Source organism: Oryctolagus cuniculus, chromosome 8 (genome assembly GCF_964237555.1).
Source record: "Oryctolagus cuniculus chromosome 8, mOryCun1.1, whole genome shotgun sequence".
Lineage (NCBI taxonomy): Eukaryota > Metazoa > Chordata > Mammalia > Lagomorpha > Leporidae > Oryctolagus > Oryctolagus cuniculus.
In genome coordinates this window covers 117,808,308-118,907,687 of record NC_091439.1, presented here as the reverse complement: position 1 = coordinate 118,907,687, position 1,099,380 = coordinate 117,808,308, and the positions used below count along the sequence as shown (strand labels likewise).

The 1,099,380-nt window shown below is 56.8% G+C and overlaps 6 protein-coding genes and 1 long non-coding RNA gene across 36 annotated transcripts; 5 read left to right on the top strand and 2 right to left on the bottom strand.

Annotated features, from left to right (window-relative positions):
* Positions 1-60,315: 60,315 nt before the first annotated feature.
* Positions 60,316-64,231, bottom strand: LOC138843402 (uncharacterized). The gene is made up of 3 exons (XR_011378086.1): positions 64,102-64,231; positions 63,863-63,937; positions 60,316-60,445 (listed from the first exon to the last, which is right to left on the bottom strand). It is a non-coding gene; the product is annotated as an uncharacterized lncRNA (long non-coding RNA).
* A 7,614-nt stretch (positions 64,232-71,845) lies between these two features.
* On the bottom strand, positions 71,846-164,743 carry ERICH1 (glutamate rich 1). Of its 15 annotated transcripts, XR_011378085.1 has the most exons (8): positions 164,569-164,657; positions 160,825-160,961; positions 145,292-145,438; positions 119,985-120,110; positions 96,819-97,286; positions 93,999-94,193; positions 85,488-85,623; positions 71,846-75,481 (listed from the first exon to the last, which is right to left on the bottom strand). XR_011378085.1 is itself a non-coding variant. In XM_070047255.1 (7 exons), exons 2-7 carry the CDS (start codon positions 160,874-160,876, stop codon positions 75,387-75,389), a joined length of 1,083 nt encoding a protein of 360 aa, XP_069903356.1. In that variant the 5' UTR covers positions 160,877-160,961; positions 164,569-164,657; the 3' UTR covers positions 71,846-75,386. The 15 variants fall into 15 exon arrangements, 9 of the variants coding, with proteins under 9 accessions (XP_069903356.1, XP_051695215.2, XP_051695213.2 ...); XM_070047255.1 differs by lacking the exon at positions 85,488-85,623; XM_051839255.2 differs by lacking the exon at positions 85,488-85,623 and having other exon boundaries at positions 119,964-120,110; positions 164,569-164,645.
* A 5,029-nt stretch (positions 164,744-169,772) lies between these two features.
* Positions 169,773-753,144, top strand: DLGAP2 (DLG associated protein 2). Of its 5 annotated transcripts, none has more exons than XM_070047250.1 (16): positions 169,773-170,105; positions 261,842-261,946; positions 313,266-313,320; positions 535,998-536,030; positions 639,345-639,410; positions 652,714-653,780; positions 663,713-663,915; positions 697,041-697,188; positions 702,513-702,732; positions 730,356-730,702; positions 731,236-731,277; positions 736,089-736,174; positions 737,210-737,625; positions 747,624-747,715; positions 750,531-750,683; positions 751,854-753,144. In XM_070047250.1, the coding sequence occupies exons 2-16, from the start codon at positions 261,932-261,934 to the stop codon at positions 752,070-752,072; spliced, it is 3,162 nt and encodes a 1,053-aa protein (XP_069903351.1). In that variant the 5' UTR covers positions 169,773-170,105; positions 261,842-261,931; the 3' UTR covers positions 752,073-753,144. The 5 variants fall into 5 exon arrangements, with proteins under 5 accessions (XP_069903351.1, XP_069903350.1, XP_069903352.1 ...); XM_070047251.1 differs by lacking the exon at positions 169,773-170,105 and adding an exon at positions 236,546-237,122; XM_070047249.1 differs by lacking the exon at positions 261,842-261,946.
* Positions 753,145-794,652: 41,508 nt separating this feature from the next.
* On the top strand, positions 794,653-820,620 carry CLN8 (CLN8 transmembrane ER and ERGIC protein). 3 transcript variants are annotated; one of them, XM_051828967.2, is made up of 4 exons: positions 794,653-794,671; positions 796,501-796,635; positions 808,031-808,672; positions 819,983-820,620. In XM_051828967.2, exons 3-4 carry the CDS (start codon positions 808,130-808,132, stop codon positions 820,304-820,306), a joined length of 867 nt encoding a protein of 288 aa, XP_051684927.2. In that variant the 5' UTR covers positions 794,653-794,671; positions 796,501-796,635; positions 808,031-808,129; the 3' UTR covers positions 820,307-820,620. The 3 variants fall into 3 exon arrangements, with proteins under 3 accessions (XP_051684927.2, XP_002724303.2, XP_051684926.2); XM_002724257.5 differs by lacking the exon at positions 794,653-794,671 and having other exon boundaries at positions 796,115-796,635; XM_051828966.2 differs by lacking the exons at positions 794,653-794,671; positions 796,501-796,635 and adding an exon at positions 800,293-800,447.
* A 12,171-nt stretch (positions 820,621-832,791) lies between these two features.
* ARHGEF10 (Rho guanine nucleotide exchange factor 10) lies at positions 832,792-950,496 on the top strand. 4 transcript variants are annotated; one of them, XM_070047238.1, is made up of 28 exons: positions 832,792-832,815; positions 848,498-848,638; positions 854,228-854,365; positions 854,859-855,146; positions 858,097-858,160; positions 861,094-861,170; positions 862,634-862,690; positions 869,193-869,356; positions 876,077-876,191; positions 878,644-878,750; positions 886,873-886,950; positions 887,823-888,002; positions 889,927-890,043; positions 891,887-891,979; positions 894,304-894,474; positions 896,024-896,169; positions 899,137-899,312; positions 916,112-916,227; positions 916,668-916,795; positions 916,945-917,045; positions 919,380-919,501; positions 920,904-920,990; positions 922,555-922,778; positions 923,629-923,786; positions 930,440-930,582; positions 939,556-939,730; positions 946,419-946,541; positions 948,991-950,496. In XM_070047238.1, exons 2-28 carry the CDS (start codon positions 848,602-848,604, stop codon positions 949,470-949,472), a joined length of 3,867 nt encoding a protein of 1,288 aa, XP_069903339.1. In that variant the 5' UTR covers positions 832,792-832,815; positions 848,498-848,601; the 3' UTR covers positions 949,473-950,496. The 4 variants fall into 4 exon arrangements, with proteins under 4 accessions (XP_069903339.1, XP_069903340.1, XP_069903338.1 ...); XM_070047239.1 differs by lacking the exon at positions 832,792-832,815 and adding an exon at positions 837,075-837,169 and having other exon boundaries at positions 891,890-891,979; XM_070047237.1 differs by lacking the exon at positions 832,792-832,815 and adding an exon at positions 837,075-837,169.
* Positions 950,497-951,425: 929 nt separating this feature from the next.
* KBTBD11 (kelch repeat and BTB domain containing 11) lies at positions 951,426-981,057 on the top strand. Of its 3 annotated transcripts, none has more exons than XM_051838787.2 (2): positions 951,426-952,353; positions 975,700-981,057. In XM_051838787.2, exon 2 carries the CDS (start codon positions 976,040-976,042, stop codon positions 978,029-978,031), a length of 1,992 nt encoding a protein of 663 aa, XP_051694747.1. In that variant the 5' UTR covers positions 951,426-952,353; positions 975,700-976,039; the 3' UTR covers positions 978,032-981,057. The 3 variants fall into 3 exon arrangements, with proteins under 3 accessions (XP_051694747.1, XP_051694746.1, XP_051694748.1); XM_051838786.2 differs by lacking the exon at positions 951,426-952,353 and adding an exon at positions 960,552-961,601; XM_051838788.2 differs by lacking the exon at positions 951,426-952,353 and adding an exon at positions 961,627-961,848.
* An 18,495-nt stretch (positions 981,058-999,552) lies between these two features.
* MYOM2 (myomesin 2) lies at positions 999,553-1,089,453 on the top strand. 5 transcript variants are annotated; one of them, XM_070047242.1, is made up of 37 exons: positions 999,553-999,681; positions 1,013,173-1,013,290; positions 1,014,820-1,014,990; positions 1,018,821-1,018,959; positions 1,019,073-1,019,230; positions 1,023,810-1,023,902; positions 1,030,168-1,030,256; positions 1,030,354-1,030,404; positions 1,034,289-1,034,453; positions 1,039,268-1,039,429; positions 1,041,633-1,041,774; positions 1,047,106-1,047,305; positions 1,047,719-1,047,772; positions 1,050,863-1,050,990; positions 1,056,096-1,056,279; positions 1,057,280-1,057,454; positions 1,058,827-1,058,948; positions 1,060,136-1,060,323; positions 1,062,380-1,062,506; positions 1,064,955-1,065,133; positions 1,067,657-1,067,771; positions 1,068,575-1,068,731; positions 1,068,817-1,068,923; positions 1,070,340-1,070,384; positions 1,070,826-1,070,962; positions 1,075,830-1,075,974; positions 1,076,086-1,076,145; positions 1,076,895-1,076,962; positions 1,077,717-1,077,830; positions 1,077,986-1,078,073; positions 1,078,545-1,078,583; positions 1,082,553-1,082,658; positions 1,085,197-1,085,360; positions 1,085,698-1,085,734; positions 1,087,191-1,087,213; positions 1,087,719-1,087,774; positions 1,088,780-1,089,453. In XM_070047242.1, the coding sequence occupies exons 1-37, from the start codon at positions 999,660-999,662 to the stop codon at positions 1,089,095-1,089,097; spliced, it is 4,446 nt and encodes a 1,481-aa protein (XP_069903343.1). In that variant the 5' UTR covers positions 999,553-999,659; the 3' UTR covers positions 1,089,098-1,089,453. The 5 variants fall into 5 exon arrangements, 4 of the variants coding, with proteins under 4 accessions (XP_069903343.1, XP_069903344.1, XP_069903346.1 ...); XM_070047243.1 differs by lacking the exon at positions 999,553-999,681 and adding an exon at positions 1,007,641-1,007,740; XM_070047244.1 differs by lacking the exons at positions 999,553-999,681; positions 1,013,173-1,013,290 and adding an exon at positions 1,014,455-1,014,515.
* Positions 1,089,454-1,099,380: the final 9,927 nt, after the last annotated feature.

Here is a 1,099,380-nt window from a genome sequence, read left to right as displayed (position 1 = left end):
CTGCTTGGGGGCCAGGCAACCTCGTCCTGGAGAAGGGTCTTTGTCTTCCTCGGTTGTAGCCCAAGAGTGTCTGATCTACGATAAAAATACACAACCTCCACAAGCACAGGCCCAGACCCCGTGTTCTGTGCGTTGTGAGACGTGGTGCTTAGGGAATCGAAGAACGAGAACTGTTTAGGATGCGTCATGAAAAGGGGAAACATACAAGAGACAAGAGAGCAGGCTGGGCAGATGGAGCGCCCCGGGGGCACAGGAGGCCCTGCTGGTCCTGCAGGAAGCAGCTCTGGGCAGGGCTGTGTGACTCCCTCAGAGGCCTGGAGACAAGATGTTTGCAATGAACCTCAAGGCCTGCATACCCTGGAAAAGAAAGATTCCAGAACGTGGCTACAAGGGTCTCTGTCCCTGTGGCCCGACAGATGTGGGGGTGCCTTCCCTGAGCCTGTGCTCAGCACCATGGGAACGTGTGAAGGCAGCTGGCAAACACAGGTCCTCACGAGCGCAGCCACAGGACAGGCGCCCATGGCCCCCCGCGCCCCTCCGACTCGCTGCCCTGGCCACAGTGGCGCCTGAGCCCCTTCCCTGCCCGAGTCTCACACGGCTGCGGCTGTGCCTCCTTCGAGGCTGAGCCTGGTGCCACGCGCTGTGCACATGTGGATTTCCCAATGGGTTCTGGCTAAACGCAGACACACGCAGGCTCCTCCGTCCTGCGCCTGTCACCTGACTTGGCTTACGGAGGTGAGTGGTCTCAGAAGGAACTCACATGAGTCCCAGGACACATGGCTGCAGTGGCTGTGGCCTTGGTCTTTCTCAGCCCACCCAGGTCCACAGGTTGGGGGTGGGGGAGGCATTGTGTTGCTTGGAAACTCAGGGTGGGTCCATGCCCAAATGTTACAAGCCTGACTCTGCCTTGTGACTGCCTGTCCCAGGCAGGCTGCCCAGCTGTCCAGAGGCCATAGGACCCACAGAGCCCTGACCACGGAGTGGCAGGGTTGACCCGGCTGTGTCCAGGGAGCAGGCAGTGCTGGCTGGGGGTTCTGACCTTTGGTGATGAAAGACTAAATCCCCATGGCTCACACAGGACATGTGTGTGTTGTCCCACACTGTCTTAAGGAAAACAGGAGGCGGCTGGCCACACCGAGGGTCCAGATTTTGCCCTGTGGGGCACATGCCATGACGTGTGCAGTTGGGAGCAACGTGCTTTAGCTCCTGACGGCTGTGATTAGCACCAAGCGCGCCAGCCAGCGCCCAGGCATGGCGTCCTCATGAGAAGTAACTGGAGTAGTTTCCTCCAGGAAACGCACAGTTTCCAAATCCACACCACAAGTGAGTGGTGACCAGCCCAGGACCGCTGGCCAAGGACGCCTGCTGGGCATCCCTCTCTGGCTATGGGGAGCTGGGCACTGGGGATGCTCAGCTCTCAAAGGGGCAAAAGTAGAGGCTGATGCAAAAAGTGGTTCTAAACCCAGGTCTCACACATGTGGGTTTTTATTCCCCTCAGCTCACACCACGGGTGGGCGGGCAGCCGGGACCCCAGCCCACAGACAGGTGCTGAGCTTCTAAAGTAAACAAAGCCTGGTGGAAGCCCCCTTGTCCTGGTCAGTGCTGCCCTGCCTATGCCATTCCTGGGAGGGGCAAGGGGCGTCACAACCCAGAGGAGGGCGGGCTCTGAGGCGAGGGGGCCGAACGAGGACAGCAGGGGTGGGCAGGAGCGAGGAGAGTTTGTTCTGCAGCCCAGAGAAGTCCCTGTGTGGGGAAACAAGGCACAGGGTGTCCTGCTGGGAGGTCCAGGGGGCAGGGCCCCTGGTTCCTGCTTCCGGAAGGCGCTCTGCTCTCGGGTCTCAATGTGAAAGACAGCCCAGCCTAGCAGCCTGGCTGGAAGGTGGAGCAGGCAGTGCGGAGGGCAGGACGGGGTGCACAGGCACAGAGGGGCACCACAGCTCATAGCCTGGCCTGTCAGGTGCCCCACATCCCGCTCCTGGGTGCTTCTCTTCATCTGCACAGACAGATTCTGCCTCCAGAGCCAAATGCTGCCGGGTGTCAATCCTGATGTGGGACATCTTTCCTTAGCACGCCAGAGTGGTGACGACCCCAAGACGCACAGCGTGAAACCCTGGGTGGGGTCGCCCCCTTGTCTCTTGGGCCAAGGACCCTACTCAGCACCACAATCCTCCCAAGTGCAGGTGTGGACTGAGAGAGGAGGGGGCAGTGGCGCCCAGGGCTGGGCGTGGACTGAGGGAGGACAGTGGAGCCCAAGGCTGGGCATGGACTGAGAGAGGGCAGTGGAGCCCAGGACTGGTATAGACTGAGGGAGGAGGGACAGTGGAGCCCAGGGCTGGGCATGGACTGAGGGAGGACAGTGGAGCCCAAGGCTGGGCGTGGACTGAGGGAGGACAGTGGTGCCCAGGACTGGTATACACTGAGGGAGGAGGGACAGTGGAGCCCAGGGCTGGGCATGGACTGAGGGAGGAGGGGGCAGTGGAGCCCAGGGCTGGGCGTGGACTGAGGGAGGACAGTGGAGCCCAAGGCTGGGCATGGACTGAGAGAGGGCAGTGGAGCCCAGGGCTGGTGTAGACTGAGGGAGGAGGGACAGTGGAGCCCAGGGCTGGGCATGGACTGAGAAAGGGCAGTGGTGCCCAGGACTGGTATAGACTGAGGGAGGAGGGACAGTGGAGCCCAGGGCTGGGCGTGGACTGAGGGAGGAGGAGGGGCCAGTGGAGCCCAGGACTGGGTGTGGACTGAGGGAGGAGGGACAGTAGAGTCCAGGGCTGGGCGTGGACTGAGGGAGGAGGGGGCAGTGGAGCCCAGGGCTGGGTGTGGACTGAGGGAGGAGGGGCCAGTGGAGCCCAGGGCTGGGTGTGGACTGAGGGAGGAGGGGAAAGTGGAGCCCAGGGCTGGTGTGGACTGAGGGAGGAGGGGAGAGTGGAGCCCAGGGCTGGGCGTGGACTGAGAGGGCAGTGGAGCCCAGGGCTGGTGTGGACTGAGGGAGGAGGGGGCCAGTGGAGCCCAGGACTGGGTGTGGACTGAGGGGGGAGGGGCAGTAGAGTCCAGGGCTGGTGTGGACTGACAGAGGACAGTGGAGCCCAGGGCTGGGTGTGGACTGAGGGAGGAGGGGCCAGTGGAGCCCAGGGCTGGTGTGGACTGAGGGAGGAGGGACAGTAGAGTCCAGGGCTGGTGTGGACTGAGGGGGGAGGGGCAGTAGAGTCCAGGTCTGGTGTGGACTGACAGAGGACAGTGAAGCCCAGGACTGGGTGTGGACTGAGGGAGGAGGGGTCAGTGGATCCCAGGGCTGGGCATGGACTGAGAGAGGGCAGTGGTGCCCAGGACTGGTATAGACTGAGGGAGGAGGGACAGTGGAGCCCAGGGCTGGGCGTGGACTGAGGGAGGAGGAGGGGCCAGTGGAGCCCAGGACTGGGTGTGGACTGAGGGAGGAGGGACAGTAGAGTCCAGGTCTGGTGTGGACTGAGGGGGGAGGGGCAGTAGAGTCCAGGTCTGGTGTGGACTGACAGAGGACAGTGGAGCCCAGGGCTGGGTGTGGACTGAGGGAGGAGGGGAGAGTGGAGCCCAGGGCTGGCGTGGACTGAGGGAGGAGGGGAGAGTGGAGCCCAGGGCTGGGCGTGGACTGAGAGGGCAGTGGAGCCCAGGGCTCCCAGGAGCCCAGGAGAGAAAGAGAGAGAAGGGCGAGCCGAGTCGTCTCCCCCACGTCTGGCTGTGCACAGCGCCGTCTGTGCCCCTGGCATGTTGTGTCTTCTGAAGCCTTTTCCACAGGGACCTGGGAGCTATGGGCTCCCTGAAGCCTCCACAGTAACCGTGGCGACAGTAGGGCCAGTCCTTGCCGCCCTCAGGGATCCTGGCATCTTCGGGGCTGGGCTGGGACTGGGAGGCATGGGACCCAGGCCTCCCAGGGTGAGCGTGTGTGAGCCCTGCGCTGTCCACTGTTCACAGCACAGAGCACACACGTGAGCTGACGGACTTGTCCTCCCGGACACAGATCTGTGAGTGTCAGAGGGAGGTAGGCAGCCATCACCCTCCTCAAAGCTGTGTAGGAGGTGCGGAGGGAGGCTCAAAGGAGAGGAGACAGAGCCAGAGAGAGAGCCAGAGAGTACTAGAGACAGACAGAGAGTAATAGACAGACAGAGAGACAGAGAACAATGGAGACAGACAGACAGAGACAGAAAGAGACAGAGACAGACAGACTGAGAGACAGAGAGAGCCAGACAGGCAGAGAGCAATAGAGACAGACAGAGAGAGACAGAGAGATAGAGTGCAATAAAGACAGACAGACAGAAACAGAGACACAGAGAGACAGAGACAGACAGAGAGCGATATAGAGAGACAGAGAAATAGCAAGAGACAGAGAGGTGGGGGGAGAAAGAGAGAGAGAGAGAGAGAGAGAGAGAGCGAGCTCCAGACAGGCAGAAAAAGAAACAAAGAAAGAGGAGCAGAGAGAGACAGAAGAGAGACAAGGACTGAGTGAGAGGGTCAGGAGGGCAGATGCCCTTGGAGAGCAAGGTGCTGAGAGGGGAGGGAGGCGTGCAGCCCAGGAGGAGGGTCCCTGGGGGCCTTAGGGAGAAGCTGAAGGAGCAGACAGCACGTCAGCTGCAACTGTGCAGAACCTGGCAGGAAAACTGCTAAGAACCGGACCCCAAACACACCGCAGGTGCTCTTTCGCCTCCTCTGTTTCTGTCTGTCTCTCTCCCTCACTCCATATCATCTGCCTCTGTCTCTGCCCCATCTCTCCTCCCTGCCCCAGGGCTGCCCCCAGACCTGTGGATTCTAACGGATGTGTCCATCAGACTCCCCAGGTGGGAAGCGGGTTGGACGTGAAGCCCCAGACTGACCGCGGCCCTGAGAGGTCGTTCATTGTAGATGCCGGTGGGGATGCGCTGAAGGGGGCTCTGACCACAGCTGGAAAATCAGGGGACTTGGACCTGGGGCACTGTCAGCACCGCTGCCCCCTCCCCTGATGCTAACAGGGGCTCGGACCGGGATCGAGGCTGCGGCGGGAGTGGAGTTTGCTCAGTCCCATGGACATCCAGCCCTGGCCAGCTGCGCCATTGCAGAGTGGCCAGTGGGAGCTCGGCCCTGGCACCCTCTCCCTGCTGTGCCAGCAACCCCAAAGCAGGGGCGTCTGAGGGCCACAGGCCTGGAGTGGTGGGCCCCTCACCCTGAGGGTCCCTTGCCCAGGAGCAGTCCTGAGTTGTGCCTCAATACCTGAGGGGTACCCCCGCTGGCGCCTGAGGGGTGCGTGCTGCCGCCACCCCTGACAGGAGGGCTCCACGGCCCCAGCACTGTCCATGGGTGGGACTTGCGAGGAGGCCAGCCCCAGTGCCCGGTCTGACCACCCACGCTTGGCCTGACGCCCGGCCTGTGTGCGGCGGCCGACAGCTGTGCAGACCCACTCTGGGCCGGCTGGGAGCGCGAGAGGGAGATAGGCCCTGGGCAGCAGCAGTGTGTCTGGACTGTGCCCAGTCCCCGTGTGTCTTGGGCGCCTCTTGGGAGAGAGGGTTGAAAGCAGTGGTCAGGAGAGGGGACCCCAGGGGACTCTGTGTGTCCTGCCTGCAAGCAGCCGGCTCAGGACTCTGGGGAGCTGGAGAGGGTTCTGTCTGGGCACGGCCTCCTGTGCCCAACGCCCAGCGCCCCTGCCGACCCCCACAGCCCGAGGGTCCCGGATGGCTTCTTACTGAGATGAAGCAGCCCCGCCCCACTGCTCCTGTCACTCAGAGGTCGTCCTGCTGCCCTCTGAGGCGGATCTGCCTCTGCCGCAGCTGGCGCCACACTTTGCCACGATTCACCACCTCCCGTCCGTCGGGCTCCAGAGATGGCTCCGTGACCAAACAGCTTGGGTTTCTTTCAGTTCTCCAGCAGTGTGTGGGGAGAGCCCCTGGTCAGCGGGAGTCCCTGGTCAGTGGAAGCCCCCGGTCGGCAGGAGCCCCTGGTCAGCGGGAGCCCCTGGTCAGTGGAAGCCCCCGGTCGGCAGGAGCCCCTGGTCAGCGGGAGCCCCTGGTCAGCGGGAGCCCCTGGTTGACAGGAGCCCCTGGTCGGCTGGAGCCCCTCATGGGCGGGAGCCCCTGGTCGGCTGGAGCTCAGGGTTTGCTTGGCTGCTCGCTGGGTCCCCAGGTCGGGCTTTGGAGAGCAGGGCCCTCCGAGTGAAGCCGCAGCGGCTGCACTTGGAGAGGAAGTCTGCATGGTGCTCTCCTTAGATCTAAGTCTCTCCAGCCCAGAAGAGGGGAGGTTACTTGGTAACTTGTCAGTGCGATCAAGCGTCCATATGAGGCCGTGTAGCTTCGCTGAGACCCTGGCACCCTTCCTGCAGCCTGCCGCACAGTGATGCTTTGTGAACCTGTGTCCCAGCGTCCCCACTGGGATGCCAACAGGTCCTGGGAGCGTCTGGCACCCCTGTACTCACGTCCACGCTTCCACTCCCAGCAGTATGCCCCCAGCTCCACAAGGCACAGTTCTCTGGACGGGTGTTGCCGGGGCCCTGTTGGCCGTAGGGGAGGATCTGAGGCGTGGACCTGTGGCGTCTGACCCTTCACCGGCTTCAGAATGTGACCGGCCGTTGTGGCTGCTGGGACCACGCGTGTGCTGAGCTTTCGTGTCTCAGGGTCACAGTGTGGGTTGTGGGGAGCCGTGTGGCGGTTTGGGGAGCTGCCCAGGTGTGTTCTGTGGGGCTGTGGGCTCCCCTGTGCCAGCACCGGCACTCCTGGTGGGGAGCAGCAGCTTGGCCTGACTGCGGCCTGTGCCCTGCCGACGCGGCCTGGCTCAGGCGCTCGCTTCCACCTGTGTGCTGTGCGGGGCCAGCCTCTGCAGGTCTGCGCCTGTTTTCTGATGGGATTGTTGGTCCCTTTTCTCCTTGTTGAATGTCACATGTTCTCTAACACTCAGCACAACAGTATTGCTGAGGTGGGGTTTGTGAGGGCTCCCCCCACCCGAGCCCATCTTTTATCTTCTCGGATGAGTCTCTCATTGAGCAGCTCTGAATCTCTGATGAAGTCTAAGTTATAATGATTGCCCTTTGTGCTTTGGGCGTGAAGACCACGTCGGAGGTCTGAGTTGGTTTTGGGTGAGGCGTCTTTGCCTACAATGTCCAGCTGTCCCAGCATCACTTGCTGCAAACGCTGTCCCTTCCTCCCTGGCATTGCACCTGCGCCACATCACCTGTCAGCTGTCAGCTGAGCACTCTTCAGCCATCACCTGTCAGCTGGCGTGCTTTATGGGCTCTTCTCTGGTCATCAGTCTGTGAGGCTGTTTCTCCAAGAAATCATGCTAGTCTCATCGCTGTGGCACCTTTGGCATTGTCAGGACTTCCTGTCCCAGGAGACCAGCCGGAAGTGGCCAAGAGAGAGTGCTTGGGCTGGTGCTGATGTGAAGGGTTCAGGCGGTCTCACCGCACACGTGCACTGGGTGCACCGGTCACTGAGCTGGAAGAGCTGAGAGCAGCCGATGCAGGGAAAGCCCCTCACTACCTCCCTGTTTTGTGAGGGAATCGTTGCTGTGAGCGTCTGGGCCAGGAAGGGCCCCTCTACCATGGCCATGGCCACCCGCAGACACGCCTGTGTGACTGGCGCCCTGGGGATGACATGGTAGGACTCGGTCACCTGGCCCACTTCTCCCTCTCCCACCTACCATCAGCCACCAGAGGTCTCCTGGCCAGTGAGTAGTTGGTTGACTGCTGGCTGCTGGTTGCAAGGCTGACCAGGGACAGGTGTTCCACACAGCACAGCCAGCTTACGGAGATCTGGGCCTCATGTGATACAGCCATGCTGTGTCCACCTGGCCCCTCCAGGCCGCAGCGGGGCCAGAACGCCAGGAATGCCCTGCTTGGGGCAGAGCGGCTCCTCCTGGACCTCTTCCTGATGCATCTGCTGTGCAATTAAGTTGCATCTAAACATAGGTTTCTGGGCCAGAACCCACCGTGGAAACCACAAGAGGCCCCCAGGTCACAAGGTTTACCTGGGTCACGGGGCCAGTATTTGGTTACCCTTGTCCAGACCTGCAGGCTCCAGCCTTCCTCAGCCCCCACAGCCCCAGGTGATGGGCAGCGCCTGCAGCCCCAGGCGTCCCCATCCACTGAACACAGCCCGGCCACTGCCTGAGGCCACTGCGGGCCAGACCTGCAGACCAGAGGTCACCTTTGTCTGTGGCACGAGCTTCCGAAGGAGATAGGGTTCTTGGGAAATGGTCACCCAGAGGTCACCCTTGCCTGGGACAGGAGCTTATGAAGGAGATGGGGTTCTTGGGAAATGGTCACCCAGAGGTCACCCTTGCCTGGGACAGGAGCTTATGAAGGAGATGGGGTTCTTGGGAAATGGTCACCCAGAGGTCACCCTTGCCTGGGACAGGAGCTTATGAAGGAGATGGGGTTCTTGGGAAATGGTCACCCAGAGGTCACCCTTGCCTGGGACAGGAGCTTATGAAGGAGATGGGGTTCTTGGGAAATGGTCACCCAGAGGTCACCCTTGCCTGGGACAGGAGCTTATGAAGGAGATGGGGTTCTTGGGAAATGGTCACCCAGAGGTCACCCTTGCCTGGGACAGGAGCTTATGAAGGAGATGGGGTTCTTGGGAAACGAAAGAACACAGCAGGCCCCAAGGCAAAAGCAAACGTTGCGGACCCCAAATAGCAGAAGAAAACCGTGAGCTCACGGGGCTCGGCCTCCTCCAGCCTGTGTGTGCTGCTGCCCGCACACCTGGGAATCAGCGAAGTCACAGCTGGACCAGCAGTAGGACGACCCGGCCCTGCCTCAGCAGAGCTCACCAGCGTCCAGGGCCACTGCGAGACCCAGGGCAGCTTCTCCCGGCTTCACCCTGGGCCTGGCGTCTTCTAGGCTGCGGGGCGGAAAGTTGCTCTGAATTCCTGCAGGCTCCACCAGCACGTCTGTAACTTCTGCTCTGAGCGAGCTGCAGACACAGCTGGCTTTGTCCACACTTATTCTCTCTGGGGTGGACAACCCGGTGTAGGCTTCTATGTGGTCTTACTTTTCAGGTTATTTGGATAAACACCAAAAGGACGCCTGCTGGACCCCGGGAATGAGTGTGCGGAGCACGGAAGAACCACCAGGCCGCCTTCGGTGCTGCTCTGCTGTGCGGCCCCAGTGAGTGTCGCTCCTGCAGCTTCACGGCCTCGCTGGCACCTGGTGCAGCAGCGGACAGAGCCCAAGGCCGCTGCTCAGGGTCCAGGCCTTGGGCAGAGCGGGGTGGGGACAGAGCATGCAGTGTGGAGCTGCATTTCGGAACTGGCTCAGTGGCCTTCCTGTCGCCTGTGAGCTGTGCCCTTTGCTTCTTTCAGGCAGACTTCATCTCTGTCCCCTGAGTCAGTCCCTGTGGCCGTCTGCAGGGACAGGGGACCAGAAAACAAACACCTGTTTTTGAAAAGCACAGTTACGGAGGGGTGGGGGTGGGGGTGGAGGGTTGGAAGAGGAGACAGAGAGAGGGAGAGGGAGAGAGAGAGAGAAAGAGAGAGATCTTCCATCTATTGATTCACTCCCCAAATGGCCACAATGGCCAAAGCTGAGCCAATCCAAAGCCAGGAGCCTCCTTCGGGTCTCCCACACGGGTGCAGGGGTCCTAGGACTTGGCCATCCTCCACTGCTTTCTCAGGCCATAGCAGAGAGCTGGATTGGAAGTGGAGCAGCCAGGACTAGAACCGGTGCCTATATGGGATGCCAGCACCACGGCTTTCACTTTCTGAAAGGTGCTCTTGACTGAAGGTGGAGCCAGCTATCCCTGTTAGAATTCCAGGCCCACGGTCCAGATCCATGGACATCAGAGTTGCTAACTGCTGTGAAAACCAACCCTGGGGCGGCGCTGTGGCACAGCAATGCTGGCATCCCGTATGGGCACCTGTTGGAGTCTTAAGTGTTCCACTTCTGATCCAGCTCCCAGCTAATGCACCTGGGAAAGCAGTGGAAGATGGCCCAAGTACTTGGGCCCCTGTAGCCACATGAGAGATCCAGGTGAAGCTCCTGGCTCTTGGCTTCAGTCTGGCCCAGCCTAGGCATAGCCATTTGGGGAGTGAATCAATAGATGGAAGATCTCGCTCTCTCTCTCTCTCTCTCTCTGTGTGTGTGTGTGTGTAACTCTGCCTTTCAAATAAATAAATCTAAGGAAAAAAAACAAAGCCAATCCCACTTATTTTATCCTCAGTGAATTTCTGAAAGGAGGTTCATACGCTGATGCCCTGGGACCAGTGAGTCCTTGTTTTCCACACGTGAGTGACTGCCACCTTTAAGTGGCTTCATGTGCAGGATCTTTCTAGGTTTGGAGTTGCTTCCGTGTTTGACTTTCTTACTTGTGAAGATCGGGTGCAACCTAATTGTAGAACTCTGCACACACCTGCAAATATTCCCAAGGACAGAGGTTTGGCTCAGCAAGTTCATCTCATGTGGGATACAGAGTCTTTCCAAGTGATTCTGAGAAAACAGGGGTCATCAGGGTCACATTTATAGGCCCATGTGGGTCCAGATGACTGACACCAGCTTGTTTCCTGTGGCCAAGCTGAACCATGTCCACTACTGATGGCACAGCTCCTGCTGCACCTGTGAGCACACACAGCCCCCCCACAGAGCTCCTGCTGCACCTGTGAGCACACACAGCCCCCCCCACAGAGCTCCTGCTGCACCTGTGAGCACACACAGCCCCCCCCCACAGAGCTCCTGCTGCACCTGTGAGCACACACAGCCCCCCCACAGAGCTCCTGCTGCACCTGTGAGCACACACAGCCCCCCCACAGAGCTCCTGCTGCACCTGTGAGCACACACGCCCCCTTCCCCACAGAGCTCCTGCTGCACCTGTGAGCACACACAGCCCCCTCCCACAGAGCTCCTGCTGCACCTGTGAGCACACACAGCCCCCCCACAGAGCTCCTGCTGCACCTGTGAGCACACACAGCCCCCTCCCCCACAGAGCTCCTGCTGCACCTGTGAGCACACACAGCCCCCTCCCCCACAGAGCTCCTGCTGCACCTGTGAGCACACACAGCCCCCTCCCCCACAGAGCTCCTGCTGCACCTGTGAGCACACACAGCCCCCTCCCCCCACAGAGCTCCTGCTGCACCTGTGAGCACACACAGCCCCCTCCCACAGAGCTCCTGCTGCACCTGTGAGCACACACAGCCCCCTCCCCCACAGAGCTCCTGCTGCACCTGTGAGCACACACAGCCCCCTCCCCCACAGAGCTCCTGCTGCACCTGTGAGCACACACAGCCCCCTCCCCCACAGAGCTCCTGCTGCACCTGTGAGCACACACAGCCCCCTCCCCCACAGAGCTCCTGCTGCACCTGTGAGCACACACAGCCCCCCCACAGAGCTCCTGCTGCACCTGTGAGCACACAGCCCCCCCACAGAGCTCCTGCTGCACCTGTGAGCACACACAGCCCCCCCCAAAGAGCTCCTGCTGCACCTGTGAGCACACACAGCCCCCCCCCACAGAGCTCCTGCTGCACCTGTGAGCACACACAGCCCCCTCCCCACAGAGCTCCTGCTGCACCTGTGAGCACACACAGCCCCCTCCCCCCCACAGCTCCTGCTGCACCTGTGAGCACACACAGCCCCCTCCCCCACAGAGCTCCTGCTGCACCTGTGAGCACACACAGCCCCCCCCCCACAGCTCCTGCCCCGCCCTGTGAGCCCCTCTGTGAAGTCTGCTGTGTGCTCACAGGTGGGGCAGGGGCTCTCTGGGGTCTGCGGATAAGCTGCTGATGCCCCTGCTGAGGCTCCCTAGGCCAAGCTTCGGGGCAAGGCTGCGTTGGGGACTTGGGGATGCAGAACTTAAGAACACACCAGTGCAGATACCTACAACCTGGGCTCTGCAAGGTGCACACACCACAGTCTGGTTTCCTGAGTGGTCCCTGGCTCAGCCCCATGGCCCCGTCACTCAATGGATACCAGGAGCAGGCAGGGTGCCCGTCTCAGCCTGTGTGCCTTTGGCCTGCACTCCCCAAGCAGCCTCAGGACAGCTCCAGAGCAGAGAAGGCCGGCGACCCCATTAGTGACCTTGCTGGGGCGTTTGGGCCTTGAAAAGCAGCCTCTGTCTGAGCCCTCCTGCCCTCTCCCCACCACTCCTTTCTCTCCCCAAGGCAGCCATAAAAACTGTAATTTCTCTTCCTCAAGGTGGGTCATAGAAACTGAAGATATGGTCTGCTCTCGCGCCTCTCTGGCTTGGAGGCAGCCGTAAAGAACCCCGACCTGGCCACACAAGGACAGGACAGGCGGGCCCTGGGGGGGTTCCCATCCCCGGCAGCAGCTCACCATCCAATCACACTTCTACACGGCTGCTCCTGCTCGGGTCAGGACTTTGCAATGAAGGCACCATAAATCCCTGGAACAGAGTCTGGAACACGTGGACACCTGCAGGAAAAGCGCTGGAGCTCAGAAACCCCTCCGGCTTCCCCTCTGTGCCACAGCTGGCTGCCGAGGTGCACCCTACAATGTTCTTCCTGTGCAGCAAGAGCTGTGGCAACAAACTATTCAAGCCCAAAGCCTCAAGGGCCCCAAGCTTTAGCTAGTCTGTCAGAGCAAGGGCAAGGCAGCCAGGGGCTTGGGATCGAGGCCACCAGGGCCACCTCAGGGTCCACTGGATCAGGAGGGAACAGCGGCAGGGCTGGTGTGGGCAGTGCAGAGGCAGCTGGGGAGGCCTAGCAGAGTGAGACTGCTCTTCCTCCACACCCTCGGGCTGTCTCGACCTCTTCTCAGTCTCTTCCCAGGGTGTGGGTTGGGGCTTCCAACACACCTGTCCCTCCCCAGATGGAAGCTCCACCTCTCACTGCCCTTTCTGTGGCTGTGACCCTGACCGGGGAGCCCATAGAGACCCCTCGCCCCTGTGATGTCCCTGGATGACCACTGGCTGGGTCATGTGGGCCTCTGGCTGCTGTTTCCACCTGTGTGTTTTGTGCAGCGTGGATGCCCCAGATCTCATTGCTACCTTCTAGTCTTAAATAAAAAATGGAAATTAAATGAAAATAAGCGTTTTTACTTAGGTAGGCAGACACTGGTGAAAGATGGGACTGGGACCCTGAACAACTGGATACCAGCTTTCAAACTCAGAGGACCCCGCCCCTTCAACACTTAGCTCCTGCCCCAAAGCAGGCGTTGACGGAACACGTGACTCCTGAGTGATGCGCCCTCTTTCTAGGCTTCCTTGAGCCTGCGCAGCCCCGTCCAGCCTGTCCACCACCCTGCTGATGCCATGGTTTGCTCCTCCCTCTCTTGCAGGTGGGAGGGAAGTTCTGGGTGGGGGGGGAGCCATTGTAATCCAAAAGCTGTACTTTGGAAATTTATATTTATTGAATAAAAGTTAAAAAAAGAACTCAAATTTATATTTATTAAATAAAAGTTAAAAAAAAGAACTCAAGAGAAAACATTACAGCAACACCCGTTTCTTCTGTTTCTAACCCCGGGTGTGCTTGTGCTACAGAAACACTCTCTGCTGTGTGTCTCTGCACTGTTGAAGCACTCAGTGGATCAGGAAGCTCCCTTGCCAGGGGTGATGGCCACTGTGCAGAGCCCCACGCCAGGCTGCTTTGGCAGGCTGGCGACTCCGGGGGCTCCTGGGGCTGTGCGCTGGCTCCTTGCTCCGGGAGCTTCCCTGAGCAGCAGCCCCTGATGGCGTCACCCCCTTCCTCTGAGGGCCCCGTCTCTACTTTTGCAGAGTCTGGCACACCACATGGCCTCCACAAGCCCACACGCGTGGACGTGAAATGCCAAGAGGGCACTTGGGCCTCACCTCAGCTGCCTCACCCCACTGTTTCTCCTCGGCGCCTCCCTGCTGCGTCCAGCTCCACCCCATGCAGCTCCAGCTCATGCCGTCGGGGCCTCGTGTGTCCACCCTTGCCTCCTGTCCTGAACGTCCCGGCTGGGCCCTGCTCCAGCCTCAGGGTTGCCGTATGCAGCCCTCAGGCTGTCATAGTTGAATAAAGTCTCACATGGGCTTGGACAATCAAAAGCCATGCTGGGTGGACTTACTGGCTGCCCATTCTTTCTTCAAATGCCCCCCGAGCCCTTCCTGCACCCAGAGACGGTTTAGCTATGAAACGTGCCCGGCGTTGGATGCACAACTTGCCATCTTTCCGCTCATCCCCAGCCAGTGAGACCCTCGGGGTGTCCCTGTAAACCGATGAGGAGCGACCGTGCCTGGAGCCTGGGACGCCCCCCAGAACTCCGATGCTGGCACAGTCACTCCTGCCCTCCTGGCCGGCAGGGCCTAGAAGGTTGTGTCTCTCCCTACGTCCTCCTTGGCATCCGGCCGCGCTCACCCTGGAGCCTCCCTGGCAGCCCTGTGTCACGAAGAATCCTGGGCCCCTTTGCTGGCGCCTGGCCTCTGTGGGCTTGGAGTGGCCCAGCTCCTGGGCAGGCGCTGACGCCAGATTAAAGCAGGGGAGGCAGGTGCCCCTGGGGGAGGGGCGTCCTCCACTCAGCCTCTGCCCCAAAGATGAGCTAGGGCTTCTCGGGACGTCAGTGTGGCTGTGATGTGGGTGAAATGACACAGGACGTGCAGCAGGCTCCCTGGAAACCTCTCAGGTGGCTCCACGCACCTGACGCAGCTGGGATTGACAGGCCTTTGGCTGTGACACCCTGGGCTGCCTGGCAGTGCCTGCCTGGACCCCGCATCCTCCAGCTGTGGGCACTGCTTTCTCAGAGCTGGCACCTTGGGCCAAGTCCTGTGTTCTCAGACATCTGGTCACTCCTTCTGGGCCTGGCTGAGGCCAGGCTGACACTGTGTCACTGCATGGCGAGGCCTTGGGCCCCCTCGCCCTGCGTGGACAGGCGCTGGACAGTCTGCCAGATCTCCGGTGCCTGTGTGTCCGTGTTCTGCAGGTTCCCAGTGCCTTGTTTTGTGTTTCACAGAGGGCTGAGCGACAGGAGGGAGGAGTGCTCCTTCCACACCCGTCCACCCAGCTGGCTCCGTCTCTCCATCCGTTCTCTGCTCCTGGCATGTTGCTGACGCCAGCTCAGCGACACCCCTGCCCCGGCTCTCCCAGGGACACCCCCTGCCTCAGCTCTCCCAGTGTGTCAGGGAAACCCCCTGCCCCGGTTCTCCCAGTGAGTTAGGGTAACCCCCGCTCTGGCTCTCCCAGGGACACCTCTGCCCTGGCTCTCTCAGCATGTTGGGGACACCCTCTACCTCGGCTCTCCAGGGACACCCCCTACTCCCCAGTTTGTTGGGGACACCCTCTACTCCGGCTCTCCAGGGCTGGTGGTCCACATCTGGCTCCTTGTCTGACTCCAGCTGGAGAGCCGCCTCCGCGTGCCAGGAGCGTGCTGTGTTCAGGGCTGTGTGTCCTCGGGGCAGCACACACATGTGCAGGGCAAGGTGGGGAGGGAGGCAGATGGCACAGAGGCTGCTGGGGAGGGGCAGCCAGGCTCTAGCCGAGCCAGCAGCCAGGGCCAGGCCTGGTCTCACCACGTAGCCAGCAGCAGAGGAGAGGCAGGGCCAGGGCTGTGGTGTTGCAGCCTCCCAGGGGCTCTCAAACCCCACCCTGGCAGTCTTGGGCAAGACAGCGAACACCTCCGGGGCTGGGCCACAGAATGGGTGAGGATGCAGTTCCTGTCCAGGCACTGGACAGCGTCAGTGGTGGTATCACACGGACAGTGCACAGAGCATACCTGCATGTAGCAAGCACGCCACGACCGTCAACCATTAGAAGGTGCTCAAGGGGCAAGTGCTGTGGAGCCCTGGGTGATGCGGGCATCCCGTTCCGGAGTGCTGGCTCAAGTCCTGCCTACCCTGCTTCTGGTCCAGCTCCCTGCTTCTGGTCCTGGGAAGGCAGCAGGCGACGGCTCAAGTGCTTGAGACCCTGCCAGCGACATGGGAGACCAGCATGGGATTCCGGCTCCTGGCTTCAACCAGTTGAACAACTCAGTTGTTAGGGCCATTTGGGGAGGGAACCAGCAAAGGGAAGATTCTCTCTGTCTCTCTTTCTATGTCACTCGGCCTTTCAAATGCATAAGTAAATAAATGCATCATTTAAAAATTGTGCTTAATTCTCTTGTCACAGACTAAACTCGTAAATACAACCTAAGAAGTCCTGCCTCTGACTGCCGTACAGGTGATGCCAGGGTGAGACAGGAATGGAGCAGAATTTATCCCCATGTGGGACTCCATGGTGGGACTTCCACAGGCACAGGGCATGGCTGTGCACCTCAGGCGGAACTCCACACCTAGGGACGCGACAAGAACGGTGGTGACCTGGATTCCTTGGCAGACAGCCCTGGAGGAGGTGCTGGCAGCTCCCTGAGACCAGTAATACAACAAGGCAGGGACGGGAGACAGAGCTGGGAGCTCTCCCAGGCCCACAGTCAGCCCCGGGGCAGGGCTGGGCCTCACACAGACCCATCTTCACAGCTCCAGGGGCACCGCGGGCTCCCATACAGCCTCTGACCAAACGACCCTGGAGCCGGAAGCTACTGTGGCACAGCAGCAACTCCTAGGAAGGTGCTTAAAACTCAAATTACGAGCATCCCTGACAACCAGAAGACCATGCATGGCCAGGCCTGTGCCTCCAGGGAGTCAGCAGGGAGGGGAAATACAAACTGCTCCCCTGGCAAAAAAAAATGTAACCTCCCTGAGCTGTGTCAGGGGCCTCTGGTGTGAACTCCCTGCACTGTGACAGGGACCTCGGTGTGAACTCCCTGAGCTGTGTCAGGGGCCTCGGTGTGAACTCCCTGAGCTGTGTCAGGGGTCTCGAGTGTGAACTCCCTGCACTGTGACAGGGACCTCGGTGTGAACTCCCTGAGCTGTGTCAGGGGCCTCTGGTGTGAACTCCCTGAGCTGTGTCAGGGGCCTCTGGTGTGAACTCCCTGAGCTGTGTCAGGGGTCTTGAGTGTGAACTCCCTGCACTGTGACAGGGACCTCGGTGTGAACTCCCTGAGCTGTGTCAGGGGCCTCGGTGTGAACTCCCTGAGCTGTGTCAGGGGTCTCGAGTGTGAACTCCCTGCACTGTGACAGGGACCTCCGCGTGAACTCCCTGAGCTGTGTCAGGGGCCTCGGTGTGAACTCCCTGCACTGTGACAGGGACCTCGGTGTGAACTCCCTGAGCTGTGTCAGGGGCCTCGGTGTGAACTCCCTGAGCTGTGTCAGGGGCCTCTGGTGTAAACTACCTGCACTGTGACAGGGGCCTCGGGTGTGAACTCTCTGAACTGTGATAGTTTCCTTGAGTGTGAACTCCCTGCACTGTGGCAGGGGTCCCTGAGTCTGTGGAGATGCTCACTGGCAAAGGGTAAAATCTCACTGGACAAAAGCACTGAGCTGCAACCTGTGACTAACAAATGGCTTATCCTAACCCTGGTAGGCCCCTGTGAGGACATAAAACGAGTTCTGAGCAGGGACATCAGAGGCGGCACGCTGCAGGGACAGGATTCTCTGAGTCAGACAGTCAAGTCACTAAGTAAACAAGTGAACAGGCAAACAACAGGATGGGGCAAGTTGTACCCAGAGTTGCCCACAAGGTATTACTTAAATGTCCATCTTCAACCAAAATTACAAGGCATGCCATGAAACAGAAAATTGACCAGTACCTGGAAAAGGAGCAGGCATCAGGAACTGCACTGGGACAAAGCCAGATGTTGGACTCAGCAGACAGACATCCAAGCAGCCATCCTGACTGTGCCCAATGGTCCAAAGAGGCCTGGGTGTACAGGCCTACGGGGCGTGTGGCAGACTAAGACAGACCGGTGCAGGGCTTTACCAAGGAACAAAACGGATTCTAGAGTTGAACAGCACAGTAACCGATGTGGGACTTCCCTGGCTGCTGTCAACAGTGGATTCGGTAGGAGAAAGAATCGGGGAACTTGAAGACAGATGAGAAGGCAATGTGCAGGCCAAAGGCAAAGTAAGCAGAGCCAGAAAATGGGGATGCCATTAAGTGCGCCAGCAAATGCGTCGTGAATGTGGCCTGAGGGAGAGAAAGAGAAAGGGAGCAGGAAGTGTCTGTAAAAATAAATCATAGCTCAGACTCCCAGGCGTGATGGGAAACCTTAACACATCCATCCAAGCCCAGTGATCACTGTGCAGGATGAAAGCAGAGACACAATTAGAATGTTGAAAGTAGCAAGGAGAAAAAAGAGCGATCGCATCCGAGGGAGCCCAGCGAGGCCAGCAGCTGAGTTTCAGAAACCAGGAGGCGGCCGTGGGACACCACTCCAGAGTGCTGGCCGTGAAATGTGTCACCCGAGACCCTTAGGTCCCGCAAAATCACTTTCCAAACTGCATATGAAACAGACAACCACAGACAAACAGCTAAAGCAGTGCTCAGAGGGAAATTAATAGCCAAACAACCTGCCTGCCTAAAAACTAGAAAAAGCGCGGCAGGTATTTGGGGTAGACGGTGAGATGCTTCTTGGGACTCCGCATCCTGTAGTGCAGTCCCTGGGCTTGAGTCTCAGACCCACGTCTGATTCCAGCTTCCTGCTGACGCGCATCCCGGCAGGCACAGGATGAAGGCTCAAGCACTCGGGTCCCTGCCACACACTGGGGAGAACTGGATTGAGTTCCTGGCTCCTGGCTGTAGCCTGGCCCTGGTCCGGCTGTTGCAGGCATTTGGGGAGTGAACTGGCAGATAGAAGATCTCTGTGTCTGTCTAACTCTATCTCTCTAGAGATACATAAAATGAATTTTGAAAAGTTTTTTGAGAAATGAGAAGAATCTTACCAAAAAATTAAGTATGTCAGATAATGGCATTATTTAGCTTGATTTAACCATTTCACAATGTACACAAATAGCAAACCATCACATAGTAAACCTTAAATACATGCAATATTTGTCAATTATATTCCAATAAGTCTGTAAAAAAAAACAGGAAAAAATGATTCTTTTCCTTTTGAGTTGATTTGGTACCATTGTTGAAATGAATGGACCACACATATAAGCAAGAAGCTTCCTTCTACTCCTGGTTTGCTGAGTGTCTTTTCAGTGTGAAAGTGTGTGGGATTTAGCCAACCAGCATGGAGCTGAAACATCAGTCACCAAGCAATTTATTTTTATTTTTTTTTGGCTAGAGGTCTTAAATCACAGGCTGAGAAACAGCAGGGAGAAGGAACGGAAGACCCCAGGTGAATCTTAGGAACTTTGTAAAAGGAACCCCTCTCCCCTGCCCCAGCCAGGGCTGCAGCTTTCTTCATCAGGGAGCAGACTGACACACTTGATTTTTAATTTGGGGATGACCAAGACGATACAGGTCTCTTAAATCACACAAGAATGCCATTTTTGTAGGCATTGACTAATTTTATGGATTTTCATTTATTTGAGAGAGTTTTCATTGAGCTCCCATCCTGTGGTTCACACCCCAAGGTGCTTGCAATGGCCACAGCAGGACCAGGCTGAAGCCAGGATGCTGGGAACTCATTCCAGGTCTCCAGGGGCCCTGGTACTTAATTCTCCCCTGATGTGTACTGGGTGCACATCTTAGGGAGGCTGGAGTCAAAAGCAGGGTCTGGACTCAAACCCAGCACTCCAGTGTGTGATGCATGCACCAGTAATGCAGGCCAGCGCCCCCGGGGCCCCCAGAAGCGACCAATTTTCTGGGAGGGTCCCACGGATGGTGGGGGGCTCCGCCACGGCTCCTCAGGGCCCTGGGTGCGGCACTCAGGTCGTGTGGAGCTTGTTTCCAGGAGGCGGATGAAAGCCCCGCGCTGAGCTCGGCTTGTGCACCCCTCTTCCCAAAGATTCCTCCACGTCCTCTGAGGGCCGCACAGGGAGTTCTCAGTGCCCTTAAACTCTCGCCAGCTCCACACCCAAAACCACCTCGGCCTCCTGGCGGCCTGCTTCCCTCCACGGCCCCAGATGTTCTGCAGGGCAGCGAGGCCGAGTGGACTTGGATCCGTGCTCCCAGGGCTCAGGCACTCACTGGGCTGTGCCAGGGCCTCCTGCTTCCAGCTAATGACCGCCCAGGTGGAGACGACACCTGCGGTTTCCCACGCATGTCTGTTGAAAGGATTGAAAAAACAATCATTAAGGGACTGGCACTGTGGTTTAGTAGGTTAGGCATCCACCTGTGCTGCTGGCATTCCCAAATGGATGCCGGTTCGAGTCCTGCTCCTCTGCTACAGCCTGGGAAAGCAGTAGAAGATGGCTCAAGTGCTCGGGGCCCTGCACCTGCATGGGAGACTGGAGGAAGCTCCTGGCTCCAGATCAGCCCAGCTCAGGCCCTTGAGGCCATTCAGGGAGTGAACCAGTGGATGGAAGACCTCAGCCTCTCTGTAACTTTGCCTCTCAATTAAATAAAAAAATCTTTTAAAAAATAGTCATTAAAAACCAGAATCCTTGTGCTGAGAAATCTTTCACATTTTCGAGTTCATTGATAACCTTCACAGTTAATACTTTCAGTGAAAAAGCCTGAGATAGATTTTCTCAAACTATTGTTGAGTCTCATATGAAATCGTGACAATAATTCTTGATTTGCAGCACCATTTTAATACAAAAGAACAAATGCCAAGCCAGACAGAAAACAGAAAAAAGTTCACGTCTTACGTGTGGCTCAAAGACAGCGAAAGGTCAGAGACGCCCGAGGTCCGTAAAGTTCACCTGTTCTGAAACGCGGGAATGTGCTGCCTGTCTCACCTTTACCAGCCAGAGCCGGAGCAGAAAGATCACTGGAACAACGAAGGTAAGTCCCCAAGGCACTCAGAGGACAGGGGGTCAGTGAGAAAGCATCAGACAACCCCACAGAAAAGTGGACAAAAGTTACAAATAGAAAATTCACAAAGGGTAAAGAAGAGAGACTTGCGAACTAATACAACAGTGGCATCATTTACACACTTGAAACGGAGGGCCACGAGCAGCCAGGGTGAGTGATTCAGCCCCAGGGGACAGCTGAGAATGCTCACAGCTTGGGGTGCTGCTGCCATCTAGGGGCCAAGGCCAGGCTGTTGCTCCACATCCCATGGTGCGGAGCACAGCCAGTCCCACGGCAGACAACACCCCCGTGACATGGGCGTGCACAGCATGCCCCAGGCACGGAACACCACCTGTGACACGGGTGGGGGCCTGAGATACCCAGGAGGAGGTGTGGATCGAGTGTGGCCTTGGATGTGGCTGGTGGGAACCACATGGAGTGAAGGCGGAGGACGTGCGAGTATTTGGAGACTCCTGGCTTAGGAAAGCTCCGACCTCAGGACCAAGGAGACTGTCGGGAATGTGCACGGCAGCAGTCTTCGAGGGTCTAACACGGCTTATCTACCATAGGGGAAAGGAGACGCAAACATGAGATATCAAATATACAGTGTAAATTGTAACGCATTACATTGAATCAACTGGGGCACACACATCAACATGGGATCATCTTAGACATAATGTTGACAAGAAAAATAAGTGCAAAAATGGACAATAATGTTTACAGAAAGCTTTAAAGCCTTCAAAATAATATTATCTGAATCCTTATCAAAATCTCAATGACATTTTGGGCAGAAATAGGAAAATGCATCCTAAAAATCATATGGAATTCCCGGAGCCTGCACTGCGGCACGCCAGGTTAAGCTGCTGCCTGTGACACCAGAATCCCTGTGAGCAATGGTTGAAGTTGCGGCTGCTCCACTGCTGCTCCAGCTGCCTACTGGTGTGCTTGGCAAGGCAGTGGAGGACGGCGCGAGTGCTGAGGTCCCTGCCAGCCACACAGGAGACCAGAATGGAGTACCTGGCTCCTGGCCTCAGCCTGGCCCAGCCCTGACTGTCATGGCCATTTAGGGAGTGAACCAGCAGATGGAAGATCTCTTCTCTCTGTAACTATGCCTTTCAAATAAATAAATAAATCCTTAAAAAATCATATGGAATTCCGAGAGATCACAATTAGCCAAAACAATCCTCAAAAGAGCAAAGCTGGAGGACTCCTGCTCCCTGATTTAGAATTTTATGAGCAAGGCCCAGTGATCAGGCACAAAGTGAGACATAGGTCCAGGGCACGCATCAAGAGCTCCAAAATAAAGCTGTGAATATGTGCTCGACAAGGGCGCTGAGACCACACAATGGGGAATCTTTTTTAAGATTTACTTTATTTAATTGAAAGGCAGAGTTACAGAGAGAGATGGAGAGAGAGAGAGAGATCGTCCATCTGCTGGTTCACTCCTGAAAAGGGCACAATGCCCAATGCTGGGCCGAAGCCAGGAGCCAGGAGCTTCTTCCAGATCTCCCACACAGGTGCAGGGGCCCAGGGACTGGGACCATCTTCCTCTGCTTTCCCAGGCGTTTTAGCAGGGAGCTGGATTAGAACTGGAGCAGAGCCGGACTTGAACCAGTGCTCGTATGGCACCCTGGCTTTGCAGGTGGTGGCTTTACCAGCTATGCTACGACACCGCCCCACTGGTACCATTTATTGAAAAGATTCTTGGCTGGGATTGTGGTGTGGTGGGTAAAGCCACTGCCTGCAACACCAGCATCCCATATGGATGCTGGTTCAAGTCCCAGCTGCTCCACTTCCATTCCAGCTCCCTGTTGAAATGCCTGGGAAATCAGTGGAAGATGACCCAAGTCCCTGGGTCCCTGCACCCACATGGGAGACCCGGAAGACACTCTTGGCTTCAGCCTGGCCCAGTCCCAGCTATTGTGGCCATTTTGGGAATGAACCAGCAGATGAAGGACCTCTCTCTCTCTCTCTGTATGTGTGTGTGTGTGTGTGTGTGTGTAACTCTAAGTTTCAAATAAATAAATAAACCTCTAAAAAAGTTTTTTTAAAATTGCAGTGGTTAATCTGGATATCCACGGGCAAAGAAATGAAGCTGGACTCTTACCCCACACCCCATATAACAAATGAACCTAAAATGTACCAACCTATGACCTAAATAGAAGCCTAAAGCTATAAAACTCTTAGGAGAACCAAGGGAAAAATAAACAAATTGAACTTCATGAAATATTTAATTTTGTGTCATCAGTGAGGACCACGGATGGGGCTTTCCCGTGGCTGCAGGGATGCCACTCAGCAAGAGGGCTCTGTGGCACTGCCAGGCTCACTGGTGACATTGTGGTGACCACGGAATTGCACGTTGGATGGCATTTTATTTATTTATTCATTTTTGACAGGCAGAGTGGACAGTGAGAGAGAGAGAGACAGACAGAAAGGTCTTCCTTTGCCGTTGGTTCACCCCTCAATGGTTGCTGCAGCTGGCGCACTGCACTGATCCGAAGGCAGGAGCCAGGTGCTTCTCCTGGTCTCCCATGTGGGTGCAGGGCCCAAGGACTAGGGCCATCCTCCACTGCACTCCCGGGCCACAGCAGAGAGCTGGGCTGGAAGAGGAGCAACTGGGACAGAATCTGGTGCCCCTGCCAGGACTAGAACCCAGTGTGCTGGCACCACAGGTGGAGGATTAGCCCATTGAACCGCGGCGCTGGCCTATTTTATTTTAAATATGGTTTATTTACCTGAACAGCAGACAGAGAGGGAGAGACAGAGAGAGAGAGAGAGAGAGACATCTTCCATCTGCTATTTTACTCCCCAAATGGCTGCAATGGCCAGGGTTGGACGAGGCTAAGCCAGGAGCCAAGAGCTTCATCTGGGTCTCCAGCTTGGGCAAGAATACAAGTACCTGGACCATTTTCTGCTACCTTCCCAGGCGCATTGGCAGGGAGCTGGATCAGAAGTGGAGCAGCCAGGACTTGAACCAGCCCTGTGGTATGAGTTGCAGGTGACAGCGTGAACCAGTGCACCCTGTCAGCCGCCATGGCATTTTACACGTGTGTGTCGACTGGACGTCATACAGAAAAGAGCACGTACTGGAGGAGAAATCTGACACACGTCCCCTCTTTTTTGCTCATTGCTGATTTCCTTAACAGCCGAAGTCAACAACACAGACATCAGCCTCCTTTTTGCATCAAGCCCTGCCTCAGAGCAGAGCACCTGCTGCACTGACCCAGGCAGGGTGTCCCCCTCTGTCTCTCAGATGCAGAAGCAGGTCCTGGGCTCTCATGTGAGAATCCCTGCAACAGAATCGGCTTAGTGACCACGCTGGGTCCCGAGGGCTCCGTGGCTCTGTTACCGGAGAATGGCAGGGTTCTTGTCTTCACGCAAGAAAGAATTCAGGCGTGAGACAGAGTAGTGGAAAGTAAAAAAGCAAAGTTTATTAGGGTAGGGACATCCGTAAGAACGGATGGGCAGCTCTCCATACAGGACCTGAAAGTGCCCAGTCGCTCGGACTGGGGAGGGGGGAGCGAGGTTACATGTTGAGTGGAGAGATTACACCTGGGCAGGCCAGGCGGGCAGCTCAGCAGAGGCAGAGGGCTGAGCGCACCGCCCGGTTGAGGCCGGGGCTTTTTAAGGAGATGGGTCTTTGTCTTCACATCTCCTCCTGAAACAAAGGATTTTATGGATGTAAATACTAAGAAGCTCCTATCTGAGTTTTCCCCTGAAGGTATCAGACAGGAGGAAGCCTAGCTGGCGCCATCCTGGGTTCAGAGGAAGGGTGAGCAGGACCCCCTAGAGAATGGGAATCCGGAGCAGGGTGTTTGAAATGCAGATACTGGGCTGCATCTGGGAGATTGTGGAAAATTTGTCAGGCAGAAGGGGCGGGGACCTCCACCTGGCAGGTTATCAGGTAGAAGGGGCAGGGCAGGATGCGAAGGCTGGGCTGCCCCCGAAACATTATCGGGATGACTGAGATGCAGATGCATATGCTGGACATAGACGTCTTCTCTTTAGGCCTGTCACACACACTTAAGCTCATATCTGACTTCCTACCTAACAGCTCCCCTCTGGAAGCTCACCATCCATCGTGGGGCACAAGTCAGTGCGGGGTGGAGCCGGCCTGTGATACATGTGCCAGGGCCAGGAGCTCGGACCGGGACGTCTGAGAGCTTCTTTCCGTGGGGTCACAGCAGCCCTTGCCATTGAGCAAGGCGGACAGTGTCGCTCCCCCTCTTCGTGGAGGAGTGACACTAAGCCCTGCCTAGGTTTCCTATCCAAGTCACGGCACCATCATGTCGCTCCCCCTCTTCGTGGAGGAGTGACACTAAACCCTGCCTAGGTTTCCTATCCAAGTCACGGCACCATTATGTCACTCCCCCTCTTCGTGGAGGAGTGACACTAAACCCTGCCTAGGTTTCCTATCCGAGTCACGGCACCATCATGTCGCTCCCCCTCTTCGTGGAGGAACGACACTAAGCCCTGCCTAGGTTTCCTATCCAAGTCACGGCACCATCATGTCGCTCCCCCTCTTCGTGGAGGAGTGACACTAAACCCTGCCTAGGCTTCCTATCCGAGTCACGGCACCATCATGTCGCTCCCCCTCTTCGTGGAGGAACGACACTAAGCCCTGCCTAGGTTTCCTATCCAAGTCACGGCACCATCATGTCGCTCCCCCTCTTCGTGGAGGAGTGACACTAAACCCTGCCTAGGTTTCCTATCCAAGTCACGGCACCATTATGTCGCTCCCCCTCTTCGTGGAGGAGTGACACTAAACCCTGCCTAGGTTTCCTATCCGAGTCACGGCACCATCATGTCGCTCCCCCTCTTCGTGGAGGAACGACACTAAGCCCTGCCTAGGTTTCCTATCCGAGTCACGGCACCATCATGTCGCTCCCCCTCTTCGTGGAGGAGTGACACTAAACCCTGCCTAGGTTTCCTATCCAAGTCACGGCACCATTATGTCGCTCCCCCTCTTCGTGGAGGAGTGACACTAAACCCTGCCTAGGCTTCCTATCCAAGTCACGGCACCATTATGTCGCTCCCCGTCTTCGGAGGAATGACACAGGACCCTGCGCTGTTCTTTCGTCTGCTCGGCCCTCCCCGGGTTTGCTGCTGGTTCTTCCCGGGTTGGCTACCGACCCTTCCACCTCCGTGGAAGGGTGGTTCCCCCTGCCACATTCCCCACTTCCGCGGGGGAGCGGCACACCGCCGGCCAGCTCTCTCGGGGGCTGCACAGGTGTTCCTTCAGATAGATGTTCCCCTTAGATGTTCCTGGTGCATGCCGTCTCTCTCCTCCTTTATAGTCCTCCTCCGCCAATCCTAACTCGGCTGCCCACACGCCGAGTACGCTGCTCTCCTCCAATCAGGAGCAGGTCCTGCTGTTTATTGGTTGAACTGGAGGCAGCTGGGTAGAAGCTGTTTTCTCCTCTCCCAGCGCCATATTGTGGGAGAGCAGATGCATAGAATAAGTCTTAATTCCAGTAACTTAGTCTAGTCCGAGTTGCTCCCCACAGGACAGTCCCTTTTTTGGTTGGATTTGCAAATGTCATTTTACAAGTACTTCCAAGCCAGCTGTGAAAGATCTATTCCGTGAGGTGGTGAGACCATCTCCCCCCAGGCATGGGGACGCTGACAGCCGGGTCAGGACAGACAGGGGCAAATACAACAGAAGACAGAAAGTCTGTGACAGAAAATGTCCTTCCAGGTCCCTCTTGAGATTCAGCACTGAGGGGCTCCTGAAGGGAAGAGGTGCTTGGAGCTGCAGGCCAGACCCCCAGGGCGGCTCAGGTGGGCTGGGGCCTGGGGGGCTTGTAGAGGCCTCGAGAAGTGCCCTGGGGACAGAGGTGGGCGGTAACCAAAGTCAGGAGGGAGAACAGAGGTTTCCATGGAGACTCTGGGACAAGCTCTGCTGCTGAATGGAGCTGGAGAAACTCAGAGAATGCTGCGGGCCCTGACACAGGTCGCTGGCCACGGTTTACCTGATTCTCCCAGGTCTCACAGCACATACACAGGGGGCCAAGAACCACGGTGCTGGACACAGCTGGACAGGGCACTGCCTGCACACAGTGGCCGGGGCTGAGGGCTGTTTCTGAAGGAGGGGTCTCTGGAGGTCCTAGCAAAAGTGGCTGGAGCGCATGTCTGGCTCGTCTGGGTCACTACTTGGAAGTGCAGTGTGTGTGCAGTTGTCCACAGCACGCACGTGTGCACGTAGCTGTGCTCCTCAGCAGGTACTGTCACCTACCTCAGCACCGAGGTCCTGGCTGCTTGTCCGGTGGCTGCTGGCCCCAGCCAGCCTGGTGGGTCCTGGGCACATGCACAGGCTGCTGGCTGGATGTGCTGGTGTCAGGGGGCAGCCCCAGCCTTCCTTGATGCTGCTCTGCACTTGTGGGCAGGGATCTGGGGGAGCCGTTCCAGGAGCAGCCCCACGAAGGCTTAGCTCCACCCCGAGTCAGCACAGCTGTCCCCTGAGGAGCCTCCTGCATCTGACTCCTGCTCACTTCCACCCTTCAACTTCACTCCTGCAGACAGTCGCATTTGCTGTCTCCACTGCATCCCTAACTCCTCACTTTGGATATTTGTCACATATTGGTTTTGGTCATTCCTGTTTTTTATTTTATTTTTTTACTTCCAAAAAAGATTTTGAGATAGGAGGTAGGGGAAGAAGAGAGAACCCTCATTGCTGGTTCACTCCCCAAATGCTCACAACAGCCAGGACTGGGCTGGGGCTGGAGCCAACAGCCAGGAACGCAATCTGGATCTCTCAGGTGAGTGCCAGGAGCCCAGTCAATGGGGCCATCACTGCTGCCTCCCAGGGTCTGCACTGGCAGGAAGCTAGGGTTCAGGAGCCAGAGCCAGGTGTCAAACCCAGGCGGTCTGCTGTGGGATATGGATATGCTAATGATTAGCTCACAAGGTTTCTCCACTTTTAAATGCCTGAGTTCCTCAAGTGAGGATTTATGGGCCATTGGGATAATTTTCTCACCACACCATCCCGAGGCCCCCTGGTATCCATTCATTGTGGTGGTAGCCATATGAGTTTCACACACAGAATCCCTAGTTCCAGGGAGTCCTGACAGTACAGGAAGACAAGACTTCAACATCACCCCAACCAAAGATGAAGCTGTCAGAGAGGGATAGGTGCTCACAGCCTGTGTAGAGGCAAACAGGTGCTCACAGCCAGTATCCATGCAGAGAGGGGCAGGTGCAGACAGCAGGTGTAGGTGCAGAGGGACAGGTGCTCACAGCAGGGGTATGTGTAGAGGGACAGGTGCTCACAGCAGGTGTAGGTACAGAGAGGGACAGGTGCTGACAGCAGGTGTAGGTGCAGAGGGGCAGGTACTGACAGCAGGTGTAGGTGCAGAGAGGGACTGGTGCTCACAGCAGGTGTAGGTATAGAGGGACAATTGCTCGCAGCAGGTGAATATGGAGAGAGGGGACAGTTCCTTACAGCAGGTGTACATGGAGAGAGAACAGGTCCTCACATTGGGCCTACAGGGTGAGAACTGATTTACCTGAGGGGCTGTCCTACAGCTCAGGGTTTGACAAATATATGACATTTTTCTAACAGGTTGCTTGTCATCTTTTTGGAAAGTCAGTGTGTATAAATAAATGGACAGTGAAAGTGCACTTCTTTGCATGTCAGTTATATCTCAGTTCAAGGGCAGATGCACACCTGCTGGTCCTGAGAGGCGGACATTGCTCCCTGTGTTAGGTAGGAAGTCAGATATGAGCTTATGTGTGTGTGACAAATGCCTAAAGAATTGACATCTAGGTCCAGCATATGCATCTCAAGGTCATCCCAATAACGGTTCAGGGGCAGCCCCAGCCCAGTGTCTGCATCCTGCCCTGCCCCTTCTACCCAATAACCTGCCAGGTGGGGGTCCCGCCCCTTCTGCCTGATAACCTTCCAGGGTCAGTATCTGCATTTCGAATATCCTGCTCCCATCCAGATCCTCCAGGGGGTCCTGCCCATCCTTCCTCTAAACTGAGGAAGGCGCCAGCTAGGCTCCTCCTGTCTGATAACTTCAGGGGGAAAACTCAGATAGGAATTTTTTGTATTTACATTCAAAAAGTCTTCTGTTTCAGGAGGAGAAGATTTGGGAAGACAAGACCCATCCCCTTAAAAACCCCCGGCCTCAACCAGGCAGCTCGCTCAGCCCTCTGTCTCTATGCTGAGCCACCTGCCTGCCTGTCCAGGTGTACTCCACTCAACCATGTAACCCCGCTCTCCCCCAGTCTGAGTGACTGGGCACTTTCTCCCAGGTCCTGTCTGGAGAGGTGCCCATCTGTTCTTACGGATGTCCCTTCCCTAATAAACCTTGCTATTTTACTTTTCATTACTCTCTGTCTCACACCTGAATTCTTTCTTGCGCAAAGACAAGGACCCTGCCATTCACCGGTAACACCTGCAGGCATAGCTGCGTTTGTGTGTCCAGCCACCAGCTCAGCATCTGAGAGGACGTGCTCAGCCTTGCTACAGAGAGCAGAAGGTGCCTTTTACCAGGTAGAGGTCTGTGACTAGAGTCACCTCCAGACAGTGAGCCTGAGCAACAGCGACCCTGGAGCTGCTGGCCCGGCTCCACACGAAGCAAGGCCCAGGACCAAAGCTCTATTGAGGCCTCCCACAGAGGCTGGTGGGCGCTCTGATTTCAGCGACAGGCACAACCTGATCCCAGGGACAGCAGAGCCTGGGGCACCAAGGCAAGAGAGGGCAGGTGCGTGGAGGTCTCTTCCTGCACAGCGTTCCTGGGCAGCATTTGCTACGCCAGTCTCCACTGGCACTTTCTCTCCTGCCCAATCCCTAGAAAAAGTAACAGACAGACCAAGTCTGGGCTTATCTAACACCTGATGAAAAACTAGCTTCCAGAACTTGCACACAGCTAAAGATGGCTCTTTAAAGCAATTTGTCAGGGGCTGGCATTGTAGCACAGAGGGTAGGGCTGTCATCTGTGACACTGGCATTCCATACTGGAGTGACAGCTAAGTCCCAGCTGCTCCACTCTGATCCAGCTCCATGCTAATGCACCCAGGAAAGCAGCAGAAGACAGCCCAAGTGCTTGGGCCTCTACCACCCTTATGGGAGACCCTGACAGAGTTCCTGGCTCCTGACTTCCACCTGGCCCAGCCCTGGCTTTTCTGGCCATTTGGGGAGTGAACCAGCAGATGGAAGATTTTCCTCTGTCACTCTGCCTTTCAAATACATAAAATAAATCTTAAAAAGAAAAAACAAACAACAACTTGCTTGGTTAAAATATCTCATTTCTAGCTAGTATATTTTCTTAGCCATTGAAATTGGTGCATAAGAAAGAGAAATTCACCCAAAGAGCTAAAAAAAAAAAAAAAGCAAACAAACAAAAGTGAACATGATGTTATAACTATAACACCACTTGGAGGAAATACCACAAAACAGACAGAAGAATTAAACATGTCTACACTTTGAAAGCACAGAACATGCAAACACTGACAAATGGCACAGTACAGTATTAGGAGGTAATTTGCAAGCTAAGTGCATGAGCTCAAGCAAGCATGTTTCTGTGAGAATAATGTGGAAATATTAACCATCTCAACTTCTCAAGGCACTGGTAGTTGGCTCAGGTTTGGTATTCTTCTCGGACCAAACTGTTGATGGTTGCCAGTAGTTTCCATGTTAAAAAGTGAGCTACAGTCTCATAAACATGATGAGACGGAAGGAAACCGAAGACGCCACCTTGTACACGCCCTTAGGTTTGGTCAAAAGGAATGCTGGCCCCCAAGCCACAACCCTCACATTCCCAAGTTTGGATCTTGGCACCATTGCTCCTGAAAACCTCTGTCTATCAGAGGAGGATGGCACGGCCCTGTCTACTGGGAACGCCCAGACACATGGACAAAGGGCTGTGTAGGGCTGGGGCAGGTGAGATCCTGAGAGCCCTGTGGTCCCTCCCCAGACCACACGCCCTCCACAGCCAGCCTCCTGACCTCAAGTTCAGGGGCTTTTTTCCTTACTGTTGTGAATTGAACTGTGTCCTCCCATAAAAGGCACATTGGAGTTTTAACTGCCAACACCTCATTTAGAGATGGGGGCTTCGCGGGGGTAATCAAGGTGAAATGAAGCCATAGGATGGGTCCTAACTGACCAGGCCCACTGAGAAGAGATCAGGATGCAGCCTGACACGGAGGCATGGCCATGTGAGACACGGGAGAAGACACCATCTACAGCCAAGGGGAGAGGCCCAAGAGAAGCCTTCCTGCCCACAGGCGCATGAGGAAAACCAGTCTGTCGCTAAATCCAAGCTTGCAGTGCCAAGGCTGCAGCCCCAGCACACTGATGGCATGCAGATCTCTCTCAGCACCGAGGCACGCCCTCTACAGCCAACACACACTCCCGTTCCCTGCATGGCAGCAAACAGTTACAATGTTCTATCCCATCTGACCTGCACAGCACTCTGGGACACAGCTGCTCGTGGCACCGCCATTGTGTCATACACATGGGCCAAGCGTGTGCAGATGACTGCCTTCTCCCGAGAAGCTGCTCCCTGCGCTTCCTTCAGAGGCAGCTCCCTTCACGTGGTGATACAGGAAGTGGGGCCTCTTCACCCCCGCCCCAAAGACCAGGCCTTGTGTCCATCCAACCACAGCAAGAAAGAGCACAGAGGGCACTGGGAGGTGCCCCGTGACCTAGAGTTGGACAACGGCGTTCTCCACGAAAAACACACATCCCAGGGCTCCTGTCCCATGTGTCTGCTCAGTGTTGTCCACTAACCACCACCCACGCCCTCCCTAACCCACATGCCAGGTCTGACTGCAGCCTCTGGAAGACTTGGTCATATGATCAGCTAGGTTACAAAGGAGGCTGGGAAACGGAGTCCAGATGTGTGCCTAGGAAGCTCAGAGCCTGGATTTGGGGGGTAATTAGCAGTTTCCGCTCCAGACTATCCTCTGGTCACTGCCTTAATGTTTCTTTCCTCATAGGAACCACAAGGGGGACAGCCCAAAGTTCCTTCCTATTATGGCATGTAGCTCAAAATTGAAGACTGGACACTCGTTGGTCCCTCCTATCCGTTCCAGAAATAGTTCATCATGGACCAAAGTCTATCCACTACACACAAGCTGCTTGCTGTCCCCAGCCCCCTTCCAAGTGCAGGCTGCTGGGGTAGGGACAGGGTTGGCGGCAACAACCCCCAGTGCAAACATGGGGCAGCCCCTGGCAGGACTGTGCAGGCCCTGCTGTCCCACGGTGAAGACCCTCCCTGGGTGTCGGCAGCTGCTGCAGTGCCTCTCTGTGGGTGCCTGGGGGCTGCTTAGGGGTGACCTGGGCTCCCACAGTGCCCAGGCCTCAACACCCTCCTCCCTGGGGTCCTGGGACCCACATGCAGGTGTTTCCCCAGGCGGCTTCCCTGTCCTGCTCCTCTGCCTTTTCTGCCGGCTGAAAGACCTCCATCAGAAACATGCGGTCACCTCCTCCGGCAACCTGTACCTGCAGCCGAGAGTCAAAGTGCAAAAGGCGCTTGGGAAAGAGACGGTGTCCACCCCGATTGCAAACTGGCCAGTCTCGCCTCCTCACACATGCTGACGGCCACAGCCCTCGCTCCACCACTCTGCCTCGCCCATCCCCTTCCGCAGAGCCACAGCCTTCACAGCCAGCTGCTGCTTTACCAAATGCCTTACCGAACGAAGCCTGACCTGGGTACACCGTCTCCTCCCCTCCTCCGAGGACGCCGTGCCCATGCCACACTCTCAAGTGCTCCTTAGGGCATCTAGTCACGCCCTGGAGCCCGCATCTGCATTTCTTGGGGTGGGCTGTAGGATTTGGCGAGAAAGCTGGGGGATGACAGCAAAACAGTGAGTGAACGAACAGTCTTCTTCAGGATATCGTGGCGAGGGGGTTTGCGTCGTGAGGACTCTGTGGCGTTGGTTGGCCGCACAAACGCAGCCGAGGAGACGGCGGCAACCTTCAGCTGAGGAAGGACAGAAACGTCCCCAGTGAGCACTCTTGCCTTTGGTGGTTCTTTTACTTACACTTTAATTTCAGACTTTCTAGGGGCCCTAAGATGATGTTTACATCATCATAGTGGAATTGAAAAATGATGGAAATTTCTCAGAACACCTTTTTGTAAACAGTTAATAACATTAACGATACTTAACATAAATTCTGGTAAAATCTCCTGTCTTATAATGGCCAACTACAAGTCGTCCTAGGAAGCGTGTTTAGCACACCAGTAAACCTGCCCAGACCCAAAGCAATTTAGCTTTGTCCATGTGCCAGGTGTCAGCCTGAGAATTCTCATGTTATCCTAGGTTTGTTGTCACAACACGGCTGTCACTATCCCTGTGCTCAATGCACTACCCAGGATATGGCTTCCCTGGCTCTGTCCTGATGCCCACTCGGTTCTCACCTGATGATTCTGAACCAAGAAACTCATTTCTCCCAGGTGCAGCCTGCATTTCAGTGACTGCTTCCTTCCAGGCTCACTCTCACCCACCAACAGCACTGTGGTGAGCCACACGGTGAGCACACCCCCACTGCCCTGAACACACTGACCCGAGAGCACACCAGGCTCACTCTCACCCACCAACAGCACTGTGGTGAGCCACACGGTGAGCACACCCCCACTGCCCTGAACACACTGACCCGAGAGCACAGGAGCCCAGCACGGTGGGAATGTCCCCAAGCCCAGGTCCTGTTCCTTCTGCTTTTTCCTTTCTGACAAAGGACAAGGGCAGCCACGCTTGGTCACGGACTGCAGGCATAATGGCAAAGGAAACGCACCGGCCCAGCGTCTGAGCTTGGGTCTTCATGACCTCGCTCATGGTACTTGCTTCAAGTTGAACATTTTGATTTACAATATTGGAATACAATATTGTCCTAGAAGAATTGATGGAAAAATAAATAAGTGGTGACTTGCAGGGCGCTTTGCACTAAGAATGCAATTTAGGACTCCAGGCGCAGCAGGCGACCTCAAATAGCCTGTGTAGGGAGGCAGCCCCAGCCAGTTATCATCAGCAGAAAACAGGAACATTGGCTCCCAAAACCCAGCCCGGTGGCTGACAAGGGCTGTCTGGCTTTTTTTTTTTAATTAATTTATTTATTTATTTGAGAGGTAGAGTTACAGAGAGGCAGAGGCAGAGAAAGAGGGAGGTCTTCTATCCTCTGGTTCACTCCCCAGATGGCCGCAACAGCCAGAGCTGTGCTGATCCAAAGCCAGGAGCCAGGAGCTTCCTCCAGGTCTCCCACTTGGTGCAGGGGCCCAAGGACTTGGGCCATCTTTGGCTGCCTTTCCAGGCCGTAGCAGAGAGCCAAATCAGAAGTGGAGCAGCCAGGACTCTAACAGGCACCCATACAGGATGCTGGAACTACAGGTGGTGGCTTTACCCGCTATGCCACAGCTCCAGCCCGTCTGGCCTTAAATACACTTCTTACTTGGGTTAGGTTTTGTGGAGATGCTCATGAATGGTAGGACAATGGGCACTAATATTGAACGAAAACTGGCCCTGGACACCTGACAGCCAGTCATCACTTTACATCACAGAGCTCTCACTACCATTCCCTTCAACTGAAGAGGAAACAGCAGTTAAATCACTTGTCTGATACACACCCGTGGTAAATGGTAGAACTGGGAGTTTAGATTTTTTAAAAATTTTAAACATGTATCTTATTTTATAATAATTATTATTTTAAATTTGGAGGGCATAGAAACAGTGAGATGGTCAGGTCTTCCATCCGCTGGTTCACTCCCCAGATGGCCGCAATGGCTGGAGCTGCGCCAATCCAAAGCCAGGAGCCAGGAACTCAGCCTGAGTCTCCCATGTGGGTGGCAGGGCCCCAGGATGGAAGGCATCCTCTGCAGCCTCTCGGGGTGCACATTAATAGGAAGCTGGAATTGGAAGTGGGACCAAGATTTGAGCCAGGCGCTCTGATGAGGATGTACCACCAGCGTCTCAATGGCTGCACCGAACGCCCACCCCAGATGCAGAGTCCTGAGCATGCCACCTAAAGAACCAGTACAGGATGGGTGCTTACGGGAAGGCAGCAATGATTCTTCCGCAGAAGACTTATTACTTCTTTATATATTGGCCGAGCTCTTTGCTCTCAGGTCTTCTCTGGAGCCACTGACAGGACCCCAGCCAGCTGACTGGACAGGGGCTCCCTCAGCCCCGGGCACTAAAGCATATTAATCCCCTCTGCCAGTTGTCACAGGGTCTCTGCCCTCAGCAGAGGAAAATCTAAAAGGTTTGGCGTTCCCAGTCCACCCCACCGCCACTCAGGGAGGGGACAGTTCCCACGCGGGTCACGCCACCTCGTCCTCTTCCAGTGAGCCTCTTCAGTAATGCACACAGCTGAGCGATGTGAGTGGGGTCTCTGCATTCCTGTCTTCCTGCTCATGGTCCTGAAAAACTGCCAAAGCCAAAGAACACACTCTGCTGGTGGTTCCCACCGCAGAGGAGAGACACTCTGGCCCATGAGCCCATGAGCTCTGTACAGCTGCTGCTCTCCAGGATTGCTCTGCTCCGGCACATACTGAAGAACTTGGCTTTTGTCTGATTTAGGATGAAGGTGCAACGTGACACCAGGCTACTCACAGAAGGAGGCAACTGCTGACTGAGCACAGTGAGTTGTCTCATCCCCTCCAGGATGTGGGCATGCCAGAGAGAGGTAGAGCCAGAGAGACAGAGAGGTCTTCCATCCACTGGTTCACTCCCAGATGGCCGCAATGGCTGGAGCTGTGCCGATCCGAAGACAGGAGCCAGAAGCTTCTTCCGGGTCTCCCACATGGGTGCAGGGGCCCAAGAACTTGGGCCATTTTCTACTGCTTTCCCAGGCTATAGCAGAGAGATGGATTGGAAGTGGAGCAGCCGGGACTAGAACCGGCACCCATATGGGATGTCGGCACTTCATGCCAGGGCTTTAACCTGCTGCACCACACCACCGGCCCCTACAATTTGATTTTTTTTTTTTGATAGGCAGAGTGGACAGTGAGAGAGAGAGAGAGAGAGAGAGAGAAAGGTCTTCCTTTGCCATTGGTTCACCCTCCCATGGCCGCCGTGGCCGGTGCGCTGCAACCGGCGCACCACGCTGATCGGAAGGCAGGAGCCAGGTGCTTCTCCTGGTCTCCCATGGGGTGCAGGGCCCAAGTACTTGGGCCATCCTCTACTGCACTCCCTGGCCACAGCAGAGAGCTGGCCTGGAAGAGGGGCAACTGGGACAGAATCCGGCGCCCCGACCGGGACTAGAACCCGGTGTGCCGGCGCCGCTAGGCGGAGGATTAGCCTAGTGAGCCACGGCGGCGGCCACAATTTGATTTTAATAGAACCAATAAAAGCTTGAAACAGTTCACATTTTGAAATGCCAGAAATTGCTTCTTGTTCTAAAAACCCCAGTGTTGTTGCAGCAAGTGTTTCCGTGGTCAGCGGGGTTCAGAGCTCTGCAGACTTCTCCAGAACATTTCCGTTCTCTTCTGCCCCACTTGGGTTAGCCTTGCCTCTGCCCACCTGTGTCTCCCAGAGCCCCTCAGGCTCTCATTTCTGGGCTTTCGCTGGCTCGGGGAAGGCGGTCAGCTTGGACTCTGAGGTGCCTCTGCAAAGGTCCCTCTCATTCCACACCCGCAAGAGCTTCCCCCGCAGAGTGTCCAGATTCCAGCGAGTGGCACTGCTCAGTGAACTGCCCTGGGAGAAGGGTGTGAAGCCTGAGGTGCGCCCACCCCAAGGAGAGCCAGGGCTTGGTCCCCCACCTGCCTTGGCAGAGCGCCTGTCTCAGGGAGAGCTCCCCCCGCTCCCCTCCCCTTCTCCACCGGCCGAGATTCTGTGTAAAGGCCTCTCTCTTGATGAGGCTTCTTGGGCTCCGGATGACGCCTCCTTGCCCGGGTCTCCTGCAGCGTGTCCCACCAAGGACACAGGACCACTTCATGCCTCCACTGGCCTTAGCTTGGGAGCCCAGCACAAGGAAACAGATTTCTCGTTGCCAGGCCACTCAGAGCAAGAGGGGTCCACGTGGGAAAATGGGTTGCGAGGCCCAAGGCTGCCCTTGCAGATTGCTAATTAAATGAAAACTTAGGAAACACCCATAGGGGTGATTTTGCTCGTGGTGAGTCTACATAGGGAGGGTGCATGTAGATTTTTTTAAAAATCCCTCTCAGATACAGGCAACAGATTTCAAACATTCTCATGCAGACTGTCCAGGAGCGGGACAACATGGGCAGGGACTGGAGGCTCCCAGGGTGGAGCACATCGCCAAACGCCTGAGCCAAAAGAGCCCACCACTGGTGTGCTTTGCTTTGCCTTCTCATCAAGGAAACTGCTACTAAAAACATTCCTAGAAAGAATCCCGTACAGGTCTGGAAATGCCTGCTTTAACATAACAGACACAACAGTCGAATCTCTCAGAGTAATTGTTTAGATTTGTGCGCTGTAACGAGATATGAGTTCATTTATCTCACAAACATGTTATCCCAAGGTGACTTTTATGAAATGCTGGCTTCCATCACTGCAGAGCTCTGCCCTGCCCGTGACAGTCAATCCCCGTGCAGCAAGGTGGTCTGCACACCTAGATGTGTGAGGGACCTGCTGGGCTGTCAGAAATGAGCACCGTCCTTCCGTGAGCCTCAGGACCTGGGAAGGCAGCTGGGGGTAAGAGATGGGGCCCTCAGGTTATGCAGCCAGATGGAAGACAGCTGACTGAGTGCACAGCTCCCAGACTCAGATGTATTTGCTGGAATGCAGCCTCAAGTGTGCCATGCAATTTTGCTGAGCCACTGTTAGTTGGATAGAATCCCCATCAGATGAGTCAGCAGCCCCTGCCGCAGCCCTCCCCAGCAGTTGCCAGCATTGCCCACCCCTTTGCTAACAGGATCCCCACGATTCTGCTCAACTTGTCCCACTGGGCGCCTTATCTGTACCCTAGGATGCTGATGCAACACGGTTTGGAGCTTTACCTGGAGAAGATCCATGGCACATGCATTGTGATCCAGCCACTGCACCTCGTGAGACCTAGTCACGTGGTCACCTACGCAACCCCTGCTCTAGCGTGTCTCTCACACATGTGTATGTTGAAATCCATGTCCTTTTATCACATGCCACTTCCTTTCCATCGCTCTTTTTTTAAAAAAAGATCATTTATTTATTTATTTATTTATTTTGACAGGCAGAGTGGACAGTGAGAGAGAGACAGAGAGAAAGGTCTTCCTTTGCCGTTGGTTCACCCTCCAATGGCCGCCGTGGCCGGCGCACCGCGCTGATCCGATGGCAGGAGCCAGGAGCCAGGTGCTTTTCCTGGTCTCCCATGGGGTGCAGGGCCCAAGCACCTGGGCCATCCTCCACTGCACTCCCTGGCCACAGCAGAGAGCTGGCCTGGAAGAGGGGCAACCAGGACAGAATCCGGCGCCCCGACCGGGACTAGAACCCGGTGTGCCGGCGCCACTAGGCGGAGGATTAGCCTAGTGAGCTGCGGCGCCGGCCACATTTATTTATTTTGAAGTAAATAGTTACAGAGAGAGGGGAGAGACACAGAGAGATCTTCCATCTGTTGGTTCACTCCCCAGATGGCTACAACAGCCAGTGCTGGGCCAGGCCAAAGCCAGGAGCTGGAAGCTTCCTCTGAGTCTCCCATGTGGGTGGCAGGCTGCTTTTCCAAGGCCATTAAGCAGGGAGTTGGATCAGAAGTAGAGCTGCCAGGACACCACCCGGTGGGATGCTGGTGCCACAGGTGGCGGCTTAACCTGCTATGCTACAGCGCCGGCCCTGCTTCTTGTTATTGGAGTTAGGATATTGCATTACATTTTTGAAAAGTATGTTTGTATGTTGAGTGTTACATTCAGAATTCCAACTGGGCATTGCAGGATATCCTACCCAACAAGGGAGCGTGGAGTTGGAGCCTTGGACTGGTGTTCCTGGCAGAGGCAGGCATGTGCCTGGCCCCAGCATCTGCCATGCAGACCTACTGTGACAGCAGCACATGGTGACGACACCCTCGCTGACCATTCAGTGGGGACTCTGCCGCACATACGTCCTTGATGGATGCTGTGCTGTGCTCGCCCCTTTGAATTTGTAGTCTCTCCTGGCTCCACCTAAAGCACCAAAATCGATAGGACAAGAGGAGAAGTCAAGTTGGGTGGAGCTTTCCCAGCTTACAAAGTGCTCATTTTATTGGGAAGCGGGGATCACCGAGTCATGTCCCACATGTGTTCACGGAGGTGTGCAGAGGCCCAGGGTGTGAGGTGAGCTGCTCCCATGTGAGTGGAGGCATCGTATTAACAGCATTTCCAATAGTATGTAAACAACTCTGCTTACAGACTGTGAAGGAACGGGAAGGGTCCACAGGTGGTGCGACTCGTCAGCAGGGTACATGGTCTGTGTGACTATGTGAATCTTACTGACCACTCTCTCATGCACTGTATACCACGTATGCGCTCTTGCCATTACATTTCCATGTTTCTGTTTCAGCAGCAGCTGTGCAGGCCAGAGTGAGGCTCCCATCCAGCTAGGCCCCGGGACTTGGTCTCAGGCGCGGCTGGGGATGCCTGAGCTGCAGTTTCAAGGACCAAGCAGGACCTGCCAGCTGTGTGAGGTAGAAAATTGGTGAGGGCCAGGGTTTCATTGCTCATGGGGGGAGGGGGGTGAACTCCATACACTGCGAGGGGTGAAGATAGCCTGGATCTGGCCAACAGCAGACGGTCCCAGCACAGGCCAGGTGGCAGACTCCCTCCTCGCCGTCCTGGCTTCTGGAGGGCTGGAGCCAGGTCTTGGGTGACCTTGCATTCAGGGGCTCCCAGCTGGGTGGCTGCGGGCCTGCTGCTGACGATGCTGTGTGTGGCCCAGCTACAGCAGAGGAGACACTGCCAGGAACCTTTGGAGCCAGCTCCAGACTCATCCACACCTCCTGTCCGAGAGCACAGTGGGCAGGTGCACAATGATACCGCTGTATCCCAGGTCTTTCCAGAGGGAATGCCAGGATCTGCTCCTGGTGGGAGGTAGGACGAGAGACAACTTCTGATGACCTCATGAGTGTCATTGTTCCTTGATTCAAGAATGCAGTGGTTTGAGATGCCTGCTGCAAAATGCCACTTGGCTCTGGGTTTCCCTGAGAGCACTCTGTGTGCAGCCTTCTGTGCCTACAGTCCAGGAGCTGTGTTGCGAGGGGCAATGCAGGCTTCCCCTGGTGGATCTGAAGTTGGAAGCAGGGACAAAAGCTTGGGAAGGTATCCTGACTGTTTGGGGCTGATGGCTACCGTGGTTATTGATTGGCTTCCTGGATTATCAGAGGTGGTGTCCGACTTCCTACAGACCTGATCTGGAGCAGGCCTGTGTCCTGGGAGGCCTCTTATGGTTAAGTGGCCTTTTGGCTCTGAGTCTAGTTTTGTATGAGGTCTGACCATGGACCGTTTGTGTATTTAGTGTCTCCCTGGATGTGCGCTGGAGTCCTAATACTCTTGCATGCCCAGTGGCAGAGCTATGGTCCTCGGGCTGTGCTGGCCTTCAGCTGTCTGCACAGGCAGTGGTCCTAGGAGGAAGATGGGGTCCAACATGTAGAACAGACCCATCGTAAACCCATCAAATCACCTCCAGCCTCCCACATAGTCTTGAGAGTCCCTACGCATAAGTTCATGTGCATGTGTGTTAGTTTTGGTGAGGTTTGTTTTCAGGTAAAAATGATCAGAAACACCAACATAAGCTTTGGGACTCAATCCTGTGCCCACTTCCCAGTGTGCTGAACAAATCTGTGCATTTTCTGGAAAGTAGGCATCACACACTTTTGGCTTCCTTGGAGGCGGGAGCTGGCACAACACCAGAGAACATGAAGGACCAAGATTCTCTCTCTCCTACTGAGATCTGCCGTGATCTCAATTCTCTGCTGTCTGAAAAATGAATTCTTTGTCAAAGGCCTGGGTTGGGTTTAGAAGATTCCAGGAGGAAGCACGCAACAGCAGTGCAACCCAAGTTCCAGTCCGGAGAAGGGAGGCAGGCATGGGCTCTCAGAGGGGAGCACTTCTCTTCCCCCAACAGGGTTCCTGTCCTGCAGGGGGGTCATGACAAGCAGACCTGTGCCCTGGCCTTAGCACTTCCTGAGGAGAAATCTATCCTGCCGACTCCATGGGCTCCCTTGGACGTGTAAGACCAGTGCCTTCCAGAGCCTTGGGGCATTTTATGGTCAGACACCCCCATGCCCAGCCATCTCATCAGATGCCAATTCCAGGGCCCAGCTGATGGGGGGCAGGGACCTGATGGATGGACTTGGAATCTGAAGAGAAGCTGGTGAGAATTTGAAAATGTAGAACTTCCAGCTCATGGTGTCTTTTAATGGAGTTTTGATCCTAATTATTTCCAAATTCAGGCTTGGTTTACTCTGGCTTTTTTCAAATGACATGTAACTTTGATCTGCCCTCACAGGGTTCCACTTCTGCATACTGAATTCTGGCCTTGCAGGCTGGATGAGATGTACTGACCTAGCTTGGATGCAGGACTGCTTGCATTTTAAAACTTCCCTCATATCTCTAACATGTTTACTATGACACAAAGTCTAATGGAGGGATGTTTATCATCTCATTAAATCAGGAACTATTATAACCCTTCCTCTAAATGTTTGGTATTAGCTGTTCCAAAACGATAGCCATTATCAAAAATTATCACAGCTCATTTACTTTTTAGCAGATGCTTAATAAGACTTTCATGAACTATTCCGAGACATACCCAGGAGAAGTCTATGTTCACTCAAATTCATTTTATAATATTATGAGCCAGGATGACTTTGAACAAAATTGATAAAGTGTTTTAGACGCTCTAATTAAAAGGATAAAAATTAGGACACTGGCCTCTATCTGCAACAACCTCATGTATTCAGGGTAATCCTACATACATAAAAAAATCTTATGAAGAGTAACAAGGAAAGCAAGAGAAAAATATTCAGATCTCACAAAGACTAAAATTGGGAAATTTGCCTAAATTTGTCATTTAGTGAAATACAGAACTGAAATGACTTTTAGTGCTTCCCATTCGGAAGTGAGAAGGCCGCTATCAGAGGGAACTGAGGTACGGCCCCACACAGACACAGTCCCCAGAGGTACAACCTTTCCAGGAGTCGGACTTGATGGAGTCTCTGAGGGTCAGACAGCGATCCAGCCTCTGCTAAGGGCTGAATCCAGCAGAACACATGGTGGCCATGGCCTCTGTGTTTCACCTGCACTTATCTATCAAGAAGAAGACAGGAGGAAGGGGCAGCATGTGGGGCATGCTGGTGACAATAAACGGATCCAGTAAATGACATCCTAAGTCTTTGCTATGCGCATCCCCCACCCAAGGTGACCCCGTGTTTCCAAGAAGTGTAGCGGCTGAGCCTGTGCTTCTGGGAAAGCAAAGCATTCCTGCACTACAGTCCTGCAACTTCAGCACCTGCCAAGCACTCAGCATTTTATATAGGCTGCTCATTCAGTACTTATCAAGGGGTAAGCATGTGGTGTGGCCGTTAAGCTATATGGATGCCTCATCCCATACTTGAGTGCCTGGTTGGAGTCCCAGCTACTGATCCAGCTTCCTGCTAATGAGCACCCTGGGGTGGAGAAAATGATGCCTCAAATACTAGGGTCCCTGCCACTCACATGGGAAACCTAAATGGAGTTCCAGGTTCCTGGCTTCCTCCTGTCCCAGCCCTGGCTGTTGTGGGTATCGGGAAGATTTGTCTCTCCATCTTTCAAATTTAAGATTTTTTTAAAAATTCCTCATCAAAATCCTGTTGAGCCCATTGTTATCCCATTTTTATTTGGTGTTGAAATCAAGGTTCAACGTATTTATGAACCTGTGCATGCATATGGGGGTAGTGAAGTCTTGGAATGCTTGTTTCCTTGGAATCCACGTTGGAAGCTGCGCTCAGTCACCCTGAGAGAGTCTAGTACTGATCTCTGCTCCCCAACTCATTCTGTAGTTAATTCAGATCTGACCTTCTCCAGGGCACAGCTGGATGCAGCCTGGACGACTGGCCGCACGCCCCTCAGCGACTGAGCAGATTTGCCACAGTGACCTCCTGGAACCCACACCTGCCTGCCCTACTACACCCAACAAAGGTGCTGGTCCAGAGGTCCCTCTTCTTCATCTCTCCTCCTGTCTGCCCCCTGACCTGTGTCCCCTTTCATAAGGACATTAGCCATGTTGGCTTAGGGGTCTGCCCTACTGTAGAACAACCTCATCTCATCCTAGCAAATTTTATCTGTGACAATGCTATCGCCACATGTCACTTTCTGAGGTGTCAGTTGGGGGGGGGAGTGTTTATATTTCAACATATGGATTTGCCAGATTTGGGGGAGGGGCATATGTCAACTCATAAGCAGGAAAGACAGAAGTCAAGTGGTGGGTGGGCTTCTGATCACATTGCAGGTCTGACACCCTGAGTGGAGAGGTAGCAGGGAGTGGGGCAGAAAGGCTACCAGGCAGTCATGAGAGACACATGGACAGGGTGATGGGCAGTCAAGAGCAAGTCACTCATTAGAGAAGTCCTAGGGGCAGGGTCTCCGACTAAGCTAGGTCACCATGGGCTCAGTGTGGGGCAGGAGTGGGGTCCTTAAGAGGGGCAGTGGGCTGTCAGCTGCATATCTCTGCAGCAAAGGAGAGCAAGTGGTACACTTCCACCAAGGGAGTGGAAAGAGAATCACAGCCTGTCTCATGCGTGAAGATGGATGTGAAGGTCCCAGTGCAAGCACCCACCCAGATCTCAGACAACATCCCAGATGAGTCACCCTCAACCCACAAATGCAAGGACAATGGACATCAGAAAATCTAGCTACACATCAGTCACCACAGATTCGTGAAACCTTCCCCCAAACTTCAAGGCTTCCATTGTTCAGGATGTCATAGGTGAGAAATGTGGGGACACCTGGCAGTTTTACTGAAGTCCCTCATGCAGAGTCCTCTGAAGGCTCGACTAGACTGGCTCATAGGTGGTTCACATTCACGGTCAGGGCTGGGAGCTGTATCTCCATGGCCTCCTGGGCAGGGCAGTCCCAGGACAGTCAGTCCTGAGCATAGAGCTGACCTCTCCAAGTGGGGATCACAAGATTGGGTGAACCTTGTGACCGGACCTTGGAAGTCACACAGTACTGTGGGCTTGGGCCAAAGAGATCCTGTCTTCTCAGATTCCAGGTGAGGGGACACAGACCACACCTCCCAATGGGGGACTGTCATCTGTGACCATTTCTCTTAAAATTCACAGAGAATTTAGGGAGAATAAGCAAATTGTGTCCCTAATGGATGCAGAAAAATAAGTTAATGTTTTATTCCTCTGTGAAAAAGTCTCAGAAAACAGAATAAAAGGAAATTTCCTATCTTGACAAAGGCAACACACAGACAACCATGGACTCAATTTACATAATTTACATCAAGTTTGTATAATTCCTACTAAGATCAGCAATGAAACAAAGATGCTTGTGTCACTGTTTAACACAACATTGATGTTGTGGCTGAAGGTATAAGAAATGAAAATGATGTAGTAAATACAGAGATTGAAAGAAAGAGATAAACTCCTACTATCTGTAGTTGTTAAGGTCATCTGCATCAAACCCTCCCCCAATAGGATGGATGTAATTTTAGAACTAACAGGAAATCCAGCATGGTGGCCAGATGCAAGATCAGGAGCCAAGACTCATTATCATTCCTGTGCCCCAGCAACAATCAACCAGAGAATCTTATGGAAAATAATATACCATTCACAATGCTGATGAAAATACAAGTACTAGAATATCCCCTTGTGTTCTACACAATTTATACTAATATATAATCAACACAGAGCTATAAATATGTGTTATACTCCACACACTCATGAGGGCTGACACTCGGTTTGTTTTCATTACTGTATCCCCAGTCCTTAGAACAGTGAAAGGCACTCAGTAAATGTGTTAAGGGATATCAACTGAATGTGGAATCGAGAGTTAATCTGAGCGATAACCCTGCAGACTTTAATGAAGGGACACTTAGATGCTACAGAAAGACAAGAAAGAAGATGGGAACATAGGAAGAGGTGTTCTTCTGGGTAAGGTTATCTGATGTAAAGACGTGGTTGTGGCTGGAAGCCACTCAACGAGTGCAAATAAATATCCCAGCTGGAATTTTGGATAAATTAATGGATAGCATTGAAATTTATATGGAAAAACAAAATATGAAAAGCAAAGTCAGTTTTACAATACATGAGTAAGTAAGAGCCCTAGCTCCTAGTGAGACATAAAGTCACATTATTAAAATATGGTATTTCTGTAGGAGTACATGGATTAATGAAGCAAAACAGGATTCAGAAACAGATCTATAGTTATGTGAGGACTTGATGAAAAACAACAACAGGATCCACCCATGTGCTGTCTATAGGAGACTGCCTTTAGACCTGAGGACACAGAGAGGCTGAGAGGGGAAGGTGGAGTAGATGTCCCATGTGAGCAGAACAAAGGGAGCAGATGGGCAGGAGAAGGGAAAGGAGGAGGGGCTTTTCAAAGTTGAGGGCTGAGAAACTTGCTCCTTGTATGGGATAAAATGGGGCTGTCTCCTTACTTTTGACATGTCAAACATGGACATGAACTAGGCTATCATTAACATAAAAAAGTGGAAGGATAAGGCCCAGAAGAAAATGAAGATTTGTCAGATGAAGAAATGGATAAGGATTTTTTTATACTAAAACCACAAGAGTATAAATTATCAGGCAAAATATTGGTAGATACAGAAACAAAGCAATTATTTGTGTCTCTCCCTACATAACTCTGACTTTCAAATAAATTGAATTTAAAAACAAACAAAAAACAAAAACAAAGGGCATTGGTTCGTGTTCTGGTTGCTCCACTTGATCTGGTTCCCTGCTAATGGCCTGAGAAAAACAGTGGAATATGGCTCCAGTATTTGGGACCCTGCCATCATGTGGGAGACCTGGATGAAGCTTCTGGCTACTGTTCATGACCTAGCTCAGGCCTGGCCATTGCTACCATCTGGGGAGTGAACCAGCAAATGGAAGATCTTTCTGTCTCTCCTTCTGTCTCTGTAACTCTGACATTCAAATAAATAAATGTATCTTTTTTAAAAAAGCACACAAAATAATTACTATTTGCATTTACTAATGGCATAATAAGCACAATTAATGGACAACTGGAACTTTGGAGAATCTTTTCGGTGTCCAGAACAGCAAGGGCTTTGCGTACAGAATACTGAAAGGACTCTTGCAGGCCAACAAGATCAGAGGAAAACCCTAGGAGTATGTGGTGGAATGAGAAGGCCATGCCAAGATGGCCACTGGTAACGGAGCCTGCCTGGCAACAGGCTGTGATTGGATGGCTTTGGAAACTGCCTGGCAACAGGCTGTGATTGGTTAGGGCATAAACCGCCCCTTGACCGGATTGGCTGCCTTGGCTATATAAGCTGCTGTACCAACCGAAATAAACGAGTCTGCGGGCTGCTCACCTCTGGCCTGCTTTCACCCGGCTCCTGGGGTCTGTGTGGTGACTCTGTGCCTCTTGCCCCCCACGTGCTCCTCCTCTCAGAATGAATCCACAGCAACATCTGGCGCCCAACGTGACTGAGAGAGACAGCGTTTCGGACTTGGCAAGGTCCCCCCTTGATTTTGGCAAGTAGATCCCTCGATGTTTTATGTGCTGTTTGGTTCTGTGAGGGTGAGCACAGAACCCCCTCCTACTCCCCTTTCCTTGTCTTTGTCCTCAGTCCAAGTGACTCAGGTTAGGCACACACCACCCAGACATGTAATGCCGCTTCTTGGCTCCTCCTTTTACTTTAGGTTCGCCTGGAGAATTCACATAAGGGACTGATTATCCCAGAATTCGGAACCAAGTCATCTTCCCTCACTCTAGAAAGGTGGCGCTCTGGAGACACCGTGTGGGCATATGGCCTTGGCCTTGACCTAACAAATCAAGGAAATCCCCTACTAAGCCAGGACATAAGATCTGATACACCACTGTCTGTTTGTCTAAGGTAGCGAAACCCTGTATAATGTCATCAGCTGCTGAGGTGCTAGGAATTTGCTTTGTTATGGCAGCAATGCTGTGGGTGTCTTTCCTTTGGCTAGAGTTGGCATGGATGCTGCTCTTAAGCACTCAAACATGGGAAAGATACCCCCCTCTCAGAATCCCGCGCAGACTACCAAATATAATGAATCTGTGAGTGATAAGAGCCTGTCACTCCAGGTGTCTGCCCCACAGGCAACACTTGATGACTTAGGGAGAGAGCTCCACAGTGAAAATGACATGACAGCAGACAACGCAGCAAGGCCTAGTCAGCCACCCCCCAAACATTCATGGGATGAACTTAGACAACCTCGAGGTGATAACCCACGTGAGGTCATCCCATCCACACCCAGTGAGGATCCCCACATTTGTGGCAGTTCCCAGGCACCCCAGGCTCTCAGGGCAGCCCCTAGACCCCATCTCACCTGCATGTTTGCCATTAATGTAGGAGTGGATGCAAAATTCAGGCCCTGGATTCCAATGCCCGTATAAAGGCTTCTGCTAACCAAGGGTCAAGGATATGCTTGTGTCTTTCCAGAGAATGAGTAACAGCCCATTTGGGTACCAGCCAGAAATATCAAGCCTGCAACTGACAGTCAACTAGAACCAGCTGAAAAAGACTGAGTCCGCCTTGTTAGTGGATGTACCTGCCCTATCATCCTACCCTGAGGAACTGCCCATAGCCACATCTGCTACTGTTCTATACCCCACTTAGCCCCAGTCATCCACTCAATCAGCCCACAGCCTGCATGCAGTTATGCCATTCCTGATTACCTCTCCCCTCATTCCTACCATCTGAGCCAGCACTCCCGTGGTCTCCTGTTTTGAGGGCTGGTTAGTCAACAATGGGTAAGATCCCCTGGGGGACAACCTAAGACAGGCACAGTCACGTACAGAGACCACATGGAAACGGGGTCAACAATGGTATGGCCAAGGATCATGCCTCTTGTTGCTCAAAAATAAACGAAAAGGGGGAAATGTGGTGGAATGAGAAGGCCATGCCAAGATGGCCACTGGTAACGGAGCCTGCCTGGCAACAGGCTGTGATTGGTTAGGGCATAAACCATCCCTTGACTGGATTGGCTTCCTTAGCTATATAAGCTGCTGTACCAACTGAAATAAACAAGTCTGCGGGCTGCTTGCCTCAGGCCTGCTTTCACCCAACTCCCGGGGTCTGTGTGGTGACTCTGCACACCTCTTGCCCCCCACGTGCTCCTCCTCTCAGAACAAATCCACAGCAATAGGAGTACAAGGAAATGTCAAGAACAGGCAGTTTCAGAAGGGGCAGCCTCAGAAGCAAGTGGGTATAAAGGTACTTGCTCACTGACAAGTGAGCAGAACAATGCACATGCAGTGAGGTAACATATCATGTCAGGCCGAGCACGCTGGGCAAGCAGTTGGAGGCAGTTACAGAGAGAGGGATCTCTGTGAATGCCGCTTTTCTCTTTGGATCCCAGAAACACTCCACGTGGCCTCACCTGGTGCTATGTCCAAAGCCTGCTTATCAGGATGTTGCCTGTAGCACCAGGGGGGTCTCTGCTAGGGGAACTCTGTGTGCTGAGGTAAAGGCATAGGGTTGCAGTTAGGGCTGTGCTCATGTGTTCAGCTGGACTCCAGTTTCTTCAGTCTGGCACTTCTGTTCCCAAAAACTTTATGATGGCCTCCTCCACAGGCTAAATCATGTGCCCCAGACTGCATCAACACATCCAAACCCTGGAAAGAGGTGCAGAAGAATGAAGAGATGGATTCTTTGTAAGGGTCTGGCCTGGAAGTCACAGCTTCCTTCTTCCAACACCTCACTGGCCTGGAACATACATATCTGGCCATGCCCAGCTGCAAGTTAAAACTTGTTGCATCAATTACTAAAATGGGAGGGGAGTGTGGATGTTGTGATAGCTTCTGCCACCAGAGTGGATGAGTATAATGTGGCCGGTGCACACTACTGAATGTCAGGCAGCAGTTAGAACATACAGTCAGACACACAAGTGCTAAAGTGCATCGATTTAAAAAGGCTGTTAAGAGAAATAAGAAATGAAATGAATACTATACAAAACAGTGCTGCACATTTTAGAGGAAATGTGCGTTTTCAAATGCACACATAAAGCCCACCAAAGAGGACCCTTGCTCCAGGGCAGTGCTGTGGGAGCGGTATGGGGACACAAGGGAAATACCAGCAAAGCAAGGGGACCTGAGGGAGCAAGACCACCTGCGTCACATGCTGGGACGTAGCACTGCCTCAGTGTCCTGTAGCTGAGGTCAAAGGAGAAAAGAAAAACAAAGCAAAAAAAAAAAGTAGAAGATACTTGGAGCAAAGGGGTTTTTTCATGGATCCCAAAAATGAAGTTGGATTGTTAGCCATTATGTCCGTTCCTTCTGTCTCATGTGTGTTGATGTGGCCTGTTTGCGTCTGTTACTGACCCAAACGTCCGCCATGGAAGCACATTTTAAACACAGAACCACAGCAAATCTACATTTATGTTCTATGTTTTGAAAATAACACAAAGAAGTGGCTCTTCTGCAAGTGATTGGGAAAAACAACCAGCTATTTTATATTTTGATGACTGTTAGAAAACTGCATTCCCAAGATGAGAATGAAAAAAGAAATTTAACAATTGCATGACAGTAGATTCAAATATAATATAAAATAGTAGGAATCTAATTTTCTGAAGGGTTGATGCAGACAGCGGTTCTGTTATTTCCCCACACATTTGCACAAAGAACATTGTGCTGACCATAATCTCTTGCATATTTGTTAGTGGATTTGTTCCAATGGGTGTGTCTGGGGATATTTACTGGTGCGAAAATTTAAATGATTTACAGAATTTGTTCAGATACCCTCCTGATAGCAGGATTCTTTGTGGAACTGTGCATTGCCCCATGTGACTGCACACCTGCACAGATGCAGACGGACGGATCTGATCCATGAATTTGGATGCGAGAGATTAAAAACTGGGCATCGTGCCCTTCTCCTCTCTACCAAACCGCAGGGGGATCAGAAATTGCATCTGTGCCCACAGAATTTTACTTGTAACATAAATATTTATCTAAAATAACATGTATAACATATGAGCTGCATTTGCATTTCCCCCTGAAAAGGATAATGGAGCTTGCAGGGACTGGTGAAGAAGTTAGTAAATCCAAAGGGCTTTCAATTCAGAGTGCCATGACGAGTGGGAGCTGGTAAGCGGCCTTCTCGGCTATGAAGGGGACTTTAAGCCTGTGTTCCTCTCAAGGCCAAGCACGGAGGACTCCAAATGGGTGCCCTGTGCATCTGTGGAAATGCTTGAAGCCGCCAGAGCTTAATTTACTCATGCATTACAAAGCCTTGGTGTTCTGGTCTTGCTTGGGTTCAGTGGCTTTGGAAAAGCATACTGCTTGGAAGCTGCGGCCCCTGGCTCATTACGTGTTCTTTTCGATAGCTACAGTCAGTATGGAATGAATGTACTGATTATGCTGAATTGGACTTGCATACAAATGCAGGTTATGTGGGGACTGAATCCACACTTGACTTTTCTCAAGTTGCTGGTCTAGAGGTAGGAAGGAAAATTATTATTTTTTTAATTGAGCACCTTCTATGGACAAGGAACTGTGCATGGCTGAAGGATCCCAAACCAATCTGGTGCAATGAATCACACTGGGTGTGAGAGAGTGAGGAAGAGAGGAGAAAGAATTTTGATAAATTTTGATTCTGAAATCTGTATTTAAAAAAATTATCTTAGGACTCCTTGGGGGAAATAGTTGGTCTAACTTGAGGGTAAAGAAAGTACAAAGGTGAGCGTGGGGACCTTCACTTCTCTGCTTTATTATGGAGATTTGATTATGAAAGGGCATTGAATTCTATCAAACACTTCTCTGCATTTGCTGAAACGATCATATGGCTTTTGCCTTTGATACTGTGGGTGTGGTGTATACAGAACCATCCTGCATTTCTGGGGTGAATTCCATTTCATCATGGTGATTTATTTTTTCAAAAAACTTATTTGAGTGAGAGAAAGAGCACGAGGGGTAGAGAGAGAAAGACAAATACAGGGATAGGACAGAACTCCCATCTGTTGGTTTACCTCCCAAATACTCCCAATGGCTGGGCCAGAGACAAAGCCAGGAGCCAGGAGCCAGGAATGCAACCCAATCCATGTCTCCAACATGAGTGGCAGGGACCCAGTTACTTGAAACAATCCCTGCTGCCTCCCAGGGTCTGCACTGGCAGGAAGCTGGAGTCAGAAGCTAAAGCTGGGAGTCAAACCCAGGCCATTTATGTGGGACATGGCACCTGACTGTTAGGAAGACTGCCCACTCCTGGTGAATGGACTTGTACAGTGTGCTCCTGAATCTGATTTGCTAGTATTTTATCAAGAAATTTTTCATCTATGTCCCTCAGGAATATTGGCCTGCAGTTTTGTTTGAATAAAGGCCATATACAGCAAACCCTCCACCAATGTCAGTATGGTGGAGGAAAAGTTGAAAGCTTTCTCTCTAAGATCTGAAACAAGACAAGGGTGCTCACTTTCACCACTTCCATTCAATATAGAATTGAAAGTCTTAGCCAGAACAATTAGGCAAGAAAAGAAAAAGAAAAAAAGTCATCTAAATTGAGGATAAGGAAGTTGAGTTAACAAAATCAGTGAGGGTCATGACACAAAAGAACACAAAAAACAGCAGCATTTCTATATACTCGTGAACTCTCTGAAAAATAAATTAGGAAAACAATCTTGTTTACAACAGCTATAAAAACATAACCAGGAGTAAACTTAACTAATGAAAAAAGAGCTTTACCATGAAAATTATAAAACACTGTTGAAAAGAAAACTGAAAAACCTACAGAAAAAAGAAAAGACAGCCAGTATTCATGGGTTGGAAGAGTTCATATTGTTAAAATGTCTACACTTCCTACAGCAATCTACACATTTAATGCAGTCTCTGTCAAAGTGCCAATGTCATACTTCACTGAAATAGGAAAAAACTCTAAAATTTACACGGAACCACAAAAGATCCCAAATATCCTAAACAACCCTGAGCTATCACACTACTTCACTTTAAAATGTACTACAGGGGCCACCGCTGTGGTGTAGTGGGTAAAGCCGCTGCCTGCAGTGCCAGCATCCCATATGGACGCTGGTTCAAGTCCTGGCTGCTCCATTTCCAATCCAGCTCTCTGCTATGGTCTGGGAAAGCAGCAGAGGATGGCCCAAGTACTTGGGCTCCTGTACCCGTGTGGGAGACCGGGAAGAAGCTCCTGGCTCCTGGCTTTGGATTGGCGTAGCTCCAGCCATTGCGGCCATCTGTGGAGTGAACCAACGGAGGGAAGACCTCTCTCTCTCTGCTTCTCTGTAATTCTGCCTTTCAAATAAATAAATAAATAAATAAATAAATCTATCTTTAAAAACATATACTACAAAGAAATTTCCACACTGCTTTCCATAGTGGCTGCTCTAATTTACATCCCCACCAACAGTGTGTAAGTTTTCCCTTTCTCCATATCCTCATCAGCATTTGTTACTCTATGTGTTTTGGATTTTAGTTCTGACAGGGGTGAGGTGATACCTCATTGTGGTTTTGATTTTTCATTTCCTTAATGACTAGTGATGTTGAGCATTTTTTCACATATTTGCTGGCCGTTTGTATTTCCTCATTTGAGAACTATTGAGGTCCTTTGCCTATTTCTCGACTGGATTGGTTGTTTTTTGTTGTTGCTGAGTTTTTTAAGTTGCTTATATAATCTGGATGTTAATCCTCAGATAGGTGCTTTGCAAATATTTTTTCTCGTACTGTTGGATTTCTCTTTACTGATCATTTTCTTTGCTGTGCAAAGCTTCTGAGTTTGATAAAAATCCCATTTGTTCAGTTTTGCTTTTGTTGCCCATGTTTTGGGGGTCTTATCCAAGAAGTCATCCCCTACACCAATGTCTTGGAGTGTTTTCGCTATGGTTTTTCCAGCAACTTCAAAGTCCCAGGTCTTAAATTTAAATTCTTGATCCATCTTGAGTTTATTTTTGTATATGGTGAGAGATATGGATTTAATTTGATTTTTAAATATACACATCCAGTTTTGCCAGCACCATTTGTTGAAGAGACTATCCTTATTCCATGTATGGTCTAAGCACTATTGTCAAAAGTCAATTGGCTGTATATATGTGGATTAATTTCTCTATTCTGTTTCATTGATCTACGTGTTGGTTTTTATGCCAATACCATGCTGTTTTTATTACTATAACTTTGTAATATGCTTTAAAGTCAGGTATTGTGATGTCTCCAGGTTGTTTTCTCTTGTTCAGGATCCCTTTAGCTATTCTGGGTTTTTTTGTGATTTCATATGAATTTTAGCATTGCTTTTCCTAGTTCTGTAAAGAACACCATTGATATTTTGATAAGGTTTGCATTGAATCTGTTCTATAGTATAGACATTTTAATGATACTGATTATTCCAACCCATGAGCAAGGAATATTTTTCCATTTTTTGTGTGTGTCCTTCATGATTTCTTTTAACAGTGTTTGATAATTTTGATTGTAAAGATATTTCATATCTTTGGTTAAATTTATTCCTAAATATTTGATTTTTTAGCTATTATGAATGAATTTCTTTCTTGATTTCTCTGTGAGTTTACCATTAGCATACAAAAAGCAACTTTTTATGTTTACTTTTTAATCTGCAACTTCACTGAATTGTTTTACCAATTCTAACACATTTTTGGTGGAATGCTTAGGTTTTTTCATGTAAAACATCAAATCATCTGTGAACATGGATAATTTGAATTCCTCTTTTCCAGTTTTTATGCCCTTTCTTTCTCCTCAATTGCTTGTTAAAATTTCCAGTACTATATTTAATATGAGTGGTAAAAGTGGACATCCCTGTCTCATTCCAGATCTGAGGGGAAATCCTTTCAGCTTTTTCCCATTCAGTATGATACTGACTGTTGGTTTGTCATTTTTGCCTTTATAATTTTGAGGAATGTTCCTTCTACATCTAATTTCTGGAGTTTTTTTTAAAATCATGATAGGTGTTTAATCATTTTATTAAAAGATTTATTTATTTATTTATTTGAAAGTCAGAGTTACACAGAGAGAGAAGGAGAGGAAGAGGTGGGGAGGAGAGGTCTTCCATCCGCTGGTTCACTCCTCAGTTGGCTGCAATAGCCAGAGCTGTGTCGATCCGAAGCCAGGAGCCAGGAGCTTCCACTGGGTCTCCCACGCAGGTGCAGGGGCCCAAGCATTTGGGCCATCTTCCACTGCTTTCCCAGGCCATAGCAAAGAGTTGGGTGGGAAGAGGAGCAGCTGGAACTCGAATCGGCACCCATATAGGATGCCGGCACCGAAGGCAGCGGCTTTACCCGCTACTTTACAGTGCTGGCCCCTAGGTGTTTAATCTTATCAATTACTTTCTTTGCATCTATTGAAATGACCATATGGTTTTTGTTTTTCATTCTGAAATGATTTATGATATTTATTGATGTATGAATGGTGAACCATCCTTGTATCTGGGATAAATCCCACTTGATAATGGTGTATGATCTTTTTGATGTGGTTTTTTATTTGATTTGCTAAAATCTTGTTGAGAATCTTTAAGGATACAGGTCTTTATACCTTTAATTTTGTGCCACGTCTCTTAAAAAATGAGAAATAGACTTGCCATATGATCCAGCAATCCTACTACTGGGTATATACCCCAAAGACTTGAACACAATGAGTCAAAGATATACCTACACACTGTGTTTATAGCAATACTGTTCACAATAGCCAAAATCTGGACTCAACCAAGGTGTCCATGATCAGATGAATGAATAAAGAAAATGTGGTAAATATACACATAGAATATTATTCAGCTTTTTTAAAAAATGAAATTCTACCCTTTGCAGCAAAATGGACACAACTGGAGGACATCATGTTATGTGAAATAAGCCAGATGCAGAAAGACAAATACTACATGTTGTCCCTTATATATGGGAGCTAAATTTAAAAAAAAAGAAAAAAGGAAGAAAGTAAAAGTCTATGTGTACCAGTATTACTGCAAATATAGTTCTGAAAAAATTTTATACCCTTGTCAAGCCAGTGGTTAAGAATGTTCTACTACTACAGCTTTAATGATCTGTGATTACTTTAAAACTTACTGTATATGGGTAAAATGGTCACTTTTCCATTGAATTATTGTTTATAGCTGTTGTCTGTATTCCCACTAAACTAGGTCTTTTTACTTTTTTAATTTGTTAAACTTATTCAGTGAAGTATTAAGCCTTTTTACTGAAATGTTAATTTAAAATATGTTATCTAAAATATTTTTTAAAAAATGACAATCCAAACAAAAGAACTGACTTGGGAGAGGGCTCTTGGTGAGGAGGCCACTGGGGACTGTTCTGGTCAGAACTTGTGCATGGTGAAGAAGCACCATCCTGCAGACTGACCTGGCAGCCACCCCCGAGCCTAGGTCAGTGCCCCAATGGGCTCCTCCATTGTCCGTGTTGTCTGGTGGACAGTCTCCGGATGGCATTCTGCACCTGTGTCCTTCCTTCACGAGGGCTGCTATTCAGCCCCAACTATTAATACCATGACATTCATTTTCCAAGTGTTGTGGTTTGGGTGATATTTTATGCGATCACTCAAAAGGTAGGAAACTGTTGTTAATTTTCTTAGGTGTGCATAACGGTACTGAATTTAGTAGGAGGATGGGTGTCTTCATCCCTAGAAGTCTAAGGTTCCGGGAATTAAGCTCCTTGGATATTCCAGAACACAGATCATATGGCATAGAATCAGCTTGTAGAAAGTGTGGTAAGCTTACCAACAAAACTCAATTAAAAATGGGCAAATGATTGGGGCCGGCACTGTGCCATAACTGGTAAAGCAGCCACCTGCAGTGCCAGCATCCCATATGGATGCCAGTTCAAGTCTCGGCTGCTCCATTTCCAATCCAGCTCTCTGCTATGGTCTGGGAAAGCAGCAGAGGAGCTGGCCCAAGTGCTTGGGCCCCTGCACCTGTGTGGGAGACCGGGAAGAAGCTCCTGGCTCCTGGCTTCGGATTGACGCAGCTCCGGCCATTGTGGCCATCTGGGGAGTAAACCAGCAGATGGAAGCCCTTTCTCTCTGCCTCTCTGTAACTCTGTCTTTCAAATAAAATAATTAAATCTTAAAAAAAATGGGCAAATGACTTGAATAGACATCTCTCCAAAAAAATATACAAATAGCCAATAAACACATGAAAAGATGCTCAATATCACTGATCAGTATGGAAACAGAAATGAAAACCACAATAAGATAGCACATTAAACCCCGTAGAATGGCTATTATTTAAACAGCAATAATAACAAACAAGACAGAAAATAAAAAGCATTACCAAGGATGTAGAAAAAATGGAAACCTTTGTGATTGTTGCCACAACTGTAGGATGCTGTATGATAGTTTTCAAAAACTTAAACAGAATTGCCACATGATCAAGTGATTACACGGCTGAGTGCACCCCCCCCCCCATAAATGGAAAGCATCGACTGGAACAGGTACTTGTACACCGTGTTCACAGAAACATTATTCACAATAGGTGAACCCAAACACCCATCCATAAACAAACGGATACACAAAATGTGATCTATCCATACAATGGAGTACTTTTCAGCTTTTAAGAAGAAGGGAATTCTGGCACATGCGACCACATGGATGAAGTTTCAGGGCATTATATTAAGTGAAATAAGCTGTTCACCAAAAGACAACTACTGTATGACTCCACTTATCTGAGGAATCTAAAGTCCTCAGACTAACAAGAGGCAGAAAGTAGGGCGGTGGTTGCCAGGGACTGGGGAGCTAGTGTGTAATGGACGGTGGTAATGCTTGCACAAGACTGTATATGCACCTAATGTCATTAATGTGTTCAAAACCTTCTAATACACAAAATAATCATAATAAAATATTTTTCAAGTATAGTAGCTTTTATATCAGTAGTCCCAGTTCTTGTTACCTAACAAAAAATATGCAAGGGCCAGTACTGGGGCAGAGTGGATTAAGCTGCCACTTGCAACATCGGCATCCCAAGTCAGAACTCCAATTCAAACCACAGCTGCTCTGTTTTGCTAATCATGTGCCTGGGAAGGCAGCAGAAGATGGCCCAAGTACCTGGGTCCCTGCCACTCACATGGAAGACCTGGGGAGAATTCCAGGCTCCTGGCTTTGGCCTGGCCCAGCTCTGGCTGTTGCAGCCGTTTGGGGAGCGAACTAGTGGATGGAAGACCTCTCTGGTTCTCCTTTTCTCTCTGTCACTCTGCCTGTAAAATAAATCTTTAAAATCATATATGCAAAAGATTTTTAAAACCCTGTTTATCTTATGGAAACTTAATTGCTCACCCATAAAGGAATAGCTAAACTGTTGATAGCACATTTATTTGAATATTACCCAGTAATGAAAATGAACAGTTATGTTCATTTAGAAAACTGGTAGGAACAAATCTCAGTGCATTCCTAGGAGTGGAGATGGGGATAGGCTCATTAGAGGGCTGTCGGTGCCTGTAATCCTGTTCCTGGTCTAGGTGTTGGTGACAGGAGTCTGCATCTTGTCATAATTCATCAAGTTGTAAACTTGTGGTTTATGTAAATTTCCCTCTGTATGTTATACAGCACAGAAATATTCTTAGATTTTATAAATGAATTTTAAAATTAAAAAATATGTCTTCCACACTCACCACCATGTAGATTCTGAGGAACAAATATGGGTAGGAATTACACCTCCTGGTACCAATGATGGCTTATGGTGACACCACTCCAAGGGCACTCATGGTGATGACCTGCAGGGTGTCTCATGGTGTCAACCTCTAAGGACATTCATGATGACAACTACCAAGGGCCTCAAAGGACTGTCATGATGAAGTCTCTCCAAGAGATTAATTGATGCCCCTCTAAGAGCTCTCAAAAGGAACACATTCTCTCTATCTTCTCTTTCGGTAATTCTCTCAAATAAATAAATAAATAAATCTTTCTTATAAAAAAAGGAACTCATGATGACAAACTCCAAAGACTCTCACAATGACAATCACCAAGGGCTCTCACAGTGACATCCCTCCCAGGGACTCCATGGTAACCACTCTCCAAGGACTCTCAGGCCAGGCCCGGTGCTGTGGCATAGTGGGTAAAGCTGCTGCCTGCAGCTCAGGCATCCCTACGAATGCCGGTTTGATTTCTGGCTGCTCAGCTTCCACTCCAGCTCCCTATGGAAGATGGCCCAAGTCCTTTGGCCTTTGCACCCTTGTGGGAGACCTGGATGGAAAAATCTCTCTCTCTGCCTCTGCTTATCCTCTTCCCCCTTCTCTGTAACTCTTAAATAAATAAATAAATTTTTTTTTTTTTAAAAAGGACTCTTAGGCCAATATACTTCCCAGGACTCTAAAAGTGATAAGTCTCAAAGGTGACATCTCCAAGGGCACTCACAGTGATGATTTCCAAGACCACCCATGGTGATGTCCCTCTAAAGGTTGCCATGGTGATGGCCCTTTTTAAAAAGATTTTTTTAAACTCTAAAAGACAGAGTTTTTATATTTTTATATAATATATATATCTGAAAGGCAGAGTTACAGAGAGAGGGACACAGAACACCCTCTACGCTCTCCCATGGTGATGTCACTCCATGGACTCCCACGGTGGTATCTGTTCCAGGGTTCCCTCAGCAACAACCCCAGGGATTCTCAAGGTGACGATCCTCCAAGAGCTCTCACAGTGACACGCACTGTGCTCTCACAGTGATGACTCTTCAAGGGTCCTCACACTGACGACCTCCAAAGGACTGCAGAGTAATCTTGCTCCTCATTCTTCAGGGCAATGACAACAGTGATAACATTGACAACCTCCAAGGCCACTCACACTGACATCCCTAAGGGCTCCTGCAGTAACAGTCCTCCAAGGGCTACTGTGGTGACGTCCTTCTGAGGACACTCACGTCGAGAACTCTCCAAGGCCTCTGGCAGTGCTATCCCACCATGGACTCCTACAATGACATCCTCCACAGGCTCCCACAGTGACAACCTCCATGGGCTGCCAGGTATGTCATTTCCAAAGGCTCTTGTGGTAATAATGCTCTCACAGTGACAACATCCATGGCTCTCACAGGAATATCCTTCCCAAGAGGTCTCTCAATGACCAACTACATGAACTCCCAAGGTGATCTCACTTCAGGGGATCCCCCGGTAATGTCTCTCCCAGGGATCAAAGGTGACATCAGTCAATGGATATCATTTGTGAAGACTGCCAAGAGCTCTCATGTGACATCCTTCACAATGGGGACTCTCCAAGGGATCTCACAGTGATGCCTCTGATGCACACCAAGGGCTGTAGGGCGGTGACACTTAATGGACTCTAGTAACAGCTCCCAAAGGTCCCCATGGTGATATCCCTCCAAGTGGACTCATGGTGACAATCTCCAAGGCCTTTCAGGGTGATATTCCTTCCAGGGCTCCCATGGTGTTGTCCCTGCAAAGGGCCTAAGGTGATAACAGTCAATGGACCATGATGACAACCTCCAAGGGCTCTACTCATGATAACCCGACAAGATTTTAATGGTCGTTACCTTCCAGGAGTTCTCATGGTTAAGACATTCAAAGGCCTTCCACTGTGATGTCTTCTCCAGGGGGATGCATGGTAACAATCTCCAGGGGCTTGCAAAGGTTATAAGGACACAATATTCAGCAGGACATTGTGACAACCTCCACAGGATCTTATGTGGTGACCCTCCAAGATTCTCATGGTCACTTCCTTTGAAGGGTTCCCATGGCAATGCCTCTCTCCTTCATGGATTCTTACAGTAGCATCCTTCCAAAGGCTCCCAAAGTGACATCCTCATAGGCTCTCAATGTGATGAACCCCAAAGGCTCTCCTGGTGACATGTATTTCATAGTGATGAACCTTCAGGAGCTCTGAAGATGATGTCTTCTCCAAGGGCTCCACGGTGAAAACCAATGGATATCATGGAGATAACTTCCAGGTGCTTCACAGTGATGGCCCTGCAAGGACTCCCACAGTGGTGAAACTGCCCGGTAACATGCTTCCAAGGGCTTCCATGGAGAGAAGCTCCACTGTCCAAGGGACCCCACAGTGTTGTCCTCCCAAGGGTTCTCATGGTGATCTCCCTCTGACAATTCTCAAGGTAACATCTCCTCAAGGACTCCTCTAAGGGCCCTCCAGTTGATGTCCTCTGTGGGCTCCCACATTAACAACCCTCCAAGGGCTCTCACAGTGACATGAAACCCTTCAGAAGTTCTCATGGTGACATCCTTCCATCATCTCTCATGGGGATGAACCCCCAAGGGCTCCCATAGTGATAGCCTTGAAAGGGATCTAAGATGCCACTCAATGACTATCATGGTGACAAGCTCCGAATGTTCTGCAGTGATCAGCCTCCAGAATCTCATGGTGACATCACACCAAGGGCTCCATGATGAACACACCAGGGTTCTCACAGTGACGGTCCCCAAGGTCTCTCATGGTGATATCGCTCCATTGGTTCCCATAGCGATGTCCCTGCAAGGACTCCAAGGTACAACACTCAATGGGAATCACAAAGGCACCTCCAAAGGCTTTAAGGGTCCTCAAGGGGACATCCCTCCAAGGACACTCATTGTGACAACCTCCAAAGACTCTCTTTGTGACATCACTCCAGAGGCTCCCATGGTAACATACTTTCACAGCTTCCACGGTGACAACCCCAAGGCTCTCACAGTGACATCCTGTAAGGACTCTCTTGTTGCCATACTTCCAAGGCCAACGATTTCCTAGGGCTCTTCAGGTGATGGCCAAAAGGACTGCCATGGGGATGTACTCCCAAGAGTTCCCACAGTGACAGCAAGGGCTCTTGAGGCGATAACCATGCATAAGTCTCAGGTAATGAACCTCCAAAAACTCTCATGGTGACCTTCTTCAAGGGCTCCCACAGTGATGACCATCTGAAGAACCAAAATGACTCCATTTTAAAACAATAAAAAAAAAAAGCAGCCTCCATTTCCCATAGCAGACCCGGGTCCTTGTAAAAGCAGGCATTCAGGCATTCAGGCATTCTGGAGATATCAAAGCTTACCAGGGACAGCTAGCTCGGTAGACCAAGGACAGCACAGTAGAGATTGCTAAACAAAGTAACTCCCTGTGTCCAAAGCTTCCGTGCCGTAAGCCCCCGCTGTAACTCCCTGTACCCAAAGCTTCCATGCTGTATGTAACACTTTTTTTCTGCTGATGTAGCCCTGTAGCCCTTTTTTCCTTTAAAAACTCTCCCAATAAAGACCGGGGCCTCACTCCTTCCTCTGCTGTGCCGGTTGGTTGGATGGGGTCCCTGTCGTGGCTTGTACTCCCGAATGAACCTTGCTTTTGCAGTTTGGTGTGATTGACTCTCTGGGGGTCTCTGCAGGGATCTAATGATCTGGGCACAACATATTTTTGGTGCCCAACATATTCACGGGCTCTCATCCCTCCAAGGGCCCAGGTCAACACCAAAGTGTCTCAGGATCAGCCTGGCTGCCACTGCAGAGGCTGCAGGCAGTGGGCTCACTCTTTGAAGGGACAGGAGGTCATCACAGTAAGGTGGAAACTCCAAGGGTTTTGTCCCAGGAGAGGGACCCAGCTCTGCTTCCACTATCTTACTGTGGACATATGGCAGGAAAACCTGAATGAGTTTAAGATACCTGGTCACTGCTCATGGAGACAAACATCATCTCACACTGAATGCCAGCCCACCAGTGTTGCATCCTGGTGCTTACTTGGCTGCTAGACCTACCATTAATTACCAATTCTCTCCAGCCCCAAAGTGGAAGTCTATGAGAATGATAAATGAGAAACCCTGACCTAGGAGGTCTCCACAGAGCCACATACCTGGTTGGACCTCAGAGCAAGCCCAGGTCCATGTTGTATTCCAAGGCTCTTGGGAAGAGCAGTAGCAAGCGATGCCAGGTTTCACATTGGCCTAGCCTTTTCTAACAGTTAACACTTTTACTGTCTTCAGACAGGACACTGTAGCTGTAAGACTTACATTTTTAAACTCTATTTTACTCTTATGCTCAGGCAAAGCCACAGGCAAGTGTACGTAAATTCAATTCAGTAAGTAATAATTAAACCTGCAGAGAATGATCTTCTATGTTTACATAGAGGACTCTTAGAATCTTTTGACATTTAAAAATCTAGTTTCAGCTTTATTGTCTTTGCCCTTCTCTACATGTAGAGTTCAATTTTTATCTAAGCATGTCTTCTGATTGTGAATTTTTTGGTCTACATACTCCTGTTGGTGAACTCACTCTTCCTCTTTGTTGTGTTTTTTTTTTTTTTTTTTTTGCTGTTGTTTGCATGGTTGTTTACTTGTTTATTTGGTTGTTCCTTATTGTTTGGGCCCCAGTTTTCAGTTAATCCTGCAGTTCACTTTACATCACATTATTACCTTTGATTTCTGCATGGCCTCTCTGGCTTGCTCTCTCATTATCCTCATTCATTCATTCATTCATTCTTTTATCTATTCCCCACTCTTACTCTCTGCATCTTCTCTAGGCAGTCATACATGGTAGAACTTTTGTAGTTTTTTTATTTAAACCCATTCTTGCAAAAGTTCTTATTGTTTTATGTGATACTCCCATCATGTTTCTCATGATTTTCTCCAGCATGCTCTTTCAGAGGTCCATACATGATGCTGCGTGCCCAACCAGAGTGCTGCATCCATCCTCTCTCCCTGAGAGGGTCATCAGGCAGCTCTGAGTACTAGCCACCACAGATGATGCTGACATGAACAACTCTATTCGCGGACACTTACAGATTGATGAGAATTTCCTAGGGCTATGACTCCAAAGTGGAATCAAAGTGTTAGAGGCTACAGTCATTCTTGACTGCTCTCCAGAATGCTTCTGCCATCTACACTTTCCTCAGAGGTGCACAGCCCAACATTCTCACCAACACCTTTCTACACTTCCCTGTGTTTTTTTTTTTTAATTTTTCCTAAGACAAAAACTGTAACTGCTCTCTCTTATCTTGTGGATTTAGTGATCACAAAAGGATTGCTTGCAGTATTTGCTTCTTATACCCTCCACTGAATCCTAAGCCTTCATTTATTTATTTATTCAACAAATACTGAGTTCTGCCATGTAACAAACACTGGGCTTCAGTGCCCAGAACAGAAAGTGAACACATCAGAATGCATGTTCTCTGACTTTGTGGTATGCACAATCTATAAGTAGAGGCACAGAGCAAGCATGCAGGTCTGACATGAGGAGCACTGTGGGACTAGCGCTCGCTGGCAGACCTGGGGAACCAGGCCAGAGCTCAGGAGAGCGCTCCTCACAGACCCTGGAGGTGCCTTCTGGAGAATCTCCACAGTGTCTTCCCTAGACATGAAAGCTGCATCTTTACTGGGGTGAGCAAGGAGCAGTCGTGGGCTACACAAGCTGAGCAGGTCAAAGGGGAGGGGCAGCTCTCCGGGTGTGTTCTTATCAGGACATTAATCCATCACGGTATTAGGGGGTAATCTTCATGACCTCACCTTACCCTAGTCACCTCCCAGAGAAGGCGCCACCTCTTAATACCATGCCACTGGGGGCGGGGCTTCAACACATGAATTGGGAGGGCACATCCAGTCTATCACAGGGGATCTTCTCCGTCGATGTAAAGTTGGTCCTTGGTTTCTGCATTAGTTTCCTAGAGCTGAATTTTCCATATCTGAAGTCTGATGGCTCTGTTTCCCTCTCCCACTTCCCTGTAATTGTAACCCATGCATTTGTGCCTGTCAAGAGAGGCCCTGTTTTAGTATATAGGGGGGAGGGAAGGCCCAGCAAGATGCAAACCACCTTTACACTGAAGTCTAGACATCTCGTTTCTGATGCTCCACTGGCACACCCACAGAAGCTGAACTGAAGCACTGTGACGTTTGGGAAACAGCCCCTCCCTCCTGCCAGAGCAGGTGCTTCCCACAGGGAGTGCCCCTCAGAGGGATCCACCTACCTTCCACTGAACTCAGGTGGGAAGACGTCATTCAGAGAAGGGCATTTGAGAGCCCAGAGGGTGGCAGGAGGAAGGGCACAGAGAGGTGTGGGAGCAGCTCTGTCCATGGATACACATGCACTCGGCTTCCATAAGCCTGGCAATGCCTGTCAGCAGCTGAGGCATGGACAAAGACTATATGCAGATTGCCCTTTATTCTCTACACTTTAGCATTCAATTCACATTTGGGAGCAAAACGTATTATTTGGGAGAAGGAAATATGTCAATGAGGATTTTTTTTTTTAAAGCAAAAGTAAAGTCAAAATTCTATTCCATAATAATGAAGTTTGCAACAATGGGTTTAAGTTCCTGTCCATGACACCAGGGCATTGGGGCCCTTCTAGGTTGACACTTACAGTTCTCTGGTCCAAGGCTGTCACCCCGACACCCTCTTCCTGGGCCTTGGTCAGTGGGGTGGATGCTGGTTGAGCCTAGGATGGAGGAAACAGAGGTCTGGGACTAGTTGCTCCCTGCCAGCCCTGGGGATATGCCTCCACCCCGGGAGTGGTGCCATGTGTCTGCACTTAATTTGCTTTTGATGAGTGGATGCTGGTTGGACTGGGGAAGAACCAAGGCAATAGGAGCCCCCACTCACCACTGCCAGGGCCTCTTCCCCAAAGAAGCTTTTGCCTTGCCAAGGTCCCCAGAGAGGCCTGAGGGTGTGTGCTCCCCTGTGAGGCTCCTGTGTAAAGAATCTTCTCTTCGTTCTCTGCCAGTGAGGCAGGTGGGAATGCAAGTGTCAGTAGATATGGCAGAGCAGGTCTCTCTCCGCACCTGCAGAAGGAAGCTGGCTCAGGAAAAATGGGATGAACTTTACAGGGCCACATCCTCTAATTGATATGAACTGCTACCACACATTACGATCCTCATGGTGATCTAGCCTTGGCAAATCTCTCAACACCCCATGGGGTGGGTGACTGTCTCTGGCTAACAAATGAGAAACACAGGGGGTAAGTAGTTGGAACAAGCTCTCATAGCAGGTGGTGGCTGGGCCAGCCTGCACCTGCCTGGGTTTCACATTTAAAAACTGGTTTAGAGTCAGCACTGTTTACAGCCACTTACGACATCAGCATCCCATTCAGAGTACCAGTTTGACTCCTCGCTGCTCCATTGCTCTACTGCTCCACCAGCTCCCAGATAATGCACCTGAGAGGCAGCCAAAGGTCGCCCAAGTACTTGGGCCAACTGCCACCCATGTGGGATACCTGGATGGAATTCTGGGTTCCTGGTTTCAGTCCGGACCAGTCCTGGTAACTATGGCTATCTCGGGAGTGAACCAGCTAAGAGCTCTCTCTCTCTCTCTCTCTCTCTCTCTCTCTCTGTTCCTCTGCCTTTCAAAATGAAAACTCAGAAGCTTCTGCGCAGCAAAGAAACGACTGATAGAGTGAGGAGACATCCAACAGAATGGGAAAATATTTGCAAGCTACCTATCTGACAAAGGATTAAAATCCACAATTTATCAACAACTCAAAAAACTCAACAATAAACTTGCAGTATCTCCACTTCTATTAAACTGTCTCTTCCTGGACATTGGAGAAACCCTGCAAGATATAGGTACCAGCAAAGACTTCTTGGAAAAGACCCTGGAAGCACAGGCAGTCAAAGCCAAAATTAACTATTGGGATTGCATCAAATTGAGAAGTTTCTGTACTGCAAAACAAACAGTTAGGAAAGTGAAGAGGCAACCGACAGAATGGAAAAAAATATTTGCAAGCTATGCAACAGATAAAGGGTTAAAAACCAGAATCTACAAAGAGATCAAGAAACTCCACAACATCAAAACAAACAACCTACTTAAGAGATGGGCCAAGGACCTCAATAGACATTTTTCAAAAGAGGAAATCCAAATGGCCAACAGACACATGAAAAAATGTCCAGGATCACTAGCAATTAGGGAAATGCAAATCAAAACCACAATGAGGTTTCACCTCACCCCGGTGAGAATGGCTCACATAGAGAAATCTACCAACAACAGATGCTGGCAAGGATGTGGGGAAAAAGGGACACTAACCCACTGTTGGTGGGAATGTAAACTGGTAAAGCCACTATGGAAGTCAGTCTGGAGATTCCTCAGAAACCTGAATATAACCCTACCATACAACCTAGCCATCTCACTCCTTGGGATTTACCCAAAGGAAATTAAATTGGCAAACAAAAGAGCTGTCTGCACCTTAATGTTTATTGCAGCTCAATTCACAATAGCTAAGACCTGGAATCAACCCAAATGCCCATCAACAGTAGACTGGATAAAGAAATTATGGGACATGTACTCTATAGAATACTATACAGCAGTCAAAAACAATGAAATCCGGTCATCTGCAACAAAATGGAGGAATCTGGAAAACATCATGCTGAGTGAATTAAGCCAGTCCCAAAGGGACAGATATCGTATGTTCTCCCTGATCGGTGACAAGTAACCAAGCACAAAAAAGGCAACCTGTTGAAGTGAAAGGAACACTATGAGAAACAGTGACTTGATCAGCCCTTGTCCTGACTGTTGACGTACAATTTAATACTTTATCCCTTTTAGTATTTTTTTTGTTCTAGTTAATACTATTGGTTGAACTTTGTAATTAACACATAATTATTCTTAGCTGTTTAAATTTAACTGAAAAGTGATCCCTGTTAAATATAAGAGTGGGAATAAGAGAGGGAGGAGATGTACAATTTGGGACATGCTCTATCGGACTTGCCCCAAATGGTGGAGTTAGAAACGTGCCAGGGAATTCCAATACAATCCCATCAAGGTTGCATGTACCAATGCCATCTCACTAGTCCAAGTGATCAATTTCAGTTCACAATTGATCACACTGATAGGTCTAAGAGTCAAAGGGATCACACAAACAAGACTAGTGTCTGCTACTACTAACTGATAGAATCAAAAAGGGAGAGAATAATCCAACATGGGAAGCAGGATATACAGCAGACTCATAGAATGGCAGATGTCCTAAACAGCACTCTGGCCTCAGAATCAGCCCTTAAGGCATTCGGATCTGGCTGAAGAGTCCATGAGAGTATTTTAGGCATGGAAAGCCAAGACACTCTGGCAAAATTAAAAAAAAAAAAGACCTAAATGAAAGATCTCTGGGAGTGAGATCCCAGTAGAAAGAATGGGCCATCAAAGAAGGAGGTACCTTTCTCTGAAGGGAGGAGAGAACTTACACTTTGACTATGACCTTGCTATGACCTTGTCTAAATAAGATCAAAGTCCGCGAACTCAAAAGGCTTCCATAGCTTTGGCAACTCATGACAAGAGCCTAGGGAGATTTCTGACACCATAAGCAAGAGTGTTGAATTGTTAAGTCAGCAACAGGAGTCACTGTGCACTTATTCCTCATGTGGGATCTGTCCTTAATGTGTTGTCCAATGTGAATTAATGCTATAACTAGGACTCAAACAGTATTTTACACTTTATGTTCTGTGTGGGTGCAAACTGATGAAATCTTTACTTAATATATACTGAATTGATCTTCTGTATATAAAGATAATTGAAAATGAATCTTGATGTGAATGGAATGGGAGAAGGAGCGGGAGACGGGAGGGTTGCGAGTGGGCGGGAAGTTATGGGGGGGAAAGCCATTGTAATCCATAAACTGTACTTTGGAAATTTATATTTACTAAATAAAAGTTAAAAAAAAAACAACTCAACAATATAAAAACAACCTATACAGTTAAGAAATACAAAGGACCTGAATAGACAGCTCTCAAATTACAAATGGCCAACAAATATAGGAAAAAGAGGTCAACATCACCAGCCATTAAGAAATGCAAATCAAAACCAAAATATCACCTCATTCCTGTTAGAATGATTATTATCCAAAAGACAGAGTGACAAACGCTGATGAGGATGTGAAGAAAGGGGAACTCATACACCAACTCACACTGGTGGGAATTTAAGTTAGTACAAGCATTGTGGAAAACAGTGTGGAGATTTCTTAAAAAACTAAAAATATGCTTGCCATAGGACCCAGCAATCCTACACTAAGCATAACCCCAAAGACATGAATGCGTTGTATTAGAGACCTGTGCCACCATGTTTACAGCAGTACTGTTCACAACAGCCCAGATATGGAATCAACCACGGTGTTTATCATCAGACTAATGCTTAAAGAAAATGCGATACATACAATATTATTCAACTATGAAAAGATAATGAACTCAACAGCAACATGGATGCAACTGGAGGACATCACATTGAGTGAAATAAGCCGGACATGAAAGACAGATACTACATGTTCTCTCTTATACGTGGGAGCTAAACAAGAAAAAAAATCAAACATAAAAGGAAAGATGCTTCTGTGTAACAGTATTGCTGCAATACAGTTTTGTCAAACTTTGTTGTACATCTTTGTCAAATCAATGGTTAAAAATAATACTGGGCGGGGCGGGGGGGGGGGGGGGAGTTGGCCTGCAGTGCCAGCATCCCATATAGGCACCGGTTTGAGTCCCAGCTGCTCTACTTCTGATCCAGCTCTCTGCTATGGCCTAAGAAAGCAGTAGAAGGTGGCCCAAGTCCTTGGGCCCCTGCACCTGCGTGGGAGACCTGGAAGAAGCTCCTGGCTCCTGGCTTTGGATCGGTGCAGCTCCAGCCATTGTAGCCAAGTGGGGAGCGAACTAGCGGATGGAAGACCTCTCTGCCTCTCCTTCTCTCTGTGTAACTCTGACTTTCAAACAAATAAATACATCTTTAAAAAAAAAAAGATACTGTGGCCGGTGTTGTGGCACAGCAGGTTAAAGTGCTACCTAAGAAGCTGACATTCCATACAAGCACTGGTTTGCATCCTGACTGTTTCACTTCTGATGCAGCTCTCTGCTAATGTGCCTGGGAAAGCAGCAGAAGATAATCCAAGTACTTGGGCTTCTGTAACCCATGTGGGAGAACTTGATAGAGTTCCTGGCTCCTGGCTTCAGCGTGGCCCAGCCCTAGCCATTGTAGCATTTGGGGGGTGACCCAGCAGATGGAAGATCTCTGTCTCCTCCACCATTGTAACTGATTTTTTAAAAAATTTTATTTTATTTTATTATTTTTTGACAGAGTGGACAGTGAGAGAGAGACAGAGAGAAAGGACTTCCTTTTGCCGTTGGTTCACCCTCCAATGGCCGCCGCTGCCGGCGCGCTGTGGCCGGCGCACCGCGCTGATCTGATGGCAGGAGCCAGGTGCTTATCCTGGTCTCCCGTGGGGTGCAGGGCCCAAGGACTTGGGCCATCCTCCACTGCACTCCCGGGTCACAGCAGAGAGCTGGCCTGGAAGAGGGGCAACTGGGACAGAATCCGGCACCCCGACCGGGACTAGAACCTGGTGTGCTGGGGCCACAAGGCGGAGGATTAGCCTAGTGAGCCGCGGCGCCAGCTATAACTCTGATTTTTAAATTAATAAATCTTAAAGAAAAAAACGTAGTGATATACCACTATCACTTTAATGACCTATGATTGACTGTACAGGAGTGAAATGATAATTTTTTCTTCTTTTTTAAAGATTTCATTTATTTTATTTGAGAGGTAGAGTTAAAGACATTGAGAGGAAGAGACAGAGAGAAAGGTCTTCCTCCCGTTGGCTCACTCCCCAAATGGCTGCAACAGCTGGAGCTGCACCGATCCGAACCCAGGAGCCAGGAGCTTCCTCCCAGTCTCCCATGAGGGTGCAGGGGCCCAAGCACTTGGGCCATCTTCAATTGCATTCCCAGGACATAGCAGAGAGCTGGATTGGAAGTGGAGCAGCCAGGACTAGAACTAGCACCCATGTGGGATGCCGGCACCACAGGCAAAGGATTAACCTACTGTGCCATGGCACCGGCCCCAATTTTTTCATTTAATTAGTGTTTATAGCCTTTGAACTAGGGTCATTTTACTTGTTGAATTCTTTATTTAGTGGAGCAGTAAGCCTTTGAATATAACATAAATTTAACATGTTATCTCAAAAACTAAGGAAGGGAACATCTTTATATTCTTAGAATTGTAGCTGTAACTACATTGAATTTCTTTGTATTAATATCACATTAACATGAAAAAAAATAAAATTAAAAAGTTTTATAGAACAAAAAAGGTCGTCTCTTCACACAGGGGAGTTCCCAACTAATCCACTGCAGATAGGGCTTGTGGGCAAGAAGACGCTCTGATCTGACTTACGGGAAGAAGAAGGCTGCTTGACAGGAGGAAGCAGAGAAAGACAAATAGCTCAGGTGTGCGTCGCTGTCTCCAGGGGGCACACACGGCTGTTCTTGGGAGGTCAGTGGAAAGCTCACTCAGTTGCACGTGAGCTCCTGGCTAGAAATGCACCAACAGCCTTCACACTGCAGCTTTTCCCAGATCCACCTCAAGTGCTGGGAGGCACTGCCCATTCCCCTGGGCTGACTGACAGGCCTCTGATACAGCTGGTGGAGGAGGAGCATGCTGCCGTGACGACCAGAACGTTCCAGAGACTGTGCTGCCAACAGGTGAGATGCCCAGCAGCAGAGGGGAGCTCTCTACAGCCAGGGTACTGCATCACACCGCGTCACTCCTGGCTGAGGGGCTGGGCCTAAGGCGTTTTGCTTTAGGCTCCTGATTCATACCTGGCATGTATGCCTGTGGTTGTGAGAACGTTTAAAAATAGGTCTCCATGGCCTGGGTGCTCCGCCATACCCTACATTGCTCAATCTCTCCAGACTGGTGGGCCTGCCTCGGCCCCTGGCTCCCTCTGGGCAGGGAACAGGGCCCTGGCTGGCTGGCTGAGCTTCTCCCTGCACTCGACTCCAACCCTCCCAGGTGGGATTTACCAGCCCAGGTGAGACGTGGAGAATCCACACGTGTGAAGAGCTGCATGAACACTTTAGGGGAAATGCTGCCTCCACTTGGAGCAGCAACACCTCTTTCTTTTCCTGCTTGAGAAATGGAGGGAAACATCTGCTCCTGAGGGTCTCCAGGGGCCACAGCCCAAAGGGGCACCTGTGCCACTGCTGCCCACCTGCTGCCCACCTGCCAGTTTGTCCCTGCTCAGTTTGGACCCTGGGGCTTCTTTGGGCCTGTCAGGGTGGGATGAGAACAGGAGTGCCACTTTGTGGTTCCTTCACTCCCATCTGCACATAAACTACGCTCAAACCTTTGTGTACTTAATGAAAGACATTGTTCAAACCTGGCTTAACAATGAGAGCCCTGTGGTCAGTAAGTTAAATGAGGGCGATTACCATTTGGCATTCCTGAAGCAAACCCTTACCACACCATTGTTTAGTATGACATGTTTGCTCCTACAGAGTTGACATGATTGAGCTATTCTGGCTCAGATTTGTGACTGCACCTGCTGCTTCTCCTGTGAGAACGCAATTTTTCTTGGGACATCTGGAAACAAATGATTTCCTCAAGCTTCATCTCTGAATCAGTGTGTGTCTTAGAAAACAGGGACACCCTCCCGCGAGTGCCCAGAAGTGCCAGAGGACAACACAGGGACAGGCAGGGAATCTGCACTCACATCATCACTTGTTCAGCACCATGGCTTCACATCTGCCCTGTGCTGGGCGCCCGCAGTCAGACGTCTCCAGCGTGGAACCATCTCCCCTTCTTGTGGCAGAGCCAGCGAAGTCTGAGAGCATTGTTCCTCATGGGCAATTAGCCAGTCATCTGCAGGGGATAATATTGGGACTATGTGGCTTTTTCCTTCTCCAAAATATTTTACTCAGTGGTTTTAGTATCCAGGCGTGCTCCTTGCTTCAGTCAATAGCAAATGCACCTGTTATTTCATCTAATTTATCAGCTCCCGGCTTTCTGTAAGAAAGAGCCTTTTCCTCTGCCCATATGCCCCATCCTTTCAGTATTACACTTTATTACCAGGAGTTAATGATTCTTTCTTCTATGTACAGTGTTATCATCCATTAACATCATTGTTCATGGCGAGGCTTAAATTACTCCAGATTTGGCAGTGGGAGAATCTCTAAGCTGGCCTGTCATTTTGATAAGTCCTTTTTAATTTTCAGCATTTGCCTGCTTCCTGGAATAATGAGATATTCTGACTCATGTTGTACCTTCCCTGCTTCATGCCTGGAATTAGCATTTCTCCCAGGCGTCTTGGTTAATTTTAGCACAGAAGGGTACATAGCACCAGTTCTCAAACTTTGGTCTCAGGATCCCCTTAGACCTGGAAGACTCTCTGAGGAAGGCAGCAGCTGTATTTATGTTATATGTATCTATCCATGTTTATTATTCTGGAACTTAAAACAGAAAAAAATTAAGCATGTATTAATTCATTTGCAAATAAGTAAGAAGCTCCTTATATGTTAACCTAAAATTTTTTAAATGAGAAACTGAGCAAACAAGCTTATTTGCAAATTTCTTATAGGATGGGAAAAGAGGGGAGCATGTCACTAACTTTTAAAAATAAATGAGTAGTTTTATTCAAGAGCAAAATCCAACCAGTTGTAGCTTTTTTAAAGTTGTGTATGGAATATGAAAATGCAAAAGTAATGGAGACAGATACAGTGTCCCCAGACTCAAAGTGTGTAATCTAACTATTATCACTGGCAACATGTGTGCAATATGGTATGTATGTGTGTGTGTGTGTGTGTGTGTGTGTGCTGTAATTTTTGGAGAATACATTCAAGATAAATTCCCAGAAATTGGATTGCTGGCTCAGATGGCCTCACAACTAACTTGCTAGAATCAGTGAAATGAGCTGTAATGCCTTTTGGCTCTTGTCTTATACCATAAAATTCCTCCCAGCCATCTGTCTGATGTGTAGTAAATGTGGGTGGTCTGTTTCTAAGTGGTGGGATTACAGAGGTAATATTCCCACTTCATTATTTGTGTTTTATGTGTTACTTTAATTTTTAATGGTGTGAAAATAATTTCTTAAAATCAATAAACAAAATACTTGGAGCCTTCATGGGGGTGCAGGGCTGGAGGCAGTGTGGTCATCAGGGAGTGGATCACTGGTCTTTGGCTGCTGTCTGCCATGTGTGGTTAACAAGTGGGTTAGACTCAAGCCTCCCCTTTGTGTTCTCATGGCTGGCTCTGACCCACTGGCCTTGCACCGTGGCTGTGGCCATGACCACTGATCTTCTTGGTTCCCTCTGTTCAGTGTGCATGGTTTTACCTGGGCTGTGCCTGCAGTGCTAGGGGCCTCGGTGCCTCCATAGCTTTGCCCTCTGGGGCTGCTGAGCCACTGAGTACAGCTGACAGGTATCCTGCTGGCCACTCCTTCCCCCTGCCAGCAAGCCCCTTTCATGCCTTCACTGCACCTGGAGATTTGGCCAAGGCTCCCCTATGCATGGCCATGACTGTCAGCTCCCCGAGGAGACCAATCTTTCCACCCTTGTAGTACAGCACCCAACGTGGCCCTGCCTGAGCCAACATCTCCTGAATCACACGAGAAATCAACTACATGGGGACACATACAGGGGCACGTGGGATATGAGGATGGTGCCAGTACACACAAAGCTTCCTTACTCTCATACTATCCTAAAATTCCATGTTGCACTTAACAAAACTACAGTCATGTGGACTTTGTTTTTTGCTCCCATAAACTGCTGTGTAGCATGCGTCTGTCTGACCTGCTTCAGGGGCACCCTAGAAATGTGTGAGCAGAGATGTTGGGGTCTCAATGTCCCCATGGAAAGACCGAGGTGATGCTTTCTGTACTCAAGGCTATTAATGACTGTGCTTGTGTTCCAAGCCAGCACCTGGGTTGCACACAGGGTGTATCCAGCTGGCACGTGCTGAGAACACGCTGTGCTCTGGGCTTCAGAATCTCATTGGCAGGGAGGTGACACTGACCCTGTGGATCTGAATGTATACCTAAAGTGGGTGAGGCTAGGTTTGATAAGTACCCCTCTGAGAATGGTAAGCCCGTGAGTGATGTTAGCTGTGGGTGCTAATGTTTTATTACTTGCGGGTGACTGTGACCTTCACTAAGGTCAAGCAAACGTTTGTGTATCTTAAAGTGGGGATAGCTGCTACAACCTTAATGAGTTTTCACAAGATACTGTATACAAGGAACTCACTGCATGTCTGTCACATGCATTCAGCAGGTGCTCAATAAATACAAGTCCCCCTTCTCCTTGTCACTCTCCATTACAAGAGTCAACTAGAAACTGACAAGCACCTAACTTGAAGTGAGAGCATCACCAAGTTGGTGGTAGACTCTGGCCGAGCTTGTGAGGACAGCAGAGCTGTGCTGTGGCTCCGCAGGCCCGTGTATCTGCTGTTCGTGTTCTGTGACTGCCGTGCCTTTGTCACTGTTGTACTCAACACTGGAGTGTTCTAGCATTTCCAAAGACACAAGGGACATCCAGGAGCAACACCAGCAAGGCCCGGTGATGACATTTGAGTAGAGACTCAGAGATCATTTTCTGCAGTAGCGTTACTGTGCATGTCAACAGCACAGCTGCTGATGGAAGGAGTCCTCACTGGAGTAGACAGAGGCACTCCAGTATTTCCACGTGTCCTGACCCCACCTGTCTATCAGGGAGCAACTGATGTTGCCTGATATGAAGCTGTATGCCTCCTTGATTCCTCTGTGAAGGTCGTTTCTACCTGACTTCTGATAACCTCTCACCTACACCGTCTTGGCTCACTCATCATCTCACTTTCCATCTGGAAAGAGCACTGTGTGACTGCTCAGCAACTTCTCCTGTGAGAAACAGGTCAGATAACACAATTTGAAAACCTGTGGGCCCAGTGGGTGGTAAGGAAGACACTTGGTCTATGCCCGGGGCCATAAGAAGGGAACCACCACTCGCCAGCTGAAGCAGATAGGACTATGCCAAGTCTTCAGCTTGTAAAGAGAAGCTAGAAACCTACACACTTCCCTAAATATCTAGAATTCTGTCTGTTCGCTTATAGAGTCTTTTCTTTACGTAGCAATGCTATGTACAGGCTGAATCTGGCCAGGTTACTGGAATGCGGAAGTTGGATGGAATGACTGCTAAGTCCAGGGCAGCTGTAAACTGGGGACTTGCACCAGAAGGAAAGAGGACCCAGACACGATAGTTCTCGATCTGGCTCTGCGCAGGTCTGACACATTGCTGTGCACAGCTCCTAATCTGCCAAGCCTGCTGGGAGTGTCCATCAGTGCTAGGCCTGGCCCCAAATGCTTGCCTCTTAAGAGCAGCAACTGACCCATCAGCTCCAAAGTTGTGGCGAGGAGCTGAAGCTGGTGCTCACAGCACAGTGCTAGGTCCCAGGTAATAGACATTAGTCACCTCCTCCAAGATTTCACCTCCAAGTGTCAAGACAGGGCAGCTCAGGTCAGAGCCACTGCCAGCAGGCCCTACGATATCAAAGCTTTCTGGAACTGGAGAGGAATGAGCACAGGCCACAGGTGAGCAGCTGGCAGGTACATGAGGCCACTGTTGTCATCCCTCCAGAGGCATCTCCAGACCCAGCTCACCATCCTGCACTGGGGAGCTCACTGAGCTGGCTGGATGCCAGACCGATGGCCCTGGCCCTGCTGAGTCCTTAGAGAAGCTTAGGCCTGTGTGCTCCTCCTCCGAGGCAGAGACCTGCCTGAGGCTTCTGGTCAACACACCTCAGGGCCTCCAGTTGTTAGCTGGCAGCAGTTTTCCTTGAATCCACAGTTTCCATTTGTCATTTTCTTCTTTGAGGCTACTCGCAAAGGCCTTGGAATACAGGAACATCTGGATCTCAAGTCTGTGTGATGTCTTCTGTGGTGAAGCGAGAGGTGGGGGAAGGCTTGGCTTAATCACAGCTGTGCTGTTCATGAGCTGTGGTTCAGCCAGGACTTGAATTCTGCAATCTTTCATTTTTTGGTTTGTAGAACAGAGGTGATTCCCACTTCATGGTATTGCCATAAACATTATGTGCATCAAAACATAAATACTCCGAACCAAGCAGGAAGCAGAGATGACGTTTCTTATTCCCAAGTGAGTTTTCAATGGCTAGTTCCAAAGACTTCATTTTTTTTTTTTCCAGATCAAATGACTTGATTTCTGGCAATTTCTGCCCGTATTTAGGGAAAGCTGGATCAGCATTCCTAATCCTTTTGACCCTGAACTTTAAAAAAATTTTATTTATTTTACTAAGGCAGAGAAACAGAAAGATAGTGACCGAAACAAAGATCTTCCATTCCCTGGTTTACTCCCTAAATGTCTGCAACAGCCAGGGCTGGGGCAGGCTGAAGCCAAGAACCAGGAACTCAGTCCGGTTCTAACACATGAGTGGCAAGGGCCCAAGTACATGAGGAATCATCTCCTGCCTCCCAGGTTATGCTTTAGCAGGAAGCTGTAATTGCAAACGGAGCTGAGACTCAAACCCAGCACTCCAGTATCAGATGCAGGCATCTCAACACTACACCAAATGCCTACCTTGTACCCTAAATTCTTTCAGTCCTTTTAGAAGTACTTTTCATACATCTCAGTTTCATTTTCCTTTTAATTAATTAAATATAATTTTCCATGAAATTATTTTAGTCTTTAAAAATTTTAAATTTATTTACTTGAGAGACAGAGAGACAGAAAGAGACAAAGATCTTATTAAAATAGTCTCCAAACATTAAGCCTTTTGCAACAAATACCTTGAAAAAAATTCACAGTATGAAGTCATTATGCTGCCTTTATCTCTGGGTTCCGGGCATCTTGCCTGCCAGGCAAATGCCTCCTTGCCCCAGGCTTCACTTGCATCCACCAACAGTTGGCATTCTACCCAGCCTCCTGCTCTTTCTCTGCACACATGCTGATTTTATAGACACGCATTTCTTATCAATATGGGCTGGATGTGTTCTGCCCTCCAGAGGTTCATGTGTTGAAAGCTCAGTCCTAGTGTGGTGTGTGTGGTGGGGAACCTTTAGGAGGAGCATTGTGGGAGTTGGTTAGGTCACTGGGGACACTGGCCTTGTAAGGAGTTGATGTAGTTTCCAGAAGACCCTGGCTATTTCCATGAGATTGAGTTACACAAAGAGCAAGACTTGGGGAAGGCTTCTGGCCCAGGGGTTAAGATGCCAGTTAAGATGCTCATGTCCCACACTGGAGTGCCCAGGTTCAATACCCAGCTCTGGCCCTTGACTTCAGTTGCCTGCTAATGTAGACCCTGGGAGGCAGCCATAATGGCTCAAGTGATTGGGCTCCTGCCACCATATAGGAAACGTAGATTAAGGTCCTGGCTCCTCCTTTGGCCCTGGCTGGAGACCACTGTAGGCATTTTGGAAGTGAACAAGTGGATGACAACTCTATTTTTCTGCTGCTAAAATAAATTAAAAAAAAAAATAAAGAAAGAAGGAACAAGTCTGGCCTCTTCCTGCTCTCTGGCTCCCTATCTTGCCATGTGAGCACACCCTCTCCTGTCATGATGCCACCCACTGAGATATAATGCAGCCAAGAGGGGAGGGGTCTCACCAGAGGCTGAACCAGTGGGCCACCTACCCAATCTTGGACTTTCAGCTTTCAAAACTGAGCTAAATAAACCTCTTTATGTTATAAAGTTCCCAGCCTTAGGTATTTTGTTATAGCAACTGAAAGTGGACTAACACAGTTTTTTTTTTTTTTTTTAATTTGAGAGGTAGAATTATAGACAGTGAAAGAGAAACAGAGAGAAAGGTCTTCCTTCCATTGGTTCACTCCCCAAATGGCTGCTATAGCCGGCAATGCACCGATCCGAAGCCAGGAGCCAGGTGTTTCCTCCCGGTCTCCCACGCAGGTGCAAGGGCCCAAGCACCTGGGCCATCCTCCACTGCCCTCCCGGGCCACAGCAGACAGTTGGACTGGAAGAGAAGCAACCAGGACTAGAAACTGGTGCCTATATGGGATGCCGGCACTGCAGGCAGAGGATTAAACAAGTGAGCCATGGTGCTGGCCCCTAACACAGTTTTTTATAAAACATTTTTTAAAACATCAGTCAGTGACCCCACAGGTCTTCTTCACACCTACACGGTTTAATGAGATCTCTCATAAATGAGGCCAGTATTTGCATGCTCAGGGCCAGGGCCACACTCCAAATGCAATGTTACTACAATATCTAACAGGCAACCCCAGAGGCAGGCCACATCCACAAAGCTTGCAAAGACACAGTTGCCTCTGGGTGCTCCTCTCAGGAGAGTAGGTGGACTGGGACCCAGAGACACATACTGTCTGCCCCTGCTGGCCTCTGCTCTGAGGCTGTTATCTCAACTTCTCACGTTCACCTTAGTGAGATTCCGACTCTATGAGAGGAAATTACAAACTTTTCTCATTTTCAGTGTGGGGTTTGGGGAAGGCACACTGAGGTACTCTGGCCACCTCCCCATTTTCCGGGGACATGTTCCTGTCATACTGCTTTGATGGATACCTGGGGGCTGCTTGAGCACCTGCAGTCCCTGGAGGCCTTGACCAGGCAACATGGACTGGGACCAACTCGAGGGTGTCAGCCTCCAGGGTTGTGGCCACAAACCTCAGCTTTGTCAGCCAGCCTTCCTCACTCTGCCTAGCTTCCCCTGCAATGCGTTCTGATGAGATCCTTCCCACAACAGAGGTGACCACTTCTCACCTCCTGATCTACTATGAATAAGGAAACTACTCACCAGGAGCCAGGACTGTGGCAGACCATGAGTGGAGCTTGTAAACAGAAGGTCTTCGAGAAGCTTTCCTGAGCTTGGTGGGCAGGAGCCTAGTGAGACCTAGAAAGCCCCTGCCCTCACGCCTGCCCCGGTGAGGGGTTCCCTGGGTGTGTCCAAATGTACCTGTGAATTCCAGCGGACGTGATTACTTGGCTTTAGGCAAAAGGGAGACTGTCTGAGTGGGCCTCACTGTATAAGGGGAGCCTCTTAGAAGGTAATAAGACAGAGGAATTCCTCTGCAGGTCTTGAAGTCAGCTGCTGGAACTGGAAGTGGTTGCAGCCAAAGGTCAGAAAGGAATCTGCCTTCCGACCACAAGGACAAGTCTTCCCATAGCCCTGTAACACTGGAGCAGAGGACAGAGTCTGGCCACGTTGGACCTTGGCCCCGACTCTGAGGTGCTCAATGGTGCTCTTTTAAGCCACTGAGTCTGATGTAGTTTCTTATGAAGCAATAGAAAATTATATACTGTGGAATGAGTTTCAGGAATTTGCAGCCTCTTCAAAGCTGTACGTGACATTTATGTGCAGTGGAGAGGGTACAGCCGTATTTCTTATTTTGGAGAGAGTGGAATCCATTCAATGGGTCCTCTGAAGAATATGTGCCGTGGAATGGAACAAGATGATGCACGCTCTGAGAATGCTCTGGACACATGCAGAGCTGGACAGCGAGGGAAATCCAGCATCAACCAAGAGGGTGCTACGTGTACAAGACTTGGTAGAGCTTTTGTCTGATGACAGGCCAGCACTCAGGCACAGCAATCAGCCCCACGCTGAGGGCTTAGTAAATACCTTTTTTCTTTTAGGCTCAACTGTCTTATGTTAGCAATCTAATAAAAATTCTTCACATTTCTTGAGAACCTACTTCTCTTTGTCTTAACTGATAAGGTTTACAAAAGATAACCCTGGACTGAATGAATTTTTTTGTACTATTGTAGAAGGTAAATTTGTCTATCATCCAATTCAATCATAGTGGGATAAACAGAATATTATCTTTCTGCCAACATGTTAGAGATAAGATTTATTTACTTTTGTTTTCTAGAGTTGCATTTTCTTTCCTTGGAATTAGAACAGCACACGAACGCTGTCTCTATACTGTGCTTCCAATGTCAGGAAAAAAGATATAAAAGGTGTTACAGGCTGGCGCCACGGCTCAATAGGCTAATCCTCTGCCTGCAGACGGGGTTCTAGTCCTGGTCGGGGAGCTGGATTCTGTCCCGGTTGCCCCCCTTCCAGTCCAGCTCTCTGCCATGGCCCAAGTCCTTGGGCCCTGTACCCACATGGAAGACCAGGAGAAGCACCTGGCTCCTGCCTTCGGATCAGCACAGTGCGCCGGCCGCAGTGGCCATTGGAAGGCAAACCAACGGTAAAGGAAGACCTTTCTCTCTCTCTCTCTCTTACTGTCTACTCTGCCTGTCAAACAACAACAACAACAACAACAACAACAACAACAAAGGGTTACAAAGTAAAACTGTCGCTCCCCCTCTTCGTGGAGGAACGACACAGGACCCTGCGTTGTTCTTTCGTCTGCTCGGCCCTCCCCGGGTTTACTGCTGGTTCTTCCCGGGTTGGCTACTGTCCGTGGAAGGGCGGTTCCCCCTGGCCACTTTCCCCACTTCCGCAGGGGAGCAGCACACCGCCGGCCGGCTCTCTCGAGGGCTGCACAGGTGTTCCTTCAGATAGATGTTCCCCTAGATGTTCCTGGTGCATGTTGTCTCTCTCCTCCTTTATAGTCCTCTTCCGCCAATCCCAACTCTGCTACCCACACGCCGAGTACGCTGCTCTCCTCCAATCAGGAGTAGGTCCTACAGTTTATTGGTTGAACTGGAGGCAGCTGTGTAGAAGCTGTTTCCCTTCTCAGTGCCATATTGTGGGAGAGCAGATGCATAGAATAAGTCTTAATTCCAGTAACTTAGTCTAGTCCGAGTTGCTCCCCACAAAAACCAAAGAAGATAACAGGAGGAACAACAGTCCATAGGGATTCAGCAAATTCAATCCCATGTTAGAAGATCTCCACTCTATTAACAGTGTATTAACTTGCTGGGCATGGAAAATGTGTAATTGGGTCATCAGTAAAAGAGAAAATAGTATTTAGAATTAATGGGATATTGTGTGTCAATATTTAATTTCATATTAGAGAAGCACATTACTAACGCAGAGGACCTTCCACCTTGGTGTATCCGAGAACCCAGGCTCCACAAGACCACAGGAGGCTCTTGAAGGAAGAAGGACACACTTCAGTGCTGCTGAGGGGTCATGGGCTGTGTGGATCCTGCATCCTGTGATGAGGATTCTGGAATCACCAACACTTTAGGCTGACTTCTGAGTGAGGAGGAACGGGGGAGGACACTCCACAGCAGATGATGACAATGTCTCTTCTGTCAAGAGTGTAAAACAATGGACAACTGCAGGTCCCATGTGGTGTGGCCTTTTCTCAGAACACCTCATGTGGGTAGTGGCTTAAATCTTGTTCTTACTATGTGAAGACAAGGACCCCATGATGATCCATCTGCCACCACTGTTCATTCTCAGGGACCCAGCCTGATGTCCAGCCTGAATTTGGTTGAAGTTATCAATGGCATGCCGCTCCAATTTCCAGACCCAGACACAATGCCCTGTGTTTCAGTTTGCTTCCAGAAAGTCCCATATAGTGGAAGGGGTGTCTCCTAGGAACCTGGAGGGCAGTGGTGGAGGTGGCCATGTCCTTTCCTCTTCTTCCATGTTGGGTCTGGAGCTTTGGCCCTCGGCAGGAAGACGGACTGGGTAACCAGCAAAGCACTGTTATTCCTCAGCTAAACACGGCACTGGGTCTTAAGCTTTGTCAGCAGGATGCGGTCTGTGCACAGATGAACAACATAAATTTCTTAATGATCAGGTCTGGGATTTGGCTTCTGATTTAAACTGGGCATGGAGCAGCTACAATGGTCTTAAGACAGTGTTCCCGATCCTCTTCTTAGGTAGGTGAACACCTGTCTTCAACTCACTCCTGAGGAGAGGTGGACATCTATCCCCAATTTACTTCTGAGGCAGGAGGACAGTTTCTCTTCAAGTCCTTGGTGAGCTCTGAGTGCCACGAAGGAATCCTGATCAGGCCCTCTTGTTTGTTAATAATACGTAGTGTTCCTGTGGAAGTGCCCTTGGCGTATACCAGGTAGTGTTTCCTTGTGTGTTTGTCAAAGTGCTGATTCATGACAGCCAAATTTGCACATAATCAATCTTAAAAACAATAAGAACAACAACAACAAAAACACAACTCAAAAAAAAAAATAGGCAGGGGGCAGGTGTTATGTAAGTGGGTAAAGCCACTGGCTGCAATGCTGGCACCTATCCCGCAGGGGTGTCGGTTTGTATCCTGGCTGCTGTTTCCTATCCAGTTCTCTGCTAATGGTCTAGAAAAGCAGTGGAAGTGCTTAGGCCCTACCACCCATTTGGGAACCCAGATGAGGCTCCTGGCTCCTGGCTTTGACCTGGCTCAGCCCTGGCTGTTGTGGCCATCTGGGGAGTGAACCAGTAGATGGAAGATCTCTCTCTGCCTCTGTCTTTTTCTCTATTTCTCCTCATACCCCTCACTTTCTCTGTAACTCCTTCAAATAAGAAATAATTTTTCAAAAAAAGAGCGAACATGCTGATTGCATAAAGAGGGTATGAGCTGTGGTGGGACCTGCTGGCTGATGCTGCACCCACAGGAGTGCCAGATGGCTGCTGGGTATTCCTCTCCAGCGAGCCTGGCTGGTTCTGTTAGGGCGCATTTTGGGGGTTTATGCAGAGGCTGGGATGGAACCAGTAGAGAGTGGTGAATGCTTTGGGCCTTATCTACTGAAAATTTCTAGACATTGCAGGACTCCCCATCTCTTTGGCTGACCAGGTCAGGCAATTGCAAATGGGCTTGAAAATTCACACGAGGCTTCAGTGTAGACTTGCTAGATGTGAGCCACATGGGAATGAACTGGAACGGGCAGTAGAGCCTATGGTCTTGGTGGCTGTTGCTGCCATATGGTGCCACCAAAGTTGAGCCTGACAAAGGTGAAAGAAGGGAGACGGACAGTCTGGTACAAAGTGTAATCACAACCAATATGAAAAACACTGATGATGTCATACTCAATGTTGAAAGAATAAAAGTCTTGGGGCCAGCGCTGTGGCTCACTAGGTTAAGTCTCCACCTGTGGCGGCAGCATCCCATATGGGTGATAGGTTCTAGTCCCGGTTGCTCCTCTTCCAGTCCAGCTCTCTGCTGTGGCTCGGAAAGGCAGTGGAGGATGGCCTAAGTACTTGAGTGCCTGCCCTGCATGGGAGACCAGGAAGAAGCACCTGGCTCCTGGCTTCGCATCAGCACAGCGTGATCTGAATGGCAGCTGTAGTGGCCATTTTGGGGGTGAACCAATGGAAGGAAGACCTTTCTGTCTGTCTGTCTCACTCTCACTGTCTAACTCTATCTGTCAAATAATAAAAAAAAAAGAATAAAAGTCTTTCCTCTATCGTCAGAGACGGGCCAGAAGGCCCATTCTTGCCACCCCAATTCAACACAATGGTGAGAGTCCTAGCCTTAATAATTATATGTATCATATGTATAATAATATATTAATATACTATAATATATAATATACTATTATAATATAATATACATAATTATATGTATACATATAATAATATATGTATATTTAATAAGTAAATAAAAGAAATTAAAGGCATCCAAATTACAAAAGAGGTGAAATTATCTATTTAACAGATGAAAGGATCTCATACATAGAAAACTCTAGAGATTCTAAAAAACAAAAAACCTTTTAGATCTAATATATGAGCCCAGCAAAGTTGAATCAACAAAGTAAAAATCACTGGCAATGAATTATCTGAAAAAGAAAATTAAGGAAATAATTCTGTTTACAATAGAATCAAAAGAAAACAATATTTAGAAATACATTTAACCAAGGAAGTGTAAGACCTGTACACTAAAAACTAGAAAACATTGCTGATGGAAAGTAAAGAAAATCTAAATAGATGAAAGACATCCTATGCTCATGGATGGGAAGTGCTACTAAATCTGTATACATGAAATATATGAAATTTGTTCACTTTAAAAATAAATTAATTAAAAAAATCAATACTACCAAAAGGAATATAAAGATAGAGTCAATGAAATCCCTATCAAAATCCACAGGGGCTGGCCTTGTGGGGTAGTGAGTTGAACCATCTCTTGCAATGTTGGCATCTCATATCAGACTGCCGGTTCAAGTCTAGGCTGTTCTGCTTCTAATCCACTTCTCTGCTAATGTGCCTGGGAAGGCAGCAGAAGATGGCTATAGTACTTAGGCCCTTGCCACCGATGTGGGAAACCCAGATGGAATGCCTGGCTCTTGGCGTCATCTTGGCCCAGCGTTAGCTGTTGCAGTCATTTGGGGAATGGACCAGTGGATGGAAGATGTCTTATTGTCTTCCTCTCTCTCCCTGTCACTCTGCTTTTCAAATAACCAACTAACTAAATAAATCTTTTAAAACACCCCAATGAATGTCTTTTTATTTGCATAGATAGAAAAACTAAGGCTAAAATTCACATAAAATACAATGGGATTCCAAATAGCCAAAAGAAGTCTTGAAATACAAAGCTCAAGGGTTTATATTTCTTCATCTGAAAACTTACTATAAAGTTACAGAAATCAAAACACCATGGTTCTAGCATAAGACAGATGCACAGATCAAAGGAATAAAGTACAGAAACAAGCCTTTGCATGTATGTTGGTCAAATGATTCTTGAAAAGGGTACCAGGATCATTCAGTGGAGAAAGGACAGTCTCTTCAGCAATGGTGCTGGAAAAACTGGATATCCAGACGCAAAGGAATGAAGGTGAACTCTTATCTTACAACAGTTCAAAAATTAACTCAAAATGGGTCAAAGATCTAAACATAAAAGTTAAACTAAAAACTCTTAGAAGAAAATATAAGGTAAAATCTTTATGACACTGAGTTTGACAACGATTTCTTACATATGAAGCTGGAAGCACAGGCAACAAAGGAAAACACATACAAGCTGCAATTTACTAAAATTAAGAATTTTAGTGCATAAAGGACACCACTCAGAGTGAAAGGACAAGGCTCAGAATGGGAGAAAACATTTCAAGTCATGTATCTAGTAGGGGTTAATATGCAGAATATACAAAGAACTTCTATAATGAAATAACAGCACAATTCACGAATATGTGCCATGCCATTTTTCCAGACAAGATATTCACACATTTCTCCAGAGAGGCTATACAGATGGCCAACAGCCCTTGAAAATATACCCAGTTACCATTAGTCATTACAAGGTACTCAATATCACTAGTCATTAGCAAAATGCAAATCAAAGCCACCATGAGACACCCCCCTCACACTGATTAGGATGGCTACTATCAAGAAAACGGAGAATTACAAGTGGTGTGGAGCATGTGGGGAAGTATAAAATGGTGCAGCGCTGCGGAAAAGTCTAGCAGTTCCTCCAATGTTGAACACAGACTGAGTCAGCATTCCTATTCTTCAGAGGAAGGAAAACAAACATCCACACAGAATCTTGTCGACAAGTCTTCACAGTAGCACTGTTCACAATGGGGAGACAATCCTTTTTAGTGTCCACCAACAGATAAAGGGATAAATAAAAAGTCATATATCCACAGCAAGGAACATTCTTTCAGGCATAAAAAGAAATGACAGTGGTAACAATCACACAATATGGTGAATGTACTTAGTGTTACTGAGTTGTATACCTAGAAATGGTTAAAATCGTACTTTCTGTGATATATATTTTACCACTCTTACTTTCAGGGATAGAGTCAACGCCCTCCTAAAATGTTACATAAATTGACTGATGCTTTGCCAATTCAGTAATGCTAAAACCTAGGAACTTCTTCCATGACAAAAACAAAGATAAATCAGGAAAACTAGCTCTTGCTGTTATTTCTCAAAGTAAAGCTGGGGGTGGGGGTGGGGGTGGAGGGCGGCTATAAATTATACTATAAGCAAACTACTTAAACTAGAACATTTTAAATTTTTTTTTTTTTTTTTTTTTTGACAGGCAGAGTGGACAGTGAGAGAGAGAGACAGAGAGAAAGGTCTTCCTTTGCCGTTGGTTCACCCTCCAATGGCCGCCGTGGCTGGCGCACTGCGCTGATCCGAAGGCAGGAGCCACGAGCCAGGTGCTTTTTCTGGTCTCCCATGGGGTGCAGGGCCCAAGCACCTGGGCCATCCACCACTGCACTCCCTGGCCACAGCAGAGAGCTGGCCTGGAAGAGGGGCAACCGGGACAGAATCTGGCGCCCCAACCGGGACTAGAACCCGGTGTGCCGGCGCCGCAAGGCGGAGGATTAGTCTAGTGAGCCACGGCGCCGGGCCTAAACTAGAACATTTTAAAAAAGTTTTATTTTATGTATGTGAAAGGCAGAGTGACACAGAGAAAGGGAGAGACAGAGAGAGAAAGAGATCTTCCATTTGCTGGTTCACTCACCAAATGGCTGAAATGGCTGTAGTTGGGTCAGGCTGAAGCCAGGAGCCTGGACTCCATTCTGGTCTCCTACATGGGTAGCATGGTTCCAGGTACTTGGGCTATCTTCTGCTGCTTTCCCAGGTGCATTAGCAGGAACCTGAATCAGAAGTAGAGCAGCAGGGGCTCGAACTGGCGCTCCGATATGGGATGCTGGCATCGCATGTGGCAGCTTAACCTACTGCACCACAAGGCAGGCCCAAACTAGAACATTTTAATACCTATAAAGTATTCTTAAAACAAAGATTCTAAGATGCAAGGTGACTTTATAAAAATATATAACATCTTCAAGCCATATAGCTTAATTTAATAGAATGTCCATTTTCAATTTTTACAGGAATTAAACAGAATCAATTCAAGATACATGCAATTACAAATAAATGAAAAATATAAATTTCACTCTTATTTCTCATTTTAAATTTCAGGTGAGACTTCAAGTTTCAATCATTATTTACAAAGACAGGAATCAGTAACATGGCAAAATTGTCTTTGAAGTTCCCTGGATTTGGGTTGCAAAGAAAACACTGAGAATTAACCTTTGTAAATAAGATTTAATTCTCAGCCTGCTTCATTTCTGTCTTTTATATTTTCTTGTTGAATATTAGCTCTTCTTAAAGAGAGACAGTGATTTTATTCATTGCTTTTCTCAGGAAGGACATGTGTGATCCAGTAATTAAAGAAAGCTGAGATTACTCTGGCATGGTCTGGAAAGCAAAAAACAAAAACAAAACAACAGGTAAAATAAAACAAAGACAAAAAGAAATAATAAATTATTATTTTGTGAATATTAGTTTTGGGGTCCAAAGTAAATCCTGAAATAATCTAATAAAATGCAAACTTGGCACAATCGCATGTGATAGTGACATACTACACTTGTTAACTACACAATACACAACAAATATGGCAGAATAGTGGATGAGTTCTGAATATTTGTATTTTATTCAGGTTTTAACTTCACGCTATCACAGCACAATATTACAGGTTTAAAATCTGATCTGAAAGAAAGCCATGTACAAATTGAAAGGACATAGAAGGTTATGTCACAGGTTAACTAGAAGAGAAAGGTAAAGTAGAATCTCCCATGAGACAATACAGAAATTATACAGCATTCACATTTCATGAATGCCAATGCCCTGTGGGAACAGCCCAAAGAAACTGTCAAGGAGATGAGTGTTTCTTTGACACTGTTGTGCAGTAGTCCTTTCCTTACCTCACAGGAGAACTGTAACTTGAGTGAAGATTCTCCCTTGTTAGACTTTACAACTCATAAAGATCTAGAATCCAGTTTATAAGGGGCTTTGGCCACTTCTAAAGTTATTAGCATGGACACTGGGCATGAGCCCTGCAGGAAAAAGATATACTCCCCAAGTCTAAGATCCCAGGATGCCCAGGACTCAGTCCACTGTTGCTCATGCAAACGTTTCACTTCCACACCTGATGGGCACTTTTAGCACAGGAGACCTGCCCCTCTGCACACACCAAGACACACCCACAGCAGACTTCACATTGCTTGACCTCTGCACCTAGTTTCCCCAACAGTCAGAATAATAAAACTTTGATACAGAGGACCAAAGATTCAACAGAAAAACTCGTGAAGCACCTTCTCAATGTGTGAGTGATCACAACTCAGTGAATGGCAGATATTACCTGTGGGGAGCAAACCGGACTAGACTGTTACTGGAATTAAGACTTATTCTATGCATCTGCTCTCCCACAATATGGCGCTGGGAGAGAAGTAAACAGCTTCCGCACAGCTGCCTCCAGTTCAACCAATTAACTGTAGGACTTGCTCCTGATTGGAGAGCAGCGTACTCGGCGTGTGGGCAGCCGAGTTGGGATTGGCGGAGGAGGACTATAAAGGAGGAGAGAGACGGCATGCACCAGGAACATCTATGGGGAACATCTAGCTGAAGGAACACCCGTGCAGCCCCCCAGAGAGCCGGCCGGCGGTGTGCCGCTCCCCTGCGGAAGTGGGGAATGTGGCCAGGGGGAACTGCCCTTCCACGGAGGTGGAAGGGATAGTAGCCAACCCGGGAAGAACCAGCAGCAAACCCGGGGAGGGCCGAGCAGACGAAAAGAACAGCGCAGGGTCCTGTGTCGTTCCTCCACGAAGAGGGGGAGCGACATAATGGTGCCGTGACTCGGATATGAAGCCTAGGCAGGACTCTGTGTTGCTCCTCCACGAAGAGGGGGAGCGACATAATGGTGCCGTGACTCGGATAGGAAACTTAGGACGGATATGAAACTTAGGAGGGAAGAAACGGGAAGAACTAGGGAAAATATCGGAGAGAGAGACTAGCAAACAGCCTAGGGAAAAGCCGGACGAAAAAGGAGCCGGAAGAAGCTATTGAAAGCCTAGGCATAGACTCGGATACGGACTACGGGGGGAAGCTGGGAGAAATCTCTAAGGTTGAAAGCGAAAGTGAAAGCTAGAACAAACAGACTCGGATACGGACTGTGGGGAGAAGCCAGGAGAAATGAGGGAGGAATATTGTTGGAGGAAAGCTTGGGGAAACATACCGGGTAGAGAAAAATGTTAGGGAAACTGAAGCCGCGGGGGGCAGGCCGAGGCGGAAACGAAAGCCACTTTGGGATTCTCAAGTTAGCCCGGGAATAGGGGGCGAAAAGTTAAAACCAGAAGCTGAGACGCAAGCCAGATTGGGATCCGTCTGATTAGCCCGGGGAGCAAAGGACGGGAAGCCAAACCGTGGGGCGGAGACGTACGCTGGGTTGAATTCGCCAGGCTAGCCCGGGGAACTTGGATTGAATGCTAGTGGTGGAGACGCAAGCCACGCTGTGTTACTCGCGGAAGCCGCCGCGTGCAGACAGAGCACGGGGCGTGAATAGATAGGGAACGCTGGCGTAGGCCGTGGTTCAGACGCGAAAGGGTTAAGCGTGGAGACCGCGGAGTGCGCGAAGCCGAGCCGCGCAAAGCCGGGAAGCTGCGCAGATGAGAGAGGCGCGCGGGCTGAAGCGGCGCAGAGCCGGGAACCCGCCGGCGGGGCGAGGTGCCGGGAAGCTGCGGGGATATGAGAAACAGAAGTTTTAGAAGTAAAGTGAGAGAAATAGGAATGCTGGAAGATAGAAGTAAAATGGGAGAAATAGGAATGCCCGGAGATAGAGAAATAGAGAGAAATAAGGCCTCCCCTCAACATGCCAATTAGAAGGCTTGGATTCGGTCTGCCCGATTAGTGAGGCGATGAGCACCTGCGGCGGCTAGCAGCTTATGCGCCGCAGGTCACCGAAGACAGGCACGAATTAACATCAGTAAGGCTTCCCCACAATGCAACAATTAGGAGGCTTGGATTCGGTCTGCCTGATTTAAGGCGGTAAGCGCCAGCAAAGCTCGACCAGAGTATGAGCTGCAGGTCACCGAAGATAGGCACGAACCAACACTAATAAGTCTCCCCCACAATAAGGCAATGAGAAGGCTTGGATTCGGTTTGCCTGATAGGTCTTGTAAGTCCCCTGCAGGCAGAGCAGAGCATGCGCTGCAGGGCACCGAACACAGGCACGCATCAGCGCCTAAAAACCTCCTCACAACACGGCGAAGAGAGGACCCGGATTCGGTTTTCCTGATTGATAGGACTTGTAAGAGCCTGTGGCAACTCTAGCAAGTAGAGCAGAGTGTGTGCCGCGGGACACCGAAGACAGGCGCGTATCAACGCTAAAAAATAAAAAGAAAGGGGGATCTGTGGGGAGCAAACCGGACTAGACTGTTACTGGAATTAAGACTTATTCTATGCATCTGCTCTCCCACAATATGGCGCTGGGAGAGAAGTAAACAGCTTCCGCACAGCTGCCTCCAGTTCAACCAATTAACTGTAGGACTTGCTCCTGATTGGAGAGCAGCGTACTCGGCGTGTGGGCAGCCGAGTTGGGATTGGCGGAGGAGGACTATAAAGGAGGAGAGAGACGGCATGCACCAGGAACATCTATGGGGAACATCTAGCTGAAGGAACACCCGTGCAGCCCCCCAGAGAGCCGGCCGGCGGTGTGCCGCTCCCCTGCGGAAGTGGGGAATGTGGCCAGGGGGAACTGCCCTTCCACGGAGGTGGAAGGGATAGTAGCCAACCCGGGAAGAACCAGCAGCAAACCCGGGGAGGGCCGAGCAGACGAAAAGAACAGCGCAGGGTCCTGTGTCGTTCCTCCACGAAGAGGGGGAGCGACATAATGGTGCCGTGACTCGGATATGAAGCCTAGGCAGGACTCTGTGTTGCTCCTCCACGAAGAGGGGGAGCGACATAATGGTGCCGTGACTCGGATAGGAAACTTAGGACGGATATGAAACTTAGGAGGGAAGAAACGGGAAGAACTAGGGAAAATATCGGAGAGAGAGACTAGCAAACAGCCTAGGGAAAAGCCGGACGAAAAAGGAGCCGGAAGAAGCTATTGAAAGCCTAGGCATAGACTCGGATACGGACTACGGGGGGAAGCTGGGAGAAATCTCTAAGGTTGAAAGCGAAAGTGAAAGCTAGAACAAACAGACTCGGATACGGACTGTGGGGAGAAGCCAGGAGAAATGAGGGAGGAATATTGTTGGAGGAAAGCTTGGGGAAACATACCGGGTAGAGAAAAATGTTAGGGAAACTGAAGCCGCGGGGGGCAGGCCGAGGCGGAAACGAAAGCCACTTTGGGATTCTCAAGTTAGCCCGGGAATAGGGGGCGAAAAGTTAAAACCAGAAGCTGAGACGCAAGCCAGATTGGGATCCGTCTGATTAGCCCGGGGAGCAAAGGACGGGAAGCCAAACCGTGGGGCGGAGACGTACGCTGGGTTGAATTCGCCAGGCTAGCCCGGGGAACTTGGATTGAATGCTAGTGGTGGAGACGCAAGCCACGCTGTGTTACTCGCGGAAGCCGCCGCGTGCAGACAGAGCACGGGGCGTGAATAGATAGGGAACGCTGGCGTAGGCCGTGGTTCAGACGCGAAAGGGTTAAGCGTGGAGACCGCGGAGTGCGCGAAGCCGAGCCGCGCAAAGCCGGGAAGCTGCGCAGATGAGAGAGGCGCGCGGGCTGAAGCGGCGCAGAGCCGGGAACCCGCCGGCGGGGCGAGGTGCCGGGAAGCTGCGGGGATATGAGAAACAGAAGTTTTAGAAGTAAAGTGAGAGAAATAGGAATGCTGGAAGATAGAAGTAAAATGGGAGAAATAGGAATGCCCGGAGATAGAGAAATAGAGAGAAATAAGGCCTCCCCTCAACATGCCAATTAGAAGGCTTGGATTCGGTCTGCCCGATTAGTGAGGCGATGAGCACCTGCGGCGGCTAGCAGCTTATGCGCCGCAGGTCACCGAAGACAGGCACGAATTAACATCAGTAAGGCTTCCCCACAATGCAACAATTAGGAGGCTTGGATTCGGTCTGCCTGATTTAAGGCGGTAAGCGCCAGCAAAGCTCGACCAGAGTATGAGCTGCAGGTCACCGAAGATAGGCACGAACCAACACTAATAAGTCTCCCCCACAATAAGGCAATGAGAAGGCTTGGATTCGGTTTGCCTGATAGGTCTTGTAAGTCCCCTGCAGGCAGAGCAGAGCATGCGCTGCAGGGCACCGAACACAGGCACGCATCAGCGCCTAAAAACCTCCTCACAACACGGCGAAGAGAGGACCCGGATTCGGTTTTCCTGATTGATAGGACTTGTAAGAGCCTGTGGCAACTCTAGCAAGTAGAGCAGAGTGTGTGCCGCGGGACACCGAAGACAGGCGCGTATCAACGCTAAAAAATAAAAAGAAAGGGGGATCTGTGGGGAGCAAACCGGACTAGACTGTTACTGGAATTAAGACTTATTCTATGCATCTGCTCTCCCACAATATGGCGCTGGGAGAGAAGTAAACAGCTTCCGCACAGCTGCCTCCAGTTCAACCAATTAACTGTAGGACTTGCTCCTGATTGGAGAGCAGCGTACTCGGCGTGTGGGCAGCCGAGTTGGGATTGGCGGAGGAGGACTATAAAGGAGGAGAGAGACGGCATGCACCAGGAACATCTATGGGGAACATCTAGCTGAAGGAACACCCGTGCAGCCCCCCAGAGAGCCGGCCGGCAGTGTGCCGCTCCCCTGCGGAAGTGGGGAATGTGGCCAGGGGGAACTGCCCTTCCACGGAGGTGGAAGGGATAGTAGCCAACCCGGGAAGAACCAGCAGCAAACCCGGGGAGGGCCGAGCAGACGAAAAGAACAGCGCAGGGTCCTGTGTCGTTCCTCCACGAAGAGGGGGAGCGACAATTACCTACGACAACAGGTGCATATGATAAAAGGTGTCACTTTTCTAACACCCACTTTGCCTAACACTATGAAGCAGCTGTGCTACATTTGTGAAAGGGTAGCCTGTATCCTGTTGAATGAGACATCTATGATCCAGGAAAGAGAATTACTGAGTCAGCCACACGGCAGCAGAGATACAACGGTCAGAAAGCACCTGTACCTACTCATAGAATGCTATTCCATGCTTGTCCCACAGAAATGAGAGATACAACTATTAATTTAACTTTATGAGCTAGTTTTATGGAAAAGAAAACATAAGTTGAAAAATTAGTGTAAGCCAAATCTGTAATACTCAAATCTATTTATTTTATTGAAAATAAAGCTTCATCATTTAAAAAAATTATTTCACAAAATAGTCTGACTCCAGGAATATTATAAATGCATATTTACATGCATTTGAAGGGAATCAATTTTATAGAAACAGATTCATACAGAAGTTTTAGTTTGGTCAATTATAAATATGTTGGTAGACAAAACCCATCAATAATTAAAAAAAACAATGACTTCCAATGATTAAAAAATGGTTTACAATGATCTTAATATTGAGGAATCTGCTGAATATCCTAACAGCTGTCCACACTCTTCTGAAGCATCTCACAATGCAGAGTGCTAACCACGGCCTGATGCATTTTAGAACACTGCACACACACACAACCCTCAAGTATGAGAAACACAACACAACTCTTAAAAAGATGGAAATGTTATCCTAAAAAACTTAAATTTATCTTTAAAGACTTATTTACTTGAAAGGTAGAGAGTCAGAGAGGGAGGAAAGGAGAGGGAGAGGAAGAGAGAGAAAGAGAGACAAGAAGGGGAGAGAAAGAGAGAGAGAGGGAGAGAGAGAGAGAGAGAAATCTTTTATTGGTTCACTCCCCAAAAGGCCACAACAGCCAGGGCTGGACCAGGCAGAAACCAGGAGCCAGTAAGTCCACTTCTGTCTCCCTTGTGGGTGGCAGGGGCCCAAACACTTGGGACATCTTTCATTGCCTTCTGAGGATTATTAGCGGGTAGCTGGATCAGCAGCAGAGCAGCCAAGACTCAAACACATCACTAGGATACAGGATACCAGCATTGCAAACAGCGGCTTAACCTGCTGCGCCACAATGCCAGCCCCAAGATTCAAAACTTTAAATGGTTTACTTTCGTTCATCTCATAAAAATCTCATGTTAATTGAACTTAATAAAATAGGCTTTTTGCCATTTGAGATGAACAGTTATTGTGGATGTTTAAATTTGTTAAATAATATAGTAGGCCTGAGGACCAAATAACAAAGAATGCTAGTCTCTGAGTTGAGACCCCTGATCTTGTGTCCCTTCCAGAGCTGCCCCTGCTCCTGTGACTCCAGCCGTGGTCTCCCTCTTTCCTTCCACACAGGCTGCTCCCCACCACAGCAGCCCTGCTCTGATTCCTCTCTCGGTGCCTCTAGACTCTGCCTGCTCCTGCAACCTCACTTTCCATTTTCTTTCACAGCAACCCTCGTGGCAAGGTCATCAGTCATGGTCTGCTCTTGGCCCCTTCCTGATGAAGCCCTTCTCCCACTCCCCATTACTCTGTCCAGGCGCCCACGTGGGTGTCCAGCAAGCAGCACAGGGCTCCTGACAGCTCTTCACCCCAGCCTGCTCCTTCCTGCAGTCCTTCTTCTCCTACCAGCTTCTTGGCTCTTCTACACACACCCTGTTGGCCAATCCTACTGGCTCTTTCTCCATGATTCCTATGCCCACCATTGGCCCATGCCACCACACACATGGCCCCTGCACACTACAGTCTGCATAGAATGGTTACCCAGTAAAAGCTGGAAATAAACAAGAGATTCATAACATCTCAACACTCTTCCTAACAGTAGATGTTCAATGAGGCACACCAAAATATTTGGAAGACAGAAAAAAATTTACTTTGTATCACCTCAGCAGAAGAGAAGGAAAAGGGAAGAAATGAACTATTTCACTTCTATTAAAACTTAGGAAAATGCGGCTCTAAGAGTTGAGAGCTCACAGGTCTGGAAAATTAGACTGCACATGCAGTTCCACATATATTGTGACATTTTATAGCAAGCAGAGACAGAAGAAACCCATTTCTCTGTGGTATTCTACTCTTCTAAGCTCTCTGGGCATCCTTACAGTTTCTGATTCATTGCTGTCCTGGTGGAGTGTAACTTTTCACGGAAAAACTTTGACTACAGCATGTCAGCAGTACAACAAATAAACCACACAGTACTTACCAGGAGGCATCATGCAGTGTTCTGGGAATATTTCCAGAGCACTCTTCAGTCTCTCAGTATCTTGCAAAAGCAACAGTGTTTTCATGTGGTCCAGAACGAACACGTCTGAGGCAGGCATGCAGCGAGACTCCAGGAGCCGCAGCAGCTCCTCAGTGGTTTCCACACACACAGAGGAATCTGAGTCTTTGCAGAGACCTAAACGAAGTCAGCATCACGTTGAAATAGAGCTTTACTTTTGTAAATGATGACGATCAGATTTCACTTCCTAAGGAAAGCTTCAAACACATTTCTACTTGGAATGAGATGTCTGGGACATAAAAAGGCACTGGGACACGAGACCTCTGAAAAGTACATGAGGACAACAAAAACGCTACTTTTGAACAACAATGGAAACTTTTATGTGTTTGACCTTGCAAGACACTGTCCAAATATAACATGGCACTCCAAGTCGCAAGCAGCTCTAGGATAAACCAACGAAGCCAAGCTCCTCATCTTCTTGTCCCGTGTCTTTAAACAACAAGAACAAGACTGCCGGCGGTTTAGGATGAGTCAAGCAAACCAAGAACCAGGCGCCGAGTCCTACTGTTTGTACTGAAGGACAACCATCAGTTCAGCTGCTGGTCTTGTGACGGTTACAGCTCCTTTTCCTCTGGTGCTTTAGCTATTGTGTTTTATGTAGAATTTAATCTTCTGTTTACACTGAGTTCTGAATTTCGGTTATAGAGTCTCCATTTTTTTTTTAATCTTTTTTCTTCATTTTAGCCCCAATTTCTTGAACCACTTAACCAGATCTACTTAAACTTTCCTGTCTGATGAAATCAATGTCTTCTGCTCCTGTGGCTACTTCCACGGCTCTATTCTCTCGGTGTTGGCTCTATGGTCCTGTCTCTTGGCACGCACAAGAAGGATTTTAGAGGTTTTAAATGATATTTTCCTATAGAGAAGTTTGCTCTTAGCCTGCTAGGCAAACAGGGTCAGGGTGAGTCAACCTGGCTCATTCAGGGTCTGTCATGTCTGCCAAGTCATCTACCTCTGGTATCCTGGGCTCTGGGAAACCTTGTCTGCACAGCACATCAGCACTGCCAAGAAGTCCACTGTAATACTCAGGGGCTCTTTACGTGGGTTTTTACCTCCTCCCTGGGTGTCAGATTTTGGTGATGGTTTTGAGGGAAGGCCAGCACAGTGTTAGGGTCTCTTCAACTTTCTTCCTCACCAGCCCCCCGACTTTCTACTTTCTGTCTCCATAATTCCATGAGACTGACATATACTCTGCTGATTTGTCTGCCTCTTAGGACTCCTTTTCTAGACCCTAACCCGATGCCTCACATCCACAGTTGGCCAATACCCTGAATGAAAAGTGGCTATAGGAGGCTGGTTCACTTCCCCAGGTGTCACTTCTTCAGGAGCTGACATTCCTTCAACAGATCTTTTAATCTGATTTTCTAGTTATTCTTGGCATGGCTGCTGGTCTGCCATAAGCTATTCTATTTGTACAGAGAATGAAAAATCTACTGAGATCTTTCTGAATCCTACCTTCTATCTCAAAGTGTATCAGCTATGTCTTCTAATTGGTGTCATTTGGATATTATGTTTTCAATCTGTTGATACAAATCGCTGATAAACATGGTAAAGAGAAAAGGGCTAAGGACACCTGGCATCATCTTCTTGGGTCAAATTGGTCTTGCTGAAATCTGGAACTATTAAACCCACCACATTCCCTAATCTATTAGTAATGTCATCAAAATAAGGAAATTGGCCGGCGCTGCGGCTCACTTGGCTAATCCTCCACCTGTGGTGCCGGCACTCCGGGTTCTAGTCCCAATTGGGGTGCTGGATTCTGTCCCGGTTGCTCCTCTTCCAGTCCAGCTCTCTGCCGTGGCCCGGGAGTGCAGTGGAGGATGGCCCAAGTGCTTAGGCCCTGCAACCACATGGGAGACCAGGAGGAAGCACCTGCCTCCTGGCTTCAGATCGACGCAGAGTGCCGGCCATAGCGGCCATTTAGGGGGTGAACCAACGGTAGGAAGACCTTCCTGTCTGTCTCTCTCTCTCTCTCTCTCTCACTGTCTAACTCTGCCTGTCAATAAATAAATAAATAAATAAAAAAAATAAGAAAATTGTTGGAGTCCTTTTCTTCCTGGCTTTTGGCAGTTGCTTCTTTGTAATCCTCAGGCCAGTTATCAATAAAATGTAACACAAATGTAAGCAACTGCCAGTCATGAGAATAAACACACCTTTAGTTTCATATCCTACACGAACTCAGATAGTTTCCAGAAAATGCTAACTGAAAAATCTTAAATCAGTAAGCTATATGCAGAAAATTATAACATGTCTTATGCATGGATTTCAAGTTGTTTTTACACCAAACTTACCTTTTAGTTCCATTTCCTCACAGATCTTTTGATGTGTCCTTGTGTTTCCTAAAGAGGAAATGTGCTGCTTCTACCGCTCTATAAATTTATGAAGGTGAACACAAGTCCATGAAAACCTCCGGTCTAGATTCGCCTTTCAGTTAGAAACACTGTAGAACACCGACACACTCTGAAGCCTGATTTTAGAGGAATGAAGAACATGAGCCCAGCCAACCCAGAGGCACAGCTTTACTGGGCTGGCCGTGCTGCTTCTTTCAGAATGTCTCGAGTAATTAGCAATTCCAACCCTTTGGTGGAGAGAATTTAAATATCTTGATTTTTGCCTTGAAATTCATTATTTGTCATGAACACTTTAATGTGCTTTATATTGTAAACATCAAAATATTAACTTATTGTTCACTTTTCCACAATTGAAAGTGGGTGCCATTAGTCAAAACAGGAAAATACATACCATCATAAAAATAAATTTCTTGCATTGATTTCAGCAAGCTTAGGATGCCATCTGCCTTTTCATTGGTGACTTTAACCTCTTCCTCACTGGCGTCTCCAGCTTCTTCCTCATTGGCATCTCTGACATCTTCCTCACTGCTGTCTCTAACCTCTCCCTCACTGTCTCTTTCATTTTCTTGCTCACTGGTGCTCTCTGCAGGTTGGTACATGAAATTGACACCTGAAGCCTTTGTTGCTAAGCCAGCTGCTTTCTTCCTTTTAATCTGCCGTTTCTTTTTCAGTTTCCTTTTTTTATTTTTGCTGATTGACGGGCCATCTGTGTGCTGGTGCTGTAATTTCTCTTGTAAAAGACTCTGATGTTTCTCTAATTCTGCTTGTTCTACATGAACAAAATTGGAATTTTTCAAATTTTTCTTTGATTTATGCTTTCTAATTCTTCTTCTCTTTGGTTGATCATGAGAATCCTGATCTGTTCAAAATATCAAATAGAACAATCTTCAGTATAATGGATCCATAACAAACATACAAGCTAAATAAATATTCTTTCAGGATCTTACAGTAGAGAAAGAATTTAAGCTATCTGCTTCAGTGATTCTCAACTTTACGTCACAGTAGTTACTCTACCAAAGATGTTACACTACCAACATGAGAACACACAAAATAAGTATTTTAATAAGTATTAAGCGTCATCTCTGTCATCCGACATAGATAATCCTCTTTCTAACCCACCCTGGTCAGCTGTGTCACTGTCAAAGTAGACACTGTATTGTGGACAATTTCACTGCTAGTTCTTGAATGAGAGTTCTCAGTTTCCCCTGAACCTTACCTATGAACATAAAATATTTTAAAATTATTATGAAACCCATAATTTTCTCTTGATCACCAGGGCACTTTTTCTATTTCATTTCCAAGTGTGCACTGGTATCAGGGACCTGGCCAAATGCAGCTGATAGACCAAGGCAGAACAGCTAACTCTTGAGATGGTCTATGGAATGTTAACTTCCCAAAATGACCACCGCTTATCAGCTTTTACTTCCCAGGCCTCTGCTGTGAAGTGGGGACTCCACAAGCCCTGGTACTACCATGTGGGGTTCTGTCATGAGCATGCCTGTCCTGAGGCCATCTGACAGAAGGCCGGCTCCACAGCCATCTCTGCCACGATGGCTGTCCTGACCAGAGTCAAGGTCCCCATCTACTCCTTAGGGCAGACGTTCCTGATCTCATGCTGCTGCCCACGTGTTGACAACAGGCTTGAGCAGACACTGAGAGAAGTAAGCCATGGTTGGCTTCCACACGTCACTCTCGCATCTCAGGTGCCAGAGGATCAGACAGGCACCACAGCAGGAAAAAAGGACCCTGTGAGGCCACAGCCCAGAGGAGCCCTCAGTTCAGTCCAGAGGCCAGGGAGATGATGACAACTGGAGCTTGATGTACACAACTTGGAAACCTTTGCCAGCCCTTTCCGTTCTCTAAGGGCTCCAAACCCAGACACAGGCCTCTGACCAAGCGAGGCAGCTCCACACTCACTCATGACCCTCCTTCCTTCCACCTCAGCTCTTCAAGCCATTTGTGACGTAAGTCACAGGGAAACACAGCAGCAAGCCGGAGGCCTGACTGGTGACCTCATCTGGGAGGCACACACAAGCTGCTATCTTCAAAACATACCCTTCAGACATGCTAACCTTAGAAATAATGATAATTGTCAAAATTCTCTTCACTATTTGACACTTACATTCTGATGAACCGTGAGTAGATAGTGACAGTAGTCACAGATTTTCAGATTATCTGAACTCTCAAATAGGTGTTACATTAAAACAGGCTAAATGTTTCAAATGAAATAGGAGTTGTTTTCTAAATTCAAGGCTGAGACCACAAACTGCATCTGATAAGTACCCTCAAGCTAGCAATGTCTTGCAGGTACTAAATAAAAAGCAGTAAGTTCCTGTTTAATGTTGATCTAAACTATCTATGTGAACATAAGTATTTGAGCTGTAATAACATAAGACACTTTGATTACTTCAATAACCTAGTGCTCCCTACAGTTCAGGACAACGTTCTGTAATAACATAAACTGGTTATCCACAGTCAGTCAAGGAAGAATTGGGGTCTCACAGATGTAAACAAATAGGGAGAAATGTTGAGAAAATCGTGTGTGGGCATGAGGGGCCCAGGTCAGGCCTGGGATCCCTGGCGAACTCAGGGATGGATGTGGGGTAGGCATGGCTGGTGGACACAGCAGTTGCCTTCAGAACAGATGCATCATGTGGAGAGGATCACTGTGTCTGATTTGGCTGTTGAAGACAAAAGTCAGACTGAACATACACGTGTCCTGGAACGGGATGTGCCACATCAACTCCTGGACAGAATTTCCACACCAAGCGCTGCAAGCACAAGGGCAGCCTCTGAGACCATGGAGCTCTCGAGAGGGAGGGACAGTCTCCCTGGTCAGCAGGCACTGACCGCCCTTTGAATCAAGAGGACTGTAGGAGTTGCCTATGACTTTTAAAGAGTGGGTTCTCTGGCTCCTTTTTAAATTGATCTAGATCTAGAGCAACTATTTCCAAAGACAGCAAGAGAATAATCACGAAACTGGGAATAGCAGTTTTGGTTGCCTACAGTTAAGATATAAATCTTAGCTTTTAATTCCACATAGGACTTACTGCTATAAAAACGGATTTGTATTGAAACACAACAATCTAGATGCTGACTTTTTACAGTTTTCAATTTGGATGCCTGATGGTAAAGAGACACCATCTGAGGAAAGACTGATTTTGCTCGTAAGTGAAGATGTTAGTATTGGTTCACATCATGTCAAATGATGTTCACATCAAACTATGCATCTGCTTGACAAATATTTAAAATATATTATTCAGTCATCTTCAAAAAGAGTAGTTTCTGTATTCTTCCTTGAAACAAACTTTAATACTGAAATAAATAACCTAATTATCTAGCTTGGTTTTGGATAGGCTTAAAGTACATGCATTCATACATTACTTTTATTTTTCATGTGTATACAGTTGAGTCTTGGAAACTAACAGACATGAAGTGGAAGGGTACTCAGGCAACACCTCAATCCAAATATGTTAGTATTGTGATTTTTTTTTAAATGACCCATTTACTTATTTGAAGGGAAAAGAGTGATGCGGGAGCGGTGGATGGAGTAGGAGGAAAGAGGGAGAGAGCAAGAGAGAGAGAGATTGATTTTTAATCTGCTGGTTCAGTCTCCAAATGTCTGCAATGGCCAAGGCTGGTCCAGGATGAAGCCAAGTGTGCAAAGCTCCACCGAGGCTCCCATGTTGTGGGCAGGGACCCAAGAACTTGGGCCACTTTCTGCTGCTTTCCAAAGTGAATTAACAGGGAGCTGGATCAGAAATGGAGCAGCTGGGACTCAAAACTGGTGCTCCAATATCGAATGCTGGCATTGCAAGTGGCAGCTTAGCTCACTGAGCCATAATGTCAGCCCTCAGAATACACTGATATTTTTCAATGTTAAGACTGCCAGACTGTATTTTCTATGTATTGTTCATGGAACCTGACCAGACTAATGAATCTGAAGAAATATTCATTGCCTTAAGCTCTTTCATGACATGCAAGTGCACCTGACCTTCACATTACCTCTTGATCTTCCTAGGATAATCAACAGTAGTCACTAAAGGAAAACTAGTCTCCTAAACACACAATTATCGATCACCTTCTTACATCTTACATGGAAGCCAAATGTTTAGAGATTGTTTTCCCAAAGGCCAGAATTTCCATATTTCTTCCCTAAGTATAAGGTGTTGATGTCATTTAGCTTGAGGATTTTCTAGTTAATTTAGACAAAAACAAGGTTCAACATTTCTTTTGAAAAACAGTAATACGTGCTAATACTAAGATTCAATATGGGAGTAGGCATTTGACATACCAGTTAAAATGTTGCTTGGTGGGCTGGCGCCGCGGCTCACTAGGCTAATCCTCCGCCTAGTGGCGCCGGCACACAGGGTTCTAGTCCCGGTCGGGGCGCCGGATTCTGTCCCGGTTGCCCCTCTTCCAGGCCAGCCCTCTGCTGTGGCCAGGGAGTGCAGTGGAGGATGGCCCAGGTGCTTGGGCCCTGCACCCCATGGGAGACCAGGAGAAGCACCTGGCTCGTGGCTCCTGCCATCGGATCAGCGCGGTACGCCGGCTGCAGTGCGCCGGCTGCGGCGGCCATTGGAGGGTGAACCAACGGCAAAGGAAGACCTTTCTCTCTCTCTCACTGTCCACTCTGCCTGTCAAAAAAAATAAAAAATAAAAATAAAAAAATAAATAAATAAAATGTTGCTTGGTATGTCTGCATCCCTTATCAGGGTATCTAGGTTTGAATCCTGGATGTTTCCAATTTCAGCTTCTTGCTAATGTGTACCCTGGGAAGCTGAAGGTAATGGCTCAAGTAGTTCAGTTCTTGGCACTCATGTGGGAGACCTGGATCAAGTTCTGGGCTCCCAACTCCAGCCTGGCTCAGGTCTGGCTGCTTTGCTGGAAATGTTAATATCTGGGCTGGCACTGTGGCGTAGTGTGTTAAGCTGCCACTTGTGATGCTGCCATCCCACATGCGCGCCAGTTAGAGTCCCGGCTGCTCCACTTCCAGTCCAGCTCCCTGCTAATGAGCCTGAGAAAGCAGCGGAAGATGGCCCAAGTGCTTAGGCCCCTGCACCAACATGGGATATGCAGATGAAGCTTCTGGCTCCAGCCTGGTCTATCCTTGGACATTGTGGCCATCTGGAAAGTGAACCAGTGGATGGAAGATCAATATCTTTCTGTCTCTGTCTCTCTCTCCCTCTCTTTCTGTAACTCTTTCAAATAAATAGATCTTTAAAAAGAAGTTAATATTTGCCATATAGGAAGAAAATTAATGAAGCTTGAAATGGATTATATAAACTATGTGTCATGTCTATCATGTACATGTGTCATATCTATGAAACAGAGAGAGAGAGAGAGAGAGAGAGACCCATTTTCCATCTGCTGGTTCACTTCCCAAATGCTCACAACAGCCAGGGTTGGGCCAGAATGAAGCCAGGAACCTGGAGCCTGGAACTGCATCTGGATCTCCCACATTAGTGGGAGAGGTCCGAATGGTTGGGCCATCGTCCACTGCTTTCTCAGGCACATTAGCAGGGAGCTGGATCAGAAGCAGAGGGACTGGGGCTGGTGCTGTGGCATAGCAGGTAAAACCGCCACCTGTAGTGCCAGCATCCCACATGGGTACCAGTTTGAGACCCGGCTGCTCCACTTCCAATCCAGCTCTCTGCTATGGCCTGAGAAAGCAGTGGAAGGTTACCCAAGCCCTTGGGACCCTGTACCTGCATGGGAGACCTAAAGGAAGCCAACTGGGGAGTGAACCAGAGGATGGAAGACCTCTCTGTCTCTATGCTTCTCCTTCTCTCTTTGTGTAACTGTGACTTTCAAATAAATAAAATCAATCTTTAAAAAAAAAGCAGAGGGACTCAAACTGGCACTATGATATGGGATGCCAGTGTCACAGCAGTGGTTTAACCCACTGTACCACCATGCTGGCCCCATTCTAATTATTATTATTATTTAAGATTTATTTATTTATTTTAAAGGCAGAGTTACAGAGAGGCAGACAGAGACAGATTTTCCATCTACTGGTTTACTCCCCAGATGTCCATGATGGCCAGGGCGGGGCTGGCCTGAAGCCAGGAACCAGAAGCCTTATCTGGGTCCCTCACATGTGTGGTAGGAGCCTAAGCACCTGGGCCATTTGCTGCTGCTTTTCCAGGCACTTTAGCAGGAAGCTGGATCAGAAGTAGAGCAGCTGGGATATGAACCAATATCCATATGGGATGCCAACAGTGCAGCCAGTGGCTTAACCCCCACTATGCCACAATGTCGGCCCAATTATTATTATTATTATTATTATTATTTTAAAGAAGTGACTATAGCTGTTTGGCAAGCTACAGGCAAACCCTGTTATCATTTGTAAAAATGGAGTTTGACTTAACTGTACTTTCACCATAAACATACCAGACCTTTTCACACCTACTGACCTTTCTGGATAAAAATAAATTGTTCCTCTGGTTTACCTTGCTAGCTTTTTCTGAGCACCGGCTCAGATTTGAGGTCCTTTAAATGACTCCCCCAATTCCACAAAGTTAGCTCCTCCATCCTTTGTGAGCTAGCACCTGGTCCGCATCATTGGTAACACTTAGTGACAGAATCTGTTCAGCACTCCTTAACCTACATACTCCCCATGAGTAAGCCTGGTACGAAAGCCATTTCTGTATCTCCAACAAATGGCTCTTATTCCAGATCCAACAGAAATGACGACAGTGCATTCTGAAAGTTGAACACAAAAGCTGCTGATCTTCCCCACAAGTCAGTGAGCCAAGTGACTTTTGGAGCCCAAAGGAGATGCTAAATGTGGTCCATTTAAATCTGCTGATCATCAGATTTCTCCTTTGTATTTACATCACCATAAAGGTACTCTCTTATTCAAGGCTTCTTTTTCTCAGCCACATGGATTAGGGTGATTTCAGGTAGGAAAACTGGTCTCCTTGACTTTCTCTAACTGGGAATTCCTGAGCCATCAATGAATTATTTCAAGTTGCCAGTGGGTTCCCGAAACCAATCCAACACGGTGAGCCCCAAGATGACTCTGACCAGGAAGCCAGGGGCACCTTCAGGATGACAAGATAGGAGAGGAGAGCCATCTGGTAGAAGTGGGGTGCAGGGGCACTTCTGTGAGGTCAGCCATTGGGATGCACAAGAGATTTACCCACTCATGGCTGACTGCTACTTCACACAACCACTTTTAAGAAAACGTCCTTTTTGTTGTTAAGCCCTGACTATCCTAAGATGAAGAAATGCCCTGGACATGAGAAGTCAACAGAATTCACACTCAAAACTCACAACTCTTAAGTTACTTCATGGTTGTAGGGCCTGGCACAGGGTCTTATGAAAACCCTTGTACTCTGACTTATTTTTATACTGTGTTTAAGTTGATGAAAATAACCAAATTAGGCCGGCGCCACGGCTCAAAAGGCTAATCCTCTGCCTAGCGGCGCCAGCACACCGGGTTCTAGACCCGGTAGGGGCGCTGGATTCTGTCCCGGTTGCCCCTCTTCCAGGCCAGCTCTCTGCTATGGCCTGGGAGTGCAGTGCAGAATGGCCCAAGTGCTTGGGCCCTGCACCCCATGGGAGACCAGGAGAAGCACCTGGCTCCTGCCATCGGATCAGCGCGGTGCGCCGGCCGCAGCAGCTATTGGAGGGTGAACCAACGGCAAAAAGGAAGACCTTTCTCTGTCTCTCTCTCTCACTGTCCACTCTGCCTGTCAAAAAAACAAACAAACAAAAAAAACAAAAAAAAAAAAAAAAAACCAAATTAAAATTTTCATCCTCATTTCATGAATAATTTATATTTTTATCCTGATTTCATGGGCAATTTATAAGACTCAGATAGTCCTAAAAAAGTTATACAAATTCCATGTGAAACCACATGTAACCAGTAACTAAATTTATATCTGTATACATACAAGAAAATTGGAAGGCCTACACATTCAATGACCCAAGTTCTGTTGTTTCACCAAACCTAAGTCCTTGGGATAGGCTCAGTACGAGTGGTCAAAGAAAAGTGTGACAGGCTCAGATGCACTCCTGGACTCGGGACCGACCAGTGTTAGGTCAGATGCTATTCCCGCAGAATCGAGCCTGCATCTTCCCCTTCCCCAAAGCTCACCCCAAAGCCTCTGGAATGTGGCTGCGCAGGGACGGCTATGGCTCAGTGAGAGTTCCTGCACCTTGTACACGCCAGGAGTAGAGATACGAGGGAGGAGGGACAGCTGTGTGTCTGGACTTTATTCTGGTGTGTAAGATGGAGGCCTGGGCTCCAGGTTTGCCCTGCCCTGTGCCTCTGCCTCCTCCTGCTCCTGTCGTGTTCATCTGTCTCAGATCTTCGCTCCTGTGCTTGTCTGATTCCTGGATCTTGTTCTTCCGATTCTTTCTCACTTAATCTCATCCACCTGGGAACACACCCTGTGCTGAATGTGCCCTCTGTTTATCAGCATGTTTCTGTTACTCAGTGCTAGCCACACACCTCCCTGCTCTGCGGGTTGTGACCCACCAGTTTTCTCATCGCTGATTATCTGCCTGAAGAGGGAGGGATCAATGATACTCCTTAATTAAACTACTTTAATTAGTCTTCTTCCCCAGTATTACCCTTATAGAATAAGTAGCTCAAAGAAATTTAAATTCACTGAATCTTAAAATCTTCCCTTGTACAGATAAGACAAATATGAGCAAAAGGGGTCAGGAACCAGGCAGATTATTTAACTAAGATGGAAACCCTAGATTCTACTGCCTTCTGCTTCAGCCATCACAGAAGGTATATTTTTGCTTACCATCTTTCTATTTACTCGAATTACTGAGTTATTGCACAGACAAGCCCCACAGTCACAAGATCAACTGAGGCTGCGCGTGTGGAAGGCTTTGAAATGAGGCAGTATTCTAAGAATGTTCTCTCTTGACCAGGTTCATGACTGTGAGAGGAAAACTCACCCAAAACTCACGTGGGTCATAGGACTGGATGGTATTTCAGAGAGGCTGTGCCTCCAGTGCCTCCAGCTTCATTCTCACTCTTTGGTCAGAACACCTGTTTTCTTCTGTAGACATCTTAGCATCTTCTTCCCAGGCCTGCTGTTCTGATTCCTGATCTGTCTTCACTATTAAGTAGACACTGCACTGGTCCCTTCAGCTTCAGGAAGCTCACATACGATTTCTCAAATAATCTCCTACCCATTCTTCTCAGTTGTCTCTCTCGAGAACTTCTATTGGTTGACTACTAATCAATATTTAATAGAAGTACTCATAAATCACTCTATTATTGTAACACATTCACCAAAGCCAAAAGTAGTATAACAGTTTACCAAGATCTAGATATTCCTGTAATCCATATTTCCTGTGAATATGCGCCAACAATGGTTTGGAAATTAAGTGACTATGTTTTAAGAAAATAAATGGCAATCAGAACAAATGTGCTACCCTATTTCTTTTCTCCCTTTCTCCTCCATTCCTGCCTAGGCAGACTAACAGTCCTTGTAGATATCACTGATGAATTACTTCAAAATTAATTCTGACATTCTGTATCCACTTAGTATCTAATCAAACAAATATCTAATTTTTATGCCAGTCAGTTCACTGAGATAGAGAAGAATCCAGGTACTCAATAACATAAAACACAACCACACAAAACAAGGTCCAGTCTTTTGAAAACAAACACAGGCCTTCTTAGGTAGCCCAAGATGCAGGAATTTGTGCCCATGTCAAGTCTTTTATTTAGACATTGATAGATGCAGAGGCGAATGGTCTAAATGGGGCCATCTTGAGTACATGGTGAGAAATCCTCATGACTACCCTCACCTAAATGGACAGAATGGATAATCTTTGCCATAATTAAAGGTTTTAAATCTCTTTTCCATAAATCAGCAAAGCAAGAACAAAAAACTGCTAACTCTAAGCTTGCCACACCCTGAACAAGTGTGATGTGCAGGGTGATGGCCCTGACACACATGGGCTGGCTACATCTGGTGAAAACCTGCATTCCTATTAGTCAAGGAGCAGGGATGCTTACCTGTCCATCACAGGGGTCACTCTTGAAGGGATCAGAAAATCAGAGATCAGAATTTTCTTCAGCAGAGGCAAAATGCTAAACAGTATCCATAGATCTAAAAACTACACGCCTTCGAACTAAGTCCTCCTCTGTCCAAATACCCTCAAAGAATGGAGTGCAGCTCACACAGAATGAACCTTGGAACCATGCTTTCAGGTCAGGCTTCCAGAGGCCACGGACTTCAGTTGGTGTTTGCTGCTAGAACAAAAGCCATAACCATTTTTCACACAAATGATTTGCTTTCAGCACAAAAACCAAGTCAATGCTGTCAGACCCCCTTGTGGTTAGGAACTTCAGTGGTGTCCTGACAGCTGCCTTATAGATTATTTGGATAACTAATCACTCAGCTAAGTTCACCAAAACCTGACTAAAGACTTGGCTCTAGCTGGCACTGGGCCAGCTTGTAGTCATACAAGTTTGCAGCAGACACGCTTCAGCGGCACAAGTCATATGCATGTTTGTTAGTCCAGGACTATCACCCTCATTAGGTAGAGGAGGAAACGATGACCTGAAGAACTTATGAAAGGCTGGGGCCGGTGCTGTGGCTCACTAGGTTAATCTTCCACCTGTGGCGGCAGCATCCCATATGGGCGCCAGGTTCTAGTCCCGTTTGCTCCTCTTCCAGTCCAGCTCTGCTGTGGCCCGGGAGGGCAGTGGAGGATGGGCCAAGTGGTTGGGCCCCTGCACCTGCACGGGAGACCAGGAAGAAGCACCTGGCTCCTGGCTTTGGATTGGCGCAGTGCTGGCCGTAGTGGCCATTTGGGAGGTGAACCAACGGAAGGAAGACCTTTCTCTCTGTTTCTCTCTCTCACTGAATATAACTCGACCTGTCAAAAAAAAAAAAATTATAAAAGGTTACACAAAGTATGTGGCCAGGGGAGGAGGCATTCTTTGTTTACAGAGAGGCTAGATAACAAGGGTCAGTTAGTGACACTGTAAAGTTGAGATTTCCACAGGAAGAGGGTTGCACAATGACTTGAACAGCCCTCGTTTTGACTGCTGGGAAACAGTTTTTTAATTTTTTATTTTTTTCTCTTCTTCATACTATATGTTGAACTCTTTACCTAACAGAGTTAATCATATGCATATAAAGTAATTTGAAAATAGATCTCAGTAAAAAATAAGAGGGGGAATAAGAGAGGGAGGAGAAAGTTTGTAACTGTAAAGCTGCATAGTTCTGCATATAGCCCTATGGAATTACTTCTATGGGTACAGTTTAAAAATTTGTCATGGGACTCCAAATCCCATTAAGATGGGTGGTAAAAATGCCATCTGAAGTGTTAAAGTGATCATATTAAGTGTTAAAGTGAACATATAGATAGGATTAAGTGTTAAAGAGATCATATAAATAGCATCAAGTGCCTAGTAATAATAATAGAGTTAAAAAGGAGGGAATGTCCAACATGGGAAGTAGTTCACACAGCAGACTCATAGACAATCACTTTAAGTAACATTCTGACCTCAGAATCAGCTCTTAAGTAAGTGTTCAGATGTGGCTGAAAAGCCTATGAGAGCATTCCAGACATGGAAAGCCAAGACACTGTGGCAAAAAAATATCCTACATGAAAGATCTGAGAGTGAGACTTCCATGGAAAGAAGGGGCCATCAAAGAAGGATGTGCTTTTCTCTGAAGGGAGGAGAGAACTTCCACTTTGCTTATGGTCTTATCTAAATACTGACATAGTCTGTGGTCACAAAAGACTTCCATAGCTTTGGCAGCTAATAGCAAGAGCCTTGGGTGATCACTAACATCATAAATAAGAGTGATAATTATTAATTAACAACAGAAGTCACTGTGTACTTACGCCCCATGTAGGACCTCAGTCCTTAATGAGTTGTACTATGAGAATTAACTGCAAAACTTGTTCTCAAACTGTACTTTATACATTGTGTGTGTGGGGGGTGCAAACTGTTGAAATCTTTAATTAGTATAGAGTTAGTCTTCTGTATACAAAGTTAATTAAAAGTAAATCTTAATGAAGAATGGGATGGGATGGGAGAGGGAGTAGGAGGTGGGATGGGAGTGGGGGTGGGAGGGTGGGTTTGGGGGGGAAGAACCACTATGTTCCTAAAGTTGTACCTAAGAAATTTGCATTCATTAAATAAAAACTTTTTTTTTTTTTTTAAGAGGCTTGCTAACAGCTAGATGCCCAAGTAGAGGCCTGAGGAGGCAGCAAGAACAGCAGGATTAGGAAGTGGGCTCTGCCTGGTTGACCAGAAAAAGGGGGTCAAGGACACTCTGGTGCAACAGGTTAGAAAGGCAAACTACTCCACTGAAGTCACCTTGATGAATGGAGGAGACGCCATAAGCCTTTACAGGGCAGTGCAGGGCTAGTGCCGGAGGGTCGATTTAGGGGTAACTGTGAATGACAGGCAGGATTCTGGGGGTTCATAATGAGTTTATAGGAACTGCAATCACAGAAATTTGGAGGGAGAGAAGAGGTAGGAGTGAGCCCCCCACACAGCAGGAGGGCAACAGATGGGCTGTGCATCCAGACAGCTGTGTAAAGCGTATTCTTGTCTCAGTGTCTTAGACACCCTCAGGATCCCTCAACTCCTTTCCTTCTGCCTTTGTCCCAGCTGGGTCCACCGTGCCTGCTCTGCTAATGGTCAAACCTCCTGGAGGTTGGACCTCTCTGTTACAACAGCGCCAGGGGACACCTGCTGGGCCCAGCACTACCATGAGTGAGAACACTGCTGGGGAGGGAGATGGCCAGAACCCCTGAGTGAGGAGCCAGTTAAGGGAGCATGCAGACAGGGCAGACTACACACCAGCTTGCACAGGAACATGGAGATGTACTCACGGTCAGAATCTAATTACCAGGGAAACTACACGGTTCACATGAGACCCGGGGGATGGTCCCAGGGAGGAGAAATGGGGAAGCGACCCTGAAAATGACTGGTTGGGTATGTGGAAGAAGTATCCAGAAGTAACTTCCAGGGCATTGCTCACTTGCTGAGATGCTGCACTGGGAAACGCAAACACTGTGAGCAGACAGAAAGCAAGGACCATCACTGTTGCAATCATTGCATCTATAACAACCAGCAGCAGCAGCAGCGCAGGTGCCCTGTCAAACACAGGGAGGTGAGTTCCGAAAACGTCATGAAGAGATGTAAGTAGTTACTGGCATAGGCTATTACTTAAATTACTTGGGCTTTAAATATCCTTGCAGCAAAATGATTCATGAAATGGAATGGAAGGAGGCATTTGAAAACCCAGGGAGGGCAGGGAAGGTGACAGATCACCTGGAGGTAGTGAGGGGTCCCAATGTGGAATGGTTTCTGCAGGGAGTCTGACTGGGTTCCTCGTGTTAGTCTTCCCAGTAGAATAAACTGGTGAGGGGACACTCATGGGATTCCTGGTTTTCCCAAACAGCACTGTCACCCAGGTGGCAACACAAGCCTGAAGGGTCAGGGCTAAGTCAGAGATAGCAAGTGCTGAGAAGGAGGTTCTGACTCTTGTTGCCCTGAGACCATGCCAAGGCCAGAGCCACAGGGCTTGGACATCTGGAAGGAGACAAGACAAGGAGTGAGCCTCAGCCCGTCCCACACACCCCTCATCTTGGGCATAGGCATGGGTTGGTGTGGCACTGAATGAGTCTGGCACCTCGACAGGGTGCATCATTGTTGGAGAGACCATCATGGAGTCACCGTCCTCCAGAGGAGAGAGGGCTGAGGTCTCAAAGGCTTCTGCCCAAGTGTTCATCAAAATAGGAAGAACTGGAGCCCCTCCGGAGGTGATGGGCCCGGGGTGTATGGACAAACCAGGAGTGCTTTGTTGTGATGGAGACTATAACCTGGAAACTAGGCAATAGGACTGTCAGCCCCTGTCAAACTGTGATGTTCACAAAAAAGTTCATAAAACACATTATTATAGTGAAAAGAGTAGGTGCTACTGTGACATAAAGACCAACACTAGAAAATGTCACAAAGAAATATAATAGTTAATTAAGGCTTCAACAATCTATTAATTTACAGATTGGTAAATATGGCAATGACTGAAAATGACAGAGCTCTTAAGAAATACAAGACAACAGGGACGTCTTCAGACTCCTAGGCCATAGGCAGGCAGGGTTCCTTCGAGGAGTCCTGAGACTTTCAGGGCAGACTCCTCTCTGCATTGGTCTGTCTGTGGCACCAGCCAGGACCCTGAGGAGAGTGCAAATCAGCCAAGGTATTATGTGGTTTAATCATTACCTGGGATGTGACATTGTCATCAACAAATGGGCTGCACAAATAAGACAGAACTGTGTGGGAAAGAAGCATCCAGTCCCAAGCATGGGAGTGCAGCTGGCGAAAAATGCTAGTCTAGAAGGACTAACAAGGAGAGATGGGAGAACACATGTGAACTGATGTACTGAAAAATGCTTTTAACTCATAGAGGAAGATTAACAATTCACTTAAAGGTGTTGTTTAAAAATGTATTTAACAAAAAGAAGGACCTACATATTGTGCTAACTTTTTTTTTTTTTTTTTTTTTTTTTGGATAGGCAGAGTGGATAGTGAGAGAGAGACACACAGAAAGGTCTTCCTTTATGCCGTTGGTTCACCCTCCAATGGCCACCGCGGCCGGCACACCATGCTGATCTGCAGGCAGGAGCCAGGTGCTTCTCCTGGTCTCCCATGGGGTGCAGGGCCCAAGCACTTGGGCCATCCTCCACTGCACTCCCGGGCCACAGCAGAGAGCTGGCCTGGAAGAGGGGCAACCGGGACAGAATCTGGCACCCCGACCGGGACTAGAATTTGGTGTGCCGGCGCCGCAAGGCGGAGGATTAGCCTAGTGAGCCACGGTGCCGGCTTATTGTGCTTCCTAATAAAATATATTTAAGATGGGTCAAATATTTCAGGCACAACAGTCAAAGATAAGGAACTATAAAAGGATGCTTATTATTATATTATATTATATTATATTATATTATATTATTATATCTAGTCTTATTGGTTCTATCAGGAGTTGTCATTTCTGCTTGGCTCATTCTACTAGAGGGATGTCTTTCCTCATTGAGTCATAATAGCATACTGAATTTTAAGGAAATTAATGTATCTACCATGTAATGGGCAAGTATCATTCCCTGTTTTGTTCCTCTGTTTTGCAACTTGTTCACACTGGCCTTGCCATGAAGAAACTTAGAAATTACCTCATAGTCAAAACCGTCAGTTACAGATATTAGACCCAATTTCCCTGATGGGCAATTTTCTTACAGGAAAATATGAGATAGGTTATCTATATACGGTGAATAGGAGAAAATCTCCTATAACATATTAAGAGCAAAAATAGTTTATAATACAGTATATAAAATATGGCAAAAAGGACATAAAGTTGCATATACACACACAGCATGCCCAGATAGACTTTAGCAGCTGTTTCCTAACGTGCCTCTCATTGGTGGCCTGCAGCAGTTTCACTTCCGTATGTCTGCTATGATGTCTGACTTTTTAATGATAAGCATTTTTGTGGCCAAGAAAAACAAAACACTTTTGTTTTTGAAAAAAGACCACCAAAGATCAAAGTACACAGAAAAGGAAGGATTCTCTTTCCTAGAGATGCCTATTTTTGAGTTCATCAACATTGAATCCCCATTTCTGTGTAAATTTGTAAATGTAGGGTCTCTGTGCAGAGGCCCAAGAACATGGTCTGTGGCCATGGTAGGCACAGGCACTGAGGCTCACCTGAGGCAAGCTCTGTCTAACACCTTCAACTCTCACCTCAGGGAAAGCACTCAACACTGCAGTCCTTCTTTTACCCTCCCTCAGCTGCTGCTGCCACCAAGGAGAAGGGAGAAATCTCTCCCTTCAACTTAGCTGATGAAACATCAACGTGTCTCGTGGGTTCCACCTTGGAAGCCTCTTCAGGCAGGCCTTTATTCCCTCTACCTTTCACAGGCTCCAGGCATCTCTCTCTTTTGCTCTGCCCCAGAATGATCACATCTGGACACAAACCTGGTCTTGACTCTCCAGGGACTCACAGTGGGGCCTGGCTCCACGTGGTTATGGGACCAAACCAGGCATTTCCATCCAAAGCCTTGAACCATTGGTACAAAATCATTTACCACCTGCTCTTTCATCTTCTCAGCCCAAGCCATGCTGACCACACTTTATCTGCCGCTCCTGAACATAGCATGTTTTCTTAACACCTCTGTCTTGTTAGTCCCTAAGCAGTCCTGCTCCCATTTGCAACTAGATCCCATGCCTTTGCTTTGCCTCCTTCAACACTCACAGACTGAGTTCCCAGTTTCCTGTGTTGTACTCTCCAAGCCCTGTTGCTTACATGTGAAATGCCCTGACCAGAAAGAGTTCCTAAAAAGGGTCCTATTTGCCATCTTCATATTACACTGCCAAACACAAACACAGAAAAAGGCATCTAATCAAGAGAATCAGTGTCAAGCCCTGATTACTCTGCATACTTCCAAAAAAGGATGCAGCCAGAAAACCCTTGTGTTTTAAGGATTGAATCTAAAAAGAATGAATCAAGCAATTAAGACCTGGGGAAAGTTAACTATCAAGAGTGATCAAGGAAAGAACAAAGAATAAAAACCACAAAAGACTAAAAGTTGAGTTCCCTGGCAGCCAAAGCCAATGGAATTACCAATGAATAATCTGAATATACCTCCTATCTGATAGGAAGCAGTGTATCAGTTCATAGGAACAAAAAGGATATCAGTGAGTAATATGAGCATCTCTCTTATCTGATAAAAAGCAGTGTACTAGTTCACAGAAATAAAAAAAAATCATCAGTGAATAATGTATCTTGCACCAATTCACAGGAACAAAAAGGGTATCAGTAAGTAATAAGTATATCTCTTACCTGATAGAAAGCAGTGTGCTAGTTCATAAAAACAAAAAAGATATCTGTGAGTAACTTGAGTATATCTCTCTTATCTCATAAGAAATAATATAAACTAGGTATGTAGCTTTCCTATGATCTGACTTGGTATGAAGTGAACATTTTCAAAACCCAGTGGACTGAATAGTTAGTGAATTCTTTGAACCACATTATTTATTTGAAAGGTAGAGTTACAGAGAGGGAGGGGGAGAAGGAAGAGGGAGAGGGAGAGGGAAGGGGAGGTCTCCCATCTGTTGGTTCACTCCCCAAATGGCTGCAACAGTCAGAGCTGGGCCAATGCGAAGCCAGGAGCCAGAAGCTTCCTCTGGGTCTCCCACATGCAGGGGCCCAAACACTTGGGCAATCTTCCACTGCCTTTGCAGACCATGGATCAGAAGAGGAGCAGCCAGGGCATGAACCGGCACCCATATGGGATGCTGGCACCACAGACAGAGGCTTAGCCTACTATGCCACAGTGCCGGACCCTGAACCATACTCTTAAATACTGGGAGTCCCTCCATGCCTTATCACCACCCCAGCCACTGTACCATTTAAAAACCTGGGAAAAGAGGCATGTTGGAGACACAGTGGATATTTTCTTCTAAAAATTAAGTAACTCAACTTGTTTCTTATCTAGCTTCCCAGGGAAAAGCTGTTGGAATCCATGGAAGGGGTGTGAACTTTCACTGTAGTGACCTGGAGCCCCAGAATCCCAGTGTGGCTGTCATATGCTAGGAGATTGGCGTTTGACTGATGACAAGATCAGACATTCCTTATTATTTAAGTCACACCAGAGAATCTTAGGTCTTACAGTATCACTGTAATAGATTACGTAACATTACACAGAACAGCATTCCTATGGATGTGCCAAGACAGTGAGCAAAACAGTGTTCCTGCCAGATAAATGACTTAACATGCTAAATAAGGTTGTCGAGCATTTTCCCCAGAAAAACTGCCAAAAAGAACGCTTTCTTCTGTCATACTCTAGAGTGGGTTGTTCTATCTGTATCAGGCCAAAGGTTTACTGGCCTAGTGAAAGCAGCACACACCACACATGACAGTAAGAGGAGAGGAGCACGCCCTGTAGAAGGGAGAGCACAAGTCCCTATTTACGTCTGGCTGCAAGCAGTCTAACCCACCAACCCAGGAGGGGCAGAGCCTAGAACAAAATCCAACAGGTGCATTTAGCATTGAGATTTAGGCTTGACAATAGTACTTCCTCATCCCACAGCTCCCTGCTACCCACTCCTAACAAACTGTAAGCTTAGAATAATTTAGGTGCTGTTTTTGTTATATTCAATGATTCTCAAGGACTGAGACAAAGACAGGATGGAAGCAGAAAAGTGACTGACACCTAGGTCTCTGTCATCACTTCATCACAGATACACAGGCCCTGAACAGCAAACTGACACTCTTAATAAGCCCTAGAGTTCTGTCTTTCACAACGTACTGGGTCAGGTACTCAGTGATGAAACCAAGGAAGCGGTCCTGGACTGAGGAAACTCAGGACGGCACTTCCTGGAGGAGAGCAGCTGGGCCTCTGGGCCCAGGAGCACCAGAAGGAGTCCAGACTTGATTGTAAATACCAGCTCTGCCATCCATCCTGGGTGATGAGGACTGTGGAGACTGGCCTGTGGCACCTGCAGAACAGGGCTGTGTGAGTTCCAAAGTAAAAGCTGGGGAGCAACTGGTGCTGGGGCTGGCACAGAGATGTACAAGTAGAAAAAGGAACCAATCATTGTCTCCTGCAGCTTCCTAGAAGTTACCAATGCACTTATTCCTTAGTTCTGGGTATTCAAGATGAAAGTCAGAGACTGGAAGTGCTTCCCTGAAAACAGTAACAATCTGACCTTTTCTTGTGTTCCAGCTTCAGCTCTCAAATTCCCTTTGCTTAAAACTGAAAAGTACAGATTAAAAACTCTTCCTTCTCATCCCTTTGATGTCTCTCTGCCTGCTTTCACAGGACCCTGGGGTGCAGTCAGAAAAAATGAGGAACCTGGCCCAGAACTAGCCGTTGCGGCCATCTGCAGGATGAACCAGTAGATGGAAGATCAATCTCTCTAACTCTGCCTTTCAAATAAATAAATAAATCTTTAAAATAAAAAGAAGAAAAGAAAAAGTGAGGATATCCTGGACCCTGCCTCTTCTTGTGGCAGACTCCTTCTCTCAGATTCCCAGGAAGGCACCCTAGCCTCACAGGGGCTCAGGCACAGGGCTCTTGCTGAATATCATGTTGGAAAACAGATGTGAGCAACACAAGGAAGCAGTGGACACTAGTACCTTTTCTCCAACTCAACCCTTTAAAATGCCCTCAAACGAGCCACCTCATGGGTTTACAATGAGAAAGAATATATTTAAATCTATACATTGTAAAACATCCAGTGGAACTGAGAGGAGTCAGATGGGTTAATGCAGTCAGGGAGGTCCCAGTGGAAACTGAGGGTGCAAGATCTTTATCAAGGTCAAAAGTTCCAGCCTGCCCACTCCTTGAAAGCTTCCACTTTTATCATGAGAACAGCAAGGGAGTGAGGATTCCTTCTGAGCTCCCAGTTTACTATAAAGCAAGTTAGGTGTCCCACCCTTCTGATAGTGCTTTTGTTTTATCATGAGCAAGCCAGAGGGTAAAACACTGTGAATCAGGTCTTTTCATGGGTCTTGTCCCGGCCTTGTAACTGAATGTTAAGTTTTTTTTTTCCCCAAAAATTGTGCCTAAATACTCCAGTACCACTGGCCTCTTTGGTTTTTTTCCTCTCTTGGGGGCCCTTCCATGCTGCTCTGGCTAGAGGTCTCTGACTCTAATAAATTTTGCTTTTAAATCTCTCTGCTTGTCTGCTTAGAAATTCTTCTTCCATGTGAGACAAAGAACCGAGGTAATAATATTTTCTCCACCACCGGTTCACCCATAACAGAACCATTTGGAGGTGAATGGTAAGAGCTGAAAGTTAAAAGACCAACTTCCCACCCAGGATTTGATGGATAAGTTGTTCATAATGCTGTTCTGAAAAACTCGTCAGCATTTTCAGTTCACACTGACTTATTAAGGTGAACCAGAAGTACACACTGGGAAGGTAGGGCAAGTCACCCCTATGGCCTGTGAAGGGCTCTCCAGGAAGTAAGGGACATCAGAAATGGGTCAGTACCACACAGATCTTGGAGTAACAACGGACTGAGTGTTTCCTTATGCTCTTGGCTCACCTATTCCTGTAACTCCCATGGCAGCCTCTGAAAAAGACCTGCCCACACTGACTACTCCCAGGAACTGGGCAACAGAGAAGCACATGGACCAACAGGAAGATTTTTGCCTAAGAAACTGATATAGGCAGGCAGATAGAATTAAACTGATTATATTTCTGAGCTGGAGATCACACCTTTGCCCTGCCCCCTTTTGTGATCTCACACCCCTACCTGACCTCACCTGTAGCCTACCTGCCAATCAGACTATGTAACCACTCCCCTTTGGAAGTAAATGAAAGACCTGGTGTGCCTGAGCCCCCTCCCTTGTTGTCCCCCACTTCCCACCTCTAGGTATGCTGCCTTCTTTCCTGCCTGTACTATGCTACCGCTGGCCGAACCTAACTGCACCCTTGCTCCACGTGGCTCCCAGCCTGCTCTCTGCCTGGTATGGACTCAACTTAGTTTCTAGACATTTTTCTCCCCAAAATAAAGCTCCCACTTTCTTGTATATTTCTTTCACTAAATAAATACTAAAAACTGTACCATGTTACCTGTTTCATTTATAAGCAGCTGATATTTAGAATTCTTATCTAAAAATACAGCAAGAACCCTCGAAATTTTCAGTAAAGGTTCCCAATTCCAAAACCACTTCTAAAAATGTAACTTGTAATAAACACTGTAATGAAAGCTACAACTAGGTAAATTTAGAATGAATCTCAATTGCTTGATTCTCCTTTTCTCTTCAGAGTGGTCAGCTTGGCTCTAACCAGCCCATAATTGTAGAGCAGTTGCTGGTGCCAAGACTTTCTGGCTGCCTGCAGGGAGGAGGAGGCTTCAGGACCAAGGCAACAAGGAAAGTGACTACTCCGGGATCAGGGCACACAATCTGCAAGAAAGCTTTTGCAGGAGAACAGCTGTAGACTTGACAAAGCTATCTCCACTTTCCCTGTTAGAGCATCACCTGGATGGGCCTCCCAGCAAGCCTCGGAGGTGCTGCTGACACAGGTCTGCCCTCACGCATCAGCAGCAGAGCAACCAGTGCCAACTGTCCACAACAGGCCACACACTTTCTTATTAAACTCATTAAGTACACATGAAGTACATTTACCACAGTAATTTCATAAGAACATGGTAAATTATCTAGTGAAATAATCTATCTAGTAATTGCATTTCAAAGATTTTTAACAGGGCTGGAAAATAATACTCCATTTTTTTAATTTTACAGTTACTTTTTAAAAAAGATTTATTTATTTGAAAGAGTTACACGGAGAGAGGAGGGGTGGGGGGCTTCTGTCCACTGGTTCACTCCCCAGTTGGCCACAATGGCTAGAGCTGTGCCGATCTGAAGTCAAGAGCCAGGAGCCTCTTCCGGGTCTCCCACGTGGGTGCAGGGGCCCAAGGACTTGGCCATCCTTTACTGCTTTCCCAGGCCACAGCAGAAAGGAGGATCGGAAGTAGAGCAGCTGGAACTTGAACCAGCACCCATATGGGATGCCGGCACTGCAGGTGGCAGCTTTACCTGCTACGCCACAGCGCCAGCCCCTATTTTATATTTATTTTATATTTATTTTATTTATTTATTTATATTTATTTTATATTTATATTTATATATAAATATATATATATTTATATTTATATTTTACTTTTAAAAACCTTATTTATTTGAGCAACAGAAACAGAGGCAAGGGAGGGGGAGAGACAGAGAGGGAGACAGAAAGGAGAGAGAGAGAGAGATCCTATCTTCTGATTCACTCCCCAAATGCTTATAATGGCTGGAGCTGTACTGGGCTATGCTGGGCTGAAGACAGGAGCCAGCACTTCAATCCAGGTCTCTGGTTTGGGTGTCAGCAATCCAATTACTTACATCATCACCTCTCAGGGTCTGCATTAGCAGGAAGCTGGAGTCAGGAGCAAGAGCTAGAGATTGAACCTAGGTACTCTGATTTGACACACAGGCATCTTAACGGCTAGGCTAAATACCAGCCCTATTTTTGTTTGTTTTTCTTTAATTCAAAAGCCAAAAAGATCAATGCACAAGAAAACTATACTTCCTTTTTTAAAATTTTTTGACAGGCAGAGTTGACAATGAGAGAGAGAGACGAGAGAATTATAGACAGTGAGTGTGGGGAGCAACTCGGACTAGACTAAGTTACTGGAATTAAGACTTATTCTATGCATCTGCTCTCCCACAATATGGCGCTGGGAGAGGAGGAAACAGCTTCTATACAGCTGCCTCCAGTTCAACCAATAAACTGTAGGACCTGCTCCTGATTGGAGGAGAGCAGCGTACTCGGTGTGTGGTAGCAGAGTTGGGATTGGTGGAAGAGGACTATAAAGGAGGAGAGAGACAACATGCACCAGGAACATCTAAGGGGAACACCTGAGGGAACACCTGTGCAGCCCCCGAGAGAGCCGGCGGTGTGCCGCTCCCCTGCGGAAGTGGGGAAAGTGGCCAGGGGGAACCGCCCTTCCACGGAGGTGGAAGGGATGGTAGCCAACCCGGGAAGAACCAGCAGCAAACCCGGGGAGGGCCGAGCAGACAAAAGAACAGCACAGGGTCCTGTGTCGTTCCTCCACGAAGAGGGGGAGCGACAAGTGAGAGAGACAGACAGGTCTTCCTTCCATTAGTTTACTCCCCTAATGGCCGCTACGGCCGGCGCTGCGCCGATTCGAAGCCAGGAGTCAGGTGCTTCCTCCTGGTCTCCCATGCAAGTGCAGGGACCCAAGCACTTGGGCCATCTTCCACTCCCCTCCCGGGCCACGGCAGAGAGTTGGACTGGAAGAGGAGCAACCGGGACTAGTACTCAGTGCCCCAACCTGGACTAGAACCCGGGAAGCCGGCGCCGCAGGCAGAGGATTAGCCAAGTGAGTCATGGCGCTGGCCAAAAACTATACTTTCCTAACATTAGCTAAAGTTTATAATATAGAGTTTCTTAGTTTACACTTGCTAAAAACCATCCAGGGACAATTTTTATTTGATTGTTCTAAATTCTCACAGAAGCTTCCAAATAGCCAATTTAAAGAGGAAAACAACCAACCATTTCAGTTTTCAAGTAGAAACTTAATGTGTGAGGCAAGCTTTGTCACTCACTAGCAAGTTAAGCTGCCATCCATTCTGCTTCTAACCCAGATCCTTGCTAACGTGCCTGGGAAGGCAGCAGAGGATGGCTGAAGTGCTTGGGTCCCTGTTACTTATGTGGGAGACCAGGATGGAGTTTGTAGCTTCTAGCATCAGTCTGGCCCAGTCCATGCTTTTTTTGGGCATTTGAGGAGTAAACCAGCAAACAGAAGATGAATATCTCTCTTTCTGCATTTCAAATAAATAAAAAGTTTTTTTATAATAATTTTCTATGGCTATAAAATAGGTAAAAAAGACATACTATGGCTGTTTATGTGAAGATATGCTCAACTATAATTATAACTATAATTATAATTATACATTTAGACAAAGTTAATTTAAAATGATGGAAAACTGTAAAATAATGATTTACATGTATACTGTTCACCTTTCCTCTTCCCCTTTTTACCTTCTACATCCTCCTCGGTGGAGATATTCTCAGAATCCAAGCAGCTGTGTGACTCTGGCAAATACCCCTCTGGGGGTAGACTCACAGTATAGAGCCGCCTTTCAGACTGCGTCTTAGTGTCACTATCTGTAAAAAACAAAGGGAAATGAGAAACTGCTATATTTTACATAATGCAATCAGACATTCTTTGCCCTGATTACATGGTCATCATTTCTACAACTCAATTCAAGGAAGACATGAAATCAAATAGTTTAATAAAGCCTAACCATAGTCATAAATAGTAATCATAATAAGCCAAGCATTTTGCTAGGAAAGTAAGTCAGCTATATATCTAGGCAGGAAAAAGGAACTGTCTGTAATTATCCAAGTTCACATTAAGTTACTTCTTATGTAAACTTTTGGGTTTCACAAGGTGATGTAAAAATATTACTAAGCCAGGAGTATGAAGAAGAAAAAGTTCATTTTCTGGAAGTTGTCTCCATGTACATATTAGTTTACATGTACTAACATGTACACACCCACAATCATACACACTAACACACGCACATCTTTATGCAATTAGGCCACACACACTTTATTATTATACAGACTGTGCCTGTGTACCTCACATGTATAAATACCATTTAAAAGTGAACATACTATGATAAAATAATGCTACAATATTTAAATTTGTATACTCTTTTGATGACTGCATAATATTCCTTGCTATAAGAAAATTATAATTTAAGCATTTTGCAAAAGTCTGTTCACAAAGGCTGACCTCAGATCCCCACTGTTACAAACAGGTGACATGGTCATCCAGGCTGCATACTGGTCTGTGTACTTGGCAACCTGGTTCCCTCTTTGCTGGCTATTTGTATACACTGTCTAGAAAAGCCATTAGAAGGGAGCTGGTTGGGGCCAGCACTGTAGTGCAGTGGGTTAAAGCCCTGGCCTGAAGTGCCGGCATCCCATAGGGGCACCAGTTGTAGTCCCAGCTACTCCTCTTCCGATCCAGCTCTCTGCTATGGCCTGGGAAAGCAGTAGAAGATCGCCCAAGTCCTTGGGCCCCTGCACCCACGTGGGAGACCTGGAAGAAGCTCCTGGCTCCTGGCTTTGGATCAGCGCAGTTCTGGCCTTGGCAACCATCTGGGGAGTGAACCAGTGGATGGAAGAATTCTCTCTCTGTCTCTACCTCTCTCTCTGTAACTCTTTCCAATAAATAAAATAAATCTTAAAAAAAAAAAAAAAGGCAGCTGGCATCTCCACATCCTTAACAATCTTTTAATCTACTTATTTTCATTTAAAATCTGGAAAACTGATGCTGTTACACGTGATATATACAAGTGGATGTCCCAATTGTTTTTCACAGAGTAGCAAGCATTTTCTCTTAGAATCAACAACTATGAGTTGGCACTGTGGCACAGCAGGTTAAGCAGTGGCTTGCAACACCAGCATTCCTTAATGGGGTAATGGTTTGAGTCCCAGCTGCTCCACTTCCAACCCAGCCCCCGATTAATATGCCTTGGAAAATAGCAGAAGATGGCCCAAGTATTTGGACCCCTGCCACACATGTGGGAGATCCAGATGGAGTTTCTGGCTCCTAGCTTTGGCCTAGCCCAGTCTTGGCCAATGTAGTCATTTAGGGAGTGAACCAGTGGATGGAAGATCTTTCCATCTTTCCCCATCTCTCTCCCTCCCTCTCTGTTGTTCTGCCTTTCAAGTAAATAAATCTTTTAAAAAAATCAACCATGACAAAAATTAAGAGATGAATAGTACATATGATAGAATTGTGGTTACAATATATTTAAATTTAAAGATATTAAATGTAAAAATCTTGAAACATTTCTTAAAGTGATGTTGCCAGAATTCTAGCTCTTAAGTTAATTTGCTTTGCCACAGTTGATTAATTACTATGTCATTCCCTGCTAGAACCAAGTGCAGATGGAAACAAGCTTCTAAGTATACTATCGCCTATCAAGTAACATCAGCATTTGATTCTTTTTCACAGAATGTTTTTGGAAGCTTTGTATCAGTTAAATCTTTCTTAATAAGAAAATTAAATGGAACTTAAAATGTCATTGTTCACCTAATTATTAGGATGAGTATTGGAGGTATTATGCACATGAAGCAAGAGATGATTCATGCAACAGGAAATAACAACACATCCAAGAAAAAGAATTTTTATGGAAATATGCCAGGAGACAGTCCTCATCTATTAGGAAATCATCCACTGATTACCACTGAGTTTTTAGGCTGTAAATGAAAATAATGTCAAATCCAGTAAGGGGAGGAAAGTGTTGCCTGTAGGTTCATCTGTAGATGAAGGTGAGTGGCCAGGTAATCTGTAACAGCTTCTGGTTCTAATTTTTTGTATTCTTCTAGGTTTCTAGGTAAATGATTCTCTGCAATGACATTTACCCCTTGCACAAGTTAGATATTGAGTCCCTTGTCCTGGATAAGCAAAGAGATCAGCTGGCCAGTAGCTGTGCAATTCTGTAAACAATCCTCTTCTTTTCAACACAGAGGAGTGCAGTATTTGTGGGAACAGCCCCCTGGGATCTTCAGTCTCCCTACGTGAGAGTGAAAGGGACAAGGAAGATGGGTAGAAATCCAATCTGCAGACAGAATCCACAAGCACAGCAGGCCTAAGAAGGCTGGAAGTCCCAAGTGTAAGAGGAGAAAAGCTTTCACCAGCCTAGGTGGCTGAGTTGTTCTGTAGGATTCTACCATTCACCTTGCCTTGCAATTACACACACTGACTTCTCTCACAGTCCTCAACCCACCTCTTCCCAGACCGTGGTTCTTCATATGTCCACAGAATGATGCTCCTCTCTGTCATCTGGTTACATCCCAACTCTAGCTATGGTGGGCCTTCCTCCTCCTCTGGGCTCATCCTGGCCAGCTGACAGCTGCCTAGGGACATGCCAAGGGAAGACTAATAATTTCTACCATCCTTGGACTGCCTGAAAAACACCCTTGCTCTGTCAGCAATGCTCTCAAGCCCACCCTCTCTCCCAAGGGCCTTTGCTCTTGTTTCATCACAAAAATAAATCACAAGAGTCCCACAGACCCCGACCCACAGCTGCTGTGACCAGAGCCCTCATCACACCAGGCCTCCAACTCTGTACCTGCAGAAGGCCAGCACCACCCCGCCCTCCTCAGACACGCTCTAGCAGCTCTCTCCAGTCCCTCTCTTCCTCCTCTTTTCTCTTCCCCTTTCTCTCCCTACCTCCAAGCTCTTGCTCCTTACCTCTAACTGCTCCCTTCTCTTTCTAACCCTCCAGAGGACTCTAGTATAGCCACAGTGGCTTCCAAGTTCTGCTAAACATACAGAATATAACAGCCGTTAATTACATTCCATGATTTCTACCAACTTCTGATGTCAACGCTCTTTCCACTGCCCCATGCCTACCACCTAGGTCTGCTCCCAGTGAGGGTCTGTGGGTGGAAAAAAATCTCTCATGCCTTGTAGGTATGTAAAGATTTTAACTTGATCTCTTTCTAGATATTTCATTCTTGTTCTTAATAGGTAGCATAGCTGCACTGTGATCAGTCTCCCTCCTGTTCTGCTCCCCACCTGCTCTGCTCCCAGGGCAACTAAGGTTACTGTGTGTGGCCACTTATTCCAAGGCTGCTGGTGAGCAGGAAACAGACACAAACACGCTGTTATTTCTTCTTTCCTTGAATCAGTTGCAAACACCCATTTTCTCTTGGTTTTTGCCCAGTGACATATCTTAATGTTACTTCAGTGATTCACAAACGGGCTCCCTAACCCTTTTGATGACTTTGTATAAACTGTAAGGAACAAACAAATCACTGCATTTAACCGACCTCCTACCATTGGAAATTCAGACTTGTATCGATCTCATTTTACTCTGAACAATAATGAATAACTGGCATACATAAATGAATCAATAGGAAAGTCTCCTGGAGGCAACACTGCTGGGTCCAAGGTGTGTGCATTTTTTAACCAAGGATGTTCTCAGCCTGCCTTTCCATACCACTGTAGGGATTCATATTCCCACAGTCAGGCTTCAGTGGCCAGCCACTCCTGACACAGGCATGGACAAATGAATGCTTGCTGTACAAACACATGACAGAGGAAGACGGACTCCAACATGCTCTTGTATTTCTTGTTACCATTGAGGGTCAACATCTCTTCTTAAAGGCTGCGCCAATGGTGTATCTATTCTTCGAGCTGCCTTGCACCATGCTTTGCACACTTCTCTTTTGAGCTTTCATCATGAGCTCTTTAGATGTTAAGGAAATGAACCTCTGTTTTGCCAAACAGAATTCTAAATTTTATGAGGTGTAGTTAAGAATTTTTCGTTTATGTTTCAGAATTGCATAATTTCTTATAGTACTTTTATGGTTTCCATTGAGGATTTAAATTCTGGCTCCATCTGGAGTGCAAAGAGCTTCAGGTAAACTGTGGTTCCAATCCATTCTATCCCAAACAGTACCCAGTTGGCACCCACCAACGAAAAAAAAAAAACACATGAACTACTCCCAGCCCACCCTGAGCTCCATATCCTAGACCAGTCTAGCAAAACATACCGCCAGAAAAACATGTTCTGTTTGTATGTATAAAGTACTTAAGCTTCCACAAAACAGTGGCCAATGAAGCTAGAAACACAGCAGAGATCAAGGTCCAAAATTCACCTTTCTGAGCTGCACAAAGGTGGTGGTGGGGTCTGTGTCACCTCACTCTGGGGCAGGGTCTCAGTGTGGTCTGACCTGGGTGGTGTATCTTCACTCTAGGGCACGGTCTCAGCATATCCTGACCTGGTGGTCTGTGCCAGTGTGCTGAGTTAGCAACAGTGCTATCTGCAGTCCTAATTGGTAGGGTAACATGAATCTGAGGCTCTCCCTACTAAATGTGGGGGAAGATCAACATATCAAAGATATGGCATTTCCATCAGCAATTTGTGACTATTTTCTTGAGTTCTCAATGACAAGGTAGCATACCTACTTTGTCAATGAAGTAGACAGAAAATAGCACCTTATGATTGTCTTTACCTTGAAATTTTAATTATAAGCGAGGTTCTTTCTGGGATCATCTTGTATGGAGGCCACAAGTTCTAACCACACAGCTTTGTTTTGTCCAAAATGTCAGCTCAGAAATCTCCCATACCTTAATTCCATTCTGCAAAATAGCTAAAATTACCTTAGTGTAAGATATGAAAGGTTAATTATCCTCAGAGAAAAACAAGAAATAGCATTTCCTACCTGTATGCAATAAATGGAAAAATATTTCTACAAAAAGAGAGTGACATTACACCCTGCCTCTGTGTCCTGATGTACCCTGGTCTCTCTCCTGGCATCAGGATAGTTTAAGCAATTAAATCTAAATAGAGATAAGCAGCCAAAGCAACGAAACAAAGAAGAAACTAATGAATATCTCCACAAATGGCAAATAACAAATGTGCCAATTCAAGAAAAAAAGAATAAGGAAGACAACATGATGCCCCCAAAAGAACAAAATACTAGATTGCAAAGATGATGAAATTGAAGAAATGCCAGAAATGGAATTCAAAAAATTGATCATAGGATTACTTAGAAGTAATCAGAAGCAAATGCATGAACAAATGAAATCCATACATGACATGAAAGAAAATTTCCCCCACAAAATTCAGATCTTAAAGAGAAATCAAAATGATATCTTAGAAATGAAGAATTCAATAGAACAAAAAAAAAATGCAGTGGAAAGCCATAGCAACAGGATCGTTGAAGCAGAAGAAAGAATATCCAATTTAGAAGAGCAAGCACAGGAAATTATAAAATCAGACCAAACACAAGAAGAAGTTAGACAACTAAAAAATACTGTTGGTAATCTACAGGATACTATCAAAAAAACCAACAAATGGTCCTAAGAGTTCCTAAAGGCATGGAAAGAGAGAAAGGATCACATGGCCTTTTTAGTGAAATAATTACAGAAAACTTCCCTAATTTGGAGAAAGAAAGAGACAGCCAAGTACAAGAAGCACACAGAACTCCTAATAGACATGACCAGAAAAGATCTTCACCACAACACATTGTAGTCAAACTCTCCACAGTAAAACATAAAGAAAAGATTCTAATATGTGCACAAGAGAAACACGAGATTACTTTCAGAGGATCTCCAATCAGACCCACAGCTGACGTCTTATCAGAAACCCTATAGGCTAGGAGAAAATGGAAAGATATATTCCAGTCTTAAGAGAAAATAGCTGTCAACCCTGAATACTATATCTGGCAAAGCTTTCATTTATGAATGAAGGGGAAATAAAAACTTTCCATGACAAACAGAAATTGAAACAATCTGTCACCGCTTGTCTAACCTCGCAGAAGATGCTTAAGGATATGCTACACACAGAAACACAGAAACACAGTAATAACTATGGAAGAAGGTAAAGGAAGAAAATCTTCCAGTAAAACTACATGGCCTCAACTCTCTAGTTAAAACAGAGACAGGCTGAATGGATTAAAAATTAAAACCCATCTATTTGCTGCCTATAAGAAACACATCTCACCAACAAAGAAGCATGCAGATTGAAAGTGAAAGGATGGAAAAAGATATTCCATGCTAACAGAAATAAAAAAAAAAGAGCTGGTGCAGCCATCGTAGTATCAGACAAAATAGACTTTAACACAAAAACTGTTAAAGAGACAAAAAAGGGCACTATGTAATGAATAAGGGATCAATTCAACAGGAAGATGTAACTGTCACAAACGTATATGCACCTAATTACAGGGCACCTGGCTATTTAAAATAAATGTTAAGGGATCTAAAGGGAGATATAAACTCAAATACAATAGTAATGGGAGATTTCAATACTCCATTTTCAGCAATGGACAGTTCAAACAGACAAAAAAAAAAAAAACAGCAAGGAAACAGCAGAGTTCATCAACACTACAGACCACATGGACCTAACAGATATCCACAGAACATTTCAACCTACAGTTGCAGAATACATATTCTTTTCAGCAGTGCATGGAACTTTCTCTAGGATTAACCACATGCTAAGCCATAAAACAAGTCAGCAAATTCAAAAACATGGAAACAATACCATGCATCTTCTCGGATCACAATGGAATGAAGCTGGAAATTAGCAACTCAGAAATCTCTAGAACATACACAAACATATGAAGACTGAATAACATGCTCCTAAATAAACAGTGGGTCACAGAAGTCAAAAGAAAAATTTAAAAAATTTCTGGAAACAAATGAAGAAGACAATATAACATATCAAAACTTACAGGATACAGCAAAAGCAATGTTAAGAGGAAAATTTATAGCAATTGGTACTTACATCAAGAAATTGGAAAGGCACTAAATTAATGAGCTATCAATTCCTTTCAAGGATCTAGAAAAACAACAGCAAACCAAACCCAAAACTAGTAGGAGAAAAGAAATAATAAAAATTAGGGAAGAAATCAACAAAATTGAAGCCAAAGAAACAATACAAAAGATCAGCAAAACAAAGACTTGGTTTTTGAGAAAATAAACAAAATTGACATACCATTTACCCAACTAACAAAAAGAAAAAAAAAGGAGAGAGGACCCAAATCAATAAAATTAGAGATGAAAAAGAAAATGTAACAACAGACACCACAGAAATAAAGAGTCATCAGAAATTACTACAAATAGCTATATGTCAACAAACTGGGAAACCTAGAAGAAATGGATAGATTCCTGGACACATAGAACCTACCTAAACTGAGCCATGAAGACATAGAAAACCTAAATAGATCCATTACCGAGAAGGAAACTGAATCAGGAAAAAAGATCCTTCCAACAATGAAAAACCCAGGACCAGATAGATGGCTTCACTGCTGAATTGTACCACACATTTAAAGAAGAACTAACCCCAATACTTCTCAAGTTATTCAAAACAACTGAAAGGGATGGAATCCTTCCGAATTCTATGAGGCCAGCATCACCTTAATTTCTAAACCCAGAAAAGATACAACAGAAAAAGAGAACTACAGACCAATTTCCCTGATGAACACAGACACAAAAATCCTCAACAAAATTCTAGCCAACCAAATCCAACAACACATCAGAAAGATACCCAGACCAAATGGGATTTATCCCTGGTATGCAGGATTGGTTCAACATTCACAAATCAATCAATGTGATACATCATATTAGCAAACTGAAGGACAAAAACCATATGATTATCTCAATAGATGCAGAGAAAGCATTTGATAAAATACAACACCCTTTCATGATGAAAACTAAGCAAGTTGGGTATTGAAGGAACATTCCTCAACATAATCAAGGCAATTAATGACAAATGCACAGCCAGTGTCCTATTGAATTGGCAACAGTTGGAAGCATTCCCACTGAGATCTGGAACCAGACAAGGATGCCCACTCTCACCACTGTTATTCAATATAGTCCTGGAAGTTTCAGCCAGCAAGCAAAAGAAACCAAAGGCAAACAAATTGGGAAGGAGGAAGTTAAACTATCCCTAATTGCGGATGATCCAAAAGACTCCACCAAGAGACTATTGGAACTCACAGAAGAGTTTGGTAAAGTAGCAGGATACAAAGTCAATAAACAAAGATCAACTGCCTTTGTATACACAGACAATGCCAGGGCTGAGAATGAACTTCAAAGATCAATCCCATTCACAATAGCTAAAAAAAAAAAAAAAAAAAAAAACCTTGGAATAAATATAATCAAGGATTTCAAATATCTCTACAATGAAAATTACAAAACAATAAAGAAAGAAATAGAAGAAGATATAAAAAAAGGAAAAATCTTCCATGTTCATGGATTGGAAGAATCAATATCATCAAAATGTCCATTCTTCCAAAAGAAATTTACAGATTCAATGTGATACCAATCAAAATACCAAAGACATTCTTCTCAGATCTAGAAAAAATGATGCTGATATTCCAGTGGAAACACAGGAGACCTCAAATAGCTGAAACAATCTTATATGACAAAAACAAAGCTGGAGGCATCACAATACCAGATTTCAAGAATACTATGGGACAGTTACTATCAAAACAGCCTGGTACTGGTATGAAAAACAGATGGACAGACCAATGGAACAGAATAGAAATGCTAGAAATCAATCCACGCATCTACAACTAACTTATATTTGACCAAAGAGCTAAAACCAATTCCTGAAGAAAGGACAGTCTCTTCACAAATGGTGCTGGGAAAACTGGATTTTCACATGCATAAGTATGAAACAGAACCCCTACCTTACACCTTACTCAAAATTCCATTCAAAATGAATAAAGACCTAAATCTATGACTTGACACCATCAAATTACTAGAGAGTGTTGCGGTGGATTCGTTCTGAAAGGAGGAGTGTGGTGGGGGCAAGAGGTGCGGAGTCACCACACAGACCCTGGGAGTGGGGTGAAAGCAGGCCAGAGGTGAGCAGCCCACAGACTCGTTTATTTCAGTTGGTACAGCGCTTAAATAGCCAAGGCAGCTAATCCAGTCAAGGGGTGGTTTATGCCCTAATCAATCACAGACTGTTGCCAGGCAGTATCCGAAGCCATCTAATCTCAGCCTGTTTCCAGCCAGGCAGTTTCCAAAGCCATCCAATCACAGCCTGTTGCCAGGCAGGCTCCATTGCCAGGTGGGTTTCAAAGCCATTCCTGAGTAACTGACATTGGCTTGCCAGCAGCCATCTTGGCATGGCCTTCTCATTCCACCACAAGAGAGCACTGGGGAAACCCTGCAAGACATTGGTATAGGCAAAGAATTCTTGGAAAAGACCCCAGAGGCACAGGCAAAGGCAAAACTGACAAATGGGATTACATCAAATTGAGACGCTTCTGTACTGCAAAAGAAACACCAAGGAAGTGAAGAGGCAACCAACAGAATGGTAAAAATATTTGCAAACTATGCAACCAATAAAGGATTAATAACCAGAATCTACAAAGAGATCAAGAAACTCAACACCAACAAAACAAACAACCCAGTAAAGAAATGGGTCAAGGCCTTAAACAGACATTTTTTAAAAGAGAAAATCCAAATGGCCAACAGAAACATGAAAAAGTGTTCAGGTTCACTAGCCGTCAGGGAAATGCAAATCAAAACCACAATGAGGTTTTACATCACCCCAGTTAGAATGGCTTTCATACAGATGTCAATGAACAACAAATGCTGGTGAGGATGTGAGTAAAAAGATATCATAATCCAATGTTGGTGGGAATGTAAACTGGTAAAAACACTATGGAAGACAGCAGTTTGGAGATACGTCAGAAATCTGAATATAGACCTACCATTTGACCCAGTCATCCCACTCCTGGGAATTTACCCAAGGAAAATGAAATCAGCATATGAAAGAGTTATCTGTACCCACATGTTTATCACAGTTCAATTCACAATAACTAAGACATAGAATAAACCTAAATCCCTGTCATCAGAAGACTGGATAAGAAACTGTGGGAAATGTACTCTATGGAATACTACACAGTGGTAAAAGAAAAATAAAATCTGGTCATTTGCAACAAAATAGATGAATCTGGAAAACATTATACTTAGTGAAATAAGCTAGTCCCAAAGGGACAAAGATCATATGTTCTCTCTGATCTGTGAGAACTAACAGAGCACCTAAAAAGAAATATGTAGAAGTGAAACTGACACTTTGAGAAGCGATGACTTGAATAGCCCTTTTCTTGACTGTCAAGGAACAGTGTTTTTTTCTCTTCTTCATACTATTTGTTGAACTCTTTACTGAACATAGAGTTAATCATGTGTATAAAGTCACTTGAAAATAGATCTCAGTAAAAAATAAGAGTGGAGGCCGGTGCCGCGGCTCACTAGGCTAATCCTCCACCTTGCGGCGCCGGCACACTGGGTTCTAGTCCCAGTCAGGGCGCTGGATTCTGTCCCGGTTGCCCCTCTTCCAGGCCAGCTCTCTGCTGTGGCCCGGGAGTGCAGTGGAGGATGGCCCAAGTGCTTGGGCCCTGCACCCTATGGGAGACCAGGAGAAGCACCTGGCTCCTGCCTTCAGATCAGCGCAGCGCGCCAGCTGCGGCGGCCATTGGAGGGTGAACCAACGACAAAGGAAGACCTTTCTCTCTGTCTCTCTCTCTCACTGTCCACTCTGCCTGTAAAAAAAAAAAAAAAAAAAAAAAAAAAAAAAAAAAAAAAGAGTGGGAACAAGAGAGGGAGGAGGAAGTTTGTAACTGTAAAGCTGTGTACTTCTGCATACATGCCTATGGACTTACTTGTAAGGGTACAGTTGAAATCTTTGCTTAGAGTTGGTTTTCTGTGGATAAAGTTAATTGAAAATGAACCTAAATGGAGAATGGGACTGGGAGTGGGAGAGGGAAGAAGAAGTTGGGTGGGAGTATGGGTGGGAGGGCGGATATGACGGGAAGTATCCCTAGATTCCTAAAGTTATACTTTTGAAATTTGTACTCATTAAATAAAAGGTTTCTTTGGGGAAAAAATTAAAACCAGGGTAAAAACCCTGACATGGCCTCAGCTTTCATATAAGATTTTCTCTCAGAAGGTCAAGATGGCAGGAGGCCAAACAGCAGAAATATCTACTCTGGACAGGATACCATAGCAATCAGCAGGAATCTCTTGCATAACACCATCACAAAGATGGACAGAAGAAGAGAAATGGCAGTTTTCTGACACCGAACTTCAGGTTGTGTCAGAATGTCATTCCTGGGTGATGGGAACTTGTGCAGCAAGTCAGCTGCCCTGGCCCACGACAGGGGTCTCAGCCTTCGTAGGGGGCAATTCATGGAGTACAGTGCTCAGAGGACCTCCTCAGCAGCAGGGCACTTAATTATACTCCACATACTCTCAAGAACATTGACAACCAACAGAAGATCCAGCCCCACAGTGTGTGTGTAGTCTACATGCTCTCAAGGCTGACCTGTGAAATAGGAGGAGAGCATGTGACTATACAGTGGATTTAAGGCTTGTTTGCTGTCATGAGCTACTTTGTTGTCAGGACACTCCAGTCATCCTAAAAAACTAAACTGAAACACAAAGAGGAAAGAAAATGATGAAGAGAACATCCTTGGGATACCTTTAAATGATCCAACATGTTCATGGAGTCTGCAAAGCAAATGACAGAAACAGGGACAGAAAAATAACCTGAAGGAGAAGTGACTTAACATCCCCAAGTTTTATGAAAACAATAAATCCACAGATTTAAGAAGTTCAACTAACCCCTTGCGTAAGACATATGAAGAAAACACCAAAGCACAACAAAATCAACTGCGTAAAGCTAAATAGATGGACAAGTGTTGATTTATTCATGTAACAGTGTATTATATGTCATAAATTCTCAATGCATGAGAATAACTGGACAAGAACAGAAATGAAGAGGGTATCTAAAAACTTTATTTATTTAAGTCAGTATTACTGTATTTATTTTTTTTTAAAAATTTTATTATTTATTTTAAAGGCCGAGTTACAGAGGGAGAGAAAGAGAGAGTGAGAGAAATCTTGCATCCACTGGTATACTCCCCAAATGGCCACAACAGCTAGTGCTGGGTCAGGCCAAAGCCAGGAGCCAGGAGCCAGGAGCCAGGAGCCAGGAGCCAGGAGCCAGGAGCCAGGATTTTCATCTGGGACTCCCATATGGGTACAGGGTACCAAGCACTTGGGTCATCTTCTGCAACCTTCTCAGGTGCATTAGCAGGGAGCTAGATCAGAAGTGGGGCAGCTGGGACTTGAACTGGCACCCATATGGGTGGGCTGTCAGCATTGCAGGTGGTGGCTTTACCTATTATGTCACAAAGCCAGCCCCATTGTGCTTCTTAAACAAGACACTTTTGAGAAAGTATGGCTGAAGAGCCCATGAGGATATTTTAGGCATGGAAAGCCAAGACACTCTGGGAAAAAAAAAAAAAAAAAAAAAAAGGAGAAGACCTAAATGAAAGATCTCTATGAGTGAGATTCCAGTGGAAAGAACGGGCCATCAAAGAAGGAGGTACCTTTCTCTGAAGGGAGGAGAGAACTTACAGTTTGACTATGACCCTATCGGAAGAAGATCGAAGTCGGCGAACTCAAAAGGCTTCCATAGCCGTGGCAACTCATGACTAGAGCTTAGGGAGACTACTGACGCCATAAACAAGAGTGTCAAATTGTTAAGTCAACAACAGGAGTCACTGTGTACTTACTTCTCATGTGGGATCTGTCCTTAATGTGTTGACCAATGTGAAGCAATGCTATAACTAGTACTCAAACAGTATTTTACACTTTGAGTTTCTGTGTGGATGCAAACTGAAGAAATCTTAATATATACTAAATCGATCTTCTGTATATAAAGATAATTGAAAATGAATCTTGATGTGAATGGAATGGGAGAGGGAGCGGGAGACGGGAGGGGTGCGAGTGGGAGGGAAGTTATGGTGGCGGAGCCATTGTAATCCATAAACTGTACTTTGGAAATTTATATTTACTAAATAAAAGTTAAAAAAAAAATAAATAAATAAAAAAGAAAGTAAGGCAAAGTGTTAAGATATGAAAAAGCTGGCTGGCGCCCCGGTTCACTAGGCTAATCCTCTGTCTGCGGCGCCGGCATCCTGGGTTCTAGTCCTGGTTGGGGCGCCTGTTCTGTCCCAGTTGCTCCTCTTCCAGTCCAGCTCTCTGCTGTGGCCCAGGAGGGGAGTAGAGGATGGCCCAGGTCCTTGGGCTCTGCATCCGCATGGGAGACCGGGGTGGGGGGGGGCTGGCTCCTGCTGCAGTGCGCTGGCAGTGGCAGCCACTTGAGGGGTGAACCAACAGAAAAGGAAGACCTTTCTCTCTGTTTCTCTCTCTCTCTCTAACTCTTACTGTCAAAAAAAAAAAAAAAAAAAAAAAGATGAAAAAGCTGGGGCTGGCACCGTGTCACAGGAGGCTAAGCCACAGCCTGCAGCACCAGCATCCTGTATAGGCACTGGTTCATGCCCCAGTTGCTCTACTTCTGATCCAGCTCCCTGTTAATGGCTTGTGAAAAGCAACAGAAGATGGCTCAAATGCTTGGGTTCCTGCACCTACGTGGAAAACCTGAATGAAGCTCCTGGCTCTTAGCTTGGATCTGGCCCAGCCCTGGCCAATACAATCATTTGGGGAGTGAACCAATGGATGGAAAATAACTTTTTCTTTTTTTCTTCCCTTTTTCTCTCTCTCTTTCTCTTTCTTTCTTTCTCTTCCTTCCTTTTCTTCCTTTTCTCTTTCCCTCCATCCCTCCTCCTCTCTCCCCCTCTCTGTAACTCTGCCTTTCAAATAAAATAAAAATTACATTTTATAGGCTATGAAAAAGCAGGATGGAGGAAGAAATACTTCATATCTTCATGGTTTTCCAGGAAAATACTCATATCTTAACAGAAAATTGACTAGGTTTCCTAAGAAAAAGAGACAGAGAATGTGACTACATTTTCCTAGAAACACCTTGATCCATGCAAATGTCCCTCTGTGTGGCAGTGTTTGTGGGTCTGTGAAAAGTCACAAGCCAGTAAACCAGAGTGGAATCTAATAGCAAACAGCACAAGTCCTATATTCCCAAAAGAACGTTTTAAACTATGAATCCCACACACATTTAAAAGCTGCCATATACCAGCTCTCTGCTGTGGTCAGGGAGTGCAGTGGAGGATGGCCCAAGTGCTTGGGCCCTGCACCCTATGGGAGACCAGGAGAAGCACCTGGCTCCTGCCTTCAGATCAGCGCGGTGCAGCGGCCATTGGAGGGTGAACCAATGGCAAAAGGAAGACCTTTCTCTCTGTCTCTCTCTCTCACTGTCCACTCTGCCTGTCAAAACAAAACAAAACAAAACAAAACAAAACAAAAACAAAGCTGCCATATAAAGCTCTAGTTTTGCTGTACTGTAAATAGATATTTACATAAATTTATGACTTTCTCTTTTATATATTCATCTAAAGGAACTGAATACCACAGCAAGTTGACAGGCATCTTCTTCCAATTAAAAGGCGTGAACAGGGATTGGGGGTTGGCCTAATGGTTAAGATTCAATCCCATATGAAAATACCTGGCAGCTCTGGCTCCTGACTAGCTTCCTGCTAATGCAGACCCTGGGAGGCATTAGGAAGCAGCAATGATGGATCAAGTAATGTAGTTTCTCCACCTATGTGGGACACCTGGATTGAGTTCCTGATTTCAGATCGGCCCAGCCCAGGAAGCTGTGGGCATCTAGGGGAGTGAACCAGTAGACACCTACCTCTCTGCTTCTCAAATACAATTTTAAGTATGTGAGCAAGCTCTTAGCTTAGTCAGAAGTCTGAGACTATTTTTCTCCTTTAATTCTAACTCCCTCAAATTTTACTCTAGTATAATAACTATATCATGCCATAATTTTAAACAAACTGTATTCTGAAAAAAATGTCCATTGTACCTCTTTTTAAAAATTTTTTAAAATTAATATGCAATTGATCAAAATGGCAATTATTATTTTTGATAATTATTCAATACAAAGAATAAAATGTTAATGGAAATGAGTCTTTCACTACTGAGCAGAAAGGAATTTGGTTTTTCTCCTCAATTGTGGAAGAATATTTATTATTGCTATATCAGACAGTTCTATTTCTAGTTTTCACTTCTATAGAGGGAGCTGCTGAGAAACTCTGATCATATAAATAGAAGACTGTATATGTAGTTAGTTATTCACAGCAACACACTTTATTCACTGAATTAATTCTGAGTCATTACATGCCAAAAATCACACAGAAATCCATCATCAAAATTAGCTCCTTCAGTTTTGCCGAAAGAAAAGAAATATAAACCATTTGATTTGCAAAGGAGTTGGGTACCCAGTCATCAGAATAATTCACTTTCTTGCCAAGAACCAGGGTTCCTATCTGCTTTATGAGTTCCCAAAGTGGTTTCTAGACTCAAAAGTCCTTCTTTCATAAAGGCACAGAGTAGCAGTCACAAAAGGGAAATGAGAAAAGAATACCAGGCACTTAGATGGGGGACAGTTGACTGACTTAACCTGAGACTTTAGGGCTCCCATCTGATGGGTTGCAACTGACGGTCCACATCCCATACCAGACTGCCTTGGTCTAAGTCTTCCCACCTGCTTCCTGCTAATGCACACTCTGGGATGGCTGAAGTACTTGGATACCTGCCACCTATGTGGGAAACTCAAATTAAGTTCTGGGCTCCTGGTTTTAGCCTGGTCTAGGCTAAGCTGTTGTTGGCATTGGAGGAGTAAACAAGCACATGGAAGGTTTCTATCTCTGCTTTTCAAATAAAATTAATTGAAAATTTTTAAAAATAAGAGAAAGGGGGAGGGTGTCTGGCCCAGTGGTTAACATGCTGGTTAACTCGTGTCCTATATCAGAGTACCTAGGTTCCTTTCCTGTTTCCAGCTCCTGATTCCAGCTTCCTGCCAACAAGGATCCAGGGTGGCAGTGATGATGGCTCAAGTAATCAGGTTCCTGCTACCAGTGTGGAAGACCTGGATTGTGTTCCCGGCTCCCAGCTTCAGTCCAGCCCATCCCCAGACATGGCAGCCACTGGAGTGAACCAGCAAATGGGAGCATGCACTCTCTATCTCACTGCCTCTGAAATAAATAAAACGTTAAAAAACAAGAAGAGGAAAAGGGGTGCTCTATTGGGATATTCAAAGTCTGAAAAACAGGAATTCCACAAGGAAAAGAAAGAAAACTAAGGGAAAGAAATGATCAAGGAAACAATCACACACACATTTCCAGACTAAAAGCGCCAATGAATACATAGCACAGTGGATAAAAATAGACCTTCAGGGTCATATTCCATTACTTAGAGGACAAAAAGAAAAACCTGAAACATGCCAGAGGGGAAATGCTCAGATCCAAGGGGACCAAGAAACAGAAGTACAAGTGACTTCTCAACAGTGACAATGAGTATTAAAAGTCAACAAAGGTATGAAAGAAAATTATTTCTAATTCAGAACTCTAGACTATGAAACTTTAAAGAATAAGAGTGGTGATGTTTGACATTCAGGATTGCTAACATACTTATCTTCCAAAAATCACTTCTCAGGAAGCTACTAGGGAATGTGTTTCAACAAAATGAAAGCAACTCAGGAAAGGAAAACACAAGCAAAGAATGTGAAGGCATCCCTAGTAAAGGATGGCCAGAGACACAAGGGACTAAAAGTGGTGACCAGAGAAGGGTCACCAGGACAGAGCCCATAGTGGGCCTGAGGAGCAACAGCCTACTATGGACATAACGGCCTAAGAGAAACCCAGAGAGAAAGTTGGTTAAATTCCTCATCCATCTAACCCCAAAGGAAATTCTGACAATGAAGTGTGTGTTTTGGGGGTGGGGGGAAGATATGTGGAAAAATGAGTATTAAGTATTTAGAAGAAAATTTTGAAAACCTAAAAACATTATTAACTCTACCTGCAACTCCATTAACTCTACTAGAAGTCACACAAAGCAGATACTCAATTATGGGACTCAGCTAGAGACAGTGCTCATAAATTCATAAAAATGTGAGCCATGGGGCCAGCGCCATGGCTCACTTGGCTGATCCTTCACCTGTGGCGCCAGCATCCCATATGGGCACCGGGTTCTAGTCCCGGTTGCTCCTCTTCCAGTCCAGCTCTCTGCTGTGGCCTCGGAAGGCAGTGGAGGATGGCCCAAGTGCTTGGGCCCTGCACCCGCAAGGGAGACCAGGAAGAAGTACCTGGCTCCTGGCTTTGGATAGGCGCAGCACGCTGGACGTGGCAGCCATTTGGGGGGTGAACCAACAGAGAGGGGATCTTTCTCTCTGTCTCTCTCTCACTGAATATAACTCTACCTGTTGAATAAAAAAAAATGTGAGCAATCAATACTGATCTAACACAATTATGATACAATTACTGGAAAACCAAGGGTTGGAAAATAAGCCATGTCTGCAATTAGGCAAAGGGGATAAAGAAAACAAAACCCTGTTTCCACGGTTGAGAAGTCAACAGAGAAGATCTAATCACCCCCCAAAAAAGGAAAGAATTGGGAAAACGATAATAGGAAATGACAGTACTAAGTATGTTATTTGGATATAGGGAAGCACTGACTAAATGATGATGAAATCCTGGGATGGATGTACTTGTGTTTGTATTACTGGGGGCAGGGGACAGAATACTGCTGTGTTACACAATTAACTGTAGAACTATTTGCATCTAAAATATATGCAAGATATAACTGATCATTTTTTTAAATAAAAAATCCAATAGGGCCTACAGTAAAGGAAGTTTACCAAATGTATCCACATGGGTATTTTGCTTGTTTTTAGGTTGATGAACTTATCTCTGAATGTAAATGGAATTATCAACACCCTATTAGAACCAAAAGGAGTTTCGGCTTTTGTAAAGTAAATATTAATACACTGGCTAAATAACTGCCACAATCACTGTGCTCTGTTCCAACTGTCTAAAGAACGTCTTCCTCTATCCCATGTCCTGGGCTCGCAGGGCTCTCCTCATTCTGACCCTTATGGGGCATGTGCACAATCCAACCCTCATCATCAGCCTCCTCCCGAGCCTTCCTCCAGCGAATTCCAACAGCCACTAGAAACATCACATGCTTTCATCATTTTGCTCCCAGCCAAGACTTTTCTTTTCCAAATGCAAATAATATTTTTCCTTCAAAATTTCTAAGACATATCACTTCAAAAAATATACTGCTCCTCCATGAAAAAAAATCAACAAAGTGGGACTAGAAAGGAATTTGTTTAACACAGTAAAGGTCATGTAAGAAAAACCCATAGCTAACATGTTACACAATAGTGAAAATCCAGATGGTTCCTCCCTAAGATCAGGAATGAGACCAGAAGTCCTGTTCTTGACAATTTCTTCAAAGTTATATTAGAAACTCTGAACTCTGGCCAGAAAAAAACTGATTGAGGAAAAAAAAAGGAATAAAAGGCATCGAAGCAAAGCTATCTCTTTTTACAGATGACATGACCTTAATATAGAAAACCCTAAAGAATCCACCAAAAATTAAAAAAAAAAAACCTGTTAGTGCTAATAAACTAATTCAGCAAGGCTGTAGAATACATGATAAGTAAGTTCTTTGTATAACCACACACTAGCAATGAACATTCCAAAAAAGAAAACAAACAAACAAAAAAAACAAGCTATTTCAATGACAATAACATGAGAAATAACAAAATGCTCTGGAATAAACTAAGAAAAATACATAACTTTCAGTCTAAAAGCTATAAACATTGCTGAAAGACACCAAATATAAATAAATGGAAAGACTTTCTAAGGTCAGGGACTGGACCATGGAATATTTTTAATATGGTAACACTTCCCGAAGAGTTCCACAGATTCATGTAAGCCCTAACTTCCTAACTGCTTTTTTTTTTTTGTTTTGCAAAAATAGACAAGCTGATCCTAAAATTCCTATGAAACTGTAAGGGACATCAAATCTTGGAAAAGAACAAAGCTGAGGGACCCATACTTCTCAATCTCAGTCAGACACAGTAGTACTGACATTATATAAACATACAGATCAATGGAAGAAAACTGAAAATTTAGAAATAAATCCTCACACCTGTAGCCAATTGAATTTTTTTTTTTTTAACAGGCAGAGTGGACAGTGAGAGAGAGAGACAGAGAGAAAGGTCTACCTTTGTCGTTGGTTCACCCTCCAATGGGTGCCGCGGCTGGCGCGCTGCGCTGATCCGAAGGCAGGAGCCAGGTGCTTCTCCTGGTCTCCCATGGGGTGCAGGGCCCAAGCACTTGGGCCATCCTCCACTGCACTCCCTGGCCACAGCAGAGAGCTGGCCTGGAAGAGGGGCAACCGGGACAGAATCCGGCGCCCCGACCGGGACTAGAACCCGGTGTGCCGGCACCGCTAGGCAGAGGATTAGCCTATTGAGCCGCGGCGCCGGCCTGCCAATTGAATTTTTTAAGGGTGCCAAGTCTATTCAACAGGAAAAGAAGTCTCTTTAACAACAACCCCTACTTCATGAAAAAATAAATCAGGTTTCATCAAAACTAAAACCTTTTGTGCTTCAAAAGATATTATCAAGAAAGTAAAAAGGATAACATTTGGTATAGAAGGAAATATTTGCAAACCATGTATCTGATAAAGATCTAATATCCAGAATGTATAACCAATCCTGCAGCTCAGAAACAGAAAGACAAACACTGATGCAAAAAAAAAAAAAAAAAAAAAATGGGCAAGGGACTTAAATAGACATTTCTCTAAGAAGATATACAAATGGACAACACACATCAATAATCAGGGAGAAACAAATCAAAACAACAAGATACCACTTCACACCTACCAGGATGGTTATTATGAAAAACGAACAAGTAAATAAAAACCAGAAAAAAATAAGTATCAGTGAAGATGGGGAGAAACGGGAACTTGTGTACAGTTGATGGGGATGTAAAATGGCTCAGCTGCTGTGGAAAATAGTGTCACCATTCCTCAGAAAGTTAAGCATAGTTAACATTTGACCCGGCTATTTTACTCATAGGTATATACTCAAGAACTGAAAATACATACCCAAACAAAAACATACACATGGATTTTTACAGCAACATTAGCACTAATAGGCAAAGAGCATATCTAACTGAATAAGCAAAATGGGATAAGCTGTCCACACTACACAGTATGAGTCAGCCACAGAAAAGGAAAGAAGTCCCTACACGTGCTGCAACATGGATGGACCTTAAAAACATAAGGCTGGGGCCAGTATTGAGGCACAGCAGGTTAAGCTGCTGCTTGCAGTGCTGGCATCTGATATTGGAGAATTGGTTCAAATCCTTGCTGTTCTTTTTCCGATCCACTTTCCTGCTAATGCACCTAAGAAGGCTGTGGGCCCCTGCCACTCATGCAGATCAGTATAGGGTTCCTGGCTCCGGGCTTTGGCTTGGTCTAGACCTGGGCTTTGGCTTGGTCTAGACCTTGGCTTTGTGGCCATTTGGGAAGTGAATCAGTAGATGGAAGATCTCTTTCTCTGTCACTTTGTCTTTTAAATAAATAAATAAAATAAATCTTAGAAGAAAAAAACATTATTTTTATTGAGTAAAACAAACCAGACTCAAAAGGCCACATACTGTATGACTCCATTTATACAAAATGTATAGAGTAGACAAATTTATATAGAGAGAAAGAACATCAGTGGTTGCTAGGGGCTGAAGGGAGGAGTGAATAAGGAGTGAGTGTTTAACACATAAGGGGTTTCTTTTTGCAGTCATAAGAATGTTCTACATCAGAAGAAGGCAGTGACTACTCTACAGTACTGACAATATGCTAAAAATCAATGACTTTTATAACTTTGAAATGGTTAAAATGATATATTTTAGGGTAGGTGAATGTTATCTAGAAATATATGTCATTGCACATTAAGGAGTTTTCTCTCAGAGGCTACATGTTAGGCTTAACGGCATCTGAGAAATGGCAAAACCCTCATGGACACCTATTCCAGTGTTTGTGGCCGACAGCCATGTGAAACAGCAGGAAGCTTCATTCTCCATCCCCACCCTGTCAGGAAGGGGAATGGTGCTGAGAGCAGAGGACAGGATAAAGCTTGAGTACAGAGACAACAGGAGCAGCACTCCTGATGTTCCAGGTGCTGGTGGGAGGCCTCTCTGACATGCACACACATCCTGACCCTTGCAATGTTACATCATTATTCAAACCTCTTTTAGGCACATCAGAGCCAAGTGATTTGGTCACTTACAAACCATGAGTCTACAATGTCCATGCAACTGATCTGACCCATGTCTACTACTGGACAGGAAAGACATTAGACACAGTGGAAGTGGCGCCTCAGAAACCACACATGTGAGGCCAGTCACTGAGGATCTGGGAGCCGCTGAAAGGACCTGCACCTTGCCCTGACAGGGTGACAGCTCACTCTCTCCTGTCCTCTGCTCTCTTCTCCAGGACACGTCCCACCAGTCACCAGCCTGCTTTCACACCTCCACCTGGACAAGGGCTCTAGCTACACAACAAAACTGCAAACACTGTGCTGACAGAACAGGCTTCAGCAGCTCCAGAGTTTCCCTCGCTGCCAGGGTTACAGCTCAGGCTTACGGTGCACACAGGGCAGCTCCCAGAACACTGGTGGATGTGATCAACGTTGCATTTATACTCAATGATAATTTCATCCACTCGGATCATGCATTTGCTTGATAAAACAAGCTTCTACCAGGGTGAGGAACGTCTGGCTCACAGGTCATGTAAAGCCCATGAAATTATTTGGTGTGGCCCTGCCAAGGCAACCACAGGCAGGAACTGAAATTGAATAAATGTACAGCAGGCTAATTTTTACGCTGGTAACTTTGTACAGCCCATGAATGATGCTATAAATATCCAAATGATCCATGGCAGAAGAAAGGGTCCTCACCTCTATAACCTTTCAAGCTACTCTTTTTTAAAAATGCTTGATTTAATTTTCCCAAAGAAACCTTTTATTTAAGGAATACAAACTTCATGCATTTCATAAGTACAACTTTAGGAATATTGTGATTCTTCCCACCATATCTACCCTCCCACTGCCACCTCTACCCTTCCCTTCTCTCGTCCTCCCTCTCCCATCCCCAGTCCCATTCTCCACCAAGATCCATTTTTAGTTAACTTCATACACAGAAGACCAACTCTATACTAAGTAAAAGAGTTCAACAACTTGCATGGGGGGAAAAAACTGTTCCTCAACAGTCAAGACAAGGGCTGTTCAAAGTCACTGCATCTCAAAGCTAATTAATTTCACTTTTTTTTTTTTTAGAAACTTAATTAACTTTAAAGAAGCACCCAAGAATGATACATCTTTTGTGAGCACTTACACATAACTATAACTTGTGAGACATAAGAATATCCTCCACTTAATACATTAAAGGAAAGTAAGTCCTTGAGAATAAGTTTTATCATCAATTAAGGAAGCACCTAAGAAAACAAGCAATGGAGTTGGACACTTAGGCATAACTAAAACTTACGAGACTTAAGAATATCCTCCACTTAATACACTAAAACGAAATAAATCTTTGAGAACAAGTTTTACTGTAAACTCTCATAATACAACTCTGAGGACAGAGGCACTACATGGGAAGTTAGTACACAGTGACTTCTGTTGTAAATTTAACAATTAACACTCTTATTTTATGTATGACGCCAGTGATCACCCAAGGCTCTTGACATGAGCTGCCTAGACTATAGCCAGCTCTGGCCATTGCTGCCACTTAGGGAGTGAACCAGCCAATACAAGCTCTCTCTCTCTGTAACTCTGCTTCCCAAATACATGAATAAATCTTAAAAACAAAAAACAATAAACAAAAACAAAACAATTTTTGTTAAGGAAGGGGAAAACAGACCCTAAAAATCAATTTAAAAAAAAAAAATAAGAATGTTGGTTCAATAAACTCCAGGGTGAAAACAAGAAATCTTTTTTTTTTTTTATCTTTTATTTAATGAATATAAATTTCCAAAGTACGACTCATGTGTTACAATGGCTTCCCCCCCATAACGTCCCTCCCACCCACAACCCTCCCCTTTCCCACTCCCTCTCCCCTTCCATTCACATCAAGATTCATTTTCGATTATCTTAATATACAGAAGATCAGCTTAGTATACCTTAAGTAAGTATTTCAACAGTTTGCTCCCACACAGAAACATAAAGTGAAAAATAATAGATGATTTTTTTTAAATGATGATGAAATCAGATCAGACCTATTGTCATGTTTAATCCCAGTGAGAGTCAAGTTGGGAATTGATAATTTCTTTTTTTTTTTTTTTTTTTTTTTTTACAGAAGATCAGTTTAGTGTACATTAAGTAAAGATTTCAATCGTTTGCACCCCCATAGAAACACAAAGTGAAATATACTGTTTGAGTACTCGTTATAGCATTAAGCCTCAGTGTACAGCACGTTAAGGACAGAGATCCTACATGAGGAGTAAGTGCACAGTGACTCCTGTTGTTGACTTTACAAATTGACACTCCTGTTTATGGCATCAGTAATCTCCCTATGCACCAGTTATGAGTTTCCAAGGCTATGGAAGCCCCTTGAGTTCTCCGACTCTTATCTAAAACAAGAAATCTTTGAGACGACTTTCATAACAGTACAAAACATCCTCTGCATGTCCCCTGCCTTTCTTCAGGGTGGGAGAGGCCTTTATTTCTTGGAGCAGTTTTAGTTCACAGCAAAACTGAACAGAAGGTATGGAGATTTCATGTTTAGCTCCTATCCCCACACATACTAGTTTCTCCACAACACCCCCACTAGTGTGTATTTGTTTCCAGTGATGAAGCTGCATTGAGAGATCATTATCACTCAGAGTCCATGTCACTCTTGGTGATACACATTCTGTGAGTTTGGACAATTGCATATGACATGTATCCACAATTAGAATATCATACACATAGTTTTGCTTTCCTAAGAATCTTTTCTGCTCTCTGTATTCATCCTCCCCTCCCCCATGAGGCTCTGACAACCACTGACCTTTTTGATTTTACTGTCTTCATAAGTTTGATTTTCCAGGATGCTGGAATCCTGCACTATGCATCCTTTACAGAATCGCTTCTTTCACTTATGATTCCTCTGTGTCTTTTCACGACCTGACAGCTCATTTCTATTTAGCACTGAATAGTACTCCAATGTCTAGATGGAGCACAGTTTATCCATTCACCTGCTACAGTTGCTTCTAAGTTTTGGAATTATGAAAAAAGCTGCTATAAACATTGGTTTGCAGGGCATCTATGGAAGTGATCGGAGAAAGGGTACTCAGGAACTGAGTTTGGCTCTATGTATTTACGTGCCATTGAGTCCCAAGGGGCTTAACTGACATGTGCTTGTACCTCATGTGGGCTCCTTACATGCCTCTGCTGGTGTCTCCCACTGGGCTCATAATACTATCCTGCTGAGAAATGAGAGCTGGCAGGTCTGTTGTTTAGATGCTCCAGCCACCCCCACGACCTCGTATAGGGCTGTTACTGGGACAGACGGCTGCCAAAGACAAATGGACATAGGACATTAGGAGCCTGTCACCAAGGAGAAACAAGTCAAACAGGACCAAGGAGGCTACTGGGGGTCCATTCAGTGACTGGGGACAGGGTGATAGTGCAGGGGAAGAGGCATATGTTCTCATTAGAGGACAGCCCAGGCTTGGTCAAGCCAAGAGTCCACCTACCCCAGTGTCCACATCCAGAACACAGCTTGCAAATGAACCTAACAAAAGCCCACTCCCAACCTAGCCGTTGGCTGGGAAGTACTAACACTGACTTCTTCCCTGACCAAGTAAATTACTGAATCACTAGAGCATATGTAGGATGATGCCTGCCCTGCCCATCCCTGCTATCCACCTTTGCAAGGCTGACCTCCAAATAAGAGGCCCCCGGCTCAGAGGGAACGCTCTCCAGGATAGGCACAGAGCACTGAGAGTAAACCACCTGTAACCTAAGGTCACCTGCAGCGAACCTCACCTGTCAAAGACTGCACAGGCTTGGATTTCACAGTCTCAGGAGCCACTCTCTTGCATGGTTTCTCGGAGGCTGGCGTCTGGGAAGTCGTTTTTTCTTGACCACTTGAAGTAGTAGGAAAAAGTCTCTTCAGCACTTTATCAACAAATACTACAAAAGAAAAAAATTAACAAAATAAAGCAAATTAAAGAAATGATTTATGGCATTTTACCTATACCACATACGGCTTTTGAGGCAAAACATACACATGCAACATTATCACTGGATCCAGGAAAATGATCCCCTCAAAGCTGTTAAGTGACCAGGAATTTTCCAGATGCAGCCTCTGGGAGACATCAGAGGACCTCTAGGGGACCCCACAATCCCTAGAGGACCTGATACTGTCTCTGGAGGACCCAGAAAGTGTGCCTGGAGGATCCCAGACTCTGTCCCCAGAGGACCCCAGACAGTTCCAAGAGGACTTCAGATACTGTCCCCAGAGGATCCAGACTCTGTCACCAGAGCACCCAGACACAGTCCCTGGAGGACCCCAGACTCTGTCCCTGGAGGACCCCAACTCCATCCCTGGAGCACTCAGACACTGTCCTCTGAGGACTGAGACAGTATCCCTGGAGGACCCGAACTCCATCCCTGGAGGACCCCAGACTCTGTCCCTGGAGGACCCAGGCACTTCCTATAGGACCCAGACAGTGTCAAAATAAAATTCAGAAACTATATAGAAGACAGTTCTTCAAAAAGTTCATGGAAAATGTGTATCATATATTAAAAAAAACTACACACAGATTTCAAACGTTTTTCACAACAAAATAACATATTTTAAGTTATTTTATTTATTCCAAAGGCACAATGACAGAGATAGGGAGAGACAAACAGATCTTCCATCTGCTGGTTCTCTCCCCAAATGGCCAGGCTGAGTGAGGATGAAGCCAGGAGCCTCTAACTCCATCTGCGTCTCTCGCATGGGTAACAGGGGTCCAAACACTTGGGCCATCCTCTGGTGTTTGCCCAAGGATATCAGCAGGGAGTTGGATCAGAAGCAGAGAAGCCAGGACTTGAACCTGAGCTCCAATATGAGATCTGGCATCATAGGCCCAACCAGCTGTGCCACAATGCCACCCCTCAACTAAAAATATAATTTAATTTTTCCAGGAACTTTTTGAAGTCCCCTTTAAGGTGTGAAATGTACTCTAGTTTTGCCCTGTGATTATTTTAACACTTTTGTCCCTGGGATGCTATATCTCTTGTTGCTTTTCTCACACTGTAGATCATGAACATCCTAGGATCTGGTGCTCTCTCAGAAGAACAGCCCAAGCACAGGCCACACAAAGTAACAGAGGCAGGTGATTGGGCAAGCTGGGTATGAGAAGACCAGAAGAGCAGAGACTGGGTAATTCACCCTCTCCTGCCTCGCGAGAGAGTGCCATGTGCACTTTGTCCTTCAAGATGAACACACTGACAATCACAACTGAGAAAACCATACTTCCAACAAGCATGTGCAGATTCTTCACTATATTTGCCTTAGTTTACCATGGGCTTTACCTGGAATATGAGTATAATCATAATAAATATTTATGTCCTGACATAAACATGGTTAGTGAATTATTTCTGGTTTCAAAATAGCATACTAGAAAGAGTGAGAGGGATAAGTTAATAAAATGAATTTTTAAAAATCTCATTAAATTTAGAAATTAAAAGAACAGAGAGCTGCTCTGGCAGAAATCACAATGTCTAACATAAGTGCCTTAGTCCTTGTAGATGGATGGTGGGAGATATGGGAGGATGGCCCAGGTCCTTGGGCCCTGCACCTGCACGGGAGACCAGGAGGAAGCACCTGTCTCCTGGCTTCGGATAGGCACAGCATGCCGGCCACAATGCGCCAGCCATAGCAGCCACTTGCGGGGTGAACTAACGGAAAAAGGAAGGCCTTTCTCTCTCTCTCACTGTCTAACTCTGCCTGTCAAAAATAAAATAAAATAAAATAAAATAAAATAAAATAAAATAAAATAAACACCATAGATTCCCCTGATTTCATCTACAAGGTAACATATATTGATCTCTTTAGGGGGGCAGTGCTGTGGTGTAGTGGGCTAAGCCTCCACCTGCAGCACCGGCATCCCATATGGGCGCTGGTTCTAGTCCTGGCTGCTTCTCTTCTGATCCAGCTCTCTACTATGGCCTGGGAAAGCAATAGAGAATAGGCCTGCACTGGCATGGGAGACTGGTAGGAGGCTCCTGGCTCCTGACTTCGGATAGGCCCAGTTCCAGCTGTTGTAGCCATCTGAGTGAACCAGCAGAAAGAAGACCTTTCTGTCTACAACTGTACCTCTCAAATAAATAAATATTTTTAAAAAAGAAATAAGCCCTTTAACATGTTCAAGCTATAAAGCACAGATATGTGGGTTTAAAAAACAAGAGGGCTCCTATCACACCAAGGTTAACCAAAACTCCTAATGCTTTCTCAATTACATAAGCAAATGCCAAAATTACTCAGTTGGGGACATGTGAGTACTAATACCATGAATGGGGCATTTATTAACAGGACTCTTGGCATCCTGCTCAGATACAACATATAAAACAGCTCCCTTTGGTGGGAGGAAAAGAAGGAAAGGAAAATGTAACCTATAAGGATATTATCACTTAAGACCCCAGCACTGGCAAGGTCCTGGAAATAAGAGAGCTCCCCTATGCTTTATTTTTTGAAATATTATATTAAATTGTCATTAGCACAGGATCCTGCCAAAGCATGGTTTACATACAATCTGTTGAGGTGTTTGATCCCAGATCCCAGATCCTCCACAGAAAGGCATGGTGGACAATCCACATGGAATGTGGCTGAGAGCAGCTTCCAGACTGGAAGAGGATGCCCTGGCCTTGGAGAAGAGCAAGGCAGTCTGTGAAAAAGCATGGACTGGGGCCGGTGCTGTGGCATGGCGGGCGAGGCTGCCGCCTGCAGTGCTGGCATCCCATATGGGCACTGGTTCGAGTCCTGGCTGCTCCACTTCTAATCTGGCTCTCTGCTGTGGCCTGGGAAAGCATGAAAGATGGCCCAAGTCCTTGGGCCTCTGTACCCGCATGGGAGACCCAGAGGAAGTTCCTGGTTCCCGGCTTAGGATCGGTGCAGCTCCGGCCATTGTGGTCATTTGGGAAGTGAACAAGTAGATGGAAGACCTCTCTCTCTCTGTGCCTCTCCTTCTCTCTGTGTGTACTTCTGACTTTTAAATAAATAAATCAATCTCTTAAAAAAAAAGTTCATGGAATTAAAAAAAAAAAAAAAAGCATGGATTGTAGTATCCCAGGTATTTCAAGCTTCCTCAACAGATTGTATGTAAAACCAAAATACCATACACATTTCCTTTTAAGTAGCAAAGAGGAAAATGTGCTATTCCAGATGACCAGGTAGGAATTTCTAGGGGAAACAAAAGGCAGATAAAACATAACCTTGCCTGCAAACTACCAATAAACCAAAATTATTTAAACAAAAGTTAAACAGAGTTCTAAGATAACAACAAATCAGCTACCCTGCTTTACAAATAAAGAGGACATGGAAGCTCAGAACTTCAAAGATGTGCCAGACTGGTGGCAGCTAATGTGGACATATGGCTAAAATCATCTCAACATGCTTCCTGCCCATGGTCGTGCAGCTGCCCAGCACAGGATGCAAAACAAAAACGGAAAATGGTCAAGCACCCAAGAGAAGTCAGCCACCACTGGGAAGAATGCACTGAATCAATCACCGGACAATATTATTTACAAAAGACAGCTGATACTTAAATCCATAAAACAAAACAGGGTAAGGATCAGAGCATACAACCAGTCACATCTGGCCCAGCGCTACTTGTCTCCCAAGGCTTTCTGATAGATTTCTGAGCTGCGACACAAGCAACATCACAATGTGCTAGAGAACAAAGATTAGGGATCATTTTCACTGAATTGAATTTATTGTCTGAGTAAATTATATTTACGGTCTAATTAACTATGGTATTCCACCAATACAAAATTCACGTTCCAGATAAAAATGTTTATCACTGTCATAATAAAAATTCTGAGATGGGAAGTAAACGTCTGGAGCAATCTTAAAATCAGTTAGAATAAACTCACAAATAGATTGACAGTGGATAGGTATTTCTTTGTTGAGCATATTCACTATATAACAAGCCATACATGAAATCACAGTCACTTCCTCCTTCACAATTACAGGTTACTCTCCCAGGAGAGACTTACTGTAATCTCACCTTGTGTCCATGCGGCCTAGAAGCCAAGAGTCAGTTGGCTAGCACAAATACCAGGGAATCTCAAGGCCTTTTGGATTCTGGTTGCAGTGGTCCAGCATTGTCTGGAGGTTAAGGACAGGTAGCTCCTTCCTTGGGGACAAGATTCGGTGCAGACCCCAGTAATTTAGGCCACAAGCCAAGAGATCCAGAAATACATCCCATGACAGCAGGAGGTCTTCCTGCAGCCCACTTTGCCAGGAGCAAGCCCCAGCCAGGTTCTGGTCTTGCCTCCAGCCCTGGATCCCAGAGTGCCCAGGACTCAAGAGGCCACTAACCACGTGAAGGTCTAGACTGGACATGGACTCAGGAGAAGTCCTGTTCTATTCTTTTCTACCTGGACGTAAACTCTCCCCTTTCAATGAGCCCAATTAAGATTCTCAGTGCCCACGGTCCACAATGAAAGCTCTAAGGGGAGGTAGTAAGAAATCACTGTAGAAGCTGGCACTGTGGCATGGTGAGAGAAGCTGCTGCTTTCAATGCTAGCATCCTATATTGGAGTGCTGGTTTGAGTCCCAGCTGTTCTGTGTTTGATCTAGCTCCCTGCTTATGGGCCTGGCAAAACAGCAGGTGATGGCCCAAATACTTGGGCCCTGCCAGGGACATGGGAGATCAGGAAAGAGTTCCTGGTTCCTGGCTTTGGTCTGGCCCAGCCCTGGCCCTTGTGGCCACTTGGGGAGTGAACCAGTGGATGGAAATTGGTTCTGTCTTTCCTTCTCTCTTGGTCACTCTGCCTTTCAAAGAAACAAAATAAATCTTAAAAAAAGAAAGGAAAAGAAAATAAATTACTGTAGTCCACAGGAAGGCTGGGGCCCTCACTCCTGGTTCTGAGACCTCCCCCCATCCACCTCATTTGAGGTGACATGTCAAGCACAGCCAAGAACATTAGAAAAATGGAACACAAGCTCCTTGCAAGGCTATCCTCTCAGTCCAGCACCAGGTGTGGAGGTGGCCTGCTGCAGTATTCCACTCAGAGGAGCAGAGTTCTGTGACCCCCTCAAGGCAGGCACCCCTCATGATACACAATGGTGCCATTCAGGTTTCAGCTCTTAGCTTGTCCCTTTCCCCAGAGAGAGAAACTCTCTTAAATAGGCTTGGGTTCAGGGTAATAATAAATTGGCCTGAGTTACAGTCTTGCTGCTTCCAAGTGGGAAACCTCTAAGCTATGTTACTTTCTGGCACTCAGTGTTTTCTTCTAAATGGAAGGGAAAAAACCCCAGAAAACAAAAAATACTTCGTTTGGGCTGGTGCTATGGTGTAGTGGGTAAAGCTGCTGCCTGCAGTGCCAGCAACCCGTATGGGCATCAGTTAGAGTCCTGGCTGCTCCACTTCCAATCCAACTCCCTGCCAATGTACCTGGGAAAGCAGTGGAAGATGGCTCAAGTGCTTGGGCCCCTGCACTCACATGGGAGACCTACAAAAAGCTCCTGGCTCCTGGCTTTGCATAGGCCCAGCTCTGGCCATTGTGGTCATTTTGGGAGTGAACCAGCTTATGGAAGACCTTTCTCTCTCTCTGCCTCTGTCTAACTCTGCCTTTCAAATAAATAAATAAATAAATAAATAAAACCCAAAACATCCTTATAGGGAGGCCACGCAGCAAAGACATAGAAATACACACGAGTGGCAAGGCTTCCAAGCCACCTGTAGATGTGGAACAGCCCTTTCCCTCCCCTTTGCCGGCTCCCTGTCTCTGTCTCTTCCTCTTACTCCCTTCTTCCCAATTCCCTGGAGTACAGGGACATTCTCTGACCACCTTGCTGTCTCATATATACTCCTGACTCCCTCGCAATATGACTCATCTCTAGTTTGCTTGAACCCCACACCCATCTTTAACAACTCAGCAAGCACATCGACCTGAACTCACCTTGTCTACCCCACACCCTGTGACCCACCCAGGATACTTGTACTCTTGACAAAGACACAGCTGGGTCCCCATGCCCTTGGCTGGGCCCTCCATCTGCCCATCCCTACACTGCCTTGGTCAGGTCTTTGCTACTCACCCATCACACAACGACTCTGGTGAGGTGCACCTGCTATACTCCATGCTGATGGCTGCCTCCTCCTTTCAACCTTCCACTTTCACACAATCCTGCACATAAGCACTCCTGTCTGCCAGGTCTCACACAACCACTGGCACACGGGGTGGCATCCACACACTGGACTCTCCTGCTAGCCCGCCTTGACGTCCAGTCTTTCCCAGATCCCACACCCCATTTTGTCCTCAGGCCCCCTCACTCTCCTTATATCAGTGATAATTCCTTCCCATTTTCCTTTTTCTCACCACCTTGGTACTTTTGAAAACTGTCATCTGTTACTTTGTGAAATCATGCCAACTTGAGCTAGTCTGATGCCTCCTCACAGTTAGACTGAGTTTACTAACTCTGGGTCATAGACAGGATGTTGTTCTCAACATATCACCGTGGCATTCAGGACGCCAACTTGTCTCATTCCTGCTGATAACTTGATCACCACTTGGGTAAGGTGATGTCTGTTGGGTTTCTACCTGCAAAGTTACTGTTCTTCCCTTTATAATTAACAAGCACCTTGGAGACTAGATCCTTTTTCTCATTCATTCCCTCTCCATTATTGGCCACACTGCTGCATATGTGGCTATGGCACCCTACTGTGGTTCTGTTTCCCTTGTTCCACCTATGCTCATTACATGGGATTCTTTTAGAAGAAGAATTGCTTTCACTTCCCATCTGCTCACTGGATTTTAAGAAATCATTTATGGGCTCATGGATATTTCCACTTTCTAAGGGTTACAACTACGCGCTATCACCACATTCTTTGTTACTCAAATCACCTCAGCTATGGCCACTGGCTATGTCAGCATGAGCCTGATGCCCTCTGGCATGCTCCACCCTGCTAGGAGCACAAAGCCACTTTCTCACCTTCTGTCCTCTGCCCAGGCCTGGATCCAGACCTTCCTTGAACAACTGGACACTTGGTACTCAATGCAACCACTGCTACCCTTCCAACCACAAATCTTATCTGTGGTGGTCCTGAGTCACTGGAGGGGGAGGCAGTGCACAACCAATCAAAATAAAAGCCCTGAGGAGCCTGTGAGGAAGAAAACGGAAGCACATTCACACCTTGCTGATCCCCATTCAGACACATTAAGACCACAAAACTGATACCTAGAGCAATGAGCTGGGCTACCATAACAGCACACAACAACTCCAGGATGCAGAAAAATGGGTTGTTTAAAAATGTTAAATAAAATGATAATATAATTTAGGCATAAAAGTTTTTAGTTCTTCAGGTTTAAATCCCAAGTTGTTGCATGGAGGTGACAGCAGGAAAAATGCCATGCAGATTCCAGTGTGCTAACCCATGAGGGTCCAGAAGGACTACACAGTTGACATTTTATCAAAGGGGGAGGCTTTTCCATTTCAAATTTAAACTGAGCAGAGGCGTACAAAAAATAAAACACCTTTCATTATCCCCAGGTTTAAGTACTTTGTAAACCCAAGTGGCTAAAATGATCTACACTAGTGTATTTTAGGACCTCTTAAGCACAGATGTGGACCTCTGGCATCAACCACATCCATGTGGCTCACATGTGTTGCACAGATGGAATGAGTTCAGGAAGTCTGTCTTTGCCCCCACTGCTTGTTACAACATAGTTACAGAAAAATGAGCTATTTATACATAACCCCTCAGGGCTGGCTCTGTGGCGCAGTGCCTTAATGCCCTGGCCTGAAGTGCTTGCATCCCATATGGGCGCTGGTTCGAGACCCAGGCTGCTCCACTTCCAATCCAGCTCTCTGCTATGGCCTGGGAAAGCAGTGGAAGATGGCCCAAGTCCTTGGACCCCTGCACTCACATGGGAGACCCAGAGGAAGCTCCTGGCTCCTGGCTACAGATCAGTGCAGCTCTGGCTGTTGCAATCAGTTGGGGAGTGAATCATCGGATGGAAGACTTCTCTCTCTCTCTCTGCCTCTCTTCTCTCTGTGTAACTCTGACTTTTAGATTAATAAATAAGTCTTTAAAAAAAATACACAACTCTTCTTGATGGGAGCAAAGGCATGACTTTGGTAATAAATAATGATAAATGTTAGTTTTATGCTGTATCATCCATGAGTTATTTATAAAGTACACTGTTTTCAGGCATAAGAACAGAAGATCTCAACCAGATGTCAAAATGGATATCTCATTACAAAGTGAGAATTTTTATCCTTAACAAGAATTTCAACTAATAAATCTTAACCTAACTTAATCCAGAAATTCGGTATCCAAAAGTAAAACAATTTTGCCAACAAATATGCATGTCTAAGTATCTTCAGGTGCTGTATTGCAAAGAACAAAATAATGAAATAATTGAGTAATAATGAATAATGAATAACTGAAAATAATATTTTATATCAGTTTTAAAAGAACAAAGGTTAAACAATAAAATATTAAAAAAAAAACAATAATTACTTTCTACTAAATAATATTGCCGGAAGAGCCACTGTTGAATTTCACTTTGCCCCAGCATCTGAGACTACACCACGATGCTAAGACTGACGGCTTCATGTCTGAAAAACCGTCTTCTGGATCAGAACAGGCATTTGATGTCCTCACTTCCCTCTCCCTCACCTTTCGATAGTTAACAAAGAGCATCTGTGTATTTACAAGGGACAATGCAGCACATCCAGTGTACTCACTGTAAGAGGAAATGGAACTGCTGTCCTACCACTAATAGTCTTCACACCATTTACCTAAACCGAAGCAATCAGTCACTTTTTAAACAAAAAACATATTGCAGATTCACTTAAACCTTCACTGCTACTTGTAAATCCCCAGAGTTACGAATGAAGTACCCTCTGAACTACCTATTGGCTTTCCACAGAAACGGAAATGGACAAACTTAGGTAAACAAAGTATGTCTTTTAAACTGACCAACTCTCTTTGTGGAACATAACTGAAGGCTGTTTATTTCAGGGTACCAAAACAGTGATGTATATTTTTTAAATGAAATTATCATTTTTGGTTGGTTCAAATGCTCCTTTTTGACCTGGAGTGTATGTTTGTGTGTACGTGCATATGTATTGCAAATGGAGGCCTAAAATCAAATCTCTTTTCTGTTTAATTTCCAATGTGCTAAAAGCAAAGAAACTCCACAGAGCTGGGCAGTGCAGTTCTGGAAGCAGTACGGTCTCGCAGATCTGAGAACTTTCCAAAGTTCAGAGCTATCATGTGGACCAAATAAAAACTGCTTAGTGGTCATAACAGGAACTCTAACACCCCTCACCAGAAATCTGAGCCTGCCTGCATTCTCGTTTTTCTCACACCTCATCAATGTGCTCTTCCAACAGCAGAAACAGGTTTTGACTTGAAACTCTAGTGTCTGTCAAAAAGCAATCATAAGAAAATAAAAAGGCAGGGGAACGCTGTTCAAGACCAATAGAAAAAAATAGCCTAAGGGAAACAAATATAATTACTGAGTGGAGCAGGCAGCTGGAATTGGGAAAGGACGAACGAAAGAAAAAAAAAGGTGGATGTGAAAAAAAACATCCCACCTAAAATTAATATGCTGCCATATCAAACAGAGACATTGTGTCTCCTTGACACAGGGGCATTGAGTTATTTTGATATAATTTCAGAAAGAACTGCTGCCTAAGCTTGCTGTTTCAATTTAAACACACATGAGCCAAAGAAAAATAAAATCTTGGGGTAAAGTGAAATTAGACACTCAAGAGACATTGTACATATATGTACCTCAGGGAAAAAATGGGAAGTTTAGTTGCTGGTAGTAAACCTATCCAATTCTAAACTGCTCCTCAAAGCAGTTACTTGATTTAAAACCTAACAGTTGGAATAAAAAAAGAAAGATTTTATTCCATTTTTAACAAAGGTGTTACAGCAGCACTTCAAGGAATTTTTTTTCCTATTTTTATATTGCTAGAGCAGAAGCTCCAAAAGTTATGAAGTATCTAATGTGCCCGTTCAGGGAAGCAGGCAAAACTGGGGAGACTCATGAGAATGACCCACAGCCTTCCTGCATGGTTCTTAGCCCAGGTACACTTTCTTCCTGAAAATTTATTTTCAAAATTTTAACTGACACATAGTAATTGCACACATTTAAAGGTTACAATATGATAATTCAATACATGTGTACAACGTGTAGTGATCAAATCAGAGTGACTATCATTTTCATCTCCTTATCATTTCTTTGTGTTCAGAGACTCCTAGTTCTTCATAAAATACATAACAGGGTATACTGGGGCGCAGTCACTCCACTGGGCTGTAGAACATCAGAATCTCTCCTTCTTTTATCCAGTCTCTCTCTATCCCTTCCTACACCCTTCCCTGTCTCAGTTAACCTCCATTCTACTGTGTCTATAAAATCCCTGTGTTTACATTCCACAAGCGAGCTTATGACATATTTGTCTTCCTGTGTTTGCCTTATTTCACTTAATATCAAGTCCTCCAGGCCCATCTATTTTTCTAGATTTCACTGAGGATTAAAATTGGGTGTACATCGTACTTGACTCTTGGGAAAAAATGGAAATAGAAACGTTTCCTTCTAACACATTCCTTTTTGAAAAAGGAAACTAAAATGAAAATATAAGTGACAGGAAGAAAAAGTACACCTTTACTTTTGCTACAAGCAGATGTTATCCTATGAATGTTATGCATGTTCTTTTTTAAAGATTTATTTATTTATTTGAAGAGGCAAAGTTACAGAGAGGCAGAAGCAGAGACAGAAGTCTTTCATCAACTGGTTCACTCCCCAGAGAGCCGCAATAGCTGGAGCTATGCCAATCCGAAGCCAGGAGCTAGGAACTTTTTCCAGGTTTCCCACGTGGGTGCAAGAGCCCAAGGACTTGGGCCATCTTCTATTGCTTTCCCAGGCCACAGCAAAGAGCTGGATCAGAAGTGGAGCAACCTGAACTCAAACCGGCGCCCATATGGGACACTGGCACTGCAGGTAGCAGCTTTATCTGCTATGCCACAGCGCTGGCCCCATGCATGTTCTTATTTCATTAAAAAATTTATCTTGATTACAAAAATAATAATTTCTTCTTATTATCGATGTGCATGTTATACTTTATTTAAATTATATATTTCTTTTCATTGACTAAGCACTGAGATACTTAAAAAGCTCCATGGTGATGGAAGGCATTAGATATGATGCTCATTTGTGATTCTCTAACCAAAAATTTGGTTATCATCTCTATATAAAATAGTGTTTCTTAGAAAAGTGTGACCAAAGACAAAAAATAAGTCCATAACTAATTTGGAGATAGAAGGAATGATATCAATTTAAAAGAAGTATTTCAAAAAGTTGCTGTCCATAGCTATAAAACTGACAGGACCATGAGACTACTGGAATTATATTAAAATAAAAATATTAACAAGTAACTTTTAAAATGCAACTTCCTGATATATCACTTTGACAGAAAACCATAGAAAAATAGGTTTATGACATACCTTTTCAGAATTTATACTTAATAGTCTTATGAGTGGAAAAGTGATGAGACTTTGAAACAAGAGGTGCCAGGATTTTTAAAATCACTTTTAAATGAAAACTTGATAATAAAGTAAAACAGAAATGACTATTAATAGTAACTTTCACTGTGGTCAGTCTGAGGATGCCCACCCCCTCACCTTACGATACCATCTGAAGAGATAATTTCCCAACATGTTATTGCTAAAACCACATGACAAAATTATCTCATTAAGGAGAATTATGAAATCTGAGTATCTCAGTAAAATTAACTCTACTTCATTTTTCATCCTATCTGATATCTGCCTAGCTCATTTTAGAAGACATTTTTAAATTTTCTTAGGATTCCTGTAGTTTGTACAAATCTGATATTTTGAATTTTCTCTTTACAGTAAGACCTATGTTTAAATGTCTGCTAGAAATATCAGCTAACACAGCTTCCTTTAAAATGGTATCTGTTGACTTGACTTTTTTTTTTCTAATTTTACTCCTAAAATGAGGAAAGGTACTTAACTTTGGTCTATAATCAAATAAAGTGATGAACTAATAATAGCATATATCACTTCACAAGAAAGAAAAGTTCAGCAAAGCATATGAATTCAATAAGAGACAGATTCTTAATGAGTTACACAAAATAATTGTAAATTGTAAAAATACTAAGATTCAAGCAAAAGGTAGTGAGTTTTCTGAAATATTAATTTAAAAAATATATTAAAAATAGGGTCAGAAATAATACTCAAATGGGATATTACTGGAATCTTAAATCATGACCACTTTGATACAGTATTCTCATTTAAGTTGTAGAAATATACTTAATACTCAATTTCTACTAAAACTTCAACACTTAAAAAAAGAAAGAACAAGTTCCAAGTAAACTTTGTCCAGAGTTTTTTCTTATGGTTGTAGAGTGGCATTTATATCACTAACTATGATATAATTTTAAATCATAAGAGGTTGAGATAATTTTCATTAAGGATTGGTAAACATATACTAATAGAGGAGAAAGCAAGGGTCACTTTCTTGGGGCCAGGTACTGCCACTGACCTGACTGGACCCCGGCAAATTACTCAGCCCTTGGGAGTTGTTTTCTCACCAAAACAGGACTGAGTTAAAAAAACAAAAACAAAAACAAAAACAAAACTGAGGGGCTGGCACTATGGTGTAGTGGCTAAAGCTGCTGCTTGAGACACTGGCATCCTATATGGGCACCAGTTCAAGTCCCAGCTGCTCCACTTCAAATTCAGCTCCCTACTAATGTGCCTGGGAAAGCAGCGGGGGATGGCCCAACTCCCTGGGCCCTTGCATCCATGTGGGAAACCCAGAAGAAGCTTCTGGTTCCTGGCTCTGGATCGGCCCAGCTCCAGCCATTGGGGCCATCTGGGGAGTGAGCCAGCGGATGGAAGATCTCTCCCTCCGTCTCTCCCTCTCGCTGACTCTGTTAAGAAAGAAAGAGGGCCTGCGCCGTGGCTCAATAGGCTAATCCTCCACCTGCGGCGCTGGCACACTGGATTCTAGTCCCGGTCGGGGCGCCGGATTCTGTCCAGGTTGCTCCTCTTCCAGTCCAGCTCTCTGCTGTGGCCCGGGAGTACAGTGGAGGATGGCCCTACTCCTTGGGCCCTGCATCTGCATGGGAGACCAGGAGAAGCACCTGGTTCCTGGCTTCGGATCAGTGCGGTGCGCTGGCTGCAGTGGCCATTGAGGGGTGAACCAACGGCAAAGGAAGACCTTTCTCTCTGTCTCTCTCTCTCACTGTCCACTCTTGCCTGTCCAAAAAAAAAAAAAAAAAAAAAAAAAAAGGATAGAGAAAGAAAAAGAGGAAGGAAGGATTGATTTTAAAAAATGCTAAGATGACACTCAGAAAGCTGCCTGTATTATAACTAAAGACCCAGAATAAAATATAAATTTCACCTCAATATTTTAATTTCTTCTAGTTTCATTAACACTGGCTTTTCCATTACATAAATCTTGAATTTGACCCAAAGAACTTCTAACAGACAAGAGACTGGACACTGACAAGACCCATGTCACTTGCACAAGTATTTTCTGTGGCCCAATAATGGGAAATGCCATTAAGGAAGACGCAAAGACTCCCAAACAGCTGTCACTCCTGCATTGGCTCTACCTCATCCCCTGGCCCAGAGGAAGGGGGTATGGCAGCTGCCTCACTGCTGACTTCCTTGAATCCACCTTCCCATGGAACTGTGTCCCTCAGCTGTCTTCACTGCAGGACTAGCAGCATTCTCTCTGTGCTGGCTATTTCTCGTTTCTGAAACAAGCTCAAGTGTTTCTCTCATCTTGAACAAGGTAACACAGGGGTGTCACCTGCTTGTCACCTCTAGTGACCTGTGCTGTTTTTTTCTTCTCAGCAAGTGAGCCCCCCTCCCGCCACCCCGTGTGCCATCTCTTCGTGTACTTGGGGTTATGGAATCAGTGACAGCACCCAGCTGGCTGCCTCTGGACCCAAGCACATGGGCACTTTACCTGACTGAACCCTCACAATGCTGCCACTGTTATTGCCCTAGTTTTATAGGTGAAGTGCCTGAGGACTTCAGGGAATTAGCTCTGAGGTATCAGCCAAGGAGGGTCTGAACTTGCCCTCCTGTGTCTGGTTCACAGGCTGTCAGCGGAGGAAACACTTTAGACATTTCACCCAATTTCCATGAGGCTCCCTCACTTCCCCTCTCCAGACAATACCCAACCCTGACTCTTGACCAGTCTGGAAGAACCTAGGTCGGCAATTGCCCCAAGCATCCACTCCAAGTCTCGTCAGCCTGTTCCTTACCAAGTATAGCCTCTTCCTGAATCCTCTGCACCCATCCCTCTCACATTTCCCTTTGCATCTCCCACCTCTTCCCACAGATGCCTACCCACATTTAGGCTTACCTTTCAGAGGCATAAACACCTACTCTCCTCTGCTCAGAGTCCACCACAGCTTCCTAGTTTCCACCACCAGAGACTGAAGCTTCTCCATTGCTAGGGAACAATATACAACCTACTATTGGGAAACATTCTCAGAGATCTGTCTGCTCCCTGAAAGCTGGTTTCTACATTCACAAGATACTTCTTGAGCGTGCTCTCAACTCTCAAACATACCTGAAAGGTGGGGCCAGTGTTGTAGCATAGCCACTGCATGCAATGCCGGCATCCATACTGGCGCCTAATCGTGTCCCAGCTGCTCTACTCCCAATCCAGTCCCCTGCTAATGGTCTGGGGAAAGCAATGGAAGATGGCCCAAGTGTTTGGGGCCCTGCCATCCATGTGGGAGACTTGGATGAAGCTCCTGGCTTCAGCCTGGCCCAACCTTGGCCATTGCACCAATCTGGGGAGTTAAAACATGGATGGAAGATTGTGTGTGTGTGTGCGTGTATGTCAATAACTCTGATTTTCAAATAAATAAATCCTGAAAGAAAAAAATAAGATCTCTGAAACAGAAAAGAGCTACCTAACTTCCACTTTAGGAGAAAGGGGCTATTTCACATCACAGATACTCTGAGTAAATGATTATGGCCAGGCTCTGCCTATAGGTCAGTGAGTGACTATTGAACTCTGTGCAGATACCCACAGCTTGTGGCCAGAATGAAAGCTCTGCTCAACAGTCACTATGTACCCAGTCAGCCCTAGGAATAAAACACAGTAAGAAGGAAAAGGACCTCTTTCCAACTGGGACACATTCTCACCAGCTCCTCCAGTTCTGAGACTCCACCAGAGCTGCTGGCCCTGCAGATGTGTCTGAAAGTTTAAGTGGAGAAATGCACATACCAACATGTACCTCCATACATAACATACACAGCCACACATATGCATATGCATACATAGACACATGCACTCACAGAGACACACAGGCAGAGGCACAGAGGCACCAATTACTGGGTCCAGCACCATGGAGAGTGTCAACAATTGGGTGGTGCATGAAGCTCTCCAGTCTGCTCCCAAAGGTGCAGGGAGATATCTCCTCCAAACAGCACACCTACACACAAAAAAGAGTATATCAGGTAGATTTCCTATATGAAACAAGTTATCTCATGACATACTCCGCTGCTACTAACTGGAGATGCCTTGACAAGGCCTCAGTGCCATGTAGAAGGAGGTGGTGGGGAGGCCCACCTGGGCAGATGCCAGACACAAGTCCTCCATTCCCACAGTCCACTGAGGAGCTCCTGAGGCTGGCACAGCGCAAGGTCTGATCATAAGATGAATGCAGCACAGGTCTTTCCTGAGGAGCACATGCCCCCAGGGGAAAACTGTGGCCTCCAAGAGCTTCCTGATTCCACTGTGACCCTGCTGCAGGCTTCCCTGAATGTCAGTCACAGCCAAGCCTGTGCTAACATTGAACTATATATATGTCAGATGCTCACCCAATATTTCCAAAGCAGAAGGGACACTTCAACTAAACTCTAGATACGAAACCTTTTGGGTAACTGTTTTCAATTAACGGAAAATGCTCATTGCTAGAACCATGGTAACTCTCAGAGGCCCAAGAGACAGCCTCTGGTTTTCTTCATATATTTTTTTCCTGGCCATTAAAATGATGTGCATCCAAAAAAATTTTTTTTTCTTACTCAGGCAGTGTGGTTTCCCACTGAGGTTGCACTCTTGGTACAAATTGTCACAGGAAAAATTGCTGCATTAGCAGGCTACCTTACCTAGCTGAAGCAACCTACTTCCAGAAAAAAAAAAAAAAAAGAAATCCAACAAAGCCACCTTAGAGTGGTTGCTGCAGATTGACTGCCGCAACTTCACACACTATGGGTCCCTCCTGGGTCTGTGCCAGAGTACAGCCTTGCACTGCACCTGCACCTTAGAGGAAGAGGAAGGACTTTGCACTCCATTCCCTGAGGGAATCCCTGCCTGACACAATTGACAGATTCTGGCTTCAGAAATGACTTGTCAAGCTCTATGCGTGGCACATGTGTGTCAGGCACACTCAGGCTCCACAGCACCCACACCTATCTCCCTGCAGGGACACATGGAGGCATGAAGGCCTTGCCTCGCCCCTACCCTTGGGGCTACTGTGCTCCCAAGGAGCAGCTGGCCCCGAAGAACAGATGTCCCTGCAACTCTGGCCCCACTCAGCCCCACCAGCCGGCTGTTCTAAGGTGGGCACCAAGTCAAGGGCTCCAAGGTCCTGCTCCAGCAGGGTGAGACTCCTCAGCAGTCCACACTTGGGATCCTGGTGTCCTTCATTTACTGACTGCCACACTGCTCCAGCCACCCACATGGAAGTGGGGCTGTGACCAGAAACACCATGGTCATCACCACCACTGTTGCCATGTAGGGGTCTGTGCACTTCAGAGCTGAGCGACCGCCCACTCTCCTCAGGCCACCTGCAGCAGTCTGGGCACTGGGCAGGCGGCCTTCAATGCCTCTCATGCCCCAAGCTCTCCTCTCATCCTGTGTCCCCCACACCCCATGGCTTCCCATTCCCCAGCTCCTTCACACACTCCCAACCCCCCATCTCATGACCACTCACACCTGGCCCTTCCCTCACGCCCTGTGTCCCTCAGGACTCCTCACACCCTCCCCTGCCCTCACACACTGGGTCTCTCACGACCCCTCACATCCCACCCTCCCCTCACACCCTGTGCCCCTCACACACCACCTTCCCTTCATGTCCTGTGTCTCTCAGGATTCCTCACACCCTCACCTCCCCTCACATGCTGTGCAACTCATACCCCTCACATCCCACCTTCCCCTCACATGTTGTCCCTCAGGACCCCTCACACCCCACCCTACCTTCACACCCTGTGTCCCTCACAATCCCTCATACCCCACCCTCCCCTCACACGCTGTGCCCCTCAGGACCCCTCATACTCCACCCTCCCCTCACACGCTGTGCCCCTCAGGACCCCTCATACCCCACCCTCCCCTCACACGCTGTGTCCCTCACGCCCCCTCACACCCCTCTCCCCCCAGGCACCATGTACCTCACGACCCCTCATACCTCAACCCCCCTCACACACTGTGCCCCTCACATCCCTCTCCCCTCACACATTGTTTTCCTCACGACCTCTCACACCTCACCCCCCCTCACACTATCCCTCACAACCCCTCACACCTCACCCCCCCACACTATCCCTCATGACCTCTCACACCTCACACCCCCTCACACACTGTGCCCCTCATACCCCACCCTCCTCTCACGCCCTGTGTCCCTCATGACCCCTCACACTCTCCCCTCTCCTCACACACTGTGTCCCTCACACCTCTCTCCCCTCACACCCTGTGCCCCTCACACCCCTCTCCCCTCACGCACTGTGTCCCTCACGACCCCTCACACCTCACCCCCCCTCACACTATCCCTCACACACTGTGCCCCTCACACCCCACCCTCCTCTCACTCCCTGTGTCCCTCACAATCCCTCATACCCTCCCCTCTCCTCACACACTGTGTCCCTCATACCCCTCTCCCCTCACGCACCGTGTCCCTCATGACCTCTCACACCCGACCCGAACTTCGCACGCTGCAGCTCTCAGCCCGCGGCTCTCAGGACCCCTCACACCCGACCCTCTCCTCACACACTGTGTCCTTCACGACCTCTCACACCCCACCCTCCCCTCACACCCTGTGTCCCTCACACCCCTCTCCCCTCGCACGCTGTGTCCCTCACACCCCCCTCCCCTCACCTCTATCCCCTCACGCACCGTGTCCCTCACGACCCCTCACACCCGACCCGACCCTCACACACTGTGTCCCTCACACCCCTCTCCCCTCACACTCTGTGCCCCTCACACCCCTCTCCCCTCATGCACTGTGTCCCTCACGACCCCTCACTCCCGACCCGACCCTCACACCCCTCTCCCTTCACGACCCCTCACACCCGACCCGACCCTCACACACTGTGTCCCTCACACCCCTCTCCCCTCACGACCCCTCACACCCGACCCGACCCTCACACTGTGTCCCTCACACCCCTTTCCCCTCACACTCTGTGCCCCTCACACCCGTCTCCCCTCACACTCTGTGCCCCTCACACCCCTCTCCCCTCACACTCTGTGCCCCTCACACCCCTCTCCCCTCATGCACCTTGTCCATCACGACCCCTCACCCCCGACCCTCCCCTCACACCCCTCTCCCTTCACGACCCCTCACACCCGACCCGACCCTCACACACTGTGCCCCTCACACCCCTCTCCCCTCACGACCCCTCACACCCTACCCGACCCTCACACACTGTGCCCTTCACACCGCTCTCCCCTCACGCACCGTCTCTCACGACCCCTCACACCCGACCCGACCCGACCCTCACACACTGTGCCCCTCACACCCCTCTCCCCTCACGACCCCTCACACCCGACCCGACCCTCACACACTGTGCCCTTCACACCGCTCTCCCCTCTCACCCCTCTCCCCTCGCGCACCGTGTCGCTCACGACCCCTCACACCCGACCCGACCTTCGCACGCCGCAGCTCTCAGCCCGCGGCTCTCAGGACCCCTCACACCCGACCCTCTCCTCACACGATGCGGCCCTCAGTCCCGCGGCCCTTCACGTCTCGCGCTCCCCCAACACACTTGAGTCCCCACGCCCCAAACCACCTTCGCGCCCCTCGCGCGTCTACCCTCAGCCCCGCCTACCGTGCCTCCGGCGCTCAGCCATGCCGTGCTCGCCCGCGACCCCGGAGCCCCGCTGCAGCCCCGCGGCCGAAGGAGCTTCCGGATTCCCCGTTCGGGCCCACCCACAGCAGCAGGGCCGCCCAATGCGGATGCGCGTTCCCTGCCGCATGATGTCAACCATCGCTGTCTGGCTTCGGATTGGCTCCTGCGGCCTCCATGGGCGTGCCCCGAGACCTTGAGACCCGCCTCTGGGAGCTTCCCGCGGAGCATGCGCGGAGGGAAGGCGAGGCGGCCGCAGGTGGCTCCAGAGCTCTGGAGCGCGGGTGGGCGGCACTCTGGCTGTCGGGGCCGGCCCCTGCTCCTCTCGGTGGCGACTCCGGGGGCGAGCGTCGGGAACAGTGTCTCGGGAAAGAGGAGCGAGACGCTCCGGCGCCCGAGAAGCGCGCGAACCCGCCGCCCCCTCCGCCTGGGGGCGTCCTCCATGCGCCCGACCAGCCCACGAGCGCCTGCAGGGCGGAGGCGGCAGCGGCCCGGCGGTCTCCACTGCCCTGGGCTTCTTGCCCTTGCAGACCTCGCCTGGAACCCGCATCGTCAGATAGTGTTCAGAGCATGCGGCCTCGCAGGCAGCAGCAGCCGCGGGCGTCACGGGAATGGGGCGCGGAGGTCTTCCAGTTGGTGCGCGTGGGCCGGGAGGGTCTGGAGCCCGAAGGCGGGTGCTGCGGGTCCAAGAGAGAGGCCGTGAGGGAGGAGCGCGAGGCCAGGCGGTGAGCGGCTGTAGCCTTGACCCTGGCCCGCAGAAGGCCACAGCCTGGGCACAGGGGCGCCCCGCAGGTGGCTGCCAGGACCGAAGCTGTGCCTCTCAGGTGTCCGTGGCTCCTAGCGAGGCCTGGTAAGGAGCAGGTGGGCTGCTCAGCAGTTACAGTAATTTTGTTGGAGTGATAGAGGCAAAGGCTTGATGGGAATCATAGAACTGCAGGGGAAATTGGAGACTGAATGTAGACCTGTCTGGGGGGCCTGGGAAATGGGGTAGTAGAGGGTCACTGGGAGACAGCACCACCCCGTGTGCGGTCTGGGGTAGTGGAGGGTCACTGAGACACAGCACACACCCCATGTGTGGTCTGGGGTAGTGGAGGGTCACTGAGACACAGCACCCACCCCGTGTGTGGTCTGCAGTAGTGGAGGGTCACTGGGACACAGCACACACCCCGTGTGTGGTCTGGGTAGTGGAAGGTCACTGAGACACAGCACACACCCCGTGTGCAGTCTGCAGTAGTGGAGGGTCACTGGGAGACAGCACCACCCCGTGTGTGGTCTGGGGTAGTGGAGGGTCACTGAGACACAGCACACACCCCATGTGCAGTCTGCGGTAGTGGAGGGTCACTGAGAAGCAGCACCACCCCGTGTGCAGTCTGGGTAGTGGAGGGTCACTGAGAAGCAGCACACACCCCATGTGTGGTCTGGGGTAGTGGAGGGTCACTGGGACACAGCACACACTCCATGTGCAGTCTGCAGTAGTGGAGGGTCACTGAGAAGCAGCACCACCCCGTGTGCAGTCTGGGTAGTGGAGGGTCACTGAGAAGCAGCACACACCCCATGTGTGGTCTGGGTAGTGGAGGGTCACTGAGATGCTGCACGTACCCCGTGTGTGGTCTGGGGTAGTGGAGGGTCACTGAGACACAGCACACACCCCGTGTGCAGTCTGCAGTAGTGGAGGGTCACTGAGACACAGCACACATCCCGTGTGTGGTCTGGGGTAGTGGAGGGTCACTGAGACAAGCACACACCCCATGTGTGGTCTGGGTAGTGGAGGGTCACTGAGATGCAGCACGTACCCTGAGTGCAGTCTGCAGTAGTGGAGGGTCACTGGGACATACAGTGCACATCCATGCCCTGAGTCCATCTGAATTGTGATCAGCTTGGTGCTGGAACAGGAGTGAGACAGCAGAAGGAGGCAGAAGGAACTTGTTCTGTGCTTGGAGCCTGGGCTGTGGCCCTTCCCACCTCACCATAGTCTTCCCCGGAACCACAGATAGGCTCCTCCGGGCCTGTTTCCTCCATCTCTTTTCTCATCAGAGCTTGAGAAAGTTGATTACAAGGCCAGTGTCTGCTATTTTCACTTGACCTGTGACCCAGTATGTGTTCCACTCTATCCCTGCCCTGTGCCTTCTGCTAAAATTCCCCAGGCCCCCCAGGTCACCAGCTTAGCACACCTGGTACTCAGGTGACCTACAGTCCCCCAAGAATACACTGTGACCCAGTTGATGGGATGGACTTGGGAATCATCACCTACTCTCCCTCTTCCTGCATAGCCCACCCAAAGAAGTCACACCAAGGGTGTCTGTTCTGTTCACTTCCTCCTTTCACTGCCCTCTCTGTCTTGGTCATCTCTGACCAGGATTTTCCAGGGGTTTTCAGCTGGGCTCCCCAATCCCACTCTTGTTTTCTCACTTCTACCTCACCACCAGCTCTATTCATGGCTGCAGTTAGTTTTGTAAAAATCTCAATCTCGTGTCCACTAAAAAAGTTAATGGATGTAATCCATCACATCAGTATGGAACAGAAGAAAGAAATCTTGAACTCCTATCAACAGACATAAGGGAAGCATTTGACAAAATCCAGCATGTTCATGATAAAAAAAAAATTTTTAAGCCTCCCAGCCAAGTATAAAGAGAGGGTTACTTCTTCAACCTACTACCAAACATTACAAAAACCCCACATCACACTTAAAGGTGAGAAAACTTTACCACTAAACTCAAGAACAAGCTTAGGGTATCCTCTCTCACCACTGCTTTTCAACATGGTGTGGGAATTCTAGCTAATGCAATAGGACAAGAAAAGGAAATCAAAGGTATACAGAGTTCCAAGGCAGAAACAAAACTGCCTTTGTGGAAAATAACATGATTGTGAGAAAAACAAAACAAAACCTCACTACCCTGCTCAAAATCCTGTGCTGAATTTCATTCAGTTAAAGTCCTCACGAACTTCTGAAATCCTGTCTTCTTGTCCAGCCACATTTGCACAACTCTCCTTGCTCATGCATTTCTGGCTTTTCTGACTGTTGAGGTCTGGAAAGAAGCACCTAGTCCTGTCATTCTGTCTGCAGCCCCTGCTTCCTTGGACAGCTGTGACATTTATGTGTCCATAACATGTCTTGCTTCTCTGGAACCCTCTTCTTGCCAGGTCTCCTTCCTCCCAGGGCTGTGACAAGTGCTGACCTCTGCCTTCAGTTGTGGTTGTATGACAACGTCCCCACGTGCTCACCTGCCTCCACCTCAAACCCCTGGTCTCTTTGAAGCCATTAGCATTGCTGACGAAGTAAGGGAGAACAATCAATCATTGGGGAACAGTAGTCCACAGGGAAATATCTGGGTGTCCAATTCGGAGACTCAGCAGGACTGAGCCCTGGATGCCTTCTGGCTAGACCAGCTTGCTAATGCATCCTCCATGAACTTTTCTTCCTGTTCTGCCTCACTCTTCCTGCCTCCTCTCATTTTCTGGATCAATCTCCCAAATACATCTGCACTCCAATCCTAGCCTCAGAACCTGCATGTGGCCATTGGAGGGTGAACCAGCGGCAAAGGAAGACCTTTCTCTCTGTCTCTCTCTCTCACTGTCCACTCTGCCTGTCAAAAAATAAAATAAATAAATAAATAAATAAATAAATAAAAACCCTAGCTTACTTGTAACCACTTCTGAGAGCTCCTCCCGGACATCCCAAGCCATGGGACAGCGGCTGCCCCTTCCACATGCACTCTGTGTCTTTCCTCCAGAGAAGTAACTCCATTTGTGTGTAACTTTTCAATTGCCTCCCTCTGGACTGAAAGCTCCACGAGGCCCTTTCACTGTTTTGCTTGCACATTGAGTGTAAGAGGGGCACTCTGTTGTTTCTGCGCTTGCTGTTCCGTGAAAGATTCCATAAATGTCTAAAAAGAGGAAAGGGGACCAACATGGAGAGCAGGGAAGTGGAGAAGAAGCAAATTTCAAAATAAAAAATTGGCCTAAAATCTAGATATTGAATGAAGTGTGGCACACAAAATGTACCAGGTTTTGTCAGTGGAGACAAACTGGACGAGCTGAGGACACTGAGGAGAGCCTGGGTGGAAGTCAGAACTTTTATTCATCTTTGCAGGCCTTCAGCACTGTGTTTTGAAAAAGAACTGCTTGAATTTTACTTGAGGGATGGATTATAGAAAAAAAATCTTACGGAGATTTGTTTTCTTTAAAAATCTTGGAATTTCAGGGAAAGGTCATTTTGTCCCACTCCAAATATTTCTGATTTTCTGCTTCCCTCCCCATTTTGTATCCCGTATTTATTGCTCTGCAAACATCCTCGGTATGATTCACATCTCTTACCGCCTTTAAACTTCAGGGCACATTAAAATTGTGAAGTCCATCACTCCGTGCGAACTGAAACCAAGGTCAGCTCCCCGGTACCCGGGGAGAGACCAACGCGCCCCTGCGCGCCCAGCTAGGGCCGGCGGTTCCTTTTCTGGGGCAGTGGGCTCCGGAGGGTCTGCCCCACGTGGCCGGGTCGCTAACTTTCCCGGGCTGCCGCGGGGCTGTCGCCCTCTCCGGGATCTGCTCTCCTTCCCACTCCGTGGCTCTCACGATGTAGAGCTGCTGACGGCGAACCAGGGGCGGCGGACCCAATCTGAGGCTCTCCCTGCGTCCCACCAGACAGTGCTGTTGGTGGGGGTCTCCCTACCTCGTGCGAGGCAACCGCGACCCGCTCAGGCCGGTCGGCGCGGCAGTGGAGGCGCGGCAGGATGCGCACGCTGGAGCCTTCCCCAGAACGGAGCGCGCCACTCTCCCGGTGTACTGTCGCTGCCATGTGGGTCAGGAGATGTGCGGACCGCTCACCACAGGAGTCCGCGCACGAATGCGCCCGTGACTCTGACCGCGGCCGGCGTGGGCTACCCCTTCCAGGCGTTGAGCGGTGCGTGTCGGCTTCCCGGCGAACTTTCGGCGCCCAGAGCTCCGGCCCGTGCGCGCAGCTGCCAGACCAATGGGTCCCACCCCGGCGCCCCCGTCCCGCTTGTCCCCAGGTGACCCGCAGCTCCGCGCGCAACAGTTGGGGCCGGCCGCCGCGCGGCGGCGGGGGAGGGGGCGGTCCGCGCGCTCCCCGGCCGTGCACGCTGGGCGCCGGCGGGGGGCGGGCTCCGGAGCGGCCGCCGCGTCGCGGCCTGGGCGCTCCCCCGGAGGCGCGCGGGCGCCCGGCCCTTCCCCAGATGGAGCCGCGCGCCGGCCGCCCCCCAGTGCGCCGGTGCCTCCCCGGGCGCCGAGTGCGCAGGCGCCGGCCGTGAGGACCGACAGTGCGCCGGGCTCGAGCGCGGTCGGAGCGCGCGGCGGCAGCAGCGGTAGCAGCGGCGGCGGCTGAGGACAGACGGACGGACGGACCGACGGACGGACAGTGGGCAGGCGCGCGGACCCCCTACCCGCGAGCGTCTGGAGTCGGCGGCAGGGCCCCGTGCGCAGCTCGGCCTGAGCGGTGGTCACCTCGCCATGTCGCGCTGCACCTGCTGAACTAGGAGCGCCTGAGGATGTCCGCCCTGAGGAAGGTGCGAGCCGCCTGGGGCCGGGGGGACCAGGGCGCAGGGACCGGGAGGCCGGGCGGCGAGAGCCGTCGGGCAGAGGAGAGCGCAGCGCGGCGTGACCGATCCACGGGGACCCTGCGCGGGCGGCAGGGTGGGGGGCGGGGGCGGCTGAGGGATGCGTCGCCCGAACCGAGCCAGGGGACCCGGAAGGTGGGGGCAGCGAGGCTGGGCTGCGCGTAGCCGGCCAGGGCCGGGCACGGCAGACCCTCGGCTGCCAGGAGCCGGAGCGGGCGCCCAGCGAGTGTCGCGGAGGTGTGAAATTCCACGCTCGGTCCCGCGGGGTGGGGGCGCCGGCGGGGCTGCTGTGAGGGAGTGGGGGCGGCAGCGGCCAGCGACCTGCAAGCCCCTGCTCGCAGCCCAGGTGGAGACCCACGGGGACCGGGGGTGAACGAGACGGGCCAGGGAGACCGGGAGGGGCCACTTGCGCGGGTTTCCGCTGCCGGCTCGGAAAGGGGGCCGAGGGTGCGCGCCGGGAGGGGGTGGCCGCCGCCCGGTTCTCCAAGTGCGCACGAGGAGCTCGGGGGCTTTTTTAGGGGCGGTTGCTAAGCGAGGCGCTACCCAGCGCAGGGTTTTGTAACTAAGCCTCCCCCGGCAGCGGCTGTTGCTGTTCTCGGCTCCTTCGCGAACGCTTGCGGGAGAAATAACGAGGATGTGATTATTACAGGGGGTGGGGGGCGGCGGGCGCGGGCCAGGTGTGGCTGGGGGCGCGGGGGCGTCTCTCCCACCCTAGCCTTGCCTGGGCCAGGAGGGCTGGACTTGGGATCTGGGTGTGGGCACAGAGAGGAAGAGTTAGAGGCAGTGAGGAGGGGGCCGGGCGGGGCGCCCCGAAAGCGGAGGAGGGTCGCCGGCAGCGCACGCGGGCCGGCCGCACGCGTGGGAACTCCTTGCATGCCCGCGCTTCCTGCTCCTTGCGGGAAGGGCTCCTCTCCTCCTCGGCCACTCGCTGGGCTTGGGATTGGAGACCCTCATCGCCACTGCTTCCTATCCCCTACAGATAAAGCGATCAGTTTGGCCCCTGTGTAGACTGAGTCGCCAGCCCCGCTGCGGGTGGTCTCAGAGCTGGAGACCCAGAGCACAGCCTAGTTTCTGCCCTTCTGGACCGAGGCCGGAGAGGCGAGGTTAAGCGTGGGGCGGAGGACGGGACCGGGGCGGGCGGGGGGGGCGGTTCCGGGGGGGGGGGTTCCCATGGGTCACAGCCTGGGACACAGCAGTGAGCGCTCTGGGGGAGATAGGGACAGCCCCAGGGAGCCCCGGCCTGACCTAGCAGCTCCCGACATGCCCGGGAACACGTTTTGGCCTGAGATTAATGGACATTAAAGCACCATTTTCATTTTACCTCAGATTCTCTGTGAAAGCTAATAGGTAACCAAAGCAAAAGATGGCGAAATGATGAAAAAGGCTGATTTTTGGCAGGTCAAGCCACTCTGGTGTTTTTTTTCAAATGTATTTAACCAAGATTTTCCAGCAGCAAAATTGTCTTGTGCAGGCAGTGGGGTGAATCACAGATGGGCTTCAGTAATAATTGTAGAGTGTGTGCACCGTTTCCTTTTACATAGCATGGCTTTTTCATCACTTGGAAGGGAACAATTTAGAGTATTATGGACTCCACATCTGGCAGCAGGTCTGGGAGAGGAAGCAGGGGCTGATCCTGCCCTCACCCCCCACCTCCCACTTCAGACTCCCACCCAAGAAATGCCAGTCCATTCTTCCAGGTCTCCCAATGCAGCCCCAGACCCTGCCTGCCCCCCCCCCCCAGGGGCCCTCCTCACCCCCATGCTCTTGGCCCAGAAGCCTGGCGGTGTGGAATGACTTACTTTACCATCTACTGCGTGTAAGGTGTAAATTAGTGCACCATGTCATGGAAGTCAAAGGGATGAAGTAATTAAGATGCAAGTTTTCTCACCTTAGAGACTTTTCGTAGAAAAGCATTCTAAGCCCACTTTTCAGAATGTCAAACATTTGTGACTTCTCAAAGAACTTGGCATTTATCACTATTGAAATGGCGTTCTTCAGAGAGAAGTGCACCTATGCATTTCTTTTCCGTGTTTTGTGCTCCTTAGGTTATACTCTGTTTTACATGGGTTGAGAGACTGTTCTTTATTTTTATGGAATTCAGATTGCACTGTCTCTGTTCTCCCCAGTGATGTACATATGTCCTCCTGTGGAGATCAATTGCTTCTTCTGTTTTCATCTGGCTCATTTTGGAAATTGGTAGAAATTCTAAATTAAGTATTAAAAGCAAAAAGAAATGTGCTTTGCTGCATCTAAATCCTTTTGGATTGTGTGTACCCATAATCCAACCAATTTTGAAATGAGAGAGCTCTAATATTTTCAAGTGTTAGAGGATACATCATCTCTGCTTTTAGCACATTATCCCCCATAATGCTAAAATTGAAGAATTGCCATGATTCTTTTCTAACTATGTTCAAGGAAAAACCTCATGACTTCGCAGCTGTCCAAGGAGTCGAATGATGTACGCTTTGATTATAGATTTGAAAAGGAAATTAATTAAATGTATTTCGACCCTTGGAATGGATACACCACGGTCATTCATCGGAGACAATAAAAATAACTATGATTCATCATTTTTGGCCAGATGGGAGTCATATGCAAAGCATTGCCAACATGTTAGTTAAAAAAGAATTATGGGTACCATACAGGAAGTTAGTGGGCAAGACGTTTCTTGCAGTTAAAAATTATTCTCAGGGAATCGTAGAGTTACTTACTAGTTATTTTTCTCCACGGAAGGATTGCTAGCTGATGCCCACTTCATCAGTGAGTTTCGTTGTTTTCTAGGTATCTGTGTGTAGAGAAACTGAGTGTGGCAATCTTGTGAATTCCTGACAAGGACACCCACCATCACAAGACCAGGTGTGGGGTTCTTGGGATGAGACCCTGTCTGAAGTCCTGCATCTGCTCTTGACCACTTTTCCTCCAGGGATAAACTTCAGGGACTGCAGGCACAAAGAGCACACAACAAAGGCAATCAAAGCTCAGATGTAATCCACCACTTGTGTTTTCTTTATGCACTGTCTTCATCTGCCTTTGAAGAAGCTCTCTCTGTGAGCAGCTCATGGTTTCCTCAGATTGTACCTCACTTGGGGCTCCAGGAGAGACAACGGACAGCTCATTCATTCTCCACAGAGGGCCCCAGTTGCTCCTGGGAGAGTACACCTCCCCCTGCCACTGCTCATGGTGTGTCTGCTGTGGAGGTGACAGTGACAGTCACAGCAGACCCCATGTGTCTGCCCTGAAGGTGACAGTGACACAGACCCCCATGTGTCCGCTCTGCAGGTAATGGTGACAGTTACAGAGACCCCCGTGTGTCTGCCCTGAAGGTGACAGTGACAGTAACAGAGACCCCCGTGTGTCTGCCCTGAAGGTGACAGTGACAGGTACAGAGACCCCCGTGTGTCCACTCTGCAGGTGACAGTGACAGAGACCCCCATGTGTCTGCCCTGAAGGTGACAGTGACAGGTACAGAGACCCCCGTGTGTCCACTCTGCAGGTGACAGTGACAGTTACAGAGACCCCTGTATGTCTGCCCTGAAGGTGACAGTGACAGTAACAGAGACCCCCGTGTGTCTGCCCTGAAGGTGACAGTGACAGTTACAGAGACCCCCGTGTGTCTGCCCTGAAGGTGACAGTGACAGTTACAGAGACCTCCGTGTGTCTGCCCTGAAGGCGACAGTGACAGTAACAGAGACCCCCGTGTGTCTGCCCTGAAGGCGACAGTGACAGTAACAGAGACCCCCGTGTGTCTGCCCTGAAGGCGACAGTGACAGTTACAGAGACCCCCGTGTGTCTGCCCTGAAGGCGACAGTGACAGTAACAGAGACCCCCGTGTGTCTGCCCTGAAGGCGACAGTGACAGTAACAGAGACCCCCGTGTGTCTGCCCTGAAGGCGACAGTGACAGTTACAGAGACATCCGTGTGTCTGCCCTGAAGGTGACAGTGACAGTTACAGAGACATCCGTGTGTCTGCCCTGAAGGTGACAGTGACAGTAACAGAGACCCCCGTGTGTCTGCAGGTGACAGTGACAGTAACAGAGACCCCCGTGTGTCTGCTTTGCAAGTGACAGTACCATCACAGAGACCCCCGTATGTCCACTCTGCAGGTGACAGTGACAGTTACAGAGACCCCTGTGTGTCTGCTCTGCAGGTGACAGTGACAGTAACAGAGACCACCATGTGTCTGCAGGTGACAGTGACAGTAACAGAGACCCCGTGTGTCTGCTCTGCAGGTGACAGTGACAGTAACAGAGACCCCTGTGTGTCTGCTTTGCAAGTGACAGTACCATCACAGAGACCCCCATATGTCCATTCTGCAGGTGACAGTGACACTTACAGAGACGCCTGTGTGTTTGCCCAGGAAGACCATGAGGACTCCCTGCCCATGCTCAGACTGAGGCTGCGCTGCCCACGTCCTGGCAGTCACCACGTCCCACAGCCCTTGACAGAGTGGTAGGGTCAGTGAGGAGCAGGACACCTTCCTTGAGACTAGAACTTTATATGTTGAAAGCTTGAGCAAAGCAAGCTTCGGGGGAGAAGATGGAAGAGACACAAGGCTTGGGGTCGTCACAGTCGTCCCACAACCTCTTGCGGGTGGCGTTAGTTAAGGAAAGGCACAACTCGCGACTGCCTGCATGGAGAGAAGGCGCCGTGTGGCTGGGGACACCTGGTCTTCTGGCATCGGAAGCTGGACCAAGTTGTGCCTGCACTGTCCCTGCCCTACGTTTTCCCTTACGGAAGCCGGGAAGCTCTTCCTGGGGCCTGCGTTTTCTGCCCCTGACAAAGCAAACGGGTTCTAGGAAAGCCCACGCAAAAGCTCCCGTTGCAAGGTTTGTTTGTGTCAGATACCATTTTTATCTGGGCTACTTGTGTGCATCCACAGGGAAGGAAAAGAAGATTAAATCAGCCCTTTTCAAAAGGGAATAAGCATGTGGAGTCAGCCCATCTGTAGAAAAATTTTAAAAAGTAACCTTGTGATCCTATCTGTTTATTGTCTTTAAATGAAGTCCCAGACTGTGCATGAAAGAAAAAAAAAAGGAAACAATCCCCTCAGGCCCTCCGAGGAAATGTTTTAAGCCGGGTAACATACACGCATACAAAGTCCGCTGGTGCCTAATGAACATTTGTCCTGCTATTTTTGCACAACGCCGACAAGCAGCTTTTTATGCTGGCAGCATAAGGTGGTGACTAAGAGTGTGGGTTCTGCCGTCACACTGCCTGGGCAGCTGAGGGGCCTTGGGCGATTTTTTTGGCCTCCCTGTATCTCCGTTTCCTCATCGTGAAAAGAGGGACAGATAGAATCTTGATTGACAGGGTTCCTGTGAGGATGCAGTGAGTGATGACTGCAAAGCACTGAGGATGGCGCTGACAGTTGGAGCCTCCTGTGTGGGGACCCTCAAGCACTTCTTATTTAGTCTCCTTTTACTTATCTGTAGGTCTGTTTGCCACTCCTCTTCAAAAAGTTTTTGAGTCACCGTAACCACAGATACACAGGACAGAAATGCTAATAAACTGGAAAATCGGAGCAGACATGTATGGTAGCCAGAGGGTTGGTGTAATTCTCCAGGTGTCACATTCAACTCTGAGCTTCTTGACAGTGAAGCCAACAAAACCGAAAGGTACAAGCCCTCACTCGATCATTTTATCAGGGTGGCCACTGCATGCCCGTTTTCCACTGAAGAAAACCGTTTTCCTGGTGCTTAATCCTGCAAGATGTTCTCACGTGAGGGGATGGATTGTGTGATGTGTCACAGTTGCACAGATACACAGCAATTTTTCATGAATGTGTCTTGTAGTAGACTTTGAAAAAAAACAAAACCCACAGGAGGGTCCAGCTCCACCACGAGCTGGTGGGCTGTGTGTGTGCTGGAGCCGCGTCTCCATGTCTGTACCACAGGCACGTGTGGATTTGTGAGTGCACCCTGTGCACAGGCCAAGATGGCTGAGTGTCTGACCTGCTGGTCTTGGTGTGCGAATGCCCAGCAAACCTGTGCTAGTGTGAGGGCTGTGACTTCCCACGGTGTGTGTTGCAGCATGTGAATGCCCTGCAGGTACAGAAGCACCTTGAACCAATTCAGGCTGACCACTCTGCGACCATCACAGGTTGAAAACGTCCAGAGTTGATGGCACTTAATGCCCCTCACCTACTGAGCACCACAGCTTTGCACAGCCCACCTGAAACATGCCCAGAACACTCCCACAAGCTGTCAGCTGGACAGACTCTCCTAGCATGAGCCTGCAGGGCAGCAGAGTGTTGAATAGTGCATGTAATTCATCCAGTACTGGGCTGGAAGTGAAACCCAGAGTGGTTTTATGGGTGGCCTCTCACACCAGCGCAGAGCCAGGACATGAGGCTGTCTGTGATGTCTCAGCCCACAGCCCCAGTCCTCTCTTCTTTCTCACATCTCACTCTACTGGAAGAGGTACTTGCTCACCCTGCAGAAGCTCACAGACTCTGTCAGTGAGTCTCCCCAGACCCACAGAGCGGCTCGGTGGGTTCTCTGTGCACTGATGGGAAGACAGCCCCTCACCCTCAATGCCCTCCATGTCCCCCAGCCTGCCCCTTTAGAACAGCAGCCTGTGAGGAAGGGGCCTTGCCCCAGTCATCCTGACTGCTGGCTCACGGGACTGCACCCATCCCGATAGTGAATGGGGAGGGGCATCAGACTGCCCAGCATGTCAGGTTGGGCTCTCCAGGCCTGAGCTTGCTTCGCTGTGTGCTCATCATCACCTCCCTTCTCCCACCGGTCCTGCTGCTCTGCGTTGCTCCCTGTCCCCAGACTTGGCTGCACACCCTCAGGACTCCATGGTTTTGCCACGCTTAGTGATTTCTCTTTTCTGTTTTCCCCTCATAATCATTCTTTCAGATCTAGCTGGGGTGCTGCTTCCCCATGGCATGTTTCCCAGGCCCTTGGTGCTGGAAGGAAGTCACCCTCCTCTCCCTTCACCATGCTGCCCGGGCACGAACCCTGCACTTGCTCCTCAGCCACCTCTTGCCCAGGTGCCAGGCTCTGTCCTTGGTGCTGGCAGAAGGTGCGATGCAGGCAATTGGCAGTTGGTCCTCCAAGGTCTGCCAGGGCTTCAGACTGCCCCAGTCCACAGACAACAGCATGAATGAGCAGATCCACAGCCCATAGCTCCTTACCATGTCATGTGCCTTCACCCATTGCTCCTTTGTGGCATGTGTGATTGAGACAGGCAGCCTTATGCACATGTCACTGGGCTGTATACATTTTCTGCTTGTGTTTAATATAAAACCTTGGCATTTTTAAAGATAATTTCCATTCTTATGACATTCTTTGTAATATTTTGACAGATTCTGAACAAATTTCTGAACATCTGTTTTTCTAGCTCTGTTCAAAACTTCATATAGAATTCTATAGATGGCCAGCGCCGCAGCTCACTAGGCTAACCCTCCACCTGCGGTGCCAGCACCCCAGGTTCTAGTCCCTGTGGGGGCGCCGGATTCTGTCCGAGTTGCTCCTCTTCCTGTCCAGCTCTCTGCTGTGGCCTGGGAGTACAGTGGAGGATGGCCCAGTGGCCATTGGGGGGTGAATCAACAGAAAAGGAAGACCTTTCTCTCTCTGTCTCTCTCTCTCACTGTCCACTCTGTCTGTCAAAAAATAAAAAAAGTAAAAAAAAAAGAATCTATAGATAATTCAGAAATCTTCATTAACAGTTTAAAGTTGTAGTTTCAAATACCTGTCATGGGCAGTTTACCACACCAAGTTTCTGGGTATGAAACAGGATGTTCTAGGTTATCACAAAGATAAGCCACACAGCTCTTCAGTTTAGCCTTACTTAGTTCTCTGGTGCTTTCCTCTTTTGAGTGACAGAACTTAGTTAAGCAACCCTTCTTTGCAGTCCAAGAAATTTTACTTCTGGAAAGTTATCCTAAGGAAATAATCATGAAATTACAAGAAGTTAGCAAAATAGATGTCCACACAGCTTTGTTTCATGGAAAATATTGGACAGTAGTAGCAACAGGAGGATACATTTGTTATGATGTAGCCATGTGGCCATGTTATAAAAAAAAAAAAAAACCACCTCCACTAAATGATGGAAGTCACACAAAGAAAGTCTTGCTCTCTGGACTGAAGACAGTGGATGGCAAGGCAGTGTGTGCAGTGTTGTCCCATTCCCTCGTGACTCCTGTGTCTGAGCAGAGAAGGGCCTGCGAGGGCACTCTGCAGGCAGAGTGAGGGGTCCTTTAGGCCCAGCCACATCGGCATCTCGCTCAGAGCCAGGCAGTGGTGAGTGGTGGTCTGCACCGTGCTGCATTGTCGTCCTGCAGCCTCTGGCTGTGGCCCCATCAGCCAGCTGTGCCCTGGGCTGAGGGCCTTGGTGGCAGTTGCTCCCTGTGGCTTCCTTGCAACTCTCTTCCCCTCTCATCTGACCTTCCCTGGAGTGCCCTGTGACCCCTCGCTTCCTTGTGGCCTTCTCATGCACCATATAATTCGTTGTGTTTGCCTGATAATGAGGAGCATTGTCTGAGTCCTCATGCACTCTGCTCAGTGTGTTGCCGGAGTTACTTAATTAATTTCTGCACAGCCTGGGAGGTCGTGCTGCTGTGAGCGGCACATTGTGGATGAGGCCACGTTGCTTGTCTGAGGTCTGGTGGAGCCATGGCCAGTGGGTGGGCTGTGTGGCTGGAAGTCAACCCTGCAGGGTGGAAGTCCTCCGTGAGGACTGGGGTTATGTCCCCTGGGGTCGGTCACTGCTGTATCCCAAGTACCTGGAGCACTGCTGGCCCTGGCACCCATCAGCCCTTGCCTGGAGAGTGAACACGCATCTGTGAATGCTGACTTCCTGAGTGGTTTGTATCAGAAAGCCTTTGATCTTGCCTAACGTAAAGTCCTACACAAAACAACTCCAGTCCTGGTCTATCCTGCAGTAAGGGTGCCATAAGAAAGTCCCCGGGGGCTGGCTTCCCACCCCTTGGGACCTCTCTTGATATACCCTGCTCCTGGCTGTGATGTCAGCCAGGGACAGGGCGGCAGGCTTCAGCAGGAGAGACCCCTGTTCCTCTTTTCGTGAGGCACATGGATGGCCCTAACATTCACAGCAGGGGCCTCCCCTAATGTGGCGGTTCTAGCCCTCAGCACACTGTGGCTCCGCCGTGGCCATTAGTGAGACCTCATGGTCAGCTAACGTGAGAGGGGAGAGCTTGGAGGAGGGTGTTGGGGGTTTGCTGGCAATCACTTAGTCTCTGCCACCTGCCGCCATCACCAGCAAGGGGGTGGCCCAGGGAGAGGAGAAGCCAGGTGTGGTCTCAGCTGACAGGCTCTCTCTGGGTTCCCGTTTTGTATTCGCAGGGAATGGACTTGTCAGGCATTGTCCAGTCCACTCCATCTCACAGCTCCTCAGGGTAGACCAGCTCCCGGCAGGAGTCCGGGGCCTGTCATCCTGGGTCTGGACGACCCTGACCTGCCCTCCAAGCTGAGTGGCCCCAGGTACCTCAGAGGCCGTGCAGAGGAGATGAGAACTGGGGCTCTCTTGAGCTTGGGAGGGGAACAGCTGCTTGGGAACCAGCATTGATTACTGCTGTTCTGAATGTCAGTTATGTGTGGCACATGACACTGGTATAATTTAATAAACTCATGAAGGACTTCTTGGGTGTTCATCCAGTATTAAGATTACCAGATATTGTCACACGCCACACACTCGTGGCTTATCAGCTCCTTCCACACTTCTTATGAGACTGCTGTCACTGGCTGTGGCACTGTGCTTCTCTGTCCCCAAGTCCCAAGACCAAACACGAGCTAGTGTGGGCGAGGTGGGACACGTTACCAGTGCCTGGAGTGGAGGGGAAGCTGAAGAAACAGGTGTCAGCAGGTGTGAGCTGCAGCACTCCACAGCAGGGTGGATCTGCCTTGGCTCTAACCACGGCTCCCTCTGCCTCGCAGCTTCCAAGAGTGAGCTTCCCGGAGCTGTGTGGCTCAGCCACATGGTCCCATGGTCCCGTGGGCTGGAGGAGAGCAGGGCCCCTGCTGGAGGGAAGGGAGTGGGCCACGTGGGATGTCGGCCGGGCAGCCACTCCCACTCGCTCCTGAGCCCTGCAAAGAACCTCACCCTCCCAGTCTTCTCCCAGCAAAGCTCTAGAGGCCAAGATGTGCATACCTTCTCATAGCACATTTTAGAATGTTTTTTAAAGAGAATACTTACACGTATTGGGTAACATCTAAATGCATGGTGTTGTAAATACTTCTCAAAGTATTAATTATCCACAGTGCTTGCAGCTCATTCTTTTGGTTCTGCCTGCCAGCATTTTTTTGGTTTCTTTAACATTCTTCCTCCATTCTAGGTGTGAGATATTCTTGAAAAGTGCTCAGCATTATCCCAGTGAATAAGAATAGGCAGAACTCAGAGGTCAGTATTTTATTGTAAACTCTGGCAACGTATTTCCTTCGCTACCAGATGTCTCCTCCCTATTAACTTCTGTTACATTTGTTAGGTCTTTTGAGGCTGGAGTTCCCTCTTAAGGTGAGCTTTGTTCTACCCCATGTCCTGTGAAATTGTAAACTCTTTGGGCTACTTTGTACATTTTCTTTTCTTTTTCTGGTCATAAATATATAATCTGCTAAATCTTTTGAAATTACAGAGAATCATGAATTAATATGTTGATATTCACCAATAATACTGTGACCGCTAAGTAACTGTAGGTACCTTTTCTTAGATTTAAAATCAAAATGTGCTGCTCTGTGTTTTCCACATTGTATTCTTTTCTAAGGATTTGTCCGTGTGTTCAAAATATGAGATTATCTGATAATTTGGTTGTAGTTACATAATAATCCAACATGCAATAGGATTCAATCATTCCTCTTTTACTCAATATTAAAGTTACTTGCAAAGTCTTGGGGCTGTTTTTCTATGGTCAGTATCTTTTTTGATGTTTTTGAACGTTAAGATTATCTTTCTGGGGCCCCAGTAAATTGCTCTACACCAGGAGGTGAGACAAGATGGAAGCACAGTCTCACCCCGTTCTGGAGGCTGCAGGTCTGGAGTCAGGGTCTGAGCCCTGCGGGAGGAGCCTCTGGCCTCTGCTGCCTCTGGTACTCCATGGCTTAAGGCTGTATCCCTCCTACCTCTGTGTCAGTCTTTGAGCAGCTGTCTCTGCCGTGTGTGTATTTTCCTTGTCTGTCTGTCTGTCTGTCTGAAATCTCTGTTGGGCCTCTGTGAGGTCAGACTCTCCGGTATCAGTGACTGCCTTGTCTGGAGACCCTTGTCCACATAGGACACAGTCACAGGCTCCAGGGGTTGCAAGTGTCCTTTGTGGGGCCTTCTTGGGGTTCCACAGAGGGTGTGGATGTCCTTGGGAAGCTGGACAGTGCATCTGCACTGCCTGGCAGACCTGCTGCAGATGTGAGAGCCCCAACTGTTGCACTCTTGCCAATGCCAGGAAAAAGCTAAAACAAGTATGGGCTGATCGTGGCACAGGAAGGGACTTTGGAAGTGTCAAAGTAACAACAAGAACAATAAAAACCAACCAAGAATCCACAAGGGAGTGGGTTGACAGAGCTAAGGAAAGTCTCAGAAAGGTCTCGGGGCCTTGGCAAGCAGAGCTGCCCCAGGGCAGCTGGGCTCGGGCATACGTGTTCTCAGCTTTAGGGGGATCCGTGCCTCTCATGTGTAACTTTTTCATGACAGCGTAAAACAGATGATGTATATTTCATAGAAAATCTATGAAAGAGTCAGTATTTTGGTCAGTGAGCATTTGGGGTATGGCTAGAATCACTAATGAATGATAACAAAAATGCAAATTAAAACGTTGCTATTAAACTACCAAATGGGTTCTTTAACAATAAACGATGACACAGCCGCTGAAGGTGGATGTCCAGGTGTCTGGAGTGCGAGTCCTTTGTTTACACATCCGTGTCTTCCTGGCAGCACTGCCCCCACGTGTGCACCTGCCAGGTGCCAGTGCCTGCTGGGGCCTGGGTTTCTCACCATCAGAGAACACTGTGTTCTGTCTCTGTGATGCAACGGAGACTTCCTACTTTTAAAGCCTTAATGGGATAGCATTTTTAAGAAAGAATTTAAGCTTGCTAAATTTAGTTTCTGAAAAATGTCCAGTCTGAAAATAGATCTATTCTGAAATATCTGTCCCTGGGCCCAGCCGTTTTCATTTGGGAAGGTGAAGTGGCCGAGTGACCAGAGGCTGGAAGTCTCTTCATCAGCATACAGGTGTCAGTAGCAGCGCTGGTTCCCCTCTCCCGCTGGGACTTCTTGTTTTCCTGTTGCCCTGGGGACTTCTCTGATGACAGTCCACAAGGGCCCCTCTGCCCTCCAACTCTTCCGTCCCGTGAGAAGCTGAGTGGTAAGGTTGAAACAGGGGAGCCTTTCCAAGTTCCCAGTGCTTTTCCTCGTCTTTATAGTGGGTTTGAATTCCTGTCTCATCGGATATTCTTTTCAAGCTTATTACCTTCTCTTACAGGAATCATCATTTTCTGTTGCCTTAGAGTAGAGTTGGCCTCTAGGTGTCTGTGCACGTTGCTGAGGACGATCCCAGGCACTTGCTCATGGTTTTCATCTTGCCTGTTGCTTGGAGGTGGTGCTATGTGGGCACACTTTGTCTCCTCCCCTGAACCTCTACTCTGAGACCCATCCTCTGGTTGCCTTGCTATAAGGCAGAGAGGCAGAGCAGAGACCCCGCTTGTCTAGCCTCAGTGGGAGCTGGGAGCTGTGTGCCCCTTGGCTCCACATTCATCCCTTGTGTTGCTTCAGAGTGTACGGGTTAAGGCTAGGCCCTGTGCCAGGGCTAAGAGGGCAGATCAGATGTGGGCCCTGCCCTGTGGGCTAAATCAGGTGAGATGCACAAGTGTTCGTCTCAGTGGCCCATACCCAGTAATGAGGTGGGCACGAGAGCTGGGCCCTGGTGCTTCCTTGGGGGCAGGACCTGGGGTCATCTTTGTGTCACCTGCACAAAGTGCACTGCAGGTGGTGTAGGAGCTCACAGGGGTCCTGTTCTGGCTTTCTGCTCCGGACTCGCTTGCTTAAGGCTCCCCAAGGCTGTACAGAGCGAGAACCAGGAAAAAGCTGATTTTTCTTGGAACTTGGGAGGGGAAATGGCTGTTTGGTCACCCGCATGTATTACTGCAATTCTGGACTTATCAATTGCCTGTGGTATGTAATACCTGTGTAATTTAATAAAATCTTGAATGACTTTGTGTGTTTGTGCAATGGTGATATTACAAGGATGTTATAAGGCAAGGCGGGAAGTCATTGCCACACACTGGTGACTTTATCAGTCACTTCACTGTGTCACTGGACTTTCCCTGAAACCATGGCCAGGGCGGTTTGGATTCAGCTTTGAAATTTACAAATGGGGAAGTGCACACTCTTGAAGCCCCAGCTGAGCCCTTGGGAGGTGCTCCACCTGCAGCTGGCCAGGCACGCACAAGTGGGCCTCACTGCTGGTTGCTTGAGGCTAAGCCGGGGAGGCCCAGAGCTGTCTGGATTTCTTAAAGAACCTGCACCTCTGGTTTCTCGGGGCAGCCTCCTTGCACATCTTCTGTTCATCAGTGCGTTTGAGTACTCTCACACTTACTCTATCTCCCACTTACTGTCTTCAGAATTATGATGGCAAAACTGTGGTGACCATACCATTGTCCCCCCCACTCCTTAATAGTATAGATTATCAGCAAAGAGACTGTCTTTTGTTTTCTATACCAGAAATGGTTTTGAGGCCTAGCAGTGTGTGTGTCCACTGCCCTGCTCTGCTGTGGTGGGCATGAAGTACCAAAGCATACAACAGTGGGAACTTCTATTCCAATACAAGCTTTTGAGTTTTTTTTAAAGATTTTATTTATTTATTTGAGAGGCACAGTTACAGAGAGAGGAAGAGTCAAAGAGAGAGGTCTTCCATCTGCTGGATTACTCCCTAAAGGGTGGCAATGACCGGAGCTGCACTGATCTAAAGCCAGGAGCCAGGAACCTCTTCTGGGTCTGCCACATGGGTGTGGGGACCCAAGCACTTGGGCCATCTTCCACTGCTTTCCCAGGCCATAACACAGAGCTGGATTGGAAGAGGAGCAGCCAGGACAGGAACTGGTGCCATATGGGATGCGAGTACCGCAGGTGGAGGCTTAGGTTACCATGTCCCAGCATTGGTCCCAAGAGACTGTCCTTTAACTTGGCATGTTTCAGTCTAGAATTACAGTCTCTCCTTTGCAAACATAAAAACAGAGGCAAGGGAAGGACCTCAGGGTGTAACAGTGTGGCTGAGGACCCTGATCCTTATCAGGGGAAAGAACATAGGATTTAAGAGGAATAACTACAGTACTTTAAGGAGTCACTACAGTGTTTGTGAGGAATCCCTACAGTGTGAGAAGACCTACAGCATGAGGAATCCCTACAACATGAGGAATCCTACAGACTGAGGAATCCCTACAGTGTGAGAAGACCTACAGCATGAGGAATCCTATAGACTGAGGAATCCCTACAGTGTTTGTGAGGAACGCCTACAGTGTGAAGAACCCCTACAGCATGAGGAACCCCTACAGCATGAGGAACCCCTACAGCATGAGGAATCCCTACAGTGTTTGTGAGGAACCCCTACAGCATGAGGAATCCCTACAGTGTTTGTGAGGAATCCCTACAGCGTGTGGAACCACTACAGAATGAGGAATCCCTATAGTGTGAGGAACCCTTACAGCATGAGGAGCTCTTGCAGCACAAGGATTCCTACAAAATGACAAATTCCTACAGCATGAGGAACCCCTACAGCATGGGGAATCCCTACAGCGTGAGCAATCCCTACAGCGTGAGGAACCCCTACAGTGTGAGGAAACACTGCAGTGTTAGGAATCCCTACAGTGTTTGTGAGGAATCCCTACAGTGTGAGCAATCCCTACAGCGTGAGCAATCCCTACAGCGTGAGCAATCCCTACAGCGTGAGGAACCCCTACAGCATGGGGAATCCCTACAGCGTGAGGAACCCCTACAGCATGGGGAATCCCTACAGCGTGAGCAATCCCTACAGCATGGGGAATCCCTACAGCATGGGGAATCCCTACAGTGTGAGGAACTCCTACAGTGTGAGGAATCCATACAGCATGAGGAATCCCTGCAGCCTGAGGAACCCCTACAGTGTGAGAAACCCCTACAGCGTGAGGAACCCCTACAGGGTATTTCACAAATGTGCAAACAAAGCGGAGCACACACTCCATTCTCCTGCAGGGGAGGGGTGGCACCTGCTGGATTGTGTGGCCTGTGTGCCTTGAGATGGGTGTTTGTGGCCACAGTGGGGGTGCTGGTGTGCCATGTCCATGTTGTGAGTGGGTGAGGGTCCTGGAATAAGGAAACATTCGGTGTGGACTTCTGTGTGTTCTGTCTGTCCCATCCCCATGCTGTTGTCTGCACCAACAGGTGGTGTGGTTGTTTGCAGAGTTGTACCCTCTGCCCCTCAGAAGGAGCAGTTACCACAAGTGTCCAGAGCCCCAGAGGAGGGAAAGAGAGGGTGGCCGCGGTGTGTGTTCAGTCCAGTCGCTCAGCCCTCGTCCTGGTTTGTGGTCTGGATGACCTCTGCTGGAATTCTGGGAGTCTGCTGGTAGCATGGCCCTGTGAATGGTGCTCTTTGGTGCATGTCTGGGGGACACAAGAGAGGACCTTAGCTTAATGTTTACTGCAGACACATTATTCGTTCACCGGATGCGTTTGTTTATGACTTCCCAGTTTGCTCAGCACGGGGTATACTTTAGTAAGAAAGACTAAAGATTGATGAAAGTCTGTGAAGGGAGATGAGTTTACCGTTAAACTGGTCAGATGTTTTTCTCCTGAGCTGTGAAGGAAGAGTTCTGGTTACAGGATGGATTGTGGGGCCAGGGAGCAGGAGGGGAGCAGAGAGGAGAGACTTGGAGAAGGCGGGAACCAAGGGCAGGTGGAGGGGAGAGCAAACATCCACCAGGCCCAGGAGGAAGGAGGGAAGCAGATGAGCCGAGGCCCCAGGCATTGCCTCTTGGTGGAAGTCACAAGACAGCTGGTGTGGCGGAGCCGTCTGCAATGCCTCTGTGTGGCCTGGAACCCTGGGAAAGCACAACGACTCACAGTGCTGATTCTTCAGGAGCACAAATGCTGGAAAATTGTGGTTCCACGGTTCCATGATGGCAGTGACACCCCAGGGCTCTGCCGAGCCCACATCGCAAACCACAGTGGGAGCCAGGGTGGAGGGTGAGGAGTGGTGATGGTGTCTACTGCAGGGTGACCCACAGGTGCTCAACCCCTGCTTCCTGGACACTAGGGAGCTTCCTAGTGCTGCACTCGTCATCTGGGGCCAGGCTGGGGAAGGCCTTTCACTCATGCTGATGACTTCACCTCGCAGGCTGATCTCATAAGAAGCCATTGACTTGTGGCTGGAACATCATGAAGGCGACTGTGTAAAGAATGCATGCCCAGGGACACCACAGGTCCACGCGGTGATGCGGGGGTGAGAGGTGGGATGACGGAGATGGACTTGAGGCCCTTTGGACATGGCCAGGCGTGGTCGCACACATCAGGGAGGAGCAGGGCAGGAAAGGGGCACTGAGGCCTCAGGGTTGAGCCGTGGGTAGAGGGTGCAGGTGCGGGTCATCCTCTGCTCCTTGGGAATGTTCTCAAATCGGTGTTTAGTAAGTGTGGATGGAGTCTTAACGTATCTGAGAAGATTGAAGGCACAACAAGAAACTGATGAACTTCAACATGCCAAAGCAGGTCTTGCTGATTGGCGTGAGTACTGGGTTTGCTTTCCTTCTCCTTGGTTTTGTTTCTATATCCAGTTTAGCCGGACTTCTGATCCAGGATCCCAGAGCAGAGGCCAGTCGAGTCAAAAGGGACTCAGGCTGAAGTACCGGCCAGCCCAATCTCACGCTTTGCAGATGGGGAAACCAAGAGTCCTGCTTGCCAAGAGCCCACTTGTCCTCCCCTGGATGCTGTGCCCTGGCCACGCCCTCCCCACACTGCACTGGAATTAGGAGAACATTCTTTTAGCAGATCTCCCGCCTCCAGTCTCTCTCGGCTTGAAACCATCCTACACACAGCTGCTGGGATAATCTTTCTGAAGCCGTTTTTATCATGTCTTCTCTGCTTGCTGTTTTCCGTTGCCTTTTGTCAAATCCAGATTTCTCCTTTCTGGCTCTCAAGACTTTCTATAAAATACCCTGTTTTCTGGGATCCCATTATGAGCCTTTATGGGACGTTTGCCCCAGAGAGCTGCTTGGTGTAGCCCTGACCATACTTTACTCTGTCCTGCCACTGGGCCTTTGCACATGCCATTGCCACCTGGAATATTCTTTATCAGCCTGCATCCTGTGTTGCTGCTCTCCCCACTCCTCTGCAGCATGGAGACTCCTTCCTGAAGTTGCTGTTAGAAACCGTTCCCTTCCTCAGCAGTGACCCTTTTGGCATCTAATTATTCAGCTTATATAAATATCTGTCAGCCTCATGCAGCAGGCATGTCCTCGTGTGGAGCTGACCTGCGTTCATGAAGCATGCTGGCAAGCACACTGCCGTGAGACGACGTGAGAAGTCGTTGCCCTCGTGTGTTGGCAGTGGTGCAGTGGCGTGGATTCGCTTTATCTTGCCTGCGTCTTAGGGGCTGCTGCTGTGTCCCTCAGTCACACCTACACCTCATTGACGACAGGATGCCAGCAGATCCCTGGGAGGCCCCCCCCCCCCCCGCTTTCCTTGGGTTCCACCAGTTCCCCACCGGTGCCGTTGCTGGTCGTGGCCGTCCAGAAATGGTGCCGACCCGCTACTCAGCGGTGCCAGGGCTGAGCGGGTCAGAAGCGTGCAGCACTGTCTCCAGCCTCACACGTCTCTGATTTAGACACCGTGTGTCTTTGATCTTCCTATTTTGGATCCGTGTTCCTGGCAGGGATTAGACATGTTGGAGTTGTTCAGAAGCAGTATCCAGTTCATCGCTCGCCATCAGCCTCTGAGTAATGAGAGACTGGATCCGCTGGTGGTGTGTCTGGAGGGGTGTCAGTGCATGTGTGCCTGCTGCTCCCGGCTCCACCCTCCCTTCACTTCTCAGACATCAGCGTGTGGGGCAGCGGCAGGGTGTGGGGCCCAGCCCTGGTGCTCTGCTTCCTAGTGCTGTGGGCTTCGCTGTGCTGCTTGGCGTCTCTGAGCCTCAGTCCTTCCATCTGTGGAGTGGAAATGGTGATCACTGCAGCACCTCACCCTCATGGCTGCTGTGACAGCCAACACAATGTTGAAGCTACTGCAGCCAAGGGAGGTTGTGTCAGCTGAGCTGAGGCCACGGGACGGGGAGGACAGGATGGGCGTTTCTCGACCAGCACCTGTGTTGTTCCTCAGTACACAGTGTCTGTGGCCTTGTGTGCATGCTCTAGTGAACTTGCTGGGAGGTGTGTGCACATCTAGGTTTCAGTGAAGAGGGTTTCACTCACTTCCCACTGGTTCTTGTCGGCACCAGCAATTGCTGCTAGAGGTCCTTCCGCGTGCATTGGACCTGGGATACTTCTGTGGCTGATTCCTACAGCGACGGCTGATCTGTCCTCAGATGCATGTCAAGTGTCACTGCATGGGCTCTCCTGGACACCCCCTTCCACAGGCACTGGGCACCCTTCCTATGGGTTCTCCTGGGCACCCCTCCCATGGGCACCCCCTCCCATGGGCACTGGGCACTCCCTCCCATGGGCTCTCCTGGGCACCCCCTCCCACGTGCTCTCCTGGGCACCCCCTCCCACAGGCTCTCCTGAGCATCCCCTCCCATGGGCACTGGGTGCCCCCTCCCATGGGCTCTCCTGGGCGCCCCTTCTCACGGGCACTGGGAACCCCCTCCCATGGGCACTGGGCCCCCCCTCCCACAGGCTCTCCTGGGCACCCCCTCTCACAGGCACTGGGAACCCCCTCCCATGGGCACTGGGCACCCCCTCCCACGGGCTCTCCTGGGTGTCCCCTCCCACGGGCTCTCCTGGGCGCTCTCTCCCATGGGCACTGGGTGCCCCCTCCCATGGGCACTGGGCCCCCCCTCCCACAGGCTCTCCTGGGTGCCCCCTCTCACAGGCACTGGGAACCCCCTCCCATGGGCACTGGGCACCCCCTCCCACGGGCTCTCCTGGGTGTCCCCTCCCACGGGCTCTCCTGGGCGCTCTCTCCCACGGGCACTGGGTGCCCCCTCCCATGGGCACTGGGCACCCCCTCCCACGGGCTCTCCTGGGCGCCCCCTCCCATGGGCTCTCCTGGGCGCCCCCTCTCACAGGCACTGGGCACTCCCTCCCACGGGCTCTCCTGGGCGCCCCCTCTCACGGGTGCTCATGGACATTTCCGGAAGCATGTGGTTTCTTAGTGCTCTCAGCTGTTTGACCCCGGTGGCTTTGCCTTGAGGCAGACCTTCCAGGTGTGCCCAGGTGCCCGCAGGTGTGTGCAGGATGACCACCCCATCCACACGCAGGGCGACGGTGACCAGGTCAGAGACAGCTTTCCGTCCTCTCACTTGCCTGTCGATTTGCTGTCCGTGTGTCCATTGTGGTTGCCTCCCTTTCCCAGGTGCATCCTTGATGAGCCCTGACCACCAGGTCTGTCTCGCGGCCACCTGTTTGGTCAGGTGTGAGGTGTGCACCCTTCTCTGACAGCCTCTGGATTAGAGCCTCAGCAGGTGCCCCGGCCCCGTCTCAGAGCTGAGAGTCGCTCGGCTGCTCTAGCTGATGGTTTCACTGGCTGCTGCTTTCCAGGTGGAGGCTGTTTCACAGCCGTCACATTGCTGATGGCCGACTTTGGTGTGTGTCCTCTTCTTCCTGCCCCCTTTTCCCAAGGCCTCTTCCCCTAAGGGGCCCACGCCAGCCTCCTGCTGGGCTCTGCCTTCCCAGGTCTAAGTGGATGCAGCTATTAGACGACTTCTGCAGGCGTTTTCAGTTTTAAACACACATTTCCCATCTTCCGTGTTTCTCTGAGCTCAGCTGTTGAGCAGAATTGTCATTGCTTGTTTACTTTTCGTGTGACGAGTTATTTTCAAAGTTCACTGCAAATGCCATACCCTATAGTGAGCTCGGACAATGCCACGTGGATGGCCTCTCCGTCTCCGACAGCCTGGTCAGCAGCAGCACTGCCAGTGTGGTTCACAGGTGAGGACGCAGGGACAGCCAGGGCTCGCAGCTGGTCAGGGACTGTCACTGGGGGTCCCCTGCATTGTGAGCCGCTTTCTTGTTTCCTTCCATGGATACTCAAAGGTGATAGACTTGTACTTTGCGCATAAACTTTGAGACAATGTCAGACTCCTTTTTTTCCCAGGAAAGGCAAAGCTTAATGACAGCTTCCCTTTTCTGCTTTGCAGGTTTGTTTTATGTGAAAAATGAAAGACCATTATATACACAGACACCTTAAATGGAAGCAGCATTTGCATAGAGTTAAAACAAATAGTGCAGAAAGAATTAAAAGTGCAGTGTCTTGTTCTGCCTTCAGCACCGCTAGGTGGTGGGCCCCCAGGAGAGCAATTGCAAGTCACTCTGTCAAAGACCTACTCCTCTGGAGCAGTTCAGGTTCACAGAACCTTGGGTGCACAGAAAGTGCTGCTCCCACCCAGGCACACGCACAGCCTCCCCCGTTGGCGCCCCTCCAGGCCGCACGTGTGTCACCAGCCGGGATCCCTGCTGGTGTGTCCTGGCTGCCCCAGGCACACCTCCCATGGGCCTCCATCCTGCTGCGAGCCCCCGCCCCTGTCTCCCGGTCAGTCTACTCTGTGCGCTCTGGACTGAGTACCCCTTCTCTCCCCGGAACAGAACCATTGCTGGCTGCTTCCTTCGCTGGCTCCTTCACTATAAGTGACGAATCCACCCTGGCTTCTTGTGCCCCCAACAGCCCGCTCTGCAGTACAGAGGCAAGGGCACTTCAAGGCCCCTGAGCCCTTGTCCTCCTGCTGACTGAGCCTGGCTAGCCTGCAGATGCTGACGCCCAGGGCACGGCTGAGCAGACTCTGCTCCCTGGAGTTCCCAGTGGCTTTTCCTCCCCTTGTGTGTCCTTCCTGCCAGGTGAGGTTGTCCCGCGGCCCTGCTGTGACCACCCGTCCTACCTCCCAGGCTGCCAGTCTGGGCTGCTTTTCTCAGAACCCTGCTCTGACGTTCAGAACTGGCCGCCCCAGAGCCCTGGACGGTGGCCGGGTCCTCTCTGTGTCTATCCTGCGAGACTTGCTGTTTCTTAAGTTGCTTACTTTCTCCCGTCTTGATTTGCACCCTCGTTCCCTGGATGCACCTCTTCGAACAATTTCCTAAGAACATATGAGTGCAAGGCTGAGTTGCTGATCTTGCCTGTCTGAAGTTCTATGCTCACGTGTTTGCGGGTTTGGCCGGGTCTAGAATTCTAAGACGGAAGCACTTCTGGAGGACGGGCCTTTGTTTCACTCAGTGCTGCTGCTGGGAAGCCTGCTTGCTTTTTTTTTTGGCTTTTAGTTTTTTTTTTTTTTAAGATTTATTTATTTATTTATTTATTTGAAAGTCAGAGTTACACAGAGAGAGAAGGAGAGGCAAGAGAGAGAGAGAGAGAGAGGTCCTCCAACTGATGGTTCACTCCCCAGTTGGCCGCAAAGGCCGGAGCTGCGCTGACCCGAAGCCAGGAGCCAGGAGCTTCTTCTGGGTCTCTGATGCGGGTGCAGGGCCCCAAGGACTCGGGCCATCCCCCGCTGCCATCCCAGGCCACAGCAGAGACCTGCATTAAAAGAGGTGCCGCTGGGACTAGAACCAGCGCCCACATGGGATGCCGACGCCTCAGGCTAGGGTGTTAACCCACTGCACCACAGCGCTGGCCCCTTGGTTTTTAGATTTAAAAAGGATTTCTTAGAGTCAAAGACCTCCAGTCACAGTGGCATGGAGGAGGGCTCCAAGAGAGGAAAAAAACCCAAAGGGGCTGGTGGTAGTAGGGTGCTTAAGTACAATTCTGAAGGAAAGAAAATTTGACAATCAGATTGGCATTCAGTTACCTGGCAGGAACAAAACCCATCAAAAGTCCTGATTTACAATTCTCCATCCTGTCTGGCTTTCTCATGATGAAACAAAAACCCTGGGTAGGGTGGGATAGGCAACTTGTTTTTCCAGTGAACTGTGATCACCACTCCCTTGCTGTTCTCATGGTAAATTTGGAGATTCCAGGGAAGGGGGGCAGCCTGTTTGTTCTTGCTAAAGATAATGTTTTAGGAAAGAAGCAAATATTTTACACCCCAAATTCCACTGGGACCACCCAGACTATGTATGAACCCATGACTCCTCACATAACTCCCCTCCCCCTGAACACGAATGGACCCTAACATCTGTTAGGGGGACTGGACGATGATCACTCTGTTCTGTGCTGAAAAGGGGCGTCTTTGGGAAGGGAAGTCAAGGTGGGGTTCCCGCAGGAGGTGGATTCCTAGTAGAGATGCGGACGCAGTGCCAGTTTGCAGGAACTGCTTCCATCCAAGGTTTCATGTGCACGGCCACCTAGAATTTTACTTTTTCAGATCTGGAGAAAATGAATCTAACAAGCAATTTAAACTCACAGGATCTAAAACTGAGGACAGTGTCATTATTAAAGGCCCAAAGAAAGGTGCTGTCTAAACCATGAGCAAGTTTTCCCGTTGAGAGGCAAATAGAAACTGACAGAAGGGGCCCGATAATAATCAGGTGGTCTTTTAGGCCTTGCCAGTTATGAGGCCTAGACCCAGCTCTCTTCACATGGGTACATCTGAGGGATGCAGCCTATTGACTTCCATTAGCTAGCTGCCATGGTAAGAGAGCTAGAAGGTAGGTGACATCTCTAAAAGGAAAACATTTTTAGTTAATTTCCAGTCCTGCTTGCGATGTTGCTGACCCTACTTGGCCATCCCCTCAACAGCAGTGGTTACTTTAGAAGCTGGGCCGAGTGAAGGGCTTTTCAGCTTAGGGCCAGCAAGGCCTGTGGCTCTGACCTGCAGCCCTTCAACAGAGCAGATGGACACCCCTCCAGAGATTCCTTTTTTTTTTTTTTTTAAGATTTATTTATTTACTTGAGAGGCAGAATTACAGATGGGGAGAGACAGAAAAAGAGGTATTCCATCCTCTGATTCACTCCCCAGACGGCCACAATGGCAAGACAGGGATGATCCAAAGCCAGGAGCCAAGAGCTTCTTCCGGGTCTTCCATGGAGGTGCAGGGGCCAAGGACTTGGGCCATCTTTTATGCTTTCCCAGGCCATCAGCAGGGAGCTGGACCAGAAGTGGAGCAACCGGGACTTGAACCAGTGCCCATATGGGATGCCAGCACTGCAGGCAGATGCTTACCTGCTACACCACAGTGCCGCCCCTCCAGAGATTCCTAAGGAGAACCTGACAGGTGATGGAATAGAGGGTAATTAGTACAAGGAGGCTCCAGCCACCTCAAAGGGGCAGTCTGGAGGGAAGAACTGGAGGCCCTGCAAAGAGGTAATAACCTTATACTCCAAAAGCAAAAGCCACTACTGGACACGTCTAATTGCGAGGCTGTCACTCAAACCAGTCTCAGGGATGAGGAATCAGGTCCAAAGGTGTCTCAAGAAGTCATCATGTGGATTAATCCACATGCATTCAGTAGCATCTGAAGTGAGTGGGCCCAGATTCTTGCCTAGAAACCCTCAGGCAAAATGAAAACAATGGGGCAATGGGCATCTGATAAAAAAAATCCTCCACTGGAATTAAAATCTCCACAGTCACAGGCAGTAACAGAAGAACCCTGGGGCTCCCTGAATAGACCCACGGACTCTGTGACCCCCTGGAGAAGAATTTAATGCATATGGGAGCACATGCAGGGTGATAGAGGCAAGAGACCTGTTAGGAGACAGAGTTCTGAGAAGGGACTCAGAGTGGAGGGGCTGGCACTTTTCACAGCTCACTTAAGCTAACTTCTCCACCCTCTGCTTGTAAGCAGGCCAGGTGGTGGTGCAGAAGATGACGAGACACTTTTCTGTAAGCTCAGGGATCACAGAGAGAAAGTCGATGGTTTGCCTCCTGGCTGGAGTGAGAGCATAAATACAGAGGGTACTTCAGGTCTCATGTCTCCTGAGTCTGAGACGTCTCTCAAAACTGTCTCGCTGACTGTGGCATCCAGACGTGCACTGAAGCCCACAGGGAGGGAGGAAGGTGAGGGTGGGGTTAGCACGTGACACCCACTCTCACTCAGCCTTCCACACCTGTAGCCTAGGGTATATAGTTGTCAGAATAGCACACGCAGAGAGTGCTCAGTTCCCTTACTTGGCAGTGTGCTAGACTGGGCGTCTGCTTGGTCAAATATATACTGTCGTTTTGTTCTTATACATAAGGAAAACTAGCTGTTCTATGCCCCTCCTGAGTCTAGTCTAATAGGCCTGATTTAGACAATGAGCTTTCACAGCGAGAGCCTTAGCAGAGGTGTTTGTAAGCTCGAGTGCCAGCCCTGGCTACTTTCATTGGTGACTGCACAGGTGAAGTCACAAAGCAGCAGAGTGGGGGAATATAATTCTCCCTAGTAAAACTCTGAGTTTGCTAGTATGTAGGAAAGATGTGACAGAGGAGACCCACAAGAGCAGGCTTGAGAAGGAAGGCGGGGGTACCAGAGACACGCTGAGACTTGCCTGCACAAGTTCAGGTCACGTGGGGAGCCGTGTCTAATGAGAGTCCAGATCCAGAGACTGCCTGTCTGCAAACGAGATAGTTAGACTTTAACCCAGAACTAAAGAATGGATTATCTAGGAAATACCCACTAACGAGACCAGGAAATCAAGTTTGTAGAAATTGTGGAGACTTGACGAGTTACAGAAAACATTTAGAGAAGCAGAGAGAGATGGAGACCTGTCAAGATCTGGGGTAAAGGAAAAACTCGCAGAGGCATGGAGCTGGGAGCCCATGGCCTCACTCCAGGCTGTGCCCAGTCTCACCAACAGATTAATCTCTGGGAAGGAAGAACAGAATGCAGTTTTCAGCCAACACCCTAAAGGGCCATTGGGATCTGGCGTTGAAAAACGCCAGAGAGTGGCCCTGGCCTGAATTTCAAGGTTACTCCAAACCTTTCTCCCAGTCCCGTGTGTCGGGCTGATCCCCGTGAAAGGAAGGGCCAGACCAACATTCCCAGAGCTGAGATGAGAAGCGTGAGGAGTGGAGCCTCTGGCTTTCCAGCCTGTGAGGACTCCAAAGAGGCAGGGGACTGGCTCCCTGCTGGAAACTGCATTTCTCAGCCCAACACCATCCCAGCAGTCAGAGCCTGGTGCCCAGCCAGGAGATCTTCTGAAAACTCTCGGGTGCAGCCCCAGCCAGAATCCATCAGTTGTCTCTAGGCCTTGTCTAGTCCCACATGAAGGACCAATCCACGCAAGAGGGAGGGGAGGTGTTAGGATAGAGTCCCAGCTCCAGGCATTGATCTGGCCTTAGTCAGCAAGCCTCGCCTGTGAGTCTTAAGACAAAAGCAGCTGCGCTGATGACTCTTAACTGGCTGACAGGGACCTGGTGTTTTAGGGAACATGCGAATTACTATGAGGGAGAGCAAGGCTCTCGTATGCTCACTGGTCTGGCCTGGCACGATGATCCAATGTCGCATCCGCATCACGTTGGAGTTGCAATCCGAGTCACGGCACCAAAATGGCAGCGGAGAAATTATTGTTACCTCGGTTCTTTGTCTCACATGGAAGAAGAATTTCCAAGTGGACAAGCAGAGAGATTTACAAAGATTTGTTAGTGTCAGAGACCTCCAGGCAGAGCAGCTGGAGGGGGCTCCAAGGGAGGAAAAGAACCCTGGGGAGTCTTCTTTTGTTCCTCCATATGATTTCTCCTCTCTGGGCCTTGCTGCAGGCACGGCCGTTGAGACCCTGGGCTGTGTGCCTCTCCTAGTCTGCACTTACACACCGTGCCTTCCACCTGCGAAACTCCCACGTGCTGGTTTTCTTTCTGCCTTTTTTTTTTTTTTTTTTTTTTGCTAATTTTTCTGATTGTTTTCTGTGCTGGTTTTATTTCTTGACCTGTTACTGTTTAGCTCCGACTGCTCTGACTGCTTCCTGCTGTCTGTTGATCTGCTTAGTTCTACTTTCTGGCAGGTTTCCTCACTGTCACCTTCTAACACTTCCATGGAAATTCTAGTTGCAGTTTTATTTTTAATTTTCAAGACCTCATTTTTTAGTCCCTTTCATTTTATAAAATAATATATTCTTTAAGATGATACCGTATTTTCTCAGCTGCACCTGTACAGATAAACTGTTTGTTTGCCCAAGCCAATTCCACTCCCTGCAGTGCCTGTGTGCTGAGGGTGTGCACTCTGTGTTTTGACACCAGCTCTGTGGTGGAACAGGGCAGGCCGCGTGGCCAGAGAGCCCTGAACCCCAGGATTCAGGTCACTCTTAGAGCCAAGCAGTGCTGCTTTCTGAAGGAAGGGTGTCCCGATGGGGGTGGGCTCCCAGGCTGAGCAGTGCTCTCATGAAGGGGGCGAGGCCCACCCTGACCTGGTGACATTCTTGAGTGACCCAGGCACTGTCTGACCATGGGTGCAGGCTCTGCACACAGAGCCCCGTGCCTGTCCATGTCCATCTGTGTGTAGGTGACCAGGGCAGGTGTCCATCTCCACGCAGTGCCTGTGCCTGTCCATGTCCATCTGTGTGTAGGGTGACCAGGGCAGGTGTCCATCTCCATGCAGTGCCCTGTGCCTGTCCATGTCCATCTGTGTGTAGGGTGACCAGGGCAGGTGTCCAGGCTCTCCACACAGTGCCCTGTGCCTGTCCACGTCCGTCTGTGTGTAGGGTGACCAGGGCAGGTGTCCAGGCTCTCCACACAGTGCCCTGTGCCCGTCCACGTCCGTCTGTGTGTAGGGTGACCAGGGCAGGTGTCCAGGCTCTCCACACAGTGCCCTGTGCCCGTCCACGTCCGTCTGTGTGTAGGGTGACCAGGGCAGGTGTCCAGGCTCTCCACACAGTGCCCTGTGCCTGTCCACGTCCGTCTGTGTGTAGGGTGACCAGGGCAGGTGTCCATCTCCATGCAGTGCCCTGTGCCTGTCCACGTCCGTCTGTGTGTAGGGTGACCAGGGCAGGTGTCCATCTCCATGCAGTGCCCTGTGCCTGTCCACACCTCTCTGTGTGGAGTACCAGGGCCAGTGTCCATCTCCATGCAGTGCCCTGTGCCTGTCCATGTCCATCTGTGTGTAGGGTGACCAGGGCAGGTATCCAGGCTCTCCACGCAGTGCCCTGTGCCTGTCCACGTCCGTCTGTGTGTAGGGTGACCAGGGCAGGTGTCCATCTCCATGCAGTGCCCTGTGCCTGTCCATGTCCATCTGTGTGTAGGTGACCAGGGCAGGTGTCCAGGCTCTCCACACAGTGCCCTGTGCCCGTCCACGTCCGTCTGTGTGTAGGGTGACCAGGGCAGGTGTCCAGGCTCTCCACACAGTGCCCTGTGCCTGTCCACGTCCGTCTGTGTGTAGGGTGACCAGGGCAGGTGTCCATCTCCATGCAGTGCCCTGTGCCTGTCCACATCTCTGTGGAGTACCAGGGCCAGTGTCCATCTCCATGCAGTGCCCTGTGCCTGTCCATGTCCATCTGTGTGTAGGGTGACCAGGGCAGGTGTCCTGGGTGCAGCAGGGTGGCTGTGGCCCTCCTGCCTTTCCTCCACCCCAGTTTGTTCCTCTCTGTCCACCTGATGTTTCCAGGGATTGGGTGGTCGTTGGTTGTCACAGGATCTGCCTTTTCAGTTCCTCTCTGCCAGTTCCTGGGGCTCCCCTGCAGTGGGAAGCAAGTGCCCTGTGCGATCCTGTAATCCCCTGACATACTTCCCGTGATAAGGCCAGGCTTTCTGTAGCATTATGGCATTTTTTATTTCCACACAGCATTTTTATTAAATGTGGGTTTTTCAGGTTTCATGAGCGGACAGGGAAATGCTGAGAAGCCCATGTGCCCGGAGCTGGGCTGGTGGTCCTCCATGTCTCCCTCTGTGTTGCTGAGAGCAGACAGCCTGCAGCACAGAGGGGAGGGAGTGGTCCCTGGTGTGTCCAGGGAACCTCTGCAGAGGGCAGGCTGGGCTCAGTCTGCGCCTCCCACGTGAGTGCTGGCCAGAGCACCTGGGGCCAGTGGGGCACCCGCCTTCGGCTCTGCACCCACCTGGGGCTGCAGCATTGGTGCCCGGACCAAGAGCTGTCCCATGGCCACAAGTCAGCTGATTCTTCCATTTACAACAAAACCCAAGGAGAAACCGATGAAGCTGTTGTCATAAATATTATGACAATTGATCACTGTGAGTTTTGGAATAAACCCTGAGGAAGCCAGAGCCTGACAGCTTTTTCCAAACCCCATTTGTCTCCATTTATGTGAAGAGGTTTCTCTTGCTTCTGTCTCAGAGAGCCGAGGTCAGCATGGTGGCAGCAACGAGGAGTGGGGGAAAGAGGCCCTTCCTTGTCCCTGCGGTGTCCAGCAAGCCTTTGTATGGAAATTGTTAATGAGAATGTGGACAGTCTGTGTGAAACTGGTTTTTCAAATGCTCATTTCCGGTCTTTTCAGCAAAGAAGAATAAAGCAGTGATCAACAAAGACTGAGGCAGGTAGCTCGAGGGTATGGCTTAGGACAGCACTGTTCACAGTGAGGGTCATGGGGCCCGCACCTGCTCTGCTCATTGTGCACACGGAGTGCTGTGCTCAGTGTGCACACACATGTGTTCTCACTGTGCATACACACTGCTCAGCTCACTGTGCACACACATGTGCTCCACTCACTGTACACTCACGTGCTCCACTCACTGTGTACACACATGTGTTCTCACTGTGCACACAGTGCTCAGCTCACTGTGCACACACATGTGCTCCATTCACTGTACACTCACGTGCTCCACTCACTGTGTGCACACATGTGTTCTCACTGTGCACACACACTGCTCAGCTCACTGTGCACACACATGTGCTCCACTCACTGTACACTCACGTGCTCCACTCACTGTGTACACACATGTGTTCTCACTGTGCACACAGTGCTCAGCTCACTGTGCACACACATGTGCTCCACTCACTGTACACTCACGTGCTCCACTCACTGTGTGCACACATGTGTTCTCACTGTGCACACACACTGCTCAGCTCACTGTGCACACACATGTGCTCCACTCACTGTACACTCACGTGCTCCACTCACTGTGTACACACATGTGTTCTCACTGTGCACACAGTGCTCAGCTCACTGTGCACACACATGTGCTCCACTCACTGTACACTCACGTGCTCCACTCACTGTGTGCACACATGTGTTCTCACTGTGCACACAGTGCTCAGCTCACTGTGCACACACATGTGCTCCACTCACTGTACACTCACGTGCTCCACTCACTGTGTACACACATGTGTTCTCACTGTGCACACACACTGCTCAGCTCACTGTGCACACACATGTGCTCCACTCACTGTACACTCACGTGTTCCACTCACTGTGCACACTCACATGCTCCACTCACTGTGTACCCACACATGTTCCACTCACTGCACACTCATGTGCGCCACTCACTGTGCACACTCACATGTTCTACTCACTGTGCATACACATGTGCTCCACTCACTGTGCACACTCACATGCTCCGCTCACTGTGCACACTCACATGTTCTCACTGTGCACACACATGTGCTCCACTCACTGTGTACCCACACATGTTACACTCACTGTGCACACTCACATGCTCCACTCACTGTGCACACACAGTGCTCCGCTCACTGTGCACACTCACATGTTACACTCACTGTGCACACTTATATGCTCTTCTCACTGCACACTCACATGCTCCACTCACTGTGCACACACAGTGCTCCACTCACTGTGTACCCACAATGCTCTGTTCACTATTCACACTCACGTGTTCCACTCACTGTGCACACACAGTGCTCTTCTCACTGCACACTCATGTGCTCTGCTCACTGTGTACCCACACGTGTTCCACTCACTATGCACACTCACGTGCTCCACTCACTGTGCACACACAATGCTCTGTTCACTATTCACACTCACGTGTTCTGCTCACTGTGTACACTCACATGCTCTGCTCACTGTGTACCCACACATGTTACACTCACTGTGCACACTCACAAGCTCCACTCACTGTGCACACTCACATGTTCTACTCAGTGTATACACACGTGTTCCACTCACTGTGCACACACACATGCTCTTCTCACTGTGCACACTCACATGCTCCACTCACTGTGCACACACAGTGCTGTGTTCACTGTGTACCCACACATGTCTAGGCATTGTGCACACTCACAAGCTCCACTCACTGTGCACACACAGTGCTGTGTTCACTGTGTACCCACACATGTCTACGCATTGTGTACACTCACAAGCTCCACTCACTGTGCACACACAGTGCTGTGTTCACTGTGTACCCACACATGTCTAGGCATTGTGCACACTCACATGCTCCACTCACTGTGCACACACAGTGCTGTGTTCACTGTGTACCCACACATGTCTACGCATTGTGCACACTCACATGCTCCACTCACTGTGCACACACAGTGCTCTGTTCACTGTGTACCCACACATGTTACACTCACTGTGCACACTCACATGCTCCACTCACTGTGCACACACAGTGCTGTGTTCACTGTGTACCCACACATGTCTACGCATTGTGCACACTCACATGCTCCACTCACTGTGCACACACAGTGCTCTGTTCACTGTGTACCCACACATGTTACACTCACTGTGCACACTCACATGCTCCACTCACTGTGCACACTCACAAGCTCCACTCACTGTGCACACACAGTGCTGTGTTCACTGTGTACCCACACATGTTACACTCACTGTGCACACTCACATGCTCCACTCACTGTTCACATTCATGTGCTCTGCTCACTGTGTACCCACACAAGTTACACTCACTGTGTACATTCACATGCTCTCCTCTGTACGCTCTCGTCTCTGTGTACTCGTGTGTGTGCACTCTCATGCTCCTTTACGTGCTCTACTCACATGTGGACATGGTTTCCCGAGCACCATGCCTTGGGTATGTGAATGTGTGAAGAACTCCACATGTATGATTTGAATTAAAGAAAAATCCCGGAATAGATGGTGGAGCAGAGTTGTTCTAGCAGCCGTGAAGTTCAGCTGATGATCTCCTATGTGAAGCAGTATTTAGAATTAAACAAATATGGTGGCACCCAGCAATAACTCACATGGTGTTTGGGGTGCTGGGGTGCTCCCATGCTTGGCTGCATGTGTGGCTTTTCACTGGAGGCTTCGTTTTTAGGAGCCCCATTGGTTCCAACAGGATATTTATGTCCTGCAGCTTCCCAATCTACTGCCAAATTTAGGCTGTACGGCTTAAATATGTTGGTGAGATTCTGAGTCATGACTCCTTGCCCAGAAGGCATGACGTCTGTCTAAACAGAGCCCAGCACTGCCTCTCCTGCTGCTGCGTGGTGACACGGAGCAGTCACAGGTTGGGTGTCGGCTACAGAGCCAGAGGCTTCTCTGCAGAGGTGAGTAAGTGTGGGCCATGTTGCATTTCAGTTCCTGTTCAGGAAGGCACTGCTCTCACAGTCTGTTCAGACCTTAGTAATTTCCTGCCGCTCTCAGCTCCTTGTCCATGCCGGGGGAGAGCAGATGGAGTCACACGCAGATGCCTCTCCTATGCTTTCGTCATTTTGGGGTTTAAAGAGGAGTTAGCGGGTTCCCGATGCATCTTCTGACCAAATGACAGCTGAACAATCAGTGTTTGTGGAGCCCTCGGACTTGGCCGCAGCTCTGTGGCCTGTCTCCGTTGCCTGAGTCCTAGTCACCCACACATTACTGACTGGACACGTGGGCAGCCTGCACAGGGATGTGAAACAGGGCTCTGTCCTTCACCCTGCTCACTGGGGACCCGAAGCCTGGCCGTCGTCGACGCTGGGGAGCTCAGGGCTCCACCTGCCTGATCTCCTAGCAGATCCATGTGTGACACGGACAGCAAGCAGCACGTGGATCCCGGACCACAGCCACATGCTTAAAACGCCGTGCTGGAAGTCACCCGTAAATCCAGATGCTGGCTAATTTAACTTAGAGCAAAGAAGATTCCAGGAGAAAAGAATACTTCTCAGTCCCAGAAGAGATTCAGTACAGCATGCGGGTCTTACTGATCTGCTTTGATGGTGGCTGGTGGCAATGAGTACATTTTATTAGAAAGTGTGCACTGGCATTTATTTTACTTATTTGAGAGACAGAGAGAGACACACAGTCCTCCCATCCTCTCGGTCACTCCTAAAATGCATGCAATGGCTAGGAGTAGACCAGGTCAAAGCCATGAGCCAGCAACTCGGCCCAGGTCTTCCCTGCAAGTAGGCAGGGACCCAACCATGTAAGCCGTCACCTGCCGCCTCCCCCAGTGCACCTTAACAGGAAGCTGGAATCCAGAGCAGAGCCAGGACTCAATGTGGGACATGGACAGAGGCCGGCCCCTGAGTCAATGTTTAGAAAGTCTGGATTTAATACTCGGAAAATTGCAGGAAGGAGCCTAGAGAATTAGGGGGAACCAGGGTAGGTGGGGCACCAATGTCTACCTCCAGGTTTTAGCACACTTGTCTGCCTTTCTCATTGGGGTTTTGTGTATACATTTATTTATTTATTTATTTTACTGCACGATATTTCCTGTTTGTTAAAAAGCATCCAAGTTTTTCCATGAGTGCCAAATGTTAATTTATTCATAGTATTCCATTATGCTTATTTTTAAATGAGAGGTGACAGTTGTACCTATTTCTGGGGTGCTGTGTAGTGTGTCCGTGGCTGCAGATAGTGTGGCGCCCAGTTGGGTAAACAGTAACATTTTTGTGTGGTGAAGACATTAAGAACCTGTACATTTTTAGAGAAATGTGGAGTGTAACACCATTTCTATATTCACCCTACCACGGTACAGCACTGGAATGTCTTACTGCTCACCAGTTATACCTGGATGCCCGTCATTCGTTCTCCCGCCCTGGTAGCCAGCATTGTTCTCCGAGATGAGCGTGCACGTGGGGTTGTGTGGGGCTTGTGGCTCAGGTCACGTCACAGAGTGGCCTGCAGTGCCATCTCTGTTGCTACATGGAAAGTTAACTGTTTGTGGCTGAGGACTGCTCCAGCATCTCTGTCCATCATACATGGACACTTGGGTGTCTTCGTCTCCTGGCTGCTGTGAACAGAGCTACAGTGAACAGGAGTGTGCTGGTATCTCTTTCGTGGGCTGATTGCATTTCTCACGGGTATAAACCTCGTAGTGGGATTGCTGGAGTCTAGATGGTAGTTCTGCTTTTAGGGCTTTAAAATTATTTTTATTTATTGACTTTTAAAAATATGTAATTTTTTATTTGAAAGGCATAGTGATGGAGAGAGAGAGCCACTCCCCAAATGGCCACAACAGCCATGCCTGGGCCAGGCTGAAGCCAGGAGCTTCCTGTGGGCCTCCTATTTGGGTGGCAGGAACTCAAGTAGTTGGGCCATTATCCATTGTTTCCCAGGCACATTAAGCAGGGAGATGGGTCGGAAGTGGAGTATCCAGGCCTTGAACCAGCACTGGGATGTGGGATGCAGGCATCCCAAGCATTGCTTAACCTTGCCTTGCTGCAGTGCCTGGTTCCCTGCTTCTACATTTAGTTATTTGAAAGGCATTTACTTACATACACAGAAAAAGGGGGGAGGAAAAGGGAGAGATGGGGGAAAGAGAGACAGATTGATTTCTAATTTGTTGGTTCACTCCCCAAAAACTCACATGGTAAGACTGGGACAGTCTGAAGCCAGGAGCCTGGAATTTAGTTCAAGTCTCCCTTGTGGGTGGCAGGGGCCCAAGTACTTGAGCCACTGCTGCCTTCTCCCTGGGAGCCACTTGAGCCACCGCTGCCCCCACCCTAGGACACATTGGCAGGGAGCTGGACTTGAACCCAGGCACTCTGGTATGGGGTGCACCCCAAGTACTGTACTAGCCACCGCACCAAGCACCTGCTCCTGGGCTTAGGTTTTTGAAGCAGCCCCATGCTGCATTCTGCGTGTGCTAATTTACATATTCCCACCAACAGTGTGCAAGCCTCCCTTTCCCCTCAGCCTTGCTGGCGTCTATCTCCTGTGTTTGTGATAGTAGTCATTCTGGCTGGAGCAAGGTGAGTCTTCATTGTCGTTTTGATTTGCATTTCTCTGATGATTAACGATGTTGTGCTTTCGTTCATCTAATGTTGGCCGTTTTTCTGCCTTCCTTTGGAAAATCTTTGGATATTCTGCATGTTTTGATTGAAATTTTTTTATTGAGTTGCTTGGGCTCCTTGTATATTCTGGATATTAACCACGTGTTGGATGCGTAGCTTGCACATATTTTCTCCCACTCTGTATGTTGTCTCACTCTGTTGAAAGTTTCCTTTGCTGTGCAGAAGCTGTTTAGTTTGATGAAATCCCATTTGTCTATTTCGGCATTGTTTCCTATGCTTGAGGGTCTGATTAAAAAAATGCTTTCCCATTTCAACATCATGAAGCGTCTCCCCCATGCTTTCTTCTAGCACTTTTGACACCCTTTGGAGTTGATTTTGTACATGGCGACAGAAAGGGCTGTAGTTTCATTCTTCTGCATGTGGGTGTGAAGGATGTCCCTTGTCCAGTGATCTGGCTGTGGTCTCTGTGCTGCTTCATTGGTCTGTATGTCCATTCTGATACGAATGCCCTGCTGGTCTAATAACTGTAGCTTTGTAATGTATTTAAAGTCAGGTAGAGCAATGCTTCTTGCTCCATTCTCTTTGCTCACAATTGCTTTGCATATTCAGAACCTTTTGTGGTTTCATATAAAGTTTATTTTCTTTATTTATCTTTCTCCAAGAGGGAAGCCAGAGTCTCTTTATAAACTAAGAGGAGAGGTGGCATCACATGACTTGGGTTCCTTAGAAGTGAGTCCTTGAGCCTGTGTCACACCCAGGGGAGTGAATGGAGTGAGTGTGTCAGCCTGTGTCACACCCAGGGGAGTGAGTGGAGTGAGTGTGTCAGCCCATGTCAACCCAGGGGAGTGATGAAGTGAGTGTGTCAGCCTGTGTCACACCCAGGGGAGTGAATGGAGTGAGTCCCTCAGCCTGTGTCACACCCAGGGGAGTGAATAGAGTGAGTGTGTCAGCCTGTGTCACACCCAGGGGAGTGAGTGGAGTGAGTGTGTCAGCCCATGTCACACCCAGGGGAGTGATGAAGTGAGTGTGTCAGCCTGTGTCACACCCAGGGGAGTGAGAGAAGTGGGTGTGTCAGCCTGTGTCACACCCAGGGGAGTGAATGGAGTGAGTATGTCAGCCTTTTCACACCCACTGGGAGTGAATGGAGTGAGTGTGTCAGCCTGTGTCACACACAGGGCAGTGATGGAGTGAGTGTGTCTGCCTGTATCACACCCAGGGCAATGAATGGAGTGAGTCCCTCAGCCCGTGTCACACCCAGGGGAGTGATGAAGTGTGTCAGCCCATGTCACACAGGGCAGTGATGGAGTGAGTCCCTCAGCCCGTGTCACACCCAGGGGAGTGATGAAGTGAGTGTGTCAGCCTTTTCACACCCACTGGGAGTGAGTGGAGTGAGTGTGTCAGCCCATGTCACACACAGGGCAGTGAATGGAGTGAGTCCCTCAGCCTGTGTCACAACCAGTGGGAATGAATGGAGTGAGTGTGTCAGCCTGTGTCACACCCTGGGGGAGTGAATTAAGGTGTCAGTACCAGAGGGTGCAGATTACTGAGGCCGAGGGAGGGGCTGCCTGCCCCACTGCCCTTGCCCTGGACTTGGCCTTGTAGACAAATATCCTGATATAGACTCAGGTGCAAGTGAAGGAAATCGGCTCAAAGAAGTAAATTACTTGCTGAGGATCGTAGAGGTGCACACAGATAATCACTTCATAAACCAATTTCACTTAAATACAGTGTTTTTTTCTGTTCTGTGAAACTGTTATTGGCATTTTATGGGGATTACATTGAATCTGTAAGTAGCTTTGGGCAACCTGGGTGTTTTAGCAGTGTGGATGCTCGCAGTCCATGAACATGGTATGCCCTTACGTTTCTTCGTGTCTTCTCCAGTGTCCTTCAGCAATGCTATGTTTTCGTCGTAGAGACCTCTTGCCTCTTTCATCACACCTGTTCCTGGGTGAGTTCTGTGTGTTCCTTTTAGAAACAGGGTTGCTTCCTGATGTTTTCCAGATGACAACTCACTGTAATAGCACTGCTGAGTTTTAGGTGCTGACTTTGAATACTGCATCTTTGAATACTGCTGAATTTGTTTATTATTTCTTTTTTTAATTTTTTTTATTTTTTTTTATTTTTTTTTTTTTATTTTTTGACAGGCAGAGTGGACAGTGAGAGAGAGAGACAGAGAGAAAGGTCTTCCTTTGCCGTTGGTTCACCCTCCAATGGCCGCCGCGGCCGGCGCGCTGCAGCCGGCGCACCGCGCTGATCCGGTGGCAGGAGCCAGGAGCCAGGTGCTTTTCCTGGTCTCCCATGGGGTGCAGGGCCCAAGCACCTGGGCCATCCTCCACTGCACTCCCTGGTCACAGCAGAGAGCTGGCCTGGAAGAGGGGCAACCGGGACAGAATCCAGCGCCCCAACCGGGACTAGAACCCGGTGTGCCGGTGCCGCTAGGCGGAGGATTAGCCTAGTGAGCCACGGCGCCGGCTGTTTATTATTTCTGATAGTTTTGTGTGTGGTGTCATTGAGTTGTCTATATTTGAGGTCACATGATTGCAAACAGAGACAGTTTGACTTCCTGTTTTCCAATTTGGTTGTGCTTTGTTTCTTTCTCTTACCTAATTGCTCTTGCAAGGACTTCTGGTACCATGTTGAATGAAAGTGGTGAGAGTGAGTCTCCCTGTCTTGTTCCAGATCTTAGGGAAAAAGCCTTCAGCTTCTACCCATTTAATATGACATTAGTATACAGTTTTACGTGAAATGTAGTTCCATTATAAAAAATAATCACATGCACTACAAGATTTTCAGGGGCCTCAGAGGACTTGATGGTCTGCATAGTTTAAGCTCTGTTTGGTAAATGATCTCTGCATTCCGTCTGCATGTAGCTTGTAGAGAATATCCTTAAACCAATCATGTGGTGGATTCTTTGCCAAGTGAGTCTAACAGCGTTGGTGCCACAGATTGGTAGGGGCAGAGTCTGTTGATTTCTTGTGCTAGGAACAAAATGATTATTTGCCAAATGCCTGGATTTGATGTTTCTGACTGAAATGACAATGAAGTACAGCAGCTCTCAGGGGCAGGTGAACACTGATCTAGATTATATTCTACGCTTCCCTCAAAAGTCCTGAAATAGCAGTGACTTAAAGAGGGGAGTTGATCTTTCTTTCATATGAACAAGGGCCACATTCAGAAACTCCAGGGCCCTGGAGAAATCCTCATGTCAGAAGATTGCAGATGTCTTTATCTTGTTGCTTTGTTATCCTTAACTCATTTCTACTAGTTCATGGACCAAGAGAGCTGCTGGGCTCCTGTCATCTCATCTGCATTATACCTAGCAGTAGGAAGGAAAGGACAAAGCAGGGTGCATTTCCCGCTCACACACCACATGTTAGCATCTTGCCATCCAGGTGTTTGTCAGATGGCCATTCGTACATTGCGGTAAGCCAGGAGGTAGTCTCTGAGAACAGGACTATGCAGACTTGTGCTGTAAAGAGTCCCACATCCGTTAGGCCATTTGGCTTCTGCTCCAGCTATGTCTCTGCCATGCAGTTTGAACACAAACCTAGACGACACATAAATGACCAAGTGTTGGCACATCCCAGTCAGACTTTATGGACACTGAAATTTGAATTCCATGTAATTTTCACACTTCATGAAATATCATTGTTTTGATTTTTTTTTCAATCATTTAACAATGTCAAAGCCATTTTAAAGTTGTGACCATATGAAAACTGGCAGTGCTGTCTGGCTTGGTGTGCCCCAATCCCATTCTGGAATACCAAAAGTCCAGTCAAAGCTCAAGTGTTCTAGAAATAGGAAAGGGCTTTATGTTGATCAAAGGTTCAATAAATCAAGAAAATATAATAATGAACATATAGTAACAGAGCCCCAAAATATATGCAACTGAACTGACAGAATGGAGGAGAAATAAATAGTTCTACAGTGGTGGTTGGAGATTTTAGTATCCCACTTCCATCATAGATGAATAAGGAAATTGAAAACTCAATATTAAAGCAGTCAACATAATGGGCCACACTAGTCTAATGAAGTTAAAAACTCACATGATCATCTCAATTGATCCAGGAGCAGCACTGGGCAAAACCCAACCTCTTTGAGTGATACGAGTGCTTGTTAGCCTTGGAGAAGAATGGGCTTTCTATCATGGCAGAGGCCAAATAGGAAACAGCCATGGGTAGCATGAAACCCAGTGGGGAGAGACTGAAACCTTTCCTTAAGACCAGGAGCAAGAAAAGGATGCCTGCTCCCCTGCTTCTATTCAACACAAGAATGAGACTAGGGAGCACAGTTAGGCAAGAAAAATCAATACAATGAATCCAAATTGGAAATAAATAAAACTGTATCTATTCACAGATCAAATCATTGTTATATTTTAAAAAAAAGCTTTAAAGAATACACACCACACACACACACATACACACACACGAGCTATTAAACCCAGTAAATACACTTGCAATGTTGCAGAATACAAAAATCAACCTATAGAGATCAACCTATAGAGTATTTCCGTATTGCAGCAATGAATAACCCAAACAGGAAATCAATAAAATACTTCAATTCATAATGGCACCAAAAATAATAGAATACTTAGGAATGCATTTAAACTGAAGAGGAGAAAGACTTGTACATGGAAAACTACAAAACGCTGGTGCAGGAAATTAAAGAGACGAACACATGGCGAGACATCCTGTGTTCATGGATTGGAAAACTCGATGTTGTTGGGAAGACAATGCAGCACTACCCAGAGTGTTTTACAGGCTTGCTGCACCTGTGATCACAACCCCAACTGCCGCTCGGGCAGAAATAGAACACTCCGTCCTCAAATTCGCATGGGATTTCAGCAGAGCCCAAGTAGCCAAAACAAGCTTGAAAAGGAAGCGTTGGAGCCCTGCACACTGATTCTGAAATGCAGTGCAGACACTGTGTTGAAAACAGTGTGGAACTGGCATATGGCAGACTTCACAACCAATGGGAAGGAATTTTGAGTTCAGAAATAAAACCCACACCTGTAGCCAGTTTATTTTATTTATTTGTCACACATCTTCAATTTTTAGAGCAGTTTTAGGTTCACAGCAAAACTGAGAGGAAGGTCCAGTAGTATCCATGTACCTCCACTCCTCCCATGCAGCCCCCAGCTGTCAGCGTCCCCCATCTGAGTGGTGCATTGTCTCCACTGAGGGTCCTGCATTCCAGGGCTTACACTTAGTATTGAGCATTCTGTGGGTTTGGGCAAAGGTATAAGCACATAAATCCGCCATTGCAGTGGTCATCTGCCATTGCAGTGGTCAGTGTATTTCTGCAAGGGGTGTAGGTCCATCCCATGAGAAAAGGGCGCCCTCTTCCACACACAGTTCTGGGATCACTGGGTGTTCACATGCGGGAAAATGAAGTTGCACTCCAACCTCATCCTTGCACAAAAATCAAAGGAAGTTGAATACCTAATTGTAAGAGCTAAACCATAAAGCCATCCAAAGAAAACAGGGTGAATCTTATAGCCTTGGATTTGGCAGTGGTTTCTTAAATATGACAAAAAAAAAAAAAAACCCACAAGCAATGATACAAAGTATCTGATCTGAGCTCCCAGGTGACGTCACCTGCTAAGCCTGACACAGAATTACAAATGGATGCCGATTCAAGTTACACAAGCTATGTGGACCAGGTACACTGAAGCAGAGGAGTATAATGGAGGCTGTCTGGCTGGGGAGCAGGCAAGGGGGTCATTGTAGAATGGAAATACAGTGACTTGTGAGTGTTGAAACACTTTTGAAATAGATAACACCAGTGGTTGTGCAGCGGTTGTGAACTTAGTGCCATGAGTCATGCACTTGAGAAAGACTAAAATTTTATGTTTTCCACTGCAACAGAGAAGTCAAAACCCAGAGTGTGGCTACTTCAAGAATAAAAAGGGAAGGGGTGTTTGGGGGTGAGTTTCGTGCTTTGTGCCCCCCCCCCCCAAACTCACCAGTCTGTTGCCAACCTCCACGCCTACAGCCGTTCATTTGTCCTGAGATAAGTGTGTGTGGACCCTGTCGTGTCCCCAGACCACAGAAGCTGTGCTTTTAGCCTTCATTAAGTAGAAAACCTGAATACCCAGTTAAGCTGTTATGCTTTAAAGTGTGGCTTCCTTCCTTCCTTCCTTCCTTCCTTCCTTCCTTCCTTCCTTCCTTCCTTCTTCCTTGCTTGCTTGCTAGCTAGCTAGCTAGCTAGCTAGCTATATGCAGGGATACTTCAAACACTTTGTGGAAAAACAAAATTAAAGTTAAGTTAATTTTGGCACAAAAAATTTGAAATCCATGCAAAGCTTTTGCTGTAATGTGCATTTTCCCTGAACTTTTTGAAAATCTCTTATTTTGGCATTAATGTACTTTTTTTTTTAATAAACAAAGAGTGCATTCTGTCTTCCTAACTGTCCATCATCGGTGTGGTGTGAATATGACTTGCTATCCAAGCTCATGCAGGGGTTTAAACCCCAGAGGCATGGGGTGAAAAGTCACTTACGATGCTGTCAGAGGCTGAAGTGATTGATTGAGTTAGTCGGTCCTCAGAGCCATGTGCTTGTAATCGAGTCTCGGTGCCTTTATAAGGAGAGGCAGAGGAGGACCACGGAGACACACAAACTCCTGCCACGAAGTGTGCAGCCCAAGGAGCCCTTGCAAAACCAGTGTCGTGCTGCATGGACTCCAGAGTAAACCTCTTCTCACTGAAGCAGGCTCCCTTGGATATTTTGTTACGGCAATGAGATGATGAGTAATACAGTCATCTGCCTTATAGATCTGTCTGTCATCTCTGTGTCTACCTATCTGCCATCCATCCATCTGTCCATCCATTCTACCTGTGCTCTGTCAGTTTCGGTTTCTGTCATCTTTCTGTGTCTGTCTCCTATGTATCTGTTTGCACATCCATCCTGTCTCATGTTGTCTTATCTATCTCCTCCCTCTCTCCCTCCCCTCTCCCTCCCTCTCTCTGTCCCTCTCTCTCTCTCTCTTCTTTATCTTAGATCATCTCCTACAGCTACCCTGGTCTCCTTGGGTTTCTTTGACTACAGATGGGGGCCAGCCAGGCAGTATATTCCCTTTGTGTTGGGACCTAATGAATTAGAAGTACACTACTACTGTTTACTAATATATACGTGATTGTGGTGTTTACAAATGTTTAGTGCACCATTGAGTAAAATAGCTGTGGCAGTGCTCAGTTCCCTGGGACAGACAAGGAGAGTGGCAGGAATGGTGTGGGAAAGGGCCCTGGAAAAGACACGGCTCTCCTGGGTCCTGCACGCCGGGTTCCACACAATGGCCATGGCTTCCTCTAACTTGCGCCTGTGGACAGGGGTCTCTGTTTCTCAGTTCTTCAGCTGCCAACACCTGCCCCCACCCTGGGAGCAGGGTGACTGCTGGGTCCCCCGAGAACCACACTGCCCAGGGAACACTGCTCTCCTGAGGGGGTACAGAGGAAGTCTCAGCCTGGATCTCGAAACTCGCTCGCTCCTGATTTCCCTGGGGAACTTCGTGTCCCAGAACCTCCCACAGCCCTGGCAGCCGGAAGGCTCCGCGGGGGCTCGGATGCTGCTTCTCCAGACTCGGAGTCCTTGTGCACGTTGCTCCCTGGTCTGAGGATCAGCTGGCAATGCCAGCTGCTTTCACTTCCCCTGTCCAAGGCCCCTGCTGATGGTTCCAGTGAGCCTCAGCCGCCCAGGCTCTCCCCCGGGGACCTTGCTTAGGCAGGCACACAGCCTCCCTCACTTCCCCTGGGTCATCTGGAGCCTGGGCTTGGTGGAGCTCCTGCCCTGCCCTTCATCCTTCCATGACCCCAGGCCACCCAGCCAGTCCAGCTATATGGCATCCCCAGGTGGCTGTGACCTCACATCAGGCTCTGTGAACACCACCCACCTCTGCACCTGCACAGAAATTGGCACAGCGACCAGCCCTCCTCTGGCCTCCTGAGTGACACTCTGAGAGACCACAACCTCGCCCTGGAAAGTCCAGACACCTAGACAGAGAGATGAAATAGCCCAGAATTAGACACAAGTGCCCCCAAAATAAGCTTGTGCCTTTGATCACGGTCAGCTGTTCAACATCTAAAAACAACCAGCTGATCAACTCAGATACCAGCTGTGGGTGGCAGGGGCTGCCCCTCGGCAAATGGAGGACAGAGCACCAGCTAGAGAACTAGCAAAGGGCAAGATTCCCAGAAAGGCTACAGCTATTGATTCAACACATATCCCACTGTCTGGGTCACACCCAGTAGTGCACATGTACCTGCTGACTCACACCCGTCACTGAGTCACACTGCACAGTGCACATGCACCTGCTGACTCACACCTGTCACTCTCTGAGTCACTGCGCAGTGCACATGCAGCTGCTGACTCACACCTGTCACTGAGTCACACTGCACAGTGTACATGCACCTGCTGACTCACACCTGTCAATCTCTGAGTCACTGCACAGTGCACTTGCACCTGCTGACTCACACCTGTCACTGTCTGAGTCACTGCGCAGTGCACTTGCACCTGCTGACTCACACCTGTCACTCTCTGAGTCACACTGCACAGTGTACATGCACCTGCTGACTCACACCTGTCACTGAGTCACACTGCACAGTGCACATGCACCTGCTGACTCACACCTGTCACTGAGTCACACTGCACAGTGTACATGCACCTGCTGACTCACACCTGTCAATCTCTGAGTCACTGCACAGTGCACTTGCACCTGCTGACTCACACCTGTCACTCTCTGAGTCACTGCACAGTGCACTTGCACCTGCTGATTCACACCTGTCACTCTCTGAGTCACTGCTCAGTGCACATGCACTTGCTGACTCACACCTGTCACTGAGTCACACTGCACAGTGCACATGCACCTGCTGACTCACACCTGTCACTGAGTCACACTGCACAGTGCACATGCACCTGCTGACTCACACCTGTCACTGTCTGAGTCACTGCACAGTGCACATGCACCTGCTGACTCATACCTGTCACTGAGTCACACTGCGCAGTGCACATGCAGCTGCTGACTCACACCTGTCACTGAGTCACACTGCACAGTGTACATGCACCTGCTGACTCACACCTGCCACTCTCTAGTCACACTGCACAGTGCACATGCACCTGCTGACTCACACCTGTCACTGAGTCACACTGCACAGTGCACATGCACCTGCGGACTCACACCTGTCACTGAGTCACACTGTGCAGTGCACTTGCACCTGCTGACTCACACCTGTCACTCTCTGAGTCACTGCACAGTGTACATGCACCTGCTGACTCACACCTGTCACTGAGTCACACTGCACAGTGCACATGCACCTGCTGACTCACACCTGTCACTGAGTCACACTGCACAGTGCACAAGCACCTGCTGACTCACACCTGTCACTGAGTCACACTGCACAGTGCACATGCATCTGCGGACTCACACCTGTCACTGAGTCACACTGCACAGTGCACTTGCACCTGCTGACTCACACCTGTCACTGAGTCACACTGCACAGTGCACATGCACCTGCGGACTCACACCTGTCACTGAGTCACACTGTGCAGTGCACTTGCACCTGCTGACTCACACCTGTCACTCTCTGAGTCACTGCACAGTGTACATGCACCTGCGGACTCACACCTGTCACTGTCTGAGTCACTGCACAGTACACATGCACCTGCTGACTCACACCTGTCACTGAGTCACACTGCACAGTGCACATGCACCTGCGGACTCACACCTGTCACTGAGTCACACTGTGCAGTGCACTTGCACCTGCTGACTCACACCTGTCACTCTCTGAGTCACTGCACAGTGTACATGCACCTGCTGACTCACACCTGTCACTGAGTCACACTGCACAGTGCACATGCACCTGCTGACTCACACCTGTCACTGAGTCACACTGCACAGTGCACAAGCACCTGCTGACTCACACCTGTCACTGAGTCACACTGCACAGTGCACATGCATCTGCTGACTCACACCTGTCACTCTCTGAGTCACTGCGCAGTGCACTTGCACCTGCTGACTCACACCTGTCACTCTCTGAGTCACTGCACAGTGTACATGCACCTGCTGACTCACACCTGTCACTCTCTGAGTCACTGCACAGTGCACAAGCACCTGCTGACTCACACCTGTCACTCTCTGAGTCACTGCACAGTGTACATGCACCTGCTGACTCACACCTGTCACTGTCTGAGTCACACTGCACAGTGCACAAGCACCTGCTGACTCACACCTGTCACTCTCTGAGTCACTGCACAGTACACATGCACCTGCGGACTCACACCTGTCACTGAGTCACACTGCACAGTGTACATGCACCTGCTGACTCACACCTGTCACTGTCTGAGCCACACTGCACAGTGAACATGCACCTGCTGATTCACACCCGTCACTGTCTGAGTCACTGCACAGTGCACATGCACCTGCTGACTCACACCTGTCACTGTCTGAGTCACACTGTGCAGTGCACATGCACCTGCTGACTCACACCTGTCACTGAGTCACACTGCACAGTGCACAAGCACCTGCTGACTCACACCTGTCACTGAGTCACACTGCTCAGTGCACATGCACCTGCTGACTCACACCTGTCACTGTCTGAGTCACACTGTGCAGTGCACATGCACCTGCTGACTCACACCTGTCACTCTCTGAGTCACACTGCACAGTGCACATGCACCTGCTGACTCACACCCGTCATTGTCTGAATCACACTCTGTAGTCAATCCAGAGAAATATCAGATTGCTTTTACAATCAATTTCTTCATTCATTTTTTATTTAAAAATCAGAGTTAGAGATAGGCAGAGGAGACAGAGACAGAGAAGGAGAGAGATTTACATCAGCTGGTTTACTACTTCAAATGGCCATAATACCTGGGGCTAGGCCAGGCAGAAGCCAGGAGGCAGGAGGCAGGAGCCAGGAGCTTCATCCAGGTCTCCCACGTGGGTGTGGTGAACAAACACTTGGGCCATCTTCTGCTGCTTTTCCAGGAGCATTGGCAGGGAGCTGGATCAGAAGCAGAGCATCCAAGACTTGAACTGGTGCCCATATGGGATGCTGGCTGTGGCTTTTATCCCCTACCCCACAATGCTGGCCCCTATAATTTTGAGTGTAACACTGAGTATTAATGGTGTTGAGATATACCTTGAGTTCATGGATCTATTTTTACCAAGCTTTGAAGAATAAACCCTCCCTGATTAATGTCTCACAGGAACAATGTGCTATCTCTGTGTAGAGCCATGTTTGGCCTCCCAGTGGTCTGTGCCCTTGAGCTGTTTTCCAGGAACACTGAGAAGAGTCCAGTGCCTTCCACACAATCTTTCCTGGTCTCCTTGGAAACCAGCGACTCACAACCTTCCCGCATAAATTCTGCAGCACACCTCTGTCTGTTACCAGTACTGGGTGCAGACCGAGAGTGCAGTGGGAAAGCCGGGGCTGCACAGCATGAGACAGGTGCACCCCCACGAGGAAGCTCCATGAGTCAGTCTCTTACTGCTCACTGCAGGGTTCCCAATTGGGTCTCGGGCCCACAAGTCTTCAGACAGCCCAGAATCAATACTGAGACCTCTGTTTTGTGATTTTGACAGGAGGAGACCCCTCCAAGTGCTGGGGCTCTCCTCCATGTGAAAGGCAAACAGACTGCATCACGCAGACCCCCTTGAAGAGGTGAGATGCTGTGGACGCCCCTGCTTGCACTGGCTGGCAGCTGTGACGGGCGTGTCAGCGTGAGATATGGCCTGTGGGCTCATAGTACTTCCTCATTGAGGGCAACTAGACTTTCTGGCCACTGAATGATATTCAAAACAATTCTAAGAGTCCCTGTCAAAACACAGATTTTTAAACTATGCTGTGGCATAGTTGATAAAAACGCCGCCTGTGACATCGGTATCCCATGAATCCTAGCTGCTCCACTTCCAATCCAGTTCCCTGCTGATGGCCTGGGAGTACCAGTGGAAAAGTGCAGTGGAAAGCAGTGGAAGATGACCAAGTGCTTGGGCCCCTGCACCCACGTGGGAGACCCAGATGGAGCTCCTGGCTCCTCACTTCAGCCTGGCCCAGCCTGGGTGTTGTGGCCATTTGGGAGTGAACCAGCAGATGGAAGACATCTCCCTCCTCTCCTTCTCTCCCTCTCTTCCTCCCTTCTCTCTCCTCCTCTCTGTGTAATTGTCTTTCAAATACACAGAAATAAATGTTGGTGAAGGAAGTCACTACCTGTTTCCAAATGTCCACCGAAACACAGATGTTCTCATGATGACAGTGATGAGTGCACCTGTTCAGTCCATGTGACGATGGACTCAAGGCTTCTGACCAGGGCTGTGGACAGCATTCTGTCCCCCAAAGTTCACACATGGGCGCCCCAGCCTCTGATGTGACCCTGTTGGGAGACTGGGTCTCTGAGGAGATGACCAAGGTGTGACGAGGTCGCCGGGGGGTGGGTGGCCCTGATCCAACCTGCTGGGGTCCGTGCAGCAGCAGACAAGGAGGACGCAGACCCCACAGAAAGACGCCGACGGGAGAGCTCAGGGAGAGAGCGCTGACTGCAAGCTGCGAGCCGGCCCTAGAAGACACCACTGGCAAACACCTTAGCCCTGGTGTTCCAGCCTCCAGGCCTGTGAGAGTAGACGCCTGTTGTCTGACCCTGGCCTGCTGTGCTTGCGACAGCAGCCTGAGCTGACGGCCACAGCCAGAGGAGAGACGCAGATGGACACCCCTGGGTGACACCGCTCTGTCAGGAGAGCTGTGAGTTCAAATAAAATTCAGGAGGAATGAACTAAAAGTTTAAAGAATGATAAATTTTGTCCTCATTTTCCAACTCACTGGGTTTTCATCAAATATCGTGCTCCAGGTGCTGAACAAATGGAAAATCATTTGCAAAGAAACCCGGGTCCCTTCTACCAAAGCAAAGGCAGCTTTCATTAAAGAATCAAGAACGGATTTTTCAGGTTCTAATGGGAGATGGGAGAGGCCCCGGCTCTGGCCTGTGTGGAAGATCAACTTCCAGACAGCAGAGGGCGCCTGTCTCCCTGCCGGGCCTGTACTCCCCTAGCACTTTTCCTTCCGAATTCTCAGCAGCAATGCTTTGTGCAAGTGCGGCCCAGCCACAGGAGTGCAGGAGTCTGCACGTCCCTCCAGGCCTGGAATAAATCAGAGAGGGAGGCGGTTTGCAAATAAATGAACAGTGTGTTGAACAGGAAAAGGTGGGGGTGGTGTTGTGTAGCAGGTAGAGCTGCCACCTGAGACACGGGCATCCCATATGGACATAGTCCATGTTCCAGCTGCTCCACTTCCAATCTGGCTCCCTGCTAAGGCACCTGGGAAAGCAGTGGAAGATGGTCCAAGTGCTTGGGGCTCTGCACCTGTGTGGGAGAACCGACTGGAGCTCCTGGCTCCTGGCTTCCAGCTGGTCCAGCCCTGGCCATTGAGGCCATTTGGGGAGTGAACCAGTGGATGGAAGACCTCTCTCTCTGTCTCTCTTTCTCTCTCAGTCACTCTCACTCTCTCTGTTACTCTGAATTCCAAGTATATAAAAAAATCTTTAAAAAAGCCATGAGAAGATAAAGCTGATATCTTTGAAAGGTGGCTACAGTCAAGTGCAGCACAGTTCCGTCTGTAAGTTCGTGGTGCTGGGTGCTCTCTCAGTGCTGGGTGGTCTCTCTCAGTGCTGGGTGCTCTCTCAGTGCTAGGTGCTCTCATGGTGCTGGGTGCTCTCTCTCAGTGCTGGGTGCTCTCTCAGGGTGCTGTGTGCTCTCATCAGTGCTGGGTGCCCTCTCACAGTGCTGTGTGCTCTCATCAGTGCTAGGTGCTCTCTCTCAGTGCTGGGGGCTCTCAGGGTACTGGGGCTCTCTAAGTGCTGTATGCTTTCTCAGTGCTGGGTGGTCTCTCACAGTGCTGTGTGTTCTCTCAGTGCTGGGTGCTCTCTCACAGTGCTGTGTGTTCTCTCAGTGCTGGGTGCTCTCTCACAGTGCTGGGTGCTCTCACACAGTGCTGCAGGCTGTGTCAGAGCTAGGAGCTCTCTCACAGTGCTGGGTGCTCTTTCTCAGTGCTGGGTGCTCTCACACAGTGCTAGGTGCTCTCTCTCCGTGCTGTGGGCTCTCTCAGGGTGCTTGGGCTCTCAGTGCTGGGTGGCTGTGGGAGAGGGTGGGCTGGTTCAGGAGGAGCACAGGGCTCAGCTGCGTGGAGGAGGCCGAGCTGAACGCCAGCCTGGGTTTGTCCTGGATCTCAGAACCCGGTGCAGGGCCCTCGTGGGGTCCTGGTGTCCTCAGCAGAGCTCCCATTTCCCTGTCCGCTCTAGGCCAGACAAGTGCGGTAGAACTGAAGCCCCTCTGGCCGCGGCAGGCTGAGCACAGGTTGGTGCCTGGGAGTGAGGGCTGCTCGGGGGTGCAGTGGGCTACAGGAGGGAGCCTGAGCTGGTGATGACGTGAGGGGCGGGTCTCAGAGGCTGCCCACAGCTGAGTCACCTTCTGTGCCCACTCACCCCTGAAGCAAGGAGACTCGTGGGCTGTGGGGAGCAACTGGGAGCAACTCGGACTAGACTAAGTTACTGGAATTAAGACTTATTCTATGCATCTGCTCTCCCACATTATGGCGCTGAGAAGGGAGTAACAGCTTCTACGCAGCTGCCTCCAGTTCAACCAATAAACTGTAGGACCTGCTCCTGATTGGAGGAGAGCAGCGTACTCGGCGTGTGGGTAGCAGAGTTGGGATTGGTGAAGAGGACTATAGCCGGCGCTGCGGCTCACTAGGCTAATCCTCCGCCTAGCGGCGCCGGCACACCGGGTTCTAGTCCCGGTCGGGGCACCGGATTCTGTCCCGGTTGCCCCTCTTCCAGGCCAGCTCTCTGCTGTGGCCAGGGAGTGCAGTGGAGGATGGCCCAGGTGCTTGGACCCTGCACCCCATGGGAGACCAGGAAAAGCACCTGGCTCCTGGCTCCTGCCATCGGATCAGTGCGGTGCGCCGGCCGTAGCGCGCTGGCCGCGGCGGCCATTGGAGGGTGAACCAACGGCAAAGGAAGACCTTTCTCTCTGTCTCTCTCTCTCACTGTCCACTCTGCCTGTCAAAAAAAAAAAAAAAAAAAAAAAGAGGACTATAAAGGAGGAGAGAGACAACATGCATCAGGGAACATCTATCTGAAGGAACACCTGTGCAGCCCCCGAGAGAGCCGGCCGGCGGTGTGCCGCTCCCCCGCGGAAGTGGGGAAAGTGGCAGGGGGAACCGCCCCTCCATGGAGGTGGAGGGACGGTAGCCAACCCGGGAAGAACCAGCAGCAAACCCGGGGAGGGCCGAGCAGACAAAAGAACAGCGCAGGGTCCTGTGTCGTTCCTCCATGAAGACGGGGAGCGACAGTGGGCAGCTGGTTAAGTGCGACACATCAGGTCATCCTTTGTGGTTATGAGGTCTCCTCCACTTCCCTGGGCTGGCATTGTGGCTTTGCAGGTTCAGGGCTGTTGTCTCAGCTGCTGCACTTGCCATCGGCTCCATGCCCATTGCCTGAGGAAAGTGGAAGAAGATGTCCCAAGTGCTTGGGCACCTGTACCCTCATGGGAGACCTGGGGGAAGCTCTTGGCTCCTGGTTTAGGCCTGGCCCAGCCCTGGCTGTTGCAACCATCTGGGGAGTGAACCAGCAGATGGAAGATCTCTCTCCCTCTCCCTCAACTCTGACTTTCAAATAAAATAAAATCTTTTTAAAAATAAAAATATGGTACTTCCTTTATTTAAATGTTAATTTATTTGAAAGGTGGAGAGAGGAGACCAACACAGAGAACTCCTTTTTGCTGGTTCACTCCCCAGATGGTGCAATGGCTGGGGCTGGGGCCGGGGCCGGGAACCAGGAAGTCAAGCCAGGTTCCCCACGTGAGTGGCAGGGATGCAGATACCTGAGCCCGCAAAGTTGCCTCCCAGAGTGCATTAGCAGGAAGCTGGAGTCAGCCGCGAGAGCTGGTCTTGAACCCAGACACTGCTAATGGCGACGCTAAATGCCGCGCCAGTAGCCATTATCTTGGCCGTTGCTTTTGGCGAAATGGTTTGGACACAGATGTGTAAACTGTCCCCTCTGCTGCCGTGCCTGAAATTCTAGCAGCTGTTGGACCACGGAAAGTCTCTTTCCAAACGCAGAAGGCTTCTATTTGCTGACAACCAACAGGCCAAGCGTTGAGGAGGCACCGTTGTTTTCATGATTATATTTTAATATCATGAGAAAATGGGGATATAGAAAACCAGTTTCACAAGGAGCAAGGTGGCTGCCCATCTTGCCATCGCCCCAGTGTTGGTCCTTGTAGGACCCTGGCTTTTCCACCTAGGCTCGAGAACCTGGCACTCAGCACTGTGCCAGCACCGTGCAGACTCCTGCTGCTCCCTCCCTTATCTGCACTGAGACGTGACTCATACCCATCCGGTCTCTGGTCTATATATGGTCAGTGCTCTGTGGTCTATTGGTCTGTGTGGTCTGTAGTTTATATAGGGTATGGGGTCTGCGGTCTGTGGTCTGTGGTCTATATATGGTCTGTGGTCTGTTGGTCTGTGTGTTCTGTGTTCTGGGCTCTGTGGTCTGTCTATATGTGGGCCATCCTCCACTGCACTCCTGGGCCATAGCAGAGGGCTGGCCTGGAAGAGGGGCAACCGGGACAGAATCTGGCGCCCTGACCGGGACTAGAACCCGGCATTAACTTGAAAAAAACAACACCTGTGTAATTTATAATTAAAATAGACCTATGGGGGCCGGCACTGTGGCATAGCGGGTAAAGCTGCCATCTACAGCACCAGCATCCCGTGTGGACGCCGGTTCAAGCCCTGGCTGCTCCACTTCTGATCCGGCTCCCTGCTAGTGCACCTGGGAAAGAAGTAGAAGATGGCACAAGTGCTTGGGACCCTGCATCCATGTGGGAGACCTGGAAGAAGCTTCTGGCTACTGGCTTCCATCTGGCCCGGCTTTGGCTCTTGCCGCCATTAGGGGAGTAAATTAGTGGATGGAAGATCTCTCTGTCTCTCTCTGTCTGTAACTCTGCCTTTCAAACAAACAAATAAATCTTAAACAAACAAACAAACAAACAAACAAAAAGGAACAGCCCCATGGACGTGATAGAAGAGGAGGCAGATAGGGCGGTGTCCCAGCTCTTCCTCCTGCCCGTCTCCCTCTGCTTCGGGAACGGTGGGCTGCAGACATGAGCCTGTCCCTCTCTGGTTTGCAGTCCAAAGACCGAGTGAAATCCCATTTCTCAGAGAGGGCCTGGGGCGCCAACAGGGCTGTGGAGGGGGTGGGATGGTGCCAGGCGGCAGGGCGGCTCCCGTGTCCAGTCACATGTGGCCTTCCCCGCCCTCCGCCTTCGGCAGCCACGTGAGCAGGCAGTGAGTTCAGGGGGCCTCGGTTGTGGCTCAGAGGTGAGGTGCACTGGCGGTACTGGGATTTCCTCTTCTGAGCCAACACATCCCGGTGAGCTCCACTCCTGCGAAACAGGCGGTGTCCTCAGGGCGCTGGGATGCACACAAAATGTGTCCTCGGGCACAACTGTTTGCCGGGCCGTGAGTTTGGGGCAGAACGAAAGGGAGGCTGTGTGGAGCAGAAGCTGTGGCCTGGGGGCTGGACGTTGGCATCGGTTGCTGGATCCCAGCGGTGGCCTCCCCTTAGCTGCTGCACAGGGCGGGTGACGCCCCGGGGCTGTATGGTTGTCCACCGAGGTGGGGCGCGGCTCCTAGCACAAGCAGGCGGTCAGTAGGAAACTCAGCTCAGGACCCCTTTGAAGCAGAAAAATCGCAGTCTGCAGGGTTGTTGAATGTGAGAGACCAAAAAGAGGAGATGCAGGGAGTGCTTCTGGTGCCTGATTCAGCAGCAGGCGATGCCTGCATGTCCCATGTCCACCAAAACCCCCCCAGGGCAGCGTCTCCCGGGGCTTGTCCACTGGGACTGGCAGCCTGGCCAGCAGAGGAGGGCACCCTGTGGCCAGCCTTGGGCATGCCGGCGGCAGCCTCGAAGCACAGAACTGACATGGTTGGTGCAGAGGAGTGGAATAACAGGCACTCCTGTCCCTCTGTGTTTCAGTACTGGCCCTCCTTTGAGTACTGTTCATTCATTATCATTTATTTGAAAGGCGGGGGGAGAGAGAGAGAGAGAGGGAGGAGGAAGGAGGGGTGGAGAGAGCTGTCTCTCCCACCTGCTGGTTCACTCCCCAGAGGTCCGCAATAGCTGTGCTGGGCCAGGCCAATGCCAGGAATCAAGAACTCCACCCAGGTGTCCCCCAGGGAGGCAGGGACCCACACGCTGGGGGCTGCCCCTGCTACCTCGTGGGGACACTAGCAGAGGGCTGGGTGGAGAGGCTGAGGCGGGGCTTGGTCCTGGGCACTCTGATATGGGATCCCAGCGTCCAGGGAGCGGCTTACCCTGCAGCGTCACAGATGCTCACGCCGAGCCCCTTTTTTAATTTATGAGAAATCTTTCATGAAATCTGGGAAGGAATTGAGAGTAAATTTGGGCTAATATTGATTCAAAGTATTTTATTGATTTAAAGAATTCTGTATTAACATGAAGTTCCTGTACATTTTGTGGGCCACAGTGTGCTATCTCAGCAGAAATACACAGAGTTTGCCAGTCATACCAGGGGAGCACAGACTGAGTCACCTGCTGCTCTGGAAACTCCAGAAGCATGCTCACAGCTACCCGGGCCTCACCCACACCGCTCCCGTGCTCCAGTGACAACTTAGACTTACATTGCTTATATGTGTGTGTATGCATGTGTGGTGTGTTTGCACACATGTAGTATGTGTGCATATGTGTACATGTATGTGTGTATACATGTGTGGGTGTGCTTGTAAATATGTGTAGATGCATGTGTGTGTTTGTGTTTATGTCTATATGCATATATACATGCATGTGTGTATATGGCACATACATCTGTGGGTGTGCTTGCATATATGTATGTATGTGTGTATATGTGTGCATGTGTATATGTATACATGCATGTGTGTATACATGTGTGGGTGTGCTTGTAAATATGTGTAGATGCATGTGTGTGTTTGTGTTTATGTCTATATGCATATATACATGCATGTGTGTATATGGCACATACATCTGTGGGTGTGCTTGAATATATGTATGCATGTATATGTGTGCATGTGTATATGTATACATGTATGTGTGTATACATGTGTGGGTGTGCTTGTAAATATGTGTAGATGCATGTGTGTGTTTGTGTATATGTGTGTATCCGCCTATCTGTATATACATGTATGTGTGTATGCAGTGTATTTACACGTGTGGGTATGTATGCATATATGTATGTATACATGTTTGTGTATACATGTATGTGTGTATACATGTGTACACATCTGTGGGTGTGTTTGCATATATGTATGTGTGTATATGTATGTGTATACATGTGTGGGTGTGCTTGTAAATATGTGTAGATGTATGGTGTGTTTGTGTTTATGTCTATATGTGTATATACATGCATATGTATATATGGTGCATATTCATCTGTGGGTGTGTTTGCATATATGTATGTGTGTATACGTGTGCATGTGTATATGTATACATGTATGTCTGTATACATGTGTGGGTGTGCTTGTGAATATGTGTAGATGTATGTGTGTGTTTGTGTATATGTGTATATATGTCTATCTGTGTATACACATGTATGTGTGTATATGGTGTATATAAATGTATGGGTGTGTTTGCATATATGTATGCGTGCACATGTGCGTGCACGTGTATACATGTATGCGTGCATACATATGCACACATGTGTGGGTGTGTTTGTAAATATGTGTAGATGTATGTGTATATTTGTGTATATATGTGCATACATGCATGTGTGTATGTGGACTGTATATATGTGTGGGCATGTTTGCATATATGTATCTATACCTGTATATGTGTATATGTATACATGTGTGGGTGTGTTTGTAGATATGTGTATGTGTGTGTATATATGTGTGTATACATGCATATGTATGTGTGTGTCTAACTTTTCTTAACTTCCACGTATGAGAGAAAGTGTGGAGTTTATCTTTCTATGTCTGGATTGTTTCACTTAACTGCATGATCTCAAGCCCGCCCATTTTGTGGCAGATGTCAGGATTTGGTTCTTTGTGGCTGAGTGCTAGCCCGCTGTGTGATACCCGCATCTTTATCCAGTCAGCAGAGTGGCTTAGGGAAGCAGGCGGTGCAGCACTGCCTAAGGAAGGCAGCCTCTGCAATAGGTGGTGCTGGGAAGAGCAGGTTTCCACACCTTTCACCGTATGCAAAGATCAGCTCAAAATGGGTCAGACCTCGAAATTTAAGACCAGCAACTATAAAACTACTGAAAGAAATACCAGGAAAACACTTCAAGACATGGATGCCAACTGTTGTTGAGTCCGAGACGCCTGGGGGCCTCTGGGGTGGGGTGGTGAGAGGAAGCCTCTCAGCACCGTGAGCTGTGTTTGTGCAGTCCCCCTGTGCAGGCTGGGGATGCCGGGGACACTGGGGATGCTGGGGACACTGGGGATGCCGGGGACACTGGGGATGCCGGGGACATTGGGGATGCCGGGGACACTGGGGATGCTGGGGACACTGGGGATGCCGGGGACACTGGGGATGCCGGGGACAGGGGCCGCCATGCTCTCTGGCAGTCCTTCCTCAACAATGACGAGCCAGGAGCAGCAGGTGCTATTCTGGAGGTCTCAGCAGGTCCCAGGGGCCGTGTTCTGGGAAACATGGTGGATGTGCCCACTGGTACCCACTGGAGGTCTTACATGTATGTGTCATTTTCCTACCAGAACCTTCAATATCTTTTCTGCTTGATTTACTACATATTTTGTATGATCTTATGTAGAAAAAACAGACACAATTCCCATTTATTCACCCTGATTCCCGTGTTACACAGTTACTAACAAGCTGTCTTGAGGCGTGGGAGCATTGATGGCCGTCTGTCTGGCTCAGTGCTGGGGGCATTGTTTGCCAGCGACTGTGGGCTGTGAAGGGGCAGTAGCTCCTCCTTTCCCTGTTCTGAGCCTGCCCTGGGAGTGGTCTCCCTGTGGTGATGTGTTTAATTAGGGTCTCAGGTTCTGCCCATGCAGCCTTCACGGTGGCCAAAGGGCTTTTCTTCCTTATGGAAACAGTTTGACTCAGAAGATGGTGCCCACTGACAAAGGCCACGTGTCTCCAGTGTCCTGGGACCACCAAAGCAGCCCCTCATCCTCGTGAATTACTGTAGTCTGCTTGCTGTCGCCTACAGCAGTCTCTGAAATTCCTGGAGCTGCCCCTCTGCCCCATGCCAGCTGTGACGACAGCGACACACACGTTCCCACGTGGGGGCTCCGTGGTAACTGCTTCCGAAGCCTCAGGATGTTTGCTTGGTGAGCAGTTGCTCTGTGAAAGCCGTTAGGGGTAGGGACCGGTGGCCACTGGGCTTGGGCACTGGTTGCTTGTCTAATGATCTCCATGTGGGCTCATGAATTTGACTAGGGTTTAGAAGTCACCCTTTTTAGTGCACCCGGGAAAGCAGCAGAGGATGGCTCAAGCGCTTGGGTCCCTGCACCCATGTGGAAGACCTGGAAGAAACTCCTAGCTTCAGCCTGGCCCACCCCAGCCATTGCAGCCATTTGGGAAGTAAACCAGCAGATGGAAGATCTCTCTCTGTCTCGTCCTATTTCTTTATAACTCTGCCTTTCAAATAAATAAAATAAATATTTAAAAAAGGTACAGGGCTGTGGAATCTTTCCTGTTTCCTGTGACACTGGTTGACCTGGTCTCCCAGTCACTTCCTGTATCCTGTGAAGCATGTTTACCTGGTGTCCTGGTCAGTTCCTGTTTCCTGTGAGGTGTGCTGACCTGGTGTCCTGGTCAGTTCCTGTTTCCTGTGAGGTGTGCTGACCTGGTGTCCTGGTCAGTTCCTGTTTCCTGTGAGGTGTGCTGACCTGGTGTCCTGGTCAGTTCCTGTTTCCTGTGAGGTGTGCTGACCTGGTGTCCTGGTCAGTTCCTGTTTCCTGTGAGGTGTGCTGACCTGGTGTCCTGGTCAGTTCCTGTTTTCTGTGAGGTGTGTTGACCTGGTGTCCTGGGTCAGTTCCTGTTTCCTGTGAGGCATGGTGACCTAGTCTCCTGGTCAGTTCCTGTTTCCTGTGAGGCATGGTGACATAGTCTCCTGGTCAGTTCCTGTTTCCTGTGAGGTGTGTTGACCTGGTCTCCTGGTCAGTTCCTGTTTCCTGTGAGGTGTGCTGACCTGGTGTCCTGGTCAGTTCCTGTTTCCTGTGAGGTGTGCTGACCTGGTGTCCTGGTCAGTTCCTGTTTCCTGTGAGGTGTGCTGACCTGGTGTCCTGGGTCAGTTCCTGTTTGCTGTGAGGTGTGCTGACCTTGTGTCCTGGGTCAGTTCCTGTTTCATGTGAAGCATGGTGACCTAGTCTCCTGGTCAGTTCCTGTTTTCTGTGAGGTGTACTGACCTGGTGTCCTGGTCAGTTCCTGTTTCCTGTGAGGTGTGCTGACCTGGTGTCCTGGTCAGTTCCTGTTTCCTGTGAGGTGTGTTGACCTGGTCTCCTGGTCAGTTCCTGTTTCCTGTGAGGTGTGCTGACCTGGTCTCCTGGTCAGTTCCTGTTTCCTGTGAGGTGTGCTGACCTGGTGTCCTGGGGCAGTTCCTGTTTCCTGTGAGGTGTGCTGACCTGGTGTCCTGGTCAGTTCCTGTTTCCTGTGAGGTGTGCTGACCTGGTGTCCTGGTCAGTTCCTGTTTTCTGTGAGGTGTGTTGACCTGGTGTTCTGGGTCAGTTCCTGTTTCCTGTGAGGTGTGCTGACCTGGTCTCCTGGTCAGTTCCTGTTTCCTGTGAGGTGTGCTGACCTGGTGTCCTGGTCAGTCCCTGTTTCCTGTGAGGTGTGTTGATCTGGTGTCCTGCGTCAGTTCCTGTTTCCTGTGAGCTGTGTTGACCTGGTATCCTGGGTCAGTTCCTGTTTCCTGTGAGGTGTGTTGACCTGGTATCCTGGGTCAGTTCCTGTTTCCTGTGAGGTGTGCTGACCTGGTGTCCTGGTCAGTTCCTGTTCCCTGTGAGGTGTGCTGACCTGGTCTCCTGGTCAGTCCCTGTTTCCTGTGAGGTGTGTTGATCTGGTGTCCTGCGTCAGTTCCTGTTTCCTGTGAGCTGTGTTGACCTGGTATCCTGGGTCAGTTCCTGTTTCCTGTGAGGTGTGTTGACCTGGTATCCTGGGTCAGTTCCTGTTTCCTGTGAGGTGTGCTGACCTGGTGTCCTGGTCAGTTCCTGTTTCCTGTGAGGTGTGCTGACCTGGTATCCTGGGGCAGTTCCTGTTTCCTGTGAGGTGTGCTGACCTGGTGTCCTGGTCAGTTCCTGTTTCCTGTGAGGTGTGCTGACCTGGTGTCCTGGTCAGTTCCTGTTTCCTGTGAGGTATGCTGACCTAGTCTCCTGGTCAGTTCCTGTTTCCTGTGAGGTGTGTTGACCTGGTCTCCTGGTCAGTTCCTGTTTCCTGTGAGGTGTGCTGACCTGGTCTCCTGGTCAGTTCCTGTTTCCTGTGAGGTGTGCTGACCTGGTGTCCTGGGGCAGTTCCTGTTTTCTGTGAGGTATGGTGACCTGGTGTCCTGGGTCAGTTCCTGTTTCATGTGAAGCATGGTGACCTAGTCTCCTGGTCAGTTCCTGTTTCCTGTGAGGTGTGCTGACCTGGTGTCCTGGGTCAGTTCCTGTTCCCTGTGAGGTGTGCTGACCTGGTGTCCTGGTCAGTTCCTGTTTGCTGTCAGGTGTGCTGACCTGGTGTCCTGGGTCAGTTCCTGTTTGCTGTGAGGTGTGCTGACCTGGTGTCCTGGTCAGTTCCTGTTTCCTGTGAGGTGTGCTGACCTGGTGTCCTGGTCAGTTCCTGTTTCCTGTGAGGTGTGTTGACCTGGTCTCCTGGTCAGTTCCTGTTTCCTGTGAGGTGTGCTGACCTGGTGTCCTGGTCAGTTCCTGTTTTCTGTGAGGTGTGTTGACCTGGTATCCTGGGTCAGTTCCTGTTTCCTGTGAGGTGTGCTGACCTGGTGTCCTGGTCAGTTCCTGTTTCCTGTGAGGTGTGTTGACCTAGTCTCCTGGTCAGTTCCTGTTTCCTGTGAGGTGTGCTGACCTAGTCTCCTGGTCAGTTTCTGTTTCCTGTGAGGTGTGCTGACCTAGTCTCCTGGTCAGTTCCTGTTTCCTGTGAGGTGTGCTGACCTGGCCCACTTAGTACAAGCAAGGAAATTGCAAAATCTAGCCCTCAGGTGATCTGTTAATTTTGGAACTTGCAGCAGAGACCACACAGTGGTACGTGTGGCAGCACCGTGGTCCACCCTGCCACACCGACATTTCACGTGTCATCATGCTGCTGTTTTAGACTGCACGTCTGGAGTGCCTGGGTCTGGCTCTGGGTCTACATCTTGTGCAGTTGCATCTGTGACTGTGTCAGAATTGAGTGGTAACTACAAAATTCCTTGTTTCTCTAGGTTGTGTCTGTTTCTTCTCTTCTCCTGGTCTGTTTGCAGACGCTCAGCACTCACAGGTCTACGTTCAGTGCAGGCACACTATGCAAATGCTCTCTGTGAGAGACTCTGGGGGACCTGTGCCAACCCTGAGATTAGTGCGAGTCTCTGAGGGTGTTTAGGGAGGTCTCCTTGATGAGTGGAGGAGGACACCTGCAGGAACGTTCAGTTTTCCTGAAATTGGTTTATCTTCATTAATCACCCCAAACCCCTGAGCTTGGGGTAGTTGGTTTAAAACTAGGTGTTAATGTGTGGATTTGGGGTGTAACTCTCAATCCCTAGTTGAAAGATGCACTTTTCTGACCTGGATGGATTAGATATGTCGTGGCCACGGCAATAGCATTATACCTGACCCACTGGGCACAGCTGTGCCTCTCTGTGGCCCTCCCTGTCCTGGGGTGGGGGAGAAAGACTTAACCTCTGAAACCCCTCTTTTAAAAACCAGCTAAAATTATGGGGTTATCCATACTTAACATAGTGGAAGTTAGAATATCTCATAAATACATGACACCTCCCCTAACACACACACTGCAAAGAAATTGTCCACAGTTTGGTGAGGATCCTAGACCAGCAGGTCCAACAGAAATGCAGCTCAAACACATGGGTAATTTCAGGTTTGCTCAGAGCCACATTAGAAAAAGTAAATAACAAAGCAAGTCAGGTTCAAAAATATAAATTATTTAAGCCATTATATTTAAAATATCATCAAATCTTGTAGTCATTACAAGAATGTTGATAAAGTATTTTACTTTTTGTGACTAAGCTTCAAAATCCTGAGTGTTTCTCTCATGGAGCTCACCTCACGTGGACCAGCTTTGATCTGGGAGTTAGTGCACCTCATGCTGGGCTGTGTGTTCCACACCCTCCTGCTCCTTTGTACACAAATGACATTTGGTTCTGTGAACTGCACACATTGTGGGTTTCTGTGGCATGTGTGGTGCTCTCTGTTCCATTCGGTGGCTATTTGGAGGTGGGGTGCACATTGCACAATCATGGTTCACCTGCTCATCAGCACAGGTACCCAGGCAGGTGGCTCCCAGCAGTGACAGTACAGCTGCTGTGTCTTCCTGCCCATCAGCACACAGGTACCCAGGCAGGTGGCTCCCAGCAGTGACAGTACAGCTGCTGTGTCTTCCTGCCCATCAGCACACAGGTACCCAAGCAGGTGGCTCCCTTCAGTGACAGCATAGCCAGGGTGCACCTGCCCATCAGCACACAGGTACCCAAGCAGGTGGCTCCCAGCAGCAGTAGCATAGCCATGAATACCTTGCGCACTGGGTGAAATGGAGGAAGTAGAAAGGTGTCCCTGGGTAGATCGTTAGCTCAGGCTGCCCTAACAAAGTGCACACCCATCTTACAGTTCCAGGGATGGAAGCCCGCGATCAAGGCCCCAGGCAGGGCTGGTGGCTGTCGAGGGCCACTTCCTGGCTTACATGTAGTGTCTTCTCAGGGTGTACTCACATGCTGGAGGTACCAGCTTCCCTGGCTGTGCTGAGGGCATTTGTCCACAGCTCAGGCCTGCCCTGATCACATTATTCAGCCTGAATTCTTCCTTACTCCAAATTTTACTTCCGTACTCCAAATTCATTTTAAAACATTTTAAAATTTATTTGCACTTAAGAGACAGGGAGAGAGAGATCTTCCATCTGCTTGTCACTCCCCAAATGCCTGCAAGAGCCGGTCTGGGCAAACCAGGAGCCAGGAGCTGCATCAGGTCTCGCATGTGGATGGCCGGGACCCAAGTCCTCGAGCCATCGCTGCTGCCTCCCAGTTTGCATTACCAGGAAGCTGGATAGGAAGTGAAGGGTCTTGGCCTTGAGCCAGGCACTGTTACCGGATGTGGACGCTGTGACACACACTGCCCTGTCCACGCTTTCAGATACTCACACCCTGTGCACTCTGGGGGGGCACAGTTACTATTCATCATGTTCTAGGAGATGGGAGTGACTGAGTCTGCCTGTTCTGGCTTCTAGAACCTTCTTCCCGTACTCACATGCCACCCAACCATCTGCTTCCTCTCACCACTTGTGTTGCTCAGACATCAGCAGAAGGCATTTGTGCCAGGGTCCGTTCACAGTCTTTGGTTCCTTTGCTGTCATTTATTGTGTTTTTATTGATTTGTTCTATTTTGAATGGAAAACAATAATGCTGTACATGTGTGGGATGCAGTACAGTGTTCTGGAAAGGTCAAATCAATCTCACCTAACACCCACTTGTTTTGTGGTAAGACCATTAGAAATCTACTCTTTTATTTTTTTTTATTTTTAGCTTTTATTTAATGAATATAAATTTCCAAAGTACGGCTTATGGATTACAATGGCTTCCCCCCCATATCGTCTCTCCCACCCGCATCCCTCCCCTTTCCCACTCCCTCTCCCCTTCCATTCACATGAGGATTCATTTTCGATTCTCTTTATATACAGAAGATCAGTTTAGCATACATTAAGTAAAGATTTCAACAGTTTGCTCCCACACAAACATAAAGTGAAAAATAATAGATGATTTTTTTAAATGATGATGAAATCAGATCAGACCTATTGTCATGTTTAATCCCAGTGAGAGTCAAGTTGGGAATTGATAATTTCTTCTCTCTCTCTCTTTTTTTTTTTTTTTTTTACAGAAGATCAGTTTAGTATACATTAAGTAAAGATTTCAACAGTTTGCACCCACACAGAAACACAAAGTGAAATATACTGTTTGAGTACTCGTTATAGCATTAAGTCTCAATGTACAGCACATTAAGGACAGAGATCCTACATGAGGAGTAAGTGCACAGTGACTCCTGTTGTTGACTTTACAAATTGACACTCCTGTTTATGGCATCAGTAATCTCCCTATGCTCCAGTCATGAGTTTCCAAGGCTATGGAAGCCTTTTGAGTTCACCGACTTTTATCTTGTTTAGACAAGGTCATAGTCAAAGTGGAGGTTCTCTCCTCCCTTCAGAGAAAGGTACCTCCTTCTTTGAAGACCTGTTCTTTCCACTGGGATCTCACTCACAGAGATCTTTCATTTAGGTGTTTTTTTTTTTTTTTTTTTTTTTTTTTTTTTTTTGCCAGAGTGTCTTGGCTTTCCATGCCTGAAATACTCTCATGGGCTTTTCAGCCAGATCAGAATGCCTTTAGGGCTGATTCTGAGGCCAGAGTGCTGTTTAGGACATCCACCATTCTATGAGTCTGCTGAGTATCTCGCTTCCCATGTTGGATCACTCTCCCCTTTATTTATTCTATCAGTTAGTATTAGCTGGTACTAGACTTGTTTATGTGCTTCCTTTGACTCTTAGTCCTTTCATTATGATCAATTGTGAACTGAAATTGATCACTTGGACTAGTGAGATGGCATTGGTACATGCCACCTTGATGGGATTAAATTGGAGTCCCCTGGTATGTTTCTAACTCTACCATTTGGGGCAAGTCAGCTTGAGCATGTCCCAAATTGTACATCTCTTCCCTCTCTTATTTCTACTCTTATGTTTAACAGGGATCACATTTCATTTAAATTTCAACACTTAAGAATAACTGTGTATTAATTACAGAATTAAACCAGTCATATTAAGTAGAACAGACAAAAAAACTACTAAGAGGGATAATGTATTAAGTTGTTCATTAACAGTCAGGGCTACTCTTTTAGCAATGCTGAAATGTGTATTCTGTCATGGCTGACTGTGTTCCTCCCACAGTGCAGTGGATGACTTCAGCTCATGTCATAGTGACCGTGGTCCCACAGGGCAGTGGAAAACCTCAGCTCGTGTCATCATAGTGACCGTGGTCCCACAGTGCAGTGGATGACTTCAGCTCGTGTCATCATACTGACTGTGGTCCCACAGTGCAGTGCACGACCTCAGCTCATGTCATCATACTGACCATGGTCCTACAGTCAGTAGATGACCTCAGCTCATGCCATAATACTGACCGTGGTCCCACAGGCAGTGGATGACCTCAGCTCGTGTCATACTGACCGTGGTCCCACAGGCAGTGGATGACCTCAGCTAGTGTCATACTGACCGTGGTCCCACAGGCAGTGGATGACCTCAGCTCGTGTCATACTGACTGTGGTCCCACAGTGCAGTGGATGACCTCAGCTCGTGTCATACTGACCGTGGTCCCACAGGCAGTGGATGACCTCAGCTCGTGTCATACTGACTGTGGTCCCATAACCTCCACTTGTTCCTCCTTTCTGAGACGTTTTCCCCTTTGGCAACATCCCCACAGCCTCTAGCAGTCACCATGCTGTTCCTGGTATCTGCGAGATCATCTTTAATTAGTTCCACGTAAGAGTGAGACTGCTGTTGCCTTTTTGCCTGGCTTTTTCACTCATCAACCTCTGGTTCTGTTCACGTTGTGATGACGGGAACGTGATGGGATAGACTCCACTATGTATGTGCACCACCTTGCCCTTGATCATTGACTTGTTGATGGACACTGGGTTTCCTCCATTTCGTGACTGTTGTGCACAGTGCAGCAGTGAATTTGGGTGTGTGAATGCCATTTTGACAGGGCTTTCAATTCCTTTTTGTGTACATCCAGCTGGGGGATGGGTGGGATCCTATGTGGGGGGGTGGGGGAATCATATGTGGGGGTGAGAGGATTGTATGTGGGGGTGGGGATAGCGTATGTGGGGGTGGGGTTATTGTATGTGGGGGTGGGGATAGCGTATGTGGGGGTGGGATAGCGTATGTGGAGGTGAGAGGATTGTATGTGGGGGTTGGGATAGCGTATGTGGGGGTGGGATAGCATATGTGGGGGTGGGGTTATTGTATGTGGGGGTGGGGATAGCGTATGTGGGGGTGGGATAGCATATGTGGGGGTGGGGTTATTGTATGTGGGGGTTGGGATAGCGTATGTGGGGGTGGGATAGCATATGTGGGGGTGGGGTTATTGTATGTGGGGGTGGGGATAGCGTATGTGGGGGTGGGATAGCATATGTGGGGGTGGGGTTATTGTATGTGGGGGTGGGATAGCATATGTGGGGGTGGGATAGCATATGTGGGGGTGGGGTTATTGTATGTGGAGGTGGGGATAGCGTATGTGGGGGTGGGGATAGCGTATGTGGGGGTGGTGGGATCATAGAGCAGTTCCCTTTCCAGTACTTCAGAGGTTGTCTGGCTCCCCACAATGGCTGCACCCAAGGGTTGTCTCTCTCCAGGTCCTCCCAACACTTGCTATGGTCCATGTTTTTGGAAATAGCCATTCTAAGCACGTGCCCGACCAGCTCAGTGTGAAGTGACACTCGTGCCCATCTGAAACTTGGTACCTAACAGTGGGCTCCAGCTGCTCCGGTGCCCACACTGTGCAGGGGCCACCCACTCACTCATTCCTCCTGTTTGCTGGACACTCAAGACCCTTCCCCACCCTCTCCCTGACCCTTGTCCTTATTCATTCCTTTTTCTGAAGATCCCAGGAAATTTCCCCCATACCAGAATGGAAGTTATTGAAGACACCAAAAGCACATACCGAGGTATACTCACTTCTGTTAGGCTGTGTAAGGAGGCTGGTGTTTGGACATACAATATATTACTCCCCAATAGGTTGTAACACTGTGATTTTTTTCAAAGATTTATTTATTTATTTGAAAGGCAGAATTACAGAAAGAGTTCTTTCATCCCCAAATGTCTGCAGCACCTAGGGCTGGGCCATACCAAAGCCAGGAGCCAGGAGCCTCACCCGGGTCTCCCATGTGGGTGCAGGGGCCCAAGCACTCAGCCTCCGTCAGCTGCTTTCCTGGGTACATTAGCAGGAGCTGGATCAGAAGTGGAGTACCTGGGACTTGAACCAGCACTGATGTGGGACGCTGACACTGCAGGCAGTTTAACCCCCTCTGCACGTCAGCCACCTCTGTGGTTTTTAAAGCAATTTTGTAGCTTTATTTCAGGTATGAAAATATCTGTAGATAACTACTTTTTCTTGCATTATCAAGTTGTCTTTATGTACGGATATATCATATGTCTGTTGTTCTAGTACTTTTACATTAGCACTGTTTTTGCTATTAAAGAGTTAGTGCTATATTGCTTGCCATGCTACACCTGACAGATTTGTAAATGCACTGAAGTAATCAGATGTTAAACGTTTGTGTCCAGAAGTTACGCCTACAGTTCTCATGATTCATGTGCCGTCACCATCTTTTCCTTGTTATTTCTTGGGCCTTGTCACAATGGAGCTAGATTCCTAACGGGGCTCACAGACGGGTGAGGAACCAGAGAAAATAGTGCAGCTCAGCTCAGGGCTTTGTTGTTGTTTTTTTTTTTTTTTTTTTTTTTTTTTTGCGTTCAGTCCCTTGACAATGCACAGGATGAGTGACAGCAGGAAAGCGGCTGAGAATAGCTGCGGCCAGGATAAGGAACTCTGACCCCGGGACTGGGAGCTCTGACCCCGGGACTGGGAGCTCTGATGGCTGGTGACTGGGAACTCCGACTCCAGGACTGGGAGCTCTGATGGCTGGTGACTGGGGACTCTGACCCCGGGACTGGGAGCTCTGATGGCTGGTGACTGGGAGCTCCGACCCCGGGACTGGGAGCTCTGACCCCGGGACTGGGAGCTCTGACCCCGGGACTGGGGGCTCTGACCCCGGGACTGGGAGCTCTGATGGCTGGTGACTGGGAACTCTGATCCCTGGAAAGAGGAAGTGCAGGGCGAGCAGTGGGATCCGCGGGGCGTGAAGATCCGGGGGCTGGAGTGGGGCCCGGAAAGAGAGGCACTGTGAGCGGGCAGTGCGTGCCCGGTGTGGTGGAGCGCGGATGTGACATGCGTGAGGTGACACGACGTGGTGCAGTGCGTGCCTGGTGTGGTGGAGCGCAGACGTGACATGCGTGAGGTGACACGACGTGGTGCAGTGAGTGGTGTGGTGGAGCGCAGACGTGACATGCGTGAGGTGACACGACGTGGTGCAGTGCGTGCTGGACGTGGTGGAGCGCGGATATGACATGCGTGAGGTGACACGACGTGGTCCAGTGCATGCCCGGTGTGGTGGAGCGCGGACGTGACATGCGTGAGGTGACACGACGTGGTGCAGTGAGTGGTGTGGTGGAGCGCGGACGTGACACGCGTGAGGTGACACGATGTGGTGCAGTGCGTGCCCGGTGTGGTGGAGCGCGGACGTGACATGCGTGAGGTGACACGACGTGGTGCAGTGCATGCCCGGTGTGGTGGAGCGCGGATATGACATGCGTGAGGTGACACGACGTGGTGCAGTGCGTGCCTGGTGTGGTGGAGCGCGGACGTGACATGCGTGAGGTGACACGACGTGGTGCAGTGCGTGCTGGACGTGGTGGAGCGCGGACGTGACACGCGTGAGATGACACGACATGGTGCAGTGCGTGCCTGGTGTGGTGGAGCGCGGACGTGACATGCGTGAGGTGACATGACGTGGTGCAGTGCGTGCCTGGTGTGGTGGAGCGCGGACGTGACATGCGTGAGGTGACACGACGTGGTGCAGTGCGTGCCTGGTGTGGTGGAGCGCAGAAGTGACATGCGTGAGGTGACACGACGTGGTGCAGTGCGTGCCCGGTGTGGTGGAGCGCGGACGTGACATGCGTGAGGTGACACGACGTGGTCCAGTGCGTGCCTGGTGTGGTGGAGCGCAGAAGTGACATGCGTGAGGTGACATGATGTGGTGCAGTGCGTGCCCGGTGTGGTGGAGCGCGGACGTGACATGCGTGAGGTGACACGACGTGGTGCAGTGCGTGCCCGGTGTGGTGGAGCGCGGATATGACATGCGTGAGGTGACATGACGTGGTGCAGTGCGTGCCTGGTGTGGTGGAGCGTGGACGTGACATGACGTGAGCGACGTGACATGACGGGAGCCAGTGTGGGCTTGTCATTTGGTGGTGGACTGCGTACATAACGTGGTGGAGTGCATACGTGACGTGACGTGTCTTGACGCAGTGCGCACCTGGCGTGGTGGAGCGCGGACATGACGTGACGTGACGTGACGTGGCGCGATGTGATGACATGGGGCATTGTGCTCCTGGCGTTTGGTGGTAGACTGTGGACATGACGTGACAGTGAGACCGACGTGGTGGCGTGGGGCAGTGCGCGCGTGGCGCGGCGCCGCGGCGGGTGTCCCGGGGGCGGTGAGAGCCCTGTTCCCCACGGAGCTGGGCTGGCCGGCGTCTGGCTGAGGGCTGTGGTGGAATCGCTGCCCTGGGCCGCAGCCTGAAATGCTGACTCGAACGTGTCCGAGTTTTGTGCCGCAGTCAGTGTCTCCCTGCGGCTCCCGCTTTGTCAGGGAGAGAAAGGGAAGGCATTCCGGAGGCGGTGCCTCTGCTGTGCCAGGGACCACGCGGCTCCTGGAGGGGCGGCGGACTCGCGCTGACCGCTCTGTGTGGTTGCCGACGCCCTGCTCGTCCACGTGGAGCGTCCTCAATTGTTGGTCAGTCACGTGCGAGTTAACTGCAACACCTGACGAAAATTGTAGTTCTCATCGAGCAGTCAGAACTGAGGGCGAGTCGGGAGTTACGCTAGTGTGGAAAATTGGTCAACAAATCAAGGTAATTGAAGCTGTTACCACTTCACTCGTTTTATCAACTGTTTCTCTTGATGGCTTTTGCCATATTTATGTTATATGCAGTGTGCTAAATCACAGAAATTTATCGTCTGACCATTTCATTTCTGTCATAAAGCAGAAAGGTATAGAAACACGAGTGGCTTCAAAAAGTTCATGGGAAATCCATACTGGGAATAAACTATGCGTGGAGCTCAAGGAAGTTTTGCACGAGAACAGACTTTTACCTCAGTTTTCCATGAAGGCGTTGAAGCACCCCGGAGTTACTCAGAACTTCCTCCTCCCAGGTCGCCCAGGGCGACAGCACTGTGCAGCGGGCTGTCGGATGGCAGGAAGTGGGTGCCCGCCCCACGCGGCTCAGCACTTAGGGTCAGACTCTGGTCTGAGCAAGGCAAGTTGAGCTGGCGCGGAGTGTGGTGCTCAGGGAGTTAGTTACTGCATGAGAAGCACCGCAGCTGCAAAAGAGCCTGGCCTCTTGGGGATGATTTCACAGTGAAAGCAGGACGTGACTGACAGATTTTAAGTCTGGACACAAACCTTTGCCACCACGTCCTTCTCCTGTGGCATCCCAGGAGTCAGCAGGTGTCCCAGCAACGTCCCCAGGAGTTAATAGAGGTGGCCCTTTGTGCTGCTGCTGGCCAGTGCCGTCACTGCTCACAAATGCTCTGAGACATGTCTGCCCCCACTGCGTTCCCTTGGAAACTTGCTTTCCAGAGAGAACAGGGTAGGGAATTAAAATGTGTGCTAATATTTCTGTCATTTGACTTGGTTTAGACTTTTTGCTTTCATATGTTTGAAATCTTATGACATTGTGGACATGAAAAATATCACTGATGATTGAGTTTAAGAGAAAAGTGCAAAGGACACTGTTTTCTTGACAATCTGAATATGAAAAGGAATTTAAGTACTTTTTGTTTTTAAGATTTATTATATTTCTTTGAAAGAAGAGTGACAGAGAGAAGGAGAGAGAGCAAGCTTCCATCCACTGATTCAGTCCGCAAATGGCTGCAACAGTTGGGGCTGGGCCAGGTAACATCCAGGAGACTAAACTCCATCTGGGTCTCATGTGGGTGGCAGGGGCCCAAGCAATTGGGCCACCTTCTGCTGCTTTCCCAGGTGCATAAGCAGGGAGGTGGATCAGAAGTGGAACAGCCAGGACTGGAACCAACACGCGGATATGGGATGCCGGTGCCACAGGCGGCTTAACCTGCTGGACCACGACGTCAGCCAGTACTTTTGATACAGGTTGAATAGCCCTTATCTGAAATGCTTGGGACCAGAAGTGTTTTAAGAGAGGTTGGAGTTTTCTAGATTTTGGAGTATTTGCACAGGCTTTGCTGATTGGGGCTCCCTAATCTGAAACTCTGAAATTCAGGTTGTTCTAGAATTGGAAACTTTCTGAGAGCAACAAGATTCCATGTTTGGAGCATTTTGGGTTTTCGATGTTTGGATTAAGGATGCTCAGTCTATACAGCAGTTTCACATAAAGGTGCTTAGATTTGTGGTGGACTTCAGGGTTTCTTGAGGAGTCTGTGCAATGAGAGAATTTTAAGGTCTTGGACTGCCCCTCTGAAATGCAGGATGGGAGGAAGTTTTCAGGCTGTGCTGGGGCATGGTCACCTTGTCTGTTCTCAAAGTCACATCCCTTCCACAAGAGGAAGGTGTCCACCTGCATCCCACCACATACCTACTGTGGGGCTTTGCCTGGTAGTAAGCAGGACACTATGCCCTAATGAGCAGGGCAGGCTGATTTGGGGTTTCTACCTTCTGCCTTCAATGTCAGTTAAAGGAGGAATCATAGAGCTATCAGCTCTTCATTAAAACCGTTCTTGATGGCAGCTGCTCAGGGATTCCTCAGGGGTTCCGGGACTTAAGGGTTATCACCACAGTAATTGCTCTTGTAGTCATGTGCCCCACCCTTGTTGGTACAGTCTCATTTCCACAGGAAATGCCCTGGGAAGACGGGGGTGGGTGGGATCTGAAGAGGCTGGGGCTCCATTGGATTTCAGGTTTTCCCATCAGACTCAGCCTGAATGTGGGTGACAGTGTGACAGCTTTGGGAACCCTGTCAGCATGGAGCCACAAATGTCATGGCTCAGAATTTGATACCGTCCAAAGGTGCCATGTTCACCTGGGGCTGGCTCTGCGCTCTGCTCGCCCTCTGGTGCAGACTGCTTCCACAGTCCACCCACATGCTTCTAAATCCATGCCTGCCTTTCTTATCTGTGGGACAAGCAGAAGTGTGCTTGTTGGTAATGCAATGCAATAGTGTGTGAGAGGAGTACTGGTGCATGTCCCCTGGATCTTACATCCAGGCCTCTACTTTCCCACAATGCCTTTTGTTGCTGTGTGGCCAAAGTCATGTGCTTCATTGCGACGCTTCAGTCCACAACAGAACCCCATGTGACGGTGGCTCCACCGAGATCGTGCTGGTGGTGGAGCGAGTCCTCCCGCAGGTGGTGGTAGTTGGTGCGTCGTGCTTGGTATATTGCCAGTGTGTGCGGCGACCTGGGGTCTGCACGGCCTCTGTGCTGCGGCTGGATCAAATCCCCATGTGTACTGTCCACAGGGTGGGCGCTTTGATGTACTGAAGCTGTAGTAGTGGTGTCTACCTTGCATCCTTACTTGCCAGTGCCCTGCTGCCACTTACAAGAGAGCTGATGGGCACAGTGTGCCTTGAGACCTGGCAGCGGCCTCACAGGTCTCCTGTTCTGTGTGTCTCTTCGTTGTACCACAATATTTTGTGTTTGGTTTAACTTGGCATCATCTTGTTCACTGTGGCCCTATGCAGTAGGCTGGGTGTGAGACAGGCTGTGGCTGCCAGAGTGTGTGAGGGCTGTCAATCAGCACAACAAAACCACCTGAGTGTTCCCCTGCTGTTGCGCAACACACGACTGCGGTCAGTGGTTTCAGAGGCACTGGTGTCGGGGCTCCTGGTCTGGCTGGCTGTAGCCTTGGCCTGAGGGCTTCCTGGGTAGTTCACCGAGATCCCGGAATGGCTGTCACATAGCTTATAATTCTACTTTTGACCTTCGTATGAGAGCTGTTTACAAATAACCTATTCCTTTGAGGAAAGAGATATTCCTTTCAAGGTGAATTCCTCTAATCAAACACACTTCTGATGGGGTAGGCCTTTAGCATGGTAGTTAAGCCACCATCCAAGATGCCAGGTCGTGTTTCAGAGTTTGTGCATTTGATGCTGGGCTCGGACTCCTTACTTGGGCTTCTTGCCGCATGCTCAAGTGGTCGAGAGGCTGGGGTTAGCCCCCTGGGGAGGGTGAGCTTAGACCAGAGTGTGAATTAATCCTGGATGTTCAAGGAGTGGGGAGGGTAAAGTTAGCCCAGGGTTGTGAGTTAATTCTGGGAAGTGAGGTAAATTGAAGTTTTCATAAGCCCAACCATGTGAGGTAAAACTTGGAAGAGCAATTAAGTGTGTCGGGGGTTAGAAGGTGGGATTTGCTTAGCCTGCAAAGCAAACCCCGGAGGATTCAGTAAGATGGGTGGTGGGTTAGCCCTGCATGTGAGGGAGACCCTGGAGGGTGCAGTAAGATGGGTGGTGGGTTAGCCCTGCGTGTGAGGGAGACCCCGGAGGGTGCATAAGATGGGTGGTGGGTTAGCCCTGCGTGTGAGGGAGACCCCGGAGGGTGCAGTAAGATGGGTGGTGGGAGGGGCCAACCCTGTGGCACAGTGGGTTAATGCCCTGGCCTGAAGCACCAGCATCCCATATGGGCGCCGGTTCTAGTCCCAGCTGCTCCACTTCCAATCCAGCTCTCTGCTATGACCTGGGAAAGCAGTAGAGGATGGCCCAAGTCTTGGGCCCCTGCCCCTGTGTAGGAGACTGGAGGAAACTCCTGGCTCCTGGCTTCGGATCGGCGCAGCTCCGGCCATAGCAGCCATTTGGGGAGTGAACCAGAGGACGGAAGACCGTTCTCTCTGTTTCTCCTTCTCACTGTCTGTAACTCTAACTCTTAAATAAATAAATAAAATCTTAAAAAAAAAAAAAAAAAGATGGGTGGTGAGTTAGCTCACCCTGTGAGGGAGACCTGGGAAGACTGAGGCCGCAGGCGACGGCTGGCCTGTGTGTGAGGAGACCTCAGCTCCTCTCTCTTTGTCTGCCCCAAGTTTTAGTGAGGGGAAGACTGAAGGCTGGAACGGCCCTGTTGAAGACGGGCAGGGAGACTTGGCTGTGTGATGGTGGACCCGGGGAATGGGTGGGGTTCTGACAGGAAGGGAATGGGCGGAGAGATGTTGGACGGGTTCCAGACAGGTGGATTCTCCGGGAGGCTGGGACATGGCGCGGGCGGACGTCGTGGCCTGCGCTGAGTCTGGAGAGGGAAGGGATCCTGTGCCTGAGAAATTGGCATCCTGTCGTGCGTTTGTTGCTGATTCCTGTGCCCGCAGTGCACCTCCTTCTTCCTTCCGGGCCCTCCCCTCAAGCGCGCATTTCCAGAGCTCTGAGGTGGAGACCCGAGTGCGCTGAGCGCGCGACCGGGAAGCCAGCGTGTGGCGCGGAGCCGGCTGTAGGCCCCAGTGCGGTGCGGAGCTGGCCCTCGGCCCGCGTGCGGTGCGGATCGTCCCGAGGCTGCGGTCAACCCATGGGACCTGCCCTGCGGCAAGGTAGTGCCTGGCCTTTGTGGACAGGAACCCGGTGCCCATTCCTGAGGCATCCTTGCATCTTCACCTTCGACTGACACAAATTTTTGAATGTTCTTTGTACTTAACATTGGATCTCTAGTTGTTGTATCATTCACTTTGTATTTTTCCAGTTTTTAAAGCAATATAGACACGCGGTACAAAATCTCAACTGTTAGAAAGTAAAAGGAAAACAGGAGCGATCAGCCCTGTAATGCTGGTGTTTAAAATCATTTCCAGATAAAAGGATTTTAATGGGGGCGTTTTCCTGTGAACCCTAGGGTCGCCTCCTGGTCTCCTCAGCGTTGTCATTCTAGTGTTTCCTCTCTCCCCTCCCCCTTTCACAGAGTTATGAAATGAAAATAATTTGAACAAGGAATACATTTTTAAAATATTTTTAAGTATTCCAGACAATTCATGATTGAATGCTATATATTTTTAACCCTAGAAATCTGCCCTACCTGTAACATGAACAGATAGAACCATATATTCACATGCCAGGTAGAAACTTCTAACATGTAAGATGATGCGCATGTGTTTTCAGTTAGTACGCCGAATAAATCTTTCTGAAGTGAAAGACTTCATTTGAAGAAACTTTTTTATCTGGAAATGATTTTAAATACCAGCATTACAGGAAGAGAATAGGACGATGAGCAGGCACAGTTGTGTCCCTCGTTCATCCCGAGTGGGCGCTGTGCCTTTAGCTCTCTCTTGCCGGTGCTGGGCTCTGCTTTTCCCTGGAAGACGAAGTTCTGCACCTTGCCGCCAGGTGAATCTGCATGCATTTCCTAAGAATGGGATGTTGGTGAAGGACATGATGCCAGCGCGGTTACCAGCTGTGAACTGAACACGGATACAGTGTCTGTCTCATCTCTACCCGCCATCTAACTGTCAGCTGACCCAGTGCTGTGTGTGGAAACTTTTGCTCCTGTGCTGATCCAGTTCCAGACAGGGGATTGCTGTTGGCTGTCCAGGGCCTCCAGGTCCCTGACTTTGCTGTGTTTAACTTCTGCAGTGTCTTTTAGACTGAGTCTGTAATCACCTGTTTGGCCACCCCCTGGGTATGTATGGACATCCAAGTTGTTCCTGTCTCTGCCCTGTAGAGTGAGCAGTGCCAGGATAGCCCTCCTCTGGGGTGTGAGCTTTCCAAGCAAGCCTGTAGTGCTGGGATTGCCAGGATTGCTGAGTCAGTGGCAGGCCTGTCATGCTGGGATTGCTGATTTGGTGGATAGGCCTGCGTGAGGCTGAGATGCTGTGTTCTCCAGTCAGAATTTTATCACCTTTTGTGTCTCACAACTTGAAGAATTGTTGTACTGTGGTTCAGTTTACATTTCAAGATTACTACAGTGATTTCACACACTTGCAAATTCTTATCAGATGTTAGAATTTCCAGAATCACTAGACTTTGTTACATCAATCACATTTTCATATTCTCTGCTTAGGTTTTGGTGCTGTCATATTCTGTTTCTTACAAGAGGATTCTTGAATGGTTGTCAACTGACATCCTTGGATTTTCTAAGGAGATGAGTCATGAGAAGTGCTAATTTTATTTCTCTTTTTAATATTTGTGATCCTATTGTTTTGGTCTTATTTCACAGTTTAAGGTAGAAAGCACAGCACTGAATATTGAAAGCAACCATGGGCATCCTTTCCCTTGTGAGTAATGAAAACAGCTATAATATCTGAGTGATGAAAACAGCTCAATTATCTCATCACAGCATAATTGTTTGGCATGGGGTTAAGGTAAATAATCCTTCAACAAATTAAAGACATTGCCTTTGAAAATTGGTTTAAAAATCATTCTAAAAACCAGCAACAGTGTTGAGTTTTATCAGTTGTCTACTCAGTGCCTGTCTGAATAGATCCCCCTCCTTTTATGAGTTTGAATGAATTAAAAGCTATTCTAATATTGAACTCCTAGGATATGTTCTCTTAATATACTGCTGGACTTTGTTGGCTAATATTCTGTTGGAAAACATTTGCATTTTGTTGATGTGTTGGAGTATCTTTTTAAGTGTAACCAATTTTGATCTGTAGTTTTCTCCCAATATCCTACCTTCAGTTCTTCATGTCACTTTCTCCTTACCCCTTCTGTAGTTGGGGTAGTGTGAGCTTAACTTGAATGGACTCCATGCCACCCCATGTGACTTTGACTTCATTGTACTCCACTGCAATCTACCAGTGTCAGCTGTGTTCTACCACAGTCTCCTGTACAGTCAACATATTCAATTATATCACAGTCTACCATAATCCACTACAGCCTACCACATCCAGGTACAGCCTACCACAGTCAGCTACAGCCCACCACAATCCACTACAGCCTTTCACAGCCAGCTGCAGTTGACTACAGCTAGCTATAGCCCACCACAGTCGGCTATAGCCCGCCACAGCCAGCTATAGTCTGCCACAGCCAGCTACAACCTATCACAATCCACTGCAGTCTGCCACAGCCAGCTACAGTCTGCTGCAGTCAGCTACAGCCTACCACATTCTACTACAGCCTGCCACAGACAACTGTAGTCAATCATAGCCAGATACAGTCTACCACAGCCAGCTACAGTCTGCCACAGCAAGGTACAATCTACCACGGTATACCATAGTTGACCATGGTTACTGCCCCTCTTCTCACTACTCAGTGTTCTCCATGTTCTGGTTTCTTGTTCAGTTTTCATTTTCTGATGTCTGTCTTCCAGAGAGACATCTGTAGGTGGGAAAGCTTTTAGAATCCTTGGATGTCTAAAAATGTTATTCCCACATAAAATCTAATTTTACTGAGCATTGGAATCTCAATTCACAACTATTTTCCTGCAAAGCCACTGCCATCTGCCAGACAGTGTGGATACTGGAATGACAGATTCCAGTCTCATGGGCTTTCTCAGAAGATCATCTCTTTCCTCCTTTCCTTGTCCCGGTTTTATCTGCGTTGCATTGACGTTCCACAAAGATGTGCCTGGCACATGCGAGGCTTTGTGCTGTTGGGTGCTCTGTGAGGTCTTCTACATTCAAGCTGTTTCTCCTTTGGTTCTGAGAAATCTCCTTCTGTTACTTCTTTATGCTTTTAGTTTAAACAGTTTATGTATTTTATCCGCTTGAAAGGCAGAGAGGCAGACACACACACGCACAGATTTCTCGTCCACTGGGTCACTCCCCGTGGATGGGAAATCCCACAGCAGCTAGGCCTGGGCCTGGGCTGGTATGGGGTTGAAGCTAGGAGTTCAGAATTTACTCTGCGTTCCCTGTGTGGGTGGTAGGTACCCAAGTGCTGTGTCAACGTTGTTGTCTCTAAGGCTGTGCAGGAGCAGGAAAGGAGTTGGAAGCAGAGACAGAACTTGAACGCCAGCACTCTGGTGTGGGCTGTGGGCATCCCGACAGCTTCTTAGCTCCTGTGTGCCACCCCTTCTTTTGCTGCTCTCCTCTCTCTCCTCTTGGTGATTTTCTCCATGAAACTCCTGTTACATAGACCTTGGAACGTCCTCCATTACTAATGCTTCTTCCTTTTGTATTCACTAAGTCTCTGCATTTGTGCAATTTCTGGTAGGACCCCCTAGTCCCGTCTCACAGCTGGCTGACCCACTGGTTGGCGTTGTTGGTGTTACTTGGTTTCCTGCTTGTTGGCGTGGGTGTTCTTCAGCACCTCTCTGGGCCTGGCATCTGCTCCTTGGGGTGACCTTTTCTTTTTTTCTTTTTTTTTTTATTTGACAGGCAGAATTATAGGCAGAGAGAGACAGAGAGAAAGGTCTTCCTTCCATTTATTCACCCCCAAAATGGCCGCCACGGCCGGTGCTGTGCCGATCTATAGCCAGGAGCCAGGTGCCTCTTCCTGGTCTCCCATGCGGGTGCAGGGCCCAAGAACCTGGGCCATCCTCCACTGCCTTCCCGGGCCACAACAGTGAGCTGGACTGGAAGAGGAGCAACCGGGACAGAATCCGGCGCCCCACCGGGACTAGAACCCCGTGTGCCAACGCCGCAGGCAGAGGATTAGCCAAGTGAGCCACAGCGCCAGCCAAGGGGTGACCTTTCCTAATGGGACCCTCTGCCCCTGGCTCAACACCTGCACCAAAGAAGGGTGACAGCCACCATGCAGACGCCAGTCACGTTTTCTCACTGAGCCGTCTGGCTGCAGTCGGCTCTCCTTGTTCTCAGTTGTTCCCACAGGCACTGAATCAGTGCCTGCTGACTTGGTGAGCACAGAAGCACTGCTCCCGGGGGAAAGTCAGGGTTTTGTTCCCGCCGAGCTTCCGGCCACATTTGGTCATCAGCCCATCAGCACGCAGCCTTGCTCTATGTGAGCTTCTGGCAGAAGACGCTGATGTGCCCTATGCCTTTGATTCACTAGTGTTGAGCTTGTGTCCAGCAAAACTGTGATTCAAGTTTACGTGGCTCTTGTTTCCTGTAGGGCGCTTCACAGCCGAGTGTCTGGGAACATCAGGCAGTACTTACGCACTGCCCAGGGGAGTTTTAAACAGTGACGTCACCAGCAGTAAGCATGAAAATGCAGCAGTAGGGCGTGACAGGGAGGTCTGTTTAAGGTATGTGTTGAGACAAGGGAAGGGATTGCTTTTCCTGCCTTATGTGGGAACAAGTGCAGAGGTAACTCAAACATGTGGTAACTCCACAAGCATGAGGGGTCTTCCAAAAGTTCTTGGGGGAAATGCATGCTGTGTCAAAGGGGCTGGCGCTGTGGCGCAGTGGGTTAAAGCCCTGGTCTGAATCACCGGCATCACATATGGGCACCGATTCTAGTCCCAGCTGCTCTTCTTCTGATCCAGCTCTCTGCTGTGGCCTGGGAAAGCAGTAGAAGATGGCCCAAGTCCTTGGGTCCCTGCACCTGAGTGGGAGACCCAGAAGAAGCTCCTGGCTCCTGGCTTCTGATCGGCACAGCTCCGGCTGTTGTGGCCAATTGGGAGTGAATCATTGGATGGAAGACCTTTCTCTCTCTACCTCTCTCTCTAACTCTGCCTTTCAAATAAATAAAAAAGTAAATATTTAAGAAAAAAGTCATGAATTTTACATTGTTTTTGCAAAAAAATAAACTTACCTGTCGATTCCACCTTCCATGAACTTTCTGAAGGACCTTCACATAGCTAATGTGAGTATTGGTGTCACGAATGCTTTCAGCCAATGGGTGAACCCACAAACATGAAGTTGCCAGCAGTGAGGAGTGGCTGCATGCCGGGGATCCTCCCCACACCCTGTACTCACTGCCCCGCGCCGCCGTATCCAGGGAGAGCTGGTCACCGGCTGCCCCCTTGTTGAAGCCAGCCTGTGCTTCTCAGGGAATCCTCAGCATTTCTGCATAACTGATTGGAATCTTTCTTGATTTTTGGTCCTGATGTTGAAACGTATTTTATATTTTGGGGGTGGGGGACAGATATGAAGTGGGAGGGACTATTCCTCTTTCATGGCTGCTTCTCCCCATAGCTGCTGCCTGTGCGCTCTCTTTCTCTGACTGTGGTATTGGCACCAGCGCCCTCTGTGCATCCTGCCTTTCGCTGACAATGCTGTCTCTCTCTCTTTTTTTAAAGATTTATTTATTTTACTTAAAACTCAGAGTTACACAGAGAGAGGAGAGGATAGGGAGAGGGAAAGAGAGAGAAAGAGAGAGGTCTTCCATCTGCTGGTTCACTCTCCAGATGGCCACAACAGCCAGAGCTGCACTGATCCGAAGGCTGGAGTCAGGAGCTTCCTCCGGGTCTCCTATGTGGGTGAATGGGCCCAAGGACTTGGGCCCTCTTCTGCTGCTTTCACAGGCCACAGCAGAGAGCTGGACAGGAAGTGGAGCATCCAGGTCTCAAACCGGCGCCCATATGGGATGCTGGCACTTCAGGCCGGGGCTTTAATCCACTGCGCCACAGCGCTGGCCCCTGACAATGCTCTTTCAACAATCTCAGCCTGGTTATGTTGTTTCCGTCAGCTCCATGTGCCCCCAGGTAGTCCTGCCTCATTGGTGAGATGTGGGGGGTTTTCCATGGACTGCCCTCTGTCCAGCCATTTCTGATGGTCACCACTCCCAGTCACCCCCATCACCTGCTCTGTGACAGGTTGCTTCTGGGGCCACCTTTGTTTCCCTGGAAGCTTCAGGGTATTAATTGCTGTCCCCTTGGCCCCAACTCTGTTTGGCAAGTACCAGTTTACCTTTCGGGATTCAGGTCAGGTATCCTTTAAATTTGAAGCCTGCCTTGGATCCCATTCTTTAACAATTTGTGGATTCTCTCCTATGCATAAAATTTATTTCCTTTGGAACACCCAGGATTTCCGCCTTCCTTTATGAATTAATGCTGAGGAATGATTTTCATGCAACAAAATAATGACAAGTATTGAATGTTTGGTTCAGTAAGTCTTTTTCTTTTTGATGGCTAGTTTGGTTGATTCCTTTTTTATCAATTTTTTAAAAGATTTATTTAATTTATATGAAAGGCAGAGTTGGAGAGAGAGAAAGAGAGAGATCTTCCATCCACTTGGTTCACTCCCCAAATGGCCACAATGGCAGGAGCTGAACCTGTCTAAAGCCAGGAGCTTCATCTGGGTGCAGGAGCCCATGCACTGGGGCACCTTCTACTGCTTTCCCAGGCCATAGCAAGAGCTGGATCGGAAGAGGAGTAGCCACAGCATCCAGTGACTTTTCTGAAGATCCAGTGTGGTCTGACTGAGGGTTTGGGGGGATCTGAGAGCACTCCTGCGTGGTTCTGCTATGTTTTAAAGCTGTTCAGGGGCTGGTGCTGTGGCATAGCCTGTAAAGCCACTGCCTGAAGTACTAGAATCTCATAGTAGGCACTGGTTCAAGTCCTGGCTGCTTCACTTCTGATCAAGCTCCCTGCTTATGGCCTGAGAAAGCAGAGGAAGATGGCCCAAGTCCTTGGGTCCCTGTATGCACGTGGGAGACCTGGATGAAGCTCCTGGCTTTGGATCAGCCTAGCCTTGGCTGTTGTGGCCATTTGGGGAGTGAACCAGTGGATGGAAGACCTCCCTCCCTCCCTCCTTCCCTCCCTCTCTCTCTCTCTCTCTTCCTCTGCCTTTCAAATAAATACATAAATTCTTAAAAAAAATAAAGAAGTCAGATCTCTCTTCCTTTTTTTTTTTTTTGACAGGCAGAGTGGAAAGTGTGAGAGAGAGACAGGTGAGAAAGGTCTTCCTTTTGTCATTGGTTCACCCTCCAATGGCCGCTGAGGCCGGCGCGCTGCAGCCGGCGCACCGCGCTGATCCGATGACAGGAGCCAGGTACTTATCCTGGTCTCCCATGGGGTGCAGGGCCCAAGCACCTGGACCATCCTTCACTGCACTCCCTGGCCACAGCAGAGAGCTGGCCTGGAAGAGGGGCAACCGGGACAGAATCCGGCACCCCGACCGGGACTAGAACCCGGTGTGCCGGCGCCACAAGGCAGAGGATTAGCCTATTGAGCCGCGGCACCGGCCAAGATCTCTCTTACTTTAAAAGAAGCTCCAGAGGTGCTGCTTCTCTGAAGACAAAAAAGCAGGTTGCCGAGGTGGCTTAGGAACCTCCGTGATTTCTGTAGGATCTCCTGTGGTAGGGTCAGCTTTGCCTGCAGCGTGGGTCTAGATAATGGAACATATAATGGTTAGGAAAATAATTTGTCCTCCAAAGAACCTTGCGTTACAGTTTTGTTCCCGCAGTCTTCGTGAATGCAATGCATTAATATCAGTGGATCCAGTATGGCCCCAGCGGGAGGTCCTTGGGTCACTGGGAGGATAGCTGTTGAAATGGCGCTGTTGTCTGAGCCCCGCCTGGACCCGTGGTTGTGCCTTGCACACTCTGTCCTTGACAGTGTCCAGCAGAGGCCAGGGTAATGAGGCTGCCTGCCCTGGACTGTGAGCCTGTAGACCAAGCTAGGAGGAGCACTGCCATCTGAGGTGTTTCGGCTGAAGTAACAGAAGGCAGACGGAGGCAGCTTGTGCTTTGAGCCCAGACCCTGCTGTGATGCTGTGGCGCCCCGGCGGGGCAGGGCCTGGGGTCCAGCTCACTGGAAGCTGAGTCACGAGACAAGATGCATGGTTTGATGTCCACAGTAGGGAACTTCTGTGTGTGTGTACGTGGGCATGCGAGTGTGTTTCTGCTACCTACATGCATGTGTGCATGTTCATGTGCCTGGTACATGTCTGTGACCATGTGTATGCACATGTGTGTGTATCTGTGGGTGCACCTGTGTTTTCTGAGTGCAGGGGAGTTGGTGACATTTGTTGAGGAGACTGAGACCCATGGTCCATCCGAGTCTAAGGAAAGTCCTTGCTTCCCCACCACCCCCTCCCAGGGGCAGCTTCTGTCCAGCCCAGCTCTGTCCTGGCCATGCTTTAGGTGTGAACAGGAGGCATCCTCTGAGTACTCACCAAAACCCTTGGAGGCTGAGGACCTGTTAGAGGATGATCCAGGTGAGGGGTTCAGGAGCCATCTGCAGATCAATGCATTTCCTCCAAAGGTCCTGCTTTTCTGTTCCAGTGTGCACACCTCACACACACAGTGTAGCACTGTGCCTGTCCCTGTGTGCACACCTCACAACACACAGTGTAGCACTGTGCCTGTCCCCGTGTGTACACCTCATACCACACATAGTGTACCACTGTGCCTGTCCCCATGTGTACACCTCACACACACAGAGGGTGTAGCACTGTGCCTGTCCCCATGTGTACACCTCACACACACAGTGTAGCACTGTGCCTGTCCCTGTGTGCACACCTCACAACACACAGTAGCACTGTGTGTACACCTCATACTACACATAGTGTATGTGCCTGTCCCCATGTGCACACCTCACACACACAGAGGGTGTAGCACTGTGCCTGTCCCTGTGTGCACTCCTCACACACACAGAGTGTAGCACTGTGCCTTTCCCTGTGTGCACACCTCACACACACAGAGGGTGTAGCACTGTGCCTTTCCCTGTGTGCACTCCTCACACACACAGAGTGTAGCACTGTGCCTGTCCCCGTGTGCACACCTTACACACACAGAAGGTGTAGCACTGTGCCTTTCTCTGTGTGCACACTCACACACACAGAGGGTGTAGCACTGTGTCTGTCCCCGTGTGCACACCTTACACACACAGAGGGTGTAGCACTGTGCCTTTCTCTGTGTGCACACCTCACACCACACGGTATAGCACTGTGCCTGTCCCCAAGTGTACACCTCACACACACAGAGGGTGTAGCACTGTGCCTGTCCCATGTTCACACCTCATATCACATGGTATAGCACTGTGCCTGTCCCCATGTGTATACCTCACACTACACAGAGAGTATAGCACTGTGCCTGTCCCCATGTGTATACCTCACAACACACAGTGTAGCACTGTGTGTCCCCGTGTGTCCACCTCATACCACACAGAGTGTAGCACTGTGCCTGTCCCTGTGTGCACACCTCACACATACAGTGTAGCACTGTTCCTGTTCCTGTGTGTACACCTCACACACACACAGTGTAGCACTGTTCCTGTTCCTGTGTGTACACCTCACACACACAGAGTGTAGCACTGTGCCTGTCCCTGTGTGCACACCTCACACATACAGTGTAGCACTGTTCCTGTTCCTGTGTGTACACCTCACACACACAGAGTGTAGCACTGTGCCTGTCCCTGTGTGTACACCTTACACCACACAGTGTAGTACCATCTACTGTTCTTGTGGACCATTTCTTCCTTTTCACAGTGTTCTGTGCACCTTTTGGTTGTTAATATGCGTGATATTAGACCATAATAAGCAGCTCTGAAGCAGTCATTTTTATTGATAGAACTTCATGAATTAAAAAATGTGCAGGTTAGTGAGGGAAGCCTGGATGGTGTTGTGGCCCAGTTGTGAAGCCACTGCTTGTGACACCAGCACCCGTGTCGGGGAGCTGGCTCACATCTTGGCTGCTCTGATCCCCATCCAGCCTCCTCCTAGTGCATCTCGAAGGCACCAAAAGAGGGTGAATGTGCTTGGGCCCCTCCCACCACCCATAGTATACCTGGAGAAGTCCCTGGTTCTGGCTCTGGCCTGGCCCAGCCCTGGCTATTGCAGTCTTCTAGGGAGTGAACTGCAGGGTGCAAGATCTCACTGTTGTCCGGTCTCTGCCTGTCAGTTCTTTAAAACGAGAGAACAGGAAAGGGCTCGTGCATGAAGAAGCAATGTGAAGATGTGGTCACGTGTCTGCTGATGAATGCGCCTCATCTCCTTGAGGAGAGACCCAGTGAGAAAGATCAGGGCTGTCAAAGGCCCAGTGGATCCTGGTTTTATGCAAAAACCTGCAGCTCGCAGTGCCGGCCTTCATTAAAGTGGAATCTCGATGCTTTCCAAGACCAAGCCTCGCTCAGGGAAGGGAAGAGTGCGGGAGCCCCAGGAGTGCTGTGGGAGGTGTCGCTGTGGATCTCCCCTTAGCACGGCCTCCTCAGAAGGCTGCTGTGGCAGTGGGGCTGGCTGTGAGGTGGGCTCAGCTGAATGGGCATTTGGAACACCTGCCTCTCTGGGTCCATGGCTGCGTCTTCCTGCCATCCAACAGCATGACTCTCATTCTGACAATGTGTTCACAGGAGCTCGTTTTATCTTCCCGAGTTCAAACGCGAGCAGCCCTCCCTGTGTGCTGTTCGCTACCTAGCACGCTGGTTGTGCTGCATGTGCTATTGGGGTCACCCCTGTGCAGTCCTGGGCTGCGGGCATTCCCTGTGCTCCAGCTCGTTTGTAGGCATGCAGGTCAGGCAGTGGGTGGTGTCCTGGGAGCCCGGGCCATCCACTGCGCTCTGTCCAGGCCACACCTTCATTCCTGACCCTGTCTGTCCTGGGTTAAAGTCAGAGATCTGATAGCCGCACAGGGAGGGACTCCTGCCCTGGGCCGTTTTTCTGTTGGCTTCTGCCCTGCCTGATTGTGTGTGGGTGGTGGAGGAACCACAGCTGACCCATCTGCATTTTCTCAACCCTAACGTTGTGTCTTGCTCTGTGCTAAAACACTGGGGACCACAGTGGGTGACGCCACGGTTGGTGCTTACAGCCATGAGTGGCGCCTCTGAGCACCTCCCAGGGTCCCCCCACAAGGAAGCTTGTCAGGCTGGGTTTTCCCTAACTCATTTGAAGACCAGAGGTGCTTTGCTCATGCTGTATGTTCTGGGGCCATGTGCAGGTCACATCTGAGGCCTTTCCAGCCATCAGGTACCTGTTTTCAGGGGCCAGCATGGGCCTCTGAGACAAGTGGACAGGGAGGCCCCTCTCCAGATGCAGAGACAGGCGTGCAGGTGGGGCAGTGACGGCAGACACAGCTGAGAACAGGAGGACTGTGTGGGCCAGGAGAGGGTCCGTGAGCTCTGTATGGGGTTTGATTGAGGCCAGAGAATGGGTCGTGAAACAGCTCACACCAGTGCCACCGCGGCTGAGCTCGGCAGTGCACAGGGCCTGGGGTGGTCCCCATAGCTGGGAAGGATCCTGGCTTCACCCTGGGGTCTGCTCAGAGGCCACCTCTGAGGGGACCTCCTGGGTTCCCCTGAGTGTGGCGGCCTCAGCCAGGACAGAGCTGGCCTCACACTTCAGCTCCTCCAGTGTTAGGGGAGTCGCGTGAGGGCCACATCCACCGTGGTGCAGCCCTTGTGTGTAGCCACAGCCCTGTGAGGCAGCACCTCCATGCCACTGCATTTTACAGCTCCCCTGTGGGAGTGTGCTCCAAAAGTCATGGGAAATTGAAAAACATAAGTTCATTGTCAAAATTTTTGAAACACACGGATTTTCATGTTGCACAGTTTCACAAACTTTTTGTAACCTAAATTATCACCTTTTATTCATTAATTATTGCATTTCTGAAAAATTTTGTTGTGTATTTTGAGGTTTATAATGTGATTTTATAGGATAAAAAAGTGAAATGGTTAAACAGGGTGAAGATGTCCATCATTTGACATCGTTGATACACTGCAGATACAGATGGTCTCACAGGGTGAGGACGTCTATGGTCGGGGTCACAGGGTGAGGGTGTTCATGGTCTTACAGGGTGAGGGTGTCCATGTTCAAGGGGTCAGTGTGGTGAGGGCATCCATGGTCAAAGGGTCACAGGGTGAGAGTGTCCATGATGAAGGGGTCAGTGTGGTGAGGATGTCCACGGTCAGGTGGTCACAGGGTGAGGGTGTCCATGATCTCACAGAGTGAGGACATCCATGGTCAGGGGGGTCAGTGTGGTGAGGGCATCCATGGTCAGGGGGCCACAGGGTGAGGACTTCCATGGTCTCACAAGGTAAGGCATCCATGCTCTCACAGGGTGAGAGCATCCATAGTCAGGTGGTCAGGGTGCTGAGGGCATCCATCATCTCACATGCTTTGCATATGACTGAAGATAGGCAGAATCTCCTGTGTAGCTGAAGTCTGTTACAACACCATTTGAGTGACTGACAGTGAGATGCATCTTTGTGGCCATGGCTGTTCTGTGTGAGGTTGAATGGGAGCAGGGGCCAAGGCTCTGTGGCTGCTGTGGTCATAACTGGTTCCAGTGTCATGTCACTTGTTCTCCATGACCTCTGATCACTCCAGAGCCTTGTTCTCCACATCAGTGTGGGTTTTGACAGCTCCCAACCAGCTTGAGAGCAGATTCATGGTGGGGAATGCGATTTCTCCTGCTGTGGCAGGCAAAGTGCACCGTGCCTCGGCTTTTCATCCTTCCTTCCTTCCAAGATTTACTTTATTTATTTGAAAGGTGGAGTTACAGAGAGAGAGAGTGAGTCAGAGACAGAGAGAGATCTTCCATCCACTGGTTCACTCCCCAAACAACTACGATGACTGGGGCTGGGCCAGGCCTAAGCCAGGAGCCAGGAGCTCCTTCCAGCTCTGCCACGTGTGTGCATGGGCCCACACACTTGTACATCATCTACTGCTTTCCTAGGCCATCATCAGGGAGCTTGATCAGAAGTGGAGCAGATGGGACTAGAACCGGAGCCCATATGGGATGCCAGCTCTGCAGGCCTGGACTTCACCTGCTATAGCACAGCACAGGCCTGTTGCCTTAGCTTTTCTGCCCCACCTCATCATGGTTGAGTCATGCTTAAGAGCACAGTGGATGAGCACGTTGTCTTTGTACTGTGCCGCTGGTCAGGAATCAGCATTTCTCTAGCTCTACAGGAGACGCAGTCCTCGACACAGCAATGTGTCTGCAGGCATGGTCCAGCTTGACTCAGCGCGGGTGTCCAGCTGCCTCCCTTCTCTCCAGGTGGGAGGGTGCATGCTGTGGGCTCACAGAGCCTGTTTCTCGATGGCCGCATGCTGGTACTCACTGCCCTTGGCCTCAGAGAGTTCCTGCCACAGAGATCTTTAGAAGCAGGGGATGCACTGCCCGTCCAGTCAGTGGAGAATTCTACGCTCCCTGGAGTCCCAGCTCTTCTGATGGCTCCTTGAAGCCCGACTTAGCTTGGTGACTCTGGGGCGTCTGAGGTGACCGCTTCCCTCTTCACCCTCTTAGATGTTCGTGCTCCAGTTCCCAGGCTGTCAGTTCCGAGAAGGGTTGGCGATAATGGGCTCCATGCACTTAGCATCCCCAGGCACTCAGCCCCCGGCTGGCCCCTGCGTGAGCCGTGGCTGCAGTGAGCGGCTTCCAGCAGCACTGCCTGACTGCCACGTCATCAGGGACCACAGGAAGCGCTGACCTGGTATTGCTTGCTCTGTGTCCTGCAGTGTGCAGTGGACACTCTGAGCTGCCTGCACTTTTCCAGGAAGATTCTAACAGAAGAAGGAAAGTTATCTCTTCTTTTCCCCACCATGCTTCTCTCACTCTAACTCGGCTGAAGCCGTGCAGCGTGGGGGCCGAGTGCCCCACGCTGACTTCCGCTTTGGAGGCTTCAGATCTTCCCCGGGCTGTTTGCACGCTCTTGTTGTCTAAAGGAAATGGCTTCTCTCGCGATAGTGACGGAATAGTAATGATTTCGATGAAGCTGTCTCAGTGGGGATCTCAGAAAGGGTGACCCCGTCTTCCCTGCCACACCCCATAGTCCCTGGAATTACCCCTCGGTTCCAGGAAGCTGTTCTCTGGTCTCTGCTCTGCCAGTGTCTTGGGGCTGGGTTCCCTCTGCACTGCTGCTGTGTCCTTGCTCATGTCTCACTCCTCCCCTCACTCAGGGTCCCCCTGAAATCCAGCTTGTGCCCACAGCCAGGCAGTTCCCCACTCACAGCAGGGCCCCGTGCAGGGGCCCCTGGGGTTGCTTGTCACCTGAGGTTCTGGAGGCTGCTGACGTCCTGCATGTACTTTTGTTTCTCTTGTTTGGACAGGATCCAGACTGAGAGCACAGCCAGCACTCAGTCTCACATTGGCAGGGGACCTGCATTCAGAATTTCCACTTGGGCTGCTGGCTCACCAAGTTTTCGTCCTGCCTTCCACGTGAGTGGTCGAGGCTCCAGGAGCCAGGAAGGAGTGCGCAGAGTGGGCAGGGGTGCAGGGGGAGGTCTTGGCTCTGTAGGGAAGCTGAGAGCTGGGTTTTGTGGGGAAATGCGGCAGCAGGTGGGCCATCTTCCTCTGCTTTCCCAGGCCATTACCAAGGAGCTGGATTGAAAGAAGAGCAGCCAGGACATGAACCGGCACCCATATGGGATGCTGGTGTCGCAGGCGGCAACTTAACCATAATGCCAGCCCCTCTGGTGATATTCTAGGTGTAGTGGCAGGAGACTTCTTCAACATGGATAAGAACCTGAGGGTTTTTTAAAGTCCATGGAAATGAATATTATGGAGAAACCAGGCATGGGCTTCAGTAATTTTTGCTTCAAAATAAACTTTTATTTCCATGTTTCCATGAATTTCTTGAAGTACCCCTCGTATACTTGGCATCTCAACCACAAACATGGAAGTAATTGGGAAAAGCCAAAATATGGAACAAACAGAGATGCTACAGTTCCTTTTACTGTTTATGAGTCTGCAGTCTCCATTTAATATGTTGGGAGAGCACATGAGCTATGAGAAACCAAGACTTCTTTCTGATAGGTTTCGCAGTCTCAGGATGAGTCCTGTTGTGACTGTACAGCATGTAGGGAAGTCGTGGGGGACTGGGTCCTGCTCTCAGAGACCTCTCCAGAACCACAAATGGCACAGGAGTGCTGGAGATTAACTGGGGAAGAAGCCATGACAGAAGAGTTGGAAGGACATGAAACAGTACCAGGTGCTGAATGGAAATTCAGTGTGCAGTCTTGTCACTCCCTACAGGTGTGTGTGTGTGAGTTTGCACATACCCTAAGGGGTGTATATGTGCATGCATACTGTAATGGATATGTGTGTGAGTGTGTGTGTGTGTGCCCTAAGGGGTGTGCGTGTGTGTGTGTGTGAGTGTGCAATACTCTGAGGGGTGTATATGTGCATGCATGCAGTTAGGGCTATGTGTGTGTGAGTGTGTGTGTGCCCTAAGGGGGTATGTGTGTCTGTGTGTACATGAACACACACGCACACCTGTGTGCCATATGACATGTGTGAGTGTGTGTGCATATGTGTGTGTACATGTATGCCTGCCTGTGTGCCTGTATGCCAGAAAGGGTGTGTGTATGTGGGAATGCATGTACCCTACGGGGTGTGTGTGTGCGCATGTGTGCATATGTGCATACTTGTGTGAAGATATGTATGTTTGAGAGTGTGTGTGAGCCCTAAGGGGTGTGTGTGTGTGTCTTGCATCAGGACTTTTTCCTGTGTCTGTGTGTACACACCTGTATGCCTGTGTACCATAAGATATGTATGTATGAGAGTGAGTGTGAGCCCTAAGGGGTGTGTGTGTGTGCGCATGCACACACATATGCACACCTTTGTGTCATAAGATATGTATGTGGTGAGAGTGTGTGTGAGCCCTAAGGGGTGTGTGTGTGTGTGCGTGTCTGTGTGTACATGCCTGCATACCTGTGTGCCATTAGATATGTATGTGTGAGCCCTAAGGGGTGTGTGTGTGTGTCTGCAAACATACCTGTATGCCTGTGTGCCATTAGATATGTGTGTGTGAGAGTGTGTGTGAGCCCTAAGGGGTGTGTGTGTGTGTCTGTGTGTACACGCCTGCATGCCTGTGTGCCATTAGATATGTATGTGTGAGAGTGCGTGTGAGCCCTAAGGGGTGTGTCTGTGTGCACATGCACATGCATATATGAGCACACCCATGGCACAGCTTGCATCAGGACCTCTTCCTGTTTGTGGCAGCAGTGAATGTAGGCATGGGGGATCTGGTTAGGGGATGGGAGCATTAACTTTGCAGAATACATTTGCTGGGGGGAATGACACAGACTTCTAAAGGAAACCTGGGAGGGGGTCCTGGTGTGCTGGGAGATAGGTCGTTCTACAGAACTGTGGGGAGCAACTGAGACTAGACTAAGTTACTGGAATTAAGACTTATTCTATGCATCTGCTCTCCCACAATATGGAGCTGAGAGAGACACCAAACAACCTCTACACAGCTGCCTCTCACCAGTTTGACTGATAAGCTGCAGGAGCTGATCCTGCTCCTGATTGGAGGAGAGCAGCATGCTCCGCGTGTGGGTAGCAGAGTTGGGATTGGTGGAAGAGGACTATAAAAGAGGAGAGAGACAACATGCACCAGGAACATCCGGATAACATCTGAGCAGCCCCCAAGAGAGCCGGCCGGCGGTGTGCCGCTCCCCCGTGGAAGTGGGGAAAGTGGCAGGGGGAGCCGCCCCTCCACAGAGGTGGAGGGGTCGGTAGCCAACCCGGGAAGGACCAGCAGCAAACCCGGGAAGGGCCGAGCAGACAAAAGAACAGCGCAGGGTCCTGTGTCGTTCCTCCGCGAAGAGGGGGAGCGGCAAGAACAAATATGTATGGCTGGCACAGTTCAAGTCAGTGAAGAAAACATGGTCTATTTGGTAAATTTGCTGGGATAATTTGTTATATATCAGAGACAAAATAAAATTAATTTCCACCTCATATCACAAAGGATTGAAGACTTTAAATATCTAATCATCAAAACATTACAAAAGTTCTAAAAGGAAATATAATGTAATGTGCTTTTCATACTGTACATTTTGAAGGTCTTTTTAATTACAGAAACTATTAAGAAAGATTGATATTTGGACACACATTAAAGCCCTTCTCCATAGTTGAAATCCTGTAATGTGGTTAACAGGTGAATGAGAAATAGAGCGAAGATGTTTGCAGTGGAGAAAAGAGTGGTCTGGTACACTCAACAGGATTTTAGGTGGTGACTGAAAAATCTACCCCCAAAGGAAAAGTGAGGAAGAGGCAAATTACACAGGAATGCAGTTGCTCAAAAGCCTTATTAGAAGATCTAAACTCCGTGGAAATGGCCAGAAACTTATTTTCCCCCAGAAGCCAAACCAAAAAGGTTGGTAACTTGCACCTGTGCATTGGAACAGGACCTTTGGCAGCATGTGGGGCGAGCGTGCTCTACTTATGGGCTTCTGTCTTCCAGAAACTCACAAGGATCCTACAGAAACATGCAGAACTCTTAACAACCAGGAAAACCGGGAGCTGCCCCAAAGCCCAAGCATGAGGGTCTCATAGGGCCAGTTACGACTCGTCAGTGCATCCAGTGGTCCATGTACTGGCGAGGAGAAGCGTCGTCCAGAATGTGAGGGGTTTGGTCAGCAGGCAGCTGTCTGTTCTGAAGGCAGAGCTCCCAGGGTGTGTGCCTGGGAGCGAGCGTGCCCGCATGACTCCCACCACAGACCTGTGTCTCCTGGGAGCGAGCCAGGGGTTGACTTTCCACTTCATTCACTGTTGTGTATCACTTACCAGAGGTGCTTGTCAGAGGAAGCAACAGCTGCTTTCCCTCCTTGTTGCTTGGCATTTGGTGACCTTCATCAAAGGCACATGTGGTTGGAGGTGTTGGTGGCTGTTTTCAGAAGATGGACGCAAAGCAGTGCCCCTGAGTGTCATGAGACCCACGGATGTGATCCCAGTTCCTGAGGGCCACACAGAGCATGTGGAGGGTAATGCTGATGGGGCCAGCTCAGTGCCACGTGACCAGCAAGTTTCCTCCGACTCAGCTTCGTCTGGGTCGTTGTGGGGAGAGTGATTTCCTGTGTTAGTATGCAGTGAGAAGACAGAATTTCATAGTATACCCATACTCCTTGTTACCTGAGTGGATAGCAGGTTTTCCCTGGGAAGGAAAGCATCGGTTATTAATACTTGTAGGAACTGCTCCTTTGTGTCCTTCATGGGGTCTGCCTGGTTCTCTGCAGAGACAGTCTGAATTTACAGATGCTGATTCTGTCATCAAGTGGCAGAAGGATACCAACTTCTAAATCACAGTGTGGTTTTACTGTTCTCTTTGGTTTAATTTCCTGGAGTTTTTTATACCATTACCATTTCAAGTCCTGTTTTAGAGGTTTGGAGGTGTTTCCACAACTATACCCACTGTACACAAGTGTACCAACACCCAATGCTGTTGGTGTAGGCCTCCTGGTTCACAGTCACATTAACCTGGGAATTTCCTTCACAACACCCAGTACTGTCAGTGTAGGCCTCCCTGGTTCACAGGTTGAGCTGAATGCAGGTGTACCATATTCCAGGGACTTCCTTAACAACACCTGATGCTGTCACTGTAGGCCTCTCTGGTTCACAGTCGCACTGACCCAGGGACTTCCTTAACAACACCCAATGCTGTTGGTGTAGGCCTCCTGGTTCACAATCATGCTAACCCGGGAACTTCCTTAATAAAATACGATGCTGTCGGTGTAGGCCTCCCTGGTTCACAGTCGCATTAACCTGAGAATTTCCTTCACAACACCCAATGCTGTCAGTGTAGGCCTCTCTGGTTCACAGTCACACTGACCCGGGGACTTCCTTCACAACACCCAATGCTGTCAGTGTAGGCCTCCTGGTTCACAGTTGTGCTGGCCCAGGGACTTCTTTAACAACACCCAATGCTGTTGGAGTAGACCTCCCTGGTTCACAATTATACTGAATGCAGGTGTACCACATGCCAGGAACTTCCTTAACAGCACCCAATGCTGTTGGTGCAGGCCTCCTGGTTCACAATCAAGCTGAATGCAGGTGTACCACTTGCCGGTAACTTCCTTAACAACACCTGATGCTTTCGGTATAGGCCTCCCTGGTTCACAATCATACTGAATGCAGGTGTACCACATGCTGAGGACTTCCTCAACAACACCTGATGCTATTGGTGTAGGCCCCCTTGATTCACAATTGAGCTGAATGCAGGTGTATCACATGCCAGGAACTTCCTTAACAACACCTAATGCTGTTGGTGTAGGCCTTCTGGTTCACAGTCATGCTGGCCTGGGGACTTCTTTCACAACACCCAATGCTGTCGGTGTAGGCTTCCTTGATTCACAATTGAGCTGAATGCAGGTGTACCACATGCCAGGAACTTCCTTAACAACACCTGATGCTGTCAGTGTAGGCCTCCCTGGTTCACAGTTACACTGACCTGGGGACTTCCTTCACAACACCCAATGCTGCTGGTGTAGGCTTCCTGGTGCACAGTTGTGCTGGCCCAGAGACTACCTTTTTTTTTTTTTTTTGACAGGCAGAGTGGACAGTGAGAGAGAGAGAGAGAGAGAGAAAGGTCTTCCTTTTGCTGTTGGTTCACCCTCCAATGGCCACCATGGCCAGTGCACCACACTGATCCGAAGGCAGGAGCCAGGTGCTTCTCCTGATCTCCCATGGGGTGAAGGGCCCAAGCACTTGGGCCATCCTACACTGCACTCTAGGGCCACAGCAGAGAGCTGGCCTGGAAGAGGGGCAACCAGGACAGAATCCGGAGCCCCAACCAGGACTAGAACCCAGTGTGCCGGTGCTGCAAGGTAGAGGATTAGCCTATTGAGCCATGGCGCCGGCCATGACTACCTTAACAACACCTGATGCTGTTGGTGTAGGCCTCTTGGTTCACAGTCACACTGAATGCAGGTGTACCACATGCCAGGAACTTCCTTAGCAACACCCAATGCTGTTGGTGTAGGCCTCCTGGTTCACAGTCACCAGTCACTGGCCCGGGGGACTTCCTTAACAACACCCAATGCTGTCTGTCTGGGCTTCTCCCTTGGGCCTCCCTGGCACTTGCCACGATGTGGTTCTCAGCTGACTCAGTTGATGCTGTGTCTTTCCCTGGTGCATGGTGCTTGGCTCCTGATCATGTTCTCCCCATTTCTGTCTGCTCCTTGTCTTAGGCCTTCCCACCATCTGAGGCACAGCCATAGCTCTGCGCGGTGTCACCCCAGCCTCTGGTGACTGCCCTCGGCCTGCGCCCGGCTGCCATAATGGGGACGGCTCAGGTACTGTGTGCTCCTGCTATCTCCTCTGTCCTGCACGGTTCCTCCCTCTAGTCCCCCCCGCTGCAGGGGCTGACGCGAGAGGGTTGGGGGTGGGTTTCCCGAGGGACATGGGCTTGCACTGGGGAAGGGTCCTGGGGCTCCCTGGGATATTGCTACTCAGAGCTGTGTGCATGAACCACCCAGAAGCAGAGTGTGGTGGGCGAGAACCTGCGGGGATCATCAGGAAACTCAGGGAGGCCTGGTGGTGGCCAGCAGCTGCAGGTGCCCTGCTGTTGGCCAGGGCTCCAAGGAGGCAACGCGGCATGGAGTGTTCAGTTTGGCCTGCGTCCCTGAGGGGTGTTTGCTGTGGCGAGAGAGTGACGTCCACGGAGCCCTGGCCTGGTGTGCTGCCACACTGAGGGGTGCAGGTCCCCGCCCATGGGGCTGACTCAGGGTCAGCAGGGACAGGGCTTCACAGGACAGCATCTGTATGAGTCAGCATTTCATCACTGCTACCCAGCACCCAAGGTGACTGACTTTGCAAACAGCCACGGTTTGCTTAGCTGCTGCTATGGGGGTTCGAGTCCAGGATGGGCAGCTCCACTGCTCAGCTCTGTGCTGGACAGCGGATGGCAAGGGTGGAGCTGATTCTTTTGTAACAACTCTCTCTTAGGGACAGGATTGAGTTTCCGCCCTCTCCGTGCTGTTAACTCCTGGCTTCGTGGGCCAGAGGTCATGCTGACGGTGGTGTCCCTCGCACTGCCATGGCTGAAGCCCAGGGCTCCCCAGCACTCACAGCCCCCACACTCTCTCTGTGTGTTTAGGGGCATGTGGTGACCACTTACCCCACTGCCAGTCAGCAAATCAGGCAAGTGCGTCTCACTGGATTTGTGCAAGGACAGCTGGGACAGAGTTTAATGTGACCTTAAGCCTTACTCTACAAGAGATCCAAGTCCATGAAAACTGTGCAGATGTCAGGGGGCCCCACCCATGTGGCTCCCGTGGCCTCTGGCCGTGGCTCCAGTCTCCTGCCTCCCTTGTGTCACGCGGTGGCTGCCTTGGACGTTCTGCTCTCAGGAATCCCAGAAAGTGGTGCTGCTTTGTGAGACTTGAGGAGGTTTGTGGAGACCTCGAGAGGCAAAGGGCAAGCTTGCCACCCCCCCCCCCCCAGCCATCACCACCTCCCTTGCTCCTGCCCGTCCTGGAGCTGGCCCGAGCAGTCACGTGTGTCGCTCCCCCTCTTCGTGGAGGGGCAACACAGGACCCTGCGCTGTTCTTTCGTCTGCTCGGCCCTCCCCGGGTTTGCTGCTGGTTCTTCCCGGGTTGGCTACTATCCCTTCCACCTCCGTGGAAGGGCAGTTCCCCCTGGCCACATTCCCCACTTCCGCAGGGGAGCGGCACACCGCCGGCCGGTTCTCTCGGGGGCTGCACAGGTGTTCCCTCAGATGTTCCCCTTAGATGTTCCCCTTAGATGTTCCCGGTGCATGCCGTCTCTCTCCTCCTTTATAGTCCTCCTCCGCCAATCCCAACTCGGCTGCCCACACGCCGAGTACGCTGCTCTCCTCCAATCAGGAGCAAGTCCTACAGTTTATTGGTTGAACTGGAGGCAGCTGTGCGGAAGCTGTTTACTTCTCTCCCAGCGCCATATTGTGGGAGAGCAGATGCATAGAATAAGTCTTAATTCCAGTAACTTGGTCCAATCCGGATTGCTCCCCACAGATCCCCCTTTCTTTTTATTTTTTGGCGTTGATACGCGCCTGTCTTCGGTGTCCCGCGGCACACACTCTGCTCTACTTGCTAAAGTTGCCACAGGTTCTTACAAGTCCTATCAGGCAAACCGAATCCGGGTCCTCTCTTCGCCATGTTGTGAGGAGGTTTTTAGGCGCTGATGCGTGCCTGTGTTCGGTGCCCCGCAGCGCATGCTCTGCTCTGCCTGCAGGTGCTTACAAGCCCTAACAATCAGGCAAACCGAATCCAAGCCTTCTCATTGCCGTATTGTGGGGGAGACTTTACTGATGTTAATTCGTGCCTGTCTTCGGTGACCTGCGGCGCATAAGCTGCTAGCTGCCCGCAGGTGCTCATCGCCTCACTTAATCAGGCAGACCGAATCCAAGCTCTCTCATTGCCATGTTGAGGGGAGGCCTTTCTATTTCTCTATTTCTCTATCTCCGGGCATTCCTATTTCTCCCATTTTACTTCTATCTTCCAGCATTCCTATTTCTCTCACTTTACTTCTAAACTTCTGTTTCTCTTATCCCCGCAGCTTCCCGGTGCCTCGCCCTGCTGGCAGGCTCCGCCCCGAGGCTATTTCTCCGCGGCTTTCCGGCTGAGCCGCTTCAGCCCGCTTTGCGCGCACACTCCGCAGTCTCTCACTTAACCCTTTCGCGTCTGAACCACGGCCTTGCGCCAGCCCCGTTCCCTATCTATTCACGCCCCGTGCTCTCTCTGCACGCGGCGGCTTCCGCGAGTCACACAGCGTAGCTTACATGTCCGCCACTAGCATTCAATCTAAGTTCCCCGGGCTAGCCTGGCGAATTCAACCCAGCTTACGTCTCCGCCCCACGGTTTGGCTTCCCGTCCTTTGCTCCCCGGGCTAATCAGACGGATCCCAATCTGGCTTACGTTTCAGCTTCTGGTTTCAACTTTTCGCCCCCTATTCCCGGGCTAACTTGAGAATCCCAAAGTGGCTTTCGTTTCAGCCTCGGCCTGCCCCCGGCGGCTTCAATTTCCCTAACACTTTTCTCTACCCGGTATGTTTCCCTAAGTTTTCTTCCAACAATATTCCTCCCTCATTTCTCCTGGCCTCTCCCCACAGTCCGCGTCCGAGTCTGTTTGTTCTAGCTTTCACTTTCGCTTTCGACCTTAGAGATTTCTCCCAGCTTCCCCCCGTAGTCCGTATCTGAGTCTATGCCTAGGCTTTCAATAGCTTCTTCCGGCACCTTTTTCGTCCGGCTTTTCCCTAGGCTGTTTGCTAGTCTCTCTCTCCGATATTTTCCCTAGGCTGTTTGCTAGTCTCTCTCTCCGATATTTTCCCAGTTCTTCCCGTTTCTTCCCTCCTAAGTTTCATATCCGTCCTAAGTTTCCTATCCGAGTCAGGTTTCCTAATCCGAGTCATGGCACCATTATGTCGCTCCCCCTCTTCGTGGAGGAACGACACTAAGCCCTGCCTAGGCTTCATATCCGAGTCACGGCACCATTATGTCGCTCCCCCTCTTCATGGAGGAGCAACACAGGACCCTGCGCTGTTCTTTCGTCTGCTCGGCCCTCCCCGGGTTTGCTGCTGGTTCTTCCCGGGTTGGCTACTATCCCTTCCACCTCCGTGGAAGGGCAGTTCCCCCTGGCCACATTCCCCACTTCCGCAGGGGAGCGGCACACCGCCGGCCGGTTCTCTCGGGGGCTGCACAGGTGTTCCCTCAGATGTTCCCCTTAGATGTTCCCGGTGCATGCCGTCTCTCTCCTCCTTTATAGTCCTCCTCCGCCAATCCCAACTCGGCTGCCCACACGCCGAGTACGCTGCTCTCCTCCAATCAGGAGCAAGTCCTACAGTTTATTGGTTGAACTGGAGGCAGCTGTGCGGAAGCTGTTTACTTCTCTCCCAGCGCCATATTGTGGGAGAGCAGATGCATAGAATAAGTCTTAATTCCAGTAACTTAGTCCAATCCGGATTGCTCCCCACAACGTGTTTGTCTTTCTGCCTTATTTAAGCAGAAAGGGACTTGAGAACCAGGAGATCATGCCTCTTCCAGACTTCTGAGAGAGCTGGACGAAGGGTTCAGCCCCTCTGGACAGCAGACCCCAGAGGCCCCTGCACAGAGCCCCCTCCTGGGGGTGCTGCCGGGAAGCAGCTGGGGGGGGGGGCTTGCTGGCCGCTGGCTGCCATGGAGCTTGGGAAAAGTGTTGTCATTGCCACAGAGTGTTGCTTTTGCTTTCCACTTGGGGAAGGGGTCATTTGCAGCCCCAAAGGCATTAGAAGTGCTGGTCAGCTGCCAGTGGACACAGCCCCGAAGTCCACAGCTGCCGCCCACCTTCCCAGATTGTCAGATTACAGTGGTAGCTCCTCTGTAAGGTGCAGCTGCTCCTTGTGCAGTTAAGCGCCCTTGAGCCCAGAGGTGCTCCCAGGACTCCTCACAGCATGCATCTTTCCCAGCCTCGGCAGTCGTGCTCCAGGGCCTGCGCCCGTGTCCTGCGCACTGCCTGTGGGCACCAGTGCGGCCAGCACCTGCAGGGAGCCAGGTGCGTGCTGCCATCATCATTGCATCTAAGCCCATGGCTGGTGCATGAGCAGCACATGCCACGCTGGAGCCCTTGGGCTGGGTTCCCCATGCCTGCTTCACATGCCTTCTACCCTTGGCCAGCAGTCCCAAGGGTCAAGACCTGTACCGTTTGGTGAAGGAGACTGGGGAGCTCTTCGTGGCTAGGCAGCTTGACTTCCCACTCGGCTTCCGCTGCCATGCACTGGGGGCCCTGACTTCCCCATTGTGGGGAGCAACTGGGAGCAACTCGGACTAGACTAAGTTACTGGAATTAAGACTTATTCTATGCATCTGCTCTCCCACAATATGGCGCTGGGAGAGGAGGAAACAGCTTCTACACAGCTGCCTCCAGTTCAACCAATAAACGGCAGGACCTGCTCCTGATTGGAGGAGAGCAGCGTACTTGGCGTGTGGGTAGCAGAGTTGGGATTGGTGGAAGAGGACTATAAAGGAGGAGAGAGACAACATGCACCAGGAACATCTATCTGAAGGAACACCTGTGCAGCCCCCGAGAGAACCGGCCGGCGGTGTGCCGCTCCCCCGTGGAAGTGGGGAATGTGGCAGGGGGAACCGCCCTTCCACGGAGGTGGAAGGATGGTAGCCACCCCGGGAAGAACCAGCAGCAAACCTGGGAAGGGCCGAGCAGACGAAAGAACAGTGCAGGGTCCTGTGTCGTTCCTCCACGAAGACGGGGAGCGACATAATGGTGCTGTGACTCGGATAGGAAGCTTAGGCAGGGTTTAGTGTCGTTCCTCCACGAAGAGGGGGAGCGACATAATGGTGCCGTGACTCGGATAGGAAGCCTAGGCAGGGTCTTGTGTTGTTCCTCCACGAAGAGGGGGAGCGACATAATGGTGCCGTGACTCGGATAGGAAACCCAGGAGGGAAGAAGCAGGAAGAAGTGGGAAAATACCGGAGAGAGAGACTAGCAAAGAGCCTAGGGAAAAGCCGGATGGAAAAGGGGCCGGAAGAAGCTATCAAAAGCCTAGGCATAGACTCGGATACGGACTGTAGGAAAGAAGTTAGGATTGGACGTTAGGGTTGAAAGTGAAAGTGAAACCTAGAAGAAACTTAGACTTGGATACGGACTGTGGGGAGAAGCCAGGAGAAATGAGAGGGGAATATTGTTGGAAGAAAAGTTAGGAAACATACCGGGTAGAGAAAAATGTTAGGGAAAATGAAGCTGCGGGTGCAGGCTGAAGCGGAGACGTAAGCTATCTTGGGATTCTTCAAGTCAGCCCGGGGAACAAGGGGCGAAAATCTGGAACCAGAGGCGGAGATGTGGGCCAGGTTGGAATCCATCAGATTAGCCCGGTGAGCAAAAGACGGGAAGCCAAACCGAAAGGCACAGACGTGAGCTAGGTTGAATTCGCCAGGTTAGCCCGGGGAACTTAGACTGAATACCGGTGGCGGAAACGTGAGCTAGGCTGTGTGATTCGCGGAAGCCGCCGTGTGCAGAGAGAGCACGGGGCGTGAATACATAGGGAACGCGGGGCTAGCGCGAAAGCCGTGGTGCGGGCGTGAAGGGCGCAGAGACCGCGGAGTGTGTGGGAAGCCACCACAGGGCAGGCGCCGGGAAGCCGCGCAGAGCCGAAAAGCCGCTGTGGGGCGAGGTGCCGAGAAGCAGCCTCGGGGCGGGCACCGGGAAGCCGCTGGGATAAGAGAAACAGAAGTTTAGAAGTAAAATGAGAGAAATAGGAATGCTGGTAGATAGAAGTAAAATAGGAGAAATAGGAATGCCCGGAGATAGAGAAATAGAGAAAAATAAGGCCTCCCCACAACACAGCAATGAGAGAGCTTGGATTCAGTCTGCCTGATTAGGAAGACGATAAGCACCTGTGGGCGGCTGCAGGTCACTGAAGACAGGCACGTTATCAACACCAATAAGTCTCCCCACAATACAGCAATGAGAAGGCTTGGATTCGGTTTGCCTGATTGATAGGGCTTGTAAGCACCTGCAGGCAGTTCTAGCAGAGCAGAGCATGCGCTGCAGGGCACCGAACACAGGCACGCATCAGCGCCTAAAAACCTCCTCACAACATGGCGAAGAGAGGACCCGGATTCGGTTTGCCTGATTGGTAGGGCTTGTAAGCACCTGTGGGCAACTCCAGCAAGCAGAGCAGAGTGTGTGCCGCGGGGCACCGAAGACAGGCGTGTATCAACGCCAAAAAATAAAAAGAAAGGGGGATCTGTGGGGAGCAACTGGGAGCAACTCGGACTAGACTAAGTTACTGGAATTAAGACTTATTCTATGCATCTGCTCTCCCACAATATGGCGCTGAGAAGGGAAACAGCTTCTACACAGCTGCCTCCAGTTCAACCAATAAACTGTAGGACCTACTCCTGATTGGAGGAGAGCAGCGTACTCGGCGTGTGGGTAGCAGAGTTGGGATTGGTGGAAGAGGGCTATAAAGGAGGAGAGAGACAACATGCACGAGGAACATCTATCTGAAGGAACACCTGTGCAGCCCCCGAGAGAGCCGGCCGGCGGTGTGCCGCTCCCCCGCGGAAGTGGGGAATGTGGCAGGGGGAACCGCCCTTCCACGGAGGTGGAAGGGCGGTAGCCAACCCGGGAAGAACCAGCAGCAAACCCGGGAAGGGCCGAGCAGACAAAAGAACAGCGCAGGGTCCTGTGTCGTTCCTCCACGAAGACGGGGAGCGAGATAATGGTGCCGTGACTCGGATAGGAAGCCTAGGCAGGGTTTAGTGTCGTTCCTCCACGAAGAGGGGGAGCGACACCTCATGACTCGCCCCCCACCCCTTATCCCCAGACCATTTATCATTTGGGCCACCCCCATCAGTCAGGGGCAGGAGACAGAGACATGAGAGACCCCACCCCAGCCTCTGCTGCCCCAGTTCCTGCACTGCTTCCTGGAGCTCGAGTTCTGGCTATAGCAGGAGCCGTGCTGTGTGTTGTATCTTGGGACAGTGTGAATCCTGCAAGATTCAAAAGAACAGAACAGGTTTCTAGGAGCAGCACCCAGAGTCTGCTGCAAACCTGACCTGAGGTGGGGCTGCCCTCTGTCCCTGTCCCGAGGCCCCACAGCACTGCCCACTGCTGCAGGGTCCCCTGGGTGCCTGAGCCCCTCCCGTGCCTGTAGGGTGCCCTTGCACCTGCTGCACAGGGTGGCTTTGTTGGGAAGGGGGAGTTTCTGTGGACCGGTGAAGATGCAGAGTGAACAGTTGCCATGGTCGACATCTGGACCAGATTGTTCTTTGCCATAGGCTTCTCCCAGTGGGACAGGTGCTCTGCACCCTGCCTGGCTTCCACCCTGATGGCGCCAGCTGTGATGAGCAGACGCCCTGTGGGACAGCACAACTCTTCATCCTCCCAAGTCACGCCACCACGCCTGTGGCTGTGCCATGGTCTCGTCCCGCGTGGTCTGTGGGTCTTCCTCTGCCCTCCTCCATCTGACATGTGTCAGGTGTGCTGCTGTCCATGAGCTGGGTTTTGTTCTGGCTGGATTCTCCTGACGTCTGTCGTGCAGTTCTATGTGTTTCCTTTTTGTCTGCTTGCCTTGGTTTCCACTTGCTTTCTTTGTTTTCAAGGTCAGGGATGTGGTCGGTGATGAAGACCCCCGTGTTCTCTGACGCAGTCCCCGTGCTGCCCGTGTCCCTACATTTCTCCCTGTATGTCTCTGTGTTTCTGTGGAGGTTCTTGGGAAGGGGTTAAGATGCAGGGAACAGTATTGTCTTCTGAGTTTTGCTTGGTGGAATTTGCCAGAAGCCCTTCTTCCTCCAGGGCCTGTGGCCTGGTCCCTGTATGCCCAGACCCATCCCCACTGGGGTTCTGGGCTCTGGGTCTGGGTGACAGCTCTGTTCTTACCAACCATGTGGTACACTCCTGGAGTGTTGGAGTTTATTACTGTTACTGTAAATTCATTACTATTACTGTAAATCACCCTCGTTTGTGTGGGTTCAGGGGAGGAGAGAGCTGGTAGAGGTCCCCGCTGCCTGCCTCTACAGTCTCCTCATTCACGTTGCTGCCACCCAGCAAGGGCGCGTGTGTCAGGACCTGGAGGGCTGACCTTCCCCTTGCCCATTCTGTCAGCATTGCTGCCCTAGGAGGGGCCGGTCCTCAGGGGACGTTTGGCTGCCTCAGAGGCATTTGCTGGTTGTCTTGCCTGGATGGAATGTACCCACGAGGCACCTGGGGAGGGAGGTCAGGGTACTGTGTGTAGCCCCCACACCCAGGAGGCCTCGCACAATCAGGAGAGGTGAGGTGGAGGGTTGTAGGGACAGCGCAGTCATGGCAGGTGACCAGTGTGGCCTCGATTTGGTTCCAGCTGTTTCCATTTCATGGACAGGGTTCAGTGTGGGTGACCAGTGTGGCTTCACTTTGGTTCCGGCTGTTACTGTTTCATGGACAGCAGGGTTCCGTGTGGGTGACCAGTGTGGCCTTGCTTTGGTTCCGGCTGTTTCATGAACAGCACAGATCAATGTGGGTGCCTAGTGTGGCCTTACTTTGGTTCCGGCTGTTACTGTTTGATGGGCAGCAGGGTTCAGTGTGGGTGCCCAGTGTGGCCTCCCTTTGGTTCCGGCTGTTTCTGTTTCATGGGCAGCACAGTTAGTGTGCATGATTGGATGTGTAGACCTGCTTTGGTGGTCACTGCAGTCCTTATGCAGAACATGGAACAATGTTATTGGTGTTCCTTGTGTGCTTGGACAAGCATGAGAATAGGTTGCCCTTGGGTATTTCATCTCACTCGAAGTAAAAGGAAGTTTACAAACCATTTTTAGTGTTTGTTCCAGGTCAGAAGACAGAAATTCTGTCTGTAGGAACCTAATTTATTTTGTGACAGATTTGCTTCCCTCAAGGTAGGTGTGAGTAGATCAGAGTTGCTTGGAGAAGAAGGGTGGTGCAGGGAGAGAAATGCCACAGCTCCCAAGTGCCTGTGTGTCATCCAGTCACCTTCCAAGAAGACTCTAGAATGTGTGGGTTCTGTTGCTCCGTTGGTTGGGTGTTGAGTCATTTTCTTCTGGGCAGGGTTTGGGAATGCCCACTGACTTCTCAGAATGTGTTACCCAACTTTCTTTATTAAACCTGCGAATCCAGTTTGTTTTCCGTGTCCTGTCCTCCCCAGGAGAGGTCGACTGTTTCCTTGTTCTTGCAGGAAGCAGCGGTGTCACCTGCTGTACCGGAGGGCGTCCCCTTTCTGGGTGACAGGAGGGGGTGCCGACTGTGTGTGCAGAGCCAGTCTTTGCTTGGTGGTTGGAGACCTCTGTTGTGGTTTGGGGCTGTCAGTCTGTTTACTGGAGGTGGGAGAGTGTGTTCCAGGCCGTCTCATTTCATTGTGCCAGAAGTGACAGCATTCAGCTCTTATGGTAACGGTGCTTGTGTCAGGAGGACTTCTGAGTGTGGGGTGAGAATTCTTACAGCTTTTGGAAGTAAAGGCTTGTAGTTTTTTGGTTCTGAAAGTTAGGAAGTAAATTTTTATTTAAAAAAATTATTTGTGAAAGTACCATGTATTTAACTAATTCAGAGCTTGTAAAAATTGTGAAAATTGAATTGCAAGTTGTAATAGTCTCATCTAAGAAATTCTACAGGCAGTGTGTCCTAAGGGGAGAAAATTAGCTTTTTAACCACAGAGGACAAGTGTGTGGATGGCCATGACTGACACTTGGGTTCACACCCCACAGTTTTCTACGTCCTGATTTAGATGAAAGTACTTTAAGAAGTATGCATTAGACATTCATGATTTCTGTCTTATCTCAGTGAAATAGAATCACTAACAACATAAAATTAAATATTTCGTGTGTGGTTACAAGATAATAATTAAGTTCCTTTAGACTTTAAGCCATTTCTTCTCAACACTTTGTGCACACAAATCATTTTATGGAGATTTCATATGCAAATAATTATACATTATATTAAGAAAAAACATGGGTGAAGTGGTCATTTTTCCATTCAATTATAGTTTATAACCATTGTCTATACAAACACTAAACTAGACACTTTTTGCTTTTTACTTATTAAACTTCTTATTCAGTGAATTATTAAGGCTTTTTTACTGCAATGTAAATTTAAAATACATTATCTCAATAAAAATGATGGGTAGAAGGAAGGATGAGGGAGGGAGGAAGGGAATATCATTGTGTTCTTAGATTTGTATCTACAAATCATATTGAATCTGTTACAAATTAATTAAAATTAAAATAAAAAGACAAGAAAAGAAGTTTGTGGAAAGTGGGGTGAAAGGCTAGGTTTATTTTGGTGCACAAACTTTTGAAGTCCAGTTTTTCCCAACACATCTTCTGCATGAGCTGTGGACACCCCCTCCCCATATGCATGGATTTCAGAGTTCTTCGCACCAAAGTAAGTCTGTTTTCCACTTCCACACACGTTTGCAGTGCCTGTGTGTTTGCCGCCGGTGTGCTCTGAGGACGTGAGCTTCTGTGCCTGATGTCCCAGTGACAGCTGTGCAGCCAATTTAAGCCATGCATTAAGGCAGCCCCCTTCCTGGTGAGGTTCTTAGGGTGTTCTGGGCAGCTTTGCAGCCCACTGCCATGTGGGCACACCTCAGCACGTACTCTCGTCTCTCACTGCCGGCAGTGACGTCCGATCTTCGGGTAATACAGAGTGTGTGGACAGGGTAAAGCTGCATCCTGCAACACCAGCATCCCATGTAGGTGCTGGTTCTAGTCCCGGCTGCTTCACTTCCGATCCAGCTCTCTGCTATGACCTGGGAAAGCAGTAGAAGATGGCCCAAGTGCTTGGGCCCCTGCACCCTCGTGGGAGACCCAGAAGAAGCTCCTGGCTCCTGGCTTCGGATTGGCACAGCTCCAGCTGTTGCAGCCATTTGGGGAGTGAACCATCGGATGGAAGACTTTTCTTTCTTGCTCTCTCTGTTTCTCCCTCCCTCTCTCTGTAACTCTGCCTTTCAAAATAAATAAATACATGTTTAAGAAAGAGTACATGGACAACTTCCCTCTTTTCGTGGACTTAATGACTTACTCAGAATATATATCTGGCCGTGAACCGTCGCAGAGGTCCTGTGTGTGTGCAGCTGTGGTTTCCAGGGAAACAGGGCTCACTCCCCCTGCCCTGTGTGCTTCACTTTTGCTCCTTTGGATCTCTGATTCCAGGGTTGGCAGCTGGTGGGAGGTAGGCACCGTCACTCGTTGAGGGAACTCGCCGAGCTCAGTTCGTTCCTTCTCCTTTCCATCCTTTTGTGTTTGAGTTGCATGGTTGGGTCTTTACTCATTTCCATGTAACTACATTAGGATGTTTATTTTAATATTTTTTAAAAGATATATGTATTTGTTTATTTGAAAGTCAGAGTTAAAGAGAGAGGAGAGACAGAGAGATCTTCCAGCCTCTGATTCACTCCCCAGATGGCTGCAATGGCGGGGGCTGGGCCAGGCTGAACCAGGAGCCTGGAGCTACCCCAAGCACTTGGGCCATCTTCAGCTGCTTTCCCAGGCCCCTTAGCAGGGAGCTGGATCGGAGGTGGAGCAGCCGGGACTCGAACCGGCGCCCACATGAGATGCTTGTGTTGGAGGCAGCAGCTACGCCACAGTGACGGTCCCTGTTCGATTTTGAAATCAGAATCATTGCATAGATTTATGATCCAAATGCTTTTTGTTCCTCAGATGCCATTTGAGTTTCAACTCTATCTTTTTAATACATTAGAAGCTTGTTAAAAACCCTTCTTTGCCAACAACAGAACATCAACACAAACCAATCAGTTTGCTGCTCTCATTCTGATTTAATTTTCCCCACCCCTGCCCTCAGTCACTGCTGATCTTCTTGGAGGTGTAGGGAAAGGCCATGCTTCCTTCTGCCGCAGGGGGTTCCTGTCATTCACTGAGACAGGGTGGTGCTGGCACTGGGTCCTGGGGGTTCTCATGGCCTCAAGGTGCAGGTCCCCATCCCCGCTCCCCACCCTCCCTGCTCCTTCATCATCATTCATGTCACCGCTTCCCCTGGTTCTTCCGCAGTCTGGTTTGTGGTGGACTCAGCACTTCCAGGCCCCATTCCCGAGAGGGATCAGGCTGGCCACTGAGTCTGAGTTGAGTGGCTGGAATTCCAAGTGGGTCTCCCAGGGGGATGCCCTGGCGGCTGCTGGGCTGGGTCCCCTGAGACTCCGGGAAGGATCTGTTCTGTGCTTTCCCAGGTCTCCAGGCCCTGCCTCCCTTCCCTACGTGAGTCCAGATTCCTGCTGCAGACAGGGCCGGAAAGGGCATGCAGGGCCAGCACACCTTGGAGCCCCGGTGGCCGAGGTTGAAGGTGCGCAGGCCCTGTCCACCTGTAGTTTTCATCTTAGACATTTCATTTTTACCATGGACTTGGATACAATTTCGTCTTTCAGCTGAATTCTAGAACATGACAGATAGGATTGCCATTTTCAACATAGTGAAAAAGAGTAAAACCAAGGTTGGCAATGGTCCATAGAACCCAGGCCTGTGCTGTTGCTGCCAGTGCAGTGGGTCAGCCTCGGCATGCATGAACGCCTGGAGCACACCGCCTACAAACTGTGGCCTGGTACCTGTGGGGGTCCCTCAGATCCACTGGGAAGTGGGAGTGCCCCAGCTCAGCTAATCTGAGGGTGAACACAGGTGCTCCAAGCAGCGGCGTACCTGCTTGCTGTCTGTGCAGGTCTATGGGGCTTGCCCTCAGGGATGCACCAGGGGCATGGGCAGTGCACACTGATTCCTCACGGTTCTGGTGCTGGCACTCACCAGCCGCACTGCCCCCTCCACCCAAGCCAGCACCCTGCTCTTCTCCACAGTTGTTTTAATGCGCTGGCGACACTTCCTCTCCAGCCTCTGTGCCTGCTGCCATGGGAGAGCTATCTGGGAACTCCGCTCCAGGAATGCTCTCCCAATACTCTCAAGGCTGGTCCCCCAGCACATCCAGGCCTGACTCAGAAGGTTCTCTCCAGCCAGTCTTAGCCGCCTGGCCCAGCAGCAGCCACATGCAGGGGCTGGCCTTCGTTTTGCTACTGGCTTCACCGCCAGCACTCAGTGCCATCGAGTGAGCGCCGGTCCTTCTGAGCTCTCCTTGTGCCGCCTGCTGCCCTGCAGGATTGCAGACCTGGGCCCTGATCCCAGCCTGAGGCCTGGACATGGCTGCTGCTGAGTAATCAGCAGATGTCCTCGAGTGAATGAACCTCACACAAAGCCCCCTTCCCCCTCAGGGGGCAGCTGGAGGGAGCAGTCTTTACCCACTGAAGCAGGCGCTGAACTGCTGGCCATGCGTGTATGGATGGTGCCAGTTGTTTCTCCCCCATGTGACCACATGTGTGTTGAACAGCTGGGGGGGCAGTGGTCGCTCAGAGCTGCCTCTGCCTCCGTGCCTTTGGCTCTGTGTGAAGGGGTGGTCAGCACAGGGAAAGGCTATGTTAACTCCCTGAAGCCTTTCTTGCATTTTAATAAATTCCTGCTGGACCTGCGTGATTTTAATGGGCAGCTTCGGGAGTGGCTGGCGGGCTTGGACGCTGTCTTCTGTCCCGAGTGTGAATGAGCCAGAGGGTGGAGGAGGCCGCAGATGCTGCAGCAGGAAGCCCAGGCCTGCTCGGAGCAGGGGGTGGGGCAGAGGGGCAGGCTCCCCTCACTGGATGGCCGTGAGCTCAGGTGGAGGCCAGCCACAGGACACATGGGCAAGGATGGAGACACAGACCCCCTGAGGAGGGCGGGGACACATGGGTGGTGCAGCACCGCATCGGCCGTGGCACTGGGTATCGGGGATGAAAGGGAAGGAAGTGACAGTGCGGCTCACTTTCGCTTTTCCTGAAAATTTGCACTCAGCTCCATGTGTGGGCTTGTTCTGGGTGGGCAGCCGGGAGGCAGACCTGGGCCGTGTCTGGGAGCAGGGCTGGCGTGTGTCTGGGGGGCTTCTGAGGAGGGCCTTGAAGTGGGGAGGTTTGTCGTGCGTGGAGGAGAGCTCCTTGTCCGCATGTTCTCCTGGAAGCGGGGATTTCCTGGGGACACAGTTGCTCGGCGTGTGTGCCTTTGTGCCGGGCTTACTGCACTCCGTGGGGTGTCTTCCAGTGTAGTAAGTTAGTTGTAGGAACAGACCAGTAACTTCCCGATCGTCACTTGATGGGGTTTGTGGCTGTGCAGCGTTGCCATTTCGAAGCATTCTGCTGTGGACTGTGTAGGGTTCTGTGCACAGGCCCTGTCATTGGCCTTGTAGATGCAGGGGTGGAGTCCCGCGCTCTGGGCCACTGTTTACCAGGAGGGGTTTGCAGGCTGCCTTCCTGCCAGAGGGTGCGGGGCTCTTCTCCACTCCCACTCCCCAACTCTTTATTACCTGACTTTTTGATTCTGCCCATCCTTACTTGTGTGAGGTGTAGCTCACTGTGATTTGGGGTACTTTGAAGAGAATCATAAGAAGCCTTGAAACTTGTTGAGAATTTCAGTTTTGCTCTCTTTGAAAACTGAACAGCTTCTGGAAAGAGGCAAGGTCAGAGTGACAGACAGCGTTTACACTGTGGGTCCATTCCTGTCTTTATCAGGTCTTTGACTCAAGGCGTATGAGCTGTGTTTCCTGCTAGTTGGGTTTGCAGCTGTTTCCAATGATGTGTATGTAGTTTTCATGCTATTAGCTTCTTGCTGCCTTTTTTTTTTAGTGTCTTTTTTATTTATTGGAAAGTCAGAGTTATAGGGAGAGGGAGATCTTCCGTCCACTGGTTCATTGCCCAGATGGCCATAATGGCCAGGGCTAAGCCAGGCCAAAGCCAGGAGCCAAGAGCTTCATCTGGGTCTCCCACATGGGTGGCAGGGGCCCAGGTACTTGGGCCATCTTCCATTGCCTTTCCCAGGCCTTAGCAAGGAGCTGGATTGGAAGTGGAGCAGCCGGGACACAAACTTGTGCCTGTATGGGACGCCAGCATCTCAGGCGGTAGCCTTCCCCACTGCACCATGACATTGGCCCTGGTTTCGTTTTGTTTCTCTTCTCTTCTCTTCTCTTCTCTTCTCTTCTCTTCTCTTCTCTTCTCTTCTCTTCTCTTCTCTTCTCTTCTCTTCTCTTCTCTTCTCTTCTCTTCTCTTCTCTTCTCTTCTCTTCTCTTCCTTCCTTCCTTCCTTCCTTCCTTTCTTCCTTTCTTCCTTTCTTCCTTTCTTCCTTTCTTCCTTTCGACAGGCAGAGTGGACAGTGAGAGAGAGAGAGACAGAGAGAAAGGTCTTCCTTTGCCATTGGTTCACCCTCCAATGGCCGGCGCGGCCGGCGCGCTGCAGCCGGCACACCACGCTGATCCGATGGCAGGAGCCAGGTACTTATCCTTTAGTTAAGTTTGTTGCTAAGTACTCTTTTAGACAATATTATAAATGGAGTTATTTTCTTAATTTCAGACTGTTGCAACTGTATAGAATACAATTATTTTTGTGTGTTTATCCTGTATTCTACAACCTTACTGAATTTATTCTGGAATTTTAGAAAATCAGTTTCTTGGGATGATCTTTAAAGATCACATCACCTCCCCTTTTCTTGCCTGTATTCCTGGCTAGAACCTCCAGCACAACGTGGAACAGCAATGGAGATAGTGGGTGTCCTTGCCTGCTTCCCCACTTTTGGCAGAAGGGTTTCGTCTCTCGCCGTGGGCTGTGGTGTTAGCTCTGGATTTCTAGAACTGCCCCTTGGGTTGACATTCGGGTCTGCTGAGTGTGTTGAACAGGAGGGTTTGACGTCTGTCGAACGCTCTTTGCGACTGCCGAGCTGGGCATGTGTTGTGCTGGCCTCTGCTCTGCTGTCGTGCGTTACATTCATTTGACTTTGGATGTTGCGCAGACTTGCCTTCCTGGGCTGAGGCTGGTGTCCAGGAACATTCTCCCATGTTGGTTTTTCCACTTCAGCACTTGTCTGTGGATTTTTTGTTGTATTCATTTTATTTATTTTCGAGTTTTATTTATTTTCATTTATTTGAAAAACAGAATGAGAGAGACAGAGATCTTCCATCCTCTGATTCACTCCTCAAATGCTCACAACAGCTAGGACTGAGCCAGGCGGAAACCAGGAGCCCAGAACTCAGCTGAGGCTTCCCTCATGGGTGTCAGGGAGCGAGCTACTTCAGCCGTCATCTGCTGCCCCCCGGGGTAGCCTTAGCAGGAAGCCAGAGTGGAGAGTGGATCTGGGACTCAGTCGCCATGCGGGTGTCCCAGTGGCATCCTAACTGCCGTGCCTGACGCCCACCCCACTGCTCTGACTTCAGACGATCAGCATCACCACCGTGTGGGCTTCCACAGGGTGATTTTGCCACAGTGCATTTATCCAGTCTCTGATTTTGCCACAGTGCATTTATCCAGTCTCTTTCTGGTGGATATTTGGTCAGTTAGTGGTTTGGCTGTTGTGAGGCAGTCCTTCCTCGGACTTTGCTGTGTGCGCATCTCTGCGGGGTATCTGGCTGGGTTTGGAATTTCCCACGTGGTGCTGCTGACACACGCTCTGCCAGCCATGTGTGACCCTGTTTCTCCACTTTTTAGTGATTCTCAGCATTTTCTCTTAGTTCAGTTTTTCTGGGGAGTGTGTGTTGGTATTCAGTTATACTGTCGATTTTTATTCTCCGATGACGAATGCAGTTAAATATTTTATATATTTGATGGTTGACTCATTTTCAAGGTGCTTATTAAAATGTTCTGCCCAATTTCTAATGAATTGCATTCCTTCTTGGCTCCTATTAAATTTATGCGGGGTTGGTTTGTAGATTATGGGCATCCATCTTTGATTGCATGATTTAGTCCCACTCCATGACTGAATTTCATTTTCTTAATGGTGTGCTTTGATTAACAGGTATTCTCAATTTTAGAGTAATTCATCATTTTGTCCTGTGTGCTGGCACTCTTTTTTATGTTATTTAATAAATCTTCTACTTTAGGATCCTGAGATGGTTTCCTAAGTTCTCTTCTTTAACTGTGGTTTTGCTTTTAATGTGAAGTAGGCTTTGTGTTCAGTGAGTCTGATAGCTCTGGAAAGCTGGAGGCGCCAGTCACCCAGCAGCAGTGCGCGGTGGCCCTGGTGCCACAGCTCTGTCCATGGCATGCTCACAAGTGTGCAGCTATTCCCCAAGGGACAGACTAGGGAAGTCAGCGGGGAGGAGGTTGAGAAGACGGCCTTGAACCTGGGGGTGGGCTGGGTGGGCTGCTGCTTTCCGACAAGCTGATGAAGGGGTCTCTTATGAGTGGGGGTGCTGGCAGAAGAAGGGAGACCCCTGGATCAGAGACAGGATTTCACCACTCACAGCACAGGAAGCACCATGGCTGAGAATGTGTTACTGGTTCCCTCGTCCTGCACAGCCTTTGTCGTGGAGGTACTTCCTGATGGTGCTGTGTGTGGGGCGGGTCTCTCCTGAGGGGTGCTGTGTGTGGGATAGGACTCTCCTGAGGGGTGCTATGTGTGGGGTGGGTCTCTCCTGAGGGTGCTGTATGTGGGGCGGGTCTCTCCTGAGGGGTGCTATGTGTGGGGTGGGTCTCTCCTGAGGGGTGCTATGTGTGGGATAGGACTCTCCTGAGGGTGCTATGTGTGTGGTGGGTCTCTCCTGAGGGTGCTGTGTGGGGGTGGTTGGTTCTCTCCTGAAGGTGCTTTGTGTGGGGTGGGTCTCTCCTGAGGGTGCTATGTGTGTGTGGGGTAGGTCCCTCCTGAGGGGTGCTGTGTGTATGGTGTGGGTCTCTCCTAAGAGTGCTCTATGTGTGGGGTGGGTCTCACCTGAGGGTGCTGTATGTGGCGTGTCTCTCCTGAGGGTGCTGTTTGTGTGGGGTGGGTCCTTCCTGAGGGTGCTGTGTGTGGGGTGGGTCTCTCCTGAGGGTGCTTTGTGTGTAGTGTGGGTCTCTCCTGAGGGTGCTGTGTGTGGAGGGTGGGTCTCTCCTGAGGGTGCTGTGTGTGGGGTGGGTCTCTCCTGAGGGTGCTTTGTGTGTAGTATGGGTCTCTTCTGAGGGTGCTGTGTGTGGGGGGGTTGGGTCTCTCCTGAGGGTGCTGTGAGGGGGGTGGGTCTCTCCTGAGGGTGCTGTGTGTGGAGGGTGGGTCTCTCCTGAGGGTGCTGTGTGCAGAGGGTGGGTCTCTCCTGAGGGTGCTGTGTGTGGAGGGTGGGTCTCTCCTGAGGGTGCTGTGTGTGGAGGGTGGGTCTCTCCTGAGGGTGCTGTGTGTGGAGGGTGGGTCTCTCCTGAGGGTGCTGTGTGTAGAGGGTGGGTCTCTCCTGAGGGTGCTGTTGGGGAGGTGGGTCTCTCCTGAGGGTGCTGTGTGTGTGGTGTAGGTCTCACCTGAGGGTGCTGTTGGGGAGGTGGGTCTCTCCTAAGGGTGCTGTGTGTGTGGTATAGGTCTTACCTGAGGTTGATGTATGTGGGGTGGGTCTCTCCTGAGGGTGCTGTTGGGGAGGTGGGTCTCTCCTGAGGGTGCTGTGTGTGTGGTATAGGTCTTACCTGAGGTTGATGTATGTGGGGTGGGTCTCTCCTGAGGGATGCTGTGTGTATGGTGTGGGTCTCTCCTAAGAGTGCTGTATGTGTGGGGTATTCCTGAGGGTGTATTCCTGAGGGTGCTGTGTGGGGTGGGTCTCTCCTGAGGGTGCTGTGTATGGGGTGGGTCCCTCCTGAGGGTTTTGTGTGTGAGGTGTGGTTCTCTCCTGAGGGTGCTGGATGTGTGGGGTGGGTATTCCTGAGGGTGCTGTGTGGGGGGGGGTTGGGTCTCTCCTGAGGGTGCTGTGTGTGGAGGGTGGGTCTCTCCTGAGGGTGCTGTGTGGGGGGTGGGTCTCTCCTGCAGTGTGCTGATCCTGGAACCCCTGCTCTTATCCTGAGCATTGAGGAAATCTGGGAGGGCTGGTTGGAGCAGGTCGCCAGTGGAAATGGCCCAGGAGGTGACCAGTGAGTGCCCTGTGGTTTCTGTCCCCAGCGGTGGCTCCCAGGCCATGCGAGGCCCAGCCAGGGCTCTTACTCCGGTCTCCCTGATGCTGCCGTTCTCAGTCTTCCCACTACCCTGGCTGAATCATGGCATCCTGTGTGCAGCCTGCCCTTGAGGGAGTTTCCAGGCTCTGTTCGTGGCCAGGCTGGTGGGAGCAGGAATCAGAGCCGGCGAGGACGAGGTGGGGGGCTTCCCCGCAGGGTTCCCATTCTCCACATGAATGCATGTTGTGTCCTCTCAGGGTCCTGGAAGGAAAGTCATAGCTGGTGCAGCCTTCCTCCATGGACCATGTGGCATGGAAAACCGTGCACAGATTGCAGAAGTTTTCTGCATCAGAATAACTTGGGTTTTAATTTAGCTTTTTCATGAACTTTTTGAGGTTTGTGTGATTGAATATTGACAGTGTCCTTACTTTGGATGTGAAAGTAGAAGACAGGGAAATGCTTTGTAATAAAATAGTGCATTTTTACACAAGCGTGTGTGGGCGTGACGGCGGTCGGTGACCTGGTGGAGAGCCAGAAGCCTGCATATCCTGGGGATGTGCGTGTCACTGTGTTGTTTGCGATGTTTTATTCACAGTGAAGAGAAGGCCTGTGTGGTGCCTCTCTCCGTGCGTGGAGAATCACTCCAATGTGAGTGCACTCAGCAGCTCCAACACCGTGTTACCGTCCTGTCCCGGCTAGACTGAAAGCTGGGCCGTCCCAGGACCACCCCCAGCGGGGCCTGTCCACCTTGTGTGCATGTCTGGCCTGACAGCAGGACGCGGTAACCATGTTTTTATTTTCCTTTTTAACACCAATTGTAAGCTGTCGGCTCTGGGCAGCGCCCATCAGGCCGTGAGAGGCGCAAGCCATGGGTGGCAGCTGGTGGTTTGTGTGCCAGCGGCAGGGGCTGCAGGAAGGCCGGCACCCCAAGTGCACACTGCCAAGTCTCATCAGACCCACGTGTCTCCCCCAGCTCGGCCACAGCCTCCCTGTCAGCCCCCAGGGGCGCCGGGCTGTGGATGTTCCCTGCGTGAGGACCACCCGCCCACATCATGAGGGGCAAGGACACGCGTGTTCTCAGAAGCAGCCTGTGAGCCGTGGCTGTGGCAGACCTGCTTGTGCATCCAGCTGCTCTGTGTGACACAGGCTTGGCTCTTCCCAGACCCAGCCTGCCACAGTGGCTTCTCTCAAGGCGTTCCTGCAGGCCGGAAGTAGACAGAGTGTGGGCAGCTGCTCCTGGACCCCACCAGCTCAAACCAGCTCAGACCAGCTCAGACCAGCTCTGGTGACAGCCAGGCTCTCTGGCACGTGATCAGGGAAGTCCCATGCTGGAAACTTGGTTGTTCCTCTGCTGCTGAGGCCGTGATTTTGGGGCTCTTGTAAATTTTGTTAGATAATTTTCCTAGTGGCTATAGCATTTGTTTTTGTTTAAAGTTATTTTCTTAAATATCATGCAGATGTAAAATATCTGACAAATGATGACAGAACAGAATAGAAATTTTGCTGTTTCATTTGAGTCTGCCTGTGCCCCCTTTGAGTCTCTGTCTTTTTAATAATTAGATTTATTAAGATATTTCTATCCCCTAAACAAAATATTACTTAGTTTTACAAGTACAGGTTGAGGGTCTCTTATCCCCAGTGCTTGGACAAGAATTCCAGGGCCTGTGCTGTGGTGATGGGCACCAGTTCACGTCTCAGCAGCTCCACTTTGGATCCCGTGATGAATGTGGGAAAGCAATGGAAGGTGGCCCAAGTGCTTGGGTCCCTGCATCCGTGTGGGAGACGTGGAGGAAGCTCCTGGCTCTTGGCTTTGGCCTGGCCAGGCCCTGGCCATTGAAGCCATTTGGAGAGTGAACCAGCAGATGAAAGATTCTCTCTGTCTCTCCTTGGTTTTTTTTTTTTTTTTTTCCAGACTTTGGAATATTTGCACAAAATGAAGACACTTGAAAAAAATCTGTGTGAGTGTGCAGTCGGTTTAAGTTCCATTTTCTCGCGATGGTTTGCAGTTCCCCTGCACACAATGAGGCAGCTTGGGGAGGGCACCCGGGCCTGAGCACGAAGTCCTTCACTTTGTACTTGCAGCCTATGCACAGGGCCTGGGGCAGTTTGCTACAGTACCGTCCATGCACCTGTGTCCTGACTGCTGCCTGTCGCTTGCCCTGGCAGATGGGATTTTCTACCTGTGCCATTGAGTCAGCTCTCAGGAATTTGAGATGTTGGAGGACTGGGGGGTTGGGGATGCCCTGTGTTCTGACTTTGTGTGCTGAGGGCTCCCTCTGCCTATCTCTGTCTCACGACTTAGACACAACTGCACTGTGCTCACAGCGGAGCTCGGTTTTTGGGATTTCAACTGCATGAATGCTCATGACTTCTTCCTACATGCTCCGCGCGAGAACAGGCGAATTGTTCCCAGTCCCGCTGTTGCCTCGGGCTCTGTGAATATTCCTCTTGGTGGCTCAGACTCCTGTGTGCCCTGTTCCACCTCTGTTAGAAGACGAGCTGCCTTCTAGAGTTGCTGTGTCATTCCACACTTCATCAGCATCCACGGCTCTCTGTCCTGCTGGCACGTGGCACGATCGGATCTGTGGATACGAAGTGGCATCCCACTGAATTTGTATATGCTGGCTACAGGAGTCTGAGATGGGGCCCTTGGCGTGTTTCTTGGCTACAGGAGGATGGAGCACTTGGCATGTTGCTTGGTTACAGGAGACTGAGACAGGCACTTGTATTTCTCGGCTACGGAGACTGAGATGGGCACTTGTATTTCTCGGCTACAGGAGACTGAGATGGGCACTTGGCGTGTTTCTTGGCTACAGGAGACTGAGACGGGCACTTGTATTTCTCGGCTACAGGAGACTGAGACGGGCACTTGGCGTGTTTCTTGGCTACAGGAGACTGAGACGGGCACTTGTATTTCTCAGCTACGAAGACTGAGACGGGCACTTGTATTTCTCGGCTACAGGAGACTGAGACGGGCACTTGTATTTCTCGGCTACAGGAGACTGAGACGGGCACTTGGCGTGTTTCTTGGCTACAAGAGACAGAGACGGGCGCTTGGCGTGTTTCTTGGTTACAGGAGGATGGAGCACTTGGTGTGTTTCTTGGTTACAGGAGGATGGAGCACTTGGTGTGTTGCTTGGTTATAGGAGACTGAGACGGGCACTTGGCGTGTTTCTTGGTTACAGGAGGATGGAGCACTTGGCGTGTTTCTTGGTTACAGGAGGATGGAGCACTTGGTGTGTTGCTTGGTTACAGGAGACTGAGACGGGCACTTGGCGGGTTTCTTGGCTACAGGAGACTGAGACGGGCGCTTGGTGTGTTTCTTGGTTACAGGAGGATGGAGCACTTGGCGTGTTTTTTGGTTGCAGGAGGATGGAGCACTTGGCGTGTTTCTTGGTTACAGGGGAATGGGGCACTTGGTGTGCATTTTCGGCCTTTTTGGTGACAAGTGCACACGTGTGTGTTTCTCATGTTTCCTGTCAGAACGGGAGGCAGTTCTGGTGCACATGTGTGTTTCCCATGTTTCCTGTCAGGCGGGGAGGCAGTACTGGTGCCCATGTGTGTGTTTCTCATGTTTCCTGTCAGGAGGGGAGGCAGTGTTGGTGCACACATGTGTGTTCCTCATGTTTCCTGTCAGGAGGAGAGGTGGTGCTGGTGCACATGTGTGTGTTTCTCATGTTCTCTGTCAGGAGAGGCAGTGTTGGTGCACACATGTGTGTTCCTCATGTTTCCTGTCAGGAGGAGAGGTGGTGCTGGTGCACACGTGTGTGTTTCTCATGTTCTCTGTCAGGAGAGGCAGTGTTGGTGCACACATGTGTGTTTCTCATGTTTCCTGTCGTGGGGAGGTAGCACCAGTGTACACGTGTGTGTTTCTCATGTTTCCTGTTGTGGGGAGGTAGCACCAGTGTACACGTGTGTGTTTCTCATGTTTCCTGTTGTGGGGAGGTAGCACCAGTGTACACGTGTGTGTTTCCCATGTTTCCTGTCAGAACGGGAGGCAGTTCTGGTGCACATGTGTGTTTCCCATGTTTCTTGTCAGGCGGGGAGGCAGTACTAGTGCCCATGTGTGTGTTTCCCATGTTTCCTGTCAGGAGGAGGGGCAGTGCTGGTGCACATATGTGTGTTTCTCATGTTTCTTGTCAGGAGGGGAGGCAGTTCTGGCACACATGTGTGTTTCCCATGTTTCCTGTCAGGAGGATAGGCAGTGCTGGTGCCCATGTGTGTGTTTCTCATGTTTCCTGTCAGGAGAGGCAGTACTGGTGCACACATGTGTGTTTACTGTCAGGAGGAGGGGCAGTTCTGGTGCACACGTCTGTATTTTTCATCACTGCAGAGTACTGTTGATTTGTGGTTACCAGGCTTGGAGAACAGCCTTCTGTCCCTGATTCACTGAGTACTGCGAGGCATTCTGAATGTACATTCTCTCGGGTGCTGCCGCTTCCTGTTGATATAACCGTGTGTGACGTTTGCCTCTTGCCTGTTACTCTGGTGCCTGCTGTACTGTCTGATCTTCTTTGTGTCTTTAAAATGCGGCTCAGTTGGACTTTCCTTTCTCTTATGTTTACCTGTTTGGCTTGCCTTTACTTTGTTTTGGATTCTTTTCCCATGCACTCTGCAGGCCTGTAGTGTTCCTTCTGTTGTTCCCTCGTGAGGATTCGCTGTTAGGTGCATGTAGCCCTCGGGACGAGCTGCGGGATGTGCGGCTCCGACACTGGAAAACCTGCGTGTGGCAGGAGTGCTTTACCTCACATACTCGGTCGGCTGTCATGGAACCCACATGGGCCTGTTGCTTTCCTCTTGGGAAGATTTAGAGTGTCAGACTTACAGAAATGTTCAAGGTTTCTGGTTCCTTTTGACACAATTCAGGAAAACGTACTTAGAATTTTTTCCTGCCGTCTTTAGTTTCCAAATGTATTGGCTGATTTCTGTATTTCTCGTGGTCTTTGCATCCCATGTAGTTCCGTCCTCTTTTCATGGTGATGATTGTCAGTGTTGTATCTGTAATTGCTTTCTAGGGTTTTTCTTTGTTTTTCAGTGGTTATTTATACGACTTGAAAGGCAGAAAGGCAGGCAGGCAGGGAGTTCCTGTGCGGTCTTTACTCCCCAAGTGCTCACAACGGCTGGGGCTGGCGCAGTTGAGGCTGGAAGCCTAGTGTGTGGCAGGAACCCAAGCTCTTGTGCCATTACCTGCTGCCTCCCAGGGTCACACTGGCAGGACACTGGAATTGGGGGCAGAGCCAGGACCTGAATGGAGGCGACTCCCAGATGGGGTGCAGCTGTCCCAGGAGGTGTCTTAGCTGCTGTGCCGAACACCTGCTGTTCTAAATTTTTAATTAAATGGAAATTGGTTTTAATGAGAGCTTCAGTTTTCTTTACATGTCTTTCTCCCCTGTAACTCTGGCTGCAACTCCTCGATGAATGTTTTGCTGGCTCAGCTCCCTGCGCACATTCCTGTCTGGTTTCTCTTTTCTGTTCCTGTCACTATTTGCACATCTCTGTCTGCACTCCCCTGGTGATACTCGGTGGCTGGCTTTGTCGGTGGGGTGCTTAGCTCGCTGGTTCGTTTGTTGTTTATGCTGTTATTTCAACTTAATGTGAACACTTGTGGAGGGCATTTGTTACAGTGGTTAACATGGTGCTTGGGACGGTCACATCCCACATCTGGAGTGCCTGAGTTCACACCCTGGCTGCTGTGTGTCTGGTCCAGCTCCTGCTGGTGTGACCTGGAAGGCAGCAGGTCATGGCTCAACTACTTGAGTCCCTACCACACACTGGGGAGACCCAGATTGAGTTCCAGGCTCCTGGCTACAGCCTGGCCCAACCCTGACTGTTGTGGGCATTTATGGGGTGAACCAGCAGGTTGCACATCTGTGTGTGTGTGCGTGTGTGCGCACACACCTGCCTTTCAAATAAAAGTAAATGAAAAAAGCTGTGAATAGCTACAGGGCGATGGCTGCCTCTGGGATACTCGTGGGCTGCTTCCTGTTAGCTGGGGTGTGTGGCACTCTGCTGTGCTCAAACTGTACCTCCCACCCCAGCCTCCGGCAGACAGCAGCCTGTGTTCTGTCCTGTACCCCTGCTTTTCCCAGAATGCATATGAATGGAGTTGCACGTCCCAGAAGCCTGTGACACAGCTGCTTTCCATTGGCAAACCCACTGGAGACCCATCTGTGCTGCCGTGCGCCACAGTGTTCCAAGGGCTGTGAGCTCTTAGGAACTCAGCCACCAGAGACTCAGCCATTCCCACAAAGCTGCCCTGACCGTCCATGTGCGTTCATGTAAATGTAGTTTTTATTCCAGTGGGCAGCTCCTGCAGTGCCAAGGACGGGGCAGCCATGTCAGCTGAGTGCTGCCAGGCTCTCCTGCTCCCGGGTTCCCGTGTCATGGGCAGGTATGGGGCACCTCCTCCTGGGGATGTCACTGTCCCCTCGCTCTTCCGTGGGGTGGACGTGTCTTCAGGAGGTTTTGCTGCCCCTCCCTGTCACTGTGCACCGCCAAGGGGAGTGTCAGTTGTGGTCTTTACCTGTTGGAAGATGTTGGGGTGGCTATGTTCATGGTTGTTTCTGAGGTTCCTTGTGTATCTGAATGCTAGTCTTGTCTTTTCCTCCGCTGACGTCTTTCAAACAACAGATATCTTAACTTTCATAGTGTACACTTCGTCAGGTTTTTAATGAATTGTGCTTTTGGCGTTGTATTTAAGAACTCAGCCTAACTTAAGACTGCAAAGATTGTGATTTCTTAAAAAGTTTGCAATTTGGGTTCTATATTTAAGTCTGTAATGCATTTCCAAAAATTATTTACTTGAGAGGGATAGAGGGAGAGGCAGAGGGGGAGGGAGGGAGGGAGAGAGAGAGAGAGAGAGGGAGAAAGAGATTTTTCATTTGTTGGTTCACTCCACAAATGGCTGCAATGTATGGGACTGAGCCAGGCAGCAGCCAGGGGCCAGGAGCTTCTTCCAGGTCTCCCACGTGGGTACAGGGGCCCATGCATTGGGCCATTTTCCGCTGCTTTCCCAGGCACATTAGTAGGGAGCTGGATCTGAAGTGGAGCAGGTGGGACTCGAACCGGTACTCATGTGAGGTCTCTGTGTGTCGCAGGCAGAGGCTTCACTCACTGTGCCACAGTGCCTGCCCCATGATGCAGTTTTAAAATGATTTTTCAGCTTCAGGAATAAGTTGAGATTTGATTATTTATTGCATTTTGTTCATTTTTATTTTTCTTAAAAGAGTTACCTTTTTTAGGGTGCTTTCAAGTTAATAGTAAAGTTGATAGGCAGGTAGGATTTCCTGTGTACCGTGCTTGTCACAGCCTCTCCTACCCTGAGTTGCCATCACCCATAACACTCCACCCGAGGGTACACTACCCAGTGGGTGGGTCAGAGACACTGTCACCCATAACACTCTACCTGAGGGTGCACTGTCCCAGTGGGTGCAGCCACCCTGAGATGATGTCACCATAACATCCCACCTGTGGGTGCACTGTCCCAGTGGGTGGGGCCACCTGAGACACCATCACCATCGTCTCCCAGCCTCTCACTTTGTTCTCATTTTCTTGAGAGTTTTTTTTCTCTTTTTAAAAATGCTTATTGTCGCTCCCCCTCTTCGTGGAGGAGCAACACAGGACCCTGCGCTGTTCTTTCGTCTGCTCGGCCCTCCCCGGGTTTGCTGCTGGTTCTTCCCGGGTTGGCTACTATCCCTTCCACCTCCGTGGAAGGGCAGTTCCCCCTGGCCACATTCCCCACTTCCGCAGGGGAGCGGCACACCGCCGGCCGGCTCTCTCGGGGGCTGCACGGGTTCCCTTAGATGTTCCCCATAGATGTTCCTGGTGCATGCCGTCTCTCTCCTCCTTTATAGTCCTCCTCCGCCAATCCCAACTCGGCTGCCCACACGCCGAGTACGCTGCTCTCCAATCAGGAGCAAGTCCTACAGTTTATTGGTTGAACTGGAGGCAGCTGTGCGGAAGCTGTTTACTCCTCTCCCAGCGCCATATTGTGGGAGAGCAGATGCATAGAATAAGTCTTAATTCCAGTAACTCAGTCTAGTCCGGTTTGCTCCCCACACTTATGAATATAAAAATGGATTTCATGTATTTCATAGGTGCAGTTCTAATATGATAAGCATACTTCCCTCTCTCCCTCCCTAAATCCCCCCATTTCTTTCCTTTCCTTTTTTTCTTAATTTTTGCAAAGACATAATTTTAATCCCCTCTAAAATCACAGGCATAATCTACCACTTACCATAATAGTCAACAAGTAAAAATAGAAAGACCACAGTCCCACAGGAGCATAAACAAGGGCTAAAGCAACAATTACACCAAAGACATCCCTGCCATTCCTGTACAATTTTGTGTTCTATATTAGTTGCCACAGATCAAGGAAGACACACGGTGTTCCTTTGGGGTCCTGGCTTTGTTTTACTAAACATAATGGTTTCCAGTTGCATCCATTTTGTTACCAAAGACAGGATTTCACTTTTTCTAGGGCTGAGAAGTGCTCCATAGTGTATATACACCACATTTTCTTTATCCAGTCAACAGCTGATGGACATCTGGGTTGATTCTGTATCTTAGGTATTATAAATTGAGCTGTAGTAAACATGGGGTACCTGTCACCCTTTTATATGCAGATTTATTTTGGTTTGGGTAGATTCCCAGGAGTGAGATGTCTGGGTCATATGGTAGGTGTACATTCAGACGTCTGAGATATCTCCATGCTGTCTGCTACAGTGGCTGCACCAGTTTATATTCCCACCAAGAGTGGATTACGGTACCTTTTTCAGCAAATCCTTGCTAGCATTTGTTGTTTGTCCAGCACTATGTGTTGGACAGACTACCCAGGCTCTGGGGGGGGGGGTGATGTCTGTGTAAGGTGTGAGGTAGGGGTCTTTATCCATACTTGTGCACACACAGAGGTCCAGTTCCCCAGCACTATGTGTGGACAGACTGCCCCTGATCCAGGGGTGATGTCTGTGTAAGGTGTGAGGTAGGGGTCCTGCTCTGTAGTTGTGTACACACAGAGGTCAAGGTCCCCAACACTATGTGTGGACAGACTGCCCCTGCCTCAGGGGTGATGTCTGTATAAGGTGTGAGGTAGGGGTCCTGCTCTGTACTTGTGCACACACAGAGGTCCAGTTCCCCAGCACTATGTGTGGACAGACTGCCCCTGCCTCAGGGGTGATGTCTGTGTAAGGTGTGAGGTAGGGGTCCTGCTCTGTTTTGTGCATGTTGAGACCCAGATCCTAGTACCACTGTCCTTGCTCCAGGGCTTTCAGCTCCTTTATCTTCTTGACATTTTAAAAACCTCAAATGTTTCATTTATTTTTTTAAACCTTTGAATCAAAACTGCATTTTTCAGCATATCTGTATACACAGAGCTTAGAAAGATTTTATTTTGAATATTTCTTTGCTGTGAAAATTTTAATTATAGTATCTAACCTGTCCTACTCTTAGAAAGAGTTGATTATTACTCATAGCTTTTTTTTTTTTTTTTGCAAGTGGTTTTGTTTAGGAGAGGACTACTGAATTTGTATTTAATGTGGTACTCCTAGTTTAAGCATCTATTAAATAATTGAATTTTTATATTTGTCAGTCACTCTGCGCACACACATCTTCATATTACATACAAAATTAATTAAATCACTAGGGATTTCATTTTTTAAAGATTTATTTATTTGAAAGGCAGAGTTACAGAGGGCAGAGGAAGAGAAGCACGGCGGCGGGGGGCGGGGGGCTTCCATCTGCTGGTTCACTCCCCAAATGGCTGCAATGGACAGAGCTGTGCTGATCTGATCTAAAACCAGGAACCAGAAGTTCCTTCCAGGTCTCCCACATGGGTGCAGGGGCCCAAGGACTTGGGCCATCTTCTACCGTTTTCCCAGGCCATAGTAGAGAGCTGGATCGGAGGTGGAGCAGCCAGGACTCGAACCGGTGCCCGTATGAGATGCTGGTGTCACAGGCAGTGGCTTTAGCCATCGTGCCACAATGCCTGCCCTAATCATGAATTTCACAAAGAAAAGTTCCCCAAATATTTAAATGTAATTAAAGTTTGTGGCCATTTATAAATGTTTTATTCATAGTTCTTGTATCTTGAACTTAGTCACAAGTACAGGCCACAACACCACAGTGATTTTAAAGATGCTAACTTTCCAGAGGGGGAAACACTTCCTCTACCCTCTTAGCCTCTGCCCCTGTGTTGTGGGCCAGGTTGGGCCTCAATTAATTTTCCAGACTCTTGCCTTCTGCCTAGAGGAGAATTCTAAGTGCAGGCCCAAACACGATAAAATACATAGGCTCATTAGGGTTTTATTTCGGGAAAGTGGGCCCAAGAAGGGAGTTATCATACCATGCTCTGCTCGTCCTGAGTCCACGAGGAAGAGAGAGCATCCGTTCTTCCTAGCTTTTTATGAGCTTAGAAGAACAGAAGTGTTTACATGGTTCCACCCCCACATCCCGGGTAAGAAGAGGTCCTTCCTGGGGAAGTGTCACCTGATTGACAGGCAGCTGGACATGGTAACACAGAGCAAAGGAGGTGCTGCTTTCTGCTCATGAACTTGGAATTATCCATCTAAGTTTCCTCACACCACCTGGGGCCTGTGTGTAACCTGGCAAGAGTCAGTGCCATGGGAGTGAAGGCTGCTCATGTCTGCAGTGTCACTGGTTCCCTAGCGTGGTCAGGTTTGGGGCTAATATCTCTGACCTCGCAGGGGAAGGGAGGGCGAAAGAGCTGCCAGAGAACAGGTGTGCACCCATGGAGAGATCTCGGGGTCTTTAGGAGTCTGGGAGGGTGGTGGTGATGTGTGTACAGGGGGAGTCGCCTGGGCACTGCTGGTCTGGCCACTGAGGGTAGAAGCAGGGACTCAGCCACAGCTTCGTCACCTCCCAGGGTCTGCATTAGCAGGACTGTCACTCGGGAGCTGGCAGGGAGCTCTGGCACTGACCTGTGGGTGCTGCTGCCTCACCTGGTTGGCTGGACTCAGGAGCTGGGCAGGGAGCTGGGTGCTGAGCTGTGGGTGCTGCTGCCTCACCTGGGCGGCTGGACTCAGGAGCTGGCAGGGAGCTGGGTGCTGAGCTGTGGGTGCTGCTGCCTCACCTGGTCGGCTGGACTCAGGAGCCGGGCAGGGAGCTGGGTGCTGAGCTGTGGGTGCTGCTGCCTCACCTGGGCGGCTGGACTCAGGAGCTGGGTGCTGAGCTGTGGGTGCTGCTGCCTCACCTGGTTGGCTGGACTCAGGAGCTGGGCAGGGAGCTGGGTGCTGAGCTGTGGGTGCTGCTGCCTCACCTGGGCGGCTGAACTCAGGAGCTGGGCAGGGAGCTCTGGCACTGACCTGTGGGTGCTGCTGCCTCACCTGGGCGGCTGGACTCAGGAGCTGGCAGGGAGCCTGGATGCTGAGGAGAGGCGTGGTCTTAGCCTTGAGGAGAGGCGTGGCCTGAGCCTTGAGGAGAGACGTGGTCTGGACGCTGAGGAGGGGGTGGTCTGGACGCTGAGGAGAGTCGTGGTCTGAGCCTTGAGGAGAGACGTGGTCTGGACGCTGAGGAGGGGGTGGTCTGGACTCTGAGGAGAGGCGTGGTCTGGACGCTGAGGAGAGGCGTGGTCTGGACGCTGAGGAGGGGGTGGTCTGGACTCTGAGGAGGGGCGTGGTCTGGACGCTGAGGAGAGGCGTGGTCTGGACTCTGAGGAGGGGGTGGTCTGGACTCTGAGGAGGGGCGTGGTCTGGACTCTGAGGAGAGGCGTGGTCTGGACGCTGAGGAGAGGCGTGGTCTGAGCCTTGAGGAGAGGCGTGGTCTGGATGCTGAGGAGAGGCGTGGTCTGGACTCTGAGGAGGGGGTGGTCTGGACTGTGAGGAGGGGGTGGTCTGGATGCTGAGGAGAGGCGTGGTCTGAGCCTTGAGGAGAGGCGTGCTCTGGACGCTGAGGAGGGGCGTGGTCTGGACTCTGAGGAGGGGCGTGCTCTGGACGCTGAGGAGGGGCGTGGCCTGGACGCTGGGGCGGAGCTGAGGCCTGAGGCTCCATTTAGCTGGAGTGTGAGGCTAGGGCTAGGCGCGCGGCCGTGGCGGTGTCTTCTGGAGCGACTGCCGTGGATCACTTGAGGACCCTGCATGAAGCCATGGCCGTGTGTGGAGAGGGGTGTCGGGGCAGAGGCGGCGGGCAGTGGGCCCCACACGGACGCCTCTTGCTGGGAGTAGAGGGAACTGCCGGCAAGGGCCGCTTTGCGCGCGTGGAAGCCGTAGTGCCCAGGAGCCGGAGTTCTGCTTTGAGCTTGTGCTGCTCCTCAGAACCGGGGGCACGGTGCTGTGGCGGGCGCTGCGTTCCCAGCCACGCGAACGTGGGACCTTCCACCCCGGAGAGCCCGGACGCCTGCTGAGGGAATCGGTCACGCTTTTCTCTCGCGTGGTTCGCTTTTCACTCATTTAGTGACGAGGCCTTGCCCTGTGCCGTGTTAAGTAGCAGGTGGGGCAGACCCCCAGGAGGCTCCTCTCAGAGCAGCGTCGGCCGACGCCCCTTTGTCCGGCAGGCAGGCCCGGTGGAGGCCTTTGTCCGGCAGGCAGGCCCAGTGGAGGCCCCCGTCCGAGTTCAGCCCAGCCGCCCTTGCCCCTCTCTCCCCAGTGCTTTGAGGCTGTCAGAACCTGGCTTGCTGTTTTTCACCAATCCTGATCTTTTGACCTGGATCAAGAAAATACGCAACACCAGCACACTGAACGCGCTGGCGACCAAGCAAGGCATTAGTTTCAAAGCTGGGAAGCCAGTCTGTGACAGCCTGGCAGTGGCCCCTTCCCCTCTCCTGAAAGTGACCAGTTGCCCTGACTCACTTTAGGATGTATTGGCGGCACTGTGGGACTTCACTGTGCAGAGAATCCTCACTGCTCACAGGAGCTGGATCAGCAGCCCTGCTGTGGTGCGAACCATCAGTCTGCAGACAGTGACCTACCTGATCTGTGTTTATTTATTTATTCTTTATAACATTGCTTGTTTCTTAAATATTTATTTATTTGTAAAGCAGAGCCACAGAGAGTGGGAGAGATAGAGAGCAAGGCCCTCCATGTGCTGGTTCACTCCCCAAATGGCAGCAACATCTGGAGCTGGGCTGATCCAAAGGCAGCTGCCGGAGCCTCCTCCAGGTCTCCCACGTGGGTCTGGGTTTATTTTATCAGATCCATGAACAAATCTGAAACAGCTTGAAAAATTCTTTGCCACATGGGTAGTGGGGATTTGATTCTAGCACACTGATCACTGTGCTGTTTTGTCTCCTGTGACATTCAGGCGACAGCTGATTTGCTGAATGTGGTCCATCAGTGAACGATGCCAAGACATTGGCAAGATGGGGAATGTGTTTCAAAGGAGCTGTGGCCACCTGGTGCCTGTCTTACGTCCCGGGCATTCACGCTGATGGATTTTATGGGATGCCATTTCACTGAGTGAGAGCCGTTTGTTTTGTGAGCCTGGCGAAGGCGATTTCTGTTAGCTTTGATGTAGGAAACCCTTCCAGCAATCGGAACTCATTGCCTTCTCTCTCCCTGGTGGCAGACACAAGTGGAGCTGTGCGACAGGGGCCTCACCCCGCGCCCAGTGCACTTACTGAGCTCAGTTTTCAGACATGGAGTGCAGCAGTGCTGACCCCAGAGCCCCAGTGCCCCTGGGCTGCAGGCGCTCACTGCACAGCTGTGGCCTCATTGCAGTGGCACTCAGTGTGTCTGTCTCCTCGCGTCATCCCTTCTCCTCAGGTAAACAGATGACCCTGTGGATCCCACGTCAGACCCCGACCCTGAGCAGGGGCCTGGGCTGCTTTACTGGCAGTGGTGCTGCATTTGCTTTCTAGTGTGTGCACAAGGATGGCAGGTCGGCCAGATGTCCCTGTGCCCTCTGTCCCCTCTCTGTCAGTCTCTCCTGCTCTCCCAGGCTCAGCTCAGGGCCCCTGTGCTTATGGCTTTCATATCAGCCGGTGTGGAGTTGTAGGATGCTCTCAGACCTTCCTGGCTCTGCCCCCGCCTGCCTGGTGGAGGCAGCTCCTCAGGCTGCCTCTGGCTCTGGTTCAGCACTGCTCTCCCTCAGCTCTGTGCCCCAGCAGCCGGCCCAGCACCACACCACAGCTGTAGGTTTGAAAAAATGTTTACTTGTTTATTTATTTTTATCTGTATGAAAGGCAAAGTGAGACCAGCCTCAGGGGAGGGAGAGGGAGGAATGAGGAAGGGACGAAGGGAGACCTTCCACCTGCTGATTTGCTCCCAAATGCTTACAACAGCCATGGCCCGGTCAGGCTGAAGCCAGGAGCTTCATCTGGGTGCCCACGAGGAATGACGGGGACAGGTACTTGGGTCATCTCTGCTGCCAGCCTCCCAGGGCACATTTGCCAGAAGCTGGATCAGAAGCGGCGTGGCCTGGTATAGGACGCAGGCGTCCTAAGTGGTGGCCCAGCCCTCAGTGCTGCACGCCGTGGGTTTTTGTCACTGTGGAGACCCCCTGGCAGATCCTCAGGCTGGACTCGGGTGGCTTGGCCGTGTCTGCAGGCAGCTGTGGCTGGGCCCTGACAGGCGGAAGCTGACATCATGATCCCGAGTGTGGACACCCTACATAGTTCCCAGGACGTGGAGGCATCATGTGTTATTAGAGCAGGGAAGCTTTTCCTCAAAGGTCAACAGGTGGCAGTTGCCACGTTTTCAGGAACTCGGTGGGAAGCCAGGGTCTTTGTTCTCAGGTCAGGCAGCAGACCCCACGCCTCAGAAGCGCAGGGACTTCCAGAACAGCCCAGTTGTCTGAGCTGTGAGGTGTCAGCGTCAGCGCTGGCTGCTGCCATGGAGACCGCTGTACGCTCTGCCTCTGTGTTGTGTCCTGTGCTCAGAAACAGAGCTCAGAGGCGTCCACGACCTCACCCGAGGGGCCAAGCAGCAGGGTCCAGTCTCTGTCACAGTGGCCCAGACAGGAGAGAGGAGCTGTGCTCCAGCTGGCCCTGTGACTGCTCAGAGGTTTGCTTTGGAGTTGAGGACATATGCCCCTCCCCTGTGTGTGCTTCCGTGACGAGAATCTGCACATTTGAAGCTAGAACAGGCACATAACAGTGGAAGCATTCCACCTAGTGGGATGACAGTTTCGCCTTTTGCTCCCCCTTACTCTGTCCCATGGGATGGATCTCAGCTCGTCCTCCCCTGGGTCATGGTTTCTGCAGAAGGACCGGTTGCCAGGCCCTGGGCCTCCCTTGTCCTGCCTCGCTAGCTCCTCCCAGGAGTCTGAGGTTCACTCCTCACATATGTTCCTTGGCCTTCTCTTTGGAAGGAAGAATGGATGAAAAATCCAGTCAGGCAGCCTGATCCTGTCATCTGTTATCAGCTGTAAATTCTAGTGAATTACCGACGTGATTCTGCTTGGCAGTTGGTGGTCATCTCTGCTTTTCTCCTGTCAGCTTCGTCGATCGCCTGATTGCGTGAGTAAGCAGATCAGCATCTCTGGCTTTCATACACGTTGCAGACAGAGTGCCGTATCCTCTGAAACACAGTTTATACTGGTTCTACCCCGCGCCCTGCCAATGTCTTGACAGCACCCACATCTTTGCGAAGGGTAAAATACCCACCAGAAAGCAACATGGACTTCTGTCCACTCCGGGAAGTCAGATGCCACTATCTTTTCTGAGTGGTGCAACTTCTGTGGCTTTTCAACAAGATTGCATTCAACTTCAGGCCGCATTTGTTGATGGAACTGCGGAGTGATTTGCTTACATCCGCAACTGTTTTTTGTAAACTTGTTGCTTGTGCTGGACACTGAATCTTCACAGTGAGATCAGACCTAGTACCTCACAATCTTTGGGGAAATTCTTCAGTCCTCACTTGAGTATTTGCAGGTGCTGTGACTATTACAAAGGGGTAGTTACTGCTGCAGTTTTAGTGCAGCGCCTCAGCTCTGCGCCGGGCTCCCAGGACCACCCTGCACAGGGGATATCCTGGAGGACTCCAGGACTTGGTGGAAGTGTGCCCATGGCTAAAATCAGTTACAGCGAGGGGCCCAGAGCATAACCAGTGTGAAGGAGAAAAGGCAGTCTGTTCATCAAAGGTGCTGAGACAGTTGGACATCTGTGCTTTCTGATCAGGTGTTCTGTACGTCCATAAACTAATGAAACTTACTAATTTAAAAATGTAGTTAATATACTTATTCTGTTGTCACCAAAAAACTGAGAGGTGAAAAAGACCAGTTACTCTTACTTATACTCTTGCCTCGAGAGGTAGCTAATGTCACACCTGGATTTGAACTCAGTTTCTCCAACTCAGTCTTAGTTCATAGGAGGCATCTACCTCCTCTGCCCAGTGTCCATGTGCTGCTGTTCCTTGGATGTGTGAGCCTCGGGATGCTGCCCATGGCTGGACATGAGAACACTGGCTGCCTTTGTGAAGAGCTGAGTCCACCGACAGAGGAAGTGGCCTCAGGATTCCAGGATCTCTGTGTGTTCTCCCTGATGTGGTCTCCCTGACCCAGGATCTGTGTGTTCTCCCTGGCGTGTGACCTCTGACCCTGGATCTCTGTGTGTTCACCTGGTGTGTGACCTCTGACCCTGGATCCGTGTGTTCTCCCTGATGTGTGACTTCTGACTCTGGATATCTGTGTTCTCCTTGGTGTGTGACCTCTGACCCCAGAACTGTGTGTGTTCTCCCTGATGTGTGGCCTCTGACCCTGGATCTCTGTGTGTTCACCCTTGCATGTGACCTCTGACCCTGGATCTCTGTGTGTTCAGATGTGTGACCTCTGACCCTGGGTCTTTGTGTGTTCACCTTGGCAAGTGACCTCTGACCCAGGATCTGTGTGTTCTCCCTGGTGTGTGACCTCTGACCCAGGATCTCTGTGTGTTCAGATGTGTGACTTCTGACCCTGGATCTCTGTGTGTTCGCCCTGGCATATGCCTCTGACCCTGGATCTCTGTGTGTTCTCCCTGATGTGTGACCTCTGACCCTGGATATCTGTGTTCTCCTTGGTGTGTGACCTCTGACCCCAGATCTGTGTGTTTTCTACCTGATGTGTGGCCTCTGACCCTGGATCTCTGTGTGTTCTCCCTGATGTGTGACCTCTGACCCTGGATATCTGTGTTCTCCTTGGTGTGTGACCTCTGACCCCAGATCTGTGTGTTTTCTACCTGATGTGTGGCCTCTGACCCTGGATCTCTGTGTGTTCAGATGTGTGGCCTCTGACCCTGGATCTTTTTGTATTCTCCCTGGTATGTGACTTCTGACCCTGGATCTCTGTGTGTTCTCCCTGGTATGTGACTTCTGACCCAGGATCTGTGTGTTCTCCCTGATGTGTGGCCTCTGACCCTGGATCTCTGTGTGTTCACCTGGTGTCTGACCTCTGACCCTGGGTCCGTGTGTTCTCCTGGCGTGTGACCCCTGGGTCTGTGGTCGCCTTGACCTACTGCTGTGGCCGTCCAGTGGCCTCTGGGAAGCTGGCGTCCCTTGTGGTGGCACTAGCTGCACTCTCAGGGCCTTTGTGAGGGAAATTTTCACATCACTGGTCAGAAGCTGGAAGCTGGAAGGCTTCCCAGGTTTTTGCAGAAAAATCACTTTAATTACCAGTGGCTGACTGCTGCCAACTCCACTGATGCCACTGGGTGGCTGAAAATAAAGCCCGCCCCCACTTCAGACATCTTCCCAGGACTCGCTTTTCATTCATCACCCTGCTCTGCACTCTGTGGCGGACTGGATGCGCCCGAGGCTGTGGTGGACCGGCTGGGACTGGTGCCCTCAGCCACTCCCCGCAGGGTGACCGGGTGATTCACTGCGGAGACCGTCACATTCCTTCTTGCTTTTCCGTCCTGAACCCCTCACCATGCATCTGCCCGTTTCCTTCTGTTTCTTCGCAAGAACACATAGATGATGAACGTCTTTGATTCACACCTTCATCTGTGTGTTGCACATGCATTTCCTTGGTGCATGTGTGTGCCAGGCAGGCTTGCTGGAGGTGGAGACGCAGTGGCCCGGGCACCCTGTGCAGTCTGAGTGGTGAGACAGACCATGAGTCAGCAGGCCAGTGGTGATGTTTTAGGCCGCAGCGAGTGTCTGGATCACACGAGTGGGACGAGGTGAGGGAAAGGGGGGGGGGTTCTTAGGAAGGTGGCATTTGAGCAGAGACCTGAATGGCCTGAGGACAGAATTCGGTGACTCTCTCCACCTAGCATGAATGTCAGCAGAGGTGGGTGCAGTGGCTTCTTGTCCTCGTGCAACAAAGAGTTCAGACTTGAGACAGAGAGCAGTGGGAAGCAAGGCAGCAGGGTTTATTGAGGTAGGGCGTCCATCAGAACAGATGGGACAGAATCCAGGAGTGTGCCTGGTCACTCAGACTGGGGAGAGCAAGGGCGCATGGTTAAATGGAGAGCGTGCACCATGCAGGCCAGGCGGGCGGCTCAGCAGAGAGCTCAGTGCTGAGTGTGCAGTCCGTATTTAGACTGGGGCTTCTAAGGTCCGGTTCTCTCAGTCTTTCTCCTCCTCCTCCTTCTCCTCCTCCCCCCGCCCCAGGACGAAGGGCTTGCTGAGTGTGAGTTAGGTGGAATTCCTCCCAAGGCTTCACCGCTCAGTGCTGTCAGACTGGGGAGCCCACCTGGCGCAGGGCAGAGGAGCCTCCCCTGGGCGCCTGCCTTGGAGGAAGGCTGTGAAGGATTTATTGCTCCAGGTAACCCGGGTGGTGCTGAGCAGAGAGGATTCTCCTGGGGAGCTCTCCTTGGGGGGAGGGCTGGGACCACAGGAAAAGTTATCAGGGTCTGGGCAGACCTAGGAAGTATAAAATCCATGGCTGCTTCCCAGGTGAGCCTCTGCAGGTGCTTTGCATGTCTCAGGCCCTGCTCACACGCAGGCTGATTGCTAACTTCCTACCTAACAGGAACACCATGTGCAGAAGGCCTGAGGTCAGTTGTATGTGAGGAGGCCAACTGCTCCCTGCAGTGCAGGCGCCCCCCACCCCCATACAGAGTCCCAGCTACCCCACTTTCAACCCAGCTCTGTGCTGACGGGCCTGGGAAAGCAGTGGAAGATGGCCCGAAGTGTTACAGGGAAAAGTGGCAATGAGGAAGGCTTCTGTTCTTGTCTCCACGCAGACAAGGCAGTGAGCAAAGCAAGCTTAGTTTAAGTCAGAACCTCCGTAGAAACTGATCAGAGTGGAATCTTTAAAGCACAATTCATGGAGCAATCAGCCCATTGTCTTCCTGTCTGGCCTGCTCAGGATAAAACAAAAGGCCACCAGAAATGGGGGGTAATCTTTCTATTCTCACAATAAAGTAGAAACTCAGAAGGGAGGGATCAACAGCTTTTGGGGAGAAGCCAGCGTCTCCCCTGATTGTTAAGGGACTCCCCCTTCTCTCATCCAACAGGGACCTGACCTAGCTGCCTGTTAGCCCATCTGTCACACAATGTCTTGGGTTTGGACTCTGGGCTTGGGCATAGCCCAGTGTCAGCCTTTGTGGCCCTTTGGAGAGTGAACCAGTAAATGGAAGATTGATCTCTTCCCCTCCCCCACTTTCAAATAAAAAAAAAAAACCTTAAAAATAGGAGGGAATGTGCAGAAGGGAGGTGGGGGACATCTGGGGCAGGTAGCTCAGCACTGTCCACACCGCGGGGAGACTGCTCTCCTGAGATGGCACTGAGCGGGGTGCATCCCTTCATGGACACAGTGACCTCAGCAGAGGGCCCAGAGGGCCCAGGCGGAATCCTGGACTCATCCTTGGCCGAGGAGGTGGTGGACGTCTGGGGCAGGCAGCTCAGCACTGTCCACACTGCGGGGAGACTTTGCTCTCCTGAGATGGCACTGAGTGGGGGTGCATCCCTTCATGAACACAGTGACCACAGCAGAGGGCCCAGAGGGCCCAGGCGGAATCCTGGACTCATCCTTGGCCGAGGAGGTGGTGGACGCCTGGGGCAGGCAGCTCAGCGCTGTCCACACCGCGGGGAGACTTTGCTCTCCTGAGGTGGCACTGAGCGGGGGTGCATCCCTTCATGGACACAGTGACCACAGCAAAGGGCCCAGAGGGCCCAGGCGGAATCCTGGACTCATCCTTGGCTGAGGAGGTGGTGGATGTCTGGGGCAGGCAGCTCAGCGCTGTCCACACCGCAGGGAGACTTTGCTCTCCTGAGATGGCACTGAGTGGGGGTGCATCCCTTCAGAGCCATGGATGCAGTGACCACAGCAGAGGGCCCAGAGGGCCCAGGCGGAATCCTGGACTCATCCTTGGCCGAGGAGGTGGGGCTCCTGGATTCTGATGCAGCTGAAGGGTGCAGCAAGGGGATTCAGAGGTGGCTTATTGATTGGATGTAGGTGTGAGGGTGGTGGCTGATGGGTAAGGGTGTAATGGTGATATTGGCCAGACTTATTAATAATTTTAATATTCATAATTCTATGGGTTCTTGCCATCTGTTCAGACAAGAATTCTGAATATTGGCTCAAGATAAACCAGGCGATGTGGTAAGTTGTAACATTTATTCAGTGAGAGAAATGCACAGTGTCGCTCCCCCTCTTCGTGGAGGAACGACACTAAACGCTGCCTAGGCTTCATATCCGAGTCACGGCACCATTATGTCGCTCCCCCTCTTCGTGGAGGAACGACACAGGACCCTGCGCTGTTCTTTCATCTGCTCGGCCCTCCCCGGGTTTGCTGCTGGTTCCTCCCGGGTTGGCTACTATCCCTTCCACCTCCGTGGAAGGGCAGTTCCCCCTGGCCACATTCCCCACTTCCGCAGGGGAGCGGCACACCGCCGGCCGGTTCTCTGGGGGGCTGCACAGGTGTTCCTTCAGCTAGATGTTCCCCATAGATGTTCCTGGTGCATGCCGTCTCTCTCCTCCTTTATAGTCCTCCTCCGCCAATCCCAACTCGGCTGAGTACGCTGCTCTCCAATCAGGAGCAAGTCCTACAGTTAATTGGTTGAACTGGAGGCAGCTGTGCGGAAGCTGTTTACTTCTCTCCCAGCGCCATATTGTGGGAGAGCAGATGCATAGAATAAGTCTTAATTCCAGTAACAGTCTAGTCCGGTTTGCTCCCCACAGATCCCCCTTTCTTTTTATTTTTGGCGTTGATACGCGCCTGTCTTCGGTGTCCCGCGGCACACACTCTGCTCTACTTGCTAGAGCTGCCACAGGCTCTTACAAGTCCTATCAATCAGGAAAACCGAATCCGGGTCCTCTCTTCGCCATTGTGAGGAGGTTTTTAGGCGCTGATGCGTGCCTGTGTTCGGTGCCCTGCAGCGCATGCTCTGCTCTGCCCGCAGGGGCTTACAAAACCTATCAGGCAAACCGAATCCAAGCCTTCTCATTGCCTTATTGTGGGGGAGACTTATTAGTGTTGGTTCGTGCCTATCTTCGGTGACCTGCAGCTCATACTCTGGTCGAGCTTTGCTGGCGCTTACCGCCTTAAATCAGGCAGACCGAATCCAAGCCTTCTAATTGGCATGTTGAGGGGAGGCCTTATTTTTCTCTATTTCTCTATCTCCGGGCATTTCTATTTCTCCTATTTTACTTCTGTCTGCCAACATTCCTATTTCTCTTTTACTTCTAAACTTCTGTTTCTCTTATCCCCGCAGCTTTCCGGCACCTCGCCCCGCCGGCGGGTTCCCGGCTCTGCACCGCTTCAGCCCGCGCGCCTCTCTCATCTGCGCAGCTTCCCGGCTTTGCGCGGCTCGGCTTTGCGCGCTCCGCGGTCTCCACGCTTAACCCTTTCGCGTCTGAACCACGGCCTACGCCAGCGTTCCCTATCTATTCACGCCCCGTGCTCTCTCTGCACGCGGCGGCTTCCGCGAATGTTTCCGCCACCACCGGCATTCAGTCCAAGTTCCCCGGACTAACCTGGCGAATCCTGGCGGCCCACGTCTCTGCCTCTGGTTCCAGATCTTCGCCTCTTGCTCCCCAGGGTGACTTGAAGAATTCCAAGATGGCTTGGCCTGCACTCGCGGCTTCATCCTCCCTAACATTTTTCTCTACCCGGTGTGTTTCCCTAAGTTTTCTTCCAACAATATTCCTCCCTCATTTCTCCTGGCCTCTCCCCACAGTCCGTATCCAAGTCTAAGTTTCTTATAGGTTTCACTTTCACTTTCAACCTGCAGTCCGTATCTGAGTCTAAGTTTCTTCTTGCTTTCACTTTAAATCCTAACTTCTTTCCCACAGTCCGTATCCGAGTCCAAGCCTCCTCCAGGTTTCACTTTCGCTTTCAATCTCCTAGCTTCCCCGCCATAGTCCGCATCCGAGTCTATGAAAGCTTTCACTTTCGCTTTCAATCCTAACTTCTTTCCCACAGTCCATATCCAAGTCTATGCCTAGGCTTTCAATAGCTTCTTCCGGCACCTTTCTCGTCCGGCTTTCCCCTAGGCTCTTCGCTAGTCTCTCTCTCCGGTATTTTCCTGCTTCTTCCCGTTTCTTCCCTCCTAAGTTTCCTATCCGTCCTAGGTTTCCTATCCGAGTCACGGCACCATTATGTCGCTCCCCCTCTTCGTGGAGGAACGACACTAAACGCTGCCTAGGCTTCATATCCGAGTCACGGCACCATTATGTCGCTCCCCCTCTTCGTGGAGGAACGACACAGGACCCTGCGCTGTTCTTTCATCTGCTCGGCCCTCCCCGGGTTTGCTGCTGGTTCCTCCCGGGTTGGCTACTATCCCTTCCACCTCCGTGGAAGGGCAGTTCCCCCTGGCCACATTCCCCACTTCCGCAGGGGAGCGGCACACCGCCGGCCGGTTCTCTGGGGGGCTGCACAGGTGTTCCTTCAGCTAGATGTTCCCCATAGATGTTCCTGGTGCATGCCGTCTCTCTCCTCCTTTATAGTCCTCCTCCGCCAATCCCAACTCGGCTGAGTACGCTGCTCTCCAATCAGGAGCAAGTCCTACAGTTAATTGGTTGAACTGGAGGCAGCTGTGCGGAAGCTGTTTACTTCTCTCCCAGCGCCATATTGTGGGAGAGCAGATGCATAGAATAAGTCTTAATTCCAGTAACAGTCTAGTCCGGTTTGCTCCCCACAGCACAGGAGAGTGAGGGCTTTATTTAGGGGAGAAAGAAGTCTAGAAGCTAAGCCGGGTGTGTACCAGGCAGAGAGCAGGCATGGAGGCGTGTGGAGCAAGCATGCAGGCAGGACAGCAGAGGCTGAGAGCTGGACAGCAAGGGAGGGCCCACCATGCTCCAGGCCTTTATTCACTTCCAAAGTGAGTGGTTACATAGTCTGATTGGCAGGTGGGCGTACAGTTGAGATCAGACGGGGGGCGTGGTCTTCTAGCGCACAAATCTGATCGATTTAATCCCGTCTGCCTGCCTGTATCAGTGGTGGTAGCTGTTGGATGTGGACATGAGAGAATTCGTGATCAGGCCTGAGTTTGGTCTGGGCCTGAGCATTTTGTCAGTGATGTAACATAAACACAATTTCTGTGTGCCACCTCCTCTTCCTCTCTGGTGCCACAGCAGAGCAGACTCTCATGCAGGCGCACACCACACTCTGCAGTGGCCTCTCCTGCCATCAGTGGCCGGGTCCCACCCCTACCCAGTGAATCTGCTTGTTGAAAGACCTGTCTGTGACACCATCTCTGTGATGGGCCCTGGTTCTCACCTGTGTGCTCCCTGACGGATCTTCTGGACAGGTGCTCTTCCTCAAGTCCCTCCCGCTCCATACATCCAGGTTCCTTGAGGCTGGCCTGCTGGACCCTGCCAGGACAACAGGGACCTGACTTCGATGCGGGAAGCTTAGATGATTTTAAGTTCATGAGCTGGAAGCCGCACCTCCTTTGCTCTGTGTTGCCATGTTCACCTACCTGTCAATCAGGGACCCCTCCCCAGGGAGTACCTATTCTTACCCGGGACATGGAGGTGGTGCCATGCAAATACTTCCATTTTTCTAAGCTCATAAAAAAACCAGGTAGAACGAAGCTCTCTCTCCTCGTGGACTCAGGACGAGCGGAGCAGTAAATTATAATTCCCTCGCTCTGCCTTGATTCAGCCCTAATGAGCCTGTGTAGTTTTCTCACTTTATACGTAAAGTTGATCACACTGCATGCTGTGTTTGGGTCTGTACTTAGAATTCTTCTCTAACTAAAAGACAAGAGTCTGGAAATCAATTTTGGTTTGACCTAGCCTATAACAACTTGACTGAATCAGAAACTGAGAGTTGAGGAGGTTTTGTCACCTGCCCAGAGAGGTGTTAGTTTGCGAGGAGTTTTATATGAATGGAGTGATGTGACATAGCCCCGGTCTGCTTGTGTGTGGTTCATTCTTGTAGGGTTTTGCTACTGCAAACCGTTCCAGGCACTCACTGAGAACAGAAAACATGACACCCCTGGACCCATGCCTCATCTCCCTAAACCTCAGTCTCAAGCCGTCACTGCTTCGTGCTCTGCTCCTTCCAAGACACAGAGCATGGAGAATGCGACTGAATGTCCTCTCCCCTGCTCTCACGCCGGAGGTCACCTCTAGCCTGTGCTGGCTCTGCTGGCCTCACGCCAGTTTCTGTGCACAGTTCTGACTTGCGTGGCCACAAGTGTGTGCCGCTGTGGGGCTGTGGTTGGGAGTTTCTCTGAGTGGCACATTGCCTGCTCGTGGTTGACGGCTATATGGCATTGCCCTGTGGGAAGCTGCTTGGGGTGACTTTCTTGGGCAGCAGTTGGGGGGTGCTGTTTGCAGAGGCTGTCTGTGGCCAGCTGTGCAGCAGGGAGCCAGTGACGACTCCTGCATCTGGGTCAGGGATCAGTATCTCGGGCCCAACAGCTGTGCTCTCACCTGGGAGCTTGTGAGAAACACGTTCTTGGGCTCTGCCCAACCTGCAGGGGGACACATATTGGCATTGAGACCCAGAAATCTGATTTCACTGCACCTGGTGTTCTGGCCCAGGGTCCCAGAGCGCTGTTGGTCCGTGTGGGTTTCTGCATTGGCAGTGGAGAGTGATGGCGTCATAGGGCTTACTCATCTGTGACGTGAGCCAGCTGTGTGTGTCCGCATGTCAGGGTTTCCCTTAAGCCCTGAGTCCTGGTGTTCATTGTCTCCACTGGGGTTTTACTGAAGTTCTACTTAGGTTTTGTTAAATTTAAACTTGGAAAACGTCTTGCAGTTTTAGTTCCAGTTGTGAATGGGACTTTAAGTCTCCTGCTGTCCTGTGTGGCCAGGGTGCCTCAGGGCTGGGCCTCACAGCTGGAGGCAGCAGCCCCGGGGGCTCTCTGTCTGTGGTCCTTTGGTCTGTGAACTTTACAGCCTGTTGTTGAACTTTTGCTCCCTGTAGGTTTTCTGTCTCATTCTTACTATGCCAGTGGAACTGGCCTGGCTGTCCTTTGTGAGCGTTGAACCCCACTGGGACCACAAAGCAGGGTTCCTGTGGTGCTGACTCACCCCGTGGAGGTGGCATTCACAGCTAAGTCGGCTTTAGTCTCCAAGTGAATTACCAAGGGAACTGAAAGGATCGAACAAGAGTGAGCGCAGGTATTGAATTCACCTCTCTGCGTCACGTTCCCACTGCTTTCCTTGTGCATAGTCCGCTCTCGCACGTGTGCTGGGGTTTCTCAGCTCCTAACAGTGATTCCGCTGTGGCTGTGCTTTAATGACAAGGATGTGTGTTTCTTGGATTCATACTTCTTAGCATGGCTCTTGCCGTTGGCATTGTCAGTGCTGCTGTAAGTGCTGTTGAATGGAAGGATAAATTAACCAACTCAACAGGAGGGAAGCATTCAAGGTAAATAAAATATAGAGATAAAAGTCAAGATACACAATAGTCAGTTAAATGCATTCAGAGATATCTTTTACTTTAAGTAGTGTTTTTGCAAGCTTGGTGCCTTTTAGTATGAAATCAAATAGGGAATTCCAAACCTGCTGGGGACGCATTCAGGAAACTGCCAGAACTGCGTTTGGCAGCTTTGGCTATGGAGCCTGTTTATCGAAGCAGGGGGCCTGCTCGGAAGCCTTTTCACACTGACTGCACAGGTAAGAGCAGCAGCTGTAACCTACTCGTGGGTGGCACCTGCCTGCGTCCAGGTGGGGACGCGTGTGCTGGCAGGTTCCTGCTCACCTGGCCGAGAGTCCATTGCTGCCGAGGACTCACCGTGCGCTACTCTACAGATGGTGCTTGGCAGCTCCACGTGGATAAATGCCCTCCTCTGTGTGGCTGTTAGGAACCCATGGCAGAGGCGGACACATCGAATCCTCACACCCCAACTCCTTCCCTTACCTTCTTTGGAAACAAATCCCCACCTCCTGCATGGATATTTGGACATAGTTTTCTATGATTCCTCTGAAATTTACGTATGAACGATCATTTCAGTTTCACTAATGTACATGAGTGTGGGTCTTTTGGTTGATCCAAAGTAATTGAATTTGAAATAATTTAAACCTGGCTTTTGGGTAGTGCACAGGCTGTTGCAATACACTGAATGTGGGTGCTGCTCGGAAATCAGCCTGCTGCTCCACCACAGCCCATGTGGGAGAGCCCCAGGCTCCTGGGAAGAGGATGGTGCTGAAGGCTGAGTCACCACCATCCGGGCATCTGGGAGAGGGTGGTGGTCAACTAAGGACTCTGGTTTTATTCCTGGAAAGAACCGGTGGTTCTGTGGAATCCAGTGGACTCTGCCTGGGCCTCGGTTTCTGTTGTGGAATGACCACATCACAGGTGGCTTGGGATTCCATGTCTCTCCAGTCAAATACAGAAGTGATTTAATTTGAAGCCTCGCTTTTGAAATGCTGACTTCTCGACTTCCCTAGACTCCACCGTTGCCGCTGTGTTTTGTTTGACTTACTAGTGTGCATAGTGGATCCATAGAATCAGAGAATTAGCCAAGGGGCTTCCCATGGCCACGTGAGCTTGGGTTCTGTGCACACAGGAGGCAGCAAGTGAGTCCCTCCAGGGCCGTGGATGTGGCCGCTGACTGCAGGGGCTCAGATCCTGCTGCCTTTGCTGCTTGGGCGATGTTTGTGTGCATCTGCATCTGCAGGTGCAGCTGGGAGGTGTGTGGGCCTGGATTTCTCCTGTTCTTCCCTGTGGAGGGGGCTCAGACACACGTCTTATAACCAACCAGTTCACAGGCCGGCGGTGGTGAGTTGGAGTGAACACTCGGTGCCGCTTGGAGCTGCCCAGGGTGCATTTTGATGTCCTCAGCCGCCACGTCCTCTGGTGTCACTTGTTACTCACTGGCCCTAGGCAGTTGCTCCACCCACGGATCCAATGCCTTCCCCTGGAGGGAGCCGAGTCCCACCTGGGGCCTCTGTCCCCCAGATTTCTCTGTGGCTGAGAGAATTGTGCAACTCAGATGTTTCCTAATGTTCTCAGAGGAGGCGAATCACAAAGAAAAGGCACCTCAGGAGCAGGCGTCTGGATCCCCGACCTCTGCTCAGAGCTGAGCTCAGTGGGCAGAAAGAGAGCAGTGAGATGCCCCGTCCTCGAGGGAGTGCGTGTGGCGGGCTGGTGCTGTGGGGGGCAATGGGGACCAGGGACTGGTCAGGGGACCTGTGGTGAGGTGAGGCCGTCTGGGCTGTGGGTGAGGGCCTGGCCTGCAGCTGCCGTTGGTGGGACTGGCCTCAGGGGGTCCAGCGGCTGGGCTGGGCTGGTCTGAGCAGCCGGGTGCTCCTGCAGAGCCAGCTGGGGGTTCCTCAGAAAGAGTGAATATGGTCAGCAGCAGAGAGACATCAGGGCAGCCACAGACGACTGTGGGCTCAGAGTCCACTTCCAGGTGCTTCTCGGGCATGTTCTCTGACCACGTGGTACCTGCAGGGCCCTCGCCCTTACCTCCCCTCTTCCTCTGCAATGCCACACTGCCTGCTCTTCCTTCTCTGTGGCTGTGTCTTGGTCTCTTTCTGCACAGTGTGGGTGTCTGCAGTCAGTGGTCTGCATCTCTCCCTGAGCCATGGTCTCCCAGTCAGTGATTAGGTCTCTATGGTGATGCTGGTGAACTTGTGTGCTCAGCTGTGGCCTCTCTCCCAGGGCTGCGCCCCGGATTCCACGTGCCTTAAAAGCAGAGCTCCTCAGGAGCTGGTGTTCAGCATAGTGGGTAAAGCTGCCACCTGCAATGCCAGCATTCCACATGGGCACTGGTTCAAGTCCCAGCTTCTCCACTTCCGAGCCAGCTCCCTACTAACACACCTGGGAAAGCAGCAGAAGGTGGCTCAAGTGTTTGGGCCCCTGCACCCATGTGAGAGGCATGGATGAAGCTCTTGGCTCCTGGCTTTCGCCTGGCCCAGCCCTGGCTGTTGTGGCCATTTGGGGAATGTACCAGCAGATGGAATCTCTGTCTCTCCCTCTTTGTCTTTCAGATAAATAAAATAAATATTAAAATAAAACAAAGCTCCTCTCACATGGGCCTGTCGGAGTTGGTGGGCCCCATTCACACCAGTGCTTACACATGGGGCTGTTGGTGTCCTCAGCTTCCTTCCCCTGAGCTCTGCCTGCCCACCACGCCAGGCACCCCTCCTTTGCCTTCTGCTCCCTGTGCTGTCCTCACCAGGCCTTTACCTGACTCTCTCATCTCCTGCTTCTTGGAGAAAGGCTTCCAGAAACATCTGCCGCATCCTCGCCTTCCTGAGCCCCTAGCCTGTGACGCAGGTCCCCCCTCTGTCCTGGCCCTGGCACCATCAGGTGTTAGTGGGGAGCCGGGTGGTGAGGGAAGTCGGGCTGTGAGGCAGACCTGGGGCTGGGAGCTCTCTGCCCACACAGCCGAGCTGAGCTGAGCTCTGAGGAATCCAGGAGCCAGCTCTCGGTGTGCCCGGCAGTGATTTCCTGGTTCTGAGTGTGTGTGCTGTGGACCTGGAGGGCAGCCAAGCCGGTTCTTCAGAATGAGTGCCGGTGACCACTGGTCCCATCACTGTTTCCTACCACGTTCTCTCTCTGGCAGCGAATGCTTGGTCTGCCGAAGCCTCGCCATCCCCGGCGCAGGGTGGTGAGACTGCCGAGGTGATAGAAGCCCTGTTGGGCCTCTGTGCCGTGATTCCCAGGCATACAAGTCAGGCCACTGACACAGGCCTCTGAGCCTCCCCAAGTCACAGCCGCATCCAGGGCCCACATGCTTGTCTGTGGACATCTGCCCGGTTGTCCCTCTCCCAGGCTAATGCACTGATGTGTCTGTCATCCCCCTTGGTGAACAGGACTGAGGTGGACACAGGGTCAGACCCGGGTTTCCACTCATCCTTGTGCTTTCCTCTGCCAACAGCACCCCTCACCGTTGAAAGCTTAGTATAGAGTTGATCTTCTGTATAAAGTTGATTGAAATGGATCTTGGTAAAAGGTGGGAGTGGAATTAAGAGAGGGAAGAGGAAGAAAGGTGGGAGTGCAGGTACTGTGCAGAGGATCATTGTGCTCCTAAAGTTGTATTTATGAAATGCATGAAGTTTGTATACCTTAAATAGAAGATTTCTGGGGAAAAAACCGTTAGGAATTTTGATTGAGATTACACAGAATTCAGTCCAGTGAGAAAGGGTCCATCACAGAGCAGGTACAGGGAGAGAGCTACAGGAAGTCCTTGTCCCAGACAGGCAGAGGTGAGGGGGAGAGGGCTGCAGGAGGTCCTCATTCCAGATAGGCAGGGGTGAGGGCTAGAAAGCTACAGGAAGTCTTCATCCCAGACAGAGGTGAGGGGCAGAGAACTACAGGAAGTCCTCATTCCAGATGGCAGGGGTGAGGGGGAGAGGGCTGCAGGAAGTCTTCATCTGAGACAGAGGTGAGGGGGTAGAGAGCTGCTGGAAGTCCTTATCCCAGACAGGCAGAGGTGAGGAGGATAGAGCTACAAGAAATCCTCATCCCAGGCAGAGGTGAGGAGGAGACAGTGCAGGAAGTCCTTGTCCCAGACAGGCAGAGGTGATGGGGAGAAAGCTACAGGAAATACTTGTCCTAGACAGGCAGAGATGAGGAGGAGAGAGCTCCAGAGAGCTCCAGACAGAGATGAGGGGGGAGAGCTGTAGGACATCCTCATTCCAGACAGAGGTGAGGGCGGGGGAGAGCTGCAGGATGTCCTTATTCCAGACAGAGGTGAGGGGGACAGAGCTACAGGAAGTCCTCGTCCCAGACAGAGGTGAGGGAGACAGAGCTACAGGAAGTCCTCGTCCCAGACAGAGGTGAGGGAGACAGAGCTACAGGAAGTCCTTGTCCCAGACAGAGGTGAGGAGGGGAGAGCTACAGGAAGTACTCATCCCAGACATCAAGGGTGAGAGGGAGAGTCAGGGTCATCCCCCGAGGGTGTGGCTCTTCTCCCAGACCCTCCCCTGCACCGGGCAGCTCCTGTGGGTGCTGCTGCCTTTCTAGGCCCTCGTGCTGTGGTGCTGGGGGTAGGGTGGTGCTGAATGTGGGCAGGCAGCTGGGGAATCTCGTTTTCACAGACAGCGACCTCCATGAGGACTAAGGGAGTGAAGACAACCGGGTGCTCTGTCTTAGGTGGGGTTTGGCTCCTAAACCCACTCAGATGGGCAAACGGCCCAGTCTGTGTGGTCAGCTCTCTGAGAGGGTGGAAATGCACGTGCACTGTGGTGGTCAGGACGCTGCCTGGGGCTGTCCTCACACCAGGGGGGCAGCCCCCTGGGGCCTATGCTCCCTCTCCACTCTCCCCCATCACATCCTCCAGCCTCAGCAGAGGGAGCAGTGGAGGCCGACTTGGCCGTGAATCTGCCTTCCTTCATGCATAGCCTCTCCGGGATTTTGTTCTGGTGATGAAAGTCTGGCTGACAGAGCAAGCACAGGAGAGGACCTGAGCTACGCCGGCCTCCGAGAGACCAGGCCACCAGGGGAGGGAGGCTCGCAGTGCCCACAGGAGGCAGGCAGGAGTTAAGCCGTTGCGGGCTGGAGCATCGGCCTGAGAGAAGCTCCCAGGAATGGAACAGGAGGGGAAGGGCAGACAGAAGTGAGGATTTAAATAAACGCCAGGTCCAAATGTCCAGCGCTGAGTAACAGACACTCCTGGAAAAGAGAATGGAGACTGTGTGTGAAAATGGAAAGATGGGCGTTTTCAATCAGAATTATGTGGGACTGCCTCAGAAAGTCACGGAGAATGGAACTGAAGATAAGTTTGCTTTGGTACATTTACTTATTTACCTACTTTGAAATATCCATGTATTTATTTGAAAGCGTTACAGAGAGAGGAAGAGGCACATACACACACACACACACACAGAGAGAGAGAGAGAGAGAGAGAGAGAGAGGTTTTCCATCTGCTGGTTCACTCCCTAAATGGCTGCAATGGCTGCAGCTGGGCCAGGCTGAAGCCAGGAGCCTGGAACTCCATCAGGGTCTCTCACATGGGTGCAGGGCCCAAGCACTCCGGCCGTCTTCTGCTGCTTTCCAGGCCACTGGCAGGAAGCTGGATTGGAGGTGGGGCGGAGTTCAGTGGCACTCATGTGGGATGCTGGCCTCACAGGCAGCAGCTTAACCCATGTGCCACAGCACCAGCCCCACAAACGTTTTGTTTAAATCCATGTGTGGTTCTTCCATGGTACGCAGTCTTTTCTGCCCAACAGCCAAGGCTCTGAGCCTGCCGTCCCACACGTGTACGGCATTAGCTGGGTGCTCAGTGGATGACAGCTCTGCTCTGTTTCATCTTCTGTCTGTCAGACTTGCCCAGTCTGAAGTTGGCGGCTCAGTCTTGTTGGTGACTGGTTACGTTTGGGAGAGAATTGTTCTTTTCTTAGGGCAGAAGTGTGGCTGGAGGGTGGCAGAGAAGGGAGATCTCGTGTCTTCATCCATCACACCGGTGCCTGCTGGGCAGTGCGGCAGGCCCCGTGCCTGCTGTGCTTGCACTCCGAACCTCTGCCCTCGCGCTCCGTGGTGCAGATTGTTCTGGAATGAGCGGCAGGGGCATCCTGTGATCGCAGTGTTCCGGAGTGCCGCAGCTTCTGCTGTGGTCAGTCTCCTGCAGAGCGCTGCTCCGCTGCACATCCTTTCCCTCTGTGCTTTGCAGTTGCTTTGTGTTGCTGAGTTTCCCTGGGAAAGCCTTTTTCTGTTAGTTTCAGCTTTTCTTCATTCATCTGATGAGGCCCTGGGAACTAAACACGTCCCTGTCTTCCCTGTTCTCCTTGGTGACTCACCCTCTGTGGCCGTGTCTCCCTTTAGAGCCCACAGAAGGGTCAGGCCCCAGCAGCTCTCTCTTGCCAGTGGGCTGATATGTCAGAGGCTGTGGGAATGTGGACGGGGCCGTTTATCTGAGTGCAGGGCCCACGAGCTGCTCGGCTGTCCCGGGCCCTGCACTAACCTGAGCCCTGTCCAGATCACCCTCTTGAAGTGTCGGCAATGTCGGACGATGGTCAGGCTGCTCTGGGCCCCGTGACCGCCTGGCACTGAACGCCCTCCTTAGGGAAGCCCTGCCGAGGCTAATGAGAGCTTTCTCTACCTGTGTGTTTTGGAACAGGTGCTGCCCGGCATCCTGCAGAAGCACTGCTGTATCCTCCCAGACAGGAACACAGGTAAGCACCGTCTCTTCGTCTGGCCGGAGTCTGTGAGCGCTCGACTTAGCAGTTCGCATTTGGTGGGTTTTTGTGCTTGTTCTTTGTTGTTTTTGGTGAAAGATTAATGGTAACTGAAAGAAGCAAAAATTCCTAAAAAAAAAAAAAAAAAAAACCTTCCTGCTGTATGATGAGCTGTGAGCTGCACATACAGATCTGATTTTATTTGATAAAGTTTCAGATGATTGTTGTCTTGGATTTTTAAGAGAAACTGGTTGTCTTACGACGTTGAGTAGACGTCTTTCAAAGCTGCTCACAAGGAAGCACCACCGCTGGCTGCAGTGGAGGCCTTGCTCCTCGTCAGGGGAGGGGCTGCAGTGTGTTCCACCCTTGAGACCAGGGGGTCTCAGTGAGGGAGACGAGTGCGGGGGTCCAGCCTGGGAAGTGGTGCCGCTGTGGCCAAGGGCCTGTGGGCACCTGTGGGCGTGTGGTGCTGCTTTCAAGGAGACACAATGCAGAAAACTAAGATCTAACAGGAACCTTTGGAACTTTGTTGCTTTCAAGCTAAGAATGAAAGTGCAACCGCCAGGAGCTATTACCCTGGGGACCTGTGTTTCCTTCTGCTGTGGGGGCTTCCGATTGATTCTGTCACAGGCATCCTGAGTCCTGAGGGAGAGAGAACGCCGCCTCTGATTCCACTAAACTCTAGAGGGGTTTATTCATCCCTGGAACAGCCACGCTGGTCACGAGTGTTCACGTGCAGAGGAGTTTTGCTGGGTGTGAAACAGAGTTGCTGATATTTCCTTGATTGCTTTCTACCTGTAACAAAATGAGTCAGAATGGACACTTTGTGATGGCCTGCAGAATTTAATCTCTTGCTGTTGATTTTATTACAGTTCAGTGGGAGTCCAGTGCATTGGCTGCCTGTGGAGCAGTGGGTTTGGAATGTGGTTGGGTAGTTTTTGAGCCTCTGTTTATTTTCTGAAAGTCTTGGGCTCTGATGGAAAGGTGAACGGTCAGGTGGGAGGGAGGAAGCAGAGACTTCTGCATACTGTACTGTCCGTGCTCCACAGGGCGTGTGGGGCACCTGAGAGGGGCTCACATCTGGATTGGGCCACATTTCCCAGCTGGATCACTGCTGTGATGCTGAGAGGGTGAAAACATAGCCATTGGATAAAGTACTGTTCTGTGGGAATCTAAGTGGGCTTTAAATATTGAAGTGAGTTTCTGTGCTCTTAGACAGTTCTATAAGATGCTTCGTGCTCAGTGGGAACGTGGCTCTTTGTAGAAATCCTGGGGTCCTGCTCTAGGACTGAGAAGCTGCCTTCATTCGAGACCGGATGTTGAGCGCATTTGCTCGGCAGTTTCCTTGAAAACATTTTTACCTCACACGCTCTTCTCTCTGAAGTCCGAGCAGACTTGCAGCTGCAGCACTGGGTGTGGGAAGGGAGGGAGGTGGTTGGAACTGTAACTCCCAAAAGTGTACATTTGTTTGGAATTAAAGATGTTGAGAACGTTAGCTTTTGCTGGGTGATTTGGTCTGCTTTGCCCAAAGCTGCTGAGTTATTGAGGGGTTGCATCTGGAGAGGTACGCAGACTTCATTCCCATGGCGCACAGGGGTCCTGGAGCGGCTCTGGTTTCTGTCTGCCTGCTGGTTGTGTGGGACAATTCCCATAATTCCTGATTAAGGAGACTGGCTTTGGGAGGGGGCAGAGTTCCTGATTTAGAAGCTGGATGGTGGTGTCTTGAACCCCCCTCGTGACTCCGAGCAGAGCTCCTCCACAGGGCGATGATCGTGAATCCTGAGTTGTGTGGCTTTACAGCGAGCGTCTTGCTGAGCTGAGTCACCCATCCCACCCCTGTTTCCTTGTTGGAGTTTCACTTCCTGTAGAATCACCATAACTTGGTCAGTGAAGTGCTTCTGGGTTGAACACGGCTGTTTGGAAGACAAGAGCATCACCGGTCACCAAGTTCTCTTGCCGTTGTCACTGCTGTGGCCCAGCTGGTCGGCAATGAGAAACCATGGAGTTTCCTTGCTTCTCCATGCTGAGGGCAGACCTGGCAAAGGCACCGTGCTTTCGTGAGAGCATGAAGCTGGTGCAGACGCTGCTTCCGTGACGCATTTGCATCAGCCTGACCCTGACCGGTCTGCCCAGTTCCCATCTCCCTGACTCCCGACTGTCCGGCCCTGGGTGTGCCCTGGGTTTGCACCCGGTCTTCTGGGCCACTGGCAGGAAAGAACAGGATGCAGAGATCAGACTGCGGACACTGGGTGCGTGGGCGGCTTGCAGGAATGCGCGCCATGTTGGTCCCTGCCTCTGGCCTCCCTCCCCTTGTCAGGGTGCCTGTGAGGGAATCACCCAGTGCAGTGGTCACTGAGGCCCAGGGTCCTGGAGTTGACCTTGTTTCAATTCAGGGCCGGCTCCTTTGCATCTGGATTTAGGCTGCCAGGTCTTGGGTGGGATCCAAGGACTAGGCACAGTTAAGAATGCAGAACACCAGCCCGTGTGCACCTGGACTTAGGGACTTTTTGAGCAGTGACTTTTCATAAACAGCATTTGCCTGTGGTGGCCAGTTCTGGACTGGACTGGTCTTTAAGCATCTCCTCGGCACAGCAGAGAGCTGTCAAGGCTGTTACACCCTGTGTCCCTGGGCTGGTTGGGGCTGGGCTGCAGTCACTGGGTGTGGATACTGAAGGCAACTTGGTGGACTGCAGTAATATCTGTGTGTGCTGCACCCAGAGAGCTGGGAAGAGGTGTAGACAAAGAAGGGTAAGCAGCTGCCCAGTTCTTGTCTTGGTGATCAGCGGGGCTGGCTTAGAAGGTTCACACCACCTGGGGACTGGTGCCGAGGCAGGAGTGAGCAGAGTACATTCTACTTTTTCGGCTGTTCGCTGGCTGGGCACTGCTCATGGCACCTGTCTGTCTCAGAAGATGGCCCTTCTTCTGCCAAGAGTGTCGCCTGCTTCCAGAGTGAGCCGGCTTTGCAGCACATCGGTGGCACTCACCCGTGCAAACTCCGACAGCTACAGAGGAGTGACAGTGCTGCGCCTCCAGTGGGCATGAATGGGTGAAGCGGTTTGTGTGCAGGTGTTGGCGGGGAGAGTTTACATGTTCTCCTTGTTCTAGGGGGCTGGCTGCTGTTTATTGGCAGGTAGGTAATGGAATGCTTCCAAAAGACACAGGCCTTGCCGCCTCTGGGGTCGGGTGGCGCTGGCGAGCTGCCGGTCACTGTTGAACACTGAGTGACTGGTCTGTGGCACTGTTGAGGTCTGTGGTGTGGATTCTGCCACCATGGTCATTGGTAGGGCTACCCTGAAGTTCGCAGATGCAGACTGGAGTTCCCTCGGCTCCTTTGGTGTCCAGAACCCGTCCTGACGCCCTACTGGTGGCTGTGATCAGAGCCTGCCCTGCACAATGGCAGAACCTTCAGTCGTGTATTGGCCAAATGAAGCCTTGGAGTGAAATCTAACCTTTGTGGCAAGTTTCCATTTAATTTTATTTTTTAATTTTTTTATTTTTTAATTTATATCCCATCACCATTCCAAAGGATAATTATTCATAACATAGAAGAGTGAAGAGGTATAAAAAAGTTGATTCTGCAGCATCACTCAGAAACCTCACTCAGTTTGGGGTTTGGCTTTAAGACTGCTGGAATGAAGCCAGGGGGTCCACAGCAGGGACTTCAGGTCATATACTGGGAAGCACATGAAGTTAGGATTGTGGAATTGGAGAAGATTTGATGATCTTCTGAATTATTTTGATCAATATGAAATGAAAAACAACAGTGGAGGATGATCCCAGGGAGATTAAAATGCTAAAGTAAAGGAGTGAGAGTTGTCATGTGTACTTTTTCTTTTCTATAACACCTGCAGAGTTTCTGGTTAAAAAGGAACATACAGCATTTTCCCTCTCTTGGAACCCACCTTCAGGCCACTCTGCCAGGATGTCTCTGACTTAAATAAATCTTGCTTTTCTCTCTGCCTGTCCACTGGGAAATTCTTCCATGTGAGACAAAGAACTGAGATAATCTTTTCTCTGCTTCCATTTTACCCATTACATTTTGGTGCCACGACCCAGATCCCACTCGAGTTCGATTCCAGCCAGCATCTGATCATCTCGCCAGAGGGTGAGCATGCAGACTGCTCTCGCTTCTGTTTGCAGGAGAGTTTCCTCTCCTCCATAGCAACTCTCTCGCAAGAACACTGGGCCCGCAAGTTTCCATTTTAAAAAGTCTGCAGAGGGCCGGCGCTGGCACACCAGGTTCTAGTCCTGGTCGGGGTGCCAGATTCTGTCCCGGTTGCCCCTCTTCCAGGCCAGCTCTCTGCTGTGGCCAGGGAGTGCAGTGGAGGATGGCCCAAGTGCTTGGGCCCTGCACCCCATGGGAGACCAGGAGAAGCACCTGACTCCTGCCATCAGATAGCGTGGTGTGCTGGCTGCAGCGTGCCAGCTGCGGCGGCCATTGGAGGGTGAACCAACAGCAAAGGAAGACCTTTCTCTCTCTCTCTCTCTCTCTCTCTCTCTCTCTCTCTCACTGTCCACTCTGCCTGTCAAAAAATTAAAAAAAAAGTTGCAGAGGGTGGGCAGAGCATTTTGCTGCTTGTTTGGGTGTTGCCTGCAGGGAAGAGGCACAGCGAGCCGCTGTTCAGCTCTTCAGGGGCAGTAGGGCTGCTGAGGGATGAGCAGCTGCCCCAGCCAGCCAGGCCATGGCGGCTGAAGTGCTGGCGTCCAGGTTTCCTGTGAGCCACAGGTGGTGAAGAGCTTTGGCCTCAGCGACAGACAGATGCACAGACCAGGAGAACCGTGAAGAGGCGCTGTGCTTTCTGCAGGCCCGTCTCTAAGGCAGGTGCTGAGAATTGGCGCTGTGGACGTGTGACACAGCCAGAGTGCGCTTCACTCATCCCACACCCGACTCACACCTGCGGGGGCTGTGGCGCCGTCCCCTGTGCCACCTTTGGTTCTGGCCTGAGTGTGATGCCAAGTGTCTGCGCTGCTTTCCCTCTGCAGGCCAGGGCCACTTCCCTGTGGGGCAGGAAGTGCCATGCCCATTTTGCAGATGGGAAGTGACTCAGAGGACCTGGGACGTCCCACGTCCTCTCTGTGTCGGCTGTGGCTCACATGCAGGCCTCTCACCCCGGGTCCACGGTGGTGGCACAATGGCCCCCACGAGTCCCCCCTGTGGATGAGGTGGCCGGGCCTGCTGCTGGAAGGGCACCAGGCCCACAAAGAAGCTTCTCTCCTGAAAACGTCAGGTGGTGGCTCTCCAGGTGGGTTAAAGGTCAGACCTGACCTTGAAAGACCAACTGCTCGTGGTCAGTCTGTTCTACTCAGAGCTGGGGAACACTTACAGTGGCTTCTGTCTCTCCAAGAGTCTGGAGGCTGTGCAGACAGACACCTGTGATTCACAGACGGAGAGTGGCGGAGGCAGAACCCGAGCTGAGTGAATGCAGGCAGCAGGGCCTGCCTCCTCCCGCTCACGGCCGGCAGCCTGCGGCCCGACTTCCCGCTCCCTCTCTCCCATCCACCGACTACGGACAGAACCCCTGGCACGCGTGGACGGGCTTCATCTCAGAACTGGAAATGGCTCTACTGGAACAGTGGAGGGCTGGGTCAGCGGGCGGGGGCCGACCCTGCTCACTGCTGCGGCCCCTTTTTACCAACTTAGCACCAGCCCAGACGGCCTCTTTGTGCCAAGTGGAAACACGGGCATGGCTTTGGGGAAGTGCTCGCTCGGTCTTGGCCCCGTTGTCCATGCGGCTGGCAGAGCAGACAGGCATGGCCGCCGTCATTGCCCTCCAACCCCACAGCACGCACTGAGGTCTGTGGTTTGTACCAGGCTGATATGGGGATGGAGGGAGCTGAGGCTCGAGGCTGAGCTCTGGGCTGCACCTGAGCTCTGAGGACATCTGCTGCCCTCAGACAGGCACAGATTGTTGGGGGCACCCCCAGCGGCTGGCTCTGGGGGCCCAGGGTGGGAGAGGCAGTTCCTGACTCCATGGCACCTGCTCTGTCTGCTACCCAGCATGCCTGGTGCTGACTCTGCGTGTGCAGCCTGTGAGAGCGTGTCCGGTGGAGTGTGGACTGTGAGGGGAGGACTGTGGGGCAGAGGTGAGGCCTCTGTGTGGGGACAGAGTCTGCTGTGTGCCTGAATGGACAGTGTGGTGCCCTCTGGGCTCAGCCGCCTTACCACGGGCTCAGCCACTCCATCCCCTGGGAGCAGGAAGGTTTCAGGAAATCCACTGCAGGAGCGAGGACTCTCTGAGGCCCTCAGCCTGCGTTTCACAGCCCCCTGAGACACGTGGCTCTTGGCTCCTGGCCCTGGGCGGCATCCGCAGGACCTCTGCTCCTGTCCCCTGCTCCCTGTGTCCACATTGACCCTGCTTCCTGTGTCCCTCCTGCTCCTGGTAGTCCCAGCTCCTCATGTGTTAGTGTGTGAGCTTCCAGTAGTTCTCCCAGCGTGACAGGAGACACGTGTACATACATGTGGGAAGGTGAAAGTGTCCACAGTGTCACCAGGGACTGACCCAGAACCCAGTCCACACTTCTCAGTGCCCAACAAACAGTGGTCGGCCCCAGCCCACCTCCTCTATTCCGTGATGCAGCCATTTTCTCGAGAGCGCCAGTGAAAATGAAAAGCAAAAAGTAAGGGCTCGCTTCGTGGCTAAGGGGACTGTTGTGGAGATGTGGCTGAGGTGTGGTCAGCACTGCCTGGGTTCACACTCTGAGGGGTGAGGAACACACCATGGTTAGACGTGGCTGATGCGTGGTCAGCACTGCCCGGGTCTGAGGAGAGGGGCTGGTGCTGTGGCATAGTGGGTTAATGCCCTGGCCTGTAGTGCCGGCATCCCATGTGGGTGCCAGTTTGAGTTCTGGCTGCTCCAGTTCCGATCTAGCTCTGCTGTGGCTTGGGAAGGCAGTAGAAGATTACCCAAGTCCTTGGTCCCCTGTACCCTTGTGGGAGACCTGGAAGAAATTTCTGGCTCCTGGCTTCAGATCAGCTCAGCTCTAGGCCACTGCAGCCATTTGGGGAGTGAACCAGCAGATGCAAGACCTCTCTCTCTCTCTCTGGCTCTGGCTCTGGCTCTGGCTCTGGCTCTGGCTCTCTCTATAACTCTTTCAAAAAATCTTTAAAAAAAGAGTCTGAGGAGAAACTGGAATTAACGGAGAACTGTTGGGTGCATGCGTGTTTGGAGATCTGGGCATGGTGTTTTGTGGTGCACCCCTTCCCTGCCTGTCTTGGTGACCCTGCCTGTTCCGCCAGGAGGTACGCTGGGTCCCCTTGAAGAGGAGGGGCTGTGGGACAGCGTGGCCATGCCCTCCCCTGCGGGGACCTGCCTCTGCATTCGTGGGTGGATTTCATGTCTGCAGCTGCAGATGGGCTGTGTGGCTGGACAAGGGTGACTGCCATTCGGGAGTCTATGCGGAAGGACATCAGTTGAAATGGTGGGCGTTTCCCAAGGGGCTGTGCTGGGGGGCCCTTGTTTCATGAGGTCCTCTGCTGTTTGCTTACAGCCCCTTATGCTTCCCTCATGCGGCTTTGCTGGTGGCTTCAACCTGGACTGGGTCCAGCTTAGGGTTGGCCAATTGTGACAGCCCAGGCTACTGTGTGGGCTCTCATGGTTGTCATCTGGGCGTGTGGATGGCTGACCTGCGGCTCCTGTGGAGGAGAGTGAGGGTCATGGTGTGGCCTCGTGGTCACTCCGTGTCTCTGGTATTCATGCTGACGCCTGTGTCTGTCTTCTGTACACAGAGCTGTGGCTGTCCTCTGGCCACAGTGGTGATTGTGGGAGCCCACGGTGACTCAGCTTCAGTTCTGAACTAAAGGTGCCCAGCCCTTTGATGCTGTCTTCCTCTCTGGCTCTAACTGGATTAGATTGCTTTGATAAGTAATCAAAATTATCAAAACACATTTTAACACACATTCGAATCCAGGCCGACTAAACCGCAAAAGCGTATTGTGAGAGAGAAAGTCTTGGTGTGTAAATGTCCGTCATTATTGGATATGAAGTTGACAGGACTTGGCGCTGTGATTGACACTGGCTGAATGTGCTAGCAGGAGCTGTGCCAGTGAGGGGTCAGCAGGCATGGCCCAGGTTGGACCCCGCCAGGCGCAGGCTCTGAAGCTCACTCTCCTTTCTCTGCCCAAAGCGTTGGGCACAGGCTGGCCACTGCTGGGGCAGGGCAGCACTGAGTGCCACGGGGTGCTTGTCCCGGCTGTTCCTTGCCATGCAGGTCTTGCCATGGTGTGGCTCAGGAACAGGGCCTGGTGTTGGCATTGGGAACATAAGAAATGGGGTTATGTGGGTGACGGGCAGCTGCCTGTTGTAGGGGAGCCAGGATTTCCAGGGAGCATGTTTGTGGAAAGTGCTTGAGAGGATGGTGAGAGGACCTGGCTCCTTGTGGGTCTGCGTCCTGCCGTGAGGAGGGGGGGGTCATGCCTCCCCTCCCCCACCCCACTCTCACCTTCCCTGTCCCCTCTCCTTTTCTCTCCATCTCCCTCCCTCCCCCTCCCTCCCTCTCCCTCTCTCCCTCCTTTCTCCCTCCCCTCTCCCTCCCTCTCCCTCCCGCCCCCTCTCTCTCCCACCCTCTCCTCTCTCTCCCTCTAACTCCCCTCCCCTCTTACCTCTCCTCCCCCTCCCTCTCCGTCCCTCCCCTCTCTCTCACTCTAACTCCCCTCTCCCCCCTTTTACCTCCCCTCTCCCTACCTCCCTTCCCTCCCCCTCCCCCTCTCCCTCCTCCTTCCCCTCCCCCACCACACACTCCAGTCTTCCCTGTTGCTACCACGTGGCCCATCCATCATTTTCCTCGTGCTTGGGGCCTGTGCTCACTTTGTCTTCCTTGTCACCTTCGGGACGTGGTGCAGCTTGCGCTGCCTTTTCTGTGTGTCATCACACTCGCCGATAAATCCCGTTCTGTGCATCTCTTCGCAGCCTCTCTGCTCTTCCTCCTGTGCTCCTAGCGGTCTTTCTCGTGTTGCCAGAAGCAGCCACTCTTGGTGTTCCTTTTGCGTTTTTGTGGCCGCACTCCATGTGTTCCTGGGACTTGGACAGTTTGTGTATCTGGTCACGCGTGCTGGAGAGAAGGGGTGTGGCTTCTGGTATTGCCCCAGAGATGGGGTGTGGGGTGGCCCTGGCCTATGGGGTCCCTCTTCTGCCAGCAGAGTAGCAGCCTCAGCCTCATTTTCTGTGACTGTCCCCCTCGCCTCCTGCCAGTCCATGCTGAGTGTGTGGAGTGGCTGCTGGCCCCTGTGGGCCCCTCTTCCTGCCTGTCTGTGCTGAGTGTGTGGCGTGTGCCGTGTCAGCCCCACAGAGGCAGCCTGGTGGGGGGACTTCTGCTCTCCAGGGTCACTGAGACATCTGGGGAGCAGATCGGGACAGCTTCTCTCTGAGACGACACTGTCCCCAGTCCTGGGTGGAAGTGAGTGGGGGGCTGCAGTGTGGGCTAGGGGACAACAGGTCACTCTGCACTGATGCCATGTGAGTTGTTGGTGTCAGACCCCTGGAGATGACACCACAGTTTAGTGTGGCCTTGGCTGCTCCTGCTTCTGTTCTCAAAAGCTCTTTGATGGAGTGGCAGGGACTGCAAAGCAGCTGCAGGAGGCATTCCCAACCAACCCCCATGGCACATGCTGTCCACCAGCATCAGAGAGGGAGGGAGAGGGAGAGAGAGATGGGGAGGGAAAGAGAAGGACAGAGAGGGAGGGAGAGGGAGGGAGATGGAGGGGGAGGGGGAGAGGGAGAAAGAGGGAGAGGGAAAGATGGAGAGGGAAGGAGAGGGAGAGATGGAGACAGAGGGAGTGAGAGATGGGGAGGGAGAGAGGGAAAGGGAGAGAGGGGGAGATGGGGAGGGAGGGAGAGGGAGAGATGGGGAGGGAGAGAGAGGGAGAGGGAGAGGGAGAGATATAGAGGGAGAGGAAGAGAAGGGGATGGAGGACGAAGGAGAGATGGGGAGGGAGAGAGAGGGAGAAGAAGAGATGGGGAGGTTGAGAGAGGGGGAGATGAGGAGGGAGAAGGAGGGGGAGATGGAGAGGGAGAAGGAGGGAGAGAGATGGGGAAGGAGGGCGAAGGGGAGACAGTGAGAGATGGGAAGGGAGTGAGATGGAGAGAGAGAAATGGGGAGAGAGAGAGTGAGAGAGACGGGGAGAGAAAGATGGAGAGGGAGATGGAAAGGGAGAGAGATGAGGAGGGAGAGAGAGAAGGCAGGGGGATAGAGAGATGGGGAGGGAGGGAGAGGTGGGAAGGGAGAGGAAGGGAGGGAGAGTGATTAACTGCTGCTTAAGTTCCTGTTTGAAGATCAGAGACAGTTTTAACAGCTGCCAACTAAACAGCAAGCAGTGCCACGGAGGCATCTGATGTGGAGACGCGTGCGTGAAGGTGGAGACTGGAGCGGGCGTGCCTGTCCCTCTGAGATGAAGACAGCTGTTTGGGGTGGAAACTCCTGGGCGTGTCGCAGCACCCTGCATGCGCCCAGGGCCATGGGGTGCTTCCTGTGCTGGTGTGCAGACGTGGGCTCACGTGGACAGTGATGGGTTCTTCCTGCAGATGCTGGCCGATGTGGCCGAGCAGTTTAGTTGCTAGCCGGGTGTTTGGGAGGCGCGTGAGTCACAAGGGAAAGTCTTGATTTATGGCCAGCGTGCTCTCGGGTGCGAGCTGGGGCTGCTACGTAGGGACATCAAGGACTGGTGCACAGACCATGAAGGCAAGAAAAAATGTTTCTTGTGGGGAAAAGCAGCCATGGATTTTGAAGTATTTCTGGGTCCTGAGGCTGTTCTTTGACTGTAGCCTGTCACAGCCAGGCTTCTGCGTGCTCCGTTAGCCATGGCACAAGCTACCACATGTCAGACTGTGTCTCAGTCAGGCTTCTGCGTGTTGTGTTGACTATGGCACAAGCTACCACATGTCAGACTGTGTCTCAGTCGGGCTTCTGTGTGTTGTGTTGACTATGGCACAAGCTACCACATGTCAGACTGTGTCTCAGTCAGGCTTCTGCGTGCTCCGTTAGCCATGGCACAAGCTACCACATGTTAGGCCATGTCACAGTCAGGCTACTGTGTGTTGTGTTGACTATGGCACAAGCTACCACATGTCAGGCTATGTCTCAGCCAGGGTGCTGTGTGTTGTGTTGACTATGGCACAAGCTACCACATGTCAGGCCGTGTCTCAGCCAGGCTACTGTGTGTTGTGTTGACTATGGCACAAGCTACCACATGTCAGGCTATGTCTCAGCCAGGGTGCTGTGTAACCAGCTACACCACAGCCTGGTGGGTGTTCCCTGCTTTGTGAGAGGCTTCTGCAGAGCAAGCTGGGTGACCAGGTGCCCACTGTGTGTCTGGGCATCGTTGTAAAGGCGATGCTGATCTGGGGTGGAGTTGGCTCCAGTGCCGCTATCCTTCTGTGGTAGTGTGTGAAGAAGGTCCTGACGGACAGATTGCTGTGGGGATCTGTGATGCCCACGGGGAGTCGGCTGTGGTGGTTCCACCCTGTGTGTCCTGTTTCACGCTTGAATTTCCACCCAGGAGCTGCAGCAGGAAGAGAGCTGAGCCCGTTCTCATGCTGCCCCTGGAACTCGCATTTCCTGAGGTCTACTCACCGTTGGGGTGTTTGCCAGGAAGGAGACAGTTGGTGATGTTTAAATGCACCTCTTCAAAGCTGCCGAGGAAGATGCCAGGAGTCAGGGTGCACCTTGCTGCTTTGCCTGAACCTTGCGCTGGGTGCCCGGGGAGCAGCTCAGGAGCCTCTGAGGCCAAGCTGGGTTCATCCTGTGTTTGTGTCAGATGTCAGGGACCCCATCCCCGGGGACACACCACAGGGCCGAGCACCACTGGTTGAGGGAAATGTCTGAGGCTGGCTTGTAAATAAGCAAGCGCCCAAAGACGCCAGAGCTGCTGTTACTGAATGCGTGCCAAGCCGTGCAGCGGGTGCTCCGGTCCTCTACCTGTGGGACTCAGTGAGCTCTGCAGCCCCCTGCAGGCATTGTGTTGCGTGGGGCCACGCCTCACCTGCTGCCTGCCTGTGGATGTGGGGACGCAGTCCTGAGGGCATGTGTGCACATCTAGAAGGGACTTCCAGCCACATCCTGTGCCCTGGGGCCCTGTGCTGGCCGCCTGTGCTGGCTGGGGGTGGTTCTGCTGGCAGTGTAACTCCCTCCAGGAGGCGCCTGTACTTCCCGTGTTGTGAGGGCAGGCGATGAGTTCTTCCCGGCCTTGGGCCCAGGTGGACACTACCAGCATCACCATGAGGTATCTGAGAGCCTTGGGGTGGAGGGGGCGTGGCTTCTGACCTGTGTTCAGGATGGCAGTGGCCAGGCCGACACCCCGTGTGTGACGCTAGCATGGTCTCTGAGACGGGTGGAACCCAAGGTCCCAGGTGTGTACATTGGAGGCCGTAATGCACACGGAGTGAAGGATCAAAGTCAGGCTTGGGTGCTCTGTGTCCCTCCCACTGAAAGGGAGTGGGAATTTGTGGGGTCTGAGCTCGGGGCTGAGGTTGGCGCTTGGGGGTCAGGCAGAGCCCAGGCAGGGGCGGGGCAGTGGACCATGTTGGCCTTGCTTGGCCTGGCTTTGCTCTCGAAAGCTGGCCTTACTTACAGATGTACAGCATAGACTGCTCTTTGCTTCCACACAGTATAGGGGAGACTGAAGTTTGAGTGGACCTCAGCAAGGCATGGCAGAGGACAGGGTGTGGAGTGAGGTCCTGCACAGGGGGCGGCAGCTCTGCGTCGAGTGGGGGCTGCACAGCTCCTGGGGGAGGTGGCTGAGGGGCTGGCCAGGGCTATGCACAATTGTGAATTCAAGGCGCAAGGCTGAGGGGCTGGCCGGGGACTGGGCCGGCACCGATGCAGGACCTCAAAGAGAACAGCTGCCCGTGCCCAGCAGGATACCGCAGGGACCGCTCTCCTCCCGCAGGAGCCCAGGACAAGGCGAGTGCACAACTTCCCAAGCAGCTCCAGGCGCTCCCTGTCGGAGCTGAACTCCATGGGGTGTGTGTGTGACACTCTTCTGTGTGAGCTGAGTAAGGGCTAAGGCCAGGGGACCACTGGCCAAGGAGAGGGGGCAAGGGACTGGGGAGAGGCTGGGGTCCCGAGGTCCAGCTGGGAAGTTCCCTGGGCAAGGTCACCGAGGGCAAGGTGGGCTCAGGACTGGAGGCACGTCACTCGGAGAAATCCAGCACGGGGAAGATTTCCTGGTGGAGGCCCGCAGTGGACGCATGTGCAGAAGGGCCTGCTAGGAGGTGAGGGCACTGACTGGGTCTAGTCCAGTCATGCAGAGGGGCCTGGTAGGAGGTGAGGGCACTGATTAGGTCCAGCCCAGCCTTGCAGAGGGGCCTGGTAGGAGGTGAGGGCACTGACTGGGTCTAGTCCAGTCATGCAGAGGGGCCTGCTAGGAGGTGAGGGCACTGACTGGGCCCAGCCTTGCAGAGGGGCCTGCTAGGAGGTGAGGGCACTGATTAGGTGCAGCCCAGCCTTGCAGAGGGGCCTGGTAGGAGGTGAGGGCACTGACTGGGTCTAGTCCAGTCATGCAGAGGGGCCTGGTAGGAGGTGAGGGCACTGACTGGGTCTAGTCCAGTCATGCAGAGGGGCCTGGTAGGAGGTGAGGGCACTGACTGGGCCCAGCCTTGCAGAGGGGCCTGGTGGGGAGGTGAGGGCACTGATTAGGTGCAGCCCAGCCTTGCAGAGGGGCCTGGTAGGAGGTGAGGGCACTGACTGGGCCCAGCTATGCCGAGGGGCCTGGTAGGAGGTGAGGGCACTGACTGGGTCTAGTCCAGCCATGCGGAGGGGCCTGGTAGGAGGTGAGGGCACTGATTAGGTCCAGCCCAGCAATGCAGAGGGGACTGGTGAGGAGTTGAGGGCACTGACTGGGCCCAGCCATGCAGAGGGGACTGGTGAGGAGTTGAGGGTACTGACTGGGTCCAGCCATGCAGAGGGGCCTGGTGGGGAGTTGAGGGTACTGACTGGGTCCAGCCATGCAGAGGGGCCTGGTGAGGAGTTGAGGGCACTGACTGGGCCCAGCCATGCAGAGGGGCCTGGTGGGGAGTTGAGGGCACTGACTGGGTCCAGCCATGCAGAGGGGCCTGGTAGGGAGGTAAGGCACTGATTAGGTCCAGCCCAGCCTTGCAGAGGGGCCTGGTAGGAGGTGAGGGCACTGACTGGGCCCAGCCTTGCAGAGGGGCCTGGTGGGGAGGTGAGGGCACTGATTAGGTGCAGCCCAGCCTTGCAGAGGGGCCTGGTAGGAGGTGAGGGCACTGACTGGGCCCAGCTATGCCGAGGGGCCTGGTAGGAGGTGAGGGCACTGACTGGGTCTAGTCCAGCCATGCGGAGGGGCCTGGTAGGAGGTGAGGGCACTGATTAGGTGCAGCCCAGCCATGCAGAGGGGACTGGTGAGGAGTTGAGGGCATTGACTGGGTCCAGCCATGCAGAGGGGCCTGGTGGGGAGTTGAGGGTACTGACTGGGCCCAGCCATGCAGAGGGGCCTGGTGAGGAGTTGAGGGCACTGACTGGGCCCAGCCTTGCAAAGGGGCCTGGTGGGGAGTTGAGGGCACTGACTGGGTCCAGCCATGCAGAGGGGCCTGGTAGGGAGGTGAGGGCACTGATTAGGTCCAGCCCAGCCTTGCAGAGGGGCCTGGTAGGAGGTGAGGGCACTGACTAGGCCCAGCCCAGCCTTGCAGAGGGGCCTAGTGGGGAGGTGAAGGCACTGATTAGGTCCAGCCCAGCAATGCAGAGGGGCCTGGTGAGGAGTTGAGGGCACTGACTGGGCCCAGCTATGCCGAGGGGCCTGGTAGGAGGTGAGGGCACTGACTGGGTCTAGCCCGGCCATGCAGAAGGGCCTGGTGGGGAGGTGAGGGCACTGATTAGGTCCAGCCCAGCCTTGCAGAGGGGACTGGTGGGGAGTTGAGGGCACTGACTGGGCCCAGCCATGCAGAGGGGCCTGGTGGGGAGTTGAGGGCACTGACTGGGTCCAGCCATGCAGAGGGGCCTGGTGGGGAGTTGAGGGTACTGACTGGGTCCAGCCATGCAGAGGGGCCTGGTGAGGAGTTGAGGGCACTGACTGGGCCCAGCCATGCAGAGGGGCCTGGTGGGGAGTTGAGGGCACTGACTGGGTCCAGCCATGCAGAGGGGCCTGGTAGGGAGGTGAGGGCACTGGTTAGGTCCAGCCCAGCCTTGCAGAGGGTCCTGGTAGGAGGTGAGGGTACTGACTGGGCCCAGCCCAGCCTTGCAGAGGGACCTGGTAGGAGGTGAGGGCACTGACTGGGCCCAGCCCAGCCTTGCAGAGGGGCCTAGTGGGGAGGTGAAGGCACTGATTAGGTCCAGCCCAGCAATGCAGAGGGTCCTGGTAGGAGGTGAGGGTACTGACTGGGCCCAGCCCAGCCTTGCAGAGGGGCCTGGTAGGAGGTGAGGGCACTGACTGGGCCCAGCCCAGCCTTGCAGAGGGGCCTAGTGGGGAGGTGAAGGCACTGATTAGGTCCAGCCCAGCAATGCAGAGGGTCCTGGTAGGAGGTGAGGGTACTGACTGGGCCCAGCCCAGCCTTGCAGAGGGGCCTGGTAGGAGGTGAGGGCACTGACTGGGCCCAGCCCAGCCTTGCAGAGGGGCCTAGTGGGGAGGTGAAGGCACTGATTAGGTCCAGCCCAGCCTTATAGAGGAGCCTGGTGGGGAGGTGAAGGCACTGACTGGGCCCAGCCCAGGGGCATGCTGAGGAGGTGAGGGCAGTGATCGAGTCTGCCTCCTGGAACTCATTAGACTCTTGCTGTGAGAACACACAGTGACCTTAGGTGGCCTGGGCCTGTGCTCAGTGGCATTTGGACAGTGAGGCAACAAGTTGACAGCCAATGAGGGCAGTGGTCAGAGGTGAGGCTGGAGGCCCCACACACCGATGATGGGAGGCAGCTCCCTCTGGGAATTCCTCATGTCTTAGTCACGGTGAGTCCAGCTGAGTGCCCTGTGTCAGTCAGGAGTGTGGGGCAGTTGCAGCCCAGCTGCCCTTGGTGGACTCTGGGACTGTCAGGGGCTGGTGTGGAATCTGGATGTGTTGGGTGTGAGCTATGGGCTGATGCTAGGGGTTTGGCCGGTGTGGGTGGAGGAATCTCGAAGCTGAGTCTGAAGCAAGGGAAATGCAGGAACCCTCAGCCTGGGTTGTGGGGAGCCTGCAGGATGGCTTGCGGGGCTGGACCCACTGTGGAGCCTGTCTAGCTCAGGGTCGCTGCACAGGGCATGAAGCAGCCTTGGCCTGCCTTGGGGGACATGGGAGGAAAGTCCTGTGGTGGCCTCAGAGCCGTGTGGGGGACGCACCCGGAGACCTCCCCGAAAACCTCAAGGCATGCAGCAAAATCGCCGTGTTGGTCCCAGGTCTGCTGGTGACGGAATGCACCAGACTTGGTGCTTCTACCTGGCGTCCTGGGACTCCGTCCCCATGCGACAGGACTGTCTGAGGCTGTCACGGGTGCTGGCGTGTGTGTGACCCATGTGGGGATCCACAGATGCCTCAGGCCCCTCCCACTAGAAGAAGACTCCCAGGACCTTGCGTTGGTGATTTTAAAGCAGCAAAGGTGACCGGCTTTGAGACGCTGGGCACAGAGCGGGCAGGGTCACGGGATGGGGAGCTGGGAGACGCTGGGCACAGAGTGGGAAGGGCCACGGGATGGGGAGCTGGGAGACACTGGCCGCAGAGTGGGCAGGGCCACGGGATGGGGAGCTTGGAGACGCTGGGCACAGAGCGGGCAGGGCCACGGGATGGGGAGCTGGGAGACGCTGAGCACAGAGCGGGCAGGGCCACGGGATGGGGAGCTTGGAGACACTGGGCACAGAGTGGGCAGGGCCACGGGATGGGGAGCTGGGAGACGCTGGGCACAGAGTGGGCAGGGCCACGGGATGGGGAGCTTGGAGACGCTGGGCACAGAGCGGGCAGGGCCACGGGATGGGGAGCTGGGAGACGTTGGCCGCAGAGCGGGCAGGGCCACGGGATGGGGAGCTGGGAGACGCTGGGCACAGAGCAGGCAGGGCCACGGGATGGGGAGCTGGGAGACACTGGCCGCAGAGTGGGCAGGGCCACGGGATGGGAGGCTTGGAGATGCTGGGCACAGAGCGGGCAGGGCCACGGGATGGGGAGCTGGGAGACGTTGGCCGCAGAGCGGGCAGGGCCACGGGATGGGGAGCTGGGAGACACTGGGCACAGAGTGGGAAGGGCCACGGGATGGGGAGCTGGGAGACACTGGGCAGAGTGGGCAGGGCCACGGGATGGGGAGCTGGGAGACGCTGGGCACAGAGCGGGCAGGGCCACGGGATGGGGAGCTGGGAGACGCTGGGCACAGAGTGGGCAGGGCCACGGGATGGGGAGCTGGGAGACACTGGCCGCAGAGCGGGCAGGGCCACGGGATGGGGAACTGGGAGACGCTGGGCACAGAGTGGGCAGGGCCATGGGATGGGGAGCTGGGAGACGTTGGCCGCAGAGCGGGCAGGGCCACGGGATGGGGAGCTGGGAGACGCTGGGCACAGAGCGGGCAGGGCCACGGGATGGGGAGCTTGGAGACGCTGGGCACAGAGTGGGCAGGGCCACGGGATGGGGAGCTTGGAGACGCTGGGCACAGAGCGGGCAGGGCCACGGGATGGGGAGCTGGGAGACGCTGGGCACAGAGTGGGCAGGGCCACGGGATGGGGAGCTTGGAGACGCTGGCCGCAGAGCGGGCAGGGCCACGGGATGGGGAGCTGGGAGACGCTGGGCACAGAGCGGCAGGGCCACGGGATGGGGAGCTGGGAGATGCTGGGCACAGAGCGGGCAGGGCCACGGGATGGGGAGCTGGGAGACGCTGGGCACAGAGTGGGCAGGGCCACGGGATGGGGAGCTTGGAGACGCTGGGCACAGAGCGGGCAGGGCCACGGGATGGGGAGCTTGGAGATGCTGGGCACAGAGTGGGCAGGGCCACGGGATGGGGAGCTGGGAGACGCTGGGCACAGAGTGGGCAGGGCCACGGGATGGGGAGCTGGGAGATGCCACTTGATGAGTGGAGTTTGATGCATGTTTTATGACTGTTACGGCATTCACCTAACTCTCCTTAAGTTAGGATAATCCTAGTGCAGCTACAGGAGACGGCTGGGACAGACTGGGGATGTGAACAGCAAATGGTGCCTGTGCCTGCGGGGACAGGAGACGGCCTTGTGATGGAAAACAGGCCAGCCCAGGCGTGCTGTGCAGTTACCTGGGGAAGACCCATGCTGGGCTCTGGTTCCCCTTGCAAACCAGTGGAGATGGCTCTTGGGTCTCAGGGCCATCCCTCACCCTAAGGCTATGGTCTGTGTGGTGTCTGCACGTAGCATATGACACATGAGCACAACAGCCACATGCTGTGTCAGCAGGGAACATGTGCAGCAAATGGCACCATCAACACAAGATACACATGCCATGGTCTACACTGCATACATACAGAGTACTTCAGACCAATGCAACACATGGTGCTGTGGTCTATACTGAATATGCACAGAGTATTTCACATCAACACAAGACATGCACGCTGTGGTCTACACTGAATACAAAGAGTACTTCAGACCAACACAAGACATGGTGCTGTGGTCTACACTGAATACACAGAGTACTTCAGACCAACACAACACATAGTGCTGTGGTCTACACTGAATACACACAGAGTACTTCAGACCAACACAAGACATGGTGCTGTGGTCTACACTGAATACACAAAGAGTACTTCACATCAACACAACACATGGTGCTGTGGTCTACACTGCATACACACAGAGTACTTCAGACCAACACAAGACATGCATGCTGTGGTCTACACTGCATATACAGAGTACTTCACATCAACACAAGACATGGTGCTGTGGTCTATACTGCATGCACACAGAGTATTTCACATCAACAGAACACATGCGTGCTGTGGTCTACACTAAATACACACAGAGTACTTCACATCAACGCAAGATATGCATGCTGTGGTCTACACTGCATACACACAGAGTACTTCACATCAACACAACACATGGTGCTGATGTCTACACTGCATACACAGAGTACTTCACATCAACACAAGACATGCATGCTGTGGTCTACACTGCATGCACACAGAGTACTTCACATCAACACAACACATGTGTGCTGTGGTCTATACTGCATACACACATACTTCAGACCAACACAAGATATGCATGCTGTGGTCTACACTGCATACACACAGAGTACTTCACATCAACATAAGACATGGTGCTATGGTCTACACTGAATACACAGAGAGTATTTCAGATCAATACAACACACACATTGTGTCTACACTGCATACACACAGAGTACTTCAGATCAACACACACACACATTGTGTCTACACTGAATACATACAGCATAGGTCAAATCAACACAACACATATATGATGTGGTCTACACTGAATACATACAGAATAGGTCAGATCAATACAACACACACACACACCCTGGTCTACACTGCACACACACAGAATACTTCACATCAACATACTACACAGACTGTGACCTACGTAACACATGGCATACATAAGTATACTGTGCTCCTGTGCTGTGTACATGACCATGCCCATCTACATGCTATGCAGTATGTCCTATGTGTGTGTTGTGTGCATTTCTACATCACACATACACAGCCTGTATAGCTTATGGCCTGACACAACATTGTGTGTGTGTGTGTGTGTTGTGTGTATCTCTGCATCATGCATACACAGCATGTGTAGTATATGGCCTGGCACAGCGTGTGTGTGTGTGTGTGTGTGTGCTATGTGCATTTCTACATCAGACATTCACAGCATATGCAGCAAATGGCCTGGCACAACATGGTGTCTGTGTGCAGCCATGTCAGCTGTGGGGGACTCATGCCCGCTGTGTGTACAGCTGTGTCAGCTGTGGGGGAGGTGGCTGTGTGCAGCCATGTCAGCTGTGGGAGTGGTGTCTGTGTCAGCTGTGGGGGGCTCATGCCCGCTGTGTGTGCAGCCATGTTAGCTGTGGGGGTGGTGTCTGTGTGTGCAGCCCTATCAGCTGTGGGGTGGTGTCTATGTGCAGCCGTGTCAGATGTGGGGGTGGTGTCTATGTGCAGCCCTGTGAGCTGTGGGGGTGGTGTCTGTGTGTGCAGATGTGTCAGCTATGGGGGTGGTGTCTGTGTGCAGCCGTGTCAGCTGTGGGGGTGGTATCTGTGTGTGTAGTGTGTTAGCTGTGGGGGGGCTGTCTGTGTGCAGCCATGTCAGCTGTGGTGGTGGTGTCTGTGTGTATTTAGTGTGTCAGCTGTGGGGGTGGTATCTGTGTATTTAGTATGTCAGCTGTGGTGGTGGTGTCTGTGTGTATTTAGTGTGTCAGCTGTGGGGGTGGTGTCTGTGTGTATTTAGTGTGTCAGCTGTGGGGGTGGTATCTGTGTATTTAGTGTGTCAGCTATGGGGGTGGTGTCTGTGTATTTAGTGTGTCAGCTGTGGGGGTGGTGTCTGTGTGTATTTAGTGTGTCAGCTGTGGGGGTGGTATCTGTGTATTTAGTGTGTCAGCTGTGGTGGTGGTGTCTGTGTGTATTTAGTGTGTCAGCTGTGGTGGTGGTGTCTGTGTGTATTTAGTGTGTCAGCTGTGGGGGTGGTGTCTGTGTATTTAGTGTGTCAGCTGTGGTGGTGGTGTCTGTGTGTATTTAGTGTGTCAGCTGTGGGGGTGGTATCTGTGTATTTAGTGTGTCAGCTGTGGGGGTGGTATCTGTGTATTTAGTGTGTCAGCTGTGGGGGTGGTGTCTGTGTGTATTTAGTGTGTCAGCTGTGGGGGTGGTATCTGTGTATTTAGTGTGTCAGCTGTGGGGGTGGTGTCTGTGTATTTAGTGTGTCAGCTGTGGGGGTGGTGGTATCTGTGTATTTAGTGTGTCAGCTGTGGGGGTGGTATCTGTGTATTTAGTGTGTCAGCTGTGGGGGTGGTGTCTGTGTATTTAGTGTGTCAGCTGTGGGGGTGGTGTCTGTGTGTATTTAGTGTGTCAGCTGTGGTGGTGGTATCTGTGTATTTAGTGTGTCAGCTGTGGGGGTGGTGTCTGTGTGTATTTAGTGTGTCAGCTGTGGGGGTGGTATCTGTGTATTTAGTGTGTCAGCTGTGGGGGTGGTGTCTGTGTGTATTTAGTGTGTCAGCTGTGGGGGTGGTGTCTGTGTGTATTTAGTGTGTCAGCTGTGGTGGTGGTGTCTGTGTGTATTTAGTGTGTCAGCTGTGGTGGTGGTGTCTGTGTGTATTTAGTGTGTCAGCTGTGGGGGTGGTGTCTGTGTGTATTTAGTGTGTCAGCTGTGGTGGTGGTATCTGTGTTTTTAGTGTGTCAGCTGTGGGGGTGGTGTCTGTGTGTATTTAGTGTGTCAGCTGTGGGGGTGGTGTCTGTGTATTTAGTGTGTCAGCTGTGGGGGTGGTGGTATCTGTGTATTTAGTGTGTCAGCTGTGGGGGTGGTGGTATCTGTGTATTTAGTGTGTCAGCTGTGGGGGTGGTGGTATCTGTGTATTTAGTGTGTCAGCTGTGGGGGTGGTGGTATCTGTGTATTTAGTGTGTCAGCTGTGGGGGTGGTGGTATCTGTGTATTTAGTGTGTCAGCTGTGGGGGTGGTGTCTGTGTGTATTTAGTGTGTCAGCTGTGGGGGTGGTGTCTGTGTGTATTTAGTGTGTCAGCTGTGGGGGTGGTGTCTGTGTGTATTTAGTGTGTCAGCTGTGGTGGTGGTGTCTGTGTATTTAGTGTGTCAGCTGTGGGGGTGGTATCTGTGTATTTAGTGTGTCAGCTGTGGTGGTGGTGTCTGTGTGTATTTAGTGTGTCAGCTGTGGGGGTGGTGTCTGTGTGTGCAGCCATGTCAGCTGTGGTGGTGGTGTCTGTGTGTATTTAGTGTGTCAGCTGTGGGGGTGGTGTCTGTGTGTATTTAGTGTGTCAGCTGTGGGGGTGGTGTCTGTATGTATTTAGTGTGTCAGCTGTGGGGGTGGTGTATTTAGTGTGTGTCAGCTGTGGGGGTGGTGTCTGTGTGTATTTAGTGTGTCAGCTGTGGGGGTGGTATCTGTGTATTTAGTGTGTCAGCTGTGGGGGTGGTATCTGTGTATTTAGTGTGTCAGCTGTGGTGGTGGTATCTGTGTATTTAGTGTGTCAGCTGTGGGGGTGGTGTCTGTGTGTATTTAGTGTGTCAGCTGTGGTGGTGGTGTCTCTGTGTATTTAGTGTGTCAGCGGTGGGGGTGGTATCTGTGTATTTAGTGTGTCAGCTGTGGGGGTGGTGTCTGTGTATTTAGTGTGTCAGCTTTGGGGGTGGTGTCTGTGTGTATTTAGTGTGTCAGCTGTGGGGCTGGTATCTGTGTATTTAGTGTGTCAGCTGTGGGGGTGGTGTCTGTGTGTATTTAGTGTGTCAGCTGTGGTGGTGGTGTCTGTGTATTTAGTGTGTCAGCTGTGGGGGTGGTGTCTGTGTATTTAGTGTGTCAGCTTTGGGGGTGGTGTCTGTGTGTATTTAGTGTGTCAGCTGTGGGGCTGGTATCTGTGTATTTAGTGTGTCAGCTGTGGGGGTGGTGTCTGTGTGTATTTAGTGTGTCAGCTGTGGTGGTGGTGTCTGTGTATTTAGTGTGTCAGCTGTGGGGGTGGTGTCTGTGTATTTAGTGTGTCAGCTGTGGGGGTGGTGTCTGTGTGTATTTATTGTGAAAGCTGTGGGGGTGGTGTCTGTGTATTTAGTGTGTCAGCTGTGGGGGTGGTGTCTGTGTATTTAGTGTGTCAGCTGTGGGGGTGGTGTCTGTGTGTATTTAGTGTGTCAGCTGTGGGGCTGGTATCTGTGTATTTAGTGTGTCAGCTGTGGGGGTGGTGTCTGTGTGTATTTAGTGTGTCAGCTGTGGTGGTGGTGTCTGTGTATTTAGTGTGTCAGCTGTGGGGGTGGTGTCTGTGTATTTAGTGTGTCAGCTGTGGGGGTGGTGTCTGTGTGTATTTAGTGTGTCAGCTGTGGGGGTGGTATCTGTGTATTTAGTGTGTCAGCTGTGGGGGTGGTGTCTGTGTGTATTTAGTGTGTCAGCTGTGGGGGTGGTATCTGTGTATTTATTGTGTCAGCTGTGGGGGTGGTGGTATCTGTGTATTTAGTGTGTCAGCTGTGGGGGTGGTGGTATCTGTGTATTTAGTGTGTCAGCTGTGGGGGTGGTGTCTGTGTGTATTTAGTGTGAAAGCTGTGGGGGTGGTGTCTGTGTGTATTTAGTGTGTCAGCTGCGGGGGTGGTATCTGTGTATTTAGTGTGTCAGCTGTGGGGGTGGTGGTGTCTGTGTGTATTTAGTGTGTCAGCTGTGGGGGTGGTATCTGTGTATTTAGTGTGTCAGCTGTGGGGGTGGTGGTATCTGTGTGTATTTAGTGTGTCAGCTGTGGTGGTGGTGTCTGTGTGTATTTAGTGTGTCAGCTGTGGGGGTGGTATCTGTGTATTTAGTGTGTCAGCTGTGGTGGTGGTGTCTGTGTGTATTTAGTGTGTCAGCTGTGGTGGTGGTGTCTGTGTGTATTTAGTGTGTCAGCTGTGGGGGTGGTGTCTGTGTATTTAGTGTGTCAGCTGTGGTGGTGGTGTCTGTGTGTATTTAGTGTGTCAGCTGTGGGGGTGGTGTCTGTGTATTTAGTGTGTCAGCTGTGGTGGTGGTGTCTGTGTGTATTTAGTGTGTCAGCTGTGGGGGTGGTATCTGTGTATTTAGTGTGTCAGCTGTGGGGGTGGTATCTGTGTATTTAGTGTGTCAGCTGTGGGGGTGGTGGTATCTGTGTATTTAGTGTGTCAGCTGTGGGGGTGGTATCTGTGTATTTAGTGTGTCAGCTGTGGGGGTGGTGTCTGTGTATTTAGTGTGTCAGCTGTGGGGGTGGTGTCTGTGTGTATTTAGTGTGTCAGCTGTGGTGGTGGTATCTGTGTATTTAGTGTGTCAGCTGTGGGGGTGGTGTCTGTGTGTATTTAGTGTGTCAGCTGTGGGGGTGGTATCTGTGTATTTAGTGTGTCAGCTGTGGGGGTGGTGTCTGTGTGTATTTAGTGTGTCAGCTGTGGGGGTGGTGTCTGTGTGTATTTAGTGTGTCAGCTGTGGGGGTGGTGTCTGTGTGTATTTAGTGTGTCAGCTGTGGTGGTGGTGTCTGTGTGTATTTAGTGTGTCAGCTGTGGGGGTGGTGTCTGTGTGTATTTAGTGTGTCAGCTGTGGTGGTGGTATCTGTGTTTTTAGTGTGTCAGCTGTGGGGGTGGTGTCTGTGTGTATTTAGTGTGTCAGCTGTGGGGGTGGTGTCTGTGTATTTAGTGTGTCAGCTGTGGGGGTGGTGGTATCTGTGTATTTAGTGTGTCAGCTGTGGGGGTGGTGGTATCTGTGTATTTAGTGTGTCAGCTGTGGGGCTGGTGGTATCTGTGTACTTAGTGTGTCAGCTGTGGGGGTGGTGGTATCTGTGTATTTAGTGTGTCAGCTGTGGGGGTGGTGGTATCTGTGTATTTAGTGTGTCAGCTGTGGGGGTGGTGGTATCTGTGTATTTAGTGTGTCAGCTGTGGGGGTGGTGTCTGTGTGTATTTAGTGTGTCAGCTGTGGTGGTGGTGTCTGTGTATTTAGTGTGTCAGCTGTGGGGGTGGTATCTGTGTATTTAGTGTGTCAGCTGTGGTGGTGGTGTCTGTGTGTATTTAGTGTGTCAGCTGTGGGGGTGGTGTCTGTGTGTGCAGCCATGTCAGCTGTGGTGGTGGTGTCTGTGTGTATTTAGTGTGTCAGCTGTGGGGGTGGTATCTGTGTATTTATTGTGTCAGCTGTGGGGGTGGTGGTATCTGTGTATTTAGTGTGTCAGCTGTGGGGGTGGTGGTATCTGTGTATTTAGTGTGTCAGCTGTGGGGGTGGTGTCTGTGTGTATTTAGTGTGTCAGCTGTGGGGGTGGTGTATTTAGTGTGTGTCAGCTGTGGGGGTGGTGTCTGTGTGTATTTAGTGTGTCAGCTGTGGGGGTGGTATCTGTGTATTTACTGTGTCAGCTGTGGGGGTGGTATCTGTGTATTTAGTGTGTCAGCTGTGGTGGTGGTATCTGTGTATTTAGTGTGTCAGCTGTGGGGGTGGTGTCTGTGTGTATTTAGTGTGTCAGCTGTGGGGGTGGTGTCTGTGTGTATTTAGTGTGTCAGCTGTGGGGGTGGTGTCTGTGTGTATTTAGTGTGTCAGCTGTGGTGGTGGTGTCTGTGTATTTAGTGTGTCAGCTGTGGGGGTGGTGTCTGTGTATTTAGTGTGTCAGCTGTGGTGGTGGTGTCTGTGTGTATTTAGTGTGTCAGCTGTGGGGGTGGTATCTGTGTATTTAGTGTGTCAGCTGTGGTGGTGGTATCTGTGTATTTAGTGTGTCAGCTGTGGGGGTGGTGTCTGTGTGTATTTAGTGTGTCAGCTGTGGTGGTGGTGTCTCTGTGTATTTAGTGTGTCAGCGGTGGGGGTGGTATCTGTGTATTTAGTGTGTCAGCTGTGGGGGTGGTGTCTGTGTATTTAGTGTGTCAGCTTTGGGGGTGGTGTCTGTGTGTATTTAGTGTGTCAGCTGTGGGGCTGGTATCTGTGTATTTAGTGTGTCAGCTGTGGGGGTGGTGTCTGTGTGTATTTAGTGTGTCAGCTGTGGTGGTGGTGTCTGTGTATTTAGTGTGTCAGCTGTGGGGGTGGTGTCTGTGTATTTAGTGTGTCAGCTGTGGTGGTGGTGTCTGTGTGTATTTAGTGTGTCAGCTGTGGGGGTGGTATCTGTGTATTTAGTGTGTCAGCTATGGGGGTGGTGTCTGTGTGTATTTAGTGTGTCAGCTGTGGGGGTGGTATCTGTGTATTTATTGTGTCAGCTGTGGGGGTGGTGGTATCTGTGTATTTAGTGTGTCAGCTGTGGGGGTGGTGGTATCTGTGTATTTAGTGTGTCAGCTGTGGGGGTGGTGTCTGTGTGTATTTATTGTGAAAGCTGTGGGGGTGGTGTCTGTGTGTATTTAGTGTGTCAGCTGCGGGGGTGGTATCTGTGTATTTAGTGTGTCAGCTGTGGGGGTGGTGGTGTCTGTGTGTATTTAGTGTGTCAGCTGTGGGGGTGGTATCTGTGTATTTAGTGTGTCAGCTGTGGTGGTGGTGTCTGTGTGTATTTAGTGTGTCAGCTGTGGGGGTGGTGTCTGTGTGTATTTAGTGTGTCAGCTGTGGGGGTGGTATCTGTGTATTTAGTGTGTCAGCTGTGGTGGTGGTGTCTGTGTGTATTTAGTGTGTCAGCTGTGGTGGTGGTGTCTGTGTGTATTTAGTGTGTCAGCTGTGGGGGTGGTGTCTGTGTATTTAGTGTGTCAGCTGTGGTGGTGGTGTCTGTGTGTATTTAGTGTGTCAGCTGTGGGGGTGGTATCTGTGTATTTAGTGTGTCAGCTGTGGGGGTGGTATCTGTGTATTTAGTGTGTCAGCTGTGGGGGTGGTGTCTGTGTGTATTTAGTGTGTCAGCTGTGGGGGTGGTATCTGTGTATTTAGTGTGTCAGCTGTGGGGGTGGTGTCTGTGTATTTAGTGTGTCAGCTGTGGGGGTGGTGGTATCTGTGTATTTAGTGTGTCAGCTGTGGGGGTGGTATCTGTGTATTTAGTGTGTCAGCTGTGGGGGTGGTGTCTGTGTATTTAGTGTGTCAGCTGTGGGGGTGGTGTCTGTGTGTATTTAGTGTGTCAGCTGTGGTGGTGGTATCTGTGTATTTAGTGTGTCAGCTGTGGGGGTGGTGTCTGTGTGTATTTAGTGTGTCAGCTGTGGGGGTGGTATCTGTGTATTTAGTGTGTCAGCTGTGGGGGTGGTGTCTGTGTGTATTTAGTGTGTCAGCTGTGGGGGTGGTGTCTGTGTGTATTTAGTGTGTCAGCTGTGGGGGTGGTGTCTGTGTGTATTTAGTGTGTCAGCTGTGGTGGTGGTGTCTGTGTGTATTTAGTGTGTCAGCTGTGGGGGTGGTGTCTGTGTGTATTTAGTGTGTCAGCTGTGGTGGTGGTATCTGTGTTTTTAGTGTGTCAGCTGTGGGGGTGGTGTCTGTGTGTATTTAGTGTGTCAGCTGTGGGGGTGGTGTCTGTGTATTTAGTGTGTCAGCTGTGGGGGTGGTGGTATCTGTGTATTTAGTGTGTCAGCTGTGGGGGTGGTGGTATCTGTGTATTTAGTGTGTCAGCTGTGGGGCTGGTGGTATCTGTGTATTTAGTGTGTCAGCTGTGGGGGTGGTGGTATCTGTGTATTTAGTGTGTCAGCTGTGGGGGTGGTGGTATCTGTGTATTTAGTGTGTCAGCTGTGGGGGTGGTGTCTGTGTGTATTTAGTGTGTCAGCTGTGGGGGTGGTGTCTGTGTGTATTTATTGTGTCAGCTGTGGGGGTGGTGTCTGTGTGTATTTAGTGTGTCAGCTGTGGTGGTGGTGTCTGTGTATTTAGTGTGTCAGCTGTGGGGGTGGTATCTGTGTATTTAGTGTGTCAGCTGTGGTGGTGGTGTCTGTGTGTATTTAGTGTGTCAGCTGTGGGGGTGGTGTCTGTGTGTGCAGCCATGTCAGCTGTGGTGGTGGTGTCTGTGTGTATTTAGTGTGTCAGCTGTGGGGGTGGTGTCTGTGTGTATTTAGTGTGTCAGCTGTGGGGGTGGTGTCTGTATGTATTTAGTGTGTCAGCTGTGGTGGTGGTGTCTGTGTGTATTTAGTGTGTCAGCTGTGGGGGTGGTGTCTGTGTGTATTTAGTGTGTCAGCTGTGGGGGTGGTGTATTTAGTGTGTGTCAGCTGTGGGGGTGGTGTCTGTGTGTATTTAGTGTGTCAGCTGTGGGGGTGGTATCTGTGTATTTAGTGTGTCAGCTGTGGGGGTGGTATCTGTGTATTTAGTGTGTCAGCTGTGGTGGTGGTATCTGTGTATTTAGTGTGTCAGCTGTGGGGGTGGTGTCTGTGTGTATTTAGTGTGTCAGCTGTGGGGGTGGTGTCTGTGTGTATTTAGTGTGTCAGCGGTGGGGGTGGTGTCTGTGTATTTAGTGTGTCAGCTGTGGGGGTGGTGTCTGTGTATTTAGTGTGTCAGCTGTGGGGGTGGTGTCTGTGTGTATTTAGTGTGTCAGCTGTGGGGCTGGTATCTCTGTATTTAGTGTGTCAGCTGTGGGGGTGGTGTCTGTGTGTATTTAGTGTGTCAGCTGTGGTGGTGGTGTCTGTGTATTTAGTGTGTCAGCTGTGGGGGTGGTGTCTGTGTATTTAGTGTGTCAGCTGTGGGGGTGGTGTCTGTGTGTATTTAGTGTGTCAGCTGTGGGGGTGGTATCTGTGTATTTAGTGTGTCAGCTGTGGGGGTGGTGTCTGTGTGTATTTAGTGTGTCAGCTGTGGGGGTGGTATCTGTGTATTTATTGTGTCAGCTGTGGGGGTGGTGGTATCTGTGTATTTAGTGTGTCAGCTGTGGGGGTGGTGGTATCTGTGTATTTAGTGTGTCAGCTGTGGGGGTGGTGTCTGTGTGTATTTAGTGTGAAAGCTGTGGGGGTGGTGTCTGTGTGTATTTAGTGTGTCAGCTGCGGGGGTGGTATCTGTGTATTTAGTGTGTCAGCTGTGGGGGTGGTGGTGTCTGTGTGTATTTAGTGTGTCAGCTGTGGGGGTGGTATCTGTGTATTTAGTGTGTCAGCTGTGGTGGTGGTGTCTGTGTGTATTTAGTGTGTCAGCTGTGGGGGTGGTGTCTGTGTGTATTTAGTGTGTCAGCTGTGGGGGTGGTGTCTGTGTATTTAGTGTGTCAGCTGTGGTGGTGGTGTCTGTGTGTATTTAGTGTGTCAGCTGTGGGGGTGGTGTCTGTGTATTTAGTGTGTCAGCTGTGGTGGTGGTGTCTGTGTGTATTTAGTGTGTCAGCTGTGGGGGTGGTATCTGTGTATTTAGTGTGTCAGCTGTGGGGGTGGTATCTGTGTATTTAGTGTGTCAGCTGTGGGGGTGGTGGTATCTGTGTATTTAGTGTGTCAGCTGTGGGGGTGGTATCTGTGTATTTAGTGTGTCAGCTGTGGGGGTGGTGTCTGTGTATTTAGTGTGTCAGCTGTGGGGGTGGTGTCTGTGTGTATTTAGTGTGTCAGCTGTGGTGGTGGTATCTGTGTATTTAGTGTGTCAGCTGTGGGGGTGGTGTCTGTGTGTATTTAGTGTGTCAGCTGTGGGGGTGGTATCTGTGTATTTAGTGTGTCAGCTGTGGGGGTGGTGTCTGTGTGTATTTAGTGTGTCAGCTGTGGGGGTGGTGTCTGTGTGTATTTAGTGTGTCAGCTGTGGGGGTGGTGTCTGTGTATTTAGTGTGTCAGCTGTGGTGGTGGTGTCTGTGTGTATTTAGTGTGTCAGCTGTGGGGGTGGTGTCTGTGTGTATTTAGTGTGTCAGCTGTGGGGGTGGTGTCTGTGTATTTAGTGTGTCAGCTGTGGGGGTGGTGGTATCTGTGTATTTAGTGTGTCAGCTGTGGGGGTGGTGTCTGTGTATTTAGTGTGTCAGCTGTGGGGGTGGTGTCTGTGTGTATTTAGTGTGTCAGCTGTGGTGGTGGTATCTGTGTATTTAGTGTGTCAGCTGTGGGGGTGGTGTCTGTGTGTATTTAGTGTGTCAGCTGTGGGGGTGGTATCTGTGTATTTAGTGTGTCAGCTGTGGGGGTGGTGTCTGTGTGTATTTAGTGTGTCAGCTGTGGGGGTGGTATCTGTGTATTTAGTGTGTCAGCTGTGGGGGTGGTGTCTGTGTGTATTTAGTGTGTCAGCTGTGGGGGTGGTGTCTGTGTGTATTTAGTGTGTCAGCTGTGGGGGTGGTGTCTGTGTGTATTTAGTGTGTCAGCTGTGGTGGTGGTATCTGTGTTTTTAGTGTGTCAGCTGTGGGGGTGGTGTCTGTGTGTATTTAGTGTGTCAGCTGTGGGGGTGGTGTCTGTGTATTTAGTGTGTCAGCTGTGGGGGTGGTGGTATCTGTGTATTTAGTGTGTCAGCTGTGGGGGTGGTGGTATCTGTGTATTTAGTGTGTCAGCTGTGGGGCTGGTGGTATCTGTGTACTTAGTGTGTCAGCTGTGGGGGTGGTGGTATCTGTGTATTTAGTGTGTCAGCTGTGGGGGTGGTGGTATCTGTGTATTTAGTGTGTCAGCTGTGGGGGTGGTGTCTGTGTGTATTTAGTGTGTCAGCTGTGGGGGTGGTGTCTGTGTGTATTTATTGTGTCAGCTGTGGGGGTGGTGTCTGTGTGTATTTAGTGTGTCAGCTGTGGTGGTGGTGTCTGTGTATTTAGTGTGTCAGCTGTGGGGGTGGTATCTGTGTATTTAGTGTGTCAGCTGTGGTGGTGGTGTCTGTGTGTATTTAGTGTGTCAGCTGTGGGGGTGGTGTCTGTGTGTGCAGCCATGTCAGCTGTGGTGGTGGTGTCTGTGTGTATTTAGTGTGTCAGCTGTGGGGGTGGTGTCTGTGTGTATTTAGTGTGTCAGCTGTGGGGGTGGTGTCTGTATGTATTTAGTGTGTCAGCTGTGGGGGTGGTGTCTGTGTGTATTTAGTGTGTCAGCTGTGGGGGTGGTGTCTGTGTGTATTTAGTGTGTCAGCTGTGGGGGTGGTGTATTTAGTGTGTGTCAGCTGTGGGGGTGGTGTCTGTGTGTATTTAGTGTGTCAGCTGTGGGGGTGGTATCTGTGTATTTAGTGTGTCAGCTGTGGGGGTGGTATCTGTGTATTTAGTGTGTCAGCTGTGGTGGTGGTATCTGTGTATTTAGTGTGTCAGCTGTGGGGGTGGTGTCTGTGTGTATTTAGTGTGTCAGCTGTGGTGGTGGTGTCTGTGTGTATTTAGTGTGTCAGCGGTGGGGGTGGTGTCTGTGTATTTAGTGTGTCAGCTGTGGGGGTGGTGTCTGTGTGTATTTAGTGTGTCAGCTGTGGGGGTGGTATCTGTGTATTTAGTGTGTCAGCTGTGGGGGTGGTGTCTGTGTGTATTTAGTGTGTCAGCTGTGGGGGTGGTATCTGTGTATTTATTGTGTCAGCTGTGGGGGTGGTGGTATCTGTGTATTTAGTGTGTCAGCTGTGGGGGTGGTGGTATCTGTGTATTTAGTGTGTCAGCTGTGGGGGTGGTGTCTGTGTGTATTTAGTGTGAAAGCTGTGGGGGTGGTGTCTGTGTGTATTTAGTGTGTCAGCTGCGGGGGTGGTATCTGTGTATTTAGTGTGTCAGCTGTGGGGGTGGTGGTGTCTGTGTGTATTTAGTGTGTCAGCTGTGGGGGTGGTATCTGTGTATTTAGTGTGTCAGCTGTGGGGGTGGTGTCTGTGTGTATTTAGTGTGTCAGCTGTGGGGGTGGTGTCTGTGTGTATTTAGTGTGTCAGCTGTGGGGGTGGTATCTGTGTATTTAGTGTGTCAGCTGTGGTGGTGGTGTCTGTGTGTATTTAGTGTGTCAGCTGTGGTGGTGGTGTCTGTGTGTATTTAGTGTGTCAGCTGTGGGGGTGGTGTCTGTGTATTTAGTGTGTCAGCTGTGGTGGTGGTGTCTGTGTGTATTTAGTGTGTCAGCTGTGGGGGTGGTATCTGTGTATTTAGTGTGTCAGCTGTGGGGGTGGTATCTGTGTATTTAGTGTGTCAGCTGTGGGGGTGGTGGTATCTGTGTGTATTTAGTGTGTCAGCTGTGGGGGTGGTATCTGTGTATTTAGTGTGTCAGCTGTGGGGGTGGTGGTATCTGTGTATTTAGTGTGTCAGCTGTGGGGGTGGTGGTATCTGTGTATTTAGTGTGTCAGCTGTGGGGGTGGTGTCTGTGTGTATTTTTGTGTCAGCTGTGGGGGTGGTGTCTGTGTGTATTTAGTGTGTCAGCTGTGGGGGTGGTGGTATCTGTGTATTTAGTGTGTCAGCTGTGGGGGTGGTGTCTGTGTGTATTTAGTGTGTCAGCTGTGGGGGTGGTGTCTGTGTGTATTTAGTGTGTAGCTGTGGGGGTGGTGTCTGTGTGTATTTAGTGTGTCAGCTGTGGGGGTGGTGGTATCTGTGTATTTAGTGTGTCAGCTGTGGGGGTGGTGTCTGTGTGTATTTAGTGTGTCAGCTGTGGGGGTGGTGTCTGTGTGTATTTAGTGTGTCAGCTGTGGTGGTGGTGTCTGTGTGTATTTAGTGTGTCAGCTGTGGGGGTGGTATCTGTGTATTTAGTGTGTCAGCTGTGGGGGTGGTGTCTGTGTGTATTTAGTGTGTCAGCTGTGGGGGTGGTATCTGTGTATTTAGTATGTCAGCTGTGGTGGTGGTGTCTGTGTGTATTTAGTGTGTCAGCTGTGGGGGTGGTATCTGTGTATTTAGTGTGTCAGCTGTGGGTGTGGTGTCTGTGTGTATTTAGTGTGTAGCTGTGGGGGTGGTGTCTGTGTGTATTTAGTGTGTCAGCTGTGGTGGTGGTGTCTGTGTGTATTTAGTGTGTCAGCTGTGGGGGTGGTGTCTGTGTGTATTTAGTGTGTCAGCTGTGGTGGTGGTATCTGTGTATTTAGTGTGTCAGCTGTGGGGGTGGTGGTATCTGTGTATTTAGTGTGTCAGCTGTGGGGGTGGTGTCTGTGTATTTAGTGTGTCAGCTGTGGTGGTGGTATCTGTGTATTTAGTGTGTCAGCTGTGGGGGTGGTATCTGTGTATTTAGTGTGTCAGCTGTGGGGGTGGTGTCTGTGTATTTAGTGTGTCAGCTGTGGGGGTGGTGGTATCTGTGTATTTAGTGTGTCAGCTGTGGGGGTGGTGTCTGTGTGTATTTAGTGTGTCAGCTGTGGGGGTGGTGTCTGTGTGTATTTAGTGTGTCAGCTGTGGGGGTGGTGTCTGTGTGTATTTAGTGTGTCAGCTGTGGGGGTGGTATCTGTGTATTTAGTGTGTCAGCTGTGGGGGTGGTATCTGTGTATTTAGTGTGTCAGCTGTGGGGGTGGTGTCTGTGTGTATTTAGTGTGTCAGCTGTGGGGGTGGTGTCTGTGTGTATTTAGTGTGTCAGCTGTGGGGGTGGTGTCTGTGTGTATTTAGTGTGTCAGCTGTGGGGGTGGTGGTATCTGTGTATTTAGTGTGTCAGCTGTGGGGGTGGTGTCTGTGTGTATTTAGTGTGTCAGCTGTGGGGGTGGTATCTGTGTATTTAGTGTGTCAGCTGTGGGGGTGGTGGTATCTGTGTGTATTTAGTGTGTCAGCTGTGGTGGTGGTGTCTGTGTGTATTTAGTGCTCTGGTGGTGGTGACTGTGTACAGCCATGTCAGCTGTGGGGGTGTCTTGTGTGCAGCCGTGTCAGCTTGGGGGGGGGTATTGTCTCTGTGCAGCCGTGTCAGCTGTGGGGGTGGTGTCTGTGTATTTAGTGTGTCAGCTGTGGGGGTGGTGTCTGTGTTAAGCCATGTTAGCGGACAGCAGAGCCCGCAGGTCAGCCCAAGTGGGGTGCATTGAAGCAGCTGGGTGGCTGCTGTGTCAGGAGGCGCAGAGCCCCACAGTCCCCAGCTGCAGGTTTTGCAGGAACCACAGCAGCACTCAGTCCGTATGGGAGATGCACAGCGGTTCACAGCACAGCGTGGATGGCCTGGGCCCTGGGGACATCATGTGTGACCCAGATGTGTGGCCAGCATCTGTGGCATGTAGCTCAGCACGGTCCTGGGTGAAGATCGTGTGCGTTGAGTGGGGTGGCAGCTGGTGTTGGGACTGGGGGCCATGGGTTCATCAGGCAGCGAGGTCAGGGACTTTGGAGAAGGTGACGTGTTGGGGGCTGGACAGCTACGGCTGAGCAGTGTGCACGGCTTTGCTGTCTTGGGCACCGTGCTACCCACTCAGAGATGTGCACGTCAAGTGGGGTCCTAGTTCTTGTAGCTCTTTGGTGACAAAGCACTGATGGGAAACCCCCACCTGCCACCAGAGGCGGCCGGCAGGGCACCGTCCCCACGGGCTGGCTTCCTGGAGTGGCTTCTGTGCACTGGAGCTGTCCCCCTGGAGTGTGGCACTGCAGGCCTGTAGCACTTCACCCATGTCTGTCAGCGAGTTCTGACTGCATGGCCACAGAGCTCATCTTCCAGCACCGCTCCCAGTGCAGGTCCCCTGTGCTTCCGGTGTGGACTTCAGGCTGGTGAGGCAGCACCACGGCTGGCTGTGGAAGGTCCGGCAGGAGCCTGTGGGCCACACAGTGTTGTTGGGGCTCTTCGCTCCACCCTGTGGTGAGGCCCATCCTCTCCACCCCGCTGGGAGCACAAAGGAACAACTCTTATGCTCCCAGCAGCGTAAGGGTCGCCCGGGCAGACGGGAACTGCAGGCATCTCCGGCTCTGCCTCTTCCGCTCACAGCAGCTGGGACATCTGCGAGCCAGCTTTCCTGGGCCGGGATCCCGCATCTTGGAATTTCATGATGATTTTCCCCCTCACACAGGTGCCAGCTCCGCGCTCTGTCCTCCCAGCCAGGCCGGTGGAGGTCGGAGGTACATCCAGTGCTTCTCCTTGACTTGTACAAGCAGTTCTGAGTCTGGGAGCCAGCGGGTGCTGTCAGATCTCACTGCTGACCCTGAGGGCGTCGGGGTCCCCGAGGCCGGCCACAGGCTGCTGGTTTGCTAGAGGGACCCTCTGTAGAGGAAGGTGGTACATGGGGTGGGTATGGGGGACCCAGGAGCCAGCTTCCGGGGCTTCTCCCCACGGAGTAACACAGGACAGCTCAGTTCCCACAGCAACACCTGGTGGCAGCGGATCTGCTGGCGATGCTCGCCAGAGCCTGGGAATCCGGGGGTTTCATCGGGTCGGCCATAGCACACTTGGATTAAGGTATCTGTGAACATTACGTGTTGATTAGGCTGAAAACGTTCGTGTTAGAGGAAACGTTCTGGTCATGAGCCCTGGGAGCTGGCCTGAGTCTCGCTGTTAGGCTCTGGGTCTGCGAGTATTGAGTGCCAGGCCTGGAGGCACAGGGACCCTGGGAGCAAATGCCCTGGAGCTCATGCCAGAGGCACAGCTGTGTGCCTGTAAAGCGGCGACTGCTCTGGGCTGGTGCCTGGCTGTGCTGGGAAGTTTGCCTCATCAGGACGCAAACACGTGTGCCTGCTGCTTGCCCTTCCTGGTGGTCCTTTGGGTGGGAGCCAACCCTTCCCGCACTCCAAGGGGTAGAGCCGTCCCTGCCGGACCCTGCCTGGCACCTTCCTTGTGCCTTGATGTGCCAGACTCCCAGCACCTCCTCCCCTTTCTCTCCAGTCTCAGGAGCTACAGTGAGGCCGCCAGTGCTGAGCTGAGTGAGGATCTCAGCTTCAGCCCCGAGAGCAAGACTTCCTGATTTTGTTTCCATTCTCTGCTGAGTTTATGGTGTGCACAGGCAGTGCCTCAAGGTCGAGGCGTAGGCTGCTGGCCATCAGCTCCTCCCTCTCAGGTGCCCGGGCTGCTGACGTTGCTCAGTTGCTCAGTTTCATGTGCTTGACCCTGGGAGAGAGTTTCCAACCCCCCTGGGAGACTGACAGGTGCTGCCTCGTGTGCCCACGTGGCGCTCTGTGTGCCCTGATCCTTGGATCTCCCTGATCCTGCGGGCTGAGACCCTGCCCCATCCCTGTCTTTCTCACCCAGCCTCTGGGGCAGCCGAGGTGTCCATGTGTACAGAGCCTGAGGACCCTGTCTGCCGAGAGCCTGCCGTGTGTCAGCCTGTGGGGTGCAGTGCAGGTCGCTAGGAGTTCCTTGTTGGGCAGACTAGCAAGAACCTTCTCTGCTTTCTATAGGCCCTCCCATGTCCTCCCCTGTTTCTTCCCCTGCCCTTGTCTGTCTGCACCCCGTGCTCACACACATATAGGCAACTGCTCTGTGCTCACACATGTGCAGTACTCCTCTTACTCATGCACATACATATGCACCTGATTGGTGCACAGACATGTACGGTGCACCACAGTATCCATGGACCCACACATGCAGAGATCCCCCATACTCAGGCACATACATTTATATACCTGCTGGGTGCTCACAGATATTCAGAGCTCCCCAAATTCAGGTGCACACATGTACACACCAGCTCTGTGCTCACACACACATGCAGAGACCCCACACCTAGGCACACACATGTACGCACCTGCTGTGTGCTCACACACACCTGCAGAGACCCCACACCTAGGCACACACATGTACGCACCTGCTCTGTGCTTACACACACATGCAGAGACCCCACTCCTAGGCACACACATGTACACACCTGCTAAGTGCTCACACTCACCTGCAGAGACCCCACACCTAGGCACACACATGTACACACCTGCTCTGTGCTCACACACACATGCAGAGACCCCACACCTAGGCACACACATGTACACACCTGCTGTGTGCACACACACACCTGCAGAGACCCCACACCTAGGCACACACATGTACACACCTGCTCTGTGCTCACACACACATGCAGAGACCCCACACCTAGGCACACACATGTACGCACCTGCTCTGTGCTCACACACACCTGCAGAGACCCCACGCCTAGGCACACACATGTACACACCTGCTGTGTGCTCACACACACATGCAGAGACCCCACACCTAGGCACACACATGTACACACCTGCTCTGTGCTCACACTCACCTGCAGAGACCCCACACCTAGGCACACACATGTACACACCTGCTAAGTGCTCACACACCTGCAGAGACCCCACACCTAGGCACACACATGTACACACCTGCTGTGTGCTCACACACACATGCAGAGACCCCACACCTAGGCACACACATGTACACACCTGCTGTGTGCTCACACACACATGCAGAGACCCCACACCTAGGCACACACATGTACACACCTGCTCTGTGCTCACACACATGTGCAGAGCCCCCCATACTCAGACACATACAAGTACACACCAGCTTTGTGCTCATACACATGTATAGAGCCACCCAAATTCAGACACACAGATGTACACACCTGCTCACACATACGGTGTACCTCCACGCTCAGGTACATGCCCACAGCCTGGGTTTTCTGAAGCTGTTCTGTTTTGTCATTGTTTCATCTTCTTACTTTAGTTCTCTATGTCAGAGAACTAGTTCTCTCTTCCCAACAGTGGCTCTGTCCTCCACCCTCCTTTCCAGAGAAAGGACTCTGTTGTCCTAAGTGACTCTCAGGTGCCTGCAGCAGCGTGGACAGATGGCTGCCTGTCAGTCACAGCACACAGAGCTACACGGAGGGAAGGATGTCCTGGCCTGGGGGTGGTCACTGCTGGTCTGAATGCACACAGGGCTCTGTGAGCCTCCCGCCTGCCAGAACCCCATGGCTCATGAGTTGCAGCAGTGTCAGTTTTCTGCTACAGGGAGGTGCTCACCTGGGCCAGCTGCTTCTGGTGACATTGCCGAAGCACGGCACAAAGAGAAGATAGCCGGGCAGATCAGGGCCTCCAGTATTCCTGGTGTGCCATGGCTGTGGCGTCCAGGGGCTGTGAGGAAGGCTGTGGGGGCTGCAGCATCCCTCACGCTGTGGTTTGGTGCTGGGCTCAGCCACAGGCTGTGCTGCAGCTTCTCAGTGGGAAAGGGATTCACTGGTTCTATCTGATTTGTTGAACACGATAAGCTTAGACAGGGACATAGAGAACTGAAGAGGAACACTTTCCTTAACCTGCAGATCATTTAGGTAACTTGTATGAACAGATGCAGTGTACTGAGCATGTCCTGCTACTCACAGCAGCATTTAGGGATGGGGCCCTACCTGTGTCCTGCAGGGCAGGAGGCAGCTGTGAGAGGTGACCCCACATGCCACTTGTGACCTGACCTCTCCCCTGCACTCACATGTGGTCTGACCTTCCCCTGCACTGTGACCTGTGACCTGACCTTCCCCTGCACTGTGACCTGTGGCCTGACCTTTCCCCTGCACTGTGGCCTATGGCCTGACCTTTCCTGTGACCTGTGACCTGACCTCTCCCCTGCACTCTCAGTTGTGGTCTGACCTTCCCCTGTACTGTGACCTGACCTTCCCCTGTACTGTGACCTGTGACCTGACCTTCCCCTACACTGTGACCTGTGGCCTGACCTTCCCCCTGCACTGTGACCTATGGCCTGACCTTTCCCGTGACCTGTGACCTGACCTCTCCCCTGCACTCTCACTTGTGGTCTGACCTTCCTCTGCACTGTGACCTGTGACCTGACCTTCCCCTGCACTGTGACCTGACCTTTCCTGTGACCTGTGACCTGACCTTCCCCTGCACTGTGACCTTTTTTGCATTGAAATCTGCTGGTCTGGAGCAGCTATTGTGACGCACTGAGTTAAGCTGCCTCTTGCATTGCTGGCATCCCATGTTTGAGACAAGTTCAACTCTTGGCTACTCAGCTTCCAATCCAGCTCCCTGCCAGTGCACCTGGGAATCAGCAGGTGATGCCCTGAGTACCTGGGCCCTGGCCACCCTTGTGGGAGACCTGGATGGAGTTCCAGGCTCCTGGCTTCAGCCTAGATGAGCATCAGCTGTCGCAGCCATTTGGAGAATGAACCAGCAGATGGAATACCTCTCTCTCTCTCTCTCTCTCTCTCTCTCTCTCTCTCACTCTGCTGTGCGAATTAATAAATCAATTAATTATAAAAATTATTGGTTTATCTTGTACTTAGAAAAGTTATTTTACTCATGTCTGATTTTGTCGCATTTTTCAATGGTCACTTGGGAATTACTGGTTCACTGGGAAGCACAAACTTTGTCAAAATGTGAGCACAGCCCGTTCTGCAGTGTGTAAAACATCACCCCAGTTCTACCAGAAAAACCTTCAAGCTTTCAAAGCTGTCATGCTCATGGTAATGCACACACATCTTCCAAACTGTGAGTTGTTTTTGGCTTTGAAATCTTGAATCCCATCACTGACAGCAAATACTATCAGTTGTTTTATCCAAAGCCATATGCCGTCCCATTATTTTTAAAAAGCAGCGCGTGTCCCCTGCAGCCATGTCTGAGTCTCCATGTTCTACGTGCGGTCCCTGTCCCTGACAGGAAGTGTGCAGCAGTCACACGGCCTGTGGAGAAGGGCACTCACACACGCGCTATGTGACCTTCCAGAATGCTCAGAAGACATGGACCCAAGATTCGAGATACCATAAAGTTGATCACTGTTACGAGTCACCCAGGGGTTCCAGCAGCCACACGTGCTGTGAGCACACGGGCACTGCTTGCACTGAGTCCTGGCCTTGGCTGTGCACTGGTGACCTTGGGAGATTCTCGTCACCTTCTGTCACGTGCTTGTCTGTGAAACGTTGGGTGGCAGCTGTGTGGGAGACCGTGACCAGCCCGGGCTCATGTCCTTTGTCCTGTGTGTGCCGTGAGCCTTGGGGGCCGCGTACTTGCTGGCTTACTCACCTCCTGCGCAGAGGAAATGTGCTGTGGGTACCTCCTGCCCATGTGGCAACAGCACTGCCTGAGGGCCTGGCTGCGGTCCGAGGAGACACGTCTGCGGTGTCCCAGGAAGCTCGTGATTAATTGGCACACCCGCGGTGCTGACAGCAAGCGCTGCTTGTCTGCAGGAGGCTCTGAGACCACTGCTTGTGAGAGCGGCTGGGGGCTACATGGTGTCCTCTCTGTCCTGAGAAGCAGGTTGTCCCCTGCCTCTGAAGTCAGTGCAGGGCCACGGCCCCCACAGGCCCAGTCCACAGATGGCCTGAGGCAAGCAGGGGCCCCGGCCAGAACTGGCAGTAAGCACTCCCTCCTGAAAGCTGTTTAGATTCATGTATTTAATCTTTCTTTTACAGACACACATATGCACTTGCACCACGCATACAGACATACACACAGATATGCATACAAGTCACACGTATGTACACAGATGTGTGCAATATATGCACACATGCATACGTCACAGGCACACACATGAGAATGCACTACACTCAGGTATGCACATGCAGACACATGAACAAACAAGGCACATGTGTGTGCACACCTGCACATGCACACAGAAATGCACAGGGCACACATGCAAGTGCCCCCCCAGGCATGCATATATACATGTAGTAGACACAAGCACAAACATGTACACACACATTACACTTGCACATCTGATGTATGTGTTCACAGACAGCAAACATCACAGGAGTGGCGGTGACTCAGGCGAGGTCAGTCAAGATGGTCAGGGCGCCCTGGTGCGCGGCTCGCTCCTGTCCCTGGTGCTGGTCACACTGTTTGAATGGCTTTGCTACTCCTTTGTCCTGTCTTCTTATTTTCTGTGAGCAGAATGGGTGCAGCGTGAGTCCCAAATCATTTTGTCAAGCAGTCCCTGCCTTCCCTGTTGCTCAGGGGACACAGGCAGGGCAGACGCAGCATCGGGCCTGGGATGTTCCTGGCTGTGGTTTCTGAAGGCTGTGGGAGTGCCTGCCCCATGTCAGTCACCTGGAGGGGAGGGAGGGGCCTTCTTGCAGCCCAAGGAGCCAGGCAAGGCAGAGGGGCGAGGAGGGAGGCCCTGGGTTCCGGGAGTGCAGTGGGCTCCCTCATGACGTCCTTATGCCTGGGGTGAGGGGATGGAGCCCCCAGCAGGTGTGGAGAGAGCCTGAGTGTTGGGCCAGGGTGGACGGCGGTGAGAGCTGCAGGCCTGTGGGCGCGAGAGACGGTGGTGAGACTTGTGTATGACCAGATGCTACTGGGCTCACACTAACGGTGCTATTTATGGGGTCAGGGTTGCTGGACTAGAAAGTGGTGTTTCCTCGTTTTTTATGAACTTGTTCTGTATCTCTCAGTGGCGGAAAGGAAAGGAGCTGTCTGTGAGGAAGGAGAGCTGGGCTGCTGGGCTCCCTGAGTGGCCAGTGTTGAGCCCTTCACGTGTGCGTGTGGAACTCCGGGTTTGTGTGGGGAGGTGATGCTGGGTGTGACAGGGGCGAGGCATGCAGGGCCTGGGGCTTGGCAGAAGTGGCACTGCCCCACCCAGGGCACCCTTTCTCCGCAGCCTTAGCCGTGGTGCCGGGGAGCTTGTGTTGGCAACGAGAGAAGACCCAGGAACTTGGAGCCTACAAGCCTACCTTGTGCTTCCTGCATGGCCAGCCTAGTGGAATGGAATAGGGCTGGGTGTGTTCTCATGGGTGTGGCTTCCCTCGGCCTTCTGTCACGTGGTGGCAAAAGTTACCCTAAGTAAGAGTGTCTGCATGTCCTCGGGGAGGTCACCTCTCCCTGTGCGTCCTTGGGGAGGTCACTCTCCCTGTGTCCTCGGGGAGGTCACCTCTCCCCTGCATCCTCGGGGAGGTCACTCTCCCTGTGTGTCCTTGGGGAGGTCACTCTCCCTGTGTGTCCTTGGGGAGGTCACTCTCCCTGTGTGTCCTCGGGGAGGTCACTCTCCCTGTGTGTCCTCGGGGAGGTCACTCTCTCTGTGTGTCCTCGGGGAGGTCACCTCTCCCCTGCATCCTTGGGGAGGTCTCTCGTCCCTGTGCATCCTTGGGGAGGTCACTCTCCCTGCGTGTCCTCGGGGAGGTCACTCTCCCTGCGCGTCCTCGGGGAGGTCACTCTCCCTGCGTGTCCTCGGGGAGGTCACCTCTCCCCTGCATCCTCGGGGAGGTCTCTCGTCCCTGTGCATTCCTCTGATACTTAAACAGGAAGTTTACCCGAATACATCCTCATTGACAAAAAAGTTGTTTCCATTTTTATGAGTAATGGTTTAATTTACCTCATCACTAAGGCAAATGACGGGAGAACTGTTGCTCACCAAGGCTTAGGGTGCTAATGGAGAAAGAAATGCCCCTCATGAGACACACATGTGAGGTATGAATGCCCCCATGGGACACGCATGTGTTGGTATGAATGCCCCATGACGCACACACATGTTGGGTATGAATGTGAGTTGGTATGAATGCCCCACTGATGTGCGTGTGTTGGTATAAACACCCCCATGAGACATGTGTGGGTATAAATGCCCCCTTGAGACACACATGTGGGGTGTGAATGCCCCCATGAGACATATGTGTGGGGTAGGAAGCTGGCTGCAGGCCTGCAGAGCTGCAGACTGCACTGGAGGCTGTGTCCTCTTCCTGAGAGAAACAGGTCACCAGCCCTTAACCATGTTCCAGTTAGCACCAACTGCAAAGGGTTGGGAGTGTCTGGGCCCTAATGACTCACGCTTCGAAATATGGGCCAGGGTCCTCACGTCCACTGTGGGAAAACGTCCCCTGGTGTCAGGTGGGCCAGGGCCCTCACATCCACTATGGAAAATGTCCCCTGGTGTCAGGTGAACCAGGACCCTCACATCTACTGTGGAAAATGTCCCCTGGTGTCAGGTGGGCCAGGGCCCTCATGTCCACTGTGTGAAAATATCCCCTGGTGTCAGATGGGCCAGGGCCCTCATGTCCACTCTGAACGGGGGAGGTTGTCACTCCCCCTCTTCGTGGAGGAACGACACAGGACCCTGCGCTGTTCTTTTGTCTGCTCGGCCCTCCCCGGGTTTGCTGCTGGTTCTTCCCGGGTTGGCTACTGTCCCTTCCACCTCCGTGGAAGGGTGGTTCCCCCTGCCACATTCCCCACTTCCGCAGGGGAGCGGCACACCACTGGCCGGCTCTCTCGGGGGCTGCACAGGTGTTCCCCTTAGATGTTCCTCTTAGATGTTCCTGGTGCATGCCGTCTCTCTCCTCCTTTATAGTCCTCCTCCGCCAATCCTAACTCGGCTGCCCACACGCCAAGTACGCTGCTCTCCTCCAATCAGGAGCAGGTCCTACAGTTTATTGGTTGAACTGGAGGCAGCTGTGTAGAAGCTGTTTTCTTCTCTCCCAGCGCCATATTGTGGGAGAGCAGATGCATAGAATAAGTCTTAATTCCAGTAACTCAGTCCAGTCCGGGTTGCTCCCCACAGAGGTGTCCTTCTATAATGAGCCTTGCCATCACTCTATATAAAGCAGTTCTGATTTTAACAGACATTAGAGTTAGCATACCTGTGTGCAGTCAGCAGAGTGTATTTTTATGGACACATAACAATTACAGGGTACAATATAATGCCTCCATATGTGGTACAAGATGATATTTGACTGCTATGGCAAAGTGAGAAACGTGTGTCTTGCATTTGCCGGCTCTCTCCCCAAATGGCTGTGACAGCCAGGGCTGGGCCAGGTGGAAGTCAGGAGCCATGAAGTCTATCCAGGTCTCCTACCTGGTGTCCAGGGCCCTACGGGGTGCACATTCTCAGGAAGCTGGAGCGGAAGCAGAGGCACAGCTCAGATCCAGGCACTCGAGTTGGAACACAGTGTCCCAAGTGGGAGCTTGAGCGCCACGCTCCACACTGGCCCATGGTGGCTGGAGTCAGGGTCACGGGCACACCCACTCTAAGGTAGTATCATAGTGCTCTTATGTTTGTTGATTTTTTTTGACAGGCAGAGTGGACAGTGAGAGGGAGACAGAGAGAAAGGTCTTCTTTTTCCGTTGGTTCACCCCCCAGTGGCCACTGAAGCTGGCGCACTGCGGCCAGCGCACCCTGCTGATCCAAAGCCAGGAGCCAGGTGCTTCTCCTGGTCTCCCATGCAGGTGCAGGGCCCAAGCACTTGGGCCATCCTCCACTGCACTCCCGGGCCACAGCAGAGAGCTGGACTGGAAGAGGAGCAACTGGGACAGAATCCGGCACCCTGACCGGGACTAGAACCCTGTGTGCCGGCATCGCAGGCAGAGGAATAGCCTATTGACCTGCAACGCCAGCCTTGTGTTTATTTTTTTAAAAATTGTAAACTATATCAACAGTATAACAGACTTGAAAGAAGACATTTATCTTGACCTTCAGACCTTGTTCTGGTTACAACTCTTGTTTATCTAAATGTTTTATTCTGGTAGAGAAAGAGATTCTTAGAGTACAGATGGTTAAACTGTACTCAGAAGTAGCTGAGACTTGCACAGACTCTGTGAGGGCCGTCTGCCCATCAGGTGAGCAGTGTTGAGGGTCGTCCACCTGTCAGGTGGGAAGTCATGAGGTCTGTCCGCCCGTCAGGTGGGCAGTGTTGAGGGCCGTCCGCCCATCCGGTGGGCAGTGTTGAGGGCCGTCCACCCGTCCGGTGGGCAGTGTTGAGGGCTGTCCACCTGTCAGGTGGGAAGTCGTGAGGGCCGTCCGCCCGTCAGGTGGGTAGTGTTGAGGGCCGTCCACCCGTCAGGTGAGCAGTGTTGAGGTCTGTCCGCCCATCAGGTGGGCAGTGTTGAGGGCCGTCCGCCCGTCAGGTGGGCAGTGTTGAGGGCCGTCCGCCCATCAGGTGAGCAGTGTTGAGGTCCGTCCACCTGTCAGGTGGGAAGTCATGAGGTCTGTCCGCCCGTCAGGTGGGCAGTGTTGAGGTCCATCCGCCCATCAGGTGAGCAGTGTTGAGGTCCGTCCACCTGTCAGGTGGGAAGTCGTGAGGGCCGTCCGCCCGTCAGGTGGGTAGTGTTGAGGGCCGTCCGCCCATCAGGTGAGCAGTGTTGAGGTCCGTCCACCTGTCAGGTGGGAAGTCATGAGGTCTGTCCGCCCGTCAGGTGGGCAGTGTTGAGGGCCGTCCACCCGTCAGGTGGGCAGTGTTGAGGGCTGTCCACCTGTCAGGTGGGAAGTCGTGAGGGCCATCCGCCCATCAGGTGGGCAGTGTTGAGGGCCGTCCGCCCATCAGGTGAGCAGTGTTGAGGTCCGTCCGCCCGTCAGGTGGGAAGTCGTGAGGGCCATCCGCCCATCAGGTGGGTAGTGTTGAGGTCTGTCCGCCCCTCAGGTGGGCAGTGTTGAGGTCTGTCCGGCCGTCAGGTGGGCAGTGTTGAGGGCCGTCCGCCTGTCAGGTAAGCAGTGTTGAGGGCCATCCGCCCATCAGGTGGGAAGTCGTGAGGGCCGTCCGCCCGTCAGGTGGGCAGTGTTGAGGGCCGTCCATCTGTCAGGTGGGCAGTGTTGAGGGCTGTCCGCCTGTCAGGTGAGCAGTCGTTTGCTCCCTTTGCCCGTGGGTGGGCAGTCGTGAGGGCCGTCATGATGTATGCCTGACAGATGGGCCGTTGTGGGGGCTGTAAGCCTGACAGGTGGGCTGTCGAGGGGGCCATCTGCCTGTCAGGTGAGCAGTCCTGAGGGCCCTTGTGGGGAGCAACTCGGACTAGACTGTTACTGGAATTAAGACTTATTCTATGCATCTGCTCTCCCACAATATGGCGCTGGGAGAGGAGGAAACAGCTTCTACACAGCTGCCTCCAGTTCAACCAATAAACAGCAGGACCTGCTCCTGATTGGAGGAGAGCAGCGTACTCGGTGTGTGGGTAGCAGAGTTGGGATTGGTGGAAGAGGACTATAAAGGAGGAGAGAGACAACATGCACCAGGAACATCTACCTGAAGGAACATCTAAGAAGAACACCTGTGCAGCCCCCAAGAGAGCCGGCCGGCGGTGTGCCGCTCCCCCGCGGAAGTGGGGAAAGTGGCAGGGGGAACCGCCCTTCCACGGAGGTGGAAGGGTCGGTAGCCAACCCGGGAAGAACCAGCAGCAAACCCGGGGAGGGCCGAGCAGACGAAAGAACAGCGCAGGGTCCTGTGTCGTTCCTCCGCGAAGAGGGGGAGCGACAGGCCCTCTGCCCATGGGTGGGCAGTCGTGAGGGCCGTTGTGATGTACGCCTGACAGGTGGGCTGTCACGGGGGCCGTCCGCCTGTGGTTGGGTCGTTGTGGGAGCCATCGTGATGTCCACCAATGGGTGAGCAGTCATGATGTCCTCCCGTGGGTGGGCAGTGGTGCTGACGGGGCAGTGACATGCCACTCGTCTCTCTGAGGCTGTGCAGAGCACTGCTGTTGGCCTAGGGATTGGATTGGGGAGAGGGGTCCAGCAGTTTGCACAGCACAGCTTACGTGGACTCTGATGGAACTCCTGGTACTTGTGGACGCTGTCTTGGCATCCTGATGACCACAGTCGTCCTCACAGCTATGCCCCCTGACGGTTCCTGTCTTCTAGTCCCCATGGAAGGGGGACTTTTCCTAGGATCTTCTCACTGAATTCTAGGCGATTAGATCAAACAAGAAATCATCTCAGGCTGAAAAACTAATGCTAAGTAAGAATTGAAGAATGGACAGGACGTGCTCATCAGAGCAGGGGAGGCGGGATGCAGAGTGAGAGACAGAGCCCGTCAGCGCCGTTCCGTCTCCGTGGTGGACGTCTGCCTGGTCTTGCACCGTGAGGCCAAAGTGACTTGGCCCTCCTGACTCCGCCCGTCAGGCCTCGGTCTGCAGTCTCCATGCCTGTTGTGCTGCTGCCGGTGCACTCGGGCCCTGAGCCTGTGCCCCTCCCAACAGTTTCAGGAAGTCCCTCCTTCCCTGGCAGAGTGACATCCGAGAGGAGCAGGTGGAGTCCAGCTGTTTGAGGCACAGTGGGAGGGCTGGTGTCTGGTGGTCGACAGTGACCTGAGGTGGACAGAGCAGGTGCTCCAGGAAACGTGGCGCATTGTGAGTCCACTGAGGCTGGGCTGCTGTGGCAGCAAGGGGACGGGCACCTCGGCCCTCTGAGTCATCATGCAGGGTGTTTGACCGTGGTCTGCAAGAGCCTTGAAACCCGAACCAGATTCCCTCCCAGAACCCAGGCATGGATGGTGTTTCTGTCGATGCACCTGTCTGTGTCCTCAGAGGCCTGCAGTGTGGCCAGCGAGAAGCACCTGGTGTCAGCTGCAGCACAGTAGTCAGCGCCCCAGCCCCGGGAGCTCCTGTGTATGAGCACAGGGAGAGAGGCCGTGGAGAAAGGAGTGGCAGGTCGTCTTCCGAGGGGTCAGTGGTGGAGGCAGGGCCCCCGTGCCGGGGTTGGCTGCCTCGTGGTTCTGTGTTGTGGTTTAGTATTTGAGAGCATTTCAGAGGCCGGTATATGTAGAGGGAAAACCGAGTCTTGCAGAGCGAGGAACAGTTATGGTTTATGAAGAAACAGAGGCTGGCGGCTTTCACACGAGAGCTTTCTGGAACCCAAGCTCCTGGGCTGATGACAGGAAGACAGAGAACCTCCCAGCCTGGTTGGACCCAGGAAGCCAGAGTGGAGCCTGTGTCTGCAATGGGTGGCACTGGCCCTGCGTATGGACAGAGGAAAGGGCAGGTGCTGCATCCCCTTGGTCCAGCCTGACCTCTCGTCCTCTTTGTGTGCAGGAGGCTGAGCTTGCCTCCTCGGGAGCCGGCTTCTGAAGGGGAGGTGGGCATGTGGCTCTCCCAGGGGTTGAGACATTTCCTTCCCTGCAGGGCCTCTGATCTTGACGACGCTCGGGCTGGGCAGCAGAAGGGGCCACAAGTCCCGTGTGGCCTCCCCTCCGGGACACAGGATGAGGGCACCTGTTTTACTTAGATGCTCTTGCACTGGGGAGCGGCTCTTGGGCGAGAGCCCTCCTGAGGCTGCTGTTCCCCAAGCGCTCAGCACCCGACCCCCGTATGTCTTCCTTCCCTGCCGAGCCTGGCCCGCAGTATGGCAGCCTCTTCCTGCCATGTTGCCCTGGAGGTGGCATCCAGCAGGGATCTGGCTTTTCCTGTGACTGGCGGCCAGCGCAGGCCACGTGTCCAGGGCATCTGGGTAGGTAGAGTGTCTCAGAAGTCGTGACTAATATAATCTTCAAAATCTTCGACATATTGAGGAAGTCTACATTTTAAACACCTTTGGGTAGATCAAACAACGTCTCTTGTTGTTAAATGAATAAATCTAAATCTATTCATTTGCTCCATGATGGTTTTGATGATGCTTTCATATCAGTTTAAAAAATTAGATTTTTTAATTGTGTATGTTAATTATACACAAATGCATTCTCGTTGTAAACAGTCTAGAAGATGCTAAAATCTTTAAGGGAAAAATGAAAATATATCTGAGATAGCCATGGCTAAGAAGATCCACACTGCAGAACGCGAGGTTGGAAGAATAGGTGCTCTTGGTAACAGTGAGTTCCTGCCGCCCGTGCTCAGGGCCATGTGTGAGGGCTGTCGTCTCTTCCTCCTCCTCCACGTTTGCTAACAGTGTGTTCATGTAGCCTGATTGTGTCTAAACAGCACAGGAGATAATGGATTGAGAGTGATGGTAACCTCTTCTGCATTTCCCACTCTGGAAATAGCCCTTGGCGAGGAGGAGGCGGTGCCCACACTCCGCCCCTGCTTGTGAATTGAACGTCTCCCTGTGAAAGGGGGTGGCCCTTTCTCCGCCAGGGCCCAGCTCTGCTTATCTGCTGCTCCTGGCCTTGCTCCTGTGCAGATGCCCAGGGTGGGCAGGATTGCCAGGACTGCTCCTCCCCCGAGGCAGATCTAGCTGCACCATGTGGTTTTGTGTGGACAATGCAGAAATGAACGTCTGTTGCTCAGACCCACAGGTGCTGTGCACACACCTGAGTTCACTGCCTGTCACTCAGACCCACAGGTGCTGTGCTCACATCTGAGTTCACTGCCTGTCACTCAGACCCACAGGTGCTGTGCTCACATCCGAGTTCACTGCCTGTCACTCAGACCCACAGGTGCTGTGCTCACATCTGAGTTCACTGCCTGTCACTCAGACCCACAAATGCTGTGCTCACAGCCTGAGTTCACTATCTGTCACTCAGACCCGCAGGTGCTGTGCTCACAGCCTGAGTTCACTATCTGTCACTCAGACCCGCAGGTGCTGTGCTCACAGCCTGAGTTCACTGCCTGTCACTCAGACCCGCAGGTGCTGTGTTCACATACGAGTTCACTGCCTGTCACTCAGACCCACAGGTGCCGTGCTCACACCTGAGTTCACTGCCTGTCACTCTGACCCACAAATGCTGTGCTCACAGCCTGATTTCACTGCCTGTCACTCAGACTCACAGGTGCTGTGTTCACATCCGAGTTCACTGCTTGTCACTCAGACCCGCAGGTGCTGTGCTCACAGCCTGAGTTCACTGCCTGTCACTCAGACTCACAGGTGCTGTGCTCACATCTGAGTTCACTGCCTGTTGCTCAGACCCACAGGTGCTGTGCTCACAGCCTAAGTTCACTGCCTGTCACTCAGACCCACAGGTGCTGTGCTCACATCTGAGTTCACTGCCTGTCACTCAGACCCACAGGTGCTGTGCTCACACCTGAGTTCACTGCCTGTCACTCAGACCCACAGGTGCTGTGCTCACATCTGAGTTCACTGCCTGTCGCTCAGACCCACAGGTGCTGTGCTCACATCTGAGTTCACTGTCTGTCACTCAGACCCACAGGTGCTGTGCTCACATCTGAGTTCACTGCCTGTCACTCAGACCCACAGGTGCTGTGTTCACAGCCTGATTTCACTGCCTGTCACTCAGACCCACAGGTGCTGTGCTCACAGCCTGAGTTCACTGCCTGTCACTCAGACCCACAGGTGCTGTGCTCACATCTGATTTCACTGCCTGTCGCTCAGACCCACAGGTGCTGTGCTCACACCTGAGTTCACTGCCTGTCACTCAGACCCACAGGTGCTGTGCTCACATCTGATTTCACTGCCTGTTGCTCAGACCCACAGGTGTTGTGTTCACATACGAGTTCACTGCCTGTCACTCAGACCCACAGGTGCTGTGCTCACATCTGAGTTCACTGCCCCCGGTACTCCTCTCTCAGGGCCACTCTTTGTTTAACCACTAACTCACCCACGGATGGTTAGTTCCTGTCCAACTTGGTGTCTCTCAGTGTACATTCACTGCAGGGGATGAACCTCACGTAGGTTCCAACCATTTTCAAAGTGTGGATGTGGGGATTCTGTGCCTGTTCTGTTTGAGCTTGTGGTTTTGAGAGCGAGTGAGTCATTGTGTTTTGAGAGCAAGTGGGTTGTTGTGGTTTTGAGAGGAAGTGTGTTGTGCTTTGAGAACGTGTGGATTGTGTTTTGAGCGCGAGTGGATTGTTCTGGTTTTGAGAGCGAGTGGATCATTCTGGTTTTGAGAGCGAGTGGGTTGTTGTGTTTCGAGAATGAGTGGATTGTTGTTTTAGACAGCCAGTGTGGTGTTGTGGTTTTCAGAGAGAGTGGATTGTTGTGGTTTTGTATTTTGAGAGTGAGTGGGTTGTTGTGTTTTGAGAGCGAGTGGATGGTTGTGTTTTGAGAAGCAGTGGGTTGTTGTGTTTTGAGAGGGAGTGGGTTGTTGTGTTTTGAGAAGGGGTGGGTTGTTGTGTTTTGTTTTGTTTTTTGACAGGCAGAGTGGACAGTGAGAGAGAGAGAGACAGAAAGGTCTTTCTTTTGCCATTGGTTCACCCTCCAATGGCCACCGTGGCTGGTGCGCTGTGGCCGGCGCATTGCGCTGATCCGAAGCCAGGAGCCAGGTGCTTCTTCTGGGTCTCCCATGTGGGTGCAGGGCCCAAGCACTTGGGCCATCCTCCACTGCACTCCTGGGCCACAGCAGAGAGCTGGCCTGGAAGAGGAGCTACTGGGACAGAATCCGGCGCCCCAACTGGGACTAGAACCCGGTGTTCTAGCGCTGCAGGCGGAGGATTAGCCTATTGAGCGATTGGTGCCAGCCGGTTGTTGTGTTTTGAGAGGGGAGTGGATTGTTGTGTTTTGAGAGGGAGTGGAGTGCTGTGCTTTGAGAGGGAGTCGATTGTTCATACTTGAATCTAACACCGCCTTCTCTGGTTGGTGCCCTGAGGATGCTGTCACTAGCACAGATACCTTGGTGATGGCAGGCTCGCGTGTGTCAGTCATTGTGAGAAGAGAGAATGATGATAACCAGTAATTCAGTCTGAAGTAGGGTCTGTGGAGAACTGTGCCGCGGGCTTCTGTCTCAGCCCCCAAATGCACAACTGTTGGAGGTGCGGTGTCCTTGCATGGACTGCGTGCTGTGGAGGGGTGCTGGCTGCTGCCGGTGTTTCACGGCTGTGAAGCCTATTTCGGTTCTTGGAAAGTCAGGTTCAACAGGGGTGTTTCCATCCTGATGACTGCAGTGATAGACACACATTTCCACTCTTCCGGTTCCTTCACTGGTTTTGTCTATGCTTTCTGACACACAGAGGCACACGCTTGCACACTGCACTCTCACTGTGCTTTCTGACACACACAGGCACACGCTTGCACACTGCACTCTCACTATGCTTTCTGACACACACAGGCACACGCTTGCACACTGCACTCTCACTGTGCTTTCTGACACACAGAGGCACACGCTTGCACACTGCACTCTCACTATGCTCTCTGACACACAGAGACACACGCTTGCACACTGCACTCTCACTGTGCTTTCTGACACACAGAGGCACACGCTTGCACACTGCACTCTCACTGTGCTCTCTGACACACAGAGGCACACGCTTGCACACTGCACTCTCACTATGCTCTCTGACACACAGAGACACACGCTTGCACACTGCACTCTCACTATGCTTTCTGACACACAGAGGCACATACTTGCACACTGCACTCTCACTATGCTTTCTGACACACAGGCACATGCTTGCACACTGCACTCTCACTGTGCTTTCTGACACACAGAGGCACACGCTTGCACACTGCACTCTCACACGGTCCCCTGTCTTACCAGCTTTTCCTTTTGGCATACCTTGTGTTTCTATTCTTAATTTGATGACTTCAGGCAGAATCTGAAATGTAACTTCAATTTACTTTGTAAGTTTGAAAAATCTGGCTTTTCACTGAATTCCTCTGTGAGCAGTAAAAATAAAAAGATCGATGGAGCTACCTCTTGCGTGTTTACCACCTGCCAGGCACTTTACTGATTGCTTTAATGCATTGGCCCAGTTAGTTCCACAGGAACAATCTACCGTCTGTACAGTTCTCCACCCTGATGGGAGAGGACACTTGCCCAGCAGGCTGAGGGGACCCCGTGGCTGCTCAGGCAGAAGTGGTGTAGCTCAGCCCGGTCACACGCAGCGACTCAGCCATCGCCCCCAGGACCTGCCTCTGCTCACCCTCTGGGCTTACCTGCCACTCTCGGCACACTTGGGTCCCCTGTGGAGCTCGCTCTGTGCCTGCACTCCCCGATGCATGGCTGAGGGCTGGCTGTGCTAGGGCACATAACCAGGCAGGAGAGCCGGGCACAGGCTTGGCCAGCTGGACATTTTCTACCTTTCTCCTATCCCAAAGAAAGAAAAGCAAGCTGGGTAAACTGGGAAACACAGGGACTGGTGACAGAGTTGAGTTGTGCACCATGGGGACAGTGTCGGGTGCCAGCACATCTGGGCTGCAGGTGCCTGGCCCTTCCATCCACTGTGGTCTCTGGTGTTTCCCAATGAGGGCAGCGTCACACCTGTAGACTGGGTGAAGGAGACAGCTCCCAGTGTGGGTGGCCCCGTGCACTCAGCAGGGCCTGAAGGGAGAGGACAGCCAATCCTCCCCAAGCAGGAGTTCTTCCCGCCCTGGGCAGGGAGCTGGGACTGGCGCCAGCCCTCACACTGCCACGGCTCCCGGCTCCCGAGCTTACTGACCTGCCTGCAGGTCATGGGCTCACTGGCCTCCGTAACTGAGTGACCAGGGTCTGGGATGCAGCTCCTGCTCGGTTCCTGCTTCCCTGGGGGACCCACGAATGCACTGGGCAGTGCAGGATTTGGCGGGGGGGGGGGGGGGGGGCGGGTTCTGCAGGCTCCTCCAGGTTGGCATGAACCAGGCTTACTGCAGAAATCTTGTGTGCCAGTTCAAACCAAGTGATACCCATACTTAACAATTCACACTGTTTCCTGTGTCCACGGGTAGAAAATGCGCCTTGAATCTACAGCACCCCACCACTGCCAGCACACAGGCCGGTCCTGTGATGCGGCATGAACCTTTCCTGGGAGGAGGCAACCTGCCTGCTGTGTGGATTGAAGCAGACACCGGTAGGGTGAGATTTTGGGAGGATATTATTGGAGAAGCTTTGCTTTGTTTTCAAGCCAGAAAGCACTTGCTCCTTGGAGCTGATTAAGCCATGGGACTAGCTGTGCTCTGAGTCCTTACAAACGTGTAATCAGCCTTGATAAAATGCTCTTATGCTTTAGCTTTAGCGTATGAGGGATGCCGTAACCGTTGAACTGAGCTGGTGCTGGTATGACTTGAGCTGCGCAGGCTTCTGGCATGTTCCCTGGCCTCCATCCCGGGCTCCTGACACACTCAAGATACTCCCTTGTGCAGCCCCAGAGCATCCTGACCGTGGCACCAGCTGTCGCCTTCTAAGCAAAATCACATCTCAGCACTTCCACAATGAACAGTGTTCCTTCCAGCTAGGTGCAGGTGAAAGTGAGACAGATTCGGCCTTCACTGATCACCTTTTACCATGGACTCTGGGTCCCCTGTGTGTCAGGGCGTTCTCTCTGCCTTCAGGGTCTGGCTGTGAATGATGATGGGAAGACTGGGAGCACGGATTAGGATCCAAGCTGTGTTTAGGCGGTTGGACTTCATCAAAATAAAACACTTCTGTGCAGCAGTGGACACCATCAGAGACTGAATAGACAGCTTGAACAGTAGGCTGTTTTCAAACCAAGTATCCAAACAGGGACACATGTGCAGGGTTTAAAAAGGATTCTCCACGCTCAGCAACATGAGGACAAAGAACCTGGTGGATAGGTAGTCCAAGAGATTCTGGTCTGACTTGAAAGAGCTTGGATGTCCCCATTCCTGTTCTTCCATACTGAGACATGCTGAGCCAGTGGAGCCCCCACGACTTCTCTTAGACCCACTGGGGGAGAGAATTACTGTCCCCAGATGGGGGAGACCGACAGGTGGATGCAGGAATCCCCGGTTTTATCCCAGGAAGCCCCAGCAGAAGGGCATTTCATCTGGGACTGGCGGTGCCACTGTGAGCAGGGCCAGCATGAGGGCGAGAAGCCCTGGGACCCACGTCCCTGTGTGAGGAGAAGCCGGCCCCAGGGAGAAGAGCAGAGGAAGCCCCTTCATGCCATCGCCAGGAGTAGGAAGTCACCATCTCACAGTGTGCCCTAGAGTCTCTCCACAAGGCCTGCTCTCAGCAGAAATCCATTCCATTTTGCCAAGACTCACCGACCCTAAGCAATAGGAGTGAAGGGAAACACCCAACACCAGCCTCTCCCAGTCTTCCTTTTTTGTACAGTGGGAACAAAGCTAGGGGACCCCTGTTTAGGTCACAGCCCAGGGCCATGGGCTCCTTTCCACCATGCACATCTTAACCATGCTGTCAGCAGGGCTCTTGTTAACAATAGCGAGGCAGAGCTGAAAGTCCTTACTGCTGGGGCAGACCCTGTATAAGGAGTCTCTAGGGAAACTCAAAGATAGCTCTGGAGACCAAAGCAACAATATTTGGGGGGAGGGGAGCTGCACTGCTGGCATCCCATATGGGCACCAGTTCATGTCCTGGCTGCTCCACTTCCGATCCAGCTTTCTGCTATGACCTAGGAAGGCAGTAGAAGATGGCCCAAGTCCTTGGGCCCCTGTACCTGCGTGGGAGACCCAGAAGAAGCTCCTGGTTTTGTATTGGCAAAACTTCAGCCGTTGAGGCTATTTGGGGAGTAAACCAGCAGATGGGAAATCTCTCTCTCTCTTTCTCTCTCTCGCTCTCTTCCTATCTTCTGTCTATAACTCTGACTCTCAAATAGATAACCTTTTTTTTTTTTTTTGTAAGAATGCTGGAAGAAATTTTAGCATCTTAAACCACTCCCGACAGGAAACACTAACACAGCCGCACTCTGCAGAAACATGAAACCTCACAGTAACAGCTCATTTAACTCAGTGCCCAGGACTTGCTGCATTGTACCCAGTGTGCTACAGCACATCCAGCTGTGCCCAGGACTTGCTGCGTCATACCCAGTGTGCTACAGCACACCCAGCTGTGCCCAGGACTTGCTGCGCTGTACCCAGTGTGCTACAACACATCCAGCTGTGCCCAGGACTTGCTGCGTCATACCCAGTGTGCTATAGCACATCCAGCTGTGGCCAGGACTTGCTGCATTGTACCCAGTGTGCTACAGCACGTCCAGCTGTGCCCAGGACTTGCTGCATTGTACCCAGTGTGCTACAGCACATCCAGCTGTGCCCAGGACTTGCTGTGTCGTACCCAGTATACTACAGTACATCCAGCTGTGCCCAGGACTTGCTGCATTGTACCCAGTGTGCTACAGCACATCCAGCTGTGCCCAGGACTTGCTGCGTCGTACCCAGTGTGCTACAGCACGTCCAGCTGTGCTGGAGTCCGAGAACAGGAAGCAGGCATTCAAATGAGAGATGCAGAGGTGGTTTTGGAATCGTTGGGCCAGGAGTGCTCAGGTCTCTAGTGGAAACAGTGGACAACAGATGGGTGATGTAAGTAGAGACTTCTGTTCTGAGAAAGAGCCAGAGAGAAATATAGGGAATTGAAAGCACTGTAACAGAAATGAAAACCGCCTTCGGTGGCCTCATCCCGAGAGAACCATTCTCACAGAGAATCAGGGAGGCTGTGACTGCGTCACTGGGTGTCTCTCGAGCTGGGAAGAAGGCAGAGTTAAGGTTGTGGAAGAGACTACTGAAGCATGTAGGAGAGCTGCAGACACTGTAACACACACGTAAGGAGAACACCATGGAGAGAAAACATAGAAGAGCAGAACAATATTTCAGTAAAAGTGGCTGAGAATTCTCCAAAACTAACAGCAGACACCAATTCACAGGTCCAGAAACCAAGGAAACAAGCATGGTATATGCCAAAAAATAGCTACACTTTGCTGTAGCTACACTTCGCCTTAATCGTCTTCAAAATTCAGAAAAGCAAAGGCAAAGAGAAAATCATGTAAGAAACCGCAGAACTAAAACGTAACCTATGGAAAAGTAAAGAAGAGAAGTGCAAAAATCTCCTCAAAATTCGCTAGGCAGGCAAGGAGTGGCCTCAGATATCTGAAGGGCTGGGAGAAGCAGCAGGACACAGCCCGCAGCCCTGGAGTCCGTCTGTGGCCGTCTCCTCCAGCAGCAGCGGAATCTGCTCTTCCGAAGCCCACGTGGAACACTCGCCGTGGTGCCCACATCTGGGCCGTGGCACACACCCTCCCAAGTGCAGACACACAGAAGTCATGCATCATGCACCCTCACACCACAGTGGAGCTGCCTACAAGTCAGTAACGGAGGGCTACCCAGGAGACCCAAATCTTCAGATATTAAACAATATTCTTTGAAACAACACATAAGTCAAGAAAATTTCTCCAGGTAAATTAAGAAATGTTATGAACTTAATTGAAAATGTAAATACAAATTGTCAGTATTTAAATTCATATGGTATTGATTGCATATGTTAGAAATGGGAGAAGGTATAAAATCAATAATAGGTGCTTCTGTTTTGGAAACTAGTGGAAGACCAAATTACATTCAAAATTATCAACAGAAAAATAATGTGAACTGGCAGCCAGTGAATACTAAAATAGGAAATCAATAGAGAAAATTAAAGAAGCAAGATTGAAAGACAAACCTTCAGCCAGAACAACCAAAAAAAAAAAAAAAGATTATTACTATCAGAAACTAAAGAGATACCATCACTCCTGATCCCATGACCATTAAAAATATAACAAAATTATGAACAACAGTGTGCCCACAGATTTGATGACCTAGGTGAGCTGGATGAATTCCTTGAAGTGCCGAGCTCACTGGAGGAGAAGTAGGCAATCCAGGTGGGCTTACCGTGTCTAGAGGCTGAGCCAGCACGGCCACCCAGTGTGAGGATGTTACCCCTTCCAGTGGACAGAAGCAGAGGGAGTTCTTCCTCAGTCACCAGTGAACCCAGCAGCACCTGAGTAACAAACCAAAGACATCTCAGTCTCTCTCACAAGCACAGGTGCAGACATCCCCAGGAAAATATGAGCACATCAAATCCAGCAGTGCATGAAAAGATTCATACACTATCACTGAATTGGGTACTCCTGAGGCGTGCAAGGCTGGCTGAGCACTTGAAAATCAGTGAATGTGATATCACATCAGTAGGCTATAGAAGAAAAGATTTTATGATGATATCAATGGATGCCGAAAAAACACTCAACAAAATCCAGCATCTTCTTGTAATGAAAACGCTGCAACTCATAGTTGGCGTTTCCTCAACTCGATAACTAATATCTACACCACCCTGCAGCCAACCGCATACTCATATCTACACCACCCTGCAGCCAACCGCGTACTCATATCTACACCACCCTGCAGCCAACCGCGTGTTCATATCTACACCACCCTGCAGCCAACCACGCACTCATATCTACACCACCCTGCAGCCAACCGTGTATTCATATCTTCACCACCCTGCCACCAACCATGTGTTCATATCTACACCACCCTGCAGCCAACCGCATACTCATATCTACACCACCCTGCCGCCAACCGCATGTTCATATCTACACCACCCTGCAGCCAACCGTGTACTCATATCTACACCACCCTGCAGCCAACCGCGTGTTCATATCTACACCACCCTGCAGCCAACCGCGTGTTCATATCTTCACCACCCTGCAGCCAACTGTGTATTCATATCTTCACCACCCTGCAGCCAACTGCGTATTCATATCTTCACCACCCTGCCACCAACCGCGTGTTCATATCTACACCACCCTGCAGCCAACCGCGTGTTCATATCTTCACCACCCTGCAGCCAACCGCGTGTTCATATCTACACCACCCTGCAGCCAACCACGCACTCATATCTACACCACCCTGCCGCCAACCGCGTACTCATATCTACACCACCCTGCCGCCAACCGCGTACTCATATCTTCACCACCCTGCAGCCAACCGCATATTTCGTGGGAAGAACTGAGTGACTTCAGCTGACATCAGGTACAGGCACTCCTGGTCAGTACTGGCAGTTGTAGTTAGCACAAGGAGCAAGAACAGAAACAGTGATACATGCACCAAGAGGGAAGAAACAAATCCGTCTTCTCCACACATGGTATGGCTGTGTCCGTGGAAATCCCCAAGAACAACAGAAATTCTGCAAATAACAAGCAGTTTCAGCCAGGCTGGCAGATAGGAGGCTGCTGTACAAAGGTCAGTGCTTCCCATACCTGGCAATGAGAAATAGGAATCTCAATTTTAAAATAAAATTGACAACAAAAAATACTTAGGTATAAATCTGAGAAAATGTGTACAAGAACTATACAAGGAAAACTACAAAATGCTGGTCACAGACATCAAAGATCTAAGTAAGTGGATTGGTAGTTCTTCCTCATGCAAAGGAAGATTCCATGTTGTTGAGATGTCACCTCCTGTCTGACCGTAAGTGACCCACAAATTACCTTCTGAGTACTGGCATGGGGAGTCAAGACATAGGAGCCGAGGACGACTAGGAGTGGCCAGCACGACAGCCAAGTGTGAAGTTGGAGGACGCTGGGACACAGCCCTGAGGGGAGGCGCTGCCCTCAGTACCGCATGGCACTCGTGAGGGGACAGGCATCTCGCTCTGTGGACAGAATGGGACCCCCAGATGGAGCCGTCGTGGATAAAGCCAGCCAGTCTTTGACAAGCAGTGCTGGACCCGTCAGCCACATGCACAGCCCAGACCGAGGCCCAGCCCTTACGCCCTGCACACAGATGAGCTCAGAGTGGACCCTGGACCTGAATGCAAACGCAGAGCTGTCAGACTCCTGGGAGATGATGCAGGCGAGCATCTGGGTGACCTTGGGCTTGGCAGTAGCTTCATAAACAGCGCCAGAAGCGCCGTCCATGACAGGAAAAATGATGGCTTGCACTTGGTTAAAATTAAGATCTCTGCTCTGTAAGAGACATTGCTCAGAGAGTGAAAGGACAAGCTATAGACCAGGTGTCGGGAAAATATTTGCAAGATGCTGATCTGATACAAACCTGTTATCCACAATATGCAAAGAACTCTTAAAACTCAACCGAAAGGAAAAAATTAAAGATAGACAAAGAGCTTAGGAGACCAAAATATGCAGGTGGCAAATGAGGGTATGAAGGGCTTCCCATGCCCTACAGGTTAAAGCAGAGAACTGCTGCACAGAGGTGAGCATTGGCTCAGGCACAGGACAGACGTGGACACTGCCAGGTGCCACTGGGGTGCGGAGCAGCAGGAACCCTCTCCCACTGCTGGCAGAAATGCAGGATGCAGGCCTTGGAGCTGGACGGCCTTTTGTACTGACATGATGCCAAGTCTTAGAGGATCCTACACTCGACCTTCCAGGTGTCTGCCCAAGTGCACTGCTAACCTCTGTAGATGCAAAAGTCGCAGCTTTGCTTGTAACCAACAAAGCTCTAGAGCACCCACAGTGTCCCCCAGTAGGTGCGTGGAAGCTTGTGGCCCGTCCAGATAATGCACAAGGAAACTCAGAGCATGTTACTCAGGGAAAGAAGCCAGTGTGGAAAGGCACCCACAGTATTGTCCCAGCTGTCTGTGTGACATTCTGGACAGGACAGCACCACGGAGACAGTGAAAATCAGTGTCCAGGGATGGCTAGCCATTTGTGGGGTGGGTTTGAACAGCTGGGGCACAGGGAATTTGGGGGACCGTGTACCTGCTCTGAATGACACTGCACTGGTGGGCACAGCTGCTATACATTTGTCCAAACCCATAGAGCCCTAGAAGATGCAGTGAGCCCTGATGTTTATTATGGACAGTGTTCGATTCTGTCAACTGGCTTATTCATTAAGCTAAGAGTTTCACAGATGCAGATGTCAACAAGGCAGGCGGTAGGGCTGGGGAGGGAGAAGGCGGTGTCAGAGCTGTGTGTACAGTTTCTGTACTTTCTGCTAAATTTTTCTCTGAACCTAAGACTTGTGAAAAATGGGAAAGAACCTGAGGGGACTTTTCTCCAGGGCACACATACACGTGGGTGATAATCACGTAAAAGGCGTTCAGCCTCATTAGCCTTGAGGCAGAAGCATGGGGATACCACCTCATAGCCCCAGGCAGCCCCGGAAACAGCATGTGCTTTGAGGGTGCAGAGAGGCGGCAAGCCCAGGTGCTGGCAGGAATGGGACACATCTTGGCTGCTGTAGGGCCTGGCCAGGGACGTCCTCCATGTGTCCACCAAAGGGCTACTGCGTCACCCCACGGTCCCACTGCCAGGGTGCACCGGGAGCAGCGGCAGCATCCACAGGTGCTGGCCACAGCCTTGCTTGTAGGTCAGGAGTGAGGACAGCCTGGTACTCATCACCAGAGAATGGGTGAGTGAGGCTGCGTCCGTGGATCAGGGAATGCCCTTTGGAAACCCTTGTGGAAATGGGTCTGACACCTGCCACACCTTGACGTGCCTTGAAAACGTTCCACTGACTGGAGGGGCTGGGGTGGGCGTGTGGTGGGGTCGTTAAGTCCACGTCGGGGTTCCAGCTCCCCTGCATCTGGGTGAGTGTCCGGCTGCTGGGAGGCCTGGGTGACATTTGGTGGCAGCTCTGCTGCTCTTGTAAAGGGAAAGAGCTCCTCTGAGTGGATGGAGACAGATGAGGCCACGTGGCAGGTGGCTCCCTCTGTAGGGCATGTGTAGAACTGCGGGACATGGGGGTGGGACCACCGTGGGTGAGGGGCTTCCTGTGCAGTGAGGAGGGCGTAGGGAAGCAGTCGAGCTGTTTTCACTGTGGTAGAAACCATGGTGCGCGCTGAGTGAGTGACCTGCACAGTCAGCGACGTACGTCTCATGAATCTGTTAGAATTCCTGACCGAGGGCGTGACTTTGTACAAAATCCTGACCTTCAGGGTCATGCAAGGCTTCTGTGTCCCTTCTGCTGCCCAGAGAGGCCGGCTTGCTTGCCTCCTCCTGGAGGGGCTGAGAGGGCAGAGTCCTCTCTCCTGAAGAGCACCCCCCACTCCATGTCCTTCTGTGTGTTCCTCCAACAGTGTGAGGTCCACGCTTGCTCCGCCTGTGGCCGGCCGCTGGCTCCTGCCTCGTGCACAGTGGATGTGGTGGTGTCTGCTGGTCACCATAGAGGGCAAGCCCAGCATGAGCTGGGTCAGACTCTGGGTTTCTGGACCCACAGCGTGCCGCATTCTAGAACAAAAGTGTCCTGCAGCAGGGTCCACCTGGGGCTGCTTCCTCACATGGCTGCCCATGCTGAGCTCAGGCCTCCTTGTGGCTGCTCAGCGGGGTGCAGCGGGGTGGTGTATGTCACACCCAGGGGCTCTGCAAGGCTGGTGGAGCACAGTCCCTTAGGGCTGTCTCCTGGGAGAGTCCGTTGAACCTTGGGGAGGAGGGCTGGGCCTCTTGTCTCGGTCACAACCCAGTGTGGACACTGTGCTCGGGCCTGTCACACAATCTGACTTTGAGCAGAACTGACAAAAGCAGATTTCTGAAAGCATTGCACGGTAAAACTAGTGCCAACTCCTGATTCTGGGGGCCACAAACACACCAGACGTCTCCTGCAAGGTGAGCTGTCGGCCCTTCCTCCACCACGAACGCTGTGACTGCCCGTGCCAGAGGCCAGAGACTGCCATGGCGGTGGGGCTGGCAGGAGGGCCTGCCGGGGTTTGAGCTGCTCGAGTCTCCCACCCTTGCTCACCGCTCACACCAGAATCCATGAATACACAGTCCAGAGCTGGCCCTGACCACGAGGGGAGTGAATCTGGGTGCTGGTGGGTGTCAAAGCTCGGGGACTTCACTGTTGAGATGAGTCAGAGGCCTCTCAGCGGAAATGGAGCAAACAGGGTGGCCCAAGGTTCTCTTGTTTTTCCTAAAAATGTGCTGTCGCCATGGTGATGGCACCTGGCTGCTAGCTCAGTGCCTGCCCTTGGTGCCATCATCCGTGAGCTCTGCCCCGGCTGCAGGAAGAACGGGGATGGTGGAAACAGCCTGGAGCGGGGCCACCACCGTGAGTCCATGCACTAGGCCCATTGTGTCCAGGACCTGGCGCACATCTCTGCTCCTGGTTGCCTTGCTGATGAAAGATGGTGAGGCGTTCAGATACCACGGTAGACCCAAGGTGCCCTGAGTGGCAAACGGACAGTCAACGGTACACCGTGTCCTCTGGGCAAGTTTCAGTTGGCTCAGAATGGCTGCGGCTCTGTGTCTGAGCCGCGGCCATGGAGAGAAAGGTGTGGGGAGCTGAGAGTGACAGACACATGAGCAGCAGAGACACTGAGGGCAGGTGTGAGTTCCGTCGGCAAGACCTGGCAGCCGCTTGGTGATGTGTGTGTGTGTGGCCTCAGAGACCGGGAAGCGACTGTGCCCTGGGTGGGGAACCAGAGTGCGGCTCAGGACTGGGCCCTGGGGGTGGGGACCTCTGACCAGGTGAGCCGGCGCTGCACAGGCTGTTCTGTCACGGGCGTCCGGGGTGGAGACCCGGGCAGGAGAGGGGGTGGGAGGAGGCCAAGGGTCACTGTACGGTGTGATCTGGTTTAGGGCACAGAAAACTGGTGCTTTTGTGTGCTGATGGTGGCAAGGTCCAGACTGCATAGGCATTGCCAAAATACGGACAAATTACTGAGCCAGCTGTTGAAGTCAAACTGTCCCATCATCCCTGATTGTACCAGTGCATAAAATACAGTGTATAAAATCCAGTTCCTAGAGAAAGGGGGACGCAGAACCACAGCCGTGGGGAGTGAAATCAGCGCTCTTTAAGCAGACGTGGTCTGATAATCCGTGGACACACGGGTCTGAATTCTAGATGAGGGTGACCTGTGCACCCCACGCACGATGCACCTGACCCTGGCGATGCCTGTGATGGCCGTCACTGCCCCATTGTAGGCAGAGCCTGGGCATCTGCCCATCACAGTCCCACCCCCTCAGACGCTGTGATGGACAGATGTGCACAGCTCTCCTCCTTGTTGGCCTTGGACGGACAGTTTGACAGTGTGTCCCCCAGAAGCCGCCTGAGTGATTGCTGGGAACAGCTTCACGCTGTCCCATGTTTTGCTTGTTTCCAACATTTATTCTTGTCTGGGCCAGTCCTTTGTCAGAGCGTAAGTGAGATCTGTGGTTTTTCAGTTTCCATCTAGAAAACTCTGTGGGTGATGTGAAGCCGTCACTGAGCATGTCGGCACTGTTGGCTGCAGAGCTCTCTCACGCGGTGACGTGGGTGAGTGTCAGGGGTCTCCCATGTGGAGCCGTTCTCAGGTAGGACAAGAGGCGGCTCTGGGGTTCTTGGTCACGAGGCCCTTGGGTTTTAGCTGTGGCGTCTGGTGTACTGTCCAGCTCTGAAGGACGCAGCGGTCCTGGGACTGGCAGCAGCAGTCTGCAGTTCCTGTGTCGCTCCAGAGTGATGGACAGGTCTCCATCCCGGGGTTTCCGTCCCTGTTTCAAGGTGAGGGGTGAGGGCAGATCTTGTGACTCAGCACCTTGTGAAGACGGACCCTGGGCCGAGGTCACATAGAGGCTGACGCCAGGCTGGGAGTGGTCACAAATACTTCCAGTACCAGGAGTTTGTTTTCTCTTTCTGCCGACTTCTTATTCCCATGATGAGCCCTGGTGCTCAGGGTGTGACAGAGCAGAGCTGACGCTTAGGGGAATGTTGTTTTTGCTTTTGTGATATTGAAACTAAAGTTTAATTTTCTGAAGCTTTCCCTGAGTAAATCAAAACCCCGAGGGTAGAAATGAAAAGTCCTGGCCCCATGTGTGTGAGTGTTCTGGACCCTGGAGGTCCTGGCCCCAGGCAGATTCGTGTTCTGGACCCTGGAAGTCCCGGCCCCAGGTGTGTACGTGTTCTGGACTCTGGAGGTCCCGGCCCCAGATGTGTACGTGTTCTGGACTCTGGAGGTCCCAGCCCTAAGCATGCATGTGTTCTGGACCCCGGAGGTTGCGGCCCAGGCGTGTGCGTGTTCTGGACTCTGGAGGTCATGGCCCAGGTATATGCGTGTTCTGGACTCTGGAGGTCCCGGCCCCAGGCATGTGCGTGTTCTGGACTCTGGAGGTCATGGCCCAGGCGTGTACGTGTTCTGGACTCTGGAGGTCCTAGCCCAGGTGTGTGCGTGTTCTGGACCCTGGAGGTCATGGCCCAGGCGTGTGCGTGTTCTGGACCCCGGAGGTCGCGGCCCAGGCGTGTGCATGTTCTGGACCCCGGAGGTCGCGGCCCAGGCGTGTGCGTGTTCTGGACTCTGGAGGTCATGGCCCAGGCGTGTGCGTGTTCTGGACCCTGGAGGTCCCGGCCTCAAGAGTGTGCATGTGCTGGATTCTAGAGGTCCCGGCCCCAGGCGTGTACATGTACTGGACTCTGGATGCCTCTCTACAAACTGTCTTCAGTGCCCACACTACTGTCCCTGGAAAACATGAGAGAAACTTGCTTCGCAGCCTAACCCGCATTTGGCCATTTTGATTTTGTCTGTCTTCATAAACCCGATTAGCTGCAAAGACATTTCAGTTTTGCCCAAGTGTGCCTTTGAGATTACTGTCCTGGTGGCAGAGAGCAGGTGAGCTGTGTGAGATCTGTGGGCAGTTCTGGTTCTGACTGGCTGCATTGTCTATGTGTCCAGTGTAGACTTGATAAACCTGGGACTGGAAGACACTTGGGCAGTGTTCGAGTATCAGCTGTCAGCCCTGTGACCCTGGGGACTCAGACCTGAGTAGCACCTGTGCAGGAGCCAGGTCACATCCGAGCTCTCAGTCTCTGGGTCGGTCCCGTGTAGGGCAACTCACCAAACTCATTCCTCTGCCTTTGGGATTTGAGCAGACAGAGAGCAGTCTCTCTCCTCGCCAGCCTAGCAGCAAACGGAACCCCGCTGGGGCGGGATTGCAGCTCAGCTGCTTACAACACTGGCATCCCACACGTGAGTGCAGGTCTGAGTCCCAGCTGCTCTACCTGTGATCCCCGCTCTCTGCTGATGCACCTGGGAAGGCATTGGAAGGTGCCCAAGACCTTGGGCTCCTGCCAACCACATGGGAGACTCAGATGGATTTCCGTGCTCCTGGCTTCAGCCTGGCCCAACCTCAGATGTCACAGCCACTTGGGGAGTGAACCATCAGGCGGGAGATCTTGCTCCCTCTGTGTCACTCTGCCTTTCAAATAAACCAGACGTCAAGGAAATTATCATGATGTCTTGTATCAACCTTAGCAGAACTGAGGTGCGATGCCATCTTCATAGCATGCGGGTACAGGGAGGGCTGAGGGGGTGTCTGCAGTGGTGGAGTTGCGGGCGGCTGTGGATCGGGGTGGAGCCGCTCAGCCATGGCGACTTAGCTGATATGTGTTAGCTGTGCCGTGGGTGAGTCGATGGTGAAATGGGGTGAAGGGCACACAGGCCTTTCTGTGCTAAATGTTTTTCTTTCTTGCATTTTATTTGAAAGGGAGAGAGACACAGAAAGGTCTCCCATCCCTGGCTCACTCCCCAGGCTGAAGCCTGGAGCCTGGAACTCCATCCTGGTCTCCTTGTGTGGCAAGGACCCAACTGGTTGAGCCAACATTGCTGTCTCGAGGGTGCTCATTAGCAGGGGGCTGGGATGCAGAGCAGAGCTGGGACTGGCGCCCAGGCACTGGGATCTGAGATGGGGGAGCCCCACGCAGCATAATGACCACTACACCAGACGAGGCACCTCATTCCGTCGTTGTGTCTGTGGTTATTTCAAAAGGAAAGGTTGAAGCTCACTGGCCATGAGCAACACAGGCCGCTGGCTGGGGCTGCTGTGGGCTTTCAGGTGCATCTTCCCAATAGGGTGTCTGCTGGCTGCTTCTGCCAAGCAGAGCCTGCTTCCTGCAGCTCCCATCAGAAATCCGCGGGCATCCTACCCAGAGCTTCCTGGAGAAAGCTGTGGACATCCTACACAGTCCTGAGGAATTCCGTAGGCATCCTGCACAGAGCTTCCTGGAGAAAGCCGTGGGCATCCTACTCAGTCCTGGGAAAGCCGTGGGCATCCTACACAGTCCTGGGGAAATCCGTGGGTGTCCTGCACAGAGCTTCCTGCAGAAAGCCGTGGGCATCCTACACAGTCCTGGGGAAAGTTATGGACATTCTACACAGTCCTGGGGAAAGATGTGGGCATTGTACCCAGTCCTGGGAAAGATGTGGGCATTGTACTCAGTCCTGGGAAAGATGTGGGCATCCTACACAGTCCTGGGGAAATCCGTGGGTGTCCTACCCAGAGCTTCCTAGAGAAAGCTGTGGGCATCCTACACAGTCCTGGGGATAATTTCCTTGACGTCTGGTTTATTTGAAAGGCAGAGTGACACAGAGGGAGCAAGATCTCCCGCCTGATGGTTCACTCCCCAAGTGGCTGTGACATCTGAGGTTGGGCCAGGCTGAAGCCAGGAGCACGGAAATCCATCTGAGTCTCCCATGTGGTTGGCAGGAGCCCAAGGTCTTGGGCACCTTCCAATGCCTTCCCAGGTGCATCAGCAGAGAGCGGGGATCACAGGTAGAGCAGCTGGGACTCAGACCTGCACTCACGTGTGTACTCAGTCCTGGGAAAGCCGTGGGCATCCTACACAGTCCTGGAGAAAGCCGTGGGTGTCCTACCCAGCGTGTCCTGGAGAACGTGGCACCTGCTTTGTGAGGGGCCTACCAAGGGCTGGAAAGCACAGTGTTCCCTGTTTTCATTCCTTTCCTTATTTAAAATGTGTGTGTGTGTTTGAGGGGAAGAGAATGTGGCGGGCAGACACGTGGGAAAGACCTGTCTTCTGCTGTCCACTGGTCCTCTCCCCAAAGGCATGCAACGGCCAGGGCTAGGCTGGCACCAGAGCCAGGAGCCAGGAACTCCATCCAGGTCTCCCACGTGCATTGCAGGGATCCAAGGACCAGAGCTGTCACCGCAGCCTCCCAGGAAGCCGTGATTGGAAGAGGGCCGGGATCCAAGCCCAGCTGCTCCGTGCTGTGGGATGTGGGCCTCCCAGCTGACCTCTCTGGCATGCATGCCGCACGCATACCTGCTGGGAGTCCTAGAGTGCTCCACGCTCCTGTGAGGGGCGTTGTCAGGACAGAGGAAGGGGGCACAGTTCAGGGAGCCCTCCCACTGGCTCCTATGCAGAGCGGGTCCTGATTTTCACCAGGTGTTGGTTGGGGTCTGAAGTAGGAAGTCAGCCCATGTGGACAGCAGCGGGAGGGGCTTTTGTAATTGGCCACTGTGGACCCTGATGGGGGACGGGACTTGCAGAAATCCTCATCAGTGGCTGCCAGCCACAGCTGCTCCTCATCCTCCTTGGTTTGGAATGTCCCTGGTCGGGCAGGGTTGGGTTGGCTGCCCCATGGCCTGCCAGATCCTGCCAGGTCTGGTCTCTGATGCTGTGGGGGTTCCCGGGGCTGCCTTGCGGAGGACCTGGTGGTGCCTGTCCTTTGCTCTCAGGAGGTTGAGAGGGCAGAAGAGACCTTGGGCGGTTTTCCTGCTGCCTTTTCGTTTGGCAGCTCCTGCTCCATCCCCAGACAACTGGGCCAGAGACGGCGCTGGCCACATGAAACTGCTGCTGGTTGAAAGCCTGGCCTGCGCAGGCAGAGCTGCCGACACCCTGCACCTCCTTGTCACAGAGCGGCTGCCTGCCTCAGGGGGGTCTTTCACGCCAGCGTCCTTCAGGGACTCTGGGGAAGCCCTGTCCCCTGGAGAACCTGCAGGCGGAAGCCCGTTCTCCCTCCCTGGGCCGTCGGCAGTGCCCCATGCTCCCTGCAAGCCAGCACTTGACAGTGACATGCAGTCCTCAGGCTAGAACAAGGTTTTAAGTATTTTCCATTTTTCACCCAAATTGATTAATGAAGCAAGTTCCTCATCTATCTTGCCATTTGGATGTAATTTACTTTTTAAATTAGGAAGTATTTTAAAAATGAAAGGTCAAGATTTTGATAAGAAATAAATGTCAGCGGTTATTACTCAGAACAATTGCTAAGATAAAAAGGTCATTGGAAAATTGGATTGCCATTAGTTTTCGTCAAGAAGTTAAAATATTTTCAGTTTTCTTTTAATTTACTTTTACAGCTGGCATGGACCAGTGTACACGAAGCCACAGGATAGTGAAAACGATGTAATTGCACTAATTATGTAATTATGAGTACATTCCAGTGAAGAGCAGCTCAAGTGTCTGTGAATGCTCTCCAGCAAAGCAAGTACTTGAGTGCCACCTGCTCTCCTGCGATGCGAAACCTGAGCAAGCAGCCACCAGGTCTCCATCACTCTAGCCCCCAGTCTCTGGCTGGTCCCCCAGATGTGGTCCTGCCACCCGACCCACCACCAGAGGGAGGCAAGGAGCAGCTGGGAGGCCCAGCCCCATTCATGCCTCCCAAGCCAGCACTGGGTCAACCATACTTCCTCACAGCCAGGGCCAAATTCCACCAGCCCAGAGGTGCTGACCTCCGCAGGGACCAGAGCAACCACAAACCTGGGATGTCCTGATCTCCCCAGGTGAGACAGCAGGTGGGGGGCGCAGAGCAGAGCTCAGCCTCAGGGGCTCCGGCTCCACTGGGTCACCTGCCTGCCTTACGGGAAAAGGACCTGATCATCCTGGAGTGGACGCAAAGTACAGCTCCTTGTCCCTCCTGTGTGCACCCAGAGTAATACTTCCTGTCCCCTCCTGTGTGCACCCACAGCTCTACTTCCTGTCTCTCCTGTGTGCACTCACATCACTACTTCCTGTCCCCTCCTGTGTGCATCCACAGTTCTACATCATGTCCCCTCCTGTGTGCACCCACAGCTCTACTTCCTGTCTCTCCTGTGTGCATTCACAGCTCTACTACCTGTCCCTCCTGTGTGCACCCACAGTTCTACTTCCTGTCCCCTCCAGTGTGTACCACAGCTCTACTTGCTGTTCCCTCCTGTGTGTACCCACAGCTCTACTTCCTGTCCCCTCCTGTGTGCACCCACGGCTCTACTTCCTGCTCCTCGTGTGTGCACCCACAGCTCAACATCTTGTCCCTCCTGTGTGCACCCACAGCTCTACTTCCTGTCCCCTCCTGTGTGCACTCACAGCTCTACTTCCTGTCTCTCCTGTGTGCACCCACAGCTCTACTTCCTGTCTCTCCTGTGTGCAAACACATCTCTACTTCCTGTCTCTCCTTTGTGCACCCACAGCTCTACTTCCTGTCCCCTCCTGTGTGCACCCACAGCTCTAAAACCTGACCTCTCCTCTCGTACCCACATTTCTTCTTCCTGCTCCTCCCGTGTGCACCCACGGCTCTTCTTCTTGTCCCCTCCTGTGTGCACCCACAGTTCTACTTGCTGTTCCCTCCTGTGTGTACCCACAGCTCGACTTCCTTTCCCTCCTGTGTGCACCCACAGCTCTTCTTCCTGTCCATTCCTGTGTGCACCCACGGCTCTACTTCCTGCTCCTCGTGTGTGCACTCAGAGCTCTACTTCCTGCTCCTCCTGTGCGCACCCACTGCTCTTCTTCCTGTCCCCTCCTGTGTGCATCCACAGCTCTACTTCGTATCCATTCCTGTGTGCACCCACAGCTCTACTTCCTGCTCCTCGTGTGTGCACACACAGGTCTACTTCCTGTCCCTCCTGTTTGCATCCACAGCTCTACTTCCTGTCCCCTCCTGTGTGCATCCACAGCTCTACTTCGTGTCCATTCCTGTGTGCACCCACAGCTCTACTTCCTGTCCCTCCTGTGTGCACCCACAGCTCTACTTCCTGTCCATTCCTGTGTGCACCCGCAGCTCTACTTCCTGTCCCCTCCAGTGTGTACCACAGCTCTACTTCCAGTCCCCTCCAGTGTGTACCACAGCTCTATTCCTGTCCCCTCCTGTGTGCACTCACAGCTCTACATCCTGTCCCCTACAGTATGCACCACAGCTCTCCTTCATGTCCCCTCCTGTGTGCACCCACAGCTTTACTTCCTGTCCCTCCTATGTGCACTCAAAGCTCTACTTCCTGCTCCTCCTGTGTGCACCTACAGCTCTACTTACTGTCCCTTCCTGTGTGCACCCACAGCTCTATTTCCTGTCCCTCCTGTGTGCACCCACAGTTCTACTTCCTGCTACACCTGTGTGTATTCACAGCTCAAATTCCTGTTCCTCCTGTGTGCATCCACAGCTCTACTTCTTGTCCCCTCCTGTGTGCACCCACAGTTCTACTTGCTGTTCCCTCCTGTGTGTACCCACAGCTCTACTTCCTTTCCCTCCTGTGTGCACCCACAGCTCTACTTCCTGTCCCTCCAGTGTGCACCCACAGCTCTACTTCCTGTCCCCTCCTGTGTGCATCCACAGTTCTACTACTTGGCCCTCCTGTGTGCACCCAGGGGTCTACTTTCTGTCCCTCATTGTGTGCACCAAAGATCTACTTCCTGTCCCATCCTGTGTGCATCCACAGCTCTAGTTCCTGTCCATTCCTGTGTGCACCCACAGTTCTACTTGCTGTTCCCTCCTCGGTGCACCCACAGCTCTACTTCCTGCTCCTCGTGTGTGCACCACAGCTCTACTTCCTGTCCCTCCTGTGCGCACCCACAGCTCTACTTCCTGCTTCTCCTGTGTGCACACACAGCTCTACTCCTGTCCCTTCCTGTGTGCCCCTACAACTCTATTTCCTGTCCCTCCTGTTTGCACCCACAGCTCTACTTCCTGTCCCCTCCTGTGTGCACCCACAGCTCTACTTCCTGTCCCCTCCAGTGTGCACCAGAGCTCTACTTCCTGTCCCTCCTGTGTGCACCCACAGCTCTACATTCTGTCCCCTCCAGTGAGCACCCACAGCTCTAAATCCTGTCTCTGCTGTATGCATCCACACCTCTATTCCTGTCCCCTCCTGTGTGCACCCACAGTTTTACATCCTGTCCCTCCTATGTGCACTCACAGTTCTAGTTCCTGCACCTCCTGAGTGCACCCACAGCTCTACTTACTGTCCCTTCCTGTGTGCACCCACAGCTCTATTTCCTGTCGTCCTGTGTGCACCCACAGCTCTACTTCCTGCTCCTCCTGTGTGTACCCACAGCTCTACTTCCAGTCCCCTCCTGTGTGTACCCACATCTCTATTCTGCTCCTGCTGTGTGCACCCACAGCTCTACTTCATGTCTCTCCTGTGTGCAAACACAGCTCTACTTCCTGCTCTTCCTGTGTGTACCACATGACTACATCCTGTCCACTCCTTGTGCACTCACAGCTTTACTTCCTGTCCCTCTTGTGGGCACTCACAGCTCTACTTCCTGTCCCCTCGTGTGTGCACCCACAACTCCATTACCTGCTCCTCCTGTGTTATCCACAGTTCTACTTCTTGTCCACTCCTGTGTGCACCCACAGCTCTACTTCCTGTCCCCTCCTGTGTGCACCCACAGCTCTACTTCCTGTCCCCTCCTGTGTGCACCCACAGCTCTACTTCCTGTCCCCTCCTGTGTGCACCCACAGCTCTACTTCCTGCTCCTCCTGTGTGCACCCACAGCTGTACCTCCTATCCCTCCTGTGTGCCCCCACAGTTATACTACCTTTCCCTCTTGTGGGCACTCACAGCTCTACCTGCTGTTCCTCCTGTGTGCACTCACAGCTATACTTCCTGTCCCTCCTGTGTGCACCCACAGCTTTACTTCCTGTCCAATCCTTGTGCACCCGCACTCTACTTCCTTTCCTGTCCTCTGTGCACTCACAGCTCTACTTCCTGTCCCCTCCTTGTGCACCCACACTCTACTTCCTAATCCTCCTAGTTCACCCACAGCTCTACTTCCTGTACCCTCTTGTGTAAACTCACAGCTCTACTTCCTGTCCATCCTGTGTGCACTCACAGCTCTACTTCCTGTCCCGTCGTTTGCACCCACAGCTCTACTTCGTATCCATTCCTGTGTGCACCCACAGCTCTACTTCCTGCTCCTCGTGTGTGCACACACAGGTCTACTTCCTGTCCCTCCTGTTTGCACCCACAGCTCTACTTCCTGTCTCTCCTGTGTACAGCCACAACTCTACTTCCTGCTTCTCCTGTGTGCACCCACAGCTCTACTTCCTGTCTCTCCTGTGTGCAGCCACAACTCTACTTCCTGTTCCTCCTGTGTGCACCCACAGCTCTACTTCCTTTGTCTCCTGTGTGCAAACACAGGTCTACTTCCTGTCCCCTCCTGTGTGCACTCACAGCTCTACTTCCTGTCCCCTCCTTTGTGCACTCACAGCTCTACTTCCTGTCCCCTACTGTGTGCACCCACACCTCTACTTCCTTTCCCTCCTGTGGGCACTCACAGCTCTACTTCATGTCCCCTCCTGTGTGCACCCACAGCTCTACTTCCTGTCCCTCCTTTGTGCACCCACAGCTCTACTACCTGCTCCTCCTGTGTGCACTCACAGCTCTACTTCCTGTCCCGTCGTTTGCACCCACAGCTCTACTTCGTATCCATTCCTGTGTGCACCCACAGCTCTACTTCCTGCTCCTCGTGTGTGCACACACAGGTCTACTTCCTGTCCCTCCTGTTTGCACCCACAGCTCTACTTCCTGTCTCTCCTGTGTACAGCCACAACTCTACTTCCTGCTTCTCCTGTGTGCACCCACAGCTCTACTTCCTGTCTCTCCTGTGTGCAGCCACAACTCTACTTCCTGTTCCTCCTGTGTGCACCCACAGCTCTACTTCCTTTGTCTCCTGTGTGCAAACACAGGTCTACTTCCTGCTCCTCCTGTGTGCACCCACAGGTCTACATCCTGTCCCTTCCTTGTGCACTCAGAGCTCTACTTCTTGTCCCTCTTGTGGGCACTCACACCTCTACTTCCTGTCCCTCGTGTGTGCACCCACAGCTCTATTACCTGCTCCTCCTGTGTGTACCCACAGTTCTGCTTCCTGCTCCTCCTGTGTGCACTCACAGCTCTACTTCCAGTCCCCTCCTGTGTGCACCCACATCTCTATTCCTGCTCCACCTGTGTGCACCCACAGCTCTACTTCCTGTCTCTCCTGTGTGCAAACACAGCTCTACTTCCTGGTCCTCCTGTGTGTACCACATGTCTACATCCTGTGCACTCCTTGTGCTCTCACAGCTCTACTTCCTGTCCCTCTTGTGGGCACTCACATTTCTACTTCCTGTCCCCTCCTGTGTGCACTCAGCTCTACTACCTACTCCTCCTGTGTGTACCCACAGTTCTACTTCCTGTCTCCTCCTGTGTGCACCCACAGCTCCACTTCCTGTCTCTCCTGTGTGCACCCACAGCTCTACTTCCTGTCTCTCCTGTGTGCAAACACAGCTCTACTTCCTGTCCCCTCCTGTGTGCACCCACAGCTCTACATCCTGTCCCCTCCTGTGTCCACCCACAGCTCTAAAACCTGTCCTCTCCTGTTGTACCCACATTTCTTCTTCCTGCTCCTCCTGTGTGCACCCACGGCTCTTCTTCTTGTCCCCTCCTGTGTGCACCCACAGTTCTACTTGCTGTTCCCTCCTGTGTGTACCCACAGCTCGACTTCCTTTCCCTCCTGTGTGCACCCACAGCTCTACTTCCTGTCCCTCCTGTGTGCAAACACAGCTCTACTTCCTGTCCCCTCCTGTATGCACCCACAGCTCTACATCCTCTCCCCTCCTGGGTGCACCCACAGCTCTACTTCCTGTCCCTCCTGTGTGCATCCAGAGCTCTACCTGCTGCTCCTCCTGTGTGCACACACAGCTCTACTTCCTGTCCCCTCCTGTGTGCATGCACAACTCTACTTCCTCTCCCCTCCTGTGTGCACCCACGGCTCTACTTCCTGTCCATCCTGTGTGCACTCACAGCTCTACTTCCTGTCCCGTCGTTTGCACCCACAGCTCTGCTTCCTGTCCCTTCCTGTGTGCACCCACGTCTCTACTTCCTGTCCCTCCTATGTGCACCCACAGCTCTACTTCCTGCTCCTCTGTGTGCACCCACAGCTCTACTTCCTGTCTCTCCTGTGTGCAGCCACAACTCTACTTCCTGTTCCTCCTCTGTGTACCCACAGCTCTGCTTCCTTTGTCTCCTGTGTGCAAACACACGTCTACTTCCTGCTCCTCCTGTGTGCACCCACAGGTCTACATCCTGTCCCTTCCTTGTGCACTCAGAGCTCTACTTCTTGTCCCTCTTGTGGGCACTCACACCTCTACTTCCTGTCCCTCGTGTGTGCACCCACAGCTCTATTACCTGCTCCTCCTGTGTGTACCCACAGCTCTACTACCTGCTCCTCCTGTGTGCACTCACAGCTCTACTTCCAGTCCCCTCCTGTGTGCACCCACATCTCTATTCCTGCTCCTCCTGTGTGCACCCACAGCTCTACTTCCTGTCTCTCCTGTGTGCAAACACAGCTCTACTTCCTGGTCCTCCTGTGTGCACCACATGTCTACATCCTGTCCACTCCTTGTGCACTCACAGCTCTACTTCCTGTCCCTCTTGTGGGCACTCATAGCTCTACTTCCTGTCCCCTCGTGTGTACCCACAGCTCTGCTTCCTGTCCTCTCGTGTGTACCCACAGCTCTAGTACCTGCTCCTCCTGTGTGTACCCACATTTCTACTTCCTGTCCCCTCCTGCGTGCACTCACAGCTCTACTTCCTGTCCCCTCCTGTGTGCACCCACAGCTCTACATCCTGTCCCCTGCTGTGTCCACCCACAGCTCTAAAACCTGTCTCTCCTGTGTGCAAACACAGCTCTACTTCCTGGTCCTCCTGTGTGCACCACATGTCTACATCCTGTCCACTCCTTGTGCACTCACAGCTCTACTTCCTGTCCCTCTTGTGGGCACTCATAGCTCTACTTCCTGTCCCCTCGTGTGTACCCACAGCTCTGCTTCCTGTCCTCTCGTGTGTACCCACAGCTCTAGTACCTGCTCCTCCTGTGTGTACCCACATTTCTACTTCCTGTCCCCTCCTGCGTGCACTCACAGCTCTACTTCCTGTCCCCTCCTGTGTGCACCCACAGCTCTACATCCTGTCCCCTGCTGTGTCCACCCACAGCTCTAAAACCTGTCCCCTCCTGTGTGCACCTGTCGCTTCCCCTCTTTGCGGAGGAACGACACAGGACCCTGCGCTGTTCTTTTGTCTGCTCGGCCTTCCCCGGGTTTGATGCTGGTTCTTCCTGGGTTGGCTACCGTCCCTTCCACCTCCATGGAAGGGCGATTCCTCCTAGCCACTTTCCCCACTTCCGCGGGGGAGCGGCACACCACCGCCAGCTGGCTCTCTCGGGGGCTGCACAGGTGTTCCTTTTAGATGTCCCCCTTAGATGTTCCTGGTGCATGTTGTCTCTCTCCTCCTTTATAGTCCTCTTCCACTAATCCCAACTCTGCTACCCACACGCCGAGTACGCTGCTCTCCTCCAATCAGGAGCAGGTCCTACAGTTTTTTGGTTGAACTGGAGGCAGCTGTGTAGAAGCTGTTTCTCCCTACTCAGCGCCATATTGTGGGAGAGCAGATGCATAGAATAAGTCCTAATTCCAGTAACTTAGTCTAGTCCGGGTTGTGTGGGGAGCAATCTGGACTAGACTAAGTTACTCGAATTGGGACTTATTCTGTGCATCTGCTCTCCCACAATATGGCGCTGGGAGAGAAGTAAACAGCTTCCGCACAGCTGCCTCCAGTTCAACTAATAAACTGTAGGACTTGCTCCTGATTGGAGGAGAGCAGCGTACTCGGCGTGTGGGCAGCCAAGTTGGGATTGGCGGAGGAGGACTATAAAGGAGGAGAGAGACGGCATGCATCAGGAACATCTATGGGGAACATCTAAGGGAACCCGTGCAGCCCCCGAGAGAACCGGCCGGCGGTGTGCCGCTCCCCTGCGGAAGTGGGGAATGCGGCCAGGGGGAACTGCCCTTCCACGGAGGTGGAAGGGATAGTAGCCAACCCGGGAAGAACCAGCAGCAAACCCGGGGAGGGCCGAGCAGACGAAAGAACAGCGCAGGGTCCTGTGTCGTTCCTCCACGAAGAGGGGGAGCGACAGGGTTGCTCCCCACAGATCCCCCTTTCTTTTTATTTTTTGGCGTTGATACACGCCTGTCTTCGGTGCCCCGCGGCACACACTCTGCTCTGCTTGCTAGAGTTGCCCACAGGTGCTCACAAGCCCTACCAATCAGGCAAACCGAGTCCGGGTCCTCTCTTCGCCATGTTGTGAGAAGGTTTTTAGGCGCTGATGCGTGCCTGTGTTCGGTGCCCTGCAGCACATGCTCTGCTCTGCTAGAACTGCCTGCAGGTGCTTACAAGCCCTATCAATCGGGCAAACCGAATCCGAGCCTTCTCATTGCCGTATTGTGGGGAGACTTATTGGTGTTGATAACGTGCCTGTCTTCGGTGACCTGCAGCGGGTAAGCTGCTAGCTGCCAGCAGGTGCTTATCGTCTTGCTAATTAGGCAGACCGAATCCAAGCTCTCTCATTGCCGTGTTGTGGGGAGGCCTTATTTTTCTCTATTTCTCTACCTCCGGGCATTCCTATTTCTCCTATTTTACTTCTATCTGCCAGCATTCCTATTTCTCTCATTTTACTTCTAAACTTCTGCTTCTCTTATCCCTGCGGCATCCGGGCGCCCGCCCCGAGGCTGCTTCTCGGCACCTCGCCCCATGGCGGCTTCTCTGCTCTGTGCCACTTCAGCCCGGGCTTCTCTCATCTGCTCGGCTTCCCGGCGCCCGCCCCGAGGCTGCTTCTTGGTGCCTCACTGCCCTGCGATGGCTTCCCGGCTTTGCGCCGCTTCAGCCCGCGTTTCTCTCATCTGCGCGGCTTCCTGGCGCCCGCCCTGCGGCGGGCTCCCGGCTCTGCGTGGCTCGGCTTCACGCGCTCCGCGGTCTCCACGCCCTTCGCGCCTGCACCACGGCCTTCGCGCCAGCCCCGCGTTCCCTATCTATTCACGCCCCGTGTTCTCTCTGCACGCGGCGGCTTCCGCGAATCACACAGCGTAGCTCACGTTTCCGCCACCGGTGTTCAGTCCAAGTTCCCCGGACTAACCTGGTGAATTCCAACCTGGCGGCCCACGTCTCTGCCTCTGGTTCCAGATTTTCGCCTTTTGCTCCCCGGGCTGACTTGAAGAATTCCAAGCTGGCTTACGTCTCCGCCTCGGCCTGCCCCCGCGGCTTCAATTTCCCTAACATTTTTCTCTACCCGGTATGTTTCCCTAAGTTTTCTTCCAACAATATTCCCCTCTCATTTCTCCTGGCTTCCCCCACAGTCCGTATCCAAGTCTGTTTGTTCTAGCTTTCACTTTCGCTTTCGACCTTAGAGATTTCTCCCAGCTTCCCCCCGTAGTCCGTATCCAAATCTATGCCTAGGCTTTCAATAGCTTCTTCTGGCACCTTTTTCGTCCGGCTTTTCCCTAGGCTCTTTGCTAGTCTCTCTCTCCGGTATTTTCCCACTTCTTCCTGTTTCTTCCCTCCTAAGTTTCCTATCCGAGTCACGGCACCATTATGTCGCTCCCCCTCTTCGTGGAGGAATGACACAGGACCTTGCCTAGGCTTCATATCCGAGTCACGGCACCATTATGTCGCTCCCCCTCTTCGTGGAGGAACGACACTAAACCCTGCCTAGGCTTCCTATCCGAGTCACGGCACCATTATGTCGCTCCCCCTCTTCGCGGAGGAACGACACAGGACCCTGAGTTGTTCTTTTGTCTGCTCGGCCCTCCCTGGGTTTGCTGCTGGTTCTTCCTGGGTTGGCTACCGTCCCTTCCACCTCCATGGAAGGGCGGTTCCCCCTAGCCACTTTCCCCACTTCCGCGGGGGAGCGGCACACCGCCGGCCGGCTCTCTCGGGGGCTGCACAGGTGTTCCTTTTAGATGTCCCCCTTAGATGTTCCTGGTGCATGTTGTCTCTCTCCTCCTTTATAGTCCTCTTCCACCAATCCCAACTCTGCTGCCCACACGCCGAGTACGCTGCTCTCCTCCAATCAGGAGTAGGTCCTACAGTTTATTGGTTGAACTGGAGGCAGCTGTGTAGAAGCTGTTTCTCCCTTCTCAGCGCCATATTGTGGGAGAGCAGATGCATAGAATAAGTCTTAATTCCAGTAACAGTCTAGTCCGGGTTGCTCCCCACCTGCACCCACGGCTCTATATCCTGTCCCCTCCTGTGTGCACCCACAGCTCTACTTCCTGTCCCTCCTGTGTACACCCATAGCCAGCTCTACTTCCTGTCCCTCCTGTGTACACCCACAGCTCTACTTCATGTTCCCTCCTGTGTGCAAACACAGCTCTACTTCCTGTCCCCTCCTGTGTGCAAACACAGCTCTACTTCCTGTCTCTCATGTGTGCACCCACAGCTCTACTTCCTGTCCCCTCCTGTGTGCACCCACAGCTCTGCTTCCTGTCCCCTCCTGTGTGCATCCACAGTTCTACTTCCTGTCCCCTCCTGTCTGCATCCACAGCTCTGCTTCCTGTCCCCTCCTGTGTGCACCCACAGTTCTGCTCCCCGTCTCCTCCCTGTCTGCATCCACAGCTGTACGTCCTGTGTGAGACCACAGCTCTCCTTCCGTTCCCTCTTTGTGTGGATCACAGCTGTTTTTCCTGCCCCACCAGGTTTTTTTCATTCAGATAGGAGAATTGGGTCAGGCAGGGCCCAGCACCCATGCTGCTAGGAGTTTCCTAGCCTCATGTGCAGTGCTGGCCTCTTCCTGTCATGGTGGATATTTTGAAGGGGCTGCAACTACTGAGGGTCTGGTTGCATTTCGGGGTTGATGCCCCCCTGTAGAGCCCTTCAGGGATGTCACTGGTGTTTGTCTCCTTGTGAGTGTGCACAGGAGGTGGGGTTCTCATTCTGAGTTAGAGTGTCAGCTTTGCAGGGCAGTGGCAGGTGTCAGCGAGGCCTTTCTCAGCGGGCAGCAGAGCTGGGACCTCCCCTTGCAGCACCTGAGGTCCTCATTGCTCTAGGAGTTTGCGTTGGAGGAGCAGGGGCCTCACCTTTTCTCTTCAGCTCCTGCTGGCTTGCAGAGTGGGCAGCATCTCCTTGTCCAGCCTCGGTCTCCTTGCAAAGTAGAGGCAGGGCCTGTGCGGACGAGTGTCTCAAGGAGGGAGGTCATCCAACTCCAGGCCCCTTTGCCTTCTTAAGACACCTTGGTAGGAGACTGTTGGAAGTAAGTTTACACCCAGAAGCTGGCTGGGCTCCTGTGTGTGTGTCTGTGTGTGTCTTTTAATTTTAGCCATTTTTCAAAGAGTTATTTTATTTATTTGAAAGACGGACTTTTAGAAAGAGGAGGAGAAATATACACACAGAGAGAGAGAGAGAGAGAGAGAGAGAGAATCTTCCATCTGCTGGTTCACTCCTCGATTGGCTGCATTGGCCAGGGCTGGGCCAGGCTGAAACCAGGGTCCAGGAGCTTCATTTGGGTCTCCCACATGGGTGCAGGGGCCCAACACTTGTGCCATCTTCTGCCTACATCTTGAACCGGATGCACTAACAGCTGGAGATTTTGAAGTGGACCAGAGAAAGTGGTGGGGAGGACGACCAGACAGCGAGCGAACCACAGCTGGGATAGCTCAGGGACTGGGAGCAGTGGGCGCGGGAGGGTCCCTGGAGACCGGGTGCTTGCCACATGCCTGGTGTTCTTACAGGACCTCTCCTCAGTGATGGGAGGCTCCTGTGGCTGCTCCCACCCCGGGGTGACTTCTGCTGTCTCCTACGTGTGTGCGTGGTCTCTGCATATGGTCACCCCCATTTATCTGCTGCTTCAGTTACTGGAGGCCAGCTGAGCCCCAACGACATTAAATGGAAAATTCCAGAAATAAGGGTGTCTGTGTTTAAACTGTGCTGCGTCCTGAGTAGTGTGGTGAAATCTCTTGCTATCTGGCTCCATCCCATGTCCAGTGTGTGCAGATGTGTACTGCGCCACCCCCTGGTCACTTAGGTCCACTCCAGTGGGAGCGCAGCGCTGGTACTTGGTGGTCCTGGGCTGCCGTGAGCGGTGTCACCTGCTGTGCTTTTTTTAAAAATTTTTTTTGACAGGCAGAGTGGACAGTGAGAGAGAGAGACAGAGAGAAAGGTCTTCCTTTGCCATTGGTTCACCCCACAATGGCCGCTGCGGCTGGCATGATGTGGCCGGTGCACCACGCTGATCTGAAGCCAGGAGCCAGGTGCTTCTCCTGGTCTCCCATGCGGGTGCAGGGCCCAAGGACTTGGGCCATCCTCCACTGCACTCCTGGGCCACAGCAGAGAGCTGGACTGGAAGAGGAGCAACCGGGATAGAATCCGGCACTCCAACCGGGACTAGAACCTGGGGTTCTGGCGCCACAGGCAGAGTTTTAGCCTATTGAGCCATGGCGCCGGCCTGTGCTGTGCTTTTTTTATTGCTGCCTGTTAGCCTCCTGCTGTGCCCCTCATCACAGGCGTGGACATATGGGAAGACGTGCAGGGCGTGGAGGGCTCAGCACTGTCCCTGGTTTTAGCCGTCCACTGCGATCCTGGGCGTGCCCCTGAGGAAAGCAGGGTACGTTGTCCTCGGCAGTTTGGATCTGATTCATGGGTGTGAGAAGGTCAGAAGCATCTTGGGGGTGCCGGCGTGTGCTGGCCCCCACGCAGGAAGAGCCTGAGTGTCTGGGGGTGGAGGGTGCGAGCAGGAGCGCTGACCCAGGGTGGAGGAACCTCACCTCAGACCTTACCATGCAGAGCTCCGTGGAGAGTCAGCAGAGCTCCAGGGGGTCCGGTCTCCAAGGACACTTGGGGTTAAACATGCAGAGGGGGAGGGGCTTTCCCAAAAGCCTGCAGCACCCGCGTGGCCCGAGCTGGGGTGAGTGAGGTCCTTACGGGGCTCATCAGAGGCACTAGCGGGCTCATCCACAGGCTGTGCTTGTTGGGGGCTCGAGTGCCAGGCAGTGCCCACATGTCCTTGTCCAGAAAGGGACTGATGATGCTATCGCCCTGTGTGTGACCAGGTGCTGTGGGCCCAGGTGCCTGGCCCTGTGGGGGGGTGGCCACCAAACACAGGTGCTGAGGCCTTTGGCTTGCTGGGACCATGTCCTCCTGTGGGCTCCATACCAGCAGATCATTCTGCTCACTCCACCCCAGATCCATCCCCTCACCCTAACTCCCTGATCCATCCCCTCACCCTAACTCCCAGATCCATATCCCTCACCCCACCAGCTCCATCCCCTCACCCTAACTCCCAGATCCATCCCCTCACCCTAACTCCCAGATCCATCCCCTCACCCTAACTCCCAGATCCATATCCCTCACCCCCACCATGTCCATCCCCCTCACCCCCCCAGGTCCATCCCCCTCACCCCACCCCAGGTCCATTTCCCTCACTCCACCCCAGATCCATCCCCTCACCCTAACTCCCAGATCCATCCCCTCACCCCACCAGGTCCATCCCCTTCACCCCCCCAGGTCCATCCCCCTCACCCCACCCCAGGTCCATCCCCCTCACCCCACCCCAGACCCATCCCCCTCACCCCACCCCAGGTCCATCAACTTCACCACCCCAAGTCCATCCCCCTCACCTCACCCCAGGTCCATTTCCCTCACCTCAAATCCATTGCCCACACCCCACCCCCCTAGGTCCATCCCCCTCACCCCACCCCCAGGTCCCTCACTCCCAGATCCATGTCCCTTACCTCCCCCTCACCTCACCCCCGACCAGGTCCATCTCCCTCACTCCACCCCAGGTCCATCCCCTCACCCCACCAGCTCCATCCCCTCACCCTAACTCCCAGATCCATCCCCTCACCCTAACTCCCAGATCCATATCCCTCACCCCACCAGCTCCATCCCCTCACCCTAACTCCCAGATCCATCCCCTCACCCCCACCAGGTCCATCCCCCTCACCTCACCCCAGGTCCATTTCCCTCACTCCACCCCAGACCCATCCCCCTCACCTCAAATCCATTGCCCTCACCCCACCCCCCAGGTCCATCCCCCTCACTCCACCCCAGGTCCATCCCCTCACCCCACCAGCTCCATCCCCTCACCCTAACTCCCAGATCCATCCCCTCACCCTAACTCCCAGATCCATATCCCTCACCCCACCAGCTCCATCCCCTCACCCTAACTCCCAGATCCATCCCCTCACCCCCACCAGGTCCATCCCCCTCACCCCACCCCAGGTCCATCCCCCTCACCTCACCCCAGGTCCATTTCCCTCACTCCACCCCAGACCCATCCCCCTCACCTCAAATCCATTGCCCTCACCCCACCCCCCAGGTCCATCCCCCTCACCCCACCCCAGGTCCATCCCCCTCACCCCCACCCCAGGTCCATCCCTCTCACCCCCACCCCAGGTCCATCCCCCTCACCCCCACCCCAGGTCCATCCCTCTCACCCCAACCCATGTCCATCCCCCTCACCCCACCCCAGGTCCATCTCCCTCACCCCACCCCAGGTCCATCCCTCTCACCCCCGCCCCAGGTCCATCCCTCTCACCCCCACCCCAGGTCCATCCCCCTCACCCCACCCCAGGTCCATCCCCCTCACCCCCGCCCCAGGTCCATCCCTCTCACCCCCACCCCAGGTCCATCCCCCTCACCCCACCCCAGGTCCATCCCCCTCACCCCACCCCCCTAGGTCCATCCCCCTCACCCCACCCCAGGTCCATCCCCCTCACCCCCGCCCCAGGTCCATCCCTCTCACCCCCACCCCAGGTCCATCCCCCTCACCCCATCCCAGGTCCATCCTCTCACCCCTCCAGATCCATCCCTCTCACCCCTACAAATCCATCCCCCTCACCTCCCCTAACAGATCATTCTCCTCACCCCCACCAGGTGCACTCCCCTCACCTCACCCCAGGTCCATCCCCCTCACCCCACCCCAGGTCCATCCCCCTCACCCCATCCCAGGTCCATCCCCCTCACCCAACCCCCCTAGGTCCATCCCTCTCACCCCCACCCCAGGTCCATCTCCCTCACCCCACCCCAGGTCCATCCCCCTCACCCCACCCCCCTAGGTCCATCCCTCTCACCCCCACCCCAGGTCCATCCCCCTCACCCCACCCCAGGTCCATCCCCCTCACCCCACCCCCCTAGGTCCATCCCTCTCACCCCCACCCCAGGTCCACCCCCCCTCACCCACACCAGGTCCATCCCCCTCACCCCACCACCCTAGGTCCATCTCTCTCACCCCCACCCCAGGTCCATCTCCCTCACCCCACCCCAGGTCCATCCCCCTCACCCCACCCCCCCAGGTCCATCCCCCTCACCCCACCCCAGGTCCATCCTCTCACCCCACCCCAGGTCCATCCCTCTCACCCCCACCCCAGGTCCATCCCTCTCACCCCCACCCCAGGTCCATCCCCCTCACCCCCGCCCCAGGTCCATCCCCCTCACCCCCACCCCAGGTCCATCCCTCTCACCCCACCCCAGGTCCATCCCCTCACCCCACCAGATCCACCTCCCTTGTTGTGGTCGCCGGATGCAATGTCAAACTTCCCAGGAGCCGGACTCGGCTCTGCCCACAGGGCCCGGGGCTGCTGTTCCCGGCACAGGCGGGCGCCTGTGAAGGAGGATGCGTGAGCCCTCCGTCCGACCATGGTGTCTGCTGTGATGCTGGAAGTTGTCCTGTAAACTATCCCTTTTACCGCCTGAGCTCTGTCAGCTGTGGCAGGGTCAGGGCCAGCCAGCCTGGCCCCACTGGGTCGACCAGTACCCCGGTCCCCTGCTCTGTGTGAACATGACAGGCGGCAGCGGTTCCTCTTGGTGTAAAGTGGATTCAGCCTCATAATCACGTCACACTCTTGAATTAAGCAACTCATATTCAAATACAGCTTGGGGCAGCGGCGGGGCCACTGCTTGTGTCCCTGTTGCTGGGCCTGGGTTTGAGTCCCTGCTTGACACTGTATTCCAGCTCCCTGCTGCTGCGCACCCTGGCGGGCAGCAGGTGATGGCTGGAGTGCTTCGGTCCTCACTACCCACGTGGGAGACCTGCACTGGCTACCGACTGCTGGCTTCAGCCTGTCCCAGCCCTGGCTGTGGGAGGGCATTTGGGGAGTCAGCCAGTTGGGCAGGAGATCTGTCTCTGTCTCGGTCTCTCTGCCTTTCAGTAAAAAGCATAAAGTAGATACACAGGAAGCAAAGTTTATAGTTTTCACCTTGATTGGAAATGTCATTCTGGGCTGACACCCATCCTCCTGGTGGCTGATCTGTGGGGCTCGCTCACCATAGCTCCAGTGCACCCACGTGACTCCTGGGGCTGCCTGTGCGCACCAGCAGGGTGATGGTCACTGTCCACCCACTCGGGGCCTACAAGCCCTGGGGAAACCTCCTGGAGGTCAGCTCTCCAAGGTGGTCTCACCTGGCAGGTGTCGCTGAGTGTACCGTGCACCCTCACCTGGCCTCCTGCAAGCATGCTTCTCTCACAGAGAGCACGAAGCCCCTGCAGCCTGGGAAGCTGCCTTCCCCACACAAGGCAGTGGTGTCTCGCTGGAGGGACCTTGGAGGTCTCGCAGGTCTTGGCTTCTACGTCAAGCCAAGGAGAGCCGGGATGGGGCATCTGTTCCACACGACTACTGCCGACCACAGCCCCCAGGCTGCCCTTGGAGGAGGACCCCATCTCTACAGAGAGGTCAGGGACGCTGCCCACCACTGGTGCAGCCGGTGCTGGCTGTGAAGATGAGCTGTGGCACTGTGGCTGGTGTCGGGGCTCCTGTAGATGTCTGGCTGGCTTTGGTGTGGTACCTGTGGTGGTGAGTGTAGTGTTTGATTTTGTTGGGCTCTTCTCCCTTCAGACCTGCCTGGCTCCACAGAAAGGACAGAGGCAGACCTGGCTGGGTGGCCTCCACCTCGGGGGTGTCCACTTGGCTGCTGACCCCTTGTGGCAGGCGAAGTCAGACAAGGGCACGGGCCTGCCTTGCAGGGCAGACACCAGGGTTACTGTGAACTCTGACTGAACTTTGATTAAAGATTCTTTAAATGTCAGCTGTCAAGCTGCTTGGTATTTAATTTAAGACACAAGTATTGGAATTTGAAGGCTAAAAAGTAACTTTTATAAGGCAAATACGTGTTTTAAGTAGGAGAGAAACTGCAGTTATTCAAGTATTTGTACCATGTGGCCGTTTCTGTTGTTTGTCTTAAAGCAAAGTTCACTTGTTTGTTTCTGAAATACAAAGAGGGCACCCTGCCATTAAATCTGTCTGAGCTCCGAAGTGAACAGTTTGGGCCTGAATGATGAGGCCGTGACCCCGTCCTTGGGCTGGGTCAGGAGGGGCTGTGACCCCATCCTTGGGCTGGGTCAGGAGGGGCTGTGACCCTGTCCTCGGGCTGGGTCAGGAGGGGCTGTGACCCCGTCCTTGGGCTGGGTCAGGAGGGGACTGTGACCCCATCCTCGGGCTGGGTCAGGAGGGGCCTCTGACCCCGTCCTCGGGCTGGGTCAGGAGGGGACTGTGACCCTGTCCTTGGGCTGGGTCAGGAGGGGCTGTGACCCCGTCCTCAGGCTGGGTCAGGAGGGGCTGTGACCCCGTCCTTGGGCTGGGTCAGGAGGGGGCTGTGACCCCGTCCTTGGGCTGGGTCAGGAGGGGGCTGTGACCCCATCCTCGGGCTGGGTCAGGAGGGGGCTGTGACCCCATCCTCGGGCTGGGTCAGGAGGGGGCTGTGACCCCATCCTCGGGCTGGGTCAGGAGGAGCTGTGACCCCGTCCTCGGGCTGGGTCAGGAGGGGCTGTGACCCCATCCTCGGGCTGGGTCAGGAGGGGACCGTGACCCCGTCCTCAGGCTGTGTCAGGTTGGGGGGCAGCTGTGGACAGATGTCTTCCATCAGCAGGTGCAGGTCCCTTCCTTACTCCACCGGGCTACTCCCCCAGGAAGCCTTGCCTGCAGATTATGCACTTTCTCTGGGCTGAGGCCTTGGAGGTGAATGATTGAGGATGCTGGGATTGCCCTTGATGGTGTCTGGGGACAAGAGGCTAGGGTAAGCTGAACACATGGGGCCAGATGGCAGCCCTGGTTGCAAGATCCTGGGGCTCTTGAGGTACCAAAGCTCACCTGCACAGCTGGAGGATTCAGAGTGGGTGTTGGGAGAAAGGTTAGAGCCCCCAGGCGCAGCCCAAAGCATCCTGGCTCTGGGCTGTGCGGCAGGCGTGAGCTGTCTGTCCTCAGCTCTGGGGTCCCGGGGGTGGGGTCTGCAGGCTCAGTGAGGGCAGGGCAGGCCCCCACCACACTCCCCTTCACGCAGCTGCTCACAGAGGCCCCCACAGCAGCTGATGACATCCTTGGGCGTGGGATGGGTACCCCAGCCTGGCTTGGCCTGGAGCTGTGCTCCTGTGACCGGTGTGTCCCTGTGCGGCTACTAATGTCCACGTGTCCCCAGCAGCAGGTCACACCACAGGAGGTGAGGGTTGTCCTGTGGGAGGGGAGATTTTCCCTGCCATGGAGCAGTGTGTTCAGGAAGACGTGCAGAGATGTACAACAGGCAGAAACACTCTGAGACACGGAACCGTTAGGGCGATCTGTGGTGGTTTCCAACACCACTGTTGGCAGGCGTGGGCTGGCCATGCTGAGGCCGGCTGACATCTTAGACCAGTTGTTGAGAGACCCCTCTCTTGCATACACTCACCCGTCTACCCCCAGCTTCCCGACAGCTGCGCCAGTGCTGCGCAGGCCCAAGGCTACCACGCTGCTGCTGTGTCCTGGACATAGCCAGAGGCAGGTGCAGGGTGACCCCTACAGAGCCCCAGGTGGCGGGAGTTGGCTGCTGCCTCCAGGAGATTCAGAGAAGCAGCCACACAGAACACAGGGGGCCTGCAGAAGAGGAGGGTCCAGGGGGGAGAGCCCCTCCCCATGGGTGTTCGCCATGTTCAGGAGGTATTGACTGCCCCAAGCTGCGGAGTCGAGCAGATCTCAGCAGCCCTGGTCAGACCCTTGGGGGCCTTCATGAGTGTGCTGGCAAGGAAGGCACGGAGGGAGCTGAGGGCGCACGGGCCTCGCGTCCAGGGGATGTTGCCACTGCAGAAGTCCCAGGGCGTGCAAGGGGCAGTGCTGAGCCTGCGATCACCAGGGTGGACTGGCTCACAGGGTGCAGCATGGCCTGTCTGTGACGAGGCAGGTGCCGATGTCAGAGGTCACTCAGAACTGGAGCTTTGCATGGCGACAGCAACCGAGCAGCTGCACAGTTTGTTTCTGGCCGATTCTTGAGAAAACTGCCTGCATTCCAGGAAGAGAAGCCTGCCCTAACTGGAAAGGCAGATCTGCTCTGTGAAGGAGTCGGGGACAGGGCGACCCTGGGAGCGCTGCTCGGGAGGGAGCGGGGCCATCGCCAAGTGCACTCAAGCCCTCTTCTGCCCTTGGTCCTTTGTGGAGAGACGCGCTAGGCACCAGAGCGAGCCCAGCCTCTGAACAAGCACGCTTCCACGTGTGAGCACGTGTGAGAGTGTAAGCACACGTGTGCAGTGTGGCAGCGGCAGTGGCCGGTTTTACCATGGCAGGGGCTGGAGTGTGGCTGCACCATCACCCGCTGCCCTCCACCTGAGCCACTTCTGCTGTCCCTGCACCCCACCGCCACTCCGCAGGGCGTGTGGCACCCCAGGTCCACGTCTGCCTCGTTCTGTTCTCAGGGGCCTCAGTGTGTCCATCTGCAGCACCTAGCAAATCTGCAGGGAGTGCTCTGTCCTGCATTGGCACAGTCTGGCCGCCTGCTGTTTACTCTACACGGGGCAGCTGAAGCCTCCTGCTCCTGTCCCCCAATCCTGTCTCTCTCTGGGCCCCCTCTCTCCTTCCTGCCTCGCCCAGGCTGCCTGTGGTGTGGCGATAGCTGTGCCCAGACCAGCTCCTCTGTGCCTGTAGCCCTCGCCATGCTCCTGCCGTGTGGCCGCAGCCTTGAGCAGGGCGGCCTCTTCCCACAGCGTGCAGGGGTCTCCTAGAACTCGAAGCCCCTCTGAGCATTTGCTTCTCCTGCTGGAGGGGCGGGGCTCAGGCAGACCCGGCACTGAGCCAGTGCCTTGATGCAGGGAGCCCGGTGCTGGCCTCCACCCTCTTGTGACTGAAGAAGGTGCTGGATTGGAGGTCACTGTGTGGTTCCCAGGAGCAGAGCTGGCTGTTCAGGAGGACCCTTGGTGAGGGGTCGTGGCAGGGGGTTCTCTCAAGTTCCTATTGCCAGGGATCAGACTTGACCATGGCCAGACCCCCAGGCTACCTCTTGTTAAGAAGCCACCTGCTGCTGCCGCCCACCAGCCACTCAGCACAGGCCTGGGAGCCAGAACTGTGCGCCTGCCACCCGCCAGCATCACAGTTGGCAGGCAGGCCTTGGCGGTGTCCACCGACTTTACTAATGATGCCGCTCGTTCCCTTGGCACGCCCGCAGGGACAGGTCATGGATGGGCTGCCTCCCGCTATGCAAGCCCTGGCCCCGGGGCTCCAGGGCTTTGTTTCTTTTCTCTCTCTCTGTCTCTGATCAGTCACTGGAGACTGACAGAACTCACAAACCTGGGAACCAGGAGCTCTGCCGTGGCTGAGGGAGCCCCTTCCCCCTGTGTCCCAGCACACAGCAGACACAGAAACCAAACACGTATCAGACATTTCATGGACTCAGATGCTGTTTTACAGCATTTAACCAAACGTAATCTCCTCTGTTTGCTTTAGGTAGAGTGTGGCAGCAGCCCTCGGAGGTTCAGGGCAAGCTGATGTCCGCACTGACCGACCTCTCCCCCAGGCCATGGCTGCGGAACCCAGGGCCCCACCCCCTCTCCTGGTGTTGAGTGGCGGGGAGCAGTTGTGCAGGTGTCTGGCAGGTGCAGTGTGCGTCTGTGGTGGCCAGACCCTTGTTCTCAGATCTTAGTTCAGGATGGATTTAAGCACAGTTTTGCAGAAAAACTATAAACAAAGAATGGAATGGAAAGAGGTTCCCCATGCTTCAGTTACACAGCTTGTTATAAAAGAGGCCGACAAAGACTTGGCCTACTTGTGAATCCTGCACAGTTAATCCAGCAGATGTTCCCTGGTGCCTGTTGGCTCCAGGCTTGGTGCCAGGTGCAGCTGCTTGGGCAGTGGACACAGCCTGGGAGGCCAGGATGTGCTTGGAGATGGGGGCATCCATGTGGCTGGGGGTGATCTGGGAGCTGGGAGCTGGGGCTTGAGCAGAACGGAGGCTGGGGAGGTAGAGATGAGTCAGACCCCTGCGGGGCCAGCAGTGCAGCAGCTGTCACTGCCTGCGTCCTGCGTCCTGCACCTGCATCCGAGGACGTGGGCTCTAGGGTCTGTCTGTGTCTGATCCAGTGCCCTGCTGACACACAGCTGGAGGGTAGCAGCGCATAGCTCAAGATCCTGACCCCCTGCCACCCACATGAGGGACCCAGATTAGATTCCTGGCCCCTGGCCTTAGCCTGGTCCAGCTGTAGCTGTTGTTGGCTTTGGGGGAATAAACCAGCAGATGGAAGATCTCTGTCTATCTCTCTCTGCCTTTCAATAAAGCAACAAATAAATAAATTTACATATTATTTGTAAATCTGTAATTATGAGCCATAAATAATAAATATGTAATTTTAATATAGAATATCTAATATACTTTAAAATGTAGTGATAATCGAAGTATAAATTATAAATAATATGTGATAATAAATAACAAAGTATAGCAGATAAATAACAAATAAACATTTTTAAAAGATGAGTCAGATCTGTCCACAGTGAAGAGTTTCAACTTTGAAAGGCAATGGGGAGGCCGGCGCCGCGGCTCACTTGGCTAATCCTCCGCCTGTGGCACCAGCACACCGGGTTCTAGTCCCCGTTGGGGTGCACCCCGTTGGGGTACCGGTTGCTCCTCTTCCAATCCAGCTCTCTGCTGTGGCCTGGGAGTGCAGTGGAGGATGGCCCAGGTGCTTGGGCCCTGCACCCGCATGGGAGACCAGGAGGAGGCACCTGGCTCCTGGCTTCGGATCGGTGCAGCGCAGCGACCATGGCGGCCATTTGGTGGGTGGGCCAACAGAAGGAAGACCTTTCTCTCTCTCTCTCACTGTCTAATTCTGCCTGTCCAAAAAAAAAAAAAAAAAAAAAAAAAAGCAATGGGGAAATGTTTGTAAAATGTGTATCTGAGAAGGATTTTCGGAACTCAGACAACTGAATAGGAAAAGATACTCCAGTTTAAAATGGGCACATAGGGCCGGCACTGTGGCGCAGTGGGTAAGCCCTGGCCTGAAGTGCCAGTATCCCATATGGGTGCCAGTTCTAGTCCTGGCTGCTCCTCTTCCGATCCAGCTCTCTGCTATGGCCTGGGAAAGCATTAGAGGATGGCCTAAGTCCTTGGGCCCCTGCACCCACATGGGAGACACGGAAGAAGCTCCTGGCTCCTGGCTGTGGATCGGCACAGCTCCAGCCATTGCAGCCATGTAGGGAGTGAACCAGCAGATGGAAGACCACTCTCTCTCTGTCTCTACCTCTCTCTGTAACTGTCTTTCAAATAAATAAAATAAATCTTTAAAAAAAAAAAAACAGGCACACGAGCAAACATTTCTCACAAGTGGCCAACAGATGCATTAAAAAATTCTCGATACTGCCAGTCATCAGGGAGACGCAGGCCAACACCCCAGTGCTTACACAAGACAGAGGAGAGCAGGTACTGGCCAGGCGTGCAGAGGAGGGAGCGCCCTAATTGCTCCTCAGAACCCCAGAGGCAGGTCTGCCCCATGCCCCCACTGCTGCGCCTCTGGGAACACGTGCAAGGGAAGTGGGGACGCCTGCCAACAAGGTGCCTGCTCCATGCAGTGCATGGCCAAGGTGCGGACACAGCCGGTGTCCAGCAGTGAGCGACTGGAACGTGGCCATCTCCGCCTGGAAGGAGACCCTGTGGGTGTGACAACGCAGAAGAACCACAGAGCCTCTTGCTCCATGGACTGAACCAGGCACAGCAAGACAAAGCCCGCAGCATCTCACCAGCAGGTGTTGACCTGGGTCTTTTGCGCAGCAGGTGGCTGTCCCTAACAGAAGAGGACCTTGGGTGTTCTCACTACAGCTGTGTGCCAGTTACCAGTGAGACTGAGTTCAACAATCAGGTTCCTCTGAAGTCAAGGGGAGAAGGAGAGGCAGTGACAGCACTCCCTTTCAGGTTCCAGCCGGGTTCCCTTGCACTGGCACCCCTAAGGCTCGAGTGGAGATGAGTGGCAGCCTGGGCGCAGGGCGTGAGATCAGGGTGAGTCATGGGAGGCCTCCATGTGGCCAGGAAGTGGGAGTGGACTGAGCAGGTGGCAGAGTGGAGAGAAGCCGCCATCTTAAAAAAAAAAAAAAAAAGATAAAAACCTGCGACACTTTCCAAAGGAGCACCTCTGCAGTTGGTGGGGACGCTCCTCATTAGAGTAATTTTTTGGGAAAGTCGCTGTGGTTCCAGATCTTTCCAGTGCATGGTGTGCATGCATTTAACATGGGGTGAGAGGTGAGCTCCCTGATGGCCCCAGGAGTCAGGCGCCCCTTGGGCCCTAGTGTGTGACGCCGGGCTTCTGTCCTCTCGTGGGCAGATGAGCGAGGGCATGGGAGTCCCTCGTCGCCTCGGGATCTGCACAGCTCCCCTCCCCCGGCTGCTCAGTGGTGGGCCTGGCCTGCTGTGCCAGGGCCGGGAGCCTGCTGCAAGTCTCCCGTGCAGGGAGCAGCCCTGGCCTGGACGAACCCTGGGTCTCAGATCCCCTCCCCCAGGAGCTTCTCCTGCCAGGCGTGACTTGGGGCTGCTGCTCGGGGTCTCAGGAGGACAGAGGGAGGGGGATGTAGATACAGGAGTTAGCAGGGTCCTCCCATGGCCCAATCAGGGCTGGGGGATTCTCTGATGGCCCCCCTCCCCTGGGGACTCGAGCGTGGTGATGAGGGCTGCAAGGGAGGGAGTCTTGAGCCCAGAACCAGGGGCTGGGAGTGAACCTGGTGGTGACAGTGAGGCTGGGGAGTGAGGTGCCCTAGGGGCCATGAGCTTGAGGCAGGCCCCGCTGGGCTGGGCAGGGGGCGTGAGGGCACAGCCAGGTGTGGTCGGGGCTGGGTGGTGGTCACCTGTGAGGTGGGAGGGCCGGGGGCTACTGTTCTGGAGAGAATGCAGGCGAGGCAAAAGGCTGAGGTCCAGCCTCCGAGGAGGAGGCCACAAAGGTTCTTTCTCCTTAATGTGGCTGCTGGGGCTGCTCATCGGATGTCCTGTCCTGGAAGCAGCCCTGGCCTGCATGTTCCTGGGTCCAGGAAGCCATGGAGAGACCCTCTGTCCCCTGCCGTGCCCTGGGGGCTATGAACCAAGGGAGCATCTCCTTGGTCACTAAGGAGGGGCTGGTGGGTGCGCTGCCCTGCTGGGGCCCTGGATGCTCAGTGCTGGCCTCAGCAGCCCCCTCACTGTCCCCAGACCCCAGCACCTTGTGCATGCCTGGCTCCTTGCAGTTCCCTGGGACTCTGCAAGCTCTGCTCCAACCCAGAGGACACCCTCACTGTCAAGGCCTCCCCACACCCCTCTGCGGAGTCAGCAGCTCCCTGCCCCAGCCCAGCATCTCCCCGTCTGCTCTGTCAGCCAGTGGGGCTCTGTCCATGTCCCCCCACCCTCAGCCAATGTGGGCTGGCCACTGGCTCATGGGACAGGGTCTGCTGACCTGTGGCGCTGTGCTCTTGGCTCCATGTGTGGTCCCCTCCTGTCTTCCCCCTGTGTCTCTGTTTCCCTGTTGGAGGATTTGGCACATAGTACCCACCACGCCCAAGAAAACCAGATAGTGATGGTGTTAGCTGGGTGACAGGTCACAGCCCCACTGATGGGTGATGGTGGAGATGGTGTTAGCACAGTGAGAGGTCACGACCCCTCCGATGAGTGATGCAGGAGGTGGTGTTAACTGGGTGATAGATCACGAACTGTGGATATTATGCAATGACCCTCACAATACTTCTGGCCTTCTTTTGGGCAGGGAGCTGTGGCCTGAATAGAAGACAGGTGTCTTTTCCAGCTTTAGGCTATAGGTGGCGACAGGCACAGCTTCTCTGGTCACTACAGGGCTGGGCATGTCTGGGTCTGGGCCGGTGAGCTCCAGGACCTGGCTGCGGTGTTGTGAGGGGTGAGGGTTAACTTCAGTGTCCCCAGGTCCTCTCCGGGGCTGGTTTAGGTCACCTGGGGAGTCAGCTGGCAGAGTAACCTGAGTCCTCCAGGTGGCGCTGTCCACCCACCTTGCAGAGCAGATCTGCAGGGAGGGCAGAGACAGCAGGGTCCTCCTGGGGCACAGCCAGGCCTCTGTGGGCCGTGCCTGGGGGGGCCTTGTGGATGGGAGCCACTCTGCTCCAGAGCAGCCCATCTGGTTCGCACTGATTTCAACACCGCTGTGCCACAGGAAGCAGATCTGCCTAGGGTTTGGGGGTCTTGGGGAAGACACTTATGATACAGGGGCTGCGTGGGGTTTGGTTTCTGCCCTGAGCCTCTGTCAGATCACTTCTTGTCTTGAAAAGTGGAGGTCTCAAAGGGGAGCAGTGGTCAAGGACTCCTGGACTCAGGACTCCCGGAGGTGACCCCAGCAGACTGATGGCTGAGCAGGTGAGGGTGGGGACAAGGGCATGAGGCTGCGGCTACCTACCCAGGGATGGGCTGGATCCTGCCAGCTGATAGGGAGCGAGTGCTGGGGCAGTCTGCTGTCCCTTGGTCATATGCCCAGCACTCTGTGTGGACAAGCAGACCACCTGCAGTCACAGTGCCCCGTGGATGGGCGGAGCCTCTGTGGCTCCTTTCAGAGAGGTTGCCACGGAACAGTCAGAACAAGGCCATGGTAACCAGGCGTGCACAACTGTAGTACCAAGTGTGGCGAAGGGAGGGGTGGTGGTAGCCATGGTGATGGTTCTGGGATGTGGGTTCCTCTTGCCTGTGAGGCCCAGGCCCCTCCCTGGAGACAGAGCCGTGACCTGTGGGCACCTGAGAGGGCCGCTGCCCTTGCCAGTTCTGCTGCAGGTCAGCTCCAGGCTGGGCCTCTGCCTTCGCCTGCCCAGACCTCAGTGCTGAGGTGAACTGGGGCTCATAAAACCTGAGGACTTGGTGCCGTCCAGATGAGCAGAACATGCAAGACTGCAAACGGGAGGAGGGGGCCTCAGTTGCAGCTGCCTCCCCGGGGACACAGCTCTGCCCGACAGCAGTCCTGTGCAGTGGGGCGCCATCTCTCCTGCCTGCAGCCAGGCAGCTGCACACGCGACAGGGGTACAAGGATGGCAGCACAGGTGGCAGCTGCACAGGTGACAACTTCATCAGTGACAGCTGCATACTGGCCGTGCACAGGTGACAGCATCGTAGGTGATAGGACAGGTGACAGCTTCATCAGTGACAGCTGCACACTGGCCATACACAGGTGACAGCTTCAGTGACAGCTGCACACTGGCCGTGCCAGGTGACAGCTTCATCAGTGACAGCTGCACACTGGAGATGCACAGGTGACAGTTTCATCAGTGACAGCTGCACACTGGCCATACACATGTGACAGCTTCATCAGTGACAGCTGCACACTGGCTGTGCACAGGTGACAGCTTCATCAGTGACAGCTGCACACTGGCCATGCACAGGTGACAGCTTCATCAGTGACAGCTGCACACTGGCCATGCACAGGTGACAGCTTCATCAGTGACAGTTGCACACTGGCCATGCACAGGTGACAGCTTCATCAGTGACAGCTGCACACTGGCCGTGCGCAGGTGACAGCTTCATCAGTGACAGCTGCACACTGGCCGTGCACAGGCGACAGCTTCATCAGTGACAGCTGCACACTGGCCATACACAGGCGACAGCTTCATCAGTGACAGCTGCACACTGGCCATGCACAGGTGACAGCTTCATCAGTGACAGCTGCACACTGGCTGTGCACAAGTGACAGCTTCATCAGTGACAGCTGCACACTGGCCATACACAGGTGACAGCTTCATCAGTGACAGCTGCACACTGGCCGTGCACAGGTGACAGCTTCATCAGTGACAGCTGCACACTGGCCGTGCACAGGCGACAGCTTCATCAGTGACAGCTGCACACTGGCCATGCACAGGTGACGGGCACTAGTGACAGCATCGTAGGTGACAGCAGCACAGGTGACAGCTGCACAGGTGATGGAGGTGCAGGGGGCAGGTTTGCTCCTGAGATGTGCTTCCCTGGACTCCGTGCGGCCCCAGTGAGCCTCCTCCTGCCCTTGGTGCCCGCCTTTGATTCCGCTCCTCTGGGGAAGCCAGAAGCCATCAGAGGAGCCCCTGCCCTCCCTGTGACAGCCCTGCCCCGACCTGTGGGTCAGCATCTCACCTGCGGAGGACACAGGACTTCCCTCAGGCTGCATGGTTCCGTCCTTGTGCCTGGTCCCCAATGTCCTCGCTCCTTGGGGGCGGGTTCCCAGGGCCCCTGTGGCGCTGCCTGGTTCTGTGAGCGTCACCTACCAACTCCTGCTGCTGCTGACTTCAGAATCCATGACCCAGGACCTGGGACCACTTTCCTGGGCCAGCAGCACCTAGCTGTGTGCACCCTGCCCACTGCCTGCTGCCTGCTGCCCGGCCCGACCCTCCAAGCCCCAGGCTGTGTGCTCCAGGTTCCAGGGTCGCCAGTGGCTTCTGGTCACACACTGCAGGACGCTGCCTGCCCTGGCCCTGACCTCAGCCTCTCTGGCCCTGTGCCTCTGCCTGCGGGTGCCCCACAGGTGCCAGCTGCCCTGCCCAGGTCTGAGCCCTGCACCTCCTGGTGCCACCTGTGTTCCCGGCTGCCCGTGGATGTGTGTTCGCTTTCTGCTCTTTCCCCCTTGCTTTTATCAGCATCTGCACATCACACCACTCACCTGTGCCTGTTGTTCATCTGGATGTGGGCGCCGGCTCCGTGGGATAGCGTTTCATCGTTCACACCGACCAGTGAGATTAACTGCACACGATATGTGGTATTTACTAAGGATTTTGCAGTTTATGCTGTCGGCAGAGATTGTCGGATGCAGGAGTTTTGGTCAATGGTTGTATGCGTGCGTTTCAAATCTGCGCGGTGCTGAGCCTCGCTATGGCTCCTCTGTGGGCTGAATCCGTGGCTTGGCAGCTACGAGTGGATCTCACTCGAGCATGTTCCTTCTCAGAATCCAATGTGTGGGCGCTGGAAGACGTGGCGGTTAGTGTGTGAGTGACGGGCATGGTGACAGATCCCGACAGGTCTGGCAAGGCTCTGTACCCCGATCTCAGCTACTGGTGGCGGTTAGTGTGTGAGTGACGGGTATGGTGACAGATCCCGACAGGTCTGGCAAGACTCTGTACCCCGATCTCAGCTACTGGTGGTGGTTAGTGTGTGAGTGACGGGTATGGTGACAGATCCCGACAGTTCTGGCAAGGCTCTGTACCCTGATCTCAGCTACTGGTGGCGGTTAGTGTGTGAGTGACGGGTATGGTGACAGATACCGACAGGTCTGGCAAGGCTCTGTACCCTGATCTCAGCTACTGGTGGCGGTTAGTGTGTGAGTGACGGGTATGGTGACAGATACCGACAGGTCTGGCAAGGCTCTGTACCCTGATCTCAGCTACTGGTGGTGGTTAGTGTGTGAGTGACGGGTATGGTGACAGATACCGACAGGTCTGGCAAGGCTCTGTACCTGGATCTCAGCTACTGGTGGTGGTTAGTGTGTGAGTGACGGGTATGGTGACAGATACCGACAGGTCTGGCAAGGCTCTGTACCCTGATCTCAGCTACTGGTGGTGGTTAGTGTGTGAGTGATGGGTATGGTGACAGATCCCGACAGGTCTGGCAAGGCTCTGTACCCGGATCTCAGCTACTGGTGGCAGTTAGTGTGTGAGTGACGGGTATGGTGACAGATCCCGACAGGTCTGGCAAGGCTCTGTACCTGGATCTCAGCTACTGGTGGCAGTTAGTGTGTGAGTGATGGGTATGGTGACAGATCCTGACCAGTCTGGCAAGGCTCTGTACCCCGATCTCAGCTACTGGTGGCGGTTAGTGTGTAAGTGATGAGTATGGTGACAGATCCTGACCAGTCTGGCAAGGCTCTGTACTCTGATCTCAGCTACAGGTGGCGGTTAGTGTGTAAGCGACGGGTATGGTGACAGATCCCGACAGGTCTGGCAAGGCTCTGTACCCGGATCTCAGTTCCTGGTGGCAGTTAGTGTGTAAGCGACGGGTATGGTGACAGATCCCGACAGGTCTGGCAAGGTGCTGGGCCCGGCTACTAGTGAGCAGAGGCTGGAGCACCCTGCTTGCCTCTGGCCCCAGGCACACAAGGCCCCTGTCACTTCCCAATCAACACACAAGGGGCCAGTGCTGTGCTGCGGTGGGGGTGGGTTAAGCCAGCGCCTGCGACACAGGCACCCCACATCATAGTGTCAGCTCGAATCCCGGCAGCTCCACTTCTGATCCTGCTCCCTGCTTGTGTACCTGGGAAAGCAGCAGAGGATGGCCCTGCCACCCACATGGGAGACTCAGATGGAGTTGCCAGAGGCCTGCTGCCTAGCCTTCGACCTTCCTGAGAGGGGTCAGCCCAGTGCCAGTGCATCCCCTGAGCTGCAGCCTTACAAGCCAGAGCCGGGGCTGTCGCTGCTTCACGCTTCCGCCTGCCGCTCGGGAGCTGTTTGACTTTTCCCTGACCATCAGCGTCCCTGTTTTAGCAAAGGGAAGAGGAATGTATCTAATGCGCAGCTCGGTGGTAAGCTGTAAAGTAGCTAATTTGCATAAAGTACTTAACACAGTGCCCAGCCCATGAAAATTATTTTCTTATTTCACTGACACAAATTGTCCGTGGTATTTGTGAGGTGCCGTGTGCTGTTCTGAAACATGTGCAACTGTGGAATGGGACATGGGCTGGCCTACTTGCGTGCCGGGGACACCTGCCATCTGCCCTGTACTGTCTTGGGGGCTGCATGTGTCATCCTTGGCTGTGGTCCTGTGCTGGGCAGTGGGTCTCCTGGAGTTGCCCCTCCTGTCTCGTGGAAATGGTGCTCCCTGGGACCCGCGTCTCCCCCCACACCATGACCCCTGCTCTGTCCCTTTTGTCCCCTTTTCAATGTCAGCACCCAGAGGAGCTCCTGGAGCAGAGCCAGTGCTCAGTGGACATCTGCCTAAGAAGGAGGGAGGGGTTCTCTGAGGGCCTTGGGGGGGAGGGGCAGTGATGGCCACCCACAGGTATGGGACGGTTTGAGTGTTTACGCCGAGGAGACCTGCATCTGGGGTCCAGGCCCCACAGGGACTTCAAAGTGAAGGGATTCAGGGCCAGTGCTGTGGCGCAGCGGCTTAAGGCACTGCCTGTGACACAGGCATCCCGGCTGCTCTGCTTCCAATCCGGCTCTCTGCTAGTACACCTGGGAAAGCAGTGGAGTGTGACCCAAGTGCTTGGGCCCCTGCCTCCAAGTGGGAGACCAGGGTGGAGTTCCAGGCTCCTGGCTTCAGCCTGGCCCAGCCCAGAGCACAATGGCCATTTGGAGAGGGAAGCAATGGACAGAAGATTCTTCCTCTCTGCCTCTCTTTTCAACACACTACCTTTCAAATAATACATACATACATAAATATTTCTTTAAAGTGAAGATATACAAGGGTCAAATTGCTGGTGAAGAAGTGGTAGGTGAGAGAACTTTAGGGATGTGCTACTCAATTTTTGCTGAAGATTTTTCTATTAAAAAAGAATCCTGGAAAGGAATTGAGACATAAAACCTGCAGTTATGAGGAGGTTAGTGACGACCGCTGGCAACAGAAGCCTCACCCTGGAGGTTACACGGGAGTCTCACCTCCCTCCACACCTCCTCCACTCTTCCCTGGAGGACACATGGGAGTCTCACCTCCCACCACACCTCTTCCACTCTTCCCTGGAGGACACATGGGAGTCTCACCTCCCTCCACACCTCCTCTACTCTTCCCTGGAGGACACATGGGAGTCTCACCTCCCTCCACACCTCCTCCACTCTTCCCTGGAGGACACGTGGGAGTCTCACCTGCCTCCACACCTCCTTCACTCTTCCCTGGAGGACACATGGGAGTCTCACCTCCCTCCACATCTCCTCTACTCTTCCCTGGAGGACACATGGGAGTCTCACCTCCCACCACACCTCCTCCACTCTTCCCTGGAGGACACATGGGAGTCTCACCTCCCTCCCCACTGTCTCCATCTTCCCTGGAGGACACGTGGGAGTCTCACCTCCCTCCTCACCTCCTCCACTCTTCCCTAGAGGACACGTGGGAGTCTCACCTCCCTCCTCACCTCCTCCACTCTTCCCTGGAGGACACGTGGGAGTCTCACCTCCCTCGACACCTCCTCCACTCTTCCCTGGAGGACACGTGGGAGTCTCACCTCCCTCCACACCTCCTCCACTCTTCCCTGGAGGACACATGGGAGTCTCACCTCCCTCCACACCTCCTCCACTCTTCCCTGGAGGACACGTGGGAGTCTCACCTCGCTCCACACCTCCTCCACTCTTCCCTGGAGGACACGTGGGAGTCTCACCTCCCTCCACACCTCCTCCACTCTTCCCTGGAGGACACGTGGGAGTCTCACCTCGCTCCACACCTCCTCTACTCTTCCCTGGAGGACACGTGGGAGTCTCACCTCCCTCCACACCTCCTCCACTCTTCCCTGGAGGACACGTGGGAGTCTCACCTCCCTCCCCACTGTCTCCATCTTCCCTGGAGGACACGTGGGAGTCTCACCTCCCTCCACACCTCCTCCACTCTTCCCTGGAGGACACGTGGGAGTCTCACCTCCCTCCACACCTCCTCCACTCTTCCCTGGAGGACACGTGGGTGTCTCACCTCCTTCCACACTGCCTCTGTTGTGCCCTGCCTTGAACTGCTCTGCTGTCACCATGGCACCCATGCACCCGAGTGTACACGGCACTCTGCCTGTAGTTTCTTCTGCGGATCCCAGCTCATGCCCCGAACCTCCCTGTCTGGTGACCAGTGCAGGGGCGGTCACCTGCCTCCTCTGCCACGTTACAGGACAAGAGCTGGGGAAGGTGGGGAGGGAGCCCCAGCTGTAGCATCTGGAGCTTTCCCGTGTGGCTGTCACCAGGATGCTGTGGGGGTTGAGCACCGTCCTCACATCAGGGCCCAAGGCTGCTCCCCAAGTGCCGACACCTGCGACCCCCACTCAGCCCATGAAGGGTGAGGAGTGTGCATCTCCCTCAGCTTTTGGCTCAACCTGGAGTTCACTCCTAGCTCCCACCGGTTTCCACCGGCCCCTCAGGGGTCAAGCAGCCAGCCTTGGTGAGCTCTGTGGGGGCTGCGGCCAGCACAGGCCCTTCTTGTGGGTTTCTGAGAGCAACTTCACTGACAGCACTCGCGCACCCTGGATCCACTCACTTGTGATCACTGCCTCGAGTTTCCATCACTCACAGTTCCCATGAACTTTTGTGAAAATGCTGTGGTTTATTCTTTCGTGGGGTAGCAGTGTTTTATCGTTGCTGATTTTGATGTTTTTACCTGATGCTGTTGTGAACGTCCAGGTACAACCCAGTGCCCCAGGTCATATAAGAGGGGCGGGGGTTTGCCAGGTCCCGAGGTCACTCACACCCCGAGGAACCAGCAGAGTCAGCCATACCAGCTGCCCCGTCTCCTGTCTGTGCCAGCATGGGTGACAGTCCCGTGGTCACTCACTCCCCGAGGAACCTGCAGACTCAGCCACACTGCCTGTCCCATCCCTGTCTCTGCCAACATGGGTGACAGTCCCGTGGTCACTCACTCCCCGAGGAACCTGCAGACTCGGCCACACCGCCTGCCCTGTCTCCTGTCTGTGCCGGCACAGGTGACGGTCCCGTGGTCACTCACTCCCCGAGGAACCTGCAGACTTGGACACACTGCCTGCCCCATCTCCTGTCTGTGCAGGCACAGGTGACAGTCCCGTGGTCACTCATTCCCTGAGGAACCTGCAGACTTGGACACACTGCCTGTCCTGTCTCCTGTCTGTGCCGGCACAGGTGATGGTCCCATGGTCACTCATTCCCTGAGGAACCTGCAGACTTGGCCACACACCGCCTGCCCTGTCTCCTGTCTGTGCCGGCACAGGTGACGGTCCCGTGGTCACTCACTCTCCAAGGAACCTGAAGACTCGGCCACACTGCCTGCCCCATCCCCTGTCTACGTGTGGTGGCTCCAGCTTCCCTCTGTCCTTGCCGACACTTGTTAGCATCTGGGATTTTCAGGCACATTGCAGACCTGGGTGTGCAGCGGACGCTGGGCCATCTTGCTTGTCTTCCGGGGTGGGTGACTGCCGACGTTCTGTGTGCTTGTCAGTTGCCTGTGTCCCTTGGTCAGAGAGTTGTGTGTTCTGACACTGGGTGTATGCAGCAGTTATCCTCTGAGGCTTTTGGATGTAAGCCTCTTAGCAGTTGTAAGGTTTGCAAATATGTTCTTGGATTTGTGAGCTTTGTCTTGGCTTTCTTGGTGGAGAACTCCTTTTGAGGAGCGCAGGCTCCTCATCTGGGTTGTGTCGCTTTCGCTCTCCGTGTCCTTGCTGCTGTATCCAGGGAGCCATTGCTTAGTCCGTGGTCACAAAGGTTCCCCGGTGCTTACACCCAGGTCGGCGCTCTGTTTGGAATAGTTTTTGTGTATGGTACAAACGGGTCTTCACAAAGTGCGTGGAAAACTCATATTGTGGAGAAGCCATTCACGAATGTCAGACGTTTTTGCACCAGGTTAACAGCGTGACTTCCCAGCAGCTCTGTTCTCCCCGCGTGGGCTTCCTGTGTAGAGTCTTCCACGCCATGTCCTGCACCTGCCCTGGTCCTTCAGCCACCATGAGGGAGCCCACATCCGCTGGGGGCCCCACCCTGTGTGCCGGGGGTCCTGTGTCTGGTCAGCGTCCTGGTTCCCAGGGGCGCCCTCTCCCTGCACCCTCACTAGAGGGGCCCCTGTGATGAGGGCACCCTCCCTGTGTGCCTTCATCACCTCCCTCATCATGGTGGGAGTTAGGTGCCCGTGCAGGAGTCTGGGGCCTGGAAATAGTCTGCCTACAGCAGCTTCCTTGGTACAGATCTGTCTGAATGGCTTGTTCCGGCTTTCAGTTCTGGCCCAGCAGCCTGCAAATCCAGCCTGTTCAGACAGCCCAGACAGTCCCAGCCTTGCTCTGTGCCCGGAGCTCGTGGGCCCCTGAGGCTGGGAGACTCTGATTTGTCCTGGGTGAGAATTCAAGCCTTGGATGGGTCGGCCATATCCTAAGCCTCAGATTCCTGATCTGCAGAACCCACCCGAAGTTTCAGTGAGACACGTGTGAAGAGTTTTCACTTTGTCCAGAGTGGTGCCTGGTGTTCCCTTGACCCTCAGTGGGGCGAGGGCATCTGTGACACATGAGGGTTCCCAGGACTCCCTGAGTGCAGTGCACACGAAGGCTTCTCGGCTTAGGCAGCTTCCAAAGGCTGCACCGTGTGTCTCTCCAGGAGGCACCTGCTGTCCATAAGGGCATCCTGCCTTGTCTGCTCAGAGTGGCTTTAAGAAAAGGAAGAGAAATGTGAAGACTTCCTGTGCTAACTTAGGCAAGAGCAACATCGAGAGAATTTTCCATCCACTGGTTCATTCCAGAAATGGCCTTAACAGCTGGGGCAGACGAACTCCATCTGGGTCTCCCATGTAGTCAGGGGCTCAGAACTTGGGCCGTCTTCCCCTGCTTTCCCAAGCCATTAGCAGGGAGTTGTACCCGAAGCAGAGCAGCCAGGACTCCAAGTGGTACTCAGCGACGTAGCCAGCTGTGCTGGAACACCTGCTCCCTAACGGGATGCGGACACCTGGGTGTGCTCTAACTTGGGTACTGAGAGGCTGCTGCCCTGGGGGAAGGAGGCTGTGTGGGAATCTGATCCTGGGCAGGAGACTCATCCCCTACCCGGCCCTGCAGCTGGTACTGCAGCCTGGGCCCTCTGCCTGTGTGCCCCTTCCCGGCCTGGTGCAGTGAGCGTCCGGGATTAGACATTCTCCCAGGAACTCCGTGACCTGGAAATTCAGACAGCTGCAAATGGGACTAAGTGCCTCTCACAGCCATGTTGAAAACCACACGAGCAGAGAGAAGAGGGGAAACGCGGTGATTATAGCTTGAGTCATGGTTCCGGGAGCGGTGGCCACAGCAGTGTTCAGCCTGGCACTGGCAGGAGTGCATGAAGCCACATGGCTGTCATCCCTGAGAAGAATTTCTTAAGTTCCTGGGAACAAAACTTGTAGCAGCGTTGAGAGTGGTGTTGAGAATTCAGAAGGGCCCTTTTCCTCCAAGCCTTAGCGTCTGCAGAGGTGTGGGCTCGCTCTGCCCTCACCAGCGTCGTTCCGAACCCCAGTGGTGCCACACAGGATGAAACTGACCCTTTTCTGCTTTGCTTGTAGAAGCTAAATCCACTGTTTCCCTCTGTGGTTAAATAAATATGAGTTACTGTGAAGAAGATACTGAGTTATTTCATGTTTTACCAATCTGAGACAACCACTACTGCCAGCTTGCTGGGTTTACCTTTAGAATGCACATGCAAACACACCCATGCACAAGGCACGGACACGTACACATATGAATGTAGCAAGACATGCAGGAACACAGGCAGGTCCACACACAAAGGCAAACACAGGAACGTGTGAGCACGTGTGCACATGTATGCAGACACAGGCACACGTATCTGTGGAGGAACTCCAATGCCCGTGCAAACACAGGCACACGTGTGCGTGAGTGCAGTCGTACGTACATGTGTGCGTGCCCTCCCAGAGTGTCTGTGGCGTACTTGTGGTCCCAGTCGGCTTTTAAGTGTGCTCCATGAACTGCGGCGGAGCTGTGTTCTGGCACGACGCACACCTGGAGGCGCCTCATGTTCCTTGTCCAGGAGCTCATTTCCTGCCCCACTAATGGCTCTGCACCCAGCGTCCAGGGGCCCTCTATACCCGTGTCACTCTGCCTGTCTCCCCACGCACCCAGCATCCGGGGCCCTCTCTGCCCATGTCACTCTGCCTGACACCTCATGCACCCAGCGTCCGGGGCCCTCTTGTACCCGTGTCACTCTGCCTGTCTCCTCATGCACCCAGTGTCCTGGGGCCCTCTCTGCCCATGTCACTCAGTCTCCTCATGCACCCAGCATCCGGGGCCCTCTCTGCCCATGTCACTCTGTCTCCTCATGCACCCAGCGTCCGGGGCCCTCTCTGCCCATGTCACTCTGTCTCCTCATGCACCCAGCATCCGGGGCCCTCTCTGCCCATGTCACTCTGTCTCCTCATGCACCCAGCATCCGGGGCCCTCTCTGCCCATGTCACTCTGCCTGTCTCCCCACGCACCCAGCATCCGGGGCCCTCTCTGCCCATGTCACTCTGTCTCCTCACACACCCAGTGTCCCGGGGCCCTCTCTGCCCATGTCACTCTGTCTCCTCATGTACCCAGCGTGCCGGGGCCCTCTCTGCCCATGTCACTCTGTCTCCTCATGCACCCAGCATCCGGGTCCCTCTCTGCCCATGTCACTCTGCCTGTCTCCCCACGCACCCAGCATCCGGGGCCCTCTCTGCCCACGTCACTCTGCCTGACACCTCATGCACCCAGCGTCCGGGGCCCTCTTGTACCCGTGTCACTCTGTCTCCTCATGTACCCAGCATCCGGGGCCCTCTCTGCCCGTGTCACTCTGCCTGTCTCCTCATGCACCCAGCGTCCGGGGCCCTCTTGTACCCGTGTCACTCTGTCTCCTCATGTACCCAGCATCCGGGTCCCTCTCTGCCCATGTCACTCTGCCTGTCTCCCCACGCACCCAGCATCCGGGGCCCTCTCTGCCCATGTCACTCTGCCTGTCTCCCCACGCACCCAGCGTCCCGGGGCCCTCTCTGCCCATGTCACTCTGCCTGTCTCCCCACGCACCCAGCATACCAGGGCCCTCTTGTACCCATGTCACTCTGCCTGTCTCCTCACGCACCCAGCATCCCAGGGCCCTCTTGTACCCGTGTCACTCTGCCTGTCTCCTCATGCACCCAGCGTCCTGGGGCCCTCTTGTACCCGTGTCACTCTCTCCTCATGCACCCAGTGTCCCGGGGCCCTCTTCTACCCCTGACACTCTGTCTCCTCATGTACCCTGTGTCCCGGGGCCCTCTTGTACCCGTGTCACTCTGTTTCCTCATGCACCCAGCATACGGGGCCTCTTGTACCCCTGTCACTCTGTCTCCTCATGCACCCAGTGTCCCAGGGCCCACTTGTGCCCGTGTCACTCTGCCTGACACCTCATGCACCCAGCGTCCCGGGACCCTTTTGTACCCGTGTCACTCTGTCTCCTCATGCACCCAGTGTCCCGGGGCCCTCTTGTACCCGTGTCACTCTGCCTGTCTCCTCATGTACCCAGCATCCCAGGGCCCTCTTGTAACTGTGTCACTCTGCCTGTCTCCTCATGCACCGAGCGTCCCGGGGCCCTCTTGTACCCCTGACACTCTGTCTCCTCATGTACCCAGTGTCCCGGGGCCCTCTTGTACCCGTGTCACTCTGTCTCCTCACGCACCCAGTGTCCCGGCCCTCTTGTACCCGTGTCACTCTGCCTGTCTCCTCACGCACCCAGCGTCCCGGGGCCCTCTTGTACCCGTGTCACTCTGTCTCCTCACGCACCCAGCGTCCCGGGGCCCTCTTCTACCCCTGACACTCTGTCTCCTCATGCACCCAGCGTCCCGGGGCCCTCTTGTTCCCGTGTCACTCTGCCTGTCTCCTCATGCACCCAGCATGCGGGGCCCTCTTGTACCCGTGTCACTCTGTCTCCTCATGTACCCAGTGTCCCGGGGCCCTCTTGTTTCCGTTTGTCACTCTGTCTCCCTACGCACCCAGTGTCCTGGGGCCCTCTTGTACCCGTGTCACTCTGTCTCCTCATGCACCCAGTGTCCCGGCCCTCTTGTACCCGTGTCACTCTGTCTCCTCATGTACCCAGCATCCCGGGGCCCTCTTGTACCCGTGTCACTCTGTCTCCTCACACACCCAGTGTCCCGGGGCCCTCTTGTACCCATGTCACTCTGTCTCCTCATGCACCCAGCGTCCCGGGGCCCTCTTGTACCCTTGTCATTCTGTCTCCTCATGTATCCAGAGTCCCAGGGCCCTCTATACCCGTGTCACTCTGCCTGGCTCCTCATGTACCCAGCGTCCCGGGGCCCTCTTGTACCCGTGTCACTCTGTCTCCTCACGCACCCAGCGTCCCGGGGCCCTCTTGTACCCGTGTCACTCTGTCTCCTCATGTACCCAGCATCCGGGGCCCTCTCTGCCCGTGTCACTCTGCCTGTCTCCTCATGCACCCAGCGTCCCGGGGCCCTCTCTGCCCATGTCACTCTGCCTGTCTCCCCACGCACCCAGCATACCAGGGCCCTCTTGTACCCATGTCACTCTGCCTGTCTCCTCACGCACCCAGCATCCCAGGGCCCTCTTGTACCCGTGTCACTCTGCCTGTCTCCTCATGCACCCAGCGTCCTGGGGCCCTCTTGTACCCGTGTCACTCTCTCCTCATGCACCCAGTGTCCCGGGGCCCTCTTCTACCCCTGACACTCTGTCTCCTCATGTACCCTGTGTCCCGGGGCCCTCTTGTACCCGTGTCACTCTGTTTCCTCATGCACCCAGCATACGGGGCCTCTTGTACCCCTGTCACTCTGTCTCCTCATGCACCCAGTGTCCCAGGGCCCACTTGTGCCCGTGTCACTCTGCCTGACACCTCATGCACCCAGCGTCCCGGGACCCTTTTGTACCCGTGTCACTCTGTCTCCTCATGCACCCAGTGTCCCGGGGCCCTCTTGTACCCGTGTCACTCTGCCTGTCTCCTCATGTACCCAGCATCCCAGGGCCCTCTTGTAACTGTGTCACTCTGCCTGTCTCCTCATGCACCGAGCGTCCCGGGGCCCTCTTGTACCCCTGACACTCTGTCTCCTCATGTACCCAGTGTCCCGGGGCCCTCTTGTACCCGTGTCACTCTGTCTCCTCACGCACCCAGTGTCCCGGCCCTCTTGTACCCGTGTCACTCTGCCTGTCTCCTCACGCACCCAGCGTCCCGGGGCCCTCTTGTACCCGTGTCACTCTGTCTCCTCACGCACCCAGCGTCCCGGGGCCCTCTTCTACCCCTGACACTCTGTCTCCTCATGCACCCAGCGTCCCGGGGCCCTCTTGTTCCCGTGTCACTCTGCCTGTCTCCTCATGCACCCAGCATGCGGGGCCCTCTTGTACCCGTGTCACTCTGTCTCCTCATGTACCCAGTGTCCCGGGGCCCTCTTGTTTCCGTTTGTCACTCTGTCTCCCTACGCACCCAGTGTCCTGGGGCCCTCTTGTACCCGTGTCACTCTGTCTCCTCATGCACCCAGTGTCCCGGCCCTCTTGTACCCGTGTCACTCTGTCTCCTCATGTACCCAGCATCCCGGGGCCCTCTTGTACCCGTGTCACTCTGTCTCCTCACCCAGTGTCCCGGGGCCCTCTTGTACCCATGTCACTCTGTCTCCTCATGCACCCAGCGTCCCGGGGCCCTCTTGTACCCTTGTCATTCTGTCTCCTCATGTATCCAGAGTCCCAGGGCCCTCTATACCCGTGTCACTCTGCCTGGCTCCTCATGTACCCAGCGTCCCGGGGCCCTCTTGTACCCGTGTCACTCTGTCTCCTCACGCACCCAGCGTCCCGGGGCCCTCTTGTACCCGTGTCACTCTGTCTCCTCATGCACCCAGCGTCCCAGGGCCCGCTTGTGCCCGTGTCACGCTGCCGGTCTCCTCAGCCTGCTGTACACAGCCAGGGCTCGGGGGTCTGGAGTCTGTGCCGTGTGTGTCCTGTGCTTCCTGTGGGCTCTAGCACTGCAGCTGTGGGGAGACATGGCGGTGTGGTTGCTCCGAGGGGAGCTGCTTCCTGGCAGGCAGACCTGGGCTACACAGTGAGGCACAAGGCTCGGTGGCCCTGCGAGCGGCCGCATCTTCTAGGTGCAGCGTCTTTCACCCTGGGTCACTGCGGCGTGGGGAAGAGCTGGCACAGCTTCCCAGTGCAGGCGGGAGGACGCCGGTGCTCACGCCCTGGCGTGTGATGGCGGCGCATGAGACAGGCCGAGACCTGGGACTCCCGGGACTGGAGCTGGGCAGTCTCCAGGTGGCACACCTCCTGGAGTGTTGGGGTTCCTGTTTGTGTCACACACAAGTCGTGGGAGTGCACAGACTGGGCCTTCTGTGCCGCCCCCTCCCCCACAGCTAGAGTGCCCTGCAGGGGCGGTCTCTGTGTCTGTGCTGTACTTCTTTATCCCAGCAGACCCTCCTGGGAGAGCCCTGACCTTCCCCTAATTCTGACCTTGTGTGGGCTCATGACCACAGTGGGTGTGACCGTGTGTCTGTCACCGGATGTCACCTGGGTAGAGCCAGCTCCTTCATTCTTCCAACAGGTGGCAGAGAGAGCCAGCCCAGCCCCCCCCCCTCCCCATCCCCGCCATTCTGCAAATGGCAATCAGGGTCCGTCTCCCAGGGTTGCGTCCAGCTCCTGAGTGTGGTCGGGCCCAGGTGTGCAATGGGCAGCGCTCCCCAGGGCAGCAGCAGACCCTAAGCCTCCCCGGAAGCTGCTGGTGCTGGGCTGACTGTGGGGCTGAGCAGGGCCCAGGTGTGCAGCGGGCAGCGCTCCCCATGCGCCCGCCACTCCCTCAGCTGTTCCTTCCGTCTCTGCACAGATGCTAAGGACGGATTTCACCAAGGGACTGAGCACTGCGCGATGTTTTCAGTTAAATGCCCTCACCCCAACCTCAGATGGTGTCTGCGCAGTCTGATGTGCACTGTGAACGGGAAACGCTCACCCCAGTGGTGAGGAGACATCAGGGAAGACAGAATGACTGCACCCCAGGCAGCCAGGACTCACTGGGGGGCGCGGGAGCTGGTGCCCTTAGACTGCCGCAGGGAGAGGGGGTCAGAGGCAGGTGTCATCTGGGGCCAAACCTCCTGGGCCTTCCCTCGCCTCGTTATGCTAGTTGACGTGATGATTCGAATGGTCCCGGGGGATCACTACAGAGAGGGGTCTTCCGGGCTAGCTCAGTGGGCTGGGGCACGTTTGCAATGTCAGTTTTAACCAATACTGAGAGCTGGTAAGCCTTTCACAGAGCTAGCCCCAATAAGCTCTGAGCCGTGGCACACTCTGTCGGGAGTCGGGAGTCACTCCTGCTCGCAGTGTACAAACTCATTACCTCTGCCTACGAGTCTGTCCATACAGAAAACCAAGCAATTACCCAGCTAAGCAAATACAGAAGGTGACCCTGATCACTGACTGCTGGGCGTGGGCATTTGGCGTGTGAAGGTGTCCGCACATTGGAGGGCCTGGGTGTGAGTTCCCGCCCCAGCTCTGGTTGCCAGCTCCCTGCTGATGCACACCTTGGGAGGCAGCAGGCCACGGCCAAGTGGCTATGTCTCTACCACTCACTTGGGAGCCCTAGATTGAGTTCTCAGCCCTGGGCATTGCAAGCATTTGGGGAGTGAACCGGTGGAACCAGTGATGGGAGATCACTGCCCCCATCTCCCTCCCTCCTTCCCTCCCTGTCTCCCTCCCTCTCTCCCTCCCTCCCTCCCTCTCTCTCTCCCCCTTTCTCCCTACCTCCCTCCCTCTCTCTCTCCCCCTCTCTCCCTCCCTCCCTCCCTCTCACTCTCCCCCACTCTCCCTCCCTCCCTCCCTCCCTCTCTCTCTCCCCCACTCTCCCTCCCTCCCTCCCTCCCTCCCTCCCTCTCTCCCCCTCCCTCTCTCCCTCCCTCCCCCTCCCCCCTCACTATTTTCCTGCCCCTCAGATGAGTAAACAAGATTTCACAGGAAGTCTGCTGGCATTCCCTCTCGTGGCAGAGTTGCTCTATGGCAGTCAGACTGTGCCTGGTGTGCCTACAGACAGAGAAATGGACACAATGCACAGCACTGTGTGCATTTCCACAAGGGTGACGGGATGCTCTGTTTTTTAATTTGAGTTTATTCAAGAATCAAAATGGGATCCTGGGCAGACCTGTGACCTCCTCTGTCCTGTGTAGTGCTCAGTCCTCTTGAGCGAATCCCTCGGCCTTTCCTGAGCCCAGCTTCCCGGGCCATAGAATGCCTTCCTTCTCACAGGGCCGCACAGTGCACGACGTCTCGGCCCAGGTGCTCTGTGCCACTGAGCACACACCCCGGGGAGGAAACTGACGGACAGGAGCCGGGGTGAGGTGTGGCCACAGCCCTCCATCCTGGTGCCAGCAGGGGTGTCCTGAGTCCAGGTGGGCTGCACCAGGTGAGGTAGATGGGAGACACAGGCTGCAAGGACGAGGCACGTGTGCTGGGGAGGGCCCAGCCTGTGTGTCAGGTCCAGTGGGGGGAGGGCCCCGGCCTGAGTGTGTCAGGTACAGGGGTTGTGGGGGGAGGGCCCAGCCTGAGTGTGTCAGGTCCAGGGGGTGTGTGGGGAGGGCCCCGGCCTGAGTGTGTCAGGTCCAGGGGGTGTGGGGGGAGGGCCCCGGCCTGAGTGTGTCAGGTCCAGCGGGTGTGTGGGGAGGGCCCCGGCCTGAGTGTGTCAGGTCCAGGGGGTGTGGGGGGAAGGCCCCGGCCTGAGTGTGTCAGGTCCAGGGGGTGTGGGGGGAGGACCCCGGCCTGAGTGTGTCAGATCCAGGGAGTGTGGGGGGAGGGCCCCGGCCTGAGTGTGTCAGGTCCAGGGGGTGTGGGGGGAGGGCCCCGGCCTGAGTGTGTCAGGTCCAGGGGGTGTGTGGGGAGGGCCCCGGCCTGAGTGTGTCAGGTCCAGGGGGTGTGGGGGGAGGGCCCCGGCCTGTGTCAGGTCCAGGGGGTGTGGGGGGAGGGCCCTGGCCTGAGTGTGTCAGGTCCAGGGGGTGTACATGGAGGACCCCGGCCTGAGTGTGTCAGGTCCAGTGGGGGGAGGGCCCGGCCTGAGTGTGTCAGGTCCAGGGGGTGTGGGGGGAGGGCCCGGCCTGAGTGTGTCAGGTCCAGGGGTGTGGGGAACCGAGACATGAGGTCGGTGGGGGTGGGGGTGGAGCACTAAAACATGAGGTTGGCGGGGGTGGGGGTGGCGGTGGGGCACTGAGACATGAGGTCTCAGGGGTGGGGGTGGGGGTGGGCACTGAGACATGAGGTTGGCGGGGGGGGGGGGAATGAGACATGAGGTCGGCGGGGGTGGGGGTGTGGGGCACCGAGCCCCTTCCCCTGGTCCATGCCCGGGGCCAGCATGGCATTGCCATCACAGCCAGGCTATCCAGCACCAAAACGTCACCCTCACCTCCCTTGCGGAGCGACGTCCTGCTCTGTCCACAGCAGGCCCTCTGTGTGCCCTCGGCGGTGCTGGGGGTGGGTGTCTTCCAGAGGAACTCTCGCCTGGGTCTCCGTGTGAGGAGGACTGCGGCTGCTGTGTCCCCTTGGTTCCTCTTCCTGGTCAGGCTCGCATTGGGAAGGGAGCTGTTCGGGTGCTGGGACGGGCGGCTCAGGGAGGCTGCAGAGTGTTTTCCGGGAAGGCCGTTTCTTTCGCTTGTTCTTTTTCTGGTCTGAGCACACAGATGCCGCCACCTCCACCACACACACACTCACCCGTACCTAGAAGTCCTCGGGAGCCGCGCTTTATTCAACCCAGTCTGTAAGATTGTGTGGCCCTGTTCGTGTCTGCACCAAACAGCTGGAGGTAGCCCAGGGGTCAGCTTTGCCGCTAGGCAAACCTCAGCATTGGGGTGAAAGGCCATTGAGGAGCTCTGGTCACTGTGTGCTAGAAAGTCTTAGATTCCATACAGAAATCTACCAACAACAGATGCTGGTGAGGATGTGGGGAAAAAGGGACACTAACCCACTGTTGGTGGGAATGCAAACTGGTCAAGCCACTATGGAAGTCAGTCTGGAGATGCCTCAGAAACCTGAATATAACCCTGCCATTCAACCCAGCCATCCCACTCCTTGGAATTTACCCAAAGGAAATTAAATTGGCAAACAAAAAAGCGGTCTGCACCTTAATGTTTATTGCAGCTCAATTTACAATAGCTAAGACCTGGAATCAACCCAAATGCCCATCAACAGTAGACTGGATAAAGAAATTATGGGACATGTACTCTGTAGAATACTATATAGCAGTCAAAAACAATGAAATTCGGTCATTTGCAACAAAATGGAGGAATCTGGAAAACATCATGCTGAGTGAATTAAGCCAGTCCCAAAGGGACTCATATGTTCTCCCTGATCGGTGACAACTGAGCACCAAAACAGAAACCTGTTGAAGTGAAATGGACACTATGAAAAACAGTGACTTGATCAGCCCTTGTCCTGACTGTCGATGATCAACTTAATACATTGTCCCTTTTAGTATTTTTTTGTTCTACTTAATACTATTGGTTGAGCTATTTAATTAACACACATTTATTCTTAGGTGTATAAATTTAACTGAAAATTGATCCCTGTTAAATATAAGACTGGAAATAAGAGAGGGAGCAGATGTACAATTTGGGTCATGCTCAATAGGACTTGCCCCAAATGGTGGAGTTAGAAATGTGCCAGGGGAATTCCAATACAATCCCATCAAGGTTGCATGTACCAATGCCATCTCACTAGCCAAAGTAATCAGTTCACAATTGATCATAATGATAGGACTAAGAGCCAAAGGGATCACACAAACAAGAGTAGTGTCTGCTAATACTGATAGAATAAAAAAGGGAGAGAACGATCCGACATGGGAAGTGGGATGCACAGCAGACTCATAGAATGGCAGATATCCTAAACAGCACTCTGGCCTCAGAATCAGCCCTTAAGGCATTCAGATCTGGCTGAAGAGCCCATGAGAGTATTTTAGGCATGGAAAGCAAGACACTCTGACAAAATAAAAAAAATAAAAAAATAAAAACCTAAATGAAAGATCTCTGCGAGTGAGATTCCAGTGGAAAGAATGGACCATCAAAGAAGGAGGCACCTTTCTCTGAAGGGAGGAGAGAACTTCCACTTTGACTATGACCTTGTCTAAATCAGATCAGAGTTGGCAAACTCAAAAGACTTCCATAGCCTTGGCAACTCATGACAAGAGCCTAGGGAGATTACTGACGTTATAAACAAGAGTGTCAAATTGTTAAGCCAAAAACAGGAGTCACTGTGCACTTCCTTCTCATGTGGGATCTGTCCTTAATGGGTTATCCAATGTGAATTAATGCTATAACTAGTACTCTAACAGTACTTTTTAATTTATTTATTAATTTTTACTCTAACAGTACTTTACACTTTGTGTTTCTGTGTGAGTACAAACTGTTGAAATATTTACTTAATATATACTAATTGATCTTCTGTATATAAAGATAATTGAAAATTAATCTTGATGTGAATGGAATGGGAGAGGGAGTGGGAGGTGGGAGGGTTGCGGGTGGAAGGGAAGTTATGGTGGGGGGGAAAGCCACTGTAATCCAAAAGCTGTTCTTTGGAAATTTATATTTATTAAATAAAAGTTAGATTCCCACAATGTTTGCATTTCCCAAGGAATTCTTTACTGATGGGAAGCCAGCTGCAACGTGCTCAGGCATTTGCCTCGCTGTCCTGCTCTGTGTGCCCCGCAAGGCTGGCTGCTTCATTTAGTGGCTCAAAGCAGGGTTCACAACAAATTACAGTTACGTGAAATATGTGCGTTCCCGGTTTTTGCATTGCGTTAGGGTTGTGCTACGGCTGCACGGTCAAGATGAAAACAAAGACTCTTTTGGGCACTGATAGCAAAGACTCCCGAGTGATTAAATTGTAAGGAAAATCCGCAACTTTCCTAGAATGACTCTTCATAACCGAATTTTTTTTTTTTTTTTTTGGACAGGCAGAGTGGACAGTGAGAGACAGAGAGAAAGGTCTTCCTTTTTGCCGTTGGTTCACCCTCCAATGGCTGCCGGGCCAGCACGCTGATCCGAAGCCAGGAGCCAGGTGCTTATCCTGGTCTCCCATGGGGTGCAAGGCCCAAGCACTTGGGCCATCCTCCACTGCCTTCCCGGGCCACAGCAGAGAGCTGGACTGGAAGAGGGGCAACTGGGACAGAATCCGGCGCCCCGACCAGGACTAGAACCCAGTGTTCTAGTTCCTCCCGCAAGGTGGAGGATTAGGCTAGTGAGCCGTGGCGCCGGCACCGAATGTTTTCATTAATGCTTTGTTTGTCTTCTGAAAGCGCCAGAACAAACATGACCAATGTGGCCAGTGGCACACAGAAATCGTTTTTCCTGCACTAAACGATGTTACATCCAAAACTGAATGTGGGGTCACCTGTCCTGAGGCCTGTGGCAGGTGCTCGCAGGGCCTCGTGTACTGCCCCGGGTGTACTGACAGCAGGTGAGGTGAGGCCCCTCCCCTGAGCGGTTCTGCTGGTGTTTGCAGGCGACAAGACCTGGTTTAGGGGAGACGGAGACGATGAGCTCATCAAAGACTTGGGCTGAACCAGGACAGTGATTTGGAAACACCCACATGTCGCAGGTCCCTCTTCCAGCTGTGAGCGTTCCTGTGAGAGGTGGCAGAGGCGTCCCCGGGCCACGTCTGTGTTACTGTGTGGGTCAGAGCATTTGCACATGGGCTGCTTGTTTCGCTGTCCTGTGTTGGGCACTTTCCTTCTCGAGCCTGGAGCCAAACGCCTTCCTTTCTCAATGTGGACATTTGCAGGCTGTGCTGGGGACCCTGTGCATAACTCCTGCGTGGCGTGGTGATGACCAGCGGCAGCACACAGCCGGCACTGATGCCGGAGCCCCGGCCTCCGGAGTCTGCCAGCCACAGGCTGTGGTGCAGAAGTGAACAGTGGCTGCCCCGGAGCCGGGAGGAGGGTTCACTGGCAGAGAAGGGCCCCCCACGAGGCTGGGAGTCCGGAATTGGAAGCCGGAGTCTTGCTTCTTGCATTTGGGCCAATATTTAAGGTCTCTGACCAGCGGCTGCTTAGTGTTGGGCCATGAGCCTCAGGAAATGGCGGCTGCGAGGAGCACATGTGGTCTCTGTGAGCGCTGGGGAGGGCATGGCATGAGTGAGTGTTTCAGGGTTGGGCAGGGGCAAGCTCAGGAGGGGTCAGCCCTGGGGCAGGGCCCAGACTTTGAACCGACCCGAGTATGACCTGGGGAATGTGGGCAGGAGCACCACGCACGTGGGCCAGGATGCGGATTTGCCAGGGCTCCTGCCAGCACCGACAGTGTGCCTGCAGATGGAACTGCTCTGAATTCTGACCCTGCCAGGTAGCAGCTCCAGAGGCAGCTGTTCCGACAGCCTTGGCCTGTGGTTCCAGGACAGGAGCATCACCTCTGATGCCAGGCTGGCCGCGGGGGTCCCGGCAGCTCTGTCCATGGTGTCCCTGAGCGCCTGAGCCAGACTGGACACGGCGGGCCACACAGCTGTGTCCATGCAGCTGGCTGTGTCCGTGGCATCTCTGAGCACCTGAGCCAGACTGGACACGGGGGGCCACACAGCTGTGTCTATGCAGCTCTGTCCATGGCATTTCTGAGCACCTGAGCCAGACTGGACACGGGGGGCCACACAGCTGTGTCCATGCAGCTGTGTCCGTGGCATCTCTGAGCATCTGAGCCAGACTGGACACGGCGGGCCACACAGCTGTGTCCATGCAGCTGTGTCTGTGGCATCTCTGAGCACCTGAGCCAGACTGGACATGGAGGGCCACACAGCTGTGTCCATGCAGCTGGCTGTGTCCGTGGCATCTCTGTGCACCTGAGCCAGACTGGACACAGGGGGCCACACGGCTGTGTCCATGCAGCTGTGTCTGTGGCGTCCCTGAGCATCTGAGCCAGACTGGACACAGGGGGCCACACAGCTGTGTCCATGCAGCTGGCTGTGTCTGTGGCATCTCTGAGTGCCATGCAGCTGCATCCGTGATATCTGTGCACCTGAGCCGGACTGGACACAGGGGTCCGTGCAGCTGTGTCCATGCAGCTGTGTCTGTGGCATCTCTGAGTGACTGAACCAGGCTGGACACAGGGGTCCATGCAGCAGTGTCCACACAGCTGTGTCCATGTAGCCGTGTCCACGTCATCTTTAGTGCCTGAGCCAGACTGGCTACGGGAGTCCATGCATCTGTGTCCGTGCAGCTGTGTCTATGTGTCTGTGTCTGTGGTGTCTCTGTGTGCCCACTGAGCCAGACTGGACACAGAGGTCCATGCAGCTGTGTCCGTGGCATCTGAACACCTGAGCCAGACTGGACATGGGAGTCCATGCAGCTGTGTCCGTGCAGCTGTGTCCGTGGCATCTCTGAGTGCCTGAACTGGACTGGACACAGGGGTCCATGCAGCTGTGTCCATGCAGCTGGGTCCATGGTGTCTCTGAAAGCCTGAGCCAGACTGGACATGGGAGTCCATGCAGCTGTGTCCGTGCAGCTGTGTCCGTGGCGTCTCTGAGTGCCTGAACTGGACTGGACACAGGGGTCCATGCAGCTGTGTCCATGCAGCTGGGTCCATGGTGTCTCTGAAAGCCTGAGCCAGACTGGACACAGGGGTCCATGCAGCTGTGTCTGTGCAGCTGTGTCTCTGGCGTCTCAGTGCCTGAGCCAGACTGGGCACAAGAGTCCATGCAGCTGTGTCCATGCATTTGGGTTCGTGGCATCTCTGAGTGTTAGCAAACACCAATCCTCACTTAGTCCTTTTGATCTCGTTTGCCAGTGAATTCAACCTGAACATAGGGGCAGATTTCATACAGACAGATCCCCTGGGAGAAGCAACCAGAGCGGGTGTCAGTCAAGCCCTGATGCCTGCCCTGTGATGCACACCCCACTGTGGGGAAACCCTGTTACCCTGGGGACCCAGAAGGTAGTCAGCAAGAGGCTCACGGGCTCCGCACATGCAGAGTCCCATCTTGCTGTCCCAGTATGGACAATGAGCCCAGCCGCCCCTTTGCCCTCACCTGGTCCACAAGGAAACACATTCCAGTGCTCGCTGGGGGACTTGGAGTTTCCATGTGTGTGTTAATCTGAAGATGCAAATGTTGCAGGTGTTTTCAGTTGTACTAAGTCGTCATTCACCGCATCGCTGCAAACAAGGGCATACATCTTTCATGACTAATTATTCTTCCCTCAGTGGATGTAAACAGCATTACCCTAAGCAGTCTGCAGGTTACTTACTGTCTGTAATTTGCTAGTTGTGCTGTCTCATTTCTCCTGTCTGCCTGTGAAAGATGATTAGAGAGCTCCATTCCGAGCGTCAGGGACATCTTTCGGGAGGATGTGAGCAGGGACCGGCTAGCACGCCAGCCTCGCTGTGGTTCTGTCTGAGGGAGTTGTAGCTGTGAGCAGCCTGTGTCTTCGCATGCTTCAGTGTGTGGCTGTGCACACTCTCGCCGACTCCAGAGCAAGGCCTGTTACTGCACGGAGGGAGGGAAATGGTTACATTAACGCAGCAAGCAGCACCACACAGTGATGCATAAGATGCGGTTCAGGACTGAGAAATGCAGCAGGAGCTGCGACTCTGGCTCTTCTTGCCCATCCTCGTGTTAGGACCAAGCAGCACATACCTGTGGATAGTGCCAGCGCACCCTGGCCTTCTGTGCACAAAATCTGTGCCGCGACCACACTCCTCAGGGTCCCTGTGTGCCTGTGCCAGCGCCTCAGGCTGTGGGTGCTGTGCTCAGGTGCAGGGAGCATTTGGAGAAGGGTGCATGCTCCTGGCTGCATTGCCCCACTGTGTGCTGTGCCCCATGTGACAGGACCTGGGGGGACTCACTGCGTGCCCACTGTGTGCTGTACCTATGTGACAGGAGCTGGGGGAGCTCACTGTGTGCCCACTGTGTGCTGTCCCTATGTGACGGGAGCTGGGGGACTCACTGCGTGCCCACTGTGTGCTGTCCCCATGTGACGGGAGCTGGGGGAGCTCACTGCGTGCCCACTGTGTGCTGTGCCCCATGTGACAGGAGCTGGCGGAGCTCACTGTGTGCCCACTGTGTGCTGTCCCTATGTGACGGGAGCTGGGGGAGCTCACTGCGTGCCCACTGTGTGCTGTGCCCCATGTGTCAGAGGAGTTGGGGGAGCTCACTGTGTGCCCACTGTGTGCTAAGCCCAATGTGACAGAGGAGCTGGGGGAATTCACTGTGTGCCCACTGTGTGCTGTGCCCCATGTGACAGGACCTGGGGGGACTCACTGCGTGCCCACTGTGTGCTGTACCTATGTGACGGGAGCTGGGGGAGCTCACTGTGTGCCCACTGTGTGCTGTGCCCCATGTGACAGGAGCTGGGAGAGCTCACTGCAGTGCCCACTGTGTGCTGTGCCCCATGTGACAGGAGCTGGGGGAATTCACTGTGTGCCCACTGTGTGCTGTCCCTATATGACAGGAGCTGGGGGAGCTCACTGCGTGCCCACTGTGTGCTGAGCCCCATGTGACAGGAGCTGGGGGAGCTCACTGTGTGCCCACTGTGTGCTGAGCCCCATGTGAGAGGACCTGGAGGAGCTGGCAGCAGTGCCTACTGTGTGCTGTCCCCATGTGACAGGAGCTGCGGGAGCTCACAGCAGTGCCCACTGTGTGCTGAGCCCCATGTGAGAGGACCTGGAGGAGCTGGCAGCAGTGCCTACTGTGTGCTGTCCCTATGTGACAGGAGCTGGGGGAGCTCACTGCGTGCCCACTGTGTGCTGAGCCCCATGTGAGAGGACCTGGAGGAGCTGGCAGCAGTGCCTACTGTGTGCTGTCCCTATGTGACAGGAGCTGGGGGAGCTCACTGCGTGCCCACTGTGTGCTGAGCCCCATGTGACAGGAGCTGAGGGAGCTCACTGTGTGCCCACTGTGTGCTGTCCCCATGTGAGAGGAGCTGGGGAAGCTCACTGCGTGCCCACTGTGTGCTGAGCCCCATGTGAGAGAGGAGCTGGGGGAGCTCACTGCGTGCCCACTGTGTGCTGTCCCCATGTGAGAGGACCTGGAGGAGCTGGCAGCAGTGCCTACTGTGTGCTGAGCCCCATGTGACAGGAGCTGCGGGAGCTCACTGCATGCCCACTGTGTGCTGTCCCCATGTGACAGGAGCTGGGGGAATTCACTGTGTGCCCACTGTGTGCTGAGCCCCATGTGACAGGACCTGGGGGAGCTCACTGTGTGCCCACTGTGTGCTGTCCCCATGTGACAGGAGCTGGGGGAGCTCACTGCGTGCCCACTGTGTGCTGTCCCTATGTGAGAGAGGAGCTGGGGGAATTCACTGCGTGCCCACTGTGTGCTGAGCCCCATGTGACAGGAGCTGGGAGAGCTCACTGCGTGCCCACTGTGTGCTGTGCCCCATGTGACAGGAGCTGGGGAAGCTCACTGCGTGCCCACTGTGTGCTGAGCCCCATGTGAGAGAGGAGCTGGGGGAGCTCACTGCGTGCCCACTGTGTGCTGAGCCCCATGTGAGAGGACCTGGAGGAGCTGGCAGCAGTGCCCACTGTGTGCTGTGCCCCATGTGACAGGAGCTGGGGGACTCACTGCGTGCCCACTGTGTGCTGAGCCCCGCCCCGTCTGTGAGCCCAGCTGGGAAAGGTGTGCTCCCTCTGTCACTCTTCATCCCGGGTCAGCCAGCCTGGTGGTGCTGCGTGCTGTGGCCAGGCCTGTGCGAGCCCCGGCCCTCTCGCTCTTTAAAGGCCGTGTCGTCAGTGCCGTGACGCTCCCCAGGAAGCTGCCCATGTTTGGCTCCCAGAGCCAATGATATCATCACAATAGGTGGCTCCTGTCTAAATAGGGATCATTTGTGAAATGAGATTAGCGACTTGATCTGGCAGGCAGGAGGCGGAGGCACCTGCTCCGGGTAATTGATGTCCCGGGGGACAGCACTGCGCCACCGTTCAGACGCCCCTGTCCATGGCTAATTCCATCAGGAGCCAGGCGCCTGCCTGTTGTGCTGCGAGCCAGGCCGCCCCCACATCCACATGGAGCCAACTCCAGATCCGTGTTTTCTATCACGCTTGAATATATGGGACATGCATCGCATCCTGTGCCTGCCGCGCTGCAGTGTGCCTGCTTTGCAGAGCCCCGTGGCGGCCTCGGCCAGGCTGTGACTGACCGGAGCCCTGGACACACGCTGAGTCTCCTGGCCTGCTCCACGGCGGCAGCGGTGCTGGCGCTTCCCTGGGGTGCCCGGTGCCCTGTCTGCCGGGAGCCTGCCGCTCTGCGTCTGGACGCTGCGGGCGGTGAGTCCGGATGAGTCATTCCTCACTTTTCCCATCTCGGGTGGGCACTTGCCCAGCAGGGTGGCCTCGGCTGGAGGGGTGGCGAGCGGATGGGCGCCCAGCAGCCCCAGGCTCCAGGCGGCATGTCTCCCTGCCTTCCCGCCAGCCATGGTCTACGCTGCTCCTGGGAGTGAAGCGCTCCTCTCTGGACAGGCAGCGGCAGCAGCCAGGGGCTGGCGTGACTGCAGCTGGGAGCCTGTCAGTTGCCATGGAGGGTTTGGGGGACGGTCTCGCGCGGCCGCCCAGGACTGCAGCGCTGTCATTCTCAGAAGACAAGTTCAGTCTCCAGTTCTCCGTGATTCGGATGGCCACGGAATGCCAGAGCACTTTGTAATGCAGGACCTGCTCTGGCTGGCTGGCCTCTGTCTGTCGTAGCCAGGGTGCAGCTGCTGGTCTGCTGCCCAGCTCCCTGGGGAGCGAGTAAACCCAGGGCCCTGCAGCTGTTAAGACGGGTGCTTGATCTGCAGACTCTGGGGGCAGAAGCCTGCGGGGAAGGTGCCTCTGTGAGCCCAGTGCAGTCGGGTACTCGGGCCTCACAGCAGCTGCAGGAAGCAGGATCAAAGGAAGGGGGTGTTTGAGGAGACGCAGGGAAGAGCTGCCCTGTGTTTGGCTTTGAAAGCGAAAGCCGTTTCCGAAGCACGCGATCCCAGCGTTTAGTGCTGACCGAGCAGCGGCCGCTGCCTTGTGGGAGCAGGCGGTGTGCGAGTGTCCTCGGGGCTGTGCGGCTCCAGACGAGGCGTGCTTCTGCGAGCACAGGCTTGGGGCGTCACAGCGGGGAAGCCTGAGCAAGTGCCCTGCACCTGCTCCTCTGGGGGAAGATTCCGGTTGGGCTTTGCGAGCGTTTCCCCGGCTTTCTCGCCTTGCTGTGCTGTTTTGTCTTGTGTCTCTCTCAGTGGCCCTGCCGCGTCCAGCCCTTCCTGATGAGACTGGGTGTCTGTGAAGAGGGCCGTTGCCCACCCAGGCGTCCAGGTCACTGCTCGCTCTGAAAGTTCTTGTTGAGAACAGCCAGAATACCTAGCACGGAGACTGCACCAATCAGGAGCTGTCACCACTGTGTCCACCTCTGGGGGGTGGGGGGACACGGTTTCATTCACAGTTTTCCTGCAGCCCTCAGGTGCAGCTGCACGCCTGGTGTGGGGCGGAGATGCTGTGACCTTACGCTTGTTCGCAGAATAGAACAAGTCAGGGTTCTTTCCCCCACTTTGTGATTCATGCTTCTTATTTAGCAACAAGTCCTGCCTCGCGCAGAATCATTCATCACTAATGCCACTCAGCTGAGAGGCCTCCACGCACAGGGTGCCAAGGTCCTCAGAACAGCCTGGAGGTCAGCCTTTGGAGCTCACCTGGGGCCGCTGTGCCTGCGGAATGCTGGCGTCAGGGTCTGACAGGTGCCTGCCCGGGGGCAGGCGTCACTGCACCTCGGCCCGGTCTGCGGGGCTCACTCAGTAACACGTGTTTGCATGGGATGAATGTAACTTTTCAATCAGATCTGTCCATTCAGTTGTCATCAAAGGCAAAGCGCATAACTAGAGGCCAGGTTGGGGGCAGTGGCGGTGTCCACGCTGGGCACCATGCAGCCTGCGCATGGATCTGCAAGTGTGGCACTCACACACCTTCACGGTCACACGGGCGCTATGCCAGGACCTGTGGCTCTGAGGGCAGACCAGCCCCACTCTCAACATCCATCACTTTAAACCCACAGTCTCTGCTTTCCAAGGGTTGTCACTCGTGAATAAACCCCGCTGAGTCTGCAGCTTCTCTCTCCAGGGAGTCACCTTTGACCCCAGCAAGGGAAGCCCACGCTCTGCCCAGGCAGGCTGGCTGAGCTCCAGACACATGGGAGCTGCACTTTGCCGTTCCGTGTGGTGTGGTCACTGCTGCCGTGTGCCGTGACGGCAAGAGTGCCTCTCAGGACAAGAGTGCGGGCCTTGTCACCCCGCCTTCGCTTCCTTCTGCGGTATGGACAAGCAGGGCAGCCCCAGAGAGAGACGGGGTGGGTGGCCCTTGGTCCTGGGCATTGGCTGAGTGCTGGTGCCTGAGTCCTGAGAGCAGCCGGACTCTCCACTTGGTGTTTGGAGCTGGCGTGCAGCATGTGCAGGGACACACCTGGGCAAGTTCCACTTCGACGAGCCGACTGCGGCCTCGATTAACTCTCGGCCTGAAACACACAGGGTTCAGCCCCAGGCTTCTGTGCCCGGCACCGCCGTCCATTGCCACCAACCAAGCTCTGGATCAGTCAGTTGCTTTCCAGGGTGCAGCGGGAACCAGAAATCTGACTCTTGGGCCCTTATGTTCTGCATGATTACTTTAGGATAACAGTGCTGGTGAATCAACATCTCTCACGTGACTGGCGTGGAGGGAAAGAGCCCTGGATTTTCTGTTCAGAGAATCCTCCTTGTGAGATCGCATCCCAGCACCCGTGTCTGGTGTGTCCCGTGCTTGGTAGGATGGGAACTTACACGTCCGCACGGAGCCGCTGCTTGCTGCCTCTGCGCAAAGTGCTGTGCTAATCTGTGGTGAATTCAGGACAGGCGTGAGACCCCCGGCCCTGGAAACAGGACAACCTCGGGACACGCCTTGTCCTTGGTCAGCGTCCTGGGGCGTGCCCATGTGCGCCCTCCTCCCGGGATCCTCAGACACAGCTGCCGTCCTCATTCTGCCCCTCAGACGGCTGTGTCGCTGCTCAGGGCTGCCGGCACTCGGGTCCTGCTTGTCCAAGGCGTTCTCTTCTCACTGGGGACGGTCAGGGCCCAGTCTCCATGTGAGAGCCCCGGAATCACCTGTGGAGCTCCAGTGGGCTCCCAGCTCCAGGGGGTCCTGGGTTTGCCAGTTGCTCTTCACTTCCTCGCTCCGTGGGGGAAGCCACACCCAGCCTGACCTGGTTCCTGAGACCCTTGAATGAGGTGCAGTGCAGGTGCCTTGTGTGGGCGGTGTTTGTGCAGGTCTGAGTCAGCCCCCCCCCCACGTCCTCAGCAAGTGCGGGTTTCTTATCCACACCCTCAGGGAAGGTAGCAGTCTCTGAAGAGGAAATGTCCACATTAGGGGTCCCTGACAGGGGTCATGTGGGGCATCTCGGCTGGCCCAGCACCTGGGGGACACCACCGCCAAGTGTCTCCCACCTCTGGGGCTCCATGGGTTCTCACACTTGGCCCCATATCCAGGCTGCTCCCAGCCCAGCACTGACACCCGCCTCGGGTTTGGCTGGGGGTATTTCCTGTCCCTTCTAAGTTCTTGCCAACCACTCCCAGGAGGATGGTGCTGGCCACACTCCCCGGTTGTTCTGCCCATCAGGATGTCTTACCTTACCTCATATCCCATCCAGACCTCCTGCATATGGGCAGGACCCATGCTCATTCCTGCAGACCCTCCCTGCGCTTCCTGCCCCTGTACTTCCTGCCCCTACACCTCCTGTCGCTGCACCTCCTGTCCCTGCACTTCCTGTCCCTGCACCTCCTGTCCCTGCACCTCCTGTCTCTGCACCTCCTGTCTCTGTACCTCCTGTCCCTGCACCTCCTGTCTCTGCACTTCCTGTCCCTACACCTCCTGTCCCTGCACCTCCTGTCTCTGCACTTCCTGTCCCTACACCTCCTGTCTCTGCACCCCCTGTCTCTGCACTTCCTGTCTCTGCACTTCCTGTCTCTGCACCTCCTGTCCCTGCACCTCCTGTCCCTGCACCTCCTGTCCCTACACTGCCTGTCCCTGCACTTCCTGTCCCTACACCTCCTGTCCCTACACCTCCTGTCCCTGCACTTCCTGTCACTACACCTCCTGTCCCTGCACCTCCTGTCTCTGCACTTCCTGTCCCTGCACCTCCTATCTCTGCACCTCCTGTTCCTGCACCTCCTGTCCCTGCACCTCCTGTCCCTGCACTTCCTGTCCCTACACCTCCTGTCCCTACACCTCCTGTCCCTACACCTCCTGACCCCTGCACCTCCTGTCTCTGCACTTCCTGTCCCTGCACTTCCTGTCTCTGCACCTCCTGAACCTATACCTCCTGTCCCTGCACTTCCTGCCCCTGCACTTCCTGTCCCTGCACCTCCTGTCTCTGTACTTCCTGTCTCTGCACCTCCTGTCCCTGCACCTCCTGTCCCTGCACTTCCTGTCCCTGCACCTCCTGACCCCTGCACCTCCTGTCTCTGCACTTCCTGTCCCTGCACTTCCTGTCTCTGCACCTCCTGAACCTACACCTCCTGTCCCTGCACTTCCTGTCCCTGCACTTCCTGCCCCTGCACTTCCTGTCCCTGCACCTCCTGTCTCTGCACTTCCTGTCTCTGCACCTCCTGTCCCTGCACCTCCTGTCCCTGCACTTCCTGTCCCTGCACCTCCTGTCCCTGCACTTCCTGTCTCTGCACCTCCTGTCTCTGCACCTCCTAACCCCTGCACCTCCTGTCTCTGCACATCCTGTCCCTGCACTTCCTGTCTCTGCACCTCCTGAACCTATACCTCCTGTCCCTGCACTTCCTGTCCCTGCACCTCCTGTCTCTGCACTTCCTGTCTCTGCACCTCCTGTCCCTACACCTCCTGTCTCTGCACCTCCTGAACCTATACCTCCTGTCCCTGCACCTCCTGTCCCTGCACCTCCTGTCCCTGCACTTCCTGTCCCTGCACCTCCTGTCCCTACACCTCCTGTCTCTGCACCTCCTGAACCTATACCTCCTGTCCCTGCACTTCCTGTCCCTGCACCTCCTGTCTCTGCACTTCCTGTCTCTGCACCTCCTGTCCCTGCACCTCCTGTCCCTGCACTTCCTGTCCCTGCACCTCCTGTCCCTACACTTCCTGTCCCTACACCTCCTGTCCCTGCACACCCTACCTGCACCTCTTGGCCATGCATACCATCCCTGGGCTTACCCCACTACCATTTATGGAGGAGAAGGCTGAGGAGTGGGTACCCTACTGGACTGGGTGCTGTGGGAAGTCTGGTCCTGGCTTTGGGTTCCTGTTTGGGTGGTGTTTTCAGGAGGAGGTGCCTGTCTGAGCTGCGGCCCAGACCTGGGGTGCATCGCCCAGTGCCTCAAAGGCCAGGGGTGCTCTTGAGCAGACAGGGCACAGGGCACAGCATAGGCTTCTGTAGGTGGGAGCGGTTCAGGTCACAGTGTGGCTGTCTTTCCAGTCCTGTGGTCCCTGCTCATACCTGCTAACCAGCTGTGTTCATGCCCATTTTGCAGATGAGAAAATCAAGACTCATGTGGTTGAGTGACTTGCACTTTGCGTTTCTTTTTAAAGATGTATTTATTTGAAAGGCAGAGTTGCAGAGAGCGAGAGAGGAATCTTTGATCTACTGGTTTACTCCCCAGATAGCTGCAATGGCCCAGGCTAGGGCAGGCTGAAGCCAGGGGCCAGGAGCTTCATCCAGGTCCCCGACATGGGCCACCTGCTGCTGCTTTCCTAGGTGCATTAGTAGGGAGCTGGATCAGAGGTGGAGCAGCTGGGACTCAAACCAGCACCCACATGGGACGCCCACTCACAGGCACTGGCTTAACCTGCTGCCCACAGCGCCGGCCCTGTGCTCCGTGTTCCAGAGTGTTCAGAACGCAGCAAAGCTGCACAGCAGGTACAGAGATGTCCTGTGGAGCCCCTCACCAACATCCCCGCCAGCAGCTGCATCTGTTGGACCTGGTGACGCTGCAGTGACCCGGAGTCACTGCCCAGCACCCTCAGTGCTGTCCATCCTTGTGGGCTTGGACAGACAGAGTGGCCATGGCTCATCCTCCCCCGCTCAACCACTGCTCTTTTCCTGTCTCTAACTTGTGACGATTTCTGGATACTCTGCACCATGAGGCCTGTAACACGGACTGCTGGTGGGTGCCGTGGTGCCGCACTGGAGAGCCTGATCCCACACCGGAGTGCCTGGGTCTAGTCCGGTCTCTGTGTCCTGCTAACGTGCCCCCTGCCAGGGTGTGGGGGGAACAGTGGGTGGAAGAGCTGGCTCCGTCTTCTCTCTGCCTTTCAAAGAAAATGAAAATAAGTAAATGAAAAATGTGAAAGCATGTTTCTTTTTCTGAGAAATAATTGGCTTCTTCTACTTACTAAAAGGCAGGTGAGGTTCCTCCATGTCTTCCAAAGCTCCATCTTTCGTGTCCTTTTGGTGGTGAGTGACACTCCGTTGTCTGAGAGGCCCCTGGAAATTAATCCACTCACGCCCTGCAGGGTGTTTTGGCTGCTAACATTCTGGTGATCACAAGTAGAGTCACCGTAAGCGTCCGTGTGTCGGCTGCCTGTGGACACAGCCCTCAGCTTGCCTGGGTGAATGCCAGGCAGGGAGACGGCTGGGTTGCATGGTAGGGGCTTGCGTGGTAGTTTCGTGTTTTCTAAGACGTGGAGGAGCTGTGTCCTATGTGTGCCCATGAACCAGAGCTCCTGCGTCCCCACCCCCCAGCCTCTGCTGCTCTGGGACTCCCGGTTCTGGCCGAGGGTCAGCAGTTTCTGTCTCAGGTCCTGTGCTGGCTTCCCCACTGCTCCCGGGGGTGATGGTGGTGTGGGCAGGGGCAGGCTGTGCAGAGCAGGACAGGAGAAGGGGGAGCAGGAAAGACGAGCCAGGGGCACCCATCACCGCAGGACCCTGGCCTGGCCCAGACCCCGGAGGTCCCTGCCAAACCGCCATTCCCGTGAGTCTCCCCTGCTCCGCAGCCAGCTCCGTCTGCTGAGTGTGTGTTTTGTGAGGACTTGTGTGATAGGGAAGCTGGGACACAGGGCAGAGTGCTGAGGCTCAGCCGGAACTCTCCCAGCTGCTGGCTGCTGCCGCATCGGGCGTGAGGGACTCCCATGGTGGTGCCTGACGGAGACGTGGCTGGGGTGACATCAAACATGTGTGAAGGCTGGTGGACGGTGCGGCTCCCACGAGGACTCATGCTGTTGTGGCCCTGACATGGGGACAGCATTTCCAGTTGCTGGAAGAAGTATGCTGGCCAGAAAATCTCTGCGGAGTGACTGGGCCCCAGTCACATTTGCTAAGGTACACTTCTTTCAGTGGGCAGACTGGGCTGGGGGCGGAGGGAAGGAGGGCCAGGGAGCAGGCCAGGCAGGGCACAGGGCAGACAGTGACCTGGGGCATGTGCACCTGCCTGGAGCAAAACTCCACTTCTCCGAGCTCAGCGCCCTCCTCTGAATCCGACTCTGAAAGTTTTACAGTGAAAAGCAAAAGCCCACAGGACTGGAGATTTTACTTGGCTGATTTAGGAGATTCTGGGGAGGAGGGACCAATGTAAATATTTCAGAGACTGGACCACACTTCCCCTTACTGCGGCATTAGATATAAAGCGGCCAAGCCTCACCACGCCCTGCCCGTGGGGTGACCCATGGACCACTGAGCCACACCACGCCTTCCCTGTGGGGTGACCCATGGACACTGAGCCACACCACGCCTTCCCTGTGGGGTGACCCATGGACCACTGAGCCCCGCCACACCCTGCCTGCGGGGTGACCCATGGGCCACTGAGCCACACCACGCCTTCCCCGTGGGGTAACTCATGGGGAGACTGGGCCCTACCACGCCCTCCCCATGGGGTGACCCATGGGCCACTGAGCCCTGCCACGCCCTGCCCATGGGGTGACCCATGGGCCACTGAGCCACACCACACCTTCCCCGTGGGGTAATCCATGGTCACTGAGCCACACACGCCTTCCCCGTGGGGTAACTCATGGGGAGACTGGGCCCTACCACGCCCTCCCCATGGGGTGATCCATGGGCCACTGAGCCCCGCCACACCCTACCCATGGGGTGACCCATGGGCCACTGAGCCACACCATGCCTTCCCAGTGGGGTGACCCATGGGCCACTGAGCCACACCACGCCTTCCCAGTGGGGTGACCCATGGGCCACTGAGCCACACCATGCCTTCCCAGTGGGGTGACCCATGGGCCACTGAGCCACACCACGCCTTCCCAGTGGGGTGACCCATGGACCACTGAGCCACACCACGCCTTCCCTATGGGTTGACCCATGGACCACTGAGTCACACCACGCCTTCCCTATGGGGTGACCCATGGGACACTGAGACACACCACGCCCTCCCCGTGGGGTGACTCTTGGGGAGACAGGGCCACACCATGCCCTCACTTTGGAGTGTTTCATGGGGAGACTGGGCCATACCACGCCCTCACTTTGGGATCATTGTTGCTGCCCCCACAATGACCTGGCCTTTGCCGAGACCAGTCCTGTGTTTAGGGCAATGTATGACACACATGACCCTACTGTGCCTTGTATTTCCATGACAGTGGTCAGTAGTGTTGTTGAGGGCCAGTTGCTGGCTTGCGCTCATGCCCCGTGTCATGTCTGGTTTTCATGACAGGCCAGGTACAGGCCAGAGGTCAGCTGGAGCCTGGGGGTCCTCGCTGCCCACCTTTCTCTTCTGCCAGCCCCTCGGGTTGAGTGTCCACTCAGGGCCTCAGTGGGTCTGCTCCCTGGTAAGTGGTGCGAGTAGGGCCTTCTAGCAAAAGGGCAGTGCACCCATGTTGGTTCTCGCACTCAAAATGGTGTCTCTTATTCTGTGCCGTCCCAGGAAGCTGCTTCCTGGACCCTCTGAGGATGTGCTATGGAGACCCCAGGGTTTGCTGTCCAGCTGGTTGCTCCCTGTGGTTTGCTGGAGCTGTGGACAAACCTGGGAGGAGTTCCGGGGCTGCCTCAGCCTTGGCCGCTTGGCGGGGTTTCCTCTCTCATGAAGGAGGCTCTGTGGTCATGGGGGTGAGAATGTTAGTGCGGCAGACGCCACTGCTGGGCTCACAGGGTGCTGGCCGCTGAGCTGGCCAGGCCGGGGTGTGGTTGACCCCGCAGTAAAGAGGAGAGGTTTGCAATTCCCTGTCCCCTGCAGTTCATCCTATCAGCACACAGCCTGGAAGCTTCTAGTCAAAATACCTGAAACCAAAGTCAGGTGGGCGTACCATGAGGCCTCGCGAGTAAGAGGCTGGACTTGCAGTGCCCACCGCCAACCTGTGCTCGGAGGAGGAGGCCAGCTTAGAGTCAGCGCTTCCATTACCGGGCTTCCCTGTGTCTGTAGCTGACACAGCGAGGCTCGATGCAGCTCTCTCCCTCAGCTGGTGTTCTAGTGAATGAATGGGGTCACATGGAATGGGTTCACCCTGAGGCTGGCACTGGTGTGACCAGGCCTGCGTGTGGTCACTCCCAAGGCCTTGGACTTACCAGGGAGCAGACACACTGAGGCCCTGAGTGGACACTCAACCCTAGGACTCATGTGCCTTTGAGAACCAGAATGGGAAGTGGAGCCAGTGGGGCGGGTGCCACGTCCTCACACACAGAACATCCGCCATGATTGCCTGCTGTGCTCTCTCCAGTGGACCCAGCCAGGACAGAGCCTGAAAGGTGGTGACAAACGTGGATCCACCTGCCACTTTCTCTTTGTGGGTGACAGAAAAGCCCACCCTTAGCAGCAGTGGTGGCTCTGGCCCCCTGTGTGGACCTTGTCTCTCAGGTGATTCCCCCAGACCCCTGTGAGGAGTCCTGGTGCACTGCGGGCTGCACTGGCTGCATCTGACCCCGACGCCTAGCACCAGAGCAGTGCACGTGCCCCGCACAGAGGCTCCGCAGTGCCAGCTCCTGCCCGTCTCACTCATCTCCCAGTCTCACAGTTCCGTTGTCCTGTGTGCTTGACTTACTCCACTTTGAGGCAGTTGTGACTACTCTGGCCCTCAGTGGGGTGGCCTGCGAGATGCTGGCCACGGGCAGAGTGTAGATGTGTTCTCATTATGTATGTCCGTGTAGATGATCAGTGAATGTGTACGTGTATGTGCATATGAGTACACATGTGTATCTGTGTGATCAGTGAACATATTGTGCATGCAGGAGTACTGTGTATCTGTGTGCCTGTAGATGATCTGTGACTGTATATATGTGTGTATATTTTAGTACATGTGAGGGAGCTTCAACAAGTTCACGGGACATTCAGAAACTTGCAATGCAGAATGCTCACCAATGTGGGACCGTGCCCATTGCTCAGTCTCACTGTGCACTTCCCAGGGCAGCAGCGGGTGCCTTCCCTGGGTTCCTGGTGTTTGCTGGGTGGTGTGCTTGCCAAGTTAAGTGCAGCACTCTGCTCCCTGGCCTTCCCGATACCCTTGCAATTCCTGCTTGGTGTGCACAGCAAGAATCCAGCAGGTTCTGTTTGGACCGAGGATTATGGTTCCTGACATTTTGTGCGCTTGAGGAACGGACGCTTGCCAGGCTCATGCTTGAGTGGAAAGGAAAGCTCCCGAGGTGGCACCCTGTGAGGTGGGCGCTGTCTGGCACCTTCCCTGCCAGCCGGCAGCCCTGAGACACTTGGGCAGGTGCTCTTCCTGTTCTAACCTGGTGAGGATTCTAACTACTCCCTCTGACTACTGCTGCCTGGCTGTGCCTCTGGGTCATCAGGTATTTCACCTGGGGAGAGTGTGTGTAAGTGAGCCAATCCTGAAGTGGCAGGAGCCAGTTGAGGCGGTGGCCAGTTTCTTTTTCTTTTATTTTTAAAGATTTATTTATTTGAAAACCAGAGTTACACACAGAGAGATGGAGAAGCAGGTAGAGAGAGGTCTTCCATCTGCTGGTTCACTCCCCAGTTGGCCGCAATGACCAGAGCTGAGCTGATCCGAAGCCAGGAGCTTCTTCCAGGTCTCCCACGCAGGTGCAGGGGTCCAAGGACCTGGGCCATCTTCCACTGCTTTCCCAGGCCATAGCAGAGAGCTGGATTGGAAGTGGAGCAGCTGGGACTCGAACCGGCACCCATATGGGATGCCGGCACTGCAGACAGCAGCTTTACCCACTATGCCACAGCACTGGCCCCATTAGTAGCCAGTTTCAAAGTGTGTTTCTGATCTTTCAGAACAGTTTTTCCAATGGAAACAACCCTAGGAGGAAGCTAGTTCATCTCTCTCCTGCCTTCAGAGGAAACCAATTTGTATTTCCTTTTTAAAATTTACACTAAAGAAAAGCAATTTTAAAAGTGGATTTAACACAAATAGCCAAAGCATTTTCTTTATTAAATTACATGGGAACTGTGAAGTTTTGCAGCTAACACAATTAAGAACCGGTCCCTGTGTTTTTCTCTGAAATAGTCCTGGAGCCGCTGAGGCCTTTGCCCACAGAAATCTCCATGGTTGAGATGGACACGCGGTGTGGGACTCACGAGTACTGATACTGACTGATAGGCTCAGAACTTAAAAGTGAGACACCTGACCCCAAAGCAGTGGCATGTTCTTGCTTTTCAGAGCATGGTTTTGTTTCTCCAGAATATGGATCCAGTGTCTTTGTTCCCTGAAAGAAAAGACAGGGAGTGAGACAGCCATGTGGGGCGTGGGTGGCTCAGGGCTGGCGCAGCTTTGTAGACCATTGAGCCTTGATTGGTCTGTGTGATTGCTCCACACACATGAACTCCCACAAAGGTAGTAATCCAGAGAACTACTACACTTTACCCTCTGTATTTTCTACACAGAAATGTATGTTTTAATGCCTTTTTATTTTCATTGTACATGTGTAGGGAGATGGTGTGATAACTCAGTACATGTGTTCAGTGTGAACATCGTATCAGGGTAGGACACATGTATGGGCCATGGCATGATAACTTAGTACATGTATACCATGAAGACTACATCAGGGTAGGACATGTGTGTGGGCACAGTGTGATAACTTAGTACATGTATAGCATGAAGCCCACATCAAGGTAGGACATGTGTGTGGGCACGGTGTGATAACTTACAGTACATGTATAGCATGAAGACCACATCAGGGTAGGGCATGTGTGTGGGCACGGTGTGATAACTTAGTACATGTATAGCATGAAGACCACATCAGGGTAGGGCATGTGTGTGGGCATGGTGTGATAACTTACAGTATATGTATAGTATGAAGCCCACATCAGGGTAGGACATGTGTGTGGGCACGGTGTGATAACTTACAGTATATGTATAGTATGAAGACCACATCAGGGTAGGACATGTGTGTGGGCACGGTGTGATAACTTAGTACATGTATAGTATGAAGCCCACATCAAGGTAGGACATGTATGTGGGCACGGTGTGATAACTTAGTACATGTATAGCATGAAGACCACATCAGGGTAGGACATGTGTGTGGGCACGGTGTGATAACTTAGTACATGTATACCCTGAAGACCACATCAAGGTAGGACATGTGTGTGGGCACGGTGTGATAACTTAGTACACGTATAGCATGAAGACCACATCAGGGTAGGACATGTGTGTGGGCACGGTGTGATAACTTAGTACACGTGTAGCATGAAGACCACATCAGGGTAGGACATGTGTGTGGGCACGGTGTGATAACTTAGTACACGTGTAGCATGAAGACCACATCAGGGTAGGACATGTGTGTGGGCACAGTGTGATAACTTAGTACACGTATAGCATGAAGACCACATCAGGGTAGGACATGTGTGTGGGCACGGTGTGATAACTTAGTACATGTATAGCATGAAGACCACATCAGGGTAGGACATGTGTGTGGGCACGGTGTGATAACTTAGTACATGTATAGCATGAAGACCACATCAGGGTAGGACATGTGTGTGGGCACGGTGTGATAACTTAGTACATGTATAGCATGAAGACCACATCAGGGTAGGACATGTGTGTGGGCACGGTGTGATAACTTAGTACATGTATAGCATGAAGACCACATCAGGGTAGGACATGTGTGTGGGCACGGTGTGATAACTTAGTACATGTATAGTATGAAGCCCACATCAGGGTAGGACATGTGTGTGGGCACGGTGTGGTAACTCAATACATGTTTATTGGTGAAGATCACATCAGGGTAGGTAGCATTTCCATCTCCTCACATGGTGAATGTTTTCATTTGTGTACCTTTTGGGGGTACGGTGTGTGACTGTCAGCATGGTTAGGTGTTCCCTGTGCTTGGAGCCCTGCTGCTCTCCTTTCCTGTTTGCGCTGTGAACTGGCGTGGGTACTGTGAGCCAGCACCCATGGCTTCGTGGCACCATTGGCACCCATGGCCCTCTGCCCTCCATGCCCCTGCTCTTCCCATCCTCTGCCAGTCACCATTCTCAGTTCCACTTATTTTTTAAAGATTTATTTATTTATTTGAAAGTCAGTTACAGAGAGAGAGAGAGAGAGTGAGAGAGAGATCTTCCATCTGCTGGTTCATTCTCCAACTGGCTGCAATGTCCAGAGCTGCACCGATCTGAAGCCAGGAGCCAGGAGCTTCTTCCAGGTCTCCCATGTGGGTGCAGGGGCCCAAGGATTTGGGCCATCTTCTACTGCTTTCCCAGGCCATAGAAGAGAGCTGGATTGGAAATGGAGCAGCCGGAACTCAAATCAGCGCCCATATGGGATGCTGGCACTGCAGGCAGCAGCTTTACTTGCTACATCACAGTGCCGGCCCCTGCACTTCTTTTAAAGTTCTTCATGAGGGCAGTGCCATGGCCTAGTGGGTAAAGCTGCCTAAAGCCACCATCTGCAATACCAACATCCCAAATGGGCGCCACTATGAATCCCAGGTACTCCACTTCCAATCCAGCTCCCTGCTGTGGCCTGGGAATGCAGCAGAGGATGGCTCAAGTCTTTGGGCCCCAGTACCCACGTGGGAGACCCAGAAACAGCTCCTGGCTCCTGTCTTCAGGTCAGCTCAGCTCCGGCCGTTGCAGCCATTGGGGAGTGAACCAGCAGATGGAAGACCTTTCTCTCTGTTTCTACCTCTCTCGATAACTCTTTTCAAATAAATAAAATCTTTAAAAAAAAAAAAAAAACTTCATATGTGGGAGGACATGTGATATTTGCCTTTCTGGGTCTGAGTTATTTCAGTTAACACAGTGATCTTTGCTTCCATCTATTTTACTGTGAATGCTGGGATTCCACTCTTCCGTGGCAGGATAACATTGCACGTGTGTCTGTGTACATGTATTCATGCATGCACAGGCGGACACCTGGGTGATTCCATAGCCTGGCTCTTGTGAGGAGCACGGCCGTCACCCTGGGAGCACAGGTGCCCCTTTGCTTCCCTAGGCACACCCGGGTGTGGGGCAGCTGGGTCTCGCTGTGCCTCTGTTAGTTCTCCAGGGGCCTCGCCCATTGCCATCTGCATTCTCCACCCCAGTGAGTGTGGCAGAGTCCAGCGAAGTATGTCCAGCTTCTCCTCACCGGCTTTCCTTCAGACTAGGGGTCGACCTTGACCAGAGGTGCTCCCCTCACACCCAGGGTGCCTCAGCTGGGGCTCAGAGGGCCCCTGGGGACAGAGGAGCTTCCTCCTCCTCTTGGTCAGATGGCTCCAGGCCTTCTGTGCCACCTCTCACCGCCCCTTCCCTCCCTCCTGCCCCTCCCCCTCTTTCCCTCTCCCCTCCCCCTCCCACCCCTCTCCTCTGCCTCACACAGGAAGGAGCTTTACCCTGGGCTTGGGCACAGCTTGAACCTCTGCACCCAAATCAAAAGATGGTCAGAGCCGGAAGGCCGTGGAGACCATGGACTTGAGAGCCCCGTGGCCTGGCAGGGGTGTCGGCGCTGACCCGGGTTGTGCCGTGGAGGCTTGCGGACCTCTCTGGTTACAGGGATGCATGGAGGGGAGGGAGGTGGCCCAGGGCTCCAGCAGCAGCTGCTGACTGCGGGGCTGGATCCAGAACGCAGCAGGGGTGGACATCCACAGGGGACCCTCCTGCTCCTCCATTTTCCCCAGACCTCAGGGCGGGGCACCTGGCTCCAGAGCTCTCCTCACAGGCCTGATCCTTCCGGCTTGTGGAGGCGCCTTTGCAGGCAGCAGTGTGTGAGGGTCGCAGAGAGAGCTGAGGGGCAGGAGCACTGTGAGGGGAGGCTAGAGAGCCCGAGCAGCGCGGGGCAAGCCTGAGGGGCAAGCGTGAGAGCAGGCTGCCCCCTCCTGCAGACCTTTCTCTGGGATCTCGAAGGGGCCGTTTCACAGCAGACCCGGGGCTGGCTTCTGAGGAATGGTATGTGGCCCACTCAGTTCTGGACAGAATGGGCTGGGAGCCCCTGAGGAGAGCCGCCTGGGGAGAGATGGCCCGGGCCGCCTCCTGCCCGCCAGGTGAGTGCAGGGCCTTTGGCTCCTGGCCTCCGGCTCCTGCTGTCAAACAGCGTTGGCAGGCCGGTTCCCAATTCATTTCAAAGTGCGAAATGGCAGCTAGTGAACTTTCCCCTCTCCTCCTGCCTGTGTCTGCCTTGGCTTTGACATGTCTGCACCGTCTTCACCTTCCAAAGGGCTTCTCAGGAGCGGGCCTCGAGGTCAGGCAGGCTGCAAAGTGTGCACACGCGGAGCGCGGGCACAGTGGTGCCCCAAGGACGGGATGCGTGCTGGGCAGCTGTGGGTAGTGCACAAGGGCGTGTGTCTACTCTCATGGGGCTGCCCTTGGGCAGTGCTGCGTGGCTGGGAGGTGCCTGAGGACCAGAGATGCCCACGGCTCAGGAAGATGGTGCGCTGGCTCCTCCTCCTCCTGGCCGTTTTGTGCAGGTTCAGAAACTTGGTGCCGCGAGAAGCTTCCTTTTGGTGACCGCCGATGGATCTGCGGCTAGAGTTCAAGACCAGCTGTTCCAGAGCCCCTAAAGGAGCAGGGCAGAGCCGGGGTCTCGGGGCCTGGGCAGAACCCGCCGAACTAGGAGTGAGGTAGAGTGGGGAGTCTCACTTCTGTGCATTCGGCTGCCATGGTAGGATCCACGCTGAAGCGCGCTAGGAAGACGTCTGCCTCGGTCACTGTTCTAGCTCGGGGGACTGGGTCCCGAGTCTGCCAGAGTGAGGGAAGTGCCTGTTCTTCAGAGGATCCGCCTTTGGGGAGGGCAGTGCTGAGTTGTGCAAGGGACTTTTGCAGATGGGTGTCCTGGGTGACAGCTGTGCCCCTGCCAGCGACAGCCGGGGGGCCGCCTGCTCCGCTCCCTCCCACTCCCTGGAGTGGCTGGGGAGGCAGCCGACCCTCTCGGGTTCTGATGCTCCTTGCTTGCTTTCAGGAAGTCTTGGGTATTCTAGGGCCTTTTCAAGTCATTTTGACTTTTGCAAAGTTCAGGTTTGTGTTGATTTTGTGACCCGAGTTTGTACTTTGAGATCATCTGTTCGTGGAATATTTGTGCACAAGTCTTTTGAGCATGAATTTAGCGGTTATCTCTTCCCCGGTAGTTTTCCACCCTGACAGTGTTAACCGTGCACAGGCGAGCGAGTTGTGGCGGTTTATGAGGTGTGTGTTCGTCTTTCAGTCATGGCATACGCTGTTCTGAGGACCCCAGAAAACAGTTTAAGAGCGTTCATTTGCGTGGCGAGCAAGAGCCCTGGGCACGTGTGAGGGAGGAAGAAGTCTTACTTTGCAGAGCCATGAGTTTTTTCCCAATGCAGAAAGTGACTGGCAGCCCTAGGTGGCATGCTGTGGTCCCGACAGGACGAAGCTGCAGCATCCTGAGGTCCCGTTGGCTTTGCCGATGATTCCTCAGCGCACTTGGTTGTAAAACAAAACATCGGAGAAGCTGCACCCCTGTTAAAGCCAGTTCTTCCTGATGCTGTCAAGGACACGAAGTCATCCAAAGGCTGAGCCTCTCTTCCTGACCTGCGGGGCCGGCCGTTCTCCCGATGTGGCAGTTCCTGCCTGTGCCTTTTGGGGTCTCTGTGGATTATTCCGCATTGCAGCTCCCTCCCCGCCTGCCTGTCTCTTACCATGATGCACTGCTGTGCTGGGCACCACGTCCTCCCCTATCTCCTCCACCTTCAGGCTGAAAGAGGCCTGGGTGGTCTCGGGGTCTCGGGCCTCTTATCACAGGGCCGGCCTCCTGCCTCTGTGTCTTTGCCTTGAGAAACCCATGTTTCACATCCACCTCCCTGCCCTCGGACCCTCAGCCCGGTCTTGTCTTCCTGCTGCCATCTGCAGCCTGCAGTGTGGTTACAGCCCTGGGTTCTTGCTGTCTCTGTGTCCATTTCTGGTGTCACCATGCATGGCCATTTGTGCGAGTGTCCCTTAGTCTCGTCCTGTAACAGCCATGGTGTTTCTGCCGGCTTAAGGTTTGTGCACAGCCCATCCCATGCCAATTATGCCTTCTGCCTAGCCACGTTCAACCTCCTGTGACTGTGCCCTGCGGGGCCTGTCCTGAGACAGGGCGCCAGGAGGTTGTCACCCTGCCCTCCCTAATCACTTTGTTGCTCCAGACAGGCCCTGTCACTTCTGTGGCCAGCCTCGCAGCCGACAAAGCCACCACTCTGCTCCCACCACATGGCAGTGAGCAGCTGCCTGTGTCTGTCCATTGTCCTTGTGTGGAGAGCTGTCCTCCCTCCTGTGTTCCGTTGGCTCACCTCTGCCTCTGAGATGCTGTGGGGAAGTCAGCAGTCGCCCTCAGCCTCTGTCTTCCACACCTGTGCAGTGGGGCTGTGGTGAGACCTCTGATATGCGTGCATCGTCACAGGGTCGGTCACAGATCGTAAGCAGCTCAGTAGCCAGCTCTCTGGGGGTCTCCAGAGGGCAAACAGGCCAGTGACGGCCCTTGCTTCCCCTGCCCCTCGCCCAAAGGGCTGTGCAGTCCTGCAGCCATCCCAGCTGTGTAAGCATCAAACCAGGAGTCAGATCCTGCTCCTGTTGGTCTGCACAGGTGCCGCCAGCCTGGACACGTCTCGTGACGAGGCCAGGCGTGTCTTCCCCATGGCTGCGCCCCTCGTCCCCCCAAGGAGCGTCGCCCTCCTGATGCTCTCGTCCCATCCACCAGCGTCCAGGGCCTGCTGCTCCTGCTTCCCTGGTCTGCTGCTCACCCTGGGCCTCTGAGGAAGTTGTGGTCGTGTGCCAGGAGGGGCCGAGGCGATGGCAGACACGCGGAGGTCTAGGCCCAGGGTGCACCTGACTGACAGCTGCTGAGTGGGGAGGGGGCAGTGAGGAAGGTACTGGGCTGATCTAGGGTTCTGTTGTTTGTCACGGCAAACCAAAGACCAATTTCCTCTGAAGGACAGGAGAGGACATCCCCACCTGTGAGATCCTTTGCCACACATGGCTCTGCCACATCCTGCAGGACCTGTGACGTGGAGGCTCCTGCCGCCTCGCTGTCCTGCCAGGTGCTGGGGCGCACTGTGGAGCTGTGACTGCAGGCAGCAACAGGGGTGTGCAGGCTGTGCAGGTGTGGGAGTGGCAGGTGAGGGGAGTGACATATGAGGGGTGTAGCAGGTGTGGGAGTGGCAGGTATAGGGTGTGGCAGGTGAGGGGTGTGGCAGGTGTAGGAGTGACATATGAGGGGTGTGGCAGGTGTGGGAGTGGTAGGTGAGGGGAGTGGCAGGTGAGGGGAGTGACATAAGAGGGGTGTGGCAGGTGTGGGAGTGGCAGGTATAGGGTGTGGCAGGTGTGGGAGTGGCAGGTGAGGGGAGTGACATGAAGGGTGTGGCAGGTTTAGGGTGTGGCAGGTGTGGGAGTGGCAGGTGAGGGGTGTGGCAGGTGAGGGGAGTGACATATGAGGGGTGTGCCAGGTGTGGGAGTGGCAGGTATAGGGTGTGGCAGGTGAGGGGAGTGGCAGGTGAGGGGAATGGCAGGTCAGGGGAGTGGCAGCTACAGGGTGTGGCAGGTGAGGGGTGTGGCAGGTGGGCTGTGTGGCAGTACAGGGTATGGCGGGTGTGGGAGTGGCAGGTGCAGGGTGTGACACATACAGGATGTGGCAAGTGTGGATGTGGCAGCTACAGGGTGTGGCAGGTGGGCTGTGTGGCAGTACAGAGTATGGCAGGTGTGGGAGTGACAGCTACAGGGTGTGGCTGGTGCAGGGTGTGGCAGGTGGGGTGTGTGGCAGTACAGGGTGTGGCAGGTGTGGGAGTGACAGCTACAGGGTGTGGCTGGTGCAGGGTGTGGCAGGTGGGGTGTGTGGCAGTACAGGGTGTGGCAGGTGTGGGAGTGGCAGGTGGGGTGTGTGGCAGTACAGGGTGTGGCAGGTGCAGGGTGTGGCAGGTGGGCTGTGTGGCAGTACAGAGTGTGGCAGGTGTGGGAGTGGCAGCTACAGGGTGTGGCTGGTGCAGGGTGTGGCAGGTGGGCTGTGTGGCAGTACAGGGTGTGGCAGGTGTGGGAGTGGCAGGTGAGGGGATGACTGGTGCAAGATGTGCTGGTACAGGGTGTGGCAGGTGAGGGGAGTGAATGCAGGTGCAGAGCTTGGCCAGGCAGGGTCTGGCTCTTGCGTTTTTACCTCTGTGAGGGCGCCCGCAGGAGTTTGAACATCTAGGGCTGGAGACGCAGGTCTGAGCACCCGCAGTGAGCACCTAGCAGAGGGCCTGTGGTGAGTGGCCGTCAGCCCAGCGGCCGGAGGTGACGTGTCTGCTGCCTGCCACACCAGCCCCTTGTTTTCTTAGATGGGAGCCAAGTGAGGGAGACTCCTCCTGTCCGTCCCCAGAGCTCTCATCTGTGTGGACGTCTGTGGGACTCCTGTAGAGCCATTGCTGTCATTTCCGTGGCTTCAGATGGGCGTCCGTGTCCAGGAGGTCCCTCCCTCGAGCAGCCTGCACTTGCTGCTGCGCATTCCAGGCTGTTCTGAGATCCTGACTTCTAGTTCAAGGCCTTCCCTCTGCACATCCAGAGAAGGGGTGGTATGGGGTCTAGGGGAAGTGGGGAGCTGACCTGGGCAGCTCTGCTCTCTCCAGCCCATGCTGCCTGTCAGAGCGTGAGATCCTGGAGTTGGGAGTGCAAGCGCGAGGGTTTGTTTTCAGGATGACGACGGATGCTTTCTTGGTAGTGTGCGAGGTGATTAAAGAAGCTGAGTGACGAAGTCGCAAAGGAAAAATGAGACGTTGTTCGTCATCCTCTACCCAGTCAGTGTGCGGTGTGGCCTGCCTGTGCCGTGTGCGTGCGTGCGTGTGCTCGTTCTAAATGAAATGACATGGCACCGTGTCCTAGGGACCCCTCCCCCACTTAGTCTTGCTCTGTGTTTTGGGGTAACTGGGCCACACCCTGTCGCTTGGGACCCAGAGAAACCCTGACTTGTGGCCCTGGGCCTGCAGACAGATGTCGGGATGCTGAGGTTGAATGCCTGGTGGAGGAACGTGATGTCCGTGCCCGTCCTCTGCCCTCCTGCTGGCCCCCAAGCCCCCACTTGCCCTCCCTTTCCCACCTTCCTGCCGCCCTCTGCTCACCCTGTCCAGGGCCACAGCCAGACACTCAGCTGGATGCTCCATTTCCTCCACCGTCAGCTTCCACCTGAGCTGCAGTTTCCAGTTGTCCAGTGGGGTAGTGGACAAAACACAGGAGGAACACAGGGCCTGACTATGTCCTCCTGTGCCTTCGCCCGCTGGACATGGGTGTTGTTGGGGCTACCACAGATGAGGCCTGAGGGCTAGTGGTGTCTGCCCCATACTCGGGGCAGTGCTGTCCTTGGCCCTCGGCCATCTCCCACAGGCCACCATCAAGACGCCTGATGTCCCCACTCCAACATACATGCACCCTGGCTCTCGCGTGCTCTTTTCGTAGTGGGACGCAGGCCTGGGGTCTCGGATGAGGAGGGCAGGGGGTCGTGGACCTGCAGTCTCAGGTTGGGGAGGCAGGGGGACATGGGCCCGGGAGTCTTGGGTAGGATAGAGGTTATCATGTGCCCAGAAGTCTTAAATGGGAGAGGTATGGGGCGTGTGCCCAGGGGTCTTGGGTGGGACAGGTTGTCATGTGCCCAGAGGTCTCAGGTGGGGGAGGCGTGCAGCATGTGCCTGGAGGTCTTGGGTGCAGGAGGCAGAGGGACGTGGGCCCAGGGGCCTGGGGTGGGGGAGGTGTACCTGGGGGTCTCAGGTGGGGCAGGGGTCTGTGCTCATGTCACCCAGTGTTCACATGAGGGCTTGTCTGGGACTGGAAGGTCAGCTGAGGCCACACCCTCCCATCTGCAGAGGAGGCAGATCTCCATGCCATGGGGGTCGGGGGTCAGGGCCCAGGGAGCCTGGCCACTCCCAGGCACGGAACCTCCACAGAAGCTGGGAGAAGGGGCGTGCTCAGTGTGATTAGAGTTTCCCAACCCCAAAGGTTGAAGACTGTTGGGCATTTTTCTACAGTCATGCTGTGGACATGATTGGTTTCCCATCCACGGGCAGAGCCTGAGAGTGGTGGGGTGGGTGGAGGCAGGTGTGAGCGGGGCAGTACGAGGCTCATGGTGCAGAGAATGAATAATTGATTGTGTTTTTCTGGGTTAAAAAATCAGAAAAAAAGAAGAACCACCTTCAAGTGCCTTCCTCTGTTTTCTGCTGAGGCTTAAATTTTTCAGTCCTTTGACGACGAGCACGCCTCGCAGCATGTCTTGTTTCCATGGAGACGCCAATGAGCTGCCACTCGAATCTGCAGCTCATCCCAGTGCAAGGCTCTGTTAGGGACTTGTCCAGAAAACTCAAATCCACGCTTGCTCTGCGTGTGTCATAGGTGATGTATGTGCACACTCATTCCACGTGTGGCACAGGCAACATGGCATGGTATGTGTGTGCATTCTGGCTCTGTGTGTGGTAAGCAAGATGTGCAGCCTGTGTGTGCACACTGGCTCTTTAGCATGACTGATGCAGTGCAGGCTGTGTGTGCATTCTGGCTCTGTGGCATGCGTGATGTGCAGACTATGTGTGCACACTGTGTGTGCACTCTCCATATGGTGTGTGTGATATGCAGGCTGTGTTTGCATGCTGGTTCTGTGTGTGGTAAGCATGATGTGCAGCCTGTGTGTGCACACCAGCTCTGTAGCATAACTGACACAGTGCAGGCTGTGTGTGCATGCTGGCTCTGCTTGTAGCATGCGTGATGTGCAAACTGTGTGCGTACACTGGCTCTGTGACATGCGTGATGTGCAGGCTGTGTATTCATGCTGGCTCTGCTTATGACATGCATGATGTGCAGGTTGTGTGTTCACACTGGCTTTGCATGTGGCACACATAACATGGTACAGGCTGTGTGTGCACGTGGGCTCTGTGTGTGGCATATGTGATGTGGTTCAGTCTGTGTGTGCACACGGGCTCTGGTGTGCCATGTGTGACGTGGTTCAGGCTGTGTGTGCATGCTGGCTCTGTGTGCGGCATATGTGACGTGGTTCAGGCTGTGTGTGCATGCTGGCTCTGGTGTGCCATGTGTGACGTGGTTCAGGCTGTGTGTGCACGCGGGCTCTGGTGTGCCATGTGTGACGTGGTTCAGGCTGTGTGTGCATGCTGGCTCTGGTGCGGCATGTGTGACATGGTTCAGGCTGTGTGTGCATGCTGGCTCTGGTGCGGCATATGTGACATGGTTCAGGCTGTGTGTGCACATGGGATCTAGTGTGTCATATGTGACGTGGTTCAGGCTGTGTGTGCACGCGGGCTCTGGTGCGGCATGTGTGACGTGGTTCAGGCTGTGTGTGCACGCGGGCTGTGGTGTGCCATGTGTGACGTGGTTCAGGCTGTGTGTGCACGCGGGCTCTGGTGTGCCATGTGTGACGTGGTTCAGGCTGTGTGTGCACGCGGGCTCTGGTGTGCCATGTGTGACGTGGTTCAGGCTGTGTGTGCATGCTGGCTCTGGTGCGGCATGTGTGACATGGTTCAGGCTGTGTGTGCATGCTGGCTCTGGTGCGGCATATGTGACATGGTTCAGGCTGTGTGTGCACATGGGATCTAGTGTGTCATATGTGACGTGGTTCAGGCTGTGTGTGCACGCGGGCTCTGGTGCGGCATGTGTGACGTGGTTCAGGCTGTGTGTGCACGCGGGCTGTGGTGTGCCATGTGTGACGTGGTTCAGGCTGTGTGTGCACGCGGGCTCTGGTGTGCCATGTGTGACGTGGTTCAGGCTGTGTGTGCACGCGGGCTCTGGTGTGCCATGTGTGACGTGGTTCAGGCTGTGTGTGCACTTTGGCTCTGGTGTGCCATGTGTGACGTGGTTCAGGCTGTGTGTGCATGCGGGATCTAGTGTGTCATATGTGACGTGTTTCAGGCTGTGTGTGCACATGGGATCTAGTGTGTCATATGTGACGTGGTTCAGCCTGTGTGTGCACACGGGCTCTGGTGTACCATGTGTGACGTGGTTCAGGCTGTGTGTGCACGCTGGCTCTGGTGCGGCATATGTGATGTGGTTCAGGCTGTGTGTGCACTTTGGCTCTGGTGTGCCATGTGTGACGTGGTTCAGGCTGTGTGTGCACGCGGGCTCTGGTGTGCCATGTGTGACGTGGTTCAGGCTGTGTGTGTCCAGTCATTCTCTGTGGGTGCAGGTCACACGGGGCTGAGATCAGAATCCCTATCACCGGGCTTCCCAGCCCCAGGTGGTGTCTTGCTGTTTTGTGAGGTGTTGTCCAAGTGCATCCAAAGGAATAGGGCCCTCTTTGGGACGACAGGCAGGGATCCGGGGCTGCGTGTGCCCCTGGACCACCCTCCCTCAGTGCTGTCGGGGCGGCCGCATCCTCACTGGGGTGAAGATAGGGCCCCAGTTGCCTGTCTGCTGGGGTTCTTAGGCAGAATGGACACAAGAGCACAGGGCTGGGGCGGCCATTGTTTTGTCAGGAGGAAAACAGAAGCTGGGTTGGCTGCAAGAGCACCAGGATGGGCAGACACACAGTTGGCTCCTGGCTGGATGCAGGACCCTTGGCTGAGCGGCTGGCTGCTCACTCAGTCCCCACAGCAGCCTGAGCTCACTGCTCACTGTGGGCCCCCAGCAGGCCCTCCGCTGTGGCTGCTCTGTGGGCCAGGGTTGTCCTAGTGCCAAGCACAGGGCTTGTGGATGAAGCAACCTAGGATTTGCTTCTGGATAAGTCTGAGTCTTGGCTTCATTCAGTAGTGGGAAATTACGCCCACCTGTTGGGACAGCTATGAGGGCTGTTCTCCCAGCCCTGTGCCTATGGTCAGTGGTATCTATGTTGGGCTATTCACACAGCCCTGTGCCCATGGTCAGTGGTGTTCAAAGTGGGCCGTTCTCCCACCCTGTGCCCATGGTCAGTGGTGTCCAAGGTGGGCCATTCTCCCAGCCTTGTGCCCATGGTCAACAGTGTCCAGGATGGGCCATTCTCCCAGCCCTGTGTCTGTGGTCAGTGGTATTCATGTTGGGCTGTTCACACAGCCCTGTACCTGTAGTCAGTGATGTCCATGGTGAGTCATTCTCCCAGCTCTGTGCCCCTGGCCAGTCATGTCCTGGGTGGACCGTTCTCCCAGCCTTGTGCCCATGGTCAACAGTGTCCAGGGTGGGCCATTCTTCCAGCTCTGTGCCCGTGATCAGTGGTGTCCAGGGTGGGCTATTCATGCAGCTCTGTGCCTGAGGTCAGTGGTGTCCAGCATGAGCCTTTTTCGCAGCTCTGTGCCCATGGTCAGTGGTGTCCAGGGTGGACCATGGTCAGTGCATGTGCAGGGAAGAATGTTAGCATTGCCCTTGTTGGTCTCAGGGCATGGTGGTCCTGGGGCCCAGGAGAAAGCTCTGGTGAGACTACACCTAGATGTCTAAGAAGCTGTACAATTCTAGAACATGAAGTAACAGCAATGAAGCAATTACACACATTAAAAAGTGCTGATTCATCTTTGAGCAGGGGCCTAAGCGTGAGGTGTGTGTGATGTTGGTGCTTGGTGAGACGTAAGAAAAATGTTTGTTGAATGAATGCTTCAGTGGAATCTGACACCAACAGAGTCTGATGATTTTAAAAACGTTTGCAGCATGTAGAAAAAAAAACACGTAGTGTCAGTTCTTCTGTAATAAAGACGCGGGCTGAGCAGTCTTCAGAGGTGGGGAGGGGAGCCCTTCACAGCTCACACCCTTGGGCTGATGTGACCCTCAGAAGACACTGTCATGACGCCGTCCCATGCGGGTTCCCCGGCTCTCAGCGTCCCAGGCTCCGGCTTCTGGCGTTCCGACGTGCGCCAGCGTCTGGTGATGGCCCTGCTTGTACAAGCTGTGGTGTGAGCCAAGAGTGCTTCCAGGAGTTGGTTTTTCTGCTACTGATGGAGACTCCTCGGCGGGAAGGAGCACCTGGGGCAGTCAGGGTGCCATGTGGGTGTTTTCTGGAGATGCTCGCTGTGGGCCTGAGAGGCTCCCTCATCCAGCAGTGGGTCGCTGAGTGCCGAGCGTGACGGGCAGTCTGGGGCTGTGGCGGTGGGCCCACCAGAACTGGTGGTGCCCTCGAGATGGCTCTGGTCCCTGGTGCAGTGCCAAGGGGTGTGATCCCTCCCACAGAGGATGTGGTGGGGAAGAGTGCCGACAGGGAGCCTGAAGCTCCATCTGAGTCTCCCACGTGGGTGCAGGGACTCAGGCACTGGCCATCTTCTGCTGCTTTCCCAGGTGCATTAGCAGGGAGCTGGACCGTATGTTACAGGTGGCAGCTTACCTCCCCATACCACAGTGCTGGCCCTGAAATTTTCTTTACGGTGTTTTAGTTTTGTCTGAGTCGTGTCCAGTGGCAGTTGCTGTGCTGGTTCCGGGTGTGGACCGTTGGTTGTCCTGTGTCTGCGAGCACACCTGCTCTTTGAGGGATGGAGTGCCAGAGTGGTGTTTTCTGTTGGACTTCAGCAATTTGAATCTTCCCTGTAGGGTGCTGCAAATGCACACGTTCAGTGAAGTGAAATTCATACCTGGACACCCTAACATTGGGGCTTACTTGAGCATCCTTAAGGGAGTGGCAGCAGCAGCTCCTGGAGCCCTCGGGACGGGGTGGCGCTGCTCTGGCTGACTAATGTAGGATCGCACGTGCAGGGCAGGGACCGGAACGTTTGCTACATGAGAATGCCGTGAATTTTCCTGAACACGCGAGTGTGTGAGATCAAAGCCATCTCTCCATGACTGGGAATGAGTTCAACACAGCCCTGTCTCAGGCGGGCCTCAGAAGCCAGATTTTTTTGTTTATATTTTGTTTTTTAAAGTTTTGTTTACTTGAGAGGCAGGGTTACAGAAAGAGGGAGAGACAGGGAGAAAGGTCTTCCATCCTCTGGTTCACTCCCCAAATGGCTGCAATGGCCGGAGCTGGGCCGATCTGAAGCCAGGAGCCAGGAACCTCTTCAGGGTCTCCCATGTAGGCGCAGAGGCCCAAGTTCTTGGGCTACCCTCCACTGCTTTCCCAGACCATAGCAGAGAGCTGGATCAGAAGAGCAGCAGCCGGGACTAGAACCGGCGCCCATACAGTATGCTGGCACTGCAGGCAGAAGCTTAGCCCACTACACAGCGCCAGCCCCCAGAAGCTAGTTTTGTCATTCCGGAGGCGGGGGGGGGGTTTATTCCGGTGAGTTCTGCCTAGAGGGCAGGAGACTGACTCAGGCATGATTGCGGAACCTTGGGGATACCGCGTGAGTGAGGTGAGTGAGGTGCGGTGCAGACACTGCGCCCCCGACCCGAGAGCCCCTGGTCCTCTGGTCCTCGGAGCCTTGAGCACAGGAAAGGGGGCCCAGGGCTGTGAGGGGAGGGCGCTGCTGTCTCCGGAGGGTTCAGTCCAGGAAGATGAGAAAGCTGTGGAGATGATGGCGGTGCTGGTCGTGCAGTGATGGGAATGTGCTCACTGATCCTGGACAGTTCACCCAGAAACGGCTGAAATGGCACATTTCCTGACGTATATTCTACCACAGAAAAGCACCCAGCTGCATCATACCTGCAAGTAATGTTTAATGCCATGAGAATTGTCCGTACTAGGAGACAGCGATCAAAACAGTGTGTGCGTGTGATGTAGGCATGGCTTATTCAGAAATATAAATTAATAACTACATTTATAAATTAATATAATTTATAATGTATAACAAATTTATAAGTTTATTAGATAGTATTATAACTTTATAATACATAAATTAATATAACAAATTGACAGTACTGAGTAGCTGACTTGATACGTTACTGGGGATGTGCAGTTGTGTGCATACATATGTGTGTATAATGAACTCACACACGCCAGTGCCGCATCTTCAGTGTAGATGGCGGGTCACCCACAGGATCGGCAGACAGACAAGCCAGGCCCCTGCGTGGCAGGTGCAGCACTTGCTGTTTGTACTGAGGCTGTGGCCTCCTGAACACACACGTTGTCTTTCATGAAACTGATGAAATGATCAGGAAGTCGGTGGCAGATGTTCTGTTCCATGTTGTGTTTTGTTTTTATTCATCTGTGGATTCTCAAGCTGGGAGTGAGGTTTTAGTTGAGTATTTGAAATCTTTTAACTCCCAGGCCTTGCTGTCTAAACTCACTCAGTGGGAGTCCCTGTAGCCCCTGGCTCCTTCTCCACGTGTCCTGCCCCTGCGCCTCATCACACTCACACGGTCCCTAGGGCCGTGACTTCATGGGACAGAGCTGGGTGAGCTGCAGTAAACCAAGCTGGCAGCCAGCCTCTGTCCACTGGGGCTCTTACATGTAGACCCCGTTTTGTGGCAAAAAGGGGAGACCAGAGGCCTCAAGAGTGGAGGGGTGCTCCTCACCGTGGCGTCCTCAGCACGCTGGACCTGCGGCCAAGCTGGAGCCAAGCCATTGCCGACAGTTCCTTCCCAGAATTCCCACCACATGTCCAAGGCTGCTGATGGGGCAGAGAGAGCAGTGCGGGCCGAGGGAGGACACTCATGGGGACCCCGTCCTGTTCTGGGGCTGTGTGAGCCTCCACCACCCGGAGTGTGTCACCTTCACAGTGACGCTGTCAACACGGAGCTTACCTGGGAGGGGTTAAGGAGGCGCTTCCAGCTCAGGCTCCACCTGGGACCTCCAGGGAAAAGCAGAACAGGCAGAGCTCAACACTGAGGAGGGGTTGGTGCCAGCCAGGTCTCAGTGTCAGGAGATTCCCAAGAAGTCACAGGAGACCACACAGCTACGGAGGTTGTGGCAGCAGAGGCCTGAGGGGTTGAGGCATGGGACAGCGAGCGTTTTCTGAGTGACACCGGCTTGTGACATGCAGGACCATGAGCAAGGTCAGTGACAGAGACCTCGACATGCTCTGGCCTGGCTGGGCCACTTGCACGCTGGTCTCGTTTCACCCTTGGGACTGCCCTAGGAGGCTTCACAGCCCCACTTCCCGGGAGAAGATATCGCTGCTCAGAGAAGTGGGGTGGCACAGTGGCGATGCCAGCTTCCCACAGGAGCGCCAGTCCCATCCTGGCTGCTTCAGTTCACTTCCCACCATCCAGCTCCCTTCTGTGGCCTGGGAAAGCAGCAGAAGATGGCCCAAGAGCTTGGGACCCTGCACCCATGTGGGAGACCTGGATGAAGCTCCTGGCTCCGAGCTTCACCCTGGCCCAGCCCCAGCTGTTGTGACCATTTGGAGAATGAATCGGCGGGTTGCAGATGTTTCTGCCTCTCTCTGTCTCCCTGTTTCGGCATGTCTGCTTTTCAAATAAATACATGAATCTTAAAAATAAAAGATCAGAGGTGCATCCAAGTCCCAGGGCTGCTGGGTGGCCCCGAGTGGGTTGAGAGCCAGGTGACACTGGTCTCAGAGCCCCAGGCTGCTTCTCCTGTCCTGCTTCTGTGTGGCCCAGGCCTCATCAGCGAGGAGCCTTGGGGAGCACTCATGTCTGCTGCTGGGTTAATTACCTCAATTAGCTGCATCCCTTATGGGATCGAGGGGCACTCCTTACAACTGTAAAGTTCCCAAGAGCACCAGCAGCTCCTCGGCGCTAGAGGAGGTTGTGCCACTGCCCTCACATGGCCACCCAGCCGCCTGAGTGGTAAAGAGCAGCCCTAGGCGGCCACCATGCACCTGGAGGGGAGGAGAGGCGGCCGCAGCACCATGCACCTGGAGGGGAGGAGAGGCGGCCGCAGCACCATGCTCCTGGTGGGGAGGAGAGGCGGCCACCATGCTCCTGGTGGGGAGGAGAGGCGGCCGCAGCACCATGCTCCTGGTGGGGAGGAGAGGCGGCCACCATGCACCTGGAGGGGAGGAGAGGCGGCCGCAGCACCATGCACCTGGAGGGGAGGAGAGGCGGCCGCAGCGGTGTGGATGCTGTGGAGTTGCTTGCTTTTTGTGTGGGGGGATAAGATTATTATTGATTCGAATGTCAGAGTTATTCAGAGAGAGGGAGAGACAGAAATCTTCCATCCACTGGGGTTTACTCCCCAGATGGCCCTGGGGAGTACACAGCCCCCACTCCCATTGATCAGGCCCTGGGAACTGCATGGCCCCTGCCCCACTGTTCAGACCCTGGGAGTGCGCGGCCCCACCTCCACTGTTCAGGCCCTGGGTCCTGTTGCAAAAGCCCCTATGCAGGGCTGTGCTGTCCTGATCCTCTCCTCGCCGAGGGACGTGGACAAGGTCTGGTGTGTGGGGAGGTGTGGCTGTGAATTCCTGGTGCCCACTCAGTGCCACCCAGGTATGTGGCCTCAGTAGAGTTGTGATGACCATAGGCAGTCAGTCCCAGGGCATGGCTGTTGTGTAGCACAAGGCTGTGAGTCAGGCTGTGCGGGAGCCCCCCACAGGAGGAGCTGTCGGACAGCCGTGGCGGCAGTGAGGACACAGGCTGCTTCCCAGGCTGGCTCTCTGAGAAAATAATTCCCTTGGCTCTCAACAGGATTAGGAGACTCCTTTTCTGTAGACAGAGAATAAGATCTAATTGAAAATGACCTGTAAATGTAATCATCCCCTGAGTGCCAAAGTCGCTAATGCAATAATGTCCTGGCATTTTTAATTTATCAGAGAACAGGCGTTGCCCAGATGAGCTCAGCCAACTGCCCCACAGGTGGCGGCAGGGCAGCGGCACAGAAACACCTGTGGTTTCTTCCCTTTCAGTTTTCGTGTGTGTGTGTGTGTGTGTGTTCTTAAAATTATATTTTTCCATTGGCATGCTGATTTAAATTGAGAGGCAGAGAGAAGAGAAGACGGAAAAAGGTAAGTCTTCTAGCTTCTGAGTCACTCTCCAGTTGCCTCCAACAGCCTGGACCGGGCCAGGCTGATACCAGGACCAAGAGTTCAGTCTGGGTCTCCTATATGGGTGCCAGCCCAAGTGCTCAAGCCATCAGCTGCTGAATCCCAGGGTGCACACTGGCTGGAAGCTGGACCAGAAGCAGAGCCAGGACTTGAACCCAGGCACTTTGATATGCAATGTGGGTGCATAGCTGGCAGCTTAATCACCAGGCCAAACGGTCTCCTTGGAAATTCATTGTTTAAAAAGTTTTATTGAGGTGTACTTGACAGGCAAACACTGTAATGTATACATTAGGATGAGTCTGGCTTATGTATACACTCATGATGTCATGATCGTCACCTCCGTAAGCATCCTTGTGGGCGGGCAGGCGTTGCATGCAGTCCCTGTTTGCATTAGTTGGGGATATGCTCAGACACGGAATGGCTGGGTCACAAAGCCACTCTTTAATTCTGTGCGGAGCCCCTGGGATGTATCCATAGCGACTGCACATTCCCAGCGAGGGCACAACAGTTCTGGGCTGCACACCTCCTCCCTGACACTCCCGAGCCTTTGTCTCTGTGGTAGTTGCCATCCCAGTGTGGCTGACCTGCGCTTCACTGATGATCAGTGATGCTGGGCACCCTTGTTTTCTGACAGACAAGGAAGACGTTGCAGAGACACAGTTTGCATTTTTAAGCTGGAGCCAGTGACGAGAGGCACGTCTGGGGGATAGAACACAACATTTTCGGCCGGCGCCTTGGCTCACTTGGCTAATCCTCCACCTGTGGCGCCGGCACCCTGGGTTCTAGTCCTGGTTGCTCCTCTTCAGGTCCAGCTCTCTGCTGTGGCCTGGGAAGGCAGTGGAGGATGGCCCAAGTGCTTGGGCCCTGCACCCGCATGGGAGACCAGGAGAAGCACCTGGCTCCTGGCTTCAGATCGGCTCAGCACACCGGCTGTGGTGGCCATTTCGGGGGTGGGCCAACGGAAGGAAGACCTTTCTCTCTCTCTCTCTCTCTCTCTCTAACTCTTCCTGTCAAAAAAAAAAAAAAAACATTTTCAGCAGGTACAATTTCCTCTTGCAGAAATCATGCCTCAGTGTAGACATCTACTGCCTGTACACGGGTCCTTCCAGTTGGGTGTAGACGCTTACCACTTGTAAGCAATGTCATATGAGAAGCTGGTTCAAGGGGAATCTTGACAATGAGGGTAGAGCCAGGTAGACTCCGTGGTAAAACTGAAGGTTTCTAGAAGGTAGGTGTGCTTACACTTCCCAGACATGGCTTCTTCGGGGAGAATTTTTTTTATAATTTTTCGAATTTATTTATATGAAAGAGTTACACAGAGAGAGGAAAGGGAGAGAGAGAGAGAGGTCTTCTGTCTGATGGTTCACTTCCCAATTGACCGCAAGTGCTAGAGCTGTGCTGATCTGGAGCCAGGAGCCAGGAGCTTCCTCTGGGTCTCCCACGCAGATGCAGGGGCCTAAAGATCTTGGGCCATCTCCTACTGCTTTCCCAGGCCATGTCAGAGAGCTGGATGGGAAGTGGAGCAGCCAGGTCGCAAACCGGCGCCCATATGGGATGCTGGCACTTCAGGCCAGGGCGTTAACCCGCTGTGCCACAGCGCCAGCCCCTGGGGAGAGTCTTACCACGTGAGTGTGAGTGGAATGAGGGCAGAGAGTTGATGATAGCAAACCTGCCAGCTGCATCTGGAAGGCAGTGTTAAACGCATGAAATGGACAAAACTCTCAGAAGTAGAACTGGTGTGAGTTTTGCAGCTTGGGGAGACACCACACCGCCATCAAAAACTGAGAACTGAAAGATAGAGAGGGCACCTCCAGGAGTTCTTGCCACAGAATTCCATGACGGCAGGCGCTGTGGCACAGCAGGTGAAGCTGCCACCTGGCATCCCGGTGTGAGGCCCAGCTACTCCACTTCCAATCCAGCTTCCTGCTAATGTGCCTGGGAAGGCAGTGGAGATGGTCCAGATGCTTAGACCCCTCCACCCACGTGGGAGTCCTGGATGGAAATCTTGGATGCTGGCTTTGGCCTGGCCCAGGGCTGGCTGTTGCAGCCATGTGGGGAGTGAACCCAGTAGATGTAAAATCTCTCTCTTGGTCTCTGTCTCTCCTCTCTCTTGTGCCCTTCGAATAAGCAAATCTTTTTAAGGACAATTAAATGATGCTTGCTTTGATGCAGACTCCTTTGAAACCCCTGCAGTTTTCATGACACGCCTTTTACCTGAAGACCCCGGAAGGCATGGATTTCAGCTGTTCCGTGCCAGAGTGGATTTCTCTGACTCCCCTCTCCTTGAGCTCTGCGGCCCTTAGCGAGACTCTCAGCACACAGGCTTTGCAGCTCGTCAGTTCTGTGACTTTGGGCCAAGACTCGGTTTCCTTGTCTGTGAAATGGAGGTGGAGACAGCTTGCAGCCATGTTAGAGGCAGGAGGACTGAGAGCGTCTGCGTAAGGGAGGGTTAGGAGCTCTGGCTAAGATGCTGCCCACCCGGCGTCGTGGCTGCAGACTCCCCAAGTGTCCCAGTCCTGTGCAGGTCAGGCTGGAACTGGCGCCCAGCGGGGGCTGCAGCCCCTCACAGGAGTCGGTATAGGCGTCTGGGGTGGCCGCCACTGGCCGCTGATCTGGGGGTGCTGACCGCGAGGGCGGCTCTAAGGCTCCTTCTGAGGTTGCGTCCCTCTTTTCTCCCTCACTGTCTCCCCAGTCACCGTTTGTGTAAACCACACATTATCTGCTGGTGTTCACCTTAACTGTGCCAAGGGCACTGCTCTCCGTGCATGACGGCAAATCACAGCGCTGCCCACGGGATGTTTGCGTGGCCCCTGGGGACCCATGCCAAGGCCCACAGGGCCCACCTTGCTGGAGCCCATGTCCAGGACTCGGTTCTTCCAAGGTACACACAGGATTTGTTCTCAGTGGGTGGCAAAACCTGTCTATTTATTTTCTCTTGCGCGTGGGAGGGTGGCGCGGGGACTCTCAGCCAGGGCGCGGCATCCTGGGCCAGTGTGTGTGCACTGTGCCTGCTCTGGACTGCATGTGCGCCTCTAGGGCTGGTGTCCTGCCGAGCCCAGCACCCAGGAATGAGGAGGACGCCCGGTGGGTTCTGGGAGGGGAGCTCCCTCAGGGCTGATAGGAGGACGCCCAGTGGGTTCTGGGAGTGGGGCTCCCTCAGTGCTGATGAGGAGGACGCCCAGTGGGTTCTGGGAGTGGAGCTCCCTCAGGGCTGATAGGAGGACGCCCAGTGGGTTCTGGGAGTGGGGCTCCCTCAGTGCTGATGAGGAGGACGCCCAGTGGGTTCTGGGAGTGGGGCTCCCTCAGGTCTGACCAAAAGAACGCCCGGTGGGTTCTGGAGTGGGGCTCCCTCAGGGCTGATGAGGAGGACGCCCGGTGGGTTCTGGGAGTGGGGCTCGCTCAGGGCTGACCGAGGAGGACGCCCGGTAGGTTCTGGGAGTGGGGCTCCCTCAGGGCTGATGAGGAGGACACCCGGTGGGTTCTGGGAGTGGGGCTCCCTCAGGGCTGATGAGGAGGACACCCAGTGGGTTCTGGGAGTGGAGCTCCCTCAGGGCTGACTGAGGAGGACGCCTGGTGGATTCTGGGAGTGGAGCTCCCTCAGAGCTGACCGAGGAGGACGCCCGGTGGGTTCTGGAGTGGGGCTCGCTCAGGGCTGACCGAGGAGGACGCCCGGTGGGTTCTGGGAGTGGGGCTCCCTCAGGTCTGACCGAGGAGGACGCCTGGTGGGTTCTGGGAGTGGGGCTCCCTCAGGTCTGACCGAGGAGGATGCCTCGTGGGTTCTGGGAGTGGGGCTCCCTCAGTGCTAGGTTGTCTTATTCCAAGCATGAGTCCTGAGGCTTGGGCAGTGTGGGCCAGTGTGGGTCTTCTCTATCTCCTTGCAAACTGGTGGGAGTGCCGGAAAGGTCGGCACTGTCAGAGGCACAGAGGTCGCCGAGGGAGGGGCTGGCTCCCCTCAGGGGTTTTCCTCCTGGGAAGACCCACTGTGGGAGGGGGCCTGGGTTGGGCCTGAGCACTGCTTTGAGGCGGCTGTGTGGCCTCAGCGCCCCAAACACTTCCTTCTGCCTTCACTTCCTTTTGTAACACACGCCTCACCACGGAACCACCTCAGAGTGAGCAGGGTCAGGTCATGCATTAAAAATACTCAGCACTGTGCCTGGAACGTGGTGGGAGCAGCAAGGAAATTAGTTGCATATGGATCTGAGCACAGTCGATGGGAGACGGAATCCAAAGCAGACGCCCGTCTGCAGCCAACAGCTCCTGGCTCAGCATGCGAGGGGGAAACCCCAGGATTTCTTTTGCCAAAAGGAAGCTGAGAAGCAAACCTGACGTGCAGCCTTCAGGTAGACCCAGGCTTCCTGCTTCTCTGCAAAACCTGAAAACAAAACAAAACAAACAAACAAACAAAACTCGGGTCATTTCACCCCTGCACTGTGCGTTATCAAGGGGAAAGTCTGGAAACACTCAGTGTCCCCTTTCACTGTTTTCTCACCGTGTCCTTGAGTGACATATGGTGCCGGTATGTGTGTGTACGGGGTTCCCCCATGCCGGGTGCCGGTACGTGTGTGTAAGGGGATCCCCCATGCCGGGTCCCCGTGGGAAGGACACTGGCACCCACAGCAAGCTCATATTTAGGGGGCAGATGACATTTATCCTGAAAAAAAAAAAAAAACCCTCTTGAGCATCTGTGCACAGCCTGGAGTTGGGAGTTCTGGTCCCGCAGCTTCACCCAGATGCCTGACCTCCTGGTAGGGGACATGTCATGAGTTCTGGGTCACCGGGTGTCAGAACAGGGTGCACATGTGACCAGGTGTCAGATCCAGAGTGCATGCGTGGCCAGGTGTCAGATCTGGGGTGCATGCCTGAGAGGATGAGTGGGAATTAGGACTAAGTAAAATCAGGAGTGAAAGAGGAGTTGGTGTCCACGGTGGGGTGAGCTGGGATTGCAATAAAACCTCAGGATCTTTGACATTCTTAAGGTGTATGAGATACCCCCAGGCCGGTGCCCACAAGAGGGTAGCACATCCAGTCATCTGGCTGGGTTCATAAGCTCCCAGCTTCTCCAGTGGACAGCATGTGTTCACAGACGTGTAGCTGCATTGTTTTATAAGAAAAACTGGTGTGCAAACATGAATAAGTGTTTTACATTAAAAGGGAAAGAATACTGTTTCCCAGGTGGGACACGTGGTTGCACTTTAAAGCCGATTCCCTAACTGACATTCCAGGAGGGTGTGTGCACCAATCTGATGTCCTAAGTGCTGTGCCTCAACTGCCCAAAGCATTCAGGCAGGTGGCCAAGAGGGAGGCGCAGCACAGACAGCACAGTCACGACTCTTGAGGGCTGCCGCACCTTCTCTCCAGCTGCTTCCACGACATTTTCTGCATCTGCTGGTTCCACAGAGGTTAGTCCCTGTGCTGGGGACCTGACCCTAGCACAGAGCTCCTGTTCCCCACGCAGGCGTCCTGGACTTCGGCAGGTCCTCTGAGCTGGCTTTGCAGGGTGGCTGCTTGTGGATGTACATCGTGTTGCTTGCATTTCCTGAAACCAGCCAAGCAGCGTGACCTGTGAGCGTCGGGTTTCTCACGGCCTCATGTTCAGTATGTTGGTGTCGCTTCTGCTTTGTGTGTCTGGGAAGAGACGTCCGTTGTGGCTGACAGATGCACGCAGTTGGACTCACAGGTGAACACGCCGATCCCGATATCTGCACACCCAAATCATGGCAGCCTCCAGACACACACTTGTAGACAAAGGTGGCAACAGTGGGCAGGGCACAGGACTGCTAATTAGAAGTTGACGTCAGAGCCGCTGTCTGCTGTGCGTGGGTTAAACCAGACATGAGGAGGCGGGCAGAACAGGTCCTCGGTTAGTGGTTGTTACACCCAGCACAGGCAGCTGCGGCCTCCCTTGTTTAAAGAGAGCTGTTTTGTTAACTCATATTTCACTTTAATGTATAGCTGTATGTGCTTGTGTTTGAGTCATTCCTTATTCGACAGTGATTAAAGCCACCTGTAGAGTGACAGCACCCATTCAAAGGGAAGCCACAAACTGAGCTGCGGAAGATGGAGGGGCACCAGCTGGCTGTGGAGGGCTGGACTTTGCAGCAGCGTGGGAAGCCCTGGCGGGGGAGGGGTTACCTGCCTGTGTCCTTTGGGCACGGGCCCCCCTGTTTTCTGAGCCCAGCCCCACCTGGTGTCTTCAGGACAGAGGCACTACAGTGCAGTGACCACCCTGGATGTGAACATGGCTGTAACATTGCAGTTGCCACCAGAACCTTCCCACGTGAGGTTTCCAGAGTCAGGCTGAGCAGACCACACCCAGGGCCCGGTGTCCAGTGCAGTGTCCTAATGAAGGTGGGGGGGTACAGCCGACACCCCACTGTATTCAGTGCTGAGTATGGAGTCTGGTGGATACATAATCAAAGAACTCTGCTCACTGTGTAGACATTATATTCAGCACTGAAGATAACATAGTAGATAGATAGTAGTAGATAGTGCACAGATAACAGAGTAGAATGTGTGCTGTATAAATAGTACACACAGCACTGAGCGTCCTCTCTGGTGTGTGGACAGTGCACATGGCACGGAGCAGGGTCTCTGTGTAGACAGTGCAGACATCACGGAGCAGGGTCTCTGTGTAGACAGTGCACATGGCACTGAGCATCCTCTCTGGTGTGTGGACAGTGCACATGGCACGGAGCAGGGTCTCTGTGTAGACAGTGCAGACATCACGGAGCAGGGTCTCTGTGTAGACAGTGCACACAGCACTGAGCATCCTCTCTGGTGTGTAGACAGTGCAGACATCACGGAGCAGGGTCTCTGTGTAGACAGTGCACACAGCACGGAGCAGGGTCTCTGTGTAGACAGTGCACACAGCACGGAGCAGGGTCTCTGTGTAGACAGTGCACACAGCACTGAGCATCCTCTCTGGTGTGTAGACAGTGCACACAGCACGGAGCAGGGTCTCTGTGTAGACAGTGCACACAGCACGGAGCAGGGTCTCTGTGTAGACAGTGCACACAGCATGGAGCAGGGTCTCTGTGTAGACAGTGCACACAGCACGGAGCAGGGTCTCTGTGTAGACAGTGCACACAGCACTGAGCATCCTCTCTGGTGTGTAGACAGTGCACACAGCACGGAGCAGGGTCTCTGTGTAGACAGTGCACACAGCACGGAGCAGGGTCTCTGTGTAGACAGTGCACACAGCACGGAGCAGGGTCTCTGTGTAGACAGTGCACATGGCACTGAGCGTCCTCTCTGGTGTGTAGACAGTGCACATGGCACTGAGCACCCTCTCTGGTGTGTAGACAGTGCACACAGCACGGAGCAGGGTGCCTGGTGTACAGATGTCATAGCAGCATGTGCAGTGCCTGACACACAGTAGGTCACAGATAGGGAAGACAGACCCTATGATCTCTAACAAGCTCTCCTAGCATTCTGCAATCCAGTTGTGACTACCTGAGCTCTTTCTCACCCGAGAGACATCAGGAAATGCAAGCAACATGATGTACACGATGATGGGACGCTGGGGAAGGTGGAGACTGGTTCTGAGTGAATGTGCTGGCTGGATAACGCTGTGCTGTGTGCAGGTGCCACCAGCGGCCCAGAAGGCACAGTCCCTCTGGCTCCATGATGTGTGTTCACAGCTCAAGCAATGAACAGTGCCGTTATGGTGACAAGCAAGGAGTCCGACCGTCGCACCTCGTTCTGGAGGTGTTGGCTGTGCTGAGCTGCGATGTCTGTGTGGACTGAAACGGTGACGCTGCCCTTTGAGGGGCAGTCACCACCTGCCAGCCAGAGCAGCTGACGTGGCAGACACTGGGCCTCAGGTCTGCGGCTAGATGATGGGGAGCCCCCAGGGCCGGTTTCTCCTGAGGCCTCTCTCTGGCTTGTAGCAGGTGCATCCCCTGGGTCTCCCTTGCTCTTGGTAGGAGGACATCAGCCATCCTAGACCAGGCCCTGCCCCAAGATCCTGTGCTCACTGAGGTTGAGAAGGTCCACACACATGCTGGGGCAGCAGTCAGTCCACAGCACCCACCAAGCCACAGAACTGGCCAAGAGCTGCACCCCTGCCACTGCTGTGGCTGCAGGGGCTTCCTGGGTGGCCCCCAGGGTCTCTGAGTGGTCACTCCAGGGCTTTCTGCTCCGTCTCCTCACCCCATGCACTGCAGAAATCGCTCAGATTGTGACGATGAGTGTTCTGAAAGATTGACTCCAGAATGCTGTAGCGAATTGTGCTGTGAGTGTCTCTGTTCACGGCCCTGGCCCACCCGCCTGTCTGTGATGCCTGCTGATGGCCCTGGTGAAACGTTTTCCTGAAATGCAGTGTGTATTTTAGAAAGTGGCACAGGCCTGGCTCCCTTCTTGATGTCTGCACACCCCCCTGACGGCCACTTTGAGTCCCTTTGACGTGGGGCACCTGAAAGATGGATTTGTAAAAATCGATCTGGGGTGAGACGAGCTGCATGTGCCCCCAGCAGCTAAGTGGGGAGCGTAGCTCCTGGTCGCCCCTCTCAGGTTCTCCCAGGGGTCCCCCCTTGCCCAGCTACCACTTGGGGGGACCAGGGTGTGGAAGGAGCCACCCTGGCCAAGCTCCATGGGCCCCTCCCTCCAAGGTGCCCCTGCAGCCCCTGCTCCCTCCTTTAGAGCTGCCTGCAGGCCAGGATGCTCTCAGATCCCAGGGCCTAGGAGAGGGGGCCTTGAGGAGAGGCAGGTGCAGGACCAGGCAGCCTGGGGGGAGATGCAGCCGCATCTGCCGCCGTGCGTGGGCCACCCAGGCTGCCCCACTGGTGGGGTGGGGGCTGAGCTGCAGCCATGGAGACCCCGTGGGTGCCCTCTTATGTGTGGGTTAGAGGCTGAGCTATAGCTGGGAGACCCCGTGGGCACCCTCCTGTGTGGGGGGTTGGGGCTGAACAGCTGTGCAGACCCCGTGGGCGCCTTCCTGTGTGTGGGACAAGGGCTGACCTGCAGCCATGGAGACCCCGTGGGCGCCCTCCTGTGTGGGGGGTAGGTGCTGAGCTGCAGCCCTGGAGATCCCCTGGGTGCCCTCCTGTGTATGGGGTAGGAGCTGAACTGTAGCCATGGAGACCCTGTGGACACCCTCCTGTGTGTTGGGTGGGGGCTGAACAGCTGTGGAGACCCTGTGGGAGCCTTCTTGTGTGTGGGGTGGGGGCTGACCTGCAGCCGTGGAGACCCTGTGGGCGCCCTCCTGTGTGTGGGGTGGGGGCTGACCTGCAGCCGTGGAGATCCCTTGGATGCCCTCCTATTTGTGGGGTGGGGGCTGACCTGCAGTCGTGGAGATCCCTTGGGTGCCCTCCTATTTGTGGGGTGGGGGCTGACCTGCAGCCGTGGAGACCCTGTGGGCGCCCTCCTGTGTGGGGAATTTGGAATTGAGCTACAGCCATGGAGACCCTGTGGGCACTCTCCTGTGTATGGCGGGGGAGGAAGCTGAGCTGCAGCTGTGGAGACCCCATAGGCAGCCTCCTGTGTGTGGGATGAGGGCTGACCTGCAGCCATGGGGACCCTGTGGGCACCCTGCTGTGTGGGGTTGGGGGCTGAGCCACAGCTCTGGAGACCCCACGGGTGCCCTCCTGTGTTGTGGGGGTGGCTGAGTGGCCTTCCCATGTGCACTGCCGCCCACCAGCCACTTAGAGGATGCCGAGTCCCTGGGGCTGAAGGAGACACAGCCGGTCATCAGGCCCAGGGGCTCCAGGGTGTGAAAGACAGGAAGCCGTGGTGCTAACTTGAACGTGAGGCGGCACCAGGAAGCTCAGGTGTGGTCCTGAATGGAGTGAGACTCGCCAAGAGTGCTGTCTGATTGGCGTGCTCAGGTCCACTTCTGCTCTGGGAAGATCTTTGCCTCGCGAGACCCCAGCTGTGGGTCTCGGGGCCGACCCCTGGTCCCTTTATCTGTTCAGTGTGCATCCCCATTTGCTGATGAGCAAAGTTCAGTGACGTTAGCCGCCTTGTCAGCTGTGCGCTTTCTCCTTGAATGAGTGTCTAAAATGACTGTGTCTCCTCATTCAGTGGTCAAGCACTTTCCTGAGCCCACTATGTGCACACGGTGCCCTGGCCAAGGGAGATGTGAAAGCGTGTCCAGCCCCTGGAGGGGCCAGGTGGGCACGGAGACCAGTGGATGCAGCTGGTGCCTGGCGGGTGCTGTGTCCTGGTGGGGGTGGCAGAGAGGGCAGTGGGGGGAGCCGTCTCATGAATGTTCTCACCAGGGCACGGGCCCATCCACTGAGGCTCCCGCCCAGGTGCCAGACATGCCCCAGACACCGTTGCTTTGGGGTTTGCATCTCAGCAGATGCATTCTGGGAGATTCAGCCACCTGTCTGCACAACACACAAGGACTGCGTGTTCTACTTGATGTCCCACCTACCCCTGGGAGCTGTCACTGTGAGGGATGAGGACGGTGTCTTGTGGGTCTAATCTGTGCCTGGACCATTCTAGAAATCTGGAAGGCACGGACTTACTTAACCCTCTCAGCAGTTGTGGCCTCAGTGCGGGATCTGTTCTGTTTCACCATGAAGGAGACAGGGTGAGCGCGGGGAGAACTCCCCCAGGCTTCGGAGCAAGAGCAGCCTGGGGTCTGCAGCCTGGCCCTGGGTCTCCAGGGTGCCCCGAGGCCTCCCTGCAGGGCTGGAATGGGGCCTGTGTTTATGAGGCTCCTGGCAGCCTTGCCAAAGAATCATCCCAGTTTTCTTCATAGGAAACTGAGACTCAGGCAGGGACGCCCCTGGCCCTCACCACACAAGGGCCCCTCAGGAAGAGGGGCTGCTGGAGCTGGGTTCATGCCCACATCTGCCTGGTGGGTAGTAGCCCCCCTGCTCCCGCTGGCCACAGTCTGTCAGCACATCCAGGCTGTGCCCCTCTCTGTGGCCTCCCTGCCGTCAGCAGAGCAGAATGCCACCACCTGCCCGTCATCCTAATGGCCCTTCCTGTCCCGGTTGCCCTGGAACCTTTGTACCCCACCAGGGGCTGTTTCCAGCTCCAGACCAGCCACGGTGACCCTCAGGCCCCTCCAGAGGCCTCTCCCTGCTCCCCAGGCCCCTCCCCAGGGCTGGGACTGGTGGTCCCCCTCCCCCCAGGCACAGGGTGGAGCTTACTGCTGAGGTCACCCCCGGGGTTACCTCGTGGCCAGTCCCGCATGCCCATGGCAGGCATCCTGTCAGTAGCCAGAAGCCTCACTTCTGTGGGCTCCTCGTCTTCCTCACGAAAGGGCAAAAGCGCTGCTTGGTTTCCTCTGACCCTCGTGGAGAAGCCTCGGGGCCCCTGCCTTGTGCCAGCCACAGAAGTGTGGAGTGGCCACGGCCGGTGCCTTCAGGGAGGACGTAGATGGGCCTGGGGAGACGGCATCTCAATGAGGTGATTGACTTAGGAAAAGGTGCTTGTTTTAATTGAGCTTGAATGTTGAATATTTTTAAATTAAATCATTCTTAAATCCCATAACTTAATTTCCCAGTAAAATGAAGTTTGGGGAGAGAAATGCAATCAGAGTGGATTCCTTCACTTTGCCGAGGAGCTCATGAGGCCACGCTGCCAGACGCTGCTGGCGGTGCTGTCGGATGCTGGCTTTCTAACTCGCTCATTTATTTGAAAGGAAGAGTTACAGAGAGCAAGAGAGGGAAGGAGCATCCATCCCCTGGTTCAGTCCCCAAGTGGCCTCAACAGCCAGGGCTGGAACCAGGCCGGAACCAGGAGCCAGGAGCTTCCTCTGGGTCTCCTACATGGGTGCAGGGGCCCAAGCACTTGGGCCATCTTGTACTGCTATCCCAGGCGGTTAGCAGAGAGCTGAATCAGAAGTGGAGCAGCTGGGAGTCAGACCGACGCCCATATGGGATGCTGGCACTGCAGGCAGCGGCTTTACCAGCTGTGCCGCAAACACTTGCCCCTCAAATGTGATCTTTCTTACGTGATGAATGCAACATGCATAGCTTTAAAGGACTAGAACTCCTGAGAATCTTTCCTTGATGTAATCTAAGATGTGGCTGGCTGTTTATTTATATTAGCAAAGTTTTGGAAACAAATCTGAAAACCCCGCAATCAAGTCCCAGGGCAAACGTTGGGGTGCAGGAGGTTAAGCTGCCCCTGGGGCTCCCACGTCCTGTACCGGGGTGCCTGCTGTGATCCTGGCTGCTCTGCTTCCCAGCCAGCTTCTTGCTAATGCATCCTGTGACACAGCAGGTCGTGGCTCAAGCACTTGGGCCCCTGCCACCCACAGCGGGGGACACAGATGGAGTTCGGGCTTCTGGCTTCAGCCTGGCCCGGCCCCGGCCGTTCACAGGCATTTGGAGAGGGAACCAGGGGATGAAAGATGTCTCTGTGTCACTCTTCCTTTCAAGTAGATGAAAATAAACGTACAAAATAACAAAGTAGAGCAATTACAGCATGAACGTGCACCAGAACGTGGCAGCTAAAGCCCTGTGTTTGACTCACACGTGGTTCGAGGTTGACTGTCACCAGTAAACACCAAGAACTCTGATGCTTCAGTCTGACTTTTAGAGGACATTCGTGTTCCCTTCAGAGTCTCTGAAATCTCGTGTAGATTCCTAAAGGCACTGCGGCTAAGCTTACGATTAGTGAGCATACCATGAGTTATATGTGGCAAATGTGTAAATGCCAGTGTCTTCATTTTCACTTCCCTGGAAACAACTCAAATATTTGCTGTCTCCCAGCAGACCTCAGCCTCTCTGTGTTCTGCCCACGTGTGTGGTCCCCTTTCACCAGGAGCCCTCCCACACTCCCTCTCAACTCCAGGCACTGAGGCTCTCGAAGCTCAGGGGTCCCCAGGTGGCCCCTCCTGTGCGTCACCTGGGTAATAATGAAATCAGCGTCAGGAGGGGAATTCAAGGGCTCCACACAGTTTCCTTCCTCTCCTCCCTGAGCCCCAGCCCCGAGGCCTCCTGGTTTTAGGTCCAGTGGACAGTGGCTGCCGAGGCTGGGTCAGCGCAGCCCTGGGTGTGGAGGTCGGTGAGGAGGGGCCTGGACTGCGCCCAAAGGGAGACAGGGAAGCCATGGGTTCCTGAGGACCAGGCTGGGTTTGTGAGTTGCTGGAGCCTGGGCAGGAAGTGTGCACACAGGACGTGAAGTGCGGCCGGCTTCATGCCCCCTATGCACCCTGGATGGAAGGGATGGGCAGGTGGGCGGTGGCCTTGCTGCTGGCCTGCAGCCACGGAGCAGGACGGGGCCCACAGGTGTGCATCTGCAGGGCGGAGTCAGCAGTGACCGGGAGCAGGAAGAGGCACATGGACAGCATGGGGCCCGCCCTGTCCTCTGAGAGTCATGGGGGAGGCAGCAGAGGAAGTGGACACCACAGGAGTAAGCTGGAGCTCTCCGACCCCCTGCTGTCTGCAGGCTGATGCTGGCATCTGGCAGGGGGAGGGGCCGGTGGCCCCTGCCCTTAGCACTCACCCTTCCCAGGTGCTGGAGTTAAATCCCCACCCTCTGGGCCAGTGTTCTGTCATTTGCAAACTGAGGGATACAAGGAAGTCCTCAAAAGTTTGTGGAAAATGCACTGAGAATCCGGCACGTGGCTTTTAAAACTTACTGAGAATCCGGCGCGTGACTTTTAAAACTACTGCCCCCAAACACGCACACCTTCCCCTTTCCCTGAGCTCAGTGAAGTCCTCTGCGACTGGGAGGGCACCCGGCGGAGCGGTGCCGGCATCTTCTCCACCATCTCTGCCTTCCCGTTGTATCTACAGCCACGCCTCAGCCGTGCATGGCTGTCCAGCGTCGGCAGGTTCCTGCCAGGGAGATGCTGACGGGAAGTGGAGGCACTGGGTTAAGGACGTGCAGAAGGAGCTGCATCTGCAGTTGGCTCCAGCAGGGTCCTCTGAACTCACTGCTGGGAACCCTGGAGTCCTGGGCGCCCCTCCCCAAGGACGGCAGACCCCCAGCCTGGCGTCTGGGATGCCCGGTGTGTCTGTGCTTCCTGCCGCTGAGCCACACGTGTCCTGCACGCCAGCCACTCTGGGAGCTTTGTGTCTTCCTCTTGTACTGTGCCCTGCACCTACCTCCCAAGCCATCAGCAGCCCCTCTGTGCTGCGGTGTTGGCGTGTTCACTCCTGCAGACTGCACAGCCCCATGACCACTGAGCACACCTGGGTGCAGGTGTGTGTGGGATTCAGCAGCCGGCACGACGGACTGGACGTGTTTGTTGTGTGGACACTGGGGCAGGCCAGGAAGGGCACAGGGGCAGGGGAGGCTGGGGGCAGGGGGAGGCTGGGGGCAGGGGCCTGCAGGGGAGGCTGGGGGCAGGGGGAGGCTGGGGGCAGGGGAGGCTGGGGGCAGGGGAAGACTGGGGGCAGGGGCCTGCAGGGGAGGCTGGGGGCAGGGGAAGGCTGGGGACAGGGGAGGCTGGGGGCAGGGGAGGCTGGGGACAGGGTCCTGCAGGGGAGGCTGGGGGCAGGGGAAGGCTGGGGACAGGGGAGGCTGGGGGCAGGGGAGGCTGGGGACAGGGTCCTGCAGGGGAGGCTGGGGGCAGGGGAGGCTGGGGACAGGGTCCTGCAGGGGAGGCTGGGGGCAGGGGAAGGCTGGGGGCAGGGGAAGGTTGGGGGCAGGGGAAGGCTGGGGACAGGGTCCTGCAGGGGAGGCTGGGGTCAGGGGAGGCTGGGGGCAGGGGCCTGCAGGGGAGGCTGGGGTCAGGGGAGGCTGGGGGCAGGGGCCTGCAGGGGAGGCTGGGGGCAGGGGAAGGCTGGGGACAGGGTCCTGCAGGGGAGGCTGGGGGCAGGGGAGGCTGGGGACAGGGTCCTGCAGGGGAGGCTGGGGGCAGGGGAAGGCTGGGGGCAGGGGAAGGTTGGGGGCAGGGGAAGGCTGGGGACAGGGTCCTGCAGGGGAGGCTGGGGTCAGGGGAGGCTGGGGGCAGGGGCCTGCAGGGGAGGCTGGGGTCAGGGGAGGCTGGGGGCAGGGGCCTGCAGGGGAGGCTGGGGGCAGGGGAAGGCTGGGGACAGGGTCCTGCAGGGGAGGCTGGGGGCAGGGGAAGGCTGGGGGCAGGGGAGGCTGGGGGCAGGGGAAGGCTGGGGACAGGGTCCTGCAGGGGAGGCTGGGGGCAGGGGAAGGCTGGGGGCAGGGGAGGCTGGGGGCAGGGGAAGGCTGGGGACAGGGTCCTGCAGGGGAGGCTGGGGGCAGGGGAAGCTGGGGGCAGGGGAGGCTGGGGGCAGGGGCCTGCAGGGGAGGCTGGGGGCAGGGGAGGCTGGGGGCAGGGGCAGGCTGGGGTCAGGGGAGGCTGGGGGCAGGGGCCTGCAGGGGAGGCTGGGGGCAGGGGAGGCTGGGGGCAGGGGCCTGCAGGGGAGGCTGGGGGCAGGGGCCTGCAGGGGAGGCTGGGGGCAGGGGAGGCTGGGGACAGGGGAGGCTGGGGGCAGGGGAGGCTGGGGGCAGGGGAGGCTGGGGACAGGGGCCTGCAGGGGAGGCTGGGGACAGGGTCCTGCAGGGGAGGCTGGGGGCAGGGGAGGCTGGGGGCAGGGGCCTGCAGGGGAGGCTGGTGCAGGGGTCTGCAGGGGAGGCTGGGAGCGGTTGAGGCTGGGGGCAGGGGCCTGCAGGGGAGGCTGGGGCAGGGGTCTGCAGGGGAGGCCACCGTGCACAGGGCTGGGAGGCACCTGGTGAGGTTCAGCAGAGTCAGCAGGTTGTGCAGATTGACACAGATCACGGGAGCCTTCATGAGTTCTTTCTGAATTCTTGTGTTCTGAGTGTCGCTCGCTGACTGGGGGTCCCTCTGACCAGGCGTGGCCAATGCAGCCACGTTTGTCCCATGAAAAGAAGAGTTCCGTGCTGGGGCTGCCCACAGCTCTGGGATGCCTTGGGCTCCCCTCCTCCTCCTCCTCCCTTGGTCAGGTTTGGTGATCGTTCCACCACACGGTGTGATGAGCTGCATGATCTCTGGGGCATCATGGGTGCGTCCTGCCTGTGTCTAGGTGGACAGGTACCTGTGCAGGGCGAGTGCAGCTGTGGGCTGGGCAGGCCTGGCCACGCCCTTGCCAGTGCTAGGTGACGGCAAGCTTCTCCCGTGAGCCACGCTGGCACGTGAGCCGGGCTCTGTGTGCGTTTGACTGTACCCCGTGGGCAGGGTGTGGGCCTCTTTCCCATCTCTTCTGAGAGGTGCCTGCAGGTCTGCAGCCCGTGGTCCTTGTGGTCTGTTCTCCTGATCTGGCCTGCACAGAGCCCTTTCTAAGTCCAGTTAGTAAATCTGCCCCCACGAAATCCCTGGTGGCTGGAGGCTATTAAATGCCGTCGGGATCAGTTCCCCGATATCTCTCTGGCACTTGGGACCCTGCCGCATCCTAGGAGCTCTGCTGTTTGCCGTTAGCTGTAGATCTCAGCACGCGTGTGCATGTGTGTCCCCATGCGTGTATGTGGTGGGGTCTGATTCACCTCCTGTGGGTCCAGGCCCAATGACTGTAGGAGCCCAGCTTCCCCACCTGTCTGGGTATCCTCTGTGGCTGTGCCAGCTCCGGCACCGCCCATTTGTGCCCTTTGACCCCTGTGGCTGTGGCCGCCTCACGGTGCTTTGGGTCCTGAAGGGGAATCCGTGCCCTTCAGGGGTTAGCTCTGGTTCCTGCCCTGCTTGTGCAGGTGTGTTCTCAGTGTTACGAAGAGCAGCTCGCAGGAGTTGGTTGCGTGCGTGGGTTAGTGTGGGAGGCTTGGCACTTTGGCCATCCTGGTCCTCCAGATTCTCCTGTCTCGGGCCTGCCCAGGTGGCTCCAGGGTTTGGTAGATGTTTGTGTAGCTTGTGCATTTTCATTACATTTATCCTGGGTATTTGATATTTCCTCACACTATTAATAAGTTTCATGTAAATCAAAAACATTGATGTTTTTACAAAAATGAAACTACATTTTAACTAATTTACTGGTTCATTGCTGTTCTATAGAAAAAAATTTTATTAATTTTTCTTATGATCTTGTGCTATTTATGTGTTAATTATTGCTGATGAGTTTTTCTGCAGGCTTTTTTGACTTTCTACATTGAAGATTTATTTATTTTATTTGAAAGAGTTACAGGGAGGCAAACACAAAAAAAGTGAGAGAGAGAAAGTTCTTGCATCCACTGGTTCACTCCCCAGATGGCTGCAATGGCCCAGGCTGAGCCGATCTAAAGCCAGGTCTCCTAGGTGGGTGCAGGGGCCCAAGGACTTTGACCACCTTCTACTGCTTTCTCAGGCCATAGCAGAGAGCCGGATTGGAAGTGGAGCAGCTGGGACTCGAACTGGCGCCCTTAAGGGATGCCGGGACTGCAGGCAGTGGCTTTACCTGCTGTGCCATAGCGCCGGCCCCTCTTCTGTTCTAGTGCATGCGTTTAGCACTGCAGACTTTTCTCGTTCCCTGAGCTGCATCTCGAGTTCTGATTTGTAGTATGTTCATGATCTGCAGCTCAGGATATTTTATGGTTTCCGTTGGACTTCTCATCTCAGAAGGAATTTTTGAAGCACATTACTTAATTTTGATGTAATTATCCATTTGTCTGTTAGCACTCTTGTTTCAGTTCCGCGTAGTCAGGGGTTATGTTCTGAACAACTTCAATCACTGAAATTGGCTGGGACCAGCTTCAGGCTGCAGCCTGTGGTTGGTTTTGCAAATGTTCTTTGTGCACTCAAAGAGGAAATTATTTTATTCTTGGCTCCTGTGGTCTGTATGTACCAATGGCTCGGTGTTAATAGCCCTTTCTTAAAGATCCCTTTAAGCCTTGCCCATACTTGCTGACTAATCCGTCTGCATAGATTGCTGTCTTTCTGTCAGATGTCCTCGTTTGTCATCCGAATCCTGGAGGTCACGTTGGGGGAGTGTAGGTTCCGAGTCATCAGGGCAAACTCAGCCTTCCCCTGGTCGGGCAGCCCGCGTCTGTGACCTTGGCCCGCGCTGGGTTCACGCCTGGGCTGCAGCTTCCCCCGCTTCCCCACAGGCCTGACCTGTGCTGTCCTGGAGCTCTGTTCTCCCTGCGGTTCCAGCAACTCCTGACACGCCTGCTCTGAGCCCACCACCTGCTGGCCTTCCAGCCCCACCTGCTTTGTCGCCTGGTCTCTCTTCTCCGCTTCTGCCTTCTGTCCCATTGACCAGAACTCTTCTCTGATGGGCTCTGCTGTTCTCTCGGCTGGCCCCGGGGGCGCCCCTGCCCCTGCACAAGTGGAGCCGCATCCCTTCTGCGCAGGGCCGGAAGTCCTGCACACCCTCCGAGCTCAGCTGGCGTTTCTCAGGCTGCTTGGTGCTGTGGATGTGAGTGTGGTTTCTCTTCCTGAGTTTGCCTTTCTTTGCTCCACATTCATTTATTCATTTCTTTGCTCCTCATTCATTCATTCATTCCCTTGGCTTCTGGGGCGATCCTTTCCCTTCACCCCCGATTTTTTGTCTACAGTTCTCTCCTTTAATTGTGCAGGAACAACCAACTTCATGTTCCCTCTCCTTCTCGAAGCTCTGTCTTGGGCTGTGGAGTCCAGAGGTGGCCACTGCTTCAGCCCTGTGTAGGTGTCCCTCCACACCCCCCCCCCCACCCCGTCTCCCTTCTCATCAGGTGGACAGGGATCTCACTGACCCCAGTCCCGGGTCTCAGCTCCCTTGCCTCACGCTTTGTGTCTCTTCCTGTGAGAAGTTCTGCCTGCAGGTCCCCCCAGCTGCATCTGAGCGTCCCAAGCAGAGCTGGCTGCCGTCTGCTCTCTGAGAGCCTGGGACGCCGTGGTATCTGCCATCATCCACGGTCAAGTCTCCCTCCATGCCGCAGACAAGGCTTGGTGGTCTCACCGTCAGAGCTCCTTGCACTGTTAGAAAGGAATACCACAGAGCATTGTTGAAGAGACGTGTTGGCTCACGGTTCTGGAGGCCCATGTCTGGTGCCGTGTCACCCCGTGGTGGAAGGGGGACAGACAAGGGGGCAGGGCACAGGGGCCACGCTCACTTCCTGCCCTGTCACCCCGTGGTGGAAGGGGGACAGACAAGGGGGCAGGGCAGAGGGGCCACGCTCACTTCCTGCCCTGTCACCCCGTGGTGGAAGGGGGACAGAAACCACAGAAGTGAGGTGCTGCCGCCTGAGACGTCTTATTGTAAAGCTGCTTCTTGTCACATGTTTTTTCCGACACACAGCATAATACAGGCATGAAGACATAGATTGTATCACTTCCCAAGATAATCGGCATCATTCTGTGACTCCTGTTTTTCAGTGTTTGCGTGCACGGGTGTGGCGTGTACATGTACACGTGTGTGTGCAACAATGTGAAGACTCGGTGCCGTGCTTTCTGTGTACAGCATCATCTTTTTTTTTTTTTTTTTTTTTTTTTGACAGGCAGAGTGGACAGGGAGAAAGAGACAGAGAGAGAGAGAAAGGTCTTCCTTTTGCCGTTGGTTCACCCTCCAATGGCTGCCATGGCCGGTGCGCTGCGCCTGGCACACCGCGCTGATCCGAAGCCAGGAGCCAGGTGCTTCTCCTGTCTCCCATGGGGTGCAGGGCCCAAGCACTTGGGCCATCCTCTACTGCACTCCCGGGCCACAGCAGAGAGCTGGCCTGGAAGAGGGGCAACCAGTACAGAATCCGGTGCCCCGACCGGGACTAGAACCCGGGGTGCCGGCGCCGCAAGGCGGAGGATTAGCCTGTTGAGCCGCGGTGCCGGCCAAGCATCCTCTTAACAGTTCTGCCTTGCATCGGAATCTCTGGGGTCACCTGGGAATGATCGCCATGTCCCTCACGGACAAATTTTATTTCTAAGGGGGAAGCACATTCCCTCCACACTTCTAGGTTTGTGACTGAGCCTGCAAGTTACACTGACAAGGGAGATTAGCAGGGTAAGACAGCCCCTTTTGTTTGATGTTGGCATTTGAAATAAAGGGGCTTTGCAGCAAATTGAAAACTCAAAGCCACAGCTGGACATGGAGGCCTGTGTACCATGTCACCAAGGTGACAGACGGTGGAGAAGGACTCGGCACGGGAGAGGGCTTGGTCCCCGGGCTGAGATCCACGGGGACCCACGAGGGTCACAGCTGCGTCAGTGGAGTTTGTTTGCAGCCGTCTGGGAGCTGACTTCCTGTCTCCAGAGATGTGGATGGATCTCCTGTGTGGGCGCGGATGGGAATTTACGTCCTGCTCCTAGGAGAAACAGGGTGGGCAGATGGGCCCAGAGCTCTTTCTATGCCCATCGTTTCTTTTTTATTTGAAGGCAGAATGGCAGAGGGAGGGAGAGACACAGATGGAGACCTCCCATCTGCCGGCTCACTGCCCAGATGCCTGCAACAGCCCGGGCTGGGCCACGCTAAAGCCAGGAGCTGGGAGCTGCATCCTGGTCCCCATGTGGGCAGCAGGGGCCCCAGTACTTGAGCCACCGCCTGCTGCCTTACCAGGCTGTCGCCGTTTCTCACTTGCCCTCTGCTCTGACAGTCCCGGGCCGGCGCGGTATCTTCTGGGGTGCTGTCCCTATGACCTGATGTTTGGGAACTTCTCGTTTCTGAGAACTGCCATTTGTGCTATTGCTGTAAAACTCTTTGTATACAAGTCTCTGGATTCCTTAATGATAATTTCTTTACAATAAGAAATTAAAATTATAGGGACAAATATTATAACCATTTTTGAGAGTCCTGATATATAAAGACTCATTCCTTTTCTGATTGAGTGACGCCTGTTTTTCAGTGTTTGTGTGCACGGGTGTGGCGTGTACACGTACACGTGTGTGTGCAACAATGTGAAGACTCGGTGCCGTGCTTTCTGTGTACAGCATCATCCTAGCGGTTCTGCCTTGCATCGGAATCTGTATTTTGTTTGTATTCCCGGAAAAGTTTATGAACAGTTCTGTCACTCCAATCTCACTAGCTTTAAATTATCATTCATTTTTCATGTTTTAAAAATTGAGAAAGCAACACTGTGTCTTGCTTTAGTTTGTATTCCTTTCTTTCCTGGAGAGACACAGTCTGTGCTCAGACATTCACTGCCTATTTATATTTTTGCTGGGAGCTTTTTAGACATCCATATTTATCATTATGGGGGTATTAGTGATTTTTGTATTTTTTCTAATAATTATTTGTATATTGCTGATACTGGTACTCCCAGTTATCTTTGGAGCTGTGTCTTTATATTCTTGTCTTTTATTATGTAAATCATTTTTCCTGCATGTTTGCCTAGGGCTGTGCTTTGCTTCCCACAGAACTCCCTGCCCTGAACACGCAGTGACATCGCAGCCCTCGCTGCGCCCTGGTTCTGGGCCGGTGGACCGGGAGGCCGAACATCCGAGCTCTTTGCCAAGCCTGGTGTTTCCTACAGTCCCTGAGTGAGGCCGCAGGGTACTGTGGCGTCTCTGGGGGTCAGAATGGGAGGCTGGGTTGGGGATGGAGTCCTGGGGGCTGCCAGGGAGGTCAAGAGCAGCTAAATCGGGTTGGGGAAGGGGTCAGGCCTGCCCCTTGGGAACATTGCCAAATTGGCCCCTTCACAGCCAGCCCCCTGCTAAGGCCACAGGGAAGCCGGGTAGAGCGGGGTCCTTTCTACGCCCTCCCTCGGCCTTGCCAACGGGCACTGAAGCAGAGTGATGTGTCCTTGAAGGCCCTGCCCGCTGACCATGGCTCCTTGTAAGGTGCTCGCAGTCATCAGAATTTCAAGCCGCTCCCTAGAAGTTGCTGTGGGCCCTCCCTGCTCCACTGCCCTGAGCTCACGGCGCTCGGCTTCACTGCGCTCAGGGAAAGGGGACCCAACGCCAGGGTGAGATGACATCGCCCCTGCGGGGACGGCAGGGCTCAAGGCCGGCCAGGGTCGCCGCAACACAGGGAGTCCCCCGAGCTTGCTGCCTCAGAGAGACACCTGCTCCACCGCGTTCATGGCGGCCCGGATGCGGAATCAAGCAAGTGCCTGTCATCAGTGAGTGCAGAGAAGATGGCATGGACACCCAAGGGAGTGTTGTGCAGTCAGGAGAACAATGGAATTCTGTATGTGCAGTGGGAGGACCTGGAGGATGAGGTGTTCCGTGAGATGAGCCAGACATAGAAAGACAACACTGTGTGTCCCCTTCATGTGTGGGAGAGCCCAGGATGTGATTCCCAGAGTCTGGGAGGGGTGTAGGTAGCAGGTCAGAGTCAGGCAGAACAAGCTCCTGCTGACAGCACAGGGAGACCACCCTGCATGGTAACCCAGCAAATAAAGGAGCTGCAGGGCTCCCGCTGCCACGTGATGTCAGGGGGAGCCTGGGGCACCCTGATGCAGGGCTCCCGCTGCCACGTGATGTCGGGGGGAGCCTGGGGCACCCTGATGTGCTCAGCACATGCTGTGTGCACGCACTGACCTGTCACGGTGCAACCACGCACATGTGCAGTTACTGTTCACCCAAGCTCTGTATGTTTGAAGAAAGGGTACCTGCCTGCTCTCCTGAGCCGGTAACCCCGAGCCCCGGCAGCGCCCAGGCGGTGATGTCGGCTCAGTCACTGCCCCCTGGTCCAGGCAGTGGAGCCGCAGCCCCTGTCCCAGCATGCACAGGTGACCAGGCTCACGCCCTTAGAAGGGAAATTCATCTGTTGCCATGGGTTCCCTCCAGAGCTATGAAAGTGGCTTTCAGGCATCTAAACAACTGAGCATGGTCTTCGGGGCAGCCTGGGTCTGCCAGCTGGGGACGCCGCCTGGGCGGTGCTCTCCCAGCCGCGTGGACCCCGACCGGGAGCCCTATGGTGATGGGGTCCAGGACTCTGAGGAGGGCCCGGAGACCCTGTCTGTGTCTCCTTGTTCTGCTTGTTTCTGAGTGACGCTGTCAGCAATGCTGAGGACGTCATGGCAGCACAGACGAGGGGCCTGTTTTCGCTCACAGGCACGCTGGTGTGAACGTGGCTGGACGTCGCCCATTGACACTCGGCTTTTCTTGCCTGGCCAGACCAGGTGTGCTGCTCTGACGCTCCGATGCTCACTCTGCATGGGGGCAGATGGTCGCAGAAGTCGGGATAAGTTCTCACACACTGAGCTCTGAATGAACGCATCTGGGACCACCCATGGCAGAAACAGGGATATTGGAGTCCAGAGACCCTCGTCTGCTTCTTCCTCTTCTTAGCCAAACCACTCTGCAATGGTTCTGTTCACTAATAATCTTCTATTGTGTTTTCTTATCAAAATAATTATATTAAAGGATTAAGGCATAAAATAACAAATACAGAAACAGTGGCAAAGATAATTGAGAAAAAAATTTTTAAAAGCTAAAAATTATTTATTTGAGAGACAGATACATAGAGTCCCAGAGGCAGGGAGAGATGAAGAGATCCTCCACCCACTGGTTCCCTCCCAACATGGCCAAATGCCCAGGCTGGGCTGGGCCAAAGCCCCAGGTCTCTCACGTGGGTGGCAGGGGCCCAAGCCCTTGCACCATCACTTCTGCTCCCCCGGTCTACTTGAGCAGGAAGCTGGAGTCCGGAGTGCACCCGGGGGCACCTGGGCGTTGTAATCAGCAGCTTCAGTGCTAGGCCCAAGGCCCAACACGAGAAAACAGACGTGTGCATAGCGTGGAAACACGCCACACAGCTTCACCACAAAGACCGGGTGCATCAGTGTGGGAAGCGGCTGCAAAGTCTGCACGGCAGGGAGAGCAGCCCTGGTACCAGGTTCAAAGCCCAGATCTGCTGCGGGTGTCAGCTGGGCTCACCTGGGTGAGGGCAGGGTCGCAGCCCCACGTCCGCCTCACTCCATGGGGGGAGCCTGAGTCCCAGCTCTGAGTCTGCTCCCAGAGCTGCTGTCGTGTGAGTCACATCTCTGTGCTTGACCTAGGCCCCAGGGCCCCATGGGTGGTGGCGCCATCTTCCTCCTGCTGCTCTGAAGATGGAGTCTGCGTTTGTCCTCGCCGCCAGGGCCATGAGCCCTCACTGCATCCGTGTCCCCAGTGGGCTCCCAGGAGCACAGTCAGCTCCCCCTCCATCTGGCTGGGCCTTTCCCGGCACCCTTCACCACAGTGTGCAGACCCTTGGCAGGGATGCAGCGCCCGGGTGAGGGCCGTGGAGGAGGGTGGACACACGGGAACGGTCCAGGGTGATGGGTCAGAGGGCAGCCCTGTGTGACACCAGCCCCAGTCCCCTGGGGGTCCTGCAGATGGCCTCATGGCCGTGGTAGATGAGTGTGGCCAGCACAGTGTCCATTGACATCCTGCAGCTGGCCTGGGGCACTGTGGTTTGTCGCCTCCCTGTCTGCACGCCTGCTGTGATGCACTGGTTTGTCGCCTCCCTGTCTGCATGCCTGCTGTGATGCGCTGGTTTGTCACCTCGATGTCTGCACGCCTGCTGTGATGTGCTGGTTCTGGACCAGCCTCAGTGTGTGGCTCACAGAGGGGCAGTCCCCCACCTTCCATGGAGGGGTGAACCCTGTTACAGCTCACGTGTCTGCCCTCATGGTGTCTGCATGTCCTCCAGGGAGTGGTCAGGTGTGTGCTGTCCTTGTGTCCTTCAGGGAGAGGTCATGTGTATAGTGTCCATGTGTCCTCCAGGAAATGGTCACATGTGTGGTGTACATGTGTCCTCCAGGGACTGGTCATGTGTATGATGTCCACATGTCCTCCAGCGTCTGGTCATGTGTGTGCTGTCCATGTGTCCTCCAGGGACTGGTCGTGTGTATGGTGTCCACATGTTCTCCAAGGACTTGTCACATGCATAGTGTCCATGTGTCCTCCAGGGATTGGTCACGCATGTGCTGTCCATGTGTCCTCCAGGGAGTGGTCATGTGTGTGGTGTTTGCATGTCCTCCAGGGACTGGTCACGTGTTCTTCAGGGATAGGTCACGGGTGCTAGTGTGTCCTCCAGACAGTGGTCAGGCGGTGTCCGTGTGCCTGCCAGCACAGTGCGGCTAACACAGGGGCTCCTGCTTGTGTCGGGTGTGCACCTGCTTCCTGTCCAAGTCCAGGTGACTTGGCACAGTCGTGCTCCCTGCTCTCGTCTGGGGACTTGGGACATTGTGAGGTCACATCCTGAGGGCCACGGTTGCTGTTCTGCTGAATCCTGGATGCCTCTGGCGTGTGTGTGGATGACATCAGGGCGTCTGTCTTTGTCTGTGCACACGGGCTGCCCTCTTTGAATGAGTGCTTCACAACCATGCTTGGTTTCTGCTTTGGAGATTCCTGGGGAGATCTTATGATGATGTCTGTGGCAGCTCTGTGGTTTTCTTCTTGGCCCTGACTCCTCGCCCAGGCCCTGGGAGTAGCAGACCTCCCCAGGGTGAGCTGGGGACAAGACCCCATCCTGTGCACAAAGGTTCTGGCCTCCATCAAAATTCCATGAGAACCCTGCATTTACAGGAGTGAGACTGGTGGTGTTGCAAGCATGCCCTGCAGACTTGAGTGTCACAGTGGCTTATGGCACTGTGGAGACATGCCCACACAGACATGGACACGCCCACACAGACATGGACATGCCCACACAGACATGGACACACCCACACAGATATGGACATGCCCACAGACATGGACACACCCAGACATGGACATGCCCACACAGATATGGACATGAGTGCATAGGCATGGACACACCCACACAGACATGGACACGCCCACAGACATGGACACACCCAGACATGGACATGCCCACAGACATGGACACACCCAGACATGGACATGCCCACAGACATGGACACACCCAGACATGGATATGCCCACACTGATATGGACATGAGTGCATAGGCATGGACACACCCACACAGACATGGACACGCCCACACAGACATGGACACACCCACACAGATATGGACATGCCCACAGACATGGACACACCCAGACATGGACATGCCCACACAGATATGGACATGAGTGCATAGGCATGGACACACCCACACAGACATGGACACGCCCACAGACATGGACACACCCAGACATGGACATGCCCACAGACATGGACACACCCAGACATGGACATGCCCACACAGATATGGACATGAGTGCATAGGCATGGACACACCCACACAGACATGGACACGCCCACACAGACATGGCCATACCCACACAGATATGGACATGCCCACAGACATGGACACACCCACACAGACATAGATACACTCACATAGAGATGGATATGCCCACACAGACATGGACACACCCAGACATGGACATGCCCACACAGATATGGACATGAGTGCATAGGCATGGACACACCCACACAGACATGGACACGCCCACACAGACATGGCCATACCCACACAGATATGGACATGCCCACAGACATGGACACACCCACACAGACATAGATACACTCACATAGAGATGGATATGCCCACACAGACATGGACACACCTAGACATGGACATGCCCACACAGATGTGGACACATCCACAGAAACATAGACACACCCACAGAGAAACATGGACACACCCACATAGACATAGCCATGCCCACACAGAAACATGGATACGCCTGCAAACACATACAGGAGTGTGGACACACCCATGCAGACATTGACACACACAGACATGGACACACACAACCTACACCCAGGACTGTGTACACATACATGAAGAAGTACACGTGCACACACAGACATGAGCGTGCCCACACATACACATACACACAGGGGTGTGGAATGCCCACACAGATATGAGAATGACACATGCACACGAATGTACCCCTGGACATGGATACACATGCACAGACACACAGACATGGAGACACAGACCCATGTGTATGGATACAATTAGACACGCACATCCACGTTCCCACACACATGGACACCACAGACACAGACATGTGTGTGCCCACAGACATGAAAGCCCACACGCCGACATACCTTCCAAGAGAATCATGCATTGCATACACACCCTCAGACCTGAACACACATGCTTAGCCCACACACAAATGCACAGAGGTATAGACACACACGTGCGCCCATGCATCCAGGCACACACAGGGCTCACCACACTGTGTCCTGAGGGCCGATACCTTGAGTGGGATCCTGGGACTGCCCAGCTGGGGACCCTGTGTGCAGGTGCTGGGGCTTTCCTGTCACCAAGGCTAAGGCAGTCCCGTCCCCCTGTCTGTGATGAGTTCTTTCCCCCGGGCTGCGGTGGTCCCATCCCTGTCTCATGTCTCCTTGGTGCACCGTGAGCCTGGCCCCAGCACCGGGGGCAGCCCTGCAGGTGCAGGTGTAGCCCGGTGTGCTCCAGGCTGGTTGTTGAGCACCGAGTCTACCCCGACCCAAGCAACAGCCCTGCTGTCCCTGGGTGCAGTCCTTGCCCGTGTGGCTGAGCTGAGCTCAGGACCCTGTGATGGGGCCGGGGGAATGCCGAGGCAAGGCACAGCGCCTTCCTGCAGCCTGCAGGCTCCATCACTCTGACCTGTTGCACCTGTGCTTGTAGGGGTCACTTGACTCTCCTGGGCCATGGCCCTCGGGAAGGGCCAGGTGGCAGCTGAGAGTGCCATAAAACTGGCTCTGCCTGTGGTACAGTGGGCGGCCTGTGGCCAGCGCAGTGCACTCTGGGGTTTCCCACCTCTGCTATCAGTGCTGGGTCCAGGGGAGACCCCCCCTGGGGTGGGGGCGGGCATCAGAGTATGCTCAGGACTGAAAGCCAAGCTCATATTTCCAAAGCCGCTCTCACTTTGAGTCCATGTGCCTGTTGGCGGGGGAAGGGAGAGGAGCCTCTGTGTGCGTGCCTACCCAGAGTGACCCCAATGACCCTTTGGGGGTTATGACGGTTCCTGCGAGGGGTCTACAAGAAAAGGGGCTGTGGTGGCCTGCAGAGCACAGCACTGCCCAGCTGTGGACACCTGTTCACATCCAGGTCATGGCATGGCCTGCGGGGACCCCATATGTTGGCCTCTCAAGAATCTGCCCTTCCTGGGCCCTTGGCCATCTGCACACCTCACCGGCCCCGACCCTGCCTCCACCTGCTTCTCCTGGCCTGGTGCGCTCCTCACACATCCTGCCCTTAGCTCCCAGTGGCCATTTGTGGGTTTAATGTGGCTTCCTGAGGAGGGGCTGGCCCTGCCACACTCACTGAGGGACATGGTGTCCACGCCACGGTCACTGAGGGATAGGGTGGCCCTGCCACGTTCACTGTGGGGATAGCTGCTGACCACAGCGTGTTCACCAATGGGGACAGGGCTGACCATGCCATAGTCAGTGAGGGACAGGGTGGCCCTGCTACGTTCACTGTGGGGATAGCTGCTGATCACAGCATGTTTACCAATGGGGACAGGGCTGTCCATGCCACAGTCACTGAGGGACATGGTGTCTACACCACGGTCACTGAGGAACATTGTGTCTATGTCATGGTCACCAAGGGACAGGGTGGCCCTGCCACGTTCACTGTGGGGATAGCTACTGACCACAGCGTGTTCACCAGTGGGGACAGGGCTGTCCATGCCACAGTCAATGAGGGACATGGTGTCCACACCATGGTCACTGAGGAACATTGTGTCTACGTCATGGTCACTGAGGGACAGGGTGGCCCTGCCACGTTCACTGTGGGGATAGCTGCTGACCATAGCATGTTTACCAAATGGGACTAGAGCTGGCCATGCCAGGCTCCCTGTGACCAGGGCACAAACCCCACTCACTGTGAGCCTCCCATGGTTGAGTGAATGGGTAGTGAAGAAGTCATCACCACTTTGTTCCCAAAATGTGGTCCCTCGGTGGCCTCTGGCTGGGGGGGACTGGTGAGCCCCCCAGGAGGGGCCCCGACTCCTGGGTCTCACCCAGCTGGCAGCACCCGTTGTCATTGAGCGACCTTAGCAGATTCATTCTAAAAATGGTCCCCGGAACTTTCCCAAACAGCTTCCGTCGCAGGAGGATATTTAAGGTGGCAGATTTGTGATGCAGTGTAGGCAGGTTGCTAGGCAACCACCATCCTCCCAAATCTGGCCCGGCGTTGCTAGGCAGTGTGACGGGTGCGGGGAGCTGGGCCCCAGCTGCCTCTAGAACTCTTGGGGTGGGGGTGGGGGTCCTTTCCAGACAAGTCCAGCGCTTGGCTGGGAGGTGGGGCCATCTCAGGGCTGAGGCCAGTGGGAGGTCTGAACTGTGGTCTCTGGAAGCCAGGGGCCTGAGTTTCATGTTTGCCCATGCGCGTGGTGCGCAAGCTCCCTCCACGCATGTTCTGTGCGTCCAGGACGGGGACGTGGTTGGGTGGGTCACCCCGTGGGTGTAAGTCACAGCACCACCACATTGGTGGTGACATCTCACTGATACTGTTACTATTCTTGGCACGATTTAGCGCTCAACATGAACTTTGCTAAGATTTGCAAGGACCACCCAGCTCGTGCAGTTCATGCACTGTGACGATGAGCTCTGGAGGCGGCGTGGGCCAGCTCTGGCCACCACACAAGGCTCTTGGTCACAGTGGACATCTCCACGTGAGAAAGGGGCTTCTGGAGCGTTTTGGGACTTGGAGCATGGATCAGACGCTGCTCGGGGCACCTGCATCCCATATCAGAGTGCCTGGCTCGAGTCCTGGCTCTGCTGCTGACTCCAGCTTCCTGCTGATGCACACCCTGGGAGGCAGCAGTGACGGCTCCAGTGGCTGTGTCTCTGCTACCTGTGTGGGAGACCTGGATGGAATTCTGGGCCAGCACCAGCTACTGTGGGCATTTAGGGAGTGAACTATTAGATGGGAATGCTATCTTTCTGTCTCCCTTTCAGAAAAATAAAATAAAAATTGGACAACAGAAAGGGTTCCCAGGGCACTGGGGCATCCACCCCTTGCACCTAGGGCCTGTCTGCATCCCAGCATCAAGCTGGCTAGGTGCTGTGCGCACCGTACAGCAGCACTGGGGGCCACCTGGCCAGGCCAGGAGGGGCGGGGACTACAGGCTGCTGGGTGTGGAGACTCAGGGTCCCCCAGCAGAGACGGGGCTGGGGATGGTGGTGGCCGGGAGGGTCCTATGTGCCAGGCAGCCCTTGGCCTAGCCAGTGCAATCACTCCCTGGGGCAGCCTCCTTTCTTGTCCTCCGGTGTTCCAGCGCAGAGTCTCCCTGGCATACCCTCGGCCTCCGCCCCGGCCTCCGCTGACCATCCCCGCTCGCGGTGCACCGCAATGTTTGTCTCTCTCCTGCCTTTCTCTGTGTCCTCGGAGTCTCCACCGAGGAGCTGTCCCCCGCCCTCTGCTGCCTACTCGGCTTCCAGCTTTGTGAGGTCAACGCTCCATCACGTTTCAGCACTGGCCCCATGGAGGCTCTTCTGGGTCCATCTCTGACTCAAAGGCCTGGCCGGCGGCCCCAGGGAGCTGGGTGCCTGCACTTGGGATTCCAGGCCGCCTGCTTCAGGGCCATGGCTCTGTTTCCAGTCCCCAGCTCCCTCTCCCACTCCAGTCTGGAGGATTCTCTGCCTCTGGCCCAGGTTCCCACATCCCCATCTCCCTGTCTCCCCACTCCAGTCTGGATTTTCGCCATCTCCGAGTGGCCCAGCTCCTCTGTGGTGCAGGCTTTGCACGCCCCTGCGCTCTCCCAGTTGGTTTCCCAGTGAGGGCTGTGGCATCCCTCCTGCCCCTCACAGCCGTGAGCTGGGAGCACCCTGCACTCTGCACACAGCTGCATTGCCCTCCTGCCTCGAGATAGCTGGGAACTCAGCAGCCAGGACTTGGGTTTAAAGGCAAGGGAGGTTCTTGCTGCAGCCTCACTTTCCCCTGGTGGGGGCTCCTCTCAGCACCCCCCACTTCATCTTCTGCTCCATGTTGTCCACAGCTGCTTTGATTCCAGACGCTTTCCCTCCTCCTCCCACTCCCACTAAGTCCTGACGCCTTAGCCCTGGCCGCCTCGCCGCCTCTTCCCTGTCCTTGCTGGCGGCCGAGCAGTAGACACGTGTGTGAGTAGTTGGAGGACAGGGAAAGTGGTGGCCACCGTGGCTGCCTGGACATGGTGCCCAGCTGGATGTGTAGCTGCTGTCGGGCAGGTTGGGCATGGAGGTGACAGAGGCTCACAGCCCTCGGAGGAGGAGCTGTCACCGTGCTGGCCTCTGGAGCTGTCCGAGGCCGAACCTGTAACAGGGCAGGCGCTGGGGTACTCTCACCTTCCCCTCCTGGCACACGGGTGTGTTCACACGCTGGGACCTTCTCCTCGTGATGCGTGGGGCATAACAGGCTGCCCCACACAGTGAGTGGGTCTGCGTCGTGTCCCTGCCTCTGCACAGCTGCGTGCCCTTTTTCTCTGCCATGTGAGCACACAGCCGTGCACCCTTTCCAGAAGAAACTTCTGCCAGAAACTTCTCATTTTGGGAAATTCCTCGAAGTTTCACCTCTCTCCAGCTTTCTCAGGAGTCATCTCCCTGGTCTGAGTCCTGCCCGGGCCGTGAGCTCGTGCAGATTCTCGGGTCTGAGTCCCGCCTCTGCCCTAAGCTCCTTGAGGGCGAGAACACCTGGGCACTGAGAGCACGGCTGGCTCCTGGTGGACACCGAGTGCAGATTTACTGAGTCTTCAGGGAATGCTGAAGAATGACTGATGGGCGACCGTGTGAGAGGGGAGATCACGGAGCAGCGCTGAGGGCCAGGCCCGGCAGAAGGCACCGAGGGGCGTCCCAGAGGCAGCTGGGGCGCCTTGTGCTTTGGGCACCCCCGGAGTGCTCATTTAGGACTCGTGGGGAGAAGGACAAACAGTGCAGTGTCAGGATTTTGGGGTGTCGCAAGCAAGAGCTGGTCATTGAAGTTCGGGGGCGGTCACCAAGGGAGGAGCTCGTTGGCTTCACGACCTCACTCTGCCCCCCAGACTGCGTCGGTGGGGGCCTGTCTGCAGCTCTGATGAGAAACGACACCCGCCGTGGGGACTGCCTGGCTTGTGGTCAGCACCGTCCACCAGGTTCTGAAAAACCCTGCACTGACTCAGAGATCCGCAGATGCAAGCCCCTCATCAGAGAAGCTGGACCCAGGGTGGGTGTGTGGCCTAGCGATCAAGGTGCCCGCGTCGTACATCAGTGCACTTGGGTTCAGTTCCCGGCTGGGGCACAAGGTGGTGGCTTCCTGCCACTGCGACATTAGGAGGCAGCTGGCTATAAATCTGAGATGAAATTATTGCGCACTGCGGATTGAGGGTGGAGCTTCCTACGCTCCAGGTCCTCGCCTCCCAGGCCCATCCTTGGTCTGCCCCAGACATCCATTTCCCATGTCCCCTGGGAGCCCGTGCTGGCTGTGGCACAGGACTCCTTCCTTCCACGGCGACCCTGGGAGCTGCCCCTGGGGAAGACTCAGCTGTGTCCCGGGGGCCCAGGTCGGCCATGATGCAGTTCGACTGTCACCTGCTCCCTCCGTCCTGCCCACCTGCGTGTCTCCACTGGGCCTTCTGTGGGATCCGTGGGTGCACCTACATACATATACCCTGATGTTCTCTGCCATGTCCTTTGGTCGTCCATGGGCTTTTGGTTTTTGCTGGTGGCTGCCAGGGACAGTTTAGGTGTGAGAGGCTGAGGCTGTGGTGCTGGGTGCCCCCGAGCTTGGGCACTGTGTGCAGTGTGCACACCATTAGCCAAGCACAGATGCCTGTGTCCTCCTTTCACAGCTGGGCAGTGGAGCCCAGGCGACGTCTGTACCCTCCTTGGATGGACACTGTTCTGCCCGCATGGTCCAGCCGTGGTGGCATCACCACCAGAGACTAGACACTGCGACTTTCTGCCATCCCTTTTAGGTCTGAGGGGTCCCTTCCCACCCCCAACCCCAGGGGCTGCCTTCGCCCGGTGGTGTTGAGCTGCTCCGTTGGCATATGTGAGCAGGGGACACCTCCTGATGGCAGATAGGTTCATAGTGGCAGTGGCCCAGGCAGCGTGCAAGAGGGCCAGCACCCGCCAGCACCTGCCAGCACCCGCCAGCACCTGCCAGCACCTGTGTGCAGGGCGAGGAGCGACTGGCATGGCTTTCAAAGCCCCTCTGTTGGCTGCAGAGAGGTTGGGAGGCCTGCAGTGTCTGAGCCCTGTGTGAGTCCCCCTGCCCCAGGCAGGGTCACTCGGCTCTCTGGGCACCCCTGCAAGGTAGCAGTCATCCTACACAGGTGTGTGTGTGTTTGTACACATGCATGCAAGTGTGTATTATGCATGTATGTATATATCTATACGCTTGCATGTATGTGTGCATGTGTCTCTGCACATACACTTGTGTGTATGCATGCACATGTATGCTTGTATGTATATGTCTATGCGTGTTTGCATGCATTTGTGTGTAAGTAGGTAGGTGTGTGTACACATGAATATATGTGTGCATTATATATGTGTATGTATATATGTGTACACTTGTATGTATGTGTGCTCACAGGCATTTGTGTGTAGGTAGTTGTGTGTATGTATGTGTATACATGTGTAGACCTGTGTATGTGTATGCATGTGTATATATACATGTATGTGTATGTACATGTCTGTTCACATGCATTTATGTGTGTGGGTATGTAGGTAAGACGTATGTTTACACATGTAATGTGTATGTAGTTAGACATATATTACATTGTGAAATGTGCATGTCTGTACATGCACGTGCAGGTAGGTGTGCAGGTATACATGTGTGGACATACATGTGTGTAGGTGTGTGTGCATATGCATGCATGTATGAGTGCATCTGTATGGTGTGCATGCATTCATGTGGGGCTGCATCTATCTGAGTGACAGGTCCTGGGTGGAGGCGGAGCTCTGTCCACACAGCAGGGACCTAGCAGGCCTGGCACCATGGCACCACGTTAGGGAGACCCTCTCTTCCCACTTCCCATAGGCCTCGTGCAGAAGGCGGGGCCGGCCAGGGGTGGGGGGCAAGGCTGAGTGAAATCAGAGGATGCTCACCGGGACAGACGCCGAGGAGCCCCGGGATCTCCACACTTGGTGGAGTTGTTTCTCCCTGACCACAACAGCCGCCACCTGCTGCCCCCTCCATGGACACACTGAGGTCCCTGAACTCAGGTGCAGCTGGTGTGAGCTGAGGATCGGCGTACGTGTTTTCAGCTCAGATCTCTGTGTGACGAATCCGTGTGGGCACAGCACCCCGAGGAACTGCCTGGGCCTCAGGAAGCGGTTGCCTGCCAGAGGAGGCTTGTTTTGTGGGATCTGAAGCCGCCTGTCCGTCAGTGCACCTGTCAGCGGGGAGGGCAGGAGTGTGTGATGCTCACAGCACGGGGCCGTGAGACTGCATCCTTGGTTATTGAGACATGGCACAGTGAAAGCACTGTGGACCTGTGCCCTCCTGTGTGTCTGACACCTGCATTCACAGAGAGCACCTCCACCTGGAGCTTGAATAGGCGTTCGCTCCTCATGTGGTTGTGTGGCTTCCACCTCGGGGGTGGGGTCCCAGGCTGGAGTTGACCGCCGGCTGTACTGCAGAGCAGGTGGCTACGTCACAACCTGGTCACCACACGGAAGCTGGACTCACGCTCTCACCTCCCTCATGGGATTAAAGTGGGTGAAAAGTGAGTGTCACCCAGAGTCTCAGACCACGGCGAGGCGTCTTGGGAGTCTGAGCTGCGTCGTTATTCCTGGATGCCTGCCCCGCGGGGGCCTGAGTGCACACAGCTGGCCCAGTGAGCACAGCGTCAGTTCTTTAGTTTGGAGCAGAGCCTCTGCACAGCCCTCGGCAGGGCGGCCAGGAGAGCTGGCGTTGCCCTCAGGACTCGCGGTGGAGGGAAGGAGGGTGCACCGTGCACTGTTTTCTTGTAGCTGGGTGGTTGATCATTTTGTAAGGCTGTAGCACCCCTACCCTCAGGGCTGCCAGCTGCCTGGTTTCTGTGCAGGCCCTGGTGAGTGGCGGCTCCACATCTGTCACTGGCGGTTGTCACTGACATCTGTGAGCTTCAGAGTCAGCGCGGCATGGGTGACAGGGCTCCAGCCACACCGAGCCCTGGGCCTTCATGGTGTCACACGTCCCTGGTGCTGCACTGGCGCGGTTTCTCCCTGGTGTCATTGGGAACAGAGACCAGAAATCCAGGAGGAAGGGGAATGGCTTTGAAATACCCGCCAGTAAACTATGTGGTAATCTGGATCACACAGGATGCTCAACACAAGTAATCTGAATTTGAACAGCGCCCATCTAAATAACACAGGTTACACAGGTTTCCCTCTGTCCTCGCTCTTACAACTGGGCCCTGAAATCATGGCGGTGCCACAGCTGCCTGGAATCTCTCAGTTTTCAGACCTGGGGGGAGGGAACGGCCACTGCCTTTGTGGATGTCACCTCCACCACCGAGCAGGCCTGGGGCACTGGCTGTGATTGGCCCGGGAGCAGTGGGCAGTGGGAGCCAGCGTTCCTGCTGTGGGCAGAGAGCACTGTGACGGTGACTGACCCAGAGACTGGCTGTGAGCAGGTGTTTTCTGGTGCAGAGCCATGAGCAGACGCTGTCTCAGGGCTGAGCCAAAAAGCAGGGGCACAGGAGAGGCCACAGGGTGGCCGCCCAGTGAGGCCAGCAGGGCAGGTGTTGGCGCTGACCCAGTGGCAGGAGGCCTGTGAGGGTCAGGGTGGAGGCACGGCTGCCTCAGAGGCAGAGTCATCCTCTAGTGAGTGACAGGTAGCCCCAGGAGGAACTCCTGGTGGAGGCAGCGGCAATGGCTTTGCTCTTTACCGGATGTGCTCCATGGCTTGTTGATATTTGGGGTGTTCCCTTGTGCCAGTGGTGCTGGCAGTGGTGGCAGTGATGGTGACAGCCCTGGTGGCAACAGTGGTGATGGGGTGGTGGTGGCCGTGGTGATGGTGTTGGGCATGGCAGCAGTGGTGATGGGGGTGGTGGTGGCCGTGTTGATGGTGTTGGGGTTGGCAGCAGTGGTGATGGGGGTGGTGGTGGCTGTGGTGATGGTGTTGGTCATGGCAGCAGTGGTGATGGGGGGGTGGTGGCCATGGTGATGGTGTTGGGCATGGCAGCCATGGTGATGGGGGTGGTGGTGGCTGTGGTGATGGTGTTGGTCATGGCAGCAGTGGTGATGGGGGTGGTGGTGGCCGTGGTGATGGTGTTGGGCATGGCAGCAGTGGTGATGGGGGTGGTGGTGGCCGTGGTGATGGTGTTGGTCATGGCAGCAGTGGTGATTGGAGGGTGGTGGCTGTGGTGATGGTGTTGGTCATGGCAGCCATGGTGATGGGGGTGGTGGTGGCCGCGGTGATGGTGTTGGGGTTGGCAGCCATGGTGATGGGGGTGGTGGTGGCTGTGGTGATGGTGTTGGTCATGGCAGCAGTGGTGATGGGGGTGGTGGTGGCCGTGGTGATGGTGTTGGTCATGGCAGCAGTGGTGATGGGGGTGGTGGTGGCCGTGGTGATGGTGTTGGGCATGGCAGCAGTGGTGATGGGGGTGGTGGTGGCCGTGTTGATGGTGTTGGGGTTGGCAGCAGTGGTGATGGGGGTGGTGGTGGCTGTGGTGATGGTGTTGGTCATGGCAGCAGTGGTGATGGGGGTGGTGGTGGCTGTGGTGATGGTGTTGGTCATGGCAGCCATGGTGATGGGGGTGGTGGTGGCCGTGGTGATGGTGTTGGGCATGGCAGCAGTGGTGATGGGGGTGGTGGTGGCCGTGGTGATGGTGTTGGGGTTGGAAGCCATGGTGATGGGGGTGGTGGTGGCCGCGGTGATGGTGTTGGGCATGGCAGCAGTGGTGATGGGGGTGGTGGTGGCCGTGGTGATGGTGTTGGGCATGGCAGCAGTGGTGATGGGGGTGGTGGTGGCCGTGGTGATGGTGTTGGTCATGGCAGCAGTGGTGATGGGGGTGATGGTGGCTGTGGTGATGGTGTTGGTCATGGCAGCAGTGGTGATGGGGGTGGTGGTGGCCGTGGTGATGGTGTTGGTCATGGCAGCCATGGTGATGGGGGTGGTGGTGGCCGTGGTGATGGTGTTGGGCATGGCAGCAGTGGTGATGGGGGTGGTGGTGGCCGTGGTGATGGTGTTGGGCATGGCAACAGTGGTGATGGGGGTGGTGGTGGCTGTGGTGATGGTGTTGGTCATGGCAGCAGTGGTGATGGGGGTGGTGGTGGCCGTGGTGATGGTGTTGGTCATGGCAGCAGTGGTGATGGGGGTGGTGGTGGCCGTGTTGATGGTGTTGGGGTTGGCAGCCATGGTGATGGGGGTGGTGGTGGCTGTGGTGATGGTGTTGGGCATGGCAGCAGCAATGGGGGCACTGGTGGTGACCAGGTGACTTTTGCTGGGGTCCTCAACCTGGGCCCTGTCACTCACTGCTGTGTGCTGTGGCAAGTGAGTGCATCCTGACGATGCCATGAGGGCACTGTAGACAGAGCAGAGACACCAGAGGCAGGACGTGGCTTCACAGTGTGGCCTGGAGTGCCTTCCTGGTCCCCATCCACTGAGCAAAGCCGGCCGACCCCCTCCTCTCTCTAGGCCACTCGTGGCCTCTGCCTGTGGGCAGGCCAGGGTGTCTTCCTGGACTCCAGACCGTCCATCCCTGGGTACCAGCACTGCCGCCAATCAGCTCAGGAAACAGGCAGAGGCCGGAGGCCCCTTTTCCCACGGTGCACACCCGTGTTCGCTGGTTCGGTGCAGACCACAGGGCTCTGGTGAGGGTGATGCTGTTGCTGCCGGGGGTTCCTCTGTGGACCAGGCAGAGCTGCAGCCCTGGAGGCACAGCCGGGAGACAGACAGCAGCCCCGCCCACGGGCCGGCACTCAGTGTGCGGCTGGTAAATGATTTCTGGTTTTTTTTTTTCTCTCTATTTTTAGTTTTATTTGTTGGTATTATGTTTTTAGCTCAGTTATTTCCTGTGTGAGTTTTATGTTATAAAGATTTGCTTTTTCAGTTTGTTAAACACACTCTAAAATGTCACAATTTGAAGCTATTACTTTGAAATTTCCTTTGTGGTTACCCAAAGCCTGAATTTCTTGTGCATCACTTTAGAAATATTAATTCTTCCCACCACTTTTTAAGATAGTAAGATATTTTATTTGGTGTCATTTTAACCGCTTTCAAAATTTTGTAGTTGCTAGGTATTTTTTTTAATTCTAGTAATATTTGGAAGCAACTTAATAATCCTTAGGAAGACCATGAATAATTTCCCACAGGTCCTGGGGGGTCCTCCATTGTCAGGGCCTGGTGTGGGGAGGGCTTCTACCCTGGTTCCCTGGGACCCACAGCTCCAGCACCCATAGCCCCAGCACCCACAGCCCCCAGCACCCACAGCCCTCACACCCACAGCCCCAGCACCCATGGCCCCATACCCACAGCCCCAACACCCACAGCCACCCAGCACCCACAGCCCCTGCACCCACAGTCCCTACACCTAGAGCCCCTGCACTCACAGCCCCTGCACCTGCACCCCCACACCCACAGCCACAGCATCCCACAGTCCCTGCACACACAGCCCCCTACCGACAGTCCCTGCACCCATAGCCCCTGTACACACAGCCCCAGCACCCACAGCCCCAGCACCCATAGTCCCAGCACCCACAGCCCCTGCACCTGCAGCCCCTGAACACACAGCCCCAGCACCCACTGCCCCCACACCCACAGCACCCACAGCCCCAGCACCCACAGCCCCTGTACATACAGCCCCAGCACCCACTGCCCCCGCACCCACAGCCCCAGCACCCACTGCCCCTGTACATACAGCCCCTGCACCCACAGCCCCAGCACCCATGGTCCCAGCACCCACATCCCCTGCACCCGCAGCCCCTGCACACACAGCCCCAGCACCCATGGTCCCAGCACCCACATCCCCTGCACCTGCAGCCCCTGCACACACAGCCCCAGAACCCACAGCCCCCCACCCACAGTCCCTGCACCCACTGCCCCTGCACACACAGCCCCAGAACCCACAGCCCCCCACCCACAGTCCCTGCACCCACTGCCCCTGCACATACAGCCCCAGCACCCACTGCCCCTGCACCCACAGCCCCAGCACCCACGGTCCCAGCACCCACAGCCCCTGCAGCCCCTGCAGCCCCTGCACCCACAGCCCCAGCACCCACAGTCCCCACACTTAGAGCCCCTGCACTCACAGCCCCTGCACCTACAGCCCCAGCACCCACAGCCATAGCACCCACAGCCCCCACACCCACAGCCCCAGCACCCACTGCCCTAGCACTTGCAGCGCCAGCACCCACATCTGCACCCTCTGTGATCTGGCCCTGCCTTCCCTGGGTCCCATTGGGTCTTCCAGTCTTACAACTCCTCTCCCTTTTTAAACAAACGCCCAAGTCCCCTCCTCCTTCCCCACAGGCTGCTTCCCAAGTCCCTGCTGATGGCCCCAGGGCTCACTCCCTGTGAAACCCTCACCAGGGCCTCCAGGACCTGGAGGCTTCAAGGTCACGATTTGCCTTCCAGTCGCTGTTAATGGGCACTCTGGTGGGGGGTCTGGGGGAGGGTGGGGCATGGAGGAGAGGCCTGGAGAAGGGGCCTGGGGAAGGGGCCCTGGAGGAGGGTGGTAGCATCCTGCTTCCCCCATTACCCCCCCTGGAGCTGCCCCACGGTGCTGGGTGGGCCTCTGAGGGCAGAGCTCGTGAGCTGTGTCTCTGCACTTGGGCGGGGCTTAGCTCTCTGTCGTTTATCCCTCCTGATAACAGTGAGGCCCCTGCTCAACATGGTGTCACAGTTCAATCTCCTAGGTTAAAAAAATGCCCAGTGCAGTCATTGCACGTTATAAACACATACCAGCACATCACATGGTACCCGGTAAAGTATAGACAGTTATTATTTGACGGTTAACATACAATTTTTAAACGCAGATTTCACATACTCTGAAAGTGTGGCCTCTGGTGAAAGGAGGACTCGCTTCCTGGTTTTCTGTGTGTGGAGCGGTCATGTTGCCAAGGAGCAGTGAGTTTCACAAGGAAAAAAACGTAAACATTTACAAGAGCATCCTGACTTATGTGACCAAAAATAAGAAACATAAGTTAGGATAAAAAGAGGAGGCTTCAAACCACGAGAATAAGTCCCTCAGGCTTTGCCCCCACGGCTCATCGCCAGCCTCAGCCAGGAAGGAGAGAGGCCGCTGGCAGTGCTGTCACCAGCATCACAAAACCAGAGCAACAGGCGCAGGCAGGGGTGGGCAGGCTTCTGTGGCTGTCAGACAGCTGTGCCCATGGGAATGAGTGGACTTCTAGGATGTCACAGCCCCAGGGGACCCTAAACACGAGTCGCAGCCTAGTGTCCTGAGAATGAGTCAGTCACAGCACTGAACTTGAGGTAACACCTGAGCCTATGTTGAACGCAATGTGACCCTAGCTTATTAGCTGTGGTAGAAAATGGAGGGTGGCCACTCCACATGCACTTGGCTGTTCTTGGTCTAGGGAAACCTGGAACTACTGATCCACAGAACACCATGTGGCGCCAGCATGTATGTGGTGGCAGACACCAGAGTTGAGGTCACGTTTAAGCATCTGCTCCAGGTCCCCAGTAAGTGCTCAGTGGTGAGATGGAGACAGGCAAGTGAGTGAATGCTGGACTGATCTGACCATTCATGACAGCTGTCTTGCCACTTCAGAGGCCATAGGCATCAGAGACTCTGAGAACTGAAGAGAGCATTTGGAATCAGGTAGGTTTTCCAGAATTCTGGAAAGGAGAAAAGCAGCAATAAAAAGTGCCATTTTATAGGTTGTATGATAAGTGTACACACAAATACATGATCGTCACCATCACTACCACCAGCGGCATCATCAACCTTCCCAGCATCACCATTAACCTCACCATCGTAACCACCATCACCATTACCAACAGCACCATCATTATCACTCCCTACCATCATCACCACCACCACCTTCATCACATCACCTTCACCACCATCACCTTCATCACTGTCACCATTATTACCATCACCGCTACCACCATCACCATCTACTTTACCAACATCACCATTAACCTCACCATCATAACCACCACCACCATTACCAACAGCACCATCATTATCACTCCCCTACCATCATCACCACCACCACCTTCATCACATCACCTTCACCACCATCACCTTCATCACTGTCACCATTATTACCATCACCACTACCACCATCACCATCAACTTTACCAACATCACCATTAACCTCACCATCATAACCACCATCACCATTACCAACAGCACCATCATTATCACTCCCTACCATCATCACCACCACCACCTTCATCACATCACCTTCACCACCATCACCTTCATCACTGTCACCATCATTACCATCACCGCTACCACCATCACCATCACCGCTACCAACATCACCAGCAGTACAACCATCATAATCCAGTACCATCCTCATTACCATCATTGCAACACCACCATCACCACTATCACCATCAATCTCACCATCATCATTACCATCACCACTGCCACCATCAGCACCACCGTAATCCATTATCATCATTGTCACCACCACCATCACCATCAACCTTACCAGTCATAACTACCACCATTACCATTGTGATTGTTATCACCATCATTGTCAACACCACCATCACCACTGTGGTTGTCGTTACCATCATTGTCAATACCCATCATCACTGTCATCACCACCATCACCATCATAACCACTACCATCATCACTACCACCATCACCATTGTGATTGTCATCACCATCATTGTCAACACCACCATCACCATTGTGGTTTTCATCACCATCATTGTCAACACCAACATCACTGTCATCACCACCATCACCATCATAACCACTACCATCATCACTACCACCATCACCATTGTGATTGTCATCACCATCATTGTCAACACCATCACCATTGTGGTTTTCATCACCATCATTGTCAACACCACCATCACCACTGTGGTTGTCCTTACCATCGTTGTCAATACCCATCATCACCACCATCACCATCATAACCACTACTATCATCACTACCACCATCACCATTGTGATTGTCATCACCATCATTGTCAACACCACCATCACCATTGTGGTTGTTGTTACCATCATTGTCAACACCACCATCACTGTCATCACCACCATCACCATCATAATCACTACTGTCATCACTACCACCATCACCATTGTGATTGTCATCACCATCATTGTCAATACCACCATCACCATTGTGGTTGTCATCACCATCATTGTCAATACCACCATCACCATTGTGGTTGTTGTTACCGTCATTGTCAACACCAACATCACTGTCATCACCACCATCACCATCATAATCACTACTGTCATCACTACCACCATCACCATTGTGATTGTCATCACCACCATTGTCAACACCACCATCACCATTGTGATTGTCATCACCATCATTGTCAACCCCACCATCACCATTGTGGCTGTTACCATCATTGTCATCACCACCATCACTGTCATCACCACCATCACCATCATAATCACTACTGTCATCACTACCACCATCACCATTGTGATTGTCATCACCATCATTGTCAACACCATCGCCATTGTGGTTGTCATTACATCATCATCAACACCACCATCACTGTCACTACCACCATCACCATCATCACATCATCTTCACCACCATCCTCATCACTGCCATCATTGTATCACCACCACCACCATCACTGTCAGCCCTACCATAATCATCGCTATATCACCATCACCATCATCACCATCACATCCCCTCAAGCACTGTTGTCATCACTGTTGTTGTATTGGCTACACCGTGGCAGGTGGGTTCCGTGTATCCTGTGTGAAGACTCCCAAGGGTGAGAGCAGTGGAGATGGCAAAGGCTGCTGGAGATAGTTCTGTGAGAGTTCTTGCTGCTCTTCCGCCCTCGTCGTTACACTGAGAGGAAATACACACCCCTTTCCTCTTTTCCCCAAGAATGAAAATTAGCTATTTATCTTTAAAAGTAGTCAGCAGACAAGAGGAGGTTCAGACTGGAGCACAAAACGAATTCAGTTTCTCAGTAAAACTAATCTAGGGTTCTCCGTCCCACACTTTGCTGCCTTCTGTTTTTAGTTCTGGGAGAATCTGTTTTGTTCAGTGTTAAAATGTGTCTACTGATGCTTGCACCTGGACTGTAAAATTACTCACTAGGAACCCACAGTGAGCACAGTGATGTCTGCATATGCTTGATTTCCTGTAAGCTGAAGAAGTAGTGAGGCACCAGCCTGTGGGGGGAGGCTGGCTTCCAGAGGAGTGGGGTGGCATTTCTACCCAAGACTACGGGTGAATGTCATCAGGTAGAAAAATTGTTTTAAGGATATATTGGTGAGCTGAAGTACCCTGCATTGATAAGGAAGATATATTGTTGTAAAACTTTGATTTGATCACATAATATGCAAGTTATTTATCATGTGTCATTGAGGCTGTCATTGGGAGGGAGAATGCTGTGTCCCAGCTATCTGTGTTGGTCCAGCAGTACAGTGTGGACATGATTAAGTGCCAGGCTGCCTTGTAGTCAATATAGCCCCTGCATTTTGTTGTGGCTTGATTTGTCACACTTGCAGAGACAGTGAGCCCAGACCCAGCTTGGGTGAGGGACGAGCTGGGCTGCTGCCCCGCACTCAGTGCATTGCTCAGAGGGAAGTGGTGAATCATCACCGCGCTTGACCACACAGGGTGGTGAGAGGACATCGAGCTGAGTTTAAGCAGTGTGTCCATCAGCTTGTAATCCACGCAGCCTGGGGAGCCCTGGGCTCTCCCTGTGCTGACCGCCGTCAGCAGTACCAGAGCAAAGTGAGCTCATTTTGTGGGAGCAGCTGGTGCACTGTCTACCGTGTACCCATCTCTGGCATAGACTGACTTTGCCCATCTTCCCAGAGGCTATGGGGCCCAGCGAGAGCTGAACTCTGAGAGTTCATTCTGGTTGTTTAACACAATGCAGAATGACGGTAGAGTCATCCTTGTCACTTTTGGAATGACCAATCTCAGAGACACAGCCTTATTTCCTATGGGTGTAGTAGTTCAAGGACAGGACTGCAGCTTGGGTCCCGCAGGCCTCCATCTGGTGTCTGCCGATGTCTACCATGGGGAAATAATACGGGAAGTAGAGAGGATGGCTGAGGGGCAGGGAAGCCAGAGCAGAGCGGGCATGGCCACTGTGGCAGTGCAGCTTGCTGTCCTGAGAGGCTCTGCAGTGCAGACCAAGTGCCCTGGCCCTGCCAGAATGCGCTGTCCAGGACTCGATGGACCGAAGTCATTGTCCTTTCCACAAGCACTAGTCTGACTTTTAAAAAGTCTCATGAGAAACAGACAGATGTGTCCCGGAATCACATGGAACAGAGTGCTACCACAGCATGGTGGCAAAAAGTGCCCTCAGAACACCCACACTCACAACAGTGTCCTAAGAGAACACTCCTACTCACACACACAGTGCCCTCAGAACACCAACACACAATAGTGTCCTCAGAGAACACTCTCACACACAGTATCTCAGGGAATACCACATTCTCACAAAGTGCCCACAGAGAGCACACACACACACAGTGCCCCAGAGAGCACCCACATCACACAGTGCCCCAGAGAGCACCCACATCACACAGTGCCATCAGAGAGCACCCACATCACACAGTGCCCCCAGAGAGCACCCACACTCACACAATGCCCTCAGAGAGCACCCACATCACACAGTGCCCCCAGAGAGCACCCACATCACACAGTGCCCCAGAGAGCACCCACACGCACACAATGCCCTCAGAGAGCACCCACATCACACAGTGCCCCCAGGGAGCACCCACATCACACAGTGCCCCCAGAGAGCACCCACACTCATACAGTGCCGTCAGAGAGCACCCACATCACACAGTGCCCCAGAGAGCACCCACATCACACAGTGCCCCAGAGAGCACCCACATCACACAGTGCCCCAGAGAGCACCCACATCACACAGTGCCTCAGAGAGCACACACACACACAGTGCCCCAGAGAGCACCCACATCACACAGTGCCCCAGAGAGCACCCACATCACACAGTGCCTCAGAGAGCACCCACATCACACAGTGCCTCAGAGAGCACCCACATCACACAGTGTCCCCAGAGAGCACCCACATCACACAGTGTCCCCAGAGAGCACCCACACTCATACAGTGCCGTCAGAGAGCACCCACATCACACAGTGCCTCAGAGAGCACACACATCACACAGTGCCTCAGAGAGCACCCACATCACACAGTGCCTCAGAGAGCACCCACATCACACAATGCCCTCAGAGAGCACACACATCACACAGTGCCCCAGAGAGCACCCACATCACACAGTGCCTTCAGAGAGCACCCACATCACACAATACCCTCAGAGAGCACCCACATCACACAGTGCCCCAGAAAGCACCCACATCACACAGTGCCTCAGAGAGCACCCACATCACACAGTGCCTCAGAGAGCACCCACATCACACAGTGCCCCAGAGAGCACCCACATCACACAGTGCCTCAGAGAGCACCCACATCACACAGTGCCTCAGAGAGCACCCACATCACACAGTGCCCCCGAGAGCACCCACACGCACACAGTGCCCTCAGAGAGCACCCACATCACACAGTGCCTCAGAGAGCATCCACACTCATACAATACCCTCAGAGAGCACCCACATCACACAGAGCCCTCAGCACCCACACACACACTCACACCCACACTCACAACAGTGTCCTAAGAGAACACTCACACTCACACACAGTGCCCTCAGAACACCAACACACAACAGTGTCCTCAGAGAACACTCACTCTCACACACAGTATCTCAGAGAATACCACATTCTCACAAAGTGCCCACAGAGAGCACACACACACAGTGCCCCAGAGAGCACCCACATCACACAGTGCCTTCAGAGAGCACCCACACTCACACAGTGCCCTCAGAGAGCACCCACACTCACACACAGTGCCCTCACACAGTGCCCCCAGAGAGCACCCACACTCATACAGTGCCGTCAGAGAGCACCCACACGCACACACACACTGACACTCACACAGTGCCCTCAGAGAGCACCCACAATAACAGTGCCCTCAGAGAACACCCACATCACACAGTGCCCTCAGAGAGCACCCACATCACACAATGCCCCCAAAGAGCACCCACACTCACACACAGTGCCCTCACACAGTGCCCCCAGAGAGCACACACACACCCAAACTCACATTTACACTCACACCCACACTCACACACTCACACCCACACTCACACAGAGCCCTCAGAGAGCACCCACACTCACACACACACACAGTGTCCTCACACAGTGCCCCCAGAGAGCACACACACACCCACACTCACACTCACACCCACACTCACACACACTCACACCCACACTCTCCCTCACACAGTGCCCTCACACAATGCTGTGTGAGTCTCAGCGGGGGGAACCACGCCCTGTAAGTGCAGACCTCAGCGCTTGCCCGCATTCCTTCCTCAGACCTCAGCTTGCAGTGTGTTTTGTGTTACACCATCGCACTTGGTTCCAGATTTTTCCCACAACCGCATGTTCCCAGAGTGATGTTGCCCAGGGGAGGCCCTGTGTCATAGGCTGTGTGTTCTGTCCATTTTCCTGAGTTTGCCATCTGCTGCCCCAGGCCTCCTCACTTCCCATACGCTTGTGCAAATCGGAGTCCATGCTTATGTCACCAGTGCTGACACAGGCTGTGCATTGCAGTACCAGACTACGTGGCTTGATTTACTCCAGCATTCACGGTGTCCGTTTCAGTGTCCAGTGAGGGCGTGGCGATGCCTTGCTGGTGCACGTGGATGGCCCTGGGCAATACCGTAGCCTGGGCAGTGTCTGAGCGGCAGAAACGTGCTTCAAGTTCTGGAGGTGGGAAGGCCGAGACCCAGGTACGGAGGACTTCGAGTGTGGCGAGGGGCTCGGCCCCTTCCGGAGCCCTGCCTCCGCACGTGCTGGAGGGTGAGGGGCTCACTGGGGTCTCTGTAAAAGGGTGGGATCTCATTTGTGAGGGCTCCCCCCTCATTATGTGATCACCTCCCAAATACCCCTGTCCACGGGAGAACTGGGGGCGGGGCCACATTCAGACCACAGCAGAGCCCTAGGATGAGTGAGTCCATGCCTCAGGGGAGGGGGCGGCGGGGGCAGCTGGGCAGGCACCGCCCCTCCCCTGCAGGACACCTTGGGTTTGTATCTGAGCTGAGGGCAGCCGTGTGCCCGAGGCCTGGGAACCGCTCATGTGGGATTTACAGAGACGTCGACTGCTCGGCGCTGTTCTCGCTGCTCGTCAGGAAAACTGCAGCGCTGCTTATTCTGGAATTCTTTGGAATTCTTATTCCAAACTCTGAAACGTGGAGAGATCTTGACTTTCAAACCCACCTTGAATCACTTTGGGAAACGCACAGAACACACAGGTGTCAGCCACGCTGGGGCTGCAGCGCCTGCCCTGTGGTGACGACTCTTATGTGCAACGCTGCTCTGCTGACCTGGGAAGACCCTGGCCATCCCCACCACCCCGGGGGCCCGAGGAAGGAACAGGCACCTCAGTGGCCCAGCCCTGCCATTGCAGGCCCCCCAGCCTGCCCACCTCCTCCCTCCACCTCAGCCCCGACCCCGCCCTTGGGAGCTCCTCTGCGCCTGCCTCCGGCTCAGTTACCGCGTCACCTGGCGTGCTCCGAGAGGTGACCATGTGCCTCTGCTCCGGCCCTGTGGCTTCTCTCTGGAGCTGAGTTTTAAGCACTCACACACGTCGCCTGTTTGGGGAGAAGGAAGTGACACTTCCAGTCTGTGCCATTCTGGGAAGCCGAGGCTGCTCTGTGGGCTTCCTGTCTTCACTCCTTACCACTGACAGAGAGGACGATCCCACTGCTGGTCCCGGCTGCAGTTTGGGATTCCAGACGTCGGAGCAGGGCCAGCAGGGAGCCCTGCCTGGCAGGGGCTGGGGCTTCCCGTTGTATCCTGCAGGTGCCACCTGTGTTTAAAGAGACACATTGACCAACACTGGACTGCCCAGTGTTAATTTACACTGCTACAAGTTATTATACACTGTCAGGGTTAATGCTCTTGGCAGTTGTTGATGGGAGTGTAGATTTTAGACTAAACAGGAAAAGCGTCTTAGAGTTCACAGCATACCCTTAAATTTATGCCCAGTGATTGTTGAGAATAGATTGAAAAATATTGAATGCGTGACAGTTGCTGGAGTGCACAAATAATTATGTGAAAACTAAATGATTAGTAGACAGAAAATTAAAACCTTCCCCCAGAGATAAAGATGGGCTTCTCGTTTAAGTAAATGCAATTAAAATGCTTGGTGTTTTATACTGGCCAATTACGGTGGAAATATAATCCAATTTGTTTTTATCTGAATGGAGAAGCAGTGGCAGGAGGTTGTTGGGTGCTCATGTTCTGTGTACATCCGTTCTGTGAAATTGAACACGTCAATTGGGACAGACGCCACCCTCCTCCCCAACAGTGAGGACCTGGATCGCGGTGTTGTCTCCCAAGCCAGCTTAGTCCTGGTTTCACAGACTGTGCAGCGGGCAGACACCCAGCAGGGAACCCAGCACAGCCCCCTCCCCGACAAGGGGCAGACTTCTGCACACCCAGGAAAGACCCTCCCAGGAAGCCCTGGCTCCCACACACGTCTGAACTCTGTGCCCATGGAGGGGCACACGTGTGTCCATCCTCTGTCCTCATGGAGGAGGCAGCCATGACTGAACATTAGAGCCTGTACAGATGCACACGTGTGTTCATCCTCTGTCCTCGTGGAGGAGGCAGCCATGACTGAACATTAGAGCCTGTACAGATGCACACGTGTGTCCTTCCTCTGTCCTCATGGAGGAGGCAGCCATGACTGAACATTAGAGCCTGTACAGATGCACACGTGTGTCCATCCTCTGTCCTCATGGAGGAGGCAGCCATGACTATTAGAACACGTGCAGATGCACACGTGTGTACATCTTCTGTCCTCATGGAGGAGGCAGCCATGACTGAATATTAGAACACGTGCAGATGCACACGTGTGTCCTTCCTCTGCCCTCATGGAGGAGGCAGCCATGACTGAACATTAGAGCCTGTACAGATGCACACGTGTGTCCATCCTCTGCTCTCATGGAGGAGGCAGTCATGACTGAACATTAGAGCCTGTACAGATATACACGTGTGTCCATCCTCTGTCCTCATGGAGGAGGCAGCCATGACTGAACATTAGAGCCTGTACAGATGCACACGTGTGTTCATCCTCTGTCCTCGTGGAGGAGGCAGCCATGACTGAACATTAGAGCTTGTACAGATGCACACGTGTGTCCTTCCTCTGTCCTCATGGAGGAGGCAGCCATGACTGAACATTAGAGCCTGTACAGATGCACACGTGTGTCCATCCTCTGTCCTCATGGAGGAGGCAGCCATGACTATTAGAACACGTGCAGATGCACACGTGTGTACATCTTCTGTCCTCATGGAGGAGGCAGCCATGACTGAATATTAGAACACGTGCAGATGCACACGTGTGTCCTTCCTCTGCCCTCATGGAGGAGGCAGCCATGACTGAACATTAGAGCCTGTACAGATGCACACGTGTGTCCATCCTCTGCTCTCATGGAGGAGGCAGTCATGACTGAACATTAGAGCCTGTACAGATATACACGTGTGTCCATCCTCTGTCCTTGTGGAGGAGGCAGCCATGACTGAACATTAGAGCCTGTACAGATATACACGTGTGTCCATCCTCTGTCCTTGTGGAGGAGGCAGCCATGACTGAACATTAGAGCATGTACAGATATACACGTGTGTCCATCCTCTGTCCTCATGGAGGAGGCAGCCATGACTGAACATTAGAGCCTGTACAGATGCACACGTGTGTCCTTCCTCTGTCCTCATGGAGGAGGCAGCCATGACTGAACATTAGAGCCTGTACAGATGCACACGTGTGTCCTTCCTCTGTCCTTGTGGAGGAGGCAGCCATGACTGAACATTAGAGCCTGTACAGATGCACACGTGTGTCCATCCTCTGTCCTCATGGAGGAGGCAGCCATGACAGAACATTAGAACACGTGCAGATGCACACGTGTGTCCATCCTCTGTCCTCGTGGAGGAGGCAGCCATGACGGAACATTAGAACACGTGCAGATGCACACGTGTGTCCATCCTCTGTCCTCGTGGAGGAGGAAGCCATGACTGAACATTAGAGCCTGTACAGATGCACACGTGTGTCCTTCCTCTGTCCTTGTGGAGGAGGCAGCCATGACTGAACATTAGAGCCTGTACAGATGCACACGTGTGTCCATCCTCTGTCCTCATGGAGGAGGCAGCCATGACTGAACATTAGAACACGTACAGATATACACGTGTGTCCATCCTCTGCCCTCAATCAGCAGAGGGGAGGAGAATAGGTGAGGGGGGAGAAGATGTCCCCAAGGGCAGCAAGCATCCACCAGATGCCACCGAGAGGAAGTGAGAGTACAGCCCAGCAGCTCTGCGAGCAGACGCAGCCCTGGGAGCCACAGCCACTGCTCCCGGCACCGACAGCTGCTGTGTGGGGGCAGGAGAGATGCAAACAGCTCAGAGCTGGCAGCTGGAGGGTGAGCTGGGTCCTTGGGGGTGTGAGTCGGGGCCTCCAGGGCCAGAGCCAGCAGACAGATGTGATGTCCAGGGGAGGGGGTGTTACGGGATGCATGGAGGCTGATGGGTCCTGCAGGGCAGGGTCACAGGACACAGGATGGCAGTGACTGAATGTGGGGCTGGCCAGGGAGGGGTCCCGGAGTCCCAGAGCACAAGGCAGAACCCACCCTTCCTGGGCATCTATTCTGAGATGCCCACCCCGCTGGTGAGGGTGGGTCTCCACCCAGTCCAGGGATGCGGCCGCTCCTCTCCCCTGAAGCCCCTCACATACACATCGGGAGGTGGCCGGGAACTCCGGCGTCTCAGCGCAGGCACAGAAATCAGATGTCTGCCTTTGGAGGGGATTAGTTGGAAGGAACTGCTTTGTGATTGTGGAAGCTCAGCCCAAGGCCCCAGACCTGCAGGGAGCTCAGGACATAAAGAAACAGAGACACAAAGTTCTATCCCCAAGGGGCTCATAAGCAGGCGAGGAAAACTGTGTGTTGCTGCGAATGCAGAGAGGCGGGAGTGAGTTGCACAGGCAGAGACCCTGGCTGAGGCTACCCTGCTGTGTGCTGGACCCAGGAAGGGCCATGGCAGCCCCCCGGGAACAGCACAAGCAGAGTGCGGGGCACGCGCTGCCAGAGCAGTCTCTGCAGGAGCTGGGTCCGAGCTTAGCAGGTGATGTCAGCTCCCTTGGGACCTGTTATGGGGAGGACAGGGACACGCGAGCCGAACTGTGAGGGCAGTGGCCGTGGAGCCCCACGGAAAGGCATAGAATGGCAGATGGGGAGCTCGGGGGAGGAGGGGCTCCGAACAGACCTAGCAAATACCACACAGAGACACAGATGGCACGGCTGGGCAGCAGTCGCCCAGTTTTCGGTTGCAGATTTGGCGGTGCATGGCGGGTGTACACGTGTGTTTCCCACTGGCGGCGTCTGGTTGGATCCCTCAGCATCGCCCATCCTCAGGGTGCCACACGTGCTGCCGAGAGTGACCGCAGGTGTCCACCTCCTCGAGAGCCACGGCGGCCCCTGACCAGACAGGTTTCCAAGTGCAGAAGCAAGTCCCACTCGTGTCTCCGTGGTCCTGCCCCACGGTGTCTGTCCTGACCTTTGCCCTTCTGAGTTACAACTCCAGAGCAGGGTGCCCCCAGACAAATGCCGCAACCTTCGCACACAGGCTTTGCCCTCACCTCTGCCGTTGACTGGTGAATCCGCGGGTCTGGACGCCACGCGTTTATTTACAAAACAAGGAAATGACTAACTTGTGTGGTTTTGTGGTCTTTAAGTTAAATACATGTAAGTGATGGTGCCTGGCGCATAGAAAGGTTTCTCCGGGTGTTTCTCCAGCGGTAATGCTGTGTGACAGTCACAGAACTTCGGGGAAAAGCTCAGAGCTGTAAAGGTGACCCCACTTGGCCCAGACAGAGAGGGGGTGCATGTGGATTCCAACCTGGCTGCAGAACTCTCAGCTGCACTGGGCACTCGGACCCTTCCAAGGGAGCTGCCATATGCCCGCCATCCCCGAGCTGTGGCTGTGCTGCTGTGCCTGAGGTCTCCATGGAGCAGAGCTGGGGGAGGGGCCCGAGAACTGGGAGGTGTATGTCCCCCAAGGCGAGGCCAGGCAGACACTGGTGCCAGCAGCAACAGCCAGGACCCTGAGAGCCCACTGTGTGCTGTGTGCCGCCTGCACCTCGCCCTGTTGCACTCCCATAGGGGCTGGTCCTGCCTGGGGCTGTGACCCTCCCCTGCCCGCGGTCCCTGCCCTCAGCTGCCTGGGGTCCCTGATGCTCAGAGGGCTGGTCTTACCCAGGGCTGTGACCCTCAGAGGGGTGGTCCCATCTGGGGCTCCCAGAGCCCCCTGCAGAGTGTCTGGGTGGCATTTGCCTTTTGACTCTCTCATCACCATGGTTTCCACTCATCTCAGCACCCCCACGCCTGCCCTCAGAACCTATGCCATAGTCAGGCACAGATGGGCACTTTCCGAGTGCTCCCCGATACCAGGTGGCATTTGAGCAATCGTGTGTGGGTCAGAAAAGAGGACGGGGACATCATCCCTCCCCACATTGCTGGCCCAGCATGGCCAGCCTGGACCTGGGAGACAGAGCGGATGGGTCTCCCAGCTGCCGAGAACCGCTGTGTGCAGTGCACCCGCCTCTCCTGTCACCAGTGCAGCCTGGCCTAATAATAGCTCGCCTGGGATGCACGTGGCGTTCTCCTGTTGCCACGTCTGTGCCCCCACCCCCGACTCACTGCTGGCAGCCCCAGGGGCGTCCTCATGGGTATCTGAGAGGACAGTCCCCCTCTCTGTGTGTCCACAGGATGTAACTCACGGGGGCCTGTTGGAGACAGCGTGGATACAGATGATACACGCGTCCCTGAGACCCAGGGGTGGCTGGAATGTTCCCACCCCACGGCACCGCAGATGCCTCCCTCCTGTGGGCAGGGAGGGCAGGAGCAGGGCGGCTGGGAGCAGGGGACAGAAGACTCAGCTGTTCAAACAGGGATCCCGCATCCACACCCAGTTGCCCTGGGAGAGAAGCGAATTCCCTACAGACGCAGCAGCAGGGCCAGTTCCCGACTATCACACCCCACGCGGAGATGCACACCCGAGGGCAGAATCTGCAGCTGTCAGGACAAGGCCAGTGCAAGCCGTGCCCTGAACGTGAAGGCACAGTGCCCTTCATGCTTCACTCGCACGGCCAGAGTCTGGGGGCGCTCGGGGGCGGGGCCAGGTCCTTCCTGGAGAGCTGACCTTTGGCACCCGCTCGGATGTGCTGGAGCAGGGCTGTGGCGTGGGTCCGTCCTTGGGGTGCCGCAGGGAGGAGAGGCAGGAGGGCACTGGGACAGCTCAGGGACTGGGCGCGTGGGACCTGCCCAGGAGGACACAGGGGCCTGGCAGGGCTGTGGGACTGTGCTCCCAATGACAGTTGTCCAAAAATGCCTCTGTCCAGAGAAATGTGTCCATCTGTCTCTTAATTCCCAGCTGCCGCCAGACAGCCTCCGGTCCCTGTCTGTGTCACTGCCTGTGGCCTGGTGAAATATAAAATCAACCCTGCATCACGAGGAGATTGCCAGGTGCATGCTGGGAACAGTAAGGGCAGCAGTCAGTGGCCAGGGCATCGTTGACCTCTGCCACTAGGGTCGGCTCCTGCCGGGTCGCATTCAAGTGCTGTCTGCCTGCACTCAGCACCTGGGCAGACACAGGTGTGCCGCTGTCCACCGTAGGGTTCAGGGTGCCTTGACCTGGAAGACACCTCAAAGTTCACCTGCCCTGGGGCTCCCTGGAAGAGAGGAGGCCAAGGCCCGGGGCCATTTGCCTCGAGCTGGGGGCAGAGGGAGCCAGGCCTTGTGGCCACCCCAGGCCTCATGTTGCCCTCACAGTGGACATGCACCCCACATCTCCTCCCCGAGGACAAGGCGGCGGCTGCCAAGCCTGCGTGTCGTCACGAGTGGTGCAGCTGTGTTTCAGACGCAGGGCACTCAGACTCCCAAAGGGGCTGGAGCCCATCACAGCTCACAGTGGCCACCTCTGTCATCCTGACCTCCTCCCAGGGACCTCGCCTCGTCAGTCCCAGAGCCTCACGCTCAGGGCCGGCCCGTGTGGTGGTCCTGCTTTTCTCACCTGCCTATGGTGTTCCAAGGTTGTGGCACGGCTGTGGAGGCAGGGTCATGACAGTGGCTGGTGCTGGGCTCCAGGCCCCTGGGTGTGGTTTCAGATTTGTCCAACACCTGTGCGTTCTGCATGGCTCTCTCCTGCCCAGGAAAGCTCGCTGCGGTGATGGGCTGGGGTCCAAGCTGCCCTCACGGTGGGGGTCACAGCTGCTGCTGCTCATCAGCACCCCCACCACAGCCCACCCAGGCCCCCCCCCCCACCGGCACTAATTGGAGTGCACTCTATGCTTAGCTCCCCCACAGCACTAATTTAAATGTGTTAATTTTTCAGTTGACAACTACAAATCATATATTTAGAGTGTGTAACATGATGCTTTGAAATATGTACGCGAGCGAACAGCTAAATTAAGCTAATTAGCATATGCACAGCCCAGTGCTTTCTTGTGCTGAGAACCCTGGCAATCTGCTCCCACAGAGGCACACTCGCAACCTGCCCGCAGCCTGGGCACCTGCACCCTCCTGTCGAGCCAAGACTCTGCCTTTCCCCGAGTCTCCCCCCGCCCCAAGCCCACCCCACTCTGAGTGTCAGTGGCACCACAGTGCTGTGCCTGGCTGAGTTCCCTGAACACTGTGTCCCCCAGGCCCAGCCTGCTGTTGAACTTCACCCTGACCTCACTGAGTAACTTCCCTCGTGTGTACACCCCGCCTTCTTGTCTACATCATGGTGGGCACCTGGCCAGCTCCTTGCTGGGCTGCTGATGTGGGCGGCCCCCCAGGTCCTCACATGCCCTGCACGTGGGCTCTGCCATAAGCCGTTTAAGTCGAGTGCTGGCAGCCGGGGAGTGGGAAAGTGCCGTGCCCTCGGCTTGTAGACATCTCTCTGACGTTAACGTGACAGACATGCAGGAGACACCCTGGTGTCACACGTGGCACTGGTAGGCCTGGGGGATTGAACACAAACGACCGAGACACAGCTCCTGACCCTGAGGGCAGAGATTCTAAGGAAGAAAGGAGAGGAGCAGGGGAGGCCCTGTGTTCTCAGCCAAACCCAAGCCCAGCACCGTGCTGTGTGGCTTTGAGCAGAGCTCCTGGCAACTGGAGATGAAGCAGCGGGAGGTGACTGGGTGAGCTGTGGTGGGTACTGGCCACAGGCACAGCCAGGAAGGCCACAAGGCACTGCCGGGCATGCGAGGCGAGAGCTGGGGTCGGTGGTACTGGTGGTGGTGGGAGCTGAGGTGAGGCCTGCCCACCCCACATCCATCAAGCAGTGGCTGCTGACAGTGGTGGGGAGGAGAAGCTGGTCATGGCACAGAGCACGTTGGGCAGCTGTGGCTTGGTTCCCAGGCTTCCCAAGGGACCAGGGGAGATGGTCCTTACAAGTGGGAGCTGGATGTGGGGTGTATGCACGCATGTGCAGGGTGGAGCTGGGTGATGGGCCTGGCACACCTGTGCAGGGTGGAGCTGAGTGGGGGACGTGTGCATGGGTGTGCAGGGTGGAGCTGGGTGAGGCACGTGTCTAGGCGTGTACAGGATGGAGCTGGGCATGGAGCGAGCGACTGTTAGTGTGAGCCCACATGTGGGATGCAGGATCGCTAGCGTGAATGGGGTGTGGAGTGGGCGTGGTCACCAGGCCAAACCTCTTCTCGGAGCCCCACAGACTCCTCAGAGAAGGGGCTGGGCCGGGGGGTTTCTGTAGAGGAAGGTGGACTGCAGAGGGGGCCGGGGTCCTGGGGAGGGCTCGTGACTCAGCAGCAAGCACGGACTTGGACCTGAGGCTTGGATAGAGGCCGACAGACCCTAGGCACCTCCGCAAGCTCAGGTGCCTCACTCACGACAAGCTGTGGGGATGCGTGTGCCCGTGGGGATGCGTGTGCCCCGTGGGGATGCGTGTGCCCCGTGGGGATGCGTGTGTCCCGTGGGGATGTGTGTGTCCTGGGGGGATGCGTGTGTCCTGTGGGGATGTGTGTGCCCCGTGGGGATGTGTGTGCCCCGTGGGGATGCGTGTGTCCCGTGGGGATGTGTGTGCCCCGTGGGGATGCGTGTGCCCTGTGGGGATGCGTGTGTCCCGTGGGGATGTGTGTGCCCCGTGGGGATGCGTTTGCCCCGTGGGGATGCGTGTGTCCCGTGGGGATGTGTGTGCCCCGTGGGGATGCGTGTGTCCCGTGGGGATGTGTGTGTCCTGGGGGGATGCGTGTGTCCTGTGGGGATGTGTGTGCCCCGTGGGGATGTGCATGCCCCGTGGGGATGTGTGTTCCCTGTGGGGATGTGTGTGCCCCGTGGGGATGTGTGTGCCCCGTGGGGATGCGTGTGCCCTGTGAGGATGTGTGTGCCCCGTGGGGATGTGTGTGCCCTGTGGGGATGTGTCTAAAGCCATGGGATGTGTGTGCCCCGTGGGGATGCGTGTGCCCCGTGGGGATGTGTGTGCCCCGTGGGGATGCGTGTGCCCCGTGGGGATGCGCGTGCCCCATGGGGATGCGTGTGTCCCGTGGGGATGCGTGTGTCCCGTGGGGATGTGTGTGCCCCGTGGGGATGTGTGTGTCCCGTGGGGATGCGTGTGCCCCATGCAGATGCATGTGCCCCATTGGGATGTGTGTGCCCCGTGCGGATGTGTGTGCCGCGTGGGGATGCGTGTGTCCCGTGGGGATGTGTGTGTCCCGTGGGGATGCGTGTGCCCCATGCAGATGCATGTGCCCCATTGGGATGTGTGTGCCCCATGGGGATGTGTGTGCCCCGTGGGGATGCCTGTGTCCCGTGGGGATGCGTGTGTCCCGTGGGGATGCGTGTGCCCCGTGGGGATGCGTGTGCCCCATGGGGATGCATGCACCCCGTGCAGATGTGTGTGTCCCATGGGGATGCGTGTGTCCCGGGGGGATGTGTGTGCCCCGTGAGGATGCGTGTGTCCCGTGGGGATGTGTGTGCCCCGTGGGGATGTGTGTGCCCCATGGGGATGCATGCATCCCGTGCAGATGTGTGTGTCCCATGGGAATGTGTGCACCCCATTGGGATGCGTGTGCCCCGTGGGGATGTGTGTGCCCCGTGGGGATGTGTGTGTCCCGTGGGGATGTGTGTGCCCCGTGGGGATGCGTGTGTCCTGTGGGGATGTGCGTGCCCCGTGGGGATGTGTGTGCCCCGTGGGGATGTGTGTGCCCCGTGGGGATGCGTGTGCCCCGTGGGGATGCGTGTGCCCTGTGGGAATGTGCGTGCCCTGAGGGGATGTGCGTGCCCCATGTGGATGTGTGTGCCCCGTGGGGATGTGTGTGCCCCGTGGGGATGCGCGTGTCCCGTGGGGATGCGCGTGTCCCGTGGGGATGCGTGTGTCCTGTGGGGATGTGTGTGCCCCGTGGGGATGTGTGTGCCCCGTGGGGATGCGTGTGTCCCGTGGGGATGCGTGTGTCCCGTGGGGATGTGTGTGCCCTGTGGGGATGCGTGTGCCCCGTGGGGATGTGTGTGTCCCGTGGGGATGTGTGTGCCCCGTGGGGATGCGTGTGCCCCGTGGGGATGTGTGTGCCCCGTGGGGATGCATGTGTCCCGTGGGGATGCGTGTGCCCCATGCAGATGCATGCGCCCCATGGGGATGCATGCACCCCGTGCAGATGTGTGTGTCCCATGGGGATGTGTGTGCCCCGGGGGGATGCGTGTGCCCCGTGAGGATGCGTGTGTCCCGGGGGGATGTGTGTGCCCCGTGAGGATGCGTGTGTCCCGTGGGGATGTGTGTGCCCCATGGGGATGTGTGTGCCCCGTGCAGATGTGTGCGCCCCATGGGGATGCATGCACCCCGTGCAGATGTGTGTGTCCCATGGGGATGTGTGCACCCCATTGGGATGTGTGTGCCCCGTGGAAATAACTCCAGCTCCTGCCCTGTCCCTGAGGAGGGAAGGCAGATACAACACTGGCTCACAGCCGTCTGGTGCCGCTGGGCTCAGAAACGCGTATCTGTGTCCAGGGGTTTTAGAGACAGGAGCTCCGAATGAGGGGTTCTGCTTAGGATTTTTCTGACCGGAGGTGGGTGTGGAAGCAGCAGGCGTCCCATGGGACCCGCACTTGGAGGTGGACGCCTGGGGTTCTCCCTGGCTGCCTGCTGCCATCATCCCCCATGGTGCTAGGTAGTGGCAGTGGACGTGGTGCTGGGTCAGCCCCATGGCCACCGGGGAGACAGCCGTGCACTGTCCCTGAGCTGTGATGTGCAGCAGGTTCTGTGTCAAAAACATGTTTGGCTTAGGATATTCATAAGTTAGGGAGGCTGCACTGAGAGCCCCCTGAGGGTGGAGCTGCGGCTTCTGGGGAGAGGGGCTGAGCTCCTGGGGTCCCTGGGCTCAGCACCACAGGCAACCCATACAGCAGGACGCGGCCTCGCCCTGGCTGAAGCACCCACCACAACCTGGGGTTTTCTGCCACGTCTCTGTCCTTTCCTAAGCCTGCGGCCACCCTCTGCTCCACTCCATGGAAAGCAGCAGGAAGAGGGCAGCAGGTCTGCAGTGACCAGTGCAGAGAGGTCAGTGAACAGCGTGGTGCTTGGTTTCGGCGTCCACTTCTTCGTGGCCGGGTGGCAGGTAAACGCCCTGTCTCAGAGGAGAGCGGCTGGGGCTATGGTGCAGGTGCCCACAGCTGCCTCACATCCTCGCCTCACCCTGACCGCAGCCCGGCTCTGAGCCGCCCGCCCGGGGAAGGAAGCACCATCTGGAACGTGGCAGTGTATTTTCCACGGTGAATAATAACCTCAGACATCAGTGACTCAAAGAGATGGGAGCCGACAGATGGCCCAGGTCACGGCGGCCGAGCTCTTGCCCGTGGCGCCATGGGGGAGTGTTGTGGCTCTCGGCAGTCGGGGCTGGTGCTGGACGTCGCGTTGCGGAGTCCTCACCCTCTCCTTGTCCCGTGGGTGAGTCTGGATCCTGAACCTGGCTTCCCGCCCCCAAGGCTGCAGTGGTCCCCAAGGACACACTGCCGTTCCTCATCACTCCTCCTCTCCTCCGTCAGCCCCGCGAGCCTGGGCGAGGCTGGCAGCTGCGTGGGGCCCTCCTGTCCTGAGCTCAGGCAGGTGGTGGGCTCCAGAGCACTCAGGAGAGGCTGTGACCACGCGGGCGGGTGGAGCTTCCCACGCTGCTGGGACATCCCTCACGGCAGTCACGTTTGTGTTGATGTGAGCTGACCAAAGGCAGCTTAGGACTCGGGCAGGCAGCCGAGATCAGCAGTGCGGCCAGCACCGGTTCTGCAACCAGCAGCCACCAGGACGGCCGCCTCCCGCGGGGTTCGCCTGGGCGCCCCCATGGCTCTGCTGTGGCGGGAGCTGCGCTTTGCGGATTGGCGATTTCTCAGCTCACGCGTGGCTGGGTGCATGTGCTTCTCTGTCCCTGTGTGGCTCCTGTGTTGGTCACGGCTCTCGGAGTGTCCACCGCAGTCTGCGCCGTCGCTAACTCCCCTCTCCCTGCTCCTCAGAGGGCAGCACGTCAGGGGACAGGACGCCTCTGTGGGACTGGCAGGGGAACGGGGTCGCTACTCCCCACACCCCGGCCATCGCCCAGGGCCCGCAGCGCCCACCGCGGCCCACTCGTCACTCTGTTCCTTACTGGAGGACAGGGCCAAGTCCAAGTCCCACAGGGGGGTGGGGAGAGTGCACACATGGGATCAGGGTGCTGCTCCCCGGGGTCATGGTGGTGCTCCCTGGGGTTGCTCCTGGGCCTAGGGTGCTGCTCCCCTATGGAGTCAGGGTGCTGCTCCTGGGGTCAGAGTGCTGCTCTTGGGGGTCATGGTGGTGCCTCCTGGGGTCAGAATGGTCTTCCCAGGAATCAGAGTGCTGCTCCCGGGGGTCAGGGTGGTCTTCCCAGGAATCAGGGTGCTGCTTCCAGGGGTTAGGGTGCTGCTCCCTGGGGTCAAGGTGCTGCTCCCGGGGTCAGGTGGTCTCCCTGGGGGATAGGCCTGCTCCCTGAGGAAGCAGGAGCTGCAGCGCTAACCAGGCGGCGCAGGGCGCTTGCTGCTGGAGCCGAGGTGTTTCCAGTTAAGGGAGAAGGAAGTGTGCGGAGGGCAGCAAGAGTGGGCTGGGGGTTTCCCACAGCACGGGGGGAGTTGCAGGGGCTGTGCAGGGGAGGTGAGGGAAGGCATCACCGGGAGGAAGCCCACAGGAGGAGTACTAGGGGAGGGGCTGAGCAGTCACAGTACCTCTGTGAAAGCAGGAAATGACCTTCATCCTGGAGCGCTCCGTCTTTCTGCTGACCGCAGCCGGCACAGATTTGACAGACGGCGTCTCCTGCCTGCCCGTCTCACAGGGGTGTCTGTTATCCAGCTTATTAGTGAGAAGTGAGCTTTGGGGTCCCTGTGGCCACACGAGGGAAACTGGCAACCCCCACCTCCCCCAGTGGCTCCAGCTGTGCCCCTCTCCCTGATGCCCCATGCTCCTGTGGCGTCCCCGTGGCCCCCAGGGAGTCCTGTGCCCAGGGTCGTCCCCCAGACCACAGTCCCACCACGCACTCCGTAACTCCATTCTCTGCCAGCATCAAGGCAGATCTCCCCAAGCTTGGGGGCAGCAGTAGCCTGGGGGCTCACGTGCTGCATACAGTGCCACTGGAGGCTATGACGACACAGACATTATTCCCTGAGCCCTGTCACCCTGTGTGTGCACTCACCCAGTGACCTCCTGAGCCCTGTCACCCCGTGAGTGTATGTGTGTGTGCACTCACCCAGTGATCCCTGAGCCCCATCACCCCGTGTGTGTGCTCTCACCCAGTGACCCTCAGCCCTGTCACCCCGTGTGTGTGTGCACTCACCCAGTGACCCTGAGCCCTGTCACCCCATGTGTGCACTCACCCAGTGACCCCTGAGCCCCATCACCTGTGTGTGCACTCACCCAGTGACCCCTGAGAACCGTCACCTGTGTGTGAATTCACCCAGTGACCCCAGAGCCCCATCACCCCGTGTGTGCACACACCCAGTGACCCCTGAGCCCCATCACCCCGTGTGTGTGTGCACTCACCTAGTGACCCTGAGCCCCATCACCCCGTGTGTGTGTGCACTCACCTAGTGACCCTGAGCCCCATCACCCCATGTGTGCACTCACCCAGTGACGCTGAGCCCTGTCACCCCGTGTGTGCTCTCACCCAGTGACCCTGAGCCCTGTCACCCCATGTGTGCACTTACCCAGTGACCCCTGAGCCCTGTCACCCCGTGTGTACACTCACCTAGTGACCCCTGAAACCCGTCACCCCGTGTGTGCACTCACCTAGTGACCCCTGAGCCCTGTCACTCCATGTGTGCACTTACCCAGTGACCCATGAGCCCTGTCACCCCGTGTGTACACTCACCTAGTGACCCCTGAAACCCGTCACCCCGTGTGTGCACTCACCCAATGACCCTGAGCCCTGTCACCCCATGTGTGCACTTACCCAGTGACCCATGAGCCCTGTCACCCCATGTGTGTGTGTGTGTGTGTGTGTGTGCACTCACCCAGTGACCCTGAGCCCCGTCACCCCGTGTGTGTGTGCACTCACCCAGTGACCCTGAGCCCCGTCACCCCGTGTGTATACTCACCTAATGACCCCTGAAACCCGTCACCCCGTGTGTGCACTCACCCAGTGACCCTGAGCCCCATCACCCCATGTGTGTGCTCTCACCCAGTGACCCTGAACCCCGTCACCCCGTGTGTGTGTGTGCACTCACCCAGTGACCCATGAGCCCTGTCACCCTGTGTGTGCACTTACCCAGTGACCCATGAGCCCTGTCACCCCGTGTGTACACTCACCTAGTGACCCCTGAAACCCATCACCCCGTGTGTGCACTCACCCAGTGACCCTGAGCCCTGTCACCCCGTGTGTGCTCTCACCCAGTGACCCCTGAGCCCTGTCACCCTGTGTGTGCACTTACCCAGTGACCCATGAGCCCTGTCACCCCGTGTGTGCACTCACCCAGTGACCCTGAGCCCTGTCAACCCGTGTGTGCACTCACCCAGTGACCCTGAGCTCCGTCACCCCATGTGTACTCTCACCCAGTGACCCCTGAGCCCTGTCACCCTGTGTGTGTGTGTGTGCACTCACCCAGTGACCCTGAGCCCTGTCACCCCATGTGTGTGTGTGTGCACTCACCCAGTGACCCTGAGCCCCGTCACCCCGTGTGTGCACTCACCCAGTGACTCCTGAGCCCCATCACCCGTGTGTACACTCACCTAGTGATCCCTGAAACCCGTCACCCCGTGTGTGCACTCACCTAGTGACCCTGAGCCCTTTCACCCCGTGTGTGTGTGTGTGCACTCACCCAGTGACCCTGAGCCCCGTCACCCCGTGTGTGTGTGTGCACTCACCCAGTGACCCTGAGTCCCGTCACCCCGTGTGTACACTCACCTAGTGACCCCTGAAACCCGTCACCCCGTGTGTGCACTCACCCAATGACCCTGAGCCCTGTCACCCCGTGTGTGTGTGTGTGTGTGCACTCACCCAGTGACCCTGAGCCCCGTCACCCATGTGTACACTCACCTAGTGACCCCTGAAACCCGTCACCCCGTGTGTGCTCTCACCCAGTGACCCTGAGCCCTGTTACCCCATGTGTGCACTCACCCAGTGACCCTGAGCCCCGTCACCCCATGTGTGCACTCACCCAGTGACCCTGAGCCCCGTCACGCCATGTGTGCTCTCACCCAGTGACCCTGAGCCCTGTCATCCCATGTGTGCACTCCCCCAGCATCTATAGGGAATGGACTAGAAACAGGAGGCAAGGTTATCATCAATAAAAACCCGGTGAAGTTTGTTACCCTTAATTTTCTCACTCTCTTAGTGACTTCTCTTTTTTTCTGTGTTCTTAATGTTGATTGGCAGGCATCAGCATGCAGCACCAAGCAGTTAATGGCTGTGGTGTTCGTGGGGTGGTCTGTGCAAGGCACAGTGGAAAGCAGAGTTACTCCACGGGGGTGACTGACTGGCTCTCTGCCCTCAGAGGGTGCATTTTCCCGAAGGAACTGCCAAGTCGTGAAGGTGTGGGAAACCGGATTTCACTTTTCACCTGACTTTGTGGTGCCTTCTGTGGTGGGCCATGTGAGAGGGTGGTGCCCAGTCCAGACCTGTGGTCACTGCCACTGCCTAGCACTGAGGGCGGGGCCTGCTGGCAGACAGTTTACTCACTGAATTGATATTTGCCCACAGGTTCATTGCGAAGTCACTTTCACATCCAGGGTCACAGTCACCTTAGCTGAGTGGAGCAGAAAATCATGAAATACACAGTGCAAAGTGAGAGAGGATCAGTGATACCAAAGTAGACTCTTGGAGAAGTTCCGTAAAATTGTCAAGCCTTTGGTTTACTGATGCGGAAAAGAGACATCAGATTACTAAAACCAGAGTGAAAGAAGAGGTACAGGATAGAGCTACAATGTAGCATTCGCGGCCTTTGGATAGCTCTTGCAATTCAGAATAAACAACCTAATTGAAACAGAGCTAGAATAGACCTTTCTTCAAAGGAAGTGCCCAGATGACCAGTGAACCAACCATAGGATTCCCCAGATCAGCAGTCGGCAGGAAACACAGCTTAAAACCCAGTAATTGGCAGGGGTTAGTGGGAAAAAAATGAAGGCATGGCGTCCACCCTCCAGCACTGTCAGTGGGGATGCAAGCTGTGGAACACAGCTCCCGTTCTGGCTGTCCACAAAGATTCACACATAGAAGTCCTGAAAGACCAGCAGTTTCACGGTGCTCTGTGCCCAGAACTGGAAACACGAACCAAGAGGAAACAGCACACGCATGTTTGTAGCAGGCAGTTCACAGGGTACAAGGAAGAAGCAGGCCAGAGCCGAGGTCATGTGCTAGATGGCATCGCCGAATGAAGGAAGCCGGTAGGAAAGGCCACCTGTTGTGTGGCCTCACTGGAATATCCAGAATCGGGGAGCCAGGGCAGGGAGGGGAGTCTGTGGAGGCACAGGTTCCTGCGGGGGATGGTTGGGGCCACACAGAAGTGGGAGCACCCCGAGTGCTCTGCATCCTCACCTCTGGTGGGCTTGCTTAATTGCACTGCAGCCTAAAGAGAGGGTTAAGGTCACAACGTGTTCCCAGCCCTCGGTCACTGTCACACAGCTGTTGGGGCAGCAGAGGGGCCGTGCGAAGGTCAGCCTTGGGTGCCAGGCTGCACTCTCCTTCTGCTCTCTGACTTATTGCCTAGGAAAGCATTGGTTTGGGATTTGAAAGAACTGTAAGGTGTGAATCCACACTTCCGATTCCTTTTTCACCAAGGGTTGCAGAGCAGGTGTTGCAGCTTGGACACGGGCCTGGGATGACCGCTGGCTCTGTAGGTGTGGAGCAGCCACACAGCTGGGGTCCGTGGGGGCATCCCCTGCCCTCTTCTTTACAGTTCTCCCTTCCATGCTATCATGGTGGTGACCACAACGTGGCCTGCAGGTGGTGGTGATGGGAGAACACTGCCTCCTGCCTTGGCCTTGCAGCGGCTCTGTTCTCTGCTAAGTGACCTGTCAGGGCTGAGCTGGACGGGTCAGCATGAGCTCCACGAGCTGGGCCTGCACAGGGAACGGTCATGGGATCCTTCCTGGCTGACCACAGACATTTGCGCTGGCCCAGCGTCGGACACACAGATGCTGCTGTGCAGCCTCATAGAAACCCTGCGGTCATTGTCACTGTCATTGAACAAACGTTTCCGTACCCGTGCAGGGGCTTGTCTGAGGCCACCAACTCATCCACACGTTCACTTATTCCACCAGCTCAGCTAAAGTTAACACACGGTATATGGCACCTTTTCCAAGTGTTCAGGTCAGTGTGTGCAGTCACCATCCCTTGTGACTGCTCCGTTTCGCGTTGCGTGCTGTTTTCAAGGTGCCCCCTTGTTGTTTGTCCACTGGTGGGCATGAGGGACATTGCTGCTGTGACCGTCCCTGTGCGTCCCCTGAGTGCATCCACTGAGTGCATCCACTGACTCTGCGTGCCAGGCAGTGTATTTAGAGATGAGTTGGTCTCGCTTGTTCCCCCAGGGCCCTTAGTTTAGTGGAAGACTGTGGTGCCCGCCAGCGGGTCAGGGACTCTGTCTTGTCCCTGTGTTGTAAGCCCAGGGGAAGGCATGGAGCTGGCGCCCTGGGGTGTGGCCGCACAGAAATCAGAGACCATTTGAAAGAACCTGCAGCTGGCAAGAGGCTGGGGGCTCCCACTCAGAGCTGCCTAACTCCACATCCAGCAGCCCTGGCATCGTGTTTTCTGTGCGAGTTCAGAGTTATTGGGAAATGCTTATGTCAAAAAGAATGTATTGATCACGCAATCTCTGGGGATGCAGATATGTTGACTGTTAGCTTCCCAGAGGGGTTCACTCTGCATGTGCCTCAATATACACATTAAAAAGCAGCATTGTAATCCACAGCTAAACCATCGTCCTCTGTACACAGCAGTGGCTTACAAATGTGTGTATGTGGTGACAGTTAGCAGTGTTGGTGACACACAAGGTCTTCATGAGGGCACCTCAGAGGATTCACAGAGGGGCACATGTATGAGACATGGCTCAGGATGCTCTCAGCCTGGGTTGTAGGCCCAGCCCTGCCTCCCTCCAGTTCCTGCAGGTGCACACCCTGGGGGCAGCTTAGCCCTGCCTCCCTCCAACCTCCTGCAGGTGCACACCCTGGGGGCAGCCCCAGCCCCGCCTCCCTCCAACCTCCTGCAGGTGCACACCTGGGAGCAGCCCCAGCCCTGCCTCCCTCCAGCCTCCTGCAGGTGCACTCCTGGGAGCAGCCCCAGTCCTGCCTCCCTCCAGCCTCCTGCAGGTGCACACCTGGGAGCAGCCCCAGTATTGCCTCCCTCCAGCTTCCTGCAGGTGCACACCCTGGGGGCAGCCCCAGTCCTGCCTCCCTCAGCCTCCTACAGGTGCACACCCTGGGGGCAGCCCCAGGCCTGCCACTCTGACCTGGCTTCCTGCAGGTGCACACCTGAGAGAAGCCCCAGCCCCGCCTCCCTCCAGCCTCCTACAGGTGCACACCCTGGGGGCAGCCCCAGTCTTGCCTCCCTCCAGCCTCCTGCAGGTGCACACCTGAGAGAAGCCCCAGCCCCGCCTCCCTCCAGCCTCCTACAGGTGCACACCCTGGGGGCAGCCCCAGCCCCGCCTCCCTCCAACCTCCTGCAGGTGCACACCTGAGAGAAGCCCCAGCCCTGCCTCCCTCCAGCCTCCTACAGGTGCACACCCTGGGGGCAGCCCCAGCCCTGCCTCCTTCCAGGTTCCTACAGGTGCACACCCTGGGGGCAGCCCCAGCCCCGCCTCCCTCCAGCCTCCTGCAGATGCACACCTGAGAGAAGCAAGCCCCAGCCCTGCCTCCCTCCAGCTTCCTGCAGGTGCACACCCTGGGGGCAGCCCCAGTCCTGCCTCCCTCCAGCCTCCTACAGGTGCACACCCTGAGGGCAGCCCCAGCCCTGTCCCCCTCCAGCCTCCTACAGGTGCACACCTGGGAGCAGCCCCAGCCCCGCCTCCCTCCAGCCTCCTGCAGATGCACACCTGAGAGAAGCCCCAGCCCTGCCTCCTTCCAGCCTCCTACAGGTGCACACCCTGGGGGCAGTCCCAGCCCTACCTCCCTCCAGCCTCCTGCAGGTGCACACCTGGGAGCAGCCCCAGCCCTGCCTCCCTCCAGCCTCCTGCAGGTGCACACCCTGGGGGCAGCCCCAGCCCCGCCTCCCTCCAGCCTCCTGCAGGTGCACACCCTGGGGGCAGCCCCAGGCCTGCCACTCTGACCTGGCTTCCTGCAGGTGCACACCTGAGAGAAGCCCCAGCCCTGCCTCCCTCCAGCTTCCTGCAGATGCACACCTGAGAGAAGCCCCAGCCCTGCCTCCCTCCAGCTTCCTGCAGATGCACACCTGAGAGAAGCCCCAGCCCCGCCTCCCTCCAACCTCCTGCAGGTGCACACCCTGGGGGCAGCCCCAGCCCCGCCTCCCTCCAGCCTCCTGCAGGTGCACACCCTGGGGGCAGCCCCAGCCCTGCCTCCCTCCAGTTCCTGCAGGTGCACACCTGGGAGCCCCAGCCCCACTTCCCATCCAGCTTCCTGCAGGTGCACACCTGGGAGCAGAAGGTGAGGTCAAGGACTTGGGCTTCTCCCAAGCTCATGGGCTCCCAAGTGCCTTGGCCACAAACTGGCTGTTGTAGACATCTGAGGAGTGAGGCAGCAAACGAGAGATTTCTCTGTGCGTCTCTGTCTCTCTCTCCCCTTCACACAAAATGAAAATAGCTTTTTAAAGTTTGTGCAAAAATAAATTATATGTTTGTATATTGGTTTTTTGAAACCCATGCATAGATTTTTCATAATACACATTTTCTGCATGTTATGAAAAAAATTGCAGCAAAGTAAGCCCATACTTTGGATTCCTTTTTTGCACCATCTTAGGTGCACTGGTAGTGCTGAGCATTGGAGCAGCAGGCAGAGGTATCTGCTGGGGTGCGGGGCAAAGGCAGCACGAAAGCCCGGATGCAGGCAGATATTTCAAAGATAGACCGGCAAAGACAGGCTCTCCACTGGGCAGCCTTTCACTACAGGGTATTTCTCTCGTGCTCACACCTGCGTGGTTACCATTCCACGGGGAGCTTCATCAGGCAGAGCTGCTGCTTACAAACTGGCACAACAGAGGATTCAGGGCACCGAGGCCTGGTCTCAGCCCGGGAGCCCCACGTCCAGCTCAGGGCTCTGCATGTCCTGCACCTCCCCACGGGGAAGCAGGGCTCCTGTCCTCGCGTGGGGCAGCTCTGTGGCTTCTGGTAGCACTGCCCATCTTCACATGATGTCCCTGTGTGTGTCTCTCCTGTCCACGCCCATCATGTTGGACAGGGGCCTGGTCTGCTCCGAGGAGTGTGACCCCAACGTAACCTGTAGGGGCTGGGGTCGGGACTCTGCCGCATGGATCTTGCAGGACGCAGCTCAGCGGGGACAGGTGGCTTTGCTTCTGGGAACCGTGTTAAGCAAGGCCTTGCCTGCGTTCCTGATCTCACGGCCAGAGGGCTTGGTTCTAGGGTGCGTCCATGTGGGACCTGCAGATGGGTAGAATTCCATTGCCTTCTTTTTGAGAGCTTTGTGTACAGCATTCATGCCGAACCTGGCACCCACGCCCCCAGTGCTGCGCACTGTGGCCAGGAGTCCCGGGGCTCCTCCCTCAGAGTCGCTGCAGCCACTCCCAGGTGCCTGTGTGGCCACGAGAGCAGGTAGAGCGTGGGTCCTTTCCTGCCCCTGGTGTGGCCTGTCCCCAGCAGGAAACACTTCAAGCTCTGCCCTGGGCTTCGTCCGTTTTGACAGAGAAGGACTTGAATCAACTGTGTGGTTTTCTCAGCGCGAGTTTGAAGCAGATCTAAATCAGACAAACACGAAAGTGGTGAAAAAATCCAGGCTGGAGCTGTGCACGCTGGCCTTACTTTTACAGTTCAGAGGGGACACACACACATGAATTTTCACAGGGCGGAAATGCAGGGAGGAATATAGGTGTCACACGTCAGAATGTCCTTCCGGTAAGTCCCTTTGCAGTGCCGGGTCCGAGCACGCTTCTCTGTGGGGTGCGATCTCCCCCAGGGCAGCTGGTGGAAGACCTGCCTCCAGACTCCCTCCAGCTCGATTTGCTGTAACTGGGTCTGACTTGTTTGTACATCAACTTACCTGAAGTGACCCTCACAGGCACAGAAATCTCTTGGCTTTACTTAAACAACAGAAATTCATTGCCACGGGAGCCCTAAGCAGTTTACACAGTTTGCTGGCAGAGCCCTGGGCACTGAGGGACCCTGAGAGGCCAGCACACGCTTGGAGACAGGGGGCACTGGGGATGGGTCAGCCTGAGGGACACAGGCACTGCCCCCCCTCCCCGAGGCCTTGGCCTGTGTGTCCTCTGCTAGGCAGGGGAGTGTTATTTCTCTCGGAGTCTTGCATCCCTTGGGGGTCCCTGTGTGGCTGACGGTGCTAAGCCAATCTTCCCTCTTTCTGGAAGGCAGCCTGGCTGGGCGCCTGCTGGCCTCAGGGTTGGAGGGAGGAGTGACAGTGCCTGCTCATGCCCAGGGCACAGTCAGAGGGCAGTCAGGTGGCAGGACCAGGGCCCGCGGGGCCCCCTGAGTAGCGTCCAGCCCTGGATCTCATAGCACGTGCACCTGGGGCTCCTTTGCTTTGCAAGGTGGGCTGAGCTCAGCGGTGCCATGTGTGCCTTTTCGCCGGCGGCTTAAGTCTTTTCTGTCTGGATTTTCTGTTGTCAGGCAGCATCGGTCATTCTCGTTCTCTTTATTTTTCTTCTCTCTCATGATCAATCCCCGGCTTTCTGTTTGCTCCCATTAACTTGAGAAACGCAGTAATTGAGGATCTCTGGATTTTCCCTGCATGCCCCTCGCTTTCCCAGGCAGGGTTTGAAGGTCAGCCCAGGCACCCTTCCCCGTTTCTCACCGTCCACCTGGCACAGAGCCCCCCTGGGAAGCACCAGCATTGGCCGAGGGGCTTGGGTAGGGCGTCTGAAGCTGGTCCCAGCTCCTGTTATGGGGTTGAGGGGCTGCTGGCAGGGGCGTCAGGTGCTGAGGACGGCTGAGCGCTGTGAGCCCCAGGGGAGGGGACATCAGTGAGTCCTGTGTTCCCTTTGGAGGAGCAAAGGGAAATGAGTGCAGTTCTGGTTTCTGGGAGCCGGTGCCAGCCCTTCCTGTTGCCTCCTGCTGGCCTCCTGGCCTGCGCTGGCCCACCTGTCCCAGCAGCAGCCGGCTCTGCCCCTGAGGGTGCAGGGGACAGCTCTCCACGTCTGTGGCTGATGTGAGGAAGCCTGGGACTCAGCCTGGTTCCAGCCAAGTGGCCTCCGGTGGGAGAGCTGCCGCACTTTCTGCCCTCTCTCCTTGAGCTGAGGTCAAGTGCACCCCAACCCTGGGGGTCCCGGAGCTGTGGGGGACAGGGCTGTGAGGGCCGGCACTGCAGCAGCAGAGGGTGCATGCGCAGGACGCCCCACTCAGGGCCCAAGTGTGCGAGGCGTGGTTGAGGGCTCGTCCCTGAGAGTGTGCACCAGGTCGGACCTCTGCTGATGTGGGGTGGCCCTCTGCGGGAGAGTGAAATGAGAGGCAGCCCTGGTGCAGATCGAGGTGGGAGGGGCCAGGCCCCTTGCGTGCTGGCGCCCAAGTGGACCCTGCCCAGGAAGGATGGCCGCGTGGGTCTGCACAGGGCTGGGGCGGCCCTCACCGTGGCAGACTGCTGCGAGGATGACTCAGCCACGGGTCCGGCCCCATCCCGTCTACACTGCGAGTATTTTCTGAATGGGTGTTCCTTGGGTAAGGACGAGGAAGCCATGGACACGAGTGTGGCAGGACTTGGAGACGCAGGCGCTGCTCTGCAGTTCCCAGCCCACGCTGGGCGCTGGGCACTGGGTGCTGGGTTCTGGGCACTGGGCGCTGGGTGCTGGGCACTGGGCGATGGGTGCTGGGCGCTGGGTTCTGGTGCTGGGTCTGGGCGCTGGGTTCTGGGCGCTGGGCGCTGGGTTCTGGGCACTGGGCGCTGGGTGCTGGGCACTGGGCGCTGGGTGCTGGGCACTGGGTTCTGGGTGCTGGGTTCTGGGCGCTGGGCGCTGGGTTCTGGGTGCTGGGCACTGGGCACTGGGTTCTGGGTGCTGGGCGCTGGGTTCTGGGTGCTGGGCGCTGGGTGCTGGGCGCTGGGTGCTGGGTTCTGGGTGCTGGGCGCTGGGTGCTGGGCAATGGGCACTGGGTTCTGGGTGCTGGGTTCTGGGTGCTGGACGCTGGGTGCTGGTGTGTTTTGCCCCCACATCCGCAGCAGCTCCGCTCACCTGCAGGACACCCAAGCTGGGGCCTACCCTCTGGCCAGCGTTTGAACCTTCCTGGGAAGGTCCGGATCCCACTGCTCCCTCTGTGGGGCAGAGGGCCTAGCGCCCGGTTTAAATCATGAGTGACAGTGCCCTCAGCTGCCAGCTCCCCCAGAGTCTCAGGTCACCTAAAGGAGATGAGACTCCACCCACCCACCCATAAGCCACGCTGCCGCTATCCTCACGGAGGTCCCTGCCTCTGCTGGGACCCTGCGCCAGCCTTCAGGCTCCCTCCCACTGCCTCCCCCATGGCCTGCAGTGCCAGCCCCACCTCCCAGGAGAGAGGGCCCAGAGCCTGCCTCACTGCACCCACAACCCCCTCCCGCCCCTGCGGGAGCTGCACCCTTCTCACACCTTGCCTGGGCTCTGAGGGCCCGAGGGCCCCTCCCCAACGGCAGGAAAGCTGGTGTCATCTTGCCCCTGCTGAGCAGGGTCCCAGTTCAGCCGGGGTTCTCCTTCCCCTCCCCCAGCCTCCTGGCCCCCAGGCTGTTCTGCTGTTACCACCTGTTACAGCTCTAAACCAGGGACTGCTTCGTTTCACCTGTTTGCACACACGCTTCCCTGATTGCTGTTGCAAGGAGCTGGGGGACCAGAAGGGGCGTTCACCCCTGACTCAGTGTGGGCCCTGGTTTCACCTCCCTGAGGCCAGCTTTGTCTGACAGCCCCAGGGGGCTGAGAGCAGACCCCGCCTTGGCCGCGGAGTGGGAGAAGGAAGCCCCAGTGGACAGCCCCCATCTTACAATTCGGCCGGTCTCTGCAAAGTGGCTGGAGTTGCTGGCAGAGGTGACCGGGGAGGCTTTAGGGCTGAGCATCGCACAGTGGGGTCCGCAGGCCGCTGCTGACGTGGGCCACTGCTCTGGGCCTAGGTAGTCATGGTGGAAGGCACCTCTGCTCCCAGGGAGGCCTCTGTCCAGCATAAACAGGAGTGAGACGGGGTCCAGGAGCCTCCCACACTCTGGCCACCATTCCTGGTGTCTGGGGGCTGACTTCTGCCGTGAGACTGCGGTACGGTGAGGTTCAAGTGCTCCCTGGGGTCATCCACTTGCATTCCCGTTCAACGGTGGGAGGAAACCTCGTTCCCCTGGATGACCCCACAGCCAGGGCAGAGGCTCCCTGCTGGCCCCTGGAACATGTCCGAAGAGGACAGGTTCTTACTGCCTCTCTTCCTGGAACCAACGGTCCCTCAGGAAATGCCGTGCTCAGGGCTCGAGTGCCGCCCGTCGCCACACCTGCTGCTGGGCTGCTGCCTTTGTTCCCAAGGTCGCTGCGGCTGAGCGGCCGTGGCGGGCAGTTTTACAGGGCTGTGTCCTGGCAGAGAGAGGGCCACTGAGAAGATCTGGAGCCACAGCCAATGTGGACACAAGACCATAGCTCCTGCTCACGTCCTTTGGAAGTAGCCAGGTGCTGACCGTCAGGCCACGTGGGCAGACGGGGAAAGTCCTGTGTGAGGTGGGCTGGGCAGCACAGAGGACAGATTTGTGGCTGGGGTGGCCTGGGGCTTATTCTCTCTGGAGCTCAGCCCTGGATCCTTGAGACAGGGCCACCTGCTTGTTTCGGGTGCTGCCCCTGTGGGCCAGCTTGGGGGGTCTCAGTGTCTGCGCCATCCAGCGGCCTCTCCCTGTGCCCTGTGGGGTGCAGTGGTCAGTGCTGTGTCCCCTGCCTGGTCTCAGGCCCCTGAGCCCTGAGCTTGCTCCTCTTCCTGTTCTGAGTTTTGGTCAGGCCTGGGGACAGAGCTGAACTGCCCCTGGCTGTGGGCTCCCGGGAGCCTCAGCTGAGAAGGCTGTGGTGACCTGCAGAGCGGGGCTGTCCCAGGCACCCAGCCTTTTGTTCAGGAGTGACCACTGTGCAGCCCGGACATCTGGCCTCTCAGTCCACAGGAGGTATTCGGGCTCCGCACTCTTGAAGCCCCCTCGTGTCTCTGGCTTGGGGATGGCGTTTCCAGGAGGCTTTTCTTAGCAGAGAGCCCCTTGCATTCCTGGGGTGGGGGCGTGGGGACCTGGGCTGCTGCTGTGGGTGTCACCTCCCCAGTGAGCTGTCACTGTCACCCCAGCCCTGCCACCCCCTGGTGAGCCGTCACCCTGCCCCAGTCCTCCACACGTCCCCTCCAGTCACACACACGCGGGAGCTCTTGAGCCCTTATCTGCCGTGGGCGTGTGCTAGTGCAGCCCAGAAGCCGCCCTGGGATCCGGCCTTGGAAACAGGGAAAGAGGTGAACACCCCTTGGCATCAGAGAGGGGTGCTTGGTTCTGTCTGCGCAGTTTTGGGAGGACTGCTGTGGACCCGAGGGCCTGACTCAGCACTACCTGGCTTGGGGGCAGTTTGCACCCTGTGTCAGGGCCCACGCCAGCTACCCCAGTGTTCTCCTGGGAGCGTCACACATGTGCCAGGTCAGACGTGGGGGGTGGTGCGCAATTCGCTGTTTCTGCTCACGGTGAAGATGTGGGGCTTCCCCATGTTCTGAGTCCTGGACTCAGGGTGCGGATCACAGGTGCACAGAGGCCCACCCCACCTTCCCGCGGCCAGTCGTGACCGCACCATAGAGAGCCTGCTCCTCTCTGTCCCTCCTCGTCCATCCAGGCTGACCAAGGGACTGGAGCCTCCAGAGCTCTCCAGGCCACCATGGACTGTTCAGCTCCCAGAAGGCCAACCGTCCACCTACTTCTGCTTCCCTCAGAGTCCTGTGCCTGCTCCTTGCCATAGGGGCTGGGCCAGCTCTGACTGGGCCTGCCTGGACCTAGCGTGGACACTGCAGGGTGACCAACACCTGTCTTCAGAAATCCCAGCCTAGATGGCATCTGTTCTCTGGCCCCGATAGCACAGGACAGAACCGAGGGCCAGGGACTCCTTGAGGGCCTGGTGCAGGCCACTGCTGTCTGAGGGGCTTGCACGTTCAGTGCACTGGTGTGCGGCCCTGTGCTCCATGGGGTTTGTCACTGTCCCAGTCAGAGCCCTGCCCCGGTACTGCGGGCAGGTGGACGGAGGCTGGAGTGGCGCACAGGTGTGCCTGGCCCTGGAGTGTTAGCTTCATGGTGTGTCTGTCAGAACTTGCTGTGGGACTGCGAACACCACGGTCCTCAGATAGCTCCGTCCGTCCTGCTGAGCCAAATCTGAGCCCGTGGACCTGCTGACTAAGCAGCACTTGTCAGGCTGCTGTTCCACTGACACAGGGTGTCACATTCGTGCTCGTAGTTGCGGTGCCTGGAGTCGCCGCTACAGAGTTCTAAAGTAGCCAGTACCACCTTCCCTAAGTGCCGAGTATGCTGAGCGCGTGGAAGGAGTTGTGAAATCGTGTTTGCTGTGTGCAGGACAGAGAGGGTGTCACTGTCGTCACGTGCGGGACACTGGCCGAGGCTGCAGGCGGGCCCAGCCTGTGTGCCGAGATGTCCACCCTGAGGCCGCCGAGCCCACATCCTGCCCTGTTGTCTGTGTCCCCCGCAGTCTGGGCTCATGAGTAATGACTTTTCTGTCTCTTTGTTTGCAGAGTCGCAGTGTACCCTGTGCGGGGAGCCGGAAGGTGAGTAGCTCGCGGGCATGCACGTGCGGGCTGCCATGGGGCGTGGGAAGATGAGTGTGGAACAACGTCGGGGCGGTGTCTGTGTCTGCAGGACTGGGGAGGGAGCCCAGGGTGAGCCTGGCAGGAGGTCGCCTCAAGCGGAGAGTTGACAGCCACGTGGCCATGGCTCCTGGCTTGTGTTGATTGATGCACACTAGCCAGTCTGCTCCAGACATGGACAGGGGTCAGAGGTGCCGAGGAGCCTCAGATTCTGCAGGGCCAGCAATGCCGCTGCCACCAGTCTGTGGCCAGCCCTGGTGACAGGGGCATGGACAGAAACTCAGATTCCAGCCAAGGTTCCCACTGGGAAGCATTTATAGTGTGTGTAGCTTGCTAACTGTCCTGGAACAGTGGAAGCCCAGCTGATACACGGTTTTCCGTGGTGTATTAGAGCAGATGTGAGCACGCGAGGCTGTGACGTCACCAGAGTTCCTGCTTGTCTGCTGTGAGCAGCAAGAGGCAGATTGGCCAGAGCTGGGGGGACAGGCCAGCCCACCCCCTCTTTGGGTGCAGAACCCAGCATGAGTGACTGGAGGAGAGTGAGCGAGAATGGCTGCCATGGGCCCCCGTGCTACGCCAGATGCTGAGCACACACCCTGCCCCAAGCCTGGGCCCCAGTGCCAGCTCGGCCTGGCCGTGCCCCCGTCCCAAGCCTGGGTCCCAGTGCCAGCTCGGCCTGGCCGTGCCCCCGTCCCAAGCCTAGGCCCCCGTGCCAGCTCGGCCTGGCTGCGCCCCCGTCCCAAGCCTGGGTCCCAGTGCCAGCTCGGCCTGGCCGTGCCCCTGTCCCAAGCCTGGGTCCCAGTGCCGGCTCGGCCTGGCTGTGCCCCCGTCCCAAGCCTAGGTCCCAGTGCCAGCTCGGCCTGGCCGTGCCCCCGTCCCAAGCCTAGGCCCCAGTGCCAGCTCGGCCTGGCCGCGCCCCTGTCCCAAGCCTGGGTCCCAGTGCCAGCTCGGCCTGGCTGTGCCCCCATCCCAAGCCTAGGCCCCCGTGCCGGCTCAGCCTGCGGCTCCCAGGGCACACTTGCTCCAGACGGGTGCTGTGACAAAGTTGGAGGATTTTCTCCCGGGTCGTTTAGCAAAGGCAGAGGGCACGGAAGGCAGTGTGGGAAGTCCGAAAGTCTCAGGCTTCACTTTTGTGTGAAAGGTCAGAGTTCTGACTCCCAGGTACTTCCTGGGTCAAGAGAAACGGCGGTTCTAGGATGGGGAGGCGATTCGGGAGGTGTCCTGGACAGGAGTGGGTTTTGCCGTATGCTGCCTGGAGACACGGAAGTGTGAGGCCGTGAGGTCCCTCCAAGGTTTTAGAAAATTATCTTTTTTCTGATGCTTCCGACTTTTCCTTGTTTCCCACACTGGGATGCGCCTGCTGAGCTTTGGCTTCATGTGTAGGCTGCTTTGCACCCTTCTTTGTTAAAGGCTGTCAGGTCCTGTGACTGAGAATCGAGAATCTGAAACGGGAGACACAGACCTCCACACACCTGCTCCATCACATAGTAGCCAACAACAAAGGCAACACACACGGGCTGTGTGCTCCTGTGTGCTGCCGCAACAGATGTGGATAGCAGATTCTGGCTCCAGTGGGTTCCATGTGGAGGGGACACATGGCTGAGTAGGGGCTGCTGTGGGGGGTCCTGTGGCTCCAGTGGGTCCCACGTGGAGGGGACACGTGGCTGAGTAGGGGCTGCTGAGTGTGTGGTCCTGTGGCTCCAGTGGGTCCCACGTGGAGGGGACACATGGCTGAGTAGAGGCTGCTGTGTGTGTGGTCCTGTGGCTCTAGTGGGTCCCACGTGGAGGGGACACATGGCTGAGTGGGGGCTGCTGTGTGTGGGGGGTCCTGTGGCTCCAGTGGGTCCCACGTGGAGAGGACGTGTGGCTGAGTGGGGGCTGCTGTGTGTGTGGTCCTGTGGCTCCAGTGGGTCCCACGTGGAGGGGACGCGTAGCTGAGTAGGGGCTGCTGTGGGGGGGTCCTGTGGCTCCAGTGGGTTCCATGTGGAGGGGACGCATGGCTGAGTAGGGGCTGCTGTGGGGGGTCCTGTGGCTCCAGTGGGTCCCACGTGGAGGGGACACGTGGCTGAGTAGGGGCTGCTGTGGGGGGTCCTGTGGCTCCAGTGGGTCCCACATGGAGGGGACACGTGGCTGAGTAGGGGCTGCTGTGTGTGTGGTCCTGTGGCTCCAGTGGGTTCCATGTGGAGGGGACACGTGGCTGAGTAGGGGCTGCTGTGGGGAGTCCTGTGGCTCCAGTGGGTCCCACGTGGAGGGGACACGTGGCTGAGTAGGGGCTGCTGTGGGGGGGGTCCTGTGGCTCCAGTGGGTCCCACGTGGAGGGGACGCGTGGCTGAGTAGGGGCTGCTGTGGGAGGTCCTGTGGCTCCAGTGGGTCCCACGTGGAGGGGACGCGTGGCTGAGTAGGGGCTGCTGTGTGTGGGGGGTCCTGTGGCTCCAGTGGGTCCCACGTGGAGGGGACGCGTGGCTGCTCTGCCGTCTCTGGGGTTCTGGCCCAGGCATGCACTTCGGTCCATCCCTGTGAACATCCTAGTTGATGGCTGACTCAGTGGACCCAGCCATCATCCCAGCTGACCTGAAACTGCCCGTGGGGTCTGCAGTGTGGGAGAAACAGGTCACTCCTCCCAAGTGGACCCCACTGCCCTGGAGGGCCTCTCTGCCTCCCCACGGTCATTTGCCCCTGTTCAGCGTCCGTGACCCTGATGCGGGAAGCCGTGTCACAAGCGTCACAGGAGAGGAAAAGGGGCAGTCACGAGTGAGTGGCTCAAGGCACACAGGGACTCCTGCAGGAACAGCGCAGGTCAGAGAGGAGACCTCGCGGCTAACCCCCCCACCCCCCACCATGCGAAGTTGCTCCAGCGGGGGAGGGGGGCTCCAGAGCTGATGCTGCTGTCTCAGCTGTGCTTTCTCCTTTGAAAGGCAGGGGCGCATGAATATTCATGCAGCTGTAAATCATTTAAGTGATTAGCCTGAGTGGGAGCTGGCTGGTGCAGGAGTGGAATCTGCAATCAGCTGTCTGTTCTGTAACTCACCAGCCTGCCGCAGAGAGGCACGGCTGCTGGGGTCTGGGGTCCTGTGCTAGCTTGGGGAAGAGGCGTACCCTACAGCCAGCCTGCTCTTCCGTGTCAGGACGCCGTTCACAGCCTTTCTGCCCTGGCCAAGCCAGCCGAGGGGGAAGCACCTGCTGGCCACGGGATGATTGTCTTTGGAGAGCTGGTTGTTTGGATTCATACTGAATAATTAGCAAGATCCCAGCTGGCAATGTCAGGCTGGCGCTGGAGCTCGGCTGCCGGGTCCCTGCAGTGGCCTGGCCCGTTTTCCAGAGAATGCAACATTGTAATCGTACATCAAAGGGAGACGGCCACCTCTAGGTGCACATGCGTGTTGCAAGGTTCCTGTGGCGTGGACGACTGGGCTTTTCTGAGATGAGGATGTTAGGGGCCTGGCGGTTGTTAATGGCCCCTCTCACCTGAGGAGATGATTCTTATGACTCCCCCGCCACCCCGCCCCGCGTGCTGGTGGAGTGGGCAGTGTGGCTGCTACGTGTGCAGCTCCCAGGGATGAGTTCTGACGCCCTTCGCCCTGCGGCGGCTCCTGGGAAGACAGACAAGTATCGGCAGGCTCACCGAGGGCCGTCTCACAGTGTCCGCGGGGTCACCGGGAGCCGTCTCCGTCGTTGACATTGTCTTCCAGTCTAACTGTGAAGAGGCTCAGTCCCAGTGTTTTTTGTCGGTGGCTCTGGAAGTGACAGAGGACTGAGTCTCGCCACAGCGCGACTGCGTGGGGAATGGCTGGCGGGCATGCAGCCCTTTCCCGGGGGGACCAGCTGCTGTTTAACAAGACCAGTGGAGGGACGCTGTGGGCAGCTGTGCACGTCAGCTCCAGGGCTTGCCTGCTTCCTTCCTGGCATCTCAGGAGAGCGCATGTGAGATCCAGTGCACTATAACCGTGGGTGGGGTCTGTGCTGTGCAGCTGGTGAAAACCCAGGCCTGAGATAAGCCGCCATGGTGCACGCTCGGCGTGCTGGAATTCGGGGCGCACCCAGCCCCGCCGGCCTTCTGTGAGGGCTGGACCTCAGCGGGGCGGGCACTCACGGCCAGCACCTGGGAATGGGCCCAGGGAAGCTCCAGCGCAAGTGCAAGCTTCCGGTCTGCCACAGAAAGTGGGAGAGGCGTTCTCTCTGACGCCGATTCTGTGTTGTTTCTGTGTTGTTTCTGCGTTTCTGGCTTCGAAGCCCAGGCCACCTGCTGCCTGCTGTGGGGGTGGGGGCAGACAGACCACACCGCGCCTCAGAACTGGGAGCAGTGGGGTCTTTTAACTGTTTTCGTAGCACCTTGCCCTTGGTTTTTAACGCCAGATACGCAGGATTTTCCCCACAGGTGACAGCGGGGCTGGGGGGCGGATTTTCTCCCTGCTGCTACCCTGAATTGGCTCCCAGTCATCCTGAGAGTTTAGGGCCTCTGAGCACCTCCGGGGAAGTGGCTACGGAAGGTGCCCTTTGCAGACTGGCTGTGACTGCCTGCGGGGGTGTCGGGAGAGAAGGGCCCCTCCCACCTCTGCTGATCCTCCAGCACCCCCCACGCAGCCCTCCTCTCTGCAGACCCCTGGGGCTGGCATTTAAAGGGGCACGGTTGCCCTTTTGTTCCCTGTGGCTATGCCTTCAGAACCGCCTGCTTAGGGCAAGAATGGTTTGTTCTGGGTGCTGAGTGGGAGACCTGCAGAGCAGCATGTTAGGACAAGCCGGGCTGCCTCTGAGGGCCGGAGCCTGAGCCACAGCCTGGCCTCCAGACCTCAGCGTGGCCGTGGCTCGAGGGACCAGCAGACACGTCAGTAGGAGAGGACACCGTGCTCATACAGGGCCGGTGCAGCTGGGCAGAAACTGAGTCCCACCCCCCAAAAACACGTGGGAGCACGTGGTGCCTGTGACTGCTCCCCAAGAACACGTGGGAGCGCGTGGGGCCTGCGACTGCTCCCCGAGCACACGTGGGAGTGCGTGGTGCCTCTGACAGTACTCCCCGAGCACACGTGGGGGCACGAGGGGCCTGTGACTGCTCCCCGAGCACACGTGGGAGCATGTGGGGCCTGTGACAGTACTCCCCGAGCACACGTGGGAGCACGTGGGGTCTGTGACTGCTCCCCGAGCACACGTGGGAGCACGTGGGGCCTGTGACTGCTCCCCGAGCACACATGGGGGCACGTGGGGCCTGTGACTGCTCCCCGAGCACACGTGGGAGCGTGTGGGGCCTGTGACTGCTCCCCGAGCACACGTGGGGGCACGTGGGGCCTGCAGTAGCCCTCTGCAGTGCACAGCTGGGCTGTCGTGAGCCCCAGGAGGTAGGGAAGGACCACAAGTGGAGGAAACACATCAGGCTCTCTGCTCCAGTGGAGGATCCACGTGTGCCCTGTGCCCTGTGCCCTGGCATCAAGCTCTCTCAGTCGGGAGCTTCCCTATCTAGGCCAAGGGCCACAAACGTGGCCTGAGACTACAGAGGAAGCACTTCGTACAAGAAAGTCTGCAGCAAGAGGTGCATGCTTGGGCGAGGCCAAGTCTGTGTCCACCCCGACCTGCTGAGCAAGGGCCGTGGGTGAAATTGCCCCAGAACCTGTGACGATCCTGACAGACACCGAGGGTCTGGAGAGCAGAGTCCCGGGTCCTCCTTCCAGAATCTGCCTGTGTGGGGGCCCAGGGTCCCCTCCCCACCACAGAGCACTCCACAGCAGGAAGAAGCAGCGTGAGGGGGTGAGCAGCCAGAGTGCGCTCAGAATTATCAGGTCAGCGTGTGGCCCAGCGGGTCAAGCTGCCACCTGTGATGCCACATCCCATGTCCAGTGGCAGGTTCAAGTCCTGGTTGCTCCACTTCCAAACCGGCTCCCTGCTGATGCATTCTGGGAGGCAGCAGGTGATGGCTCAAGTGCTTGGACCCTGCTGGCTCCTGGCCTCAGCCTGGCCCAGCCCTGGCTGTCGCAGCTCTTTGGGGAATGACCCAGCGGATGGAAGATACATCTGTCTCTCACTGTCCCCTCCCCTCACTCTCTCACTCTGCCTCTTTTTCCCATAAATATGTCTTTTTTTTAAATGAAATAAAAAACTAATTACAGAGGTTTTTAAAAGATGAGGGACGCTTTGATAAGAAATCTCTAACGTAAAAAAAAAATCTAGAAACGAGATGGGGCATTTACGTTGCTGTGCAGACAGTGCTGTAAGTGGATCAGACACGGCTGAGAAGAGAACTGGTGAACTACGAAACAGGCGTGAGGATAATTCCCAGGCCTTTGAACCTGAAGTGAAGGGTGACATGGAAGCAGAATTGAGACGCATGGGCACGGAGTGAAATCAGAAATTAGAACACGAGGAAGAGAGGCGAAGTCTAAGGAATACAGGAATGCAGGTCAGATTTCCCAGACCTGAAGAAATGCCTGTGCCTCTCTGATCCAAAGATTTGCAAGACAGAAACCAAGTAAATGAAAACAGCCACCCACCCAACCTTCCGAAGCCGAGCGGCAGAGCGGGAAGCGAGTAGTGAGATGCGGCAGGATCCTGGATGCCGGCGCTCGGCCTGCAGCCACCTCCACAGGGCCTTCAGCATCCAAGTCCACACCCGAGCACCCTAGAACAACGTCTGAAACTCGCTGAGCGTAGAGGGAGCAAGGACATCGCCCTGCACCCGAGGCAAAGTCAAGGAAAGCGGGGAGGGGTGGTCGTGTTTTGTAGATGAATGAAGACAGAGCTTGGTGACAAAGGCGGCTTCTCCAAGGAGCTGGAACAAACGTGGGCTTCGGCACAGACTCACAATGTGCAAGGACAAAGTGGGAGCCCCTGAGTTCCAACAGGAGGCTCCGGGCTGGGGGGAGCTGGAGATGCCAACCAGACAGGCAGTGACCAGACTGGCACCCTCAGGGGCTCCCCGGGCCCCACCCTTGCCCCCAGAGCACAGGGCCGTTCTTGGCAAGTCCAAGAGCTTTGACCTCTGGTGTGGCCCCGTGTGATTCAGCGAGCGCTCACCCAGATCTTCTGTGCTTGTGCTGGGACCAAGGGCATGGCTTCCAGGGGGACGCAGGCCCCTGGACGGCGCTGCCTTGCTGGGCTGGGAAGCAGTCTCTGTGTCCAGTCTGGGCTCCCATTGCATCGGGCTGATGGACAGCTGGAGGTGACAGTGGCAGGGTGCAGGGCAGACCTGCCAGTTCCTCCCCGGGGTTGCCAGCACTGCTAGCCGTCTGGCATGGGTCTCGTGTCCAAAGGTAGATTAATTGGCCTGCACCTGTCCCACCTTGGTGAGTTCCCCACGCCCCGACTCAGCACAGGAGGGAAGAGGTGCCTCTGTGCGAGCTGTGTGGGTGCTGCACGCACGTGTGTGCCAGCCGTGTCGCTGTGTGCACACATGCACATGTGTGACTGTGAGCCTGTATTCCTCACTCTGCAAGCACTGCTGCAGCACCGGTGTCAGCAGGGGCGACCGTGAGCCCTGTGGGTGCAGGACGGCGCCCGTTTCCCTCTGTGGGAGCCACAGGGCCCAGCAGTCCCTGCTCCTCACAGCAAGGTTTCTGACGTGAGAGGAGCTGGCCGTGTCCCCGCAGGCAGCTCTCAGACGCTGCATCTGAGTCAGAGAGGTGGCCGTGGCGGTTACATACAATGAGGGGGGAGAAAGCCATGGCTGTGACATGTGATGGGAGGGAGCCTTGGCTGTTACATACAATGGGGGGAGCCTTGGCTGTTACATACAATGGGGGGGAGCCGTGGCTATTACATACAATGTGGGGGGGAGCCATGGATATTACCTGTGATGGGGGGAAGCCATGTCTGTTACGTACGATGGGGGGCAGCCATGGCTATTACACACATTGGGGGGAGCTGTGGCTATTACATGTGATGGGGGTGTGACTATTACATATGATGGGGGGGAATGAAGCTGTGGCTATTACATGCAATGGAGGGAGCTGTGGCTATTACGTACAATGTGGGGGAAGCTGTGGCTATTGCATTCGATAGGAGGGAGCTGTGGCTATTACATATGATGGGGGGGAAGCCATGCCTGTTACATATGATGGGGGGGAGCTGTGGCTGTTATGTGTGATGGGGGTGTGACTATTACATGTGATGGGGGGGATGAAGCTGTGGCTATTACATACGATGTGGGGGAAGCTGTGGCTATTACATATGAAGTGGGGGAAGCCATGGCTATTACATACAATGAGGGGAGCCGTGGCTATTACATACGATGTGGCGGGGGGTGAAGGAGTGCATGTGTTGTGTGGCCATTACATTCGAAGGGAGGAAGGAGTACATTGCCATGGCTATTACATATGACGGGGGAAGGGCACGTGTGCCACGCTGTTACACACAATGTGGCGGAGCACGCGTGCCGTGTGGCGTCTGGGGCCCCGCCACAGTTCTGCATCTGCACAGAATGCCGTCGGATGTGCGAGTGAACGCTGATCTGCCGTCTGCCTTAGAGAAAACGGTGTCCGGTGTCTGAGGGCCAGGACTCGACTGGCATCGCAGCGTGAGACTCCGTGCTCCTCCCGGGGAGAGTGAATGTGTTCCAGTCGCGGCCTCGGTTGTGGGTGTCTAGATGCAGTGCTGTCTGCTTCCTTGTGGCTGAATGGTGCTTGTCTGCTGGACTGGAAGCGTATTTGAGGGTTGGAAACAGGGTGTGTGGGGGTGGATGTGGAGGAAGGCACACACTAGAATTATCCCTGGAATCCCTGGCAGGCTCCTGATCCCCAGAAACACAGCTAAACATGGAATTCAACACGGGACTGTCCAAGAGCTGACCCTCGTGTTAGAAGCCACTACTCTGAAACCAAAAATTGTAATTTAAAGCTGCGTATCACCACGGCACCTCCTGATCTGGATACGAGACCCGGTTAACATCTGTGTTGAGCCGCCGAGGGCCGTGCCCGGCAGTGGGACACAAGCCCAGATCTCTCCCGTGTCCTTGTGGCTCTCTAACCCGCCCTCCACTGGCCGTGATGAGCCTCGTGTGGGGTCTTGGCATGACGGGACTTGTGCTGGGGCCCAGTGAGCCCCGTGGCCTCCGCTGCATGCTGTAGAGCAGTGTGGCCGTGGCCGTGGCCATGCATCTGAGACAGGGAAGAAACCCTGGTGCAGCAGGGCTTCTTGTTGTGGTGCCACCAGGACCGAACGCCCCGGGCGTCCACGCACCTGTGTGTTCATGAGTCCCCCATCTCGCCCCTGGACATCCCTCCCCCTGCTGCCTGCACTGCACGAGCCCTCGCAGAGCCCCAAGCACTGCTGTGGCTGCTGAGGAGAAATGCAGGGCACCCTGGGCTTCGACGGGGCCCTCAGTGCACAGAGAATATTCTAGAAAGCTGCCTGTGTCCACAACACAGCCTCCAGAGGCGGGCACTGTGGCTCGGTTACACCACTGGGCCGTGTGTAGTCCTCGCTCCAGTGCCCGGGTTCAAACATTTGGGCTGAGTTCCAGGTGTTTCTGTCTGTGTGACTGGCAGCCATGAGAAACCCGCCCTCCTGAAGGCCCTTGTGGACCTGCCGTGTGTTCTAATGCTGCTTCTGCTCACCCCCACGTGTCTGTGTAGAATGACCGCAGAAGGGAAATATTCACACCCCACGTGACCGTGCACCCCCCACCCTGCCCCCGTGGAAAACCCGCCTTGTGATTCAGAGTTCATGATTTCGGATCTGGAGTTTCAAGATGCTGAGGCCGTGCATCTGAGACGGGGACCCTGCGAGTTAGGAGCAGTCCAGGCAGACTACACGCACCCACATTGCTTCCCCGCCCATTGATGCTGGCCTGGGGAGGGCGTGCAGCAGCAGGCTCTGGATTTCCTGGGCGTGGTGCCTCCAGGAAGGGCTCACACTTCTGCATGTTAGAGGGCTTTTCCAAAAGTCCACGAAGGATGCCCGCGGTAGAACTGTGCACAGAGTGGTTTGCACCAAGACAGAAATTTGCCCTGTGCGTGCATTTCCCGAGAGCTTCTGAAAGTGCCCAGTGCTCGGTGGTGGCTTCCCTGTGCCTCCTGTCTGCTGGGAGTTCATGCCCGTGTCTCCTGTGTGCTGGGAGCCCATGCCCGTGTCTCCTGTGAGCTGGGGGTCTGTGCCCGTGTCTCCTGTGTGCTGGGGGTTCATGCCCATGTCTCCTGTGTGCTGGGGGTCTGTGCCCGTGTCTCCTGTGTGCTGGGGGTCCGTGCCCATGTCTCCTGTGTGCTGGGAGTCCGTGCCCGTGTCTCCTGTGAGCTGGGGGTCTGTGCCCGTGTCTCCTGTGTGCTGGGGGTCCGTGCGTGCCCGTGTCTCCTGTGTGCTGGGGGTCCGTGCATGCCCGTGTCTCCTGTGTGCTGAATGTCTGTGCCCGTGTCTCCTGTGTGCTGGGAGTCCATGCCCGTGTCTCCTGTGTGCTGGGAGTCCATGCCCGTGTCTCCTGTGTGCTGGGGGTCCGTGCGTGCCCGTGTCTCCTGTGTGCTGGGAGTCCATGCCCGTGTCTCCTGTGTGCTGGGGGTCCGTGCGTGCCCGTGTCTCCTGTGTGCTGGGAGTCCATGCCCGTGTCTCCTGTGAGCTGGGGGTCTGTGCCCGTGTCTCCTGTGTGCTGGGGGTCCGTGCGTGCCCGTGTCTCCTGTGTGCTGGAGTTCGTGCCCGTGTCTCCTGTGTGCTGGGGGTCCGTGCCCATGCCTCCTGTGTGCTGGGGGTCTGTGCCCGTGTCTCCTGTCTGCTGGGGGTCCGTGCGTGCCCGTGTCTCCTGTGTGCTGGAGTTCGTGCCCGTGTCTCCTGTGTGCTGGGGGTCTGTGCCCATGTCTCCTGTGTGCTGAGGGTCTGTGCCCCTGTCTTATGTGTGCTGTGAGTTCATGCCCGTGTCTCCTGTGTGCTGTGAGTTCGTGCCTGTGTCTCCTGTGTGCTGTGAGTCCGTGCCCATGTCTCCTGTGTGCTGGGATTCCGTGCCTGTGCCTCCTGTGTGCTGTGAGTTCGTGCCCATGCCTCCTGTGTGCTGGGCATTTGTTCTTGACAGTGGCTTCCCCGTGTCTCCAGTGTCCTGGGAGTCTCCCGGAGGGAAGTGCATCTTCGGTTCATGCTGTGGACACCCCATGCTCCACCGAGAGCCTGCTGGCTTCTGACCACCACCAACACCTTCCCTGCTGCCCCGGGGTCACCGGCGCTTTCCAGAGTTGTGTGGAGTTTGTCTCAGGGATGGGAGATGCCCCGGGCCGTGATGGACACAGGAAATGCAGGAGCTTGCACTAAAGGTGTGGACAGGGCGCCACTCGGGAGAGGCATCGTGTGGAGAGGGGCTGGACATGTATGAGAATTTTCTAGAAACAGGAAGAACGGCAGCAAGTACAGTGTGAGTGAGGGGAGGCACTTCATTGATCGTCCTCACTGTATTGACTTACGAGAGACAGAAGTGCTGGTGTCACTCTGAAAGCACAAATTTACCGTCTGCTTTGATGCCTGCCGCCTGTCCAAGGTCATCACCATCCCTGAGTGCACGGGAGAGGGCCGTGGAGCAGGCGACAGGAGCCTGAACAGCTCAGAACCTCAGCTGCACAGGATGGAGACGCCTCCCGGAGGTGGGCTCTGTGCCACGGGGCCCTCGGCCTCCTTGGCGAGCAGGTGGTGAAGGCAGCCGGTGCCGGTGTCACGGGAGGTGCACACTCCTCCTGCTGGAGCTCACGGTCTCCCCCCGTATCTTCATGCAGCCCATGGTGCTTTTGGCAGATGGACCATTCTCACATTAAATTATAAATATTTACACAGTGAGATAAATCATAAATCCACCAAATAGAAAATATGTGATTTAAGAAGGAATATAAATTAGGAACAACATATCAGAGATATGTACATTGGGAATACAAAATTAGGAATGTATGAATTGGTGACATGAGACTGTGAATTGATAGGCTTTCATACAAGTCTACATTGTGGCTACAGACCTGGGGCAAATATGTGACTCGGCTGGATGCAGCTGCCCCCTCTATAGAGAGGGTAACAGGTGCCCACGTTCCAAGGCGGCCTCGGAAGCCGTAGGTCCAGCCATATTCCGGAATATGATGTGGCGGGCACTCGTGGCATCCGTGCTGTTGTGCACTTCTTGTCCACTTCCCTGTCCACTCTCGCCTGTTCAGTCTCTGTGTCCATCATCGCACCTTGTTTGTGAGGAATTATCACACTGTCGGAGAAATACAGAGATGGACCAGGCAGCTGTGGTTCTAAAGAAAATCTAAGGCTTAAGTATTGGAATAGGGGCCGGCACTGTGGCACAGTGGGTTAAAGCCCTGGCCTGAAGTGCCAGCATCCCATATCGCGCCTGTTCTAGTCCCGGCTGCCCCTCTTCCGATCTAGCTCTCTGCTATGGCCTGGGAAAGCAGAAGAAGATGACCCTTGTCCTTGGGCCCCTGCACCCACGTGAGAGACCCAGAGGAGGCTCCTGGCTCCTGGCTTCAGATCGGCACGGCTCCGACTGTTGTGGCCATCTGGGGAGTGAACCAGTGGATGGAAGACCTCTCTCACTGCCTCTACCTCTCTCTGTAACTGTCTTTCAAATAAATAAAATGAATCTTCTAAAAAAAAAAGTTGGAATAAACAGTCGTAAAGAAATCAGTAGTTGCAGAGTAATAGTTGTTATTAATCTGTTATTTTATAAAAACTGCGTCCCAAATACGGAAATCACAGGATCCCAGTGGGGTTCCCTTGGCCGGTGAGGTGAGAGGCACCCGAAGACACAGGGTCCTGGCCCCCAGTGCTCTCTGAAGGGGCAGAGCTGCCTCACTCTGCCTGCACGGGGATGCCAGGGGCCAGGTTGGCCTCAGGAAGGAAGGCAGGCCTTGCAACACCATGGGTGAGCCTGCAGGATGTTATGCTAAGTGAGATAAGCCAGACGCTGCATGATCCTGGGTGGGGGGGGAGAGGTGGTTACCAGGCCCCGGGTTGGTGTGGGGTGGCGAGCAGAGTGGTCAGGAGCTCCATAGGCACAGCTGTGAGCTACCGCACTCCAGGGTGCCGAGGCTGGCAATGCCAAGAGCACTGTAGGGTCCTCAGGGCAGACACGTGGTGGCAAGAGCCGCGGAGGGCGTGCGAGGTACACCCAGGGATGTCAGAGCTCACTCTGTACCCCTGGAATGCACAGTTCTGACGCTTACACTTTAGCATGTCTGGGGAATGGGAAGGAGCCACCTCCAGGGGACCCGTCGTGCACCTCCGCGGCTCCTTTGGTGCCTGGCCTGTGGGAGTTGTGCAGTGGCTGCCTGCTGGCCCCCTCAGTTCATTCTGACGGCCGTCTGTGGACAGAATCAGCAGGGAACTGTGGGAGGCTGGTGTTCCCGAGGCGAGAGACCAAAGCAGAACCGGCTGACAACCTGGAGGGACGTGCTGTGAGCATCTGAGCTGGGCTGGGGGCAGGTGGCAGAGACAGCAGGATGAGAGTGGAGTGAGCCTCCAGCGCGCTCCCTGACTCACGGGGATGTGTGCCTCTGTTTGGGAAGGAGTGCAGAAGATTCCCTTAGAATACAACTTGAGGGGCTGCACTCTGGCGTAGCAGTAAAGCCACCACCTGCAGTGCTGGTATACTGTTTGGGCGCCGGTTCAAATCCTGGCTGCTCCCTTCCAATTCAGCTCTCTGCTAATGTGCCTGGGAAAGCAGCGTAAGATGGCTTGGGCCCCGCACTCATGTGGGAGACCTGGAAGAAGCTCCTGGCTCCTGGCTTTGGTCTGGCCCAGCCCTGGCCATTGTGGCCATTTGGGGAGTGAACCAACGGATAGAAAATCTCTCTCTTTGTCCCTCTGTGCCTCCCTCCCTCCCTCCCTCCCTCTCTCTCTGCCTTTCAAGTAAGTAAACATCTTGTAAAAACAAGAATACACCTTGAGTAGTCTTTCGAGGAAGAAGCAATCAGAGCCGGGGAATGAGTCACGATAAAAATTAGAAATTGCCATTGAGCATTCTGACTGGGTTACTTGGAAAATAACAGCATCAAAATGATCTCATTATTTTCCATTTTGCCAAATCCTAAGGTGGTGGCTTAGGCATCATGAAACAAGAATAAGAGTGTTAATGTAACCAACTTAAGAAGCAACTGGAATGTCCTCACTTTAGGTAAAGTGTGAGACAGCTTGATTGACTTCTGTGCAGTGAGCACGGGGGATTAGTGAGTAATACTTGTGCATTTAACACGAGCACCACAGCCTGCTGCAGCCGCCACTGTGCTGTGGGCCAGGGGCCCCCGTCCCCCCATCCCACTGTGCTGTGGGCCAGGGGCCCCCGTCCCTCCATCCCACTGTGCTGTGGGCCAGGGGCCCCACTCCCCCCATCCCACTGTGCTGTGGGCCAGGGGCCCCCATCCCCCCATCCCACTGTGCTGTGGGCCAGGGCCCCCATCCCCCCATCCCACTGTGCTGTGGGCCAGGGGCCCCCATCCCCCCATCCCACTGTGCTGTGGGCCAGGGCCCCCACTCCCCCATCCCACTGTGCTGTGGGCCAGGGCCCCCATCCCCCCATCCCACTGTGCTGTGGGCCAGGGGCCCCCATCCCTCCATCCCACTGTGCTGTGGGCCAGGGCCCCCATCCCCCCATCCCACTGTGCTGTGGGCCAGGGGCCCCCGTCCCCCCATCCCACTGTGCTGTGGGCCAGGGCCCCCGTCCCTCCATCCCACTGTGCTGTGGGCCAGGAGCCCCCATCCCCCCATCCCACTGTGCTGTGGGCCAGGGCCCCCATCCCCCCATCCCACTGTGCTGTGGGCCAGGGGCCCCCATCCCCCCATCCCACTGTGCTGTGGGCCAGGGGCCCCCATCCCCCCATCCCACTGTGCTGTGGGCCAGGGCCCCCATCCCCCCATCCCACTGTGCTGTGGGCCAGGGGCCCCCGTCCCCCCATCCCACTGTGCTGTGGGCCAGGGGCCCCCGTCCCTCCATCCCACTGTGCTGTGGGCCAGGGGCCCCCGTCCCCCCATCCCACTGTGCTGTGGGCCAGGGGCCCCCGTCCCCCCATCCCACTGTGCTGTGGGCCAGGGGCCCCCCTCCCCCCCTCCCACTGTGCTGTGGGCCAGGGGCCCCACTCCCCCATCCCACTGTGCTGTGGGCCAGGGGCCCCCACTCCCCCATCCCACTGTGCTGTGGGCCAGGGGCCCCCATCCCCCCATCCCACTGTGCTGTGGGCCAGGGGCCCCCACTCCCCCATCCCACTGTGCTGTGGGCCAGGGGCCCCCATCCCCCCATCCCACTGTGCTGTGGGCCAGGGGCCCCCGTCCCTCCATCCCACTGTGCTGTGGGCCAGGGCCCCCGTCCCTCCATCCCACTGTGCTGTGGGCCAGGGGCCCCCGTCCCCCCATCCCACTGTGCTGTGGGCCAGGGGCCCCCGTCCCCCCATCCCACTGTGCTGTGGGCCAGGGGCCCCCACTCCCCCATCCCACTGTGCTGTGGGCCAGGAGCCCCCATCCCCCCATCCCACTGTGCTCGGTGCCCTGTGCAACCTTCCCTCCCCGAGCTGTCCCCCCAGTGTGTACCCAGAGGGAAGGGGTCAGCTGCACGCCCACAGCAGGCCCGGCACTGGACACGCGGTTCAGACCCACAGTGGGCCATGACTCAGGGGTCAGAGGATCATGGATTCCTGCTTTCCTCTTGGCACCGCCAGGTCCTGGACAGTGCTCCAGACCCTGCTGACCGCTCTGTGCAGCCCTAGGAGAGGGCCTCGCTGTTCTGTGGGACACTGAGGCCGCGGGGACACTGCTCCCTGCTCTGTGCAGCCCTAGGAGAGGGCCTCGCTGTCGTCTGTGGGATGCTGAGGCCGTGGGGACACTGCTCCCTGCTCTGTGCAGCCCTAGGAGAGGGCCTCGCTGTCGTCTGTGGGACACTGAGGCCGTGGGGACACTGCTCCCTGCTCTGTGCAGCCCTAGGAGAGGGCCTCGCTGTTCTGTGGGACGCTGAGGCCGTGGGGACACTGCTCCCTGCTCTGTGCAGCCCTAGGAGAGGGCCTCGCTGTTCTGTGGGATGCTGAGGCCGTGGGGACACTGCTCCCTGCTCTGTGCAGCCCTAGGAGAGGGCCTCGCTGTTCTGTGGGACACTGAGGCCGTGGGGACACTGCTCCCTGCTCTGTGCAGCCCTAGGAGAGGGCCTCGCTGTTCTGTGGGACGCTGAGGCCGTGGGGACACTGTTCCCTGCTCCGTGCAGCCCTAGGAGAGGGCCTCGCTGTTCTGTGGGACACTGAGGCCGTGGGGACACTGCTCCCTGCTCTGTGCAGCCCTAGGAGAGGGCCTCGCTGTTCTGTGGGACACTGAGGCCGTGGGGACACTGCTCCCTGCTCTGTGCAGCCCTAGGAGAGGGCCTCGCTGTTCTGTGGGATGCTGAGGCCGTGGGGACACTGCTCCCTGCTCTGTGCAGCCCTAGGAGAGGGCCTCGCTGTTCTGTGGGACACTGAGGCCGTGGGGACACTGCTCCCTGCTCTGTGCAGCCCTAGGAGAGGGCCTCGCTGTTCTGTGGGACACTGAGGCTGCGGGGACACTGCTCCCTGCTCTGTGCAGCCCTAGGAGAGGGCCTCGCTGTTCTGTGGGACACTGAGGCCGTGGGGACACTGCTCCCTGCTCTGTGCAGCCCTAGGAGAGGGCCTCGCTGTCATCTGTGGGACACTGAGGCTGCGGGGACACTGCTCCCTGCTCTGTGCAGCCCTAGGAGAGGGCCTCGCTGTTCTGTGGGACACTGAGGCTGCGGGGACACTGCTCCCTGCTCTGTGCAGCCCTAGGAGAGGGCCTCGCTGTTCTGTGGGGCGCTGAGGCCGTGGGGACACTGCTCCCTGCTCTGTGCAGCCCTAGGAGAGGGCCTCGCTGTTCTGTGGGACGCTGAGGCCGTGGGGACACTGCTCCCTGCTCCCTGCTCTATGCAGCCCTAGGAGAGGGCCTCGCTGTTCTGTGGGACACTGAGGCCGTGGGGACACTGCTCCCTGCTCTGTGCAGCCCTAGGAGAGGGCCTCGCTGTTCTGTGGGACGCTGAGGCTGCGGGGACACTGCTCCATGCTCTGGAACTTTCTGCGTGTGCTTTGGGGCCAAAGGAAGCATCCTTGCCTCGGTCTCCCATGGAGACTCCATGGCCATGAGAAAGGCGGAGAGAACAAGCCCCAGACGGCGTGTTGCGGGGTCCCGGGAGGGAATTCTCAGTACATTAACGTTGCGGTGCCACGGGGCTGCACTGACAAAGCCCATTCGACAGCCCAGCTCCTGAAGTCCCACCTTAGTCCAACAGCAACAGAATCACGGCTCCAGAAGACCGCACAGGTGGTTTGTGGGAGCCGCTTGTGGCCTCCTGTGAGGGTGTGGCTGGGTGTGTCCACGCGTCTTCCGAGAGATGCATCCTGTGGCAGTGTCCAGGCAGAGAACTCTTATCCAAGTCCAGGACCCACGCTGGTCTGTGGCCAGGGCCTGCTGCTCGCACACATGGCCTGCATCCTCCCCAGGGCCCTGGGCACACACTGCACAGCGACGCCCCCTCGGAGCGCAGAGTCCTGTGAGTGACAGGTGCATGGCAAAACCCACCGCGTCTCACCACTTTGCTGGTGTTGTGGTGGGTGTCAGGAGGGCAGGTGGCTTTGGGCAGTGATGGCCCTCAGCGGCCTCCCTCCCCATACCTGGGAGGTGATGGTGACGTCGTCGTTTTCTGGTTGATTCACACCGCGGCAGGCAGAGCCATCCCTGGAGGGGGAGAGCTGCCCCTGGCTCCCTGGGTTCTCGGTGTGGTCATGGGTAAGAGTGGGGAGGGAACCTGTGCCCCTCCAAGGCCTCCTCCCTTCTGAATGCCAGGGATGGGGTGGGGACAAATTCCCCAGAGACCCCTGCTGTCTGTATGACCTTGGCCCTGGCCCCCTGCTGTCTGTGTGACCTTGAACAGGTCACTGCCCAGCGTCTTTCTAGCCGGCTGAAGGAGTTGATGCCAGGAAGAATAAGCAAAGCCCAGTTCAGATAAATCCTTGTCGGAACCTGAAAGCAAGCCTCGAGTGGCTCTGTTTATCGGCGCTGCCAGTTACTGGATGGATCATGAATATTCATGTTTGATAAAACTTGCGTTTCCACACAGATCATTCCCTCGGTGGCACCAGTGTTGCTGCCACTGCCCTCGTCCACAGTTCGTGCTGGTGCGGCGCTGTGGCTGCCCTGGCTCCGTGTCTCACACCCTTGGGCCAGGAAGGCAGAGCTCTCGGTTAGCATACACGAGGCTAAACCCGGTGTGCAGTGAGGCTGCGGGGGGAGCAGACCTCCCGCTCGTGGGGGTCCCTGTGGCCCCAAGACTCCTGGGTGCGACTGGGGGCACCGCCTGCCCCCGCTCTGGGCGTCCCACAGCTCATCTCTGCAGTCACCGTCCACGTTTGGTGTTTTCTGGGGGATGAGGCATCGTGGCTGTCACATCAGAAGCTGAGGGGCAGGGTGTTTGGAGCCCGCGGGGCTCCCCGTGGTGACAGGCGGGGCCAGCCCTACTCAGCCTTCCTGTGAGGGGCGGATGAGGCCGTCTCGGCTCAGAGGCCCTCACCGGTTGCTGTGAGGTTGTAAGCACCTGACAGTGGTGCTGCTTGATTCCCAGCGGATTCACGTGTGTGGCAGGCGTGTTGATTAGTCTGTGTCCCAGAAGCGGCTGAGCCCCGCTGACTCAGCAGCACGGACCTCAAAGAGCAGCGGAGCCAGTGCCCCGTGTGCAGGTCAGCGAGGGAGGAAGACGGCACTGTCGTGCCTTTGGCCCTTGAGGCTTTGCAGGCGGCTTCTGCTGTGTCCACAACCTCCGCAGAGTCCCTTGTCCTTGGGGCTACCCTGCTAGCTTCTGGCCTAACACTCAGGCGAGGTTCTGACCCCTGTGGGTCCCCAGCCCTGAATGCTGGCTGTCCACACGTCAGCCCACGGACAGCACCCTGGGGTCCCTGTGGTCAGCAGCACTGCTGAGCCAGTATCAAAGAAGGTTCTGACTTGGCCCTGTGTTCACCTGGGAGCTCCGAGGGCCACACACAGACAAGACCCCGGCTGCCTGCATGCCCTGAGGAGGAGCCGACCAGGCAGGCTGAACCGCGCCTGTGAGGCTTCCCGGGTGGCCGGGGGTTCGGTTCTGAGGGTGCTTGTCTCCAGTCTGCTCCGGGAGAGGCCCCAGGCCCGTAGCCGTGTCCTGTGTCTACACGGACACTGTCCCCAGCGGGGCCCAGACCTTCCGCGTCCTCAACGAGACGCACTTTTCTTCGGGTTGAAAGTACCTTCCTAACATGGCGAATGCAAGTTCAGTCAACAGAGATTCGTCTTCCTTCCCTCTGCTGGAAAGCTGGGTCAGTCGAGCTCACCGCAGCCCCAGCGCACGGCTCTGCTCGGTGACGACGTCCAGTTCCCTGGCGTGTTGTTAAACTCAGGAGTGTTGTGGCGAGGCTGACGACACTTGCTGAGTGCTCAGCCTTCCCTCGGTACAGATTCTCTCTGCGCCGGAGGCTGCGGGAGTGTTAGCAGGCTTTGTGCCCGGCACTGGGACTCTGGGGCGCCGTGGTGAGGATGAGTGAGCATCAGCACGCTTATGCTCGCACTGTCGCAGCAGGAGGTCACCTTCAGCCCCGCAGGAAGAAAGTGGCCGGCAAACGCCCGGAGTCCATCGGTGACATCACCCACAGTCCCTCCGAGGTTTTATGACATTTGCCAAACCTGGGAACTGCCGCAGCCGGCATCTCCAGATTAGAATCACCCCAGAATTATCCGGAAAATGTAGTCATGTAAAAAGTGCTTCTCTTTAGAAATAGATCTCTGGATGTCTATCTTTTCTTTTTCTTTCTCCTTTCTTTCTTTCTTTCACATTTATTTATTTGAGAGGTGTAGTCAGAGAGAGAGAGAGGGAGAGACAGAGAGGTCTTCCGTCTGCTAGTTCACACCCCAAATGGTTGCAATGGCTGGAGTTAGGCCAATACAGAACCAGGAGCCTGGAGCTTCTGCCAGGTCTCCCACACAGGTGCCACTTCTACTTGGGCCATGTTCTGCTTTCCCAAGCCATAGCAGAAAGCTGGATGGGAAGTGGAGCAGCCGGGACTAGAACCGGTGCCTAGATGGGACGCCGGCACTGCAGGTGGAGGCTTTGCCCACTATGCCACAGGGCCGGCCCTCTCTGCTTTCTTCTTATAGTCTGGATGTTCCATGACAAGCACGTGGCATTGTTCCCATTATGGGAAAACTCGGTTACAGGTTACCATCGCCAGGCCTAGGCCAGCAGGGAAGCGGGGAGCTCGCCTGGGGCACCGCGTGTCTGCCCGCCTGCTGGAGCCATCGGGGGTCCGCCTCGGGCTCCCATGTCCAGTAGAGTTTCCCAGTCGCTTCAGAAGACCCCGTGCACGTGTCCTCCTGGCACAGCAGAGGCTTCTCGTGAACAGGGGACAGTGAGGGCACCAGGTCCCTGAGCACCGTGCAGGTTCCGACATCCACGCGAGGATGCAGGATTTGCCCGGGACACAGCGGCTGTCCGTCCTGGCTCGTCTCTCTGCTCCTCCTCCTCCTCCTCCTCCTGTTCACCCAGGAAGCACCCTGCAGTCTCCTGCTCCCCGTCGGCTCCCGCCCAGCAGCACCGAAGCCCAAGGCTCCCAGGCCCCACACTCATCACCCTCCTGCCCTGCGGCTTGCTGTCAGCGCCCCCTGGTGCCTGCTCCCCCGGGGTCCAGTCCAGCGTCAGCCACACTGACTGCCGATGTCTGTTCCCCGCGTCGCCTGGAGGCTGTTCTCTCCATGTGCCTGGTCGGAGGTGTCCCCGAGGAACCAGGACACCGGCAGATGACACAGCTGCTGAGGACACGACCCCGTGGCTTCCATGTCAGTGTGTAGCTGTGCTTGGCTGTGGGAGACACAGTGGGTACAGCTCTGGGTCACGAGTGACCTGTGACCCATTTCCCAGCGAGCTCGGCCACATCTCAAAGGAGATGCCAACAGGTAAAGTGCCGTCGTGCGGTTAGAAGACTTCGAGAGGGCGTTTGAAAAGAGCGAGCTTGCGAACGGACCTGGTCCTGGGGGTGGAGACATGCCGCTGGTGGGTCTCGCTGTGTGGGCGGTGCAGGCCTGCTGTCCACCGACTCACACCATGATCACCATTTCAAACGAAGAGAAATCGCTTGTACACAGATGTTTTTAGTGAAGGGACACTCGGCTGTGGTTTGAACGCGATTTGGCCTGATGTCTGTGGCCAGCTGCACGGGCACTGGCTGGCCTGCTGAGCCACAACGCCGGCCCCAGAACACGTGTGGGACTTTAACAGCGCTCAGGTGTAGAACATCCTGGTCATCTGTGCGTCGGAGTCGCTGAGTCCAAGGCGGGCCCCGAGGAATCAGCGTCCCAGCCATCTGTGCGTGTGCCGAGCTTGTCGCCCTGCGCTCAGCACCGAGCTGTGCTCTGGAGCAGGCCTGGGCTGCGGTTCCGACCTCTCCCCACGAAAGAGAGGGGTGACGAGCTCTCCAGGAAGCTTCACGCCTGCCTGAGGCCCCGGGAATCTCCCCACAGCGTCGGCCGTCTCAGTGCTGGGGAGGAGACCCTGATTCTGCCACCAGCCGTGGGCCGTGCTCAGCGCATTCAGTGTTGCCGTTTTCAGTCTGTGTCAGCCGGCTAAGGGTGCGAGACTCGGGGGCCCTGTTGGTCAGCAAGGTCACTGGTCCTGTGCCTACGAGCCTCTGTGCAGGCTGGACTCTGCTGACAAGTCTGTGTGTGGATTTCTGTGCACGTGGTACGTGTGTGTGAGTATACACATGCATCTGTGTGTGTGTGTGCGCATTGTGTGGCACATGGGCATGTGTACATATGTGTGTGCTGAGTGCAGATCTGTGAGTATGTCTACGTGTGGTGTGCATTCCATGTGTGCCTTGTACATGTGTGTGCCTGTGTGTGCACATGTGTCAGTCTGTGTGCACATGCATGATTCTGTGTGCAATCATTCCCCCCTTGCCGCTTTTACTCCTCGTGGACCTGGGTCATGTCAGCTCCTGATGCACTCTGGGAGGACCTACCCCCGGGCTCCCCCACATCTGTGTGCGTGCACTCCCCACACCCTGAGTGCCCCAGAGCTGGACGTCAGCGTCTCCACTGAGTGTCAGTCCCATGGAAACACCCACCAGAGCTGAAACCCCAGGCCGTCCTGCTGCCCCAGCTGGCCTGGCCTTCTTGTGAGCTTCGGACACTGCCCTGCCCTTCACGGCTGGCTCTGCTGCTGACAGAGCAATGGGACAACACGCTCATGCCCCACTGCTGACCCAGCTGCTGACCGGCTCCTACCGCTGCTACTTACCCAGCTGCTGACTGGCTCCTACCCCTGCTGCTGACCCGGCCCCTGACCCCCAGCACTGGACTTCATCCGCACACAGAAAGTCAAGTTTTGCCCAAGGTGCTCGAGGTGGTTTTGAAGTGGTCCCTTTCAAGCCAGCGTTTCTTACAAGCTGTGATTCCTGAGATGAGGAAAGCCACATGAAACCCAGTAGTCCCTGGGGTCCTGGTCACAGCCTGTTGGTGACGCTGCACGTTAGGGGTCTGTCTCTACCTGGCACAGGTGTCAGGGACAGATGGAGACTCCGGCTCTTCCTGGGGCAGACGAGCTGGATGCCAGCAAGATGCAGCTAGGGCGCCAGGCCTGACCAGGAGGATTCAGCACGTGCCCCATGCCCAGGCCCCAGGCAGCCTACACCCAGGACTGGGACAAGCGTCCACCCACACTGGGCCACGGGTCCTCACCCCTGCTTGCCCAGGAGGAGCCCGTGTGAGTCCCATGTCAGCTCCCATCAGAGGTGGCCAACCCTTCCCACTGAGTCCGTGAGTGGTGACCACGGCTGCCGGCACAAGCAGTGCCTTGGGAGAGACGAGAGGCTGGTGGCTGCCCCTTGCCCTTGGGTGTCATGTGTGCTTCCCTCCTGTGTGTGAATTCTACCATAAGAAAGCATGGTCTGGAAGCCAGGAGCAACACAGAGACACCAGGGATGTGGCTCCAGCACCTTGGAGGCCAAGGACTCCAGGAACGTCCGGCAGGGGTGTGTCTCACAATCCCTGTCCAGCAGGAGTGGTCTCACAGCCCCATCCAGTGGGGTGGTCTCACAGCCCCATCCAGCAGGGGTCGTCTCAGAGCCCCATCTAGCAGGGATGGTCTCATAGCCCCCATCCAGTGGGGGTGGTCTCATAGCCCCATCCGGTGGGGTGGTCTCACAGCCCCCATCCGGTGGGGTGGTCTCACAGCCCCATCGAGCAGGGGTGGTCTCATAGCCCCCGTCCAGTGGGGGTGGTCTCACAGCCCCCGTCCAGTGGGGTGGTCTCTCACAGCCCCCGTCCAGTGGGGTGGTCTCACAGCCCCTTCCGGCAGGGATGGTCTCATGGCCCCCATCCAGTGGGGATGGTTTCACAGCCCCCATCCAGTGGGGTGGTCTCACAGCTCCTGTCCAGTGGGGTGGTCTCACAGCCCCTGACCAGTGGGGTGGTCTCACAGCCCCATCGAGTGGGGGTGGTTTCACAGCCCCCATCCGGTGGGGTGGTCTCACAGCCCCCATCCAGTGGGGTGGTCTCATAGCCCCATCGAGCGGGGGTGGTCTCATAGCCCCCATCCGGTGGGGTGGTCTCACAGCCCCATCGAGCGGGGGTGGTCTCACAGCCCCCGTCCAGTGGGGGTGGTCTCACAGCCCCTTCTGGCAGGGATGGTCTCACAGCTCCCATAGCAAGGGTGCTTCTCACAATCCCTGTCCAGCAGGGGTGGTCTCACAATCCCCCTCCAGCAGGGGTGGTCTCACAGCCCCCGTCCGGTGGGGTGGTCTCATGGCCCCCATCCAGTGGGGATGGTTTCACAGCCCCCATCCAGTGGGGTGGTCTCACAGCCCCTGACCAGTGGGGTGGTCTCACAGCTGACACTAGTGGAAATGGCTGCAGGCTCGCTCTTGAGTTGGTCAGCTCTAGAACATGCGTTTTCCTTCCTGTTTGGGGCTGGGAGGAGTTGGCCAAGTGTGTAATTACATACCCAGGAGACGGTTTATCAGCCCTGCTCCTACCCAGAGCCGTGCTATGGTGCTGTCTCAAGGATCACACCTGTTTTTGCTTCATTTATTTTAGCATCTTCAAAGGTTGTGTGTCTGTGTGTTTGTGAGTATGTGTGGGTGTGAGGATGTGTAGTGTGAGTGTCTGGGGGAATGGATGTGTGTGTGTGTGTATCTGAGTAAGTATGGGTGTGGGGAGTATGGATGTGTGTGTGTGGATGTGTGGGTTGTGTTTCTGTGGGTGAATGTGTGTGAGGAAGTGTGTGTGGGTGAGTGTGGGGGTGTGTGGATGTAGGTTGTGTGTGAGGATATGTGGGTATGTGTGTGTGTCAGGGTATGTATGGGTGTGGGGGTATGGATGTGTGTGAGTGTGTGTCATGGATGTGTATGTGTGTTGGTGTGTGTATGTGAGTGATTTAGGTGTGGATGTGGGGGGGAGGAAATGGATGTGTGAGGGGGTGAGTATATATTGGTAAATATGGGTGAGGTGGGTATGGATGTGTGTGTAGGTGTGTGAGTAGGTATGTGTATATATGTGGGTGTGTTGAGGATGTTGGTATGTCTGTGTGTGAGTGGGAATGTGTATGTGAGTGTGTATGGGGTATCTGTGTGTATAGGGGTGTATGTGTGTGTGTATGAGGGTCTGTGTGTGTAGTTCTATGCATATGTGTCTGAGGGTCTGTGTGTGTGTAGTTATATCCATGTGTATGTGTGTGTGATGATCTGTGTGTATGAGTAGTTGTGTGCATGTGTCTGTGAGGGTCTGTGTGTGTAGTTATATGCATGTGTGTGTGAGGGTCTGTGTGTATGTGTAGTTGAATATGTGTGTGTGTGTGAGGGTCTGTGTGTGTAGTTATATGCATGTGTGTGTGAAGGTCTGTGTGTATGGGTAGTTGTGTGCATGTGTGTGTGAGGGTCTGTGTGTGTAGTTGTGTGCATGTGTGTGTATGTGTGTGAGGATCTGTGTGTATGTGTAGTTGTGTGCATGTGTGTCTGTGTGTGAGGGTCTGTGTGTATGTGTAGTTGAATATGTGTGTGTGTGAGGGTCTGTGTGTATGTGTAGTTGTGTGCATGTGTGTCTGTGTGTGAGGGTCTGTGTGTATGTGTAGTTGAATATGTGTGTGTGTGAGGGTCTGTGTGTATGTGTAGTTGTGTGCATGTGTGTCTGTGTGTGAGGGTCTGTGTGTATGTGTAGTTGAATGTGTGTGTGTGAGGGTCTGTGTGTGTAGTTATATGCATGTGTGTGTGAGGGTCTGTGTGTGTAGTTATATGCATGCGTGTGTGTGTGAAGGTCTGTGTGTATGAGTAGTTGTGTGCATGTGTGTGTGAGGGTCTGTGTGTATGTGTAGTTGAATGTGTATGTGTGTGAGGGTCTGTGTGTATGTGTAGTTGAATATGTGTGTGTGTGTGAGGGTCTGTGTGTGTAGTTATATGCATGTGTGTGTGAAGGTCTGTGTGTATGGGTAGTTGTGTGCATGTGTGTGTGAGGGTCTGTGTGTGTAGTTGTGTGCATGTGTGTGTATGTGTGTGAGGATCTGTGTGTATGTGTAGTTGTGTGCATGTGTGTCTGTGTGTGAGGGTCTGTGTGTGTAGTTATATGCATGCGTGTGTGTGTGAGGGTCTGTGTGTATGTGTAGTTGTGTGCATGTGTGTCTGTGTGTGAGGGTCTGTGTGTATGTGTAGTTGAATATGTGTGTGTGTGAGGGTCTGTGTGTATGTGTAGTTGTGTGCATGTGTGTCTGTGTGTGAGGGTCTGTGTGTATGTATAGTTGAATATGTGTGTGTGTGAGGGTCTGTGTGTATGAGTAGTTGTGTGCATGTGTCTGTGAGGGTCTGTGTGTGTAGTTATATGCATGTGTGTGTGAGGGTCTGTGTGTATGTGTAGTTGAATATGTGTGTGTGTGAGGGTCTGTGTGTGTAGTTATATGCATGTGTGTGTGAAAGTCTGTGTGTATGGGTAGTTGTGTGCATGTGTGTGTGAGGGTCTGTGTGTGTAGTTGTGTGCATGTGTGTGTATGTGTGTGTGAGGATCTGTGTGTATGTGTAGTTGTGTGCATGTGTGTCTGTGTGTGAGGGTCTGTGTGTATGTGTAGTTGAATGTGTGTGTGTGAGGGTCTGTGTGTATGAGTAGTTGTGTGCATGTGTGTGTGAGGGTCTGTGTGTAGTTATATGCATATGTGTCTGAGGGTTTGTGTATGTGTAGTTATATCCATTTGTATGTGTGTGAAGGTCTGTATGTATGAGTAGTTGTGTGCATGTGTGTGTGTGAGGGTCTGTGTGTAGTGTGCATGTGTGTGTATGTGTGTGTAGTTGTGTGCATGTGTGTCTGTGTGTGAGGGTCTGTGTGTATGTGTAGTTGAATGTGTGTGTGTGTGTGAGGGTCTGTGTGTATGTGTAGTGTACATGTGTGTCTGTATAGTCGTGTGCGTGTGATGTGTGCATGTGTAGTTGTGTGCGTGTGATGTATGTGTGTAGTTGTGTACATGTGTGTCTCTGTGTGTAGTTGTGTACATGTGTGTCTGTGTGTGTGTCTGAGTGTCTCCTAACCCGTTCTTACAGAGCTTTCATAGGAGCCAGCTACCCTTGTTGAGAAGAAGCCTGGGGGAATCCTGCTTGGGGTCAGCGTCTGGTGCTGGGACCCGCATGGCCCTCGTGGCCCTGGTGTGCAGCGCAGCTTCTAGGAGCAGAACTCCTGGCGTGCAGTGTGTGCTGGCCCTCAGCCCTGCGAGTGCCACTTCCCTCTCGCAGGCCCTGCCCGTTGTCTGAGGCTCTGTAGGAATGAACGTCTACCTGAGCGCTGGCACGGCACGGCACGGCACGGCTCCTGACCCAAGTGCCTCTCGCTGCACTCTGCGTTTTGTTAAACGCTGTGAACGAGCAGCACGGTCTTTCCCCTGCTGGTTTAAAAAGGAAAAACCTGGAGAATGTCAGCTCTGTGGACGGTTCAGAGGACTTGCAACAAGCATGGCCGGCACTGTCGGCGATGCCCAGAGGTCCCTGTGCCACAGCAGGACAGGGCCACGCGTGGGTCCTCAGGTGCCGTTCTCGGGGGTGCCTCCTGCAGTCCTGGCTCTGCAGTGGACTCCAGGTCCTGGCTGGGTGGTCCGACCCTGACCCGGGGGTGGATGATGGAGGTGACACCAAGACCAGGGCTGCAGCAGAGGATCCGTGTCTGACTCTGCAGCACAGTTTTCACAGATTCAAGGAAGAGAGGTTTTTGTGGGGATGTGCTGGGGGAGAACTTCTGGGGGACGTTTTGCAGGGCTCACAACCATGAGTGCACTGGGGGACCCAGTGAGGGCGGCGCTCACACACACATGCACACAACTACCCATACGCACAGACCTTCACACACACACGCATGCATATAACTACACACACAGACCCTCACACACATACATATGCATACAACTACACACACACAGACCCTCACACACACATATACACCCCTATACACACAGACCCCCCATACGCACTCACATACACATTCCTACTCACACACAGACATACCAACACCCTCCGTACACCCACATGGGTGTAGAAACACCCATGGGCCTGGGCATCACAGGGACACAGGGAGGGGCGAGGGCAGTGTGGTTCATCAGGGCGTCCTGCAGGGTGAGCTGCAGGCTGCCCCGAGGAGGGGCCCGAGGCCCCCTCGTGTCAGAGAGGGTCACAGAGGTCAGAGGTCAGGAGGGCCTCTCTGTTGAGATTCCCACAGCGAGGTCGCTCCTCTCTCAGAGGTAGCCCTGGAAGGAGCTGTGGTTCCACTGTGGTCGCTCACGGCACACAGTGACAGCGTCGGTGTGGCTCCCGCCCCACAGGCAGAGACGTGGCTCTCAGAGCAGGGGCAGCCAGAGTGAGGATGTGCACCTCCTGCAGAGGGCTGAGCTCAGAATCAGGCCCCTGCAGGGACACGGCTGGGCCCCCGTGCCTGGGGTCCTGGGAACAGAAGCTTCATGGGCATCGACAGGGTGAGAACGTGGAAGGAGGTGACAGTGAGAACGTGGAAGGAGGTGACAGTGAGAACGTGGAAGGAGGTGACAGGGCTCTCGTAGCCACGTTCAGAAGGTGAAGCCAGCTGCAGTCCAGGCTCACCGTGGCTTCCGCAATGAAGAGCAGCACCCTGGCTTTTGCAGTGGCCACTGTGGGCCGCCCAGTGTCTTCCTGAGCCACCCGCACCTGCCGCTGTCTGAGGCAGCTTGGGCTGCAGGGACCACTGGGCTGGTCCGGTGGTACTTTGTGCTGCGTCACCTAATGGATGAGCAGGTGTGAAATCTGAAAATCAGGTCTTGATGTGGTTGTTCACATGTGGTTTTCATCTGACTTTTCCTCGAGAATGATAATGATGTCTGATAATAGATGCCCTGTGGTACTCTGGGGCTGCGCTGTGTAGATTTAACGTAAAATCTCATGGCAGCGGTGCCGTCGCGACGTGGACGTCATGTGTGACATGGCTGATGGATGAGCCCCTGTGGGGAGGTTCACTTCAAACGCCCGCCTTGTGAGGCTGCCGTCGGAGGCCAGGAAGCTGTTCCTGTGCTGGTGTCTCCAAGCTCTGCTCCCCCGAGGGCGTCTCAGAGGAAAGCACTGTAGAAACCCAAAAAGCCGCCGTGGCTGTCACCGTCCGCGGTTCCTTCTTCTTGGGTTCCGGGGACGCCTGTAACACCCAGGCCATGGGGTGTAGGGGACATGCATGATTCCTCCCAGCGAGAGGCCAGCGGGGGTCTGGCAGCCCTCACCAGCAGAAGCGCCAGGCTCTCTGATGCCTCTGCTGCAGCCAGGGTGCGGCCCCGCCATTGCCAGAGGGGTCCCGGGACCTTAACCGGCTTCCCACCACTGAGGGCTGCAAGCGGAGCAGAGCCTGGTGCTCATCTCCCCGAACGCTCCTGGTTCTGGCCCTGAGGCTGGGGGATGGAGCTGGCCTTCCACGCCAGCCCGGCGTGGTTTCCTCTGTGTGTGTCCAGTGTAGCCCTCACTCCCCTCTCTGGCTGCTTCTGCGGCTGAGCCGCCAGCTGGGGCCTCCCAGTCTTTCCTGTGGCCGCGGAAAAGACAGGTGTTACCTATGGGAACAGCACCCTCTCCGCTGCTGGCCAAGCCCCAGGGCTCTGTGGGCACTGCATGTCTGCTGCCCGCTGATGTATGTGTTTCTGGATTGTGCATGTGTGCATGTGTGGGTGTGGGTTGTATATTTGACTTGTGTGTGTGTACATGTATATGTGCATGCCTGTGTGTGCATGGGCAAGAGTGTGTACATGTGTATATGTGCATGTGCAAGTGTGTGCGTGTATGTGCAAGTGTGCATGTGTGTGTGCATGTACAAGTGTGCGTGTGAGTGCGTGTGGTGGCAGAAGAGTGGCAGGGAATGACTGTCACCCCGTGACACTCTGCTCTGATCTGGGGCTGTGCTGAACTTTCATCAGCCCCTAATTTAGTCATCTGCGCTAAAACCCGTTGAGTGCTGTTCTCCCATGTATGGGCGCTGACGTGAAGGGGGAGGGCAGGGGCTGGGCACTGGTCTCTCAGGCAGCCCTCACTTCCCATGGATCCCCCGGGCTCCCTGCCGTCTGCTCCGGAAGCCTCCTGACTGCAGGTAGCTATGTCTGCCCAGCCTGGCAAACCCAGAGAAAGCAGCCATTCCCTTGCGAATGCCCCGTCCAGGATCAGCGCCATCAGGGGAGATCCTGGTGCCATGAGCAGCAGGATGGGCCACGTCGCTGTTCCAGGTTCCTGTGGGGAGCAGGGGCTGTGACCCTGGCACAGAGCTGACCTGTGCCGGCCCTGACCCATGGTGTGTGACCCATCGCTGCCTGGCAGTGGTCACTCCCGTGCCTGTCCAGGGGCCGGGACCTTGGCACAGAGCCGACACCTGATGGCTCTGACCCACGATGTGTGGTCTGTGTCTCAGGGGACCGTGTGAGTCTCCCTCTGTAACAACCGGAATGCGTCTGCTCAGGGAGCCGTGCCCACTCCCCGGTGGCTCACGGTGCTCAGCTGCTCTAGTGGTTTCATGGGGCGGGACACCAGGCCCCTCAGGGTTGCCCTGTGTGGCTTAGGTAATCCCTAGGTTCATCTTTCACTGTTTCCACCTCCAACAGAACTGGATGAGTTCCTGGCTCTTAGGCAAGCCTCAGCTTTGCCCTGAGAAGGGGTCTCTGCGAGGACTTGCATGGTACCTGGGGAACCGCGTCAGACAGCGTCGCCGACATGCCTTGTCTGACACTGCCTTGATAGAACGGCGTATCCCGTTCTGTCATTATCCCCCAGCTCCCGACGGAGCAGGCATGCACAGCTAGTGTCAGAGCTGGGTTTTGTTTGCGCAGCCTGGAGCAGCCCCGTGCATTGTGTGTCTGCGTCCTGCAGGTGCTCTCCCGACCAGGGCCCACGGCTTCCATCCCTGGGACACCTGTGTCACTCTGCCTGCTTTCCCTGGCCCTTGGGCCTCCGGCGCGTGTGGCTGATGCCGAGCAAGGCGCACTGTGCCCCAAGATCCCACAGCTGCAGGCCGAGTGAGGCTGCCCCTGCCTCGTCAGAGGCCATGGCTGCTGTACACACAGGCCCTCCCCTTGCCTGGCTGCAGCTGGTGAAGTCCGCAGTGCTTACTGGGCTGAGCTTCCTCCCAGCTCCCCAGGTCGGCCACTGAGTGTTGTGTCGGCCTTGACATATCTGTAAGTGCCAGCGAGCGTGGTCAGGGCTGTGAGAGGAAGCACAGCGGGGGAACCTGCAGGGAAGTGCCACCTCCCTGCACTGGCGCGCGCTGCCTCCCCCCTCTGACCCCTGCACCACGCGTGGCCATCTGCTCTGGGGACGCCAGCAGGATCTCAAATGATTAACCCTCGCCACTTTCTGAACCAAATGCCCACAGCGCGCAGCTGCTGTGCACTACGTGTGCCTGGACCCAGACCCTGTACAGATGCGTCACAATCAGTCCTGAACGCGTAAGAAGAGGCACAGCCTCTCCCTGCAGCGGGTTCTTTATACAGTGTTTTATTCATTCTCACCGAGGGGAGCAACACGCGTCTCCGTGCCCCACGCAGGTGCAGCCGTCAGCGCCACCGTGCCTGATACTGTGGCTCTGAAGGGCAGGTCGAGGTGTGTGTGGGCCAGCCGCGCCAGTCGAACGGAACCTGAGGGAGGGAGAGGGACCTAAAAGAGAGACGAGCGATCGCAGAGAATGGAGCCAGGACAACCAGGCTGATCAAGGCTCGTTCATTCCAGTGTCTCGGTGGTATTTATACATAACCAGCACAAAGAAGCACAAAAGATAACAACAGACGTAAGCAACTTATCGGGGCCTCTGGTGGCACAGATAACTTCAACAGAGCGTTCTTGGTTATCATCCTCCTTCCGGATGGGAGTGTGTGACTTTCTTATCCCAAGAACTCCACAAGCCAAGACGGGCCTTGATTTGTCCAAAGGCTGCCTACAGAGGTGCACACACGTGCAGTGTAATGTGCGCAGCTCTGCCTCAAGGTTACAGGTGCCCTGTGACATAAGGCGCACAGGTGTGCTTCAGGTGCGTGAATGGGACACAGGTTGCACAGGTGTGATGGGAGGTGTAGAGCCGTACAACGTGAAGCTTCAGTTGTGATGGCTATACCATGACTTACACAGGTTTGCCGCGTGAGGTGCAGAGGTGCCGTGAATGGAGTGCAGGTGTGATGGCAAAGCAGCAGGGTCCACACCACCTGCTCAGCGGCAGCCTGGGAGAGAGAAGGTCTGGGCCACTGCCTCAGGCAGCAGGGCAGGAGACCGCCTTCACGACTGTGTGCGTGTGTGTGTGCGTGTGTATGTGCGTGTGTGTGTGTGTATGCGTGTGTATGTGTATGTATATGCATGTGTGTATGTGTGTAATATGTGTGTATATCTGCATGTGTGTATCTCTGTGTATATCTGAGTGTGTGTATGTGTGTATGTGTATGTATGCATGTGTCTGTGTGTGTTTATGTATGTGTGTATGTGTGTGTGTGCTTTTTTGTTATTTTTAGTAAGTTGCTGCTTTATTTATCTGAGAACAGAGGGACTGAGAGAGGGTGGACGTGTGGCTGTCCTCAGACCTCTGAACAGTGCCCTTAGCTGCTTGCTTCGTAAGTCACACCTCAGCCAGATCCCCGGCGCCCCCACCAGCCGGCCAGGTCCTGAAGAAGCCCCGGCCCCGGGGGATCCATGAGGCCTGGGAGGTGTTCGTGTTTGCCTTAAGCTCCTGACACGCAGTGAGATCTCTGTGAAAGCACTGGCTGCCAGAAGCTGAGAGAATTCCGTGGCCACAAGCGGCAGAGGACACGGCCTTTACCAAGCTGGGTTTGAAAGGCACGGAGCAGACTGCACAGCCTTCAGCGGCGAGAAGCCACGGCGAGGGGGAGACCAGAGCGGCCACTCACAGTACACAGGTGTCCTGCCAGAGCGGAGGCCAGAGGCTTAAGAAGAAGCAGGGAAGGGCTGCCCGTTTGGAAGAACAGTAATCGAAAGAGACCATTGCTGAGGGGGCCAGGCATCACTCTTCCTGGGGAAGTGTTTCTTAAACAGCTGCCTTAAACATGCTCAGAAACTAAAGGCAATGGGAAACCAATGAAGTGACAGATGTGAGTGAAAACAGAGGGATAAGGGCCAGCGCTATGGTGTAGCCGGTAAAGCTGGCGCCCCTTGTGAGCACTGGTTCAAGTCCCGGCTGCTCCACTTCCTCCCGCTCCCTTCTTATGGCCTGGAAAAAGCAGCGGAGGATGCCCAGGTGCTGGGGCCCCTGCACCCCGTGGGAGACCTGGAGGAAGCTCTGGCTCTGGCTTCAGCCTGGCCCAGCCTGGGGCTGTTGTGGTCATTTGGGGAGTGAGACACTGGATGGAAGACCTCTCTCCCTTTCTTGCTCTCTCCCTCCCTCTCTCTCACTCTGTCTCTTTCCCTCTAACTCTGACATTCAAATAAATCTCTTTTAAAAAGCCAAAGGGGTGGGAATTATAAATATACAAATAATAATTCCGCAGAAGGAATGTAAAATAAGAAAAGAGTTCTGCGCAGTGACTCAGACCTGAGTGTGGCAGAGTCCACGGACTTGGCCGTGTGACCACAGCGGGCAGGGAGTCTGCGGAGAAGCACCGAGCCCTGAGGCCTGGGCCCCGGCAGCGCCCGGCACACGCCTGATGAGAGTCCCAGGAGAGCAAGGGATGAAGGCACATTTGCAGAAACAAAAGCCGAAACTCGGAACATTTGGGGAAGTAACGTGAATTACCAACCTAAGACCCTCAAGTAGAGCAAACACAGAGAGGCCCACCAGTGGCTCCCGATGCCAGCGGCGGAAGCAAAGGGAAATCCGGACCCCGCAGGAGAAAGGGGGCTGGCACACACAAGGGGGCTCGCATGTGGAGCCCCAACTTGCGACCAAACAGGCCAGAAGGAAACTGAATTTTATAAGTGTACTGCTTAAAGGAAAATACGTCAACCAAGTTTATAGTGGGTCAAAAAGCTCTGCCTAATAAGGGAGAAATTAAGACATTGCAAGAGTCGCGAAGACGAGGAGGATGAGACCTGGGCTAAGAGAAGTGCCGGAGGCAGTCCTTCAGGCTGGAAGAAGACCGTCGGCAGTAACTCAGGGCTGGGTAAGGAGAAAGACCCTAGGGAAGCCGGTGTCATTACGGTTGGGTTTGTAACTCCACGTTGCATCTGCCACAGAAATGGGGGCACAGAGGCAGGCGTTGTGCAGAAGGCCAGCCCCTGCTTGCCATGTCGTGCCCGGTCCCTCACTGCAGGGCCAGTGTGCATTCCAGTGGCACTGCCTCTAATCAGCTCCCTGCTCCAGCACCTGGGAGGCAGCAGGTGACAGCCCAAATGCGCCAGCCCCTGCTGCTCACATGGGAGACCCGGATGGGGTTCTGGGCTCCTGACCCCCACGCTACCCATCCCGGGCTCCTGTGGGCATTTGGGCAGTGAACCTGTGGGTGGAAGATTGCCTGCTTTCTCTGTCTCTGTCTCACTGCCTTTCAAGTAGATGAAAATCACCTTAAAAAATTCAAAGACAAATGCATAAGCCATCGTTCTGTGTGTCTATATAGTGGAGCACACAAGCATAAACGTAATTTGTGATAGCAACAGGGAGAGATAGTACCGTGCGGGAGCAGATTTTTCAACACTGTATTAGCTTACACTAGGCTACCTGTAGGATGTTAGGATTATATTTAACACCCTGACCTTGCCCATAAAATATTTAAACACATACACACAAAAGGAAAGATGAAAGAGTTCGGTAAGCAAAAACAAAACCTGAATGCATAAGGCCATAGTGGGGGAGTGAGGGATGGTGGACGTGGGCATGTTGATGCCAGGGTCAGTTCCTGGGGCAGACAGAGCCCTGTGTGTGCATGTGCACCACGAGACAGAGCCCAGATGTGCAGCACAAACATCAGCGGAGTTGGAGAAAGGGCGCAGTGCTCGGTGCCACAGCTCAGACACCACCCGGGGCGCCCATAGAGTGCTGGGGACTGAGTCCCAGCTGCTCCTCCCATCCAGCTGCCTGCTGATGCACACCCCGGGGGCAGCAGGTGACGGCCAAGGCACTCAGGTCCTTGCCACCCACAGCAGAGACCCTGATCGAGTCGCAGGCTCCTGGCTCCTGCCAGTCCCTGCCCAGCCCCTGCTTTCGTGGGTCTTTGGCGAGTGGACCAGACATGGAAGATTTTTTCCTGTCTCTCTGTCTCTGTCTTCCTCTCTATTTTTCTCTGCTTTTCAAATAAAATAAAAATAAATATTAAACAGAATGGAAGAAAAGGAAAGTTCTACAGTAGTAGTTGAAGGCTTGAATTCACCACTTCCAATGCCTGAAGGTCGATGCAAAAGAAAACAAAGCGAAAAACCAAAGCCACCAGAAGGTTTGAACACCAGCATGAACCAGGCCAGTCCAGCGGATGAGCACGGGGCAGTGCACCCGTAACAGGTCTCCGTGCCTCTGAGTGCACACGGAACATTCTCCAGAGCACGTGTTAGGCCAGAACACAAGTCTCCATACCTGAAACATTTTTATCACACAGTGTTTGTGCCACAGTGAAGTGAAGCGAGGAATCAGTAACAAGGAATGCTGGGAAATCCACGGTGTGTGGAGGTCAGACGGCCACACATGGAAGCTGGCACCAGGTCCAAGGAAGCCACAGGGGACGTCACAGCTGGGGAAGAGAGCGCACAGCGGGCGGTCGGGATTCACAGACTGCCACGGGTGAGCTCACCTACCTTGAAGCAAAGGGAAGCCAAGGGAAACCAGCTGACCGGATGGCGCCACTGACCAGAAGCAGCCAGCGCGGAAGGAAGGCGGCACAGAGATGGAGCAGAGAGTGAAAACAAAACAAGGCAGCATGAACACCCCCAGAGTGAGCCTAGGGGAAGAGCAAAGCCTTCACAAAGCTTTGCTTGCATGGACAAAGAGAGGAAGGCATAAACAACCAGGATCCAGAAATGGAACAGGGGCCAGCGCTATGGTGTAGCGGGTAAAGCTGCCGCCTGCAGGGCCAGCATCCCATATGGGTGCCAATTCGAGTCCCGGCTGCTCCATTTCCCACCCAGCTCTCTGCTATGGCCTGGGAAAGCAGTGGAACATGGCCCACATGCTTGGGACCCTGCACATGTGTGGAAGACCCAAGAAGATTCTGGCTCCTGGCTTCAGATCGGCCCAGCTCTGGCCATTAGAGGAGTGAATCAGCAGATGGAAGACCTCTCTGTAACTCTGCCTCTCAAATGAATAAATAAATCTTAAAAAAAAAAGTTGGGGCAGTCCCACTGTCCACAGAAAAAGAACAGCCTGTGGACAGTGCAGTGGACAAATAAACACCCAGTTAGACAACCCAGGAGCCATGGACCGATCGCTGGGCTGAAAGTCAGCCATACTGGCTAACTGGGACTCTCACAGGCACACAGCAGGTGTGAGCATGCCGTGTCAGCATTCCAAGAAAGAAAGGCTGCGCTGGTGAAATACAGCAAACACAGGGAAAGGAGTTAACACCAGCGCTTCCCAAACTTCCAGGGAGCAGAAGGGGGAGGGGCTCTTCCCTAGTGTATCCCTTGGCGCCAAAGTCTGATCAGAGATCAGAACAGGAACGGCAGGCGCAAAGCCGTCCATGAAGGAGCCAACCCAGCCCCTTGGGTTAGCCTCAGACAAGCAAGGCTCGCTCCAGGAAAATGAAGGAGAATCGCAGAAGGGAGGACAAAGCACCTGAAGGTCTCGGTTAAAACAAATGGCATTTGACAGAGCGCCCCCATCCGTTGATTCACCCTCCCCCCGGAGCCTGCGACAGCTGGAGCTGGGCCAGACTGACACAGAGCCAGAACCCGACTGGCGTCTCGCACATGGGCAGGGACCCGACTGTGTGAGTCACCATCTGCCCCTCCCAGGGTTGTGTGGGTGGGAAGCTGCCGTCAGGAGCAGAGCTGGACTTGAACCCAGGCACCTGACATGGGACACAGGCCCAAGAGGTGTCTTACCCACCAGGCCAGACGACACGTCCACACCTGTACTCTCAGTTGATTCACAAAGGACCTTTGTCAAAGTCTCACACCTTGTGTGCTAAAACGCCAAGGAAATTAGGAACAGGAGGTGAACTCTTCATCGAGAGGCTCACCGCGACACCTGCAGGCTCTGATCCCATCCCACGGGGATGCAGCACTCAGTTCTCCAAGCACCATTCAGGCCTTAGTGTCCAGTAAAACCGGCAGAGCTACGGGGAGACCTCAGCACGCCCTGTCGGTGAGTGACAGGCCCAGGGCCAGGAACCCGGCCCCCTGCAGCAGCCTCACCTGGGCCTGGGTGCACCTGCAGGAGACATCTGGGCCACACCCCAGACCTTCTTCCCCTCCCATGAAGGAGGCTCCAACATGCTGGGACAGGAACGGGAAAGGCGTGTCCTAGGGACAGGAGCCAGTGGGAAGGGCCTGTGTTCAGACCCAATTCTGCTCCCGAGTGAGCCCAGCTTCCCGCTAATGTGCACGCTGGGAGGCAGCAGGTGACGGCTCAAGTAGTTGGGTCCCTGCCACCTCCACGGGAGACCCAGACTGCGTTCCTGGCTCCTGACTCCAGCCAGGAGCTATTGTGAGCATTTGGGGAGTGAACCAGCAGATGGGGATATCATTGTCTGTCTGTCTTGGCCTCTCTGTGCCTCTCTCTCTGTCTCTAATTCCCAAAGAAGTCATCCTTTTAAGTGTACAAAGCTCTGAAACTTCCAGCAGTGAACACAGGAGGGAATCGAGGTGACCGTGGGTCTGGCGATGACTTTGCGCATGCAGCAGCAAGGACCATCCAGAGAGGGCAGGGTTAATCAGCTGGCCTTCATTGAATTAGATGCGGAGAGAGCAGACGGGAGGTTGGTGGGCTGGGGCGCCTGCTCCGTGGTCTCAGGGCTCCCAGGTGGAAGCCGTGCCGGTGTCCCTGGCAGCGTGGTACGTCTGACGCCCCGGCGTGCACACAGGGGACGGGTGAAGTGGCAGACTCTGTGCTCTGCACTCCCCCACAGACATGTTCACCCTGATAAAGTTCACTCAGCTTCTGACCCGACGCTGAACCTGGGACTCGTTCCGTGGACATCCAGGAGCTGCAGGAGTAGGGGCTGGGCGGGAGGGCCATCTCTGGGGACAGGGACTCCTGCACCAGGGGACCCTGGGCAGTGGAGGCTCACAGCACGGTGAGTGGGGCAGAGGCCAGGACGCTGCGCTCCCAACAAGGAGCGAGAGGCACACGTGTGAGCCCCACCCCATTGCGGGGTGCAGGGGCCTCAGCCCAAGAGGTCGAATGTTTGAGCAGGGGTCCGCAGGGTGGAATGTGTGCTTACATGGGGCGCAGGCGGAGTCTCTGGGAAAGGAAGCAGGACACGGCTGTGATAGCAGAGGTTACCCTGGTGAGGGCGGCAGCTGCGGCACTGTGCATGTGTGCACATGTGTGTGCGCATGTGTGTGTGTGCGTGTTTACCACGGGAGTGCTTCAGACACCCAGCGTTGGGTTCACGGGTGAAATGTGAGGCTGCCGCTTTAGAAAGCCCACCTCCTTCACCGCATGGCCGCTCCAGGGCCTGTGCATCTGGGTGCAGAGTCACCCCAGGCTTCCGCGGTGTCTGTGCCTCCCCGTCCAAAGTTCTGGGGAAGTCTTGATTTCTCCTGGGTCTGGATGAACACGCAGCACTTGGCGCAGGTTCTTGGCGGTTTCCCTTCTCTCTGCGTAAGCTCGGGGCTTCCTGCAGCTGTGTGGCCTCGGCTGAGCCAGTGCAGGGGGTGTGGGGCCCTCACTCCCACGCGTGTTCCACGGCCCCCGCCACCCACCCATGTGGCCAGTCAGGGACACGCACACAGTGTTTCCAGAGAGTAAGGAAAGCCTCTGGTAGAGAATTTAAAAGGATGGAATCGCACACAGGGCGGGGCAGTGGCTGCGGAGCAAAGTGCACGTCCACGGAGTTGGGGGCCTGGAGGGTCATCACCCCACACAGAGTCGCCCCGACCTCCAAGCCAAAGCGGCAGTGACGCGACTCCCACCAGAGGCTGCCACAGTGGCTTCCACGGGGATGATCCAGCTGCACCGCTACGCTAAGACTCAGGCAGTGACCCGTGAAGCAGGCCTGCGTGTCGGCGTTAGGCTCTGTAACAGCTCCAGGCCTGCGTGTCGGCGTTAGACTCTGCAGCTCCAGGCCTGCGTGTCGGCGTTAGACTCTGTAACAGCTCCAGGCCTGCATGTCAGTGTTAGACTCTGTAACAGCTCCAGGCCTGCGTGTCGGCGTTAGGCTCTGTAACAGCTCCAGGCCTGCATGTCAGTGTTAGACTCTGTAACAGCTCCAGGCCTGCGTGTCGGCGTTAGACTCTGTAACAGCTCCAGGCCTGCGTGTCGGCGTTAGGCTCTGTAACAGCTCCAGGCCTGCATGTCAGTGTTAGACTCTGTAACAGCTCCAGGCCTGCGTGTCGGCGTTAGACTCTGCAGCTCCAGGCCTGCGTGTCGGCGTTAGGCTCTGTAACAGCTCCAGGCCTGCGTGTCGGCGTTAGGCTCTGCAGCAGCTCCAGCGTTCCTGTGCTTGCTCCTAACTTGAACACTCTTAAGGTGGTGAAGCGTGCGGAAGGATCTGGAAAGTGACCCGGAGGGCAGAGTCCTGCTCTCTCTCAAGGCCGTGCAACCCCACGCGCTGCAGGCCTGCATGGGCCCGTCTCCCAGCGGGAGGCAGCTAAAGGGCGCGCACGCTTCCTGACTGCTTCAGGACCATTCCGCTGCACATACGTGGTGTGAGAGAAGTGCCGGGCTGCGCTGTGCCACACAGGCCGTGGGGAGTCCCCACCAGAAACAGCACTTTGACCACCTCCAGCGAGGGCTCAGCTGTCGCTGTTCTGACTTCACTCTGCTTTTGCTAAAGATTTGTTTATTGGTGAGAGAGCAAGAGAGAGGGAAAGAGAGCGCACTTCCGTCCACTGGTTCACTCCCCAAATGGCCCAGCTGGGCTGTTCCAGTCCAACACCAGGAGTGGGGAGCTCCGCCCTGGGTTCCTACATGGGTGGCAGGGCCCAAACACCTGAGCCACCCTCTGCTGCCTTCCCCGGTGCCAGCAGGGAGCTAGAGAGGAAGAGGAGGGGCTGGGAGTTGGACAGCCTCTGCTAGGGAGTGTGGGTGTCTGGGGAAGGGGCTTGTCCTGCACCCACGATGCCAGCCCCCCCACGTGTGTCACTGCACACACGATGCCAGCCCCTCCCACGTGTGTCACTGCACACACGATGCCAGCCCTCCCACGTGTGTCACTGCACACACGATGCCAGCCCCCCCACGTGTGTCACTGCACACACGATGCCAGCCCCTCCCACGTGTGTCACTGCACACATGATGCCAGCCCCCCCACGTGTGTCACTGCACACACGATGCCAGCCCCTCCCACGTGTGTCACTGCACACACGATGCCAGCCCTCCCACGTGTGTCACTGCACACACGATGCCAGCCCCCCCACGTGTGTCACTGCACACATGACGCCAGCCCCTCCCACGTGTGTCACTGCACACACGATGCCAGCCCCTCCCTCGTGTGTCACTGCACACACGATGCCAGCCCCTCCCATGTGTGTCACTGCACACAAAACGCCAGCCCCTCCCACGTGTGTCACTGCACACACGATGCCAGCCCTCCCACGTGTGTCACTGTGCACACGATGCCAGCCCTCCCACGTGTGTCACTGCACACACGATGCCAGCCCCCCCACGTGTGTCACTGCACACACGATGCCAGCCCCTCCCACGTGTGTCACTGCACACATGATGCCAGCCCTCCCACGTGTGTTACTGTACACACGATGCCAGCCCCTCCCTCGTGTGTCACTGCACACACGATGCCAGCCCTCCCACGTGTGTCACTGTGCACATGACGCCAGCCCCCCCACGTGTGTCACTGCACACACGATGCCAGCCCTCCCACGTGTGTCACTGTGCACATGACGCCAGCCCCCCCACGTGTGTCACTGCACACACGATGCCAGCCCCTCCCATGTGTGTCACTGCACACATGACGCCAGCCCCTCCCACGTGTGTCACTGCACACACGATGCCAGCCCCCCACGTGTGTCACTGCACACACGATGCCAGCCCCCCCACGTGTGTCACTGCACACACGATGCCAGCCCTCCCACGTGTGTCACTGCACACATGGCGCCAGCCCCTCCCACGTGTGTCACTGCACACACGATGCCAGCCCCCCCACGTGTGTCACTGCACACACGATGCCAGCCCCTCCCACGTGTGTCACTGCACACATGACGCCAGCCCCCCCACGTGTGTCACTGCACACACGATGCCAGCCCCCCCACGTGTGTCACTGCACACACGATGCCAGCCCCTCCCACGTGTGTCACTGCACACACGATGCCAGCCCCTCCCACGTGTGTCACTGCACACACGATGCCAGCCCCCCCACGTGTGTCACTGCACACACGATGCCAGCCCCCCCCACGTGTCACTGCACACACGATGCCAGCCCCCCCACGTGTGTCACGCATGGGGAGACGACAGGGACGCACTTGGAGGCTCACGGGGAGGAGGATCGGTCGGCCTGAGGCTGCGGTTGGGGTGGGTCTCCATCCCCCGGCCGCCCCTGCCCCTGTCACCCACCGTCCCTCCAGTGGAGGTTTTGAAACACACACACAGACACAGACACACACACACACACCCCTCCCAGCCATGGCTGTGCTGTCCCCACCCACACACACACACACACACCCCTCCCAGCCATGGCTGTGCTGTCCTCACACACACACACACACCCCTCCCAGCCATGGCTGCACTGTCCTGACTTCCCATGGAGGAGCCCTGTTCCCTGTGCAGGAGACACAGGACGTCCCTGACCCAGCTTCCGGTTGAACCTGATTTCTCCTGATAAATTCTCAACCTTTGGAGAGAAAGCCCTCTTGTGCCCCTCCTAGGTGCTGTCCTGTTAAGTGCCCAGTGTCCACTGAAAGATGACTGAAGCCTGCACCATAGTTTCTTTGAGTGACACCTGTCAGAGTGTGCACCATAGCTTCCGTGAGTGACACCTGTCACATTCTGCATCGTAGCTTCCGTGAGTGACACCCATCACAGCTGCATTGTCCCCCCACCCTCGGATGCTCACGCCAAGTACTGCTCCTCACGCTGCAGACTGAGTGTGGACAGTGCGTGGATGCTGAGGTCCAACTTCCCTCATTGGTGAGATCACTCCCTACTGGGGAACAGAACTGAGCATTTGTGAAAGGGTGCTCGTGAGTGATGGCCGTGTTTCTGACTATTTCCCATCCCAGCAGCTGGCCTGGGGCTCCCACACACTCCCCAACGGCCACTAGAGTCGCCTCTCCAAAGCACAAAGCCAACAATGATCTCTCCTCACTGGCTCGGCCCATAGACACCAGGCAGGGTGAATGAGAACGCAGCATGGACGGCTGTGGATGTGGCACCTGCTTGCGAGCTCCATGGAGACTTTGGGGGTGCAGCAGAAAGGTCGTGTGGCTGTCAGCCCCCCATTGCTGCAGGGTGCACTCAGCATGTCTCCTGTGTCCACTCCACCTCTGCAGGGACTGCTGGGGGCACTGTGTCCACTCCACGGCACATCTGAGCCACACGCAGGGTGTCCAGTCAATACCCTGAAGCCCCAGTGTGACCTATGCAGACTGGCTCAGGAGTGGGCTGTCATGGTGCAGAGGCCACGCTCGGAGCACCCGGGAACACAGTTACCATCGACCCGCCCGTCTCTGATCGACCTGCCTTTCTGTCATCTGTCGTCTTGTCCTCTGCCCTGGCTGTCCACCCACCTGGCTATCCTCCCTCTGCCCCCCTCTCCTCCTTCCTCCTCCTCTGGCTTGAGAGGCTGGAATGGCCGTGATGAAGGCCAGCATGGTGACCATGTTCACTCACTATGTGAAGCTGACCAGAACCCCCGATTTCACAGGCTCGTCCTCCACCATGGTGGGAGGTGCTGAGTCAGCAATCTGCCCCCTGCAGCGTGGTATGGACCACAAGACCAAGACGGGGCTGTGCAGGCCACTGAGCTGAGCAGGGGGATGAGGTCAGGCGGGTGCCTCCCTGTGGAGTGCAGAGACGCTGCCGGGCTGCCACCCAGTGGTGTCGGTCACCAGTCCTCACCTCTCGTCAGCTGCTCAGCCCGGTTACACAGATGCGTGCACGGAGAGAGGCAGAGGGCTGTGCCGTGTGCACACCCTGAGCACCATCCGGCCCTCCCTGGCGAGCACAGGCGGTGGCCGTGCCCAGTGACGCACGAGGCCTGCGATGGCGCCACGGCTTGTAGTGGGCACGGCCACTCCTCCCAGGGCGCCCCAGGTCCTGTGTCCCTGTCTTCTGAGGACCAGCCTGGCCCTGCGTGGACTCTGAGGACTGTGCAGAGTGGGATGGGTGTCACATTGCTCTTCTGAAGCTGCAGGTGGCTCATGTCTACATGCGTGTCCGGAATTGCTCCGTGGCGTTCATTCAGCATGTTATTCCTACATGCACGTGCACTCTATGGCATTCATTTGGCATGCAACATCTACACGCATGTCCTTACTCTGTGGCATTCATTTGACATGTTACATTTACACATGTGTCCAGAATTACTCCGAGGCGTTCATTTGGATGTTATACCTACACACATGTGCACAGTTACTCTGGCTTTCATTTGGTGTGTTATATCTGCACACATGTGCACAGTTACTCTGTTGCTTTCATTGGGTGTGTTATATCTGCACACATGTGCACAGTTACTCTGGCATTCATTGGGTGTGTCACATCTACACGCATGTGCACAGTTACTCTGGCATTCATTGGGTGTGTCACAGCTACACGCATGTGCACACTCTGGCATTCATAGGGTGTGTCACATCTACATGCATGTGCACACTCTGGCATTCATTGGGTGTGTTACATCTGCACACGTGTCCAGTCACTCCATGCTGTTCATCCATCGTGTTTCAGTGTACACAGTAGGCACATTCTTCAGACATGATCATTAGCATGTCGCTCAAATGTAAAGTAATTCGAGTACACTGTAATATCTGCTTTTCATAAACGTTTTTGCTGGATTTCTCCATGTGACACAAAATCCGATCCCAACCGGAGTTCTGGGCGGGGCGGGGTCGGGTCCTGCAGCCTCAGTCTGGGTTTGTGTCACCTCTCGTTTGTCCTGTGCGGAGGGCTCCGTGTACCAGGCGCTCAGACAGGGATTCCTGTGCCCCTGCTCTCTCTCTATGATGCCAGCAGAGCGGGAACTGCAGTCTGTAAAACCAAACGCTCTCTGGCCCGCCCTGCCCCTCCCCCGAGGTCCAGCCCAGCCGCTCAGCTGCTGGACGCAGACTCAGACTTGAGGCAGGAGTTGGGGGCCACAGGGGTCCTGTGCGGGCCAGTCCGCAGCATGCTGTGTGAGGGCCAGCTCGCCGTCTTGGCCGTGCCTCTCTGCCTTTGCTGACGTCCCCTGGGGTCGCCAGCTCGGCTCAGCAGCACACGCCCACTCGGGTGGCAGCGTCCCTGTCCCTCCCAGGGCAATGTGGGGCGGGTGCCTTTTCTCTCTGAGATCCTGGACGCCCGTGTGCAGTGAGGCGGGCATTCCAGGAGCTCGGGGTGAGCACACTGAGGCAGTCCCACAATGCGCCTTCCCTGGCCGAGCCCAGGCCCAGCTGGCACGAGTCTCCCTCTCTCCTGCAGCCAGGGGCAGCGCGGGCCCAGCCCTGCTCTCACGGTGCCACCACAGGGAATGGGAGGCGGCCTGTGGTTTGCCTGAGTGCTCCGTGCTTTCTGTGACTTCAAGACTTGGGGGGCACAAGATGAATTTATTTTTGAAAACCTTCCTATGCATAAATCGTAAGTTCAGCCCAAATTAAGACTCATTAACATTGTCTTTCTGTGTACTTGGGATGCAAAGGGACCTCTCTCCAAATGCTTTAGGAAGATGGATCAAGGTAGATGTGGGTGGGGCTGAGATACGCAGCTGCAGGTGCAGACACAGGTAGAGGGGCCTGGACGGAGAGCCCAGGGGAGGCTCTGCACACGTTATTCGTTGTCCCCTCCTGCAGATGTGGCAGGGAAGTGACAGCAGCGTCCCTGGCACATCTTGCTCAAGGAAGCTGTGCAGACTCGGGTCTGTTTCCTTGAGGAGGATGGAGGTGACACTGGTCAGGTCCCCTCAGCTCCCCGTGGAGTCTCCGCAGGGGTCCCTGTGTGCAACAGTGCCAAGCGGCTCATGCCCGTCTGCAGTTCTCATTGCCTTGTGTCAGGTGCAGTCACCGTCAGCTGCAAACTCCTGAGGACACAGCAGCTGCCCCATGCACAGGGCCCAGGCAGCATGGGAACGGGGGCCGCTCGTCCCCTAACAGGCTAAGGTCTGACGCTTTCCCGCCTTCTGTGGTCTCTTGACTTATCCTGGCATTTGTTACATGCTCTTCAACATCTGTCTAAGTAGAGAAAACCCCAGCGTGTCCGTCGTCAGCGTGAATTTCGCCGTTGGCCTGTGTTCTGTGTGATGCCGGCTCTCAGGGGGAAACGAGACATGTAGCGTGAGCGCTGTCCCCACGCCCAGGCCTTGCGTGTTCTGGTCCTGGGGCAGGATCGCCTCTTCCCAGAACAGGGGCTCCCCTGCCAGTCTCCAGTCCACACGGGCACCCGGCCTTCTGCGTGAGAGCCTGGCCGATGCAGGATAGCAAGGCGAGAGGGACCCGGGGTTCCCAGGCTGTCCCTGTCCTCAGGACGCCATCTCTGCCCTGCGTCTGCTCGTCGTGGCCCTGGGATTCCCCATTCAGAGGACGCCGTGAAGGTGACCAGCACATAGAGCAGCCAGGAGGTGGGGAGACCCTGGCACTGCCGTGTGCGGGGAGCGGGCAGGGAGGAGCTGCAATGGAGGGCCAAGGCCGCTGCGTGCCCAGGGCACACGCTCGGCGCCACCTAGCACTTGGCACACAACAGGTGCTCGATGGCCGGGGCTGAGCGGGTGGAACCCGAAATGCAGGCCTGCTCCTTAACTCACTCTGGGGTCTGTCCACGTTGTATTTCTTAGATCGGCTCCGAAGCATTTTATAGTCTCAGTGTGCCTCTCCCATTTTTGCACGTTAGTGCCCGTTGTATCAGGAAAAAGTTAGAACAAACAGATAAAAGCAAGCGTGGGAAGTGTTTGGGGAGTGAACAAGAGGAAGAATCGCGATCAGTCAGTCGCTCTCAATTACATACGTAACAGCTGTAAACAAACATCAAGTGGCGGTGCCCACAGCTGAAAGCCAAGGCAGGTTGCCCAGGGAGCCGGTCCCCAAGCTGAGCCTGCTGGTGCAGCCGTCCCGGCACGGTGCTTAACGGAATTGCAGTTCCGGAAGTCTCCACCAGGAGAGAGGCGGAGAGCCCCTGGGTTGCGCTGGGTGCTTCCTGTACGTCACGGGCACTGCCCCGAGCCCGCAGTGTGCGGAGTATGCTTCTGCAAGTTCACGGACAGCACTGGTTCCTGGGGACAATTTGTGCCCCCATCATTGCTGTCTCCCTAATGACTCACTCACTGCCTGGTCATTTGGTCATCACTGATAACTGTGGGAGAGGAAGTCTCAGAGATGCTGAACTTGACCTGTCCAGGGCCCAAGTCTCTGGGGTGGAAGGGGCCAAGAGCGAGAGAAGGTAGGGGGGTGTGATGGTCAGCACACAGGTGTGTTGGCCCGAGCAGGGGGTGGGAGTGGCCCGGGGCTCGCCTGGGTCCCCGGGGAGGCTGCCGTGGTGTGGCATGAGGCCGTGTGGGCAGTTCGTGTCCCCACAGAGGTGCCACATGGCCTTCCCTCCATCGTCTTCCCACGGAGAGCACATACCGGGTCTCCAAGTGCGGGGAAATTAAAGACTTGTCCATTTCGGTAAATCCCGGTAACTAAGAAGTGAGCCAAATGCCCAGTACAGGTGGACGACTGCTGAGTGACAGCTGTACACAAGGAAACACGTGGGTAAGGTGCAGGTTAGGACAGCTACATCCCACGTAAGAGTGCCCGGCCTCGGTCTCTGCTTTGCTGCCGACTCCGGCTCCCTGGGCAGCAGTGGTTATGGCCCAAGTAGCCGGGTCCCTGCCACCCACACGGGAGACCTGGGTGGGTTCCCAGCTCCTGGCTCTGGCCCCAGCCCAGCCCAGCTGTTGCAGGCATTTGGGGAGTAAACCAGCAGATGGGAGGCCTGTGGAGCTCCTGTCTGCCTTTCCAATGAGTACATGTGACACGCGTGGTACGTGAATTTAAAACAGCACGGTGAGTGTGGACAGACGTGTGTTCTGGTTGCAGGTGTGACATTGCAGTGTGACCCACCCCCACGGCACACAGCAGTATCGCCGGACGCCACGGGGCCCACACGCTCTTGCTCGAGGGAAAGCACGTGTGGCCTCCTGCTGGGAAGGGGTCGTCAGCAGAGGGTCACCGCGACAGCTGGGGTCTCCTTGGCGAGCCATGTGCCTGCTGCCTGGGACCCGGCAGAAGACACCTGTCAGTCAGTCTGTGGAGGAGCTAGAAGCTCCCCTCCCAGCCGAGGGGCCGCAGCTACGTGTTCTGAACCAGAGTCCCTGAAGGGAGGAGTCAGGTCCGTCCACGCTTCGAGGTCCCCGGCTGCTGCGCCCCAAGGCTGGCCCCGGCACTCGGCCTCCCTCAAGAATGGACCAGTGCAATTGGAGCGCCCTGTGCCCAGAGAGATCCCCACTTAACCCGAAGCTCTGCGGTCACCCTCGGGGCGTCTCAGGGAGTCTGACCAGGGTCCCGCGTCCTCCTTCCCACAGCAGAGGGGAGCTTTAATAAACATGGCCCTAGAGGGTCCCCCAGTGTGGGCAGAGCTCTGGGGGAAGAAAGGTGACCCGCAGCCGGGCACTGAGCTGCAGAACCTCTGGTCAGCTGGGGCAGGCGGGCACGACACCCCGGAGTCCTTCCTGCCCTCAGTGCATCGCGGGTGGGCCATGTGGGGCTGGGTCCACTCTGGGAAGGTCGTTTCAGACCCAAACGTGATGATGACTCTTACATGTCTCTCCTTTCCTCCTGCATGCGTGTGTTCACGTGCTTAGCATGAGGGAACTCTAGTTTGAAAGCTTGGGGACACTAATTCAGTGCGTACTTGGTGTCACTTGCTCAGGCTCTGTGCTGGGTCCCTGGAAGCCAAGCTTACAGTCACCCCCAACAGCAGAGCCCCAGGGCCCAGGGGTCAGCCAGGGTGCTGAGGACAGCCACTGTGTCCTCTGAGCCCCCACAGCAGACCTGGGCCCAGGGGTCAGCCAGGGCACTGAGGACAGCCACTGTGTCCTCTGAGCCCCCACAGCAGACCTGGGCCCAGGGGTCAGACCAGAGTGCTGAAGACAGCTGCCACACCCCCTGAGCCCCCACAGAAGACCTGGGGCCCAGGGGTCAGCCAGGGCACTGAGGGCAGCTGCCACAACCCCTGAGCCCCCACAGCAGACCTGGGCCCAGGGGTCAGCCAGGGTGCTGAGGACAGCTGCCACATCCCCTGAGCTCCCACAGAAGATTTGGGGCCCAGGGGTCAGCCAGGGCGCTGAGGACAGCCGCCACATCCCCTGAGCTCCCACAGAAGATTTGGGGCCCAGGGGTCAGCCAGGGCGCTGAGGACAGCCGCCACATCCCCTGAGCCCCCACAGCAGACCTGGGGCCCAGGGGTCAGCCAGGGCGCTGAGGGCAGCTGCCACAACCCCTGAGCCCCCACAGAAGACCTGGGCCCAGGGGTCAGCCAGGGTGCTGAGGACAGCTGCCACATCCCCTGAGCCCCCACAGCAGACCTGGGCCCAGGGGTCAGCCAGGGTGCTGAGGACAGCTGCCACATCCCCTGAGCCCCCACAGCAGACCTGGGCCCAGGGGTCAGCCAGGGTGCTGAGGACAGCCGCCACATCCCCTGAGCCCCCACAGCAGACCTGGGCCCAGGGGTCAGCCAGGGTGCTGAGGACAGCCGCCACATCCCCTGAGCCCCCACAGCAGACCTGGGCCCAGGGGTCAGCCAGGGCACTGAGGACAGCCACTACACCCCCTGAGCCCCCACAGCAGACCTGGGCCCAGGGGTCAGCCAGGGCACTGAGGACAGCCACTACACCCCCTGAGCCCCCACAGCAGACCTGGGCCCAGGGGTCAGCCAGGGCACTGAGGACAGCTGCTGTGTCCTCTGAGCCCACGTCAGTGCTGCTGTGAGCCTCGCAGTGCCGCTGGGCCGCCTCCCTCCCATGTGTGCCACGCCTGGAGCAGTCCAGGGCCCCTAGGAGTTCCCGTGCCCTTCCTGAGGTGTGATAAATTAAGGGGCAGAACACAAGCAAATAAGCAAACCAACCCACCAGACCTGTGACCCTGCTCCCTCCCACGGAGACTTGGGGCCTGGGCCCTGCGTTTCTCTCCACCACCATGTCTGCCCCTCCAGCTTCCATTCTCTGACTCTGCGTCTCCACTGCTGGTCACTTCGGGCTTCAGGTCCGTGGCCAAAGTGCACTCAGCTTCTCCAAGGATGCCCAGCATCGTCCCAACATCAGGACCCCCATACTCTCATCTCAGCCCCCCACTACCCATGGAGAGCAGGAGGCAGAGCGAGCTGCTGGGCCTGCCACCTCGTCCCCACCCACACTGAGGGCAGTGCCTGCAGACCCAGGGTGGTCACCTTGTCCCCACCCTCCACTGAGGGCAGTGCCTGCAGACCCAGGGCGCCCACCAGGCCTGCTTCCTGCGCACTGTAGTTAGACTAAGTTTCCAACCTGTTGCCATAGATGTACAACTTAAGGGATTAAGCATCTGCTTGAGTTTTGGAGCTAAACCTGTTTAGCCCATAGGAGGGTGACAGTGGGATGACCAGGATGGCTGTGGAGTGACTGCTAAGCAGGAACTGTCAGCCCATAGCAGGGTGACAGTGTGGTGACCAGGACGGCAGTGGAGTGACTGGTGGGTGGGAAGTGTCAGCCCATAGCAGGGTGACAATGTGGTGACCAGGACGGCAGTGGAGTGACTGGCGGGCAGGAACTGTCAGCCCATAGCAGGGTGACAATGTGGTGACCAGGACGGCTGTGGAGTGACTGGCGGGCGGGAAGTGTACCCAGCGTGGGTATGAGTGATGGAAATGAGTTGTGTCTCATGTGGGGTGGAGCACAATGACACCAGCGTTACCTCCTGCAGCTCCTCCTGGCCACAGACCCACTTGCTTTCGTCATGCGTGTGGGGCTGCACCCGCTGCCCCCCGCCATGCCCCATGCACACGGCGCCCCTGAATGCCCTCTGCAGCTTCCTGCAGGCTCTACTCCAACGCTCCCCTCAGGTGTCCTGAGTGCCCCCTCCCCTCTGCACTAGCCTGTGTGGAGCCGTCCCATCTTGCAGACACCACACACGGCCGTGTGCACTTGTGCACAAGCACACTCGCATCTCACCTCCTGTCTTCCCCAGGAGATGCCCTGTCACTCACTGCTGTGTGGTCAGCACCCTGGGGCATAGTAGGGACCAAGGAGCAGCTGCCTCAGGACACCCGTCTGTTGAGTGGGTCACCGCCATTCTCTTCCGAGTCGTGGGAAGCCTGCAGTTCACAGGTGTCTCCTGTACAGGTCTCCTTGCTCAGGGTGCCCTGTGTGCGGTTGAGTCCATGTGGTGTCTGGCAGGGCTGGAACTGAGTGGCCCACACGTCCCCACACAGGAGGGCAGAAGCTCCTGAATGTACCAGAGGCAGGTGGCAGTCTGCTGTGTGCAGCCGAGGCTCACGTGAGACCTTTGCCCCCTGGGGCAAGGGTTAGGATGCAGACTCCCATAAAGATCAGCGGGAGCCCCATGGTGCTGGCTGTGGTGCTGACGGTGGGATTCAGACACCATGTGTGAGCCTGACCCAGGAGCCAGACACACACGTGAGCCTGTCCTAGGGTCCAGGAGCCAGACACACACGTGAGCCTCGTCCAGGAGCCAAGAGCCAGAAACATACGTGAGCCTGGGCCAGGAGCCAAGAGCCAGACACATACGTGAGCCTGGGCCAGGAGCCAAGAGCCAGACACACATGTCAGCCCTGTCCCAGGGTCATGGAGCCAGACACACATATGAGCCTGGCCCAGGGTCCAGGAGCCAGACACACACGTCAGCCCTGTCCCAGGGTCCAGGAGCCAGACACACACGTCAGCCCTGTCCCAGGCTCATGGAGCCAGACACACACGTGAGCCCTGCCCCAGGGTCCAGGAGCCAGACACACACGTGAGCCCTGCCCCAGGGTCCAGGAGCCAGACACACACGTGACTCAGCATGACATGGAGGCTCCTGAAGAAGTCCACATGTGGAAATTGGGCTGGGGGTCCCCAAGGGTCCTGCAGGCCGACTCCACTCAGGGCTCACTTCCCCCACTGCATCCCTCATTCCTGGAAGCCCCGGTGGGACCCTTGCTGTGCCCCTCTGCCCCACCGGTGTGAAGCTTCCTCTGGTGACGTCATGCGTCCTGGGTCACATTTCCCTGAGTGCTTTATGAGTTTCCTGTCTTTGCTGCTAAGCCGCCGTTGTCCTGGCTAATGCAGTCTGCCTGGCGCTGTCTTCTGGAACCTTCCTCTGTGCTGCTCAATTCTGACAAATGAGATAGGCGCACCCCAGCCGTGTGGAGACGAATCCAGGATGAGGTCCTTGGCGTTGGAGCTGTTCCTTGTCCTGCCCCGGCCCCTCCCCCACTCTCCCTTGTTTCTGATCGGCGTGGAAGCTGAGACGGGGTTGGCCAGCCAGCCCAGCATGTAGGCACGCGAGCCGCTGCCAGCGCAGGTCCTCGGGCAGGTCATGGCCGTCTCCGCTGACGTCTGGAAGCACCAAGGCTGCCGGGGTGGGAGGTGCTGGTTTCCTTGCTGGTGGGCCAGTTGTGGTGCAGGCTGGAGTGAGGGTGTCCACTGTCTCAGAGCAGCCCCACAGCTGCCTTTCCACACCCAGCCACAGTGTCCTGGCACAGAAAGGGGGTGGTGGTGGTGTCAGTGTGTGTGTGGTGTGTATAGCTGTGTGTGTACCTGTGTGTCTGCCATGCCTGCATATCTGTGTGTGCATGTGTCTGCACACATGTCCTGGACGCCCCCTTCTCAGACATCCCGGGACCCTCCCTCGTGCTGCCGGTGTGTGATTGAGGGGTGACTCTCCCTTCCCTGGGGAACAGCTCTGGGAAGGCAGAGCGTGACCTATCTACAGGTGGGTGTTGGTGAGGGGCTAGACCCTGTCCACATCGTGGACGGTGGCCCTGGGGACCTGCTGAGGCCCCGCCCACGCCGGCATCTCAGAGCTGTCAGACAACAGCAGCCAGCCCCCCAGCAGACCACAGGAGGAGCGGCATGTGGGGTGGGGTTCCGGGTGATGGGACTGGGGGTCCCTGACGTTGCCTGGAAGCCGCAGGATGCCTGTCTGTGGCAGCGAGAGCAGGGAGGTGAGGGATCGTGGGGCCGGGAAGGGGCCTGGGACCCGCCCAGCCTCCCCTGCAGCCGGCCGAGGCCAGGCCACGCGAGGCCTTTTCCTCCTTAGTGACCAGAAGTGAGGACATCTGGGGTGGTTTGGGGTGCCCGGGTCTCAGGGCGCAGTTCTGCACTCTGACATACATCGGGGCGTGGTGCTGGTCACAGCTCAGAGGCGTGGTGGAGCTGGACATCTGGGGTGGTTTGGGGTGCCCGGGTCTCAGGGCACAGTTCTGGACTCTGACATACGTCGGGGCGTGGTGCTGGTCGCAGCTCAGGGGTGTGGTGGAGCCGTTTGGACCAGATGGGTCCGTGGCGGCTGCTCTCTGTTCCCCACGGCACCTGGGGCGTTGCTCACGAGTGCTCCGCTGGCCTCGCTCGTCTGCCTTGTGCTGTTCCCGGCTTCAGGCAGTGGGCATTTCAGCACACGTGTGTGTAGCTCCCCACACCTCTCAGCACCGCACAGCAGAAGTGTCCACTAACTACCGACGGCCTCTCCCCGTGCCGCGGCCCGTGCCGTGGCTCCACTGGTGGTGCTAAAGCAGCAGCAAGAAGCCGGCTAGGGCAGCCCTGCCCCAGAGCTGGTGCTCGGCGCCTGGCAGGCACCAACTCCACCGCAGCGACAGTGCTGTGGCGTCTACACAGGCACTGACGCAGACACAGCCATGGTGCTGCCGTGTCCACACAGGCACTGATGCAGGTACAGCTGTGATACTGTGGTGTCTACACAGGCTCTGATGCAGACACAGCCGTGGTGCTGCGGCATCTACACAGGCACTGAGCAGACACAGTGACGGTGCTGTGATGTTTACACAGGCACTGAGCAGACACAGTGATGGTGCTGTGGTGTCTACACAGGCACTGATCAGATATAGTGATGGTGCTGCGGCATCTACACAGGCACTGAGCAGACACAGTGATGGTGCTGCCGTGTCTACACAGGCACTGATCAGATATAGTGATGGTGCTGCGGCTTCTACACAGGCACTGAGCAGACACAGTGACGGTGCTGTGATGTCTACACAGGCACTGAGCAGACACAGTGATGGTGCTGCCGTGTCTACACAGGCACTGAGCAGATATAGTGATGGTGCTGCGGCTTCTACACAGGCACTGACACAGACACAGCCGTGGTGCTGCCGTGTCTACACAGGCACTGATGCAGGTACAGCTATGATACTGTGGTGTCTACACAGGCACTGATGCAGGTACAGCCGTGGTGCTGCGGTGTCTACACAGGCACTGATCAGATATAGTGATGGTGCTGTGGCGTCTACACAGGCACTGACGCAGACACAGTGACGGTGCTGTGGTGTCTACACAGGCACTGATGCAGATACAGCCATGGTGCTGTGGTGTCTACACAGGCACTGACGCAGACACAGCTGTGATACTGTGATGTCTACACAGGCACTGATGCAGATACAGCTGTGATACTGTGATGTCTACACAGGCAGATGCAGACACGGCGAGGGCGCTGTGATGTCTATACTGGCCCTGATGCAGACACGGCGAGGGCACTGTGATGTCTATACTGGCCCTGATGCAGACACGGCGAGGGCGCTGTGATGTCTACACAGACACTGATGCAGACACGGCGAGGGCGCTGTGATGTCTATACTGGCCCTAATGCAGACACGGCGAGGGCGCTGTGATGTCTATACTGGCCCTAATGCAGAAACGGTGAGGGCGCTGTGATGTCTATACTGGCCCTAATGCAGACACGGCGAGGGCGCTGTGATGTCTATACTGGCCCTAATGCAGACACGGCGAGGGCACTGTGATGCCTCTGCAGAGCCATCTCAGACACTGGGCGGAATCAGGGCTGGCGCTGCAGTGGCTGCCACAGTGCTACCAGCACCAGCACTGCTCCTGCACACCAGGGCAGGGACTAGCACAGCCTCAGTGCTGTCACTCAGTACCCCAGACACTAGCACAGCCGCAGTGCTGTCACTCAGTACCCTACAGGCACTAGCACAGCTGCAGTGCTGTCACTCAGTACTCCACAGACACTAGCACAGACACAGTGCTGTCACTCAGTACCCACAGACACTAGCATAGCCCAGTGCTGTCACTCAGTACCCCCACAGGCACTAGCACAGCCACAGTGCTGTCACTCAGTACCCTACAAGCACTAGCACAGCAACAGTGCTGTCACTCAGTACCCCCACAGGCACTAGCATAGCCACAGTGCTGTCACTCAGTACCCCAGACACTAGCACAGCCACAGTGCTGTCACTCAGTACCCCCACAGGCACTAGCACAGCTGCAGTGCTGTCACTCAGTACTCCACAGACACTAGCACAGACACAGTGCTGTCACTCAGTATTCCACAGACACTAGCACAGCCACAGTGCTGTCACTCAGAACTCTACAGGAACAGCCATAGTGCTGTCACTCAATACCTCACAGGTACTAGCACAGCCACAGTGCTGTCACTCAGTACCCCCACAGACACTAGCACAGCCATGGTATTGTCACTTAGTACCCTACAGGCACAGCCACAGTGCTGTCACTCAGTACCTCACAGGTACTAGCACAGCCACAGTGCTGTCACTCAGTACCCCCACAGACACTAGCACAGCCATGGTATTGTCACTTAGTACCCTACAGGCACAGCCACAGTGCTGTCACTCAGTACCCTGCATTCACTAGCACAGCCACAGTGTTGTCACTCAGTACCCCACAGACACTAGCACATCTGCAGTGCTGTCACTCAGTGCCCCACAGTCTGGCACACAGCATCTACCCTCAGCAGTTACATGCCTGGTGATCTGTTAGCACATCTGTGGAGAGTGTGTTGGGTAGAGTCCATGCCCTTGAGTGCACTGGGAGCCAGGGGCTGCGTCTGGTGATCCCAATGGGACTGTGTGTCCCAGTCTGAGTACACGCCCAGGGTCTTTGTGGTCAGGTGACAAGGACACTGAGCCAGGTGACCAGGTGTTGTGGGCTTAGAAAGGGACTCTGTGGCCAATGAGAGGAGAAGAGTAGGATTGAGCCACCTCGTGGGCAGAGGGGAGAGAACATTCCAGAAAGCAGGGCCAGGGTGCAGGGTTAGGAATGGTGGGGGGAGAACATTCCAGAAAGCAGGGCCAGGGTGCAGGGTTAGGAGTGGGGGAGAGAACATTCCAGAAAGCAGGGCCAGGGTGCAGGGTTAGGAGTGTGTGTGTGTGGGGAGAACATTCCAGAAAGCAGGGCCAGGGTGCAGGGTTAGGAGTGGGGGGTGAGAACATTCCAGAAAGCAGGGCCAGGGTGCAGGGTTAGGAGTGTGTGTGTGTGGGGAGAACATTCCAGAAAGCAGGGCCAGGGTGCAGGGTTAGGAGTGTGTGTGTGTGGGGAGAACATTCCAGAAAGCAGGGCCAGGGTGCAGGGTTAGGAGTGGAGGGGGGAGAACATTCCAGAAAGCAGGGCCAGGGTGCAGGGTTAGGAGTGGAGGGGGGAGAACATTCCAGAAAGCAGGGCCAGGGTGCAGGGTTAGGAGTGTGTGTGTGTGGGGAGAACATTCCAGAAAGCAGGGCCAGGGTTCAGGGTTAGGAGTGGAGGGGGGAGAACATTCCAGAAAGCAGGGCCAGGGTGCAGGGACAGGAGTGGGGGGGGGAGAACATTCCAGAAAGCAGGGCCAGGGTGCAGGGACAGGAGTGGGGGGGAGAACATTCCAGAAAGCAGGGCCAGGGTGCAGGGTTAGGAGTGGGGGGGGGAACATTCCAGAAAGCAGGGCCAGGGTGCAGGGTTAGGAGTGGGGGGGTGAGAACATTCCAGAAAGCAGGGCCAGGGTGCAGGGTTAGGAGTGGGGGAGAGAACATTCCAGAAAGCAGGGCGAGGGTGCAGGGTTAGGAGTGGTGGGGGGAGAACATTCCAGAAAGCAGGGCCAGGGTGCAGGGTTAGGAGTGGGGGGGTGAGAACATTCCAGAAAGCAGGGCCAGGGTGCAGGGTTAGGAGTGGGGGGGAGAGAACATTCCAGAAAGCAGGGCGAGGGTGCAGGTGCAGGAGGGGGCTGCCTAAGGCTTCCAGGCCTGGGTGGTTCCTGCAGACCCTGAGGGGAGGGAAGCCCATGCTCATTGGTAAGGGGAAGCCCCCACGGGTGCTGAAGATCAGGGTGTAGGCCAGGACCCAGGGCTCTCTCCTGCCCTCAGCCCGTCCCCAGAGTTAGGAAGGGCCCCCTCCTCCTGCCACCCTGAGGGACTTCAGACAAGGACCTGGGGAGGTGAGATGGACGACAGGACTGGAACAGTAACTTCCTATATCCACAAGCAACAGCATGTCCTCAACTCACGGCTGTCAGAGGGTCAGAGGGCCCTGGGGTCTACTGGCCTGGGCCCAGGCCGGTGCTTCTGCCTTAGTGTCCAGTGGAGTCCCTCTGGAGCAGACCTGGCCATGCCCCACCCTGGCCATCCACGTGTGCTAACGCCACCCTGGCCATCCACGTGTGCTAACCCCACCCCAGCCATCCACGTGTGCTAACCCCACCCTGGCCATCCATGTGTGCTAACCCTACCCTGGCCATCCGTGTGTGCTAACCCCACCCTGGCCATCCACGTGCGCTAACCCCACCCTGGCCATCCGCGTGTGCTAACCCCACCCTGGCCATCCGTGTGCGCTAACCCCACCTGGCCATCTGTGTGCACTAACTCCACCTGGCCATCCGCGTGTGCTAACCCCACCCTGGCCATCCGTGTGCACTAACCCTACCCTGGCCATCCGCGTGTGCTAACTGCCCCCCCCCGGCCATCCACCTGTGCTAACCCCACCCTGGCCATCCGTGTGCGCTAACTCCACCTGGCCATCCGCGTGTGCTAACCCCACCCTGGCCATCCACGTGCGCTAACCCCAGCCGGCCATCCACATGCATTAACCCCACCTGGCCATCCACACACGCTAATCCCAGCAGAGAGCTCCTGGCAGTGGACTCACTGTCATTCAGGTTGGAGGACTTTGAGCGGGCAAGGCAACTGCACACTGGCAGGCCCTGCAGGGGGCATCGGCCGTGTCCAGCTGCTGCCCCAGGGAGAGCATGGCGCCGGGAGGTGAGGGAAAGCACTGTCCTCAGCTGAAACAGGAAGCAGACAGGAGTGGGCGGGCAGGGGAGGGCAATGCTGCCTGGGGCTCGGCTGCCCTCAGGAAGGGCCCAGGATACAAAGCCAAAACCGTTCTCCTGCCTGGCCTCAGGAGGGAGGGGCCGGTCCCTGGTGCAGGGGTCATCACACGGCCATAGTGGGACATGGCAAGCTGTCACATGTGTGCACGTGGGGATGAAGGGGTGGGTTCACGCACACACATCACCAAACACCCTCACTGGGCTTTGTTCTCTGGCTGTGGCTAAGCCCAGGTGGGGTCTCCTGGCCTGAGTGGCTGGACCTTGGCTCCTGTATCCGGGTCAGGACCAGTCCGCGTTCAGGGAATCCCAGACAATGCCACCCGCCAGGGCCGGTGGGCTTCCAGCCCTGTGTGCACGGATGGTGGGTTCCCTCTGTGGCGTGTGGAGGCTCCTGGTCTTGTCCCAAGTGAAGGAAGCCGGTGGCATGTGTGAGCCTGAAACCCACTCTTGCCTTGCCGAGGAACGGAGACCTGTTCACGTCGATCTCTGAGTTCTGCAGGCCTCGTGGCCTCCATGTCCACTCCACGGTTTACTGTCATGGTGAGAAGCTGCCGTGGACAAGGTGTGAGCAAAGATGTGTGACTGTGCACTGACAAAACTTTATTTAAAAAAAAGGAGCAGTGGGCCACGGGAGGCTGGACTTCGGCAAGCTCAATGCACAGACGCAGGGATGGCTGGGATAGGAGTCGTATGCGGGGGCTGAAAACGAAGCACTTTAGAAATTCCTCCCCCAAGAAGCTGTCAGTGGGAGGGAAAGGATCCTTGGGTCCAAAGCTCAGGGAAAATCTGAGTTTAAATTCAACTCTGCTGTTCCATGGATCAACTCATAATCAACCAGTTATTAGTAGAAACCATGTTGAGGCTGGCACCACGGCTCACTAGGCTAATCCTCCGCCCGCGGCACCGGCACCTGGGTTCTAGTCCTGGTTGGGGCACCAGATTCTGACCCGGTTGCTCCTCTTCCAGGCCAGCTCTCTGCTGTGGCCCGGGAGTGCAGTGGAGGATGGCCCAAGTGCTTGGGCCCTGCACCCCATGGGAGACCAGGAGAAGCACCTGGCTCCTGGCTTTGGATTGGCGCAGCACCAGCCATAGCAGCCATTTGGGGGGTGAACCAATGGAAAAAGGAAGACCTTTCTCTCTCTGTCTCTCTCTCTCTAACTCTGCCTGTCAAAAAAAAAAAGAAAGAAAGAAAAGAAAAGAAAAGAAACCACGTTGATGAACCTGCATGCGTCCTGCATGTCCACCTCACCCTGTCCTAAGACACGTTGAAGCTCTATTGTAGGTGCCCACTTGTCTGTCAGGGCTCTGAGCCAGACTGTGGCTCCGGTCCACATATCTGGATGGGGTGAGCTCACTGGGTGGAGGTGCTCTCAGCTGCCGGCCTAACAAATGGAGAATCGTTTAGAAACTGGCAGGTGAATGAGAGCGAGAGGTCCGCTCCTTGGGACGCAGCTGCGTCAGTGTTTGCCGTATCACCAGCATGTGCCCGCGCCGGCTCTGCCCGAGGACCCGTGGAGGCCGTCAGATGAGACCCTGGGCCTCCTGGAGATGTGCTTTGGGAGGAGAGGCAAGCAGCAGGTGCACAGCCGATAGTGTGCTACAGTGTGTGTTGGGAGAGTGGTGCCCAGGACGGCGTAGGCGGATGGGGATGACAGGTTGTTGAGGGTGGCGTCAGGTGTGGTGTCAGCACATGGGGCTGAGCTGGAACCGGGGCTGGGAACCCGAGAGGCACAGTGCGGGGAGCAGCAGTGGCCCGGCCAGGGATGTGCAGGGCTGGCCCCCGGGGCTCTGCAGTGAGGGCTCTGCGGTGGGACTCTGTGGGCACCAGGGTCTGTCGTGAGAGGGCCTGCCCTGCTGCCTGGGGGCCGGCCCTGGTGGAAGAGGCCACTCCAGCTGCACAGTTCCAGGATCCTGGCCCTCAGGAAATCCCAAAGGGGCGGGCGTGGGGCCTGGGCTCTCCAGAGACCAGAGCTGATGTGGAAACAAGCGTGGGGCTCCAGGTGTTCCCCGCGAACTTCCGCGATCCCTAACCACTTGTCCAAAATCAGTCACCCTTCACAGCGTCCTGCCAGCCCATGTGGTCTGCTGTGGAAGGGGTGTGGAAGAGCCAGCAGCACAGGTGAGGGGCGCCTGCTGCCCTGGCAAGGCTGGCTGGGGTTTGTTCTCCGGACTCGGTGTGCTGTAGACTCAGCATACGATACAGACGCATCACAGACAGCAAGACAGACAGGAGGGTGAGAGTGAGAGGAAGAGTGACAGGTGATAGGTGGATTCCAGATGGATGGATGGAAGATAGATAGATAGATAGATGATAGATAGATGGATGAATGGATGATAGATAGATAGATGAATGGATGATAGATGGATGGATGATAGATGGATGGATGGATGATAGAAGGATGATAGATGGATGGATGAATGGATGATAGATGGATGGATGATAGATGGATGATGGATGGATGAATGGATGATAGATGGATAGATAGATAGATAGATAGATACATACATACATACATACATACTACACACATACACATGACCCTGAGAGAACAGAGGAAACCAGGCCGGGAGGGAGCCCTGCATGCGCAGTCCCTGCAGAGTGGGGCACACTGAGGCCCTGCCCTTTGTTCAGCATTCCCAGGCTCCTCCCCTGCCCCCTGCCATGGCCCAGCCCTGGTTGGGGGTGGGGTGTCCACTCCCGCCGTGCCCTGTGGCTGAGCCGTCCTCAGAGGAGCTGGAGCAGCAGCTCCTGTTCACACAGGACTCCTGTGAATTTATGCTGTTCAGTTGAGTATCTTGGAGCCAGCACTATGGCATGGCAGGTGAAGCCACCGCCTGTGGCGCCAGCATCCCACGTGGGCACTGGTTCGTGTCCTGGCTGCCTCTTTTCTGAGCAGCTTCCTGCTATGGCCTGGGAAAGAAGTAGGTGATGGCCCAAGTCCTCGGGCCCCTGCACGCATGTGGGAGACTCGGGGGAGCTCCTGGCTCCTGGCTTCAGCCTGGCTTGACCGTGGCCGTTGAACCATCTGGAGAGTGAACCTGAGTGTGGAAGTTCTCTGTCTCCCTCTCTGCACCTCTGCCTTTTAAATAAACAAGGAGGTGGTGGGAGACGCCCGTTATCTGTGGTTCTGTGTCTCATGCACTCGGGCAGCGGGCTGAGGATCAGACGTCAGTGCTATCCAGTCCAGATGGTTTAGTTTCCCTCAGCATCTTTTATCGGAATAGCAAGGCTGGCAACATGCAGCCCAGAGTTGCTGCAAATGAAATGGGCACTCGTGGTGGGTGCCCTGCAGAAAGGGAGCAAGCACGGAGGGAGCCTGGCCTGAGGCAGGAAGCAGTGGCGCTGGCTCTCGGCTCCGAGGCCGCCGGGGGGGGAGGCTCCAGGCGGTGACAGCTCCGTATGTCCGGTGGGAGTCAGCAGGTGGGCAGCAGCTCCCTCTCAGGGCTGGGAGCACGCAGAGCAGCTTCCTGGATGAGGGGCGTCTGTGCACCTGCCAGGACTGGACCCCCAGAGGCATCGCTCTACAGTGCCCGTGGAGCAGCATCTGGGGGACCCTTGTCCCCACTCTGTCTCCCTGTCCAGTGGCATGGTGAGTTCTGTCAGGGTCCTGTTGTCTTTCTGGGATCTGTGTTACAAGCAGTGTCACGGCCTCCTGGCTCACTCCTAGGGGTGCCCACGGGGGATCCAAGCAAAGAACTGCAGTCATAAAGACGAGAACCTCCAGCAGTGTTTCCAGCTGCTTCTAACTTAACCAGACACGGTGTTGCACAGGCCACTGTGTGGGCATTGGGACACCCAGTGTGACCTGTGACGTGACACTTAGGCTGTGTGTGCGTACCCAGTGTGAGCTGTGATGTGATACTGAGGCTGTGTGTGCGCACCCAGTGTGAACTTGTGATGTGAGTGACACTGACCGTGTGTGTGGACACCCAGTATGAACCTGTGACCTGTCATGGAGGTATGTGTGGTCACCCAGTGTGACCTGTGATGGAGTGATGTCATGTGTGTGGACACCCAGTGTGACCTGTGACATGAGTGACACTGACCGTGTGTGGACACCCAGTGTGACCTGTGATGTGAGTGTGAGTGGTGTTTGAGGCTGGGTATTGGAGAGCAGAGTGACTGTGTGGAGTGTTCCGTGGCCTCTCCCCTGCCACCACAGAGGAGGCTGTGATGTGCAGGTGACTGCGGAGAGGCTCACAGCCTCCTGGTGCTCCGGGATGTGTTTTGCCTTCGTTCTCTGCTGCATCCGGCACTCACAATAGTTGGGCTGGAGATGCCTCATGGCTGTGTTGGCGTCAGGATGAGGATTGCCTTGAGCTGGGTTATACAAGCTCCTTTTGTCCATGAAAACCCTCAAACTGCTGAAGGCAGCGGTGCGTGGCTTTGCTATTGGAACAGGTCCTTGTCTCTTCACCTTGTAGATGCCATTAGTCCCAGAAGCCCCTGAAGTACATCAGTCACCCAACACCCAGGAGCCGCCTGTCCCACTGGGCCAGCGCTGCCCCGAGAGCCAGTGCCTCAGTATCGCCCTGCCATTTTAGGGTCTGGGCTCCTAATCATTCGCCCCACTCCACTGCTGGGTACTCTGAGGTGCCTGGGGGCAGCCCCTGTCCTGTGTGCAGCTGTCACCTAGTGGCTGCCGTGCCTCCCCAGGTCACAGAGCCTGTTGTCACTGAGCAGTTGGAATGCAGCCGGGACCTGTGCCTGCCCCTTCTCCATCGGGACTGCTGTGCTGCACAGCTCCGTTTCCCACCGCCCTGCTGCCGGCCCGGTCCCAGCCTGACCTTCCTGAGAATTCCACACAGGAGCGAGGGGCTCAGAGGTGGGAAGCAGAGAAGGGTATGGCCTTTGCTAGAATGGGGGCTCAGGGACCAAGCAGCTGTGGCCAGCGCCTCCCAGCGCACCCCTGCAGAATAGCAGGAACACGGACTGCTCTAGAATTCTGACCCCAAGCCTGCCGAAGCCGACAGGACCAGCAGGTGTGTTCACACGGTTCTAGAACGCTGTTCCCAGGCCTGCAGATGCACATGGGACCAACAGGTGTATTTGGATTCTGGTCAAGGAAGAACTTCCTGGGGTCCAGCTCATCTGGCTGGCTTAGGTTGGCTTGGAAAGTGAAGCTACCAGGGACCAGAAGGCACAGCTGAGGGTCCCTCACTGTTCTCTGAGAGCCTGCGGGCTCCACGCAGCTGCTTGGGGACCCATGGCTGGGAGCAGGTGAGGATGACCCAGCCTGCTCGTGTCAGCACCGCGGGGGCTGGTGCACAGGGAGGTGTTCACTCGGCCTCCAGCAGCAGCACAAGGGTGAAGCAGTGGGCAAACGTGGGCACGCGAGCCTGGGCACGCACGAAACTGACTGCAGAGAGATCTGGACAAATCAGAATTGCAACACAAGCGTCAAATTTTTGTACGCCAGAAATGTTATCTGCAAAGCCAAGAGGCAGAAAAAAGAAAAGAGGGAAAAACATTTGCAAGATATTGATTTGAAAACTTTAACGTAGGAAAAAATCTCAAGTCAATATGAAAAATACAACTGCTATGCCTTGAAGAGAAGAGGTAAAACAAAACATAGTTTTAATTGGACATGTAAAATTCCAAGTATTCCTAGTGGCAAAATATGTGGATTTTTTTAAGTTAAAAAATCTATATCGTTTTTCCACATACTGCATCATGAATGTCTTACAACAAAATTGGCCCTGCTTCTGTGAGAACAGACGCAGCCTTTGGGGTCACGACTGTGGGAGAGGTTTCAGGGGACTCAATTCCCTGACCTGGACGTGTGGTTGCGGAGTTCACTGTGGAGGACATTCTCTCAGCATGCAAACAGCCCCTGGTCAGTGGGAGACATTTTCAGAAAAAGAAAACCTCCAATAGTGAAATACTGGCCACCATGGGTGCTGTGCTGAGGTGGGGACAGTGCAGTGTGGGTGCTGTGTGGAGGTGGGGACAGTGCAGTGTGGGTGCTGTGTGGAGGTGGGGACAGTGCAGTGTGGGTGCTGTGTGGAGGTGGGGACAGTGCAGTATGGGTGCTGTGTGGAGGTGAGGTCAGTGCAGTGTGGGTGCTGTTCTGAGGTGGGGACAGTGCAGTGTGGGTGCTGTGTGGAGGTGAGGACAGTGCAGTGTGGGTGCTGTGCTGAGGTGGGGACAGTGCAGTGTGGGTGCTGTGCTGAGGTGAGGACAATGCAGTGTGGGTGCTGTGTGGAGGTGAGGACAGTGCAGTGTGTGTGCTGTGTGGAGGTGGGGACAGTGCAGTGTGGGTGCTCTTCTGAGGTGGGGACAGTGCAGTGTGGGTGCTGTGTGGAAGTGAGGACAGGGCAGTGTGGGTGCTGTGTGGCGTGGGGACAGTGCAGTGTGGGTGCTGTGTGGCGTGGGGACAGTGTAGTGTGGGTGCTGTGCTGAGGTGGGGACAGTGCAGTGTGGGTGCTGTGCGGAGGTGGGGACAGTGCAGTGTGGGTGCTGTGTGGAGGTGGGGACAGTGCAGTGTGGGTGCTGTGTGGAGGTGCGGTCAGTGCAGTGTGGGTGCTGTGCTGAGGTGGGGACAGTGCAGTGTGGGTGCTGTGTGGAGGTGAGGACAGTGCAGTGTGGGTGCTGTGCTGAGGTGGGGACAGTGCAGTGTGGGTGCTGTGCTGAGGTGAGGACAATGCAGTGTGGGTGCTGTGTGGAGGTGGGGACAGTGCAGTGTGTGTGCTGTGTGGAGGTGGGGACAGTGCAGTGTGTGTGCTGTGTGGAGGTGGGGACAGTGCAGTGTGGGTGCTGTGTGGCGTGGGGACAGTGTAGTGTGGGTGCTGTGCTGAGGTGGGGACAGTGCAGTGTGGGTGCTGTGCGGAGGTGGGGACAGTGCAGTGTGGGTGCTGTGTGGAGGTGAGGACAGTGCAGTGTGGGTGCTGTGCTGAGGTGGGGACAGTGCAGTGTGTGTGCTGTGTGGAGGTGGGGACAGTGCAGTGTGGGTGCTGTGTGGAGGTGGGGACAGTGCAGTGTGGGTGCTGTGCTGAGGTGGGGACAGTGCAGTGTGTGTGCTGTGTGGAGGTGGGGTCAGTGCAGTGTGGGTGCTGTGTGGAGGTGGGGACAGTGCAGTGTGGGTGCTGTGCTGAGGTGAGGACAGTGCAGTGTGGGTGCTGTGTGGAGGTGGGGACAGTGCAGTGTGGGTGCTGTGTGGAGGTGGGGCAGTGCAGTGTGTGTGCTGTGTGGAGGTGGGGACAGTGCAGTGTGGGTGCTGTGCTGAGGTGGGGACAGTGCAGTGTGGGTGCTGTGCTGAGGTGGGGACAGTGCAGTGTGGGTGCTGTGCTGAGGTGGGGACAGTGCAGTGTGGGTGCTGTGCTGAGGTGGGGTCAGTGCAGTGTGGGTGCTGTGTGGAGGTGGGGACAGTGCAGTGTGGGTGCTGTGTGGAGGTGGGGACAGTGCAGTGTGGGTGCTGTGTGGAGGTGGGGACAGTGCAGTGTGGGTGCTGTGTGGAGGTGAGCACAGTGCAGTGTGGGTGCTGTGCTGAGGTGGGGACAGTGCAGTGTGGGTGCTGTGCTGAGGTGGGGTCAGTGCAGTGTGTGTAGTTGCCATGATGTAGAGACTGTGGCTCGTGGATCTGTTTCTGGCTTCGTGAGGACAGTGCGTAGTCGACCGTGGTTGCCCTGCCACTTGAGCGCTCTGGTACTTCTCCCTGACCGTGCCGAGTCCCGTGTTTGTTCCAGGATGTGTGCTTATATCACAGCTGTTTTCCGAGTGGGTACCATGAGACCTTTGGGCGCCGTCGGCATTCTCCGTTCTGTCTCCGGGAGGAGGGCGGGGCCACTGCTCTGTGAGGTCCTCCTGTTCTGCATGGCCCTGTTCTCAGCAAGGCTGGCTGACTGTGAGCACAGTGAGTGTGTTCCCCCTTGATTTCAGAACCAAATGAATTTCCAAATGCCACCGTCACCACCACCAGCAATAAAAGTCTGAGCCTGTGACGGAGCCGGGCGACATCCCCAAGGACTCTGGCTCCTGGTGGCACTGTGAGAGGCCGTCCCTCGTGCCTGTCAGGCTGGTATCCCTGGGGCTCCCTCAGAGTATGGCAGCGATGTGTGGGGGTGCCACACAGGGGACGGTGTTAGGATCCATGATGGTAAGCCAGTGATGAGGACAGAAGCAGGTGACAGAGAACAGCGTTCCGGGGCGTGACGGCATCCCGGGCCATGTGGGGAGGGTGAACTCGTGGCCAGGGCAAGTCGTCACATCCTTGGCACACCCAAGACTAGCTCGGCAGTGCTGAGCAAGCACCGTGGGCAGGAAGTGCTGAGGACCGGGTCCCTCGGGGGCGGGACATGGAGCCGAGTCCTACCGGAGACCTTGTGGTCTGCAGCTGTGGCACTGCCTGCAGACCCACCCCAAGGCATTGCAGAGAGCTGGCAGCATGGTCCAGGAGACGTGGTACCCACCATCATCAGCCCACGTTCCAGCCTCCAGGAGGTCCAGCGTGCAGGCTTTGGCTCAGGGAGTCTCGGTGTTGAGCCCGTGGTCCTTGGCAGTGAGGCTGCAGCCTCCGCTCAGAGGAAGGTCCTTGGTGAGGGGGTCTCCCCCGGCCAGGTGTCACCCAGGCCAGCTGGTGGGCAGCTCCATCCTGCACACCTGCACTTCACCCTCGGATCCTGTCCTGCTGCAGTCAGCTCCTCCCTCACTGGTTTCTCAGTGGCTGAAGTCAGGTCCTGTCCAGTAAGGGCACGTCCCCATGGCCCTGGACAGCAGGCTGTGGGCACTGACACCAGTGGACAGTAGCTGACCGGGAAGAGCAGGGCTTGCGTTGGGCTGCATCTCAGGCTCAAAGCAGAGGACTGACACCAGTGGACAGTAGCTGACCGGGAAGAGCAGGCGTGCGTTGGGCTGCATCTCAGGCTCAAAGCAGAGGACGGCAGCCTTTCTGATGCATCTGCCAAGATGCATCTCCCTTGTGCCCAGCCTCTTCCTGTCCTGACATCCGTCATTCACACAGGAGCGTCCCTGCATGCCCAGGGTCCTCCATAGCACAGGGGCACTCCAGCATCTGCAGCAGACGCAGCAGCCTGAGTGCAGGGAGCTCCAGGCCACTGCACCCGAGAGGCGTGCCAGGGCTCAGGTTGTCCAACTCAGAAACCAAGGAGGCATTCAGGCACCTGTGCCGAGTCCCCCGGGCCTGGCTCTCCCGCCTCTGCTCACGAGGTCACAAAGCTTACCCAGACCCTCTGGGCCTAGGGAACAATGTCTCAGGGGCTCCTGCCCACCCAAGGGAGGGGGGACGGGTGCATGGTGGCAAGTGCAGGTCATAGAGTGGATGCACATGTTGTTTCTGGGAGTGGCTTTGTGGTGCATCAGAGGGTGCAAGTGAGTGAACAAGAGGGAACCTGGGAGTTGAGGCTTGGCCGCAGCACCAGGTGACAGCCCAAGTGGCTTCATTGTGGTGCTTTCTGTCTTCGTAACTTCGTCACTTGGGCTTCTGCACCACATGTCAGGTGCAATGAAGGACTAAAGACGGGTCAGATGCACGAGTCAGGCAGCGAGGCCACCCTGGGGGCTCACCTCAGGGTGGTAGGTTCTAGCTGCTCTCGTCCCCCAGAAAGGGTCCTGTTGGATGACAGCTGTTGGTCTGCCTCACCATGGTAACTTGTACATGTACGTTCCATGTGTATCCTACAGCACCATGCTGTAAAGCACTAGTGTACATTAATTGACTCCTTTTTCAGAATGGGGACAGATGTTTGCCGTAGCACACTGGCGTGCCTGGGTGGCTGTGGTTCTGACTTCTAACCCCGGCTCCAGCTTCCTACTAATGCAGACCCTGGGAGGCAGCGGTGAGGGCTCCGGTGACTGGGTCCCCGTCACCCACATGGGAGAGCAGGATTGCGTGCAGGCACGTGGGGAGTGACCCAGTAGAGGGAGCTCACTCTCTCTGTCTCGCAAGTGCATTCATGTTCACAATGGATCAGTGTTAGAGAGAGGGCCTGCTGAGCTGGCGCAGCCTGTGGGCACATCTTTGAGGTAGCATGTGGGCAGGGGTTGGCGGTGTGGTGCGTTCTCTCGCCAGGCACCTTCAGGAGGTGAAATGCTGGATTCTGTCCTGGTAATTGGAGCTAGGCTGTGTGGGTGACGGCACAGCTGGGACCTTCCTCCCCTTTTTCCTGTGCTGGACAGGGCTGTCCTCACATTTCTGTTAGAGCCGGCCTGTCACTGGATGCCCGAGGGGCAGGGTGGGGGATGCTCTGACCTCAAGGCAGGGTCCAGGGATGGAGATGGAGTCCTGTGTCCCTGGTCTGACCGCAGGTCAACTGTCTCAGAGGACAGCCCTGGAATCAGCACTTCCAGTGATGACAGAGTGATGGAGTGATGACAGAGTGATGGAGTGATGATGGAATGATGGAGTGATGGTGAAGTGAGGGTGGAGTGATGATGGAGTGATGGAGTGAGGGTGGAGTGATGGAGTGATGGTGGAGTGATGATGGAGTGATGATGGAATGATGGAGTGATGGTGGAGTGATGATGGAGTGATGATGGAATGATGGAGTGATGGTGGAGTGAGGGTGGAGTCATGGAGTGATGGAGTGATAGTGGAGTGATGGAGTGATAGTGGAGTGATGGTGGAGTGATGGAGTGATGGTGGAGTGATGGTGGAGTGATGGAGTGATGGTGGAGTCATGGAGTGATGGTGGAGTCATGGAGTGATGGTGGAGTGATGGTGGAGTGATGGTGGAGTGATGGAGTGATGGTGGAGTGATGGTGGAGTGATGGAGTGATGGTGGAGTGATGGTGGAGTCATGGAGTGATGGTGGAGTGATGGTGGAGTGATGGTGGAGTGATGGAGTGATGGTGGAGTCATGTAGTGATGGTGGAGTGATGGAGTGATGGTGGAGTCATGGAGTGATGGTGGAGTGATGGTGGAGTGATGGTGGAGTGATGGAGTGATGGAGTGATGGTGGAGTGATGGAGTGATGATGGAGTGATGGTGGAGTGTGGAGTGATGGTGGAGTGATGGAGTGATGGTGGAGTGATGGTGGAGTGATGGTGGAGTGATGGAGTGATGGAGTGATGGTGGAGTGATGGAGTGATGATGGAGTGATGGTGGAGTGTGGAGTGATGGAGTGATGGTGGAGTGATGGAGTGATGGAGTGATGGTGGAGTGATGGAGTGATGGTGGAGTCATGGAGTGATGGTGGAGTGATGGTGGAGTGATGGTGGAGTGATGGAGTGAGGGTGGAGTGATGGAGTGATGGTGGAGTGATGGAGTGATGGTGGAGTCATGGAGTGATGGTGGAGTGATGATGGAGTGATGGTGGAGTGATGGAGTGATGGAGTGATGGTGGAGTGATGGAGTGATGATGGAGTGATGGTGGAGTGTGGAGTGATGGTGGAGTGATGGAGTGATGGTGGAGTGATGGAGTGATGGTGGAGTGGTGGTGGAGTGATGGTGGAGTGATGGAGTGATGGAGTGATGGTGGAGTGATGGAGTGATGATGGAGTGATGGTGGAGTGTGGAGTGATGGAGTGATGGTGGAGTGATGGAGTGATGGAGTGATGGTGGAGTGATGGAGTGATGGTGGAGTCATGGAGTGATGGTGGAGTGATGGTGGAGTGATGGTGGAGTGATGGAGTGAGGGTGGAGTGATGGAGTGATGGTGGAGTGATGGAGTGATGGTGGAGTCATGGAGTGATGGTGGAGTGATGATGGAGTGATGGTGGAGTGATGGAGTGATGGAGTGATGGTGGAGTGATGGAGTGATGATGGAGTGATGGTGGAGTGTGGAGTGATGGTGGAGTGATGGAGTGATGGTGGAGTGATGGAGTGATGGTGGAGTGGTGGTGGAGTCATGGAGTGATGGTGGAGTCATGGAGTGATGGTGGAGTCATGGAGTGATGGTGGAGTGATGGTGGAGTGATGGTGGAGTGATGGAGTGATGGTGGAGTCATGTAGTGATGGTGGAGTGATGGAGTGATGGTGGAGTCATGGAGTGATGGAGTGATGGTGGAGTGATGGAGTGATGATGGAGTGATGGTGGAGTCATGGAGTGATGGTGGAGTGATGGTGGAGTGATGGAGTGATGGTGGAGTGATGGAGTGATGATGGAGTCATGAAGTGATGGTGGAGTGATGATTGAGTGATGAAGCCCATTGCTGATGAGCGCAGATGCAGCGATGCAGTGCTATGGCGTCTGCTGGGCTGGCCCTGTGAGTGCTCCCCTCCTGCTGGTCCTCACTGCACTGCTTCTTGAGACACTCCAGCTCCCGTAGCAGTTCTTGCTCAGCACATACCAAGGAAAGGGAAGGGTCTCCAACCGGACGTGAGGTTGGCACATTTCTGCCCATCACCCTCCCAGCTGAGCTTCCTCATCTCCCTAAGGGTCCTGGGGGCCCCCACCCACTGAGTTGTCCATCAGTCATATACACACCTGAGGTCAGCATGACCCCATGCTGACAACGCTGTGAGGGTGAAGGGTGAGGGTCTTGGCATTGGTGGGTGCTCTTCCTGTCTTCTGCACCAGAGTTGGTTTCTCAGTCGGGAGCAGCACTTGGGGGACTCTGCCCTCCCAGAGGGGTGGGTCGGCGCCTTTCTCCTGAGCCCCTCAGAAAGAATCCTGGCTGTGAAACTGACAGGAGGTTGGGAGAAGAGTCTCATGGGAGAGGACCAGAGAACAAACTGGCAAGAACACACGATTCTAGTGTCCACACTCAGAGAGAAGGGGGTGGGCCAGCACAGAAGAACAAGCTGTCCATGGTGCCGTCCCCAGAGCACAATGCTGTGGTCTGTGTGACCTATTCCCTCTGGCCACACCTGAGCCTGGGGCCACACCTGCAGCCTCAATCCACACCTGAGCCTGGGTCCACACCTGAGCCTGGGGCCACACCTGAGCTTGGATCCACACTTACAGCCTGGGGTCACACCTGAGCTTGGATCCACACTTACAGCCTGGGGCCACACCTGAGCCTGGGGCCACATGTAGTCTGGGGAACTCCCAGAGGCCTCTCATCCTTCCAGTGCCCCGAGCTCCAAGGGCAGGAGGCTCTGGTGCTGGGAACAGTGGCCCTGGGCACACTGAGGTGGTGAAGCCCCCTGCCATGAGGGACACACAGGCAAGCAAGGAGTGGACGCTAGCACTGGTTCCCGCGTGCCCAGCAGGGGAGGGCGCGTGGAGCTCCTGTGACTCGTGCATACCTCTCCCCACGTGGACAGAGCACAGTCCTGAGGAGCAGCTGTGCGAGAGCCCAGGTGATGCTTCAGGGCGTGACCAGTCACAGGAACAATTCTGGCTAAACCAGAGGTTGCCGTCTAGGTGTCCTCCAGCTATGGACGGTGATGACCGTCTTCAGCGCCGAGTGTCCAAGTGTGCAGCGCTGTGTGGGAGCCATCTGGGCCCCCAGCAGAGTTGCCACATGCAGAGAAGAGCAGACTGGCACAGCACCCCCCGAACAGGTGCCCTGGGGGCTGATGCGGGAGCTAGACATCAGTGTGTCCACGTCACGTGGCTGGTCTCTCGCTGCCCAGAATAAACACACACCCAGGAGGGAAACCAGGTATGGGTGGGAGCCACATGGGTCTGGGCCCTATGTCCGGGTGTGGGCAGGAGCCACATGGGTCTGGGCTGTGTCTGGGTGTGGATGGGGGCCACATGGGTCTGGGCCCTTGTCTGCTTGTGGACGGGGGCCATGTGGGTCTGGGCTGTGTCTGGGTGTGGACGGGAGCCACATAGGTCTTGGCCCTTGTCTGCTTGTGGACGGGGGCCACATGGGTTTGGGTTGTATCTGGGTGTGGATGGGACCACGTGGGTCTGGGCTGTGTCTGGGTGTGGATGGGGGCCACATGAGTCTGAGCTGTGTCTGGGTGTGGGTGGGGACCACGTGGGTGTGAGCTGTGTCTGGGTGTGGGCAGGAGCCACGTGGGTCTGGGCTGTGTCTGGGTGTGGACGGGGGCCACATAGATCTCGGCCCTGTGTCTGGGTGTGGGCAGGGGCCACGTGGGTCTGGGCTCACTGCAGGCAGCAGCATGGAGGAGTTGATGCAGCCTCACCTCTAGGACACTGAGTTGGTTCCCAAGGTGTTGAACTCAGCAGAGCTGGGGTATAGACGAGTTAGGATGCAGGCGCCCCCAGTGTGTGGGGTTGGAACTCAGCAGAGCTGGGGTGCAGGTGAGTTAGAGTGCAGGCACCCCCAGTGTGTGGGGTTGGAACTCAGCAGAACTGGGGTGTAGGTGAGTTAGGGTGCAGGCACCCCCAGTGTGTGGGGTTGAACTCAGCAGAGCTGGGGTGTAGGTGAGTTAGGATGCAGGCGCCCCCAGTGTGTGGGGTTGGAACTCAGCAGAGCTGGGGTGTAGGTGAGTTAGGATGCAGGCACCCCCAGTGTGTGGGGTTGAACTCAGCAGAGCTGGGGTGTAGGTGAGTTAGGGTGCAGGCATCCCCAGTGTGTGGGGTTGGAACTTAGCAGAGCTGGGGTGTAGGTGAGTTAGAGTGCAGGCACCCCCAGTGTGTGGGGTTGGAACTCAGCAGAGCTGGGGTGTAGGTGAGTTAGAGTGCAGGCACCCCCAGTGTGTGGGGTTGAACTCAGCAGAGCTGGGGTGTAGGTGAGTTAGGATGCAGGCGCCCCCAGTGTGTGGGGTTGGAACTCAGCAGAGCTGGGGTGTAGGAGAGTTAGGATGCAGGCGCCCCCAGTGTGTGGGGTTGGAACTCAGCAGAGCTGGGGTGTAGGTGAGTTAGAGTGCAGGCACCCCCAGTGTGTGGGGTTGGAACTCAGCAGAGCTGGGGTGTAGGTGAGTTAGGGTGCAGGCGCCCCCAGTGTGTGGGGTTGGAACTCAGCAGAACTGGGGTGTAGGTGAGTTAGGGTGCAGGCACCCCCAGTGTGTGGGGTTGAACTCAGCAGAGCTGGGGTGTAGGTGAGTTAGGGTGCAGGCGCCCCCAGTGTGTGGGGTTGAACTCAGCAGAGCTGGGGTGTAGGTGAGTTAGGGTGCAGGCGCCCCCAGTGTGTGGGGTTGAACTCAGCAGAGCTGGGGTGTAGGTGAGTTAGGGTACAGAAGCCCTTCTTGTGCTTGGGGTTAGAATTCGGCAGGACTGGCCTGCAGGCCAGTTAGGATGCAGGAGGCCCAGTGTAGGGCTGGTGGTGCTACCTGCCCGCAAGGCAGGGCCAGGTGCCAGGTGCCAGTGGAGTCTGCAGTGTTTGGCTGAGGGTGCTGGTCCCCCCTGGAGCACGGGGTTAGCACTGTGCAGCTCGCTGTTGTTTTCACAACAGGGCCTCCTGGATATTGCTAATGGAAAAAGCTGTAGAAAGGACCAGGCCTGGAGGAAGGTCGCGGGGAGAAGACAGACCTCCTAAGACAGGAGTCGGCAAAGAGCATGGCCGTGGTTGTCCATGGGGGTGGAGGGCAGGGCGGCGGTCCTCAGTGGGCAAGAGCAGAGCAAAGCCCACTTTGGAACCAGCCCAGAGCAGGGGGCATTTAGTGGGGACAGCTGGGATGGGAGGGCAGCCTTGGGAGGGCCAGGGACCGTGGCACTGGGTGTGGCAGGAAAATCCAGCGAGTCACTGTTTCCAGACCTAGGATTTCTCGGAAGACAAAAAGCGCCTGTCCATCAAAACATGCTCCGTGGCCGGCGGTGTCCCTGCCTCCGTCTGGTGTCTGCGGGCAGCGGAGGAGTCGAGGCTCCAGGCAGGCTGGGTCCGGGGTAGCACTCCGCACAAGGACAGAGACCACACCCTCACGGGGATCGACAGCCTTGGAGGGCGCCAGGAAACCCGGGAGCCCACAGTCGGTGCCCTGCCAGCTTGCAGAGCGGCGAGGCCTCTGGGCCCTTAGGTCGGGTGGGCAGGAGCCTGTCCCTCCCCACTGCAGGGTTCACTGCAGGTTGAAGGAGCTGCATTAGTGCCAGTGATGCATTCCCTGTGTTTTAGCACGAGCACTTCCTGCAGGCAGCTGGTCTCTGGGGGTGGCAGGCCCTCCCCACCTTCCTCGTGCCTGCACCCACCCGAAGCACCCACCAGGCCCCCGAGGAGCCCCGGGGTCATGGGAGGAATGGCTCCCCATGCCAGAGCCCGTCAGAAGCTCCTGGGGCCGTGCTCTGCTGGATCCGGGCTCTGACTGGCACAGCAGGAGCCGGGAGAGGCTGGGGAGGGCTCCCGACCTGCAGGCCTGGACTCCCGGAGCTGCCTGGTTGTGGACAAGGACCCTGCAGGGGAGAGGGTGATGGGTGCCTCCATCGGTCTGCACTGGGGGGCGGGGGGGCAGGTTTGCCGGGTTACAGACGTGCTCTTAGGGAGGGCTCCTAGCGCTCAGCAAAGTCAGCTCACGTTGTGCCAGGAGCCCAGACTCCATCTGTGGGCACTGCCGCCGTGGCACTCAGCCTGCTGTGCCCCTGCTGCTGGGGCGTCGCCGAGCGGAGGCAGACATCCCGTGTCAGAAGTGGCCTCAGACGGACTGGGGTCTTTGCAGGCCCCGAGCCGGACTGGCTGCCCGTGGCTGGGCCCAGGTGCAGTCCCTAGGGAGCTCTGGGGGCTCAGCCAGCGCTCAGCCAGCGCTCAGCCAGCAGTTCTGCATCCCAGCAGAGGCCCAGGCGGGAGCCCCATGTGCTGTGCCACCTCCGCCTCGGGCTCGCTCTGTGCGTGAGGCAGCGTGTGCTGCTGGGCGCAGTGGGCCTCTGTGTCGGTGTCCGGGAGGGCGTGCGTCCTTGCTAAGGGTGACCTTCCTCCTGGGAACAGACAGGGCCTCTGGCAGGCGCATGCGCGTGTCCAAATCCCTAGGACCACCACCGTCCAAGACCACACAGTGCCTGCTCACGGCTCTTCCTTGGCAGGACTGTTTTCCAAGCTGTGTTTCCTCATTTGAAAGAGCGAGAGCTTCCATTCCTTGATTCACTCTCCAAATGGCCGCAGTGCCTGGGGCTGGGCCAGGCTGAAGTCAGATTCCTGGAACTCCATCCAGGTCTCCCACATGGACGCAGGGACTTTAGCACTGGGCCGTCCTCTGCTGCTTTCCCAGGGGCATTGCAGGGAGCTGGATCAGAAGCCGGGCAGCCCGGAGTCAAACTAGTGCTGTGATATGAGCCCCGGCTGCTAGCCCACCGCTCCACAGCTCCACACACAGGATTCTAGCTTCATGTGAACCCCACACTTCTCTGTGGGGGATGCAGGGGGGACTGTGGTGTACACGGGGGGACTGTGCTGTACACACGGGGGGACTGTGCTGTACACACGGGGGGACTGTGCTGTACATGGGGAGACTGTTGTACACACGGGAGACTTGTACACAGGGGAGACTGCGATACACGGGGAGACTGTGCTGTACAAAGGGGGGGACTGCTGTACATGGTGGGGACTGTGTTGTACACACAGGGAGACTGTGCTGTACACATGGAAGGGACTGTGCTGTACACACAGAGGGGGTTGTACTGTACACACGGGGGGACTGTGCTGTACTAAGGGGGGGACTGCTGTACATGGGGAGACTGTTGTACACAGGGGAGACTGTGCTGTACACACAGAGAGGATTGTGCTGTACACACGGGGGGACTGTGCTGTACTAAGGGGGGGACTGCTGTACATGGGGAGACTGTTGTACACAGGGGAGACTGTGCTGTACACACGGGGGGACTGTGCTGTACTAAGGGGGGGACTGCTGTACATGGGGAGACTGTGATACACGGGGGGACTGTGCTGTACATGGGGGGAAACTGCTGTACATGGGGGGGACTGTGCTGTACACATGGGGGGACTGTGATGTATACAAGGGGACTGTGCTGTACACGGAGGGGGACTGTGTTGTACACGGGGGGACTGTGCTATACAAGGGGGGACTTGCTGTACACTGTGGGGGACTGAGCTGTACAAAGGGGGACTTGCTGTACACAGGGAGACTGTGCTATACACAGGGGGGACTGTGCTGTACACAGGGGGGACTGTGATGTATACAAGGGGACTGTGCTGTACACGGAGGGGGACTGTGTTGTACATGGGGGGACTGTGCTGTACACAGTGGGGGACTGTGCTGTACACAGTGGGGGACTGTGCTGTACATGGAGGGACTGTGCTGTATACACGGGGGGGACTGTGCTGTACACACGGGGGACTGTGCTGTACACACGGGGGACTGTGTTGTACACATGGGGGGACTGTGCTGTACACAGTGGGGGACTGTGCTGTACATGGGGGGACTGTGCTGTATACATGGGGGGACTGTGCTGTACACACGGGGGGACTGTGCTGTACACAGGGAGACTGTGCTGTACACGGGGGGACTGTGCTGTACACGGGGGGACTGTGCTGTACACGGGGGGACTGTGCTGTACGCATAGGGGCGACTGTGCTGTATACAAGGGAACTGTGCTGTACATGGAGGGGGACTGTGTTGTACACGGGGGGACTGTGCTGTACACGGGGGGACTGTGCTGTACATGAAGGGACTGTGCTGTACACGAAGGGACTGTGCTGTACATGGGGGGACTAAGCTGTACAGTCCCTCGCTCAGGACATCCACTCCTAGCCCCCTCCCTCAGGACGTCCACTCCTAGCTCCCTCCCTCAGGACGTGCGCTCCTAGCTCCCTCCCTCAGCACGTCCACTCCTAGCTCCCTCCCTCAGGACGTCCACTCCTGGCTCCCTCGCTCAGGACGTCCACTCCTGGCTCCCTCCCTCAGGATGTCCACTCCTGGCTCCCTCCCTCAGGACGTCCACTCCTAGCTCCCTCGCTCAGGACGTCCACTCCTAGCTCCCTCGCTCAGGACGTCCACTCCTGGCTCCCTCCCTCAGGACGTCCACTCCTAGCTCCCTCCCTCAGGACGTCCACTCCTAGCTCCCTCCCTCAGGACGTCCACTCCTAGCTCCCTCCCTCAGGACGTCCACTCCTAGCTCCCTCGCTCAGGACGTCCACTCCTAGCTCCCTTGCTCAGGACATGCGCTCCTAGCAGCCTGGCTCAGCCTCTCCTCACCCCTAGCAGCCTGGCTCAGCCTCTCCTCACTCCTAGCAGCCTGGCTCAGCCTCTCCTCGCTCCTAGCAGCCTGGCTCAGCCTCTCCTCGCTCCACTCCGCTGTTGTCAGTCAACAAGCCCCAAGGCACTGCAGTGTGTCGATGGCCGACTCAGGGTTTGCTCACCTGATGCAGACACTGGGTGGTGGAAGACAGGAAACCATTTGCAGAAGCCAGAGCAAAACGGCAGGAGGCTCTTGCTTAACTCAGCTCCCCAAGGAGCCGCGCTGGAGGTTTGTCCAGATTGACTGTAGGGCCGTAGGTGTCCGCTCGCGTCCAGGCTCCTTGGCCAGTGAAGCTCAGGCTCAGCAAGGCATGTTTCGATGGCCAGGGGGGCCTCAGCCGGTCTGGGGTTACGTGCAGGAGGCCTCAGCTGGTCTGGGGTTACGTGCAGGGGACCTCAGCCGGTCTGGGGTTACGTGCAGGGTGCCTCAGCTGGTCTGGGGTTATATGCAGGCGGACCTCAGCTGGTCTGGGGTTATATGCAGGAGGCTTCAGCTGGTCTGGGGGTTACGTGCAGGCAGACCTCAGTTTGTCTGGGGGTTCTGTGCATGCAGGCCTCAGCCAGTCTGGGGTTACGTGCAGGGGGCCTCAGCCGGTCTGGGGCTACGTGCAGGCGGGCTTCAGCTGGTCTGGGGGTTACATGCAGGCAGGCCTCAGCCGGTCTGGGGGTTACGTGCAGGCAGGCCTCAGCCGGTCTGGGGTTATGTGCCATGCAGGCAGTGGCCACACGAGTTTGGCCCAGGATCCTCTGCTTCCCTGGCTGCTGTCCTACAGCTTTGCCAGATGTCCCAGCCAGCAGGGCCGCTAGATCTTGACCCTGCAGCCTGTAAGCCAAGAGGAACCCCACCCCTTGCCCCACCCCCAGCCCCAGCCCCACCCCTGCTTCCTGAGAGGCTCAGGCATGTGAGGCACAGCAAGGGAAGCTGACGGGTGCAGGGGCTGACCCGGGCGCATCAGCTCCTGCCAGCATCATTCAGCCTATGTGGGATTCTCCCCCAGAGAAACCAGGTGCAGCCCCAGGCGTTCCTCGTGTAGCCAGGTCGATGTGGCGCCTTCTGAACTCTGCTGGACTCGGGCTTGGGCTGGTTGGTCAGCACGTGAGGGTGTGTCACGGTGGAGGGGGCTTCACTCAGCCCTCCTGTAGGGACTTCCTGTTTATTAGAAGGTGCGTGCCCAGCACCCACAGGCTCCCCAGGCAGTGGCAGACCCCGAAACAGCGCTGAATTACGGCTTCCAGGTCTCCAAGAACAGTCGCTCCCACCTGGAGTTCTGCGTGTCGAAGGTGCCCTGGGGATTTAAGCAAGAAAGGAAAAGGGGGGAGGTGGGGCGTGCAGAGAGCACCATGTGGAGAAACCAGCTAAACACCGGCACTTCACTAAGTCTTTTTGAAAGAAATGCATGCGGCAGGTACTGAGTCAAGACCCTTCTGCTTCAGCAGTGACGTAGGGAGGGCGAAACCCACAGGATGCCCTAGGAAGCGCTCTGGGCTCACGGTGCCGGCAGGAGCACACGGCAGGCACGGGCTGCACTCCTCAGCTCCACACAAAGTGCAAAGAAGCCGCTGCACAGTGTGCAGTCGCAGAATTTGAACAGGAACCAGAGGAGAAGCGCCGTGTGGCAAACACACATCAGCAGACGTGGCACATGCATTCTTTTCAAGCGCACGTGGCTTTAAAGACGAACCACAACCATAGAATGATAAAGAAGAACTATAATGCAGCGACTCGCTCTCGTAGCAGTGACATGATAAAGCACATGGAATCAGCAGTTATCAGAGGAATTAATAGGAATACTTATGGGGATGCATCTGAAATGTAACTTAGATTGCAGTTTTAGAAATCCGTGAGTGTATTTTTCAGAAAATGACAGGGAAAAAAGGGAAATAAATGCATTAAATCAAAACCAAAACAAACGAGAAAAAAAATCCCAGTAATGTAAGAAGCCAAATGGTACCGACGAAAGAGACCTGGTGGGGACGGAAACTGAAATGCTGGTTCCCTGAAAATACAAACCTCTCTCCAAAGTGACGGAGAAGCATCAGGGGACATTTAAAAATAGTAGTTAAAGATGCATATAACACAATGTACAAATCTGTCACAAAAAATTAAAATCCAGATTAAAAAGGACATGTTTTGAAAAATCAAGTTGACTGATAACGTAAAAATCCATACAAACCGATTACCAGTACATAAAGCATCGTAAATCTGGTTTTTATAGCAATTTATTTTTTAAAGATTTATTTATTTATTTGAAATAGTTAGAGAGAGGAGAGGCAGAGAGAGAGAGAGAGAGAGCGAGGTCTTCCATCCGATGGTTCACTTCCCAGATGGCCTCAATGACCGGAGCTGCGCCGATCCGAAGCCAGGAGCCAGGAGCTTCTTCCCGGCCTCCCACGTGGGTGCAGGGACCCAAGGACTTGGGCCACCCTCTGCTGCTTTCCCAGGCCATAACAGAGAGCTGGATTGCAAGTGGAGCAGCCAGGTCTTGAACTGGCGCCCATATGGGATGCCAGCACTGCAGGCCAGGGCGTTAACCCACTGCGCCACAGCGCCGGCCCCAGCGTCATAAATCTGGATCTGCCCTGTTTCTAGAGCAAGCGAGGAGCAGACGAGGGGAGGGCAGGGAGCAGGTGCCCGGCCCACAGGCCCAGGGAGAGCTGCTCCGCCAGAGCTCTTAGCACCGCAGCAGCCGGCAAAGACGGCACAGGGGAGAGACTGCGGGCGTCTGGGCTGGTGACAACAGGTGGGAAATGCCAGAGACATCCGCAGGTAGTAAGCAGACGTGAAATCCCTCAATGCGTCTGCACCTGCCCATTTCTTTACTGCAGTGGGGAGTGTCTCGGGGACGCAAAGACGGGGTGCTGTAGGCACAGGTGTCAGATTGAAGGTCTGCCCGGTGCCCGTGTCAGGGGAGAGCCATCACAGCCCCCTGAGTGCAGCACCACGGGCAGGACGGCCTCTCCCGGTGCCTGGCCGCCTCTCTGGTGCACCGTCGCCCTGTCTCATTGCCACTGGATGCACTGAAATTCTGAAGTTTATTCTGTGGCGTGGGCGGTGCCAGAGCGGAGCAGCTCAGCTCACACTGGGAGTGCTGTCCTGGGAGTTCTCAGAGTCGACGGTTAGAGTGCAGAGCCCGAGAGAGGCGAGTTCCAAGGCAGTGGGAGTCCTCCGCTCAGGTGGCAGCTCCAGGTTAGGTCGCTGGGGGAGCTATTTGGCGTTTGAGTGGGACCGGGACCGTCTGGAGCTGGTGGGTGGCTGGTCGTTCCGTTGGTGATGCCTGGAGTTGTGACCTGTGGGAGGTTTCTGATTGGCAGTGTCTCCAGTTGGTGGGTGGTTGGTGGTTTCTGACTGCGGATGTTTCTAGAGGGTGCTCGGTTAGTGGTTTCTGACCAACAGTGCTTACAATTGATGGGCGTTTGACGGTTTCTCATAGGCCATGTTTCTGGTTGGCTGTTCATTGGTGGTTTTTGATATTTCCTGTTGGTCATTTCTTGGTGGTTTCTGAGGGTGAAATCTGTGTTTTTCACTGGACTGTGGTTTGCTCGTGGAGGAACTTACAGCGTTGATCCACAACCTAACGGCCTTGCGAGTAAACGTCTCTTACAGCCAGGATGGTCTCTCCCGGCCAGAAAGTCCTCAGGGTTGAGACCACGCCTCACCCCTTGCTGTGGTTTCCATCCTGGACAAAGCCCCGGAGACACAGGAGTGAAATGTGGATTTGTTTACTGTTGATGTGTGAACTAGAAATTACCCAAGGCTGCTAATGCTGCCACTGGTGGGAGTCCCTACAGCAGGGACCTAACCACGGTCCTTGAAGGCAAGGACACACGTGCAGCACCGCCCAGGGCCAGCGTGGCTGGGACCACCAAGCGGCACGGGCAGCACGGACAGCCTGGGGTGCAGTTTCTCCTCTCTTGTTCACGTCTGTCCCTGTGCCCCTGATCGACACATCCCCTAGAGGCCCAGCGTGTACCTCCCTCCACACCCTCCCTCTCGTGCCGAGATTAGGAAAATAATTCTGGCAACATCAGTCCGACTGTGCGGGGTGATTTGGCCGCACATGGTGGGCAGCGTCTGCTCGGCGTGCTTTTCAGATCTGCTGCCTTTGGCCTCCTCGGTGCCCCTCAGATGGGCCCGGATGTCACGAGACAGCATTGTGCTGCCACAGGGGCGCAGGAGGGCAGGGGCAGCAGGTGTCTGAGAATGTAGCTCACTTTTATAAAGATTTTATTTACTTATTTGAGAGGTACAGCTACAGACAGTGAGAGGAAGAGAGAGAGAGAGAGAGGTCTTGCATCCATTGGTGCATTCCCCAGTGGCAGCAACAGCCGGAGCTGGGCTGATCTGAAGTCAGGAGTCAGGAGCTTCTTCCGGGTCTCCCACATGGGTATAGGGGTTCAAGGACCTGGGCCATTTTCCACTGCTTTCCCAGGCCATAGCAGAGAGCTGGATCGTAAGAGGAGCAGCTGGGACTTGAACTGGCGGCCACACTGGATGCCAGCGCCGCAGGTGGAGGATTAGCCTACTGCACCACAGCACCGGCCCCCATCTCTCACTTTTCTTATGGGAGGTGAAAGCAGCCATCCCAGCGCCCGTTGAGGGATCTGGGGAGCTGGGGAGTGTTTTCTGTGATGCCTTGGTTTAGGTCCTCATTTAGAGCCTAAGTAAGCCGGAGGAATCCTCCTTGCTAAGCAGGAGAAAGATAGCACAGAATTCACATGAAGGGGTCAGCAGAGGAAATGTTTGTTGTGAGCATGTATGAGTGTGCATGTGTGTGTGTGTGTGTGGGTGGGTGTGTTCAAGTCCAGGGACATCATGGGGATGTTTACCCCGGGGTTGGTTTGGTCCAGTTTCACGAGGCTGAGGTCCCACGTGCTGGGGGGAGTCCGTTGGTGGAGGGAGCCAGGCTGGCTGAGCCCCAGTTGGCTGCAGTGCCGTGAACAAACCCACCCTGTGTCTGGGCTCAGGGTCTCCCAATTAAAACGAGGCTCTGAGCTCAGGTCTCAGCCGGGAGAATGAGAGAGACAGCGCCAGCTCCGCTTCCTTGCAGAATGAGACTCCGTTGTCGCCAGTGTTTTTCTATCACAGTTGTTTCCACTCAGAAGTAGCTTTAAATTGCAGGATAAAGAAAGAAAGGAACCGTCATTAAAACTCTTTGCACGCTCTCAAAATTAGACTGCTGGCGGGTTCAGCCGGACTGGAGGGGCAGCGCCTTGGGTGCCAGGCACAGCACAGCGAGCGAGGGTGAGGAGGCCGGGTCTCCTCCTGCCTGGGGCCTTGGCCACGTCCTCACCATCCCTGGGAGCTCAGGCTGTTCATTGGCCAAGGATGCCGGCACACCTGCCCCTCCCACCGTGAGGGACAGAGGCCGTGTTTGGGCCTGGAGGTGTTGCCGGTGAGTGCTGAGTGGAAGGAGCGGCTGTTCCCACCTCCCTGGAGTTCAGAGAGCAGTGCTGGGCCGTCGCCTGCGGACTCCCACACGCTGGGGGCCGTTTGTGTTAGTGACGGCTCGGGTCCCACATGTGATCAGAATCCTGCCATTCAAGCCCTGTCCCTTTTTGAGGGTGAGTTTTTTTTTTAAAGACCAAAAATCGCTCTGAGGTTTTAGTGACAGAGTAGGCGTCTGGCTCACCTGCTCTTTTGCTGTGCTCCCGGCGTGCCCAAGGGAGGTGCACCCCAGCTACCCGCCAGGGGACCCCCGCCCCAGAGCCCGCAGAACACGTAAAGCCCATCACAGGGAACCAGAATGGAGGAAGAGAAAGAGAAGCAGCTGGTCTGGTGCCTCCAGCCCTCCCACCGAACGCACAGCTGGTGATGCTCCCTTGTCTGTGGAGCTGGGAGACTGCCTCCCGGTCACGTCACCCCCGGACACACCTGCAGGAGGAGCCAGGCCCTCCAGCGTCCTCTCCAGTGAGACTGGAGGCCCTGCCCACTTCCTTGGACGTCACCTCTCACCTTCACACTAGTGTTTCTGTCCGTGGCTCAGAGACACGGAGGCGTCCACTGCATAGACTCTTGATTCTTCTGACCCTCAGTGACCAGCGGCTGGTACCAAGGTTGCCACATAGCATGGTTGCCCTTGCTGCTCTCACCCAGGCTTGACCCCAGGCATTGGGTCATTAAGGGATCAGATGATTCTCTCTCCGCCCCGTCCTCATCTGTACCGCGTCAGCATGCACAGTTTGAAGGCCATGGCCGAGAAGGAGGTGGTGGCATTTGTGAGTACCTCACTGACTGCCCTTGACTTTGCTACCAGAACGGCTTCCAGATTTCATCCGACCAGTTGCTTTTATGTCCGAGTGATGTTGCCTTAGGGAAGGAGGCAGAAGAAGTCTCCTCTGGGCAGCGAGAGGCCAACCAGGCACCTTGGCCCTGCCTGGACGCTTGCTGTGAGTTGGCCTGGAGATCCACGGCAGGAGGGGGTGGGAGCTGCTTCTAGGTTGAGCCTCGTTCGGGGATGAGTGACGCTGACTGGCTCAGGAGGTGCAGGGTGGCCCCGTCCCCAGGGAATTCTGTGAGGAGGCCCAGACTCTGCATGTTGCAGGCAGGTGGTGTCCACAGGAGGAGGCACCTGTTAGAGACAGGACAGGGCGTCAGGACTGTGTGCCGTGGGTCCGTGCCCCATGCAGGGAAGGGCAGGAGAACACGTGCTTTGTGCTTTGGGCATTAGCAGGCAGGAAAGCAGGTGCCTCTCAGGGCCACATGGCAGCCACACACCCAGGAGTTGCCAGATGCAGGGGACGGAGATTGGTTGACTGAGCTGAGGTTCCAGTCCCGGGCAGAGGTCGGAGACGGGAGAGGAGTTGCAGGATTCTGGAGGGAAACAGGCCAGTGGGGAAGGCAGGGGGCACAGGCACCCACAGCCAGGGCCCATGCTCATTCTGAGGCTGAGCCGCTCCCCGACCTGTCCCATACAGTCTGGGCCACGGCCTCTCCACACGTGGCCCCTGTGAGCCTCTGTGTGGCAGGTCCTCAGCCCTGTCCCATACATGTCTGGGCCACGACCTCTCCACACGTGGCCCCTGTGAGCCTCTGTGTGGCAGGTCCTCGGCCCTGTCCCATACATGTCTGGGCCACGCATTCTCCACACGTGGCCCACGTGAGCCTCTGAGTGTCAGGTCCTCAGCCTGTCCCAGCCACACCTGGGCCACGCACTTTCCACACGTGGCGCACGTGAGCCTCTGAGTGTCAGGTCCTCAGCCCTGTTCCAGCCATGCCTGGGCCACGCACTCTCCACACGTGGCGCACGTGAGCCTCTGAGTGTCAGGTCCTCAGCCCTGTCCCAGCCATGCCTGGGCCATGCACTCTCCACACATGGCCCACATGAGCCTCTGAGTGTCAGGTCCTCAGCCCTGTCCCAGCCCTTAGAAGAATTATGGGGTGAGGCCACCTGGAGTGACAGCCTTGCTGCAGTGGAGGGGAGGCCCCCTGCTGTGAGGTGGGGTATGGGAGTCAGCAACCCCCAGGCAGGCACTGTGGTGGCAGAGAGGCTCAGGGACACCCCGTCAGGAAGAGGCAGCTCCTGCGGCCAGAGCTGAGGTATCAGACGCAAGTGCCCCTGGCGGGAGGGGCAGGTTTCACGGAGGTGCTGGAGTGCGAGCCGAGTGGCTGAGGCAGGATGCGTCTGTGAGGCTGAAGGGAGAACGAATGTTCCGGGCAGTGGGGTTGCCATCAGTCCTGTAGGGCTGGATGTGGGGACCCTGTCGGGGGGTGAGGCTGGAGGGGCTGGGAGCCTGGCCAGGAGCTGTTCCTCCCTCACCGTCCTCTGAGAACCAGAGAGGACCGACTGGTGTGTTTCCAAAGCGGCGCCAGCTATGGTGAACCTCCCTCTCTGGCTGGGCCAGCGCTGCTAAGGGACAGCCCATGTGTGTGCCAGCATGCAGGCCAGTGCCCGGGCAGTCACATGTGTTCTGAGCACAGCACCCAGAATGAAGTAGACGACCCCAAGGGCAGTCATCTACACGCTGCACCGGGCAGCAGCCTCTCACAAAACCCGCAGGCTGCCTGGGAAGCAGCGGGCACCACTTGATCCACCTGCGGCAGCCACGGAAGAAAACCAGCGCCAGGGCTGGCCCGGGAAGGGCAGAGGAAGCCCTGGGAGCAGGAGGACTTTGGGGCCCGGTGCTGAACATTGGCGCCATCAGCTCTCTCATTAGCATATGCAATCGCATATTAGCAAATGTGTTTCGAATAATAACCAGCAGGCATTTCAACACACTCTAAAACTGTAAGGCATCAGGCAAGAATTATGGAAAAAAGCACCCTCATTAGAGAGTTCATTTTGGTTTCAGTCTCCATAGAAACCGGGTGTTCAGATGCATTGAGATATTTTTGCCTTGGGAGTTTTTGTGTCTTGGAATTTGGACGTGTGCACAGACAAAAAGCCAGATGTTCCTCATGGCACGTGAGGTGTCGAGCGGAGCCTCCTGGTGCCGGCCGGCAGAACGCGTCCAGAATCCGAGTGAAGAGACGCCAGCACTGAACGGCAGCTTCAAAGGCTGCGTTCCAGGGAAGGAAAAAACGTGGGAAATTCAGATTGCAGGGGCGGCACCATGGGGAGGGCAGGGTCTTCACACACAGAGCGGGAGCGCAGGTGTGCCAGGCATGTGTGTCTCAGGGTGACTGGCGTGATGGGTGTGTGTGACAGGCGTGTGTGTCTGAGGGTTGCAGGCATGTGTCTGCATGTAACCCAGTGTCTCAGGCGTGTGTGGGTGCAACTCATGTGACAGGCATGTGTGTCTTCAGGGTGACTGGTGTGATGGGTGTGTGTGACAGGCGTGTGAGTCTGAGGGTGACAGGTGTGTGTGGTGTGACAGGTGTATGCATCTGTTGTGTAAATTATGTGTGATGTGAATAGCGTGTCTGCACTGTGATGGTCTGACAGGCGTGTGTGGTCTGACAGGCGTGTGCATCTGTGGTGTGAATGACATGTGATGTGAATAGCGTGTCTGCAGTGTGATGGTCTGACAGGCACGTGTGGTATGACAGGTATAAGCATGTGGTGTGAGTGACGTGTGGTGTGATGGTCTGACAGGCGTGTGTGGTCTGACAGGCATGTGTGGTATGACAGGTGTAAGCCTCTGTGGTGTGACGTGTGGTGTGATGGTCTGACAGGCATGTGTGGTCTGACAGGTGTGTGTGGTCTGACAGGTGTAAGCCTCTGTGGTGTGAGTGACGTGTGGTGTGATGGTCTGACAGGCACGTGTAGTATGACAGGTGTAATTCTCTGTGGTGTGAGTGACGTGTGGTGTGATGGTCTGACAGGCGTGTGTGGTCTGACAGGCGTGTGTGGTCTGACAGGCATGTGTGGTCTGACAGGTGTAAGCCTCTGTGGTGTGAGTGACGTGTGGTGTGATGGTCTGACAGGTGTGTGCGTCTGCAGTGTGCCCAGGATGCATACCTGTCCGCGGGGCACGTCTTGCCTGGGTGTGGGGTCCCTGCCTTGCAGCCAGCATCTCTGGCACCCATGTGCCAGGGTGGACTTGGGGAGCTTTGGCTTCTCCACGCATTTTGCGTTTTATCTCCTGGCTCTGACGCAGCTTTGCCTTCTCAACATGTTTGAGGGTGAGGCAGCCCTGCCTTCTGAGTCGAAACTCCCTGACCATCTGCGGAGGTGCCGGCCGCCACCAGCAGGGTGTCCCTGACAGGTCCATCTCCAGACCCCGGGGCTGGGAGGACTCTGAGGAACCTGCTCCTGGCAGTGCAAGCCCTGGCCCCCGGCAGCCGCTGGCGTTGTGGGGTGAGGGACCGGCCCGTTTCTGCACCGTCTTGTCTGATGGACCCTGAGTGTCCGTGCCCTGTGGGCACTGGGAGAATCAGATCTGTCAGTGTAGACCCCTTCTCCCGGGAACAGGTCTGTGCTCTCAGCTAGCGGCTCAGGGTCCAGCCTCAGTGCCGGCAAGGCAAGCTATGGCACCAAACCTGAACTTCAGTCTGCTAAGACAGATGATCCCCCGTAAACTGAGTCTACACTGGCCTCATTTCGAAACAAAGCGAGAGCCGCTGTTAATGAAATGCCGTCCTGTGCGTGGGCGTTCAGTCCCGCGGTTAAGGCTCCCGGGAGGCAGCAGAGATGGCTCAAGCCGTTGGGTCCTGCCACCCGTGAGGGAGACCCAGACAGAGTTGTGGGCTCCTGGCTTCCACCTGGGCAGGCCTGGCTGCGTAGGCACTTGGGGAGTGAGCAGAGGATGGAGTTCTGTCCTCGCTCACTCTCATTTTCCTTCCGTCCCACTGTCTGTCTGTCTGTCTCTGCCTCTCAGAACTGAAACGAAGGCATCTTTCTTAGGGGTGATTTTCCCTCATTTTATGTCGCCTGCCGGACTCCCCCTCCCTCTCAAGCAGAGCATGACCTCCTTGGTTGAAGCCGGGTGCCCCGGGCCCGCCTGCCTCGCCCCCGCCCCTCATCCTGGAAGACCTGCTGCTCCACACCCACCCCGGGATGTCCTTCCTGCCCTGCGACCCTGGGAATGGGCCTGTTTTATGCTCTTGATAAGAGGGATCGTAGAGAAGTTCACGGAGAATGTTATGGAAAACAGCATAGATTTCAGAGAGTTTGCATCAGAATATGCTTATCTTAAAACCACTTTTCCACAGACTTGTTGAAGTGCTGTCATACATCCTCTATGTGTCCATAGCATGTGTGGAAGTGTACAGTAACTCTGAGTGCTCAGTACGACCGTGGCAGGGATTAAGGGTCAGTATGACCGTGGTAGGGATTAAGGGTCAGTATGTCTGTGGTAGGGATTATGGATTAGTTGTGTCTGTGGTAGGAACTAGGGGTTAGTATGACTGTGGTAGGGATTATGGATTAGTTATGTGTGTTGTAGGGATTAGGGGTTAGTTGCATCCATGGTAGAGACTAGGGGTTAGTATGACTATGGTAGGGATTAGGGGTTAGTATGGGCATGGTGGGAATTAGAGGTTAGTGTGGCCATGGTGGGAATTAGGGGTTAGTTGTGTTTGTGATAGGGATTATGGGTTAGTATGATTGTGGTAGGGATTAGGGGTTAGAATGACTGCTGGGTATTAGGGGTTAGTATGACTGTGGTAGGGATTAGGGGTTAGTATGACTGCTGGGGATTAGGGGTTAGTATGACTGTGGTAGGGATTAGGGGTTAGTATGACTGCTGGGGATTAGGGGTTAGTATGACTGTGGTAGGGATTAGGGGTTAGTATGACTGCTGGGGATTAGGGGTTAGTATGACTGTGGTAGGGATTAGGGGTTAGTATGGGCATGGTGGGAATTAGAGGTTAGCGTGGCCATGGTGGGAATTAGGGGTTAGTTGTGTCCGTGGTAGGGATTAGGGGTTAGTATGACTGTGGTAGGGATTAGGGGTTAGTATGACTGCTGGGGATTAGGGGTTAGTATGACTGTGGTAGGGATTAGGGGTTAGTATGACTGTGGTAGGGATTAGGGGTTAGCATGACTGTGGTAGGGATTAGGGGTTAGTATGACTGCTGGGGATTAGGGGTTAGCATGACTGTGGTAGGGATTAGGGGTTAGCATGGCTGTGGTAGGGATTAGGGGTTAGTTGCCTGCTCTGAGCACAGAGCGTGTTCCCTGTGACTTCACACAGCAGCCGCCCTCCCACACTGCAGTACTTTCCCTCCTGGGGGGACAGAGTGGGGGGCCGACTCGTCACTGCTCTGGCCTTCCTGCACCTCAGCCCAACACGTGCAAAGTCGTCACCCGGCCTCGGCCGTGGCTGAGCTTCGGGGAGTCGCTCAAGCCTTGAACATCTCGGCAAAGGGCTGTGCAATGCACTTGTGGCCTTTATTGTCCTCAGAGTCCTCTCTGGCCATGCAGTGCCACGGTGGCTGCACACGGTCCTCCCGGCACCCACTGCCCAGGTGTGCAGGGGTCAGGGGTGCTCCACTGCCCTCCTGGAGGCTGTGGCCACTGTGCCGCTCAGTGTCCCGTGATGAGTACTGGGCCAGGCTGAGCTCAGGCCAAGGGCCCACAGTCCAGGCTCTGGCGAGAGCAGCACAGCATCAGGTCCCAGTGGGAGCCCGGCCTCTCCTCACAGTGGGATCTTGGGTGGGGATGAGTGGTCCCATCTCACAGCGGGACCCTGGGTGGGGGTGAGCCGTGCCATCTCACGGCGGGATCCAGGGTGGACCTCCAGCTGGGCCTGCCCTGACCGAGGGCACTGCCCCCCCAGGACCTCCAGCCAGGCCTGCCCTGACCAAGGGCACTGCCCCCCCAGGACCTCCAGCCGGGCCTGCCCTGACCGAGGGCACTGCACCCCCAGGACCTCCAGCCGGGCCTCCCCTGACCGAGGGCACTGCCCCCCCAGGACCTCCAGCCGGGCCTCCCCTGACCGAGGGCACTGCACCCCCAGGACCTCCAGCCAGACCTCCCCTGACCGAGGGCAGTGCCCTGTGCCCCCAGGACCTCCAGCCAGGCCTGCCCTGACCGAGGGCACTGCACCCCCAGGACCTCCAGCCGGGCCTCCCCTGACCGAGGGCACTGCCCCCCCAGGACCTCCAGCCGGGCCTCCTCTGACTGAGGGCACTGCCCCCCCCAGGACCTCCAGCCGGGCCTGCCCTGACCGAGGGCACTGCCCTGTGCCCCCAGGACTTCCAGCCAGGCCTCTCCTGAGAGCGCCCCTCTTGCAGCACCACCCTGGGGACCACGCCTCCAGCCCCTCCACGCCACAGCAGCTCTGATGTCAGCAGCAGGGTGTGGATAGTCCAGCAGGGGAGAGGAGCACCAGGGAGGACTCCACGTCGGGGGGTGGGGGCTCCTCCAGCGACGCAGGGCTGTGTAGCCCCAGGGACAGCCGCACGGTGCCCAGCGGCCTCTGCAGCCACTCTCCCAGTGCCTGGCACTCGCATGCAGGCTCCAGAAACCCCAGATGGTTCAGAGCTGTGACTGGGGGCTCCCTCTGCTCTCCTAAGCGTCTTGTGATCTGTGGGGCTGGGTTAAGAGACAAGCAGCTGTCAGTCCTGTCTTTCTCCTGTCTCGAGGCTGTGATACTCATTATCCCTCATTAGCATTGCCACCGAGGGTGCTGGGAAGACGTCCTGGCCCGTGCACGCGTGTCCGTCACTGGCAGGAAGACGCCGGTGGGCTCCGGCTCATTTTTTCTTCCGATGAGCTGCGGTGCCGGCTGCAGGACTTGTTACGCTGATTAATTGCACAGGCACGAGGAACGGGCAGGCCCATGGCACTGACAAGCTGTCGGTTTCAGTTAGCGTCTGTCTGCTGGCATTTCAAGTCCTGTTGTTTCCTTAATCAGGAGCAGGAGTGGCTGACCGCGGGCCACTGGCTGGAAACCGTTCAGTTTGACAGCACGAGTTCCGTGCGCACTTCCGTTCCCGGGGGCTGACAGAGGACTCTCAGTAAGCAGAGGAGGGCCCAGCTGTGCACAGGGACCAGGAGTGACCTGGGCGCTTTCCCCTTCAGGTCCTACACTCGGGCCCCTGTGGATGGCGGAGCAGCCAGGGCCCAGGGTCGAGCCACCCCGAGACCCCCACCAGGGGGCGCTGCGGCCTCCGTCTGCACGCCCCAGGCTCATGGCTGCACTGTTTTACATTGTGACGGAGAATCAGGCTGTGCTGTGTCCTAGGTCACAGCTCCCAGGGCACATAGGTGCAGTGGCTCCACGGTGACCCCGTGACGACAGGGAAGCTGAGTGGCAGGGTCAGGACTGCGGGCAGGGCAGGGCCGGGTCAGGGTCCCTCCCCTGTGTCCCTGAGCCCCCAGGCCTGCAAGCCATTCGCCCGTGGCTTCCATGACGCTCGTGTGCGTGGGGGCACACAAGTTTTTCTCAGCATTAGAGGAAGTCCTCATCGTGTGGGGCCGGCCCTGGGAATGTCTGCGAAGCAGGAGAGAGAATGAGCTTCTTCATTTACCACGGAGAGAGAGAGAGAGGGCGTCCATCTGCTGGCCTGGCACCCACACGGCCAGCTTGGTCCGGGAGCCACAGCGCCACCAGGTGCCTGTGCAGGCGGCAGGGCCTGGACGGTGCAGGTGTTCGGGGCTGGATGTGAGCCGGGCCTGGGAGGGAGCGCCTCGCATCATAAGCCCCAAGGCACCGCCCAGCAGCCCTGGGTTGCTGGGGATGCAGGGGACAGGCCCCAGTGAAGGCCAGCAGGGGTCGTGAGGGCTCCCTCCTGTCCCAGCCACCCCAGGCCTTCAGAGACCATGGCCCCGAAGGCCTCTGCCCAGGAGCCAGGGCCTGGCGGGGGCTGCGGCTGGGAGGGCATGGCAGATTTCTAGAAGAATCTTCCCACCTCTGCTCTTCCTGCGCCCGAGGCCACACTGTGACGGGGGAGGCAGGCGTCCCAGGGGCCCCGGGCTGGGCCGTCCAGCCTGCGGGGAGCGAGGAGCGCTGGGAGACGCAGCTCAGGGCTGCAGGCCAACCCTGCTACTCCACGGATGCACTCTGGTCCCAGACTCCCACGTGGTGTTGTGAGGGGAGGCCGGCCACACCCCTCAGCCTCGTGGGGGCACCGGGGGCTCAGACCCCAGTGTGAGCTGCACCAGACCTCACACACGTGGCCCTTGCTTCCCAGAAAGAAGCTACAGAAAGTTTAGACGTGACGAAGGGCTGGAATGTTGTGGAACCTTGTGTGTCTCATGTCTGACCGTGGCTGTCAGTGCAGAATAAGAGTGACAGTGATGAGCTGGCCTGTCTGCCAAGCCGGCGTTCCTGGACCAAGGCGTGACTCTGACCACTGCCTCCCTGCACTCCCAGGCTGGGCCTCCATCACCAGCTCGGCTCACGTCCAGGCGCCCACAGCCCCTTCCCAGCACCTCCCCCTACAGGGTCTGACAGCACCGCACCTGCCTCTGCAGTCCTCCCCTGCTCTGCTGGGCAGCTGAGAGAGGTGCCGGGCACCGGGGGGGGAGGGGGGCGCTGTCACTCTGACGGGATGGGGTCCCTCCAGCCTGGTGCGGTTTTGTAGTTTGGTTCGTTGGGTTTCATGGTAAGGAGTGACCAGGTCTGGGTTACGTTTTATCAGAGCCGCCCCAGCCTTATCATTTCTTCTAGAATAAAGTAAGCGAGGACAAGGCAGAAGTTTCGCCACTGCCCGGGCAGAAACACACCCTCGGGCCCAGGGCCGGCAGCAGAGGTGCGGGGGGCGGACAGGACAGACAGAGGAGAGAGGCTGAGAGGCCGGCAGTCCCTGGCTCTGTGAGGGCTCCAGACTGGGCTCAGCGCGCAGATCCTCTGAGCTCGGCCAGGCGGGCTGCACGGACAGCAGGGCACGGTGCACATTCACCATGGCTCAGCCTCCCCGGCAGGGCAGGGCAGCGCCCCGGCCCCCCCGCGTCTGCAGCTGGGCAGCTCCCTTTCCACACTGGATCTCAGGAATGTCCCTGGATGGAGTCGCTGTTTCGTTCCACGTCCTCGGCTGTCCTGTAGCCGTGTCCCACACTTAGTGCAGCGCAGCGCCGACAGGCATGGCCTCGGTGCATGTCTGGTGATGGAAGGAGCGCAGGGCTCATGGTGCTGCCCTCAGCCGTGGCGTCTCCCTCACGGGACCTCACTGGGCCTTGCTGTGTGCGTGCCCTGCTGTGTGTGCGGCAGGAGCTCTCGTCCTGAGCTCCGGTAAACATCAGGAGGTGTTTGAGGTCAGACGCACGCTCCGAGCCTTCGCATCCCACTGGAAGCTGCTGTAGTCTTTCAGCTTTCCCTCACCGTTGACTCAGTGCCACGACCAACCGTGACCAGAACTGGAAACCAGACGCCGCACTCTGGGAGGGGCAGCAGGGCCCGGCTGGGACTCTGGGGGAGCAGCAGGGGCCGGCCGCTTCGGAAGACAGTCTGGCCGTTCCTAAGAGCTGAGCTCGCACCTTGCACACAGCCCCGTGTCCCACTGTGGACACTGCGCCGCAGAGCCCAAGGCCGTGGGTTGCCTGTGAGCAGGATCAGGCTCTGCCCTCTTTCACGTCCTCGCAGGATAAGTGGGGTCGCGTTGACATGGAGCATCGTTATGACCTTATAGTTGTAATGGACTGGCTTCCCAGAAGTCCTGCTCCAGTTCCAGAAATGGGAGCCCTGCGTCCCAGCCCCAGGAGTCCGAGCCAAGCCAGGGGCAGGCAGCCGGGGGCCCTGGGCTCCTGCACCCCGCCCCTCTCCCCTTCTGGCGCCTCCATGAAATTCTGGGTTAAAAGGAGACAGGCAGGGCAGGGTCTGCAGGTGGGGTAGAAGGCACTTCGCGCCACAGTCCGTGGCTCTCAGCTGACCGTGGGCTCCCTAAACCCAGGCCTGGTCCTCCAGCCCGCTGTTGTCTCCTCCTTCCCCACGTCTGGTTTTAGCTAGCAACTGCGTCCACTTTTAGCCAGCAGCCAGGTCCGGTTTTAGCCAGCGGCGGCAGCTCGGAGGCAAGTGGTCCCGGGTTCTCAGGGCCTTTATGGGAGCTCAGCGGGAACAACGCACTTTCTGTCTTCCGGGGTGCCTGTGGCTGCACAAGGAGGAACAGCGGGTGACCAAGAACCAGCCAGCGGCCAGCCCTGCCCACACAGCAGTGTCTTCTGAGGGACCCCCAGTGGTGCCTGGACACTGAGGAGGTCGTGAATGCCTGGGCCTGCTCATCTCCCGTGTCAGCTCAGCTGGGCTCCTGCCCTGAGCAGTGCTCGGTCCACCGCCGCAGGCCAGTGCTGGCCCTGGGCAGTCGAGGAGCTGCTTGCTAGCAGAATTATGGCAGCCAGCCATCTGAGGACATTTCTAGAGTGTTCTGTATACGTGCTGCACCTCTAGCCAGCAGGGAAGCTCTGTGTGCAGGTTTCACTGTGGTGGGCGCTGTGGGGTGCATGCGTGTGGGGGGAGGGTGTAGTTGTCTGAAAGTGTGTGCGTGTGTATATATTTATGTCAGTGTCCATGGCCACGTGTGTGTGTCCGTGTGTGTGTGTCTGTGGGGTGGTATTTGTGGTACATGTATGTGTGTGTTTCCTTGTATGTGTCCATGTGTGTGTCTGTGTGGGGTGGTGTATGGGTGTGCATCTATGTATGTGTCCGTGTGTGTATGTATGTGTATATGTATCTATGGGGTGTGTGTTTATGTTTCTCTGTGTGGGAGTGGTGTTACGTGTGTGTATGTATCCGTGTGTGTGTGGGAGGGAGGTATATGTGTTGTCTATATATGTGTCCAGGAGTGTGTATATATATGTGTATGTATCTGTGGTGTGTGTGTACATGTGTGTCTGTGTGGGACTGGTGTGTGTGTGTGTCTGTGCATGTGCATGTGTGTCCATGTGTGTATATATTTGTGTGTCTATGGTGTGTGTGTGCATGTGTGTCTGCAAGTGGTGTGTGTGTGCCCGTGTGTGTATATATGTGTGTATGTCTATGGTGTGTGCATGTGTGTATATTATGTGCCTGTGTGTACATATATGTGTATATGTGTATGCATCTATGGTGTGTGTGCATGTGTGTGGGAGTGGTTTGTGTCCTGTGCATGCATGTGTGTCCATTGTGTACATGTATGTGTATGTGTGTATCTATGGTGCATGTGCATGTCTGTGGGAGTTGTGTGTCCATGTGTGTTCATGTGTGTACGTGTGTGCAGTTGTGTCTGTGTGTCTACATGTGTGTGTTTTCTGTAGGACATCTCAGAAGTGCACTCTCGTCCTTTGGGAGATGCTGTCTGTGGTAACTCCTCCCAGGTGTGAGCCCACGGCAGGCAGAGCCGGCCCTTGTTCCCCTAGAGGTTGGAACCCTGACCCCAGGGCGCAGAGCCTCAGGGCTGTCCCTGCTCTGCTGGGCTCGTCCAGGGACTGAGTGGAACCCGGAGAACAGAGCTGAGCGAGGATGTCTCCCTGACATCCTCTCAGAGCCAGGATCCTCTCCTGAGAGCCTGCCCGACACGCATCCCCCATAGCTGCTCGGCCTCATGTCATGCGTGTGAGGCACTCAGACACTGTGGTTCACAACGACACCTGTGTGATGGAGGCATCGTGCTGCTGAGGGATCCCACGACCCCCATGACCATCTGAGTGGGAGCCTGTCCCGGTGCTGCCCGCGCCCTGCTCCAGGCTCCGCGGTGTCCCTGGCACCTTCTCCTCCACCCTCCCCAGTCTCTCGAAGCCCAGCTGAGCCCAGCTGAGCCCAGCGCCGTCAAGTTCATTTCGGCCAAGGCCAGCTGGGGCATTATCCTCTTGCACCTGCCCTGGCTCCTCCCTCCTCCAGAACTGGCCTGGGCTCTGGCTGCAGGCTGCTTTCTTGTGCTGGGCAGATGGGTGGAGCAGGTGGCTGCGGCCCATGCCGTCAGCACTGGGCCCTCCAGAAGCAGGCTCACAGGACTCACCGGAGCGGGGCTGCCGCGTTCAGCCCAGCCTGGTCAGCCTCCTCGCCCGCTGTGCTGAGGGTGGGCCTGCAGGAGCAGGGTCCAGTGACCGTTGCTGCTCACGCACCCCCTTGCCAAGTCCGCCGCCCTCAGGAGGGGAGGTCACACAGCAGGGCGCAGTGACCCAGGTCATGGCAAACAGCTCCCGTGTTGTCCACGCCGCGTGTCCTGCTCACGTGACAGGTTGTCAGGAAACTGCTCTGTGCTCCAGAACACGTGGGTTTCAGTGGCATCGGGAGACCCGGTTGCTTTCAAGTTGTTGCTTTCCTTTTAACACAAAGAGACGAGCCTTGGGGTCACTTCCCTGTGGCCAGCGGGGCAGAGGCCATGAGGACTCACTGGATGCGGCAGGGGTGGTCCTGCTGACCTCACCCTTCCTGCGTAGTTTGTGCAGGTCTCGACATGTGACTCGTGGAAACCCTGACCTCTGTTCCTGGAGGATGTGGGAAGCAGCAGTGGTTAGGAGAGGATGCGCAAAACAGAAGGGACTGCACGCTGTGCGCCCAAGAAGGAGCTAGTGTCCAGGGCTGCAAGGGAGTTGGGGTCACTGCAGCCAAAAGAGACAGTCCTCGGGGTCCTCTGTGGCCAGAGGCCCAAGGAGACAGGTCTCAGCAGGGCACACGCATGGCCAGCTGGCCGAAGGGGAGCTGAGCAGGGGCGAATCAAAGCCACAGTTAGGACAGCTGTTAGCAAAAACACGAATACACCAGGAGCTGCCACTTCTGGCAGCCCCAGGTGACAGCAGCGTGAAGGCTCCTCAGATCCCATGGGGGCGAGGACTGGACGTTGTCCACTCAGGACACAGGGGCTGGGGTGGCACTCGCTGCCTGAGAACAGTCAGCGGGGTGGCCCAGGCCCTGAGTGAGGGGGCTCCTGAGCCAGGCTGGGTGGCAGGGCCCCTGCTCTTGCTGGTCCAACCCCGAGTGGCCACAAAGGGGCTTCCTCCAGGGTCCAGCACTGTGGACAGTGTGCATTGCAGAAGACCAGGGTCTATCTGTGAGCATCGGGCGCTGGGGCAGCCAGCAGGGCACTGGGGTAGCAGCCCCGGCTCCACTCGCTCATCCCCACCTGCCCCGGACCAGGCGCCCACAGGACCAGCAGCTGGGGAGGGGTGATGCAGTTTGGGTGAGGGTTTGGGGCGAGGACTGCATCATCACCCACCTAGAATGTGGGGCCCCAGGAGTGCCTGGCAGCCAGGTCCTGCGTGGGGCCGTCACTTGTGTGGTCGTGGGGAGGGAGGCCGGCGTGTGCTGTGCTGGAAAATAGCGGTGCCCTGGGAAGAATAACGGGACACACTTCTGGCTGCCATCCCTTAACAAATGCCATTTGTTGTCATTAAAATCCAGAGTGCAGTCAGTGCGGAGTGCCGAGGCCTGGGGATATCGACCAAAGATCTAAATTCCGTGTTGTGCTCAGCAGTACTGACAGTGGGTGTTGACAGGGCTCTGGGTTTGCAACAGTCAAACACAACTCATGGTCCTGAGGTTGCCTCAGAAACCGAGCACGAGCGTCGCAGGCCAGCTGTGGAACATTTCGGTATCTGGGTTGATGAAGCGGGAGCCGTGTGCAAGGTGCTGAGTTTATGAATTCTGTGTAACCACCAGCACACGCTTCAGTCGGTTTTAAATTAATTTGCTGCATGAGGTCCTGGACCCAGCCCAGGCGGCACGGTTGACGCCCACAGTGCAGCTGCTGGTTCCAGAGCCAGTGTCTCCACACATAACTCAACTCTCTACCCGTGAACCAGCCTGTCCATCATGTGTCCACATGTGACCCCTACCTGTCCATCGCGTGTCTACCCGTGAACCAGCCTGTCCATCATGTGTTCATCTGTGACCTCTACCTGTCCATCATGTGTCTACCTGTGAAACAGCCTGTCCATCATGTGTCCACCTGTGACCCTGCCTGTCCATTATGTGTCCACATGTGACCCCGCCTGTCCATTATGTGTCCACATGTGACCCCTTCCTATCCATCATGTGTCTACCTGTGAACCAGCCTATCCATCATGTGTCCACTTGTGACCCCTGCCTGTTCATCATGTGCTGCCTATGATCCCTCCCTGTCCATCATGTGTCCGCCTATGACCCCTCCCTGTCCATCATCTGTAAACCTGTGACCCCTGCCTGTCCACCATCTGTAAACCTGTGACCCCTGCCTGTCCATCATGTGTCTGTGACACCTGCCTGTCCATCATTTGTCCACCTGTGACCCCTGCCTGTTCATCATGTGTCCATCTCCGACCCCTGCCTGTCCATAATGTGTCTGCCTATGACCCCTCCCTGTCCATCATGTGTCTGTGACCCCTGCCCGTCCATCATGTGCCTGCCTATGACCCCTCCCTGTCCATCATGTGCCTGCCTATGACCCCTCGCTGTCCATCATGTGTCTGCCTGTGACCCCTGCCTGTCCATCATGTGTCCACCTGTGACCCTTGCCTGTCCATCATTTGTCCACCTGTGACCCCTGCCTGTCCATCATGTGTCCATCTCTGACCCCTGCCTTCCATAATGTGTCTGCCTATGACCCCTCCCTGTCCATCATGTGTCTGTGACCCCTGCCCGTCCATCATGTGTCTGCCTATGACCCCTCCCTGTCCATCATGTGCCTGCCTATGACCCCTCGCTGTCCATCATGTGTCTGCCTGTGACCCCCTGCCTGCCATCATGTGTCCACCTGTGACCCTTGCCTGTCCATCATGTGTCTGTCTGTGACCCCTGCCTGTCCATCATGTGTCCACCTGTGACCCCGCCTGTCCATCATCTGTCCACCTATGACCCCTGCCTGTCCATCATGTGTCTGTGACCCCTGCCCGTCCATCATGTATCTGCCTATGACCCCTCGCTGTCCATCATGTGTCTGCCTGTGACCCCCTGCCTGCCATCATGTGTCCACCTGTGACCCTTGCCTGTCCATCATGTGTCTGTCTGTGACCCCTGCCTGTCCATCATGTGTCCACCTGTGACCCCTGCCTGTCCATCATGTGTCCACCTGTGACCCCGCCTGTCCATCATCTGTCCACCTATGACCCCTGCCTGTCCATCATGTGTCTCCCTGTCTGTCATTCATCCATCTGCCTGTGATGCTGCCTGTCTCCAGCCCCAGTGGCCACCTATGACCCCGCCTGTCCATCATCTGTCCACCTATGACCCCTGCCTGTCCATCATGTGTCTCCCTGTCTGTCATTCATCCATCTGCCTGTGATGCTGCCTGTCTCCAGCCCCAGTGGCAGGCATCCTTTCTCAGGCCCGTGCCTCTACTGCCCACGAGTGCTGGTGGCCGTGCGTGGGTTGTGACAGTTCACACAAAGCCTCCTAGCAGGCACCCACACATACATTTGTTCATGACTGGGAGAGTGTGGCCACCGAGGTTGCCGAGAGCTGCCCGGCCGCATCCTCCTCAGTGCACCCCCTCCAGCTTCCGTCTCCAGAGCACGCCGGCTGTGCCGAATCGCGATGGTGGAAATGTGGTCGTTTGCATCAGGTTTCTAAGGATGTGAAGCCACAGAGCTATTCAGGTAGCCATTGCTAGAATGTTCCACGAGAAGGTCATAGGTGTTTAGTTTCCTGGGCAGCTCCGGCTGTGGAACAGCCTTTGGGATCACCCAGGGCTGGCTGGAAGCAGAGGCATGGCCAGGAGGGCCGGGCGGGAGACTTGGGGGTCCTCACTCACGGCCCCCTGCACCAGTGCCATCACCCCCCAGGCAGGTCTGTTGCCACGCCTGACCACCTGGGGCAGACCACATGAAGGTGGAATTCAGCTGGCCAGGGGCAGCCTGTGATGGGCAGGGAGTGGGGGGGGGGTCTCTCCTGAGCACAGGTGCTGATGGGGAGTGGGCGCCTGAACCCGTGTGAAGACCCAGGACAGCAGTCAGAGCAGTGCCAGGCGAGCGGCTTCTCTCCCTGCTGTTGTTGCAGGATGGGCTGCCTGGCTGCCTGGTGTGCGCCGGGGTGGGGCTCAGGGTGCCGACTCCCAGCGTGGGGGGAGTAAGGGCCCCAGAGCCGCAGGGGAGTGTGGGCTGGGCTCTGATCGGCTCTGTGTCGCAGTCCTGGCTGACGACACGGCGGCTCTCCGAGTGCACCTCCCAGCGCTGGGTCTCAGGGTGCCGATCCCTGGGCTCCTCCCTGGGGTCCTCCCTCTCAGCGGGAACCAGACCATTCGCGGGCAGCTGGCTTGAGGGTGTGCATGGTCAGTTGTTGCTCTGAAACCGTTTCCGGGAAGACAGGGCCGTGGCCAAGCGCCAAAGCCTGGACGGGCTCAGGCTGCCACCGGGGTGAGCTGCCTCCCCCGGAGCAGAGCTCCCTACCTGGAACGGCACCTCCCACCCGCGGCCACAGGAAATGCCCGGGCTCGGCCAGTGTCCAGGCTGGAGGTCGAGCTGGGCACGTCTTCACTGTGTGCCTGTCACAGACCCAAGCCTCGGCAGGTAGAGACACGGCTGAACATGTCCCTGTCCTCCCCTCAGCCCACAGCATGTCCTGCACAGACCTGGTGCTCGGAGAGTGGAGAGGGAAGGAAGGAAAGGAGGGAGGGAAGGGGGAAGGGGGGGAGAGGGGAAGGGAGGAAGGGAGGAAGAGGGAGGAAGGGAGGAAGGAGGGAAGGGGGGAAGGGGAAAGGGAGGAAGGAGGGAAGGGGGGAGGGAGAAGGGAGGAAGGAGGGAGGGAGGGAGGAGGGAAGGGGGGAGGGAGGAAAGGAGGAAGGAGGGAAGGGGGAGGGAGGAAGGGAGGGAGGAGGGAAGGGGGGAGGGAGGAGGGAAGGGAGGGAGGGAGGGAGGGAGGGAGGAAGGAAGGGAGGAAGGAGGGAGGGAGGATGGATAGCTCTTTCTGCAGGCCTCCCGCCAAGTCTCCATTATCCCATGTGCCTGAAGGAAGAGTGACAGATGGGGTCCCGGTCAGAGGGAGGAGGGGCCGCACGTTCGGCTCACTGTAACCGTCTGGTTAGCGCGGAGCGGGACGTCCGGCTCTCGCCTGCACTGAGGCCCGTCGAACGCCATTTCTTTCGACTCAGACCCGATGGAGGTAACTCAGAGAGGAAAGGACAGGTAGCCGTCCTCCCCCAGCTGAGGTGGCAGGGCCAGCAGCACGTGGTCAGGCACGTCCCGTTTCCTCCAGAGCAGGGACCGAGGGCCGCACGGCTTCCCTCGCTTCAGCCGCAGACTCGCGCCAGCCGTCCTACCTTAAATGGATATTTGAGAATCAAAGCCGGTGGCCGGCGCCGCGGCTCACGTGGTCAGTCCTCCTCCTGAGGCACCGGCATCCCATATGGGCGCCGGGTTCTGTCCCGGTTGCCCCTCTTCCAGTCCAGCTCTCTGCTGTGGCTGGGAGGGCAGTGGAGGATGGCCCAGGTGCTTGGGCCCTGCACCCCATGGGAGACCAGAAAGAGGCACCCGGCTGGCTTCGGATGGGCGCAGCAGTAGCTGCAGCGGCCTTTTGGGGAGTGAACCAATGGAAGGAAGACCTTTCTCTCTGTCTCACTCACTGTCTGTAACTCTGCCTGTCAAAAAAAAAAAAAAAAGAGAGAGAGAGAGAGAGAGAATCAGAGCCTCCCAGGTCTGTTTTGTTTTTTAAAGGAAGATGAGGGCCTCACTACTGACCTTCAATTTCTCTGCACAGATCCGGGAAAAGGCTCCATCCTCCGCGTAGCCACCCTCCCCCTGCCGCAGTGAGCGCCCTGCCCTGGCCAGGACAGAGCCAGGCTGGAGGGGCCCCCGGGGACAGCTAGCACAGGGCAAAGAAGTTTCAGAGTGCAGGAAGCTGGCTTTTCTCAGGAGCTGCTCTCCGGAAAGCACGCTGCGTGGCAGACGCGGAGGGGCCGCGAGGGCGGCAGTCCCTGTGAAGCAGGGGCCCCTGCGTCTACACACGTGGGAAGTCCAGGAATGAGGGTGGCTGGGGAGGGGGCGGAGCTATGAGCAGTCGCTGCGTCTCAGCCCCAGAGCTGCTGAGTGGACCAGCCCAGGCCCCGAGCCGGACTCTCACCCGGTGAGGCATGGACGCCTGTGCCCACAAAATCTCCCGGGGCTGTGAGGTGAGGTTTAGCAAATGAAGATACAGGCTGCTCCACTGAGTTTGCATTTCGGTGGGGGGGGGAACGAGTGAGCTGGTACCACGGGGGATATACAGCACTAGCTTACTGTTTCCCTGGAGCTCAGAGTGGACAGCTGGCCCTGTGTGCCGGCCGTCAGGCAGGCGGTGAGCAGGGGAGCGCTTGTCAGGGCAGGACAGGTTTGGGGTCAGCACTGTCGCCCTGCCCTGGAGACAGCTGAGTAACGCAGGTGTCGGCAGCCAGGGTCCCCAAACTTTGTCAACTTCTCTCTCGTCTGCCCCCAAAGCGGTGTTTTCCCCGTGCACGTGGTGGACAGATCTGTAGCGCGAGTTTGCTCTAAAGCCTCATTAAACACAGATGCGAGGACTCGAGGCGTTGACTCGGATCTCAGACGTGCTGTACAAGATAACTGATGTCACTTTGCAAGCGGATGCTGCTCTCGTGGAGGGCAGACGGAGGGGCTTCGTCGTGAAGCCTCGCAGCTTTCAGGAAGGAAACCGTCTGCCTGTTTACGTTAGCGTCTCCGCTCTGGCAGAGGAATTCAGAAGGAAACCCATGTTTCTCCCAGCCTCCACGGGGCTGTCCTGAATCAGCTCTGTAATGTAGCTGAATGTATGTGCTCCAGCAGACCCCGAGCTGGGGTACAGGAGCCAGGATGTGGGGTGGGGGCATGCACGGCCCCGGGCCATGCTGCAGGGCTGGGCGCCACCTGCTCTGAGCCACCACAGTCACGTGGCGGGGTGGCTGACCTCCTGAGCAGCCAGGCTCCTCCCCTGCCTGATTTAAGTGTCACTCAGCTCCAAGGCTGTTCCTGCTGAAACTTGATCCTTGGTCCAAAATAAAATGAGGATCATCTCTGTCTTTCCGAGAACAGCCATTAGCACCCATTACAGCGGCTGAGTGCCGGCTGGGGACACAGCTGCGAGGGAGCCGGCGTGGCAGCTAATCAGAGGCATTGTCCTCCCCAGCGCAGACTAGGCCGTGTCAGCAGCCTCGCAAGCCTGTCATTAGGGAAACAGCGAAAATGTCGACTTCAGCGCACTTTCTCCAAAAGTAAACTTAGAAAGTGACGGCGTGGGGAAAGGGGCAGGCGCACAGAGCAGACTCCGGCTGACACTGCACCCTGGGTCCCTGCCCGTGTCGCAGAGCACTCTGCAAGTACAGATGTGGCCGGCTTGGTGGAGGAGGCGCTAGGTGCAAGCCGGTGCCTCTGACCCTGAGACAGGGGTGCCTCAACTCCATGGAGCCAACCCCTTCTGCCCGAGTGTGGGTGTCCTGTGTGTGATTCTGGGCCTGAGTGTGGGTCTCCTGTGTGTGGTTCTGATCCTGCGTCACAGCCCTGGGCCTGAGTGTGGGTGTCCTGTGCTGTGATTCTGATCCTGAGTCACAGCCCTGGGTGAGTGTGGGTCTCCTGTGTGTGGTTCTGATCCTGCGTCACAGCCCTGGGGTGAGTGTGGGTCTCCTGTGTGTGGTTCTGATCCTGCGTCACAGCCCTGGGCCTGAGTGTGGGTGCCCTGTGTGTGGTTCTGATCCTGAGTCACAGCCCTGGGGTGAGTGTGGGTGCCATGTGTGTGGTTCTGATCCTGCGTCACAGCCCTGGGCCTGTGTATAGGTGTCCTGTGTGTGGTTCTGATCCAGAGTCAGCCCTGGGCCTGAGTGTGGGTGTCCTGTGCTGTGGTTCTGATCCTGCGTCACAACCCTGGGGTGAGTGTGGGTGTCCTGTGTGTGGTTCTGATCCTGCGTCACAGCCCTGGGATGAGTGTGGGTCTCCTGTGTGTGGTTCTGATCCTGCGTCAGAGACCTGGGGTAGGGTGAGTGTGGGTGTCCTGTGTGTGGTTCTGATCCTGCGTCACAGCCCTGGGGTGAGTGTGGGTGTCCTGTGTGTGGTTCTGATCCTGCATCACAGCCCTGGGGTGAGTGTGGGTCTCCTGTGTGTGGTTCTGATCCAGAGTCAGCCCTGGGCCTGAGTGTGGGTCTCCTGTGCTGTGATTCTGATCCTGAGTCACAGCCCTGGGGTGAGTGTGGGTCTCCTGTGTGTGGTTCTGATCCAGAGTCAGCCCTGGGATGAGTGTGGATCTCCTGTGTGCGGTTCTGATCCTGCGTCACAGCCCTGGGCCCAAGTATGGGTGTCCTGTGTGTGATTCTGGGCCTGAGTGTGGGTCTCCTGTGTGTGGTTCTGATCCTGAGTCACAGCACTGGGGTGAGTGTGGGTCTCCTGTGTGTGGTTCTGATCCTGCGTCAGAGACCTGGGCCTGAGTGTGGGTCTCCTGTGTGTGGTTCTGATCCTGCGTCACAGCCCTAGGGTGAATGTGGGTCTCCTGTGTGTGGTTCTGATCCTGCGTCACAGCCCTGGGCCTGAGTGTGGGTCTCCTGTGTGTGGTTCTGATCCTGCGTCACAGCCCTGGGGTGAGTGTGGGTGTCCTGTGTGTGGTTCTGATCCTGCGTCACAGCCCTGGGGTGAGTGTGACCCTTCCTCACTCAGGCTCTGAGTGCACATGGTGTCTGTGGAGACGACAGTGTGGCCTTGTCCTCACCCGGACTGTGAGTGCAGGTGCACAGAGCTGGAGCCCGGGCAGTGAGTCCTGGACGCGCCTGTCGGTGTCCGGAGTCTGCACCCGTGGTTCCATCCGTAGCTGTGGTCAAGGATGTGTGTGCCCACAGAGCGGAGGTGGCCAGACGGGTGCGTGGGGTGAGGAGCTGGCGTCGCTGCTCTGGGCCACACCACCCTGCGCTGACTACGTTTGAGCAGGCAGCAGCCCCTGCAGGCTCCAGCGTCGCAGGACGGGGCTCCCAGGGCTGAGCTTTCGGCACAGCAGGAAGCGGTGCTGCAGGCTCCCGGGGGACGCAGCTGGGGGTGGGGAGAAGCTAGAGGGCCAGGCCCAGCCTCCGCAGGGACGTCGTCAGCCTGATGGGGACACACTGCCGATTGCCAGAAAATGAAGAGCAGCGCGAGGGGAGTGGCGGACGCCCGGTTCTGGCAGTGGCGTTGGGAGAGCTGTGACTGTGGCCTGTGCTAGGGCTGTGTTGATAGCCAGCGTCTGAGGGGGCCTGGGTGGCCTCCCGTCTGCACTGAGGAGACCTGAAGGAGTGACTGTCTCTGTTTCTGTTTCTCTCTTTGCAGAGGAAGAAGGCGGAGACCTGGCCCAGGCGGGCCTCACCTTTCCCAGGCCAGCGGAGGAGGACCTAGGTACAGTACGGCCGGTGGCCACGCAGAGACACGCGGTGCCCACGCCACACCTGCCGTGGCCGGGCACACTCCCCGCCAGGACGTGTCGGCATGGGGACTTCACGCCCATGAGGACTTCCAGAATCAGCAGAGCTAAGCGATGGCAGCCGCTCACGTGGCACGCGCGGTGGGCACAGGGTGGTTCCGGCCTGCAGGGCAGCAGGTGCCACAGGGACGACTCCCGTCCACTGCCGCTGGGCACTCAGGCCCGCTGTGCGTCCATCACAGCAAGCCCAGGGCGCCCCGGGGCCTTTTCCCAGGTCTCTCCTGAGCCAAGGTAGCGGGTTTCTGTGGGCAGAAATCTTCACGTTTCACAGCTGTGGCCGTGGGATCCGTGGCTCCTGGCGTGGTATAAGGGGTAAGACAGAATGGAAGGACCCGGCCTTGCACAACTGTGATTGTCTTTCTTGAAAATCAGTCTAAGAAGTTTGGCTCTTCCACTTGGAATCAGGAGAACAGGTGGAGTTTGAGAGGGGTGGCGGTGGGTTATCCGCCGTGGGCAGGTCCTCAGTTTGTTCCACACAGTCTGTCTCCACTTGGCAGTGTGGGCGGAGCAGCAGGTCTGCCTCCATCAGGGGAGACCGGGACCTCGCGGGGGTGGTGGCCAGGTCCCCACTGAGAGCCGTGACTGCCGGGCACAGTGGTCGTCTGACTTCCGATGCCCTGGGACCCTCAAAGTGCCCGCCCCCTGTACTGGATCTGGGAGGACACCACCGCTGTGAGTCCACGGCGCCAGTACTCTGTGGGACGGGGCTGTAGAGCGAGGGGACAGCACCAAGGTGACCTGGAAATAGCCATCCCTGTGCCATGCTTCTGTGGCAGCAAAGTGAGCCGGAGCAGGCGCCCCCTAGGGGACCTGGGCCTCCATGGCGGGCCGTCCCTCATTGCTGACGGCTCCCAGGCGCACTGGGGATGAGTTTCAGGCCCTGAGCCCAGGAAGGGACCAGCTGAGAGCACAGCGGGCCTCTCTGAGGGCAGCCAGCTCAGGCCTGGCCGCGGAGTCCTGGGCTTGTCTCAGGGCCACAGGACGGGGCGGGAAAGGGCTGAGGGGACCGTGTCCGAGTCGCAGCGAGGGCGTCCTGCAGGAGGGCTGTGGGTGGATGGTGTTGCTTTTATCAAGATGAAATACACGTAGCACGAACGTTACCGTTTTAACCATTGTTAACTGCACCACTGCGTGCGCGAGTGCCTTCCTGCTGCCGCCCATCCATCACCCGCATCTGCCCATCAAACCTTGACCCCTCCCCCGCCCGGCACCGCACAGCCCACTTCCTGTCCGTGTGGGGCTGATGACTCCAGCGGCCCTGGCTGGGTGGTGGCTCGTCTCCCTGCACCGCATTCTCAGGGTCGCCACATCACAGTGTGCCTCAGGGGCTGGGTGTGGGCGCGCCATGCCGAACTCGCCCCTCATTGGCTGTGGACAGCGTGGCCACAGTGAGACGGTGTGTGGGTGCCCGTGTGCACTCAGCTTCTGAGGCGCCTTCCCCATGTTTCCGTAAAGTTCTCAGCGAGCTCTGCCTCGGATCTCGCCACATGGAGGTGGCTGGTGGGTTAGAACGAGAAGGAGCCGTGCGAGGCTGGGAGCTTTGCAAAGACAGGAGCACAGGGGCTGGCAGCCAACACATAGCGCCTCGTGCCCCAGTGTCGGGGGGGGGGGGGCATGCTCGCAGCGGGGAGTCTGCCACCTGGATTTCAGGAGAGAAGGCAGCGGCCGCACGGGCACCGTGTCTGGGGATCGTCCTGGCCCCAGCGCTGAACCGTGGGCTCCCGGGCCCAGGTCTGCGTCCATCGGCACTGCCGCCGCCACTGCCTGGCCCCAGGCCCGTGGGCTCTGATGCCACGTCTGAAGCAGGTCTTGGCGTCTGTAACATTGAAACTTCCTGGCCTGAGGTTTTTATGCAGGGAAAGCACTTGGGGTTTTTTGGTTTGTTTGTTTTTGCCAGGCAGAGTTAGTGAGAGAGAGTGAGACAGAGAGAAATGTCTTCCATCCACTGGTTTACTCCCCAAATGGCTGCAGTGGCCGGAACTGGGCTGATTTGGAGCCAGGAGCTTCATCTGGGTCTCCCACGAGGGTTCAGGGGCCCAAGGACATGAGCCATCTTCTGCCCTTCTCCCAGGCCATTAGCAGGGAGCTAGACCGGAAGAGGAGCAGATGGGACTTGAACCAGGGTCCATATGGGCTGCCAGCACCGACTAGGTCGCAGCTGCAGCCCTCTTGTTCTACCCTGGATCTCTTGAGCCTACTGCTCCTGTCTGTGGGGAACTTTGTGACTTCTGACCAGAGTTCTCCTAATCCCCGCCCCCTGCTGTTGGCCACACCCACAGTCCCACTCCCTTTCTGACTTTGTGGACCTGGCTCACTTGTGCTGCCCAGCATCCGCCAGCGTCATCCACTTTGTCTTGAGTGACAGGTCTCCTCCTTAGTCTGCTCATTTCTCCAGAGTGTGGATGCCACCGTTTCCATGCCCCTCGTCGCTGGTGGACACGGGGTTGAGTCTGTGCTGGGACAGGAGCTGGCATGAGCGTGGGCGTGGGCATGCCAGCGCCATCTGCAGGTCCCAAGTGTGTCCCCGGGGGCATTGCTGGCCCCTACCCTGTGAGCTCTTGGCACCAGGGTGGCCAACCCTGAGGAGAGGAGTGGGAAAGGGCAATGAACAGGAAAGGCAGAATGGAGAGGAAGAAGCCTGGGTGAGAGCCCACTGTTATTAAAGTAATGCGTCAGGAGCAAATGGCGTGATTTTAGACATTGACTTCTCCAGATTAAACCTCCCATTTCCCTCTAAGTTAACAGGGCTAACCTATGAGCTTTTCAAAGTCATGTTCCAAGTCTCAGGTTTACGGATCTGTAACACCACTGGGCCAAGTTAGAACTAAAAGCACTTTTGAGTGGATTTTTGTGCAGGGTATAAGGAGGCATCTAATCTCATACTTCTGCACATGGAGATCCAGTTTTTTCCAGCACCATTTGTTAAAGATACTGCCTCTTCTCCACTGGTTGATTTTAGCTCCTGTATCAAATACAAGCTGGCTATGGATGTGTGAATTGATTTCTGGAGTTTATATTCTATTCCATGGTCCAAAATCAGACATGTTCAAACCACAGGTGTCTTTCTCATGGACAGAGAAACTCTCCTGTTGATAATGTCTGGTTGTCCTCAGTCACTGGAGCGATGGCCTCCAGTGAGTGATGGCACAGGTAGAGTGACTACAGCATGAGTGACACAGTGGGTGATGGCACAGGCAGAGTGACTGCAGTGTGAGTAACACAGCAGGTACAGAGTGACTGCCGTGTGAGTGACACAGCAGGTACAGAGTGACTGCCGTGTGAGTGACACAGTGGGTGATGGCACAGGCACACTGACTACAGCGTGAGTGACACAGCAGGCACAGAGTGACTGTAGTGAGAACAGTCCACCCTTTCCGGAAGTCATGTCTGCAAGAACCACCTTCACATGCAGGAACATACCTGTTCTCACTCACTTCTGTAATTCTTTTTAAAGATTTGTTTTATTTGTTTGAAAAGCAGAGCAACAGAGGGGGAGGTCTTCCATCTGCTGGTTCACTCCCCAGATGGCCCCAACAGATAGGGCCAGGCCACATCAGGAGCCAGGAGCTCCACTCGGTCTCCACGTGCCTGCAGGGCCCAAGCACTCGGCCGTCTTCTGCTTCCTTCCCAGGTGCATCAGCAGGGAGTGGATCAGAAGCAGAGCAGCAGGGCTTGAACCTGGACTCTGGTGTGGGATGCAAGGCACAGGTGGCGGCTTAACCCACTGTGCCACAACACAGGCCCAGCCTGTTGTAATCTTGGCCTGGGACAGCAGATGGCAGCCAGCCCTGCACAGCCACAAGCCCACACCATGGATGCACTCAGCCACACAGAGAAAATGTATCTCTGCATTGCGAGTGTCCTGAGTGCGTGTTACCCCCCACCCTAGTGACGGCTGGCCTGGGGGCTGGCAGCCATCTGTGCAGACCCACGCCCTCCTACACAGGGCCTGGAGCACGCTCAGGGTCCAGTAGTCCACTGGGCCTGGCACATGTGCCCGGGGACCTTGAGGGATGCCATTTCTCCAGAGTTATGTTAAAATCCGCTGTGATGAGTTGGTGATTTGTTCACACTTCTGAAAAACATTGTATTGGCCCAAATTTTGCATTGGTAAGTTCGCCGCAAAATGACAGTTAAAAAGTGAGTGATCAGATAATTAAAGAATATGAAGTTCATATTACATATGAAACGCGGCAGGAAAGGAATGGACACAGTGTGCAGTTTAAAATGTGAGCATTAACCCGACCATAGGGAGGGCCTTCCTCCACGGCAGGCACGCGTGTCCTGAACATGTGTGTAGCAGGGCGTGTTACGTGAAGCCCCGGGAACGGGACGCCACCCAGCACTGTTGTGTGTGTCTGGTCAGGGCACACGTGTTACTTAACCAGAGTCCCCTGCACCTGCTTATTTTTCCTGTGCTCTTTCACAGTCCACCCTGGGCATATTCAGACTGTAGCGTTGTACCTCCATGACTGGCCACTCTCGTTTCCATAAGGTAGATTTCTAGAAATTTCCAGAAACAGTGGAAGCAGTGCTGTGTTGAATTTCTGTATAGAAAGAGGGTAGCAAATCCTCCTGGGGCTGGCGTATTCATTTTCTTTTTTCAATTGATTTTTAGTTTCTGCAGATTCCACGTCTCTCATAGATAGAATTCTGAGAATACGAAGGTACTCTGCCTCCCCCCCTCCCTCCCCCCCCCACATCCCCCCTCCCTCACCAGACCCAACCCAGGGCTGAGAGCTCTACGCAGTAAAGAGCTCTGGGACTGAACCCGTTCCTTTTCCTGGGTCCTTGGCACCCAGGCCTCCATGCTCCCCTGGCCCCGCCCCCTCCCTGCTCCCAGCGTGGGTCCTGGGGACGGCACTGCAGGGGCAAGCAGGACGCTCAGACCTGCCCACCGAGGGGACTGCAGGAGGGGCATCATGATTCATCTGCCCTGTTTTAAACTCCTGCTTCTGTGCAAGCTGGAGCCAGCCCCCGTCTTGCCATTGGTGAGAAGTTGGGAATCGGGGTGCCCGGCTGCATCTCTGGGGGGTGCCCTGACATCCTGCTGCAGTCTCGGGGCCGGGCTGCTGCAGGGTGAGGCAGGTGGTGGGCCGTCCACGCCCCATCCCGCGCCCTGTGAGCTGTCTCCTCTGTGGGACACATGGCAGGTGCAGTGCGATGGGACGGCAGGGGAGGGGAAGGCGTGAATGCATGATAGCTGTGGCTGGCAGGGCAGCTGGCTCCGTGTCACAGCCAGAAGTGGGACAGAGGGGTGGGCAAAGGCAGGAGAAGGGGGGGTAGGTGAGCACAGGGAAGGGAAGGCTGGGACGGGAACAGAACCAGGTGGGATGGTGTGGTCGGTGGCAGAAGCACGGCTGGAGGCCGAGCGGGTTCCGGCCATGATGGCCGACTCACAGCAGGGAGGCCTGCGGGCGCTTTTCTGCATAGCTGGGACGGCGTCTGGAGGACCCCGGCCTCACTGGGGGGAGGGTGCCGGGGCCTCACGCTGCCCTGAGCTCCCTGGAGAGCCGACGCTACCCATGCTGCATTTTGCATTTCTGTGTTTGAACTTGGACACCAAAGAATGAGTTCAGGACTGCCATGGTCGGAGGAGCAGCCGGGGATTAGAGTCAGCTGACCGGCAGCCAAAGCCGCTGGCCAGGAGGGGAACGCTGTGGATGGCTCTGATGGGTGGGCGACCTGGAGGGCGTGGCCACACCTGCAGCAGAGGCTGCAGAGAGAGAAAGGCAGAGAAAGGGTGAGAGATGTGCGGCAGCGGGAGCGGCAGCCCGGGCCGAGGCGTTTGCCATAAAACATGGAGAAAGAGCCGTCCTGAGCATCTTTAAAAATCTGATGAAAGGTGGAGAAGCGACGAGAGAGAGGAGAACTTAGGAGCTGCTGACCGGACAGGCAGGGGTGGAAGGAAGCAGAGCGCAGCCCGAGGACCAGGACAGGGTCTCCAACAGAGGCGATGTCGGCATCCGCCAGGGTCCTCACGGTCAGGCTGGAGCCTGATCAGGGAGATTCTCACCGAGTGCTGCTGCCAGCAGAGAGAGCCTTGTCCCTGTGGTGCAGGTGGCCCAGCTGGGCAGCCAGGATCGGTCAGACGATCGCCCTGATGGATGCCAGGCGGCAGGGGCTGGCGGTGGTGGGCAGGCCACTCACGTCCTCAGAGGCCACCCTGAGTCAGGCGCAGCCGGGACCCAGCCCCCGGGAGAGGGATTTGACTGCCTGCGGCTCCCAGAAAGTCGCTGAGGGCTGGGGTCCTCTTCTCACCAGAGCAGGGCGGGCAGGGCAACGGAGCGAGAGGAAGAAGGGGCTTCAGGCCACAGGAGGAGCTTGTGCCAGGTCCCCTGGGGGAGCGGCCGGGAAGCCTGGAGAGGAGCAGTGCTGTGTTCCCAGCCCAGCTCCCTGTGTCCACCTGGGGGCTCGGGACCGCATGACCTCCTGGAAAGGGCCCTGCAGCACGGACACAGGAGCTGGGCCAGCAGACGAGGTGCAGGTGGGGACCAGACGTGAACCAACCGGCCAAGGCGAGCTCTGTGCGAGCTGAGGCAGTGCTGATGCGGAAGGGGGCTTAGCCCTCCCGGCCCACCTTCCTGAGGTGTCTGTGCGAGCCTTCACCACCCTGACCCCAAGTCTCCCGCCAGTTCCCGGCTGCGGAAGCCGCGTGGGAGTTCCGAGGCTGCGGCCGCGCTTATAGAAAGCCCCGAGTGCAGAGCGCGCTGTTCGGCTGTTCTGACGGCCAGGGCAGGCGTGGAGCAACCAGAGTGAGCATTTGGCAATCACAGGAGTGGAGCTTGGACTCCGAGAAACCTGGCGAATCGCTCCTTGCAGGCACTGAAGATCTCCAGCGTAAACTGCTGCGAGTGGTGCGACAGTTAACTGACCCAACCCGGCAGGCGGAGTGAAGGGCGGGCGCAGGGAGCGCGTGGTCTGGTCCTTCAGAGACTCAGAGACCGAAACTCCACCGTCGCAGATCACGTTAGCATCACACAGGATGGCAGGACTGGGAGCGCCAGAATGCCACGTTCGCCAGCACTCTTCACCTCAAAGTTGAGCCATAAAGTCGCCAATTCCGTGTGTGCTCCGCCCCCACGGCCTCCTCCCGGCTCCAGTGTTTTCACTCCAGGCCCATCTTGAACCAAGACAGACGCGCCAATTGCTGACACAGATCAGGTGCATGCAGTGATGAGGCTCCTGAAGTGAGCAGGTGAACACATATGCACGTGCGCACATGAGCCCCACACAGAGGAGCACCTGCCGAGACTCCGCAGTGGCCAGATTGGCTGGAAAGGAGGAGTGGGGGAGGGGAGGCTGGAGGAAGCGGGGCTGTCCTGGTCTCTGGCAGGTGCTCCAGGGTTTGATGCGGTGGCGGAGTGTGGCCTGGGTAGAAGAGAGGGAGAGGGAGGCAGAGAAACCCTTTAATTACTTAAACATTTTTAAAGGTAGAGTCAGAGAGGGAGAGGTCTTCCAACCTCTGGTTCATTCCCTAAAAGGCCACAAAAACCAGGGCTGGGCCAGGCCAAAGCCAGGAGCCAGGAGCTTCATCTGGGTCTCCCACATGGGTGCAGGGGCCCAAGCACTTGGGCCATCTTCTTCTGCCTTCCCAGGTCACAGCAGGGAGCTGGATCGGAAGTGAAGCAGCCAGGACCCCAGCTGGCATTCATGTGGGATACTGGCATTGCCGGCAGCTTAATCCATTATGCTACAATGCTGGCCCCTGTTCTTTAAATTTTTAAAAATTTATTTGAAAAATAGAGAGCACCCCCCTCCTCAATTCACTGGTTCACTCCAACAAATGCCATGGCTGGGCTGGGACCAAAGCCAGGAGCTCCACGCAGGTCCCCCATTTGGGTGGCAGGAACTCCACTAAGGGAACCACAGCTGGGGACTGGACCCAGGCACTGCACTGAGAGATGTGGCGTCTGCCCTGCCAGGCCTCCCTGCCCCAGGGTGTTCTCTGACCCCCCGCCCTGTGTCCCTGCCCTGGGGTGTTCTTTGCCCTGCCAGGGGTCCCTGCCCCACCCCCTCAGCCTCTCCAGTTCTATGCTGCTCTGGCCTCTGGAGAAAATTGAAAGCACCAACTCTCCTCTTCCCAGCGCCATCCCCCTACCCCTGGGCTCCTGGGTCAAAGCCATGGCTGAGTTTCCCACCTTCAGGAAGAGCCCCAGGGCCGCCATGGGAGCCACACATGGCAGCATCTCTGGGCAGAGCCAAGCACAAGGGTGGCCCTGAGCAGCCATGAGGCTGATGGTGCTCTCAGAGGCCTCCCTGGGTAGTTGGGAAGTGTGCGTTGCAGCAGCTGCAGGCCCACGCGTGGGACACAGTCCACCTGTGACACCGGCAGGCCTATGCATGGGACACAGTCCACCTGTGACACCGGCAGGCCTATGTATGAGACACAGTCCACCTGTGACACCGGCAGGCCTATGCGTGGGACACAGTCCACCTGCGACAGTGGCAGGCCTATGCGTGGGACACAGTCCACCTGTGACACCGGCAGGCCTATGCGTGGGACACAGTCCACCTGTGACAGCGGCAGGCCTATGCGTGGGACACAGTCTACCTGTGACAGCGGCAGGCCTATGTGTGGACACAGTCCCCCTGTGACAGCAGCAGGCCTATGCGTGGGACACAGTCCCCCTGTGACAGCGGCAGGCCTATGCGTGGGACACAGTCCACCTGTGACAGCGGCAGGCCTATGCGTGGGACACAGTCCACCTGTGACAGCGGCAGGCCTATGCGTGGGACACAGTCCACCTGCGACAGCGGCAGGCCATGCGTGGGACACAGTCCACCTGTGACAGCGGCAGGCCTATGTATAAGACACAGTCCACCTGTGACAGCGGCAGGCCATGCGTGGGACACAGTCCACCTGCGACACCGGCAGGCCTATGCGTGGGACACAGTCCACCTGTGACAGCGGCAGGCCTATGCGTGGGACACAGTCCCCCTGTGACAGCGGCAGGCCTATGCGTGGGACACAGTCCACCTGTGACAGCGGCAGGCCATGCGTGGGACACAGTCCACCTGCGACAACGGCAGGCCATGCGTGGGACACAGTCCACCTGTGACACCGGCAGGCCCACACATGGGGAACAGGCCATCGTAAGACACTCCCCAGTGCCACCTCCCCCTCCACCCCCTCCAGTGGTGGCTGAACTTGAATGCCTGTTGAAGTGTTCAGTCAGTTAATTTGCCTGCTAATGGACACCTCAGTTCATTTCATCAGGAATGAAGCTGTGACTAACAAGAACAAGAAAGATGATGAAATCCAAATGCAAAATCGGGGAAAGGACAAAGCAAAGGAGCAAGAGAGACATAGGACCTCGGCCTGAGCCCGGCGCTGGCCTGTGCGGACTGGGCACTCGGTCATGTACAGCGCGGCCCTGGGCCCCTGGTGGGGGTCTCCACGTGTCCTGTGAGGGCGGGGCACCCAGAACGGGCCACGTCAGCTTCTGCCATCATGTACAGCGCTGCCCGGGCCTCTGGTGGGGGTCTCCGCGTGTCCTGTGAGGGCGGGGCACCCAGAACGGGCCACGTCAGCCTCTGCCCTTGTGTACAGCACTGCCCGGACCCCTGGTGGGGGTCTCCGCGTGTCCTGTGAGGGCGGGGCACCCAGAACAGGCCACGTCAGCCTCTGCCCTTGTGTACAGTGCTGCCCCGGGCCCCTGGTGGGGGTCTCCGCGTGTCCTGTGAGGGCGGGGCACCCAGAATGGGCCATGTCAGCCTCTGCCCTGTGTACAGCACTGCCCAGGCCCCTGGTGGGGGTCTCCACGTGTTCTGTGAGGGCGGGGCACCCAGAACAGGCCACGTCAGCCTCTGCCCTTGTGTACAGCACTGCCCGGGCCCCTGGTGGGGGTCTCCGCGTGTCCTGTGAGGGCAGGGCACCCAGAACAGGCCACGTCAGCTTCTGCCCTTGTGTACGGTGCTGCCCCAGGCCCCTGGTGGGGGTCTCCACATGTCCTGTGAGGGCGGGGCAAGCGCTGACAGGTTTGTGCCGTGGGTCGTGTGGCCAGCATGCACACCTGATGCGCTACAGGATTCTGGTCGTGATTCATGGGGGGTGTTTATATCCGCAGTCACAGGGGACGCTGGCCTACAGTCTTCCGCAGCCTCATCTGGCCACAGCGCCAGGCTGAGGCTGGCCCTGATGGGGTCCTGTGGAGTGGGCCGGAAGTGGCTCCCCGTTCTGTTTCTGGGGAGTCTGACTAGGACTGGTGTCCGTTCTTCCTGAGGTGTTTGGTTGAGTCCCGTGAAGCCGTCTGGGCTGGGGCTTTTCTTCGTTGAGGCTTTGGTGACAGACTCACTGTCCCTGCTTCTCCGTGTGTGGAGACTTCCGGTTTCTTCTTGGGCTAAAGCGTGTGTTTCTGGGAGCCGTTGCTGTGCCCGGTGACTGAGGGTTGATGTATAATTGCTCGTGGTGGTCCCTCGCTGGCGGTAACCCCCACTTCTGTGTGAGTTAGATCAGGAGTTCTCTCTTCCCAATCTAGTAAAACATTTATCACCTTTGATGACCTCAAAGAACAGGTTTTGGCTTTATTGATTCTCTCTCTCTCTCTCTCTCCCCCTCTCTCCCTCTCTCCCTCTCTCCCTCTCTCCCTCTCTCCCTCTCTCTCTCTCCTTTTCTCCATTTCATTTATGTGTGCTCTAATGATTATTATTCCTTGCCTACTGCTAGCTCTTTCTGCCCACGTGAATTGCAGGGTCAGCCTTCGAATGCCTACAGAGAAGCAGCCAGGACTCGAGCGGGACGGCACGGACTCCCTGGAACAACTGGGGAGTGCTCGTCTGTCTTAAAGACGTCAGCTTGCCAGTCTGGGTGTGGAGCCTCCCTATCTAGTTTGTTCTGTCTCCCAAGACAAATGTACAGCGGTCAGCATTCAAACCTTGTGCTTTCTTTGTTCGAATCTTAAGGACCCAGTTTTCTAAAGGGGGTTTCGCCCGGGTTCCCTGTGACGTGCAGAGGCCACACCTTCCAGACCCTCACGTGGCAAAGACAGGATGCACTCCCAGCCACGTCTCCATGTTCCGTGTCCTGCCTTTATGTGGCAGCATCCTGACAGAGCAGCTGGCCAGCCATGGATCCGGCAGGGGTTTGGAGAAGGCAGGCTGAGCAGGGGCTACCCTGGGGGACCCAGGTGGGGACAGCAGTGTGGGTGGAGGGAAGAGGAGCAGAGACAAGGAGTCCATGGCCCCAGTGACCGGCCTGGCTGCCTCACATCCCCACAAGACCAACTATACTTTCTGAAGAAACACTGCCATGTGAGTTTGGGGAGGGTCACAGAGGCATGATGTGGTGTCAAGTAGCAGTGCCGTGGTCACCACGTGGCAGCTCAGGTAGCAGCGCTGTGGTCACGATGTGGTGGGTCAGGTAGCAGCATGTGGCCATGACATGGTGGGTCTGTTACCAGTGCCACTATCACCACATGGCAGGTCAGTTATCAGTGCTGTGGCCACGACATGGTGGGGCAGTTACCAGTGCCATGGTTACCACGTGGCAGCTCAGGTAGCAGTGCCGTGGTCATGACGTGGTGGGTCAGTTTTCAGTGCTGTGGTCATGTTGTGTCAGGTTAGGCAGCTGCACATGGCCACACATGATGGGTCAGTTATCAGTGCCACCATCACCACGTGGCAGGTCAGGTAGCAGCACTATGGTCACACCGTGGCAGGTCAGGCAGCAATGCCACAGTGACAAAAATGGCGGCTTCCGTAGATGGAAATGGGCAAGCTGAGATGCTTCCCGCGTTGTGTGTTTGCTGCCTCATTTCACGAAGAGAAATGACCCCAACACAGCACCCAGCTCCAGCAGGAGCCCTCGTCCGCTCCTCCCTGCCGCTGTCGGCGCCAGCGGGGTGGCTCCTGGCTTGCCGTTAGTGTGAGGTCATCTTCGAGTTCGCACACATCAAGTCCGTGCACATCATAATACACCCCTCAAGAGAATCCGCCCCGTGCAGTGGAACTGGGAGTGTGTCATCTTCCACTTTAACTGACTGTTAGATTTTATCTTTCCTACCGTGTTTTATGAAGCCACATTCATAACGTGGCTTCTACAGTGAACGTTAGACAGAGATACATACGTGAGTGGATTCACAATCAGCAGCTTTTTAATAAGAAGGGAGATCTGTGAAATTATGTGTTAATGAGAAACAAAGCAAACGATAATGGGATGACAACTTGATGCTGCCGATTCTGACTACAAAACACGGCTTTGCTGTTGCCGGCTGCGTGTTGAATTCCCCTTGAACTTGCTGTAATTGTAGAAAGATACAATCCACGCTGGTTGTCCCCTCCTGGCGTAGCCACATGCACGGTTAGAACCTGCCGCTGGAGCAGGCAGCACGCCGAGTGGCCGCCCACGGGGCTGCTCCCCGGGACCCTGTCGGCTCCTCAGAGGAGGCGCAGGGCTGGGTCCCACCCTGAGGCCGCTGTGCGGGGGTGCAGGAGAGGCCTTACTCCCCTGCCGGGTGTGAGAAGCACCTCGCTCCTCTCTCAGGTTCCTCGGGGCCCGATGATCCCTGCTGGCCACCGTGAGTCCCAGTTCCTGAGGGGCCACAGCCGGGAGCCGCCGTGGAGAGCACGGGGCAGGGTGTGGGGATCCAGGATCATCCAGGAAGCTGCTGGATCAGATAACACATGCACTTCTGTGTAGCTCTGTGTCCCCCTAGACGGCTTTTGAGCAGCACGAGCCCTGGCTGTCCAGAGACCTGCCGAGCCCAGCCCCAGTGAGCGTGCGCCATCACACAGCATTGCGGGGAGGGGCACCTGCTGTCCCTAAGTTCCTGAGCTCCGAGGGGGAATGTCTTGTGTCGGCTTCCATTTATGAGAGGCAGACTCGGCAGACAGAGCTGTTGTCTGCTGGTGTACTCCCTAGATGCCCCCGAGGGAGCCGGGACCTCCATCAGGATCTCCCGTGTGGGTGGTGGGGACCCTTCCTGCTGCCTCCGGGGTGTGTGTCGGCAGGGAGCCCGTGTCCGCAGGGAGCCAGGAGCCTATGGTGTGCAGTGTGAGAACCGGGACTGTCCTCTTGGCCACTGCACCGGGCACCTGCCCAGCCTCCTGGTTCTCTGGAGTGGTCGCTGTGGTGTGAACACATGACCGTCCCCTCGTGGGCCATGACGGCTGGAAAGATCCCACCCTCCCATGGGCGCCAGGCATCTCACCTTTCCTGCCCACGGTGACCCAGCTGCTGGTGCCCAGGTGCTAACGGCGCTTCTGTTCTGCCCACAGACCGGCCGTACTCATGGTCGCCCACGCCGCCCTTCGATGAGGAGAGCTACTCCCCTCCCAGGAACATGAAAGGGCTGTCGGCCAGCCGAAGCGCCGCCCCGCTGTGCTCCAGCCACACCTGCGGCCTGACGCCGCCTGGGGACTTGGAGCACAGCCACGGCCACCTGCACCATGGGCCGGAGGCCAGGCCGCCCTACCTGCTCAGCCCCACGGACGGCTGCCCCCTGGAGCATCACCGCTGCTCGCCGCGCAGCTCCATCCACTCGGAGTGCGTGGTGATGCCCGTGGCGCTGGGCGAGCACGTGTCCAGCAGCACATTCCCCAGGATGCACTACAGCTCGCACTACGACGCCAGGGACGCCTGCGCCGTGGCCCACACCAGCACCAAGGCCAACCGCATCCCCGCCAACCTCCTGGACCAGTTCGAGAAGCAGCTGCCGCTGCACCGAGACGGCTTCCACACCCTGCAGTACCAGCGGACGTCGGCCGCGGCCGAGCAGCGCAGCGAGAGCCCGGGCAGGATCCGGCACCTCGTGCACTCGGTGCAGAAGCTCTTCACCAAGTCGCACTCGCTGGAGGGCGCCTCCAAGAGCAGCATCAACGGGAACAAGGGGGACGGCCGGGCGGACGACCACCACCACGGCCACCACTCCAAACACAGCAAGAGGGCCAAGAGCAAGGACCGCAAGGCTGAGGGCAAGCACAGGGCCGGCCTGAGCAGCTGGTGGAGCTCGGACGACAACCTGGACAGCGACAGCACGTACCGGACGCCCAGCGCGGCCGCCCGGCACCACGTGGACCGCATGGCCCACTGCTATCCCGAGGCACTGCCCGGCCCCTTCGGGGACCTGTCCCTCAAGACCTCCAAGAGCAGCAGTGACGTCAAGTGCTCGGCCTGCGAGGGCTTCGCCGGCACCCCTGAGGCCAAGTACATGAAGCGCAGCTCCTGGTCCACGCTCACGGTGAGCCAGGCCAAGGAGGCCTCCCGCAAGAGCTCCCTGAACCTGGACCAGGCCCTGGCCCCCCAGGGCCTCAAGCCAGCCCTGCGGCCCTGCCACTACCTCCAGGTGAGAGGCCCCTGCCGAGCGGTCAGGCATCACGGAGATGCAGGGTGGGAGCCAGTGTGGTGCTGGACGCACATGTGTGCCTGGGGATGCCGACGTCCATGTTGCCCTGTGTGCCTGGGGTATCGACAACTCTGTCGCTGTGTGTCTGGGGAGGTCGACATCCATGTCACCATGTGAGCCTGGGGATGTTGACCTCATGTTGTTGCATGTGCCTGGGGATGGTGACATCTGTCACTACCGCGTGTGCCTGGGATGTTGACCTCATGTTGTTGCATGTGCCTGGGGATGGTGACAGCTGTCACTACCGCGTGTGCCTGGGATGTTGACCTCATGTTGCTGCATGTGCCTGGGCATGGTGACATCTGTCACTACCACGTGTGCCTGGGATGTTGACCTCATGTTGTTGCATGTGCCTGGGCATGGTGACATCTGTCACTACCGCGTGTGCCTGGGATGTTGACCTCATGTTGCTGCATGTGCCTGGGCATGGTGACATCTGTCACTATGTGTGTGCCTGGGATATTGACCTCATGTTGCTGCATGTGCCTGGGCATGGTGACATCTGTCACTACCGCGTGTGCCTGGGATGTTGACCTCATGTTGTTGCATGTGCCTGGGGATGGTGACATCTGTCACTACCGCGTGTGCCTGGGATGTTGACATCTGTGTCACCATGTATGCCTGGGATGTCGACATCCATATTGCTGCATGTGCCTGGGGTGTTGACATCTGTGTCATTGTATGTGCCTGGGATGTCGACATCCATGTCACCATGTGAGCCTGGGGGTGTCGACATCCATATCGCTGCGTGTGCCTAGGGATGCTGACATCCGTGTCGCCATGTCTGCTTGGGGATATGGAGTGAGGTGTCAGTGGGATCCACATCAGGGTGAGAACATGTCTGGGCACCCTCTGTGAGTTTCAGTGCCACCTGAAACAGTCGCTGATACACAGTCGTCATCACCAGGCCCTCCGAGCTCCTCCCTGTCTCCCTGGGGATCGGCCCTTGACCTCCATGCCCCCTCCCGCTGTGGCCCTGGCCACCGCCACTGGTGTCCACTTCTGTGGGTTCTGTGTGGCTCCTGTGCGGGAGTGCACACGTGTGGCAGTTGTGGTCCTGTGCCCAGCCTATGCCCATCCTGTGCCCCACCTGCCTCCCTGACCATGGGGCCTCCCAGGGCCCACATGTAGACCCGGGGGAATAGTGTTCCACTGTGGTCTCCCGCCATGCTTGCTTACCCAGTGCACCTGTAGACGCCTAGGTCAGCTCCATCTCCTGGCCGCTGTGCAAGGGCTGTGGGGACATAATCACGGGGGCTCTGGCCTGCTCTGGGGGCAGTTGTCTACACAGCAGGTGTCACGGGGGCTCTGGCCTGTTCTGGGGGCCATTTGTCTACACAGGCGGGTGTCATGGGGGCTCTGTCCTGTTCTGGGGCCATTTGTCTACACAGCGGGTGTCACAGGGGCTCTGGCCTGCTCTGGGGGCCGTTTGTCTACACAGGTGGGTGTGGAAGGGGCTCTGGCCTGCTCTGGGAGCCATTTGTCTATACAGGAGGGTGTCACAGGGGTTCTGGCCTGCTCTGGGGACCGTTCATCTACACAGGCAGGTGTCATGGAGGCTCTGGCTTGCCCTGGGGGCCAGTCATCCATGCAGGCAGTTCATCTACACAGGCTGGTGTCACAGGGGCTCCGTCCTGCTCTAGGGGCCAGTTGTCCACACAGGCAGGCTGTTCGTCTACCCAGGCACCTCCACCCCACCCCGGGGCCTGCAGCACCCGCCAGATCCGTGCTCACTGGAACACTGGTGTCTGTCCCCGCGGGAGTGGGCCCAGGGCCGTCTTGTGCCCATTTCCCAAGCCTGACGCAGAGTCTGCCTCTGCAGGTGCGTGTGCTTCTCCGGGGTGGATGAGACGAACTTGCCAAAGGCCAAGGGGAGTGCAAGTGGGTAATGGAGCGTGTGCGCTGAGGGGCTTCTGTGTTTCGATGCCTTGGTGCCTCCCGTGCCGCCTGAGGGTGCCGGTGTACGTCAGCCCCTGGGGACGCCCACCTGTGCGACAGCGGCTCTGCCCCTGCTTCCACTGCCCGACACTGCTGCCAGCAGACCCCGAAAGCCCAGGGTTCTCCGTAACGTGCGCAGACCACTGTGCCTGCCGGAGCACGTGTGGTTAGGACAGGTCCTCTGGACGCGTGAGTGGGGGGCTCAGTGCTGGCGACTCCCTCGGCAGGCAGCAGACAGCCAGCCGCCTCTCTTCCCAGGAGCCCTGTACGGCCGTCGGCCTGGTGGTCCCAGTGTGTGGCCCTGGCTGACGGCTGGCAGCGAGGCGCTCGGGACTGGGTGGTGGCCAGATGGAATGCTGTTTGTGCAGAAGTAGGAAAGAGCTGTGCCCCCGCCCGTGGCAGCAGCTGTGGACTGGAAAGTCCCGTGTCTGCTTGTGCAGAGGCGCGTGGCGGGCAGAGCTGGGGTCTCTCTCGTGCACTTCCTGGGACGGCTCCGGTTCCCAGTTTCCTGAAGGCCCCAGCCTTGGGCCCCTCCCTTGCTCTGTGCCTTCTCTTTTTGGCCTCTTGTAATTTACCATGTCCTCTGCTGTCCCCAGTCCCAGCATCCACCTGGCCCTGGACCCCGCTGTGTCTGAGGGTCTGCTCTGCCCCTGGGCAGGGGAGGAGGTGGCCGGGGGAGGGGCAGTGGCCTCTCCCCATCCAGATCTGCTCCCAGCTCCCTCCTCCTCACCGCCCCTTCCCTGTGTGCATCTCACTCTGCAGCGAGCTGCTCCGAGCCGGTCCTCGGGTCCTGCCTTCTCACTGTGCACGCCCAGAGTTTCCAGCCACGGTGTGCAGTCCGCGTCCAGGCAGCGCGGATACTGACTTGAAGAGCGCCCCTGTGGGTTTCAGAGTGCTGCTGCTTCCGCGTGGTTGTGGGTGTGTGCCGAGGGCCTGTCGCTCTGCCCTTCCTCTTCAGCGCCCGTTCTCGTGGGTTCTGTGTGCACGCGTGTTTTCGTGATGGGCTCAAGTCTGGTGTCTGGAGAGCGGCCTTGCTGGGCGGTTTTGGCAGATGTTTTCCCTCTCCCCAGCACTCTGTCTCCTCGCCTGCAGCACCCGTAATTCCAACAGTCGTTCCGCTGCTGGTCTCCCTGAAGCGCCAGGCCTGCCTTCTGTAATCCTTTTGTTTGAGTTGTCTCAAAAGGCCTGTCTTCATTTCAATCCTTTCTCCTCTCAGACCGAGTCTATCTGGGGGACTCTCGACTATGTTTTTATTTCACGTATCGAGTTACTCCGCTGTGCGTTTTCTGTGTGGTTCTTTGGAGGGATCTCCCTTTGCTGGGTTTCTTCCTCGGATCGGTAACGGTTTCCCTAACTTCATTGACTTGTTTGTGCCTTCTCTGAGACTTCCCCAGGGTCATCGCTTTGAATTTTGCGAAGCGTCCCTCAGTCCTTTTCCTCGGGGTATTTTTCCAGTTGCTGTGTTCCTGTGGCCCTCCTGCTGTCTCCCGTCTCATAGCCTGGGCCTCGTGGTGGGGAGAGCCTGTCTCGTGGCAGTGCATCGGGGCTGGTTGGTGTGCGTGGTCGGCCTGCTTCCCCACGGGCAGCAGACTGCAGCCTCTGTCCAGCTCTCAGCCGCAACCTGCGGTTGTGGGTGCTCTGCCTGGGGAGCCCGTCAGATTCCACATGTTCTGCGGGGCAGGCGACATGGCGTGGACACGGCAGTGAGGGCAGGGCGCCTGCTGTGCGGCCACTCCAGTGCGTCTGAGCAGGGGTGGTACGGTGCTCACGACAGAAGAAAGGCACCTGCCGTCTCTACAAGCCCTGTAGGGGTGGGGCCGCACCTGTGGGCCTGGGCAGGTCTCTGGGGCTGGGAACCGGGGCCACTCCACCAGGTCCATCTACTTTGGTCTCTATCGATCAGTCAAGGTGCTAATTAACTTCTGTCTCCCTGCAAGATGCAGGCTTCGTGCTGTGCGGGGCTGTTCCGCCCCACCAGACAGTAGCCAGGCAGTCAGATCCCAGAGGGAGGGCATGAGTGCCACCCGGCCCCCGGGCTCACCAGACTCTGCTGCTCCAAGGCCAGAGCACCTGCAGGCGCTGAGGTGGCCACTGGCCAGCACCAGGAGTCCTGTCTCCCAGGAAGGCGGGAGTGTGCCTTAGTGACTGACAGCTCCTCAGAAATCCTCCACAATACTGGCTGCAGAGGCAGAGAGTGAGAAACAAAGCTTGTAGTCGGGTTTCTGTCCCTGGGGATGAGAACCCAAACGGCCTGCTCCCAGCACAGGTGTGCGGGGTGCAAGGGGGGCTTCGGCTTCTGCAGACCCCTGGTGTTCAGAACGGGAGCATCTACAGATTGGCAGGAACCTGGGTTGCAGTCACTGCTCCTTTCAAAGCCGGCAGCAGAATCCTGCCCAAGTGAGAGGAGCAGAAGGGGTCGGCTCGGCCGGCTGCACCGCAGAGTCCTGGGCTGAGTTAAAATGCAGGGTTTGCTGTGACTCAGGTGTGGCAAGGCCAGCAGGTCAGGAGCAGGGCCACAACCTCAGGAGGACGGGGCACACCAGGCAGGGCCACGCCACATGGGCCACACCCAGAGGCACAGAGAAACAGGAGCCGGAGCCTTGACTGCTTCCGTGGGAAACGTGACAGACACAGTGACCGTTGGGGTTGGACAACTAAGCGATTTCAACACTGCTGGGGGCCAGATGTTGTCCCTCATTGCTGGGTGCAGCACATGGGGTGCGGACCCAGGCATGGGGTCCCACAGAGGAGGAGGTGGGGATTGGGCTCTGGGGATTTCCTGTGAAGGGCAGGATGGCCTGGGAGTCATCAACTGTTTCCCAGAGCTGGCCAGCCCCGGGGGTGGGGGTGGGGGGGAGGCTGCCGCCCGGAGTGAGCAAGGCCCCAGGTGTCCAGGCGTTGGGCCATAGCAGCCTGTAGGTGTGGCCAACACACGCGGTTATTGAGGTGTCCAACGGCTCCCAAAGCAGACGTAAAATCCTGGATTCCCAAGTCCACTCCAAAACAAGAGAACTCAGGGAGAGACAGCAGCGTGTGAGACGCGGCATCCGAGCTCAGGTAAATGCAAAGGTCCCCGCTGCGCTCTCCTTGGCTGTCCCAGCAGCAGGGTCAAGGGCCGCCCCCAGGCCCTCCAGCCCCTGCGGAGCAGATGTGAGATGTGAACCACGGTACACAAGGCTGTGTCACCCGTGCTCCCGGCAGACTGGGGCCCAGGCGGGGACCCAGCCTTTGTCTCAGCCGGGGCCTTGGCGCCCTGAGTGCCCACCCCGCAGATCTGCCGACCCTGTGAGCCCCCCGTGCTCTCCTGCCCACAGTCATGCTCCCATGAGTCTGCTCTCCTGCATAATGACAGCCGGAGGACTCAGACAGGGCAGAGGCTGACGGAGACAGCGTGTGTGGGCAGGAGAGAGGGGAAGGAGTTTCGGCCGAGAAAAGTGAGACGAACCCAGCAAGGCTGGGTGGGCACAGGGCAGGACTGGCAGGGTCGTCCGAGTCGCCTCCTCGGGGAATCTTGGGCTCTGGTGTTTCCATGGCGATTGGAGCAGCGTCCCCTGTGCAGTCGGGAAGCTGGCTGGGGATGCAGTGGTACACCAGGGGTGTGCTTGGCCCTTTCCACACTGCTCTCCGTCCCTTTGTGCTGGACTCTCCCACCCTCCCTGTCCACACCCCCTCTGCCTCTGGACCCTGCAGCCCCCAGAGGGGCCCCATCCCCCCGTCCTCATCGCAGGCGAAGACTGTGACGGCTAGAGGACGTACCCTGGTCTGCTCGCGGGAGCCTGCTGGGGGCTTCAGCCCCGGACAGGACGAGCACGGGGTGGGGGTGTCTCGGGCACTCTCCGCCGCTCCTCTCACAGCCAGAACGCCCGCTCAGGGGGCCGGACCTCGTTCTCGGGTTTCTGAATTGGACTCTGGGTCTGGCTGATTCTGTAGAGGTTTCTGCTGTTAGCAGCGTCGGCTTGTTACACCAGACAGAAGCATACAAGCCCGACTCAGTGGCTAATGTGTCTGCTGCAGAAGTCTTCACCTTGCTCTCTATGGAAATGCGGTTTCCGAGTCACAAAGAATTCCCTCAAGCTGCCAGAGCAGGTCGGACAGCAGGTGGGCCTGGCTCCAGCTGTCCCTGTGCGTGACCGCCGCCTCGCTGCCTCCACCTTCCGCGGCAGGAGCCGGCACCTCTGCTCCGGTTCATCCGCAGGTACCCTCCTGCCGGTCAGCAGGAGTTAAGCAGAACCCCAGGCCGTGCCCCCGGGACGCCTGCCCCTCGCCGGTCGCCCTCACCCCCCACTGCTCCCACAGTCCCTGTGGCCCTTCTCTTCACTTCTCTCGCCCTAATCCCACCTAAATTAATCTCTCTCTGTCTCCTGGACAGAAAGGTAGGGTCATTGGAGACTTTTCTTACATTAAGAATAAGATATTGAGACCGGCACTGTGGTGTAGCAGCTAAAGCAGCCGCCTGCAATACCGGCATCTCATATGGGTGCCGGTTTGAGTCCCGACTGCTCCACTTCCAATCCAGCTCTCTGCTGTGGCCTGGGAAAGCAGTGGAAGATGCCCAAGTGCTCGGGGCCCTGCACTCACATGGGAGACCTGGAAGAAGCTTGTAGCTCTTAGATTCAAATCAGCTTAGCTCCAGCTGTTGCAGTCCTTTGGGGAGTGAACAGCAGATGGAAGATTTTCTCTCGCTCTCCCCCCGCCGCTTCTCCTTCTCTCTCTGTGTAACTCCAACTTTCAAATAAAATAGATAACTTTTAAAAATATGGTATTCATTAATGTGAAAGGCAGAGACACAGAGATCCAGAGATCTTCCAAATGGCCACAACAACCAGGCTGGGCCAAGTGGAAGCCGTGAACCAGGAGCTTCTTCCGGGTCTCCCACATGGGTGCAGGGGCCTGAGCGCTTGGGCCATCTTCTGCCGCTTTCCCAAGCCGTAGCAGGGAGCTGGATCGGAAGTGGAGCAGCCAGGGCAGAACCGGTGGCCATATGAGACGTGCACCTTTACCTGCTGTGCCACAATGCTGACCCTGAGATTTTTTTGAATGATTTTTATTCCTTTGAAAGGCAGAATTAGAGCAAGAAAGGTCTTCCATCATTGGTTCACTCCCAGATGGCTGCTGGTAGCCAAAACCAGGAGCCAGGGTTAGGGTCGTGCTCCTGCCTGGTGAGACCCCAGCGCAGGCCGTGTGAGGAGTGCAGTGGGCTGCGCTGCCCCACTCCCGGGCTCCTGTGTGCACAAGGCAGACCTGCCAAAGCCACGCATCCCATCCGTGTGCGGTTCCAGAGCGAACGAAGGCCCCAGGCGAGGGGCTTCCCTCCCAGGAACCTGAGGGATGGGGGTCAGGACGGGAGCAAGAGGCCCTTTCATGATGATGGCACGGAACCCACACGCCCTCCCCGGGGCTCTCCTATCTCCTCAAGCAGTGCGGCAGGAGGCACGCGGCGCGCCCCGCACCGCAGGCCCACGTGGTGGTCGTGGGGTCCCGCACGCTGCTGTAGTTTTGTGTCCGTGAGCGTGGCTGTGGCGGCCCAAAGCCGGTGGAGTGGCAGGGAGAGCTGCGCCGGGCGCTGGGCGCCGAGGGTGGACACGGCGTGGGCCGGCCATCTCCTCCTGGTGGCCGTGCACTGGACGCCGGGTGGACGGCACTGCGTGGGCGGCTTGGTTCTAATCTCTGACATGCGTGAGGCATGAGGGCTCCTTCTCGCGTGGGAGGGGGATGTGCGCTGGCCCCGGGCATGGTTCTCGCCACGTCATGTGCGGGCAGGTGGGGGCCAGACCCTGACCCGCATTTCCTCCCCCATGCCTGGCCTTGTTCTCAGGCTGCCACAGGAGCGGCACCGTGGCACGGTTCTCGCTGATGAGGGGACAAGCTCCGCCCCAGCGGCCCTTGCTTTCCAGCCACCTCTGTCCTGTCACGTGGCCGCACCTCCCACCCGAAAGCCCTCACGTTTCCTCTGTTTCTCCTGTCACATGGCTGCATCCCCCACTCCCATGGTCCTCACTCCCCGCCTGTCCTGTCACGTGGCCACGTCCCCTGCCCCATGATCCTCACTCCCTGCCTGTCCTGTCACGTGGCCACATCCCCCACTCCCATGATCCTCCCCACCTGTCCTGTCACGTGGCCGTGTCCCCCACTCCCATGATCCTCACTCCCCGCCTGTCCTGTCACGTGGCCACGTCCTCCACTCCCATGATCCTCACTCCCCGCCTGTCCTGTCACGTGGCCACGTCCCCCACTCCCATGATCCTCATTCCCCGCCTGTCCTGTCACGTGGCCACGTCCCCTGCCCCATGATCCTCACTCCCCGCCTGTCCTGTCACGTGGCCGCGTCCCCCACTCCCATGATCCTCACTCCCCACCTGTCCTGTCACGTGGCCGCGTCCCCTGCCCCATGATCCTCACTCCCCCTGTCCTGTCATGTGGCCGTGTCCCCCACTCCCATGATCCTCACTCCCCGCCTGTCCTGTCACGTGGCCACGTCCTCCACTCCCATGATCCTCATTCCCCGCCTGTCCTGTCACGTGGCCACGTCCCCTGCCCCATGATCCTCACTCCCTGCCTGTCCTGTCACGTGGCCACATCCCCCACTCCCATGATCCTCACTCCCCCTGTCCTGTCACGTGGCCACATCCCCCACTCCCATGATCCTCACTCCCCACCTGTCCTGTCACGTGGCCGTGTCCCCCACTCCCATGATCCTCACTCCCCGCCTGTCCTGTCACGTGGCCGCGTCCCCCACTCCCATGATCCTCACTCCCCGCCTGTCCTGTCACGTGGCCACGTCCTCCACTCCCATGATCCTCACTCCCCGCCTGTCCTGTCACGTGGCCACATCCCCCACTCCCATGATCCTCACTCCCCGCCTGTCCTGTCACGTGGCCACGTCCTCCACTCCCATGATCCTCATTCCCCGCCTGTCCTGTCACGTGGCCACGTCCCCTGCCCCATGATCCTCACTCCCCGCCTGTCCTGTCATGTAGCCACATCCCCCACTCCCATGATCCTCACTCCCCCTGTCCTGTCACGTGGCCACATCCCCCACTCCCATGATCCTCACTCCCCGCCTGTCCTGTCACGTGGCCGCGTCCCCCATTCCCATGATCCTCACTCCCCGCCTGTCCTGTCATGTGGCCACATCCCCCACTCCCATGATCCTCACTCCCCCTGTCCTGTCACGTGGCCACATCCCCCACTCCCATGATCCTCACTCCCCGCCTGTCCTGTCACGTGGCCACGTCCTCCACTCCCATGATCCTAATTCCCCGCCTGTCCTGTCACGTGGCCACGTCCCCTGCCCCATGATCCTCACTCCCCGCCTGTCCTGTCATGTAGCCACATCCCCCACTCCCATGATCCTCACTCCCCCTGTCCTGTCACGTGGCCACATCCCCCACTCCCATGATCCTCACTCCCCGCCTGTCCTGTCACATGGCCGCGTCCCCCACTCCCATGATCCTCACTCCCCGCCTGTCCTGTCACGTGGCCGCGTCCCCCACTCCCATGATCCTCACTCCCTGCCTGTCCTGTCATGTGGCCGCATCCCCCACTCCCATGATCCTCACTCCCCGCCTGTCCTGTCATGTGGCCGCATCCCCCACTCCCATGATCCTCACTCCCCGCCTGTCCTGTCATGTGGCCGCATCCCCCACTCCCATGATCCTCACTCCCTGCCTGTCCTGTCACGTGGCCGTGTCCCCCACTCCCATGATCCTCACTCCCCGCCTGTCCTGTCACGTGGCCACGTCCTCCACTCCCATGATCCTCACTCCCCGCCTGTCCTGTCACGTGGCCGCGTCCCCTGCCCCATGCCCTCATGTTCCCGCCCCATCCTGTCACGGGGCCGCGGGCCCGCCCCAGTGCATGATGGCGGGCGCCAGGCGAGCGTCCTCCCAGCGGCGCGCTGGGCAGACTGATCGGCTGTGCCTGCTCTCCCCTAGGTGCCTCAGGACGAGTGGGCCGGGTACCCGGCGGGCGGCAAGGACGAGGAGATCCCGTGCCGCAGGATGCGCAGCGGCAGCTACATCAAAGCCATGGGCGACGAGGAGAGCGGCGGCTCGGACTCCAGTCCCAAGACGTCGCCGACGGCGCGGGAGCCGCTGCTGAGGCCCGCGGGACCCCGGCCGCTGGGAGCCCTGCACACGTAAGCGAGGCGGCCCCGGCTCTCCTCAGCAGGGACGGTGACTTCCCGGTGCGGACGGCTCTGAGGAAGTGTCATGGCGGCGTCCGCACAGTATTTGAGACGCAGCGTGATGCGCCGGTGCCTCTCTGATGCCACCCAGGCTCCGGCCTCCGTCAGGGAATGCGCGTGCCTACCCTGCGAGTGTGTGTCCCTACTGTGTGATCACATGTCCCTACCGTGTGAGTGCATATCCCTGCCATGTGAGCACATGTCCCCACTGTGAGCGTGTGTCCCTACCATGCAAGCACATGTCCCTACCACATGTCACTACTGTGTGATCACATGTCCCTACCGTGTGAGTGCATATCCCTACCGTGTGAGTACATGTCCCTACTGTGTGAGTGTGTGTCCCTACCACATGTCACTACGGTGTGATCACATGTCCCCACTGTGTGAGCGTGTGTCCCTACCATGCAAGCACATGTCCCTACCACACGTCACTACGGTGTGATCACATGTCCCCACTGTGTGAGTGTGTGTCCCTACCACATGTCACTACGGTGTGATCACATGTCCCCACTGTGTGAGCATGTGTCCCTACCATGCAAGCACATGTCCCTACCACATGTCACTACGGTGTGATCACATGTCCCTACCGTGCGAGCACGTGTCCCTACTTTGTGAGTACATGTCCCTACCATGTGACCGTGTGTCCCTACCATGCAAGCACATGTCCCTACCACACGTCACTACGGTGTGATCACATGTCCCCACTGTGTGAGTGTGTGTCCCTACCATGCAAGCACATGTCCCTACCACATGTCACTACGGTGTGATCACATGTCCCTACCATGCGAGCATGTGTCCCTACTGTGTGAGTACATGTCCCTACCGTATGAGCGTGTGTCCCTACCATGCAAGCACATGTCCCTACCACATGTCACTACTATGTGATCACATGTCCCCACTGTGTGAGTGTGTGTCCCTACTGTGTGAGTACATGTCCCTACATTGTGAGCATGTGTGCCTACCATATGAGCACAAGTCCTTACTGTGTGATCACATGTCCCTATCATGAGAGCACATGTGCCTACCATGCGAGGGTTCTTGTGTGAGGGTGTGTGTGTCCCTACTGTTTGAGTGTGTACCCCTATTATGTGAGGTTGTCTGTGTGTGTCTACAGTGGGAGCATGTGTACCTGTTATGTGAGGGTGTGTGTCTCGGTGTACCTCAGTGCAAGCATGTGCCCCTGTTACGAGAGGGTGTCTGTGTCACTGTCATGTGAGCACATGTCCCTAACGTGTGAGCCTGCCCATTATGTGAGGGTATGTGTCCCTACTGTGTGTCCCTACTGTGTGAGGATGTGTCTCTGCTCTGTGAGTGTATGCCCACTATGTGAGGGTATGTGTGTGTGTTCCTGCTATATAAGTACATCCCTACTGTGTGTGTCCACACTGTGCGAGAGTGTGTGAATGTGTGTGAGCATGTTCCGGTGTGCAAGCCTATGCTCCTGCCATGTGTGTGTCCCTGCTGTGTGTGTGCCCCCCTACTACGTGAGTGTGCCCCTACTGTGTGAGTGTATCCCTGCTGTGTGTGTGCCTCTACTGTGTGAGTGTGTGCCCCTACTGTGTGAGTGTGTCCCTACTGTGTGTGTGCCCCTACTGTGTGAGTGTGTCCCTACTGTGTGAGTGTATCCCTGCTGTGTGTGTGCCTCTACTGTGTGAGTGTGTGCCCCTACTGTGTGAGTGTGTCCCTACTGTGTGTGTGCTCCTACTGTGTGAGTGTGTCCCTACTGTGTGAGTGTGTGTCCCTACTGTGTGAGTGTGTCCCTGCTGTGTGAGTGTGTGTCCCTGCTGTGTGAGTGTGTGTCCCTGCTGTGTGTGTCCCTGCTGTGTGAGTGTGTGTCCCTGCTGTGTGAGTGTATCCCTGCTGTGTGTGTCCCCACTGTGCGAGTGTGTGTCCCTATTCTGTGAGGGTATGAATGTGTGTGATGTAGGAATGTGTTCCTGGCCTCCACCCCCATGCTCCTGCTGTGTGACCGTGTGTCCCTACTGTGTGTATGCCCCTACTGTGTGTGTCCCTACTGTGTGAACGTCAGAGGCTGTGTGCACAGAGCCCCCACTGGACTTCTGTGTCTCTGTAAGTGCATCTCTAAGAAACGGGTTTTCGCACATGGTGGGGCGAGAACTAGCTTTACAAGTGGAATATCAATGCCTTGTCCATTTGAACAAAGATACGTTATTGATAAATTCTACTCATTTCCAAATTATAAACAGATAAAACCGGTAAGTCAGCTATGCACATGACCCGAAGGACATGACTGTGGCTTCCCACCATTCCCTGCGTGTGTCGTCCTGGCAGGAGCATCCGGGGTGGAGGCCAGGCACTGCCTGAGCCTCCCCTGCTTTCCCAGGCAAGCAGGGGATCCGTGTGCCTGCAGAGTGGAGGGGGAGGTGGCTCTGCAGTGTCCTGTCCTGGTGCTGAGTCACCAGGTGAGGGATGACCTGCCCGGGTGCACCTGTCGGCTCTGCAGTGTCCTGTCCTGGTGCTGAGTTACCAGGTGAGGGATGACCTGCCCGGGTGCACCTGTCGGCTCTGCAGTGTCCTGTCCTGGTGCTGAGTCACCAGGTGAGGGATGACCTGCCCGGGTGCACCTGTCGGCTCTGCAGTGTCCTGTCCTGGTGCTGAGTCACCAGGTGAGGGATGACCTGCCCGGGTGCACCTGTCGGCTCTGCAGTGTCCTGTCCTGGTGCTGAGTCACCAGGTGAGGGATGACCTGCCCGGGTGCACCTGTCGGCTCTGCAGTGTCCTGTCCTGGTGCTGAGTCACCAGGTGAGGGATGACCTGCCCGGGTGCACCTGTCGGCTCTGCAGTGTCCTGTCCTGGTGCTGAGTCACCAGGTGAGGGATGACCTGCCCGGGTGCACCTGTCGGCTCTGCAGTGTCCTGTCCTGGTGCTGAGTTACCAGGTGAGGGATGACCTGCCCGGGTGCACCTGTCGGCTCTACAGCTTTCTGCATTCAGGCCTCATCAACAAGGATACAACTTCTGACAGATCCAATCATTTGTTTACCTTAGGTTACAGGATAAAAATTTAAAAAGAAATTGAATTACAAACAATGTTTTCACCAACTTAGAACCTGTCTGTATTACCCCACTCAATGAAATACAGGAGCTGAGGTGTCAGAATGCCAGACCAGATGAGACACATGTAAGGGGAAGCATCGTGACTAGAAGCTGGGGCCGCCTCCACGTGATGGAGAGCAGGCAGCCTGGGGCTCCCGTGGAAGGGTCCCTGCATGGACCGAGGTGCACTCGGCTCCCCAGACGCACAGGAACGTTCAAGCCCACAGTCCGTGTTGACAGTTCCCTGTGGGTGCTAGTGGTCACTGGGTTACGTGGAGACTGTACAATGCCGGCAGCTAGGCAGTGCGCTGGGGGCGGGGCTGCCGGTCACGGGCTCACCCCGGAGGTTGTTCTCGGGAGGCAGTGGGTCACTGAAGCCATGTTCACCTTAGCTTCCGTCTCCGCGTCCTTGCTCTCTGCCTGACCAGCCCATCATGGCAGGCTTCCATGCGACTCCTGAGCCGCCCAGTCCTGACCTGCGAACCCCTCCCTCCCACGGCGCTCCTCCAAGCTGCTTGACAGAATTCCCGTGACCTGGTCAGCAAAGTCACACTCAGTGACCAAGATTAGCTTTCCCTAGCCTCTTCCTGCCCGTGCCACCCTGCACCCTCCACACACGAGCCCCTGGGAGACATGGAACCCTGGGAGGTGCAGGCCCCAAGGGACGCTTCCCAGACACCACAAGGCAAAGTGTGGAAATCACTTACGTTGACGTCATCTCATGTTTTGCAAGTAAATTTGCATCCGTATGCCCTGTTCATTCTAGAGGTTTTTTAAACACCAAATGGCCGTATGAGACAAAATTGATCCTTCTAAAATGATCATTAAGATACAGTTGAAATCACTGGGCTTTCCCGTGCCCCTAGTGCCCCCACCTTCTGTGCAGAAGCTCTTGGCAGGAGCAGGACGGCAGAACCTGTGTAGGTGCAGAGTGACTGTGTGCAGACGCCTGTGAACTCCAGCAGGTGTACAAGGACACAGGTGTACCTGCAGGGTGAGCTGGGGATACTTGGCTTCAGTGTGATAAGCCGGGGCCCAGGTTCTCATTGAGTTATCCCATTGGTGCACTAGCACCGGGAGCCTTCCATGCCAGGCTGCCGTTAGGCGGCAGGGCCTGTGCCAGCAATTCTCTGGTGACTGCTTTAGGGCTGGAAGAAGCCTGGTTTTCACGTGGCTGTTGTCAGCCTTTGTCATCGACCATGTGACGCAGAGCCGCGGATGCTCTGTCTCCAGGAGCTTGTTCTCCTGGTATAGTGCTGTTCTGTCTGGCCTGGTCTTCCTTCCATGAAATGGAGGACATCAGCCCAGTCCTTCAAGTAATTTAATATGAATCCTTATTGCACATATCTATCCTTTCACTTGGACCTTGACACTCTGTCTAAATAGGGCACGCTAATAGAAAGTCTTTCACTCAGAGAAGAGAATAAACCAAGCGGCTCACTTGTCACCTGTCTGTGTGCCTGCTAGTCAGGTCCTTTGGTCATTTGTTGCCTGGATGGGTTTTTGGTGTTGTTGAGTTTTAATTCTGTATATATTCTGGCTCTTAATCCTTTGTTGAATTAGAAGCTTGTAAATACTTCTCGCCTTCTGACAGGTGTCTCTTCACTGGGTGGCTCCCTTTGCTGTGCAGAAACTCCTGAGTTCCATATACTTCCATTTGTCTTATTTTGCTTTCATCACGTGCACGTGGGGACTTTATCCAGAAGTCATTGCCTGGTCCCACGATTTGAAGTCCCCCATATTTTCTTCTAGCTTTCCCTAGTTTCAGATCTTACCTTTACGACTTTGATCTATCTTGAGTTGATTTTTGTATGGGGGTGAGAGATAGGAATCTAATTTCATTCTTACACAAATGTATATCAGGTTTGCCAGCACCATTTATTGAAAAGGCTGATGTATGTTCTTGGAAACCTTGTCAGAAATCAGTCAGCCAGGCTGATGCCGTGGCTCACTAGGCTAATCCTCTGCCTTGTGACGCCGGCACACCAGGTTCTCGTCCCGGTCGGGGCGCCGGATTCTGTCCCGGTTGCCCCTCTTCCAGGCCAGCTCTCTGCTGTGGCCCGGGAGTGCAGTGGAGGATGGCCCAGGTGCTTGGGCCCTGCACCCCATGGGAGACCAGGAGAAGCACCTGGATCCTGCCATCGGATCAGCGCGGTGCACCGGCCGCGGCAGCCATTGGAGGGTGAACCAATGGCAAAAGGAAGACCTTTCTCTCTCTGTCTCTCTCTCTCACTGTCCACTCTGCCTGTCAAAAAAAAAAAAAAAAAAGAGAGAGAGAGAGAAATCAGTCAGCTGTATGTGGGAGTTCTGTTCTGTTTCATTCAGGTGTGTCTATTTCTAGGCCAGTGCCATGCACTTTCAGTGACTACAGCTTTGCAGAATGCTTTGAAGCCGGGAGTTGCTGTGCCTGCAGCTTGATTCGCATTGCTCAGGAGCGCATTGGCTATGCCAGGTCTCCCGTTCCTTAGAATTGTAGGATTTTTCTAATTACGTAAAGGATGCCATTGGTGTGCTGATGGAGATCACACTGAACCTGTGGTTTGCCTTAGGTTTTTCACAATATCGATTCTTCTCATCCATGAGCATGGATTTTCGATTTTCTGTTCATGTTTTTGTCCACCTTCTCTGGTTTCTTTCATCGGTGCTTTGTGATTTTCACTGTAAAGCTCTCATGATTCTTGCCGTCTCTGAGTCATTCTCAGGAGAAGGTAGCACTTGACACTGATAGGAAAAGGGCTTCTTTCAAGACTACTTCAGCGTGGGCATTGTGCAGTCATTGAGACCCCACCTGGAATACCAGCAGCCCAGCTGGGACAGCCTGGATTTGAGTCCTGGTGCCTTCGTGATTGATCCCAGCTTCCTGCTAATTTCACCCCTAGGGATGGGGCACAGGAGGTGACTCTCATACTTGAGACCCCACCATTCCTGTGGGAGACCGAGATAGTTTTCAGCTCCTGGCTTCAGCTTGGCCCAGCCCTGGCTACTGTAGGCATGTGGGAAGTAAACCAGTTAATGGAAGATCACTCTTTCTCTCTCTCTCTCTCTCTCTCTCTCTCTCTCTCTCCCTCCCCCCCCCCTTTTCAAAGAAAGAAAAATTAAAGACTTTTTAAAAATGTACTTCATAGTATATGCAAAGATAAATCCTGATGGATTTATATAAGCATAAAATATGACACATTCACATACATGCATGTGTGTATATATGCATATACATGTATGGATATGAATACTCTGTAATCTTGCTCCAGATGTATTTAAACATGATTCCATGGGAGGAAACAAAGATATTGACTGATTTGAATTTAAAGAATGTAGTTTCTTTTTGGCAAAAATAAATGAACAAAGTTGGTACTGTCACCAAGGTAAAATAATAACAAAAACTTGGGAAAGAGTTTTGAAGAATAAGAGACAGATACTCATGTTCTGAATGTGTAAAGATGCTGCTCAAATCATTAGTACCCTAATGTAAGGAAGTAGTACTCTAATGTAAGGAAGTAGTACCCTAATGTAAGGAAGTAGTACTCTAATGTAAGGAAGTAATACCCTAATGTAAGGAAGTAGTACTCTAATGTAAGGAAGTAGTACTCTAATGTAAGGAAGTAGTACTCTAATGTAAGGAAGTAATACCCTAATGTAAGGAAGTAGTACTCTAATGTAAGGAAGTAGTACTCTAATGTAAGGAAGTAGTACCCTAATGTAAGGAAGTAGTACTCTAATGTAAGGAAGTAATACCCTAATGTAAGGAAGTAGTACCCTAATGTAAGGAAGTAATACTCTAATGTAAGGAAGTAGTACTCTAATGTCAGGAAGTAATACTCTAATGTAAGGAAGTAGTACCCTAATGTAAGGAAGTAGTACTCTAACGTAAAAATTGACGAAGGCCAGGAAAGCACTGTTCTTACAATGTTAAAACTAACTTCTGGGATTATACCACTCAACAATAAAAATATTAAAATTTACACCAAATAAAATTTTTATAAGATTTTCTTATTTATTTGAAAGGAAATTACAGAGAGGCAGAGGGAGAGAGAGATTCCATCTGCTGATTCACTCCCCAAATGGCTGCAGTGGCTGGAGCTGGGCCGATTAGAAGCCAGGAGCTTCTTCTGTGTCCCCCACATGGGTGCAGGGCCCCAAGGACTTGGACCATCTTCCACTGCTTTCCCAGGCCATAGCAGAGAGGTGGATTGGAAGTGGAGCAGCCGGGTCATGAACCAGTGCTATTATGGGATGCTGGCACTGCACTCAGACTTTACCCGCTATGCCTCAGTGTCAGCCAACACCAAATAAATTTCTGAAACTCATGCCGAGAAGTGAAAAATGCAGCTTTGCTCACTGTCTTATGGTGCATCCGTGTGAGAAGTTGGGAATCCTCCAGTGGCCGTGAGCGGGCTGGGTCAGTGAGGTGCGTCCATGGGAGAAGTTGGGAATCCTCCAGTGGCCGTGAGCAGGCCCGGGTCGGGTGAGGTACACCCATGGGAGAAGTTGGGAATCCTCCAGTGGCCGTGAGCAGGCCCGGGTCGGGTGAGGTACACCCATGGGAGAAGTTGGGAATCCTCCAGTGGCCGTGAGCGGGCCCGGATCGGGTGTGGTGCATCCGTGGGAGAAGTTGGGAATCCTCCAGTGGCCGTGAGCGGGCCCGGGTCGGGTGAGGTACACCCATGGGAGAAGTTGGGAATCCTCCAGTGGCCGTGAGCGGGCCCGGGTCGGGTGAGGTACACCCATGGGAGAAGTTGGGAATCCTCCAGTGGCCGTGAGCGGGCCCGGATCGGGTGTGGTGCATCCGTGGGAGAAGTTGGGAATCCTCCAGTGGCCGTGAGCGGGCCCGGGTCAGTGTGGTACACCCATGGGAGAAGTTGGGGATTCTCCAGTGGCCGTGAGCGGGCCTGGGTCGGGTGAGGAGGCAGCACGGAGAAGAAGCGTTCAGCACTCAGCTTCCACCCTAAGCCGCAGGCACCTTGGGAGGAATTCAATGTCCACGGGGTGGGAAGGCAGCCATGGCAGCTACTGAGCTCGCACCCCACGCCACGCAGGCCCGGGCAGCGTCAGCGTGGGCTGCTGCGAGCCAGGGCAGGAGCAGGTCACCTCCAGGCATGGCTGCAGTCCACGCCCCCACCCCAACAGGCTGTGCCACTCTGCAGGATGCCCCGCCTTCCCTCAGGACGTGGAAACCCACAGGAAAAAAGAGGCCCACTCAAGAAATGGCCACCAGGAGGAGATGTGGGTGACAGAGGCGTGCCAGGGAGCGGCCATGGAGAGCGCCAGTGTGATGCGCCTGCTGCGGAGGAGTGCTGACCAGAGACCCTGGGGTGGGCCCGTGGACGTCACCACACAGGAGCTGGGGGAGAGCAGGCGGGAAACTTAGACCAGGAGCCGGGGGTGACTGACCAGAGACCCTGGGGTGGGCCGTGGACGTCACCACACAGGAGCTGGGGGAGAGCAGGCGGGAAACTTAGACCAGGAGCTGGGGGTGACTGACCAGAGACCCTGGGGTGGGCCGTGGACGTCACCACACAGGAGCTGGGAGAGAGCAGGCAGGAAACTCAGACCAGGAGCTGGGGGTGACTGACCAGAGACCCTGGGGTGGGCCGTGGACGTCACCACACAGGAGCTGGGGGAGAGCAGGCGGGAAACTCAGACCAGGAGCCGGGGGTGACTGACCAGAGACCCTGGGGTGGGCTGTGGACGTCACCACACAGGAGCTGGGAGAGAGCAGGCGGGAAACTCAGACCAGGAGCTGGGGGTGACTGACCGGAGACCCTGGGGTGGGCCGTGGACGTCACCACACAGGAGCTGGGGGAGAGAGCAGGCGGGAAACTCAGACCAGGAGCCGGGGACAACATCGCATGGTCAGACACATGACGTCAGGGTCCCAGAACAAAATGCCAAGAGACGGCAAGACAGAGGAGGTCTCTGGAGACGGAATAGCCGGGAAGCTCCGGAGCAGGTGCTCCTTAGGCCACGGATTGGAGTATTTAAGAAATTGTCCAGAAAGATAACCACGAAAAACAAACCGCACACATCACAGTCAAGCTACTGGAAAATGAAGGATAAAGAAGATCTTGAAGAAAACCAGAGTGAAATCAACTCCCTGTGCACAGAGGAGTGAGGAGCTGCGCCAGACCTCGTCGGGCCCACTCCACCCGGAGGACGGTGAACGGACACCTTTAAGCCCTCATTAGAAAGCCATATTGACCCAGAATTCTAGATCTAGAGAAAATACCGCTCCTCAGGGAGAGCGAAATAACGGCTCGCTTACAAAACCACAGCCGGGGAAATGCTGGCCAGCAGGCACGCGCTGTAAGAATTACTGCAGGAAGCTCTGTAACGCGGCCTGTGCCTGGGAGTGGGGTGGCAGGCAGAACTCAGCACGGAAGGCCGAGCTCCGTATCTGAACTGGCGGTGGCCGTGGCTCTTACAGGGTTTGCTGAAATTCACAGAGCTGTGCCGGAAGCCGAGACCCTGACAGGCTCAGCACCTGAACCCACGAGTGGAAGAGAGCACCGTGGAATCGGGAGCAAGCGGCTCCCCAGGCTGAGGAGACGCCGCGTGGGCCTCAGCTCCTGACGCTCTCGGTTTGGGTGGGCCCATTCGTCGCACAGAAGGCACGTGCTGGCTCCTGGCGCCCGCTGCCCCCGCGCCAGCTGAGTACACAGGGGAGAGTCCCTCCGGGGCCTGCTGAGAGGCGCTCACAGGTGCGCAGATGCGAACCTCCCCAGGCAAACAGTCTTCATGCAAACGGGCAGCAGGGCTGCGTGCAGGTGCGGTGCGGTCAGCCGCCCGAAAGGCCACGGCGGCCAGAGCACATCCGGGGGGGGGCCTTCCAAGCTGCTCCCACACTTTCACCGCAGCCATTTCCTGATGTTGGGGCTCCACTCTGTCTAAGCCTCTCTCAGACCCCCCCCCCCGACCCTGCTGCTGTGTCACGGGCTCCTCTCACTGTGGCAGTCGGCATGACCAGCCCTTGGCAGCCTGGGAGGGTGTGGTCCTGGCCCTTCTCCAGGCCTGAAGGCAGCCTCCCAGGCCCTGTGCACAAGGCAGCTCCTCGGTGCCCCTCGGGCGCTATCCCACCCTCAGCCCAGTGCCCCTCGGGCGCTATCCCACCCTCAGCCCAGTGCCCCTCGGGCGCTATCCCACCCTCAGCCCAGTGCCCCTCGGGCGCTATCCCACCCTCAGCCCAGTGCCCCTCGGGTGCTACCCCCACCCTCAGCCCAGTGCCCCTCGGGTGCTATCCCACCCTCAGCCCAGTGCCCCTCGGGCGCTATCCCACCCTCAGCCCAGTGCCCCTCGGGCGCTACCCCCACCCTCAGCCCAGTGCCCCTCGGGCGCTACCCCCACCCTCAGCCCAGTGCCCCTCGGGCGCTACCCCCACCCTCAGCCCAGTGCCCCTCGGGTGCTATCCCCACCCTCAGCCCAGGAGCGCCTCTCCCAGGGAGTCTGCCTCTGCCGTGGCTTTGCGAGGCTCCGTGCTCACTTGCACACGCTCTGCACAACCTCGCAGGCAAGGGCTGTGTCTGCACTGTCAGGTGTCCTCTGCGTAGCATGCCATACGTGCTCCGTGTCCACAGAGGAAGCCAGGACACTAATGTCCTGAGGTTCACTTGTCAGGAATCGTTGCCAATCACCTTAATAACAAGCCTCTATTAAGTTCACGGGTAGAATCCTCATCTGTGAAAACTCAACATGAAGACCCATTTACAAGAAGTGTGTGAACCTTGGCTCTGGCCCCTCCTGGCAGTCAGAAGAGACCAGATGTAGCTTCCCTGAGACCATGGTGCACCCTAAATGTGCAATTCTTCAATGAATAGGAAGCCATCTGCTCCCACGGAGCTCCCGCGCCGCCTTTGGCTGTCGGCTCCCAGAGCTTTAATTTTAGCTGGAAGAAACCAGGTTAGTGTTCCGTGCCAGGCTCTGCCGAGCTTGCTGCCAGCACCCGGCGTGTAGACTGGCGGCCCCGCCGGGTTGTACCTGGTGGCTCCCGGGCAGCCGGAGATGTCTGTCGGCGGGGTGAGGACGAGGGCAGGAGAGCGTCACTTGGCACCGCCTTCCTCTGCCCCTAGGGAGGTGGCCCCACACACTGTGCAGCGTCGGGGCAGCCGCCCGTGGCTGTTCCCCAGATGCTGATTGGTTTCAGCCGTTTCCTGGTAAAGGCTCAGCTCCGTACCGGTTCCACTTCCTGTTTCTCCTGTACGCACACAGTTGTGGTCTCACTCTGCTTTTCTCTGCCATTTGATTCTTGTAGTCAGTTCAAAACCTAAGTGAAAAGGAAAAACAAAACGTTTTGAAAGTTCACATTTGGCTTATTTTCTGCTCTCTCTGTATTTCTAGTGTCTTATGTCAATGTCCAGTTGTTGGCTGTAGCCAGAACTCCCAGTGAGGACCTGGGGTGGAGGGGTCCATGCAGCAGTTAAGTAGCTGCTCGGGACACCCTCATGCCGTAGCACAGTGCCTGATGCCGGTGCCGGGCTCTGCCACCCATGCGGGAGCCCTGGACTGAGTTCTGGGCTCCTGCTTCAGGCTGTCCCAGCCCAGGCTGTTGGATGCATTTGGGGAGTGAACTGGGGCATGGAAGGTGCATCTGTCTGTCTGTCTGTCTGTCTCTCTCTCTCTCTCTCTCTCTCATAGAATGAAAATTTAAAAAGAAGGAGGCTGCCGACCCCTGCCCTTCTGGGTCATGAGCAGGTAGCCCACGCAGGTGCTGTGCTGACTGCCTGACCCTGGATTGGCTAACTGCACAGACCCAGAACGCCAGAACATCCCAGCTCCTTTTGCTAACCAGCTCTGCCGCTGTGGGGCAAACAGGAAGTGCAGCTCAGGGAGAGACTCCGGGAAGCGTGCCTACAGGAAGTCCGTCCGGCGGCCCCGAGCCCTCACCACCGCCTCCGTGGGCAGGGTCTGTGCGGTGTTGGAGCGACCCCACAGGAAGCCGTCGCTCGGCTAGGCGTTAGCTGCCGTTAGGGGCGCAGAATTCGCTATACTCGCTGTAAAAGCCAACCCGAGCGTTTGTCTGCGAGTAGCGCTCGCTCCTCCTCACATCCCTGGGGCTGGGGAGATCCACTGCCCACACTGTCCCCATCCGGACACCTACACGTGCACATCGAGTGTGCGTAGCTACGCAGTTTGAAAACAGAGCTGGGCCGGCTGTGCGTGCGCCGAGTTTCTCAGCTGCTCTGCCCCGCCGTCGGTGCCGGCTGCAGCGGCCTCAGGAAGTCTGCAGGTGCCGAGTCGGGAGTGGGGCCCCGGGGGCTGAGAGGCTGAGCCCCCTCCTGGGGATCTGGTGGGAGTCGGTTCCTTGCGTATCAGTTGTTGCTGTTGTGGGATCGAGGCCGCCGTGTCCTCACTGTCGGCCCCGGTCAGCTCCCAGGGCCTGGGCACGCCCGCACGTGTGTGTTGGAGGTGGCCTCCGTCTGCTTTCTCCACGTCCACCTGAGGGGACTCTTCAGGCCTCACAAGTCGCATCCCCACTTTGCTTCACAACCTAGCACACGCCCGTCCTCTGCCTTGCTCACTCCGACGGCAGTGCCGGGGGATCCGCAGCTCCTCCCCCTCGGTCTGCTGGTCAGCAACAATCCATTGCCTGTTCCACGTGACACCACACTTGCCGGTGTAACGCCGTGGGCCGGAGGTCCCGGGTCCGCACCCCGTCCACAAGGCTTGTCCACCTGCAGGAGACACTGGTGCATTCGTGGTTGAGTGGCTGACGACCTGAGAATGTTCTTGTGAGCTTGCTTAGGGAAAGTGGCGTCGCCCCGGTGGTCTGTGAGGTTCGGGGTCCGCCCAGAGAGCATGGTGAGGACCGCGTGCAGGACAGTCTCAGGTAGGGGAATCGATTCCCTGTCCTTTTCCAATGCATGTATTCCTGGTCTCAGTGTTAAAGTCTTCATTTTGCCTCCTTTATATCTATTTTGCCGTTTGATTCTTCAGCTGGAGGCTTACCTAGTAACGGAGGTGGCACTATGAACGACCCTAAGAGTGTGTCTTTAGCTGCGTCACGTGTGTTGTTGGGCCGTGCCTCTGTCGTCACTGTTTCCTGCGCACTCTGCAGTTTGCTTTGCTTTCCAACTTGAAGAGCTGAGTGAACGAAATGAAGGAGAGAGGGTTTCTTGGAAAAATACAAGTATCTATTACCAGATTACTCAGTAAAGGGCTTTGCAAAAGCATTTGTTTTCAAACACAAATGGTGGTTTTAAAAACAATTTAATCATAATCATTAACATCTCACTTTTAAAATCAGTAAAAATAATTTTAAGGATTTATTTATTTATTTAAAAGGTAGAGTTACACAGAGAGAAGAGACACACACAGAGAGCGAGAGGTCTTCTATCCGCTGGTTCACTCCCCAAATGGCTACAACAGCCAGAGCTGCACTGATCCGAAGCCAAGAGCCAGGAGCTTCTTCCGGGTCTCCCACGTGGGTGCAGGGGCCCAAGCACTTGGGCCATCTTCTGCTGCTTTCCCAGGCCACAGCAGAGAGCTGGATCATAAGAGGAGCAGCTGGGACTTGAACTAGTGTCCATATAGGATGCCGACACTGCAGGCAGCAGCTTTACCGCCTACACTACAGAGCCGGCCCCTGTAAAATAACTTTTAGGAATTTTAATTAACTTTAGCTTTAGGCATGTAGGAAATGGCCTAACTATACACTTGTTTATGAGTTGCTTACTTGGTAGTTACTTCATTTATAAATTCACTGCTTTCGCTTAATTATTACTCAGCAAGTGAGTGAATGACTCCATACCTAGGTGTGCACCAAAGAAGACAGTGAATTCAGTAGAATCACTGATCTTTAAGATTTGGGAGACCCGCCCCTGATGGGACCTGTTTAGTAAAACTCGCTGCCGTTTCAAGCCGAGTCTCGGCGTCGGCTGGTTGGCTGCGCCCCTCGGCCACAGACCTGCCTCTGCTGCTCCTGAGATCTCGAAGGCCCTGCAGTCAGGCCTCTGATGGCCGGCGGGTCACGTCTGGCCAGCCGGAGAGCTTGTCTTTCCAGAAAGAGAAAACCAGCTGCTGTGTCTGGGCGCTGCTGTCCGGCGTGCTGGAGTCCGCCTGAGAGTGACTTGTGTGAGGGGCGCAGCTTTGCCGCTCCTCGGTGTGCGATGACGGTGCGCGGGGCTGTAGCTCCTCGGTGTTCGATGAGGGTGCGCGGGGCTGTCAGCTCCTCGGTGTTTGATGACGGTGTGCGGGGCTGTAGCTCCTCGGTGTGCGATGACGGTGCAGGGGGCTGTAGCTCCTCGGTGTGCGATGACGGTGCGCGGGGCTGTAGCTCCTCGGTGTGCGATGACGGTGCAGGGGGCTGTAGCTCCTCGGTGTGCGATGACGGTGTGCGGGGCGGTCAGCCCCTCGGTGTGCGATGACAGTGTGCGGGGCTGTAGCTCCTCGGTGTGCGATGACGGTGTGCGGGGCTGTAGCTCCTCGGTGTGCGATGACGGTGCGCGGGGCGGTCAGCTCCTCGGTGTGCGATGACGGTGCGCGGGGCTGTAGCTCCTCGGTGTGCGATGACAATGCGCGGGGCGGTCAGCCCCTCGGTGTGCGATGACAGTGTGCGGGGCTGTAGCTCCTCGGTGTGCGATGACGGTGTGCGGGGCTGTAGCTCCTCGGTGTGCGATGACGGTGCGCGGGGCGGTCAGCTCCTCGGTGTGCGATGACGGTGCGCGGGGCTGTAGCTCCTCGGTGTGCGATGACGGTGCGCGGGGCTGTAGCTCCTCGGTGTGCGATGACGGTGCGCGGGGCTGTAGCTCCTCGGTGTGCGATGACGGTGCGTGGGGCTGTCAGCTCCTCGGTGTTCGATGACGGTGCGCGGGGCTGTCAGCTCCTCGGTGTTCGATGATGGTGCGCGGGGCTGTCAGCTCCTCGGTGTGCGATGACGGTGCGCGGGGCTGTAGCTCCTCGGTGTGCGATGACGGTGCGCGGGGCTGTCAGCTCCTCGGTGTTCGATGACGGTGCGCGGGGCTGTAGCTCCTCGGTGTGCAATGACGGTGCGCGGGGCTGTAGCTCCTCGGTGTGCGATGACGGTGCGCGGGGCTGTAGCTCCTCGGTGTGCGATGACGGTGCGCGGGGCTGTCAGCTCCTCGGTGTGCAATGACGGTGCGCGGGGCTGTAGCTCCTCGGTGTGCAATGACGGTGCGCGGGGCTGTAGCTCCTCGGTGTTCGATGATGGTGCGCGGGGCTGTAGCTCCTCGGTGTGCGATGACGGTGCGCGGGGCTGTCAGCTCCTCGGTGTGCGATGACGGTGCGCGGGGCTGTAGCTCCTCGGTGTTCGATGATGGTGCGCGGGGCTGTAGCTCCTCGGTGTGCAATGACGGTGCGCGGGGCTGTAGCTCCTCGGTGTGCGATGACGGTGCGCGGGGCTGTAGCTCCTCGGTGTTCGATGACGGTGTGCGGGGCTGTAGCTCCTCGGTGTGCGATGACGGTGTGCAGGGTTGTAGCTCCTCGGTGTTCAATGATGGTGCGCGGGGCTGTAGCTCCTCGGTGTGCAATGATGGTGCGCAGGGCGGTCAGCCCCTCGGTGTGCGATGACGGTGCGCGGGGCTGTCAGCTCGTCTGGAGCCCTGCACTGCACTCGCAGATGGACGGCCGTGGTACTGCTGGGCCCACGTGGTGCGGATCACGGCTGCAGGACCTGGAGCCAGCTTGCACAGCCGTGGCCCCTGCAGACCCAAGGGTCAGCACCATCTGTAGCTGTGTCATCAGGAACAGAGTCTACCGTTGAGAGCTCGTGCAAGTATAAAACCCACATACGAGCTCCACGAGTGCCGTCCAACTGAAGATTCGGCAAGAGGCCTAAGCAGGCCACACAGGCCATGGGCTGGAAGAGCCCCGCTTCCTCCCTTTGGTCGGCGGTGACCGGATGTGGAGGAGCACTCGCTTGCCGGGGGCGGAGGACGCGTGCGTTTACTACTGCCGTCAGTTCGAAGGGCTTGCAGAGGGCTTTGATGGCGTCAGGAAGTCGTCACTTGTACTCAGGAATGAGTTTCTAGAGATGGCGGAACGCCTGTAACAAAACCGGTGAGGGCCTGAGGGGCAGCCTGTGTGTGGCCCCACGGCCTTTCCTTGCCGTGGTGGAGCTGAGTGGGCTCCAAGGCCACCGTTCCTAGATTATGTGGCTGCATGGGCACAGTGAGAGCAGGGAGCCTTTGGTGGCTGGTGGCAGAAGTGGAGTCCAGTGCTGTGGTCCAGGAAGAGGACAGGGAGGCTGCTGCTGTCTCACCGACGGAGGGGCCTGCGGGAGGGATGGGGCCGTTAGGGGCTGAAGGCAGCCCTGCCTGACAGCCAGCCAGGCCCTGGGTTCTCCCCCAGTGTCGCATGAATCTCAGAGTGGCCAACGCCTTGACCGCAGCCTGTGAGACCCTGAGCAGGGAGCCCAGCCAGTGGTGCTGGGCACAGGACCTGCAGGCCAGGGCTGCTCCTTGCTGGTGCTCTGAGCCGCTCAGCCTGTGGCCACGGGTCAGGTGTGTGTCAGGCTCTTAGAGGGTAGCGCCCACGGGCTGTGTGTGTATGGGCAGATGTGGGTGGAGCTGGCCTAGCAGGTTGAGTTCCAGGAAACCCGGAGGCAGGACCCCGGCCTGACAAGGAAACAGGAGTAAGGCAGCCCGCGGTCCCCAGCTCTCGTCTCGCAGCGTCTGGAACCGGTTCCGCGCTCTGAGTTTTCTCTGCTGGAATCTTCACCAGCCGGGCCCAGGTGTGCCCCGACAGGACCACCGTGCCGCCGCGCCCGTCCTGCGTGAGCAGCATCACTCAGCTGGGGTCTGATGTCCCTTCCTCAATCCTGTGTGACTGTTCGTGACAACAGGCAGCTCTCCGTGTCTGAGGCTGAAATCTCCATGCCGCAGACGCTCTACAGCTGCACAAGGAGCCGAGCGTGAGACCTCTTCCAAGGATCTGCCTCTGCCATCCTCCCGTCTCCCTGCTCCTGGGCCCTGCTGCTGGACACTCCTCCTCCCTGCCACTGTCACGATGCCACTGCTGAGAGCACGGAGCGGCTGCTGAGCCTGCGTCCCTGCTACACTGCTGCTGCAGGCCCAGAACTGCCCTGAGCCCAAGCCCCGCGTGGTGGGCTTCACCGTCACAGCTGGGGACTGCCGCCCTCCACCTCGGCCTTAAAGCATTCTCCAGTCCTCCAGGAGCCGTCTTACGGATTAAGGGGAGGAGAGAGAGAGAGAGAGAGAGAGAGAGAGAGAGAGAGAGATTTTGACCTTCCATCCACTGGTTCACTCCCCACATGCCTGCGAAGACCAGGCCTGAGCCAGACAGGAGCCAGGAGCTTCATCTGGTCTCCCGAGTGGGTGGCAGGAATCCAAGTACTGGAGCCGTCACCTGCTGCCTCCCAGGGTGTGCAGCGGTTTCTCCAGCGCTCGTCTGCACAGGTCAGTGACGGGCCCACAGGGCACCTCCCCTCCTGGGGCTCTCCAGCCTGCACACACGAACGCCGTCTCGTCACGCTTCCCTCTGATCCCTGCCCACCACCCGCGCCTTCTCCTCGGCCACGGGACTTCCTCCCCAAGGGCCCTGCTCAGAACCAAATGCCTTGTAACTGCTGGAAAATTCCTGTCGTGGGAATTTTCCACTTGTAACTTTCCTGTAGTTGCACGGAGAGTGGTTTCCTTATTTTTGTCTCCTGTTTTTCTCCTCTTCCTGATTAAATTATGTGCTCAAAGACAGGCAGCGTGCCCCCACCTGCTCTTATTACTGCTGCGGTCATCCTCACGCAGCGGCTGTCTAATGAACACTGCCACTCGGCTGGTCAGTGGTCGTGATCTGTCCCAGGGAGCAGTCCCGCTGGTCAGTGGTCGTGATCTGTCCCAGGGTGCAGTCCCGGCTGGTCAGTGGTAGTGATCTGTCCCAGGGAGCAGTTCCGGCTGGTCAGTGGTCGTGATCTGTCCCAGGGAGCAGCCCCGGCTGGTCAGTGGTCGTGATCTGTCCCAGGGTGCAGTCCCGGCTGGTCAGTGGTAGTGATCTGTCCCAGGGAGCAGTCCCGGCTGGTCAGTGGTCGTGATCTGTCCCAGGGTGCAGTCCCGGCTGGTCAGTGGTAGTGATCTGTCCCAGGGAGCAGTTCCGGCTGGTCAGTGGTCGTGATCTGTCCCAGGGAGCAGTCCCGGCTGGTCAGTGGTTGTGATCTGTCCCAGGGAGCAGCCCCGGCTGGTCAGTGGTCGTGATCTGTCCCAGGGTGCAGTCCCGGCTGGTCAGTGGTAGTGATCTGTCCCAGGGAGCAGTTCCGGCTGGTCAGTGGTCGTGATCTGTCCCAGGGAGCAGTCCCGGCTGGTCAGTGGTTGTGATCTGTCCCAGGGTACAGCCCTGGCTGGGGACTGGTTGTGATCTGTCCCAGGGTGCAGTCCTGGCTGGTCAGTGGTTGTGATCTGTCCCAGGGTGCAGTCCTGGCTGGTCAGTGGTTATGATCTGTCCCAGGGTACAGCCCTGGCTGGGGACTGGGTGTGATCTGTCCCAGGGTGCAGTCCTGGCTGTTCAGTGGTTGTGATCTGTCCCAGTGTGCAGTCCTGGCTGGAGACTGGTTGTGATCTGTCCCAGTGTGCAGTCCCGGCTGGGGACTGGTTGTGATCTGTCCCAGGGAGCAGCCCTGGCTGGTCAGTGGTTGTGATCTGTCCCAGGATGCAGTCCTGGCTGGTCAGTGGTCGTGATCTGTCCCAGGGTGCAGTCCTGGCTGGTCAGTGGTTGTGATCTGTCCCAGGGTGCAGTCCTGGCTGGTCAGTGGTTGTGATCTGTCCCAGTGTGCAGTCCTGGCTGGGGACTGAGTGTGATCTGTCCCAGGGTGCAGCCTTGGCTGGGGACTGGTTGTGATCTGTCCCAGGATGCAGTCCTGGCTGGTCAGTGGTTGTGATCTGTCCCAGGGTGCAGTCCTGGCTGGTCAGTGGTCGTGATCTGTCCCAGGGTGCAGTCCCGGCTGGGGACTGGTTGTGATCTGTCCCAGGGAGCAGTCCCGGCTGGGGACTGGTTGTGATCTGTCCCAGGGAGCAGTCCCGGTTGGTCAGTGGTTGTGATCTGTCCCAGGGAGCAGCCCCGGCTGGTCAGTGGTCGTGATCTGTCCCAGGGTGCAGTCCTGGCTGGTCAGTGGTCATGATCTGTCCCAGGGAGCAGCCCTGGCTGGGGACTGGTTGTGATCTGTCCCAGGGTGCCGTCGCAGCTAGGTGCTGTTCGGGATCTAACCCCTGGTGCCACCGCACCATGATTCTGCCTTGCAATGTGAGCATACTCAGTGAACGCTCTGATGATCTGCAATCATAACAAGGTGATCTGCTGACCAATGACCAATGTCCGTTGTGGGAAGGAATACTTGAGTTGTTAAACCAGTATTTACATTAGTAGTAAATGCTCTCTGGGTGTTACATCAGTGAGGTGCTGGTGTAGACGCCCTGACCCCTCCTGGATGTGTTAGTGAGATGCTGGTGTAGACACCCAGACCCCTCCTGGATGTGAGTCAATGAGGTGCTGATGTAGACGCCCTGACCCCTCCTGGATGTGAGTTAGCGAGGTGCTGGTGTAGATGCTCCAGACCCCTCTGGACGTGAGTTAGTGTGTGGTGTAGACACCCAGACCCTCCTGGATGTGAGTTAGTGAGGTGCTGGTGTAGACGCTCCAGACCCCTCTGGACGTGAGTTAGTGTGTGGTGTAGACACCCAGGCCCTCCTGGATGTGAGTTAGCGAGGTGCTGGTGTAGACGCTCCAGACCCCTCTGGACGTGAGTTAGTGTGTGGTGTAGACACCCAGACCCTCCTGGATGTGAGTTAGCGAGGTGCTGGTGTAGACGCTCCAGACCCCTCTGGACATGAGTTAGTGTGTGGTGTAGACACCCAGACCCCTCCCCACAAATGCACAACTCAGTGGTGCCTGGCAGCGGGATTCCCTTTGTGAGAAATCAGAGATTAACTGAGCATCTCCCACGCCCTGGGCAAACCTAAACCCAACTCACCAAGGGCATAGGGAGGTCCCCTGAGAGCCCCACCCCTGGCTACGTGCCCCTGATCTGGGGAGCCCCCTGGCTCCCCTTCCTGGGAGGAAGCACTTAGCCCATCCTGTGCCCCATTTCTGACAAGAGGGTCCCAGGGTCTGGCTCTGACTTGCAGGGTCCGGCAGTCTCGTCCCCGAGAAGAACAGAGGTGGCGGTATACACTGGCAGACTCACAGCCCTGGCCAGCCCAGCTCTCGTCTTCGCTGGGGAGGGCCGGGCGGTCCTGTGCACCACCGCCCTCCACCCCACTTCTCCAAGGCTGCCTGGAGAAGTGTCATGTGCCTTACCAGTGGCAGGGCTCTGGTGGCCACGGCTGTGCCCAGAGACAATGGCTGGCACCGGGAGAAGCCACAGCTTCCACACCAGCTCCGCACAGAGGAGGCGGGGGGGGGGGGTGGTGTCTGTTTTGCAGCGAGCACACACCACACCGAGGTCCTTTCAAGAAAGGAGAACATCGGACGAAGACATCTCGAAGGAAGCAGCCCAGCGTGACAATCTGCTGGGCGCTCAGGAGAGCAGGGCGGCCACGGAACTGTGGTAAGACACTCGCCAGGGTCGGGAGAACAAAGCAGGAGCAACGCTGTGACCTGTAAGAAGAGCCGGGGCGGAGGGGCAGGGACGGGACGGCTCTGTGGGCCCACACCAAGGGCAGAGTCAGGAAGGCGTTGGCCTGCGGCGGGCACAGCTGCTCACGGAACGGAGCAGCGCTGCCGACCACCCGTGGCTCAGCCTCTCCAAGCTCCAAGTCCAACATCCAAAACGTTTCCAACGGAAAAGTCCACCCTGTGAGGCTCTGCTTCGTGTACACCCATTTCAGTTTCCTGTAAAAGCGTGTTCGGGCTGTTGTAAGGCGTATGGGACACGTCCAGGAATTTCTGACACTTTGGTCTCAACACGCAGACATTTCATTCCCTAAACGCAAATATTCCCAAATCTGAATCCCAAGCGTTTGAAAGGAAAATAAAAGATGAATATACAAAATATGTACGGAATTCCTGCAGCTTGACAGCAACCAGACTGAGAACCCAGGTGAACGTGGACACAGCACTGACCAGCCCTTCACCCGTGTTCCTGGCGGCGCTGCCCGCACGCTGAAGGCGAGGGAGCCACCTGTCACAGGACGGGCAGGGCCAGCTGTCCGCAGGAAGGCACGCACACGGCCGAGAGCCGAGAGGACACTGCGGCCTGGAGGGCTGGGCACAGAGCCGGGAGGAAGGCCCCGCGCTAGCTCCCTCCAAAGGCTGCGGCTCGCGGCCGCACCTGCGCCGACCGCGGTCCCCGACACCGTCAGGCCCGCTTCCTCCAGCACCTTCCCCGGAGCCGCCGGTTCTGGTGCGAGCTGACCCGTCTGTGGACTCCCGCGGGGACCACAGAGCGGCCACAGGGCACCCGCGAGAGGCTCCGCCCGGGTCAGATGCTGTCAGGAAGGTGCCCTTATGGCCTGGAGCGCGACCCTGAGCGGCCTGGGGTCAGAGGGCGTGACCCCACAGCCCAGGCCTGGGCGCACCCAAGGGCTGAGGCCACGCGACCTGCCAAAGTCCTTGCTGAGGCGTGAGAGTGGCTTGGAGGGGGCTGCCACTCTTCTGGCGACCTGAGAGCCACTGTGGGCCCGGCCTGGAGCCCCTGTACGGCCACCACGCACCGCGCCACGCGCCTCTGCGGCTGCCCGCCCCGAGCGGCGGAGGGGGAGGGTCGCGCCCTCTGACCCCCAGCCGCTCAGGGTCGCGCTCTGGCCTCAAGGGTTCCGCCGTGACCTCAGCGCAGCCTGCTGGGGTGGACGCGCCGCCTGTCTCTTCCGCCCTGGCCGTCGGTTGGCGCCGTGAAACCCCGCGGAACGTCCCCCCGCGCCGCGGCGCCGTGGCCTCTGGAGGCCTGTGCTATCCCGGCGAGCCCCGGCGCGGCCCGAGCGGAAGGACTGAGCCCTGCGGCCGGGCTGTGAGTGCAGGAGACTAGGCGTCTGCCCTCCTCGGCGCTGAGACCTGAGCGGAATGGCGCAGGCGGCCGCAGAGGGCGCAGCTGGCACCGCCGCCGGAGGTGAGGCTGGGGGCGGGGTGTGCGGGGTAGCGGGGCTACGGGCTCTTTCTGCTCTTCCGCGGCGACCCAGCCCCCGCGTGGCCATCAGCGTGGACGGGGCGCCGACGGCCCTGCCCTGCACCTGGGCTTTGGCCGCCAGGTGTGTCTGCGGCGTCCCTGCCTTGGCGCCTGCCTCAGCGCTGGTTCCCGCCACTCGGCCACATGGGTAAATCGCTGGCGCCCACGCGGTCCTAACCCAGGCCCCAGGGACAGCGTGCGCCCCGACAGACGGCGAGAGTGACCAGGGTGAGCCGGTGCTCAGAGCACCAAAGCTGCCGCCCTTGCGCAGCTGTTACTGTGGGGCGAGAGGTGGGGCCGCGCACCTGCGAGGGGACAGGACAGGGTGGAGGAGACCTCGGCTCTCCCACAGCTCTGTCAGAAGTGCAGACACCCAGAGCCGCTCAGCCCACGCTCGTGGTTTGCTGCCACAGCTGAGAGGCTCACCCAGCGTGGGTGGAGCGGCCCCAGGGGACGCAGGAGTCGGGCGTCCTCTGGTAGGATCAGTATTTCCCACGCACTGATGTTTCCGACGCCCCAGGGCTGATGGATGTCACGGGGACTGGGTCTGTCTGAAACGTTGGCTAGGGTCCGCAGGCTCGGCTTAGGGCTGTGTTACCAGGAATCTCACTTTGAGGCGAGGGGCTCAGGCAGACGGAGGAAATACCCATGCAGCCAGTGTCCAGGCTGGCTCGGCTGGGGGCTTAGGCCACCCCAACTTGAAGGGCTCAGGTGCCTGCTTCTCCCAAACCCTGCCAGGCTGTGGCCGGTGCCACTGCAGGCTGCACTGAACCCACTCATGACCTCCGTGGCAGTACGTGTTAGGTAGGTGGGCTAGGCCACACATCCCCCGAGCATCTGCTGGACTGCAGCTACTGCCAGTGTTAGCCATTTGATATTCCCTGAGAATCCAGGCAGCTTCTTAAGCTTGGCCTGCCCCGTGTGGAGTGTTGTCTGACACCTGCCAGCCCCCACCTTGGGGTGGTCAGCGTTCTCGCAGCCGCTCCAGGGGCTTACTGCCGGACAGGGTAAGGCTTCAGGGTGAGCGGCTCTGCCTCTGCTGCCCCTCTAGGCTAGCCCTGTGTCAGGCGGGGCCCAGGGGCAGGCAGGTTCCCCGGGAAACCTGGGTAAACCACCAGTGCCGGACATGCAGGTTAAGTCTCTCAGCCCAGGAAAGGAATTCCCCGAGGCCGCCGTGTGTGCGTTGTGCGTGACACGGACAACACCTCGGAGTCTCAGACCACCAGGGGCACCAGCAGATGCACGGGTGCCGCGTAGACGCCTGCAGTGTTTGTTGCCTGCGTGCACCTGGACCTGACCCCAGCCTTCCACACCCCAGAATCCACAGTGGGTTTCTTTGTTGTTGTTGTTATTATTATTTCTAAGATGTATTTGAAAGGCAGAGCTACAGAGAGGCAGAGACAGAGAGAGAGGTCTTCCATCCGCTGGTTCACTCTCCAATTGGCCGCAACAGCTAGAGCTGCACCTATCAGAGCCAGGAGCTTCATCCAGGTCTCCCACGTGGGTGCAGGGGCCAAGGACTTGGGCCATCTTCTACTGCTTTCCCAGGCCACAGCAGAGAGCTGGATCGGAAGTGGAGCAGCTGGGACTTGAACTGATGCCCATATGTGATGCTGGCACTGCAGGTGGTGGCTTTACCTGTTTTGCCACAGCGCCAGCCCCTACAGTGTTTTCAATCACCCAAGAAATTGTGAATCAGATTCAAATTACAAAGCATGGGATGGGGTGTTTGTGGTGCCCAGACGTCAGTGTTAAAATATAAAATTGCGGCCGGCACCGTGGCTCACTAGGCTGATCCTCCGCCTGCGGCGCCGGCACCCCGGGTCCTAGTCCTGGTCGGGGCGTCGGATTCTGTCACGGTTGCTCCTCTTTCAGTCCAGCTCTCTGCTGTGGCCCGGGAGGGCAGTGGAGGATGGCCCAAGTACTTGGGCCCTGTGCCCACATGGGAGACCAGGCGAAGCACCTGGCTCCTGGCTTCAGATCGGCACAGCACGCCGGCCGCAGCATGCATTTGGTAGTGAACCACCTTAAGGGAGACCTTTCTCTCTGTCTCTCTCACTGTCTAACTTTGCCTGTCAAAAAATATATATAAAATTGCAACTCTGAGAAATGTTTACAGAAATAGTTTACTTGGTTACAAAAAACCTGTGTACATAAGTATACCTGTGCTATATATGTATACATATATATACTATATATATTCATACATACCCTGCACACAGCTCCCTGCACAGTGCTCCCTGCACACAGCTCCCTGTACAGTACTCCCTGCACAGTGCTCCCTGCACACAGCTCCCTGTACAGTGCTCCCTGCACACAGCTCTCTCTGCACAGTGCTCCCTGCACACAGCTCCCTCTGCACAGTGCTCCCTGCACACAGCTCCCTGCACACAGCTCCCTCTGCACAGTGCTCCCTGCACACAGCTCCCTGCATAGTGCTCCCTGCACACAGCTCCCTGCATAGTGCTCCCCTGCACACGGCTCCCTCTGCACACAGCTCCCTGCACACGGCTCCCAGCACAGTGCTCCCAGCACACAGCTCCCCTGCACAGTGCTCCCAGCACAGTGCTCCCAGCACACAGCTCCCCTGCACACAGCTCCCAGCACAGTGCTCCCAGCACACAGCTCCCTGCACAGTGCTCCCTGCACACAGCTCCCTGCACAGTGCTCCCAGCACACGGCTCCCCTGCACAGTGCTCCCCTGCACACGGCTCCCTGCACAGTGCTCCCAGCACACAGCTCCCCTGCACACAGCTCCCAGCACAGTGCTCCCAGCACACAGCTCCCCTGCACAGTGCTCCCAGCACACAGCTCCCTGCACAGTGCTCCCAGCACATGGCTCCCCTGCACACAGCTCCCAGCACACAGCTCCCTGCACAGTGCTCCCAGCACATGGCTCCCCTGCACAGTGCTCCCAGCACACAGCTCCCCTGCACAGTGCTCCCAGCACACAGCTCCCCTGCACAGTGCTCCCCTGCACAGTGCTCCCAGCACACAGCTCCCCTGCACACGGCTCCCAGCACAGTGCTCCCAGCACACAGCTCCCCTGCACAGTGCTCCCAGCACATGGCTCCCCTGCACACGGCTCCCTGCACACAGCTCCCTGAACATGGCTCCCTCTGCACACAGCTCCCTGCACACAGCTCCCTGCAAGTGCTCCTAGCAGCATAGTGCTCCCAGCACACAGCTCCCCTGCACAGTGCTCCCAGCACACAGCTCCCCTGCACAATGCTCCCTGCACAGTGCTCCCTGCACAGTGCTCCCAGCACACGGCTCCCCTGCACAGTGCTCCCTGCACAATGCTCCCAGCACACGGCTCCCTGCACAGTGCTCCCTGTGGATGGCTTACTGCATCTAGTCCGTGTTCTCTGTAGAGCCCTATCCATTTAGTCTTCAGCCAGTGACCCCAGATGCCTGTTTGTGCTGGTAGCTCCTCGGCCAGCACCAGGGATCCTTCTCTGTTGAGCAGACTCTGCCTGTGTTGAACTCACGGGCCCTCAGCGCGCCCCCTGCAGGTGGTACATAGGTACTGTTTCCATTGTAAAAATGAAGAAACCTGCAGTGAAAAACTTTGTGACTTGCGCGGGTTCGTACTAGCAGCACGCCAGAAAGAAGACCCAAACCCAGGTCTTCTGCCTCGGTGCCGTCTCCTTGGTGAGGGCCGAGCAGCTGGAGCTGTGGAGCAGACCACGGCCCAGACCCCACATCTGTGTTTCTGGCAGCATCCGCGTGGCTGCCGCTGTGGCTGGTTCCCAGGCAGGCGTGTGACCTCCTGTATTGGGGGCATCCGCGTGGCTGTGCTGTGGCTCATTCCCAGGCAGGCGTGTGACCTCCTGCACTGGAGGCATCCGCGTGGCTGCTGCTGTGGCTGGTTCCCAGGCAGGCGTGTGACCTCCTGCACTGGGGGCATCCGCGTGGCTGCCGCTGTGGCTGGTTCCCAGGCAGGCGTGTGACCTCCTGCCCTGGGGGCATCTGCATGGCTGTGCTGTGGCTCATTCCCAGGCAGGCGTGTGACCTCCTGCACTGGAGGCATCCGCGTGGCTGCTGCTGTGGCTCATTCCCAGGCAGGCGTGTGACCTCCTGCGCTGGAGGCATCCGCGTGGCTGCTGCTGTGGCTCATTCCCAGGCAGGCGTGTGACCTCCTGCCCTGGGGGCATCCGCGTGGCTGCTGCTGTGGCTGGTTCCCAGGCAGGCGTGTGACCTCCTGCCCTGGGGGCATCCGCGTGGCTGCTGCTGTGGCTGGTTCCCAGGCAGGCGTGTGATGTCCTGTAGGAGCAAAGCGGGGGCCAAGTTGTCTGTGAAGCAAGCAGACGATAGCTGGATCGCTCCTGACTGCCCGGCTCTGGCTCTGGAGCTTGGACGATGCGCGTTGGCTTTAGAAGCTGGCTCCGGGCCGGTGCCGCAGCTCAGTAGGCTAATCCTCCACCTGCAGCGCCGGCATCCCGGGTTCTAGTCCCAGTCAGGGCACCAGATTCTGTCCCGGTTGCCCCTCTTCCAGGCCAGCTCTCTGCTGTGGCCAGGGAGTGCAGTGGAGGATGGCCCAAGTGCTTGGGCCCTGCACCCCATGGGAGACCAGGAGAAGCACCTGGTTCCTGGCTTCGGATCAGCGCGGTGCGCCGGCCACAGCACGCCAGCTGCAGCGGCCATTGTGGGGTGAACCAACGGAAATAGAGGACCTTTCTCTCTGTCTCTCTCTCTCACTGTCCACTCTGCCTGTCAAAAAAAAAAAAGAAGAAGAAGAAGAAGAAGCTGGCTCCATTCTGCTGTCCTTAAGACGTGGCTTCAGGGTGAACCCCTCAGTTGCAGTTCGAGTCTGCTGTGCCCTGTTGTTCCCGGCCATCCCATCTTGCCAGTGTGCTGCCTGCGTTCAGGAGGCCCTGGTGGAGCTGACACGAGAGTTAGGATGAAGCCGGAGCCAGGATCCCCATGTTCTGACCTGGAAGTATGCCTTCGCCGGGACATAGTTGGCCACGGCATTGCTTTGCCTTGAGCTGGGACAGCCACCCAGGGCTCTCTAAGATGTAAGGCTCACATGACAAGGGCCAGATCTGGGACAGGCGGCCCCTGCCCTGACAGCCAGCTCTCTGGACCTGGCCGCCTCGTCCCCCTCGGCCAGGACCCTCCCTTCTCCACCCCAACCCCAGGTACTGCTCTGCCCTCAGAGCAGGGAGAGCAGCCCCAAAGAGAGGAGGACGTGGCCCCCACAACTGCAGCAGCCAAGGCCCCTCATGTCCCTCCTCAGCCCCAGGAGCCCAGGAGTCGTCGGAGCCATGCGTCCCAGAGCGCCGAGGCATGTTTGTGAAAACTCCCTCCAAATCGTGCGAGCGTACGTTTCATTTCTGTTTACAAGTGGTGTGAAACTGTAGTGCTTTCCATGTCTTAGTTTCAATGGCTTTCTTGAGATAAAATTGACATCGTAAAAAGCATCCATTTGTAGCACAGAGTTCAAGGGTTCTAAGACAGAATTGCATGAGTTCCAGCACAATGCATCCTGGAGCATTTTCTTGATGCAAACGAGAAGCCCTGTGCCTCCACGTCCCCAGCTCTGCCAGCCCCTGGAGCCGCCGTCGCCGGCACGGATGCAGTCCCACGACACGTGGTGTCTGGCTGGTACTGCCCGTGGCTGTGCCTCCTCCCAGGCTCGCTGGCTGTCACAGGGGCCAGGCTTCATCTCGTGGTGACTGGACAATGTCCCCATGCAAGGGTGACCACAGCCTAGCTCTTACTGGTCAGGGGATGTTGAGGGTGTGTGTGGTTCCGCTCTGACTGTCCTCCTGACAAGTTTTAACGGGGACCCAGCTGTTGGTGTTGGTACATGCTTGGGTGCGGGGTCACTCTGTTCTCCGATACCTCAGTATTTAATCTGTGGGAAACCCTGAGGTTACAAAGTGGGTACAACATGTGGTGATGCAGCTTGATTGTCGAGTGCCTGCCTTAGTACGTGTGCACGTGGACGCAGAATGTCAAGTGCCTGCCTTAGTACGTGTGCACGTGTGCAGGTGGACGCAGAGTCAGCCTTCCCTTGAATGTCGAGTGCCTGCCTTAGTACGTGTGCACGTGGACGCAGAATGTCGAGTGCCTGCCTTAGTACGTGTGCACGTGGACGCAGAATGTCGAGTGCCTGCCTTAGTACGTGTGCACGTGTGCAGGTGGACGCAGAGTCAGCCTTCCCTTGAATGTCGAGTGCCTGCCTTAGTACGTGTGCACGTGGACCCAGAGTCGGCCTTCCCATGAATGTCGAGCACCTGCCTTAGTACGTGTGCACGTGGACGCAGAGTCGGCCTTCCCTTGAATGTCGAGTGCCTGCCTTAGTACGTGAGCACAGACATTTACACCAAAGTTAGCCTTCACTTAGGAATCCCTTTGCTCTTCTTTGACCTCAGAGGCTTCTGGAGCCTTCTCCGGTCAGAAGCAGCGCCTTGCGTGTGTCCTGAGGGCCCTCTCGCGTGGGGTTGATGCCGGGTGTCCAGGCCGGGGGAGAAGGAGCACGCACACTCTCGTTCTGAGCTCTGAGTCTCCCCCTCAGACAGGAGCCGGATTCCTAGTCCACAGTGCAGCCTTGCTGCCCTGCCCTCCCATCTGTCTGAGACGGTGAGATCTGAAGCAGTCTGAGAAAAAGCATTTTTACAAGAGGACATTAGTCCTCGGGAGCAAGCCTGTCCTTGAGAAAGCCAAGTTCCGCTGAGCCTCCCGCTGGCGTTGGTGAAGCAGTGACCGCCTCCGTCCCAGGCTGGGCAGGGACTCGTCTGGCCGAGCCGGGTGACCGCCTCCGCCCCAGGCCAGTCCCTCTGCTGCAGCCCCTGCTGACCTTCTCCTCCTGTCCACGCGTGGCTCCCTCATGCCGGCCTCCTCCTTGAGCTGCCTCTCGGAGTAGATCGCGGGGAACGGCGTTCCTTAGAGACCTCAGTCCTGTTCCGTGTCATCGGTGGAGCCGGCGCCTGCTGCTGCAGCCACTGCCCGGCCCAGGAGTCAGCACCGCTCTTCCTGTGTGACTGCAGAGGCCGGGATCAGTGGGGGTCTCGGTAGAAACAGGGCCTTGCAGAGGCACAGCGTGCTGTGGGTGATGCCGGGGACCTGCACCCAGCACGGGGGCGGGTGGTGTGCACGCAGCTCTCGGCAGCCCCCTCTGGCAGAACGGAAAGTAGACTCCGGGGAGCACGCGCCATGTGGGGAGGTGGCCCAGCCTGCAGCCTCCACTCCATGGGAGTGTGCTGAAGGCAGAGCTGCCAGCTGCAGGGGCGCAGGACAAGGGAGGGGGTCCTGGGGAGTGGGCAGCCACCCTATGAGCCACGTGCTTGGCCACTGCCCCACAGGTGGGTTCCCACCATGGCTTTCGCCCCAGGGTCTGGGGAATTGGGTGTCCTTGGAGCAGCTCGTCAGTTTTCCCCTTAGCTTGGGGATCCGGGGGTCCAGCTTCAGCCCCAGAGGAGGGGTCTCCCCAAAGAATCCACCAAGCATAGCAGTGAACAATGGACAAGGCATACTCCCCACACACGTGGCAAATGCTTAGCTCAGTGACACGTGAGAGCCACAGCTCCCGGTGAGCCTGTTTGAGAGCAGAGGCAGACAGTGGGGGATGAGGCGTTCTAACAGAGAGCCCCGCTCGGTGACATCAGCGAAGCTTTCTCCCCTCCGTGTGGCGGGAGCAGCAGGCACAGCGAGCAGCCGCGTCGTCTCTGTGGGTGGCAGCGCGGGGCGCAGGGCTGCCAGAACGAGGAGACAGGAGCCCAGACGGTCTGGGGCCAGGCAGGGGACCCCGACATCTGTGGGACAAGTTGGTGGCCCTCACAGACTTGAAAAGGCAAGAAAAAGAGTAGAAAATCCATGTCAATAAATTCTGTAGCACTCCCGTTCCTCGAAGAAAACACCTGGGAAAACTGACACCGGAAAGAAAACTAAGGACGGCTCTGGGATGAATTTAAAAGATCTGATTTGTTAGAAACATTCCCGCAGAGAAAGCTCTGGCCGTGATGGGAGAAATAACAAATCCTACACAGACCCGCGGTAGAGTGTGAGGGAGCAGCCCCGCTCTGATACCAGAGTTCACCAGAACAGGACATTGGTGGCCCACATTTCTCAAAAATCATTAAAAAACTAACAGCCCAAACCTAGTAGTTTGTATGTTTTATGCATGACCAGATAGAACTCAAGAATCAGGTGACAGAGCTTGGCCAGAGGCCTGCCGCATCGGTGAGTGAGGTAGGAAAGCTGCGATCACACGGACGTGAGACGAGACATGACCATCGCACGGAAGAAGACCACTCAGCAAGCGAGGACTGCGAGGAAATGCTGCCCTGGAGCACGGAGCTGGGGACAGATTCACACTCTCGCTAGGTCAGCAGGAAACAAGGACGTCAGCGCTCACCATTGCGCTTAGCAATCCAGTGGAGGAAGGGTGGGCGCAAGATGGACCACGCAGGACTTTGTTCACATTTGCTCAGTCCTGTGACTGTTTACACAGACAACCTGGGGAACCACAGAGCAAACACTAGGACAGATGACGTCACTCAGCACGGCTGGGAGACCCAAGGCAGGTGCACCTGGTGTCACTGTCACCCAAGCCTCCTCCGAGTGTGGCCGGAGCTGTGGGCGGACGAGATGGCGACAAGGCACCGGAAGCCGTGTCGCATTGCTCTCTGAGCACGGCGGGGACACAGTGGTGATTTGTACACAGTGGCCGCGTCACACGTGGCAGAGCCTTGGGGCTCCAGGCACATATGGGTGGCTGCTGACCGCTCCCCGCCTCTGAGCATCTTTGCAGAGATCCCGTTTTCCCTTTCTAAAGCCAAGTGGACTTGTGGCCGCCCCTCCCCTCTCGAGCTGCCACTGCCTCTCTCTGCCAGGGTCTCAGTGAGTGCCTTCCGGGTGTGCCCCCTGGAGGGAGCTTGGCTGTGGTTGTGCCATTGCCAACCTGCCGGACATGGGAAAGTGGGGGCACCTAGTCACCTGGAGGAGCCCAAGGGCAGCTGGCCCACAGGGTCAGGATCAGCAGTGTCGGCTGGGTTGGGACCAGACCAGCTACCCCACGGTAGCTGGGGAAGGGAAGAGAGGCCGCGGCTGTGAAGCCCTGGGCAGGCCGTGTGGACTCCGATGCTGTTGGCATCAGGTGGGGTGTAGAGGGCTGGTGCGACTCCCACACGGAGCCCGTGGGCAGCTGCCACGGCCTGCACAGCAGCCGGACACTGGGCTCCCTGAGGCAGGTGGTGGAGGCACAGTGTGCCTGCTTCGCCTGCAGCCGACTCAGAGCCCGGAGCATGCCTTGAGGGCGGTTTGACACGGAGCCACAGAAGTGGCCCATGTGTGTGCGTCAGCGTGCCCCTCGCTCACGGCGCCAGGCCTGGTGACTGGCAGTCTTCCTTCCGATTCCCCGTCTAAGGAGACAGAGGAGGCTGTGTTGGGAGGAAACAGATGTCGGTGCGACTGGGGAAGCACAGGGCGTGGCAGCTTCTCCGGGGAAGGGACGTGCAGAGGCGGAGGTGGGTCGGGCCGAGCCCGCACGGGGCTCAGCTCACCCCTGTGCCTTCCCTCGCATACATCACCATGCACGTGCGCACGGCACATGCACACCGTCCCTGCACGCGATGCTTGTTTAACTCACATACGTCCACACACACATGGCTTCCCTGCACACCATGCTGTTTTAAACTCACATCACACACACGTGCACACACACCTTCCTCGTACATGATGCGGTATTAAACTCACGTACCTCACATACACACACATACATGCCGTCCCTGCACGCAATGCCTTCACATGCACGCTCACACACTCAGCACTCCCCTGCACACAGATCACATGTGATACTGTTTTAAGCTAACATGTCACACATGTACATGCCTGTTCTGCACGTGATGCTTTATTAAATGCACACAGACACACATGTGTGTGCAAGACAAGTGAGCCATGGCCTCACAGGGACACACACGTATGTGTGAGGAAAGCAGGATATGGCCTCACGGGACCACAGAGAGTCCACTCATCTAAGCCAACTTGAGCCTGGTGCTGTCTGCTACCCCGTGAGCCTGGTCAGGCTGGAATGGGGTCCATGTTGGCCCCCTTGTCCTACTGGCACAGCCTAGGGGACTGAGGAGGAGGCCGGGGGCAGCGCCCATGGCCTGCTGGAACCAGCATTGTCCCCAGCCTGGGGCTGCTGTGCTACAGTGGGAGAGGTGGGCAGCAGCCAGGAGCCCCAACCCTCCCTCTCTGGGGAGGGAATCACTGACAGCAGGCAGTGTGCCTTCCACTCTGGCCTTAAGGGCTTTGCCCAACCACAGTCCACGTACCCACGTTTTTCCCATTTTCTAAAGACGGACGCAGATCACAGGGAAACAGTGTGCCGAGAGTTGACTTTGGGAAGGCTGAGCGTGGGTGATGGCCCGCCGTGCTGGCCCAGGCGCCTGGCTCTGTGGGGCTGTGTCAGGGGCGAGTAGCAGCAGCTGCACACGGAGCTCCAGCCGTGGCTGCACCATGAAGAGGTCAGCGGTGACAAGGGCTGGCCTGGCTGTCCCCACACCCAGGGTCCTCCCAGTGACAAGCACCGTGTTCCCGGGGATCGTGGGAGAAAATGGTCCTTGTGCTCACAGAGCAGAGGTGACTCCGCGTCAGCTCTGAGGGCCATGAACCAGAGCACGCCGCACGCAGTGACTGCTGAACGCCAGCCTCTGTGTTCTCTGCGTGCCAACTCCGTGAAGCTGCCAAAACACCCGCCTGAGTTTTGGGGGCTCTTGGAGCCTGGGGCTAGATTCCGAGTCCAGTCTGCTGTGTGCGCTCGTGGTGCCTCTGTGCCGAGCTCTGGTCAGCTCGATGTCTCCCTGGCCGTGAGAACCAGGTGGCACAGCGGCTGTGCCGCTCGGGTCCCCTGGTGCTTCCGGGACAGCCCGGCGTGTCTGAGGCAGGGTGACCCCGATGTCCGCACCAGCTGCAGCCCCTTCTGCTCTAAGACGCCTCTCTCCCGTCTTGTCTTGCAGCCAGAGCTACCTGCAAGCTGCCAGCGACGTGCCTGTTGGCCACAGCCTGGACCCCTGTGCCAACCACAACTCCCCCAAGTTCCGCTCCAGGAACCAGAGCTACATGCGGGCCGTCAGCACCCTGAGCCAGGCCAGCTGCGTGAGCCAGGTGGGGATCCCTTGCGTCCGCTCTGCGGTCCAGCTGGGCACTGGTCAGCATCCCAGGGGCAAAGACCGTGAGCCTGTATTTGGCTCCGACCACGGATCTGGGAGCTTTAGAGGTTAGCTGTTCTGACGTTGTAAGACAGGGTTGTCTCCCCGCTGATCTCCTGAGTCCCGTGACCAGGCCCTGCTTGTGGCCCACACAGGCCATCTGTGCTGGGTCATCTTCTGACAAAACCCGGCCCAGGGAGGGCTCCGGCTTCCAGAGGGCGGGCTGGTGCGCTCAGCACTGCCCCCAGGCTAATGCGAGCCAGGGCACGTTCCCCTGCCAGCCACGGAGGCACCCGGCGGGAAAGTGATGGAGATGAGCAAGAGAGAGGGTGAGGCCCAGTGTGCTCCCCGGGGCTCACTGAGACTGCGCGGCTGCAGCGCAGTGGGCACGGCTGGGCCCAGGGCCCCGAGTGCAGCGCGCTACCGGAACCTCACATGAGTTAGAAACAGGCACGGTGCTTCCCCACGGTAACCTCGTAAAGGGCTCACATGGACCTGCAGTGTGACACAGGACCCTGCGTGGTCCCGCCGGGGCCTGGGGGCACTGTGCCAGCACGCAGTAGGAGCTGGGCAGACGACAGCGTGGACATCGGCACACAGCAGGTGTGGTGCCACCAGGACGGGGAAGCACTCACTGCTGGCTCTGTGGGAAGATGACCCGGCACAGACGGCATCCATGGGTCTGAGGCGAGGCCTGGCTGGTGTACTGCCCGCTCACAGGACTCGGAGAAATCGAGGGGCAAACGACCCACAGGATCCAAGTGCACACGCTGAGTAAGTACTGAGAGCACCAGAGCTGTGCCCTCTCCTCAGTACTGCACTGTGGTGGTACTAGTGCACAGTACAGAGTGAGCACTCAGTGCATAAGAGCCGTGTCCCCACCTCAGTGCTGCACAGCGCTGGTACCAGTGCACAGTGCACAGTGAGCACTCTGCATGAGAGCCCTGTCCCTCCCTCAGTACTGCACTGTGGTGGTACTAGGGCACAGTGCACAGTGCACATGCTGAGTAAGTACTGAGAGTGTGAGAGCCGTGTCCTTCCCTCAGTACTGCACTGTGGTGGTACTAGGGCACAGTGCACAGTGCACATGCTGAGTAAGTACTGAGAGTGTGAGAGCCCTGTCCCTCCCTCAGTACTGCACTGTGGTGGTACTAGGGCACAGTGCACAGTGCACATGATGAGTAAGTACTGAGAGTGTGAGAGCCGTGTCCCTCCCTCAGTACTGCACAGTGCTGGTACTAGTGCACAGTGAGCACTCTGCATGAGAGCCCTGTCCCTCCCTCAGTACTGCACAGTGCTGGTACTAGTGCACAGTGAGCACTCTGCATGAGAGCCGTGTCGCTCCCTCAGTACTGCACAGTGCTGGTAATAGGGCACAGTGCACAGTGCACATGCTGAGTAAGTACTGAGAGCGCAGGAGCCATGTCCTTCCCTCAGTACTGCACAGTGCTGGTACTAGTGCACAGTGAGCACTCTGCATGAGAGCCGTGTCGCTCCCTCAGTACTGCACAGTGCTGGTAATAGGGCACAGTGCACAGTGCACATGCTGAGTAAGTACTGAGAGCGCAGGAGCCATGTCCTTCCCTCAGTACTGCACAGTGCTGGTACTAGTGCACAGTGAGCACTCTGCATGAGAGCCCTGTCCCTCCCTCAGTACTGCACTGTGGTGGTACTAGGGCACAGTGCACAGTGCACATGCTGAGTAAGTACTGAGAGCATGAGAGCCGTGTCCTTCCCTCAGTACTGCACAGTGCTGGTACTAGTGCACAGTGAGCACTCTGCATGAGAGCCCTGTCCCTCCCTCAGTACTGCACTGTGGTGGTACTAGGGCACAGTGCGCATGCTGAGTAAGTACTGAGAGCGCGAGAGCCGTGTCCCTCCCTCAGTACTGCACAGTGCTGGTACTAGTGCACAGTGAGCACTCTGCATGAGAGCCCTGTCCCTCCCTCAGTACTGCACTGTGGTGGTACTAGGGCACAGTGCACAGTGCACATGCTGAGTAAGTACTGAGAGCGCGGGAGCTGTGTCCTTCCCTCAGTACTGCACAGTGCTGGTACTAGTGCACAGTGAGCACTCTGCATGAGAGCCCTGTCCCTCCCTCAGTACTGCACTGTGGTGGTACTAGGGCACAGTGCACAGTGCACATGCTGAGTAAGTACTGAGAGCGCGGGAGCTGTGTCCTTCCCTCAGTACTGCACAGTGCTGGTACTAGTGCACAGTGCACAGTGAGCACTCTGCATGAGAGCCCTGTCCCTCCCTCAGTACTGCACTGTGGTGGTACTAGGGCACAGTGCACAGTGCACATGCTGAGTAAGTACTGAGAGCGCGGGAGCTGTGTCCTTCCCTCAGTACTGCACAGTGCTGGTACTAGTGCACAGTGCACAGTGAGCACTCTGCATGAGAGCCCTGTCCCTCCCTCAGTACTGCACTGTGCTGGTACTAGTGCGCAGTGCACAGTGAGCACTCTGCATGAGAGCCCTGTCCCTCCCTCAGTACTGCACTGTGCTGGTACTAGTGCGCAGTGCACAGTGAGCACTCTGCATGAGAGCCCTGTCCCTCCCTCAGTACTGCACTGTGCTGGTACTAGTGCGCAGTGCACAGTGAGCACTCTGCATGAGAGCCCTGTCCCTCCCTCAGTACTGCACTGTGCTGGTACTAGTGCGCAGTGCACAGTGCACACGCTGAGTGAGCACTCAGGGCTCCAGAGTGCATTGTCTGGATGCCTGGTTTTGGTGCGTCTGAGAAGACCGCGATAAAGAACCCACAACATACACTCAGGGGCTCCACTGTTTGCCAGTGCCCACTCGGGGACATAAGAGCCTTGCTACTGTCCCTCAGCTGACGGGCTGTGTCCACGCCCAGAACGCCCTCTTCCCGCAGGGAGCTCTGTGCTGGTGCGGTGCCGGCCCGTCGGTGGCTGTCCGTCTGCCGATGTGGCTGTTCCTGAGCCCCGTGCACTCCCATGGAGTCGTTGTGCGTCGTCTCTGTCCTGTCGTGGCTGGAGGATGCTCCAGTGTACAGGTGGACCCCACACTGTGTGCGTCCATCTCTCAGTGGACACGGAGGCCTCCCCTAGCCGCTGACCCCACACTGTGTGTCCATCTCTCAGTGGACACGGAGGCCTCCCCTAGCCGCTGACCCCACACTGTGTGTCCATCTCTCAGTGGACACGGAGGCCTCCCCTAGCCGCTGACCCCACACTGTGTGTCCATCTGTCAGTGGACACGGGGGCCTCCCCTAGCCGCTGACCCCACACTGTGTGTCCATCTGTCAGTGGACACGGAGGCCTCCCCTAGCTGCTGACCCCACACTGTGTGTCCATCTCTGTCAGTGGACACGGGGGCCTCCCCTAGCCGCTGACCCCACACTGTGTGTCCATCTGTCAGTGGACACGGAGGCCTCCCCTAGCCGCTGACCCCACACTGTGTGTCCATCTGTCAGTGGACACGGAGGCCTCCCCTAGCTGCTGACCCCACACTGTGTGTGTCCACCTCTGTCAGTGGACACGGGGGCTTCCGCTAGCTGCTGACCCCACACTGTGTGTGTCCATCTCTATCAGTGGACACGGGGCCTCCTGTAGCCGCTGACCAGTGCTGCTGGGTGTGCAGCCTGCACTCGTGTCCACAGCCGACATTCAGGTCCCTGGTGCATAACCGGGAGGGGCTGGGCTCCATACTCACTCTCAGCAGTTACGCTGTTGCGTCCCCACAGTGTCACGCCCGTGGGGTCCCCGAGACGCTCGCTCGGCTTCCTCGTCCTGGATCCTGCCCCTCACCCGTTTCTCCTGCGTCTGTCTGGGAGGCACTTGAGTCCCAGTTCTGAGAGGCATCAGCCACGTGGACGATGGCCACGGCCGGCCTTGTCTGGAAGCCCCAGGGTGAGCCGGCTCAGCAGAGCCGTCTGGAGACCAGGCCGCCCTCCCCTGCTGGGCCAGCTTGCGATCCCAGCCTTCCTGGCACCTGTCATGTTTGGGGGAAGGGGACCCACCCCATCCCTGGGCTGCCCAGGGAGTGTCCATGGCTGGTGGCTCCGCAGGGGCCTGGCCGGAGCCTCAAGACTCGCACTTGGGACAGGCACCTGCGTGTTCCTGGCGTCTCCTTGGGGGCAGAGGTCACGGGGCAGGGCAGGGTCCCCCCTGGGAGGAGTGGCTGCAGCCGCGGGGGTCTAAGTCCACACAGGTGAACACTCAGGCTGGAAGAAGTCTGTGGAACACAAAAAGCCGTCTGCACTGGTACGAGGGTCTCCGGTTTTCGCCCACCTTCTCCCCTGGACTGTCTGTCTCTGCGCAGTCGGAAATCCTCAGAGCCCTCGTCCTCAGCCCGGGGGCCCCTCGCTCATGCTGCGGCCTGTGCTGCTTGGAGCAGCCATCCTCTCCCCGCCCCGGCAGACACCCCCAGCATCGGGAAACGAGTCGTACCTGGTTCCCACCGTGCGAACAGCCCGAGCAGAGCAGTTGAGCGCGGCCTCCTGCCCTGGGGCCTGTGGGAGTCTGCTGCTTCCAGCCCAGGCTCAGCCTCTCCGCCCTGGTCTCGTCATGTCCCAGCCATGGGTTTCCATGTGAAACGTCTCAAGTGGGTTCACAGGGGCCACGTGGGGACCTCCGGGAGGCCCACATTTCCCAGTCGCTGCCCTAGGCAAAGGCCCTTGGCTCAGCGAGGGTCCGGCCCTGGGAGCCCCCACCCCTGTGCCACCTGCGCCCACAGCCAGGGGCTTTTAGTTCCCAGAGTGGAGAAACAATGCCCGCATCTGCTCAGCCATCCACTGACGCGTGCACTCCCTACCCCAGGCCTGATGGGGAGGCCCTGCAGGGTTGGGGCTGCAGGTGGCTTTGTGCAGGCATTAGCGCCATGCCCCCGTCCCCTCGCCCCTGTACTGAGACCAGCTGCCTTGGTGTGAGCTGCAAGCGCATGTCCCCCACATCCCCCACGTTTGTGAGTGGTTTCCGTGGCCAAGAACACAGCAGCCACCCTCTCACCTGTGTGCTCACAGCACAGCCAGGCCCACTCCACTGCTGTCCCCAGCACAACGGCATCGCTGACCTCACGGAGCATGGCAGCTGCCTGAGCACCTGCCCCCTGGGGCCAGGGAGCCCTGGCTGTCCTGAGGCGGCTGCTCGTCTGCTTTCGCGGGGAGTGACCCAGGGAGTGTCTCCAGGCCCAGCGGATCCCCAGTGCTGGTGTCAGACGAGCTGTGCTGACCGCGGGCCTAGGGCGGCAGTGGCTGCTGACCTCTGGGACAGCCCTGGCTGGGCCGCCCTCAGCTGTGCCGTTCTTATTCCAGATGAGCGAGGCCGAGGTGAATGGGCATCTGGAGTCGGTCTGTGAGTCAGTCTTCAGCGAGGTAGAGTCCCAGGCCATGGACGCCCTCGACCTCCCCGGGTGTTTCCGCACCAGGAGCCACAGCTACCTGCGCGCCATTCAAGCTGGCTACTCCCAGGACGATGAGTGTGTCCCCGCACTCACGCCCTGCGACATGACCTCAGCCGTCAGGCCCACCACAGGTGAGACGCGCCGGGAACGCCGGGAGCTGGGGTGCGCGTCGGCTTTGCCTGTGGCAGTCGCCCAGATGGCAGGGGGCTCTGAAGCGCTGCTTTCTCCTGTGCTCTCCTTCATCTTAGAAGGGAATCTGCTGTGCACCACGTGTCGTAAATCACCAAGGATAGTTTGTGTAGCATTTGGTGTAGGAGGCCGAAGTGCCGGCATTTAAACGTGAATGCGTTTGAAATGCGAGTGTGGTCTGGTCTTTATTGATAGTGCATACCTGGGTGCAGATGGAGAGGTGTTTTGTTGTACATTTATTTTCTTTCATGGTTCTTAAGTAGCTTTGCAGTTACATCCAAAGCCTTATTTTCAGAAACACCCCAAAGAGATCTCTTTGAAGAATACACTCCTTTCAACTGAATTCTTTATGTAAGCCTGAGAATTCAAAGATCCGTTGTTGTCAGGAAGTCTTAGCTATATGCACACAGATGCGTGATTTCAGTGTCACCGTAACAGGGCATCAGGCGAGAGTGTGAGCGGCTCCACGACAATGTCTGGGGACGCTCTGCCCTTACCATTGACGCTCAGGACTCACGTCTCCGCACTGTCTGCAGGCAGCTGGGGGCTGAGCCAAAATGCCCCTCCCCTCCCCTCCCATGGACCCACATGGCCCCTCCCCTCCATCCCAGGGACTCACACGGCCCCCCCTCCATCCTAGGGACACACACGGCCCCTCCCCTCCCCTCCCCTCCTAGGGACCCACACAGCACCCCTCCATCCCATGGACCCACACAGCCCCCCCTACATCCCATGGACCCACATGGTCCCTCCCCTCCATCCCAGGGACCCACACAGCCCCTCCCTAGGATGGCCCCTCCCCTCCCCTCCTAGGAACACACACAGCCCCCCCCTCCATCCCATGGACTTACACGGCCCCCCCTACATCCCATGGACCCACATGGCCCCTCCCCTCCATCCCAGGGACCCACACAGCCCCTCCCCTCCATCCCAGGGACCCACACGGCCCCTCCCCTCCATCCCATGGACCCACATGGCCCCTCCCCTCCATCCCAGGGACTCACACGGCCCCTCCCCTCCCCTCCTAGGGACCCACACAGCCCCCCCTTCCATCCCATGGACCCACACGGCCCCCCCTCCATCCCATGGACCCACACGGCCCCCCCTCCATCCCAGGGACCCACACGGCCCCTCCCCTCCATCCCAGGGACCCACACGGCCCCTCCCCTCCATCCCAGGGACCCACACGGCCCCTCCCCTCCATCCCAGGGACCCACACGGCCCCTCCCCTCCATCCCAGGGACCCACACAGCCCCTCCCCTCCATCCCAGGGACCCACACGGCCCCTCGCCTCCATCCCAGGGACCCACACAGCCCCTCCCCTTCCATCCCAGGGACCTGCTCAGACCCTCCCATGACATCCCAGGAGCCCCCCCCATGGGCCTGAGGTGGGCAGCAGGATTGTGGTCACAGGGCCCCTCCCCTCCCCTCCCAGGGACCCACACGGCCTCTCCCCTCCATCTCATGGACTCACATGGCCCCTCCCCTTCCATCCCGTAGACCCACACGGCCCCACCCCTTCCATCCCAGGGACCTGCTCGGACCCTCCCATGACATCCCAGGAGCCCCTCCCACCATGGGCCTGAGGCGGGCAGCAGGATTGTGGTCACAGGGCCCCCCCTCCCCTCCATCCCATGGACCCACATGGGCCCTCCCCTGGCATCCCAGGATTCCTCCTCCTCAGGATGGGCCTGAGGCAGGCCAGCAAGAGTGTGCTCACAGGGCCCCTCCCCTGGCATCCCAGGAGCCCCTGGGGAGGGCCTGAGGTGAGCCACAGGAGCATGCTCACAGCCCCCCACCCCGGGATGGGCAGCAGGAGCGTGCCCACACGGCCCCTCCCCTCCCCTCCCAGGGACCCACACGGCCCCTCCCCTCCATCCCAGGGACCCACACGGCCCCTCCCCTCCATCCCAGGGACCCACACGGCCCCTCCCCTCCATCCCAGGGACCCACACGGCCCCTCCCCTCCCCTCCCAGGGACCCACACGGCCCCTCCCCTCCCCTCCCAGGGACCCACACAGCCCCTCCCCTCCCCTCCCAAGGACCCACACGGCCCCTCCCCTCCCCTCCCAGGGATCCACACGGCCCCTCCCCTCCATCCCAGGGATCCACACGGCCCCTCCCCTCCATCCCAGGGACCCACACAGCTCCTCCCCTCCATCCCAGGGACCCACACGGCCCCTCCCCTCCCCTCCCAAGGACCCACACGGCCCCTCCCCTGGCATCCCTGGAGCTCCCCCAGAGCGGCCTGTTGCGGGCAGCCGGAGTGTGCGCACAGGCCCCTGTGCCACTGGCCCTTTATCAGAATAGTGTCCTGGAGCCCGTGAAGTGGTTCTGGGAACATCTAACTCTCATTTCACACACGGCTTCCTTCTCATCTCTGAAGTGATTCACTGGGCAGATTCTCTTGTCTAAATATGCATCACATCCAGTTTTTCTAGGGAGGGAATATTATTGATACGGCGGCGCAAGATGGTATAAATTAGATTATAATGGTTTTTCTCTGGGTCAGGGATTGTGTGAACAAATGTCACAGCTGGTTCTCAGAGTCATTAAAACTAAGGGAGTCTCGGGAGCCCAACGGGCGCCAGCAGTGGCTCTCACTGTCGCCTGCTCCTTGCCCAGGGCGGTCTCAGGGCCAGCAGGAGCCCCTGCGCCAGGAGCGGGTGGGCTGCACACAGGAGTCTCCAGTTGAGAACCGCAGCGGGCGGGAGACAGGCTTTCCGACTGCTGTCTGCGTAGGTCTCTGTGGGGCTGAGTTTGAAGAAGCTCCAGAGATTTCCCATTCGTGGCGCCTCACCAGCTGCTGAGTGAAGCCCCCTCCTCCTCCCACAATCACATCCCAGGGACCTTTCCCCTCCCCCGGCTCACTCTTCCCAAATCTCCTCACCTGCGCACCACTGCCTGTGCCGTCTGCTCAGCTCCAGTTTCTTCCTCCTGGCTCCTTGCAGTGCATAAGCTTTGAGAGCGCTGAGTTAAAAACAGATTATTTAGCTTCATAAAGTTCAGAGTATTCCAACAACAGACAGAGAGAAGGAAACACCTCTGCTGCCCAGAAAACAGATAGGTGCTGTGGTGTCTTAGTGAACTCGCCGTTGGGGTCCGGTTGTCTTTCTTGCAGGGATTGAAGGACAGCCCCACAGTGGGACGAGAAGAAGGGCGCCATGTGTGGTCGGGGTGGTGATCACCCAGAGTAAATCCACGCCTGCCGTCTCAGGAACAGCAGCCTGGCTGTGGGCTCAGGTCCCGCAGTCTCCCTTCTGAGTCCCCGCGCTCCAGGAAACAGGGACAATGCACCCTCAACAGTTTTCTATTAGATGTGTCTAGAATGTAGACTGTGCCTGTGAAAACTCCTTCTCTAGTGCACACGGACACAGGTGCAGTGGACCCTGGCCACGTGCACACCCAGCCACCACTGCCCTCCACACAGGTGCAGTGGGCCCTGGCCATGTGCACACCCGGCCACCACTGCCCTCCACACAGGTGCAGTGGACCCTGGCCACGTGCACACCCAGCCACCGCTGCCCTCCACACAGGTGCGGTGGACCCTGGCCACTGCACACCCAGCCACCACTGCCCTCCACACAGGTGAAGTGGGCCCTGGCCACGTGCACACCCAGCCACCACTGCCCTCCACACAGGTGAAGTGGACCCTGGCCACGTGCACACCCAGCCACCGCTGCCCTCCACACAGGTGAAGTGGGCCCTGGCCACGTGCACACCCAGCCACCACTGCCCTCCACACAAGTGCGGTGGGCCCTGGACACTGCACACCCAGCCACCACTGCCCTCCACACAGGTGAAGTGGACCCTGGCCACGTGCACACCCGGCCACCGCTGCCCTCCACACAGGTGAAGTGGGCCCTGGCCACGTGCACACCCAGCCACCACTGCCCTCCACACAGGTGCGGTGGGCCCTGGACACTGCACACCCAGCCACCACTGCCCTCCACACAGGTGAAGTGGACCCTGGCCACGTGCACTCCCAGCCACCACTGCCCTCCACACAGGTGCAGTGGACCCTGGCCACGTGCACACCCAGCCACCACTGCCCTCCACACAGGTGAAGTGGGCCCTGGCCACTGCACACCCAGCCACCTCTGCCCTCCACACAGGTGAAGTGGGCCCTGGCCACTGCACACCCAGCCACCACTGCCCTCCACACAGGTGCGGTGGGCCCTGGCCACGTGCACACCCAGCCACCACTGCCCTCCACACAGGTGAAGTGGGCCCTGGCCACTGCACACCCAGCCACCTCTGCCCTCCACACAGGTGAAGTGGGCCCTGGCCACTGCACACCCAGCCACCACTGCCCTCCACACAGGTGCGGTGGGCCCTGGCCACGTGCACACCCAGCCACCACTGCCCTCCACACAAGTGAAGTGGGTCCTGGCCACGTGCACACCCAGCCACCACTGCCCTCCACACAAGTGAAGTGGGTCCTGGCCACGTGCACACCCAGCCACCACTGCCCTCCACACAGGTGCGGTGGGCCCTGGCCACGTGCACACCCAGCCACCTCTGCCCTCCACACAGGTGAAGTGGACCCTGGCCACGTGCACACCCAGCCACCTCTGCCCTCCACACAGGTGAAGTGGACCCTGGCCACGTGCACTCCCAGCCACCACTGCCCTCCACACAGGTGCAGTGGACCCTGGCCACGTGCACACCCAGCCACCACTGCCCTCCACACAGGTGAAGTGGGCCCTGGCCACTGCACACCCAGCCACCTCTGCCCTCCACACAGGTGAAGTGGGCCCTGGCCACTGCACACCCAGCCACCACTGCCCTCCACACAAGTGAAGTGGGTCCTGGCCACGTGCACACCCAGCCACCACTGCCCTCCACACAGGTGCGGTGGGCCCTGGCCACGTGCACACCCAGCCACCACTGCCCTCCACACAGGTGAAGTGGACCCTGGCCACTGCACACCCAGCCACCACTGCCCTCCACACAGGTGCAGTGGACCCTGGCCACGTGCACACCCAGCCACCACTGCCCTCCACACAGGTGAAGTGGGCCCTGGCCACGTGCACACCCAGCCACCGCTGCCCTCCACACAGGTGAAGTGGGCCCTGGCCACTGCACACCCAGCCACCTCTGCCCTCCACACAGGTGAAGTGGGCCCTGGCCACTGCACACCCAGCCACCTCTGCCCTCCACACAGGTGAAGTGGACCCTGGCCACTGCACACCCGGCCACCTCTGCCCTCCACACAGGTGAAGTGGACCCTGGCCACGTGCACACCCAGCCACCACTGCCCTCCACACAGGTGTGGTGGGCCCTGGCCACGTGCACTCCCAGCCACCGCTGCCCTCCACACAGGTGAAGTGGGCCCTGGCCACGTGCACTCCCAGCCACCGCTGCCCTCCACACAGGTGAAGTGGGCCCTGGCCACTGCACACCCAGCCACCTCTGCCCTCCACACAGGTGAAGTGGACCCTGGCCACTGCACACCCAGCCACCGCTGCCCTCCACACAGGTGAAGTGGACCCTGGCCACTGCACACCCGGCCACCACTGCCCTCCACACAGGTGAAGTGGACCCTGGCCACTGCACACCCAGCCACCGCTGCCCTCCACACAGGTGAAGTGGGCCCTGGCCACTGCACACCCAGCCACCTCTGCCCTCCACACAGGTGAAGTGGACCCTGGCCACTGCACACCCAGCCACCGCTGCCCTCCACACAGGTGAAGTGGACCCTGGCCACTGCACACCCGGCCACCTCTGCCCTCCACACAGGTGAAGTGGACCCTGGCCACTGCACACGCGGCCACCTCTGCCCTCCACACAGGTAAAGTGGACCCTGGCCACTGCACACCCGGCCACCTCTGCCCTCCACACAGGTGAAGTGGACCCTGGCCACTGCACACCCAGCCACCACTGCCCTCCCCATGCCCTTCCTGTGCTTGGTCTCAGTCAACGAGCATGGCCTCCCACGGTGTGTGGCCAGGGTGTCCCCAGCTGAGGCCAGGGCATCCAGATGGCAGGGGCCTCCCCTTGTGGGTGGGCCCTGCACAGTCGAGGGCCTGAATGGGGCACAGAGCCCAAGCTTTCCCCTGAGAAACAGGCTTCCTCTGACTCCCAGCTGAGAGCTGTGACGGCTGCTCCGCCTGGGCCACCAGCATCCGCTCGGGCACCAGCCTCGTCATGTACTGAGTGTGTGTGCACCTGTGCATGACACGTGGGAGTGTGCACGTGTGTGTGCGGATGTATGTGCATGACTGGGAGTATGCATATGAGTGTGTGTGAGTGCACACGTGTGTGTGTAGATGTATGTGAGACTGGGAGTGTGCATGAGAGTGTGCACCTGTGCATGTGTGTATGCAGGACTGTGTGGGAGTGTGCACCACCCGTGCATGAGTGTGTATGTGTGCATGACTGTGTGAGTGTGCATGTGAGTATGTGTGGGAGTGTGCACCTGTGTATGTGTGTGTGCATGACTGTGTGGGAGTGTGCACCACCCGTGCATGAGTATGTATGTGTGTGACTGTATGAATGTGCATGTGTGAGTGCACATGTGTGTACGTACATGTGGGTGTGGGTGTGCACTTGTACATGAGTGTGTATGTATGTGTGTGTGCATGACGATGTGAGTGTGCATGTGAGAATATGTGTGGGAGTGTGCACCACCCGTGCATGAGTGTGTACACATGTGTGCATGACTTGTGGAAGTGTGCATGTGAGAATGTGTGAGTGTGTACCTGTGCATGAGTGTGTATGTGTGTGCATGACTGAGTGTGCATGTGAGAGTATGTGTGGGAGTGTGCACCACCCGTGCATGAGTGTGTATGTGTGTGACTGTGTATGAATGTGCATGTGTGAGTGCACATGTGTGTACGTACATGTGGGTGTGGGTGTGTACTTGTACAAGAGTGTGTGTGTATGTGTGTGTGAGTGCATATGAGTATGTGTGGGAGTGTGCACCTGTGTGTGTATGTGTGCATGACTGTGTGGGAGTGTGCACCACCCGTGCATGAGTGTGTATGTGTGTGTGACTGTGTGTACCGGTGCATGAGTGTGTATGTGTGTGCGACTGTGTGTGTACCTGTGCATGAGTGTGTATGTGTGTGACTGTGTGTATGAATGTGCATGTGTGAGTGCACATGTGGATGTGGGTGTGTACTTGTACATAAGTGTGCATGTATGTGTGTGTGCATGACTATGTGAGTGCATGTGAGTATGTGTGGGAGTGTGCACCACCTGTGCATGAGTGTGTATGTGTGTGTGACTGTGTATGAATGTGCATGTGTGAGTGCACATGTGTGTACGTACATGTGGATGTGGGTGTGTACTTGTACATGAGTGTGTATGTATGTGTGTGCGCATGACGATGTGAATGTGCATGTGAGAGTATGTGTGGGAGTGTGCACCACCTGTGCATGAGTGTGTATGTGTGTGACTGTGTATGAATGTGCATGTGTGAGTGCACATGTGGGTATGGGTGTGCACTTGTACAAGAGTGTGTGTGTGTGTGTGTGTGTGCATGACGATGTGAGTGCATGTGAGAGTGTGTGGGAGTGTGCACCACCCGTGCATGAGTGTGTGTGTGTGCCTGTGCATGAGTGTGTATGTGTGTGACCATGTGAGCTTACTTGTACACACACACTTCTGAGGCTCCTGCTCCTCTGAGGAGCCCTCCCAGCCACACCCTGCAGGCCGCATCTCCCAGCCCCCCACTGAAGTGTCGCCTGGAAACAGTGGGGAAATTCAGAATCCCAGCAGAACTTCGGCCCTGGGGCCGGTGGTGTGGTGCACTGGCGTAAGCCACCCTGTGCCACGCCAGCACCCAATACCCCAGCACCACTTGAGTCCTGGCTGCTCCACTAAAAAAGAAGCCTCGGTCCTGGTGGCGGGGCTGGAGGAACTTGGCTAAAGTGAAGGGCACTGTCACTCACTCACAGTGAGGCCCTTGGTGGGCTGTCACAGGACTCAGGGTGTCCGTTACGCCTCAGTGGAAAATCATATGAGAAAATTGTGCTATAAAAGCCACTGGTGTCAGAAAGCCCGTGGAGGCCCAGACTTGGGGTCACAGCTGTGTGGGCGTCAGGGCGGCCAGTGTGCCCCACACAGAGGCTCTGAGGCCAGACATCTGGAGGTCAGTCCCCGAGGCAGGGCCTTGGGCCATGGCTACGGCTAAGATCCTGTGAGCTGGAGCCGCCACCCCAGAGGCGTGAGTGACAGGCCAAGGCTTGGAAGCCGGGCACCATGAGCCACCATGCAGAATCCCCTGGTACTGGGTTCAGGCCTGTGAGGCGCTCCCTCAGCACAGGGCCAAGGCCCCCATCCCCAAGTCCTGGGCACAGGGGCCCCCGCGTTTCACCCCCAGGGCTGCCTGGCTCCGAGGGGCCCCCGCATTCTCACTCAAGGGCTGCCCGGCTCCGAGGGGCCCCCACGTTCTCCCGGGGCTCCCCGGCTCTGAGGGGCCCCCGCATTCTCCCAGGGCTGCCTGGCTCCGAGGGGGCCCCCGTGTTCTCACTCCCAGGCTGCCCGGCTCCAAGGGGGCCCCCATGTTCTCACACCCAGGGCTGCCCGGCTCCAAGGGGGCCCCCACGTTCTCCCGGGGCTTCCCAGCTCCGAGGGGCCCCCCGCGTTCTCCTGGGGCTGCCCGGCTCCGAGGGGCCCCCGCATTCTCACACCCAGGGCTGCCCGGCTCCAAGGGGGCCCCCGTGTTCTCACTCCCGGGGCTGCCCGGCTCCGAGGACCCTGCATTCTCCCAGGGCTGCTTGGCTCCGAGGGGCCCCCGTGTTCTCCCAGGGCTGCCTGGCTTAGTCACATGCGTTCCTTTCACCCACCTCGGACTTGCATCTCCAGTTTGCTTCGGTCAGGGGCATGGTCAGGACACGGACGGCAGAGCCCTGTGTGGGCAGCCAGGGGGGCCGTGAAACCTAACAGGCTGTTCTGCCCAGGGACCTGTGCCCGGTCTGTGCAGGCCACGGTGGGCAGTGTCCAGTGCTGAGGGGCCACTGCTCATCACGCCCTCATGCTGACGGAGGCAACGCCCCTCTCCGTGTCCTGTGACCTCGGCTCTGAGGGCTCCACGGACACCGCTGCCTCCCAAGGCCACCCCCTGTGGTGGTCACACTGGGCTGAGGATCCACACAGACACTCAGTCCACTGCAGCCGCATTCCTACTCTGTGTTAAGACAAGCGTATGTGTTTCAGAGTTCAGTGTTACGAGCTCCGTATTCCAGTTGTTCAAAACCACCTGCGTTTATTTTTGACATTTTTTTTATTTTATTTTTTTGACAGTCAGAATTAGAGAAATCTTGCATCCAGTGGTTCACTCTCCAGATGGCCGAACAGGCCAGGGCTAGGCCAGGTTGAGGCCCAGAGCTTATTCTCAGTCTCCCACATGTGTGCAGGGGCCCAAGCACTTGGGCCATCCCCCACTGCTTTCCCAGGTTATTAGCAGGGAGCTGGATTGGAAGTGGAGCAGCCAGGACCCAAACCGGCACTCATGTGGGATGCTGGCACTACAGGCCAGGGCATTAACCTGCTGCACCACAGCGTCAGCACCAGAAACGATTTTTGTTTTTGCTCAGTGATTGCCCTTTTCCATGAGAACAGTTGCCTTTTGGGGCCATTGACCTTTCTGTCAGAAGCTTCTAGAACGGCCGGCACCTGCACACTGCAGGGGCTTGTGGTCATTGTATCCTTGCTATCACCCATGTTTTATCATGGAAGACTTAGCCGCACTGTCACCCAAGGGCTCAGTCCACACTGGGAGTAGGAGTTGCCCCTGCGGGGGGAGGTGGCAGGTGCAGGTGCACCTGTCCTCACACCCCTGCTCGCCAGCACACGCCAGGGCTCAGCTTTCGAGTCTGCAGTAGCGTGTGCTGAGCCAGGTTCACGGTTCAGGGACTTGGGCAGAAACATCTGCATGTGCTGAGCTGGGTTCACACGACACAAAGATGGCGGTGAGGTCACACGCACGCGCGGATGGCAGTACTCACTTCCAGATCGCCGGCTGCATCAGATTTATTTCATCCTGAAGTGGCCACAGGTGTGGAGGACCGCCACGTGCTTTTAAAACTCAAGTGGCCGGCGCCGCGGCTCACTAGGCTAATCCTCCGCCTTGCGGTGCTGGCACCCCAGGTTCTAGTCCCGGTCGGGGCGCCGGATTCTGTCCCGGTTGCCCCTCTTCCAGGCCAGCTCTCTGCTGTGGCCCGGGAGTGCAGTGGAGGATGGCCCAAGTGCTTGGGCCCTGCACCCCATGGGAGACCAGGAGAAGCACCTGGCTCCTGCCATCGGATCAGCGCGGTGCGCCAGTCGCGGCGGCCATTGGAGGGTGAACCAATGGCATAAGGAAGACCTTTCTCTCTGTCTCTCTCACTGTCCACTCTGCCTGTCAAAAACACACACACACACACACACACACAAATGACGGGACGGGAGGCTTTGGAAAGCACACTGAATTCGATGCCTCGGTTTGTCCAGTTACTGTATTTTGGAAACCAAGGAGAAAAGCGATGAGAGATGAGAGGATGGATTACATCAGCTACCCCATGGGCACGAGCCGGGCTGAGGCAGCTGCTGACACAGACAGCTGCACGCGGATGGAGTCCTGGGGGAGCAGCCCACAGTGCACAGAGGAACCAGCTCCTGAGCTGTCCGCCTGTGTCCCTCCCTCCCTCCCTCTCTCTGCCTCTCTCTCATAGATGCTGCTCAGCCCACAGTGCACAGAGGAGCCAGTCCTGTTCCCAGGTGCTGAGCTGTCCGCCTGTGCCTCCCTCTCGTGCTCTCTCTCTCTCTCTCTCTCTCCCTCTCTCTCATAGACACTGCCCAGCCCACAGTGCACAGAGGGGCCAGTCCTGTTCCCAGGTGCTGAGCTGTCCGCCTGTGCCTCTCTATGTCTCCCACAGACACCGACATTTCTTTCTCAGCCTGTTGCTGCATGGCAGGTAGTGACCTCGCTGCAAGATTAGAGAACTTGGAAGCACACACAAGTTCAGTGCTGATGCCAGGGGCAGCAGAGTGGTGCACACAGCCTCTATGTCATATGAAAACACGTCTGTACTAGTGTGAAGTACATGTCTGTACTTCAGAGACTCGATGGTGCGGTGGATGTCTAGCCCACGTCAGACCCTGGGGACAGCGGTGCAGCCCCAGTGCACAGGCTCCTGCCATCTGCAGGGACGCCCAGATGAAGTTCCTGGGTCCCAGGTCCAGTCTTGTGGCGTCTGGGGAAGGAACCAGCAGATGAGATGATAGCTCTCGCCCTTCGTTCTCCCTCCCTTTGCCTCGCCGATAAATACAGTTTTCAGATATTTTAAGTTTATTTTGGTGCAAGAAATTTTGAAATCCATGCATATGAAAGGTTTTCAGAGAAAGCATATTATAAAAAATGGCATGGATTTCCCATCTTTTTGCTAACATTTGTAATTGATTTTTATTTATTTGTTTTAATTTTAGTTGAAAAGACAGAGATCTTCCATCTGCTGGTTTACTTCCTAGATGTCCAGAGCAGCTAGGCCTGGCCACTACAAAGCCAGGAGCCAGGAGCTGAATCAGGGCTCCCCTGTGAGTGCTGGGGCCCACGTACCTGAGCCATAAGCTGCTGCCTCACTGGCTGCACACTGGCAGGAAGTGGATCAGAAGCAGGCTGGCAGGGACTTAGCCAGGCGCGCAGGTGCACAATGCAGGTGCCTGATGGCATCCTGGCTGGTGCACCTAACACTCGCCCCTTTCCACAGACATTTTGAAGTACTTCCTGCCTTCTCGTTAGCATTTAACTCCTTGTGATAAACCTTGAATTGCTACAAACTGTTCCATGGTTCATAAGTGCTCATAATTCCCCTCTCTTCTGCCTGCAAGGCTGTGGCTGCAAGGGAGTTCCTGAAGGCTTGTAGTGCCCAGCACAGGAACTTAGCAGAAGTGAACTGCATGGCATTTTGAGGTACTAGAGGCCAGGTGCTAGATGGAGTATCTGTGTCAGTACAGTCAGGTGACAGCAGCAGAGGCACAGGGGATCTGTGTCAGTACAATACGGGTGACAGCAGCAGGAGCACTGGGGATCTGATCAGTACGATACGGGTGACAGCAGCAGGAGCACTGAGTATCTGTGTCAGTACAGTACGGGTGACAGCAGCAGGGGCACTGAGTATCTGTGTCAGTACAGTACAGGTGACAGCAGCAGAGGCACAGGGGATCTGTGTCAGTACAATACGGGTGACAGCAGCAGGGGCACTGAGTATCTGTGTCAATACAGTACAGGTGACAGCAGCAGGAGCACTGAGTATCTGTGTCAGTACGGTATGGGTGACAGCAGCAGGGGCACTGAGTATCTGTGTCAATACAGTACAGGTGACAGCAGCAGAGGCACAGGGGATCTGTGTCAGTTGTCAGTACAATACAGGTGACAGCAGCAGGGGCACTGAGTATCTGTGTCAGTGCAGTACAGGTGACAGCAGCAGGGGTGCTGGGGATCTGCATCAGTACAATACGGGTGACAACAGGAGGGGGGGCACAGGGGATCTGGTCAGTACGATATGGGTATAGCAGCAGGAGCACTGGGGATCTGGTCAGTACAATACGGGTGACAGCAGCAGGAGCACTGGGGATACGGTCAGTACGGTTTGGGTGACAGCAGCAGGGGTTCTGGGGATCCGGTCAGTACGATACGGGTGACAACAAGAGGGGCACAGGGGATCTGGTCAGTACGATACAGGTGACAGCAGCAGGGGCACTGAGTATCTGTGTCAGCACAGTACAGGTGACAGCAGCAGGGGTGCTGGGGATGCGGTCAGTACAGTATGGGTATAGCAGCAGGGGCGCTGGGGATACGGTCATTACGATACGGGTGACAACAAGAGGGGCACAGGGGATCTGATCAGTACAATATGGGTATAGCAGCAGGGGTGCTGGGGATCTGCGTCAGTACGATACAGGTGACAATAGCAGGGGCAGTGGGAAAGGCAGAGGCTGTAGCCCGCTGCTGGAGCTCCAGGTGCCTGTCTGTACTGTCCATGACCAAGAAAACCCCCTAAGTGCAATCTGGGGACAATGCTAACAGACAGACTCACTGCCCCCCACAGCCAGGGACTGGTTCTGAAGGTGATTGGTTTGGCAGGAGGTTTGCAGATTCGGGCTCATGTCTCCTCTTGCCTACCTCTCATAGACCCAGGCTCTCGCCTCCTCCCTCCCTACTTCTCATGGACCTGGGCTCCCATCTCCTCCTCCCTACTTCTCAGTAGACCTGGGATCCCGTCTCTCCTCCCTACTTCTCATTAGACTTGGGCTCCCGTCTCCTCCTCCCTACTTCTCATAGACCCAGGCTCCCATGTCCTCCCTCCCTACTTATAGACCTGGGCTTCCGTCTCCTCCTCCCTACTTCTCATGGACCAGGGCTCCCATCTCTCCCTCCCTACTTCTCATAGACCTGGGCTCCCGTCTCCTCCTCCCTACTTCTCATAGACCCGGGCTCCCATCTCCTCCTCCCTACTTCTCATAGACCTGGGCTCCTGTCTCCTCCTCCCTACTCCTCAGTAGACTTGGGCTCCCGTGTCCTCCCTACTTCTCATAGACCCGGGCTCCCGTCTCCTCCTACTTCTCATAGACCTGGGCTCCCGTCTCCTCCTCCCTACTCCTCAGTAGACTTGGGCTCCCGTGTCCTCCCTACTTCTCATAGACCTGGGCTCCCGTCTCCTCCTCCCTACTTCTCATGGACCAGGGCTCCCATCTCTCCCTCCCTACTTCTCATAGACCTGGGCTCCCGTCTCCTCCTCCCTACTTCTCATAGACCCGGGCTCCCATCTCCTCCTCCCTACTTCTCATAGACCTGGGCTCCTGTCTCCTCCTCCCTACTCCTCAGTAGACTTGGGCTCCCGTGTCCTCCCTACTTCTCATAGACCCGGGCTCCCGTCTCCTCCTACTTCTCATAGACCTGGGCTCCCGTCTCCTCCTCCCTACTCCTCAGTAGACTTGGGCTCCCGTGTCCTTCCTACTTCTCATAGACCTGGGCTCCCATCTCCTCCCTCCCTACTCCTCAGTAGACTTGGGCTCCCGCCTCCTCCCTGCCTGCTTCTCACTAGAGGGGCCGAGACTGAAGCAAGAGCACTGGGGTACAGGGCGTGGCTGTTGGGTTCCATGAGCCCTGTCTTTGCGGGGTGCCCCAGGCCGACAGAAATGAACTTTGCCATGCCCACGGTAGCGTCCTCTCTGCTGGGGAGTTAGGACCTTGCAACCACCCAGAGAAGATGCTGTCTGCAGCTCAGCTCCTGTGAGTTCCAGCCCCCTCCTCTGGTGATTTGGTGCCCTGCCCCGCCCTCACAGCAGCTGCTCTCCAGGGCAGGACAGCAGGTGCGGCCTCAGCACAGGGCTGCAGGGATGGCCAGTCTTCCTGGAAATGCTACCCTGCCATGCCTACTCCTGCCAAGTCCATCGGCCCCAGGGGCTGTGAGCAGTCTGTGAGCCATGCCCAGCAGCAGAACCAAGACTGGGGGGAGTGTAGTCGTCCATGTGAACTGCGGGAAGAGGCATGTGCAGGCCGCTGCGGCCTGCAGGGAAGGTTCCGCCTTTAGTCTCCCCATGCGTGTGAACTGCGGGAAGAGGCGTGTGCAGGCCGCTCTGGCCTGCAGGGAAGGTTTGACCTTTAGTCTCCCCATGCGTGTGAACTGCGGGAAGAGGCATGTGCAGGCCGCTCTGGCCTGCAGGGAAGGTTCCGCCTTTAGTCTCCCCATGCGTGTGAACTTCGGGAAGAGGCATGTGCAGGCCGCTCCGGCCTGCAGGGAAGGTTCCGCCTTTAGTCTCCCCATGCGTGTGAACTGCGGGAAGAGGCATGTGCAGGCTGCTCCGGCCTGCAGGGAAGGTTCCGCCTTTAGTCTCCCCATGCGTGTGAACTGCGGGAAGAGGCGTGTGCAGGCCGCTGCGGCCTGCAGGGAAGGTTCTGCCTTTAGTCTCCCCATGCGTGTGAACTGCGGGAAGAGGCATGTGCAGGCCGCTCTGGCCTGCAGGGAAGGTTCCGCCTTTAGTCTCCCCATGCGTGTGAACTGCGGGAAGAGGCCATGTGCAGGCTGCTCTGGCCTGCAGGGAAGGTTCCGCCTTTAGTCTCCCCATGCGTGTGAACTGCGGGAAGAGGCATGTGCAGGCCGCTCCGGCCTGCAGGGAAGGTTCCGCCTTTAGTCTCCCCATGCGTGTGAACTGCGGGAAGAGGCATGTGCAGGCTGCTCCGGCCTGCAGGGAAGGTTCCGCCTTTAGTCTCCCCATGCGTGTGAACTGCGGGAAGAGGCCATGTGCAGGCTGCTCTGGCCTGCAGGGAAGGTTCCGCCTTTAGTCTCCCCATGCGTGTGAACTGCGGGAAGAGGCATGTGCAGGCTGCTCCGGCCTGCAGGGCAGGTTCCGCCTTTAGTCTCCCCATGCGTGTGTACTCTCAGAAATAGGCTTCAGAACCCCCGCAGATAAGAAAGCATCATATGCGTGAAGGGTCACAAAGCCTCCCCACTCCTGGCCGCACACGTGGGAGCCCTTGGCTCGATGGGAGATGGCACACGGAGGAGGGCTCCCGAGAGAACCCAGGCCAAGCTTTCGGCAGGCCTGGCGCACCAGAGTGCGTTTGCTAAGGCCTCGCTCACCTCATGCTTCCCTCTCCGTTCAAGGACAAGGTGGGCTTTTCCTGGTGCAAGGTTCAGTAACATGCAGGTGTGCAGCTGAGCCGTGGGTGTGCATGTGTGTGCGCACATGTGTGGGTTCACGTGTACATGTGCGGGTGTGCATGTGTGTATGCGTGTGTGTGCATGTGGGGGTGTGTATATGTGTGCATGTTCATGTGTGTGGATGTGTGGGTGTGTGTGCATGTGTGGGTTGCTGTGTGCCTGTATGTGTGTGCATGTGTGTGCACGTGTGTGTGTCTGTGCACACGTGACACTTTCTTTCTCACCCACAATCGCACCCTTCTGCTGCTGTGTGTTAAGTGAGACCCTCGGGTCAGGCTTTGGACCATGCAGTGCTTTACGTGAGATCAGGTGGGGCCTGCTGGCCTTCTCACCCCTCAACCCCTCAGCTCACAGAGTGCCTCTCAGTGATGTCAAAGCCCTGGTCTGGCTGCCCCCCCCCACTGGAACAGAAACCCTGAGTTCCTGGTGCCTAGGACAGGGTGTGGCACCCCGCGGGCCTTCAGTGAGCATGGGTGACAGACTGGAGAGGAATGCCTCTCCTGGGAACCGGGCACAGGGGCGTGCGGGCGGCTTAGGCGAGTGTGCTTCCTCGTGCTGCGTCAGCAACGCCTGGCGTGGCCCCGATCCACAGCCATCTGGGACTTGTAGCTCAATGGCCGATCCTCTCTGTGGCTCTACAGAGGACTTCTGGGCAGTCGTTTCAGGATTCACACGGTCGGGCTCTCCAGATCCTTACATCAGGGCGGGCGGACATGCAGTGCTTTGGTGGTGGGTGCCAGCTGGCAGACCGCTGAGTGCAGTTGCTGCCACTTGGTGCGCGACTCGCCGTGAGTCTCTGTAGCCTCTGCCTCCTTGCGGGGAGGGGCACTGTGAGCCCCGTGGTGCTCATCTGTTGCTCCGCTGAGGCCGAGTTCAGCCGTGGGCCTGGGCAGCAGCGGCCCGGGCCTTGTCCTGTGCTGCAGGCATTGATCCCTGAGCTGGCCTTGAGGGTAAGACCAGGTGCTCTGCCTGTGGGCTTGGGGACCCCCCCACTTGCCTGACAGGCTGTGGGAGAAATAGGCCGGGTCTAGGGAGCAGCACTGAGACATCAACAGTCAAGGACACCCAGTGTGCCGTCCTCACCGCCACGACACGTGTGCCCTCTGTCCTCACTGACCATGCGTGTGCCCTCCATCCTCACTGACCACATCTGCCCTCTGTCCTCACCGCCACGACACATGTGCCCTCCATGCTCACTGACCACACGTCTGCCCTCCGTCCTCACTGACCACACGTGTGCCCTCCGTCCTCACTGACCACACGTCTGTCCTCCGTCCTCACTGACCACGCATCTGCCGTCCGTCCTCACTGACCACACGTGTGCCCTCCACGATCACTGACCACACGTGTGCCCTCCGTCCTCACTGACCACACGTCTGCCCTCCGTCCTCACTGACCACACGTCTGACCTCCATGCTCACTGACCACACGTCTGCCCTCCGTCCTCACTGACCACACGTCTGCCCTCTGTCCTCACTGACCACACGTCTATCCTCCATGCTCACTGACCACGCGTGTGCCCTCCATGCTCACTGATCACATGTCTGCCCTCTGTCCTCACTGACCACACGTGTGCCCTCCGTCCTCACTGACCACACATCTGCCGTCCGTCCTCACTGACCACACGTCTGTCCTCCGTCCTCACTGACCACACGTGTGCCCTCCATGCTCACTGACCACACGTCTGTCCTCCGTCCTCACTGACCACATGTGTGCCCTCCATGCTCACTGACCACACGTGTGCCCTCCGTCCTTACTCACCACACGTCTGCCCTCCGTCCTCACTGACCTCACATCTGCCCTCCATGCTCACTGACCACACGTCTGTCCTCCGTCCTCACTGACCACACGTGTGCCCTCCATGCTCACTGACCACACGTCTGCCCTCCATGCTCACTGACCACGTGTGTGCCCTCCGTCCTCACTGACCACACATCTGCCCTCCATGCTCACTGACCACACGTGTGCCCTCCGTCCTCACTGACCTCACGTCTGCCCTCCATGCTCACTGACCACACGTCTGCCCTCCATGCTCACTGACCACATGTCTGTCCTCCGTCCTCACTGACCACACGTCTGCCCTCCGTCCTCACTGACCACACGTGTGCCCTCCATGCTCACTGACCACACGTCTGTCCTCCGTCCTCACTGACCACACGTCTGCCCTCCATGCTCACTGACCACACGTCTGCCCTCCGTCCTCACTGACCACACGTGTGCCCTCCACGATCACTGACCATACGTGTGCCCTCCATCCTCACTGACCACACGTCTGCCCTCCATCCTTACTGACCACATGTCTGTCCTCCATGCTCACTGACCACACGTGTGCCCTCCATGCTCACTGACCACACGTCTGCCCTCCGTCCTCACTGACCACACATCTGCCCTCCCTGCTCACTGACCACACTTCTGCCCTCCGTCCTCACTGACCACACGTCTGACCTCCGTCCTCACTGACCACACGTCTGCCCTCTGTCCTCACTGACCACGCATCTGCCGTCTGTCCTCACTGACCACACGTCTGTCCTCCGTCCTCACTGACCACACATCTGCCCTCCATGCTCACTGATCACACGTGTGCCCTCCGTCCTCACTGACCACATGTCTGCCCTCCATGCTCACTGACCACCCGTGTGCCCTCCGTCCTCACTGACCACACGTCTGCCCTCCGTCCTCACTGACCACACATCTGCCCTCCATGCTCACTGACCACACGTGTGCCCTCCATGCTCACTGACCACACGTCTGCCCTCCATGCTAACTGACCACACGTCTGCCCTCCGTCCTCACTGACCTCACGTCTGCCCTCCGTCCTCACTGACCACACGTCTGCCCTCCGTCCTCACTGACCACACGTCTGTCCTCCGTCCTCACTGACCACACGTCTGCCCTCCATCCTCACTGACCACGCATCTGCCGTCCATCCTCACTGACCACACGTGTGCCCTCCACGATCACTGACCACACGTGTGCCCTCCGTCCTCACTGACCACACGTCTGCCCTCCATGCTCACTGACCACACGTCTGCCCTCCGTCCTCACTGACCACACGTCTGCCCTCCGTCCTCACTGACCACACGTCTGTCCTCCGTCCTCACTGACCACACATCTGCCGTCCGTCCTCACTGACCACACGTGTGCCCTCCACGATCACTGACCACACGTGTGCCCTCCGTCCTCACTGACCACACGTCTGTCCTCCGTCCTCACTGACCACACATCTGCCGTCCGTCCTCACTGACCACACGTGTGCCCTCCACGATCACTGACCACACGTGTGCCCTCCGTCCTCACTGACCACACGTCTGCCCTCCGTCCTCACTGACCACACGTGTGCCCTCCGTCCTCACTGACCACACGTGTGCCCTCCGTCCTCACTGACCACACGTCTGCCCTCCGTCCTCACTGACCACGCATCTGCCGTCTGTCCTCACTGACCACACGTCTGCCCTCCATCCTCACTGACCACACGTCTGCCCTCCATGCTCACTGACCACGCATGTGCCCTCCGTCCTCAGTGACCACATGTCTGCCCTCCATGCTCACTGACCACACGTCTGCCCTCCATGCTCACTGACCACGCGTATGCCCTCCTTGCTCACTGACCACACGTCTGTCCTCCATCCTGGGTTTCCATGGGAAGGCATTTTTTCTTCCTCAAGGAGGCCCAGTAGCCCTGGTGCATCAGCTTCGCAGGCCAGCAGTCTCACACACGTGTCCACGCACACTCATGAGAACTGGCTCTGCATCCTCAGAGCACTGACCGCACAAGAACAGTGCTTCAGGGGCCAGTGCCATGGCTCATTAGGTTAATCCTCCGCCTGCAGCGCCAGCATCCCATATGGGCGCTGGGTTCTAGTTCCGGTTGCTCCTCTTCCAGTCCAGCCTCTGCTGTGGCCCAGGAGGGCAGTGGAGGATGGCCCAAGTGCTTGGGCGGGCCCCTGTACCCGCATGGGAGACCAGGAAGAGGCACCTGGCTCCTGGCTTTGAATTGGCACAGCTCCGGCCATGGTGGCCATCTGGGGAGTGAACCAACGGAAGGAAGACCTTTCTCTGTCTCTCTCTCTCTCACTGTAACTCTACCTCTCAAATCAATAAATAAAATATTTAAAAAAGGAACAGTGCTTCCTCCAAATCCCAGTTCATTAACATGGGCCTTCAAAGTGAGATGGTGTACGCGCACACACCTGCCTACTCACAGTGACACGTGCAGTCACGGGTACTCGTGTTGCACACTTGGACGTGCATGTGTGTTCACATGCACGCACACGCACACACCAGCCATCTGCTCTCCAGCTCACAGCTTCTCAGAGCAGGTTCACGGGTCCCTGGTTGCCTCCCCGGCGTCGTGCCTAGGGCACTGTCGGCGATTCCACTGAGAAAGGCCGCCCTTTGACAAAGCACCTGTTCCCTACGCTCTCTGGGAATGCGGCCTGCTTGTGTCCTGGTGAGCAGACCGTTGCTGACGCGTCCCCTTCTCTGGATCCCCTCATCAGAGCCGCGGCACTTACTGGCACCGTAGCTGTGGGTGAGCAGCCTTGGGTTGGTGTTCTGCAGCCTGGCCCCTGAACGTTGAAAATTCTGTGCTTAGAAATTGAGGTGACTGTTGATGTCATTTGTGTCATTCAGAGCGGATTCATTCTCAGATTCCAGAAGGCCCACACTCTCCCTGTGTGATGTGATTGATTGTCCGATATTCACAATCAGCCAGCAAACCAGCTGTCATCACATCCGTTCACTGTCTGCGCGATGCTAAGTGCTGCTTACTCTCTGATTCCCTGCTAATTAACACGTCCCAGGCAGACAGCACTGCTGTTAACCCCCGGGGCTGCCGGAACTTGTGTGGCTCACACTGTGTGCGTGTGCGCTGTTGGATTTACGCGTGTGTCTTGTGACCGACGTTAATTAAAGTGCCAGCGTGGTGTCGATCTCTGATGAAGAATGTTCACCTTCAGCGTTCACTTCCGTCCTGCTCACTCGAGCTGGCGCTCCAGGCTTGATGACTGTAATTCCTTTTATGCCTTTCTCCTTGAAGCGCTAATTAAGAGTGCAGTGCATTGAAGCAGGGCTGTTGCCTCTGTGCAGGACGGCGGTGCTACATTCAAAGGAGACTTATCTTGATTACACATTTGTGCTCGCTGCCATGGAATGCTTATTTTTAAATTTCCTTGCTGGCTTATGAATGCTTTTCAAGGCCTGGGCTCAGAAGCGGTGTCCACACTGCAGGTGCAGACGGGTGAGGACAGCTGGGTGCACGCAGATCTGGGATTGCTCCGAGCTGTGCAGAGGAGCAGACTGGGGAACGCTTTGCCCAGCTCATCTCCAGGCCGCATGTTGCCTGACTTCCCCAGCAGAGTTGCTAACCCAGCGTCTTGCAGACCTGCGGGCAAGTCCCGTGTCACCCTGTGAGCAGATGGGGTGCTGTGCCCAGTCACTGCCCTCGCACGGCCTGCAAGCTGGACCTTGGCCGCTGGCGCCATGAGCAGCAGCCCTGGGCCACACATGCCTGGTGTGCAGTTCAAGTGTAGCTGGAGTCAGACTGACCTCACTGGAGTCGGTGAAGGTGTTTCCGTCACTTAGCTGTGGTGGAAACCAGATCCTTGAACGTGCACTGCGGGGCCGTGCCGTCTGGTGCGGTTGAGACAGACACATAACGCGCGAGCTGGGCAGTGACAGCTTCCTGCCTGTCACCCTCTGAGGGATCTTCTGTCCGATGTTTTACTCTCCAAATGGCTGCAGGGGCCAGAGTGGGGCCAGGCCACGAGCCAGGAGCAGAGAACTCCTGGTCTCGCACATGGGAGGAAGTCTAGCACGTGGGCCACCATCTGATGGAGCTGCACCAGAAGCAGAGTGGCCAGGGCTCACACCAGTTTACTCACTCGAGAGCCAGGTTATTTGTTTTGCTGTTGAGTTGTTGGAGTCCCTTATTGTGGATATCAGTCCTTGTCAGATGAAGTTTCTAGAAACATCTTCTGGTCTCCTGAGTGTTCTAGGAAGACCCATGCCTCTGTTGAATGTTCACAGGACGTGTGTGTTATGAGGAAAGCCAACACGCACTTGGAAATTGTATTGCACCAAAATAAACTTTAATTCTACTCTGCACGGATGTTCTGAGGCTTTAAACGCCGGCCAGGCTGTGGTGGTTAGCCGAGTGCACAACACAAGGACGCTCCGGCCGCGCAGCGGCAGTGCCTAAGCTTTGTCCTCTCAGCACCAGGGCGCGGGCGGCGGCTCTCTGCAGAGCTTCCCTCTGACTCCAGGGCGGGCTCGTGGCTGAGGCTTTCCAGGATGGACCCACAATACAGCTCTGACAAGGGCTTCAAAAAATGCAGGACGCTTAAGCGAAGTTTCGTCGCTGGTTTAGTCCGTGTAAGTGAGGCGGGAAGAGGCGGGAGAAACCGTGCCTTCCAGATGTACGGGGATTGAGTTCACCTTTGGAAACTGATGATTCATGTCAGAGGCGGAGGGAGAGAACTAGCACCTGTCGGTCCACTGCTCCAGTGCACACAGTAACCAGGGCTGGCCTGGGGCCAAGGCAGGGAGCCGGAACTTGATCAGGTCACCCACGTGGGTGGCAGAGACCCAAGGCTGGAGTAGCAGGGAGCTGGAGCCAGGAGGCCCAGGCCCTCCCCGGGGCCTGTTACTTCAGTGTCCTGAGTTGACAGCTGCACGCGTTCCCCTTCCCATATGACGAGACTCAACACAGCTGAGTCGCAGCAGCAGCCACGCGGGGCCCACGGGCTGAGCCCGGGCTGTCACGCGGGGCCCACGAGCTGAGCCCGGGCTGTCACCCGGGGCCCATGGGCTGAGCCCGGGCTGTCACACGGGGCCCACGGGCTGAGCCCGGGCTGTCACGCGGGGCCCACGAGCTAAGCCCGGGCTGTCACGCGGGGCCCACAGGCTGAGCCTGGGCTGTCACGTGGGGCCCACAAGCTGAGCCCAGGCTGTCACGCGGGGCCCACGGGCCAAGCCCAGGTTGTCACACGGGGCCCATGGGCCAAGCCCAAGCTGTCACACAGGGCCCACGGGCCAAGCCCAGGCTGTCACGCGGGGATCACAGGCCAAGCCCAGGCTGTCACGCGGGGCCCACAGGCCAAGCCCAGGCTGTCACGCGGGGCCCATGAGCTGAGCCCGGGCTGTCACGTGGGGCCCACAGGCTGAGCCTGGGCTGTCACGTGGGGCCCACAAGCTGAGCCTGGGCTGTCACGTGGGGCCCACGGGCCAAGCCCAGGTTGTCACACGGGGCCCATGGGCCAAGCCCAAGCTGTCACACAGGGCCCACGGGCCAAGCCCAGGCTGTCACGCGGGGATCACAGGCCAAGCCCAGGCTGTCACGCGGGGCCCACAGGCCAAGCCCGGGCTGTCACATGGGGCCCACGGGCCAAGCCCGGGCTGTCACATGGGGCCCACGGGCCAAGCCCGGGCTGTCACATGGGGCCCACGGGCCAAGCCCAGGCTGTCACGTGGGGATCACAGGCCAAGCCCAGGCTGTCACATGGATGTGGCCACGTCCCGCCCAGCCAGCTCTGCAGGAAGGGGATCCCACACGCTCCCCTCTGTCCTTCCCACTTCAGACGTAAAAGAATGGCACTGCGTGAGCTGAGAGATGTCCCCTCAGCCTCCCGCTGTCCACCTTGCTCTACAAGTGAAGGCCAAGAAGGAGCAGGCGTCCACACGCCTCCTCCCCAGCCTCCCCGCCCCGAGACTCAGTCTCAGGCACACACAGGGCACTGTGTGGTCCAGGACGCCGGGCCAGGCCAGTGGAGTCCTGTCTCCATCTCACAGAAGGGGACACGGAGGCAGACACGTTGCTTTGATGGCAACCAGCAGACAAACAGTGGAGCTGGGGTTCCAAGGCCTTTTGGGTTGCTCCCTCTCTCACCACTGACCTGGCTCAGGCCCTGACCCAGCGTTGCAAAGCTGAGCGGGGGAATCACTGATGGTTGCAGCTTCCAGGTTTGTGAAGGTGGGGGCAAGTGTTAGAAGGTAGACTCTGGGCATTTGCCCGGCCGCACAGGCTGTGCTGTCCACTGCTCATAGGCGGTCAGCCTGGAATGTCTCAGATTCAGCACAGGGACGCAACCCGGAGAAGCCTGCACACGGATGGGTCAAGCCAGAGGCAGAGATTTCTAGAGGTCCAGAGAGCTGTCACGTCGTGTGCGGGAGCAGATGTGTGTTCCGGACGTGTGTAGATGGAATGGTTTTAACCGCCTGAAGACCTGGCAGTACTCTCGGGCCCTCATGGCCGTGCGCACAGCTTCCCTCTTGCTCCGTTTTGAGCAGGGCTGTGTTCTCCCTGGGGGTGCGGTCCAGTTAAGTGTCCACGTCTGGATTCGTTCTCCACTGGCGCCTCGTTCAAACGTTAGGAGCCTGTGAGGCAGTGCATCCGTTTCTGGACTCCTGCTCTGTCCCTCGTCTCCGTGTCTGTCTGTGCCAGCCGTGAGCTGTTCTGATCATTGTAGCTTTGAGGTGTGTTGTGAAGTCAGACGTTCCAGTGCCTCCAGTTCTGTTTGGCTCAGACGTGCTTGGCTCTCCTGGGCCCTTTGTCTGAATTGTGTGATTATTTTGTGTTCGTTGGTGGGGGTTGCACTGGATTTGCAGATTCCTTGGGTCATACGGACGTTGTAACAGTACTCACCAGTCCATCAGCGTGCCCTGGTTTTCACTGAAGAGAGCTTGCGCTTCCTTGGGGAAGTGCGTTCCTCCGTATTGAGTCTTTTGCAGATAGTGTGAGTGGGACTACTTGGTCACTTCTTAATGTTGACACATAACATACTTCATTCCTGTACATAGCGTTTGCTTTCTGAGACATCACTGAACTCATTTATCAGTTCCAGTAGCTTCTCGGGGTGCGTCCATTTTTCTTCGTGGGATATGATGCCATCGCCAGCAGGGAGGCTTTGGCTTCTTTCCGGGCGGGATGTCCTTTCTTTGTTCTGGTTGCTCTGAAACTCCCAGGACTTGTTGCAGTGTGGGGAGAGCTGGCCGCCTGCTTGCCCAGGTCTTAGAGGGGGCACTTTGAGCTGTGCCCCTTTGGCATGGCGTAGGCTGTGGGTTCTTCATAGACAGCCTTGATTAGCTTGAGACATGGTCCTTCTGCAGCCGTGGTGTGGCGTTGGGGGTTCTCACTGTGAACAGTGTTGGATTCTCTGGCTTCTGTTTCTGTGGAGGTGCTCCCGTCTGGGTGCACACGGTAGCACGGGGTGACCCCTTGCACCCCTGGCCGCACGTGTGTGGTTGAGGATTTGCTTCCGTGTTCCTCGGGGGTGCTGGTCTGGTTTCCGTCGGGTTTTCCTGTCAGTAATGCTGGCCTCATGAACTGAGTTTGGTAGGGTCCCGCTTTCCAACTTTGTGCAAGAGTTTAGGAAGAATTTATATTAGTTCTTTTTGAATGTTTTGTGGAATTCACCAGTAAGAGCCATCTTTGTTGGGAGACACTTTCTTACCGGCTCAGTCTCAAGGTCTGTACGGGTCTCCTGTGTCTTCCTGGTTCGGTTTGGTAAGTTGCACGCATCTACAGATTCATCCCTTTCTGCTCATTGTCCCATGTGCTGGCCTGCAGATGCCCCTAGTGGTCCTTGTGTTGCTGAGGGACTGGTTGGAAATGCCCTGTAGTTTTAATTGCCTGTGACCACCGTGAGATTTGCTACATACGGGTGAAGCAGCCCTCTCCCCACTGATCATTGCTTGTAGCCCCTGCACACGGTTCTGCTAAACCAGGGCCTTTTGCTTTGTCCCCCATTGAACTCCTGAGTGATGGCCTGCAGCCGTTGAGGGCAGCAGGATTTGTTCATCATTGGTGTGACTGACGCGCCTCTGCCTCGTGGTCTGGGCTCTTCCGTCCTAGGTCGGGTGTGATCTGGCCTTGCTTCCTGGCTAGGCTGCCTCCCTGGCAAGCTTCCTCTTGCTGCTGCCGGCTTCCCTCTGCCCTGCTCCTGGGGTGAGCCTGCAAGCTCTGATGCTGTGTTTCCATTTTCATCTTTTATTTCAGTTTTCATCTGTGTGTTGACTCACTGTTCACTGAGGAGAGTGTGGCTTGGTCTCCATGTGTTGGGCGGTTTCTAGTCTTGCTCTTTGTGATACGGGAAGATGCCTGATTTCAACGTTTCTGAGCCACTTGGGACGTGCGTCATGGCCGAGCCCATGGCCTGCAGTTGGGGTTGGGGGAACCCACACTCATCGGCCAGGTCCTGTGGTGTGGTGGGGTTGGCTCTCCCATCACTGGTTTCTCCGACTGGAGTGTCCATCCTTTGATGCAGGCAGGGTGTCCCAGGCCCACTGTCAGGTGGCGGAGTGCACAGGGTCTCCCATCATCGGTGCCCCAGCGCTGGGGGCATCTGCAGGGTCAGCTGTGCTGGTGGCTCTGTCCTCTGTCCTGCTGCACAGTCTATAACCTCATACGTGCCTCCTCTCCGGAGGCTACGCCTGCTTCCTTTTGGCTTCCGTCCACATGGGATCTTTTTTTTCCAATCCTCGACTTTCCATAATGTGTGTCAAAGAAGTCAAAAGTTCCTTCATCCTCTTGCAAATGCATTTGATGGGTGATTTTCCTGGACCGTGGAGATGTTTTTTGCCTTAAAGGAATCCCCTGCAGGAGGGAAGCTAGTGGTGTGTCTAGATTGTGGACACGTCTGTCAGGAAGCCTTGGAGAATAACCGTGAAGGTGTGAGCGAGCCAGGCTGCAACGCCTCCGCATGACCTCGCTTCAGCTTGTTGGGAGAGCCTGCGCTCGGTGACTGTCCACGTCTGCAGTGATGTGCGCGTGCGCCGTGGTGCCTGCTCAGCCCAGCGCTGAAGATGAGCCCAGCTACGTGGAGAACACGTGCTTTTATTTTTTATTTTTTTCAAAGAGTTAGAGAGAGGGGGGTCTTCCATCTGCTGGTTCAATACCCAGTTGACCACAGTGGCTGGAGCTGGGCCGATCCGAAGCCAGGAGCCAGGAACTTCTTCCAGGTCTCCCACACAGGTACAGGGGCCCAAGGATTTGGGCCATCTTGTGCTGCTTTCCCAGGCCACAGCAGAGAGCTGGATCGGAAGTGGAGCAGCCGGGACTCGAACTGGCGCTCATATGGGATGCCGGCACTGCAGGCAGCGGCTTTACCCACTACACCACAGTGCCAGCCCTGAACCTGTGCTTTTTAAACATGGATTCTTGTGTCTCTGAGGCTTCTCGGTCCCTGCACTGGCGCCGAGGTGGGGCTCACATCAGCGTTCCTGCGTGAGAACCCCAGCAGTGCAACACCAGGAACCCCAGCGCGGTCGGCCTCAGAGTGTGGAGCGGGCGCTGCTGCTCCCCGCGCCCCGCCAGGTCAGTGGATCTGCAGGTCCGTCCTGGGAGGACAGAGACCCTCCTGCCTGCAGATGAACCCGGCCAGGGGCTGCCCTGTCGTGTGAAGACCCCACTCGCCGAGGGCTGTGCCTCCGCCTGCGGGTGCTGGTCCTGTGCACGTGCAGCACTGTAGCCCCGACGCTCCACCCGCAGACACTGTGGCGGAAAGGCAGGGTTTCCTGAGGAATGTCTTCCCTGCACTGGTTCCAACAGCCAGGGTTGGGTCAGGCTGAAGCCGGGACTCCGTCCGTGTCTCCCACGTGGGTGCAGGCACTGCTGCCTCCCAGGGGCACATTAGCAGAGCCAGGGCTGCACCCAGGCACCGGGCCCTGGGCTGAGCGCCTGCCCCGCAGGTTCCTGTTACAAGCGCTCCGTACTCGTCTCTCTGGGCGTCAGGGTCTCATCTGCCATAGTTTAGCAGGAACAGTGCACTTCCCGTGATCCCAGGACTGCGCCGTGTCACGCAGGGGTCACAGGCCCAGACCGCCGTGTTCTCCCAGATCTGGTGTCGCCCTCTCAGGCCGGACGTCCGGGGTGCACGTGGGGCACCTCTTGCTGACCCTGTGTCTTTCTCTCGCAGCGGTCTCCTACCCAAACTACAAGAAAACGCCCCCGCCCGTCCCTCCCCGGACCACCTCCAAGCCTCTCATCTCAGTGGCAGCGCAGAGCAGCACCGAGTCCACGCAGGACGCCTACCAGGACAGCCGGGCCCAGCGGATGGCCCCGTGGGCCCAGGACGGCCGCGGCCTCTACGGCTCCACGGACAGCCTGGACAGCAGTAAGGCCGTGAGTCTGGCTCTGGAGACGGCCGCAGCCCAGCGCCACGCGGACGGCCAGGGCGGCCCCTCACGGACCAGTGACACAGGTGCGCTGGCATCCAAGGCCGAGGACTTCCTCAAGAGCCGGCGCTCCTCCATCGGCGTCCAGGTAGCGTCCCTGTGGGCAGCGAGGTGGGCCGAGGCCCCATGCGGCCCGTACCCCACATGTGGGGCATTCTCGAGGGGCCACAGCTGCCCAGACGGTGTGGGGACGGCGTCATCTCGGGCTGAGGAGGGCGTGTTGTGGTGAACGTCTGGTTCTGCACACGGTGCTCGGTCGAGGGGGCGGTGGAAGGTCATGGGAGGACGAGGCGTGTGCAGGCCCAGGGCCTCAGCTCAGAGGGCGGCCGGCTCCCTCCACTCCCCACCCCTGCTTGGCAAGCTCAGGGCCAGTGCCACAAGGTGGCAGCCCAGCAGGCAGGGACTTCCTCCAGGTCTGCCTCCAGCGGCTCTCCCCTCCCTGACTGGTGGGGCTGCCTCTCGTCACTCATCCAGTGGCATTTCAGCCAGCCCCCGGAGAGGAGTGGGAGCTGGCCGTGCGGCCCAGCGTGAAGCGTGGCGGGGGCCGGCGGAGCCGGGGGAGGCCCGCTGGCCTCCGCCCTGAGCTGGATGCCCACACTGTGGCTTCGTTGTTTTGTTTAGGAGTCTGAGTTCCCAGAGCCTCAGCCGTCCCCAAGGTCCGACGTAAGTACCGAGACTCCGTCGGCCACGTGCGCATGGGCTTGGCCTTCCCTCCCCAATCCCTCCCACAACTGCTCTCGTCCCCTCTGTCCTGACTCTATGTGCCAGGCACCCTGCTAGGCGCACCCACTCCACGCTGGCGGGGACCTCGGGGGCTGAGGCCCGGAGAGGCCCTCCAGCCACACTCGCTGCCATGAGGGACTTCAGCCACCCAGGGAGGTCACATCTCCTGGCAAAGGCAGCCCCCGGCAATGCTGCTCCAGGCTGGCTGCTGCGAGCCCCCCACACACACAGCTGTTGTGTGAGGGCCAGGACCACACCTGGGGCACATGACCCCCGGCACCTAGCACAGTGCCTGGCACATAGCCAGTGCTCGGTCAATGTTGGGTACGTGAGTGGACGGGGGGCCGTCGGGGGAGGGCTGGAGAGGACGCTTGTCTGCTGGTTCTATTCTCCTGGCACTGCAGACGGCACAGGCCGTGTGAGCTCGGAACCCCGCAGCTGAGCAGACAGCAGTGGGGGAGCCAGTCCAGGAGTAAAGATGGGGCAGAGAACGGATGGCCAGGGAGCAGAAGGAGGGGTCCTGCACAGACCCCGCAGGCCGCAGAGGAGCCGGGCAGGGTGAAAGCAGAGTAAGCGGGCGGCGGGCTGTCGTGGGTGCACCTCCAGGCCGCGTGGCCATGCTCTGTGCCCGCGGTGGGCCCCTCCAGGCCGCGTGGCCGTGCTCTGTGCCCGTGGTGGTCCCCTCCAGGCCACGTGGCCGTGCTCTGTGCCCGTGGTGGGCCCCTCCAGGCCGCGTGGTCGTGCTCTGTGCCCGCGGTGGGCCCCTCCAGGCCGCGTGGCCGTGCTCTGTGCCCGCGGTGGGCCCCTCCAGGCTGCGTGGCCGTGCTCTGTGCCCGCGGTGGTCCCCTCCAGGCTGCGTGGCCGTGCTCTGTGCCCGTGGTGGGCCCCTCCAGGCTGTGGCTGGCTGCACTAAGGTGCAGGGAGGGTAAGTGTCCCAAAGCAGAGGTGAAGACCCCTGAGCTGCAGGGTGACGGCCGTCTGAAAGCCAGCCGAATCGTGCCTGACACCTGGCTGCTGCCCCTTCCCAGAGCCACGGCCACAGGGAAGCAGGTGGAGCTGAGCCTGCATGCAGGAAGCGCAGGTCTCAGGCCCAGAGTCAGGGCATCACACAACACCATGACCATGGCCAGTGCTTCCTGCACAGCTCCGTCCAGCAGCACCGAGTGCAGGCCAGTGCCCACAAGCCCAATCCCCTTGCTGTCTTCACTGTGGGACTCGTCCCTGAGTCCCGCTACACGTGCAGAGCTGCCCGTGTTCTCTCCAGGCACATGTGTGAGACAGGAGCTGCCTCCTGCCCCCGGCCCCCATCCTCACTACAGGCGGGTGGCGGGGACTGGGAGGGTGCGGGGCAGTGTCGGTGAAAACCTCTGTGGGGTTTCCTGCACACGCCTGGCCTGAGCACGGCACCCCGGCCTCTGCCCAGGGGTCCCTGCGGACTCAGAGCCAGTTTGCACCTAACGCAGTGTGGCTTGTGCAGCAGGTGGCTCTGAGAGGAACAGCGACGCACGAGGAGCCCAGAGGGCCTCTCGGCCTGTCGGGTGCACGCACAAGCTGGGGCCCAGGCGCCAAGGCCTCCTCCCCACCCCAGCCCATTCTCATCAGCCCTGTGTGCACACACCAGACTCCTGTCCTGAACAGACTGTACAAGAGTGGCCCTCGGCTCAGCCCCGGTTGTCCCAGAAGCACCGTGAGCCATCACCTGTCGCTCACCACGGCTCCATCAGGGAGCTCCTAACAGCTCGTGCCTGGGAGCTCCGGAGACGCAGCGTGGTGCCGGGCCGCCCTCTCGGCCTGCCGCAGGTGCCTGACACCCAGCCGACAGCTTGCTCAGGAAAGGGCCCCTTGAGTTTCACAGCCGGCAAAGGCAGAATCTGACGAGGCCCAGTTATAGCTTCCTACTTCACTCTTCAGCCAGCAAAATTAAGTCAGAGACCTGGATACAGAGATTGCCTCATACTTGTAGTCACACAGTGTGTACGTGCCTGCAAGGGTGTGTGTGCATGTGTGTATGCACGTGCGTCCCGGCACTGTTGTCCACGGCCCCTGACCCACTTTCTGTAGTCCCGCATTTTGCACTGGTGCTCACTTTGTGTGTGTGTGTGTGCGTGCATCCCATCACTGTTGTCCACGGTCCCTGACCCACTTTCTGTAGTCCCGTATTTTGCAGTGGTCACCACCACTGTGAGTGCGTGGTGTCGCCACGCTGCACCCCCAGCCTTGCCCCTCCCCCGTTTCCCGGGTGTTCTGGGCCCTGCCTGCAGGCTCGGCTCTGGCAGCGCAGCCACTGAGGCGAACGTGGTAGGAATTTGAGGACAGGAGCAACGCCATTCAGTCGCGTGCAGGAACTTTGAGACCCATGCGTGGTTTCCCATCATCTGCGTGTCCCGTGACCTATTTCCAGACTGGTAAAATGCACACAAGGTAGACAGACCCACGGCACGCCGTGTGTAGAAGTCTAGAAATAGACAAAGTTTCCCTGCTTGACGAGGTCAGGTCCCATGGTGAGATGCACCAGGATGCCTCGTGGCGCGGCCGTGGCGTTGGAAGTGCATCATCACCGTCCTGTGTAAACTCATCTCCACACAAGACCAGGAGGAGGAGGCTGAATCCCAACAGGAAGCCTAGGAATTTCCTCCAGGAATGAATATTCTGCCTGCAGTCCACGCTCGGCCTGCAGCTGTGGAAACTGGAGCACAGATGCACTGCAGCCCCAGTGCAGGAGGCAGAAGCCCGCCAGGGGCCGCGGGGCATCCGTGCGGGCAGAGAGCTGCACGCAAGGCCCCTGGCTGCGCCCTCAGCAAGCAGGGAGCCCCAGGCGAGTTCCCGCCCCTGGCTCCCCGGCTGCCCCTCTGGGATTACAGGCAGCCACGCTGCCCAGCAGGGCACCTGGGGCAGGGGGACACCTCAGAAACACCAAGCGGCCCACAGCCTTGCTTCTGGTGGCTGGAGTCGGCTCCGCCCTGTTTGTTTGGCTCTGCCTTGAGGCCATCACTCAGAGTGCAGCTCTCACCACGCTCTTGGAAGACCCTGGGGCTGCTGTCCTGGGAGAGATCGGTGATGCTTTGAAGGAAAGGCGGGTGTACAGCTCAGTCACAACGCCCCGGATGGGGGCCGGCAGTCCTCCCCATAGAACAAGGAACGCTCCTGGGAACGCAGACAGCCGGTTCCGCATCTGGGTGCTTCCGGCTTCGCTAACCTCTGGTTTCAGCAGTTGGTACTGAGACGTTCCGGGTGGTGATTTTTTCTCAAAAAATGTCTGGTGGCAGGACTCCCTCGGGATAACGTCACACAGCCAGTGAGCGTCTCAGGGTTCCCGGGAGACTCCTGCAGGGGCAGCAGCAGGAGGGGCTTCCTGTGGAATCCCTGACCTCTTCCTGATGGCAGTCCTGTTCCCGATGTGGGGCTGCCGCACTCCTGTAGACACGCACGTGTAGGTGCAGGTATGGCAGTGCACAGATACACATGTGGCTCTACATGGACGCAGCTACATTTAGATCCATGTGTGCCCCTGTGGGCACAGGCACAGGGACATGGAGCTACACAGAGCTCTGTGTAGACGCAGGTGCACCTGCACAGGCACAGCTACCTGTAGATAAACACGTAGCTGGGTAGGATGCAGATGCAGAGTTTGCCTCGCTGTTCTGATCACGCTGATTCCTTCCTGTGTCTGTGGATGCAGCTGGCAGCATAATTCTATCAAGTCGCTCGTTTGCTCCTGTCATCTGTGCTCATGTTCTTCGCTCTAGAACATGGCGAGAGCTGCCCGGTGCTACAGTGCAGGGGCCAGGGCTGCTGGTGCTACAGTGCAGGGCCAGAGCCAGGGCTGCCGGTGCTACAGTGCAGGGGCCAGAGCCAGGGCTGCCGGTGCTACAGTGCAGGGCCAGAGCCAGGGCTGCTGGTGCTACAGTGCAGGGCCAGAGCCAGGGCTGCCGGTGCTACAGTGCAGGGGCCAGAGCCAGGGCTGCTGGTGCTACAGTGCAGGGCCAGAGCCAGGGCTGCCGGTGCTACAGTGCAGGGGCCAGAGCCAGGGCTGCCTGTGCTACAGTGCAGGGGCCAGAGCCAGGGCTGCCGGTGCTACAGTGCAGGGGCCAGAGCCAGGGCTGCCGGTGCTACAGTGCAGGGGCCAGAGCCAGGGCTGCCGGTGCTACAGTGCAGGGGCCAGAGCCAGGGCTGCCGGTGCTACAGTGCAGGGGCCAGAGCCAGGGCTGCCTGTGCTACAGTGCAGGGCCAGAGCCAGGGCTGCCGGTGCTACAGTGCAGGGGCCAGAGCCAGGGCTGCCGGTGCTACAGTGCAGGGGTCAGAGCCAGGGCTGCCGGTGCTACAGTGCAGGGGCCAGAGCCAGAGCTGCCGGTGCTACAGTGCAGGGGCCAGGACTGCCGGTGCTACAGTGCAGGGGCCAGAGCCAGGGCTGCCGGTGCTGCAGTGCAGGGGCCAGAGCCAGGGCTGCTGTAGTGCAGTTGGACAAAGCTTGTTTCTCGCCTGAGCTGATCTAAGTGATTTCATTTGCATATGTTTAGAAAACTGAAGTGCAGCCTTGTGTTCAAGTAGTTCTGTGAGACTGGGTGGCACAGAGCAGCAGAAAAGCTATTCCAATGTGAATGCGTCTCCACCCCTCTGTGATTTTACTGGGTCAAGTACGTTTCTGTATTAATTAAACAAATGCATAATGACAAGTGAATGACCGAAAAAAGCAGTCCCTGGCCCAGGCCCCATGTTTTGCTTCTACAACGAGATGTTCTGTGTTGCATTAGGTGGAAACAGCTACGGACTCCGACACGGAGAGCCGCGGCCTGCGGGAATTTCACTCTGTCGGGGTGCAAGTGGAAGACGACAAGCGGTAACTCAGCCCTCGGTGCCGCGCCGCGCGGTCACACTGGCCCTCCATGGCCCTCGCCGTTTGTGCACCTGGGGCCGCCCGAGCGCAGTTCCCACGCCTGTCGCTCAACTATGACTTAGCACCACCTCTGGCTTTTGCAAGAGGCGAGGGAGTAATTCTTCTCAAAGTAATTTACCAGCTAGGAGCAGGAGGGACTGCCAGTCCTCTCTCTGGAGGGGAGGGGGCTGAGGGCAAAGCAGGCGTGTGCTCCCTACCGGGCAGTGCTGAGAGCAGGCTGCGGAGGCACAGCCTGTGCCACAAGACTGCTTCCTCTGCAGACGCCAGCCGCACACACGTGCAGGATGGGCGGCTTGCGTGTCAACAGCACCTGCCACGTGTGGTGTGGCCTCCCTACTGAGGGAAGGGGTTGGGACCCCACCAGGAAAGGTTTAGATTGCCCAGGGCTTCCCAGGTTCCACGCTGGCCAATGACCACCTCGGAACCTGGCTTCTGCCTCCAGCCCAGGCTCCTGCTGGCCACAGCCTACAGCACAGGAAAGCAGCTGCACACATAGTGCGCCCAGGGCAGAGCTAGAGAGCCACGGGATGCACAGACATGCACGCGTGTCACTGGCAGGCAGCCCTGGGTGCGCGGTTCTAGGGGTGTTCCTTGCAGTCAGCCCTGTGGAAATGTTGGCAGTTAAACACACCGGGACAGCACCCCCAGGACCCAAAGGCCTGGCCTCATCAGTCCGCACACAGAGAGCAGCTGCAGCCCCGGGGGTATCCTGGCTGCTTTATCTGCCCGTGGGTGTGGCCCTGGGCGGAGGTCCAGCCTGGGGGGCTCGTTTTGCTGGGCCTGTGAGGCCCCCGCACCATCCAGGAAGCTTGCCCAGGGATGGGCAGCTAGTGCGCTGAGACTAACGTCCAGCCGTCTCCAGAGCAAGGGTTGTGCAGAGGGAACAGCTGCACCGGAGGAGCGGGGTCCCGCGGGGTGCAGGGTGGCACATGCACGGTGGCCCCCGAAGGGCAACCACGTCTCGTGGCTTCTCCACAGGCACGGGCGGTTCAAGCGTTCCAACAGTGTCACGGCCGCCGTGCAGGCCGACCTGGAGCTGGAGGGCTTCGCCGGCCACACAGCTACGGAGGACAAGGGCCTGCAGTTCGGCTCCTCATTCCAGCGGCGCTCAGAGCCCAGCACCCCGACACAGTACGGGGCGGTGCGGACGGTGCGGACACAGGGGCTCTTCAGCTACCGGGAGGACTACCGCACACAGGCGGACACGGCCAGCCTGCCCCCCGCCGACCCCTGGCTGGAGCCCTCGCTGGAGCCCGTGGACAGCGGGAGGATGTCGCCCTGCCGCAGGGATGGCTCCTGGTTCCTGAAGCTGCTGCACACGGAGACCAAGCGCATGGAGGGCTGGCGCAAGGAGATGGAGCGGGAAGCCGAGGAGAACGACCTCGCCGAGGAGAGTAAGCACCGGGGCTGCGGGAGGCCAGGCGGCGGGCCGGTAGGGAAGGAGAGCGCCGGCTGGCTTGGCTCCTGGCACGAGGGCATGGGGAGCGGCCCTGGAGGCCCTGCCGGACGCGAGCATCCTGGCTGACAGGTGCAGTGAGAGTGTGTATTCGCACGGTCCGTCTCCCAGACACCTGCTGCTTCCCCAGGGTGGTGGCCACAGGTGCAGGTGAGAGCGTGTGCGCACGGTCCGTCTCCCAGACACCTGCCGCTTCCCCAGGGTGGTGGCCACAGGTGCAGGTGAGAGCGCGTGTGCGCACGGTCCGTCTCCCAGACACCTGCCGCTTCCCCCAGGTGGCAGCTGCTGAATCAGCCCCAGTCCCTTGGCTTCAGGCCCAGGGAAGGTGCGGACACACAGTGCATAGAGGGGCAGAGCCCCACTGGCTCATGGGTCTCTGGCTCTCTGCAGAGAGAGGCAGCCCCTCCTCTATCTGCTCCCCTAGCTGAAGCGACGTGTGGAAAGGGGCTGCCGGAGGCTGATCAAAGGCGCAGTCTCTGTTCCGCTGGGGAGACAGCTCCCAGTGTCTGTCGCCCTGCAGGGCCCTCAGCTGGTAAAAGGCTCCCACACCCTGACCACAGGAACAGTGCGGGGGGCACGTGGGGCTGTTACTTAGCTTGACTTTCTATGCTGTAGACACGGATCAAAGCACCACACTGCGCTCTGTAAATAAGCCGTGATCATTTATCAGTTAAAGCGTGAGGGTCACAGAAGCAAACAGCCAGGGGATGCGCACCTTCCAGGCCGCACGGCTGCCTACGCAGCTGCAGAAACACCAGGCCTCGCCGCGGCTCCGGGCCGCGCCGACGGCTTGCTCGCTGCCCTGCCCGGTGCCCTTGCCTGTGCCTAGAAGTTCTGAGGTCAGATGACAGCTGTGTCCATGGGCCTGGAGCCCTGCCATCCCTCCCCGGGGTACTGCTTGGGGGCCCTGGGATGCCGTGGCTAGCAGGTCGTATGTTAGGGTTATGCTGTTCAGCCTGCGGCATTCACCTGGGGAGGGGGGAGAAGCAGCCTTGGCCTACGTGTGCGTCTCTGTCAGTCATGGCTGGGCAGAGGGGTGGTCCCAGGCCCGTGGGAGCTGTGTCCTAGGCGTGTGCGCCCTGCTTGCTCAGCCGCCCAGGCTCACACGATGCAGCCTGTGCCCACGGCCCCGGACCTGAGGGGTCATCTGTCTCCAGCATTTCTCCTGTCAGCGTGTGCTGTGCGTCACCTGGGCAAAGCTGCCCGTAACACAACAGGGATGCGTCATTGTGACCTCGGAGTCGACACGCAGGGGAGGGTGCCGCCCGCTTGACCCGTGCCCTGCTCGGGGCCATGTCCTCAGAGCTCCCTGGGGAGGGGCAGGAGGCTTCAGGAAGGTGAGCCCTGTCAGACGGCGCCCACACATCAGACGCCACTAAGCACATGCCCTCGGAGGCCTGGCGTCTGAAGACAGCACAGAGAAATCCTCGCCTTATGCTATTTTCCATATTCAGTGGGCACTTTTGTAGTTTCTCAGAATTATAGTTTTTAAAATTATGTTTAAAAAAACAGGCTTTGACCTGGGATCTCCACATAGCAAAAGAGAAATGGCCACAGTTCAGCAGGAGGACAGACAAGGGCTGTAAATGGTAATAAAATGAAAGGATGCCGTCTCACTCATTTACAACTATGGTAGCAAATCCACAAATATGAACCACAAGTGAGAAAAAGTGGCTTTATTTTCTTCTTGGGTCTGACTTGCAGTTACATCTGTTTCCCTGCAAATGCCAGGATTTCGTTATTTCGTTCTTTTTTGGTATGTTCTGTCCGGTCATCAGCTGGTGGACATCCAGGTTGACTGTACATCTTCACTACTGTGAACTGAGCTGTAACCTTGGGCATGCTGATTGCATTTCACTTCCTCCTGCTCCCAGGAGTAGAACTGCTGTGTCGTCTGGTAGGTTTCTGAGGAATCTCCATACTGTCTTCCACAGCGGCTGGGCCAGTACATTCCCACCGTCAGTGGACTGGGCCCTGCCAGCATTCATGAGTTGTGGATGGGAACGGTGAAACCTCACTGTGGTTTTTATTTGCGTTCCCCTAAAGACTAGTGATCCTAAGCATCTTTTCACATATGTGTTGGCCATTGGTTTTTTTTCTCTTTCGAAAAGTGCCTGTTCGTGTCATTTGCCCATTTCTTAACCGGGTTTTTCATTGAGTTTCTAGAGCTTTTACATATTCTGGATGTTTTCCTTTACCAGATGCACAGTTTATGAATATTTTCTCCCATTCTGCTGGTTGCCTCATCACCTTATTGTTTCCTCTGTTGCCTAGAAGCCTCTTAGCTTGATAGAATCCTGTTCGTTGAATTTTACTTTTATTGCCTGTGTTTGTAGAGTCTTCTCCAAGAAGTATTTGCCTAAACTAGTGTCTTGGGCATTTCCCCAATGTTTTCCTCTAAGAATTTGATGGTTTCAGGTCTTAGGTTTAGATCCTTGATCCAATGAGAGTTAATTTTTCTGTGGGTGTAAGGTAGGGGTTTTGTTTCAAATTCTGCATGTGGAAATCCAGTTTCCCCAACACCATTTGTTGAAGAGACTGTCTTCTCTCCAGGGAGTGACTTTGGCTTTTTTGTCAAAGATTGGTTGGCTGTGGATGTGTGGACTGACTCTGGAGTTTGTATTCTGCTCCATTGGCCTACGTGTCTATTGTTGTGCCAGTACAAGTCTCTTGATTCTAACAGCCCTGTCACATAAAGTCTGGTGTTGTGATGTCTCCGGCTTTGTTTTTAAGATTGCTGTGGTTATTTGGAGTCTTGTGTTTCCATGTAAAATTTAGTATTATTTTTTCTACATCTGGAGAATGTCCTTGGTATTTTGATTGGTATTTGTTGACTCTGTGAATTGCTTCATGGACATTTTGGCAATATTAATTGCCTTAGTCCGTGAATATATATTTTTCCATTTTTGTGTGTCTGCTACACCTCTCCTTAACGGTTTGCAATTTTCATGGTAGATTTTTCACATCCTTGGTTAGGTTTTCCCAAGGTATTTAAGATGCTGGCGTTGGCAACCGAGAACAAGTTCTGTCTCGGCCAGAGCACTGCTGGTGTGTGAGGATGCTGTTGGCAGTGGCAGCCTGCAGCTTGCCTCTTCCTGGCGTCTCTGGCTGCCCTGTACGTAGAATCACGTCATCTGCGACAGGGGGAGGTGGCTTCCTCCTTTCCAACGCAGATCCCTGTGAGCGGATGTCCTTGCCTGATGGCTCTGGCTAAAACCTACAGAACCACACTGAACGGGACTGGTGAAGTTGGCTGCCCTTGTCTGGCTCCGGATCCTAGTGGATGCTGCCAGCTCTTCCCCATCCAATATGATGCTGGCTGCGGCTTGTCATGTATTGCCTTAATCATGTAAAATACGGTCCTTTCACACCCAGATTGTTAAGGTTTCTGTCATGAAAGGCTACCGTGTTTTATCAAATGCTTTTTCTCATCTACTGGGATAGTCATAGGGTTCATGTCCCTCATCTTCGTGATGTGATGTATCACGTGCGCTGGCCTGCAAGTGTTGAACACCCCTGCATACCAGGGATAAAGCCCACGAGGTCCGGGTGGTCGATCTTTTTGAGGTGCTGTTGGGCTGTTAGCTGCATTTTACTCAGGCTTTTTGCATCTACGTTCATCAGCGATTTTGGTCTGTAGTTCTCCTGTTAGTGGTGTCTTTCTCTGGTTCTGGAATAAAGGGGATGCTGGCCTCATAGAATGAGTTTGAATCGTTTATGGGGAATTGGGATTTGCTCTTCCTTAAAGGCCCGGTAGAATTCAGCAGAGCCATCGGCCGTGGGTCTGTGTTGCTGATGCAGTCTCCGCCGTGGTTACTGGTCTGCTCCGGTTTTCTTTGTCTTCCTGGAAAGTGGATTCCTGCCACCTCCCAGTTAGGACTCTCTAATGTGTCTTCCTAACCTTTCTGAAACCTGGGTACCCTCTTCCAGACTCTCAGTGATGTGTGCAGTCGATAGACACTGAACGTTTACCAGGGCAAGCCCTCCGACAGAAGAAAAATGATATACAAATTAGAAAGATGTAGAATCGACTCTGACTTGAGTAAGCTGAGAATGGGAGGAACAAGACCAGAGGAAAACCGCTCAGAGGCTGTGGGAAATGCTGCGTGTGGGCAGAGAAGCGCGGGAGTGCTCTGAGCACTCCCAGCCCGCCCTCCTCTCTGCGGCCAGGCCACACCCAGGCAAGGCCTCAGTCCAGTCCACATGCTCCTTGCGCCCTGTGAGTGTCCACTGCAGCTGGACGTCCCTGGGCACGGACCGCATGCTCACCCGGGACAAGAGTGGGTGCCCGGGGCCCTGATGGTTCGGGGAAGCTGAGCAGGTGGACCTGTACGTTACTGCTGTCCGGGCCAGGAGTTCTTGACACCACCAGTAAGCAAGCGCCTGTGCACATCCCAGGGTGTGTCACAAGGTCCGTGGAAATGCACGGACCATGGGTGCTTTTTTGTGCAAGAAATTTAGAAATCAGTGCAAACAAGAGGCGTTCAAAGTTTCACAATTTTTTTTTTTTTTTGCAATAAAACAGACTTGAATCCATCTCCACGTGCTTTCCAAATCCTCTCTGTGCTCCCCGTCGAGCTGCTCGTGAGTTTCCCACCGCGGTGGACGTGGGAGATCTGGGGATGATTTGTTTCAGAAAATACACCATTTGGTTTAACACGATCCATAAAATCCTGGCATGCCAGCCTCACATTGGCTTACATGCTCCACAGAGAATTTCCATGTCCGTACAACAGGAAGCTTGGTCTGATGTGACAACATGCCAGCGTGTATCTGGTCACAGAGGAGTCAGAACTCAGTGGTTTTAGTAAACCACTCGATTTTCTCTTTATTTTTAAAAGTGCCCTAACCAGTAACCCTGGTTCAATTCCTAGAACAAAACTATAATCTGGGGTTGCCTAGCCTTTTGAATTATTCCAGGAACATCTGACCTTGATCAATATTGTGCTAGTTTTAGGTGCAAAGCAGGCGGATGAGGCACGGTACAAGTCTTGTCCGTCTTGTTTCCAGAAGGTGGGGATGCGTGAGCAGTGCAGAAAGACACTGAGAAAACACGTCAAAGGCATCCAGTGTAGCCACCCCCTATGCTGGGTTCAGCGCTGTAGCAGTGTCATTGCGTGATGAAGTAGTAGTGGGGTGAGAACACAAAGTCACTTAGCTGCTGTCTGTGGAGTGGGGGAGAGGAGTGCACGTGCTACTTCCCAGCCCTGTGAGTACGGAGAGCCGAGGTTCTCAGGTGCTCACGGACGTGTGGGTGGCAGTGTGACGCTTGCCCACCTGCTGTGTCGTGATGGGCACAGCCACGGGCCCTCCGAGATCCAGATGCAGCCCCGGTTCCTGCCTTCTGCCCTGCAGCTGTGGCCATTTGGAGAGGGAACCAGTGGGTGGACGGTCTTCCCCACCCACTGGTATCTCTGTCTTTCAAATAAATCTTTTTTTAAAAAGTTCACGGGAAAAAAAAACAAGGACCCATGCACAGTTTTCTCATGGTGCATTTCCACGAACTTTCTGAAGATCCCAACACGTATCACACACGATCATCCAAGGTGGCTGAAGGGCAGAGCTTGGGCCATCCTACCCTGTGAGCCCCTGTCTTCAAGGGGGTGGGGAATGCCTGAGCCCCAGGGGTTCTGAGGGTCGGGTGGCCCCACCTCTCCCTGCAGATCTGGGAGGCAGAGAGAGAAGAGCAAGAGGGATCATCCACTCCCTGGCTCACTCCCGAGTGCCTGCCACCGCCATGCCTGGGCCAGGCTGACACCAGCAGCCGCGACTCTGGGTCCCACAGGTGCACTGGCAGGAGGCTGGATTAGAAGTGGACGAGCCTGGACTTGAACCTGGTGCTCCGATGGGGGGGGGGGCATCCCAAGCAGCATTGTAACCACTGTGCCGAATGTCCACCCCACGATGTGTCCTGTTGAGGGAACAAGACCAGGGACTCCTGCTCCCGCGTCCTTGCCTCTCCGTGTCTTTCACGCACACCTATTTGACAGCTGTCATTCAAAATCCAGCGCGAGGCTTCCTGGGACTCACAGTATCGCTGGAGAGAGGCCGAGGCGCTCCCTGAGCAGGACAGAGGTGGCCCCGCTGCAGGGCTCAGCCAGGACCACGTCCACGGCACACCAGGCTTCCTGCTGAGCAGCCGTGGGAAGATGAACAGGGAAAGACAGGTGTGCCCAGCTGTGACCACGAGGCACCCAGAGCAATTGTCTCCCCCAGCTTCTGGAAACCCCAGGCACAGCGTGGCTCATGGAAACACTCCACAGACTACAAAAATCCCCTCACAGTCAGAACCTGAAAATCCTGTCAGTGCTGTCCTAATAAGTTGCAGCAGATTTCAAGGGAAATAAATGGAGATTATACAAGACGTGAAAAAGAAACTGAAAGAACCAAGTGCGATCAAATTCCTGTGCGCAGCCCCAGCCCCCAGCCCCACGCCCCACTTCGTGCCCTGGGTAGCAGCTCCCGCCGCACTCAGCGCCACGTTCAGCACAAGACTAGAAATCCCAGTGTCTTGGCTCAGGGGTCTGCTTTAAGGGTAAGGGGAGATGAGGAACGTAAACTTGCATTTTATATAACAGATTGACTTGTAGAGCAGCCTCGGGGCAGTGAAACAGGCGCATTTGCTCATCCCTTGGGCGCTCCTGCGGCGCTGGCTTCCTAAAACAAGCGCCTGAAACGCGTTCAGCACTCAAGTCAGGAAACCCGTGGGCTGGGAGTCGGCGTTCCAGGGCCATGCGTGGGGTGCGGGGCTGCACCCCCGGGCCGAGCCCCTGCCCCAGCCTGGTGGTCGGAGGAGCGCTGAGAGGGCCGCGTGACGTCACCTTCAGGCTGGGGCCCGAGAGAGCTGCTCGGCCTTGGATGGCCGGACCTTGTCCCTGCACCAGTTCCAGGGTCCTACCCCGCGCCCTGCCTTGTGCCCGGAAGGGGTGCTCACCGCAGCCTCCCCCAGCGTCCGGAGGCTGGCAGTGTGGCCGGTGACAGCTGCCCTCAGGGTGTGAGGTCCCGAGGGTGGGCACCAGCGCACACATTGCTGCTTATCCCACCAATGAAACAGTAAGCTCAGCGTGCAGGAATGAGGAGCATTAAGCTGACTGCTTACCAAACAGGCTCACCCTCACCGGGGCGTCCCCTCGGGCAGCGGTGTGGCCCAGCCGGCACAGCCGCCACCTGTCCAGGTTCAGCCCGGCTGCTCCGCTTCTCACCCAGCTCGCTGCTGGTGGTCTGGGAAAGCAGTGGGAGAGGGCCTGGGTGCTCGGGCCCCTGCAGCCACACGGGAGAGCCAGAAGCAGCTCCTGGCTTCCGCCTGGCCACTGAGGCCATCTGGGGAATGGCTGGAGGATCAAATAAATGTCCTAAAAAGGTGAGCTCACATCATGAGTGTGTCAGAGACGTGGGCAGGGCTGGTGTGGACCTCCAGACCCCGAGCTGAGAGCCTGCGGCCCTCCCTAGTGACGCATCGGCTCCGTGGCTTCTGCAGCACACGGAGAACCACAAATGGAATCGAGTGTTGGAAGGCACGTTAGACGTTGGGGACGCTGGGGGCAGGCACAGGGGAGCTGAGGGCAGGCGCAGGGGGCAGGGGGCAGGGGGCAGGCGCAGGGGACTGGGGGCAGGCACAGGGGGCAGGGGGCAGGCGCAGAGGACTAGGGGCAGGCGCAGAGGACTGGGGGCAGGGACAGGGGAGCTGAGGGCAGGCACAGGGGGCAGAGGACTGGGGGCAGGGACAGGGGGGCTGAGGGGGCAGGCGCAGGGGGCAGGCGCAGAGGACTGGGGGCAGGGACAGGGGGGCTGAGGGGGCAGGCGCAGAGGGCAGGGGGCAGGGGGCAGGCGCAGGGGACTGGGAGCAGGCACAGGGGGGCTGAGGGCAGGCGCAGGGGGCAGGGGGGCTGAGGGCAGGCGCAGGGGGCAGGCGCAGAGGACTGGGGGCAGGGACAGGGGAGCTGAGGGCAGGCACAGGGGGCAGAGGACTGGGGGCAGGGACAGGGGGGCTGAGGGGGCAGGCGCAGAGGGCAGGGGGCAGGGGGCAGGCGCAGAGGACTGGGGGCAGGCACAGGGGGGCTGAGGGGGCAGGCGCAGGGGGCAGGCGCAGAGGACTGGGGGCAGGCGCAGAGGACTGGGGGCAGGGACAGGGGGGCTGAGGGCAGGCGCAGGGGGCAGGCGCAGAGGACTGGGGGCAGGCACAGGGGGGCTGAGGGGGCAGGCGCAGAGGACTGGGGGCAGGGACAGGGGGGCTGAGGGGGCAGGCGCAGAGGACTGGGGGCAGGGACAGGGGGGCTGAGGGGGCAGGCGCAGAGGGCAGGGGGCAGGGGGCAGGGGGCAGGGACAGGGGGGCTGAGGGCAGGCGCAGGGGGCAGGCGCAGAGGACTGGGGGCAGGGACAGGGGGGCTGAGGGGGCAGGCGCAGAGGACTGGGGGCAGGGACAGGGGGGCTGAGGGGGCAGGCGCAGAGGACTGGGGGCAGGGACAGGGGGGCTGAGGGGGCAGGCGCAGAGGGCAGGGGGCAGGGGGCAGGCGCAGAGGACTGGGGGCAGGCGCAGAGGACTGGGGGCAGGCGCAGGGGGCAGGGGGCAGGCGCAGAGGACTGGGGGCAGGCACAGGGGGGCTGGGGGCAGGCGCAGAGGACTAGGGGCAGGCACAGGGGAGCTGAGGGCAGGGGGCAGGGGGCAGCACAGGGGAGCTGAGGGCAGGCACAGGGGACTGGGGCAGGCACAGGGGAGCTGAGGGCAGGCGCAGGGGGCTAAGGGCAGGTGCAGGGGACTCAGGCACAGTGGGGCTAGGGGCAGGGAGCTAAGGGCAGGCGCAGAGGACTGGGGGCAGGGACAGGGGGGCTGAGGGCAGGAGCAGGGGGCAGGGGGAAGCACAGGGGAGCTGAGGGCAGGAGCAGGGGGCTAAGTGCAGGTGCAAGGGACTGAGGGCAGGCACAGAGGGCAGGGGGCAGCACAGGGGAGCTGAGGGCAGGCACAGGGGACTGGGGGCAGGCGCAGTGGGGCTGGGGGCAGGCACAGGGAACTGAGGGCAGGCACAGGGGACTGGGGGCAGGTGCAGGGGGCTGCGGGCTGGCACAGGGGGCTGGGGGCAGGCACAGAGGGCTAAGGGCAGGCACAGGGGACTGGGGGCAGGTGCAGGGGACTGGGAGCAGGCACAGGGGGGCTGAGGGCGGGGCTGGGGGCAGGCACAGGGGGGCTGAGGGCAGGGCTAGGGGCAGGGGGCTAAGGGCTGCCGCAGGGGACTGGGGACAGGTGCAGGGGACTGAAGGCAGGTGCAGGGGGCTGGGGGCAGGTGCAGGGGACTGGGGGCAGGCACAGGGGGGCTGAGGGCGGGGCTGGGGGCAGGCACAGGGGGGCTGAGGGCAGGGCTAGGGGCAGGGGGCTAAGGGCTGCCGCAGGGGACTGGGGACAGGTGCAGGGGACTGAAGGCAGGTGCAGGGGGCTGGGGGCAGGTGCAGGGGACTGGGGGCAGGCACAGGGGGGCTGAGGGCGGGGCTGGGGGCAGGCACAGGGGGGCTGAGGGCAGGGCTAGGGGCAGGGGGCTAAGGGCTGCCGCAGGGGACTGGGGACAGGTGCAGGGGACTGAAGGCAGGTGCAGGGGGCTGGGGGCAGGTGCAGGGGACTGGGGGCAGGCACAGGGGGGCTGAGGGCGGGGCTGGGGGCAGGCACAGGGGGGCTGAGGGCAGGGCTAGGGGCAGGGGGCTAAGGGCTGCCGCAGGGGACTGGGGACAGGTGCAGGGGACTGAAGGCAGGTGCAGGGGGCTGGGGGCAGGGGGCAGGGGGCTAAGGGCAGGCACAGGGAACTGAGGGCAGGCGCAGTGGGGTTGGGGGCAGGTGCAGGGGGCTGCAGGCTGGCGCAGGGGCAGGGGGCAGGCACCCGAGGCCAGCTGCCCTCCCTCCCATCATCTTGGAACCCAGTCTTGAACCTCCTTGTCTTCGTTTTTTCACAGTTCTCGGTAAAATCCGGAGCGCCGTGGGGAGTGCCCAGCTCCTCATGTCCCAGAAGTTCCAGCAGTTTTATTGGCTGTGCCAGCAGAACATGGTGAGTGCCGCCTGGACACCCTCCCTCGACACCTGACTGCCGGTCTCACTGCCCCTGACCTGCCCAGGAACACCTGCAGGGGAGCAGGCCCTGGCCCGGGCCCACATCAGTCCGAGTGCCGGCTCCTCTGCTGCCCGCAGATGGTGGCTCTCTCTGGTCCCCCTCAGTCTCTGCCGCTCTTAACAAGCAGGTGAAAAACTAAAGAACTCCTACACGCATGCGTGCTACGGAACACGTGTACCAGCCCTGGGGATGGCCGCAAGTCCGTGTTGCAGGGTGGACCCAGCCCTGGGATGGGCCCCACCTACAGCAGAGCGCGCGTCCCAGGCCAGGGTCTGCACACGGCTGACAGGAGGGTGCCAGCCTGGGGGACAGACGCATCCCTGGGCCCCAGTTAAAGGTGCAGCCGGGGCAGAGGCCGCCAGTGGCACGCGTTGGTGGGGGCCTGGCTGGAGGGCCCGGAGACTTAGAGAAGCGGACTGGTGCTCGGGTCGCATGACAAGCCAAGGGCAGGGTCGGGCAGGCCTGGAGCAGACGGCCCCCGAGGCGCTGAGAGGAGCCGGAGCGGTGGCTCAGCCCTGGTGGCGGGCTCGGTTCTTCCTGCAGCGAGGAGAGGGAAACCTCGGGGACTGGGAGAGGTTTGCGAAATGACGGATTAAACTAACCCTGGTGTCAGCACTTGCAGTCCACGCACAGTTCTTCACAGTATGCACTCCCACTAAGTTTTACAGCATCCTCATATCCACACGACTAAACACGCATGTGCGTGTTCACACACAGGAGGGGCGTCCGGAAAGCCCGTGGAGAATTCCCATTATCCAGCTCCATCTCCCCATCGGCCTGAAGCCACCTCAGGACGTATTCACGCACGGCGTGTGTGCACACACACATGTACACGCCCCCTCTCCTGCACCCCTCCAGCCCGCGTGGGGACTTCTCCCAGCCGCGTGTTAGCTGCGTGCACACGCAGGCGCAGGCGGCAGGTGCTGCGTTTCGTTTCTATCTGCAAGATCTCCCGGAGCAGACGGCGCCCCCTGGCATTCAGTTAGGGTTGCTAAAAATCGCAGTCTCCAGAGTTGTCGCGAGCCTGTCACCTTTATCGCCAATGCGCAGGCTCCGCGGCTGCCTGTGCTCGGCCCCTCTGCCCATGGGGCTGCAGCACAGGCGACCCCACACAGCACGCGGCCACCGCGGGGCCTCCCTACCCACCCTGGTGTCAGGCCACTGAAGGTGGGGCGGCTGCTTCTCTGGGCTCCTCCCCTTCTGGGCTCCTTTTTTTAAACTGACCAATTTGCGGGGGCCGGGCCTGGCAGAGCGCAATGGCACTGGGGCAGGATAGGTGCAGTGCACTTCAGGGGGAACCGCAGGGCAGGTGCAGGGGATCAGAGCGCTTGAGAAACGGGGGCAGACGCCAGCGTCTGACCCAGACCGGCGGAGGCCACCAAGGAAGGCCTGGCCAGGGCGCAGGCACTGACGTCAGCGTCGGGGTGTGGATGCTAGGCCAGGGGAGGTGGCGTGGTGCGGCCGTGGACGCCCTTGGGAGCGTTCCTAAACCCATCGGTGCAGGTAGATGCCCAAGGGCAGAAACACCTGCCCCCAGCACTGACCCAGAGAACCGGATCCCAGCCAGGCTGCACACAGGACAGCTGGGCCGGCCTCGTGGGGCCGTGAGCAGAAACCTGCGCCCAAGCCTGGGCCTCCCCTGGAAGGAGCCCCAGGTGTGAGCTCGGGCGTGGGCGCCACGGCTGCCCTGTTCGCGCAGGCTCAGGCCGGCGCGGAGCCCACAGGCATCTGTGGAGCTGCCAGCCGAGCCCCGGACGGCGACCTCACGGAGAGCCCCTGGGGTCCCCTGGAGAGCCCCTGGGGTCCCCTGGAGCGAGAGCTCAGCGCTGTGTTCAGAGCCTCGCTCCAGCCTGGCTTTGGAGCGGCGCGCGGCCGCCCTCTGCTGGCGCACGCGGAGGTCTGTTGGAGTGGAGCCGGGGCCTGGCTGGGCACAAGGACGTGGACTCGCATGGATACTGTGAGTCCCAGGAAGCCTCACGCTGGATTTTGAATGACAGCTGTCAAATAGGTGTGCGTGAAAGACACGGAGAGGCAAGGACACGGGAGCAGGAGTCCCTGGAGTCTGCCCAGGAGAGTGCGAGGGAGTCTGGGGGGCCTGAGTGTGAGGCGGACGCCAAGCCGAGCATAAGTTCCTGGGGGCCGGGGGTACGCGCGCTTCAGGCCAGTTCAGATCAGTGCTGCCTGACCCCCATCCCCCAGAATCCGGCTGTGTGAGGTCACCGGGGGGCCGGGCTCCCACTGGGCAGGTGACCAACCGCACACACGGCACACTATTGCAGGGAAGGGCGGAAGGCGCTGGCACTCTGGGCCGCAGCGGGCGTGGCCTGTGCCCCCTGGGCCGTGGTGGGCGTGGCCTGTGCCCCCGGGCCGTGGTGGGCGTGGCCTGTGCCTCCTGGGCCTGGGACTCAGCAAGGGGCTTCCTTGCTGCCCACCCCCCACACAGGGGCAGGCTAAGGGCACGCACCACTGATAGACCTTAGGATGAGATGCGGGGTCGGTCAGGAAGCACGGAGCTGGCCCCGAGCCCACGCCCTCCATCCTCGCCACCCACCGTGACTGCACCCCACGGCCCCGAGGGCGTCTCGTGCACCATCCAGCACCTTCCGCAGGGAGCACTGACGGCTCTCCACGTGCACACGAGCCGACGGCACACAGCCTGTGCCGAAGCCAAGTGCCCCGAGCTCCCGGTGAGCCTTCCCAAGGGTCGGCCTCGCGGGCAGAGCCCCAGACCCTAACTGCCCTGTGTCCCCAGGACCCCAGCGCCATGCCGAGGCCTACGTCGCAGGACCTGGCCGGGTACTGGGACATGCTGCAGCTGTCCATCGAGGACGTCAGCATGAAGTTCGACGAGCTGCACCGGCTGAAGCTCAACGACTGGAAGCTGGTGGAGTCGCCAGAGAGAAAGGTTCGGGCGCCCATGGGGTCCCCAGCCAGGCCCGGTTCTCCCCTGCGTCCGTGTCCATGTGCACGCCGAGCACGGACGGGGCAGGCAGCACATGGCACTCTGCGCTCCCATGTGGAGGGGTCAGGGCCCCCCAGGTAAAGCTGAGGCCCTTCCTCCCGAGGCAGTGAACCCCAGATCACTGACATCAGACTTGGAGCAGGGTCGCTGGAGCGGCCACGGGAGCTCTCGGGTCAGACACAGGACGCCCTAACTATCCGTGGGCAGCTGCCTGACCTCGGCCTGCAGCTCTGCCGCACTGGCCCACGCCGGCCCGGCGCTCCCACGGTGGGCCCTCTCGTAGCACTCGGGAGCTGAGCTTTCTGTGGTGTGGCAGAGACGAGGTGCCTGGGCGGGGTCCGGACAGAGCTGCAGAACGACCCCTGCAGTCTCATAGCCTCCTCGGACTGCCCGCCCCCTCCCTCCTCCTGCAGGCACAGTGTGGGAGCGCGGGTGCCCATCAGCAGGCCCCAGGGACCTGCCGCCCGGTGAGGTGCAGCAGGTGGTGCACAGGAGGCCCACGCGCAGGGGCTGGGGATCACCGGAACTCACCCGAGGGGGTGCAGGGCTCACACCATAGCCGGAGTCAAGCCACAGAGCAGGTTCTCTGGGCACTCGGGCCCTCCTGAGGACCCCACCCGTCCACTCCGCTCAGAAAGCCAGCGGCCGCCGCTGAACAGCACCAGGCACTGGGCCGGGGCGGGCCCCACCTCCCCACACACAGCGTCCCCCCTGGGTTGCTTCTGCTGCAGCACTGTCAAGTTCATCTTTGCAGAGTGCAGGAGTCCAGGTGTGACTCACCCGAGAGCTGGAGCCGAGGGTCAGAAGTAACTGCTGAGCGCACACAGCGCCCCCACGCACTGCTGGTGCCAGAGGCTTGGCCAGCAGCTCCCACACAGCCCCGGGTTAGCCCAGCTGTGCAGGCCGCACCTGCCCCTGTGCCTGCGGGAGTGCGCGTGGGAGGGCTGCGGGCACATCCCTTCCCTTCCCCTCACCACCCCTGCTGCAGGAGGTCCAGCGAGCTGACCCAAGTGCCACCCGCGCAGGGCCTGGGTGGGAGCCGGGCGGGCCTGCTCTGTGGCCCCACGTCCCGCTCTAACCCCCCCCCCCGTTTTCGCTTGTGCTGCTTTTCAGGAGGAGAGGAAGGTGCCCCCGCCGATACCAAAGAAGCCCCCCAAGGGGAAATTCCCCATCGCCCGAGAGAAGTCTCTGGACCTGCCCGACAGGCAGCGCCAGGAGGCCCGAAGGCGGCTGCTGGCGGCCAAGCGCGCCGCGTCCTTCCGGCAGAACTCGGCGGCCGAGCGCGCGGACAGCATAGAGATCTACATCCCGGAGGCGCAGACGCGGCTCTGAGCCCCGCTGCCCGCCGTGCCGGAGAGGCCGCGCTGTGGCCAGGAGCGCGGTGGGCGCCTCCGAGAGGGCGCGCGGCCCACGTTTTGTTACTTCTATTTTTATAAACCGCGCGCTAATCAGCACCCTCACCACGGACAGGCGCGTCCCACGCTCGCCAGAGGCGGCAGATGACCCCGGTGGCAGGTGCTACAGCCGCAGGCGCGGGCCGGAGCGGCCGGGAGCGGAGCGGGCCGCGCCTCGTGCCAGAGCGCCGCGTTTTCTACGGTTTGCAGCCCGCACTCCGGCGGGCGTTTACCTTCCGTCTCCCGCGGAGGCTGCGTTTTCCCGAACTGCGCGGCCGGCTGCCTCCAGGGCGCCCTTGGAAAGCTCGCTGGTTTCAGGCCCCTGAGCCGCCGCAGCCCCAGGAGCTCAGAGCTGCAGACACGTGGCAAAGGCGCTCGGTTTCCGCCTGCGGTGCGGTGGGGAGGGGAGGGGAGCGCGCCGCGACGCCCGCAGTGGGACAGAGGACAGGAGCGCGTCCCCGGCCCCCAGGCTGAGGAACAGGCCGCGGGCGTCCGCGCACGGACCCTGCGCTTGCAGCCTGGCGCGCGGGTTCCACGCAGACGGCTTCCCCCGCGCGCGTTCCTGCGCGTCCGGAACTTGGTTTCTTCCCGGACCCTCGCACTTCCACGCCCTGGCCCCAGCCCTGCGCTCTCGGCCGGCCGCAGGAGCTGCTCAGGGAGGCTGGGCGCGGCTGTGCGCTCCGCCCCGCTCCTCCCAGGCCACCTCCCGAGCGCAAGCGCGGGGTGCCCTGGAGCGCAGCCGCGGGTAACGCATGTTTAGCTTCAGAGTTTTACTTTTTTAAAGCTGAGTAGTTAAGAATTCCCTGTAAGAACAGAACCCTGTAAATTGAGCCTCGTATCTGGTATATATTTTACCAAACAGCCTTAAAACATATTTGGAAGCAAAAATCAGTACGAATGTATGTCCTTGAAAAATGCAAAAAAAGCCCTGAAATATTCTTCTATGAAATAAATCCTGTTTCCCCAGTGTGGAACGCACTTTTCTACCCAAATAAACACCTGGAGCCTGAGTAGTGGGCGCCGCTGCCGTTCCTCCTGTGTTCACCCGGAATGCCAGAAACAAGAGCAGGTGGACCGAGGAAGGCCGTCACCTAGGAAATCCACAGAGAGCAGCGGCCTGCACCTGCTCGCTCGCCACATCTGCTGGAACAGGGTCCTGAATTAGCCCACACGTACCCGTCAGGTCTGATTCCGGGGTCGACACCGGAGCAGAGGCGGCCTCTGGATTTGGATTAACGTTTTGTGTGTTCCTTTTCTCTCAGGATCCCCAAAGGCATTGGCCTCAACCCTCTAGCAGTGAGCGCCCCCCCTTCCCTCCCCCGGCTGCCCCTGGCATCACTGGAGGTGGCACTGGACACTCGTGTCCCAGGACTCGGCACAGTCCCGTGGCCTTCCATCACGGGACACAGAAGCCATGTGACCGCAGCGTGGGTGTGAGGAAGGCACGCAGGTCTCACGGTGCACAGTTCATGCACCAGGCTCATGCGGGACTCAGTCCTCCTGTGAGCCCCACCACAGCCAAACACAACAGTGCATCCTGGCCACACCGGTCCCCGGGGAGACCCCTCCTGGCCAGCAGGTGACCTCAGTGCGAGGCTCCCAGCCCTTCAGAGCAGGTCCCGGAGCCAGCAGGGCCGCCACAGCGGAATGGGCACCCTGCTTTGTCTCCGTGGTCCGACGTGAACCTGGCTGTCACCGTGATGGTCGCCACCCTGTCCTCTCGGCAGACTCACCATCTAGAACGGGGTGCCAGGAGCCAGACTTGCACAAACCAAAAAGCTGCATTTTTGTTTTTTAAAAGGAATGTTGTCTGTATCAGTGGTTAAAGTGGTAAAGAAAGCCCAGTACAATCAGCTGGTTTCTTCCAAAAAACCAAGGCCACAGCACCACTGCCAGAGACGAGCCGGGACCTGCCGGCCTTCGTCGGACTGTGGGGGCGCCCCCCGGCAGCCTGTGCTGGTGCCGATCGTCCAGGCTGCCACGAGAGGCTCGCTCCGCGCTGTACTCACAGCCAGGTGTGTCTCCGTGGGGCCAGGCGCATTCCTCCGTGACGCTGCAGGCAGGTGGGCGCCGTGCCTGGCCGTGCATGGAGGTGCTGTCTGGGGACCCGCACCCTGGCAGGGTCAGATGCGCCAGGGGCGAGCAGGGGGTGGGGCAGGGGGCATAGGCCGGGCCTCCTGCATCTGTGTCAGGACAGGTACAGCTACAGCCACCACGTGCACCGTCTACACCCACTCAGCCACCAGCCTTGTGTAGAATGACAGGTGCCCAGAAGGTCCACACACGCAGTGAGCGCAGGATGAGGGCGGGGCCCAGGAACCTCGCGAGGAGCCGGAGCAGGCAGGGTGGGGGATGCCTGCCTGCGTGGGCGTGGACGCGCCTCCTGCCCGCTGAGCCGCTAGCACCGGGGTTGCCCACGCTTCTGCGAGCCCCAGGGCAGGTCCCCCGAGCAGGCCTCACGGCGCTCCGCCCACGTGTGCACTCTGCGCCGTGGCTTCCCACTCCCACAGCCACGGAGGCCTCACCTGTTGGCCCTGTGTATTTCTTCATGCTTCTCTACAGGTTCCGGCCAAAAGCGGGGCTCCCCGTTGAAGGGGAACCAGAAAGCTCTCGCGCAAGCGTCTGCCAGCTTCCGGTGCTCAGGACTGCAGCGGTCAGAGCGCTGGACCTCCCACACAGGCATCCCGAGAGCCTGGGGACGCATGGGGTCCAGCCCTTGTGCCTCAGGTGCAGCTCTCCCAGGGGCCCTGGCCTCGGCCTTGACCCCACCTGTGCCAGGCGGCCCTGCCTCAGCATGACCGGAGCTCAGCTGCAGCTTACGTGAACTGCAGGATCCGAAAGCCGCCAGGAAAAGAAATTTGGAAGCAGCAGGAAGCCGAGGGCCTGGGGAGTCCCGGGGTGGAATGGAGACCCCGACCAAACTCCCATGGCAGCCCAGCTCCCTCGGGGCCACAGAGAGCTCCAGGAACCTTCCCCTCTCTGCTTCCTGCCCAGTACAGCCTCCCTGGTCTCACCTCTGCCATCCAGCCGAGGTGGCCAAGGCCAATGCTCGCCGCCGGGACAGCAGAGCTGAGAGCGGGCCCTGCCACGGCGCCTCCCACGGTGCTGTGCGTCCAAGCCGCCCCCAGCGCCTCCCCCCGCCCCACCCCTCTCCGACTGCTTCCTCAGCGCCCCAGGTGCCAGGCCGCCCGCCCACCTGCCCGACTCCCCAGCAGCACGTGGCCTCCGTGGAGACCCTGCCAGGCCTGTCTGTGAAGGCCAGAGCCAGGCTCTGGGGCTGGTCTTGGTGCCACACAGAAGCCCTGGCCCAGTCTCTGACGCCATCACTCCTCTCTCACCCCACTCTAATCAGCCACAGGATCCTGTCCCTGCACAGGGTCCCACAGGCGTCCCCACCCCCAGTCGGCCGCAGGATCCTGTCCCCTGCACAGGGTCCCACAGGCGTCCCCACCCCCAGTCAGCCGCAGGATCCTGTCCCCTGCACAGGGTCCCACGGGCGTCCCCACACCCAGTCGGCCGCAGGATCCTGTCCCCTGCACAGGGTCCCACGGGCGTCCCCACCCCCAGTCGGCCACAGGATCCTGTCCCCTGCACAGGGTCCCACAGGCGTCCCTGGAGCCTGTCCCTGCAGAGCACCCCCACTCCTCTGTGACTGGCTTGCTGAATTGAGAAGGGGGCTCCCTCGCCGGGAGGAAGGGACTGCCAGCACACCTGCCCTCCCAGGTATCGCACGACTTCAGGTATGTCCCCTCCGTGGGCAGAGGCACCTTGCCTGCCACCTCCCCACACACTTGGAGATGCAGGCGTGGCCGGAGACAGCAGGAAATGCCTCCCGTAAGACCCCAAGCAATGTTCTGAAGTTTTTAAAGAGTATATAGAGGAGCCGGCGCTGTGCCATAGTGGGTAAGGCCGCCTGCCGCCTGCAGTGCCAGCATCTCATACGGGCACTGGTTCATGTTCCGGATGCTCGTCTTCCGACCCAGCTCCCCGCTCATGGCCTGGGAAAGTAGAAGACGGCCCAAGTGCTTGGGCCCCTGCACCCACGTGGTAAACACAGAAGAAGCTCCTGGCTTCGGATCAGCCCAGCTCCAGCCATAACAGCCATCTGGGGATTGAAGCAGTGGATGCAAGACTGACTCTCTCTCTCTCTCTCTCTCTCTCTCTCTAACTCTGCCTTCCAAGTAAATAAGTATTTTAAAAGAGCATATATAAATATATGAATACAACTATGCAAACGATGTCCTGGCTCCCAGCCCCCGACGCCCCGGGGCCTCTGGTGCGTTCTATTCAGCAGCCTGCGGGACTGGGCGAGTGGACGCGGGGCCCCCGCGCCCCGCACAGCAGTGCCCGCTGTGAGGCTGCCCTGCTCCGCGCGCCGCCCTCCGCCGGCTCCCTGCAGACTCCTGTGGTCATGCTTCCTGGGGCGCCTCCTGTCTCTCCACACAGGGTCACACAGCAGAGCGCCCTGTTGGAGTGGGGGTCACACTCGCCCTCCATCGCGCGTCTCACCTCTGAGGCAGCATCAGGTTCCCCACAGACCTCAACCCACAAAGCCGGCAGAGATGACCAACACTAGGGCATCTGGCCCATGGCTGCGCCACACCCCCAGAGGCTTGCAGGAGAGGCTCGGCCAGCAGGTGGAGGAGAGAGCAGATCAAGGGCACGCGGGGCGGGGCCGAGAGAAGAGCTTCCTTGCAGTTCAGAGGGACCTGGACATGACAAAGGGACAGAAAGCCTCCTCTACGGAACAGAAAGCTCCCAGCCCTGGAGAGGAAACAAGCGTCCACACAAGCAAGGTCGGGGTCAGCAGAGACCTGGCCCACACCTCGCAGCCACACCCACGCCGAGGAAAAGTCCTCAGAAGTCCGGGACAGAGGGCTCGGAGGGCAGCGAGAACAGAGAAGCAATGACCTGGGCGTCACCGGGTGCTCTGTCCAGAGAGCTGGGCGCGGCCACGCCCACCGAGAGCACTGGGCCCAGACACCAACAGGTCAGTGGGTGCTCAGTCCAGAGAGCTGGGCGCGGCCACGCCCACCGAGAGCACTGGGCCGCCGACAGCAGACCCTCAGACAGGCGGTGAGACAAACGCAACCCAAACACAGAACTCACCACCAGAGCGTCCACAAGGACATGCTAACAGTGTTTCCCAACCCAAAAACACGACCGCCGTGCGCGAGAAGAAACAGCAGAGGGGCTCGGCTTGTCTCAGCAGTTGTGCAGGGGCAGCTGTCGGGCACAGCCGTTATGCCGTCCCTTGGGGCGCCCGCTTGGCCTGCCAGTGCCTGGGCTGAAGTCCTGGCCCCACTGCAGTTCCGGCTTCCCACTTACCTGCATGCTGGGCGTCAGCAGGTGTACCTGGACCCCTGCCACGCCCAGGAGAGGCCCAGCTGGAATCCCGGGCTCCTGGCTGCAGCCTGGTCTAAGCCTGAGTGCTGCAGGCACTTGGGGATGGAGCCAGTGAGGACAAGGCTGGTCATCATCAGTCCACCTGTCTCTCTCATACTCTCTGCTTTTCAAATAAACTAAGAAATAAAATGTTTCAAGATTTATTTATTTGGAAGGCAGAGTTACAGAAAGAGAGAGACAGACAGACAGACACCAAGAGATCTTCTGTCCACTGGTTCACTCCCCAAACAGCCACAATGGCCGGATATGGACCAGGCCAAAAGCAGGAGCCAGGAGCTTCCTCCAGGTCTGCCATGTGGGTACCAGGGCCCCAGGCACTGGGCCATCCTCTGCTGCTTACCCCGGGCACATTAGCAGGGAGCTGGATCAGAAGTGGAGCAGCCAGGAGTCAAACCTGGGAGGCTCAGATGGGATGCCGGTGCTGCAGGCAGCGGCTTTACCCACTATCCCACAGTGCCACCCCACAAATAACTGTGAAGTGTAACCCACTTATATCCTTAATGAGAAGGCTAAGATACAGAAGTATAAAAGGGATTATAACTGCGACACTTGTCAAGGGCGAGGCAATATAAAAAGGAAATTGCGACATAAAAAGTCAACATTGAGGGGAATGCAGCTGCAACACTGAGTTTCACTGTGTCTGTCCTTTGTGATCAAAGGCAAGTTACATCTGCGAGAGTCACTTTATAACCGTATGGTGCTTGTGTGAGTCTCATGGCGACCACAAAGCAACAAATCGTGATACGGACACTACAAATAAAAGGCAAGGGGTCAACCACACTCCAGAGAAAGGCCTCAACCACAAAGGAAAAGAGGAGGAAAAACGTCTACATCCAGAAAACAAACAGCAGCCCGCACGTAAGTCCTTCCTGACCTCTGGTTACCTTGAATCCAAATGCAGTGGGTCACACAATTCAGTCCCTGAACAGATGAGAAAAATAACTCGCTTCATGCTGACCTGTAAGGACACACAGGCACTGAATCTGAAGGAATGAAAACAATGCTACACTAGTGGATACCAAACATGAGTAGCTAGCCACACTGCTACGAGACAATAAACACACACACCTACCCACAGCTGGACACACAGGTCTCCCCACACACAGCACTTGTCCACAGCTGGGGAACACACACTTCTCCCCACACACACACACCTGTCCACAGCTGGGGAACACACACTTCTCCCCACACACAGCACCTGTCCACAGCTGGGGAACACACACTTCTCCCCACACACACACCTGCCCACAGCTGGACACACACACTTCTCCCAACTCACACACCTGTCCACAGCTGGGGAACACACACTTCTCCCCACACACACACCTGCCCACAGCTGGGGAACACATACTTCTACCCACACACAGCACCTGCCCACAGCTGGACACACACTTCTCCCCACACACAGCACCTGTCCACAGCAGGGGAACACACACTTCTCCCCACACACACCACATGTCCACAGCTGGACACACACTTCTCCTCACACACACACCTGTCCGCAGCTGGACACACACTTCTGCCCAGACACACACCGGTCCACAGCTGGGGAACACACACTTCTCCCCACACACACCACATGTCCACAGCTGGAAACACACTTCTCCCCACACACACACACCTGTCCACAGCTGGACACACACACTTCTCCCCACACACACACACCTGTCCACAGCAGGGGAACACACACTTCTCCCCACACACACACCTGTCCACAGCAGGGGAACACACACTTCTCCCCACACACAACACCTGTCCACAGCTGGGGAACACACACTTCTCCCCACACACACATGTCCACAGCTGGACACAAACTTCTCCCCACACACACCTGTCCACAGCTGGACACACACTTCTCCCCACACACAGCACCTGTCCACAGCTGGACACACACTTCTCCCCACACTCAGCATCTGCCCACAGCAGGGGAACACACACTTCTCCCCACACACACACCTGTCCACAGCTGGACACACAATTCTCCCCACACCTGTCCACAGCTGAACACACACATCATCCCACATACAGCACCTGTCCACAGCTGGACACACACTTCTCCCCACACACACACCCGCCCACAGCTGGACACCTACACGTCTCCCCACACACACACCTGTCCACAGCTGGACACACACTTCTCTCCACACAAAGCACCTGTCCACAGCTGGACACACACACTTCTCCCCACTCACACATCTGTCCACAGCTGGACACACACGTCTCCCCACACTCAGCACCTTCCCACAGCTGGGAGACACACGTCTCCCCACACACAGCACCTTCCCACAGCTGGACACACACTTCTCCCCACACACACACACCTGTTCACAGCTGGACACACCCTTCTCCCACACACAGCACCTGTCCACACTGGAGAACACACACTTCTCCCCACACACAGCACGTGCCCACAGCTGGACACACACATCTCCCCACACATAGCACCTGTCCACAGCTGGACACACACACTTCTCCCCACACACACACAGCTGTCCACAGCTGGACACACACGTCTCCCCACACACAGCACCTGCACACAGCTGGGGAACACACACTTCTCCCCACACACAGCACCTGTCCACAGTTGGGGAACACACCCTTCTCCCCACACACACACATCTGTCCACAGCTGGACACACACGTCTCCCCACTCATAGCACCTGTCCACAGCTGGACACACACACTTCTCCCCACACAGCACCTCTCCACTGTGCAGACACGGGGCAGACACGGTGACAGACACGGTGCAGACACGGTGACAGACACGGTGTAGACATGGTGCAGACACAGTGACAGACATGGGGCAGACACGGTGCAGACTCGGTGCAGACATGGTGACAGACATGGTGTAGACATGGTGACAGACACAGTGACAGACATGGGGCAGACACGGTGCAGACTCGGTGCAGACATGGTGACAGACATGGTGTAGACATGGTGACAGACACGGGGCAGACACGGTGCAGACTCGGTGCAGACATGGTGACAGACATGGTGTAGACATGGTGACAGACACGGGGCAGACACGGTGACAGACATGGGGCAGACACGGTGCAGACACGGTGACAGACATGGTGCAGACATGGTGACAGACACGGTGTAGACACAGTGCAGACACAGTGACAGACATGGTGCAGACACGGTGACAGACATGGTGCAGACATGGTGACAGACACGGTGTAGACACGGTGCAGACACGGTGTAGACACGGTGCAAACACGGTGACAGACACGGTGTAGACACGGTGCAGACACAGTGACAGACACAGTGCAGACACGGTGCAGACATGGTGACAGACATGGTGCAGACACGGTGACAGACATGGTGCAGACACGGTGCTGACACAGTGACAGACACGGTGACAGACACGGGACAGACACGGTGCAGACACTGAAGGGGACACAAAGGGAGAGGCAGGCAGAGTCCGCTGCGGGGGACAGCAGCACTGCTAACGGTGCCACGCCACTCGAGGGCAGCGCGTCCTGAACACAGTCCCTACCAAAACGCCAAGAGCAGCTCTGTGGAACCATGAAAGAACCTGAATGGCCAAAGCTGGAGCCGTGCACTACCTGCTCCAGAACAGACTCCAGTTACAGGAACCACAACAGCCGGCACTCGCACGGCAGGCAGGGCAGAGGTGACAGATGGACTCGTGCGCCGCCAGGCAAGTTCTCAAAGAGCACGCGTTGGCACAAGGACACTCTTCAATAAACAGCACCGGAACACTGGATGGCGGCTGGAGGGGAGACCAGGCCCCTGTCTCCCACCACAGGCAAATCCACTCGCATAGAGCAAGGAGTCAACGCTGAAACCCAAAACTGCACACCTACAGGAGGAACCCGGGGCCACGCCCGCGATGTCAGCCTCGGCATGGGTGTTTCAGACAACACAAACACAGACGGCAACGCAGAATAGAAGGGAATTCCATCAAAGCAAAGCTTCTGCACAGACAACCCACAGAAATAGAGAAAATGGTCAGGAGCTATAAATCTGACAAGGAGTTCACATCCAGAATGTAAAAGGAATTCCAATAACTCAGCAGCAAAAATAGTAATAATCCGTAAAAGTGGGCAAGAGAACTGACTATACACACCTCGGAAGGAGACACACAAATGATCGACTGGTATAAAACAATGCCACAGTGGGATCACACCTCACTGCGGTTAGAACGGCTGTGATCTAGAAGACAAGATGTCACAAAGCGGACCTCCTCACACGGCGCTGGGAACACCCGGAGTGCGGCCACGACAGAAAATCACAGGCAGACGGAGGGACCCTGGGGTGCAGAGGGGAGAACGTCTACCCCACGCCCACTGCAGCCCCGCTCACCGCAGTCCAGGCTCGGAGCACCGTGCCCTCCCCAGGTGACCCTGAGTGAGCCTGCGCACACACGGGGCAGCACTCAGCTCCCACGCGGGACCTCCGTCAGCGGCCCGCTGTCTCACTGACCGCAGAGCAGGGGAGTGTGTTTACCAGAGGTGGGGGAGGAGAGGCGAGGGGGCGGGCAGAGGCTGGTGAGCAGGCACAGCCACGGCCAGGTGGGAAAATAAGGTCTTGGGCTCCGGTACTGCATCTCTCAGAAGGGAACCCTGTCACACGCCCCAACCCTCGAGGAGAAGACTGGTGACGCCCTCATCACAAAGAGGTGGTAGGTAAGCCAGTGCCCTGAGCTGGTCACGCACAGCGTGTAAGACTAACGGGGCTGGCGCCGCAGCTCACTAGGCTAATCCTCCACCTTGCGGTGCCGGCACACCGGGTTCTAGTCCCGGTTGGGGCACCGGTCCTGTCCCGGTTGCCCCTCTTCCAGGCCAGCTCTCTGCTGTGGCCAGGAGTGCAGTGGAGGATGGCAGAAGTCCTTGGGCCCTGCACCCCATGGGAGACCAGGATAAGAACCTGGCTCCTGCCATTGGATCAGCGCGGTGTGCCGGCCACAGCGCGCCAGCCGCGGCGGCCATTGGAGGGTGAACCAACTGCAAAAGGAAGACCTTTCTCTGTGTGTCTCTCTCTCACTGTCCACTCTGCCTGTCAAAAAAAAAAAAAAAAAAAAAGACTAACGGAAGATCACTCTACCCCAGAGATGTGCAGTCCTTGTCCACACATTGAAGATAATGCTTTAAAGCCAAAGCACGGAGCAGGACATGCTGCTAACACTGACCAGAAGACAGAAGCAGCGGCGCCGACGTCCAAGAAAGCAAACCTCCGAACACGCGGTGCCGGCAGCGATGAACGGGGCTCACACAGTGCCGGCGGCGCAGCTCTCCAAGGTGTCTGCACACGCCTCGATGAGCATCAGAACGCCGGGTGACAGGACAGCAGACGGACGGCTTCACTGCCGCGCTGTGAAGGGACGGATTCGCCGGCAGCCAGGGCGCAGCCGGAGTGCACGGCACCAGCGGCCGACGGAGTGCTGAGTGGGACACGCGCGTGCTGTGCACCCGGCCCCACAGAGCGCACGCTTCTCCCCCTCGCATGGAACCTTCGCCAGGAGAGACCACACGCCGGGCCATGAAACACACCCTCACCCGCTCAACACACCCTAGGAGGCACGCACCCAGCCTGCGGTGGAGTTAAGCCTCAAACCAACAGCAGAGAGAGCGGCAGGTTCCGAAGTACTCGGAATCAAGGCCTCCGCCGCTCAGTAACACGCGGGTCTGAGGGGTCCCTGAGAAGCTTTAGCGTCGAAACACAACGAAAACGCAAACAGCTCGCGTCAATCTGCACAGGACGACGGCTGATCGGGCATCAGTCGCAGCACTGCTCCCTCCCGCGACTGGAAGGAGAGAGCAGAGCTAGCGCGAGCGCTGAGCTGTGGAGCTCCAGGACACGGAGAACCGGAACCGTGAGAGCTCCCGGCACCAAAGCCAGTCCTTGGAAGGAGCAGTGAGACCGAGAAGCCTCCAGCCAGGTGAGGAAGGAGAGCAGAGACGGCGCAGAGCCCTGGCCCCACAGCAGCTAGGGCACCGCGTGGGGCAGCCCCGCCTCACGTGGGCGCAGCCCTGCGTCCTGGCCTGCTGCTCACCTGTGCCCGTGACGGCTCACATAGCCGGGTCCCTGCCACCCACGTGGGAGCCGTGTGCTGACTTCTGGGCTCCTGGCCGTGGCCCTGCCCAGTCCCAGCGGGGAGGGCATGTGGGGGAGTAATCCAGTAGTTGGAAGCTGTGTGTGTCCCTGTCCAGTAAATAGAAATAAAATTTACAAAGAATTATAAAAGAAAATCAATACTATGAATCGCTTTCTGCCTATAAACCAGATAACTCAGAGGAAATGGACCAGTACCTTGAAAGACACAAGTCAGCAAACGCACATGAAGGAGGGCCAGCATTCCGGAGCTGTGGCGCAGTGGGGTAAAGCCCTAGCCTGCAGCGCCAGCATCCCAGATGGGCACCGGTTCTAGTCCCGGCTGCTCCTCTTCCGATCCAGCTCTCTGCTGTGGCCTGGAAAAGCAGTGGAGGATGGCCCAAGTGCTTGGGCCCTGCACCCACATGGGAGATCAGGAGAAGCTCCTGGCTCCTGGCTTCGGATCGGCGTAGCTCTGGCCGTTGCAGCCATCTGGGGAGTGAACCATTGGATGGAAGACCTCTCTCTCTCTCTCTCTCTCTCTCTCTCTCTCTGCCTCTTCTCTCTCTGTGTAACTCTGACTTTCAAATAAATAAATAAATCTTAAAAAAAAAAAAAGCAGCAGCAGCAGCAGCAGGACCAGTGTTGTGCAGGAGGCCAAGCCGCCACCTGAACACCTGCATCCACGCCACCCGCAGCCCCCAGCTCACGCTGCATTTAGGCATGAAACTCCGCCTTCCCCCGAGACCGGGGAACAGCCAGGGCGCCCGCCCCTCCCTCCCAGGACGCCTGCTCTCAGCCCTCCCACTTGTCATCATACTGAAGTCCTGGTTGCGACAATAAGAAAGCAAAAGGTGGACATGTGGAGAGGAAGGGGATTTAAAGGCAGCAAACCCACCCTGACGGTGACGTGATCTCAGCACGGCCACAGGACACGCGGCTCCTCTGCAGGAGGCGGCCCCTGCCCGGTGCGGCAGCTCTGACGGCCCCGTCTGAGACTCCAGGCCTCTTCAACGTCACCCGAGCAGCCTGCGGTCACGGACAAAACACTCCGCAGTCGGTCGACAGGAGCTGAACGTGGGCCTGGCGTGGCCGCGTGCTCAGACTCACTGCAAGGCTACATGCTGGAGACAGCGACTTAGACTTGTTGTGTAAAGAACAGACATCAAATGGAGCAGAAACGGGGGCTCTGAGAGACCCACACAAGTGCACAGCGGCCAGAAGGAAAGCTATACCCACAGTGCTGGGACAAGTGCACAGATCCGCAAAACATCACCCAAACGCAAGTCCAAATTAACCCTGCGCCTTTGTGACACTGATTTTAAAACAGATCACAGGGGCCGGCGCGGCACAGCGGGGAAAGCCGCCGGCTGGGACACCAGCGTCCTGGATCCTGTGCCCACTCTCCACTCCAATGCAGCCCCTGCTAATGCACCTGGGAAAGGCACCAAAGGCTGGGCCCGGGCCCCTCCCACCACGGGGGAGACCCAGAGGAAGCTCCTGGCTGTGGCCTGGCCCAGCGCAGCCAGTGAGGCTCTACAGGCAGTGAACCAGGGCATGGAGGATCTCCCGCTTACCCTGTCTCCCTCTAACTTCCAACACACACATGAACACACCTTTTCTAAAAATGGGTCACAGAACCAAATGAAAAACCAAAACTACAAAACTCGTAGAGGAGAACAGAGGGCACTGTCTAGTGGCCCTGAGTTTGGTGACACCTTCTTTTTTATTTAAGATTTTGTTAATTTACTCGAGAGGTAGAATTGCAGACAGAGGAAAGGAGAGAGAGAGTTCTGCTGGTTCACTCCACAAATGGCCACAACGGCCAGAACTGGGTCCATCTGGAACCGGGAGCTTCTTCCAGGTCTTTCATGCAGGTTCAGGGGCCAAGGACCTGGGCCATCTTCTGCTGCTTTCCCAGGCCACAGCAGATGGCTGGATCAGAAGAGAAGCAGCCAGGACAGGAACCAGCGCCCACATGGGATGCTGGCGCCGTAGGCTGAGGCTTAGCCCACAGTGCCGCAGCGCCGGCCCCAGTACCGACTTTTGAGATCACCAGGGAAGCACTGTCCACGAGAGCGCGTCGTCGGGTCAGGCTGCCTTACAGTTAAAGCCACCTGCTCTGGGAAAGACGGCGCCCTGGGGAACAAGTTCACGGTTGGGAGAAAACAGAGGCGCAGCTGCTGTCCAGGACACACAGAGCTCTTAAAACTCAAACAGTGAGGAAAAGGCAGCCCCACTTACAAATGGGAAAGACCTCGAGAGAGACCGCCTTAAAGACACAGGCACGGCCTGTGAGCCCACAACAGGGGAGACGGACACCAGGCCAGCAGCGGACGCCACCTCATGCCTGCCGGGCGAGGATGTGGGGCCCAGGGCCCTCACCACTGCTGGTGGCTGGGCAAACGGCACGGCCCTCCGGGCGGTTCCTTACAAACCAAAGGCGACAGCGAGGCTGTGAACTCACAGATTGTGAGGAAGTGAATTGGGTTCCTGAACAGTTCTGTGAGCCAGGAGAAGTACAACATCTGAGAACCGAGTGTCTCGTCTGCAGAAATATCGATGTTGCATTAACCACGCGCGTGAGCCCCCATCGCCAGCCCTGGGAACAACGCAGATCCAGGACCCTTAAACCGAGCGATCCTGACCTCTTCCCCCAGGCCTTCACTGCCGACCACGCATGGCAGGCTCCGGCCCCATCTGCCTCTCAGTCCAGCAGGGGGTGGGGACACAGCCACACGGACGCCCACACACACTTGTCCACACTTACCAAACTTGGACGCAACCAAGACGCCCTTCAGTAGGCAAGGGACCACGAAACACTGCTCAGCAATTTAAAACCAGCAAGACACAAAGAGGTCTGTGGGAACGTGGCTGCGGGTTAGCAGCTGAGAAGCCGGGCTGCCAAGGCCACCTACCTGAAGGAACCAGCAGGGGGCGCACAGGGCTGCCAGGGCGGGAGACACGGTGGGGACCTCCATCAGCAGCACAGACATGGACACTAGTAACCATGAGGGTTGGTTACCCACGATGCACCTGACGGCCTCTCGGCTGGGATGCACAACACCCACGCAGAGTTAACACTAGGGGAAGGCAGGGCAGGGATGCGGGCCGTGCGGAAGCCGAAACTTCTCAAAAGCAGCAACAAGACAGGAGGCAGCCATCAGGGGATGTCGGATGCAGCAATGTGAAGGTTTTCCACGCGTGAAGTTTTAACCGCACTGCCGCGTGACAGTTAGGAACTGCAAGACTTCTGCGCGTGACTCTGGTTTGTCATCCTGTGAGCTCTGAAGTTGGGGTCACCTAACAGGGTCTGGGGACAGCTGCTCGGCTCGGCCGTCCACCGCAGAGGGGCTACGGCAGACGAGACCCCACGGCCCGGGCTCTCACTGCCCCACCGTGCTCCTTGCAACCTGCCTCGTGAGAAGCTCCATCCGCTCAGCACCGCGTCCCCGTGCACAGCTCCCTGGCGGGGTCCTCCACCTCTGCACGGCTGGCACCCAGCCTTGCCTCAGTTTCCCAGCCTGTGACGGGTGCTCCACGTGGGTAGAGCCAGGAGACGCCGCTGCCTGCGCCTCCCCTCTCCATCCTGCTCTGCACAGCTGGGGCTGGGTTCTCCCCTGGGGTGGGGATGCATCCACACCGCTCTCGGCTTCCCCTCAGTCAGTGGCACCAACCTCCGGGCCCCTGGCCGCCGCTCAAGCAGCCGCCTTGCACCACCCTGCAACTCCCAGGGGCTGCTCCGGGTGAAAACACTCAATGGCTCTCGTGGGCTCACACCTGGACCCCTGGGCCCCCTGCTGTGCACCTGCTGTCCTGGCAGCTCCTGGACGGGCATCGCCCATCACTGCCCTGCAGATCTGCCTTGTCCACCCCAGGCAAACTCACCACACTCTTGCTCCCTGCCCCACAACCACGCCCAGCCTGCTCCCCATATGATCTCACACGAAACAGAAAGCATTTGCTAACTGGCTTTTGAGGGCAAAACATCATTTTCCCGCTATCCTGGCTCTCATCAAAGCTGGTGACTCACAAAGTTCGTCTGAAAGGGTACAGCCAGGCTAACTTCAGCCGCTCCAGGACAGGAAGAGAAGCAAAGCACACGTCTCCATGGGTCCGATGGAAATCTTCTGCAAAGTAACAAAACGGCAAAGACCCCGTGGGACAAGAGCAGAGAGGACGGACACCGGTGTGGCGCAGCCCACGCTGGCTGTGAGCCACCACCTTCCTCGTCAAGGATGGAGAAATCGGCACGTGCCCTGCGGCCGCGGCTGGAGCCAAGGGGGAGCCCTGCAGTCACTGCTGACTTTGGCCTCAGCCTGGGGAGCTGCCTGGGGTCGGAGCGACTGCAGGGCTGGGCCCAGGGAAGCCGCGACGCTTTGCTCGCTGCTCCATCCACGCGGAGCGCCGTACTTGGCAGTGAGCAGCCGTGCAGCGCCCTCTGTTCTGTCGGAGTCAGGACAACGTGTGGGACAGAGGACGGGTCCCCCAATCCCGCAGCTGCGGGAGTTTGGGGGCATCAGCCCAGAGCTGCAATCACACGCTCTATGTGAGCCGGGGACTCACCCAGGCTACTGGGGGCTAGCACAAGCACAGCCCCGAAAAGAATCTGCTGCCCGGTGGGGCCCCGGCACAGCAGGGAAAGCCGCCGCCTGCAGTGCCAGCATCCCATATGGGCACCAGTTCAAGTCCCGGCTGCTCCACTCCCAATCCAGCTCCCTGTTAACAGCCTGGAAAAGCAGTAGAGGATGGCCCAAGTCCTTGGGCCCCACTGGGAGACCTGGAAGAAGCTCCTGGCTTCTGATTGGCCCAGCTCCAGCCACTGCAGACATTCGGGAATAAACCAGTGAAGGAAGATCCCTCCCTCCCTCCCTCCCTCCCTTTCTCCCTCCCTCCCTCTCTGCCTCTGCGACTCTGCCTTTCAAATAACTAAATAAATCTTCAAAAAATCTGCTCCCACCAGGGGCGATCTGTGTAATGACCCCGCTGCACCCTGTGGTTCTAAATCTCTCATTGCCCGGGCAAGAGAGCACCTGGGTGGGAGAGCACCCGGGCAGGGGAGCACCCAGGCAGGGGAGCACCCGGGCAGGGGAGCACCCGGGCAGGGGAGTACCCGGGCAGGGGAGCACCCAGGCGGGGGAGCCCCCCGGGCAGGGGAGTACATGGACCGTGGGAGAGCACCCGGGCAGGAGAGTACCCGGGCAGGGGAGCCCCCCGGGTGGGGGAGCATGTGGACCCCCTGGTGAGCAGGCATCGGGGTGGCCAAAAGAGCGCCCACGCCAAGAGGTGTGGGGGCGAATAAGCGAGAAGGCCCAGGTGCTCCAGGCTTTTTATTCACTTCCAAAGGGGCGTGGTTACGTAGTCTGTTTGGCAGGAGGGCTTACAGGTGAGGTCAGGTGCGATCAAGAGGGGGGCAGGGAAAGACGTGGTCTCCAGCTCACAAATCTAATCAATTTAATCCTATCTGCCTGTTACATCTGTAACTCTGCTCTTGAAATAAATAAAAAATAAAATTTAAACAAAAAACAGCATGGCACTGACATAAAAACCAATACACAGATCAATGGAATAAAGTCCAGAAATTAACCCACGTACATACAGCCAACTGATTTTTGACAAAAGTGCTCAGTGGAATATAGATAATCTCTTCCACAAATGGTGGTGGCAAAACTGTGTGTGTGTGTGTGTGTGTGTGTGTATGAATGAAGTTACACCCATACCCCTGACCATACACAAAAATCAACTCAAGATGAATCAAAGAACTCAGTTTAAAAGCTGAGACTTTGAATTTGCTGGAGGAAACAGGAGACACTCAGACACTGATGCAGGGGACGGCTTCTTTGACAAGACCCTCAAAGCTCGGGCGACGAAAGCAAAGCTGAGCAAACGGGGCTTTATCAAAGCCAGGAGCGCTCAAGAGTGAAGACACAGCCAACAGAATGGGGAAACACTTGTAAGCCACGTATCCGACAGAGGACTAACACCGGTAAACACCAGCAACCTGAAACAGCCCACCAAAATACACAGCCAACCCGGTCGGGGGCGGCAAAAGCTCTCCAGAGGCAGTTCTCGAGAGAATGCAAGTGGCCGACAAGCGTGCGAGAATGCTCACCGCCGCTGGTCACCCGGGACGTGCCAACCAAGGCCACCATGTCACCTCACCCGGCAGAACGGCTAAAATCCCAGAGGGCAAGAGCACGCAGACGGAGGGGACATCGCACGCTGCTGGTGCCCGGGCCATGGAAGGCGGCACAGACAGGATATGGAAAAGCAGGGCCACGGGCCCCTCTGGGAGCGAGCAGGAGGGACCGCTCTGTGCCCCTGCAGCTGTGACTCCTGCAGTCACCGCCGCCCATTCCCGCCGACGCCAGGCCAAGAGGCTGTCCCAGCAGCTGCTCCACGCGCAGGTCGTAACCAGACTGTCCCATGATCACCGCCTGACCCCAGAAGGGGAAGGAAGTGGGTGGGAGGGCAAGCAAGTCCCCCGGCCTTGGTATCTGGAGACTGAGGGCCCTGGAGGGAGTGGGCCTCGCCCGGCTGCTGCCTCTCCCAGGCCACTGTCGCCCAGTCTCCCGGCTCCCGGCTCCCGGCCTGGGTCCGCTGCGTCCCCAGCGCGCTGGCGACCTCTCCCACCGGGCCTCCAGCCTCGGGCGGGTGGGAATTTCACTCAGTGCAGTTATCATGGGCCTTTCTTTAACCACTAGAAACAGACGTGCCATAGGACCCGGGCACGGACCAAAAGGCGTGAACACACTGTGCCAGACACCTGCACCATGTGTTTACCGGCACTGCTCACAACAGCCAAAATCTGGAGCCCAGGTGTCCTTCAGCAGACGCACCCTGAAAGAAACTGACACACACACCGTGGAATAGTAGTCAGCTGCTTAGGAAGTGAAATTCTACCATTTGCAGCAAAATGGACACCGCTGGAGGACACTGAAGTAACACCTCGACAGGAGGGACTCCATTTTGGAGCACCTGAGACTTCCATCTGGAGAAAGCACCCTCCACCGTGAGACTCTGGTCTGAAACTATGACCTGAGACACCCAGACAGCAGCAGTCCACCACATCACACCTGGCAACCTGCATCCCACTTGGCAGAGCGTAGGAACCCCCCAGCGTGATCGCTCAAGCTTGGAAGCCGACAGGCTGCACCTGCGTTAATTATAAAGTGTAATTTGTCTATGTCCTACATATGATTAAAGCCAATACCTGGGTTAATGTCAAGATTATAACTGAAACTGTTAAAGATTGTAACTGGTATTGTTAAGATTATAATTGATATTAGTTTCACATAGGCCTTAGGTCAGCTTGACCCCAGTAACCATGAATTCCCCTCCCAGTTTTGTGGTTTTTGCCTTTATAAACCCTGTTGCTTTGGGCTTCGGGGTCGAGAGTTCTTTAGGGCATGAGCCCACTCTCCACCGCCGGCTATAAAGGACCAGCAAACTATCTCCCCACTCTGTTCACACGCGCCCAGATACTACATTATGCTGCGTGAAACAGGCCAGACATAGAATGACAAATGCCACATGTTCTCCTTTATATGTGGGAGAGAGAGAGAGAGAGAGAGAGAGAGAGAGAGAGAGAGAGGTCTTCCATCTGCTGATTCATTCCCTAGATGGCCACAACGGCCGGAGCTGCGCCGATCTGAAGCCAGGAGCCAGGAGCTTCCTCTGGGTCTCCCACGTGGGTGCAGGGGCCCAAGGGCTTGGACCATCTTCTACTGCTTTCCCAGGCCACAGCAGGGAGCTGGATAGGAAGTGGAGCAGCCGGGACTCCAGCTGGCACCCACATGGGATGCTGGCACTGCAGGCGGTGGCTTTACTTGCTACGCAATAGCACCAGACCCGCAAATATGGTTTGTGAAACTTTCATGCTTTTGTCAAACCAGTGGTTAAGAAGTTCTGCTACTATAGTTGTATGATCTGTGAGGACTTTAAAATTTACTGTATGCGGGTAAAACGCCATTTTCCATTCAATTTTTGTTGATAGCCATTGTGTGTATTCCTCTTACACTGGGGTCTTCGTTTTTTCCTTGTTAAACTTCTTTTTCATTTATTTATTTAGTTAGTTAGTTATTTTGACAGGCAGAGTTAGACAGTGAGAGAGACAGAGAGAAAGGTCTTCCTGCCGTTGGTTCACCCCCCCAAATGGCTGCTACGACTGGTGCGCTGTGCCGATCTGAAGCCAGGAGCCAGGTGCTTCCCCTGGTCTCCCATGCGGGTGCAGGGCCCAAGCACTTGGGCCATCCTCCACTGCCTCCCGGGCCACAGCAGAGAGCTGGCCTGGAAGAGGAGCAACCAGGACAGAACCCGGCGCCCAGACCGGGACTAGAACCCGGGGTGCCAGTGCCGCAGGCAGAGGATGAGCCAAGTGAGCCGCGGCGCCAGCCTGTTAAACTTCTTATTGGGTGAAGCAGTAAGCCTTTTTACTACGACATAAATTTAAAAGTTTTTATCTCAAAAACTAAAAAAAAAGACAGGAAGAAAGGGAGAGGGAAGGGGAAAGGAGTGTTATGTTCACAAACTATATCGAGGCTGTTAAAGACTAAAAGACAATAAAATCCCTGGTACACGTATGAGCGAGTGGTGAGGGCACAGCCAAGCCCCCGGCGTCTACTGGCCGCTCGCGGGCCCAGTGCTTGCTGAATGCACACCTGCTGGGCGTGGGGGCTCCTGCTGGAATTTCAGCCACCGGCTACCAGCAGGAGGGTCTACTCCACAATGGGGCCGCGCCGTGACACGCCAGACGGCCTTCTACGTCACGTACAAGGGAATCCACTGCCCGTCATCACGGCCTTGTTGCTGGCAGAAAGCCGATGTGTGGGAGTCTGGGGGCTGGAGACGAAGGTTTTACTTCTCCCCACAGCGACAGTGTGCGACAGTGCGCACTGACCTTTTCACTGGTTCCAGGGGACAGCGCCCCGGCTGAGAATGTGACCCCCGGGCTGTGTACCAGGCACCCCTGTGCAACCGCAGCGGAGGCGGCCTGCTCCTACCGCCTCGGGCAGCATTGCCTCCCTGGGCTGCAGGCCCCGTCCAGGGAGCAGCAGCCCGGGGGCACCTGGGAACACACTCCGGTGCCGGGAGGACCTACAGGGAGAATTCCCCTGAGGCCACATCCTGGCCCTCCTCCGTGTGGACATAGCCTCTGTCCCAGGCCTGCCCCTCCTCACTGCCAGTGTGCAGGGTGACCAGAGCCACCGGCCAGGGCAAGGCCTCTGCAGGAGAGCAGGGCTCCGCCCAGAGGCGCCTGCCAGTCACCCTGAATCCCATTCCCAGTGGACCTCGGGAGCCGTCCACCTCAGCCCCCAAGGTGACTGCTGTGCCCACCACGACACCGCCCTGCGTTTTATTAGAAAACAAAGCAGGGGGCTTTCAAACGTCCAGTTCCAATAGGAGCTGTTATAACCTCACAAAGGAGAGAGTGGCTTCCTGAGGCTTTCCCCACAAGCCCGTGACCGCCCCACGTCGCCAGCCGTGGCGCCAGGCCAGACAGGCACAGACGCTGTGTTCGGCAGTTCCCGGCAGGAGCAATCGGCTGGCTGGGCCGCTTTGCCTGCACTAAGTATCCACACCCAGCGTGTCAGCCTGACGGGCAGCCCCAGACGTACACCTGTGAGGGCCACGCGGCATATCCGCCCCCGGCCTGTGCTCGGGCCCACGCCGCACACGCCGTCCTTACACGGGGATTTTCCAGGACAATCACACCCAGTATCACTTCTGCTGAATGCGTGGACGTTGGTGAAGCCCTGCTACGTTTCTGTTTGTGCTTCAGTTGATCGTAGAGACTGAGCAGAGAGGAAAGACACACACAGAAGCCTTGTCGCTGCCAGGTTCACCCCCAGGTGCCTACAAAGCGGAGGCTGGGCCAGCTGAAGCCAGGGCCAGAACTCAGCCCCGGCCTCCGCTCATCTTGCAGCGACCTGGATACTCGAGCCACTGTCTGCTGCCTCCCAGGGTGCACGTGCGCAGGTCGCGGGAGTCGGGAGCAAAGCCGGAGCAGGTCGCGGGAGTCGAGAGCAAAGCCGGAGTTGGACCCCAGATTCCCTAATGCAGGATCAGGGCGTCCAGCTTAACCAACCCGGCCAACGACCGCTCCACACTGTGCTTCAAACAGGCACTTTGATACACATCATCACAAAGTTACAGCTGCCCTGCTGGCAAGAAATACTTACTATGTCTTCTAACCTAGCGCCTCCCTTCGGAATAATGAGCCATGACCCTCACAGCTACTGACACCTAGAACAGAGGTTCAACCTCAGTCAAACCAACCGCTGCCGCCCCTTCCCACCTGTTTCCCGTGTGCACAATTCTTACCAGTCGGCACTGGGCAGTGGTCAGGGGGCATCCACCCACATGGGCCTCCCCCTCCTGTTAGGTCCAGCAAGAAATCCTAGAGGACTTCCAGGAGGAGGCTGCCTGCTGGGGAGAGTGGAACCCAAGGGTAAGTCAGGTGTGGATGCTCCACGCCTGGGCAGGGGTGCACAGGAGCGTCTGCATTGTGATTGACACATCTGACTCTCACTCCCTGTCGATGGTGTCAAGTCCTTTTATGTAATTCCCTCATCTGAATCATTCTTCACTCCAGGGCAGAAAGGAGAAGGACGACGACAGGGCCAGAGACAGCGTGAGAGCGCACACGAAGGCGAGACAGAGAACCCACGTGCCCATGCGAGCACACGCGTGCACGTGACAGCAAGAGAGCTCGAACACGAGTGCATGTATGCACAGAGAGAACAGAGAGGGCGCACACGCGTGTGTCAGAGACACAGCAAGAGGGCGTGCACACGAGTGCATGTATGCACGGAGAGCGACAGACAGCGCACACGCGTGTGTCAGAGACACAGCAAGAGAGAGCGCACACGAGTGCATGTATGCACAGAGAGCAACACAGACAGCATGAGAGCGTGCACAGGAAGGCGAGACAGAGAACCCACGTGCCCATGCGAGCACACGCGTGCACATGACAGCAAGAGAGCTGGGACACGAGTGCATGTATGCACGGAGAGCGACAGACAGTGCACACGCGTGTGTCAGAGACACAGCAAGAGAGAGCGCACACAAGTGCATGTATGCACAGAGAGAACAGAGAGGGCGCACACGCGTGTGTCAGAGACACAGCAAGAGAGCTGGGACACGAGTGCATGTATGCAGAGCCACAGAGACAGAGCACGCGTGTGCGTGAGTGTTTGCACGCAGACAGAACGCGGGGCGTGCTCGTGCAGGGAGAGAGCTGTGCCTGCCGCAGAGCCAGAGGGGGAGCAAACAGGTCCTCGATAAGGGGGCTCCCGCAGCAACGGCGGGGGCTCCTGCTGCACCTCTGTCCCAGACCCCCGGGCGGGGCAGTCTCCGGTGGGAGCCCTTCGGGGACAGGCTGACACTCAGCTCCACCCTGACACGGAGACCTACCCTCCTGCCCTGTGTCCCATTCACACTGCCACCGCCTGGTCTTCCCTGAGAGGGGACTGCAGCGTCCCCCGCCACTCAGACACTGGAGACGGCAGCCGGGGTGCACACGTGTCCCAGCACAGGCGCCACTCCCCGGGGACACCTGTGTCAGCAGGACCGCCCCACTTTGCCCGGGCGACAAGGGTGGAGGGACACACAGGCCTGTTTCCACGCTGGTGTGATCGCATTTTATAAAGTGCAGGTAATTATTCCAAAACCGCACAGAGTAAACCTGTTACAGGAAGAGGAACAGCGTTAGATACCAGGAACACTCCTGGCAGGAAAGTGCGGACCTCCACACCAGCAAGTCGCAGACACTGGGGCACAGCCCTGGAGGGGGCGGCCCGAGCCGGGGGAGGAGGGGTCACGGAGGGGGCGGCCCTGAGCCCAGGGAGGAGGGGTCACGGAGGAGGCGGCCCGAGCCGGGGGAGGAGGGGTCACGGGAGGGGGCGGCCCGAGCCGGGGGAGGAGGGGTCACGGAGGGGGCGGCCCTGAGCCCAGGGAGGAGGGGTCACGGGAGGGGGCGGCCCGAGCCCAGGGAGGGGTCACGGGAGGGGGCGGCCCGAGCAGGGAGGAGGGGTCACGGGAGGGGGCGGCCCCGAGCCCAGGGAGGAGGGGTCACGGGAGGGGGCGGCCCCGAGCCAGCCGGGGGAGGAGGGGTCACGGAGGAGGCGGCCCGAGCCCAGGGAGGAGGGGTCACGGGAGGGGGCGGCCCGAGCCCAGGGAGGAGGGGTCACGGGAGGGGGCGGCCCCGAGCCGGGGGAGGGGTCACGGGAGGGGGCGGCCCTGAGCCCAGGGAGGGGTCACGGGAGGGGGCGGCCCCAAGCAGAGGGAGGAGGGGTCACGGGAGGGGGCGGCCCCAAGCAGAGGGAGGAGGGGTCACGGGAGGGGGCGGCCCCGAGCCAGCCGGGGGAGGAGGGGTCACGGGAGGGGGCGGCCCTGAGCCCAGGGAGGAGGGGTCACGGGAGGGGGCGGCCCGAGCCAGCCGGGGGAGGAGGGGTCACGGGAGGGGGCGGCCCCGAGCAGAGGGAGGAGGGGTCACGGGAGGGGGCGGCCCGAGCCGGGGGAGGAGGGGTCACGGGAGGGGGCGGCCCGAGCCAGCCGGGGGAGGAGGGGTCACGGGAGGGGGCGGCCCCGAGCAGAGGGAGGAGGGGTCACGGGAGGGGGCGGCCCTGAGCCGGGGGAGGAGGGGTCACGGGAGGGGGCGGCCCCGAGCCGGGGGAGGAGGGGTCACGGGAGGGTGCGGCCCGAGCAGGGAGGAGGGGTCACGGGAGGGGGCGGCCCTGAGCCCAGGGAGGGGTCACGGGAGGGGGCGGCCCCAAGCAGAGGGAGGAGGGGTCACGGGAGGGGGCGGCCCCAAGCAGAGGGAGGAGGGGTCACGGGAGGGGGCGGCCCCGAGCCAGCCGGGGGAGGAGGGGTCACGGGAGGGGGCGGCCCTGAGCCCAGGGAGGAGGGGTCACGGGAGGGGGCGGCCCGAGCCAGCCGGGGGAGGAGGGGTCACGGGAGGGGGCGGCCCCGAGCAGAGGGAGGAGGGGTCACGGGAGGGGGCGGCCCGAGCCGGGGGAGGAGGGGTCACGGGAGGGGGCGGCCCCGAGACCAGGGAGGAGGGGTCACGGGAGGGGGCGGCCCGAGACCAGGGAGGAGGGGTCACGGAGGGGGCGGCCCCGAGCTGGGGGAGGGGTCACGGGAGGGGGCGGCCCGAGCCCCCGAGGGCGCAGCCACGCCCGCTTGGCTACTTCAGGCTCTGATCAGCTGCACATCGCCACATCCACGTGGGCTCATAAATCTAAAGAGAACTTCTAGAATGTGCGTCTCCTATGGTTTACACCCAAAAGGCTTGCCGGAACGCTCGGACACATGGTGCCGGCGGCAGGGAGAGGGCAGGGACGGGACGCAAGCCCCCAGCCCCTGGCCCAGGCCCGGCCCAGCCTCTCCGTGCCCCGCTCCCTCCCGGGGCCCAGGCCCGGCCCAGCCTCTCCGTGCCCCGCTCCCTCCCGGGGCCCAGGCATGGCCCAGCCTCTCTGCGCCCCGCTCCCTCCCGGGGCCCAGGCATGGCCCAGCCTCTCTGCGCCCCGCTCCCTCCCAGAGCCCAGGCATGGCCACGGCTGCGTCCGCAACCCCTCCAGCGTGCAGGGTGTTTGCACCTGGCTGGAACAGAGCCACGCACGACGTAATTCCACGCAGGGGTGTGCTTGTTAAATTGGTGTTAAAGGCGATGTTCTAATGAAAACCTATGCAATATCAGCACACGCTAACAAAGATAGTTTATCCTAAAATCAAGTCTCCAAGGGTTGAAGTCAGGAGACACACAAACCTTGTTTCACAGTAGCATAAACCATCTAAGGAATCACAACTAATTTTTTAGCCATAACAAAGCCAAAAAACAACAAATTTTTTCTGCAAGAGACATTCAACCAAAATTTCTGACATTTCACATGGAGACACATTCATAAGGATGGTGGGTTTTTATATTAATATTTCCTAAGGAAAGCACTTCAAAACTATCAAAAATTAAGGAAATTACCAACAAAACCCAAACATCACTGCTACTAAAATTTTCATCTATTCTCTTCACAAAAATATTTCACAGTAAAAAAAATGTGCAAAACCATGTTCAATAAAGTCACAAAAGTGATAACTTAGTAATAGAAAATAGAATTCTAGTAACAACTTTTTTGTCATTTAGTAGGCGACTTGTTAAATGACAAAAATTCAGGAAGAATAAGCATTCTCAGAAATGTGTGCAGGCTAGAGAGAAATATTTAATAACTAAAAATTATCACAAAATGTAATTACAGGTAACTTTAAAATTGCATATTTTCAAAACAGGATAAATGAGTGTCACTTTTTCATTGAAAGAAATGCTGTATTCTGTGAAGCCGTTTAGGCAACCAGGGTCGCGCCTCGAAGGCAGGGCCCACGCCCCCGGCTGTGTGTGGCTCCAACAGGAGCCCACGATCTCACGGTTCTGCGGCTCCAGAGGCGGCCGCGGGGGCTTCTGGGAGGCCTCGTGGGAAGGGATCTCTGGTGGCGCGCGGGCAGCAAGGCCGCAGGCGCGTGCAGGACAGGTGCACAGCAGCTTCCTCCCAGCCGCAGGCCCGCCAGGGTCCCGGCTCAGCCCAGGCGGGAGGTGTCCGTCCCTCCTGCTGGCCCCACGGTTCTCGGCACCGCGCCAGGACAGACCACGGACAAACCAGCGCAGCCTGCGGCTTGCAACAGCAGTGCGTGCTGGATGCAGGGGCACAGGACAGAGCACACCCCCCCCCCAGGAGGCGAGGGGCTGCGGAGCAGCTCTGGGTGGTGGGACTGAAATGACCACACCCGTTTCTCCATCCCTTGGCGAACCAGAACAGTCGTTCAAAAGCCAAGTCCCTCGGATCCACAGGGAGGTGGCCACCACCTCGGCCTGAGCTGGGACAGTTCCCACGCCAGCTTCCCCAAAGGGGGCTTCCTTGAAGAGCCTCGGTTGTAAAGCTACAGAAGCAGACCTGTTTTCTTGCTGTGATGGAAAACAGGTGGGCGGCCCAGACACGGCGTGCTTCTGGAGCTCCCGCCGTGGCCCCGTGCTGCGCTGCTCCCTCTTACAGCCGCACAGGGGCACGAGCCCACAGGCCGCGCGCATCGGCAGAACTGAGCACTGACTGAGACCTGAGGAAACGCGCTCTGAAGTGGAAGCTTCCCAACCAGGAGAATCTTCCGGAAACCCAGTCCTGGCTTTTCCAGGCCCGTCCACCGAGGCGTCAGGGGCTGACAGCAAGAGGGAGGACCAGGGCGAAGGCTCCAAGCGTGGGCGCCCCCTCCCGGGACCCGCCCCGCACATCACCACCTCCTCCCCTGCCCACCCTCACCGCTGCAGGGTGTGCTCCCGGCATCGCACACCCGCGTGGGGGGGCGGGGCTCCAGGGTTCCTGTGCGCTGCTCATGTTCGCACTCCTACCTCCTGCAAGGCCCCACGCACAGCTCCCTCGCTCCAGGATCCCACATGGAGGCCTTTGAACTGTGCTTCTTAAGTCCTTAACCCACGAAAAGCCAAAGCAGCCAGTCGCCTCAAATGCCTGGGCGTGAACTCGCCGGAGCTCGCCCCCTGCTCGCCCCTGGAGCCGGGCACCCTTTCTGCCCAGCAGTGGGTGACGTAGCGGCCTGAGCGTGGGCCAGGGACACTGGAACACTGAGCGTGCTCAGATCTCCAGCAGTGGGGCCGTCCCCGAGCTCAGGACAGAGTGCAGCGCACCCTTCTGACCTGACCTTGGCCATACACAGTGTTGTCACCCCTGTGAGGTGGAGACGGCTCCAGGTGACACGGGGCAGGGAGGGGGTTCCTCTTGCATCTGATGCCCTCACGGGGTCCCAGTCCTGTGCTGTCACTCAGGGCTGGGTGACGGCCCTGGACAAGAGCAGTGAGACACTGTCCCCGGGGACAGGAGCAGAGCAGGGGACGGCTGGGTTTCAGCTCAGTGTGAGTGAGCACCAACGTGCACGTCTCCAGAGTGTGACACCTGCTGTTAGCCTCTGGCTGGGCAGTGGGCACGGCCTCCTGGGTGAGTGTCCCGCGTGGCATGGGCCCTGCAGCCTGTGCCCAGGTTTGGACAGCTGACGGCACACCCAACGCTGAGGCCGAAGACCCCAGTGTCTGAGCTTCCAGCGTCTCAAAGGGGGGTGTCACCTCTGGAACCCCACAGCCCTAACGGGCACTGCAGACAGGCGCCTTGCCTAAGTCCATGCAATTTCACGTTTCGCAAAGTCACTCCCAGAAGCCTTTGTCCCCACTCACCTTGTCCTGACTCCTGAGGGCAGTGGCCACCGCCTCTGTAGCCCCCCAGGGCGCCCTGGAAGCCCAGCCTTGAGCTGCCTTTGCCCAGACTTGGCCAAGCAGAGCGAGTGTCCATGTCTGCGTTGAAGGAGCGGCCTGCAGAATCGAGACGGACCCCGAGGAGCCTGCTGTCAGGTTCCAGGCCACGACCACCGGGGGCCCAGAGGCCCTCCCGCCCCGGCCGCCCCCCAACAGCTGCCAGCTCCAAAGCAGCAGGGAGGAGGGTGCTGCTGAGGCTGTCCCGGCAGTCACCCAGCACGGCCCCAGACCGAGGTGCAGGGGCCTGGCTTGTCCCACAGCTGAGGAGACCACGCGTGCTCTCCCGCGACTCTGAGAGGCTGTGCTCATGCGTGTGTTGGCCCCCGGCTGGATCACCGCACAGTGGGCACAGCCACAGGAATCGACACATCACCCTGTGCTCCGTGAAGGGCAGACATCACGTCAGCCGATGTTGAGAGACAGACACACGGACACGGCTGCTGGGTCCCGCGGCCCAGGCAGGAACGTGGCGGGGGCTGTGGCTGGAACATGGAATTTCTGCTTCTGCTTTGTCCCTCTGTCCCGCCACACGGAGACTCCCACACGGGCGGAGATGGTGCCCAGTCCCCTGAGGACTGTGGTCGTTCCTGCTCATCTAAGAGCCTGGGGCCACACCGGGACTCCCTGCCCAGCTTCTGGGTGGGCCCTGCACATGGTTTGCCCGCTGCACCACAACGCTGCCCCAATCAGAACTTTTCCAATGATTTCATTTTTTATCAGTTTTATGTTCACAGGAAAATTGCAAGGAAATCCCAGCAGTGCCACGCCCCCACCACACACACGCACAGCCTCCGCCAACATCAACATTCCTGCTGTGACGCCAGCGCACCTCGGCTCCCAGGAGGCTCACTCAGGCTTCTGCCTCCAGCCTGGCCATTGTGAGAATTCTGTGTGTGATTCTTTCTGTCTGCGTCTGTCTCTCTGCCTTTCAAGTAAATTAAACTAAGTGAAGAATCCTGTGTGCAGAATAACTTCTCCATGATTAGCAGGAAAACTGTCTCTTCCTGTATCAAAGGGAAAAGACACCCGATACTCTGCACATACAGATCCACACATGGACACATATATCCACACATACACATCCATGCATGTCTACATTCCCGCACATATCCACACACATATCCACACATGTACACATATCCACACACACCATATACACATATATCCGCAAATACATATCCACACACACCCATATACACGCATATCCGCAAATACACATCCACACATGTACACATATCCACACAATTCCATACATGTACACACACCTATATACATATATCCACACATGCGCATACATATGTGTACACATACCCCCACACATATACACATATATCCACACATACATATCCACACACACCCATATACACGCATATCCACAAATACACATCCACACATGTACACATATCCACATACATCCATACATGTACACAACCTATATACATATATCCACACATGCACATACATACATGTACACATACCCATACACACATATATCCACACATACACATCCATAAATGTCTACATTCCCGCACATATCCACACACATATCCACACATGTACACATATCCACACACACCCATATACACGCATATCCGCAAATACACATCCACACATGTACACGTATCCACATACATCCATACATGTACACACACCTATATACACATATCCACACATACACATACATATGTGTACACATATACACATATATCCACACATACACGCACACGCACTATCCACACACACCCATATACACATATCCCACATGTACACATATCCACACATACACCCATATACACATATATGCACACACATACATCCATACATGTACACATATCCATACACATACATAAACACAAATACATCCAAACACACATCCACATACACATCCATACATGTACGCATATCCACACACACATCCACACACACATAAACACACATACTCACATATCCACACACCCATGCATGTACACACATACACACCCATATACACATATATCCACACACACACATCCATACATGTACAGATATACACACACACCTATCTGTAATTATACCCATATACACACACAAACACAAACGTCCACGCACATACACACATATACCCATATACGTATACATCTACACAAATGCATCCATATTTGTACACATGGCCACACACACATAAACACAAACATATCCAGGCACATATACACACACATGTAACTCCCCCACATACACAGAAACATATCCATGCACATACATATATACACACACCCACACATACATACATGTACACCTAGCCACACACATAGCCATACAATTATACCCATAAACACATATCCAAACACATCCATACATGTACATATAGCCATACACAATATGCCCACATACACCCACACATATACTCACACTCATATCCACAGTTATACCCACACATATACATACACATACTCACATACACCCACAAACACATCTACACAAACACATCCACACATGTACACGTAGCCACACACACCTACATACATACATGCATACCACATAAACATACACATAGCCACCTCACATACACAAATACACATCTCCACATACACATACACCCACATACATATATATCCACACACTTATGCCCGCACACAATACCCCCCACATACACATATCCCCCTCATACACACTCCCACATACACACACAGACAGTATACACATACATCCCACATATTCACACTTAAACCCATACTCATACACACCTCATATATACCTACAAACACATCCATATACATCCACAGACAACATATACCCCCACACACAAACACCCACACACAAGTACACATAGCCACACACATATACACACCCACACACAGACACATCCACACACACATACACACCCACACCCAAACACATGCACACACATATACACACCCACACCCAAACACACACACACACACACGTGCCCAGCAGGGAGGTCACAGTCCTATGCGGTGGAGGAGGGCAGAACAGGAAGTGAACAGCAGTGATGAGTTAAGGCACAGTGATGACACCCACGACAGGGAGTGGCTCCGGGGAAACGTGAGGGCGTGAGTGATCCTCCGAGGGTCCCAGCCACAGCTGAGACAAAGGAATAAGAACAAAATTCAGTGTAGTCCTGCTTATTTAAGATGTGACCTGGGTCCCAGAACTCCAAGCCTGACGTGGCCGAAGCACTGGACACAGGCTGCTTTGTGACAGAGAAGGGCTGAGGGGAGCAGGGTGCTCTGCAGCTCGGGCCCTCTCAGGGCTGGGAGGGAGGCTCCGCACCAGGCGCAGGTCTGGCACAGCAGGACTGGCCGAGTGGCTGGTGGTGGGTGGGCGGCCCTGAGGCAGGGGGCACGGAATGTCTGCCGAGCAGAGACTCGCTCTGACCTCTGCACCTGGCCCAGGGCGGGCACGGGAGGCGCTCGGTGCAAATGTGACCACGAGGCTGAAATCTCCCTTCCACACGTCAGGACAAAGAAAGACAACAAAAAGCCCACAGCTTCTCCTGGCACCGGGCCTGGCTCAGTGAGCCCCGGGAGCCCGGAGCATGGCCTGTGCCTGCTGAGGGTCACACGGGGCCTGGCTCACACTTGCACACACATACCCGTGAGCCCCCGGGAGCCCGGAGCATGGCCTGTGCCTGCTGAGGGTCACACGGGGCCTGGCTCAGTGAGCCCCCGGGAGCCTGGAGCATGGCCTGTGCCTGCTGAGGGTCACACGGGGCCTGACTCACACTTGCACACACATACCCGTGAGCCCCCGGGAGCCCGGAGCATGGCCTGTGCCTGCTGAGGGTCCCACGGGGCCTGGCTCAGTGAGCCCCCGGGAGCCCGGAGCAGTGGCCTGTGCCTGCTGAGGGTCACACGGGGCCTGGCTCAGTGAGCCCCCGGGAGCCTGGAGCATGGCCTGTGCCTGCTGAGGGTCACACGGGGCCTGGCTCAGTGAGCCCCCGGGAGCCTGGAGCATGGCCTGTGCCTGCTGAGGGTCACACGGGGCCTGGCTCAGTGAGCCCCGGGAGCCCGGAGCAGTGGCCTGTGCCTGCTGAGGGTCACACGGGGCCTGGCTCAGTGAGCCCCCGGGAGCCCGGAGCATGGCCTGTGCCTGCTGAGGGTCACACGGGGCCTGGTTCAGTGAGCCCCGGGGAGCCCGGAGCATGGCCTGTGCCTGCTGAGGGTCACACGGGGCCTGGCTCAGTGAGCCCCCGGGAGCCCGGAGCATGGCCTGTGCCTGCTGAGGGTCACACGGGGCCTGGCTCAGTGAGCCCCCGGGAGCCCAGAGCATGGCCTGTGCCTGCTGAGGGTCACAAAGTCTTCCTGTGATGAAAACCACGCAGGGCCACGAGCTCCGGGGACGGGACTCTGGGCTTCACGGCGGAGGCTGCTCCCGAAGAGATCCAGCCGTGGAGCCCGGGGTGGTAAACTGAAGTGGTGGCTGCAGCCCCCCCTCCAGCCCCCCTCCCCCGTGGGTGCCTTTGCACCCGAGAAGTTGGTACAGGGCAGCCCGAGGTCGTGCCTACCCACGAGGGCCGTGCCGCCTGTCCCTGCTGTTTGTGCTCAGCTCTGAAGGCCCTGGCAGCTACATCTGTGCCCAGGAGCATCATGGACAACTCCCTCCAGCCCAACGCTTCTGGAAGCCAGAAACAAAAACAAGCCGACTCTGCCGTGCCTGACAGCAGAAACACGATGGCACCAGTGGTCCTCCGCCCTCCTGGCTGTCCCCGGGCCAGGACGTGACTCTCACGTGCGCTGTCCCCAGCAGAGGTCCTGAGAGAGCATTGCCCACGCAGGACACGAGGATCCGGTCTGTCCGGACGGAAGCTCGGCCCCCGCACAGCCTGTGCCCTCCTCCCACGGGAGCTTCCCTGTGACACAACCGGCACCACGAGCCTGCACTGGGCCTGCAGGGGCTGCCCCGCTGAGTCACAGCGCCCGGCACAGGGCCACCCTCCCACGGTGATGACCATACCGAGACGCGGTCCCACCCACCCCCACCACACGGAGGGAAGGCAGACAGCGCCAAGACTCCCGGGGGGAGCTGAAGCAAGACAGGTCCTGGCTGCTGCCATGTGACTGCTGAGCAAGGCTTCCTGCTCAGGCTGCAGGAACCACACCCCCCACCACAGCAGCAGAGCTCTGGGCTCCTCCCTCCCAGCTCCTACCCAGGAGTCACCCTGGCAGGCCCGCCTCTCAGAGCCACCTGATCCTGAGACCTGCCCTGTGGACACTGAGTCACGCCTCCATGCGGGTCCTGGCAGAGTGGATCCCGACGGGAGTGTGCCCATTTATGAAACGTAAGTATTCAAGGACCCTGCCGCAGTTAACAGAATGCACGCAGGGATGCTCTCAAGTTGGCCAGACCCAAGCCGCTGTGGGAAGGCCCAGGCACTTTGCTGTTGGCGCCACCTAGCGGTTAGCCAAGGGGCTTGGATCAAGGCAGATGTGGAAGCCCATGAGTGACAGTTATGGTTCAGGGCTGGAGCCCGGCCCCTCCCCCATACCTCAGAGGGAGACTTTACATGGAGTTTGGGTCTTTACAGACCTCATCGGGTAAGAAAATGAGGTCATCGGATTGGGTCTGAGTTGAACACGACTGGGGTTCGTCCCCACGAGCAGGGGAATTCTGGACCCGGCCCAAGAGTGGAAGAGCACCTCGGGGAAGCTGTAGTTCAGCCACCGCCAGCCAAGGCCCCCAGGGACAGAGGCCAGGCCTGGACAGGTCCCTCCCTCACGCATCTGCCTTGGTCTAGGACACGCGGGTAGCCAAGGCCCCCAGGGACAGAGGCCAGGCCTGGACAGGTCCCTCCCTCACGCGTCTGCCTTGGTCTAGGACACGCGGGTAGCCAAGGCCCCCAGGGACAGAGGCCAGGCCTGGACAGGTCCCTCCCTCACGCGTCTGCCTTGGTCTAGGACACGCGGGTAGCCAAGGCCCCCAGGGACAGAGGCCAGGCCTGGACAGGTCCCTCCCTCATGCATCTGCCTTGCTCTGGGATACACGGTGCTGGCTGGCAGAGGGTGGGGTGCCACGGTGCCCTCAGAAGCTAACACAGACCCTGAGACACAGAGGGCTGAGGGGGCTGCGGTTACAGATGCAACTCTGTCTGCAAAGCCGGTCCTGACCTGCCCCGTGAGGCAGCCACGTGGTTTCTCCGCACCTGACATAGATGAGTATCCACACACACAGACACATGGCTGCTGTACAGACAGGTGGAGACAGGATATGGACACAGGCGTGGGAGGGGGCGGGGCTTGGACATGGACAGACATAATTACAGACAGAAACAGGCATGGACATGTGACTGGCGCACCGCGCTGGGATAAGGGCCAAGTCCACCCCTTACCCCACATACACCTGGCACTCCTAGAGGGCGGGAAGGACCCCTCAGGCCTTCCTGCCTGCACTCCAGCTGGACCCAGGCACCAGCAGGCAGGCAGTGGCTCCTCTGGGCTCCGACCTGGCAGGGGCTGCAGATGAACTGGCAGGTGGTGCTGCCTGTTGGAATCTCCCCGCCTTGCTGGAAGTTCTCTGGCCTGCAAAAGATCGGGGCACACAGAGCTTCCAGCTTAACTCAATGCCCGATCCACATGACTGAGTTCATACTGGTTCTTTCTTTCTTTATTTATTTATTTATTTATTTATTATTTTTTTAATTTTTTGACAGGCAGAGTGGACAGTGAGAGAGAGAGAGACAGAGAGAAAGGTCTTACTTTGCCATTGGTTCACCCTCCAATGGCCGCCGTGGCCGGCGTGCTGCGGCTGGCGCACCACACTGATCCAATGGCAGGAGCCAGGAGCCAGGTGCTTCTCCTGGTCTCCCATGGGGTGCAGGGCCCAAGGACTTGGGCCATCCTCCACTGCACTCCCTGGCCACAGCAGAGAGCTGGCCTGGAAGAGGGGCAACCAGGACAGAATCCGGCGCCCCGACCGGGACTAGAACCCAGTGTGCCGGCGCCGCTAGGCGGAGGATTAGCCTAGTGAACCTCATATTGGTTCTGGACGACTTCCTGAGCCTCTGCCCTGCAGTCTGTGCCCTCTCTCCGGCTCTTCCCAGCCGTGTCCCCAGCCACACACATTAGCCACGCCTCCTCCTTCCTGTCCAGCGTGGCCACGATTCCAGGTCAGCCATGGGTGCTCCACACATCTATGGGTTTCTGCCTAGCGCCTCTCCCCAAAACCATCCTGAAGAACCTGGACAAAAAGTCTGGGTCTGAGGTCGACGTGACGGCTGCTGGGAGCTTCCGGTCCCAGCTGACCTGGCTGACCTCCGGGCCATCTGCACACAGGATGTGCCTGCTTTAGGAACTTCAGGTCACTGGAATCTGCTGGTCACGTTTCAGCCCGAGAAGGACAGTCGTGGCCCGCCTGCCGACCCACCTCGCCTTCTTTTCAATTATTTTTTAATGACCCACTTCAGCTAAGAAATTAACAACCTCAACATTAACCCTCCATCTTCCCCTTGACCATAAGATGACGACGGGACCCCCGGGCTTCCGTAAAAACAAAGGACTTGCTTCCTGCAGCTCACACGCACGGAGCCACCCCCGTGGAGTGTGCTCACCCCAGTCCCCCAAGGGGTGCACAGGGGCAGCACTCACAAAACCGAGCAGTTCAGTGCAAACTGAGGTCCTGGATCACGGCCCACGGGAGGGTCCCGGGCATGGGCTCCTTACCAACCTGGCTGAGAAGTGTCCGGATGCTGACAAGGACAGCCATGCGGGTGAGGCCTCAGCGGCAGGCACATTAGCGCCATTTGGAACCAAAGGGAACTGAAGCAGACGACAGAGCAGTGCTCCCAGGGGCTGGCCGACGGAGCAGGTGCATGGACAGACGGCTCCACCCCGCACCTCTGACCCCCACACCGTCCTGTCCAAGACTGCAATCAGAAAAGCACCACGTGGTTGGGCTACAATAAAGCTGGAGTAATCAAACATCTCACTCATGGGAGTTTTCAAATGCTCAGAAAAGCAACACAAAGCTAAGTGCACACGCGCCAAAGACCAGGTTCCGGGACGACACTTCTGTCGCATTCACTGCGTCCCTCCGGCTCACTCACGTCCCCACAGTCCCACCTGGGCAGTGTCCAACTGGACCAAACACCCACGAGCTCCGGAGCCTCAGCACAGGGCTCTCGCAGACGACGGGGTCTGGGATGCACAGCGCGCCACAGCGCACGCCTGGGTTGGAGACCCGGCCTCCACTCCAGCTCTCTGCCGGTGCACACCCTGGGAGGCAGAGGTGACGGCCAAGTACTTGGGTCCCCGGCACCCATGGGAGACCTCAATGAGTGCCCAGCTACTGACTGCAGCCCGGATCTGGCTCGGCATTTGTAGAGCATCTGGGGAGTGAACCAGTGGACGGCAGATTGCGCTCCCTGTCTCTCTCCCTCTTTCAAGTAAACAAGAATAAGAGAATCCGCATACATATGCATATTTCCTTTTCCACACTAGAAAACATGCAGCGGCGCAATCATGTCATCCTGTAACAGTTTACGTGGGAGCCTTCACACTGCTCTCACAGCTCCTACGTGGGAGCCCTCACACCTCTCTCACAGTGCCCCTACGTGGGAGCCCTCACACCTCTCTCACAGTGCCCCTACGTGGGAGCCCTCACACCTCTCTCACAGTGCCCCTACGTGGGAGCCCTCACACTGCTGTCACAGTGCCCCTACGTGGGAGCCCTCACACTGCTGTCACAGTGCCCCTACGTGGGAGCCCTCACACTGCTCTCACAGCCCCTACGTGGGAGCCCTCACACTGCTCTCACAGTACCCCTACGTGGGAGCCCTCACACCTCTCTCACAGTGCCCCTATGTGGGAGCCCTCACACTGTGCTGTCACAGCCCCTACGTGGGAGCCCTCACACTGTGCTGTCACAGCCCCTACGTGGGAGCCCTCACACTGCTCTCACAGCCCCTACGTGGGAGCCCTCACACTGCTCTCACAGTACCCCTACGTGGGAGCCCTCACACCTCTCTCACAGTGCCCCTATGTGGGAGCCCTCACACTGTGCTGTCACAGCCCCTACGTGGGAGCCCTCACACTGTGCTGTCACAGCCCCTACGTGGGAGCCCTCACACTGTGCTCTCACAGCCCCTACGTGGGAGCCCTCACACTGTGCTGTCACAGCCCCTACGTGGGAGCCCTCACACTGCTCTCACAGCCCCTACGTGGGAGCCCTCACACTGCTGTCACAGTGCTCCTAGGCAGTCTGCTTTGCATGTGTTTGCTCCTTTCTGCTTGTCCCAGCCTGGATTCACCCTAACACGTGTGTTGTGTGAGGCACTCGGCGGGTGGTCCTGCACCTAGCGTCCACTCCACTGCTGTTCCTGCCTCTCTACACTAGTTAGCTGGCTTGATGAGCAACCCCATCCCTCGTTAGCCTGAATCTGCTCTATAGTTGCCCTGGTGCACGCCCCCCCGGGGCCCTGGCCCAGTTTGGAATTGGGAACGTGACTCAGCAACCAGGGAGAGGGTTCCTCCCGGCTCGCCCCAGCGCAGAATGGGAACGTGACTCAAGCACCCACAGGAGAGGCCCCTCCGGGCCCTGCCCCACCGCGGAATCAGGGGAATGTGACTCAGCACCCACGGAGGATGGCCCTGCCCCACCGTGGAATCAGGGGAACATGACTCAGCACCCATGGAAGACAGCACCTCTGGGCCCTGCCCAGCGTGGAATCAGGGGAACACAACCCAGCACCCACGGAGGATGGTCTTGCCCAGCGTGGAATCAGGGGAACACGACCCAGCACCCACGGAGGATGGCCCTGCCCCAGCGTGGAATCAGGGGAACACGACCCAGCACCCACGGAGGATGGCCCTGCCCCACCGTGGAATCAATCGGGGGAACGTGACTCAGCACCCCGGGGCCAGCGCACGCGCAGAGGTGCAGCAGGACAGCAGAGCAGTGGCGGGCGCGGAGAGCGAGTTCCACCGCATGACAGCGCTTGCCGTGGTCACGCGCCCTGCCGTCCCAGGGGGCCATGCTCTGCAGCGGTCACTGAGCCTGAGATGCGATGCGGGAAACCCGGCCGCCTGGAGCCGTGGCCGGTGGTGGCTCCTGCGCCAGAGAGCGCGGGCTCAGCCTTTTGGCCCTCAGACTGGCTTTGCCCGGAAACAGCAGGCTGAGGGTGTGCAGCCGCAAGGTGACAGGGACACATGGTCGCTCGGGAGGGGTCTGGCCGCGGCCACGTTGTCCTGGGCTCCGGCCACCTCCCTCCCCAGTATCTCGGGGAGAAGCCCCTGTGCCCCCAGGGAGCGAGGCTGCTGCCCCACGGAAGCCCAGGGGTGAGCCTCTCAGGAAGCCCGTGTTGGCCGCACCCACGCCTGTGACTCCCCAACGTCCAGTCCCCTAAACGCCGGCCTGGAAGCAGGGTCCGCCAGGCCGCGCCAGAGCTGTGGTTTGCTCTCTGGTCTCAGGGCTGCCCCTGTAGCCGCTCCCCGTCACCACAGTGAGCAGCCGCTGTCCCAGGCATGCCCAGGGCCAGCAGGGACGCCCCAGCGGGAGTCCACGCGCACAGGCTGACCTTGGCTTCCAGTGGGCGCGGCTTCGGGCGGGCACGGCTTCCGGCGGGCCTGGCTTTGGATCTACCTGTTTGTGGTTTCCGTGTGCCGAGGCTTCAGTGAGCGACAGGACTGCCGGAGAACGCTGGGCAGTTTGGGTGCTCCTGGGTCCTGGGGTCCAGGTGGAGGGGCAGGGGTCTGCCGGGGTCTCAAGCCCAATGCTAGCCCCTGACCAGCAGGGGCAGCGCAAGCTCTCCCCAACAAGGCGAACGGGAGAGGCAAGGTCGACGGGTCAAGAACACACCACAGCACCCGTGGGTTCTGTCAAAGCAGAGGAAGCGTACAGGCTTATAAAGCTTACGAAGGTCATGTGCAGTAGGGGAGCCAGTCAGCGAAAAGGTCACGCAGGCATGGGTGGACCACGCACGGGGCACCTTAAGCAAAGTATAGGGATCACGCACGGTCCATGTGTCCGGAACCAAAGCGGACCTATCCCTGCCGGTGGTCTGATCTTACGTAGCTTAACCGCAGCAGCCGCAGACACGCCCCTCGAACATCTGCCAGGCGCCATGCTGTAATGGAGATTTTAGGCAATGCCCAACAGGGGTCTACTGGAACCAAGTGGCTGAGCCCCCTTCTCCAGTAGGGAGCGCTGTGGGGCCCGGCGCGGACGCCATGCTGGCTGCATGGTCCTCTCTCGCCCCTGAGTGGTGGAGGAGACAGGGTCCACCCTTGTGGTGTGTCGTCCTCCGCGGGGTCACCGGCTCCTTGCGCTCTGCTGCAGGTGTCTCTCTAGGCCCGGTGAGTGGGTGCTGTGGAATCCTGCCTGGGAGCGGGTGTCTGTCCCCGAACATTGTCACCTCTGACGGTGAGGCTCGCCCGGAGCCGACACGCAGACAAGGGCTGGGCCCACGCCACGGGCCCCACCATGCTCTGCGGATGGCCTTGGTGATCTGTTTCCGATGTGCGCCCACTCCACCACATCAGGATTGCGGGAAGGGCAGTTTTATCCATCTCCATTGGCATCCCGCACGCCTGCACCGCCAACCGGGCCGCTGGCCCCTTGGAAGCACCCCCGAGCCTGTCACGTGGACGTGAGCCCACAGCGTCTCGGTTCCAGAGTCCTGCGGCCACCCACACCCGCTTGTGCCCAGGCAGCTCTGACCGCCGCATACCTGCACCGCCAACCGGGCCGCTGGCCCCTTGGAAGCACCCCCGAGCCCATCGTGTGGATGTGAGCCCACAGTGTCTCGGTTCCAGGGCCTGTGTGTGCCCAAGCAGCTCTGACAGACGACACCGTGTCTGCACACATCTGCAGGCCCCCTCGGGGATGAGGAAACCCCACGCGCACACTGCTGTGCAAGTAGGCGCGGCACCGTGCCGCAGAGATCTCGGCCTATGCTCAGGACTTTGCAAACATTTTCGGTCCGGATCTGCCTGGACCTGTGAATGCGGAGCCCAGCCTTCCGGACAATGCCCAGCGGCAGAACGCAGGTCCTTCGGCCCCGGACAGCAGTCACAGGAGGCACAGAGCAGTTCATGGGCCGGCAAGGCGTCCAGGCCAGCTCTGACTGCCCCCTCGGACCCACAGCCCCCAGGACTGAGGCGCCTGGACGTCTTGGGGCTCCCGGGGTTCACACAGGCATTGTTTAGAGAAAGAGAGACCTAGAGGGGCTGGCGCTGTGGTGTAGTGGGCTAAGCCTCCACCTGCAGTGCCAGCATCCCATAAGGGTGCCGGTTCGAGTCCCGGCTGCTCACTTCTGATCCAGCCCCCTGCTTTGACCGGGGAAGCAGTGGAAGGTGCTTGGGCCCCTGCACCCACATGGGAGACCTGGAAGAAGCTCCAGCCGTTGTGGCCATTTGGGGAGTGAAGCAGCGGATGGTAATCTTTCTCTTTGTCTCTCCCTCTGTAACGCTACCTGTCAAATAAATAAATCAAATCTTTAAAAAGGAAAGGAAGGAAGGCTGGGAGAGAGAGAGAGAGAGAGAGAGAGAGAGAGAGAGAGAGAACGCACGCTTTCATCCAGCGGTTCATCCCCTGAATACCTACAACAGCCCTGGCTGGGCCAGGCGGGGGCCAGGAGCCTGGAACTCCAGGTGGGCCTCCTGTGTGAGTGGCAGGGGCAAAGCACTCGGGCCATCACCGCTGCCTCCCGGGGTGCACATTAGCAGGAGGCTGGATTGGAAGAGGGAGGAGCTGGGCTCAGCACAGCACAGTGACCCCGAGTCAGGGAGGGAGGGGCCTCAGAGAGCAATCGCGGGTTTCCAGTCCACCCTATGGCTGGGTGCCCATGTTCCCCAAATTCACCAGTCCACACGGTGGCACCCCAGCCTCCAAGGTGGTCGTGGGAGGGCTGGGGTCTTGGGCGTGGCTAGGTCATGGGTGAAGCCTCCCAGCCCCTGTCACCATGTGGGGATCTTGTGAACCAGCAGACACGGCTCTGCTGGGCCCTGGGCTCGGGACCCAGACCCCTGTGCCGTAAGGGCCGGCTCTGGACAGGCCCGGCCTCCGCTGCTTCTGACACCGGGCTCAGAAGGGGCTGACTGCAGTTAGTGAGTCCAGCCCATGTACCGGGGCACTGCCGGGTGGGCCCAAAGCTCTGCTTCCGCAGGTGAGTGGCAGAGGAGCCTGGGGGAGGGGCCGGGGTGAGGAGCCCCTGTCAGCCGCTTCCTGCACTGGCCGCCCCAGGAGCTGGTGGGAGCTCACTGAGGACAGCCTGGCCCCCTGCAGTCCGGCGAGTGGGGGTGCTCCCGCGCCCTCCCCCCCCCGGCTGGGCCGACCCTGGTGGGCCAGACTCGCCTGCTGCTGCTCAGTATTGGGTGGGGCCATGCTGCATGCCCTGTCGATGGTGAGGGACACCTCGAGGTGGGTGCTATGGCACCTGCTGGGGACACCTGCGTCCTGTGTGGGGGCGCCTGCACTGGAACACAGCTCTGCTCTGACTCTGGTTCCTGCCCACGTGCATCCTGGAGGACACAGGGCTGGCTCAGGTGTTTGGGCCCCGTCACCTACCCGGGGAGACCTGGATGGAGCTCCTGGCCCAGCTCTGGGTGCTGCAGACACCTGGGGAGTGAACCAGCAATTGACGGATCTCTCTTACTCTCGATCTCTCTCGCTCTCTTGATCTCTCTCTCTCTGGCTCTCTCTCTCTCTCTCTCACTCTCTCTCCAGGGAGACCTGGGTGGAGTTCCTGCCTCCTGGTTGCAGCCTGGCCCAGCTCTGGGTGCTGCAGACACCTGGGGAGTGAACCAGCAAATGAAGGATCTCTCTCTCTCTCTCTCTCTCTCTCTCTCTCTCTCTCCAGGGAGACCTGGGTGGAGCTTCTGCCTCCTGGCTTCAGCCTGGCCCGGCTCTGGGTGCTGCAGACACCTGGGGAGTGAACCAGCACATGAAGCCTCGCTCTCCCTCTCTCTCTCTGCATTTTAAATAAGTGTACATAAATAAACATTTAAAAGACCACTTGAGGCCTACTTCTGGCCACACACACTGCCCACGCCCTCTGTCCCTTGTCCCAGCTGAGTGCCGGCAGCTCCAGCCCCAGCCCTACCCTTGTTCTCCGTGCTCTGCAGGTTCATCCAGGCCCCCAGGCCCCTGCTGCTCCCACTGAACGCTCTATGTGTGCTTGAGGGCAGCTTGCCCAGCTCTGCAGGACCAGGGTCCCCTCGGGTGGCACAGCTACCCCTGGGCTACCTACCCCTCCCCCCAAGGTGGCACAGACACTCCTGGGCCTGCCCCTCCCCCCAAGGTGGCACAGCCACTCCTAGGCTACCCATCCCTCCCCCCAAGGTGGCACAGCTACTCCTGGGCCTGCCCCTCCCCCAGCTACATGACCACTCCTGGGCTACCTACCCCTCCCCCCAGCTGCATGGCCACTCCTGGGCCTGCCCCTCCCCCAGCTGCATGGCTACTCCTGGGCCTGCCCCTCCCCCAGCTGCATGGCCACTCCTGGGCCTGCCCCTCCCCCCAGCTGCATGGCCACTCCTGGGCCTGCCCCTCCCCCAGCTGCACGGCCACTCCTGGGCTACCCACCTCAACAGTGGCTGCACAGAAGCAGACCTGACACCCAGGACCCCCTCGTGTCCTACAGGAATCTCCTCGGGGCAGGACGCCTGGGTGGTGACCAGGGCAGGCCTGCAATGGCCTCAGCCCAGGAGCCCTCAGCTGGGACCTGAATACGCGACTCGGGGAGCGACCATGGAGCTGTGCAGGTCCCTGGGGAGTTGGGGACCTCCACGACTGTCAGTGCACCGGGCGGTGGCCGGGGCTGGCTGTCCTGCTGCTTCTCGGTGAGCGCTCTGCACAAGCGTCTCTCGGAATTTCTCATCCCTTCTAGGAAGCAGGTGACCACCGTGTCTTCGGGTTTCCGTCCTGGACTCAGCAGGAGCTGCCGCTCAGTCTCTCCTGTGCGTGTGTACAACGCCCGCAGGTTGTGGGCGAGATGGCGGCCGAGTTGGGTCGGCGTGGCCCCTGTTTCCTTGTCTGTCCGTTTCTGACGGGGGGACAGGATCCGTCCTGGCACTGTGGAGGTGAAGTCGTGAGAAGGGCGCTGAGGAAGGAGGAAGTCACACTCTAGCTGCCCCACAGGGCAAGGCGGAGCGCGGGCAGCGTGGGCAGGACCTTCGCTGTGGTTTTGGGGGGAAGCAACTGGCGAGCAGGGGCTGGCTGACCCGGTTTGCACAGAGGCGGAGTCCTCGCAGCAGGCTCCGGGTGCTGGCCGCCCCATCTGCTGCCCAGCCCAGTGCGGGAGGCAGGGTGGAGGCTGTGGCTCCCCAGTGGAACAGCCAGATAAAGCCGAGCTCACACCGGCTGGGGCTGGGGCTGGGGCGGTCGGTGTGGACAGGGGTGCATCTGCTATCTCCAGGGGCCTGCCAGCCCTGGGGCAGGGGAGTGGCAAGGCCCCGAGAAGTCAGAGCAGCACAAAATACAGAAACTCAAATGCAGAAAGTTAAGAAGCGTGACCCAGAGCCGGCGCCGCGGCTCACTAGGCTAATCCTCCGCCTTGCGGCGCCGGCACCCCAGGTTCTAGTCCCGGTCGGGGCGCCGGATTCTGTCCCGGTTGCCCCTCTTCCAGGCCAGCTCTCGCTATGGCCAGGGAGTGCAGTGGAGGATGGCCCAAGTGCTTGGGCCCTGCACCCATGGGAGACCAGGAGAAGCACCTGGCTTCTACCATAGGATCAGCGCGGTGCGCCAGCTGCGGCGGCCATTGGAGGGTGAACCAACGGCAAAGTAAGACCTTTCTCTCTGTCTCTCTCTCTCTCACTGTCCACTCTGCCTGTCAAAAAAAAGAAGCGTGACCCTGTGCATATGTGACATAAACGGTACCACTAAGCCGGGGGTGCTTCTGTTACAGAACACTCTCTCCGCCCTGCGTCCCAAAGCGCGCGTGCCTGTTCTGTAGGTTAGACTTCCTCCTTTAATCACTGTTTCCTGAGCACACGCTGTACCAAAGTGCTGTTTAGGAAACACTCGACCAAGCGACCACCGTGGACGTGGTTGTTACTGCTTCCTGGAAGTGGTGGTCGCCCCCAAGGTTAATATCTCCTTTCCTTGGTGATTTTAAACCTAAGCACAAGCCATTTTACTTCCTGCAAGTACATTGACAAGAAATCTGCTGTGTGCCCGGAAGTCCGCAGCTAATGGAGCTCCATGGTTCCTGCTGATTGGTGGAGACCAAGAGGCAGAGAGAGCTGAAGAAGCCTCGTTTACACTTGAGCCGGAGCCACAAGGCCATTGGCTAGAGATGAGTGAGCCACACCCCACCCGGTGGGGCAGCACAGGGGTTGCCATGTCCCAGGCCTGCCCAGCGCCCGGTGGCCTGCTCACCTGCAGTGACACAGGAAACACCAGTCTGCCAGCTTTGCTCAGAGCCACTCGCTGCTGCGTGGCCCAGCCTGTGGGAGGCACAGTGACCGCGCTGCACCCGGGGGAGGCCTGCGTCCTGACACCCTCTGCTGGCCTCCACTGACTCACACCTCCTGGCTAAAGAGCACCAGGCCGGCCGCGGCCTCGCTGGAATTAGAGTTGGCTCCACCTGGCTCTCTGGGAAGTGGGTGTGGCGCTGAGACTGGGTGCGCTGTATCTCAGCTCTGTGTCTGGAGTCCCGTCCCTTCCCCAGGACTTGCGTCTGGCTAAAGGAGAGGGAGAAGCCGCGTCCTGGAATCTCGTCTCTTGACTACTGTTGGTGACTTCCGACCGCCTGACCCGAAGTCTGAACTCACCTAGGAGACAAGTCTGGAAAGGAAACTCTCTGGTAAGTTCTCACCGCCCGGCCAGGGCCTGCCTAGTTTGTGTCATTCTGACATTCCAGTGTGCCTACAGGTTCGTTTTATGGCGCGTTGTCTGGGGGGAGGGGAGACGAATTCTGGGCTTGTAGATCTGTTCCTTAAATAGCAATTGTGGTGAAATCAGGCGATTACACTCTGCGGATATGAAGCTCGCGTCTCTTAACACTGCACCGGAGTTCCCCAGGTTCCTGACCGCAGACATCACGCCAGGCCGTCACTGGGCAGGCGAGCTGGGCGTCCCTAGAGCACCGCGACCCGCTCCGTGTGGTCTTAGGGTTACCTGCAGAGGGTTCCCTTTCCGGGTGAGGGTCTCGCCTGTGCGCGGCTAACATTTCGGGCTGGACGCTTCTCTGCTGTGGGACGTTGGGCAGCAGCTCCCTGCTCTCCACCATCTCTAGGGACGACAAGAAGTGTCTCCGGACACTGCCAGTTGCCCCACACAGCCTGCCTGGGAGCTCTGCGGTCAGCGTCCTCTGGCCAAGCTGCCGCTCACACTCCGCTGTGCTGGGAGCTCTGAGGTCAGCGTCCTCTGGCCAGGCTGCCGCTCACACTCCGCTGTGCTGGCAGAGCCTCTGGCCACCCAAGCTCTACGGACTCCTTGAGGGCCATCATCCACGCCGGGTCAGGGTCTCCCACAGGGAAGCCCCGCCCCCGGCCTCAGCTCGCTGCCGGGGGGGGGGGGGGTGGCTCAGAAAGGCTGCGCCCCTGCGTGAGGTCACCCAGCCAGCAGTAGCAGCATCCTGGGGGAGCAAGGGCGCTGGGAAGACGGTCAGGGCCCTGCGCCACATCCTCGGATCCAGGCCATACACGCTGCGTGCATTTTATGGCTGCAGATTCCTCAGGTTTTCAGCAGGACGTGCTGTTCAGAATCCAACATGGACACGGCGAAGGCTCGCCGAAGCTGAAGTGTGTGTACGGTGGCACATTTCTCTGGGACCCACTTTTTTCCTAGATTTACTTTCGACACAGTTGTTAAGAAATCATTCCGGCACTTGCCGAAGAGGAGTCAGGCGGACTTTATACAGGTACTGGAGCTCACGTGGGTTTTACAGGGAGCGAGAGATTGGGTCAGCTTTGAACATAACAAGGACCAGGGCAGTTTATGAGCAGGGCGGATGGGGCGTGGGTGGGAGAGGACTCCAGGAAACCCCGGAGCTGACACACAGGTCTGCTTCGGGCGGGCCAGCTCAGAAGACACCGAGCGTGACAGGTCCGAGCGTGGGGGGGGGGTCTCCCTCAGCTGACAGCAGGAGTTTTGCCGAGTCTGGTCCACATCTGTCCCCATGGCCTGGGGCGTGTGAGCAGAGTTCAGTCAGGAAGGGTCCTTGCCCCCGGTGCTGAGCACCTGACGCCCGAGAGCCACAGACCCCCAAGCATCAGGTGCTCACTGCTGAGCCACTGCCAGCAGCCCTCACCCTGTCCCAGTGTCGGCCACCGAGCCGCTGCCAGCAGCCCATAGACCTGTCCCAGTGTCGGCCACCGAGCCGCTGCCAGCAGCCCATAGACCTGTCCCAGTGTCGGCCACCGAGCCGCTGCCAGCAGCCCATAGACCTGTCCCAGTGTCGGCCACCGAGCCGCTGCCAGCAGCCCATAGACCTGTCCCAGTGTCGGCCACCGAGCCGCTGCCAGCAGCCCATAGACCTGTCCCAGTGTCGGCCACCGAGCCGCTGCCAGCAGCCCTCACCCTGTCCCAGTGTCGGCCACCGAGCCGCTGCCAGCAGCCCTCACCCTGTCCCAGTGTCGGCCACCGAGCCGCTGCCAGCAGCCCTCACCCTGTCCCAGTGTCGGCCACCGAGCCGCTGCCAGCAGCCCTCACCCTGTCCCAGTGTCGGCCACGCTCTGCTCCCACCACGGGACCAGGGGCACTCGCTATGGGTTTAGAAATCAGGAAATTTCTCCTTCCACTCTGTGATACAACCTCTGCAAACTGTCATTTTTAAAATACTTATTTTATGCATTTGAAATACAGAGTTACAGAGACAGAGGAACCAAGAACTCCATCCGGGTCTCCCACGTGGGTAGCAGGGCACAAGCACTTGGGCCACCTTCTGTTACCTTCCCAGGCGCATTGGCAGGGAGCTGGCTCAGAGCAGGGCAGCCAGGACTTGAACTGACAGCCGTGGCATGTCAGCATTGCAGACGGCTGCACCACACCAGCCCCCAGAGAGCTGCCACTTTGCTGAGCTGAGGGGAGAGCAGCAGGCAGAGGACTGGGATCTCCCTGAAACCTCCGAACGCTGCAGTGAGCAAGTCGCTCCCTGACCGGGACAGCAGAGAAGGCCGAGTCTGCGCCGGCCTCTGCCCGGAAGCCTCATTCTCATCTTCAAACACTGTGCCGCGCCGGATCTCAAACCTCAGCTTCGCCCCTCGGCAGGGGCACGGAGGGCACACGGGACTGAGCCTCCAGCTCCCTGAACGCTCCTTTTCCTTCTGCCAAAAGCAGATGGTGGTGCCGCAGCCAGTGCAGCCAGGAGTGAGCCCGTTCCCGGGAGCGTCTGGGGCGGTGCCCGGTGCAGGCAGGGTGGCCGTGACCGCCCCACTGTGCCTGGTGCCCGGTGCAGGCAGGGTGGCCGTGACCGCCTCCCCGTGCGCGGTGCCCGGTGCAGGCAGGGTGGCCGTGACCGCCCCACTGTGCCTGGTGCCTGGTGCAGGCAGGGTGGCCGTGGCCTCCCCGTGTGAGGTGCCCGGTGCAGGCAGGGTGGCCGTGACCGCCCCACTGTGCCTGACGCCTGGTGCAGGCAGGGTGGCCGTGACCGCCTCCCCGTGCGAGGTGCCCGGTGCAGGCAGGGTGGCCGTGACCGCCTCCCCGTGCGCGGTGCCCGGTGCAGGCAGGGTGGCTGTGACCGCCTCCCTGTGCGTGATCAGCGTGGGCAGGGAAAGCCTGCCTTGGCTGTGAGCAGAGGGGGAGCTGGCGTCGGGCTGAACCCCACAGGGGCGGCGCGGACCCTGTGGCTTCCTGGGCAGAACAGCGCCCTGTGCTAGAGACAGCAGGCGCCCAGGGCCTGTGGCTCCCAGCTCAACTGAGAAAACCCTCCCGAGGGCCGCGGGGGCACCGGGCCCAGGCTGGACGACAGAGGCGTCCGCGGGAGTACCGGGCCCAGGCTGGACGTGGATCCGTGGCAGCCGCAGCCGCACTGGGCCCGCGGGGTCCTGAGGCCGCCAGCCCCGACCACGAGCTCGCGGCCCCAGGCCCTCGTCCTCCGCGGAGGCCCCGGGTCAGCGCCGGGGCGCATTTCGCAGGAGCGGACGCCTCAGCGCCCCGAAGTGGCCCGCCGCAGTCCCTGAGGGGCTGCCCGCGCGGGGTGCGAGCTCCGGGATGGAGCCTGGAGCCCTGCCGCGCTCGGCCGCGACCACAGTCTCCCCGGCCCGCTCTGCCGCGACCAGTCCCGCCGGCCGCGCGCCTAACGGGGGCACTTGGCGGCGTCTCTGGGGGGGAATCCGCGGGCGGGTGTCCCGGGGCCCATGCGGCTGGGAGGCGCAATGGCCGCGTCCTCACTGCCTAGACGGGAACCCGGCGTCCACGCGGCCGGAGCTCCTTCCGGCCTGCCGCCGCCAGGCGCCCACCCCCCGCCCGTGGTACGTCCCGCGATCCCCCCGCGCCCGTCGTGGTCTCGTCCGGTCTGGGCGGCCGCCGCCACGCCCCTGTGCGCGTGCGCGTGCGTGTGCGCGGGGCGTGCTTGCGGCCGGCGAGTCGTGCGCGCGCCTGTGCCGTCCGTGACGCCGGCGGCCTGTGGGGGTCCCCTGGGCGTCGGGACGCAGGCTAGGGGCGCCAGCGCAGGTGAGGAGCCCGCGGGGCAGTCGGGTCCGAGGGCAGTGGCCTCGCAGGCGGGGGCGGGGTGTGGGAGGGGGCGCGGGGAGCCCCGGCGAGGGCGGAGTTGGGGCTCGGTCCAGGTCCCCGGCGGCCCCCTCCGTTGTGAGCTGGAAGCCCCCCGACCGTGCTGAACCCTGGACGGGACGCGCCGAGCCGCGCGAGCTTGTGTAGGGGCGTGGGAGGTCCCGGTGGGCGCCGACTGGCAGGACAGAGGAGGGGGACCAGCTGATGAGGCGGCATGTCGCTCTGTCCCTGGCTCCCTCTGCTGTATGGGCGCACACCTGTGTGCTGGTGAGGCTGGGGAGGCCTCCTTCCAGGACACAGGAGACGGGTGTGGCTTCCGCTGTCATCTGGGGCTGCAGGGGACAGAGCTGAGTCAGGTCAGCAGGGGGTGGGGGGACAGGCGCTGGGTCAGGTCAGCCAGGGGTGGGAGACAGGCGCTGGGTCAGGTCTGCCAGGGGTGGGAGACAGGTGCTGGGTCGGGTCTGCCAGGGGTGGGGGTGACCAGCACTGGGTCAGGTCAGCAGGGGGTGGGAGACAGGCGCTGGGTCAGGTCAGCGGGAGGTGTGGGGGGTGACAGGTCAGCGGGGAGTGGGGGTGACAGTCGCTGGGTCAGGTCGGCAGGGGGTGGGGGTGACAGGCACTGGGTCAGGTCAGCCGGGGGTGGGGGTGACCAGCACTGGGTCAGGTCAGCCAGGGGTGGAGGACAGGCACTGGGTCAGGTCAGCAGGGGGTGGGGGTGACAGGCACTGGGTCAGGTCGGCCGGGGGTGGGGGTGACAGGCGCTGGGTCAAGTCAGCGAGGGGTGTGAGGGGGTGACAGTTCAGCGGGGAGTGGGGGTGACAGTCGCTGGGTCAGTTCAGCAGGGGGTGGGGGTGACAGGTGCTGGGTCGGGTCAACAGGGGGTGGGGGTGACCAGCACTGGGTCAGGTCAGCCGGGGGTGGGGGTGACAGGCGCTGGGTCAGGTCAGCAAGGGGTGGGGGTGACAGGCACTGGGTCAAGTCGGCCGGGGGTGGGGGTGACAGGCACTGGGTCAAGTCGGCCGGGGGTGGGGGTGACAGGTGCTGGGTCAGGTCAGCTTACTGACCTGACTGCTTACAACTTGTCAGGAGCGCTGTGAGGAAGGACGTCTGTGGGTCAGGGCTGGGGACAGCCCCTGCCCCACCCAGCTGCCCTGCACCTGCCTGGCCGTGGCGGGCCCTGGGAGCTGTGGCTGCTCCCCTAGAAGAATTCCAGAGATGCCCTAGCTGGCCTCCGAGGTGTTCGCCGCAGCCTGTTTCAGCAGCAAACTGGATAAATCCGGTTAGGGCCCTGGGCTGTGCCAGAGGACCCGTGGGGGGAGAGAAACAGCCCCCAGGCGCTGGTGGCTTCTGTTTATCTCAGACCCAGCAGGCACCAAGGCGCGATGGTGGTGCCCGGAGCCTCCCAGGAGGAGTGCATGTTTTTAGTTTTGTGTCCTTTAACTCCGGAAGGGTTTTTAGGAACTGTCGACATGGTAGAAGCACACTGTCCCTGTCACGTCCTGTTGAACTCGTTCCCAGGGGGCCCCCCCGTGCCAGAGAGAAACGGAGTGCGGGAGAGGAAGGCGGACTGGAGGTTGCCCTGTGGGCGCCACTTGCCGGTCCCTGCCGGGAAGCCCCGCCTTGGGAGCTTTCTCTCTCCCTGCTGGGGGGAGAGCAGGTGGGTGAACCTCAGAGCTCTCTGGGTGGTGCGCCTGTCACTGGGCTGAGCCGTCCGGGGCCCTCTGCGCTGAGCAGGGAGTGCGGGTGCTGAGGAAACAGCGTCCATCCTCCCGTGCACTCGGGGCTGGGTGAAATACGCGGAGCACCCAGCACGGTGCTGGTGTCCATGGGCTGGCCCCCGGCGAGCAGCAGGAACTGGGGCACGCAGGACACGGCCCGGGCCCGCTGCAGCTGTGGACTCGTTCTCACCCACGGGTTCGCGTTTTCATTGTCAGAAGGCACAGTCTGCTGCAATGCGTGGTTAAACCGCTGCCTCTTACAGAGCGTCCAGTGAGGCTGGCGGGTCTGCTTTCCCCAAGGACCACGCAGGTCTGCAGAGTCCAGACATGGAGCCCTGGACTGGGCTGGGCTGGGCCGAGCTGGGCCAGGCTGACCTGGACTGAGCTGGACTGAGCCTGGCTGGGCTGGGCCGAGCTAGGCTGAGATGGGCCAGGCTGACCTAGGCTGAGCTGGGCTGGGCTGCACTGGGCTGAGCCGGGCTGGGCTGCACTGGGCTGCACTGGGCTGCACTGAGCTGAGCTGAGCTGGGCCACGCTGAGCTGAGCCGAGCTGGGCTGAGCCTGGCTGGGCTGAGCTGGGCTGAGCTGGGCTGAGCCGGGCTGGGCCGAACTGAGCTGGGCCGGGCTGGGCCGGGCTGGGCTGCACTGGGCCGAGCTGAGCTGGGCTGAGCTGAGCTGCGCCGAGCTGGGCTGAGCTGGGCTGGGCCGGGCTGGGTTGCACTGGGCTGAGCTAGGCCACACTAAGCTGAGCCAGACTAGGCTGAACTGAGCTGGACCAGGCTGGGCTGTACTGGGCCAAGCTGAGCTGGGCTGAGCTGAGCTGCGCCGAGCTGGGCTGGGCTGGGCTGGGCTGGGCTGGCAGCCCTCCAAGACTCGCTTTCCTGGTCCTGGTGCCTATAGCACTGGTCTGATCGGTTGAAGCCTTCGGGGTTGCAAGGGCGTGATAAGACTGTGCCGTTTGGTCTCTGGTTTTGCCTACAACTTCCTGTGGAAGTCCTCACGCAGGCTCGAGGCGCGGAATGGTGGTGACCCAGCGTCCCCTTATGTCCATCAAATCTGAGAGGGATGTGGTCGGGGTGCGAAGCAGAAATAGAGGCAAAAGGAGAACTGGGGCTCTTCCCACGCCCGTCTGCACTGCCCGCTGTTGCTCATGGCCGCCTGTCTGTGACTCTGGGTGAACTGCGTTGGTTCCCAGTGTAGCACTGACCCAGGGAGGGCCCCCGGGATCTGCAGTCCTGGGCAGGGCCTGGCCTTCCACCCGCGTAGCTCAGGCGGTTGAGGGATGAGCCGCACTCCTGCACCCTGGCTGGAGGATGCTGATTGGCACTCAGAAAACTTGGAGCCCCCAGTCGTAGGTTAGACCGGAGACGCGTGCGCAGAGTGACGGGGAGCGCCGTGGGTCCCCAGTCGCAGGTTAGACTGGAGACGCGTGCACAGGGTGACGGGGAGCGTCGTGGGTCCCCAGTCGCAGGTTAGACCGGAGACGCGTGCACAGGGTGACGGGGAGCGCCGTGGGCCCCAGTCGCAGGTTAGACCGGAGACGCGTGTGCAGAGTGTCGGGGAGCGCCGTGGGCCCCCAGTCGCAGGTTAGACCGGAGACGCGTGCGCAGAGTGTCGGGGAGCGCCGTGGGCCCCCAGTCGCAGGTTAGACCGGAGACGCGTGCGCAGGGTGTCGGGGAGCGCCGTGGGCCCCCAGTCGCAGGTTAGACCGGAGACGCGTGCGCAGGGTGACGGGGAGCGCCGTGGGCCCCCAGTCGCAGGTTAGACCGGAGACGCGTGCGCAGGGTGACGGGGAGCGCCGTGGGCCCCCAGTCGCAGGTTAGACCGGAGACGCGTGCGCAGGGTGACGGGGAGCGCCGTGGGTCCCCAGTCGCAGGTTAGACCAGAGACGAGTGAGCAGAGTGACAGGGAGCGCCGTGGGTCCCCAGTCGCAGGTTAGACCGGAGACGCGTGGGCAGGGTGACGGGGAGCGCCATGGGCCCCCAGTCGCAGGTTAGACCGGAGATGGGTGCGCAGGGTGACGGGGAGTGCCGTGGCCAGGGGCTGCTGGGTGGAATTGCAGCTGGGGAGTTGGTGGCAGGTGTGAAGGCTGAGATTGGATTCTGAGACTGCTTCCGGGTCTGTGTTTACCGCCTGCCCTGGACTGCAGGGAGGCTCACCGGGCTCAGCTCTGCCTGGCTGTGTCGGTAACTTGTCTGCGGCTCTCTCTCTGTCGATGATGTCATCTCCAAACGGGGCCCAGGAGGCCTGGAAACCATTCTCTGTGTTGTGAAGTTAGACAAACAAGGTCAATGTTTCTGGCACATAGTAGGAGCTTTATGCCCCACTGTGCTGTATGTGTATGTGCCACTTATTCCCACAACTACAAGAAACTTGTTGTCTTAGCTTCTAAACAGTGAAACCAAGAGGGGGACCCACTAAGCCCTTGGTTCGGTGCCCTGGGGTGCCTCACACCCAGCTGACCGGGAGCTTCTGGCTTCTGCAGGCCGGATTCAGTCACTGCCCGGGGCCAGCTGTTCAGTCACCCTCCTCTGTCAAGGCAGAGGCCAGGTAGAAGCTGGGTGGCTCGGCCAAGAGCGTCGGGATGCAGTCGTGGCCAGATGGGAGCCGGAACCCCAAGCTGCTGGCTGACTTGTGGGCATCTGTGTGTCAGCAGCACGGGCCGTCGTGTTGGGTCGCTGTGCAGGGCCGGGCGGTGAGGCCGCCCTCCTCCCCGGCTGGCGCTGGACCTGTGGAGTGCAGGGTGATGGGTGACTGAGACAGGGAGCCTGAGCCAAGAGCTCTTGCCAGCCTCTTGCTGCAGTGTTAAACATGCTGTGGGCACAGGCCAACCCTGAAGTGTGTGTGTGTTGTGTAAGTACACTGGAGCCTCGCCAGCGGTCGGTGGGGCGTGCTGCCCTGGGTGGAGTGGAGGTCACGCCTGCCTCAGGGCAGACCCCCAAACCCCCACCATGCCGGCCCAGGTCCAGGACGGTGGCAGAATGCACAACCAGGTAGCTGCCCTAGAGCTTGCCTGTCTCCAAGTGTAGTGCTCTTGAGACGGGAAGCAGACCTCTGTGGCTGTCCCTCGTGGCGTGCCCGCTGCCAGATCGGGAGTCGCCTGTGCAGCAGGTCCCGGAGCTCACTCTGTTGGCTGAGAGAGCTTCGGTTCGGGCTATGTGACCCGCAGCCGACACGGCCGCTGCTCGCTGAAGCTGCACAGGTAGCAGCCAGGCCAGCACTGCCCCGGGCTCCAGTGGGGGTGGAGGGTGCTCCTGCCCTTGACTCACAAGAGGAGTGAGGAGGTGAGGGGCAGGTGCGCCCTGGGGCTGTGGGAGCTGCAGGCCAGGCCTCTGAGCTCAGGGCTCCTCTCTGTGCAGGGGCTCCTGGGCATTCACAGGTTCCTTTTGCAAACCAAAAAAGTGCAAATTTAGGCAAATGTGGCCACTTGGGCAGAGTGTGGGTCTGCATACGTGTGCAGCAGTCCGTGACAGCCTGCTCTCTTGGGCAGTGGCGTGTGGAGGTGGACGGGCAGGTGTGGCCTGGGCCCTGGGACAGCTGGGTGTCCAGTGGAGGTTTGGCGCTGCAGGAACAGCAGAGGGGGGACGCAGGGTGCGTCGGTGCCCCTTGAGCCTGGGAGGGTGTCTGCAGCAGCTGAGCTGAGAGCTGAGGTCAGCACAGCCCCTCGGGAAGCCCAGAGGCAAGGAGAACGGGCGTCCTTGCAGTGTGGAGTGAGGCGCCCACAGCCTGCTGGGGCGCGGGGCAGGAATGCAGCCTTGGGGAGCCCCTGCAGGGTCCCAGCCAAGAACCAGCAGGAAATAGGAACAGGGGTTCTCAGGACACGCGTAGGGTGATGACTGGAGTGAAACAAGCAGAAGGACCCCCGTCGAGTGCAGGCAGCGGAGTTTGAGGAAGTCAGACTTCAGTCGGAATGGAAAATGGGCTGATGGCGAATAGCTGAGCTGTGCAGGGCGCAGCGTACGAAGACTCGGCGTCTACGCGGTGGGGGAGGGAGCTCGCTGACTGCCTTCCCTTCGCTTAGGTCTGGAGTGGGGAACGCTGTGGGGGAGGAAGCTCGCTGACTGCCTTCCCTTTGCTTAGGTCTGGAGTGGGGAACGCTGTGGGGGAGGGAGCTCGCTGACTGCCTTCCCTTCCCTTAGGTCTGGAGTGGGGAACGCTGTGGGGGAGGGAGCTCGCTGACTGCCTTCCCTTCGCTTAGGTCTGGAGTGGGGACGCTCGCAGGGGGTCGCGCCGCTGTCTGGGGGCAGCCGCTGTTGTTAGGATAGGTGTGTTTGGAACTCGGGTGAAGTCGTTGTGTGCCGATCAGGGCAGGGTGTTTTTCTCGTGGTTGAAGTGAGAAGTCGCACCTCGCATCTGAGAGCTAGAGAAACCGTCAAGATTTTCTCATCTGGGGGTGGGGTTTCGCTTGGCAAGTGCCTCTCAGCGTGGCGGGAACCGTGTGGCGCCAGGAGGGTGGAACGGGAGCGGATTCCACGGACCAGAGCCCCCTGCTGCCGTGCTCTGCAGCCGGCACGCGTGGCCGGGTCTCGGGCTGTCCAGGGCTCCTCCCAGGTGGGCGCTGAGGACGGTGGGTTCACACTGTGCCAGTTACCACTGCGCCTGAGGCCCACTCTGCCTCTGCTGTCCGTGAGGACAGCTGGCCCGCTGGATGCTCCTCCCACCCACCTGCAGGCTGAGAGCCACCTTCCTGGAAGGCTGAGTGTCCGCGGTTGCGCGGTGGAGCATTTGCACGGACAGGCGGAGGTACCTTGGGGATGACTGAGCGCCCCTCACACCTGTTGCCTGAGGGTAATTTTGCAGCGTTTAGTACACTAAATACACAATACGCGTCACAGCATGTGTTTTGATGGCTCCGCCCCATGAGGTCAGATGAGCATTTGCCACTGAGATCTCTTGTTGGGGCTCAGCGAGTGTCAGATTCTGGGGCGTTACAGACCTGTGGATCGGGTGCTCAGGCTGCACCGCGTGCCAGACCTGGCTTCTGTCCCTTGGTGCCTGCTACCTCCTCTGCCGCTCCTGCCGATTTCTGTATGAGGAGCTGAGCCCAAGTCCAGAGCCCACGTGACCGGTACACGGAAGAGCAGGGCTTTAACCCAGACACGCCCAGCTTGACAAGGCCTTGAGCCGTGGACTGTGTTGAACGTGGCTCGTAAATGGCTGAGGTGATGTTCTCATTCCGGTTCTGGAAGACACTTTACCAGAGTGTATTCTGTGTGGTCCACTCTGTTTTCCCCATGACACCAAACGTGAAGGGAGCACCCAGCGTGTGGACTGTGGCTAGAGTTCAGGCCCCATGTCCACGGCAGCCACACGCCTCGGCTTGTGCCCTCAGTTTACTGTATGTGGTCCTCCTGTACTACCAGTTGATGTTATCTTGCTGTGCTTGAGTATCTCTGTAAATGCAGAAGACTAAGGCACCAAATGTAGTCTTTTTTATGTTTATTTATTTGAAAGTCGGAGAAGCAGTTATCTTCCACCTGCTGGCTCGCTCCCCAAATGCGCTCAAGAGCTGGGGCTGGGCCAGGCCAAAGGCAGGAGCCTGGAACTCAGCCTGGCTCCGGCAGTCGCATCACGGGAACCCAAGAACTCAGGCCATCACCTGCGGCCTCCCAGGGTGCACATTAGCAGGGAGCTGGGTCCGGGCCCAAAGCCAGGCACTGCCGTGTGAGATGCAGGTGTCGCGAGCAGCGTGACAGGGCCTGCACCGCACGCTCGCCCTTGTTAGCGTGTTTCTGTGTTGCTGGGGCAGCAGCGTGTCCCAGCTCTGTCAGCCAGCACTGAGCGCATTTCTGCCTCTGCCTTCTGCAGATTGAAGATGGGTAGATGAAGACCCCCGACGCGGCTGCCCCGGCTCTGCTCCCTGGACAGGACACAGCGTGGGGCTGAGCAGCTGCGCAGTGTGGGACAATGACGTCGGCCGGCAGTGGGGGCCCCTTGGAGAGCGTCTTTGAGCTGGACTATGCCTCCTGGAAGATCCGCTCGACGCTGGCGGTCGCGGGCTTTGTCTTCTACCTGGGCGTCTTCGTGGTCTGCCACCAGCTGTCCTCTTCCCTGAACGCCACCTACCGGTCTCTGGTGGCCAGAGAGAAGGTCTTCTGGGACCTGGCAGCCACACGTGCTGTCTTTGGTGTCCAGAGCACGGCCGCGGGCCTGTGGGCTCTGCTGGGGGACCCAGTGCTGCAGGCGGACAAAGCGCTCGGCCAGCAGGACTGGTGCTGGTTTCACATCACAACCGCCACCGGCTTCTTCTTCTTTGAAAACGTCGCCGTTCACCTGTCCAACCTGTTCTTCCGGACCTTCGACGTGTTCCTGGTTGTCCACCATCTCTTTGCCTTCCTGGGGTTTCTCGGCTTGGTGACCAACCTCGGAGCTGGCCACTACCTGGCCATGACCACGCTGCTCCTGGAGATGAGCACCCCCTTCACCTGCACTTCCTGGATGCTCTTAAAGGTGGGTGTGTCCTGCGCGCTGGTCCGTGGTCAGGACAGCCCCGGCCGTGCCAGAGTCATTGGCAGGCTGTGCCACAGCGTAAGTGGGTGTGTCCTGCGCGCTGGTCAGTGGCCAGGATGGCCCCGGCCGTGCCAGAGTCATTGGCAGGCTGTGCCACAGCGTAAGTGGGTGTGTCCTGCGCGCTGGTCAGTGGCCAGGACAGCCCGGCCGGGCCAGAGTCATTGGCAGGCTGTGCCACAGCATGCGTGTTCATGAGAAGGGTTAAATGCTATTGTCTTAATTTCACATCTTTTAGGGCTTCCTGTTCCTTAAAAGAAATCTCAGTGGATTTTACAACTCAGTACTTGATGTTTGTAAATCTTTTTTATTTTTATTTTTTTTAAAGATTTATTTTATTTATTTGAAAGACAGAGTTACAGAGAGACGTAGAGACAGAGAGAGAGGTCTTCCATCTGCTGGTTCACTCCCCAGTTGGCCACAACGGCCAGAGCTGCGTTGATCCAAAGCCAGGAGCCAGGAGCTTCCTCTGGGTCTCCCACGTGGGTGCAGGGCCCAAGCACTTGGGCCATCTTCCACTGCTTTCCCAGGCCACAGCAGGGAGCTGGATCAGAAGAGGAGCAGCCGGGACTCAAACTGGCACCCATATGGGATGCCAGTGCTCCAGGCCAGGGCTTTAAGCCACTGTGCCACAGAGCCGGCCCCTTTTTTTATTTTATTATTTTTTTTTTAAAGATGTGATGTTTGTAGATCTTAAAAAGCCATTCTTTCTTTCTGCTTTTCCTTTTTTGTTTTGTTTTGTTTTTTTGAAAGAGAGAGATCTCTATCTGTTGGTTCAGTCTCCAAATGCCCTTAACAGCCAGAGCTGGCCACGCTGAAGTCAGGAGCCAGGAACTCCTTCTGGGTCTCCCAGTGAGGGTGGGAGCCTGGACACCCGAGCCGTGGGTCTCCCAGTGAGGGCGGGAGCCTGGACACCCAAGCCGTGGGTCTCCCAGTGAGGGCGGGAGCCTGGACACCCAAGCCGTGGGTCTCCCAGTGAGGGTGGGAGCCTGGACACTCGAGCCGTGGGTCTCCCAGTGAGGGCGGGAGCCTGGACACCCGAGCCGTGGGTCTCCCAGTGAGGACGGGAGCCTGGACACCCGAGCCGTGGTCTCCCAGTGAGGACGGGAGCCTGGACACTCGAGCCGTGGGTCTCCCAGTGAGGACAGGAGCCTGGACACCCGAGCCGTGGGTCTCCCAGTGAGGACGGGTGCCCAGGCACTGGAGCCGTCGTCTTCTGCCTCCAAGCACGTCGGCAGGGAGCGGCTGGGAAGGCAGCGCAGGACTTGGCCCCTGGCGCTCCGACCTGGGACGCAGGTGTCACAGGGTGTGGCTTAACCTCCCGAGCTACAGCTCCCACCCTGCTTTTATGTTTTCAAATGAGGCAGGTAATATTGGGGTCTTGTGGTTTGCCTGGAACGCACTCCTTTTTGTTTTCAAAGTGTATTTTTTATAGTTGTCCGACTTTCATAGGTACTCTTGATTGTCATTTTGATGTCAAAATATTTTCATCCTAAACTTTTTTTAAAGTTATTTCTTAGCGTAGATTCTTGCCATCTTTCATGACACATGACACTGTTCACAAGTTCTATGTGAACCGTAAGAAACGTGGTGATGTTTACGCAGTCCCACAGGTGGGCGAAGTTACTGGCGCTGTGGGAGGGTTTGAGAGGAACCGTGCGTGTGAGAGGCCATCCTGCCTGCAGACCCAGCTGGGTGGGAGGACAAGCGCCCAGGAGGCAATCGGCTGTGCACACGTTCCTGCAGCCCCAGCTGGCGTCACCCACCGACCAAATGGGGACCAGGGTTCAGTGAGAAACCTTGCCGACATCTCACAAGGCCACCCCGGTCGGTGCCAGAGTGCCTGTGACACGGTTGGGGTGTTGAGGCCCAGCTGGGCCCTGCCTGGCCTGGGAGGAGGGGCGCAGCCCGGCTGAGTCACGGTGAGTGAGTGAGGTGAGCTGCACGGGGTGTTGTCAGGCTGCGGGCAAGGGGTGACCCCGAAGGTGGTCCCGAGTCTGACTTGGGCAGGCTGTGCCAGGGCGGGGTGCAGCCCAGGATGGGTGGAGAGGATCGGACGTGAGCAGCCTTGAGCATAAGTGTGGCCAGACTCACTGGGCCCGGATGTGCATGAGTGACATACAGAGCTGTGTGGCTTTGTGTGTTGTGAGTGTGTATGTGTGTGTTGTGTGTGTGTGCTTTGTCGTGTGTCTGTATGTTGTATGTGTTGTGTGTATGTTGTGTGTGTTGTGTGTGTTGTGTGTGTGTGTACGTGTGTGTGTATACACTCATGCAAGGGCCTTCCAGAAGCTCTTGGAGGGGCAGGCACTGGCGTGGCTGCTGGCTCCCCGGTGTGGTGCCTGGCTCTGAGCCCTGCTTCTGGCTCCTGGTCCCAGCTCCCTGCTGGGGAAGGTGCTGAGAGGCGTCAGTGATGGCCCAGTGTGGGCCCTGCCACTCTAAGAGACCTGGACCGAGCCCTGGCTCCTGGCTTCTGCCTGGCCCACTCCACACTACTGTGGGCACTTGGGTGTGAACTTTCTGTCACTCTCATCTTTCTCTGTGTCTGTGTCTCAAATCAATGAATAATTTTTATAAGTTTGTGGAAAACTGAAGTTAAAATAGGTTTGTGTGCAGAAAAATTTTGAAATCCACAAGTAGTTTTTTCAGAAAAAATGCCGTTTCTGCAAACTTTTTAAATATCCTCACATGTGTGGATTTCTGACTTTTGTCTTCTTTTTGCACCAAATAGAATAAATTTTCATTGCCTTTCCCTGAGCAAGTTGAGCATCCTGGAGATGTGCTCAGGGGCTGTGAGGCCCCGGGCTCCGCGTGCGTCCTGGCTGCTGGCTGTCCTCACTCCAGGAACCCCACACCTGGAGCCCCACACCAGGAGCCCCACACCAGGAGCCCCACACCAGGATCCCCCACACCTGGAGCCCCACACCAGGAGCCCCCCACCAGGAGCCCCACACCTGGAGCCCCCACACCTGGAGCCCACACCAGGAACCCCACACCAGGAACCCCACACCAGGAACCCCACACCTGGAGCCCACACCAGGAGCCCCACACCAGGAACCCCACACCAGGAACCCCACACCTGGAGCCCCACACCTGGATCCCCCACACCAGGAACCCCACACCAGGAACCCCACACCAGGAACCCCACACCAGGAACCCCACACCTGGAGCCCCACACCAGGATCCCCACACCGGGAGCCCCACACCAGGATCCCCACACCGGGAGCCCCACACCAGGAGCCCCACACCTGGAGCCCCCACACCGGGAGCCCCACACCAGGAACCCCACACCTGGAGCCCCACATCAGAGCCCCACACCTGGAACCCCACACCAGGAGCCCCACACCAGGAACCCCACACCAGGAACCCCACACCTGGAGCCCCACATCAGAGCCCCACACCTGGAACCCCACACCAGGAGCCCCACACCAGGAACCCCACACCAGGAACCCCACACCAGGAGCCCCACACCAGGATCCCCACACCGGGAGCCCCACACCAGGAGCCCCACACCTGGAGCCCCCACACCGGGAGCCCCACACCAGGAACCCCACACCTGGAGCCCCACATCAGAGCCCCACACCTGGAACCCCACACCAGGAGCCCCACACCAGGAACCCCACACCAGGAACCCCACACCAGGAGCCCCACACCAGGATCCCCACACCGGGAGCCCCACACCAGGAGCCCCACACCTGGAGCCCCCACACCGGGAGCCCCACACCAGGAACCCCACACCTGGAGCCCCCACACCAGGAACCCCACACCTGGAGCCCCACATCAGAGCCCCACACCTGGAACCCCACACCAGGAGCCCCACACCTGGAACCCCACACCAGGAGCCCCACACCAGGAACCCCACACCAGGAACCCCACACCAGGAGCCAGCTCTTGGCTCTCGTGGTGTTGGGTGTCTTCAGCGCGAGGTCATTATGGTCTCTGATGCGAGTGTTGGTATCTAAGAACACTTTCAGTGACGAAAGTCGTGGGGAAGTGCTCTTTATTTTGTGAAATTTTTTAAAGATTGATTTATTATTTGAAAGGCGGAGTGACAGGAAGCGAGCATGAGACAGAGCCAGAGAGAACTCCCAGCCACTGGTTCACTCCCTGCATTGCTGCAGTGCCCTCAAAGCCAAGAGCTTGGGACTGCGCCCTGGTCTCGCACGTGGGTGCTCCAGGCCCTGGGCCATCCTCCTGCTTCCCCAGGCGCACTGGCAGGGCGCTGGATGGGCAGTGGTGCAGCCTAACCTGCTGCGGCACAGCGCCCGCCCCTGGTCCGTGAATGTCCGTGACGTGTGAGGGAGCGGCCAGTGAAAGGAAGCTGAGGCCATGGGCCAGTGCCTGCACCTCAGCGAGCTGTCGAGGTGTCGGGTGGTGGTGAGCAGACCAGAGAGCTGCCGAGGCCGCCACGTGGCTGACTGCGGGCGGCTGCTTCCTGGTGGAGCTGGGCCTGGCGCCCGTGTCCCCAGCAGGCCCCCAGGTGAGGGGCAGTTCCTGGCAGCACCTGTGCTGCGTGCACGCCCGGCACGCACGGACGCCGCTGGACGCGGGCGCTGACTTTCCGCTGTCCATGGCGCCCTGTTGCTGTGGAGTCCATTGCAGACGTGTGCTGGGTCATCTGTGGCTACCCAGGGTCTTGGGTAGAAACCAGCCCTGCCCCCAGCCCAGGACGCCCGCTGCCCCGTGCTGTTCCCCTTGGTCGGAACCTGCCGGGGGCAGGGCGTGCGCATTGTCAGAGAGGCTTCTAGAGGAGGGCAGGTCTCCCCCCGCCCCCCCAGAGCCAGGTGATGGCGACAGGGACCCTTCCCACCTCCTCTCTGCAAGGAGCGCCCCCAGCAGATGGCTGGGTTCCGTGTACATTTAAAAAGGAAACTGATTCCTATTGGGATGAGCAGAGAACGTTTAAATAGAAACCGCAGACGCCGCTCCTCCTGTGGGGGTGGGAGTGGCGCAGGCGGGCAGAGAGGGGCGAGGGGAAGCTTCCTGGCCACCCGTGAGGCCGTGTGGGCCCCTGGGTGTGTGCGTCCTTGGCCGCACGCTGTTTCTCGCGGTTCATTTGCATCCCTGGGGGTCTGCAGCGCAGCCCCCTTGGGAGAGCCTCGTGCAGTGGTGCCTGCCTTCCTCCCGGAGCCTGTGCTGTGCGTGTGTCTTCCCACCCTTCTGATTTGTTCTTGGGGCGCATGCCAGCCTTCGGGGTGTGCTCGGGGTGTATCTGGCTGGGAGCTGTGCAGAGGGCAGGGTGTGAGTGAAGGCTGGTTTCCAGGCCGCTCAGCTTGCTGCCAGCTGAGCAGGAGAGAAGCCAGTTTTGTTTTCAGGAGTGGAGCGTTCGCCCGTGTGTCAGGAACGTGGCGGGGACTGCTCTCACCCTGCACCCAGGCCCGTGTGTCAGGAATGTGGGGGCTGCGCTGGCCCTGCACCCGGGCCCGTGTGTCAGGAACGTGGGGACTGCTCTCACCCTGCACCCGGGCCCGTGTGTCAGGAACGTGGGGACTGCTCTCACCCTGCACCCGGGCCCATGTGTCAGGAACGTGGGGACTGCTCTCACCCCGCACCCAGGCCCGTGTGTCAGGAACGTGGGGGCTGCTCTCACCCCGCACCCAGGCCCGTGTGTCAGGAACGTGGGGGCTGCGCTGGCCCTGCACCCAGGCCCGTGTGTCAGGAACGTGGGGACTGCTCTCACCCTGCACCCGGGCCCGTGTGTCAGGAACGTGGGGACTGCTCTCACCCCGCACCCAGGCCCGTGTGTCAGGAACGTGGGGGCTGCGCTGGCCCTGCACCCAGGCCCGTGTGTCAGGAACGTGGGGACTGCTCTCACCCCGCACCCAGGCCCGTGTGTCAGGAACGTGGGGGCTGCGCTGGCCCTGCACCCGGGCCCGTGTGTCAGGAACGTGGGGGCTGCTCTCACCCTGCACCCAGGCCCGTGTGTCAGGAACGTGGGGGCTGTGCTGGCCCTGCACCCGGGCCCGTGTGTCAGGAACGTGGGGGCTGCTCTCACCCTGCACCCAGGCCCGTGTGTCAGGAACGTGGGGGCTGTGCTGGCCCTGCACCCGGGCCCGTGTGTCAGGAACGTGGGGGCTGCTCTCACCCTGCACCCAGGCCCGTGTGTCAGGAACGTGGTGGGGGCTGTGCTGGCCCTGCACCCAGGCCCGTGTGTCAGGAACGTGGGGACTGCTCTCACCCTGCACCCGGGCCCGTGTGTCAGGAACGTGGTGGGGGCTGTGCTGGCCCTGCACCCAGGCCCGTGTGTCAGGAACGTGGGGACTGCTCTCACCCCGCACCCGGGCCCGTGTGTCAGGAACGTGGTGGGGGCTGTGCTGGCCCTGCACCCAGGCCCGTGTGTCAGGAACGTGGGGGCTGTGCTGGCCCTGCACCTGGGCCCGCCCCTGTTCAGTTGGTGGGTGGGGCTTTCTCTGCTGGTTTGAAGACTTCAAAGTGTTTCGCCACGCATTCTTCCAGCTTTCCTTTTCACTTAGGAGCTCAGGTTTTATTTCTGAGATTCTTGACTTCGAACATAATATTCAGAAAGCCACTACCCACTCAACAATTCCAGAATTATTCCCTGTGCTTTCTTCTAGTACATTTATGGTATTCTTTTCCAAAGAATATGTGAACTATTTCCCTGTAAGTTTCAACTTGAATTTTTTGAAAAATTTTATTTATTTTTTTGAGAGGCAGAGTTACAGCAGAGAGGCGGAGAGACAGAGAGGTCTTCCACCTGCTGGTTCACTCCCCAAATGGCCACAGTGACTGCAGCTGGGCCGATCCAAAGCCAGGAGCCAGGAGCTTCTTCCAGCTCTCCCACGTGGGTGCAGGGCCCGAGCACTTGGGCCATCTTCTGCTGCTTTCCCAGGCCACAGCAGAGAGCTGGACCGGAAGTGGAGCAGCGGGGATTTGCACTGGCGCCCACGTGGGATGCCGGCTCCACAGATGGAGGCTCAGCTCACTACGCCACAGCACCAGCCCCTCAACTTGATTTTTTTGTGGCAGTCAATCGACTTCACTTTTCCACAAGGGGCTGTGCTCGTCCTGGGGAGATGTTCGGGGTGAGCGGGCAGCCGCGGGCCGCCTGGCTGTGGCGGTCACTCTGGGCCCGCGTGGTTGCCGTCTTCTGCATGCGCCCGTGGTTTTCACTTCCCGATGTGTATGTTCCATTTTTTAAGAAGCTGGACAGTGTCTCTGCCTTTCTAATAAAATGAACAGTGTCTTCTTAAAGATGAACAAGCAGAGGACGGAAGTAGAGAATAGCAACGTCTTTAGACTTGGAACTCACACGTTTGCCCCCAGCCGCGCCCGTCAGGAGCGCCCCTGGTGGGCATAGCTGGGCACCTGCACCAAGCAGCAAGCCCTGGGGCCACTCTGCTGGGCCTGAGGAAGCCGTGACAACGAGGACGCACCTGTGCCCAGCCTGGTCCTGCCGCACCACCCTCAGACCTGGAGACTGGTGGTTGGCAGTGACCTCGGCCTCTGCTGCCCAGACTTGGCCACTTGGGATTTAAAGAGGACGCCCGGGACTGTAGGCAGTGTGAACCGAGGACCAGCTGCCTGCGTGGCCTCGGCTGTGGACAGGCCGAGGAGCCACGGGACCCGCAGCCTGGCCGTGCAGTGTCTCGGCAGAAACAGCATTGGGTTTAGCCTCACGTCCTCAGAGTCTCTGGTCTGGGCAGTCCCCCTCCCGGCCCCGGCCTGGCACCTGCAGATACAAGGTGTGTTTCTGTTTGTTCTGAGGATTTATTCACCCATTTAAAATGAGTTGCTGGAGGCTGCATGGCCGGCGCGAGGCGCAGGCCACCTCTGTTCCTGGTGAGGGAGTTTGGTGGCCGTGTCCTCGGGGTGGGTGGCGAGCTCCATCCCTCCCTTGTCTGGAACGGACACCAGTCTCATCGTGGAGACCACCCGCAGCCTGCGCTGATCCCCCCCGGGCACCGCCATCGGGCTGGGGCACACTGGTGCAGTGCAGAGCAGGTGTGTGTACAGGTCACGTCCTTAGCACCAGCATCAGTAGTGCAGTGTGGCAGAGAAGTCAAATGTTAAAGATGTATTTATTGGAGAGAGTTGGAGAGAAAGGAAGGAAAGGAAGAGGGGAGAGAGAGAGACAGATCTTCCATCCTTTGGTTCACTCCTCTAATGGCTGCAAGGTCTGGGGCTGGGCCAGTCTGGAGCCAGGAACCAGGAGCTCCATTGGGGTCTCCTATGTGGGTGCAGGGGCTCAAGCACTTGGTCCATCTTCTGCTGCTTTCCCAGGCCACTGGCAGGGAGCTGGATGGGAAGTGGAGCAGCCAGAACATGAGCTGGCACCCGGATGCGATGCCAGCCTTGGCGGGCAGCAGCTTTACCTGCTGTGTCACAACACAGGCCCTGAAAAAATCAGATTTTTATGAAGTTATTTTTAGGGAAACTCAGTTTTTCAAATCACAGTTAATTTCTTTGGGGTCTTTTTTTAGTCTGTTTTTCCTGTGTACCTTTAAGTATTTATTGTTTTTCATTCACTTGAAAGGCAGAGCAACAGAGAGACAGAGAGGCCTCCTGTCATCTGGCTCACTCCCCAGATGCCCACAGCAGCCAGTGCCGCGTCAGGGCAGCACCAGCCCAGCACACATCCACCTCTGCCACGTGGGTGGCAGGGGCCCAACACCTGAGACATCCTGCGTGCCTCCCGCTCCCAGGCCGCGTGAGCAGGGTGCTGGGGGGGAGGGATGAAACGCTGAGTCCCTGTGGTGCTCCACAGGGCCACGGGCAGCCCCGCAGCTGTGTTCCCACAGGGCCAGGGGCAGCCCAGCAGCTGTGCTCCCACAGGGCCACGGGCAGCCCAGCAGCTGTGCTCCCACAGGGCCGGGGGCAGTCCACCAGCTGTGCTCCCACAGGGCCACGGGCAGTCCCGCAGCTGTGTTCCCACAGGGCCACGGGCAGCCCCGCAGCTGTGTTCCCACAGGGCCACGGGCAGCCCCGCAGCTGTGCTCCCACAGGGCCACGGGCAGCCCCTCAGCTGTGCTCCCACAGGGCCACGGGCAGCCCAGCTGTGGCTCACAGCTGCCCCACAGCGCCCGCCACTCCTGTTGGATACATTTCTGAGGCCATCCCTTCAGGCATCGGTTCCGTGGCGTGTTTGCCCTTCTGGTTAGAGCTGTGTGCACATTCTGTTGTATTGTGAGGGCTGACTGCTTTCTCCACTCTCTCAGCTGACATGAAATGTCCCTCTTTGGGCTGCTGTGTGACTGTCGCACAGCGCCAATCAGGACGGACGGCTCTCCCCTCCACACTTAGCCTGTCTGTGTCAGGGAGACGTTCAGAATCCTCCCTTCTAGTTTGTCTGAGATGTGCACGGCACGCGTGCAGAATCTGCACCGTGGGGCAGTGGCTCAGTCCTGTGCAGCCGCCACTCCGCGCCCGTCTGTCAACCCCGCCCACCCCGCTCAGCTGCCCGGCCTCCGCCAACGCCGTTCTGTGGCAGCGCCTGTGGGACTCATGCTCTTGGGCTCCACATACGCCTGTGACCCAGGGCATCGGCCCTTCTGTTCTCAGCTATTTCACTTACGTGGCCACCTGCAGCTCCATGCGTGTTGTTCCACGTGACGTGGCATGATTCCGTCCTTGTGTGGCTGAGCGCTATCCCAAACCATCGTGGGTGTGCACTGTGTTAGCTTAGCCATGCATCAGTGGGCGCCCACTTAGGCTGCTCTGTTTGTTGACTTGTGAACACGAGTGACGGTGCAGGTTTCTGGCCCAGAGTTTACACCCAGGAGTGGGATTGCTGGGTCACGTGGACCGGCTTCCGTAGTTGCTGGTTTTGCAGGCGCCATGTGCTATTTTCCACACTGGCCACGCTCACGGACGCCCCCGCCCACAGTGTGCAGGGCTCCCTCGCCACGCTGGCCATGGTCATGGACACCCCCGCCCACAGTGTGCAGGACTCCCTCGCCACACTGGCCATGCTCACGGACGCCCCCGCCCACAGCGTGCAGGACTCCCTCGCCAAGCTGGCCATGGTCATGGACACCCCCGCCCACAGCGTGCAGGACTCCCTCGCCACACTGGCCACGTTCACGGACACCCCCGCCCACGGCGTGCAGGACTCCCTCGCCACGCTGGCCACACTCACGGATACCCCCGCCCACAGCGTGCAGGACTCCCTAGCCATGCTGGCCACGCTCACGGACACCCCCGCCCACGGCGTGCAGGACTCCCTCGCCACACTGGCCACACTCACGGACGCCCCCGCCCACGGCGAGCAGGACTCCCTCGCCACGCTGGCCACACTCACGGATACCCCCACCCATGGCGTGCAGGACTCCCTCGCCACACTCTCCAGCACTCAGTCTTTCAGATAACAGCTGGTCTGACTGGAGTAGGTCTGGGGGTTTTGATTTGCTTTCCCCTGCTGATGAGTGATGTGGACTCAGTGACGGTCAGCGGGGGTGGCCGTGCCTTCCCCAGGACACAGCCTCCGCAGCTCTTCCGTGCAATCCCCGTGTGGCCCCTGACGAACCTGGCTGTCGCACCCCGCTTCCTGACTCGTGTTCCAGGCTCCCGAGCCCCGGTCTCTCACTGCTGGATTCCCTTCAGCCAGTGTGGGGCATTGCCCCTGTCCCTGTCCCTGTCCCGGGAAAGAGCTGCCCAGGGCTCGGCACTCAGTTACAGTCAGAGGCCGAGGACGAGGCCTTTGGTCTGTAGCCACTGGACAGGCCCGTGGTCGGGTGCGGCTGGTCCCCCGCTCGGCGTTAGCCGTGACTGCTGAAACCAGTGGTAGTGCAGACTCAGCGTGGCCCTGAGGCCAGTCCTTTGGCCTGTGTCCTGCTGGCACGGGGCGGCAGGCACACAGGAGGTTCTGTGCGTCGGCAGCCTCTTCTCCCAGCGTCTGCTCAGGGCTTGTGACATGGCTGCAGGTTCGGCTAAGGAAGCAGTGCTGTTTCCTGCATGTGCTGTCAGGACAGAAGGCGCTGGGGGGCAGGACTGATCTTGCTCTCAGGAACGGACATTGAGGAAAGCACGGCCCGGGGCTCTGCACACACGGCCCAGGCTACCTGCCGGCCCCAGGGCTCTGCACACACGGCCCAGGCCACCCGCCGGCCCCAGGGCTCTGCACACACGGCCCAGGCTACCTGCCGGCCCCAGCGCTCCGCACGCACAGCCCCTCTTCGGTGCGGGCCGAGCGGGGGCAGGAAGGCCCTGTGGCCCTGAAGGAAACCTGTGTTGGGGAGATCAGGTGGCGGGAGCTCGGGGGCTGGGCAGGAGGACTGACGTGCGCTTTGTGTCCCGCAGGCCGGCTGGTCGGACTCCCTGTTCTGGAAGCTCAATCAGTGGCTGATGATCCACATGTTCCACTGCCGCATGGTGCTCACCTACCACATGTGGTGGGTGTGCTTCTGGCACTGGGACGGCCTCGTCGGCAGCCTGTACCTGCCCCACTTCGCACTCTTCCTCGTGGGGCTGGCCCTGCTCACGCTCGTCCTGAACCCGTACTGGACCCACAAGAAGACGCAGCAGCTCCTCAACCCGGTGGACTGGAACTTCGCGCAGCCGGCAGCCAAGAGCAGCCGGCCAGAAAGGACCAACGGCCAGGTGCTGCAGAAGAAGAGGCCGTAGCTGCCCGCGCCGGGCAGCGGGACCCCCGCGGACGAGGGCGGCGGGCTCGGGGAGCTCTGCCCGCGAGGACCCCCAGCCTATGGAGCCGTGCACACCGTCTGGTTCTATGTGGACACTAACTTGCTGTGTGTAGCATTAACACGGAGGTCGCCGCAGTGTCTTCAGGAGCTCGATCCTGACCGTCGGCTGGCGTCCGAGCTTGGCCCGCGTTGGCCGCATTGGGCACCAAGGAGGGCGGAGGGCTGCGCGAGGACGTGGTGCTGTGGTGGCTGCTGGGGAGCCGTGTCTGATCCTCACGTGGCGAGTGCCATGGAGCACTTGGTCTCATGTGCACGTCTTGTGCTTTGAGACGCCATCCGTGTCTCAGTTGGAAAGAATTAACCCAAGGAAGTAATAGGCTTGTTACCCTTAGCAAAATTCCCCAGTGTCCCGAAGCTGGAAACCATTTGTAGAACAGTGCCATCTGGTGGCAAATGGTATGAAGACATCTTGGGGTAACTGCCTTCCTGAGGGAGCCTTGAGACCCCACTTCCCTGCCCTGACGTGGGGTGGGGGGCGTCCTGAGAGCAGAGCCCCCCACTTCCCTGCCCTGACGTGGGGTGGGGGTCCTGTGAGCAGAGCCCCCCACTTCCCTGCCCTGGCGTGGGGGTGGAGTTGGGGTCCTGTGAGCAGAGCCTCCCACTTCCCTGCACTGATGTGGGGGTGGGGTGGGGGTCCTGAGAGCAGAGCCCCTCACTTCCCCTGCCCTGATATGGCGTGGGATGGGGGTCCTGAGAGCAGAGACCCTCACTTCCCCTGCCCTGACGTGTGGTGGGGTGGGGGTCCTGAGAGCAGAGCCCCCCACATCCCCTGCCCTGATATGGGGTGGGGTGGGGGTCCTGAGAGCAGAGCCCCCCACTTCCCCTGCCCTGATATGGGGTGGGGTGGGGGTCCTGAGAGCAGAGCCCCCCACTTCCCTGCCCTGACGTGGGGTGGGGTGGGGGGTCCTATGGACACCCCCTTGCCCTGGTTGAGGTGAAGTCTTGTAAGTTTTTTTCTAATTAAGGACCTGTTCTGAAATATGAATTATTTATTTGTGCCATGCGGTCCAGTCGGCAGCAAGGCCGGTGGCCAGTGGTCAGGTGCGTAGCTCTGGGAACCGCGTTGACCCGCCCACCCCCAGCTCTGCTCCTCTGTGGGTCTCCAGGCAGCATCGTGGCGACTTTCCCTGCGAGCTTGCAGCCTCCCTGGCCACCCAGAGAGGCCACAGCCACCCCGTGGTCCCCTGCCTGGGACGGTGAGGCCCAGGAGGAGTTTGTATAGCAGCCTAGTGCTTTAGCCATGGCACACGGGAGTCCGTGTGCCGTGCGTGTGCGATGGGAACGCACCTGTGAGGTGTCTGCAGAGCGCCACGCGTGGCCGTGCTCGTGCACCGTGGGCCCTCGCAGGAGGCGGTCTGACTGCTGGACTCTGGACTGCTGATGACATTTGGGTCAAGACTGACGTTACCTGCGGATCTCATTTTAAACCTGCTGGGACTGTGAACCCCACCCCTGGCTCCGGAGGGCTCTCGTGCAGTGTCGCCCTGCGGGCGGGGTCCGTGAGAGCCGTGTCTTCCCCGTGCAGTGTCCGCGAGAGCCGTGTCTTCCCCGTGCAGTGTCGCCCTCCGCGCGGGGTCAGTGAGAGCCGTGTCTTCTCGGCCAGCTGAAGTTTAATAAAGTACCTGCTGCGTGCAGAGCCCGCGCAGCTGTCGGTTCCTGTCGGGGGGAGTGGCACCTCAGAGGCCCACGCGGGGGCAGAGCTCCCCAGCTCGGGTTCGGGGTGCAGTTCGCAGGGTTTGGCCTCCCCGGGCTCACCCTTCACCTCCCACCGTAAGCAGCTGCGTGGTCCCCGTGCGGAGCCGGGAGCGCCAGCACCTGCTCGCCCCCAGAGGGCCCCTGCTCGGCCCTGCCTGCCTGGGCTTCCGAGCGTGGGAAGGCCTCAGCTCCTTCCCGGAGCGTCACCAGAGCCCGCGTCGCACTGCTGCCCGTGCTGGCCGGGCTTCCGGCACTGGTACCTCGTCCGCGGCCGGCACCTGCCCCCGCCGTGTGAGCCTGGGCCTGGCCGCGCTGGCCAGCGGCCTCTGTGTGCCTGGTGTGACAGGCACAGCCTTTGTTAAGTGGGAGAATTCACAGAACCATGGAGTTCAGGGGTCTTTTGGGAAACCAGAAGATTGGGCAGTTACTGGCCTCGAAGCCCCACTGGCTGCAGGTGTCCACAGTGGGAAGCGGCCGCCCTCGGCCTGGCTGTGCTCTCCTGCTGGGCACCACGTGTTCTGTGCACCCTGGGGTGCTGCTCTACCCAGGGGTAGTTCTTCCAAACCCGGGAGCAGAGCAGGCCCGGAGCTGAGTGACAGCAGATGCAGGGAGTGCGCATTCTTGCGGGGGTCGGGCTGTGTCCCCGTCGCCGGCCTCCAGGCCGCGGTGCCTGTGTCCTCTCCGCCTTTCTGTGTTGAGCCCCACACCCATTACTCTGACGGGACCGGTCTCAGCGCATCGCCCGAGTCGCCGTGGCACCGCCAGACACAGCTGGGACTGTGCTGCATGTGGGTTTTCTGTCTCCCGTGCGGGGCCAACGTCCAGGGGCACGTGGGCGCCGATGCATTCTCTCGGCAGCTGAGGGATCTCCAGGCTCAGAGAGGTCGCGACCCCCAGGGTGACGCAGCAGCCAAGCGGCCACCCCTCTGCCTGGAGCCAGGTTCCCGCATGCAGCAGGAGACGTGCAGCCATGCCCCGGGCCACTGGAGCGGGAGCCCCACATGCGCTGGGGTCTGCCTGGCCCTCGCCTGACGTGCGAGCCTGGGCCTGGCCAGCGAGTGCGTGTGAGTGGCGGAGGGCGCACATGGCCTTGGGTGTCTTCAGACAAGGCCTGTGGCCATAGAGGACCTTCTCAGTGGCTACCTCCAGGCACCGAGATCCAGTCCAGCCCGGGGGAGGGTGCCAGCCGATGGCGTGCGGATGCCTCTCCTGTCATGTGTCTGACGTGTTCCTGACATGCAGCATTGGGCTGCTGCCGTGTGGACACCGCTCTTCTGCACACCAGCGCAGCTGCGGAGACCCCGCCCCGTCCCCCGCAGCCGGGGTGCAGGCTTAGGGATGCATGGCAGGGCGGGGCGCCGAGTGTGTCAGGGACTCACAGGCCGCACTGGGTATATTCGTAGCCCCTCCTCCAACATGGCCTGCAGGCTTAGAGAAGGGGCAGCCACAGGCTCACAGAAGCCCAGGGCCCTGGCACTGTCTGGTGGACAGGGGCAGCCCTGGCACTGTGGCCACTCACCCACGCAGCAGCTCCAGTGGAGAGGAAGACCATGGCCGGTGCAGGGCTCCCAGGGACTGCCCACTGTGCCTCCGTGTCCCTCCCTGGACATCGGTGTCCGTGGGACAAAGATGGTGAGATTGCGCGGGGTGACAGGTGCCGCCCTGCTGCAGCCGGCATAGGAGAGAGCTGGAGGCCGCTGACTCCGAGTAGCGGCTCCCTGGAACCTGGGCACCAGCGACTCAGCCCACACCCTGCCTGCCTGTGCGTGTCAGATGCGGGGTGTTCTCACCTCAAACTGCCATATCAGTTGTGTGGATGTGGCGCGTGTCAGCCCTCGCTCTGCTGACAGCTCCGGGTCCGCAGCGGGCTGCGGGGTGTCCGGGGCCTGCCGCCCTGTCTTCAGCCACACCCGTGCTTCCGGGAAACTGGCCAGGCATTCTCAGACGCCAATCCAGGATGCTCCAGCCTCCCTGCCTCGAGCCCACAGCGCTTTGTGTGTGGCGGTTTCGGGGCGCTCCCAGCCCTTAGACCTGGAAGCCCAAACCAGCGGAGGGGCCCGATGTCGCACGGGTGCTGGGCCCTTGGGGCGTTTGCAGGGGGAGCTGAGCAGCCGTCAGAAACGACACCTGGACCGTCACATCCCCGGGCACAGGCACGGGGCGGGGCGGCAGGTGCTTCCGTCTCAGATCTGCTCTGCCCTGGGGACTTTGCTTCCACCCAGAGGAGAGCCGGAGGCAGCGTCTGGCAGAGCGTGCGGGCCTGGGAGGGCCAGGCTGCCGCGCCCGCGCCCACTGTGCCTCCTGAGTGGTGTCCTGCTCACCGCGCCCCAGCGCTCTGAGCCGTCAGCAGCGAGGGCGTCTCACCTTGCGCCCTGCGCGTGTGCGGGGGACTCTGGTCGCTCAGCTCCTGGCTCCCCGGCGGCTCCCCGGCCATGGGGTTTCTGGCTAGAGAGGATGGGGCCCCTGGGTAGTGACATTTCCGTTGCAGATGAAAATGGGCTCCAAGGGCAGGGCCCCCTGCTGCCTTCCTGTCTCCTTTTTGCCTAAGATTCAGTCCTGAGGGCTACAGACACCTGCTGCCCTCCTGAGGGAACTCCCGGGACACGGCCACAGGGCAGCATCACACAGCTCCGCCCTGGCCGGCCTCCCAGTCCCTGGTCCCAGAGAAGACCCTCCTGTCTCAGCCACCCAGCAGGGCGCCGTCCCCCGGGCCAGCTGCAATCTCGCTTCAGCCCTTGCTGGCAGGGTTGGAGCGCCCTCGGGGCAGCACCAGGGGGACCTGCAGCCTCGGCCGTCTTCCCTGGGTCTCAGGAGCCGCCACTGTGACGCTGAGTTGCTCTGCTCCGTTCTGTTCTGTGTTTACTTGAACCGACTTAACTTACAGAAAACTGGGAGTGGTGGTTCCAACCCCATGCTTCCCATGCTCTCTGCCCAGGTTTGCCATCCATTACTCTCTTTCTCTCTCTCTCTCTCTCTCTCTCTCTCTCTCTCTCTGTCTCTCTCTCTTTTTGACAGGCAGAGTGGACAGTGAGAGAGAGAGAGACAGAGAGAAAGGTCTTTTCTTTTGCTGTTGGTTCACCCTCCAATGGCCGCCGCAGCTGGTGCATCGCGCTGATCCGAAGGCAGGAGCCAGGTGCTTCTCCTGGTCTCCCATGGGGTGCAGGGCCCAAGCACTTGGGCCATCCTCCACTGCACTCCCGGGCCACAGCAGAGAGCTGGCCTGGAAGAGGAGCAACCGGGACAGAATCCGGCGCCCTGATCGGGACTAGAACCCGGTGTGCCGGCGCCGCAAGGCGGAGGATTAGCCTAGTGAGCCACGGCGCCAGCCTCCAGTCAGTCTCTCTCTCTCTCTCTCTCTCTCTCTCTCTCTCTCTCTCTCTCTCTCTCTCTCTCTCTCTCTCTCTCTCTCTCTCTCTCTCTCTCTCTCTCTCTCTCTCTCTCTCCCCCCCCCACACACACACACACACACCTTCCCTTCCCATCTCCCCACTTCCTCTCTCTCCCCCTCTCTCCCTCTCCCTTTCCCTCTCTCTCCCTCCCTCCCTCTTTCTTCCATCTCTCCGCCACCCCTCCCCCTCCCGCTCCCCGCCCCTGTCTCCCCCTTCTCTGCTTGCCCTGTGCCCACAGGGCCTTGGCGCTCGCTTCCTGCATGAAAGACGCCCCCTGTGTAGCCACAGCAGTCACCAGAGCAGGAGTCGGGGCCTCCCTTCTCACAGTCCACATTCCGACCTGCACACTTCTTCCAGGTCTTTCTCTCCCCAGCCCAGGACCGGTCACGGCCACAGACTGTAGTCAGTAATTCCTCCGCTTTGGCATCGACTGCCTCGGTGCCTCCCCCGGCTGTACCTTCCCTGAGAAATACCAGCAGCTGTTATGCAACATGCGTCTGTCCAGGCTGGCCTGCAGCTTGGTCCAGATGGGAGCCGGGCCTCCCTCCTCCGTCCAGGTGGGAGCCGGGCCTCTCTCCACCTGGCCTGCAGCCCGGTCTGGGTGGGAGCCGGGCCTCCCTCCTCCGTCTGGGTGGGAGCCGGGCCTCCCTCCTCCGTCTGGGTGGGAGCCGGGCCTCTCTCCTCGGTCCAGGTGGGAGCCAGGCCTCTCTCCGCCTGCCTGCAGCCCGGTCCGGGTGGGAGCCGGGCCTCCCTCCTCGGTCCAGGTGGGAGCCGGGCCTCCCTCCTCGGTCCAGGTGGGAGCCGGGCCTCTCTCCTCGGTCCAGGTGGGAGCCGGGCCTCTCTCCGCCTGCCTGCAGCCCGGTCCGGGTGGGAGCCGGGCCTCTCTCCGCCCAGCCTGCGGCCCAGTCTGGGTGGGAGCCGGCCCTCTCTCCTCGGTCCGGGTGGGGTTCAAGTTAGCAGCCTGGGGCTGTGTGTTGTCCTGCTGGAGACTTCTCACGCTGGGGCATCGGTCTGTCTGCCCCTTGCTGGCGGTGGCCAAGTTGCTCACGAGCAGAAGGTGCTGGCTGGCCGCCCCACTGACCACCAGCTGCGTCGTGCCTCAGTCCTGCGCCCCCGCGCCCTCTGCCCAGCCTGGTGGCCGCCATAGCAGTGCCCGTACCAGGAGCTTTGCCGCCTGCCTGTTTGCAGTTACAGCAGCGGGGCCGCGGCTTCCCTGTGCCTTCGCTCCAGTCTGGTAGTGCCCAGCTCCTGCTGTCCTCACGTGTGTCCACACTGAGCTCGTCCCAGGCTTGCTGGCTGGGGCCTGCTGCAGCCCCGAGGGTGGAGAGGAGGCGCCGCCCCCTGCCACAGCGCTGGGTCCGCCTTTCTCCCGAGACCCCGGCAGGCCGCTCCCAGCCCATGGGCCTCCCACCCACACCCCCCTCCCCCCTTGCCATGGGGTGATGCCCTGGCACCTGCTAGGAGGGTGGGATTGCTGTGCCCACACGAGCACGAGGCCGGGGCTGCCGGGAGGGGATCATGATGCGTCTGCAGTTCTTCTTTGCTCCAAGAACGTGTGACACCAGTGCACTCCCATGTGTGCTCACACGGGACACCTGAGGCCCCCGTGCACTCCCGTGTGTGCTCACACGGGACACCTGAGGCCCCCGTGCACTCCTGTGTGTACATACACAGGGACACCTGAGGCCCCCGTGCACTCCCGTGTGTGCTCACACGGGACACCTGAGGCCCCCGTGCACTCCTGTGTGTGCATACACAGGGACACCTGAGGCCCCCGTACACTTCCGTGTGTACATACACAGGGACACCTGAGGCCCCCGTGCACTCCCATGTGTGCTCACACGGGACACCTGAGGCCCCCGTGCACTCCCGTGTGTGCTCACACGGGACACCTGAGGCCCCCGTGCACTCCTGTGTGTACATACACAGGGACACCTGAGGCCCCCGTGCACTCCCGTGTGTACATACACAGGGACACCTGAGGCCCCCGTGCACTCCTGTGTGTACATACACAGGGACACCTGAGGCCCCCGTGCACTCCCGTGTGTGCTCACACGGGGACACCTGAGGCCCCCGTGCACTCCCGTGTGTATATACACAGGGACACCTGAGGCCCCCGTGCACTCCCGTGTGTGCTCACACGGGACACCTGAGGCCCCCGTGCACTCCCGTGTGTACATACACGGGACACCTGAGGCCCCCGTGCACTCCCGTGTGAGCACACACAGGACACCTGAGGCCCCCGTGCACTCCCGTGTGAGCACACACAGGACACCTGAGGCCCCCGTGCACTCCCGTGTGTGCTCACACGGGACACCTGAGGCCCCCGTGCACTCCCGTGTGAGCACACACGGGACACCTGAGGCCCCGTGCACTCCCGTGTGTACATACACAGGGACACCTGAGGCCCCCGTGCACTCCCGTGTGTATATACACAGGGACACCTGAGGCCCCCGTGCACTCCCGTGTGTACATACACAGGGACACCTGAGGCCCCCGTGCACTCCCGTGTGTACATACACAGGGACACCTGAGGCCCCCGTGCACTCCTGTGTGTACATACACAGGGACACCTGAGGCCCCCGTGCACTCCCGTGTGTGCTCACACGGGGACACCTGAGGCCCCGTGCACTCCCGTGTGTACATACACAGGGACACCTGAGGCCCCCGTGCACTCCTGTGTGTGCTCACACGGGACACCTGAGGCCCCCGTGCACTCCCGTGTGTATATACACAGGGACACCTGAGGCCCCCGTGCACTCCCGTGTGTACATACACAGGGACACCTGAGGCCCCCGTGCACTCCTGTGTGTACATACACAGGGACACCTGAGGCCCCCGTGCACTCCCGTGTGTGCTCACACGGGGACACCTGAGGCCCCCGTGCACTCCCGTGTGTATATACATGGGGACACCTGAGGCCCCCGTGCACTCCCGTGTGTACATACACGGGACACCTGAGGCCCCCGTGCACTCCCGTGTGAGCACACACAGGACACCTGAGGCCCCCGTGCACTCCCGTGTGTGCTCACACGGGACACCTGAGGCCCCCGTGCACTCCCGTGTGTGCTCACACGGGACACCTGAGGCCCCCGTGCACTCCCGTGTGTGCTCACACGGGACACCTGAGGCCCCCGTGCACTCCCGTGTGTGCTCACACGGGACACCTGAGGCCCCCGTGCACTCCCGTGTGTATATACACAGGGACACCTGAGGCCCCCGTGCACTCCCGTGTGTATATACACGGGGACACCTGAGGCCCCCGTGCACTCCCGTGTGTGCTCACACGGGACACCTGAGGCCCCCATGCACTCCCGTGTGTGCTCACACGGGACACCTGAGGCCCCCGTGCACTCACGTGTGTGCTCACACGGGACACCTGAGGCCCCCGTGCACTCCTGTGTGTGCTCACACGGGACACCTGAGGCCCCCGTGCACTCCCGTGTGTATATACACGGGGACACCTGAGGCCCCCGTGCACTCCCGTGTGTATATACACAGGGACACCTGAGGCCCCCGTGCACTCCCATGTGTGCTCACACGGGACACCTGAGGCCCCCTTGCACTCCCGTGTGTGCTCACACGGGACACCTGAGGCCCCCGTGCACTCCCATGTGTACATACACAGGGACACCTGAGGCCCCCGTGCACTCCCATGTGTACATACACAGGGACACCTGAGGCCCCCGTGCACTTCTGTGTGAGCACACACGGGACACCTGAGGCCCCCGTGCACTCCCGTGTGTACATACACAGGGACACCTGAGGCCCCGTGCACTCCCGTGTGTGCTCACACGGGACACCTGAGGCCCCCGTGCATTCCCATGTGCACTCACACATGACACCCAGGAGTGTAACTTCAAGAAATTTTAAGGGAAATAAGTATGTTCACCCTTTCCAATCCGGCTCCCTGCTAATGCACCTGGGAAAGCAGTGGACGACGGCCCACGTCCGGCCCCTGCGCCCCGTGTGAGACCGGAAGGAGCTCCTGGCTCCTGGCTGCAGTGTGGCGAAGCCCTAGCATTGTGTCGTTTAGGGAGTGAACCAGCAGGGAAGACCACTCTCTCTGTTTCTCTGTGTAACTCTGACTTTCAAGTAAACAAATCTTTATTTAAAACTGAGCAGATAAGTTTCCCCAGATACTGCCTTCAGGTGGTTTTATGGTTACTTACATTGAAGTCAAGGAAGAGAGAAGTTAACCTTAGCTTCCCTCAGCAGGGAACGCAGGGGTGCTCACATGGTGCTCACAGGGTGTACACAGGGTGTACACAGGGTGCTGACAGGGTGCTAAAAGGGGTGCTCACAGGGTGCTCACAGGGTGTACACAGGGTGCACACAGGGTGCTCACAGGGTGCACACAGGGTGTTCACAGGGTGTACACAGGGTGCTCACAGGGGTGCTCACAGGGTGTACACAGGGTGCTCACAGGGGTGCTCACAGGGTGTACACAGGGTGCTCACAGGGTGCTCACAGGGTGTACACAGGGTGCTCACAGGGTGCTCACAGGGTGTACACAGGGTGCTCACAGGGTGCTCACAGGGTGTACACAGGGTGCTCACAGGGTGTACACAGGGTGCTCACAGGGTGCTCACAGGGGTACTCACAGGGTACTCACAGGGTGTACACAGGGTGCTCACAGGGTGTACACAGGGTGCTCACAGGGGTGCACACAGGGTGTACACAGGGTGCTCACAGGGGTGCTCACATGGTGTACACAGGGTGCTCACAGGGGTGCACACAGGGTGCTCACAGGGTGCTCACAGGGTGCTCACAGGGGTGCTCACAGGGTGTACACAGGGTGCTCACAGGGTGCTCACAGGGTGCACACAGGGTGCTCACAGGGTGCTCACAGTGTGCACACAGGGTGCTCACGGTGTACACAGGGTGCTCACAGGGTGCTCACAGGGGTGCTCACAGGGGTGCTCACAGGGTGCTCACAGGGTGCACACAGGGTGCTCACAGTGTGCACACAGGGTGCTCACGGTGTACACAGGGTGCTCACAGGGTGCTCACAGGGTGCTCACAGGGTGTACACAGGGTGTTCACAGGGTGTACACAGGGTGCTCACAGGGTGCTCACAGGGCGCTCACAGGGTGCTCACTGGGTGCACACAGGGTGCTCACAGGGGCGCTCACAGGGGCATGTCAAAGCCGCGTGTCCCCTCTCCAGAGGCGTGCCTCGCGCAGACCCCTCCTCCAGGAGCCCCGTGGCCTGTCGTGCGGCTTTGGCGTGAGCGATCCTGTCCGTTCCTGTGGCTGGGCCGAGGCTGCTCGCCTGCTGTTGGCTGTGTCCGCGGGGTGGGACGACAAACTGCTGTGAGGCTTCCGGTGCGAGCGTGGAACTGCTGCGTGTGTGCTGAGCGTGTGCTTGGTCACGTGGCGGGCAGGCCCTTCTCCAGTAGAAGAACGGGGTGCATTGCCTCCACTCCCACGCAGTCAGAAGGTCAGCTGCTCCAGGGCCCTGCCGCGGCAGGCTGGGGCGTCTTTAACCTCACAGCCCTTGGGTCGCGCCTCAATAAACGCGGAGTAGGGCCATTTAGGAGGATTCCAAAGGGAACAAAGAGTGACTTGGGACAAAACAAGAGAAGAAAGATGATTAAGAAAAAGGAAGGACAGTGGCCCATTGTGCCCCCCGGGGGGAGGGCACCAGCCGGCTTCCTCTGCTCCTGTCCGGTAGGAGCCCTGGCCATGGCATCCCGGGCGCATCAGAGGCTGGAACACGGATGCCCACTGGGACGCCGTGACCCCAGCTTCATCCGCTGCTGGCCTTTCTCCTCCCGACTGCACGCACCCTAGGAATCCGAAATCTGCAGGCATTTAAAATAAAGCCTTCCGCGTAATTACGGCCGAAACATAGCAGGATCTGCAGACGCTGCCGTGGGAGAGACGGACGCGAAACCACAGTTTGATTCGCTCCACTGCCGCATAAAAGGTGGAGACAGACGAACAAAAAGGAACCACTAGGACCCACTCGCCGCATCTACTCCTAACGGAAGCCACGTCACCAAAAGGTGGCTTGCCTGGTCACGGTCTGCCCAGAGCGGCCTGTCTCTCCCCACGTCCCTGCTGCAGCCCCCTCTGCCCTCTCAGAGTCTGTGTTTCCCAAGCACTCGCTGCACAGCCGCCGCCCATCCAGCAGGCACGTCGGACGGGCACTCAGGATCTAGAAGCTGCCAGGGCCCTGCCCACTGCCATCAGGACACAGCCCAGGCGCTGTGCCCGTGTTGGCCTATGTGTGGAAGGGACGTGCTGTGGCCGCCCGTTCTCAGGGCCTCTCTGCTGTGCCGACCTCTCCCTGAGTCTCTGCTGGCCCAGTCCTTGTGTGCCCTGTGCTCTCCTGGACAGCCAGCCGGTGACATTGGCTGGGTCTTCCGTGTGTTGGTCTTTAGGTGTGGGCGGCTGCTGCTCCCTGGCCTGGCCTTCCCCTAGCCTTGGGCACACTGTGACCATCGGAGTGGGAGGCAGGGCTGAGCCGTATCACAGGAAACCCAACTTGGAGAAGCGCAGGGTTCTGGGGCGGAGCGGGATCCTCCCTTTCCGAGGGAGGAGGGGTCTGGTGGGGCATCCGGCTCGGGCCCCACCGGGCACCCGATGGCCGGCTGGGCCGGGCAGCCGCAGAAGCGCCGGTGCAGACTCTTTGCCCGTGGAAGCTGTTGTGCCTCCCGGCACAGAGCAGCCCCCGAGGAGCCCCTGCACCCCTCAGCTCCAGGCCGCAGTGCTGGCGTGCAGGGAGCAGAACGGGACTCCAGCATGGCCCACCCTTGTGCTCGCTGTCCTTCCCGGCTGCCCGCCAGCCGGGCCCTCCGTGGAAGTGTGGGTGGGGGAGGACAGGACGGAGCGAGGAGCAGCCGCGCAGGGGCTGGGGGTGGGCGGCCTCGGCGATAAGGCCGCTGTCCCGAGGGTCAGGAGGATGGCAGAGGGAAGCATTGTTTCGGGAGGGGAACAGTGGCCGTTTTGTCTCCGCAGCCCTTGCAACAACTGAGCCTGCTTTCTTGCTTCGTTCAATGCCAAACAGGAGGCAGAGAGCAAGCTCTGGGCAGAGAGAGCCGCTGTCCAGCGGCCAGGAGGGCGCGGGCAGGAGAGGGCCGTGTGGGAGGGAGCCCCATCCTATGCCACCCCCACAGTGTGCCAGGGGCTTCCCTGCGGTGCAGCGAGGGGGGGCAGGACAGGCGCCTCTGCACACAAAGAGGCTCCAAGCTGCCTCCTCCCTCCCCCACCCTCCTCCACCTCCTGTCCGTCAAGCCTCTGGTCATCTCGTCTGTGTCTACATCTCCAGTATTTTCATCAGCTCCCCAGATTCCTCGGTGCCCCTTCCTAGTTGGTCGTCACCTGGTCACATCGCACAGGTTGGTTTGGTTCATCCTCAGGGTGGGGTTCACCCACTGGTCAGGACCCCTGCTGTCAGTCCTGGGTTCACCCACTGGTAGGACCCCTGCTGTCAGTCCTGGGTTCACCCACTGGTCAGGACCCCTGCTGTCAGTCCTGGGTTCACCCACTGGTCAGGACCCCTGCTGTCAGTGCTGGGTTCACCCACTGGTCAGGACCCCTGCTGTCAGTGCTGGGTTCACCCACTGGTCAGGACCCCTGCTGTCAGTGCTGGGTTCACCCACTGGTAGGACCCCTGCTGTCAGTGCTGGGTTCACCCACTGGTAGGACAGCTGCTGTCAGTCCTGGGTTCACCCACTGGTAGGACCCCTGCTGTCAGTCCTGGGTTCACCCACTGGTCAGGACCCCTGCTGTCAGTCCTGGGTTCACCCACTGGTCAGGACCCCTGCTGTCAGTCCTGGGTTCACCCACTGGTAGGACCCCTGCTGTCAGTCCTGGGTTCACCCAATGGTCAGGACCCCTGCTGTCAGTCCTGGGTTCACCCAATGGTAGGAACCCTGCTGTCAGTCCTGGGTTCACCCAATGGTAGGACCCCTGCTGTCAGTGCTGAGTTCACCCACTGGTAGGACAGCTGCTGTCAGTCCTGGGTTCACCCACTGGTAGGACCCCTGCTGTCAGTCCTGGGTTCACCCACTGGTCAGGACCCCTGCTGTCAGTGCTGGGTTCACCCACTGGTAGGACCCCTGCTGTCAGTCCTGGGTTCACCCACTGGTAGGACCCCTGCTGTCATTCCTGGGTTCACCCACTGGTAGGACCCCTGCTGTCAGTCCTGGGTTCACCCACTGGTCAGGACACCTGCTGTCAGTCCTGGGTTCACCCACTGGTAGGACAGCTGCTGTCAGTCCTGGGTTCAGCCCACTGGTAGGACCCCTGCTGTCAGTCCTGGGTTCAGCCCACTGGTCAGACCCTGGGATTTGAGGTGACGGCCCCAGTCTTGGATCCTTGCCACCCTGGCATCCGGGGAGTGAACCCGTGGATGGCAGGGGAAGTGCACTCCGTCTCGGTCCATAAGCTCCGTGCTTTGGAGGTTAAGCCCTGCCTCTGAGCACCCCACCCCGCTGCTGGATGGGCCGCCCTTTGTTGATGCCCTCACCTGGGCATGGAATTTGGGTTCTCTCCAGTAGTTCTGGCCTCTTCTGGACAGTTGATCCGATAGAAAATTCCCCTGAGAGTCTCTTGGGAGGCGTGGGTTTCCATGATCTTGATCTCTGAGAGCACGCCAGCCAGTTCTGTGTGTGCTGTGCGTGCCGCATCCCATCAGTACCACGTAGCGGCTGCAGGTGCACCACAGCCCCGCCCACCTGTGTTCTCTCGGGCCGGGATTCCAGTTCCTCGTGGGAGCTGCGGCATCGCATCGTGATTTTAGCGTGGACTTTCCTGGACGTAAGAGCACTGAGCCCCGACTCCTGTTCTCCCTGGCCTGCGGTCGCTCTCCCGGGATGCACGGAAGGCTTCCAGCCGTGTTTCAGAGGCCTCTCTTCATCTGTGATTCTCAGCTGGTCTGTGTTTACGGGGCCGTGGTTCACGTGTGGGCAACTTGACCCTCGATGGGGCAATGTTGGGGGCGGGGCCTGGGGGTGTGGTCACATGCGCACCGCCCTTCCTGCCCCTGTAGCAGGGGTGGGTCCCTCACCCAAGGCCAGGCTCGCTGTCACCGGTGCTCTCCCCTGCTTCCCCGCGCTGCCCCGGCTCTGCCTTCTGCACGGATGGCCTGCAGGAAGTCCCCAGCAGGAGCCAGCCGACTCCAGGACGTGGCCATCAGTTTCCGTTCATTGTAAATGGCCGGGTCTCGGGCACTCTGTTCTGGCCGCACAGCACGGGGCAGGGGAGGCGCCCGCTGTCCGCTCCCAGCCTGAGGCTCGCCTTCTTCCTCACCTACATCATGAGAGGAGGGGACCCCGCCCAGCCTCAGCCACTTAGTCCTTCCTGAGCGGCCGGTGCGCTCTGTGTCCTGAAGCTCGGCGGCTCATTTGCTGGCTTCTCTCCAGGGACTCTGATCCATCTCAAACTCCCACACTCCAGTTTCAGTTCTCATGGTTATTCGTGCGCTATTTGGGGTTTTCTGTGTACACACTCATGTTGTCTCTGAAGTTGCACACTACCCCATGCTGGGTCCTTCTACCTCTGTTCCCTTATCTTTTTTAAAAATATTTTATTATTTATTTATTTTATTTGAAAGGCAAGTTGAGAGAGAGAGAGAGAGAGAGAGAGAGAGAGAGAGAGAATCTTCCAACTGCTGGTTCACTCTCCAAATACCTGTAACATCCCGGGCTGGGCCAGGCCAGAGCCAGGAGCTTCTTCTGGGTCTCCCCGTGGGTGCAGGGGCCTGAGGACTTGGGCCATCTTCTGCTGCTTTCCCAGGCCACGGCAGAGAGCTGGATCGGAAGTGGAGCAGCTGGGACTGGAACCAGCGCCCCTGTGAGATGCCAGCACTGTAGATAGTGGCTTAACCAGCTGCGCCACAGCGCCAGCCCCTGCTGCCTTCTCTTACAGCACTAGATAAATGACAAGTGCTAACACTGCACAGAGGGCTGAAGAACTGTTTCAAAGATTTTATTTATTCATTTAAAAGGCAGAGCTATGGGGGTGGGGAGAGACAGGGCTCTTCCCTCCACTGGCTCACTCCCCAGATGGCTGCAACGGCTGGGCCAGGCTGAAGCCAGGAGCCAGGAGATCCATCCGGGCCTGCCATGTGGGTGCCAGGAACCACGCACGTGGGCCACCTGCTGCTTTCCCAGGCGCATTAGCACCTGGTGAGAATTGGAGCAGCCAGGACTTGAACCAGCGCCCACATGAGATGCTGGCATTGCTGGCAGCAGCTTAACCCACTAAACTGTGGTGCCAGCCCCAGTCTCTGAATTTTCAGACTGAAATCCTAATTTTTTTCTTTCTCAGCTGCAGTGGAATTAGGCTATAGTTGATCAGCAAGAGCTGACTGGCCTTACATGTTACAACCTTTTCACAACACCATAGGTTACAGAGGGAACCCCAGGACGATCCCCGCTTCTCCAGGTAGCGCTTCCGGAAGCAGCGGCCGGTGTGGGAGAGCGTGCCAGCTGACGGAGTTCTCGGCCCGCCAGGGTCCTCTGCCAGGCGCGGCGGGCACTGCCCTGTGGTCCCACCCCCGCTGCCTGATCTCGCGAGGAAATCCAGTTTGTTCCACGTCCCCGTCTCTGGTCCCTGGGGAAAGGTGCTGAGTGCCAGGCTCCCGGGTGTCGGGTGGACGAGGACTGAGTGCTGGACTTCTCACCGCGGTGACGCCTCACCCTCCACTGTCCCTGTGGAAGTCAGGGCACCCTGCAGGGGAGGGGAGTCGCCCTGAGGGGCCCCACGCCCTGTACCCGCAGTGTGACGAGCCCCCGGGAACACTGCCCGGAAACCACCCGTCCACTTGCGGGCCGCCGCACCTGCGCAGGGACAAGCTTGCTGCCCCAGGCCTAGAAAGCCCACCGCTGAAACAGGATGCGCATCGCTCGGGGAACTCCGGCGCGCAGAGGTCAGGACTAGGCTGCCGGCACCAGGTGGCACAGCCTCCTCCCTCGCCGCTTCTTCAGTGCAGCCTAGTGGACACGGGGAGCCCGCACACAGCGGGGAAAGTCCCAGCGCCAGGCCCCGCACCTGCGGCCTCCCAGGTGCCCCAGGCCAGGGTCCCCAGAGCGCAGCTGGGGAAGCCTGTGCACGCGGGTCACTCCCCAAACGCCAGCCGCGCCAGGCCCCGCACGGGAGCCCAGGCCAGGGTCCCAAGGGCGCAGCTCTGCGGGGGTCCTGCGACGGACTGCCGCTGCCCAGCTCCCAGTGGCCAAACTGCCCAGGACAGGGACGGTCCGGCCGCGCTCCCCGACGCCCGGGACTCAGAGGGGCGCCGCGGACGCCAGAGTCCGGGTGAGCGCAGCCGGTGGGGGCGGACTCGCTGGTGACGGTGGCCGGGGTGGGCTGTCCGCCCTGCGCCCCCTCCCCAGGGAGCACCCCGACGCGTCACGGGGGTGCGGGCGATGCTCCGCAGACCCGGGCGCCCCCGCCCCGAACCCCTCCCACGCGTGCGCAGCCCGGGCGGGGCGTTGGGCTGAGGAAGGGGGGCGAGGGCGGCCACGTGGCCTCGCAGGAATGCGCGGGCGCGGGGGCGGGGCGCGGCCGAGAACCGGCAGGCGCGGCGGCCAATGGGAACCCGGGACTACCCTGGCCTGCCAATCGCAGCGTGGCGGGTGGAGCCGGCCGCGCAGAACGGGAGGGGCCGGGGCGCATCGCTGTCGGGGGCCGGCTGGGGGCGCGGGACGGACGGTGGCCCCGGGGTGGTGGGACTTCCTGGCCCCAGAGGTGAGTGCGGGCGTCCCGCGGCTGGCGGGCGGGCGGGCTGGCGAGCGTCCACTCGCGAGGTTTCTAGTTTCCTTCAAAAGTTGCTCTCCTGCTCAGTGTCCCCCGAAATAGCTGATCCCACCTCTAGGTTTGCAGCCCCCCAACCTCGGCGATGCCCGGGGTCCTCAGGGCACAGACGGTGCAAGGAGCGACGCCCCCAGTGGGGTGTCCGGGTCCTCAGGGCACAGATGGTGCAGGCAGCAGCACCCTCCCCCCACCGCCGGGGTCCCTGTCCCGGGAGGGGTCCCTGGCCTCGGGAGGCACAGGCGCTCTGGGCCTGGAGACGCGCGGTCCGCCCTGCAGCCCGCTGTTGGTGCTGAGGAGTGGCCGGTCGGGTGCTTGTGTGTGTGTGGGGTGGGGTGGGGGTGGTGGTTTAACTTTCCTACTAGGACAAAGGACGCTGGTAAAGTCCCCCGTGCTCAGTTTGGGGTCCGTCAGTCAGCAGGTGCTCCCTTTCCCCAGCTGGCCCTGCGTGTCCCTGTGCGGGACCCTAAGCTGTGCTTGCAACAGGCTGGGCTTTTAGGATGTGGTCTTCCCAGGAAGCGGCGGCCTAGTCAGTGTCCTTTCGTTGACTGGCTTGGCTGGAGGTGAAAATCCCTCTTCGAAGGGCCCCGGCTTTTCCAGTGCTGTCTTTGGGGAGCCACAGGGTTCTTGCTGTTGGATTCTGCGGGAGGGCGGCCCGCGGGGAGAGCCCTGCCTGGGGGCAGGTGTTCCTGGCTTCGGAGCACCTGTTGCGGCAGGCTGACTGTAGTCACTGAGGTTTGCACGCTGTGCCGCCCGCCCCGCTCTGCCGGGATCTGTGCAGGACCTCGGGGGGCCGGCACTGCTGCCAGGTAACCCCCGGGTGGCCAAGCTGCGGGACAGGTGCTGTTTCGGAGCTGGGAGTCCCCCGTCCAAAGCTCTTCCTGGCGGAGCCGTTACGGGTGGCCGGGAGGGGTGGAAGGAAGCTGCTCACAGTCGGCTTCATCTTCCAGAGGTCGATGCTGTTTTTCTCGGCCGTCTTGGTGAAGTCAGAAGACCCCTCGGGGGCACCAGGGACCATTGCGTTCTGGTGATGGGCGGGATGCAGCTCCAGGGCCGGGCCCTGTGTGAGTCAGCCCCTCCCAGGACTTCAGCTGCCCACTTAGGAAATTGCTGGAAGGCACTTTGTAAGAAAATGCTTCTCGAAGTTAAATAGTTCTGCAGAAATTAGAGCAAAAGAAAGCACAATGGTTATTTTGTTTTTCCGTGTGTGAGGATAAAAACGAGGGGCCCCTGTTGCATCGAGAGCCCCCTGTAGCATGATGCGTGTTTCTTTGACTGCACAACGCAGCCTAGAAAGGAGAGGCTGGGAGACTCGGGTGTGGTCGCCGTTCACGCCCCCGTGAGACAGGCAGGTGGAGCGATGCCCGGCTCGGCCTGGTGCTTGCCGAGACAGCTGCAGAGGAATTCTGGGAGGGTGACGGGGCCCAGCGTGAGGAGTCCTGCAGCGGGACGGGGAGCTGGCGTCCAGGGAGACTGGGCAGGGGCCTGAGGCCGTGACCGTGCTCTGACGGCGAGCACGTGGCACTGCCCTGGGCGGTAGCCCCGTGTGCTCGGAGAGAGGCAGCATTGCCTGTGTGGACAGGTGGGCATCGTGGGGGTGCAGCCAGGGGCTGTGCCAGCAGCCCGCACCCTGAGCCCTGTCCCCACGGCCTCCTCCCGGCTCAGCCTCTCCAGAGCTGCAGGCCGGGAACGTGCCTTCGCTTCTCCACGGCCGCGGGGTTGCCGTCCTGACTGTGTGCTCCTCTTCCGTCCTCGCTGGGTCCTGCTCTCTGCGGCCTGGAGTAACGGACACCTGCTGTGGCCTGTGTGGCCTGTGCGGCCGATCGCTGTTTCCATTACACAGTAGGGAAAGGATACAGTAGTGAAGTTCAGGCGGAAGGCTCTTCTCTCCCAGGAGCCCCCTCCTGCTGTGGAAATGGTAGTCAAGTGCAGCTTGGTGCAGCAGGCACGGGGCTGGCGTCCATGCAGAGCGCCGGGTGCCCTGGTCTGGACCTAGGCCTGGTCAGGTTGGTGTCCGGCTGGGGGCGGCCACGATGCCTGGGCACTTCCCTGTGCTGACGGCTGCAGGCAGTGGGGGCCGGTGGGGGCCTGGCCGCCTCCTGGGGTTGCAGTGTGTGTCCTGGTCACGGCCAAGGGTGCTGGCCCGGGTCAGCAGGCAGACCTCGCCCTCGTACCCAGGACAGCAGTTCAGTTGTTGGCTTTTCAAGGTAAACAGCCAGCAGCAACGTGGAGACAATGTTTCCAATTCCTGCTGTTTCTGGGTGTGCACAGCAGGAGCGACTTTACCAGGAGGCAGCGGAGGCTGCTCTGTGTTTTCTGATAGGAAAGTCGGGCAGTGGTTTCAGGTTTTCTTTGGGAGCGTGATGAGTTGAAGGCGCTGTGAGGGGGCTCGGGCCTGGCTGAGCAGAGCGTCTGGGCCGTGGCTGGCCCACCCCGTGGCAGTGGCCTGGGACTAGGGCCTGTGCTGAGCGGTGCTGGGAGGCCCTCGGGGCAGACATACAGGCAAGTGCGTTGTTGGTGAGGATCGCGGTGTGTGTGTGGGAAGCGCTGAGCTGGGGTGGAAGGAATTCCGTGGCGTGGTTTCCTGGTGTGTGCAGGCCTGTGCCAGGCGGGGCCCCGGGACCCCACAGGTGAGATGGGGCCGAGCCCTGCTGGGGGGCTTGGTTTCCTGGTGTGTGCAGGCCTGCGCCAGGCAGGGCCCTGGGACCCCACAGGTGCGATGGGGCCGAGCCCTGCTGGGGGTGTGGTTTCCTGGTGTGTGCAGGCTGCGCCAGGCGGGGCCCCGGGACCCCACAGGTGCGATGGGGCCGAGCCCTGCTGGGGGGCTTGGTTTCCTGGTGTGTGCAGGCCTGTGCCAGGCGGGGCCCTGGGACCCCACAGGTGCGATGGGGCCGAGCCCTGCTGGGGGGCGTGGTTTCCTGGTGTGTGCAGGCCTGTGCCAGGCGGGGCCCCGGGACCCCACAGGTGCGATGGGGCCGAGCCCTGCTGGGGGGCTTGGTTTCCTGGTGTGTGCAGGCTGTGCCAGGCGGGGCCCCGGGACCCCTCAGGTGCGATGGGGCTGAGCTGGGCTGGGGGCTGTTGCTCCATGGGGGACAGACCAGCCTGCTCCGGCCTGGCCGCACGAGAGTGGTGAGAAGGTGGGCTGAGGCCCTGCTCCCCAGCACCCCACTCAGCAGGTGGGCAGACGCAGCCCAGTGAGGCGCTGGTCCCTGACAGTGAGCTGCCCGCCCCGCCCAAGAAGCAGCATGGGGCCGGGCGGGGTGGCTCCGGGATCCCCGGCAGGAGCAGGAGTCCAGCGTTGGGCCCCGAAAAAGAGGCCGCTTTTCTGTTGGGGCCTCAGGTTCTGAGGACCCCAGGAGACCCAGGGTAGAGTAACGGGTGGGGTGTGGGCTGCTGGGGCGTGGCTGGGCCGCGTTGGGCTTGTGTGGCTCTGGGTGATGTAACAGCGCAGGGTGCCAAGGGCGGGAACGGTCGGAAGTTAACGAGGTGGGGCTTGGTGCCTCGCAGCCAGCGTGATCGCGCGTGCTCTGCCTCTGTGTTAAGGCGAGGGTGGGGCGTGCTGGTGACCTTCCAGCCTGGAGAGGGGAGGGCCGGGGCGGGGGGTCCCTGTCACAGAGAGTCGAAGGGCTGGGGTGGGGGTCCCTGTGGCAGAGGTCGGGAGGGCCAGGGTGGCAGTCCCTGTCACAGAGAGTCGAAGGGCTGGGGTGGGGGTCCCTGTCGCAGAGGTCAGAGGGCTGGGCCCTGTGGCAGAGGTCGGGAGGGCCAGGGTGGAGGTCCCTGTCACAGAGGTCGGAAGGGCTGGGGTGGGGGTCCCTGTCACAGAGGTTGGAGTGCTGGGCCCTGAGGCAGAGGTCGGGAGGGCCGGGGCGGGGGGTCCCTGTCACAGAGGTCGGGAGGGCTGGAGTGGGGGTCCCTGTCGCAGAGGTCGGGAGGGCTGGGGTGGGGGTCCCTGTCGCAGAGGTCGGAGGGCTGGGCCCTGTGGCAGAGGTCAGGAGGGCCGGGGCGGGGGTCCCTGTCACAGAGGTCGGGAGGGCTGGGGTGGGGGTCCCTGTCACAGAGAGTCGAAGGGCTGGGGTGGGGGTCCCTGTCGCAGAGGTCAGAGGGCTGGGCCCTGTGGCAGAGGTCGGGAGGGCCAGGGTGGCGGTCCCTGTCACAGAGGTCAGAAGGGCTGGGGTGGGGGTCCCTGTCACAGAGGTTGGAGTGCTGGGCCCTGAGGCAGAGGTCGGGAGGGCAGGGGCGGGGGGTCCCTGTCACAGAGGTCGGGAGGGCTGGAGTGGGGGTCCCTGTCGCAGAGGTCGGGAGGGCTGGAGTGGGGGTCCCTGTCGCAGAGGTCGGAGGGCTGGGCCCTGTGGCAGAGGTCAGGAGGGCCGGGGCGGGGGTCCCTGTCACAGAGGTCGGGAGGGCTGGGGTGGGGGTCCCTGTCACAGAGAGTCGAAGGGCTGGGGTGGGGGTCCCTGTGGCAGAGGTCGGGAGGGCCAGGGTGGCGGTCCCTGTCACAGAGGTCAGAAGGGCTGGGGTGGGGGTCCCTGTCACAGAGGTTGGAGTGCTGGGCCCTGAGGCAGAGGTCGGGAGGGCAGGGGCGGGGGGTCCCTGTCACAGAGGTCGGGAGGGCTGGAGTGGGGGTCCCTGTCGCAGAGGTCGGGAGGGCTGGAGTGGGGGTCCCTGTCGCAGAGGTCGGAGGGCTGGGCCCTGTGGCAGAGGTCAGGAGGGCCGGGGCGGGGGTCCCTGTCACAGAGGTCGGGAGGGCTGGGGTGGGGGTCCCTGTCACAGAGAGTCGAAGGGCTGGGGTGGGGGTCCCTGTCACAGAGAGTCGAAGGGCTGGGGTGGGGGTCCCTGTCGCAGAGGTCGGAGGGCTGGGCCCTGTGGCAGAGGTCGGGAGGGCCAGGGTGGAGGTCCCTGTCACAGAGGTCGGGAGGGCTGGGGTGAGGGTCCCTGTTGCAGAGGTTGGGGCTGGGTGGGCACCCCTGTCGCAGAGGGTCTCCAGTTTCAGACGCATGCATCCCTCAGAGCCGGGCTGGGCAGGCCCTGAGCTACTCAGCTGCCTGGTGCCCTCGCCACAAGGCACCTCCTGGGCCGGGGAAGTGGTGGCCCGAGGCCTCCATCTCTCCTGATGAAATACGTGTAGTCCCGTCTTGTCCTCCTGTGTTTTTAAAACCAACTTCTTGTGCTTTGAAAAAGGCAATTGCCGGCCGGTGCTGCAGCTCACTTGGCTGATCCTCCGCCTGTGGCACCGGCACCCCGGGTTCTAGTCCCGGTTGGGGCGCCGGTTCTGTCCTGGTTGCTCCTCTTCCAGTCCAGCTCTCTGCTGTGGCCCGGGAGTGCAGTGGAGGATGGCCCAGGTGCTTGGGCCCTGCACCCCATGGGAGACCGGGAGGAAGCACCTGGCTCCTGGCTTCGGATCGGTGTGGTGTGCCGGCCGCAGTGCGCCTGCTGTAGCGGCCATTTTGGGGGTGAACCAACGGAAAAAGGAAGACCTTTCTCTCTCTCTCTCTCTCTCTCTCTCTCTCTCTAAATAAAAAAAAAAGTATTAAAAAAAGAAAAAGGCAATTGCTGAAAAAGAGAGGCCCTTTTCAGGGGGGCTTTGCTGGGGTCCCGTGGCGGCGCGGCCTGGCTCTGTACACCTGCGGGGGGCTCTGGGCAGCTCAGGGGTTCGGGGCCTCTGCCCCGTGCAGAGTCCTGCTGCTCTCAGCCGGAGACCTCTAGGGAGCTGACCCGAGCAAGAACGGCACGGGGGTTAGGGGAGGAGTCAGGCTGCGGGAGCCAGCAGGGGGAGGTGGGGAGGGCAGGGCAGGGTCCCCCTGAGGTGGGGCGGGGGGTGGGTCCTCATGAGGGGAGGAGGAGACGAGGTGAGGAGGGGAGGGGCGGGTCCCCCGAGGTGGGGAGGGGGGCTGGGTCCCCATGAGGGGAGGAGGGGAGGGAGGGTCCCCCTGGAGGGGTGAGTGGAGATGAGGGTCTCTCTGGGGGAGATGGCTGGGGCAGGCCCCCCTGAGGGGGGAGGGGAGGGGAGGGTCCCTCTGAGGTGGGGAGGTGGAGGGTCCCCATGAGGGGAGGAGGAGACGAGGTGAGGAGGGGAGGGAGGGTCCCCCTGGAGGGGTGAGTGGAGATGAGGGTCTCTCTGGGGGAGATGGCTGGGGCAGGCCCCCCTGAGGGGGGAGGGGAGGGGAGGGTCCCCATGAGGGGAGGAGGACAGGGAAGTTCTCTGTGTGGTGAGGTGGGGAGGGCTGAGGAGGGGCCCCCTGACTTGGGGAGGGGGTGGGGAAGCGGGCACTGCAGGCTGGTGGCCGGGTGAGCCTCCCCGGGAAGGGATAACTGCCTTTGAGAATGAGGGGAGGCCAGTTAGAGCCGGGCTGCACATTTGGAGCCGTGCGGGCACTGGCCGCAGCATGTGCAGAGATCCTGGGGCCTGCGTGTCCCGGCGTGTCTGAGAGACAGCAGGTAGGCCAGTGGCTGCAGAAGTCTTGCGTGCTGGGGGCCTGGACGTCCTATCAGTGAGCAACGGTACGACAGGTACTGCCGAGTGAGGACCAGGGCTGGTGCCGCAGGTGCCATGGTGTGTGCGGGGAGTCAGCGTGGCAGGTGCCGTGAGCGAGGGTTGGTGCCACAGACCCACAGGAGTGGACATGACAGAGAGCCCAGGGGTCAGTGGTGGGGCTGTGGAGGTTGGCAGGACAGGGCCATGGGGGCTTTTGAGAAAGTCTGAGCGTTTTAGGGGGCCGCCCTCCCTGCGCAGCTGGGAACTGTCGGCAGGGAGGGAGGTGAAGATGGAGGCGCTGGCCCCCACGTGACCCTGGCTGAGAGCAGGGCGGTGTGGCCCAGGCAGGGCGGTGGACGTGTGGATGCCGGAGCTAACGAGCTCTGTGACGGAGGTCATGGCGGGCGTGGGGGAGGAGGAGGGGCTGAGGCCCCGAGATGGTTTGGGTTTGTTCTGAGTGGGCAATGTCCTGAGGTTTGTGTGGTTTCGTGGCCTGGGCAGACATGGCTGCTGGACTGAGCTCCTCCTGACGTCCACCTGTGACAGCTGTGGGCAGCAGTCTGGGAGCCTGAGGTTCACAGACATATGGGGGTCCCCGCAGAAGGGGTGCAGCAGGCTAGAGAAGGGACCTGGCTTCAGGGTGTGTGGGAGGGGTGCTGCGATGTAGAGCCCCCTGATTTGGGGGGCGGGGAGGAGCCAAGACCTGCAGCGGCTGTAGCAGGAGGACCCAGAGCCTGGCTGGGCGTGGCCTGTGCCAGTCACAGGTGGCAGACAGGTCGCTGGGGGCCGCAGGGACCTGGAGTGAGGGCTGGGGGCCAGGTCTAGAGCTTGCCATCCTCAGCACTCCTCCGAGCCTGGGTCCTGCTCAGCGCCACAGGAGGCGGTGAAGCTGATGTTGGGGCCACTTAGGACCAGGGCTGACGTGGGCCCGGAGGAGGCCCAGGGGGCGGCCCATGAACAGGTGCCACTGCCGGCCCGTGGGGTGCCAGCCTGGTAAGGGGCCATCGTCCCCTGGGTGTCTGTGGCCTTTGTGCTCCACCACATGCTGAGTCCTGAGGGCCTATGCTGGGCAGGGAGAGTCTGTGGCCCTGGACACCCCAAGAGGGCTCCCGGGAGCTGGAGATGTGGCCACTGCCCGTGTGCAAGGGCTGAGAGTTCACGTGGGCAGGGACCTTGGGGTGCGGGCTGCCCACTTCCAGTGTGGCAGGAAGGAAGGTGCCGCTGGTGCCGGGGTGGCCTGGAGCACCACGTCCACTGATGGCCATGTGTGGGAGGTGGTGGCTGTCGTGGCCTGGACGAGGCCAGCAGCCGGTGCCACTGTTGGCTTCTACCCACGAGGGGCGCCCTGGTGGGGCAGGTGCGTGATGTCAGAGTGGTGACAGAGCACGTCCGCTCCTTGCAGCCAGCTGGTTCCCACAGAGCTTCTGTTGGTCACTCTCGGCCAGACTCCACTCTGTGGCCGGAGTCCTGTGTGGTTCGACAGCGCCGAGCACTTCTCCCGCCTGCCGCCGAGTCGCCCTCGCTCGGCGCTCACGGCAGGAAGGCTTTGCCGAGTCAGCTCGTTCCTTTAGGATGAAGCGGTCATTGCCATGGCTGTCCTTTGTGCGTCACTCTCTTGAGCCGTTGTGGACACAGGTGCCCACCCCCACCCCACCGCCGCCGTGGGACCCCCGCCTGCGGGGAAGCAAACCGTGGAGGAGTGGTCCCGAGGGGGCGGGCTGTGAGGACGGTTTACCTACCTGTCACTGTTTGCCGTCAGTGACTCCGGTCTGCTTCACAGAGCAGCTGCGCATGGAACCAGCAGGGCTTGTGTTCGTTTGCTGGGCCATGCTGGCCGTAGCAGCAGCTGTGTCCGATGGCCCAAGGTTGTACAGCCTGGCGGCCATGGAGGCCACAGCCCAGGCCACTGGGGAGGCCCCGAGATGTGTTTTCTGACTTCACCCGGGGGGCCTGAGGCTGATGGCTCAGGAAGCAGGGTGGACCCTGGCCTCCTTGGGGACAGCCACAGCAGGGTGAGGACGCTGGGGCCTCCCCGATGGGGGCGGGGTGGCGGCCACCAGAGCAGTGTCTGGTGCTGCTGCTGCCCGATCCACAGGACATTGCCAGGGTGCTCAGGGTTGAGTCTGTGGACAGAGTGAGGTCCTGCCCTCCGTGTGTCCACTCCCAGAACGCGCCAACCAAGAAGGCTCAGACAGGGCAGGTTCAGGGCACAACCACGGATGCGGGGCGAGCACGGAGCTGAGAGGGAACCACGGGGCAGGCCTGTGTGCTGGACAAGCTGGGCCCATCTGGCAGGAGCCATGGTGCCCCCTGCTGGCACACTGGTGGGGACTCAGGACAGGCCGTGGCCGCCTCCCCCCCCCACCACCAGGACAGCAACAGCTGCAGGGTGGACTTGGGCCCCTGCCACAGGGCCTAGGATGCCCGAGACCTGCGTGGCTCGCGTGGCTGAGCAGTTAGTGTGGAAGGGCGAGCGCTCACCATGTGGGCAGCGTGCTCCGTGCTGGCCTGCCCAGGTGCTTCCTGGGAACCAGGGAGTCCTTCCACCCCTCAGCAGCCTTTGAGCGGGGCCGCCCTGTGTCAGTGTCAGCACCTCGTCCAGTGGGGAGTGGGGAGCCGAGGGGAGCCCAGGCCGATGGCGCCATGCTCAGGGCCCAGAAGCCACCTGCTGGACCGAGGCGCCCTGGAGGACGTCCTGAGGTCTCCACATGTGGTCCATCCCTGGACATCTGCCCCTGAGGTGCGCAGACCTGGGCAGACGGCGATCGAGGTGTGAAGAGCTCACCCCTGTGGGACCCTGCTTGAAAAGGGGCGGGGCTCAGGGGCCAGCTGTGCCCGGTGTGGCCGCGAGCTGCCCTCCAGCGCCTGTGTCCGTCGCCAGCCTCTCTTTCCCCGGATGTGTCATCTTTCTGTTTAAACCACAATCTGAATGCACAATGCGATCTTTCATTACAATGCTTAAATTGGAAAATGACAGCAGTAATGAAAACAGGCCGGCAGGCAGCCTGGCATTATCTCATGTTTGCAAGTGCAGTCTCGGGCTCTGCCCCGGGGCCGTCTGGAGTGCACCGGCCTCAGCCTCGGCAGGTGGAGGGCCCTGCCCCGCGCTCCCCAATCCTTCTGGGAAGCCGAGGCGTGTGGAGCCCTGGGCGGGTGTCCTCTCTGAAGAGCTGCATGTGGGCTCTGGAGCCCCTGGGCACAGGGCAGGGGATGCTGCGGGACTGCTCGGGGGTCCTGGGGCTGCAGGGCACTGGTAGCGGGAGCGCCGGCCGCGGAGGGCGGATGCGTCTGCCCCTGGACATGAAGTGGGGAGGTGCGGGCTCAGGCGTGCGGCTGGCCGCGTGCACTGCTGGGTGGAGGACACCACTCCCTAGCGTTATCCGGCCTGCCTGGCGCCTGTCCGCTGGTCAGCAGCCCCGCTGGCCTCTCTGTTTTCACCTTTTACGTAGAGAAGCCCATTGCACTGAGACGTGTGCCGCGTGGCCAGAGAACGAGTTTGACCAGGAGCAGAGTGCCGCCAACTGTGGCAGCAATGGGGCTGCAGCTGGCGCCCTGTGCCCGCATGTCCTGCTTGGCAGCAGTGCCCTGGGCTAGGTGTCGTTGCCAGCGCTGGGTCCCCGGCAGGACCATAGCACCAGGAGGATGCAGGCCTTGTGTGGGGCTCCCGGCTTGTGGGTGGGAGATGCGGCCCCTCTCTCAGAGCTGTGATGGTGATTATGTGGCTGCCATGTGGGGTCACAGCGTGCCTGAGCAGGGCCACTGTGGGCAGCTGTGTGTGTGCCCACGTGGCTGCCTGTGAGTGCGAAACGGCACAGACCTCCCGGCCGAGACCGCATGCGGTGGATGACGAGGGCCAGGTACTTGGGGGGCTGTGTTAAGTCCCTGGCTGGGGGTCCCAGTGCCGCTGAGTGTGGGGGACAGCCTTGGGCTCCAAGCAGGGCCCCGGGAGAGGGCACACGGGCAGAGGGCGGTGCACAGCGGTGGGGCCTTCTCTGTCCTGGCTGCTGAGGCCGTGGTGTGGGGGATGGCCTCGAGCTCCGAGCAGGGCCCCGGCAGGGGCTCGGGGCAGAGGGCAGGCTCCGTGTGCAGCGGTGGGGCCTTCTCTGTCCCAGCCAGGACAGCCCTGGCACAAGTTCCCGGCTCGCCCCGTGCTGCTGCCCTGAAGGTGCCAGCGCCTGCCGTCAGCTCCGGCTCGCAGCCAGGTGTGGTGCAGACCCGGGCCAGGCCTTTCCCGCGGCTCTTCCTGTCTCTTCTCGTCCTGGATCGCGTGAGGCCGGCGCCGGCGCTGGCATGGGAGCAGGGGGTGGAGGTGCGGGGGCGGGGCGCTCACGGCCACGGTGTGCACACAGGGCGTGTAGAAGGCAGGGCAGGTGTTCCACGGCCTCAGGGGGCCGGGCGGGAGCCAGCTCCTGGATGCCTGCGGGGGGGCGCAGAAGCGGCCCCGCCGGGCCTGCTGACCTCACTGTGGACGCGGCCTCTGGGGTAACGCGGGGCGGTGAGAGGAAAATCTCCCGCTGCACCCCCGAGCCCCTCCTGAGAGCATTAGGTTTTGTGGGAGGAGGAGAGAGGAGCAGCTGCTGTCTGGAATCGCGTTTCTCGGCACGCAGGTTGAGTCGGGAGGGGCCTGGCCGGGGAAGCCGAGCGGCAAAATAAACTCCTGGCCAGGATGCAAGGTGACGCCAGGGAGGCCGGGAAGCCGCTGCTTTGTTCTGCACTCGATGTCATTGTGAGGGAGGGTGGCCTGGAGTTCCTCTGCTGAGCAGCCCTGAGTGACAGTTGCCATTCCTCCCCAGGGTCATCTTCTGAGACCCCTGCACGGCGAGGGCCATGTCTGACGCTGGAACGTGACGGCCGCCTGCGCCCTGGCCGGGTCTCCCTCACGGAGTGGAGCTGCAGCATGGACCGGCGAGAGGCCCCGCCCCCGGCTCCCACAGGTGACGCGCTGGCCCTGGCAGGCTGGGGCGCGGGGGTGCAGGGCTCCACCCCAGGACTCCGTTCTTGGGATGGCTGGGCCGTGTCCTGGGTGAGAGCTGCTGGAGGAAAGGCACGGTTCTGCCACGGTGCCCGTGTGCCGACGCGCTGCCCGTCCGCCCAGGCTCTCCTGTGGGCCAGGCTTGCGCTCGCCTGGTCCACCAGAACCTAGTGGGGAGGGGAGGCTGTCGGGAGCGGGGCCTCCCAGTTTCCGCCCGCGCCGCTGGCCCCCAGCGGTAGCCGCGGGCTCCTCGGCTTCCTTCCTGCTTCCTTCCTCCCTGGCTCAGGGTCAGGCGCTGACCTTTGTCTGCTCGGTGTGGGTGTGGGCTGTCGGCCACGGTTTTCTGTTGTCACTTCCACGGAGCGTGTGCTGGAACACCGGCCTGCGGGGAAGGAGGGGGCTGTCTGTGCCATGGCCTGCGCTGCCCCAGTGCCTGCTGGGCTGTGGGGCTGGCGGGCTGGAACCACAGCAGGTGCAGCCCCACAGGTCTGGGTGAGCCGTGTGGGCTCAGCCTGGGCCAAGGCTTGGGAGGTGGGGGCTGGGAGAGCCTGCTCGTGGGCCTGGGCTGCCCTGTCCTGCTCTGGCCGAGGGTGGGGGATGCACGTGGGTCACAGAGAAGCAGCTGCAGGTGAAGTCGTCCCCCGAGTGTGCAGGGCCTGGGAGAAGCCACGCGTGGTCTAGGCAAGGGGACTGTGTAGACTGAGGAGTGCCCAGGCAGCAGCCAGCGGGCCCGGCCACACCCCCCAGGACTTTCCTGAGCTGTGTGTGGTCAGCCATGGGCGTCCACCTTCTGGAGTGTTCTGGAACGTGAGAACCGGTGCCTGGTCTGGGGGCAGGGTCCCGTCTGAGCAGCCTGTGTGGGTCTCCCCGCCTGTGTGGCCCGCTGCGGCACAGGGGAGGTGGGGGCAGCGTTTCCACCGTGCTTTGAGGTCTTGGGGGGAGGAGAGAGGTCAGGGAGTGGGCTGAGGCCCTCCCTGCGGTGATTTGGGAGCCTGTTCCATCGAGTGGCCATGGCCTGGCGCCGTGGCTGCCGCTTTCCACCCTGTCCTGTCACTGTGCATGGGAGCCCAAGGCCGCCTCCTCCCTGTAAGCGCTCCTCTGCTGGCTGCGGGCTGTGGCTGGGCAAGTGTGCCCCCGGGAAGCGCACCTCACGACGGCACTGCTGGGACCCCCAATCCCGCCATCCTCCGTCTTCACGCCGCTGGCGTCCTCAGATCTGCAAGTGCTGATGCGCCCCGGGTCAGAGCCCTCGGGGACCCCAGCACGGAGAGAGCCAAGTCGGGAACCTGGAGTCAGAGGGTCTGGCCAGGGACAGGCTGGGCTGCCCAGCCACGGGACGTAGGATGCCCACAGACACCACTGCTGACATCACACCTGCGGTCTGCCAGCTGCACCCCACCCCGCCTCCATGGAACGGGGTGCGTGTCCGTCACAGCCGGTGGTCTTTCCTGGCTGACAGCTGGGGAAGCGTGGGCCTGGGTAGGGAGAGCGCGGTGACCGAGAAGTAGCAGTGGCGCTACGCCCGCTCAGACGCGCTGACAGATGCAGACGCTGTGGCTGGTCCACGGCTCTGGCCTTTACGGTGACGCCGTCCACGTAAAGACAGTTTCCCATGTGAGGCGAACCCGCCCCTCACACATGCCCGTGAAGGTCAAGTTCAGGCAGGCACCGCCCGTCGCCACTCTGTTTACCTGGAAGATTTTCTGTGGCAAAATTGTGCACATTCATGGAGTTCACTGAGACGATTGCATACAGAGACCGCGGCATAACGACACACATGGTGTAACAATACACACGGTGTAATAACAAGCTGTATAATGACACGCAGCATGACACGTGGTGTAATGACACACAGTGTAACGACACACATGGTGTAATGTCACATGGCATGACAACACACACAGCATAACAACACACATGGTATAACGACACACATGGTGTAACAATACACACGGTGTAATAACAAGCTGTATAATGACATGCGGCATAATGACACACATGGTGTAATGACACACAGTGTAACGACACACATGGTGTAATGACACATGGCATGATGACACACACAGCATAACAACACACATGGTATAATGACACACATGGTATAACAACACATGTGGCATAATGACACGTGGTGTAATGACACACGTGGTGTGACAACACATGGCATAACGACACACATGGTGTAATGACACACAAGGCATAACTACAGAGATGAGTGTCACCATCACACTGCAGAGGTGTCGGCCTGATGAGAACAGAGAGTCCTTCATGTTTTCAGTGTGTACAGAAAAGTTCCGTGACCTGTGACCCCAGTGTGCAAGAGCTGACCCTTCCCTCACTGTGACCTGTGACCCCACAGTGGGGGAGCCAACTCTTCCCTAATACTGAGGAAAGTGTTGTGTACACAGGTGTTATGTACAGAGGTGTTGTGTGCTCTGAGTCAGTGTTGTGTACACAGGTGTTGTGTGCACTGAGACAGTGTTGTGTACACAGGTGTTGTGTGCACTGAGACAGTGTTGTGTACACAGGTGTGTGCACTGAGACAGTGTTGTGTACACAGGTGTGTGCATTGAGGACAGTGTTGTGTACACAGGTGTGTGCATTGAGGACAGTGTTGTGTACACAGGTGTGTGCTCTGAGTCAGTGTTGTGTACACAGGTGGTGTGTGCACTGAGACAGTGTTGTGTACACAGGTGTGTGCACTGAGGACAGTGTTGTGTACACAGGTGTTGTGTGCACTGAGACAGTATTGTGTACGTAGCTGTGTGCACTGAGACAGTGTTGTGTACACAGGTGTGTGCACTGAGGACAGTGTTGTGTACACAGGTGTTGTGTGCACTGAGACAGTATTGTGTACGTAGCTGTGTGCACTGAGACAGTGTTGTGTACACAGTGTGTGCACTGAGACAGTGTTGTGTACACAGGTGTGTGCTCTGAGTCAGTGTTGTGTACACAGGTGTTGTGTGCACTGAGACAGTGTTGTGTACACAGGTGTGTGCTCTGAGACAGTGTTGTGTACACAGGTGTTGTGTGCACTGAGACAGTGTTGTGTACACAGGTGTGTGTACTGAGGACAGTGTTGTGTACACAGGTGTGTGTACTGAGGACAGTGTTGTATACACAGGTATTATGTGCACTGAGACAGTGTTGTGTACACAGGTGTTGTGTGCACTGAGACAGTGTTGTGTACACAGGTGTTGTGTGCACTGAGACAGTGTTGTGTACACAGGTGTGTGTACTGAGGACAGTGTTGTGTACACAGGTGTGTGCACTGAGACAGTGTTGTGTACACAGGTGTGTGCACTGAGAGTGTTGTGCACACAGGTGTGGTGTACACTGCTGGTTCTGTGTTATCTGACATGGACAGGATGGCTGGTGTTGGGTAGGGAGGAATTTCTTGGATGTTTCTCTTCCACTTGTGGGTTTCAAGTTCTGTCAGTGGAAATGAGTGCAGTTTAGAGACATAGGAGGCCCCTCACTTGCTCATCACTCACTCGCGTGGCAGGGCGTGTCCCGTGGGAGCTGTCAGTGCCGGCTGCATGCTCGTGTTTGTTGGAGAACACACAGGTCCTTGTCCCCAGAGCCTGCGGGCTGCTGTGTCAGCCACAGGCTCCCAGCCCAGCGAGCCCACATGCGGTTTCTTTCTGACTTTCTGAATGCCCTGTGCACGCTTTCCTTCCTGAAGCCCCAGAGATGGCCGTGGGCTTCCCTGCCGAGGGGCACGTGGGTTCCCACAGCCTGCACTGGGGCTGTCACTAACACCCAAGAGCCCGTTTTGTGCCAGATGTGGCCAAACTTGAAGAAAAATCAGGTTTCAAAAATGCATTGCTAAATGCAATTTAGATCAGCAGCCATGAAATATGATTTATGACACAAGTGGTCAGAGAAATCATGGCAAGTACACCTGTGTCATAGTGTGTGCTGAGTGTGCCCAGTGCTGTGTGCACCTGTGTCATAGTCGTGTGTCCTGAGTGTGCGCAGTGCAGTGTGCCCCTGTGTCCTAGTCGTGTGTCCTGAGTGTGCACAGTGCTGTGTGTACCTGAGTCATCGTTGTGTGTCCTGAGTGTGCCCAGTGCAGTGTGCACCTGCCTCAGTTGTGTGTCCTGAGTGTGCGCAGTGCAGTGTGCCCCTGTGTCCTAGTCATGTGTCCTGAGTGTGCACAGTGCTGTGTGTACCTGAGTCATCGTTGTGTGTCCTGAGTGTGCCCAGTGCAGTGTGCACCTGTGTCATAGTCAAGTGTCCTGAGTGTGCGCAGTGCAGTGTGCTCCTGTGTCACAGTCATGTGTCCTGGGTGTGCCCAGTGCTGTGTGCACCTGTGTCACAGTCGTGTGTCCTGGGTGTGCCCAGTGCAGTGTGGACCTGTGTCCTAGTCATGTGTCCTGAGTGTGCCCAGTGCAGTGTGAACCCTTTGTCCTAGTCATGTGTCCTGAGTGTGCCTAGTGCTGTGTGCCCCTGTGTCACAGTCGTGTGTCCTGGGTGTGCCAGTGCTGTGTGCACCTGTGTCACAGTCGTGTGTTCCGATCGTGCCTGGTGCTGTTTGTTGTTGGAGACCTGAGACCCAGTTCCCTGCAGAGGTCTCCGGAGCGCGTTGCTGTTTGCAGTGGCCTATGGGTAGGTCTGGCATGTGCAGGCCTCTCTCTGAGACCATCCAGGTTCCTGGGGCGGATGGGGCGGGGGCAGCTCTGTGGATGCTCTCCCTGGGTCCCTCCCCACCTGACAGTGGCCACTCTGTCGCCTGCGCTTGCAGCCTCGCTGCTCTGCCTGATGCGGGCCTCACGCTGTCCCCTTCTCTCTTGCATCCTGGTGCTGGGGGTCTTGTGCTGGCCCTGATGCCTGGCAGGGGAGCTTTCGTGGACCCCGTTCGTGGTCCGAGGCAGCAAAGTCTTTCTCTGGGACGGTGCCTCTCCGTCGAGGGGCTGGAGAGCTGAGCCCTGACCACTTCCCTGGAATTCAGCCAATTCGGTGGGAGCCAGGGAGGGCAGAGAAGGGGCCTGGGTGCCCCCCGCAGGGGGTGGTGCAGGGAGGGACTGGCCCCACCTTCCGGAGGCCCCCATGTCCCTGGCCGTGAGCACCCACCCTGGGGCAGGCCTGCCTCTGTGTCCACCTCCGCACGTGCCCAGTTCGGAGGACTGAGAGTCCTGCAGAGTCCTGAGGGGCCACACTCACACTCGTGGGTTCCAGAGCTGCCTCAGCGTCGTCCACGGCGTGCGTCTCCTGATAGAGACCTGTAGAAGGAATGGCAGCGCCCTGGGCCTTAGAAAGAGATCAGCCGACTGCTCTGCTCCCAGAAGTCGGCACCCAGTCTTGGGTTCTGCGTAGTGGAATGCGCTGTGTCAGCAGGTGACCGTGCCGTGGGCTGGGTTGCAGGTCCTGTTCAAAGGAAGTCGGACAAGCTGTGTGCTTGTCCTGGGGCAGGGCGGACGGCAGGTGCCACGGGAGACTTGGCCACGTCCCAGTGGGTGCGTGTGCTGTCCACAGCTGCCTCGTGGTCCTCTGCGGTCCAGAACGTGCCTGGATGCCGGCGCTGTAACCGATGCGGCTGTAATTTCAGAAAATGAAGTGAAATACGACACCAACAACAACGAGGAGGAGGAGGAGGAGGAGGAGGGGGAGCAGTTTGATTTTGACAGCGGAGATGAAATCCCAGAAGCAGACCGGGGAGGCGCCCCGTCAGCCGCCGGCCCCTCGGGTGAGTCCCGCCCTGGCCTGGGCTCGGGAATCCTGGTTCCTCCTCTCCTGCCGGATCGAGTGCTGCAGGGGAGGCTCGCCTTCCAGGGGCCGGAGGACCGGAACGGCACCCAGGCTCCAGCCCTGTCGCTCTGGCTTTGTATCCCGGAAGGGGGACGTCCTGCCGCCTCCCACAGGGCTTTGCCAAGGCTCTGAGTGCAGAGGCGGTGGAGGGATTCAGAGCAGTCCACGTGGCCCCCGAAGCCTGTGGGCTCCTGTGCCTCTGGCTGCACTGGCTCCCCCATCTCCCTGTGAGGCCGTCCTGGCTCAGCTAGTCCCCCTGGGAGCTGTGGATGTGCCTGGGAGCCACCACGTGGGTCCGGCACCTCCTTCCCTTCTGGCCTGTGCCTGGATGGCAGGCAGGCTATGCCCTGGACAATTGGCCAGGTGGGACTGGGTGGGGGGTGGTCCACTGCGCCCTGCACCTGCTGACAGGTCTCCTTTGGGTCCTCCAGGGGCTGAAACCGGAGCTGGAACAGAAGCCGGCCTGGTGGCAGAACCAGCCAAGCCTGTGGCCCCGACCAGAGTGAACCCCTACTCGGTCATTGACATCACACCCCTGCAGGAGGACCCGCCTCTGGCCCCGGACCCGCTCGCCGAGGAGGAAAGTGTGGGCCCGCACGTGCCCAGTGGGTACTCGGTGCCCGTGCCCTGCGGCTATGCCGTGCCCTCGAGCCTGCCCCTCCTGCTGCCGGCCTACTCCAGCCCGGTCATCATCCGCACCACGTCGGTGGAGGAAGAAGGTACGGCCGTCCTCTGCCCTCTGCCGGCCTCAGGGATCTGCTGGCTGCGTGGTGTGTGCTTAGTCTAGCTGTCAACTGGGGAGGACTTGTGTGACCTTTGCCCCAGCCCCACCCCCGGACCCCCAGCCCTGTGCCACCTTCTGAGGTTTGTCACCTGCTGTTCTGCCCGAGGGTTATGCCAATGGGGGAGCAGCTGTGCACCTGGGCTGGATGGAAGGGGGTGGGGGGACGGGCGAGGACAACTGGCAGTGCTGGTTCCCACGCTGCGGTGCTGGGGTGAGGGGCCTCCCAGGGCCAGAGGTCAGGGGTTGCAGCCACAGAGGGCGCGGTGCGGGGGGTGGGGTGCAGAGGGACGGGGGAGCAGCAGCTGCATGGAGCTGTCAGGCCCGCGTGTCCCTGGCTCTGGGACGGGTGTTGGTGTTGCCTCCGCATCCCCTCCAGGGAGGGTGGAGGGCCCCCTGCCGCCCTGTGGCTGGGCTGACCTGGCCAGGTCTGCTGCTTCAGGCCTGCCCGGGGCCCTGTGAGTCAGCTGAGGCCGGGGGTGGGCTGCGAGATGCCTGCTGCAGGTCAGGTGCCGGGGGAGGGTGGGGGACAGGGCGGTCCCCTCCTGGTGGGTTCAGAGTCGACCCAGCTGAGACGCTGAGGCAGCATCGGTGTTCCCCGCTGAATCCCACCGCGTGCCGTCTTTCCCCGGAGGGGTCAGCTCCCGGGCCCCGGCCCCCATTCCGTGCGTTCTCCCGCGGGGATGAGCAGTGTCTGCGGGGAATTTGCCGGGATTCACGGCGCTGCTGGAGCTGCTGTCACCGAGGGAGGGGTGAGGCCCATGAGGGCACAGGGGCCGTGGAGAGTGTGTGGTTAAGGAAGTCGCACCCGTGTCAGTGCGGTTTGCTTGCGCTTTGAAATTATGTGACCGTTCTACGTAATGGAGCACCACTTACAGATATTTGCTTGGTGCGATTTTCAACCAATTTGCTGACCCCCACACTGCCCACCTAGAGCCGGCGCTGGAGCTGCCACCTGAGCCCTGCCGTCCGTGCCAGCATTGGGGAGAGCGTCCCTCAGTCACTTTCCCTGTCTCTGCAGGCCAGGCACTTGGGGAGCAGAGGGCCCCTGCACTCACGGTGCTGAGGTTATAGGGCGCGGCGCCCACTGCAGCCCTGCTCCCACGGGGGACTCGGGGCAGTGGTGCATGTGTGACAGGCCACAGGGCAGGCAGGTGCCAGGCTTGCCCTGTGACCACAGCCCCGCCAAGGGCCAGCTCAGGGTCCCAGGCACCCGACGTGGCTTTCCCCAGGGTGGCGCCAGGCCAGGCAGTAGCAGGCAGGAATCGCACCCAGAGCCCGAGCCTCAACCCTCGGCCCTGCACACCCCCAGATCTGAGAGCTGCCGAGCGCCGACGCGGCCCCGCACTGGCACTCCGTGCCTGACACAGGCACACGAGAGATACAGGGTGGCCTTGGGAATCCGTGCGTGTGGGGCAGTTTCCTGCCTGGACCCCGGTCCCACTCAAGAGGCCGCCCAACGTATTTGCCGATGTCCCAGCAAGTGAAGAACTCCGGACCCCAGCCCTGCTTACCCCGAGCACTGACGATGAGGGACGCTCAGCCTGCACGCTTCCCTGGCCCCAAGCCTGCCGGGGCGGGTGGTGGAGCGGTGGGGGGCACAGAGCCAGCTGTGTCGTGCCGGCTGCTGCTCTCCGCCTCCCCACCTCGGCCGCTGCTCTCCATCTCCCCCAACTCGGCACCCAGGCCCCACTTCCTGGGAAGAGGAGCTCAAGGAAGGAAAACCTTCCCTGGGTGGGGCTGTGAGAGCAGACAGGGCAGTGTGAGATCCACGCCAGAGCCACGGGGCGGACAGCTGGGCCCGGCCCCTCCACCTGCGTGGCACGTGAGCATCTCGGGGCTGTTTGTACCGTGGTGGGGAGAGCGAGTGTTGGAGCAAGTGGACCCGCTGTCTCCCTGGAGCTGCCCGTGACCTGCTGCGGGCCCTGGCGCAGGAATGGGCGGTGGTGGTCCTCGGGGTGCGGGTGGTGGGTGCCTGCCTTCCTGGTGGCCTGGCAGATCCCGCCACTCAGCGTGTGCCTCCCCTACAATTTGGCGTCCCCTAGTGGCCAGGAGAGCGTCCTCGGGGCTGAGGTGGCCCAGCTGCTGTGGCTGAGCTCTGTGCTACTGGGCTTTGGTCAGGAGCTATTGCTTAGCCGTCCAGTGAGCCTGTTGGGAAGGCTGTTGACGGGCAGCGTTGCCGGTGCAGCTCACGGACATGCAGGCTGGGCCGAGGGCCTCTCCTGTTGCCCACGTGGACTTTGTGCTGTGCTGACGGCAGGGACAGGGCCCTCGGGGGCAGGCGGCCATGCGCAGTATGCAGCTGTGGTCGCTGCGTCTCCTGTCCGCCAGCCGCCTGCATCTGCACGCGAGGGGTCCTCACTCCTGCACACGCCACGCGTCCCGCCCTCGCAGGTGGAACAGAGCTTGCACCTGGGCCTCTGCCGAGCCCCGGTGGTGCTGGAGAGCCAGGCACGGGCCTCCGGGACAGAGCCCAGGCAGACGTGCACTGAATGTGTGCGTGTGTGTGCCTGCTTGCTGTCATCTGCCACCAGCTTACCTGCTTCTCCCTGGAAAACCTTTTGAGTTTGCCAGTTAGGGGCGCCTTCAAATAAATCAAAGTCCCCGTGAAAACTGAAGACATGGGAGGGAGCATCGTGTTTCCTTTTCACTCCGGCTGGTTTATTCTGGTGCCAGTGTTTTGCTGCCGCCGTTTCAAAAGACCGAGGGATATCACATCGTATTCTCTGTTTTTGGGTACGTTTTATCTAGAAGCTAAGAATTTCCAACCTGTCTGTGGCCGTCTTCCTGCTGTTTAAGGCTGGCCGTGATTGATAAGAAAGGGAAACAGGAAGTCGTCGTCACAGCACTGGTCAGGCATAAAGCAGCGCTGTTTTCTGTCCCCACAGAAACACCGGGATTCCCTGAAGACCGCCCCTGTAACTCCCTGAGCTCCGAGGACCCTCCGAACAGGTACCTCACGGACTTCACGTCTGCACCGCTCCCGCCAGGCGCATCCGCTGCCCAGTGCCCATTCCCCAGCTCTCCCGGGGGGCCCTCCCCAGTGCACCGGCCTCCCTGGTCACCAGGCAGCCCCTTTGTGCAACATCAGAGAAAGCAGAGAGGGGAGGGGAGCTGCAGAGAGAGGGGAGAGAGAGAGAGGGAGGGAGAATGGGGGAGAGAGAGAGAGGGAGGGAGAGTGGGGGAGAGAGAGGGAGGGAGGGGGAACTGCAGAGAGAGAGAGAAGGAGAAGGAGAGGGAGAGGGAGGGGGAGAGAGAGGGAGGGAGAGTGGGAGAGAGAGAGAAGGAGAGGGAGAGGGAGGGGGAGAGAGAGGGAGGGAGGGGGAGCTGCAGAGAGAAGGAGAGGGAGGGGGAGAGAGAGGGAGGGAGGGAGAATGGGGGAGAGAGAGAGAGAAGGCGGGAGAGTGGGAGAGAGAGAGAGAAGGAGAGAGAGAAGGAGAGGGAGAGGGAGGGGGAGAGAGGAGCTGCAGAGAGAGAGAGAGAAGGAGAAGGAGGGGGAGAGAGAGGGAGGGAGGGGGAGCTGCAGAGAGAGAGAAGGAGAGGGAGGGGGAGAGAGGGAGGGAGGGGGGGCTGCAGAGAGGGGACCCCAGTCTTCCCTGAGGCATTGGGGTGGATCAGTCAGACCCTGGCGCTGAGCCCTTGCCCCTTTGCTGGCTTGTACGCTTACTTTGTTGCTTTGTTTATCTGGCCAGCCAGGGCTTGGAGAGACAAAGTATCTCTCCAGGAAGTAAGGGCAGAGAGAAAGATGGGTCATCCATCTTGCATCTGCTGTTCACTTCCTAAGTGGCCACGATGGCCAGTGCTGGAGCCTGCAGCGCCATCGGGGCCTCCCACGTGGGTGCAGGGGCTCCAGCGCTTGGACCGTCGGCGGCTGCGTTCCCAGGCCGCAGCAGGGAGCTGGGTCTGAAGCAGAGCAGCAGGACCTTGAACCAGGGCTTGACGGGGGATTCTGGCGTCACAGATGGAGGCTTAACCCGTGCGCCACAGCGCCCGCCCTCTGAGGCTGAATGTGATTACACCACGAGTGCGGCCAGCCTGGCCCCTCGTGGGACACACACTTCCAGACCAGCGCTTTGTCACCGGTGATCTCACGCTGATTGAGAGAAACATGCCCATCAAAGGGTGGATCCTGGGGCCAGCGCTGTGGCACAGCAGGTGGAGCTGCCGCCTGGGAAGCCAGCATCCCATTTGGGCGCCGGTTCCTGCCCCGGCTGCTCCTCTTCTGATCCAGCTCCCTGCTCATGGCCTGGGAAAGGCAGAGAGGATGGCTCAGGTGTCTCCATGTGGGAGGCCTGGGTGACGCTCCTGGCTCCTGGCTCCGGCCTGGCCCGGCCTGGCTGCGGTGGCCACCTGGGGAGTGAGCCAGCGGATGGAAGACCTCTCTCTCTCCCTCTCTCTCTCTCCTCCCTCTGTCCCCCCTCCCCATGTCTCTGTGTAATTCTGCCTTTCAGATAAGTAAATAAAAATCTGTTTTAAAGAATGAGTATTATAAGGAAGAAACTGTGGAATGCCGTGTGACGACAGCCTTGGGGTTTCTGCTGTTAGGAAGAAGTTTACACCTGCAGGGTGGTTAGATACCGGGCCCAGTTCCTCCTGGCCACGTTCTTTTGTGTCCAGATGTGATCCCACCATGGAGGCTGGCACATGCAGCCCTAGGCGACCCCGCTGAGGGTGGCCCTGGCTTCCATCCTGTCGCTCCCCCTCTTCGTGGAGGAACGACACTGAACCCTGCGCTGTTCTTTCGTCTGCTCGGCCCTCCCCGGGTTTGCTGCTGGTTCTTCCCGGGTTGGCTACTATCCCTTCCACCTCCGTGGAAGGGCAGTTCCCCCTGGCCACATTCCCCACTTCCGCAGGGGAGCGGCACACCGCCGGCCGGCTTTCTCGGGGGCTGCACGGGTGTTCCTTCAGCTAGATGTTCCCCTTAGATGTTCCCGGTGCATGCCGTCTCTCTCCTCCTTTATAGTCCTCCTCCGCCAATCCCAACTCGGCTGCCCACACGCCGAGTACGCTGCTCTCCTCCAATCAGGAGCAAGTCCTACAGTTTATTAGCTGAACTGGAGGCAGCTGTGCGGAAGCTGTTTACTTCTCTCCCAGCGCCATATTGTGGGAGAGCAGATGCATAGAACAAGTCTTAATTCCAGTAACTCAGTCTAGTCCGGATTGCTCCCCACACATCCACACAGCCCACAAGCCGCGTGCAGCCTGCCCTGGGCTCTACGTCCACCATGTCCACTGTTTCTCTGTCCTTGGTTTCTGCAAGGTCAGTGCAGTCTGAACATGTTCCTGGCAAATCCCAGGAGTAAGCGGTTTATAAGCCGCGTGATGAACTCTCGCGCCAGCCAGCCCTCGGCATGAGTGACCTGCTTGTCCCGTGCATCCGTGCCTCCCGAGGCACTGCACGAGTGGACACGTGGAATTTAAGGTTTAGGGAGTTCACTTTGGTGCGAGACTTGAAGTCTCTGCCTAGCTTTGTCCCTAGTATGCAATTCTGTGAATCTGTGAATGTGCACACATACAGTACACACATGTGCACACATATTCACACATGCACACATACCTACAAAGACACACATAAAGCTGGACACATGTAATCATGCATGTACTCACACATGCACACATACACATGTAGTTACCACACAGACATGCACACATACAAGTACACACGTACTCACAATACATACACAGACTGCACACATACAATACACACATGCACACACATGTTTACACACACGAATATGCACATGCACACACAAGTACACGCATGTACTCGCACACATGCACACACACACACACATGCACACACCACACACTCTGGGCGCAGTCAGCAGCCTAGTGACCCGGCAGAGTGTGTGCAGTCCTCTGATGCCACGTCTCTTTTCTCCAAGCGATGACCAGGTTAATAAGGAAGACAGTGCCCTGGCCCGCTGGGTGGCTGACCCGGCCAACACGGCGTGGATGGAGAGTGAGTACCGCCCCTCACGGTCTCGTCCTCGCTGGCGCGGGCTCACCTGAGCAGCACAGGGGCAGTGTGCACGCCGGGCTGCCCGGGCTCAGGGCGGGGGGGCTGGGGATACGTTCCCAGCCGCGAGCTGCCTGTGCGGAGACTTCCAGGGCTGCCAGGCCGCGCTCTGGGTGTGGGCGCCTTGCCGCATGCCGGCTTCCGTCCAGGACGCACCGGCCTCGGGGGCACAGCTGCTCACAGTGGGACCCCAGCGGGGAGTGGGGGTGCAGGCGGGGGTGCGCTGAGCTCCCTCCCTTGCTTCCACGCGTGATTTCACAGATTGCACTACTTTACCCAGAGCTGCGTGTCTGTTTTTTAATCTGTAAGGGTAAAGCCAAGGTGATTTCCTAACCGGGCCTCCTGCTGCCACTGGCGGCTGTGCCATTAGGTCGTACGCCTGGCCGGCGGGGCAGAACCCTCTGAGCGTTCTGCTCACGGGGTTATCTCCTGGAGGGTTGTGCTCGTGAATGACGGCTCTGCTGAGTGGGGCTCCCGGGGTACCTGTCCCAGGCTGACATCACGGTGTAGCCACTCAGCTCCAGGGTAACATCCGGCTGTGTGCTCCCTTACCCGGTGCTGGGACCCGTGACAGCCGCTGACAGGGGCTCTGCCTGGACGCAAGCCCTGGGAGCCGGCCCTGGGCAGTGCCCGGCTGGAGGGCGTCGCCGTGGCTGCGGCTCGACGAGCGTCCGTGCTGCCGGACCTGGATCACAGCCATGAGGAGGGCTTTCTGGGGGTGCCCCCCCGTCCATGCGTGTCCGTCTTGTCCCTTTCTCCCACTGCTTTGTCAGAAGCAGCTTCGCGGCTCCGTGCGGTGCCCTGTGGTTTGGACTCCTCGTGTGCATTGGAGGCTCGCAAGCGTTCTTTTAGACACGGATTTCCACGTGATACCTGAACAAATTCCAAGCTCGCGGCTGTGTGGCCATCTTGCAGCACATTCTAAATATTTTCCTGTGGACCAAAACCCGCACCCCAGCCCCCAGCTTCTGAGAAAGCGGTCGCGGTTCTGCAGTCCAGGGGAGGCCGGGCGCTGCGCGTGCTTGCCCACGTCTGGCCGTCAGCCCCCGCGGGCAGAGCGCTGTGGCGTCATCGCCTGTCAGGGTCTCCGTTGCCTGCAGCACCCGGCTCGCCCTGTGTTTCGGGATCTCTGTCCCAGCTTTGCGCTTAAGCTCATCGGCTGGAAGGTGCTCCGAGCCGCTAGAGCTGTCACTGAGCGCGGAGTCGTGGAAGCCGTGGGCTCCCGGCAGGTGCTGGTGTGCTGCCCTCACCCACGCCACGCAGACACTCTGCCAGGCAGTGGGGTTCGTGCTCAGGGAAGCCTGGGGGAGGGCTACAGCGTCAGAGCACACGACGGCCCTGTCGGATTTGAGCTGCTCTCGGTTGGCTTAGGGAAGCTTTCAAAATGTCCCTTCCTTTTATTCCAGATCCGGAAGAAGCAATTTACGACGATGTTCCAAGGGAAAACTCGGACTCTGAGCCAGGTTGGATCTCTGGGTTGGGTTCTGGGAGACTGAGCTTGGCGGCGCGGCCCCACCTTTCACCTGTGGCCTTGCAGCTCAGTGGTGGCGTGTGGTAGGATGTGTATGTGTGTGTGAGTGTGTGTGAGTGCGCACGTGTGTGCCACAACACTGGGAGTGAGGCAGTTAATTACCCTGAGCAAGCAGTAAGAGTTAACGACTGACTAACGTTGGATGCAAATAAAAACTGGAGATCAGAACAAGACAGTAGCACGACTGGCTTAGAGACATGGATCCTTGAACCGAATGTTCGAGGAAGTGGATTCCAGAACTTGGAGAATATTTCCAAGAATGAACTGTGAGTGTGACTCAAAGAAAATATAAGCAGATGGAGAGCGACTGGTTCAGTCTCACTCCCAGATAACAGCCCGGCAACAGCAATAAGAGATTGAGCAAAACATTTAGAAGTCAGAAATCACACTGCTCTCTAGCTCAGGGTCCAAAAGATCACTGAATGGATCAGTAAATAGTTTGACCTGAATAATGAAGTGTTATCCAAATACTTGCTGGGGGAGTTCCCAGTGATCAGAGCTGACAGGCACAAAGGTGTGTGTGAGGAAGAAGAGACGGACACACAGTGCCCAGCAGTGACAACACCTGTGCACCTGTGTACTACAGAGGACACACAGTGCTCAAGGTGACAACACCTGTGCACCTGTGTACTACAGAGGGGGACACACAGAGCCCAGCAGTGAGGACACCTGTGCACCTGTGTACTACAGAGGGGGACACACAGTGCCCAGCAGTGAGGACACCTGTGCACCTGTGTACTACAGAGGGGGACACACAGTGCCCAGCAGTGACGACACCTGTGCACCTGTGTACTACAGAGGACACACAGTGCCCAGCAGTGACGACACCTGTGCACCTGTGTACTACAGGACACACAGCGCCCAGCAGTGACAACACCTGTGCACCTGTGTACTACAGAACACACAGTGCACAGCAGTGAGGACACCTGTGTACTACAGAGGACACACAGTGCACAGCAGTGACGACACCTGTGTACAACAGAGGGGGACACACAGTGCCCAGCAGTGAGGACACCTGTGCACCTGTGTACTACAGAGGGGGACACATAGCACCCAGCAGTGACAACACCTGTGCACCTGTGTACCACAGAACACACAGTGCACAGCAGTGACGACACCTGTGTACAACAGAGGGAGACACACAGTGCACAGCAGTGATGACACCTGTGTACTACAGAGGGGGACACATAGCACCCAGCAGTGAGGACACCTGTGCACCTGCGTACCACAGAACACACAGTGCCCAAGGTGACGACACCTGTGCACCTGTGTACTACAGAGGGGGACACACAGAGCCCAGCAGTGAGGACACCTGTGCACCTGTGTACTACAGAGGGGGACACACAGTGCCCAGCAGTGAGGACACCTGTGCACCTGTGTACTACAGAGGGGGACACACAGTGCCCAGCAGTGACGACACCTGTGCACCTGTGTACTACAGAGGACACACAGTGCACAGCAGTGACGACACCTGTGTACAACAGAGGGGGACACACAGTGCCCAGCAGTGACGACACCTGTGCACCTGTGTACTACAGAGGACACACAGTGCACAGCAGTGACGACACCTGTGTACCTGTGTACTACAGAGGGGGACACACAGCACCCAGCAGTGACGACACCTGTGTACCTGTGTACTACAGAGGACACACAGTGCCCGGCAGTGAGGACACCTGTGCACCTGTGTACTACAGAGGGGGACACACAGTGCCCAGCAGTGACGACACCTGTGCACCTGTGTACTACAGAACACACAGTGCCCAGCAGTGAGGACACCTGTGTACTACAGAGGGGGACACACAGTGCCCAGCAGTGACGACACCTGTGCACCTGTGTACTACAGAGGACACACAGTGCACAGCAGTGACGACACCTGTGTACAACAGAGGGGGACACACAGTGCCCAGCAGTGACGACACCTGTGCACCTGCGTACTACAGAGGACACACAGTGCCCAGCAGTGACGACACCTGTGTACCTGTGTACAACAGAGGGGGACACACAGTGCCCAGCAGTGACGACACCTGTGCACCTGTGTACTACAGAGGGGGACACACAGCACCCAGCAGTGACGACACCTGTGTACCTGTGTACTACAGAGGACACACAGTGCCCGGCAGTGAGGACACCTGTGCACCTGTGTACTACAGAGGACACACAGTGCCCAGCAGTGACGACACCTGTGTACCTGTGTACTACAGAGGGGGACACACAGCACCCAGCAGTGACGACACCTGTGTACCTGTGTACTACAGAGGACACACAGTGCCCGGCAGTGAGGACACCTGTGCACCTGTGTACTACAGAGGGGGACACACAGTGCCCAGCAGTGACGACACCTGTGCACCTGTGTACTACAGAACACACAGTGCCCAGCAGTGAGGACACCTGTGTACTACAGAGGGGGACACACAGTGCCCAAGGTGACGACACCTCTGCACCTGTGTACAACAGAGGGGGGACACACAGTGCCCAGCAGTGAGGACACCTGTGCACCTGTGTACTACAGAGGGGGACACACAGAGCCCAGCTGTGACGACACCTGTGCACCTGTGTACTACAGAGGGGGACACACAGTGCCCAGCAGTGACGACACCTGTGCACCTGTGTACTACAGAGGGGGACACACAGTGCCCAGCAGTGAGGACACCTGTGTACAACAGAGGGGGACACACAGCGCCCATCAGTGACGACACCTGTGTACCTGTGTACAACAGAGAAGCAACTGCACAGTCTTCAGCAGTGACAGCCGAGGGACCAGGTCAAGCAGACGAGTCTGACTTGATCACACAGACAGTCCTCCACTGTGGTGCCGCCGTTGGCCCGGGGCCCCGTGGTACCTTCTCCAGTAGCCTCCCCTCCCCCACCAAATGCAGGGAGAGAAGAGCGCGGTGCCGATGTGCAGCTCTGGTGGGAGAGGAAGAGGAGGGACGCTGGTGGCCGTCCAGCTGGAGTGGTCTTCGTGGTGAATTTACAGGGTGGACTGTTAGACCGTGGTTAACAGTCAGCGATCTGCGTTAATGCGTGTGTGTGTGTGTGTGTCTGTGTGTGTGTCTGTGTGTGTTTGTATGTGGTCAGAGACAGTGACAACCACAAAGCAAGATGAGAAGGAATCGAGGCACCTGAGCGTATCACCTTAGACCAGCCTAGGCCGGGGGTGCGTGGCTCACTGCAGCACAGACCTGTGCCAGTCTCAGCGAGGGGCAGGTCCTAAGCTGTGTCCCTGCAGCACTGTGTTGCTGCCTTTAGTTCAGCGAGCACTGAACAAGTAGCATAATACGTTAATAGCTCAGAAGTGATGTTCAAACATGCCTGCCTTGTGCTGTGGTATATTGTGACTGTTACACACACACACACACACACACACACACACGTGTTTCCTTTTTGCTTATTTTGCAGAAGTAGGGTGAGAGAGGGCCAGTGCGAGACCCCATCTGCTCGTTGGCTCCCCCAGTGCCTGCAGCAGACAGGGATGGGCCAGACAGAAGCTGAGAGCTGATAACTCAGTCCAGGTCTCCCGTGTGGGTGACGGGGACCCAGCTGCTTGGGCCTGCACCTGCTGCCTCCCAGGAAAGCTGGAATTGGGAGCTGCAGCTGGCCTTGGATCCTAGGCACTGATACTGGGTGCAGGAGCCTTAACTGGTGCCTTTGCCACTCAATCCCATGGCTGCCCCAGCAAACATAGCTTTAAAGGAATTGGGTGCACTGTACCTCTGAGACTCCGTCTAAGAAACTGTGGAATTTGCTCCTCATACCAGTTGACATGCCTGATGGACGTGGGGCTGCAGGTGTTTGTGGGACGCCCAGGTCCACGTTGCTCTTGCTCCGTGCTCACCCAGGGTTAGGTTCTCAGAGATGAGGAGGGCCTTGAGGAACGTCAGAGAGGCACAGAACGTTGCTGCCCTCTGTTTCTATTGTGGTGAAGTTCACGTGGCATAAACCTGGCCCTTGGCGCTGAGCCCTCCCTCCCCATGCCGGCAGTGGGGTCCCCCCGGTTGCACCGTGGCTGAGCGTGGACAGCGGGGCTGGTCAGGAGAGACACAGCTGCTGAGTTTCTGCGTAAAAGCTCTGGGGAGCGTTGAAAGTGAGCTGGTGGGATTTGTGTGCCCAAAGAACTACCCTGAATTCGGTGGAGACGTATTACAAGGCTCGGGCAACTTGAAACGTGTAGGGATTTTTAAAGTGGGAAGTTCATTCTGACTTCTGGCCAGTGAAAGTTTTTTTTTTTTTTTTTTAAAGATTTATCCATTCATTTGAAAGTCAGAGTTAAACACAGAGAGAGGAGAGGCAGAGAAAGAGGTCTTCCATCTGATGGTTCACTCCCCAATTGGCTGCAATGGCTGGAGCTGCGCGGATCTGAAGCCAGGAGCCAGGAGCCTCCTCTGGGTCTCCCATGTGCGTGCAGGGGACCAAGGACCCGGGCCATCCTCCTCTGCCATCCCAGGCCATAGCATAGAGCTGGACCGGAAGAGGAGCAGCTGGGACTAGAACCGGCGCCCATGTGGGATGCCTGCACTTCAGGCCAGGGCTTTGACCCGCTGCGCCACAGCGCCAGCCCCAGTGAAAGCCTTTGAGTGTCATTGTTGGGCCAAGCTTGCTCTTGGTCTTAAAGAAGAGCTTCCCCAGGGCTTTCTTACGTAGGATTTGAAGGCTGAATTCCATTCGAGTGGGCAGCTGGACATGCATATGGAATCAGTTTCATATTTTTACATCTTGGGAATTCCAATTTTTGTGTAATGCAAAATGTATGGCCAGTACCAAGTATATGGAAAGTAGAATTGTAGAAATTATTCTTTTTTTTTTTAAAAAAAAATAGATGTATTTATCCAAAAGACAGAGAGAAAGGGAACTTCCATCTGTTGATTCACTCCCCAAGTTTTTGTGACTGGGCCAGGCTGACCCAGGAGCCAGGAACTCTTCCAGGTCTCCCAGGTGGCTGCGGGGGCCCAAGCACTTGGGCCATCTTCTGCTGCTTTCCCAGGCCACAGCAGAGAGCTGCATGGGCAGTGGAGCAGCTGGGGCTCACACGGTGCTCACATGGGATCTGGCATTGCAGGCGGCAACATAACCCGCTGTGCCACAACGCCAGCCCACAAGTCATTCTTAAGCCATGTATACCTTGGAGCACCATGAAGCGTGTGTGCCGTGGTTCCTGAGCAGTGGCGGTGATCTGGGGGTGATAACTGCCGTCTTCACTTTCTGTAGTCCTGGTGCTGTGCAGTTGGCGCTGGGAGTGGGGAGCCGGGGTGGACTTGTCCCACCGCTAATTTCCCTGTTAGTGTGTGTCTCATGGTGCTCTCCTGGCATCTGCACTGGGGTCTCAGTCCTCACCCAGGACCGGGGAGCAGGGGGTCCTGAGGCAGCACCACGTGGTTCAGTGGATGTTTGCAGAATACGGGATATGAAATAGAAGATGTGCAGCCCGCCCTGGGGGTTGATATCAGGATCTTTTGTACCGTGTTTGGTGGCATGAGCATGACGTGGTCTTCAGTAATTCTGAAGTGACTCATGGGAGGAAGCCACTTAAATACGTTAGCAGGGTATTTGTAAGTTTTATTATAACATTTTTAGCACAAAAGCAAAAAATTTTAACTATTTGAAGTAAGTTTCACTTATGTTAGTATTTGAATATCTCTTCTGTCATCTATCCATCACCTGTCCATCCATCCTTCCACCTGTCTGTCCATTGCACCCATCTGTTCATCCATCAACCCATCCATCTTCTCTCCATCCATGCATCCATCCATCATCATCTGTCCATCCATCCATCATCATCTGTCCATCCGTCTATCATCTCTCCATCCAGCCATCATCTGTCCATGCATCCATCTTCTATCCACCCATCCATGCATCCATCTTCTGTCCATCCATCCAGCCATCCATCGTCTGTCCATCCATCCAGCCATCATATGTCCATGCATCTATCCATCATCTGTCCATCCATCCATCCTCCCTCAGTCCATCTATCCATCCATCATCTATTCATCCACCCATTACTTAGCTTTCCATTGATCCATCATATCTCTGTACATCTATCCATCTGCCATTATTTGGCCCTCATCTACTTACGTCTGTTTATCCACCTAGTCTTCCCTCATGTCTGTCCATCGATCCTTCTGTCATCTCTCAGTTATCTCTCAGTTTCTCAAATATTTCGTATTCTGTGTGTTCATGTATAGATTTCCTTCAAGCAAAGTCCACATCACCACAGCTGTTTGGTGTCGGTGTGATTGGTTCTTATCCCTGGTGGTCAGAATGTTCATGGGCTGGGTACTCGTCAGAACCCCGAGACCTTCCTCAGACCGCAGCCTCACTGTCTGCACCTCAGGGGTTCCAGGGGACCTTGCCGGGGCTGTGCCCAGGAGTCTGCGTTGCGCGTGCCCAGCTCTGTGACAGGGTCGAGTGACTGCACTTGAATGTGATTGCGTTTCCAGATGAGATGATTTACGATGACGTGGAGAACGGAGATGAAGGTGGGAACAGCTCTCTGGAGTACGGGTGGAGCTCAAGTGAATTTGAAAGTTACGAAGAGCAGAGCGACTCGGAGTGCAAGCATGGGCTCCCGCGGCCCTTCCTGCGCAGCAACCACAAAAAGCAGGTGCGTGTGCAGTCCGTGTGCGGGGACGGGGTGTTGTCACGTGTGCAGTCCGTGTGCGGGGACGGGGTGTTGTCACGTGTGCAGTCCGTGTGCGGGGACGGGGTGTTCTCACGTGTGCAGTCCGTGTGCGGGGACGGGGTGTTGTCACGTGTGCAGTCTGTGTGCGGGGACGGGGTGTTGTCACGTGTGCAGTCTGTGCGGGGACGGGGTGTTGTCACGTGTGCAGTCTGTGTGCGGGGACGGGGTGTTGTCACGTGTGCAGTCCGTGTGTGGGGACGCGGTGTTCTCACGTGTGCAGTCTGTGTGCGGGGACGGGGTGTTGTCACGTGTGCAGTCCGTGTGTGGGGACGGGGTGTTGTCACGTGTGCAGTCTGTGTGCGGGGACGGGGTGTTGTCACGTGTGCAGTCCGTGTGCGGGGACGCGGTGTTCTCACGTGTGCAGTCTGTGTGCGGGGACGGGGTGTTGTCACGTGTGCAGTCCGTGTGCGGGGATGCGGTGTTCTCACGTGTGCAGTCTGTGTGCGGGGACGGGGTGTTGTCACGTGTGCAGTCCGTGTGTGGGGACGGGGTGTTGTCACGTGTGCAGTCTGTGTGCGGGGACGGGGTGTTGTCACGTGTGCAGTCCGTGTGCGGGGACGCGGTGTTGTCACGTGTGCAGTCCGTGTGCGGGGACGGGGTGTTGTCACGTGTGCAGTCCGTGTGTGGGGACGGGGTGTTGTCACGTGTGCAGTCCGTGTGCGGGGACGGGGTGTTGTCACGTGTGCAGTCTGTGTGCGGGGACGGGGTGTTGTCACGTGTGCAGTCTGTGCGGGGACGGGGTGTTGTCACGTGTGCAGTCTGTGTGCGGGGACGGGGTGTTGTCACGTGTGCAGTCCGTGTGCGGGGACGCGGTGTTCTCACGTGTGCAGTCTGTGTGCGGGGACGGGGTGTTGTCACGTGTGCAGTCCGTGTGCGGGGACGCGGTGTTCTCACGTGTGCAGTCTGTGTGCGGGGACGGGGTGTTGTCACGTGTGCAGTCCGTGTGTGGGGACGGGGTGTTGTCACGTGTGCAGTCCGTGTGCGGGGACGGGGTGTTGTCACGTGTGCAGTCTGTGTGCGGGGACGGGGTGTTGTCACGTGTGCAGTCCGTGTGCGGGGACGCGGTGTTCTCACGTGTGCAGTCTGTGTGCGGGGACGGGGTGTTGTCACGTGTGCAGTCCGTGTGCGGGGACGCGGTGTTCTCACGTGTGCAGTCTGTGTGCGGGGACGGGGTGTTGTCACGTGTGCAGTCCGTGTGTGGGGACGGGGTGTTGTCACGTGTGCAGTCCGTGTGCGGGGACGGGGTGTTGTCACGTGTGCAGTCTGTGTGCGGGGACGGGGTGTTGTCACGTGTGCAGTCCGTGTGCGGGGACGCGGTGTTCTCACGTGTGCAGTCCGTGTGCGGGGACGGGGTGTTGTCACGTGTGCAGTCCGTGTGCGGGGACGGGGTGTTGTCACGTGTGCAGTCCGTGTGCGGGGACGGGGTGTTGTCACGTGTGCAGTCCGTGTGCGGGGACGGGGTGTTGTCACGTGTGCAGTCCGTGTGCGGGGACGGGGTGTTGTCACGTGTGCAGTCCGTGTGTGGGGACGGGGTGTTGTCACGTGTGCAGTCTGTGCGGGGACGGGGTGTTGTCACGTGTGCAGTCTGTGTGCGGGGACGGGGTGTTGTCACGTGTGCAGTCCGTGTGCGGGGACGCGGTGTTCTCACGTGTGCAGTCCGTGTGCGGGGACGGGGTGTTGTCACGCGTGCAGTCCGTGTGCGGGGACGGGGTGTTGTCACGCGTGCAGTCCGTGTGCGGGGACGGGGTGTTGTCACGCGTGCAGTCCGTGTGCGGGGACGGGGTGTTGTCACGCGTGCAGTCCGTGTGCGGGGACGGGGTGTTGTCACGTGTGCAGTCCGTGTGCGGGGACGGGGTGTTGTCACGTGTGCAGTCCGTGTGCGGGGACGGGGTGTTGTCACGTGTGCAGTCCGTGTGCGGGGACGGGGTGTTGTCACGTGTGCAGTCCGCGTGCGGGGACGGGGTGTTGTCACGTGTGCAGTCCGTGTGCGGGGACGGGGTGTTCTCACGTGTGCAGTCCGCGTGCGGGGACGCGGTGTTGTCACGTGTGCAGTCCGCGTGCGGGGACGGGGTGTTGTCACGTGTGCAGTCCGCGTGCGGGGACGGGGTGTTGTCACGTGTGCAGTCCGCGTGCGGGGACGGGGTGTTGTCACGTGTGCAGTCCGCGTGCGGGGACGGGGTGTTGTCACGTGTGCAGTCCGCGTGCGGGGACGGGGTGTTCTCACGTGTGCAGTCCGCGTGCGGGGACGGGGTGTTCTCACGTGTGCAGTCCGCGTGCGGGGACGGGGTGTTCTCACGTGTGCAGTCCGTGTGTGGGGACGGGGTGATCTCACGTGTGCGGTGGGAGAGCAGGAACAGTATTCTCACACGTTGAGATCCTGAAGCCTCCTGTGCAGTTTGAGACTCCCTGTGGCCGTGGCTCCCAGTGAGGGCCGTGGCACAGTGAGGGCCGTGGCTCCCAGTGAGGGCTGTGGCTCCCAGTGAGGGCCGTGGCACAGGGCCGTGGCATAGTGAGGGCCGTGTCTCCCAGTGAGGGCCGTGGCACAGTGAGGACCGTGGCCCCCAATGAGGGCCGTGGCACAGTGAGGGCCGTGGCTCCCAGTGAGGGCCGTGGCCCAGTGAGGGCCGTGGCACCCAGTGAGGGCCGTGTCTCCCAGTGAGGGCTGTGGCACAGTGAGGGCCGTGGCACAGTGAGGGCTGTGGCGCCCGAGGAGGTGCTAGAGTGGATGCAGCTGGGTCAGGCTCAGTGCACACAGACTTACGACGGTGCAGGCTCCGACCTCAGCAGTGAGCAGGCGGGGCTCCTTCCATGCTGGCTGAGTCAGGTTTCCTTTCACGGTTGTGGGCAGACGGACTGGGCCAGGCCTGGCTGGTGGCCATCTGCCCTCCTGGCGCTGAGTGGACCTGAGTCCCCGCTGCAAGCCAGGCGCCTGGTGGGGGCTCCAAGCCGTGTGCTGCTGGGAGAAGTGCGGGAGGTAGCAGGAGGGGAAAAGCAGGAGGGAGCACCTGCCCTTCTGCGTCCACACTGCCAGACAGCCCGGCAGGGGTGTGGCCACGTGGGGCCTCGCGGTCAGGCCCCGCTCAGGGTGGAGTTCTCAGGTTCCGGAAGCTGTGTTTCTGCAACACCTGTAAGCTGCTGGAAACCACCTCAGAGCAGCTTTTTATGAAAACTGCTGCAAGCGCCCTCGCCATGCTTGACACGAGAGACCCCAGGGGCGCACCGGGGACGTGGGAGGCGCCAAGGGCTGGTGGACAGGTGCTGCCGCCCCCGTCAGGGAGCCCGGCGCCATCGTGGAGACAGTGCCCAGGTGGCCATCCCCAGGCAGCTGCCCTCAGTGCAGGTGGACTCAGGCGTCTCCTGGGTCTGACGTGGGACAGGTGTCAGGCATATCTGTGTGTCGGACCGTGGCACCATGGCGCCCTGGCTCGGGTGCACCTGTGCTGCCATGGCACGCCTCACTCGTCTGCATGTTCATCTCTCAAGAGCCGGCACGTGCAAGCGAGCCTGCTGCGGCCGATGTCTGTCTTCCCGTCAGCCTGTCCGCCCGTTGGTCCGTTTGTCTGAGAGAGCGTGTTGCAGGCACCGTGGAGCGCCTGTGGGAACCGCTTGTGTCTCTGTGCTGTGGGTCTCACGACCGAGCCTGCTTAGAGAGCGCTAGGAGAACACAGTGAGACGCTTGATGGCAGTCCAGGCTGGTGCACGCCACCTTCGGCCAGCGCCGCAGCAGACGCCTGCTTTCTTGGGGAGGACCAGACGGAGCTGTGGGAACAGCAGTTCTCAGAAGGTGGTCCTGGGGCTCCGGGGCACCGGGGTTTCACTGTCGTGTGCAGGACTTTCTAGAAGTTCCGCCAATTGCGCGCTGGGTCCGACTGCATCTAAGGGAGATCCAGACAAGCGCAGAGCAGTGCCGCTCTTTCTTGCTGGGGAAAATACGGTTCCTGGCGTAAGTGTTATTTGACGTAACGTGATGGGTGTGCTGCCGTTGAATGCCGGCCGAGGCATGGGGAATTCCGTTGGAGCTGCTGGTGCAGGAAGTGGAGATCCAGGGGAACCAGAGCTCCCTGGGCTTCTCAGTGCTTTTTCCTTAAAAGGTTCTTGGAACCAGGAAGTTTGAGAGCAGCTGGGTCTGAATGTCCTGAGGTCCGTTCTTCACTGTGGAGTAGGTCCCCTCGCGTCGGCCCTGTTTCCAGGGACACTTTGTGATTTGTCCGGGTGCTGGCTGGTGCCTCGGTGAGAGCAGGGGTCCTTCTGGGGCTCCTGGAGCAGCCACCCCCTGCTCGGGCTCCAGGAGCGGCCCCAGCCCCAGCCCCATGGGCAGGTGCCGGCCCCCAGAGGTGGGTCCCCGGGACAGCGGCACCTGCCAGGCTCTCCAGGAGCCACGGGCTTGGTGGGAGCCGGGAGCTTGTAGAGAGGTGGCCCCCACGGAGGGTGATGCCCGAGTCTTGTTTGGACACAGGCACAGGTGTAGCAAGGGGGTCTGAGGCGAAGTGGGCGCACCTGTGAGGGTGAGATGTAAGCCTGCCCAAGGCTCCCTCAGGGAGAAGGGCTGGCGGAGGGTGGGGTGCATGTAAGCAGCCTTCCCTCCTCTCCCCTCCCCGTCTGCTGCAGCCCCCACCTCGCTGCGCACCTGCCAGGCTCTGCTCCCTGGGAGGACAGCAGCCCCGGGTCTGGGCGAGAAGGAGCAGGGCCTGGCAGAGTGCTGGACAGGAAGTGGCCGAGGCCTGGTGGGGTCAGGACGTGAGGCTGGAGACCACCGGCAGTGGGAGCCCGGCGGGAACAGGCCAAGGACGTGCCAGCAGAGTCGCCTTCCCGTGTGGGGTTAAGGGCTGCGCCGGCAGGGGCCGATGGCGGCGTTGATGGTTCTGATGTGGGGCTGGCGTGGCCGGGCCTCAGCATGGTTATGTGGACCTCCTCGGGAAGGGCACCTGTGGGCGTCGACGGATGCAAGGGTCAGGGCCAGGGTCGGCAGAGCCAGCGCCGGCGTCGGCAGGTGCCCTGTCCCCAGTGACGGGGCCGCAGCAAGGGGTGCACGCGCTGCCTCCTGGGAGAGGAGACTCGCTTGGCTTCCGGCGTCAGGGCCTTGGGTGCTGGGTTTCAGAATGCCAGTGGGAGGCAGGTGCAGGTCTTTGGATTAGTGTTTTATAAGATTTATTCGTTTACTTGAAAGAGAGAGCGAGAGAGGTCTTCCATCTACTCGCTCACTCCCCAAATCACTGCAATGGCCAGGGCCAAGCCAAGCCACAGCCAGGAGCCAGGAACTTCTTCCAGGTCTCCCACGTGGGTGCAGGGCCCGAGCACTTGGGACCTCCTCTGCTGCTTTCCCAGGCCATCAGCAGGGAGCTGGATTGGAAGTGGAAGAGCTGGGACTCGAACCGGGGCACGCATGGGATGCTCACGGCTTCACCTGCTGTGCCCAGCGCGGCCCCCATTGAGACTCTGACCTAGGACTCTGGCTGGTGAAAGTGCCGCTGGTGGGCTCTGGCCCGGCCCACAGGGGACGTCCCCTTCTGAGCCCTCTCTGCAGGGCAGCCTGGCTCCTGGGCGGCCTTGTCTCTGCCCACATCACAGCCGCAGGTCTCTGTCTCGCCCTTTTGGTGCCCAGGTTCTGGGGACAGGGCCATGGGGGCAGGGCTGCCTCGGGTGTTAGGGTCCTGGGCTGCAGGCAGGGGCCATGGGGGCGGGGCTGCCTGGGGTGTTAGGGCCCTGGGCTGCAGGCAGGGGCCATGGGGGCGGGGCTGCCTGAGGTGTTAGGGCCCTGGGCTGCAGGCAGGGGCCATGGGGGCGGGGCTGCCTGGGGTGTTAGGGCCCTGGGCTGCAGGCAGGGTCCATGGGGGCGGGGCTGCCTGAGGTGTTAGGGCCCTGGGCTGCAGGCAGGGGCCATGGGGGCGGGGCTGCCTGGGGTGTTAGGGCCCTGGGCTGCAGGCAGGGGCCATGGGGGCGGGGCTGCCTGGGGTGTTAGGGCCCTGGGCTGCCTCGGGTGTTAGGGCCCTGGGCTGCAGGCAGGGGCCATGGGGGCGGGGCTGCCTCGGTGTTAGGGCCCTGGGCTGCAGGCAGGGCCGGCAGAGAGCATGCAGAGGCGGAACAGGAGCCGCAAGGGCCCACGGGCAGTGGCTGCACCGTCTGGCTCTGGGCAGGCAGTTTGCCATTTGCAGCCTGGGCAGAGCCATGAGTTCGTCGGTGATTATAACAGAAATAAAGACCGACTTCTAAATGTGGCAGCCACAGCGGGGAAGCAGAAAGTAGCCCCAGACCCCCTCCTTCTCTCCCCACCCCCTCCTTCCCTCTCTCTCTCCCCTGAGGTATGCACACTGCTGCAGGCGCTGTTTGGAGCCCAAGCCAATTGACTGTTTTCTTCTAGAACAACAGCAGCAGCTGGCGGCTTCATACCCATCCCGTCTCCTGTCCCGTCTCCCCTCCCATCTCCCGCTCCTGTCTCCTGTCCCATCTCCCCTCCCATCTCCTGCTCCTGTCTCCTGTCCCATCTCCCCTCCCGTCCCACATCCCATCTCCCCTCCTGTCTCACACTCCCATCTCCCGCTCCTGTCCCCTGTCCCATCTCCCCTCCCATCTCCCGCTCCTGTCTCCTGTCCTGTCTCCTCCCGTCTCCCCTCCCGTCTCATGCGTGCCCCCTTTGCCTGGCAGATGCAGAAGCTGATGAAGGCGGCGAAGGAGGGCACCAGAGACGGCCTGGAGAAGACGAAGGCGGCTGTGAAGAGGGGCCGCTCGTTCATCAGGACCAAGTCCCTCATCTCCGCAGGTCTGCATGTTTGTGGGCGTGGCGTGGAACATTCTCACACAGCCTTGGGGTGTGGGACACCTGTGGATCCCAGGGTTAGACCAAGCCTGGCCGGCCAGGGCCTCCCCTCTCAGATGGGGGCAGCTGTGGGGTGGTTGGGGATCTCCAGAAACAGAGGGAGCGTTGCACGGTAAGCAGCTGTCGACGCGGGGAGTCGTGGCAGCGGTGATGGCACTGCCGCTTCCCCGGTGTCCTGGGTAGTGCCGCCTGTGTGCCCTTCCCCGGTGTCCTGGGTAGTGCCGCCTGTGTGCCCTTCCCCGGTGTCCTGGGTAGTGCCGCCTGTGTGCCCTTCCCCGGTGTCCTGGGTAGTGCCGCCTGTGTGCCCTTCCCCGGTGTCCTGGGTAGTGCCGCCTGTGTGCCCTTCCCCGGTGTCCTGGGTAGTGCCGCCTGTGTGCCCTTCCCCGGTGTCCTGGGTAGTGCCGCCTGTGTGCCCTTCCCTGGTGTCCTGGGTAGTGCCGCCTGTGTGCCCTTCCCTGGTGTCCTGGGTAGTGCCTCCTATGTGCAGGGCCCCGGTGTCCTGGGTAGTGCCGCCTGTGTGCAGGGCCCCGGTGTCCTGGGTAGTGCCTCCTGTGTGCAGGGCCCCGGTGTCCTGGGTAGTGCCTCCTGTGTGCAGGGCCCCGGTGTCCTGGGTAGTGCCGCCTGTGTGCAGGGCCCCGGTGTCCTGGGTAGTGCCGCCTGTGTGCCCTTCCCCGGTGTCCTGGGTAGTGCCGCCTGTGTGCCCTTCCCCGGTGTCCTGGGTAGTGCCGCCTGTGTGCAGGGCCCCGGTCCACGTGCATTCTGAGCGACTCGGGGAGTGGCCATGAGCCGGTGAGTGTGTGGGCCGCCCGGGGCATTCTAACCACAGGGCTCAGACCCCTCTCCCTCGGGGCGGGGCAGGGCAGGGCAGGGCAGGGCAGGGCTTTCAAGTTTTCCCGAGGCCTTGCTGAGGGGCCAGTCGTGTGTGGTTACGCATGACAAGTGAACATGTCTCAGTAGATCCCGTGTTGGCGGCAAGCCAGCGGCCGAGCTCGTTAGCGTTGGGAGGAATCCCGTGTCAGCTCTGGGCCCTGATGTGTGGGGAGGGTGCTTGAGAGAACCAAGCAGCCGCTGTGGTTCCCGCAGCTTTCCCGTGTGGCGTGTGCGTGTCTGTGTGCACAAAGGACATCAAGTGTTTCCTCGGGTGGGCACTCGTGCGTGAAAACCAGCGAGGCCTCACCCCTCCAGCCCCAGCCCCACTTCTGCACCTCCAGCCCGGCAGGGAAGTTTGTCAGACCCCGCAGGGGTCAAGGTGCCTTCCCGAAAGCTGTGCGGTGGCATCCGTGTCCTGGCCGGGACGCCAGCCACGTGTGGAGCGATGCCCGAGGACAGGCTCCCCGGGGATGGCTCCTGGGCCACCCCCTGGACGCACAGGGAGAAATTGCACCACCTTCTGTGCTGTGTGGCCAGCAGCACTTTCCGGGAGCTGGTCAGAAATGCCCAGCCTGGCCCCATGCAGGCTGTAGCCCGACCTGCAGGCTGGCGGGGCCCCAGGGGGTGGACCCACAGGTGGCCCGGAAGTCCTGAGCAGGCCCCGAGACGGTGAAGTGCGTCTTGGTTAGGGGAGGTGATCTTCGGCGGGTCACGGGTGGAGGTCACTGGTTAACAGGAGAATCCCAACCCCTCTGCCCTCACTCCCTCAGCTGGAAGGGAGTGGTCCCCACTGCACCACTGCTTCCTGTTCCGGGCGCACGAAAATGTCCCTGGAGCATTTCCAAACATTACCCTGTGCCAGGCATCCCCCACCCGCAGTTGATCAGCGTCCACGCGGGCCTGGAGCCATGCTGGACTGTGAAAGCCCCTCTGGCCAGGCCCTGGGCTCCAGGTCCTGCCTCCTCGGGCTTCTCTTACGGGAGGCTCCGTGGCCTCCTGGCTCCCCGCCGTTCTGTGGTCTCTTCCGTGTCGGCAGCTGTGTCCCACTTCTCAAAACTGGATTTAGTTTTGGTTAGACGTTCTGATCTGTGGGAAACTGTACCTTTGCAGCCTCCTTTGGAGACCCAGAAATAGGCCGAATCCCAGGCAACCCAGGTTGATTCCAGTGGTTCTCAGTTTTCTATGTGTTCTGACCAGGGCGCTGTACAGGGTAGGAGCAGAGATTTTAGCTGTTCTCGGCTGTCTCTGCGTGTTCTGACCAGGGCGCTGTACAGGGTAGGAACAGAAATGCCCGTAGCCACCCGACCACCTAGCATCAGGTGCCACCTCTGCCCTCTGAGGTCAAGTTTCAGATTTTGACCGTTTCAGCCGTCGTTACCATCAGGGAAAGAGGTTTCAGTGGCTTTGCTGAAATTCCATTGTAGCGTCGAGCTGGCTGCATGGAGGTTGGTGCGCCAGCCCAGGGAGCTGGGTGTTACCGAGACGCGCGGTCAGCGTGAAGCTCACGTTTGGTCGCTCTCCTCAGATCACAGATCTGGTCTCGAAGAAGAGCAGAACTTGTTCATTGATGTGGACTGCAAGCACCCGGAGGCCGTGTTGCTGCCCATGCCGGAGGGGCTGTCTCCGCAGCAGGTAGGGTGGGCCCCTCCAGAGGGTGGGGTCGGGGCCTGCACCTGTGCCCGGGCTGAGCTCAGCGGTGTGACCAGGGCAGCAGGCTGGTCTCCAAAGCGTGTGGATACTTACAGGCCCTGTGGTCGCTGTCTGCAGCCCCTCCCCACTCCCCTCCTCTCGGGCCTTCCATTTCTGCCTTGGTCTGGCCATGCAAGGTTGATGTCGGGCACAGCTGGGGCCAGAGACTTCATCTGGGTTCCTGATACTCAGCGCGTGTTCTGAGTGTAACTGAGAAGCGGGTGGAACCTCCTTCTGGGTGACAGGTACTTGCACGAGTTTGCATTGACAGGACGCTTGCAGGAAGACAAGACGGGTGCTGTACGCGAAGTGATGTGTGTACCAAGATTGACACTAAAATAGGTTTAAAATCGGCAGTCACATCGCCTGAACATGATGCATTTTGTAACATCTTGAGGGCAGGTGGTGGTGTCTTTGGATGGGATTGGAGTTCTTTTCCACGAGGGTAGATTTGTGTAGAGCGTGGAGAGTGAGGTGGCAGGATAAAAGGTGAGTAAATGCATAGGTAATAGGCTGATTAATAGATTATAGATACATGGATGATACATAGGTCAATATGGTCTCACCTCCTCCACGTCAAATGCCCGGGGGTCAGCTCAGAGTTGGGAAGGAACTGGAAAGCATCCGAGGAGGCGCTGGTAATCGGTCAGGTCACAGCAGGAGCGCTGCATTCTGAGCGGACAGGGAAGCACGGGTTGAAATTAATGAGGAAAAGCAGACACATTATGTCCCTAGGCTCCATGAGCCGACGGGGTGCAGACAGCTCGGGGACAGCGGAAGTGCCGCTGCCCAGCGCTCGGTCTGGAAGGCCGCAGGCTGCATCGCGGCCTGCACGGCGGCGGCGTGTCATGCACACAAAGCGTTGCACACGAGCCGAGGGTCAGAGCAGGTCAGTCATCCGAATCACGGCCGCAGCTCTGCCGGCGGGAGTCCGATTCCTGGCCCAGTCTGTGCTCTCAGCCCACACTTCTTACCTCCTCTCTGCTCGGTGGGGACCTGCGCCCTCTGCTCGGTGGGGACCTGCGCCCTCTGCTCGGTGGGGACCTGCGCCCTCTGCTCGGTGGGGACCTGCGCCCTCTGCTCGGTGGGGACCTGCGCCCTCTGCTCGGTGGGGACCTGCGCCCTCTGCTCGGTGGGGACCTGCGCCCTCTGCTCGGTGGGGACCTGCGCCCTCTGCTCGGTGGGGACCTGCGCCCTCTGCTCGGTGGGGACCTGCGCCCTCTGCTCGGTGGGGACCTGCGCCCTCTGCTCGGTGGGGACCTGCGCCCTCTGCTCGGTGGGGACCTGCGCCCTCTGCTCGGTGGGGACCTGCGCCCTCTGCTCGGTGGGGACCTGCGCCCTCTGCTCGGTGGGGACCTGCGCCCTCTGCTCGGTGGGGACCTGCGCCCTCTGCTCGGTGGGGACCTGCGCCCTCTGCTCGGTGGGGACCTGCGCCCTCTGCTCGGTGGGGACCTGCGCCCTCTGCTCGGTGGGGACCTGCGCCTTGCCGGCTGGCCAGGCTGGCCTGCGGCGGATTTTCACAGAAGCAAAGCATCTCGCACTTCCGCTCCACGTTTGTCTCATCACAGCTGCGTGAGAATGAAAAAGGGATTTGGCTGACGTCCCCTCCGTGGTTCTGCAGGCCTGAGGCTGGATAACTCACTGACACTCGTGTCACTGCTGTGAGCGCTTACCAGGGCCTGGGGTGAGGGCGGAAGACGTGAGACTTGGACAGGACTTGGACAGACATTGCAGTGGAGAAGGAAAATTGAGGTTTCCAAAGCCAGGGCAAAGAGGAGTGCTGTGAGGATGGCAGGATCGGGGCTGGCACGGCCTGGGCCCTGAGCGTGGAGATGGACGTGGGCGGGATGACACGTGATTGATGGCGAACAGTGGCCAAGCCGGGCCCTGAGTGTGGGCTGGTGCGCAGCGAGTGTGCCTGTGAGACAGGAAGTAGGACCAGGCTCTAGGAGGAGAGTGAGTGAAGGTGTGGTCTGTGAGGGACCCTGGGGAGGGTGTGGTCTGTGAGAGGACCATGGGGAGGGTGTGGTCTGTGAGGGACCCTGGGGAGGGGTGTGGTCTGTGAAGGACCCTGGGGAGGGGTGTGGTCTGTGAGGGACCCTGGGGAGGGTGTGGTCTGTGAGAGGACCCTGGAGAGGGGTGTGGTCTGTGAGAGGACCCTGAGGAGGGGTGTGGTCTGTGAGAGGACAGTGGGGAGGGGTGTGGTCTGTGAGAGGACCCTGGGGAGGGTGTGGTCTGTGAGAGGACCGTGGGGAGGGGTGTGGTCTGTGAGAGGACCATGGGGAGGGGTGTGGTCTGTGAGAGGACCCTGGGGAGGGGTGTGGTCTGTGAGAGGACCCTGGAGAGGGGTGTGGTCTGTGAGAGGACCCTGGGGAGGGTGTGGTCTGTGAGAGGACCCTGGGGAGGGTGTGGTCTGTGAGAGGACCCTGGGGAGGGGTGTGGTCTGTGAGAGGACCCTGGGGAGGGGTGTGGTCTGTGAGAGGACAGCGAGGGGAGGGGTGTGGTCTGTGAGAGGACCCTGGGGAGGGGTGTGGTCTGTGAGAGGACAGCGAGGGGAGGGGTGTGGTCTGTGAGGGGACCCTGGGGAGGGGTGTGGTCTGTGAGAGGACCCTGGAGAGGGGTGTGGTCTGTGAGAGGACCCTGGGGAGGGTGTGGTCTGTGAGAGGACCCTGGGGAGGGTGTGGTCTGTGAGAGGACCCTGGGGAGGGGTGTGGTCTGTGAGAGGACAGTGGGGAGGGGTGTGGTCTGTGAGGAGACCGTGGGGAGGGTGTGGTCTGTGAGAGGACAGTGGGGAGGGGTGTGGTCTGTGAGAGGACCATGGGGAGGGGTGTGGTCTGTGAGAGGACCCTGGGGAGGGGTGTGGTCTGTGAGAGGACCCTGGGGAGGGTGTGGCCTGTGAGAGGACCCTGGGGAGGGTGTGGTCTGTGAGAGGACCCTGGGGAGGGGTGTGGTCTGTGAGAGGACAGTGGGGAGGGGTGTGGTCTGTGAGGAGACCATGGGGAGGGTGTGGTCTGTGAGGAGACCATGGGGAGGGGTGAGGTCTGTGAGGAGACCGTGGGGAGGGTGTGGTCTGTGAGAGGACAGTGGGGAGGGGTGTGGTCTGTGAGGAGACCATGGGGAGGGGTGTGGTCTGTGAGAGGACCCTGGGGAGGGGTGCGGTCTGTGAGGAGACAGTGGGGAGGGTGTGGTCTGTGTGAGGACAGTGGGGAGGGGCGTGGTCTGTGAGAGGACAGTGGGGAGGGGAGTGGTCTGTGAGAGGACCCTGGGGAGGGGTGTGGTCTGTGAGGGACCCTGGGGAGGGGTGTGGTCTGTGAGGGGAGCGTGGGAGGGTGTGGTCTGTGAGAGGACAGTGGGGAGGGGAGTGGTCTGTGAGAGGACCCTGGGGAGGGGTGTGGTCTGTGAGAGGACCCTGGGGAGGGTGTGGTCTGTGAGGGACCCTGGGAAGGGGAGTGGTCTGTGAGGGACCCTGGGGAGGGGTGTGGTCTGTGAGGGGAGCGTGGGAGGGGTGTGGTCTGTGAGAGGACCCTGGGGAGGGTGTGGTCTGTGAGAGGACCCTGGGGAGGGTGTGGTCTGTGAGGGACTGTGGGGAGGGTGTGGTCTGTGAGGAACAGTGGGGAGGGTGTGGTCTGTGAGGGACCCTGGAGAGGGGTGTGGTCTGTGAGGGACCGTGGGGAGGGGAGTGGTCTGTGAGGGACAGTGAGGAGGGGTGTGGTCTGAGGGGCCGTGGGGAGGGTGTGGTCTGTGAGGGACCGTGGGGAGGGGTGTGGTCTGTGGGAGACCATGGGGAGGGGCGTGGTCTGTGAGGGACAGTGGGGAGGGGTGTGGTCTGTGAGGAGACCATGGGGAGGGGAGTGGTCTGTGAGAGGACAGTGGTGAGGGGTGTGGTCTGTGAGGGACCCTGGGAAGGGTGTGGTCTGTGAGGAGACCATGGGGAGGGGTGTGTTCTGTGAGAGGACCCTGGGGAGGGGAGTGGTCTGTGAGGGACAGTGGGGAGGGTGTGGTCTGTGAGGAGACCATGGGGAGGGTGTGGTCTGTGAGGGACCGTGGGGAGGGGAGTGGTCTGTGAGGGACCGTGGGGAGGGGTGTGGTCTGTGGGAGACCATGGGGAGGAGCGTGGTCTGTGAGGGACCGTGGGGAGGGGTGTGGTCTGTGAGGGACCCTGGGAAGGGTGTGGTCTGTGAGGAGACCATGGGGAGGCGTGTGGTCTGTGAGAGGACCCTGGGGAGGGTGTGGTCTGTGAGGGACCCTGGGGAGGGGAGTGGTCTGTGTTGGGACCCTTTTGAGGGGTGTGGTCTGTGAGGAGACCATGGGGAGGGGTGTGGTCTGTGTGGTGACAGTGAGTAGGGGTGTGAGCCTCTGCTGAGAGAGGACGTCCTGTGGTCTGTGAAGGGACACTGAGTATTGTGTGTGGACTGCGAGGGGACCGTGGGTAGGGGTGTGGTCTGTGAAGAGACAGTGGTAGTGGTGTGGGCCTGTGTAAGCAGTGGGTTTGGGTGTTGCTCTGTGAGGAAACTGTGGGTAGGGTTGTATGGCTTTAGGAAGACAATCGGTAGGGGTGTGTATCTGAAGAGACATTGGTGGCTATGGGTCTTTCAGGAGTCTGGGTAGGGGTGTGTGTCTGTGGGGACAGTGGAGAAAAGTGTTGGTCTCTGAGGGGACAGTAGGTAGGGTTATGGGTTTCTGAGGAGACAATTGGTAGGGGTGTGTGACTTTGTGAGGGATCAGTAGAGGTGTGTCTGAGGAGACGTTGATGGATGTGGGTCTGTGAGGGGACAGTGGCAGGGGTGTGGGTCTGTGTGGACAGTGGGTAGGGGTGTGTGTCTTTGAGGAGACAATTGGTAGGGGTGTGTGACTTTGTGAGGGATCAGTAGGGGTGTGTGTCTGAGGAGACGTTGGTGGCTGTGGGTCTGTGAGGGGACAGTGGGTAGAGCACCTGTCTGTCCCCTGGCCGCGTGGTCTTCTCTGGGCTGCGTGACTTCCACCTGCTTTTTTTTACTCTGTGAGGTGCGAGGACCTGTCCGAGCTGCATCCCGTCGCAGGTCCCTGCGTGTGGGGCGTGGCAGAGTCGGGGTGGATTAGTCACTCAGCGTCACTCAGTGTCTTCACCTTCCCTGTACTCGCGGTACCGCGTCCTGTGGTGCCGTGCTGGTCTTGGGGTAGGGGACACACAGGCAGGGCCCACGTGAGGGGCCTGCGCTGTGGACTGCATGCAGACGTGGCCAGCTCACGAACACAGTGATTTCTCAGCGTTCAGGACTCTGTTTCTCCATCCAGCTTTAGTTTTCCTGTTGACCACTTGGTGGGGTTTGCTCTTTAAAGCTCAAACTTGGGTGTTGATCTCCTTAATTACTGTTTTTTCTTGAAAGCAGACATCAGGATGCGTAACTAAAGCTGCCGCGTGCTGAGCTCTTTGCAGGCCTCACGTGGGGGAAGGGGCGTCTTCCTGCTTCCTGTGTGGTTGTTTGTGTGAAACGTACCCTTGGAGCTGGAAGTCCTCCTGTCGCCCTCTCGGGGTGTGGAGTGGCAGAGAGGGGGCTCTCCTGAGCCTGTCCGGGCCTCAGACACAGTAGCAGCTGCCCCTCCCTCAGCCCCGCTTTCCCTGGGCTTGGCCCACAAACCCGGACATCCGCACACCACTTTCCCTCCTGCCAGGGGACAAGTCCCCTGCTTTGTTCCGTTCACGTAGGCAGAAAAGCACCCTTCAGTGCTGAGCGCTCCCACGTGGCCTTGCCCTGTGTTGAGCTTCTCGGCCAATGGTCACAGCACTGAACCCTGCAAACCCTCCCCTGACCACCTGGCCGGCCGTCCCGTTTGGTCTGTCCCACGTGACTGCCTGAAATGAGCGACAGCACGTGCAGTGGCCGTGAAATCTGGGAGACCAGTTTGGCTTGTGTTTCAATTAGTTTATGCCAGTCTTAGGCCTTTTGACCTGCTTTGTCTGTATCATCTCAGGACTTTGGAAGATGGCTCTGATTCCCCGAGTATTGTACGCAGGGGCCTGGGTGGTGTCTGGGGATCTGAGTTCTGGTAGAGACGAGGTGGGGAGTCACTCGGTCACCATCAGCAGTGAAGGGTCTGAGGACCCAGGGCTTGGGGTCAGCCACACAGCAGGGCCAGGCTGCTCAGCACTGTGGCTTCCCAGCATCCATTCTGGGCTGTGGGAGGCGTTCATGCATAGCCATGGCTGTGTTTGCTTTTTCATTTTTTCTTAAGATTTTTATTTTATTCATTTGAAAGGCAGACTTACAGTTAGAGAGGGCGGAAGGGGGTTCCATCCGCTGGTTTACTCCCCAAATGCTGCAAGTGCCAGGGCTAGAACCAGGCAGGAGCCAGGAGCTTCCTCCAGGTCTCCCACGTGGCTGCAGGGTCCCAAGCACTTGGCTCATCTGTTGCTGCTTTCCCAGGCAGGCTAGCAGGCAGCTGGATCAGAAGGGGAGCAAATGGGACTCGAACCAGTGCCCATATGGGATGCTGGCCATGCAGGTGGCAGTTTTAGCCACTATACCATAATGCCAGCCCCATCTTTGGGGGGGGGGGCTGTGTTTTCTAATACATCAGTCTCTTATTAGGTATCCTACAAGGGTTGATTCTTGTCTTACTTCTGTGAATTGGACTAGCTCTTGACATATAGAATGGTGGCCCCTTTGTTGGTCGTGGGGGTAACTCTTGGTTGCCCTGGGGTCTACTTAACTCATCTGTGGAAATGCTCTCTCTGCCCACTGGGTGGCACCGACGTCTCTCTAAGTGGCTTCACTCAGAGGCAGGGATTGCCCAGCCAAACTCTGGAGCATGCCTGTGTGTGCGTGTGTGTGCACACGTATTCTTATGCATACGTGTGGTGTGTGCATGCTTCTACAAGTGTGTGGGCAGATGCATGCGTGTTGTGTTCTCAGATGCGTGCTTGTGTGTGGTGTGGTGTGACTGTGTGTTCAGATGCATGTACTCTGTGCATGTGTTTATACGTGGTGTGGTATGTGTGTTCATATGCGTGTTTTGGGTATGTGGATACACACATGTGTGGTATGTGTGGTGGTGTGTGGGTATGCAGGTTTGTGGTGCATGTTGGGCGTGTGTGTGTGATAAGTGTGTGCACATGGTTTGGTGTGTGTGCATGCGAGCGAGTGCACATGTGCTGGTCTGAAAGCAACTGTGTCGTAATATTATGCTGTATTCTCCATCTGCTGGCAAATTCCTCCTCCTGGACTGTGTGGAGGGTGAGGGAAGCACCAGGTGGCCTTTCACAGGCGTCTCGGCCACACCGTGTGGGTTGAAATTGGTGGCAGTGCTTGGAATGCAGACATCTCAGAACGTGAGGGATTCACCGCTTCTGCCTTAGGTCAGTCTCCGTGCGGTCAAAGGACCTGTGCCAGAATTGCTCCGCCTTCCACACGCTTTCTGTTTGTCCGTAATTGTGGATAACTGTCAATAATAGCGTTCTTTGATCAAGAGTGGAATTTTTAAAAATGTATTTATTTGAAAGGCAGACTGACAGAGAGGGAGAGAGAGAGAAATGTCTTCTATCCATTGGTTCCCTCCCCACTTGCCGACAATAGCCAGGGCTGGGTCAGACCAGGGAGAGCTGGGAGCCTGGAGCTCTACTGCGTCCTTCTGGGCCATCAGCAGCTGCTTTCCCGGCACATTAGCAGGAAACTGGCTTGGAAGTGGAGCAGCGGGGCTTGAACTGGACGTCCGGCTTGGGACGCCTGCGTCATAAGAGGCGGCCTAACCCCCCCACCCCGCGCCATAATGCTGACCCCTGGAATTTTTTGTATTTAATTTATACTGAAATATCGTCTAATGTATGTGTCGGACACATGAAACACAATCGGTTAATTCAGGCTGTTGTCACTGCGTGAGTGCATGCATTTTACTTGGCTGTAGTTATAATTTATATTTGTGTGTTAATGTGGGAAATGGTTGTTCCTGTAATGCTGTTTAGTCAGCTCACCGTTCAACGCCTTTTCTACAAAGACAGCATTGTCAGCGAGCCCCCACACAGGAGTAAAGTTCTCTCGTGTGTGTTCCAAAGCGGTCTGGACCCATCATACTGTGACATTTCCTGCAGGTTGTGAGAAGATACATCCTGGGCTCCGTTGTTGACAGTGAAAAGAACTACGTGGATGCTCTTAAGAGGATCTTGGAGGTACCTGACCGGCATGTGGCAGTGTGTGGTAATGTGTGGTAACATGTGGCAGTGTGTGGTAATGTGTGGCAGTGTGTGGTAACGTGCGGCAGTGTGTGGTAACGTGTAGTAACATGTGGCAGTGTGTGGTAACGTGCGGCAGTGTGTGGTAACATGTGGTAACATGTGGCAGTGTGTGGTAACGTGTGGTAATGTGTAGTAACATGCGGCAGTGTGTGGTAACGTGTGGTAACATGTGGCAGTGTGTGGTAACGTGTGGTAACATGTAGTAACATGCGGCAGTGTGTGGTAATATGTGGTAACGTGCGGCAGTGTGTGGTAACCTGTAGTAACATGTGGCAGTGTGTGGTAATGTGTGGTAACGTGCGGCAGTGTGGTAACGTGTAGTAACATGCGGCAGTGTGTGGTAACGTGTAGTAACATGCGGCAGTGTGTGGTAATGTGTGGTAACATGTGGCAGTGTGTGGTACCGTGTAGTAACATGTGGCAGTGTGTGGTAATGTGTGGTAACGTGTGGCAGTATGTGGTAATGTGTGGCAGCATGTCTTTGCATCTCACTGCCCTGTTGTACATAGTTCTGAATGTCACGTGGTAGCGTGTGGCAGCATGTGGCAGTGTGGTAGCATGTGGTAGTGTGCCTGCACGTCTCATTGCCCTGTCTTATGTAGTTCTGAATTCAGTGTGGCAGCGTGTGGCAGCGTGTGGTAGTGTGTGGCAGCGTGTGGCAACGTGCCACCCTAACTGGTGTGTTAATAAGCGTGACTGCAGAGATAAGGCAGGCGCCGTGCCGCGTCCCCGAGGACACGTGTCCTATGTGCGTCGTGGCACGGAGGTCGGGGTGACTCGGGTGCCGCATGCTTGTCCCGTGGCAGCAATACGAGAAGCCGCTGTCCGAGATGGAGCCGCGGCTGCTGAGCGACAGGAAGCTGAGGACGGTCTTCCACCGCGTCAAGGAGATCCTGCAGTGCCACTCCATGTTCCAGATCGCGCTGGCCAGCCGCGTGGCCGAGTGGGACTCTGTGGAGATGATCGGCGACGTCTTCGTGGCCTCGGTAACGGCCGGGCACCCCCACACCCGTGGGCTCTCTTCTCTCTTCTCATTGAGGACAGGAAGTGCCGCCAGGGCCAGGCTGAGGGCTCCTGGGCTCCTGGGAGGTGACCTGGTAGACACCAGCAGGCGGGGCGGGGGGGCGGGCAATGCAGCTGGCGGGCAGGAGACGGAGGCTGCAGCCGCCGCGGGTGCATCCCTGCACCGTGTGATGCTTCCGCTGCCGGCACTCTCAGAGCAGCCCCATCCCAGCCCTGTGTGGGCCCTGTCTTCCTGAGCCGGGCCTCACCGTCTGGGTGCAGGGTCCTCCGTGCCCAGGAGCAGCAGGAAGTCCCAAGCGGGAGGGTTTCCAGACGCCTCCTCTTGGATCTGGAACATTCTCAGGGACAGCAGTGCAGACCTGGGCCCCGGGTCACCTGCTGCGAAGTGTGGGCTCCGGGTTTCTCCATCTGCAGTTGTGGGGGTTACAGGATGCTGTGACCGTGTGGGAAAGCAGAGTTCTGGCTGAAACATTTGTGCAAAGCCTCCATGGACCTGACGGAACAAGAGAAATAGGGGATATTTACTTTGCTATTGCACTTCTGCCTCAACTTTTATCATTCTTCTTTAAATATTTTCCTTGCAAATTATTTTTTTTAATTTATTTGACAGATAGAGTTAGACAGTGAGAGAGAGAGAGAGAGAGAGAGACAGAGAGAAAGGTCTTCCTTCCGTTGGTTCACCCCCCAAATGGCTGCCATGGCTGGAGCTATGCCGATCTGAAGCCAGGAGCCAGGTGCTTCTTCCTGGTCTCCCATGCGGGTGCAGGGTCCAAGCACTTGGGCCATCCTCCACTGCACTCCTGGGCCACAGCAGAGAGCTGGCCTGGAAGAGGGGCAACCGGGACTAGAACTGGCACCCATATGCGATGCCGGCGCTGCAGGCAGAGGATTAACCAAGTGAGCCACAGCGCCGGTCCCCTTGGAAAGTATTTTAACAATGTAACAAATCTTTTTCTAAAAAGCCTGCTCAGGTGAAACCCTTCCGATGTCTGTGCCGGTGTCCACACCGCTCTCGCCGCTGCGCCCTCTGGAGGGTTCTCCCTGTGGACATTGCCACCAAGGGCGAGAGGTTTCTGCCTCTGGAAACTTTGTGCTTCTGGGAAAACAAGCCTAGGCGGCCGTGGGTTGGCCCAGAGGCGCGTGCCAGCCCCGCTCCCGTCCCGGGGCCCTTCCCCCCACCGTCTGATCCTGCACAGCGAGCTACCTGGTGCTCTTTCCTTACCAAGTGAGGCTCAGCAGGGTCGTCGGGAGATTCATCCACACTTGTCATCTCCACCCCTTTGTCAGCAGAACACGGCCTAAATTACCACGGTCTTGTGTTTTGTTTTAAAGATTTATTTATTTGAATGTCAGCTACAGAGAGAGAGAGAGAGAGAGAGTGAGTGAGCACTTTGATTCTCTGATTCACTCCCCAAGTGGCCACCAAAATGGCCGGAGCTGGGCCGCTCTGAAGCCAGGAGCTTCTTCTGGGTCTCCAACGTGGTGCAGGGGCCCAAGCACTTGGGTCATCTTCTCTTGCTTTCCCAGGTGCGTTAGCAGGGAGCTGGATCGGAAATGGAGCAGCTGGGACTTGAACTGGCGCCCATATGGGATGCCGGCACTGCAGGTGGCAACTTTACGTGCTGTGCCACGATGCCGGCCACAGATGGCTACGGTTTTGCACAAGGAGCCATGGAAGTGCGTTAGGGCACAGAGTTAGATCCAGCCGGCCTTTCACACAGCTCCCGGAGGCTTCGTAAAGAGCAGAGTGACCCGTACACATTTCTCCTATGAGACATCATGGCCACTGGAGGGGGGCATTAGGGCAGTGTCGAGCCTCCATCCTGAGTTGAAAAGTGAGTGTTGGCCTGTCCGTAACGTCTCCCTCCATCCCCTCCTGTGCCCCAGTTTTCCAAGTCCATGGTGCTGGACGCCTACAGCGAGTACGTGAACAACTTCAGCACCGCCGTCGCGATCCTCAAGAAGACATGTGCCACGAAGCCGGCCTTCCTGGAGTTCCTGAAGGTGAGTGCCGCCGGCTGCCCTGGGGCTGGGCGGAATCCCACACGGGGAGGCCGCAGACCCTGCCCTGAGCGCAGAAGGCTGGTACGGAGACGTCAGAGCAGCAGGGCCCGCGTGCTGCGGTGGGCGTGAAGAACATGGCTACTTGAAAGTGCCTCGTACCTGTGCGGCTCCCAAGTGGGTGCACAGAAGGGGAGGGGCCGACGCAGGGACGCCTGTGCCTGCACAGATGTTGGGAACTGCGAGACCCCAGCAGTGGTCTTTGGGGCAGGCTGCAGTGGCCTGGACGGGCCCCGAGATTGGTGAGATCCAGGCTTTGTCCATACTGACATCGGGAAAACACCCTGTGGCTTCCCGCGGTGGTGGCGATGGCCGTGATAGGGGACGTGGCAGGGCCTCTCCAGTGGGAGGTGTGTGTCAGAGGCAGTGACATCAATAAGAAAGGACCTTGGCAGCACTCAGAGACCTGTCTGTCCACTGAGCTCAGGTCCTGTTGTGTCACAGGCCCTCAGGGCAGGGCTGTGCCCATGCCCTCTGTGTGCCTGGAGACTCCCCGGGCCCAGCAGGTGCGCCCGGGGGAGGTGTTCTTGTCAGCAGCCACTGTGACGTGAGCCATAGCATCTCGCCGTGCTCCCTCCTCACGTGGCGCGGGGAGGCAGTGTCCCTGCTGCTGTCGGCAGTTAGGGTTTGCTGAGAGGTGAAGCCCCGGCCCCAGCGGAGGGAGGAGCTGCAGCGCTTCTCTCCCTGGGGGAGGTAGCAGGGCTGAGCTGAGGCTTCCCCTCTGCCGAGGGTGTTCTTAGGGTCTTGCTGGGGCCCCTGCCCAGTTTCAGAGCCCGGTGCCTGCTGGCTGGGGAGCCACAGGCCAAGCCATGCTGCGTGGTCTCCCTGTGCAGCCTGCAGCTCCCGACCAGGTCACTGGAGATGCCCCAGCTGCAGCCCTGGTTGGGACAGCCAGGGGACCTGCTGGTGAGCGGTGCTCGGAAGAGGCAGGACCCTCTGGGGCAGATAGAGCCTCTCTGGGGCAGACAGGAGCCCCTCCGGGGCAGACAGGAGCCTCTCCGGGGCAGACAGGAGCCTCTCTGGGGCAGACAGGAGCCTCTCCGGGGCAGACAGGAGCCTCTGGGGAAGACAGGAGCCTCTCTGGGCAGACAGAGCCCCTCTGGGGCAGACAGGAGCCTCTCTGGGGCAGACAGGAGCCTCTGGGGCAGACAGAGCCTCTCTGGGGCAGACAGGAGCCTCTCTGGGGCAGACAGAGCCCCTCTGGGGTAGACAGGAGCCTCTCTGGGGCAGACAGGGCCCCTCTGGGGCAGACAGGAGCCTCTCTGGGGCAGACAGGAGCCTCTGGGGCAGACAGGAGCCTCTCTGGGGCAGACAGAGCCTCTCTGGGGCAGGCAGGAGCCTCTCTGGGGCAGACAGAGCCCCTCTGGGGCAGACAGAGCCTCTCTGGGGCAGACAGAGCCTCTCTGGGGCGGACAGAGCCTCTCTGGGGCAGGCAGGAGCCCCTCTGGGGCAGACAGAGCCTCTCTGGGGCAGACAGACCCTCTCTGGGGCAGACAGGAGCCTCTCCGGGGCAGACAGGAGCCTCTCCGGGGCAGACAGAGCCTCTCTGGGGCAGACAGGAGCCTCTCTGGGGCAGACAGGAGCCTCTGGGGCAGACAGAGCTCGGGCAGAGCCCCTTCTGCTCTAGAGCGTTCTTCCCACATGGACAGGCGGTGACAGCTCGGGCAAGCTGGGGTGGGAAGTGCTTAGAGGTGAACCTTGGTCAAAGACCAGGGTCTGGGGCTGCCGCATAGTGGTGTGGCGTCCCTGCGGTCTGCAGTGTGAGAGCCGCATGCTGTCCCTACAGCAGAGCCAGGAGTCTGGTCCCGACCGGGTCACGCTCTACAGCCTGATGATGAAGCCCATCCAGAGGTTCCCGCAGTTCATCCTCCTGCTGCAGGTAAGTGAGCGGCTCCATCCCCACCTGCCCCAGGTGAGCCAGTGGCTCCATCCCCACCTGCCCCAGGTGAGCCAGTGGCTCCATCCCCACCTGCTCCAGGTGAGCCAGTGGCTCCATCCCTACCTGCCCCGGTGAGCCAGTGGCTCCATCCCCACCTGCCCAGGTGAGCGAATGGCTCCATCCCCACCTGCTCCAGGTGAGCCAGCGGCTCCATCCCCACCTGCCCCAGGTGAGCCAGTGGCTCCATCCCCACCTGCTCCAGGTGAGCCAGCGGCTCCATCCCCACCTGCCCAGGTGAGCCAGTGGCTCCATCCCCACCTGCCCCAGGTGAGCCAGTGGCTCCATCCCCACCTGCCCCAGGTGAGCCAGTGGCTCCATCCCCACCTGCCCAGGTGAGCCAGTGGCTCCATCCCCACCTGCCCCGGGTGAGCCAGTGGCTCCATCCCCACCTGCCCCAGGTGAGCGAATGGCTCCATCCCCACCTGCCCCAGGTGAGCCAGTGGTTCCATCCCCACCTGCCCAGGGGAGCGAGTGGCTCCATCCCCACCTGCCCCAGGTGAGCGAATGGCTCCATCCCCACCTGCCCCAGGTGAGCGAATGGCTCCATCCCCACCTGCCCCAGGTGAGCCAGTGGTTCCATCCCCACCTGCCCCAGGGGAGCGAGTGGCTCCATCCCCACCTGCCCCAGGTGAGCGAATGGCTCCATCCCCACCTGCCCCAGGTGAGCCAGTGGCTCCATCCCCACCTGCCCCAGGTGAGCGAATGGCTCCATCCCCACCTGCCCCAGGTGAGCCAGTGGTTCCATCCCCACCTGCCCAGGGGAGCGAGTGGCTCCATCCCCACCTGCCCCGGGTGAGCCAGTGGCTCCATCCCCACCTGCCCCGGGTGAGCCAGTGGCTCCATCCCCACCTGCCCCAGGTGAGCGAATGGCTCCATCCCCACCTGCCCCAGGTGAGCCAGTGGTTCCATCCCCACCTGCCCCAGGTGAGCCAGTGGTTCCATCCCCACCTGCCCAGGGGAGCGAGTGGCTCCATCCCCACCTGCCCCGGGTGAGCCAGTGGCTCCATCCCCACCTGCCCAGGTGAGCCAGTGGCTCCATCCCCACCTGCCCAGGTGAGCCAGTGGCTCCATCCCCACCTGCCCCAGGTGAGTAGCTCCATTCCTGCACCACAAAAGCCCGCCCCCATATGAATTCTTAATCTCAGAATTGCCATTATTGTAGATTCAAGAAACACCTGTGCTTTGTTTTGTTTTAAAGATTTCTTTACTTATTTGAAAGTCAGAGTTACAGAGAAGGAGAGAGAATGAGAGATCTTCCATCCGCTGGTTTATTCCCCAGATGACCACAATGGCCGGGGCTGGGCCAGGCTGAAGCCAGGAGCCAGGAGCTCCTTCCAGGTCTCCCTGTGGGTAGTAGGGTCCCACACACTCAAGCCATCCTCCACTGCTTTCCCAGGCCATAACAGAGAGCTAGATTAGAAGTGGACTCCGGTACTAGAACCAGCGCCCATATGGGATGCCGGCACTGCAGGCCATGGCTTTAACCCGCTACACCACAGCGCCGGCTCCAGCTGTGCTTTAAAAAATTTAGCATGCTCTTTCAAACTGTCACCCACATGGTGACCTGTCAGTTGTTCCCTCCCAGGAAACGGAGCCTCTGTGGCAGAAACAAAGCCCAGGCCCCAGGTTTGCAGGCGTGGGTTCCTCTGCCTGGCGCTGTGCTTCTGTGCCTCCGTGGCTGGTGGGGTAGGAGTGGGTTTGGAGAGCAGCAGGGTGAGTGAGGCAGGGATGGAGTCAGAGACAAGGCAGCATCCAGGTCCACAGTTCTGGGACTGTGGCATGTTCATGGTTCTGGGACCGTGGCATGTTCACGGTTCTGGGACTGTGGCATGCTCACGGCTCTGGGACTGTGGCATGTTAGTGGTTCTGGGACTGTGGCATGCTTGTGGTTCTGGGACTGTGGCATGTTAGTGGTTCTGGGGCTGTAGCATGTTCACGGCTCTGGGACTGTGGCATGTTAGTGGTTCTGGGGCTGTGGCATGCTTGCGGCTCTGGTACTGTGCCATGCTTACAGTTCTGGGGCTGTGGCATGCTCGTGGTTCCAGTGCCCTGGGCTGCAGGATGTGGTTTGTCGTCAGCATCATTTTGGCTTTTGCAAAGCGCACTGCTCACTTACTGGTCATGCCCTGCCGATGCCGATCGAGTGTCCTCCAGAAGGAGCCGATGGCTGCACATGGCTCCAGGTGTCGGTCCTGAGTGACGTGGTGCCCTGGTGGGGAGGGGCAGCACCTGTGCTGACCACTGCCCTCCCCTGGCACCCACAGGACATGCTGAAGAACACAGCCAAAGGACACCCTGACCGGCTGCCCCTGCAGATGGCGCTGACGGAGCTGGAAACCCTGGCGGAGAAGCTGAATGAGAGGAAGAGGGACGCCGATCAGCGCTGCGAGATTAAACAGATAGCGAAAGCCATCAACGAGAGATACCTGAACAAGGTTCGCGCCTGCGCTGACGTGGTGTTTGCTTTGCGCTAACGAGCGGCTTCTCATTAACCCATTGGAACACCTGGAGCAGCTCCTCTGCCAGGCTGAGGCTGGGGCCCGGCGCAGGTCTTAGAAGGGCTGTGCAGACTCCTCGGGCCGTCGCGGGGCCCAGGGCCACCCCAGGCGGTCAGGAGCCTCCCTCTTAGCTTTGCTCCCGATGCCGTGTTTACGGGCATGGCGACTGAGAGCTGAACACGCCTGCCGATGTCTTGTGCTCACCGGCACGCAGACGGAGTCAGATTTACGCCCGAACGTGGTCGTTGGCAGGGCCGCGTTTCAGCTTTGAGGCACGAAGCCGTCTTCCTGCTGCCATGCCCTGACCTGAGACTTCTGCCACGTCTAGTTAAGGCCCTGGTCTTCCAAGGCTGTGTCGCATAAGTCGCATCCAATGGTCGTCCTCGCTACAGTCACCTGTTGTGCTCTCCGGAGGGGCACTTTCCCACGGGGGAGCAACCTCCTGTCGCACGGCTGTGACCACTTTGCCGGTGACATTAAGCAACGAGAGTGCTCGTGTTCTGTAAAGGGGGCTGAGACAGCTGTCAGTTACGTGCTTGACGTTGGCTTGTGTTGAGGTCGTGGTTCCCTGCAGTACTGAAGGGCTTGGATCACACACGTGGCCTGAGAAGCCAGGGCACGGGGAAACGAGGGGACAGGGCAGGGGGTTGCCAGGTGTGGTGTGCAGTCAGACGTGGCTGGTAGTCCTGGGGCAGGTGTGAATGTGCACGGGGCCTTGTCACACAGGAGCCGGCTCCTCCGTGGTGGCCTGGAGCTGGGCCGCCAGCATAGGTGTAGGCTCAGAGGGCCGCGGGCGCCTCTGTGGGGAGGCTCCGGGCTGCTTGCCGGGCTGACTGCTGTAGATGGTGTGAGTGCCCCTGGGTGGACCCAGGCGTCTTCCCCCAGTGTCTGCTGGGCTCAGTGAGCGCCAGGTGCCCCTGGGAAAAGTAAGTGCCTCCCCTTCCGGCTGTTCCAAGTGATGGAATGTGGTTTTTAGATTTCTTTATTCTAAAGGCGGAGCAAGAGAAAGGGAGATTGAGAGGTTGAGACCGAGATGTGGCGTCCACCAGGCTGGAGCCAGGAGCTCCGTCTGGGTGTCCCACACCGGTGGCAGGGTCCCAAGCACTTGGGCCCTCTGCTGCCTTCACCGGGGCAGGGGGGAGCAGCCGCCACACTGAGCCCAGGCCGCTGAGCACTTGGCCGTGGCCTGAGAGGCTGTAGGTTCAGAGACCGCACGTGGAGGCAGGGGTGAGGAAGGCAGCCCATGGCGGAGGTGCGGGGACGGTCGGCTCCTGTCACCGGGGGCTCACTCCCACCCTGGTGTCCGTGCCAGTGTTTAATAAGTCACCTCTGATTCCACCGTGAAGTGTCGGGAACACAGGGCCTCCCTCCAAAGGGAAACTGCATCCCTCATGGACGCCCTGACACATATCTTTGCACGACTCGTTCTGTGTTGCTTTCTCTGTGGCGCCAACCAGCGTGCTAAGTGTGCTGCTTTTGCATTCAGCTCCTGAGCAGTGGGAATCGGTACCTCATTCGGTCTGACGACATGATAGAGACAGTGTACAATGACAGAGGGGAGGTCGTGAAAACCAAAGAACGCCGGCTGTTCATGCTGAACGACGTGCTGATGTGCGCCACGGTCAGCTCCCGGTAAGAACATGGCTGCTCCCCCGCGCTCTGGTGTGCGCCACGGTCAGCTCTCGGTAAGAGCACGCCCCTCCCCCGCGCTCTGATGTGCGCCACGGTCAGCTCTCGGTAAGGGCACGCCCCTCCCCCGCGCTCTGGTGTGCGCCACGGTCAGCTCTCGGTAAGAGCACGCCCCTCCCCCGCGCTCTGATGTGCGCCACGGTCAGCTCTCGGTAAGAACGTGGCTCCTCCCCCACGCTCTGATGTGCACCACGGTCAGCTCTCCGTAAGAGCACGCCCCTCCCCCGCACTCTGGTGTGCGCCACGGTCAGCTCTCCGTAAGAGCACGCCCCTCCCCCGCGCTCTGGTGTGCGCCACGGTCAGCTCTCGGTAAGGGCACGCCCCTCCCCCGCGCTCTGATGTGCGCCACGGTCAGCTCTCGGTAAGGGCACGCCCCTCCCCCGCGCTCTGATGTGCGCCACGGTCAGCTCTCGGTAAGGGCACGCCCCTCCCCCGCGCTCTGGTGTGCGCCACGGTCAGCTCTCGGTAAGGGCACGCCCCTCCCCCGCGCTCTGATGTGCGCCACGGTCAGCTCTCGGTAAGGGCACGCCCCTCCCCCGCGCTCTGGTGTGCGCCACGGTCAGCTCTCGGTAAGGGCACGCCCCTCCCCCGCGCTCTGGTGTGCGCCACGGTCAGCTCTCGGTAAGAGCACGCCCCTCCCCCGCGCTCTGATGTGCGCCACGGTCAGCTCTCGGTAAGAGCATGGCTGCTCCCCCATGTTCTGTGTGCTGGGCCAGGCCCCCTGTTCACACAGGGCTGATCCACCTGGGCCAGACTGATGTCTGCAACAGCCAGACCTGGGCCAATCCGAAGCCAGGAGCCAGGAGCTTCTTCTGGGTCTGCCAGGCAGGTGCAGGGACCCAAGTGCATGAGCCATCTACTGCTTTCCCAGGCCACAGCAGAGAGCTGGATAAGAGGAACAGCCAGTACTTGAACCGGCGCCCATATGGGTTGCCAGCCTCACAGGTGCAGGCTTAACCTACTATGCCACAGCACCGGCCCCAGCAGGTTGGGAATCTTAAAGCTGATCCCAGTCCTGGACACCCCGGGCGGGAGGCACAGCTTGCGTGCGGGCCACCTTGTAAGCAGCAGCGGCCTGTGCCCACGCGGCCACTCCTTGCACAGCTTTCCTTACCTGTCTAAACGTGGTGGGAAGGCCAACCCCTGCCCCTGCTCCCAAACCACCGGCCACAGTGTCGAGAGCCCCATGGCGAGTGCCCTGAGGGCCACTGGTGGGCTTGTCCACGCTTGGCAGTTTCCAGGGGCAAGTGGTGGGCACGTGGTGGGTGCGGCTGAGCAGATGGGGCCCTGGGCAGCTGGGCTCCACACAGAGCTCTCAGCCTGGCAGGACACAGGCAGAGCTGAGTGAATGCCCAGACTGTATGGGGGGCGGGCTGTGTCTGCCGCTCGGCGTGCCTCCTGCCACAGTGCCGGGACCAGTGCTGACCGAGGGACTGGGGGCTCCCGGCTGAGTTTTCCACAGGTTCTCCCCTCTGCTGGAGGTTCAGCGGTGCACAGGAGAGCAGGGGTTACCCAGAGCAAAACAGAAGTACAAGTCCAGAAACAGCCAAAAACGCAAAAAGGGCCCCAAAGAAAAGCATCCAGCCGTGGGAAAGCCCCCAGCCAAGAAAAGTCCCTGATTGCAAAAAAGCCCCCATTCAGAAAAAAAGAGTGCAGGCACAGGGTTAGGCCTTTCCAGGGGCCAAGGGGTGGTGTCCAGGGTGGAGCCCACTTGGCTATTCGAAAGGGGCGGGGTTGTGGGCGGGGCTGGAGTCCTTCCTGCCCACTTGAGGTATTAGAAGTGTCATGGTCTTGTTGGCATGATGAGTGCAGGTGTACCCCATGGTAATTCGAGTCCAGTGACATTAGTCACCCACAGGTCCTGGGGCCAGGGGACGCGTCCTGCAGCCCTGTGGACATTTCTGGCGTCGCGGGGCCTGTGGATTCTGCTGCTCAGAGGGCAGGGAGCAGGTGCAGGGGAGTGGGGCCTGCACCCTGTGTAGGAGGCCTGGCCTGTGCACAGGAGGGGGTGGGAGAGCGGCGTGGCGCACACAAGGGGCCCCGCCACGCAGGCGGGCCGGCCTCTCACAGGGACAGCTGCAGGCTGTGGCAGGTCGGCCCTTGGCTGTGGTCAGGGCCTCCGTGACTGGCGGTGACTGTGAGCTGGTCTGACCTGCACCGTCTCGCAGTCTGGCCAGGCTGTCAGACTCCGTTTGGCTCCTCACTATCAAACCCCAGCTGGAGTTGTCACTCATTGACTAAAGCTCTGGGGCGGAGTCGGCATCAGTGTGGAGCTGTCAATCATTAGCCCCTCCCCCTACCTACCTGTGTTCCACAACAAACCGAGGACCCTGGGCACAGGTGAATGGGGAGGTGTGGCGGCCAGCTCCAGCCTTGGCCCAGTGCTGGCTGCTCCCCTGGGCTGCACACAAGGGTTCTCTGTGTCTGTGTGCGCACGTGTGTTCCATTTTACGGTAAGATAAGAGCTGTAGTGCTGTGATGTGGACTGTATGGGCGTGGTTGGGACACAGCGCAGCCATGGGAGGAAGACGCGGGCGCTGACCCGTGTGAGGCGACGCCTCTGCACGTGGCGGCTCTGGTCTGGCAGCTCGCCCGTCGGCTTTGTGGAAACCATGCTCCCTGGGGAGCAGGTCAGCTCCCTGTCCCCGTTTTGGGATTAAGGACGGTCTCTGCACAGGTCTCCTTGTGGATCTAAATACTGACTACGAGTGCAAAGCCAGACGCGCAGCAACCCAGAGTCCCCACCTGAGCACAGGGAAAGTGTGCTGTGGCAGCCACGCGTGGGTTCAGTGTTGTGTGTTTTCACGTTTTAGTTCCTCGTCTCCGTGAGCTCTCTGACGTGCCCAGGTGTGGCAGGGCCAGCTGCCCGGCACACTCGGGACTCCTGAGTGACACCTGTTCGTGTTGCAGCACCTCCCACGAAGGCAGCACCGTGACCAGCCAGAGGTACCTGCTGAAGTGGAGCGTCCCCCTCGGACACGTTCAGGTGGTGGAGTACACCAACGGCCCGGGCCCCGGAGACCACGGCAGGCTGCCCGCCACGCACCCGCCCGAGAGCCTGGCCGTGGTGGCCAACGTGAAGCCATGTAAGTGACACCCACGTGTCCTCGACACATGTGGCCCACACAGGCTGTGGATGTCCAGGCTCTTGTTCTGGCCTCAGAGCTTAGTGGGCTGAGTGGGTACACAGTCTAGAATCTTCAGTTTATCCTATTTTTACATTTATTTATTTGACAGCAGAGTGACAAAGGGAGGGAGAGAGAGAGAAAGAAATGTTCCATCTGCTGGTTCCCCTAAATGGCCACAATGGCCAGAGCTGGGTGCTCACAGGTGCCTGTCTGTGTGGGTGGGTGGAGCTGGGTGCCCACAGGTGCCCTGTCTGTGTGGGTGGGTGGAGCTGGGTGCTCACAGGTGCCTGTCTGTGTGGGTGGGTGGAGCTGGGTGCCCTCAGGTGCCCTGTCTGTGTGGGTGGGTGGAGCTGGGTGCCCACAGGTGCCCTGTGTGGGTGGGTGGAGCTGGGTGCCCTCAGGTGCCCTGTCTGTGTGGGTGGGTGGAGCTGGGTGCCCACAGGTGCCCTGTCTGTGTGGGTGGGTGGAGCTGGGTGCCCACAGGTGCCCTGTGTGGGTGGGTGGAGCTGGGTGCCCTCAGGTGCCCTGTCTGTGTGGGTGGGTGGAGCTGGGTGCCCACAGGTGCCCTGTCTGTGTGGGTAGGTGGAGCTGGGTGCCCACAGGTGCCCTTTCTGTGTGGGTGGGTGGAGCTGGGTGCCCACAGGTGCCCTGTCTGTGTGGGTGGGTGGAGCTGGGTGCCCTCAGGTGCCCTGTCTGTGAGTGTGGGTGGAACTGGGTGCCCACAGGTGCCCTGTCTGTGTGGGTGGGTGGAGCTGGGTGCCCTCAGGTGCCTGTCTGTGAGTGTGGGTGGAGCTGGGTGCCCTCAGGTGCCCTTCTGTGTGGGCGGGTGGAGCTGGGTGCCCACAGGTGCCCTGTCTGTGTGTGGGTGGAGCTGGGTGGTCTCCCGGTGGGTTCTGAGTTTGGTACCTTCTCGTTTGCATCCTGTTGCTGTCACTTCTCACGTAGACTTCTGCACTGAGAAGCTACCGTGGGAGACGGAGGCGCCCTTGTCCTGTCTTCCCCACTGGTCCTCCTGGTCTGCGGTTTCAGTTACTGCTGTGAACAGTTGGGACCACAGTTGTGAGCAATGCACCTGTCTGCCTCGTGGTGTCGGGAAGCGTGGTGTTTAGTGTGTGATCCTCACCCATGTGGGATGGGTTCGCGTGCCAGGCCACCAGCCCACTGCCGGCTCTCAGAGCAGGCTGTGGGTGTGAGAGTACAGTTAGCCGCCGTCTTTCCTGGTGCCGCTCCCCCATGGCAGGAGCACCCAGAAGCCTTGCCTCCATCAGACGTCCCATGGCCCTGTCCCACCTCGTCTTCACGAAGCCTCTGAGCAGTAGAGGGTGGTGGCACACCTGCTGTGGCAGAGGCAGGCCCACAAGAGCCCCTCACCACCCTCTGCTCCTCCTGTCCTGCTCACCCCTGCCCAGGGGTTCTCAGGCCCCACCAAAACCTTGGGTGTGGAGTCCAGGCCCTCATCTGTGGGCCCGCAGGAGCTCAGGTGCCTCCCCTGCCCCAAGGTTGCCTGACGCTGCTCAGCCTCTCACTCTCTGTTTGTGACGTCTCCTGCTGGGTCAGGCTGATTATTGCAAGAGGTTCAGGCTCTATTCAGTGGATTTCCTCATTTTCACTGGGATGGACAGAGAGCCTGCCTGTTGTCTGTGCCTCAGGTGATTGAATTAAGCTTCACACATAGCTGGCAGGTGTATGCCTGTGTCATGTGGCAGGTGGTTGGGTAGGGAGGCCACACATGGCACGGAAGGTCTCAGCAGTGACCACAGTGCACAGTGGTTGGGTAGGGAGGCCACACATGGCACAGAAGGTCTCAGCAGTGACCACAGTGCACAGTGGTTGGGTAGGGAGGCCACACATGGCACAGAAGGTCTCAGCAGCGACCACGATGCACAGTGGTTGGGTAGGGAGGCCACACGTGGCACGGAAGGTCTCAGCAGTGACCACGGTGCACAGTGGTTGGGTAGGCAGACCACACGTGGCACGGAAGGTCTCAGCAGTGACCACGGCGCACAGTGGTTGGGTAGGGAGGCCACACGTGGCACGGAAGATCTCAGCAGTGACCACGGCGCACAGTGGTTGGGTAGGGAGGCCACACGTGGCACGGAAGGTCTCAGCAGTGACCACGATGCACAGTGGTTGGGTAGGGAGACCACACATGGCACAGAAGATCTCAGCAGTGACCACGGTGCACAGTGGTTGGGTAGGGAGACCACATGTGGCACAGAAGGTCTCAGGAGTGACCACAGTGCACAGTGGTTGGGTAGGGAGGCCACACATGGCACGGAAGGTCTCAGGAGTGACCACGGTGCACAGTGGTTGGGTAGGGAGACCACGTGTGGCACAGAAGGTCTCAGCAGTGACCACGATGCACAGTGGTTGGGTAGGGAGACCACACGTGGCACGGAAGATCTCAGCAGTGACCACGGTGCACAGTGGTTGGGTAGGGTTGCCACACGTGGAAACGGAAGGTCTCAGGAGTGACTACAGTGCATGGTGGTTGGGTAGAGAGGTCACATGTTGCACAGAAGGTCTAAGCCTTGACTACAGTGCACAGTGATTGGTAGGGAGGCCACACGTGGCATGGAAGGTCTCAGCAGTGACCACAATGCACAGTGGTTGGGTAGGGAGGCCACACATGGCACAGAAGGTCTAAGCCATGACTACAGTGCACAGTGGTTGGTAGGGAGGCCACACGTGGCACAGAAGGTCTAAGCCGTGACTACAGTGCACAGTGATTGGTAGGGAGGCCACACGTGGCATGCAGTGGTACCACCACTCCTCTTTAAGGAATGATGCTCTCCATGATTGTTTCCAACCTCCAAATAAGAAACTGAGGCTTGGACTAGTTTCTACCCCAAAGCTTGCAGGTTTGGGCCTCCCTTTGTTCCTCCTGAATGCCATTTCTCCAGTGCCTCTGAGGGGCCCGGCTGTTGCTTATGTGGTCATCCTTGACCTTGACAACAGAGGTGCTCTTACATTCCAGATGTTGAGAGAGGCTGCCCCACACTGGAGCCGGCTCTCACAGAGCAGTGTGGTCAGTGTGTGCATCCCACAGTGAGAGACGCTGCCCCACACTGGAGCCGGCTCTCTCAGAGCAGTGTGGTCAGTGATCCCTCCACAGTGAGAGACGCTGCCCCACACTGGAGCCGGCTCTCACAGAGCAGTGTGGTCAGTGTGTGCATCCCACAGTGAGAGACGCTGCCCCACACTGGAGCCGGCTCTCACAGAGCAGTGTGGTCAGTGTGTGCATCCCACAGTGAGAGACGCTGCCCCACACTGGAGCCAGCTCTCACAGAGCAGTGTGGTCAGTGTGTGCATCCCACAGTGAGAGACGCTGCCCCACACTAGAGCCGGCTCTCACAGAGCAGTGTGGTCAGTGATCCCCCCACAGTGAGAGACGCTGCCCCACACTAGAGCCGGCACTCACAGAGCAGTCTCAGTCGAGTAGCATTGACAGTGTGAGTCATGAGCTGGGAAGCATGTTCGCCCTACTAGGGACTGGGCAGGGCTTGCTGGGAGCGCACAGGCTGCAGCCAGTTCCTCCTGAGACAGACGTCAGGCCCAGCAGGTTGCAGGGGTGGCTAGAATTGGGTCGTCTGTTGGATGTGTCCCTCTTGTAGGCATGGATCTGTCCCTCCTGGTCTGCACATGTGGTAACGCTGTCACACCGGGAGTGTTCAGTACATGTTACGTGGAGGTGCACATGGCCAGCAGGTGGGCAGGGGGCTGGGGACTCTTTGGGTGCCCAGTCTGAGGCAGGGGGGCTCCATTTGGGGTCCTCGGTGTAGAGGCTGCTGCCAGGCTTGGGACCAGGTGGTCCCTTGGGTTCGTGGCCCCGAGTGTGCACATGAGCTGGGTGCCTCCAGGACCCTAGCCCCCTACCCACACAGGTCTCATTTCTGCTCTAAGCGTTGACAGGAAGTGCGGAGAGGCTTTCTAGTGCCTGCTAGATTAAAGACGTTTCATGTTTGCCGTGTTCTCTGTGTTGGATGGTCGGTCCGGGAGAACCCTCTGTGCTGTCTGGAGTCAGCTGGCCAGGTTGGCACAGCTGTTGTCCTGGTGCTGGGAGGAGACAGAGCCCCAGGTGCAGGCTGGCCTGCAGCAGGGGGTCCGTGGGGGCTTGGTGGGCGCGCTCTGGACTCACACGGAGGTGTTGATCTCCATCGCACCCAGCCGCAGTGTCGTTACACCCCCGTGTTGCTCTTGGTTCATGCCGATGGGCTGTGGAGCACGCTCAGTGGCTCTTGGGCCTGGCCGCCTCTGGTTGCAGTCGGAGCAGAGCAGCCTGCATTCCCCGCCCACCTGCACTCTGCCTGTCGTCCCCTGTGTCTGTCGTCCCTAGGTAGCTTTGGGACGCTAAGGTAGAGGTCATTCTCCAGTGACTTCCGTGTGACTCTTCCGCTGTTTACACGGCTGTTTCACGTGCAGCGCTGGAAGGCTGGGCTGTTATTCCATGCGGAAGGCACAGCGTGGGCGGCCCTGCCTAGCAACCTCTGCCTGTGCCGAGGGCGGCTTGGCAACCAGCACAGGAACCAGCGAGGCGCCGCGTGGGGGCCACCACGTCCCTGGAAAAACACTGCTTGGAGCCTGATTGTCTCCTGGAGCGAGGACATTAACGTCTTACCTCCGGGCCAGGACTCGCCAGCCAGTGGCCTCGGACCCTGCTCCAGGGGCCCAGGGGTTGGTCGGAGCTTCCGGAACCCCTGACGTTATTTTGCAAAATTTTGTGCATTTTTCTGAGGTTGCTTAACAGCTTTCACTGACTTTCTTGAAGGGGACTGCGGTGGGAGAGAAGGTTCTGGGCCATCCGCTGCCCTGGTCCACAGGACGGCTTTGCGGGAGGTCCTAGGACACCTCCTGCCCTGCCCCATCCTGGTGGGGAAGCGGAGCTTCCCTGGGGCCCGAGATAAGTGGCCCCGAGCGCACCTGCTTCCTGCGGGTCTTCGTGACTCTGGTCAGTTTCCTGACTTATGACGCAGCAGCCGTTGCGAGCACAGGAAGTGGACAGAGACGCCTCCTGCAGGCCCCACTTGGCCGGAGCGCTCAGTGCTCACCAGACAGGATGTGACCCTCGGGTGCTTCCAGGAGGGGCTGCTGGACACCTGTTTCCCACGCCTCCCATGGACACGCTCTCCAGTGTTTCTGAAGTGAGAGTGCACATTGGACGTGTTGTGCAAATACCAATCATTTTTTATTTGATTAGGAAACAACCAGTCCCATGACTTTGTCTGTAGTCACTCGACCCTAAAAACAGGAGCAAATGTCAAACCTAAAGCCCAGCTCCAGTGCTAAGGTGGAAAAGAGAAGTACAACTGCTCCTTGTGAGACTGTGTCGCCTCCAGGGCCCTGTGAGGTCACTCCGAGGCCTCCTGGTCCCTCTGCAGTGGCAAAGAGGAGCCGGCCTGGACTCTGGGCCTTGACAGCAACCGCACTGCCTTGCTGTGGTCAGGGACAGTGCTCTACTCGCAAACCAGCGCCTGTGGCCCAGCCTCCCCCTGGCTGGAAGCAGGAGAGTTCTTGTTCCTTAGTGTGCGAGGGCGAACTTTGTCACAAAGCCCACCCTGTGGAAGCTTGAGGGACCCAGAACACGCAGAAAGACATGTGTGACCTAGAACACACAGACGAGCCGTGAGGGACCTGGAACATGGATCTATGACATGAGTGACCCAGAACACACAGACGAGCCGTGAGGGACCCAGAACACACAGATGAGATGTGAAGGACCTGGAACATGCAGACAAGACGTGAGGGACCTGGAACATGGAGCTGTGACACTAGGGACCTGGAACACGGAGCTGTGACACTAGGGACCCGGAACATGCAGACAAGACATGAGGGACCCAGAACACAGAGCTGTGACACTAGGGACCCAGAACAGTGAGCTGTGACACTAGGGACCCAGAACACGGAGCTGTGACACTAGGGACCTGGAACACGGAGCTGTGACACTAGGGACCCGGAATATGCAGCCGAGAAATGAGGGACCTGGAACACGCAGGCAAACCATGAGGGACCTGGAACACGCAGACAAGTTGTGAGGGACTTGAAACAGGCAGTTGTGATGTGAGGGACCCAAAACATGAATCCTGTGTGCATGTGTGTGTCTGTGTCTGTGTGCACATGTGTGTGTATGTGTGCGTGCATGTCTGTGTGTCTGTGTGTATCTGTGTGTATCTGTGTGTGTCTTTGTGTGTCTGTGTATCTGTGTGTGTATTGTGTGTGTGTATGTGTGTATCTGTGTGTGTCTGTATATGTGTGTGTGTGGTGGGGTGGTGATGCTGGGACACGGTGCCCTTTTCCCATATGACAGGAGGTTGGCAGGTCCTCCCTGGATATACAAGCTCTCCATCATCGAGACCCAGGGCCCGTGGGTGAGCCCTGGGAGCGGCACCCCGCGTGGCCAGGATTCCGTGCAGGAGGCGAGTCTCCACGTGGGACACCATGAAAAGTCTTTCACACGGCAAGAGCCCGCCAGGAAAGCCTGGAGGCTGAGAGGCAGAGCTCACAGCCCTGAGCTTGGCGCTCCTGCGGGGGAAGAAATAGTGGCAGCCGTGACAGAGTGTCCCAGAAGGTGGGGAAGGGACACCCGCTCACAGCGCCCTCTGCCTGCAGCTCCTGGGCCTGTGCGCCCCACACAGGCTCCTGCTGCTCTGCCTGTACCTGTTGGTCTGGCCGACCGCCCCTGCTAGCAGCCAGGTGACCAGGAGGAGTTTGTAGACGCTCAGGGGTTTTTGTGTCGGCAGTGTCTGTGTCAGGTAACTTGCTGTGGTCCTTCTAAATAGTGGGGTTGTGAAGAACCGAGCCGTCCGTGTGACCTGGTGGGATTCTGCCGTGCAGGTGCCAGCTTGCCCCTCCAGGGGTCAGGAGGCACCAAACGTGTCTGCCAGGGACTTTCGTCAGCCTTCCCAATTGGGATTTTCTTCTCTTAAATATTCATTTATTTGAAAGGCAGAGTTACAGAGAGGAGAGGCAGAGAGAGAGAGAGAGAGAAAGAGAGAGAGAAATCTTCCATCTGCTGGCTTATTCTCCAGATGGCTGCAACAGCCAGAGCTGCGCCGATCCGAAGCCAGGAGCCAGGAGCTTCTTCCAGGTCCCCATGCGGGTGCAGGGGCCCAAGCGTTTGGGCCATCTTCTGCTTTCCCAGGCCATAGCAGAGAGCTGGATTGGAAACAGAGCAGCCAGGACTCGAACCGGCACCCATATGGGATGCCGACACTGCAGGCAGTGGCTTTACCTACTACGGCATAGCGTCGGCCCCTCCAGTTGGAATTTTCTAGAACACAAGTCTGTGGGGAGCTTGGGGGACTCACTGTGACCACAGCAGTCAGGTCAACACCCATGTTTGTTCCAGACCCTGAACCACGGCCACTTTCTGAGAGCTGGCAGCTGCCAGGGCCCGACCAGTCCTTGCAGAAGTGCCGATCACAGCCACAGGGAGGCGCCACCTCTCAAGTGTGGGACAGGGGATGTTGCGCGGGCCTGGATGTGAGGGAGTGAACCCTGGCGCACTGCCACCCAGCTGTAAGTGGGACAGCACAGGTCTCCGGCAGTTAAATCCAGATCTGTGCGGTCCACACCCCGGCCGGGCGTGTCCACGGGACGTGAGCCGGGCTTGTCCACGGGACGTGAGCTGGGCGTGCCCACGGGATGTGAGATGAGTCGGTGGAAGAGATGCGGGCACTGCTGCGTGCTGCAGCACCGTTCCCAGCAGCCAGGGCCGGGAATCAGCCGGGTGAGGACGATGTTTACACACACTGGCACCGTCCTCAACCCAGAAAGGGACCTCTGGCTCCTGTTACAACCTGGGTGCACCCGGCGGGGGCTGGGCTGGGCGAGGTGAGCCAGGTGTAGAGGGCCCAGCAGCCGCACAGCCCTGCCTCTCCGTGGGCTCTCCGTGGACATGGACGCAGAGGGCGGGACGGTGCTGGCCTGGGCCCGGGCAGGGGTGGGATGGTGCTGGCCTGGGCCTGGGTAGGGATGGGTTGGTGCTGGCCTGGGCCCGGGCAGGGGTGGGACGCCGCACAGCCCCGCCTCTGCGTAGGCTCTCTGTGGATGCAGAGGGTGGGATGGTGCTGGCCTGGGCCCGGGCAGGGGTGGGACATGGAGGACACAGAGTCTGTTTCGTGCAGGACGAGTGAGCTTTGGAGCTGTGTCCTGAGTCTGCGCGCGCTCCTGCCTCTGCTCTGGGTGAAGAGGAAGCAGACGGGGCTGCTGCCAGAAGTGAGGCGGGGTGGGGGGAGAAAGCGCCCGGGCTCCTGCCCCTCGCCCATCAGGGCTCCTCTGCCCCTCTGGTTCCTGCTGCTGCCCGGGCTCCTGCCCCTCGCCCATCAGGGCTCCTCTGCCCCTCTGGTTCCTGCTGCTGCCCGGCCTCCTGCCCCTCGCCCATCAGGGCTCCTCTGTCCTTCTGCTTCCTGCTGCTGCCCGGGCTCCTGCCCCTCGCCCATCAGGGCTCCTCTGCCCCTCTGGTTCCTGCTGCTGCCTGGGCTCCTGCCCCTCGCCCATCAGGGCTCCTCTGCCCCTCTGGTTCCTGCTGCTGCCCGGCCTCCTGCCCCTCGCCCATCAGGGCTCCTCTGTCCTTCTGCTTCCTGCTGCTGCCCGGCCTCCTGCCCCTCGCCCATCAGGGCTCCTCTGTCCCTCTGGTTCCTGCTGCTACGCGGCCTCCTGCCCCTCGCCCATCAGGGCTCCTCTGCCCCTCTGGTTCCTGCTGCTGCCCGGCCTCCTGCCCCTCGCCCATCAGGGCTCCTCTGTCCCTCTGGTTCCTGCTGCTACGCGGCCTCCTGCCCCTCGCCCATCAGGGCTCCTCTGCCCCTCTGGTTCCTGCTGCTGCCCGGCCTCCTGCCCCTCGCCCATCAGGGCTCCTCTGTCCTTCTGCTTCCTGCTGCTGCCCGGGCTCCTGCCCCTCGCCCATCAGGGCTCCTCTGCCCCTCTGGTTCCTGCTGCTACGCGGCCTCCTGCCCCTTGCCCATCAGGGCTCCTCTGCCCCTCTGGTTCCTGCTGCTGCCCGGGCTCCTGCCCCTCGCCCATCAGGGCTCGGCTGTCCCTCTGGTTCCTGCTGCTGCCCGGGCTCCTGCCCCTCGCCCATCAGGGCTCGGCTGTCCCTCTGGTTCCTGCTGCTGCCCGGGCTCCTGCCCCTCGCCCATCAGGGCTCGGCTGTCCCTCTGGTTCCTGCTGCTGCCCGGGCTCCTGCTCTTGGCGTCCAGGTAGAGATCCTGGACCCCGCTCTGCCTCCGGACACAGGGAGTGGCCCAGCCGCCAGAGACCGAGGCCTTTCTCTCTGGGAGTTTGGTGCTGCAGCTGGGGAGGCTCCACTTCCTCCTGACCGCCCCTGACCTGGCCCTCCCACTGCTCACAGGCACACAGGCCCCAAGCATGGCGGGTGTCGCACGGTCAGCTTCTCCAGCCGCGAGGGAGATCTGGATGGGGCTGCTTCCTTCTGAAAGGAGAAGGCGGCCCTGTTGGCTCAGGCTCCTGGGGAAGCCCTGCCTTGCCCTGGAGGAGGCTGAGGGGCTCTGACCTGGTGCGGGTGTCCCACCTGGTGCAGGTGTGCGGTGGGGGAGCTCAGGTGAGGGCCTGGGGCACAGCTCACAGCCAGAAAGCCCTGCTGATTCCAGGGAGGAGGGGACTCCCAGCACAGCTCGGAAAGGGGCCCCTCCGCCTGCCATGTCACCCCCACACACCCCCAGGAGCTGCTATGAGCCTGGCCCCTGCCTGGGTGCGTCCCCGCACCTCGCCCCCATTCCAGCCTGCAAGGAGTCAGGGGGTGTCACCCCGCAGGCCGGGCTCTCGGGAATCCCGAGACCCCTCGCCAAGGGCTTTTGTGGCCGCCCTTGCTATTGAAGGAGCCACACAGCCCCTTCCTTGTTTGCCACACAAGACTCCATTGAGCCGACAGACCCTGGATTTTCAAACCGCTCACGGGGGTTTCCATGGAAACGGGCAGCGTCCGCCCGTGAGAAAGGTCAGAGAAACAGGGCAACAGTGTGTGGGCGCTGCGACCGCGGCCTTCCTGCCCAGGGCGTGTGCGGCAGCCTGGCTGGGAGTCGCCCTCACACAGCTCCTGACTGGCAGGTGCCCTGCGGCTCCGCAGGTCCTGGCTGCAGCCTGAGGCTCCGACCCTGGTTCTCTGAGCCGGAAGTGCCGCTGGCAGAGACCCCTGCTCTGCTGCTCTGTTTCAGTGCAGGCCCCGTCCTGCAGCGTGTGTGCTGGGCGCCATGGCATCCCCTGCTGCCCCAAGAGCTCAGGTGTGTGGCCACGGCGTGTATGCATGTGGTACCTGAGGCTCTGACCCTGGTTCTCTGAGCCGGAAGTGCCGCTGGCAGAGACCCCTGCTCTGCTGGTCTGTCTCAGTGCAGGCCCCGTCCTGCAGGATATGTGCTGGGCGCCATGGCATCCCCTGCTGCCCCGAGAGCTCAGGCGTGTGGCCACGGCGTGTATGCATGTGGTACCTGAGGCTCCGACCCTGGTTCTCTGAGCCGGAAGTGCCGCTGGCAGAGACCCCTGCTCTGCTGCTCTGTCTCAGTGCAGGCCCCGTCCTGCTGGGTGCCGCGGGTGTCCCCTGCTCTGCTGGCCACTGCACCAGACGCCCACCGTGGCTGCCCAGACTCGCTCATGTGGCCTCATGTGCTGTGGGGTGGCCCAGTTGAGCTGATTGGCGAGCTCGGGGTTTGGTTTGCTCTCGGAGAGAAGGCTGGGATCTGCCCTGGGCGATTTCCAGGGCTGGGTCCACCTTGTCACTGACCACAGCTGTGCTGTGCGGTGGGCTGTGGACCCTCCTCCTTTCTCACAGGTGTCAGCCCCTGTGAGCTTCAGGTTAGGGACAGGGCAGGCGTGGGAGTTTAGGAAGAAGCCACACCCCGACCCCCAGCCCGGCTGGCCCCAGAATCTGGGCGGTGCGGGGGCTGCTCTTGGTTCCTGCTCCTATGTGAGAGCTGCCAGCTGCTCTGAACAGATCCCACCCCCACTGACCTGGGGCCTGCCCACTGAGGGCCCAGACCTGCCAGCTGCCCGTCGTCGGCCCACATCCCGTTGGCACTGCGTTCCCGGCCTTGGTCCCTCTCCCTATCTTGTCTCTGTCACTGCCCACCCCTCTGGCCAGGACAGGGTAGGCCCAGGAGGTCTGGTCCCACCTGTGGGAAGCGTGGGCGACATCTCCGTGAGATTGCCAGTGACCGGTGGACTCCCAGTGCAGAGCTGCCCTGGGGGTGCCTGGGCCCTTCTGTTCCTGTCCTTCGGCCACAGACCTGCTGCACTGGGCAGAGCCGCCACTGCTTTCTCCTTTGCCCCAGCCCTGCTCCTGCCTCTCACAGCAGCAGGCAGACAGCGGCCACTGCCTCTTTCTGGCAGGTGGGGGCTTCCACTGCAGGAGAGACCAAGTCACAGCCCCTCCCCAAGCGCTCCAGTGGAGAACGGGCAGAGCCAGGGAGGGCCCTGGGGAGAGGCGCGGGGCCTTCAGTCGCTGCTCAGGCCCGCGCGTGCCCGCCTCCCGCGCCTCGCGCTCACCCAGTTCAGGGCACAGGCCGGCGCATTTACAACAGGGCCACACCAGGCACTCACTTGACTTCCCTAAAGCTTGGGCAGTGCGACTAAAACCCTGCTTCTCCTGAGTGAAAGCTGGCTCTGCTGTGGCCTGGCTGATTGACAAGGGGCACCTCTGGGCAGGGGCAGGCTCTGGTGGGGCTTGGCTGATGGCACAGGGCTCCCCGGGCAGGAACGGGCTATTTGGTGGGGCTTGGCTGATTGGCAAGGGGTATCCCTGGGCAGGGGTGGGCTCTTTGGTGGCACTGGTTCTTTAGCCACGGGGGATCTCAGGGAGTCCACGCAGCACTGGTCCTTGAGTTACGGGGAATCTTGGGGAGTCCACGCGGCGCTAGTCCCTGAGTCACGGGGGATCTCTGGGAGTCCACGTGGCACTGGTCCCTGAGTCACGGGGGATCTCAGGGAGTCCACATGGCACTGGTCCCTGAGTCACGGGGGATCTCAGGGAGTCCACGCAGCACTGGTCCCTGAGTCACGGGAAGTCCACACAGCACTGGTCCCTGAGTCACGGGGGATCTCAGGGAGTCCACGTGGCACTGGTCCCTGAGTCACAGGGGATCTCGGGGAGTCCACGCGGCACTGGTCCTTGAGTCACGGGGGATCTCTGGGAGTCCACGTGGCACTGGTCCCTGAGTCATGGGGGATCTCGGGGAGTCTACGCAGCACTGGTCCCTTAGCCACGGGGGATCTCAGGGAGTCCACGCAGCACTGGTCCCTGAGTCACGGGCAGTCCACGCAGCACTGGTCCCTCAGCAGACAGAACGTTCACCCTGCCGCCGAGAGCGCACGTTCGCTGTGCAGCACAGGCTCTGTCTCCTGTGATGCTAGTGTAATGTTAAAGTGAGTTTGTTTTCACGTGCGCTTACTCACAGAGTAGGTTAGCAGGAGGAAGACGTAATTTGCTCTCCCACTGCCAGCCCAGACGTCAGATTGTTGGCACAGCCAGTTGAGAGCGTGGGCACCCCTCCGGCTCGCCAGCCGTGTGTTTCCGAGCTGGTGGGGGGAGACGAGGAGCGGAGTCTCGCCACGCCACGGTGCCGGTTTGGGTTGTCTGTGATGGGTACCTGTGCAGTGTTTGCTGGTGACCTTGATGACTGGCGATAACATCGTGACACAAGTTACACTTGTCCTCCAAAAGCAAGGACTTCCGGCAAAGGGCTCATCTGTGGGGCAGGGTACCCAGGGCAGAGGGGGAGACTGTGTGACCCTAAAGGGTCAGCAAGACACTTCCTGGTGATGGAGCCATGCTGAGCGACAGGGAGCTCGGCTGCAGGCTGTGCAGACACTGTTCTGGGGAGCAGTGGGGTGTTCTGCGGGTGTTGGAGCTGTGGGCCATCCAGCTGTTGTGAGGGGATGCGGTTCTGAGGAAGATGGGGTGTTCTGAGGGCATGGGGTGTTCTGAGGGGATGGGGTGTTCTAGGGGGATCGGGTGTTCTGAGGGGATGGGGTGTTCTAGGGGGATCGGGTGTTCTGAGGGGATGGGGTGTTCTGAAGGAGAATGGTGTTCTGAGGGGATGGGGTATCCTGAGGGGGATGAGGTTCTGAGGGATGGGGTGTTCTGAGGGGATGGGGTGTTCTAGGGGGATGGGGTGTTCTGAGGGGATGGGGTGTCCTGAGGGGGATGGGGTGTCCTGAGGGGATGGGGTGTTCTGGGGGATGGGGTGTCCTGAGGGGGATGGGGTGTCCTGAGGGGGATGGGGTATCCTGAGGGGGATGGGGTGTCCTGAGGGGGATGGGGTTCTGAGGGGATGGGGTGTTCTGGGGGGATGGGCTGCTCTGAGGGGGATGGGGTGTCCTGAGGGGGATGGGGTGTTCTGAGGGGATGGGGTGTTCTGAGGGGATGGGCTGCTCTGAGGGCTGAGGGGTTCTGAGGCAGGCTGGGATGTTGTGAGGGGCGAGGAGCTAGGCTCAGGAGTGCTGAGCTGCTGTGAGGGGTGTGCGAGTCATTCTGCAGGCTGACTGGGGAGAGGTTACTTGCATCTACACATGTACTAAAATTTGAAGCACTGTTCAACAAAACTAATTTTTGTGAATAATAATTGTATAAAAATAGATGCTGACAAATATTAATAGAATACTTAAAATTTAATTACAAGGTTGTGTATATAGAGTCTATCATCAAAACTTTATAAAAATAAACATGTATTAACAGAAAAAATATTTTAAATTATGCACATACTATAAGGACGTGGAGTTGATATGCGTAACTGCTGGAGTGTTTTTGCCTCCTTTTGTGCAACTTCAACTTTACTTTTTCTAGATGAGCGATAAGGTATGTAATATAAACGTAATCATGTCTGCAACATACCATACCTGTTAATTACACGTGGTTGTGTCACTCAGTGAAGCATGAAGAGTGTAGATATGTGTATCTGAAACATTTGTACTGAAACACACAGACCTGTCCTTCATTCTCACACATCTAACATCTTCTATATCATATACACATGTTTAGCTATCTGTGTTTCTAATATATAGAATGTGTGTGTCACACGCTCACAGGGACAGCTGTCTTTCCTTCTGACATGTATGTAATACCTGCCACACATGCATGGGGATAGCTGTATTTCTGACACATGTATAATATCTGTCACATGCACACATGGACAGACGTCTGATACATGTATGTGTGTCACACGGGGCAGCTTTCTTTCTGACATGAGTAATATCTATCACATGCACACAAGAACACCTGAAATGTTAGTCTATGTGTCACATGCACACAGGGATAGTTGTCTTGCTGATATGTATAATATCTGTCACATGTGCACAGAGGGACAGCTCTCTTTCTGACACACGTGTAGTCTGTTACATGCACACAGGAACAGCTGTCTCTCTGACACATGTGTAATATCTATGTCACATGCACACAGAGACAGCTGACATGTGTAGTCTGTGTCACATGCACATGGGGACAGCTGTCTCTGACACATGTGCCCGGGGACAGCTGTCTCTCTGACATGTGCATGGGGACAGCTGTCTCTCTGCCACATGTGCATGGGGACAGCAGTTTCTGACACATGTGCCTGAGGAGAGCTGTCTCTGACACACGTGCACGGGTACAGCTGTCTGACACACGTGCCTGGGGACAGCTGTCTCTTGACGCACATGCATAAAAACAGCTGTCTCTCTGACACATGTGCCTGGGGACAGCTGTCTCTCTGACATACATGCATGGGGACAGCTGTTTGTGACACACGTGCTTGGGGACACCTGTTTCTGACACACGTGCCTGAGGACAGCTGTCTCTGACACACATGCACGGGGACAGCTGTCTGTGACACATGTGCTTGGGGACAGCTGTCTCTGACACACGTGCCTGGGGACAGCTGTCTCTCTGGCACACGTGCCTGGGGACAGCTGTCTCTGACACACATGCACGGGGACAGCTGTCTCTGACACATGTGCCTGGGGACAGCTGTCTCTCTGACATACATGCATGGGGACAGCTGTCTCTCTGACACACGTGCCTGGGGACAGCTGTCTCTCTGACACACGTGCCTGGGGACAGCTGTCTCTCTGACACACGTGCCTGGGGACAGTTGTCTCTGACCCACGTGCCTGGGGACAGCTGTCTCTGACACACGTGCCTGGGGACAGCTGTCTCTCTGACATAGATGCATGGGGACAGCTGTCTCTCTGACATACATGCATGGGGACAGCTGTCTCTCTGACACACGTGCCTGAGGACAGCTGTCTCTGACACACGTGCACGGGGACAGCTGTCTGTGACACATGTGCTTGGGGACAGTTGTCTCTGACACACGTGCCTGGGGACAGCTGTCTCTGACACATGTGCATGGGGACAGCTGTCTCTCTGACACACATGCCTGGTGACAGCTGTCTCTGACACACATGCACGGGGACAGCTGTCTCTGACACATGTGCCTGGGGACAGCTATCTCTGACACACATGCCTGGGGACAGCTGTCTCTCTGACACACGTGCCTGGGGACAGCTGTCTCTGACACACGTGCACGGGGGCAGCTGTCTCTCTGACACATGTGCACGGGGGCAGCTGTCTGTCTGACCCACGTGCCTGGGGACAGTTGTCTCTGACCCACGTGCCTGGGGACAACTGTCTCTCTGACACACGTGCACGGGGGCAGCTGTCTCTCTGACACACGTGCACAGGGGCAGCTGTCTCTCTGACTGTAGTATCTCCGGCCCTGAGGGTGGAGCAGGCCACACGGTTGGCAGGGTCCCTTGTTGAGCTTCACTGAGATTTCCAGACGTCAGCCTCAGATCCTCACGCGGGTGCTGGGGCCGAGAGCCTGCCTGGGGCCAGGCCCCACCACGGGCGCTGCTGGCACACGGAGGCCAGGAAGCTGTCATTTTATTCCATCAGAACACGTCTGCTCTGCCTGGGTGTGAATTCTGGCCTCCTCTTGCTGGCTGTGGGACCCAGGCAGGTTTGGACCATGTACGGCATCAGAGCCTGGGTTTGGGCACGGCCTGAGTGTGGGTCCTGCCCACCTGTCACGTATGGCCGCAGGCGTCTTCCCTGCCAGTGAGGTGGGAAATGGGAGCCCGCGGTCTGCTGCCGGCTGCTGCCCACCGGGCACGCGGTGAGTTCTCAGCGTGGGGCTGCGCTCGCTGGGGCAGGCAGACCACGGGGCACACGTTATTCCACTGACCTAACCCACTGCAGGTAAACCATTTCTGTTCCATTTGAACGGAGACTGGACATTGCCTAAGCCCAGTTACTGGAAATTTGTCTGAGAGTAAATGCCTTACTGACAGCCATGACATCAGCAGTGTTTAAGAACCACTAGAGTGGCAGAACGTCATCGAAGCCACGTTGGGAGACATTCCGCCAGCATCCCTCCAGGCTGGCTGGGCACGAGAGACACAGGGCACTGCTGAGCTCCCAGGTTGGAGGCAGCCCGGGCAGGATAGGGGAGGAAGGGCGGCGAGGACGTGGGTTCCGGCGTGGCGGCCACACAGCTTCCTGGCTGTGAGCCTGGTGCCAGGCTCGGGCATGACATTGACCTCCAGGCTCGCTGCATGAGGGGCCTCTGTCTGTGCCGCCTTTGCAACTTTTCTCCAAGTCTAGTTTCTTTCAAAATAAAGGTTAGAAGCGGGAGGGCGGCAGAATGTGTGGAAATGGCTGCTATAGATCATTCTGCGTCCCTCAGCACCGAACGCCCTGAAGCGGGATTCCGGCATTTCTGCCCCGAAGTGTTGGGGCGACGTGGCCTCAGGGCGGCGGTCTCCCTCTCTTGCAGACAAGGTGTACATGGGCCCGGGGCAGCTGTACCAAGACCTCCAGAACTTGCTGCACGACCTCAATGTGATCGGCCAGATCACTCAGCTGATAGGAAACCTGAAAGGGGTCTATCAGGTAAGCCGCGGGGCACCTGGCTGCGAGACCCCGGTGTCCCGGCTGAGGTCCCTGTGTGCGTGGTCGTGTCGCCAGGCTGCACCTGCCGGCTGGGAGGGTTCACCCCGACTGTAAGAATTGCCCGACCAACGGGGCTTCAGGTTTCTTCTCCTGCAGGCACAGCTGGGTGTCAGTTCTGTCTCAGCAGAGGCTCAGCGGTGCCACAGCCAGGCCTGACCGGGCCTCTGTCCCTAGACAGATGCAAGTGTTTTCTGTCCCTAGACAGATGCAAGTGTTTTCTGTCCCTAGACAGATGCAAGTGTTTTCTGTCCCTAGACAGATACAAGTGTTTTTTGTCTCCCGGGAATCTTCACGCTACAGTGTTGCTTTCCCTCCTGCTGCGATGATGCTCCGATACTCCTGCCTTGGACTCCACTCAAATGTATTTATTTCCTTTGCAGAACTTAAACCAGGCGGTCGCCCACGACTGGACAGCAGGATTGCAGAGGCTTATCTTGAAGAAAGAGGACGAGATCAGAGCCGCTGACCGCTGCAGGATCCAGCTGCAGCTCCCGGGCAAGCAGGACAAGTGAGCAGGGCCCGGCCAGCGCCGCCTTGTCACAACGTCCACATTCGCGGTTTGGGGGCTGCTCCAGGCCGGCCGGGCACGTGCTTCCGCTTCGGCCAGGGGAGCGTGTCCTGGGACGCGACTGAGGGCATGTGTGTGTTTCCTGACAGGTCCGGGAGACCCACGTTCTTCACGGCCGTGTTCAACACCTTCACCCCTGCCATCAAAGAGTCCTGGGTGCACAGCCTGCACATGGCCAAGCTCGCGCTGGGTAAGCTGTGCCTGATGGGCAGGGCTGAGGCACACCCACGTGAGGGGTGCACACCCGTGAGGATGAGATCAGGCTCGGGACACAGGCCCGGCCGGAAACAGCGCCCTGCCCGCCTTTAACCTGCAGGGCTGCGTGCTTAGACGCAGGAAAAGTTAACCCCACACCAGTGAGTCTGAAGCAGCTGTCGTGATGGAGGCGCGGTAGGAGCCAAGCCGTGGCGTGCCTTCACGGCAGCAATGCAGCAGGCGCACTGGACAGCTGCGTGAGCCTGTGCGCCGTGGCGGGGACAGGTGGGCCTCGTGCCGGGTCCAGCGTGGGTCTCTGACGGGCAGCCTGGTCCTCACTGCTGCCTGTCACACGGCATGTAGTGCGCTAACTCACGCACACGCAGAGGTGCTGCCCGAGCACGCTGGGGTGGCGCACTGTGGGCATGCGGATGTGTGTGTATGTGCATGTATGTATGTATGTGTGTGTTTGGGGTGTGTGTGTATGTGTGGGATATGTGTATGTGCACATGTGTATGTGTGGGGTGGGCATGTGTGCATGTGCGTGTGGAAGGGGTGTGTATATGTGTGCTTGCGAGTATGAATGTATCTGCATGTTTATGTGTATATTGTGTGTTTGCATATGTGTACGTATATGAGTGTACGTTGTGTGTACACATGTGTGTGGGTGGATGTATGTGTGATTGTGAATATGAATGTATTTGTATTTTATGTGTGTATATATGTGTATTGTGTGTTTGGGGTGTGTGTGTATATATGTGTACGTGTATTATGTATATATGTGTGTATAGATGTGTGGACTGTATGTTTGTATGTGTGTTTGACGTGTGTGTATGTGGGTATATGTGTGTTTGGGAAAGGTGTGTATGTGTGTATTGTGTGTGCATGTGTTTGAGGTATGAGTGTATGTGTATGTATATGTATGTCCATGTATTGTGTGCATATGTGCATTTGTGTGTATGTGGGCTGTGTTCATGTATGTGTATGTATGTATGTGTGTGGGGAAGGTGTGTGTGTATTGTGTGTGCATGTGTTTGAGGTAAGAGTGTATGTGTATGTATGTCCATATATTGTGTGTATATGTGCACTTGTGTGTGTATGTGTGTGGGCTGTGTTCGTGTATGTGTATGTATGTATGTGTGTGGGGAAGGTGTGTGTATTGTGTGTGCATGTGTTTGGGGTGTGAGTGTATGTATATGTATGTCCATGTATTGTGTGTATGTGCATTTGTGTGTGTATGTGTGTATGTGTGTGGGCTGTGTTTGTGTATGTGTATGTGTATGTGTGTGTATTGTGTGTGCATGTGTTTGGGGTGTGAGTGTATGTGTGTATATGCGTGTGCGTGTACTGTGTGCATATGTGCATTTGTGTATCTGTGTGTGTACAGACCCGTCACGTGCGCACTATCTGACCCGTTGGCTGTAAATATCAGGCAGGGCTGAGGCGCCGGGGCTGTCTCCCCCGCGAGCTGCACCTGGACGTGGTGCTGCCCCTTCGCTGCCCGGTGATTAGTGCTTCGTCATGCTGGGTCGGGTCACAGTGACTCAGCAGCCCTGGAGAGGCCCCGCAGGGCAGAATCAGCTGACCGTGCAGCTCGGCCCCTCCGGCTTTACGTTAGCCAGATGATCTTCCGAGCTGGGGGACGAGCTCTGCATTTCTCTGCACACCTGCACCGCCCAGAATCACATGCTGTCTAACACGCCCACTGCGAGTCCACCCAGAATCACGTGCTAACACGCCCACTGTGTGTCCGCCCAGAATCACGTGCTAACACGCCCACTGCGAGTCCACCCAGAATCACGTGCTAACACGCCCACTGTGTGTCCGCCCAGAATCACATGCTAACACGCCCACTGTGTGTCCGCCCAGAATCACGTGCTAACATGCCCACTGTGTGTCCGCCCAGAATCACGTGCTAACACGCCCACTGCATGTCTGCCCAGAATCACGTGCTGTCTAACACGCCCACTGCGAGTCCACCCAGAATCACGTGCTGTCTAACACACCCACTGCGTGTCCACCCTTCCAATCTCAGCCTTGACAGCAGAACTAAGCAGAGGCAGGAAATCAGAAATCAGACCTACCCAGCTGACCCAGTCTGCACGGTGGCAGTCCAGGAGCAGCGCGGAGGGTGCGGGGTCCCACGGAGGTGGCCTGCGGCACTCTGCAAAATAAAGCAATGGGCGTGAGGTGCACCCGAGAGCAGACGCCGCGGCTGTAGTGCTCCATTTACGAGCAGGGCGTCAGTGGCGTCGTGGCACCGGGGAGCCACGGGTTTCTGTGGCGGCCGAGCCGACATGGCCCTCGTTGCTTCTTTCTTTCCTCACAGAAGAGGAGAACCGCATGGGCTGGTTCTGCGTGGAGGACGACGGCAACCAGATCAAGAGGGAGACGCACCCCCTCCTCGTGGGACACACGCCCGTGATGGTGGCCAAGCAGCCGGAGTTCAAGGTGCCCCGTGCGCCCTGCGGGATCCCCGCCTCCTCCAGCTGGCGCCCTGGGGGCCCTGAAGGGGGCATCGCCCCAACCCCGCCTCCCCGGGCCAGTGCTTCCCAGGGGAAGTTCACCCACAAGCGGTTTCACGCTGCTCGGCCGTTGTCCTGGGCGCAGGCCCCTGGGGCTGACCCTGCAGGACGCTGGGCCATGAGCTCTGCTGCTGCAGCCCAGGCACGGAGACCTGCTGGCTTCTGCCGGCTCCCTGGGGTGTGGCTGGGCAGAGCACCCCCTCCCCTGGCCTGGTGTCTGCCTGCAGCGCAGGGTGGGCAGGAGATGGGCTTGGTGACGTCTGCAGAATGGTCGGTCCTTTTAAATGATATTTATTTACTTATTGGCAGCGCAGAGTTAGAGGGGGGAGACACAGAGAGAGAGAGAGAGAGGGATCGTCCATCTGCTGGTTCCCTCCCCAGATGTCCACAATGTCTGCAGCTGGGCCAGGCTGAAGCCAGGAGCCTGCATCTCCTTCCAGGTCTCCCTCGTGGCTGCAGGGCGCATCTTCCACTGCTGTGCAAGGTGCATTAGCAGGGAGCTGGATGGGAAGTGGAGCAGCCAGGACTCGAACCTGCGCCCATATGGGATGCCGTGTTGCAGGCAGCAATTTAACCAGATGTGCCAGGATGCTGGCCCTTCGGTGGCTTCGGGACCTGTCTGTAAGACTAAGTCAGGGCCGGCGCCACGGCTCACTTGGCTAATCCTCCGCCTGCGGCACTGGCACCCCAGGTTTCTGTCCCGGTTGCTCCTCTTCCTGTCCAGCTCTCTGCTGTGGCCCAGGAGGGCATTGGAGGATGGCCCAAGTGCTTGGGCCCTGCACCCGCATGGGAGACCTGGCTCCTGGCTTTGGATCAGCACAGTGTGCCGGCCATGGTGGCCATTTTGGGGGTGAACCAGCGGAAGGAAGACCTTTCTCTCTGTCTCTATCACTGTCTAACTCTGCCTGTCAAATAAAAAAAAAAGACTAAGTCAGGACACCGTGAGCTCCGGCTGCTCTGTGGCTGCACTGACCCTCGGAGCCCAGGTATCTCGCCGGCTCCCGGGACTGCTCCCTGTGACACGTCACAGCACAGCCCAGGCAGCGAGGGCACAGGCGGGCGGGGACGAGCCGTCCCTGGGCTGTGCTTCTGCCTGGGGCTTCCCCTCCTTGTGTCGCTGCCTCCTGGTGGGTGAGGGGACCCAGAACACGACCCCAGCAGCAGCCCCTTAGATGTCCCTGTAGGACATCAGCCCTGGGATGTCCCCCTGAGTCCCCTGCCCGTGCTGCCTCCGCGTGTGACAGGCCAGGCCCCAGGCTCTGGGGGCACGCGGAGCCCGGGAGCCACGCAGTCCCTTGATGCCTGCGTCCACTCTCCTCCCATCTCAGATCGAATGTGCTGCTTACAACCCTGAGCCGTACGTCAGCAACGAAAGCCAGCCGGACCCCTGCTCGGCCGCCCGTGGCTTCCTGTGGGTGAGCTGCTGTGTCCTGGTCCTGGTCGTGGTCCTGGTCGTGGTCAACGCGCGTTCACGGGAGCCGGAGCCGCAGCCGGCGTGGCGGGGGGCTGCCAGCGCTGTCCTCACACAGGGGCAGGGTCGGATGCCATGAGAACATTTGCTCTTCTCTTTCTCGTGTAAGACTCTCCCAGCTTAGATTGAGTCCAGACCCGGGCCGCTGATCTCACATGAGGACCATCTGAGGACTGCTCCCGGTTTGGGGGTGACGCTCCCTGTTTCCCCCACTCCCCGGGACCTCGCTGGCCTCTCACAGTGGCAGCCCAGCGGTTAAAGTTAGTTTGTCCCCTGGGAAGTCCAACATCTGGGTGGGGCTCAGCTGCAGCCGGCCTCTCTGCTTCCTGTCGGGGAGTGACCTGGGGTCTCGGCCTCTCCTTCCGCCCCGGAGCCCCCTTCCCTTCCTGGCCCTCCTCACAGCCCCGCGCCTATCCCAGACTTCGGCCCTGGTGCCTGCCTGCAGGCTCACTTCTCCCGCTCCGGGTTGGTCTGCGTGCCTCGGTAGGCGTTGTTGGAACCTCCTGATCAGCTGGCTGGTGTTTCCTTTGTGCCGGCCTGCGGGTGAAGAGGTGGCCGTGTCCCCGCGGGGTTTGCGTTTGCAGAGCGCTGTTTCCCATCCAGCTGGTTCTGTAGCCGTCAGTACTTCCCGGGGCCCAGCTCTGGGGTTTGCATGGGCGCCCATCCCCAGAGAAGCTCAGGCAGGCTCCTGGGCCGCGTGGACCCAAAGCAGAACCAGTCCCAAAACGGGCGGGAAGAAGAGCCGTGCGCTCACCAGGCACTTGTCAGCTGACACCCCGCAGTTAGCGTCTGGCAGCCGTGGGAGGCGCTGGCCACGCAAAGACCCAGACACCTGGATTCCAGAGCCCAGCGCCCCTCCTCGTCCAGTGTCGCACACCAGGGACCCACTGCAGGGCCGTTCCTAATGAGTGTCACTGTTTGGAAGACTTGGGCCCTTGGATAAGCTCTAGCCCCAGAGGGAACGCATTTGCGTCATCTGCTTCCCAGAATCGCGTGTGACAGGCCGTTACCCTTGTGCAGCGATGGGTTTGTGTTTTTTAAAGCATGTAGCTTTCTGAAGGTTGAACGTTGTGCCCCTGTTAATACGTAATTCTAGATGTTGAGTAGAGTATCTTGAACTGAAAGGAGGCTGTGTGAGCCGGCTGTGTGTCCCCACCTGCTGTTCTTGCGTTTCCCATGGGAAATCGGTGCTGGCCGTTGCTCTCATGGAGTGGGGCGTGGCGTGGTGGGGTGTGGTGTGCCATGGCCATTTTGCCCTTGCATGGCAGGGCGTGGCGTGCCATGGCCATTTTGCCCTCATGTGGTGGGGTGTGGCGTGCTGTGGCTGTTGCCCTCACATGGTGGGGTGTGGTGTGCCATGGCCATCGCCCTCATGTGGTGAGGCGTGGTGTGCTGTGGCCATTGCCCTCGCATGGTGGGGCGTGGCATGCCGTGGCCGTTATCCTTGCGTGGTGTGGAAGCTTCCGTGTGTGGCCTCATCACTTTTCCCCCTCGACTCCTCCATCCAGATCGGAAGCTGTACCCAGCAGATGGGTCAGATTGCCATCGTCTCCTTCCAAAACACGGCCCCCAAAGTCATCGAGTGCTTCAACGTGGAGTCCCGGATCCTGTGCATGGTGTACGTCCCCGTCCGGAGCAACCACACGCAGCCCAGCACGGCCCCGGACCCTGAGCCTGCAGCCCCGAGAGCCGCGGACGTCCCCACCGTCTGTTTGGGGACGGAGGAGGGAAGGTAGGATCTGGTCACTGCGCCTGAGCAACCCGCGTCCGCCGGGTCCGTGGACGGTGGCCAGGCAGCCAGCAGCAGGAGGCTCGCTGGCCCCGTGTGTGGGAACCGTGGGACTCGGGGTGCAGGGTGCACTGGGAAATCACCGGGAAAAGGTAGTCCTTTGGGGGGGCGGTTTCAGCCCCACCACGCTGTCTGCTTCCGAAATGTCTTATTTATACTCCTGCTTTTTAAAATAGCCCAGTCCTTCCTTACTGAGGGAGAAAACAGCCATATCTGTGTTAGAATCACCTGTTGACAGGAAAGTTGGGACGATCGTCCCCATGACGGGTTCCACACAGATGGGAAGAGCTAACATTTTTATAGCCAAGAATTCCCTTTCAAAATGAAAGAAACTGGGGGCTGGCACCATGGCTCACTTGGTTAATCCTCCGCCTGCAGCGCCGGCATCCCTTATGGGCACCGGGTTCTAGTCTCGGTTGCTCCTCTTCAAGTCCAGCTCTCTGCTGTGGCCCGGGAGGACAGTGGAGGAAGGCCCAGGTGCTTGGGCCCTGTACCCGCATGGGAGACCAGGAAGAGGCACCTGGCTCCTGGCTTCAGATGGGCGCAGCGCCGGCCGTTGCGGCCATTTTGGGGGTGAACCAACAGAAGGAAGACCTTTCTCTCTCTCTCTCTCACTGTTTATAACTCTACCTGTCCAAAAAAAAAAAAAAAATGAAAGAAATCAAAGCGGTCACAGGGACTGTGGAGGTGCGGCCAGGCGCGGGGGAGGGGCACCCGCCACGGTCCTCCTGGTAGGCGCACCTGCCGCCTTCCTGGGAATGGCCCGCTCACCGCGTGTGTCTCTCCTCGACAGCATCTCCGTCTACAAAAGCAGTCAAGGCTCCAAGAAGGTGAGGCTGCAACACTTTTTCACACCCGAGAAGTCCACGGTCATGAGCTTGGCCTGCTCGTCTCGGGGTCTGTACGCCGGGCTCGTCAACGGGACTGTCGCCAGCTACGCCAAGGCTGCAGGTGAGGGCGCCTCTGGCTCCTGGCTGACCCTGGGGCGGTGTCGACCTCGTGTCCCCTGTGGGCCCTGTGACCTTCTCCTTCCCAAAAGGGAGGCTCTCGGGGACACCCCGCACCCCACAAAGCGCCTCCTGCTGCCCTCAGACGCTCCTGCCCTGTTACTGTTCTCCTTGGATCCTGGAGGCCTCCAGGACAAGCTGCGCCGGGTCACTGCATGGACAGCCGTCCCCACATGGGGCAGGACTCCTCTGTCCCCACGTGGGGCTGTGCTCTGGTCCCTTCTGGCCTGGGCATCCCTGGTGGCCCTGGTGTAGCCCCCAAACCCTCTCTAGTCTTCCTCATCGTGCACGGCCCCAGCTCTGCAAGGCTCCTGGGAAGCCAGGAGAGACCGCCGTGGAGGCGTGGGCCACCTCGCTGTGCTGTGAGCCCCTTGGCCAGTGTGCTGCCCGTTCCTGGGCTCTGTCCAGCCTCCTGCACCCCGATCCATGACTCTGGTGCAGGCGGCGCTGCTGGGGTTCCGCTCTCTTGAGCACTCCCCGAAAGGGGTTTTCGGCTTCCTCTCTGGAAGCCTGCCTTTTGAGGGGTCACCTTGCTGCCTCAGCCCTGCTGGCCCAGTCTCCCGGGGACGGTGCTGCCACGCCGGAGACTGGAGCCTGGAGCCTGCCCCAGGACGCCGTCTCACTGCAGACCTGTCCAGGCTCAGCTCATCAATGCTGTGGCCCCGAGTCCAGTCCCCCGGGTACCCGACAGGAGTCTCAGGGACAGCGTTCCCAAGACGGGGTCTGAGGGTCTTGCCCGTGAACGCTGCTCTGGGGGCGGGACTCGGTCTGGGTCCCACCCCACCCCACGGCCCCATGTCTAGATCACCCACCCACAAGCTCCACTGTTCCTGGCCCCCTGCCCCCTGCCCCCGCCTGGATCCCCGGTCCCCTACAGCCTCATTCCCGCTCTCTGGATCCCCGGTCCCCTACAGCCTCATTCCCGCTCTCCTGCAAAGCATGCGGCCTCTTTCTCTCTCTCCCCAACCTGCAGCAGGCGGCCCTGGCCCCTCGGCCATCTCGGCTGTCCCAGCTGGCACCTTGAGCCTTGCCATTGCTGGCTTGGGGCACTTCCCTTCCCATCCCCGCTGGGGGCCCAGGCTGACCTGGCTCCCATCCGTGCCTCCCTCTCTCCAGTAAACCTCAGCTGGCTCCCACCTCCCTTTCTCTCTCTCTCTACCTTCCCCCTCACCCCCTCTCCCCAACACGCTCCTCCTCTCCACCTCTCCCCTTCTCCCCCTCTCTTTCCCTCCTTTCTCTCCCGCCAGTAAACCTCACCTGTCCCTGCCCCCCCCCCCCCCCCCGAGCTGGCCTCACTGGCTCCCGCCCTGCTCTGGTCCCTGCCCCCTACAGCTGGCCTCACTGGCCCCTGCTCTGGTCCCTGTCCCCCCCAGCTGACCTCACTGGCTCCTGCTGTGGTCCCTGTCCCCCCCATCTGGCCTCACTGGCTCCTGCTCTGGTCCCTGCCCTCCCCCCCAGCTGACCTCACTGGCTCCCGCCCTGCTCTGGTCCCTGCCCCCTACAGCTGGTCTTACTGGCCCCTGCTCTGGTCCCTGTCCCCCCCAGCTGACCTCACTGGCTCCTGCTGTGGTCCCTGTCCCCCCCATCTGGCCTCACTGGCCCCTGCTCTGGTCCCTGCCCCCCCCCAGCTGACCTCACTGGCTCCCGCCCTGCTCTGGTCCCTGTCCCTCCAAGCTGGCCTCACTGGCTCCTGCTCTGGTCCCTGCCCCCTACAGCTGGCCTCACTGGCTCCTGCTCTGGTCCCTGCCCCTCCAAGCTGGCCTCACTGGCTCCTGCTCTGGTCCCTGTCCCCCGCATCTGGCCTCACTGGCTCCTGCTCTGGTCCCTGCCCGCCCCAGCTGGCCTCACTGGCCCCTGCTCTGGTCCCTGTCCCCCCCCCCCCAGCTGACCTCACTGGCTCCTGCTCTGGTCCCTGTCCCTCCAAGCTGGCCTCACTGGCTCCTGCTCTGGTCCCTGCCCTCCCCAGCTGGCCTCACTGGCCCCTGCTCTGGTCCCTGTCCCCCCCCTCCAGCTGGCCTCACTGGCCCCGCCCGTGCCTCTCTTTCCCCTTTAGCCGCTTGATTTCCATTCTGCCGGTGACCTTGCTTTCTTCAGTGTGCCCCTCCAATCCCATATTCCATCTTGATACCTGCTGCCAGCCCCTCGCCGGTCCCCTCGGACGCCCAGACGCACCAGTAACGGCGATGCCACGTTCTCATAGTTCTTCGTCGGACACAGTTTCCCTGTGTGTGAAATGTTGCCAGAGAGCCAGGTTCTGGGTGCTGCTCGGCCAGGGAGTTCTCCCTTTCTGCTTGGGTCCCTGTCTCCAGCCTTACACGTAACAGTGAATTTATCCAGGGGTAAGGTACACATGCGTGGGGGCTGGAACTACAGCAGCCGCGTGCAGCTCCTGCGAAGCCACCCCACCCCCACCGTGTCCCCGCGGAGCCACTTCTCACATCTGCGGTGCCAGCTCGCAGCCAGGTCACCTAGGCGGAGCTGGGCCATCAGGCTCTGGGAGGTGTCAGCTAGCACAGGGCGGCCCCTTCCGTCACAGGGTCACAGAGACACCCGGGAGCCACGGCCCGAGAGGCGCCAGCAGCCGCGCTCCTGGACGGCGCTCTCGGTGTCTGTAGGAGGCACAGCTCAGGCATCGGAAAACAGAGCTGCCGCTGGACGTCAGCGCTGACCCGAGGACCGTGTCCGAACTGGGTTAGCCGAGCTCACTCGGCTCCTGTTCCAGAGGAGCTGCCGTCAGCCGCACGGCGTCGGCCGTCCCAGCAGGCAGTGTGGGTCTCCCCGAGGTCGGGGACCCTGCAGTCAGGGGGTGGGGGTGGGGTCTCCCCCAGGTCGGGGACCCTGCTGTCAGGGTGGGGGTGGGGTCTCCCCTAGGTCGGGGACCCTGCAGTCAGGGGTGGGATCTCCCCCAGGTCGGGGACCCTGCAATCGGGGTGGGGGTGGGGTCTCCCCCAGGTCGGGGACCCTGCAGTCAGGGGTGGGGTCTCCCCAGGTCGGGGGCCCTGCAGTCAGGGGTGGGGCCTCCCCCAGGTTGGGGACCCTGCAGTCAGGCAGGTGTGGGGTCTCCCCCAGGTCGGGGACCCTGCAGTCAGGGGTGGGGTCTCCCCAGGTCGGGGGCCCTGCAGTCAGGGGTGGGGCCTCCCCCAGGTCGGGGACCCTGCAGTCAGGCAGGTGTGGGGTCTCCCCCAGATCAGGGACCCTGCAGTCAGGGGTGGGGCCTCCCCCAGGTTGGGGACCCTGCAGTCAGGCAGGTGTGGGGTCTCCCCCAGGTCGGGGACCCTGCAGTCAGGGGTGAGGTCTCCCCAGGTCAGAGACCCTGCAGTCGGGGGGTGGGGGTCTCCCCCAGGTCGGGGACCCTGCAGTCAGGTAGGGGTGGGGTCTCCCTAGGTCGGGGACCCTGCAGTCAGGTAGGGGTGGGGTCTCCCCAGGTCAGGGACCCTGCAGTCAGGTAGGGGTGGGGTCTCCCCAGGTCAGGGACCCTGCAGTCAGGCAGGTGTGGGAGTCTCCCCAGGTCAGGGACCCTGCAGTCAGGCAGGGGGTGGGGTCTCCCCCAGATCAGGGACCCTGCAGTCAGGCAGGTGTGGGGGTCTCCCCAGGTCAGGGACCCTACAGTCAGGGGGTGGGGTCTCCCCCAGGTCGGGGACCCTGCAGTCAGGTAGGGGTGGGGTCTCCCCAGGTCAGGGACCCTGCAGTCAGGCCGGGGTGGGGTCTCCCCCAGATTAGGGACCCTGCAGTCAGGGGTGGGGCCTCCCCCAGGTCGGGGACCCTGCAGTCAGGCAGGTGTGGGAGTCTCCCCAGGTCAGGGACCCTGCAGTCAGGGGGTGGGGGTCTCCCCAGGTCAGGGACCCTGCAGTCAGGGGGTGGGGGTCTCCCCAGATCAGGGACCCTGAAGTCAGGGGGTGGGGTCTCCCCCAGGTCGGGGACCCTGCAGTCAGGTAGGGGTGGGGTCTCCCCAGGTCGGGGACCCTGCAGTCAGGTAGGGGTGGGGTCTCCCCAGATCAGGGACCCTGCAGTCAGGGGGTGGGGTCTCCCCAGGTCAGGGACCCTGCAGTCAGGGAGTGGGGTCTCCCCAGGTCAGGGACCCTGCAGTGAGGCAGGTGTGGGGGTCTCCCCAGGTCAGGGACCCTGCAGTCAGGGAGTGGGGTCTCCCCAGGTCAGGGACCCTGCAGTGAGGCAGGTGTGGGGGTCTCCCCAGGTCGGGGACCCTGCAGTCAGGGGTGGGGTCTCCCCAGGTCGGGGACCCTGCAGTTGGGGGGTGGGGTCTCCCCCAGGTCGGGGACCCTGCAGTCAGGGGTGGGGTCTCCCCAGGTCAGGGACCCTGCAGTCAGGGAGTGGGGTCTCCCCAGGTCAGGGACCCTGCAGTCAGGGGTGGGGTCTCCCCCATGTCGGGGACCCTGCAGTCACGCAGGGGGTGGGGTCTCCCCAGGTCAGGGACCCTGCAGTCAGGCAGGTGTGGGGGTCTCCCCCAGATCAGGGACCCTGCAGTCAGGGGGTGGGGGTCTCCCCCAGGTCGGGGACCCTGCAGTCAGGGGTGGGGTCTCCCCAGGTCAGGGACCCTGCAGTCAGGCAGGGGCTGGGGTCTCCCCCAGGTCGGGGACCCTGCAATCAGGGGGTGGGGGTCTCCCCCAGGTCGGGGACCCTGCACCCATGGAGCACGAGGCTCTCAGAGAACACCCTGCTTCTACTCTGCAGCCAGGTGTCCCCATGTGACGTGGAGGCTGCGTTGCCTCTAGGGCTGCTGGAGGCAGGTGGGAGGCTCTTAGACCTGTGCGTACACACACCTGTGGATGAGGGTATGTGTTTGCTGTGGGAGTGTACATGGAAGCATGCATGTCATGTGTGTGCATGTGTGTGCATGCTTTTGTGGGTGAATTGTGGTTGTGCTAGTGTGCTCGCTCATGTGTGTGAGTGTGCGTGCATGCATTTGCCTGAGCATGGGAGTGTGTGTGACCACATGGTGTGGACCCAGTGTGGACACTGCAGTCTTCATAAAGGAAGTCCGATGTCCGTCAGGGCTATAAGGGCTGTCCCGTGAGGCCTTTCAGCCTGATGGCAGGTGGCCGCGTTGTCCCTAAGGCTGAGCCGTGACTGGAAGTGTGCCTCACAAGCCACAGCTTGCAGCCTTGCCCTCAGCCCCGAGGGTGGAGAGGAACTTGTGTGTGCGCAGGTTCCTCTTTCTAAACCCAGAGCCGAGAGGTCAGAGCCGGCCCCTGTGCCCTGTGAGCAGGGCAGGCTGATTCCCCAGGAGGCCAGAGGCGCTCGGGCTTAGAGGCGTCCTGCCCCTGGCCTCGGGCAGCCGCATTTACTACGGGGCGATTACTGCAGGCATTTCTGAAACTTGTGCTAAATCCTTTTTGTAAATGCTTTTTTTTTTTTTAAGATTTGTTTATTCGAAAGTCAGAGTTAGGGTCAGTGCTGTGGCATAGTGGGCTAAGCCTCTGCCTGTGGCACCAGAATCCCATATGGGCTCCAGTTCATGTCCCAACTGCTCCTCTTCCAATCCAGCTCCCTGCTGTGGCCTGGGAAAGCAGTGGAAGCCGGGGCAAGTGCTTGGGCCCCTGCACCCACGTGGGAGACCTGGAAGAAGCTCCTGGCTCCTGGCTTTGCATCAGCTCAGCTCTGGCCACTCTGGCCTTTTGGGGAGTGAACCAATAGATTAAAAATCTCTCTCTCTCTCTATCTCTCCCCTTCTCTAACTTTACATCTCAAATAATTTTAAAAAAAAGTTACAGAGAGCATCAGCTAACAGAGGTCACTCTCCAAGTGACCTCAATGGCCAGGGCAGAGCCAGGAGCTTCACCTGGGTCTCCCAGCTGGGGGCAGGGGCCCGAGCACCTGCTTCCTCAGGCCATAGCAGGGAACAGCCGGGACTCGAACCGGCGCCCACGTGTTCTGTGGCATTGCAGGTGGTGGTTTACCTGTTGTACCACAGTGCTGGCCCCCTTTGTGTTCAGTCCTGCATAATTCCACTGGGGTCCGAGCTGCCAGCCTGCGTGTTCTGTGAGGCCTGATAGAAGTCCCCTGTGCACCCTCGCCCCTCGGCTTCCACACAGGGAGTCCCCTCCGCTCAGCTCTGGTTTCCCTCTGCAGGGAGGATGAGTGTGATCCGTCCTCTGAGTGTTTACGCCAAAGGACGTTTTCACACGGAGGCAGGTCCTGGGGGCACGGGAGCATGGACGCCGGCCTCGCTGGGTGCATTCCAGGCATGGCAGGCCACGCTGTGCCATGTGCTGTTGCCGTCAGTCACAGTCGTGCCGCACGCCTGTGTGCCAGGCCCTGTGATCTGAGCTTGCACAGGCACCCTCCCTGCTAGTTCTTGACGCAGCCTTGGAGGCCAGCAGCAGCACCGTGCCCATTTTACACATCAGGAAGCTAGGTTTAGGGCGAATGGGTCCTTTGTCCAGTACCCAGTGGAAGACCTGCTAGTGGCCTCTTTGTAGCCTCCTGGGCCTCTGCACACACCCGGGACCAAGCCCGGCACCCACGGTGCAGGTGGACTGTGGTCGCCTGTTTCGGGTGAGCTGTGATCCCGTCTCCCTGTCCCTGTGCCCCTGTGTGACCTGAACTTGAAGGGAATTCGAGGACATGTTTTCTTTCCAGATGGATCCTGGAACTGCGAGCCTCAGCACGTGATCAAACTGGGCGTCCTCCCGGTGCGAAGCCTGCTGGTGATGGAGGACACGCTGTGGGCGGCTTCCGGAGGCCAGGTCTTCGTCATCGGCCTGGAGACACACACCGTGGAGGTGGGTCCTCTAGTGCGCGCCCACGCGTGGCCCCGCGGCTCCCAGCGCGGGAAACCAGAGCAGCCTCTGACACAGAGCTCTCGGGCGGCGCCGGCCTGGCCGTGAGCTGAAGCAGACGCCCTCTGGGTTATGGTCGGGAAGACAAGCTTAGCTGGGAATCCCCTGAGGCCGGGTCCTGGGGCGTCCTAGCACGAGCACAGCCACTGGAGATGTTCAGGGTGCTCGTCCGAAGGTGCTCTGTGTGTTCAGGGTGCTCCGTGTGGTCGGGGTGCTCCGTGTGGTCGGGGTGCTCCGTGTGGTCAGGGTGCTCCATCTAGAGGTGCTCCATCTAGAGGTGCTCCATGTGGTCAGGGTGCTCCATCTAGAGGTGCTCCGTGTGGTCAGGGTGCTCCATGTGGTTAGGGTGCTCCATCTAGAGGTGCTCCATCTATAGGTGCTCCATGTGGTCAGGGTGCTCCATCTAGAGGTGCTCCATGTGGTCAGGGTGCTCCGTGTGGTCAGGGTGCTCCATCTAGAGGTGCTCCATGTGGTCAGGTTGCTCCGTGTGGTCAGGGTGCTCCATCTAGAGGTGCTCCATGTGGTCTGGGTGCTCCATGTGGTCAGGGTGCTCCATCTAGAGGTGCTCCATGTGTTCAGGGTGCTCCATGTGGTCAGGGTGCTCCATCTAGAGGTGCTCCATCTAGAGGTGCTCCGTGTGGTCAGGGTGCTCCATCTAGAGGTGCTCCGTGTGGTCAGGGTGCTCTGTCCAGAGCAGGCAGGCCCCGCCCCTCCCTGCCCAAAGCCCAGGTGAACACGGACGGAAGCATCAGCTGACCGGAGCAGGTGGTCAAGCGCTTTTGTTCCTTTACAGTGGAGAGGTCTCTGCACGGCCGCCATGGACCCAGCAGTGGTCGTGGCACAGAGAAGACGGTGGGTTAGGGTGGTACAGGGTCACTGCTGCCCCATCCAGTGCTGTACGTGAGTGTGCACTGAGGTGCGTGTGACTGACAGAGCCGGGAAACACCTCCTGTGCACTCCGTCCAGAGCCTTCCAGGAAGAGGCCGAGGCCTGGAGGCAGACGTGCACGGAGTGACCTGACCTCACTCACACTGGGACACGCTCACACGCTGTCCCCTGCCTGCACACACATACAGTGGCACTCCCATGGACCATGACAACTAGCCCATGTGACATAAACACCATAACATACATGGCATGCACATGTCACATGACACACACCACAATACACACGTAACGTGACACACTCGTGCGTCAACTGTCACAACACATATGTAACACACTGACATGCATGTGACATAAATACTGTACACATGTAACACACATGGCACATGTGATGTAAACACTATAATACACCTATAACATGCATATGACACAAGCACTATAGCATGTAACATATGAGACACATAACATAAATGCTATAATTCAACATAACGTACAAGTGACACACTTGATGTAAACACCATAATACATATGCAGCATACATGCGACACAAACACAATGACACATGTAGTATGCATGTGACGCAACATGACATAAAGGCTACCATGTGTAACATATATGTGACATGCATGTGACAGATACTGTACCACGTAGGTGACATGTGTGTGACGCAAAGCATGCGTGCAATCATGCCTTCACTCACCATGACAGACACTTGCCACACAGAGCATAACAATTCACTCCCACACTGTGGTATGCACACAGGACACATGACACACACAAGACACATGTCACAGCACCGTGTCTCCCCAGCACAGGGCCCCTCCACGGCAGAGCACGGCTTGGCCACACTGCGGTCACAGTGGCCGTGTTGGGAGGCGCTGCACAGGTGCTGTCCCAGGCCAGGGCGGGAGATCAGGCCGAGCTACACACACGGTTCCTGCTTCCGGGTTCCGCAGACTCAGGGGTGCCGCCCCTGGGAGCTCTTCCAGGGCTGGGCCAGGCCACAGCAAGAGCCTGCAGCTCCGTCCGCTCTCCCAGCGCTGGGGCCGTCTTCCTGTGCCCTCCCAGGTGCATTGGCGAGGGGCTGGATGGGAAGTAGAGCAGCCGGGACTCTATCCAGTACCCGCATGGGGGGTGCCAGCGGCACAGGCGGCCTAACCGCTGGCCCCTATGGTGGCGTTTTGCTAAATTGCCTGCATTTGACCAGCTTTGTCACACACACACACATGCACACGTGCGCACACACACACGCACGCACACGCCCCTAGAGGGGGACGCCCGCAGTCCATCCTGGGGACCCCGACTGTGGGTGCTGGCGCTGTCTCTGGGGCTGCACAGCCAGTCGGAAGCTCCAGCCCTGCACTGCCCCAGTGAGGTCACCACTGTCAGAGCCGGCGGGGCCCTGAGTCCTGCCCTTGCCCGAGCGAGCAAGCGAGTGAGCGTAGCTGAGTGGCTCCCATCCCCAGGCCGGGCGTGGGCAAGGCGACAGCTCGGCGTGCCTGGCAGAGAGTGCTGCGTGGTCGCCGTCTTCGCGGTCAGGACGAAGCCTCGTTCCGGGAGACGCCCAAGGGCCGGGAATAGCATCTGGTGAGGTGCTGTGTGCTTTGCTTTTCCGGCAGATCAGGAATAATCATAGAGCGGCAGTCCTTTAGGACGCTTCTCCAAAAATAATGCGTCGCTTCTGTGTGAATTCTGCCCAGAGAGGCTGGAACGATGGCTTCCGCAGCCTTCACTAATAGCAGGACGTCCCAAAATTGTGACTGTCGTAACCAAAATATCGTTTCCAAATGTTCCAAGGAATTTATATGCTGTAGATCTCAAAGACTGAGAAATAATATTTTTGGATCCAAATATGTCTCTTTCTGTGCGTATTTTAGTGCTGAAATAACTGCATTTAGAGAGAGAGCTGCTGCCGCCTTAAAGAGGGAAATTTACACTGAGGTTGCTGGTGGGCGGGGCCCACCTGCTGGGAGGGCAGGGGCTGTGCAGGGGCCCTGTGGGCAGTGGGCGTGGGCTGAGCTGCCTGGGGTCTATGCAGGGGTCAGGGCTGCCAGTGCGGGCAGGAGTCCGGCTTTTACAGGTGCAGCAGCGGGCTCGTGTCTGCTCTGGCCGCCAGCTGCCCAGAGACTGCGGGAGCAGCTGGGAAGTGGAGCGTGGAGTCCCACAGGTGACCACCACAGGCTCCTGGATTCCGTGGTGGGGTCGGAGGCTGGGGTGGCGGGTGCCCTGTCGGCATCGCAGAGCTGAGTGGCAGCCTGCCTCGGGCTCACCAGGAAGCAGGGGTGGGGCGTCAGGGACCCTGCAGGGGGCGAGTGGGGCCGGGAGAAGGCAGGGTTTGAGCGCCGTGCCCGCCACCCCGCCCGGCCGTGATTCCTCGGGGCTCTGCACTCGGCCCCAAAGGCCAGAAGCACCGTGAGCATGAGCGTTAGCAGCAGGTGAGGGGAGCCAGCCGAGGACACACAGCACCGGGCTGGATCTGGAAGACACGGAGTCTTCGCGGCGGTGGCGAGGGTCTTCCCAGCAGCCACCAGAGAGCCTCAGGGCTGCCCCGCCGCCTCAGGCTGAGGAGGAGGGAAGACTGCCTCTCGCACTCTGCGGCGAGGGTGACTCTGACTAAAGGCCAGGCAGACGCGGCGAGCACGGGGATCTGCAGGCCAGGGCCGCTCCTGCGTGCATGCGGGACCCTCAGCAGGGCACGAGGTGTTTTCAGGAGTTCCTGGGAAAATAGCACTAAAAGATAAGCTTGTGTTGGTGCAAAAAATGAGATAGGTGCACACTTTATTCTCTATGTGTATGAATAAAGATGTATTGATTTACTCGGAAGGCAGAGTTAGGGAGAGATCTTCTGTTCACTGGTTCACCCCCTAAGTGGCCACAGTGGCTGCAGCTGGGCCAGGCAGAGGCCAGGAACTTCCTCAGGGTCTCCCCCGTGGGTGTGGGGGCCCAAGCACGTTACCAGGAGCTGGGTGGCAAGTGGAGCAGCCAGGACTCGAACCGCTGCTCATCTGGGCCGCCAGCACGGCAGGCAGCAGCTTTACCCATGTGTCAAAATGCCGGCCAGACTTTTCCCATGGTGCGCGGTTTTCGTGAATGTCTGGAGGCTGCATGCATGAATTTCGGAGCCTCCCTGCACCCAGGGTTATCTCGCAATCCAGTTTGCCTGGAGGTGGGAGATATACCTGGAAGATAACTTCAACAGCATCTTGAGCGAGCGTCCACCGTGGCCAATTGACATTCACCCTGAGTGTGAGGGTGACTCAACCTGCGGACCCCGGGCAGCCCAGGGTCAGCCCAGGACTCCACATGGACAGTGTGAGGCAGGGCGGAAGGAGCCGCAAAGCCGTCTGACAAAACCCCCAGCCAGCTCACGATGGCAGGTGCCCAGCCCAGGGCTTACATCGCGCAGGTGCTTAAGGATGGCCGGCTTCCCCCGGAGGGCAGGGAAAGGGCACGGCCGTCACCTCTCAGTCAGTGCAGGGGGGCTGTAGCCCCAGGGCTGGGCGCAGAACACAGAGTGGGGCGCTCAGGTGCAAGGAACCCGGGAAATCCTGTGTGTGTGACATGCTCTCCTGTGTGGGGAGTTGTGTGTATGTGTGGCATGCTCGTGTGTAGGGAGTCATGTGTGTGTATGTGTGTGTGACATGCTGTCGTGTGTGTGATTGACATGCTCTCCTGTGTGGGGAGTCGTGTGTGTGCATGTGTGTGTGACGTGCTCTCCTGTGTGGGGAGTTGTGTGTATGTGTGGCATGCTCGTGTGTAGGGAGTCGTGTGTGTGTGCATGTGTGTGTGAGATGTGCTGTCATGTGTGGGGAGTCTGTGCATGTGTGGCATGCTCTTGTGTGTGGGGGGTTGTGTGTGATGTGCTGTTGTGTGTGTGTGACGTGCTCTCGTGTATGGGGAGTCGTGTGTGTGCATGTGTGTGTGACACGTGGTCATGTGTGTGTGATTGGCATGCTCATGTGGGGAGTCGTGTGTATATGTGTGACATGCGGTCATGTGTGTGACATGCTCTCATATGTGGGGAGGTGTATGTGCATTGTGTGACATGTGGTCATGTGTGTGACATGCTCTCATATGTGGGGAGTTGTGTGTGTGCATGTGTGTGTGACATGCTCTCCTGTGTGGGGAGTTGTGTGTATGTATGGCATGCTCGTGTGTAGGGAGTCATGTGTGTGTGTGACATGCTGTCATGTGTGTGTATTGACGTGCTCTCCTGTGTGGGGAGTTGTGTGTATGTGTGGCATGCTCGTGTGTAGGGAGTCGTGTGTGTGTGCATGTGTGTGTGAGATGTGCTGTCATGTATGGGGAGTCGTGTGTGCATGTGTGTGTGTGACATGCGGTCATGTGTGTGATTGACATGCTCTCGTATGTGGGGAGTCGTGTGTGTGCATGTGTGTGTGACATGCTGTCGTGTGTGTGTGGTTGACATGCTGTCATATGTGGGGAGTTGTGTGTGTGTGCATGTGTGTGTGACGTGCTCTCGTGTGTGGGGAGTCTGTGTGTTTTGTGCTCTTGGGTGTGAAGAGTCATGTGTGTGTGAGATGTGCTGTCATGTGTGGGCAGTCTGTGCATATGTGACATGCTGTCGTATGTGGGGAGTCTTGTGTGGGGAGTCCTGTGTGTTGAGAGTCATGTGTGACATGCTCTCGTGTATGGGGAGTCGTGTGTGTGCATGTGTGTGTGTGACATGCGGTCATGTGTGTGTGATTGACGTGCTCTCCTGTGTGGGGAGTCTTGTGTGTGCATGTGTGTGTGACATGCGGTCATGTGTGTGTGCATGTGTGTGTGACGTGCTTTCGTGTGTCTGCCCCCATCCTGCACAGACCTGTGAGATCTAATCAGATCAGCAAGGTCAGGAAGCAGATTGATTTGTGAAACCTGTTTGATTTCTCTACGCTAGCAGTGAGGCAGCCGTGTTACGGAGCATCCGGGACAGCACGCTCCGAGAGGAGTGGGACAGGAACGGCTCGAGCCCTGTGCTCTGAGGGCGCAGGGCCTCCTGGGAGAGGTTGGAGAACCCCGGCCCGAGCAGATGGCAGCGCGTGCTCTGTCCGTGGCTTGAAGGCTCAGTGTTGGTAGGAGGGAGAGGCCTCAGATGGATCCAGGTTGAGCACCGTCCCTGTCGGAACACCAGTGCTTTCTTAAAGCAAAACGTAATCAGAGCCTGAAATTCACATGCAAATAAATGCAAGGGCCCGGAATGCCCAAGCACCCTGAGGGGCAGCGCTGAACGCACGCTCGGCTCTTCCTGCACAGCCACGCGATGGAGATGGTGCGGCGCTGGCGCGGGGCAGACCAGCAGATGGAGGACAGAGCCCGGCGGAGCCGCACGTCCACCCGTGGTCCACTGATTTTCAGCGAGGAGCCAACACAGCTCGGTGCAGAAACTTCCCCACACAGTGCTGGTGCAGCTGCAAGCCACGCGCCAGAGAGATTTCACCCGACGGCACAGCACACACACAGCTCAACCCAGCAGGCCAAGCCCACGTGGGAGAGCCAGACCATAGCAGGCTAGAAGGAAACGTGGGATAGCTCGTGGCGTTGGGCCAGGCAGTGGTTCCCGGGATAGGCCACCCACAGCCCAGGCAACTGATGGGAAAAACAGAGAAACTGAACTTCATTGAAAATCCACGCGTAGCTGCTGCCGAGACCACCATCAAGGCGGTGTGGAGACAACCCTTGGGGCGGGGGACGTTTGCGGTGCCTGTGCGAGAGGCTGGGGGCAGCCACACGGCGTGACCGGCTCTACGTGCTTACCGATGAAAAGAAAAATAAGCCGACTTCAAAATGAGCCAAGCTGCTGTGGGAGGGACACTCCTCCAGAGATCCCGTCGGCCCACGTGCACCGGAGTGGAAGCGCGGCGTCATTAGGGAGCCGGGCCCAGCTGCCTTGTGCTGCCGCTGCACAGACGCTGGGTGTGTGAGTGTGAGTGTGTGCACACGCGTGTGCATGTGTAAATCACGGGCTTTGTATGCTGCAGGCGGGGGTGTAACGTGGAGCGCTCTTGGAAAACAGTTTCTCAGCTCCTCAGAAAGTGACACGCGGAGTTCCTCGTGACCTGGCATTTCTAGTCGTAGGTGCACGCCCACGAGCATTCAACATCCGTGTGCACAAGAACTCGTACACACTTCCACGGCTGCATTGCCCATAGCAGTCAGGGAGAGGGGTGTGCAGCCCAGGTGCCCACCCGCTGGCGCGTGGACCAACAGGACGTGGTCTGTGGGAGCTTACTGCCCAGCTGCAGAGACCTGAGGCTCCACGCGTGTCGCAGAAAAGGAGGCCGACACGCAGGCCCCGTGTCACGTGATTCTGTTGATGGACAGCATCCAGGATGGGCAGGTCCACAGACAGGAAGTAGACCGTGAGTCGTCGGGGGCCGAGGGCGTGGGAGTGAGAAGTGACCGCTCATCGGCGGTGAAGTGTTGTGAAATGGGTGAGGTGTGGTACCACACAACCTTGTGATGTGTGGGTTTTATCTTGATTTCACCGAAAGGGGGCCATCCACTGGGTTTGGCACTTGTGGAGGTCCTGGGGCCTCCTGGCATCAGCCTGAGCCCAGTGGGGACAGTGAGGAGGTGTCCAGTGGCCACAGAGGCAGGGGACACGGGAGCCACAGCTGGACAGGGATACGAGGCTGCTCTTTCTCAGTGAGGTGAGTGAGACACCCGCTGGGGCTGAGCGCCACAGGCAGAGAGGGCGCAGTCCAGCAGGAAACAGGAGTCGGGCCGAGGAGCTGGTGCGGGCGCGGGGGGCGCTCACCAGCGCCTGCAGTGTTGCAGGGCAGGGCCGAGGTTGCAGGTTGACAGACAGGTGGCTGTGGGCCTGGAGCCCCTTGCTCTGGGCAGGGTCAGAGGGGAGCGGGAGGCAAGGGGGTTGAAGTAGACCAGAGCTCGAATAATCCGGAATCAGAACCCAACCTCCGAACTGCAGGCCAGAACTCTTGGTCTGCACGTCTCTGGGGCCTGTGAAATCCATTAGTGAAAATACTGTGGATCTGCCGGGCAGAGGAGCCAGACCCCCTCAGGTCAGTGGCCTGAGGGTCCCTCTGTAACAGCGCTCGCTGGTTCCTGTCCCCTGGTGCATGGCCGTGGCCACGTCGGGAGAGGAAAAAGGGGCTTGGGAGGAGGGGGTTTGGAGTTGACTATGGGGGGGAGGGGTGTTTTAGCAGCGGGTGGCCCTTAGAGAAACCTGCTAACCCTGTTTTCTGGCTGGTGACAGGGCCCCTGCCCTGCCCGATGCATGTGGGGTTTGCTCCTAGGGCAGAGGAAGTGTGGCGTACACCGAGGAGCACAGTGGTCGGGCTTGGGGCTGCTCAGGCCAGCCTCAGCTGGGCCAATCTGGAATCCCGATCCCCAGCCCCGGGCCTCCCCTCCCCTCGCAGCTGCTCCCTGGGGCCCTGAGCTCCGGGTCCAGCCCCAGCCAGGCCCACCTCTCCCCATGGACCCCTCCCTTGAAATGAGGTCAGATGCTGTAGCCATGTGGCTGCTGGCCATCCCCAGTGCAAGTCAGCACGTCCCCTCAGCTCTGTTCAGTGAGAGCGGTGCAGGGCTGGCCGTGGGGCACGCGGAACCCTGACGGCCGAGCTCGGGAGGGGAGGGCGTGAGAGGCTGAGCAGACAGGGCCTCCCCTGCGGTGCTGGGTGGCCAGCAGCCTCTCCCTGTCCTCAGACTCCAGGGCCAGGGCAGCCCATCTGTCTCTCTCCTGTGGAGCTGTCAGCTTAGCGTGTTCCAAGTCAGAGCCGCGCAGGACCTGCTGCGTGCGACTGTGCACGGGGTCTCGAAGCCCCACCCCCACCCTCCTGCTTCCTCCCAACAGGCGGGAGCAGCAGCTGCAGCCGTTGCTGCAACCAGGGAGGAGCTCCTGAGGCCCGGGGGCACCCACGGCATGAGCAGAGCCGGGTGCTGGACACGGGCCCAGGCGGGAGCCTCCATGGGTCCCCGCAGGGCAGGGCGTGGGGACAGGGTCTATGTGCAGCGCTGCCAGTGCCCGGGGCCAAGGCCTGCGCCTGTGACATCTCGCCCCTCCCGCAGAGTCAGCTGGAGGCGCACCAGGAGGAAGGCATGGTCATCTCCCACATGGCCGTGGCCGGCGTCGGCATCTGGATCGCCTTCACCACGGGCTCCACGCTGCGCCTCTTCCACACCGAGACACTCAAGCACCTGCAGGACGTGAACATCGCGGCCCCCGTGCACCACATGCTGCCAGGTGAGGGGGGGATGGGACCATTACACGCGTGTGAGTGACGCCAAACCCCGTGCACCACATGCTGCCAGGTGGGGGGGGTGGGACCATTACACGCGTGTGAGTGACGCCAAACCCCGTGCACCACATGCTGCCAGGTGGGGGGACGGGACCATTACACGCGTGTGAGAGACACCAAACCCCGTGCACCACATGCTGCCAGGTGGGGGGTGGGTGGGACCATTACACGCGTGTGACGCCAAACCCCGTGCACCACATGCTGCCAGGTGGGGGGGGCGGGACCATTACACGCGTGTCAGTGACGCCAAACCCCGTGCACCACATGCTGCCAGGTGGGGAGACGGGACCATTACATGCGTGTGAGTGATGCCAAACCCCGTGCACCACATGCTGCCAGGTGGGGGGAACGGGACCATTACACGTGTGTGAGTGACGCCAAACCCCGTGTACCACATGCTGCCAGGTGGGGGGGGTGGGACCATTACACGTGTGTGAGTGACGCCAAACCCCGTGTACCACATGCTGCCAGGTGGGGGGGGTGGGACCATTACACGCGTGTGAGTGACGCCAAACCCCGTGTACCATGTGCTGCCAGGTGGGGGGGACGGGACCATTACACACGTGTGAGTGACGCCAAACCGCATGCACCACGTGCTGCCAGGTGAGGGGAACGGGACCATTACATGCATGTGACAGACGCCAAACCCCGGGCACCACGTGCTGCCAAGTGAGGGGGACGGGACCATTACATGTGTGTGAGAGTGACGCCAAACCCCGGGCACCATGTGCTTCCAGGTGAGGGGGATGGGACCATTACATGCATGTGAGAGTGACACCAACACCCGTGCACCACATACTGCCAGGTGGGGGGGATGGGACCATTACACGCGTGTGACGCCAAACCCCGTGCACCACGTGCTGCCAGGTGGGGGGGACGGGACCATTACACATGTGTGAGAGTGATGCCAAATCCCATGCACCACGTGCTGCCAGGTGGGGGGGGGCGGGACCATTACACATGTGTGAGAGTGACGCCAACACCCGTGCACCATGTGCTGCCAGGTGTGGGGGAGGGGCATGGGGCCACCCCACGCGTGTGAGAGTCACGCCAAGACAGAGCGTGGTTGCTACAGGCCGTTTCCGTGCTGGGCGGAGCCGGGACCTTGGGTGGGAGGGCGAAGGACGAAGCCATGAGCTGGGTGTGAGGATGCAGGAGGGGCCCTGAACTGTGTGTGACCAGCGTGTGTATGCCTGTAGCTGGTGTGTACTCATGGGTGTGTCACTGGTGTGTGTGAAGTAACTGGTGTGTGTGAAGTAACTGGTGTGTGTGAACATGTCCCTGGTGTGTATGTGTGTAGCTGGTGTGTGCATGTAGCTTCCGTGTGCCTGTGTCACAGGCATGTGTGAGTGTGTCCCTTGTGTGTGTCACAGCTATGTGTGAGCGTGTCCCTGGTGTGTGTGAGCATGTGGCTGCTGTGTGCCTGTGTCACAGCCATGTGTGAGCATATCCCTTGTGTGTCACAGCTGTGTGTGAGCGTGTCCCTGGTGTGTGTGAGCATGTGGCTGCTGTGTGCCTGTGTCACAGCCATGTGTGAGCATATCCCTTGTGTGTCACAGCTGTGTGTGTGTCCCTAGTGTGTGTGAGCATGTGGCTGTTGTGTGCCTGTGTCACAGCTGTGTGTGAGTGTGTCCCTGGTGTGTGTGTCACAGCTGTGTGTGAGCGTGTCCCTGGTGTGTGTGAGCATGTGGCTATTGTGTGCCTGTGTCACAGCTGTGTGTGAGCGTGTCCCTGGTGTGTGTGTCACAGCTGTGTGTGAGCGTGTCCCTGGTGTGTGTGTCACAGCTGTGTGTGAGCGTGTCCCTGGTGTTTCACAGTTGTGTGTGTGTCCCTGGTGTGTGTGAGCATGTTGCTGGTGTGTGTTACATATGTGTGCGAGTGTGTCCCTGGTGTGAGCACGTCCATCACTGCTGTTGCAGCGTGTGTGGAAGGGGTTGTGCGTGGTCCTGGGCTGCGGTGCTGGTGAGGTGTCACCACGGCTGCTGCATGGGGACAAGACCGTTCCCAGGTGGCGTGGCGGCCAGGAGACCCCAGGAAAGACGCCGCCCCAGGCCCTGGAGCCCCACAGCCCCCAGCGTATCTCAGTCTGGAGGGGAGGCAGGACAGGTCTGACAAGGACTCGAACCCAGGGACCCCGGGCCGAACGGCAAAGGTCAGTGCAGGGCTTAGCTCTGGGGTCTGACGCAGGCGCAGCGGGGGCGGGGCAGCCACTCGTGTGCCCCGCGCTCCCCACTTCCTCGCTGGGAGTTGTACAGGAGCCGGGGTATCCCAAACACAACTGCACAAGTAGATCTCGCCTTGCCTGCCAGGCTGGGCAGCCCCACGGAGCTTCCTCCCCCGGGCTCCCTCCCTGTCCGAGGACGGCTCCACTCTCTCTCCGCAACCCGCCCCCAACCTGCTGTGCTTTCCCCAAGCGTCCTCAGTGTCAGTGCTACAGGCTGAACGTGATCCCTAACTCCCACAGGGAGCCCAGTCCCCCGAGGCATGGCCAGGAGGCGTGGCCTCTGGGAGGGCATGAGCAGGGAGCCCCATGAGGGGACCCGTGCCCTGGCACACTGAGCAGGCGACCATGGCTCGGTCCCTCTCTCCCTGCACGGGCCAGCGAGAAGGCACGGCCTGCCGACCGAGACCTGGGACCTCGCTGCAGACCCGGGCTACAGCCCCTAGAAGCTTCCATGCTCTGTAGCCCTGCCCCATGGCCTGCGCTGTGGCAGCCTGGAGGACACAGACGCAGGCTGGCCTCGAGTGCCTTCCTCTCAGGCCACATGGTCACCACCAAAGCACAGGCACCTCCCGGGGTCCCTGGGGGTCCCAGGTGCCACCGGAGGCAGCTCGGAAGGCTCCAGACCTCTGTCCGAGCGTGACCTGCAGGAGACTTGGATCCTTTGTTCACAGCCTGTGAGGGCAGGGGCCAGAGGCTGTCCCCGCGCTCACTCGGTCGTGCTGGGCTGTGGTGTCATTGGACGGGCTGGGCGAGGTGGCCCCGGGTCACTGTCTGTGATTCAGAGGGGCCGAGTGGAGGCCTCCTTCAGGCTGGCACCTCACAGAGACCGCCGTCGCTCCCAGTCACCCTCGGTGTGTGTTTCGACTCCAGCCGTACATACGTGTGCGCCACGTACAGCATCTAGCACCAGCCCCACCACCGCGCCACTGATGCTGCCTCTGTCCACTCCAGCCATCTGCAGACAAACCCTTCTCCACGGCCACGGCTGGGCTCGCCCTCGCCCCCTGAGTCGAGCCCCACAGAGCCCTGTAAAGACCTGTGCCACCCGTGTGCTCGGTCCCCATGTCTGCTGCCACCCTGCCTCGCCCCCAGGCCAGGCGTCCCAGGATCCGGCAGCAGCACCAGTGTTAGATGCATGAGAGGTGACGCCAAACCACCAAGAGGGAGCCCAGTGCCTGCTCATGGCAGGGAAGGGACCCAGGTGACAGAGTGACCCCGTGGCCCAGCTCCACAGAATCCGGGGGACCCTGGCCATGCCTTTAGCCCAGGGGCCATTTCTCTCACTTCCAGTACTGCAGTATTTCTCAGGATGTTGGCCCCACACAGGGGCAGTGGGGGTGTTCCAGCAGGTGCACCCCACATCCAGTGGCTGAGGAAGGGGTGCTGGCACCTGGCAGCCCCATCTAGAGGTGACGGTGAGAGTCTCCCTGCCGTGAGACTGGTAACGCCGGAAGCCGAGTCCCTGCCATGAGACTGGTAACGCCGGAAGCTGGAGTCATTACTGTGAGACTGGTAACGCCGGAAGCTGGAGTCATTGCCGTGAGATTGCTAACGCCAGAAGCCAGAGTCATTGCTGTGAGACTGGTAATGCCGGAAGCCGGAGTCCCTGCTGTGAGATTGCTAACGCTGGAAGCCGGAGTCATTGCCGTGAGACTGGTAACGCCAGAAGCCGGAGTCATTGCCGTGAGACTGGTAACGCCAGAAGCCGGAGTCATTGCCGTGAGACTGGTAACGCCAGAAGCCGGAGTCATTGCCGTGAGACTGGTAACACCGGAAGCTGAGTCCCTGCTGTGAGACTGGTAACGCCAGAAGCCAAGTCCCTGCTGTGAGATTGGTAACGCCAGAAGCCAAGTCCCTGCTGTGAGATTGGTAACGCCGGAAGCCTGGGGTGGAGAACGAGACGTCAGCCCTGTTCTCTGGCACAGCTGGGAAGCCGGGTGCCTTCGAGAAGGACAGGTGCACACAGTCAACAGGTGCCACCGCTGTCCACCAGCAGTGCTGGCCCGCTCGCGGCTCGTGTGCTGACTTGGCATGCAGTGCCCGCCCGGCACTCCCCAGGCTTGCCGGGGCCCGCCCCCGCCCGCTAGGCTGCCACGCCCTGAGCTGCTGTCCAGTAAGCCGGGAAGCAACGGTCAACACCCGTGGCACCAGCTTCTCACCCTGCCTTGCTTCTCGTCAGTTTTGAAACAAGCACTACACACCTGTGGGATGGCTCCATGGACGGACTGGGCCGAGATCTGTCTCTGAGGCCGCGTCACTCAAAACAGGCAAGCGTTCAGAGTCCCTGGGACATAAGGATTCTCAGCTGTTGACAGCTAATGTGAGGGGCTGGTGTCGCTCCCCCTCTTCGTGGAGGAACGACACTAAACCCTGCCTAGGCTTCCTATCCGAGTCACGGCACCATTATGTCGCTCCCCCTCTTCGTGGAGGAACGACACAGGACCCTGCGTTGTTCTTTCGTCTGCTTGGCCCTCCCCGGGTTTGCTGCTGGTTCTTCCCGGGTTGGCTACTGTCCCTTCCACCTCCGTGGAAGGGCGGTTCCCCCTGCCACTTTCCCCACTTCTGCGGGGGAGCGGCACACCGCCGGCAGGCTCTCTCGGGGGCTGCTCAGGTGTTCCCTCAGATGTTCCCCTTAGATGTTCCTGGTGCATGTTGTCTCTCTCCTCCTTTATAGTCCTCTTCCACCAATCCCAACTCTGCTACCCACACGCCAAGTACGCTGCTCTCCTCCAATCAGGAGCAGCTCCTGCAGCTTGTCAAGTTGGTGAGAGGCAGCTGCGTAGAAGCTGTTCTCTTCTCTCCCAGCGCCATATTGTGGGAGAGCAGATGCAGAGAATAAGTCTTAATTCCAGTAACTTAGTCTAGTCCGAGTTGCTCCCCACAGGCTGGCACTGCTTCCCAGCCGTGAGGCCGCCGTCTGCAGCGCCAGCATCCCATCTGGGCGCTGGTTCCAGTCCCGGCTGCTGCACTTCCCATCCAGCTCCCTGCTGTGGCCTGGGAAGGCAGCGGAAGATGGCTTCTTGGGCCCCTGCACCCACATGGGAGACCCAGAGGAAGCTCCTGGCTCCTGGCTTCAGCCTGGCCCAGCCTTGGCAGGTGCGGCCATTTGCGGAGTGAACCAGTAGATGGAAAGTCACCTGTTCTTTTTTTTTTTCCTCTCTCTGTAACTCTGCTTTTCAAATCAATAAAATAAATCTTAAAAAAAAAAACTAACAGGAACTAGTGTTGAAGCAAAACCAGATGTCTTTATTTGTACTTCTTTGTGCTGTGTGTGTTGTGTTATATATGTGTGCTGTGTGTGGCATGTGTTTGGTATATGTGTGTGCTGTGTGTATTTCAGTATGTTGTATGTATGTGTGGTGTGTATGCATGCTGTATGTGTCTGGTTGTATGTGCTGTGTGTTGTATGGGTGTGGATTGTATGTGTGTGCTGTGTTGTGTGTTGTGTGCTATTGTTGGATGTGTGTTTGTATACGTGTGTGCTGGTGTTGTATGGGCGAGTGTTGTATGTGTGCTGTGTGTATACATGTGTGTGCTCTGTTTGTGTTTTGTATGTGTGTGCTGTGTTGTGTGTTGTGTGCTATTTTTGAATGTGTGTTTGTATACGTGTGTGCTGGTGTTGTATGGTGTGTGTTGTATGTGTGCTGTGTGTTGTGTGTATACATGTGTGTGCTGTGTTGTGTTTTGTATGTGTGTACTGTGTTGTGTGTTGTGTGCTATTGAATGTGTGTTGGTATACATGTGTGCTGGTGTTGTATGGGTGTGTGTTGTATGTGTGCTGTGTGTGCTGTGTGTTGTGTGTATACATGTGTGTGCTGTGTTGTGTGTTTTGTATGTGTGTGTTGTGTGTTGTGTGCTATTGTTGAATGTGTGTATACGTGTGTGCTGGTGTTGTATGGGTGTGTGTTGTATGTGTGCTGTGTGTTGTGTGTATACATGTGTGTGCTGTGTTGTGTGTTTTGTATGTGTGTGTTGTGTGCTATTGTTGGATGTGTGTTTGTATACATGTGTGCTGGTGTTGTATGGGTGTGTGTTGTGTGTGTGCTGTGTGTGCTGTGTGTTGTGTGTATACATGTGTGTGCTGTGTTGTGTGTTTTGTATGTGTGTGTTGTGTGCTATTGTTGGATGTGTGTTTGTATACATGTGTGCTGGTGTTGTATGGTGTGTGTTGTATGTGTGCTGTGTGTGCTGTGTGTTGTGTGTATACATGTGTGTGCTGTGTTGTGTGTTTTGTATGTGTGTGTTGTGTGCTATTGTTGAATGTGTGTATATGTGTATGCTGGTGTTGTATGGGTGTGTGTTGTGTGTGTGCTGTGTGCATACATGTGTGTGCTGTGTTGTGTGTGCACATGCATGTGCTGTGGGGGTCGGGCTGCAGGACACAGAGCCCCTCTCTGTCTCCCACCCAGGGCACCAGCGGCTCTCCGTCACCAGCCTGCTCGTCTGCCACGGCTTGCTGATGGTGGGCACCAGCCTGGGCGTGGTCGTGGCCCTGCCTGTGCCCCGGCTGCAGGGGATCCCCAAGGTGACCGGTGAGTGGGCTCCCCGGGTGCGGGAGGCCGCACAGCGCCGGCCAGGGGGGAGCCCTCGTCTGTGCCTTGTGTTCTCTCCCATTAGTGGCCCCGGGAGATCTTGTTCCAGGAGTACATGTTCGTGTTACCTTTATAAAAAGTAAGATTTATTAATTTTATTAGAAAGGCAGAGTTGCGGAGAGAGGCAGAGACAGAGATCCTCTATCCAGGGTTCACTCCCCAGGTGGCCACAGTGGCCAGCGTGGGGCCAGGCTGAAGCCAGGAGCCAAGAGCTCCATCCCTGTCTCCTACGTCTCCTACGCGGGTGCAGGGCCCAAGCACTTGGCCCATCTTCCGCCATTTCCCAGGCGCATTAGCAGGGAGCTGGATCGGAAGTGGAGCAGCCGGGACTTGAACCGGCATCCATATGGGGTGCAGGCAGCGGCTCTACCCGCTACGCCACAGTGAGGTCCCTGTTACCTTTATAGCCAGTGGTCAGTTTCCACCAGTGGGGCCGGGAATGCCCGTCTGTGCCCGAGGCAGCGTCAGCAGCAGCTCACATGGGTGCAGCCTTCGGGGGAGCAGCTCACGCTGTAAGATGCGCTTCTTCCCGGGGGGCAGGACGTCCAGCGCAGGGCTCAGAGCCCAGTGCACAAGGACGCTGTGCCCAGGACACAGCCTGACCGCCCCAGAGCAGGGGCAGGCCTGTGCTTGCCAGGGGCTGTGTGGGCAGCCGGCATAACCAGCGCAGGGCTCAGAGCCCAGTGCACAAGGACGCTGTGCCCAGGACACAGCCTGACCGCCCCAGAGCAGGGGCAGGCCTGTGCTTGCCAGGGGCTGTGTGGGCAGCCGGCAGAAAGGAGGGGGGAGCAGAGCTTCCACGGGTGCCCGGGCTGAGCGTGGAGCGCCGTGGTCGGGGCACCTGCTTCCCACACGAGGCACCCCGGGGGGCAGCCGTGGTGGCTCCGCTCGCTGCATCCCTGCCTCCCACCTGGGAAACCTGGACTGAGTCCCCAACCCCCGCGCCTGGCCTGCTCAGGGCTGTTCCGGGCGCTGGGGGAGCCGTGAAGGAGAGCTCGCTCACTCACTCTGCCCCTGAGAGAAAGAAGATGCGGAAAACTGTACGGAGGTTTAGCCAGTTTATATGATAGTGTCCACGTGGGAGACAGGATTAAGGGGGAGGATGTGCAGGGAACTGGCCAGTGTTTCCACGCTGACCTATGGGGTCGGCCCCCGAGCACCCCCGCCCTGGACCCCAGGTCCCGTGAGGGTGCAGGTAGACCCGCCTGTTGGGGCTAAGGGATTCGTGTCTGCGCTTCTACTTCCGTGACACCCTGTGGGTTGAAGCGCCCCACACCGTAAGTACCCTGTGCAGTTAGACAGCGACGGTGGAAGTCGCCGCCAGTGCCCAGCCTGGAGTGGACAAGGCTCGGACACCTGTGCCCAGCCGCCCCTCACAGAGCTCGCACCCCCCGCCCTGTGCCCAGGACGCTTCACATCATCTCCGCGTACTGGGTTCCCTCTGAGTTTGGCCAATTTGCACTTTAAAAAGCTTTTCATTTTCTGGGGTGGGAATTCAGCTTCGTGTCTGGAGAGCCACATCCCACCTCCGTGCCTTGATCGGGCGCCCAGCTCAGGCCCTGGGAGACAGCAGCGATGGCCCAAGGCCTTGGGTCCCTGCCACCCACGTGGGAAGCTCAGATGGTGTTCCCGGCTTCCAGGCCTGGCCGCTGCAGGTACCCAGACAGTGACCTGGTGGGTCCAGGGCTGCAGCCGCCGGAGGTGGAGCCCACGGGCACCAGCGGTGCTGGCAGATGCTGTGGCGTCGTCCCGGCTTCCGCCCCCAGCACGGCCGACTGCCTGGGCGGCTCAGCTCACCACCAGCGAGGCCCTCGGCACCCAGCGTTCCGCAGTTTCACCGGCTGTGGCCATGCAGGGCGAGGGTGGCGCTGGGGCCGGTTCCACCCTGCACGCAGGGAGCAGCACAGGGCTGGGGCTCACAGGAAGCCCTGCAGGGTGGCGATGCTGAAATTCGAACCCCGTCCCCTGGAAATGGAGAAGTGCTCATTTTAGCTGAGACCGCGGAATTGTGCTAAGCTCCTGCACCCTTTTTTAGTGAACACTGACAGGAAGCTACTGATAACTTAGGCATCTTGATCTAAAACCTGACACGTTGCAGGCTTAGATTTCCAAGAACGGAGACTTAGGAGAATTCAGTTTGTTTCCCGAGCACGTGGGAAGGCACTGCTCGCGGAGCGTGGGAAAACACTGTCCCTCCTTCGGAAACACAGCGTGGGTATCGGGCCGAGATGTGGTGCGGGAGGCCCGGGCGTGCCTTGCAGATGCCCGCTTCTGAGGCTTTCTTGAAATAAACCAAAAGCGCACGGAGCATACCCTGGAGGCACGCGCGCTGGGGGCCCCGGGTTGGAGCGGGTGCCCCGTGTCTCACTGTCCCATTGCTGCCCCTCAGGAAGAGGCATGGTCTCCTACCATGCACACAGCGGTCCTGTCAAGTTCATCGTTACGGCCACGGCTTCACACAAGCGGGACAAGGACGGTGCGAGGGACAGCCCGCCTCCCGGCCGCGAGCCTCAAGAGGAGGACCCCAAGGAGGCGCCCCCCAGCGAGGGGGCCGGGCCTGAGGCGGCAGTGTGGCTGGGGGAGTCTGCGGGGTCCCTGACCCAGGGGAGCGACGCGTCCTCGTCCTCCGGCTCCCTGAGCCTGTCCCAGGGCTCCAGCTCCCTGGAGCACAGGTCGGAGGACCTCCTGCAGGGCCCCGCCCTCTGCCCGAGGAGCAGAGCCAGGCGAGGGAGGAGGGCCAGGGCCAGCTCAGCGCTGGTGGTGTGCGGGGGCCAGGGCCACCGGCGGGTGCACCGGAAGGCCAGGCCGCCCACCCAGGAGGAGCCCGTGTCGTCCGTGATGGTCTGGCAGATCCCCCTGCTGGGCGTGTAGGTGACACGGCCACGCCTGGCCTCAGCTCGCCTCGGGGCTGCCCAGGGTGTGCTGGGGGCCGGTAAGACGCGGTTCTGGGGGATACGTGCAATATGGCCGCAGGGGCTCTGTGGGGCTCCCCGCTCCTCCTCTGCACGCACAGCTCAGTGCAGGGGCCTGGAAGAAGGCGGAGGCCTGCGTGGCTGCTGCGCCCTGGGAACAGACCACGCCCCTCGGAGCCGCTGTGGCTGTCCGGGAGTCCTGTTCCTGTGTCATGTGACCTGGAGGGCCTGCGAGGCAGCGAATTCCGTAGCATAGGAATCGATTCACAGTTTCTAAAACAATTGTATCAGCTTCAGGTTCGCTACTGGTATTTATGTTCCATAGTTTAAATTACAGAGCTGAACCTGTAACAACTGTAAAAGGCCGGAAACTCGCGCGATTTGCTGTGGGAAGGGAGCTTGGTTTCCCAAAGTGATAAACTGTGTCTGCTGTAAATGTTAACAAGTAGCATTTTTAAATCGCATTTTTCTATTAAGAAGTTAACAGTTCATGTTTTAGCCAGTATCTTTCTCTTAAAGAACGTTTGCTCTGACCAAAACTCGCGCTGTGGACGCCGGGTGAGGCGTGCACCCAGGGCGGGGCTGCCTGGACTGAGCCCCTCTGGAAACACGCAGGTGGCCGCGTGGCGGGCAGCAGGCAGTGACGGTGCCCGGTGCTCAGTGCTCCTGCGCCTGCTGATGCGGGCAGCCCTCGTGCCGGCCGCTGCCCTCCCTGCCCACACGCAGGTCGCGGTCTGCGTCCACCGTGGCCCGCCCACGGTTCCAGGGCAAGGTTGTGCTTCCTGCAGTGAGAGCAGGCGACGCCTGGCACAGGCATTCCAGAAATAAAGGACGCAGCACTTTGGAGACCAAACCGCTAATGCTGTGACTTCGCCGAGCGTGGGCTAAGCCGCGTGCCCGCCCCGTGTGAGCGACAGCCTCCCGAGCTCCCGTGGACTCCTAGCCGCTGCCGTAGCTCACAAATAAAGCCTTTGTATTGAAAATACAGCGGTGAGCTGCCTTTTTCCCCACCACACGCCGAGGGCCACCGCAGCCTGCCGGGGAGCGGGGCACCTGACCGGCCCCTTCAGAGGCCACGGCGCCACTTTGTGACACGGGGATGCCCCCGGGCGTCCAGAGTCCTCTGAGAGACTGCTGAGTGAGCGCCAGATGAAATCCTGGGACTGCAGGGTTTCGCGGGACCCGGGCTGACTGCTCATCTGCGGAGATGGGGGAGACGCCGGGTTAGCTGAGAACGGAAGCCCGGTGGGCAGCCATGTTCCCACACGGTGGATCATGCCGGGGTGGGCAGAGTGGGACCCACGTGCTGGCCATCCCTCTCACAGCCACCTTGGGGAGCCAGGACAACCAGAGGGGCCAGCCTGGAGGTGGCGTCCAGCGGGGACTCCTGCTGTGGAATGGACAGTCTGTGCGCTGGATCAGGGACAACCCGCACTGACCACAGCTTGGTGCCGGCCCAGGGTAGGACAGAGGCCGAGAGCTGGCCTTGGATGGAAACTTCACACGCTGTACCCTACGTGGAGCCCTGGGCTCTCCCGCGTGGTGGCTAACCAACCACAGGAGGGCAGACACCCAGCACGCTGGTGAGGGGACTGATGGGCCCACGTCCCCCACACTCACACACATTAGTACACACAACATTAATACACACATATTTATACAGACTCAGACACACACACTTACACAGACTCATATACACATTAGTACACGCATTCATACACACATACACACTCATACTCTCACACAAGTACATACACCCTCATACACACATACACATATATACACATACACTCATAGAATACTTACACACACATATACACACACATACATATATACATCTACACACACTCATGCACATACATTAATACACGTGCCCACAGACATACACATACACACATTAATACCCACATACAGTCACCTGTACACACTCATACATAAATACACATACACACCATACACTCACACCTATACACACCCATGCACACATATGCACATACACTCATAGACTTACACATACACACATGTACATAAACACACACTCAGACACACTTATGCACATATACGTACACGTACACACACATACATGCACATCCACACACGCACATCCACACACACACCCCTCCTTCCCAGGGCCCCACGGAGCCTGTGCTGCCTGTGGGCCTGCAGTGGGTGGCACCTGTGCCTGCCTCGGGCGAGACGGCCCTAGTGCTGGGCGCCCAGCTGGGAGTCCCCTGTCCTCTCCTGGAAGAGGGGGTCCTCGCCCCGGCCCCTCCTGGGGGGCCGCGCCCCTGCCCTGGGGGATCTCCCTCAAGGCTGCAGGGCAGGTGGCGGCTGCACTGTGTGGGCAGATGGGCACAGCGTGACTCTGGGCGGGCGGGCGGGAGTCTTGCCAAGGGTGACTCAGCCCGGGCTGCTAGAAGCTGCTCCTCGCCCTGGCTGCAGCGCCTTCCGGGCAGCCAGCAGGACCCCGGGGTGTGGGCCAGCAGCCGTCCTTCCTGGAGTTTACCACAGTGAGGTCGCCGGGGTGGAGGTCGCAGAGGTGGGGGGGGCTGGGACCGAGACCCTCTGGAGGGCCCTGGCGCGGCCAGGATGGCACAGCTGCCCTCCGCGGCACCCAGCCCGGGCACAGCACACACCCACAGGAGGCTGCAGCCCAGGCCAGGGTCGGGGCTGGGTCCTCTGACTCGGCGGTCGCCGTCCAGGGCCCGGGGTCCTGCGTCCCGTGGCTCATGTACTCCCAGCTGCCTCTGCTTGGAATCCAGATGACGTCTGGGAGAGGGAGCTGGAGTGGCTGCTTGGCGTCCCCACACTGAGACCAGGAGGCGCCCGGGGAATCGCTGGTGAGTGTCGGGGTGCAGGGCACCAGGCCTGAGCCGCAGAGGGGCTGCGGGGTCTGTGGCTGCTGGCCTGCTCCTGCCTGGTCTCCTTGGCCACAGCCTTTGGACACAGCCCCTCGGGGGCGGGGGGCTGGCGGGAGGGGGCGGCACCAGGGAGCCAGGACCTCTCAGGAGCGCGCGGGAAGTGGGAAGGCAGACTCCCAGGGCCAGCGCTGGGGACAGGGGACAGGGCCCCTCCCGGCAGGGAAGGGGGACAGATGGTGCGGGGCTCCTGTCCGCTGAGGGAGGGGCGCTGCTGGGCCCAGTCCTAATTTCCATTGAGCTTTGGTGCAGCAGGGGCTCCCGCTCTGTCTGTAATCCTCCCGTTCAGGGAGGGGTCTCGGCACGGCGGGCCGCCCCACCCCAGCCAGGAGATGTCTGGCACGGTCTGGGGACGTTGTCGGCTGCCAGTGGGCCGGGAGCCGCTGGGCGGGCGGGAGGTGAGCAGGGGCAGCCGAGGCCAGAGCCTGGGTCCAGCTGGTGCATGTGGGAGGGTCCATGTTTGTTTTCTTCTGTGGAGAACCGCTGACTGCTGTCTTCGGTGTCGTGAGCACACGGGATCCCTGTGCCATTCCTGAACGCACAGGTCTCAGCGGCCTCCTTTCAGCGCGGCTGTTCCGGTTTCGGTGGTGAAATGCAGGCTCCGGGGCCCACACGGGAGCACCGGTGTAGTCACCCTGTTCTCGGGCAGCCAGCCGCGCTGTGACGTCACACCCAGGGGCGTGGGTTCTCCGTGCCAACACACAGAGAGAAGGGCTCCCTGTCAGTACACACTGAATGGACGCTATTTGCGGCAACCCAGCATATGCGTGTCCAGATTTTCACGCCGAACGCCTCGCTGCAGGCTGTTGGCGTGGTGGGCGTCCCACCGTCGGAGCCTCCAGCTCTCCGGCCCAGCCTCTGCGGGCCCGGGGCTGCTCGACAGGGCGGCCGCAGGGTGAGGCAGAACCGGCCCCAGCACCTACGCCTGTTTGCCTCTGAGTGTTCCCTCCACGGAGCTCTTGAGAGACACACGCGGGGCACTGAACAAGTGTGGAACCCCAGACCCCCGCTCTGGACTCGGGGTGACATGGGCCACGCACGCCGCCTCCCTAAGCCGCAGGGCTGCCGTCTGGTAGCAGCAGGTGAACAAGGCTGGCAGAGGACGTGGATGAGGTGGCTGGTGGAGGGGCCTGGACACCGTGCCCAGCACACGGCTCCTGTTAGGAACCGGCAGCTGGGACTTCCGGGGACTGCACAGCCACGACTGCTCTAGGTGTGCCCGGATTCCCAGTAATGGGCCCATGCTCTCAACACGTGTGTCCTGCCCACCTGCCCGGGGCCACAGAGCACAGCCAGGCGGCAGGGCCTCTTCCCCAAGGCCCTGACCCACCGCTGTGCTCCGTCTTCTCCCACACGCACCCCCCCCCATTTTCATTTTTATAGATTGATTGATTGATTTGAAAGGCAAAGGCACAGCAACAGAGAGAGAGAGAGAGACAGACAGAGATCTTCCATCTCCTGGTTCATTCCCCAAATGGCCACAATAGCCAGGACCAGGCGGAAGCCGGGGGCCAAGAGCCCCATCCTGGCCTCCCACGAGGGTAGCAAGGTCCCAAGCGCTTGGGCCATCATCTGGTGCTTCCCAGTCATGGTGGCAGGGGGCTGGATGGGGAGCAGAGCAGCCGGGACTGGAACCAGCCCTCCTGCATGGGATGTGTGTGCTGTAAGCAGCGGTCTAACCCCCTCCCCAGGATGGGCGGAGCGATAGCCCCAAGGGGTGGGTGTCCCCATTCCTGGTCGCTGGGACCTCCCCAGCCCCAGAGGGGGTGTGAGGCCTCGGGCTCTGAATGCAAGTGAGGCAGGGGGTCAGGCAGGAGGCTGTGCAGACAGAGGCGAGAGCCAGGACCAGCGTGCAACATTCGTTCAAAGCCAGCGTCGCATGTGTGCTTGTCAGGATGGCCATCGGCCATGGGGGGCTGGCGCGTGCTGCAGGTGAAACGTGCCACAGGGGAGCCCGCCCAGGAGCACTGGGCCCCCCAAGCAGCAGGGCGCGGGACGCCCCAGGCCAGCAGCTCTGCCTGTGGCAGTGCAGTGCCCACTCCCAGCCCCCGGGGGCCCAGGCAGCCTGGTCCTCCAGCGAGGGGCCGGGGTGAGGGAGGTGACTGCAGGGGTGGACACAGGCACTGCCCGGCTGGTCTCTGTCCCCACCTCGTCTGTGATGTGCAGCCCACAGGACTGGGGGCCGTGGATCCCACCCAAGCCCGCCCACCAGCTCCTGCGCCCTGCCAGGCCCTGCCGGCGCAGTGGCACCCCAGGACTCAACGGGGATGAGCAGCAGGTGCTGAAACACCGGCCTGAGTGGCTGCGTCCTCCAGGCCCACGAGGCTGTGCTGGGGGGTCCTGACCCCAGGCTCCTGGGCTGGAGGCCCCGCTACAGCTCAGGTGTGCAGAAGCCTGGCTGATCCTTGCAGGGGCGGGGCTGGGGGGCTTAGTGCGGGGGTGGTGAGGAGCCCTGGAGCAGAGTTCACAAAATGCCCAGTGGACTTTTTGTGCCCAGCCCAGGGGAGAGCACGGATGAGCGGCTGGGGGCTGAGTCCCTGTCGTCTTCCCTAGGGCGTCAGGTGGGGACCACCGTGCAGCTGCAAACTCAGCTGCCTGCCAGCACTGTGCCAGAGGCGGCTCCCTGCACAGGAGGCACCTGGGTGGGCGCTAGAGGGGCCAGCCGGCTTGCGGACACACACCTGCACTGTTGAGGGACAGACAGAAGCCGGCAGTGGCAGCAGACCCTGTGCCTGCAGTGGGGGGCCGTGTGTCTGTAGTGGGGGCTGTGTGCCTGCAATGGAGGGGGGCGTATGTCTGCAGTGGGGCCGTGTGCCTGCAATGGGGGGCCGTGTGTCTGCAGTGGGGGGGCCGTGTGTCTACAGTGGGGCTGTGTGCCTGCAGTGGGGGGCCGTGTGCCTGCAGTGGGGGGGCTGTATGTCTGCAGTGGGGGGCCGTGTGCCTGCAGTGGGGTGACCCTGTGCCTGCAGTGGGGGGCCGTGTGTCTGCAGTGGGGCCGTGTGCCTGCAGTGGGAGGCTGTGTGCCTGCAGTGGGAGGCTGTGTGCCTGCAGTGGGGCCGTGTGCCTGCAGTGGGGTGACCCTGTGCCTGCAGTGGGGGGCCGTGTGCCTGCAATGGGGGGCTGTGTGCCTGCAGTGGGAGGCTGTGTGCCTGCAGTGGGGGGCCGTGTGCCTGCAGTGGGGGGGCCATGTGCCTGCAGTGGGAGGGCCGTGTGCCTGCAGTGGGGGGCTGTGTGCCTGCAGTGGGGCCGTGTGTCTGCAGTGGGGGGACCCTGTGCCTGCAGTAGGGGGGCCGTGTGCCTGCAGTGGGGTGACCCTGTGCCTGCAGTGGGGGGCCGTGTGTCTGCAGTGGGGCCGTGTGCCTGCAGTGGGAGGCTGTGTGCCTGCAGTGGGGCCGTGTGCCTGCAGTGGGGGGCTGTGTGCCTGCAGTGGGGCCGTGTGCCTGCAGTGGGGGACCCTGTGCCTGCAGTGGGGCCATGTGCCTGCAGTGGGGGGCCGTGTGTCTGTAGTTGGGGACACACACCCGTGCTGGGATGGGGTGAAGTGGTCAGAGGAGCCCTTCCCCGGCAGCACAGGTGTGGGGGCTGCGAGGTATGTGTGTGCGTTTGGAGCAGAGGGTGGTGGCTACAGAGTCCTGGGGTGCTTGGGGCGGTGGGGGCTGGGAGACGCTCCCTGGGAAGAGGGGGCCCTCAGAAGCCAAGCCCAGCTGTGTGTGAGCTGTGAGCAGTTAGGCCCGGGCTGTGTGTGAGCTGTGAGCAGTTAGGCCCGGGCTGTGTGTGAGGTGTGAGCCCGGGGCAGAAGCAGGCCCCCGCTGGCTCAGGTGGGAGCAGCAAGAGTCGCGGGGGGGGGGGGGGTAGCAGGGAACAGGAGGGCAGCTCCGCCCTGCTCTGAGCGGGCAGGATCAGGCGGCTCCAGGCTCGGGCTGGAGGGAGACCAGGCCTTGGGCGGCCCTGCTCTGCTTACCCCTCCCCTCCTGGGCCTCCCGCTAGAGAACCAGCAACCTGGGGCAGCGAGGGAGGAAGTGGCCGGGTGCCTCACGGAGCCCACGCTGCCCACTTCCCTGTCGCTGGAGCCGAGGCCGGGGGAACTGGGCCACCTCCTTAGCACAGGGTCGGAGCGGGCGGGGTTCTGCAGGGACGGCGGGGCAGCGGGGCAGCGGCAGTGCTGTTGAGCCCGGCCCTGCAGCGTGGCGTGGGTCCCGGACAGCAGCAGGGAGATGAGGCCACTGCTCAGGGTCCCGGGTCTGTTGGCAGGCAGTTTGATTTCCGCTTACATGGCCAGAAGTAGTTACGAGACCATTTTCAAATATTTACACTCATGAAAACTTAGTTTTTTTTCTTTTTTTTTTTTTTTAAGTGTGTTGCCTAATTCCGCAGGAGGCAGTGTGGAGGGAAGTCCCAGCTGTGCCCGCCCGGCCCTGAGATCTCTTGGGGCCACACCAGGCCTTGTGCCTCCTCTGAGCATGCTATAGGCCTCGGTCCCTTCAGGACAAAGCCGCCATGGGTCCCTGCCCAGAGGGCGATGTTGGGAGCTGGCCACTAGCTGACCACTCCGGCTACAGCTGGGCCGCCTGCCCTGCGTGGGCTCCGCCGCCGCCTGGGCTCAGCCGAGTCTGGGTCCGGATCTCCATTTCCCGTGAGGACCCGGGTCCCCGGGGATTAGGGCTGCCCCCACAGCCCCTCTGCAGAGGTGGACGGCAGGGACCGCGGACTCCCTTGCTACAGGGACGCGATCCCGCCCACGGCACCCTCACGGTGAGGTCCGCAGGAATGTGCCCTGATGAAGGATTGGTTGCTTTTCTGCCTCTGGGGGTTCGCCGTTCAGACCTGCGCTAAGTACTCGGCCCGGGGAAGTCGGCCCTGCTGTTGCTGTGTTGCGTCCGGGAGATCAGTGTCTTTGCAGACCAGGCTTGTGTTTGGATGTGTCCCGTCCGCCTGGCGCTGCATGGTGCAGAACAGTCCATGCGGCTGCCAGGTGCCCTGGCTCTGAGGGGCTCCCTCCTTCCTGGTGTTCCACTCCTGCCTCTGTCACCCACTGGAGCCCAGGCGCGCGGGGGCACCCAACCCCAAACTCGGGTTCCTGCATTTCAGGTGCCGCAAGCGACTCCAAGGGGCAGAGCTCATGGGGCCACTCGAGCTCCGTGGTCCACTTTCCACTCGTGGCACGAGGCCTTTCCAGTGTGTGGGGGGGACTGCACTGTGAGAACTGTGAGGGTGCTGGCTCCGGCTGGGTCAGCGTGGGCCTCCTGGGAGAGGGGCCGCCTCCATCTGCAGGTGGGCCTCCATGGGGAGGGTCGACTGCGCTGGGGCTTCGGGTTAGACAGCTCTGGAGCCCCCGTCCCCAGCGTGAACGAGCTGCGCTACACTGGGCCGTGTGCTCTCAGCTGCAGACGCACACAACTGCCAGCCGCAGGCCGCATGCAGGACCACAGATGCCCTGTGGGTGGACGCACGGAGGGACCTGCACAAAACCACATTGGGTTGCCGGTAACGTGCCCCAGTTACCATGCAGGCCTCGAGGACTCCTCAAACTCACAGCTACAGTTAACTTCCTGTGTGTTTTCCCACGTAGCATTGAGCGGCGTTAGCAAGGATGAACTAACCGCCATTCAGTGCCTGCCAGACCTTTTCACTCCGCAAGACTACGCCTGGCGGCTGGCAGTCCCTGCTCTCCGAGGGAAGCCACGGCGGAGGACGCGGAGGGAGGGCGCGCAGTCCTGGTGTGTTTGTTCAGCAAGTCCTGGGCAGAACTTCCTCCTGCCGAGGCCCGCTGGGGAAGTGGAACTCCCAGAAAGCCCCCGAGCCCCTGGCCAGCATGTGTGTGCCAGCAATAGGCATTTTTAAAGAAAGATTTGTTTATTTATTTGAGAGGTAGAGTTGCAGAGAGAGAGGGAGGGAGAGAGGGAGGGAGGGAGAGAGAGAGAAAGGGAGAAAGGTCTTCCATCTGCTGCTCACTCCCCAGTTGGCCACAACAGCCGGAGCTGAGCTGATCCGAATCCAAGAGCCAGGAGCTTCTTCCCCGTCTCCCTTGCAGAAGCAAGGGCCCAAGGACTTGGGCCATCTTCTACTGCTTTCCCAGGCCATAGCAGAGAGCTGGATGGGAAGAGGAGCAGCCGGGACTCGAACCGGCACTGATAAACATTGCGGGCAGAGGCTTAGCTACCGAGCCACAGCGTGGGCCCTGCAATAGCCATTTTTAAAGAAAAGATTTATTTCTTCATGTGAAAGTGGCCGAGAGAGGGAGGGCAGGGAGAGAGAGGGCAGAAGGTCTGGGCTGGGGCCAAAGCCAGGAGCCAGGAGCCAGGAGCCAGGAGCCAGGAGCCAGGAGCCAGGATCCCCATCCCAGTTGCCCAGGCACTTGGGTCATCTTCCGGTGCTTTCCCGGGCACACTGGCAGGGAGCTTCAGGACAGAGTAGCCGGGGTTCGAGTCGGTACGCCAACCTGGGATGCCAGTGTCGCTAGCAGCACTGGACTTGCTGTGCGGCCATGCCTGCCCCTGGAATCAGCACTGACAGACAAGAACTAACAGGCGGGGGTCTCGAGGGCAGGGGTCTCGGGCACTGGCCTGCAGCACGCGGGGCTTCGCGTTCACGCCAGAGCACGCCGAGGCCACGCGCACTGCGGGAGCAGCCCTGGCAGGGACCAGGCGTGCGGCGGAGCGACCTGACTGCTGCAATACGGTCTGAACCGGGGAACACTGTGTCAGAACCACCACACAGGTGCTAAAGGTTTTTTCCTTGAAAGAAACTGCAAGTGCTTTATCGCACTCGGCTCCTTTCCTGAGAGTTACTGCAGGGCGGCTGCCCGGGGGAGGGGCTGCTGAGCGCACAGGGGTATCTGCTGTGTGGCGTGAGGGCGGCATCCTGCACCTTCAAGGGCGGTGTGCCCGCCGGCTCTCCTGGGAGGGGTGCCGTGGCGCGAGACAGGCCCCCACGTCTTGGGGAGCCCCAGTGCTCTGCAGGGGTGCAGAGGCCAAAACACGTTTGCTCAGCACCCCAAGAGTGGCAAGGACAGAAGGGACACCGCGGAGGGCATGGCAGGTGTCCTGCGGTCCGACCCCGGTGTAGGTACCCGGCAGCGTGGTCGGGTGTCTCGCTCTCCACGCTGAGCACCGCACACCCTGAGCTTGGCGGAGCTCCTGTGCCTCCACGGCTCCAGGGGAGTTCTGACCTCTGAGCCTGGACCCCTGGCCCTCTCTGGAGAGTCGGGCAAGCTTGGTGCCCATCCCGAGGGGCAGTCTCGCACCGTGATGTTCCCACACGTCTCCACGGCTACCGGAGCCCAGGGAAGCCACGTCGTGGAACACTGTCACCTGGAGAGACGTTTGCTCTCTAAGATGGGTGGCCTGCTTCTCGGCAGGACGGCGCCCGGGGACGCTCTGAATGCTCCGCTCGGGTTTACAGACAAACCCCTGAAGTGCTCGAGCCTGGCGGGGGCGGGGGGGCCTGCACATCCCCATCTGCGAGAGGGTGGGGAGGGTGCGTCCCTTGGCTTTCCCACCCACTCGGTAGCTATCTGCTGAGAACCTCCGGTGCTTTGGGCATTGTAAGTCCACAGGTGTGTGGGGGTGGGGTGCAGGTGGCCAGGACACGCTCCCCATCTCCAGAAGCTGGCACAGTGTCGGCAAGACAGAGCCCTGCTCCCAGTCTGCTGCGGCAGTGGCCTTGGCTAAGGGAGGCAGCCGGGGCCAGGGCCCGGGTCTCAGGGGTGGGTGAGGGAGGCAGCCTGGGCCAGGGCCCGGGTCTCAGGGGTAGGTGAGGGGCAGCCGGGGCCAGGGCCCGGGTCTCAGGGGTGGGTGAGGGAGGCAGCCTGGGCCAGGGCCTGGGTCTCGGGGGTGGGTGAGGGAGGCAGCCGGGGCCAGGGCCCGGGTCTCAGGGGTGGGTGAGGGAGGCAGCCTGGGCCAGGGCCCGGTCTCAGGGGTGGGTGAGGGAGGCCAGCCTGGGCCAGGGCCCGGGTCTCAGTGGTGGGTGAGGGAGGCAGCCTGGGCCAGGGCCCGGTCTCAGGGGTGGGTGAGGGAGGCCAGCCTGGGCCAGGGCCCGGGTCTCGGGGGTGGGTGATGGAGGCAGCCTGGGCCAGGGCCCGGATCTCGGGGGTGGGTGAGGGAGGCAGCCTGGGCCAGGGCCCGGGTCTCGGGGGTGGGTGAGGGAGGCAGCCTGGGCCAGGGCCCGGGTCTCAGGGGTGGGTGAGGGAGCCTCAGGCTCTGGTCTGGCTTCTGGAAGCTGTTGGGGACCCACACTTCCCACCGCGGCTCGGGAGCTGCCAGTGTTTCCCACCCAAGCCCTGAAATGTCTGTGCTGAAAACTGAACAATGCAGCAAAAATAAGAATGTTTAAGCCCAGAGGGTTTGTTTCTGCACAGTTGATTGACAGCTGGCTCCGTTTCTGCCTTCTCGCGCAGATCCTGGCGTCAGGGGTGCTCCTGCAAATGTGGAGAAAGGAGTCCGCGGGGGGTCCCGGTGCTGGCCGCCGCAGGCTCGCTCTGGGGCCAGGCCGCAGACCGCCAAAGCCGGGAAGAGAAGGCGGGATTCTCCGGGCTCCTGGTGCTCTGGCCATCAATTTGCACAACACCTTTTTCCCTTGCATCCCCTCTTGGGGGGGCCAGGCTTTTTCAGCAGTACCCGGCAGGAAGCAGCCTGGGTCAGAGGCGCTGCCCGGGTCCAGGCCTCGAGCCCGCAGATCCTCAGGAAAATGCCCACTTGGCGTCCACTTCCGTGTCCTGGAATCCATAAGGACGAGGGCAGGGGGTCACCCCAGACTAAGTCCAGATCCCTGAAGACGTCCACCACGCACTCGCTTTACTTTGGCGAAGACAAACACCACACCTCCTTCTTGCGCGAGCACCTGTCCGCGGCCACGCAGACAGTCCGGAGGGCTCACGCTTGCAGGGGGCGCCCGCCCTCGGTGCCCAGGAGCTTCCGCACGAGAAAGGGTTAACCGCCGAGCGCCGGAGCAGGCGGGCGGGCGGGCGGAGTGCGCGGCGCCGGCCGGGAAGCCCGCTGGGTCGCCACAGCCTCTCGGCAGATTCTGGCCTGGCGGCGCGCTCGGCCCGGGGGCGACGCTGCGAGTGCACGCGCGCCCCACAGCAGCCACCCCCGCGCCGCGCCGCCCCCCGACCCGGGCTCCCGCGCGCGCCCCTCGGAGCGCTCGGCCCCGGCGCGGCCTCGGCGGACGCGGTGAGTGCCCGGGGCCCCGCGGTCGGGCCCGGCGCGCGCGAGGAGCCCGGCGCGCTCACAGGTGCGCGGGCAGCACCCCGGCCGCGGGCGCTCACACAGGTGCGCCACGAAGGCCCGCGCACTGCCCCGCGCTCGCACAGGTGCGCGGGAAGAGGCCCGGGCGCATGCGCGCGACGGACCACCGGCCCGGCCGCGCGTCGCGGGCTCGGGTGGGCGCCGGGGTGGAGGGAGAGCGCAGAGCGGCGAGGTAGGGGTGGGCCCCGGGGGAGGGCAGTGGCGGTCGCCCCTGGAGGCCGAGGATGAAAGCCAGGGGCCGCTGCTCCAAGGGGCATGGCCTTGCTGGGGGAGGGGGCCCTGCTCTGGCGGCCGGCGGGGCGAAGGCCGTGCGGGGTCTCCCAAGGCCCCGGCGCCCCGGGACGACGCGCCGCTGCGCCCGTGGTGGCCGTGCCGAGCCGCCCGCGTTCCCCAGCGGCTGCGGCCCGGCGGGCGTGGGGGCCGGGCGGGGGCCGCGGGAACCCGGCTTCTCCCAGACTTGGGGCCCCGGGAAGGGAGCGAGGGCTGGAGGTTCGTGCGGAGGCGGCGCCGCGCCCCTGCCCCTCGCTCTCGGAGCGCCCGGGTGCCGGGGTCGGGGGTGTCTGGGGCCCGCACTCGCGCGCGTCCAGCCCCCAGAGCCCTGGCGGCGGCGCTCGAAAGCGCCAGCATCACTGTGGGTGGGCGGGCGGGCGAGCGGGGGAATCGGGAGAATGACCCGTATTCAGATGGAGACCCTGCGTCCAGCCCAGCCCGCGCCGCCATCCCAGACAGACGGGGGCGGAGCTGACTCCGTGGCCTCCCCCTGCCTCCCCGCCGGGGGACCCCCCAGCCGCGCCCGGAATCGTAGCGGAGGCCCCAGACAAACCGCACGGCCCGCTGCTGCCCCCTCCCCCGGGTTCTGCGGGGGCGGGAAGGGGGCGGACGGCGCGGGAGCCCCTGCTCGCTCGCTGTGGGCGCGGCGCGCCCCGCTCTGCTGCACTCGCAGCCCCCGGGGAGCCTGGTCGGGACCCCGTGGGCGCCGCTGTCCGAGCGCGGCCCCGAGTCGTGCCCGAGGCTCCGAGGGCCCCTGTGCACTCCGGGCTCCGCGGTTTTCAGGCCAGGTCTTGAGGAAGCCATGTGGAAACTGCCTAAGTGCTTTGGTTAGGGTTTCTGGGCTTGGGCTTGGGGTCACGGTGGACCTTAGACCAGGGCTGAAGCAGGGCAAGCTCCCTCCCCCGTGTTGGCCACCTCTGACCCACCACCTCGAAGGTGCATCCTGCAGACGTGGCTTTCCCAGGCGTTCCGCCCCCTGTCCCGGCGGGGGTCGCCGCAGGGGTGGTGGGACAGCCAGGGCGGCCTGCAGCCTCATCGGGCTCACTGCTGCCCAGCACCGGGAACAAAGGCACCCTGGAGCCCCGGCCACCGCCTCTGTCTGGGATCGAATTTCAGCGTTTGTAGATGCCAGCAGCTTAAACTGGTCGGTAATCATAGCTGTGCTCAATCTGGAATGACTTAGGAGCTCCAGGGCTGTGGTGGGGGGCGCGGAGGAGGGGGCTGCAGAGGTCCCCTGAGCCCTCTGGACCGCCCACGTCCTCTGCTGGTGACCCGGCAGTTCAGGGATTCTGTCTCCACTGTGGCCTTGAGTTTGTCAGTGCCCTAGAAGTCACCACAATTATGCTGAAATTATAGTGTTGGCACCTGGCACATATTTGCAAAGACTTAACAGTGAACAACTTTTACAATAAAATTAAAACTTACAGGAGCTCCTCTTTGGCCAACAGCACGGTGGCTCCTGCCAGGAACGATATTCTAATAAAATAACCGGAGCCCTGGAAAGCAAAACCGGTGCACATCTCGTGCAGGTTCCGTTGGATGGGTCACACGTGGATATCTACGGGGTGACCGCTGTGGGCCAGGCACAGTCCCTAGGCCCTGGGTGCCAGCACACAACGGCGCCCCGAATGGCTTTAACCTGTGATCGTGTGGGTGCTCCTGCAAGGGCAAGAATGATCTCCTGTGGAAACGTGGCTAAGGCACCCCGAGGCCTGAGAGCAGGCAGGGGCTCGGGGCACGGCGGGGGCGTCCTGAGCAGGGCCCTGTGGCTCAGGGCAGCAAGGGGCCCCCCAGCACTGCGGCACGTGGGCGGCTGGATTCCGCTCCGGTCAGCGGGTGCGGTCAGCACTGGTGTTCCGGAAGTCGACAGAGCCTCACGCTTCAGGGCTTGCTGGCCCGGGGTTAATCTCCACAGAGCTGAGCTCTCGCCATCACCAAGTGAACTTGCCACAGGGCAGGATGCAGATGGAGTGTTGGGAAAGCAAAGAGCCGGGTGCCGGCGAGGTGAGGTGTGTCCTGATTGCTCTCAGTGGGGCAGCTGCCGTGGTCAGAACCCACGCGTCCTGTGGCGCTGGACCCTCGGGGGCTCCTCCTTGCCGTGGGATGTAGCCCACGGTACCCACCGTGATCAAAGAGACCCTTGTTCTGGGCACTGGTGGCCGCAAACAATGTTTGTCTTGCTCTCAGGGAGCCGGTGTCCTGCTGCACCTCGCGGGTTCTCGGCGGGGCTGGAGCCACGGGGAGCCCCTGGGCCTCTTGCCATCGGTGGTGGTGGGCTACAGCTGGCCGTCCGTGTTGACTCCCAGCCGCGGGGAGGGCCTGAGCAAGTGGAGGGTGGAAGCCTGCCGGCCTTGGGAGGAGCCTGGGGACTCACACTGGGTCCCCTCCCCGAGCTGGCGACAGCAGCCCTGCCCCTGCCTGGCCTCTGACCCCACGCTCGCCGCCCTCCTGCCCGCCGTGGCACTGGGCCTGGGCCGCAGGGTGAGGTGCTCTGTTGAAGCCACGTGTTGGGGAGCCTCCTCGGCCACCAGTCCTGCAGGACAGCTTGTTCTGTCCCCGTGAGGACCTCACACCACGGAGAAGCAACCCCTGCCCCACACCCAGTGGACAGCCAGGGGCCGGCTTCCCCGAAGCAAGGTGTGCATGTGCTGGGTTGGGCGGAGCGGGGGAGAGATGGAGCGAGGGGGCTGGGCCACAGCCTGGAGACCAGGGGCCTGTAGGTCAGCAGGGGCCGTGATGGCCGTGGTCGCTGGCTCAGCACCGTGGGAGGGGACCACACGGGCAGAGGCCAGGGCAGCGCTCTTGGCTGTCCCAGCCTCAGAACTGGGAGCTCTGGTCACCAGCCCCCTGCTCCGACTCCATTATGGTGACAGGAAGCAGACTAAGCCGCAGGCATCTGGAGCCTCTGGCTGTGCCGTGGGACGCCTGGTCTCCTCCTCCTGACCCCTGCGGCAGGTGGGGTGAGGCCCCCGCGTGGAGGATGAGCTGCTCGGTGCAGGGTCTGCCGACTCCGCTGCTGGTCTTGTCTTCACCGTCACACAGATGCTCAGGCTGCGGTCTGACCAATCCGTGGGGACTGCGGCCTGCCCAGACGCCCGTAAAACTAACCACCATAAGCCGTTCAGGGAGAGGGAAACGGGAGGCAGGCGGGAGGGGGCGCAGCCCCAACTCCCAGGTGCCTCCTCCCCCACTGCTCTCAGCCAGGCCCTGGCTTCGCATCCCTCCTCCTCCTGCTCTGTTTGCAGCTGAGTGCTTTCCTGGCCACGTCACGCCCGTGGCAGCCTGGGCGCCCAGGGCCTGCTCGCATCCTTTCGGTAGCTGGTCCATTTACTGAGCTGGTCCATCCTGTGCAATTACCTTGAGCATACCGCACCTTTTCCATGGCGCTGCTGGCGTGCCTGCGGCAGACAAAGCCACTCCCACACCAGCACAAGTGGGAGTGGGCACGGTGACAGCGGATGAGGCCCACTTGGAGGACACGGTGTCCGGGCACGGCCCCCGCTGTGCGCAGGAGCACCTGCGTGCACGGGTTCAGCGGCTGCTGCTGTCACTCGCTGCTGGCTTCGGGGGCCGGCGTGTGCTTTGATGAAGGGTCCCCAGGGAGCAGCCCCCTTTTTGATGTCAGGCTCTTGTGTCTGAGGTGGCGGCCGTGGCCGTGGCCGGACGGGGCTACCTGCGGGAGAAGGCGGCAGTCACGGAGGGATGCACACCCCGGGCTGGCTCCCAGCGCTGGAGCTTGTGTCCATTGTGGCCAGGGTGCATTGCCAGGAGCTCGAGGGCGAAGGCCGGAGGCGCGTGACCCTGTGCTGAGGCAGCCGTGCAGACCTGGCCCTGCTGCTGTGCTGCTGGAACCGTCTCGGGCCCTGCGGGGTCCTCCCTCTCTCCTGGGGCTCCTTGGAAGGTCTGCATGGCGAGACTGCAGCCGGCCTGTCCGGGAATCGGGCGTGACCCACACAAGCCGCAGCCTGTGGACCTGGGGGCCCTCTGGGGGTGTTTGCGAGGGCCGGGTCCTTGGTTCCCGGTGCAGTCTGTGAGGCCAAGCCATGCCCCACCCTGGCGGCCACAGCGTCAGCCTCCCACGGTCAACACGTAGGGCCCGGTTAGTCGTCCAGGGGTGTGCACGGACAGCGGCGTCAGCCTCGAGGCATCGGCACAGGCACAGCTTCGGCATCCACGCCAGGACCCTGAAGCAGGCGCGCTGGTTGCAGACTTGTCTTCCTGCTCAGGAGTGCACTGGTGTTGGTACCCCCGCTTCAGAGCCAGCGTGAAGGATCAGCGCTCGCGGCGGCCGGCTCCCTCGCGTCCGCTCGCCCCGCTGGCTGAGGGGACAGGATGCACTTGAGTTGGATAAATCCCGCCGTCTCCCTGTTCTCTCCTCCCAGCCTCGTATCAGGCACAGCAGAGAGGAAATGTGGCTCTGTGCAGCTGGTATTGGAGCGAGCAAGAGAGGGAGAGAGCATTCCCACTCCTAAGTACCTGCAGCAGCTGGGGCGGGGCAGCCTGGAGCTGGGAACCCCACCAGGTCCCCACCACTTAGCCATCCCTGTGCCCCCAGGCCTGCCTTAGCAGGAAACACGTCGGGAGGGAGCTGACGTTGCCGTGGAACCCAGAGACTGCTGTGGGACGTGAGTGGCTTCGCTGGCGTCCTGCAGGCAGAAGCCCGCCCCTGGCTGCAGTCTGGCTCCTGCTCACATCCCTCCCTGCTGGTATGGACAGGAAGTGTCAGTTGCTGGACACTGGCCTCTGGGAGCCGGGCCGACAGCTCTGATGAGTCGGCGGCAGGGCTGAGGCACTCGAGTTAGGGCGTCGGGCGAAGGACTCGGGTTGCTGGCCGCCTTCCAAGGCACGGGCTGTGGCAAGTGGGCAGGTGCGACGGCTACAGGGGGCCGGCTGGCCATCTGCCGCGGCTGGAGGTGACCTTGCACAGCCTTGGAGCTGTAGCAGCTCCACAGCCTGACTTCCCGTGGACTTCCCTCCATGCAGGCCGGCTGCAGCGTCTGGTGTCGGCGCTTCGTCCCTGGCGGTTAGCTCTACATGCTCGAGACTGTGGGGCCCACCTTGGGCCACGGCAGCCACTGCCGCTGCGGCACAATCCTGTGCGTAAAGTCTCCAACAGAAGCAGTGTCACCACACACGTGCCCCCAGGGTTGAGCAGTCATTGTGCTGTCTGCTGCAAATCCTGGCCTCGGAAGCCCGTGACTCGGAGCCTGGGGCAGCCACTCCAGCTCCTTCCTCTCCAGTGAGTGCCGGTGGCAGCCCCTCCGGGCCCACCCGCCCGCCCACGTCGTCCTCCCCGCCGAACAAGGCACACCCCATGTAGCTGTCGTCTTAATGTTGAAAATGTACATCTGATGGCACTTCAAAACATGCATGGGAGAACGGAATTAAAGGTAAGTTTATTTTGCTACAAAAATGGGAAATGCATGCATAGACACTCTCCATGAACTTTCCGAAGACTCCTGTAGGCACAGGTTTCAAGTTTTGGCACCAACATGAAGCCAGCTTTCACTTGGGTTTCCCGTGAGCCCTTGGGAGCGTGCATCTGTTGTGTGAGATCCTTGTGCCCCGGCGAGGGGCGGTACCTCCGCTAGGACAGGTGTAGGCTCACGGCCGGCGCTGGCTGGGCCTCCGGTGCCTGCCCTGCCCCGTCTGCTCCTTGCAGGAGCGCCGAGTTTGCACATCTGCCAGTCAGCGAGCAGATGAGCGCCCGAGTGTCCCTCCCCACTGGCCAGCGAGGAAGAATCAAAGGGAGCCGACGGATAGCTGTGCAAACTGGTTTATTCAGGCTGCAGCTGCCTGTCATTGATGGGATGCTCGGTCTTGTTTTCGGGGAGTCACAAAACAGATCTGCTTCGTGGGGTGAAGCCGGGCCGGTGCGACCCTGCGGGGGATGCCCACGGCCCGCATCAGAGTGCTGGGTTCCAGTCTGGCCCTGCCCTCCACCCAGCTGCCTGCTGCTGTGTGCCTGGGAGGCCCGGGTGGGGTTCCTGGCCCTGGCTTCGACCTGGCGCAGCCCTGGCTGTCGTGGGCGTGTGGGACGTGAACTGGTGGATGCAGGATGGCTCTCTTCTTTCTCCGCCTTTCCAATAAAATGAAAATGAATAGAATTCTAAACGGTTGAGAGAAGCTGCCCAGGACATCGCTCAGAGCTGGATCTCACAGCCACGAGGTTCAGGACAGTTCCGTGCCGTGTGTGGCGCTCTCCGGAGTCTGACCACGAGTGGGGTGTTGGCTGAATCCTGACGTTGCGATCGGAGCCGCCGCAAGGGTGGACGCCTCACCAAGTTCCCGTCCGACGTGGTGAACAGATTCACTTCCACCTGCTCTTCTCCCAGCCCTTTGTGGCTTGGACGGTGTTGTGACACCGGGAGGTGGGGCAGTGACGCAGTGGACTGGGCTGGACCCCACCGCCCTGTGCCGTGGTGCACGCCCCTCCTGCCCCCAGTGCGGTGACGGCGGCGGCTGTGTGCCAAGGTACGCCGTGGAGATGTGAGGCACAGCGCCTCGGGTCCCAGCACTGCTGAACTGGAACAAACCCACAGCTGAACGCAGCAGGCAGTCTGCTCGGCAGGCTTCCGCCGCCCCGGCGTCCAGCCGGACACCTGTGACCCAGCTGCTCTGCCTGCCACCTCGGCGCCCTCCCGGCAGCTAAGGCTGCATCCGCTGTGGGCCTGGGCCGGGAGTGTGGTCCTTACGGGTGCTGCAGTTACAGCTGAGCACTCCTGGGTCCTGACCACGGGGTACCCCCCCGTCCACGTGGCCAGTGGCCTGTGGCGTTGCTGAAGCGGCGTGTTGAGAGCTCCGGGGATGGGTGGGAGGCAGCGGGCGCTGGCTTGGTCCCTGGCCAGCTTGGCCGGGTCTTCTCTGACAGCAGCTTGCCGCCCGTCACGGAGTCAGGACAGTGCTGCTCCGGGGGTGCGACTGCGGGGGCGAGACTGGTCCTCACTGCCATGGAGGCGCCGTCCGGGCTCTTCCTGGGGGTTCTGCTGTCCTCGGGGTGGAAGCTCACCGTCTGTGACGGCCTCTCCGCTGGGAGCTGTGCCGTGCGGGTTCCAGCCGAGCTCCGCGGGTTCCCAGGGTGCTGGGCTTCCCTGCCAGGCTCACGCCTGTTTCCGAAGAGGGAGCTCCATTCACGCTGGCTCTGGCCAGCAGTGAGGCTGCAGAGAGACGTTCCCATCTGCTGGTTGGTTCTCCAAATGCTGGCAACACCTGGGGCTGGGCCAGGCCAAAGCCAGGAGTCAGGAACTCCATCCAGGTCTCCCGTGTCAGTGGCAGGCACCTGAGTGCTTGAGCCGTCCCCACGGCCGCCCAGGGTGACACCGGATGCCAGGCACTGCAGTGTGGGCTGCGGGTCTTAGCTTTTCACACACGTGTGAGGTTCCTTACTGAACCCAGGCTTCCCCCGCATTCCAGCTCCTGGCATCCCTAGGCAGGGCCCTTTCTCCCCCACAGACCTGCAGGCTGAGGTGCCCCCAGCGTGAGCCTGGCCCCGGCCCATGCGGTCCTTATGCTGCAGACCACAGGCCCAGCGTGTGTGCAGGGCGGGCAGGAGCAGGCGGTGTGTCTCCCGGGGTGGCACCACCCCCAGGCGCAGCACAGGGGCGTGGCAGGGAGGGGCATGGTGCATCTCAGAGCAGCTGGTGGGCGGGCGGGCCCAGGGCTGGTGAGTCTCAGGGAAGCCAAGAGCCAGGCTGAATCCAGGAACTGGATCCCAAGGCAGGTCTTCCTCATGGTGGCAGGGACCCAAGAACCCAAGTCAGCATGTGCTTCTTCCCAGCATGCACGGCAACAGGAAGCGGGAGCCGGAACTTGGGCCCAGGCGCTCGGTGTGGGCTGTGTGCAGCCCAAGCGGCGTCTGAGCCCCGCGCCAAACCCTGGCCCTGAGTGTTTTAACCCCACCCCTTCTGAAAGGTGCTCTGGCCACGGCCGTCCCGCACCCCAGCCTGGAGAGGGACAAGGGGAACCTCGTCGCCCCTGGACACCTCCCTGGGCTGTCTGGGGACAGGTGAGGGATGTGGCGTGCACCCCGCTGCACCCAGCGCAGAACAGATGAGTGGGTCTTGGCCTGAGCCTCCCGGGTGCCCCACAGCAGAGGGAGGCCACGGGCAGTGGGCTCGGGGACGGGCCTGGAGCTGCCGTGGCTGTGCTGCCCCAGCCAGCAGGTGGTGTGGGAGGCAGACGTGGCCGGAGAGAGTGCCGAGTAATTTAGGAATGGAACCATAGAAACCATACCTGTTTATGATGGGAAAAAATGTACAAAGAAAATACAAAAACCTCCTAGACCCTATTCTTACTTTCATTCTTTAGATAGTTAAGACTATTTTTAAAGTTGGTTTGTACATGAAAAGTCTACAACTTTTTATATACAAGCAGTTATTTGGGGCTGGCATTGTGGTGTAGCAGGTAAAGCTGTTGCTTACAACACGGGCATCCACATGGGCACCAGGTCCCCTCCGGGCTTCTCCACTTCCAATCCAGCTCCCTGCTGATGCACTGGGAAAACAGCAGGAATGGCCTGAGTGCTTGGGCCCTGCACCCACGTGGGAGACCTGGAAGAAGCTCCTAGGTCCTGGCTGCGTGTTGCAGCCATTGGGGAGTGGACCAGCAGATGGAAGATCTCACCCTCTCTACCTCTGCTTCTTGAATAAATCAATAAATCCTTTTTAGTTATGAAAACTATATTAGCCGGCGCCGTGGCTCAATAGGCTAATCCTCCGCCTAGCGGCGCCGGCACACCGGGTTCTAGTCCCGGTTGGGGCGCCGGATTCTGTCCCGGTTGCCCCTCTTCCAGGCCAGCTCTCTGCTATGGCCAGGGAGTGCAGTGGAGGATGGCCCAGGTGCTTGGGCCCTGCACCCCATGGGAGACCAGGAAAAGCACCTGGCTCCTGGCTCCTGCCAGGATCAGCGCGGTGCGCCGGCTGCAGCGGCGGCCATTGGAGGGTGAACCAACGGCAAAGGAAGACCTTTCTCTCTCTGTCTCTCTCTCTCACTGTCCACTCTGCCTGTCAAAAAAAAAAAAAAAAAAAAAAAAAAAAAAAAAAAAACTATATTAAAAAAAACTATGCATGGATTTAGCAATTTTTAAACCAATTATTTTAGGAACTACGGAAACTCAGCATAGTTACAGAGATCATAGTCCTATCTCCAAGACAAATCCAGAGGTGACCTCTGAACCTTTGGACGAAGCAGACATGTGAGGGCGTCATACCTCAGTGACAACACGCCGTTGCACGGTTTTGTCTGGTGCTGTCCCTACCTGTCCTTTTCCTGGGTAACTCATTCATTCATTCATTCACTCATTCATTCACTCCTCTGCAGAGGCTGCTGTGCACCCAGGACACCAGTTAAGGTGCTCTCCCTTCCTTCCTGGTCCCGTCCCGCGTTTCCCTCCTGCCTGTTTGAGAAACGACACGCCCGGCGCTGAGCTCAGGCCTTCTCCTGCCGGGCGGGGCCTGGAGGGGCTGCCCTGTGCGACTGGGAAGTGAGCCTGCCCAGCTGTCCTGGCCGGCAGCAGTGGCCCAGGCCAGGTGCCCCCTAAGTGGTGGCTGGGGAGGCGGGGCCACTGCGAGAGGTAGGTTCTGGGCAGGACGAGACCTGCCTCTGGGAATTCTCCCGAATTTTACTTCCGCCAACTGTGTCAGGCCACGACTCAAGTTCCCAGGGTCGGGCCGGGGACGCCCATGGGCTGTGGGCCGGCATGGAGTCGGCACAGCACGGTGAGGAGGCGAGCATTGGTGCTGCAGTGCCCGGATGCTCAGTCTGTCTGGGCCCGGAGAAGCGCTGCTTCCAGGCCGCGTTGGGAGCCGGCGGCTTGGGCGCTGCTGGGAAGGACCCCGGGGAAGCACCCGGCACACAGTGCATGTCCACGAGTCCACTCACCCTTCGGATGGCGGCTCCGTTTCTTTTTTTAAAGACTACTTGCAAGGCAGAGACGGAGGGAGTTCTTCCATCCACTCGCTCCCTCCCCAAGTGGCCGCAGCAGCTGGGGTTGGGCCAGGCCGAAGGCAGGAGCCCAGAATTCCAGCTGGGCCTCTCATGTGGGTATCAGGGCCCACGGCTGCTGCTGGCCGGGGGCATTAGCAGGGAGCTGGAGCTGGAAGCGGCAGGCTGCGGCTCCCGGCTGTGCCTCGGCACCGCCCTGCCCCTGCTGCATGTCGTCCACACAGGCATCAGTGCCTGGGGCCAGCGTGTGTTCCCCGTCAGCAGCGCTGGGCTGTTGGGCAGACCCCTTCCCACCCCTCAGGGCCGGTGCAGCCTCTGGGTTTAGGGGCCCAACGGCAGCGCGGGGCGTGGGGAGGTGTCTCAAAGCGAGACCTGTTCGTGGCCAGCCGTGGGCAGGGCGGCGTTCCCTGCCGCAGCGGGCACTGAGGGTGAGAGGCAGGGCACGGGTGAAGGCCGGCAGCCTGCCCTGGGCACCTGGGGCCGGCGCTCCTCACCCCCAGGCCGGCATCCCTGCCCACACAGGAACTGGGCCTGGGAGGGGTAACCCGGAAAAACACTGGAGGAAAGTGAATCAGCACATTGTTATAAACAAACAAATGCCGCGGGTCCCTGCGAGTTTGGGACGCCGTAACTCTTCTGTGGGTTTTCTTCCTGATCCCGTGGCTGTCTGCTACGCCCGCACGGGCACCAGTTCCCAGGGGACTGTGACCATGCCGGGTGCCGGACACCGAGAAGGAACTCCTCACAAGCCGAGCACGTGCCCCGACTCTGGTCATGCCCTGCCTCTGACAGCCGCGGTTGACAATTCTTGGAAAGGAAGCCTTTGGCAAGCAGTACTATAGCGAAGCATGACATTTAACTCTGAATAAACTGATGTCCACAGGGCAGTAATGTCCATATTGGGAAAGCATACACCACCTTTTCTTTTTGACTTACTGATTTATTTGAAAGGCAGAGTGACAGAGAGGGAAAGACAGGGCTCTTCCATTTGCTGGTTTACTCTGCAAAGAGCAGCGGCAGCTGGGGCTGGCCGAGCTGAGGCCAGGCGCTCAGGCCCCCCGGGTGGCAGGCTCCCGGTACTTGATCCATCACCTGCTGCTCCTCCCAGGCACGTCAGCCGGGACTCGGGCTGGCGCTCCAGCACGGGTTACGGGCATCACCCGAGACAGCTTCACCAGCTGTGCCGTAACGCCAGCCCCTACACTCGTAAAGTTCATATGTTAACAGTGAAAAGTGAGCGCAAGCTCTAAATCTCTAGGTATTTATAAGGTCTAGAAGAAATGTGTACCCTTCAGAGGGAAAATGCTACCTAATTGTATTTAATGAAAACTGGTTCTCAGGCTGGTGCTGTGGCGTAGTGGGTTAAGCTTCCGCCTGCAGGGTGGCATGTGAATCGGGCACCAGTTCGAGTCCTGGATGCTCCACTTCCGATCCAGCTCTCTGCTGTGGCCTGGGAAAGCAGGAGAAGATGGCCCCAGTGCTTGGGCCCCTGCACCCACGAGGGAGACCCAGAAGAAGCTCCTGGCTCCTGGCTTCAGATCGGCCCAGCTCTGGCCGTTACGGCCATTTAGGGAGTGAACCAGGGAATGGAAGATCTTTCTCTAACTCTGCCTTTCAAGTAAATAAATAAATCTTTAAACAACAAACTGGTTCTCAGGACAGGGGTTACTAACCAGAGGTAATAAGTGCACCTGTCCACACTCCTCACCACTGCCCACCTGATGGTGACAAAGCCCATGCCTGGTCCTTGGGGGTGGAAACCCCCCTGCCCCACCAGAGGGGGCGTCCACGTCTTTCACAGCACGGGCTCCTGCACGCGACCCTGATTCTCTGGGGGTCCTGGTCCTAGTGCCACCACAGACACGGGAGAATCCTCTGGATACTGCTGCTTCCAGCCCAGAGAAACCTGACGCAGAGCAGTCTGAGTTGCTGAGTCACTGTCAAGAGTAGATGGGCTGACGCCCGCTTATCTGTGTCAAGGTAAAACCACCACAGTGGGTCACTGGAAAAAAAGCAACCATCAACCTTCCGTGTCTTTCACTACCACTGCAAAACGGGCCCCGGGCTCCTCTTTCCCCGGTGCAGCAGGCAGGGACAAACCCAAGGCTGTCCTGAACCCACGGGGCCAGCACAGGAGGCCCGGCCATGCTACCCTTGGCCAACAGCCAACTGGCTCTGGTACCTGCCAGTGGGAGGGGTGATGGGCCTGGAGGAGGGGCTTAGCTCTGAGGGCACCGCGTGGTACTCGTGTGTGGCGTCGGGAGCTCCCCGGGCCACTGCACTGCTCCCGGTGGTGTCGCCTGGGGTCTGGTCTGCTCCAGCGCGGGGGTGTGGCTCGCGATGGAGCACTGTTATGACAACATGTGGCCTTCCCTAGCGTCCTCCGGCCCCCAGCTGGCCCCGGAGTGTCTGGAACTGTTGCGGGACTTCCCTTCGCAGCTGGTGTGAGCTCTGTAAGAACCCCCACGCTGCCCTGGCAGTCCCGCCAGAGAGCCCTGGGGACCCCGGGACCCCTCTGTGGCTCACAGGGCGAACACGGTGCACTCGGTTCTAGCCGAAAGGCACAGAAGCGGTGGAAAGCTTTCAGAGGTGTCTGAATCAGTACTGCAGCCGTGGGGTGCCGAGCACAGCGAGCTCTGGGCTTGCGTTTCAGACACGAGGCCTGTGTGCGCTTCTGACGAGTGTGCCTGGATCTGGGCCCCCTCCCTCTGGCTGCTCAGATGGCTGGGATGGCCCTGAGAACCCCAAGGTGCGGTGCCTTCACATGTGCGGTCCACACGGGGTTTCCTGTTTGGCCTCACGTCCCCGCGGCCGTGTCCTGGGACAGGGCGCCACCAGGTGCAGGCTGGGGCCCGTGTGGGGTGCGGCACAGCTGAACAAACACAGGAGCGCTGGGTCCTGCTCGGCATCCTGTGAGCACGTGACCTTGGCCCTTGCAGCTTTCCGGAGCCCACAAGTGCACCAGCACACAGAGAGCAGGCCAGGAAACCACTGTGGGGACATCCGTGCCAGACACGGGCTGGCTGCTGACAGCGACTCACAGAAGGGGCAGGACCGCAGGTGCACCTGAGCCTTCACAGGGGCAGGAAGGGCATTGTGGGAGAGGCAGAGCGTCCCGGGGGGGTGGGGGGGCTGTCACGTCATCCCCCTCCCCCTGAGTCGTGGTCTCTGCTCTTCCTGGCACTACTTGGAGCCCCCTCCCCGCAGGCCTGGGAGGGGCAGTGGCCCTGCTGTCCGTGTGGGAGTGACACTCACTCTGTCCTGCCACTCATCGGCAGGTGCCCCTCTGTCTTCTCACCGTCTGTCCCTGCTGGTGCCTCTCCCGCTGTCTGGATGACTGCTTCTCTGGAGACTGAGGGGGTAGTTCCAGGAGCCACCCTGTCCAACAGGCCTGGGGGTGGAGCCTCTTAGGCCAGTCCCAGAGAGCCTGAGCTAAGTGACCGGGCAGCAGGGCAGAAGGCCGCCACGTGTTGATGAAATCAGTGCAGTTACACCCGTGGAAAGGAGCCCTCCGTTCTGCCCCGGGCTACATTAGGTCCTTAAGTGCAGCAGAGACAGCGGCTCTGTGGGGCGCGCCAGAGCCGGGTCTGGCCTGCTGGGGCCAAAGCAGAGGGGGAGCCTCGACAGGCCGCCTTGCCACACCAAGCGCCCCGGTATTCCGTGCACTCCACGCGCCGCAAAGCCCTTACCGCCAGGGCTAAACTCTGAGATCCGAACACCAGGCAGGGAAGCGCGCCCGACGCCACCAGCACAAGCAGCCGCGCTGAAAAACGCACATTCTGACAACCTCTCTCCTTTTCTCTCTAAACAGGGACGCGGGAGTACCCAAGTGCCCAGGGGAGGCGCCGCAGGAACCGGGACCGCCGCTCGGATGCGCGCCGTGGCCGCGCGGCCCCCGCCCACCTGCCCAGCTAACTACGCAGCCAGCTGCACCCCGCCAAGGCCTGCAGGGGCGGCGCTGCGCGGAGGCCACGGCTGATCCCGCGGAACCCAGGCGGCACCGACCGCCGAAGCCGCAGCGGGTCGCAAGTTCAGGGCGAGCTGGCCCCGCCCTCCCCGCGGGACGCGGCAGAGGCCAGGCCGGGGAGGCAGTGGAACCCGCCCGCGCGCCGCGCTAGACCTCGCGCAGACCTGGGGGCTGCGGCGCTCCCATGGAGCACTCGGGGGCCGCCTGCGTGCTCCGCCCGGGGGACGACCGCGTCGGCGGGGACGAGCCCGGAGCCGTCCCTGTCCCCGCGGCGCGCGGCCAGTCTGGCGCCGGGGGAGAGGGCAGCCCGCACGCGCCGGACGCGGCGCAGACCCCCTGCAGCCTCGGCGCGTCCCTGTGCTTCAGCTCTGGGGACGGCTCCCCGCCGCAGTCTCGCGCCTCCGCGGCGGAGTGCACGGCGGGCTCCCCGCCCCCGCGGTGCAGCGGCCAGCGGGTAGTGGAGACGCAGTGCAAAGTCAGCGGCGTGGGCGCCGGGGCCCCGGAGCAGCGCGCGTCCCCGGAAGAGGCCGCGTCCCCGGAGGAGCCCACGTCCCCGGAGGAGCTCGCGTCCCCGGAGGAGCCCGCGTCCCTGGAGGAGCTCGTGTCCTTGGAGGATCCCGCGACCCCCGAGGAGCCCGGGTCCCTGGAGGAGCCCGCGTCCCCAGAGGAGCCCGGAGAGCTGGCGCCCCTGCCTCCCGGCGTCGGGACCGCGCACGGGGAGCCCGACCTGGTCCTCGAGGTGTCCGGCCGCAGGCTGCGAGCGCACAAGGCGGTGCTGGCGGCGCGTAGCGACTACTTCCGCGCGCGCGCGTCGCGGGACGTGCTGCGGGTGCAGGGCGTGAGCTTCGCGGCGCTGCGGCTGCTGCTGGCCGACGCGTACAGCGGGCGCATGGCGGGCGTGCGGCCCGACAACGTGGCCGAAGTGGTGGCCGGCGCGCGCCGCCTGCAGCTGCCCGGCGCCGCGCAGCGCGCCACCGACGCCGTGGCGCCGCAGCTGAGCCTGGCCAACTGCTTCGAAGTGCTGAGCGCGGCCAAGCGGCAGCGGCTGACCGAGCTGCGCGACGCCGCCTACCGCTTCATGAGCGACCACTACCTGGAGGTGCTGCGCGAGCCCGCCGTGTTCGGGCGCCTGTCCGGCGCCGAGCGCGACCTGCTGCTGCGCCGCCGCCTGCGCTCCGGCCGCGCGCGCCTGCTGGCCGCGGCGCTGGGGCCGGCCGGCGAGCGCGCGGGCAGCCGGCCGCAGAGCCCCTCGGGGGAGGCGGGCGCGCGCGCGGACGCGGCCGTCTACTGCTTCCAGGCGGCGGAGGGCTGGCGCGAGCTCACGCGGCTGCCCGAGGGCGCGCCGGCGCGCGGCTGCGGCCTCTGTGTGCTCTACAACTACCTCTTCGTGGCCGGCGGCGTGGCGCCCGCGGGCCCCGACGGCCGCGCGCGCCCGTCCGACCAGGTCTTCTGCTACAACCCGGCCACCGACCGCTGGAGCGCCGTGCGCCCGCTGCGCCAGGCGCGCTCGCAGCTGCAGCTGCTGGCCCTGGACGGCTACCTGTACGCCGTGGGCGGCGAGTGCCTGCTGAGCGTGGAGCGCTACGACCCGCGCGCCGACCGCTGGGCCGCCGTGGCCCCGCTGCCCCGCGGCGCCTTCGCCGTGGCGCACGAGGCCGCGACCTGCAACGGCGAGATCTACGTGTCGGGGGGCTCGCTGTTCTACCGGCTGCTCAAGTACGACCCGCGGCGCGACGAGTGGCAGGAGTGCCCGTGCAGCAGCAGCCGCGAGCGCTCGGCCGACATGGTGGCCCTCGACGGCTTCCTCTACCGCTTCGACCTGCGCGGGGCGCGCGGCGACGGGCCGGCGGCGGCGGCGGCGGGCCCGGGCGCGGGCGTCAGCGTCTCCCGCTACCACTGTCTGGCCAAGCAATGGAGCGCCTGCGCCTCGCAGCTGCGGCCCCCGGGCGCCGCCGCCCTGCAGCCCTTCCGCTGCGCCGCGCTCGACGGGGCCATCTACTGCGTGGGCCGCGCGGGCACCTGGCGCTTCGTGCCCCCGCCGGACGGCGACGCGGACGCGGGCGGCAGCTTCGAGCCCGAGCCGCTCGGGGCCGCTCCGGACTCCCGCGGCGTGCTCCTCCCGTTCGTGCTGCACCTGCCGGAGCCGCCGGAGCGCGGCGAGCCGGGCACGGCCTAGGGCAGTGGACGGAGGTCGCAGGTGGAAAGCGGAGGGCGAGCGTCGTCTCGGGCCGGGCCGCTGGTCGCTGGGAAGCCTCTTGGGACCCCGCCCTGCTTTGTGTTTTTCGGTTTTGTTTTGTTTTTGCTTCGCTTTGCTTAACGGGGTCGCTGGGGCCAAGGGCCGTGTATTTGCGAGCAGCTCTCTGGGGAGGAGATACTCGGGGGCGGGAGACCTGGCTGCAGAGGCACGGGGGTGCGCCTGGGCGTGGCTGTGGGTGGCCAGGGCCCTGTGCCTGAGCTGTGCCCCTCAAGTAGGCCGGTGCCCACTGTGGGTGGACCAAGAAGGAGATGTCGCCTTTAAGTTTTTGGATTTTTAATTTTTTTTTTTTTGGCTTGAGGTTTAAAATTAGCACAGATGAGTGGAGCTGCAGTTCGCTGGCCCCGCGCCACAGCAGCAGTTCCAGTACTGAAGGTCACTCTCGAGCGCCAGGGTGATTTCTCGGCCAGGGAGGCTTGGACGGGGTGGCACCCCAGGGGGCAGCCGCACACCCCGAGTGGACCAGCAGTCTCGGGTCCAGGGCGCCCCGGCTCCTGGGCTGTGACGGCTGTGATCCACGGTGTGGGAAGGGCCAGCCCTTGGCGGCGGGGCAGGAGAGACTGCCCAGAGGAGAGCCCTGGCCAGCCCGCGGCCAGCCGCCTTCAGCTTTTGGTTGCGAGTGAGCGGAAGGCCAGCGTGACTGCCGGGAGAAGGCGGCCAGGTCCTTTCTCTGCCGTGTTAAGGACACAGTGCCCGTTCGATGGTCTGAATGTGTGTTACGTAACACTGACCAGGCAGATTAACTCCGCAGGCATCATTGTGAGGAGAGCAGGCAGTGAGGATGGGCAGGGCGAGGAACCCACGGGGGGGGGGGGGGGGACGAAGCCGTGGCTACGGTAGTGCGGGGTAACGGACACTCGCCTGTGAGTCGCGGAGTGCCCTGCTAGAGTGAACGGGAGACGGCTGCTTCGGCTGGGCGCAGCGTGCCATCCATGTGCCGTCTTTCCCTGTTGGAGCAGCTTGCTTCTCCAGTATGAGCAGAGAGGACTGATGTTCGTAGGATAAGGTGCACGAGGACTCTGAATTCAACCCGTTCCCGTCGGAAGTCACCGGAGTGTGATTAGATGAGTCCACGGCTCGTGGTGTGCTTGTGAGCCCAGGGGTGGGATCTCTCTCCAGGGATCAGACAGGAAGGGGGAACAGGTGCGTGGCTGTGCTGCTCCGGGCCAAGTGTTTAGAAATGACCCGCGTGATGCTTAGGCTTGACGCGGGGGACGGGAGTTACAATTCACGATTCCAGTGTATGCCGATGCCGGTTGCCAGCTGCACCTCGCGGTTCCTCCTACACCAAGAGTGCACCGGAAACTCCGCCAGCCCTGTTAGCATGGTGAACAGACTCCACCTCGCCCCGACTTGCTGGTCTTTGTGGCACTGTGGTGCAGACATGGTCGTAGTAAAAGCGCACAGAGCGAGAATGTGATTTTGCTCTGGAACGCCACTGTGAGTGCTGAAGTTCCATTCAGTAGACGGCAGATCCGCAACGTGTCATCACTGTGACGTGAGGAGTGACTCCTGTGTTGTCCCCCTGGAAATCGGGTTCCAAATGCAGTCAGTGAGCGGCACTGCGAGGGATCCCCGCCCTGGGGGCCCGAGCAGGGTCCTGGAGGAAGCCTGACCTGAGTGGGAGGAGTGGGCGGGCGAGTCCCCACGGGCGTCCAGCCGCCCTGCTGGGGAAAGACAGACACGCGTGGACCCAGTTTCTGAGCACCAACATCTCATACAGACACCGGGGCCCCCCCATCTCGTGCTGTGCTGGGGTCTCAGTCCCTGGGGCGCGTGTGGAGCATCAGACACGCAGGGAAGCCACCGCTGACCGAGGGCTGCCCCAAGGTGCGAGCGTGCCAGGCTGTGTGGCTGGGCGCCGTCGGTTCCAAGCGTTCGGGCCGCCGTGCCCACGACGTCAGCCCAGGACTCAGAACTCACCGTGTGCTCCGACACTCCCCAGTCTGCGGGGCCGGGGTGGCTGAAGAGGGGAAGTCGGTGACGAGTAATGACTTTTGTGCTGCCACTGGAGGTTCATTTAGAACCCAGGGGAGGACCGTGAGCTCTTCAGTGTGCTGTGTGCATTGTCCCGGGGACACCTGCACCCCCGTGGCGTGGACTCCCAGCAGCTCTGCGGCGCGTGGCCGGGGAACGTGGTGGTTTCGCTTCGGAGTCTATGAGGCACCACCTTCCCCTGTAAGACGAACGCTGTGACAGTTCCTCGGTCACTGGTTAAACTTCTTACCTTCCGTCTGGCTGCGCATCCTGAAGTGAGGAGGGAATCCCTGTCATCTGTTGTCACTGAATTGTGGGGGCGGCTGTTCCATGCGCTGGTTTCCCAGGTGGCTTCCCGCAGACGCCCCGGGAACGCGGTGTTTCGGGTTCCCTTGCCCTGTTCTGAACCAGGATCCTTTAGGATGTGACCTGCTGTACCATCTCCGTAGCTTACCGGGAAACAAACTTGTCCTTTTGTGTCCTCATTCTAGATGCTTCCCTAAGGAGCCAGGAGTTTGATTTTGAAGCTAAAAATCAGTGTTTTGGGTTCTTCCTTCCTCTGTGTCGTGTTATTCAGGAGAGGACAACGGCATGAGCCCAGGCGGGAGCGTGCGGATGAGTGCCGCTCCCGAGTGGATTTCAGCCCGCGTTCCTCGTGCCTCCCCACCTGCAGGAGTAGCCAGGCCGGGCCAGCGCCGTGCACGGCGGCTGGTCCTGGCAGGTGCCTTACCCACACTTCAGGAACCAAGAGGAACATGAGACGGCAGCTCCTCCCAAGCTGGGCGAGGCTCTCTGCCTGGCACTCAGGTGCTGCCATTTGTTAAAGATGAACCGGACCTGTTCAAGGCACCGTGGGGCCAGCTGCTGCCTGTGTGTGGCCGATGTATCCCCAGTGCTTGCCAGAGACACCGTTGAGCCTTGTACTGTACGTGCCCCTAATGCTGAGGTGAAATAAACCCGTGGAAAACGCCCGAGCTCCTGAGGTCTGTGGGGCCGCTCGTCTCCCGCTCGGCACGGGCCGGGGCGCCCGTCTTGTCCCGGAAGGTGGGGCTTCTGGCACGGCCATTCTGAGCCAGGGCCAGGGCGTGGGCTGCTGGGGAGGAGTCGGGGTTCCAGCCCTCCCCTCCCCTGCCCGGCTTCCCGGGGCTGCTGCTGGGAGCAGGGTGGCCCCAGAACCAGGCCCGGGAGGAGAAAGCTCCTCACACTCCCAGGTCCCGGTGAGGGCTGGGCCGCACCCTGCAGGGCAGCCTGGACAGGAGCAAGCAGAGGCGAGGCCAGGGCCTTCATCAGGGCGTCCCTGGGGGAGGCAGGCGCCAGGGCACAGCACACGGCTTAGGCCCTCCTGGGTGGGAAAACCGTAGGGCTTGGGGTGGTGGTGGGGTCCCTGGTTGCCTGGTCCCTGCAGGGCTGACCCAGAGTCAAGGCTGCCTTGGGTGTGGCAGTCGGGGAAGGAGATGGGTAGGGGAGGCTTTGGGCTCAGGATGGCCCCCCACCTGCTCCCTGGCTGCTCCTCCCACACCTGACCCTAGTAGGGCAAGGAGGCGCGACCCCCAAAGCATGGAGAGCAGGACCTGCTGGTACAGCTGGCCGCCCGCTGCCCTCACTCCGGAGGGCTCCAGCTGCATGGACCCCGTGGGGACAAGTGTCTCCCGCCCCTCGGGGGGCACCACCGCATGTCCTGCTAACATCTCCCCCAGGTTCTGCACAGGAAGCAGGGGCCGTGAGCAGCAGAGACCCGAAGGCCACCTTTGCTACCGGCGGGCTGTGCACAGGGACCCCAAGCCTGCCAGGCCTCTGGCATCAGTGATGGGGGCGGATCCCAGAGTGCGCCCAGCACATGATGGCCGCCGAATCCGCGTCCAGGGGGCAGGGCCTTGCCAGGGACCGCCCTCTGCAGGGCTCCAGCCTGGTCCTCCCGCGTGAGAGCAGAGGCCATGTCCTGCTCCTGGCTCGGCAGCAGGGGTGGAGGTCTTAGGTGCTGGTCTGGGCCCCGTGGCCCTGCTTCGGACCGCAGTCACGCTTGGCACCTGCAGCGGGGATGTGCGGCGGGCCCCACACCCCCACGGAAGAAGCTGCTCAGGGCACGCGGACCCTCGGCGCCTGACTGGTCTCAGGCTGGGGCCCTGGTTATTCACACCGGGCAGCAGCATGGAACCGAGGGTCCTTCGGCTGGAAGGGCTCTGCAAACTGGCTGTTCTCCTGCAAGGCGGGGACTGCGTAGTGGGGAGCAGCCTTGCTGAATAGGGTCCCCGGCACAGGAGCAGACAGAAGCACCCAGCCCCTGAGTCGGGCCTTAGACACCTGCAGGCAAAGCCACAAGGAAACGAAGGTGCCGGTGCACACAGCTGCCCCCTGCCGGCGCAGCGGAGACCCAGCAGTGCCCAGCTCCTGCGACTTGCCTGTCGGAGCTTGCTGGGGGCGCGCTGGGCTGAGGAAGCGTCTGCCTGCTGCCGGGACATGCGACTTGCCTTCCGCCCACGGGGGTGGTCAGTCTGTCCACATCTCACACTCGGGGCCTGGCTCCGACCCGGACGGGATGTGGGCGTGGGAAGCCCCTGGGGTCCCCTGGACGCGGTGTCCCCGGCGTGTAGGTGTCAGCATGGCGTGGGGGCCACCTGTGCAGCTAACTTTGAGGTTACCCTTAACTCAGGCGCTGTGAGCCAGGCACATGGGCCCCGGAACATGGGTGGGTGGGCCCCTCCACCCACCCGAGGCCCCCGAAGAAGGGGCGTCCTGGGCCTGGGACCCCACACTCACCTGGGGCTCGGCCTCAGGCCCCCTGCAGCCTGTCGACTTGCTGGCTGCCATGCTGGGCAGGCAGACCCCCGAGGTGCCCCCTCTGGAGCACACTGGTGGACACAGGCCCCGTCCAGTTGTAAAGACTTGGAGGACTGTTCGGGAGGGGGTGCTGTGGAGGGGGCACCAGAGTCCACGTCTTCCACGAGGAATGAACGTGGGGGTCGCCCTGGCCCCCTCCACTGAGCTGGGAGCCTCTGCGGTGGGGAGCAGGGCTCGGGAGGGCTGAGTGGCAGGAGAGCCCCTTCCTGGGGCAGCCCTAGCAGCTGGCCTGGGTCCAGATGGGGCCCCGGGGAGACTCGTCCTCAGGCAGGGGTCTCCTGGTGTGAGAGACCTCAGGGCTGGCGCCCGTGTGCAGCTGATGGTGAGGTGGCCGCTCCCAGCCTCAGGGAGTGAGGGACTCAGGGTCACTGGGGGGGGGGGCTTCTGTGCAGACCCAGCGAGGAGCTCGTTCCTCCTTTAGATCACTTTGCAAATTCAGGACATTTTAGAATCTGGCTTAGCCCTTGCGAGTCGCAGGTAACAGGCGTGTAACGAGGCCGGCTGGTAGTAGCACTGAGCCGACTCAGAGCCCAGTTGTCTGGCCTCCCGGCTCCCAGCAGCGATGGAGAGCAGGGACGGTGACATCGGCACGTGGCACACACGCACTCCAGTGACCCGGGGAGAGGTCCAAACTGGGGACCTCGTGGTGGCAGCCCAGGGTCTTAGGTAATCCTTGCAGACCCCCAGGACGCCAGGTTCCCTTCCTCGCCCTCTGATCGTGAGCCGGGCTCGCGTCCACCTGAGGTTCAGGGGTTGCCCACGGAGCTCCCACCCTGCGCACTCACGGCATCCACACTGTCCATGCTGCACGGGTGCAGCTGCCACTGTCCAAGGAGCACCCAGATTCCCTCGGCCTAAGTGGGGTCCCCTTGAGGGGGCTGTGCCTGTGTGTGTACGTGTGTGTGGACAGGGGTACAGGGCGGGCGTCCACCATTGCCTGTCAAACAGGAGCCCAGAACTCTGCTCAGCTCGCCCACGTGGGTGGAGGCACCCAAGGACTTCAGCCGTCGCCCGCTGCCGCCGGGTGCACATTAGCAGGAGCTGGACAGGAAGCAGAGAGCTGGGGCGCTGGAGTCCCAAGCAGTGAGCCCAGCACCCACTCATCTTCGGAAAAATTTAAGTTTTCAATTTAAATTTTTAAGTATTTACTTATTTATTTTGAAAGGCTGAGTTGCAGAGGGAAAGGGACAGAGAGAGAGAGATCTCGTTCTGCTGGTTCACTCCCCCAAATGGCTGTACCTACCAGGGCTGGGTCAGGCCGAAGCCAGGAGCCAGGAGCTTCTTCCTGGTCTGCCACGTGGGTGCAGGGCCCCAAGCACTTGGCCATCTTCTGCTGCTTTCCCAGGCCATTAGCAGAGAGCTGGATCGGAAGAGGAGCAGGAGGGCTGGCGCTGTGGCGTAGTGGGTAAAACGGGTGCCCGCAGTGCTGGCATCCCATACAGGTGCTGGTTCGAGTGCCAGCGGCTTCACTTCCGATGTAGCTCCCGGCCAGTGTGCCCGGGAGAGCATATTTTACCTGGAAATCCTACCGCCACAAGGTTGTTCTAACGCAGGAAGCTGTACCGAGCCGAACGGGGCAATGACACAAATTAGGAAGCTGCATGCGATGCAGCAATGTCACGTGGGGAGCTGCGCGCCACGGCGTCCCACAGGACCCCGGCAGGGCCCCGGGCCGGGGCTGCACGTGGACGAGGACCGGTCCCTTCAGTGTCGGGCGGCGTCAGATGCACATTCAGTAACCCGGTAGACCCCGGATGCCCCCACATGCAGCTGGTTAACTTAGGCGCCCGCCACAAACCCAAGCCACTCAGGAAAGGGAACAGCACGGGATCCACGCAGAACATGAGGACCCAAGTGACGAGGACAGGTGGCGCTGGCGCAGGGGACAGGTGCCCTGGAGAGAGGAGGCTGCCCGTGCAGGACCCCGCCTCGGGCCACAGGGAGCACCCGTGAGGGGCCACGGCTTCGCCCGGGCCTGGGAGACCGGCTCCGTGTCAGACGCAGAGCGGTGCCGTGGAAACCTGCTCAGGTGCAGGGCGCGCTCTACCAGCATCTGGGGACTGGGAGCCGTTTCTGACTGCCAGCCTGGGTGAGTGCTGCCGCGTGGCTCAGCGTGAGGCTGGAATCCCTGGAGAGGGCCCCCGAGAGACCCCAGGTCTGCAGCTCCCGTGCCTGCCCCAGCGCCCGGGTCCTCAGGAAGACGCGGGTGGCTCGCCCGGGCCCGCGTGCCGCTGCGTGTGGAGCCTGGAGCCTGAGCAGGTTATGCAGCTCAGCTCCGGGCGCTGGACTCAGCTCTGGCGAGATGAAAATCAACCAGGCTGCTGCTCTGTGGCGTTGCCCCGTGCAGCACCGCCGTAAGATCTGCCTGCAGGCCCCCTGGAAAACTGGCCGCAGGAGGGTGACAGGCCGCTGGCCCGGCCTGAGAAGCCAGGAAAGGGGCGATCCATCCGAAATGTGCTTGCACCCCCCACTGTGGAATCCTGGCGCCACACCCACGGGCCCACGTCCCTGCGGCACGAGACACAAGCCCCTTGGGTGAAGCGCAGGCAGGGCAAGCGCCACGCCTGCAACGGGAGAATGCTCGCCCTTCAGACGGATTCCAGGCCTGGGTCCCACTTCCTGACCATCAGCTGTTGCTGCTTAGAGTTTTCCCGGGGACCCTCAGGTGACACGGCGGCTGCTGTGGTGCCAGCTTCTGCCCTCAGTCCCTCCCTTTGTGCATGCAAGTGGCCCTCAGAGGCTTTTCCCACCATCAGCAGATGGAGCAGACAAGATGGCCACATGGCCGGTCAGAAATAGCCTGGATGGAAGCAGAATCGGTGGCCAGTGCAGGGCTGCACCGCGTGGGCCATGCACGGAGCCACGGCCGCCACTCGGAGACGGCTGCTTGGGATCAGCCTCGGCCGCTCCGGCCTCCCCGCTCCTTCCCTTTCCTGCCTTCTGCCCCCGGCTCCTCGGGTGCCCCGGCTGCGTCCCACCCACCGACGCCTTCCCACGGGCGCCGGTCACGCGTGGCCTCGAGCACACAGCCTCCTGCGTGGGGAAGGAGAGGAAGGGACGGACGGATGTGGAAGACAAAAGCTTTCTGTCCTGTGGCTTCCCCCGCCGGGCCGGCACTCAGGGCACCGCCTGGGACCGCGCGGGGACAAAGAACGCTTGCTTGTCAGCCCCTGAGCTTTGTTAGCGACGGTGCCGGCGGGTTCCTGGTCGGAGCGCGGCCAGGCTGGGGGAGCCGGGCTCTGTGGCTGCCCAGTGGGCCCCGCCGGGACGCCCCCTCCTGTCCTCTCCCCCCTTCTGTCTCTCCTCCCCTCCCCTTTTTTCTCTCCTGTCCTCTCTTCCTCTCTCTCCTCTCTCTCTCTCATCACTTGTGCAGCTCTGACCCTGACAGGAGGGGGAGGGGCCTTGGGGGAGGGGTCCTGTGCAGCTCTGTCCCTGTCCCCGCCTCAGCAGGATGCCCGGAGCTTGGGGCGGCTGGTGGGGCCTGGGCCAGGCTCCTGGAGGGCCCTGCACACGGGGATGGTGCAAGGAGCAAGGGCAGCGGGGCTGTGGCCTGCTGGGCCTCTGTGGGCAGGCGGTGGGTGACCACGGGCTCTCGGGGCTGGGGGCACGACATAGCCTTGAAGCCTGCTCCCTGGGGAAGAGCGCTATGTTGCTGGCGGGCGGCTCCCTGGGGGGAGGCCGTGACCATGGCCGCGGTGGTCCCGGCTCAGGCCAGCTGAGAACCAGCAGAGACCGGGACAGCTGCCTGGAATCCGCACCCCAGGGGCAGGCCAGGGCCAGCTCCCAGCCACCCACAGACACGCACCATGCTGAGGTTAAGCCGGCGGCAAGAGCTGGGGCGGGGCGGGGGCGGGGCCGGGCAGGGTCTGCCTGCCTGCCTCTCCCAACCCCATCTCCCAGCCCTGTCTCCCGCCCACGCTCTGCGCTGTGGCTCTGTGTGACCCTCGAATGAAGAACGCGGTCCGTAGAGAAACTGACTCTTACGCGTTTGGCCATTCTGTTTGCTCCCCAGTGCACTTTCTTTGGGGTTGCGAGTTCCTGGAACACAGAGCCCACGTCCGTCCTGAACCCTGCCTGGCAGGTGGCTCAGCCGCGCTCCTCCGCGCGCAGACGCAGTGAGCAGTGGCCCACACTCCCCACGGGGCGCCCCACCGTTCTGCCACTGGGCAGCGGGTGCCGCTGCCCAGCGCGGGGAGGGCCCCCGGCGGCCACGCACGGCCTCAGGCCCGGCCCACATTGTCCAGGGTCCGTTTTGTTTGCCGCCTGCAAGCACAGGAAGTCCAGGGTCCACTCGCGGTGGGAGCAGCGGGGATGGCGTGCTAAGGCCGCACAGCTGTCTGGCAGCTGGGTGTCCTGGGGCTTCTGGCTGTGACCGCGCCCAGGTCAGGAGGTCATCGCGGGAAGTCGCCGCGCCTGCTTCCTACACGCGCCCACGGCTGCCCTTTCCCCTCCAGGCCCGCGAGCACCGAGGCCGGTGTCCTTTCCCGCCCGCAGACCCTGCGCTCGCGGGGCCCCGGGCTTCCTTCTGCCCGCAGCCGCTCTGAGCAGCTGGTCCACTTAGCCCGCGGCAGGAAGTCGCCGCCAGTGCACTGGCGTCCGGCTGCCACCCTGGGGCTGTGGCGTTGAGGGCGTCTGCGGCCCCCGCCCGCTGGACGGAGCTCCAGGCCGGAGGATGTGGTCCGCTGTCCAGGCCGGGCCTCCCGGGGCGCACACAGCGCCCTCTGGCGGCGGCTCCGCCTGCTGCGGACCGCGCGCTCCGCCCTCCCGGGCCTGGCCACCTCTGGACACTGCCTCTTCTGGGTTAGGTGCCACCCGAGCACTCAGGGGGCTGCACGCATGCCTACGCGACACTCGCCTCGGTGTCTTTTTTTTTCCAAAAAAAAAAAAAAAAAGAGATGTATTTATTTATTATTTGAAAGAGGGAGGTCTTCCACCCCGTGGTTCACTTCCCAAGCAGCCACAAGGGTTGGGGCTGGGCCAGGCCCAAGCCAGGAGCCAGGAGCTTCTTCCCACGTGGGTGCAGGGGCCCCAGCACTTGAGCCATCTGCTGCTGCTTTCCCAGGGACATTAGCATGGAGCGGGATTGGAAGTGGAGCAGCCAGGTCTTGAACCGGTGCCAACGTGGGATGCTGGGGTCGGAGGCAGTGGCTTTACCTGCTGTGCCACAGCGCTGGCCCCTTGCCTCAGCTTCTGAAATGACATACAGACAAGTAGGTGGGTCTCAGCTTTATTTTTCTTTTTAAAGTTTCTCCCCTCCCTCCCTCCCTCCCTCCCTCTCATTCTTTGACAACCAGAGTGACAGCGAGAGGAGACAGACAGGTCTTCCCTCCAAGGCTGCACCAGGCCGAAGCCAGGAGCCCGGAGCTCCATCCAGGGCTCCCACGTGGGTGCAGGGGCCCCAGCACTGGGGCCGTCCTCTGCTGCTTTCCCAGGGACGCTGGGATGCGGGGTGTGGGTGTCCCAAGCCGCGGCTTCCCTGGCTACCTGCTCAGCTCGTTCTGTGTGAGGGAACAGGACTTCTGTCCTCACGTTTGGCCCTGGTTCAGACAGCTCTCGGCCCCGTTTCTGATCTGCGTGGCTTCCGGGTATCCATTCTCACCAGGCAATTGGCAGGCAGGGAAAGATAGGAGTGACGGGCTGGCGGCTCCAGGTGGATCCAGGTGGATCCAGGTGGTTCCAGGTTTTCTCCCTAACCGGTAATCACCCTACAGGCCTTCCAGGTGCAGCGCCTTATCCAACAGCACCACCTGCTGGTGATTAGGGACCATTACATTTCTGTAAATGTTCTGAAAAAATTCAGGACATTGAATTAGAAAAATATCACAATATTTCAAATACTTTCCAGCTATAAAAGTAAATTGGAATACTAAGTTATTTTAAAAATATCAAGGTATATTTGATATTTATATAGTATTTCTTTAACTGCTTGCCAATTAAAGAAATGAGGTGCATTTTTTCTTTTTAAAATTTTTTAAGATTTATTTATTTACTTGGAAGTCCGAGTTACTAGAAAGAGGGAGAGACACAGAGAGAGATGATCCATCCAACAGCACAGACATGAGCACACTGTGGCAGGCGTGTGGCACAGTGGTTAGACACCCACCTCCCACACCGACGGGCAGGACCCGTCAGCCCTGAGATGCTTGCCCTCGTGGCAGCTCCCCGCGTGTGTGAGGAGTGCGGTGACAGCGCGGGACTCAGAGCTCAGTGTACCGAGACGCACGCTCCTGCTCATCCTGTGTGCAAACTCAGGCGGCTTCCCAGGCGTGGATCAGAGGACTGGATTCAGATTCTGGAGAAAGAGACAAGAATTAGTACTCGCTCTCCTTTATTTTTCTTACAGATTTATTGATTTATCTTACAGATTTATTGATTTATCTGAGAGGCAGAGTTACAGTGAGAGGTAGAGACAGAGAGAAAGGTCTTCCGTCCACTGGTTCACTCCCCAAATGGCCACAGTGGCTGGAGCTGAGCCGATCTGCATCCAGGAGCCAGGAGTCTCCTCTGGGTCCCCACGTGGGTGCAGGGGCCCAAGCACTTGGGCATCTTCCACTGCTTTCCCAGGCCACAGCAGAGAGCTGGACTGGAAAAGGAGCAGCCGGGACAAGAACCAGCGCCCATGTGGGATGCCGGCGCCGTGGGTGGAGGATTAACCTACTGTGCCATGGCGCCAGCCCCTTGTCTCCTTTATTTCCTGTGAACACTTGAAAAAATATAGACAGTCTGCAAAGAGTCCCTGGCAGGGCGGCCCGTGGCGCTGGTGCACGTGAATGAAGTCTTGTGCAAAGTGCACATTGTGGAGAAGCAGTGCAGAGATTTCCTTCTCTCTTTTTTTTTTTTTTTGCACCAAAATAAACTTCTCTTTTAATTCCATTTTCCTTGGGAATCCGTGCGTTCCTCTGCCGCAGTTTTGAAGGTTTTGGGAGCGTTCACCCCGAGGAAGTCCCACGTGTCATTTCCTAACCTGGGTCATCTGTGGTGTTCAGGCGTCCCCGGGGGGGCTGGGGGCTGCAGCGTAGGCATGGCCCCAGGCCCTGCTCTTCTCAGGAAGCAGGGCTGATGCAGGCGGGATGCAGGGGCAGGAAGGGCGGGGCCGAGGGCGCAGCTGTCTTCAGCTGCTTTCCCAGGGGCGTTGGCAGGGAGCCGGAACGGAAGTGGAGCAGCTGGGACTTGAACCGTCACCCACATGGGATGCTGAAGCCTCAGGTGGCGGCTTTACCTGCTACGCCGCAGTGTGGCCCCTGCTCTTTTTGTTAGAAACGTCTTGAGCAACAACAGATCAGAATTAGCCAACACCACGCTCAGACCAGCAGCCAGCACGGTCGGCTGGGAGGCTCAGAGGCACGCAGTCTGGGGCTTGTGGGTGTGTATCGGGGGCTGGGTGTGGGTGTGCCACGGGCTGGGTGTGGGGCTATGTCATGGGTTTGGTGTGTGGGTGTGTCGTGGGCTGGGTGTGGGGCTGTGACACGGGCTGGGAGTGGGGGTGTGTCGTGGGCTGGGTGTGGGGGTGTGTCATGGGTTGGGTGTGTGGGTGTGTCGTGGATTGGGAGTGGGGGTGTGTTGTGGGCTGGGAGTGGGGGTGTGTCGTGGGCTGGGTGTGGGGGTGTGCCTCGTGCTGGGTGTGAGCGTGTCATGAGTAGAATTAACAAAGCCATTTTAACTGTAAAGGACGCCCTAGTTCTTGGTTCTTGGCCATGCGTTCCTCTCCGCTGTGAAATGCCTGTGTTTCTAGCAGAATGGGTACTTGTGGATCTTTCCCCCGCAGGACGAAGCTTCCTGGTGGCCGCTGCTCCCTCTAGTGGACTCCGTGAAATCTTCAGGTCGTTCGGGCATCTGGGGCTGGGGGCTGGGGCCTTGGGGGAGGCTCAGCGGCCATCTCCAGGCGTGGTTTGGAGAGCCCTGGGTCCCTCGCTCTCGGGGAAGCTGGGAGGTTGGCCTGACTTGGGCGCTGCTGCTGAGAGCAGTGGACGTTGTGTCCTGGACGCTATCATCTGACGTCCACCGCACTCAGTGTGCTCTGATTTTCCAAATGACTGATGCTTGTGGCAAGATCACGGGCAAGTCCAGTCAGCTCGCAGCGCAAGAGAGACCCGAGGATTTCCATGGAACCAAGCAAAAAGCTTCGTAAGAGTTCCGATTCCACAGTGCACCCCAGCCTTGGGAAGTCATCCTGTGGATTTCCAGCCTCACGAGACGCTGGGCAGAGCGGCCCGGAAAGGACCTTACAAGTGGCCTCTGCCCTCTGTCCTCGGTCCTCTGTCCTTGGTCCTCATCCTCTGTCCCTGGTCCCCTGTCCTCGGTCCTCTGTCCTCAGTCCTCTGCTCTCTGTCCTTGGTCCTCTGTCCTCAGTCCTCTGCCTCTGTCCTCGGTCCTGTCCTCTGTCGCCGGTCCTCTGTCCTCGATGCTCTGTCCCCAGTCCTCTGCCCTTGGTCCTCTGTCCTCGGTCCTGTCCTCTGTTGCCGGTCCTCTGTCCTTGGTGCTCTGTCCCTAGTCCCCAGTCCTCTGCCCTTGGTCCTCTGTCCTCTGCCCTCGGTCCTCTGTTCTCGGTCCTCTGTCTCCGGTCCCCAGTCCTCTGTCCTGTCCTCTGTCCCCAGTCCCCAGTCCTCTGCCCTCTGCCCTCAGTCCTCTGCCCTCTGTCCTCTGTTCTCGGTCCTGTCCTCTGTCCCCAGTCCCCAGTCCTCTGCCCTCTGTCCTCTGCCCTCGGTGCTCTGTCCCACACAGCACTGAGGCTGCAATGTCTTCGTGTGTTTCAGACAGAATCTGGATTGCAGCAAACTGGGTGCAAGCAGCGACCAACAACGTTCATGATTGCAAAGCGATAAGCGGCCTGTTCTTGCTTTTTTCCTCAAGGAATTTGTTGTCAGGGCTGGCACTGTGGCAGCTGGGCCGCTGTTTGCAGCTCTGGCATCCTGCATCAGAGTGCCGGTTTGAGTCATGGCTGCTCTGCTTCCAACCCACCTTTGTGCTAATGCACTTGGGCAGCAGCGGGAGGCGGCCCAGTGCTCGGATCCCTGCGCCCACGCTGGGGACCTGGAGGAGTTCCCAGCTCCTGCCCAGCCCTGGCTGCCTTGTGGCCATGTGGGGAGTGAACCAGCAGAAGGAACCCCGCCCCCATCTTGATGCTTTTCAAATACATAAAATAAATAATTTTGAAAAGTTCAGTTGCTTTTCATAAACACTTTATTAACATACAGTGGGTTCACGGTTATGTTAAAATGAATAAGTACATGTATGGGAACCTCCCGGCCTAGTTCCAGAATGAAGTGTGCACAGATGTACCCTACAGGCAACTATTTGGGATCTCAGTAGATTTTAAGGCTCCTGGGTGTCCTCAGAACAAGAAGTTTGAAAACATTTGGATAAAGAATAGGACTTTATAGCCTGTAGATAACCAACCGTAAAGTATAACACTGAATCCCAAGCTGGAATGACCTGTTATATGATAAATTTATACAAACATACCGTTAGTTTTTGATAAATCAACAACAGAAGAGCCGGCAGCTGATGTCCCATCTTTAGTTTTCATAGGATTAAAGCCCTCCCCAGGGTGGCGCTGTGGCACAGTGGGTACAGCCGCTGCCTGCAGTGCCGGCGTCCCAGTCGGGGCGCCTGTTCTTGTCCCGGTTGCCCCTCTTCCCATCCAGCTCTCTGCTGTGGCCCGGGAAGGCAGTGGAGGATGGCCCAGGTGCTTGGGCCCTGCACCCCATGGGAGACCGGGAGGAAGCGCCTGGCTCCTGGCTTCAGATCAGCGCAGCTCCAGTCGTTGTGGCCATCTGGGGAGTGAACCAGTGGATGGAACCTCTCTCTCTCACTCTGCCTTTCAAATAAATAAATATTTAAAAAACAACGTTGCATTCCTGGCCCGAGCTCACATCCTGGCTCCGTCATTTCTTTCCTTTGAAACGCCTACTCTAGGAACGCTTGCTGAGTGCCTACGATGCTGGGCCTGGCGCCGCGCAGCGCGGAGAGGGAGGCTCAGCCCCTGCCCCTGCGGTTTTCCAACCCCTCGCAGATGTAACCCGGGCACCTTTTAAGGAAGCTTGTTGGTTTGTATTCATCTGAGGCAGCGACGGAGCGAGAGGGCGGCGGGGAGAGCTCTCCGCGTGCTGGTTCCCTCCCCAGTGCCCGCGGATCCGGGCCAGGAGCCCCGTCCAGGTCGGCCTGGCAGGTGCACCGCGGGAGGGCGACGGGAAGCAGGGCAGGGCCTCAAACCCTGGACCTTGGGCCACCCCGTCCCTCTAAAAGGAGGCAATGGCGGGAGAGCGCGCGTTTTCCAGCGAGGACTGGGTCTCGCGCTCTCTGGTCGGCGCCGGCAGGTACTGCTTCCGGCTTCTCTCCCGTTTACGGGCACGGAGCGCCTCCCACGGGGCCGCGGGCAGACTCCGCTCCCAGCCCTGGCGGGCGGCTGACGCCGAGGTCCCTGTGTCCCAATGCGGTGGCAGCGGTGAGGGTCTCCGTGGCCTCCTCTGAGAGGGGCCTGAGCCCCCCCCCCCCCAGCACGGCCACGGCCCCGTCTGCCGCGGCCGGCACCGTAGGGGTCAGCAGAGGCCATGGGCCACAGCCTCAGGGGGACCGTTGGCTGGGGTCGCAGTGACACCAGCAGCGCCTGTGCTGGGGTGCACTGTCCCCTGGCCCCTGTGTTATATGTTAATGTTGGCCGTCACAAAGCACACCGGACAGCGGAGTGAGGGGAAGGGTTTATTGGGAACACCCTACAGGCCGGAGTGAAGGGGCAGCGAGGGGAAAAGAGAGAAGGAGACTGTAAGAGAGAAAGGGAGAGGAGAGGAGAGGAGAGGAGAGGAGAGGAGAGGAGAGGAGAGGAGAGGAGAGGAGAGGAGAGAGGGGAGGGGAGGGGAGGGGAGGGGAGAGGAGGGCCGAGAGCGCGTGTGCAGGAACAGGCCCTTCTGAGGGCGGGCAGGGAAACAGGAGCCCCGAATCCCATTAGGATGGGGGTGCAGCCTGGCTCAGGGAGCTGGGCCATGGGCCACCTGGCCACAACTGTGCCAGTTTCCTAACACCCTGGGCGGCTGTGGCTGAGCCCCTGTGTGGTCCCCCAGTCTAGCAGGGTCATGGGCACTTGGGGTGAAGGAATCCTAGCCCGCTGTCTGCTCCCCCTCCCCAGGGGCCCTAGGGGGCAGAGCTGGGCCTAGGGTCTGAACCCAGCAAAGGCCGTGCTCAGCATGGCGGCCACCTGGGCTGGTGGTGGGGTCGTGGGCCAGCATGGGCGGGAGCACAGGGCGGGGGGGGGGTGGGGGACCTTGTGACGCCGTGGTTCTTTGCAGTGTTGGTGGCTGCTGAGGCTCGGCTAGGGTTTGGGCTCCCCAGGAGCTTCAAGGACCACAAGCCTGGGACAGACTCCACTCTCAGGTGCACCCGGGAGCGCGCGCCGGTGTTTGTGGCCGGCTGAGCCTTGCCTGGCGTACCTACAGCCTGGCGGTTAAGGGGCACAAGCCGACCTTGACTGCTTCTCACCTCCCTGAGTTTACCAAGCACCTGTAACCTCCCAACTGTAGCTGCATCCTGTTGGGCCTGGCGTGGGAACATGGCGTCCACAGACCTGCCTCCCACGTGAGCCACGTGCAGCTGGCCGTCTCCCAAGCTGGCTGTGGCCCAAGTCATGTGCTAGGCTGGATGCGAGCCCTCACCCTGACCTCGACTTGGCTGCAGACTCCCCACATGTGGGGACCAGGCCCTCCTGGAAGGCTAGCGAGTCTAGGAATTTTAACACATGTCCTCTACTGCATTGCCCTATGACAGTGGACTTTGCTTTCTCTGCCTCTCTGGGCCATCATCCACCCCGGGTTGGGGGGGGGGGAAGACCACCATTCTGTGTGGTCCTGAGAGGCCCCAGGGGACAGGGGCCCATCCCATCGTGGTCCCCCCCTGCTAGCCCCCTCCTGCACCCCAGGGATTGGTGGTCGCTGGCACCCAGCGTAGCCAGCTGAGCACACTCTAGGGCGCCACCCCTCTGTGTTATCGCAGGCGCTATTCTTGTCAACACAGGCAGGTTGTTGGTAATCCCTAAGCCTTTAAGCAGCTCCACAGGGGAGTCCCCCCGGCCTGGCCGCGCCGTGCTTGGTCCTTGTTCCCAAGACCCTGCTTGGAGCCAGGCTGGAGCCCACTCTGAGCACCAAGGCTCCTTCTCTGGGCAGAAATGACAGCAGACTGGGGCTTTGACGAGGAACCTGTAATCCAACTCTCACCTTGCAATTGAGGACACTGAGGCCAGGGTGCAGCTCCATCAGTGACTCAGACCCAGCCCAGTGCCCTCTGACCTCATGTGGGCTCCCACAGCCTCAGTGCGGTGGCTGATGCTCCCAGAGAGATGAGATGCAAACAACGAGGGCCACACGCAGCCCTGTCTGAAGGGAGCCCAAGTGGAACACACAGGGTGTGAGTGTCTGGTACAGGGTGTGCACAGGGCTGCCCACATGGAACACACAGGGTGTGAGTGTCTGTTACAGAGTGTGCACAGGGCTGCCCACGTGGAACACACAGTGTGAGTGTTACAGGGTGTGCACAGGGCTGCCCACGTGGAACACACAGTGTGTGAGTGTCTGATAGAGGGTGTGCACAGGGCTGCCCACGTGGAACACACAGTGTGTGAGTGTCTGATAGAAGGTGTGCACAGGGCTGCCCACGTGGAACACACAGTGTGAGTGTTACAGGGTGTGCACAGGGCTGCCCACGTGGAACACACAGTGTGTGAATGTCTGATAGAGGGTGTGCACAGGGCTGCCCACGTGGAACACACAGTGTGTGAGTGTCTGATAGAGGGTGTGCACAGGGCTGCCCACGTGGAACACACAGTGTGTGAGTGTCTGATAGAAGGTGTGCACAGGGCTGCCCACGTGGAACACACAGTGTGAGTGTTACAGGGTGTGCACAGGGCTGCCCACGTGGAACACACAGTGTGTGAATGTCTGATAGAGGGTGTGCACAGGGCTGCCCACGTGGAACACACAGTGTGTGAGTGTCTGATAGAAGGTGTGCACAGGGCTGCCCACGTGGAACACACAGTGTGAGAGGTACAGGGTGTGCACAGGGCTGCCCACGTGGAACACACAGTGTGTGTGTCTGCTACAGGGTGTGCACAGGGCTGCCCACGTGGAACACACAGTGTGTGAGTGTCTGATAGAAGGTGTGCACAGGGCTGCCCACGTGGAACACACAGTGTGAGTGTCTGATAGAGGGTGTGCACAGGGCTGCCCACGTGGAACACACAGTGTGTGTCTGTTACAGGGTGTGCACAGGGCTGCCCACGTGGAACACACAGTGTGTGAGTGTCTGATAGAGGGTGTGCACAGGGCTGCCCACGTGGAACACACAGTGTGAGAGGTACAGGGTGTGCACAGGGCTGCCCACGTGGAACACACAGTGTGTGTCTGTTACAGGGTGTGCACAGGGCTGCCCACGTGGAACACACAGTGTGTGAATGTCTGATAGAGGGTGTGCACAGGGCTGCCCATGTGGAACACACAGGGTGTGAGTGTCTGCTACAGGGTGTGCACAGGGCTGCCCACGTGGAACACACAGTGTGAGTGGTACAGGGTGTGCACAGGGCTGCCCACGTGGAACACAGTGTGAGAGGTACAGGGTGTGCACAGGGCTGCCCACGTGGAACACAGAGTATGCATGTCGGGCTGCACAGTGTGCCCAGTACCACTGCGTCCTAGGACAGTGGAGATCTGCCCCAGTGGCCACCTCTGCTTGCGCCCTGGGTGCGCTGGTCCATACAGTTAATTAGCCCCTTCAGATGGGGCTTTTAGCTCCGTCCCTGGCACCTCTGGAGTTTAAAACACAGCCCAGAGTAGTGCGTGCAGGATCACATTACGGTCTTGAATTTTATTGAGCTGTGAACATTTGTGGTTGCCCAGACTGTAGGTGGCCCAAGTCTTACACCTTCCTCCCCTGTGTGCGTCAGGCTTCCTGTCCCCTGGGCCTCTGGGCTGCCAAGAACACTCACCTCCGCCCAGCTGGTCCGAGAGGGGCCTGTGCCGGGCCTCGGGCGCCGAGCTCTGAGGCCGCCACTGGCTGGTGAGCACAGCGGCCGTTTGCCAGACAGAGTGCACACATGATACCCGGACGGCACACAGCTCAGATCCGGTGACAGGTTTCCTAGGATATGTTTTGCTTTACAAAATGTGGGAAAACTGTGAGTTCCGTTGCCGAGGTGCCGAGTGGTGCCCACAGGGCAAGCAGCCTGATTGTCTGAGCTTGGGGAAGAATGCGGCTTTTCCACCCAAGCATTCCCTGTGCCTAGCGAAGGAGGCATGGCAGCTGATGGCTCTGCCCGTTCCTGGGGTGAGCAGGTATTTGCTGAGTGTATCTTATGCACCAGGTTTTGAGCTAAGTCCTGGGACGTCCACAGTCAGCAGATCCCTAGGGGTGAGCTAGGGCGGCCAGATGGTCACTGTCGCTGAGGCCTGATTCCGAGGGCGGCTCTGAGGCAGGAATGTGGACCCTGGGGGTTTGTGACAAGGGAGCCGAGCAGGCTGGGAGCCGCGTCTGAAAACCTGGTGTTGGCGTTGGAGTCTGCACAGGGGCGGGGCTCTGGGCGTGGATTCTGGGATGTGACGGATTACAGGGGCAGGCAGTGACTTTAGCCCCAGGATCAGCACAGATCTGCTGACTACTGCGTGGGCGGAGTGGGCCGGGACCGGCTGTGGTGTGGGGAGGGCTCTGCAGTTGTCAGAGCGGCCACATACAGGGCAGAGGAGCTGGGGAGGTGCGGGGAGGCTTGTGGGTGTGTGGGAGGAAGACTATTCAGAAAGGCTGGGGAAGGGGACCCTGGGCACGGGGCCTGGACGGGCAGCTGTGGGTTCGGGGTTCGTCTTTGTCTGCCATCACTCACAGGGAGGGGAGGTGGCTCCACGTTTGAGCCTGGGCCCAGGAGCTGTCTCTGCGTGGTGCATGGAGGAGGCCAGCTAGGGAGCAGGCCCAGGCCCTGGGGAGGGGACTGAGCCTGCAGAGAGCAGAGCGGGGAGAGTGGGGGCATTCGGAGAAACTGGGCAGGGCCGGCAGCCGTGGCCCAGGGATGCCGTTTCAGGCAGGGGGTGGGGCGGGGCGGGGTCAGGTAACCTGAGAGCTGACATGGCACTTGGGGTTTGGTGACACAGAGGTCATGGGTGACTTACAGCTATTTTGGGGAGTGACGTGATCTGCGTGGGGGGTGGATGGGGAGAGGCCAGAGGGCTGGAGGACAGCAAAGAAATGGGAAAATTGGGACAAGACACAGCTGTTCCGGGGAAGGAGCAGGACCCAGCTGTTCTGGGGAACAAGCCGGAGCTGGGGGAGGGGGTGTCTGAGTGATGTCAAGGTTGGGAGAGACCCGAGGATGCTCAGAGAAGGGCGGGACAGGGGAAGGAGCGGGCTCACATGGCAAGAACTGAGTTGCGAGCTTCCTGGGAGCCCTGGGGAGTGGGACGTGGCGCAGGGACGTGCTGGCCGCTGGAGGGAAGGGGCTGGGGTCACGGGGAGTGGCGGAGTTCCTGCACTTCCGCTCCAGCCGACTCTGCGGAGCAGGAGTTGAAACTGTTTGGGTAAACGAAGGGGAGTGATTTTCAACTTAAAGTGGAGTCGGATGTTACGTGATGGGACTCAACCTTCTGTATGTTGCAATCTTGACTGGGCCTTGTGGGTCACCATGATGTCTGGCTGCTGCGGGGCCGGTGGGGCAGGCCAGGCCCTGAACCAGGTGTGTGTGCAGGGAGGGGGGGCCCTCAGGTCTCCGCTAGCCCTGCCTTTGTGCCGTGAGGAAGGAGCAGGAGCGGGGGCCTGGGGGAGGACCCTCGGGGACCGTACCTCCTGGGCGCTGATGCCCCAGCCTGCTCTGCCTTTCCCACCGCACTCCCAGGGGGCAGAGTGCCTTGTGCAGCCCGGACGACTGTGGCCCCGGCCTTTGCTCTTAGCCTCCGCCCACCCTGGCAGCCGTTGCTGTGACGGGGCTCGGTCTAAAGGACCACACGGGAAGCTGTGGCTCCTCTCCGGTTCCAACGTGAAGAAAGGCGTCAGGACCTCGACCCCGTTGTTGGAGATGTTGTGGGGAGCTCTGCCGTGCCTGCAGCTGCTCCGGGCACGGTGGGTTCACCGTCCATTGCTGGCAGAGTTTACTCTGCTTTGCTTTCTAAAGCCACAATTCTGTGCCTGCCGTGCCTGTTGTCTTCAGCCAGGGCCTGGTCATGTGGGATCCTCCTCATGGGTGAACACATTGTCCACTTGCGGGCTGCTGGCCTCGCAGGCGGCCTCCGTGACTTCACCATTCTTCCACCCAGACTTCTGTGTGTTTTGGGTGACAGTCCTGTACCATAGGTGTGTTCGTCGCACATGTCTCCTGAAACTCAACAATAAGGAATAAAATAACCCGATAAATATGAACCAAAGGCCAGGCCAGACCCGACCAGAGAAGACACACAGAGGGCAGTTAGCTGTGCATCACCAGAGAGGTTGATGGGGACGACAGTGAGATGCTGCTCATGCTGATTAGATTGCTCAACATACAGGGCACGGACACCGCCGCCGAGTACCGGGGGTGGGTGTGGCGCAGCGAGGCTCTCGGTCACGCTGTGGGAAGGTGGCCAGCAGTCCCACACTCGGCTCAACACACTGTACCTTACATTCCAGATGGGATCCTGGGGGCTCCCCAGAGGCGCTGGAACATCTGTCCACACAAAAGCCTGCCTGTGGGTGCGGGCGGCAGCTTTATCCATGATCGCCAAAGCTGGGAGCCACCGTGATGTCCTGCAGGGGACGAGTGGGTAAGCAGACAGTGGACATCCAGACACGGAGGTTGTTACTCGGCACCAAAGGGAATGAGGTGACTGTGGAGCCCAGAGAGGACCTGAGGGCCCTACATGCCTGTCACCAGTGAAAGACGCCATCCCAAGAGGCCCCGTGCTGTGTGATGCCAACTCTGTGACATCCGGGAAAGGCAAAACTATGGAGACGGCAAAAACACCGGCCGTTCCCAGAGGCTGGGGAAGGGAGGGGTGAAAGGGAGGAGCCCAGAGGTCTTTGGGGGTGGGGAAGCTGCTCTGTGTGATGCCGAGACAGTGGGCACACACAGGTGACAGTGTGCACACGTGTGTGATGCTGAGATGTAGCCACACATGTGTGATGCTGTGACAGTGCGCACACACAGGTGACAGTGTGCACACGTGTGATGCTGAGATGTGGACACACGTGTGTGATGCTGTGACAGTGGGCACACACAGGTGACAGTGTGCACACGTGTGTGATGAGATGTAGCCACACATGTGTGATGCTGTGACAGTGGCACACACAGGTGACAGTGTGCACACGTGTGATGCTGAGATGTAGCCACACATGTGTGATGCTGTGACAGTGCGCACACACAGGTGACAGTGTGCACACGTGTGATGCTGAGATGTAGCCACACATGTGTGATGCTGTGACAGTGCGCACACACAGGTGACAGTGTGCACACGTGTGATGCTGAGATGTAGCCACACATGTGTGATGCTGTGACAGTGCGCACACACATGATGCTATGACAGTGGACACATGTATGTGATGCTGAGATGGTGTGCACACATGTGTGATGCTGAGATGTGGACACACGTGTGATGCCAAGACAGTGGGGACACATGTGACACTGTGACAGTATGCGCACGTGTGTGATGCTGAGATGTAGCCACACATGTGTGATGCTGTGACAGTGGGCACACACAGGTGACAGTGTGCACACACGTGTGATGCTGAGATGTAGCCACACATGTGTGATGCTGTGACAGTGGGCACACACATGATGCTATGACAGTGGACACATGTATGTGATGCTGAGATGGTGTGCACACATGTGTGATGCTGAGATGTAGACACACGTGATGCTGAGACAGTTGGGACACACGTGATGCTGTGACAGCGTGCACATGTGTGTGACGCTGAGGTGTGGACACGTGTGTGATGCTGTGATAGTGCACATGTGTGTGATGCTGAGATGGTGTACACACGTGTGTGATGTGGAGTTGTGGGCACACATGTGTGATGCTGAGACAGTGGGGACACACGTGACACTGTGACAGTGCGCACACATGTGTGATGCTGAGATGTGGACGCACATGTTTGACACTGTGCACATGTGTGTGATGCTGAGATGTGGACACGTGTGTGATGCTGTGACAGTGGACACACATGTGTGATGCTGAGATGGTGGACACACATGTGTGACACTGTGACAATGCACACATGTGTGTGATGTGGAAATGTGGACATACATGTGTGATGCTGAGACAGTGGGGACATGTGACACTGTGACAGTGTGTACACGTGTGTGATGCTGAGGTGTGGACACATGTGTGTGATGCTATGACAGTGGACACACTGAGATGTGGACACGTGTGTGATGCTGTGACAGTGGACACACGTGTGTGATACTGAGATGGTGTGCACACATGTGTGATGCTGAGATGTGGACGCATGTGTGTGACACTGTGACAGTGTGCACACATGTGTGATGCTGAGATGTGGACACACATGTATGATGCTGTGACAGTGCACATGTGTGACGCTGAATGTGGACACACGTGTGATGCTGAGACAGTGGGGACACATGTGACACTGACAGTGTGCACACATGTGTGATGCTGAATGTGCACACGTGTGTGATGCTGAATGTGGACACGTGTGTGATGCTGTGACAGTGTATATGTGTGATGCTGAGATGTGGACACACGTGTGATGCTGAGACAGTGGGGACACATGTGACACTGACATGTGTGATGCTGAATGTGGACACGTGTGTGATGCTGAATGTGGACACGTGTGTGATGCTGAGATGTGGACGCACGTGTGTGATGCTGAGACAGTGCACATGTGTGACGCTGAATGTGGACACATGTGTGATGCTGTGACAGTGTATATGTGTGATGCTGAGATGTGGACACACGTGTGATGCTGAGACAGTGGGGACACATGTGACACTGACAGTGTGCACACATGTGTGATGCTGAATGTGGACGCACGTGTGTGATGCTGAGACAGTGCACATGTGTGACGCTGAATGTGGACACGTGTGATGCTGTGCAGGAGGCACTGTAGCAGTGGCACACACCGTGGAGCGCTTACCTAAGCCCACGGGAGGTGCGACCCCAAGAGTAAGCCTTCCGTGGGCTGTGGGCTTGGTGAGGATGCGGAGGCTCTGTTGGCTCATGATGTCCCCAGTCACCCTCAGGTGAGGACGGTGATGGGGCACCTGGCCCATGTAGGGGCAGGGGGCACCTGAGACATCTCTGCTCTCCGCACAGTTTGCTGTGGGCCTGAAATTGCTGTAAAAAAGCCTTTTTTTCAAGAAAGAAGGAAAATTACAAAAAAGCCCATGTTTTTCTTCAAAAATATTCCAGTTCTTAGATGAAATTCTCTCTTACAATTTGTCTTGAAATGTTGATCACATATATGTTAATTGTATCTGACAGTGTCAGTGACTCAGTTTCCTGTTAGTTATATAGTTAGATATAGTTAGATTGTTGTATTTTTTAAAATATTTATTTTTTGTTTATTTGAAAGAGTTAGAGAGGTAGAAAGACAGAGTTACAGAGAGGTAGAGAGAGAGGTCTTCCATCGTCTGGTTCACTCCCCAGATGGCTGCAATGGCCAGATCTGAGCCGGTCTGAAGCCAGGAGCCAGGAGCTTTTTCTGGGTCTCCCACGTGGGTGCAGGGGCCCAAGGACTTGGGCCGTCATCATCTTTTTTTAAGATTTATTTTTAAGTCAGAGTTACACACAGAGAAAAGGAGGGGGGAGAGAGAGAGAGAGAGAGAGGAGAGAGAGAGAGAGGTCTTCTATCTGCTGGTTTACTCTCCAGTTGGCAGCAACGGCCGGAGCAGTGCCAATGTGAAGCTGGGAGCCTGGATCTTCCTCCAGGTCTCCCACATCTTCTTGGGTATCTTCTACTGCTTTCCCAGGCCACAGCAGAGAGCTGGATAGGAAGAGGAGCAGCTGGGACTAGAACCGGCGCCCACATGGGATACCAGCGCTTCAGGCCAGGGCTTTAACCCGTTGTGCCACAGCCCCAGCCCCAGGTTGTTCTATTGATCTTTGTGGTTGGTGGTATGGTGCCCACCTCCCAACGTGACCTTATTTGGAGATAGGGTCTCTGCACTTGTAGCTAAGGATGCACTGACATCCTACCAGGCTGTGGGGGGCCCAACCCCAGTGAGCGTGCCCCTGGAAGAGGGAAGAGGACACACAGACACGGGGGGGAGGCACATGTGTGGGGGCAGAGGCTGGAGCCATGTGGCTTCAAGCCACGGAGCAAGCAGAGCCACCAGGAGCTGCTTCCGGGGAGTGCAGTCCGCTGAGCCTGGTTTCAGACTTCTGGCTTCCGGAATGGAGAGGCCCTACATTCCTGTGTTGTTTGCCCCAGGCGCGGTGATCGTATTTGTGGGACAGCAGCCAGAGAACCAGTCAGTCTTACTGCTGGGGAGGTTTTCCTTGGATTTCTGGTCTGGCCTAAGAAGTGCACAGGCTGTGTGGGCTGTGAGCTTCTCCCAGGAGGAATCCGCTCTCTGCTCCCACAGGCTGAGCCCTCAATACCTCTGTTGGCACAGTGTGTGTGGAGCTGGCCGGAGATGAGACAGGCTCTGTCGCCCCAGCACGCCGACCCTACCCCACTCGCTCTTTTGCTGTAAGATTCCTGGCATAGAACCTAGCGGTGCAACACAGCCCCGCCTTCCTAGTCCAGAACGCCCACGTGTGTCTCAACAGCACAGGAACGCATAAGAAATTAAGTTTCCCACCACTGTTTGTGTCGCTTCCTCCGCCCCTTCCACGCTTTCAGGGGAAGCCCAGTGCTGGGGCTGGGGCTGGGGCTGGGACTTTGGATCCCTCTCTCCAGATCTTGGCCTCTCCAATCCCGGGTGCTCTGTTAGTCTCGGACCGCACGCTGAAGGGGACGGATGCTCCGCGGACGGTTTTCTGTTTCTGAGCTGTCTGGTTTCCTGTGCAGCACTGGCAAGCCTGTTCCCGTGGGGTCCAGGCAGCTTTTCCTGACTGGTTTCATTGCCTGAAATGTTGCGTTTGTTGTGAGGACGCTGAGCAGATTCGGTGCCACTTGGAGCAGCTGAGATCCTGGGGCAGAGGGAGGCGTGTGAGCCTGTGTTTAGCTTCCGGGCTCCATGGCTGCCCAGCAGTGTCCCCTGGGTGAGTGGCCTAGGTCTTGGTTTGCTTGGTGTTGTCCCTGCTGTGTGGAGTGCTTGTGAGAATCATGATACCTCCGTGACTTCTGGTACGGTTCTGCCCAGGGTGTGAAGCTGGTGTGGGAAGATGGAGATGTCTCTGCTTCAGTTCCATGTTAATATGCACAAAGTACTACAGTTTTATTGAAGGTGTCTCCAATACTGTCTTCTGCTACCTACAGAGTGTGATGGCTGCAGCCGTCTCAGGGTGAAAGAGAAGGCAGGTGGCAGGGGTGGGAGGGTGGGAGGGGTAAATGGGAGACCTGGTAGCTGAGGCCGTCAGTGGCAGACACCATTGGACTCAGTCCCTGGAGACCCAGATGCCCAGGGCAGAGGCGTGGGATCCGAGGCCCAGTTTCCACCAAGAGTTTACGGCCAATTCTCCCTCTTGATGGGATCACTCATATGGTGATCTGTGGACAAGGTCAAAAGTGACCACACTGCGAAGAACGTAGAGGTACACAGGACCCAGGAAACGCTTCCTGCTGCACACCTGAAACTCCCGGCTGCCCGGCCTGTCACATCGCGTGTCCTGTCACACCATGTCCACACATCTGTGTCCTCCTGTCACACCCCGTCCACACGTCTGTGTCCTCCTGTCACGCCCCGTCCACACATCTGTGTCTTCCTGTCACGCCCCGTCCACACGTCTGTGTCCTCCTGTCACGCCCCGTCCACACATCTGTGTCTTCCTGTCACGCCCCGTCCACACGTCTGTGTCTTCCTGTCACACCGCATCCACATGTCTGTGTCTTCCTGTCACACCCCATCCACACGTCTGTGTCCTCCTGTCACACCCCGTCCACACGTCTGTGTCCTCCTGTCACACCCCGTCCACACGTCTTTGTATTCCTGTCACACCATGTCCACACGTCTGTGTCCTGTCACACCCCATCCCACGTCTGTGTCCTCCTGTCACACTGCGTCCACATGTCTGTGTCCTGTCACACCGTGTCCACAGGTCTCTGTCCTGTCACAACACGTCCACACGTCTGTATCCTCCTGTCACACCGTGTCCACAGGTCTGTGTCCTCCTGCCACACCATGTCCACACGTCTGCATCCTCCTGTCACACCGTATTCACGAATCACCCCATCCTCTGAACTGTGTCTTCCCGTCATGCCGTGTCCTCATGGGGTGAGAAGTGCAGGGGTCTCTGGGTCCTTCCTGTTGGGTGCTCACCCCACAGACCTCATCACCCGAGGGGCCCCGCCTCCCTTTTCCACACCCTGCGGTTAAGATTTCAGCAGACAGAGGAGAGCAGGGGTGGACACTGACATTCAGGCCAGAGCAGGTGAGGAGCAACAGCCGTGTCGTCCGCTGCTCCAGTCCCTTCCTCACATTACTCCTCCTCCCACGAGAACTCAGCCCTCGCGTCCTTGACGGAGCTGATGGCACCAAGCCCACAGCTGACTGTGTCCTATTCCTGCGGGAAGGACAGGACACTTATCTCGGGAAGCCCCGGGCCCACCCCACCACCTTCACTGGGATCCCAGTCCCACACATACCTGACCGTGAGCACAGCTTCTCTGACTGGCTCTCAGTGTCACAGATGTGGTGTGACAGAAAGACAGATGTGTGGACGGGGCGTGACAGGAGGACACAGACGTGTGGACGGCGTGTGACAGGACACAGACGTGTGGACGGGGCGTGACAGGACACAGACATGTGGACGGGGCGTGACAGGACACAGACGTGTGGACGTGGTGTGACAGGACACAGACATGGGACGGGGTGTGACAGGACATAGACGTGTGGACGCAGTGTGACAGGAGGACACAGACGTGTGGACGTGGTGTGACAGGACACAGACGTGTGGACGGGGTGTGACAGGACACAGACGTGTGGACGTGGTGTGACAGGAGGACACAGACGTGTGGACGTGGTGTGACAGGACACAGACGTGTGGACGCGGTGTGACAGGACACAGATGTGTGGACGGGGCGTGACAGGAGGACACAGATGTGGGACGGGGCGTGACAGGACACAGACGTGTGGATGTGGTGTGACAGGAGGACACAGACGTGTGGACGGGGCATGACAGGACACAGACGTGTGGACGCGGTGTGACAGGACACAGACGTGTGGATGTGGTGTGACAGGACAGAGACGTGTGGATGTGGTGTGACAGGAGGACACAGACATGTGAACAGGGTGTGACAGGAGGGCACAGACATGTGGACGCGGTGTGACAGGACACAGACATGTGGACGCGGTGTGACAGGACACAGACGTGTGGACGCGGTGCAGTATGGAGATGCAATGAGATGTGAGGCCATGGTGTGACGTGAGGTTGTGGTATGAAGTGAGGACGCGGTATAACAATGCCAACCGTGACCCAGTACGTGGGCTCACGTGGCCCTTAGCCAGCCATGCCCGGGCCTGGCCTCCAGGCCCCAGAACTGAGAGCACAGACGCCTGCTGTTGAGAAGCCCCTGTGTGGTTGTTGTTAGAGCAGCCAAATGGACAATGCACAGAGACGTCACTCAACAAATAAGTGTTGTGTCGACTGCGAGGCCATTGGTGCGCTGAGGCGAGCCAGACACGAACCAGAGATGCAGATCCCTGGTGCGGCGTCCGAGGGACTCGGGGCAGCGGGCTGCAAGGGCGTTTATCCCGTGTCTGTCTCGTGCTGAACTGGCATGCTCACTGCTATGTGTGCAGGTGCTTGGTGCTGGTCCCCACACACCAGATGGCATGAGGGCCTGTGCGGCTCCCAGGCACTTCTCACACGTGTGCGAGATCCTTGTGACTGCACACGCCTTACACATGAGAAGCCTGGCCCGGGAGCCCAGCCAGCTGGCCCGAGTCCAGAACCCCTCCGTGGCGAGCTGGTGTGTGGTGAGCTCAGAGGGTTCTTGGGCCCGGGCATCCCCTGAGGCCTCCCGGTGCTGGTGCCAAGTCGCTGCTGTGCTTGGCCGCGCCAGGTGTGTGTTATTTATAATTGGCTGCCCGCTGTGCACCCTGCAGGACCTGTGAAGCCAGCAGGACCTGCCCCTCACGGCGGCGGCCGCCTGCCTCGTCGGCAAGTTGGGTCTTATTTATAGAGCGCACCGCAGGCGTGCCTTGCGTCCACACTGCATGTGGAGCCCAGAGACAGACAGTGCTGCCTGGAATAGGGAAAGCCCACACGCGCCCATCCCCGGGGCCACTGTGCTACCCACGGTGTCCTGGCCTGCTGGGGAAACCTCACGCAGCACACACGGTTCCCGCAGAGGCTCAGCCTCGGTGCCCACACCACCGTAGCTGGAAAGAATTGGGAACGTGTCGGAGAACTTCCAGCCACGAGTCACAGCGAGAGGAGAGCTGGTGTCGGGGTGGGGAGGGAGGGGCAGTGCCTTTGCCCTGGTGTGGTCTCCCTCCCAGGTAGGGGATTGCCCTGGGGACTCGAGGGACGCTCCCCACGTTGGATGCTCCCCAACTTGAATGAGACATTTTCCCTCTTCACAGCGGGCCGATGATTTACGATGCAGGTGTCAGTTGGAGAGAGGCAGTCCTGGGGGTCTATTTATAGCCTCTCCTTGGTCCATAAAAGGGAGGGGAGAGCAGCCCTGCCGTCTTCAGCTGGAGCTGCCGGGTGGACAGAGCCTCTCCCTCCTCCTTGCCGTCGCCTTCCCGCGTGGGTGAGCGTCTTCCTTCTTGCCTACCCTCATCTGTGGCTTTGGGGGAAGGGGTGATGAGGGGTGCAGACGCCGGCTTCCCCGGGTTTCTTGAGTGGTCCTGTCTCAGGGTGAGGAAGAGCTGACCCTAACCCTCCCTCACGGACAAACTGCACTGAGGAAAGAGCAGACCTGGGCGCTGTCAGGGGGTCTGCGTTGGTGCTGTCGGTGCCCCGGCCGCGTGGTCTCTGCGGCTGCCCGCCTGCCCGCCTTCCCCGTGCCCTGGGGGTTAGCCCCTGGTTTTGCAGCCCTGAGGTCTCTGAGTCATTGACTGTGGTCGACAGCTGTCATGAGGTTCTCAGAGGGAGCTTTGAGCAGGTGTGAGACAAGGGTGGGTGGTTTCTTAGCGGGGAGAAGGGACCGTTGAGCTTGGGATGGGCGAGTGCCTGGGGACGGGACGAGTGTCTGCCCTCCTGGCAGGACGGTCCGGGTCTGCCTCGGAGCACAGGTGTCCCTGCTGCTCTCTCTCTGGGCTTCTGAGGTCCTTGCAGAGATGGGCCTGGTGCCTACCGCACTCGTGCCTTGGAAACCACAGCAGCCTCTGGGGGCCGGGGCTTTGCCCTCAGAGGCCCGGGCAGGGCAAGGCGGGGGGAAAGGGGGTGTTTTAGGGGGAAGCTCCCAACTTTCCCAGTCTCCTCCTTTCACGTGAAGTTCCGCTGTTACAGGGGAGAAGCGGAGCAGGAATCAGGGCCAACGCGCAGCAGAGACACCTTGGGGGTGACTCGAGCCCAGTCCCGGAGTGCAGGCTGTCCTGGAATCCAAGGGCTTGGTCACTTGGGTCCAGGCCAACTCTGGGGGCCGACTCAGCGATTGCACCGCCCTCGGGATGGACATGCTGTGATGTGCTGACCCTCACTGCCCGGACAGGCAGCGGGGCGAGGGTGGGGCCGAAACGCAGGTGCTCTGAGCGGTGCTGCACTGCTCCGTCCGCTCCACCTGCTGGGAATGTGCTCAGTGCACCTGCATTGAGACGCCTCAGGGAAGCCCCGTGGGGTCTGACAACTTCATGGTTGGTCATTCTCCACAGCGCAGACACTGTGGGTTTCCGGGCCACTGGCCTGTGCACGTTATCCCGTTTCTCCTTCCAAGCACTAGGGGAAAATGAACCGGGCTCTTAGGGAGCTAAAGAACTTGGTGGCCACAAGGTTGAGGCCATCAGTCACACCTGTCATGGCTCTCAAAGGTTATTCCGAGGTGCACTTGAGAATTTGGCTGCCAGCAATCAGGCATCAGACCACGTTGGATTAATTGCTGGCGGTGTGCTTACGAATTATCTCGTGCTTGGTTGTTTTTTTGGTGATAAGCCCTTTGGAAAATGCTTTGGTGACCATGGTTCCCATGTGAGTGGGCTCTGAGAGGTCCTGCGAGCTGTGGGCTTGGCCACTGGGGTCACTCCCCTGCGGTGCTGTCGTGTGGCGGCGTGCTGATTGCTGTTGGCATTTTTACCCGCACAGATGACAATTCCTTTCATACAATGGAAGTGGGTGCTTCGTACTTGACATGTTCTCACGGGCTGAAGCTGCTCGTGGTGACGTGAGAGATGTGTTCCAAATATTCTCTGCAGGAAGGGATTAGCGTGCAGAGAGCCGCGGGCTCAGTCCTGCCGCGAGCCAGGCTCACGTTTCGCCCTGCTGTCCTCATTCCGGAACGTGTCAGGAGCACGCGGGTGTGGCCGGCAGCGACCATGGGTGCTGCTCCGGCGTTCAAGGGCAGCCGCGGTTAAGTGCGCCAGTGCCGTTTGAGCTTGCAGGGGTACTGGTCACCCCAAGTTCAGCTCCCAGGGAGGCAGACCAAGGCCCCACCCTGAGAGGCACAGGTTGCTGCATCCTGGTGAGTCCAGGTCTCCAACGCCCAGCACCTGGAAGACCCATGTGGCAGCTGGTCTCCGAGGAAAGGTGGTTTTCTTTGCCTTTGGTGTGTGTGTGTGTGTGTGTATGTGTGTGTGTGTCGGGTGACACTGGACACATATCTGAGATAGTTTTCTTGAAGGAAAATAGCTTCGTATGTACACACTGGGGGGAGGTCTAGAGGCCCGAATGATCTCCAAGGTATCTTCTTCTTCTTTTTTTAAGATTCATTTATTTACTTGAAAGTCAGAGTTAGACAGAGAGAGAAGGAGAGGCAGAGAGAAGAGAGGTCTTCCATCCACTGGTTCACTCCCCAGTTGGCCGCAGCAGCTGGAGCTGTGCCAATCCGAAGCCAGGAGCCAGGAGCTTCCTCCAGGTCTCCCATGTGGGTGCAGGGGCTCAAGGACTTGGGCCATCTTACTGCGTTCCCAGGCCACAGCAGAGAGCTGGATTGGAAGTGGAGCAGCTGGGAGTCGAACCAGTGCCTACGTGGGATGCCGGCACTGCAGGTGGCAGCTTTACCTGCTACACTACGGTGTCAGCCCCAAGTCCCCTCTTCTTTAATGTGCAGTATGTAGTTCCCTGAAGCTGGGAGCATTCTCCCAGCCTTTTCTTACATAAAGGCCTACAGAGACTCCAAGGCTGCAGCTACTGTGCCCATGCTGGACCAGAGGTCTCGTCACACCCGTCATGGGGACATCCTAGGCTGGTCTGGACAACTGCACAGGAGCAAAGAAACAGCAAAAGCATGGGCCTGGGGCCGGGCTGGGCTTGTCTGGGTCGTGCTGGGGCCAGAGAGGAGTCGGGGAAGGGGAGTGAAGATGGGGCACCTTGACCAGAGGGTCAGTTGTCCAGAGGACAGAGCTTGCTCCCTGAGCCAGGAACTCTAAGATGTTTCCACCCATGAAATCCAATGGTTCCATGATTCAGGCTTGGCAGGCGCCTAGCAGATGCTCCAAATGTCTGTGGGACGGAAAGTGGGTGGAACCAAGGGTCAGTGCATTGGGAGGGCCCTTGACAGCTCTGAGTATTGACGGCCCTGAGCACAGCGTTTCAGGAAGCAGGGAGCAAGTGTGGGAGCAAACGCAGCGAAGCGTTCTCCCGCCACGGCCCGTGGACGTCTCCGGGGGACCGATGCCCAGCACAGCTGTGCGTGAGGGTGAGGGACACCGCAAGTGTGTGCACTGGATGGAAGCTCTGCTCTCTTCACTACCAAGCACACGCCCCTCACACACGGAGTGCTCGGAGGCTTCCAGGCGCCAGGCAGTGATACACGGAGGGTGCCGACGTGCACGTGGCACTGGCCAGGGTGGCCAGGCTCTGAGCTGTGAAGGCCGGGGCCGTTCTGTCTCCCTGCCCTGAGCGTGGGTCTCACCAAGCGTGGCTGACTCTCCGGGCGTGTAGCTGCCATGGTTTAAAAATTCCAAGGTAGCTTATTCTGTCCTGTGACAGGCCATTGTTGCGCTCCTACATGCCAAAAAATGCAAACACATTGCAGGTGACTCAGCACTCACATAGAGACCGAGATGAGCTGGTTCCACCAGGAGGAGAAGTGTGTGACGCGGACGGCTCCGGACCTCTGCTGTAGCGAGTCACCCCCATTAGTGCAGATCAAAGTGAGAATGCCCTGGCCTCCTTCTGAGTTCAGGTCGGTGAGCTCTTCCCAGCTGCACAGAGCCAGCGCATAGCATATGGGCAGGGACTTTTCTGGAAGATCTTTTGGCTGACTCACTGGAAAATCCCACTGAGATGTGGCTGAAGATATGTCAAGTGATGAGGAGTTTTTTCAGATGCATTTTCCCATCTACAGAGCTCAACGTAACCGCACGTGGTAGAGACAGCTGCCGACTGAGGCTGCCGTACTCTCCTGCGAGCCCACTGGCGGGCATGACGCAGATGCGACAGGCAAGTTAGCTCGAGGCCCCGGGTTTATGCTGGAGTCAGAATTTGAGCCCAGGTCTACCGGGACGCCCGGCCTCTGTCTGCATCATAACGCCTCCCTCAGACTGGGGGAGGTGCTTGGTTGTGCTCTATCAGGTGCGACGTTCTGTTCTGTGTTTGTAATCACGTGTGCTTCCCACTGCAAAACCCCAGCCGGGTCCCCACGTGTAGGCGTGGCTGGCTGACCTGTTGTGAAGAGGAAGTGCCGAGCTGCGTGAGTGTGGCAAGGAACGGGAGTCCGATGGCCAGCCCGCTGGGCGCGCCCTCTCCTCTTGGGTCCTGTGTGTGTTGATCTCCACGTAGAACAGGTGTTTGCTGGCCCTTGAGGATCCTTCCAAACTCTGATGTTGGGATTCTAGGGGGTCACAGGTCTGAAGGAAATCAGTCATGAAGAGTACATTTGGGGTGAATCCCGTGTTTTGATTGGTTTTCTGAACCTGCCCGTGATCTAGACCACGGTGAGGAGTGCGGGTGAAGATGCTTTCCTCTCGCAGCCCAGCCCGCCTCCCCGACCCTGCAGGGTGGCCCCCACGTCCCTCGGGGATGTGCCCCGGGGCCCTGCCTGAACTCCGGTCCTTAACTCAGAAGGGAGGCCTGGAGATCGGGTTTGGAGGAGCTCTCTTGGCCTTATTTGGGAAATTGGTGCTATTGGAATACCATCTCCACATGTCTGTCAGGATGGCTGGCTGGCCCAGGCAGTGGCGTTTTACTTATTTTGGGCGGCCCACAACAAATGTTCTAACGTCTCCCAGGTCTCCCACACGCGCTCATCTCCCCACGTCTCTGACCGTGAGGCTGGGCTCGCACCCCTCCGGCCCACTCCCACCCAGCTCACCTCCCAGCAGCTTGTGGTTCCGGGGATCTGGATCCGGGGGTGGGTGCATCTTGAAGACCAGGTCCTTTCCAGGGGCCCCTTTGAGCGGTGCAGCGACTCCGGCTCTGGAGGCTGACGCGTGTGGCAGTTCCGCTCACACCCTGCCAGTCTCCCTGCTGCGCCTCCCTGCTGCGCCTTTGTGGCCTTGGCCCCTGGTTGGTGCCCACATCAGGGCTCATTGTGGGGCCTCTTTGGCCGCCCTGTGCTCCTGTGCCCAGTGCTCTGTTCTTGCTTCCTGGGGCATTTGTGTCCCCCTCTGCCCTGGCTCTTATCGAGCCTCCTCTTGTATTCTAAGCATTTGTTTATGTCTCTAATCTGTGCTTTAATTATTTTTATCCCTCGCACTCACGATGCTTTTAGCACTGCCACGACACAGCCGGTACTCTATAAATACTTGTTTAGTGTTAAGTGAAATGTACTACAGCCCAATCTCCCAGTTTCGTGGAAGCAAATGGAAGATGAACTCCAGGGCCAGGGAGCTCCATGGCTCCCTGACCTCTGGTCTGAGGTGATTCCCTCTTCTGTCCCTCTCGAGTCGAGTTTTTTCCTGTTTGTTTGTTTGGAAGCGGAGCAGCTGGGACTTGAACCAGCGCCCAGATGGGTACCCACTAAGCCACAACGCTGGCCCCTGGAATGGGTTTTATTGGCCATTGCTTTCCCTTTTGCACAGTGGAGGTGGGCACTCAGGATGTCTGAAAGGGAGCTCAATGCCACTTGTCCCTCCTTGTCCCCAGGAGAACACAAGATGTCCCTTGTTGCGGTGCCCTTCTACCAAAAGAGACACAAACACTTCGACCAGTCCTACCGAAACATCCAGACCAAGTACCTGATGGATGAATACACAGCGAAGAAGTAAGTGGCTGTGGTGAGGGGTCCGACGGGGAAAGGAGAAGTCTCGTGCGGTTCCCTGACGCCTGTGTCCCGGCTGACCGGGCGGTGTGGATCCTGCTGGCCCGGCTCCAGGCCTGTGGAGTGGGGGAGGCAGGGCCATCCCAGTGTGAGCTCAGGGACATTCCTCTCCCAGGACGAGGGTCTAAAATGGTCCCCAAACAAAGGGTACAGAGAGGGGTACTAGCGGAGCAGACGTGGGCAGGAAATCCACTGGGGCAAAGTGAAGGGGTGGGCGGCTGGCGTCAGCACACTCCTGCTACTCGGGGGTCCACGTGCAGGTGTGGCTCTGTCCCCTGTGGAGGCTGCCACTCTGGGGTCCACGTGCAGGTGTGGCTCTGTCCCCCGTGGAGGCTGCCACGCTGGGGTCCCTGTGCAGGCATGGCTCTGTCCCCCGTGGAGGCTGCCACGCTGGGGTCCACATGCAGGTGTGGCTCTGTCCCCTGTGGAGGCTGCCACGCTGGGGTCCACGTGCAGGCGTGGCTCTGTCCCCCGTGGAGGCTGCCATGCTGGGGTCCCTGTGCAGGCGTGGCTCTGTCCCCTGTGGAGGCTGCCATGCTGGGGTCCACTTGCAGGCGTGGCTCTGTCCCCTGTGGAGGCTGCCACGCTGGGGTCCACTTGCAGGTGTGGCTCTGTCCCCCGTGGAGGCTGCCATGCTGGGGTCCCTGTGCAGGCGTGGCTCTGTCCCCTGTGGAGGCTGCCACGCTGGGGTCCACTTGCAGGCGTGGCTCTGTCCCCTGTGGAGGCTGCCACGCTGGGGTCCCTGTGCAGGCGTGGCTCTGTCCCCTGTGGAGGCTGCTGTGGGCCACCCCTCCTTCCCATGTTCCCCAGGTGTCTCCTGGGTGGCAGCGTGTGCCCGGCCCACACTGCAACTGCGTGTCTGCAGCTTCAGCAGACCGATTAGAAGGTGGCAAGGAGTCAGGAGAGAGGGCGCTGGGCCGGGTGTCCCAGCCATAGGTCCCTGCCTCCCGTCACCAACACCCTCTATTTAGAAACACTTGTGGTGCTTTTGCTTAGTTGCCATCCTGTGTGACAAACAAAGCCAAACAGTGGGAGCCCCCCCCCCCAATGGCCCTAGGGAGTTCATGTCCGCCAGATATATATAATCATGGCCCTGAGCCTGGACCAGGGGAGGCCTGACGGGGCTGAGGGAAATGGCCCCAGGGGACAGAGTAGCACAGGGACACAGGCGAGGAGCTGTGTGTGTGAGTGCATGTGCACGCGTGTCTGTGGTACGTGCATGTGTGTGCCCCTGTGCAGGTATGTGTGCATGATTGTGCATGTGTGTCCATGTACACGCATGTGCACACGTGACACGCTGATCTGTCACAGGTGCGTGTGTGCTTGTTTGTGTGAATGTGTGCATGCACGTGTGTCTGTGTGCACATGTGAGTGTGCTCTGTGTGCAGCCGTGTGTATGGGCAGGACTGGGGTTTGTCAGGATGAAGTGCTGTGTCGTTGTGCACACCTAACTGTAGCTGATGTCCGTGCAGGCGAGCGTCCACCCAGATGTCCACCCACAAGTCTGCGTCCACCCAGATGGCCACCCACAAGTCAGCTTTGCAGAAAGCCTCCAGCCAGACGTCCTCTGGGGGCACAACCTGCCGGCTGTGTGCCAAGCGGCTGAGTGCGGCAGAAGAGGAGGAGCAGGAGAGCAAGAACAGGTACCGGCTGCCGGGCCCCTCTGCCACAGGAGCCACAGGAGCCACAGGAGCCGCAGGAGCTGTGGCTTCCCGGAGTGAGGACGGCGATGCCCCCGCCCTCTGCCTCTCGCTCACTCTTGCATCCCGGAAGCATAGGACCTGGAGGGAGCTGGCCTGTCGCTCAGTGGGGCAGACGCTGCGCTCGCCTGGGCCCACGTCTGTGCCAGGCAGCGCCGAGTTCCGTCTCAGTGCCCCGTGCTCCCCTCTGCCCGCCCCGTGAGCAGCGGGACCTCCATGGAGCACATGGGGCCCTAAGTGTTGGGATGAATTTGGAATGCCCACTTGCCTGGCCGTGGCTGCTGCAGAGTCCGGGAGGCTGTGGGCGGGGCAAGGTCATCTTCCCGGGGCAGCCAGGGTTGGACAGCTGTGCCGTGGAAACCAGAGTGGGGAGGGTCCGTGACTTGTCATACTTTACATTTCGATGGGGCCGCAGGAATGAGACGGATTAAGCAGAGTGCCAGCCTGCGCATTATTTCCAGATGACGAGAAGCAGCTGCGACCGCACTTCGGCCTTTTAAGAACACAGCAAGCATGACGATCCACGGTGCTTCGGCTGCATTCGTTCTGCCTCGTTTCCCCTCCCTGCCCTCTGCTTCTCCTGGAAGATATTTCTGTCTCCCTAAAATCTTAAATCCTGATGGGAAGATGAGATTTGGGAAAACACGCTTCACTTTGGAAGCTGCATTATGATAAAGCAATGCTTAATGAAAGCTATGCATAGCTGGAAAGATGGACCCCTTTAAAAGCATTTTATTTATTTATTTGACAGGTAAAGCGAGAGAGAGAGAGAGAGAGAGCAATAGACAGATTCCATCTGCTGGTTTACTCTCCAAAGGCCTGCATGAACCAGGACTGCAATGGTTGAGTCAGGACGAAGCCAGGAGCCTGGAACTCCATCCAGGTCTCCCATGTGGGGCAGGAGCCCCAGCATTTGGGTCCTCTTCCGCTGCTCTCTCATGTGCATTAGCAGGGAGCTGGATGGGAAGTGAACTGGCCTTGATGTGGAGTGCCAGCACTGAGGGGGCAACTCAACCTGCGGGCCACAGCGCCTCTGAATTATCTTTAAATGCCTCAGGGGAATTTTGCCATGTGAATGAATTTTATTGTAAAATGAGGATTTTTTCTGGGAGGGGGGAGAACCACTTCAACAATGTAGACATTAAGACAATCTGGGTGTTTATGTACTGGGTTCTTCTTTCAAAAGAGTTCTTCTTCTGTTTAAGTTCTGGGGACTAGAAGCAGGAGCGCTTTGTGATCGATTAGACACTGGCGTGACCTTGAACGTACCCTGCGTGTCTACTGTGTTAGACACTGGCGTGACCTTGAACGTACCCCGTGTGTCTGCCGTGCCCCAGCAGGCGGTGGAGGCTGAGGCCTGAGGGCCAGCAGGAAGGACCGCTGTCAGGGCTGGTTGCAGGACCTCACAGGAGGCCGGCCCCGCTGGGAGGCCAAGCACGCTGAGGAGGGGCTCCGGCTCTCCCTGCGCCCAGCTCTGACCTGGACGTGGGTGCTCTTCATCTGGCCGCCCCGCAGCTTAGTCTCAAAGCCACGTGTGGCTCGTCCCCCAGAAGGTTCCCTCCCAGTCAGGTCTTTCCTCCCCAGAAGGGAAGAGTGAGTGAGTGGACGGCATCGCAGGCTGGCCCTGGGCTGTGTGGGTCTTGCTGTGAGGCAGGCCCGGGGCTCGGGCAAGTGGCGTCATGGCCATGTGTTGGGGTTCAGTGTTCCCACTGCCCTGGGTTACTGCAGGTGCTTGTGCGTTGCTGGCCTGGTTTCTGTGGGAGGCAAGGTTGTGGGCTCATCAGCCTGAGTGACTGCTTATGACCCCGTGTGAAACCATCCTGATGGGGTGCTGGGCACACCGTGGGGACACACAGCTGGTTAGAAGGCCCCTCCAGGCCGGCGCCGCGGCTCACTAGGCTAATCCTCCGCCTAGTGGCACCGGCACACTGGGTTCTAGTCCTGGTCAGGGCGCTGGATTCTGTCCCGGTTGCCCCTCTTCCAGGCCAGCTCTCTGCTGTGACCAGGGAGTGCAGTGGAGGATGGCCCAAGTGCTTGGGCCCTGCACCCCATGGGAGACCGGGAGAAGCACCTGGCTTCTGCCATCAGATCAGCGCGATGCGCCGGCCGCAGCGTGCCGGCCACGGCGGCCAGTGGAGGGTGAACCAACGGCAAAGGAAGACCTTTCTCTCTGTCTCTCTCTCTCACTGTCCACTCTGCCTGTCAAAAAAAAAAAAAAAAAAAAAAAGAAGGCCCCTCCAACCCTGTACTGGGTCTCTGTGGACAGTGGGCCCCCGCATGGCGCATCTGTCTGCAGCGGAGACCCGTGTGCACTGACACGGGGGATCCCACCCAGACCCACAAAACCCCTTCTCAGTGTACGGATCTGACTGGATCCACACTGGGGCTGACTCCTGCGAGGTCAGGGGTGGTGGCTGAGTTAGCAACACAGCCCCGGCTCTGGTCACTCAAGGGTAACGCCCACGGGGACTTCAGACAGCTCCAGACAGAGCGCATCTTCAGCTCGGAGGCAGCCCCACTTCTCAACTCCTCCCACGCACCTGTCCTGGGTGTGAGGGCCTCTGGCGGCATCTCCAGAGTCACGTGATGGGGCAGGGCCTCTGACAGCATATGTAGATGTTGGCACCACGTGTGTGCATGCTGACGACACGTGTAGATGCTGACAACACGGGGAGATGATGAGGAATGTGGGGACGAGATGTGTGAGAGAGCCACAGGGCGTGGGGCTGGGGGTGAGTCTCGGGGGGTGGTCTCGGTGCTCCAGTCAGCCAGGCGGGAGTCCGTGAGTAGGGGTGGGAGACAGCGGAAAGGCCAGGTGCAGGGGAGGCAGCCGCCTGGAGGGGAACCAGCTGGCTGCGCAGCGGGAGTGGCCGGCAGGGAGGACCCACATCCATGTTTCAGGCTTTACAGCTCCTTCGGCCATGTCCTGCGTGTAGAAGCTGCAGAGCTTCCTGGAATTCCGATTTCGAGCTTCCTGATCGGCTTGTGTTGGTCTTGGTTTGATTTGGGGTCCAGGAAGTTCTGACCACCCAGTGGGGCACGCGATGTTGTGGATGGCGCGTCGGGTGGCAGCCCTGATGGTGGCTCCAGCACAGGCCTCGTTAGCACAGCCTCACTTTGGGGTATGACGTCCGCTGGCCAGGTGGCCCTGGGTGGCCTGGACCGAGTGGACCTCAAGTCAGACTGGAACAGGACGCGCAGGCCAGTGGTTCTCAGCTGTGTTGAGTCTCAGTGCCCGGAGTCCTGCAGACAGCTACGCCCCTTTACAAACCCAGGGTGTTGCATGTAGGCGCCCGGGGGCTCTGTGCACCCAAAGGCTGTTCGGTGGCTCCCGGTGTGGTGCAGCTTTATCAGGCTCCTACGCATGTGAGCTGCTGGTGTCTGCGGAATACTCCACGTGTGTCTGGTTTCCTGGCTCAAGTCTGGAGCTCGCCGCTTGTCCATCATCACATGTGCCGTGTCTCACGGGAGACTATGCACGGGGACCCTAGGAAGCACGGTGCCCGGTCTCAGGGCCGTCCCCCTCCCACCCCTCCCTGTGCCTCTCGTGGGTAACGAGAAAACGGGCGCATGGCTCGCCTCTCTTTAATTTCTCAGTCACGTGTAGCTCTTCCTCACAGCTTCTTCACGTATGATCTTAACATGTTTAACGAACCGACTTAGCAGAAACGGCGCTTCTGTTCCCGCTGCCCCACGGGAGGCAGTGCTGGGGGGACCTGTGTGGGCCTTGGCCCTGCCTGTCCTGTCACTGACGTGGCTTCTGCCTCCTGCAGGTACCGCTCCCTGGTGGCTTCTTACGGCGAGGCCAAGCGGCAGCGTTTCCTCAGTGAGCTGGCCCAGCTGGAGGAGAGTGTCCACCTGGCGCGTTCCCAGGCGCGCGACGTGGTGGACAAGTACGCCCTCCAGCAGATGGTAGGGGCCTGGCCTTGCAGAGGGGGCTGGGTGGGGGTCGGTCTGCGGTCCGGGCTGGGGACTGGCCTGGGGACCTGCCCTTGGGCCCCGCCCTCACCTGCTGGTTTCCACAGGTGGAGGACAAGATGGCCTGGGAGAGGCACGTGTTTGAGGAGCGGCTGAGCCGGGCGCCGGAGATCCTGGTGCGGCTGAGGTCCCACACCGTCTGGGAGAAGATGTCCGTGAAGCTCTGCTTCACCGTGCAGGGCTTCCCTACGCCCGTGGTGCAGTGGTGAGCGTGGTGTCGGGGCGGGTGAGCACACAGAGATGGGAGGGGGTGAGCATGGTGTGGGGGCGGGGTGAGCACACAGAGATGGGAGGGGGTGAGCATGGTGTGGGGGTGGGGGTGAGCCCACACAGAGGTGTTGAGGGGTGAGCTCACACAGAGGTGGGGGGGGTGAGCACACAGAGGTGTTGAGGGGTGAGCACACACAGAGGTGGGAGGGGTGAGCCCACACAGAGGTGTTGAGGGGTGAGCACACACAGAGGTGGGGGTCAGCACACACAGAGGTGTTGAGGGGTGAGCACACACAGAGGTGGGAGGGGTGAGCCCACACAGAGGTGTTGAGGGGTGAGCCCACACAGAGGTGGAGGTGAGCCCACACAGAGGTGGGGGTGAGCACACACAGAGGTGGGAGGGGTGAGCCCACACAGAGGTGGGGGGGTGAGCACACACAGAGGTGGGGGGGTGAGCACACACAGAGGTGGGGGTGAGCACACACAGAGGTGAGAGGGTGAGCACACACAGAGGTGGGGGGGTGAGCACACACAGAGGTGGGGGTGAGCTCACACAGAGGTGTTGAGGGGTGAGCACACACAGAGGTGGGAGGGGTGAGCCCACACAGAGGTGTTGAGGGGTGAGCCCACACAGAGGTGGAGGTGAGCCCACACAGAGGTGGGGGTGAGCACACACAGAGGTGGGGGTGAGCACACACAGAGGTGTTGAGGGGTGAGCCCACACAGAGGTGGAGGTGAGCCCACACAGAGGTGGGGGTGAGCACACACAGAGGTGGGGGTGAGCACACACAGAGGTGTTGAGGGGTGAGCACACACAGAGGTGGGGGGGTGAGCCCACACAGAGGTGTTGAGGGGTGAGCCCACACAGAGGTGTTGAGGGGTGAGCACACACAGAGGTGTTGAAGGGTGAGCACACACAGAGGTGGGAGGGGTGAGCCCACACAGAGGTGAGGGGTGAGCCCACACAGAGGTGTTGAGGGGTGAGCCCACACAGAGGTGGGGGGGGTGAGCACACACAGAGGTGTTGAGGGGTGAGCACACACAGAGGTGGGAGGGGTGAGCCCACACAGAGGTGGGGGGGTGAGCACACACAGAGGTGAGGGGGTGAGCACACACAGAGGTGGGGGGGTGAGCACACACAGAGGTGGGGGTGAGCTCACACAGAGGTGTTGAGGGGTGAGCACACACAGAGGTGGGAGGGGTGAGCCCACACAGAGGTGTTGAGGGGTGAGCCCACACAGAGGTGTTGAGGGGTGAGCCTACACAGAGGTGGAGGTGAGCCCACACAGAGGTGGGGGTGAGCACACACAGAGGTGGGGGTGAGCACACACAGAGGTGTTGAGGGGTGAGCACACACAGAGGTGGGGGGGTGAGCACACACAGAGGTGTTGAGGGGTGAGCACACACAGAGGTGGGGGTGAGCCCACACAGAGGTGTTGAGGGGTGAGCCCACACAGAGGTGTTGAAGGGTGAGCACACACAGAGGTGGGAGGGGTGAGCCCACACAGAGGTGAGGGGTGAGCACACACAGAGGTGGGAGGGGTGAGCCCACACAGAGGTGGGGGGGGTGAGCACACACAGAGGTGTTGAGGGGTGAGCCCACACAGAGGTGGGAGGGGTGAGCCCACACAGAGGTGGGGGGGTGAGCACACACAGAGGTGAGGGGGTGAGCACACACAGAGGTGGGGGGGTGAGCACACACAGAGGTGGGGGTGAGCTCACACAGAGGTGTTGAGGGGTGAGCACACACAGAGGTGGGGGGGTGAGCACACACAGAGGTGGGAGGGGTGAGCCCACACAGAGGTGTTGAGGGGTGAGCCCACACAGAGGTGTTGAGGGGTGAGCCCACACAGAGGTGGAGGTGAGCCCACACAGAGGTGGGGGTGAGCACACACAGAAGTGGGGGTGAGCACACACAGAGGTGTTGAGGGGTGAGCACACACAGAGGTGGGGGGGTGAGCACACACAGAGGTGTTGAGGGGTGAGCACACACAGAGGTGTTGAGGGGTGAGCACACACAGAGGTGTTGAAGGGTGAGCACACACAGAGGTGGGAGGGGTGAGCCCACACAGAGGTGAGGGGTGAGCACACACAGAGGTGGGAGGGGTGAGCCCACACAGAGGTGGGGGGGGTGAGCACACACAGAGGTGGGGGGGTGAGCACACACAGAGGTGGGAGGGGTGAGCCCACACAGAGGTGGGGGGGTGAGCACACACAGAGGTGGGGGGGTGAGCACACACAGAGGTGGGAGGGGTGAGCCCACACAGAGGTGTTGAGGGGTGAGCACACACAGAGGTGGGAGGGGTGAGCCCACACAGAGGTGTTGAGGGGTGAGCCCACACAGAGGTGTTGAGGGGTGAGCACACACAGAGGTGGGAGGGGTGAGCCCACACAGAGGTGTTGAGGGGTGAGCCCACACAGAGGTGGGGGTGAGCACACACAGAGGTGTTGAGGGGTGAGCACACACAGAGGTGTTGAGGGGTGAGCCCACACAGAGGTGGGAGGGGTGAGCCCACACAGAGGTGGGGGGGGTGAGCACACACAGAGGTGTTGAGGGGTGAGCACACACAGAGGTGTTGAGGGGTGAGCACACACAGAGGTGGGAGGGGTGAGCCCACACAGAGGTGGGGGGGTGAGCACACACAGAGGTGGGGGGGTGAGCACACACAGAGGTGGGAGGGGTGATTCCACACAGAGGTGTTGAGGGGTGAGCCCACACAGAGGTGGGGGGGTGAGCACACACAGAGGTGGGGGGTGAGCACACACAGAGGTGGGGGTGAGCACACACAGAGGTGGGGGGTGAGCACACACAGAGGTGTTTTGGGGTGAGCACACACAGAGGTGGAGGTGAGCCCACATAGAGGTGGGGGGGGTGAGCACACACAGAGGTGGGGGTGAGCCCACACAGAGGTGTTGAGGGGTGAGCCCACACAGAGGTGGAGGTGAGCCCACACAGAGGTGGGGGGTGAGCACACACAGAGGTGGGGGTGAGCACACACAGAGGTGGGGGGTGAGCACACACAGAGGTGTTGAGGGGTGAGCACACACAGAGGTGTTGAGGGGTGAGCACACACAGAGGTGGAGGTGAGCCCACACAGAGGTGGGGGGGGTGAGCACACACAGAGGTGGGGGGTGAGCACACACAGAGGTGGGGGGGGTGAGCCCACACAGAGGTGTTGAGGGGTGAGCTCGGTGAGCCCACACCGTGGTGTGGGAGATGAGCCCATGCAGGTGAACCGTGGTGCAGGGCGGGGTGGGGTGGGTGAGGGGCTGGCAGGCTCTGCCCTGGGCACAAAGGAGACCCAAGTGGTGCCTGCCTGGGGTCCGTCCTCTAGACGGTGGGCTCGGAACTCTGTGGAATGCTCCTGAAACCCAGGTCGTTGAAAAGAGTACACAGCAGTTTTTCCCTCAGTGATGTTGTTTCAGCTATTTTTTAAAATTATTTTTTGAAAGGCAGAGTTACATAAGGAGGGGAGAGAGAGAGAGAGAGAGAGAGAGAGAGAGAGAGAGAGAAAGAGAGAGAGAAGTGTATTTCCCATCCACTGGTTGACTCCCCAAGTGGGCCACAATGGCCAGGGCTGGGCCAGGCCAAAGCCAGGAGCCAGGAGCTTCCTCTGGGTCTCCCACGCGGGTGCAGGGGCCCGGGCACTTGGGCCGTCCTCTACTGCTTTCCCAGGCCACGGCAGGGAGCTGGAACAGAAGCGAGGAGCCTGGACAGGAACTGGCACTCATCTGGGATGCCAGTGTAGCAGGCTGAGGTCTACCCTAAGTGGGTTTTTAGGAGGACTTTTATTCAGAAGTCGTTCCCTGAAGCGAGCTATGTGTGCGTGCACAGCTGGGGGTCAGTTTGCATGCGCGTCAGTGCCTACTGGCACACAGCTGGGCCTGCCTGTAACTGTGGGGACGCATGGTGGAGACTCGAACCCACGACTTCATGGCTGCGGTGCCACAGAGGAGCTGCATCTCCATGCCGGCTGACACTTCCTATTTCGGCACCTGCTAGAATTAAGTACATCTGTAGCTCTCTGTTTACACTTTGACTTCAAAGGTCAATGGAAAATGGAATTAAAAGACGTTTATTTTGGCACAAAATTTCTTTGGAACACCGAGCTTAGGCCTTCATGAAACACACTCTGACACGTGTATGTTCCTTGGTCCCTGGGCCAGGTCACTCAGCAGTGGGTAGGGGCTTTGCTGCTGGCCTCTGCCAGTCAGGAGGGCTGGAAGGGAGGCTGAGGCCACCCCAGGGAGGGGCTGCCACTGTGTCCTGGGTGGCACCATGAGGCCTGCGGCCAGGACTCTGCGGTGAGACCCGGCACGTCTGTCCTGGTGCTGTGCTCAGCTGGGCTACGGCCTCGCTATGCTCAAGTGGGCAGCCTGGGACCAGCACCAGGCCGGCTTCTGACCCGAGCAGTAGCGAATCCTGAGAATTCATGGGGTCCGGCTCTTGGGATACCAGGCTCCCCCAGCCTGGGGTACTGAGGGAGGCTGGGGTCGTGCACTAGTCGGGCGAGGGGCGGGGCCAAAGGAGACGTCTATCTGCCTGGAGCTGAAGGTGGGCCTCTGTGCTCTAGGTACAAAGACGGCAGCCTGATCTGCCAGGCGGGGGAGCCCGGCAAGTACAGGATCGACAGCAAGTACGGCGTGCACATACTGGAGATCAACAGGTACGGTGCGGCCGCGCCGCAGGAGTGAGCGCTGCCCTTCCTTCCCGCGTCTCCGGGTGCCCAGTCTAGGTTTTTACCAAAGGATCGGGCCATCGACCACCTGCCTCTGTCCAATGCTAGTCTTCTACAGCACTCCCTCAGGCCTCAGCTGTTGCTTTGTTAAATGGCCGTCACTACCTAACTAACGGGCCATAGCAAAGCCTTGCGCACCTGCCGAGGAGTCAGAAGTTTGGCTCCTCCCCCGGCCCCAGGTGACTTGGGCTGAGGCCAGGTGGCAGGGCTGTCACTGCCTCACCCACCTGAGGGAGTTCTGTGAGACAGGAAGGTGTGTCTGCGGCGGTGTGGACCACGGCGTGTGTGCGTGTACACAGCAGGGAAAGGGGACACCGGAGCCGGGAGAGACGCTCAGCCGTGGTGGCACGGTCGCTAGGCTCAGTTTCCTTCTCTGCAATCATTGACTCACTTACATTTATCTCATGTGACAGGGAAGGAGCGGGGCGGGGGAGAGAGGTCTCCCAGCCACTGCTTCACTTCCCAAATGCATGCCAAGGCCAGGGCTGGGCCAAGCTGAAGCCAGGGTCTCCCATGGGCGTGGCAGGGACCCAGGGACGCGAGGGCTCAGTTTCTTTAGAGGGAAGCATGTTCTTACTTCTCACGGTGGCTTCAAGGGGTCCTGTCGTGGCACAACACTCCCATCAGCCTGCGGCATCTTCTCCCAGGTGCACACTTCTAAGGACAGGGTTTGTTTCTCTTCCTTCTCTTCTAGTTAGGAAGTCATACCCCTTGGGTTCTGCTAAGGCAAACGGTACTCGGGGGCATGGTGAAGGTGGCGAGGACCCCGTGGTGGGGCCTGCACTGGGGACAGACTGGGCTCTGGCCCCAGTGCGGCCAGTGCCGGTCACGCACCTGGGCTGCCGCTGCCCTTTGCAGGGGCAACGCTCTCTCCTTGGACTCCCAGATGGCGCGGAAGTGTGGACAGGTTGAGCCGCATAACTGGGGCCGGGAGCCCCTCCCCGATCCTGGAGCGCACGTGGCTCTGCAGGGGGTTGCCTCTCACCTGGGCCTGCAGGGTGGAGACGCCAGCTTGTGTCACAGTTGACTACTTCCAAGTTGTGGGTCCATCGCCGTCGTCAGAGGACCCACGATTGCCCTTTCTCAGCTGGGAGAAACGTCGCATCCATGCTGGTGTGCTGGGCTGGCGCCCACGCAGTTGTAAGCCCACTCCCAGATCAGCGCCCCTTCCTCTGCCTGGGATTGTGCGTGAAGGTGACCAAGATGAGTTTTTGTGTTTTCGAAAAAGAAATGGAACCCTATTGCAGAGGGGCCGATAATTAATTCCACACAAATCAAGTTTGAGGGCTATTTTCAGGTGAATTCAATAAGTTTTCCAAAGCCAGTCAGCTGGGAGGGGTGGATGAATCCGGAAACAGCCAGTTTCCTTGTGACTAAATCAAGCCCAATATCACAAAGGACTCTTGCATTTCTTTGGTGTTTTTCCCATTTGTCTTATTTATCATGGTTTGTAATGCATTTTCTGATGTGAGCTTTGGTTTTGAGGCTGGAATATGGAGTTCAGGGCACGGGAGGAATGGGCTTTTTCAATCAGGGCACAGCTGTTGGCTTGCTCCAATTCTGGCTTTCTGTCATTGTTTTGGGTGCCTCAGCCGACTTTTGGTTTCTTGAGCGGCAATTTCCTAAATGGTTTCTGGGTCTGAGTTGGTTTTGCCTTCTTCCCTCCCAAATTTTGTATTCTGACGCAATACAAACAAGAGTTTAGACAGAGGATCCAGTATGAAGTGGAAAACACAACCAATTGGCGTGTCATGCTTAGAAATCTCCAGGCAGCACGACCAAGATGAGTTTTTGTGTTTTGGAAAAAGAAATGGAAGACTTTTGCAGAGGGGACCGATAATTAATTCCCCCAAAATCAAGTTTGACGGCGATTTGCAGGTGAATTCAAGGTGCAGACACTGAGCAAACTGGGAAAGCAAGCTCCCAGGAGCCCCTCTTGTCTCAGCGTTCCTGCTCCGACGGCGAGGCCTTTCTCGTGCAGTGCCCACGCCCCTCTGGAACAAGCCACAAGAAGCCACTTGGGCAGCTGCCTGCCCGCAGCTGTTGCTGGCGCAGAGCCGGCCACCCGACACCCGCCGGCCGTCTTGGTGCCATCTCCCTCTGTTGGGGAGTGACATTTGCTCCTATGAATGTTCCTTGGCCACTGGAGCCAAATTCTCCAAGTGCTGAGAAGGAGGCCTGCCCTGTGGTGCTATTTGGGTCTCGGCTTGTAACCAACACCGCTTTATACGGTCGTGAGCTCTTCTCCGGGGGCTCAGGTGTGAGTCCAGCTCCGCGCGGTTTCCACAGAGCTCTCACTCCTGTGTGAACAGGCTGGGGACAACCGTCTTGCTTCTTGTCCGTGACCCCCCTCTGTAATCCTTGGGGGGCGATTTTAAGGTTGAACGTGTCTCGTGCTGTTCGAGTTTGGTCTCTAAATTCTGCTCTGAGTTAATGACCAACCAGGGACTGGCCCCTGGAATCTGAGGGTGCTGGGGCCAGCGGCCGCCACGAGGAGCACGGGCCACCTCACCTCTCGTCTGCCCGTGTCTGAAACCCACAGTGCGGTCTTTGTTCCTCCCATGCAGTCGAGCTGGGGCTCTGCATGCTGAGACGTGGGGAGTGACGGTGCCCACCAGACGGCCACAGAAATAGGCCAGAGATGGTCTGTCTGTCCTGGCGGCTGTCCTGATGGAAAATAAACCCGTCGCCCCTCCGTGGCTAGCTGCCAGCTCTCCTGTGAGGTCACAGCTGTCATTAGACCTGGGTCTGCCGAACGCCCCCCTGTGGCTGGGGGAGCAGGAGGAGGAGGTCCTTCTGGGTGCTGGGGCGCCCTCTGCCCACCGCCCCGGCTCTGACCCCTGCAGTGGGGGGGGTTGACGCCCCCACTCCCGTACAGGCACGCAAGCTTACTTATGATCTATGTGTGCACCTCTGCCCTGTTATATTTTGCCTGGCACCAAACATTTGCCAAGAGCAATGTGAGAAGAACAAGATAAAAGGTAACCTGGAAGGAAGTCCCAACTCTCCCCCTGTCCACTCAGTGGTCAGCTGGGGGCACCTCTCGTCCAGTCAGTGGTCAGCTGGGGCACCCTAAGTGAGGGGCTTAGCGGAGTCTGACTGCTGTTAGGGGCCATGGGCCTCGTCACATGCCAGACAGAAGCTGGGGCCTCACCCATGTGCAAACACACATGCATGCAAACACACAGGTACAGATGCATGTGTGCACACGCATGAATATGGGCACACACATGCACACACATGCACACGTTTCACATTCCCTGCAGGAGCTGGGGCCCGTGCCACAGCTCCTTCTCCCTGAGCTGCTTCTGCCCCTGGGTGTGAGGTGCTAAGTGGTCACTGAACCAGCTAATTGGTGCTAATGTGCTAGGTGGCTCCCGATCCGAGTGCCTGAACTCCAGGAACAGGCTCGGTGTCCTGTGGGGGTGGGGCCTGCTTGGGCTATGCCTGCGGAACTCCTCCTGTGCGCTGTCCTCTCCCCGCGTGGTCCCATCCCACTCGTCTCGGGGTCTTGGTTAAGGAGCAGCAGAATGACAGTCACTCGCACGTCTCTGCTGCGGGGAACCTGCACCGCTCGGGAGGACGCTGGGTAGCGAGGTCCTTCATGGAGGAGAGAGCAGGAGGCGTCTTTGAACTAACGTATAATTCTAACGTATGATTCTAAAGTATAAGATTGATTTCATATTCCAAAATTACAAGATGTTTGCAAATACACTGTTGCATTTCACCATCAAGGTCATCCCAGGAAGTGTAGGAATTCAACAGTGTATTTTATATGGGATGTGTGTGTCGTATAATCTACAGAAGAGTGACCAGACCAGTGAACGGCGACACAGATCTGCACTGGGGACCTGGGTCCTGGGGCTGGGGTTGCACAGCGGCTGTGGCCACCTCCCCTGGCTGCCTCCTCACTGCCCAGTGTTGAGAACCCGTGACTCACAAAGACAAGTGGCTGCAAAGGGCAACGTTGTTTCACGCTGAAGTCTCGGAGTCGTACCCACGGAGCCGGGGCCCTGGCGCCCGAGCTGAGCTGCCGCTCACAGGCGCGGCTGGGCCTCAGCGGGGGTCGAGGACGGGGCGTTTGAGTGCAGTGTAAATTGCTAACATACATACATGGGGAGAAATTGTGACGTGCTTGGGGGATTCCTGGAACAGCGTCTGCAAACCTTGGATGCTAAGCCGAGGGCAGAGGGGGTGGGAGGGAGGTGTTTGGAGGACTCTCTCCACGGAGGGCTCCCGGCGGGGCAGGCCGCAGCCCCTCGCAGGGGTTGAGGACGTGGCATCCAGTGCCAAGGGCATGGCCTCCATCCTGGTCCACTGGTCACTTCCTGTTGTGAGCCTGCATGGGACACGCCCCCCTGCTGAGCTCTAGGCCCACGTTTGGCTCCCAGCCTCTCCCCGAAATCCTCATCCCTCTCTCTGTGCTCCCCAGCCAGGCCCTGGGACAGGGCATTCTGCTCCAGTGTCCTGACGGAGCCTGGCCCCTGTGCCGGGTGCTCCCGCCTCGCCCGCTTCCGCATCCGTGCTGTTGTTATTGATAGCAGGACAGGAGTGTTGCGAAGGGTTAAGGATATTCTCAGAAGACAGTCTTCCCCAAATACAACCGCTTCATCGTCTAGAAGAGCTAACAAAAGCGCAAACTAAGAAAATCCAACACCGTGACCTGACCCCGCCCCGGGCCCCCACGGTGAACCGGAGGTCGAGTCTGCACGCCCGGGCTCTGCGTGGGCCATCCCTGGAGCAAGGCACTAGACGGAGGCCGTGGCGCTGCCTGACACGGGGCTGGGGTTGGAACCCAGGGCAGGAGGGCGCTCGCGGTGGGCAGCAGGATCTCTGCAGCTTCCTTTCTCCTTCGTTGGAGACTGCTCTTTGTCTTGGTCCGTGCGCTATTTCCCACGCCTAGAGGAGTGGAGGGGAGAGCAGAATCGCTAGTGGCTTCCCAGGAGTGGCTCTGGCCTTTGGGGCCCTGGGCTTCTGATGCTTCTTAAAGTCAGACTTGGGCCAACTTTTTCTTCTTTCGGAAGTGAGATTGTTCGTGTTAGTTCTCTTCCGGACCAAGACTTCGCTGATGGTGCCTGCATTCTCGCAGGAGAGCTGGCAGACAGACGTCACCATGGGGTCACGTGGGCCTTGTCTACCCAGCTGTGTAATGTGTCGGCTCTCTCACCATGATAATAGGACTGCAGCATCTACTGTCCAGGGCTGGAGAATATTTTCTGAAATAGCTGGCTTCAGTAACTGTGGTGTGCCCGGCAGGGAGTGAAAGATCAATAAACATCCACACATCCCCCTACATCCCGCCTGTCAGGTGCACTTCTGGGAGCTGCTGGGGAGACAGTTCACAGCCAAGAAAATGGGCTCTGACTCTTGCATGATGGATGCAGGGAGACTGGAGAGCTGTGCCCTGGGGTCTTTGGCCACGTCTAGGTCTGGAGCACGCGTCGATGCCTCAGGGGGTCAGCATCGCCATCTCTGTGTGTCTGCGTGTGGTTCGTGTCCAGGGTTGACCCTCCCTCGGGATTCTGCAGTCTCCTGTTGGCAGAGGCTCCTTTTGGGGGCCAGTGGGGCTGTCCAGTCTGCTGTTCTGGCAGGTGTTTCTTACTTAGGAAGTAAGCAGGTCCTTGCCTGACCTCTGAATCCCTTGCTCTGGCTCCCGTGTGGGCTTTGGAGTCAGCCCTCGGCCGCCACATTGGAGGTGTTACACTGGGCTGTTAAAGGGCGGATCGCCCATGCATGGGGCAACCTGGAGGGTCGGGTGGCAGCCCAGCGCCAGGCTTCCGAGAGCTGGTGGATGTGCGGTTCCCACGAAGGCTGTTTACCAGGGGGTCTGGCTTTCTGCTGAGACAGCTCCTTGGCTCGCACACAGAACAGGTGCAGGAGTCTCCTCGGCAGGCCACTTGCGCCCATCCGGGTGCTTTGGCCAGAGAAGCCAAAGAGGTGGGAAGTGGGACCAGGGCAGGAGAGAGGTAGACAAAGGATCGGCCCAGCCCGGGAGCGCATCCCTGCCTGTCATCACTGCCTCACGCGGCCTCCTGGTTCGAGGCAGAGCTGGCATTGTTCTTGAACAGATCACTCACTGGCAAACCATCCGGGGTGTCGGCGGCTCGGCTTTCAAGGAACGCCTTTGTTCCAGTGCAGGGCACCGGCGCCCGCAGAGCCGCCCCACACACTCCCTTGTGCTTTTCTCTCCAAGGGCAAGCTTTGACGACACGGCCACCTACTCCGCAGTGGCCACCAACGCGCACGGGCAGGTGTCGACCAACGCCGCGGTGGTGGTGCGGAGTGAGTGTGCTTCTCGGGGGAGCCCTGGGGAGGCATCTGGGGGGTGCCTTGCCACCCACGCCCCTTTCCTTGCCATGTTCACCTCTTTGTCTTGCAGGGTACCGAGGCGATGAGGAGCCATTCTACTCCGTGGGGCTCCCGATTGGATGTAAGTAGATTTTGTTTGTATTTTCATGCAGGAAGATGTTGAGAGAGTTGGCACTTTATTTGAAAGGCGGAGTTAAAGAGAGATCTTCCATCCATTGGTTCACTCTTTGAATGGCCACAATGGCTGAGGCTGGGCCAGGCTGAAGCCAGGCGCTTCATCTGGGTCTCCTGTGTGGGTGCAGGGGCCCAACCACTTGGGGCCTCTTCTGCTGCTTTTCCAGGCTCATTAGCAGAGAGACAGATTGGAAGTGGAGCAGCTGGGACTTGAACCGGCACCCGTATGGGATGCCACACTACAGCGCCAGCCCCTGTTAGCACATAATTTAAAGAGTCATTTTCTAAGGGTGAAATCTTCTTAAAGGCTTGTATTTCCCCAAACTCTCCCAGGTCCCCGGTCAGTGTTAGGGTGTGCACCATCTGTTCCCTACATGTCTCTGGCTTGGGGGTATTTTTAGGCCCCGGTGAAGTCATCACTTGGAGACACTTTAGGAAAGTGCAGCGAATTCACATTCTCGAGGCGGGTGCATAATGCTGCTCCTTTCATGTTTCGGGACGCCCTTCCCCCCACCCGGGCGGTCTCTGTGGTCATTCCTGGGGTCTCCGCGAGGCGTGCGGAAGAGGCTTGCTGGGAACAGGCTCCCGGCCCCTCCCAGGCCCAGCCTTCTCTCCCAGTGTGCACAGCGCAGCCTTCAGTGTGACTCCGACTCGTGGGGGCCTCCCCTTCCTGCTCCTGAACCCCACGTGTAAAGCTGCCCGCTCTCGCGGGCCCTAGGCCTAGGCCTCTGTCCAGCCCCTGGGGGTCCTGGGATGAGGTTATCTCCATGTCCTGACAGGGTCTGGGCTGTGCAAATCCAGCAGGGGTGAGGCGGGCCACTGCTCCCTGTCCCGGACCAGGACTGACCCCTGCCTCCCACGTGGCCGACGCAGGCCGTCCTGAACTCCCAGGACTGCGACTGCGTGTTCCCGCAGCTTCGATGTACTGTCATTTGAGGCCGAGCTGTCACTCAAGTGTGGCGAGTGACTGATCGACAAAAGCAATGGCTGACAGGGAAACTTCTCTCGCAGTCATGGAATGCTTTGGGGATAGTTTATTTAGGTTGGTTTCTGTGTGGATCCCATTGCATGGGCTGCGCCCAAAACTCGGTGGGGTCCCAGACCACCAGCAGGCACACAGAGACCAGGTCAAGGTCAGCACAGGAGGCGGCAGCAGAGATGAGAGAGTCTGTGTGGGTGTGTGTGTGCACATGTGTGTGATATGTAGAGTGTGTATATGTGTGTGATGTGTGTGGTGTATGTGCATGTGTGCCTATGTGCATACGTGTGAATGATGTGTGTGATATGTGGGGGACGTGTATGTTTGGTGTGTGTATGTGCATATGTGTGCATTTGTGTGTGTGGTGTATGTGGATTGGGGGCATGTCTGTGTGGTGTGTGTGTGTGTGGTGTATGTGGATTGGGGGCATGTCTGTGTGGCGTGTGTGTGTGTGGTGTGTGTGGATTGGGGGCATGTCTGTGTGGTGTGTGTGTGTGTGGTGTGTGTGGATTGGGGGCATGTCTGTGTGGTGTGTGTGTGTGTGGTGTATGTGGATTGGGGGCATGTCTGTGTGGTGTGTGTGTGTGTGGTGTATGTGGATTGGGGGCATGTCTGTGTGGTGTGTGTGTGTGTGGTGTGTGTGGATTGGGGGCATGTCTGTGTGGTGTGTGTGTGTGTGTGTGTATGTGTGTGGTGTGTGTCTGTGTGTCTGAGTGTGGTGCGTGTATATGTGTGTGGTATGCATGTTTGTATATGTGCATGGTGTAGGTGTATGAGTGTGTGCTGTATGTGTGGTATGTGTGTCTGTGTGTAAGCACATTGTGTGTGTGGTATGTGTGTATGAATGTGATGTGTGTACGTGAGTGTGCTGTGCATGTCTATATGTGCATGGTGTGTGTGGTATGTGTACATGTGTGTGTGAGTGTGCTGTGTGTGTATATGAGTGTGGGCTGTGTGTGTATGTGTGTGGTGTGCGTGTCTGTGTGCATGTTATGTATATGTGTGTATGTTTGTGTATGAGTGTGGGCTGTGTTTGTGTGTGCATGGTGTGTATGTGTGTATGTGTATGAGTGTGGGAAGTGTGTGTATGCACATGGTGTGTGTATGTTTGTGTATGAGTGTGGGGTGTGTGTGTATGCACATTGTGTGTGGTATGTGTGTATGTGTGTGTGAGTGTGTGATGTGTGTGTATGCACATTGTGTGTGGTATGTGTGTATGTGTGTGTGAGTGTGTGATGTGTGTGTATGCACATTGTGTGTGGTATGTGTGTATGTGTGTGTGAGTGTGTGATGTGTGTGTATGCACATTGTGTGTGGTATGTGTGTATGTGTGTGTGAGTGTGTGATGTGTGTGTATGCACATTGTGTGTGGTATGTGTGTATGTGTGTGTGAGTGTGTGATGTGTGTATATGCACATGGTGTGTGTGGTATGTGTGTGTGTGTGTATGAGTGTGGGATGTGTGTGTATGCACATTGTGTGTGGTATGTGTGTATGTGTGTGTGAGTGTGTGATGTGTGTGTATGCACATTGTGTGTGGTATGTGTGTGTGTGTGTATGAGTGTGGGATGTGTGTGTATGCACATTGTGTGTGGTATGTGTGTATGTGTGTGTGAGTGTGTGATGTGTGTGTATGCACATTGTGTGTGGTATGTGTGTATGTGTGTGTATGAGTGTGGGGTGTGTCTGTGTGTCTGTGTGTATGTGTGTGTATGAGTGTGGTGTGTATGTGTGGTGTGTGTGTATGTGTGGTATGTGTGTATGTGTGTGTGTATGAGTGTGGGGTGTGTCTGTGTGTATGTGCATGGTGTGTATGTGTGTATGTTTGTGTATGAGTGTGTGTATATGTGTGTGTATGCACATGGTGTGTGTGGTATGTGTGTATGTGTGCGTATGAGTGTGGGGTGTGTCTGTGTGTCTGTGTGTATGTGTGTGTATGAGTGTGGTGTGTATGTGTGGTGTGTGTGTATGCACATTGTGTGTGGTATGTGTGTATGTGTGTGTGTATGAGTGTGGGGTGTGTCTGTGTGTATGTGCATGGTGTGTCTGTGTGTATGTTTGTGTATGAGTGTGTGTATATGTGTGTGTATGCACATGGTGTGTGTGGTATGTGTGTATGTGTGTGTATGAGTGTGGGGTGTGTCTGTGTGTCTGTGTGTATGTGTGTGTATGAGTGTGGTGTGTATGTGTGGTGTGTATGTGTGGTGTGTGTATGTGTGTGTGTATGAGTGTGGGGTGTGTCTGTGTGTATGTGCATGGTGTGTATGTATGTATGTATGTGTATGTATGTGTATGTGTGTGTATGCACATGGTGTGTGTGGTATGTGTGTATGTGTGTGTATGAGTGTGGGGTGTGTCTGTGTGTATGTGCATGGTGTGTCTGTGTGTATGTTTGTGTATGAGTGTGTGTATATGTGTGTGTATGCACATGGTGTGTGTGGTATATGTGTATGTGTGTGTGTCCGTGTCTGAAGCCACACACAGGGGCTGAGGTCACGCTCTCGCCCTCTCCTGCTGTGTGCTTTGGACCCAGCGTGCCTGTGAGGACAGAGGCCCTGAGCGGACTCTCGGGCTCACGCCAGCCGGCGCTGATGTCGAGGTTCTGACGGCTGCAGCCAGGGTGGTGGGCTTGGAGCAGGCCGTCCTCCTGCTCGCTGGGTCCTCTTGTCCTATGAGGATGCACATCCCATAAGCCCCGCCCCATGTCCTCATCCCACCCTGCTCACCCCCAGAGGCCCGTGCTGCAAATCCCATCAGTGAGGTGGGCGTGAGGTGGTGTGTGCGTGCACCCTGTGTGTGGCGTGTGTGGCGTGGTGGTGCCGGCTCTGACGGTGTCTGACTCCCTCTGCACAGTGCCCCTGTCGACTGTGATCCCCTACACACACTTTGATGTCCAGTTCCTGGAGAAATTCGGGGTCACCTTTAGAAGAGAAGGTGAGACGGTCACTCTCAAGTGCACGCTGCTGGTGACGCCGGACCTGAAGAGGGTGCATCCGCGGGCCGAGTGGTACCGGGACGGTGAGTGTGACGCCAGCCCCAGACCTGGGCACGCGCTCCTGCATGCGTGGCCCCTGTGAGGCCTCTGGGCAGGCCTGAAGTGTGACCATTTGCCTTGGCGTTTGTCTGGGTCACCCTGTTAGCTGCAGGCAGCAAAGTGAAGCCGGGGATCAGAGAGAACTTGGCCGCCTGCCATTCACCTTGAACTTCACCCAGGAGACTCCTGGGAGGTTGACATTTAGATGAGTCACTCCGAGGTTTTCCTGGCTCTGTAAAGGGTGTCTCGATGGGAGTACAGAGTGGGTGTCACTTAGGCTTTTCCTGTTCTTATTGCGACTCCGGAAGATGGACGGCGGTTAGCTCTGTGTCAGGGTGGGGGCTCGGCCCGGACTTGGCTCAGAGCGCTTCCTCGGAGCTATGTCTGGAACTCTGGGCTTGTGTCCTTGCAAGAAGTTGTGTGTATCCATGCTGATACCCAAAACTCCCTTCATCTTCTTGGGCTGTTGCTTCCAGGGGAACTTACCTCCTGTGGACTGAATCCCACGGTGGGCTTTGTCTTGCTCTGTTCAGAACCTGACATAATGCAAACATTTTCCCAGAGACGCAGCTGCCGTTCCTGCCAATGGGGTGGGTAGACCCAGTATTGACAAGTGGTGTCTTTTCAAGTTCATTAAACAGAGCGGTGGTGCTGAGAGTGAGCCAGGAAGGAGGCGTTCTGGGGGAACAGGAGGCCACTGACAGGCCAGTGGCCTCTGCGGGGACAGCAGGAAGCTCCTCGTGTCCTCCAGGCGGGAGGCTGTGCCTGACCTGGCCCTGGTCCATAGCAGTGAGCTACGGGTCTGTGGTTGGCGTTCTGTGGGGCTGAGAACTTACCACTGTGGCCTCCTGTGATGCTGGGAGGGAGGAGGGAGGGGGAGAGGGAGAGAGAGAGAGAGGGGGAGAGGAAGAGGGAGAGGGGAGCACAGAGAGACAGAGGTAGGAAGAGGGAGGGCGAGCAAGCGACAGACAGCAATGGAAGCGAGAGGGAGGTGGTGTGGGGGATGCTCTGGTCCCTCCCCTCTTGCAAGGACATGAATCCCTCGTGGAGCGCACGCCAGTGGCCTCATCTGGCCCCAGTCCCAGGAGACATGCCCCCAGTGCGTTGACTGGGAGCGGGGCTTCAGTATATGAGTAGGGCAGGCAGGGTTATGTCCGTGGCCCCCGATCCTTTTCTAGGAATCCTGAGGTTCTCCACGCCCAGGGCCACGCCCCCTGGCCCATGCCCAGAGCCACGCCCCCTGGCCATGAGTTTTCTGTTTTATCATCACTGCTGTCAGCCCTTCAGGGACGCTGCGTTTCCGTACCCAGGTTCTGTGCTTCGGGGAGACTCCCTGGGAGCTGCGAGCCAGGCCCCCGAGAAGTCCCGGGCACAGTGCCTCCTCCCAGTGGCTCCAGCAACCCAGCAAACACTGCCCCGTGCTTCTCAGACAAACCCCTTGAGCCACACTGCTATGGTGCCTCCCGATTTGCCCTTGAGGCGTGGCAGAGCTAGAGTGAATTCAAGTGTGTTTTGAAGGCGCACATCGGTGAGCACGATTCACAGACCTGGGGGACCAATAGCAGGTGGCCCCATGTGGTGTCTGAGTCATGACTGGGCCTGCTGTGGTGCGGGCACACACATGTGCAGGGTGAGGCAGCTCAGGCCCACTCGGCCATTCTGCAAACTTCTGAGCTGCGGGGTGCTCAGCTCCTGTTCCGAGCCCTAGAAATTGGCACAGGCCAAAAGCTCAAAGGCCCTCGCTCACGGGCCGCCCACCCTGGTGTGGAGACAGGCGAGGGCCAGCAGGAGGGTGAGCCCGGAGCAGGTCACCCTGCGCTGAGGGGGCTGCAAAGCTGGCAGAGCAGGGTGTGGTGGGGGGAATGGGCGCTGAGCCAGTCACTGAAGCCTTCCAGCAGGGGGCGCTGGGGAAGCGAGCAGGGGGGCGGGGTGCAGACCAAGGGAGGCTTGGACAGGGACCGCACAGGGCCAGGGTTCTGGGAGTAGGGACAGCCTGGCTGTCCTGGGGGTAGCAGGGAGGGGAGGGGGGAGGAGAGAAGGCAGAGGGAGGAGGGGAGAAGGGGGGGGCAGAAGAGGGAGGGGGGAGGAGGAGAAGGAGTCCCATAAGGAAGAGTAGGAAGAGGGGAGGAGGAAGATGAGGAGGAAGGAGAGGGGGAAGAAGAGGGGAGGAGCGGAGGGGGAGGGGCGGCTACTGGGGCAGCAGGGGTGGTCCTGAGTGCATAGGAGAGGGGCTGGGGGTTTGTGTGAGGGACCTGCCCTCTGGCTGGTGGCCTGTGGGGCGGCCCTGCAGGCGCTGGTGCCCTGCACTAGAGCAAAGGCGTTCCTTGGGTGTGGGGGCAGGGGGCCCAGGAGGAGCTGGTGGAAGAGGGGAGTGGCAGATTGGTGTGCACCCAGCAGACTTGGGGAACACGGGGTGTTGGGGGGAGAAGAAGGGTGTGACTGTGTGCTCCTGGGGTTCCTTCAGAAATGGGGTCTGTGGCTGTCAGGGTTGACTCTGGGTGAGTGGATGGAGTGGGGCTCAGGACCCCACTTTTGGGCAACTTAATCTAGAGATGCCTGTGGGGTCCCCGTGGGAGATAGCGTCTGGGCCTGGTCATCAGAGAGAGGTCAGGGCCGAGGGGTTCAATGGGGGCCACTGCCCTGGGGAGCAATTAAAGCCCTGGGCCAGGGCCCGGGCCCTGCGGTGTGAGGTCAGAGCAGGGCCCAGAGCGCTCAGAGATGGCCAAGAGTGAGAGGCCGGAGTGTGTGCAGCGCCTGCGTGGGGTCGGGAGGGAGCGCTGTGTTGGAGGATTGCCGGACCCGGGCTAGCGCCCTGTGCTCGGGATCTGGGGTCATTCTCCGGTGTCACTCTGGTGGTCTCTGTCTCTTTCAGACTTTCGTTGGTGGAAAGCTGTTTTTGATTGATCAACAGAAATATGTCCCTTCTAGGGGACTGCCATGCCTTCCTGTCTTTCTTTTCCTTTCTTGGACAAACAAGTGCAGTGCAGGCTGCAGCACCAGGCAGACAGGGTCTAAGACTGCAGAGGTTTTTGTTGATCCGGGAATGCAGTGACAAGGTTCACCAGTCTCTGCGAAGGGGAAACCGAGGGCCTCCTCTCGGACTTGCGTGCCCTCCCACGGCGAAGCTCTCGCTGCTCTGCGTTGGACGGAAGCACGAGGCGCTGTGCCGTGCTTTTGTTGTTCTGATCACAGACCCAGCTCTGCTAATTCCCAGTCAGCATTAGCTGTGTGGGAGAAACCGTACGGCAACTCTGCACGCTTGTTTACTTCTTTTTAAAAAAGATTTATTTTACTTATTTGAAAGAGAGTTAGAGTGAGAGAGAGAGAGAGAGAGAGAGAGGTCTTAGATCTGGTTCTCTCTCCAAATGGCTGCAACCGCCAGAGCTGAGCCGATCCGAAGCCAGGAGCCAGGAGCTTCTTCCGGGTCTCCCACGTGGGTGCAGGGGCCCAAGCGCTTGGTCCACCTTCTGCTGCTTTCCCAGGTTCATTAGCAGGGAGCTGGATCGCAAGTGGAGCAGCTGGGACTCAAACCTGCATCCGTATGGGATGCCAGCCCTGCCATCCAGGGCTTTAACCGGCTGCGCCACAGCGCCGGCCACTTTGCATGATTATTTCATCACGGAAACCCTGACCTCCTCAGCACTTGGCTCCCCTGACAATGAACTGTGTGTGTTCCCGTGAGCGCCCCTCCATGGCACCCGAGCTGCCGGCGGCCGGGCCTCCCTGGGCGAACATATCACCTGTACCTCCACTTGGGCTTGGAGCTGCCTTATGCTCTTCTGATACAAATCAGGACTGAAGTCCTCATCATGAACCCATATTACTGCTTACAGCACATTCTCGGGTGTGTGTCATTGCTGCAAACTGTTAGTGTATTTCAGGGATCTGACAGCACTCCCATGTCACCTGTCATGACCAGTGCCCAGGGTGGGGGGAGGGGCTCCTCTCCTGTGTGCCCCCCAGGGTGGGGGGAGGGGCTCCTCTCCTGTGTGCCCCCCAGGGTGGGGGGAGGGGCTCCTCTCCTGTGTGCCCACCCAGGGCGAGGGGAGGGGCTCCTGCTCCTGTGTGCCCACCATGGTGGGGGGAGGGGCTCCTCTCCTGTGTGCCCCCAAGGTGAGGGGAGGGGCTCCTCTCCTGTGTGCCCCCAAGGTGAGGGGAGGGTTTCCTCTCCTGTGTGCCCACCATGGTGGGGGGAGGGGCTCCTCTCCTGTGTGCCCCCAGGGTGAGGGGAGGGGCTCCTCTCCTGTGTGCCCCCCAGGGTGAGGGGAGGGGCTCCTCTCCTGTGTGCCCCCCAGGGTGAGGAGAGGGGCTCCTGCCCCCCCCAGCTCCACCACGTTTAGTGGAAAGCAGTTTGTCTGTCCTCGCTGTGTGTCTGAGATGTCTGTGTTGAATGCTCCCTCTACAACAGCGCTCCGTTTGCTTCTACACCTGCACTTTGTCCCAGCCTCTTTCTCTTCCTGTCTAGATCAACAGCAGTGCTAGGGCTGAGCCCGGCTCCCTCCGGGGCATCAGCTTCCAGGTAGCTGCCATCCCAGGCAGCTCCCACGGCTGTGGGTGAGGCTGGGGGCTGGTGCCTTTCTCAGAGGCAGGGCCATGTCTCTGTGCCCCTGGGGACATGTCCTTTCTCCCCGCACCCCTGTGGTCCCTGCTCCATGCGAGTGCACTGTGGGGACAGGGCTCTCCCACAGCTGCCTTCCCCGGGGGCCCTGTCCGCCCATGACGCCAGCTTGGGTCTCCTGGGGGGTCCTGGGGGCTCCTGGGGGACTTGTGAGGCAGCGCTGGATGCTGACTCTTTCAGATGTGCTGGTCAAGGAGTCCAAGTGGACCCGGATGTTCTTCGGCGAGGGCCAGGCCTCGCTGTCCTTCAGCCACCTGAACAAGGACGACGAGGGCCTGTACACCCTGAGGATCGTGTCCCGCGGCGGTGTCAGCGACCACAGCGCCTTCCTGTTCGTCAGAGGTACGCGTGGCCTCCGCACGGCTTGGCCCTGAGCACGTGGCCGAGGAGGCCCCACAGGGCCAGGGCCGCAGGGCAAGGGAGCAGAAGGGCGCTGGTTCCTCTGGTGGGCAGTGAGCACCTGCTGGGCCCAGGCCAGCACCCCAGGCTGCACCCGACAATGAGCACAGATCCCATGGTGCCTTTGTCTCTCATCACCCAGCGATGGTTGGATTCCACCGCGGGGCCCCCGACAGTGAGGGCATCGGGATTCCTCCTCCCAGAGGGGATGGGGTACAGGAAAGGGGGCTCTGGCGGGGTGGGGGGAGCCGGCAGGGGTCCTGTCACCGCCCCTCCCCTGTGAGTCCCTGGTTCTCTCTTGACTTAGAGTGCTGTCACTGTGACGCTGACTGCCCTGTGCCAGGCACAGCCTTGTGAGGGGGGCCGCGCGGGTCCACCTGGTGAAAGCAAAGCAGAACCCGTGACACACGGGGCTCGGTGTCGGGGCCGGTCACGTGCAGAAACATGTACACACGGGGCTTGGTGTCGGGGCCGGTCACGTGCAGAAACATGTACACACGGGGCTCGGTGTCGGGACCCGTCACGTGCAGAAACATGTACACACGGGGCTTGGTGTCGGGACCCGTCACGTGCAGAAACATGTACACATGGGGCTCGGTGTCGGGGCCGGTCACGTGTAGAAACATGTACACACGGGGCTTGGTGTCGGGGCCGGTCACGTGTAGAAACATGTACACACGGGGCTCGGTGTCGGGACCCGTCACGTGCAGAAACATGTACACACGGGGCTCGGTGTCAGGGCCGGTCACGTGTAGAAACATGTACACACGGGGCTCGGTGTTGGGGCCGGTCACGTGCAGAAACATGTACACACGGGGCTCGGTGTCGGGACCCGTCACGTGTAGAAGCATGTACACACGGGGCTCGGTGTCGGGACCCGTCACGTGCAGAAACATGTACACACGGGGCTTGGTGTCGGGACCCGTCACGTGCAGAAACATGTACACACGGGGCTCGGTGTCAGGGCCGGTCACGTGTAGAAACATGTACACACGGGGCTCGGTGTCGGGGCCGGTCACGTGTAGAAGCATGTACACACGGGGCTCGGTGTCGGGGCTGGTCACGTGTAGAAACATGTACACACGGGCTCGGTGTCGGGGCCGGTCACGTGTAGAAACATGTACACACGGGGCTCGGTGTCGGGGCCGGTCACGTGTAGAAACATGTACACACGGGGCTCGGTGTCGGGGCCGGTCACGTGTAGAAGCATGTACACACGGGGCTCGGTGTCGGGGCCGGTCACGTGTAGAAGCATGTACACACGGGGCTCGGTGTCGGGGCCGGTCATGTGTAGAAACATGTACACACGGGGCTCGGTGTCGGGACCCGTCACGTGCAGAAACATGTACACAGGGGGCTCGGTGTCGGGGCCGGTCACTTGTAGAAACATGTACACACGGGGCTCGGTGTGGGGGCCGGTCACGTGTAGAAACATGTACACACGGGGCTCGGTGTCGGGACCCGTCACGTGCAGAAACATGTACACACGGGGCTCGGTGTCAGGGCCGGTCACGTGTAGAAACATGTACACACGGGGCTCGGTGTCGGGGCCGGTCACGTGCAGAAACATGTACACACGGGGCTCGGTGTCGGGACCCGTCACGTGCAGAAACATGTACACAGGGGGCTCGGTGTCGGGGCCGGTCACGTGTAGAAACATGTACACACGGGGCTCGGTGTCGGGACCCGTCACGTGCAGAAACATGTACACAGGGGGCTCGGTGTCGGGGCCGGTCACGTGTAGAAACATGTACACACGGGGCTCGGTGTCGGGGCCGGTCACGTGTAGAAACATGTACACACGGGCTCGGTGTCGGGGCCGGTCACGTGTAGAAACATGTACACACGGGGCTCGGTGTCGGGGCCGGTCACGTGTAGAAACATGTACACACGGGCTCGGTGTCGGGGCCGGTCACGTGTAGAAACATGTACACACGGGGCTCGGTGTCGGGGCCGGTCACGTGCAGAAACATGTACAGATATTTATATACGTTGATCCCCATCCTTGCACACATACGTATGTACTGACTTACAGTCCGAAATGCTTACAGCGGTGGTGTTTGAAATGTCCACTCCCTTGCTCTGCCTGGGTGTTCCACCCTCTGCTGGACTGACTCTAGATGACCGTCCTGTCACTCACCCCCAGATGCTGACCCGCTCGTCACAGGGGCTCCCGGAGCTCCCATGGACTTGCAGTGCCACGATGCAAACCGAGACTATGTCATCGTGACCTGGAAGCCGCCCAACACGACCACGGAGAGCCCCGTCATCGGCTATTTTGTGGACCGGTGAGTTGCGCCCTGCCAGGCCCTGTCTGTCCTCGGTTCCACGTCTGTCGATTCAGTGAACTGCAGATCTAAATTCTCAGAAAAAGTAATTGTGTTGAACATGTACGGACTTTCCCCCTTGGTATTATTCCCTGAACAATACAATACATTAACGATTTGTGTGGTATTAGCTATGCAGGGTCATTGAGAGATGATTTAAAGTGCACGAGAGGATGTGTGTAGGCTACATGTTAGTGCTATACCATTTTCAAGACGGTTCGTGTGCCTTTTAAAAAGGTGCATTAATGGTGCCAGCTGTGGTGGAGCTGTTGCGGTATGGGGGTAAAGCTGTTGCCTGCTGCACCGGCATCCGTATGGGTGCTGTTCAGGTCTTGGCTCCTCCACTTCCCATCCAGCTCCCTGCTCGTGCAGGTGCCCCTGCAACCCACGTGGGAGACCCAGAGGAAGGTGCTGACTCCTGGCTTCAGAATGACCCAGCTCTGGCTGTTGTGGTCATTTGGGGAGTGAGCCTAGGGACGGAAGACCTCTCTCTTTCTCTGTCTCTCCCTCTCTGTAAACTCTGCCTTCAAATAAATATATCTTTTTGTTTGTTTGTTTAAAGTGCATTCATTAGTTAGAGGGGCAGAGTGACAGAGAGGGAGAGACAGAGGGGGAGAGAGAACTTCCACCCACTGGTTTGCTCTCCAGGTGGTCCAAACAGGTCTGGGCCAAGCCGAAGCCAGGAGCCAGGAACCAGGAGCCCCAACCAGGTCTGGCAAGAGTTGGCAGGGGCCCAAGCACTCGGGCCACCACCTTTCTGCTTGCCAGGTGCGTTAGCAGGCAGCTGGATCGGAAGCAGAGCAGCTGGGACTTGAACTGGTGCTCTGCTAGAGGACATGGGTGAGGCAAGTGGTGACTTAACCTGCTGCGCCACAGGCCCCGCCCCTGCCAGACCATTACCATGAGGGACGTGAGCCTCCGTGGATTCTCGTGTCCAAGGAGGTCGCTGCAGAAAATCTCCAGAGGGGACGCAGAGACGGCCGTGTTTCTGAACACAGCGGCCAGGGGTGCGTCACCACTGGGTTAGTGAGCCCTGCAAGACGTCATTGGTGACTGCCACCAAGCAGGCCGAGCCCCCGGAACCAAGCTGGCTTTCTGTTGAAGCCAGAGCCTCTTTGTCCTGCTCCACAGCCCACCCTGAATCCCCGCTGCCCTGGCGTGCAGCGACCTGGCGTGTGGTTCCGCTGGGGGCACGTGCGCTGCACTGGAAGGGGCTGGGGCTCGGGGAGTGGCCTCAGGGGGGCAGAGCGGCCAGGCCTGAGTCGGCCCCTTGCCCCAGCACGCAGGTCTTTCATCCTGCTAAACCACGGGGCTGTCTGCTTGCTGCCAAGGAGAAAACACTGCGCTCTGCAGCACAGAGTACCAGAATTTACCCTTGAACTGAGACCTTAAGTGTGGGTCATGGTTAAGTCGATGGCTGGCGTTTCAACGCCGGTTGTCCTCTGTCGGGCACAGAGCTCAGAGCCTGGGGGGAAGTGGCAGACAGGGTGAGGGTGCATGGTCTGTGCCTCGAGCACGGGTTTCCTCCAGGGGGAGGAAGTCGGCGTAGCCAGGGAGAATTCAGAAGTGTGCAGAGGGGCTCAGACGTGGGGTTCCTGGCAGGAATTTCAGGTTTGCCACGCAGCGCCGTAAGACACGGTGGCTATTACAGAGTGCGGCGACCCACTTGATCCTCCTCTCCGCCCCAGGGAGGCTTCTTGAGGGGCTGCAGTTGTCAGTGCTTTGCTAGAGACAGACCTGCATGCGGTGCTGTTCTGGGCTCAGCTTGGGTTAGAAAGCGGCAAACAGCAAACTTCGGCTTCCGCTCTCCGGCAGCTCTGACGGCATTTCCACCCATGCTGGCAAGAGCTGTTTCACACACTGTCTCCCGTAATAATCCACACCCCCTTTCCCCGCTTTAAAAACACATATCAAAGTGATGGAACATTCCAGAAAGGGGCAGTCCACCCTTACTGCCCTGCTTTCCGTTGTGCATCAGTGTGCAGCTGTAAGAACTCAGCGGAGCACTCGCCCTGCCAGGCTGTCTGTCTGTCATCTGTCTGTCTGTCCCTCCATGCGTCCATATCCCTGTCATCTATCTAGCCACTGCTTATGCTGACCGAGTTACTGTACCTGTACATCTACGTGATGGCTCTGCCCGTATCTGTAGAGTTATCTGTTCCTACATATCCATACAGACAGATATCAAAGTTCTAAGGAGCCCTGACTTATTTATACTGCTGTCTGTATGAATCAGCCTCTCAGCACTGCAGGCTATACCGAGGGGAGCTCCCTGTGCTGTGACTGACACGTGTGTGGTGACTGAGGGGAGCTCTCTGTGCCGTGACTGACACGTGTGTGGTGACTGAGGGGAGCTCTCTGTGCTGTGACTGACACGTGTGTGGTGACCGAGGGGAGCTCTCTGTGCCGTGACTGACACGTGTGTGGTGACTGAGGGGAGCCCTGCTGAGCTGTGATTGACACGTGTGTGGTGACTGAGGGGAGCCCTGCTGAGCCGTTACTGACACGTGTCTAGTGGACCGAGGGGAGCTCTCTGTGCCGTGACTGACACGTGTGTGGTGACTGAGGGGAGCTCCGCTGAGCTGCGACTGACACGTGTGTGGTGACTGAGGGAAGTTCTCTGTGCTGTGACTGACACGTGTGTGGTGACTTAGGGGAGCCCTGCCGAGCTGTGACTGACACGTGTGTGGTGACTGAGGGGAGCCCTGCTGAGCCGTGACTGACACGTGTGTGGTGACTGAGGGGAGTTCTCTGTGCTGTGACTGACACGTGTGTGGTGACTGAGGGGAGCTCTCTGTGCCTTGACTGACACGTGTGTGGTGGACTGAGGGGAGCCCTCTGTGCCTTGACTGACACGTGTGTGGTGACTGAGGGGAGCCCTCTGTGCCGTGACTGACACATGTGTGGTGACTGAGGGGAGCCCTGCTGAGCTGTGATTGACACGTGTGTGGTGACTGAGGGGAGCCCTCTGTGCCATTACTGACACGTGTGTGGTGACTGAGGGGAGCCCTCTGTGCCGTGACTGACACGTGTGTGGTGACTGAGGGGAGTTCTCTGTGCCGTGACTGACACGTGTGTGGTGACTGAGGGGAGCCCTGCTGAGCCGTTACTGACACCTGTGTAGTGGACTGAGGGGAGCTCTCTGTGCCGTGACTGACACGTGTGTGGTGACTGAGGGGAGCTCTCTGTGCTGCGACTGACACGTGTGTGGTGACTGAGGGGAGCTCTCTGTGCCGTGACTGACACGTGTGTGGTGACTGAGGGGAGTCCTGCTGAGCCGTTACTGACACCTGTGTAGTGGACTGAGGGGAGCTCTCTGTGCCGTGACTGACACGTGTGTGGTGACTGAGGGGAGCTCTCTGTGCTGCGACTGACAAGTGTGTGGTGACTGAGGGGTTCCCTGCTGAGTCGTGACTGACACGTGTGTGGTGACTGAGGGGAGCTCTCTGTGCCGTGACTGACATGTGTGTGGTGACTTAGGGGAGCCCTGCCGAGCCGTGACTGACACGTGTGTGGTGACTGAGGGGAGCTCTCTGTGCCATGACTGACACGTGTGTGGTGACTGAGGGGAGCCCTCTGTGCCGTGACTGACACGTGTGTGGTGACTGAGGGGAGCTCTCTGTGCCGTGACTGACACGTGTGTGGTGACTGAGGGGAGCCCTCTGTGCTGTGACTGACACGTGTGTGGTGACTGAGGGGAGTTCTCTGTGCCGTGACTGACACGTGTGTGGTGACTGAGGGGAGCCCTGCTGGGCCGTGACTGACACCTGTGTAGTGGACTGAGGGGAGCTCTCTGTGCTGTGACTGACACGTGTGTGGTGACTGAGGGGTTCCCTGCTGAGTCGTGACTGACACGTGTGTGGGGACCGAGGGGAGCCTGCCGAGCCGTGCCTGACGTGTGTGGTGACTGAGGGGAGATCTCTGTGCCGTGACTGACATGTGTGTGGTGACTGAGGGGAGCTCCGCTGAGCTGCGACTGACACGTGTGTGGTGACTGAGGGGAGCCCTGCTGAGCTGTGACTGACACGTGTGTGGTGACTGAGGGGAGCTCCCTGTGCTGTGACTGACACGTGTGTGGTGACTGAGGGGTTCCCTGCTGAGCCGTGACTGACACGTGTGTGGGGACTGAGGGGAGCCCTGCTGAGCCGTGACTGACACATGTGTGGTGACTGAGGGGAGTTCTCTGTGCCGTGACTGACACGTGTGTGGGGACTGAGGGGAGCCCTGCTGAGCCGTGACTGACACGTGTGTGGTGACTGAGGGGAGCTCTCTGTGCTGTGACTGACACGTGTGTGGTGACTGAGGGGAGTTCTCTGTGCCGTGACTGACACGTGTGTGGTGACTGAGGGGTTCCCTGCTGAGCCGTGACTGACACGTGTGTGGTGACTGAGGGGAGCCCTGCTGAGCCGTGACTGACACGTGTGTGGGGACCGAGGGGAGCTCTCTGAGCTGTAACTGACACGTGTGTGGTGACTGAGGGGAGCTCTCTGAGCTGTAACTGACACGTGTGTGGTGACTGAGGGGAGCCCTGCTGAGCCGTGACTGACACGTGTGTGGGGACTGAGGGGAGCCCTGCTGAGCTGTGACTGACACGTGTGTGGTGACTGAGGGGTTCCCTGCTGAGCCGTGACTGACACGTGTGTGGTGACTGAGGGGAGCTGTCTGAGCTGTAACTGACACGTGTGTGGTGAGTGAGGGGAGCTCTCTGTGCTGTGACTGACACGTGTGTGGTGACTGAGGGGTTCCCTGCTGAGCCATGACTGACACGTGTGTGGTGACTGAGGGGAGCCCTGCCAAGCCGTGACTGACACGTGTGTGGTGACTGAGGGGAGCCCTGCCAAGCCGTGACTGACACGTGTGTGGTGACTGAGGGGAGCCCTGCTGAGCCGTGACTGACACGTGTGTGGTGACTGAGGGGAGCTCTCTGTGCTGTGACTGACACGTGTGTGGTGACTGAGGGGAGCTCCCTGTGCTGTGACTGACACGTGTGTGGTGACTGAGGGGAGCTCCCTGTGCTGTGACTGACACGTGTGTGGTAACTGAGGGGAGCCCTGCCGAGCCGTGACTGACACGTGTGTGGTGACTGAGGGGAGCTCTCTGAGCTGTGACTGACACGTGTGTGGTGACTGAGGGGAGCTCCGCTGAGCTGCGACTGACACCTGTGTAGTGGACTGAGGGGAGCTCTCTGTGCCGTGACTGACACGTGTGTGGGGACCGAGGGGAGCCTGCCGAGCCGTGCCTGACGTGTGTGGTGGACGCCACGTTGCCATTCTCCTGTTTCTGCACTCGAAGGTGTGAGGTGGGAACTAACAACTGGGTGCAGTGCAACGATGCGCCTGTGAAGATCTGCAAGTACCCCGTGACGGGCCTCTACGAAGGCAGGTCTTACATCTTCCGCGTGCGGGCCGTCAACAGCGCCGGCATCAGCCGGCCTTCCCGGGTCTCGGACGCCGTGGCCGCCCTGGACCCCGCGGATCTCAGGAGGTTACAGGGTAGGTCGCTCTCTTTCCAGCTACGACCGGGACGCGGTGGGCTCTCTTGTGTGTGGTGGTTTGCTCTCTGTTTTCCCGCTCACTCGGGTGAGCCCTCAGCAGGCTGAATGTAGCTCCCTCACGCAGATTCCACGTGACAGAGAGCCTAGACTGGGACCCGGCCTCGACGCGGGTGCAGTCATCGCTGTTTGCCTTGCCCAGGGGCTCGTCTGAGTCCACTGCACAGAGCTGCAGAGCTGTGAATGGCGCCGCAGCCAGTTCCCAGCCACGCACGCTGCAAACCTCACTCGCGAGGACGGTGTGCACGGCCTCCTCACGGAGGTGGCTCGGACCTGCCCCGAATCGGGGAGAACGCCTGCTGTCCTCGGGAAGCCGCGGGATGTCGCATTCAGTGTCGCACTTTCTCTCCGCAGCCATTCATTTGGAGGGGGAGAAGGAGGTTGTGATCTACCAGGATGACCTTGAAGGTAAGGGTCTTGGTGACTTCAGCTGCCTGTGCCCTGGGGACTGCGAGCTGGGATTAGACACGAGACAGGGACGTCACACACCTGCAAGGTGGGCCCGCTCTGCAGGCAGCTTCAAGTCCAGAAGAATTAAAAATATAAGCAAAACAGGTTGGGGGGAAGAATCCAGGTGTGGGAGGCGGGCTGTGGGCTCGTGGCTCCTGGGCGGGATCCATAGATGCCTCCTTTCGGGTTGGGATCCTGGCCACGTTCTCTCTGCAGACTGACAGGGAGGCACAGGGAAGCCGAGGTCTGGTCCCTGCCTGGTAGAGCTCCTTGCTCACAGGTGCATTCGAAGCAAAGCTTAGGTTCCCTTGCAAGCTAAAATGCCATCCCTTGCACTGGAACTGAAGTGGTGTGTCTCTCTCTCCAGTGACGTTCTTGGCTTGAACGCTTGTGTTTCCCTCACTCGTATTTGATTCGTGGCTACTTTGCTTCAGTGCCCTGGGGGCAGCTGGAAGGACCTGCCCCTCCCCACCACCCCGTTAGAGGTCACAGATTTCAGGTGGACTCAGAGTTCTTGGAGCAGTGGGTGGAGACAGACCTCAGAGGGAGCCTGTCCACCTGGAGCCTTGGCCAAGCAGAGGCACTTGGGGCTGCAGCGTCTAAAATTCTGTTCCCCAGAGAGCTGCAGATCCCAGAATCCTGCAGGCCAGTGCTTGTACTGGAGGCAGAGAGGCCCCTAGAGGGGGGCTTCACATGGGTACCTCAAACTGACCAGGCCCCGACGCTCCCCACAAGGGGAGGAACCCCAGGGCTGCACCCTGTGGAGTTCTGCCGCGTTCATCCCAAGATAGCGTTTACAACCTGGCCAAAGCTTCTGCCTGGCAGAACCAGAAACCAGGGGCGATGTCCAGTGCATAGGTCACAGAGGCAAGACCATGGCTGAGTCGAGTGGGACTTCCTGGCCCCGTGCCTGACGCGCAGTGGACACTTGCCCTTCCTCTGATGATGAACGTGTGGACATTTGAATGAGCGAAGGGATCTGCAGGTTATACTGCACTGTGCTGGCCCTGCTAGACCTGTGTGTTCAGCAGGAGGGGACCATTCCTCCTCACCACTGCACGGCAGCTCAGGGCCCCGGTGTCGCTAGGTCTCACAGACAAGCAGGGACTCCGACCTGCACACCGGACCTGCAGGGCCTGTGCTGCGGAGGAGAGGGTAAAGCTGCCGCTGGCAACGTCGGCGTCCCATGTGGGCGCCGGCTCGCGTCCCAGCTGTTCCACTTCTGATCCAGCTCCCTGCTGAGGTGCCTGGGAGAAGCAGCAGAGGATGGCCCACGTGCTTGGGCCCCTGCCACTCGTGTCGGAGACCTGGATGAAGCCTTTGGCTCTCGCCTGGCTCAGCTCTGGCTGATGTAGCCACTTGGGTTGTGAAGCAGTGGATGGAAGCTCTCTCTCTGTCTCTCCCTCTTTCTCTAACTCTTACTTCCAAATAAATAAAATCTTAAAAAACCGATAGGACCTGCAGCAAGAGGCATAGCTTGCTAAAGGAACGCCGCGCGTCTACAGCGCAGCTTGCGTTGTAAAAGCCCTGGAGACAGGAAGGCTCCATCATTTAAACGCGGAGAAGACGGCCTGGTGGGCCGCAGAGTCTACTCTGCTTGAAACAGACCTGCCTGGCTTCAGGGCTCGCACGGGGGGAGCTCCGTTTCTGCCCCTGCCCCCCGGCTTCATATAAGCCGAGCCCTGGAATCCATTAGGGCTACCTGCACATCAGTGGGGCTCCCCTGTTGCCTTGCCGGCCCCAGGCAGCCACGTCCAGGGTCTTCCCAGCTGAGCACCCCTCCCCCCCGCACGGGGCTTCCCCGCTGACAAGCACTGGGCTCTCCTTTGGCATCGGGGGCGGGTTTCCTCTCTGCCCCCTTGGCTGTGAGGCCGCGTGCGGGGTCTAGAGCAGGAGGGCGTAGGTGCCGGTGCTCTGCCCTCGGGCGCCCACTCGCCACCATCCTGGTCTCCCTGGCGGCTTCTGCTGCCCTCTCAGTTGGTGCCTCGTGTGGTAGATGCCGGTGTCTAGGGGTGGGGACTTGGTGGGTTTTCTGCAGCTTCTCTTGTAATCGACCTCTCTCTGGTTCCCTGCCGTGTGGACCGAGCTGTCTGGGTTTGGGGGCAGTGGAGGCCCTGGGCCCTGCCTGCTGCCCGCAGGCACTGTTTGTCGTTCCTGGAGAGGCGCTGACTCCTTGTCTGGGACTCAGCCCATCTGCCAGCACCACCTGGGGCCAGGCCCACGTTACGGCTCCCGTGTGGGGCACCTGCCGCAGGGCCCTCGTGGAGGGAAGTCTGGCCTCTACCTGTGCTGCCGCCACAAGGCTGGTCGGGTCCTCGCATGCAGCCCAGTCCTGTGGGAGCAGGTGGATATCGGAAGGGCGCAGAAGACGCTCTGGGGATGGCTCAGACCTTTTAATCTCGTGCTAATCCCACTGGAAGCTCCTGGTAGTTTTGTATCACAACTTGAGGGCCTGGGAGGCCACTCCATGCTTTGCGAGTCCCCGTAAATTCCAGCCCGAGCCTGGGACACCGCCCATCGTATTAAAACAAAGGTGCAAGTCAGGAGACCGCGCGCCACTTGTCTCTGGTTGCAGACTCTCTGCCATCGCTGTTTGCGTAACATCAAGCGTGAGGCATAGAGCGGGTGCTTGTGAACCTGACTCAGATCTCCTGGGAGGGAAGCGCCAGGTGCTTTGAGGGCACGCAGTGAGCAGAGAGCAGCCAGGAGCTCCTTGGACACAGGGCCGTGTCCTCTCCTAGGCTTCCAGGCCTGCGAGGCCGGTGCTAACACTGTCTGCATACGTGCGCTCTGCCCCTGTTTCCACACCCGTTCCTTCTCCCTTCCAGTGGGCACTCGGCAGCCTTGTGGACGAGGCTGTTTTCTCGTCTTAGAAACAGCACGGCTGGAGGATCGGTAGCTTCTGTTTCACCCTGAAAACACGGCCCTCTGGTTTGCCTTCCCCAGAGAGAAGGGAGGCAGGGACAGTGCCCGGCCAGCACCATGTGCCCAGTGCAGATGGCAGCCATGCCATTGGCCCCTCACGCACCCCATCTGTTGCTCCTGCAGGCGACGTTCAGGTTCCAGGGCCTCCCACCAATGTGCACGCCTCGGAGATCAGCAGAAACTACGTGGTGCTCAGCTGGGAGCCCCCAGTGCCCCGGGGCAAGGAGCCGCTCATGTACTTCATCGAGAAGGTACGTCTGAGCCCTTGGGAAGCCGCCCCGTGTGCCCGCAGGTGCTCTCGACCTACTTAGAATGAGGCTAAAGGCAGGGCAGTGCTGAGACCAGCAGGAATGTTCCAGAATGGAAACCAGCACAAGGGAGGGCTGTCCATTTTGGCGCTGTGGCCCTTCCAGCGGGCAGTGTGGCTAATCACCTCCCTGGCTTCTGTGCCCTCCGCCGTCTGGTGAGGAGTTGAGCCTGGGGGACTGCAGGGAAGCAGAGGGTGGTGCCCCGCATGTGTGCCTGTGCAGGGCCTGTGCAGAGCCACTGTCACACGCAGATACCCCGTGGCCTGCGTTTCTCACCCACGCATAGAGAGGTGCACAGTGGGTTGTCTGTTGCAGCCTTGAAAACACACCCGTGGTACATTGTATGTTGTATCTCTCTCTCTCTCTCCCAAACACACACGCACACACACAGAGTACATTATATACTGTAGCCCTTCTCGCTGTCTCACGCACATATAGTATGTTGTATATGAGAGCCCTGAACACGCACACAGAGTACGTTGTGTTTTGTAGCCCCACTCTCTCACGTGCACACATAGTATATTGAATATTGTAGCCCTGAGCACACACACAGAGTACACTGTACATTGTAGCCCTGCTGTCACACACACACACACACACACACACACACACAGTATGTTGTATATTATGGCCCTGCCCCCTGTTTCTCTCTCTCAAACACACACACACACAGTATGTGTGTATTCCAGCCCTACCCTCTCTCACACATATGCACACATATGTAACCAACAAAATATCACTCACACTAACCTTCTATGCCCTGTGTGCCCCCGTGTGGCTGAGCCGTCTTATTGCATAAAACCCTCTGTGGCCTGCTTCTGTGATGGGTCTCCTCCCACTATGGACATTGGAGGTGTAGTTGCATAAACCTTCAAAGTCCAATAAACCTTTTAACTATGGTCTTGTGACCCTAAATTAACAATGTAATAGATAAATTTATATCCTTTTATACCAGTTAGCATAGTGCAGGATGTAAAATGATACAAACATCTGACCTACAATGCAGTAGTCACGGGCGGTGCAGAGCCCACGGGCTGTTGTTACTGTGGACGTGCAGAGCCCACGGGCTGTTGTTACTGTGGACATGCAGAGCCCACGGGCTGTTGTTACTGTAGACGTGCAGAGCCCACGGGCTGTTGTTACTGTGGACGTGCAGAGCCCACGGGACGCTGTTACTGTGGACGTGCAGAGCCCACAGTCTGCTCTTGCTGTAGAGGGTGCGGTGTGGGGCTGTAGCTGGGGTGCTGCAAGTGGAGGGCTGCCCCTCACTCTGGCCGTGAGATGTAGTTACTGTGTCACGAAGGCTGTCACTGCCAGCTCTGTGTGGGGTGTTCCCAGCGTGGAGGGTCTCCCATGAGCACCAGAAATGCCAGTGTTTGCACACACATTTGTAGGATGAGGCCCCTGGCTGCGCCCCGGGCCGGCAGCTGGGCTGCACTGCCTGCTCTCTGTGGCGGACGCGTGTCCTGACCTGTTGAGCAGTTGCAGGTGAGCCTTGCAGCCCAGGACCTGGGCTGGACCCCCACTCAGGAGGGGAGCAGAGGCTGCAGGTGGGCGGTAGCCTTTTAGTGACTTAGCGCATGTCAAGGCCCTAGAAGAACCTCGAGAAGAGCTGCCACCTCGTTCTGCCATGACTCAGCACTGCGGGCGCCTCCTTCACACTGGAGCATACGCGGCTGAGCAGGTTGTCCTCTGAGCTCAGTCCCACGCAGACGAGTGCCACTGGTTCTGGGTGGATCACGATAGCCATGCCCTGCCTGCTGCCGTGGCCCACAGATGTGGCTGTGCAGTGGTTCCTTCCCCTTTGGGCTCTGCGTGTGAGGCCGCGGGGCCTGGCACCTGTGCCTGCTGCGGGGTGTTCAGCAGGCAGCCTCTGCCACACAGCCAGACCCTCAGGCCACCCTGCAGGCCCTGCTCACCAGGTGGGGGGCCCATGCCTCGGGTAGGTCCCCAGGTCCTCCTCAGGTCCCCGGGGGCCTGGCTGTCTCCCGCTCTGACCTGAGGCCCTCTCAGAGGATGCTTCCCTCTGACCCAGGGTCCTCATGCCTCCTCCGCCCCAGATGCCCTCGTCTAGAGCGAGGATGCGCGTGGCTCCATGGGGACCAGCATGGGGGACACCAGCCGGGCCCTGCTCTGAGCCGTGGTAGTCCAGGCACACTACCAGAGCCTGACTTTCTGCTTTGGCCAAAAGGAGAGAGACTGCTTTCACCCGGCCTCGCGGCCGCTGCTGAAGAGAGCTACACAGCCGCACTTTCAAAGGGGCGTCTGTCTGTGGGAAGTAAGCAGGATGCTCAGGCGTTAAGGATCAAACTCAGTGTGCAGCACAGAAAACCTGGAAAATGCAGAAAAGTCACGTGGGATAAAACTACACTCCCAATAATTCCATCACGTGAAACCTTTCAAAAAGTTTGTGGAAAAAATGGAATTGTAAGATGTTTATTTTGGTGCGAAAAATTTTGAAATCCATGATTAGTTTTTTTTAAATTTTTTGACAGGCAGAGTGGACAGTGAGAGAGAGAGACAGAGAGAAAGGTCTTCCTTTGCCGTTGGTTCACCCTCCAATGGCCGCCGTGGCTGGCGCACCGCGCTGATCCGAAGGCAGGAGCCAGGTGCTTCTCCTGGTCTCCCATGGGGTGCAGGGCCCAAGCACTTGGGCCATCCTCCACTGCACTCCCTGGCCACAGCAGAGAGCTGGCCTGGAAGAGGGGCAACCAGGACAGAATCCGGTGCCCCGACCGGGAGTAGAACCCGGTGTGCTGGCGCCGCAAGGCGGAGGATTAGCCTAGTGAGCCATGGCGCCGGCCACTATTAGTTTTTTATAGTATGAATTTCCGTGAACTTTTTAAAGATCCTACCTATGGAATAGTCAGTATTAATGCCTGGTGCATAGGGTCTTGTTCTCCACAGTCATGTGCTTGTGGACATACTCTGCATTCTCCCTTGCAATCAAAATGCCTCAGTTTATCTTGTTTGATCAGGATCTTTATATGTAATTTAATAGCCGCATGTTATAAATGCCTGAGGAACCACGGAGTCCCCTACCCTAATGCTGGACGTTGAGATTACTGTCACTTTGTCACTATTGCTGCAGGAGTTACCTTTTAATCAGAAAATAACCACCGAGTTATGATGGAATTCTGTGAACAGTGCCCCAGTTACTCACATTTCCCTTTGCTTTACTACCCACATATGGATTCTTCAGGTTTCTATAATTTATTCACTTTAGTGAAAACAGTCCTTACTGGTAGACTTGCAACTTTTGTTAATATCACCTACCCCTTCAGATGGGCCTCACCTTTATCACGGTTCACAGAAGCTTTACTGACTGTCCACTGTAGAGGACATCAGGGGCCTGCCCAGAGCACAGCCTGGTTACACCACGGCTGGGGGCTCCTCTGCTCACTTTCTCGAACTCTCAGCTTCATCCCGGTCCCGTCTCTCCCTAGTCCGTGGTCAGCAGTGGTAACCCTGGTCCCGTCTCTCCCTAGTCCGTGGTGGCCCTGGTCCTGTCTCTCTATAGTCCGTGGTCAGTGGAGGCAGTGGTAACCCTGGTCCTGTCTCTCCCTAGTCCATGGTCGGCAGTGGTAACCCTGGTCCCGTCTCTCCCTAGTCCGTGGTCGGCAGTGGTAACCCTGGTCCTGTCTCTCCCTAGTCCAAGGTCGGCAGTGGCAGTGGTAACCCTGGTCCCATCTCTCTCTAGTCCGTGGTTGGCAGTGGTAACCCTGGTCCTGTCTCTCCCTAGTCCGTGGTCAGCAGTGGTAACCCTGGTCCCGTCTCTCCCTAGTCCGTGGTCGGCAGTGGTAACCCTGGTCCGGTCTCTCTCTAGTCCGTGGTCGGCAGTGGTAACCCTGGTCCGGTCTCTCTCTAGTCCGTGGTCGGCAGTGGTAACCCTGATCCCGTCTCTCTCTAGTCCGTGGTCGGCAGTAGTAACCCTGGTCCCATCTCTCCCTAGTCCAGTCCGTGGTCGGCAGTGGTAACCGTGATCCCGTCTCTCTCTAGTCCGTGGTCAGTGGAGGCAGTGGTAACCCTGGTCCTGTCTCTCTCTAGTCCGTGGTCGGCAGTGGTAACCCTGGTCCCGTCTCTCTCTAGTCCGTGGTCAGTGGAGGCAGTGGTAACCCTGGTCCTGTCTCTCTCTAGTCCGTGGTCGGCAGTGGCAGTGGTAACCCTGGTCCCGTCTCTGCCTAGTCCGTGGTCGGCAGTGGTAACCCTGATCCCGTCTCTCTCTAGTCCGTGGTCGGCAGTAGTAACCCTGGTCCCATCTCTCCCTAGTCCAGTCTGTGGTCGGCAGTGGTAACCCTGGTCCCGTCTCTCCCTAGTCCATGGTCGGCAGTGGTAACCCTGGTCCCGTCTCTCCCTAGTCCGTGGTCGGCAGTGGTAACCCTGGTCTGGTCTCTCTCTAGTCCGTGGTCGGCAGTGGTCACCCTGGTCCCGTCTCTCCCTAGTCCGTGGTCAGCAGTGGTAACCCTGGTCTGGTCTCTCTCTAGTCCGTGGTCGACAGTGGTAACCCTGGTCCCGTCTCTCTCTAGTCCGTGGTCAGTGGAGGCAGTGGTAACCCTGGTCCGGTCTCTCTCTAGTCCGTGGTCGGCAGTGGTAACCCTGGTCCTGTCTCTCCCTAGTCCGTGGTCGGCAGTGGCATTGGTAACCCTGGTCCCGTCTCTCCCTAGTCCATGGTCGGCAGTGGCAGTGGTAACCCTGGTCCCATCTCTCTCTAGTCCGTAGTCGGCAGTGGTAACCCTGGTCCCGTCTCTCTCTAGTCCGTGGTCGGCAGTGGTAACCCTGGTCCTGTCTCTCCCTAGTCCGTGGTCGGCAGTGGTAACCCTGGTCTGGTCTCTCTCTAGTCCGTGGTCGGCAGTGGTAACCGTGATCCCGTCTCTCTCTAGTCCGTGGTCGGCAGTAGTAACCCTGGTCCCGTCTCTCTCTAGTCCGTGGTCGGCAGTGGTAACCCTGGTCCCGTCTCTCCCTAGTCCGTGGTCGGCAGTGGTAACCCTGGTCCCGTCTCTCCCTAGTCCGTGGTCGGCAGTGGTAACCCTGGTCCCGTCTCTCTCTAGTCCGTGGTGGGCAGTGGCAGCTGGCAGCGAGTCAATGCGCAGACGGCCGTGAGGTCCCCTCGGTACGCGGTCTTTGATCTCGCTGAGGGGAAACCCTACGTGTTCCGGGTGTTGTCAGCCAACAAGCATGGGCTCAGCGACCCGTCGGAGATCACATCTCCCATCCAGGCTCAGGACACGATTGGTGAGTTCTCGCGCAGTGGCTGGGGTGCAGGGACGGGGGTGAGGGTGCTGTCTGCGACGGAGACTCCCTGCGACGGTTTGGTTGACCCTCGGCCTTCCTCCCGAGCTCCATGTGCTTTTCACGAAACCAACTAATGGACTAAAGATAGGTGTAGTCGATGGTCCCATTTAGAACAAAGCCCAGCCCCCAAACACACCGGGACTCCTGCCCTGAGGCCTGAAGACCCCGGTGGGAAGAGGTCGAACAGAGCTGCAGAAATCAGCTGCTGTGCCAGGGGCTGTGGCAGACCAGGCTTCCTGGAAGCCCCAAGCCTGGTGGTGTAGACGGGACCTCAGGAGCCGGGCTCTGAGGACTGGGGTGGGCTGCGCCCTCTTCCCCTGCTTCCCGGGCATTCGGAAGCCGCTTCCTGAGTGAGCGAGGAGGCCTGGCTGGCGGACGGAAGTGCGGGCCTCCGTCCCTCTCTGGGTCTGGTCTAGGACACGGCCCCTCCATGGGGCTGGCCTCTTCCCTCTGAACAGCAGCGTAGACAGTGACAGAAAGTGACAAGCACAGGGCATGTGGCAGGGCAGCTCCCGCTGGCTCTGAGGACGCTGCTGGCTCCATGGAGCCCTGCTCGATGCGAGGAGACCTCACTGTCAAATCGAGATTGAATTCTGAGTCCCTGGTAGGTTCCCATGAATCTGGAAAAAATGTGGTTTTCTTATATTCAGTAATTTACATTCCAAATATAGTTATTGCCCAGTTAGCCAAATTGCCTGTGCCACCAGCGGGTTCCCTTTTGACCGCTCTGGTGGGGGTGCCAGTGTCATGAGTCCGATTCCTCTCCTTTGGGGCTGGGCGGGTCTCGGGATGACATACGTGATGCAGCACCTCCCGGCGCTCAGCCAGGGCTGTCCTGCTCCCTGCCCCGCTCGGGGTCCCGCCCGAGCCCCGGCCTTAGTTCCTGGAGGACAGTGGCTCGGCTGCTCCTCCTGACCAGTCCCTTGTCCCCTCGGCACAGCGGTCCCTTCTGCTCCCGGCCGGGTGCTGGCTTCCCGAAACACCAAGACGTCGGTGGTTGTGCAGTGGGACAGGCCGAAACACGAGGAGGACCTGCTGGGCTACTACGTGGACTGCTGCGTGGCGGGCACCAACGCGTGGGAGCCGTGCAACCACAAGCCCATTGGATACAACAGGTGCCCGCCCCTCCTGCGCCTCCCCATGCCCCGCGGCCCAGCTTGTCCTGCCTGAATGCTGTGTCCACTGGCCCCACTCATGGTCGGGACTGTCGTCAGCTAGCGAGATACACTCAGCCGCTCTGCTGGGGAGGGCTGCGGCGCCCCGTGCTGATTTCCAAGCTTTCGGTGCCTCCCTGCAGCACCAGCCGTCCTGTTCCTCTGCCCCAGGGAGGCAGCCCTCCAGGGCTAAGTACCTGGATGACAGACAAAACCCATCCAATCCGAAAGCCAGTATTTGAACCTCATCTACCCAACTTCAAAGTCTCAGCCTCTTGTTACTCAGTATATTTGGCTTTTAAGGTTTTATTTAAGAATTGCTTATTTTCACTTTATTTGAAAGGAAGAAACAGAGTTCTATCTGCTATTTCACTCCCCAAATGCCTGTAACAACCAGGGCTGGGCCAGGCTGAAAGCAGGAGCCAGGAACAGAAGGTGGGCCTCCCCTGGGGGGCAGGGTCCAACTACTTGAGCCAACACTGCTGCCTCCTGGGCTGCATTAGCGAGAAGCTGAGTGGGAAGTGGAGCAGTCAGGACTCAAACCAGGCACTGCAGTCTGGGATGCGGGCGCCCAAAGTGTAGTCATTTTTTTTTTTTTTAAGATTTATTTATTTGAAAGTCAGAATTATACACAGAGAGAAGGAGAGGCAGAGAGAAAGAGAGAGAGAGAGGGAGAGAGAGAGAGAGTTCTTTAATGTGCTGGTTCACTCCCCAGTTGGCTGCAATGGCCAGAGCTGCACTGATCCGAAGCCAGGAGCCAGGAGCCAGAAGCCAGGAACCTCTTCCAGGTCTCCCATGCAGGTGCAGGGGTCCAAGGACTTGGGCCATCTTCTGCTGCTTTCCCAGGCTGTAGCAGAGAGCTGGATCGGAAGTGGAGCAGCCGGGACTAGAACTGGTGCCCATATGGGATGCCAGCATTGCAGGTGGCAGCTTTACCTGCTGTGCCACAGTGCCGGCCCCCCAAGTGTAGTCTTAACCAGTGCACCAAATGCCTGCCCATGGGTTCTTCTTGGTAAGGAGTTGGCTGTTTTCTAATAGACCTCTGGTCAAGACGGCATCCAGAAAACTTGGAGATGCAAGTGACTGGAAGGACGTGTGGGCAGTTCTGGGTATCGCTGGGCGCTGTAGCCTTACTTTTCCACCCTGCATGTCGACTGAGCTGAAATCAAAAGTGAAAAACGAGTGTGTGCCGTGCATCAGTGAGACACTCGGAAGGGAAGCTGCGTTCCGTCCACGCGGAGCTTTCTATGGAGCATTAGCGATCCCTGCTTCTGCCGAGGGTGGGGGGAGGAGACGTGTCCCGTGGTCACGCTCCCGTGCCTGTTTCTCTCAGGTTCGTGGTGCATGGCTTGACGACCGGGGAGCAGTACATCTTCCGGGTGAAAGCCGTGAACGCCCTGGGCACCAGCGAGAACTCCCAGGAGTCTGAGGTCATCAAGGTGCAGGCCGCCCTGAGTACGTACGTAGCGTGGGCCGCTCGGCTCCGGCCGCCTGGGCTCCGGCACGGCGTGGTTTGGAGGCTGAGGCGGGGAGGGGTGTCGGTTCTGAGAGGCTGCCACGTGGTTGGGTGTCACCGTGGAGCGGCAGAGTGAGAGAGGATGGCCGCGTGCTGGCAGAACGCACACAGAAGCAGAGCCCCAGAGGGCACGAGCGTTCCCCCGGGCCGCGCTCACACGCGTGCAGCAGCAGCCAACAGCGGTGGCCTCGTCAGCTGGTGCAGGCTTAACGCACCGCGCCAGAGCTGTCCACGTCGTTTACGTGGCTCAGTGGCTCCGTGCGCCAGGGGCGGTGTTCAGAATCGTCTAATGTTTTGATCAAGCGTGACAGCTGGTCTTGGCGACGGCCCCTGGGAGGCACCTGGACGCTCAGAGCGCTGAGCAGTGGGGCGGCCACCCTGGCTATTGCTGACAGCCGCAGCACCCAGGGGCACCGGGGACATGGGTGTCATGCACTCTGCTATTTCAGTCCCGGGCCGTCTGCTTCCCGCGCATCATTTCCTCCTCACGGTTTCCGCTCCGAGTAAATCTGCCAGCACTTTCAGAAATGAAGATTTCTAATGATTTGGGCGTTGCCACGTCAGAGTCCCTGGCCAGAAATCACAGCACATCAGTCGCTCTAGTTTAGGGTCTTTCTTTACTCAGACCTTGCGCTCCTCCCCTCCCCCAACCCGCCAGGGCTTTTTCCAAAGTTGCCCTGTGCCCTGTGAACTCACCCCTCCTAAGCAGAGGCCGACACTTAAGATTCCGGTTCCGGCTGCCCTGGCTCTCGGGTCAGGCAGGGCAGTGCTGGCCTCCCTCTCCCTGCTGGGGAAGGCGTCCTGCTCTTTCTCACCCAGGGGCAGGTGGGGTGTAAGGCCCTGGGCTAGTCTGCAGTTTCTGGGCCTGGGTGGGAATGAGACCCCTCCGGCTGCTTCCCCTCCCGCTGCCAATGGAAACGCTCCTTCTCTGAGCGTCCCCGCGGGGCAGCCGGGGATCCTGTCACCGCGAATGTCCAGGCCACCCAGAGTCCACTGCCCGCGTGTGGTTAGAATGCTGGTGGGTGTGTTTGTGACTCCCCCCCCCCCCCCGGAAAGGAAGCGCAGAACGCTTGGTGGGGTGGGGCGGCCCTGGGCCTCGGGTGACTCCATGCTGTGCCCCCTGCAGCTGTGCCCTCCCATCCGTACGGGGTCACGCTGCTGAACTGTGACGGCCGCTCCATGACCCTCGGCTGGAAGGTGCCCAAGTTCAGCGGCGGCTCGCCCATCCTGGGCTACTACGTGGACAAGCGCGAAGTCCACCACAAGAACTGGCACGAAGTCAACTCCTCCCCGATCCAGGAGCGGATCCTGACGGTGGGTTTCCATCTGCCCGTTGGCTCCGCCTGAGGGATGTTTGTGTTCTGGCCTGGCTCCCTCTTCAGTGCCGCGGCTTTGGAGCCTTTGACCCAGAGCAGAGCTGAATGCAGAAGCTCTGAGCTCCAGCGGCCTCGGGGTCTGGGACCCCGGAAGAGCCTAGGGGCCGATGTTCCCTGAGAGGCGACGAGGGTGCTGTGCAGGTTGGGGGTGAGGGGCTGTGCTGCAGGCCCATGGCCGCGACTTGCCTGCTCTGAGCCCTGGAAGGTGGAGTGGGGGTGAGGGGCTCCCACCCCCCTTGTACGCAGTGGCTGAGGGCAGGCTCGGTGCTGATCAGCCCACGGGAAAGGACGGATGTGGCCTCGGCTCGGGACTCGCCACCTCCCCAGGACCCCGAGTCCCGAGCCTCTGTGCACTGTGGGCAGCAGGCCCAGGAGAAGAGCAGCAGAACCTGGATTCGGATCTGGAAGGAAATCCAGGCACAAACCTGGCGCCCACCTGGCTTCCGATGCACCTGTGGCACCTTGGCCTTCTCATGTGAATGCCTGTGACTGGGGCTCACGCATCACCTCGGGGGCCGCCAGGCCTCAGGGGAGCCACTGGCCCTGTGAAATGAGGGGTCTTGACGGAGGTCTGAGAATGGCCCATCGTAGCTTTGCAAAAGGTTCTGTCTTATGGTACAATGCATGTTATGTTTCCATGCAGATGTGTGTCATACGCTTGTGTCTGTGACACGCACGTGGTGCTCTGTGCTGCCAGCCCTCAGGTGTGCTGTGACGTCATCGACACGCGGCATGTCGGCCTCCACCCCTAGCTGCTAATTTTTAAAAAGGTTTACTTATTTGAAAGTCACACTTACAGAGCCAAGGGAGATAACTGTTTAGAGAGAAATCTTCCATCCACTGTTTCACTCCCCGGATGACCGAAATGTCCAGGGCTGGGCCAGACTGAAGCCAGGAGCTTCATCTGGGTCTCCCACGTGGCTGCAGGGGCCCAAGCACTTGGGCCACCTTCCACTGCTTTCCCAGGTCATTAGCAGGAACCTGGATCAGAATTGAGCATCCGGGACACGTACTGGCAGCCATATGACACGCAGGTGTCACAGGTGGTGGCTCTACCTGCTGTGCCCCATTGCTGGCCCTCGTAGTTGCTCTTTTTTTTTTTTTTTTATTTGAAAGGCAAAGTTACAGAGAGAGAGGAAGAGACAGAGAGAGAGATCTTCTATCTGCTGTTTCACTCCCCACATGGCTGCGACGACCAGAGCTGGGCTGGTCTGAAGCCAGGAGCCAGGAGCTCCACCCAGGTCTCCCGTGTGGGTGCAGGGGCCTGAGCACTTGGGCCATCCTCTGCTGCTTTCCTGGGCCATCAGCAGGAGCCGGATTGGAAATGGCACAATGGGATGCCGGCGTCAGAGGTGCACCACAGGGCCTCCTACTCCAAGAGGCACTTCCCTCCTGCACGCTGCTTCCGTGAGGAGGGGCAGGCTGTCCCCCAGCCAGCACAGCGGTCTCCCCACAGGCGTCTCGCTGGGAAGCTTTGTCCTGCGGTGACCCTCACCTGGAGGCTTCGGTCCCCCCCACGCCAAGTCCAGGCGCTGGTTTCCCTCAGAGGCCTCCTGTAGTGTCCTGTCCTCCAACCCAGAGGGCAGTGGGGCTGCGATGGGGACCTTAGCCATGTAAGGAACGGTGGTGGCCTGATCTTGCTGAGCTGGTGGGGCTATGGCAGCAGGGCACAAGGCTGCCCAGGGGCCAGGACTCCCCGTCACCCCCTCAGCCGCCTCCTGCCAGTCCCAGGGTCTGCTGGGGACAGTGTGGCCCAAGATCTCAGCCCCCCTCCCATCTCTGCCCTCTGTCCTCTCTCTGTGGACATTGTCTCTCTCAGTCCGAGTTTCCTGTTTCCCCTGCGACTGGCATCTGTAGGCTATGCAGTCTGACCTGCCTACAAGGTTCCTTACAAATATTTCCCCTTACAAGTCCGTCATAGGTACTTCTCCCTCCACCCCGTGGGGTGAAACCCTCCTTCCATTTCACATATTAACTGAGACAAAATGTGACAGGTGGAAGGCTTGACAGAAGGCTCATTCTATGAGTTCAAGATCGCTGCCACCAACTTGGCCGGGATTGGGCAGCCGTCGGACCCGAGTGAGCACTTCAAGTGTGAGGCCTGGACAGCACCAGAACCCGGTGAGACCACCCCTCCTGTAAGGCCCCCTCTCTGCTGGGGGCCAGCGTCGGCCCCTCTGCCCTCTCCTGCCTCTCCAGGCCTGTGAGCAGTGCCCATTCATCTCCCCGGACAGGGAAGGGCTGGGCGTCAGGGCTGGGTATAGCCGTGGGTGGGGCTGACCAGAGTCTGCTGTCAGGACAGGAACAGACACAGACATGGAGCCAGGAATGGTGTAGACCGAGAGCCCGGGCTCAGGTGGGAGGGAGGAGGGCTGCACAGAGAAGGGACCCCACTGTGGGCCCTGGATGTGGGGGTGCACTCCCCACAGCAGGTGGGGCAGCTGGCACCCCGGGGACCACTCCCCACAGCAGGTGGTGCAGCGACTACTCTCCAAGGTGGGCAGGTGGGACAGCCAGCACCCGGGGACCACTCCCCAGGGTGGGCGGGTGGGACAGCCAGCACCCGGGGACCACTCCCCAAGGTGGGCGGGTGGGACAGCCAGCACCCGGGGACCACTCCCCAAGGTGGGCGGGTGGGACAGCCAGCACCCGGGGACCACTCCCCAAGGTGGGCGGGTGGGACAGCCAGCACCCGGGGACCACTCCCCAAGGTGGGCGGGTGGGACAGCCAGCACCCGGGGACCACTCCCCAAGGTGGGCGGGTGGGACAGCCAGCACCCGGGGACCACTCCCCAAGGTGGGCGGGTGGGACAGCCAGCACCCGGGGACCACTCCCCAAGGTGGGCGGGTGGGACAGCCAGCACCCGGGGACCACTCCCCAAGGTGGGCGGGTGGGACAGCCAGCACCCGGGGACCACTCCCCAAGGTGGGCGGGTGGGACAGCCAGCACCCGGGGACCACTCCCCAAGGTGGGCGGGTGGGACAGCCAGCACCCGGGGACCACTCCCCAAGGTGGGCGGGTGGGACAGCCAGCACCCGGGGACCACTCCCCAAGGTGGGCGGGTGGGACAGCCAGCACCCGGGGACCACTCCCCAAGGTGGGCGGGTGGGACAGCCAGCACCCGGGGACCACTCCCCAAGGTGGGCGGGTGGGACAGCCAGCACCCGGGGACCACTCCCCAAGGTGGGCGGGTGGGACAACCAGCACCTGGGGACCACTCCCCGAGGCGGGTGGGGCAGAAGAACATCTTGTGTGGGGCCCAGCGCTCATTTGCGTGTTCACCACGCGCACCTGCTGCAGAGCTGCATCTGTGTGGGCTCTGCGTGCCTAACTCCTCCCAAATGCCCAGCTTGGAGCAGATGGCCTAGTGTCCCCCCGCCAGGCACCCACAGAGGAGGGATCACGGACAACCTGGAGGGCGCAACGCCCAGGCTGTCTTTCCGCTCTGTGGCCAGAGGACCTGGCTCTTCCTCCCTCCTTTCCCTGCTCGAGCCGATAGATGTATTCTCGGTCCCCGTGGTTCCCAGAGCCTGTCCACAGGCCCCACATGTGGCTCAGCTGCGCTCGCGGGGTGTAGTGTGATTGCGCTAGGATGGAGCCGGGTGGTGGGCTGGGCCAGGGAGTCAGCGCAGAGCCCTCTGGGTCGCTTAGTGTCAGTGGACGGCAGGGCCTGGGCCGGTCGCCCCCTCCCTCCTGGTGTGGGGCACACGAGCACCTTTGTTTTGTGCCCACCTTGTCTCTCTGATACGAGGGTGAGAACTGCGGCCTGCTGGACTCCGCCCCGTGTCCACAGCCCTGCACACGCCTGGTGGGGGGGCACAGGTACGGGAGCTGCTCCCCCTGTGCTGGGCGCCATCGTGGCGGGTGCTCCCGAGAAAGGCTGACACAGGACAGCAGGGGTGGTGTGGTGTCTGGGAAAGGCGGGCGCAGTAGGCTTGGGGCCGGGCCTGGGGGCAGGGCTGTGGGGGGCTGGGCCTGGGGGGCAGGCTGCGGGGGCTGCGGGGGGCCAGGCCCAGGAGGGGGCAGGGTGGCAGTAGGCCTGGGGCTGGGCCTGGGGGGCAGGGCTCTGGGGGCTGCAGGGGGCCAGGCCCAGGAGGAGGCAGGGCGGCAGACCTGGGGCTGGCCCTGGGGGGCAGGGCTACGAGGGGCCAGGCCCAGGAGGGGGCAGGACTGCAGGCCTGGGGCCGGGCCTAGGGACAGGGCTGTGGGGGGGGGGCAGGCCCAGGAGGGGGCAGGGCGGCAGACCTGGGGCTGGGCCTGGGGACAGGGCTGTGGGGGGCCAGGCCCAGGAGGGGGCAGGGTGGCAGACCTGGGGCTGGGCCTGGGGGGCAGGGCTGTGGGGGGCCAGGCCCAGGAGGGGGCAGGGTGGCAGACCTGGGGCTGGGCCTGGGGGCAGGGCTGCGGGGTGGGGGTGGGGGGCCAGGCCCAGGAGGGGGCAGGGTGGCAGACCTGGGGCTGGGCCTGGGGGCAGGGCTGCGGGGTGGGGGTGGGGGGCCAGGCCCAGGAGGGGCAGGGCTGCGGCCCTGGCAGCCCCTGGGTGCCTGCGCTCAGAGAAGTGCCCGTTGCAGGTCCAGCCTATGACCTGACATTCTGCGAGGTCAGGGACACGTCCCTGGTGATGCTGTGGAAGGCCCCCGTGTACTCGGGCAGCAGCCCTGTTTCTGGATATTTTGTGGATTTTAAGGAAGAGGATTCTGGAGAATGGAGCACCGTGAACGAGGCAGCGACTCCGAATCGTTACTTGAAGGTGAGTCATTCCTCTGCGCTTTCCTCCCGTGTGACCGGTGATTCTGCTCACGGCCCCAGGTACCACGCCTGGTACCACGGGTGCTGGCCTTTCACCCCTGGGATCCATGGCGCAGCTGCCGGAGGCTCCAGCAGAGGGCAGTAAAGGGCCTTCCTGCTGGCACACAGGCACCTGGTGGGCTGGTGGGAGCCCAGCAGCTGAGACCCACTGTCAGTGGGCGGCCCTCATGCGGAGGACCGACACAGGCCGGGCCCCTCTGTGTTAAGCCCTGTGCTTATTTTGATTAATTCATGTGGTCACATATAGAAGTCTGTCTGATACACTCCACTTACACAACACACACAAAAGTGCAAACACACATGTACACACACATATGCATACACGCAGACACGGGGACACATTCATACACACAAAAATGCATAAACACTCAAACTTCTACACAAAAGCGCACATACATACATACACACACAATCACGGGGACACACATTCAAACACACAAAGCACAAACATACACATATATACACGCATACACATGTGCACATACAAACATACATGGACCCACTGGCACAGACAGATGCACAGACATACACACAAATACAGACATGCACAAGTGTGCACACACATACACACGTGTGCACATGGTTTCACTATATCTGCTGACATTACAATGCGTAAATTGCCTGTCCTCTCTAGATAGTTCTGTTTTAGCATGTGTGACTTAGCATTACCGGGTCAGTGGTGACCCCTGTCCTGGAACCCGGTCGGCCCACACCCCCTGGCTGGTTTCTTCGGAGGTTTAGGCTGTGTTTCTGGGCGTGGCTTAGGCAGAGGTGTGTGACATGGCTGAGCCTGGCTCAGCTCACACTGATGGGGCAGGGATGGGCGGCACCCTGTGGGCAGCACCCTGTGGACAGCTCCCTGTGGACAGCTCCCTATGGACAGCACCCTGTGGACAGCACCCTTGGGAGGCACCCTGTGGGCAGCACCCTGTGGGCGGCACCTGTGGGCGGCAGCCTGGTAACATACAGCAGTCTCTTTGCAACACGCGGAGCAGCCCCCAAGGACTCAGCTAACCAAATCCATTAGAAATGCAGGTAGAGATGTTTGTTCGTGGTTCCCAAGACGGATTCCAGTTAGCAGAATTGTGCAGATAAGAAGAGATGTGTGAGAAGATGACAGCGTTCGCTACCCGCGTCTGCATGAGGAGAGACGCGTTTACCTGTGCTGTGTCTGAATGTGATTTTGTGCTGTGGAAAATTACATCTAATGTAGGATTTGGGGGCAGGGGTTTGGGTCAGCAGTAAAGGCAGCAGTTAGGGCACCCAATGCACTGTCAGGACCCTGCTCCGGCTCCTGCTAAACCAGACCTTGGGAGGCAGCAGTGACGGCTCGGGTGATTGGGTGCCTGCCACCCATGGGCCTGTCCCCGCAGAGGAGTTGTGACTGCTTTGCACGCGGCTGGAGGTGTCCCCCATGCTTCTCCAGCTACACGAGTGAGGTGCTTTTTTAAAGTTTATTTATTTATTTGAAATACAGAATTAGAGAGAGAGATAGACAGACAGACAGACAGACACACACACACGTGCACACACACACAGAGCTTCCATCTGCTGGTTGACTCCCCAGATGGCTACAGTGGCCAGAGCTGGGCTGATCCAAAGCCAGGAGCCAGGTGTCAGGTCTGGAATAGCTTGGAGTTCTGGCTTTTCTTGCCCCCAGAAAGGAGAGATGGGAAAAGGAGACAGAGACCAATGTCAACCGAGACAGGTCGCTTTATTGAAGCAAGGAGGTGGCGGCAGTCTCCCAAGGGACTGCACACAGGGTGCACTTAGGGCTGGGCCGCTATCTGGTCGGGTTGACAAGAGAACTGGGCACCGGGGGCTCTCCAGCAGCCGTAGGGGGCCTCTCGGTTATCTAGCTTTCGTTTTGTAGATGGAGAGAGAGAGAGAGAGGCCATGAACCGATCTCCCATGGTGTGTGTGGGGGGCAGCGACATGCCCTTTACCAGGAACTTCTTCCAGGTCTCCCTCGTGGGTGCAGAGGCCCAAGCACTTGGGCCATCTTCTACTGCTCTCCCAGGACATCAGCAGGGAGCCGGATCAGAAGTGGAACAGCCGGGACTTGAGCTGGCACCCGTGTAGGATGCGGGCTTTACCTGCTACTCCGCAATGCTGGCCCCTCGGGTTAACTTTGAGGGGAAGGCAGTGAGGAAGATGAGGCAGGCGTGTGACGCGGCAGGTTAAGGTGCATCTTGGGGTGCCTGCGTCCCGTATCCGAGTGACGGCTGGGGTCCCTGCTTCTGCTGATCTCATGTGGGAGGCAGCAGATGATGGCTCAGTGCTTGGGCCCCTACCACCCACAGGGAGACCCAGATGAGTTCCAGGCTCCCTGCTCCCTCCCTGTCTCTCTGGCTCTGTCGTTCTGCCTTTCAAGTAGAGGAAGACTAATAAAAAACGAACATTTGGAAGACGTGGAGGACAGCGAGGTTATCTTTATCCCCCTGGTCTCCCCCGTCACTTCCAGGTCTGTGACCTGCACCAAGGTCGAATCTATGTCTTCCGCGTGCGGGCGGTGAACGCCAGCGGTGTGGGGAAGCCCTCGGATGTGTCGGAGCCGGTGCTGGTGGAGGCCAGGCCAGGTGAGAGCGCGTCCCGCCCAGGCCAGGCAGAGCTCACCGACACAGCGGGCTGCAGGAGGGTGGGCCGCACTGAGCATGTGTGGGCGTGTGCAGGGCGCCGTGGGGTGTGGGGAGGCACGAGGGCTGGCACGTGCCTGGGCTTTCTGTGGGCGCTCACAGCTGGGGCAGGAGCAGGCACACACCCCCGTCTTCACCGGGTGGCCAGAGTGCAGGAAGGAGGCGGTTTTGATGTGGCAGGTGCCGAGAGAGACATGTGGGAGCTGTTGGTGATTTTCTTGCTTGCAGTGCGTGAGAGCCCCCTGAGCCGTCCTCGCAGGGGCGGTGCTGCCCCCGGGGCACGTGGGCTGCCTCAGCCCCCGGTCGCCTGCCACCGCAAGCCCAGGTCTCTGGCAGAGCGTCTGTGTGATGTGGGCTCTTCTCCACCCCAGCAGAGGGCCTGAGGTTGGGCCTGGGTGTCAGGTGTCGGGCCAGGGGTCCATCTAAGGCCAAACCTGGAAACCACCCATGTCAACCTCGGAGCAGGGGAGGGGCCCGTGGGGTGCTGCCTGCTGCGCCCTGAGGGGAGGCTTAGTGCCCACAGGTCGGGCGAGGGGCTGCCTCGGCCTGGTGGGCGGCCTCAGGGGGTCCCGCAGGGCCCCGGACGCAGCCAAGGATGCGGTCCTGGCAGCAGTGCTCTCCGCTCTGGCTCCCGCCCTCTGGGTGCAGCTGCTGACGCGATGTAACCCTAGCTCTGCCCGCACCCCCGCAGAGGAACCCTGGGCACGCCGTGTTCCTCAGCACTCACCTCCTGCCCCTGCCCCCAGGCACCAAGGAGATCAGTGCTGGCGTCGACGAGGAAGGCAACATCTACCTGGGCTTCGACTGCCAGGAGATGACGGACGCGTCCCACTTCACCTGGTGCAAGTCCTACGAGGAGATCGCCGACCCCGAGAGGTTCCACGTGGAGACCAAGGGCGACCAGTAGGTCCTGGGCGGCTCGCTGGCGGGGGACACGGCCGCCCCTGGGCCTCACCAGTGCCCACACGCTCCCTCCTCTCCCTTGCAGCTCCAAGCTCTACTTCAAGAATCCAGACAAAGCCGACTTGGGGACCTACTCTGTGTCGGTCAGTGACACGGATGGCGTGTCCTCCAGTTTTGTTTTGGACGAAGAAGGTAATGCCCGCGGGTCACAGGCCCGCCCTTCCTGTACTAACCTGGAAGAGACTCCGTGGGTTAGAGAAAGGGCGGCCACTTGTGGTCGGGGATGCTTAGAGAGGTGCGTGATTCCTTTGGGAATTAAGCGCTGGGTTTGCACTCTGTGCACCCCACGATCCCGGGTCTTGAATGGCTTCAGTGTTCACTTCTAAAGCCGAATCTCAGAGTGCAGCAGCGTGGGCTCTTGGCAGAGAAGTCTGCTCACTGGACTGGAGCCTCGCCGGTGGGGGCCCCGTCCCTCCCTGCAGTGCTGAGAAGTGGGACGAGAAGGGGACAGACTCCGTGCATTGAGCACTGGCTGACGGCCACAGCTAGAACCGCCAGCCCTGTTCTGAGTGGAGACGGCAGACACGTGAGGAAGTTCGCTTAGCGTGAGCGTCTCAGCTCCCACGAGGCAGGTGCGGCCAGGGCCCACGCACTCCTGTGCTGTGTACCTGCCCACCTGGTCCCAGCCCACCTGCCTGGCCTCACAGGGAGCATGGCCCACTGGGAACCTGGCAGCACTGGGCAGAACCCTCTGGTCTCTGGGGACACTGGGTCCCTGGCTGCCTTGGTAAATTGTAGAGTCCTTGTGATGCTGTAAGCACTATGTGAGTTCCTTCAGCTGTCCACTGTGTCCTGGCTGACAGCCGAGGGGCCGCCAAGGACGCCTGGCCCAGGCAGGCTGCCGAGGGGAGTGTCTCTCTGCCTTGGGTTCCTGGCACAGGGCGTGCAGGCTGGGTGGCTCGGCTCCGGTCCATGCTGCTTCCACCAGAGCAGGAAGGGGTCCGTCATGGGGCCCGAGAGTGCGGGGGTGGGGGACGAGCTCTTGCCTTATAGAAACCCCACTCTCAGAGCGGCGGCCCAGAGCGCCCAAGGGCAGAGCCCTCCCGAAGCGGCCACTCTGCTGCACTGGCATTACGTTTCCAACAGACACTCAGACCGCAGCGGTGAGGCAGGGCCGGTGACCCCAAAGGCAGGAGGCAGCCAGAGACACACAGCGGCCTCGTGGGCCTGCAGGCCAGGCTCAGCGCTGGTGACATGCGGTGAACTCTCACAGAACAGCGAGATGCGGCGGAAGGGTGGCACTGGGACTGGCGGGCGCTGCCCTAGGCGGGGGCAGGGGTGTCCCTGTCGGCTCTGCTGGCTCCCTGGCTCCCTCTGGAAGGGTGCACCTGCCCTGTGCCAGCCCCTCCTCCTCAGGGCACCCCCACTGTCCCTGCAGGCCCTGGGCCCTTTCACTGCCGGGTCCCGGGCTGCCGATGGCTGCTGGTGTGTTGAGGGAGCACCCGGAGGACAAGGGAACCTGCGCTTTCTGCTTTCGGTCCAAAGTTCTTCCATGACCTCGTTAAACCTGGGAGTTGTGCAACCTCTGGTATCTTTTCTTAATTCCAGAGCTTGAGCGACTGCTGGCCCTGAGCAACGAGATCAAGAACCCCAGTAAGTTCGCACGGACCCCGAGTGCGCAGTTGCGAGCCGGGCAGGGCTGTGGTCATCAGCGCTGGGGGCTGAGGGACGTCTCTGGGAAAGTCACTCCTGGCACTTGGGCTTGTCGCTGTGGCTTGCAGAGACTGGCAGTGCGTGGTCTCCTGAATTCGGGGTTTAGGGTTAGCTGTCCCTAGCCCGTGGCAGCTGACCACAGTTGTCGCGTTGCATTGAAAACACGAAGCACATCTGGAAAGCTCACGGCTTGGGGTCTTCAGTGCCGTGGGCTGAGTAGAGTTTCACTTTTGACTTTTAGTTCCCGTCATCCCGTGCAATGCTCCAGTGTGCATGTCCTCAGAACGCCAGGCACCTGGATTGGCGTCGTCTGACTGCACACAGCTCGTCTTCGCACAGGGTTCGTGCCTTACTGACACGCGGTCTCTTTCCTTCCGACAGCAATCCCTCTGAAATCAGAGTTAGCTTATGAGATCTTCGATAAGGGCCAGGTGCGCTTCTGGCTCCAGACGGAGCCCTTATCCCCAGACGCCAGCTTCCGCTTCGTCATCAACGACAGGGAAGTGTCTGACAGTGAGGTGAGTTCTGCACGGGGTCCCTGGCTGTGGACAGAGCCAGGACGTGGCTGGGGAGGGGCGCGGCCCGAGCCAGCAGCCTGGGTTTGTTTTCATTGCTGTATTGAGCTGTAAGAATTGGGGTGCAGAAGCAGACGAGACGGGGGGGACGCTGATTCTTGAAGTGTCCTGGGGTTTGGACTGGGTTAGCCAGGTGATCCATGAAGGCTTTGAAATCCGAGGCTGTTGGAATCAAACACTGACAAGTCGCGCTGTGGGGACTTCGAGCCCAGCGTTATGGAAAGTTCAGGTCACGCGGGAGACGTCCTTGACGATCGGCTTGTTGCTGGTCAGTCGTGGTCCTGAGCCGTGCGCTGCGTCTCTTGTGAGGAATCCTCCCGCAGCTCCTGCCCTGGCAGCGTCCCGTGGAAATGAGTTCCTGCGACTTCCCGGGCGCAGCCTGGACGAAGGCAGCACGGCGGCCGGAGGCACGAGTGCGCTGTGTGCGATCGCGCTCGCCCTGCATCTGCCGTCTGCTGTGCAGAGCGGTCCCTGGGTTGTTACAGGCTGTGGCCTCTGTATCTGGAGGACTCGGCGGTTTCTCTCTCGGACGGTGGCTCGCCTGGGACCCGGGTACAGGGCGCTTCTTCCGGTGGGGCCCTTCTTCATTGTTCAGAAGTGGGGTTGGGGGCTCAGGGATCCACCGCACTGGCTGCTGCCCTCCTCCCCGTCATACCCGGTGTGTTGTGTCGCCGATGAGCTCAGCTACTCCTCCGAGTCCTGTGTGCCTCATTCGTTCCTTCACGGCACAGAGAGCAGTTGGAGGCTTGAGAGGCAGAACTGCTGGTCTTCTCTGAGCTCGACCCTCCCCGCGGTCCTGCCTTCCCTCTGGAGGTGTTCGGCAGGCTGGCGGCTGCTAGGACGGCCGTGTGGGCGGGCATCCTGCACCGACAAGGGTCCTGTGCTTTCTGATCACGCGCATCTTGCTGGAGACCTGGCATTCTCTGAAGACTCACGCAGGCAAGACGGCTGGCTAAAAACTGGAAAGCACACAGCGTCTTCCAGGCTGCAAAGTCGGCCATGCAGAAATCCGCGGGAGCGCGCGGCCTGCTCGTGGCACTTGGCGGAGCTTCCTCTGAGCAGAGATCCTGCCGCGAAATGAAATGGAGTTCAGTGTCATTGCACTTACCTCCAGATCGCTTTTGACGAGCACTTCCTCCCTGCTGCCGGGGGGCTGCCTTGCACGTGGGCGTTGCTGGTGCACGGCTGACCTCGTGGGTTGTGGCTGCCCACCTCGGTTCTGTAATTAGTAACCGCAGGCGCTGCTTTGTGACGTCACATACAAGCCTGCGTTTGTGGCACCTGGGAGGTCACTGAGCTCCACCCGGCTGTGTCACGGCCGTAGCCAGAAGCCTCGTTACTGTCTACAACCTGCAATGCAGCAGCTGAGAGAACGGAAAAGGCCCCCGGCCACCCGGAACCTGGCTGGGGAACTCAGACTCTGTCATCCTCAGAGCCGCTGGGCAGGCTTTCCTGCTGTCCCTACTGCTGAGGTTTGAAGGGAGTGGAGCGGCTAGGACGAGGTGGGCCGTTGGTCAAGCCAGCTTGCTCCTGGCACTCGGAGGGGAATGCTCTGGGGCTGGCGCCGTGGCTCACTTGGTTAATCCTCTGCCTGCGGCGCCGGCATCCCATGTGGGCGCCGGTTCTAGTCCCAGTTGCTCCTCTTCCAATCCAGCTCTCTGCTGTGGCCTGGGAAAGCAGTAGAAAATGGCCCAAGTCCTTGGGCCCCTGCACCCACATGGGAGACCTGGAAGAAGCTCCTGGGTCCTGGCTTTGGATTGGCGTAGCTCCGGCCATTGCAGCCATTTGGAGAGTGAACCAACGGAAGGAAGACCTTTCTCTCTGTCTCTCCCTCTCACTGTCTGTAACTGTACTTCTCAAACAAAACAAACAAACAAACAAAATAAAGAAAGAAGTGACTACTCAAAGCTAGGAAGAAGGTCAGGGGTCAAGGCTGGGCCGAGTCCTCGGGCTGCCCCCTTCCTGCTCCTCTTTGGGGGCCCCACCAACTCCCAGGACCTCCAAGGGCGGGTCAGGGTGTCGCCCTGTGTTCCCGTGGCTGATCCCAGCTCTGACGCTCCTGCTGGTGCTCCCGAAACCAAGCCCAAGCTTTCCCATTCATTCCTGACCCTGTTCCGTGTCCCAGCTGGGAAAAGTCCCGGAGATCGCCGGCAGTGCGGTCGCATCTGCGCATTTGAAGCAGCCCTGGGATCTCGAGTCGTGGAGGAGACTTCGTGTTTGCTGCGAGTCAAGGAGCGCCCGAGGCAGGCACGTGCCTCACTTCAGCCTGAGCGTCCATCTGGTCACAGGCGTGCAAGGGTCTCAGCTGACGGCCGGCGCCCGTGTGTTCATCTTGTCTTCCCAGTGCGTGTCAGTTCACATTCAGCATTTGCTGATAACCTGGTAACAGAGTGGTCTGGACTGAAAGGCAGGACGGTTGCAGGACTGGGAGAATGGTTTGTAATGGGGCTAAATGGAAATTGCTTTAATTGAAGTGAGGTTTTTTAAAAGATGTATTTATTTGAAAGGCAGAGTTACAGAGAAAAGGAGAGACAGAGAGATCTTCCACCTGCTGGTTCACTCTTCAGATGGCCACAATGGCCAGGGTTGTGCCAGGCTAAAGCCAGGAGCTTCTTCTGGGTCTCCCATGTGGATGGCAGGGGCCCACACACTTCAGCCATCTTCCTCTGCTTTTCCAAGGCCATTAACAGGGAGATGGATTGGAACTGGAACAGCCGTGTCGGATGCCGGCTTTGCAGGCAGAGGCTTTACCCGCTACCCCACAGCACCAGCTGCGGAAGTGTTTTAGGGAGGCAGAATTCAGGGGATGGCTGAAGCAAGGGAGCTCCATGAGCTGAGATCAGCCTGGGGCAGCAGGCGGCAACATGAGTGAGGTCTTGGGGGACATCTTGGGTGGAGTGGAGGGTGCAGACGACAGAGGCCTTGAACCGAGGCAGAACCCGGAGGTGCCCCCAGGGCAGTGAACCGGAGATCCACACGACCTGCTTGCTCTGTTCCCGATGTTCACGTTCTGAGCTCTCTTGCCACGCTGGCCTTTGTCTACCGAGACAGAAAGCACCGCATTGAAGACCAGTGCCTGTGACTTCACAGAGCGGCTGCTGGGTCCCTGGCCACACAGTGGTCGTGACTGCCATCGTGTGCTCCCGTGGCTGCGGGAGAATACTGAAGCCGGGCACATCCTGGAGAAAAGTTTATTTTGCGCACAGTTCCAGGGTTCAGCACAGCATGGCCCTCCAGGCGGACACTCGTCGGCATCCCCCAGGGCACCTGCGCCTGCCGCGGGTGGGCCTTCCCTGTGCTGCCCCGAGCACCTGCTGCTCACCGCCCGTGAGATTTTGTTCCCTGCATCCTGGTCCCAGGACCTCCCACCTTCAGGCGTGTGGTCAGGATCCAGGAGGGGGGATCTTTGCTCAAACTCCTGATGGGCTGGGTCTGCAGGGGCAAAGCTGGTCTAGGGGAACCTGGGAGAGCAGACATTCAGGCCCTGGGGTGGGCGCTGGGCTGGGGAAGTCACCGAGGGCTCCTGCCTCCTTCCAGGGAGCTCACCATGCGGGCACAGGGCCAGTGTGCACAGGCACGGAAGGCCCCAGAGGGGACATTACACAGGGTCCTGTGTGATGAGGGAGGGGACGAGGGGTCTCCTGTGTAATGTCCCCTCTGTCTACAGACACAGGGTCCTGTGAGATGAGGGGTCTCCTGTGTAATGTCCCCTCTGTCTGTAGACACAGGATGCCATGTGACAAGGGTGCTGATGAGGGATCTCCTATGTAATGTCCTCTCTGCCTGCAGACACAGGGTCCCGTGTGATGAGGGTCTCCTGTGTAATGTCCCCTCTGCCTGCAGACACAGGATGCCATGTGACGAGGGTGGGGATGAGGGTCTCCTGTGTGATGTCCCCTCTGCCTGCAGACACAGGGTCCCGTGTGACGAGGGTGGGGATGAGGGTCTCCTGTGTAATGTCCCCTCTGCCTGCAGACACAGGGTCCTGTGAGATGAGGGGTCTCCTGTGTAATGTCCCCTCTGTCTACAGACACAGGGTCCCGTGTGATGAGGGTCTCCTGTGTAATGTCCCCTCTTTCTATAGACACAGGGTCCTGTGTGACGAGGGTGGGGATGAGGGGTCTCCTGTGTAATGTCCCCTCTGCCTGCAGACACAGGGTCCCGTGTGACGAGGGGTCTCCTGTGTAATGTCCCCTCTGCCTGCAGACACAGGGTCCCGTGTGACGAGGGATCTCCTGTGTAATGTCCCCTCTGCCTGCAGACACAGGGTCCTGTGTGATGAGGGTCTCCTGTGTGATGTCCCCTCTGCCTGCAGACACAGGGTCCCGTGTGACGAGGGGTCTCCTGTGTAATGTCCCTCTGCCTGCAGACACAGGGTCCCGTGTGATGAGGGTGGGGACGAGGGGTCTCCTGTGTAATGTCCCCTCTGCCTGCAGACACAGGGTCCTGTGTGATGAGGGTCTCCTGTGTGATGTCCCCTCTGCCTGCAGACACAGGGTCCCGTGTGACGAGGGGTCTCCTGTGTAATGTCCCTCTGCCTGCAGACACAGGGTCCCGTGTGATGAGGGTGGGGACGAGGGGTCTCCTGTGTAATGTCCCCTCTGCTTGCAGACACAGGATGCCATGTGACGAGGGTGGGGATGAGGGTCTCCTGTGTAATGTCCCTCTGCCTGCAGACACAGGGTCCCGTGTGATGAGGGTGGGGACGAGGGGTCTCCTGTGTAATGTCCCCTCTGCCTGCAGACACAGGGTCCTGTGTGACGAGGGTGGGGACAAGGGGTCTCCTGTGTAATGTCCCCTCTGCCTGCAGACACACAGGATGAAATGTGACAAGGCGTCCGGCATCATCGAGATGGTGATGGATCGCTTCACTATTGAGAATGAGGGCACCTACACCGTGCAGATTCACGATGGCAAAGCCAAAAACCAGTCTTCCCTGGTCCTCATCGGAGACGGTAGGCTGTGCTCGGTGTCACCGTGTCCCAGAAATACACGGCATTCAGCGGCCTTTGCCCCAGAGAAGTTGACACATATTTTTAATTTTTTCCCTTAAATGTGGAACGTAGCCTTCAGGAAGGTGCTGGAAGAGGCTGAGTTCCAAAGGAAAGAATTCCTCAGGAAGCAAGGTCAGTGACGGCGGTGCCTGGGGTCTCAGCTCACCTAGGCAGCCGCGGGAGCCGGGGGGACAGCAGGTGACCACGAGTGAGGTGTGCCTGGCTCAGCTGTGGGGCTGGGTCCTTCCCGTGCTCTGTGCTCCACCCGCGCCTGGTGTGGGCTTGCTGCTGTCCCCTGGAAAGCCACACCTCCGTTAGCTGCTCCCGTCCCAGGGAGGAGGCGCTGGGTGGAGCCGGGCAGCTGAGGTGACCAGCGCCCCGCGGCCTCCTCCTTACCCTGCTGGACACGGCGCTTCCCAAACATGCATTTCCTCTCGGCCCTCCCACACGTGACCTACCTGACGCCCCTCCGTCACTCCGCGAAGCGTGTGGCCCGGTGCAGGCTCTCCACAGACCACACCTGCTTAGTGAAACCTCATCTCCTGCCTGCCCCATACGACACACACACACTAGACACGCGTGTATACATAGCACGTACGCCGATGGGCCATGCACACATCTTACATAAGTGTACATATAATGCTACAGCATACACAGGCCATACATGTGTATATGTAATTCATACAACACGTACCGTACACATGTGTATACATAACATCTGTGATACATGTACACCATGCACACGTGCACACCTAACACCCAGAGAACACACATGCCTTCCACTGGTGCATTCCCGTAACACGCGTGTGGATAGCACCTGTGGAGTGCACTCACTCGTTTCACTTCTTCCTTCACTTAAACTCGTTTTCCTTCCTCCTCAGGCCCTCATTTTGCTGAGTACCTGCACTGGGACGTCACAGAGGAGTGTGAGGTCCGGCTCATCTGTAAGGTGAGCCCAGAGCCCCCAGCAGGAGTCTCGCTGCCACTCGCGCTGGCGCCACCTCCCGGGTGCAGTGTGGGCGGGAGAGGTGCGGGCGTGCTCAGCTGGGCGGCTTCCAGGCGTCCTGGGCACGTCAGGGCTCAGCCACTCGGGCCAGTCCTTTCAGGGGGTCGGGCTGGGAGTCTGTGGAGGTTCCCTTCGCACAGTGAGCTCCAGGCCACGAGGATGCCACCCGGTCTCGGGAAACGGGAGGCGCGGCTCAGGGCCAAGGCGCTTCCAGAGTGTTCTCCTGACAAATCGGATACGCTTGATTATTGTTAAGCACAAAAGTCCGCCTTTTCGCTAAGGGTCCAGCAAAGCCCCTCCCCCATCCTAGCAGTGCTGAGATGGTGCGGTGAGCGTCCAGTGAGTCCTCGTCCCCCGGGGCTGTCTTCCTGCTGAGGGTGGTCCTGATCGTGGCCACACCAGGTAGGCAGCGTTCGGCAGCTTCCCAGACCTCTGAGCGCCTTCTGCGTTATTTGCACATCCCCAGGTGCAGCCTCCGTGAGTGACCTTTCACACGCCCAAGGTCATGGCTGCAGGAGACTCGTTTGTCTTTCAGGTGCCAGGGTGAGGCCCGGCTCCTCAGCCGCAGGCATCCGGGAGAGGCTCGCCGTGTCAGAGCCCGTGCGTGCGGCTTCGCTCCTGCGTTTCCCGCACCCAGCCTAGTGCATACGGCTTCGCTCCTGCGTTTCCCGCACCCAGGCTAGCTCCTGTCTTGCAGGTTGCGAACACCAAGAAGGAGACGGTGTTCAAGTGGCTCAAGGACGACGTTCTGTACGAGACGGAGACGCCGCCCGACCTGGAGAAGGGCGTGTGCGAGCTGCTCATCCCGAAGGTATCGCGCGTGCACAGACGGCACTTCTGCACAGGCCTCCGTGTCTCCGCGCCCTCCCCTTTGCACCCGGCCTCCTCTGCCCAGGCCATGTCAGCACTCCCCGCGTGGAGGCCGTGCACCGGCTTCGTGTTAACAGGGCTGTGCTTTGTCCGCAGCTGTCCAAGAAGGACCACGGCGAGTACAAGGCGACCTTGAAGGACGAGAGAGGTCAGGACGCGAGCATCCTGGAAATAGCGGGCAAAGGTGAGGGGCCGCCGCCCGCCACGAGAGACGTACACTTCGTCCACAGGGCGGGCCCGGGAAGCCCCGTGGCCCATGTCCCCGCCATGGTGCACACGCCTCCTCGCTGCTCACCTGCGAGGGAGCCTCTGTGGGAGCTCTGGGCGCATGCAGAGCTGTTCCGGGGTTTGTGTGCAATGTCACTGCCGCCCACGGCCGGAAGCCGCGGCTCACCCCGTAGCCAGTGTTGCTGCTGTGGCGGACGCCATTGGAGTGGTTCGGTTAAGCATTTGGTTGGATTTATGCCGAGCAGAGTGTTCTTGTTCTTGATTAGAAAGAGTGGCTTGGAGGGGTTTACCGTGCACAGAAGCCTTCTGTGGGTCAGCGTTGCCTTTTCAATGTTCCGCTCGTCCAGCGACCGTCAGTTTACTCAGCCGTCCAGGGTGCTGCTGTCTGTCGAGTTGCACGCACTAATGTCTCTCTCTTCCTCTCCAGTGTACGAGGACATGATCTTGGCCATGAGCAGAGTCTGTGGTAAGTGAGGGCTCCCGTGTCTCAGGTCACTTTGGTGCCAAGATTGCTGTTTCCTGAGATGGGCGCTAGCCGCTGAAGGGAGGAAGTGAATGGGCCAGCGCCAGTGGGGCCAGGGTCAAGGTGGGCAGTGTGGGCTGTGGCCGGTCCCGAGATGGCCTGGTTTTCTGCTGCTTCCCTGATGGGATTTCAAGGTGGCAGCTGCTCCTTAGTCCTTTTTTTTTTTTTTTTTTTTTTTTTACGATTTACTTATGTATTTGAAAGGCAGAGTTATAGAGAGCAAGAAAAAGAGACACAGAGAGAGGCCTTCCATCCACTGGCTCACTCCCCAAATGGCTGCAACAGCTGGGGCTGGGCCAGGCTGAAGCCAGGAGCCTGCAGCTCCATCTGGGTTGCCCATGTGGGTGGGAGGGGGTGGGAGGAGGTGGGAGGGGGTGGGAGGAGGTGAGGGGGGTAGGAGAGGGTGGGCGGGCCCAGGCATTTGGACCATCCTCTGCTGCTTTCCCGGGAGCATTAGCAGGAGCTGGATTGGAAGTGGTGCAGCCGGGACTAACACTGGCGCTCATATGGGATGTCAGTGCTGCCGGTGGGAGCCTAACCCTCCGGGGTCTGTGTTTCCCTCTGAGAAATCCGGTTCCAGTCTGCCTTTGGTTAGTCCTGGCGACTGCTTGGCACCTGATGCCGTTAGCCTGTTGGTTTCAGATGAGGATAGCAACAGTGAGTTCTTACACCCCTGGCTTTGTGCAGGAAACCGTCTTCCAGCCTTGTGAATTATCTCTCCCTTTGCATTTTCCTGTCTGTGGGAACTGTGGGAACGCAGATACTGGTGTTAACTGGACGGTAGCAGCTGGTTTTTGTATAGTGCTTTGCGCTATGGTTGTGTGCTAGTCTTCCTGTGGGCTCTGGAGGGTACCTGGTTTGTGGGCCCAGCAGGGCTGGGTGGCTTCAGCAGGCCCCGGTCAGGGCCCCGGCCAGGCGCTTGCCTGCTGCCATGCACGCCTGGCATCCTCATGAGAAGCGCCTTGTGTCACGTTTTCACTGCTTTGTCCACGCAGCTCTGCACGTCTTTCGGCCTCTGCACGGTCCAGTGGAATGACCGCAGTTAGGGCTGTGATGTTCACGGTCACTGTGGCCGCATCTCCTGGGGACACACGTAGGCTGTGATGTTCACGGTCACTGTGGCCGCATCTCCTGGGGACACACGTAGGCTGTGATGTTCACGGTCACTGTGGCTGCATCTCCTGGGGACACACGTATGCTGTGATGCTCACGGTCACTGTGGGGCCACATCTCCTGGGGACACACGTAGGCTGTGATGTTTACGGTCACTGTGGCTGCCTCTCCTAGGGACACACGTAGGCTGTGATGCTCATGGTCACTGTGGGGCCACATCTCCTAGGGACACATGCACCACTTGGGAGGGGCCACACACGCTACACACAGGGCCACGTGTTGACAAACAGTTGCTCATGAGGTCTAGACAGAGTGAATGTGTACAGGAAGAGAGCAGGCTGGGTGGAAGACGGTGTTGTCGCTGTGTCCTAGTCACCGTGTCAGCTGCCCACAGCTTGCCCTGCCCTGCTGAGAGCCCCCGTGCCAGTGACTTACCTCACTCTTCTCCGGGAGGAAATCTGGGGTGGCCACATGTGCACACGGGCATCGCCTCACATCCTCAGACTCTGACACACTCAGGCATTCACACACTGACACGCTCACACTCATACACTCACACTCTCACACGAGCTCACTGACATGCACACCCATGAGCTCACACACTCTGACATGCTCACACATACACTCACACGAGCCCACACACTGACACGCTCACACTCATATACTCACTCTCACACATGAGCTCACTGACATGCACACCCATGAGCTCACACACTCGGGCATTCACACACTGATATGCTCACACTCATGCACTCACACACATGAGCTCACTGACACACACACTCATACTCATGCACACTGACATACACATACACTCATCACTCATGAGCTCACTGACACACTCATGAGCTCACACTCATACACACATTCGTCACTCACAAGCTCACTGACACACACTCATGAGCTTACACACACAGTCATCACTCAGCTCACAATGACACACATGCACTCTCACAATCACACTCATGCACTCACACATTTCCACACACACACTCTGACACACTTGTGCACCTGCCCATGTCCCCATTGAGTCTCTTTCCCACAGTAGTGGCCGCTGTCTGGTTCACAGCTGTCCTTGGGTTGGTGGGGTCGGGGTGGCCACTGTCACCGGCTTCTCCGCTGGTGCCCGTGGAGTCCGCTGGCTGTTGTTGAAGTCTGGAAGCCTGCAGTGTGTTCCCCATGGTCCCAGCCATGGCTGTGTGGCGTTAGGAGCCTCAGCTGGGGCTGGGCTGCTTCTCTCCTCAGGGAAGGATCTGACGGCGTTCACACACAGGCCTAGACAGGTGGGATCCACATCGGGGTGCCTGGCGGGCCTGTCCTGCCAGCAGAGGGGCCTTGGGTCACCCCGGCCATGTCTCCCTCCCCCTCTGGACACTGGCCAGGCCTGTGACCCTGCACCGACCCCAGTGCACTCTGAAAGGCGAGCACTTCCCAAGCCTGGCCTTCTGTGACCACACCATTTCTGTCTCCGTGGCTGAGGCCATTCTGCTGCCTGCAGTGGGTCCTGTGGGGGCCGGTCGAAGCCCCTCCCCCTGGCCTTGCAATGAGAGCCACGAACCAGGGAGGAGAGGGTCAGGGGCCCTGAAAACTCACTTTCTGCTTCCTGCAGGCCCTTCAGTTGCGTTCCTCATGCTGGCAAATCTCAGTCCTCAGCTGAGGTCTGCCTGCCCTGCCTCGTCGGTCCCTCCTGGTCCTCTCCCCTGCACAGGGAGAGCAAGGGCTCCGGGGTTGGGGGAGAGGGGTGTGCCGTGTCCCCCGTGGCTGCACCTGCCCTGCCTCGTCAGTCCCTCCTGGTCCTCTCCCCTGCACAGGGAGAGCAAGGGCTCCGGGGTTGGGGGAGAGGGGTGTGCCGTGTCCCCCATGGCTGCACCTGCCCTGCCTCGTCAGTCTCTCCTGGTCCTCTCCCCTGCACAGGGAGAGCAAGGGCTCTGGTAGGGGGGAGGGGAGAGGGGCGTGCCATGCACCTGCCCCTGCTCTCCTGGAAGCTGCCTCCCATCCTGTACTTTCTTGCCTGGCTACTGCCATCTGCTCCCTGCTTCCCCTTGTTTTAGAACCACAGGCTCCACCGCTGAGGCCCCAGAACCTTCGTGGCTTGGGGTGTGTGGGGCTGCAGATGCTATGGGGGTGGGGGTGGGGGTATGTGTGTGACTTTCCTCGTAGACACAGCTGGGTCCTCCCGCGTGACATTCCCTAAAGAGGACGTCCCCACGGGGGACACTGGCTCAGCCTCGGCAGAGGAGGGAGCTGTACCTCTGGTGAGAGCAGGAGGAGCCAGGCACGGAAGGGCCGAGGCGTGGCTGCCCCTTCAGGAAGGGCCTGGCAGGGTTGCTGGCACATGCAGGGTAGGCAGGTGGCAGACGCTGTGGAGGAGAAGTGGGAATTACTCATGGGTACGTGGAGCTTGTTGGGTGGGAGGTGGGATCCTAGACACCAGGGCGTGGGGGTGGGTCTTGGCCGTGTTCTCCAGGATCCCCGCACTTCCTGTGCAGCGGCCCGAGCCGCATGGCATGGGTGGCTGCGTCTGAGAGGCCTCCAATGCCGTGAACAGCAGCTCAGGGCCTGCCCACGGGAGGAGGCTTTGTGGAGGAGGAAGCAGAGGCCACAGGTGTTGGCTGCAGATCACCCACCCACAGCCTCCTCTCCAGGGCTCACTGAGGGCCCCCCAGCACCGTGACTGACCGCTGTGGGCCCAGGAGCTGAGCGTGTAGGGCTGTCTGGGCTGTCCGTGGTGTGGACGTGTGGGTGATGAGTGCGGCCCCGACTGTCCCCCCGCGCCTGAGGCCTCTCTGTGTCCTGCAGGGATGTCGGCTTCTCCCCTGAAGATCCTCTGCACCCCGGAAGGGATCAGGCTGCAGTGTTTCATGAAGTACTTCACCGAGGAGATGAGAGTGAACTGGTACCACAAGTAAGTGCGGGGCCGCGGCCAGGAGCCGTGGCAGGGCCCAGGTCTGTAAGCTTGAGCAGCTGTGTGCACCGTGGGCTTGGGGCCAGGCAGCGCGGCACTGGGAGGACCCCCAGGAGACAGGACCAGGAGAATGGAGTGGCCGGAGGCCTTGGAGATGGTTGCGGGGCTCGCGTGCGCCAGGGGTGGCCCGCAGCCTCCCTGGAGGGGAGCAGGGAGCAGGGGGACCACTCGTCAGAATCCCGCTCCTAGTTCCCATCAGGCAGCTTCCACCACGCCGGATTATCGGGGAAAGGAGCGGAGACAAGCCTGACGTAAGGCAGGCAAGGTCAGGTCTGTATGGCGAGTTTGTCGTGTCTCGTGCATTCCCAGGTGGGAGTCACGACCCGTGGAGGGCCACTGTTTCACGTCCCTGCCACAGACGTGTACCTGACAGCTGAAAGCCGGGTCCCGTCGCTCCCAGGACGGGATCGTGGGGGACGGGCCTCCGATGGGGCGGGGACAGTGGCTTTCAGTTCATCTCTGCTCGCGCCCACATCGGGAGGACACCGTTTTGGTTTAAAGAGATTTATTTATTTATTTGAAAGCTAGAGTGGCAGAGAGGAGGAGGGAGAGATAGAGAGATCTCCCACCTGCTGATTCACTCTCCAAATGGTGCAACAGCCAGGGCTGGGTTCCATCCGGGTCTCCCACAGGCTGACAGACACCCTCGGACTTGAGCCATCAGCTGCCGCCTCTCAGCCACGTTAGTAAGAAGCTGCATGGGAAGTGGAGCGGCTGGGACTCAAACCAGTGCTCAAATCTGTGGGGTGCTGGCATTGCAGGTGGTGGCTTAACCCGCTGTCCACAGCTCCAGCCCCAGGAGGGCAGCACCTCAGGCCTGTCCCAACCTGTGCCCCAAGTTCCAATGGTGTCGACAACTCCCCAACCCCTGCTCCCCCATGAGCTACAGCCCAGGCCCCCTCTGCCACACCGTGGGTAGATTTATCTAGTCAGTATTTCCAAAGACAATCCTGGTGGTTGTGACATTTGCTTTAAAAAGCGCTGTTTTGTTGAAGCGAGTCTGTTAGTGAGTGAGTTGAGCTGCTTATCATTTTGGGGCTTTTTCCCCATTTAAATTTCAACGCACCGATTGTTTTTGTGTCACGTGTTATGACACGTAAGGTAATAAGACAGACTGGAGCCTTCCACGGCTGTGTCTTCAGTAGCCTGTGTCCTCCATCAGACAGAGTTGCTGCAGGTCCGGTTTGTTAGGCAAGTGTGCGGAAGGAAGCGTATTTCTGTGTAGAGAGAATTCCGGAAATAAGAGCTTCGAAGTCTGACGCTGGTGAGTCTTGTGAAATAACTGCTTATGAGGATTGCTTTCTTAAGACGGCGAGTAGATGTATTTTCTCGTGGGATCAGTGGGAAGCAGAATGGATTGCAACATCTCTGTGCAGCCCCGGTCCCACTCAGGCTGTGTGGCTGTGTGCCTGTGCCACGTTGTCATGGACACGGCCAGCCCCGGCAAGGGCCACCCTTCTTTAGCTTTGCCTGGCTTGTCACAGGCCTGCTCTGTGCTGGAGCTGGGGCACAGAGATCACACACACACACACACACACACACACACACACCTGCACCTGCACAGGCACACGTGCGTGTCAGTTTGTGTTGTGTTAGGGCCGGCGAGCTGATGCTCCGTGAGGAACATCTAATCTCACAGATGCCCTCGGGGTAGGTAGTCGTCATGTCTTGTAGATGTGAGGGGGACGCAAGCATCGTGTCCCAAACCCTATGGCCAGCGGGCGAGGGAACAGGGCTTTGGACTCTGGGAGGTCCAGTCCTAACCACTGCTCTTCCCAACATGCAGGGAGGGGACTGACCACAGACAGAGAGACGCGTCCCAGACCATGGACTGGGCTCCGAGATAGCTGGAGACGGAGCGGCGTGTTACTGCACATTCCTGACTGATGAACGTGGCATCATTTATGCTTTTGCAAAATAGACGTTATATAGCAAGCTAGCTCAGAATGCAAAATTTGGGATTTTAGCCTTTTGGGTGTCAGGTTTCCGTGGGATCATACAGCCATGCTGTTGTACAGCCCTCGGCACCTCCCTCTCCACTCCCCCACCCCCACCCCTCCCCCAGTGACCCCGGCCTGATGACTGTGAAACAGCATCACCCAGTCTGGGTCCTCTGTGGCCGGCCTGTTTCGCTCTGTGTAACATCTTCGGGTTCATCCTGTTGCCGTGTCAGAACTTCTGTCCTTGAGGCTGAAGGCTGTGCCATGGAATGGACAGGCTGTGCCATGCCTGGTTTATTACCTGCCCCTGACCCCTGGCTGCTGTCCCCTCCTGGCCATCGGGACCCGTGCTGCTGTGAGCGTGGTGTACTGAATGTGTCCCAGTGTTTGCTCTCGGTTCTCTGCGAGTGTCGAGGTCACGTTGTGTCGAGTGCATATTCAACAAGAAGGGTGTCACTTAGGGACGCTGGCATCGGCGAGTCAGCCCTGCAGGTGCCGTGCATGTGACACAGAGACCCGTGTCCCTCTCCTTTTCTAGAGACGCCAAGATCTCGTCCAGTGAGCACATGCGCATTGGGGGCAGTGAGGACATGGCCTGGCTGCAGATCTGCGAGCCCACGGAGAAGGACAAAGGGAAGTACACTTTTGAGATTTTCGATGGCAAAGACAACCACCAGCGCTCGCTCGACTTGTCGGGACAAGGTAAGAGCGGCCGCTCGGCATCCGGGGCTTCGGCCGGCTGATCCGCTCGGTGCTGCAGGAGGAGATCCAAGGCAGGCGGATCTTCCGATACTCCTGCGGAGAAAGGGGTTTGTGAAGACCCCTCCAGTGGGCAGCTGCCATGGTCACGAGCAGACGCACGGGGGGACGTCTGAGTGGGTACAGAAAGCTGGCTAGGAGGAACCTGCTGACCACGGGTGAAGACTCGTCCAGCGGGCAACCGCCATGGTCACGAGCAGATGCACGGGGGGACGTCTGAGTGGGCACAGAAAGCTGGCTAGGAGGAACCTGCTGACCACGGGTGAACCTTTCCTTGCAGCGTTCGACGAAGCCTTCGCAGAGTTCCAGCGGCTCAAGTAAGGGCCGCGTGCTCGGCTGTCATGGTGTAGACCTGCACGCCCATCTGTTACCGTGTAGACTGCACGTGGGGTGTTGCGGTGTAGACCTGTACATGAGGTGTTACCGTGTAGACCTGCACACTCATCTGTTACCGTGTAGACTGCACGTGGGGTGTCACGGTGTAGACCTGCACGCTCATCTGTTACCGTGTAGACTGCACGTGGGGTGTCATGGTGTAGACTGCACGCTCATCTGTTACCATGTAGACCTGCACGCTCATCTGTTACTGTGTACACTGCACGTGGGGTGTTACTGTGTAGACCGTACATGAGATGTCACAGTGTAGACCTGCACATGAGGTGTGGCTGTGTAGATGTGCACCCTAGGTTGTCACCGTGTAGACCTACACATGAGGTGTGGCTGTGTAGACATGTACCCCAGGTTGTCACAGTGTAGACCTGCACATGAGGTGTGACTGTGTAGATGTGTACCCAGGATGTCACCATGTAGACCTGCACATGAGGTGTGACTGTGTAGACATGTACCCCAGGCTGTCACCGTGTGGACCTGCACATTGGGTGTGACTGTGTAGACGTATACCCAGGTTGTCACCGTGTAGACCTGCACATGGGGTGTGACTGTGTAGACGTGTACCCAGGCTGTCACCGTGCAGACCTGCACATGGGGTGTGACTGTGTAGACATTACCCCAGGATGTCACCATGTAGACCTGCACATGAGGTGTGACTGTGTAGACGTGTACCCAGGCTGTCACGTGTAGACCTGCACTTTGGGTTCTTCTGTAGATTTTCACTTTCAGTTGCCGCTCTGTGGCTCTGCCCACTGTTACTGAGTCACTAGGGGGCCCAGGGGCCGTGGGGCTTGTTTGTTCAGGTGTAGGAAGGCCTGTGGATCCCCGGGTGAACTGAGTGCTGGAGTTGGTCCTGGGATACAAAGAGCCACTTAAGTACCTCAGTTGGTCGCAGGGCAGGTCCAGACCGGAAGTGTGTTTAAGGGTTAACTTCCTGAGTTGTAATAGCCTTGCATCGCTTTAGACGGTTAGATGACTAATGCGTGGTCGCGGCAAATTAGGAGCGACTAATTACAGTGTCACAGTAGCACACCACTCAGGGGCTGTTCGGAAGAATGACCTAGAATTCTGCAGCATGTGCCCGCGTTCGCGTGCCTGCCCCGGGAGCAGGGAGGGGCCTTGCCGGTCTCCCGGCCGTGGCTGTGGGGAGGGTGCAGAGAAGGAAGACGAAGCCGAGACTGACAGGTGGATGGGAAAGTCCGTGTGCCCTGGTGTGGGTGTGGCCTGTGGGTGCCGGGGCGGGGCCCTGGGGAGGCAGGGGCAGCGCCTCTCCCGTGGCGGGAACTGCGCCCTGCCCGGCCAGCGTCCCTGGCTGCGGGGCCTGTGTCAGTGGCGTTGGCCCCACGCTCTTCTCACCTCTGCTCTCTGCCCCTTCTCCCTCAGGGCTGCGGCGTTCGCGGAGAAGAGTGAGTACAGCGCCCACCGTCTCGCTGGCCGCGTTCCGCGGGGGGGGGTGGGGGTGGGGGTGGCAGGGCCCACAGCCTGCTACAGCACCCACTATCACGCTGGCTGCTTTCCGTGGGTGGGGCAGGGCCCACAGCCTGCGTGTCGAGCGGGAGCCATCTGAGCTCACGGCCCTCCCACGCCTCTGCTGCTCCCCAGCTCTGGCCCCTCCTCACCCGGCCCCGCCCCCTCCTGCCCTGCACCGGCCCTTGAGCTTCCGCCTGTGCCACCCAGGGCCTCTGCTTTCCCCAAGCCAGGGAGCACGCCATGTCCCGCCTCTGTCCCTGGCAGACCCTGACCCCGAGAGCCCAGCTCGCATCCCCCAGTCGCTCTAGGCTGCTTCATGCCCTGGGCCCCTGGCCTCTCCCACCACCGCAGGGGCCCCCTTCCCTTGGGCCCTCTCCTGGGTGCCCCGCGGGGACGTCCCTGTCACTGCTTCCTCGGCTCAGTGGCTTTGCTCTGTTGCAGATCGCGGCAAGGTGATTGGCGGTTTGCCCGACGTGGTGACCATCATGGAAGGCAAGGTGAGAGCTGGCAGTGGGGCAGCACCGGGGTGGGGCTGGACACGGCACACTCGCTTGTCCTAGGGCCGAGCAGAGGGCCTGCGGGAGGGGGGCCCGTCCCACGTCCGCTGCCCCTCTGCAGAACAGCTGAGCTCACCTCCTGCTGTGCACTCCCTGTGGCACGGGGCATGGCCCAGCTCCCCGCCCGCTCGCTCACTGGCATCAACACACTGCGCCTCTGCACCCCGGGCCACACGTCGACTCGGGCGCCTCCACAGGGCCTGTGGCAGGGATTCTGCTGGGCCCAGGCTCCCGCCTGGCTCTGGGGCCAAAGGGAGGAAGGACCAGGGAGAAGGAGGCCGCCCGCCCTGCGTGACGCTGTGGCCGCCTGCTGGCAGTGTCATCTGTCACGTTTGTAAAGTGTAAGACGGGTTCAGGCCAGCGGGAGCCTCCGTGTGCAGCTTGGGTTTGCGCCTGTCGTGGAGGTGCCGGTTCTGGTTCCTTCGCCGCACCCGGGACGGTAGCTCAGCCTCACGGGGACATAGATGCTTGGGCGAATGTTGCGAGGCCGAGACACGGAAATGTATGGAGCTTTCCCTCGGCGGCTGCGGAAGGCCCAGTGAGCCCCCGCAGAGGGCCAGTGTCACAGCGAACCGCCACCCAGAAGCCCGCACTGGTTCTGCTTTGTCACGGCCGAAAGCTGGTTTCAGCCAGACGTCCAGAGTGTGCTGACTGCGTCCTGCTAGCTGTGACACCGTGTCGCCCGAGGAACTGGCCGGGTGACCCCCTAAATCTGAATGTAAAGGAATTTTAGGGAGAGGCTGAGTGTGTGTATTGCGACTTGTAGAGCTTAACCGGCTTCCGATGCCTTTGAAACCGGAGTAAGACAGACAGCTCGGCGCTGGGTTTCCTTCTGAGCTCTCCCGTGGGCGCCTGTGGCTCGGGTGTGCCCGGCCCCATGCCCCTGGCCGCCTTCACGAGGGCGCCGCGGGCCACGGCAGAGCTCACACGCTGTTCCTCCTCCAGACCCTGAACCTGACCTGCACGGTGTTTGGGAACCCCGACCCCGAGGTGGTGTGGTTCAAGAACGACCAGGACATCGAGCTCAGCGAGCACTTCTCCGTGAAGGTGGAGCAGGCCAAGTACGTGAGCCTGACCATCAAGGGCGTGACCTCCGAGGACTCGGGCAAGTACAGCATCAATGTCAAGAACAAGTACGGCGGGGAGAAGATCGACGTCACCGTCAGCGTGTACAAGCACGGCGAGGCCATCCCCGAGGTGGCGCCGCCCCAGCAGGCCAAGCCCAAGCTCATCCCCGCGTCCGCCTCCGCCACGGCCCCGTAGGGCGTGGAGAGGCCCTGGTCCTGGTGCCGCGTGACAGCAGGCCACGGGCCACCGCCATGCTTCTAGGTTTTGCGTTTGATTTTCGTTTTACGCCCGTCTGTTTGCCCCAGGCTCTGTACTCATGGTTCCTGGCGGAATGCGGGGCCTGAGCTCAGCGCCCGGCTCATGGCCGCGTGGGGGCGACTCCGGGCCGTGCAGTGCGTGGCTGAGTGTGCCAAGCCGCCGTCCACCCCGGGCAGCTGCTAAGGCCCACAGTGGCCCTCGGAGCAGGCACTAGCCGGTCACACGTGTGTCTCCTGCTGTAGGCTAATAAAGCATCACAAGGCGCCGGGCTGTGGTGTCCCCAGCCCTCACTACGTCTGCCTCCTGTGTGCGTCGCTCTGCGCAGGGACAGCGCCTGCTGTGCCCGAGCTGGGTGGGCTCCCCGCACCTGCCCCAGGGACCCGCAGCATCACGGCCCTGCCACAGTGCATTTGGGTGAGGCCGGGGAAGGTCACCGGGGGTCACGTGGCGCACGTGGCAGCCTTGTACGGGAAGGGCGTGGGCGCGGCTCACTCGAAGCCATCGCAGCCGTAGCTGTGGGGGAAAAGTGATGCCTTGCCTAGGAGGGGGTCTCCTGGGAGGGTAGGACGTGTGCCACCCACCCCCTCGTCACAAAGAGGCTGATGTGGCTCCGGCATCGACATGCGTTTGGCTCTTACGTCTCACAGGTGCGTTGTGGCCCAGTGGAGAACGTTCTGTGTCTGCAGTCAGCCCGAGCCCAAGCGTGTGCTGTTTTCCGTTTCTCTAAGGTGCTGATTCAGATGCTGAGGTTTAGCCACGTCCCCGAGGGCCGGGACGCCGGGAGGGCGGGCTCGCAGAGCCGTGGTGTGAGTCTCATGGGCATTGTTCCGGCTCCCCCTCTTGTGTTGCACGGGGACCTCAGCTGGGTCAGCAGGAGTCCCCAGGGAAGGCGCCGTGTGTGGCGAAGCAGAATTCACTCATTTTCTAGGGCACACAGCTGTGCCCAGTGGGAAGGATTTAAGTGGCTGAGAATCTTAGAGCCATCCAGGATGTTCGTTCTTTTTAGGGCACTTTTAGTTCCAGAGTGAAACTAAGTCACAAGTACTGCCAGCAGGACCCTCCCCTACACATGCACAGCCCTCCCCCCAAAGAGGGGCGCTGCTATCATGGGAACCGACCTGGCACACCGTGTCCAAGGTTACGTGGGGCTCACTCCTGGCATCGGGCCTGGACGACACAGAGTGGCCTGCATCCCCCGTGCACAGCCCTGTAGAGCGGACCCATCCTCCCCTGCATACAGCATCGTCCCCATGTACAGCATCATCTCCGTGTACACCATCGTCCCCGTGTACAGCATCGTCCCCGTGTACAGCATCGTCCCCGTGTACAGCATCGTCCCCGTGTACAGTGTTGTCCCCGTGTACACCATCGTCCCCGTGTACAGCATCGTCCCCGTGTACAGCAGACCCATAGTCCCCGTGTACAGCATCGTCCCCGTGTACAGCATCGTCCCCGTGTACAGCATCGTCCCCGTGTGCAGCATCATCTCCGTGTACAGCATCGTCCCCGTGTACAGCATCATCCCCGTGTACAGCAGACCCATAGTCCCCGTGTACAGCATCGTCCCCGTGTGCAGCAGACCCATAGTCCCCGTGTACAGCATCATCTCCGTGTACACCATCGTCCCCGTGTACAGCATCGTCCCCGTGTACAGCATCATCCCCGTGTACAGCATCGTCCCCGTGTACAGCATCATCTCCGTGTACAGCATCGTCCCCGTGTGCAGCATCGCCCCCGTGTACAGCATCGTCCCCGTGTACAGCATCGTCCCCGTGTGCAGCATCATCCCCGTGTGCAGCATCGTCCCCGTGTGCAGCATCGTCCCCGTGTGCAGCATCGTCCCGTGTGCAGCATCATCCCTGTGTACAGCATCGTCCCCGTGTACAGCATCATCCCCGTGTACAGCAGACCCATAGTCCCCGTGTACAGCATCGTCCCCGTGTGCAGCAGACCCATAGTCCCCGTGTACAGCATCATCCCCGTGTGCAGCATCATCTCCGTGTACAGCATTGTCCCCGTGTGCAGCATCGTCCTGTGTACAGCATCGTCCCCATGTACAGCATCATCTCCGTGTACAGCATTGTCCCCTGTGTACAGCATTGTCCCCGTGTGCAGCATCGTCCCCGTGTACAGCATCATCCCCGTGTACAGCATCATCCCCGTGTACAGCGTTGTCCCCGTGTACAGCATTGTCCCCGTGTACAGCATCATCTCCGTGTACAGCATCGTCCCCGTGTACAGCATTGTCCCCTGTCGCTCCCCCTCTTCGTGGAGGAGCAACACAGGACCCTGCGCTGTTCTTTTGTCTGCTCGGCCCTTCCCGGGTTTGCTGCTGGTTCTTCCCGGGTTGGCTACCATCCCTTCCACCTCCGTGGAAGGGCGGTTCCCCCTGCCACTTTCCCCACTTCCGCGGGGGAGCGGCACACCGCCGGCCGGCTCTCTCGGGGGCTGCTCAGGTGTTCCTTCAGATAGATGTTCCTCTTAGATGTCCCCGGTGCATGTTGTCTCTCTCCTCCTTCATAGTCCTCTTCCACCAACCCCAACTCTGCTACCCACACGACGAGTACGCTGCTCTCCTCCAATCAGGAGCAGGTCCTACAGTTTATTGGTTGAACTGGAGGCACCTGTGTAGAAGCTGTTTACTTCTCTCCCAGCGCCATATTGTGGGAGAGCAGATGCATAGAATAAGTCCTAATTCCAGTAACTTAGTCTAGTCTGGGTTGCTCCCCACAGATCCCCCTTTCTTTTTATTTTTTGGCGTTGATACGCGCCTGTCTTTGGTGTCCCGCGGCACACACTCTGCTCTGCTTACTAGAGTTGCCCACAGGTGCTCACAAGCCCTACCAATCAGGCAAACTGAGTCTGGGTCCTCTCTTCGCCATGTTGTGAGGAGGTTTTTAGGCGCTGATGCGTGCCTGTGTTCGGTGCCCTGCAGCGCATGCTCTGCTCCGCTAGAACTGCCTGCAGGTGCTTACAAGCCCTATCAATCAGGCAAACCGAATCCAAGCCCTCTCACTGTTTTCTTGTGGGGAGACTTATTGGTGTTGATAACGTGCCTGTCTTCGGTGACCTGCAGCTGCCCACAGGTGCTTATCGTCTTACTAATAAGGCAGACCGAATCCAAGCTCTCTCATTGCCATGTTGTGGGGAGGCCTTATTTTTCTCTATTTCTCTATCTCTGGGCATTCCTATTTCTCCCATTTTACTTCTATCTTCCAGCATTCCTATTTCTCTCATTTTACTTCTAAAACTTCTGTTTCTCTTATCCCTGTGGCATCCCGGCGCCCGCCCCGAGGCTGCTTCCTGGCTCTGCGCTGCTTCCCGGCTCTGAGCCTCTTCAGCCCGCGCTTCTCTCATCTGCGCAGCTTCCCGGCGCCCGCCCTGCGGTGGGCTCCCGGCTCTGCGTGGCTCGGCTTCGCGCGCTCCGTGGTCTCCACGCCCTTCGCACCCGCACCACGGCCTTCACGCCAGCCCCGCGTTCCCTATCTATTCACGCCCTGTGCTCTCTCTGCACGCGGCGGCTTCCGCGAATCACACAGCCTAGCTCACGTTTCCGTCACCGGCATTCAGTCCAAGTTCCCCGGGCTAACCTGGCGAATTCAACCTAGCTCACGTCTGCGCCTTTCGGTTTGGCTTCCCGTCTTTTGCTCCCCGGGCTAATCTGACAGATTCCAACCTGGCGGCCCATGTCTCTGCCTCTGGTTCCAGATTTTCGCCTTTTGCTCCCCGGGCTGACTTGAAGAATCCCAAGATGGCTTACGTCTCCGCTTCAGCCTGCCCCCGCGGCTACATCCTCCCTAACATATTTTTCTCTACCCGGTATGTTTCCTAACTTTTCTTCCAACAATATTCCCCTCTCATTTCTCCTGGCTTCTCCCCACAGTCCGTATCCAAGTTTCTTCTAGCTTTCACTTTCACTTTCAATCTCCTAGCTTCCCCGCCATAGTCCACATCCGAGTCTAAGTTTCTTCTTGCTTTCCCTTTCAATCCTAACTTCTTTCCCACAGTCCGTATCCAAGTCTATGCCTAGGCTTTCGATAGCTTCTTCCGGCACCTTTTCCGTCCGGCTTTTCCCTAGGCTCTTTGCTAGTCTCTCTCTCCAGTATTTTCCCACTTCTTCCCGCTTCTTCCCTCCTGGGTTTTCCTATCCGAGTCACGGCACCATTATGTCGCTCCCCCTCTTCGTGGAGGAACGACACAGGACCCTGCATTGTTCTTTCATCTGCTCGGCCCTCCCCGGGTTTGCTGCTGGTTCTTCCCGGGTTGGCTACCAACCCTTCCACCTCCGTGGAAGGGCGGTTCCCCCTGCCACTTTCCCCACTTCCGCGGGGGAGGGGCACACTGCCGGCCGGCTCTCTCGGGGGCTGCACAGGTGTTCCTTCAGATAGATGTTCCCTGGTGCATGTTGTCTCTCTCCTCCTTTATAGTCCTCTTCCACCAATCCCAACTCTGCTACCCACACGCCGAGTACGCTGCTCTCCTCCAATCAGGAGCAGGTCCTACAGTTTATTGGTTGAACTGGAGGCAGCTGTGTAGAAGCTGTTTCCTCCTCTCCCAGCGCCATATTGTGGGAGAGCAGATGCAGAGAATAAGTCTTAATTCCAGTAACTTAGTCTAGTCCGAGTTGCTCCCCACATCCCCCATGTACAGCATCGTCCCCGTGTACAGCAGGCCGTCCCTGTGTACAGCAGTCCTGTCACCCACATGGGCCTCCCCTGTGGCCCTGGCAAGCGTGCTCTTCCCTGTTCTCCTTGGCTGGGCATTACAACATCTCTTTTCTGTGAATAGTATCAGACACACGGAGACACTGGGGTCAATGAACAGAGTGGCCACGTGCCCCTCGTGCCATCGCCCTGGTGGGCCACACCTAACATTCCTGGGCCACCTTTGTCAGCACAGGGCCAGTGTGGGTTTCCCGGGCCACCTTTGTCAGCACAGGGCCAGTGTGGGTTCAGACTGGGGCAGAGGGCCCCGTCACCCACTCTCCCTGGGGACGCTGCCCTCCCTGGCCTCAGGCAAGTGCTGACTCCCTGGAGTCCCATGGGGGCACCTCAGGGCCGGGAGGGGCAGGTGGTCATCACCCTCTGCTCTCCTGGGGGCCCTGCCCACCCCAGCTTCAGCTCCCCACCTGCCGTGTCCAGTTAAAAGCCGTGAGGACTGCGGAGAACTCAGACTCGGGTTTTATAAGACACGGTGTTGCTTCCCCCAAACCATCGAGCCGTTCACATCCCGCAGGCTGACCCAGCTTTCCAGCCCTTCCTGCTACAGCCTGAGCTTCTTCAGAACCGTGCCGTGGGCACACGGAACAAAGGCCCACATCCAGATGCTGCCAGTGACTGCGGCCGTAGCAGTCGGGGTCAGGTGTAACCCAGACACTGTCCCGAAGGGCCTGTGTGGGGAACTCAGGACGGCTGAGTGTGCTCCTTGCATCCCGGTGGGGGCCTCCCTGCCCACAGTCCCAAGGGGCTGAGGCCACAGCCAGGGATGGTCAGCGTCCCCCTTGCAGCTCAGGGGCAGTCAGGAGGACGTGTGTTTCGGCCTCGTCATGCCCGCATTCTCACCACTTTCATGTGGAGGCTAACACTCAACGCCATGGCCGTGTGTGCGGTGCCTCCCATGATGGCCTCTGGCATGATAGCCCGCCCCCGGCACAATGACCGCCCCTGGCATGATGGCCTGCCCCGGCACGTGACCTGGCCCTGGCACGGTGGCCCGTCCTGGCACGCCTCCTCCTTCCCATCAGGCCCTGCTCCGTCTTCACGTGTGTTCGCCCGTGTCCCTGGCCCTGGCCCAGTGGCTGTGCGGTGAGGTCGGCGGTGCTCAGCCCAGCACTCGCTCGGCGTCCGGCTCTGCCGGGATTTCCATGCCTGGGTCTCCTCTGCTTCCTCTCTATCTCCCGTCTCTCCCGCCTCCTGCCCCACTCTCAGCAGCTGCAGGTGTGCAGGGGCAAAGGGAGCCTCGCTATGCTTGTTAAAGATCTGTTTGTTTATTTTAGAGTTAAAGAGATGGAGGGGAAAGAGAGAGGGAGGGAGGGAGAGAGAGAGAATCTTCCACTCACTGGTTCACTCCCCAAATAGCTGCAATGACCAGGGCTGGGCCAGGCCAAAGCCAGGAGCCAGGAGCTCCATCCGGGTCTCCCGCATGGGTGCAGGGGCCCAGACACGTGGACCATCTTCCACTGCCTTCCCAGGTGCACTAGCAGGGAGCCGGATCGGAAGTGGAGAAGCCGGGACTTGAACCGGTGCCCATGTGGGATGCAGGTGTTGCAGGCTGTGCCCAGCGCCGGCCCTGTGAGGGAGGCTTTGTTGGAATTTGGCGTTTTCTTTTCTCTTGGTGGTTTGAGGTTTATGGCTGTCTCCGTCCCCTAGTAACACTGAGGGCCTGATCCCATTTGCACCCCTTGCCGGGTTCTGAGGAGCTCACAACTGAGGCACAGCCCCCGTCACCTCGCACCCCTGGGAGGGGCCTCTTCTGTTGGCTCAACACCGAGAGCGTGTGTCTGGGATTCTGTGATGGCGCCCTGTGGGGTGGGCGTGTGGTGTTCAGCAAGTCAGTCGTCTGTCAGGATGTCTGTCGGCTCCACAGCGTCTGCAGCCACCTCTTGCCAGGGATGAATCCGTGGGAATGTTCAGAGTGGAACCGTGCTCCCCAGGGATGAACAGGTGCTCCATGAAACCAGGGCTGTCACGGCCGGCGGCCCCAGAGCCGAGCGAGCGCTGAGGACTGGGGCTCAGACCCCGTCTCTGGCAAACACAGTGTTCACGCGTTCAGCTCACCTGAATAATACAAGGATTTTTGGGTCTTCTAAAAGTGAGAAGTTAAGACTTCCCAAGTCCTATTTTTAAGAAATGATTTTAAAGCCAGTTCATTCATTCTCAACACACCATGTCAGGCCTGGCCAAAAAAGGAGTTGAGTGAGGTTAGAAAGTGAGTCGGGGCCGGCGCTGTGGCACAGCGGGTAAGGCTGCTGCCTGTGGCACTGGAATCCCCTATGGGCGCCGGTTCCAGTCCCGGCTGCTCCACCTCCAATCCAGCTCTCTGCTGTGGCCTGGGAAAGCAGTGGAAGATGACCCAAGTCCTTGGGCCCCTGCACCCACGTGGGAGACCCGGAGGAAGCTCCTGGCTTCGGATCGGTGCAGCTCTGGCTGTTGCGGCCACCTGGGGAGTGAGCCCGCGGATGGAGGACCTCTCTCTCTCTACCTCTCCCTCTCTGTCTGTAACCCTGCCTTTCAAATAAATAAATCTTTTAAAAAGTATCCTCTAATGATAAAAAAAACCTTTAGGAAATGGAGTATAGAAGGAATGTACCTCAATACAATCAAGGCACAGCACCAGCCAGCGTCATCTTGAATGGGTAAAAGCTGGAAGCATTTCCAGTAAGGTCCAGAACCAGACAAGATGCCCTATTTCACCACTGCTGTTCTATGTAGTTCTGGAAGTCATTAGAAAGAAAACAGAGATACAAAGTGGAAGTTGTTATCCCTGTTTGCTGAGACAGGATCATGATGTATACATAGGGTATATAGTCTACCAAGAGACTACTGGAGCTCATAAAAGAGTTTGGTAAAGTTGCAGGATATAAAATCAATATACAATAATCTATAGCCTTCATATACACAAGCAATGCCGTGGCTGAGAAAGAACTTTAGATTAGTACCATTCCCAATAGCTGCAAAAATTTATATGCCCTGGATTAATTTAAGCAAGGATGTGAAAGATCTCTACAATGAGAATTAGGAAACATTTAAGAAAGAAAGAGAAGAAGACATAAAAAAAGAAGGATCTTCCATGTTTGTGGACTGGAAGAATTAATCCTATCAAACTCTCCATACTGCTGAAAGCAATTTAGAGTCAATGCGATCCTAATCAAAATACCAAGTCATTCTTCTCAGATGCAGAAAAAACGATGCTAAAATTCATATGAAAATGCAGGAGACCCCGAATATCTAAAGTAATCCTAACAAAAACAAAGCTGGAGGCATCACAATGCCAGATCTGAAGACATGCTACAGGGCAGTTCTAATCAAAACAGCCTGGTACTGGCACAGAAATAGACGCATAGACCCATGGAACAGAATAGAATCCCCGGAAATCAGTCCAAGCATCTACCACCAACCAATCTCTGACAGATGAGCTAAAACCAATCCCTGTAGAAAGGAGTCTCTTCAACAAATGGTTCTGGGAAGTTGGATCTACAGATGCAGAAGTATGAAACAGGACCCTTACCTCACACCTTATACAAATGTCAACTCCAAATGGATCAAGGATCTAAATCTATGACCAATACCATCAAATTACTAGAGGAAAACACAGGGAAACTCTGCAAGACATTGGCGTAGGCAAAGGCTTCTTGGGAAAGACCCCAGGAGCACAGGCAAACAAAGCCAAAACTGCCAAATGGGATTACATCAAGCTAGCAAGCTTCTGTACTGCAAAGGAAACACTTCAAAAGTGAGAGGCAACTGACAGAATGGAGCAAATGCTGGCAAACTATGCAGCTGATAAAGCACTAGTATCCCGCATCTACAGAGGTCAAGAAACTCAACCACAGCAAAACAGATAGTCCAGTTAGGAAGCAGGCTGAGGACCTGAACAGGCGTTTTTCAAAGGATGACACACACATGGCCACCAAACACATGGAAACATGCTCAGGGTCACCAGCTGCCAGAGAAATGCAAATGAAACCACAGTGAAGTTTCCCCCTCCCTGGTCAAAATGCCTCTCACCCAAAAATTAAAAAAGTAAATGCTGGCTGGAATGTAGGACAAAGGTTCCCTAATCCACTGTTGTTGGGGACGTTAACCAGTGCAGACCCCGTGGAAGACAGTGTGGAAATCTACTGTATGACCCAGCCCTCCCACTCCTGGGAATTTACCCAGACAAAATGAGTCAGCCTACGAAGCAGTTATCTGTACCCCACGTCTATATCAGCTTGGTTCACAGCAGCTGATATGGAGTCAACCCAGCTGTCCATCAACTGCTGACTGGGTAGAGAAGATGTGGTGTATGTACACTGTGCAATACTACTCAGCCATAAAGAATGAAATCCTGTCTTCCACAACAACATGGTGCCACTGAAACCATTATATTCAGTGAAATAGGTCAGCCTCCCCAAACAAATATTGTATGTTTTCCCTGATTTGTCGCAGTTAATACAGAATACAAGAAATCTATATGAACGAAACATCTCATGACTTGATTGTTGCTCTTAGCCTTACACTCCTGTGGGACTGTGGTCTCTCACTCTTTGCTCGTTGGATAGTATGGCTCGTGGTGAATTGAGCCTGTGGCTCTGAGGGGTTGACGTTATGTCTTTGCAAAAATTAAGGGGAAAAAGAGAGTTTGGCTGTAAAGGGACAGCTACTACTGAATTCTGGGTATGTGGCTCGTTAACCCCGTGCCTTCCTTTATAAAATGGGACAATCGCACCTCGCTTACGAGAGTACACCCACGTCCCAACACTTATGGTCTGATACTGGTACACTGTGTACTTACCTTCCTGCCAGTCTGGTGCTGAGGCCCCGGGAGGGCAGGGGTCACACCTGTGTGGGCCGCGGGGTCATCCCTGGCTCACAGAACACAACCAGGAACCCCACACGCACCTACCCAGGGAGGCCCCCAGGCAGCGGCCGTGAGGGGCTTAGCAAAATCACCTAGCACATGTATTTAAGTAACGTTAGCTTTACTGTCATCGCCATCAACATCACCATCTTTGCAGCATGTTTTCGTTGGTTGGCTACTGGCTCTGATGAGCAATCCTACTAAAATCCGGACCCATCAAAGCTGATGAATATTTCACTCTGTTTTCAAGAAAAACCAGTACATATGTATGTATATAATGTTTACATTCGAAGAGAAGATGACAAAATGTTAAAAAATTGTAAAATAAAAAAATCCTTAAAAAAGCATGTCCGCCGTGATGGGCTTTCCAGGGTCAGTCATGAAGGGAGAAGTTAAACACAGGCGTGTGTAGTCGGCATCGTCTCTCCCTCACGCTCACGGCCTCACGGGAATGCGGGCTTGAGAAGACCACTCGGGAATTCCCACTGGAGCAAGCTTGTCTTTCGATTCCACCTTCCGTGCGGTTCTTGTAGTCTCCTTCCTCAAACTGCTCTATCCATATTTGCATACACACATCATACAGAGAATGCTTGCATTTTTTTTTGGACAGGCAGAGTGGACAGTGAGAGAGAGAGACAGAGAGAAAGGTCTTCCTTGGC

Coding starts and splice junctions, on each gene's coding strand:
- ERICH1 (XM_051839253.2), bottom strand. CDS start 164,728: ATGGTTGACATCATGCGGCAGGGAACGCGCATCCGCATTGGGCGGCCC. Junction 145,439..164,568: donor GGCTGAGCGCCGGAGGCACG/GTAGGCGGGGCT, acceptor TTTCTTTTGTAG/TATTTGTTGATAAAGTGCTG. Junction 75,482..93,998: donor ACACTGCATGATGCCTCCTG/GTAAGTACTGTG, acceptor TTTAAAGTTCAG/GGTCAAAAGGATTAGGAATG.
- DLGAP2 (XM_070047246.1), top strand. CDS start 432,035: ATGGGACATGCATCGCATCCTGTGCCTGCCGCGCTGCAGTGTGCCTGC. Junction 432,252..535,997: donor GCGTCTGGACGCTGCGGGCG/GTGAGTCCGGAT, acceptor CTTTGTTTGCAG/AGTCGCAGTGTACCCTGTGC. Junction 639,411..652,713: donor GCCAGCGGAGGAGGACCTAG/GTACAGTACGGC, acceptor TTCTGCCCACAG/ACCGGCCGTACTCATGGTCG.
- CLN8 (XM_051828967.2), top strand. CDS start 808,130: ATGACGTCGGCCGGCAGTGGGGGCCCCTTGGAGAGCGTCTTTGAGCTG. Junction 808,673..819,982: donor CTTCCTGGATGCTCTTAAAG/GTGGGTGTGTCC, acceptor TGTGTCCCGCAG/GCCGGCTGGTCGGACTCCCT.
- ARHGEF10 (XM_070047238.1), top strand. CDS start 848,602: ATGGACCGGCGAGAGGCCCCGCCCCCGGCTCCCACAG. Junction 920,991..922,554: donor CCGCCCGTGGCTTCCTGTGG/GTGAGCTGCTGT, acceptor TCCTCCATCCAG/ATCGGAAGCTGTACCCAGCA. Junction 939,731..946,418: donor CGTGCACCACATGCTGCCAG/GTGAGGGGGGGA, acceptor TCTCCCACCCAG/GGCACCAGCGGCTCTCCGTC.
- KBTBD11 (XM_051838787.2), top strand. CDS start 976,040: ATGGAGCACTCGGGGGCCGCCTGCGTGCTCCGCCCGGGGGACGACCGC.
- MYOM2 (XM_070047245.1), top strand. CDS start 1,013,184: ATGTCCCTTGTTGCGGTGCCCTTCTACCAAAAGAGACACAAACACTTC. Junction 1,014,991..1,018,820: donor GAGCAGGAGAGCAAGAACAG/GTACCGGCTGCC, acceptor TGCCTCCTGCAG/GTACCGCTCCCTGGTGGCTT. Junction 1,076,963..1,077,716: donor AGGTCCGGCTCATCTGTAAG/GTGAGCCCAGAG, acceptor CCTGTCTTGCAG/GTTGCGAACACCAAGAAGGA.